The sequence below is a fragment of the Giraffa tippelskirchi genome, chromosome 2 (genome assembly GCF_054371585.1).
Source record: "Giraffa tippelskirchi isolate mGirTip1 chromosome 2, T2T-mGirTip1v1.2.pri, whole genome shotgun sequence".
Taxonomy (NCBI): Eukaryota; Metazoa; Chordata; class Mammalia; order Artiodactyla; family Giraffidae; genus Giraffa; species Giraffa tippelskirchi.
Genome location: NC_137276.1, coordinates 224,369,239 through 225,394,557, shown reverse-complemented (window position 1 = coordinate 225,394,557; position 1,025,319 = coordinate 224,369,239). Strand labels below are relative to the sequence as shown.

The 1,025,319-nt window shown below is 42.6% G+C and overlaps 4 protein-coding genes, 1 long non-coding RNA gene, 1 other non-coding gene and 2 pseudogenes across 26 annotated transcripts; 3 read left to right on the top strand and 5 right to left on the bottom strand.

The window, feature by feature from the left end:
- The first annotated feature begins 127,865 nt into the window (after positions 1–127,865).
- On the top strand, positions 127,866–187,666 carry SCAF4 (SR-related CTD associated factor 4). 9 transcript variants are annotated; one of them, XM_081558194.1, is made up of 20 exons: positions 127,866–128,330; positions 149,179–149,262; positions 150,149–150,193; positions 151,397–151,558; positions 152,681–152,816; positions 153,145–153,284; positions 153,881–154,051; positions 158,714–158,895; positions 159,259–159,367; positions 164,073–164,237; positions 164,764–164,849; positions 165,552–165,742; positions 166,888–166,988; positions 167,418–167,531; positions 168,376–168,532; positions 169,609–169,766; positions 171,129–171,294; positions 171,384–171,470; positions 171,694–171,819; positions 186,349–187,666. In XM_081558194.1, exons 1-20 carry the CDS (start codon positions 128,301–128,303, stop codon positions 187,293–187,295), a joined length of 3,357 nt encoding a protein of 1,118 aa, XP_081414320.1. In that variant the 5' UTR covers positions 127,866–128,300; the 3' UTR covers positions 187,296–187,666. The 9 variants fall into 9 exon arrangements, with proteins under 9 accessions (XP_081414320.1, XP_081414313.1, XP_081414288.1 ...); XM_081558187.1 differs by having other exon boundaries at positions 158,711–158,895; XM_081558162.1 differs by having other exon boundaries at positions 158,711–158,895; positions 171,628–171,819.
- Positions 187,667–189,880: 2,214 nt separating this feature from the next.
- SOD1 (superoxide dismutase 1) lies at positions 189,881–198,235 on the bottom strand. 2 transcript variants are annotated; one of them, XM_081558228.1, is made up of 5 exons: positions 198,051–198,235; positions 194,516–194,596; positions 192,692–192,761; positions 191,749–191,866; positions 189,881–190,306 (listed from the first exon to the last, which is right to left on the bottom strand). In XM_081558228.1, exons 1-5 carry the CDS (start codon positions 198,136–198,138, stop codon positions 190,199–190,201), a joined length of 465 nt encoding a protein of 154 aa, XP_081414354.1. In that variant the 5' UTR covers positions 198,139–198,235; the 3' UTR covers positions 189,881–190,198. The 2 variants fall into 2 exon arrangements, with proteins under 2 accessions (XP_081414354.1, XP_081414363.1); XM_081558237.1 differs by having other exon boundaries at positions 194,516–194,606; positions 198,067–198,235.
- Positions 198,236–262,811: 64,576 nt separating this feature from the next.
- On the top strand, positions 262,812–928,624 carry TIAM1 (TIAM Rac1 associated GEF 1). Of its 12 annotated transcripts, XM_081558048.1 has the most exons (30): positions 262,812–263,757; positions 274,887–275,021; positions 280,726–280,841; positions 467,110–467,281; positions 600,885–601,062; positions 611,950–612,923; positions 629,596–630,043; positions 636,928–637,100; positions 652,677–652,901; positions 654,931–655,116; positions 662,410–662,556; positions 665,429–665,503; positions 668,264–668,434; positions 675,714–675,818; positions 682,858–682,939; positions 691,222–691,308; positions 697,014–697,238; positions 713,508–713,611; positions 725,879–726,058; positions 727,474–727,542; positions 727,822–727,947; positions 733,439–733,547; positions 738,027–738,206; positions 738,303–738,421; positions 743,378–743,486; positions 755,483–755,541; positions 756,502–756,604; positions 759,583–759,670; positions 761,642–761,814; positions 765,341–766,144. In XM_081558048.1, the coding sequence occupies exons 6-30, from the start codon at positions 611,961–611,963 to the stop codon at positions 765,808–765,810; spliced, it is 4,776 nt and encodes a 1,591-aa protein (XP_081414174.1). In that variant the 5' UTR covers positions 262,812–263,757; positions 274,887–275,021; positions 280,726–280,841; positions 467,110–467,281; positions 600,885–601,062; positions 611,950–611,960; the 3' UTR covers positions 765,811–766,144. The 12 variants fall into 12 exon arrangements, with proteins under 12 accessions (XP_081414174.1, XP_081414177.1, XP_081414195.1 ...); XM_081558051.1 differs by lacking the exons at positions 280,726–280,841; positions 765,341–766,144 and adding an exon at positions 928,207–928,624 and having other exon boundaries at positions 262,828–263,757; XM_081558046.1 differs by lacking the exons at positions 262,812–263,757; positions 274,887–275,021; positions 280,726–280,841 and adding an exon at positions 311,990–312,511.
- LOC145532631 (small nuclear ribonucleoprotein G pseudogene) lies at positions 419,981–420,204 on the bottom strand (annotated as a pseudogene).
- On the bottom strand, positions 629,088–631,444 carry LOC145532639 (uncharacterized). Its single transcript, XR_014073448.1, has 2 exons — positions 631,253–631,444; positions 629,088–629,967 (listed from the first exon to the last, which is right to left on the bottom strand). It is a non-coding gene; the product is annotated as an uncharacterized LOC145532639 (long non-coding RNA).
- TRNAS-GGA (transfer RNA serine (anticodon GGA)) lies at positions 699,809–699,881 on the bottom strand. Its single transcript has one exon. It is a non-coding gene; the product is annotated as a tRNA-Ser (tRNA).
- On the bottom strand, positions 831,959–832,682 carry LOC145538375 (small ribosomal subunit protein eS4, X isoform-like; annotated as a pseudogene).
- A 57,441-nt stretch (positions 928,625–986,065) lies between the features above and the next one.
- On the top strand, positions 986,066–986,533 carry KRTAP11-1 (keratin associated protein 11-1). Its single transcript, XM_081542909.1, has one exon. The coding sequence runs from the start codon at positions 986,066–986,068 to the stop codon at positions 986,531–986,533; it is 468 nt and encodes a 155-aa protein (XP_081399035.1).
- Positions 986,534–1,025,319: the final 38,786 nt, after the last annotated feature.

The following is a 1,025,319-nucleotide window of genomic DNA, read 5'->3' as shown; positions in this document are numbered from 1 at the left end:
TCGCCGCCGCCGGCTGGCCCGTACGGACGCGGGTCCGGCTCGCTGGTTCCTAGCTGCGCGCCAGGCGGCCGCTCCCGCCCGAGAGCCGGCGCGCGCGGCGGGCTGCAGGCGCCCTCTGGAAGGCAGCAGAAGAAAGCCCCATTCAGTTTGAATTTGCAGAAATTTAATCCGGTCGCGGGCGGCGGGAACAGATGCGAGCTCCACTCCGCAGCGTGTGCACTTTCAAATCCCTCGTAGCCCCTCCTTCCCCGCGCTCAACAGCCAAACTCGACCCTCTCCGGAGAGGGGAGGGCCCTGGGAAGGGGGCGGCGGAGCCACCTGAGCTCCTCACTGGGGGGGACCCCGCGCGGCCTCTGAGACGCGCGCTCCCGGGCCGCCCAAGTCGGGCCGCCTCCGCCTGTGCCTCTCGCCCGGCTTCTGGGCTTGGGCTTTCTGGACCGTTCGGCGAAGAAATCCGCCACCAGCAGCCGCACCCACCCGGGGCAGGGGAAAGGGAAGGAGGCGCTCTCGAAGCCGGTGGACTGTGGTTTAAGTGCCCGGTGTCCAGCCCCGGGCCCCTCACACAGTAGGACCCTCTGGACCCCGGATGGATGGATAGATGGATGGACGGATAGATAGAGGGATGGGTGGATGGATGGAAGGGTGGAGTGGCGAAAGCCTGGGCTCACACCAGGCGGGCACGCGGTGTTGGAGGAGGAGCAACCGCAACAATAATAGTAGCAGCAGCAACGTAGGAATCAGGGCGTTTGCTCCCTCTGCTTGTACATTTACACCTTCGCTGCTTTCCATTGAAACGATGCCAGTGATTGCAGGACGCGGTGGACCAGCGCTCCCTGCTCCTGCAGGCTTTTGTTCTGAGGCGCCCGGACCCTGCTCATTCCTGGTAAACAAGTGCAGCCGCCCTGACCACTCTGATCCTCTCCGGGATCCCCAAAGTCTTCTCAAACCAAAAAATGAGGGCAGGTAGTGGAGGGGTGGTAGGGGGAGATACCCTCCTTTTGTATTACAAAATGCTACCTGTTGAACAGCCAGATAAAAGGCGCCAGCGTTTAATGCATACTTAACCCCCACCCCCGTCAGAGTTACAGCATCAGAGCTGAAAGGCAGGATTCGGTCCTAACCAAGTTCCTTTCACTACTAATTCCGCGGAAAACAATTATGGCACATCCATGTCAGTGCTCTGAGATTGGGGCGGGGCAGGATGAGAAAGAGATGCACGGCAGTCATTAATCCAGTGTATCCGGAGCTTTCTGACCGAGAGAAACGCCTATTTTAAGTAGATCTCATTTCAAAAATGCTATCATCAGCTACTCACGGGTTATGACTGAGGTTGTTTTCCATCAGCCTTCTCGTCGTTCCCATTTCCCAGTATTAAAAACACACTTTAAAATGTTTTTCTTGCTGTGCTTAAGGGGCTTCTCTACCACCTCTCCACTCCTATAATTTCTGCAAGGCCAATGTAATCACAATAATGTCTCAGATTCAATAATCAAGTGTTAGGACAATAGAAGACGGGGGAGAGAGAGAGGCTGTATGACCAGCACTGTGCCTGAAGAGTGAATGTTCAAAAAACATCTCATGGATGACAAATACGGAGCTCACTTCAGGACTGAAACCATTCTGCCTCTTCTTTCAGAGAAAGATTGTAGAGTTTCCCCAATTAATAGCATATGTATTACTAGAGTATTGCTGTTCAGTTACCAAGTCCTGCCTGACTCTTTGCCACTCCATGTACTGCAGCACACCAGGTTTCCCTGTCCCTCACTATCTCCCAGAGTTTGCTCAGACTCATGTCCATTGAGTCACTGATGCCACCCAACCATCTCATCCTCTGCTGCCCCTTTCTCCTGCCCTCAGTCTTTCCCAGCATCAGGGTCTTTTCCAATGAGTTGGCTCTTCGCATCAGGTGGCCAAAGTATTGGAGCTTCAGCTTCAGCATCAGTCCTTCCAATGAGTATTTAGGGTTGATTTCCTCTAGGATTGACTGGTTTGCTCTCCTTGCTTTCCAAGGGACTCTAACTTTCTTTAAATTTTTGGATAGTTAGCTCTATATGGAAATGTAGAAATTACTTTCTTATAATGTAAGGCAAATGTCAGAGACAGTTCATCAAAGTGTCTTTATGGCCTAAAAAAAAAAAAAGCTAGCTGCTTCTTCCAAACATGGTGGAAGACGTTTACAATGAAATAGAGATTTCTTTCCTTTTAATTATCTTCTTGGGGTGGAGGTCAGGAAAGGGGTGAAGAGAGAAAATCCAAGCCCACTAAATCTTTTTCCAGCCTGATGCCTGGGTTTGATTCAAATTCACTGCTAACTCCATCAGCTGGGATGGATGCCAAAGAGAAGTCCAGATCCTACCCTTCCTGGGCTTAGTGTTTGAACTACAGGTCCTGTTTTCTGAAATGGCCTTGTTTAATAAGGAATAACCCCAGAAATCCCTTTATGTAGGACAGATGAGTACCGAAAACAATGGACTGCCCTCGTATGAGACAGAAATGCAGAAAACACCTGGTTGAAATCATAGTCCAGCACTGAAGATTCTCTACCTATTATCTCCAACTCTATTTCTTATCTGCCTGTGGGACCTCCCTGAGCACTACATTTCAGCTGTCTTCATCCAGATGGGGGTTCCTCACCTCTGCACCTTTGCCTCTTCCATGAACTTGCCCAGTCAGCTGCCCCGACCCTATTTCTAACCAACACAGACTTTCCCTTCCACATGAAGCCCTCCACCATCACTGAGCTGCAAGAAGCTAATCGCTCCTCCTTCTTTCTTGTTCTACTTCACTCATTCTTCTTAAGTCCTATATTATTGTTGTTGTTGTTATTTAGTCACTAAGTCATGTCCGACTCTTTGCGACCCCATGGACTGTAGCCCACCAGGCTCCTCTGTCCATGGGATTTCCCTGGCAAGAATACTGGAGTGGGTTGCCATTTTCTTCTCCAGGGGATCTTCCCGGCTCAGGGATCGAACCTGTGTCTCCTGCACTGGCAGGTGTATTCTTTACCACTGAGCCACCGGGGAAGCCCCCCGAAGTCCTATGTTACTTTCTATTGAATGTCTTGCTTCTCTTTTAGACTTTTTGCAAATGGGAACTCCCTTATTTTATATTCTATTGACATTTGCCCTAAGTACCTAGCACAGTGCCTGAGACATGGCCATTCTTCGGTATATATTTACTGCATAAGTGAAAGCAATTTTTCACGGATTCTCAAATGAGTGGATCTTCGTTGCTCCAGACAGCAAGATCCCCCTCTGTCGTGGGGGAAGACATTTCTAATAGCTTTCTAAAGCGTTTATTGTCTATGGGTGGTCAACAAATATAATTGTTTGTCTTGTCAGGGACGGACAATTCTCTAACTTAGATGTGTTAACCCTTTAAAAAAAATTTACCAATGACAGTGGGCTGGAAAGGCGTGAAAAGCTTTCTCAGTTGACTTGTACCAGCTGCTTCCTTCCTCCCTGTCGTCTCCTTCTCCATCTCCTCCCACCATATGGCTGGGAGACGATCTGTGTGCTCCCACAGAACGCCAGCTAGGAGACCCAGCTGGAAACAGTCAAAGACAATTAGAAGTAATCAGGCTGGCATGGCCAGGAAATGAAAGTTGGCTGGAGGGAGTTAGGCTGGCAGAGCTGGCTGGTGACTGGAGAAGGAAAGCGAAGACAGCAGGCAAGAAGAAACTTTGCCTGGAAGACAATTCTCTGAACGCTACCCGTTGATTCTCCCCAAAGAAAGCTGTCGGTAAATCATAGAGGCAGGACGCGAACTCATGGTCCCCAGAGTTACTGTCCACTGTGATCTTTTCACAGCACAGAGGCTGAGGAAGGCGGGGTCCCCTCCGGCACAGGCTGGGGTGTGGAGGCAACTTAGCCTGGCTCTGGAGAGCAGACTGCATACAGCACCTGGCAGTGAACTCCTTGTCTGAAAGTGAGTCGTGACTCACCGTCTCCCCGTGCCCCAGTCTCCTCCATCTATAAAACTGGGGTATTGAGGAAGCGTGAGGATTCAGCGAGATGATGCACACACAGCATTCAGCCCAGAGCCTGGCACTTGGAAGCACCTGGTAAATTTTAGCTCTCACCCCTTCAGTCAATACTGGTATCATCACAACACTTGGAAAAGTCACTCCAGAATGCCACAAACGCAACTACCCTTATCATGGAGGAAGCCAAAGCATTTCCTCCAGTTTGGATCACTTCCCTAAATCCAGAGTCCTGTGACCAACCCCCTTCTTCTCCACCAGGCTGTCTGAAAGGATCTCAGACTTACACTGGGTTCAGCACGCGCGTGCACACGCGCGCACACACACACACACACACACATTTGCCCCGCCCTACTCCTATCCTAGGGCTTCACCCAAATTCACCCCCAAATTTAAGAGTCATCCTCTGCTTTCTCTCCTTCCTGGGACTCATATCCAGTCCCTCAGCAAATGTCAATTAAGTTCTGTTCAGTTCAGCTGCTCAGTCGTGTCCAATTATTTGCGATCCCATGGACTGAAGCACACCAGGCTTCCCTGTCCTTCACCATCTCCTGGAGTTTACTCAGACTCATGTCTTTTGAGTCAGTGATGCCATCCAACCATCTCATCCTCTGTCATCCCCTTCTCCCGCCTTCAATCTTTCCCAGCATCAGGGTCTTTTCCAATGAATCAGCTCTTCGTATCAGGTGGCCAAAAGATTGGAGTTTCTGCTTCAGCATGAGTCCTTCCAATGAATATTCAGAACTGATTTCCTTTAGGATGGACTGGTTGGATCTCCTTGCAGTCCAAGGGACTCTCAAGAGTCTTCTCCAACACCACAGTTCCAAAGCATCAATTCTTCAGTGCTCAACTTTCTTTATAGTCCAACTCTCACATCCATACATGACTACTGGAAAAACCGTAGCAATCATGTATGGATGTGAGAGTTGGGCCATACACATGTCATGGGTTTTATTTCCACAACACACCCACGTGTGACCACGACTCATCACCTTCACCTCTTTCACCCGCTTCAAGCCAGGCTCTCTCTCATCCTAATCCATGTCCTAAAGGAAATCAGCCCTGAATATTCACTGGAAGGACTGATGCTGAAGCTGAAGCTCCAATACTTTCACCACCTGATGCCAAGAGCCGACTCATTGGAAAAGTTCCTGATGATGGGAAAGATCGAGGGCAAAAGGAGAAGGAGATATTTCGATAGCATCACCGACTCCATGGACATGAGTTTGAGCAAACCCAGGAGATAGTGAAGGACAGGGGAGCCTGGCGTGCTGCAGCCCATGGGGTCACAAAGAGTCGGACACGACTTAGGGACTGAACAATAACAACAATTTTAGGTTTGGTCCCTTCCTCCAAATTCCAGAGGGAGGCTATTGAGAAGGGATGAAAGTTAAAGTGTTTTCTAGGAAGAGGCCATCACAGCTCCTCCTCCGATCATTTCTCCTTGCTTGCATTTCTCTTTGTTGGTCAACACCAAAACCATCCTCACCAGCAACATCCCTGTGGACTACGAAGCCCTTCCCCATCTGTGACCCCCCCCGCCCCCTCCCTTTACTTCTCCGACCTCACCTCTCCCTTTTCGCTCCAGTGAAGCCACAATGGGCTGCATGTTGCTCCCACACGTACCAGCCTTACTCCTGCAGTGGGCCCTTTAAATTATGCATTCCCTGGGATAGCTTCCTCCCAAATACCTGTTTCTTCAGGTCTTGGTTCAAATGTCACCTGCTCTGTGAGCCTGAGTCTGACCCCTTCGTTTACAGTGCAGACCTCCCCCAGACTCCCACCTCCCCATCCCCCTCTTCCCCTTCTCTGCTTGATTTTCCTTCCTGGCACTTAACACCGCGAGACAAATCATGCATTTTCCTTATTTACTTTGTTTGCTCTCTGTCTCCCTTCCTAGAATGGAGGAGGCTCTATGAGGGCTGGGACTTTTGTTAAGGGCTCTCCGCCTGAGGCCAGGCCTACAGGAAGTACTCAATACACATCTGTCGTGATTGAATGAATTTGTAATTCACAGGTTCTCCCACCGCCAAAGAGGGGACCGTGATACACGAGAAAGCAGAAAAAAAGAAACACAGCGAAAGCCAGTTCTGCTAGAGAAAGCATACATCATCAAGACAGATTTGAAAGGAAAAAAAAAAAATCAATAACCATGCCACAAAGATAAACCTCCCCAGCAAGCTCATTTGTAGTGTGGCAGGAAGGGAAAGTTTATTATCAGCACTAAGGTTGGAAATTGATGACCTCCATTTATGGGTGCTAACCCTTGCCCGGTTCTTGCTGGGGACTGGGCAGCACTGGGCAGCATCCTCGGGTCTGCAGTGACCCCTGAGGAGTGAGCACACACAGTAGAGAGCTCTAAAATGTGAGTGGTGGGCGGAGGGTCAGCGACAGGAAGGGTGTTGGGGAACTGAGAATGCTCACCCGCCGCAGGTCAGGCACGCGGGCAGGCTTACTGCAGAAGCCTGCTTTGGGCAGTCCCGTGGCCAGACGCAGACAAACGGGAGTCAGGCGCCGCCTGCTGGTGACTGGGCTCTGATTTCCCTCCACTCCACTGCCCAAGGAGCCACAGACAGAATACCAGTCTGGAAACCAGAATTGACCCTCACCAGCCCGTTCGGTGAACCTGAGTAGGGCATTTACTATCTCTGACCTCACTTTTCTCCGTCTCTAAAGGGAATAACTCCTTTCTGTCACTCTTTGTCCCCAGGACTGTTGCCTGGATAAAATGAGGCAAATTGGCGTGAATGTGCCTCTTAAATGGAAGCTACTTTGGTCATTGGTGTCTTAAGCCCAAACGGAAAGTGTTTGGGGCATACATTCTCGTGGTTGTTCAGTCTCTAAGTCGAGTCTGACTCTCTGGTGATCCCATGGACTGTAGCCCGCCAGGTTCCTCTGTCCATGGGATTCTCCAGGCAAGAATACTGGAGTGGTTTGTCATTTCCTTCTCTAGGGAAACTTCCAGACCCAGGGATCAAATTCCAGTCTCCTAAATTGGCACGCAGATTCTTTATCACTGACCCACCAGGGAAGCCCAGGGTACACATTGTATGTATTAGTCACTCAGTTGTGTCCAACACTTTGCAACTCCGTGGACTATAGCCCACCAGGCTCCTCTGTCCACAGGATTCTCCTGGTAAGAATACTGGAGTGGATTGCCGTTCCCTTCTCCAGAGACTCCACATCAACTGACAAGCCATCTGCTACTGTTGATGAGTCTGTGTGTAGAGATAAGAGATAGATGGTTGACATATTTTCCATCTAGACCAGCAGGTGACCAGATACCCCACTGAAGCTCCACCCATTAGAAGGAATTACCTTCACTTGTTTAAGGCCAATCCTGGAGGCAGTCATAACGTAATTACTGTGTGTTTTTGGCTTGTAACCATACACACCAACCAAGAACCAAGCTCGTCCTTTTTCCTCCTCCATCAGTGAGTCACCAAGAGATCCTCCTTCCAAATGTGGCCATAGATGCGAGTTGATGGAAAGTTGCAGATTTCACAATGGTATAGTTATGGAGGTCTGAGCTGCCTGCTCGTACAGCTTGCTTGGTCCCTCGGGCCCTGCTCATGCTCCATCCCAGAAGACTTGACTGGGGCTGGATGGTCGTCCAAGAGCACGATAGGAAGTTCATTCCGGCTGTTGGCAGGAGGCCCCAGTGCTTTGCCACAAAGACTTCTGCAAATAGTTTGACTATCCTCGTGACAAGGCTTCCTCTTACTGCAGTAACCTGTAAGAGAACGCAAGGCAGAAGCCTCAATAACTTTGTTTTCAAAAATTTTATTGAGTTTTAATAGACACTGAAAACTTTTGTATATTTAAGGCATATGACTGGATGGTTTGATATTTGTATACATTGTGAAATATTCACCATAATCAAGTCAATAAACATATCTAACACCTCACATTCTGTTCAGTGCAGTTGAGTCACTCAGTCGTGTCTGACTCTTCGCAACCGCATAGACTGCAGCACACCAGGCCTCCCTGTCCATCACAAAATCCCGGAGCTTGCACTAACTCATGTCCATTGAGTCAGTGATGCCATCCAACCATCTCATCCTCTGTCGTCCCCTTCTCCTCTCGCCTTCAATCTTTCCCAGCATCAGGGTATTTTCTAGTGAGTCACTTCTTCACATCAGGTGGCCAAAGTATTAGAGTTTCAGCTCAGCATGAGTGCTTCCAACGAATATTCTGGACTGATTTCCTTTAGGATGGACTGGTTGGATCTCCTTGCTGTCCAAGGGACTCTCAAGAGTCTTCTCCAATACCACAGTTCAAAAGCATCAATTCTCCGGCACTCAGCTTTCTTTAGAGTCCAACTCTCACATCCATACATGACTACTGGAAAAACCATAGCCACGACTAGATGAATCTTTGTTGGCAAAGTTATGTCTCTGCTTTTTAATATGCTGGAGCCTTTGACTGTGTGGATCACAATAAACTGTGGAAAATTCTGAAAGAGATGGGAATACCAGACCATCTGACCTGTCTCTTGAGAAACCTGTATGCAGGTCAGGAAGCAACAGTTAGAACTGGACATGGAACAACAGACTGGTTCCAAACAGGAAAAGGAGTACGTCAAGGCTGTATATTGTCACCCTGCTTATTTAACTTAAATGCAGACTACATCATGAGAAACGCTGGGCTGGAAGAAACACAAGCTGGAATCAAGATTGCTGGGAGAAATATCAATAACCTCAGATATGCAGATGACACCACCCTTATGGCAGAAAGTGAAGAAGAAATAAAGAGCCTCTTGATGAAGGTGAAAGAGGAGAATGAAAAAGTTGGCTTAAAGCTCAACATTCAGAAAACTAAGACCATGGCATCTGGTCCCATCATGTCATGGGATATAGATGGGGAAACAGTGGAAACAATGTCAGACTTTATTTTTTGGGGCTCCAAAATCACTGCTGATGGTGATTGCAGCCATGAAATTAAAAGACACTTACTCCTTGGAAGGAAGGTTATGGCCAACCTAAATAGCATATTTAAAAGCAGAGACATTACTTTGCCAACAAAGGTCCATCTAGTCAAGGCTATGGTTTTTCCAGTGGTCATGTATGGATGTGAGAGTTGGACAGTGAAGAAAACTGAGTACCACAGAATTGATGCTTTTGAACTGTGGTGTTGGAGAAGACTCTTGAGAGTCCCTTGGACTGCAAGGAGATCCAATCAATCCATCCTAAAAGAGATCAATCCTGGGTGTTCATTGGAAGGACTGATGTTGAAGCTGAAACTCCAATACTTTGGCCAATTGATGTGAAGAGTTGACTCATTGGAAAAGACCCTAATGCTGGGTAGGATTGGGGGCAGGAGGAGAAGGGGACGACAGAGGATGAGATGGTTGGATGGCATCACTGACTCGATGGATGTGGGTTTGGGTAAACTCCAGGAGTTAGTGATGGACAGGCTGGCCTGGCATGCTGCAATTCATGGAGTCACAAAGAGTCGGGCATGTCTGAGCGACTGAACTGAACTGAACTGAACTAGATTGGTCATAACTTTTCTTCCAAGGAGCAAGCATCTTTTAATTTCACAGCTGCAGTCCCCATCTGCAGTGATTTTGGAGCCCAAAAAAATAATAAAGTCTGTCACTGTTTCCAATGTTTCCCCATCTATTTCCCATGAAGTGATGGGACCAGATGCCATGATCTTAGTTTTCTGAATGTTGAGTTTTAAGGCAACTTTTTCACTCTCCTCCTTCACTTTCATCAAGAAACTCTTTAGTTCTTCTTCACTTTCTGCCATAAAGGTGGTATCATCTGCCTATCAGAGGTTATTGATATTTTTCCCAGCAACCTTGATTCCAGCTTGTGCTTCATCCAGCCCAGCATTTCTCGTGATGTATTCTTCATGTAAGTTAAATAAGCAGGGTGACAATATACAGCCTTGCCGTTCTCCTTTCCTGATTTGGAACCAGTCTGTTGTTCCGTGTCTAGTTCTAACTATTGCTTCTTGACCTGAATACAGATTTCTCAGGAGGCAGGTCAGGTGGTCTGGTATTTCCATCTCTTGAAGAATTTTCCATAGTTTGTTGTGATCCACACAGTCAAAGGCTTTGGCACAGTCAATAAAGCAGAAGTAGATGTTTTTCTGGAACTCTCTTGCTTTTTCAATAATCCAGCGGATGTTGGCAATTTGATCTCTGGTTCCTCTGTCTTTCCTAAATCCAACTTGAACATCTGGAATTTAATGGTTCACGTACTGTTGAAGCCTGGCTTGGAGAAGTTTGAGCATTACTTTGCTAGCGTGTGAGATAAGTGCAATTGTGTGGTAGTTTGAGCATTCTTTGGCATTGCCTTTCTTTGGAATTGGAATGAAAACTTACCTTTACCAGTCCTGTGGCCACTGCTGAGTTTTCCAAATTTGCTGGCATATCGAGTGTAGCACTTTCACGGCATCATCTTTCAGGATTTGAAATAGCTCAACTGGAATTCCATCACCTCCACTAGCTTTGTTCGTAGTGATTCTTCCTAAGGCCCACTTGACTTCACATTCCAGGATGTCTGACTCTAGGTGAGTGATCACACCATTGTGATTATCTGGGTCATGAAGATCTTTTTTGTATAGTTCTGTGTATTCTTGCCACCTCTTGTTAATATCTTCTGCTTCTGTTAGGTCCATACCATTTCTGTCCTTTATTGTGCCCATCTTTGCATGAAAAGTTCCCTTTGTATCTCTTGTTTTCTTGAAGAGATCTCTAGTCTTTCCCATTCTATTGTTTTCCTCTATTTCTTTGCATTGATTGTTGAGGAAGGCTTTCTTATCTCTCCTTGCTATTCTTCGGAACTCTGCATTCAGATGGGAATATCTTTCTTTTTTTCCTTTGCCTTTTGTTTCTCTTCTTTTCATAGCTGTTTGTAAGGCCTCCTCAGAGAGCCATTTTGGCTTTTTGCATTTCTTTTTCTTGAGGATGGTCTTGATCACTGCCATCACTTGACACTGACAGTGTCACAAACCTTCGTCCATAGTTCATCAGGCGCTCTGTCTATCAGGGCTACTCCCTTGAATCCACCTGTCACTTCCACTGTATAGTCATAAGGGATTTGATTTAGGTCTTACCTGAATGGTCTACTGGTTTTCCCTACTTTCTTCAATATAAGTCTGAATTTTGCAATAAGAAGTTCATGATCTGAGCCAGTCAGCTCCCGGTGTTATTTTTGCTGACTGCATAGAGCTTTTCCATCTTTGGCTGCAAAGAATATAATCAATCTGATTTAGGTATTGACCATCTGGTGATGTCCATGTATAGAGTCTTCTCCTGTGTTGTTGGCAGAGGGTGTTCGCTATGTCACCTCACATAGTTACCTTTTTTGTATGTGTGGTTTGAGAAGACTTAATATCTACTATTTTAGCAAGTTTTCAAGCATACAATATAATATTGTTAACTATAATCAGTTTGTTATATTACATTAGCTCTCCAGAGCTTATCTGGTGTAACTGAAACTTTGTAGCCCTTGACCAACATCTCCTCCTATCCCCACTTCCCAGCCCCATCCGATTGTCCACTTCTTTAACCTTTTTTATTTGCTTGTTTCTGGCCACACTGCATGGCATACAGGAGATCTTAGTTCCCTGACCAGGGATCAAACTCCCACCCCCTGCAGGGGAAGCTCGGAGTCTTAAACTGGACCGCCAGGGAAGTCCCATCTACTCTCCATTTCTATGAGTTTGAGCATTTTCAATTCTACACATTAATAAGAGTATGCAGTATTTGTCTTTCTGTGTCTGCCTTATTGTACTTAATATTATGTCTTTCAGGTTCATCTGTGTTGTTATAAATGCCCGTATTTCCTTCTTTTAGTAGCTGAATAATATTCCACTGTATTTATACACCACATTTTCTTTATTATTCATCCATGGACAAAAATTTAAGTTGTTTCCATATTTTGTGAATATATGGAATATGGAATATTACAGTATTGTGAATACTGCTGCAATGAACATAGGAGTACAGCTAACTCTTCAAGATAAGGATTCATCTCCCTTAGATATGCCTTCACAAGTGAAATTGCTGGATCATATGGTAGTTCTATTTCCTTTTTTTGAGGGCCCTCATACTGTTTTCCATGTCGTTGTTGTTCAGTCACTAAATCATGTCCAGTTCTTTGCAGCCCCATGGACTGCAGTATGCTAGGCTTCCCTGTCATTCACTGTCTCCTGGAGTTTTCTCAGATTTGTGTCTATTGAGTCGGTGATGCTATCTAACCATCTCATCCTCTGCTGCCCTCTTCTTTTGCCTTCAATATTTCCCAGCATCAGGGTCTTTTCCAGTGTTTCCGCTGTTTTCCATAGTGTCTGTGCTAGTTTACATTCCTACCAACACTACACAAATGTTCCCTTTCCCCACATCCTCACCAACATCTGTTATCTTTCGTCTTTATTATAATAACCATTCTCACACATGTGAGGTGATCTCTTGTTGTAGTTTTGATTTGCACTTACCTGATGATTAGTGAAGCTGAGCACATTTCATGTACCTATTGGTCATCTGTATATCTTCTTTTGAGAAATATCTATCCACCCAATCAAAAAATGGGCCAAAGAACTAAACAGACATTTCTCCAAAGAAAACATACAGATGACTAACAAACACATGAAAAGATGCTCAGCATCACTCATTATCAGAGAAATGCAAATCAAAACCTCAGTGAAGTTCCATCTCATTCCAGTCAGAATGGCTGCTATCAAAAAGTCTACAAACAGTAAATAATGGAGAGAGTGCGGAGAAAAGGGAACACTCTTACACTGTTGGTGGGAATGCAAACTAATACAGCCACTATGGAGAACAGTGTGGAAATTCCTTGAAAAACTGGAAATAGAACTGCCATATGACCCAGCAATCCCACTGCTGGGCATACACACCAAGGAAACCAGAATTGAAAGAGATAAGTGTACCCCAATGTTCATCACAGCACTGTTTACAATAGCCAGGACATGGAAGCAACCTAGATGTCCATCAGCAGACGAATGGATAAGGAAGCTGTGGTACATATACACAATGGAATATTACTCAGCTATTAAAAAGAATGCATTTGAATCCGTTCTAATGAGGTGGATGAAACTGGAGTCTATTATACAGAGTGAAGTAAATCAGAAAGAAAAACACCAATACAGTATATTAACACATATATATGGAATTTAGAAAGATGGTAACAATGATCGTATATGTGAGACAGCAAAAGAGACACAGATGTAAAGAACAGACTTTTGGACTCTGTGGGAGAAGGCGAGGGTGGGATGATTTAAGAGAATAGCACTGAAACATGTACATTATCATATGTGAAACAGATCACCAGTCCAAGTTTGAAGCATGAGACAGGGTGCTCAGGGCTGGTGCACTGGAATGACCCTGAGGAATGGGATGGGGAGGGAAGTTGGAGGGGGTTCAGGATGGGCAACACATGTAAACCCATGGCTGATTCATGTCAGTGTATGGCAAAAAACAATACAATATTGTAAAGTAATTAGCCTTCAATTAAAATAAATAAATTGATTTTTTTTAAGTAAAAAAAAAAGAGAAATGTCTATTCAGATCCTTTGTTGTTCAGTCGCTCATTCACGTCCAGCTCTTTGCGACCCCATGGACTGCAGCACGCCAGGCCTCCCTGTCCTTCTCTGTTTCTTGGAATTTGCTCAAACTCATGTCCATTGAGTTGGTAATGCCATCCAACCATCTCATCCTCCGTCATCCCCTACTTCTCCAGCCTTCAGTCTTTCCCAACATCAGGTTCTTTTTCAATGAGTTGGCTCTTTGCATCAGGTGGCCAAAGTACTGGCGTTTCAGCTTCAACATCAGTCCTTCCATGAATATTCAGGGTTGATTTCTTTTTTAGGATTGACTGGTTTGATTTCCTTGCAGTCCAAGGTACTCTCAAGAGTCTTCTCCAGCACCATAGTTCAACGGCATCAATACTTTGGCCCTCAGCTTTTTTCTTGTCCAACTCTCACACCTATACATGACTACTGGAAAAACCATAGCTTGGACTACATGAACTTTCACCCATTCAGATTCAGATCCTTTACCCATTTTTCAATAAGCTTATCCGCTTTTTTGTTTTGAGTTGCATGTGTTCCTTGTATATTTTGGATATTAATTAACCCCTTATCAGATAGTGATTTGCAAATGTTTTCTCCTATCCTATAGTTGCCTTTTCGTTTTGTTGATTGTATCCCAGAAGAGACTCCCAAATTGATAAGCTCTCCTTTATCTGACTTCATGTTCCACATCCCTTCATCCAGCATCTGAGAATTCACTTCCTTCTGTTCTTGTTCTGCTTCTGCCAGCACATATTGGCTAGGTCCTACAACATATGGTTGCATTGCTCCCTTATTCAGACTAGCACTTCACCGACTATGTTATGTTGTGACTTAATCCTAGCGAATGATCTCTGGGCCAGGAGGGGAGGTTGGACCAAGGCTTCTGCACTGTGCCCAAACAAGAGGAAAGTGTTAGCCCTTAACAGGGGATGAGACCACAATAGTAAAGAAAAGTGAATCCTCCACTGTCAAGATGGCTATGAAAAGTAAAAGAAATGCAATATATGTGGAGAAAACCATATTTCAAAAATATACATGCACTCCAATGTTAATTGCAGCATTATTTATAATGGCCAAGACATGGAAGCAACCTAAATGTCCATCAACGGAGAGATGTATTTTAGATTCCACATATAAATGAGAGCCATATTACTCAGCCATAAACAAGAATGAAATAATGCCATTTGAAAACACGTGAATGGACTTAGAGATTATCATATTAAGTGGAGTAAGAAAGAGAAAGGCAAATATCATATCATATAACTTGTATGTGGAATCTAATATATGACATAAATGAAAGTGAAAGTGAAGTCGCTCAGTCGTGTCCGACTCTTTGCAACCCCACGGACTGTAGTCTACCAGGCTCCTCCATCCATGGGATTTTCCAAGCAAGGATACTGGAGTGGGTTGCCATTTCCTTCTCCAAGACATAAATGAACTTATCTACAAAACAGAAACAAACTCACAGACCTAGAGAACAGACTTGTGGTTGCCATGGGGTGAGGGGACATGGATTGAGAATGTGCGGTTAGCAGATGCAAACTATTAAATATATGAACCAGACAAACACAAGATCCTACTATATAGCACAGGGAACTATATTTAATATCCCGTGATAAACCATAGTGGAAAAGAATATGAAAACCAATATATACATATAACTGTACCATTTTGCTGTACAGCTGAAATTAACACATTATAAATCAACTATACTTCAATAAAATTAATTTTTTTAAAAAAGTTAAAGAAATGTGAAAGCTAAATGCTATTTTTAAATAAAAAGCATGAAGCATAAAATACAAACCAATCTCAAAAGAGAATCAATAAAGAACATTCACATTAAAACTTATACAAACAAATCTAAATGCATAATAGCAAATTCTGAGTCCAGCTTTGCACCAAATATGTAATAAAAGATTTTAATGCATTCCACCTTAATTAAAATCAAAATTATAGCTTCTTTGGTGATATAGTACCCTGTGCAAAAGAAAACAGGCATAAAAATAAAGCTTTGGTGGCTAATCTATGGTGTGCCTTTATGAATTTCAAGAGAGTGCTGAAGACTGCCAAGGAAGAAAAGTCCAGGCACCAAGGTAAAAACAACTCAATGGAAATATTCTAAGAAAAACCACTGGGCTTTTTTTTCCATTTAATACACAGGAGAAAAGAAATGTGACAAGTCATTGATGAGCTGGGATAGGAATGTACTTCTATTTCCATTTACTTATGTTATCAATGAGTTTCTAGACTTCTTGGGATTTCTTTTCTTCCAGTTTTATCGACATATCGCACTGTATAAGTTTAAGGTGTACAACACAGTACAGTCAAAGATCATGATTATGACAATAAGTTTAATGAACAACCATTGTTTCACATTCATGTAAAATTAAGCATTAAAAATTTCTCATCTCTTGTGATGAGAGCTCAGCATTTACTCCCTCAACAACTTTCATATATAACATATGTGTGTGTGTGCGCGCTCAGTTGTTTCAGTCATGTCTGACCCTTTGCGACCCCGTGGACTGTTGCCCACCATGTTCCTCTATCCGTGGGGATTCTCCAGGCAAGAATACTGGAGTGGTTCACCATGCCCTCCTCCAGGGGATCTTCCCAACCTAGGAAGTGAACCCCAGTCTCCTCCACTGCAGGCAGATAATTTACTGTCTGAACCACCAGGGGAGATGAAGGTGGTTAAAAAGTATAAAATTCCAGTTATCAGATAAATAAGTTCTGAGGATGTAATGTAGAGCATCCTGACAGTAGTCAACAATACTTTATTGTACATTTGAAAAGGGCTAAAAGAGTAAATCATGGTAAGATTCAAAATTGTAGCTATATGACATAATGGATATTAACTAAACTTACTGCAGTAATCACTTAGCAATATATACAAGCATCAAATCATTATGTTGTACAGTATAAACTAATAAAACCTTAAATGTTAAATGTTGATTATATTTCAAAGTAGGGGGAGAAAACTACTATATATCATTTTATTTTTTATCTAAAAATTGGAAGTCTTTTAGTATTTTATTCCACCGACGATCTTTGCTGTAAGAGACATGAGCAGATATGCATTTTACAGGTTATCTCTCTGATACAGTTGAAGTAGGTGGCCATCATACTGACTCACTTCAATATGAGATACAATGAAGCCTAATGATTCATAGAATGTGCACCTTTTAAGCATGTAGAACGTACAGTACAAGCGTAAGGAGAGCTCGAGTATACACAGATGATCAATTGTAGATGCAGCTACAACGGCATCATGTGGTGTGACAGCCGGTTTCTTTACTCTGCAACTCTAGTGAGACTGTAAAAGTTAGATTATGCATCAGGATAACACCCATCATTAATATAACTAGAGGTGTGCCACCTTGAAAGAGACAAGATGGTCCCCAACCAGATTAAAACTCATAGAACACAATTGTGTTCTAAGAGATGAAGTGTCATATCACTATCATAAAACTGAAAACTTAAATCATCTCTTTGTGTGCATCTAGGCTCCGGGTTTTTGTTCGAGCAAGTTTGCAAGTCATGCAGCACAAGTAATGTGCTCCAGTGACGCCTCTCACCCTACAATTTTCTCTGCTACACAGAACCAAGATGAATTGGTTTGCAGGGGGATTCAATTACTAGGGACACATTTCATTTTCAAATCTGAACATTTTTGCAAAGACGGCTATTTTTAGAAAGCCTCCTGTGATTTCTTTTCAGAAGCACTCCTGATTTTATGGAAATCGAAAAAAAAAAAAAGCAAAAGTCATAAAGATCAACATTTAGAAGAGACAAAAAAAAATAATGCATGCTTTATTGTTTTAAAGACAAGAAATCTCATTTAAAACATGCAAGTACGTGAACCTAGAGTCTGTCATACAGAGCGAAGTAAGTCGGAAGGAGAAAAACAAATATCGTATATTACTGCATATATATGGAATCTAGAAAAATGGTATAGATGAACCTATTTGCAGGACAGCAATAGAGATGCAGACATAGAGAATTGACTTGTGGACATAGTGGGGAAAGGAGAGGCTGGGACAAATTGAGACAGTAGCATTGACATATACATATTACCAGGTATAAAGTAGAGAGCTGGTGGGAAGCTGCTGTATAGCAGAGGGAGCTCGGCTTGGTCTCTGTGCTGACCTAGAGGGATGGGATGGGAGAGGGTGGGAGGGAGGCCCAAGAAAGAGGGGAAAGATGTACACCTATAGCTGATTCATGCTGTTGTACTGTAGAAACTAGCACAACAGTGTAAAGCAATTATACTCCAATTAAAATAAAACCATGCAAGAACAATTTTGTTAACTCTCCAGTTTTGGTTCCTCAGAAAAAAGAAAAATCATAATGTAAGAATATATGTGAAGGATTTTGAAAAGTGCTTGCCTTTTGACCCACAGTGTTACTTCCAGGAATTTATTCTGAAAAGAAATCTCAAAAGACATATAAAGACAAGCACACTAATATCTTTATTGCAGAATTTACTTATAGCAAAATATTGGGAAATATCCAATTGTCCAACATTAAAGGATCAAATGCATAAAATATGGTACCTCTGAAAATGCCACATTGCATGCATGCCTGCTAAGTCACTTCAGTCATGTCCAACTCTTTGAGACCCTATGGACTGTAGCCTGCCAGGCTCCTCTGTCCATGGGATTCTCCAGGCAAGAATACTGGAGTGGGTTGCCATGCCCTCCTCCAGGGGATCTTCCCCATCCAGGAATTGAACGCTTATCTCTTACGTCTCCCGCATTAGCAGACAGGTTCTTTACCACTAGCACAAACTGGGAAGTGCGGGAGAATATTTATGGACATGGAAAAGGTTTAATATTAAGCAGAAAATATCATAAGGCTAATGGCACTTATAGAAGTAATGGTTCAGTAAAAAGAACATATGTGTATACAGTCCATGCATTGAAAAAAATAGCAGAAGCATATTTTAATAGTGATTATCTCCAGGTAGTAGAATAAGAGTGATATTTCTTTCACATGGCTTGAGCTTTTCTGTTCATGCAATCAACAAACATTTATTGTTTATCTTCTGTGTGCTGGGAACTGTGTTAGTTGCTGAGTATATGCTGCTGCTGCTGCTGCTGCTGCTAAGTCGCTTCAGTTGCATCCGACTCTGTGCGACCCCATAGACAACAGCCCACCAGGCTCCCCCGTCCCTGGGATTCTCCAGGCAAGAACACTGTGGAGTGGGTTGCCATTTCCTTCTCCAATGCATGAAAGTGAAAAATAAAAGGGAAGTCGCTTAGTCGTGTCTGACTCCTAGTGACCCCATGGACTGCAGCCTACCAAGCTCCTCCGTCCATGGGATTTTCCAGGCAAGAGTACTGGAGTGGGTTGCCATTGCCTTCTCCAGCTGAGTGTATGAGATGGTTTGAAAACATCATCTTAATTTTTTCTTCAGCTTTATTGAGATATATCTGACTTGCAACTTTGTGTAAATTTAAGGTATCCAACATGATGATTTGATATGTGTATATATGGTGAAATTACTACCCCAATATGGTGAGTTAGTACATCTATCATCTCACATAGTTCTTTTGTGTGTATGTGTGTGTATGTGTTTTTGGTGAAAACATTTAAGATGTATCTTCCTAGCAACTTTCAAGTATACAGCTTTTAACTATAGTCACCATGCTGTACCTTAAGGGCTCAGAACTCACTTATCTTTTCTTTAATATTTATTTTTATTTATTTTGGCTGCACCCAGTCTTAGTTACGGCATGTGAGCTTTTTAGTTGCAGCATGTGGGAGTCTAGCTCCCCGATCACCGATCGAACCTTAGTGCCTTGCGTTGTTGGTTGAGCAGAGTCTTAGACACTGGGGAAGCCCAGAACTTATTCATCTTACAGTTGGAAATTTGTCGGCTTTTACCAGCTTCACACATCTCCTTACGCCTCCCCTATAACCACCAAGCTAGTCTCTTCCCCCGATGCACTCAGAATGCTCATCGCACAAACACTCCTCATAGATGCTCCCACCCTGAACCCAGTTACTGTGCCGTGAGACACCCTAGTCATAGGCGAGACATGTGGAGGTGCTGAGCTCTACAGTCTCAGTGGAGCCCAGTTCTCAGCAAGCCAGGCTCAGGCCCCAGGCAGGTCAGGGGAGGAGCCATCCAGATGTGCTTCCTGCAGCCTTTGCTCTTTCCGCTCCAGCCTGGAGTCCTGCCAGCTGACATCAAGCCATCACGCAGCAGAGAAGATTCATCCACACAATGCCCTCTCCAAATACCTCACCCACAGAATGTGTGAGCACGATGAAGTGATTGCTGCTAAATGCCACCAAGGAGCTTTGGCTCTGTTGTAAAGGATCTGCCTGCCAATGCAGGAGACATGGGTTTGATTCCCTGATCCGCGAAGATTCCACGTGCTACTGAGCAACTAAGCTCATACGCTGAAACTACGGAACCTGTGCTCTAAAGCCTGGGAGCCGCAACCACTGAAGCCCAAGTTCGGTAGAGTCTGTTCTCCATATCAAGAGAACCCCTGCAATGAGCATCCCATGCATCGCAACTCACTCTAGTATTCTTGCCAAAGACCCAGCCCAGCCAAAAATTAGAAAATAAATAAAATTATTTTTCAAAATGCCACCAAGTTTGGGGTGCTTTGTTACACAGCAAAGATAACTGGAACAGTGTGTCACAGTGACGAATAACCTGGTAAACCAGGCAGACAGCAGAAAATTGATCAAGCAAGCTGTCTGCCTTCTCTCCCAATGGGTCTTTGTCACTGCACGGTTTTTCTCTAATTGTGGTGGGTGGCGGCTCCTCTCTAGTTGCGGTGCTCCAACTGCTCATTGCAGCGCCTTCTCTTATTGCAGAGCACAGGCTCTAGGGCGCTCGGGCTTCAGTAGTTGTGGCACATGGGCTCTGGGTTTCTTTCCAGTGGAAGCAGATGGCCCACTTGGAAGGGAAATGGGAGCTGATTCAACAAAGGGAATTGTTGTTCAGTTATTCAGTCATGTCCAGCTCTACAACCCCATGGATTGCAGCATGCCAGGCTTCCCTGTCCTTCACTGTCTCCCAGAGTTTGCTCAAGCTCATGCCCACTGAGTCGGTGATGCCATCCAACCATCTCATCCTCTGTTGTCCCCTTCTCCTCAGGCCCTCAATCTTTCCCAGCAATCAGGGTTTTTTCCAATGAGTTGGTTCTTCCATCAGGCGGCCAAAGTGTTAGAGCTTCAGCATCAGTCCTTCCAATGAATATTCAGGACTGATTTCCTTTAGGATGGACTGGTTGGATCTCCTTACTGTCCAAGAGACTCTCAAGAGTCTTCTCCAGCACCACAGTTTGAAAGCATCAATTCCTCGGTGCTCAACGTTCTTTATCGTCCATTTCTCACATCTGTGCGTGACTACTGGAAAAACCAGCAGAGGATAACCCATAAAAGCATGGGCCGCTCTGAAGGGAACCAGGAGAGAAGGGAAGTCCTCTGAGACTTAGGATAGCACAAGCATCTCTCAGCCCCGGGCCTGGAGAAGTGAGAGAAGGCAGGGGTGTCAAGCTGTGAATAGCAGCCCTTCCTGTCCACGCTCCCCTCCGCTGGGGCCTCCTGATGCCCAAACCCAGTGGGAAGCCAGAGGGCAAGGAGCTAAGTTGATGTCATTTGGGAAGTTGCTTCCATGACGCCAGGAGGGTAGAGGGGCTGAGGGCAGTCCTGGGGGGAGAACTGGGGCCCACCTCCCCTTGCCTCACAGAGCAGCGGCAGATCCTTGAGTTTAAGGTTTTTCTGGACTGAATCAAACACCAGCCGACAGGTTCCTCCTTCCACAGCTGTGGAACACAAAGAAGAAGTGCTCTGGGTGGTCCCACGGGATAGCCTTTCCCTAAACTTAGGAAGAAGGGCAAGCATCCCTTCCTCCCTTTTAGGTTGGAGAGACTCCAAATTCATCAACCACTCTCTCTAAGGAAAATCCTCCTCTAGCTTCATGGAAACAGTGACAGATTTTATTTTCTTGTTCTCAAAAATCACTGCAAATAATGACTGCAGCCATGAAATTAAAAGATGCTTGCTCCTTGGAAGAAAAACTATAACCAATCTAGACAGTGTATTAAAAAGCAGAGACATTGCTTTGCTGACAAAGGTCCATATAGTCAAAGGTATGGTCTTTCCAGTAGTCATGTATGGATGGGAGAGTTGGACCATAAAGAAAGCTGAGCACCAAAGAATTGATGCTTTTGAACTGTGGTGTTGGAGAACACTCTTGAGAGTCTCTTGGACTGCAAGGAGATCAAATTAGTCAATCCTAAAGGAAATCAACCCTGAATATTCTTTGGAAGAACTGTTACTGAAGCTGAAGCTCCAATACTTTGGCCACCTGATGCAAAGAGCCAACTCACTGGAAAAGACCCCAGTGCTGAGAAAGATTAAAGGCAGGAGGAGAAGGGGACAACAGAGGAGGAGATGGTTGGATGGCATCATCGACTCAATGGGTATGAGTTTGAACAAGCTCCAGGAGATGGTGAAGGACAAGGAAGCCTGGAACGCTGCAGTCCACAGGGTTGCAGAGTCGGACATGACCGAGCGCCTGAACAACAACAAGCTTCACTCTTAGCTGTTTTGTGCACTCTGTACGTCTGAGAAAACAAGAGTCATAAAACCTTTCTACCAACTTTGCCTGGTACTCCCACATGGAAAAGGGGATACGGAATCTCTTTGAGAATCCAGTTAAAACTAGACAAGACAGCTCCATTATCACTTCCTGTCAGCCATGTAGAGGTGGCAATTTAATGTTTGACACAATGGATATTTAAATAAGAAAAAAACAGCCATTCAATAAATAAGGATGGGATACTCAGTTATCAACGAAGGGCAAGACTTAAATCCCCACTTCACACCATTCATACAAATAAATTGCATCAGAATTACAGCTCCATTTTAAAGTATTAGCTGGAAACAGAGGATAATACGTTCATCCTCAACCTTCTTAAGAGACAAAAAATAAACACATACACACACACACACACACACACACACACACACGAAAGGCCCCATCCACTGGGCTCTGACATCCACCACTGCATGCCACTGAGCCCCCCATTTTCCCAGGAGCTACTCCCAGGCAGTGAGGAGCACAGTGGGGATACTGAGGCACCCCACTCCTGGGAGCAGGGAAGGCTTCATGGGCACAAGACCCAAGCTGCCACTCAGAGCCTCCCTCTCGTAAGGGCCCGTGCTTGGTTTAAAACCCTCTGCTGTTACTGATTTGTTAACAAGGGAATCCTGCATGTTCATTTCACCCCAGGCCCTGCATATGATATAGCTGGTCCTGCCTGGGTGACAGGTGACCCCCCAGGTGGGCTCGAGGATTGCCTGGCAACCTTATACAGAATCTTCCTTAAACTGCATGTCAGTCTGGATTGCACCAGACCCTCCCTCCCTTCTTCCCTCAAGGTCTGCTGAAAGTGAAAGTCATTCAGTCATGCCCTTCTCTTTGTGACCCCATGGACGGTAGCCCACCAGGCTCGTCTGTCCACAGAATTTTCCAGGGAAGAATAATGAACTGGGTTGCCATTCCTGTCTCCAGGGGATCTTCCTGACCCAGGGATTGAAACCAGGTTTCCTGCATTGCAGGCGGATTCTTTATTGTCTGAGCCACCTGGGAAGCTCTGGCTCTCCTGAATTTTTCTGGCTTCCTCCCCATTTTCTCACAGGCAAAGGCCCTAATAAAAAACCTTTGCATGCTTAAGCCCATTTCAATGTCTGCTTCTGGGAGGATTCAGACCAGCTTAAGTGGTGTTAAGGGAGGTCAGAAAACACAGGCAGAAAGATGGAGTTTTGTGACTTCCTCATCCACCACGTGGTCAGCAAAGTAGATGCCATCTGGGTTTTTGTTGTTTAGTCCCTAAGTCACTCTGACTCTTTTGCAATCTCATGGACTGTAGCCCACCAGGCTCCTCTGGCTGTGGGATTTCCTAGGCAAGAAGACTGGAGTAGGTTGCCATTTCCTTCTCCGGGGGGTCTTCCCCACCCAAGGATCAAACCCACCTCTCCTGCTTGGCAGGCAGAGTGTTTACCAATGAGCCACCTGGGAAGCCCATGCCATCTGGGTTGGTAGGTCACAAACTAACACCTCAGTTGCTAAAAGTTTCATTGATGGTGGCCTGGGAAAGTATCCTGGTGGGAGGGGCATGTGAAAAACTTGGGGAGAAAGCCTACAGAGACAGCAGCATGGGCTGAGTTCTACTAAGTCACGCTGGTGCCCTGCAGAAGAAGAGACAGGTGGCTGGTAACCAGCAGCAAATGACAGAGAGTGAGGACTCCCAGAGTACCACAGTGGGAGCTCACAGAGAGGCCCAGATCAGCTGCAAAGGAAGGATACATATGGGTCATTTGCAGGCTAAAACATGGTTCAGCTGCAGCTAACTCCAGAGATGTTTGAGTGCTCAGCCAAGGGAGGTGTGGGATGCAAAGGTCATGGCCCTGGTGAGGACAACCTGGATGGATGCAACCCAGCCTGTAGAATAAACCCAAACAGAAACAAGGAGAGACAAGAGACAGAGAGGACACAATATGGCATGAGACTCTGGATCCAGCCATCACTCACTCAATTCAGTCTTGTCCAATTCTTTGCAACCCTATGGACTATATTTTGCCAGGCTCCTCTGTCCAGGGGATTCTCCTGGCAAGAATACTGGAGTGGGTTGCCATGCCCTCTTCCAGGAGATCTTCCCCAGCCAAGGATCAAACCCACATCTCCCGTGTCTCTTGCATTGCAGGCAGATCCTTTACCACAGAGCCATTGGGGAAACCTGGATCCAGCCACATGTAAAACAAAATCCACCTCTGGGCTTTGCAGCTTTGAGAGCCAGTATTATTTCCTTTCACTAAAAGTAGTGTGAATCAAGTAATTTTTGGCACTTACACTGCAGAGTAGTCATGGCTTCCCTTTATGTATCTTCTTGCACAGATAAGCATCTTTAAGTATTTCAGCAAGAATATCTGCATTTTTTCTTCATATTTTTGCAGAAAGGGGGAAACCATAGATTCACACAGAACATGATTCTCTAAGTCTCAGAGACTTACAGAATTTATAAGTCTGTAAGTTGGTCTCATTTCCGTCAAGAAAGTTGTCATGGTAGTCTGGAATCTATTTCATTCCTTCATTCTCAGCAACCCCCTTTGAGGCTTCCTCTTGGTGGACAAATTAGTTTTACATAGGATGGCTCCAGATTACTTTTTAAGCCCTGTATTATACAATATGGCTCCAGAACTAAGCTCCTCAACTCCGTGGGATTTGCATCCTGGCTTTCTGATGATGTGAATTTCTTCTAAATCCTTAGAAGTTCCAGGCCTTTTTCCCTTCTAATATTTTAGAATGCGTTTTGAAAACACACAATAGATGTGGGAATGGATGTTGTGATTTCTTTGCCCAGTGATGGAGGGAAGTTTTTACTTAGTTATTGTAATAAAAATCTTGAGATTATCCTAACCTCATTTCCACCGTTATCATAATTCAAAAAAGCACACAGTCATGGACTTCTATTCAGGGAGAATGGCTTAAAGGGTTGCAATTTGAGAATGCATTGGGACATGATTATTTATTACATAGAGTTGTTTAACTGACAAATATTTACTGAATACTATAGCACTTTGCATGATTATTCCCAAATATTTGCTGCCCCTCGCAATGGAAAGATAATATTTCCCTGTGCCAGCGACATCAGGCAAAGCTGTATGACTTGTTTTAGCTAGTGAAATGTCCGAAGCAATGACATGTCATTTTCAACCCTAAGCTGTAAGAGGCAGTGTAAGTTTCACCATGTTCTGCTTCTACCCCTGCCATGGGCCAGCGATGTTTTGGTTCATGGCTGCTCTGTCAGCTTGAGACCCAAAGTAGGATGATATGTAAACAGAACCACGAAAGATGAGTGAAGGACATGCAATACAAGCAAGAAATAAAGCTTTTGTGTTGTAAGCTATTGAGATTAAGGGGTTGTTTGTTATAGCAGCTTAATATAACCTACCCTGAATAATACACAGTATCTACTTGTGCTTATCATTGTGTTCGATGAAAAATCAACTTATACATACAACTAGAAGTCCCTGGCACCCAAATATCACTGCTTAATAGGAACTTCTTTTAAATAAGAGTGCTATGTCACAGAATATTTCAAACATTCTCTAAGCAGCGGAACCCCCTTACACAGAACACCGACTATTAAACTGATACCGGCAGAATTGCACTGGTTGAAAGAGTGGGGGCCAGGAAGTTGGCAGTTCTGTCTCCCCAAAGATCATACTCAAGCCAGTGCCAGACATCTGGCCAGCACTCTGTGAACATTTGCTGAATAAATAAACAGATAGATTATTTCCTGCAGAATTCTTTGAAGACACTCTGGGGAACTCTATGTAGGTCCATAGAGCAGAGTTTAAATTTTCCATAGCAACAGTATGGTCCTATAGGAGGTTTCAGATTTAGTTGTCAAATTTCTATACATAGACTAAGAGAATAAGCAGAGGTGGTAAAAAATTCAGATTTTTATTTCAGCCAATTGTTCCTACATCTTTCCAATCACAGTTCTATCAGAGATGCCAATGACAGCTATTAAAATATTGAGCTGGCAAAAGCATTTGTTTGGGTTTTTCCATAACATCTGGTGGCTCAGACAGTAAAGAATGTGCTTGCAACACGGGAGACCTAGGTTTGATCCCTGGGTTGGGAAGATCCCCTGGAGAAGGGAATGGCTACCCATTCCAGTATTCTCGTCTGGAGAATTCCATGGATAGGGGAGTCTGGCGAGCTATAGTCCCTAGGGTCGCAAAGAGTTGGACACGATTGAGTGAATAACACTTTCACTTACAGAAAAACTTGAGCCAACTCTTTGGCCAACCCAATAGTTTTGTTAAGGGTTGACATCTTTTCCACGACCCAGCCAACAGAAGAGATGCTAATAAATGCTGCTGCTGCTGCTGTTAGTCACTTCAGTCATGTCCGACTCTGTGCGACCCCATAGATGGCAGTGTACCAGGCTCCGCCATCCCTGGGATTCTCCAGGCAAGAATACTGGAGTGGGGTGCCATTGCCTTCTCCGCTAATAAATAGAGGGGAAGAAAACAAAAAGATCTAATAATTCACTCATTGGGTAATTAGTCCTAAAACAATAATTCAACCCCCTGTGTTCAGACTGCATGTTAGGGAAGATGCTAAAAAACTGGTAAGCTTAGAGAAATGACTCAGCATTATACATTCAATGTAACAAAGAATCCTTTCCTTACTAAATCTCTCTCTCTTCTCCTAAGTGTAGCCCGCTTGACGTAGGAGCTGATGCTCATTTTATTCCAGCAACAGTGTGTGTGTGTGTTCAGTTGGTCATTTGTGCCCGACTTCTTGCGACCCGTGGACCGTAACCCACTAGGTTCCTCTGTCCATGGGATTTTTAAAGGCAAGAATACTTGAGTGGGTTGCCATTTCCTCCTCCAGGGGATCTTCCCAACCCAAGGATCAAACCTGAGTCTCCTGCATCTCCTGCATTGGCAGACGGATTCTTTATCACTGAGCCAACCTGGGAAGCCCAGCAGTAAAAGTGATCTCTTAGTAAAAGACTTTTTAAAAACAATAATGGGGTGGGGGTGGGGGAGGTAAACTCTACCAGCAAGATGATAGGCTAAGAGAAGATAAACCACCCTCCACAAACTCTTAGACATGCTGCCTAAGATATAGTTTTTAAAAACCCTTTTAAATGTTTTACCTGAGCTCACAAGAAAGAAAGAAGAAATCCTAGGGCCATGTAGAAGAGAGAACTGAAAAAAGTTACGTGAGTTGACACTGTAGATACGAGGTTGGCAAGGGTAGGGGCAAGGGGGAGGTCTCCTCCAAATGACCAAAGGACTTGAGTTTCAATGTTTATGTGGGGATAGGAACTGAGGCTGGGGTGAGATGAAGAAGGAAGAGTCAAAAACCACACATGGAGTTTACTTGTCAAATAGCAACAATCTCAGCAAAAGAGTAGACCAGAAAAATTCATCCATCAGCACAGACAGCAGTCAGGGAAGAAAGCTCAGCTGTTTTCTGCTCAGGCTCTGAGTAAAAAAAATAAAAGGAAATTAAAACTTTAAGTCATTGCCTCATGTATCTGAGATTCTAATTTATGCTAGTAGAGTCCAGAAAACATCAGATTGGAAATTAATATAAAAAGTGGTCCTGGACCAGAGGGGGAAAAAGCAGAGGAAAAGAAAATACAAGATGATTTCTCAGATTCTTTGCAAAGAAAGTCACACTAGACTGCCACAAAATAGAAGCCTTGCTAAAGGTGAACTTGCATATATGTTACATTATATAGTATATATATATTTGTTCATGTGGGGCTTCCTGCTGGTTCAGATAGTAAAGAATCTGCCTGCAATGCAGGAGACCTGGGTTTGATCCCTGGGTTGGGAAGATCCTCTGGAGGAGGGCATTGCAACCCACTTCAGTATTCTTGCCTGGACAATCCCATGGACAGAGGAGCCTGGTGGGCTAGAATCTGTCCAGAGTAGCCCTGTCTAAGGTCACAAAGAGTTGGACATGACTAAAGCACCTTAGCATGCATGCATGCATATGTGTATTCACATATATGTATGTATGTAAACACACACACACACAATCCACAGGGACCATTTGTTGTTCAGTCACTCAGTCATGTCTGACTCTTTTTTGACCCCATGGACTGCAGCATGCCAGACTTCCCTGTCCTTCACTATCTCCTGGAGTTTGTTTGTTTCATGTCCATTGAGCTGATGATGCCATCTAACCATCTCATCCTCTGTCGCCCCCTTCTCCTCCTGCCCTCAATCTTTCCCACCAACAATGATCATAAGACAAAACAAATAAGAGGACTAGATACCCTAAGATTTTAAAAATCAAGAATCTATAAAATAACACAAATTAAATATGCTAGAAATAAATAAAGAATTAAATAGGGGACATGAAACCCTATAAAGTGAACAAATAGCTATAAATGACAACAAAGACATTAAAAAAAATACAGAGATTCCAGACATGCAAAATATATTAAATGATGTTGTCAATAAGAAAAAAGCAGCAGATTAGGCACAGCTAAAAAGAGAATTGGTGAAATGGAAGATAGATATGATGAAATTACTTAGGATGCAATATAGAAAAAAAAGAACATGATGCGATCACTATGGGATACAGAATGGAGGATCCTCAAAAAATTAAAGATAAAACTACCAAATAATCCAGCAACTCCACTTCTGGGAATATATCCAAAGGAAATGAAAACACTAACTCCAAACGACAGCTGCATCTCCAGGTTCACAGCAGCATTACTTACAATAGCCAAGATGTGGAAACAACCTAAGTATCCATCAATGGATGAATGAGAAAAAAAATTGGGTAAATTAATTATACATATACATGTATAATGGAATATTAATTGGCCATAAAAATGAGAAAATCCTGCCATTTGAGATAACGTGGATGAATTGTGAAGGCATTGTCCTGAGTGAAACAAGTCAGACAGAGAAAGACAAATATTGTATGATCTCACTTACATATGAAATCTAATATTAAAAAATAAAACACATGGAAAAAGATATCAGACTTGTGGTTACCAGAGGCAGAAAGTGGGGAAAGCGGAAATTGAAGGAGAGTAGTCAAAAGGTACAAAGTTTAGTTAGAGCATAAATAAATACTAGGAATGTAACATATAGCATGAAGACTACAGCTAATACTGCTATATGATAAATAGGAAAGTTGTTAAGAGAGTAAATTCTAAGAGTTCTCATCACAAAGAGAATTTTTTTTGTCCTCTTTATTTTTCTTGTTATTGTATCCATGAGAAAATGGATGTTAGTTAAATATATGGTGGTAATCATTTCCCAGTATATGTAAATCAATATATATAGATATTTAAGTATCAATATATGTAAGTATTTACACAATATATGTAAACCATCATGCTGTACATCTTCAGTTCAGTTCAGTCGCTCAGTCATGTCCGACTCTTTGTGACCCCATGGACTGTAGCACAGCAGGCTTCCCTGTCCATCACCGGCTCCCAGAGCTTGCTCAAATTCATGTCCATCGAGTCAGTGATGCCTCTGTCATCTCTTCTCCTCCTGCCTTCCATCTTTCCCAGCATTAGGGTCTTTTCCAATGAGTCAGTTCTTCGCATCAGGTGGCCAAAGTGTTGGAGTTTCAGCTTCAGCATCAGTCCTTCCAATGACTATTCAGGGATGCTTTCCTTTAGAATTGGCTGGTTGGCTCTCCTTGCAGTCCAAGGGACTCTCAAGAGTCTTCTCCAACACCACAGTTCAAAAGCATCGATTCTTCGGTGCTCAGCTTTCTTTATAGTCCAACTCTTCACATCTATACACGACTACTAGAAAAACCACAGCTTTGACTAGACAGACCTTTATTGGCAAAGTAATGTATCTACTTTTTAATATGCTGTCTAGGTTGATCATAGCTTTTCTTCCAAGGAGCAAGCGTCTTTTAATTTCAGGGCTGCAGTCACCATCTGCAGTGATTTGGAGCTCCCTGAAATAATCTTCCACTGTTTCCATTGTTTCCCCATCTATCTGACATGAAGTGATGGGACCAGGTGCCATGATCTTAGTTTTCTGAATGTTGAGCTTTAAGCCAACTTTTTTGCTCTCCTCTTTCACTTTCATCAGGAGGCTGTTTAGTTCTTATCTTTCTGCCATAAGGGTGGTGTCATCTGAGTATCTGAAGTTATTGATATTTCTCCTGGCAATCTTGATTCCAGCTTGTGCTTTATCCAGCCCAGCATTTCTCATGATGTACTCTGCATATAAGTTAAATAAGCAGGGTGACAATATACCGCCTTGATGTACTCCTTTCCCTGTTTGGAACCAGTCCGTTGTTCCACGTCCAGTTCTAACTGTTGCTTCCTGACCTGCACACAGATTTCTCAAGAGGCAGGTAAGGTAGTCTGGTGTTCCCATCTCCGAAGAGTTTTCCACAGTTTGTTGTGATCCACACAGTCAAAGTACACCTTAAACTTACACAGTAATGTATGTCAACTATCTCAGTGAAACTGGAGAAAGAAGTAAAAGAAAGAACAGCAGATGGAAGAGTGGTTAAGAGACTTTTAAGATAAAGTCAGAATATCTAATACAGTTCCTCAAAATTTCATGGAAAAGAGGAAATACTAGAATATAAAATAGATGAGAATTTCCTAGGACCTTTGTGGCTTAAATATGACACTAAAAGCACAAGCAACTCAAGAAAAAATGGATAAAATGGACTTCATCAAAAGTAAAATCTTTTATGCCTCAAAGAATACCATCAAGAATGTGAAAAGATAGGGGCTTCCCTGGTGGCTTAGCAGTAAAGAATCCACCTGCCAATGCAGGAGATGTGAGTTTGACCCCTGGTTGGGGAAGATCCCACATGCCACAGGGCAACTAAGCCCATGTGCTACAACTGCTGAACCTGAATCCTAGAGTCCATACTCCACAACAACAGAAGCCACTGCAATGAAACCTACATGTCACAACTAGAGTAGCCCCTGCTTGCTGCTACCAGAGAAAAGCCTGTGCAGCAACAAAGACCCAGCACATCCAAAAATATAAATAAACAAAAATTTTTTAAAAAAGATTGTGAAAAGACAATCAACAGAATGGGAGAAAATATTTGCGATTCATATCTCTGATAAGGGATTTGCACCTACAATATAAGAAACTTGCAACTCAGCAATAAAAAGACAATTCAATTAAAATATAGGCAAATGAGTTGAGTAGGTATTTCTCCAGAGAAAACATCAAAATGGACAATAACTACATAAAATGATGTTCATCAGCATTAGGCATTGCTAAGTTGCTTCAGTTGTGTCTGACTCTTTGAGACCCCACGGACTGTAACCCAAAAGGCTCCTCTGTCTGTGGGGTTTTTTCAGGCAAGAATACTGGAATGTGTTGCCGTGGCCTCCTTCAGGGGATCTTCCTGACCCAGGGGTCAAACCCACATCTCTTACATCTCCTACATTGGCAGACAGATACTTTACCACTAGTGCTACCTGGGAAGCTGACTACATATATAGATAGGTAGATAGATAGATAGATTTTTTTTTTTTTTTTTGCTGCATTGTTCAGTTTGTGGAATTTTAGTTCCACTACCAGGGACTGAACCCAGGCCCTCGGCAGTGAAAGCACTGAGTTTTAACCACTGGAAATGCAAATCAAAATCACAAGCTACACCCTCTAGGATGACTACAATCAAAAAGACAGACAATAACAAGTGTTGGTGAGGATGTGGAGAATGGAATCCTCATACATTGCTGGTAGGCACATAAAATGGTACTGCTGCTTTGGAGAGCAGTTTGATAAGTCCTCAAAATAAGCACAGAATTACCATATGATCTACTAATTCTTCTTCTTAGTATTCATCCAAAAAAACTGAAAACAGATGTTTCAAAAAAAAAAACCTTGTACATGAATATTCACAGCACTATTATTCATAATAATCAAAAAACTGAAATAACCAAAATGCCCATCCACTGATGAATGGATAAAGAAAATGTAGCGTATTCATACAATGGAATGCTTTTTTGTCCATAAAAAGAAATATTAATACATGCTACAACCTGGATGAATGTTGAAAGTATTATTCTATATGAAAGAAGCCAGTCACAAAAGACTACATAATCCATAATTTCATTTATATGAAATATCCAAAATAGGCAAATCCATGGAGAGAGAAAGTAAAGTAGTGGTTGTCAGTGACATAGAGAAGGGAGGAATAGGGAGTAAGTGCTTAATGGGTGTAGGATTTGTTGTTGGAATCACAAAAATGTTCTGAAATTAGACAGTGGAAATGGTTGCACAATTTTGTAAAATTTTTTAATTTTGTAAAAAGTGACCTAAAGTCACTGAATTGTACACTCTAAAAGGGTGAATTTCAGGATATGTTAATTATATCTAAATTTTTTACAGGTTAACTACTATAAACACGAAAATAGAAAACCTAAATACAATAATGCTTTGACTGAAAAATGTTTGCCAAGAAAAGAAAGAGATTATGAGTTAATTTTGATGTTTAAATGCACACCATAACGGCAGAGCTTCCAGTTCTCAACTCACACCAATACTGGTTTTCGAAGAGCGATGATCAGGACTGTCGCTCTGTAGTGGTACTAAACTGGAAAGAAATTTTTATTTTATTTTTGGCTGTGCTGGGTCTTTGCTGCTGCACACAAACTTTCTCAAGCTGTGGCCAGCGAGGGCCCCTCTCTAGTTGCGGTGCGAGAACTTCTCATTGAGGTGGCTTCTCTTGTTTCAGAGCACAGGCTCCAGGGCACGCAGGCTTCAGTAATTGCAGCTGGCGGTGGGCTCAGAAGTCTTGGCACGTGGGCTTAGTTGCCCAGAGGCATGTGGAACCTTCGCGGACCAGGGATCGAACTCGTGGCCCCTGCATTGGCGGGCAGATTCTTAACCACTGGACCACCAGGGAAGTCCCGGAAAATTACTCATTTCTAGGAGCTGAGGCAATGGTAAAGGGAAAGAGCCAGCCCACAGTGCCTGGCAGGGAGGGAAAAAGATGAGAAAAGACCCCATGCTTACCCTTCTTCTGCCTACTGGCCTCCTGCAGGGCCTTCCAGTGGCCAAACACAAATGGAATCCAGAGGTCAAGAAAGTCCACTGATAGACTCTGTACAGATCAACTTTCTAAGACCCTGAGCGGTGTAGATGGCTGGAGGAGGTGAACTGGAGAGACAAATGAAGAGTGCACAGTGCCCATTCTTACTTCATTTAGCATAAAATTCAAGTTAGAGGAGAATCCAAGTTGCCCGGTTTGGACCTGGTTCTCACGTCTTGGGTAGGGAAGGGCAGACCATCTTGATTTGCTATCACATTAAGACTTTAAGTAAATCAAGGTACTTTTAGAAAAATAAGACAACATAGTGACCAGACAGTCATATCTACCATGGAAATCTTTTGAAACTTTAAAAAAAAAAAAGATTTTAGTACTTTTGTAATCCCAAACAACTGGCTACGACACAAAAACGAAAATGAAATGGATTGTAAAACTAACTAGCACTTGATCACTGGGTCTTCCATATTTGTGAGAGGTTAAAAATTCAGTGAAAAGTTAAAAATGAATCTCTGCAAACAATGATAAAGGAGTTGCTTCCCTCGTTGGCACAGCTCTGTGATAGTATCTGCAGGGGAGGAGCAGTGTCTGACAGCTCAAGTCTGGGTCACAGAATTGTATTTCTTCATGCCATCCCAGGAACACAGACCCCCAGGTTCCCTCTATCAAGCATTGGCTAAGAAACTATGGCACGTAGTGGTCAAAGTGAGACAGGCCTGGGACCTGGGACACTTTGCAGCAGCACTGCAATGCTTGCACCTGGACACAGCTCTCCTTGAGCAACAAAATACACAGAAACTAAATGGGACTAAAAATAACTGCGTGCGTGCGGCGTTGGGGCAAATTCTGGACCAAAAAGACAAAAAAAGAAAAAAAAATCCAACTGACATTTCTGAGGAACCAGGAGCAAAAATGGAGTGTTGGAAGCAAATGTAGGGTACTGTGCATGCCCCCCTGCACTCAACACCACAAAGAGAGAAGTGAGAAGACCACTTAAGCCACCCCTCCAACCCAACCCCTGGACACACTCCTGCCCTCACCCTATATAAGATACAAGCTTGCCCCCACTCAGGGAGTCAGCAAGTAAAGGAACATGTTATTTATTTGCACTCCCCCCTGCTGCACAGGGGCCCCAATAAGTCTTGCCTGAATTTCCCTGTTTGGCCTCTTGTTAATTTCTATCAATGGGGGAAGGCAAGAACCCTGGTCAGTATCAAGGATGAGTTGTCCAAGATGACTCAGCTGGTATGTGGTTGATCCAAAATCTATTCTCCACCATGCCGGACTGCCTAGAGATAATCTCCTCAACAGTAAGCTCTAATGGCTAATGAGGCCACCAGGGATGAGGGAGAGGAGAGTTGCCCAATGTCACACAGCTAGTTACTGAGAAAGCCAGGATAAGCTGGTCTTCTGACTCCTAAACCAGTGTATTTTCCATTACACAAGAGAGAATAGAGAGAATTTCATTATTTCACGATTGCCTGTTCTTCCCATCATGAAATGGAAGCAAAAGGGATGAGTGAGTAAGGCCCAGAAGAAAATGTGACTGAGCTCTGTATTTTGTCTAAGTCCCTCTACTTTCTTTGGGGAGGCGTGAGCAGAACTGACATGAATAGCTTTCCACGTGCTTCAAATTCTGGGGGGCACCATATAGAGCAGTAAGTGTGTGCACCGTCAGAAACTGTATGCAAATTTGGGTGTGGGGAAAACTCATTTGATTCTCCATCTGTCTCCCTGCTTAATTACTTAGCCATAAATTAACATTTTTTACTAGCTACATTCAGTGACTGTGAATCAATTCATTGATTTTAATGTCAAATATGGAATATTTTCGACTTTCAAGTATTTAGCCTTTCCATTTACATTCACATTTGGAAATCTAAATGAACTATCAAAATCTCCACAAATACAATATTTGGATTTTTTTTTTTTCCTATTTGTCTTCTCATTAAGGTATTTCCTTGTTTGAATCGTAAATGAGATGTTTTCTTGGAAATACTGCTTGTTTACCCTAAAGGGTAAAAAAAGAAAGTGCTTTTAACGTTTAAAGGATATAATTAGGAAGCCTATCATGGATAGTGTGAATTCAGGGCCATAAAGACACAGAGTCTGTAACTCTGCTTGAATTTGTTTACAGCCTGACAAGGTGAGCACATACTGCCTTCCCTACCTTATCAGACTTTCCTCAACAAAAAAGGAATAACACCTTCCAGCCCCCTCTTATGCATATTCTCCTAAAGAGGGCAACCTTCCAGCTTGTCTGTTGGTGAGATCACCGACCATTACTTACTGTTCAATCACAATGTATCAAGCCATTATGTAAGCCCAACAGAGAAATAAAGAGGAAGAGATGACTTCTGGTATTAGAGCATCAGGAAGAGAACAAGCCCACAGGAGTCAAAAAATGTTAAGGAAACATAATAAAATAACTACAAATATGTATATTCATGTACTGGGCTTCCCTGGTGGCTCTGCAGTGCAGGAGACCTGGCTTCAATCAGTGGGCAGGGAAGATCCCCTGGAGGAGGTCATGGCAACCCACTCCAGTATTCTTGCCTGGGAAATCCCATGGACAGAGCATCCTGGTAGGCTACAGTCTATGGGGTCACAAGAGTTGGACATGACTTAGTGACTAAACCACCACCACCATTTGCATGTACTAGTATACACTGTATTGATATCCTACTCCTTCTTATTCCTTGCCCACAGAATCCGAGTTCTGTTTCAGAAGATAATGTACCCAGCTCTGAGAAATGGATCCGGATATTGTTGAAACCAGTTATGACAACCCTGCTCCCTAAATTCCCAGATCTCTTGAAACTACGGAGAACCAGGGGATGCAGGTCTAGCTGACAAAACAGAATAGGAAGACTTCTGTGGGCTTCTAGAAAAGCTTCTGTCTCCTTGATATATAAGCTCTGAGCTGCCTCTCCCACCCTTTCCTGTTATGAATGTAGATGTGATATTTGGAGTGATGAAGCCATCTTGAGATTGCAAGTGAAAGGCAGAAAGAACTGCCAAGATGCCAGCCCTGAAATCTTTGAATGCCTGAACTAATGCCAGGAACCACCTACCTTTGGATTTCTCATCGTATGAGAAAAATAAATCTTTTGTTACATGCAACTGAATGCATTCCTAACCAGTATGTATATACATTGCAAAATATAAGTACAAAAGTACTAAAATGCATTCATAAAAGGGGAAGAGTTACTGGAGAGCCAAGAGTTTATTCAAAATCTGCTTTCCAATTAGCCTCAGAACATCCAGCTGGTCCAATTTCAGTTCCTCAATTGGGTGCTGATTCATCAACCCACTAAGACAGTGGGTTCTAAAGTATGGTCTCCAGGTTGGAACAAATGCAAGAGAGAGACATGTTGGTGTTTTGAGTGATGCACTCAGACAGTCACTGAATGTTCTGACTGGCTTCACTGTTCCAAACTCACCATCCCACCATGGACAGAGTGCTGGGAAGTTGTTGAGCCCTCTAGCTAAGAAGTTCCAAGGTTAAACCCTTTGGAATCAGGTGAGAAGCTTCTCAGTAGTCCTAATAGTCCCAGAAAAAAGCCAGAGCTGGACCCAAAGTGATCTACAAATTCAACACAATCCCTATCAAAATTCCAACAATCTTTCTTTTTAAAAAGAAAAAGATCATTCTCAAATTTCTACGGAATTGCTGGGGATGTGGAATGCGGCTCTAAATAGTAAAAGCAATCTTGAAAAAGAACCAAGTCAGAGGACTCAACACTTCTCAGTTTCAAAACTTACTACAAAGAGAAAGTAATCTAGTATTGGCATAAGGATAGACATAGAAACCAATGGACTAGAATTAAGAGTCCAGAAAAAAACCCATACATATATGGACTGATTAACTCTAGACAAGGATTCCAAGACCATTCAATGGGAAAAGAACAATCTCTTCAAACAATGGTGCTGAGATAACTAGATTTTCATATGCAAAAGAAGAAAGCTGGGCATGAATCTCATACTATATACAAAAGTTAACTCAAAACAAATGACCCAAATATAATAGTTAAAACCATAGAAGTCTTAAAAGAAGACATAGAGGTAAATCTTCATGACCTTCAATTTGGCAGTTCTCAGATATAACACCATAGCAAAGGCCACAAAAGAAAACATAGATTAAACTGAACTTGATTAAAATGAAAAAAATTTTCCATCAAAAGACAAAAAGACAACCTACAGAATGAGAGAAAAGATTTATCAATCATATATTTGATAGAAATATAATATCCAGAATATATAAAGAACTCCTACAACTCAACAACAAAAAAAGACAACACAATTTTACAACGAGCAAGACTTGAATAGACATCTCTCTAAAGAAAATATACAAATGGCCAATAAAAACATGAAAAGATGCTCAACATCATTGATCATGAGGGAAATGCAAATGAAAACCACAATGAGATACCACTTCACACTTAATAGGATGACTATAAAACAAAAACAAAAACAAAAATTAACAAGTGTTAGTGAGAACCTGGAGAAATTGGAAGCCCCACACATCAGTGCTGAAAATGCAAACTGGCGTGGCTACCGTGGAAAACAGTTTAGTATTTCCTCCAAAACTAAGCATAGAATTACCACATAACCCAGCAACTTCACTCTTGTACCCCTTAAAAATGAAAACAGGGATTCAAACAGATTCTTGTACACCCACCTTCACTACAGCAGTATTCACAATAGCCAAGAGGTGGAAATGACCCAAGTGTCCATCAACAGGTGAATAAATAAACAAAATGTGATCGATCCATGTAATGAAATATTATTGAGCCATAAAAAAAGAATGAAGTTCTGACACATGCTGCAATCCAGTTGAGCCTTGAAAACATTATGGTTAGTAAAATAAGCCAGACATAAAAGGACAAATATCATATGATTCCACTTTCATGATGTGCCTGACACACAGAGACAGAAGGTTGATTAAAGGTGAATGAGGGCTGTGGGGGACAGAATGGACAGTTATTGCTTAAGTTATTGGTTCAAAACCTCAGGGGTTTCCCAGGTGAAAGTGGTCTCTGTAAACACAGGACTGGGTGAGGCCAAGGAAGAGGCAGACTGCTTGAGATCGGTAAGGGGCAGTTTTGATAAGCAAGGTTTTTATTAGGCATCTACAAGATAAGTAGATCTCTGCACCTGTCCACCAGACTCTTAAAAGTTTACACACAGGCTTCATGGGGTGCAGTCACACATAAAACAACCAGATGGTCTCAACAACACATTTCTTTTTTAAGGCTGTGTCCTTCAAAATAGTTCCCGTGCTGGGAACAGTGAACCGAATGTACATTCCAAGGACAGGGAAGAAGGCAAGGAGCCTCAAACTGCTGAGGTCCAGCTCATGGGTCAACTGGCAGGCACATCCTTTTAATGACCTCCTCCAACAAATGGGTACGAAGTTTCTGTTTCAGGTGATGAAAATGTTTTGCAACCAGAGAGTAATTATGGTTGCACAACACTGTGAATGTACTTAATGCCCACCTTAAAGTGGTTAAAATGGCAAATTTTATCTTAGCTATATTTTACCACAATTTTAAAACATTAAGTTGAAAAAGCCAGAGCTGAGGCCCAGAGCCCAGGTGAAAGGAGTCATGGACATCCTGTTCTTGGTTTTGGAGAACCCAGACTCCTGGCCAAAAGCCCCAGAATACCTTCTCAGTCACCAAGAATTGAATGTTTCAGGGTCACTTGAAGTTGGTTTTTTTCTCCCCCTTTTAATTAGTGATTACAGCAAGTTGTAACAGAGATATTTTTGCCATGGCTTTTCTCTAAGAGATACTCTGCTGACCACAGTCTGAGGACATAAAGCACCATCCTTTGATCTGAACATAGATCCCTATTTCCTTCCTTATGGTTTTCCTATAATTCGAGTGACTGCTAACTAAATCCAGAGAAGGCAATGGCATCCCACTCCAGTACTCTTGCCTGGAAAATCCCATGGATGGCGGAGCCTGGTGGGCTGCCATCTATGGGGTAGCACAGAGTCGGACACGACTGAAGTGACTTAGCAGAAGCAGCAGCAGCTAAGTAAATTGACCCTGTCCACAGAGCAGCAAGGTTGGTCCTTCCTTTACTTAAAGGTCACCTTCCCTTCAGTCAGTCCTTCTAGTATGGAGCCCATGTGCTTTAGTGGCCACTCAGCCAAACCCAGGGTGGTGGTGGGGCACAAGAGTAAATTATAAGAACTCTTGTGTGGATGTCTCACCTCTTCCCTTTAAAAAAAAATTTATTTATTTGGCTGTGCTGAGTCTCAGCTGTGATACTTCGGATCTTCTGTCTTAGTTGCAGCATGCAAACTCCTAGTTGTAGCGTGTAGGACCCAGCTCCCTAACTAGGGATCAAATCCAGGGCCATGCATTGAGACGGTAGAGTCTTAGCCACTGGTCAGTGAGTCAGGTCAGTCGCTCAGTCGTGTCTGACTCTTTGCGACCCCATGGACTACAGCACACCAGGCCTCCCTGTCTATCACCAACTCCCGGATTGTACTCAAACTCATGTCCACTGAGTCTGTGATGCCATCCCACCATCTTGTCCTCTGTTGTCCCCTTCTCCTCCCACCTTCAATCTTTCCCAGCATCAGGGTCTTTTCCAGTGAGTCAGTTCTTCACATCAGGGAGCCAAAGTATTTGAGTTTCAGCTTCAGCATCAGTCCTTCCAATGGATATTCAGGATTGATTTCCTTTAGGATGGACTGGTTTGATCTCCTTGCAGTTCAAGGGACTCTCAAGATTCTTCTCCAACACCACAGCTCAAAAGCATCAGTTCTTCAGTGCTCAGCTTTCTTTACAGTCCAACTCCCACATCCATACATGACTAGTGGAAAAACCATAGCCTTGACTAGACGGACCTTTGTTGGCAAAGTAATGCCTCTGCTTTTTTTTTTAATGTGCTATCTAGGTTGGTTTTAACTTTTCTTCCAAGGAGCAGTGTCTTTTAATTTCATGGCTGCAGTCACCATCTTCAGTGATTTTGGAGCCCAAGAAAAGGAAGTCTGTCACTGTTTCCACTGTTTCCCCATCTATTTGCCATGAAGTAATGGGACCAGATGCCATGATCTTTGTTTTCTGAATGTTGAGTTTTAAGCCAACATTTTCACTCTCCTCTTTCACTTTCATCAAGAGGCTCTTTAGTTCTTCTTTGCTTTCTGCTGTAAGGGTGGTATCATCTGCATATCTGAGGTTATTGATATTTCTCCTGGCAATCTTGATTCCAGCTTGTGCTTCATCCAGCCCAGCATTTCTCATGATGTATGAGAAATTATATGTTCTCTGCATATAAGTTAAATAAGCAGGGTGACAATATACAGCCTTGACGTACTCCTTTCCCGATTTGGAACCAGTCTGTTGCTCCACGTCCAGTTCTAACTGTTGCTTCTAGCCACTGGACCACCAGGGAAATCCTGATCTCTTCCTTTTTTAGCCTTGACTTTTATATGTGTTTTGTAATATTAATAATATATTAGTATAGTAACACACATATATACATTATTTAAAAAATAGATACACATTTATATCAGAGGGGTGTACTTACCATCTTTCTTTATTGATAAACATATTTGCTCAAAAAAAGGTAGGACACCAGGGCTTTAGGACCTTTTTGGGGAGGATTTGCTGCTCACCCCTTCCAAGATGGCATCTGCTATGAACAGATAGTTTGTGATTCCATTCATATGAGGAACCTAGAATAGGCAACTTCACAAGACAAAAAAGTGAATTTTGTGCTGCTTCCAGCCTCCTCACTCTTGGTCCCCTTTCCATGCTGGTCCTTGGGCTGGGTTTCTTCTTTATCCACAAATGACTAATGGCACAAGACCAGTTTGCAAAAACAGAATTTCTGAGGGTTCGAGGGCAATAGAAGGGGATTATAACCCATAATTGTAAGCAACTTAAAATTAAATATTTGACATTAATCTTCTGGAATGTTCCTTGTTTATTTTCACCACTGGGAACTTTGCTCCACCCATCTCCTCAGGCCCTGGCCTCTTACCAAGTTGCTGGGCACGTCCTCTCAGGAGAGAAGCCTTTTCCATCTTTCTAGATCCTCCTCCCTCATAGCTCAGTTGGTAAATCATCTGCCTGCAGTGCAGGAGACCCGGGTTCGATTCCTGGGTCAGGAGGATCCCCTGGAGAAGCCTCCCTTATAGCCTTCCTTATAGGCTTCCAACAATTTCCAGACTGCTGATACTCGATTACATGTAACGATGCAGCTCCATCACTGTTCACATCTCCTGTTCCAGACTCTGTGCAAAGACTTTACTGTGGACATCCTCACTCTGCCTACACGACCAGTTCTTTTCTTGGCAGACTCTGCAGTCTTTCCAAATGGGGATTCCCAAAGCGTGAGCCGCAAGCATCCGAATCACATAAGCAGTTATTTAAAATGCAGATTCCCAGTCAAGAGCCCAATGCTACTGAATCCAGTTGCTGGTGGGGGTGGCCTGGGAAGCTGCTCCCCCGTGATTCTGGTGCACAATGAGTTTTGAGAACACCTGGCCTCTCAAGCAGATGATTCAACCTGTAGATACCTGAATGACATGGGGGTTGGGGGACCCACCCTCCGTTTATAACCAGCCCTCCATATATGTGAAGAGGGACTAAAGAGCTTGTTGATGAAAGTGAAAGAGGACAGTGAAAAACTCAACATTCAAAAAAACAAGATCATGGCATCCGATCCCATCATTTCATGGCAAATCTATGGGGAAACAATGGAAATAGTGACAGGCTTTATTTTCTTGGGCTCCAAAATCACTGCAGATGGTGACTGCAGCCATGAAATTAAAAGACGCTTGTTCCTTGGAAGAAAAGCTGTGACCAACCTGGACACCATATTAAAAAGCAGAGACATTACTTTGCCGACAAAGGTCTGTATAGTCAAAGCTACAGTGTTTCCAGTAGTCATGTATGGATATGAGAGTTGGACTATAAAGAAAGCTGAGCACAGAAGAATTGATGCCTTTGAACTGTGGTGTTGGAGAATATTCTTGAGAGTCCCTTGGACAGCAAGGAGATCCAACCAGTCCATCCTAAAGGAGATCAGTCCTAGGTGTTCATTGGAAGGACTGATGCTGAAGCTGAAGCTCCAATACTTTGGCCACCTGATGCAAAGAACTGAATGATTGGCAAAGACCCTGATACTGGGAAAGAATGAAGGCAAGAGGAGAAGGGGACGACAGAGGATGAGATGGTTGGATGGCATCACCAACTCTATGGACATGAGTTTGAGCAAGCTCTGGGAGTTGGTGATGGACAGGAAAGCCAGGCATGCTGCAGTTCATGGGGTCACAAGGAGTCAGATGTGACTGAGTGACTGTACTGAACTGAACTCCGTATATGTGGGCTTCCCTGGTGGCTCACAGAGAAGGCAATGGCACCCCACTCCAGTACTCTTGCCTGGAAAATCCCATGGATGGAGGAGCCTGGTAGGCTACAGTCCATGGGGTCACTAAGAGTTGGACACGACTGAGCGACTTCACTTTCATTTTTCCCTTTCATGCACTGGAGAAGGAAATGGCAACCCACTCCAGTATTCTTGCCTGGAGAATCCCAGGGATGATGGGGCCTGGTGGGCTGCTGCCTATGGGGTCGCACAGAGTCCAACATGACTGAAGTGACTTAGCAGCAGCAGCAGTAGCAGCTGGTGGCTCAGATAGTAAAGAATCTGCCTGCAATGCAGGAGATCAGGGTTCAATCCCTGAGTCAGGAAGATCCCCTGGAGAAGGGCATGGCAACCCACTCCAGTATTCTTGCCTGGAGAATTCCATAGAAAGGGGAGTTACAGTTCCTGGTGAGCTATAGTCCATGGGATCAGGAAGAATCAGACACGACTGAGAGACCAACATCTTCATTTTCACTCCATACACATGGTTCTCTGTATCCACAGTTCAACTAACCAGTGGATCATGTTGTACTACTGGAAAATAAAATCCCTGTAGAAGTGGACCTGCTCAGTTCAAACTCCTGTTGTTCAAGGGTCAACTGTATTTGTTTTTCTTTCTGTTAGAGCTGACTTACTGCTGAATGTATTAAGACAAAGTTATCTTTTGCCCTGTTACCCATCCCATACCTATGTTCAGACTACTTCTCCAAACCATACCTGGGACAAGTGTTTAAACGTGACCCTCCAGGTATATGAGCCCATCAGGTACACAGTTTATAGGGGGCCCTGAAAAGATTAGCAAACAGCGTCCCTCGCTCTGAGAATACTGCCCCACACAAGGGTGAGACACTTGCCAAGGAGATGTAGGCTGGGTTTCAGCTGGGAACTCTTTTTTTTTTAAGAGTATAATTGCTGTATAATGTGTTAATTTCTGCTGTTCTACAATGTGAATCAGCTATATGTGTACATATACCCCCTTGAGTCTCCCTCCTACCCACCGCCCATCCCAGCCCTCTAGATCTTCACAGAGCACTGAGTTGAGCTCCGTGTTCAGCTGGGAACTCTTATCAGGAAGCAATTTACACACCCCTGCCTTTGGTATAAACCCACCAACATAATAATTATCCTAGCTCTGTCTCTCTCAGATTTGGGCTCCCTGGAGTAAAGCGGGCAGGAGCTAGCGCCTAAGCTTCCTGGGACCAGAACAGCAAACAGCTGAAGCATCTGTAAGCAAGCTGTTATGAAAGGCTTGTCTTCTTGATGACTGTTCAAGAGTAAATTGTTCTGACACTTGTTAAAATGGTAAGGAAGACTTTATTTAGGGTTATTGCAATGGGTGTCAAGACTATCTCGACACGGGAGAGAGACTGGGCTCACCTCTGAACGCAAAGATGGGTTAGAACTTACAGGCAAGGTGAAGGATGAGGGGGCCAGTGGATGGGAAATTACTAAAGGGAGACAGTCCAGTGGCTAAAACTCCTTGCTCTCAATGCAGGGGACCAGGGTTCGATCCCCGATCAGGGAACTAGATCCCCCATGCCATAACTAAAAGTTTGCACGCCACAGCTAAGACCCAGCGCAGCCAAAATAATTTTTAAAATAAAACCAGCTGCCTAAAAAAAAAAAAGAGTAGAGGATTCTTGCTGAAGGCAGCCAAGGTGATCAGGTATCAAGTGTGGGGATGAAGAATCTGATCATAGATAAAGGGGGGACCAGACATTGAGAGTGGAGGGGTTCTCTTTAAATTAATGTAGCAGGCTTCTTGCTACAGCTAGGCTATGCAGAGCTGGAAAAGGAGACGAGACAAGGTGGAGGCCCAGTTGAGAAGGCTCAGAGAAGCCCGACTAAAGTTTGGTCAAAGCGGGAATCTTTGTCATTACTCAACAGAATCATCGTTTGTCTCCCTGATTACTCCATGGTGTCATTCTAGTCTGAAACACAACCAGGGGCTACTAAGTTATGTTGGGTGGGATGGTCCTTCACCAGAGGGCCCCAGGAGATGGGGCTTCCCAAATTCTTAGGGGCTTCCCAAATTCTTAGGGGCAGCCGTAAGGACATACCCCTTGTCCACGGTAAGGAGCGGCGGCTGAGCTTTGCTGGAGCAGCCATGAGGAGATACCCAGCATCCGGGGAGGGAGAAACCCAAGTAAGACAATAGGTGTTGCAAGAGGGCATCAGAGGGCAGACACACTGAAACTATAATCATAGAAAACTAGCCAATCTGATCACACGGACGACAGCCTTGTCTATCTCAATGAAACTAAGCCATGCTGTGTGGGGCCACCCAAGATGGACGTGTCATGGTGGAGAAGTCTGACAGAATGTGGTCCACTGGAGAAGGGCATGGCAAACCACTTCAGTATTCTTGCCTTGAGAACCCCATGAACAGTATGAAAAGGCAAAAAGATAAGACATTGAAAGATGAACTCTCCAAGTCGGTAGGTGCCCAATATGCTACTGGAGATCAGTGGAGAAATAACTCCAGAAAGAATGATGGGATGGAGCCAAACCAAAAACAATACCCAGCTGTGGATGTGACTGATGCGAGAAGCAAGGTCTGATGCTATAAAGAACAATATTCCATAGGAACCTGGAATGTTAGGTCCATGAATCAAGGCAAACTGGAAGTGATCAAACAGGAGATGGCAAGAGTAAACATAGACATTCTAGGAATCAGTGAACTAAGATGGACTGGAATGGGTGAATTTAACTCAGATGACCATTATATCTACTACTGTGGGAAGGAATCCCTTAGAAGAAATGGAGTAGCCATCATGGTCAACAAAAGAGTCCAAAATGCAGTACTTGTATGCAATCTCAAAAATGACAGAATGATCTCTATTCGTTTCCAAGGCAAACCATTCAATATCACGGTAATCCAAGTCTATGCCCCAACCAGTAACACTGAAGAAGCTGAAGTTGAACGGTTCTATGAAGACCTACAAGACCTTTTAGAACTAACACCCAAAAAAGATTTCTTTTTCATTATAGGGGACTGCAATGCAAAAGTAGGAGTTCAGGAAACACATGGAGTAACAGGCAAATTTGGCCTTGGAGTACAGAATGAAGCAGGCCAAAGGCTAATAGAGTTTTGCCAAGAGAACGCACTGGTCATAGCAAACACCCTCTTCCAACAACACAAGAGAAGACTCTACAGGTGGACATCACCAGATGGTCAATACCGAAATCAGATTGATTATGTTCTTTGTAGCCAAAGATGGAGAAGCTGTATACAGTCAGCAAATACAAGACTAGGAGTGGACTGTGGCTCGGATCATGAACTCCTTATTGCCAAATTCAGACTTAAATTGAAGAAAGTAGGGAAATCCACTAGACCATTCAAGTATGACCTAAATCAAATCCCTTATGATTATATAGTGGAAGTGACAAATAGATTTAAGGGACTAAATCTGACAGACAGAGTACCTGATGAACTATGGACAGAGGTTCATGACATTGTACAGGAGACAGGGATTAAGACCATTCCCATGGAAAAGAAATGCAAAAAAGCAAAATGGCTGTCTGAGGAGGCCTTACAAATAACTGGGAAAAGAAGAGAAGTGAAAAGCAAAGGAGAAAAGGAAAGATATTCCCATCTGAATGCAGAGTTCCAAAGAATAGCAAGGAGAGATAAGAAAGCCTTCCTCAGTGATCAATGCAAAGAAATAGAGGAAAACAACAGAATGGGAAAGACTAGAGATCTCTTCAAGAAAATTAGAGATAGCAAGGGAACATTTCATGCAAAGCTGGGCTCAATAAAGGACATAAATGGTAGGGACCTAACAGAAGCAGAAGATATTAAGAAGAGGTGGCAAGAATACACAGCAGAACTGTACAAAAAAGATCTTCACGACCCAGGTAATCAAGATGATGTGATCACTCACCTAAAGCCAGACATCCTGGAATGTGAAGTCAAGTGGGCCTTAGGAAGCATCACTACGAACAAAGCTAGTGGAGGTGACAGAATTCCAGTTGAGCTATTTCAAATCCTTAAAGATAATGCTGTGAAAGTGCTGCACTCAATGCCAGCAAATGTGGAAAACTCAGAAGTGGCCACAGGACTGGAAAAGGTCTGTTTTCATTCCAATCCCAAAGAAAGGTAATGCCAAAGAATGCTCGAACTACCGCACAATTGTACTCATCTCACAGGAGAAGGCAATGGCACCCCACTCCAGTACTCTTGCCTGGAAACTCCCATGGATGGAGGAGCCTGGTGGGCTACAGTCCATGGGGTCGCTGAGAGTCGGGCACGACTGAGTGACTTCACTTTCACTTTTCCCTTTCATGCACTGGAGAAAGAAATGGCAACCCACTCCAGTATTCTTGCCTGGAGAATCCCAGGGATGGCGGAGCCTGGTGGGCTGCCGTCTATGGGGTCTCACAGAGTCCGACACAACTGAAGCGACTTAGCAGCAGCAGCAGCACACGCTAGTAAAGTAATGCTCAAAATTCTCCAAGCCAGGCTTCAATAATACATGAACCGTGAACTTCCAGATGTTCAAGCTGGTTTTAGAAAAGGCAGAGGAACCAGAGATCAAATTGCCAACATCCGCTGGATCATCAAAAAAGCAAGAGAGTTCCAGAAAAACATCTATTTCTGCTTTATTGACTATGCCAAAGCCTTTGACTGTGTGGATCACAATAAACTGTGGAAAATTCTGAAAGAGATGGGAATACCAGACCACCTGACCTGCCTCTTGAGAAACCTGTATGCAGGTCAGAAGCAATAGTTAGAACTGGACATGGAACAACAGACTGGTTCCAAGTAGGAAAAGGAGTACGTCAAGGCTGTATATTGTCACCCTGCTTATTTAACTTATATGCAGAGTACATCATGAGAAACGCTGGGCTGGAGGAAGCACAAGCTGGAATCAAGATTGCTGGAAGAAATATCAATAACCTCAGATATGCGGATGACACCACCCTTATGGCAGAAAGTGAAGAACTAAAGAGCCTTTTGATGAAAGTGAAAGAGGAGAGTGAAAAAGTTAGCTTAAAGCTCAACATTCAGAAAACTAAGATCATGGCATCTGGTCCCATCACTTCATGGGAAATAGATGGGAAAACAGTGGAAACAGTGGCTGACTTTATTTTTCTGGGCTCCAAAATCACTGCAGATGGGGACTGCAGCCATGAAATTAAAAGATGCTTGCTCCTTGGAAGGAAAGTTATGACCAACCTAGATAGCATACTTAAAAGCAGAGACATTACTTTGCCAACAAAGGTCCATCTAGTCAAGACTATGGTTTTTCCAGTGGTCATGTATGGATGTGAGAGTTGGACGGTGAAGAAAGTTGAACGCCAAAGAATTGATGCTTTTGAACTGTGGTGTTGGAGAAGACTCTTGAGAGTCCCTTGGACTGCAAGGAGATCCAACCAGTCCATCCTAAAGGAGATCAGTCCTGAATATTCATTGGAAGGACTGATGCTGAAGCTGAAACTCCAATACTTTGGCCACCTCATGTGAAGAGTTGACTCATTGGAAAAGACCCTAATGCTGGGAAGGATTGGGGGCAGGAGGAGAAGGGGACGACAGAGGATGAGATGGCTGGATGGCATCACCGACTCGATCAGCATGGGTTTGGGTAGACTCCGGGAGTTGGTGATGGACAGAGAGGCCTGGCGTGCTGTGGTTCAAGGGTTTGCAAAGAGTCGGACACGACTGAGCGACTGAACTGAACTGACCTCTAATATTGTGGTTGTCACTATTCTTATTATCCTGTTAGCTGTCATTTTCGCTCTTGTCATCACACTTGCCTTGCCAACTTGCTGCTTCCAGTCTGCTGTAAACTAGAGAGCCAGGCTGCCAGCTTTGGGTGAAATGTTTCTAATTAGAATGGTGAGAACAGAATGCTAGAATTGTGGTTGCTTGTTCTGGGAGACCTCTGGTCAAAATCCCCGTTTGAAACCTGGCATTACTCATCTTTACCATTTATGATTTTTCTCCCTCTTTCTGGGAGGAAAAAATATTAATATATTTAAGTGTTGTATCGAAGATATAAAAGCTGGGTGTATCTCCTTCAGAGTTGCAAATTTCACAGCATTGCAACAAATTAAACACATGGATGATTGCAAATCTTTTGCAAGAAATCTGTTCCAAAGAATGGAAAGAGGCAGGCCCATTAGGCCTGCCCCAGTAGTCAATGGAGATGTGATTGGATGCTGTTGTTGTCAGTCACATTTGCCCCAAGAAAGGCTACAAAAGGTCCCACACTTTCCCTTTCCAAGCAGACCCCAGTTTCAGGATCCTCTGCTAGCAGGGCGATCCTGATCTGCTCAGACCCCTTCAAACATAAATCCTCTCATCAACAGAACAGAAGTCTGCTTGATTATCTCTAAAAGATACATTATATTTTTTAATAGAAAATAAGGGGGTGGGAGTTCCCTTGTGGTCTAGTGGTTAGGTCTCCAAGTTTTCACTGCTGTAGGCCTGGGATCAGTCCCTGGTGGAGGAAGAGATTCAGCAAGCCATGTGGAGCAACAAAAAAAAAAAATGTTTTTAAAAAAATTTTAAGGGGAAAGCAAAATGACTCTTTGAGGATTCTAGGTGTCCTGAAGCACTGATTGACCTCATCACCAAGAATAAGGCTCAAATCAAAAGAGAGAATTTACTCTTGATTTGGACCAATAAATGCAGTGCTTTTTAATGTGCTAAAGTAATACTTTTTTTTCTCAACTATTAGGGCCAAAAATAAGAAGGGAGAGATGGAATGAGGACCAGAGGAGCTTTCCTGTGAACACAGTTGGTAAACTTTCAGGGATGGATTTTGTGAGATTGAGGCTTACTGACTTGTGCAGTGTGTCCAGCCTCCTGCCAGGCTTCTGGGTTAACGACAAATGGTTGAGCTCACCAGGCACTGAGTTGTTCCCTTTTGTTGTTTTTCAGTTGCTAAGTCAGGTCCGACGCTTCACAACCCCATAGACTGTAGCCCACCAGGCTCCTCTGTCCATAGGATTTTCCAGGCAAGAATACTGGAATGGGCTTCCATTTCCTTCTCAGGGAGATCTTCCCTACACAAGGATTGAACCCCTGTTTCCTGCAGCTACTGTATTAGCAGGTGGATTCTTTACCAGTGAGCCACCTGGGAAGCTCAGTTGCTCCCTTGAGGGGGAAAAAATCAATAGAAATAATTAGCATTTAAAGAGTGTTGCATTGTTCTAGCACACATTCTTTTGCCATGGTAAAATTCCAGGTAAGAGCAGATTTTCCTCTGCCAAGCCAGGGGCTTCTCTTCGTTGCTCACAGGGACCCAGGCAGCCTTCGCTGGCTCAGGTAGTGGGTCTGTGCCCAATTGTCAGCGCCCTCATCTGGAAGACCACAAATGGCCTCCACAGCTGACTCCCTGACTATGGAAATGAAGCCTCACTCTAACTCAGCATTCTTCAATAATTTTAGGCTATAAATCCATATTCAGAGCATGATTGTATAAGTGTGTGATTGAAATTAAAATCCCACAAAATAATACTTACCCCTTTTGTTATTTTTGCTAGGGCTGCCATAACAAAATTCCACAAACTGGATGATTTAAACAGTTTATTTGCTCACTGTTCTGGAGCCTGGAAATTAAGATCAAGACGTTGACAGGGTTGGTTTCTTCTGAGGCCTCCTTCCTGGCTTGTATGTGACTGCCTTCCAGCTGGTTCTTCACGTGGTCTTCCCTCTATATGTCTGTGTCTTAATCTCTTTCTTATAAGCATACCTGCATATTGGACTAGGACACAATCTAATGGTCTCATGTTAACTTAATTACCACTTTAAAAACTCTATCTCCAGGAGTTCCCTAGTGATTAAGGCTCTGAGCCTCCACTGCCGGGGCATAGGTTCGATCTCCGGTCTGGGAGCTAAGATCTCACACGCTGCACAGCCGGAAAAAAAAAAGGAAAGATTATTTTTCCAGTAGTCATGTACAGATGTGACACTTGGACCATAAAGAAGGTTGAGAATGAAGAAATGATGCCTTTGAACTGTGGAGTTGGAGAAGACTCTTGAGAGTCCCTTGGACTACAAGGAGATCAAACCTGTCCATCCTAAAGGAAATCAGTCCTGAATATCCATTGGAAGGACTGATGCTGAAGCTGAAGCCCCAGTACTTTGCCACCTGATACAAACAGCCAGCTCATTGGAAAAGACCCTGATGCTGGGAAAGATTGAGGGCAGGAGGAGAAGGGGACGACAGAGGGTGAGATGGCTGGATGGCATCACCAACTCGATGGACATGGGCTTGGGTGGACTCTGGGAGTTGGCGATGGAGAGGGAGACCTGGCGTGCTGCAGTTCATGGGGTCACAAAGAGCTGGACACCATTTAGGGACTGAAAAACAACAATAGCAATCTCTGAATACAGTCACTTTCTGAGGTACTGAGGGTTGGGACTTCAACACATGAACTTTGAAGGGACACAGTTCAGCTCATAACAAACACTCTCTGCATGCATCCAGTACCATCAGTTATTTTCTATTCTGTTCTGTTTTCCAAAAACACGTAGTGAGATGCTCTAAAATTTGATTTCATGACCCACTAATGAGACACAAGCCAGAATTTGAAAAACACCATTTAACACGTTGGTGTTACTCTGTGGTCTGGTGACCGACAAATAAAACCTTGATAAGGAATCAGAAAGCACAAATCCTCAGATCCTAATGGAGATCCTTGCCTGTCTTCAGGGAGCAGTGAAAATAGCAAAAGCTTTGCGTGAGTCACCCCCAGATAGAAACCCCAGCTTTATCACTCACCGTGCAGTCTTCATCCAACCAGAGAGACCACTGAAACATTCAGGCCTCCTTTCTTCCTGACTTCATGAGTCCAAGATGGTGAATTATGAGATCCTGATTTCAGAATTAAATATTGGTCCTGCTATATCCTTTGATCTCCCTGGAAACAATCACACAGATTATCAGCAGAATGGGGCACTACTTCATCAAGGGAAATTGTATTTCTCATTCACACAAATTCCCCCATAAATCAGAAACTTTGTTTTCTTCAGGTCTCCTTTATAGCTATTCCTCTGCCCCGTGCCTCAGAGAACTTGGTTTCCTGTTATATAAAGGAGTTCCTATAATTAGTCTTTCTAATTTGAATTATTTTTTAAAAGGATTGTTAACATCTTTACCTTTTTTTCAGTTTAATTCCCAGTGAATTAATTCTAAGTGAATTTCTTTTGTGCATAATTAGATTTTTTCTTTTGAAAAAAAAGTCTTTAGGTATCAAAAAAAGATGAGCTGGTTATTAAATATGAATTTAAATTCTCACCACCTACACCTCAATCTTCAGTGAAGCTTCTTGGGCCCTTCTCAACGTCAAATAATCCTGCTCTCCAAGAAAGGTGGACAGGTGCAATGCATTAAGATGAAGCTGTGATATTTTCCTGGGAGAAGTTAGGTGCACAGGGTAGACCTGAACTGGAAACCTGCAGGTTAAGTTCAGTTCAGTTCAGTCGCTCAGTCGTGTCTGATTCTTTGTGACCCCATGAACCACAACATGCCGCCAGGCCTCCCTGTCCATCACCAACTCCCAGAGTTTACCCAAACTCATGTCCATTGAGTTGGTGATGCCATCCAACCATCTCATCCTCTGTCATCCCCTTCTCCTCCTGCCCTCAATCTTTTCCAGCATCAGGGTCTTTAAGGGCAATTCAGAGACAAGTACCCAGAAAAAGCAACGTATACAAAAGAATATAAAAGGAAGCTCTCATTTGGATAGAAAAGAAATGTGGACTCCGTGGTACCCTGAGCTGCCAGGACAGCAGATACTTTCATCAAAGCCTACATTGGAGCATCTTCTACTTTCTGACTGAGGAAGTGAGGTGAAAGGTGCATTTGAGGAGGAAATGATGCCAGCACTATTTTTAAGAACAGAAAGGCTACCTGTGGTAGCCAAGATAGAAAGCATTTCTTAGCCACCTTTTGATTATATGTACCTTCCTTCTTCTCCATCTTCACCCACTTCTTTTCATCTCTACAGTTCCACTACCCCATTTCTAAAATTCTCTTTTCTTTCTCCCTTAAGTTTTCCATTTCCTTCTCCTTTTTAAAGATATCTTTAAGCATTGCTACACTCCGCCTAAGCCCTTAATCCTCATTCATACATTTCTGCCCTGTGGTGTAGAATTTAAGGCATCAGAGGCGCTTGACTTGGATTCCAGATTTTGTGGTACACATACTGCTGTGCTAAGCTACACATTGGTCCCTACTGTCTGAGAGCTTACAATCTATAATAGACAATATGTAGTGGTCAGCTTTTGCTGAGTAACAAACAATTCCCCAAACTTCAGAGGCTTCTAGCATCAAACCTTTATTTCTCACTCTTGTTATAGGAGGGCTGCAGGTCAGCAGTGCCCTTGCTCCGGGTGACAGGCTGACTTCAGGTCAGCTTCACGTGCCGTCTCACTCTGGGACCGAGAAAGGAGGAACAGGCTCATGCCTCATGCATTTCTCTTGCAGAGGGCAGGAGCACAAGCTGCCAAGCCAAACAGCATAATTGCAACTAAAGCTTCTGGTCTAAAGTGGCCGCAATCATGTTCGCTCATATTCTGTTAGCTACAACAAGTTGTACAGCTGAGTCTATCAGTACATTCCACCTCCAGGGAGGGAACAAACAGTTGTCACCAAAAATTAAACCTACAAGTGTGTGGACATATGAACAAGCAGATCAGTACCATGCATGAGCAGACATCCAGCAGCTGATGATCAATGAATCAGTATTTTCACCAATCTGGGTAACTGTCTTCAAAATTAAAGTATTATGTTCCGGGTTAAAAAAAAAAAAGATTAATTGTGGTTATTGTAAAAAGTTTGGAAAGTATGGAAGTAAAAGAATAAACAGTATAGAAAAAATATTATTACCCAGAGACAATTTTAGTGCATCTCCTTCAGGAATTTTATCTAAAAGTGGGTGTGAGGGAGAGAGCACAGTTAAACTGTGATTAAACTTTAGAGTGGGCTTCACTTGTGGCTCAGCTGGTAAATGATCTGCCTGTAATGCGGGAGACCTGGGTTTGATCCCTAGGTTGGGAAGATCCCCTGGAAAAGAGAAAGGCTACCCACTGCAGTATATCTGTTCCACATCCTCTTTAACCATTCATCTATTGATGAATTCTTGGTTGCTGCCGTATCTTGGCAACTGTAATAATGCTTCTATGAACATTGGGATGCATGTATCTTTTCAAATAAGTGTTTTCAAAGTTGTTATTTTTGTTTTTAGATATATGCCCAGGATTGGATTTGCTGGATCATATGGTAGTTATTTTTTTAGTTTTTTGAGAAACTTTCATATTGTTTTCCACAGTGGCTATATCAATTTAATTCCCATGAACAGTGTATGAGAATTCTCTGCAGGAAAGTTTTAAATTGGATATTAAATTTCATTAATAGATATAGTGCTATTTACGTTATCTACTTCTCCCTGGATGAACTTTAGTATTTACCAATGGTGTCCTTTTCATCAAAGTTATCAAATATATTGGCATAAAATTATTCATAATATATCCTTTAAATATCTATAGCATCTGTAGTGATTTGGACCTCTTTCATTCTTAATATTGGTATCTCTTTTTTAAAGTGAAATTTTAATTTTAGAATAGTTTTAGATTTACAGAAAATTTGTGAAGATAGTACAGAGAATTCCTATATGCCCCACTTACTGTCCCCTATTATTAACAACTTCCTTTAGTATAATAAACTTATCAATTAATGAACACATGTTGATACATCATTATTAGCTGAAGTCCATGCTTTATTCTGTATATTGTCTGCTTATTTAACTTATATGCAGAGTACATCATACGAAATGCCAGGCTGGATGAAGCACAAGCTGGACTCAAAATTACAGGGAGAAATACCAATAAATATCAGAAATATCAATAACCTCAGATATGCAGATGATACCACCCTTACAGCAGAAAGCGAAGAAGAACTCAAGAGCCTCCTGATGAAAGTGAAAGAGGAGAGTGAAAATATTGGCTTAAAACTTAACATTCAGAAAACTAAGATCATGGCATCCGGTCCCATCACTTCGTGGCAAACAGATGGGGAAACAGTGGAAACAGTGAGAGACTTTATTTCTGAGGGCTTCAAAATCACTGCAGATGGTGACTGCAGCCATGAAATTAAAAGACATTGCTCCTTGGAAGAAAAGCTATGACTAACCTAGACAGCATATTAAAAAGCAGACATTACTTTGCCACTAAAGGTCTGTCTAGTCAAAGCTATGGCTTTTCTAGTAGTCATGTATGCATGTGAGAGTTGGACTCTAAAGAAAGCTGAGCACCAAAGAATTGATGCTTTTGAACTGTGGTGTTGGAGAAGACTCTTGAAGTCCCTTGGACTGCAAGGAGATCCAACCAGTCCATCCTAAAGGAAATCAATCCCGAATATTCATTGGAAGGGCTGATGTTGAAGCTGAAACTCCAATACTTTGGCCACCTGATTCGAAGAACTGACTCACTGGAAAAGACCCTAGTGCTGGGTAAGATTGGAGGCAGGAGGAGAAGGGGACGACAGAGGATGAGATGGTTGGATGGCATCACCGACTCAATAGACATGAGTTTGAGTGAACTCTGGGAGTTGGTGATGGACAGGGAGGCCTGGAGTACTGCAGTCTACGGGGTCGCAAAGAGTCAGACACGACTGAGAGACTGAACTGAACTGAACTGATACTTTATTCAGTATAATAATTTTTTTTTAACTCATCATTTTTCTGTTCCAAATTCCAACCAGGATACCACATTACATTTTGTCATCATTGCTTCTTAGGCTCCTCTTGCTGTGACAGTTTCTCAGATTTTCCTTTCTTTTGATGACTTTGATACTTCTGCAGAGTACTCACTAGGAAATTTTTAGAATGTACCTCAGTTTGAGTTTGAAGTTTGTCTGAAGTTTGTCTCTGATCGGACAGGGGTTATGGATTTCGGGAAGAAAAACCAGAGAGACAAAGTACCGTTCTCATCACATTATATCAGATACACACCATCAATATGACATCACTATCGATGCTGACCCTGACCACTGGCTAAGGTCACGTGTGTCAGGACTCTCCACTGACGAGTTAGCCTGATCTCCTCTGTTTCCACAGCTTACTCTTTAGAAGAAAGTCTCTGCATGTTGCAAATTTAAGGAATAGGTTGTTACACTCCATCTCCTTAAGGAAAGAGTAGGTACATAAATTTTTTGGAATTTTTCTGCACAGGAGATTTTTTTTCCCTCATTTATTTATTCTATCACTTATTATATTAGTATGTACTCATGGATATTTATTTTATACTTTGGTTTATAATCCAGTGTACATTCATTATCTTGTGCTCAGATTGTCTGGCTTTGGCCATTGGGAGCTCTTTCAGCGGTGTCCCTTTGACACGTTTCCACCATCGATGGGCTGGCAGTTGAAACAGGGATTTTGGGTAAGTACGTCCTTATGTTCTGGCACCACAAGATGCTCCAGGTTCATCCTGGATATTTCCTATCTCAGTCTTAAAAGCAGATATCTTTTCCCTCTTTATCAGTCTAATAATAATAAATTAAGTTCAGAAGGGAAATATCTCCAGACTTGGTTAATATGGAGGCTAAACAACATCAAGGACCTGAAACTGTGTGCAGGGCCCTGTGGGACTCCCAGGCACTGAGGCCTTTCTCTCCCCACTTTCTTTAAGGCAAGGCTCCAGCTTCCCTGACATTCCCTGAGTTCCAAAGGGTGGATTCCAACAGTTGCTAATCATGGGAGGAGCAGCCAAGAAATCTTCTGAGGCAAGATTAAAGAGACCAGAGAAGCTCATCAAGATTAGGAGAGTCAACCACCTGAGATTTGTTGCTGTTGAGATGCTCAGTCACGTCTGACTCTTTGCAACCCCATGGACTGCAGCACACCAGGCTTCCTGTCCTGCACTATCTCCCAGAGTTTGCCCAAACTCATGTGCATTGAGTTGATGATGCCATTCAACCATCTCATCCTCTGAGATTAAGGGACTGCAAACTCTGTTCACACCCTCATCTTGTCAGAGACCCCACCTATGACTCACTGTTGTAAAAGCCCTCATCAAGTTCCCTGGGGTAGGGACACATAGGTTTTCCAGGCAGAAGCCCAGTATGTCTCGCTTTGCCTGGCAATAAAGCTATCCTTTTCTACTTCACCCAAAACTCTTGATTCGGCACTGGTGCACAGACAGGCCGAGCCTTCGGTAACAGACTTTAGGTGGGCTCCTCCAATGGTACCAAAAAGGCTACCACGGTTCCAGGCATCATCTCTTCACAATCCATACAAGAAGGAGCACGCCCACTTCTTTCAAAAGCAAAAGAAAACTTCCCCTTGTAGCTCAGTCGGTAAAGAATCTGCCTGCAATGCAGGAGACCTGGGTTCGATTCCTGGGTTGGTTGGGAAGATTCCCTGGAGAAGGAAATGGCAACCCACTCCAGTATTCTTGTCTGGAGAATCCCATGGACAGAGGAGCTTGGCAGACTACAGTCCATGAGGTCGCAAGGGTCGGACACGACTTAGTGACTAAGCCACCACCACCAAGATCCCTACCAGATTTCTCCTATCATCTCATTGGTCCAAATTGTGTCACAGACTCATTCATTAACCAAACCCTGCAAAGGGAAAAAACAAGATTTCCCTGTTCTGGATCTGGGGCCACTGCAAGGCCATCCAAATCGGAATAGCTTCACCATACTTTGGAGGGTAATTAAAAACAGGATTCTCTTCACATGGAATGGGGAGGGGGTTAACAGCTGTTTGTAGGTAGTTAACAGTGTCTACCATAGAAAGCAATGATAGATATCTCAGAAATGTCTCTGCACTGATAGAAGAGACATCAGTCAGCTGCTGGGATTTAGGCAGAAAGGGAAACCTGGCGAGCTGCAGTCCATGGGGTCGCAAAGAGTCGGACATGACTGAGCCACTGAACAACAACAACAGTGTGTTGGGTTGGGGAGGGGTCATAGAGTCTTTACCGGGTGCCTTGAAAACCCAGAGTGTTACAAAAAGCACCCTTTCATCCTTTCTTTCCCTTTCTTACATTGTCTTTGTCATTTTAACAACTGCCCTCCTCCACCCATCCAAATTATTTTATGACTTTTCTTGCTTGAGGTCTTTTTTCTTTAAGTTTCTAAATTACCAGCCTCCCTCTGGGCACCAAACAAAATAGTAAGAAAGCATATGTAAAAGGCCCTCGGGAGCACAATGAAGCAGTTCAGGTCGCTACCCTCTGTCCTGGAATATTTCTGGTCACTTGACAAAGGTACAATGAGAGTCAACAAAGGAGAAATTTCTTTATTCCAAACCAATAGTCATGAAGCACATGGGCTTAATGTGGGCTCAAGGAAAGCAGGAAGAGGGTAGGAGAGAAAAAACTGAAAATATGACTCTGTCTTCAAGATTTACAACACATGAAAATATTAGAGAATAAAGCCGTGTTTCCACTGGTGCCCAACACAACACATTACACTCCAGATAAGTTCACCTCTCCTTCGTGTTTTCTCCTCATTGTGCTTATTATAGCAGTTAGCATGTGGTCAGCTACAGGTAATGAAAACCTAGGGCTTATTTTTTTCACATATTAAGAAACCCAGAGGGAAAGCCTTGGTGCCCTTAGTTCAGCTGATTAAGAACACAGCTCTTTCTACTCTGACACTCTCTGTTGCTTGGCTTTTTGTGTCTGTTGCTTCATGGTCACAAGATGGCTGCCACAGCACCTGGATTCATGGCTGCTTTCAAAGTGAGGATGCAGAGAGGCCGCCAGATAGAGAGGGCTGATGTTGCTGCCTTCCATCAAGGGACTCAAAATACTTTTCACAAGCCTTCAACAGACTTTCCCTTTGTCTCGCTAACCAACTTGGTCACAGGACCCTTTACTGGCAGTAGCAAAAATGAGTGCCTAGCAAACAGTTTTAACTTAACCATGATTGGTTTAAAACCAACCACAATTTATTCGTAAGAGCTGAGCACATTACTACCCTTCAAAAAAAAAGCAGAAAAATGGCAGGTAACCACGTCTGCCAAGCCCATCTACCCATGTGCCTTGCATCCTGTTCACCTCATCTGTAGAGGTTTCACTGACCTCTTCCTCTTACTTAGGATCAGTTCATATTTCAAGACCCCAGCTGACTGTACTGCCTTTAGGGCACACCAAGCACCTACAGCCACACCCCAAGCACCTACAGCTGCACCCCAAGCACCTACAGCTGCACCTCAAGAGGAGGGCTCAGCTGAGCCAGGCTTCTGGCCCAGTGTTGTTCAGTCTCTCAGTCATGTCAGGGCTTCCCTGTCCTTCACTCTCCCAGAGTACTCATGGCCATTGAGTCGGTGATGTCATCCAACCATCTCATCCTCTCTTGCCCACTTCTCCTCCTGCCCTCAATTTTCCCAGCATCAGGGTCTCTTCCAATGAATCGACTCTTCACATCAGGTGACCAAGGTATTACAGCTTTGGCTACAGCATCAGTCCTTCCAATGAACACTCAGGACTGATCTCCTATAGGATGGACTGATCCCCTATAGGATGGACTCTTTGCAGTCCAAGGGACTCTCAAGAGTCTTCTCCAGCACCACAGTTCAGTGGAAGAGTCTGATTTCCTGGGTTGGAATTCCCAGCCAAGCCTCTTTCTAGTTTTGGCTTTTAGAAATTGTTTTGACCTTCCAGGAGTGAGGACATTTCAGTTTCCGTATGTGTCCAAAGAACACATAGAGGGACTGGCCCGAAGCTGTCTTCAGTTTTTAAAAAATGATTGGGTGGTTGGCTGGATCATATCTATCCTCATAGAATCACTGAGAAGACTAAGTGAGAGGACATATATGAAGAGACTGAATGACTCCTGGCATATAGTAAATGTTCACTAGACACAGGCAAAAACCAATCCTATCGCTCAGTTCAGTTCAGTCACTCAGTTGTGTCTGACTCTTTGTGACCCTGTGGACTGCAGCACACCAGGCCTCCTTGTCCATCACCAACTCCCAGAGTTCACTCAAACTCATGTCCATTGAGTCAGCGATACCATCCAACCATCTCATTCTCTGTCGTCCCCTTCTCTTCCTGCCTTCAATCTTTCCCAGCATCAGGGTCTTTTCAAATGAGTCAGCTCTTCGCATCAGGTGACCAAAGTATTAGAGTTTCAGCTTCAACATCAGTCCTTTCAATGAACATCCAGGACTGATCTCCTTTAGGATGGACTGGCTGGATCTCCTTGCAGTCCAAGGGACCCTCAAGAGTCTTCTCCAACACCACAGTTCAAAAGCATCAATTCTTTGGTGCTCAGCTTTCTTTATAGTCCAACTTTCACATCCATACATGACTACTGGAAAAACTATAGCCTTGACAAGACAGATCTTTGTTGGCAAAGTAATGTCTCTGCTTTTTAATATCCTATCACTATCCTGCTTCAAAATTTTCAGTTGCTTCAGTCACCCTTATGGAAAAGGATCAAGTCCAACCTGCTTACGCAATCTGGCCTCTGCTACCTTTGGGACTCAGCTGTCCTGCTTGTGGCTCCACTGACCCTGTCACTCACCAGCACACCTGCTTTTCTCACCCCATTCGTCCCTGCCCTGGCCCAGGACTTTCTTCCTCCTGGGACCATCCTCTCTGCTCCTCTTACAAGCCAGGCCAGGTAAGTTTCCCAGAGTGACAGGAAGTTGGAACATCTGAGAACTCGCTCAAGGAAGACTTTTTGGAGCTGGCCAGCAAGAAAGCATCCTCTCAGATCTGTACCACCAAGACCACTTAACTTAGTATTTGACTAGTATATGAGTATTTGTGGGAATTCCCTGGTAGTTCAGTCAGTAAAAAATCTGCCTGTAGTGCCAGAGACCTGGCTTCAATCCCTGGGTCGGGAAGATCCCCTGGACAAGTAAATGGCAACCCACTCTGGTATTCTTGCCTGGAAAATCCCATGGACAGAGGAGCCTTGCGGTCTAAGTCCATGGGGTCACAAGAGTCAGACATGACTTAGCAGCTAAACCACCAGACCCCAGGCTAAACTCCAGAGAAGTCTGGGAAGAAACGGGAAGCAGGGCTGCAACTCAGACCACGATACCCTGCACAGTGTGAAACTGTTTATACAGAGGAGTGTGTTCCTCAAGGAACCAAGCCCTTAGAACTTGGAAAGACCCCACAATTACCCAGAATCTACAACATGCCAAGAGTTACAGGTGTGATCTCCAGAGATTCCTCATTTAGTAATGAAGTATTTTCTTATATTCCTATGTATATATGCAGGGCTTCCCTGATAGCTCAGTTGGTAAAGAATCCGCCTGCAATGCAGGAGACCCCGGTTCGATTCCCGGGTTGGGAAGATCCACTGGAGAAGGGATAGGCTACGCACTCCAGTATTCTTGTGATTCCCTTGTGGCTCAGCTGGCAAAGAATCCACCTGCAATGTGGGAGACCTGGGTTCGATCCCTGGATTGGGAAGATTCCCTGGAGAAGGGAAAGGCTACCCACTTCAGTATTCTGGCCTGGAGAATTTCATGGACAGTATAGTCCATGGGGTCGCAAAGAGTCGGACACAACTGAGCAACTTTCACTTTCACTATGTATCTATGCAAAGTTAACCTGTTCACTTTTTCTTTCTTCCAGCTCCTTCTCGCCTGCTCTCTATCTCTGCCCACCCCTGCGCCGCCGCCCATCCTCCCAGGCATCTTTCCTCCTCCTTGATGGTGGTCCTTATATGGTTCACACCACACCGCCCCTCCACGGCCCCACTGCGCATGCTCAGATCCTGTTCCCACTCCTCCAGGCTCTGCGCCTCGAGACCCCCTCTCTGCGTTCATCATTCCTGCCAGCAGAGCCCAGACCCTTTCGTAACCCAGACACCTTCACCTTCGTGCTCAGACACTTTGTGCTCACTGGCTCCCCAGCGTCTTCCTTCGGTGCAGACGTCTCACCTGAACCTCTGGATCCTGCAGCCAGTGCCCTGGTGCCTTTCAGTCCATCTCTCACGCGGCCTCCACGTCCCTCATTTTCCTTTATTTAGAAACATGTCATACATTCCAGAGTGCTCCTAAGAGATGTCCGAATTGGTCTAACAGAGATCACACCTGTGAAAGCACCATTCACGGTAAGACTCGAGGGGTACATCACGGCCGCTGGATGGCCACTCACTTCTTTGCTCTCCGCTCCCCCGCCCCCAATCACCCATTCCCCATCCCGACTCCAAGAGTTGACACTCTCCTGACATCTGCAGAACCTTTCCCTTCAATTCTTTACAAGTTCGCCACCTATTCCTGTATTTATTTTTATATTTATTGTGCTATGACTTTTGAGTGACCTTTTTCTAAAATATAATTCATATACCATGCTGCTGCTGTTGCTGCTGCTAAGTTGCTTCAGTCGTGTCCGACTCTTTGTGACCCCATGGACTGCAGCCTACGAGGCTCCTCAATCCATGGGATTTTCCAGGCAAGAGTACTGGAGTGGGTTGCCATTGCCTTCTCTGCATATACCATGCAGTTCATTCATTTAAAGTGTACAATTCAATGGTTTTAGTATATATAAGTTAACCATCATCTCAATCTAATTTTAGGAAACTTTACCATCCCAAAGAGAAGCCCTGCCCCCCTAACCCTGGACAACAAGTAATCAACTTTCTATCCCTATAGATTTGCCTATTTTAGGCTATTTCATATGAAAGGAATTATGCTCATTTGCCCCTGCCCTCCTTTTTTTTTTTTTGGCATGTGGGTCCTAGTTCCCCACCCAGGGATGGAACCCACGCCCCTGCAATGGATGGGCGGAGTCCTAACCACTGGACTGCCAGAGAGGCCCCTCATTTGGCCTTTTGCACACTCTGTGCTCTCACGGAACTGGGCCCCTTTCCTCCCCTCTTTTGTGAAGAAGCGTTTCCTCATTCTGTCTGGAGAGCCTCCCTGCCCATTGCTACCCAGCCAGAACTGTCAGTTTCTGCAGGACCCACCCCAGACCTCTCTTCCTTGAAGCCATTCCTCTCTTCCACCCCACCCTGGGTGGTGCTTCCCTCATCGAATTCTCAAAATACTCTGCGAGTCCGTTTGTCTAGGAGGGCATGGAGTCCGGTGTCTCCTTATCAGCCTGTCGGCCCTGGGAAGGCTGAGGGCCTTGCTGGCTTGGCTCTCTGTTGGTCCCCAGAGCCAGCTCCAAGCCTGGCACGTGGCAGGTGTCCACAGGGTGTGTTTGCAGAGAGAGTGAGGGACTTGCGTGTCACCCTTAGATCATCATCCTGTGTGTGTGTGCCTGCACACTCAGCTGTGTCCAACTCTGCATCCCCCATGGACTGCAGCCTGCCAGCCTCCTCCATCCATGGGATTCTCCAGGCAAGAATACTGGAGTGGGTTGCCATGGCCTCCTCTAGGGGATCTTCCTGACCCAGAGATCAAACCTGCGTCTCTTGCATCTCCTGCATTGGCAGGAGGGTTCTTTATCACCAGGGCAGCCCAGATCATCATCATGCATGCGTATAACCAGTTCTCCAGAGAGACATTTGAGAGATACAATCAGGAGTGATGTGTTCTTTCCCTGACCTGCTCTGTGGTTGGCTGGTCTCCTGCTCCCAGATGAAATCTCACGTGGTCCTGATGGCTTCCTGCTCGCTCTCCGATGATGAATTCCCAATGTCCACTGCATACAAGAGTCCAATCTCCATTTCAAAGTTAAAATTTCTGCCTAGCTCAGTTGAGGTCTCCTTCTGCCTGGCACGTGGTTGGTTTCTTCACTCCTTCCCTCACCTTGCTGGCTGCACTTTGACCTCTCCAAGGTCAGAATCAAGAGGAGGAAGAAGCAAACAGCTGCTGGCCATGGCCCCTGTGTGACACCAACTCTTTCTCTGAGCCTCTCTCCTGCTCCCCCACCCCCTAGACTGGGGATATTTCCTGCCTGTCACACCCTTACCTCAGGCAAAAGCATCTCATCTAGTTCTTTACCTAAGAGCCCTTCCTTGGTCTCTGGAAACCTAGCAATACCTCTCGATTCCCCTGCTGCTCTTAGAATTCTCCAGTACAGTCCCACAGGGGTGTCTCTCACTGGTTCACCCCTGCTCTGCAGTGAACTTGCATCTTTGTCTCATGGTCATTGGAAGTGTGGGCACACAGCCATCTTCTCTGTGGCTTCAGCCAGCCCCTTACCTGTGAGAATCCATATGCCCGAATCTGACTCTGGTCCCTGAGTTACCTAAGTTCCCTGGGCAGCAAGCAACCTCTCCAAAAGGCATCACTGAAGCTATCTTCATAGACGGAGGAAAGAAGATAGCACCCCACCTTCCCTCCGTGGAGATAAAGCTTATTGCACAAGACCTATTTCTCTTCTAAGAAACCCTCTCTGTAATCTCCAGCCCCTGTCTCAGCCTTGCTGACGTTCTGTATAGGCTTCAGCTTAACTATAAACAAAGGTCCATATAGTCAAAGCTATGGTTTTTCCAGTAGTCATGTATGGATGTGAGAGATGGACAATAAAAAAAGTTGAGCACCAAAGAATAGATACCTTTGAACTACGGTGCTGCAGAAGACTCTTGAGAGCCAGGAGATCAAACCAGTCAATCCTAAAGGAAATCAGTCCTGAATATTCATTGGAAAGACTGATGCTGAAGCTGAAGATACTTTGGCCACCTGATACAAAGAGCTGACTCACTTGAAAAGATCCTGATGCTGGGAAAGATTGAAGGCAGGAGAAGGGGATGACAGAGGATAAGATGGTTGAATGGTATCACCAACTCGATGGACATGAGTTTGAGCAAACTCCAGGAAATAGTGCAGGACAGGGAAGCCTGGTGTGCTGCAGTCCATGGGGTCACAGAGTCGGACATGACTGAGCCACTAAATAATGATAATAGGTATCAGCTGAAGGGCTCAAAGCTTGTTTCCAACCACCTCCTTTGCTGTCCTGCCCAGAAACCACACACCTCACTTTGGAATGTGATTGTTCTTGCCGCGTACTAACTTGGGACCTTGGTCAAAAATGAGACTCCTCCCTTTTGGGGGGTGGCTGTGTAGGGTCTTGGTTGCAACATGTAGGATCTTTCATTGTGGCACTCAGCACTCGGGTTTAGTTGCCCCTTGGCAGGTGTGATCTTAGTTCCCCAACCAGGGACTGAACCGAAGTCCCCTGAACTGGAAGGTGGGTTCTTAACCACTGGACCACCAGGGAACTCCCCAAGGGTCCCACTGGGTTGTCCCAAGACATCCCATACTTGTCTTATCCTCGAATGAGACTATGCGCTCCTGGAAGCAGGCGCTCTGCTGTTCTCATCTCTGTTCCCTACTCCCCTTACCTGGTGCTTGGCAGTGCCACACTCAAGGTGCTGGGAGGTATTTTACAGAAGAGTCACCAAGGTGATGAGCCAGCAGCACGATGGAGTGGGGAAGAAGAAAAGGCAGAAGAGTCCAATGCTGGGGTGAGGACTCAAAGGGAAGGCTTTAGAAGTTTTGTTTTAGAAGTTACTCAGGCTTGGAATCTATTTTACAGTGAAATCAGAGATCTCCCCAGCCCAGCTGCCTCTGGCACTGAGTCAAAAACAAGTCTGTAGTGTAAGTAATGTCATACAGCGTGGCCTTGCGATGCTGATCATGCACAAAATGGGAACACTGAGGTTTAAGAGGAAACAAAGGAGCACTCTCACTGCATCTAGTTCCCTCCAGTGATTTTTCTAGATAATCTTGTTCCTGAACATCAGATCTATCACCCAGCATTTCTTTGGGATATTAAGAAACATATTGGCCCATTTGTTTAGCCCTAGAAAAGGTACATGCTCGGTCTTGGGCACATAAAGAGGCAGAATTTATGAGCAGGAGAAAGAGTTCTGGGATAAGACACAAAAAGTGTCCAGCTCTTAGCCAAGTGTCAGATTCTGGTTGCTATGCTGAGAACTGGGTCTCATTACCCTGCAATCAGGGTCTCTGCTAACATGCTAAACTTAACTGAGTTACGCTCATTTGTTTTATGAATATTCATTGACACTAGGTAGGAACTCTGAGTTAAGGGCTCCAAACCTGTCCTTTCCACTAAATTCCCTGCCTGCATTTCAGCCGTCAGCCCTTTCTCAAAAGGCCCACTGTAGAAATGTCCCAGAATTATGACTCACCTCTCCTCCCCTCGTTGGAATCTACCATCCAAATACCTTCCCAATCTACCACCACCTCTCTGTCCCCACCATGGCCCCCAATCAGGTCTTCACCCTCATCCACCGAGTGGACTTGTACAAAAGAGCTTTACCGGGCTTCCCCAGTGGCACAGTGGATCAGAATCCGCCTGCCAGTGCAGGGGACACGGGTTCCATCCCTGGTCCGGGAAGATTCCACATGCCACAGGGCAACTAAAGCCTGTGCTCCGTGACTACTGAAGCTGGTGCTCCAGAGCCCGTGCTCCACAACAGGAGAAACCATCGCAACCAGACGCCCACTCACCACAACTAGAGAGTAGACCCCACTCACCACAACTGGGGAAAGCCTGCGAGAAGCAACAAAGAGCCCCTTGTGCTGCAACAAAGAGCCAGGGCAGCCAAAAATAAATGAAATGAAAAAGAAGAAGAGATAATGGAGTGCTTTTCTCTCTTTCTCTCACCCTCCCTACCTCTTTCTTTCCCTCTGTTTCCCTCCCCACCCCTTCCTCTCCCTCCTTCCCTTACCCCCATCCTGCCATGTAAGGACACAACAAGAAAGCAGCCATCTACTGATCAGGAAAAGAACTCTCACCAGCAACCAAATTGGCCAGCACCCTGCCTCCAGAACAGTAAAAAAAAAAAAACAAAAAAAACCCAGTTCATATCTAGTGTTTAAGCTGTCTAGTGTATAGTGTTCTGGCACGGCAGTGCAAGCTGACAGAAACACCTGGGTGGCTGAATGTTGCCGAGGTGACCTCCCACTGTTTTAACCAAGGACTCCTCCGCAGACCCGGGAGTGATTTCCTTATGTGACCACTGTCTGACACCCTGTCTCGGGCGATCCCCATCTATCTCGTGTTCCTGACACTGATGAGCTCTCTTGGGTCCTTAGAGCTTTTCCAGGTGTATAGGATTGTCTGAGCTGTAGCGCCTTTCAAACCACTTTCTCCCTTAGGGGCTTCATAATTGCATCTGACTTTTACTCAAAAGTATGCATTTTATTTTTTCCACCCTGGAAATTCCTTGGGCTTCTCTTTTGCCAGGAGCCTGTTTGTGTAAATCAACCTTCCCAGTCCCCACCCTCCCTTGTCCTAGGTCTTTGCCAGTATCCCCGGATTATAGTCAGATTATTCTGTCTTAGGGTTTCTCAGATGGTGCTAGTGGTAAAGAACCTGCTTGCCAATGTGGGAGACGTAAGAGATGCAGGTTCCATCCCTGGGTCAGAAAGATCCCCAGGAGGAGGGCATAGCAACCCACTCCAGTATTCTTGCCTGGAGAATCCCACTGACAGAGGTGCCTGGGGGAGGGGGGCTACAGTCCACGAGGTCACAAAGAGCTGGAAACAATTGAAGCAACTCAGCATGCATGCATGCAGAGAGATGGTACCTCACCGAAACTTAAACCCAGCCTGACTGCCTTCCTCCATGCAAACCCAGAGCTCTCCAAATTCTTCTCTGGTTATGTAATTGTGATTCCCACAGGCTTTTTCCTAAAATGTTTGTAATACTGTACCTTCAAGCACAGATAACTCTTAATAACTTACATTAGTTTAAACATACATGAAACTGGAATAGAAATATAACCCACCTGGGATTCAGGCACTTCATTTCGGGGATGGCCTTTGCCTCCCCCTACACGTAAGCAGATAAACCTGTTGTGTCAACAGAGAAAACGCTTGGCAAAGAACTGAAATTTTCTCACCAGTATCACTGACATTTCAGTAAGCCTTTCCCAACCCACCTTCCCACTCGCCTCACAAAGGAGTCTGAGAACTTGGGAGAAATTGCAGGACAATGAACTGAGTCTTTGCTTACTTCCTCTGGTGTCAAGGAGCCTAGAGAAGAGTGATGTAGTGAGCCTGGATCACCTAAGGGGGAAAAACTCAACTGAATTGAGATTTGGAGGTGTAGCGGGGGAGGAGATACATCCATGTTCTACAACGGTGGCTTAAGTACTAGAGCTGCTAGCCGCATGCCACTGTTTAAACTGACGTTAATTAAAGTGAACTAAAAGAGAAAATGCCACCTTTTCAGCCCCACTAAGCACATTTGAGTGCTTAAGGACCAGCTATAGTGGCTACTATATTGGACAGGGCAGGTATAGAATATTTCCATCATTGTGGAAAGTGCTATTGGGCAGCCAGAGCATATAATATAAGTAATGCTTATAAGGAAAACCAAAACTCAAATTCCTTATAGTTAAAATGAATGTTGGGGCGCTTCCCTGGTAGTTCAGACTCTGTGCTCCCACTGCAAGGGGCGCCGGGTTGATCCCAGGTCTGGGAACTAAGATCCCATATGCCTCACAGGGCAGTCAAAAAAAAAAGTGTTGGAAAAACATGAAGTGGACTTGGGTGACTGCGTTGAGAGTAAAATATAATTTTTTTTAAAAGACACTCTTAGGTTTTCTGTCCACAATGGTGAAAGATATAACTGTAAATAGAATGGAGCCTTTAAAAAATGGATAAAATATTAAAAGTTTTTTAAAAACAAAAAATGTTAGGGTTTCCCTGGTGGCTCAATGGTTAAAAAAAAAAAAAAATCCACCTCCCAATGCAAGAGACATGGATTCGATCCCTGATCTGGGACAATCCCAAATGCCACAGAGCAACTAAGCCAGTGCACCACAGCTGCTGAGCCCAAGCACCCTGGAGCCCATGCTCCCCAACAAGAGAAGCCACCAAAATGAGAAGCTCCTACACTCCGCAACTAGGAAGAGGCCCTCACTTGCTGCAGCTAGAGAAAAGCCCATGCAGCAATGAAGACCCAGCACAGACAATATTAAATTTATTGTTTTTTTAAAGAAGTTTTTTGTTTTTTTTTAAAAAAAATTTTTTTTAAATGATGAAAGAAAGAGATGAAGGGCAGAGAGAAGAAAGGAAGACAGTCAGATGGTTATGAACACTAAGGTATCTCACTGCAGATCAAGAGAACACATTATCCCCATAGCACAGTAAACCCAGTGACCAGGGGCCAATTTGAAGCCCCTCTGGAAGTGACAGGCACTTCCCCATCTGAAGACCCGGTTTCAAAGGTGTGACTGTGCAGACATGGTCATGGGCCATTCAAGTGTTTGATGTGGCTTTTGAAAAACCTAGTATGAGGGAGGAAGAGAATGTCATCTTTAAATAGCTCCCAACCCCTGCTTACACATCGCTTCCTTTTCTTAAGGCCATGTTAGATGCCTCGCTAGTTGTGCAGTAACCTATGTGGGTGCCACCGCTGGGGAAAATGAAACACCCACAGGCAAAGGAACTTGTTGCACTTGTTTAAGATGCCAGGAAAGAAACCCCAAGAATCTGTAATCCCAAGGAGTCTTGGTATTCAGATTCGGGCTCATGACAGTGAGTGGTCCCTGGGTTCCAGGCTCCTCTAACCTCCCAGCCCATCTATCTGGGTTTTTCAACCTTTGTTCTGTTTAGCAACATTCCATCCCCTTCTCTACTGTCAAGCAGCTAGTGTCCATTCTACCACCATGTTGATTTTTCGAGACTCCTTAACAGCAATCCTCCAAGAGTCCCCTTGACTTCAGGGCTCTGTAAAGTCTAAAGAAAATCAGCTTTGCTGACTCTTCCCTCTGTTCGCCCTCTCTGGTGGGCCGGCCAAGAATGGAATTATCCGACAAGCTCTGGAACTGGGCAGGCAGGACCACTCATGTGAGCGTGACCCAGCCAGGGCTGACTTGCCAATACCTGTGCTTTTTTATTCACGAATCCTCACCAAGTGTGGGGCCTCAAAGAGCAATTCATACTCGACTGCTTAGTAACAATGGCTGGGTGAACTGCTGCTAGTAGTTCCACAGATTGGCAGGATGTCTTAAGACCGGTTATTGTTAGTGGTGAAACCCGGCTCTAATCCCGTCTGCCTCGCACTCTGACCAGGAGAGAGACACTAACAAGAGGCAAGCCCAGGCATGGAAACCAGCCCCCCTCCCAGCCTGGGCTCTGTGCCTGCGTATGCCCTCCTTCCCTCCCCTCCCCCAGCATCTCAGCAAAACAAGGAGCAGGGGAACGTGTCTGCACCCACATCCAGGGGCTGGCAAGCTTGTTCACCACCCAAGGTCCAGAGTATAACCATCAACTCTCAGGGATCTTTCAAGAAGGCTATGTGCATGCGTACATGCACACACGCACACACACAGCATACCCACACTCATATATGCACCTATTCCCCAAACACACCTGTACATACATACATGATCATATACACATGTACACATACATATGTCTATAAACACATTCCACACCTGCTCACATATACAGAACAAACTCACACACATATATATACACCCCATGCATATATGCATACATGCAACATACACCCTTAAACACATGAAAGCAACATACACCCTCACACATACATACACACAACACGCACTCACAGCTACATACATACATGCTTTTGAGAGTTCAGCCATCGCCAGTGCTATTTTGCTTGGCTAACCAAGCTTTAAGCTGCTCAGGGATAGGAGGCAGGCTCAGGAAGTGGGACCCCAGCTCACCCTTCCCCTTTAGGAACAGCTCTGGAAAGGGCACGGGGGGAGCTGTGCCTTTCCCACTTCTGTCCCATCCCAGAGGCATTAGGAATCAGCTTGGACTCAGGGCAGAGCGTGAGCTGTCATGCAGTGTTTTCAGCTCTACTGTGGCATCAACTCCATCTCTCATTACAGGACCTGTGTTATCTACCGATAGAGTGTCATATGGTCTTTGATATTACATGTACATAACAATATATGAAAGATTAAAGGATGTCTATGAACAGGCCAACCAGAGGAGGGGCTGGGAGGAGAAATTCTCTCTCCAACAGGAAGTAGACAGCCTGCTTAGAAATTGGCCCTGAGGTAAGTCAGACACAGAAAGACAAACCATATGTGATATCATATGATGTCACTTACATGTAATCTGAAAAAAAAAGGACACAAATGAACTTGCTTACAAAACAGAAGTAAAGTCACAGATGTAGAAGACAAACTTATGTTTACCAGGGGATAAGGGAGGGAGGGATAAATTGGGAGATTGGGATTGACATACACACACTACTATATACATAAAATAGATAACTAATAAGGACCTGCTGTATAGCACAGGGAATTCTACTCAACACTCTGTGGTGGCCTATATGGGAGAAGAATCTTCAAAAAGAGTGGATATGTGGATATGTATAACTGATTCACTTTGCTGCATACTTGAAACTAACAAAACATTGTAAATCAATCGTGTGTGTGTGTGTGTGTGTGTATTAGTCACTCAGTCATGTCCAACTCTTTGCAACCCCATGGACTGGGCTGGATGAAGCATAAGCTGGAATCAAGATTGCTGGGAGACAGCAATCCCACTGCTGGGCATACACACCAAGGAAACCAGGATTGAAAGAGACACGTGTACCCCAATGTACATCACAGCACTGTTTACAATAGCCAGGACATGGAAGCAACCTAGATGTCCATCAGCAGACGAATGGATAGGAAAGCCGTGGTACATATACACAATGGAATATTACTCAGCTATTAAAAAGAATGCATTTGAATCAGTTCTAATGAGGTGGATGAAACTGGAGCCTATTATACAGAGTGAAGTAAGTCAGAAAGAAAAACACCAATACAGTATATTAATGAATATATATGGAATTTAGAAAGATGGTAACTATGACCCTGTATGCGAGACAGCAAAAGAGACACAGATGTAAAGAACAGACTTTTGGACTCTGTGGGAGAAGGTGAGGGTGGGATGATTTGAGAGAATAGCATTGAAACATGTATATTACCATATGTGAAATAGATCACCAGTCCAGGTTCGATACATGAGACAGGGTGCTCAGGGCTGTTGCACTGAGGTGACCCTGAGGGATGGGAAGGAAGGGAGGTGGGAGGGGGGTTCAGGATGGGGAACACAAGTACACCCATAGCTGATTCATGTCAATGTATGGCAAAAACCACTACAATATTGTAATTAGCCTTCAATTAAAATAAATAAATTAATTCTTAAAAAAAGATTGCTGGGAGAAATATCAATAACCTCAAATACACAGATGACACCACCCTTATGGCAGAAAGTGAAGAAGAACTAAAGAGCTTCTTGATGAAAGTGAAAGAGAAGAGTGAAACAGTTGGCTTAAAACTCAACATTCAGAAAACGAAGATCCTGGCATCCGGTCCCAACACTTCATGGCAGATAGATGGGGAAACAGTGGAAAACAGTGAGAGACTTTATTTTCTTGGGCTCCAAAATCACTGAAGATGGTGATTACAGCCGTGAAATTAAAAAAACACTTACTCCTTGGAAGAAAAGTTATGACCAAACTAGACAGCATATTAAAAAGCAGAGACATTACTTTGCCAACAAAGGTCCGTCTAGTCAAAGCTATGGTTTTTCCAATAGTCATGTATGGATGTGAGAGTTGGACTATAAAGAAATCTGAGCACCAAAGAACTGATGCTTTTGAACTGTGGCCCTGGAGAAGACTCTTGAGAGTCCGTTGGACTGCAAGGAGATCAAGCCAGTCCATCCTAAAGGAAATCAGTCCTAAATATTCATTGGAAGGACTGATGCTGAAGCTGAAGCTCCAATACTTTGGTCACCTGATGCGAAGAACTGACTCATTTGAAAAGACCCTGATGCTGGGAAAGATTGAAGGCGGAAAGAGAAGGGGATGACAAAGGATGAGATGGTTGGATGGCGTCACCAACTCGATAAACATGAGTTTGTGCAAGCTCTGGGAGTTGGTGATGGGCAGGGAATCCTGGCATGCTGCAGTCCATGGGGTCTCAAAGAGTCAGACACAACTGAGTGACTGAACTGAACTGGACTGTAGCCCTCCAGGTTTCTCTGTCCGTGGGCAAGAACTGATGCTGTCCAGGCAAGAACACTGGAGTGGGTTGCCATTCCCTTCTCCAAGGGATCTTCCCAACCCAGCGACTGAACCTGGGTCTCCTGCATTGCAGGCAGATTCTTTACCATCTGAGCCACCAGGAAAGCCCTAAATCAATCATCCTCCAATTAAAAAAAAAAGTTTTAATGTAATAATAAAAAAAGAAAAAGGAATTGGCCTGCTGCCCGCCAGTGATGCCAGCTGGGTCCTGGGCTGTTTCTATGTAATCCCTTTCACACACAGGTCAGGCCTTGTGGCCTCTTCTATTCCACTGAGCGTCTCAAGCTGAAATCTGCAGGAATCTAGCGATTGCAAAGGAATGGAGAAGAAATAAGGATGGAAGAGCAGAAGTGTGAATTTTGAAAGGTGGCGCTCAGTGGCTAATGACACCTGGGTTTCGGGCTGTGCTGTGTGCGCTCCGAGGCTGCTGCAAACATGAGATAATCAGCCAGTGCTCGGAGGTGGGTACGCATATGAATTGTTACCACTCAAGCTTGCAGAACCACTTAGCTGTCACACTTCTTGTAGCAACATGCCAAGTAAAAACACCCGAGGTTTAAAATACCTGGATCTGAACTGATACAGCTGGGGAATCTGTGAAGGTGCTTGTGAATTTGAATTAGAATTCTCCTTCTCTCCTAGCTTTTGGCCACTGTACATCCTTCTAGACTGTGATGCACATCCTTCTAGACTGATGCACATCCTTCTAGACTGTGATGTACATCCTTCTAGACTGTGATGCACATCCTTCTAGACTGATGCACATCCTTCTAGACTGTGATGTACATCCTTCCAGACTGTGATGCCCACTCAGTGGTCTCCCTCCTCCACAAAGCCTTCCCCAACTAGGCTTGCTCAAAAACCAAGCCTTCTCCATAGTGACCAACTGTCCTGGTTTGCCAAGGACTATCTCAGTTTTAACATTGCAAATCCCATGTCCCAGGAAACCCCTTAGTCCTGGGCAAACTAGGATGGCTGGTCACCATGAGACTCTCACGACCCTACAGGATGGGTAACAGGTGATTTTGCTATTAATTACACTGCATGCTGTCTAACTGGGGCTTCCCTGGTGGCTCAGTGGTAAAGAATCCGCCTGTCAATGCAGGAGATCCGTGTTCGATCCCTGGGTGGGGAAGATCCCCTGGAGAAGGAAATGGCAATCTACTTCAGTATTCTTGCCTGGAGAATTCCATGGGCAGAGGAGCCTGGCGGGTTACAGTCCCTGGGGTCATAAAAGGATCAGACATGACTTAGTGACTAAACAACAACGACAGCAACAACACTGTCTAGTAATACAACCTACTGATTCACAAGCTGAGTTTGTCCCAGGTGCTCAAATAAAGTGTCTTTTCTTTCTTTTTTTTTTAAATATTTATTTATTTATTTGGCTGCATCTGGTCTTAGCTGTGGCATGCAGACTGTTCGTTACAGCATATAGAATCTTCCATTGAGGCACACAGACTCTCTCTCTAGTCGTGGCATATGGGCTCTGGCACTCATGGGCTCAGTAGTTGTGGTACATGGTGATGCACAGCATCACTTAGTTCCCTGGCCAGGGAGGGAACCATTGCATGGCAGATCCTTTACCACTGGACCACCAGGGAAGCCCTATCCTTTCTTAATCTCCCTGGTATACCTAATTTGGGCACCAAGAATTGCATCTTGATTTCATTTCTTTAAATAACAAGTCTCTACTGTGACATACTACAACATAAGACTCTCCAAAGGTTTCACCTCTAATGACACCATGGAGCCTCCCCACTCAGAAGTGTCTTGAGCTATGGGCCTCAAGATTGAAGGTCCAGACCAAGAAGATCCCAGACCTAAGGATTTTGTCCTGATTCGTAGAAGAGCCCTGAAAGGTCAACGCTTCTCAGTTGGTCCCAACCACTGTTTAAATGCAGGTTCCTATAGTCCATCCTCAGAACTTCTGGTTCAAAATTGGGAAAGGAGTACGTCAAGGCTATATATTATCATTCTGCTTATTTAACTTCTGTGCAGTGTACATCTTGGGAAATGCCAGGCTGGATGATTCACAAGCTGGAATCAAGATTGCCGGGAGAAATGTTAACAACCTCAGATATGCAGATGACACCAATCTAATGGTAGAAAGCAAAGAGGAACTAAAGAGTCTCTTGATGAAAATGAAAGAGGAGAGTGAAAAAACTAGCTTAAAACTCAAAGAACTAAACTCATGGCATCCAGCCCCATCACTTTATGATAAATAGATAGGGAAAAAATGGAAATAATGACAGACTTCATTTTCTTGGGCTCCAAAATCACTGAGGACAGTGACTGCAGTCACAAAATTAAAAGATGCTTGCTCCTTGGAAGAAAAGCTATGGCAAACCTAGACAGCCTATTTAAAAGCAGAGATATCATTTTGTCAACAAAGGTCCATCTAGTCAAAACTATGGTTTTTCTAGCTGTCATGTACGAATGTGAAAGTTGGACCATAAAGAAGGCTGAGCACTAAAGAACTGATGCTGTCAAACTATGGTGTTGAAGGAGACTCGTGAGAGTCCCTTGGACTGCAAGGAGATCAAACCAGTCAGTCCTAAAGGAAATCAATCCTGAATATTCACTGGAAGGACTGATGCTAAAGCTAAAGCTCCAATACTTTGGCCATCTGATGTGAGAAGCCAACTCACTAGAAAAGACCCTGATGCTGGAAAAGATTGAGAGCAGGAGAAGTGGGCAACAGAGGATTAGATGGTTGGATGGTGTCACCGACTCGATGGACATGAGTTTGAGCAAACTCCAGGAGAAGTGAAGGACAGGAAGCCTGGCGTGTTGCAACCCATGGGGTCGCATAGTCAGACTCGACTGGGCAATGGAACAGCAACAACAATAGTTGATTAACAATGTTTTGATAGTTTCAGGTATACACCAAAGTGATTCAGTTCTACATATACATTTATCTATTCTTTTTCAAATTCTTTTCTCATTTAAGTTATTACAGAATATTGAACAGAGTTCTCTGTGCTATATGGCAGTTCCTTGTTGGTTATCTATTTTTAGATATTGCAGTGTGTGCATGTCAATTCCAAATCCCCAGTCTATCCCTCACCCCACACACACATCCTTCTCCCTGGTAACCATAAGTTCATTCTCTAAGTCTATGAGTAAAACAGGACTTTCAGACTCTGACAACTTGAGTAAAAATAGAGATTATATCTGGTTTGGAAGAAGGGTCACAAGATCTTATTACTGTGTTTCTAAGTTTCCAGTAAAGGTCTTCCCTTTTAGGAGGAAATTTCTTTCTTGTTTTGTGTTTTGTTGTTGTTATTGCTGTTGTTGGGTTTTTTTGGTCACTGTTTTAATGTTTTGACTGCACTGCCTAGCATATGGGATCTTAGTACTCTGACCAGGGATTGAATTGGAAGCAGGGAGTTATAACCACTGGATGGCCAGGCAAATCCCCTCATTTGTTGTTTTTATACTTGCTTTCACTCTTTCCCTCCATTATCTGACAGCCTGGCTTGACAGCTGCAGATTTTGCTACAGAAAAGTGATTAGCTGTCCTCCTTATCCCAGATCCAGAGCCTCAACACCTGTCCCCTTGCCTCTCCAGGGCCTTCAACACTGATTCTGTGCTTCCTTGGTGCTTATACATTTCCAGGGCTCGAAAGGTAGCCTCAGACCTTTTGCTGAGACTAGAGGTGTTTGAGGGACACCATCTAATATCAAGTGGCACTAGTGGTAAAGAATCTCCTATCAATGCAAGAGACACAAGAGATGTGGGTTCTATCCCTGGGTCAGAAAGATCCCCTAGAGGAGGAAATGGCAGCCAGCTCCAGTATCCTTGCCTGGAGAATTCCATGGACAGAGGATCCTGGCAAGCTACAGCCCATGGGGTTTCAAAGAGTCAGCTACGACTGAGTGTGCGTACACACACACCTAATAATACTACATCAAACATGCAGGTCATAACACCTGACCAGGAACCCCAGGACATGTCAGGCAATCTCAAGTCATTTTCCCCATCTTCTGGAAACACCTACCTACTGATCGCAGCTGAAGTGAGCCAGCTTTGCCTCCCTGATTTGAGCCAAATTTCTTGAGCAGTTATTTTTGAAGCTCTACTGTACGTCTCAGGGATCTCTTTACCATTTCTCTAAGGATATTTGGAATCTCACACAAATAGGATTTCTAATTACCTCTGGTATCCCAGTATTTCCAGGTAGACAGGTTAGGCCTACATGATGACCCTCACACGCCATGAGACAAGCTGTGCAGTCAGTCGTGAGGCAAATTGTTTTGGCTGGCTGTGGACAGTACCAGTTTTAGCACTGACAGTGTTACATCCTAGAAAAGTCCTCAGGCCTGGGAAAACTAGGACAACTGGTCACCCAAGCAATCAGTCAAAGTGAAAAAAAAAAGAATGTCTACAAGTTGAGATCAACTGCAAGTTAAGGTACAATGATTCAGTGCTCTTAGTGTTGGCACAAGTAGTTTTTTTTCCCCTTTGTGTCTACACACAATGCATTTTCTTAGATCTGCCAAAATGCTGAAGTAATTAAGTCCCCTCTTTGTCACAGCTTGAAAATATTCATAGGAGTCCTGGAGCCAGCTTTCTTCAAGCCAGTTGATTGCTTAGTGAAGCATTCCCTGCTTAGCTGCTTCAGTCTTCTCTCTTTTCATCATTTTAGCTAATCTCTTCTGAACCTCTGCCAATTTGTCTGCATCTTTTTGATGCCATGGTACTCTGGATTGAACACCAGGTATATGTATATAGACTCTCACCTCCTTGTCTCATTAGATGCCTTAGGCAACAAATACAGCACAACCATGTAAGCATCTTATCCAATTATTGTAATTGCTTTTAGGACACATACACACAGATGTATATTCTGTTAGTCAAGAGAATTAAGCACCTCCGAAGGTCAAAAACCACATCTCTTTTGGTTAGAAAAGGCAGAGCAATAATCTTGGAACATTGATGAGCATAACAACAGGAAAGGAAAGGGACGGAGTTCTGAGAATCTTGTTGAAGGTCCAGCTCGGCTGAGAAACCAGCTGGGAAAACCTGGAGAAGTCGCTTCACCAGCCTGGCTCTCCGTCTCCTCATGAATGAAAATGAAGGGTTTAGAGAGGTCATCACAAAAGTCCTGAAGTGCTGTTTGGGGAAAGACAGATACTGCTTCAAGATAATATTTCATCCACTGGATCTCAGTGAGGGCAAACCTGAATCAGTTTTGTTAAATATACCTGCTTCTCCAACCCACTGCCTGCCTGCCCTCCAAAGCATGTCAACATTTGGAGAAAGGGGAAAGAGGCATTTCCACTTTATGAAAGCTTATCCAGAGGTGACGATGGTGGCAGGCTAAATAATGTCCCCCTCTTAATCCCTGGAACCTGTGAATATGTTAGGTTAGGTGGCAAGAAGGAATTGAGATTCCTTCTTGAATCTCAAGGATAGAATTAAGATTAAGACTAAGAATTAAGATTAAGAATAAGAAGGATAGAATTAAGATTGCTAATCCATTGAGTTTTTTTAATAAAATATAAATTTTTGAAATATAATTGCTTTTTTGGGAATATAATTGCTTTTCAAGATTGTGTTTGTTTCTGCTATGCATGAAGTGACTCAGCTATATGCGTGCCTGTATCCCCTCCCTTTTGAATCTCCCTCCCACTGCCCCCAGCCCTCTGTCATCACAGAGCCCTGAGCTGAACTCCCTGTGTCGCACAGCAGATTCCCACTAGCTATCTGTTTCACACGTGGTAGTTTATATACGTCAGTGCTACTCTCTCAGTTTGTCCCACCGCTCCTCCCCCTGCTGTGTCCACATGCCGATTCTCTGTATCTTCAGCTGACCTTAAGGTAAATCATCCTGGCTAATCCAAGAGGACCTGATGGAATCACAAGGATCCTTAAAAGTGGAAGAACAGGTCAGAGTATTTGATGTGAGAAGGACCCCGCCTGCCATTGCTGGCTTTGGAGATGGAAGAAGGGTCGCAGACCAAGAAATGGGGGCAGCCTCTGGAGACTGGAAAAGGCAAGGGATGGGGGTCCCCCTCCTAGAGTTTCCAGAAGGAACACCACCAGGTCCACACCTTGATTTTAGGTCATTTGTGAGCTCATCTTGGAGCTCTGACCTTCAGAAATAGAATATAATACGTTTGTGTTGTTTCAAGCCACTGCATACAACTCATCTTGTTACACCTGCAAGGAGCAACAAATACGAGGACCTCTAGGACCAAGCTGCAGACACATACACTCACTCTCACATACAAACACACACACTCATGTGGTCACACTCACATACACATTCCCACCAACCCACAGTCTCATACACACACTCATGTAAACTCTCTTGCACACTCACACACGCTGACACACACATTTCACACACTCCCATGCACTATTCGGTCACTCACACACTCATGCACATACACCCTCACTCCTCAAAAACACACTCCCTCACACATGCTGCCTCACAAACACACACTCATTCACACACATCTCACACACTTGTCCTGAAGAATGAATCCATTCAACTGCCCTGGACTCTCTGGAATAATACCTGTGGACTTTCCAGTGTCCCCAGGAGAAAATTTTAATCTCTTTTAATCATTGCGCTCATGTGTTTGTGCCCCATCAGTTAACCATGTCTGACTCTTTTTGACCCCGTGGACTAAAGCCTGCTGGGCTCCTCTGTCCATGGGATTTCCAAGGCAAGAATACTGGAGTTGGTTGCCATTTCCTTCTTCAAGGGATCTCCCTGACCCAGGGATCAAACCCAGGTCTCCTGAATTGCAGGCAGATTCTTTACCACCTGAACCACCAGGGAAGCCCTTTTAACCATACCAAAAAATAATTTGCAGTGAAACAAGCTATGGGACTTGAGGGGGTTCTGGCAACCCTTACTTCCACCAGCCTCACTCTTGGTGACTGTACATGGCTCTACCCACACTCTCCCAGGGGAGAATCTCTCTTTCCTCTGACTCCAGCCCCCCTCCCCACTTCACCACCTCCCATCCCTGCCTTGCCAATCTCCCTCTCTGGGCCTGAAAGCAGTTCCCTACTTTCTGTAGCACTCTTCATAGCAAACTGTTAGATTATGAGAATAACCAGCCATAAAACTGGTTTCTAGCACTCTCCCTGCTCCTTTCCTCCCTGATTCCTCCTTCCTCCAAGATGCATTTGAGATGCTCTTCCTTAAACACCAGAATCTGACCCTTTTTTTTTTAATTTGCTTAAAACTCCCCAGGCATTTAGTGCACAACTTAGTACTGCAGTTGGTGGCACTTGTTAGGGTGAGTGGAGGGCTGATCTAATGGGCAAAGTACTGGGCATGGAGTCAAGGGGCTACAGGCTAGTCCTGGCTCACACCATTATTCTGTGGTCTCTTAATTACAAAATATGTCACTCTCTACCAAATAAATTAGACTGCTGGTCTCTAAACCCCACATGAAATGTGTCATTATGGGTGTGTTTCCATTCAGTGGGAATGTTCTGAGTCCCCCAGAAATTAAAAGTTCCTTCAGGGCATGATTTAAGCTTCTATTTATTTTTAATTCGGCCCCACAGCTAGTAAAATGTGCCACACCCTTGAGAGTCCAGTAAATATGGGTTGATTGACTGCTGGCCTCAAAGGAAGAAAGTATGACTCAATTCAAATACTGCAAATCCTGAATCTTTTAGGAAGGGAAACTGCTCTGTGGGCATGCATTTGGATCTTCTTCACATCACCAGTGACATTTTGGGAATCTACATCTAAATGGGTAAAACAACTTTTAGCATGCTATAAAATAATTATTGGCATCTTTGTAGCTTCCGGCTATAATTATGTTTTTATAGCAGAAAGTGTTTCATGTGTGAAAATTAGACCTCCTTATTTTATTTAGAAGGCAAGGGTTATGGGTTAAATTGTGACCTCCTTCTTCATGAATCACAGCTTTGCTATGGTGAAGGGGCTTGTGTAACTCAGCAAAGCTGAGCCATGCCATGCAGGGCCACACAAGATGGATGTGTCATAGTGAAGAGTTCTGATAAAACCTGGTCCGCTGGAGGAGGAAAAGGCAAACCACTCCAGTATTCTTACCACAGAAGCCCCACGGACAGTATGACTTGGAAGGACTGATGCTGAAGCTGAAGCTCCAATACTTCAGTCGCCTGATGAGAAGAACTGACTCATTGGAAAAGACCCTGATGCTGGGAAAGATTGAAGGCAAAAGGAGACAGGGACAACAGAGGATGAGATGGTAGTATCACTGACTCAATGAATGTGAAACTGAAAAAACTCTGGGAGCTGGCGGAGGACAGAGGGACGTAGCGTGCTGCAGTCCATGGGGTCGCAAAGAGTCAGACATGACTTAGTGGCTGAACAAATTCATGTGTTGAAGGCCTGATCCCCAGGACCTCAAAGGGTGACTGTACTTAGAGATAAGGTCTTTAAAGAGGTAATTAAGTTAAAGTCAGGTCATCAGAGTGGCCCTAACTCAATATGACTGGTGTCTTTACAGGAAGATGAAATTAGGACACAGGCACATATGAGGCAGGACCGTGTAAAGACACAGGGAGAAGACAGGCTTCTATAAGCCGAGGAGAAAAGACTCAGAAAAAACCAGTCTTGCTGATACCTTGATCTCAGACTTCCAGCCTCCAGAACCGTGAGAAAATTAATTTCTATTAAGCTACAAGTCTGTGGTACATTTTTATGGCAACCCTAGCGATCGAATATAGCAAGTATACAGATGAATTTTGTTTGTTTTAGATGTTTGTGGAAAGTATATTCACTTTGAAATTACATACTTAATACCTGATTGTTGCAAAAAATTTTGGAAAGAGAATGGTAATTTGATGAGACTTCAATTTCTCCCTCCCTCCCCCCAGTGCATATCCTTCCAAAGCTTTTTAAAAAACAAAAATATATGCATATAAATATACAAAAGTTTTTGAAGTGGATAATACAGAGTCTATAATCAACTTTTTCACTAAATATATGTCACTTTTGCTCTTCCATTTTAATAAATATAAATTTAACTTTAATGCTTATCTAGTTCTCTGATATATAAAGGTATCATAACTCAAGCAGTCCTCTGTTGTTTTACAGCCAGACTTTTTTCCTGGTTTTTACTGTCATCTGATAAATAATGCATACCAGTTCAACCATCTTTGCATTTTCCTATTGGTTCCCATAGGATAAATAGCTAGGAGATAGTTGTATCAAAAAGGAATGCAGTTTTCAGGCTTTTTTTTTTTTTTAGTTTTGCCTGTTTTAGAATTTTTTAATATTTATTTATTTGGCTGTGACAGGTCTTAGTTGTGACTTAGGGGATCTAGTTCTCTGACCAGTGATCAAACCTGGGCCCCCTGCATTGGGTGTTCAGAGCCTTCCCTCTGGACCAACAGCAAAGTCCCAGTTTCCAGACTTTTGATGCTTTTTTTAAGGAACTCATTTTGTTCTCCACCTTATCCCCCACACCTCAAACAAGGCTCAGCACAAAATACAGGCCAATCAATATCTGTTGAATTCATTAATTTTGCCAAATGAGGTAGATTCACTCTTGACATGCCATTTCTAAATCTATTTTAAGATTCCAGACTGATTCATGTCTATGTCTGGCAAAAACCACCACAATATTGTAAAGTAATTATCCTCCAATTAAAATAAATTAATTTTTAAAAATAAATAAATTAATCTATTTTAAGATTCTATAAAATTAAAAGTTATTTAAAGACCCAGAATTCATGGTTAGTCAGAGACTGGTAGAAATGAGGGTCCATTGGTGCCTTCAAACTCATCAGAGAATCTTACCTGGCATCTGAACCAGAGTAACATCTCTCCCAGGTGATGCTGTTCTCAAAAATCTATTCTTTTGGCAAGGTATGGACTTGGAAAGAGTGGAAATGGATGGGCTCAAATCAGTTGTCACAATTAGAAAAACAAACCGATAAGCAACAAACACACACACACATGCATACGCACCCCACCCAAGCTCGACTTACTACAAGGCCAGCACGTAATGCCTCTGGCTTAGCCCATTCAGGCTGTTATAACAAAACACCATAGACCAAGTGGCTTATACATGATAGAAATGTGTTTCCCACAGTTCTGGAGGGCGAAAAGTCCAAGACCAAAGTGCCAGCTGATGCAGTGTCTGGTGAACCTGCTTTCTAGACAGCTATCTTTCCCCTGTAACCTCACATGACTTGAAAAGTGAGAGAGCTCTGTGGGATCCCTTTTATAGGAACACTGATTCCATCATGGGGGCTCTACCCTTGTGACCTAAACACCTCCCAAAAGATCTGCCTCCTAATGCCATCATATAAGGATTAGGTTTTAACATATGAATTCTTGGGTGGCACATTTAACTCATTGCAACCCCTTCTTCAACAGAGATAAGAAAAGCAACACTTTGTCTATAGCAGTAGAGTATCTTCATACTAAATATTCCACTTATCTGTTTCACTGTCCTGAAATCTGCAGATAGCGTGGTCAACCCACATCTTCATAAATGCTCATGCTTGCCTACAATAGAAGACATCAGTAAGTCTGATGTAAGGATGCTTGCCTTCCATGTATTAAAACTACAGGAACAGGACAGTTAATACTGCAGACTAAAATGGGTGTGTTGGGACTTCTCTGGCCATCTAGAGATGACTGTGCACTTCCACTGCAGGGTGCACGGGTTCGATCCCTGGTCGGGGAACTAAGATCCTGCATGTCTTGCTTTGAGGCCAAATAAATAAGTAAATTAAATGGGTGCATTGCATTGGCAACTTAAATCCCATGAGAGTGTTGTCATCAGTGACGAGATTTTCAGAAATGGTGAGAGTTCTTGGTAATGCTCTCACAAAAGACAATGCAATGTTCTTTCGATTTACATGGTTACCCAAATAGGATTCATTGCATATTAAAAGTGTGTAAAAAATAATTTGCACTGCATATAATGTAGAATTCAGGTCTATAACTTGATCACGATCCACAAATTTTTCACCTGTGTGAATGATCAACAAGGCATTCAAAAATAATGCAGGCTGGGGGCCAATTCTTCATTGTGAGGGAAACTTCACTCTTTGCAGCATGGCTAGCAACCCAGGCATCTACCTACTCAGTGCCAGGTATGTCCTTAGTCATTGTGACTACAAAGTCCCACAAAGTTATGAAGAAATTGGAACCATTGTTCATTGCTGGTGAGAAAGCACCATGGCAGTTCCTTAGAAAACAAAATAAAACATATAATTACCATATGAATCAGCAATTGTACTTCTGAATATATATCCAAAATAACTGAAAGTAGAGTCTCCTTCCTTTGGAGAAGGAAATGGCAACTGACCCCAGTATTCTTGCCTGGAGAATCCCAGAGACAGAGGAGCCCGGTGGGCTGCCATCTATGGGGTCGCACAGAGTCAGACACGACTGAAGCGACTTAGCAGCAGCAGCAGCCGAGTCTCAAACAGATACTTATATGGCCACATCCATAGCAGCATCATTCACAACAGTCAAAAAGCGGAAATAATCTAAGTGTCTACCTACCGAGGAACAGATAAACAACATGTGTATATACCTTCAGTGAATATGCATTTTTCCTGCTTTTAAAAAGGAATGAAATTCTGATACATGCTATAGCATGGATGATCCTTGAAAAAATTATGCGAAGGGAAACAAGCCATTCACAAAATGGCAAGTACTCTATGATTCCACTTGTATGCGGTATCTAAAGTAGGCACAGGCATAGGAGCAGAAAATAGAACGGCAATTCTAAAGGGACCGTGGGAGTAGACCGAGGGGTTAAAGTTTAATGGATACAGAGCTTCAGTTTGAGAAGATAAAAAAGTTCTGGAAATGATAGTGGTGATTAGAGCTGCCGAACTGTACACTTAGAAGTGTTTAAGATAGTAAATTTTGTATAATGTGTATTTTCCCACACACACAAAAACAAAAGACATCGATAACAGAAAAAAAATAACAGCGAAAAAAAAAAAGGTCTTGCAGATTTCCAAAACACTCCAAGAGTGGAACTGCCCTGTTAAGCATCACTGCACAAATATGCTTCTTAAAATAGAGGCCCAAACGCTATATTTTGAACAAGGAGTGATAAAAGTGTGAAGAACATTTTAGGGATACCAAATTGGTTTTCTCTCAAGTGCCATTGATTGCTGGAAGTTGACTGAAGTGCTGTGTTGAGAAGGCATCCAACCTGCCTTTGAACTCAGCAAGGAAGAGCACCTCAGTCTATCAACTGTGCCTTCTGAGGGCAAGAGACTGAGACAAGGGTGGCCCCATGTCACACGTGTGCAGGCTTAGAAATGTAAACTCTCTTACTCTGGACATCTTCTGCCTGCGACCAAAGCCTAAATCAAAATAGCTTTTTGGCAGGAAAAAGGTACAACTGACATATCAAACTCCATTTTCCCATAGTTTGCAAAACATTTCAGAATTTAGAGCAAAGAGGGAAAGATTGGGTTCAAATATAGTAAGTCTCCTATATACAAACCTTCAAGTTGCAAGCTTTCAAAGGTGAGATTGTGCCCCTGCGTGCCAGTTGTTGTAGTGTTGTTATTTTAGTCCCTAAGTCGTTTCAGACTCTTTGCATGGACTGTAGCCCACCGGGCCCCTCTGTCCATGGGATTCTCGAGGCAAGAATACTGGAGTGGATTGCCATCCTTCTCCAGGGGATCTTCCCAACCCAGGGATCGAATCTGAGTCTCCTGCGTTGGCAGGCAGATTCTTTACCACTGAGCCATCAGGGAAGCCCAATACGTTTCAAAGTACTGTACTGCAAGATTAAAAATGTTTTCTTGGGACTTTCCTGGTGATCCAGTGGCTAAGACTCTGCACTCCCAGTGCAGGTGCCCTGGTTTCAAACCCTGGTCAGGGAACTAGCTCCCACAGGCAGCAACTAAGAGTCCACATGCTACAACTAAAGACCCAGTGCAGCCAAATGAATAAATAAATATGTTTTTAAAGGTTTATTTATATTTTGTTTGTTTTTTTTATGTATTATTTGTGTGAAATCACAATTATTTGTGTGTATGCAGGTCAGAAAGCAACAGTTAGAACTGGACATGGAACAACAGACTGGTTCCAAATAGGAAAAGGAGTATGTCAAGGCTGTATATTGTCACCCTGCTTATTTAACTTATATGCAGAGTACATCATGAGAAACGCTGGGCTGGAAGAAACACAAGCTGGAATCAAGATTGCCGGGAGAAATATCAATAACCTCAGATATGCAGATGACACCACCCTTATGGCAGAAAGTGAAGAAGAACTAAAGAGCCTCTTGATGAAAGTGAAAGAGGAGAGTGAAAAAGTTGGCTTAAAGCTCAACGTTCAGAAAACTAAGCTCATGGCATCTGGTCCCATCACTTCATGGGAAATAGATGGGGAAACAGTGTCAGACTTTATTTTTTGGGCTCCAAAATCACTGCTGATGGTGATTGCAGCCATGAAATTAAAAGACGCGTACTCCTTGGAAGGAAGGTTATGGCCAACCTAGATGGCATATTTAAAAGCAGAGACATTACTTTGCCAACAAAAGTCCGTCTAGTCAAGGCTATGGTTTTTCCAGTGGTCATGTATGGATGTGAGAGTTGGACGGTGAAGAAAGCTGAGCGCTGAAGAATTGATGCTTTTGAAGTGTGGCGTTGGAGAAGACTCTTGAGAGTCCCTTGGACTGCAAGGAGATCCAATCAACCCATCCTAAAGGAGATCAATCCTGGGTGTTCATTGGAAGGACTGATGTTGAAGCTGAAACTCCAATACTTTGGCCACCTGATGCGAAGAGCTGACTCATTTGAAAAGACCCTGATGCTGGGAAAGATTGAGGGCAGGAGCAGAAGGGGACGACAGAGGATGAGATGGTTGGATGGCATCACGGACTCGATGGACATGGGTTTGGGTAGACTCCGGGAGTTGGTGATGGACAGGGAGGCCTGATGTGCTGCAATTCATGGGGTCACAAAGAGTCGGACACGACTGAGCAACTGAACTGAACTGTGTGAAAAGTATTATAAATCTATTATAGTACAGTACTATATGGACAATTGTGTTAGTTGAGTAGGTACCTAGGCTAACTTTGCTGGACTTGGCTTTACAAACACACTCTCAAAATGGAACTCATTTGTATGACTTACTGTATTCTAAACCATATATATTTAACTCAATGAGAGAAACTCACTGTGAAAAAGAAATAAGAAAAAAATATAGAACTGCTTTAGCAGTCTATAAAGCCTGGTTTGGGGAGCTGTCTAGAGGCATTTATACCCAGGCAACTCCAAAATTTTAAAAATCTAGTAAAATTCTTCCCCGTATTAACTTTGATCACATTTTCCTTCCATAGTCTGCCCTCTGGTGACGTTACTAGGCAGCAAACTCATCTGAGATTGAATTGACTGAGGGAAAAGGGGAGGGTAAGGAGAAACTAGTCAAATTCTGCTTGAGGATCTTCTCACAACAGAGGGAAAATTCCATGCCTGCTCCTGCTGCCGATGCTGGTGATGATGTTGGTGGTGATGAAGCCAGTGGTGACAGTGATGGTGGTGATGGCATTAATACCTAATCTTTATATGAGGTGAGAATTTAGTTGCTCAGTCCTGTCTGACTCTTGTAGCCCCACAGACTGTAGGCTGCCAGGCTCCTCTGTCCATGGGATTTCCCAGGCAAGAATACTGGAGTGGGTTGCCATTTCCTATTCCAGGGGGGGTTTCCCGACCCAGGGATCAAACCCAGTCTCCTGAATTGTAGGCGGATTCTTTACCATCTGAGCCACCAGGACTTGCCCCCAAAGTGTGTCTAGTTCTTTGGACTATAGCCCACCAGGATCCTCTGTCTATGTAATTTCCCAGGCAAGAATACTGGAGCGGGTAGACATTCCCTTCTCCAGAGGATCTTCCTGACCCAGGGATCAAACCCAGGTCTCCTGCATTGCAGGCAGGTTCTTTACCATCTGAGCCACCTTCTGGAGGCTCTAATCTATATATAGCATTTCTCTATGCCTGGTTCTATTGCAAATGCATTACATACGTTCACTAGTTTCATCATTATAACAATCTTATGGGGCAAGTACTTTATGTTCCCTACTAACACGTGAGGAAACTGAAACACAGAGAGGTTATGTCGCTTGGTAAAGGAACACAGCTAATAAGCAGAAAGAAACTTAGAGGCTCCTAACATGCATATGTGCTTAGTCACTCAGTCATGTCCAACTCTGTGACCCCATGGACTGTAGCCCACCAGGCTCCTCCATCCATGGGATTTTCCAGGCAAGAACACTGCAGTGGATTGCCATTTCCTTCTCCAGGGGATCTTCCCAACCCAGGGATCGAACCCACGTCTCCTGCATCAGTAGGTGCATTCTTTACCACTACAATGACTACATGTTGGTTAAAGCTGTCACTAGAAATTATTACCGTGAACATTGCAACTGCCTAGTAATTGTAGCAGGCTCCCAAGTAACAAATACACATATTTAGGAACAGGCTTAGAAATGTTTACATGGGTTTATGTATTCACCTACTATGTTCTTAATAAAAGGGAGAGGGGGTGGAGTTGGGATAGTAGAGAATACTATAAAGTTGCCCTTGGGGGAGTTGATTTATCATGATTTCCTCAGAATTTGGCATAGTGTAGATGTTCAGAGGAGGCATCCCAGATGGCACAGTAGTTAAGAATCCTCCTGCCAGTGCAAGAGACTCGGGTTCAATTTCTGGGTCAGGAAGATACCATGGAGTAAGAAGTGGCAACCCACTCCAGTATTCTTGCCTGGGAAATCCCATAGACAAAGGAGTCTGGCAGGCAGTCCATGGGGTCACAAGAGAGTCAGACACAACTTAGTGGCTAAACAACAACGAGTACATGAAATATACCAGAGATATTTCTAAAGTAAGAATTCTGAAGCCTACAGGTGTTGCAAAGAGTCAGACATGACAGAGTGACTGAGCATACCCACACATGTGCAATGAATGCTTGCTAACAATTAATTAAATGAATGAACAAATGAAGGGCTTACCAGGTGGCTCAGTGGTAAAGGATTTGCCTGCCAATGCAGGAGATTTGGATTCGATCTCTGGGTCAGAAAGATCTCCTGGAGAAGGAAATGGCAATCCACTCCAGTATGCTTGCCTAGAAGATCCCATGGACAGAGAAGCCTGGTGGGCTACAGTACATGGGGTCACAAAAGAGTCAGACACAACTTAGTGGCTAAACAACAACAATGAATACATGAAATATACCAGGGATATTTCTAAAGTAAGAAGTCTGGTTGTACGTTGGTGATGTCACTGTCAGCCTCTTTCAGCTTCCATGAGTAAAACATTTATAGTCATATTTTGCATGGATTCCTCGCCCCATTCTGAAATCATTGCATCTCTGAGTGGATCGGCAATACTAAGGGTGTATGCATGACATTTCCATTGTGCAATAGCATGTGACTATTGCTCTGATATGGTTAATGGAATTAGAGCAATGGGTGGGATTTGAAAGTAGATGCCTTATTAGGGGCACAGTGTGATTTTTAGGTAATATCAGCTGGTGATAAGTCATTCATAGAGAGTTCAGATAGGGTAAAAAAGAGTGCCTGGCTCACGGCTTTAGGTTGGGAGATCCAAAGGTCTTCCTTGAGCAGACACCATTTAAGTTGAGAATCGGGTGCATCAAGGAGATGATGAAAATGGGGAACCTACTTGTGCAGTATTTACAGGAAGAAGGTGTGGCCTGGAGTATGAGAAGGAATATACAAGAAGATGAGTCTGCAAAGGTAGGAGAGGCATCAGATGGGAACTTCTAAGCCAGGGAAAGAATCTTGGCTTTCGTTTTAAGTGCTATGGGAAAGTTTAGGTGGGTGATGGTGGATTAAGGGAGTGGCAAGATGTGATGTTGCCTCCCTGGTGACTCAGACAGTAAAGAGTCTGCCTGCAATGTGGGAGACCTGGGTTCAATCTCTGGGTCAGGAAGATCCCCTGGAGAAGGGACTGGCAACCCACTCCAGTATTCTTGCCTGGAGAATCCCATGGACAGAGGGGCCTGGCAGGCTACAACCCATGGGGTCACAAAGAGTCGGACACGACTGAATGACATCACTTTCACTGTCACAATGTAATTGTTTTTAAAGAACACTGGCTGTGTTTGAGGAGTTGGTTGAAAAGGATGAGCTAAGGAGCAGGGGAACCACAAGGAAGGTTCCTGGCAGAAGTCCAGGCCAGCAATCATGGCAGCTGCTTTAGGCTGGAAGCAAGAGAGGGTGAAAAATGGAGGGCAGGGTGGGTATGTTCCCCAGGAAAGTGGGCAGGACCTTTTCTGGGATTAGAGGAAGAGGAGACAGAACAGACTCAAGGATTTGATTTTTGGCCTGATCAGCTCAGGCCAAATGATAATGGTGTCGTTTATGGAAATGGGAAGACCGGGGATGGAGTAATTGGTTATTTTTCTGTTGGAAGTGGAGAAGGATCAAGAGTTTTTTTCAGCCCTATTAATCTTAAAATGCCTATTTGACATCGAGGAGGAATTCCAAGCAGGACTTTGGAGATTCAGGCCCGGAATTCTGGCGAGGGGTCAGGCCCAGAGAAGCAGTGGAGTACCCCGTGTGTGAAGGTAACAAGCACACATCTGCACAACATCTTCCAGCTCTCAGAGCCCCTGTGTGTATTAGCTCATTAACCTCATAGCCGTCTCATGACAAGGTTATTACTTCTGCAACTTTACTGATTAATAATAATAATACCTGGCCTGTGTATCTCCCTTGAGAGTTTCCTTAACACTTCCCCATAGACTGTCCCTGTCACACTTTGCTCCTATTAATCACACTGGGAAATAGAAGGCCTGGGCAATGGTGGCTGTAAAGATAGGAATTATACCTGTCGGAACTTATACCTGCAGAGGCACACAGATGACGTCATAGGGTATGCACACCTGTGTGTCGTTTTGTTCAGTGGCTAAGTCCTGTCCGACTCTTTGCAACCCCATGAGCTGCATGCAGCTCACCAGGCTTCTGTGTCCTTCACTACCTCCTGGAGTTTGTGCAAACTCATGTCCCTTGAGTCGATAATGCCATCCAACCATCTCATCCTCTGTTGCCCCTGTCTCCTTTGGCCTTCAATCTTTCCCAGCATCAGGGTCTTTTCTAATGAGTGGGCTCTTCACATCAGGTGGCCAAAGTATTGGAGCTTCGGTTCAGCATCAGTTCTTCCAATGATATTTAGTAGTGACTGGTTTGATCTCCTTACTGTCCAAGAGACACTTACGCGTATCCTCTTTAAAAAGCAGTTCATTTTTTCTGATGGACATGAGAGCCCTCTGCTGTTCAGACTGGGCATATCCATTAAACTATGGTTTTTTTCAGCTGAACAGACTGGAGGTATTGAATCAGAGTTCTCTCTAATTTTTCTAAAATCTCCTGGGATAAAAACCCCATGTGATGACCATTACCAATGTTTAAAACAATTTAATTTGTCATAGCTATTAATAGCCCTGTATTATAAAATCCCATATTTTATTTTTCAAAAAAGCAATGTTGAGTGAGAGAAACAAAGAGCTTTATGTTTGAGATGAATTTTTTCCACTGCCGGTTACCCAAATCCAGGTACAGTTCTAGAATAAAAGCAGCAATTTCATGGCTAAAAGAGGAATGAAAAGCGCCAAGACCTTTAGAATATCTGCTACATAGGACTGCCTCGTGAAATTAGTAATTGCATATTTCAAAAAAAATTGAGAAACTTGGTCATATTTACCTGTATATTTTATCAATACTTGGGTAGAGTGGCATCTAAAGGATGTAGATGTATTGGGTTGGTCAAAACGTTCATTTGGGTTTTGCCATAAGATGGTATGGAAAACCTGAATGAATTTTTTGGCCAGCCCAATATAAAGGCAAGGGTATGAATGCTCCTTGATGAAGTTGGAGGTTGCAGAAACAAGTGGTGAATAGTATGCTGGACAGAAGAAATCTCTGAAACCAAGAGAATCTTGTACACTTGGGCTGGGACATAAAGCTGGACAAGAACCCCAGCTGGGCTGACTGAGGGTCTTCAGCATCACCCGGGTTTGACCTTCCCTGAGTTGATGGTTGTTGTTCAATCACTCAGTCATGTTCTATTCTTTGCGACCCCATAGACTGCAGCATGCCAAGCTTCCCTGTCCTTCACTGTTTCCAGTAGGGACCCTAGAATGTTCATTGACTGGACAGTTACATTCATGATCAGGTTTGAGCTTTAATGGAGGCTTTGAAAGATGCATGTAAGGCATTCAGAGGCAGGAAAAGGCAGGATCAAAAACAGCCCTTTAGGCAGCTCTTGAAGCTATCAGGAACTTCCATGGTAGTCCAGTGGTTGAGACTCTGAGCTTTCACTACTGGGGCCGTGAGTTCCATCCTTGGTGAAGGAACTGAGATCCCTGCATGCTGTGCTGTGGACCAAGAGGAAAAAAAAAATCCATCAAAGAAATCACAAGCTCCTTAGCCAGGGTAGTAATAATAGGTAAAAGGAGACAGAATAAAATTGAGATGAAGGAAAAAAGAGGAAAGATGGTTGGGAGAATGGAAGAACATTGTATAAACTATTACAAAGAAGATTTAGAAAATAATTTCCATTTTTATCAACAACAACAAATATTGTGTACTTCTCAGGTCTACCTCTATACACTCCATCTTCTCATGCCTAAGGCTAACTGGCTTATTTCCCCAGGCTCATAGCTGTCTCTAGTCCTAGGATCCCAAGACCTAGTCTAACCCAAGACCTAGTCTAACCCTACACTGAGGCTATTAAAGTATCAACATTACCACCCTGTTGGGGAACATTTGAAAATGCATGAGAACATTTTTAATTTGTGAAATGACCTAGGGTGGTTACTGACATTTAGGAACAGAAGATGTTAAACATCCTGAAATATTCAAGGAAGGCCTACACAATACAGAGTTGAACCATGTGTAATCCAGTAAACCCATCATTGAGAAACACTACCATCACCCCCCTACTCATGACAACTGAATCTCAGTTTGATAAACAGGCATTTGCTGTGTTCTCTGTAGCATCTCTCAGATGATGCGATGTATCCAGAGACCTCTGAACACAAAGCTTTAAGACCTAATTCCTGGTATAAACATTTGATATTCTCCCAAGATCACTCTAGTCACTACCTTCTTTCTCTGTATTTTGAGACGTTACCAAGTGCCTAGCACTGTAGTCACAGCTGGTGGCCTAGACAAGGAGAAAGATAAACCACAATAACCCCACTGGCTCAGCAGTAAAGAATCTGCCTGCAATGCAGGAGATGCAGGTTCAATCTCTGGGTTTGGCAAATCCCCTGGAGAAGGAAATGGCAACCCACTCCAGTATTATTGCCTGGGAAATTCCATGGATAGAGGAGCCTGGTGGACTTCAGTCTATGGGGTTGAAAAGAGTTGGACAATGACTTATCGACTAAACAAAAACAACAAGCCCAAAATATAGTTCCTGCCCACAAGGATTTAATACTCCACTGAGGAATAGAAGGCTAGCCCACAAGAGAAATTCTTAAAACAAACTGGCTTGGTATGTATCTGTATATAAATCAGCGCTAAGGTTCCTAATATAAGCCAAAAGGATTGCAGGGTTCAGAGAAGAAGGAACTAAATAAAAGCTGGAAAGCAGAGGGATGATTAGATTAGTGCTCATCTATATTTTCCAAAGTCGGTTCCTTGGAGCACTGGTCCAATGGAATAGCAAATATTGTTACTAGGAGAAAAGAGGTTCTGGGATTTAAAAAGTTTGGGAATTGCTGGCTAATGGCAACCCACTCCAGTGTTCTTGCCTGGAGAATCCCAGGGACAGGAGAGCCTAGTGGGCTGCCGTCTATGGGGTCACACAGAGTCGGACACGACTGCAGCGACTTAACAGCAGCAGCAGGCTGAGCAAAGTTAATCAGCCAGGACCCCTTAGACTGTCCAACAACTGATAACCACTGTAATTCCCTGAGAGTGGGCTTTCCTCTTCAAAGTTTGCTCCATTTATTTGACCATGGCATCTCTCTCTCTCTTTTTTTTTTAAACCGAGGATTTCACGGTCCCGGGTCCAGTGCATATTCTTGGAAAAGATCAAAGCACCCAACACATGAAGGCATGAGTGGAAAAGGGGCCACATATGAAATAGTGAGAAGATGAACACAAGCAACAAGGAGGGGAAAGCTGGGGGTGGGGGTGAGGGGCTGGAGGTTAGTGGGGTGGAATCAGTGACATTTAAACTCGACAGCAGACTGTCAAGTTTCAAATACTACCTCTGGCATCTCCTAGCCACCTGAACTCGAGCAACATTACTTCATCTCTCTGGGCCTCAGCTTCCTCACACCCAACTGCTTGATCACAGCATTTGTCTTGTAGCGTGCTTGTCAGGATTAGACATAGTAAAACAATGGAAAGCACGTGGGATTCTCCCTAGCGTAACGTAATGGTATTGTACGCTAACGTGACAAGGCTGGAGGGGTCAGACTGAGAAGGGCCTTTAAATTGGACAGAGAAATGTAGATGTTATGGAAATGATAGTCTCATAGAAGTAGTTTATTTGTATATTTTTCTATTACTATTAATAAATATTTCATACAAAATAAACAATACATGTATGTATAGGTCAGGTGTGTGTGTGTACAGCAGATGCAAGATTTAAAGATTCAAACAACTTAAGACATTGAACATGACCAATGTAGTGGAAACCCTCACCAACCTCTCCCCAGTCTCTCTTGTTCCCTCCCCATCAATTGGATTTGGAAGTTTAACTACACTGGAATGTTCCTCTCTATATACTGCTTAGTTTACTGATTAGTAAACATTATATCAATGCAACCAGGCTGAACTTATTTTTCTGTGACATTCTTTTTTCATTCAACTTCATGTTTTGAAGATCCACCCATAATGATACATCAACTCAAGTTCATGTATCTTTGCTGCTCTTTCATGCCGTGGGTCCACTGAACTAACATAGCCTGCACTTTTCCATCCATTCTCTTCTCAATGAACATTTGGGTTAATATCTTTTTTTCCCTAACAAAAATGTTGCCAAGGGTATTCTTATGCCTGTTGGACCTGTGCGAGAGCATCTGGATGGCAATATGCCTCCAACTTTTCTAGATGATCTCAAATTGTTTTCTGAAATAATGAAATGGACCCCCTGCCCCGCCTCCCCCCCCCCCGCTCTCCCCCCCTCACCCGCCAGTTGAATATACAAATTCCTTTTCTTCACTTCACTTATCCTGAATACTTTGGACATAGGTCTGCCCACACAAAACTGTGTTTAGGAAATTTGTCTGGCCGTGACAAGAGGGGACAGGGGGAGAAGCCCTTGGTACAATGAATATGAGGGCAGAGGATGTCAAAGATGCATCATGGACCTAGCAAGAAGCAGGCTTTGCGGGGGGCGGGGGAAGGTGCAGAATGCCTATAGTGTGTGTGTGTGTGTGTGTATGACTTGGTATCCACCGAAAAGTTCATGACCCTTAGAAAGTGCCTAACTGTCTGGCTTGTAGAAAAAGCAAATAGTTAAAAACTGGAAATTCTAATATATTTCCCTGGCTCTTGTGAAAAGCATCTGGCCCCAGGACTTCCCTGGTGGTACAGTGGATGGGAGTTTGCCTGCCAATGCAGGAGACACAGGTTCGATCCCTGGTCCGGGAAGATTCCACACCCCATGGAGCAACTAAGCCCATGAGCCACAACTACTGAGCCCTCGCACCACAGCTACTGTAGCCCGAGCACCTAGCACCTATGCTTGGCAACAAGAGAAGCCATGACAGTGAGAAGCCTGCACATCACAACAAAGAGTAGCCCCCACTTGCCACAACAACAGAAAGCCTACGCACAGCAACGAAGACTCAGTGCAGCCAAAAAGAAATAAGTAAATAAATTATTTCTTTAAAAAGCATCTGGCCCCAGGCAAGAAACTTTGCATCTTCAAATCTCATCCTCCTCATCTCTAAACCACACGTCATTATCTGCCCTGGAGAATTGTCATGAGGCATAATAACTAATGAATGGCAAAGAGCTCTTGGTACCTATCAATCCAGATGTCAATGAATTTAGTAGTAGAAATAGGTGATGAAGGAACATTGACATTTATTAAGTTAGAAGTGACATTGAACATGACTGGTCCAAACAGTGCTCCCCAGCATGAATCTCACTAAATGGTAAACAAGTTAGGTTTATCTCAACAGGACTATCCCCAAACCATGAGTTTCCTTGGCCTCCTGCACAACTAAATGGGACAGTCCCAAGAGAGGTAGGCAGGTTTCCTGAGAGGTCACATCTTCCTGGGCAGGTCAGCCCCCCACCAGGAAAGCCAAGGTCTGGTCTTCATCAGTCATCTAATTTTGCTTAACCCAGGACCCACAAGACCAAAATGTATCCCTCTGACTGCCTTCCGCCTCCTGTGTTGAAACAAAGTACTAACCCTGGGCATTAGGTGACTGAAAGAATTGTAACAGTAACCCTCTTCTCATCAGAAAATAAAATGTGCTGCAAAGCCATTCTTATAAATCATGAGGGGTCCAGATGCAGACAATTGAGGCAGGTACAGAGAAGACAGTGGCACCCCACTCCAGTACTCTTGCCTGGAAAATCCCATGGACGGAGGAGCCTGGTAGGCTGTAGTCCGTGGGGTCGCTAAGAGTCGGACACAACTGAGCGACTTCACTTTCACTTTTCCCTTTCATGCACTGGAGAAGGAAATGGCAACCCACTCCAGTATTCTTGCCTGGAGAATCCCAGGGATGGAGGAGCCTGGTGGGCTGCCGTCTATGGGGTCGCACAGAGTCGGACACGACTGAAGCGACTTAGCAGCAGCAGCAGAAGCAGGTAGGTGTTCTCACACAGCCAATTGGGTTGTTTTGGAGTAGCAGTGAACCTTTCATTTGTGAACAACTACGGAGAAGGCAATGGCACCCCACTCCAGTACTTTTGCCTGGAAAATCCCATGGACGGAGGAGCCTGGTGGGCTACAGTCCATGGGGTCGCTAAGAGTCAGACAACTGAGCGACTTCACTTTCACTTTTCCCTTTCATGGACCGGAGAAGGAAACGGCAACCCACTCCAGTATTCTTGCCTGGAGAATCCCAGGGACGGCGGAGCCTGGTGGGCTGCCGTCTATGGGGTCACACAGAGTCGGACACGACTGAAGCGACTTAGCAGCAGCAGAGCAAAAAAGGACCAAGACTGTGACCGCATGCTCAAGGAAAGCTGGACCAGGAGGCTCGCTGCAGTGGTGTTTGTATGTTCAAAACCACAGGAACAATCTAAACATCAGTTGCTGCTGCTGCTAAGTCGCGTCAGTCGTGTCCGACTCTGTGCGACCCCATAGACGGCAGCCCACAAGGCTCCCCCATCCCTGGGATTCTCCAGGCAAGAGTACTGGAGTGGGTTGCCATTTCCTTCTCCAGTGCATGAAAGTGAAAAGTGAAAGTGGAGTCACTCAGTCGTGTCCGACTCAGTGACCCCATGGACTGCAGCCCGCCAGGCTCCTCCGTTCATGGGATTTTCCAGGCAAGAGTACTAGAGTGGGGTGCCATCAGTACAGAAACAGAAAAATAATATGTGGTATGCCCATAGGAAAGCAATAGAAAGACATTAACTAGATTGATCCTTTTTTCTAGGTCTCTTTTTTCTGTCTCTCTCTCTCTGTGATTGGCTCTCAAAAATGTAATATTGGGGCTTCCCTGGTGGTTCAGTGGTAAAGAATCTGCCTGCCAATGCAGGATACACGGGTTCCATCCCTGATCCGAGAAGATCTCATATGCCACAGGGCAACTGAACCTGTGTGCCACCACTACTGAAGATAGTGTGCCCTAGAGCCCAAGCTCCGAAACAGAAGCCACCACAATGAGAAGTCTGCACACCAAACTACAGAGTAGCCCCTGCTCGCCACAACTAGAGAGAAGCCTATGCAGCAACAAAGACCCAGCACAGCCAAAGTGAAAGTGAAAGTCAGTTGAGTCTGACACTTTGCAACCCCATGGACTATACAGTCCATGGAATTCTCCAGGCCAGAATACTGGAGTGGGTAGCCTTTCCCTTCTCCAGGGGATCTTCCCAACCCAGTGAATGAACCCAGGTCTCCAGCATTGCAGGTAGATTCTTTACTAGCTGAGCCACAAGGGAAGTCCAAGAATACTGGAGTGGGTAGCCTAACTCTTCTCCAGTGGATCTTCCTGACCCATGAATCAAACCAGGGTCTCCTGCATTGCAGGTGGATTCTTTACCAACTGAGCTATCATATATAAATAAAATTATATAAAAAAATTTAGTATTGAGTGAAAGCATGTTTCTAAGTGAACATCCAATATAGTATATTATGTTTTATAAACATATAAAATAATGTTATATTTTGTTCATGGAGAACATATACAAAAGTATACAATATATATTTTTAATGGGCCAGAGGATACTTGGCAAATTTATAGCACAGATTATCTTAGAAGGAGGAGAGGATGCAGGGACTGGGGAAGGATCAATGGGACTTCTATTCAACCTACAAAATTTTGTTTCTTTTATATATATATATATATATATATATGTATATTTATATGCATGCGTGCTAAGTTGCTTCAGTCATGTCTGACTCTTTGTGACCCTGTGGACTGTAGCCCACCAAGCTCTTCTGTCCATGGGCTTCTCCAGGAAAGAATACCAGAGTGGGTTGTCATGCCCTCCTCCAGGGTATCTTCTGGACCCAGGGATGGAATCCACAGTTGTGAGGACTTCTGCATCGGCAGGTGGGTTCTTTATCTCTAGCACCACTGGAGAAGCCCCATACGTGCGTGCATGCATGCTAAGTCACTTCAGTGGTGTGTTTAACTCTTTGCAACCCTATGGACTGTAGGCCTCCAGGCTCCTCTGTCCATGGAAAGCACCATAGTCAAAGTGAAGTCACTCAATCGTGTCCGACTCTCTGCGACCCCATGGACTGTAGCCTACCAGGCTCCTCCATCCATGGAATTTTCCAGGCAAGAATACTGGAGTGGGTTGCCATTTCCTTCTCTAGGGGATCTTCCCAACTCAGGGATTGAACCCGGGTCTCCCACATTGCAGGCAGATGCTTTACCATCTGAGCCACTAGGGAAGCCCTGGAAAGCACCGTATATATGTATATATATATAAAACCAGGCTCCTCTGTCCATGGGAGGCGCTGTATATAAACCAAGCAAAAAAGTTATGATTAACCATTGTTCATCTGATGGTGAGAGAAGAGGGGCAAGAGAAGGAGAGACAGAAATAAGGAGTCAACCACTTTCATTTGATAAACAAACCACAAGGAGCCCCTTCCCACCTCCCCGCTGCCCTGTGAAGGGAGAGGAACCTGCACTCTCTACCCCACAGTCTCCCTGCCTCACACCCAGGCGGGATGCTCGATGCAGCTTCCACTCCATTTCTGCACAGGTTGAAAGCCTAGCTTCTACCATCTTCCTCCTCAAGGCCACAGACAACAGCCCGCCTTGGAGCAGGGATACCTGTGATGTCAGCTGGGGCAGCGACTTCGCAGGACAGACAGAAGTGTCTTGAAGGCCAGTGCCATGCCTCTTCCAGGAAGCGCACGAGATAATAAAAGCTGACATTTTACCAATAGAAAAGAAAAGCGACAAACCTGAATTATCAGACCCTGGGCAAATTATAGCCCTTGCATCACATGTGAGTGTCACATGTGTGGCTGTGTCCACTAACCTGGCTCGGATGGAAATTCCCTCAGTTGAGCTCAACCTGGTCAGGAGAGAGTGGTCTCTTCCCATTCTGCCCATCTCTTCTCATTAAAACAGCCAGAGTCTCAAGTGTTTGTCCAGCATTGTTGGGACTGTGGGAGGCTAAAAAGGTGGGTCCTTCCTGCTCCCCACCACCCATGCTCTGGTCCAGAGACTCTGCTTCCCCCACACCTTGCCCTCACATTCCTCAAGATCTTAAGCATCCAGATCATTCTTTCATTGGGGTCAGCAGTATCCCTTTCTGCTTCTATGCATCCTGGGGGCAACCTCATCAGAGAGGAAGGAAAATACCCAGAAAACTGTTTTCTCTGTTCTGATGGAGATCCCTGCTCCCTGTGCATTCGCTAGGTTGACCCTCCCACACTTCAGGGAGGTAGATTTTGCTATTATTCCTAGGTGAGGAAACTGGACTTCATGCCCATGGTCCCTAAGGAAAAGTTCCATCTCTTTCCTCCAAGGTAAGTCTTCTGAGCTAGAGAATTGGGGAAGGGAGAAGGAATACAGGAGGTGTGCAGGGGAGGGTCTAGGGGAGTATTTTAGGTGGGGTGTTCTTGAAAATTGCACATGTGTTGTATATTTGCAGTGAACAGGAGAGGGAGGGGGGATTTTGAGAGCTACGGTGACCATGGGTTTCCTGGAGTTCAAGAAATAGATGAAACAAAATTGAGTTATATTGATATGATTTTTGGTTACTTAGACTATCTTACTACTTGGTGGCTTCCCTGGTGGCTCAGAGGGTAAACCATCTGCCTGCAATGCGGGAGACCTGAGTTCAATCCCTGGGTCGGGAAGATCTCCTAGAGAAGGAAATGGCAACCCACTCTGGAACTCTTGCCTAGAAAATCCCATGGACGCAGGAGCCTGGTAGACTACAGTCCATGGGGTCACAAAGAATTGGACACGACTGAGCGACTTCACTTCACTTCTTCACTTCAGACTGTCTTATTTTGAAGACAACAACATACCATAGATGATCTGTAAGAGTCATACCTTTATAAGCTTTGTAGTAATTAAATGAGGGTCAGACTATGACCAGAGGCCTCTGGGCTCTGTACCAGGTCCTTCCCACTGACACTGGGGGCCTGTCCCACTGTTCTCGTGGCTCTGACTCAGACCTGGGGCAGCTGGACTAAAGAACCGATCAGTTAATGCTTCGCCTCTGATAGAGTGAGGCCTCTGGTGACTTAGCCTCAGCTACAGCATCCTCTCTGCTGGGTCCTGAACCTCTGCCTGCACCTGAATTGCTCTACTTCCTCCTCATGGCCACCACCTGACCAGGGAGGAGCCATGGAACCAGGATGGAGTAAGGAAATTTCTCACCGAGACTATGGGTAAGCAAAAAAAAAAAAAAAAAAAGAGGAAAAAGTAGAACTCAGAAATACAAGGAAAAGGAATGAATTAAGGTCATTTATAGAGATGTGGATGGACCTAGACTCTGTCATGCAGTGTAAAGTAAATCAGAAAGAAAAAAACAAATGTCATATGTTAACACATATATGAAGAATCAAGAAAAATGGTAAAGATGGACCTGTTTCCAAGGCAAAAAGAGAGACACAGATGTAGAGAATGGACATGTAGACATGGCAGTGGGGAGGGAGGTGGAGGGAAGGGTGGGACCAATTGAGAGATTAGGATTGACATATTAATATCCATACTACTACGCATAAAATAGATACCTAGTGAGAACCTTCTATTAAGCACAGGAAGCTCAGCTGTGATGACCTAGATGGGTGAGATGGGGGTGGGGGTGTAGGAGGGAGGTACAAGACGGGGGGGATATAGTTGGTTCACTTTATTGTATAGCAGAAACGAACACAACACTGGACAGCAATTATATTTCAGTTAAAAAAAGAAACACATGGAAATAAGAGGCCAAAGATTAAGATGACGAAGGGAAATCTGAGAAACCAGAAGTGGGTCCCAAAGCTTCAGTCAGTTCAGTTCAGTTCAGTCGCTCAGTCATGTCCAACTCTGCGACCCCATGGACTGCAGCACACCAGGCTTCCCTGTCCATCACCAACTCTCAGAGTTTACTCAAACTCATGTCCATTGACTCGGTGATGCCATCCAACCATTTCATCCTCTGTTGTCCCCTTCTCCTCCCATCTTCGATCTTTCCCAGCATCAGGGTCTTTTCAAATGAGTCAGTTCTTTGCATCAGGTGGCCAAAGTATTGGAGTTTCAGCTTCAGCATCAGTCCTTCCACTGAATATTCACAACTAATTTCCTTTAGGATGGATTGGTTGGATCTCCTTGCAGTCCAAGGGACTCTCAAGAGTCTTCTCCAACACCACAGTTCAAAAGCGTCAATTCTTCTGCCCTCAGCTTTTTTTATAGTCCAACTCTCACATCTCTACATGACTACTGGAAAAACCATAACTTTGACTAGACGGACCTTCTGATAAGCCTAGCATCCTTTCCCCCATCCATATCTTCATTCATTCATTTGCTCATTCATTCATTCACTCTACAAATGTGTCAGGCACCGAACTATGTCCCGAGGGCACCATGGAGAACCTCACAAACCTCCTGCTCCTTGAGATGCTCACAGGCCAGTGGAGGAGACAGACATCAAACAGCCCCATTTACAATATAAGGTCAAGTGGTGGTAAGCGCCACAGAGCAAAATAGATTTGAGCAGGGGGACAAAGAAAGCTGGGAGTGAGACTGGCTCTTTCAGTTTGGGTGGTCAGGAAATGTCTCTGAGAAGGTGACATGGCCACTTGGATAAAGGGAGAGGTGTTCCAGGCAGAGGAAACAGCATGAGCAAAGGCCCTGGGGCAGCACCCTGCTAAGGAACCCTGAGAAACCAGCGTTGTTGGGCCACAGAGCAAGGAAAAGACTGGCAGAAAATGAGAAGATACAGCAAAGCTTAGACCAGGGAGACTTTGTCAGCCGATATAAGGACAGATTCTTTTATTTTTAAGTGAGATGGTAATCCATTGAAGAGTTTTACACAGGGGAGTGTCATGATCTGATTTTTCTTTTAAAATATAGTCCTAACTTGGCCACACTCAAGTCAGCAGTGCTGTCTTTGAGTCCCAGAGCCAGAGATCTCTGAAAGTAACCCATTTCTCAGCCCTCTTTCGAGATTCAAATCTTCTTTCCTCCTTGTCCAGGTATTTGCCCCATTTTTCTTGTGTGGTGATTCATATGTCTTGCCCCCATAGCCTGCCAGCTCCAATATGTACTTCTACAACAGTTCTATCTATCTATTTGTCAATTTCCGGCTGGGACCCCCAGCAAAATTTGCAAGAAGCATATTTGCATCTCACCCGCATCAGTAGAGCAAAAAGGGGGCACAGCTGTAATAAAAAACAGTTGGAAGTAGGAAGTTCTAAAGCTAACAAAAAAAAAGGTGGGGGCGAGGGGGGGTGGGAAATGATCCCATTGCAACTAAATATAGATTCCACTGCAGACCATGTTGCTGAGATGCAGACTTTTACAGACAATGTGCAGTTTTGCTTAAGACCCTTTGCAGTCACTCTTAAGCTGTACAGCAAGGGGCCCTTAGGGAAAGAGCCCCACCCATTGCCTTACAGATGGGGAGCTTGCAGTAGCTTCTGACCATCATCACAAGGCTGCTGAGTGTCAAGGCTCAGCTCCAGGCTGGGCTCGTGACAACCAACTAAGGCCTCTTTCAACAACACTATGAAAGATTTATGAAAGGCTGGGCAGCAGTAAAATGAGCTTATGCAACACTTCCCCCAATGCAAATTAAGAAACTGATTTGAGGAACAGAAACTTGGTTAAGGCTTGCCTACCTGCAAACAGCACCATGGAGAAAGTTGAATACTTAAAAGAGAAGAAAATGGTCTCTCAGGGGACTGGGAGCATTATTTCTACTCTGAATAACTGAGAAGTTGCATGTGAAAGAGCTTCTACCCAAATTGAGAAATTTCAAAATCTGACATTAAGTTTCTCCAGTGTTGTTGTCATTGTTGTTTAGTCACTAAGTCATGTCCGACTCTTAGCGACCCATGGACTTTAGCCCTCCAGTCTCCTCTGTCCTTGGGATTTCCTATGTAGGAATACTGGAGTGGATTGCCATTTCCTTCTCTAGGGGATCTTCCTGACCCAGGGTTCGTGTCTCCTGCATTGCAGGCAGGTTCTTTACTGCTGAGCCACCAGGGAAGCCCAAGCTTCTCCCGTAGACCACAAAATAACCAATATTTGTAGAGCTTAGCAGTTTGCAAAACACGGTCATCCTAAACATCCCATCATTTAATCTTTGCAGTAATCCTGCGAGGAGGTGAAAATCAGGATCGTCGTTATTCCTATTCTACGACTGAAGAGACCGAGGCTCAGAGAAATTAAATGACTTCCTAAAACCAAGCAGCTGAGCCTTGAACATCAGGCCACTGAATTCTTTTCATAAGCAATAGAAGTCTCAGTTGCATACATGCCTATCAAGTCGCTTCAGTCATGTCTGACCCTGCAACCCTACGGACTCATCTGTAAAACAGGGAGAATAATACCTACATGGTAGCTATTGTGAGAATTAAATGAATAACTGTATAAAAAGCACCAGCTCAGAGCCTGACACAACACAGATCTTTGCTATTATTTACAGCTTCTTTCCATTAATCTCAATTTACAGCTTTTCTAGTCACTGTTTGGATAACACATGATTAAAGACACAAGGTTGTTTCAGTTGCTCAGTCATGTCCAACTCTTTGCAACCCCATGGACTCCAGCTTGCCAGGCTTTCCTGTCCATCACCATCTCCTGAAGATTGTTCACATTCATGTCATTGAGCTGATGATGCCATCCAACCACTTCATCTTCTGACGCCCCCTTCTTGTCCTGCCTTCAATCTTTCTCAGCATCAGGGCCTTTTCCAATGAGTCGGTTCTTCGAATCAGGTGGCCAAGTATTGAGGCTTCATCTTCAGCATCAGTCTTTCCAAAGAATATTCAGGATTGATTGCCTTTAGGATTAACTGGTGGAGAAGGCAATGGCGCCCCACTCCAGTACTCTTGTCTGGAAAATCCCATGGACGGAGGAGCCTGGTAGGCTACAGTCAATGGGGTCTCTAAGAGTCGGACACGACTGAGCAACTTCACTTTCACTTTTCCCTTTCATGCACTGGAGAAGGAAATGGCAACCCCCTCCAGTATTCTTGCCTGGAGAATCCCAGGGATGGCGGAGCCTTGTGGGCTGCTGTCTATGGGGTCGCACAGAGTCGGACATGACTGAAGCGACTTAGTAGCAGGAGCAGGATTAATTGGTCTGACATCCTTGCTGTCCAAGGGACTCTCGAGAGTCTTCTCCAGCACCACAGTTTGAAAGCATCCATTCTTTGGCACTCAGCTTTCTTTAGAGTCCAACTCTCACATCCATACGTGACTACTGGAAAAACCATAGCATTGACTATATGGAACTTTGTCAGCAAAGTGATGCCTCTGTAATATGCTGTCTAAGTTTGCCATTGCTTTTCTTCCAAGGAGCAAGCATCTTTTAATTTCATGGCTGCAGTCACCGTCCACAGTGATTTTGGAGCCCAAGAAAATAAAGTCTATCGCTGTTTCCATTGTTTCCCCATTTTATTGCCATGAAGTGATGGGACCAGATGCCATGATCTTCATTTTTTGAATGTTGAGCCTTAAGCCAGGTTTTTCACTCTCCTCTTTCACCATCAAGAGACTCTTTAGTTCCTCTTCACTTTCTGCCATAAGGGTGGTGTCATCTGCATATCTGAGGTTACTGATATTTCTCCTGGCAATCTTGATTCCAGCTTGAGCTTCATCCAGCCCCGCATTCCGCATGATGTACTCTGCATAGAAGTTAAACAAGCAAGGTGACAATATACAGCTTTGACGTACTCCTTTTCCAATTTTGAACCACTTTGTTGTTCCGTGTCCAGTTCTAACTGTTGCTTTTGGCCTGCATACAGATTTCTTAGGAAGCAGGTAAGGTGGTCTGGTATTCCCATCTCTTTAAGAATTTTCCACAGTTTGTTGTGACCCACACAATCAAAGGCTTTAGCGTAGTCAATGAAGCAGATATTTTTCTGGAATTCTCTTGCTTTTTCTATAATCCAACAGATGTTGGCAGTTTAATCTTTGGTTCCTCTGCCTTTTTAAAATCCAGCCTGTACACCTGAAAGTTCTTGGTTCATGTATTGTTGAAAGCTAGCTTGAAGGATTTTGAGCATTACCTAGCTAGCATGTGAAATGAGCACACTTGTGTGGTAGTTTGAACATTCTTTGGCATTGTTTTCTTTGGAATTGTGATGAAAACTGACTTTTCCAGTCCTATGGCCACTGCTGAGTTTTCCAAATTTGCTGACATATTAAGTGTAGCACTTTAAGAGCATCATCTTTTAGGATTTTAAATAGCTCAGCAAGAATTCCATCACCTCCACCAGCTTTGTTCATAGTTATCTTTCGCAAGATCCTCTTGACTTTACACTCCTAGATGTCTGGCTTTCGGTGAGTGACCACACCATCATGGTTATTGGAGTCATTCAGACATTTTTTATACAGACACAAGGGGTAGGCTTCTTTTTTTATGGTCTTGTTCCCTCATTCATTGGCTTGGCTTCTTATTGAGAGATATGTTGGCTTAGTATAAGCAGCGATCGCTTATCAAACGAACCAGACGGGGTCACCAAAAAGTAAATGTGAAGAAGATAGCCAGCACTTCATTCATTCATCCAATAAATATTAATGAAGTGTCTAGCATAAGCTGAGCTCTAGGGAGACCATGTGAACCACAGAGGGAAGCCATGGGGCTCAGAAAACTCACAGAGAAGATGAACAGCAAGCAAGTCATCTGCATCACCAACAAGACTAGCTTAGTCCACTCAAGATGCTATAACAAAATGCCATAGACTGAGGCTTTTAAACAACAGAAATTTATTTGTCATACTTTGAGCAGCTGGAAGGTCCAAGATCAAGGTGATGGCAAATTCTATATCTGGTGAGAACCTACTTCCTAGTTCAGAGATGGCTGTTTTCTCACTGTGTCCTTACACAGCGGAAAGGTTGAGGCATCTCCCTGGAGTCTCTTTTATAAAGGCTCTAATTCCATGACCTGAAGAAGGACCCACTCCAGTATTCTTGCCTGGAATATCCCAAGGATAGAGGATGCTGCAGTTCATGGGGTCACAAAGAGTCAGACATGACTTAGCAACTGAACAATTCCGTGACCTAATCACTTTTCAAACACCATACCTCTTAATGCCACGTTCTTGAGAGTTAGGATTTCAATATATAAATTTTAAGGAGATACAGCCATTCAGACCATAGCAATGACTTAGATACCTCTGGTTCCATGGCTCTTTGAGGGTTCAGAATTAATACACAAACAGACTTCCTTCCTCCCCATCTGTTCCCTCCACTTACCTGCAAAATCATCTCCAGCATCAAATCTAAGCTGAGAAAATAATTTAAGTCCTCAGTGATTCCCATCACTGCCACTGCTGAGAACTAATCACGTGACTCTACCAGAATGTAGCCCTTTACTGGGCAGTCACCTTCCACAATGGGGAGGGGGGAAGATGTGGTCAACTTGTCACCTCTGTCGCTACCAGAAAGAAAGGCAAATATATCAGTTACTGTAACACCTAATGAAAATGACCCAAGAAAGTCAAATATAAAGCTATGGGGGAAAAAGACAGAAAAGGCATGCCAGGTACACATTCATAATCATTTTGCGCAGAAAGAAGTTCAGAATGAAAAGCGCTAAAAGGAATGTGTCATAGTTAGAAAAATACCACCTACCAAATATCTCATAAACCTTTCTGAACCTAAAAGTCTTAGCCTCCAAATAAATACAGTAAACCCTAATAGTAATGTGAGGAGACACTGACAAGTTCTTATAATAGGTGGCTTTAAACACATCTTTCAGAAATTGGCTGGCCAATTATTACAAAAACAAATAAGGCTTGAGAAGTTCTGATTAATACAATTAACAATGATCCTTTAATAGGTATCTGGAGAGGAATAGTTTTTTGCCCAATAAAGATTACACAGTTTTTCAAAATCTCATGAGACATTCTCCAAGTACATCAGGTCACAAAAGAACTCACAACAAAACCCCAAAAGGAAAACTCTGACAGTCCCTATTTATGAACTATAAGGAAATAAATTAGAAAATAATAACAGAAAGGAAACCAACAAAAATTCATCCTATTGGATATTTTACAATACTCTGCTAACTAAGCCGGAGAAGGCAATGGCACCCCACTCCAGTACTCTTGCCTGGAAAATCCCATGGACAGAGGAGCCTGGTAGGCTACAGTCCATGGGGTCGCTAAGAGTCGGACACGACTGAGCGGCTTCACTTTCACTTTTCCCTTGCATGCACTGGAGAAAGAAATGGCAACCCACTCCAGTATTCTTGCCTGGAGAATCTTAGGGACAGCAGAGCCTGGTGAGCTGCCGTCTATGGGGTCGCACAAAGTCGGACTCGACTGAAGCGACTTAGCATAGCATAGCATAGCTAACTAAGCCCTGGGGGGGGGGAAACCTGGAAATTTAGAATCACAAGAGCACTACATACAAAGGCAGCATTCTGAGGGAAAATACATAACCTTAAATACATATAATAGAAAACAAGAAAGGTTGCAAATGAATGAATAAATCAAGTTTTCAACTCAAGAAGCTGGGGGGAGAGATGAGGAGAAGAGATGTAGAAAATAAATCTGAAGAAAGTTGAAGAAAAAAACCAGGGAAGATAAAAGTAGACAGTAATAAATACAAAAAAACAAAAGACAATAGAATTAACTTGTTCTTTGGGAGAATTAATGGAAAGACAAACTTTTGACATACTTGTCAAAAGACAGAAAAAAGACCAAGTATTAAGTCAAAAATTGTAAAAATGTTACCCTCATGGCAAGCATTCCGAAAAATCTGTAGATGAAATGATTAAATTCCTATGGAAATAACATTATAAAAGTTCATCCAAAGAAAGATAGGAAACTTGAATAGAATGTCAACCATAAAAGAAAGTGAAGAGCTATTCAGAGATCTACCTAAAATAGACATCTATTCAGAGGGCTTTTCAGGTAGATACTACCAGACCTTTAGAGAAAATTCTATAAAAACTGTTTCCAGGGCCTAGGAAAAGATGAGAAGCTATGTAACCCTTTTATAAGTTCAGTATAACACTGATACCTCTATTTCTCTCTCCACATGTATATATGATACACATATGGTATACACACACACACATATATAACATATATATATATAATTTTTTTTAAGATAAAAAATTCCACATCCAGCAGTGTATTAAAGGAATAATTAAAAATGGATCATTCTAGGAATGAAAAGGTGTTTCAGTATTAAGAACCTAAGGATTTCCCTGGTTGTCAAGTGGCTAAGACTCTGTGCTCCTAATGCAGGAGGGCCAGGATCCGTAAGACCTTCCCTGGTGGCTCAGATGCCTGCAATGCAGAAGACTCAAGCTCAATCCCTGGGTCGGGAAGAAGATTCCCTGGAGAAGGAAATGGCAATCCACTCCAATATTCTTGCCTGGAAAATCCCATGGACCGAGGAGCCTGGCAGGCTACAGTCTGTTGGGTCGCAAAGAGTCAGATAGAACTGAGCAACTTCACTTTCTTTCAGGATCCATCCTTGGTCAGGAAGCTCGAGTCCACACGCCACAACTAAAGATTCCTTATGCTGCAATGAAGATCGAAGATCCCCCACGTAGCAACTAAGACCTGGTACAGCCAAATAAATAAATAAAAATAAATATTTTTTAAAAAAGAATCTATCAAAGAGATTAAAGAGAGAAACCACACGATTGTATTAATAAATACTTCAGAGGCCTTTGTTAAAATTCAGCACTCATCCTTGACAGCAAACCAGAAGAAATATCTTAATCCTGACAAAGTGTGTTAGTAACCTAAGTAAGTACTGTTTTGTGGGTCAAATATCACAAATCCCACCCATAAAAAGTCAGGGATAAGACAAGTTTCCTCTTCAGCATTGTGCTACAGGTACTAAATAATACATCAAGACCAGGAAACATGAATACCATTCACTGACAAGGCTTTCCTTTGGGTCAATGGAAACAATCCTCAGTATCTGTTTGCATTTTACAGTTTATAAAAGAGTTCCATAGGCACTATCTCCCGTGACTCTGACAAGGTCCAGGTGAGATGAGGACAAGGATTGTCATCCCAGCTTTGAGGACCATCCCAGGACGAGGATCCCGAGAGTCATGGCATTTTGAGATTTCCCTAAAGATACAGGCCAGGTGGCACTAGTGGTAAAGAACCCGCTTGCCAATGCAGGAGACATAAGAGACTCGGGTTCAATTCTTGAGTCGAGAAGATCCCCTGGAGAAAGGCATGGCAACCCACTCCAGTATTCTTGCCTGGAGAATCCCATGGACAGAGGAGTCTGGCAAGCTACAGTCCATGCGGTCGCACAGAGCCAGACATGCCTGAAGTGACTGAGCGTGCAAAGATACAGGGGTAGCTCAGCTGGTAAAGAATCCACCTGCAATGAGGAAGACCTGGGTTCTATCCCTGGGTGGGGAAGATCCCCTAGAGGAGGGCATGGTAACTCACTCCAGCATTCTTGCCTGAAGAATCCCCATGGACAAAGGAACCTGGTGGGCTGCAGTCTGTGGGATCGCAAAGAAACGGACATGACTGAACGACCAAACACAGCACAGCACAAGCAGTAGTAAAGCAATAGACCCCAAATTTTCTGATTCTTTATCAAGTTCTTCCTCTATGCTGGGGAGACTCAGTTAAAATATAACGGATCTCATTGCTATCAGTGACTGACACTGGCCAGGCCTCTGTCCTCTGAACAAGCTGGAGTCCCAGGAGCAAACTGGGGTGAAGATTGGGGGACACTGCATGGCGACTAAGTTGGAAGGAAGAGAGAGTGTACTGAGGACAAACGTTCTTGGTCCATGGTGTAGAACTCTAGATGCTGTTTGACAGATGATGCTGGCCAGTGCTTCCAAGAACCTATCTATGTTTATCATTGAATCCTCAGAACTCTCTTGAGGTTGGCATTATTAATATTACTCCCATTTTACCGATGACAATGTTGAGTCATCTGTACTACTCACCTACTCACCCTAGCTGATAGATAGTTAGGGTAGTGCCAGGATTTGAACTCAGCCTGGCTCCAGTCTTTGCTCAAAATCACTACAATACAGTGTCTTTAAGCCAATACCCTGGTTTGGGGAGTAAGATCAGAAACCAACCTGCCATGCGTATGTGCTGCTGCTGCTGCTAAGCCGCTTCAGTTGTGTCTGACTCTGCGACCCCGTAGAAAGCAGCCCACCAGGCTCCCCCGTCCCTGAGATTCTCCAGGCAAGAGTACTGGAGTGGGTTGCCATTGTCTTCTCCATGCGCGAGTGCTACATATAAAAATAATATCATCAAAGTATCAATTTGCTCATTTCATTTTCTGATATTGCTGAGGCCAGAGGGAAAATGTTTTAACATACTATCTGCTTAGAAACATCTTATTTTATTAAGTATCTGTTTTGTTGCCTCCTAAAATTAGAGCTAGTCCAGAGAAAGGAAACAATGTATCCCTCAGTTTGCTCCCTTCAGACTATAACCTGTGCTCTGAGTCTTACTCAACAAGAACAATGAAAGAAAATCAGAAGAAAAAAAAATGATTTCCCTGTTAGGAAAGTGTTATTTTAAAGAATTACCCCACCCCAAAAAGAAAGAAAGAAAAGAATAAAAGAGTGGGTGTGGGGGATTAGGAAAAAAAAAAAAAAGAATTACCTATGTAATTATAATTCATTGCTCTAAGTTTCTTTTTTTTAATTTTTTTTAAAAATTGAAGTACCATTGATTTACAATCTTGTATTAGTTTCTGGTGTACAGCAAAGTGATTCAGTTATACATACATACACATCAGTTCAGTTCAGTTCAGTTCAGTCGCTCAGTTGTGTGTGACTCTTTGCGACCCCATGAACCGCAGCAAGCCAGGCCTCTGTGTTCATCACCAACTCCCTAAGTCCACCCAAATCCATGTCCATCGAGTCGGTGATGCCATCCAGCCATCTCATCCTCTGTCCTCCCTTTCTCCTCCTGCCCTCCACCTTTCCCAGCATCAGGGTCTTTTCCAATGAGTCAGCTCTTCACATCAGGTAGCCAAAGCATTGGAGTTTCAGCTTCAACATCAGTCCCTCCAATGAACACCCAGGACTGATCTCCTTTAGGATGGACTGGTTGGATCTCCTTGCAGTCCAAGGTACTCTCAAGAGTCTTCTCCAACACCACAGTTCAAAAGCATCAATTCTTCAGCACTCATGTATAAATATCTGTATATATACTTTTCAGATTCTTTTCCATTATAGGTTATTACAAAATATTGAATATAGTTCCCAACTCAAAACTTTTATTTGCAGCTATACTGACTTCTTATGTCAAAGTTACTTGATGTCTTTCACATACCCCTAACCTGGTCTTCCCTCGGAGAAGGCAATGGCACCCCACTCCAGTACTCTTGCCTGGAAATCCCATGGACGGAGAAGCCTGGTAGGCTACAGTCCATGGGGTCACTAAGAGTCGGACACGACTGAGCGACTTCTCTTTCACTTTTCCCTTTCATGCACTGGAGAAGGAACTGGCAACCCACTCCAGTATTCTTGCCTGGAGAATCCCAGGGACGGCGGAGCCTGGTGGGCTGCCGTCCATGGGGTCGCACAGAGTCGGACATGACTGAAGCGACTTAGCAGTAGCAGCAACCTGGGCTTCCCTAGTGGCTCAACTGGTTAAGAATCCTCCCGCAATGCAGGAGACTTGGGTTCGATCCCTGGGTTAGGAAGATCCCCTGGAGAAGGCAACATCTACCTACTCCAGTGTTCTGGCCTGGAGAACTCCATGGACTGTAGAGTCCATGGGGTTGCAAAGAATCAGACAAGCCTGAGTGACTTTCACTTCACTTCAACCTGTTTCTAGACCTTGTTGAATCTCCTGGAGAAAGCCTGGTAACACTTAGGTTTAGTCTACTTTTTCCCTTAGCACATATATTTATAAGCATAGTTAGATAATCTCAACTCTATGTTCACACAGACCTGCTGGAAATTATCCAAACAGAATTACTTTACTTTGCATAACCTGTTCCTTCATCCTGGAAGAACTTTCTCAACTCAGCAACATCCTGTGCTTCCTTTAAAAACTTAGTTCACCTTTTACAGGAAGTCCTCCCTGAAGACACCATTGCATGGGCTCCAGTAAAACTCACACAACCCACCACAACAATAGCTCCCTTAGCACTTTCCACATTATAATACTTTTTGTTAACTTGTAAGACTCTCACCTGAAATTGTAAACCCTGTTTGCAAAGATACTGTTCAGATCTATGTCTATTCAGATCTGTATCTCCACTGCCTTTGGATTAAGAAATAAATTAGTATTTCAGATTTATCAATTTGTCATGAAAATTGAAGATCATTGCTTTCAAAGGTATTAAATATGTATTATAATTTAATAATTAGATATTTATTATAATAAATAATTATTTTTAATAAATAGACTTTAATGTTTTAAATTTTCATATTTATTAAACTTTAGAGGTAACTTAGAAACAATTTATAATGTCTCCAATAAGGACATTATCAAGAATGTTTATAAGGAAATAATAAAAACAACAGTCCCTTGTCATTAGCAATGTATTTGGACACTTCCTTAGGAGTTTTGTATAACAAGCCCATAACCTATCTCAACAGATGAGAATTCAGACAGAGATTGGGACAGCTACTGTCCTTTAGGTAATATTTCTTTACCAAAGTAATAAGCAAAGAAAAATATCCAAAGATACACAGGATAAAAAGAAAACTTTCTTAATTTATACTTTGCATAGAGAGAGGAAAGAAAGAGAGACTTATGAATGATTTTGATAAATGGATGGAGGGAAGATAAGGTATTAAGTTTTACCCAGACTGGGATGGAAATAATATCACTTTGCAAAGAAATCAATGAAAATGTCATAGATAATAAGTATAAAATCTGTCAGTCTGAATAGTAACATACATTAAAGATTTAGGAAGTGATGTCCTTGAATTACAGAATGACAGGAGTTATGTCTAGGGGTGACAGATTCTTAGAGTGGCAGGTATTATAGGAGAACACGGGGATAATTTTAAGACACTTTGAAGACAAATTGCCAAAAACGATCTGTGAAAAGCAATTCCACTGAAAGAACCAGATATGAGATAACTCTCACACAGTCACTGTCTAATAGATCACTTTAAGCTGTGAAAAACATCAGGACATCCAGCCACGTAAACTGAATCTGTTTATGCAGGAGACATATGTCACGGGCCTGAAACTATTTTCCCAAGGGAGAAATCATAATGAATTTGATGTGATTCATTCAAATTCTTCTCCCTAAATCTCTTGTAGGAACAGATGTAGAAGACGAATATCTGAGATCAAGAGGATGACAGGCAATCATGAATGAGAACTGCTCTGCTTCAGGAAGTGTATGTGAGGTGGGAGAGGGGCAGGGGACAGCCCAAGACCTAAGCCCCAACTCTGCTTTAATCTGATCTCAGGGGGAGATAAATTACTCCTTTGACTGAAAGGGGAACCTCGGGTTATAAGACATGTTTGAAGAAGGAAATGAATCTCCTCAAATACAGAAAAGCAAAATACACAAATTCTTGGCAGCATAGGGTAGGCAAAGACAATCTGCACTTGATGTAATAATAAAAATAATATTAATAACTGCATTTTATTTGTGACATAAGAAAGGTGGGTGAACAGTTTTATAGGGATCATTTATATTTGTAAACCAAAAGAAATAAGAAGGAAATAGTTATCTTTTCTGAATATAAAAAGTGTGAGATTTACTCTCTCTTAAAGATCTTAAAACTCCAAGTATGTCTCTAAAGAAGATGCAGCTAAAATAGAAGTCAACAAACATTTTTTGTAAAGGGTCAGATAATAAATATTTTAGGCTTTATGGCCTATAGGTTCTCTGTTATAACTTCAAAACTCTGCCATTATAGTATGAAGCAGCCATAGGTGATATGCAAATGAATGGGTGAGGCTATGTTTCAATAAAACTTTATTTGTAAAAACAAGCAGTGGGCCAGATTTGGGCCACAGTATGCCTGCTGCTGCTGCTAAGTCGCTTCAGTCGTGTCCGACTCTATGCGACCCCATAGACAGCAGTCCACCAGGCTCCCTCGTCCCTGGGATTCTCCAGGCAAGAATACTGGAGTGGGTTGCCATTTCCTTCTCCAGTGTGTCAAAGTGAAAAGTGAAAGTGAGATCGCTCAGTCGTGTCTGACTCTTAGCGACCCCATGGACTGCAGCCTATCAGGCTCCTCTGTCCATGGGAGTTTCCAGGCAAGAGTACTGGAGTGGGGTGCCATTGCCTTCTCCGACAGTATGCCTACCCCAATCTAAAACATTGTTCAAGAAGTAACAAATAACACACTTTCACATAAAACATTTTTTCATGTGGTTAATATCAAGATTACAAATAAAAGTATCTGTAAAAAAATAAAAAATAAAATAATAGTATTTGAGAAGAAATACTCAAAAATAACAATTAATGGTGATGATGAAGGTAATAAGAAAGCAAGAAAAAAGCATGTCTATTTATTATTCAACAACTGATTATACAGTGCTTACTAAGTTTCAGGCTCTAGCCCAAATGTTTTATAAATATTAGTTCATTTAATTCCTAAAACACCCCTATTATCACCATTATTATGTCCATCTTACAGATAAGGAAACTAAGACATAAGAGGCTATCACTTGCCTACCAGCAAAAAACTAGTAGCCATGGGAAGACAAACAAGTCAGATTGAAAGACTCTCAAAGGAATATTATTGGAAGACTGAATTAAAATTCTCCTTCCATAGCTAACTAGCTTGACCACATAACTAGGTGGTAGGCACTCCTCTCCAAGTACCTTGGAAAGCTGTGGCCATAATTCTGTCTTCCTTTGACTGCACAGAGTTCCTGCATCTCTCAAATACATTGGAAAGGGGTTCATTACTTCTTTTCTTTTTGCTTCTACAAAATGTTAGTATCAATACTCAGTTATCTAACAAATATATGTATGTGTGTGTGTGTGTGTGTGTGTGTATATATATATATAACCAGTTATGAAGCACTGGAAGATACAATTTATTATTTTTTCAGATCTGAAAATCAACAACCAAAATAAGATATCTAGTATTTATACTGGAACTAAAATTCATGAATGGCCAATGGAACTATTCTCAACCTTGCAGAATTCAGACAAGCATAAAACCTGTCTCTTCACTGTCCTGGGCTCTATAATGATTTTTCACATATATGGATAAATCTGATACTAACAACAATTGTTTTGCAGACTAGAAATCTAAAAGTTAGAGAATTAAATTCACCTGCATAAGTTCATATTAAAAACCAGTTCCTTGGATTCTTTCCAAGGCTTCATAATAATAAAGTAGTTCAATGTGAGGGAAATGGCACAGTGAGGCCTAAGTAGGGTTTATTGTTTTACTTGTGTAAGTATTTTCTTAAATGCTTAATAGTTCATTCTGGAGGATGCCATTAGGAGCTATAAACACAGATTGTATATTGAATCAATTAGGATATTTTCAATCACAAATAACAGAAAACCCAACACAAACTGGCTTCAATAATAAGAAAATATATTGGTTCTCACAATTCTAAGTCCAGAAGTAGATTCAGGGTTGGTTTAATCCAGCATCCTGTTCAGTTTTCCTGGGATTCTCTTGGTTCTGCTCTTCAGCTTATGGCAGCTTCATTCTTAGGCTGGTATCAAGATGGTCGCATACAGACCAAATACAGAAGATGCTACTGTCTTTCTTTCTGTCACTTTCTGAATCATGAGAAACTTTCCCCTAGAATCACCTAGAACATGTCATCTTGCATCCCTTTAGATTAAAATCTGTCAGATGCCTATTCCTCAGCCAAACTTTGAGGTCAGAGGAACACCCTGTGCTAACTGGTTTTGCTGTTGTTCAGTTGCTCAGTCATGTCCAACTCTTTGTGACTGCATGGACTGCAGCACTCCAGGCTTCTCTGTCCTTCACCCTCTCCCAGAGTTGGCTCAAACTCAGGTCCATGAGTCGGTGATGCCATCCTACCATCTCATCCTCTGTTGCCCCCTTTTCCTCTATTTCTGAACAAATTACTAGCAAGAGGGATTGCATTGTTAAACTTGTCTTGGATAAAGCAAAGGTTACCTTTGGAGTTGAGATTAATCTTCTTAACTTCATAGTTGTTAGACAACAGGGGGATGAAATGGATCAGGAAAAGCGTTTGTCACTGTTTTTGGCTGAGCAGCTCTGAACCTCCTTCTTGTGTTGGTGATAAGGATCTGGATTTATTTCTCAAGATTATAAATCCTGGTGGAAAGCAGATTCTAATTACCATCATTAAACGCGCAAAACAGATTTTGTCACTCCTCAGATGCTTTTGTAGCTAGGAGGTGGGCAAACGACCTAGATTTAGCCAACTGGACACTTTCCCTTCCCTCAGCCATCCCCAGAGAGCTAATCAGGAGCAAGTGACCCAAGGAAGCAGGGCCAGAATAGAATCTGAACGGCCTGGCTAGCAGGGCTCTTTTATCATGGCTAACTGATCATGGAATTTCTAAGGTCCAAAATCATAAGGAGCCCGCTCATGTCTGACAAATCAGAGGAATGGTCTGAGACACTTCAGTAGAGATTCTCGAATCCTAGACCTGGAGGCAATGGCACCCCACTCCAGTATTCTTGCCTGGAAAATCCCATGGATGGAGGAGCCTGGTGGGCTGCAGTCCATGGGGTCACACAGAGTTGGACACGACTGAAGCGACTTAGCAGCAGCAGCAGCAGCAGACCTGAAGCAGTTTATAGACCCGGAGCCTCTTGAATGAAGGAACTACTGATGAAGAACTACAATTTCGTTGTTGTCATTTTAGTTGTTAAGTCGTGTCTGATTCTTTTGCGACCCCATGGACTGTAGCCCCTCCAGGCTCCTTTGTCCATGGGATTTCCCAGGCAAGAATACTGGAGTGGGTTGCCATTTCCTTCTCCAGGGGGTCTTCCCAACCCAGGGATTGAACCTTAGTCTCCTGCATTGACCGGCAGATTGTTTACCACTGTACCACCTGGGAAGCCCAGATCTACAATAAGATCATAAATATGTATTGAAAATCCTCATCTTGATCTTCCTCTAAAACAGTTACCATCATTAGTCAGGGTAAATGTGTAGTAAAGAAGGAGAAGTACCTAGATCTTCAGAGGATTGTTACAAACTGGTCCATTACTAATGCTAATTCTTATGGAAACAGAATGCCACTGTTGTCTACCAGTCAGAGAGAAGATTTATGGGCAATAAGGTAATAAATTGATTTATTTGTCTTCATTAGGCTCGATGAGCCCCCAAATCTGTGTTCATTTCCTCAGCTTATAAAGTTATAACTGGAACTGATATATACAACAAAGAGCAATTGTCCACATTGGCTCTCTAGTTCATGAAGTAAGGGCTATTATGATAGGAATGGTCAGGTGCAAACTCTCCATATATAAAATAGCACATCATAAGTGATATCACATCCCTAGAAGAATTTCAGAGATCAAAAGGTCTGAAAGACCAAAGATGATGATTGCTACTACATTCCGATTTAACTTTCTAGATTGGCGAGTGAAGAAATCCAAGTGGGTCTTAGAGAGTGACAATAGATTATTCTAATCTTATTTAATTACATCTACCATCTCAGAAGGCTTAATTTGACAAAAGCACACATACAGAGGCCCTAGCACTCGGTATGCATCTATGGATTTGCCAAAGTGTGTTTTCTCTATCCCAGCACACAAAGAAAAGCAGAAGCAAGTGTTTCCTTGCTGGTTTTACCTGGCAAGGACAACAGTACACTTTTATTATCTTAGCTCATTAAGTTACTTCTCTAGTTTTGTGTCACAGTTGGGTCTGCAGGGACCTCAATTGTCCAAAGGACATCAAGTTGACAGAATCTAGGAAGCTGAAGCAGCAGACACCCAGGATGATTGGATTAGACAATTCACATCAAAGGGTGAGACATAAGTCTCAGAAAACTACACTGGATTTAGGGCAGTGGATTTGAGGAAGAGGTGGGGGAAAGGGTCTAATAATGGAGGACATATAGGGCTCTGTCTCCAAAATGAAGAGTGAGTTGTTATACCTGGCAAGCCCTATCACTAGGAATCAGCTGTCATGTTTGTGGACTTTAGACTTGTATAATACACTGCCATCTGACTCCATGGGTGACTCAACTCTCCATTTGGAGAATGAGATGGTCCAGAGCCAGTCCAGCCTATAGTACCAGCAACTCTGCCATTTAGCACTTGTGATCCAGCTGATCCAATGAGGCCTGACATGTCTCTGGCCAATTGGGATGCAATAGAGTCTAGGACAAGATGGATGGCATCACCCACTGAATGGACATGAGTTTGAGCAAACTCCAGGAGACAGTGAAGGACAAGGAAGCCTGCTGTGCTGCAGTTCATGGGGTTGCAAAGAGTCGGACACAATTTAGGGACCAAGCGACAACAACAGAGTCTGTGGCAGGCCCTGATAGAAGAACCAAGACAACCGTATGCATCTAGGAAAAGCCAAGAATGCTGAGCAAATAACAAACTTGTAGAGAGCCAGCTCTAGGGTTACTATGCTACAAGGCAATATGACACAGTGAGTGAGTGAAAGCTTGTCTAGCTCCAGGATGCCTGAGTTTGAATCTCATCTCTCTCACTCACTAGCTGTGAGGCTGTGGACCACAGCTTATCTTCCTTTTGTCTCAGTTCCCCACCCAAAAAGCTGGCTTAACAGTAAGTAAGTGTAAGTAAGTGTTAGTTGCTCAGTCATGCCCTACTCTTTGCAACCCCATAGACTGCAGCCCACCAGGCTCCTCTGTACATGAGATTTTCCAGGCAAGGATACTGGAGTGGGTTGCCATTTCCTTCTCCAGGGCCTCTTCCCAACCCAGGGATCAAACCCGGGTCTCCTGCACTGCAGGCAGATTCTTTGCTGACTGAACTACAAGAGAAGCCTTGTACAAGGCTTAACTGTAGAGACTTGTTAAGAGGATTAAATATGCACGCATGAGAAGTGCCTGGCTTGGTGTCTGGCACATGTGAGTGCTCCATAAATATTAGTTATCACACCCAGCATGTTGAACAAGCATGAATCGTGCCACAAACAAAAAATCTTAGTTCTGTGTTTCCCCTTAATCCTGCAAGCTCCCCTCAGTGGAATTTATCTTCTCATGAGCCTAGATGAAATTCTAGGAAGTCCCATAGCTTTGCTACTCATTTCTAGGAAATACATGAGTCATGTTAAGTCACAGTTTCAATTTATTAGTTACAATGTCAGAAAACTCAACTTGACAGCGTTAAGCCTTTACCCTCCCTTGACTTTTTGGCTGGAAGCTTCTGCTCCCCCCTCTTCCCCTATTCACATTCTCCCCAGATTGCCAGTTGTTGCTGGGGTGCCACCAGGGTGAAGCAAGGGTGGGCAAGGAGGAAACAGGGGTCTAGACCAGCTCTCATTCGCCTGGTGCCTTCACACTGAGTCTCAGGGCTGACAGATGGTTAGTGCTGGCTCTCTCTCATGGGTTCATTTGTGGACTCTTTAAAGGTTTTCTTCTGGACCCTTTTCTCCCCTTCTTCCTTTGACCACAAGGGATGTACCTATTCTGTGTGGTCTCTTATATCATCTTCTTTAATCTCTGGGCAAGCAACACCTGGTCAACTCTGCCTAGGTCTCCAGGTGGCCTATCCAGTAAGACCCCAAATGAACCTCATTACCGCTTTCTGTCTCCCATTCAGTCCCGACTGGTCCTCAGGAAACACTCCATCCTGGATCCAGGCATCACAGAATTGCTTCTGCCATCAGAAAAGGGCTCACCCTCTAGATTTCTTAGGAGTCAGATCCCAGCCCATGGGTTACCTTCGTTGCCTTAGACATGGTTTATACCTGTCTCCAACATCCATAGACTTCATTTCAATACTCTCCCACTGACCCCTGAAGTCTTCTCATGAGGCGTGAGATTAGGACAGAGGTCAGCAAACTTTTTCTGAAGAGAGCTGGGTAGTATATTTTAGACTTTGTAGCCTCCAGCTCTGTGTTGTAACTACTCAATTCTGCGTTGTAGCTTGAAAACACAATATATAGACAATACATAACCCAATCAGCATGACTGTGTCCCAGTGAAACTTTATTTATGAAAAGGTGATGCTGAAGCTCCAATACTTTGGCCACCTGATGTGAAGAACTGACTCATTGGAAAAGACCCTGATGCTGGGAAAGATTGAGGGCAGGAGGAGAAGGGGGAAACAGAGGATGAGAAGGTTAGACAGAGTCACTGACTCGATGGACAAACTCCAGGAGATAGTGAAGGACAGGGAAGCCTGGCATGCTGCAGTCCATAGGATTGCAAAGAATCAAATATGACTTAGCAACTGAACAACAAAGCTTGCCTATCCCTGGGTTAGAGGTCCCATTCCTCCATTCTTCATTTCACTTCCCAAACAGATGGGGTGGAAGCCCGAGAAAGACAGTCACTTTTAAAAAACTATTTATTTATTTATCTATTTATTTATTTGGCCATGCCAGGTCTTAGTTGTGGCAGACTAGATCTGGCTGAACCTGAGCACCCTGCATTGGGAGCACAGAGCGTTAGTCACTGGACCACCAGGGACGTCCCAACAGCCACTTTCTTATTCCCAATCCTTATACCAAATCCTCTCTTTTTGTACCCTGACCACTTTTATCACCTCAAACTGGGGAGGGGTGTTTAAGAGTTTAAGAAACACTTTCTCAGACATTTCCTTTGAAAATGTTCACACATGGACTTGTTTCACAATCACTTTGGTAACATATCAAACTGGCACTTGAATTGAAAATGAGGCAGGAAATGTTTCAGATGCATTGAGCTGGAAGTGGCTGCAGACTCCAGCTGGCACGTCCAGTAGAGAGCCGAAGGTTGTGTCTTTAAAGTCACAGAATGAATTGGGCAGAGTTCCTTTCTCAAGAAAGGCATGGCTATTCTAACATATGCTGTCTTAAAAGAATGTGGAGCACATCCTCAATTTCCTTGTTAACTGGCGTCTGACATCACAGCAACCTTGTTGTGACTCACTGTGCAAAGGATGCCAGCAGGGGGTGGGGGGGGTGGTTACCGAAGTGCCTAGAACCAGTTTCTTTTAAAATGAATGGCCCTGACAGTTTTGTCTTGATGAGTTCTTGTGTCTGCTTTCTACAGAGTTTTCTGTCTCCTTCCTCACTATGAGCCCTGTCGGCAGCCGCTTGGTGTTGCTGTGTTTACCGTTCTCCAGCAGCCTCCTTCCCTATTTCACTGCTTTTAATGTGCTTGGACTTAAAAGACTCAAGGTATTATGATTGTTGGATAATCATAGTAAGACTGAGGGCTGAGTGATTGTCCAGTTGGTGGCAGGTATGATCTTCATATGTGGACAGTAAGACATCTATTTTGGCTGTTTGAAGACTTGTGTTTGTTTAGCTGGAACATCTATTGTGGCTGCTTCCAGACATGGTTCATTCAATCATCCTTCATTTACTTATCTTTTGGTTGAAAGCACGTGCTCAGCCATGTTGCTGATATTTTGCCATTCCACCCCTCAAATGACCTTTGTTTTGGATGGGGTTGGAGCTGCTTTTTTAATTTTCCAATTGATTTATGTACATCTGTGAGTACTCACAGATGTAATTTCATGTAAATGCATATAAATACAAATATTCATTTATATAAATATTCTGTGTATTTTTAGAACATTTGTGTGTGTGTGTGTGTGTGTGCTTTCTTCCTCTCCTGCTTCATCCAATTAGGGCCCCTTTCCCAACTGTGATGGAGTATGTGCCAACAACTGGATATATATCCTTCCATATTTTCTGCATGTGTATACAGTCATACAGCACACGCTCACACATCGAGTGTCTTTAGATGGCAATCTTTGTTGTTCATTCAACAGCCATACCTTAGGGCTCTTCCTCACCCTTCTTTAAGATTTTTTTTTTTAAGGTCCTTAATGAATCTGTTACAATATTGCTTCTGTTTTATGTTTCGTTTTTTTGGCTGCAAGGCATGTGGGATCTTAGGTCCCAACCAGGGATTGAAGCCACATTCCCTGCATTGGAAGGTGATATTTTAACCACTGGACCACCAGGGAAGTCTCTGCACCTTCTTCGTCTTTTCTAAAAATTATTTATTTTTTTTATTTTTGGTTGTGCTGGGTCTTCATTGCTGTGTGTGAACTCTTCCTTCTTCCACTTTACTTTCCTCATAGCTCATTCCACTATTTTGGCACCAACCACAGAAAGAGCTCGGAGATAGAGGCTGACACAAAAAGGAATCAGGTGGCTCCCTTGGGGACTGAGGAGGATGTCCGTGTGGAATTTTCTAGTGGATAGCTGGAAATGCAGTTGCCAACCAGGGGAGATTTCAGATCTGTAAGTGGGGAGGGACAGCGATCACTGAGATGTCAGGTGAAATCTCAGGAAGGGGAGGAGGCTGGCCAGAGAAGGAAAGCAGACCAAGAAGAAAGGAAGAGTCTGGTACAGTATCATTAGTTTATACTTGCTCTGGAAAGCATACAGGCTAAAGCATTAGAAACAATGCTGTTTCCTCTTGAACTCTTTATCTATGAATGTTTTTCTGGGCTCTTCAGGAGTGAGCTGCTTTCTATTTTCCACCCCTGCAGACTGTCGCCAGCATTCAACAGAATGTGTTGACATGTGAAGGGCACAGAATTAACCGGAATATTGCTTTCTGAATGTCATCTTTTCTTTCCTCTGAATTGATTTTGTCTACTCTTTTTAAAAACAAGTTTGTTTGGAATGGCTTTTAAGAACTATTTCCACACCCACATTATGAACACATGAATCTAAGTCAATGTTCTTTGAGCAAAGGAAAGTCTGCAGGTGGATAAAATGTCTTGCTGACTTCTGTTGCATGTATTTATGATTTGCCAGCCATTTTTTAACAGGCTGCATTCCTACTGCTTCAAGGTCTGCTCACAATGGACGATCCTCATGAATTTTTGTTATTTGCCCAAATTTTCCTATTGGAGGATTTGACTTGTGTGCCTGGAGAGACAGAGATGGAAGCCTGGCAGTAGCTCTGCAAATGGTTGCTAGGCTTCCCTGGTGGCTGAGATGGTAAACAATCTGCCTTTCATGCAGGAGACCCAGGTTTGATCTCTGGGTTGGGAAGAGTCCCTGGAGAAGGGCATGGCAACCCACCCCAGTATTCTTGCCTGGAGAATTCCATGGACTGAAAGCCTGGCAGGCTACAGTCCATGGTGTCGCAGAGTTGGACACAATTGAGCAACTAACACTTTCACTTCCTATTGGAGGGTTTGATTTGTATGCCTGGAGAGACAGAGATGGAAATCCAGCAGTAGCTCTGCAAATGATTGCCAGATGTCCCAAAGCAAACAGAGGTGCTGCTATCTTCTGAACCGAAAATCTGTAGTAAATGCTGCCAAGGCACCCACATATTCCCCAAACAACTTGTCTAAAAGACCTCCCAAACACTATCAACATATAAACCAAACAACCCTATTCAGAATAGCACCCTCTACATCTAAATTATCTACTTCAAACAGAAGGATGTGTGCTCAGTCTCATCCGATTCTTTGCAACCCCATGGACTGTACCCTGCCAGGCTCCTTTATCCATGGAATTCTCCAGACAAGAATACTGGAGTGGGTTGCCATTTTCTTTTCCAAAAAGTCTTCCTGACCCAGGGATCGAATCACATCTCTTGCTGTCTGTGCCACTTAAAAAGCCCTCAAACTTAAGGATGGTGCTGGGTGCTCAGTCGTGTCCGACTCTTTGCAACCCCATGGACTGTAGCCCACCAGGCTCCTTTGTCTATAGGATTCTCCAGGCAAGAATACTGGAGTGGATAGCCATTCCCTCCGCTAGAGGATCTTCCCAATCCAGGGATTGGACTCATGTCTCTTGCATCTCCTGCACTGGCAGGTGGATTCTTTACCACTGCACCACCTGGGATAGCTAGTAGGAAGTTGCTGTAAAACATAAGGATATCAGATGTCAAGTCTCAATAGAATGGTGCACAGAAAATGTTTTCCTCTGGGCCAACATTGCCTCAGTTCTCATGCAGACTTCCCTGGCGGTCCAGGGGCTACAACTCCAGGCTCCCAATATAGGACGCCCCGGTTTGATCCCTGGTGAGGGAACTAGATCCCATATGCCGCATCTTAAGACCCAGCACAGTCAAATAAAGAAATATTTTTTTAAAAACAGCACTGAGTCCCATATGCAAAATATCTGAAGCTGAAGTCACCACCTTCCCCCCAGCTCAAGACGTCAAACTTCCTTAGCTAAATCCACTTCCCTGAATCACAGGAGGAAAGAAGACTGCAGGTATGAATTGGGGGAGAAGGAACTCCATTAGACTTTGTAGATCCCTTTTGAAATTCTGCTGCTGTTCACAGAAAGAGGAAGAGGAAGGGCAAGGGCACAACAGACCTTTTTTTTTTTTCCTTTTCAGATAATAGCAATATAAGGTAAGACGTGCTGGGGTCATGGAAGCATATGGTGGGAGATGTTGAGTCTGGCTGGGAGAAGAGGGAAGCTGTTCAGCACAGTGGCTGACACAAAGTAGGTATCGGAGAAGTGATTAATAATTGAAAGGAACTATCATCTGAATGGGCTTCCTTGGTGGCTCACATAGTAGAGAATCCGCCTGTCAGTGCAGGAGACCTGGGTTCGATCCCTGGGTTGGGAAGATTCCCCTAAAGGGAATGGCAACCCACTTCAGTATTCTTGCCTGGAGAATTCCATGGACAGAGGAGCCTGGCAGGCTACAGTTCATGGGGTTGCGAAGAGTCAGACACGACTGAGTGAGTAACACACACATACACAATGTCTGAACATCAGCCAGATGCTAAATTGGCCTGCCTACATGAGAAACAGGGAGGGATTTTACATAAGCGCAAAGGTGTATCCAGGGCAGTGTCCAGGGTATGACCAAACTCAGGAGGGCCCCTGGCCATAGGCTGGAAACATGGTGTAGGAGTCTTGGACAGGCTTGGTAGACAATGGATATCCAGAAAAGCCAAGAGGAAGATCTTCTAAGAACTGTATTTTCTAATGCAATGGCCCTAAGGATAACTACTCCTACAGAAGCCAAATGGGTTTAAAAAAACATAATGGTGGTTCAACTGAGAGATAAAAAAGGGAGTGAAATGAAGTAGAGGCCAGATGGGCCCTGAAAGAATATTCTGCTTGTTCCTTCAACAAAATTAAGAGTGCACTTCTCACATTCTACAAGAAACAAGCACAGTCTTCCTTCATTCTGCAGCTCTTCCCTGGGACCCTTACAAACTTGCCTTCATAGTCAAGGCTGTAAAACACCTCCTGCTGCCTTCCGCTGAGTGCACATCAGTCTGCAGTTTGGCTTCAGCTATCTCCACTCCCGCCCACATTCCTGCCAAGGACCCCGTTGCTCTCAGGTACTTTCCAATCTTTACCTTGCTGACTTCTAACTGTAGCATCCAAGGAGGCTGACCTCTCCTGCAGTATTCTTTCTCAGCCTTTTCTCACTCCAGCTTTTCTCCTCTCACACAGCTCAGTTCCCAGCCTCCTTTCCCCTTGTCTGTTTCAATGTGCTGTCAGTTTCAGCTCCTCCCATCACTATTTGCACTAATGACTCCCAGATCTCTGCCTCCTCTCAGCATCTCTCCTGACTCCACTGTTTACTCAACTGCCTCTTAGACATCTTCACCTATTTGCCCCAAGGGGCAGCTCAAACTCCACAGGCCCTGGAAGGAAATTATCTGGCCTTGGGCATGGTAGTTCACTGGGCCTCACTGCCTCAACTCTAAAACAGGGTAATTACCTATAGTCACATCATACAGAAGCCCATTAACCAGACTAAATGAAATAACAGACTACCATGTCAGATAGGGCTTCCCAGGTATTGTTAGAGGTAAAGAACTCACCTGCCAATGCAGGAGACATAAGTGACATGGGTTCAATTCTTGGGTCAGGAAGATCCCTTGGAATAGGAAATGGCCACACACTCCAGTATTCTTGCCTGGAAAATCCCATGGACCAGAGGTCCGTGGCAGGCTACAGTCCATAGGGTCACAAAGAGTTGGACACAACTGAAGTGACTTAGCACACACACTCCTTCTAATTATATCACACAATACCTGGGATGGGGAGATCCCCTGGAGGAGGGCATGGAAACCCACCCGAGTATTCCTGCCTGGAGAATCCCATGGACAGAGGAGCCTGGAGGGCTATGGTACATAGGGTCACAAAGAGTGGGACAGGACTGAATCAACTTAGAACACAGGCATACACAGGCAAAAGTTAAACAATAAAGACTAGAAAGGAAAAAGAATCCACCAGGTGCAATCTCTGGTTGGGAACTATGGTCTCACATGCTGCAGCACAACTAAGTTTGCATGCTGGAATGAAGATCCCGCATGCCAATAAATAAAATATATACATATATATATAATAAAGTAAAAAATAAACCCATGCACTTCATTGAGTCAGAACCTAGAGCATCCTCCTTGATGTCTCCCTCTTCCTTAACGTCCGTTGTTCTGTCCCAGCCCATCCATTCCCCCTTCATAAGGTATCTGACCTTGTCTCTCCTCTTCTCCATTGCCTTAAACCCTCAGCATCCCCTGAGACTAGGGCTACTCTTTCCCAGACCCCACTCTCCTACTCTACACATTAGTTCTGAAAGAGCGCATTGGACACCATCCTCCTTTTAAAAACCTTTCAATGGCTCCCGACTGCCTTGCGGACAAAACCCAGACTCCTTGGAAGGGCAGAATGTTCAGGGCCTGGTCTCAGTCCTCCGGATTCTCTAAACTCCAGCTGGTTCTCCTTGAGTTAATGCCACGGTGCTCAGCAAGCTCAGTCAGGCCAGAGTGCCTTCTTCAACCACTCTGGCCGCTTCTTCCAGATATAGGAAAATGCCACTTCCTCTATGAAGCCTTCCTGGACATCCAGTCAGACGAGTATCTTTGTTCCCCGGGGTCCCTGCCCTAACACTTACCATGCCTTCGTTATTACCTGTTCATTTGCCTGTCCTCTCCCACTAAAACGAGCTGTCTGCGGAAAGAGAAATTAATCCTTTAATTTCCATATTCCTAGAACCCAGCACAGCGACGGCTGACAGTAAGGTTGCGAGGCAAATAAATCAGAACAGTGTGGCCACCGAAAAGGAAACACCGCGGTTGTAAGCGAATCCAGTCTTCCCGCGGCCGGCGGTACAGGGCTCCCTTTAGGCCTGCGTGGACGGCCAGGGCCTGCAAGTCCTTCTCGGGGCTTCAGGTTGAGCAGATTTAACCCGCACCATCAGGGCAGACAGGGGACGGCATCGGCAGAGGCTGCGCCGGGAGCCCGCAAATGCACGCCCAGCGGGCTGAGGTAAAAAAAAAAAAAAATCCTGAGCCCTTTGTTCCAGGCGGCGGAGGGTAAGCGGCTTCGAGTCCTCCGACGGGAGCGGGGCCTGCCTGGGCAGGATGGCACGCAAAAACACACCAGGCAGCGCCGCGTCCGGCAGGGGCGCGCGTGTCCGCGGGCCTTCTCCGTGCCAGCTTCCCGGCCCTGAGATTTCCCCGCACTCTCCAGCGCCCCTCGCGGGGACCCGGTGTAGGTGCCTGGCGATCTCCCCGGCCTGAGGTGGCAACAGGCGGGAAAGGGCTCGGCGTCTCGGCGTCACCCGCCAGCGGCTGGGCGGGCGGCGCGCGCACGCGCGCGGGGCGGGGCGGGGGCGGGGCCAGCGTGGGCGGGGCGGGGCGGGGCGGGGCGGGAGCCGGGCACAGGAAGCGCTGGGAGGCCTGAGCCGTCCCAGTGTGCCCCGCGCGGCGTGGACTCGGGTCGCTGCCGCCATCCCGCTGGCGAGAGGTAGAGGAGAGGCCCGCCCGCTTGCCGGTCGGGCCAGTGTGGGCCAGTCCGTGAGGGCGCGGGGGCCGTGTCAGCGAGACGCAGAGCGCAGCCGCCGCCACCGAACGGACATGTTGGAGCCCAGCGCCGCCGCCGCCGCCTCTTTTTCCTCATCCTTCGAACGGGACTGAGAGGGGGCCCGCCACCCCTCTGCCTCTTCAGCCTCAGCCGCCTGCCCCCAGCCGTCTTGGCCGCAGCCTCTTCCTGCCCGGCCTCCGGCTCCGCCGCTCGTCGCCTCCCCCGGCCCCTCAAGGCCCGGCCGGTTCCCCGGCTCCTCTCCGCCGCGGCGCGAGGTCTTATGTGACCGGCGGGCCCGGAGCAGCCGCCGCCGCCGCAGCGCGAACATGGACGCCGTCAACGCCTTCAACCAAGAGGTGAGGGGTGCTTGGGACAAGGGGGTGCCGGGGGCCTGCCGGGGGAGTCGGGCCGTCGTTTCTCCCGCCGCCTGAGGTTTAAAGCTTAGGTCGGGGTGGGGACGCTTCCTGCCCCGGTTCCGGGGCGGCGGGCCTGCGCGGAGCGGGCCTGTGTGGCCCGTGGAGGTCGCGGCGGCCCGGGCGCCGACCCCACACCCCTCCCCCACCGGCCACCCCCGGGCGGCGACCTCGGGCTGCCCCCTCTCGCCCCCTTCCGGCCTTGTCCAGCCCCGCCACCGCCGCTGGTGCCTTTAACTTCGCCCCCAACCCCCCTCACCCTTTTCAGGTCCGGGCGCTCTCGCCCTCTGCTCCCGTTATTGGCTTCGCCGGGAGCCCGCAAGGGGCTAAGAAAGAAGCGCGGGCGGCCCTGGGTGGGGGGGCGGGGGAGCCGGGAGCATCTGCCGGTCGCGGGGCCGGCAGAGCGGTGGCCTGGGCTTCTCCTGTTGCTCGGGCCGTGCGGCGCGCCGGCGGCTGGACTCTGATCTCTCTGATCGGGGAGGAGTTGGCGAGGGTGTTCATCCCCCCTCCCTTCGGGATTCCTGCACTTGGGAAATGGAGTTAATAGACGGGGCTCTTTACTGTCCCGAGTCGTGAACTCAACCCTGTTACGGGCTCCGTGGCCCCAACGTGACACCTAAAAAGTTGAATGGGAGAGGACAGCATTTGCTCCGCCTTAGACCGCTAGAAAGCCGGCTTTGCCCTCCAGTACCCCCACCCCGCACCCTCCTCGCGGTTAGTTAATCCTTGGCTCCCTTCTTTGGGAACATTTACATGTGAAAAACCTTCCAAAACCGAGAACAAAGCTGCCTGCTGCCCTAAAGTTCTCTGGTTTTATGTCAAAACCTTCCAGGTGCTGTTTTTGAAGCGTCGAGTCCACAGATTCTATTTTTCAGAATTCATTTCAAGGGAAGGAGTCTTGACCATTGATTTCAAGCGTACCTACAAAATGGAAACAATTGACATATATTGAATTGGATTATCTTCCTTTTCCAAATACCGCCGATCAACCCAACACTGAAAAAACCAGATGCAGCAGTGCTAGATATTTTGGGACCACGTTGATGACTTGGTGCGCCCTGCACAACGTGATTTTGTAGTTTCACTTGTAACAATTAGGATGCAGTTACTTTCACTTCGTAGTGCCTCCAGTAACACTGCAGTTAGGACCCTTCGTTGCCTTGTCAGTTATCCTAGAAATGATTTGTCTTTAAATGATGGATACAGAAAGTTGGGCAGTGTCTTTTAAAGTTCATATTGCCTATTTTCAAAATGATGAAATAGTTATTTCCGGATTTTTTTTTGATGGCTAAGGAGTTTGTGATAATGCCCCAAAGATTTCAGGATTGGAAGTTGACTTTGTTTCCTGAAGGCAAAATATACTGGAATGTTGGCTTCATGAGGGCGGAGAGTTTCTGTTCTTTGCTTCCTCATAGCACCTGCTTGGAAAAAACTTGTTGAATGAATGAGAACTTATACAAATGACACAATTTTTTAAAAGATAGGTACATTTCTTTCTCAAGATGAAAACTTTCTGGATGTTTTCAATAAACAAAGAGGAGGGGTTTTAGCATATTCTTAAGACCAGAAGTATTTAATTCTGATTGAGGCATTATGGACATTAAGCATGTTATTAAGTGAAGTGTCTTACCTTAATTCTGGGGAAATGTGATCAGTAGTTTTTACTTTGAAAACTAAGATTAGGAATGCTTGTGTCTTCTTGAAAAAGGAAAATGGCATTTTAACCTTTTAAAATGTACAAAGTGAGAATTTTCCTATCATCAATCATTTTCCTCTTTAAGTACTTTTTATTTCCGTTCCTAGTCTTTATTAACTGCATTATGTTAGGTGTATGTTACCAGTTCCAGCTTTTTTCTGCCAAACTTTCTTCTCCAAAAACTTTTTTCTGGAGAAATTAGTCTGACTTCAAAATCCATCTCCTTGTCCTTGCTTGATGTAATGCTTCTCAGTTAATTCTCCCCATTCATAAAATGTTAGTGATTAGTTCCTTGTAACCGTAAATCTCCCAAATCTTCATTTTACAAGTATTTGAGAGCCTGCCTAGCTGTAAATTTGTGTCCTGATTAGGATGGCACTGCTACTAAGGATCTCTGTCCCCTAGGAGCCTAAACTAATAGAGGACACAAAACTTAGGCAAGTAACTTTAATGTGTGCTGGAACAACTTCCGTTGGGGTCCTTTTAAAGTACTGTGGGTTGGCCGTGGGGCATTAGACTTGGGAGAAGAGAGTGTCAATCTCAGAATTTCCGAAGGGTAGGAAAAGTAATTCAAAGGCAACATTGGTGAGAAATAAGGAACAGTAGTTTGACTCCTGAGGCTACTGAAAGGGTGGTTAAGGAAGTTTGGGGCCTGACAAGTTTCAGGTCTGTCTAATGTGTTTGAATTCCTTTTTCTTTTTTTCCCAGTCTGTGGATAAATTGAAGGTTTTAGGTAGTGGAGTATAGTCAAAATACTGCTTGATTTATAGTATGTATTGTAGCAGGCAGAGGTTTGGGGAAACGTGGCGGGTTGGGGACTGAGATGGGAAAAGAAGGTAGAATCTGATCTTAGCATGTCTATAAAGCAATAGAGAGGAGGGTAAGGATGTGGACCCAAAGAATCCGTGGATTTGACATCTGGTAGATTTATAAGTACCTTTTGTCCTGGACATCTAAGCTCTGGGAGAGGGGTGACACATCAAGCAGTGATCAAAAGTATATTTAGTGGAGGGGGAAATATGTTTGATTTTGAACAGTTTATGTTTGAGTGAAACAGTCATGTGGAAATTTTTGGCCAGCAGTTGATCATATTGGACTCAAACTTGGAAGCAACCAAGAGTTAGAGGAAGACATCAGAGAGTCACTCTCTGATTGCCCTGGAGAAAATTGAGAGAGGGAGACAAAATGAATTAATAATAAGCATCTATAGCATGTGAAGTGCTTTGTATATACATATCGAAGTTAATACTCCTTCAGCCTTGCATAGACATCCATTTATAGATGAGGAAGATGATTTTCGATTTCAAAGAAATTGAATAGTAATTCACCCAGGGGCGTACTACTAGTTCGTGGCAGAGCTGAGGTTTGAATACAGATGGTCCCATCTTAATACTGCCTGGAGATAATATTTTATATAATACCAAGGGAATGGTCATAGATTAAGTAAGACAAAGGCCACAAAATTTTTTGAGCTTATGGGATCTGTAGTTTGAGATTGAATAGTGATGGGAGAGATAGATACGGATAAGAGGTAGCAAATATAAAGTAGTTGACTGTTTTGGGATTTATTGTTGTTTTAGAAGTTTGGTTGTAAGGTGTTCCAGGGAAAAGTCGCTTTAAGGATGAAGGGAAGAAAGAGCAATTGACAGTGTAGTAGACACTGGTGCTAGTCCTTTGATATGTTTATATATATAGTGTATATAAGGTCTTAACCTAAGTAAGTGGTGTTCAAGCCCTGGTCTATATTAGATGGGCGTAGATGCTAGAGCATGTTGAGGGAGGGGATGTGCAGAAAAGCATAGTTCAAGTGGCTAGAGGGGTTGGTTAACTTAGAACAAAATTGTGGATGAAAGGAAGGGGAGAGATCGGAAGCGCAGGTAAAAGTATGTATCTGTGATACAGAAAAAGAGGAAGATAAAGATAAGGTTAAAGACCTTTTGAGAGAACTTTCATGGCAAGACACTATTAAGTGTTGTAAAGATTGGAAAGATGAGTTTAAAAATCAGTGATCACTTAATTGTGTTCTACTATATTTATATGCTCCTTATTGTGAAAGTTCTTTACATGGATAAAGATTATAGATGGGAATTTTTAAATCCATTGATTGCATTTTTAGCCTTTAATCAGTCTTCTCTAAATCCAAAAGAATAACTCTTCCCTCAGCCTCACTTTTCTTTTTGCAGCATCTGTGATTTTAAGATCTTTAATTAAAGTACAAAAAAAGTGCAGAGGATATAACAAAAATTGACAGTTGTTATTAGGTGTTTTTAATTTAAAAATAAAATATTATGAAGCCTTCCTTTCCTCCCTTTCCCACCTCTCTACCCCCCCACCGACCCTCCAGTCAGAAGCAATCAGGTAATGAATTTAGTATCGATCTCTGTGGTCCCTAAACTGTGTGTGTGTGTGTGTGTAAAATCTGTTTTGATACATATTCTCCAATGTTTTGCATGTAAAAATTATTAATGCTGTATATTAAGAACTGTATAGTTTGTTCTGACTATTGTATTGTATTCTATCATTTGAATAAACCGAATTTTACCTGGTTCCCCATTTGATGAACATTTTATTCTCATTTGTTACTGACAGACATTGCAATCAATGAACTTTCCCAGCCGTGTCTTTGTGTAAGAGTTTCTCTAGGACAGCTGTTCTCTCAAACTTTGGATTTTGACTCCTTCAAGCTCTAGAAGTTAAGGACCACAGAGACTTTTTGTATCTATGGGTTATATCTTGATATTTACTGTATGAGAAATTCAAACCAAGAAACAAATTTATTAAAAATAATTAACCTGGAAAAAAAGTAATAAACCTGTTACATGTTATCATAAATAACATTTCTAATGAAAAATATTTCCAAGAAAAAAAGAAACTTAGAAGAATGACATGGTTTTATCTATTTGCAGATCTCATTTAAACTTAAGTTTAATAAAACTTGAATTCTTGTATATACTTCATTCACTTTCTAGCCGTTACACACGTCAGGTAGCCTTTGGAAAACTCCACTGTATACTTGTGAGATTAAGGATAAGGAATGTCTTAGCATTAATATGAAAACAGTTTTTACCTCACAGACCACTGAAAGGAACTCTGACACCCCTGCCCACCCCCCTCCATCCTAGAGTTCCTTTTTAAGAACTACAACATAGAGATGGTATGCATATAATGATACTTTAAAGTGCAGGAAGAAAACAGGAGTACTTTTATATTTGTGTTTATCTGTTGTTTTTTTTTAATATTTATTTGGCTGCTCCTGGTGTTAGAGACATATGGGATCTTTTAGTTTAAGCATGCAAATTCTTAGTTGCATTATGTGAGATCTGGTTCCCTGATAAGGGATTGAAATTGGGCTCCTGCAGTGAGAGCACGGAATCTTAGCCACTGGACCACTAAGGAAGTCCCTTTTGTTTATCTTTAAAATCAGACAAATTAAACTTTATGAGTACTTTTAACGTATGAGTTGACATTACTGCCCTTACCCGCTTAGGTTGTCAGTCTTGAACCATGTTACTCTGAAGAAGAATTGAGTTCCACATCTCATTAGGAGCTTGCCACCCTTCCTAGTCCCAGTGGAAATTGTTCTATATAAACTGTTCTGTATTTTACCTCTTGATTACTGGCATGGTTGTCTTCTAGACTTTAGATCATATGATGACAGTACCTTGTTAACTATTTTTTTTTAGCCTGTAATGTTAATCTGGTTGTTTTTGATCATTCCTTTGTTCTCTGAGAGGTCTATCTAAAGAAGTGGACAAAAGATTTGAAACAAGGTTCTTAACTGTATGGAAGAGACCTATCGGACCAGGGCAACAGAAGTCAATTTTGAGGTTTCTCATGACTCATCTGACTGTGTTATGCTATTTATAACAGGGGTTGGGATATTAAAAGTTAGTTGTAATTTTGTTCCTCTGTTGCTTCTTGACTCGCAGAGAATTGCTTACCTCTGACAACAGTAGAAGTCTGGCTTTATGATGAGTGGAATAAAGCTGGCTCTTCAGAGCTTTCTGTAGCAGAATTTATCACTGATGTTCTTGTTGAAAACATCCCACTCACTAGACTATCATTTTGTTTAGAATTTTGTCTCAGAAAAAAAAATACGTGGACATATGATAAGGAACTGATTTAGAGAATAATTGGAATAATGGAAAAGTTGGCTTGTAAATCTTGTGGAACAGAATTTGGGGGGTGGGGGGAGTACCTGATAAAGATGGCCGTTGGTTTTTGTATGTCTATGTTTTTGTGGGAGTGTTTTGTTCTCGTTTTTTATGTGCTCAGTCATTCTATCGTGTCCAACTCTTTGACCCCAAGGACTGTAGCGCGCCAGGCTCCTCTGTCCATGGGTATTCTCCAGGCAAGAATACTAAAGTGGGTTGCCATGCCCTCCTCCAGGAGATTTTCCCAACCCAGGGATCAAACCCATGTCTCCTGCATTGTGGGTGTATTCTTTACCATCTGAGTCACCAGGAAAGCCAAAGAATACTGGAGTGGTTAGCCTATCCCTTCTCCAGGGAAACTTCTTGACCCAGGAGTTGAACTGGGGTCTCCTGCATTGCAGGCACATTCTTTACCAGCAAGCTACCAAGTTTTAGGTTGCTTGCCTCTGATTATTTTGAGCCCAAGTGAATATAATTTACTTAAGCATTACAGGAAACTTGTTTCTTTGGAAGTATAGTTGATTAACAATTTTGTGTTAGTTTCGGGTGTGCATAATAATTCTGGACTTTTCTTTTTTTTTTAAATTCTATTCCATTGTTACTATGTTATTACAAAGATACTTGGTATCTTGTAGTATCAATTGTCCCTTCCCCTCTCCAGCTCCTTTTCTGTTAACTATAAGTTTGTTTTCTATGTGAGTCTGTTTCTGTTTTGTATATAGATTCCTTTGTATTATTTTTTAGATTACATATATGTGATAGCAATACTTTTCTATTATTTCACTAAGCACTCTCTAGATTCATCCACATTGCTGTCAATGACAGTATTTCAGTTTTTATGTCCATGTAATGTTCTGTTACGGAAAGAGTCAGACACAACTGGGTGACTGAACAACAATAACCAAGATCCACTGTGTGTATTTACTGTGTTCTGAAGCCAGCCATCGGCTGGTGGGCGCTTAGTGCTGCTGTGGGATATTGGAGTGCGTGTATCTTTCCAAGTTAGAGGGTTTGGTGTTTTTTCTAGATATATACCCGGAATAGAATTGCTGAATCACGTGGTAGTTCTATTTTAGTATTTTAAGAAATCTCCATACTGTTTTCCATAGTGGCTGCACCAATTTACATTCCCGCCAACAGTATAAGAGGGTTGCCTTTTCTCAAAACCTTTTCCAGTATTTATTATTTGTAGACTCTGATGATGGCCATTCTGACTGATGCAAGGTGATACCTCATTGTAATAGATTTTATTTGCATTTCTCTGATCATTAGCACTGTTAACCATCTTTCCATGTGCCAGTTAGCCATCTGTTTATCTTCTTCGGAAATATATCTATTTAAGTCTTTTGCCCATTTTTTGATTGGGGTTTTTTTTTTTTTTTAGTTGTGTGACAGGTGATTTTTCTGTAGATATCTGCATGTGTTTAAAACTCATTTCGAATATACTTTGATAACATAGGGAAAACATTGTTACGTAAATGATCAACCTTTAGAAGTTTTTGATAACATTTGTTGAGATAATATGCAGAATCTCTCTCAGAGCAACACCATACAATTTTTTAACAATAAGCTAAAAACAAGCTGTATTATGTTATCATGTAATGTATAGGATAAGCAGCTATTAACAGTTGAAGTTTTGATAGAGTTGGTAATAGTTAAATTTGGCTAGGTTTTACCAAGTTCCGTTGTGAGCTTAGTCTAGAAGAGACATGTCAACATTTCTGTGTTAATATTAAGTGTAAATAACAATGTACTGTTCATGATTTTTTTTTTTGAGAACTAGAAGATTGCTGAAACGGTATTATAATTTATTATGCTTCAGTCACCTTCATCCTTTTCAATATTTGCATGGTTTATCAATTAACATTTTATGGTGTTATAGTTAGGACTCTTTATTGGTGCTTATGAAGCCATAGGTATTTATAGAAACTTTGATAATATTGAGGGAGCATTGTATGGGTTAGTAGTGAATTCAGCAAGAAATCCAGTGAAACTCTGAAGTGGATTTGAGAATTAGAAGTCAAGGTTCAGATGGGATGGGGGAAATAGCAGAGCTCTTGAAAAGTGAAGGGCCATACAGTTCAGTTCAGTTCAGTTCAGTTGCTCAGTCTTGTCCGACTCTTTGCCACCCCGTGAACTGCAGCACGCCGGGCCTCCCTGTCCATCACCAACTCCCGGAGTCCACCCAAACCCATGTCCATTGAGTCGGTGGTGCCATCCAACCATCTCATCCTCTGTCGTCCTTTCCTCCTGCTCTCAGTCTTTCCCAGCATCAGGGTCTTTCCAAATGAGTCAGCTCTTTGCATCAAGTGGCCAAAGTATTGGAGTTTCAGCTTCAGCATCAGTCCTTACAATGAATATTCAGGATCGATTTCCACAAGTACCCCTTAAAAGTTATAATTGGTGTTTGGATAATTCATGATAGTGTGTCATGTGGAGGAGATTGTAGACAGTAGCATACCTAACATATTTGACATCCTGAGAACTTATTTCTTTTTCTTTTTTTTTTTTAGCTTAATTCCTTTTTTACAACAAAATTATTTTCAAATATAATCATGAAATTGGCCAGGAAAGAAATTTGAACTTCATGTCAGTTACAAGTAAATATTACAACAAAGAAATAATTGATTAATGTTTTAAAATTTCATTAATACTTCTTTCTGTTATATGTAGAAAATCTTACTACATACTGCTCTATCACAGTAATGAATAATAATATTCAGTTTCTTTTAAGTCTTAACTTCTACATATTTGTCAAATGATTGTCAGTATTGATCTTCACAGTATTTGAGTTCAGTAGACAATTATAGTCAGATTTAGTCGTGTTATCTCCACCCGTAAGTGGTTGAAGAACACTTCTCATTAATTCTATTTACTAAAGGTTGTGTGTGTAGCAACAGATACACAACAGTTGGGAAATCTTAAACATAAAGTTACCTTTGGCAGAAATTTAGGAAAAGCTCACTTCACAATAAATTCTGCAAATCAAAATACTGCCCATGTCTTTTTTGACATCAATTCTAGTGACTTTCCCTGGCGACTCAGTGGTAATGAATCCACCTGCCAATGCAGGAGATGTGTGTTCAATCCCTGGGTCAGGATGATCCCCTGAAGAAGGAAATGGTAACCCACTCCAGTATCTTGCCTGGGAAATCGCATGGACAGAGGAGCCTAGCAGGCTTTAGTCCATGGGGTTGCAAAGAGTCATATATGACTTCCCTACTAAACAACAACTAGTGACTTCGAAATGTACTGTCAGTCAAAAAAATTTCACTAAAATATTTTCACTCACAGTTTCTTTATAGGTCTCTATTGTAATTGATGAACCTCTTTAAAATTATGTGTAATGGCATTCTCCATCATTGTTATTCATGGATCATCAAGCTTTGTGTTTTCTTTAAGACTCACTCTGCTGTTTATAAATATTTATACCACAAAAAAAGATATATCAGGAATGAAGAATTGCAAAGAGCTATCATACTTTAAATGTACTGTTCAGACATTTGAATATATACACTTAGGAACTGCAGAATTGGAGATGTAAACTGAACCTGAGGAGAGTACAGGCTATCCTGAAAAACAAGAATCTCAGTCAACCAAATATTTTAGGGAAAGGAATATTTTATCCCTGATATCATTTAGAATTGCTAGTATTTGGTGATGATAAAACAGTTTTCAAACACTTTTATTATTTTGTAAGTCTTTAAAGACAATTCACCCACTTTTTGCCTGCCCCTGGGTGGACTTCTCCCATTGTTCAACTCTAGGTGTTATTACTCTGGAGAGCAGTAACTGTCTAATGCTATAGTCTATAAATCTTCTGCAGTATCCCCTGTATATCTTTATGCCCTTTATCGTGAATACTCCACTTTAATCCTTCTTTTGTCAGAGTTTAGTTTTAGCTGATGTAGAATTAGAATACCCTATAGGAAGCCAATAATCGGGAAATTTATGGTAATACGCTTTTAAGTTTTCAGAAAACATAAACTGTTCTTTAAATTAATGGTCACATATGACCTGGTCCACTGTAATTACAAGTTGCTGAATGATAAATCATTTTATCAAGGACAGCCAAGTTTGGGGTTCAGTTAGAGATATGTTCACATCTTTATAAAGACCTTAAACGTTGTTGACTAATGTAAGAGCATATTTTATAAAGTTGGGGTTTTTGTTTTAATATATGAAGTAGTCCAAAATGGGCAAATCTGTAGAGAGAGAAAGTAGGTTATTCATGAGGGGATGGAGGAGGAATGGGGATGACTGCTAATGGGTATGGGATTTCTTTGAGGTGTAATGAAAATAATTCTAAAATTACATAGTGTTAATGGTTGTAACTCTGAATATAGCAAAAACCACTGAGATGTACACTTTAAAGAGGTGAGTTTTATGGCATATGAATTCTGTCTCAGAGCTCTTTTAAAACTAACACAGAAAAGTTATGTTTTAACACCATTTTCATGATTTTGTTGCTTGGTTTGATTTTCTGTCAGATTGGAAACTATCTATTAGCTGCTGAGTGGCTCTGCAAGTTATTTTGTTGATCCTGAATCATAAGTTTGTTGAAAGGATATCTTTAGTTTTTATATGCTATTTTAAGAAGTAATCCAGCAGAGACAGTTCAAGGGAAGGAAAGTAAATGAGTCTTGCATTTGCTTATTCCCAACTAGATACTAGCATATGGGTTAGGTGTCTTGTATATGCCTTTACTTTCTTTCTATTTTAGAGGTAAGGAAACTGGAAGGGATGGTGATCTGACCGAGATCTGTTAAGAGGCTGCTTGAGTCCAATCCACAGCCCCACAGTACTGCTCTGAAGTTTTTTGAGCAGCTCATCTTTGTCTGTTGCATTGTGTGTGAAGGGCGAGGGCTCCCCAAACAACTTTTGTATATTTGAAGCAAAGTAGCAAGAGCACTATAATGTATATTTGTGGAAGGATTTTCCAGAGTTTAAGAATGATGAAGTTTGGGAGTTTTTAAGTCATCTACAGTAATGCAATAGATGCAGTCAGTGTTTTAAACTTAAGATATGCTTTTAGATGTTATATTTCATTTGCTAATTTTTATTCACAATTAAAATTTTAAATTGATTGGGGATTTTATAAATGTTAACCCTTTCAGTTTTAATCCCATGCTTGTGTATAGATCTAGTCATTACAACTTTGTGGGAGAAAAGTAGATTCAGATAATACATTTAATGTGTAGGATAATGTTTTTCTTCAAATGATTTTATATCCTGGAACCGGTTTTTATTGTTCAGTTAGCCTGGAAGGAGCTGTTTAATTTGTTAAAATGTTTTATAGCTAGCTTTGGGTAGACACAAAGTTTACTTAGTGAGGCACAATAAAAGCCATTTTGAAACCTGGCAGCTATGCTAGTAAAGTGGGGAGTAATGGCATGGATAGAATATTTGGCATTTGCAAAGATCAAATCCTGGCCTATTTCGTGAGCAAGTGAAGACAAAGGAGTTAAGGATTGTTTGCAGTTCAGTGAATCAAAATGGAGGTAAGGAATAAAAAATGACCTAGTACGTGGAACTAAGGGGGTTAAAAGGCCTGACGGCGGGGGGTGCAGCAGCCTTGGTTCTAAAGTAAAAAGTTTAATTGACTAATAGACCCTTGGAAATTGTAAGGGAGTTAGTCTTACATGAAGAATAAATTAGGGCATACTTTGTAGAGTGAGTCATCAGAAATTAACTACTTAGAAAATTAGTTCTGGCAGCAGCAAATGGTAACAGAAATAGGGATTGGTGATATACTTAAATAGGGAGGAAGTTTAAACTACTGTTTGCTATATTACTATATTCTATTTTCATAATGCACATAGAAACATAAGTAGTTAACTTGAAAGTGGTTTCATATATAATTTAACAATATATATTTGCATTTATATGTGTGTATTTTGTAAAGCGTTTCTCTTGGTTCAGGAACCAGGAGAAAAATTGGTGAGTTTGTGGGTAAGTGTAGTAAGGTAAAGAAGTGTAGAAAGGAGTAAGTATGAAAAATTTTAAGACCCTTTAAACTTCAGAATAGTATATGCAGCTTTGCTGTTTGTAAAAATACCTGGTTTGTAACCTTATGGAGAAATAAGTAGAACTGGTTTGTAGTGTCTAAGTAAAGACCCTGCTCCACAGGAGAAGAGGAACTGTGCAGTTTCTTTTTTCCCATCTAAAGAGCCATGCAAATTTGCCCTGTTATTAGACATACTGTGTATTAGTGCCAGACCCGTCTTGTCTCCATACATTCCTTTAACCAGGTGGAAAATTGGTTAAATATTTGGGTTTCAAAGGATTTGACTCTCTGGAAAAAAATATAACTTACATGGGAGTAAATCCCTGGGTTGGGAAGATCCTCTGAAGAAGGAAATGGCAACCCACTCCAGTATTCTTGCCTTGGAAATCCCATGGGCAGAAGAGCCTGGAGGGCTACAGTCATGGGGTCATAAGAGTCAGACACAAGTTAGTGACTGAAACAAAACAACAAAAATCATATATCAGTAATTAAAGGGATGCTTTCTTTAATGCACAGATGTCAAAAAATATACTTGTGATTTTTTAGTTTTGGGTTTATGCACAAAGGCTTCAGTTACAAAGATTTTAAATGGTAGATTTTATGTTTATTTTAAAAATTTTGTTTTAGCAGTTTTGAAAAGTTACATTAAAGATTTACAAGGTATTAATTTAAACATACGTGTTAACTTCAAAGATATGGTTTACTCCATAGATGAATTCTACCTGGTAATGATGATCCTATATATTTACAATTAAATCGGAGAAATGCATTTCTATGTCTCAGACACAAGTGTAAGGTTTTCCATTTTTAACCCATGAATTTTAATTTATTTATTTTTGAACTAATGCAAATTAGGTAAATTTAAGTAAGAAAATATCCCACCAAATATCTTTAACATTTTAGAGTATGTCAGCCTTTTTTTCCCCTTCCACTTGTGTTTGGATATGGTCAACAGATCTTTTTAATAACATGAATTACTTTCTGATTTTAGAAGCCATCTTGGGAATTTGGGGAACATCTGATTTAGATAAATTTCTGAAAGTGGAATTGTTGGTTTAAAAGATACCAACTTTTTGAGTTCTTGATATATATAGCTTTAGATTTCTCTCTGAAATTGAAACTTGCCCGTTAGTTCTTATCAGCAGAGTGCTTTCTTTGCTTTTCGCTAATCTACACTCATGCCCATTAGATCGGAGAAGGCATTGGCACCCCACTCCAGTACTCTTGCCTGGAAAATCCCATGGACGGAGGAGCCTGGTAGGCGGCAGTCCACGGGATCGCTAAGAGGCGGACATGACTAAAGCGACTTAGCAGCAGCAGCAACAGCAGCAGCCCATTAGATACATAAATGAACTGTATCTCATTGTCTTAATTTGTACTTTTTTGACTGTTGGTAAGACTGAACATTTTTTTTCCATGTTTATTAATTAGTTTCTGGCTCTATTTTTTATTCTTTGTACAGTTTCCAGTTTTATTGTATCTCTTAGTGTTTGTTATTGATTAACTCATGCACAATATTCTGCTTTAGGGTAGAGTGGTATAATGGCACTTGTCTAACATGCTTGGCTTGCAACTCTTCTTTCCTTCTCTGCCCACCCGCACCCCCCCACTCACTCTCTCTGTCTCACACACATACACACAGTCACATTAAGTGCCCAATATTAAAGAATTAGCTGAGACAAAGCTTTGGTAAAGGCGTAAAATGAAATGCCAGGTAAGAAGAGACTGTTAACTATCTCTTACCTAATTGTTCTAGCAGTATTTTATAGAGCTGTCTTCAGACTATAATTAGAGGGACAAAACATCTTTGTGGAGATGATTTTAAGATTTTCCCCCTACGTTTTCTTTTGTTAAATTTAACGTGTGCTTTTATAAAGTACATTTTACCAGTAAACATTTAAGTTGGCTTTAACTCTTGATTTGGTTGAAGCCAATGTATCAGATTTGATGAGACAAATGAACAAAAGAGGGAGGGAGATTGTAGACTTGAACACTGATAACGTCATCTGTCAGAAGGGAGATTTGAGTACCAGCCTATTACTGTGAGTATGTGTATGTATTTTTGGAAGCATCCAAATTTTTTCTTTAAACTTTGTAATTAATTATTAATAACAGGAGCTTAAGGCAGAATTTGTCATCACAGAGATCATAATAGCAAAGGAAGGAATACTAGATATCTTAAGTATAATTCATTATAGTAAGTTTAAGAGGGTAAGATGGGGTAAGTATCCCGTTGAAAGAGATTCTGCCTAGAGATTTCTAGTCACTTGGAGCCAGAACAGATTTTCACAGACCAAATTAAACATTTTTCTTTTATAAAGTGTGTTTCGTCTAGTGAGGACTCCAGATACTTCAGATATTTGTCATGATCTCATCTTGAATAAATTAGAAGAAATATTGATAAGTTGAGAGTATTGTTAAGTGAATTTTAGCTAACTGGCAGGGTCCATGGATTATCATATAAAGTCTTCTACAAGTTGCAAGTATAAGTCCTGGTCTTTCTAATTTTTAAAAAACCACGGTGTTGGAAAATGCCATGTATATAGCAGATTCTTGAAAGTTACAAACTAATTGGGAGAGCTGCTACATTGAAAACAGAAAGTGATTTCTAGACTACCTGATTGAAGGACTGTCAAAAACCAACAAAAATCAATATGAAGTTCTAGTTCTGATAAAGGTTGCAGTGAAACAGTCTGAGGGTTTTAGTTGGTTATAAATATGAGTTAATAATGAATTGAGCACTATATATTTAAACTCTGCTGGGTCTTCATTGCTTCATTGGCTTTCGCTAGTTGTGGCAAGGGAGGGCTACTGTTTATTGCGAAACGTGAGCCTCTTGTTGCAGTGACTTCTCTTGTTGTGGAACACAGGCTTATGGGATCTTTCAAGACCAGGGATTGAGCCCATGACCCCTCCATTGGTAGGGAGACTCCTATCCACTGGACCACCAGGGAAGCCCCAACTAAGCAGTATTTAAAAAAAATAAATGAATGATCTCCCCTACCCCAGAGTGACCATGTTCTGAATCCTAGAACCTGTGAATATGTTACCTTACTTGGCAAAAGAGACTTTGCAGATGTGATTACGGGTTTGAGTTGAGTTAATTGTCCCGTGTTATCTGGATGAACCCAGTGTAACCCCAAGGGTCCTTAAATGAGAGAGACATGAAAGTCGGAGAAAGTGATGTACAGTGAAAGCAGAGGCTAAAGAAGGACAGAAGATGCTATGCTGCCAGCTTTGAAGATAGAAGAGCCAAAGGAATTTAGGCAACCTTTGGCTAGAAAAGGAAAGAAATAGATTTTGACCTAGAGTGCCTGAAAGGAAGGCAGCCCTACCAACGCCTTGATTTCAGACTAATGAGGTTGTGAATTCCAAAAGTGTTGTTTTAAGCTACTGAGTTTGTGGTAATGTGTTCCTGCAGGAAGAGGAAACTGATACAAAAGACAACCCACTAGATTCTGCAGGAATATATCCAGACCCTCTTTATTTTGTTTTATCATACTTTTAAAAGGAATTAGCCAGTATAGTCAGATCTAGAAATCATATCATTTGGCTAATAGTTGAAACAGGTAAGCAGACATGCTTAGTTATGTTTATTTTCTCAAATGAGAAAGATCACTATTGTTCTGTGCTCCAGAGGCAGAACTAGAGCAGGAAAGGGAGGGAAGGTTATCAAAAGGGAGATTTGGGATCAGTACAAAGACGACAGCTGTAACCATTGGAGCCAGTTAGTTATGAGTTAGTAAGCTTTGGACTAACATGGGACCTGCCAGATATGTTGTGAAAGCAGTTCTGAATTTAGTATGAATACTAGATTAAGTACTAAGGTGCTATAACTCTTTGATACTGCTATGTTTTCAGTATAGAGAAAATTTCTCCAAATGCAGCACTTGAATAGTAGATGTAATACAATAAAATTTTTATGCCAAGCTATAATAAAAAATTGGGCTTCTCTGGTGGCTCACATGGTAAAGAATCTGCCTGCAAATGCAGGAGACTTAGGTTCAATCCCTGGGTTGGAAAGATCCCCTGAAGGGAATGGCTATCCACTCTAGTATTCTTGCCTGAAGAATTCCATGGAGAGAGAAGCCTGGCAGGCTACAGTTCATGGGTCACAAAGAGTTGGACACAACTGAACCACTAACACCTTCAGTTTCATGACAAAAAATTAAATTTGAGATCTATGTTAAGATTCCCAGGGCATTACGTACTTCCTTTTACTGAGCCATTTACATGTCAGATCTAGGCCAAGAGATTTATATGCATTATCTCATTTAATCCTAACAGTTTTATGAAGTGAAGTGAATATTACTAATCCTCTTTTTCATAGGTCATTGAAATTCAGAAAAGTTTAAATAAACTTGTCAAAGTTTATACTGTCAATAAATAGCAGAGTATCATGTTATTTTGACTAACTCTCAAACTCTATGAATTCTACAGGTGTCATGGGCCAAATTTGAAATTGTTCTTCATTGATGTTAGGGATCATTGTGAGCGATTTTGTCATGATTTTTAGAATACGTTGTATATCAGGCACCCAGCAGAACAGTGCATGTTTAGATTTTCTAATAGTCATTCAACTGATGACAACAAAAAAACAAACTCGTGTCTGTTGCTGGCAAGTATGTTTTTCTTACTAAGGCTTTCTAAGGAGGTTTTGTACCTTTTGGGGCCTGCTGCTATTATCCTGTATAAGAGAATTGCATCATTTCTTGTGGCTGCTTTGACACTTTCTTTTGTTTGTTTTTTCACAGGTCACATTAATTCTGAATGCAGATGTGTAGTAGCGAAGAGAATGCTGCACCTAGTGATGTTTATTGAGCATTTGCCCAGTTGCAGATGATAATACTAGTCATTCAGTTCAGTCACTCCGTCGTGTCTGACTCTTTGCAACCCCATGGACTGCAGCATGCCAGGCTTCCCTATCCATCACCAACTCCCGGAGCTTGCTCAAACTCATGTCCATTGAGTCAGTGATGCCATCCAACCATCTCATCCTCTGTCATCCCCTTCTCATGCCCTCAATCTTTCCGAGCATCAGAGTCTTTTCTAGTGAGTCAGGTCTTAGCATCAGGTGGCCAAAGTGTTGGAGTTTCAGCTTCAACATCAGTCCTTCCAGTGACTGATTTCCTTTAGGATGGACTGGTTGGATCTCCTTGCAGTCCAAGGTACTCTCAAGAGTCTTCTCCAATACCACAATTCAAAGCATCAATTCTTCGGCATTCAGCTTTCTTTATGTCCAACTCTCACATCCATATATGACTACTGGAAAAACCATAGCTTTGGCTAGACGGACCTTTATTGGCAAAGCAATGTGTCGGCTATTTAATATGCTGTCTAGGTTGGTCGTAACTTTTCTTCCAAGGAGCAAGCGTCTTTTACTTTCATGGCTGCAGTCACCATCTTCAGTGATTTTGAAGCCCAAGAAAAGAAAGTCTGTCACTGTTTCCATTATTTCTCCATCTGTTTGTCATTAATTGATGGACCAGATGCCATAATCTTAGGTTTTTCAATGTTAAGTTTCAAGCCAGCTTTTTCACTCTTCCTCTTTCACTTTTGGAATTCCCTTGCGGCTCAGCTGGTAAAGAATCCACCTACAAAGTGGGAGACCTGGGTTTGATCCCTGGGTTGGGAAGATCCCCTGGAGGAGGGAAAGGCTACCCACTCCAGTATTCTGGCCTGGAGAATTCCATGGAGTGTATAGTCCATGGGGTTGCAAAGAGTTGGATATGACTGAGTGACTTTCTCTTTCATCAAGAGGCTCTTCAGGTCCTCTTCACTTTCTGCCAGTAAGGGTGGTGTCATCTATATATCTGAGGTTATTGATATTTCTCCCGGCAATCTTGATTCCAGTTTGTGCTTCATCCAGCCTGGTATTTCACATGATGTAATACTAGTCAAGCCATATGAAAAAAACTATAGCATTAAAGGTTTAATTTCTGGTGTTTGTCCTGGTGTTCCTTTGTGTTGCCCCCTTTTCTGTGCCACATTGAAATATTTGGTATACTGTAGTTGTATCTTTGATCCCTTCTTGCTTATCTTCATGGCTTTGATTCTGTAACCTGTCAGTTTCTAGCAGGACCTCTGCTTTTTCAAGATCCATGTTCCAGTCTGCTGAAATCTCGGCCTGGATTTTCAATAGGCATCCCAAGTTAAATTCAGTATGTCTCATCATTATCCCTGAACCAATACAACATGTATATAGAGAGAGATTAGCACAGATGCCGACTTGATATTTTGTCTGCATTCTCCATCATAGTTAATGGTCTTTGTGTGTATTTACAACAAGCAACATTGTATAAGGAGATGACTGTATGGTTTTTTAGTGGTCATGTATGGATGTGAGAGTTGGACTATAAACAAAGCTGAGTGCCGAAGAATCGATGGTTTTGAACTGTGGTGTTGGAGAAGACTCTTGAGAGTCCCTTGGACTGCAAGGAGATCCAACCAGTCCATCCTAAATGAAACCAGTCCTGAATATTCATGGGAAGGACTGATGCTGAAGCTGAAACTCCAATAGTTTGGCCACCTGATGGAAAGATCTGACTCACTGGAAAAGACCGTGATGCTGGGAAAGATTTAAGGCAGAAGGAGAAGGGGACAACAGAGGATGAGATGGTTGGATGGCATCACTGACTCAATGGACATGAGTTTGAGCAAGCTCTGGGATGGACAGGGAGGCCTGGCGTGCTGCAGTTATGGGGTCACAGAATTGGACATGACTGAGCGACTGAACTGAACTCATGCTCTTAAGGATTGTGAGCTTTACAATCAACAAATTCTAGTCCAGACACATTCCCTGGGAATCATTCGGAAGCAGATATAATCCTTTTGGGTATCAGCTCAAAACAGCTGTGACAATCTATGTTAATCATTAATATGATTAAATAAGATGATGTCCCACCTTATACTTAGGCACTTAGTGTTTTTTCCTTCCTCTTTTCTTGAGTTGTACGTTCTTTAGTGGGGTGAATACCCTTCCTCTGTCTCTTAAATGGTAGCACTTGAATGCTCTCTTGCTGGTTTATTGCCTGAGTGATAGTTATTCTGCTTTATGGTATAGTCTGTGCTTTAATTTTTTAAGATAAATTATTTAAATATAAACTGTAGAGCATTTCGTTAGAAGATAACACTAATCTGTCTCGTCTCTTCAGTTGGCTGGGGTTTTTTGTGTTTTTTTTTTTTTTTTTTTTTTTAATATGGGGAGTTCCTTACTGTAGAAATAATCAAGAATGTGGGACATTAAATGAATATTAGTGCTGGCTTAGGCTTCAGAGAAATATGATTCTCTAAGCTTTTAATGGCCAGAAAAGTAGTTCTCGCTGTTGCTCATTCTTAAGATCGTGTATAAACTTTTTTGTATCTGTTTCTCTGCTTTAAGATCCAGAAAAGGAAATAGAACTGTAGTAATAAATAACTGTCTTAATAACTTTTATAACTTAGAAATGGGCAGAATATGCCCTTTTATAAAATGTGTGTTGCATATATTTTTCAGTTTGTATTGGAGTTGAAATACTTTAAATTGTTTCTTAGTTTCTCATTGGTTTATATAGTTTTAAAGATTACTGTCTCTAGTTGTTTTTCAATTAGTGAGCATTTATTTTCACAGAATTTTTATAGTGTTAGAAATAAAGAATCATGACCTTATTTGATTAGATAATGCCTTTTAAAAAAAATCAGTCTCTGTGTTAGTATCTTTGTTTTTCCCATTCTCTGTATTTTAGTATTGTTGTTCTTGTTCAGTCCTAAGTCATGTCCAGCTCTTTGTGACCCTATGAGCTGCAGCATGCCAGGCTTCCCTGTCCTTCACTATCTCCCGGAGTTTACTCAAATTCATCTTAGTATTATTTATCAAAAAATTCCACCTTTTTCTGCTTAAACAGAGTACGTTTTGATTCTTATATTGATTATATCTTGCATTGCATATTTTTTAAAAAAATTACTGTTACCATTATCTATAATCCCATTGTGTCTGTAGTTTTGAAAAGCTGCAGAAATTCTGTTGCCAGAGTATTTTGTTGACAGGTAGGGCTGTTTATTCTGGAAAAGGAGACTTTTGTTCTTTAGGGTAGCTTCTTAGTAGCTGTCCAGTAAAGATGGTCTATGTCTTAGGGGTTCCATATTTGAAATTCCAACATTAATTGGAGAGAAATGGAAATATGATTCATGTAAGATAGATAATGCTTAGAAAGCCCTGAAATTTATTTCAAAATATATTTTTAGAAGAATATGTATACCTATGGTTAAAACAAAAACAAGATCTTAAGAAACTAGATATAAGCTTCTTCTTAATGTCAGAATTTTATCTTTATGACTCTTAATGGGCTCTCATTATATCTTGGTTGGGTTTAAACTTTAGAGGAAAGGAGTGTGCGTTACATCTGTGTGGTTACATCTCCTGGGACTCCCTGATTGTTGGATTTACTGTAGTGAGATTTGTTAAATATGGTGTCATTTTTATTCCTGACTAATCAAGAAATTGTGAATTTAAGTTTTATAATGACCTGGTGTAATACATGTGTATCTCCAAATGAATATCAGAATTATTTGAAGTCCTCCGAAATCTCAGTGAGGTTTGGATTTCAAATATTAAATATTGAGTCACAGTATTGCCATTTTCAGTATAGGAACACGGTGTGTTTGTTTACATTCAAATCAGTTTTGAGTTCTTCAGTAGGGTTTTATAAATTTTTTGTTACAGATTTTGTCAATTTTTTTTACCTTTTCCCCATTTTAGCATAATCTTTTCCCATTCTGTTTTCGAAGTGGTGATGCTAGTATGTAGGAAAGCTCTTGGTTTTTCTTTACCAGACAAATTATTAAATCTAGTTTCAGAAATTTTATTATTGTTTTAGTTACAGATATATCTGTTGAAATGAAGGGTAAACCTCTAATTTTACTTTCAGTTAAAACTTTTTTACTTTTTTTTTTAAGCTCTTTTCACTTATGGATATGAAACCTCCCATCTCTCGAGCCAAGATGATTCTCATCACGAAAGCTGCTATTAAAGCTATAAAGGTAAGAGTAAAAGAAATATATTAAGTTGGAAAGTGTTTTTAAAATGTTGAAAATATTATTGTTAAATTTGAGGTTTCATATTGTGAAGTAGTTCAGGCCTAAGTCAAAGAGCACTAACCAGGTTTTGCTGAAAGTACATAATAATAACTGTATGATGCATCTACATTGTAACATATTTCAAAACCTGTTTTGTTGTATTTCATCTATATATTTTTTTAACTTTATTGAGGTAGCGTTGACAGATTTAGTAGTCTGTAATAGAACACGATTAGATGCACATGTGCATTGTGAAATGATTACCTTATACTAATTGACACACCCGTCACCTCATATAATTACCCTCTTTATGTGTGGTGCTAAAAAAAGGTTGAACTCATTGAAGTAAGGAACAGAATGACAGAGGGTTTTTGTTGTTGTTTGTTTTATTCCATTTAATTCTTATCATTATAGATCAGGGGAGTATTAACTTCATTTTTATTTAAAAACTTCAGACTTCATGAAATTGAATATCTTACCCAAGATCACGCTTTAAAGAAGTGAGTCTCTTTAAAAAACTGCATTATTTAGCTCCAATTCCATTGTTCTTCTCTCTCCCATAAAGTCTCTTGATAAACTGTTTTATGAAGATTTATTGATTAAAAATCTAAGAAAAGAACCTTTTGGTGGATTTTTGTAGTTTCTGTTTTAGTTAGTAGTTTCTTTCTGATTTGTTAAGAATCTTTTGAGTTGTTGACTGTGAATTATTTACCAGGGTTCTTACAGTATAACCTTGAGAATTATTCAAATTGTACAAATTTTGAGGTTCTAGGTATTTTCTAATTATAGGAAATATATTGAACAGAAAAGTATGTTAGCTGGATAATGATATTCTTTTCGTTCTTTTCAGCTTTATAAGCATGTGGTTCAAATAGTAGAAAAGTTCATCAAAAAGGTAACTATCCATTTTATTATTACCTCATTTTAGTTATATCAGTATTTGTAATTTACTTTGTGAGTTGTAATTTGAATAATTGCTTCTAAAGTCACTCTACAGAAAAGTTGTCACTAGGAGTCTTGTTTTTTTGTTTCATAACAAAACAAAAATGTATAGCAGTACTGTTGATTGAGTACTTACTATGAGTCAGGATTCGAAATAGTTTGTCTTTTTGAGCCTTCTCTCCCCGTTGCCCTGACTATGTTGACATTTAACTCATCTTGGAATACTTCGAATGGAATCACTCTGGTGTTTTCAACTTCCCTTCTCCCATCATAATTAAACCACTTTTCACTTCTACAGTTATATGTTGTTTTATAACATATGTAACATTAGCACACGTCTATGTCAGTAAAGGACTGAGAAAGGAGACTGAGACATCTTTGTCTTCTCCCCTAATCTAGAGCTGTACCTTTTTTTTTTTTTTTTTTTAACTTTTTTGGCCATGCCATGTGGCTTGTGGAGTCTTAGTTCCCCGACCAGGGATCAAACTGTGCCCCCTGCATTGGAAATATGGAGTCTGTTTTCCTTAGTAGAAATTTCTAGAAATAGGGTTGTTGGATCAAACAAGGCTTTGTGTTTATTGCTAAATTATTTTTCATAAAGGTTGTACCACCAGAAATGTGTGCAGGTGTCTGTTTGTTCATTTTATCTTGTCAATTTGTAAGGCCAAGAATGATTTTGCCTTTTGGGTTTTGTTTCTCTGATACTGTACTTTAATAGAATTGAAATTAATGTTTTGGTTAAAATTGGCTTTTTGATCATTTTAAAAGTTAAAAGTTATTTTTTTGAGCAGGATAAATGAGAGTAGATTTTTCCATAATAAGTAGATCTGTATGGAGGTGGCTTAGGAATTGGTAAAGGAATGCTAATTCTAGGAAGTTGGAGGGGGGAGGACAGAGGGATCAGAAAAAAGTAAAATATTGGGAGTCTGAAACATCAAGAGAATGGTAGTTCTCTACAAACATGTGGGAAGCTTGACAGGCTAGCCAATCAGAGAATTAAACATTTAAGTAGTTATTTAATTGCATAAATTAATAACTTAAGTATTTATTTCTATAGAAATAACCTTGGATATATAGTTTCATAAGAGTGAGATTAATGGGTGTCAAATTGTAATTTACTTTTCTTGTATCGACTTTACATCTTTAATCTTTGTAGTGTAAACCAGAATACAAGGTTCCAGGATTATATGTAATCGACTCAATTGTGCGACAGTCTCGTCATCAGTTTGGAACTGATAAAGATGTTTTTGGGCCAAGATTCTCTAAAAACATAACTGCCACATTCCAATATCTGTATCTTTGTCCATCTGAAGATAAGGTATAGTTTCTAATTTTTAAATTAAACTTGTATTCTTACACTGTTCTTAAATGTATATTAGGTATTTAAAGCCTACTGTATTATTAGAAAGGTAATCACATAGTGATCTCTGTGAACTTGAAACAAAACCCAGTTTTTTTCTGTAGTAGTCATATCTATTTTCTTGTGAAGTCCTTCAGAAATGTTGTACTATTGAAATACAAAAGGAGCATCTTGCTTTAAAGAAAACATTGTTAGAAAGATTTCTTGTGACTGAATGGTAAAGAAATTCTGCAGTAGAGGAGGACAGTGCTTATCTCAAATTGTTGTTTATTCCAGAAGGAAGGGACCCATCATTGCCTTTCCCCATCATATCGAAATGTTGAAGTATAAATGATATTCATTAGCAATCAGACTACTGTATTTAATTCCTCACATTTATAGCTGGTTTTACTCTGTACTATAAAAAGATAGAAAAACATAGACACAAAACTAGACTCTAATAGATGGGAGAAATACACTGGTAAACTCAAAATAACAAAGACTAGAGCCTGTATAATAAATGACGTATAAATTTGCATGTTACGGATTCTCTATATTCTTGGAGAAATGCTCTTGTGGGAAAAATGTACAAGAGAAAAGATCATTCCTTGAGTAGGAGATAAGAGTTGTAACCATGAATAACACATTTTCTCTGGATCTCCTTCAAATTTGGTAGCCCACAAAACAACTCACCTAGCAATTAGAGGCCAGTTAATTGTGTTAAATATTTTAACTATGAAAATCATCCTGGAAAGCTTTTCATTTTACTCTTCTTAGATAACTGAATTTTTTGGTTTCTTTCTAATCATAAATATGAAAATTTCAAGTACATTTTTATTATTCTGATGCATTTCTTTTGATTCTCTAGGTTAATTTTTTGTTTTTTCCCTCTCCCTGTTTCTTACCCTGGATTACACTACTGAAGGAAGGTTAGAGTAGTTTAATGAGGTTGTAATTCTGATGATAGATTGTTTTCTATTTACGAAACAGATACAGCATGGAAATGTTAGCCTGTGGTGTTTTGTTCTCTCTTTTCATAAGAGGTTTAATAAATTATTTATGCTAATACTTATTCTATATTCATGTCTTTTCACATAACAGAGTAAAATAGTTCGTGTATTGAACCTTTGGCAAAAAAATGGAGTATTCAAAATTGAAATTATTCAGCCTCTTTTGGACATGGCAGCGGGAACCAGTAATGCTGCTCCAGTAACAGAAAATGTTACTAATAATGAAGGTAAGGTCAGGTGTGTCTGTGCGCTTAGAGAATTGTATCATTTTTTGTGCATGAAATGTTTGGAATCTGTTTATAGTGATGGAATTTTTCTATAAGAAGGAAACTTGAGTTTATATCTTGGAAGATAAAATTTTCTTCCCATCATTATTATTTCTAATAAAAGTATTCAGTGCTTGTTGCAATATAGACTGTAATACCATAATCTATACTTTTTACTGTATGTTAAACTGAATGGAGTATTGTTTTAGTAAAGAAGCTTAATGGAGTTTAAAGGAAATATTTATGAGTTAAAAGTTTTCTGAGGCCTTAGTGATCTTTTCTTTTTTAGGTTCACCTCCACCTCCAGTTAAAGTTTCTTCTGAACCCCCACAAGCCACTGCAAACTCTGTACCAACTGTACCACAGTTGCCCAGCTCTGATGCTTTTGCTGCTGTGGCCCAACTGTTTCAGACAACTCAAGGTCAACAGGTAAACTGTCTATCCAAAGATTAAATAGTTTGCAGTTAGGTACTATTGTCAGTTCTTATTTTACATTCCTGGTTAACGAGCACATTGTGAGGAGGGAATGTTTCTACTGGAAAAGCCTTTGCAAGGAAGGTAAATTCACAAGGATAATAGGGGAAATGTGGGAAAAGTAAGAAGGAAGGGAGCAGCACACTGAGGAATGGTGTGCCCCTGCAGAGCTCTAAGGGTGGTGGTGTTGCTCACAGTGCTAGTTACAAAATTATATGGATTGATGGAGATGATTTTTTTATACTTTTTTAGAAAACATATATACATTGTTCACAATTCAGTGTATTTTCTCTTCTCTCTGACCATCATTGTCTACCATTGGAGTCATCAGCATATACTTTTAACCTTAAGCAACACACATTATATCCCTGATACATTCATTCACGGTAAACTTAACCATTACTAAAAGGTTGGTTCCTTTTTCCAAGTTCCTCCGTGCCTATGCTATTTTGATTCACTATTAAGATTTTTTTTTTCAGTGAATTAACTTTTGATACTATGATTATCCTTTGTTGTGTGGTTTATCAGTTTTCCCATTCTTTAAGCTTCAGCAGATCCTTCAGACTTTTCAGCAGCCTCCAAAACCACAGTCTCCCGCCATTGACAATGCTGTGATGGCTCAGGTTCAGGCTATCACAGCTCAGTTAAAGACAGCTCCTACACAACCACCTGAACAAAAAGCTGCTTTCCCCCCACCTGAACAAAAAACTGCATTTGACAAGGTATGCTTCTCTCACATAACCCATCCCATTGTTTCTATCACTGTAGAAGTTAACCCTTTTCTGACTTACCTGGATTGTTCATTTATACCTGGATTGTTCATTTAGTTATTTGAGGGATTTTCCCCCTCGACATCAAAACATTGATTCTTATTCTTGGTTATAAATGTAATATATACTCATTGCAAATTTTCAATATAAGAGAAAAATAAACAGTATAAAGGAAACAGAACATTCACCATTAACCCCCTTACTCAAGAATAACTACTGTAACATTCTGCTGTATATCTTTTCAGAATTGATTTCCTGTGGATATAGTCTTTTCTTTTTTGGTCATTATGTATCTGTGTGTTTGTGTGTATGTGTGTGTGTATACATATATAAAAACAGGTATTTTTAATCTATATACATAAATACATATACACATTGTTTCTAACTGGCTTATTTTTCATCTTAATCCTCACGTCTCTGGGTTGTTGTTAAGGTTAATAGATGTAAATCTACATATGTACTGAGTGCTCATTAGGATTATTCCATTACATGGACACATAAGTTTAACCATTTCCCCTGTTGAAAGACATTTAAGTTGCTTTCTGTTTTCTGTTGTTGAAAACATTAGTTACCTCATCTATAATATGAGAGTTTGGGTTGGTTTAGTGTCTTCAAACTTCTCTTTTGGGCCTTAGTTATGTTTAAGGAGCTCCCACTAAGGGTATAGATGTGTTGAAAATGCACAGCTCAGAGCTTCCTGTTGGAATGTTAGCCTAAACAACTCCACTCTTACCTGTTTGTGTCTTGTCTTTATATATGACTATATAAAATTTTATTTCATTTTATGAGTTACAGTACAAAAAAACACAAAAGGTTGATAATCCTAGAATGAACTATCTTTTAATTTAATCATCTCTAAAATATCTGTTTCTTTCTAGCATTCTAAGATACAGTAACCATTGCTAGTGGTTAATATTAAGAATCCATATGGAAATTACTGCTTGTTATTCTTTCTATATGATTTATGAGTGACTACTGATTAAAAGAAGATTGGATTAAAATTTTTGAGTACAAAAGAAGTATATGCTTTTAGGGGGAAAATGCAGATAATATGGAAAGTTCTGAAGTAAAAAAGGAAATCAGTTCCACTGATTAGTGTATGTTTTTTCAGACCTATTTCCTCTGCATATGTGAACATAAATTGTTTGGTGCCATGGTTTTGTTTTTTAGTCTTCTGTTCTGTGTTGTGATTAGGAAAATTCTCCCCACTTGTATTAAAAATTCTCTATTTCTTCTAGTAGTTTTATATTTCTATTTTTTATGTTTGTATCAATGTATCAAGAACTTATATTAGCATATAGTTCAAGATAGTTAAACCTTTATATTTTTGGAAATAGCCAGTTCTCCCTCACAATTTTTGTCATACACTTTTTTCTATGTCTGTCTCTAGGTACCATTTTGTCCCACTAGGATCTGTGTTTATTTTGGCATCATAGCAGTTTAAACACTTGCAACTTACAGTTCATGTCTACATGTGTTTTCTGCCTTTATTCTTTTTTCAGAGATTCTTTGCCTTTTCTTGGGCATGTGAATTGGGATTCTCCAGAGAAACAGAACCAATTATAGGCACAGACACACAAAGCGGGGCGGGGGTTAAGGGATTGGTTCATGTAGTTGTCAAGTGTAGGTTCGAATGTCAGGCTGGAAATCCAGGTACGAGTTAATGCTGCAGTCTTGAGTCTAAATTCTGCAAGGCAAAAGGTTTTCCTGTTGCTGTCTTGAGAATGCCGTCTTTGGGAAACCCTGCTATAAGGCCTTTGACTGATTGGTTGAGGCACACCCATATTATGGAAGATGTTTCTTTATTCACAGTCCACTAATTTAAATGTTAGTCACTTTTCTTTTTCTTTGCTGCTCGACGCAGCTTAAAGGATCTTAGCTCCCCAACCAGGGATTGAACCCCAGGCTCATGACGGTGAAAGTGCAGAGTACTAACCATTGGATCACCAGGGAATTCCCTGTCAATCACATTTTTAAAATACCGTCAGAGCAACATCTAGGTTAATATTTGACCAAACAAATGGACATCATAACCTAGCCAAGTTGGCACATACAGTTGACCATCACAGCATCCTTTTCCAGATGAGCTGAGCGTTAGCATAAATTTTTATGAATTTACAAGATAAATTAAGAAGTACTGATAATTTCTTGTATAGAATCTCAGTTTACTAGGTTTCTGATATTTGTTTATATTTCTTGTTTCATTTATTCTTAGATAATTTACTCATTTTTCATGTTTAATGTTTCATAACACTTTTGTGTCCAACTCTTTGAAACCCTATGGACTGTAGCCCACTAGGCTCCTCTGTCCATGGGATTCTCCAGGGAAGAATACTGGAGTGGGTTGCCATTTCCTCCTCCAGGGGATCTTCCCGATCCAGGGATCAAACCGGCAACTCCTGTGGCCCCTGCATTCCAGGCGGATTCTTTACTGCTGAGCCACCTGGGAAGCCCAGTTGATGCTGTAGAGGGAAACAATTGAATTTTTATGTTATCTTGTAAATTATCTTGGTGTTCTCTCAGATTTTGTAGGCTCCTATTTGACTTTTCCCCTTCAACATCTAGACCTGTTTCGTTTTTTACTGTCTGGTGGCTAGGACTTCCAGAAAAAAAAAAGTTGCATAATAGCAGTGCTAGCAGTGGCATTCATATTTTGTTGTTCATTTGAATTACAACTAATTCCTCTAGTGTTTTATCTTAAGTGGATTGATCAATGTTTGTTAGTTACATTAAGTTTAGAAAAAGGAATTTTGTGCTTTGCTTTTGACTGAAAAGGTCTATTTTAAGCTAGTCAAACAGCTGACTGGGAACAGCTTGTCTGTTTCAGCTGCTTCATAGATCTTTGGTTTCCTTAAAAGCAACAGAAATATCTTTTTAGATAGGAGGGCTCAGTTAAATTTTTTAATTGTTTCAGATGTTTTCCCAAAGCAATAGGTATGAATCCTAAAACTTTTAAGGAACATGTCTATATGTGATAAACTGCAGAGAGTTCTTGTTTGTTTTTGTAGATAGTTTAAACCTAAGTTTTTTAGTTTTGTTTTTTAAATTTTATTTACTTTTGGCTGTGCTGAGTCTTCGTTGCTGTGCAGGCTTTTTCTGGTTGCAGCAAGGGGGGCTACTCACCAGTTGTGTGCAGTCTCCTCGTGCTGGCTTTTCTTGTTGTGGAGCATAAGCTCTAGGAGAAGCAGGCTGCAGTAGTTGCAGCTCTCGGGCTTCGAGCACAGGCTTGTTAGTTGTGGCACACAGGCTTAGTTGTTCCACGGCATATGGAATCTTCCCAGACCAGGGATCAAACCTGTGTCTCTTGCACTGGCAGGCAGATTCTTCACCCCTGAGCCATCAGGGAAGCCCTAGACCTGAGTTTTAATTTTGGCTCCTGTCATTGACTCTACTGATGTTGAGTTACTTAAATATTGACTGTATACCTCTGTAAAGGAGCAATGGTAGTACCTTTTGTTTTTTTACTGCCTTGAAGGTTAAGTAACCTCATGTGCATAAAGCAGCAAGGTGCCTGGGCCATGTTAGATTTCTCGATTATAATCAGAACTTTTAATCATGTGGCCCAGAATTATGAAGAAAGAAGCAATTTAGAAATCTGTCGTCCAGTAAAGTAGAACCAGAATTTCCAGGCAGAACTATCACAGAACAACACAAATTTAGGAGTTCGAGATTGAAAATCCATGAACGGGAAGGTCATACCCTGAGAAAAAAGACTGCCTTATTGAATGCTAGGGACTGAGGTTAAAAAAAGACCATTGTCCACATCTAGACTCTACTATATATAACTGTACAGTCTAGGTTGTTTCTTAATTACATGACCTTAGTCTCCTTGTCTGTAAGAAGAGGAAACTATATCTGCATTGCATGCTTCTTGTGATGAAGTATTGTGTGTAATATACCAAAACACAGTAGTGGTTGTGTAACATTGTAAGGAAAAACCCGAACAAGCTTTTGGGCTAGCCCAATACTTTGATTCCTTATTCTGAATAAATGTAATCATATTTCAAATGACTCTTCTAGACATGTGATCCTGTGGAGTACACTGATTGGTTTTTGTTTTCTGGTTTTGTTTTAATGGAAGTTTCTGGTAAAAGATGAGCTGTGAAGTTTTAAGAAAGAAGCAAGGGCACAGGTAGATTTTGCAGCCTTGTCTGTGCTGTTCTCTCTTTTTTTCATATTCTTGAGTGAGCAAAATTTATAAGTAGATATTTATAAGATTGGATAAGATGGTCTTTCTTTTTGTACATTTTACAAAGCCGACCAAAAATGTGTACCCATTTTCATGTGTGCACAGTTTTTAGTCTAGGAAAATGGTTTTGTAAAATCTTTCTACTGCTAAATTAGTTATAATATAGAAAATAGAAGAAAAAAAAAAGGCAACACTGTATTTAGAATTGGAAGAAAAACCATTTTTAAAAGGGTCTTTTCAGAATGGCATTGTGTAAAAATTGTCTGTGTACCAAAGTCCCTAAGAGGCATGTGGGAAGATGAAATTGTACATCACAGCATAGCAGTATCATAGATGATGGTGAATGTCTGTTTTTATAAAGTTTTTTGTGCAAAGAATCACAACCTGAATTTTAAAATGGAATATTGGCATGACTCTTGCAGAAGCTACTTGATAGATTTGATTATGATGATGAGCCAGAAGCTGTGGAAGAATCCAAGAAAGAAGATGCTGTTGCCTCCTCGGCCACCACGACACCTGCTCCTGCCGCTGTTGTGCCCACTACGCCTGCTGCTGCCGCCGCGCCTTCTGTGGCTGCGCCCACTGCCTCTCCTCCACAGGCACCCTTGTACGTCTCTTTCTTTCAATTCCTCAGCAGGTAGAACTTTGGTAGTCATTACAAGGCATAATGCAAGTAACACTTAATAACAGTCATTTTTCATATAGCGTCTTCTAAAATCCTTTTAAAAATTGTATTTGGGGCTTTCTTCTGAATGGGGAGGGGATCCTGTCGGATTTACAATAAAAATGACTTTTATGTTGGGAATAATGCTGAGTTTTTAAGTTAATATAGGCAAATAAATAAATGATTCAGTAAAATATTGGTTGTTAACAACTCCTGAACAGCATTCTGTAAGTTTCTGTAGCATAAATGTAGACAAGAATGATCTGTTTTTGAATGAGTAAAAAGAAGACTGCTCAATTCTTGTAGTGGGTTTCCTGGAGATGGCATGCCGCAACCAGCATATACCCAACATCAGAACATGGATCAGTTTCCGCCTCGAATGATGGCAGTGCAGCAGGATCCAGTGCATCATCAGGTAGAGGCATTTCTAATTACTGAAGATGTGTTCATTGGCGCATCTGGGTTGCACTTCTGAGAGTAGTAGTATTTAGCTGTGTGGGTAGCTAAATAGTACTTGCTGCTAAGTGCTGCTGCTAAGTCGCTTCCGTCGTGTCGGACTCTGTGCGACCCCATAGACGGCAGCCCACCAGGCTCCGCTGTCCCGGGGATTCTCCAGGCAAGAACACTGGAGTGGGTTGCCATTTCCTTCTCCAATGCATGAAAGTGAAAAGTGAAAGTGAAGTCGCTCAGTCGTGTCTGACTCTTCGAGACCCCATGCACTGAAGCCTACCAGGCTCCTCCATGCATGGGATTTTCCAGGCAAGAATACTAGAGTGGGTTGCCATTGCCTTCTCTGAATATAGTACTTAAGCTGTACTAAAAGCTGTCGAGCACATAATTGATTTGAGTTGCTTTTTTGCTTTAATTAAAACAAGGATACTAAATATTCATGCTAACAACTTAATAGGTATTTTTATTTAAATAGTTGAGAGAGATTGTTGGTTCTATTTTAAGAAACTGACCTATTTAGTTATACAGCTTTTCCCCTTCTGAGAGTCTTTGACCCCCCTTTCCCTTTTATTTATTTATTTATTTTTGCGGTACACTGTGTTATGCAGGATCTTAGTTTCCCAGCCATGGGTTGAACCTGTGCTGCCTGCATTGGGAGCACAGAGTCTTAACCACTGGACTGCCAGGGAAGTCTCCCTTTTTTCTTTATTAATGTTGTGTGACTTGTTGCTTTAGAGGGCTTTCAGCTCTTTGACATTCAGGAATATAGTTTGAAATCTGCAGTATAAAGAGGACATCATACTGGAGAATTTCAGGAAGTTAGACTAAGTTTGTTTGTTGGATTTATTTTAATAAATCCTCTAATTCAGAGTTTTCGAAACTTGACTGTACATCTCAATTGGAGGAACATACTAAAAAATACATATCCTAGACTTCTGCTGCAATAGTCAATCTTAGAGAATCTTTATTTATTTTAATTATGTTACGATTCTGTTGTACAGCCAGCCTTTGGGAAATGCTCCTTTATAGACTTAATTTAGAAAATGTTCTAAGAAACCTTTTAGAAGATACTAATTTTTTTATCTGTATCATGTTCAATCCATTATATTTAAAGGCATACCTTGTTTTTTTATTTTTCACAGATCCTGCACTTTTTTAACAAATTGAAGGTTTATGGCAACCGTGGGTTGTCAAATGATTATTGGCGTTTTTTTTTAGCAAGATAGTATTTTTTAGTTAAAGCATATACATTGTTTTATTTGGATATATTGCACACTAACTGAACTGCAGTAAGTGTGAGCATAAGTTTTATATGCTTTGGAAAACCAAAATATTCATGTGACTCACTTTATTGCTGTATTCAATTTATTACAGTGGTCCAGAATCGAATCCATCACATCTTGAGATATGCCTGTTTTTGCTCATATGAAATTGACATTGTGGTTTAGTGACTTGTTGATCAGTTCAGTCGCTCAGTCGTGTCCAACTCGTTGTGACCCCATGGACTCACGCCAGGCCTCCCTGTCTATCACCAAGTCCCGAAGTTTACCCAGACTCATGTCCATTGAGTTGGTGATGCCATCTAACCATTTCATCCTCTGTCATCCCCTTCTTCTCCTGCCCTCAATCTTTCCCAGCATCAGGGTCTTTTCAAATGAGTCAGCTCTTCGCATCAGGTGGCCAAAGAATTGGAGTTTCAGCTTCAACATCAGTCCTTCCAATGAACACCCAGGACTGATCTCCTTTAGGATGGACTGGTTGGACCTCCTTGCAATCTAAGGGACTCTCAAGAGGCTTCTCCAACAGTTCAAAAGCATCAATTCTTTGGCACTTAGCTTTCTTTATAGTCAAATTCTCACATCCATACATGACAACTGGAAAAACCATAGCCTTGACTAGACGGACCTTTATTGGCAAAGTAATATCTCTGCTTTTTAATATGCTGTCTTGGTTGGTCATAACTTTTCTTTCAAGGAGCAAGCGTCTTTTAATTTCATGGCTGCAGTCACCATCTGCAGTGATTCTGGAGCCCAAAAAAATAGAGTCAGCCACTGTTTCCACTGTTTCCCCATCTATTTGCCATGAAGTGATGGGACCAGATGCCATGATCTTAGTTTTCTGAATCTTGAGCTTTAAGCCAGCTTTTTCACTCTCCTCTTTCACCTTCATCAAGAGAATCTTTAGTTCTTCTTCACTTTGTGCCATAAGGGTGGTGTCATCTGCATATCTGAGGTTATTGATATTTCTCCCAGCAATCTTGATTCCAGCTTGTGTTTCTTTCAGCCCAGCGTTTCTCATGATGTACTCTGCATATAAGTTGAATAAACAGGGAGACAATATACAGCCTTGACGTACTCCTTTCCCAATTTGGAACCAGTCTGTTGTTCCATGTCCAGTTCTAACTGTTGCTTCCTGACCTGCATACAGATTTCTCAAGAGACAGGTCAGGTGGTCTGGTTTTCCCATCTCTTTCAGAATTTTCCACAGTTTCTTGTGATCCACACAGTCAAAGGCTTTGGCATAGTCAATAAAGCAGAAATAGATGTTTTTCTGGAACTCTTGCTTTTTCAATGATCCAGCGGATGTTGGCAATTTGATCTCTGGTTCCTCTGCCTTTTCTAAAACCAGCTTGAACACCTGGAAGTTCACGGTTCATGTATTATTGAAGCCTGGCTTGGAGAATTTTGAGCATTACTTTACTAGCGTGTGAGTGAAGTTGCTCAGTCGTGTCCGACTCTTTGCGACCCCATGGACTGTAGCCTACCAGGCTTCTCCGTCCATGGGATTTTCCAGGCAAGAACACTGGAGTGGGTTGCCATTTCCTTCTACAGGGGATCTTCCTGACCCAGGGATCGAACCCAGGCCTCCCGCATTGCGGGCAGACGCTTTACTCTCTGAGCCACTGGGGAAGATGAGTGCAATTGTGCGGTAGTTTGAGCATTCTTTGGCATTGCCTTTCTTTGGGATTGGAATGAAAACTGACCTTTTCCAGTCCTGTGGCCACTGCTGAGTTTTCCAGATTTGCTGGCATATTGAGGGCAGCACTTCCGCATTATCATCTTTCAGGATTTGAAATAGCTCAACTGGAATTCCATCACCTCCACTAGCTTTATTTGTAGTGATGCTTCCTAAGGCCCACTTGACTTCACATTCCAGGATGTCTGGCTCTAGGTGAGCGATCACACCATCGCGATTATCTGGGTCGTGAAGATCATTTTTGTACAGTTCTTCTGTGTATTCTTGCCACCTCTTCTTAATATCTTCTGCTTCTGTTAGGTCCATACCATTTCTGTCCTATATTGAGCCCATCTTTGCATGAAATATTCCCTTGGTACCTCTTAATTTTCTTGAAGAGATCTCTATTCTTTCCCATTCTGTTCTTTTCCTCCATTTCTTTGCACTGATCACTGAGGAAGGCTTTCTTATCTCTCCTTGCTATTCTTTGGAATTCTGCATTCAAATGGGTATATCTTTCCTTTTCTCCTTTGCTTTTTGCTTCCCGTCTTTCACAGCTATTTGTAAGGCCTCTTCAGACAGCCGTTTTGCTTTTTTTGCATTTCTTTTTCTTGGGGATGGTCTTCCTCCCTGTCTCCTGTACAATGTCACGAACCTCCGTCCATAGTTCATCAGGCACTCTGTCTATCAGATCTAGTCCCTTAAATCCATTTCTCACTTTCACTGTATAATCTTTAGGGATTGATTTAGGTCATACCTGAATGGTCTAGTGGTTTTCCCTACTTTCTTCAATTTCAGTCTGAATTTGGCAATAAGGAGTTCATTATCTGAGCCACAGTCACCTCCTGGTCTTGTTTTTGCTGACTGTATAGAGCTTCTCCATCTTTGGCTGCAAAGGATATAATCAATCTGATTTCAGTGTTGACCATCTGGTGATGTCCATGTGTAGAGTCTTGTTTTGTTGGAAGAGGGTGTTTGCTATGACCAGTGCATTCTCTTGGCAAAACTCTATGACTTGTTGATAGATGAAATTTAAAAAATATTTTATCAGCCTGTTTAAAATACAGATGAAACCTGTGAACTTAATTCCAAATGTTTAACAATTATTGATAGTTTATTAATAATTTAGAAAGACTGCTTTTTTATATTATAGTGACATTACAATTATACTTTCTATTGTATTGGCATTAGAATGTTACCTGTACAAAATTGTTAGATTGTGACATAATACTCTCATTATTATGATATTTCAAACCCTAAATATATTCAGCGGTAGGCATGTTGGCTGAAACTCCCCTTGGAGTAAAATTTTTAAAACAAACTTAGAAGTCAGTGCTTCTAAACACTTTTCCTCCCCTAAAGCTTAATTGCCTTTAAAGTTGAAGAGAGAAAATTTCCAGTAGAGTACCTCTGAGTTTAAGTTTAGTCTGTTACATTGCTTCCTCGTATAAATGAAGGTATGTTTTTAAATTATAAAACTTGACATGTGTGTTAATTTTAGTATTTTAAGCTGTATTCTTGGATATAAGCAATCTTTTTGGATAAAAATTGTATATGTAGCAATTGTTGGTCATGGTTGAATGTCATAGTTTTTCCTTGATCCAAATTTATTGAAGATGTTTTAGTTTTATATAAAGTTAACTAAAATTTTTTAAAAATTACTTTTGGTAGCGGTTACTTAAAATCTACTCATACAATTTTTTTTTTTAAACAAGGTTCCACTTCCTCCTAATGGACAGATGCCAGGCTTTGGCCTTCTTCCTACACCCCCGTTTCCTCCCATGGCTCAGCCCGTGATTCCTCCAACGCCACCTGTGCAGCAGCCCTTCCAGACTTCCTTTCAGGCACAAAATGAGCCACTTACACAGAAGGCACATCAGGTAAAGCTTCATTCTCCAGTTGCTGATTTTTTTTTGGCTCCCTTGATTTATAAGCAGATTCCTGCCTGTTTGTTGGCTTTCTATCTTCAGTTTTGAATATGAAAGACTATTAACTTTGGGCACATAGTCACCTTCTCTGTGACCTAACTTTTTCATTTGGGAGGTGGACATAATAATAGGATAAATTTTCGTAGGGTTCATGAGGACTGAGATAGAGTATGGAATGCTTAAACAGTGCCTACCTAATTCACTGCTTTAGGTGGTGGTTTGTTAACACAGTATGTTAACTTTCACAAAATAATTTCCAGAAGTAGATAAGTATTTCTTCTAAGTTTGTGAACCATATGAAAAAACTTTTTCCAGTCATCATTAAGCTAGTAGTTAGGTCTCAAGTAATCAAAAGAGAACTTTCCGGGCAAGAGATTTGTAATTTAGCATTTTGTAAGTTTTTGGCCTCTTTTTTTCTATTTATACTTTCCATTTTCTCCTTTAATGATGGGTTTTGTGTTTGTTTTTCTTTTTAAAGGAAATGGAAGTAGAACAACCTTGTATTCAAGAGGCTAAGCGGCACATATCTGATCACAGAAAGTCAAGATCTAGATCAGCATCCAGGTAGCTTATAGAAAATGTTAATCCAAATGTGCATGTTTTAAGAGACTTAGTATTTAAATCAAGTTGGATTGTTTTCAGATGTATGGGATTAATAAAATAACACTTGGTATGTTTGTGTGTATGAGTGGAATGGGGGCAGGAGACATAATAATTTTAAAAAAACTAAGTCATCTTAACCAATATTTTTCCCCTCTGAGTTTCTCTAATGCCTGTTTTTATAGATATGCATGAAATTGTAAGAGTTATGTATTCAAAGTTCCTTTACCAATTTATCAAGCAAAAAAAAAAGTGGAAAGAAATTAACGAATACTATAATCAGATCACATATTTTTAATTGCTACAGAAAAAAAGACTTTTCTAAGAAGATAGAGAATAGCAGTCACAGTATATCTCTGTGATGACATTAGCTTTTTCATTACAAAGATGTTATTTAAAATAGTACTAGAGGTATCAAAGATGAGAGATACTTTTATAAGTTAGCAAACTTATCTCATTTATAATATATATGTGCTTTCTAACTTTGAGCATGTTAAAAATCCTTAAAATGAATTCCCTACTGTCAAATTCTTAAACATCTTACAAATTCTTACATATCTTACATTAAATTACCTAGCTGTATTTTTTCTTCTTCCGATTAACACATGCTGAAGTTTTCTTTATTTCCGTATATTAATCCATTCTCCCTTGTACTGAAAACATTAGGTCACCAAAAAGGAGACGATCTCGATCTGGTTCTAGATCTCGAAGGTCTCGTCATCGACGTTCTCGATCTCGGTCCAGAGATAGACGCCGACATTCTCCTCGGTCTCGATCCCAAGAAAGACGGGATCGAGAAAAGGAAAGGGAGCGCCGACAAAAAGGCCTTCCTCAGATCAAAGCAGAAACTGCGAGTGGTAAGTGAACATTTATATTCACATTTCCTGCATTTTTTTTTCATGTCATGAGTTTTAAATGCTTTGTAACCAGTTAGCAAAATACTGCTTTATTGTGTCTTATCTGTGCTTTGGCATATACCTTTAGATTTGCTTTTGTACCTGTAGCTGGCTGTAAAGCAGCAATGAAGAGTCAACCAAACTAACAGTGATGAGTAATAGCGTGTCTTGAGTCAAATGTATGAAATATAGTTGTTAACTAAATCTATACACTGAGGAAAGGTGAGGGTTCCCCTCCAGAACTAATACCTTCTTAGTTTTATAAAGATGCACAATTTATAGGCCATGTTAGCTTGCATTATCTCCTGAATTTCATGATGTGTTTAGAATGTTTAATAAGGTATAGTAGATATTCTTGATATAACTGTATAGCTATTAATGAAATTTTAATTGATAATATGACTTGGGCAGATATAAAACTTCTGACTCTGCAGGGTCTATTATCTAGGACACAACATGAAACAAAAATCATTACACTTGACAGTTGAAAAGGGACAGCTACTTACAGTGAACAAAAGTGCTGAATTGGTTGGTGATCAAGGTTGTTGGGATCAAGGCTTTAACCCCTTTGTTCACTTGGCAAGGGCAATCTTGGGCAAAATGCTGCTTCTTTGACTCTAGTTTACATAGATGAAATCTTCAGATGTGTCTTCAAAAGACCATTTTTTTCCTACCTCATCAGTTTACCTTTCACTATCCTGGTTCCATTTCTGGAAGTACTACTGTAATTTTCTAGAATTTTTAAAACTTATATGGGGTTTTGGGCTTTCCAGGTGGCTCAGTGATAAAGAATCTGCCTGTAGTTTCAGGAGACACAAGAGACCTGGGTCACGAAGATCCCCTGGAGGAGGAAATGGCAACCCACTCCAGTATTCTTGCCTGGAAAATTCCATGGACAGAGGAGCCTGGTGGGCTACAGTCCATGGGCTTGAAAAGAGTCGTACAGGACTGAGTGATTGAGCCGTAGCACATGTGGTACTTTTTACTTAAACTTGTGGATATCATAATGTAACTCATGCATGTTTTCTGTAATGATTTTTTTCATGTAAAGTACAGAGCTGTTCAGTATGGAATGTATATTTTTATGATTATAATTTTATTTTAAGTTTGTAGTACTACACTCTGGGTGGGACAGCTGGACAAAAGGACTACTCAGCAGGATGTTGCCAGTCTTTTAGAAGAGTTTGGTCCAATTGAATCAATTAATGTGAGTATTTATTAAATTTCTTAATGACAGTAGATAGATGTGGTTAATATTATTTTGCAAAATTAAGGACTTGAGACCTAAGTTAAAATTGGTCTAGGTTTGTAGAGATGTGGCTGGAGTTGAGGTGTTCTAAGTTTTTGTTTAGCATTTAACTACATTTTTTGGATAACCAAATTTAATCTAAAATCTTTTTCTAAAAATGACTTCATGTAACAAAGCTTGGGGCTATAAATTTGTTGATGATTGGCAGTTGAGACTAAGCTGGAACCACCAATTTTCAAATTCTTTTACTCTCCAGTTATAGAACACGGGCTCTGGAGGGTGCAGGGGGTTCAAGTTGGGGTTGTTGGAACTGACTGCTTAATATTGTATCTTGTTACTTTTTGGTTTTGTTATCATATTTTATAATATTAAAATCTTTTGGAGCAGATGATTCCTCCCAGAGGTTGTGCCTATATTGTTATGGTTCATAGGCAAGATGCTTATCGTGCCCTGCAGAAACTGAGCCGAGGAAACTACAAAGTGAACCAGAAATCCATAAAGGTACTGTTTTATCATTTATAATTCATTTTTTTTTTAACGTAACGTATGAGACTTTTAAAAACTGTAGTTTTGGACACTGGGGTATTATTACATGTGCATCTTTTTTTAAAGCGGTTATGTCCTAAGAGTTAACATAAAATTTTAAATGCTAGGTATATGGTAGAATTTTGTCCTTTTTTTTTTTTTTTAAAATAAGGGCAGGTAGGTTCATGAAAGTATTTAATTGGTGTTTCCAATGTAATGTCATTTTGTAAAATATTTTTTCTTGTTATTCAAAAAATGTTGTATTTTTCACATTTTAATTTTAAAGTTTGCCATCTCAGAACTAACTATGAAAAAAAATCACTGAAGATAGAGGGAAAGATATAGGTGCATGGGTGTTCTTCCTCTAGGGGCCAGAGTCAGTGTTTCCTTAAAGTCCTAATACCCTGTTCTACCCTTGGATTTCACCGCAAAAGGATTTTGTTTCATGTTGAGTAATTCTGATGTACCCAAGACTTTTAAAAGTGTTCCCTTCTTTCTTATGCCCAATCAGCCTGTCCCTGACAAACTTTTCCCTTTTCTCTTGGTTTAATGCTGTCTGGGTTAGGGGGTGGGTGTGATTGAAAGATTGAGAAAGAAGATTATTGACAGTCAGATTTCCTTCTAGGACAAACAAGAGTAGGATGAAAGGGTAACCAGATTCCCAGTGCCAAAGATATTTTGAGTGAAACCCACGGGTAGCTAGGCCAGATTGTTCCTTTGCTGACCAAGTCTGAGTGATCGGAATCATGGGAAACAGTTAGCTCTCAGTTTATGACATTCTTCTCCCTTCCTTTTTATATTTTAACAAATGTTGAACTAGATTGCCTGGGCCCTGAACAAAGGAATAAAGGCAGATTATAAACAGTATTGGGATGTAGAACTTGGTGTTACTTATATTCCATGGGACAAAGTCAAGCCTGAAGAACTGGAGAGTTTCTGTGAAGGAGGAATGTTGGACAGTGATACACTTAATCCAGGTAAAGTAGTATTTAATTTTTTTTTAATGTATTTATTTCCTTGTTAGTACAAAGACAAATGTTTATTCTTTGCCTTAGGAACTGTTTTTTGAGATTTTTCAAATACCCACTATGTGGGTGCTAGTCTCTTCATTATAAACTAAGGGAACAATGGTGAATAAGACAAATGTGGCCTTTGCCCTTAAGCAACTTACGTTTAGTATGAGAGATGCAGGCACAAATAATTACTGATTGTGGGGTTAATTATTCATTATAATATTAAGTGGATCTTAAGTAGACTTTTTCAGTGTAAAAACCTAACAGATCAGATGAGTCTTAAACTGAACATTGTTAGTAAGATCCACTGCTTCATAATCATTTCTTTGAAAATGGTTAAATGTCCCAGAGAAGCCATCAAAAGTAAACATATAAGATGAGGAGATGCAGTTATTTGTAGCCTGGATATTAAAAATTGCCATATTGATAGTGGAATTTTCATTGGGGAAAATGCCAGCTTGTGGGGACATGACCTGGAGAATGATAGATAGCAGGACAAAGAGGAGCACAGGATGGCATGGCAAATAGAGTTAAGTATTTCAGACATCAAAGAACTTCAGTTAGGAATGATGAGCTGGACTTTCCCCATACACCACCCCCTCCCTACACATGCACAATGCCTTCACTTAAGGATAGAGCTAGGCTTCTGTTCAGGCAGACGGGTGTTGAAGGTCTGCTGTGCTCCAGGTGTTCTGGGAGTCTCTGGTCCAGGATAAAAAGAACTCTGCTCCTTCCTCCCAGGGTTTTTGATCCAAAGACCTCCTCCTCCACCATTGTGATTAAAACAGAGACTTAAGAGCCAAATGTGTCTGGGTTGAATCCCATCTCTGCCTCTGCCAAGTGTGTGTGACTTTGTTTTCCTCTCTCATAAAATGGGAATAATAAAAAATAGAACTATTACATATGCGTATATATGTGAATGTATGTAACAAAGGCTTACATTTTCAGTTTATAATTTTAAACCCAGAAATGATTTTTTTTAATGTTGATGATATTAAAATCAGAGAGCTTTCTGATTACATTTCTTTAACTCTTCATAGATTGGAAGGGAATTCCCAAGAAGCATGAAAACGAAGTTGCTCAAAATGGAGGAGCCGAAACCTCACACACAGAACCAGTGTCACCCATACCTAAACCTCTACCTGTGCCTGTCCCTCCTATTCCTGTTCCTGCACCTATAACAGTACCGCCTCCACAGGTAAGAGTATTTGGGGCATTGTTGAAGCTTTTAAGTGTCTAAAAGATACCTTTCTAAATCTTACTATTGATGTTTGTCTAGATTCATAGTCAAAAGATGTGAGTACATAGATGTGCATGTTAATTTCTTATATATTGGTATGTCAGACCTAATATTTATAAATGCTTTCAAAAACCAGAGTAAATTTCATTTTGCCTTGCCCAGATTATTCAGTATCTTATTACCTTATAAACTTTTTGACTTGAAATGTGATTTTCCTGCTACATGTTAAGACCCAAGTAACTAATGTGTTGGTGAAAATTAGAAGTACTTGATCCACACTTTTCATGTGTGATCCAGTAGATTTTTCTTCTCTTTCAGTAGCTTCTTTCCTCAGTTTCTCACATTAAAACTGAATCCGATAAATCTGAGCTATCTCAGGGCTGGGTTGCCTAGCTGCTTGATTTTTCTCAGTGTTAGGAGAAAAGTACATGCTTTGGTACATTCTTAGCTGTGATATTTTATAAATGGATCCCCCAAGCTGGCACTGTTCATGTGACCTTTTGGATATGACCTTCCAGTGCAGGTTTCAGTGTATGTCAGCACTTACTTAAAGAAACTTGACTAATCTGTTAAGATTGATCCTTGTTTTTTTTTTTTTTAAAGCAGTAGCTAAGGTGTTGGGTATGTATTAAATGCCAGGCAGTAGTACTCAACATTTATTTATTCTCTAATCTCCATAATTATGTGAAGTTGGCACTTTTCCATCTTATAGATGAGTAAACTGAGGTCTGGGGAGTGTAATGTAATTAGCTTTCTCAGGGTCACAAAATGACTTAAAAGGGGAGACAGGCAGTTTGACCCCAGGAACTGTGATCTTAATCACAGGTAAAGTGCAGATTACCTGGTAGCTTTTCTTAGAGTTGTATTCCTCAAACTTAATTGACCTGACCGTGAGACATTTTTTAACATTAATATTCTGGCAGAACACCAATATAGGTGATGGTGAATCACAGTGTGGTATTTGCTTTGATAAGGTAGAGGGCAAACTGTGATTTCTGGAAATTCCTTGGTGGCTCAGTGGTTAGAACTCCATGCTCCCACTGCAGAGTTGCAGCTTTGATCCCTGGGGGGGGAACTAAGATCCTGCAAGCCACTTGGAGCAAGCAGCCCAGAATTTTTAGAAAGGGGGAAAAAGATGTAGTTTCTGTTGTTTTGGAGTAGGTACAGATTACCACATGTTATCTAATAAGTGCATTCACATAATAAGCACAATTTAGAGATACAGGTTTTTTTCAGCAAGGTATTTTCTTTGTCTCTACCCACTATATGAGTGAGAGGCTGACTAGATATGTGGCTTCATTTTCCTTTCTTTCTTTCTAGGTCCCACCACATCAGCCAGGACCTCCTGTAGTTGGTGCTCTCCAGCCACCTGCTTTCACGCCTCCTTTGGGAATTCCACCTCCAGGCTTTGGTCCTGGTGTTCCTCCTCCTCCACCTCCTCCACCGTTTTTGCGCCCAGGATTCAACCCAATGCATTTGCCACCAGGTACACTAAGTTATTTGAGAAGATACTCTTTTTCAAGAGCCTGAAATAAAGTGACACACCTTAAGTTGGCACTGTTTTCCTTATTGTAGGTTTTCTTCCTCCTGGACCCCCACCTCCTATAACTCCACCAGTATCCATTCCTCCTCCTCACACTCCACCAATAAGCATCCCAAACTGTAAGCATGTTTTTCCTTTGTGTTCACTTGTCCTCTTGGAGTTGGGAGTAGGAGGGAGAATGGACCAGTAATAGGATCTGTAGTGTGGCAAAAGAATGTTAACCGGGGTGATAATTAATTATTCAGCTTCACATGTTGATGTAATTATATTCCTTAGCTACTATCGCTGGTATAAATGAAGACACTACAAAAGACTTATCTATTGGAAATCCCATTCCAACAGTGGTGTCTGGGGCTAGAGGAAACGCCGAGTCTGGTGACAGTGTGAAAATGTATGGCTCTGCTGTGCCACCTGCTGCACCCACGAATCTGCCTACCCCTCCTGTAACCCAGCCTGTTTCACTTCTTGGTAAGTTCATTTTTTTTATCATTAGTTTTCTTTCCCCTGCCCGAGTTAGGCTTTTTAGAAACAGTGTTCATTTTGGTAAATTATTCTCTGAGGCTGTTTTCCTTGGAGGAAGATCTTTCTTTTAAATATGTGTACATGGTCTTCACCAAGCCTACCCTTAAGAGACAGCCTCAAAAATGAAATCATGTTTGTTTCTCTGTCTTGAATAAAAGTTTGGATTTGTACATTTTAATTTGGTATAGAAAAGTGATCAGACTAATCTCTACGAAAAGGAATTGGTACTTAGTCCATGATTAACAAAACCCCAAACATCCTGGCATAATAAGATAACAGACTTTTTTTTTTAAGCAACATAGGTTTTTTTTTTTCCTGTCTGGATTAATTTTTACATATTTAAAATTCCTGGACTTTGATAGCATTCTCTGTAGGCTGGCCAAGAGACTATCTTTGATACATGGCAATAAAATGGCTTTGTTACCTGAGTGACAGTTGCACAGCCTGAGGCAGTGCTTTTTCCACTGACTCCTCAGTTTCTCTTACAAGAGATAACCTGTTGTATTCTTTACCCACAACTTCTAAGATCCAAGGAAGTGTGGTTTAGATTGTTCACGTCTTTAAGAGGCCTTACCCTTGCTTGCTTGAATTAACTGAATATGCCGTATACTTGTTACAGTGATCATCCTATAACAAATTATTATATTTGAAGTGGTATTGCTAACTATAATTAACACTTGATTCTGATAATGGGTAGTTAATTTATCCTTACTATTGTAATGTTTCAATCCTGTGAACCCATTGTATTTTTTAAAGGTGTGTGTTTGTGCACAAATGTTTGTTTTCCTAATCTTAGATTTTTTAAGGAAAGAGCCCTATACTCCTGGGATATAGGGCTGTGGGACATTGGTTTGTGATGTAGGACTTTTACTTTTCACCTACAGTTTTCAGGACTGTTGGAAATTTTACTTTGTTGCGTGTACTACATTTATAATAAAAATTAATTTGTTTTTAAATGGCATGCTGTCTTCTGCCCTCTCCAAGACTGAGGTTAGGCTAATAATAAACTTGATTTTTATTTCTTTTAGTACACAGACTGGGTAATAGTAAAAGAGGATTTATGGTTAAAATTTGTCACAAGTAATGTAGCAGTAGTCATTGTAATGATGCAAAATGATTTGTTTGATGGGGAAGTTGGTTAAGAGGTCTATGCCCTGATGGAAGTCATAGTAGAAGGAACAGTAGTAGACTGGGAGTCAGGAAACCTCAGTGTCTTTGGATATCAGTTTTGTTCCACCCCCCCACCCCCACCCCCAGTATTTGTAATAAGATGATTATACAAGAATCACAGTGAATCTAAGTTGGGTAGAATTTTCTGATCACCCTCTTTCCTTCACTCCACACCCATGCCCCTGATTACAAATTCTCTTTGAAATGAAATTTCCTACTCTGGTGTCCATGGATATTAGGCCACCTGAGACTGCTTGCATTTGTGCTTTTTTTCTGGGTTTAGTAAATTCATTAAATCAGTGAAAAGATTTCATCATCTCCGAGACTTTGATAACTGCTACTGTTGAACAACCTTCAAGAATAAATAACTTAGGGAGTTCCCTGGTGGCCTAGTGGTTAGGATTCTAGGCTTTCACTGGCATGGCTTAGGTTCAGTACCTGGGCTGGGAACCAAGATCCCGGAAGCCACATGGCACAGCCAAAAACAAGCAAGAATAAACAACCTGCCTTTTATTTAACATTTAGGCCTTGGAAACTCTGCTCTTTATTTCTTATCACTACTGAATGTGTAATTTAAACTCTCAGCCAACATGTGAAACAAAACAAATCAAAGCTAGTCAGTGCTAGAAAAATAATCAAATTTCATAGCATTTTTTGTTATGTAACGTACCTGCTTAGATGTCCATCTCCTCCCACCCACCAAGACTGGAAGCTCCATGAGAGAGGAACATTTATTATGTAAGTGGATGGATGGACGCTTTTCAATGTAGGGCTGTTTATACTTCACCTCTGATGATGATCTTTGTCCTTAACTTTTAAAATAAAAAATTTAGGAAATGAAGGTTGTTCCAGATCTGGAAAGGTTAAAATCTGATAGAGCATAAAAATAAGAACAGTTTTGTTAAAATAAGCACTTTTAAGTAAAATGCAGTAGTTTTGTTTGGAATCATGAAAAAGATAGACTTCTGTTCCCCTTCAATTAGAAATCGTGAAAAGAGTATCCCATGAATTTTGACCTTTTATAGAAATGAGACTTTTTAATGTATATGCAAATAAAGGAGGATTTATCCAAAAGACTGATCACAATTCCATCATTTTGATAAAGGAATATAGTAATCACATGCAATATTGTAGTACTAAAGGATCAGTAAGTAGGCTGGATGTTGTTGATGTCAACCAAGAAACAGAAGACTAGAACTAAGATGCCTTCGTGTTTTCTCTTGGTGCTCTAATGTTTTCTCTTATGATAATAAGAAGCAACATTGCACTATACAGAAAATTTTAAGCCTAGGAGGTGATACTAAACTTCAGCTTCTTCATCTGTGAGAAGAGAAATAAAAATGTTAAACCAGGGTGTTGGGATGATTCAGTTGGACTAACATATATAAACAGCTGACATGGGGCCTGTCACAAAGCAGGCACTCAGTGAATGGTGCGTGCTTATTACAGGTAAGAAATATCATAGACAATATTTAGAATAAAGAAGAGTTTATACTTAGAAATTCTAAAATTATATTACTTAGCTATAACTTATTTTGAATTGTTCTGATTGTCAGCAGTAGAAGTAGCTTTTTTAGGAAAGTATGTATCTTGGCATGGTTGCCTCAGATATTTCTACAGTATATTCAACCAGGTGATAAGTTCACATATATGGAAGTTCCATCATGGCTTAGTGAGAAAACGTGTTACTAGTTACATAGTAGTGGTATTTCATTTAAATAGCACGATATGGTATCTGTATTTTTCCTATTAGTGATACTCAGATTGTTTTCTTACAATGAAAGGTAAATATATCCTTGAGACTTAACTGAGTTCTTGGGTCTTAATTTCTGAAATGTGGCAGTGATATTTTTAAACTAGAGGGGTCAGTAAAATGTTCAACAGATCTTCCAAAATTCTGTTGTGGGCCTTAGTTATGAAGGAGGCAGTGGGGTGCTTTAAGGATGGTTTGGTTTAAAGAGTTTTCTGAATGATCAGACTTAAGTGTAGGTGTTAGTTTGGAAGTGATGACTATCTGTTTCTGGAATTGGGCTGAGGTAGCCCACACCAGATTTGTAGAGAACCACCTCCATCTTTTAGAGATTTTTATTGTTTTAGTAACCAATAATCTGAAAACATAAAAGCTATTTGATACACAATAATAACTCATTACTTGATTTTAAAGGAATCTGTGCTTAATACCTCACACTCCCAAATCGCTAGCTAGAGCAGTGGTCATTCATTAAAGTTAATAGTTTACAGTTGTTGACCATTTAGAAGAGAAGGAATATTAAAGATGATAGCAATTCAGTACATTCTCTTTACTGTATAAGTGTATATGTATTTATTACTTTTCCAAACTTCTGTATAACATGTATTTCTAATACAATGTACAACATATTCTTATTTAAAATTTCATTGTAATGTGAAATTTGGGTTACTTTGGTGTTCCAAACAATAAAAAAATACACAAAAAAAATGTTTGTTTGTGTTACATATCTATTGTGTTACCAGCATATCCAAAATATCTTTTCAAGGAAGAAATTAAGCTAAGTCAGACTCATTCCTATTGTGGAAAATTAAAGTCTCTTCTCTTGTCAGGTACATACATTCATTAATTATTATTATACAGAGATATTCTCCCCAGTTTTGTCACAGTGCTATAAATGATGGTAAACTTTATAAGTAAGAATTGGGTATGTGTAAGATTGCTTCTTATTGATAATATTTGTTACCAAAGATTTTAAAGCACAAGTCACAAATCAGTAGCCTACAAGCTGAATTGCTAGACAGTAGTATGATGTATTTCGTGCTTGGTTTTTCACACTTCCTTGCCTGGCATTTGATTTTCCAAAATTTGAACACGTCAAGAATTACGTAGGCCCAATTGGTTTGTAAATTAAACAGGTATATTTGCTTTTATGCAGTAGCTGTGACCTTAATACTGTCTTGAAGATGAACAATTTTGTCAAGTTCTGTAATTCCACTTGATTCTTGAACAGTGCTGGGATTAGGGGCTTCCAACTCCTGTGCAGTTGAAAATCCACTTTTAATTTTATAGTTGGCCCTCAGTAACCAAGGTCCCATATCTGTAGATTCAACCAACTACATACCCTGTAGTACGTATTTACTGGGAAAGCAGTTAGTGTATAAGTGGGTCCGTACAGTTGAAATCTGTGTTTTTCAAGGGTCAACTGTACTGTATTTTGAGTTGTGATTTCACTTAGAGTTTTCTCCCCAGAATTTTGATTTTTTTGTCATTTTTAATATTTTAAATTAGAACATTAGAGCACCAATCTACTAGTGTGAATAATATTTAAAGGAATCCTGAAGAAGATTCCCAGTATTTTTTTTTAATGGTAATTCTAATTTTTAAAACACTTTTTGCATTTTAATTTTTTTCTTATTGTAGACTTGGTTATGATGTTGATTATATTAAATTATAACCTAGAGGGGTCTACCAAATGTTCCTTTGTCCTATAAAAGTGTTCTTTGAAAGCTTTACTCTAAATATTGCGTTTTATTATTTCACTAGTGTTTTATGCTTAGAAATGCTTCCAAAATATTGATCACAGTGCTTCTTTCAACTTTGTATAAAAAACACTTTTCAATGAATGATTAATAATGATCAATCCACAACAAATACTTAACTTTGGGTATGAATTTATACATGAATATACTTGCTTTATTTTCTCAGAAGGTGAAGCACTTCAAACAAAACCTTGGGAAAGTCTTGCACAAAAACGTGAAAGGTGCTTATCATATTGTCTCCATCTCTGTCTGCACCTTCTAGGCTGCAGAACTCCAGCCTAAAGAGTCTCTTTTTAATTTAAACCTGACAGCTTTTGGGGCCTAAGGAAGGTGGGAGGGACAGAAATTCTAGGCTCTAGATTGATTTTTGGTAGACAAGGATAATGCTATGAAGAACTGCAGGTAAGATTTTTTCCAGATAACACTGAGAATTATGGATGATCTTCTTCAGTGATGGATTACCAGTATATCCCAGACTTCTTGACTCCAGTAGTACAATTCTTAACTCTAAGTCACACCTGTTATGCTTTGCCTGTTATACTAAGATAGTAATTCGTATACAAACTGAAATTATAAAAAACAACTATAGAAGATCTGTAGGAAAATTTACCAAACCTTACTGTAGATTATTTTGCAAAAAAAACCCCCAAGAAGTCATTTTTAAGAGATAATGGTTCCTGGTTTTTCATTTAAAATTAGGGTTTTTATGTCCTGTGCCATGCTAAAAATAGATATACGTCTTAGTGTACTTACACCATATATTATTGAAATTCAAATTTCTTTTAAGTCTTTGCTACCATACCATTTTTTTTTTTTGGTATAGTAATGTATAACGCAATCTAACATGTGCTTTCTCTCTCATTTTTTGAAAACTAGCTCATTTTTTCATTCTCCCCAGCTCCCAACACAGTACCTGCTAGAAGAATCACCTGGGAGTCTCTTCAGAATAATTATGCCCTAATTGTTATTAATTGGTGAATCTAGGCAAAGGAGATACATGTTTGGGTTATACTATTATTTCAAATTCCTGAAGGTCTGTAGTTTAAAAAAGAAAAAGACAGCTTTCAATGGTTCAGCAAACATATATATCTGTATGCCTAGAGGCTTTCAGGGCATTGATGGGAGAGATGAGAGTGGCTGGTGTATCTTTTTCCTTGTATGAACAGATTTCGAATTAGGTTCATGCACAGTGCCACAGTGGCATTATTTTGGAATCAAAAAAGGTGGAACTGCGACTGGGAGCGGAAAAGGAGGTTGTGAAAGAACGTTTGCAGCTTTTCTCAAAATAAATCTCAGGTCTTCATAGGTAAGGAAAGAGACCACCCTGGGGAGAGACCTGGACCTTGTAGCCACTGCTTTTGCCCCCTGAGAGGTATCTTGTCTATGAGTTTAGTTGTCAATTTATGCCACCACCATACATTCATATGTTCAACATGTTTACTCCCAGTACCTGCTGTGGACCAGGCACCCTTCTGGGTATTAGAGATACCTGAATGACAAGAGAAGGCCTGTCTTCTAGAGCTTACATTTTAGCGGGGACTTAGATAATAAGTAAGCTAATAATTTCACATGAAGATATTCCTGTGAGGAGAGTAAAGCAGAGAACGGGATTGAAGGAATGTTGTGTAAAGTGTACTGTTTTAAATAAAATGGCTGGAGAAGGCTTCTAAGAGGTATTATAGAGAGAAATAATAGAGGAAAGAGCCATAGAGGTATGGAGGAAACACATCTCATTTAGAGAAGACAGAAGGGGAGCTTGGACTGAGAACAAACTACAGAGGGCTGTAGGGCTGGAGCAAGGTGAACATAAGAGCAACTGTGATGAGTTCAGGGCTAGTTATCAAGGGTCAGTCAAGAGTGCAACAGGAAGTGTAGGTTTTGAACACTGTTGTGATCTGGTTTACATTTTTCAAAGAATTGTATATGGCAATTCTGGAGAAAGCAAACTACAAGAGTTGGTAAGAGTGGAATGAGGGGACTATTTTGGATGAAGATAGAGCCTTCAAAATGGCTCTGTTACTTACATACGTGAGAGAAGAGCCAAGAATGACTACGTTGTTTTTTTTTTCACCTGAGCATTTGGTAGTGTCATTGCCATTCCTGAAATGGGAAACTCTCAAAGAGGAGTGGGTTTAGGGCGTGGACGTCAAGTTAAATATGTTGGATGTTTTGACATTTAGGTGCAGATGTCAGCTAAAATCTGGTAAAGTCTAAAGATAAGTTCTGGTGTTGTCAGCAAATAAAAATGATATTTACAGCCTCCAGTTGTGAAAATACCTAGGGAAGGGATATAGTGAGAGGTATACTGCAGCATTTAGCAGTTGAGAATACAGTACGGAGAACTAAGAGTTTGTATATATCAATCATTTAAGCCTTACAGTTCTTTGAAGTCAACACGGTTATCCCCATTTTGTAGATGGGTCATCAGAAGCATAAAGAGATGAAGTAACCTGCCCACCCAAGGTCACAGCTCCACGCGGCAGTGCCTAGAATTCAAGGTGCCCTCATTCCAACAACCGTGCTTTTACCCACTGTCCTGTACTGTTCCATCCAGCAAAGGCACAGCCAGGGAGCTAGGAAACAGTAGGGGGAGGTACTCTGGAGGCTGAGTAAAGAAAATTCCTAGGGAGGAGGGAGGGAGCAACCATCAGAGGCCATTGTTGGGTCAAAGAGGAGTGCTGAGACTTGCGAACTGGATTTAGCAAAATGAAAGTTTCTGGGTGACTTTGGGAAATGTGGTTTTACTGGAGTGATGGGTTCAAAAGCCTATATAAATATATATGTAGGAGAGAATGAGAGATGAGGAAATGGATACAGTGATTTTGGACATGTTACGCTGAGGAGATGTGCTGTATGGGGAAACATTAAAATGGGGATGAGAGCCGAAGGGAGATCTACAGTGTGGGAGGTTTTTTTGTTTTTATTTCTAAAAGAGAGACAAAACTCCAGCATGTTTGTTACTGGGAAACCCGGGAGAGGGGAAATTCTTGATGCAACGAAGAGATATTTGCTGGGTTGGCACTTATGTAGATGAGAGGGGGGCCTAGATTTGGGGTTTGAGTGTGGGGCTTCATTTAGCCTTTGGAACACATGTTCCAAACAGATGTTCACAGACTGAAGGAGCAATACGGATACAGGTGCAGGTAAATGGTAGGTTTGGTGGTAGGTGGGTGGATGAAAAATTTTTCTAAAAGCCTTTTTTTTTTTTAAGTGCTATACCAACTAGGATAAATAAAACATGATATTTCCATTTACCATTACTTGGTAATGAAAAGAAATGAAGTACTTATACATGCTATAACATGGATGGGCCTTGAAAAGATACGCTAAGTGAAAGAATCCAGTCACAAAGGGTCACGTATTATATGATTCCACTTACATGAAATGTCCAGAATAGCCAAGTCCATAGAGACAAGAAACAGAATGTATGGTTGCCTGGAGGTTGGGGGGAAATGGGAAATGGTGGTTAATGAATACAGGGTTTCTTTTTGAGATGATAAAAATTATTCTAAAGTTTATTTTGATGGTTGCCCAATTCTGAATATATTAAAAAAACATTGAGCTATACCCTTTATGTCGGTGAATTGTAAGCTATGTGAATTTTACCTCCTGGAAGCTATATAAAACCAACCAGGTAAGAGCAGACAATTAAGGAAAAACAGAAACATGTGAAACATACCTAGAAACATAAGAATGTGAATTGACTCAGGAAATTAGAATTGGTGGCCAGGATTAAGGGAGCATTTGTGGTTGTAGTTACAAATAAAATGAGGCCAGTCAGCATGTTGGGGGTGGTGCTCAGCCATATTCTGGTGCAGAATAGGTAGAAGAGTTGCATTTAAAACCAGTTTCCAAGCAGCGTGGTGAGGGAAAACCATGGACTCCCAAGACAGGTAAGGAGGAAAGGAAAGACGTCACAGGCATTGGGGACATGATCCTAGTGGGATTGACAGTGGTTTTGGTTACTTGAAAATGAGAAATCAGAAGTAATGAAGTTGCTTCTGATGAAAAAAGTCCAGGACTTCCCAGAGGCATTGGTTGTGGTAGAATGAAAGACAAGATGATTGGTGGAGAAGAGGCACAAGAACTATCCTTTCTACTGATTGGCCTTTTCAGATGTTCCCTCTGCCCTTCCTCCCCTTGCTCTCCTCCCTTTCCTTCTTCACATAGCAAATCCTTGCTTTAAAAAAAAAAAAATCCAACTTAAATTTACATCGTCTGTGAAAGAGTACAACTAACACATTCAGCTGGTCTCTGCCACAGTAAATAAATCAAGCCTTATTCTTCTGAGATTTCAAGGTCCACACTGATCTCCCACCATATCAACCTTCCCCTCCCACAGCACCCCTTTAGCCATTAACATGCTTATTTCTTATTTCCCATGATTACCAACATCTTTGCTATAGAAAGCAGTGGCATCTCTCCTTTAATCTCGATACTTGTTTTTTAGTTGTGGAACAGTTGAAGGTTTTTTGACTCATAGGAAATAGCCTTGGCTATTTAGACTCCAATGAGTTTCTTCCCTAGTGGCTTGGACGGTAAAGAATCCACCTGCAATGCAGGAGACCTGAGTTTGATCCCTGGGTCAGGAAGACCCCCTGGAGGAGGGTATGGCTACCGACTCCAGTATTCTTGCCTAGAGAATTCCACGGACAGGGGAGCCTGGCGGGCTACAGTTCGTGGGGTTGCAAAGAGTTTGACATGACTGAAGTGACTTAGCACACACATGAATTTCTTCTACTCCTTGAATTTAAATAATTTGCCTTAAAATCGTGCTGTATTAGAAAATTTGGAGTTTTCTATCTACTGTGTTGTTTCTCCAGGTCTGAATTCCTCCCTTTTTTGTTTCATCCATATTCTGGATAAGTTAACACCATGACTCTTAATCTTCTGAGCTCTATACATTTAATCGGTCTCTTCAGCATATTTCCATCAGGTGTAGCCCAGGCCTCTCCAGTCCTCAGTGTTACCATGTGAAATTTGTCATCTGTCTCCAAAAATTGCTTCTGTTATTAAATTTCTGCATTGCACAGATGCCTGCATCCTCTCATTCAAAGCAGAGAGCTGTGTTCCTGCAGCTCTTAAATTCTGCCAGTCCTGCTACTGAAAAGCTTAAATGTTCCTCCTCTCTAGCACCTCTTTCAGTTGTCTCAAACCTCTGTCCCCTGGATTCTAGAGTAGCCTAACTAGTATCCTCCCTCCTCCCCCTTCTTGCCTTCCTGAAATAGGGATCTTTCAAAAATGAACATAGGGCCATCCCTGCTAAAAATCCATGTGTGGTTTTCCCACCACTCTAGCTCAGTCCAAGTTCCTTACCCTGCATGGAAGACCTGGATTGCCCCGGCCTACCTGTTTGGCCTCACACAGCTCATCTTTTTTTTTTTTTTTTCCTAGTTTTTAATTGATAATGATTTATATTTGTACAGATTCTAGCTGCTTTAATGATAAACCTCACCTTCTCTCGATTTTCATTCAAAAGACATTCTGCTGCAGTAACAGCACACTTTACTGCTTCAGCTTGCTAATAGGCCTTTTCAGAAGCGGCCATTCTCTTGATCGTAATATCCTTCCTTCCTCATGTTGGCCTGAATGTTTTTCCCTTCTGTTGACACCTAATTCAGACATCTCATGGGACTGCTGCTCATTTTCACACACACCAACTTGTATCAGTTTCACTTTTGTCACCATACTAGTGTGTGCCATCTCCTATAGCAATTAACATTTGTTTCTACTAGGCTATATCCTGTTTGAAGGAAAAGATTATTATTTTTAGTCCTTCTATCCCCAGCACGGGCTTCCCTGGTAGCCCAGTGATGAAAAATCCACCTGCCAATGCAGGTTCGACCCCTGGGTCGGAAAGTTCCCCTGGAGAATGAAATGGCAACCCACTCCAGTTTTCTTGCCTGGGAAATCCCATGGGCAGAGGAGCCTGGCGGGCAACAGTCCATAGGGTCGCAGAAGAGTTGGGACACAACTTAGCCACTAAAGAACAACATCCCCAGCACAGTAAATGTGTTAACAATGTAAAAAAGCTTAAATGTTCAACATACATATGGGTGAATTTTTTTTCTTTGAAGTTTATAACTCTGGAAAACTTGTCAGTGGTATATTGTACATCAAACTTTGAAATAAAATGAATAATTGCTTTGAATGTCCTTTAGACCTGAGTAACTCACTACATATTCCACTGGTATGTGTATAACGTCAGCTTTCCTAATAAAAATGAAATTCAGCTGTTATCCCTACCAGGGGCTTATACCACCTGATATATTTTTTTAATTAAATGTAACTTTAATTAAAAGCAGTACTTTTTTGTTCACTGCAAAACAACAACAGCTGAGCAAAAAATTCTGTAATTCTACCACTTGTGTATTTTGAAGGCCAACATTTCGAACTATGGGAATACTGTCAGGGAAGTCTGTACTTTGTTGGCCCATAAATGGTTAAAGGGAAATGAGCTTATTTATGAAAGAGGAAAATGAGTGTAAAATATTTTAAGTAAATCCCAAATACAAATATCCACATATGTTGGATAGATAAATTAGGCAATGGTTTTTTTCTTTATAAAAATATGTTTTGGGAAATTCCCGGGTGTCCAGTTGTTAGGACTCTGTGCATTCACTGCCATGGGCTCTGGTTCAATCCCTTGTTGGGGAACTAAGATCCCAAAAGCCTCATGTTATGGCCAAAAATTAAATTTAAAAAGTGTTTGTAGGAAGTTTCATTATATGGGACTTCCCTGGTGGTCCAGTGGCTAAGACTCTCCCAATGCAGGGGCCTGGGGTTCAGTCCCTGGTCAGGGTACTAGATCCCACATGCCACAACTAAAGATCTGATAGGACAAAATAAATATTAAAACATATATATGTGTGTACTGTTAAAGTTAACCCTGTTAAGTCGATCTGTATGTACCCTCAGATGCATGTTACAAAGAACTTAGAAATGCATTCCTAGAGATGGGTTTATATTTTACAAAGAATCATTGCCCATTTGATCTCTGTACAAAGAATGAGGCTGGCCTTGGACAGCTGTCAAATTGGTAGTTGAGGAAGCCATCAGTATTCCCATTGTCCTTCAAAGGAATGTTTCCTGTTAAAGATTCATCTGAACTTAACTCTTTTGTTATAATAAGATGCTTTTAACCCCTTCCCAGTCTCTCTAGTGTAATTTAAAACTTGCTATTGGTCCCTTGAGCTTATAGTTAGGTACTAGAATGTGCCACACCAAGTCTTTCAACAGAGTATAAACATTTATTGTTTTCATCCTTGAGTAAAAGCTGGTGGGAAAGGAAAATCTTACTTAGGTGTTTCTGTATATGATAAACTATTGAAAGAGGCTGTACATGGGTACATACATTTTACATTGCTTGTTTTGAGTTGAAGTCCACAAGTGTTGGTACTGTATGATTTCTTTAAAAAGTGGGAGCAAGGAAAATACCTTAGATGCCGGGTTGTCTCACTATATGGTACAGTCTCCGTAAGTGTACAGTAAATGACATGAAGAAAGTTTCCTGTGAATTTCATATCATTCTGAGGTAGAGTATAAGTTCTCTATTATGCTCATTGTCTGGGATTTTCTTAAGAGTGTGAAGAGTCTATGAAGGGCTGAGGTCTTTGCCTCATTCATCCAGTTCATCATTTGTAGCTTTTCACTATGGTAATTAACATTGTCTTAGGCCTGATATATGGAAGCTTAATTTCTTTCAGTTACCAAACTGCTTGACTCTAAACTGTGGTGGATATTGGGCGACCAGGAGAGGCTAATAAGATCTTAATGATCAGAAATACAAAACACAGTGTTTTTGCAAAGTGAAATACTTAGTGTTAGGATATTTACCATCTGTCAAAATAGATGTGTAGAATAATAATTTCAGCACTTAACGATGTGCCAAACTCTGAGCTCATGCTTATGTGTTTTATCCCATTTAATCTCAACAAAAAGCAGGTATTATTATCCCTATTTCTGAGGCATGTGTCCAGGGTCACTCCTGTGTGAGATTTTTTTCACCAACTATGTTTCTCTTTAAGCATTTAAAAGAAGGTACTCTTAAGTAAAGCAATAAGAGTTATAACTGCATATTAAGAGTTGTAACTGATACACGTACATTTTCAGTCCACTCTGTTTAGTTCCTAAGTCTGACAGAGTAGTATTGGACCATGTGTTCTGAGGAGCGAAAACTGAAGTAGAAATTCTTGTCTTCCATATTGGTAATACTTGTATATACAGAAAATCTGTTGTTAGGATTTAGTAGGACTTCCTTAAATGTTTGCTAAAGTGAGTGAGAGGAAGTGATTGAAACTGTAAACATAAAATAGCATGATGTTGGGGGTGGGGGAAAGATGAAAAGTATTGAGTTTGCTTTCAGGTTGTTTTAAGCATTTCTCTCACCATTGCCACTTGATAATCATAACCTACAACTTGCCAAAGACATCTCTGCAGTACGTGAGTAGATGGCACCTTCTGATAATATCAGAACATTTTCCTTTTTAGAGTAACTCTTGTTGTAATGTTAATATTTACAGAGAAATAACTTGAGAGAGGTGATGATACCTGTTAGTTAAGTTGTGAAACAAATCCTTCCTCCTTTTCTGTATCATACATGATGGGTTGAATTTGACTCTTACACTAAAGTGTAAGCAAAATGCCTCCTGTAAATAGGAAATAAGACCAGTAAGTCATTGTCACTTTCAGCAGCACTAACTTTTATCACTCTTGCCATCTTTGGGAAAATAAATAGAAGGTGAATAGCTGAGCACTCAGCATAGTTCAGTGGTCATTTTGGCATAGCAATTTACATGTTATGCTGTGCTTTAAAAAGAGACTTGTGAAAACAAACTCTACATTCTTGTATTGATCTTTATTTTACAAGTGTTAGTGTTTTCAATCCATGGGTTGGGAAGATCCCCTGGAGGAGGAAAATGGCATCCCACTCCAGTTGATAAAGAGTCTGCCTGCAGTGCACGAGACCGGGGTTCAATTCCTGGGTCCGGAAGATCCCCTGGAGAAGGATATGGCAACCCACTCCAGTATTCTTGACTGGAAAATCCTATGGACAGAGGAGCCTGGCGGGCTATATAGTTCACGGAGTCGCAAGAATTGGATGTGACTTACCGACTAAATCACCACCAGTATTCTTGCCTGAAAAATACTAAGAGGAGCCTGGCGGGCTATAGCCCATGGGGTCACAAAGAGTCGGACACGACTGAGCAACTGAGCACGGGACTGCATGTTAACTGCGTAAAGCATTTTAACGTCATAGACTCAAAGAAACCTCCCTCTTCACTGGATTTTCTGGGGTCATTGACCCTATTTTTTTCCTAGTAGAAGGTCAGATTAAAGTTAGAGTAAAAAATTTTCTTCTAAGAGTACACCTGAAATAACTTTCAGTTGGCTCAGCTAGTTCATTTCTTTATGTCATTAGGACATAGCACACTGTGTTTCTCAAGTATTTTGAGTGGTAAAACAGCTACTAATCAAGGCTGTACAAAAGGACATTTTGATATACTCTTTCCAAAATGTGGTATATTACAGTTTCCTTGTGTGACATAGTTTGACCTCTACCTGTATTAGGTAGGTGTGTGTACATAACTGTATAAATACATCTCTAGGCCTGCTTGCCGTGGATTGTTGCTGGGACTTCACATTGAGTTTCTCCTGGGTAGACTGGCAAACAGTATGAAATTGGAAGATTTTTGAGTTTCGTTTTGCTTCAAGCACCACAGGAAACAGTTGAAAATAGAATATGCCGTCTTCTATGTTGCTTTATTTACAGTCTCATTTTTATTGCCTCGTCAGGTACCCAGGGAGTTGCGCCAGGTCCTGTCATTGGGCTCCAGGCCCCGTCCACCGGTCTCCTTGGTGCCCGACCTGGCCTAATCCCACTCCAGCGCCCGCCAGGAATGCCTCCACCTCACTTACAGCGATTTCCCTTGATGCCACCTCGGCCCATGCCTCCACATATGATGCACCGAGGCCCACCACCAGGCCCGGGGGGCTTCGGAATGCCTCCGCCTCATGGAATGAAAGGCCCCTTCCCACCCCACGGCCCCTTCGTCAGGCCTGGCGGGATGCCGGGGCTCGGGGGCCCAGGGCCGGGCCCGGGGGGTCCCGAGGACCGAGACGGAAGGCAGCCACCACCGCAGCAGCAGCAGCAGCAGCAGCAGCAGCCACCTCCCCAGCCACCGCCGCAGCAGCCGCCACCAGCCCAGCAGCCACCGCCGGCTCAGCAGCAACCACAGCCGTTCAGAAATGACAACAGGCAGCAGCAGTTCAATTCAGGTAGAGACCAAGAAAGGTTTGGAAGAAGATCTTTTGGAAATAGGGTGGAGAATGACCGGGAACGGTACGGGAACCGTAACGATGATCGAGATAATAGTAACCGTGAGAGGAGAGAGTGGGGAAGGAGGAGCCCCGACCGGGACAGGCACAGAGACTTGGAAGACAGGAATAGACGCTCCAGCGGGCATCGAGACAGAGAGAGAGATTCTAGAGATAGAGAGTCTCGTAGAGAGAAGGAAGAAAACCGAGGCAAGGAGAAGCCCGAGGTGGCAGACAGGGCAGGCGGTAACAAGACCGTGGAACCTCCCATTAGCCAAGCAGGAAATGTAGACACTGTTTCAGAACTTCCTAAGGGGGAGCCTGGGCCTGCAGTCGTAAAGCCTTCCGAAGAGTTACCTGCTGAGGCTACCTCATCCGTCGACCCCGAGAAGGACCCCGGCTCAGCAGCAGAGGCTCCTCGTTAGGAGAAACTGGGATCTGTCGGATATGACAGCGACGCAGGAGGGTAGGGCTTGGGGTGTACAGATGCTGTATTATACCTGCTCCCGCTATGTCACAGCCCCGCAGTAGTTGGTGGGAGTTGTAAGCAATTTGATTGCTTCCCTTCTATTTAAAAATAGCCACAAAATAACAACAACAACAAAAATACTGAAAATATGAATAAATATTACCCTTTTTGCTGTAACTTTTTAAAAGTTTTGACTTTAAAAAGTTTACAAATCGTAATTAGAAGTGCTCTCTATTTTTTTTTTTTTTTAATTTAAGACAAGGTAACGGTGAAAGCTCCTCAAAAAACAATAGGGATGTTTTTAATAAACTCTATTTTCGTAACAAACTTTAACGTGTGCTATTCTTCCTACACTGCATTAAGGTGGAAAAGGACTGTTCACCATCCAAGTCAGCGGTTAATACTGTACTGGAGTCTAAATTAGACTTGTTGATTTGATGGAAATAGACATTTTTATGTAGTTATTTTCAAACACTTCATCTGTAACGTTTTTGATTTTCAGCATTTTCAATCATAAGGCAAAGGTTAGTGGTTTTAATGTTAACTGAAAAGCTTTTGAGTTTGGGGATTCAATCAAGGTGTTCTCCCCCTCCTCGCCCCCCACCCATTGGCTTTTTGGTAAATGTTGCCCTAAATAATTGGTAAAAAATTTTTTGCTAAAGGGACAATGGACCTCGACATTACCCATTGTACTATATTGTCTAGGTATCCCTTATTTACAAGGTTGGGTGTTTTTCTTAGCACTCCATTAAAATTTTTCAAAAGGGTGAAAGAAAATCAAGGTTACTATCTGCAGCCTAAAAGCTTTTTGTCTCATCTAAGAACTTAAATGCAGCCCCCACTGTTAGTCTTGCCTGTTGCCTCTTTTCCCCTGCTGAGCAGAGGTAAACTGAGCTTTTTACCCCTTAAAAAAAGTACTCTCTCTTCCTTAAAATAATTGGGTTAACTAGGAAAAAGTGGTTAAGTTAGCCAAGAACTGTTATGTGAAGACATCCAAAGGCAAACCAAACCTGTACCTGAAGTAGTAGAGAAGCGGTTACATAAAGCTGCGGAGCTAGTGCCAAGGGAAAGACCAGCCGTTAACACAACCCAAGTGTTTATGGCCTTGAAGCTCTTTTCTCCTTCAATTCTGTATCTAAACTGTCCTAGTTTGTATCCTGAACAGGTTCTTTACCCTCATCCCCAGGCGAAGCTGCTTTATTTGGTTTTGAGTTTTCTGCAGCAAGATCTTGAATGGGGGGGTGGGGGTAAATGTACCTAGGGCAATGTACTGGTGTCCGGCCTTTGGAAAAGAAGAGAAAATCCCGTTTCACATATGTAGACTTGAGTTATAAGCTTACCCTGTTTTATGTTGGCCCACTGAGTTTAAAAGTCCTAGCTGAAACTGCTTCTGGAAACACATCTCCTAAGTGTTCAGGTTTCAAGGAAGCAGTCCAGTATTTCCAATTAAAAGTATTAAGGTCACCCTGTTTGCTCACGACAAAATCCCAGAAGTACTGCTGCTAAGTCGCTTCAGTCGTGTCTGACTCTGTGCGACCCCACAGACGGCAGTCCACTAGGCTCCGCCGTCCCTGGGATTCTCCAGGCAAGAACACTGGAGTGGGTTGCCATTAGTAATTACACGTGACGCTTTAAAGGACACAAGCAAGTGCGTTTATGTAACAAACTGTACTTTAAGAAATCTATTAGTGTTGGGTCATCTTAACTGTTAATTTGTGAGCATACTGTTATCACCAACTTAAAACTTTGAAAACACTACAAGTTATTTTTCTAAATTAGCTTTTCCTATCCAAGTGATCTTCACTTGCTAAAGTCCAACCAAAACAGTTGCTTATTTCTGGCTTCTCCATCAAATATTCTACAATTTTCAATTAATAAAACTATAATCCACAGTCAAACCTGCGTTAAGATCAACACTTCATTTTAAAGCATTCTCTTAACAGGCATACATATTTAGAGAAACAGACTCGAATTACTAATTGGGTGTATAAATTCTTGTATTTAAACAGGCAGAACCCACAGGCAAGTTATCCTTTGCTTCCACCTTACAGTGGGTATAATGTATTTCTTTAAAGGGCATATCTGAAAGCAAATTGTGCCAAACTCTACTGTTATTAAAAATAAAACTAAGTGGTCATGGGTCTATAAAAACGGAGTATGTGCCATTTTGACAGGTAGGTAAATTAATCTTACTCTTCGTAAGATTGTAACTTGCCATTTACAATTTCACTAAGTTATCAAAGGGCTCTCTTAAATTGTTAACAGCTACTTTTTAAAATAAAGTTACCACCTTAATTTCCCTAAAGCTAACAAAGGATGGCCTATTTGTCTGAGATTAAAATTAAGCTTAGTCTTAGCTAAATTTACCAGTCGCTAAAATTTTAACATTCTGATGATCTCATTTAAAAACACTTAAAAAAAAAAGTTCTATAAGATAGTTTATACCCGTCAACATATTACTAAATCTGTTCCATTCACAATGTATGTATGAATATCAAGAGTTAATTTAGAATTTCAATTTAAACTTCAACAGGCTCAAAATACAGTGCCACAGAGAGTGTTTATTGCAGGCTTGAGAGAATTGAAGAAATTCAGACAAATAATATACATGTGATTAAGTCTGGCAAGATACAGAGATCCATGAAACACATTGCAATTGCCTATGAGTTTTACAAAATTATACAAATCTTTCAAGTAATCATAAGTCAGTTCTCATTACAGGTACTTAAAGCAATTTAAAAAAAGTCACACAAATTACACTTTTAAGTTTACAGTGTTAAATGCTTATCAAGTTAAATTTCTACCACTAGCAAGAGAACAGATGAGTTACTAGGACTCAGACCATGTCCCAGGGAATGTTTACTGGGCAATTCCAATTACACCACAGGCCAAACGATTTCCAGCGTTTCCCGTCTTTGTACTTTCTTCATTTCCACCTCTGCCCAAGTCATCTGGTTTTTCATGGACCTTTAAAAAATTTTAAGAACAAATTAACTCAGGCTATCAAGCAATTACCATCTCCTCAACAATACCCAAAAGACTTTTAAGAACCACCATTAGAAAATAACATGTTAAAATAATCCCACCAGTTAGGAGCATACCTAAATATTTAATCTAGTAGTAAAAAGTAGAAACTACTATTCAAAGCTTTTTCTTGATGATGCAAAGACAATAAACACTAGGTTAGCAGTACTATCAAAAAAGCCAGAATTAGGTTACAAAGCACCCACATGCTAAATCTACCATGAGAAATTTTAGTTACTATCAGAGTAGGCATTCTTTCATAGTATAAACTGGTTTGGGGGGAAAGGTGAGCCAAAATAAAATAAACTTATAAAAACTGTGCCTAATTAGCTACAGACCCATAAGTAAGAGATAATCCTAAAAATCTCTCGAATATTCAAAGCAGAATAGCGGAGTGGGTTGCCATGCCCTTCTCCAGAGGATCTTCCCGACCCAGGAATCAAACCAGGGTCTCCTACAATGCAAGCAGATTCTTTACCAACTGAGCTTTGAGCTATGAGGAAGCCCTAAAAATATCTTTAATATTCAAGCAGTAGCCTTTTAAATTTTGGTCATCAAACATTAAGCCACCACTTGGTGGCTCAGATGGTAAAGAATCTGCCTGCAATGCAGGAGACATGGGTTTGGGTTCGATCCCTGGGTTGGGAAGATCCCCTGGAGGAGGGTATGGCAACCCACTCTAGTATTCTTGCCTGGAGAATCCCATGGACAGAGGAGCCTGGCAGGCTACAAGTCCAAGGGTCACAAAGAGTCAGAAACGACTGAGCGACAAAGCATAGCACATCAAACATTGATAAGTGATGTCTGGCTTCATGACTACAGAAGGAAATTCTAAGGATAAAAGGGTGAAATGATAGAAGTGTCTACTGAAAGTTAACTGTCCTCTGAGGGGCAGGCAACAGGGAGCCTTCAGGTGGCGTTCTGTAGGAACCAGTTGCAGTGCTACGTACCCTGCGGCAATGGCCTCCCAGTGTTAAACAAGCGACAACAACTTGCAGACATGAATGAATACTGATGCTGAGGTCCACCCCCGATTTTAGATTTCAAATGCTTCAAAAGGGGGAAACCCCGTAGTGACAGAAAGCCTGGCCATTTAAAAACCAAATAAAGACAACTTCTGTTTCCATAACACAGATCTAATTAACATGATCAAAGGTAATCCACTTTATTACTGCATCTTAGCAAAACTGGTCTTAACCGACCTTGATCATTAACTCACCTTCACTGTAATTGTCCAACAAAATAACTGCTTTTCCTAATCTGAATGGAAAGTACAATTTATATGGAAGCTTAGAAGCCAGGATTAACAATCGTGAAGTCATGAAAACATACACGATCATGTGTTAGAAGAAGTTTCATGCATTTCCTTATTTATGAAAACTTACCACCATTGTGCGGCCAATGATGGAATGTGCTCCTGAGAGTGAGATCAGAGAATCTACAATACACACATCAGCAACACCGTTTTTGTCAGCCTTCACATTGCCCAGGTCTCCAACATGCCTAACATTGAAAAAGCAGAAGGATTAGGACTGATTTCTAACTTTAGTTCATAAGCTAAATTAAAAATGGATGAGTCAGATATATAAGGGTGGCTTGAGAAATCTATACAGTCTATATCAAACAATCTACTTTTCCATACTGACAAAACTTTGAAAACATACAAATTTAGAAACAAGTAACTAGGTGTTCTAGACACACAGCTCTTCAAGCAAGGCTTCAAGTCTATAAAGCAACGCTCTGGAAAGACCTGTGGGATAGGGGTGCACCCCTAACTTCAGAGGTAAAGTAAACTTAGAGGGTAAACTCTTAAGTTACTGAGTTATGCCTATTAATACTAGGCATGGCTAAGAGAGCTATGCCCCTAGGCCTTTGATATAAACATAAATTAATCCTTGTCCTTAAAATTTAATATTTTCCCAAAAGGCTTTCAGAAAATGAACACATACAAGGAGTCTCACTGAATTTTCAGCATCAAATTTTTATCTACAAAGCTTCCCGTGTTTCACAATGATGTTTATTTTGCTAGTAGTTGACAGTACTGTTATTCATCACATTTCCTGTATTAGTTCCCTTTGACACTTGTATTAGTTCTATATTCAATAAATGCTACAAACCCCAAATCGTTTTCAGTGTCCCCATTTGTCCATTCCTTAGCCCAGGGAGTAAAGCCATTCCAGTACTCGGGGGCAAGGGGTTAAGTGGAGCAACAAATTCAAGAGCAGAGGGGCGATTATCTTAGCATACAATCTGCAAGGAGTAAACCATACTGACCACCCCCACCCAAAGCCAGCACTATTATGTCAAAAAAGAATTAAGGTCACTCACCTCTCTTCATCTTTTGGCCCTCCGTGTTTTTTGGACAGAGGATTAAAGTGAGGACCTGCACTGGTACAGCCTATTTACCAAAAAAAAAAAAGCGGGGGTGGGGGGGGATAGCTAAATTACGAATCAAAATTCCAAAATAAATTCTAAAAAAGAAAAGTACTGACCCACAATGTGACTTCTGGGCTAGCAACAAAGGGCAGGGAGGAGAGACCAATTGTAACTACTGTGTGACACGGGTCAAGTTAACACCCTTCTCTGGGCTTGGTTTCTTCTGCCCCTTAAAATGAGAAGGCCAAGACTTGAGCTTCAATGGTCCTTCTATTAAAATCCCATGATTATGATGCTACTTCCTAAGATGACAGGATACCTCAACGACAAAAAACTTGTCTCCACAGCAACACACAGCCAGACAGCTTCTGTCTGGGCCTTGGTGCTTCCTTAATCCAAGGGCTGCTGCCCTGCACGACTCTGGGGCCTTCAGGCTGTACTCTGTAAAAATGGCACTCCTGAGCAAGAGCCTTCACATAGAACACAACTACAGAGGTGGCTCTTTCGGGACATGGCTCTTCACTCGATGGCCGACAGGTGGGTGAGGGATGTATAAAAGCTGTAAACAGGTTTCACCCATCCTCACCCCCACCCCTCCCCACTCAAGGAGACAGGCAGGTTACAGGACGTGGCAGAGTAAGTCAAAGCCAGAGAGCAATCGCCTCCCACAGAAGCAGGAATCTGTTTTCTTCTTTGGCTGTGCCAGGTCTCAGTTGCTGTCCACGTGCTCTCTAGTTGAGGCACGCAGGATCCTTAAGCTGCAGCAATGTGGACTCTTGGTTGCAGCCTGCATGTGGAATCTCCCTTCCCTGACCAGGCATCCAACCCAGACCCCCTGCGTTGGGAACTTGGAGGAGTCTTACCTACTGGACTACCTCTTAGTCCCAGGAATTTTTATAACTGTTGAAGTGGGTCACATCTGACTCTTAAATCACTATTTAAAGGAACCAAATTATGGAACATTAAAAACACGTTCCCGCAAAATGAATTAACTGCTCATCACAGAAAGTCGAAACACTAAGTTTACTCAAATACAGCAACTTAATCCATAAATTTTGTTAACTTGCTTCTGATCCCAAATTGAGAAAATAAAACTCAATCCACAGCACCAACAGTTCACAGGCTATCGTCAGTTTGTATCTTACTTCCAACCCCCACCACCACAACCCCACCCCGTCCAAACTAAGGCTCTAGTGTTGGAGCTGTTCTTCCAGGGTAAGGATAAATGTACCCCCTGCCTGCAACACCCACCCTCAACCCCCAGCTCACAAGGACCAAAGGCCAAGAAAGTCAGAAAGTAGCAGTGTTGTTTCTTATTGTTAAAAACACCTGAGACTTACACAATCAACCCATAATAAGATAAAATGAAAACATCAATTCCCCCTTCCGTTCCCCAAGTCAGTCACTTTTATCCCTGAGGCTGACTTGAGTAGTCCTACTGACTTTTTAAAAAACTGTTGGCAAGTTTTTAATGTGTGGGGGTGGCTTCCTGGATGGCTCAGCAGGTAGACAATCCACCTGCAATGCAGGAGACACGGAAGACGCTGGTTCGATCCCTGGGTCGGGAAGATTCCCTGGAGAAGGAAATGGCAACCACTCTAGTGTTCTTGCCTGAAAAATCCCATGGACAGAGGAGCCTGGAGGGCTACAGTCCAACAGGTTGCAGAGACAGACACGACTGAGTGACTAAGCACACAAACACACTACTACACACTACTAGGTTTATCTTACTAGGTGAAATGATTGTGAATCACAAGTCACCGGCACAACACCCACCTCGTGTATTGTCTCCAAACTCATGGACGTGGAATCCATGATCACCTTCAGTCAATCCTGTAATGGATCCAGTTACCACGACTGTATCTTCCTTTAGTCAAAGAAAAGTGCAAGAAGTTTGAGAGGGCAAATGCTTCTGAGCGAAGAAAACGATTGAATTACCTTTACCACTCACAGGAAAAGTGAAAAGAACATCAACTCAGGAGTCGAAAAACCTGTGTCCAAGGTTTTTGGCTAGAAAGGCTCACCACTTTCTAGCAGTGAACCTCCAGGTAGCTGCTTAACCATTCACGTGTAATGTGAGTAAGTTCTTGCTTATTATGTAAATACTTCAAATAGGTTGTGCTTGTGTGTGGCTAAGTGTATGTGCACGTATAAAACTTGTGAACCCAACTGTTTGCACGTCATACACTTTTCAGCATCTTCCTTTCTTCACGCAGACACTCTGCTGTATTATCAAACACACAGATTTGTCTTAAAAAGAAAAAAATAAAAGGTTCCCTGGAAATACTCAACTTGCTACCCTATGATCCCTCTTCTCCACTCCCCACGAGAGAGATGTGTATCAGTTTCCCACATGGCTATTTTTGATTTATAGCCAGAAAATATCCTCCTCACTGCCAGTGAGAAGCTGATCCTAGTCTAAACAGAAGTACTGTTTTCTCGAGGCTTTTTAGGCACTGAAACCTAGATAACTTTTCCACTCCTGAGATCAAAAAGAAGGGACAATAAAACACCAAAGCAGGTGAAGGAAAAAAAAAACACACTGCAATCCGGGCAAAGGTGATGGGTAATGGTACTGCACGCTACACAGACAAATCAAAGAAGTTACTTCCACAGCTACAAAGAGATCTTAGGAACTAAAATAAAATGTAACACAGCAACCACACCATATAGGAATATGAGACGGTGTTTGTTTTTTTAAAAAGCTAGGGCCGACAGTTACAAGAGGTGTTAGGCCTTGAAGATCTGATTTTCCACTGGCTAGGTATCACTGATCCTGGGAAGCAGTGTGGCGACTGCTGCCTCTTGTATTTCTTTTTGAGGACAGATACACTATAATTCCTCTAGGTAAAGAAAAACCCAAAATTTAATGGAAAATTCTGGAAAAAGCCAAGAATTTATACCCCCCCCCAACATGCCATGTTATCGAGAGCACAGAGAGACAAACACGGCAGGTTCTTCCAAGCCTCCACTTAACTAGTAATGCATAGAACATACGTTCAAGGGTAAGCTGCCTGGTACACCCTGTAGGGATCAGACTATTATCTCAAATGAATGAAACAGGTCAGGGAAGCAGGAGGAAGGGAAACGGGCCATAGTGTCACCCTAGGCTAATGAGAAGGCTCAGTAGGGGCCTTCTCCAGATGATTTTCAAGACTATCTAAGACTTTGGACTTAACAGGTGAAAATTTCCGATTTTTGAAAACCAGAAACTAATCCAAAAGTTTTAAACACTCAATAAGCCAAGAAATAACAGTTGATTATTGACAGTTTAATACATCTGCATACCCAAGGGTCTTATCAGGTGCAAAGAGCACCGCCAAAATGGAGGTTCAGAATCCAGCAGGGAAGGTGTAAAAACTAAGGGGACCCAGGGTTATGTCAGGTTTCACAGTTTGGCTTCTGAATCTAAGTAACACCAGGAGCTGTTTCTCAGTGGCCCGAGGGAAAGAATTCCTGAGGTTTCTTAGGTTCTCTAGTGGAGAGGAAAGAGGAGACACAAAACAGAGTCTGGCATATGAAAAGAGCAAAATTTAGTCTAATGTCAAAAAGCTTTTTCGGAAAATTTGGAAACCACCAAAAGGAAAAAAATCAAGCTCCAATATTTAAGTTCTCCTTGTATAAATCTCACATAGGACACTTCCTTGATTACTGTGCATATCCTCTCATGTTTCCATAAACCACTGTAAATCTCACTGGTACCTTAAATAATCCCTCAAGATTAACAAGCCAACATAAACCATTTTCCACCCACTGGCAACCTAAGATCTGGGACAGTCTTTTCACACGCACACTCCTCACAACATCTGTGCTTCACAGTATTATCACTGTTTCTGTACACTTTATTTTACATGATTTGTGCAGAGGTTTGTCCGATACCCTTTCAGTAACAGGCCTACTGGTAAAGAAATTTAAAAGTCACGTGACTGAAAATTTGTTTACAGGAATGTTCCAAGCACAGAAGTGACAATTCCATGCAAAGGAAATACTCTAAGCCTCCTCTCGTTGGACTCCCAAACCTCATCCACTGCCCTCTATCAACAGGAATTCTCAATCCTCCATGCATTGTTAAGAACCACTTTGGAGGCTTTAAAAACAACAAATCTCAGACTGCACCATGCCAGGTTCTGATGTAATTGACCCAGAACTGAGCTGGAATCTATTTTAAAAAGCTCAGCCAGTGAGTCTGGGGCTTCCCTGATGGCTCAGCGGGTAAAGAACCTGCCTGCAATGCAGGAGAGCTGGGTTCCATCCCTGGAATAGGAAGATACCCTGGAGGAGGAAATATCAACCCACTCCAGTTATTCTTGCCTGGAAAATCCCATGGACAGAGGAGCCTGGTGGGCTACAGTCCATATGGTCACAAAGAGTCGGTACGAGTGAAGCGACTTAGCACGCACGCAGTGAGTCTGCCGTGCACCCAGAGTTAATATCGCTCTCTAGATAAACCGCCCAACAAGGGAGTCTGTTAGATCTCCGGAGCTCTGACCAAGGCCGTCTTCGCTGCCATCATAGAGCCTGACCATGACCTCGAGCAGGGTGTGTCAGCAAACTTTTCTGTAAAGGGTCACTGTTGCATACTTGTGTTTTCCTTTAAACACAAACATAAGGGGGGGGGGGATAGACCTGAACAGATAAAACCACTCAGCTCGAGGGCTGTACAAACACCCACTCCGGGACAGACTGTGCGCATGCTTTGCAGATCCTTGAGCTGGAGCGCTCGAGCTGCAAAGCAAGCCCCAAAGGCATAACAGATGCCACGAGAATCCTGAGGGCCCGGCCGCACCCCGCCACCCGCGGGATCTCAAGGATGGGCCAGGCCTCGGGACTGCGCAACTCAAGAATCCGCAGGATATCAGGACCCAGACACTGACCACGGCGAGAAGGGAGAGTGGCCACACGGCCTCCTCAAAACAGGGAAGGTCTCCGTCGAGGCCTACGGACGCCGAAGGGGCGCCGCGTCAGCCGGTTCTCCTCCTCCCTCGTTTTCTCTCCGCCCTCCTGGGCCCGCCGTCGTCGGCCTCCCCACCGCCCCACACACAAAGGGGCAGGCCGGGTGTTCCCTTCCTGCACCCCCGCCCAGACCTCGCCACGCACCGCCGCCGGGCTCGCCCGGTGACTCAGCACTTTGCGGCCGCGCGGGCGCGGGGGGCGGGGGGCGGCCCGGGGTGGGGGTGGGCCGCGGACCCGCCGAACCGCGCGCCGGGGGAGGGAGGCGTGGCGAGGGCGGCCCGAGGCCCGGCGGGACCGGCCTCCCGCTCCAGGGCACAGGCTGGCGCGCACGGCCTCGCCGCTAGTCTTCCCCCCTCGCCCCCGCCAGCCCTTGCCTTTGCCTCGAAGTGGATGATGCCTTGCACCGGGCCGTCGCCCTTCAACACGCAGACGGCCTTCGTCGCCATGACTCGGGGGAAAGGCTCTCCGGCCCAGACCGCTAGGGACGCCCCTCAACAAGAAGAAGAGAAGACGCCGCCGCAGCACACACGCCGACGCAAAACCGAGCTGAGCGCGCCGCCGCACCTTTATAGGGCCGGACCGCCGCGCCCCGCCCACCCTGGCCCTCAACCAATCGCCGCCCGCGCTCTCAGCGCGCTTTCCCGTCCTCCACGAGGGGGCCTCGGGGGGGCCCTGACAGACCGGGGAGCGGAGCCAAGGGGCGGTGTGGAGGGCCCGTCACTCAAGCGCCGCCGGCCCCCTCCGCCCTGAGGCTGTGTGAAAATGCGCAGTAAAACCTGGACCCGTGGAAAAAGAAAAACAGCTTTTCTCCTCGAAAGGGTGTGATCGGCGGATTGCAGCACACGAAAGTGGGACACGGAAGTATATACGTGGCACGCCTTGAAGATCTGAAGTCTCTTTGTCCTCAAATGTTAATGAGTGATAACTGACTTTGGTCCCGACGTTGTCGCCTTTGTGTTTCAGAAGTTGAGACTCTCATGCTGCATGCTTTTGATGGTTTCCATTTTTTTTTTAATTGCGTTGTGGGTTTCTGAGGGTCTGTAAAGACGGTGGATCTCAGTTCCGGGTCTCACCTTTTCTTCTCTGCAATTTTCTTCGTCCTAAACACATAAGAGTTACGTATTTGGTTGTCAGAATTACCTCTTTTCGAATATTTCCTGTGTGGCAAGGCCACAAATCTGAAAACACCAAAAAAAAAAAAGTCAACTGATTGATTTCCACATCCCTCTGTGTTTTGTCTGCTGCCCCAACAGTCAAGGAGAGGGGGAGAATGGGCCAATGATACCTCCATACCCCAGGGTATTCCTTAACCTTCAAGGAAGACGTTTCATGAAACTAGCTAACAGCACAAACCACTTCTGTGTGTTTTTATTTTAAAGTAAAAGCATGTTTTACTTGTGTGCTCAGAAATCTCTAGAAAGATGTACAGGAGAGGGTGGGTGGGTACCTTTGGGAAATGCAAATTTAACTCTTACTAATGTTCTCTCAAAATATTTTTTTTTACAATGACTATGCATTTGCTTCTCTCCTGGCTCAGCCGGTAAAAAATCTGCCTGCAATGCAGGAGACCTGGGTTCAATCCCTGGGTGAGAAGGATCCCCTGGAGAAGGGAAGGGTTACCCACTCCAGTATTCTTGTCTGGAGAATTCCATGGAGAGAGGAGCCTGGCCAACTGCAGTCCAGTGGGGTCCGCAAAGAGTGGGACAGGACTGAGCGACTAACACTTTCACTTGTACATTTTTCACCGTGCATTTGTCTGCAACAGTTTGGCTCAGAAGGAGAATCCCCACCACCACCACCATCTGGCCCCACCCCCCACAAACATGCTTTTCTTGGCAAAATAGTTTGATAACCAGGGGGTTGCCAGGAGGCATCAAGGGAAGAATCTTCCTCTTCCCTCCCCAGCGGGCTGCCTGAGTAACGAAGATGAGTGAACTGTGTTCAGAGATGAGGTTAATTTAATCTGGAAGCACGCTTTCAACTCCTCTGCTGCTGCTAAGTCGCTTCAGTCGTGTCCGACTCTGTGCGACCCCATAGACGGCAGCCCACCAGGCTCCCCCATCCCTAGGATTCTCCAGGCAAGAATACTGGAGTGGGTTGCCATTTCCTTCTCCAATGCATGAAAGTGAAAAGTGAAAGTGAAGTCACTCACTCGTGTGCGACTCCTAGCGACCCCATGGACTGCAGCCTACCAGGCTCCTCCATCCACGAGATATTCCAGGCAAGAGTACTGGAGTGGGGTGCCATTGCCTTCTCCATCAAGAAGGCTCGTTAAACTGCAGATTGCTGTGTTTCTGACCCAGTGCGTCTGCGGCGGGAACCTGGAATTTACTTTCCTCCCTTGTTCTCAGGGAGCTCTGATGTTGGCAGTTTGAGAAATTCTGACCTACAGGTGTTTTTCATGCCCAGTGAAGTAGGCAAGTTGAGGGCAAGAGCTGGACCTATTTGACTCAAAAGAGGAGATGGGGAAAGTATCCTGAAAAGAAATAGGAAGTCAAGGAGACCCAGACAGGGGCCAATGAGGGACACACCTAAGGGAGGAGAGCTCTGGCTGCTAGGGATTTCTGTCGAAATCCTCCACATATCCTGGTGAACTCCCAACACAATCTGCCTTTCCAAATAATGCTCGGTAGGGAGGATTTAGTTGTGGCGCTAGTGGTAAAGCCTGCCAGTGCAGGAGATGTAAGAGACCTGGGTCCGATCCCTGGGTGGTGAAGATCCCCTGGAGAAGGATATGGCAACCCACTCCAGCATTCTTGCCTGGAGAATCCTGTGGACCGAGGAGCCTGTTGTGCTACAGTCCATGGGGTCGCAAAGAGTCAGAAACAACTGAAGTGACAACACACACACACACAGTTGTGGGGATGGTGAAATGCTGAGTGAGACCAAGTTCAAGGTCAGAGTGAAACAAGGCAGAAACTCAGCCACGTCTTGACTGCACATTACTTATTTAATTCTACATTTGGACTCAAAATCGTCATGTCACAGATATACAGTTCACTTTTTTTTTTTAATCATCCTCTTGAAAGTATACATATTTGTAATTTTGCTTGTTGTACCCAACTAGCATTTTCCAGTTAGCCTGTAAGTTGCATAAATGTGCAAATCACAGCCAAAGGGCCTTTGCCCAAGGCCAGAGTTTCCTTGGCTTCCAGGAAGTTGGAATCAGATTTCAGTTCACATGCCAACAAACTACCCCACGTGCAGTGGCGCTGGGATCCAGGTCCCTCCTCTTTTGAGATAGGTAGACAAAGCCTGTGTCGGTGCCAGGGCTGTGTTGTGCAGGATTTGAGGACCCCTGAGATTCATTCCTAGTACTACCCTCAAACCTAGGCAAGGGGTCCCACACTTCAGAGGGCCCTGTTCTGTTCCTCCTTAGGCTATATTTCCCCTGGGGAGAGGTGTGGAGCTGAGAAGATGCTCCCACAAGAGTCTTACCCCTCCTTCTAGAACAGGATTGTGTGTGTGTGTGTTAGTCGCAGGATTGTGTGTGTGTGTGTTAGTCGCTCAGTCGTGTCTGACTCTTTGCAACCCCATGGACTGTAGCCCACCAGTCTCCTCTGTTGCCATTCCCTTCTCCAGGGGATCTTCCTGACCCAGTGATGGAACCCATCTCCTGCATTAGCAGGAGAATTCTTTACCACTGGGCCACCAGGGAAGCCCACACAATACATTGGACTGACTTCAACCAGTTAATGATCAGGAAATATGAAGATGTACAAACAATGACTAGCCGATGAACCGAGGAACTGCTAGCAATTTAGACTATAAACGAGCCACAAAGCAGTGTCACCAAACTCCCAGTTCCCTGAAGGATAAAGGTCTGACACACATTCCTCAGTTTTATAGGAAAGAGATCCATGTGGTACAAAGGCCTCCCTTTATGCCCATGCCCCTGTCCTGTGTTAGGGCAGGCCTACTCATTTTGACCTTGAGATTCCACGATTCAATGGCTTTGGGGTGCTCCTGCCCCCTAATCTAGTCCCAAAGGTCATGTGTGTGATCAGAGAACTCAGGTGGTTTTGAAAAGTTCAAATCCCATTGAGAGTCATTATCTCCAAGAAGTTGAGGGAATCCAAAAGGAGGTTGGGTTGTCTTGAGCCCAGGAATGTGGCTGGCGTCTGACAGTCAGGATGAGGCACACTGACCCAGAGAGACTTTGAATTTTGTAGGGAATGGTGAGGACTGGGTGCTTCGGACCAGATTGCCTCCTGTGCAGATGACTCAGCAGTTTAGTGTGTGTCCTTCTGGCATTCCTGAGCAGGAAAATCAGTGTTTGGTTAAGAAGTAAGTGAAAGGGTAAGTCTTCCTTTCCATCCCTTTACTCTTAGTTAAATAAGCAGGGTGACAACATACAGCCTTGACGTACTCCTTTTCCTATCTGGAACCAGTCTGTTGTTCCATGTCCAGTTCTAACTGTTGCTTCCTGACCTGCATACAGGTTTCCCAAGAGACAGGTCAGATGGTCTGGTATTCCCATCTCTTTCAGAATTTTCCACAGTTTCTTGTGATCCACACAGTCAAAGGCTTTGGCATAGTCAATAAAGCAGAAATAGATGTTTTTCTGGAACTCTCTTGCTTTTTCGATGATCCAGCGGATATTGGCAATTTGATCTCTGGTTCCTCTGCCTTTTCTAAAACCAGCTTGAACATCTGGAAGTTCACGGTTCACGTATTGCTGAAGCCGGCCGGGGGCGGTGGCCGACAGGGGCTAGGCCGGGCTGGGGGGTCGGGGGCGGCGGCCGACAGGGAAAACTAGCTAATCTGATCACACGGACCACAGCCTTGTCTATCTCAATGAAACTAAGCCATGCCGTGTGGGGCCACCCAAGGCGGATGCGTCATGGTGGAGAGGTCTGACAGATTGTGGTCCACTGGAGAAGGGCATGGCAAACCACTTCAGTATTCTTGCCTTGAGAACCCCATGAACAGTATGAACTGCAGTCCATGGGGTCGCAAAGAGTCAGATACATCTGAGCCACTAAGCACAGCACACCACTCCTTTATTTCATCTCCCTTTTTCCCCAAAATCATTTTTTTTCTCCTGAAATCCCAAGGCAGTTCCACCTTTACACCTTCATGGTGCTCAGTGAATAAATAGTTTTCTTTTCATCTGCTTAACATCACACATCACAAAGGGGTTATCACCAAAACTTTTGCTGATGAAAAATATGTTTATATATATATGTGCTTGGTCGCTCATTTGTGTCCGACTCTTTGTGACCCCATGGACTGCAGCCTGCCAGGCCCCTCTGTCCATGGGGATTCTCCAGCCAAGAATACTAGAGTGGGTTGTCATTCCTTTCTCCAGGGGATCTTCCTGACCCAGGGATCAAACCCAGGTCTCTCTCATTACAGGCAGATTCTTTACTGTCTAAGCCACCAGGTTGTAGGCAAATGTCAGAACTGGGCAAACACAAAAGAAGCAAAGTACAAAGAGAGGGTTTTTTTTTTTTTTTAATGCTAAGAAATAAATGTGGTAATAAATAGGAAGCAAATTAGAAACAGTTAAAGGCAGTATTTGCTAGTCCTATCTGGGCTTCCCTGGTGGCTCAGATGGTAAAGAATCTGCCAGTGTGGGAGGCTTGGGTTCTATCCCTGCGTCAGGAAGATCCCCTGGAAAAGGGAATGGCTACCCACTCCAGTTTTCTTGCTTGGGAAATCCCATAGACAGAGGAGCCTGGTGGGCCCCAGTCCATGGGGTCACAAAAGAATCGGACGTGACTTAGCAACTAAACAACAACAATATATATATATAACTTTTGGCCATGATGCTTGGCATTTGGAATCGTAATTCTCCCAGTAGGGATTGAACCTGTGCCCCCTGCAGTTGAAGCAGAGTCTTAACCATTGGACCAGGGGATTCTTACCTGCAGATACTTAATGTTAGTAAATTCCCCAGACTGAAAGCTATTACCAGTAAACCCTGTGAGAAGATTATACCCCAGCATCATGAAGGGTCTGAGGCATTTTTGAAAGCTGGGGAGGGAAAAGTGTAACAATTAAGATTGTTGGTAAGCAGGAGTGAACAGCCTGGGATTAGACATTTGCAAACTGTAATTGAGAGTTAGCTATATATTTAATAATCATCTGGAGAACAGAATGGCTACCCACTCCTGTATTCTTGCCTGGAGAATCCCATGGATAGAGGAACCTGATTTACCCACTTGAGTATACTAGGATCCATCTTACTTATGCACATAATCAAGTCCCTTCCTGCTAAAACTCCCCTGCTACAGCCCATGGGGTCACAGAGTTGGACACAACTGAGCAACTAACACTTTCCCTTTTAATAATCGTGGCATAATAACCTATGTCATGAGCTCTGTTTAGCAGTTGCACTCTGGGCTCTGGCCCACTCGGGCCCACTGTATTGTCTTGGGTGATTCTCTCTAGATGAAGGTGATACTCAGTCATGTCTGACTCTTTGTGACCCCACGGACTGTAGCCCACCGGGCTCCTCTGTCCATGGGGATTCTCCTGGCAAGAATACTGGAGTAGGTTGCCATGCCCTCCCCCAGGGGATCTTCCTAACCCAAGGATCAAACCCTAATTTCCTGCATTGCAGGTGGAATCTTTTACTGCCTGAGCCACCAGGGAAGCCCATAAATACTGGAGTGTGTAGCCTATCCGTTCTCCAGGGGATCTTCCCAACCCAGGAAGATGGGGGAAGATGGGCCCCTGGGGAAGCCCATTTATTCCCTTTAGGAATTGAACTGTGATCTCCTGCATTGCAGGCAGATTCTTTACCAGCTGAGCTACCAGGAGAGCCCAACTGTAAGCCAGAGGCCCCTAGGTTAGATACTGCGCTTGTCAACCCTTGCTGCACCTTAGAACCACCCAGGAGATTTTTGAAAACAGTGTGCTTGGGCCCGATTACATTCACATCTTCAAATTGTGTTTATTTAAATGGTAGATGCACTTGACATTGCTGTAAGTTACATAAGAAACTGGCAATGGCCTTCATTGGAAATGGGCTGCTTACCTTGGCACTTACTATCCTCTGAGGAAAATAAACTTATATTTGGTTAAACAGGCATAACTAGGTTTCTGTTACATGCAGTTCAAAGCAGGTTCCAACTGAAAGAGAGAAGAAGCCACCAGGGGAGTTTTAGCAGGAAGGGACTTGATGATGTGCATAAGTAAGATGGATCCTAGGATACTCAAGTGGGTAGATCAGAAGAGAGTCAAGTGAAACTGAGGGCAGAAAGGCTATTTCGGAGTAGTGATCTAAGGTCCTGGTCAGAGGCCATTGCTAGAAAATAGGGGAGAGATGATGAAAAAGGAACCTTCAGCCTCAGGGCCTGACCAAACCTGCAGGGTAAGGGAGAGGCAGGGCAAAGGGTAGCTCCCAGATATGGGGCTCGGGTGCCAAAGTGGAGGATAGAGCTGCCATTTGTTAATACCATGAAAAGCAAGTTCCAGATCACTCAGGACAAGGGTGCCTCTGGGTGCCTGAGGAACCTGGAAGTGCTGAGGTGGATGCATCCTTTTGAACACAGATATGAACCTCAGGGTGACCCCACACGGCATGGCTCATAGTTTCATTGAGTTAGACAAGCCTGTGGTCCATGTGATTAGATTGATTAGTTTTCTATGATGGTGGTTTTCAGTCTGTCTGCCCTCTGATGGAGAAGGATAAGAGGCTTATGGAAGCTTCCTGATGGGAGTGGCTGACTGAGGGGGCCTTGTTCTGATGGCCAGGGCCATGCTCAGTAAATCTATAATCCAATTTTCTGTTGAAGGGTGGGGCTGTGTTCCCTCCCTGTTATTTACTTGGGGCCAAACTATGGTGGAGGTGATGAAGAGAATGGTGACCTCCCTTAAAAGATCCCATGCATGTACTGCTACACTCACTGCCCCCAGCCCTGCAGCAGGCCACCACTGACCCATGCCTCTGCCAGAGACGCCTGGACACACACAGGCAAGTCGGGAACACTGTCCTGTGGGCTCCCTGCTCCTTTCTCCTGGGTCCTGGTGTACAAGGTTTTGTTTGTGTCCTCCAAGAGTCTATTTCCCCAGGCCTGTGTAAGTTCTGGCAGCTCTATGGTGGGGTTAATGGCGACCTCCTCTGAGAGGGCTTATGCCATACTCAAGTCTGCTGCACCCAGAGCCCCATCCCTGTGGTAGACCACTGCCAACCTGTACCTCCACAGGAGATGCTCAAACACAGTTCTGTCTCAGTCTCTGTGGGGTCTCTGGGTCCTGGTGTGCACAAGGTTTGTTTGAGCCCTCTGAGCGTCTCTGGCAGGAATGGGGTTTGATTCTAAAAGGGAATTCGCCCCTTCTGCCATCTAGCTGGGGCTTCTCCTTTGCCCTTGGACGTGAGGAATCTCCTCACAGCTGCTCCAGCGCCCACGGTCCTACTGGATCACCGACTCAATGGACATGAGTTTGAGTAAACTCCAGGAGTCGGTGATGGACAGGGAGGCCTGGCCTGCTGCAGTCCATGGGGTCGCAAAGAGTTGGACACGACTGAGTGACTGAACTGAGAGAACTATGAACCTCAGGGTTACCCAAAGTGTGGGCTGTGTATCAGACCCAGTACACATGCTATTCAGATTTGTAATGAAAATGTAGTTACTTATTCCCTTTGTGTGTGCACACACTCAGTCGCGTCGGACTGTTTGCAACCCCATGGACTATAGCCCGCCAGGCTCCTCTGTCCGTGGAATTCTCCAGACAAGAATACTGGAGTGGGTTGCCATTTCCTTCTCCAGGGGATCTTCCTGACCCAGGGATCAAACTCGTGTCTTTCGCGTCTCCTGCATTGGCAGGCGGATTCCTTACCAGCAAAGCCACTGGGGAAGCCCATTTATTCCCTTTAGGGGATATAATTGTCATCATGATTCTCTACCACTCTGGGTAGGAAACTGGTGAGGCTTAGGCTTCCAGGTGGCTCAGTGGTAAAGAATCCTCCTACCAATGCAGGAGACTCAGGTTCAATTCCAGGGTCAGGAAGATCCCCTCGAGAAGGAAATGGCAACCCACTCTAGTATTCTTGCCTGGAGAATCCTATGGACAGAGGAGCCTGTTCAGCTACAGTCCATGGGGTCACAAAAGAGTTGGACAGGACCGACCACACACACACACACACACACAGGCACCATTGACATTTTCTCAAGTTCATCTGGTTAAAACAGATTCTTTAGAACAGTGATTCTCAAATGTTAATATCTTGTTTTGGGGTGTTATTTTTTGGCCGTGCCGCATGGCATGTGGGATCTTAGTTCCACAACCAGAGATGAATTAGTGCCCCCTGCATTGGAAGCATGGTGTCTTAACCACTATACTGCCAGGGAAGTCCCTCAGATGTTAATATACTTTAGAATTGGCTAGAAGGCTTGTTAAAATTCAGATTGCTGGTCCACCCCCAAAAGTTTTTGTTTTTTTTTTAACTTTAAAAAAAACCAAAGTAGCCTTATTACTATATAATTCATGTACTATAAAAAATTCACCCATTATAAGTATACACTTCAGCAGTATTTTTAGTAAATTTTTGTAATTAGCAACCCTTCCCAAAATGCAGTTTTAGAACGTTTCCATCAGCCCAGCAAGTTTCCTCATGCTGGTTTTTGCTTAAGCCCTTCTTCCACTCCAAGCCCTAGGCAACTACTAATTTACTTTTTACCCTGTAAATTTACTTTTTCTGAACATTTCTTATAAATGGAAACAGTATGTAGTCTTTTGCATCTGGCTTCTCAGCATAATGTCTCAGAGCTTAATCTATGCTGTAGCATGTATTGGTAGTTTGTTCCTTTTTATGTCTGAAGAGTATTCCATGGCATGGAAATACCATAAATTGTTTTCCAGCCACAAGTTGGTGGACATTTGGATTTGTTATGTGTTGTTGAATTGTGTCCCTCCAAAATACATATGTTGAAGTCCTAACCCCCATGAAATGTCACCTAGTTTGGAAATAGGATTTTGGAAATGAAATTAGTTAGTATAAGATCATACTGGAATAGGGTGGACCCCTTATCCAATATGATTAGTGACCTTATAAAAAGGAAATTTGGACACAGGCAGAGAGAACACCATGTGAAGATGAAGGCAGAGATCAGGATGATGCTTCTACAAAGCCAAGGAAAACCCAACATTGCCAGAAGCTAGGGGAGGGGCATGGGACAAGTTCTCTCTCAAAGCCCAGAAGGAACCAATCCTGCTGACACCTTCATCTCAGACTTCTGGTCTCCAGAACTGTGAGCCAATCAATTTCTGTTATTTAAGCTACTTTGTTACAGAAGCCCTAGCAAACCAATACAAGATTATTTCCAAGTTTTGAATGTTATAAATAATGCTACTAAGAATATTGGTATACACATCTGTGTGGACATACAATTTCATTTCTCTTTGATTTGCTTTTTAACTTTGGTTCAAAAAAAGTGCTAGACAATATTTCAGTGGGCTACTGAAATATGCGCATCAGCGACGCAAAGATTTCACTTCCTCCACATCCTTGCCAACCCTTGCTGTTGTTTTATTTTTATTTTTTATAGCCATTCCAGTGAGTATGTAGTATCTTATTGTGGTTTTAATCTGCATTTCCCTAACAGCTAATGATATTGAGCATCTTTTCATGTGCTTATTAGCTGTTGATCTTTGATAAATTGTCTCCGAGTCTTTTCCCATTTTTGGCCTTATAACGCTGGTTGGAACCTCCAGTACAATGTTGTAGAAGTGGTAACAGCTGGAGATCTTTGGATTGTTCTCACTAGTTGGGGGAAGAATTCAGTCTCTTACCCTTAAGTGTGATATTAGTTATAGGTTTTTCATAGATGCCCTTTATCCAGGTTGAGGAAGTTCCCATCTATTTCTAGTTAGTTGACATGAAGGGTGTTAGCTTTTGTCAGATGGTGTTTCTGCATGTTAAAACAATCATGTGGTCTTTGTCCTTTGTTCTATATATCTAGTGTATTATGTTGATAGAGTTTCAGATGTTTAATTGACTGTGTATTCCTGTAATAAATTCCATTTGAATGGAGTGTATAATCCTTTGTATACGTTGCTGAATTTGATTTGTTAATATCTATAATGTTATTTTCTTGTGCTGTCTTTATTTGATATCAGGATAATACTGGTGTCATTGAATGAGTTGAGAAACCATCTAGGTTTAGGTTTCTCTTTGTGGGAAAATTGTTAATTACTAATTCAGGTTCTTATTAGAATTCACGTCAGATTTTCTATTTCTTCTTGATTCAGTTTTGGTCATTATGTCTTCTAAGGAATTTGTCCACTTCATCTAAATTGTGTAATTTGTTAATACAGAGTTGTTCATGATATTTTCTTATGAATTTTAAATTTCTATAGGGTTAGTAATAGTGTCCCCTCTTTCATCACTGATTTTGGCTATTTATTTGTCGCTCTAATTTTCTTTTTCAGTCTAAGCAACTGTCAGTTTTGTTAACTTTTTTTAAAGAACCAGCTTCTGTCTTTGTTTTGTTACTTGGCTGTATCACAGGGCTTAGGGGATCTTAGTTCCTCTGTAAGGGATGAAACCCCAGGTGGAGTCCTAACCACTGGACTGCCAGGGAATTCCCCTCAAAGTACCAACTTTTGGTTTCAGATTGTTGGAGTAGGTTGTGACAAAGTACCAACTTTTGGTTTCCTTGATTTTCACTATTGTTCGTCTATTTTCTATTTCAGAGATTTCCAATCTAATCTTTATTATGTCTGTCCTTCTGCTTACCTTGGGTTTATTTTGCTTTTCTTTTGTCTAGTTTCTTAAGGTGAAAGCATTGTTTATTGATTTGAGATCTTTGTTCTTTTCTAGTGTGGATATTTAAAACTATAAATTTCCCTCTAAGCCTTGCATTAGTTACACCCATAACATGATATGTCACATTTTTATTTTCACTTAGTTTGAAATATTCTCTAATTGTTCTCATGACTTCTGTTTTCACCCATGCATTACTTTAAAGTATAGTGCTTGCCTTCCAAATATTAGGGTTCCCCAAACTTCCTTCTGTTATTGCATCCTAGTTTAATTCCACAGTAAATTGAAAGAATATACTTTGTATGATTTCATTCCTTTTAAATATATTGAGATTTATTTTACGATCTAATGCAATCTATTCTGGAGAATATTCTATCTGCTATTGAAATGAATGTGTATTCTGCAGTTGTTCGGTGAAACATTCTACATATATCACTAGGTTGCATTGGTTGATAGTGTTTTTTAAGTTCTCTGTACCTTTGCTGATTTTCTGTCTGGTTTTTCTATAAGTAACTGAGAGTGGGATATTGAAATCTCTAACTACTATTGCTGTATTGTTTACATTTCCTTTTATAAATGATTGAAGTATAGTTGATTTACAGTGTTCTGTTAGTTTCTGATGTATGGCAAAGTGATTCAGATTCATTTCTATTAGAGTTTATTACAAGATATTAAATGAAGTTCCTTGTGCTGTACAGTAGGACCTTGTCATTTTATCTATTTTGTATGTAGTATTTCATATCTGCTAATCCCAAAGTCCTATGTTATCCCTACCCCCACACCCTCGCCCTTTCACCCTTTCCTCTTTGGTAACTGTAAGTTTTTTTCCTATGGCTGTGAATCTGTGTCTGTTTTATAAGTAAGTTCATTTGTATCATTTTTTAGATTCCATACATAAGCTGTACCATATGATATTTGTCTTTTGTCTGTCTGATTTCACTTAGTATGATAATCTCTAGATCCATCCATGTTGCTGCAAATGGCATTGTTTCAGTTTTTTATGGCTGAGTAATTTTTCATTATGCACGCACACACACACACACACATCACATCTACTTTATCATTCATCTGTCAGTGAGCATTTAATTGTTTAGGTATTGCAAATAGTGCTGCCGTGAACACTGAGGTGCATTTATCTTTTTCAAATTGGAGTTTTCTCTGGATGTAGGCCCAGGAGTGGGATTGTTGGATCACATAGTAACTCTATTTTTAGTTTTTTAAGGAACCTCCATGCTTTTCTCCATAGTGGCTGCATTTTACATTCCCACCAACAGTGTAGGAGGGTTCCCTTTTCTTCACACCCTCTCCACATTTATTATTTGTGTCTACATTTCCTTTTAATTCTGTCCCTTTTGTTTCATGTTTTTGAGGCTCTGGTAGTAGATGCATATACATGTATAATTGTGCTTTCCTGTTATAGTGACTCTTTTATCATTTTAGAACATTTCTCTTTGTCTAAGGTAATTTTTTTATCTTAACATCTGTTTTAGCTGCTATCCATATAGCTCCTTCAACTCTCTTATGGTTACTGTTTTCATGGTATATCTTTTTCGTCTTTTTAGTTTCAGTGTGTTTATGTCTCTGAATCTAAGGTGTTCTCTTGCAGACAGCACCTAATTGACTCGTGCTTTTTTCTTGTCTTTTTGTATATCCCTGCTCTTTGATTAGATTGTAGACCATTCACATTTAATGTAATTAATATCTATTTGGATTTACATTTGCCATTTGTTTCCTCTGTGTCTCCTATTTTCTTTGTTTCTCCGTCCTTCTTTTACTGCTTTCTTTTGTGTTAAAAATAATTTTAGTATAGCATTTAAATTCCTCTGTTAATTTTTTTTTTACTATTTTAAAATTTGTTTTATTAGTGGTTACTCGGTAGACTGCAACATCTTAACTTACCAAAATCAGCTGTGATTAATACTGATCTAATTCTGGTAAAATACAGAAACCTTGCTCCAGGGTAGCTCCATTCTCTCCCCTCACCTTTGTGTCATTACAGTTATATATAATATACATTTATATGTGGTATAAGCCCAGCAATATAGCGTTACAATTATTGCTTTATACAATTTTATGTCTTTCAAACACATCAGGAGAAGAAATGAGGACAATTTAGAGAGTCTTTTATATTTACCCACACATTTACCATTTTCAGTACTTTTCATTTCTTCCTGTGCTTTCAAATTGTGATCTGATGTCACTTACTTTCAATCTGGAGGGGTTTCTGTAGTATTTATTGAAAGGAAAGGCTGTCATCCCTTCTATTAACAGTGCCTCTGGACATGGGCATTACCCACTACACCAAATCAATCGAGTCCTCTTTAATAACAGCACCATGCCAGTCCTTATGGTCTGGCCAGCACTGGCCGAGCCTCCACACCCACTGGGCTGGAGGAGATAGAAGCAGTCCTCTCAGATGCCTTAGGCATCCACTATCCTTACCCAAAGTTCAGCAGTTTTCAAGCATAAACACTCCTCAGACTACATCTTCGTTCACTTTCTAGAGCCCTTAATGTTGTTCTTGTCAATTTTATCTAGCTTTATAGTTGCTTTCTGGGGAAAGGATTTGCTAACCATTTCACTTGGCCCTACCCAGAAGTCTGTTTCCACCCAGCTGTGTTTCTGATTCATTAACCCTGAGGTGTAGCTGGAAATTTTAAATTTTAATGAGTTCTCAGGTAATACTAATGCTGCTGGCCCAGGGACCACACTTTGAAACCTACTGCTTTAGGTTAAATCAATCTCTTTTCGATGTGAAAACAACTTTCTCAAGTATGAATTCATTATGAGCACACATGAAATTTTATTTTAAACTTGCTGCAGGGGAACAAGGCATCCAATAAAACCAGTTCAGATATTTCTGTTTTATAAATCGCAGTAAAGTTGACTAGATAATCCTGTTAACATTAGGTTCAAGAAAGGCTTGTCTGTTCAGCACAAGCCTGCTGGTCAGCAATTTGGGTGATTCATAATAAGACAGTTAAATACATCTAACAGCCCATGTGGGCTCTTAATCTCATCAAAGTCTGTAAGAAAATTGCTCAGTTATTTTATCATGAATGCCAGACACTTTCCGCTGGAGGCTGTTGATTATCCCAAGCCCCTGCGGTCTTCTCCAGGCTGCCTTGCTCAGATAGTGAAAGTGCTCTCTCACCAGGGTAAATCCAAAGTTTCCCCCCTTTCCTGCTGTTGTGCCCTAGGAGGGACGCTGGGCATCTAGTTGGCAGAGGTCGGGCAGCAATAGAGGTGGGCACTTCCTATCCACGTGGTGTTACCAGGGTCCTCATTGCTTTCTGCCGCACAGCAGCTGGTCCAGTCTGGTTCTGGACCGGTGACAGCTGTAGCTGACTGGTCCTGCCACTGTCATCTGTGGTTCTGACTATTGCCAACTTGTCACCAAATGCCCACTTCTTTGCATTGCCCCAGGCTGCTGCTGGCCCACCGGTCATCTCGGCCTTTTCATATCCCAGCAGTGGGGCCCACAGGAACATCAGGGGCTCTAGGTACCAAACAGAGGCTACATTTTACTGCTCCGACTTCTCTATCCTGACAGCTCCCTCTGCATCCCACTGCCCGCCCTGGCACCATGTTGGGATGTCTCCACACGGACCCTCTGCACCCCACTGCCCGCCCTGGCGCCATGTTGGGATGCCTCCACACGGACCCTCTGCACCCCACTGCCCGCCCTGGCGCCATGTTGGGATGCCTCCACACGGACCCTCTGCACCCCACTGCCCGCCCTGGCGCCATGTTGGGATGCCTCCACACGGACCCTCTGCACCCCACTGCCCGCCCTGGCGCCATGTTGGGATGCCTCCACACGGACCCTCTGCACCCCACTGCCCGCCCTGGCGCCATGTTGGGATGCCTCCACACGGACCCTCTGCACCCCACTGCCCGCCCTGGCGCCATGTTGGGATGCCTCCACACGGACCCTCTGCACCCCACTGCCCGCCCTGGCGCCATGTTGGGATGCCTCCACACGGACCCTCTGCACCCCACTGCCCGCCCTGGCGCCATGTTGGGATGCCTCCACACGGACCCTCTGCACCCCACTGCCCGCCCTGGCGCCATGTTGGGATGCCTCCACACGGACCCTCTGCACCCCACTGCCCGCCCTGGCGCCATGTTGGGATGCCTCCACACGGACCCTCTGCACCCCACTGCCCGCCCTGGCGCCATGTTGGGATGCCTCCACACGGACCCTCTGCACCCCACTGCCCGCCCTGGCGCAATGTTGGGATGTCTCCACAAGGATCCTCTGTACCCCACTGTCCGCCCTGGCGCCATGTAGGAAGGTCTCCACATGGACTCTCTCCAAAGCTTTGTTCCTCCTCCACTCGCTGTGATATGAATGCCGCTAGCATTTGTAAAGTTCTCAAGATCTTCCATTTCGTCTAGGTGTTTCTACCTCAGCACTTAGAGGGAGAGAGGAAGTGAGGACCCGAGTGGCTCATGCCGCTTGCTTCACCTATGGCCTGTCTCCTTTCCCTTTCTTTCCACCATGCTGAAGGATAGCATATTTTACTTTCTCCACCTCAGGATCTCCGACATGAGCTACATCAGAATCTCTTGAAGGGCTTGTGAAAACACAGATGACTCAACCGCCTCCCCAGCGTTTCTGATTCAGCAGCTCTGAGATGGGGCCTGAGAAGGTGCACGTCTTTTATTTTTTAATATTTCTTATTTATTTCTTGTTTATTTGGCTGCACCGGATCACAGCATGTGGGATCTAGTTCCCCGAGCGGGGATTGAACCCGGGCCTCCTGCATTGGGAGCACAGAGTCTTAACCACTGGACAACCAGGGAAGTCCCGAAAATGTGCATTTTTTTCTTAAATTTCATGTATTTATTTTATTTATTATTTTTTGGCTGTATTGCGTCTTTGTTGCTGCAAGGGCTTTTCTCTAGTGGTGAAGGGGGGCTGCTCTTCATTGTGGTACATAGGCTTCTCCTTGCAGTGGCTTCTCTTGTTGTGAAGCACAGGCATCAATAGTTGTGGCATGTGAGCTCAGTAGTTGCAGCTCCTGGGCTCTAGATTGAGGGCTCAGTAGTTGTGGCGCATGGGCTTAGTTGCTTTGAGGCATATGGGATCTTCCCGGATCAGGGATTTAACCCGTGTCTCCTGCACTGGCAGGTGGATTCTCTACCACTGAGCCTTAGGGAAGCCTAAGAATGTGCATTTGTTACAGGCTTCCTGGTGATGCTGTTGCTGCTGGTCTTCTAACCACACTGTAAGAACCACTGGTCTACCTTCTACCCTGATTTCTTGTTCCCCTTAATTTAAAGTGAAATTCTAGAATCTTTTCAGAAGACTTGATACATAATTTGTTAATGGATGCTAAAGGAACTTAGAAAATCCTTTTTCTCAACAAAAATTTTTCAAACTATTGTCCTCTAAGGTGGGGGTGACTATAATTTATTTGTCCAAACGGGAATACCTGTAATGGTTAGGTAAATTAATAATAATAATAATGCCAAGATCACGAGAGTCACTGGGACTGCCCTAGGCAAACCAGGATGCCTGTTTACCCCATGCTACAGCTCAAGAAAATCATCTTTGGAACGCAAAGCCATGACTTCCTTGTTCTAGGAGTAAACCGACTCTCCTGGGATAAAGAGGTTGGTGGCTCAAAATTGGAGTTGGAAGGCTGCCAGGGAATGTGATTTAAGAGGGAAACAAAAATATAGAGGTTTAATATCTTCAAAACATCATCCTGATTGTATTCATTTGAGTTTCCCACCTGTAGCACCAAGGTGACCCAGTGGTAAAGAATATGCCTGCAATGCAGGAGACGCAAGACTCAGGTTCAATCCCTGGGTTGGGAAGAGCCCCTGGAGAAGAGAATGGCTACCCACTCCAGTACTCTTGCCTGGAGAATTCCATGGACAGAAGAGCCTGGCAGGCTATACAGTCCATGGGGGTTGCAAAGAGTCAGACATGACCGAGCCACGAAACACGCACCTATAGCACCAAAGAGCCTGACTATCTTTCAGCCACGAAATAAAGGCTGTTTGCACTTTCTTCCAGACACAAGCCCCACCAGCTCTGTGGGCATCAGCCCTCTTCTCCATCCCCTGGTGTCCTTAGCTATTTCTGGGCATGCCCCAAGTAGCAGCTCACAGGTGCCCACAAACCCCAGAATGTCAGTTGCAGCCCCCCAGGAAGGCCTTGTCCTTCCTCTTCTGCTCCGGCTTCTTCTTCCCCTCCGTGGTCCCCAGAGCCATCTGGAGCAGTTTCGCTCCTGCAGCTTCCCATCACAAGGGCCCCCAGTTCCATGCCAGGATGCTGCCTCCAGATGCTCCCTTGTCTCTGGTACCAGAGCGTGGCCTGGCAACTCCCTGCCTCTCTTTGTTTCCTGGGCCCCAAAGTGGATGTGTTTTGAAGGCATCGCCAGTAGGAGTTGCTTGATGGTTGGAATTCTGGGTGCAGGAGGAGAGAAGTTGAGGATGATTCCAGGGTTTTGATTCAATGCATGAGACTGTTGTTATTTAGGATGGTTGGAAAAACTGGAAGACTATGGGTGGAGCAGGTTTTCTTTGTGAGGAAAAGGAAAGATCAGTAGTTACATTTTGGTCACCATAAAGTCTGTGATGTCACTTGGATGTCTAAGATAAGAAAGGGAACAATGGACCTTCCCTTTCAACTTCTACACAGAGTTGAACCGAACTATAAAGGTTATTTTCCAATTCCAGCAGGCACTGTTGTATGGCTGTCTAACTGCCCTGTTTTCTTTTTTCCATCCAGACTGGCAGAGTGTAGATTTTGTTCCAGTGTCTGACCTCAGCTGTGTGACTGGAGAAAACACTGTCTAAACCAGCCAGGTCACCCCATTCTGCATGTCATTGAGAACTAGAGGGGTAAGTCTGACACTCAGTTCTGGTCAGTGAGACATGGTGGGGAGGGGGCCAGTCATTTAGGGACTCTGGGGAATGTTTTCTCTCTTTAAAAAAGATTTACTGGTAGACAGGAGATGATAAAGCTGCTGGCACAGATACCCTCACAGTATGAAATGCTGTGAATTTGAAGTTGAAGTTGAAAGGGAAAGTCCATTGTTACCTTTCTTATCTTTAGTATCCAAGAGACATCACGAAGTTAACTGTGACCAGGATTTCCCTGGTGGTCCAGTGGTTGAGAATCTGCCTTGCAATGCAGGGGATGCAGGTTCAACTCCTGGTCGGGGAATTCAGATAGAACATGGAACTAACAGTGTCATACTGCAGGCTGACTAACCCAATTGCCACAATTACGGAACCTACACACTCCCAAGCCTGCATGCTACTAGAAAGTATGTGCGCTGCAACAAAAGATCCCACATAACACAACCAAGACCCAACACAGCCAAATAAATAAATAAATATTTTTTAAAAAAGAAATGACTCTATTAAAAAAAAAAAAAAGATGTATGAAAAGAATTTGGCTTTTCCTCCTGAATGCCCTAGGGCAACCATATTGCAAACATGATGTGGGTAAAAACAAGCTAATGATAGTCAAGCTGAAAGATAGCATTTTCTAGCCCATTAGTTAACTAACTGGAACCCATCCCTTCTCTGGATCTCTTCTCCTGCAAGATAATGCACTCTATGATCAGTTAAGCCATTCTGAGAAGCGTTTTCTTCACTTGCCTGTTAAAGCATCACAAAGTAAGGGGAGAAAGTCATCCTGAGGAGAACACCACAGAACTTTCAGGGCAGTAATGAAGATGCCCAGGTGGTTACTAGCAATGTCAAGCCAGTATCAGCAGCCAGACCATCTCCAGTGCAAGGAACTGACTTGGTTTTGAACTTGAGCTTGAAGCTGCTTGTTTTGTCATAAGTCTGTACTTTTTCTTTGCTAGAGAGGGCTGGCATTTCACACTGTGAGGGTATCCGTGCCAACAGCCTTATCATCTCCTGTCTACCCGGAGCTCCTCCCTCCTACACAAAACTGTCCTTGGCACGGAGAGTCAAGTCCATGAATTGCTCTCACACTTCCTGTTCAGCTTTGTACTCACAAGCACATGTTAGGAGGCCAGGCAAGTATCATATCCCCAAATTACAGACTGCGAATTAACACTCGGAGGTGATCCCACCCTAGAAATGGCAAAACCTGGACTAGAACCAGGGTCCGTTCCAGACCAGCAGTCTTGGAACCATACCATGAAATTTGTTTTAAAGTCTAAAATGACGTCTTATCGTTGTCCTCACTTGGTTATTCTAATTTTGCAGGTTAAGCCTGATTAAAGCGACTAATTGCTGTAAGACTCTCACATGTCTTGATTCAAACAAAACACACACTAAGTACCTAAGGTCTCTAAGGTCTGTTTGGCTTTCTATTACTCAAAATAATAGTAATTTTCCTTCAAATGCCACTTGATCAGGACTGTTTTTCCTCTTACAGTTTTCTTACAAATGTTTTTGAGTTTACTTTTAGTGCCGTATATAACAGGACTCAGAATCACAATAATTCCAGAGATGATCAGGTATTTAAATTAATAGCAGTCCTGCTACATATGCAATTAGTTGTGCATGAACCAACATGGTATGTGTATATATTTTCTCGTAAAGCTCTTCATTTTCATGTGAATAAAAACTCTGAACTGGTTTGAAGTGAGAAATTCAGTCCAATTTTACCAGGAAGACAAGTCAAACCAGTTCAGCTGGGTGGAAGAATGCTTCAGTTTGGTTTTGTTAGGAACTAGTTATTTTACCTGGAGAAGGCAATGGCACCCCACTCCAGTACTCTTGCCTGGAAAATCCCATGGACAGAGGAGCCTGGTGGGCTGCAGTCCATGGGGGTCACTGAGTCGGACACGACTGAGCGACTCCACTTTCACTTTTCACTTTCATGCCCTGGAGAAGGCAGTGGCACCCCACTCCAGTACCCTTGCCTGGAAAATCCCATGGACGGAGGAGCCTGGTGGGCTGCCGTCTATGGGGTCGCACAGAGTCGGACACGACTGACGCGACTTAGCAGCAGCAGCAGTAGCAGCAGTTATTTTACCAGGAAAACGAGTTTATTTGGGTAATAGCAGAGAAATTAACAGTTCAATTTAGGACAAGCACACTATGGTGAACCATAGGCAAGTTCTGAAAAAGTGGTTCTTAATAAGTTGGTTTGAGAGTGACTGGGGAATGTCCTTATTGTTTACTTTTGTTTTTGAAATAATATGTTCCAGAAATGTTAACAAGCTGCATTTCTCAAAGAGCAAATCAGTTTTTTGGAAAGGTTCCAGGAATATTTGATTTGCAGTTAAGAGTGGTGGGGAAGGGGGTAGATTTTTGCCATTGCTCACATCAGGTACTCATCCACCCACCCCTTTCTAGCTCTTCACCTCCAAGATGCTGCACCCCAAATGTCTGGATCAGTGTCTGATACCCAGGAGCATTTGACAATGAATGAATTCCAGCCCTACCTGAACAGCTGGTTAGATATGTGAATCCAAGGCCTTTCTTAGGGATGGGGACTCATCTCGCCCCCCCCACCACCTTCTCTGGCCAGCAAGCCAAAGCCTCTGTTCCAAGGATCTAGAATAGGCCTGAGAAGAAAGGAGAGCTTACCAGGAGCCCCTCTCCCCCCACCCAGGCCCTAAATCAAAACTTCCCCTCTCAGCTCTGGGGAAAGGAGGTGCTGACTTACCTGCTCACCCTCTGGGCCATTTGAATTTACCATGCTCGTGTAGTTTCCAAAACTATTTTATTACATATCTTTAAATGCTTAACTATTAAAAATACCACTAAGGCAAATTTTACACCTCTGGCTGAGGCTGTTAAAAACAAGACAACAGCCCCCAGTGAAATCGCTTGTGTTAAGCCCCATGTTACCAAGCTGTAATTTAATTACAGTTTCACCTCTCCCAGAAATGGAATCTTTAACTAGTCAATCAGACATTGTCAGATTCCTACACTGGTTAGGGTAGCACTGGTGTTGTGTGCAGAGGGCCTGTGCAATGCCCTGCTTTTGCTCCTGCCACAGCTATGGTTCAATATCACAGTAATCCAAGTCTATGCCCTGACCAGTAACGCCGAAGAAGCTGAAGTTGAACAGTTCTATGAAGACCTACAAGACCTTCTAGAACTAACACCCAAAAAGATGTCCTTTTCATTATAGGGGACTGGAATGCAAAAGTAGGAAGTCAGGAAACACCTGGCGTAACAGGCAAATTTGGCCTTGGAGTACAGAATGAAGCAGGGCAAAGGCTAATAGAGTTTTGCCAAGAGAACGCACTGGTCATAGCAAACACCCTCTTCCAACAACACAGGAGAAGACTCTACACGTGGACAACACCAGATGGTCATCACCGAAATCAGATTGATTATATTCTTTGCAGCCAGAAATGGAGAAGCTCTATACAGTCAGCAAAAACAAGACCGGGAGCAGACTGTGGCTCAGATCATGAACTGCTTATTGCCAAATTCAGACTTAAATTGAAGAAAGTAGGGAAAACCACTAGTCCATTCAGGTATGACCTAGATCAAATCCCTTATGAGTATACAGTGGAAGTGACAAATAGATTTAAGGGAGTAGATCTGATAGAGTGCCTGATGAACTATGGACAGAGGTTCATGACATTGTACAGGAGACAAGGATCAAGACCATCCCCATGGAAAAGAAATGAAAAAAAGCAAAATGGCTGTCTGAGGAGGCCTTACAGATAGCTGGGAAGAGAAGAGAAGCGAAAAGCAAAGGAGAAAAGCAAAGATATTCCCATCTGAATGCAGAGTTCCAAAGAATAGCAAGGAGAGATAAGAAAGCCTTCCTCAGCGATCAATGCAAAGAAATAGAGGAAAACAACAGATTGGGAAAAACTAGAGATCTCTTCAAGAAAATTAGAGATACCAAAAAAAAAAAAAAAAGAAAATTAGAGATACCAAAGGAACATTTCATGCAAAGATAGGCTCAATAAAGGACAGAAATGGTATGGACCTAACAGAAGCAGAAGATATTAAGAAGAGGTGGCAAGAATACACAGAAGAACTGTACAAAAAAGATCTTCACGACCCAGATAATCACGATGGTGTGATCACTCACCTAGAGCCAGACATCCTGGAATGTGAAGTCAAGTGGGCCTTAGAAAGCATCACTACGAACAAAACTAGTGGAAGTGATGGAATTCCAGTTGAGCTATTTCAAATCCTGAAAGATGATGTTGTGAAAGTGCTGCACTCGACATGCCAGCAAATTTGGAAAACTCAGCAGTGGCCACAGGACTGGAAAAGGTCAGTTTTCATTCCAATCCCAAAGAAAAGCAATGCCAAAGAATGCTCAAACTACCGCACAATTGCACTCATCTCACATGCTAGTAAAGTAATGCTCAAAATTCTCCAAGCCAGGCTTCAGCAATACGTGAACCGTGAACTTCCAGATGTTCAAGCTGGTTTTAGAAAAGGCAGAGGAACCAGAGATCAAATTGCCAATATCCACTGGATCATCGAAAAAGCAAGAGAGTTCCAGAAAAACATCTATTTCTGCTTTATTGACTATGCCAAAGCCTTTGAGTGTGTGGATCACAATAAACTGTGGAAAATTCTGAAAGAGATGAGAATACCAGACCATCTGACCTGTCTCTTGAGAAACCTGTATGCAGGTCAGGAAGCAACAGTTAGAACTGGACATGGAACAACAGACTGGTTCCAAATAGGAAAAGGAGTACGTCAAGGCTGTATGTTGTCACCCTGTTTATTTAACTTATATGCAGGGTACATCATGAGAAACGCTGGGCTGGAAGAAACACAAGCTAGAATCAAGATTGCCGGGAGAAATATCAATAACCTCAGATATGACACCACCCTTATGGCAGAAAGTGAAGAATAAAGAGCCTCTTGATGAAAGTGAAAGAGGAGAGTGAAAAAGTTGGCTTAAAGCTCAACGTTCAAAAACTAAGATCATGGCATCTGGTCCCATCACTTCATGGGAAATAGATGGGGAAACAGTGGAAACAGTGTCAGACTTTATTTTTGGGGCTCCAAGATCACTGCTGATGGTGATTGCAGCCATGAAATTAAAAGACGCTTACTCCTTGGAAGGAAGGTTATGGCCAACCTAGATAACATATTTAAAAGCAGAGACATTACTTTGCCAACAAAAGTCCGTCTGGTCAAGGCTATGGTTTTTCCAGTGGTCATGTATGGATGTGAGAGTTGGACGGTGAAGAAAGCTGAGTGCTGCAGAATTGATGCTTTTGAACTGTGGTGTTGGAGAAGACTCCTGAGAGTCCCTTTGACTGCAAGGAGATCCAATCAATCCATCCTAAAGGAGATCCATCCTGGGTGTTCATTGGAAGGACTGATGTTGAATCTGAAACTGCAATACTTTGGCCACCTCATGCAAAGAGTTGACTCATTGGGAACAACAAGAGCAAAAGCCTGGGGCTGGGGGCCAAAGCAAGGTACTGCACATGCCCCCTGTGCTCAGCACCACCTATGGGGTGGGCAAACAGCCTAAGCCACACTTCTGGCCTGACCCATAGACACACCCCTACCCTCACCCCATAAAAGGGACAAGCTTGCTCCGCACCCCAACCCTCCCTGCCCCCCAGTCTGGGAGCTAGCAAGCAAGGGAATCTGTTTTCACTCCTCACTGCCACAGCAGGGACCCCAGTAAGCCTTGCCTAAATTTCTTGTCTGGCCTCTAGTCAGTTTGTAGTGACTGGGGAGAACCAATGCTCAATAACAAAGCCTCCAGAAAACCTCCAAAAGATAGGATTTGGAGAGCTTCTGGCCTGGTGAACACATGAAGATGGGGGAGATAAGCATGCCTAGAAAGGGTGTGGAAGCTTCCCCATTCCTTTCGTTACACGTCTCTTCCATCTGGCTGTTCATATTCTTTTATGCGTGCGTGCTAAGTTGCTTCAGCTTATACATATGTGATAAGTTGCTTCAGGCATGTCCGACTCTGGGCAACCCTATGTACTGTAGCCTGCCAGTCCCCTCTGTCCATGAGATTCCCCAGGCAAGAATATTTGGAGTGGGTTGCCATGCCCTCCCCCAGGGGATCTTCCCAATCCAGGGATCAAGCCCGTGTCTCTTATGTCTCCTGCATTGGTAGGCGGGTTCTTTACCACTGGCGCCACCTGGGAAGCCCTTTCCTTTTATAATACACTGATGATCTAGTGAGTTCAGTGTTTCTCTGAGTTCTGTTAGCCACCCTGAAAGTGAAAGTCTCTCAAGTCTTGTCCGACTCTTTGCGACCCCACGGACTATACAGTCCATGGAATTCTCTAGGCCAGAATACTGGAGTGGGTAGCCTTTCCCGTCTCCAGGGGATCTTCCCAACGCAGGGATCGAACCCAGGTCTCTCGCTTGCAGGTGGGTTCTTTACCAGCTGAGCCACAAGGGGAGCCCACCCTAAGCCCCTAGGGTTAGCCACCCTAGTAAATTAATCAAACCCAAGGAAGAGGGTTGTTGGAATCAATCTGCAGCTGATTGGTCAGAAGCACAGGTGATAAACTGGCCTAAAGACTGACTTCCCTGATAGCTCAGCTGGTAAAGAACCTGCCTGCCAATGCAGAAGACACAGGAAGGTTGGTTTCAATCCCTGGGTCAGGAAGATTCCCTGGAGGAGGAAATGGCAACCCACTCCAGTATTCTCGCCTGGGAAATTCCATGGAGAGAGGAGCCTGGTGGGCTACAGTCCATGGGGTCCCAAACAAATGGGATGTGACTAAGCCCACATCCATGCAAGATCCCCTGATGCTTAAATCTGGAGAAAGATGGAAAGTATCTAACTGGAGTCATGGAAGCCCAAGATGCTGGGAGATCCCCTTTAGGGTAGCCAGAATGGCCCACATGAAAGGAAATCATATTTTGACTGAGTCACAGTCACACTGAAGAAATAGAGAAAGAGACAGCCATAAAATGATGGGTGAACAAATCAGGTATCTGCAATCAATCCGCAGACCTTCAGGTTTGGAAGACTGTAGCAGACCTCCATTTGGGAACGTCAGCTGAAGCCCCAAGCCACGAATATGAATGATAGGTGACAAGTCCCTGACATTCTAAAGACAGATGTAAGTATATCCCCTCATAATTTGCTAAGAGGTGGCCGGACCAATCTTTTGACCTGGAATGCTCCTATAAACAATATAAGAGAAAGTGAAGAATCTGTCAGCCAGATCAGAGTAAGCATTTCTTTGAAGAGCATGGTTGGCTTGGGGAGAAAGGGTGTTTTCTACTCCCACCCCCCCCCAAACTCAAGGCAAATAACAGGGCTTCAAAAGAAGCCTGCCTAGCTTTGAAAAGATATATGTACCCCAATGTCCATTGCAGCACCGTTAACAATAGCTTGGACATGGAAGCAACCTAAATATCCATTAACAGATGACTAGATAAAGATATGGTACTATAAACAATGGAATATTATTCAGCCATTAAAAAGAATGAAATAATGCCATTTGCAGCAATGTGGATAGACCTGGAGATGATCATACTAAGTGAAATAAATCAGACAGAGAAAGATAAATCATATTATTATATCACTTATATGCAGAATTTTTTTTTAAATGATACAAATATATTTGTAAAACAGAAAAAGACTCATAGACTTAGAGAACGAATGAATTTATGGTTATGGGGGAAGGGGGAGAGGGGAGGGATAGATTGGGAGTTTGAGACTGACGTGTACACACTGCTGTATCTAAAATTAGATGCCTTTCCATGAAAAAGAGAGAGAGAGGCCTGACTGGAGTGTGGATGGGCTGCCAGGAAGAAAGAAAGGCTGAACATGAGGTTGAGCTTGAAGACATTTAGAGAATGGTTACTGGAAGGCAGGATCTGGGGGTGTTGTGGATTGAAGGGGAGTTCTGGGCTGCAAAAGGACTTTGCTTTTCACTTTCACTGTCTTGCTTAATGTGTTTCTTTATGAATATATGTTTTTTATCTTCTAAAAAGCCAGTCGTACTTACATTCAATTTGTTTAAATGCCACTCTGACCCCTCATTTAGGAGAGAAAGTCTCAGAATATTAAGTCAATGCTTCTCAAACTTCAACATGCATAAAATCCCCTGGAGATCTGGTTAACAATGTAGGCTCTGATGCAATAAATCTGGGGTGTGGCTGAAACTCTGCATTGCCAGCAAGCTCCCTAGTGCCCAGACTGCTAATGCATGGACCACACTTTGAGGAGCAAGGGGAAAGTGACTTGTTCAAGCCTCCCCAACCAGGACTAGAATCCTGATCGCCTGCCTTCCCAGACAAGATGGGCTCACTCTTGCCTTTTACTTTCAGTTTACATTGACCACCACCATTAATCAGAACCTCACAGGTAGTGGGGAGCCGCCTGCACTGACTGTTAGGCTTGCTCTTTCTGTGTTGGTGTGGGGAAATGGTTTATTTTATTATTTTTTAACTATTATTATTATTATTTTGGCTGCACCATGCAGCATGTGGGATCTTAGTTCCCTGACTGGGGATCGAACCCAGGCCCCCTGCAGTGTGGAGTCTTAGCCACTGGACCTCCAGGGAAGTCTGGAAACGGTTTATTTTTAAAAAATTGCAGATGATCGTGTTGAATCTCAGACTTTAGTAGAGCTATGCTTCCCTTAAGCAGTTACATAAGCAGTTATGTAACAGTAGTCCGAGAACATGATGTTTTTCTTTTGCCAAAAAGAGCGCGCTAGAAAAGAGTCTTTAAGGTAGTAAAGGCATTCCTTCCTCCTTTCTGAGACCTGGGAACACCCATGGGAACTCTGTTTATCCCACTGAACTGTCTGTCCCCTGGGCTACCAAGAACCTTTGCTGTGTGGCTGTCCCCACCCTCTGGGGTCCGTTGTGCCTGACTCTGTGACAACAGTCTCCACAAGCTATCACATCTGGCCCTCCTGACCTAAATGGGAGGGTTCGTGAGACCCCTTTTACAGATGAGGAAACCGAGGCTTCAATCCATTAAGTATTTGCCTGAAATCATACACCTAGAATTCAAAGCTTTGTCCCTCGGATGCTGGAGTCCCCATTGTCACCAGCCCACCATGCTCAACCTGTTGTGGGTCACCACGACAGTTAATTAGCCTTGGAGGAAACCCCTAGAGCATTCAACCCAAGGCTTGGTTCTTTTCCCAGCCTTCCCCTTCCATGATAAGGATTGTGCATGCATGCATGCGTGCTCAGTCATGTCTGACTCTTTGCAACCCTATGGACTGTAGCCCGCCAGGCTCCTCCTTCCATGGGATTCTCCAGGCAAGAATACTGGAGCGGAAAAAAGGATCCCAGTCCATTGTCATCTAATTACCCTTGGAATTTTCCAAGGTATAATGTGGGATTTTATGCAAAATTCCAAGCTACCAGGCAACGTTTTTTAAATGTAATGAGGAGGAGGAATTGTTCCTAACCTTCTTTACATGTTGTGCTTTTTGGTTCAAAAATGCCAAATCTTTTAAGAGATGGTATAACTTTGAGTCCTTGGCTTGACTATACAACACTGAGCTTCATGGTATGTCAGTTTTACTGTATTTAAAGGAGAGCTAGTCTGTGTATAACAACTCAGAGTTGCAAGTACCACATGTGAACGATATGGTAACTTTAAAAAATGTCTGTATTGTATTTGAAGACTATTTGCCATAAATCTGAGGTTTGAACTTAATGTATTTCAATTTGGTATGCTAAAAAAAATACTGAATTAATGTAAGTTTTTTTTTTTAAAAGTCAATACTTTAAGTTCGGAATTTAACTGAAAATATAAAACCCAAATGATTTTCATGTAGTAAATTGAACTGTAAAGGTAACTTGTGTGTGATTCTGAATACACAGATAAAATCCTTTTAATTCCTCCTTACAAAAAAAAAAAAAGAATGCTGACGTGGGTTGCCATTTCCCCTACTCGATTTCAACCCAGGGATCAAACTGGCATCTCCTGTATCTCTTGCATTGGCAGGTGGATTCTTTACCACTGCGCCACCTGGGAAGCACAGTGAAGATTGTAGCTTTATTAATTTTCCTGTAGCTGAACTTAATTTCTACTTTGAACACTCATACTGCAAGGTGTAGAAGCAGCATCTCAGCCAGTTCAGTTTAAGGCTTACATAGTCCAATCAAGGTTTTTTTCCCCTCTTCCTTCTTAGCTTTGCTTGCTCCTTCTTCTCCTTTTTTTGTGTCTTTTTCAAAAAATTGATTTATTTGGCTGCACTGGGTCTTTACTGTGGCATGCAGGATCTTTAGTTGTGACACGTGGGATCTAGTTCCCTGACCAGGGACCGAACCCTGGACCCCTGCATTGGGAGCGCAGAGTCTGAGCCACTGGACCACCAGGGAAGTCCCTCAACATCACCTTCTTTTTCTTTTTTTTTTCAACGTCACTTTTTTAAAGACACAGTTCCTGTGCACTCGGAAATCATTCACCCAGTCATTCAAACACTCTTTCACTCCTTGTTTATTTTTATCAGCTGTGTCTCTCTGTCATCACTCCCACCAATGCTTGGCAGTAATGGATGCTCAGTATTAATATGTATGTGTTAGTAAATAATTAAAATATCCCTAGGAGGAACCTTCTGGGTCCTCTGTAGGAATGAGGCACAGGAGGGAAAGTGGGGGGAGGAAGAGCAAAAATTCACTCTTGTCACTGTAATAGGCCCTCACCAAGGCTTTGGTCATCCAGGTCTTTGGGTTTGGGTGGGTTTTTTTTAGCTGCTTGTCCATGGTATGAAGAAATAAAGCATCTGTCTGTGGCCCTGGCTTCCTATTGGAGGAAAGCTGGAGGAGAATGGAAATCCTGAGAAGGACACTGCGGAGCTGGAGGACCTCCAGAGAAAAGAGACTCTCCCCTCCTCCTTTGGGATAGCCCAGGGTGTGGGAAAGCCTGTGAGGTCAAGTGAAAAGGTTTTCTTCTCCCTTCTGGTCCCCTGCCCACCCCTCCCCTCATCCCCTGTACCCTCAGGCCCAAAGTTGTATTCCTTTCCTCTCCCCTCCTCCATCCCTAAATAGTAAGGCCACCGGCCCCCCATCTATTGAACTTTGTCTGCGGTGCAGGCGGAAGACTTTTTCAAGTGTCAACAAGGTCCCAGAATGAATAAAGATGTGAACTTCCCCCTTTTGTACAGATTGCAAGGCAGTCTTCACGGTAACATTACCTCACTGGGAAAGGTAACTAGATAAAGGAAAGAAGCTTGTTAATCTTTGGGATTCCACCCCTGCCTCCTTTTTAAGAAAAAATGATTTGCCGCTCCAATTGAAAATCGATGCTGACTATGGGTTCTGAATGCAACCAAATCAGAAATGACACTGAGACCAACCGGGCCTGACGCAAGAGCCTTGTGGGGTCAGACTGACGTTTTTCTTCCATATTGGATGAGTAGAGAAAAACGCTGGGTGTGATTTCTCAACAACCAGAGTCTGTTGCACATTTTGTTGTAGACTGGCTGTCCTGCTGTCTAGCCAAGTGGGATTCCTGTTCATGCCGGTTACGTGAGCACAGAGGCTGGGCTCTTCCTCCAAGGTCATGAGCAGGTATGAGTGTATCACAAGGAAAGGGCCTTGTATAATAAAGAATTTGCCCTTGCCCAAAGAGAGATCTGGTCTTTGCCTTCAGCTCCCGAGAGGGGGCCTCTAAGCCGTTAGACTCTTGTGCCTGATAAGAGCATACGTAGGTCCGGTAACCCACAGGCAGTAAAGCCAATCTACTGACCCCGCTTGCCATGAAGGAGTTCAGTATTTATTATAAGGTGCCAAACAAGGAGTCCAGGGCAGCAAATACGCAAAACACTCCAACTCAGGGAGGCATTTTTTAAATTAATTTATTTATTTTAATTGGAGGCTAATTACTTTACAATATTGTAGTGGTTTTTGCCATACATTGACATGAATCAGCCATGGGTATACATGTGTTCCCCATCCTGAACCCCCCTTCCACCTCCCTTCCAATCCCATCCCTCAGGGTCAATCCAATGCTCCAGCCCTGAGCACCCTGTCTCATGCATCAAACCTGGACTGGTAATCTATTTCACATATGGTAATATACATGTTTCAATGCTATTCTCTCAAATCATCCCACCCTCGCCTTCTCCCACAGAGTCCAAAAGTCTGTTCTTTACATCTGTGTCTCTTTTGCTGTCTCACATATAGGGTCATCATCATTACCATCTTTCTAAATTTCATATGTATGCATTAATATACTGTATTGGTGTTTTTCTTTCTGACTTACTTCACTCTGTATAATAGGCTCCAGTTTCATCCACCTCATTAGAACTGATTCAAATGCATTCTTTTTAATAGCTGAGTAATATTCCATTGTGTATATGTACCCCAGCTTTCTTATCCATTCATCTGCCGATGGACATCTAGGTTGCTTCCATGTACTAGCTATTGTAAACAGTACTGCAGTGAATATTGGGGTACACATGTCTCTTTCAATTCTGGTTTTCAGGGAGGCATTTTTAAAGGCCACGTGAGGGAGGGGAGTTACAGGTCTGTAGTCAGCTCATGCACAATCCTCTGATTGGTTGACTGGTAACAGGGCAGTGTCCCAGAGTGGGGGGTGATGGTGACATTACCAGTTGTTAGGTGTGGGTAGGTCTGGGGGCTAAGTGCTCATGGTTATCAAGTAGTTAACATATTCCATTTGGTGGGGTTTTTTCAAATCTGTAAAAACAACTCCAGAAATGTATATCAAATAATGTTATCTTAGTGCTTCACAGAGGAGCTAAAGCAGAGGACGTGAAGGGAGGAGGGGTCTGTCCCCAGAAAGCCCCACTGAGTCCTGCTCAGTTACTTTTTTCCCCCTGGACGCCAAGTTGGGACCTCTCCTGACTCCACCCTGTGTGTCCCTTCTTCTCTTGGCTGGTTTTAACCTTTATCTGAATGTCATCTAGATTTACATTTAAAGGAGATCAGTCCTGAGTGTTCATTGAGAGGACTGATGTTGAAGCTGAAACTCCAACATTTTGGCCACCCGATGCGAAGAGCTGACTCATTTGAAAAGACCCTGATGCTGGGAAAGACTGAGGGCAGGAGGAGAAAGGGACGACAGAGGATGAGATGGTTGGATGGCATCACCCACTCAATGGACATGAGTTTGGGTAAACTCCGGGAGTTAGTGATGGACAGGGAGGCCTGGCGTGCTGCAGTCCATAGGGTTGCAAAGAGTCGGACATGACTGAGCAACTGAACTGACTGACTGATGTAATAAACTGTAACTGTGTGTATAATAGCAGCAAGTTCTGAGAGTCCTTCTAGTGAATTATCGACAGTGGTTGTATGGACCCCTGGACTGGCCGTTGGTGTCAGAAGTGAGTCGTCTTGGGGACCATTCCCTCATTTTGCAGGCATGGCCTGGGACTCTGAACATGTGGTCTCTGGACTGGACCCTCCTCTCACTGGTTGGGTGAGCTTCATCTCTCTGAACCCTTTCACCTCGGCACTTAACGAGGAGAGTTATCTGTACCTGGAGGAGGTTGCTGTGGAGGCTGAAGGGGGAGTGAGAGGGCTGTGCAGGTTGTCCAGCGCCACGTAAATGCCCCCATGTGTCACTAGGGGACGGAGTGCCCTCTCATGTTTAGGCACGTTTGACGATGATGATGATGGCAGTGAGGGTCCCATCTCCTACAGTCTGACTGACCTCGTCTGTGTTGACAGGGAGGAACGAGGGGTTGAGACCAAAGAATAAGCCCCTGGAGCCCGAATCGAAGCCATTTCTCTAAAATAAGGTCTTAGGAGCTGCTTCATTGGTGGAAGGTTGCAAGCTCTATGCACACGATGAGACCAACCTAAGTGACAATACACCTGTCACTTGTCTGAAGGGCAGAACTCACAGCCTTGACAGACTACTCTGTGGTGAGGCTGGGAAGCAGTGGATACTCAAACAACATGACTGATGGGCGTACAAAATGGCCCAACCTCTGTTGAGGGGAACTGACCAGTACCTAAGGAAATTACACAGCATTTACCCTTTGACGTAGAAATAGCACTTCTGGGTACTATCCTCAATTACCTCTAACAATACAAGAAAATTATAATGGTTATTTATTACAGCATAATTTGTAACTCAGAATATTCAAGCAACCTAAATATCCCTATGTAAGAAATTGTTTGCTTCCCTGTGGCTCAGCTGGTTGAGAATCCACCTGCAATGTGGGAGACCTGGGTTCAATCCCTGGGTTGGGAAGATCCCCTGGAGAAGGGAAAGGCTACCCATTCCAGTATTCTGGCCTGGAGGATTCCATGGACTGTATAGTCCATGGGGTTGCAAAGAGTCAAATAGGACTGAGCGACTTTCACTTTCAATTCCATCCTAGTCGGGCAACTAGATCCTGCATGCTGAAACTAAAGACCCTGCATGCCTCCGTGAAGATGGAAGATGCCGTGTGCTACAAATAAGACCTGGGGCAGTCAAATAAATAAAAATAAATAGTGACTAAATAAAAATAAAACGAATACAGTGGACTGTGTATTTACAAAATTCACTAAAAATGGGGAGGTATGTGTAAGGTACACCTCCAGAAAGCTGTAAAATAATAATAAAGAAGAGAAGGAGAAAGTCTTGACAAAAACACACTCTGGCTGAATTCTGCCACATAGACTCATGAGCAAGCTGACGCAGGAGCCCTCCGACGTTCCATGTAGTCCAGGCTGTAAGACTTTAGCCTCCAAAGCTTCCTTCTCTGAAAGGTTCACTCAGGGCAGACACTGATTATAATTCCAGTGTCATTTCTCCGGTTTCAGGAACAAACGCCTCCAGTGAGCCCCTGCATTGGGGGGTGGTTCAGAGGGGTGCAGGCCACGGGACTGGCCGGGTTCTTATCCCCTGCTAGAACTTGGGGGGGCTGCACTGTAACTCCAGCTAATCCCCACGTGTGAGCACCATGATAACATGATGAAATTCATTTTTAATATGCATTAGCTAATTAACAGAGAGTCTGGTGTTGATCAGAGGTAACAGTAGCTGAAGTGTTTGTAATAGCTGCCTCTGGACAGTGGGCTCTAAAGTTCTTTTAAACTTTGTGTTTTGGAAAAAAGTCAAGCCCACAAAAAGGTTGCAACTATAGGACAGTGAACTTCTTTGTACCTTTTATCCAGATGCACCATTTGTTTACATTTTTGTCTCATTTGCTCATGAACTCTCTCCCTCCAAATATGTATATGTATTTGTCTATATGTATGTATAGTTATATATGTCTATATGTGTGCATATGCATCTGATATTTATACCTTGTATCTATCTGATATACAGAGAGACTTATTTTTGCTGAACTGTTAAGTCTAGTATGTCCCCTTCGCAGCCAAATAATCCAGTATATCCGCTAAGAACAAAAACATTCTTTTACATAATCTCAGGAAAATCATCAAATTTAAGAAATTGATATTACAGCCTTATTGTGTAATATATTTTCCATGTTTGTATTTTTTCAGTTGTCTGCTTAATATCCTTTATAAACCTTTGTTTTCAAGCTGGGCTTCAATTCCAGGTTAAGAAAGACATTTAATAGCCAACCGCTTTAATCTGCTATAATCTGAGATAGTTCCTCAGCCTTTCTTTGTCATGGCGTGAACACTTTGGAAGAGAAGAGGTGCCTAGTTGCATACAGGGTCCCTCGATTTGGGCTTATCTGATTATTTACTTGAGATCATTCTGGTTATGCATTTTGCGTCTGGAGTGACATGATCTCATATTCGTATATCCTACTGCTAACGTTTTGAACGTTGCACACTTGCAGTGGTTGTTTACATTGTGATGTCTGGGATAGTTGTAAAGGAACTTTTTCCTCTATGTGATTGATAGCTCTGCTGTAGGGAGATACTAGGGGAGCCTGTATCTCTTGCTCCCAAACTAATTCACCTAAAAGAATCATTGAGTAAACTGAGATCTGAGTTCTCCCTGAACTCAGCAAGATCCTAACAATACATCCATTAGTGCTGTACCTATTTTAAGGGTAAGCAGGACAGCTTCATGCTCAGACATTCTTAACTGGTGTCCTCAAGGGGTCTTTGGATAGAATTCAGGGGGGTTGAGCAACAGTTAGAGAACTGGACATGGAACAACAGACTGGTTCCAAATTGGGAAAGGAGTACATCAAGGTGTATATTGTCACCCTGCTTATTTAACTTATATGCAGAGTACATCATGAGAAATGCTGGACTGGATGAAGCACAAGCTGGAATCAATATTGCTGGGAGAAATATCAATAACCTCAGATATGCAGATTACACCACACTTATGGCAGAAAGCAAAGAAGAACTAAAGAGCCTCTTGATGAAAGTGAAGGAGGAGACTGAAAAAGTTAGCTTAAAACTCAACATTCAGAAAACGAAGATCATGGCATCTGGTCCCACCACTTCATGGCAAATAGACTAGGAAACAATGGAAACAGTGGCAGACTTTATTTTGGGGGGCTCCAAAATCACTGCAGATGGTGACTACAGCCATGAAATTAAAAGACGCTTGCTCCTTGGAAGAAAAGTTATGACCGACCAACCTAGACACCATATTAAAAAGCAGAGACATTACTTTGCCAACAAAGGTCTGTCTAGTCAAAGCTATGGTTTTTCCAGTAGTCATGTATGGATATGAGAGTTGGACTATAAAGAAAGCTGAGTGCCAAAAAACTGATGCTTTTGAACTGTGGTGTTGGAGAAGACTCTTGAGGGTCCCTTGGACTGCAAGGAGATCCAACCAGTCCATCCTAAAGGAAATCAGTCCTGAATATTTCATTCGAAAGACTGATGCTAAAGGTGAAACTCCAATACTTTGGCCACCTGATGCTAAGAAGTGACTCATTGGAAAAGACCTTGATGCTGGGGAAGATTGAAGGCAGGAGAAGGGGGTGACAGAAGATGAGATGGTTGGATGGCATCACTGACTCGATGGACATGAATTTGAGTGAGCTCTGGGAGTTGGTGATGGACAGGGGAGCCTGGAGTACTGCAGTCCATGGGGTTGCAAAGAGTCAGACATGGCTGAACTGAACTGAACTTAGCTGGTAACAGAATTGAGCCATTATTTTCACCAACTTTCAACTGAAATTCAGCAACCTCTTCCATTATGAATGAGACAACAGACTATAGCCACACCAATGGGTCTGTTACCCCTGGAAATTCCAGGTGCTTTATGTCACATTGCATCTGTGCAGAATATTGTTTATACTTATTGCTCCCTTGAAATCATACCAGTTATTAGATTCATCACTAGAGCTTGTTATGTAATGCATTAATTTAAAAAAACAAGTATTTACATATCACAAATTTTAAGTACACTTGGGTAATAGAGTTCAACAATCTTTCCTCTGTATCCTATGTATTTTACTTTATGCACCTGCCTTTGTTTGGGCTGCTGTAACAAAGTGCCAGTAGTATCTGCTTCAATTCTGAGTAATCTTCAGTATGCTTTGACTGTCCACCTTCATAGTCCTGATCAGTGCCTGGCTGGCTTGGCTTTTTTTTTTTTAATTTTGGCCACACCTCATGGATTGTGGGATCTCAATTCTCTAGCCAGGGATTGAACTTGGGCCATGGCCGCAAAAATGCTGAATCCTAACCACTAGACCCTGATGCTGGGAAAGATTGAAGGTGGGAGGAAAAGGGGATGACAGAGGATGAGATGGTTGGATGGCACCACTGACTCAATGGACATGAGTTTGAGTAAACTCCGGGAGTTGCTGATGGACAAGGAGGCCCGGCATGCTGCAGTTACGGGGTCGCAAAGAGTCAGACACGACTGAGCGACTGAACTGAACTGAACCACCAGACCACCAGGGAATTCCATTTCAACCCTGACTGAGTTAATGAGGTGACATTTGGAAAGCCCCCAAGGATGCAGGCTGGACGCCAGGGGAACCAACCACGTGTTGCTGCTACTGCTAAGTCACTTCAGTCGTGTCTGACTCTGTGCGACCCCATAGACGGCAGCCCACCAGGCTCTGCCGTCCCTGGGATTCTCCAGGCAAGAATACTGGAGTGGGTTGCCATTTCCTTCTCCAGTGCATGAAAGGGAAAAGTGAAAGTGAAATTGCTCAGTCGTATCCAACTCTTAGCAACCCCATGGACTGCAGCCTACCAGGCTCCTCCATCCATGGGATTTTCTAGGCAAGAGTACTGGAGTGGGGTGCCATTGCCTTCTCCGAACCACGTGTTGGGAGGTTGTAACTGTCAAGTCCTACCTCCCTGACCTCCTGGGAGGGGAGAGAGGTTAAAGGTCACATCGATCCCCAATGGCCAGTGGTTTAATCAGTCACACCTGTGTAATGAAGCCTCCATAAAGCCCCAGGAGGATGGCATTTGAAGAGCTTCTGAGTCATTGAACACGTGGAGAAGTCAGGAGAGTGATGCACCCAGAGAAGGGATGGAGTCTACGGCCCTTCCTACATGCCTTGCCCTCTGTAGATCTTCCATCTGGCTGTTCCTGAGTTATATATCCTTTCATAATAAACCAATCATCTAGTAAGACTACAGATGTTAGTAACTTCTTATTATCAGTATTATGTTATACTATCAGCAATATATTAATAATTAACATATACAGATGTTAGTTATTCCTAAATTCAAATCTTGGACTGAAAAACGTTTTTATAATTGTAAACAATCTTTAATATCTAGAAACATATCCAGGCACAAAATTAAAAGACGCTTGCTCCTTGGAAGAAAAGCTATGACAAACCTAGACTGTGTATTAAAAAGCAGAGACTTCACTTTGCCAACAAAGGTCTGTCTAGTCAAAGCTATGGTTTTTCCAGTTGTCAGGTATGGATGTGAGAGTTGGACCATAAAGAAGGCTAAGTGCCAAAGGATTGATGCTTTGGAACTGTGGTGTTGGAGAAGCCTCTTGAGAGCCCCTTGGACTGCAAGGAGATCCAACCAGTAAATCCTAAAGGAAATCAACCCTGAATGTTCATTGGAAAGACTGATGCTGATGCTTTAGCTTGCTGATGCGAAGAGCCAATTCATTAGAGAAGACCCTGATGCTGGAAAAGATTGAGGGCAAGACGAGAAGGGTGGGTAGCCGAGGATGAGATGGTTGGATGGCATCACTGACTGAATGGATATGCGTTTGAGCAAACTCAGGGAGATAGTGAAGGGCAGGGAAGCCTGGTGTGCTGCAGTGCATGGGGTCGAAGAGTCAGACACGACTTAATAACTGAGCAACAAGTAAGACAACTTACAGAGTAAGAGTGCAGAAGTCTATCAGTCATAACTCACAGGAATTGATATCGGACATGGTTCGTTTCATCATTTTGCCACCATGAAACTAATTTTAAAAATAAAATCATGATTGATATTATCTCTGTATTAGTTATGTATTCCTGCTGTCAACTGAAAAAAATGCACCACCTAAAAGTTGAGAATTATGTTTTATTTGGTGGACTTTCTCAGGACCTCAAGCCTCTCAGATTACTCTGAGGGACTGCTCGGAAGAGGTAAGGGAGGAGCTAGGATATATAATGGTTTATACAACAAAGGCAGAAAGTCACAATGAAAAGCAAAAGATGATTGTTAATTAAAGAAAACCAGATATCTCAAAGAATTTAATGCTTTTCTGTGTATGGAAAGTTGCAAGAGTCTGTGCTCACTGAAATCTTTCCTCGGATCTGCACCTTAACTATCCAGGGCCAGTATCCTATTCTTTCCCAGGATGCCCTGTTCTGAGTCCCCTCAGGTGCACCGTTGGAGTGGCCGCAGTGAGGGAGGACTTGGCAGTGGTTAGTCTCCATCTTCAGGTCCCTCAGGGCTCACTATCTGGGCGGATTCATGGTTGCAGCATCCTTTGTTTATGGATCTGGCAGGGAGCCCTTTATCCTTCTCAGTTCTAACAAATCACCTCTTTTGTATGCAGGCTTAAAACAGCAAAAGTGATTTATGCTCTCTCAAGATTTCTGTGGCTCAGGCTTTCAAGAGTGGCTTGGCCGTGCACTTCTGGATTAAGGTCCCTCTTTAACTGGGGCTTGAGTTACGCCTTGACCAGAGTTACAGGATGGGCTTCTGACGTGGCTTCCTCACGTGCCTGCAGGTCGGCACAGTCTCCACTCCTCTATGCTTGAGCCTCTACACAGGACTGCTTGAGCGTATCCTCATAACATGGCAGCTGGCTGCCCTGAGAGCCAGTGATCCAGGAGAGCAGAGCAGAGCAGCAGTATATCTTATGATCCAGAGCTGAAAGCCACGTACCATCACATAGGTTAGCCCAGGGTAGAAGGGGACTACACAAATGTGTGGACAGCAGAAGGCAAGGATTCGTAGAGAGAGCCCATCTTACAAAGCTGGCTACCAGCTTCATATTATTATCATATAAAAACATTACCAGAGGGGCAAAAAAAAAAAAAAAAAAAACATTACCAGAGGTTACTAGACCTCTGATGATAACTCCAGAACTACTCCAAAAAAAAAAAGAAAAATTAGCTTCGTACAAAAAGATCTGAGAAGAAAAATAACAGGACATTTATCACAAGTTTCCGATTTCTTTTGGTATGCACAGAACTGCACTTGAAATTTTCTTCAGACTCAAAAATGAGAGAAGCTAAGAAAAATGAAACTGCCTCTTCCCAGCTAATACATGTATTGTCTGTATATTTTACGTCTCATGTGAGATACACATACCAGAAATCTAGGTGGCGGTTAGGTATCGTGGCCGAACTCTTTTGCCAATGTTATGAAAAGAAACATTAAGGATATTATTTTTTAGTATAAGCATAACTACTTTTTCATCTCTACAGACATTGATACGCTAAAAGTCGATTACATTTGTGATTTTTCAGTAGTATATGAAGTATATATGCGTGTGTGCTCAGTCATGTCTGTCTCTTTGTGACCCCATGGACTGTAGCCTACCAAGCTCCTCTGTCCATGAGATTTTCCAGGCAAGGATACTGGAGTAGGTTGCCATTTCCTCATCCAGGGGATCTTCCCAACCCAGGGATCGAACTCATGTCTCTTACGTTAGAAGGTAGATTCTTTACTACTGAGCCACTGGGACGTCACATACAAGGTGGTATGGTAGGGCTTCTGTTCACAGAGAGGTCAACTGTTATTTTCTTTATTCTTTGGAAGCATTTGAATTTAGACCGATGGTTGCAGAGTCCAGTCTGCAATTTTTCTTTCTTTTTTTTTTTACCACACTGCGTGGTGGCATGTGGGATCTTAATTCTCCAACCAGGGATTGAATCTATGCCCCCTGCATTGGAAGGCGGAGTTTTAACCACCGGCATGCCAGGGAAGTCCCCAGTCAGCAATTTTTAAGACAGACTTTCCATGGGGCTACTTATGCTGACATTTTTGTGTCAAGATTGGAGAGGTCTCTTTCAGATTTCTATCCAAACTTGATGACTCTTTTGGTGACAGATATAAAGAGGCCTTATAATGCAAAATCAGGCCACTTTAATAGCACACCATAGTCTCAGGGAATTTGTTCAGTAAATCTGATAGAAACCCAGGCCATCACTCTTAATGTACAGTAAAGTCATATCCAACATACATTTACATATAACTCACATCACATGGGGTTTCCCTCGTGACTAAGTGATAAAGAATCTGACTGCAGTGAAGAAGATGCAGGGGACATGCGTTCGAGCCCTGGGTCTGGGAGATCTCCTGGAGGAGGAAATGGCAACCCACTCCAGCATTCTTGCCTGGAAAATCCCGTGGACAGAGAAGCCCGGTGGGCTACAGCCCATGGGGTCGCAAGAATCCAACACAACTGAGCATGCAAGCACATAATATCAATTACAAATGCATATTGGGGCAGAGAGAAACAGAGGCAGAGAGAATATGAACTAACTCATGAAGGAGATTTTTGCCTGCTATTCCCATCAATAAATTTATGGCCTAGAGTAGGAAAAAGACTGGAGGTTTGACTTAAATATTCCTTCATAAGATCTCAGTTTCTAGGTAACTCTCAGTATGAGGCCCTCACCTTGTGAGTGCGATTCTACTGTTTTAAGTATATATTTATTTCTCTGTAATAAGGCCCTGAATACTCAAGCAGTTACTTCCACTGATGCTCAGTTGAAAACACACAGAAGCAGCAATTGACTCATCTCTCGGGACAGGGCAAAGGACTGTTTTGGACAGCTGATGTATCACTCACCAACATACTGTGTCAAGTTGGGCCCTTATTAAGAACTTAAGGTTTATGAGGGTAATCTTGGCAATACTAAATTCTAGCCTTCTATGTAGCCCTTAAAACTAAGTTCCTGAGAAAGCGGACTGCTGTGGGTGTTTTTGCATCTTTTTTTTTTTTATAATTTTATCTGTTTCTTTGTTGCTGTTCTGGGTCTTTGTTGCTGTCAGGACTTTTTTCTATTTGTAGTGAGCAGGGGCCACTCTCTAGTTGCAGCGTGTGGGCTTCTCAAGGCCGTGGCTTCTCTTGTTGCAGAACTTGGGCTCCAGGGCACGAGGGCTTCGGTAGTTGCAGCTCTGGGCTCTAGAGCGCACGCTCAGGAGTAGTGGTGTACAGGCTTCGTTGCTCCGCGGCTTGTGGGCTCTTCCTAGGCCAGGGATTGAACCCCTGTTGCCTGCTTTGGCAGGAGGATTCTTTACCACTGAGCCACCAGGGAAGCCCTGATTGCTGGTTTTATCCTGTAAAATGGCTGCATCAGTCAGGGTTCTCCAGAGAAACAGAAGCAATAGGATGTATATATATGTATATAAGTATTTGTGTGTGTGTGTTATACGTGAGACAGATTGATTTTAAGAAATTGGCTCATTTTTTAAAATTTATGTAACGTTTTAAAGTACTTTTTAATTGAAGTATAGTTGACTGCGTCTCTTGCATCTCCTGAATTGCAGGCAGATTGTTTACCACTACACCACCGGGGAAGCCCTATTCTATATATATATATATTTCTATATATATATATACACCCACATATATATATACACATACATACATACATACATATATGCTGTGTTTAGTCACTCAGTCATGTCCAACTCTTTGCAACCCCGTGGACTGTAGCCCACCAGGCTCCTCTGTCCAAGGGGATTCTTCAGGCAAGAACACTGGAGTGGGTAGCCTATACCTTGTGGCTCAGCTGGTAAAGAATCCACCTGCAATGCCGGAGACCTGGGTTCAGTCCCTGGGTTGGGAATATCCCCTGGAGAAGGGAAAGGCTACTCACTTCAGTATTCTGGCCTGGAGAATTCCATGGACAGTCCATGGGGTCACACAGAGTTGGACACGACTGAACAACTTTCATTTTCCTTTCATAGTTGACTTACAACATCATGTTAGTTTCAGGTATATATCACAGTGGTTGACTGTGGGCTTCCCCGGTAGCTCAGCTGGTAAAGAATCCGCCTGCAATGCAGGAGACCCTGGTTTGATTCCTGGGTTGGAAAGATCCCCCGAAGAAGGGATAGGCTACCCACTCCAGTATTCTTGGGCTTCCCTGGTGGCTCAGATGGCAAAGAATCTGCCTGGAATGAGGGAGACCTGGGTTCGATCCCTGAGTTGGGAAGATCTGCTGGAGAAGGCAATGGCAACCCACTCTAGTATTCTTGCCTGGGAAATCCCATGAACAGAAGAGCCTGGCAGCTACAGTCTATGGGGTCGCAAAGAGCCAGACATGACTGAGTGACTGAGCACACACACATATATAATATTATATGTATATATAATTCTTTATATGTCTATTTATATATGCAACTCTCTACTTGGGGTGCATGGGCTTCTCATTGTGGTGTCTTCTCTTGGTGCAGAGCGTGGGCTCTAGGGCTCGTGGGCTTCAGTAATTGTGGTGCATGGGCTTAGTTGCCCTGCAGCAAGATGGTCTTCCCCGACAGGGGATGGAACCTGTGTCCCCTACATTGGCAGGCAGATTGTTAACCATTGGACCACTGGGGAAGTCCCTTGTGGTTTTGATTTGCATTTCTCTGTTAATTAGTGATGTTGAGCATCTTTTGATGTGATTTTGTTCCAGAAATTGGCTCATTTCATTATGGGGGCTGTCAAATCCTAAATATGCAGGGCAGGCGGGCAGGCTGAAGACCCAGGGAAGAGGTCACGTTACAATCTTGAGTCTGAAGTCAGGTTGGAGGCAGAATTCCTTCCTCTTCTGGAGACCTCAGTCATTTCTCTTAAGGTCTTCAACGGATTGATTAACGCTTATCCACTTGTGCAGGGTAATCTACTTTATTCAAGATCTCCTGATTTAAATATTAGTCACATCTAAAAAAATACCTTCATGGCAGCATCTAGACTGCTAGTTAACGAAGCAACTGTTACCATACCCAAGTTAATGAATGAAATTAACTGTTGCAATGCCTTGAAGGGAATCCACTGAATGACAATCCCTTCATTGACTGCAACAAGGTGTCAAAAAGGAATTACCACTTTTGATGACTGCATTCCATTGTCTGTCATCAAAAGTGGTAATTCCTTTTTGACACCTTGTTGTTGTTCAGTCACTAAGTCGTGACTCTGACTCTTTGTGACCCCATGGTCACACATGTCTGACTCTTTGTCACCCCTGCAGCATACCAGGCTTCCCTGTCCTTCACTATCTCCTGGAATTTGCTCAAACTCATATCCACTGAGTCGGTGATGCCATCCAATTATCTCATCCTCTGTCGTCCCCTTCTCCTCCTGCCTTCAGTCTTTTCCAGCATCAGGATCCTTTCCAGTGAGTCTATTCTTTGCATCAGGTGACCAAAGTATTGGAGCTTCAGCTTCAGCATCAGTCCTTCTGATGAATATTCAGGACTGATTTCCTTTAGGGTTGGCTGCATTGGCTTTTGACATACAAAGCTGAAATCCAAAAGATGCAGGAAAATACTAACTCCTTTCCCTTAGAGCCATCAAGACATAGTCCTTGCAACTCTCCATGGACAATAGCTGTACCTTTGGAAGTAGGAACAGATGAATTGGGAGCCCCCGGAGAATTTTAAAACAGAAACAAAGGGCATGGTGTCTGCCGACGCTTTCCTATAGGAACTGAAGCTAGAGCCCTGTGGGGCTCCCGGGCATGAAGGCCTTTTTGTCCTCAATTTCTTGTAGGCAAGACTCCAGCCTCCATGACCTTCCCTGAGTTCCAAAGAGCAGATTTGAACAATTGCAATCAAGGAAGGAGCAGCCACGAAACCACATGAGGCAAGATGAAAAGGCCCAGAGAACTCATCAAGATTAGGAGACCCACTACCTGAGACCCTGCACACACCCTCATCTTGTCAGCAACTCTAGCCTTTAGAGATGGTTGGATGGTGTCACCGACTCAATGGACCTGAGTTTGAGCAAACTCCGGGAGATGGTGAAGGACCGGGAAGCCTGGCGTGCTGCAGTCCATGGGGTCACAAAGAGTCAGACACAACTGAGCAACTGAAGAACAACTACCCTTTTGAAACTTTGCAGAAGGAAGAAGATTGCAAGACTGTTAGTTACTGCCTTGATCCTTATCACATACCCTTGCCTGGCTATATAACCTCTCCCTTATTCTCTAGGGAGGGGAGCACAGTTATTGAAGCCCTGGCCTACTCTGCCCCCTTTGCCTGGCAAAGAAATAAAACCACTCTTTCTTTCGCCTCTATAACTCTCTCTCTGTATTTCTGTTTGGCCTCAGTGCCCAAAGAACCAAGATTTTGGCAGCGCTAGGGGCAGCAGGAGCAGAAAGCCCAAGGGAAGGAGCTTCTGCCCAATGACGGAGGCCAGGGAGCACTTCGTAAGAGGGTCTTGAGGCCATCCTGCATGGAGCCATCTGGACGAAGGGGCTGCTAAGATATCCCCAAATAGGCCCTATTCAATAGATTCGATCCTTTTAAGAACAGAAAGTCTAGGGGGAACTCTAGGGTCTCTTTGTAAACTATTAACTATAGCTCAGCAGAATGCAGAGCAGGATGAGTGTGAAACAAATCTGATTCTGCATATATTAATAATTTATATCTAACTCTGTGTTTGTTGTTTAATCGCTAAGGCGTGTCCCACTCTTTGCGACCCCTATGGACTGTACCCTGCCAGGTTCTTCTGTCCATGGAATTTTCCAGGCAAGAATACTGGAGTGGGTTGCCATTTCCTCCTCCAGGGGATCATCCCAACCCAGGGATCAAACTCTCATCTCTCACGTCTCCTGCATTGCCAGGTGAATTCTTTTACCACTGAGCCACCAGGGAAGCCCAATAATTTATATAAATATATTTATTTAACTTTATTTAATTTGTTGTGTGATCACATGGTGGAATCAGCCTGGTCAAACTTTCACAGATCCTAAATATTTGACACCAAGCCAGGAACTCTCAGCAACAAATAAAAGGTTGATTTCGCCTTTGCCCTAGGATTGGAGGGATTTGTCTCACATTATTGTATTTCTCCTCCACTCTCGCCACCCTCCTCTGAATCCATCTTCCTGTTGTGCAGACAAATGGAGAAGAATGAATGCATGGAGGAGGCACGAGCCAAGTCAGGCCCCCTCCCAGATCCACAGGGATCCATCATCCTTCCAGTAACTGATCGGCATCAACAACGTTGATGAGTATCCTGCCCTTACCTAGGGGCAGAGCTTTCTTATTAACACTTGGCTATAATTCTGGGCATCTATATAGTCTTGAGTCCCAGCAGGAAACTGAAGATACACTCACATGGAATTCTGAAATGAACTTTGTAACAAAGCGTTGGTTTCAAAGTAGCTACAGGGTTAATGGATGCACAGAGGTGTGGAGGAACCCTTAGAGACCAGTAACAAGAGCAGAGCTAAGGCAAAGAAGAGACATCACTTTCCCGACCAAGGTCCGTCTGGTCAAAGCTCTGGTTTTTCCAGTAGTCATGTACGGGTGTGAGAGTAGGACCATAAAAAAGGCTGAGCACCGAAGAATTGATGCTTTCAAATTGTGGTGCTGGAGAAGACTCTTGAGAGTCTCTTGGACTGCAAGGAGATCAAACCAGTCAATACTAAGGAAATCAACCCTGAGTATTCACTGGGAGGACTGTTGCTGAAGCTGAAGCCCCAATACTTTGGCCACCTGATGCAAAGAGCTGACTCTTTGGAAAAGACCCTCATGCTGGGAAAGGGAGAAGGGGGCAGCAGAGGGATGAGATGGTTAGATAGCATCACCTACTTGATGGACATGAATTTGAGCAAACTCTGGGAGATAGTGGAAGACAGAGGAGCCTGGTATGCTACAGTTCATGAGGTTGAAAAGAGTTGGACAGGACTTAGCTGGGACTGAACAACAACAAAAGGAAAGAAACAGTGTTACTGAGCCTTGTTGAGAGCTGGAGCCAGAGAGGAGGAGACACATCTGCTGCAGGAAGTGGGACTAGGAGAGTGGGTGGGCCAGGAAGTACAGGAAAGAAATACCCTGGCCTCTCTCTCCTCCAGGTCTGATATCTTACTATCTTTCACTGGCCAAGCCCACAGGAAGCCAAAAGAAAGGGAACCTCAGTAAAGCATCCACAGAGGTCAGCCTCAGGGCACAGTGTGGGGCTGAGAAAGGCAGAGAACAGGGATGGGTCTGGAGAGGCGAATGGAGAATAACCCACACAGCCTTGAATGTGTTTCACATGCTTAAAGTCCTTAACAACTAGAGCCTTAGTGATAACAAGCAATACCCTTTGGGGCTCCTGGGCACAAAAGCCTTTCTGTGTCCCCCATTTCTTTCTTTTTAAAAAAGAAAATATTTATTTTTTAATTTTTGGCTGCGTCAGGTCTTTGTTGCTTCACTGTGCGAGCTTTTCTCTAGTTGTGGCGTGCCGGGTTCTTGTTGCAGTAGCTTCTCTTGTTGCAGAGCGTGGACTCTAGGGCACTCCGGCTTCAGTAGTTGTGGGGCACAGGCTCACTTGTCCCACAGCATCTGGGATCTTCCCCAACTAGGGATCTAACCTGTGTCGCCTGCATCAGCAGGCAGATTCTTAACCACTGTACCACCAGGGAAGCCCCCCTGCCCCTATTTCTTGATTACAGGAGAAAGGCTTCATTGAGCTTCCATGACCTTCCTGAGTTCCAATGGGCAGGTTCAAGCCGTTGTTAATTAGGAAAGGGAGAGAGAACGTGAGACAGGGAGAAACAGTCAAGAGAAACAACAGTACAGACTTGGAACAGGATCCTGGTTCCCCATCACGGGATACACACAACGATATCTCCGAGCTGTTTTGCAGATACTGAAACCACCACCAGGTGGAAGGAGTTCACAGCATGCTGCCCGCAAGTATGCAGACCCCACAACTGTTGGAACCAGAAGATGGATGGTGCTGACTCCCACTTACCTCACCACCAACCACTCAGAACAATGTCCATGGGATTTCCCGGGTGGTCCAGTGGCTAAGACTCTGTGCTCCCAATGGAGGGGGCCTGGGTTCGATCCCTGGTCTGGCAACTAGAGCCCGTATGCTGTAACTAAGACTCAGTGCAACCAAATAAAATAAATGAAAAAAATTTTTAAAGGACAATGTCCATGAGCAGATCATGCCTTCATTAAAGTATTGCTGTAAAACTTCTCACTGCCCACTCCAGGGTGAGACAAACAGTTTTGAGGGCATTAGCCCACTGTGGACCACCCCCCCCCTTCTTTTTCTGCAAAGAAATCTATTCTACTTCACCCAAAACTCTGTCTCTGGGATCTAATTTGGTGTTGGGGTGCAGAACCCACGTTTGGGTTCATTAGGAAGCATCTCCCCTTCCCCCAACAAATCGGATTAAAGTGGGTTGTCACCTGCACCTGTTCACCTAGAAACACTGGAATCTCCTAAGAAGGTGTGAGTCTCCCGGTGGCACTGTCCTTAAAGAGATAGGTTGGTGGGGGGGACGTACCTTGGGGCCCAGTGTCTCTAAAAAGAACTATGGTCATACTTCTTTATTCTGCCTGCACATCGAAATCACACATGCAGGCTTTATCAGGGGTGACTCTTGAGAGAAGAGGAGAAAGAAAAGCAAAATGGGGAAAAAGAAATATTAAATAAAAAAGGGATTCACCACCCCTTGAAGTGTGGATAGCCTGGACCGCTCAAAACCCTCCCCACAGGGGACAGCGAGTGCTGCTGAGAATATGGAGAAACTGGACCCCTTGTGCATTGCCGGTGGAGGTGTAAAATGGAGCAGTCGTTGTGCAAGACAGTGTAACATGGTATTACCATATGATCCAGCAATTCTACTGCTGAATGTGCACCCAAAAGACTTGAAAGCAGATCCTCGTTACCCCAGTGTTCATAGCAACGTTATTCACAATGGCCGAAGGTATTAATAGAAACAACCCGTATGTCCATGAGCAGATGAGTGGATAAACTATAGATGATATATCCATACCATAGAAAATTAGTCAACTTTTCTAAAAAGGAATAAAGTCCGAATATTGGTAAAGCTCTGGGCTAGGAATGCATGCAGGCACTTGCCCCACAGAAACTTCCCCACTGGGACCAGAACCAGAATTTATTACTCACAGAGGGTTCACGGCACACCAAGGCCCATGCAGCAAGCTCATGGGTTGAGAGAGTGCAAGAGAGCCCTGAGTGCAGACCTGGGGTGCTGCCTTTATCGGGGTGTCTAGGACTTTGCAGGTTCACTCACTGTTGGTTAATTTGAGCAGGGATCAAGCTGGTAGCACAGAGGCAGGTCACTGAAGCAAATAGTTACCCAAGTTGTCCAGGGTTTTCTCAAAGGGGACCTGCATGGGTCTAGTTCCTCATCTGGTTCTTTAGCTAATAGCTGTGTCACACAGCAGGCAATACGCTTGTTCAAAAAGATGTCTTCTAAAATGGATACCTTAGTACTCAAAAGCTTAATGTCCTCTCTTTATTAAAAAAAAAGGGGGGGACTTCCCTGGTGGTCCGGTGACTAAGAGTCTACGCTCCCAATGCAGGGGACCCAGGTTTGATCCCTGGTCAGGGAACTAGATCCCCAACTAAGACCCGGCACAGACAGATAAGAATAATAAATAAATAAATTATTTAAAATCACTTTTTATTTAAAAATACAGAAGCTTAATATCAAGTATTTACACTGCATGCCACAACATGGATGAGCCTTGAAGGCAGTACGCTCAATGCAATGAGCCAGTCACAAAAGGACAAATACTGAATGACTCCACTGATCCAGGGTACCTAGAACGGGCAAATTCATAGACGCAGAAAGTAAAACAGAGATGACCGGGGTGCTGAGGAGACAGGAGGTTGGGGAGTTTTTGTTTAATGGGTATAGGGTTTTGGTTTGCAATGATGAAAATTTCTAGAGATGGATGGTGGTGATTGATGATGGTACAAGATGAATGTACTTAATCCCATTAAATTGTACATTTAAACATTGTTCAAATGGTACGTTTGATAAAGTGGACATTTTATCACACACATTAATAAAAAAGTGAAACCTGCCCAGCTGCTTCCAAGGTGGATGTACAGCCAAGTTCTGCCTTAGGGCCAAAGCTGCCCCAGAGTGGGTCCCGCCTTACTCCAGCAACCCCCACCCCCCCAAGCCCACCCCCACCCTCCGCATTTGCGATCTCGACCTGGGACCTCTGGGCCCAGTCAATGAACTTGGCTTCCTTCTGCAGTCCCTAAACTGGGCTGAGTACACCGGGAAGTCATTAGATCACCTTCTAAAATGGGTACCTCAACACCTCAACACTCAAAAGCTTTATGTCCTGTCTTTATATAAACAAAAGGGACTTCCCTAGTGGTTCAGTGGCTAAGACTCCAAGCTCCCAATGCAGGGGGCCTGGGTTCAATCCCTGGGCAGGGAACTAGACCCCACATGCCCCAACTAAAGACCTGGCACAGACAAAAGTAATAAATAAATTATTTAAAATCTTTATTTAAAAAAACCCCAAAAATTCTCTTTATAAAAAAAGTTCCCACTCTCCCGAAGCCCTCTGCTTGCTTGCATTCCTGACCCCAGGCTTTTTCTGCTTCCCAAGCCCTGTCTTCCAAGCCTTCCCATCTCCTTCTCCTCTGCTCAGGTCCCCACCCTGCCAGGCCAGTTGCCCAGCTGACTTTTTATCCCCCAGGCTAGAGCAGGGTTGCAGAAGCGTTAGCTGAGATTTTGGCAATACCTCTGCCCTGCCAGTTAGTAAAGAATCGGCCTGCAATGCGGAAGACCTGGATTGAATCCCTGGGTTGGGAAGATCCCCTGGAGAAGGGAAAGGCTACCCACTGCAGTATTCTGGCCTGGGGAATTCCATGGACTGTATAGTCCATGGGGTCACAAAGAGTCAGACATGACTGAACGACTTTCATTTCACTGCCTGGGCTTCCCTGGTGGCCCAGACTGTAAAGAATCTGCCTGCAGTGCAGGAGTCCTGGGTTCGATCCCTGGATCAGGAAGATCCCCTGGAGAAGGAAATAGCAACCCACCCACTCCAGTATTCTTGCCTGGAGAATCCCATGGACAGAGGAGCCTGGCGGGCTGCAGTCCATGGGGTCACAAAGAACTGGACAGACTGACCCACTAACACTCTCACTTTCACTGTTTCTCACTTGGTGCCCTGCCCAAGTGGGACTGTGCCTTCCAGCCACTGTGTCGTGTGATCCCCTCTGTCCATCCTTTCTATCCCCTGGAGTCTCTCATATCCATGGACCCTGCCCCCCCACCAACCCCATCCATCTCCTGTCAGAGTTCCACCAACTAAGTACGAACTGTGGGAAAGTACTGACCCCATCGCCCACCTTGCCTCCTCTCTCCCCTCAATCGTCCAGAGCTTTCCCTATCCTTGGAATGACAGCTCGAGTTCCCTTTTTTTTTTTTTTTAGAACCTTCCCCAGGCCCTCTAGCAGGGCTGAGCTCTTCCTCTCTGAGGCCCCTCCACCTCGATGGCCCAGGGGTGCTCCACGAGAGAACTTTTCCTCCCTTCATGTTGCCTAAGCGAAAACGAATTGCCTGCATGAAAGTTCCGTCCTCATTTACCTTCGCTTCTGTGCCCTCGATCAGAAGATAAAGACAAGGAGCTATAGCAGACGCTGTGGGTGCCCTGCCCAGACTCCCCTGGCGAGGAAAGTTGTCCCGTGGCTGTTGACCACGGTCACACCTACCTCTTCTCCAGAGAAATGCCCTCCAGGCTCAGGAGCGCAGAGCAGGGGAGGCTGTGTCCCCTCAGCCCCACCCCGCTGCAGCCAGTGACCCCCCTGACACTGGCAGACAAAAGGCCAGCCCCCTTGCTGCGGGTGGAACCAGCTCTGGGGGTGCCACTCATGGCAGAGCTTCTGGTGGGATCAGCCTGAACTTAGTCTCTAGCTACAGCCACACCCTCGCTTAGTCAACCATCTCCCTACCCCATCTTGCTTCCCTCGCCCGCTTTCCCTGAAAGCCACCCCCCAATAAATCCTAGAACAAGAATCCCTCTCAGGCTCTGCTTCTGAGGAGAAGAAGCAGACAGTGGTTAACCTGTGCATGCTTTGTGCTAGGCATTGTTCTGAGCACTTTACCTACTCTACTGCGTTCAAAGCCCATCCATTAATAATGAACAAGGTCTGTGACTTGGATTTCTCCATAACCCCTGCTGACTGACTGCAGCTATGAAATTAAAAGACGCTTACTCCTCAGAAGGAAAGTTATGACCAACCTAGATAGCATATTAAAAAGCAGAGACATTACTTTGCCAACAAAGGTCCATCTAGTCAAGGCTATGGTTTTTCCAGCAGTCATGTATGGATGTGAGAGTTGGACTATAAAGAAAGTTGAGCACCGAAGAATTGATGCTTTTGAAGTGTGGTGTTGGAAAAGACTCTTGAGAGTCCCTTGGACTGCAAGGAGATCCAACCAATCCGTCCTAAAGGAAATCAGTCCTGAATATTCATTGGAAGGACTGATGCTGAAGCTGAAACTCCAATACTTTGGCCACCTGATGCGAAGAGCTGACTCATTTGAAAAGACCCTGATGCTAGGAAAGATGGAAGGCAGGAGGAGAAGGGGATGACAGAGGATGAGATGGTTGGATGGCATCACTGACTCAATGGACATGAGTTTGAGTAAACTCCAGGAGTTGGTGATGGACAAGGAGACCTGGTGTGCTGCGGTCCATGGGGTTGCAAAGAGTCAGACACGACTGAGCGACTGAACTGAACTGTACTGATAGCCTTCTATCATTATATCTATATCTAGCCTTATATTATATCTAGCCTATATATTATATCTAGCCTTATATCCTGGCTCCTCCATTGTCCATTCTCTCTTCTGGTAAAATTCTGGTCTTCCTAGACCCCTTCACTCTCTCTGCCTGTGCATTGAGTGGGACTAACCTGTTCCCCAGATTCAGGAGTGGGCACATGATCCGGGCCTAGCCAGTCAGGGCATTCCATTTCTATGGGCTCAGTCATTGGCTCAGGGATGGGCACATGATCCCAGCCAGACCAATAAAACTCAGCTCCTGTCATTTCACTGGACCTACTGGGAAAGAGAAGTCCTCTTCCCACCAGGATTGGTTGACTGGGAGGATGGGAGGCCAGGGCTATCTGCACCCGTTTTGCCACCATGAGGAAAACCTGCTGCAAGGTGAAACCATCCAAGAGGAAAGGAGAGCCAAGACAAGTGGAGAGATATGGATGCCTGTTACTGTCTAAGCATATGGATCAGCCACCTCAGCCTTTTGGTTTTTAGGCCAATACATTCTATTTTCTGCTTAACCAGATTATGGTCACTCCCACTGAAATTATCCTGACTAGTACAAATTGGTTTCTTATGAAGATACCAGTAAACATCTGCGGAACACTATCATGTAACAGGGCCACCCGTATTTATGTTACATTGATTTCATCACCTCATAAATTTTCAAAATCACTTTGCCAAAACCTCTTGATAATGGTGGCAAATGAATCTCTTTGCTCACATGGAAGAATTTTGAAAAGCTGGTGTTCCACCGTATGCTTTTTCTGTTGCTGTTATTTCCTTTAAAAATTTTTTTAAAATTGGAGTATAGTTGCTTTATAGTGTTGTGTTAGTTTCTGCTGTACAACAATGCCATATGCTTTTTAAAGCTTTTAACGTTTAAAAAATCATTTTCATGCTAAATTTAAGTTTTTGCAAATGTGATTTCTCCCATATTGTTGTTGTTTAGTTGTTAAGTCGTATCTGACTCTTTGCGACCCCGTGGACTGTAGCCCACCAGGGTCCTCTGTCCATGGGATTTCCCCGGCAAGAATACTGGAATGGGTTGCCATTTCCTTCTCCAGGGGATTTTTCAGACCAGGGAGCAAGCCCGAGTCTCCTGCATTGGCAGGTGGATTCTTTACCACTGGGAAGAATGATATTTTCAAATAAAATTCAAACATTACTTTTTCAGGTATGAAGTTCCACTTATGCAAGATGAATACATTCTGGCAATCTGCCTGCTTTGCAACAGTGTAATTATAGTTAACCAGTCTGTATTGTACACATAGATTTGTTAAGAGGGTAGATCTCACCTCAAGTGTTCTTACCATAAACAAACAAAATCTCTCAGATCACTTTTATTATTATTATTATTATTTTGGCTGCACTGCATAGTTTGTGGGATCTTCGTTTCCCCACTAGGGATCGAACCTGGGCCCTCAGCATGGAAATCACCCAAGTCCTAACCACCAGACCGCTAGGGAAATTCCTCTCTGATCACTTTAAAAAGCATCTGGGGATCCAGTGTCTAGGACTCTGCAGTTTCATTGCTAAGGGCCTGAGTTCGTTCCCTGGTTGGGGGACTAAGATCCTGCAAGCTGCAAGGCATAGCCAAATAAATAAACAAATATAAACTCTGGTGGAACCTTAATACCCCAGTGATTTAATAACCATCACGAATCATTTACAAAATAGGTAACAAACTCTTTTATTAATGACAGTCAAAAATGTTGCTTCCTTTCCGTCTTTTGTTCGACATGCCCTATAGAGTTCTAGCTATATATTTGAAGATTTTTGTTGAACACCCATCATTTCTCTGCAACAGAATGCATAAATTTAAATATCTTCCACTTCCTATGATCATAAGTCTATAAGGTTTAACTTTTCTTTAATTGTATTACTTTACAATTACAATGATCAGTAGTATACAATCGATTAAAACAACAAAAATATTGACAATTATGATAGAAAACAAAAAGTAATTTTATTAGAAATACATAGCTTAATGAAATGAGTGACTTTTTTGGTAACAATGAATTCATCCCATTGGTGATAAAAATTCCTAACTGCTAGGGGACTTCCCTGGTGGTCCAGTGGTTAAGCTTCCATTGCAGATGACATGAGTTCAACCCCTGTTCAGGGAACTATGTTCCCACGTGCCACATGGTGCAGCCAAAAATTAAAAAAAAACATACTGCTAGAATGAATCAGGCTTTGGCATGAATTCTATCCGCACTTTTCATATAGAAAGCTACTGTGGAAAACTACCCAGCAATTAAAAAAAAAATTGATTCATGACACAACTTGGATGAATTTCAAGGGTATTATGATGACTGAAAAAGCCAGTCTCAAAAAGTCAGATACTATATAATTCCATGTATATGACATTCTCAAAATGGCAATGTTCAGAGGTGGGATGCCAGGGGTTAGGGATGGTGGGGGGAGGGGTGGTTGTGTGGATAAAGGAGAAGCTAATGGAAGCGCTTTGTGGCGATGGCATAGTTATGTACTGTGATTGTGGTGGCGGTGATGTGAATCCACACACGTGATAAAGGGGCATAAACTACCCCCACACACCGCACCGGCATCAATTTCCTGGTTTTGATCTTGCACTGCAGCTACAGAAGTTTAACCATTGGGGGAAGCTGGGTGAAGGCTATGTTGAACCTCTCTGTATTATCTTTGCAACTTTCTTTGAATCTGTATTAATAATTAAAAAAAAAAAAAAAGATACAGGAACTTCGTTGGTGCTCTGGTGGTTAAGACTCTGCCTTTCCACTGCAGGGGGCGTGGGTTCAATCCCTGGTCAGAGAACTAAGATCCCTAATGCCACGTGGTGCAGGCAGATTAAAAAAAGAAAAAGATGTATGCACTGAGAAACCAGCTTCACATAAATCAGGGGATGGTTTGGAAGAAGTTTTGTTACAGCCCTGTCATTTGATTCTTTAAATTCCTTCAGCACAATTTGGCAGAAATCATTAGTGATTTTCCATAAAAATCAATTTTAATGCTGTATTAATGGGCAGTTCACTTAGGTCCTCCTCTAATTTTGTGTAAAATAATGCATGGGGGACTTCCTTGGTGATCCCATAGTTAAGACTCGGCACTTTCAATGCAAGAGACCTGGGTTCAGTTCCTGATCAGGGAACTGAGATCCCACATGCTGTGTAGCATAGCCAAAAAATTTTTTTAAAAAAGAGAGATTAAAAAAAAGTTGAAAACAAAACTCAGGCGTATTTTTTTTTTAATTAAAATAAAACATACACACACACAATGTCTAGGAAATGACCTGATTTGTCAGGACTTGTGACCCAGGTATCCGTCAGTTCTCTGGGGCCACAGAGATACCGCTGTTTCCCCTTTGTTTGGTGCCCCCAGGGACCCCCTGCTTCCAGGGATGGGGCACTTCAGTGAGACTGAGAGTGGCTGACACAGATGTTTCCTCTGTAAAGTAGGAGAAGAGTAATTGTAAAGGGGGTGGGAGACTGAAAACCAGCTTGCTGCTTCATCCACGCTAGTCGGTCAGGCAGATCAGCCTTGGAGGAGAGAGTAAATGGAAGTTAAAGATCCGGAAACTTTCTCCCCTTTGGAAAGTTACCAAGACACACCATCACCCCAGGGTAAAGTCAGACCCTATTCAAAGATCCTATTAATAGTCTTGTTTTTATATCAGAGGGAAAGACGTCCTTGTGTGTGTGTGCGTGCGTGTGTGTGTGTGTGTGTGTGTGTGTGTTAGTCGCTTAGTCGTGTCCGATTCTTTGCAACCCCGTGGACTGTAGCCCTCAAGGCTCCCCTCTCCATGGAATTCTTCAGGCAAGAATACTGGAGTGGGTAGCCATTCCCTTCTCCAGGAGATCGTCCCTATGCAGAACAAGTTATAACATGGGTAAGTGCAAAATCAGGCATTTGTTGGCATCAGAAGTTGCCTTGTATGTTATAATGTTGAACACTGTTAATACTACCTGCTGAGCACAAAAGTGCTGGAAAAGACCACTTGTACAAAAATACAAAGAAAACAACCATCCATTTGCTACTTACCACCCCCACCCAGGGAAGCCTGCAGTTCATGGGGTCTCAAAGAGTCAGACACGACTTAGCAACCCCCACCCCAGAAATCCAACTTCAGTTGTCACAGGATTGTGGTGTTGTGACCAGCAGGTGGCACCATCCCTTCACAGTTGTCTTGGTGACCTTGTTGATGGCTGACGCATTGATTTGGGGAAAATTCCATTTTGTCCTCTGCTGTAGATTAAGGTGAAATGGAAGCAAAGTTTGCAGCTCTTCCCTTCTCTCCCACTTTGTCTTCTTCATGTTTTTTTTTCCCTCAAAGGTGGGCAGCCTCAACATCTAGCTCTCACTAATTTGGTTTCCTTGATGCCAAAGAGGAATTTAGCTTTCAGTTTGGGCTATGAGAAGGTGAAGAATAAATAGATTACTGTAAAAACTCACTGATGGCTCATGTGTACCAAGCACTGAGCAGGTTGCCTGGATCACCTCGTTCAATCCCTATGGTAAGATAAGGAGGGAAGCTCTGTTTTGACAACAGTGGTTCAGGCCTGAGGCACCTGGATCTCGTTTTATGGTTTTACTCTTTTCATAGCTAACCCAACGTGTTTTGGGAAATGTTCATAAAATGTTACATCGTCAGAGTTTCTCATTGGAAGTTTATTATTTATAAACCTTTATTGGATAATGCGGTCTGTTCTGGGTGACTATAATAAAACGGGATGAAAATCAAATGATCCGTAACTATTACATGTGGTATTTTCATTTATAACTATTATATACACTTATAATATTTATGGGCTTCCCTGGTGGCTCAGACAGTCAAGAATCCACCTGCAATGTGGGAGACTTGGGTTCTGTCTCTGGGTTGGGAAGATCCCCTGGAGAAGGAAATGGCAACCCACTCCAGTATTCTTGACTGGAGAATCCCATGGACAGAGGAGCCTGACAGGCTGCGGTCCATGGGGTTGCAAAGAATCAGACACGACTGAAGGACTAAGCACACACACACATAATATTTATATTTATTATATAAATATATACGTGTGTGTGTGTGGTATACACTGGCTGGGTGAGGCCAGCGGGTTCTAATCCCCAGTGGATGTGTGTGTACCTGGCTCCTTCCCAGATGAAATGCCGTTACCAAATATCACTATATGGTAAAAGATTACCAAACCCAATAATTAGATTCACCTGGTATTACTCAGCTAAACCATTTACCATGCAGGTAAACACATCATCATACAAGGAAGTGGTGATTTGGGACTTCCCTGGTAGCCCAGTGGTTAGGACTCCAAGCTTCCAATGCAGACGGCACAGACTCAAACCCTGGTCAGGGAACTAAGATCCCACATGCTGAACGGCACAGCCCAGAAAAAAAAAGAAGTGGTAGTTTATTTAAGACACACAATTGTTGTTTAGTTGCTAATTCATTGCTAAGTCTTTTTTGACTCCATGGACTGTAGCCCACCAGGCTCCTCTGTCCATGGAAGTTTCCAGGCAAGAATACTGGAATGGGTTGCATTTCCTTTTCCAGGGGATCTTCCTGACTTAGGGACTGAACCTGTGTCTCCCATATTGGCAGACGGATTCGTTACTGCTGAGCCACCTGGGAAGCCCCAAGACACATAGTAACAGCCTGATTCCCTGTGCCTTCCAGATGTACAGCTCTGACCTTGTGGATTTAAGAAAAAATGAAAACTCTGAATACAGACTTCTCATTTATCTCTAGATAAATGTCATCTTTCTGATTTGGACTTTGTGACAATTTAGACTTCCTTTTAACTATTAAATCTGTCATCTAACTGATAATCTATTAAATGCTGTGCTGCTTAGAAATTTAATACTGTTTTCTATGTCCTCTTCTACGTGGTCAAGTTTAAGAACAGAGCTTACTGGTCGTTCACGAATTTCATTTAAGATCATACTGACTCATTAAATGCAGCACTGGCTACATAATTTGTGGGGTATGGTGCAAAAGGAAAATGCAGAGCCTCTTGTTCAAAATTTCAGAATTTCAAGATGGAGACAAGAGAGCTTTAAACAAAGGGTGGGCCCTTCTGAGTGTGAGACCCTGCAAGACCACATAGATCACACACCCATGAAACCAGCCCTGATTAAGCTCCTTTGCTAATGACTTAAGCAAGTGAGATTTTATTCTTTCCATGTAATAAGAGATCCAGAGGCAAATAATGAAGGACTTCTGCCCTTCTCTCTTCTTTCCCCCTCTTTTTAACATCCAACTTTCTCCTCCTGAAACAGAATAGCTGCAGAACCTCAAAGCATTGCATCCACATTCCAGGTGGGAAGAATGAGGCATGACCAAAAACAAAGAGCAAAATGCTTCACCTTTTAAACATTTGCCTTTTTAATTCAAGAAGCTAAAACCTCTTCAGAGATTTCTGCCTACATCTCTTTGGCCAAAACTATCATATGTTCACTTAGCTGCAAGGGAGGCTTGGAATAAGAGTGTCCCATTCTCCAGCCTCAAATTGAGAATGGAGTGCAAATGACTGTGGGAAGTATTTCAATGATGTGCAGAGCAAATTATCCCAAAACACCATAGCTTAAAGCAAGAGTTTTATTAAATCTTATGACATAGAAAGTCAGGCATTTGGGCAGGGCTCAGCTGAGTGATATTAGTGAGGGTCACTTGATCTGTGCAAGAGTCCAGAACAGCTTCCCTCATCTCTCTGACATTCTGGTAGCTGAGTTCAGCTACGGGAGTCTATACATGGCCTTTCCAGCCTGGCACTCTCAGGTAGTCAAATTTCTCACGTGGCAACTCGGGTCTCCCAGAAGGTGTTCCCAGAGCATGTTACAGTCTCAGAGCAGAAGTTACACAGCCCTTATGACTGTGTTTTGCATTTCCAGAGGCCACTTGCCCTGGAACTCTCTTTTTTTAAAATTTTCATGAGAGTCTAGGTGATTTACAATGTTGCATTAGTTTCTACTGTACAGCAAAGTGAATCAGTTATACATATACATATATCCGCTCTTTTTTAGATTTTTTTCCCATGGAGCTCATTATAGAGTTGTTGCTGTTCAGTCTCTCAGCTGTGTCCGACTCTGCATCCCATGGACTGCAGCATGCCAGGCTTCCCTGTCCTTCACTGTCTCCCTGAGTTTGCTCAAATTCATGTCCATTGAGTCAGTGATGCCATCCAACCATCTCATCCTCTTCAACCCCTTCTCCTCTTGCCCTCAATCTTTCCCAGCATCAGGGTATTTTCCAATGAGTTGGCTCTTCGCATTAGCAAGCCAAAGTATTGGAACTTTAGCTTCAGTATCAGTCCTGCCAATGAATATTCAGGATTGATTTCCTTTAGGATTGACTGGTTTGATCTCCTTGGAGTCCAAGGGACTGTCAACATTACAGAGTACTGAGTAGAATCCCCTCTGTTATACAGTAGGCCCTTATTGAAAAGAAAAGTGAAAGTGTTAGTTGCTCAGTTGTGTCTGACTCTTGCAAGCCCGTAGACTGTAGCCTGCCAGGCTCCTCTGTCCATGAAATTCTTCAGGCAAGAATACTGGAGTGAGTTGCTATTTGCTTCTCCAGGCGATCTTCCCGACTCAGGGATCAAACTTGGGTCTCCTGCATTGTGGGCGGATCCTTTACCATCTGAGCCACTGTAGCTCTGGGCTCTGATTAGTTTTTATTTTATATATGGTAGTGTGTATGTGTCAACTCCAGTTTCCCAAATATTTCCTCTCCCCTACTCCCCTTTTCTCGCTTTCCCCCTTGGAAACTGTAAGTTTCTTTTCTATATCTTTGCACTGGACTCTTAATCAAACCTGTCAAATCCAAGAGAAGACATAGACCCAGCAGTGTAGTAAAGCCTGCTCAGACTGGCCAGCAACATTGTCAAAAATTTTGCAAATCAAACATTGACTTGAAATAAGTCACAGTGGAAGTATTTACACCACAGAAATTGGCAAACACTGCAAATCAGGACTTTTCCCTTTAGAAATCCGGTTGTTAGGCATTTAGTGGGATAACACTGCATGGACTTTATCTCTCTACAGGAAAAGTATCAAAACATTTGCAGCCATGTTTTATACCACCCACAGCAAGCCAACCTCAGTATCCTCCAGATAAGCTTTCTCTGGTCCAGCCCACGTTTCTGTGTGGTCCACAGGGGTATCATGAAAGATCTTGTCAACTACTTTCTACAATCCATGACCCACTAGTGAAGGAACTCCATACAAAAACAAAACTCAGATGTTTGGGGCTCAACTTGTTCCAAAAGAACTGTGCCAACTCCTAGCATCTGCTGTCTTTGCAGATGTAACTTGTTCTAGAATTTTTTATTAGCTTATTTATTTGGGGGTTTATTTGTTTTTGGCTGTGCTGGGTCTTTGTTGCTGCACAGGCTTTTCTCTAGTTGTGACGAGCCAGGGCGACTCTCCACTTGTGATGTGCGGGCCTCTCATTGTGGTGGCTTCTCTTGCTGCAGAGCGTGGGCTCTAGGGTGCCAGCACTTCAGAAGTTGCAGCATGTGGGCTCAGTAGTGGCTGCCAGGCTCTAGAGCACAGGCTCAGCAGTTGTGGTGCACAGTTGCTCCTCAGTATGTGGGATCTTCCTAGACCAGGGATCAAACATGTGTCTCCTGCATTGACAGGTGGATTCTCTACCACTGAGCCACGAGGGAAGCCCCTCAAGTTTCTTTTTCTTTCAAGAATTATTTTGGTGTGTGATTCCCGAAAGCCTCCTCTTTAATTTCTCCTTTCTTGAAAATTAAGACAAATTATTTTTTTAAACCTTTAAGTGTATGGTATAATACACATACAAAAAAAAAGGCATAAAATATAAATAATAACTATACAAATCAAACATTTACAGAACCACCCACGATTGGTAAGCTGAATGTTGGGAGATTCCCAGAGACACCCACTATGTATCTCTCCAAAAAGCAATTCCCTCTTTCCCCTTGGTGAACTGCTATTCTGGCTTTAGTGGAATTTACGCCTCTGTTTTCTTGATAGTTCCAGCTATTTTCTGTGTATGCCTAAGTCACATCATTGAAAAATTGAGTGTTCAATGAATGGAACTAGACTCTGGATAATTGGGACAGACTTTGCCCAAATCTGATCTTTCAGTGCCTCTTTCTTTCTCCACAGTTTGTCAGAGATTAACGAGACTGATTTCACAACCACCGTGGTGTAATCTTTCCGAAAATTTTAGGCCCAAACTGTCTAAATCATGGATGTGTTGTCATGAGCTTTCATCAGTACTCAACAAAATGTTAACTTCTCAGGAAATAAGAGATTGAAATTTTAAATATGGTTTCTGCTGAGCTAAGTCTTGGGGTTCTTGATCATCTATCAAATCTACTTAGAGAAAATAAAAATAATTGTAATAAGTATTAGAGTATGTATAAAACATTATCTATAAATAATGTATTAAGCATCACACATAACTACAGATATGATGCAACTCTGTTTATATTTGCATTCTACCCATATTTAACCCTCTAGTTCCCACCCTGTGTCTTTGTTTTTAATTTTTGACCGCACCCCACAGCATGTGGCGGAGAAGGCACTGGCCACCCACTCCAGTACTCTTGCCTGAAAAATCCCATGGACGGAGGAGCCTGGTGGGCTGCAGTCCATGGGGTCGCGAAGAGTCGGACATGACTGAGTGACTTCACTTTCACTTTTCACTTTCATGCATTGGAGAAGGAAATGGCAACCCACTCCAGTGTTCTTGCCTGGAGAATCCCAGGGACTGGGGACCCTGGTGGGCTGCCGTCTATGGAGTCGCACAGAGTCGGACACGACTGAAGCGACTTAGCAGCAGCAGCAGCAGCACGGCATGTGGGGCCTTGGTTCCCTGGCCAGGGATCGACCTGCACCCTCTGCACTGGAAGGCGGAGTCTTAACCACTGGGCCGCTAGTTTTATGTGCTTCTCAGTGGGGCTGTGTTGACAAAATGCTCTCCTTAACCAAACTTTAGTTTGGTCAAGTTTCTCTGAGCCCTCTTCTCAACGAGGTGATTACCTTGGACCCCTCCAGCCCCTCAGTTTTATCATGAATCCTACTAAGCTTGCTTGTAGGCTTGCTCCTTGGAAGGAAAGTTATGAACAACCTAGACAGCATATTAAAAAGCAGAGACATTACTCTGCCAACAAAAGTCCGGCTTGTCAAAGCTATGGTTTTTCCAGTTCATACATGGATGTGAGAGTTGGATTATAAAAAAAGCTGAGCACCGAAGAACTGATGCTTTGGAACTGTGGTGTTGGAGAAGACTCTTGAGGGTCCCTTGGACTGCAAGGAGATCCAACCAGTTCTTCCTAAGGGAGATCAGTCCTGAATATTCATTGGAAGGACTGATGTTGAACCTGAAACTCCAATACCTTGGCCACCTGATGTGAATAATTGACTCATTTGAAAAGACCCTGATGCTGGGAAGGATTGAAGGTGGGAGGAGAAGGGGACGACAGAAGATGAGATGGTTGGATGGCATCACCGACTCGATGGACATGAGTTTGAGTAAACTCCAGGAGTTGGTGATGGACAGGAAAGCCTGGCCTGCTGCAGTCCATGGGGTTGCAAAGAGTCGGACACGACTGAGTGACTTTCACTCACCACTCTAATAGGACCTCATCTTGAAGTGAAGTTGCTCAGTCGTGTGCGACTTGGCGATTCCATGGCCTGTAACCCACCAGGCTCCTCCATCCATGGAATTTTCCAGGCAAGAGGACTGGAGTGGGTTGCCATTTCCTTCTCCAGGGGATCTTCCCGACCCGGGGATTGAACCTGGGTCTCCCACGTTGCAGGCAGACGCTTTACCCTCTGAGCCACCAGGGTCTTAATTTACATCTCTTTCCTTTTTTTTGACTACGGTCATGTGATTTGCAGGATCTTAGTTCCCTGTGTGCTTGCTAAGTCACTTCAGTTGTGTCTGACTCTTTTGTGACCCCATGGACTGTAGCCTGCCAGGTTCCTCTGTCCATGGGATTCTCCAGGCAAGAATACTGGAGTGGGTTGATGCACCTTTGTTTCCAGGATCCAACCTGGGCCACTGCAGAGCAAGAGTCCTGATCACTAGACCGCCAGGAAATTCCCTTAATTTACATCTTGATTTCACAGACAGAGACTGCGTTTCCACAGAAGGTCACATTCACAGACACCCATGCCCAAATCTGGTCGATTCGCTAGAGCCACCACCACAAAAAGACCATAAACTATGTGGCTCAAAGACCAGAAATGTATTGTCTTATGGTTCTTGAGGCTAGAAGTCCAAATTCAAGATGCCCATAGGGTTGGTTCCTCCTGAGGGCCATCACGACTCTGTCCTTGGCTTGTATGCAGTCGGCCAAAAACTTTCGTTCAGATTTTTCCATAACATCTTCCGGAAAAACCCGAATGAACTTTTCTGGCCGACTCACTAGATGGCCGTCTCTTCCCTGAGTCTCTTCACATGGTCTTCCCTCCTCGCCTGTCAAGATTCAATAATAACCTTTTTAAAAATAATAATAATAATTTTATGTATTTATTTCGGGCTGTGCTGGGTCTTCGTTGCTTTTCTCTAGTTGCGGTGCGTGGGTGCTACTCTTCTTTGCGGTGTGTGGGCTTCACCCTGCAGCGGCTTCTCTTGTTGTGGAGCGCAGGCTCTGGGGCATGTGGGCTCAGGAGTTTGGCTCCCAGGCTCTAGAGCACAGGCTCAATAGTTGTGGGGCACACGGGCTTAGTTGCTCAGAGGCGTGTGGGATCTTCCTGGATCAGGGATCGAACCCGTGCCTCCTGCATTAGCAGGTGGACTCTTTACCACTGAGCCACCAGGGAAGCCCCAACATAGCCTTTTGCAGAGGAACAATTCAAGCCTTACTAGTCTTTTGGTGTGGTCTTTCGAGCTAAGGGCTTTCCTGGCAGCTCAGCTGGTAAAGAATCCGCCTGCAACGTGGGAAACCTGAGTTCGATCCCTGGGTCGGGAAGATCCCCTGGAGAAGGGAACGGCTACCCACTCCAGTATTCTGGCCTGGAGAATTCCATGGACTGTATAGTCCGTGGGGTCACAAACAGTCGGATACGACTGAGCGACTTGCATGTTTCATGTTCGTGCTAAGAAGATGTCCCAAATGCCTACAGCTGACTGTCTCGAGCGCTCTGCGAAGGCAAGAGTGGGGATTTATCATAACATTCTATAATTCAATAATCATAAAAGAAGAAAGACCTGCTGTTTCTTTCTGTACTACATAATGAGCTATCTTCTTGTTGCTTGGTTATTTTTTTATGCTGCACAACACATGACACAGTCCACCATATGGAATAGGGGCTCAGTCGAGGTCCGTGGTGTTTAACACATTTTATTTTCTGTGTACCCAGGCAGCAGGGTCACTGTCTGGCATTTATAAATAGAGGGTGTGGTACAGGCTGGTAGCTGGGAGGTTAGACTTTCTTTTGTTAATATTTATTTATTTGCCTGTTCCAGGTCTTTGTTGCAGCAGATGCTTGTGAACAAGGCCTTAGTTGTGGCAAGTGGGATCTAGTTACCTGACCAGGGATCGAACCCGGACTCCCTGCATTAGGGGCACGGAGTCTTAGCCACTGGACCACAAGGGAAGTCCCTAGATTTCCATATTGAACAGACTAGGTGCAAATCCTAGCTTTGTCTTGTTTTGATTCAGTGGCCCTGGATTAATCCCCTAAGCCTCTATTTGCTCATCCATAGAATGAAAACCATAAGGGTACTTACCCCACTTGGTTGTTTTGAGGAGAAAATTACTTAGTGCAGATGTAATTCTCAGAACTGTGCCTGGCTCCTGGCAGGTGCTTACTCAGTGCTGACCCCTGGTGGACACACATGAAAGCATTCCCAGTCCAGCAATGTGCTTGAAAGGATTAGTCGCTCAGTGGGCTCTGCAATCCCATGGACTGTAGCCCGCCAGGCTCCTCGGTCCATGAAATTCTCCAGGCAAGAATACTGGAGTGGGTTGCCATTTCCTTCTCCAGGGGATCTTCTCGACCCAGGGATCGAACCGGGGTCTCCCGCACTACAGGCAGATTCTTTACTGTCTGAGCCACCAGCAAAGCCCTTTTCAGCATTTCAGTGTGGATCATGGAACATAGTAAAGAATCTTTCTGCCTGCCAATATAGAAGGCATAAGAGACGCAGGTTCGATCCCTGGATCGGGAAGATCCCTTGGAGTAAGAAATGGCAACCCACTCCAGGATTCTTGCCTGGAGCCTATCGTGGACAGAGGAGCCTGGCGGTCTACAGTCCATAGCATGGCAGAGTCGGACGCGACTGAGCAACTTAGCACCTGCAACGTGTGGCAGTCCCTGGCTTTTCCTCCTCCAAGTCCAGCCCTCACTTACTTGCCTAGCCCTTAGGCGCACTAGACAACTTTCCCACGATGGCTGGGAGCTTGAACGTCAGAGGAAGCTCCCTGCTGCATTCATCTCAAGACTGTGATCATCTCATGCTATAGTTCATTTCCGTGGTTACAATCTTTGGCTTGTTCGATCTTGGAATCCAGGTCTTTGTGACTGCAATTGTTTCATGATTCAGTGTAAAGAGAGAAAACATCAGAAGGAGGGAGGTGGGGAGAGCCGTTTGGCAGGAGACACACACAGGGAGAGTGAGTGGGTGGGGTTTTGTCTACCTAATAACCCCAAGGAGAGGGTGGAGAACCTTTGTTCTGCGTCTGTGGCAAGTCAGAACACAGAGGAGTGATGCGGTTCCTTGGCAAGATTCCACTGGCTGTGGCAAGGGGACTGGGAGTTAACAGATAAGCTGTTTACATTCCTAATGGGCTGAGCGGATTCTTCACCTGACCACCACTGCCCCTTCCTCACTCTGCAGGGCTCTGATGAGCCTGGATACACAGAGGAGCCTGCAGAATAATTTTAGGGTCAACCTCAGATCAAAATGGATCTTGGCTTCCGAAAGGCAAAAGATGAAAGAGGCAGGCAAAAGGGCGCTGGCTCCAGACCCTACACTGGCACGCTCATCACTTCCAGGTAGAAGAAAGTGACTGGAGCTTGTGGAGGAGGATCTTTGCTACACAGAGTTGACTCTCAGATTTCCTGGAAGGGCTGCAGCCAGTGGAGAGAGGGGGTCAAGACTGATGGGGCGAAATACAGCTTTGGTGTTTAATTGCTAAGTCGTGTCCAACTCTCTTGTGACCCCATGGACTAAGCCTGCCAGACTTTTCTTCTGTCCATGGGATTTCCCCAGGCAAGAGTACCGGAGTGGGTTGCCATTTCCTTCTCCAGGGGATCTTCCCCACCCAGGGATGGAACCTGCGTCTCCTGCATTGCCAAGTGGATTCTTTACCACTGAGCCACCAAAATACAGCTAGTTGGGTACAGTCCTCTCACTTCATTTATTTTTTGGCTGTGGGATTCTAGTCCCCTGACCTGGACTCGAACTTGGGCCCCTGGCAGTGAAAGTGCTGAGTCCCAACAACTGAACTGCCAGGGAATTCCCAGTCCTCTCACTTGTTAAAATGATCAAGGTAAGAGTCACTGTTTCTGACGTTTGCTGTGTCAGGCCCCGAAGGAGGTGATTTCCATATGTGATCTCTGGCCCTTACCGCTTTCAAGGTGGACCCCGTGGGTCCATTTATCTATGATTGTGAAATAAACCAACCCAAAGTGACATAAAACCACGGTCACTTTATTATGCTCGCAGATTCCCTGGGTCAGGATTTGGAAAAAGCAGCCTGGGGACTGCTAGTCTTTGCTCTGCAATGCCTGGGGCCTTAGCTGACATGTTCCAACACCAGTTATCTGATAACAACTGGTGTCCTCAAATACGATTCAGTTCTGACACTAACTACCTAGGGTGACCACAGATGCCATGAGTGAAGACCAAAGTCCTTTGCAGAATTGTCCCCACTCGTTAGACGCCAGCCATAACGCCCCCTGCACACGTTTGGTGCTTCCCACAACCTCCAGAGGTGTGATCATGTTTTGAAGCATTTTATTTGTTATTTTATTTATTTACTTCTTGGCCAACTGGGTGGTATGCAGGACCAGACCAGAGAACTTCTTTTCTGCATGAGTTATTTAGAAGTGTATTATTTAAATTCCAAATATTTGGGAATTTCTCAAATATATTTCTGGTATTGGTTTATAATTTCATTTCATTGTGGTCAGAGGTCATACTTCGTGTAATTTCAATCCTTTTAAACTTGAGGCTGAAATCTATTTTGTCTGAAATTGATATAGACACTCTAGTTTTCTTATGATTAGTATTTTCATGATATATATATATTTTTTCACTTTATTTTTTGTTTTTTTTTTTTTAACAGCAAAAGTGTTTTGTATTGGGGTAAGGGTGATTAACAATGTTGTGATAGCTTCAGGTGGAAGTGAAGGGACTCAGCCACACATATACATGTATCCATTCTCCTCCAAACCCCCATCCCCCCCAGGCTGACACATAACATTGAGCAGAGTTCCATGTGCTGTACAGTAGGTTTTTGTTGGTTATTTAAATATAGCAGTGACCTTCCCAAAGTCCCTAACTACCTCTTCCCCGGTACTTTCATGATGTATATATTTCACTCTTTTACTTTTAGCCTATCTATGCTCTCACCAATCCTTGTGCTCATTGTGGTCCTATATTTTACCCCTTTATGTGCCCACAACTATTAGTATTGTTTTTGCTTTAGATAGTCATTTTTCTTTTTTCTTTTTGGCCTCTCTGCACGGCTTGTGGGATCTGAGTCTCCCCGAACAGGGATTGAAATTTGGGCCACGGCAGTGAAAGCACCAAGTCCTAATCCCTGGGGACCACCAGGGACCTCCCTGTAGTCAACAGTTTTCAGCCCAGCATTTCTGCCCACTCCCAGCTAGTCATTCCTGTCTTCTTCCACTCGAAATCTCTACGTCTTCTTTTACGGATTCTTCCCGGCTCGTTCACGTCGTCCAAAGCTGAAAGCCTCTTCAGTAGGCTCCCAACGAGGAGGAAGTTCACAAGATGCACTCCTAGGAGCAGCGACTCAACTCAGAAGTCTAGCTGTCCTCGCCTTCTAGGGCCGCCGTAACAGAATCCCACAGACAGCGTGGCTTGAGCAACAGAAGCTTCCTTTCTCATGGCTCTGGAGGCTGGGGCCTGGTCTGGATTCTTGGTGAGGGCCCTCTTCCTGGCTTGCAGACCGCTGCCTCCTGGCTGTGTGCTCTGGTGGGGGAGAAACAGCTAGCGACCCACATAGCTCGAAAGGACGCTAATCCCGTCATGGGGCCCCACCCGTTGTTCAGTTGCTAAGTCGTGTCCCACTCTTTGCAGCCCCATCGACTGCAACATGCCAGGCTCCTCTGTCTGTCACCATCTCCCAGAGTTTGCTCAAACTCCTGTCCATTGAGTTGGTGATGCCATCCAACCATCTCCTCTTCTGTCCTCCTATGACCTCCTCTAAATCTCATCAGTGCACAAAGGCCCTGCCTCCAGATACCACCACATTGGGAGTTAGGGCTTCATAGACCAATTTGGGGCAGGCACAGTGTCATCCACAGCACTGATGGATTCATTTCAGAAGCTGACCAAGCTTTTAAGCTAGAGCAACATCTCCTCCAGGTCTAGCTGGCAGTACAAATAGGGAAACACAATCAATTTTTCCAAAGAGCTTTCTATTCAGATTCCCCAATCTCCCATTTTTCCTTATGCAACATGGAACAGAAGGGCTTGAAAGATAGGCTGGTGGTGGTTTAGTCGCTAAGTCGTGTCTGACTCTTGCAACCCCATGGACTGTAGCCTGCCAGGCTCCTCTACCCGGGGGATTCTCCAGGCAAGAATACTGGAGTGGGTTGCCATTTCCTTCTACAAGGGATCTTCCCAACTCAGGAACTGAACTCAGATCTCCTGCATTGGAGGCAGATTCTTTACCAACTGAGCTATGAGGGAAGCCCTTACCAAGGGGTTGAATCCTGGTTTCTCTATTTAATAGCTGTGTGACCTTAGGCATGTAGCTTAGCCTCTCTGTGCCAGTAATGATACCTACCTTACAGTATATTGGAGGGAGGGGTCGTTATATGACACAAGAAGGTAAAGTGCTTGGCATTTAACGAACCTTTTAGAAAATGTTAACTATTATTCTTCCCGTCGAATAGCAGAAGTAAGCTTGTTGAAAAAATATAAAATGTAGTCCCTTGTTTAAAGAGTATAAAATGTAGAAAAAGAGAGAAAGGGAAAGATTAGAGTGGGAAGGAGAAACTAGGGTGGAGGGGAGGTTAGGACAAGTTCCTGGAAGGACTCACAGCCCTGCTCCGAAGCACTGTTATAGAAATACGATGCAACCCACACGTGTGAGCATGAATCTAAATACACATGTATAATGATCTTAATTTTTCTAGTAGCCACATTAAAAAAGCTAAAAGAGGGAATTGTCTTGGTGGTCCAGTGATTAAGACTTGGCACTTTCACTAATGGGACCCAGGTTCAGTACCTGGTTGGGGAACTAAGAGCCCTCAAGCAACACAGTATGGCCAAAAAAAAAAAAAAAACCACCAAAAAAACAACAATGTAAAAAGAATTTGGTGAAATTAATCTTAATATCTTTTATTAAACCCAATTTATATAACCCATTATATAATAATATATTTTATCCAACCCTAATATTTAACCTTAACATATTGACTATTGTATGAAATCAGTCTAAAAGTATTTATGTGTTATTTTACGTTCTTTACTCATGCTGTCTTTGAAGTCCAGGGTGTATTTTTTGCTTACAGTATATATATATTTTTCTTCTCCATGATTGTACCATACTGTATTTGCATATTTGAGCTACTTCAGTTATTTTGCTATTATAAATGGTGGACATATGGACATCCTTGCACATAAATTGGTCTGCTAATTTCCACAGAAGTGTAATTCCCAGGTCAAAGAGTAGAACATTTTTAGAATCTTTTAGACTCCATGTACATTGCAAGCTGCTTTCCAGAAAACTTTTCTCTGTTTACCTTCCCATCAGCTATGAATGGTTACCATCAAAAAACAAAACTTTGTTGACAATTGTAGCAAACAGTTTTGAAACTTTGCCTTGTGTGCTGCATACTAAGTCACTCAGTCATGTTTGACTGTTTGCAACCCTCTGGATTGTAGTCCTCCGGTCTCCTCTGTCCATGGAATTCTCCAGGCAAGAATTCGAAGTGGCTTGCTGTGCCCTCCTCCAAGGGATCTTCCTGACCCAGGGAGCGAACCTGCCTGTCCTAGGTCTCCTGCATTGGCAGGCTGGTTCTTTACCACTAGCACCACCCGGGAAGCCGTAAAATTTGCCTTAATGTGACTCGCTTTAAAACGTTTAATGGTGGTTTTAATTTGTTTTTCTTTGATTACTAGTGAGAATGAACACTTTAATGTTTATTAGCCATCTGTATTTCTTCTGAAAATTGCCATTCTATTATTGGAGTATTAACATATTACCCATATTTGGGGTGTATTTAAATATAATCATTATGGAAAATAATTTCCCATTTTATGTGGTTTTAAAATTTATGTATATCTATGTTTTTTTACACAAGTCAGTTTTATTTACTTTATTTATTTTTGACTGCACTGGGTCTTCATTGCAGCACATGGCCTCAGTAATTGTGGCATGCAGGATGTGGAATCTTCCCAGACCAGGGACTGAACCAGTGTCCCCTGTATTGGCAGGCAGATTCTTAACCACTGGACCACCAGGGAAGTCCCTATGATTTTTTTTTTTAAGCTAAAGCTTTTTACAAACCTGCAACTAGTAGATAAATAAGCACTAATCCACAGCACAGTGATCAGAGCTCACAAGACTGTATTATAAGCTTCAAAGTTGCTAAGAAAATAGAACCTAATTATTCCCACCACAGAAAAACAAAATAATCATGTGACGTGATAGAGGTGTTAGCTAACACTATGATGGTAATAATATTGCAGTATATCAAATCAACACTTTACCTTAAATCTGCACAATATTATATGCCAATTATATCTTTTTTTTTTTTTTGCCACACTACATGGCTTGCAGGATCTTAGTTCCCGCATCAGAGATTGAACCCAGGTCCCTGGCAATGAAAATACCAAGTCCTAACCACTGGACCGCCAGGAAGTCCCCAATTATATCTAAATAAAAATACATTTCTCAAAAGAAAAAAAAAGGCTTGTAAAAGTACCTAGCAGAGTATCTGGCATGAATATAATTTCTTCTCCTTTTTAAAATTAACATTTGTCAGAAAAAAAGCTAAAGCTTTTACTTTTTTTTTTTAATAAAACCTTTCCTTTTCTTTGTGATTTCTCCTGTTGTTCGTATTCTTTGACACTTAGGGGCCATTGGAAGGTCATATTTGCTCTTGCTTTTAATTGTTTCATCTTTCAGGAATTAATTTTGATGTAAGAGGTGAGGTATCAACATTTATGCCTCTACCCACCCATTCTAGCCAATTTCCTCACGGCACATTTTCACTCACGCATGCCCAGTTTCAAGGGCTGGTGACCGCATGTGGTCAGCAAGGACCGGATTGGCTAGCAAGCACGGGGCTGAAGTTACAGACATCCTCTCTCCTGTCCCTGAGTATTTACCATGACTTGCAAGCGCCTTGGAGAGAGGGTATTTTTAGCAGCTGTTGACACATCCAGGCTCCAGGCAGCATCTTTATCATGATGTCACCTGATTTCTTTAAAGGTGTTGGAACGCTTCTTTTAGCTCCCTGTTGAGGGCTGATATTTAAAGGCCTGTTTTGGTTCCATCCTCAGTTTTGAATGCATGTAACCCATGGCAACCGTGAGGCTCCTGGAAGCTGACAGCTGTGGTCGGTTCCCACAAGGCTGAGCTGAGAAGTAGGGGGGAAAGGAGTTGGCCACCGCGTGCAAAATGACGGCCGGGTCACAGGGAGACCGTCCTCTGCAAACTTGATCAGGCTTGTTAACCACAACACCCTCTGAGGGGCACGTGACTCCCCCTCAGAGCTTTCATTAGCGGAAATGAAGGCGGGAGAGCAGAGTTAATGAGGCCAGAATCTGAGTTGAGTGCCCCATGAGCCACCTGGCTGCATATGGATAAACCACGTTTTCACAGTCACAGCCTACGTTGCCCACTGGGCCCGCCTCTCAGAACCGTGTTCTTATAATTATGTCTAGGGGATGGCTTGAACACTGTACTGGGTACAGGGCCACTGCCCAGCTCCAGGAGGTCCCATTTCCATTGCATTTTATAGAGACTGGTCCCCCCTAGACTACGTGTCTTCCAGGAATACAGTGAGAAAGGTGCCCCCTTCCCCGTGTGTACAGCCTACATCCTCATTTCAGGAAACAGTTCGGAAAAGGAGTCAAGAGACGTGGCTCCACCCAATGCCACGACTGACCAGCTCTCTGACTTCTCTCTGCGGCCATTTCCTCATTTAGCTGATTTGGATTTTAAGGGATGCTTCCCAGTCTAGTGCCCTCCAATTCTCTGTGTTCATTTTTCTTTTTTCTTTTTTTTAATATTTATTATTTATTTGGCTGTGCCAAATCTTAGTTGCGGCCCAGGCATCTTCAATCTCGTTGCCGCGCGCAGGATCTTTTAGTTGAATGGCTTGCGAACTCTTAGTTGCAGCATGTGGGATCTAGTTCCTTGACCAGGAATTGAACCCAGGCCCCCTGCATTGGGAGCTCAGAGTCTGAGCCATTGCACCACCAAGGAAGTCCCTCTGTGTGCATGTTTTTGAGAATAAGTGACCACCCTTGGGAAGACAGCAGAAAAGAGAATGGATTGGTAGCTGGTATCATCTTCATGTACATCTTTACAGATTGCAGCCCAGTGACTACAGGACTAAATCCCAATCTCACTGAAGGTCCCTAAGATCCTTCACCATCTCCAGACTTGTGCTCCGCACCTCTACCCCCTCATCCGGTGCTATAACATCTTTCCAAGCTGTCTGTATCTCCCACTCTGCAACTCTGTTTTTCATCCAGTGCTCTCCTCTTTGTGGAAAGCCCTCTTCCCCTCTTCATGTGGGAAACCTTCTTAGAGATCCAGCTTCCATGCTGCCTCCTCCAGGGAGGCCTCTTTGACTCACTCTGGATGACACGGAACTTGAATATGATTCCCTCTGTTCCTGAGTGTGGGTGGATGCAATGTGTCGGCAGAGCCTCATTCCTCATGTCCACGTGCTTCCTTGCTCAACCCCTGCCTGTAGTGATGCTCCTGTGAATTCCAGATTTTCCAAATCAACTCTGCATTACCTTCACGTTAAACAAGAAAAGTAAGAATGAAGCAATAAACCATAGGCTCAATACAGATTATACTCAGCAACGGATGTCTAAATACCCAATCTCAAGTTCTTTTGAGTTTTGAGAATAGAGCCCAGAAAATATGCTTCAAGCTGCCATTTTATTAAACCTGTTTTTTCCTTCACCTTAATCACTCACTCTAATCACTCACTCTGATCAGTTAGTTTTAGCAAGAGAGAAACACTAACATTTCTTTTGAACTTACACATTTGACATGGATAAGCCCTCCCCCTTTACATAAAAATAAGATATTAGCTTAGTTAGGTATCTTAAAAATAGGATTGCCAGACAAAATACAAGACAACCAGTAAAATTTGAATTAAGATATATGACAAATAAGTTTCTTAGCTTGCATTAATAGTAAGATCTTATGGAAAAACACAAACAAACTTTTTGGCCAACCCAGTATAACTATGTCCCAGCGTATAAGGTCCCCACCAAGGGACACACTCACACTTAAGATGACTTTATGTTTATCTGAAATTCCAATGTAACTGGTGTCCTCTATTTCTATTTGCTAAACCTGGCCATCCTGCTTGGAAATCATCTCCCCTAATTTCTCTCCAGCACAGAACCACCTTTGACAATATCACTGATATGTGGTCCACTTGTCTTCCTTAAATCATCCTATGAGCCAGTCCATACAATTCAGGGCGTTTTCATTGTTAGAAAGTGCTTTGTTATAGCAATTCAGAGTCTGATTTCCATGTTTTTCATCCAGTGTTATTCTAGATTTGAAAAATGCCTCATCACTATTCTTTAATAATAATTTTTTAAAATATGGACAGCAAGGAGATCAAACCAGTCCATCCTAAAGGAATTCAGTCCTGAATATTCTTTGGAAGGACTGATGCTGAAGCTGAAGCTCCAATACTTTGGCCACCTGATGCAAAGAGCTGACTCATTGGAAAAGACCCTGATGCTGGGAAAGATTGACGGCAGGAAGAGAAGGGGACAACAGAGGATGAGATGGTTGGATGGCATCACTGACTCAATGGACATAAGTTTGAGCAAACTCCAGGAGGTGAGGGACAGGGAGCCTGGTGTGCTGCAGTCCATGGGGTCGCAAAGAGTTGGACCAGACTTGGTGACTGCACACCAACAGCAATTTTGTTTACAGCAAAGTTTCTACTCAAAACAGCAGTTACCTGTTCCTTCCTATTCCTGAGCCTTTGTTTCTAAACTTTAACTCTTTCTCCTGGTAGATACTTAATACTGCTATTTCTTTTTTTATCACTATTATTTATTTTTAATTGGAGGATAATTGCTTTACAATATTGTATTGGTTTCTGCCATAAATCAGCATCAATCAGCCGTAGATATACATATGTCCACTCCCTCAAGAACCTCCCTCCCACCCTATCCCACCCGTCTAGCACAGAGCACCAGATTTGAGCTCCCTGCCTCATACAGTAAATTTCCACTGGCTATCTGATTTCACATATGGTAATGCACATGTTTCAGTGCTACTCTCTCAGTTTGTCCCACCCTCTCCTTCCCCACCTGTGTCCACCAGTCTGTTGTCTATGTCTGTATCTCCATGGCTGCCCCGCGAATAGGTTCATCAGCATATGAAAGTAGGAGGAACATTATAATAAACCACATATACCCCTCAGCCCAGTTCAGCCATGATCAACTCATGAACAGTCTTGTTTCACCTATACTTCCATACCCTGTCCCTCCTCTTCCTCCCACCTCTGGCCCCAAGACATTGTATCATTTCATCTATGAATACTTCAAACACAGCTGCTGCTTTATTCAGCACTGTGGACCTTGTCTGTTGAGTCCTAGATAGCATATTTAAAAGCAGAGATCTTACTTTGCCAACAAAAGTCCGTCTAGTCAAGGCTATGGTTTTTCCAGTGGTCATGTATGGATGTGAGAGTTGGACGGTGAAGAAAGCTGGGCGCCGAAGAATTGATGCTTTTGAACTGTGCTGTTGGAGAAGGCTCTTGAGAGTCCCTTGGACTGCAAGGAGATCCAACTAGTCCATCCTAAAAGAGATCAATCCTGGGTGTTCATTGGAAGGTCTGATGTTGAAGCTGAAACTCCAATACTTTGGGCACCTCATGCGAAGGGTTGACTCACTGAAAAAGACCCTAATGCTGGGTAGGATTGGGGGCAGGAGGAGAAGGGGACGACAGAGGATGAGATGGTTGGATGGCATCACTGACTCGATGGACATGGGTTTGGGTAGACTCCGGGAGTTGGTGATGGACAGAGAGGCCTGGCGTGCTGCAATTCATGGGATCGCAAAGAGTCGGACACGACTGAGCGACTTAACTGAACTGAACTAGTCCCTTAGGGCTGCCATAACAATATAGCACAGACTGGGTGGCTTACAAACAAAAGAAATTTGCCTCTCCAAACTCTGGAAGCTGGAAAGTCCAAGATCAAGGCACCAGCAGACGCAGTGTTTGGTGGGAACCCACTGTCTGGTTCAGTTCACTATAACCTCTCACCGCAGGCGGGACAAGGCAGCTGTCTGGGTCTCTGATACAACATGAGGGCTCTAATCTTATTTTCGAGGGCTCCACCCTCATGACCTAATCACCCCCATGTAATAGCATCACATGAGGGGTTAGGATTCCAACATATGAATTTGGTTGTGGGGGGTGGGACATAAACGTCCAGTCTATAGTAGGTCCTAATACACAAGATCATTCAGCACCTTTAAGCCACCCATTGTCCCTCATTTACTTCCTCTTACCCTCCCACAAGCTATATGATGATTTTCAGTTAAACCAATATTTCAGAGTTTACTTATTATTATTATTAATTTAGCTTTGCCCCATAGCATGTGGGATCCCAGTTCCCTGACCACAGGTTGAACTTGTTGCCCCTGCATTAACAGTGAGGAGTCTTTTTTTTTTTAATTGAAGGATAATTGCTTTACAGAATTCTGTTGTTTCCTGCCAAATAACAGTAAGGAGTCTTAACCACTGGACAGCCAAGGAAGTCCTCAGAGCTTACTTATTATAATCAAATGAAATATCAGTCATTGGGGAGCCAAGTAAACTACCATGGCTACATTTTCTTTCTTATACAACTTTTTGCTCTTCCTGGACTTTTTAAGTCCTTTTTTGTAGTAGTCACCCAGGATCTGTCCTTCCCTTCTTTCCTGTCATAATAGAAATCCCCTGACCAGTTTGTTACATGGCACCCAGAGAAACAGAACCAATAAGAACCAATAGGACATATATGTTAATATATTGCTGTTGTTGTTCAGTGGCTAAGTTTGGTCCAACTCTTTGCAACCCCATGGACTGCAGCATGCCAGTCTCCTCTGTCCTCCACTATCTCCCAGAGCTTGCTCAGATTGATGTCAACTGAGGTGGTGATGTTATCCAACCATCTCATCCTCTGCCACTCTCTTCTCCTTTTGCCTTCAATCTTTCCCAGTATCAGAATCTTTTCCAGTGATTTGCCTCTTGGCATCAGGTGGCCAGAATATTAGAGCTTCAACTTCAGCATCAGTCCTTCCAATGAATATTCAGGGTTGCGTTCCTTTAGGATTGACTGGTTTGATCTCGTTGCAGTCCAGGGAACTCTCAAGAGGCTTCTCCAGCACCACAATTCAAAAGCATAAGTACTTCGGTGCTCAGCCTTTCTTACAGTCCAATTCTTACATCCATACATGACTACTGAAGAAACCATAGCTTTGACTGCATGGACTTTTATCAGCACAGTGATGTCTCTCCTTTTTAATATGCTGTCTAGGTTTGTCATAACTTTTATTCCAAGGAGCAAGTGTCTTTTGCTTTTGGAAAAAGCAGTCACTGTCCAAATGATTTTGGACTCAAGAAAATAAAATCTGTCACTGCTTCCACTTTTTCCCATAAAGTGATGGGACCGGATGCCATAATCTTAGTTTTTTGAATGTTGAATTTCAAGCCAGCTTTTTCACTCACCTCTTTCAACCTCAATCAAGAGGATCTACAATCCCTGATTGTACCCATGTCCCCTGCAATGGAAGCATGGAGTCTTAACCACAGAACCACCAGAGAAGTCCCTAAAATTTTTTAATTAAAAAATTAATTTTATTGAAGTATAACTGATTTACAACATTATGTAGGTTCATCAGTACCATTTTTCTCCATTCCATGTATATGTGTTATTACACAATATTTGTTTTTCTCTTTCTGACTTATTTAACTCTATATAACAAGTTGAAAGTTTCATAGGTTCATCCACCTCACTACAACTGACTCACATTTGTTCCTTTTTATGGCTGAGTAATATTCCATTGCATATATGTACCACAACTTCTTTATCCATTCATCTGTCAATGGACATCTAGGTTGCTTCTATGTCCTAGCTATTGTAAATAGTGCTGCAATGAACATTGGGGTACCTGTGTTTTTTCAACTGTCTTTTCAATGTGTCTTTTCTCAGGGTATATGCCCAGTGGTGGGATTGCTGGGTCATGCATGCATGCGAAGTCACCTCAGTCATGTCTGACTGCTACTCTACAGACTGTAGCCCGCCAGGCTTCTCCATCCATGGGATTCTTCAGGCAAGAATACTGAAGTGAGTTGCCATGCCCTGCTCCAGGGGATCTTCCCAATCAAACCGAAGTCTCTTGTGACTCCTGCATTGGCAGAGAGGTTCTTTACCACTAGCGGCACCTCCTAGTTAGTATGTTAAGAAATCCCCATTGTGTGTGTGCTTAGTTGCTCAGTCATGTCCGACTCTTTGTGACCCCATGGACTTCAGCCCGCCAGGCTCCTCTGTCCATGGGGATTCTCCAGGCAAGAATACTGGAGTGGGTTGCTATGCCCTCCTCCAGGGGATCTTTCCAACCCAGGGATCGAACCCAGGTCTCCCACATTGGAGGAGGATTATTTACCAACGGAGCCACCAGGGAACTGTTCTCCATAGTGGTTTTATCAGTTTACATTCCTACCAACTGTGGTTCCCTTTTCTCCACACCCTGTCCAGCATTTATTGTTTGTAGATTTTTTGATGATGATCATTCTGACCAGTATGAGGTGATACCTCATTGTAGTTTTAATTTGCATGTCTCTAATAATGAGAGATATTGAGCATTTTTTCATGTGTTTATTGGCCATCTGTATGTCTTCTTTGGAGAAATGTCTGTTCAGGTCTGCTCATTTTTTGATTGAGTTGTTTGTCTTTCTATGTATATGTTTTTATCAACTCCAATTGTGGAAACTTAAGTACTTTAAGCAATCAGTCTGATTGATGAATTTAGTTAGTTAAATTCTCTTAAGCAATTTAAACTGAATTTATAAAATTACTAGATTAGATTTTCCAGACTAAAAAGTAAAACCTCCCCAGATATTTAAACAACTCTCAAAAATCTAATAAATCAAACTTCTCATAATGAATTCTCTTAGAAATGAATATTGTTTGCCAACTTAACCCAGTTCTCTAGTAACTTTGTACTCAAAACCAAAATGTAAAATCAATTACCAAATTACACATTCTCAGTTGGAATTATAGCCTGTTTTGTTATACTCTAATATGCAAATACCCTTCAACAGCACAAAACTTTGAATACTTAATATATACAAATCATCTCAATGAATACAAAATTCTTCCTTTTCCTGACTAATAAATATGTATCATTGTTAATAATTTGATTTATTTCATCTCTGTATTTAATTAGACATTTTTTCTAGGAGTAGAATTGCTGGTTATAGGCTGTGGGTGTGACCCAATAATTCCACCCCTTGTTATAAACATAACAGTAAGGCTTGCATATGACCACCAAAAGCCATGAATCAGAAGTTGAGATCAGTATTACGGGTAAGGGCTTCCTACTGGAAACTCCAGAAATGTCCATCAACAGTAGATGTGTAATATGTAGTGTATTCACCCAAGGGAATACTACCCAGCGATGAGGTGAGTGATCTACAACCACAGACATGATGGATGACTGGGGTGCAAGAATTTACTGCACGATTCCATTTATATCAGGTGTAAAACAAATCTATGTCATCATAAGTTAGACAGAAGTTGCCCTGGGGGAGAGGTAGTGATGAGAATGGAGTGTGATGGAGCTTCTGTTCTGTTTCTTGACGTAGGTTTTGCGCCCAGTTTGTGAAAATTCTTCAAGTCCTACGTGAAGATATGTGTGTGTTTCTGCATGTAGGTTTGTTGTTGAGTCGCTCAGTCGTGTCCAACCTTTTGCAGCTGCATGGACTACAGCATGCTAGGCTTCCCTGTCCTTCACCATTTCCTGGAGTTTGCTCAAACTCGTGTCCATTGAGTCAATGATGCTAGCTAACCATCTCATCCTCTGCCGCCTCTTCTTCTTTTGCCTTCAGTCTTTCCCAGCATCAGGGTCTTTTCTAGTGAATCAGAAAAGATTCTAGTGAATCTTTGCATCAGGTGGCCAAAGTATTGGAATTTTGACTTCAGCATCAGTCCTTCCAATGTTATACTTTAGTAAATAGTCATTTTTTTTAAACTTGGGGAGAAAGGAGTAGTTTTTATCATCCCAGGGAAATTGAGTTACCTGCTTAAGGGCAGTGATATTGCACATGAGACCCAAGTTTTTGCTGAGACAGAGATCCAGACTACATGCATTCTGAGCAAATCTTCTCAAACTTTGGAAGAATTCGATGAAGTATTTTTACTGTCATTGAAACAAGGGATTCTCAAGTCCATGCCTTTGATGTAACGGATTATATCATCTCCTGGGTCACTCCACTCCCCAGTTCTCACTCCACCCCAACTTGACTTGTAACCCCCATTCCTGCTGTATGTATGCTAAGTCACTTCAGTTGTGTCTGACTCTGTGACCCCATGGACTGTAGCCCGCCATGCTCCTTTGTCCATGAGATTCTCCAGGCAAGAATACTGGGGTGGGTTGCCATTTCTTTCTCCAGGGGGTCTTCCAGACCCAGGGATCCAACCTGAGTCTTTTGCGTCTCCTGCATTGGTAGGTGGGTTCTTTATCACTAGCGCCACCTGGAAGGTCCCATTCCTGCTGTGTAGAGCTTCCTCTCTGCCTGGGTGCCTTTTCTTTAGCTCAAGGTATCTTATGGTCTTATCATCTGGCATTTCCATTCCATCAACTCTTTTACATTCTTATTAAGCCCTGGTTGAATTCTGGATTCTTTCATGGTCTTCCTTCCCTGCCAGGCCACTGCTCATCCGGCTGGACTGTCTTTCTCTCTCTTTTTGAAACATTTATTTATTTGGCTGCTCCAGATCTTTGTTGTGGCATGTGGGATTTAGTTTCCTGACCAGGGATTGAACCCCGGGGCCCCCTGTGTTGGGAACATGGAGTCTTAGCCTCTGGACCACCAAGGAAGTCCCTGTCTTTCTTTTGGGAGCTTGTCTGATTTCCTTCCTATCGCTCCTAAGGACGCAGACATGGCCTGGTTGGGGAATAGTGCACGTTTTCCTTCTCTGCTTGAATTAACTTTATTCAGCAAAGCCCACGCCATGTTTGCTTTGAAGTTGGGAAGGTAGTGGTGGTGCCAAGTCATCCTGTTGAGCCTGAGATTGTAGTAAATGGAACATTCTAGGCCTTTTTTTTTTTTCCCTCACAAGATCAGCTATTTCTGTGCACTTAGTATTCTGAACCCATGGGCCAGACTTTCCATTTATCCTGATGACATTTCAAACGTTAGATTTCATCCATTATTCCAGCCTGTCAAGATATTGTCCAAATCTTAATTCAATTGCCTAGGATCCAGTTTATCCCTCAGAGCTCCGGACAAGCCTCCATGGCAGCGTTCGGCGATGACAATGCTGGCCGGGCCAGGACGAGCGCTGGGGATGACTCCTGGGTGCCAAGCACGGCTGCTCCGCACAGATAAAAAACACAGCAGATGATGCACGGCAGCCCAGTGGAGGATTTGGTATTTGAAAAATAAACTCTTGGATCCTTTTCTCCTTACCCTTCTGGCTTCCCATTCAGTAACTCAATTCCTTGGACCTGCTCCCCAAAGGCTGTGGACCAGAGATGGAAGTTGTAAAGGAAAGTTTCAAACCAGGTTCCTGATAATAGCAAACAGCAGAGGTGGCCTTCTGGCCACTTTTTTTTTCTTTTATTTAGTATTTATTTATTTGGTGGTGTTGGGTCTTGGTTGCAGTGCTGGGAATCTTCCTTGCCGCTTGCAGGATCTTTCGTTGTGGCTTTCGGGGCTCTCTAGGTGTGGCATGGGCTGAGCTGCTCCGAGGTATAGGGAATCTTAGTTCCTTGACAAGAGGTTGAACCCAGGTTCCCTGCATTGCAAGGTGGATTCTTAACCACTGGACCACCAGGGAAGTCCCTCTGGGCACTTCTGAGGATTCCCTTTTCTACCCCTGGAGTCCGCATCAAAGATAACCAGAAGCTGCATTAAGAGGGTATACAGAAACCCGCCAGCTAACTTCCTGAATAGGGAAAGAGGTGCAATAAAATGAAACTCTTCACCTGGTTCTGGGCTGATTCCTGGACGATGGAGCTAGGACAGGAAGTCAGTCCCTTTGCTCCAAACTGGACCATCTCAATCAGGTGACCTGACCCCTGCCTGCCTCCAGTCCCTAGACAGCCAGTGTGCCTCCAGAGCTTGGGAGAAAATACTAGTTTAAAAAAAAAAAAAAACTTTAAAAAATTGTGTATTTATTTATTTTTACTGTTTAGAGAAAAAAAATTTTAATTGAAGTATAGCTGGTTTGGGCTTCCCTGGTGGCTCAGATGGTAAAGAATCTGCCTGCAAAGCAGGAGACCCTGGTTCCATCCCTGGGTCTGGAAAATGCCCTGGAGAAGGGAATGGCTACCCACTGTAGTATTCTTGCCTGGAGAATCCAATGGACAGAGGAGCCTGGTGGACAATAGTCCACGGGATCACAAAGAGTCAGACATGACTGAGGGACTAATACTTTGCATTTTCATAGTTTGTTTACAATGTTGTGTTAGTTTCTGGTGTACAGTGAAGTGATCCAGATACATATGTATATATATATATGTATATACTTATATATATATGTGTGTGTGTGTGTGTGTGTGTATGTATATACTTTTTTCAGATTCTTTCCCATTATAGGTTATTATATGATATTGACTATAGTTCCCTGTGCTATACAGTAGGACCTTGTTGTTTATCTATTTTATATATACTAGTGTGTACATTTTCATCCCAAACTCCAAACTTCTCTCTTCTTTCCCCACTTTCCCCTTTGGTAACCAGAAGTCTATTTTCTACCTCTGTGAGTCTGTTTCTGTTTTGTAAATAAATTCGCTTGGATAATTTTTTAGATTCTACATGTAAGTAATCACATATGCTGTCATAATTTGTATTATTTGTTTTTTATTGAGGTATAGTTGATGTACAATATTATACAACTTTGAGGTGTACAACATAACGACTCACTATTTTTAAAGGTTATATTCCACTTATAGTTATGTAGTTATTATAAAATGTTGGTTACATTCCTTCTGTTGTATTATATATCCTGGTTGCTTATCTATTTTATACATAGTGTTTATACCTTTCAATCTCCTATCCCTTTCCTGTCCCTCCCCACTTCCTTCTCCCCACTGGTTTGCTCTCCATTTCTGTGGATCTGTTTCTCTTTTTGTTATAGTCACTAGGTTGGAAAACATTAGTTTCTAATTAAAATATACAAGGATAGGGGCCTTCCCTGGTGGTCCAGTGGTTAAGACTCCCGACTTCTACTGCAGGTTCGATCCCTGGTTGAGTAATATTCAACCAGGGATATTCAACCAGTAATATTCAACTTCACCCACATGCAGTGAGGCAAAAAATGAATAAGTAAAACATACAAGGACAGATCATGGCATAGAATGCAAAAACCACTTAAATTTTAAAGATAAAACAAGATCAAAGAAATGTGCATTTACTGATTACTTGTGCCATGGATGCACCACATATGGGATCTAAGTTCCTCAACTAGGGTTGAACCCGGACCCCCTGCAGGAGGAGCATGGATTCTTAACCACTGGACCACCAGGGAAGGCCCCTATCCTTGTATATTTTGATAAGAAACTAATGTTTTCCAACAAAAAATAGATTATCTGACTTCATGATACAATTTTAAAGCAGAGAAATAAGACATAGTTAATGCTACAGCACTGCTTATAGAAATAAATCTATAGGAAGCATCTATGGGGAGGGAGTTCCATCATTTTTCCCTTCATGCTGTTTATCAACATCACCCTCATTATCATTAGCTATTTGTAGGCGGTGACCAGCCAAGAAGCCTTTGTCAGGTTACTGGTATGTCATGGAATTCTCTCTATGACATACAGGTTCATTTATTCAGCTTTATGGGGTCAGTCCTCCCAAATTGCAAGGAAGCAAGAAGGACTACCTGACTGACACATTTCTCCTAGCTGTGGACTGGCTTTATTATCTGCAATTAACAGTGAGTAACTCTGGTTACCATCCTTTTGTAGGCATGAATTTCTAACCCAAGAATATCTTTCAGCTCTGAGCATTGTTGAACTCAATGTTGCTATGAGACTGCAGCTATTTATTCCCCCGAGATGTTTTTCGAAAGAACTGTGATGGGACTCTGGTAACAGAATGTATTTTTCATGGCTACACAATCATTTTTATTTTCTCTTCTTTAAAAAAGAAAAAAACCTCGCACCATTTGTAAAACATTTCCTGTGAATACATTAGAATGTTAGAGGGGTGATGTACACCAGAAGTCTTGGCAGGCAGGAGCCCTTTCCACTGTTTAATTTCTGTTTTAATCTGATGATGTAGTAGAAAGTAGATTAGCCAAAGATCATCAAGATTTCACTGAGTGCTCCAATTGTCTGCATAAGGAATTAAAAATATCCTCCTTCTCCTTAACCTCTGAATAGCTCTTGGAATAATACGTACAGATACATGGTTTTTAGAGGAAGTATGTTATCAATATCTTCTTCAATCAGTACCTTGTGGGTGCATGTCTATTTCACAATAGAGATGTGTACCGAAAACCACATTTGGTTTTGCCTGCCAATTATCCATTCCTTATTTTTCAGCTAAAACCCCTCAGTTTTCCTTGGGGACCCACCTCTTTGCAGGGGTGATAGTCCAAATATATAATAACTGGAATGACATGGGTATTGCCATGCCCAACCAATCACGGTAGATGTTGACTATGAAAATGAAAAGTGAAAGTCGCTTAGTTGTGTCTGACTCTTTGTGACCCCATGGACTATACAGACCATGAAATTCTCCAGGCCAGAATACTAGAGTGCGTAGCCTTTTCCTTCTCCAGGACATCTTCCCAACCCAGGAACTGAACCAGGGTCTCCTGCATTCCAGGCGGATTCTTTACCAACTGAGCTATGAGGGAAGCCCACTAAACACAGTTTTCCTCATTAGATACTTGCTCAGTGAATCTTGAAATCAAAAGACCCAGGCTTTCCTTCTCCAAGGGCCAGGCCTGATCCAAGCGGGTTTGAACAGATTCTCCATCTTGAGAATCTGCATTCTGATCAGCAATAGCGGCAAGGCCGAAAACAGTGGGCACAGGTGTGTCCTGAAGGTGTCACCTTGGAAATGCCAGCTTCCTGTCCTTTCTCAGACCTCATTGCTCAGCTTTTTCTTTGATTCTATAAGCTACCACCATATCCATCAAATACACTGTTTTGTTTATATTTCCCTGAATTCCTTTCTGTTGCTTGTAATCAATTACTCTCTAAGACAATAATTCAGAAGATACAATAGTAAAAAAAAAATTTCTGGAATGGGAAGGAATTCTCTTTTCCAGGGTAATTATTATTATAAAATTATAAAAATAGTTCTGTGGAAGAAAAAAAAAGCTTTCAAAAGATTAATTAGAAAATAAAATTAAGAAAAAAAGAGTTGTGGGGCAAAGCATTCAGTTTACTTGTTGGTGACAGGGCTTGAACTAAATACAGCAGAAGTGCTAAACTTTCTGTGAGTTCCTATCCCTACATGGGTTTCTTTTTTTATTTTATCTAATGTCTTGTCTTACTTTTAGAATTCCTCTTTGACCTTTCAGTTCAGTTCAGTTCAGTCATGTCCGACTCTTTGTGACCCCAAGGACTGCAGCACGCCAGGCCTCCCTGTCCATGAACAACTCCCGGAGCTTACTCAAACTCATGTCCATTGAGTCAGTGATGCTATCCAACCATCTCATCCTCTGTCGTCCCCTTCTCTTCCTGCCTTCAATCTTTCCCAGCATCAGGGTCTTTTCTAGTGAGTCAACTCTTCACATCAGGTGGCCAAAGTATTGGAGTTTCAGCTTCAAAATCAGTCCTTCCAATGAATATTCAGGAATGATTTCCTTTAGGATGGACTGATTGGATCTCCTTGCAGTCCAAGGGACTCTCAAGAGTCTTCTTCAATACCACACTTCAAAAGCATCAATTCTTTGGCACTCAGCTTTCTTTATAATCCAACTTTCACATCAATACATGACTACTGGAAAAACAGTAGCTTTGACTAGATGGACCTTTGTTGGCAAAGTAATGTCTCTGCTTTTTAATATGCTGTCTAGGTTGATCGGTCATAACTTTTCTTCCAAGGAGCAAGTGTCTTTTAATTTCATGGCTGAAGTCACCATCTGCAGTGATTTTAGAGCCCAAGAAAAGAAAGTCTGTCACTGTTTCCATTGTTTCCCCATCTATTTGCCATGAAGTGATGGGACCAGATGCCATGATCTTAGTTTTCTGGATGTTGAGTTTTAAGCCAACTTTTTCATGCTCCTCTCTCACTTTCATCAAGAAGCTCTTTAGTTCTTAGCTTTCTGCCATAAGGGTGGTGTCATCTGCATATCTGAGGTTATTGATATTTCTCCTGGTAGTCTTGATTCCAGCTTTTGTGCTTCATCCAGCCCGGCATTTTGCATGATGTACTCTGCATATAAGTTAAATAAGCAGGGTGACAATATACAGCCTTGATGTAGTCCTTTCCCAATTTGGAACCAGTCTGTTGTTCCATGTCCAGTTCTAACTGTTGCTTCCTTGACTTGCATACAAATTTCTCAAGAGGCATGTCAGGTGGTCTGGTATTCCCATCTCTTTAAGAATTTTCCACAGTTTGTTGTGATCCACACAGTCAAAGGCTTTGGCATAGTCAATAAAGCAGAAATAAATGTTTTTCTGGAATTCTCTTGCTTTTTCAATGATCCAACGGATGTTGGCAATTTGATCTCTGGCTCCTCTGGCTTTTCTAAATCTAGCTTGAACATCTGGAGGTTCATGGTTCACATACTGTTGAAGCCTGGCTTGGAGAATTTTGAGCATTACTTTGCTAGCATGTGAGATGAGCGCGATTGTGCGGTAGTTTGAGCATTCTTTGGCATTACCTTTCTTTGGAATTGGAATGAAAACTGACCTTTTCCAGTCCTGTGGCCACTGCTGAGTTTTCCAAATTTGCTGGCATATTGAGTGTAGCACTTTCACAGCATCATCTTTCAGGATTTGAAATAGTTCAACTGGAATTCCATCACCTCCTGTAGCTTTGTTCGTAGTGATGCTTCCTAAGGCCCACTTGACTTCACATTCCAGGATGTCTGGCTCTAGGTGAGTGATCACATCATTGTGGTTATCTGGATCATGAAGATCTTTTTTGCATAGTTCTTCTGTGTATTCTTGCCTCCTCTTCTTAACATCTTCTGCTTCTGTTAGGTCTATACCATTTCTGTCCTTTATTGTGTTCATCTTTGCATGAAATGTTCCCCTGGTATCTCTAATTTTCTTGAAGAGATCTTTAGACTTTCCTATTCTATTGTTTTCCTCTATTTCTTTGCATTGATCGCTGAGGAAGGCTTTCTTACCTCTCCTTGCTATTCTTGGGAACTCTACATTCAAATGTGTATATTTTTTCTTTTCTCCTTTGCCTTTCTCTTCTCTTCTATTCACAGCTATTTGTAAAGCCTCCTCAGACAACCATTTTGCCTTTTTGCATTGTTTTTTCTTGGGGATGTTCTTGATTTCTGTCTCCTGTATAATGTCATGAATGTCCATAGTTCTTCAGGCAATCTGTCTATCAGGTCCACTCCCTTGAATCTATTTGTCACTTCCACTGTATAATCGTAAGGGATTTGATTTAGGTCATATCTGAATGGTCGAGTGGTTTTCCCTACTTTCTCCACTTTTAAGTCTGAATTTGGCAATAAGGAGTTCATGATCTGAGCCACAGTCAGCTCCCAGTCTTGTTTTTGCTGACTGTATAGAGCTTCTCCATCTTTGGCTGCAAAGAATATAATCAGTCTGATTTCAGTGTTGACCATCTGGTGATGTCCATGTGTAGAGTCTTCTCTTGTGTTGTTGGAAGAGGGTGTTTGCTATGACCAGTGTGTTCTCTTGGCAAAACTCTGTTAGCATTTGCCCTGCTTCATTTTGTACTCCAAGGCCAAATTTGCCTGTTACTCCAGGTATTTCTTGACTCCCTACTTTTGCATTCCCCTATAATGAAAAGGACATCTTTTTGGGGTGTTAGTTCTAGAAGATCTTGTAGGTCTTTATAGAACTGTTCAACTTCTTCAGCATTACTGGTCGGGGCATAGACTTGGATTACTGTGATATTGAATGGTTTGCCTTGGAAACGAAAAGGGATCATTCTGCCGTTTTTGAGATTACATCCAAGTACTGCATTTCAGACTCTTTTGTTGGCTATGAGGACTGCTCCATTTCTTCTAAAGGATTCTTGCCCACAGTAGTAGATATAATGGTCATCTGAGTTAAATTCACCCATTCTGGTCCATTTCAGTTCTCTGATTCCTAAAATGTTGATGTTCACTGTTGCCATCTCCTGTTTGACCACTTCCAATTGGACCTAATTCATGGACCTAACATTCCAGGTTCCTATGCAATATTGCTTTGACCTTTAGTCACTAGAGTAAATCCTCCAGAACATGTTTCTTGAACTCCAGTGCACATATAAATTGCCTGGAGAATTTTTTAATGCAATATTTTATTTGTTGAGGGGTTGATATATCCTTCATTTCTTTTTTCTTTAATTGAAGTATTAGTTGATTTATAATGTGTTAGTTTCAGGTGTACAGCAAATTAGTGCAGTCATACATACACATACACATATATATACATACACACATGTATATATATTTCATATTCTTTTCCCTTATAGATTATTATAAAATATTGAGTATAGTTCTCTGCACTTTACATTAGGTCCTTGTTCATTATTTTATTTTAGTGTGTGTATGCTAATCTCAAATTCCTCCTTTACTCTTCCCCTTTCCCCTTTGGTAACTGTAAGTTTATTTCCTATGTCTGTGGTGGAGAAACTTATTAAAATGCAGTCTGAATCTACATTTCCATCAGGCTTCCAGTGATGCCAGTGGTGCTTGCTGGCCAGAGGACCACAGTTTGAGCAGTGAGGCTCCAGGTCAGAAGACCTCCCTCTAGCCCCGGTTTCTCGGATTCCATTTAGGGGTTTTAGACAATCTCCCTTTGTCTGTGTAAAGCACAGGTGTCATACCACTCCAAGCCAGCAGGTGGCAGCAGCGCCTTCTGAGCGTCCCTGCTGAACTGATTCCTTGCTAAGACCCAGTTGATGAATTTCATCAGGATTCAGGGAAAGGAAGAGGGGAAATCTTCCCATGTGGCTCAGTGGTGAAGAATCCGCCTGCCAATGCAAGAGATGTGGGTTCAGATCCCTGGGTTGGGAAGATCCCTTGGAGGAGGAAATGGCAGCCCACTCCAGTATTCTTGCCTGGAAAATGCCGTGGACAGAGGATCCTGGTGGGCTACAGTCCAGAGGGTCCCAAGGAGTCAGACATGACAGTGCACACGCATGCGTGTCAAGGGGGCTTTAAGCATATTTCATAGTATTTGGTTATAGTTTGAACCTTCAAGCCAAATGACCACCGAGGGGGGAATTCTTGCTGAGTATTTTCATAACTCTTTTTTTCTTTCTGATTTAAAAATCATCAGCGCACACCTCACTGTGAAAATTGGGCTCTTTACATTTGTAATCAGAATGTAGGAAGTGCTTTAGCAAAGCCTGCTGCAGTCGGATTTTTAGAGGGCTTTCTCATGCCTTGTCTTACTGTTAGAAACATCTTTAACACCACTGTTATTCTCATTTTGCAGATGATAAGACAAAAGCATAGAGAAGAGAATTTAGTAACTTGTCCACTGTAACAAAGAGAGGAAAGAACAGAAAAGATCCAACCTTGAGCTTATGCTCAAAACCTTCAGTCTTTACCCTACTCTATGTGGAGAAGCAAACAAACCGAAAAAAAACCCAAACAACACACCTGGGGTCTCTTCTCCATCTGACCTTGCTCTTCTCAACCACACTGAGATTTAACTGATGGTTATCTGTCAAGGACTTCCTGGTGACTCAGTCCGTAAAGATTCTGCCTGCAGTGCAGGAGACCAGAGTTCAATCCCCTGTTTGGAAAGATCCCCTGGAGATGGAGTTGGCTACCCACTCCAGTATTCTTTCCTGGAGAATTCCATGGACAGAGGAGCCTAGCAGGCTACAGTTCTTGGGGTCACAAAGAATTGGACATGACTGGGCGACTCACTTTTTTTCACTTTCTGTCAAGGATAATGGTTTAAATTTGAGGAGTTCCTGGGTTCCTGATTAAAGCTACTGGAAATACCGAGTTCTGGGCATAACTCCTCCCCAGCAAACAATGATATATTATGGATACAATGATCTGCCATTGCAAGGCTCCTACAAACTTTGTATCAGTATTTATTTACCATAGCCATGGAGTCCCTGCCCCACACATAGTAGCCAAATTCCCTTTGAAAAATTTGCAGGGACATTAGGCATTCATGAAGAGGAAACATTTTGAGTACATTTAGATTAAAGCAAAGGCTTTTCTGTGTCTACATGGAGGGGAGTTTAGGGGAATTGGATATCTCATCTTGGAGAACCTCCTACAGGTTTTACAGCCACGGTAAACTCTGGAGAAGGCAATGGCACCCCACTCCAGTAGTCTTGCCTGGAAAAATCCCATGGACGGAGGAGCCTGGTAGGCTACAGTCCATGGGGTCGCTAAGAGTCGGACACGACTGAGCGACTTCACTTTCACTTTTCCCTTTCATGCACTGGAGAAAGAAATGGCAACCCACTCCAGTATTCTTGCCTGGAGAATCCTAGGGACGGCGGAGCCTGGTGAGCTGCCGTCTATGGGGTCGCACAGAGTCGGACACGACTGAAGCGACTTAGCATAGCATAGCATAGCAAACTCTGGGGGCTATTCCAGCCCTCCTTTGACCCTCCCCCTGCCACCCACTCTAGCACAAGGAAGTGGATGTCACCTTAAGGCCAAGCACAACCAGTTCTTGAGCATCAAATCTCAGGCTGGGAAGGGCTGCTGTGGGTGACCTTGTGGAACCTCAAGGTCATCTAGCACTTCAAGCATTTTGCAAAATGGGTTCTGTGGGATATTAACATGGAGTATTAGAGGGACAGTGTTTCCATGGTCAAGTCAGTATAAGATAGGCTAGTTTAAACAAAGTCACAGAAGCTTCTTTTCCACAGGACTTCTTGGAGGTGTTCATGTGAGTAGGGGATCTTTTAGAATGAGGTTTGTCCACTCATCTGTCGATGGACATCTAGGTTGCTTCCATGTCCCGCCTATTGGAAAGAGTGCTGCAGTCAACAGTGGGGTGCACGTTTGTTGGTTTGTTTTTAAGATTTATTCATTTATATTTGGTTGCATTGGGTCTTCAATGCTATACCCTAGATTTCTCTAGTTGAGACAAGTGGGGCTACTCCTCAATGTGGTGTGCGGACTTCTCACTGCAGTGGCTTCCCTTGTTGTGGAGCTCAGGCAGGGGGCTTCAGGAACTGTGCACACAGGCTTAGTTGCTCCGAGGCATGTGGAATCTTCCCAAACCAGGAATCGAACCTGTGTCCCCTGCACTGGCAGGCTGACTCTTAACCACTAGACCACCAGGGAAAGCCTGACATGTGTCTTTTTGAATTATGGTTTTCTCTGGATATATGCCCAGGAGTGGGATCATTGGGTCACATGGTAGTCCTATTTTTAGTTTTTTAAGGAACCTCCGTACTGTTCTCCATAGTTGCTGTGCCAATTTACATTCCCATCAACAGTGTAAGAGAGTTCTCTTTTCTCCACACCCTCTCAGGCAGGGACTGTATGTACATATATATTCATATATATTCATTGTACGGCAAAAACGAACACAACATTGTAAAATAACTATATCCCAATTGAAAAAACAAAACAAAACAGAAAACCCTATGATTAAAAAGAAAAATGAATGAGGTTTGTGCCCTGCTTCCCAGATAGGAGATGAAGGAACCTTTTGTTCCTGGAATATCTGAGACTTACAGAACATCCCGTGAAAATCCTGATCTAGCTCACCTTGCCCTGAAGACAGCACCAGCCTCATGGCAAGCGACTGCACAGTCAGTCATGGGACCCACGATTGCTTTCATGCTCTGCTGCCACCATCTTGAAACTCTTAGTAAGCTCTGAACAACGGGACTCTGTTACCTGAAAACTGGGTTGAGCCATGGGAACAACCAAGTCAAAGATAGGGGAAGGAAGGATTTATTACTTGCAGCAGTAAGAATAACACCTGGGATCTTCTCCAAAGTAATGTCTCCCCAAACAGCAACACTGGGGAAGTTTTAAGCAAAAGGGTTTGTGCAAATTCATGAAGGAGGTTGGGCAGAGGAAAATTTAGCATAGAATTGGGCCCAAGGTTGACAGAGAGTCCTTTAGTTGAATGAAGTAAGGAGGGTCAACATCATCATTCTTTCCTCCCCTTGAGAGGAGGGCTTTGTTCCTACAGAATGCAAGGACATGTATCAAGTAGTTATAGATCTTTATCTACTTATCTGTCTCACTTGAAGAGGAACTAGAACTCTGTTTTATTGCTCAACTGCTGTTTCCTGACAGCTTTTCCTTCCTTCTGCCTTCCCTCACTTCCCTTAAGATCCTTGATTGCTGAGACCTGTTCATGGGGCAAGCACTGGGCCCGGCTTAGATCACAAAATGGCTTAGGTCAAAATGGCTTCTCTGATGTCAAGAAAGCCATGGCTGGTTCTCTTTCTCCAGGGACCTCCCCCTCCCCACTCTATCTGCTTGCAGCTCCACACTTGGGCTTTGCATGTGCGTGTTAAGTTGCCTCAGTCATGGCCAACTCTTTATGAGCCCATGGACTGTAGCCTGCCAGGCTTCTCTGTCCATGGGGTTCTTCAGGCAAGAATACTGGCGTGGGTACTGGGCCCCATAAATGATGTGACTGTCCCTGCCTATGGAGGCCCCAGAGGAGGAGCTCACAGTTCATGTTCTTTCCTGCTCATCTCTCCACGTGCTTCTTAGCTTCCTCCTCCCGCCTGTGCTACCTCCTCCCCCCCGTATCTCCTCCTGCTTCCCTGCTCTCTGCATCTTCCATCTTCCCCCTTTACTCTCTGTCTTCTACTCATGGACAGACGATCTTTTCTCCAGCCCAGTTTTATTTTATTATTTTATTATTATTTATTATTTATATTATTATATATTATATTATTAATTTACAATGTTATTTATTATATTTCATTTATTTTATTATGTATTTTATTATTTTTTTTGAACTTTATTTATTTTGGCTGTGCATTGCAGCGCATGGGCTTAGCTGACTCTGGGGAGGGGGGGTCTTAGTTCCCTGACCAGGGGTCAAACCCACATCCCCTGCATTGAGAGATGGATTTCTTAACCCCTGGACCACCAGGGGAGTCCCTCCAGCCCAGTTTTTTAAAAATCACTGGAATCAAGGTCTCTAATGTTTTCTCAGCTCTCTTTGCACTTTTTCTGTTGGAATGTGCTGCTTGCTTTAGCAAAGGTGCAAGCTCTGGAGGGTGGTCAGTTATACTGAATTATGCTGTTGAAAGAATCCTGGATGTTACCGCTTGGTGCCAGGCACTCTAGTTTATATCTAAGAATTCAGGGAGAGGCGCAGGGTGCACAGAAGAAAGCAGGAAGAGAACATATTTTGGTGATAATGGAAGCAGCCCTCTCCAAGTCCAAGACTAATAGCCTCTTTTGTCTAAACGTATTACATTGATGGTTTGAAATGAAATATTGTTTCTTCCCTCGTGGCTCAGACGGTAAAGAATCTGCCTGCAATGCAGGAGAGTCCTGGGTTGGGAAGATCCCCTGCAGAAGAGAACAGCTACCCACTCCAGTATTCTTTGCCTGAAGAATTCCATGGACAGAGGAGCCCGGCAGGCTACACTCCATGGGGTCGCAAAGAGTCGCATGAGATTGAGTGACTTTCACCTTCACTTTTCACAGTTAAAGGAAACGATGCTCGCAGGACCCCTCAGCCCATCAATGGAAGAGTCAGACTGAAGCTGGGTTACAGCATCTCTTACTGACAACTTGGAAGAACCTACTTACCATAACAAGGCAAACTTCCCTGAAAGTGTTCCTCAAAGACCACTCATCCTGTCCAAGCCTACTTCCACCTCTCTTCCTTACCTTTCATTGTCAATATGTTTGTTTTTGTTTTGCAAGTAACATACATTTAAATCAAACCAGTATAAGGAAAGAAAAGGAGATATATTGTTTTCTTATAACAGAGCAATATAAGTAAGAGTCGGGAACGGCTTCAGGTATAGCTAGATTCAGAAGTCCAGTTGATGTCATTTGGACTCCTGAACCCCCTCCTTCTCTGTGATCCCTTCTTTTCCTCTGGGACATGTTCTTTGTCCAGAGCTCTCCACACGGAGGCCAAGATTGCCCCTAACAGCTCTCAGTTTACACTCTTCATGGCTTATGATCTAGGGAAAAATGTCATTCCCCCAAGAGTTCCCTTAGCAAAACTGGAGGGGAGATTCTGATTGGTCCAGCCAGGTTAGGAGTCACAACTGTGAAGCCCACCTCTCAGCCAACCACAATGACACGGAGAATGCAGTGGGCTGGGATTGGCCACTGAGGGTCACTGTGCCCACCCACCTGCTGCAGGTGGTGCGTAAGAATGAGCTCTCCTGCGGTCAGATGGGATGGGTTATCTTTGAGAAAGAGTTCCTAGCATTCAAAGGAGAGGAAATGTGTGTCCAAAATGACAACTCAGGTGGCTCTCTATTCTCAGTCTGTCCCGTGACTCCACCCTTCCCTACACTTTGCCTACATCTGTGTGATGGACTTTTTGTGGCTGTAGTGAATGCCTTTCTCCGCTTTAGCAAGCCCAACCAGGCCCGTCAAGGCTGAACCCATAATGACCACTCAGAATGTGCTTTATGGGTTCTTCCGGGAGCCGATGCAACACTGAAGAAGCTTCACAAGGGAGGCAGATCTTTTGTTGAATTGAAAATAGGTATCCCAGTTATCTGTCTTCATCATGCCTACATGAGACTCTCTGCTGGTCAAGGCTTTTTAGTTGAAAGGATCAAATAGACAGGTGAGTTAGAATAAGTGACAAGGGGGTGGTCTCTAAAGAGTTGAGAATATCTCCTGGAACCCAAGACCAGCTGAATCCAGGGAACTCGGGAAGACATGGGGCACTGGGATGAGGCCAGTCCTGCAGGCGCCGTGTCCTGTCTGTCCATCTGCTCCGTGCGCCTCATCTCAGCAGCTGCGGGTGTCTGATTGCTCATTGCTGTGCTCCATGGGAAAGATGGCTGTCCAGCCTGGCATCCGCACTTTTTAATTCCCACGCCCACTATTAAACCATGTTCTCTGGGCCTCTTTGCTCGGATTTCTAGGAAAAAAAAGACACATTTGGTCACTGAGCAGCCAACGTGTTGCTGTCCTTGGGCATCGCCCACCAGTCCGGTCATCTGTTCCCTAGGGTCATGTAGCACTCACACGGTTGTCAAAGCCAATGGTGGGAGCGGGTCTCAGAGGAGGGGGTGTGGGCTGAGCTGTTGCCCCCAAATTTGCCTCTTCTGGAGACATGGAGCAGCTGTTTCACCGGCTAATCCCATTAAAGCTGAGAGAAGTTAAATGACTCAGGCAAAGCTGTCCAGCCAGGGAGAGATGACCCGGGTGTCTGACTGCTGCTTTTTGGTCACTTCTAACGAAGAGGGGTGCCCAAAGCCCTGATCAGGGACCAGCTCTCTCAGGCCGCGGGGCTAAGGAACAGGTTCCAGGAAAGAGGCTGGACTTCAGTGGACCCCACGATGAGCACTGAATGTAGACCCCGGAGTGGAGAGGAGTGAAGACCCTGAGATTGACTGGTAGGGCCTTGGTGACCTTCAGGGAAGCAGGTTTGGGGGGTGTTGGGAACATGATGGAGTTAAGGGGAAGGTGAGAAAAGGATGGCAGGAAAACAAATAAAAGGCAGACGTGGATTATGAGAAACTGCAAATGGTGAAGCCTTGGTCCGTGTTCTGGGATGATGGACTGTGCTCTCTGCTCTACTGTATTATATAGAATGTTCCAAAATAGTGGCCTGTCCAATCATTAAGTTAAAAATGAGTGGAGGGACATCCTCAACGTGGTACCCAGGTGAGCATTAAGTCCTAAGACTCTGACATACTTCAGAGAAACCAGGAAGTATGTGGTCAGTAGGATTTGGGTTGAAAAGGTGCCTGAGACAGAACAGGGTTCATTATTAACACAAGATTGTTAACCCAGGCAAAGCCTTTTTCTAAATTATAGGGAATTATCTTATTTTTTGTGATATTAAATGCATTTTGCTCTCCAAAATTCTTCATCAATTAGGAATATTCTTAGCTGCTCATAATAGACAATCTAAATGAATAATAAGAAACATAATAAAAATATAAATTTAATAAACTAGATAATATACCTCTGTCTCAGCAAAAAAGGCTTGGACAGAGGCATGCACATGTACAGAGATGGCTCAGATGATCATCCATATCATCCAGTATTCAGACTCTTATTTTTATTTCACCCTGGTTGGTTTTTCATTTGTGTAACAGTCACCTCATGGTCGCAATATGGCTGCTGCAGCTCTGAAAGAAAGGAGAAGAGAGGCACCAGCAGGCTGTCTTCCTGCATTTGTCTCTTTTTATCAGGAAACAAATTATCTTTTTCAAAAGCATGCCAGAAGTTTTCCTTAAGTGTCAGTAAAGAGACTAGGAAGCTTGGCTGGTGTATTTGCAAAACAAGTTGGAAGTCCATCAAAATGGATTGGTATCCTTGCCATGTTGAGCTCAATCATGATGTAACCCCTAGGGATGTGCCAGGGTTGGCTGCATTCCATCTGAGCAAAATCTGTGTTCCAATATCAAGGAGGAAATATAATGAAGGCCACCAAGAACATCTGTCCTCTCTTCTAGTGATACTGTTTTCCTAGGAGGTCTCCTCACAGTGGAGACAAATAATGCTGAAGGTTTTGCACCAATGGTAGCTCATGTATTGAGTTAAGGTGACTAAGATTGGGAATAAGTCACATCTCAACACAAATCACCAGGGAACACATCAGAACGCCAACTTGCCACTTGCCTTGAGTAGCTTGACTTTGCAGATAGAGTGCTCTCTAGTAAAAGAGTGTTTTTAAATGTCATGTCTTACTCTTGGTTCATACTAAGGGTTTTGATCCACAACAAATATGCAATTACTCTGTAACATGTCATGAGTGTCATTGATGTTGGTTTTTTAAGAACAGAAGTGTTACTCATACCCACTAATACCATGTGCTGGGGGATTGCTTTGGATGAAGTATGCCTCACTGGGCTTTCCTCCTCATTTTCAAATTCATATTTACTACTTAGCAAAGAACGTGTAATTGAGAAATTTGTTCACTTCAGGCTTCATAAAAGGTTAGCTGATTCATTGACATTAAAAACAAAAGAGAGTTAACGTAGGAGTCATGTTCAAATAATTGAATATGTTTCAAAATCTAGCAGTTGCCCAAGTACATGCTCCCAGAGGCTGGAGCCCTGATGAGAATCTTGGCACATCGAGGGGCTTGTAACATGTCCAATGACTGTGGCCTTGAAGGGATTTAGGCTGAATCTGGACAGATCTTCTGCTCTAAAAAAAAAAAAAATCCAGAAACCTGAATTTTGAAGAATTCTCTCAATTTTTTGAATATTGGCAACAAAGTCTCGAAATTTTAAAACACTGAGGGAGGAGGAAAGGGCAACCCACTCCAGTGTTCTTGCCTGGGAAATCCCATGGACAGAAGAGCTTGGTGGGCTATATAGTCCATGGGGTCTAAAAAGAGCCGAACCCAACTTAGCAACGAAACAAGAACAAGAAGAACAACATCCAGATGTCAGCATAAAAAAGTGGTTCTAGGTGAATCTCTCTAGAGTTCCTGAGAGAAACATGTAAAACTAGAAGAATACAACTTCAAACCTAAGCTGCCCAAGATTTCTGCTGGAGACACACTCATAACCCAAATCCAGTATGGGCAAAGTACAACAGACAAACCGAAAATTTAACCCTCCTGAAACTTCAGTATGGAACTACCAGGCAGAGACTCAAATCAGTGTGTTTGACATGATTAAGCAAAAACGACAGCAACAAAAAAGGGACTGAGGGCTTCCCTGGTGACTCAGTGGTAAAGAATCCGCAGGAGACGTGGGTTCCATCCCTGGGTCAGGAAGATCCCCTGAAGAAGGGTATGGCTACCCATTCACGGGCCTGATTCAGTGAGAAGGTTGTTTCTTTCCCACATCAAGAGGAACCCCTCCTTTGAGAGGTAAGATCATGGAAGCCCAGGGCAGAAAGGGAGCAGACAGGATTTGGGGTGCTCTTTGGGCCACACAGATGCTCCCTTCTTTGAGACGTTAGTGGCTTCCCCAGGTGAGCAGAAGCTCAGGTAGACTCTGGGTTCCCCTTTAGGACCGGAGAGTTTTCTCCCACAGTTTCTGGGAAGTTGTCCACTGATAGCTCACAGCTACGAGCCTTCTTCAGAAGCTGATTTCACTGCAGAAAGTGGCCTCCACGAGATTCATCCAATTCTCAGGGTAGCTGGCATCCAGTTAGCCTTCCCTCCTGCACCCCTCTTCATCCTAAAGGGCCAGCCCGGCTCTGAGCTCGCCCCCGGGTGGGCTGGGCCCTTCCTTGAGACCCCACAGCAGCAAGATCGCACCCCCCATGCTCATCCAGGCCGTCTCCTCCCCACAGGCTCTTGATCCCTAGGGCTCTCCCTGCAGGCTAATCCCTAATGCAGCTCCTGCCTCCCCTGGAACATGCCCCCTGACCCTTAGCTCCTCTCTGTCTCCTTTCTGTGTCCCAAGTAAGTGTATTTTACCTTATTTTCATTTTTGGCCATGACACGTGGCATGTGGGATCTTAGTTCCCCAGCTAAGGATGGACCCAATGCCCCTTTGCAGTGGAAGTGTGGAGTCCTAACCCCTGGACTGCCAAGGAGGTCCTGTATTTTTTTAGAAGCTTTTTTTCTTTTCTTTTTAAAACGTTTTTATTTATTTACTTTTGGTTGCGCTGGGTCTTCGCTGCTGCTGTGCATGCTTTCTGTAGTTGTGTCTCGTGGGTCTCTAGAGCTTGGGCTCGGTAGTTGTGGTGAATGGGCTTAGTTGCTCCGTGGCATGTGGAATCTTCCCAGACAGGGATCGAACCTGTGTCCCCACACTGGCAGATGTCTTAACCACCGGACCACCAGGGAAGTTCCAAGTAGCATCTTTTTTTTTCTTTCATATTGGTCAACTTTATTAACCAATAACAATGTATTATTGCTATACAGAAAGTGTGTGTGTGTGTGTGTGTGTGTGCACGCTGTGTGCCCAGTCTGTCCAGCTCTTTGTGACCCCATGGACCGTTGTCTGCCAGGCTCCTCTGTCCATTTGATTTCCCAGGCAAGAATACTGGAGGGGGTTGCCATTTCATACTCCATCAAGTAAGTGTATTTTAATGAGTAAGGCCCACCTAAGATAGTAGCAATCTTTGATGAAAATATTTTCCTCAGAGACTTTTCTTCAAAGGATCTAATTTGAAAAGAATCTTCCCTTTACACACACACACCTATTAAAAATGCAGTGGGAAGCTATACCCTTCTCCAGGGGATCTTCCCAGCCCAGGGATTGAACCCAGGTCTCCTGCATTGCAGGCACATTCTTTACCATCTGAGCAACCAGGGAAGCCCCTACGAAAAACACACCTCCTAACAAAGAATATTCAGGGTTGATTTCCTTTAGGATATTCTTTGAATATTCTTAGGGAAATCAACCCTGAATATGCATCGGAAGGACTGATGCTGAAGCTGAAACTCCAATACTTTGGCTACCCTGATGCTGGGAAAGATTGGGGGCAGGAGGAGAAGGGGACAACAGAGGATGAGATGGTTGGATGGCATCACCGATTCAATGGACATAAACTTGGGCAAACTCTGGGAGACGGTGAAGGACAGGGTCGGACATGACTTAGTGACTAAACAACAATAGCAAAGAAGGTGTGTAAGAGACACACAGGAACCTTTCTTCAGGCCAGCATAATCCATTTCTTTTTTTTTTAATTTGATAAATTCTATCTCCTTTCTAAAAGGATTATAGCCTAGGAAAGAGTTGTTATTCCTGAAGTTTACCCTGTTACTTGATGAACCTGAGTTTTAAGAGTGGTAGGAAAAAATACCCTTATAAACCAGTAAGAAAATGTCAGAATATTCAATATGAAAATGGGCAATTAAAAAAGTAGAAAAAAATAGGAACTTTCCTGGCGGTCCAGTGATGAAGATTCTGTGTTTCCATTGCCTGGGGCAAGGTTTGAGTCCCTAGTTGGGGAACTAAGATCCTGGATGCCGTACACAGAATGTCTAAAAACAAAAAAAAAATTTTTTTAAAGGCCATATTAAAAAAAGTAAAAAAAACAAAAACAGTAATAGGTAAAAGTAAAATCTATTAATACTTTTAAAATAAATAATCAATAAAAATAACCTTCACCACTCCTGAAATGCACCTTCTTTGCATTATTTCCCCTAAAGTGAGTGTGGTAGGAAGAATAATGGTCCAAAGATGTCCACTTTCTAATCCCTAGAATTTATTAGTATGTTATGTTGCATGGAAAGGAGGAACTATGATTGCAGATGGAATTAAGGCTGCTGATCAGCTGACTTTGAAATGGGGAGCTTATCCATGTGGGCACAATATAATCACAAGAGTCTTTAAACGTGGAAGCAGGAGGCAGCACAGACTCAGTTGTCAGAGTGATGCAGCGTGAGACAGATGCCCTTGGCTACAGCTGGTTTTGGAGGTGGAAGGGACCACGAGCCAGGGAATGTGGGCCCCCTCTGCCAGCTGGAAGAGGGAAGAAAAAGGATTCTCCCAGACAGTCTCAAGAAAGGAATGCAGCCCTGCCCACACACCTCTTTTTGAGCCCAGTGAGTCTCTTTCAAGAATACACAGAAGAACTGTACAAAAAAGATCTTCACGACCCAGATAATCACGATGGTATGATCACTCACCTAGAGCCAGACATCCTGGAATGTGAAGTCAAGTGGGCCTTAGAAAGCATCACTACGAACAAAGCTAGTGGAGGTGATGGAATTCCAGTTGAGCTATTTCAAATCCTCAAAGGTGATGCTGTGAAAGTGCTGTACTCGATATGCCAGCAAATTTGGAAAACTCAGCAGCGGCCACAGGACTGGAAAAGGTCAGTTTTCGTTCCAATCCCAAAGAAAGGCAATGCCAAAGAATGCTCAAACTACCGCACAATTGCACTCATCTCACATGCTAGTAAAGTAATGCTCAAAATTCTCCAAGCCAGGCTTCAGCAATACGTGAACCGTGAACTTCCAGATGTTCAAGCTGGTTTTAGAAAAGGCAGAGGAACCAGAGATCAAATTGCCAATATCCTCTGGATCATCGAAAAAGCAAGAGAGTTCCAGAAAAACATCTATTTCTGCTTTATTGACTATGCCAAAGCCTTTGACTGTGTGGATCACAATAAACTGTGGAAAATTCTGAAAGAGATGGGAATACCAGACCATCTGACCTGTCTCTTGGGAAACCTGTATGCAGGTCAGGAAGCAACAGTTAGAACTGGACATGGAACAACAGACTGGTTCCAGATAGGAAAAGGAGTACGTCAAGGCTGTATGTTGTCACCCTGCTTATTTAACTTATATGCAGGGTACATCATGAGAAACGCTGGGCTGGAAGAAACACAAGCTGGAATCAAGATTGCTGGGAGAAATATCAATAACCTCAGATATGCTGATGACACCACCCTTACGGCAGAAAGTGAAGAAGAACTAAAGAGCCTCTCGATGAAGGTGAAAGAGGAGAGTGAAAAAGTTGGCTTAAAGCTCAACGTTCAGAAAACTAAGATCATGGCATCTGGTCCCATCACTCCATGGGAAATAGATGGGGAAACAGTGGAAACAGTGTCAGACTTTACTTTTTTGGGCTCCAGAATCACTGCTGATGGTGACTGCAGCCATGAAATTAAAAGACGCTTACTCCTTGGAAGGAAGGTTATGGCCAACCTAGATAGCATGTTTAAAAGCAGAGACATTACTTTGCCAACAAAAGTCCGTCTAGTCAAGGCTATGGTTTTTCCAGTGGTCATGTATGGATGTGAGAGTTGGACGGTGAAGAAAGCTGAGCGCCGCAGAATTGATGCTTTTGAAGTGTGGTGTTGGAGAAGACTCTTGAGAGTCCCTTGGACTGCAAGGAGATCCAATCAATCCATCCTAAAAGAGATCAATCCTGGGTGTTCATTGGAAGGTCTGATGTTGAAGCTGAAACTCCAATACTTTGGCTACCTCATGCGAAGTGTTGACTCATTGGAAAAGACCCTAATGCTGGGTAGGATTGGGGGCGGGAGGAGAAGGGGACGACAGAGGATGAGATGGTTGGATGGCATCACCGACTCGATGGACATGGGTTTGGGTAGACTCCGGGAGTTGATGATGGACAGAGAGGCCCGGCGTGTTGCAGTTCATGGGGTCGCAGAGAGTCGGACACGACTGAGCGACTGAACTGAACTGAACTGAACTGAGTCTCCTTTCAGACTTCTGACCTCCAGAACCCTAAGATAATACCTTTGTGTCTTTTCAAGTTTGTAGTAATGTGTTACAGCAGTAATTGGAAACTAATGTAGCAAGTCAGTCAAGCAGAAACAAAATTCGATTCTTTTTGTTTTTGCTGGAAAGTGAGCAGTTTTATTTAAATGTTTCTAATTTTTGCAATGTTCCGTTGGTTTCTGCCATGCCACAACACAACTCAGCTGTAGTTATAGGTACATCCCCTCCCTTACCTCCCTCCCCTCCCCCCACCCCATTCCTCCAGGTCATCCCCGAGCACCAGACTGTGCTCCTGTGCTAACAGCGACTTCTCACCAGCTATCCATCTTACACCTGATAGTGTACATATGGTGATGCTACAACAACCTTTTATTTAGTTTTAAAAATCATATTGATAACATCCAGGTCAGCATACTGTTTTATGCTCATATATTTCGCTGTTTTGTGTACATTTTCTCTTTGGGATAAAAGCCAGTGTTTATTACATGAAACAATTCTTTCTGTTTTCTTCTGTTTTTTTGACCAGGAGGGATTATTTTGTCTTTTATTAGATGGCTATGAGAAATTACTTACACGAGTGGGGTGGGAGGGAGGCCCAAGAAGGAGGGGAATATATGTATGTTTAGAGCTGATTCATGTTGTTGTACAGCAGAAACCAGCACAACATTGTAAAGCAGTTATCCTCCAATTAGAAATAAAAATAAAATCATTCAGTGAAGTCAAAGAAAAAAAAAAAAAAAGAAACGACTTAACGATAATATCCAAGCTCTTTATTTCCAATCAGGAATTATCTTAGAGTGGTGACTAGGGGAGAAATAGTTGTGAACCTTTTATATTTCCCTCAGCTGTCCAAAGAAATAATATAGATGTAATAAAGAAATATACAGGGGAAGACTTCTGGGAAAATCATTTGCAATAACAGGGATTCCAAGAGCCTGGAATGTTGCTTCCTACATACCACAAGTTTTGAGATGATCAAAGCAACACTTGTTTTAGAAAGAAAAAAAGAAAAAAATAATAATGTAAATGGTGAAAGGAATGAATGATGCAGCTATGGAAAGGAACCTATAGATAGAGCTGAGTCACAGACATGGAATAATTTGGAACATTCAGAACCCTGTGAGAAAAGGGGACTTTTTCCAAGCCGAGACATCTCTGCCTCCTGCCTGGGGCTCCCTCTACTTGCTGGGGCTCCTACCCGTTTTTGATTCTAAAGCTGTATACTCGTGATTGTCCTTCACTCTCAGGCTTTTAAAAGAAACACTTAAAGATTTCTCCATAACACGTTTTCCCCTTTCTTTTCAAAAGGAAGAAAGGAAAGGCTTCTGAGAAGACACCTTTTCAGTGACCCTTGGAACCAACCAAAGAATTCAATTTAATACAACAAAGGGTGGCTCAGCTAAGAAGATTCACCCAAACACGATGGGCAAAGGGTGTCGGATGATGATTTTGAATCCCCAGCTGTTGTGTTGATTCTCCACCTTGTGAAGCTGGTAATTGCTATGGACTGAATTGTGCAAAACCACCCCCCGCCCCTGCCCCGCCACCTGCCCGTGTTGAAGTCCTAACACTCAGGACCTCATTGTGACTCTGGAGATGGAGCCTTTAAAGAGGTGATTCCACTAAAAGGGGCTCCTTAGTGTGGGCCCTAATCCCATAAGTCGGGTGTCCTTATGAGAAGAGGAGATTAGGACAGAGTGTGAGGCACCAGGGATGCTTACACATGCAGGAAAGACCACGTGAGCACACAGTGAGAAGGCAGCCCCCTGCAAGCCAAAAAGAGAGGTTTCAGAGGATAGCAGGCCTGCCCACACCTTGATCTCAGACTTCCAGCCTCCAGAACAGCAGAGAGAATCCGTTTCCATTGTGTCAGCTAGCCGGTCTGTGGTGCCTGGTTAGGGCAGCCCCAGAAATGAATACAGCAGGAATACAGTGCATGCTTAGGAAGCAAGACTCTAAAACCCCATTAGAGACACCACTGTTGTGACTTTGCAGCAGCCCCCAAACAGAAATTCTCAGGTTCCAGCGTGGAAGCCGGATGTTCGTTCCTGCCACAGGCTCATGGTTGTTTAGTCCCTAAGCCGTGTCTGACTCTTTGTGACCCCATGGACTGTAGCCTACCAGGCTCCTTTCTCCATGGGATTTCCCAAGCCAGAATACTGGAGTGGGTTGCGATTTCCTTCTCCAGGGGATCTTCCCGATCCAGGGATCGAACCCGCATCTCCTGCATTGGCAGTCAGATTCTTTACCAACGAATCGCCAGCACCGCCCTTCCAGCTTGGCAGGCAGTATTTAATTCTTACTTGACCCCTTTGCCTCTTTCACTGTGCACCTTGGAAGCCTGGGGAAGCTCCTTCCACTCCGGATGTAACACAGCATGGAGGAGGCAGTTTTAAATGCTGGTTGAATCAGGTACTGAGTCACTTAGTTGTGTCCGACTCTTTGTGACCCCTATGGACTCTTTGCGACCCCATGGACTGTAGCCCACCAGGCTTCTCTGTCCATAGGATTCTCCAGGCGAGAACACTGGAGTGGGTTGCCATGCCCTTCTCCAGGGTATCTTCCCAACCCAGGGATTGAACCCAGGTCTCCTGCATTGCAGGTGGATTCTTTACCATCTGAGCCACCAGGGAAGGTGTATGGGAGGTAATTAAGGTAAATGAAGCCGTAAGGGTGGGGGCTTAGTCCATTAAGGCTGTTGTCCTCATAAGAAGAGGAAAATGGACTTCCCTGGCAGTCCCGTGGTTAAGACTCTGCATTCCAAGTTCAGGGGGCTCGGGTTCTATCCCTGATCAGGGAACTAAGATCCCACGTGCCACATGGTGTGGCCAAAAAAAAAAAAAAAGGAGGGAAGAGACATCAGAGATCTCTCTCAGGAAAGGTTGTGTGAAATCACAGTGAGAAGACAGCTGTGTGCAAGCCAGCGAGAGAGTTCTCATCAGAAACCAACCCGGCCACCACCTTGATCTTGAACTTCTAGTCTCCAGAACTGGAAGAAAATGAATTTCTTTAATCTATTTTAAGGGAGAATAAATGTGTCAGTTACCTCATCTATACTATTCTGTTAATGGCTGCCCAGGATGACTAATACAAGGGCAATTAAGCACAGAGACGTTAAGTAACTTGCCCAAGGTCACACAGCTGGCAAGGAACAGAGGCAGGATTCGACTTAGGGCAGAATCTCTGCTTTTAACCACTAGACTCTGGCTTTAACTGCTGCCTCTCTAGGCAGTGTGTGTGTGGGGGGAAGGGCAACACTGTCATGTGGATGGAGACATCTTATTCCGAGGGGAGAGGTAGATTTCTGGGGCCCCACTGCACAAGTGACTGTTGTGCTGAGGCTGCATGGCCAAGATCCAAGCGTCTCTCCATACCCTTCAGTGAGACTTCTGCAGAACGCAGAAGAAACGCGTGGTCTGAGGCTGGTGGAGCTGCAGACACAGGCTCCGGCGTGTTCTGTCTATTGCACGTTGCTCAGGTCCTGGAGGCGTGGGAAAGGCTCTGCTGGTCCTCCACCCCCACCCCCAGCACCAGTGGCAGCAACCATGAGTGTTGTTGGTAAGCGAGGAGAGACTCTCAATAAGCTTCGATCTGGTAAATCATCCAGAGACCCACCACCATACAGTCAGTGTAGTTTGTTTCAAGACGTGCCTTTCTTCTTTCCCGTGTCTTGGGTTGGCCAAAAATTCATTCGAGTGTTTCCCTAACATCTTATCCAGTAGACGAATTAAAGATCAGGCTGGGGGGACTTCCCTGGGGGTCCGGAGGTTAAGACTCTGGGCTTCCACTGCAAGGGGCATGGGTTCAGTCCCTGGTTGGGGAACTAGGATCCTATGTGATGCATGGCCACAAAAAAAAGAAAAAAAAAATATCAGGCTGGGGTAGGTGGAGGTGAAAAAAATCAAATTGGTTTTCATTTGGAGACCTGAGGGTGCATTGCTGGTAACAGTTTTATTTACTGATCTGAAGTATAGTTGATTTACAATGTTGTGGTCATTTCTGCCATACTGCAAAGTGATTTGGTTATACATATATGTATATATACACATGTTCTTTAAAAAATTCTTTTTTATTATGGCTCATCATAGGATATTGAATATAGTTCTCTATGCTCTACAGAAAGACCTTGTTGCTTATCCATTCTATATATAAAAGCTTACACCCACTAACCCCAACCTCCTGCTCCATCCCTCTCCCAAGCCCCACCCCCTTGGCAACCACTAAGAGAGTTCTCTAGGTCCACGATTCTGTTCCTGTCGTGGTCATTGTTTTTAATTCTCAGCTCTTGCCCCTCATTTGGAGGAGGTCTTTTCTCCCCCCTTCGGTTGTCCCCTTGCCTTGAAGTTTCTGAAACACTCCACAGTTCCTTCCCTCTTGCCAATTCTGCAGAAGTTGTTCTTGCTGCTCAGAGCCTGTTCACAGCCAAATGCAAGGATTTCTCCACAGACTGCCATTTCAGTGAAACCACAGAAAATAAAATGCAATCAAGCACATTACAAAGGGGAGGCTGTGATGAGGCCGGATTTGCCTGGCCCTGCCTCTCTGACCTTGAGTTTCTTTGTGTTGGTTGGGCTGGTTAGTTTGCATATTGAGACTTCCTTGGTTTTTTTTCCCTGTATGTTGTAACTTCTGTAGCTTGTCATGACTAGGAAAATGTCCTGGCTTCCTAAGTCCTCTTCTGAACTCTTTTTCACCCCTCTCCCCACATCTGTCCTCAGGGAAGAAAGACTCAGTTAAACAAATTCTTTTCCTAAGAAGTTACTTTACATATTGTCTTTGCTCCCAGAGGATGCATTTTCCCAGAGGGCTGATGTTTCCTAGACACTGTGTGTACATGAATCACCTGAAGCTTTTACTGTGCTGTATTTTCAGGTTCAGTGTGTCTGGGATTGGGGCCCCCCTGAGACCCTGCATTTCTGACACCAGGTGGAGATGTTGCTGCTGGTTGGTGGGCCACACTCTGAGTAGCCAGGCTGCAGAGGAACACCGGGTGGTTGGAAGGGACTCCACTCGGATGGGCAGTAGCCAGGGTTCTCCAAAGAAACAAATCAATAGGGGATAGCTAGATAGAGACCTACTCAGACGACCCCATGGACTGTAGCCTGCCAGGCTCCTCTGTCCATGGGATTCTCCAAGCAAGAATACTGGAGTGGGTTGCCATGGCGTCCTCCTGGGGATCTTACAGACCCAGGGATCGAAACTTCATGTCTTATGTCTCCAACACTGGCAGGCAGCTTCTTTACCACTAGCACCACCTGGGAAGCCCATAGATATATGAAGAGATTTATGATTATGGAGGCTGAGAAGTTCCCAGATTTGGAATTGGCAAGCTGGAGACCCGGGAGAGCGGATTGTGTCCATTTCCGTCTGAAGGCCAGCAGGCTCAGGCCCAAGAGGAGTTGAGGTTTCAGTCTGAGTCTGCTGCTGCTGCTAAGTCGCTTCAGTCGTGTCCGACCCTGTGCGACCCTATAGATGGCAGCCCCCAGGCTCCGCCGTCCCTGGGATTCTCCAGGCAAGAATACTGGGGTGGGTTGCCGTTTCCTTCTCCAGTGCATGAAAGGGAAAAGTGAAAGTGAAGTCGCTCAGTCGTCCGACTCTTAGCGACCCCATGGATGTAGCCTACCAGGTTCCTCCGTCCATGGGATTTTCCAGGCAAGAGTACTGGAGTGGGGAGCCATTGCCTTCTCCAAGTCTGAGTCTAAAGGCAGGAAAAGACCAATGTCTCAACAGGCCTCATCAGGCAGGAGGAATTCCCTCTTCCTCACAGAAGGGTCAGTCTTCTGGGTCTACTCAGGCCTTCAACTGATTGAATGAGGCCCACCAACATTAGCAAGGGCAGTCTGCCTTCCTTAGTCTACTGATCCAAATGCTGATCTCATCCAAAAAGACACCCACACAGACACACCTAGAGTAATGTTTGGCCAACCGTCTGGGCACCCCCATGGCCTGGTCAAGTTGACACATAGAACGCTCACTAGATGGGAGTGTGGGTCCTCCTCCGGGGTCTTCATGGCCCCTGGGCTGTTCTGGCTTGTCTTCTTGGAATTCTCTAATGAGAGGATCCAAGCAGGTCTGCTCGTGAGCTGAGTGTCCATTGCTGCACCGCCTCTCCAAACTCTCAAGGGCATCTCTCTACGTAATATTAATACCTGGCCAGGTCCCATCCATTCTGACAGATAAAGGACAAACGCTTCTTTACATTTATGGGCAGCCTCTTTATTTCGTTATCCTGAGTGCCTTCTGTGGGAAAGGTGTAAGCTGAGGATCAAGGAGGACCCAGGGCAAGACACCCTGGGGTGGCAGGGGTATGGAAGGGACAGGCTACTTAATATGTGGGGCCAGGGGCAAAAAAAGAAATTTTACAGTTTCATTGCTCAGAAATTTAGATTTTTCAAGACAGCAATAGCAGAGCGATAAACTAAGTATGGGGGCCTTCCGAGTGCAGGACGCTGTGGGAGAGCACAGGTCATATGCCCATGAAGCTGGTCCTGGATGCTGGGGAAGGAAACAGTATGATGGAAGGAGGGGAGGGAGAGTCAGCTTAGGGACCAGATGGAAATTCTGGGGTATTGACTTGTGCTTCTCTTTTTCTTTTTCCTTCTCTTCTCTCCTCCCTCCCTCCCTCCTTTTCCACTTCCCCTTCCTTTTTTCTCCCCCTTTTCCCCTTTCTTTCCTTCCTACAAGGCAGGTTATGAAATCATACCACTTTCAGTGAGATAATGTGTTCATCATCCACTATATGTGTCATTCCACAGATACTTATAAATTAAACCAGTTTGTGTCATTTTTATGTCATTTCATTTTTCCTTTTATTTTTTATTGACTTACTCACTCCAGTATCTTTGCTGGAGAATCCCATGGACAGAGGAGCCTAGTGGGCTATAGTCCATGGGGTCACAGAGTCGGACACAACTGAAGTGTCTTAGCACATGGTTGACATACAATATTATATTAGTTTCAAGTGTACAACATAGTCATTTGGAATGTATATACCATACAAATCGATCGCCGTGGTAAGTCTAGTAACCTTCTGTGCCCATACAAAATCATTACAATTTTATTGACTATATTCCCTGTGCTGTATATTACATCCCCACGACTTATTTATTTTGTAACTGGAAGTCTGTACCTCTTGATCCCCTCCATCTATTTTACCCAACCTCTCCTCTATGGTAGCCACCTGTCTGTTCTCTATGAGTCTGTTTCTATTTTGTTTTGTTTATTTGTTTTGTTTTTTAGACATATGAGCAAAATCATACAGTAATTGTCTTTGTCTTATTTCACTTAGCATAGTATCCTTTAGGTCCATCCATGTTGTTGCAAATGGTGAGATTACATTCATTTTTTTTTTTTTTACAATTTAGTAGTATTCCATTGTATATAGATACCACGTCTTCTTTAAACATTCATCTATTGATGGACATTTAGGTTACCTCCATATCTTGGCTGTTGTGAATAATGCTTCAGTGAACATGGGGTACCTATATCTTTAAAAATCAATGTTTTTGTTTTCTTATGTCACTTAACTTTTGTTGCACTGAGTGGCAACAGTCAGAATCCTACTTTCTAAGGCTGCTGCTCTGTGGTTGGGGGTTGGATGGCAGTCTAAAGTTAGGAGGTCCTTGTAAACACTCAGTTTGGATTTTAAAGTGGTTTTCCAGCTGTTTCTCAGAATACACCATAAAGCTCTAGAAGAGTGACTTTCAAAAGAAAACCATCCCAAGAATGGCTTACTAGGAGGCAAAAATTCTGCTTTCTCTGACCCTATTGTCAGCACCTTGGTATTCATTTGTGACCTGGCTGATTGGCTAGAGAAAAGCTCAGGAATATAAAAAAACCGATGTCCCTGCTAGTAAGATATGACTAACTAGAATTTTCTGATGCTAGTTTTCAACTCAGACTGTCTGCTAATCTTTGAGGCAATCTATTGGGTGAAGGGAGTTCTTGGTAAGAGATTGAGGATGACTCAGAGCAAACTCATCAACAGCTGCTTTGGAAAACCAGTCACCTCTTTCCCCTGGTTACTCCCCAAGTAAATGATAAGTCAACCAGTAAGTTGTTCTGTGGATAATATTTCTTAAAAAAAATTTTTTTTTTATTATTTATTCAGTTTTTTACTGTGGTGTGTAGCATGAGGAATCTCAGTTCTCTGACCAGGGATTGAACCCATGCCTCTGCTTTTGAAGCACGGAGTCTTAACCACTGGACAGCCAGGAAAGTCCCAAGACATGTGTGTGTTTAATAAACTGCCTCACATCCTTTTTAAAAAGGCCACTCACAAATAGAAGACAGAAAAGAAAATAAATGCCAAACTCTTCATAGTAGGGAACACAGGAGGCTAATTCATTCATTCTGTAAATATTTACCAAGCAATTACTTTGTGCCATACACAGTTCTAGACACCAGAATTACAGCAGGAAACAAAACAGACCTCAGCTCTGCCCTCTGGGAACATCTGTTTGAATGGAACGCGGAGGTAGAAACAGGGGCTACGCAGGGCTGCCTAGAGAGGAGGGTACGGGCTCATCTTTGTGGTTTAGATATGGGGAGATAGTGGTGCTGCAGAAGACTCTTGAGAGTCCCTTGGACTGCAAGGAGATCCAACCAGTCCATCCTAAAGGAAATCAGCCCTGAATATTCATTGGAAGGACTGATGCTGAAGCTGAAGCTGCAACGCTTTGGCTACCTGATGAGAAGAACTGACTAATTGGAAAAGACCCTGATGCTGGGAAAGATTGAGGGCAAGAGGAGAAGGGGACGACAGAGGATGAGATGGTTGGATGGGATCATTGACTCACTGGACACGAGTTTGAGCAAACTCAGGGAGATAGTGAAGGACAGGGAAGCCTGGCATGCTGCAGGCCATGGGGTCACAAAGAGTCAGACACAACTGAGCAACTGAACAACACAAGAGAGTGAGGAGGATCACTTTCTGTGACTTAGTTATGTCATATACAGCCTCACTAAGTTATTAGTGAGGCTTTCAGTAAGTGATGGGGAAGAGAATTTGACTTGTAGTTAAAATTAGGAACATGAACTAGAAATAAAATTTCTGTGGGTTCTTTTATCCTAAACCCTTAAGTCTGCCTTTGACCACTCCATTTTTTTTTTTTCTTTATTGCCAATGCTATGTTCTTCTCAGATGTCAACAGTGCCCTCAGGAGATGGGACGCCAGATGGCATTTGTCTGTGTTTTAATCAAAACGCCCTGTTCTCTTTGCTACGGTGTGAAGCAGCAGCATTTTGTGCTGAGGAGAGACAAGAAATAATAGATAAACCTGTAGTAACTTTGCAGGCTTTCAAGGACAAGAAATGTACCCAAAGGCTAGGTCAGCCCAATTCCAACTTCTGTGGTACCACCGTGATTATGGAAGCAAAACCTGTCATAGTCAGCCCCAAGCTCATTCTGTGAGGCAAAGTCCTAATGAGTTGATGTAGGTGGGGCTGATGGAGAGAATGATCTACAAAAAGAACCAAATGGTGGTTTCCTCTGTAGCCATCTCCCCTTTATGAGCAGGGCTAAGCATTTCTTTTCTACTGGCTCATTCAGGGTTTTCAACCACTTAATGAAATGTTATTATCCCATTTTCAAAATGAGGCAACTGTGACTCAGAGTTTAGTTAACTCAGCTAAACCCAATAGCTAACTTTTATGAGTGCATAGTAGGTGCTGTGCGTGACCTCTTTTTAATCCTTGTGGATTAGGTGGTATTACTCCTGTTTCACAGAGTGAAAAAGTGAGGCTTGCGAAAGATTAAACAAGTTGCACAAGGCTCCGGAGGTGGAAAGCGGTGGAACCTGGATTCAAACCAGGCAGTCTAACTCCAGGGTTCTGCCTCTCCACCGCTTTTAGGATTTCTTAGGAGTGGAAAGAGCTATGCCCAGGACAGTCTGATGGCCTCTCTGAGGACTCTTTTGAGGCTCATCTTGCACCATGTTATCTCCTTAACAGGAGGGCCATGATGGCAGTAGACCTCAGTGAGGCAGAGAAAAAATAATTTTGCAGGGGGAGGGGGCTGGAAGAAACATAAACTCACCATATTATTTAAATATAATTTCAGCTGCTGTACCAGAGACCCAAGTATCAGAGGCATAATAAAACAAAAATTTCTTTCTCTAACATACAATAGTCTTGGTTTTAGTATATAAGCATGTGTGTATATATGTGTGTGTGTATATATATATATATATATATACACATATATATATACATATATATACAGCTGGGCTTCCCTGGTGGCTCAGATAGTAAAGAATCCGCCTGCAGTGTGGGAGACCTGGGTTCAATTCCTGGGACAGGAAGATCCCCTGGAGAAGTAAATGACATGGCTACCCACTTGCCTGGAGAATTCCTTGGACAGAGGAGCCTGGCAGGCTACAGTCCATGAGGTCATCAAGAGTCAGATTTGACTGATCGATTAATACTTTCGTATATATATATACATACACACACACACACACATATTTTTCTCATATATATATGTTTCCCTTCCATGATGGTGGCTTGTAATAGGTTAAGAAATTGCTCTTCCCCTGGGATGAAAAGCTTCACAAAGAATGACTCTCCATTGAGAAGCCTGGGTAAGTTCTTGGCTGAAGTGCCGTTGTTCGTTGAAAGGGTGTCTTTTGCAAAATCTTTCAAACTTCACTCAACTTTCCTGCAATACCCATTATGGGACCTGGTGGACATATCACTCTGAGATCTATGGGGATGACCAAAAAGTTTGAGTGTTCCCATAACTGCCTAGAAAAAGACTCGAACCAATTTTTTAGCTAACTTGATACTATACTGATGGTGGATGGCATCACCCACTCGATGGACATGAGTTTGAGCAAGCTCCGGGAGTTGGTGATGGACAGGGAAGCCTGGCGTGCTGCAGTCCACGGGGTGACAAAGAGTCGGGCACAGCTGAGCAACTGAACTGAATGGATACTATCCTAATCCTTCTTCTCAAACAGACGTTTTCGAAACACTTTGGATCTTTAAAACTGTTGCTTCTTTTTTTTGCTCCTCTATAATTCATTGATTAAATATTGTTGAGTACCCCAAATGTGGCAAGTATGGTGCTAAGCACTGGGATAGAGCAGAGACCAAGATAACTAAGAATCTGGGTACAACGGAGTACTGTGCTAGAGAGCATAACTAACTGGCAATGTCAGCCTCTTTTAATACAGGGCTTGGTGGGAGCACTGGGGGTGGGAGATGTGAGTACATGACCTTAAAAGGATACATCAGGTTTGGAGTGTCTTTTAGACTGTACACTGCAGTTGGAGTTTGCCAAAAGTCTGCTGCATGAAGGCATTGGCCAATAAGCTAGGATGTGTAGAATGGGTGGGAATCAGACAGGTGAAGGGAAAGTGGGGGAGTGGGGTGGGTTCTGGGCAAAAGGAAGAGACCCAGAAGTAAGACAGCAAAATGAGATTTACCTGTTTAGAAGGATGATTCTGCAAAGTGGGAGAACAGATTTCAGGAGGCAAGGCCTGGGGTAGGAAGAGATGGGAGGCCTTTGATGTGGTCAGAGAAGAGAGGATCCAGAAGAGGTCACGAATTTAGGAGTAGGCTAGACTAGACGGGAGTTTCCTAGGTAGCTGGGGGTAAAGAATGCGCCTGCCCATACAGGAGACGCAGGTTCCATCCCTGGGTCGGGAAGATCCCCTGGAGGAGGCAATGGCAACCCACTCCAGCATTCTTGCCTGAAGAATCCCATAGACAGAGGATCCTGGCAGGCTACAGTCCATGGGGTCGCAAAGTTGGACAGGACTGAGCGGCTGAGCACACAGAACAGATGGAAGGAGCCAGAAGAAACGGTTAACTTTTGAGTTTTCCAGTTCGGTTTTACCTTCTAGAGCACAGGCAATTCTTTTTTGCGGTTTCCTTCTATTTTCAAGTAGATAACCCCAGGAGCACAAGCCTCCCCACTCCCTCGGGGCGAATGGGTCCACTGAACCAGGTTGTAAGGAGTATTCATCCCGGGCCTTTGTTCTTAACGGCGGTGTCCAAAGCTCTTAAGATACGGAGGAAGCATTGGCGGGTGTGGGGAAGACATTTCCTTAGCGTCTTGACTGCCGGCGTCAGGGTGTTGTCTTTCCTCACAACCTTGAGAAAGGTAAAGGGCAAATGTCGTTTCCGGATTTTACAGAAGAGACCAGGAGTGTGTGAACTGAGTTCTCGAGTTGCGTACTTCACAGTAGGTGACTGTGAGCCTATGATTTCAAGTGTACCTGCTGGCCAAGGTGAGTCAACCCGGTGAGAGTCCTGGATTCCCCAGCATTCGGTTAAGGCCACCGTGCCCTACCTGGAGCTTGGTTAGCGTCTAATACCTCCAGCATCCGCAGGAAGGGATTACGTTAGGGTTTTTTTTTTTTTTTTCTTCTCGTACAAAAGTTCCCGTCTCCCGCCTAGAGTCAGGCACACGCCTTCTAAGCTAGACCACGTGTCGCAGGTACAACTTCTTTTTTTTTGCGCTCTTCCCCTCCCCCGTTCCTCTTTCCTCTCCGCCTTAGGTGGCAGGAAAAGCCTTTACCTCGGACCAATCCCACCGATGCCGAGCCGCGCGCGCGCCCGCCAACCCGAGAGCCTTCTCAATACGTCATTGGCCACCTCCACCTATGCACAGTGACGGGCAGCACCGCTGACCTATGGAGGAAGGAGGCGGAGGCCTCTCGGCCCTCCCATAGCTGCTTTGTTAGGGGTTTCCTCGCGGTTCCCCGGCCCCCACCTCCGCGCCTCCGCTGGCCTTCCCCTTCCCTCCTCGGGTCGCGCCACCGGAGCCTGGTGGGAAGGCAGCCTCCGCGCGCTCGCGGGTGCGAGCATCTTTCCAAGATGCGCGCGCGCACGGGCGGAGGGGAGGCGATGCCTCCCGGGTACCCAGCGTGCGCCTGCTGGAGCGCTGGAGCTCAACTCCGAACGCCCCGCTCCTGTATCCGCCGCCTCTGATTGGCCGGCTGGAGGCGGAGCGATTGTCAGGCGGCCCAATCGGAGCCTGGTTTCCCACGGGCATCCCGTGGCCCCGCCCCCCGAAGCCGCCGGCCGAGGCACCGTGACGGCTCCCATTGGCGGACGGCGCAGAGGGGCCCGCTCGGAGCGCGGCTGGGTTCTAGCAGCGCCGCCGCCGTCGGGCGCGCAGCTCTGCAGCGCGGCGAACGCCTCGGCGCGCCCGCAGCCCCCAGGATCCCGGCGGCCCCGCATTGTCCCTGGCCCAGTGGCCGAGATCCGGGACGAGCGTCGGGGGGTGAGTACCGCGAGCCTGGGGAGGGAGAGCTGGCTTGCTGGCCGGAGCTAACCGGGAGGGGACGGCAATAAGGACGCCCGGAGCCCCTCTGCCCGTGACGGGCACGTCCTGACCCCAGTCTCCCCCTCCGCACATTGGGGCTCCCGGCGGGTCCTAGCTCCCCCTGATCGGTCTTTGCTCGTATTGTTTTCACGTTTCCCACACTCGGGGAGGGAGGTGGGGAGGCTGGAGAGGGAAGCAAGGGAGACATCCATCGCTCGAGGGAGCAGTCCGGAGGGAGACGGGCAGTGGCGCCCAGGTGCCCGGCGCCGAATGGAAGTGACAGTGTCCAGGCGTTGGCATTCGGTCTTCCGGCAGCAGCAGGAGGTCAGCGCTGACCTGCGGCGACGACGGCACTTTGTATGTGTCGGTTGATTTTTTATCAACTTCGGGGAGGGCGTGCGTGTGCTTGCGTGTGTCTCGTGTTTGTGTTTGCGTCCCTGACTTGTGCACCGCCAGGCCTGGGTTTTCCGCGACGCTGACTGGGCGCTCACCTTGGCGATCGGTGCTATGTTCGGGACCCGACTCGCGGGGCGGAGAGCCTAGGGGTTCGGCACACAGGGCCGGGGACCCTCGGCGGACCCGGGAGCAGACATTTACAGCGGCCTTCTGCGCGCGCGCAGACAATGACGGATCCCAGCGCGGGATCCTAGGGTCTGTGCATGGGGTTCCCGCTCGGGATCGCGGTCTCTCCCCGCTCCCCTGCGGGCCCGGTGGTTCGGATGCTGCTGCGCCGCGCGGCTCATCGCCCAGCTGGGGGACCCGCGTGGGGCCCCGCTTTTGTTTACAGACCTCGCTATTGGGCAAGAGCTGCGCTCAGCGCTCCCCCGGCCCCGGCCGCTACCGCGCGCCCCCTCCGAGCTAGGAGAAGTTGGTGCATGCTGTCAGGTGACGCCCCCTCCCCAGGCCTCCTGGGCAAGATGCTGCGGGGAAATAGACGCCCAGACGGCGCCTTCGTGCCCTGTTCCCGCTGCGCACGGCGCTCCCAGGCCCCCTTACACCAGAGGCCCTTTCAATTTGGCGGCCGTCGGGGCGCTGACGGAGCCAAGCTCACACCTCCCTTCCAGTAGCATCTTCTGGCCTCGTCCCCGAGCTGGCCCGGGTTGATTCTGAGTCTCCCTTTTCCTGCATGTTGGCAAGTCTTGAAGGACGCGCGAGCCCTTGGGGACGCTGGCCAATCGGTGCCCGTTTCAGTGGTACCCACGCGGCCCCGCGGAGCAGTTGTGGGGCATTCCTGAGTCAGAGCGGTCCGGATCGGGTTACCCACGCGTGCTGACTTGGCATCCACTTTGTTTGAGCTGGAGCCGAGGTTGAGAGCCTGAGCACTGAGGTAAAAATAAACAACAAAAAACCTGGCTTCCAGTGCCTGCTCAGCGTCACCCACAAGCTGGGTGATCTGTTCCAGACCGAGCAACTTTAGTCTCCTTGCGTCTCAGTTTCCGGGTCTGTAGAGTGGGGATAATGAGTGTCCACATTTGTGGGGATGGGGATTGAAGTACAATATAAATCAACTGGCAGTTACGGCCACAGACGAGACACTGGAATAATGTTTCCCTGTTAGAGGGAATCTACTGCAGAGGATGGCCCCCTATCTCTTACCCTTGCTGCAGTTTTCCATTCTCCCAACTCCTATTTTATTCTAAAAAGCATGTAGGATTGCCGTTTTGAGCTTCAGACAGGGCTTGTTTTACTTGAACTTAGATTTCACTCTACTTATCTAATCCCTTAGGACTTTTTTTTTTTGCATTTCCATTAGGTTTTCTTTTTTATTTTTTTCCATTAGCTTTTAGTCGTTTCTTCTTCCTTCTTTCTTCCTTAAGGCTATGCTGAGACCCAGGCCTGTGTTTGGAGGAGGGAACCTTGTCCAAGTGGAAAGTGTCTGCAGCTAAACCAATGGCCGCTGTGCAAAGTGAATAATACCCGGATGGAGGGAGGTTTGAACAAAGAGATACCTGGAGGCAGGGAGGAACACTTCCTGGTAGAAGTGAAATTTGAGCTGAGTCTTGTAGCAGAAGTTTGGTATACGGCTAGTTTCTGGAACATGCTCTTTTGTACCCTATCATAAAGAGTTCTGCCAGCCAGGTTGTCTTGGAGCAGTAAACACCGAAGTTGCCAGGTAATTATCTTTGCATGGAAGAGAAATACACCTTAGGAGGAGGCTGTTGTCTAACTCGGGAATGTGGACGGGGAGAATTGATTTCACTGAGTATCTGCAAAATGCTGTCAATGTGTTTTGACTTGTTTTTCCTCTGGTCCACCAGCTGAGCACTTGCTGATTTCCTCCAGGCCAAGAGACAAGCTGCTGTGTACAGGAAAAACAAAAACAAGGAAAAACCTGCCCATAATCAGATGAATAAATAGTTTGAAAAAGATAATCTCGGGCTCTGCTACAGAATAAGATAATGGAAAAAAAATGCTTCTGGTATCAATACTCTTTTGCCTGTTGGGGCAAATTATTGAGCTGGGTGCCATAACACCTCATTTGAATGTCGATCCCAGGGGCCTTTACAAGCAAGCAAGCAAACAAACAAACCAACAAACAAAAACTAAGGGGGCGGGGGGAACTTGCAGGTTGTCCAGTGGGGGTAGAAGCCCACAGGGAATGTTCCCCACAACCTCTGCCCGCCTGGGCCTGCCTCCGTCACCCCAAGCAGATGTAGGAGTGTGGCATTATTGCTAGATGCCAAGGCATAAATGTGATAACTCATTTAAAATTCCACTGGCAGAAATGATTCTGACCCTTCTTGCACTTGTTCTGGGAATTCTCTGGCCCTTAGGGATGCTTGAAGGCAGCTTTGCCCCCTGCTGCTGTCTGGGGATCAAATCAGTGGGGGGCCTAGACTTTAAAGGGAACACGTGGTTAGGAAATCTCGTTAGCTGACAATTCAACTACACTCTAATGTGCATCCAAAGAGCTAGGACAAAGACTTCCTCTCCTGTCCCCCTGCAGTTGTCTCTCCCAGCTCCCCACTCTTCCAGCGCACCCCCCCCCAAACCAGAAAGGAGTCTTGGTGCTGTCTAACCCCCCCGCAAATCCTGCAGTTCTGTGGACAAGCAGATGGAACCCCAGGCCTTCTGGAGTGCTGGGGCAGGAATTTATCCCCAAAGCTTTGCTGAGCGCCAGCGAGCTCTGCCTGTTAACCCCTCTCCCTTCCTTTCCGCATTGCAAGGAGCTTGCTTACTGCCTATGAGACAGCACTTGAATAGATGGTGAAGTTCAAGCCTGTGCTTTCCCAAATGAGAAAAGCAGGTAAGAGCGTGGGGTGGGAATCACCTCCAGGTCTTGCCCAGAAGCCAGTGATGGAGGGGGACGTCTGCCTGAGAGTACACGAGGCCCGAGGGTGAGCGGGCAGAGACAGAATTTGATTCCTGTGAGCAGTGTGCAGAGTCCTGTGGAATTCCTGAATCCCAACAGGTTTGGGCTTGTGGTTGAGAAAGATCCTTATTTTCACTCTGTCCAGTCGTTTGGACTCCTGTATCTTTTTTTTTTTTACGTTATTAAAATTTTTAAAAATTGGAGTATAATTGCTTTGCAATGTTTTTTTCTGCCCTATGACAACATGAATCGGTCATAATTATAAATAAATCCCATCTTTCTTGAGCCTCCCTCCTCTCTCCCATCCCACCTCTCCAGGTCATCACAGAGCAGCACGCTGGCCTCCCTGTGTTTTACAGCAGCTTCCTATTATCTATTTTACACATGATAGTGTACATATGTCAGTGTGGACTCCTGAATGTAAAACAATGTTTCACTGGGAATGTGTGTGTGTATGTGTGTGTATGTGTTACAAACATGCATATATACGTACTCATTTTCTTTTCTAAATTAAGCAAAGAGGTAGAATATTTCTGAATTATGTCCTCTTTTTTTTTCCCCCTCCACATAGAATGAGAGAAAAACAGATTTGTAAGGTCCCGAGCACAATTCTTCTGTTTTTCATGATTCACATTTCATCTCTAAATATCTGGTTTTATGTAATTAGTAATTCCTATTAAAATTTTTCTTCTGTCGTCATTGTAGGCCAATCACTTATTTAAAAACTTTTTAAAAAGTAAATAAAGGAGGCATTCAAAAATAAAGCAGTACTCGGGCAGGAACAGAATTTTTGGAAAAGAAAACAATGCTCTAGTGTAAAAGGTACAAAATATTAGCAGGCGGGTTTTTCCCTTCCATCCCCTTCCCAACCTCCACACCCCTCCAGCACAAGACTTTCACTGTTCCTATCGTCTCCAGGGAGCTCATTAAGCCATCCGTAAAGGCCTAGACTGTGGGTATACAGAGATTCCTCCCAGACTTGTGTGAGATTCTTCTAGAAGACGTTGGAGCTCTTGCTAGGTGGAGAGAGATTCTTCCCTCATTGGGCTGAGGCTGAGTTTAGAGCCTTGCATTTGGCTGCAAGTGGGGTCTCAGTTCATTGAAACAGCAGCAAGAAAGAAAAAAAAAAATACAACCGGAACAAAACCCTGGCACAATATAAGAACCAGTCAATTGTGTACATCCGAAGGATGCTGAACAAAGAGTGATGATTCAGTGAGGAGCCCTGTGGGAGGAAAGGTGCTTTTAGTTGAGCACTTTCTGAATAGCCCAAGGCCCTCCGAGTCTTGGCGCTGTCACAGCGTTTCTTTCCATACAGAGAGACTTGGGTGTAGCAGTTTGGAGCCAAGCAGGAAGGTACCACGTGTGTTCTGGCTCGGCCGCTTTGAAGGAGGAGTGATGAAAAGGAGGAGGACATTGTCTTTGGTTAAAAAACGAAACAACCCCCGCCCGCCGATTATTTATTCCCAGCTTCTACAGCAGAATTTTATTACAGACTAAAGGATAAGTATATTGATGAATAAACAGATGAGTGAGGAAGTAGGTGATTGGGAGACAGTGGACTTGGGACTGAGCTTGGCTTGGGATGGGTGAGGAGTGGATGGGGAATTAGGTGAAGGAGATTCAGTTGCTTGTCCTTAAAAACCCCAAACACAGTTCTCTGTGCCCTGGGAGGAGGCAGGATATCCTGCCTTCTCAGTGGCTGCCCTTCTGTCGCCCGAGTACTCGCCTCCTGGGCCAGGAGGGGCTAACCTTTTAAACTCAGATCCGTTCTGGTTCCTGCTCCTGGCTTCCTCTGCCCTCTGTGGTGGGGGTGATGAGCTGGAAAAAGTCACCCGGTCGGCCCCAGAAGAGAGGAAGTCAGGGGGAGTCCTGGGTCTGGGAATCTTCCCTGTGGAGTTGTCAGGACCATGGAAAATGGAGCGGATGGGGTTTTTCTATCCAATGCTCGCTTTTCTTTTCTTTTTTTAAACATTTATTTCTTTCATTTTTATTATTTATTTATCTGCACTGGGTCATAAAAAATCACTGCAGATGGTGACTGCAGCTATGAAATTAAAAGACGCTTACTCCTTGGAAGGAAAGTTACGACCAACCTAGATAGCATATTAAAAAGCAGAGACATTACTTTGCCAACAAAGGTCCATATAGTCAAGGTTATGGTTTTTCCAGTAGTCACGTATGGATGTGCGAGTTGGACTGTGAAGAAAGCTGAGTGCCAAAGAATTGATGCTTTTGAACTGTGGTGTTGGAGAAGACTCTTGAGAGTCCCTTGGACTACAAGGAGATCCAGCCAGTCCATCCTAAAGGAGATCAGTCCTGGGTGTTCATTGGAAGGACTGATGTTGAAGCTGAAACTCCAATACTTTGGCCACCTCATGCGAAGGGTTGACTCATTGGAAAAGCCCCTGATGCTGGGAAAGATTGGGGGCAGGAGGAGAAGGGGATGACAGAGGATGAGATGGCTGGATGGCATCACCGACTCAATGGACATGGGTTTGGGTAAACTCCAGGAGTTGGTGATGGACAGGGAGGCCTGGAGTGCTGTGATTCATGGGGTCGCAAGGAGTCGGACACGACTGAGCGACTGAACTGAACTGGGTCTTAGTTGCAGTATGTGGATCTTCACTTGTGGCATGTGGGAATCTTAGTTCCCTGGTAGGGATCGAACCTCTGGAACTTGCCTTGGGAGCACAGGGTCTTAGCCAGTGGACTACCAGAGAAGTCCCCAGTGCTCATTTTTCAGAATAGGAGGTGGGCCTGAGGTCTGCAGGTTGAGCCTGAAGGGCCCTTAGGAGGGGGATCTGCTTTGCTTCCCCTTCCCACCCCACCCTCAGAGGTCTTTGGGAGAGAGATTCCAGCCTAAAGCCTGACCATCTCAGGGTTTCTCAGATCCTGGGGACAAGATCTCTCTTGACCCAAATGGCTCTCCTGTGTTGGGCAGGGAGCTCTTGGCCGCATTCCTGGCACAAGATTTCAAGTTGGAACATCTAGAACAGTCAGGACCTCATTAGCTAGTTCCCACTTGCTTTTAGGACAGTGTTTGAGAGGGTAAGAACTGTGGGCTTAGTCTTGTCATGACATTCAGATGTGCATTTTGGGTTTTTTTTGGACTTTACAGGGGCCTGACCCAACTACTGAGCTAATGTGTTAGTGTTGTTCTTTTTTTTTTTTTTTTCTGGCTACCAGGGGTGGCTTGTGGGATCTTAGTTCCCCGACCAGAGATGGAACCTGGGCCCTCAGCAGTGAAAGGGCGGTGTCTTAACCCCTGAGCTACCAGGGGAATCCCTGAAATGTACATCCTGATCGCCTCACATACACAAGAATATCCTTGGAGTGGGAACATGGGTGTCAAATTCTTTCTCCTACTGTAGCCCCCTGGGATCTGATAACCACGGTGTCGCTTTCCATGCCTATAAGGCCCCTGGATCGCTTGGGTACCGTGGTCACTCTTGGTTGTGCCTGGTCCCTGGCGTCATGGCTGATTCTGCCACCTGCCGTTCTCAAAAGTGCCCCAGTGTGGCTGCCTGGAATCCAGAGTCCCAAGTGTCAAAGTTGTAACCCTGAGTATGTTTAAGTAACTGTGGGTCGTACTTTCCAGATGGCAAAGCCTGCTCTGTTCTGGTGGCGTCAGCCTCCATATTCACCTTTTGGTTTTTAAAATGCTTTCACTGTCATGTGTAAAACAGACAGTTAGTACAATGCAGGGAGCTCAAACTCAGTGCTCTGTGAAGACCTAGAGGGAGAGGGAGGTCCAAGAGTTGATTCATTTTAATGTATAGCAGAAACTAACAGCATTGTAAAGCAACTATACTCCAATTAAAAAACTAAATAAGTGCCTTCAAGCTGTGCAGGGAGAATAATGCCCCATGTGCCTCCCCTCATCTAAGATGTCTTTGGATCCAGAAGTTGTTGAAAGTGAAGTCACCCAGTCATGGCCGACTCTTTGCGACCCCATGGACTGTAGCCTGCCAGGCTCTTCTGTCCATGGGATTTTCCAGGCAAGAATACTAGAGTGGGTTCCCATTTCCTTCTCCAGGGGATCTTCTCCATGCAGGGCTCGAACCCCAGGTGTTCTGCAATTGCGGGCAGACTCTTTACCGTTTGAGCTATCAGGTAATGCAGAAGTTGTTAGGACTTTTAAAATATTCTTGCCATGGTGAAGCTTTGACCTAATGATGCTTCTTAACTGCCACAGAGAGGGTAGGGACTCTGTATATGCTTCTTATTCTCTTAAGGGTCTAACGTTACATTTCCAGGATGCAGTCTTTGGCTATAAAACTTGAGTCAATTTTGCTGTAATATATTGAAATCGCAATTTCACTCACTGATAATGATCGACCACAGTCTTCTTCCTGATGCCAAGTATACTCTTCTTTCACGCGGATTCTTCTATTCAAGTAACGCCAAGTTTGATGATTTGTTTCTAAAAACGATGTGCAAAATAATAATCTCATGTAGTATTAGCAAACTAAGGGAAAAGATGAGCTTGTTGTGAAAAACATGTCCTATCTCTGTTTTGTTTTTTTCCCGCCCACTCCTGTACTCTCCAGAAATAATCACTTTTGTTCATTTTTGTTTTTAGTTCCTCTAGTGATGATCTTTATATTGCCATATAATCTGCTTATGCCATTTTCATTTGACTTCCTGTTATGACAAAAGACAATTTAGCTTACTTATTGTGTCTTATTTCCTTTATTCTCCAGATTTTTTATGCTTATATTTATAGTTCAATCTTTCTGTTACTTATATAGAGCAATTTAGTTCCATCAACCAATGACAGTGCCTTCTACCTCCTTTCCCTTTGTAAAGTGAGGATATCAGTGTCCTGACCTATCTTTCCTCTCAACTTCCCTTCCTGTTTTACCCCCAGCTTCTGTCAGATGTCAGGGTTGATGAGACTGTTCTGTAAGCATGATAAGGATGATGAAGTTTTCTGTGCTTTCTCTATTTTTTTTATTGATAACAGATTTATTAAGATATGATTTATTGGGTTGGCCAAAAAGATTGGTTTGGCTTTTCTGTAACATTTTGTGGAAAAACCCAAACAAACTTTTGGGCCAACCATTACATACTTCCCTGGTAGCTCAGTGATAAAGAACTTGCCTGCCAATGCAGGAGATGTGTGTTCGATCCCTGGACCGGGAAGATCCCCTGGAGAAGGAAATGGCAACCTACTCCAGCATTCTTGCCTTGAGAATCCTATGGACAGGCTACAGTCCATGGGGTTGCGAGGAGTTGGACACGACTTAGTGACGGAACAACAACAATATATACCATACAATTCAGTTCTTTAAAGTGTACAGTTGAGTGGTTTTTGGTATACTTGCAGAATTGAGCCAACATCAGTTTTAGAACATTTTCATCATCTCCAAGAGAAACCCATACCTGTTACCACTTATTTCCCTTCCCCACCCATCCAGCCAGTCTCCAATAACCACTGATCTATTTTCTGTCTCTATTTGTTGTTGTTGTTCAGTCACTCAGTCATGTCTGACTCTTTGGGACCCCATGGACTGCAGCACGCCAGGCTTCCCTGTCCTTCACCATCTCCCAGAGCTTACTCAAACTCATGTTCATTGAGTCAGTGATGCCATCTAACCATCTCATTGTCTCTCATCCCCGTCTCCTCTTGCCTTCAATCTTTCCCAGCATCAGGGTCTTTTCTAATGAGTCAGTTCTTCACAACAGGTGGCCAAGTATTGGAGCTTCAGCTTCAGCATCAGTCCTTCCAAAGAATATTCAGGACTGATCTCCTTTAGGATGGACTGGTTGGATCTCCTTGCAGTCCAAGGGACTCTCAAGAGTCTTCTCCAACACCACACTTCAAAAGCATCAATTCTTCGGTGCTCAGCCTTCTTTATGGGCCAACTCTCACATCCATCCATGACTACTGGAAACACCATAGCTTTGACTATATGGACCTTTGTTGGCAAAGTAATGTCTCTGCTTTTTAAAATGCTGTCTAGTTTGGTCATAGCTTTTCTTCCAAGCAGCAAGTGTCTTTTAATTTCATGGCTGCAGTCACCATCTGTAGTGATTTTGCAGCCCAAGAAAATAAAATCTGTCACTGTTTTCATTGTTTCCCCATCTATTAGCCATGAAGTGATGGGACCGGATGTCATGATCTTAGTTTTCTGAATGTTTAGTTTTAAGTCAGTTTTTTCACTCTCCTCTTTTCACTTTCATCAAGAGGCTCTTTAGTTCTTCTTCACTTTCTGCCATTAGGGTGGTGTCATCTGCATATCTGAGGTTATTGATATTACTCCCGGCAATCTTGATTACAGCTTGTGCTTTATCCAGCCCAGCATTTCGCATGATGTACTCTGCATATAAGTTAAATAAGCAGGGTGAGAATATACAGCCTTGACATACTCCTTTCCTAATTTTGAACCAGTCCATTGTTCCATGTCTGGTTCTAACTGTTGCTTCTTGACCTACATACAGATTTCTTAGGAGGCAGTTCAGGTGGTCTGGTATTCCCATCTCCTAAAGAATTTTCCAATTTGTTGTGATCCACAAAGTCAAAGGCTTTGGCATAGTCAGTGAAGCAGAAGTAGATGTTCTGGAATTCTCTTGCTTTTTCTGTGATCCAGCGGATGTTGGCAATTTGATCTCTGGTTCCTCTGCTTTTTCTAAATCCAGCTTGAACATCTGCAAGTTCACAGTTCATGTACTGTTGAAGCCTGGCTTGGAGAATTTTGCGCACTACTTTGCTAGCATGTGAAATGAATGCAATTGTGCAGTAGTTTGAGTGTTCTTTGGCATTGCCTTTCTTTGGGATTGGAATGAAAACTGACCTTTTCCAGTCCTGTGGCCACTGCTGAGTTTTCCAGATTTGCTGGCATACTGAGTACAGCACTTTCACAGCATCATCTTTGAGGATTTGAAATAGCTCAACTGGAATTCCATCACCTCCTGTAGCTTTGTTCGTAGTGATGCTTCCTAAGGCTCATTTGACTTTGCACTCCAAGATGTCTGGCTCTAGGTGAGTGATCACACTATCGTGGTTATTTGGGTCATGAAGATCTTTTTTGTATATTTCTTCTGTGTATTCTTGCCACCTCTTCTTAATATCTTCTGCTTCTGTTAGGTCCATACTGTTTCTGTCCTTTATTGTGCCCATCTCTATAGACTTGCATACTCTGCACATTATATATAAACAGGATCATATAATATATGGTCTTTTGTGACTGTCTTCTTTCAGTTAGCATATTGTTTTCAAGGGTCTTCCATGTTGTGGCATGTCTGTACTTCATTCCATATTTTAAAAAATATTTTTTTATTTAATTTGTCTGCACCAGATCTGTGGGACCTAGTTCCCTGACCAGAAATTGAACTTGGGCTCCCGCAGTGGGAGCTTGGAGTCTTAGCCACTGGACTACCAGGAAAGTCCCAGCATTTCATTCTTTTTTATTGATGAATAGTATTTCATTGTATGGATATATCACATTTTATTTATATCCATTCATCGGTTGATGGGCATTTTGGTTGTTTCTACCTCTTAACTATTGTGCATAGTTACTGCTGTAAACATTAGTGTACAAATACTTGTTTGAATATTTGTTTTAAATTCTTTTTGGTGTATATCTCGGAGTGGAATTGCTGGGTCATATGATAATTCTATGTTTAAATTTCTGAGGAGCTGCTAGATTGTTTTCCAAAGTAACTGTACCATCTTACATTCTTACCAGCAGTGAATGAATGAGGATTCTAATTTCTCATATCCTTGCCAGCATTTATTAGTAATTTTTTTGATTTTAGTCATTTTTGTGGATGAGAGGAAATACCGCCTTTTGATTTTGATTTGCATTTCCCTGCTACATAATAATGGTAAGCATTTTTTCAAGTGCTCACTGGCGAATTGTGTATTTTCTTCAGAGAAATACCTATTTAGACCCTTTGCTCATTTTAAAATTTGGTTTCTGTCTCTTTATTAAATCATAAAGATTCTTTGCATATTCTTGATATAAGTACCTTATTAGATATATGATTTGTAAACATTTTCTTCATGCAGTGAGTCACTATTTCACTCTTCGATGGCATCCTTTACATATGGTTTGCTTTTGAAAAGCAGAAAGTCAATAAAGATGTTTGCTTAGTTATGACTCTGACAGTAACTAAGTCAACTTTGTGCTCCAGGTTATACTAGTTTTATATTTTCTATAGTTATACTGGAATGACTTAACTGATAGATTGAGAAAAGAAACACTGGGGACATTTTTAATTCTCTGAATTCACTTTAAAAAAGAGCAATTTTTCATTTACTTTAAAAACAGTGTGAATGACTCAGTTATTTATTTACCAAAGTTGCAGAGGTGTATATTTTTGCAAAGTAATTTGAAGGGAACTGTCTTGGGTATCAACTTTTGGGTGATACATTTTTTTTGCTAGTTGAAATATTTATCACTGTGTTATATTAGGTTCTTATATTAGTTAAGAACTGGGGCCAGTTTTGCTCACTGGGCGACATTTGGAAATGTCTGGTGATATTTTAGGTTGTGCTGCTGGAGAAGTATCTAGCATCTACCTAGCTTCCCAGGTGGCTCTGGGACAGTAAAGAATCTGCCTGCAGTGCAGGAGACCTGGGTTCTATTCCTGGGTTGGGAAGATTCCCTGGAGGAGGGCATGGCAACCCACTCCAGTACTCTTGCATGGAGAATGCCTATGGATAGAGGAGCCTGGCTGGCTACAGTCCATGGAGTCACAAAGGGTCGAACACGACTGAGCGATTAAGCACAGCACTGGGGAAGTATCGAACATCTACCTAGATACAAAGAGATATCTGGCGTCTAAGTGGTACAAGCCGAGGATGTTGCTAACATCCTACAATGCACGGGTCAGTCCCTCAGACAAAGAATTTCTGGTCCAGAGCAATGGTGCTGAGGTTGAGTAACACTGCATTTAAAAAACACAAGTATTATTAGAGATCCACACATTTAAGTTTCTTTACTTAGGGTAGCTGCCTGTGTCGTTTAGGTATTTGGAAGTGAGCTATCTTGAGACATCAGATTATTTTGGTTATTTAAAAAATTTTGGTCATATTTTAGTGGGAATTAGATTTGAGTATCTTTCTTTTTTTTGGGTAGAGAGTTTTAAGATATTGGATAACAATTTCAGGCATTCAGGGCTTCTCCGTGCTCAAGTTCATCTTTTTAATGACTTCCGGATGTTGCTAATAACTGTATCCTGAATTCTGCTGTGCTTCATGTTATGGGAGGAAAAATATTTGCAGGCTGATCATCATAATGTTACTCTTCTTAAGTAATTTATTGCGCATGAAAAATATTTTTAGAAAAAAATGTTCCAAGTGCAGTGCAAGATCTACTGTACAGTTTTATTACAGAAAAGTCTTATGAATGCTGGAATCATCTCACTTTGAAATCTTTATGGTTAGAAATTATTACAATTCTACAGTTATATCAATTGAACTTTAACATTTCATTGTCATTTAAAAAATTAAAGCCTTCCAACTATGGTTTTCCCTTAACCAAACAATTTAACAATTTTAAAGTAGATTTTAAAAATTCACCCAGTGGTTTTGTTTTTCCTTTTATTTCTTTTCTTCACTTCCCTGACAGTTAATTGCTTTAATTTGGGGACTGAATGCCTGCAACTTTGGTCCTGTGACCTCTCACCAATTGTATCAAACCATTTAAATTACTTTAAAGAAAAGGTTTGTGGGCACCTGCGGCATGATTTCAGCTCACTTCAAATAAGAAAGCACCCAGATGACCTCCTCTTTCTTGGAAGAAATGGGGTCAAAACCAGTTGGATTTTTTTGATAGATGTTGTTAGGTTAGTCTTAGGACCTCTGAATCTTTAGAGATCCAAGTGAACGAGCCTTTCTTTAAACCAGAACTCGTTAACAGAGCTTATGTGAGTGAGCAGGGCTAAAATGATTCCTTACATATAGCCTCTGAATTTTAATTGCAGTAATCTGTGCCTTCTTAGCCTGTGATACAGCAGTTCTGAATCCCATCTACGTCAGGATAAGTGAATTTATGGGCCTGCTAGCAACCAGCAGTGTATAGTGTCTGGATTCTATTACAGCATGTGGACCCAGCCCCTCCAGCATTCCGAAGCCCAGCCATAGCTAAGACAGCCAAGGGTTACATGTACAGGCCTATACATACAGGCCTTGGGGAGACAGGTATCAATGCCATAGGATATAGCTCTTGGTTGCTGTGTTATGGTTTCTAGGAAACCATAACTTGGGAAAAAATGGAACTCTCGCAAAAAGATCTTAATGTACCTTAAACATTAAGGTTTCCATCTTGGAAAAGTTATTTGGTAGATTTTTGAACTGAAGAGCTTAATAAGGAGTCAAGTTGAATAGTTTAATGCCTTGAACATTATAACTAACTTAAGGATGCTGTGAGAGTCATGTTTCTGAATTTCCTCTTTTCATTTGAATCAGATCTCTCTGACCTCTAGCGGTTGTTAAAATGGTTAATGGCCTTTGATTACTTGGCTCTCTCTTCATTTTTCTCATATGTTCTGTGGGGTGTTTTTCCCTCACATTTTCTTTGCCTGGATGATTCTTCCCAAATAACTCATCCTCAATTTTTTTTCTTTAATTATAAAGTATTTCTCTTAATTACATCAGGTAAATATAGCCAGATAGCAACAATGAATGTCTTTTAGTGTTGAAGTTAGGGGGAATCTTATTTTCTTAGGCATAATTTTCTCAAACTGAAAGATATTATAATCATTAGGGGTTACTTGTATAATCAGAAAAATTATATTGATTAAATACACATTCATCTTTGGGTAGGTGGTGACTAGTACAAGCTTAATCTCCCAAGTTGTATTTTTTTGTAATCCACTTAAACATGGGGATTAAAGAGCAAAGTGCTCTCTCAAAAGTAAGGACTGCAGGACTGTGGATTCTGGCCTGGAATGAACAAAGATGAGAAAGCCTATGGGGGTAGCCAAGAAGCCCAGTGATTAAGTGTCAATGGATGGATTAGCCCCATTGTTGACTGATCTTTTCAGGATGGGATTGAACTCAGACCTTCAGTCATCAGACAGTTGTTGACCTTCGAGGGCTGACTGCGTCCCTTTCTTTATACTCCTCTCCCCTTAGACGGTGGTCTTATACCCACAGTTCCAGTCATGGTTGTGTCTCGTGATCTCAGTTTTTCTCTAGGATCACCTCCTAGTTCATGTACTATCCCATCTTCTCTGAAGATCCTAAAACATTGATTATTTTTAAGTCAAGCTTAATTCGTATTTGTGTTCATTTTCTAGGGCTACTAGTAAAAGGTGCCTCGAAAGGATGACCTAAGACAAGGCACATTGATTCTCTCATAGTTCTGGATGCTAGAAGTTCAAAATCAAGATGGTAGCGCAGCCGTGTTCCCTCCAAAGGTTCCAGGGTAGAATCTTTTCTTGCCTCTTTCAGCTTCTGCTGGCCCTTGGCATTCCTGGGCTTCTGACATCCTCACTGCAGTCTCAACCTCCTTCTCACGGTCATCTTCTTTGGTGGCTGTGTGTGTGTTTCTGAATCTCCTCCTCTCTCTGGTTAAGACACTAGCTCTTGGATGTAGGGTCCATCTTAATCTTATTTAATGTCACCCTAACTTGGTTATATCTGCCAAGATCGAATTTCCAAATAAGATCATAGTCATAGTTACTACAGATCAAAGCTTAAACATATATTTTGGGGGGACACCATTCAGCCCACCAGTGTGTGCAACCACTCCATTAGACTGCCTGCTAAAGTCACTTGAGAGCGCCTAATACAGGTGTGTACTTACTGCTAAGAAATGTGACTTTCTTAAAGCTTAGCTCTGCTATGTCACCATGTGTTTTAAACTTACAAAGACTCTATCTAGCCCTTTGGCCCCAGCCCTGCTTTCCCATTTCATCTCTCAGGATTCCTTTCTCAAATGCTTAGAGCCAGTGAAACAGGAGTCCTCTTTGCCCTGGAATATATCCTATTCTCTCTTATTATTATTTTTATTGTTCACACTGTCTCTAGATATGGACTATTCCTATTTTTGCTAGCCCTTCTTCCAGGTCTGGTCGAAATCAGCCATCTTTATGTAGTTTCCTTGATGTTTTAGTGTTTAATGGTGCTTTATTTTTATTTTTATTTTTGGCTGTGCTGTGTGACTTGCAGGATCTTAGATCCCTGACCAGAGGTTGTACCTGGACCCCTGCAGCACAGTCTTAACCACTGGACCACCAAGGAAGTCCTTAATGGCTTTTAATATAGAAGTGCTATTGTAGTCTGCCTCATGTTGTTTCCTAGACTGCAGGCACTATTTTTTTTCCCCCTCCTTGGAAGTCTTCTCAAAAATTTAATGTCATTTGGACTTCACAGTCACTTCATGAAAGGTCCTCCTAAGTGCAGTATAGCCAAGAAAAGCTATGGCTTAGCCCAAAGAAACCGAGTGGCGAGGCCCAGCTGGAAATCTCACTAAGTCTTCAGGCTCCAGATGGCAAGCTGTTACCATGGTGCTGGAAATTAGAGGTCATCATACACTCCCAATAGCAACTGAAGAGAAGCCCCAAAGACAGAACAGTTACCTAGCTTTCCTGGGAAAATGTATGGATTCTGGGATATACGGAGAGGGCATGAAAGTGGGGTTGACCCTAGATTGCAGACACTTTGCAGTCAGGATCTCAGCCAAATTGATCTTGGTTTTGTCCATAGCACCTCTGTGGAGGAGCTCAATGTAGGTTAGGGTACATTTGCCCCCAACTTATAACATTCCACAGTCAGTATACAAGCATGGTGTTCTGCTCTTTGCTAAGATGGTGGGCTGTCGCTAAGGGATGAGAAACCTAAGGTGGTGAAGGTCTGGACTTGGGAGAGACTTGGGACAAGCATATTCCCTAAGGAGCCCACTGGCAAGAACACGGTGTTACTGGGAGCAGTGTTCAGCCAGAATGAAGTTGGTGCTATAGCATTAGCCAAACTGAGACAGCTTGCCCTCAGAGGGGGAAGATGGGTGGGTGTCTTAGTTTGAGTTGGTGGATTAAACAGCTAACATTTATTTCTCACCATTCTGGAGGCTGGAAGTCCTGAGATCAGGGTCCTCGAATGGTCAGGTTCTGGCGGAGAGCCTTCTTCCTGGCTGTGATTTCATAGGGCTTTTCCTTGGTGCATGTGTACACAGAGCACTCTCATCTGGTCCTCTTTTTTTTTTTTTTTTGGTCCTCTTTTTATAAGGATGTTAATTTCATCATGGGGCCTCCACTGTCTTGACCTCATCTAAATCTAATTACCTCCCTTCCTGCCCACCCTACCCCCAGCACATCAAAGATTAGGGCTTCACCGTATGAGTTTTTGGAGGATACAAATATTCAGTCCATAGTAGTGAATGTGCAATCAAGCACACAGTTTGGAGCCAGCAGATAAACAGGAACCAGAAAACAAAGAAAGAGTCCAAGAGCATTGCCCCAATATGTCTTTAATGCTGAGGTGAGCTTTTCTGCACTTGGACTTTGTAAAGGCTCCTGAGGGCTTGGGGCAAAGCAGCCCAGGATGTCGCCTGCAGATGGACAGGGGAGGAATTTATACCTGGACACTGTGCAGGAAATAATGAAAGAGCCCAAGAGTGATAGTGGGGGGTTTGTTGTTGTTCGGTCGCTAAGTCGTGTCTGACTCTTTGTGACTCCATGGAGTGTAGCACCCCAGGCTTCCCTGACCTTCACTATCTAGTGAGGGATGTGGGCTGGTAGAAATAGCATGAGGTGGATGTTCTGTGCCCTCAGGAGAATGCACTGTAGTTGGGAGGTGAAACCTGCCCACAGTGGGACCTCATGGGAAAGAGATTCTTCATGGAAGGATCCATCCTTCTTGAAGGCAGGATCTCAGCCAAACTGATCTTGGTTTTGCCCTTAACACCTCTGTGGAGGAGCTCGATGTACGTTAGGATACACTTGCCCCCAGTTTATAACATTCCACAATCAGTATACAAGCAAGGTGTTCTGCTCTTTGCCAAGATGGTGGGCTGTCGCTAAGGGATGAGAAACCTAAGGTGGTAAAGGTCTGGACTCAGGAGAGACTAGGGACAAGCATATTCCTTGATGGATGACTTGTAGCATGTGGGGGGTGCAATGTTGAGACCAGAGCATTAATTGCAGATGACCACAGAGGGAGGGATGCAGGCCACTGGCTCTAGGGAAAGTGAAATCTCAAGTTACTGGTTAAGATCAGATAAGGGTCCAAGTCTCTGCTATGGCATTTCTAAACTATTTGCTAGTTGAAGCCTTGTATTCTTTGCAGTCTCTTGGACCGTGGCTCCTCTGTTCTTGGAGTTCTCCAGGCAAGAATACTGGAGTGGGTTGCCTTTTCCTTCTCCAGGGGATCTTCCCAGACCAGGGACTGAACCAACATCTCCTGCATTGGCAGGTGGGTTCTTTACCACCAAGCCGCCAGGGAAGCCCTAGATGAGGGCAGCAGAGGCTAATAAATGGAGTAGGAAATGGCAACCCACTCCAGTATTTGTGCCTGGAGAATCTCATGGACAGAGGAGCCTGAAGGGTTACAGTCCATGGGGTCGTACAGAGTCGGACACGACTGAAGCGACTTAGCACACGAGGCTATTAAAGGAATTTTGCATTGCGTGGATCAGTTTACTCTTTAAAGTATATTTTTATTTACTGTATTTTTGTTGTAAGAAACAAACCATAGTTGAAATCATAGTTGATTTCACCTCCCAACTATGTCCTGTAAGAACAATCAAGTATATTTAAAAGGAAACATTCTGCATGTTGTTACTATAGGAGCACATCGTTACTTCTGGTTTTTCTTTGTTCTTTCTTATCCATCTTTTCATGCCCTTTTTACGCATTTGTAATTCTTGCAGAGCTACAGCTTTGTATTTTCTTTTCTTCAATGTTACATCATCAATTTTATAAAGTAGCTACATGGACAAAGGTAAAAAGAACTGTGGGTACACCAGGTACAAACTCCCAATGGAGATAAACTGATGTGAGATTTGTTGTTTTCAGTGAATGGGAGATCAGTGGAACTTCTGTTGAGCTGGAAGAATTGGCAAAATGTCTGGACCATTAAGAAAATGGATTTTGTGATTAGTTTGAAAACTAGGCCAAACAATAAAGTCGTACTATATAGTACAGGGAACTATATTTAGTATCCTGTGATAACATAATGGAAAAGAACATGAAAAAGAATATATATATATGTATAACTGAGTTACTTTGCTGTATAGCAATTAAAGACAACATTGTAAATCAATTGTACTTCAATAAAATTAAAAAAAGATACTAGTGGGAAAAGTTAGACTTCAGAAAAGAACATTAGTTATAATATAATTCATTGAATCATACCAGGTATGTAAAATTTCATTACAAACCTCGCTGGTTGCCACTAAAGGTTACTAGGGCAGCAGTGTATCTGCAAATTGATAAATAAAAAATGATAACCCTATATGCAGACAGAATAAGAGACACAGATGCATAGAACAGTCTTATGGACTCTGAGGGAGAAGGTGAGGGTGGGATGTTCTGAGAGAATAGCATTGAAACATGTATATTATCATATGTGAAACAGAACACCATTCCAGGTTCGATGCATGAGACAAATGCTCAGGGCTGGGGCAATGGGATGACCCAGAGGGATGAGATGGGGAGGGAGGTGGGAGGGGGGTTCAGGATGGGGAACACATGTAAACCCATGGCTGATTCATGTCAATGTATGGCAAAAACCACTACAATATTGTAACGTAATTAGCCTCCAACTAAAATAAATAAATTTATTTAAAAAAAAAAAAGAATCAGCAAAAAGCAAAAACAAAACCAGCATCAAAATTAGGTAATCAACTAGTTTTCCCGCAAATCAGATTTGTAAAGCAACATGTTAATATATCTGTTGGGGTTAGTCTTTGTTTTTGACCTAGTTCCCTTCTGTAGATCAGTAGGGAGACCAGATAATAATTGTGTGGTATCTGTTTCAAGACATTTTCTTTTAATTTTTATAAAGTAAGTTGATATTAAACTTTATCTGTTAAAAAAATAAAGTAGCCTTATCATATCCATACTTGTTTATGGTGGTCACATGTTCCAGTGAGCTGATCACTTACATAACCATCCTCCTGTAACTGAGCATTTGTTGTGTTTCTTTTTTAATCATTATTTTAAGATTCCTTTGAAGTTCTTGGTGCATATTTTGCTTTTTTACTATTTTTTTAAACTTGTTTTTCTCAGGCTAAATTCTTAGGATGTGATATCTGTTTTAAATATGACATTAAAAAAAAAAGCTCTTGCTTTGAATTGCCAACCTGCTTTAAAAAGTCTTGATCAGTTCATGTGTATGAATGTATTGACCTCACCGTTACTGATCTGCTCTGGGTCTTAATTATTTGATATAATTTTGTTATTGTTAATACAATCATGAAGAATCTGTCTCTTTGCTTTTCAGGTAGACCGAACTTTTTGTGTCTATCATTTTGAACATTATTTCAAGCTTTTAGAAAACACGATTATTGTCTTATCTCTTAAATCCTTTACATTCCCTGGAGAAAAATAAGATAGAATGAGAAAGAAGTTTTTTTGACTTCCCCATCTGTGAGATAATGAGGTTGAAACAAATTGTTCTGAGGGTCTTTCTAGCCTTTCCAATGTCCATAGCTTTGAGCTGATGAATCCAAAGTTTAAAGGGTGAATGGGATGCAACATTAAGAGTTTTGATACACGAACTGGTAAACTGGCTGTAGATGACCTGTTGTGGCTAGTTTTTGGTTTTTTGTTAATAGGTTTCAGTTTATAGAGCAGTTTTAGTTTATAGAAAAATGGAGCTGAAAGCTCAGAGAGTTTTCATATATCCCCTCTCCCTACACGTGCACAGCCCCTCCGTGATCAACAGTCCCCACCAGAGTGGTATGCTGGTTACAGTCAATGAACCTACACAGACTCATCATCACCCAGAGTCCATTGTTTACATTAGAGGGCTTGTGGTTGGTTGTTGCATAAACATTACTTTGCCAACAAAGGTCTGCCTAGTCAAAGCTTTGGTTTTTCCAGTAGTCATGTATGGGTGTGAGAGTTGGCCCATAAAGAAGGCTGAGCGCCGAAGAATTGATGCTTTTGAAGTGTGGTGTTGCAGAAGACTCTTGAGAGTCCCTTGGACTGCAAGGAGATCCAACCAGTCCATCCTAAAGGAAATCAGTCCTGAATATTCATTGGAAGGACTGATGCTGAAGCTGAAACTCCAATACTTTGGCCATCTGATGCAAAGAGCTGACTCATTTGAAAAGACCCTGATGCTGGGAAAGATTGAGGGCAGGAGGAGAAGGGGATGACAGAGGACGAGATGATTGAATGGCATCACTGACTCGATGGACATGAGTTTGAGTAAGCTCTGGGAGTTGGTGATGGACAGGGAAGCCTGGCGTGCTGTGGTTCATGGGGTTGCAAAGAGTCAGACACGACTGAGTGACTGAACTGAACTGAGTGATGTGTATCTACATGTATTACAGTATCGTATAGTAGTTTCAATACCCTAAAAATCCCCTGTGCTCTGTCTTTTCATCTCTCTTTCCCCCTGCTGCTGCTAAGTCGCTTCAGTCATGTCCGACTCTGTGCGACCCCATAGACGGCAGCCCACCAGGCTCTGCCGTCCCTGGGATTCTCCAGGCAAGAACACTGGAGTGGGTTGCCATTTCCTTTTCCAATGCATGAAAATGAAAAGTGAAAGTGAAGTCACTCAGTTGCGTCTGACTCTTCGCGACCCCATGGACTGCAGCCTACCAGGCTCCTCCGTCCATGGGATTTTCCAGGCAAGAGGACTGGAGTGGGGTGCCATTGCCTTCTCTGCTCTTTCCCCCAGCCCCTGGCAACAACTGATCTTTTCAGCATTGCCATAGACTTTCCTTTCCCAGTATATCATAGGGTTGAGTTCTGGCTGGTTTTGAGGAAGCTCATGTCACTGTTGAGAGTCATTCCTCTGGAGTCTTTCCCCACCATTCCCTGGCTTTTCCTGGGATCACCTCTAGATTGGGATTTTAGAGTCAGAGGGATTTATCAAGGCCTCCCAACCCGGGAATCTTCTCTCTGACACCCTGGCTGAGGAATGTCACATGAGCTTTTGTTGCAATTGTCATTATGGAGCTGAGAGAACAGAAGACTCAGAGGCCAAGGGTCTGGGTTCCAGTTCTGGCGCTGACTTGGATTAGCTGAGTCACTTGCCCTTTCTGAGGCTGGCCCTTTGGTCTCTCTGTGGAGTGATGCTCAGTAGTGCCCGCTCCCAGGTTATAAGGTTGGTACGTGTTGGCTGGCCTTTGCTGACACCAAAAGAAGTGCAACAGGCAGTCAGTCTGGTCCTTGGTTGAGCAAGTAAATTGTTAGAAAGTTGTTCCCTGCAGGGAATGGAGGTCTGCCATCCTGAAACTTCCTCCCGTTGATGCTAACACTGTCTTTTGGGGGCATAAAGCCAACCCCCTTTGCTGTATAACTATTTGTGGTTGGCTGTCATGCCTCCCCTCACCTCACTGCAGAGCTCTTTCCAAGCAAAACTTCTTTGCTCCTTCTTCTGTCCCTCATATCACATGGATTCTCCTCCTCCTCATCTAAATGTAAATGTATTTTAGTAGAGAGAAGTCAATTTAACAGAAAATATGAAGACTTTTCTGTTTTCAACTCATTTTTCCTTTTTATTGAAGTATAGTTAATTTGTAGTATCATGTTAGTTTCAGATGTACAGCAAAGTGATTCATTTATATATATATATTCAGATTATTTTCCATTATAGGTTATTGTAAGATATTGAGTATAGTGCCCTGTGCTATACAATAGGTGTTTGTTGCTTGTCTCTTTTATGTATAGTAGTATGTATATGTTAATATCATACTCCTAATTTATCCTTCCTCCCCTCCTTTTCCTCTTTGGTAACCATAATTTGTTTTCTTGATCTGAGTCTGTTTCTGTTTTGTGTGTAGATTCATTTATTTTATTTTTTAGATTCTACATGTAAGTGATATCATATAATATTTGTCTTTGTCTGATTTCACCAAGTATAATATTTTCTAGGTCCATGCTAGAGTTGTGTTGCTGCACATATCAATATTTCATTCTTCTTTATGGCTGAGTAATGTTGCATTATATATGTGATATCTGTATATCTATATGTAAATATAGATATATTTATATGATATATATCTCACATCATTTTAATCCATTTGTCTGTTGATGGCCACTTGAGTTGTTTCCATCACATGGATTCTTTAGTTCTGTGAACACCCAATTCAGCATTTCAGATTATGGTATAAAGAAGTGTTATGGGTTTAATTTTGTCCCCCCAGGTTCATATATTAAGGCCCTGACCCCCAGGACCTCATAATGTGACTGCCTTTGGAGATAGAGCCTGTAAAGAAGTAAGTTAAAATGAGGTCCTTAGGGTGGCCCCTAATCCAGTCGGACTGGTGTCCTTTAAGAAGAGGAAATGTGGACCCACGCAGGGACACCAGGGATACCTGAGCACACGGAAGGACAGGTGAGCACACAGCAAGCAGGCGGTCGCCTGCAAGCCTAGGAGCGGGTCCTCAGGAGGAGCTAACCTGCCAGTACCTTGATCTCAGACTCCCCAGCCTGTAAGTAAACACATTTCTGTTGTTGAAGCCATCCAGCCTGTGGTGCTTCGTTATGGCAGCCTGAGCAAACTCGGACGGGAAGAGAGTTTAGTTTTACCCCGGTCTTCCCACCTCTTTTCACTTTCAGAGTCTTATTGCAGCCCCTCTATGCTTTCCATATTGAGCTTCTTTGGGGAATTAATGAAACTTTCAGATTGAATGTTGTCCTTTATCTTATACCTTCTTCTGGGCAAAGAACAAAGAGTCACATTTTTGCAGGGAAGAGTTTTATAAGTGGTGTTTAGGATGATGACCTTTAGACTGGTTACCTTTGATAGATCGTTTCCTTTGTGCTGGGCCTTTTTGCTACTTTACACACCACCTTAAGAAACCCTTACCAACAAGGATCTACTGACTATAACAGGGATCTCTCAATGTTCTGCTTTTTATTTTCTTTCTGTTTGTTTTTGCCAGGCTGCATGGCATATGAGATCCTAAGTTCCCCGACCAGGGAGTGAATCCGTGCCCCCTGCACTGGAAGTGTGGCATCCCTACCACTGGACTACCAGGGAAGTCCCTCTTTTCAGTTGTCTGCAAAAACCTAGATTAGAAAAGAATTTGAAAAATAGATACATGTGTCTGTATAACTGAATCACTTTGCTGTACACCTGAAATTAACCCAACATTGTAAATCAGCTATTGTTGTTCAGTTGCTCAGTTGTGTCTGACTCTTTGCGACCCCATAGACTGCAGCATGCCAGGCTTCCCTGTCCTTCACCATCTCCCAGACCTTACTCAAACTTGTATCCATTGAGTCGGGGATGCCATCCTACCATCTTGTCCTCTGCTGTCCCCTTCTTCTCCCACCTTCAGTCTTTCCCATATAAAATAAAAATTAAAAAAAATAATAATAGTAAAGGAAAAGAAATCCTTGCAAGGTGGGTATTTCTCTCCCATTTGACAGATCAGAAAGTCGGGAAGCAGAGAGAGATGACATGAGCAAGGCCAGGCAATGTAGATTTCATGGATCCACGAATATCTATGATCATCAGCCAATGACAGCATCTGGGTGGTTTATGGGGGTGGAAATAGGCTGACTCCACCCCCCCAGCCCCAATATTCTTCCTCTATCTAGTCCGTCACGTCCTCCAGCCCCCTCCTCGGAGCAGTCCAGGGTGCCCACGTGACCTGGTCCACCGAGCAGACTGTTTATTGTGGAATCACCACCCTCGCTTTCGTTTTTTCCTCTCATTTAATGCAATCCAATTGCTCAGAGCACTCTGTCGGAGGTAGTTTATTTGGGCCAGACCATTTAAGAATGGCAGAGATTTCCTGTGCAGAGGTTTTATATAGGTGCTGTGTGTGTGCTCGCGAAGGCAGATGGACATTTAAGTGTGTGTGAGACGAAGGACCACAGACTCTGGGAGCCTGGGGACCACTCAGTGTTGTAACCCTCACCCCCGCACCAGCTGTGCAGCTCCTCCAGGCCTTCTGCATTTCCCATTTATGGGGCCCTTTTACTGTTATACCACCTGTTTAAATCTGGTGTTTCCATTACTCGGGGGCCTGGTAGGTGGTTGGACTGGCAGCCAGGCAGGGACTCTCTGCAGCTCCGAAGCTCAAGCTGCTGCCCCTTCTCCGGCCACTTCTCATGGAAAATCCATTCTTGGTGTTTTGTTTCAGTGAGAAAAGCATAAAAATATTTTCAGAGACCCTCCTCCTCACTGCTCCCCTCCCCAACCTTTCAGCCTTTGATGAAGGGGACTAAATCCCTTTTGAAGCAAAGAAAGCACTAATGAAAACATTGTCTTCACATTGGTTTTGGGAGGAAAAAGGATGATTTTTGAAGCAGATTGTGTGGACTTTGTCCAGTGAAATTCCATGACATTAGATTTGTCTGGAACAGCTTTCTGTGTCATTATCGTTATCATCAAGCCAGGAGAACTTTACTGTACACTGGGTGATGTCTGTTCCCTTGAACAGATAGGAAGCTGTTTAACAACATTTGTGCGTTTAAAAAGTAAGTGCTATTTCCAAAAATATAAAAATTGAAATGTAATGCATGTATCGAAAAGTGTACATCATGTTAAGTGTCTAGCTTGATGAATTCTTACAAACAACACACCTGTGTAGCCAGCGTTCAGATCCAAAGTCAGAATGTGCTGAGACCCCAAAACCTTCCTAAGGCCCCTTCCTGTCAGCACCCCTCTAAGAGCACCTCGATCCAGGCAGTTTCTGTCCCTGTAGAATATAGTGAAGTATACATGAAGAAGTTGTGTTTTGCCCTGTCTCTGTTTACCCCCTTCTTTCTTTCTTCTCTTTGGCTGCGCTGAGTCTTTGTTGCTGTGTGCGGGCTTTCTCTAGTTGTGACGAGTGAGGTCTCCTCTCTAGCTGTGAAGCATGGGCTCTGGAGCATGGATTCAGTAGTTGTGGCATATGGGCTTTGTTGCTCCGCAATGTATGGGATCTTCCCTGCCCAGGGATTGAACACGTATACCTTGCAGTGGCAGGCAGAGTCTTAACCACTGGACCACTGTGTAAGTCCTGCTCCCTTCTTCCTATACTGTCAGCTAACTACTTTTCTTGGTTTCTTATGAGTCCTTGCAGATTTTTGTATTTAGGTAAGTAAAGGTGTGTATTCTAAATTTTGTACTCTTTCAAAAGACAGCACCCCATCCTGACTCTTCTATTTGTTGCTCAGTCGCTCAGTCATGTCCGACTCTTTGCGACCCCATGGATTGCAGCATGCCAGGCTTCCCTGTCCTGCACTACCTCCCAGAGTTTGCTCAAACTCATGTCCGTTGAGTCCATGATGCCATCCAACCATCTCATCCTCTGCTGCCCAGCCTCCTCCTGCCTTCAGTCTTTCCCAGCATCAGGGTCTTTTCTAATGAGTCGGTTCTTCACATCAGGTGGCCCAAGTATTGGAGCTTCAGCTTCTGCCTCAGTCCTTCCAATGAATATTGAGGGTTGATTTCCTTTAGGATTGACTGGTTTGATCTCCTTGCTATCCAAGGACTCTCAAGAATCTTCTCCAACACTGCAATTTGAAAGCCAGGGGGCCTAGCCTTTAATAAAAGCTCCAGAAGCTCTTTGCTGAGCTGGATTTCTCTCCTGCTCTCTTCTTGCTGATTTTTTAAGGCTCAAAGCAGGCCTCAGCATCTCTAGAAAGCCTTCTGGGACCTTCTCTGCTTGCATAATAATCCATCGTGTTCTGTTCATCTGTTTGTGTGTCTTTGTTGAAGCTCTGGAGTTCTTGGGGGCGGGTCCAGTGCAGACCTTGGTCATCCCCGTTCCTAGCATGGGGGCTGGCACCTCGTAGTCTTCACTTTGGTGCTTTCTTGGGAAAACAATGAGTAATGGATTGACTGTCTCCTTGAGTGTCACACAGTGGATAGTGCCAGGGCTGGACTTCAGACTCTCATGCCTGCTGAAAACCCTTGCCTGGGCACCTAGCTGCCCATAAGAAGGTGCAGGGAGCATCTAAGCTCTAGTGAGATCAGGGTGATGGGAAGGAGGAAATATCTGGGTGGAGAACCAGCCTGCGGGCTGACTTAACAGTTCAAAGGACTTGCCACCATCCCAAAGCTGCTGTGGGATCTCAGAGACCTGGGTCTTCATTATTTATTTATTTATTTATTTTTGGCCAAGCTGCCCTGCTTGTGGAATCTTAGTTCCCTGACCAGAGGGCAAATCCAGGCCCTCAGCAGTGAAAGCACAGAATCCTAACCGCTGGACTACCAGGGAAAGCCCTATTTTTATTTACTTTTAAATTAAAAAAAAAAACACAACTTTTATTATCTTGGCTTGAGTTTTTAAAATGACTGTCTTTTATACATTTATCATCGGGACCCCTGATGATCACACTAGACTACAGTGATCAAGTGATGACTAATTGGTGGAAAAGAGAAACATTTTATCCTGAGGTCTTTAGATTCTGACCTGTTGCTTGCAGGATTGAATGAGGAAGGTGGGGTGTCCTGGGGTGGGAATGCTTTGCATGCAGGCTGGGTGGGCACGCACACTGTCAGAGGCTGTCCCTGTGAACAGCTCTTCACGACTGTGCATCTTACTAGGAGTCAAACTCCATGAAAATTGGGACATGGAGAAAATGGGCAAAAGGGGAAATGTAAAATAGAACATTGGAAAAGGGGAATTTTTGCTCTGAAAGTGCTCCCTACATTTTTTTTTTCATTTTTAGAGTTTTTATTGAATTTTTTTTATAAATATAGCTTCTGTTTTTCTTAAATTAATTTTTTTATTGAAGGATAATTGCTTTACAGAATTTTGCTGTTTTCTGTCAAACCTCAACATGAATCAGCCATAGGTATACATATATCCCATCCCTTTTGAAGCTCCCTCACATCTCCCATCCATCCCACCCCTCTAGGTTGATATAGAGCCCCTGTTGGAATTTCCTGAGACATACAGCAAATTCTCGTTGGCTATCTATTTTACATATGGTAATGTAAGTTTCCATATTACTCTTTCCATACATCTCACCCTCTCCTCCCCTCTCCCCTTGTCCATAAGTCTCTTCTCTATGTCTGTTTCTCCACTGCTGCCCTGTTAATAAGTTCTTCGGTACCATTTTTCTACATTCTGTATGTATGTGTTAGAATACGATATTTATCTTTCTCTTTCTGACTCACTTCACTCTGTATAATAAGTTCTAGGTTCATCCACCTCATCAAAGTTGACTCAAATGCGTTCCTTTTTATGGCTGAGTAATATTCCATGGTGTATATGTACCACAACTTCTTTATCCATTCATCTGTCGATGGACATCTAGGTTGCTTCCATGTTCTAGCTGTTGTGAATAGTGTTGCAATGAACAATGGGATACATGTGTCTTTTTCACTTTTGGTTTCCTCAGGGTATATGCCTAGGAGTGGGATTGCTGGGTCATATGGTAGTTTTATTCCTAGCTTTTTAAGGAATCTCCATACTGTCTTCCATAATGGCTGCATCAATTTACATTCCCACCAGCAGTACAAGAGTGTTCCCTTTTCTCCACACCCTCTCCAGCATTTATTGTTTGTAGACTTTTTGATGATGGCCATTCTGACTGGTGTGAGGTGATATCTCGTAGTTTTGATTTGTGTTTCTCTAATAACGAGTGATGTTGAGCATCTTTTCATGTGTTTGTTAGCCATCTGTATGTCTTTGGAGAAATGTCTATTTAAATCTTTTCCCCACTTTTTGATTGGGTTGTTTGTTTTTCTGGCATTGAGTTGTATGAGCTGCTTGTATATTTTGGAAATTAATCCTTTGTCAGTTGTTTCATTTGCTATTATTTTCTCCCATTCTGAGGGTTGTCTTTTCACCTTGCTTATAGTTTCCTTTGCTGTGCAAAAGCTTTTAAGTTTAATCAGGTCCCGCTTGTTTATTTTTGTTTTTATTTCCCTTACTCTAGGAGGTGGGTCACAGAGGATCTTGCTTTGATTTATGTCATCGAGTGTTCTGCCTGTGTTTTCCTCTAAGAGTTTTATAGTTTCTGGTCTTCCATTTAGGTCTTTAATCCATTTTGAGTTTATCTTTGTGTATGGTGTTAGCAAGTGTTCTAATTTCGTTCTTTTACATGTAGCTGTCCAGTTTTCCCAGCACCATTTATTAAAGAGGCTGTCTTTGCCCCATTATATGTTCTTGCCTCCTTTGTCAAAAATAAGGTGCCCATAGGTGCATGGGTTTCTTTCTGGGCTGTCTATCTTGTTCCTCCCTACAGTTTTGTGGGGGGCGTGCTGCATAGTCTGTGGGATCTTGATTCCCTGACCGACCAGGGATCAAACCTGTGCCCCCTGCAGTGGCAGTGCAGCATCCTAACCCTTGGACCACCAGCGACGTCCTGCTCCCTGTGGGCTGTTTGTGCAGCATTCCACTGAAGAATGGGCCATGGGGATGCTTGAGGGTTTGGCCACCCTGTGATGCTGACCTGGGTGATGTGCTGCCCCACAGCCTTCATAGTGGCAGCTGGGGTGAGTGGGGACCCAGGTCTTTCGATGGGTGGGCTAAGCTCATTCCTAGCCTCACGGGTCCTCAAATAGGGTCATCTTCCCATGAAGCTCCGTGAAGCTTGTAGTTCACTGTTGCTGTTCAGTTGCTCAGTCGTGTCTGACTCTTTGCAACCCCATGAACTGCAACACGCCAGACTTCCCTGTCTTTCACTGTCTCCCAGAGTTTGCTCAAACTCATGTCCATTGAGGCAGTGATACCATTCAACCGTCTCATCCTCTGTCACTCCCTTCTCCTCCTGCCTTCAATCTTTCCCAACATCAGCGTCTTTTTCAATGAGGTGACTCTTTGCATCAGGTGGCCAAAGTACTGGTGGTTCAGCTTCAGCATCAGTCCTTCCAGTGAATATTCAGGGTTGATTTCCTTTAGGATTGACTGGTTTGATCTTGCAGTCCAAGGGACTCTCAAGAGTCCAGCACCACAGTTCAAAAGCATCAATTCTTTGGCACTCATACCTTTCAGGAATTTTAAGGAATCAGAACTAATTTAAATATGCTTCAGTTTTAAGATGATATAAAAAAAATTGGGTCAAGAAGAACTTCCTACATTAACTTAAAGCAAGAACTACCCTGAGAAAATGTCATGCGCTGCAGATACCCTGACAGTGATTGTTCTTTTAAGATTCTTTGGATGGTGAAGATTCAGTGATGGGCAGACAGAAATTAAGATTACTAAGTGCTGATTTTGGATACTTTGTTTTGTCCTGGAATTTAGAACAGAGCTGGTTATTAACACAGGGGCTCAGTTTCCTGTAGTTAAAGATGCTTGCTCTCTCAATGCAGGAACTGAGATTTAACGACTTTTTAATAAGGCCTGGAGGTCCACAAAGAAAAAACCCCCTGGCCTGCCTGTTGTGCTTAGAAGTTAATAGCGACTTTGGACATGTTTTGTTTTAGCCCCTACTGTGATTTCTTGTACCTAGGAGTACTCAATAAACACCTTGTGTTTTCTGTTCTATTGAGGGGTGTTAGATTTTTGGATATGAAATCCAGGAACCTGGAGAGGTTCTCCTGATTCTGGGTGGCTATTTCTGATAGAACAAAGGGTGTGTTTGCCCTTGAATGGGGGCTGTGTGAAAGAAAAGTTCAGTGTATCCTGTGATTAGGTATTTAAGAGATCAGGAATCCTTTATACTTTAGAAATTTTTTAATCTAAACCTCATTCCCAACTGGGCACACATACAGCATCTATAGCTGGACTGCCCACTCTGGTGGCTGCTAGCCACAGGGGCTACTGCTCTTGAAATATGGGTGGACTGACGTCTCCGAAGAAGACAGACAGATGGCCAACAGGTACATAAAAAAGATGCTCAACATCATTAATTTTTATAGAAATGTAAATCAAAACTACAGTGAGGTACCACCTCACACTGGTCAGAATAGTCATCATCAAAAAGTCTACAACTAACAAATACTGGAGAGTGTGTGGAGAAAAGGGAACCTTCCTACACTGTTGGTGGGAATATGAGTTGGTACAGCCACTGTGAAAACAGTATGAAGTTTCCCGAAAAAACTATAGAGTTGCCATATGATCTAGCTGTCCTACTCCTGGGCATATACCCAGACAAAACTCTAATTCAAAAAGATACACGCACCCTTATGTTCACAGCAGCACTATTTACAATAGCCACGACATGGAAAAAACCTAAATGTCCATCAAGAGATGAATGGATAAAGAGATGTGGTATATATATTCAATGGAATACTATTCACCCATCAAAAGGAATGAAATAATGCCATTTGCAGCAACATGGATGGACCTAGAGATTATCATATATTTTAACCTTTTCACTTTTTAAAAATGTAGCTACTAGAAAATTTAAAATCATGTGTGTTATTGAGTAGCACTGGTGGAGGGAATGGCTACTCCTTTATCTTCCAGGACCACCTGCTAGAATAGGTGGTGGTGATGGTGGTTTAGTTGCTAAGTCGTGTCTGACTCTTGCGACCCCGTGGACTATAGCCTGCCAGGTTCCTTGGTCCATGGGATTTTCCAGGCAAGGATACCGGAGTGGGTTGCCATTTCCTTCTCTAGGGGATCTTTCTGACCCAGGGATCGAACCCAGGTCTCCTGCACTGCAGGCAGATTCTTAACTTGACTGAGCTACCAGGGAAGCCCAGGGTAAGTGGAGTCTCTCTTATTTAAGGAATCTCTTAGTTCTGATGGGCTGTCTGAAGTGTGTTTTGAAGCCATGGTGTGGGGAAGATGACAGTTTGAAGGGAGAGGGACTTACAAACAGTGAGTTTTCATAATCAGCTCCCTGGAAGGACAGAGGAATTTTCTCTGCAGCAGAATTAATTAAGGCAAATGTAGATGATCAGGTAGACACGATACCAACACCTATCATGAATAATAATAGCTCTGCACATTTAATTGCTTGACTTCCTTCCAAAAGCTTAAGAGTAAAGAAGTTAGAGTAGTCACAAAAACCCTAAGATAGTTTCAGAAAAATTAATCAAGAGCCTGGAAGCAGTAGAAAAGGACGGGCAGCACAGCACAGGGAGATGAGATCTCACGTGTCGCTTTGTTGTATCCGTAATGGTCCATCAGCATCAGGCTGTTCGCACGGGGGCCTCCTAGATTGTGCCTGGTTGTAGCTGGTCCAGAAAGATGTTTCTCTCTCATCTCTGCTCCTTCTCATTGCCAGAATAATTCGTTCGTCCTTGCTTCATTAAATCCCATGTAGAAAATGAACTTCATGCCTATTAACTTGGCTTGCCATTGGTTTCACGTTCATTTCCCTTGCTGTCTGTTGCTGATTTGTTTCCTCTGATGGATGCCAAAATCCTTGCAAGGAGAGACCTTGTTTTACATGTTTAACTCCTGTGTTGTTGAACAGAAAATACATATTCAGTTTGCATTTGTTAATGGCTATAGTTAGTGGTTCATTAAAAAAGCAGATCATTCATTTGGCTTCTTGTCTGTGTTTCCCCTTCTCGTCCCGCTCTCTCCATTTCTTTCACCCTTTCTCTCCTTGCTTTCTTTTTTTCTTCTAAGGTATAGGTCACATGGAGAAGTACTAAAAAAAAGTGTGTTCAGATGGCCTGTCTGCACCTTTTTAAAAAAAAACACAAAACAATAAAGCCTTGCCTTCACTGAGTGTCACTTTATGTATTTTTTATTTGACCACCTCTGCCCTTCCTTCTGCATAGCCTCCTGGCGCTAAGGCAGCCCCCAGGGCTAGAAGGCACTCACGTGGTACCCAGTGGCTGGCTCACAGCGCAGACTCGTCTTGGACAAGGGCCAGACCCTGGCTTGGAGCTGGGCAAGCGCTAATGCACCAGGGAGCTGACTGGAAGGAGGCCCGGGGTGGAGTCCCCATGGGCTCAGTGGAGGCCTGGTTTTACTTAAGATATTCCAAACAGTGAAGAGGGGGTCAACAGTCCGCTAATTAAATCTGGAGGTGGCAGCAAACCTGGAGGTGTTGCAAAGCCCTCTGCACACAGAGGACGTTGGGAAAACACACGGAGCTGTGGAAAGGTGAGGCCAGGCTTGGGGAGGTGAGATTCTGCCTGGAAAAGTACAAGCCGCCATCTGGAGAGAAATTAGCCATTGGAAGCGCACTCTGTGGGGCGTAAGTCAGTGGCGCTGTAATTGACTTGGAGCCAGAACTGTGAAGTTCTGTTTCTTGTTCTTGATAGTCAGTAGTAATCGTTTATTTTTTTTAACCCCTGAATTTATGACTCAGGGGTCGGGCCAGTCCTGCTGTGTTTATAAGGCTCAGCCTTAAAGGTAAACTGATAAGAAGGGTATTCCTCCAAAATCATTCGCCCTGGACCCCAAGGGTGGCCAGGGGTCTGAGATCTTGGAGGCTGGGTCTGGGAACTGGAGTGTGGCTGACCAGCCGGTGGGGGCAGCTGCCTCCTCAGTGTGGATCAAGACATGCCCTGCTTCTGGGTGTGTGTCCACCAGGAGGGATCCTGCGATCGGTCTCTGGGGTACCTGACAGTTAATAGGTTTATGGTTCTCCAGCCTTCATGGCCCTGCCGCTTCCTGGGAGCCCTGTAATCACACACAGATGCTTTGGTGTTCTGAGCCGGCTTTCATTTGCCAGTTTGAAAACCTGCACTCATTTTTTAAAAACATGTGGGATCTTAGTTTTCTGACCGGGGACTGAACCCAAGCCCCCTGCAGTGGACGCACAGATTATTAACCACTAGACCTCCAGGGAAGCCCCCGAAACTACACTCTTATGATGGAAAACAGGATTGCTTCAAAAGTAAAGAGCAGCCATCTGGGGAGTTGGATGTCTGTTCAAGTCTCTGTGTGATTTTGACCACGTTGTTTCATTTCTCAGCCTCAAATTCCTTATCTGTAAAATGGCCCCGGAAGGTTAAAGAGATGTAGATAGAGACCTTTGCTTGGGAGTGAACTTTAGCTGTGAAAGTCTTTAGTGTCCCTGAACTAAGTATAGATCATTTTCAGAACCTCTTCACTAGGAGTTCAGAGGCCAACCTAGCAGATGAGGGTGCCCTGGGAGACGGCACTGACCCTAGACAAGAACTGGGATAAAAATGGTGACATCAGGTCCAGTGGGGCTGACATAGGACTTGTTGTTAAGTTGCTACGCCTTGTCTGAAATCTTTGTGACCCCGTGGACTGCAGCATGCCAGGCTTCCCTGTCCTTCACCATCTCCCAGAGTTTGCTCAAACTCATGTCCATTGAGTTGATGATGTCATCCAACCATCTCCTTCTCTGTCGCCCCCTTCTCCTCCTGCCCTCAATCTTTCCCAGCATGACACATGACGGAGGTTCACATTTGAGTTTTCTGATATGGTTGCTTCATTGCCAAATTATCTTCTTGCTTTCCGACAGGCTAGAGTAAATAGACCTTTGTTGGGAGTTTACGAAGGCAATGATAGGTCCTTACTTAAGCAAAAAATGCTGACCGGTAATTGATGATGGAGGTGTGTGAAACTGCCGGGGGCCGCAGAGGGTCGAATCTGCCCTCTGAGAGCATCTTGCCTTGGCTCTCGTGGCTGCTCCCTTGAGAAGGAAGGGGCTTGAAAGAGGCTTTCCATGGAATTGCAGGAGGAAAGATGACCAGGTTGGAGGTTATAGGCGTAGAGTTTATAAACACGTCCGCAGAGCGGTTTTGCAATGCCTGTTACTCTGTCCTTTTGAAGAGGAACTATTCTGGGGAGAGAAGCATTGTTGGATGGGTGACCTAATTTGTTTCCTCTGTTTCCTTCTGGCCTGAACTGGGCAGGTGGCCCTGACCCACAAGGTCTTAGACCGGCTGAAAGGAAATCCATTTGCTGATAGAGAAGATACACTGTGAGATAAAGAAGAGAATGTTTTGCTGACCACTTCCTCCTCTGCCTGACTCCGGCTATAGTCAAAGTACGAAAGAACTGGTGGCTGGACCACACTCCTTCGGTTTCTGAAATCTTACCCTTGGAACTCCAACTAGCCCATGATCGTTTTCTAATAGTTTTATGTGCATTTGTTTTCTCTTCCTAATTCTAATCCTGAGGACCCTTCGAGAACAGAGTTCAAGACTATTTTCCACCATGACTGGACTCAATAAATGCCTGGCTGGAGTTAAAGAGGGGTTTAATTTCCGTAATTTATATTATTCCTGTTTCCCAAAAGGACATGATAAATATAACTTTGTGTGTGTGTATGTGTGTGTGTGTAGAGGTGGGGCTTGTGGGATTCTCGTTCCTCAACCAGAGATGGAACCGGTGTTCCCTGAAGTGCAAGCGTGGAATCTTTAACCTCTGGACCACCAGGAAATTCCCAGAATATTACTGAGATTTTATCTGGAGAAATATCTTAAATAAAAGTTGATATACTCAGTGCATTGGTATTCCTGCCAACTCTGGAGAAAATATCTTTATTGATCATTGCCCCCTCCACCTCCCCCTTCAGTCCCTACTGCCCCTAGTTACCTATTTCTCTCTGTGAATGAATGACTGTTGGTGTCTAAATACTGAGGCCTCATCCACCTCCTTGTGTGCCCAGTTCAGTCGCTCAGCTGTGTCTGACTTTGCGACCCCATGGACTGCAGCACGCCAGGGTTTCCTGTCCATCACCAACTCCTGGAGCTTGCTCAAACTCACATCCATCGAGTCAGTGATGCCATCCAACCATCTCGTCCTCCGTCGTCCCTTCTCCTCCTGCCTTCAATCTTGTCCAGCATCAGGGTCTTTTCCAGTGACTCAGTTCTTCGCCATCAGGTAGCCAAAGTACTGGAGTTTCAGCTTCAGCATCAGTCCTTCCAATGACTATTCAGGACTGATTTCCTTTAGGATGGACTGGCTGGATCTCCTTGCAGTCCAAGGGGCTCTCAAGAGTCTTCTCCAACACCACAGTTCAAAAACATCAATTCTTCAGTGCTCAACTTTCTTTATAGTCCAACTCTCACATCCATCCATGAGTACTGGAAAAACCATAGCCTTGACTAGATGGAGCTTTTTTGACAAAGTAATGTCTCTGCTTTTTAATATGCTGTCTACATTGGTCATGGCTTTTCTTCCAAGGAGCAGCATCTTTTAATTTCATGGCTGCAGTCACGATGGTGATTTTGGAGCCCCCCAAAATAAAGTCTGTTACTGTTTCCATTGTTTCCCGATCTATTTGCCATGAAGTGATGGGACCAGATGCCATGATCTTGGTTTTTTGAATGTGGAGTTTTAAGCCAGATTTTTCACTCTCCTCTTTCACTTTCATCAAGAGGCTCTTTAGTTCTTCACTTTCTGCCATAAGGGTGGTGTCATCTGCACATCTGAGGTTATTGATATTTCTCCTGGCAATCTTGATTCCAGCTTTTGTGCTTCATCCAGCCCAGCATTTCACATGATGTAGTCTGCATACAAGTTAAATAAGCAGGGTGACAATATACAGCCTTGACGTACTTCTTTCCTGATTTGGAACCAGTCTGTTGTTCCATGTCCGGTTCTAACTGTTGCTTCCTGGCCTGCATACAGGTTTCTCAGGAGGCAGGTAAGATGGTCTGGTATCCCATCTCTTGAAGAATTTTCCACAGTTCGTTGTGATCTATACAGTCAAAGGCTTTGGCATAATCAATAAAGCAGATTTTTTCTGAAACTCGCTTGCTTTTTTTATGATCTAACAGATGTTGGCAATTTGATTTCTGGTTCCACTGCCTCTTCTGAATCCAGCTTGAACATCTGGAAGTTCACAGTTCACATACTGCTGAAGCCTGGCTTGGAGAATTTTGAGCATTACTTTGCTAGCGTGTGAGATGAGTACAATTGTGTGGTAGTTTAAGTATTCTTTGGCATTGCCTTTCTTTGGGATTGGAATGAAAACTGACCTTTTCCAGTCCTGTGGCCACTGCTGAGTTTTCCAAATTTGCTGGCATATTGAGTGCAGCACTTTCACAGTATCATCTTTTAGGATTTGAAATAGCTCAACTGGAATTCCATCACCTCCACTAGCTTTGTTCATAGTGATGTTTCCTAAGGCCCACTTGACTTCACATTCCAGGATGTCTGGCTCTAGGTGAGTGATCACACCATCATGGTTATCTGGGTCATGAAGCAAGAGATACCTGGAGTAATAGGCAAATTTGGCCTTGGAGTACAAAATGAGGCAGGGCAAAGGCTAACAGAGTTTTGCCAAGAGAACGTACTGGTCATAGCAGACACCCTCTTCCAACAACACAAAAGAAGATTGTACACATGGACATCACCAGATGGTCAATACCGAAATCAGATTGATTATATTTGCACCCCAAGATGGAGGAGTTCTATACAGTCAGCAAAAACAAGACTGGGAGCTGACTGTGGCTCAGATCATGAACTCCTTATTGCCAAATTCAGACTTAAATTGAAGAAAGTAGGGAAAACCAGTCGACCATTCAGGTATGACCTAAATCAAATCCTTTACGATTATACAGTGGAAGTGACAAATAGATTCATGGGATTAGATCTGATAGACAGAATGCCTGAAGAACTGTGGACAGAGGTTCCTGACATTGTACAGGAGGCAGTGATCAAGACCATCCCCAAGAAAAAGAAATGCAAAAAGGCAAAATGGTTGTCTGAGGAGACCTTACAAATAGCTGAGAAAAGAAGAGAAACTAAAGGCAAAGGAGAAAAGGAGAGGTATACCTGTTTGAATGCAGAGTTCCTTGAGTGCTGGGAAGCTTAAAATCTCCTTGTTTGGGGCTTCCCATCTCTGTTAGATTAATCCTGCCATGTGTCTATCAACTACAGCCCCTCCTGCCTGTTGAATGAACTGAGAGGAGCTTCCACTCTGTTTGTGTAGGCGAAGGAGACATTTCCTTGGGGAGAATTTCTTTCTGAAGGATTGTGATGGGTTTGGTCAGAGACTTGGGTGATGGGAGAGTGTGGACGACCAGGAGCTTAAGAGGGTGGAGACTGGGAGATGTGAGACATGGGAGATTTCAGTTTGGGATTGGACTTGGTGACCTCTGAGATCGTTTCTGTATCCTCAGGTTTTTTGATAAGTGGCAGGGTGGGGCATTGGTGGGGATAGGTCTCTGACAAGGGTGATTTCCGTCTGGGAGTGTCTACACTTGCCCAGGAATAAATGACTAACGTTGGGCGAGTCAGCTCTGAGATCCATCAGGGTAAAGGGGGAAATGGCAGATATTTGCTGCTTTTTGCTCATGAGATCTGCATGCTCTTTGTTTTTATTTTTTTTAATTTAATTTTTAACTTTTACATTGGAGCATAGTCGATGAAGTGTTAGTTTCAGGTGTATAACAAAATGATTCAATTATACATATAACTATTCTTTTTCAAATTTCTTCTCCCATTTAGGTTACTGCAGAGGACTGAGCAGAGTTCCCTGTCTTTGTTGGTTATCTCTTTCAAATTTAGCTGTGTACACACTGCGTGCTCTTTGAATGTTTTAGTCCTCTTTGTCTTGCTCTTAGTAATTTCTCAATAACTGTTGGTTATTTAAATAATAAACTGTAGCTTTAAATTGCCTGTGCCAGGAGTCATTAAGACTCTTTATTTTTAAAACTTTCCACTAGAGGTTGTAAATATGGCATAGGTTTCCTGCCAATGTTGAGAGGCCGGTAACCTTCCCAAAGAGTCTTATAACTTAGGTTTCCCCCTCTCCCTTTACCAAAACTTGGCTTTCTAGAAAATGCCTCTGTCAGCATGAGATCATTCCAGTGGGTATAATAGGAGTTCCAGTTCAAAGTGACGCAGGAACCCCAGACTTCTGGGTTAACAAGGGCAGGAGGTATGAGGAATTTGGCGGGTGGGCTTATATTGCTGGGGGGAGCTTCTAGCTTGAGCTTCTGCCAGGGTGACTCCCTCTGAGCAGGAGTGTGTCAAATGGATTCTCTGTGCTGGAAGCCTGCTTCTCAGGTGTCTCCTCCTGAACGGCTGGCCTGTACATCTTTGGAAGTTCTTAAAGGCTTGACGGAAGGTCAAGATCAAGTAATGTGGAGACCACGAAGCTTTTGAGATCCCCACAGAGATGCTGTGAAGGTAAAGCACATGATGAGCTCTGTGACCCCCAGACTCACCGGAAGGATTCTGTCCTTTGGCCTGGAGGTCTGAGAAGCGTCATCGGATTGTCTGAGAAGGAAGGGGAGTCATGGGACCTCCCTGGAGGACTTCCTCGCCAGGTGGTCTAGCGAGCAGTTCTGTCTCTATTCCCATTGATTTAACAGGCTCAGAAAGTCATTACTTTGCTAAATGAACTCGGCTCATAGAGCCCCTGACCACAGACAAAATAGTTCCTGTCAGCTGGTCTAGAAGTTTCTAGAAGTTTCTGCGATACACTGTGTATTCAACAGAGTCAGCGAAACAGCTCATTGGGCCTTTGAGCTCATTTGGCTGTGCTGCCTGCTCTGCATTGCCACCACGTGCTTCCCATCCTTCCTCCATCAGTCTGTTGCTGCGAGAACAGGGATCTGATCCTCTTTGGTAACTCACCTGCCTGGGCCCAGTGGTGTCATGTGGGCGTCATCTCTACCAGCTGGGCCTTAAAGCTTAGCACGGTGGTAAGGGCCCAGGTGATGAGGTTAAGCAGACCAGGTTCAGAGTTACCAGGTGATGAGGTCAGGCAGACCAGGATCACTTGGGTGAGCTGTTTAACATCCCACCCCTCAGATTCTATCTTCATCAGGAAGATGGGTGGTGATGAGTCCCTGGTGTCGGGAGTCAGGATTAAGAGCACAGCTCTGGGACCAAGCTGCCTGGGTTTGAATTTGCTCCATGACTGCGAGCTATGTGATTTGGGGCAGGTCACTTGACTCTGCCTCAGTTGGCTCATCTGTAAAATAGGATTGTTGGGGGGAGTAAATGACTCCTCCCAGATATGGACCTTAAGTGGTGTGTAAGTTTTTGATCTAATGAATTACCTAAAGGGGCATTACATGATCAAATGGAGTATAAAACACTTGGGCAGAGTGTGGGCTCAATGCATTTTAGACCATTTGCTTATTAATCTTGGCAGAGAATGAACTCTGATTATATTTCATGATTTCGCACTGGATTATCCATTTTCCTGTTTGAAAGCTCTCAGGATCAAACTCATCAGCAGCAAAAGAAGGGAAATCTTGGTGCTCATTGCCATGTAGCAAGGGAAGAGCATTGGGCTGTGGAGTTAGACAGAATCGACGTTTGAGTCCTGGTTCTGGCATTGACTTGCTGTGGAATTTGACCCTGAGTCTTAGGTTTTTTCATCTGAGCAATGGCCACCTGATGGCGAAGAACTGAGTCACTGGAAAAGACCCTGATGCTGGGAAAGATTGAAGGAAGGAGGAGAAGGGGACGACAGAGGATGAGATGGTTGGATGAGATTCCTCAGGATGCCAGGATGGGAAGCTGGGTATGTATTACTATATCTGTTTTATTGGTGAACAGAGAGATTCAGAGATTTGCCCACAGTCACACAGTTAGCCTCAAAGCTCTTCAGACTGTGTCCAGGGTTGTCCCAGAGTCCTTCATGCCCTTGCTCTGAAATAATGGTCTTTCCTCCTCATTTTCAAAGCCCAGACATCTTCCTTGAAGGAGTCTTAACTGGGTGGTTCATGTGACTTGCCCTTAGTTGAGAAGAAATGCATTGTGTTCCTGTAAACCTCTCTTAATTGCACTATTTGAAACCTTTTCTCCAAAAGTTAATGAACTATTCAGTTCATTAAGCTATGCTTAGTGAAAACTGCACCTATGAAAGTTTGAGGGTGCCCTTTTTTATATCTTGGTGCTGTAGACCTGTTGTTTGATTACATTTGTAGAAAGAAAATAGATGTAACAGATGTTTAATTTAGTTCTCTTGGTCGGTACCTTTGGTAGGGTGAGAAAAGTTGAAAAGGGAAACCTTATTTTGCAGAGGAGTTATTGCTCTTCAGAAACATGATGTTGGGTGCCAGGGCAATGCTTTATAAACCCTGAATGGTGATGGTCTACTGAGAATGATCAAGTATGTGCTAAATTTTTAAAATTTGTTTTACAGACGGATGGGGAATTATAGCAATTGTGGAACTGATTAATTTCTTAACAGTTAGAGTTAAATGAGTAATTTTTTAACAATTAAAGTTAAATGAGTAATTTTTTAACGATTAAAGTTAAATGAGTAATTTCTTAACAATTAGAGTTAAAGGATTCGTTTCTTAACAATTAGAGTTCTTACTCACCTTTACTTCTTAGAGGCTCAGTTGCCCTGTGTGTTTCACATCATCCTTTGGAATGTGAAAACCAAGGCTCGGAGAGGGTAAGTAATTTGCCCAGGGTCATACAGAACTGAGTACTGGAGCCTTCTGTCTTCTGGAATTCTAGAGTACGAACTTTAAGAAAAACTCTAGAAACTGTTTTTTTCGGGTGGGGGGTGGGAATTGGGGGAAGGGGCTAATTGAAACTAAGACTTCCAGCTTGGTATTTTGCCAGCTTTCTCTTATTTCTGGTTATCTGACCATAAAATAGATAGCCAGCCTCATTAATAATTTTAGGGCAAGGGTTTCTTTTCAGAGATGGTGGCAGAATTGAGGTAATTAAGAGTCAATCTAGCAAATCTATCCCTTCCTAAGACGTTCAGGAATAGGCAAGCATGAAGCCCTTTGATGTGTGCGTTCGTGTAGTTGGGGAAGGAGAGGAAGCAGACATGCATCGTTTATTAAGCACCTGTTCTGTGGTGGGCTGTGTTCTCTTCACTCATGCTGTGTATAAACCCCTGATATTAGTAAGGTGTGGGTCCTTTCCAGGATTTATTGTCTCGTTATGAAGCACGTGTTCCTTCACCCATGCAAAAGGCAGCAGGAGCCTGGGGACTTTTTAATTGGTCCAGTACAGGGAGTTGGTGGTTGAAGCAGGTCTTGAATTCATCTTCTGGTTCCAAGACCAGAGTTCTCGCTCCTGCCCCACAGCTTATGTTACATAATGTTTCTTTATGTTTATGTGCAATATAAATCTCTAGTTGGATGGCTGGGAAGTGCTTTTGGCTGGCTTTGTTGCTTCAGCTGTCTGAAAGGAATGGCTTTCATAAACACGGAGAGGGACTTGGATTTTCACGTTGTGATAATTCATATTCCAGAAGTGGGAAAGGTCATTCCCATGGGAATTCCACGAAACCCCCCCAAGCGGTGGATACTGAATGAGTTGGCTTGCCCTAGGATGGTCACATTTTTTTCTTTTTTTGATATTTAATACCACACATACCTTTTTTTAAAGAAAAATTTCATGAATGAAAAGGTCGAAGTCAAAAGAAAGGCAAAATAAAACCTCACCCACAAACTCATCATTCTTTGTTTTTTTTTTTTATCGAAGTATATTTGATTTCCAATGTTTCAGGTGTACAGAAAAGTGATTCAGTTATATATTAAACTCATTCTTTTTCTGACTTGAGTTTTTAAAAAATAATTGATTTTATTTAATTATTTTTCTTTTGGCTGGGCTGGCTCTTTGTTGCCGCACGCAGGGGCTGTTCTTTGTTGTGGTACTTGGGCTTCTCACTGCAGTGGCTACTCTTGTGGGGCACACACTCTAGAGTGTGCGGGCTTCAGGAGTTGTGGTCCATGGGTTTAGTTGCTCCATGGCATATGGGATCTTCCCAGACCAGGGATTGAACCTGTGTCTCCTGCATTGGCAGGCGAGATTCTAATCCACGGGACCACCAGAGAAGTCCAAACTCATTATTCTTGAACAGCTTTTGCTAGTGTTTCTTTCTTCTATTTGGTATTGTATAATGATATAACACAAAATTTACTGTGTTAACTATTTTTAAGCATTTACATTCACACTGTCATACACCCGTCACCACCATCCATCTCTAACACTTTTTCATCTTCCCAAAGTGAAACTCCATACCCCTTAAACCATAGCTCCCCATTTCTCCCTCCCCTTAGTCCCTGGCAACTACTATTCTATTTTCTGTATATATGAGCTTGACTCTTCTAGATACTTCAGATAAGTGGAATTATATAGCATGTGTCTTTTTGTGACTGGCTTTCACTTAGCATAATTACATCTGTGTTGTAGCGTGTGTCATAATTTCCTTCCTTCAAGGCTGAATAACATTCCATTGTATGTGCATATCACATTTTGTTTATCTGTTTATCTGATGATAGTTTGTTTTTATATCTTGACTCCTGTGCATGCATAATGCTGGTACAAACATGGGTGTATCTCTCTGAGTCCCTATTTTTAGTTCTTTTGAGTAGATAGATACTCAGAACTAAATTGCTGGATCATTCACGATAATTCTATGTTTAATGTTTTGAGGAACTCCACATTGTTTTCCACGATGGCTGCGCTAATTTACATTCCCATCAGCAATGCACAAGGCTTCTGATTTCTGAAGTGATATCTCATTGTAGTTTTGATGTGTGTTTCCCTAACAATTAGTGATGTTGAGCATATGTTCATGTGTCTTAAGTGTTTACAATATTATTATTTGACAATATTATTGTTAGTGTTTATCCTTCCAAATGTTTACCTTGGCATTTGTTTCTCTCTCTCTCTTTTTTTTTTCCAAAATGTAATCATAGTCTATGCAAAACTATGTTTGAAATATTCTGTATTTTCCACCAAGTATCATCATCGATAGGTCTAGACTTGCAGCAAAAGTGCACACCCACCCAGTTAGTGCTGTATTTCGTGATGATTTTCACCACCCTAAACTATTCTCCTTAGGAAAGCCAAGGTCACTGGGATGTTAGCAGCTATCTGTTAGTAGGACCACAGGGCCCTGCACATGGTAAATGCTCTTCTGGATTCCAAGTAAAGGCTCTGAGGTTTATTTTGCAGTGGAAGGAGTCTTAGGACAAGTTTTAATTTTTCCTTCAATCCAGATGCCTGGAAGATTTGGGGACAGCCTGTCTGTGACATGTATAACCTCATAACTTGGACCCTTGAATGAATGGGTTAATTGCATTGCCTTAATTTCTAAATAGAGAATAGTGTTTGTGGGGTGAGCACACCCTTCTCTCCTGTGGTTCTAAACTTCCTTTTGCCTTTTCTTTGGAATCTTTAGAGCATTTTTCACAGAGACAGTGTTCTGGGGTTGACTTTCCCAGGCCATCCCTAAGGACCAGGGAACCCACGTGTCGATTCACGTGTAAGGCATGCTGGGAAGATCAGACTGATGAGGTTTGCACCTGGCCCTGCCTCATCCCTCTGACTGTCCTACACCACCGCACCCAGGTTTCCTCATCTGTAGTTAGTTAGTTCAGTCGCTCAGTCGTGTCCAACTCTTTGCGACCCCATGAACCGCAGCACACCAGGCCTCCCTGTTCATCACCAGCTCCCGGAGTTTACCCAAACCCATGTCCATTGTCCAACTACTTTGTTGACAAAGTAATGTCTCTGCTTTTTAATATGCGGTCTAGGTTGGTCATAACTTTCCTTTCAACCTCATCCATAACGTGGGGATAATATCTGCCAGCATGCACTGTTGTGGGGGAAAAGGAGTGAACTGATTAATCAGTGGATTAGTTTCCTAAGCCACAAACTTGGTGGTTTAAAACAGCACCAATCTCCCTCCCAGTTCTGGGAGCCAGAAATCCAAAATCAGGCTCACTGGCTAAAAATCAAGATTGTCGGCTCGGGGCATACTTTCTCTAAGACTCTAGGGGAGAACTTGTACCCCACTTCTCCCAGCTTTGGGTGACTGCCCGAGTTCCTTGGCTTGTGGCCGCATCACTCCCATCTTTGCCGCTGTGTATCCTCTCCTCTTGTAGCTATAAATCTCCCTATGAATCTCCATTTTGTTAGGATAACCATGACTGCATTTTGGTTAAGACCCTCAACTTTATCTCTTGACATGTAATATGCACGGGTTTTGGGGATTAGGGTTTGGGACTGTCTGAGGGGACATTTTTTAGCCTTCCACAATGAGCAAAAATAGCAATGGTATTCTCCACCAGTGATTTTGTGTGATTGAAATTGTCTTAAAGTTTCTTACATGGATCAACTGAGATCACATGGTGGGTCAGAGAACAGTTATGGCCTTAACCCCCACTCTGTGACTATTTCAGCCTCTGCTGTAGTGCCTGGCAGAAGATAGGAGCCCAGTACCTGATAACTTACTATATTTCCAATAATTTTCTGCTACACTGTGATGTCTTTCATTCAGTTTTATTCTAATATTCTTTCTTTAAAAAAAAAAAAAATTTATTTTTGGCTGGGCTGGGTCTCTGTGCTGCCGAGGCTTTTTCTCTAGTTGTGGCGAGTGGGGCCTACTCTCTGGTTGCAGCATGTGGCCTTCTCATTGCAGAGGCTTCTCTTGTTGCGAAGCACAGGCGTTAGGGCACGTGGACTTCAGGAGTTGCGACTCCCAGGCTCTAGAGCACAGGCCCAATAGGTGTGGTGCACACGGGCTTAGTTGCTCCATGGTTTGTGGGATCTTCCTGGATCAGGGATTGAACCCATGTCTCCTGCATTTGCAGGCGGATTCTTTACCACTGAGCCACCAGGGAAGCCCTGTCCGTCTTTTCTTCTTTTTTTTTGCAATCATAGAGGACTTAGTTATGTGGGCACCAATAGTGTGTTGAGTTTTGCACGATTGAACTTAGGGTCCATAGCTCTGATGAGACAAGAGGACATGATGTCAAATATTGTGGGTTAATCACACCTAGGTATTAGTAATTCCCTTCCTTTGGCACCCACGGGGATGGTTCAGTGGACCCAGTGAAGACCTCTTGTGATACACAAACCCATGTCTTCCCCAACATTCCTGAATACGTTTTCACCTGCTCAGTGAATCTTCCCTTGGATCATGGCCACGATTGGGAGCCCTGTGTTCATTTTTCTTCAATCACTTGTTCCATGGAGATGTTGCCCAATTCCAATTTTATTCTATAGGAATGGCTGTTGTTAGCATTATGTGCCTGAATGTATGTAGTGACAGAGGTTTGATAGCCTGTAAAGCTGCTGATTTCACACTGTCTCTTCTGGTTTTAGGAGTGGTTCCTTAGGTTAATTCAACAAGCAGGTGTTTATTGCATGCCAGGCTCTGGGGGGCTTGCCAGATAGACCTCCTAAGCTAAGTGGGTAGAGGTGGAATTAAGCGTTGATCGTAATCTACAGCAATGGAAGCCAAGGTTGAGTGGGCATCAGAGCCTGATTTAACAAGAGGCGTTGTTAAAGCACAGATTGCTGGCTCAGAGATTCTGATTTAGCAGATCTGGGGTGGAGGGTAAGAATTTTGATATTGATGCTGCTGATCCAGGGACCACACTTTGAGAATCACTGTGCTTGGGAGTCATGGATGACAGACCATCTAACCCAGCTTGGAGGTCAGAAGGGCTTCCCAGAGGTGGAAGGGGTTCAGCCGGCTTTCAAAAGATGGGTTGGATTTTGCTAAATGGACAGAAGAAGAGTGGGCATTCCAGGGAAGCGCAGTGTGTGTGGCAGGGTAGGGAATGGAATGCCAGGTCATGATTTTGGAGGGGTGGCCGGTGGGTGAAGTGTGAAGAAAGATGCAAAGCCCGAGAACAAACTCCTGTGCCCTTGGAGCCAGTGGAGACCCCTTGGAGGGTCTTTTTTTGTTTGAGGGCACAGGGATCTTAGTTTCTGTAAAAGTGCAGTCACGTCTGCAGAAGGCTAAGTGCCTGTTGGCAAACCTGACGAGGTCCTTCCATCCACTTCTGTGTCAGTATCTTGAAATGGGTTTGGAAGCTGCAGGTACGTGTGTGATAGGAATAAGGAGGGTTGGAAGCAAGAAATAATGTGGCTGTGTCTTGCTTTCCATCTCTCCCAACCTGGGACACAGGCTTTCCACTTGAACAAAATCAGCTTTGTCCTGTGATTCCCCCCTTACCCCCGCCAGCTTCAGGCCCCAGGAGGCCTGTTTCTTTCAGAGAGGGCAACTCAGCCATACCGAGACCTATAGGCAAGGGCTCTGCATTTCACATCCTGGAGGATGCCAGGACTGTGGTTGTATCAAGATTGAATCTTTTTACTTTCTTTCTACCTTGTAACACTTTCAGCCTCTGCATTCCTGACCCTGTGTATTGGTAGCTCACCTTTAGAACCCCAGAAGCAAGAACCTGGGATTTGCAAATTTTCTTGTTCAACCAGTTTGGTTGGATAATTGCCTTCTCAGTTGAAAGCAGTTTTTACTTTCTTGAGACTTGGGTTTGTTTTATGTTTGGGGGCAAACATCTTTGATTCTACTGTGGGTAAGTCGGTTTTTCATTTCTGCTCTCTGATTATGAGGTGGAAGGAATTGGGAATGGAGTGGAAGAAGGGGGCTGTCAGAGCAGCTTTGAGATACAAGGGGATTCATATCCCTCCCCTCCACATACACCCCCCCTCCCCCCAGTAATGTCCCTCTGTTGCAGTCTTTTGGGGGAATGAGCTGGAACATTGTTTTTACAAGCAGATCTGGTTTGATGTAAAGATAGCACCTAACAGGCGTGATCCCTGTATGAGAGACAGACTCCTTTAAAACAAATTCAGAATTTGACATTTTCAAGAAAGGTGTGTCCAGGTTTCTAAGGAGTTTATTTTGACAGTCTGATTCCACTGCTAAAAAACATGGAATGAATGACTAGTACTGAGAGGGTGACAGTTTGTGGGTCACCTGCCCTCTTGGTAGCTGAGCTGTAGTGATTCAGAGTTTGCATTGTGGTGATGGATGTTAACGAGACTTATTGTGGGGATCATTGGCAATATACACATACATGGAATTAGTAATATACACCTGAAACTAATATAAAATGTTGTATTCAATTATATCTCAATTGTTGTTGTTTGCTGTTCAGTTGCTGAGTCGTGTCTGACTGTTTGTGATCCCGTGGACTGCAGCATGCCAGGCTTCCCTGTCCTTCACTGTCTTCTGGAGTTTGCTTAAACTCATGTCTGTTGAGTTGGTGTCCATGTGAAGTCGCTCAGTTGTGTCCGACTCTTTGTGATCCCATGGACCTTCCAGGCTCCTCTGTCTATGGGATTTTACAGGCAAGAATACTGGAGTGGGTTGCCATTTCCTTCTCCAGGGGATCTTCCTGACCCAGGGACCGAACCTGGGTCTCCTGCATTGCAGGCAGACTCTTTACCGTCTGAGCTATCAGGGAAGCCTAAGTTGGTGATGCCATCTTCAATTAAAAATGAGTAAAGCAAGTTAGCCTTTTGCAAGATGATAGCATTGAAACTCAAAAATCAATCTGCTTAATGATGAACATGGGCAACTGAAATGGTGAGAAAATGGATGAGGAGAGCAATCTAAACTGCATGGTCTAGTGGGGAAGAGTGAGGACATTGGTTGCCCGGGTTTGAATTCCAGCTCTAAGACCCTGAGAAATCACATGTCCAAAGTTAAGTGATGTCTCAGGCCTTAGTTTCCTCATCTGTAAAATGGGTATAATATACATCTATCTCACAGGATAATCATAGAGATTAAATGAGTTATTTGTGAAGGGCTTAAAATAGCATCTGGTGCATGGTAGCGTCTGGTGCATGGTACATGCGGAGAAGGCAATGGCACCCCACTCCAGTACTCTTGCCTGGAAAATCCCATGGACGGAGGAGCCTGGTAGGCTACAGTCCATGGGGTCGCTAAGAGTCGGACACGACTGAGCGACTTCACTTTCACTTTTCACTTTCACGCATTGGAGAAGGAAATGGCAACCCACTCCAGTGTTCTTGCCTGGAGAATCCCAGGGACGGGGGAACCTGGCGGGCTGCTGTCTATGGGGTCGCACAGAGTCGGACATGACTGAAGTGACTTAGCAGCAGCAGCAGCAGCAGCATGGTACATGTGTATGTATGCTGCTGCTGCTGCTTAGTTGCTTAAGTTGTGTCCGACTCTGTGCGACCCTATGGGCTACGGCCTGCCAGGCTCCTCTGTCCGTGGGATTCTTTAGGCAAGAGTACTAGACTGGGTTGCCATGCCCTCCTCCAGGGGATCTTCCCAACCCAGGGATCGAACCTGGGTCTCCTGCATTGCAGGCAGATTCTTTGCTGCTGAGCCACCAAGGAAGCCCATGTGTATGTATGGAACATATATATGGTGCATGTGTATAAATGTTTATTACAATAAATCACTTTCTAGGACATAAGAACAATGTTGAAAAGAGTTAATGATAAACTTTTCTGACTTCTTAGCACAGAGCTCTTAGCCCTCTCAAAACTCTGCTTTGCCTTTAATGTAGTTTGTTCTAGAACGTTCGTGTTTTCTCTGTGATTATTTTAGACTCTGGAAAAGAAAAGAAGGCACTGGGAGTTTTCCTCACAATTTAGTCCCTGACGTTAAATAGTTTGGGAAAAGAAAGAGCCGGAAGACTCTTGCAGAGGGTTGTTTCTGTGGTTTCCCAACTGTGGGTTATAAAGTATTTGTTGGTTTATTTAAGACAGTTGTGGTAACATGAAAGAATTGAAGTAGAATAAAAAATTTCAGTGCAGCCCACCTGATACAGTTGATGTTGTGTTGCATACCTGGGCGGGCTGGGTTTACCATTGGACCCTAACTCACTGTCCTTCTTTGTCTCCACCTGCCAGCATGGGGGCTCATGTCCGTTTCTGCCAGTCAGTTTGAACTGTCCATCGGTTTTGCATGGATTCTCAAATTAGATTTTCTTAAAAATATTTTCTCTTTGTCCTAGCAACCATATGTAAGTTTAGGGTTTTAATACTTTCGATTTTTTTTTTTTTTTTTAGTGTTAAATTTTTCCATTTTGCTCTTCTCTTCCTGAAACTTTGGTGAATTTTGATGTCACATGTGGTCAGTCCAGGGTCAGGGAGGCCTGATCCAAGAGTTTTAGGACTGTCACACACAACTGAGAGAAGCTTTGGTGACATAACTATTTGTGAGGATCAATCAAACCTTTTTATAGCTTTGAGTCTACCAGGTACATTATACTTTATAAATATTAACTGATTTGATTTTCATAATAGTACAAACTAGATGATATCATCACCATCATCCCCTTTTCTACAGATGAGGAAAACTGAGGCCCCAAGGGTATGACTTGGCCCAAGGTTGAGTGCTGGTAAATGACAGGGCAGGGATCTAAGTTCAAGCATTCTGGCTATAGACACAGTGCCGACAGTCACTCTGCTGAATTGTAAATCAATTTTTGAATTTTATTTGAAGCTAATGTGTGCAAGGAGATCCAACCAGTCCATCCTAAAGGAAATCAGTTCTGAATATATGTTGGAAGGACTGATGCTGAAGCTGAAACTCCAATACTTTGGCCACGAAGAACTGACTCATTTGAAAAGACCCTGATGCTGGGAAAGATTGAAAGCAGGAGGAGAAGGGGACGACAGAGGATGAAATGGTTGGATGCCATCACCAATTCAATGGACACGAGTTTGAGTAGACTCTGGGAGTTGGTGACAGACAGGGAAGCCTGGCATGCTGCAGTCCATGGGGTTGCAAAGAGTTGGACACGACTGAGTGACTGAACTGAACATGTGCGTGCATGCTAAGTTGCTTCATTGTGTTCGACTTTGTGTGACCCTATGGACTGTAGCCCACCAGGCCCCTCTGTCCATGGGATTCTCCAGGCAAGAGTACTGGAGTGGATTGCATTTCCTCCTCCAGGGGATCTTCTCACCCAGGGATCGAACCCACGTCTCTTAAGTCTCATGCATTGGCAGGCGGGTTCTTTACCACGACCGCCACCTGGAAAGCCCTTAAAGCTAGTAGTTTGTTTGAATTGAAGTTTAGTTGATTTAGAAAGTTAATAATTTTGATTGAGGCTTTCTATTTATTGCTAAGTGGCTTCAGAGGTCTAAACCTTCAGTGCCAGCTGGGGCTGCTAGGCTTTAGTTCCTATGGTTGCCCTAACAAAGTACTACAGACTGGGTGACTTCAAAGAACTCAGATTTAGGGGACTTCCCTGGTGGTCTGGTGGTTAAGAATCCACCTGCCAATGCAGGGGACACAGGTTCGATCCCTGGTCGAGGCACTAAGATCCCACATGCCGCGAGGCAGCTAAGCCTATCAGCACCAACTACTGAAGCCTGAGTGCCCTAGAGCCATGCTCCGTGACTAGAGACACCACCGCCATGAGAAGCCCGCACACCGCAACCAGAGAAAGCTCGAGCTCAGCAACAAAGAGCCCAGGCACTGCCACAAAGACCCAGTGCAGCCCAAACAAATAAATATATTAAAAAAAAAAAATAGAGTAAAATTCTGTGCTTAAAAAAAAAAAAGCCCACAGATTTGTTTTCCCACAGTTCTGGAGGCTACAGGTTCAAAGTCAAAGGTGTCGGCAGGGCTTTGCTCCTGCTGAAGGTCTAGGGGGTAATCTCTTCCTTTCTCCTAGATTCAAAGTTGCCGACAGTCCTTAGTGTCCCTTGGCTTGTCGGTCCGTCCCAGTGTTGGAAGGACCCCAGTCACACTGGATTAGAAGCCCGCTCTCCTCCAGTATGTTCTCATCTTAACTCATTACCGCTTAAAAGAACTAACTGTAAAATGTAAATGATTTACAGATAAGGTCACTGTTACGGGCTGAACTGGGGGTGTGTGTCCCCCATCTTTGGGTCTCCCTGGTAGCTCAGCTGGTAAAGAATCTGCCTGCAATGTAGGTCCTCCATCTGTAAGGGCTGAAGCCTTAACATGCAGTAATACAGAATGTGAGTGTACTTGGAGATGGGGCTTTTAAAGAGCTGTTCTGTGCTCAGTCCCTCAGTCATGTCCGACTCTTTGTGACCCTGTGGACTGTAGCCTACCAGGCTCCTCTGCCCATGGAATTCTCCAGGCAGGAAGACTGGAGTGGGTAGCCATTCCCTTCTCCAGGATATCTTCCTGACCCAGGGATTGAACCCAGGCGTCCTGCATTGCAGGGAGACTCTTTGCCTTAGGATGGTGGTTCTGGTCTTGGAATATATGGAAAGGCAGCTTTTGGCTTCTTTCCAGCTGAGCACTGATATATCTGCCTGAAATAAACACGCCTCTTGTGCCGCGGGGAGGGCCCTGGAGGCAGAACGCAGAGGCTGTCTGACTCATTCTCCAAGTTTGCGGGCTTTCGAGGCACCTAGGAACTTGCTGGTGGCAGGAGCTGTCAGCCTAGGTCTCCAGGGAGAGGGACACACAGGGCCGCCTTCACTGATCTCGAAGAGCCTCTGACGTTATCCCTTCTAAAGATGCTCTGCCTCTGATGCCCCAGACAAAGCTCTGGGCGTGGACCTGGCCCTCCCTCCCGGCCCCGCCCCTCCTCGGCGCCCCTCCCCTTGTCCTGGCCCCTCCCCTCCCCTCTGCTCTCCTCCTCCAAGCTCTCTGGAGTCTCAGGTCCTCCAGGGGATGGGAGAGGAGCGCAGCTCCCCTGGGGAAGGGGATGAGGCATCGCTCTGAGACGGCTGGTTATTTTTTTTTTTTTTTGCTTCCTTCCTGGGTGTGGGCGTTTGTGTTGACAGCGGCGGAGGAGGCATGGTGACGGGTGCTTGGAACACTTGGGTGCTGGTGGAGTGGGTGGGCGGTGGTGCCCGTGCCTGGCAGGTGACTTGGCGCTCACGTGGACCTGGGGGCCCAGCAGGAAGGTATTATAATCGGAAGTGCTCCTCTCGGCTGGGGATCCCATAGCGTCCTCCGTGTCGCACGTAGGGGTGCTGCCTGCTGCTCTTCCGTGGCTCCCCAAGAGGGGGACTCTCTCTGCGGGAACCCCTGTCTTTGCAGGCAAGCATTCGTGGCAGTCCTGAGAGTCGGGCTATAAAGAAAGCTGAGCGCCAAAGAATTGATGCTTTTGAACTGTGGTGTTGGAGAAGACTCTTGAGAGTCCCTTGGACTGCAAGGAGATCCAACCAGTCCATCCTAAAGGAAATCAGTCCTGAATATTCATTGGAAGGACTGATGCTGAAGCTGAAACTCCAGTACTTTGGCCACCTGATGTGAAAAACTGACTCATTGGAAAAGACCTTATGCTGAGAAACATTGAAGGCGGGAGGAGAAAGAGATGACCGATGATGAGATGGTTGGATGGCATCACCGACTCAATGGACATGAGTTTGAGTAAGCTCTGGGAGTTGGTGATAGACAGGGAGGCCTGGTGTGCTGCAGTCCATGAGGTCGCAAAGAGTCGGACATGACTGAGTGACTCAACTGAACTGCACTGAGGAACCGTAGTGGGGAGTGCTCTGAATCCCCACGATCTCCATCAAATATCCCCCAAGTGTATTCAGAAATAAAGCTTGGGAAGATTGGAGTACTGTCTGGAATATCAGGTGGGGCTCAATTCAGCGCCTGACTCCACTAGAAATATGTGTGTTCGTGACGTTGGAGGGACAGGGTGAGTGATCAAACTCACCCCATTTGCTAACCCTTCTGCAACATGTCATACCCCAAATGCCAGGAGTGTCCCTGTTCCCTCTGGTATTTAAACTCTGGAATTGCCCCTGATGAAGCGATTGGAAGAGCCCCGGCCCCCCTGGGGTATTGAAACCGAGGCACCTACTTATCCATCAGATTTGGAAACTGACATTAAGGTCAGCAGGCCTGGATCATAACTGGGTACTTGGTTAGGAATTTTGAAATGAAAGTCTGCTTCTTTATTTTTCTTTCTCTCCCCTACACATCCCAAGAAAAGACACACAAGAATTCCAGTCTGGGGCTTTTCCCACGTTCTACCCTGTATTAATTTCAAGGGACTGCTGTAAGAAGTTATCTTGCATTGGGTGGCTTAAAACAGTGTACAGATTTATTCTCACAGTTCAGGAGGCTAAGAAGTCTGAGATCAAGGTGTTGGCAGAGTTATGCTCTGCCTGGAGGCCCTGGGAAAGAATCCACCGTAGCTTCTTCCTAGCTTCTGGTTCAGTTCATTTCAGTTGATCAGTTGTGTCCAACTCTTTGCGACCCCATGGACTGCAGCACGCCAGGCCTCCCTGTTCATCACCAACTCCCTGAGCTTACTCAAACTCATGTCTGAGAGTCAGTGATGCCATCCAACCATCTCATCCTCTGTTGTCTTCTCCTCCTGCCCTCAAACTTTCCCAGCATCAGGATTTTTTCCAGTGAGTCAGTTCTTCACATCAGGTGGCCAAAGTACTGGAGTTTCAGCTTCAGCATCAGTCCTTCCAATGATTATTAAGGACTGATTTCCTTTAGGATTGACTGACTTGATCTTGCAGTCCAAGGGACTGTCAAGAGTCTTCTGCAACACCACACTTCAAAAGCATCAATTCTTCAGCACTCAGCTTTCTTTTTGGTCCAACTCTCACATCCATACATGACTACTGGAAAAACCATAGCCTTGACTAGATGGACCTTTGTTGACAAAGTAACGTCTCTGCTTTTTAATACACTGTCTAGGTTGGTCATAGATTTTCTTCCAAGGAGCAAGCGTCTTTTAATTTCATGGCTTCAGTCACCATCTGCAGTGATTTTGGAGCTCCCTCAAAGTAAAGTCTCTCACTGTTTCCATTGTTTCCCCATTTATTTGCCATGAAGTGATGGGACTGGATGTCATAATCTTAGTTTTCTGGATGTTGAGTTTTAAGCCAACTTTTTCACTCTCCTCTTTCACTTTCATCAAGAGTCTCTTTAGTTCTTCTTCACTTTCTGCCATAAGGGTGGTGTCATCTGCATATGTGAGGTTGTTGATACTTCTCCTGGCAATCTTGATTCCAGCTTGTGCTTCCTCCAGCCCAGAATTTCTCATGATGTACTCTGCATATAAGTTAAATAAGCAGGGTGACAATATACAGCCTTGACGTACTCCTTTCCATATTTGCAACCAGTCTGTTGTTCCATGTCCAGTTCTAACTGTTGCTTCCTCACCTGCATACAGATTTCTCATGATGCAGGTCAGGTGGTCTGGTGTTCCCCTCTCTTTAAGAATTTTCCACAGTTTGCAGATCGATGTAATCATCTGCAAAGACCCTATTTCCAAATAAAATCATGTACCTAGGTACCAGGATTAGGTCTTAGGCATATATTGGGGAGACCCAACTGAACCCCCCCCACTGCCATTGCATTGCCATCCTGAAATGCCTTCCCATAATATGATTGATGTTAGAGGCACAGCTGCCTGCATCGATTTTATTATTATCTATTTCTTCCCTCTTCGTTTCACCTAATCTTTTCTTTCTTTCTTTCTTTCTTTTTTTTTAATTTGGCCATACCTTGTGGCATGTGGGATCTTAGGTCTTCAACCAAGGATTGAACCTGGGCCCCTGCTGTGGAAGCATGGACTCTTAACCATTGGTCTGCCATGGGAGTCCCCCAGATCATTCTTCTGATGTGTCTTTCCCCTTACTCCCTTGCTCTACTCTTCCCTGATAAATGTCTCTCGTTGTTATTCCCTGATGGCAACACACTTCCATCTGGACATTTCAGTTTTGTGCCTTTCCGGAGGAGATACACACTCTCCAAAGATCCTGCAGGGCACTCGCCTCGGAGAAAAAATGGATATTCGTCTGAGATCTGATTCCTGTCTGTCCCACTAGACTGTAAGCCCCAACAACAGAAGGGACCATGACTTTAGCTCATGAATGATTGTAACCTTTGTACCAAGATCCATCCCTGGTTCAAGAATATCCTGCATGCCTCAGAGCAGCTAAGCCCATGCACCACAACTACTGAGCTCATGCTCTAGGGCCCTTGAGCTGAAACTACTGAGCCCAGGTGCCGCAGCTACTGGAGTCCCCATGCCTTGAGCCCCTGGTCCACAACAAGAGAAGCCACTGCAGTGAGAAGCCAGTGCACCACCGCAGAATGTAGCCCCTGCTCACCGCAACTAGAGAAAAGCCTGCACAGCTACGAAGACCCAGCACAGCCCCCCACCCCAAAAAAACAATAAATAAAAAATGAAATAAAAAAGTGGTAAAGATGATCCATTTTTTACTGTTTATTTATTTTTGACTTTCTAGGTCTTCATTGCTGCATATGAGCTTTCTCTAGTTGCGGTGAGCAGGGGCTGCTCTTTGTTGTGGTTCGTGGGCTTCTCATTGCAATGGCTTTTCTTGTGAAGTGCAGGCTCCAGGGCTTCAGTCGTTGGGTTTGTGGGCTCTAGAGCACAGGCCTAGTTGCCCCCAAGGCACGTGGGATCTTCCCCGACCAGGGATCGAACCCATATCCCCTGCGTTGGCAGGCGGATTCTTAACCACTGAACCACCAGGAGAGTCCTGATACATTTAATGTTCTGTGTGGATCACCAAACGTGCACACGTGCAAAATGTTATAGAAGGATGCAAAAAAAACCCAAAAAACCCCAAACCCAAAAAACAACCCAAACCAAACCACATTTCTGTGCATGGGGTGTGTGTGTGAAAGAGTGAGTGGGTTTGGAGAATGTTCCAGAGGAAAGGCAGGGAGAGATGAATGGGGAAGCAGCCACAGGGGCTGGTGAATGCCCATTGAGAGGAAAAGTTGGACTAGGAGGAAAGCGTCTGGGTAGTTTTCAGTGCCTGTGGTTGTAATCAGAGCTCTGTCTCCAGCTAGCTGTGGGATTTTGAGCAATCCAATCGTTTCCTATTGTGGGCATCTGCTTTGAAAGGGAGCTGGCATAGTAACCTCTGCACATCTTTCCAGCTCAGAAAACTTCAGAGGTTTGAAGCATCTAACAAGGTATCACTGATTCACTGATTTTTTTTTTCTTCCTCCATAATTCTCTGAAATGTCTACACTCGGTGGGGGCCCTTCTGATCTTCCTGGCTCCAGACAGTGTGTTTGAAGGAATCATCTTTTGGTCAAGAATCTCCAGTTTTTTTAATGTCATCAGTTCATTTGGTTAAGAACACATTTAATTTTTTCTGAGTCTTTCTTCACTCCAATCCAGTTTTCATGTCTCCTAGTTTTAAAATTTCCTTCACAGATGTAGAAAACAAACTTATGGTTACCAGGGGGGAGACCTCTGAGAGGAGAGATAAATTGGAAGTTTGGGACTGACATGTACACACTACTATATATAAAATAGATAACTAATAAGGACCCTGGTGGCTCAGTGGTAAGGAATCCACCTGCAATGCAGGAGACCCACGTTCCATCTCTGGATCGGGAAGATCCCCTGGAGATGGGAATGGCTAGCCACTCCAGTATTCTTGCCTGGAGAATTCCGTGGACAGAGGAGCCTGGTGGCCTCAGCCCATGGTGTTGCAGAGTCGTACACAACTGAGTGACTAAGTCTTTTGCTTTCATTTAGCACAAGAAACTCTATTCAATACTCTTTTATGACCTATATGGGAAAAGAATCTAAAAAAGAGGGGATATATGTATATGTATAACATTCACTTTGATGTACACATGAAACTAACACTACATTGTAAATCAACTATACTCCAATACAAATTTTTAAAAATGAATAAATCGTCACCCTAAAAAAAATTTCCTTGGCCTTTTATCTTTATTTGAACGTTTGTAGTTCTTGGTCTTCTTGGATTCTAATAACTTATGCTGATAACAGTAACTCCTGTATATAGCTAAGCTTTTTGCATGGATTCTATCATCGAAACCTTATGTCAACACCATGACGTGGATTCATAGGTTCTGTTTTATGAATAAAGGGAAGTGAGAGGTTAAGTAGCTTGTTTGGGCTCAGGGTCACCCAGCTGGGCAGTGGTTGCCTTGTGACTGCACCTGGCTTGTTCTGAGCTACATACGCACCGTGCACACTGCTCTAGGCTAGTGCAGTCCTGTGTCCTAGGTCCCTGGATGGCAGGGACATTATCTTTGTGCTTTTGGTCCTTCTGAGATCTCTAGTACAGGCCTGTCAGAGACTAACAGAAGTTTTTAGAAAGTACTTTGTAGTTTCTTTAAGAAGAATCATTCCTGGGAATTCCTTGGCCGTCCAGTGGTTAGTCACTGGAACAGCAGCACTTTCATTACTTGCGACCTGAATTTTGATCCCTGGTCAAGGAACTAGGGTTAGGGTCGAGGAACTTAGGATCCTGTAAACTGTACAGCTCCACGAAAAAAAAGAAAGAGGAATCATTCCTGTCTCACTGTGTCAGGGAAGGAATAGCTCTTGTGCTGAGCAGAACGCAGTAGTCAGGTTCTTAGCTTCTGGGGAGAAGAGCTGGCTTCCTCTAAATATTCCTATATAAACTCAAGAGGGGCTATTAGAGAGTGTGGTATCCTGTGAAAAATTCAGGCTAATTTAACGTCTGAAAGGATGACTCAAGATCTGAGCATAGAAAAGTCATACTGGGTTCCTGCATTTCCGCTCTGATCCAGAACTCATCAGTAGCCCCTGTTTGCATCCAGGGACCCTCACATGGAGAAGTAGCCTTAGGGCTGCTGCTTTGAGCTAACTAGGCTTCCCTGATAGCTCAGTTGGTAAAGAATCCACCTGCAATACAGGAGACCCCGTTTCGATTCCTGGGTCAGGAAGATCCGCTGAAGAAGGGATAGTTTACCCAATCCAGTATTCTTGGGCTTCCCTGGTGGCTCAGCTGGTAAAGAATCTGCCTGCAATGTGGGAGACCTGGGTTCGATCCCTGGGTTGGGAAGATCCCCTGGAGAAGGGAAAGGCTACCCACTCCAGTATTCTGGCCTGGAGAATTCCATGGGGTCTGCAAGAGTCAGACATGTCTGAGTGACTTTCACTTTGAGCTAACTAGGAAGTAGGTCATTTCCCAACTATGGAAGTTTTCATGTTGCTGCCTTCTCAATCCTAACAGAGGAAGAGAGGTTTAGATACTAGCCACCCATCAGTTCAGTTCAGTTGCTCCGTCGTGTCTGACTCTTTGAGACCCCGTGGACTGCAGCACACCAGGCTTTCCTGTCCATCACCAACTCCTGGAGCTTGCCCAAACTCATGTCCATAGAGTCAGTGATGCCATCCAACCATCTCATCCTCTGTCGTCCCCTTCTCCTCCTGCCCTCAATCTTTGCCAGCATCAGGGTCTTTTCAAATGAGTCATCTCTTTGCATGAGGTGGCCTAAGTATTGGAGTTTCAGCTTCAACATCAGTCCTTCCAATGAACACCCAGGACTGATCTCCTTTAGGATGGACTGGTTGGATCTCCTTGCAGTCCAAGGGACTCTCAAGTGTCTTCTCCAACACCACAGTTCAAAAGCATCAATTTTTCAGTGCTCAGCTTTCTTTATAGTCCAACTCTCACATCCATACATGACTCCTGGAAAAAACCATAGCTTTGACCAGACGGACCTTTGTCAGCAAAGTAATGTTTCTGGTTTTTAATATGCTGTCTGCGTTGGTCATAGCTTTTCTTCCAAGCAGCAAGCATCTTTTTTTTTTTGTAAATTAATTTATTTATTTTAATTGGAGGATAATTACTTTACAATATTGTAGTGATTTTTGCCATACATTCCCATGAATCAGCCATGGGTGTACGTATGTCCCCCATCCTGAACCCCCTCCCACCTCCCTCCCCACCCCATCCCTCAGGGTTGTCCCAGTGTACCGACCCTGAGCACCCTGTCTCAGGCATCAAACCTGGACTGGTAATCTAGTTCACATATGGTAATATACATGTTTCAATGCTATTCTCTCAAATCATCCCACCCTCGCCTTCTTGCACAGAGTCCAAAAGTCTGTTCTTTACATCTGTGTCTCTTTTGCTGTCTCTCATATAGGGTCGTCATTACTATCTTCCTAAGTTCCATATATATGTGTTATTATATTGTTTTGGTGTTTTTCTTTCTGACTTACTTCACTCTGTATAATAGGCTCCAGTTTCATCCACCTCATTAGAACTGATTCAAATGCGTTCTTTTTAATAGCTGAGTAATATTCCATTGTGTATATATACCACAGCTTTCTTATCCATTCATCCCAAGCAGCAAGCATCTTTTAATTTCTTGGCTGCAGTCACCATCTGCAGTGATTTTGGAGGCCAAGAAAGTAAAGTCTGTCACTGTTTCCATTGTTTCTCCATCTATTTGCCATGAAGTGATGGGACCGGATGCCATGATCTTAGCTTTTTAAATGTTGAGTTTTAAGCCAGCTTTTTCACTCTTCTCTTTCAGTTTCGTCAAGAGGCTCTTTAGTTCTTCTTCACCTTCTACCATAAGGGTGGTGTCATCTGAGGTTATTGATATTTCTCCCAGCAATCTTGATTCCAGCTTGTGCTTCATCCAGGCTGGCATTTCGCATGATGTACTCTGCATAGAAGTTAGCCACCCATATTGCTTTCATTTTTCAAACCAGCATTTTTGAACTTTGAGGGATGGGGCTTGTTCTCAGGGTGGCTTCTGGTAGAGATCTTGCCTGCTCGGAGCCGCCTTCTCTTTGCCAAAATATAGCCCATCCTTGGAAAGTATAAGAACATGAGTTACCCCAAAGGAGTGGATTCTTTGCTCTCAGCTGACCTTCCCACTCTTCCAGATGTGCCCTTGCATCTCCGTGAAGATTGAATCAAGCTCTTCCTTTGCCTGTAGATGCAACTAATGCAACTGAGCCAGATGGCTCAGTGGTAAAGAATCTGCCTGCCAATGCAAGAGAAGAGAGTTGGATCCTTGGGTCAGGAAGATCCCCTGGAGAAGGAAATGGCAACCCATTCCAGTGTTCTCGTCAGGAGAATATCATGGACAGAAGAACCTGGCAGGCTACAGTCTGTGGGGTCGCAAAGAGTTGGACATGACTGAGCACTCACGTGAAACACAACTAATCTCAGGCTGATCGGTTTCTCAAACACGGTTGTTTGCTGATATTCCAGGTTGCCCTGTGTTGCCTTGGTAGGCAAGCAGGGACCTGTAACTCCCCTGGCAAGTCAAGACAGACAGCAGGCCAACCATCAGCTTGCTCAGACCTCATTTGGAATGAAGTCAGGCTTCCTTTGGAAGATTCAGGCTCTTGTTTGCTCTTGGATTGGGCATGGATCAAGAGGAGAGACAGTGAATCTTTTATCCGTTTGCAAATGATAAATGGTAGTCATTAATTAGAGATCTGCTCTGGGAAAGGGGTGGGCTGATCCCAACTCCTTCATTGGAATACCTGGAGTACTTGGTGCATTGAATCATCATGGGCATTTTAGAGTTGGAAGGAGTCACAGTTTGGCTTTCACATTTGATAGCTGACAAAACATCAGCTCTCTAGCAGTTTGACCCAGGCAAGTTCTATCATGGGAGTAGACTGGAGTGAGCACTCCCTGAAGTTATGGGCCATCTGTCCTGGAGTGTCTGTCTGTACTGGCAGTGTCCTCAGTTCTGAAAAGATGGAAAGACAGCCTTCTAGAAACTTGGAGTGGTGGTCAAAGAAAAGGCATACGCGTAAGATTCAAATAATAAGGAAAGGACTAAGCTGCAAGTCCTCACCCATAGAGACCCCTGGGTCACCGCCCACAGCTTCATGCACAGTGGATCTTGGTGTCTTGCCCAGAGCCTGGGATTGGTCCTTTTAGGGTGATGTGTGGAGTTGTTCATTCAAGACTCTGCAGGACAAGCATGGTGGAGATCGGTGGTGTGAGGGCAGAGCCTTGTGGTGTGAACCCTCAGGACAAGGGCTGTGCCACTGCTGGGGCCATGGGCACTGGGCCTGTCTGATCTCTCAAAGCTAAGTGTTAGACTTTGCAGTGTAATTGACCTCATTGCCCCCCTCCCTGAATGTAATCAGGACCTGACTCTTGTCCTCACACAGTGGACCACAGCTAGCAAAGCCTCTTGTGATGTTCATTTTGTCTTTTAAAAACTCACCTCACATGGGTTTGGTCCTGAGTTGTGAGCAGGCCTCCTGTCATACCTGTGTGTTCATCTCGCAGGTGGAGCAGTGTATGGAGCGGCCTGCTGGGGGAAGGAGGCCTGATCAGTCGATGAGCAGAAACATTTTATTTTTTTGACTGCACTAAGGCTTCTTTACTGCACGCTGGCTTTCTCTAGTTGTGGCAATCTGGCCCTCCTGTCTAGTTGTGGTAGCTTCTCGTGTTACAGCTCATGGGCTTAGTTGCCCCGTGGCATGTGGGACCTTCCTGTACTAGGGATTGAATCCCCATGTCCCCTGCACTGGCAAGTGGACTCTCAACGGCTGGACGACTGGGGAAGCCCAACAGGAACCATTTTTGTGACTTGAGGTCATTTTCAGTGCCAGTGTTCCTGTCTGTGCGTGTGTGCTTCAGTCGTGTCTGACTCTTTGTGACCTCATGGACTGTAGCCCGCCAGGCTCCTCTGTCCATGGGATTCTCCAGGCAAGAATACAGGGGTGGGTTGCCATTTCCTTCTCCAGGGAATTGTCCCAATTCAGGAATCGAACCCGTGTCCCTTATGAACAAGAATAGAGCCCAGGATGATCTCCAGCAAGGCAATATTCAGGTTGTAAGATTCCTGGAATTTTCTTTCTGAGATCTTTCTTTTCCTCTTCGTTCATTCCCCTCTCCACCTCCATTTTCAATTGGTTCCTGCCAAGGCAAATTCATCATCCTAACTGCGCTAAGGGGTTTGAATATGAGGATTCCTTGCTTGACTGATTGCTTTTCCTTAAGCTTCCTTTGCCCTCCCTCACATGGAGATGCTCCCTAGCAGAGAAATGGCAGGCAGCCAGAGTTGGAGATTTCTGCCACCTGGATTAACAATCCTTGAATAATTAAGATCCGAGTGTAAAGGGAAACTATGAAATGCATCAGAGGTGCACGCCAGGGTGAACCGGGAAACCGAAGACAGATGATCTGGGTGAGAAGCGTCTTAAGGCAGCTTCCTGAATTGAGCAGAATCTCCTCTCACCTGACTCACTATCTCAGTATCACGGTTTCCTCTTTCCCCTAGTGGGAATCCTACCCCTCCTTCTGCCTCCTGCCCTTGCGCTTGGTGCTGCCCTGGATTCAGGTGGTGCCAGTACTGGTGGCCGAGGAAGAAATCAGTGCCTTCTTCTTGCTTCCTGGCAAGGGTTGTGGGTCCCAGAGTGTCCCATCTGGTATTTCTCTCTTCACTGTTCTAAGACATGTCACTTGGTGGGCTGGTTTGGTGACCTTATTAGAACCAGTGCTATTGAGTCGTTACTTACTGCAGTTTCATTCCTTGTCACTGGAAATTTCCCCTAAGCCCTCAAAACAGCTAGGTGAAAGCTGGAAAATCTGGTGGAACAGAGAAGGGAGAAGAAGAAAAACAATGGCCAGAGCTGGGCGCAATCCACTCCTATTGAATTTTATCAGATGGCTGATAACCGTGCCTGTAGCCAGATTTGGGAGTTTGGACTCCCATATCCAAACAAATGACTTCTTTGTTCCTGGTTCAAACCACAGAATGGATTTTTGTGGATTCCAGTGAGAATCAGTTCAGTTCAGTTCAGTCGTTCAGTCGTGTCTGACTCTTTGCGACCCCATGAATCACAGCACGCCAGCCCTCCTTGTCCACCACCAACTCCCGAGTCTATCCAAACTCATGTCCATCAAGTCGGTGATGCCATCCAGCCATCTCATCCTCTGTCGTCCCCTTCTCCTCCTGCCGCCAATCCTTCCCAGCATCAGGGTCTTTTCCAATGAGTCAACTCTTCTCATGAGGTGGCCAAAGTATTGGAGTTTTAGCTTCAACATCAATCCTTCCAATGAACACCCAGGACTGATCTCCTTTAGGATGGACTGGTTGGATCTCCTTGCAGTCCAAGGGACTCTCAAGAGTCTTCTCCAACAGCACAGTTCAAAAGCATCAAGTCTTCGGTGCTCAGCTTTCTTCACCGTCCAACTCTCACATCCATACATGACCACTGGAAAAACCATAGCCTTGATCAGACGGGCCTTTGTTGGCAGAGTAATGTCTCTGCTTTTCAATATGCTATCTAGGTTGGTCATAACCTTCCTTCCAAGGAGTAAGCATCTTTTAATTCCATGGCTGCAATCACCATCAGCAGTGATTATGGAGCCCAAAAAAATAAAGTCTGACACTGTTTCCACTGTTTCCCCATCTATTTCCCATGAAGTGATGGGACCAGATGCCATGATCTTAGTTTTCTGAATGTTGAGCTTTAAGCCAACTTTTTCACTCTCCTCTTTCGGTTTCATCAAGAGGGTTTTTAGTTCCTCTTCACTTTCTGCCATAAGGTTGGTGTCATCTTCATATCTGAGGTTATTGATATTTCTCCTGGCAATCTTGATTCCAGCTTGTGCTTCCTCCAGCCCAGCGTTTCTCATGATGTACTCTGCATATAAGTTAAATAAGCAGGGTGACAATATACAGCCTTCAGTTCAGTTCAGTTCAGTTCAGTCGCTCAGTCGTGTCCGACTCTCTGCGACCCCATGAATTGCAGCACGCCAGGCCTCTCTGTCCATCACCAACTCCCGGAGTCTACCCAAACCCATGTTCATCGAGTCGGTGATGCCATCCAACCATCTCATCCTCTGTCGTCCCCTTCTCCTCCCGCCCCCAATCCTACCCAGCATTAGGGTCTTTTCCAATGAGTCAACCCTTCGCATGAGGTGGCCAAAGTATTGGAGCTTCAGCTTCAACATCAGACCTTCCAATGAACACCCAGGATTGATCTCTTTTAGGATGGATTGATTGGATCTCCTTGCAGTCCAAGGGACTGTCAAGAGTCTTCTCCAACACCACAGTTCAAAAGCATCAATTCTGCGGCGCTCAGCTTTCTTCACCGTCCAACTCTCACATCCATACATGACCACTGGAAAAACCATAGCCTTGGCTAGACGGACTTTTGTTGGCAAAGTAATGTCTCTGCTTTTAAACATGCTATCTAGGTTGGCCATAACCTTCCTTCCAAGCAGTAAGCGTCTTTTAATTTCATGGCTGCAGTCACCATCAGCAGTGATTCTGGAGCCCAAAAAAGTAAAGTCTGACACTGTTTCCACTGTTTCCCCATCTATTTCCCATGAAGTGATGGGACCAGATGCCATGATCTTAGTTTTCTGAACGTTGAGCTTTAAGCCAACTTTTTCACTCTCCTCCTTCACCTTCATCAAGAGGCTCTTTAGTTCTTCTTCACTTTCTGCCATAAGGGTGGTGTCATCCGCATATCTGAGGTTATTGATATTTCTCCCGGCAATCTTGATTCCAGCTTGTGTTTCTTCCAGCCCAGCGTTTCTCATGATGTACTCTGCATATAAGTTAAATAAGCAGGGTGACAATATACAGCCTTGACGGACTCCTTTTCCTATTTGGAACCAGTCTGTTGTTCCATGGCCAGTTCTAACTGTTGCTTCCTGACCTGCATACAGGTTTCTCAAGAGACAGGTCAGATGGTCTGGTATTCCCATCTCTTTCAGAATTTTCCACAGTTTCTTGTGATCCACACAGTCCAAGGCTTTGGCATAGTCAATAAAGCAGAAATAGATGTTTTTCTGGAACTCTCTTGCTGTTTTGATGATCCAGTGGATGTTGGCAATTTGATCTCTGGTTCCTCTGCTTTTTCTAAAAGCAGCTTGAACATCTGGAAGTTCACGGGTCATGTATTGCTGAAGCCTGGCTTGGAGAATTTTGAGCATTACTTTACTAGCGTGTGAGATGAGTGCAATTGTGCAGTAGTTTGAGCATTCTTTGGCATTGCCTTTCTTTGAGATTGGGATGAAAACTGACCTTTTCCAGTCCTGTGGCCACTGCTGAGTTTTCCAAATTTGCTGTCATGCTGAGTGCAGCACTTTCACAGCATCATCTTTGAGGATTTGAAACAGCTCAACTGGAATTCCATCCCCTCCACTAGCTTTGTTCGTAGTGATGCTTTCTAAGGTCCACTTGACTTCACATTCCAGGATGTGTGGCTGTAGGTGAGTGATCACACTATCATGATTATCTGGGTTATGAAGATCTTTTTTGTTCAGTTTTTCTGTGTATTCTTGCCAATTCTTCTTAATATCTTCTGCTTCTGTTAGAATATTCAGTGAGAATACCATTGGTGTTAATGGAATAGTAGGGTTGTCTTAGTCCATTTGGGCAGCTGTAGAGAAATACGAGAGACTGGGGATCTTCAAAACAATATAAATGTATTTCTCACAGTTCTGGAGCCTGGAAGTCTAGGTTCAGGGTGCCAGCATGGTCGGTTTCTGGAGAGGGTCCTCTTCTGGGCTGCAGGGTTGCTAGCGCCTTGCTGTGTTCTCTGATGGAAGGGTCAAGGGAGCTCCGTGGGAGTCTCTTTTATAAGGGCACTAATCCCACTCATGACAGCTCCACCCCCATGATCTAATCACCTCTCACAAGGCCCTGTCTCCTAATGTCAGCATCTTAGGCATAAGGATTTTAAGATGAATTTTGAGGTGACGCAGATGGTCAGATCACAGGTAGAGAGGGAAGACCAAAGAGGGGATTGCGCTTGGCTAACATTGATTGGTTAAGTCAGACTGAAGCATCATTTCTATTCCTTCTAGCTACATAGACCTTTTAAAATTTTATTTTAAACATTAAAAAAGAAAAAGATTTTTCCTGCTCCATACGGGATGTGGGATCGTACTTCTCTGACCAGGGATCAAACCCGTGCCCCTTGCATCAGGAGCACAGAATCTTAACCACTGGACAGCCAAGGAAATTCCTACATAGGCATTTAGAAAGTGATTTTCTGCTTTGGTTTGACTCCTTTTTTTGTCTTCTTTCCATCCCTGTGGTTGACTGCCAACAGATTGTATTAAAAAAAAAAAAATCCAGGCATTCCTTGTGTTTCCCAGAAAACGTAGTCACCAGTCTTACTGAGGGCGGGTGTGTTTCAAGGTCTCTGAGGAGGTGGCAAGTGTGTGGGGTGTGAACCTGCCTCTGCTGTGGTGAGGGTTCATCGTGCTGACCTTCTGGACTATATTGGAAATCCATTCTTAGCGTCTCTTCACCCCTCTGGGAAGAATGAGGAACCCCAAATGGTGGCTGCTCCCAGTAGGAGGGTGCAGAGAGGAAGAGGAGGCAAAAGAGAAAGAAGACCAGAAAGACGCCTCTGAATTTCTCGTATTTCTCCTTCTAATGCAGAGGTTTTCTACCAAAAATCATCTTTCCTGGAATATTATTTATTATTTACATTTTAAAAGTGTCCTACTTCTTCAGGCATGTCAGAAATTTCATTTTTCCTTTAAGGGGAAGGAAGGAAGGAGGATAAATTTCCTTTCCTGGGGCTCTTGCAACAAAGTAACAAAACTAGGTAACTTAAGGCACAATTTATTCTCTCATCCATCTGGAGGCTAAAATTCCAAGGTGGAGGTGTCAGCAGGGTGGGTTTCCCCAGCGGCTCTTTGGGACAGTCTGCTCCGTGCCTCTTCCCAAGCTCGGGTGTTCTCCTTAGTGTTCTCAGCTTGTAGGCACATTATTCCAGCCTCTGCCTGCAACATACCTTTTTTTTTGGAAATTGTTAGTCGCTCAGTCATGTCTGACTCTTTGTGACCCCATGGACTTGTAGCCCACCAGGCTCCTCTGTCTATGGGCTTCACCAGGCAAGAATCCTAAATTGGGTAGCCATTCCTTTCTACAGGGGATCTTCCCCACCCAGGGATCGAACCTAGGTCTCCTGCCTTGCAGGAGGATTCTTTACTGTCTGAGCCACCAGAGAAGCCAACCCCAAACCAAGGCTTTGTGTGTTGAGTCTGATGTAAAGAGAAGGAGAGGAAAGCTTGGTTGGCCAGGGGTCTGCTCGCATGGTAGGCGCTGTTAGGCACTTTCAGTTTCACTTGCAAAGTTAATTTCATCGTAGGGACAGTTCTCCAGGTAGGTGTAGTTTCTTCCGTTTTATGGATGAGGAAACTGAGTTTCAGGAGATGTTACTGGCCCAGTCACCTACAGCTTGTCAGGGAGAGCTGGGCTGAAATCCAGGTTTCTGACAACTCGGTGCTCTTTCCACGTGCTGTGTGCCCTTCCTTCCTGCCTGTCTTTGTTTGTTTAACTTTTTATTTTGTTTTTGAGCATAGTTGATTAACAGTGTGCCCGTTTTAGTTAGCGGTGGTCACCCGCATGTGGACATGCCTTCTTCAGTCACAGAAGTAGGGATCCAGGTGGATGGATATGTGCATCCTTCCATTATTTGTAACAAGAGCTCATTTCCCTCCACTAGACTGGGAGTTCCTCAGTCTTTTATCTTTAAAGTTCTGGGGCAGAACGATCTTTAACTTCACTTGTATCCTGCCTTTTTTTTTAAAAGAAATATTTATTTATTTATTTTGCGGTCTCCTGGGATTTCGATGCTGTGCAGGCTTTTCTGTCAACTGCAGAGGCTACTCACTAGTTGTGGTGCATGGGCTTCTCATTGCTCTGGCTTCTCTCATTGCAGAGCAGAGGCTCTAGGGCCTGTAAGGCTCAGTAGTTGCCGCTGCTGGACTCTAGAGCACAGGCTCAGTAGTTGTGGCTTATGGGCTGAGTTGCCCCATGGCACATGAGATCTTCCCAGACCAGGGATAGAACCTGTGACTCCTGCATTGGCAGCTGGATTCTTTCCCATGAGCCACCAGGGAAGCCCTTGTCCTATTTTCTTACTATTTCCCTACCCCTGTTCAGATGCAAGTATCAGTTACATTTCTCATCACAGTTCATGAGGCAGTTTCAGACACAAACAGCAAAGATAGATGTGCCCACCTAAATACTAAACCCCACCCCTACCCCCACCCCCAGCACTAGGGACTGAATAATGGAGCTGAGATCTTGGCTCTGCGAGCAACTATGTGTTTCCTTAAGGGAGAAAGCAGTGCCCAGCGGTCCCCTGCCTGAGGATAGCCAGAAAGTCAGATGAGCTCTGAAGGGTACCTTCTCCCTCTGGCTTCCCCAGGGGTTGTTGTCTTCCTATTGTTGTCTGAGAACTTGCTCAATCCCCATGAAATTTAACAGAGGCTGAGTCTAGGCAGGTAAGAAGCTCCATTTCCCTATTTTGAATTTTTGTACGCTGCAATCTTAGATGAGCATCTTGGAAAGTCTTAAAAATATTGCGTAGGTTCAAGAATGTCTTTCCATAGGTTCTCAAAGAGGCATCATATTTATAAGTGTTACTCACAGTAGCCAAAAAGCGGAAACCACCCAAGTGTCCCTCAGTGGATGAATGGCTCAACAAAACCTGGTATATATGTACAGTGGAATGTTCTTTAGTCTTGAAAAGAATGGATGTCCTAGCAGAGGCTACAACATGGATGAACCTTGAGGACATTTCGCTAAATGAAATAAGCCAGACACAAGAGGACAAATATTGTATGATTCTACTCAGGTGAGGTGCCTAGAGATGTCAGATTCATAGGCCAGAAAGTAGAATGGTAGTTGCTGGGGTTTGGGGCGTGAGAATTGTTTAGTTGGGGACAGACAGGGTTTCAGTCTTGCAGGATGAAAGGAGTTGACAAGGTTGGTAACACAGCAATGTGAATGTCAGTTCAGTTCAGTTCAGTCGCTCAGTCGTGTCCGACTCTTTGCGACCCCATGGACTGCAGCACGCCAGGCCTCCCTGTCCATCACCAATGCCCGGAGTTTACTCAAACTCATGTCCATTGAGTCGGTGATGCCATCCAGCCATCTCATCCTCTGTCGTCCCCTTCTCCTCCCGCCTTCGATCTTTCCCAGCATCACTTGGTACTGAACTGTACACTTAAATATGGTTAAGATGGTAAATTTTACGTTCTGTGTATTTCACCATTTTTTTAAAAAATAGAAACAAACAACCAAAAACCAGACTGTCTTTCTGTCCAGTGACACAACCTATGAATGCCTTGTAGGCATTATCTCCAAGGGCGGGCGCCTTGCGGATGAAGGCAGTTGGATGCTGTTTATATTTGGTCACGTCCTGCTGAGCAGTGGGTTTCTATCAGCTGCTGGAGCTGTTCACCAGGGCTTTGCAGGCTGTGGTGGTCAGAAGCTGGACAGATGGACCGTGTGCCAGATAATTAAATATTAGAATGAGCAGTATCAATGTGGAGGACAGGGCAATGGGGAATTGTCTGTTGGAAGTAAATTACATAGTTTATTTTAGGGGAAATTTCTATCCAATTTAGGCTGCAACTTGATAGCATGTGCTTTCCAAGCCCCCGGCTCTGCTGGTCTGGAACAACTCCTTTCTAACAGGCAGCTCTCCAAGCACAGCGGCCTGTGGGGTTGCATCTGGGCAGCACCCTGCCAGGTGGTTTTCATTCCATTTTCTGTGTTTCTCTGCTCTGAGCTACCCCAAACCATATGCTTGCCCTATTATTTTCCTTTAGCATCTTTTTAAAAGCCACTTGTATTTTGTTTATTTATATATTTGAGTAGGTAATATATTCACATAGTTCAAAATTAAAAATATATAAGTGAGTTTATAATGCGAATTTCCCTTTACTCTATTCCTCCTACAGAGAAGCTCCTAATGTTTCCAGTTTCTTATGTGTGAGTAGAGATATGTAGAGATAACTACACATATGTGTGCATATCTGTATCTATCTATGTCTACACGTGTGTGTTAGTCATTCAGTCCTGTCCAACTCTTTGTGACCCCATGGACTGTAGCCCGCCAGGCTCCTCTATCCATGGAATTCTCCGGGCAAGAATACTGGAGTGGGTTGCCGTTCCCTTCTCTAGGGGATCTTCCCAACCCCAGAGTTCAACCCAAGTCTCCTGCACTGCAGGCAGATTCTTTATCATCTGAGTGACCAGGGAAGCCCATCTATGTCTATATATCTATGTATTTATCTCCACTTCCCCTTTTTCCTCTCTACCTTTTATACAAATGGTAACATTCCATTTATCCCATTCTGGATCTTTTTTTTTCTTTCTCATTTTACAGTGGATTTCAAAGATCTTATCAATATATAATTTCCTCGTTCTTGCAACTGTTACTTTTACATTTAGAATTATTTCATTTTGTTATTTTAAAATAGCTAGTATGTTCATATGGGCCAGAATTCAAAAGGCACAAGAAAGGAGTTGTGCAATGTCTTTTCCAAGCTGTTTCACTCCCCTCCCAGGGGAAACTAACATGGTCACTGTCTTGTATAAACTTCCAGGGGTACCTAATGCTTGTTCAGCTCTATGTATTATTTTGACAAAAGTAAATTTAAAAAATTTATTTATTCATTTGTTTATGGCTGTGTGGGTCTTTGTTGCTGTGTTGCAGGCTCCTCTCTAGTTGTGTTGCATGGGCTCACATTGCAGTTGCTCCCCTTGTCATGGAGCATGGACTCTATGGCACGTGGGCTCAGTAGTTGCAGCTCCCATGCTCTCGAGAACAGGCTTAAGAGTGGCACACAGGCTTAGCTGCTCCGTGGCAAATGGGATTTTCCTAGACCAGGGATCGAACATGTGTCTCCTGCATTGGCAGGCGGATTGTTGGATTCTTCACCACTGAGCCACCAGGGAAGCCTGGTCAAGTCAGTTCAGTTCAGTTCAGTTTAGTCACTCAGTCATGTTTAACTCTTTGCAACCCCATGGACTGCAGCACGCCAGGCTTCCCCGTCCATCACCAACTCCTGGAGTTTACTCAAACTCATGTCCATTGAGTCTCCAACCATCCAACCATCTCATCCAGCCATCTCATCCTCTGTCGTCCCCATCTTCTCCCGCCTTCAGTCTTTCCCAGCATCAGGGTCTTTTCCAAGAGTCGGGTCTTTTCCAAGACTCAGCTCTTGGCATTAGGTGGCCAAAGTATTGGAGTTTCAGCTTCAACATCAGTCCTTCTAATGAATATTTAGGACTGATTTCCTTTAGGATGAACTGGTTGGATCTCCCAGCACCACAGTTCAAAAGCATCAATTCTTCGGCGCTCAGCTTGCTTTATAGTCCAACTCTCACATCCATACATGACCACTGGAAAAACCATAGCTTTGACTAGACAGACCTTTGTTGGCAAAGTAATGTCTCTGCTTTTTAATATAGTGTCCAGGTTGGTCATAACTTTGCTTCCAAGGAGTAAGCGTCTTTTTATTTCATGGCTGCAGTCACCATCTGCAGTGATTTTGGAGCCCCCCAAAATAAAGTCTGTCACTATTTCCACTGTTTCCCCATTTATTTGCCATGAAGTGATGGGACCAGATGCCATGATCTTAGTTTTCTGAATGTTGAGCTTTAAGCCAACTTTTTCACTCTCTTCTTTTACTTTCATCAAGAGACTCTTTAGTTCTTCTTTGTTTTCTCCCGTAAGGGTGGTGTCATCTGCATATCGGAGGTTATTGATATTTAGCCTGGCCAAAGTGAAATGTAAAAACACTTTATGACAAAAAAATCTTCAGTGACTTGAGAAAGACACTTGGATGTGAACCCCTGCCCTGCCTGTTACTGGCTGTGTGTTCATGTCTCTGAATCTCATTCCTCAACTAAAACAGGGATAATTTCTACCTCCCAGGGCTTTGGGGAGAATAAAATTCAATTGAGTAGATAAAATACACATCACAGTGTCTGCCTGACATGTTCTTACTAACTTGAACCCTGGGGCAGTTGGTGGGTGTGCTGTTTATAAGATAACCTTCTCAGAAAACTCCCAGCTGGGACCTGGACTTCTCTGGACACCCTGCGTGGGCAGGACATTTCCATCCACTTCTTGGTTCTTGAGTTCTAATCATCGGATGAGATAACAGTTCCTGTATTGCATGAGTCACTTAAGAAGACCCCTGGCATCCCTGGAATGCAGATGACAAGCACCTTGGTCTGGGGTCAGGATCCTCCTTACCCAGGGGAGGGTGGGGTTGGCCCTGGGCAGCTGTGTTTGGGCCCAGACATCTGGGTCCTGTATTCTGCAGGGACCTCCCAGTGATGGAAGAGGCCAGAGGCTTATGATCAGCAAGCGTGAGGGACTTCCCTGACGGTCCAGTGTTTAAGATGCCACACTTCCAATGCTGATGGCACAAGTTTGATTCCTGGTTGGGGAAGTAAGGTCCTGAATGCTGTGCAACATGAACTTTTTTTTTTTTTCTTTCTTTTTTTTTTTTTAACATGAACTTTTTATATGGAGGAGGAAACGGCAACACACTCCAGTATTCTTGCCTGGAAAATCCCATGGACAGAGGAGCCTGGCGGGCCACAGTGCATGGGGTTGCAAAGAGTTGGACACGACTGAGCATGCACACACACACATACACATATATAAACAGCTATTTGTCTTGATATTACTTCCAAGTTACAGAAAAGTTGCAAGAATGGTATAAGAAACTTTCATCGGTCCTTTACCCAAATTTAGCACTGATTTGCATTTTGCCCCATGTGCTTTTATAATTCTCTCTCCATGTGTATAAATATCTTTTCATACACATTTACATCTGCACACGTTTATCATATATATAATATATACCTAAGCACATATATATACACACACACACACGCACACTTTTTTTCTTGATCCATTTGAGAGTCTGTTGGAAGGATCGTGTCTTTTTGCCTCGACATTACTGCAACGTGTCCTCCCTAAAAACACAGGTACCCTTTCATATACTCTGAGAATCACTTTGTACTTTAACTGCACTTTTCTCCAAGTCTAATTTTTTTGTTAGTTATATGGGCATACGTTTTTGTTAATTTTTAGGACCAGCCTGAGTGTAGGAGGATAAAGCATGTTATTTCATATTGTGCCCATGAAGTGTTCTTTCTTGGATTTGTAGCTCTTCCCCACTCTGCCTTTCCTGTAGTTTGTACTGATCTTTTGTAGAATTAGCCTTCCATATCCACAGGTTCTGCATCTGCTGATTCAACCAATCTAATCTGCAGCTGGTTGAATCCGAGGATGCTTAACAGTGGATATGGCAGGCTGAGTATATTGTGGTATTTTACATAAGTGATTTGAGCTTTGTGAATTTTGGTATCTGTAGGAGTCATGGAGCTAGTCCCCCATGGATGTACTTCCCTAATGTTTGCTTTGGGATAGAGAACATTCTTTATCAGGAATGGGAAGACAAGAGTGTTTCTCTTGATCTTTGGTGCCTTATCTCTCTTTTCTTGGACTGGATCACTTGTAGCAGAAGACGGAGGCAAGGGGAGCCTCATTTAGGGGACAGTTGACATCATTATTTAGTGCCTAAATGTGCATTAAGAGTGTGTCAAAAGCTCAGAAAAAAACCAGACCTATCTAATCGTTTCAGACAAGAAGTCTAATTCAGTTTCACAGATATTTGTGGAGCTGCACACTTTCCAGGCTTGGTGCCAGTCCTGGGGCTATATACTGTGCTTCTGCCCCGAGTTAGCACAGAGGTCTCCACCTGACCTTCTCCTAGCTCCAGACCTCATTGCCCAGGGCTGTCGGATTCGTTTTTCTAAAGTGCACCTCCAGTGTGTCGCCGCCAAACCATACTTCACCCCACCTTCCCTTGCCTGTCAGACCAAGGCAGGTGCCTCAGCCTGGTGTCAAGCCCCACCAGGTCTCACTGTCCATTTTTCATTTGTTAACTCGTGATTTGTCTGTGCACACCCTGTATTTCTGACTTCCCACGTGGCTCAGTGGTAAAGAATCTGCCTGCCAATGCAAGAGATGCAAATTCAGTCCCCGGGTTGGGAAGATTCCCTGGAGTAGGAAATGGCAACCCACTCCAGTATCCTTGCCTGGGAAATCCCATGGACAGAGGAGCCTGGCGGGCTACAGTCCATGGGGTCGAAAAGAGTTGGACACGACCGAGCATGCAAGCACCCTGCATTTCAGCCCAGCTTGACACGAAGCACTGTTTCCAGAATTCTTGGAGTTTTCTGTTGTTGTTTTTTTTTTTTTTGGTTTTGCTTAAGCTGTTCCAACTGTCTGAAAATCCTATCTACCTAATTCTTCATTCTTAACAAGCCACTTGTAGTGACACCTCTCTTGTGAAGCCTTTCTTGAAATTCTCAACTCCGTAAGCTCTCTTCTTTTTTTAAAAGACTTCTGTCATTTCCTCTCTTTGTTTTTCATATTTCTTTCTGATCATTGGTTGTGTGCTTTATATATTTGTGTATTTGCCACTCTTATACTCCTCTCTCTTTCTGATTAGATGACACATTCTTAAAAGGTTCAGTTCATCCTCCTTCCCGCTCTTCCTCACTTCCCATGTTCTAGAAAGAATTCACGGCCACTTGGGCTCTATCTGAAACCTAGCTGAATTTTCCTCAGACCTACACTGCACCTGGCATGCAGTTGGCTTTCAGATATTTGCAGGATTGAGCCTCCTTCTTTAAAGGAAAAAGGTCCCTGAGTGGTGTTGGTAAATTTACAGTTGCAGAGGGGCATTCCCTGCTGTCCCAGTGGTTAGGATTCTGGCCTTTCACTGCCTGGATTCAATCCCTGGTTGAGGAACTGAGATCCTGCAAGCCTTTTGGTGTGGCCAAAAAAGAAAAAAATTTAAAAATTGTAATTGTGGATGTTTGAGGATGTTCATATATTCATTAACAATGTAAAAACTTCATTAAAAATGTACACACATTCACTAGCTACTTAACTTCATACAAAAGGCAACTTCGTTAAAACACGTCTTAAGGATCTTTATCTTCCTAAATTCACTGCTTGTCTTCCCACTAAGCACTTGTGCACTGTTTTTGGAATCAGTATATATGTAATGTGATACATGGATTTTTTTCTTTTTCACTTAACATTTCATATTGTACATTTAAAGGTAATTATTTTTAATGCCTACAGGAAACAAGTTCTTGAAGAATAAACCTGCAGGCAGATAGAAGAGAGACCTTCTATCTAATGAGATGGTGTTATCATTTGTTATATGTCTGTTTTCTGAGAATAGAAAACCTCACGTGAAATTCACATCTTTAACAAGATGATTTAAGTACTATTATCTATGGCTTGTGCCTCTCACCAGCCTCAATTCCTGAAAAAAATTGCCTTGTTAAGTTTTCTTTTCTGCAAGCCTTAAAGATTCATGAGTCAGTTTATTTAAAGTCTAAATTCGGAGAAGCCTTTTAGCAGCTGGTACTCTGTGGATTGCTAAAGCAGAGGAGATAAATGCATTCAAATCCTCACTTTCGTTACTCCTCTCATCCTGGAGCACCCATTATCTACCTCTTGAATATGTCTCAAAGGATATCAGCTGCTTAACTTTCTGTTGCGGTGAGTTACAGTCAGGGTGCAGAGGAGGCAGGGTTGGGACACATATTGGTAATTGACAAGAAGTCATTATAAAGGTGCCGGTCACGAGTCCTCCCACTGTCTTGCTGTGGATCTTGTCCCTACCATTGGACACGTTCTCTTTCAGCGTTAAGGAATTGGTAGGACCTCAAACTCTTCGTGAACCTTGGTGTAGAGTTCTATCAGTGAGGATGTTTTTGATTGCTAGAAACAAAAGACAACTAACTAAAAGTTGGAAGGGGAGGGTGGAGGGAAGCTCAAGAGGGAGGGTATATATGTATACCTGTAGCTGATTCACTTTGTTGTATAGCGGAAATTAACACAACCTTGTAAAGCAATTATACTCCAAAGAAAAGAATCAAGAAAACAACACACAAAAAACAATACAGGGGTTAGTATTTCACATGATGGTTTCAAGGTTAATTCAGCAATTCAAGGCTGGCCTCAGAATTGAGTTCTTTGGTTCCGTTTTCCTGCTTCCCTGTCCTCAGTGTATTTGCTTGGGCATGCATGCTAAGTTGCTTTAGTCATGTCCGACTCTTTGTGACCCTATGGGTTGTAGCCAGCAAGGCTCCTCTATCCATGGGGATTCTCCAAGCAAGAATACTGCAGTGGGTGGCCATTCCCTCCTCCAGGAGATCTTCCCGACCCGGGGATGGAACCTGTGTCTCCTGCATTGGCAAGCAGGTTCTTTACCACTAGCACCACCTGGGAAGTCCATATTTGCTTGATCCTGGGCTTATTTCTATGCAGTAGCAAGGGTGGCACCTGGAGTTGCAACATGGTAAGTAAGTGCAACAGTCCTTGGTAAAAAATGATAGGCATTGCCTCCAGCTTCCTTTTTTCCCATAGGAAATGAAAACTTCCCTGATCTGCCCAGCTGACACCACCTTTTGTTCTGTTGGCTACAGCTGGGTCACATGTCTTGCTTTAACCTAATCACAGACAAGGAGGAGTAGGATGCTCCTGATTGCTTCATGTCAGGTCTATTTCAGGCTGGGGAAAGCTATTCTCCAGTCCAAGTGGCCTGAGAATGGTGACCTTGAGCAGCCAGTGCTTTGTTGGCCAGGAGGGAGGCACCCAGCCATGGCTCTTGGGATAGAAACTAAGGATTTATTATTATTAATTTTTAAAGAGAGATCTAGGCCTGCTGATGGCCTTAAAAATTACTTCTTGCCTTGCCCAATGGTGACATTTGGATGTGTTGGATCTCTGCATTTGGGGTGTGATATCTTCATGAAACTTTAGGTGATCTGCAAGATTTTTTTATGGCTATTGAACTACTTAATCATTTTACACAAAGTGGAGTTAGAGAGGGCCTCATGATTATCTCCGTGTTATCATGAGAGGGGATAGAACAGCCAGCCTTTTTTATAGTTAACAGTAAGGATAACAAGGATAAGATAACAGTAGGGATATCAGGGGCTTCCCTAGTAGTTCAGCTGGTAAAGAATCTGCCTGCAATGCAGGAGACCTGGGTTCGATCTCTGGGTCAGGAAGATCCCCTGGAGAAGGGAATGGCAATCCACTCCAGTATTCTGGCCTGGAGAATCCTGTGGCCAGAGGAGCCTGGTGGGCTACAGTTCCTGGGGTTGCAAAGAGTCAGATACGACTGAGTGACCAACAACCAAGGATAACAAAAACACGCAGTAGGTAATGGGCATCTGTGCGCTGTGTAGGTTTTTTATGGTGGAAAGGGACTTTAAGATAATGCGGATACAAATTCTATGGGAAAAAATAGGAAAAGCGAACTTTTCAGCGTTCCTTCGAATTCTTTCCCTTTTTTCTCCCCTAAAACAGGCTTTCACAATCTTTCACATTAGACCCTACGTTTAAAAAAAAAAAGGTCTTCTTTTTCTCTCATTCCTACCGGTTAATAAAACTGTTGAAAGGAAATTTTAATGATCTGGAAAGCTTGTTTTTCCCGAAGTCGTCTTTGAGTATTTCGAGTGTGGAGACAGTCAGGCGTGGCGGAGGGGGGTCTGACCTGGTGGTCCTTGGCTCTCCCTCTCTGGGCCCTTTCCGCTCTGAGATGGATGAGGAGCTGACAAGCTGTCTCAGACTCATGGTGGCGTCTTTAGTCAGGAGCAGGTCCCTTGCAGCTGTGCTGTGTGCAAGGCCTCTGGGGCATGGCTACCCCGTGTTGGTGGTCATCGAGGCTGCCATGGGCCCGAGTGACCCAGGGTGTCCCCTCATGTCCTGCCAGGAGGGGGTCTGCATCTTTTCCCTGAGCGCAGGTATTGTTACCTTGTAGAAGGACGTGTACTTGGTGCTGACGGCCATCTTGACATGGATGCTTGGCTGGAGTTTTTGTTTTCTTCATTGTTTCTTTTCTGCCCGTAAAGACATTTCTGGGGGAGAGAATGTAGAAATGCAGGAAGGTGCAGAAAAAGAGGACATCAGAGGATGAGATGACTGGATGGCATCACCAGTGCAATGGATATGAACTTGGGCAGACTCCGGGAGATGGTGACGGACAGGGAGGCCTGGTGTGCTGCGGCCCATGGGGTCTCCAGGAATCGGACATGACTGGGCGACTGAATGACAGCAACAACAGGAGAAAAGAAGTTGCCCAAATTTCATCACTTGTGTATAAAGAGCTGCTGTTAACATTTCGGTCCTTTTGCTCATACATCACTATGTCCTCTCTCCCTCCTTCCTCCCTTTCTTTTTTCCCCTTTTTTAAAAATCAGCACATAAAGAGGATCATACAGAATACAGATACAATGTTATACTTTTCCCTCAGTTAATACCCTGTCTGGGATTGGACTGATTGGACCGAAGTCCTTGACTGAGCAGCGTGTGACCTCTGTATGCCTCAGTTTCCTGGTCTGTGAAAGGGGACGATGGTTATTTGACGACTCATTGTAAAGATCTCTGTGAAACGCTCAGTCTGGTGCTGGTGTTAATGTCTCTTGGCTGAAGTTCCTTTTTAACTCAGTGATCAAATGCCATCACACCTTTCCACAAAGCCCAGACTGTTGGGACTGTAAAGCCGGGCTGAAAACTGTAGCTTCTGGCAAAGGAAAATAGGATGTACTGGATAGCTTAGAGCGGGGTTTCTTAACCTTGGCACTATTGACCTTCAGACTTGATGCATCTTTATTGTGAGGGGCTGCCCCATGCCTTGCAGGGGAGGCTGTAGTATCTCTCCTCTCAACTCCAGACACTGTCAGAATCGCCTTGGGTTGAGATCCACTGGGCTGACTCCTCGGGATTTGTTGCCTGGGACTGCCCATGGGCAGCTGGAACAAAACTGATGGGCTATCAGGATATACAGTCATGAAGGTTGGGCACAGGGTTCGCCTGCCTCCTTCCTCAGTCTCTGAACAGCTGTCATGCATTTGGTTTAAAGCTGAAAGATCCAGCAGTGTTAGAATCAAAGGAAAGATCTGCCCCTGGCTGTGCCCTCTGTGTGCCTGTTGAGAGCTTACAGCGTTTAGTGAACGGTGCTGCTGGATTCGTGGTCTCCAAAGAAACTTTAACTCAGGACCAAAGACAGTCTCAGTCACTCAGAGCTTTGTGTAGATTTTTATTTAAAGTGAAAGTGACAGAAAAAGCTTCCAACATAAACATCATAAGAGGGTAGGAGGGTACCCCCCCTCACTAGTTTATGCAGGGCATTATGTACTTTTCTGCTAGCTGCTGAAAATAGATACAAAGACTACCTCAAGGTTTGTAAAAGTTCCACCAGACCGTTTCCCAAGGCATACACCCTAAGATAACTCCAGCACAAGATTAGCCAGGGAGAATGGTTCCAGGGCAACGGCTCTGGGTGAGATATACTGTTGCTATGTAATCAGAGGTACAAGTCTTGAGAAATAGGTTCCCGGGCAAGATTTGTTACAATTATAATAATTATTAACATGGAGTCTAAGGCCTTAGAAAGCATCACTATGAACAAAGCTAGTGGAGGTGATGGAATTCCAGTTGAGCTATTTCAAATCCTCAAAGATGCTGTGAAAGTGTTGCACTCAATATGCCAGCAAATCTGGAAAACTCAGCAGTGGCCACAGGACTGGAAAAGGTCAGTTTTCATCCCAATCCCAAAGAAAGGCAATGCCAAAGAATGCTCAAACTACCGCACAGTTGCACTCATCTCACACGCTAGTAAAGTAATGCTCAAAATTCTCCAAGCCAGGCTTCAACAATATGTGAACTGTGAACTTCCAGATGTTCAAGCTAGTTTTAGAAAAGGCAGAGGAATCAGAGATCAAATTGCCAACATCTGCTGGATCATCGAAAAAGCAAGAGAGTCCCAGAAAAACATCTATTTCTGCTTTATTGTCTATGCCAAAGCCTTTGACTGTGTGGATCACAATAAACTGTGGAAAATTCTGAAAGAGATGGGAATACCAGACCGCCTGACCTGTCTCTTGAGAAACCTGTATGCAGGTCAGGAAGCAACAGTTAGAACTGGACATGGAACAACAGACTGGTTCCAAATAGGAAAAGGAGTACGTCAAGGCTGTATATTGTCACTCTGCTTATTTAACTTCTATGCAGAGTACATCATGAGAAACGCTGGGCTGGAAGAAGCACAAGCTGGAATCAAGATCGCTGGGAGAAATATCAATAGTCTTAGATATGCAGATGACACCACCCTTATGGCAGAAAGTGAAGAAGAACTAAAGAGCCTCTTGATGAAAGTGAAAGAGGAGAGTGAAAAAGTTGGCTTAAAGCTCAACATTCAGAAAACTAAGATCATGGCATCTGGTCCCATCACTTCATGGGAAATAGATGGGGAAACAGTGGAAACAGTGTCAGACTTTATTTTTTTGGGCTCCATAATCACTGCTGATGGTGATTGCAGCCATGGAATTAAAAGATGCTTACTCCTTGGAAGGAAGGTTATGACCAACCTAGATAGCATATTGAAAAGCAGAGACATTACTCTGCCAACAAAGGCCCGTCTGATCAAGGCTATGGTTTTTCCAGTGGTCATGTATGGATGTGAGAGTTGGACGGTGAAGAAAGCTGAGCACCGAAGACTTGATGCTTTTAAACTGTGGTGTTGGCGAAGACTCTTGAGAGTCCCTTGGACTGCAAGGATATCCAAGCAGTCCATCCTAAAGGAGATCAGTCCTGGGTGTTCTTTGGAAGGACTGATGTTGAAGCTGAAACTCCAATACTTTGACCACCTCATGCGAAGAGTTGACTCATTGGAAAAGACCCTCATGCTGGGAAGGATTTGGGGCAGGAGGAGAAGGGGATGACAGAGGATGAAATGGCTGGATGGCATCACTGACTCGATGGACATGCATTTGGGTGGACTCCGGGAGTTGGTGATGGACAGGGAGGCCTGGTGTGCTGCGATTTATGGGGTCTCATAGAGTCGGACACGACTGAGCGACTGAACTGAACTGAAGCAAAGCATTTACATGAGTAAGACATTGTGCTCTGTGATCATTAGCTCCTCAAGAAAGGCCAGTTCTCAGGCAGGATACATTGTTGCACAAGGCTTCAGGAAAGTATGAGCCAGAATGTTCACCTCCTCCTTAAAGCAGTCTGGACTGGCTCAGCTTTAACTGTCTCACTGTGTTTTCTGGGCTCCACACTGAGATGCCTGCAGTCCCGGTGGATCATTGGGTGAAGGGCCACACAGCAGGGAGGTTTCCCCATTAGTGATATAACTCCCATTGTGTCCCAGGCTGTGGGCAAGGCACCTTTGCTCATAGGGCTGCTTCTCCCAAACTCCTCCAGATCAAAGACCATTGGGCTCTGATGGTCCTGGGCCTCCCAAGAGGGGAGCCAGCCCATCCCCTTCTCCACCCAGAGCCTGGCCAGACTGCTGAGTGCAACCACGGAGAGCTGTCTAATGGAACACTGTACGGTTCAAGCACACCGCTGAGCCCAGGGCAGAGGTCGGGACCCAGTATTTGTCAAATGTCAACGCAGTGCTCGGTACATCTTGGAGTGGATGCTTCCTTGGTCCCTCTTGTCTTGACCCTGAAGGATGTTGTTTCACCCATCTGTGGTTCCCCAATTCAGTGGTAGATTTATAGTGTCACAGATGGCCTTCAGGGGGCGGTGGGAGTTTTTATACAATTACTGTCAGTTACTTTCCATTTACAGTTATTATAAAATATTGGCTATATCCCTTGTGTTGCACAACATCCTTAAGCCTGTCTTATGCCCAGTGGTTTGTCCCTCCTCCTTCCCCAGTCCTATGTCCTGGTACACCCCTATCCCGTCATGACTAGTTCGTTCTCTATTGTTTCTTTTCTGTTTTATTCACTAGTTTGCTGTCATTTTTTTTTTGGAATCCACACATAAGTGATATCATACAGTATTCGTGTTTCTCTGTCAGACTTATTTCACTTAAGTCTGTGAGCCCTTCACACTTAAGCGCTCCAAGTCCATCCATGCTGCTGCAAATGCCAAAATTTTGTCCTTTTTCATGACCAAGTAATATTCCATGGTATATACCACATCTTCTGTATCCATTCATCTGTTGATGGACACTTAGGTTGCTTCCATATCTTGGCAATTGTAAATAATGCCTCTGTGAACGTTGCAGTGGATGTATCTTTTTGAATTAATGTTTTTTTGAATGTATACCCAGGAGTGGAATTGTTGGGTCATAAGGTAGTTCTGTTTTTAGTGTTTTGAGAAACCTCTCTACTGTTCTCTATCATGGCTGCACCAATTTGCATTCTTGCCAACAACGCAAAGGTTCCCTTCTCTTCACATCTTGAGGCCTTAATTTTGACTTGTAATTCCAGAGTTAGCCTTTTGGCCTCCTCCTGCCTTCCATTTCCATGCTGTCAGGCAACAGTGATATTAAACACTTCTACTTCTTTGTCTCGAGATTTCCATCTGAATTTCATAGGCTCCTAGAAAATGCCTCAGTGACCTGTGAAATGTTCACCCAACTCTAGTGTAAGTGATGTGAGGATTAGAATGACCCGGTCTGAGAAATACCTGGGGCTGTTCTCCTGGGACCAGTGGGAATACACACGGGTTACAAAGGAAGGCTGGGAAGGCAGCTCGGTGTCCTAGACTCGGTCTTGACTCTCTGTTTCTCTTTGACTTTTTCACCCCAAGGGAGGCCTTCAAGGCACACAGCCTGCCCTGTGGTCTCTTCTCTAGCTTGTAGAAACGGTCTTACCTGCAGGCTCTGTTCTGCCACACATGAAAAGTGAAGTGTCATTTTCTAGCTCTTGATCTGGCTGTTCCTGGGAAGGCCTTGGCTCATGGCTGGGGGCAGGGTCCTCCATGGCCTGTATGGGCCCCATCCTGGGTGAGTGGAAATCTGAAATTTCAGGACACACAGCACTGTGAGCTTCATGGTGTGACTGATAGCTGGGCCTTGAGTGGGTTTGTGTTAGTCACTCAGTGGTGTCCGACTCTTTGCGACAACCCCCCGGACAGGAACCCGCCAGGGTCCTCTGTCCATGGGATTCTCCAGGCAAGAACACTGAAGTGGGTAACCATTCCCTTCTCCAGGGGAATCTTCCCGACCTAGGGATTGAACCTGGGTCTCCTGCATTGCAGGTAGATTCTTTACCACCTGAGCTACCAGGGAAGCCCATGTAGAAAGTAATGGATGAAGGATTTGAAACTCACAGATTTCTGCTCTTCCAGACTTCCGCAAATTCTTTCTTTCTGGTCCTCTCCCTGATTTTCACACTGGTTCAGAAGAGCTACTATACACGGAAGGTCCTCGTTCAGACGCAGGTAGGTTTGGAGGCGACCCACGATGCCTGCTCCACAGTGCTCATTTAGTAAGCAGGTATTGAAGTCCTAATGTATCAGGCTCATCTCTGTTGGGTATGTGCCTGTGGATGGAACAGGAACTAAAGCAGACCCTATCCCTACCCTGACAGCTTCCTGCTGGTGTCCGTGGGGCCATGGAAAGAGTTCGGTGGTTGGGATGCTGCTGCTGCTGTTAGTCTCTCAGTCGTGTCCAGCTCTTTGCGACCTCATGGGCTGTAGCCTACCCTGCAGGCTCCTCTGTCCATGGGATTTCCCAGACAAGAATACTGGAGTGGGTTGCCATTTCCTCCTCCAGGGGATCTTCCTGATCCAGGGATTGAATTTGCATCTCCTGCACTGGGGTTCCCAGATGGCGCTAGTGGTAATGAACCCGCCTGCCAATGCAGGAGACAAGAGATGCGGGTTTGAGCCCTTGGTTGGGAAGATCCCCTGGAGAAGGAGATGGCAACCCACTCCAGTAATCTTGCCTAGAAAATCCCGTGAACAGAGGAGCCTGGTGGGCTATGGTTCATAGGGTCGCAAAGAGTCGGGCACGACTGAAGTGACTTAGCACTTAGCACTCCTGCACTGCAGATGTGTTCTTTACTGCTGAGCCACCAGGGAAGTCCTGGGGGTTGGGATGCAGTGTGCTTAAGGGGTCTCCTAACTTCTTTCTCAACACTAATCAAGGGTCTGTAACAGCTGGTTCACTCCAGTTTTCCACGGCTGCCCCGGTTCCGCTTGGAAGTTCTGCTGGACTCAGCTCTCCCACCTGCAGGGGACACCGGGAGATTATTTCTGCTTCTCCGTGTGTGTTTGTCGGGTTGCTCCTCGACGGGGCGTGCAGACTCTCGCAGTGCTGACTATTTTACGATCGCCTCTCCCCATTCTTGATTTTGCCACCCTCTTGAGTAATGGAAGGGTCCCCTGTGCCAGTGCCCTGGGTGTCCGCAGGAGCCTTTGCCCCCAGGTCTCCTCTGGCCATCCCAGAATGAATGCTAGAGGCTGTCACAGAGAAGCTGCTTCTCCTCGGAGGCGTCCGCAAAGCCAGAAATGAGTCTCACCATGTTGCAACTGTGACATGTGTTTGAAAATAAAGTTTTAATTAGAAGGAGCATTTCTCAGCCTCAACCTGGTGCTGGCTGTCTTAACACTGAGACTAAAATAAACCAGCTCCCGCTTCTTGGCACCAGACCCACTCCACCACTTACACGCTGACTCTTGCGGGTGGAAACATGTGGTGTAGTGGCGTGTGTGTCTTTTCAAGACCTCTGGCTTCATCAACGGAGGAGAGGGATGGTGTTTGCCCTTAGGGTGGTGGGGTCTGCAGCGCCATTTTCTTTGGACTTAACTGGTTTTGGTCTATTTGCATGTGTGCATGCTAAGTTGCTTCAGTCACCACCTGGGAATCCCTTCTGTCTACCTCATTTCTTTTTATTTTCTGCCCACACCTTAAGGCTTGCAGTATCTTAGTTTCCCAACCAGGCACTGGACCTGGGGCTATGGTGCTGAAAATGCCAAATCCAGACCACTGGGCTGTCAGCAAACTCTTCCTTCTTATGTTCATTTATGTTTATAAAAGGTCTTCTGTCTAAATGTTAAGTCTAAAGATTTAATGGAAGGAGCTGTCATCAGAGGCAACATGGTCTGGTGTGAGGCCAGGGCCATGCATGGCCTTGGAGCCAGATGCATATGGGTTCATATCTTTTCTTTATTTTTTTTTAAAAATTCATTTATTTGGCTGCTCTGAATCTTAGTTGCAGCACGTGGGATCTTTAATCTTCCTTGCAGCATGCGAACTGTTAGTTGCGGCATGTGGGATCTAGTTCCTTGACCAGGGATCGACCCCAGGCCCCTTGCATTGGAAGCATGGAGTCAGCCTCTGGACCACCAGGGAAGTCCTCATAGCATTCTTTATTAACTAATGGCATGGCTTTCTCAGACCACTTAGCCTCTGAGCTTTTGTACCATCATTTTAATATCGGTATGTCACCTTCTTTACCGGTTTGACACTGATGATTTATATATGCACCGAGCCTGGCCCTGTAGTCGCTTGATAAATGATATCCATTATTATTATAATTTAATGGTATAGTCCTTACCTTGCACTGATTCACTGCCAAGGTCTCCCACGATGTTTTCAGCGCTAGGGTGGTCTTGCCTGTGGTTGCTTCTGCTTTGGTTAGGGACTGGTGAGCCTGAAATGAACTTGGCCAGATGAACTCGGCTGGCAGGTGGGTGTGTCCCCGAATGTCAGCCTGGACGTTACATCACCCTTCGAGGCACTGCTGTGCTCCTGCCTACACTTGTTTCTCCTACCTCCCAGCATCACCAGATAGAAACGAAGGAGACTTGAGAGTGTAGGTTCTTAAAAAGAATCTCTTTCTTGATTTCCTCATGCCAGGTACATCCCCCGTGACTGGAAGGATGTGTCTTTAGGTTTGCCTGCAAGTCAAGCTGCGTGATTAACCAGGAGGTCCCCCAACAAGAGGCTTAGGGCTGAAGTTGGAGGTATCAACATTGCCTGGGGGCTCTCCTGGTGGTCCAGTGGTTAAGCATATGCCTGCCAGTGCAGGAGCCATGAGTTCAATCCCTGGTCTGGGAAGATCCCACATGCTGTAGAGGAACTAAACCCATTTGTCACAGCTACTAAGTCCACATGCCCTAGAGCCTGTGCACCGCGACAAAGAGGCCACCGCAATGGGAAGCCCGTGCACCACTACTGGACAGTAGCCTCCACTCACTGCAACTAGAGAAAGCCCTTGGGTAGCAACGAAGACCCACTGCAGCCAAAAATAAGAACGAGCAAACAAGCATCGCCTTGGGGTCTGGGTTGGATTTTATTGTTGAGCTGAGAAGGACGTTGGTGGTCATCCAAACTCACTTTTGTCTTAATGGTTAGTCTCTCAGTTGTGTCTGACTCTGCGACTCCATGGACTGTAGCCCGCCAAGTTCCTTTAGATCCATGGAATTCTCCAGGCAAGAATACCGGAGTGGGTTGCCATTCCCTTCTCCCAGGGGATCTTCCCAACCCAGGGATCGAACTGAGGTCTCCCACATTGCAGGCAGATTCTTTACCGTCTGAGCCACCAGGGAAGCCCCTGTCTTAACGGAGGGTCTGCTTTTAGAGCATCTGTGACCTATGAGTGTCTATGTGTCCCCTGAATGTTACTAGAGATCAAAATTCTATCACTGAAGAGTCTGTTTGCGTTTTGGGGAGGCATCTCTAATTTTAGGTTATATTGAGCTGAAATCCCCTCTTCTGATGCCTTCACCTGGTTTGAGAGCCCTCGAGTATCTGTAGATTGTTGCTGTGTCTTCCCTTTTGTCTCTTTCCAGTTAAACTTTGCCATTTCCTGTAACTCTCATTCCTTGGGCTTTTTTTTTAGGCCACACAGGATTCTTCCTGCTTTCTTTTCTAGGTTGTTCTCCAGACTATCAAAGACCTCCTTGAAATGAGTTGGGTTTCCTAGAGCTGATCCCATTCTTCCAGCTGTACTTTGATCAAGAACCTTAATTTTTGTAGGTCCTCTCCTAGCTTTTTTTTTTTTTTAAGTTAAAAAACTTTGTTTTTGGCCTCAGTCCCAGCCTTTTGGCGGAAGTTAGCTCTGTAAAGAGGTTGATGTCAAAACCCTCACACCAGAGCTTACTGTATTTTTTTTTGGTTGTGCCGTCTGGCATGTGAGATCTTAGTTCCCTAACCAGGAATTGAACCCCAGCCTCTGCAGTGGAAGCGTGGAGTCTTAACCACTGGACTGCTAGGGAAGTACCCCCTTCCTAGCTTTAATTGTAGCTACATGACACAGTCATCTCCTTGAGCTTTCCATGTTCTCGATGGTATGGAATCACATTTGTTTGAAATGTTTTCAGCTTTTCACCATTGAGTATGATGTTAGCTATGGGTTTGTCATATATGGTCTTTATTATGTTGAGGTATGTTCCCTCTATGCCCCCTTTCTGGAGAAGTTGTTTAAATTTTTATCATAAATGGGTGTTCAATTTTGTCATAAGCTTTTCCTGCATCTATTGAGATGATCATATGGTTTTTGTTCTTCAGTTTGTTAATGTGATGTATCACACTGATTGATTTGCAGATATTGAAAAATCCTTGCATCCCTGGGATAAATCCCACTTGATCATGGTCTGTGGTGGCTTAGTTGCTAAAGTCATGTCAGACTCTTGTGACCTCATGGATTGTAGCCCACTAGGCTCCTCTGTCTATGGGATTCTCCAGGCAAGAATACTGGAGTGGGTAGCCATTCCTTTTCCTAAGGGATTGAACCCGGGTCTCCTGCATTGTGTGTGGTCTCCTGCATTGCAGGCAGATTCTTTACTGACTGAGCCACCAGTTGTTACTGTTTAGTTGCTAAGTGGTGTCTTACTGTTTGTGACCCCATGGACTGCAGCATGCCGGGCTTCTCTCTTTGTTCCTCACTACCTCTCGGAGTTTGCTCAAACTCATGTCCATTGAGTTGGTGAGCCACCAGGGAAGCCCTTTGATCATGTTCTATGATATTTTTTAATATGTTGTTGGATTTCATTTCCTAATATTTTGTTGGGGATTTTTGCATCTGTGTTCCTCTGTGATATTGGTCTGTAATTTTCTTTTTGGGGGGTATCTTTGTCTAATTTTGGTATCAGGGTGATGGTGGTCTCATAGAATGCCTTTGGGAGTATTCCTTACTCTGAAATGTTTTGGAATGCTTTCAGAAGGATAGGTGTTAATTCTTCTCTAAATGTGTGTGTGTGTGTTTAATAATGGCAGCTCATTGGAGTGTACAGGCCAACATTGTGTTCAAGTAATTCTGGCTTCATATTTAAGTAGGACTATACTTGAACCAGTCTTACTAATAAGCCTAAAATTGTCAGAGTTTCCACTCAGCATGGAAAAGATGTTCCTCTTGGGTACATTGGTAGGTGACTAAGTACTGTTTGGCTACAAGAGCCCAGGCCTAGTCATTTTTATGAGCTCTCATTGGAAACCAACTGGATTTTCTCTTCTACTTTTCTTAAGATCTTTAGCAAAGACTTCTACCTTTTTTTCTTCTTATTGTTGAATACTTGCTTTGCTGTAATGAATCCAAACAGGGATTCTTATTGACAGAATGTAGGCTTTGCTGTCAGAAGATGTGGGTTGGACTCCTGGCTCCCTCCCTACCTAGTAGTCCTGGGACTATGGTCAAGAAACGAAACCTTCACGAGTCTCAGCTGCTTCCTTTGTTTGTAAGAGAGTGGGGTGTCAGGAGAATTCGGTGATGGAGGTCTATGAAGGGCACTGTCAAGGTTTGAAGGATGGTAGTTAATTGCCCCCCTTCTCACCCCAGTGTTTAGCACCAGTTGATGAGTATAAAAGAGAATTCAGACAAAAGGGAGGTCAGGACATCAGCATTATTACAGGAAAAAGCTGGTTGGAGAGTAGGTTTAGAGGTGAGGGCCTAATGGGCTTGATCACCTCCCTTGCAGAGCTGGTCAACCCTGAGAACAGGGCAGAGAAGGAAATGGTATGTCCTGAAAGTGATCCGTTCCAGAAGACAGAATCCAGAAGGCATGAGGCATCATGTGTTTGGTGTCTTCTCCTAGTCTGGCCGAGGGCTCAGCAATAAAGAACCTGCCTGCCAATGCAGGAGACACAGGAAGATCAATCCCTGGGTTGGGAAGATTCCTTGGAGGAGGAAATGGCAACCCACTCTAGTATTTTTGCCTGGAGAATCCCATGGACAGAGGTGCCTGGAGCACTACAGTCCAAGGGGTTGCAAAGAGTCAGATGTGACTGAGCGACTGAGCACATGCATAGCCCAGCCCAGTCTGCCAAAGAGTCCTCTTCTTCCCTGGGAGGAATGACTTAGGGGATGTGGAAAGAGCTTGTATTAGTTTCCTACGGCTGCCATAACAAAGCGTATCAAGCTGTAGCTGAAACAACAGAAATCTGTTGTCTCATAGTTCCAGAAGCCAAAAGTCCAAGGTCAATTTTTCTCCTGAATGCTGCGAAGGAGAACCTGTTGCATGCTTTTTTCCCCAGGTTTTGGCAGTTTCCTAGCAACCACTGGGTATTGCTTGGCTTGTGGAATTGTCACGTCGATCTCTGCCTTCATCTTTACATGATGTCTTCCCAGTATGTTTGTCTATGTCCAAAATCCCCCTTTTCAGAAGTGACAGCTTATGGTGGACGGTGTCAGATTTGTGATGTCTGAAGAAGATTTAGCTTCTGGATCAGGGACCATGCTTGATTGCTCAGAGCTTTTGTATGGCAGAATTTTTATTGAAGTGAAAAAGGACAATGAGAAAGCTTCTGACATAGACTTCAGAAGAGGGACAGAGAGTGCCCCACTTGCTAGTCTTATCAAAGCCTTATATACCTTCACCAGACCCACTGCCACAACATGCCTCTCAAGATAACATGATTATTCAGAAGGTTCTTGTTAAGAAGGAGAAAAATGTCCTCGAGCAAGATGCATTGTTGTTATATAGTCATTAGTACAGAGCTTAAGGCAAAACATACCCTTGAGCAAGATGAGTTGTTTTGTTGTATAATCATTAGCTCTGGGCTTAAAGAAAGTTAGTCTTAGAGATTGTTGTCATAACAACTCTCAGACTTTAAGGAAAAACATCTTATGTGTCTAAGACAAAGCAATGTAGAAATAATGTTTGTCCTTTTCTCCTCCTTGAGAGCCCTGGACCCCTTTCTTCTTGAGGACCCTGGACTCCTTATCAACTTACCTAAGAATTAAAAAGCATATTAAAAAGCAGAGACATTACTTTGCCAACAAAGGTCCGTCTAGTCAAGGCTATGGTTTTTCCAGTAGTCATGTATGGATGTGAGAGTTGGACTATAAGGAAAGCTGAGCGCCGAGGAATTGATGCTTTTGAACTGTGGTGTTGGAGAAGACTCTTGAGAGTCCCTTGGACTGCAAGGAGATCCAGCCAGTCCATCCTAAAGGAAATCAGTTCTGAATATTCATTGGAAGGACTGATGTTGAAGCTAAAACTCCAATACTTTCGCCACCTGATGTGAAGAGCTGACTCATTTGGAAAGACTGACGCTGGGAAAGATTGAGGGCAGGAGGAGAAGGAGACGACAGAGGATGAGATGGTTGGATGGCATCACCGACTCAATGGACATGAGTTTGAGTAAGCTCCGGGAGTTGGTGATGGACAGGGAGGCCTGGTGTGCTGCAGCTCATGGGGTCGCAAAGAGTCAGACATAACTGAGTGACTGAACTGAACTGAACTGAACTGAACTGAAGAATTAACTCTCTTATAAGGATTAGGGGCCAGCCTACTGCAGCGTGATCTTATCTTAAGTGATACCATCTGTAGTGACATGTGAATTTCGGTGGGAAACATAATTCAACCCAGGATGGAGATTGAGTTTGTTTTTTTTTCCTTCCAGGAGAGTGAAGAAAGATTGTTTCCTTTGTGAATAATAGTATTTTTAAGAAAAATATTAATTTTATTTACTGCTTTGGCTGTGCTGAGTCTTAGTTGTGGTACATGGGATCTTTGTTATAGCATGAAGGATCTTTAGTTGCCGCATGTGGGGTTTAGTTCCCTTTGTGTCTGTGCTAAGTCACTCAGTTGTGTCCGACTCTTTGTGATCCTATGGGCTATAGCCCGCCAGGCTTCTCTGTTCATGGGTTTCTCCAGACAAGAATACTGGAGTGGGTTGCCATTTCTAGGGGATATTTCCAACCCAGGGATCAAACCTGTGTCTCTTATGCCTTCTGTATTAGCCAGTGGGTTCTTTACCCCTAGTGTCACTTGGGAAGCCCCCTAGTTCCCTGACCAGGGATTGAACCTATGCAGTGGAATTGTGGAGTCTTAGCCACTGCACTACCAGAAAAGTTCCCAAAACAGTAGGCATTACTATCTAGTAGGTGCTGAATAGCTTTCTTTTATGGTCTGAATTGTGGTCCCCCCTCCTCCAAATTAATATGTTGAAAGTCTACCTTACTCCTCCCTGCCGTGACTTCCGTTGCATATAGTAAGCCTTTAAGAAGATGGTGGTGGTGGTTTAGTCACTAAGCTGTGTCCGACTCTTGTGACCCCATGGACTGTAGCCTGCCAGGCTCCTCTGTCCATGGGATTCTCCAGGCAAGAGTACTGGAGTGGGTTGCCATTTTCTTCTCCAGGGAATCTTCCTGACCCAGGGAGCAAACCCGGGTCTCCTACACTGCAGGCAGATTCTTTATTGGCTGAGCTACCAGCAGGGAAGTCTCTTTAAGAAGATAATTAAGGTTGAATGAGACCCAGAGTAGGGCCCTAATCCAATAGGGATAATGTCCTTATAAGACAGGGCGCACACACCAGAGCTCTGTCCTCTCTGTCTGGGTACCCTACTGGCACCTTGATCTTGGACTTTCAGCCTCCAAAAGTGTGAGACAATATATTACTCTTGTTAGGTCATCCAGCCTATGGTGTTTTATTATGGCAACCCAAGCGATGAAGTGGCTTCCAAGGTGGCACTGGTGGTAAAGAATCTGCCTGCCAGTGCCAGAGACACAAGAGATGTGGGTTCGATCCCTGGGTGGGGAAGATCCCCTGGAGTAGGAAATTCTCCAGTCTTGCCTGGAGACTCCCAAGGACAGAGGAGCTTGGTGGGCTGCAGTCCATGGGGTCGTAGAGTCGGACATGACTAAGTGTCTGAGCAGGCAGATGAAGACACTTGGGCTTCCCTTGTGGCTCAGCTGGTAAAGAGTCCACGTGCAATGTGGGAGACCTGGGTTCGAACCCTGGGTTGGGAAGATCCCCTGAAGAAGGGAAAGCCTACCCACTCTAGTATTCTGGCCTGGAGAATTCCATGGACTCTGTAGTCTGTGAGGTCACAAAGAATGGGACATGACTGAGTGACTTACTTTCACTTTGGGCTTCCTTGGTGACTCAGCTGGTAAAGAGTCTTCCTGTAATCCAGGAAACCTGGGTTTGATCCCTGGTTTGGGAAGATCCCCTGGAGAAGGGAATGGCTACCCATTCCAGTGTTCTGGCCTGGAGAATTCCACGGACTATTCCATGGGATGGCAAAGAGTCTGACATGACTGAGCGAATTTCACTTCCCTTCACTTCACTTCCTTCCTTCTGATGGTGACAGCTGTGTGTAGTTCCACTTGCAGTACTATTGGCCATTGTTGAAGTCAGGGTTGGTGAGCCTGCCTTTATGGTGGCACAGGGCAGGGTGGTAGCTTCTGGTCTGTGTTATTTTTAGTCTTCTGTCTCCAGTTAATGGATTGGATAGGGTAAGTATGAGAGAGCTTAAGCAGTTTGCTGGAAGCCACTTTAGTAGATTAGGCAATGGGACCCGAGGGTGAATCCTGATGCTCTCAGAGCTCGCTTGGCTAAATCCAGGGCAAATATACTTAATTCTTCATTTAAAAATGCAATTCATAGTGACATGTGGATGTCATTGACTAGCAAAGAAATGAAACAAAGTGGGTCAGTGACACACTGCACTGTTTTGTGATAAGTGTAGGTTAACTGATTTAATGGAAAACCACGATCTGGGGGAAAAGTGGACTTGAAAAGCTTAAATCCTTGCAAAATCACCAATTACCCAATTAATTACGACCGGGAGAGAGTAAGTGTGGCTCTTTGAGGCTAAAAGCTTTTCCAGCAGACACTTGTGCTCTGCCGTGTGGTTCTAGCTGCCACTGGAGTTCAGAATGTACTCGTCGGATGGCGACTGTGTGCCTGGTGTGTGCTGGGCGCTGAGCACCAGGGACTACAGTGCATAGTTGCTGTTCTAATCAGCTGACAGCTCAGTTCAGTTCAGTCGCTCAGTCGTGTCCGACTCTTTGCAACCCCATGGACTGCAGCACGCCAGGCCTCCCTGTCCATCACCAACTTCTGGAGCTTGCTCGAACTCATGTCCATTGAAGCGGTGATGCCATCCAACCATCTCATCCTCTCTCATCCCCTTCTCCTCCCGCCTTCCATCTTTCCCAGCATCAGGGTCTTTTCCACTGAGTTGGTTCTTCGCATCAGGTGGCCAAAGTATTGGAGCTTCAGCTTCAGCATCAGAACTTTCAATGAATATTCAGGACTGATTTCCTCTAGGATTGACTGGTCAGATCACCTTGCAGTCCAAGGGACGCTCAGGAGTCCTCTCCAACACCACAATTCAAAAGCATCAATTCTTCGGTGCTCAGCTTTCTTTATAGTCCAACTCTCATATCCATACAGGACTACTGGAAAACCCATAGGTTTGACTAGGACCTTTGTCGGCAAAGTAAGTCTCTGCTTTTTAATATGCTGTCTAGGTTTGTCATAGCTTTTCTTCCAAGGAGCAAGTGACTTTAAATTTCATGGCTGCAATCACCTTCTGCAGTGATTTTGGAGCCCAAGAAAATAAAATCTCTCACTGTTTCCATTGTTTCCCCATCTATTTCCCATGAAGTGATGGGACCAGATGCCATGATCTTTGTTTTTTGAATGTTGAGTTTTAAGCCTGCTTTTTCACTCTGCTCTTTCACTTTCATCAAGAGCCTCTTTAGTTCCTCTTAGCTTTCTGCCATAAGGGTGGTGTCATCTGCATATCTGAGGTTATTGATATTTCTCCCAGCAGTCTTGATTCCAGCTTGTGCTTCATCCAGCCTGGCATGTCACATGATGTACTCTGCATATATGTCACCGCTTAATAAGCAGGGTGACAATATACAGCCTTGATGTACTCCTTTCCCAATTTGGAACTAGTCCATTGTTCCATGTCCGGTTCTAACTGTTGCTTCTTGACCTGCATATGGATTTCTCAGGAGGCAAGTTATGTGGTCTGATATTCCCATCTCTTTAAGAATTTTCCAGTTTGTTGTAATCTGCAGTTAAAGGCTTTGGTGTTGTTAATAAAGCAGAAGTAGATGTTTTTCTGAAACTCTCTTTCTGACTAAATATACGGTGTTGTTGTTCAGTCGCTCGGTCATGTCCGACTCTTTGCAACCCCACGGACTACAGCCCACCAGACTCATCTATCCTACAGTGTCTCCCGGAGTTTGCTCACATTCTTGTCCATTGAGTCTGTGATGCTATCTCTGTATTGTAGGTATTGCCTGCGATGGCAGAGGGAGGTCATTATAGCATCTTGTGAGAGCTTGTAGGGGGTAGGGCAGTGTCTCACACAGTCTAAGGGATGCTTTCCTTAAAGCATCCTCTCTCCCAAAAGAGGTGAAGCTTGAGCTGAGTTTTGGGCAAGTTCCATTTATTCAGGCAAAGCTGAGTAAAAGTGTTTCAGGCAGAGAAGAAAGTAAGTGTATCAACATGGAGATAGTGGGGGGACAGCCCAGTTGGGGAACACTGTACACACAGGAACTGATCTCTTGTCTCTTTTCTCCCCTTCTTTTCCTTCCTCCATCTGTTCCATAAGTGTTTGGTGTTTTGGTAAAGTGAATTCAGGAGTGAATAAAAAGGCCTACTTTGTAATGTTTGCCAATTTCCTTGGTGTAAATAATCCTGCCATGACTGACTCTAAGCTACCAAGAGAACGTCAATTGGCCCACAGATTTAGAAAATTTTTTAACAATTAGTCATAAGCCTGTAAAGTCCCACTCAGTAGGCAACTGCTTCCTGTCTCCCCCTCATCTGTTCATCATCCATCATTCATTCATCAATGATCCATCCATCTATCATCCATTCACTCATACACCCATCATCCACCCATCCTTCCATTTATTCATCCATCCATCCATTCATTTTCCGTCCAGCCATCTATCCATTTCATCCATCTATCATCTGTCTGTCCTTCCACCTGCACACCCATCCATCTACTCATTTATCCTTCCGTTTTCTGTCCATCCATCCATCCATTCATTCATTCTTCCATCCATCGATCATCCACAAACATAGTTTAACCAAACAGAATGATAAGAATATGTCATGTTAAAGATTTCAGAGTTCCCTTCGTCAGGTCTTCTCATTGTACAGACAAGAAACTAATACCTAGAGAGAGGAACTGACTTTCTTACAGTCGACTTGTAAAATCGAGATTGGGACTGTTCGCTTCAGAATTTAAGTTTGCATCTGCTCCCTTAAGTAAAGAAAACATAATCTAAGATAGGACTTGGTAATTCCTGAGTTGAGGCAATGTGGAATTCATGATGCACACACCAGCGTTCTGTCACTCTGTACTTTTCTGTGACAGTCCTATTGCTCATGAAAGTGTTTTTGCTGTTCCTTGTCTCAACAGTTGCTGGTTCTCAGCAGGTTCACAACTTCCTTCACAGGCGGCTCAGAATTTCTCTGTTGGAGTAACATTCTTTTCCCAGTTTGTAGCTGTGGGCTTTGGAATTTAATTTAGCAGTTGGTTCTTGGGTACTTATTCAGTCTTTGATGTTTTTGGGTTTCACTTTCCCCTCTCTTTTTGTGATATAGACGTCTCTCCTTGGAGACTCCAACTGAAGGCTCCCATTTGTGGTGCCAACCAGACTCTTCTTGGGAGCCCCCTTTGTGTTGGGCTGAATTTCTGGCGAGATAGCTACGGATCTGAAAAGTTTTTTCCTCCTTCTTGGGCTTCTAGAAGTCTGTCTTGGAGATTTTAGGAAATGAATTATTAATACTGCTTTGATGGTCTCTATTTTCTTTCTTTTTAATGAGGTGTAGCTGATGTACAATATTATGTAAGTTTCAGGTATACAACATAGTGGTTCACAATTTTTAAAGGTTATGTTCCGTTTATAGTTATAAAATATTGGCTGTATTCCTTGATGGTCTTTAAATTGTTGTCAGCTCTGAGAGAGGAAGGCTGACTCTTACTATCCGAGAAGCTTTATTTTGAAACTGCAGACAGATGGTCCGGTGAATTGAATACTCCAGAGGACTCTGTTTAGAACTAGCTTCTTATGTTGTAATGTTGAGTGAAAAATCCAAGATGCTGGGATATGCCTAGGATGCCACTTTTGTTAAAAGCAAGTAAACAAATGGGCTTCCCAGGTGGCGCAGTGATAGAGAAACTGCCTATCAATGCAGGAGACACAGGAGACGTGGGTTCAATTCTTGGATCAGGATGATTTCTTGGAGGAGGAAATGGTGACCCACTCCAGGATTCTTGCCTGGAGAATCCCATGAACAGAGGAGCCTGGTGGGTTACAGTCCATGGGGTCATAAAGAGTCGGACATGACTGAAGTGGCTTAGCACACACACCATTTATTATTTCACTGACTTTCCCAGAGCAGCATCTTGTTCTGTGATACCAGCAATCCTGCCTTCCCATTTCTTTCCCCTTAAAGCAACTTCTCTCCTGTAGTTGGCAGTTCTGTCCTTACCTTTAGGATGTCCCCTGGTGTTTCTTATCTCAAATTAGGAAAACTAAATTGAGTCCCATTCCCTGTGGCTCCGAGCACTGGAAAAGTCAGGGAATGTGTGGGTTATTGTATGAGAAATCGTCAGATCAGTGTGGAGTAGCCTAAAATGGAAAAAGAAATGTGACTGCTTATTCAGGCATTTGCAAGGCGATGCAGGCTGCCTCTCCCAACTGTCTCCCATAAAAACAGTTTCCAGAGATGTGTGGACTAGGTAAATGATATGTTACCGATACAGAGCACAATTGTGATTATAATAGCTGAGGATTATGGGTCCTCTGTCTTACAGTCTACATGAACCTCTTTTAAGTTACTAGGTTGAACCATATGAATTGCCAAATTGAGCTACCAAAAGGGCAATTTCATCCAATTCAACCTAAGAGAGGTTATTTGATGAGTTGGAAGATATGGGAAATAGGGGTCTACATAAGGAAAAGAGCATGAGATGGACGTGCTTTCAGGACGCCAGATATCCTGTTTTATTTGAACCTGTCTCTAATGGTTAGTAGTCACTTAGTCCACACTTGGTTGTTGCCTCACTAGCCTTCGGAAAGTATCTAGAGCAAAATTGGTTGCTTAGCAACGCGTTCCAGCCCAGGAGGGTTGGAGAATGGGTCAGTGATGAACAATTATGTACAATCAAGTTTAAAAATGGATAGCCGTCTGTGACATCCATGCTGTGGACCACCAGGAAGTACGAGTGTTCTGCTGGCCTGGGTTTATGGCCACTGTGTGTGAACTGATGGCAGCTGTAACCTGGATCTCCTGGTTGCTGTTCAGAAAAATTTTACACTGGACCGAAATTGGCTTCTGGCGCTCCTCTGTGCATGGGTCCATTTTTTTCAGAAGCTTCTAGCACATTCGTCATTTGGGTGGCTGCTTATCAGAACTCTTATCCCTTGGAAAAGTGAAAGAAAATGAAGAATTTGGATCTTTGTGATTGTTTTCATCTCAACCAATTGTCCCCTATTAGCGAATCTGTAATTTGTCAAAGAAGAAGTAGACACAACATGAGTGACAATGGCTCCCTCACTCAACCCAAATCACTTTTTCAAGAATCACGGTTGCTGGGCAGATGCTCTTCCTGAAATGGCCCAGGCCCTTCATCGTTTCTCTCCCTTCCGTTCCAGCGAAAGAGAAGACACATTTTTACATCATCCAGCCCTTCCTTAATCTTTCTGTCAGCACAAACATCAAGGGTGTAAATCTTGAAAGCGGCAGGAAAGCTGGGAGGCATTTTTATCACTCTGGCAAAGCGAACAGAGCACATTTCATTGTTCAGAATCATTGAGTTTAATTGGCAAATCAATTTTTAGGCCCTTTCCATTGGTATTTTGTTTAATCAACAAAAATAAATCGCCCTGCCAACCTTGAAAACTCCAAGTCGGAGAACAGTGGCAAATATTTCGTGCGCCCTGCCAAAAGTGCTTTCCAACAGCCGCGTCTTAATTGAAGCTGATTTATATTCAGACGTGGATGGTTTATCATTTGTCTGAAGAAGGAAAAAGCTGTGTAAGCAAGTAGCGCGCAACCGTTTTGGGCATTGTTTTCTGACATTTATCTACACTCTATCTCTCAGATGTTTCTAGCCCTTCTTGCTCATGATTCAGGCTGACGTAGCTGTCAAATAGCCCCTGTAACCTTTGGTGAGAGGTTTTTTCCCCAGGAGGACTTCCAAAACCTAGGCCTTTTCCCCCTTTCCTGCAGGGTTAAAAAAAAAAAAAAATTGTTTATCTGTGGTTGCTGCGAGGGCTCTCTCTAGTTGCACAGAGCAGACTTCTAGCTGCGGAGCACGGACCCTAGAGATCAGGCTCAGTGGTTAGGGTGCCCGGGCTTAGTTGCTCCGCACGCAGCATGTGGGATCCTCCTGGATCAGGGATCGAACCCATGTCTCCTGCATTGGCAGGCAGATCCTCATCTTCTGAACCGCCAGGGAAGTCCCCTCTGCAGGGTTTTACTGGCCCTGAATCCTGCTCTTTGGGCCTTTGGTGGGAAATGGCTGACCTCTTAGTACTGGAGGGTGGGTGACCTGAGCGGGGCGCGGGGAAGTGTCTGGTGGTGTTGGTAGGAAAACCTCACTCGCCCTGCCGACCACGGGGTCTCAGTTTTGGCTTCTGCTGCCTTCTTCCCTCTCCAGCGAAGGGGGAGAGATGATGAGAAGTACCATTTATTTGATGCCTACACAGTGTGTTCTCATTTCTCACGAAACCCTGAGAGCTGAGGAAGCTAAACTCCGTGTATCTGGTGGAGATGCTGAGGTTCAGAGAATATCAGTCACAGTTTGTATGTGGGGTGGCCGCTGCTGGAATCCTGTTCTGTTTCTCTCCAGCTGGCTTCCCGTTTCACTGGTGCTGTGTGCTGTGCTTAGTTGCTCAGTCGTGTCCGACTCTTTGTGACCCCATGCACTGTAGCCCTCCAGGCTCCTCTGTGCATGGGATTCTCCAGGCAGGAATACTGGAGTGGGTTGCCATGCCTTCCTCCAGGGGATCTTTCCAACCCAGGGATCGAACCCAGGTCTTCTGCATTGCAGGCGGATTCTTTACTGTCTGAGCTACCAGGGAAGCCTTTCACTGGTGCTGGGAGCTAGCAAAGACTGTCCCCACCCTAGTACCCCAGTGTCACTGAACCAGATTCCCCCCGGTATGGCTCCTGGGGCTCAGATGCCATAGAGCGATGGTGGCTGACGGTCTGTGGGTGCTTGTTGTGGGCCCAGCATGTTTCCGAGAACTTCATGTGTGTTCAGAATTCCTGTCAGCCTCACTCTCCTCTTAGCTACTGCCGTCCTCATCTTACAGATGAAGAAACTGAGGCACAGAGTCGCTAGGGGACTGGTCCAGTGCCACATGGCTAATGATTGGGGACATCGGGATCTGAATCCAGATAGTCTACCCCAAGGCTTCCCTCATGGCTCAGTGGTAAAGAACCTGCCTGCCGATGCAGGAGATGCAGGTTCGATCCCTGGGTCAGGAGAAGGCTTGAGATGCAGGTTCGATCCCTGGAGAAGGAAATGGCAACCCACTCCAGTATTCTTGCCTAGAAAATCCCATTGACAGAGGACCCTGGCGGGCTACAGCCCATGAGGTCGCAAAACAGTCACACGTGACTTAGCGACTCAACAACAACAGAGTTGAGACACTAGTTACATGCTGAATGAGAGAGTAGGGGCGCTTCCAAGACCCCGGGTCCACACTCTGACCTGCACCTTACTCAATGGGCAAAAGAAAGGAACCTCGATAAACCCAGAACCACACTCAGCAACTTCTTAACGATGCTATGTAAGTAACCAGATGTACGAAGCTGAGGGGATGGTAAAAATCAAGCAACTACGTGAAATTCTACATGTCCTTTGGGTTTATTAGGGCCCCGTCCCACCTCAAGAGCTTCCCTGGTGGCTCAGTCTGTAAAGAGTCTTCCTGCAATGTGGGAAAGCTGGGTTTGATCCCTGGGTTGGGAAGATCATCTAGAGAAGGAAATGGCAACTTGCTCCAGTATTCTCGCCTGGAGAATCCTGTGGACAGAGGAGCCTGGTAGGCTACAGTCCATGGAATCACAAAGAGTCGGACATGACTGAGTGACTAACACTTTAGCGTACACCCTCAGCACCTCAGGTACCTGGGATCCAGTGACCCTCAGATCAAGAGAGGAATGAGGGAGAATTCTCACAGTCTCTTGGGATGGGAAGGCCTACAGCAGGTCAGATCATTAATATAATGCTAAGGGGAACTTGCCTGTGGTTCAGTGGCTAAGACTCTGTGGTCCCAATGAAGCGGGCCTGGGTTCGATCCCTGGTCAGGAAACTAGATCCCATATGCCTCAACTAAGACCTGAGGGAGCCAAATAAATAAATATTAAAAAAAGAAAATAATACTGAGGGTAATACCTGTAGATAACAATTTCTGATGCCAAGCCCTATTTAAAGCATTTTGCACATACTATTAGCTGGATGCTGTTGCTATTTTTGTTTTTTCAGATGAGAAAATCCACTACAGTACATGTATATTGTGATGTTGGGAACGCTAAAATACACAACACATCTTTGAATCAAGGATGTATGTGGCTTGTGGTTAGGGTCTGGTGAACAGAGGGCTCTGGTGGTGCCTATATCTGACTGCTCTTCAGAGCACAGGTGCCTTCTTATGAGATGGGCCTGGTAACGAGCTGAAATGTGCAGGGCGATACTATAGCCAGTGATTATTGAATGATCACTGTGTACCAACCCTGAATATTCATTGGAAGGACTGATGCTGAAGCTGAAGCTGCAATGCGTTGGCCACCTGATGGGAAGAGCTGACTCATGTGAAAAGACCGTGATACTGGGAAAGATTGAGGGCAGAAGGAGAAGGGGACAACAGAGGATGAGATGGTTGGATGGGATCACTGACTCAATGGACATGAGTATGGGTAGACTCCAGGAGATAGTGAGGGACATGGAAGCCTGGTGTGCTGCAGTCCATGGGGTCACAAAGAGTTGGACATGACTGAGCCACTGAGCAACAACAACTGTGTGCCATACACTGTTCTAAGAAGTTTACATGAATTTTTAAAATCCTCACAAAAAGATGGGTACTCTGATTATGGTTATTCCTGATTTTTAGATGAAGAAGCTGAGTCAGTGGGGTAATCTCCCTTGCTCAAGGTCACCCAGGCAGTACGTGGCAAGGCTGAGTGCTGGCTGAGGCTATCTGTGGGCTTTTCCTCTGAGCTAAGACTCTTGGAACAGCCAGGAAAGAAAACGGATACTTAGGGGCTTTGTAAGGGATGGAGGCTCTGGACGCTCTCAGGTGCCCTTGCCCGAGTGATCGTCACTCCCTTTTGGCACCTGTCCTGTTATGGAATCCGAAGTTGATTTTTTTTTTTTAATCAGTCCTCTGTATGCTTCTGTTTGTTTGTAAGTGAGATCACCTCCTCAGTCAAGGAAATGGATAAGAGCTCTGATGTGAATCCTAAAGCATACCCAGAAGGCATAATACACCCTGGAAGGCATTTCCTGGGTCTAAGAGGAATTTTCTTGTTGATCCCCATAACACCTCTATGAAATTCCTTGGTTTTTTGTTCGTTTGTTTTTGTTTTTTAGTTACCCAGTTGTGTCTGACTCTTTTGTGACCCCCATGAACTTTAGCCCACCAGGCTCCCCTGTCCAGGGGATTTCCCAGGCAAGGATACTGGAGTGGGTTGCCATTTCCTTTTCCAGGGGACGTTCCCCACCCAGGTATCAAGCTTACATCTTCTACATTGGCAGGCCGGTTCTTTACCAAGAGCCACCGGGCTTCCCTTTTCTGAGGGGTAAAGGGGGAATGTGTATGAGGCTCAGAGAGGGTGAGCCACATATCCTCAGCCACACAGCAGGTGAGGGGCAGCGCTGGGTTCAGGACTTGCAATATGTGTCTGTGAGGTAAGGGGCTGACACCGCAGCGGGGGTCACCCCTGCCCAACTCTGGGGCATTTCCTGTGGGGTCAGCTCTACTTTTCTGTCGCTTTCTTTGCTCCTGTTCTGTTGCACACACTTTGCTTCCATACTCTCCTGGCTTCCATGCTCCGAGCTTCTCAGAACAACAGGACAAGATTTTCCATAGCCCGGAACTGTTTTTTTTTTTTGCTATTGCTATTGCATCCAAGCACCTGCTGAGCTGATGAGCTTTTGAAATGTCACTTGATTGTTGGGAGGGAGCCGTGAGTGATTCTCAGGAGCACACCATCCCAGCTGCCTCCGTGGGGTGGGTGATGGTGGGTGCAGGGGAGATGGGGATCCCTCCTCCAGCCTGGCCGCTTGGAGACTGTGTTCTGCTCCTGTAGCTGGCATGGGTACCCTCTGTCAGCCTGGTCATTTTTCTTCTCCTGGGTGGCATTTCTGTGCTGTTTTTCTCTTACATCATTGACTTTCCATATTTAGGTCGGTTTTGGAGAATTCGGGCTTCTCTCGTGGCTCAGATGGTAAAGAATCTGCTTGTGATGCTGGAGACCTGGGTTTGATCCCTGGATTGGGAAGATCCCCTGGAGACGGGAATGGCTACCCACTCTAGTATTCTTGCCTGGAGAATCCCAGGGGCAGAGGAGCCTGGTGGGCTGCCGTCTATGGGGTCTCACAGAGTTGGACACGACTGAGCGACTTAGCAGCAGCAGCAGCATGTTATGAAAAACGCGAATGAGGTTTTTGACCAGCCCAATATATGTCACACTCAAAATTGTGACAGAGAGAGTTTAATAAAGGTGTGTCAGGGGGTTGAGCTGAAGAAAGGGGCAGAAAGCACAGTGTGGTGAAGGAGGAAAGCCCTGTGACTTAGTGCCTTCCATGCATAACAGAATAAATGCCGTGAACTTGTCATCGTTCTGGAGGCTGGGAAGTCCAAGATCCAAATACCGGTGGATTTCGCGTCTGCTTAGGGCTTGCTTCTTGGTCTGTAGGTGGCTCTCATGTGGCAGAAGGGGTGAGGGGAGCCTTCTGGGGTTTCTTTCATAAGGGCGCTAATCCTACTTGTGAGGTCTCTACCCTCATACCTAATATCTCAAAGGCCTCACCTCCTAATACTTCAGGGATTAGGTTTCACTATATGAATTTTGGGAGAACATGGTCTGTGGTGAAAGGTTGAAGGCAAGAGGAGTAGGAGGCATTAGGAGAAGGGGGTGGCAGAGGATGAGATGGTTAGATAGCATCACTGACTCAGTGGACGTGACTTTGAGCAAACTCCGGGAAATGGTGAAGGACAGAGGAGCCTGGTGCGCTATAGTCCACAGGGTTGCAAAGAGTTGGACATGACTCAGCAACTGAACAACAACAACAACAATTTTGTGGCACCCTCTAACCCCTAGAAGTAAGGATAAAGGGAGACGATCACTGGGAAAAGCTGTGACCTGTGCTGGGGAGACCTCCAGGTGACCCTGCAGTTTAACCAGGGGATGAATGCCCCTTCCTTGTTTATCCTCTGCCTAATCTCCTGGCTTCTGGTACCAGTCTTCTGGTACCTCCCAAGGGGCCAGAGGGCCCAGGAGCCTGGTTGATGCATGTCATTGAGGTCACCCAGGGCTTTCCTGGTGGCTTAGATAGTAAATAATCTGCTTGCAGTGCAGGAGACCTGGGTTTGACCCTTGGGTTGGGAAGATCTCCTGGAGAAGAGAATGCCAACCCACTTCCATATTCTTGCCTGAAGAATCCCCTAGACAGAGGAGCCTGGTGGGTGATGGTACACAGGGTTGCAAAGAGCCAGACACCACTGAGCTACTAACACTTTCACTTCACTTTACTCTTAGGACACAGATTGAGTGGAAGAAGATGGGGCAAAATATAAAGGGTAACCAGAGAGTATTTAGTTTGTTGCCCTTCAGATTTTTTTTTTTTTAATTAGAGTATGATGGCTTTACAAGGTTGTGTCAGCCTCTGGTGTACAACTGAATGAATAAGCTGTATGTATACATATATACTCTGTCTCTCAGACCTCCCTCCCACCCCCACCCGCATCCCACTAATCTAGGTCATCACAGAGCACCCTGTGCTTTATAGCAGGTTCCCACTAGCTGTCTATTTTACACCTGGTAAATAACTTATCCTGTAGATGGTACTTTCAAGAGAGCAGGAAGCGGCCCTGTCATCCGTAAACACTCTCCCTGGGGATTGGGCATCATGGAAAATTGCTGAGCTCGTGGTATGGAGGTTTTGTAATCCTGTTAGGGATTGGAAGCTTCCTGCTCTTTTCAGATGCTTTGAAATCCAGTCATTTACTTTTTCTCTATTTTATTTGTATGCCTGTTATTACAGAGAGTGAGTGAGTGCTCAGTTGTATCTGACTCTTTGCAACACTATAGACTGTAGCCCTCAAGGCCGCTTTAAAAGGCTTCATTTTGCCTCATGGTGATGAAGCAGTCTGTTTCAGCATCACAGATTGACTATCAATTACTCACATGGCATTATTTTCGAAGGTATTTTCCTCCTATCTTAAGGTAGCTTGATGTATAGAAATGAGCATTTCTGGATTTTACAAGCAGATTATATGAGGAAGCAATCGCAAAATTAAAGTGTTATGCGTTGTAAGGTGTTATGAGGCCATGGGTGTTAAGTGATGGTGATGTCACCAAGCTTGGATCTGGGCAGTCTGGGATTGAAGAGCAGACTTAGGCTCCCTGTGTTCTATTTTTGTCTGGATCTGGACCTTGGTCCCTGTCCTGTCTTTTGTCTGCCTAGCCCAATTTTAGCAAGAATCTTAAGTCAGTCTAGGAAGGAACCCGCCTTCAGTATGTGATCATCCTCAATATCTGGTCACCCAGGGCTGCCTTCAGCAAAAATCCTATGGCTTGTTTGTTTAATAGGCATCTCCCTACCCTGATGTCTCCTCTTAGTAATTTTCTGACTACTGACCACCTCACTCTGTATGTTTGCTGTGAATCCTCACCCGTCTTTGCTACATTCAGAGTTAAGCCTCATCTCTCTCCTATTTTACAATAGTTCTGAAAAAAGTCTTTCTTACCATTTTAACAAGCATCAGAGTAATTTTTTTTTTCTTAAACTTTACCCACCAGCAAACCTTGAAATTGCTCCAGATCATCTCAAGGACCTCTGGTCCAACCTCACCCAATGTCAAGAACCACATGGAGCTCACTTTGAGGGGTTCAGCACCTCCGGACAGCAATCGAGGGGCCCCATTCACTCCCTTGGGGGCTGGTTTTTATTGTTGAGAAGCTCTGCCTCCATTTCAAGCTCAAAGTCTGTCTTCACTTTTACTCATTGACCTCAATTCTGCCTTTTTGTAAAACCTGATCTCTCCATTTAAGTGAATAGTTTAGCTTCTTAAATTGAGCCATCTTAATGAAGATAATTTTAAGCAGCGTCTCTGTTGCCCTTCTTGCTTTCCTTAGCAGGACTCAGTCTGTTTGAACCTGTGCTGCCAACTCTGGCATATGGTTCCTTGTAGAAAGCTGCATTAGGCTGATGCCCTGGGGTTTACTCTGTGTGGACTGGGTCTTTGTTTTATGAACTCTTGGGCTGCCCTGCTTCTTCTCCCCTAAGTCTTTTGTTTCTTTTCTTTGGAGTTAGCTCTTTCTGATGCCTTGTTTGATACAATTTTATAAATGATGTGCTTCTTTTTCTTTCATGGAGTAAAGTGCATGGGCTTTGTGAAAGCTCTTTATCACTCAGAAGTCTTTTTAGTTTTTTTTTTTAATTTCCAGATTGATGGCTGCTTTCCAGATGTTAACATTATCAGAAGCCTGACCTCCACATGGTATATATGCTCTGAAGGACCTTCTAGGTCCGTCAAGGGTATATAAATACATTAGCCTTTTAAATTTATCTATCGTTTAGCCCTAAGTCTGTCTCTACTTTTTATTGATTTTCACCCTCTTTTCTTTCTGCATCACCCCATTCATGGGTATATTTGAAAAACAGTGACTTCTGCAGGCGCAAAGCAACCAGAATTATTTTTGTGAAAGAAGAATTTTAGGATGAAGATTTAAAAGGAAAATGAGATTTATTTATAAATATTTCAGTATGACTCTCTGAAAGGACAGGGATTCTTTTTGTTAAAACAACAACACAATACTATTATTACACATAAAAAATGAACAGTGACTCATTTCTTAATATCACTGAATATTCATGTTCAGATTTCTTCGATTGTCTAAGAAATATCTTTTTACAGTTAGTTAAAAATACCTTAGAGCAGCCAAGGGATTTAAACAAAGTCCACAGAGTGCATTTGGTTGATGTCTCTTAAATCTCTCTCTCTCTCTTTTTATGGCTATGCTGGATCTTCATTGCGGCAAGTGTTTCTCTAGTTGTGGTGAGCCAGCTTAGTTGCTCCAAGGCATGTGGGATCTTAGTTCCTTGACCATGGATTGAACCCTTCTCCCCTCCATTGGAAGGTGAATTCTTAACCACTGGACCACCAGGGAAGTCCTCGAAGTCTCTTTTAATACACAGGTTCTGTGTCCCTCTCTTGTCCTGTCTTGTGATATATTTGATCAAAGCAGCTGGACCTATTGAGTCTTTTGAATCTGGATCTATGTGGTTTTCTACAGTGTAGATTTTATTGCCACCGTTCTGGTGTTGTCATTTAACATGTTTCATTGTCCCCAAAGTGTCCTGTGAACTAAAGGCTTGCTCAGATTTAGGTTCAAATTTTGGGTCCAGAATAGTTCAGAATGATAGCGTAACATATTCTGTCACCCAGTTTGGAAGACCAGCCATAGGGTAGGGTAGAAGCTGATTCTGTGAGGAGGAACTTGTAGCTTGAGAACAAAGTTTGCTTAGAGATTCCTACCTCGTGTATCGAGATTTGAATTTGGTCTTGAAGAATCCTCTTGAGTATGAGGGGCTATGCTCAATGTCTTGGCGGATAGTTTCAGATCTACCTGCTGTCTTTGATTATTCCTGCCATTTCTCTTTCTTTTTTTTTAAAAAAAATATTTATTTATTTTCTTTCTTTCTTTGACCACACTATGTCTTAGTTGTGCAGCATGCGGGACCTTCAGCTGTGACGTATGAACTCATTTGCGGCATGTGAGCTCCTCCCAGGGATGGAACCCAGGGCCCCTGCATTGGGAGTGTGAAGTCTTAGCCACTGGACCACCAGGGAAGTCCATTCCCGCCATTTCTTACAAGAGTGTCTTAAGTGTGCTCTGTCTCAGCTCTCTTTCTTAGCACAATGAGGACGAGAACAGGAGTAGGTGAAATCACAGTCCACAATTCTGTTTTTGTAAATAAATTTTTAGTGGAACACAGCCACGCCTGTTTTTTAATGTATTGTTGGTGTTTGCTTTAGTGCTGCAATGGCAGAGTTGAGTAATTGCCTTAACAAAGCTTGAGGTATTTACTGGCCCTTTACAAAAAGAAAGTTTGCTGACCTCTGGGCTGGAAGGAAAGCAGAAGATAAGGCTTTAGCCTATGGATCAAACAAAAATAATCCCTCATCACTGAAATGTCACTCAGCCTTAGTATCTGTGAATGTGAAATTCCATGGCTCACAGATTTTAAGCTGTTAAAATAATTTTATTTTTCTTTGTTCATTTTTCTGTTAGATGACATCATCCTTCTACCTACTTGGAAATCTAATTCAACATGGGGGGGTTCGCATTAAAGAATGGTGTCATTTTACCGGGCAGATAATTGATTATTAATAATCTCCACATTCAGCATTTGACTCTTGATTTGCTATGCTTTCTTCCTTAGCTAGTATAAAGCTTTCTCTTCTACCAGTGTACTCTTCTGTGGTTTGTTTTGCCTTTGTATGAGGAAGAATTCTGTATCCTTTCAGCAAATGTCTCATGTTAAAAGTTTTCAAAATAAGTAGACTTGCATTTTTCCCCTTAAATGGAACTCAGCTAGTTTTTATCTAAGCTATTCCTTTTTTTTTTTTTTTGACTATTATAATAGTTTATTTAACAAAAAAGTTCAGTAAGAATCTACACGACCCAATTTTTATCCTAGTAAAATATGGAGAGGCGATGCATGAAAGTAATTGATTTCTCTGGTCAACACACCCATTGTCCATACTCATTTCAGGGCTTCTAACATGAAGATACTATTTCCTCACATTGCCACCATTCAGTATTGTTCTGTTGCTCACTATTTGCCATCTCCACACAGTCATCTATCACAAGATTCATAAAGGGATCAAATCCTCACAACATTCCTTGGACATGTCTGCCACCGTTTAATTTCAGTGATCACTTCTTGTCCGTAAGTTTCTTCAAGTCAGGAGGGTGAGCTTTGCTCATGTTGTCTACCTGGTGAGCTCAGAGTTGCCTCCCTAAGCTATTGCTTTTGTGTTCTGGCTATATTGTATGCTACATTATTATGGATAGCTTTGAAATTCTTTGTGTAAAAAAATTGGAAATAGATTTAAAATATAAAGGACTTTTTTTCCCCTTCATTGCATCTTAATGTATTAAAAGCAAGAGTGTAATTATTAAAAACGAAGAAGGAAAGAATTAAAACAATGAAATTGCTTAGCATAGCTCCTGTTTCATAATACATTTGGAAATAATTGTGTAATTAACAATCCTTCTTTGAAGTGTGAAGCTTAAGCTTGGGTGGGCAGGGCACATTTTAGGAAGTGGTGATACCTGAATTAGTTCCTACAATAGCACTTCTGAATCTGTGCAGAGATTGTAGCATCTTGCCTGCCTTATTAAGTGCTTTGTGTGTGTGTGTGTGTGTGTGTGTGTGTGGTAGAGAGATATACTTAGTAGAGGAAGGGTTAGGGCAGAGAGTCCTCTAATGCTTTACCATAAGCCTACTACTGCCTTGTTGATTAGGGAAGAGAGGAGAGAGAAACTCTTTAATATGGGCTGTGGCTTTAGCTCAGATCACAGGATACTTTCCTGGGGAGTTGATATAGACCAGGTAGAGGAGCTTTTTGCCCAGGTAGTGGACCTGCCCGGTGGCAGGTTAGCCTGGGGTTTATGCTTCAGTCCGGCTGAGAAATCTCCTTATCTTTTCTAAACCGATCCCCTAATCTGGCCCCAAGGATCTTATTGCTGAGATGGCCAGAGATGATGAGTCCAAGAAGAAGCACCACCAGGAAAAAGAGGGGAAGGGATTGGACTCCGAGACTCAGAGCCTAGACCTCAGTTTCCCTGTGGCCAGGCAGTTAGCTCCCTGAGCATTGGGAGACGAGATCATACAAGGACTAAAGGGCACTGGGAGAGAACATTCCAGGCAGACCTGAGCTTTTTTAATTTAATTTAATTTATTTATTTTGATTGAAGTAACAATTGATTTACAATGTTGTGCCAATCCCTGCTGTAGGGCAAAGTGTCCAGCACAGTGACTCAGCTATACACAAATAGACATTCTTTTTAAAAATATTCTTTTCTATGATGTTTTATCACAGAATATTGACTAGAGTTCTCTGTGCTGTATGATAGGAAGGCCCTTGCCATTTATCCATCCTATATGTAATTTTGTATCTGCTAATCCCGGGTGGATGTGAGAGCTGAACCGTAAAGAAGGCTGAGCATCAAGGAATTGATGTTTTCGAATTGTGCTGGAGAAGACTCTTGAGAGTCCCTTGGACTGCAAGGAGATCCAACCAGTCCATCTTAAAGGAAATCAGTCCTGAATATTCATTGGAAGGACTGATGCTGAAGGTGAAACTCTGATAATTTGGCCACCTGATGCAAAGAGCTGACTCATTGGAAAAGACCCTGATGCTGGGAAAGTTTGAAGGCAGGAGGAGAAGGGGACAACAGAGGATGAGATGGTTGGATGGCATCACCAACTCAGTGGACATGAGTTTGAGCAAACTCCAGGAGATGGTGAAGGACAGGAAAGCCTGGTGTGCTGCAGTCCATGGGGTTGCAAAGAGTCGAATACCACTTAGGGACTAAACAGCAACAACAATCCCCAACTCCCACCCCAATCCACCTTGGCAACTACAAGTCTGTTCTCTGCTAGACCTGAACTTTTATTTGCTCCTCCTTTGGTCCAAGACCTGCCATATCCAAGCTTCTTCTCAGAGCAGTGGTGGTGGTGGGTGCTGTCCACCACTCTTGGTGCTGAATACCTGAGGCCCAGCTTGTTGGGGGAGGTTAGCTCCGTAAAGAGGTTGAGGTCAAAACAATCACACCAGAGCTCGTCTTTTGAAAGAGTTACCTTGGAGGTGCGGGTCTGAGGGGACAGCACTGCCTAGTATACTTAATTTGAAGGAGACTCCTGCCATTCAGAAATTGAGGCTTCCCTGGTAGCTCAGACGGTAAAGCATCTGCCTGCAATGAGGGAGACCTGGGTTCGATCCCTGGGTCAGGAAGATCCCCTGGAGAAGGAAATGGGAGCCCACTCTAGTACTCTTGCCTGGAAAATCCCATGGATGGAGGAGCCTGGTAGGCTACAGTCCATGGGATCACCAAGAGTTGGACACGACTGAGCAACTTCACTGGTTTGCTGGATTTTGAAAATAGCTTTTAGAGTCTGGCATGTATTCTTTGGAATATCTTCATCAATAGCTCATTTTTCCTCTATTTGGATGGCTTTAGTTTTCATTAACATTCTTTCTTAAAAAATGCTTTTTCTTATTAAAAATTTTCTTTTTTTCGGTAAAGATTCAAATATCACCTTCCTGAGAAAGCCTCCCTGAGAACTGAATGTGAAGTAGCAGCCCCTCGTTACACACTCTGCCCATCCCATCAGCAGCCTCTGTCTCACTGCTCTGGTCTCATAATAGAATGAGGGCCCTTGGAATTTTCTTATCCACTGGCCTGTTCTTTGCCTGTCCTTCCCAAGGTCGCCAGTGGCCTGTGACCTCAGTGAGAGGCTGCCATACCCCTCATTCAGAGACGAGTCTGCTATGCAGGGGAAACTCTTCAGGTGGAGAGTATCTTATAAATAGTTTTCCAAGGTGACTACTTTGAGGGAATAATTGAGATTCAGAAACATGTGTTCTGACCTATCTCAGTGACCAAACTAAACCAAGACAGTTTCCTTATCCAATCTTAAAAAAAAAATTAAAAAACTATTTATTTATTTAATTGGCTGGACTGGCTCTTAGTTGAGGGATGTGGGATCTAGTTCCTTGACCAGGAATCTAAACCAGGACCCCCTGCACTGGGAGTGAAGATTCTTAGCCGCTGGACCACCAGGGAAATCCCTCCATATCAGATCTTGTGTGTTGGTGTGTAGGTGTGATCTGCAGTATGGAGGCTTAGGTAAGGTTGTCTTATCTAACCGTGGTTTTAGAGCCTCCCAGGTGGCGCTAGTGGTAGAGAACTCGCCTGTCAATGGATGAGAAGTAAGAGACGCAGGTTCAATCCCTGGGTCAGGAAGATTCCATGGAGGAGGGCACGGCAACCAACTCCAATATTCTTGGTGGAGAATCCCACGGACAGAGGAGCCTGGTGGGCTACCGTCCATGGTGTCACAAACAGTCAGACACGATTGAAGTGACTTAGCACATAGCACACACTGCCTCCCCTCTCTCTACCCACCTCCTCCCAGCACAGTTTCACATGTGTAACAAGAAGGTTCCCCCAATTAGTGTCTCTCTACCTCAGAACTGCAGACACTTTGGGGTTGAATGCGTCCTTGTGAGGCAGGCTGTCCTGAGCTTTGTAGGATGCTTAGAGGCATTCTCGGCCTCTGCCCACTAGAGGCCAGGACCCTGCCTCACCTGTGACAACCCAAGTAGCTCCAGACATTGCCAAAGTTTCCTGGGGAAGCTGAATAAAATTGCCCTGGTTGAGAACCATGGATCTAGTGATACCCAAGACTCTACCATTAACTTCTTACTCCATCCTGTATCATTTATTGGTTCAGTTCAGTTCAGTTGCCCAGGTGTGTCTGACTCTTTGTGACCCCACGGACTGCAGCATGCTAGGCTTCCCTGTCCATCACCAACTCCCAGAGCTTACTCAGACTCATGTCCTTCAAGTTGGTGATGCCATCCAAACATCTCATCCTCTGTTGTCCCCTTCTCCTCCCGCCTTCAATCTTTCCCAGCACCAGTATCTTTTATAGTGAGTCGGTTCTTCCCATCAGGTGGCCAAAATATTGGAGTTTCAGGGTCAGCATCAGTCCTTCCAATGAATATTCAGGACTGATTTCCTTTAAGATGGACTGGTTGGATCTCTTGCAGTCCAAGGGACTCTCAAGAGTCTTCTCCAACACCGCAGTTCAAAAGCATCAATTCTTCAGTGCTCAGCTTTCTTTATAGTCCAACTCTCACATCCATACATGACTACTGGAAAAACCATAGCTTTAACTAGAAGGACCTTTGTCAGTTAGGGTGGATCAGATTTGCTAATGTGTAAGAAAGTGCTTTGAGAAAATGGCATGTTGTTCAAATTTGGGTTGTGTTGATGACTGAAGTTTTGTTTTGTTATCCACATTAGTGGTCTCAGTTTCTTTGTCATCATTGTCCCTAGTTTTTCTCTTTTCCCCTAGTTTTCCCCATTGTCATTGGTGAAATAGTCTCCTCCACCCCCTGCTCCCTCCACCCTTTATCCACCCAAGGAGGTTGTCATCCTTTGCTAATGCATTGTGTGAGTACCAAAGACCACAGTCTTGGCTGGAAGGAATCTTGGAGGATCTTTGGGCAATGAACATCCAATTAATGTCAACATCATCATTTCATCATTATCATCTTATTTATTCCAGTTATTCTAAAGGTGAAGAAATGGAGGCCCAGGAGGGACTGTGATTCACCTAAGTTGTGGTTAGTGGCAGAGCCATGACCATATGCGTGTTTCTGGGGAATTTTCTTACATTTTGGTATTCTGTGTGGTTGATGCTGTGATTGGCAGAGTTCTCTAGGGACTCTTATTTCTCCTGTGAGCATCCTCCTAGAGTCTGAACATAAAGTGTGTCTGTCCTAGGCTGGTCAGAGAACTTGTCAGGGAGCCCTGGTTAGATCCCTGGTCAGGGAACTAGATCCCGCATGCTTCAACTAAGATGCAGCGCAGCCAGATAAATAGATTTTAAAAAGTGATCCAGTAGAAAAATGGTTCTGAAGAATTTATTTACAGGGTAGCAATGGAGAAACAGACATAGAGAATAGACTTATGGACATAGGGAGAGGGGAGGAGAGGGTGAGATGTATGGAAAGAGTAACATGGAAACTTACATTACCATCTGTAAAATAGACAGCCAATGGGAATTTTCTATATGGCTCAGGAAACTCAAACAGGGGCTCTGTATCAACCTAGAGGGGTGGGATGGGTAGGGAGATGGGAGGAAGGTTCAAAAGGGAAGGGATATATACATACCTATGACTGATTCATGTTGAGGTTTGACAGAAAACAAAATTCTGTAAAGCAATTATCCCTCAATTAAAAAAAAAAAAAGTGATCCAGGAGGAAATTAGGGGGTAGAAGTCAGAGAAAGAACGGACAGAGGAGTGCTTTAAACTGTGTAGACGTTGAATAGAAATGGGGAAATGGTGAGAAAAACAGCGTAAAGGAAATAAAAAGAGGAGGAGAAGGAGAATTCCCGATAAAGGAACCAAAGAATTCAGTCATCCCACTGCAGTGTGTGGATCCCACTTGTATATTGATTTGAATGAACCAACTCTGTGTGTGTGTGTGTGTGTGCGTGTGTGTGTGTGTGTGTTGAAACAGGATTCAATAGTTCAATTGGATTATGGATCCATGGGGATGATGTCCTCATAAGACAACTTTCCATAGTAAGTTAAATGGCAAGTTGATCAATTGCAGTAAACTATTAACTTCTTTGCAATGACAAATATAACTTTGCCACTATAAATAGCATGAGCCATTTGTTAATTTGAAAATCTTACCTTCAGGAGTGTCTTCTGAGGCTGGCAGATGCTCTCTAGTTTGCTGGGCTGTGGGAAGGGGAGCTGGGGGAAGCTTGTCCTCAGTAGCTGGGCAGGCAGGCTGCCTTTCTGTGGGCACTTGGCTGCTGGTTTCCACCAGGTCCCCCACTTCTGTGTGCCAGTAGAGATCCTGCAGTGTCCCTGGGGAGCTGGGGTACCTCTGGGAAAGAAACCGAAGGGCCTTCCTCCCTGAATTTCCCTCCATCCTTCTGCTCCCTCCCAGAAATGGTCTGTGAGCCAGCTTATTTTTTTTTTCCCCATGTACATTTCACTATTAAAATATTGTATAAGTAATATATGCTCTTTGTAAAAGCCATGCGGAGTGTTAATAAAAATGAACGTTCCTGTCCTTCACTCTTTCCCCTTTCATTGATTTCATCACCTTTTCCAGAAATATATAAATATTTATTTGCTTCTTTGGGACTTTTTATTTTGTACTGGGGTATTACTGATTAACAGTGTTGTGATAGTTTCAGGGAAACAGTGAAGGGACCCAGCCATTCATATACATGTATCCATTCTACCCGAAACCCTCCCTCCCATCTAGGCTGCCATATAACATTGAACAGAGTTGCATGTGCTATACAATAGGTCCTTGTTGGTTTTCCATTTAAAATATAGCAGCATGTACATTACCTTCCCACACTCCCTAACTGTCTGTCCGCCCTGGCAACCATAAGTTCATTTTTTAAGTCTGAGAGTCTCTTTCTGTTTTGTAAGTAAGTTTATCTGCAGAAATACATAAATATTTATAATAAAGTGATGAGGATCCTTCTGGTCTTTTGGGGTTATTACCAGCATGTTAGAGTTTTATCTCTTTAATTTTTAATAATGCAAAAAATTTTTTCAGCAGTCTCAGAAAATTGAGTGTGTAGCCTGAAATAATTTTATTCCCTCCACCCCACCTTTCAATCAATTGTGTTTTTTTGGCTCTTGTTCTCATAATGTCCTTTATAAGCCAAAGAATCTAATTCCAAATCAGATGTTGCATTTAGTTGTCATGTTTCTGAGTGCCTGTTATGAGCTATGTCTTGTTCTAAACTCTGGAAATGTATCAGTAAAAAGTATAGACGAAAATCTGTCTTTTTGGAGCTTCTAGCAGGGGAGACAGAAAAACAATAAACATAACAAACACGAAGTCTTATAGAATGGAAGAAGGAGATAAACGCTACAGGTAAAAGCAGGGTGCAAGGTCATTGGGGTGCCATTTAAAATATGTTGGTCAGAACTTGTTTGATGAGAAGGGGCTTTTGGGCAAACACTGAAAGGAAGTGTGTATATCAAGGAAGAACGTTCTGGAAGAAATAATAAGAGCCAGTGCCAAGGGTTTGAGGAGGGAGTATCCCTGTGTGTTTGAGCAAGGAGGCCAGGGGGCCAGGTCATTCAGTCTTCGTAGGCCAGTTAATTCCCCCCTCCTTTTTTTTTTGAGCTGACCCCTTTAAAAAACAATATTTTTCATAGCATCAGTTTATTTAGAATTACAAATATTAAGAATAAAAGATTTATGCATTTCTTAATTAACATAACAGTTTAGCTAAATATAAACTCTGCACTAAAGTTCTGCAGTTCCACAAGATGAGCAAAAAATATGGAAGCATTTTTAAGCTCTCCAAAAATTTCAAATGGAGAGTAATCTTGTTTCAGTTTTATTACATCAATACATTAGCATATACAAAGTTTCATTTTATGAGACATCTAAAAGAATCAAAGCCACTTCTACAGCTGTATTTTAAACTCCAAATCTGAAAACCATTTATTATACTTGGACTTTGTAATATTCTATATTAAAACACCAAAATTCCAAATACACACTTTATGGAAATGTCTGCATTCTACTGCTGCTCTTTCACTTGATGACTTTTCCTCAGTCCCCCCTTTTCTTATATGTCTTGACGTTCCCCATCGAAGTTCTGTCGTCCTTAGGAATGAGGAGTGAGATTTTGAATTGTGATTTTGTTCATCCTCCTGGCCTCTTCCTGTCTGACTCGGCTTTCACTTGCCCCTGGTCCATCTTCTTTCCCCTGCTTGCTTGTTGCTTTGCGTTTTGCTTCGCCTTTCTTAGCACTTTCTGCCTTTGAGAACTTAATATACCGCCCTTGCCCCGTAGTGCTTACCCTGGAGCAGGTATTATTCTAAGTGCTGAACAGTTATTAATTTAATCATAAGTAGCAGCCTTGGGTGATAGGTACTCTTATTTCTTTTTTAAACTTTGTGGATGAGGAAATTGAAGTACAGAGTGAATACACAAATCACACAGCTAGGAAGCGCTGAGGCTCAGCCCCAGGCCATTTGCTATGAGCTCGTGGGCTCTTATCCACTGTGTGATGGACTTATATCCACACCCGATCTCTCTACTGATCTTCAGCCCAGTTGCTCCAGTTTCCGGGGGATTCACAACAAAACCCCACAAATTTAGGGTCTTAACACACACTTGTGTTCTCACCGTCCTGTGAATCAGGAGTCTGGGTGCACTTGAGTGGGTCTCACAAGGCTATTCCCTGGTGGCTCAGATGGTAAACAGTCTGCCTGCAATGCATGAGACTCGGGTTCGATCCCTGGGTTGAGAAAATCCCCTGGAGAAGGGAATTGCTACCCACTCCAGTACTCTGGCCTGGAAAATTCCATGGATGGAGGAGCCTGGTAGGCTACAGTCCACGGGATCGCAAAGAGATCTGAGCAGCTTCACTGGTTCCAGTATTCTTGCCTGGAGAATCCCATGGACAGAGGAGTCTGGCCGGCTGCAGTCCACGAGGTCGCCAAGAGTCGGATGTGACTGAGTGACGAGCACACTTTCACAAAGCTGTCATCAAGGCTGCGTTCTCAGCTAAGGCTGGGCCGGGGAAGAAACTGCCCCTGAGCTCTTCCATGTGGTGCAGAATTCATTCATTTCCTCTCAGTTGCGGCCTGGATTGCTACGGACACCAGCTGGAGGTCACTCAGTGCCCAGGGGTTGCCCTCTGTTCCCACCACGTGGCCCCCTCCACAGGCAGTTCAGAACCTAGAGAGTTTTCTTTTCAAAGGCTCAGCCTGTTAAGGTGGACTTCTTCATAATGAACTGTCATCAGTGGGGGACATCCTTTGCGCTGATATTCCATTGGTCAAAGTCCAGTTACAGGCCCTGCCCACAGTGGAGAGGAGGGGCTGGCACAGGGGTGAGGGTGTTTGGGGCCTCTGGGCTGTACCCTGCATAGCATGACTCACTGATCTGGAAAGTTCTGCCTGAAGCCAGAACTCACCATTTTGCCTCTTCAGCTTCCTGGTAACTGTTAGTGTGAGCACTAGTCTTCCAGCCACCAGATTTTCAGTCTGAGTGTTAACACTGACACCCCTTTTTCTTTGTCCTTTTCATTTCACTAATTTCACGTTTCACCTTTCCCTTTTTAAGTCCTCTCCAGCTTTCACACACACACACACACACACACACACACACACACACACACACACACACACACACACACACACACACACACACACACACACACACACAGACTCTGGTATGTCATTTCACCTAGAGTCTGGTGTAAGCCCAATTGTCCAACCTTTTCCTGAAGAGCAAGTTGCTTCGCTATCTCATTTTTGTCCTGTGGGTTCAGAGCATCTCTGTCCGTCTTGTAATATCCTCAGCTCCCCTTTTCCATTCTCTTCCAGCAGATTCCACCTCACCTCCTGCCCCCCAGCCCCGAGTCCCCTTGATCACGCCTTTCTCTGAGCCCTACTTAATGCCTAGTGCTTACCACCCCGGCTTTGTGTTGGAATCATCAAGGTCACTTGAATTGGATTACTCAACCATGGATAGACTTGGCAAATGTCCCTGTTCACAGAGCATATATATATATATTTTATTAAAGTAATGTGGGGTGAATTATCTGAATTTAAAAATGCATGAGAAAAATATGATCTATTAAATCATGCATGCGGTCTGTTTGGCAGTCTGAGTCACCGGGTCCGCCTGTCCCTTCAGCTGGCTCTGCCTGGGGTTGGGTACCCCAGATATCAGCAGGCGTGATGGATGGGCAACGCCAGGATGCCTGTGGCCCAGTTGACTGGCCGCGCCTGCTGCTCGAGGCCTGATTTATGTTCACCTCGGAGCTACAAATCACCCTGTGGTATAACACAGATGACAAGGCCTGTCTTAGCTTGTGGGGCCTCAGCCCTATCCATCTTGTGGGAACTTTTTTTCCTCTTAAATTCTCAGTTTGGCTTCTTAAGTTAATTGACTTCTGGATGGATTAGGTGCTGTTTAATGATGTCTGAGGCCCACCAGGACTGTTTTGATGGACTCTCTAAGAGGAAGAGATGGTCCTCTCCCCCTGGTCCTGCTGTGGGTCAACACTCTCCTTTCTTAGGGTCTTTTGTCTGCTGTGTGCTCTCTTAAGCCCTGGGAAGCAACATGCAGAAAGAAAGCACTGGTCCTGCCTTGAAGAAACTTAGATCTGGGCGGCAAGCAGGGTGCCTGTGAGAAAAAGGTGCTCTTCCTAACAGTGCATCTAGAGGAAGAACCACCGTGGTTACTCAGGGACCCAGAAGACATGTTGGAGAAGTATCTTGGACTCGCTTTTCTGGAATAGGAGAGAGGCTCTTGTTGCTTGTGTTAGGGCAGGCCTAAATGTGCCTCTTTGAAAGGAGGTGGTTTGGGAGGATTCCAGTTCTTTCGGTCGGATATGGAGTTGGCTTTATATTCTGGGAGGGAGGGAGTCGAGTCCTCCCTCTTCCCTTCTCCTCCACAGCCAGTGGACAAAAGGGCAGTGTTGCTCCCCATGGGCCAGGGTGTCCTGCCTGCCACAGGGGCTTTCTCCACGGGCGTCTCCTTTCGTCATCTCATAAATTCTCCAGGGAGGGAGCAGGCTGGTTGTGTGGTTGCTGCCTGATACCAGACTGGCAGCCCAGTCTGGAGTCCCAGGGCCCCATGCACTTTCCCTCCTTTTTTTTTTTTACAGCCTGCCAGATATTTGCTTTTCTGCCTAATCCAATTATGCCTGGTTGTGGGCATTTTTTGCTTAGTCTTGGTCAGTTGGCAGGGAGCTCTCCTGGTACTTTATATAGTAGGTTGCCCTGACGCCAAACCCAATCCTACTGAAGAAAGAAAAGGGAGTTGTGTTGTAAGAACTGCCTAGCAGTTTTCACGGTGGAAGTAGCTGATATTTTTCTGTGGAATTGTTTTGGAGGGAACTAGCAGTCAATTAAGAAGCAAAGCAAAATAACGGCTACTATTTTTTTAAGCACCTACTATGTCCAGCCTTGGACTAAGTCCTTAACATCATTGCTTCTTGGAGTGTTCAGAGCAGTCTGAATAGGTGAATGCTCTTGGCTCATTTGCTGTTACAGATGGAAAAACCAAGGCCGGGAGAGGTCATGTATCTTGGTCACAGGGATCTTTAAGAGTAAAAGTCAGGGGACTTAACTGGGTACAGCTGAACTCTGACCCGAAAAACTCGTGCCCAGAACTTGGGTGTCTGCCAGCCCCTCTTGTAGAAGTTGTCCATGTCTTCTCAGATTCCTGGGCCACACGGAAGTTGCAGACTGAGGTCAGAGGTGCAGTTGAAGGTGAGTTTACAAAACACCTCCACTGTCAGCCCCTGTTTTGGGGCTTCTCCACTTGCATTTCTAGCTTAGATTCTGTCCTTGAATCTTGGCCAGTGTCGATGTTTTAGGAGGGACCAGTGTTTCTCATGGATTTATGTTGAATCCTGTTACACTTGAGTGTTGCGATGGTTCATCTTATGTGACATCTTGACTGGGCTACCCAGTGCCCAGATGTTTGGAAATTTATTTATTCATTTACTTTTGGCTGCGCTGGGTCTTTATTGCTACATGTGTGGGCTTTCTCTTGTTGCAGCAGTGGGGCCTACTCTCTAGTTGGGGTGCACAGGCTTGCATTGTGGTGGCTTCTCTTGTTGTGGAATTTGGGCTCTAGGGCATGTGGACTTCAGTAGTTGCAGCTCATGGGCTTAGTTGCCCTGCCACAGGTGGAGTCTTCTCTGACTGGGGATTGAACCTGTGTCCCCTGCATTGGGAGGAGGATTCTTAACCTCTGGATCACCAGGGAAGTCCTTTATTTTTTTTGGCCATGCTGCATGGTTTGTGGGATTTTAGTTCCCCAGCCAGGACTGAACCTAGGCCCTTGGCAGTGAGAATGTGGAGTTCTATCCATTGGACCAGCAGGGAATTCCCTCTAAGGATGTTTCTGAATCAACTGAATGAAGCAGATTGCTCTACCCAGTGTGGGTGGGCCTTGTCCAGTCAGTCAAAGGCCTAAATATACCAACAAGCTGATGCTCTCGCCACAAAGGGAGAGTGCCTCCTGCTTGACTTTACCACCAAGCTGGGACTCTGGTCTCTTCTTCTGCCTTTGACCTTGGACTGGAGCTATACCCTCAGCTGTCTTTGGTCTTCAGCTTGCCACTTGCAGACCTTGCATTTGTCAGCTTTTACAATTGTAGGTGGACCAGTTCCTCATACAGAATCTCTGTGTCTCTGTATGTATCTATCTCTCTCTGTAGATACTGCAGTTGCTGAGGGTCTGGGTTTCCTTGAATTGTAAATATAGACAGCTTCCCGAAAGGCAAAGGGAAGCTTAATGTCTGCTTAAATTGCCAGATGTATATGTGTGTGTGAGTGTGTGTGTGTATGTATAGTTTTTCTTCCTGTGTCTCTAGGGAAATCGGACCGACACACCCCAGGTCACCTCCTGTCTCCATATTTGTCAGATCAGCAGCCTTCCGGCTACAGCTCCTATCTGAGCCATAGTCTTTACCTCCCATTTGGTTTCCTTTGTTCTTTATCTCTGAATTCACAGTTCAGTTTTTAGCACAGACAGCTCCTTCTTACATTCTTCCTCCTTTTCCAGTAATTTTTCAATGACTTTAGGAAAACTTCTTCTGCCTTGATCTACTTTCTTCCTTTTCTCTGCCTTTTCCCAATCATTGTCTCTTCTTTCCTCCCCTCCCCTTGCTTTTCTTTCTTACTATTATCCTAGCTAGGATCCAAAATGACCTGAATAATCATGGTTGGCAAGGTCCAGGACAGTATTGATATCTTTAGTTTAAACATGAAATCCTTCAGAAGCAAGGCCACTGGTCTCTCAAGCCCAGTCTGGAATTTCCAAGAATGTCTCCAACCACCCTGTCTTTTTTTTTTTTTTGATTAAATCTAGTTTTCTTTAAGCATCAGGTTTTATGCTGAATAAATTGTTTCCTTTTTTTTTTTTTTTTTTAATAAATTTATTTATTTTAGTTGGGGGCCAATCACTTCACAACATTGCAATAGTTTTTGCCATACATTGACATGAATCAGCCATGGGTTTACATGTGTTCCCCCTCCTGGACCCCCCACCCACCTCCCTCCCCCTCCCATCCTTCTGGATCATCCCATTGCCCCGGCCCTGAGCCCTTGTCTCATGCATCGAACATGGAATGGTGTTCTGTTTCACATATGATAATATACATGTTTCAATGCTATTCTCCCAGAACGTCCCACCCTCACCTTCTCCCTCAGAGTCCATAAAATTGTTCCATGCATCTGTGTCTCTTATTCTGTCTCGCATATAGGGTTATCGTTACCATCTTTCAAATTCCATATATATGCATTAGTATACTGTATTGTTGTTTTTCTTTCTGGCTTACTTCACTCTGTATAATGGGCTCCAGTTTCATCCATCTCAGTAGAACCGATTCAAATGTATTTTTTTTAATGGCTGAGTAATATTCCATTGTGTATATGTACCACAGCTTCCTTATCCATTCGTCTGCTGATGGACATCTAGGTTGCTTCCATGTCCTGGCTATTGTAAACAGTGCTGCGATGAACATTGGGGTACACGCGTCTCTTTCAATTCTGGTTTCCTCGGTGTATATGCCCAGCAGTGGGATTGCTGGGTCATATGGCAGTTCTATTCCCAGTTTTTTAAGGAATCTCCACACTGTTCTCCATAGTGGCTGTACTAGTTTGCATTCCCACCAACAGTGTAAGAGGGTTCCCTTTTCTCCACACCCTCTCCAGCATTTATTGCTTGTAGACTTTTGGATAGCAGCCATTCTGACTGGTGTGAAATGATACCTCATTGTGGTTTTGATTTGCATTTCTCTAATAATGAGTGATATTGATATCTTTAGTTTAAACACGAAATCCTTCAGAAGCAAGGCCACTGGTCTCTCAAGCCCAGTCTGGAATTTCCAAGAATGTCTCCAACCACCCTGTCTTTTTTTTTTTTTTGATTAAATCTAGTTTTCTTTAAGCATCAGGTTTTATGCTGAATAAATTGTTTCCTTTTGAACTGAACTGTTTTGCTTAAATTTTACTGCAGGGTTTGCAGCTTTTCTGTTTCTTGCGTTTGTTCTCATTGAAGATGAGCAGCACACGGATTGTATTTTGGGTTGAAAAGCCTTGTGCGGTGGCTGAGAGCGGCCGGGATGCTGCCTTGGGGCCCTTCACTGTCTCATTACCTGACTGTGGTCAATGGTGGCCTCCCACTGCTACACTGGGGGTGCTCTACATTTCTTTTCTGTTTCCTTTGCCTTCTCTGCACCTTTCTCATTCACACTTGTTTATGTCCTGGGCTTTACTCAGTCATACCCAGACATCTGCAGTCCTGTGCAGTCCTTGTACACCATGAAAGCCAGGATATAGACTGGAGGCCCGGTGAGCTCTCTGAGAGTAAGCATGGGACAGAAATGGTGCGTGTCACCTCTGCCCTTGGAATGGGTGTCTGTGTCATGAGAGATGGTATAGCCAGAACCCACATAGTGGTTTTCAATAGATAGTAGCACCAGAGGTTGCTTCTAATTGTCAGCTGCAGAAATTTCTGCTAAAGGCTGAGTTAAACAACACCCCCTGCACCCAAATACCCTCCCCCAAACCCCAGCCAGAAGTGCAACTAACAAAACCCTCAATCTCCCCTTTCTTCCCAAATTCCCTGAGACTGTATTCATCTCCCTGTATCAGGAGGGCTAAATGATAAATTCTCAATGGGTATATTCCAACTCAGGAAGCAATGGAAGGTAGTCTTAAATTAATTCTTGGAGTTTACAAGAATTTGAGATATCCTATGTCTCCTCTGAAGAGAACAGGATTTCAGATGTTGCCAGGAGTTTGAGTGTCTGAGATCTTAGCCAGGTAGACTGTGGTGGGGGCAGCCTTTGTGACATAGCCAGAATTCTATGCAGTTGCTAAGGGCCTGAGTTTCTTTTAATTGCGAATATAGACAACTTCCAGAATGACAAGGGGAAGCTTTACATCTTGATTTGTCAGATTATTTTCCACAAAACTTTAATGTTGCACGAAGGAATCTTTTGGGGTGAGCACCGTACCTCCTTCAGCAAAACCCAAATGTAATAAGAAAGAACTGTGGTTAAAGAACATTCTAGAAGACCCTTGTACTACCCGGAGTAAAGTTTATCATGGTGTTACAGAATGTGAAAGCCAGCAGGGGGATAGTGGTAAAATGAATTCAAGCTTTTCATGATACAGATTAAGAAACTGAGGCCCTGGATTAAGTATTTTGCTCAAAGTTAAGATTCACTCATCACCATCGTCACCATAGACTGTTTCTCACTTTAGCCTGTGACATTTGGTGTTACATCCCATACGCCACATGACATTTCCCATGGAGATGTTACCTGCTTACTGTCAATAAAATTGTCTACAGCAGAAGCGGTAGTTGTGTTTGCATCCTTTTATTCTTAGAAAGGATTGCTCACATATTTCTTTTATTGTTACATATTTAATGGCAGTCTCCAGTTCATTCAGATATTAGATCATTATTTATCCGAGGTCTTGATAAATAGTCCAGCCTCTTTTTCGTCAAGCTGACAAATTTCACTTCGGTGCTTTTGGGGAATGTAAATATGAAATTAATATTGCAGCAATTAGTCATCTATTCTGAATTTTTTCTTTGTAAATTCCCTGAACATAAGCATGAAATTCATTAAGCCAAACCCCTCATGCTTTTAAAATCATTGTGGCATTGTAGATACTTCTATTCCTCCTTTGAAATTTAATACAATGAGGAATTTAGTGGAAACCTGCCTTTATTAATATTTGTAAGTCAGGCAGCTGTATTGTATTCTTTAGCCTCTGTTTCTATGAGCTGGTTGACTCAGCGCCATGCTTTCTGGCAACAGGAAAGCCAGTGCAAATTCTAAATCATAGCCTCTACTTCAGAGAGTGTATGAAAAGTTGTTTGATCACTACTGTTGTCATTTTCCTGGGAGAGCTTATCTTCAACGCTGTCCTTATAAACACAGGCCTCACTGCTGGGAGCTAAAGAGGTTAGCATTGATTTTCATGAAATTTTTCACTTAATGAAATCTCTTCAATTTCTATCCTCCCAGGTAGTTAGATTTGTGACTGAGGAGGGTCCAGGGATGAGGAAGTTACAGACTGTGCGTTCTCTTTGTCTGTAGGGAGGCTGCACTCCATGAAGTCCAGCTCTTAAGAAATATGCTGTAAATGACTGGCATGGGAGTCAGCTCTGTCTGAGGTTCTGTGTTACATAACTGGTCAGATTTATGTTGCCTCCAATGCAATCCAGACTGGGATTTGCCAGAAGGGTAGGGATCCTCTTAGCTGACTTGAGATCGAAGACTTGGAAAACCAGAATAATTCAAGGGTCGTAGAAGCCATGTCAATAAAATATGATTCTTTTGGTCCCAAATAAACATATCAGAAATGATACTTCAAATGCTGAAAGAGATTCACAGCTTGGACCACAGGCATCTCAGATCTGGGGATTTTATTCCAATGACTGGGCCAGTGGGGAAAGAGCGATTTCTTCCGAGGGGGCATTTAAATGGGGCTTGATGATCAAGTAGGGCTTCAAGAAGCAGATTTGCCAGGTCAGGGAAGAGAGGCTAGAAGCAGGAGAGTGAACTGAAGGAATATTAACTCTTAACTCTGCACTGATTTTTTAAAACAATTTTTATGTAACTTGGCCACTCAGGGTCTCGGTTGCGGCGTGTGGGCTTTCTCTGGTTGCAGCGATCAGGGGTTACTCTCTAGTTGCAGCATGGGTGCTTCTCACTGTGGTGGTTTCCCCAGTTGCAGAGCACAGGCTCTAGGGTATGTGGGCTTCAACAGTTGCCGTGTGAAGGCTTCAGTCCCTGTGGCACATGGGCCTAGTTGCCATGGCATGTGATATCTTTCTGAACCTGTGTCTCCTGCGTTGGCAGGGGGATTCTTAACCACTGGCCCACCAGGGAAGTCCTGCAGGATTATTTTTTTAAAAATCCTTTTCCACCCTAAAGACTCCACCAGAAAACTACTAGAGCTAATCAAAGAATATAGTAAAGTTGCAGGATATAAAATCAACACACAGAAATCCCTTGCATTCCTATACACTAACAATGAGAAAACAGAAAGAGAAATGAAGAAAACAATTCCATTCACCATTGCAATGAAAAGAATAAAATGCTTAGGAATAGATCTACCTAAAGAAACAAAAGACGTATATATAGAAAACTATAAAACACTGGTGAAAGAAATCAAAGAGGACACAAATAGATGGAGAAATATACCATGTTCATGGATCGGAAGAATCAGTATAGTGAAAATGAGTATACTACCCAAAGCAATCTATAGATTCAATGCAATCCCTATCAAGCTACTAACGGTCTTTTTCAGAGAACTAGAACTAATAATTTCACAATTTGTATGGAAATACAAAAAACCTCGAATAGCCAAAGCAGTCTTGAGAAAGAAGAATGGAACTGGAGGAATCAACCTGCCTGACCTCAGTCTCTACTACAAAGCCATAGTCATCAAGACAGGATGGTACTGACACAAAGACAGAAATATAGATCAATGGAACAAAATAGAAAGCCCAGAGGTAACACCGTATCTTCGACAGAGGAGGCAAGAATATACAATGGAGAAAAGACAATCTCTTTTAACAAGTGGTGCTGGGAAAACTGGTCAACCACTTGTAAAAGAATGAAACTACAACACTTTCTAACACCATACACAAAAATAAACTCAAAACGGATTAAAGATTTAAACGTAAGACCAGAAACTATAAAACTCCTAGAGGAAAACATAGGCAAAACACTCTCCGACATAAACCACAGCAGGATCCTCTATGACCCACCTCCCAGAATATTGGAAATAAAAGCAAAAGTAAACAAATGAGACCTAATTAAACTTAAAAGCTTTTGCACAACAAAGGAAACTATAAGCAAGGTGAAAAGACAGCCTTTGGAATGGGAGAAAATAATAGCAAATGAAGCAACGGACAAACAATTAATCTCAAAAATATATAAGCAACTCCTGCAGCTCAATTCCAGAAAAATAAACGACCCAATCAAAAAGTGGGCCAAAGAACTAAACAGACAGTTCTCCAAAGAAGGCATGCAGATGGCTAACAAACACATGAAAAGATGCTCAACATTACTCATTATCAGAGAAATGCATATCAAAACCACAATGAGGTACCATTTCACACCAGTCAGAATGGCTGCTATCCAAAAGTCTACAAGCAATAAATGCTGGAGAGGGTGTGGAGAAAAGGGAACCCTCTTACACTGTTGGTGGGAATGCAAACTAGTACAGCCACTATGGAGAACAGTGTAGAGATTCCTCAAAAAACTGGAAATAGAACTGCCATATGACCCAGCAATCCCACTGCTGGACATACACACCAAGGAAACCAGAACTGAAAGAGATGCGTATACCCCAATGTTCATTGCAGCATTGTTTATAATAGCCAGGACATGGAAGCAACCTAGATGTCCATCAGCAGACGAGTGGATAAGAAAGCAGTGGTACATATACACAATGGAACATTACTCAGCTGTTAAGAAGAGTACATTTGAATCAGTTCTAATGAGGAGGATGAAACTGGAGCCTATTATACAGAGTGAAGTAAGCCAGAAAGAAAAACACCAATACAGTATACTAACGCATATATATATGGAATTTAGAAAGATGGTAACGATAACCCTGTATGTGAGACAGCAAAAGAGACACAACAAAAGTTGTATAGAACAGTCTTTTGGACTCTGTGGGAGAGGGCAAGGTGGGATGATTTGGGAGAATGGCATTGAAACATGTATATTATCATATGTGAAATGAATCTCCAGTCCAGGTTCGATGCATGAGATAGGGTGCTCAGGGCTGATGGACTGGGATGACCCAGAGGGATGGGATGGGGAGGGAGGTGGGAGGGGGGTTCAGGATGGGGTACACCCATGGCACATTCATGTCAATGTATGGCAAAACCAATACAATATTGTAAAGTAATTATCCTCCAATTAAAATGAATAAATTAAAAAAATTAATAAATAAAAAAATAAAGAAAAACAATGCTTCATAAAAAAAAAAAATCCCTTTCCAAATAACCAGGTCCTTTGTTTAAGCATGAATAGACTCTGAACCCAATTCTGGAAAGTGTTTGGGACCATGGCAACATCTTTGCATCTCTAAGGCAAATGTTTTTGGGGAAAAATTTGCCTACCCCTCTTCCTGTAGTTTTATAATGTCTGGGGAGCTGGCCCTGAATTCTCTCTTCATTATTTCTTGCCTGTTACTAACTAGCGGGTCTAATTATTCCCAATGACTGCAGGCAGTTGGGGAATCTGACAGGCCTGGCCATGCCCCTCTTTAGGGTTTTCAGTAACCCATTCCTTCCCACCCTTCCTTTTTTTAGTTTTTCAGAGTTTGAGCTGTGAAAGGAAAGATGAGAGTCCATGTTTTCTATATTTCAGGCAAGGATGCTTTCTGTTTAAATTGCTCGAGGATCATTAAAAGTTCATTTCAATCTTGGATAAAGTGTATGTATAGAGGTACCTTTGAACTTGTTATTTAGTTATTATTTCATTGAAACACAGGATCAAACCTGGAGACAGATCTCTTGGAGACTTCTAGTCCTGGCTCTTTCCAGCATTTGCCTGCATGGCCTGGTGTAGAGTACCTCTCCTGTGGCTTATTTTCTAATGAGATTGGTAAAGTGCAGAATTCTAAGACCCTCCGCTGACAAAGCCTCTCTCCTTGACCAAAGTTTAGTCAGGCTCCTCTGAGCCCTCTTTTCAGCTAGGAATTGTCTTTGGCCTCTGGTTCTTTTTTTGGCCAGCTGGGCCCAGTCTTAGCAAAGAATCCTGTTCATTTATCCCCTACCCTTGCTATCTGATCAAATTCCTCATCCCCTACCTTTGATGTCTATATTCTTGGCCCGTCTTTAGCAAGAATCCTGTTAGGCAAGTTTGGCAAGAATCCCCCTGCTTTTGATATTTCCTCTTAGTAATTTTATATCCACTGTGACTTCCTCACCGTACACCGTGGCCGTAAATTCCCACTTGTCCTCCTTGCATTCAGAATTGAACTTGATCTCTGTCTTCTATTATTATACCCTTATCATAATAGTCTTGAATTAGGTCTTCCTTACTGTTGTAAAAAGTGTCAGAATAAATTTTTTCTTTAACAAGACTCTGAATTCTTATCCTGTTAATGTCTAAGAACTCTTTGCCTTAGCTAAGACCCAGGCTCCTTCCTTATTGTGGCTCTGCCATCTCCATCAGTACCTTCCATGATTGTCACGTGAGTCAAGTCATGGAAGGGCAAAAAGCATGATGGCTTGTATGAGGGAGGGCGCATCTCTTCCGCTCACATTCCACTGGCAAGGATCAAGTCACATGGTCACATTTCTCTTCCAAGAAGAGAAATATAAACCAGAGGCTATATAAGCCAGAGAAAAAGAGAATGAATTTATGGAACACCAACCCATGAATCTTCATTTTAAACATTTTGCATGTAATTCTGATGTAGGGGGATACTTGGATCACACTTTGAGAAATGCTTTCTATAATTGTTGCTAAATATTCCCTAGCCCTGATATTCTATGCTTCTCTTGTGCTGGGACTTTTTACAAGGAAAAAAAATGCAAGCAAGTGCTTCCAAAGTGAAAAGGGAAGTTGAGGAATAGTAATCGATTCTTCTGCCTGTATTCTAGGTTTGGAAATGCATGTTGACCTGTTCAGATCAACTGATTAACAGATCAGGGTTGTCATCCCTGCTTCCCAGTGGCCCCATAAGCATCTTGTTGCAACTCTTCTGCTTCATGGAACACACCAGGGTGTTACCCTGTAATACTTCATTACATGGGGCTTCCCAGGTGGCTCAGTGGTAAAGAATATGCCTGCCAATGCAGGGTTCGATCCTGCATTGGGAAGAGTCCCTGGAGGAGGAAATGGCAACCGCAACAATATTCTTGCCTGGGAAATCCCAGGGACAGAGGAGCCTGGTGGGCTTACAGTCCATGGAGTTGCAAGAGTTGAACATGACTTAGCGACTATACAACAAGCTCCTTACATAATGGGGACCAGAATGCAGAGCACAGGAACTATGCTTGCTTTCCTTATGAGCTAGCAACAGTGGATGGTTTGTCTCTTTAAACCCACTGAAGACATTCAGTTCAGTTCAGTTCAGTCGCTTACTCATGTCTGACTCTGCGACCCCATGGACTGCAGCACACCAGGCCTCCCCTTCCATCACCAGCTCCCAGAGTTTACTCAGACTCATGTCCATTTAATCGGTGATGCCATCCAACCATCTCATCCTCTGTCGTCCCCTTCCGCCTTCCATCTTTCCCAGCATCAAGGTCTTTTCAAATGAGTCAGCTCTTCCCATCAGATGGCCAAAATATTGGAGTTTCAGGGTCAGCATCAGTCCTTCCAGCAAATATTCAGGACTGATTTCCTTTTGGATGGACTGGCTGGGTCTCCTTGCAGTCCAAGGGACTCTCAAGAGTCTTCTCCAACAGCACACTTCAAACGCATCAATTCTTCAGTGCTCATCTTTCTTTATAGTCCAACTCTCACATCCATACATGACTACTGGAAAAACCATAGCCTTGACTAGATGGACATTAGGGTTGTCCTAATCTCTTCTGATTAGATTGGGACTGTGAAAACTCTGACAGTGTCTGCTACTGACTTGGTCCTTTATGTTGTGAGTTTTAAAAAGGCTAAGAACTTGGGTTTATTTTATGTTATAAATTATACTAAAAGCAGACACAGGGGTAGGGAAGGAAAGCGTAGTGATTAATTTTCCTTAACTCCACCCAGTTAGTGGAGTGAGAAGAAACATTCGGATCTGCATGAGATATGGTTTGAGCAAATTGCAATTGTAAAGAGAAACTGGATTGTGAATACAGAGGCTTTGGGTAATACTTTTTGAGGTTTCTAATTTCTCAACATCACCAGTTGCTAAGTTACAGGCAAATATGAGAGAGGCTAGTGGATACCTTCTAGTTTGAATTTAGTACTGACATCAAATGATATCAGGCTTCTTAGGTGGCACAGGTGATAAAGAATCCACCTGCCAATGCAGGAGACAAAAGAGATGAGAGTTCAGTGCTTGGGGTGGGAAGATCCCCTGAAGGAGGATATGGCAACCCATGCCAGTATTCTTGCCTGGAGAATCCAATGGACAGAAGAGCCTGGTGGGCTACAGTCTAAGAGGGTCACTGAGAGCTGTACATGACTGAATGCATGTGCGTGCACACACACACACACACACCAAGCAATATCAACTAAGAAAATCTTAGTATATGGCCTTTGTTATGATCTTATTTCCTCATCCTAACAACACAAGGAGGAGGTTTTACCAGATGCAGGAAACAGAGACTAAGGCACATGGTGGTTCAGTAATCGTTTGAAGTTACATTGTGGGTAATCAAAACCTGTTGATAATCAGAAGGAGACGTAATCTATGGTTTTGTTCCTTCTCATTCTGGTTTGTTCTGCACTAGCCATTATATTCTTGAACAACCGGTGGTTTTTGGAAAGAGCCCGCTCTCTTTCTTTTTACACATAGATTATATGGTACAGAAGCAAGTGGTTCCATTTCCTTTCATGAAAATTAAGGTTTCTGGTTTAGCATTCAGTACTGCCCGCTTTTTGAGGCTGTGGATGCAGTCAGCTCTATTTCTTTCCAGCCTTCAATGGTGTACAGTGTGCTCAGATAGCAGAAGAAGCTTGTAAATATTAATGACTGGCCAACTATGAATTCTTTTAGGGATCTTTTCAGAGAATGTTACCAGTCAGATGCATTCGAAAGAATAGAGGGACTTCCCTGGTGGTCCGGTTTTTGGGAATCCGCTTTCCAGTGCAGGGGACGTGGGTTCCATCCCTGGTCAGGGTCTTCAGATCCCACATGCTGCGAGGCAACTAACTCATGCTAAGCTGACGCAGCAAGAGAAGCTCACGCTTCATATCTGGAGAAAGCCCGTGTGCCACACTGGAGATTCAGTGCAGCCAAAATTAAAAAATAATAATACATTAAAAGAGAAAGAATAGAATGCCTTTAAGCTTTCTGTTATTCCTTTTATGGAGTCAAGGGACGATGATATCACATCTCTCTGTAGTCAAGTCCAGGTTTAAACACTGTGCCCACTACTTCCTTCTGTCCAGCTGCTTCTGGTGAGCTAATGGAGATGGCAAATTGCCTTTTCCCAGTTGGTGGTGGACATCCCTAATCGATGTAGCACTGTTCTGGGGGAGTGACATCAGCGAAGTACTTCCAATTGATCATAACATATTAGTTGAAGCTTAGTTTTCAACGCTGGGTGACCATAAACCCGCCTTTGTTATCAAATAACTAAATGATTGATTTAGATCATCAGTTCTCAACTGGAGATTGAGTCGTTCTCCAGAAGACATTTGGCATTGTTTGGTGTTATTTTTCATTATCTCAATATGGGATTTGCTGCTGGCATCTAGTGGGTAGAGGTGAAGGATGCTGCTAGATAGCCTACAATGCACAGAACCCCTCCACCCTGCATGAAAAAGACTTAACCCAGCTCCAATGCCATAGTGCCAAAGTGGTGGTGGTGGTTGTTGTTCAGTTGCTAAATCATGTCCGACTCTTTGCAACCCCTTGAATTGCAGCATGCCAGACTTCCCTGGAGAAACCCTGGTTTGATCTTTGGAGGGTTTCTGAACAGTTAGTCAGGGGTAAGATGTAGGATATAGACGAGAACTTGGGAGAGAGAAAGATAGCTGAAAGAAAAGGAGAGAAAACATTTATAGCTTGACACATACGCTTAAGGTAGGCTTGTGCTTGTTGTTATTTAGTCACTCAGTCGTGTCTGACTCTTTGCGACCCCATGGACTGTAGCCCGCCAGGCTCCTCTGTCCCTGGGATTTCCCAGGCAAGAATACTGGAGTGGGTTCCCATTTCCTTCTCCTGGGGATCTTCCTGACCCAGGGATTGAGCCCGTGTCTCCTGTATTGGCAGGTGGATTCAATGTAAATATTTTAGAGTTAGCTGCATGTATTTAGAAGTTCCTGTGTTTAAAATAATTGAATACATCATTTGAGATAAGGTTTATTTATCAAGTGGCTGCTACCTACCCGAGATGGTACTAGACATATCAGAGGCCAGGAAATGAATGGATACCTTCCACTGTAGTGGAGTAGGAGCTGATGTGGGGATGGGAATAGAGTTCTCTGGGACAATAGCAGGCAGGATAGATAGGAAGGAAGGCTTCAATGAGGAGGTGGTGTGTGAGAAGATCTTGATGCCAGGGTAGGAGTTTATGAGGTGAAGAAGGGCTGAGAGACACCAGACCAGTTTTAAAATTAAAAAAAAATTTTTTTTTATTGGCATATAGTTACTTTATCAAGTTGTATTCCTTTCTGTTCTACAGCACAGTGAATCAGTTATACATATACATATATCCCCTCTTTTTGGATTTCCTTCCCATTTAGGTCACCAGAGAGCCCTAAGTAAGAGTTCCCTTTGCTATACAGTAGGTCTTTATTAATTATCTGTTTTATATATGGTAGTGTTTATATGTCAATTTCAACCTCCCAATTTATTCCCCTCCTTCCCTCCTGGTAACGGTAAGTTTTCTATATCTGTGTCTCTATTTCTGATTTTGTAAATAAGTCCATCTGTATCATAAAATTGCTTCTGAACAATGAATGGGAGTTGCTGATCAGTTCTGTCCCGTAATCTGTAAATTGCTATGTGAATGAAAGTTATTATTATGTTTTTTAATAAAGTCATTGTAATGCTAGTTAGAGCAGAAGTATGTGACTCAGGGCTTTTTTCTCCATTGGTCCTTTTTATATGACAGTTAGATGGGTCATTTTCCATGAGTTAATTACAATTTTGTTTACATTGCTTGACAAGGCATTTTTTGGCCTTAGAGGCACATATGTTTAGAGCAACGTTACATTCCTAGGCCCATAAAAGAAGCCTTTTTAAACCTTGTTGTGTTGTCTTGTTGCTTTAAACTCTTGGACTAAGGGGCTTTCAGAGGCTGACTTGAATGAAGTTGGATGTTGGTTTTAGACACTGAGATTGTTTTCAGACTGAAATCTGAAATCGCCACTGGGGAACCGTGGATTCCATTGTTCCTCTACAAATGGATTCAGTATAGTGAGTGGGGCCCAATAGTGAACCTTGGAGATCGCTCGTCGGAAGCAAAGAAGTAATCTGCTTGGTAGAGAAGGGTGTCTAACTGGTCTGTTTAGGTTGATCCAAACATGAATAGATTAGAAATTTGGAAAAGAAGGTACTTGCAACTTTCAACTATGATAAGTTATTCATTCACTAATGAATAAATGAATGAATGAATTCAGTAGTTCTTCATTGTGTACCTACTGTGGACTAGGTAGTGGTCACTTGTCTGGCAAACTGTACTCCCTAGAACACAGACAATCCAAGAGATCAAACCCAGATGCCACAGCAGTCCCCACACCAGTGCTTTTGGCTTCATTCTGGAGGATCACTGTGGATGTGGGACAGAGCCTGCCGCTGGGGACTTTGAGGTTTGGGAATCATACGAATGGAAGATGCAGTGAACTATAACCTCAACGAAAGTACATCATCTGAGGGCCGGTGTTAGGGGTGGTAGCAACCTGTTAGGAAGCGAGCAGATCCAGTACAAGAGCATGCCTGAATTTAAAGACTGTAGTAGTGTTGAGAAGAGATATTTCTAGCTCCTAACCATGGTCTTCACAATCTTCACAACATAATAATTGGTGACCATTTGTCCTCAAGAAAACGAACGGTTCTGCATTCTGTAAACTCTTTGCCATCCTCGTTTCAAATTGCAGGGTGGCATGTAATCTATTTCAGCTCCTCTCCTCCACCCTGGGAGAACTTGGGGCCCCTCCTGGGTTCCCTCTCCTGGGAGTCGTTGGGTTCACCTTCTCTGTTTGCAGCCTGTTAGAGGTCACTGTCCTGTGCTCCTGCTGTCCAAGGTCTGAGAATCATTGTTTCGTATATTTTGTCCATTTTTAAGAATGGGTAAAATAGTTATCATATGATTGTGCAATCCCACTGCTGGGCATATATCCAGAGAAAAGTATAATTCAAAAAGATTACATGCACCTCAGTGTTCAGAGAAGCACATTTGCAATAACCAAGACATGAAAGCAACCTAAGTGATATATATGTGTGTGTGTGTGTGTGTGTGATATTAGCTGTGAAAAAAGAATAAAATAATGTCATTTGCAGCAGTATGGATGGACCTAGAGATTATCATATAAAGTGCAGTATGCCAGACAAAGACAAATATATGATACCATTTTTATGTGCAATCTAAAAAAAAATATACAAATGAGCTTATTTCCAAAACAGAAATAGACTCACAGACATAGAAAACAAATATATGGTTACTAAAGGAGAAAGAGGGGTCCAGAAGGATAAGTTAAGAGGTTTGGGATTAATATATATAAACTACTATATATAAAATAGATAACCAATAAGGACCTACTTTATAGCATAGGAAACTATACTCAGTATTTTGTAATAATCTGTAAGGGAAAAGAATCTGAAAAAAATATATGTAAAACTGAATCACTGTACTGTACTCCTGAAATGAACACAATACTGTAAATCAACTATACTTCAGTTTAAAAAAATTGTTTCACTTGGGTTTATAGATCTGGTCTGTTATTTCATCTTGGCTGGATGTAGAAGTTGTATAACCTATTTAACAATGCTTTCTTTCCCTTTCAAAATAGATTTTAAGAAATTAAAATAAGTTTGCTCATTTAAAATCATTAAGCTTCAGTTAACAGAGACAATTCATATATATGGAGTAGCACGTTCCCTGATAATCTTAGTTGATAATTAATTTGTTTCTCTGTACGATCTTGGAGTTATGATAGATCAGTATATAAGCCAATTATCTTCCTCATATTTTTTTATTTTTTAAATTTTTATTGGAGTATAATTGCTATACAATATTGTGTTATTTTCTGCTGTTCATCAGTGTGAATCAGCCGTATGTATACATATAGCCCCTCTTTTTTGGATTTCCTTCTCTCTGCTATACTGTAGGTTCTCATTAATTATTTTATACATAGACTCGGGGGTGTATAAATGTCAATCCTAATCACCCAGTTTATCCCACCCTCCCTTTCCCCACTTTTGATGTCCACACGTTTGTTCTCTATATCACCCTCATCGTAAAGCATAATTAGAACCTCTCTTCTAAGCCATTTGGGGATCAATTTCTTGCTTTTAATTTGCTGCCTCTTCTTCATATGTGTTGAGAAATTGTTCTTATACAAAGGCTTGAGTTTTGAAAGTTTAGTAGGAACTGTTTCTTCTGACTGAAAGAACAGACTGTTAAACCTAATCGTGGTTGAAATAGATACCAAATCGTTGTTGTTGTTCAGTCACAGAGTTGTGTCTGACTCTTTGCGACCCCATGGGCTGTAGCCCTCCAGGCTCCTCTGTCCATGGGATTTCCTTGGCAAGAACACTGGAGTGGGTTGCCATTCCCTTCCCTAGGGGATTTTCCCCACTCAGGGATTGAACCCACATCTCCTGCATTGGCAGGCAGATTCTTTATCGCTGAGCCACCAGGGAAGCCCAGACATCACATTACTTGATCTATTTTCAGAGGTTGACGTTATCTGTGGCATAACCAATGTGTTTGTTTTCATTCTCTTTCTGCTCAGTTTGCTCAGTCTAATCACCTGTATGTTGTTAATTTGGGATTAAAGTGCATTTCAGAAGATTTTGGCTGTTAAAGAGCACGGTAAATTGAGCTCTTCTGCAAAGGCTTCATGACACCCGTGACTATAAATGGCACTGCTCCTCCTGGTGAAGGCTCTCTTATCTTTAAAGGTCAGGATCAAACCTCCGAACACTTGTCTGGCTCCCTTGCTCTGAAGAGGTGTAGCTTTTGATTTCTCTGGTCCTTATTGCTTCAATTACTTATTTACCTCCCTTAAGTTATTTCTTAAATGAGAGATAGAATGGAAAGAGAATATAAAAAGCCTCTCCTTCACAGTTGGATCAAGAAAGGCATACCGGTATATAAATTGTAGTTTGCTTCAGGTTTCCTTTGCAGGTTCACTTGGCATTTCTCTGATTATTAGTAACCCAGAGCACGTCTCCTCCAGCGCCTCCTTATTTTGTTTTTTATTTTATTAAAAGAAAAAATTTTTGACTGTGCCATGTGACACGTGGTCTTAAGTCCCCAACCAGGGATTGAATCTGTGCCCCTTGCAATGGAAGTACGGAGTCTTCACCTCTGGGCTGCCAAGGAAGCCCCCTCCCCACCGCTAGCATCGCCTTATCATTCATTCAGCCACCAGGATTGTTACCCAACATGTAGATCTGATCACTGTCACTCCCCTTTGACAGGAGCTACTGTGTCTACATTACAGACCCATCTTTGTGACGTGGTGTTTCAGACCCCAGAGTCTCCTCCAGGTATATCTCCATCACACGTTATGTTCCTGCTCTTGGGCTCTTGCTGTTGCTGGGACATGCCGTGTATTGTGACACCTCTGTGTGTTTGCTTCCCTTGTTCCTCTGGAGAGTCTTTCTCCGTGCACCCTCCCCTCCCAAATCATGTGTGTTGGGACCTCTTCCCAACCTTGACATGTGGAATTGCTTCTTCTCCTGCCTGGATTCCAATAACAGTCCCCCCAACTGGCTTGAGCATGTGCCTGGGAAGGTGATGGTCACTATTACCAGGGAGGTAATGAATAAGCCTTGAAGGTCAGGTGACCCAGGTACTGCTCCTGGGTTTAGCACTGCCAGTCTACCCTGTCATTGCGTGGATAGGAGAGACAGAGTTAACAGCCCTGAAGGGAAAATGATCTCATCTTTTAACACTGAAAACTTGGGAGCCAAAGAGTAGCCAAGTATTTTCTGTCAATCTCCTCCTGTTTCTGGCTTTATTTCCTGTTGCCTGGAGTAACAGGGAGATTACAATGGTTATGTAAAGTGTGGAGAGCTTTTCACCAAGAGTGCGTGGGGGAAAAAAAAATCTTGGATTTTTCACATTTTCACCTTGTGTTTATTAAGGTTTCCAGATTTCACAGAGGTATAAACAAAAAAAAATAGTCATCAGATTCCATATAACTGCACATCATGTCAGATTGCATGTTAGTGAGGTTAGCCATGTGTGGGGGAAAGGTTTGTATTTATTTCTTTATTTCTGTTGAAGTTTAATTGATCTATAGTGTTATTTATATATGAGTTACAGGTGTACAAATATAATATAGTCATTCACAATTTATAAAGATTATACCCCACTTATTATCAAATATTGGTTATATTTCCTGTGTTGTACAGTATATCCTGATAACTTATTTAATACTTAATAGTTCCTTTTACTCCCTTACCCCTATGTTGCCCCTCCCTGTCTTCCTTTTCCTCACTAGTTTGTTCTCTGTATCAGGATTTTCTTTATTTAAAAAGGTAAAATAAATACGGTTGTGTGTGTGCTAACTAGCTTCACTAGTGTACGACTCAGTGCAACCCAATGGACTGGGGCTCTTTTGTCCATGGGATTTTCCAGGCAAGAATACCAGAGTGGGTTGCCATCCCCTCCAGTTCTGAACACCTGCTACGTGCCAGGGACTGTGTTTGAGCCTTTGAGATGCAAGGATGAATAAATCATAGGCCTCACCATCAAGGGGTCTCACAGTCCTAACTCATCCACTCTCACAGTGTGGTCCTCAAATCAGCAGCATCATCACCATCTGGGATTGTTAGAAATGCTCATTCCTGGGCCCTAACTCAGCCCTGCTGAATTGACACTCTGGGGGCGGGGCCTACCAATGTAAATTTTAATAAACTCTCCAGCTGCAGAGAGACTGTTTCAGCACAGTCTGGTTGTAGTCCCTGAAAGCACATTGCATGTATCAAAGAGTAACTGGGGAGATAGAATTAATGCCTCTGAAGAGGTTAGATAGACCTTCAGACAAATGACGTTTAAGTGAAGTCTTAATTGTTGAGTGGTTGTTCTCGAGATGAATACGGGCTAGAAGGAGAGCATTATCAAGTCAAGAGAACCACATGCATTACCACGAGCAGAGCTGGTAGAGGTGATGGAATTTCAGCTGAGCTATTTCAAATCCTGAAAATTGATGCTGTGAAAGTGCTGCACTCAATATGCCAGCACATTTGGAAAACTCAGCAATGGCCACAGGACTGGAAAAGGTCAGTTTCCATTCCAATCCCAAAGAAGGGCAATGCCAGAGAATGTTCAAATTACTCCACAATTGGACTCCTTTCATATGCTAGCAAGGTCATGCATCCTATCCCATCACTTCATGGCAAATAGATGAGGAAAAAGTGGAAAGAGTGACAGATTTTATTTTCTTGAACTCCAAAATGATTGTGGACGGTGATTGCAGCCACAAAATTAAAAGACACTTGCTTCTTGGAAGAAAAGCTATGACAAACCTAGACAGCATATTAAAAATCAGAGACATCACTTTGCTGACAAAAGTCCGTATAGTCAAAGCTATGATTTTTCCAGTAGTAATGTATGAATGTGAGAGTTGGACTATAAAGAAGGCTAAGTGCCAAAGAATTGATGGTTTCGAATTGTGGTGCTGGAGAGGACTCCTGACAGTCCCTTGGACATCGAGGAGGTCTAACTTGTCAATCCTAAAGGAAATCGGTTCTGAATATTCACTGGAAGGACTGATGCTGAAGCTGAAGCTCCAGTACTTTGGCCACCTAATGCAAAGAGCTGACTCGTTGAAAAAGACCCTGATGCTGGGAAAGACTGAAGGCTGGGGGAGAGGTGGGTGACAGAGGATGAGATGGTTGGATGACATCGCCAACTCAATGGACATGAGTTTGAGAGACTCAAAATAGTGAAGGTCAGGGAAGCCTAGTGTCAGACACGACTTAGCAACAGAACAACAAGAACCACATGCAAAAGTACAGAGCAATCAAAGGACTTGGTCCCCTCTGGGGATCACAATTATTACTGTCATTGTGTCCTTTTTATTACTATTATTCTTATATCAGGGTCAGAAGATGAGCTAAGCTGGTGAGATCAGTGGCCAGATCTTGCTGAGAAGTTTGGCTTTTCTCCTGGAAAATAACCGAATGCTTTTGTGGCAGTGAAGTGAAATAAGATCAGGTTTGCAATTCTATTGAATATACATGGAATAGCAGAGCCCTTTACAAATTAGAAAAAAGATTTTTTGTGATGTGTTTGAAACCTAAGCTGAGAGTAAAGAAATATTTACTGAATATTTACTGAACATAAGGAATTCAGAATTTAATTTTTACTATTAATAATTCTTAAGGAATTAAAAATTATAATAGCCCTTTTTTTTTTTAAACAGCAGTTTTAGGTTTATAGCGACATTAAGCAGAGGGTACAGAGATTTTCCCATATACCCGTGGCCTGCACACATAATCTCCTTTCCCTTCATTAGCATTCACAACCAGATGGTTACATATGTTACAATTGGTGAACATACATTAACATATCATTATTATCTAAAGCCCCTACTTATGTTAGGGTTCACTCTTGGTCTTGTACATTTTATGGGTTTGGACCAACTTATAATGACATGTTTTTACCATTGTAATTATCATACAGAGTAGTTTCACTGCCCTAAAAATCCTCAAATTATCTTGCCTCCCTCTCGCAAGCTCCTGCCAACCAGTGTTTCTTTTACTATCTCCATAGTTTTTCCTTTTCCAGAACATTGTATAGCTGGGATGGCATGGTATGTAGCATTTCAGACTGGTTTCTTTGCCTTAGTGATGGGCATTTAAGGTTTCTCCATGTCTTTTTGTGGCTTGATAGCTCATCTCTTTATAGAACTGAATATCTGGATGCACCAGATATTGTGCATATTGTCTGGATGCACCATAGTTTTATTTGTCTATTCACCCCTGAAGGACATCCTGATTGCCTCTAAGTTTTGGCAGTTATGAGTAAAACTGCTATTGATAACTGTGCAAGTTTTTACGTGTATGCAAGTTTTCAACTCCTTTGGGTAACTACCAAGGAGTGTGGTTACTGAATTTTATGGTAAGTGTATGTTTAGTTTTGTAAGAAACTACCAAATTGTCTTCCACAGTGCCTGCTGCTGTTGTTCAGTCGCTAACTCGTGTACAACTGTTTGCAACCCTGTGGACGGCAGCACACCAGGCCTCCCTGTCCTTCACTATCTCCTGGGGTTTGCTGAAATTCATGTCCATTGAGTCCATGGTGCCATCCAACCATCTCATCCTCTGTCACCCTCTTCTCCTCCTGCCCTCAATCTTTCCCAGCGTCACAGTCTTTTTCAGTGAGTTGGCTCATCACATCAGGTAATCAAAGTATTGGAACTTGAGATTCAGCAACAGTCCTTCCAAGGAATATTCAGGGTTGATTTCCTTTAGGATTGAATGGTTTGATCTTCTTGCTGTCCAAGGGACTCTCAAGGGTCTTCTCCAACCCCACGGTTTGAAAACATCAATTCTTTGGTGACCAACCTTCTTCTGTCCAACTCTCACATTCATACATGAGTACTGGAAAAACCATAGCTTTGACTAAAATTTTTAATTTTTAATATGCTGTCTAGGTTTGTCATGATTTTTTTTCCAAGGAGCAAGCGTCTTTTAATTTCATGGCTGCAGTCACTGTCCACAGTGATTTTGGAGCCTATGAAAATAAAATCTGCCACTGTTTCCATTTTTCCCCCATCTGTTTGCTACAAAGTGATGGGACCAGATGCTGTGATCTTTGTTTTGTGAATGTTGAGTTTTAAGCCAGCTTTTTCACTCTCCTCTTTCACCTCAAGAGGCTCTTTAGTTCCTCTTCACTCTCTACCCTTAGGGTGGTGTCATCTGCATATCTGAGGTAATTGATATTTCTCCTGGCAATCTTGATTCCAGCTTGAGTCATCCAGCCTGTCATTTTGCATGATGTCCTCTGCATATAAGTTAAATAACCAGAGTAATAATATGCAGCCTTGATGTAGTCCTTTCCCAATTTTGAACCAGTCCATTGATCCAGGACCAGTTCTAACTGTTTCTTCTTGACCTGAATGCAGGTTTCTCAAGAGGCAGGTAAGGTGGTCTAGTATTCCCATCTCTTTAAGAATGTTCCACAGTTTGTTGTTGTTTCACAGTGCTTGTACCATTTTGCATTCCCACCAGTAGTGAATGAGAATTCCTGTTGCTTCACATTCTTATCTACATTTGGTATTGTCATCGTTTTGGATTTTGGCCATTCAAATAGGTATGTAGTGGTATCTTACTGATGTTTTGGTTTTTATTTCTCTGATTCATCTGATATGGAACCTCTCTTCATATACTTATTTACCACCTGTGTATCTTTTTTGTTGAGGTGCCTATTAAGGCCTTTGGCCCATTTTTTAACTGGGTGGTTTGTGTTCTTATCGTTGAGTTTTAAGAGTTCTTTGTATATTTTAGGTAATAGCTGTTTATCAGATGTGTCTTTTGCAAGTGGTTTCTCCCAGCTTGTGACTTGTTTTTTCGTTTTCTTGAAATTGTGTTATGTAGAAGAGAAGTTTTTAATTTTAATGAAGTCCATCTTATCAGTTCTTTCTTTCATGGATCATGCTTCTGGTATTGTATCAAAAAAAGTCATTGCGGTAGGCCAGGTCAGTACATTTTCTTTTATGTTATCTTTTGTAGTTTCATTTTTTCAGTTACAAGTATACATTTAGGTCTGTGATCCATTTTGAGTTAATTTTTGTAAAGAGCATAAGGTGTGTATCTAGATTCTTCGTTTTGCATGTGAATATCCAGTTGTTTTCAGCACCATGTGTTGAAAAGACTGTATTTTCTCTGTTGTATTTTTTTCCTCCTTTGTCAAGGATCCATTCTGTCTGTTTATTCAGATCTGTTTCTGGGCTCTCTTACCTTGTCCACTGATCTTTATGTCAATTCTTTTGCAGATAACACTCTTCTGATGACTATAATGTAGTAGAAAGTCTTGAACTGGGTAGTGTTAATCCTCCAGCTTTGTTCTACTCCTTCCATATGACTTGGGCTGTCTTGGGTCTTTTGCTTCTCCACATAATATTAATTTTAATTCTAAAAAATAGGGAAAACTCATAGAAGACTTAAAAATTAGAAAATACCAGGAGAAAGAAACAAAGGCTGATTTCTAATACAACCTAGATTGAACTCCTTACCTTTCAGTTGTACTTTGATGTAATCTTTTTTTCTGTCTTGTGTTTATTATTTATAGTATGTATATTTATATACATGTATGTATTATTTATAGTATAGTAATTAATAAATTAATTTAGATTCTAGCTTGTTATTTCTTCTCATTTATTGGGAAAAATGGTTGTGTTGGAAATATGCTTAAATACTTTGTAAATATCTGTTTTAGCAAATGTTTAGCATTCTATGGAATGTTGTACTGAGGTTTACTGGAATCTCATTTGCATGCACTGATTATTTATCAGTTAAGGTTTGGTGAATGTATTAGGGTTCTCCAGAGAAAAAGAACAAGCCAATACAATCTATCTGTTTATCTATTTGTCTATCTATCTGGACGGCTTTCCTGATGGCTCAGATGGTAAAGCGTCTGCCTGCAATGTGGGGGACCTGGTTTTGATCCCTTGGTTGGGAAGATACCCTGGAGAAGGAAATGGCTACCCACTCTAGTATTCTTACCTGGTGAATTCTTGCACTGACAGAGGAGCTTGGTGGGCTACAGTCCATCTATGTGAAAGGGCGAGGTGGGGATGGGCATTGAAATTTATTGTAGAAATTGGTTCATGCAAGTATGATTGCAGAGAAGTCCCATGCGCTGCATACTGCCCTGTAGGCTGGAGACCCAGGAAAGCCAGCTGTGTGGTTCAGTCTGAATCTGAAGCCTGAGAATCAGGAGTGCCCATGTCCCAGGGCAGGAGAAGATGGATGTATCAGCTGAGAGAGAGAGAGTTCCCTTCCTCCATCTTTTTGTTGTATCTAGGTCTTCAGTGAATTGGATGATGCCTACTTATATTAGTGATGGTGATCATTTTTTACTCAGTGTACTGATTCAAATGCTTATCTCATCCAGAAAAACCCTCATCGACACACCCAGAAATAATGTTTTACCAACTCTCTAGGCATCTGTTTGCCTAGTCATGTAGACACATAAAGTTAACCATTACAATGATGGGTGTGAAATAGGGATTTCTCATAGGAAATTGACTCCGTGCACTTGTGGGTGCTGGAAGAAGTCTACTGAAGGCCGTTCAGGAAAAACAGCCGCAGGAGTAGGAGGAAGAGCCAGGACCACTGAAGCCCAAGTTTGTCCCTGCCTCCCACCTTGATGATGACTCGAGGTGACTTGCAGAAAAGGCTTGCCCCGACCTCAGAGCTACACGTTTGTCTGGCTCAGGAGCTCTATGCCATACAGAGCTCACCATCCTGACCCTACCTGCTTCTCCACTTGGGCTTTCAAGTTCAATTCAGTTCAGTCCAGTTGCTCAGTTGTATCCGACTCTTTGCGACCCCGTGGACTGCAGCATGCCAGGCCTTCCTGTCCATCACCAACTCCCGGAGTTTACTCAAACTCATGTCCATCGAGTTGGTGTTGCCATCCAACCATCTCATCCTCTGTTGTCCCCTTCTCCTCCTGCCTTCAATCTTTCCTAGAATCAGGGGCTTTTCAAATGAGTCAGTTCTTCGCATCAGGTGGCCAAACTATTGGAGCTTCAGCTTCAGCATCAGTCCTTCCAATGAACACTCAGGACTGATCTCCCTTAGGATGGACTGGTTGGATCTCCTTGCAGTCCAAGGGACTCTCAAGAGTCTTCTCCAACAGCACAGTTCAACAGCATCAATCCTTCGGTGCTCAGCTTTCTTTACAGTCCAACTCTCACATCCATACATGACTACTGGAAAAACCATATCTTTGATTAGACGGACCTTTGTTGACAAAGTAATGTCTTTCAAATTAATGTCATTTCAAATGTCTTTGAAATGGGCTTTCAGAGCCTGAGTAAACTCCCCTCATGGCTGATTCTAAACAAGTAGCTCCTAGGAGAGGGGATCCTGGGAAATGTAGTTCCTGCTTCGGTACAGCGACAGGGTACATGCCCCCAGTCCACATCACTAGCGCTCGTTCTGTTGTGACTAAGTCCTGAAGAGGATGTCTTTATATCCATCTGGTGCGTTTGCTGAATTTTGGATTATTTCTTGAGACTAGATCGTCAAAAGAGGAATTATTAAGTTAAAACGTCTAAGCACTGTAGAGAGTATATGTTACCAGTTTACACAATACGATTGTACCGGTGACACCACCAGGGCAGTGTATGAAACATCTTTCTCTTACTGCTCTGTGGCTGGTCCTGACTACTGTATTCTTTCTCCTTTAACGTCTTGAGGTTTTTGTTTGAATTGTTTATAACTGTCCTTTCAGATGAAGTTTTCTTTTTTTTTTTTTTTTAAGTTAAAATGACTTGGCAATAAGTAAAGACTAGTGACAGTTGTGTACCTTGAACCTTGAGGGAATCACTTAGTAGATCTTGTGAGTAATAGGTACACCACCCTCTCCTATTTTGGGGACTCGCTAATTGCAACAGCAATAAAGTGAAAGGGATAATTAGTTGACATGGGTATTGAAACGGGTATTAGCAACTGCAGTGACAGTTAGAAGCTCATTTGGTGTCAAATTGCAAAGTTCTCAGAAGTCACATCTCAGACTTGCTATAGAGTATCTTGGAATAGTTTCTGATTGCACGGAGTCAATTTTTTGCCTTCTCTTTTTAAGAGAAGTATCCTATAAGAATACTTTTAATTTTAATTGGTAACCTCTAATCCTGAGAACATAATCTGTCATTTTCATTTCTCTTAGTTCTTGTCTTGTGCTTGTAGCATCTGTCCTCTTGATTATAGGCTCCAGTCCTTACAGACCTCTTGTCCCTGTGCAGATGAGTTTGCTTCCTTGTTCATTTCTACTGGGAAATGACATGAAAACCAAAACTTCATGAAAATCAAGGTTAAAAAACCCTGTTGTAGGGCTTCCCTTGTGGCTCAGTGGTAAAGAATCTGCCTGGCAATGCAAGAGACATGGGTTTGATCCCTAGTCCGGGAAGATCCCACATGCCGTGGAGCAACTAAACCTGTGTCCCACAGCTGCTGAGCCCGTGTGCCATGATTACTGAAGCCTGAGTGCTCTAGAGCCTGTGCTCTGCAACAAAAGAAGCCACCACAGTGAGAAGCCCACGCACTGCAACTAGGGAGTAGCCTCTGCTCTCCACAACTAGAGAAAAGCCCGTGTAGCAACAGAGACCCAGCACAGCTGTAAAAAAAAAACAAAAAAAACCCCCAACCCCCCTGATGTCCACGATCCTATGTAGAACAGAATGTTTGAGCTCACTCTGTGTTGTGGCTTTTTTCCAGTATGGTTTACCAAGGCACGTTTATGAATCAGATATTAGACCAAATTCCATCGACTTCGGAATTTTAAGTCATATTTAGTATGCCCTTTAAAGAATGGACTGCAGTTGGTTTCTTACCCATGCCGCCAACAATCAAGCAGTCAACCCACTGACTCAGCTTTGGTGTAAATCAAACCTTCATTTTCATAAACCTCAAAATATGTGGGTTTTCTAACTCAGACTAAAATGAACTGAAATGTATTGGCTTGTGATGGGGGTATGTACTTCCGCTGAAGGTGGAGTGATGCCATGGAGCCTTCAGCCCATGAAGATAGCTTCTTGTCTGGGGAGAGGAATGTGGTGTGGAGTTTCATCTCCATTTTGGCTACTCGAAGTGGGAAAGAGTGGTTCCTGGGACCAGTATCATACCCCCGTCATCTGGGCGCCTATTACAAATGCAGATTCTCAGGCCTCACCCTGGTGAACTGCAGCCTACATTTTCACAAGATCTCTGGTTGATTCTATGCTCAGTTTGGCCTGAGAAGCTCTGTCCTGGAGACGGCTGTCTGACCTGCTCTGCCACCATCACCAGCTTACCTCCTGGCAGGGCTTTGTTCTGGGGAATGCTCAGAGCTGTGGAGTGGACTCTATTTTATTGATCTGTGTACTGATTGGTGCTGCTGAGGTTTGTTAAAATTCCTGAAATTCCTCGGAAGCAGCCCCTTGGAGAGATTGACTTTCATCTCTCCATCAGGAAGTCTGATGGAGCAGAATGGGCTTTTTCTCCTTTTTATCTGGTCATTCTGCTGGGTCTGAGAGTGCCATGCTGCAGGATGTGGTTAGGATAAGTGTTGGGAGACTTGAGGTTGGATCTCTCTCTTTTTAAAAAAATTTATTGTAAATTGTGATAAAATATGTGCATGCCTGCTAAGTGGCTTCAGTCATGTCCGACTCTTTGCGACCCCATGGACTGTAGCCCTCCAGACTCCTCTGTCCATGAGATTCTCCAGGCAAGAACATGGAGTGGGTTGCCGTGCCCTCCTCCAGGGGATCTTCCTGACCCAAGGACGGAAGCCAAGTCTCCTGTAGCTCCTTCATTGCAGGTGGATTCTTGACCGCTGAGCCACCGGTGAAAGCCTAGTACATTCATACTGTTGTGTAATCAGTTTATAGAACCCTTTCTATCTTGCAAAACTGAATCTGTACCCATCAAACAATAGTTCCCCATTTCTTCCTCCCCCAGCTCCCAATAACCACCATTCTACTTTCTATTTCTATGGATTTAATTATGTTAGGTTCCTCACATAAGCAGAATCATGCAGTATTTGTTCTTTTGTGTCTGACTTCTTTCTCTTAGTGTAATGTCTCCAAGTCCATTCATGCTGTAGCACGTGGCATGGTTCTTTCCTTTTTAAGGCTGAATGATATCCCTTTGTATGTGTGTATCGCCTGTTGTTTAACCAGTCATCCGTCCATGGATCCTTGAGTTGCTCCCATCTTTGGATTGTTATAAATGATGCAGCTGTGATTGAGTTTGGACCTTAAGTTACTACAAACTGGAGGAGAGACCTTAGACAAATCCCTGAACTTCTGAATCTCAGTTTCCAGTACTTTAAAAATAAGAAATTCAGATGCTTTCCAGAAACAGAGACACAGATGAAGAGAACAAATTTAAGGATACCAAGCGGGGGAAGGGGAGTGGGATGGATTGGGAGATTGGTATTGACACGTGTACACTACTATGTGTAAAATAGATAACTAATGAGAACCCACTGTGTAGCACAGGGAGCTCTGCTCAGTGCTCTGGGGTGAACCTGAAAAAGAGGGTACATGTAGACGTATGGCTGATTCACTTTGCTACACAGCAGGAAACTAACGCAACATTGTAAAGCAACCATATATACTTCAACAAAAATTAATAAGAAAGAAATTCAGATGCTTTCCAGCATTCTCTTAAGTTCTAGTTATAGGATACTAAATAAAATCTACATCTACTGAGCGACTAAGCACCCACACTATTTAAAAAAATTACATGCCTTCTAAAGATTTCCATGGTTCCTCCTGATGATACCATTTACCTTTCTTGAGCTGACTTAATCTTTGAATATCCTTAGCAGTAGAATTTGTGCAACTTTTTTTTGAACAGCTTTATTGAGGTATAATTCATATACTGTTTGATTTACCACGTAAAGTGTACAAACTAGTGTTTTTTTCCCCATGTTCTCAAGGTTGTGCAATGGTCAATTTCCAAACATTTTTATCATCCCTCAAAGAACCCCTATACCCATCAGCAGTTACCACCCATTTCCCTCCAGCCTACGCCCCAGCCCCCATTCCACCTTGGACAATCACTAATCTATTTCTGTCTCTGTGGATTTGCCTATTCTGGATGTTTCATATAAGTGGGATCATAAATATGTGACCTTTTGTGACTAGCTTCTTTCACTCAGCATAACGTTTGCAAGCTTCATGTGTAACTTTCCAAGGTGTCAACTAATCTCACATGTGAGGGGTTCATTTATTAGCACCGTCATATTTCTCCTCATGCCAAGAGCCAGCTGTAGGACTGGGGCTGAAGACACAGCAGGAAATACCCAACGCATCCCCTGGCTCTAAAGAGCACTCTGTCTTGTGGGCAAGAAGGGCATTCAGTGAATTTCAACATAGATGTTAATCACAAAGTACTAGATTCTGTACTGGAGAAACTTTGGGTGCTTTTGAGGGTATACCGGGCAGAAGGTGAGGGGAGCTCTGACTCAGTGCCCTCATCTTCAGGATGGTTTCTGTCCACAGAGCTCACACCTGGGCATCCCTCCCATCAGGGTCTATTATGTGACTGTTGGTCATGATGATATGGTAAAAAACGAGACCCTCGTCTGTGTCCCTGAGAAGCTCACTCTGTCACAGAACAGATAACCAACCATGCTGATGGGTGGTTCAGAGTCTGGACTGTGGGTGCTGTGGGTGCATTCAAGGGAATCTTTAGGGAGCCACTATGATGCTTTTGATAGATGAGTTAAATGTCTTAGGAAGCCTCCGTATGCGTGGAGGGAAAGGAAATTCTGAGCAGAGGTTATGAGCGAAAGTGTAAAGATACTCAGCGTGTTCATCGGGGATGGGGCATCAAGGAGCCTGTTGTGGCCATGGCGTGGGGACCAGCTCAAGGAAGGAGGCAGGGAGGCTTGTGAAGCATTTTAGAGCAAAGGTTAGAAGCTTTATCCTACAGGTCTCAGGTTTCCATCCCTTAATTCTGAGTACCTTCACCCCCATTTGGGTCTGTCACTATATCCCTCTCCTAAATGTGACTCATCACAAGGTGGCATATCCTCCAATGGCTTTTCTAGAGAGCACCAGAATCTTCTGGAGGGAGCTGTCTCCTCAGCACTTCAGTGTCAGTGCTAAAGGCATCAGAACTTTGAAAGCAGTGAAGGATCAAGGCGCTCTTTTAGCTTCACTGGGACATAGGAACATAAGAAGTTGGGAGACAGGCAGGAAGAAGTTGAGTAGTGCCAGCATCTGCAGGGTATAAGGCTTCTCTGGGCCCAAACTATAGGTGGAGAGAGATTCGGTGAGCTGCCGTTTATGGATAGTACCTGTCTTGTCTGGTAAATAGATGTGAGATTATGGACCAGTCCATCATAGCTTTAGGGCCTATTTCATCATACATCACCTACCTTGATATCTAGGATTCTACATGATGATCAAAAATGTTGTGACATGTAAGGTCCAGCCATTTAATCATTTCCAGGCAATCTGACCATCATAGTGTGCATTTTTATTGAAGTAAAGTTGATTTACAGTATTAATTTCAAGCACATATTGTGTTATATTTTTTAAAATAAGTGCTTATTTATGTATTTATTTAGCTGTGTCAGGTTTTAGTTGTGGCACGTGGGATCTTTCATTGCAGTGCATGGGCTTCTCTCTAGTTGTGTTGCCAGGGTTTGGTTGCTCTGCACCATGTGGGATCCTAATTCTGAACCAGGGATTGAACCTGTGTCTTCTGCATTGAAAGGTGAATTCTTAACCTCTGGACCACCAGGGAAGTCCCAACTGTGTTATATTTGAATGCATTCTTATCTAGGACCATTGATAGATGCAATCCTTTATTCATCCATCACTACATTTATTGTATGCTGATAGCTGTAGCCTTGCATGCATTCAATGATAGGTGTACCTCCATGCTGGAGTACCCCACCCCATAATCAGGGAGGTAGCCCAGGGTGGCAGACGTAGAGTTCAGGTGTCAGCAGGCCTCCCCCACATGTGGATTTCATGCAGTTGTCTTGGTATTGATAATGAACGTTGTCATCCTTGTTCCTACCCGGGCTTGTGGAGCTCTTACTCACCTGTGGCATCTCTCAGAATTTCTGTGGATTCTCAAAGGATGGCATCTAATGGACCTGAGGCTGATCATGATTGGTCACACGAGTATCTGCCTTGCGGTTCTTCTCTTGCTGTGCCTTCATCCATCAGTCACCGCTCTAATATCTGCTTGAAGAACTGTCTTGCTCAAATCTTTATGGTGAGAATAGCTAAGTCCTTGCCAAGGGGCATGTTGCATGCAGAGATGCTGGAGAACGGCTCTCTGACATCTGAGATTTTTGTCACCTGGAAATGAATGTGTCAGATCCCTGAGACTGGCCAAGCCTCATGACACAGCATCTTCAAGGTTTAACCCAAATAATCCTCCCTAACCCCATGGTGTCCACCCCATGATAGAGTACCAGCTTACTCTATCACAGTACCCTGCTTATTACTGTATGTATCAGAATCTGAACTTATCTTGTTTATTGACTAGAAATGATCTTTCATTGCACTCTTGCAAGTACCCACTGGCTGAATCCTGGCAGCAGCCCCAAGGGGGCTACAGCGTATCCCAGGATTTTAGGCTAGGCAGTCTGGTTCCAGAGACCAGCTCCTAGCCATTATGTGTGTGTTGTCTCTTTACCAACAAGAATATCAATTCTGTTGAGCTCGTTTTTCTTGGTACCAAGAACATTGGTTCTCTGTAGGCTCTTGAGAACGGTGAAGAAATGAGTGATTTGTCAGTTCCTGGTCAGGAAGAGTTCCTGGAGACATTCAGTTCTGTACTGTGCAGGAGTAGCTAGGCAAAGGCGGATTCAGATGGAGGTATAGGACATTCCTGGCAGCTGTCATGGATGGTGTGAGCTCAGACACAAAGGGTTCCTGTGCTCTGGGGTTGTTGGAGAGAGATTTGAGAGACCAAGCTGGAGAGGTAGGTAGATGGGAAGGTCCAGAGAGGATGTTTCTGTTACATGTCGTGTTGAATCCTAGCAGAGTCTTTCTAAGTATGACCAGGAATCCAGCTTTGTCAGAATGTGAGTGAAAAGTGAAAGTTGTTCAGTCATGTCTGACTCTTTGCAGCTCCCATGGACTGTAGACCACAAGGCTCTTCTGTCCATGGAAGTCTTCAGGCAAGAATACTGGAGTGGGTTGCCATTCCCTGCTCCAGGAGATCTGCCTGAGCCAGGGATCCAACCCAGGTCTCCTGCATTACAGGCAGATACTTTACCATCTGAGCTACCAGGGAAACCCAAGATTGGTTGCATCTGGGTCTGGAGTAGGGGGCTCAGGAATCTGCATTCTAATGCTCTTGCTGGGTAATGCTTATGCACACAGATGCTTAGGGATCACTGCTCTGAGAAACAAGATAACTGCTAATGAAGTCATAGCATTATTTTCATCTTGCAGCTTTTCTTCATAACTATCTCCCAACTCCTACGCCCAGTCTGAGATGGAGCTGTGAAGTAATGTATGTCCTAAGAACACTTTCCTTCTGGTGATCCTGTCTTAGTTAGCTTGAGCAGCTAAAACAAAAGCATCATAGACTTGTGGTTTAAACAAGGCACATTTATTTCTTACAGTTCTGAAGCCTGGGAATTCGAAGGTCAAGGCACTGGTGAGAATCATCTTCCTGACTTAGAGAGGGACATTTTCTGTTGTATCCTCTGATGGCAGAGAGATGCTCGCATTACTCTTCTTATAAGGGCACTAATCCCATTCATGGGACTCCACCGTTATGACCTAATCACCTTCCCAAATGCTTGCCTTCAAATGCTGGGGATTAGTGCTTCAAGACAGTAACAGACTTTCTTTTCTTGGGCTCCAAAATCACTGCAGATGGTGACTGCAGCCATAAAATTAAAAGATGCTTGCTCCTTGGAAGAAAAGCTATGACATATTAAAAAGCAGAGACATTACTTTGCTGACAAAGGTCCATAGAGTCAAAGCTATGGCTTTTCCAGTAGTCATGTATGGATGTGAGAGTTGGACCATAAAGAAAGCTGAGTGCTGAAGAACTGGTCCTTTTGAACTGTGGTGTTAGAGAAGACTCTAGAGTCCCTTGGACTGCAAGAAGTCAAACCAGTCAATCCTAAAGGAAATCAACCCTGAATATTCATTGGAAGAACTGATGCTGAAGCTTTAATATTTTGGCCACCTTATGTGAAGAACTAACTCTTTGGAAAAGACCCTGATGCTGGGCAAGATTGCGGGCCAAAGGAGAAGGGGGCACAGAGGATGAACTGGTTGGATGACATCATCGACTCAAAGGACATGAATTTGAGCAAACTGCGGGAGATAGAGAAGATGGGGAAGTCTGACATGCTGCAATCCGTGGGATCCCAAACAGTTGGATACAACTGAGGGACTGAACAACAAATAATGAGTTTTTTCATTCCATAGCAATCTTTTGTGTGTTTATCTTCTCTTGTCTTTGGGACTTCTGCTTGTACACTGTAGTAGAGTACTAGGGCTGTCTTAACAAATGAAAAAACCACCACCGATGTGATGGTTTACAACAGAATTTCATTCTCTCACGTTTCTGGAGGCCAGAAGTCCAAAATCTAGGTGTTGGCTGAGTCATGCTTCTTCTGAAGGTTCTAGGAAAGAATCTCTCCTTGCCTCTTCTTAGCTTCTGGTTTCTTGTGTCAATCTCTAGCATCCCTTGGCTTGTAGCTGTACCAACCAGTTTTTGTTGGTCTTTACAAAAGCTTCTGTCTTTACATGATCTTGTTCTCTGTGTATCTTCTCTTCCTTTAATGTCACCAGTCATTGGATTTAGAGTCATTCTAATCCAGTGTGACCTCATCTTAACTTTATAACATCTGCAAAGACCCTACCCTAAGAAGATCTTTTTTTGGAGTTATGTGGACATAATTAGGTGGTTGTGAATTTTCAGGGACACCGTTTAACTAACTAACAGAAGTTTCTGTTGTGAAGGCAATTCTACATTGTCAAACAAAGATTTGAGACGTATTTGGTCAAAATTTGATCAAATGCACCTCCACCTATACAGTAACAACAACAACAGAACAAGTCAGGTGGTCACTTCAATTCTAAATTGGTGCAACATTTTGGTGCAACATGTAAACAGTCTTGCATGCTTTATGGAGAGCCCATGTTGGATTTGTTTATCTTCATAATCTTTAAGTTGACTTGCTTATAGAATGCTGGAAAATTCTTTCACAAATATCCCTTCAGTAAGCCTCCCTGAACTAACTTTTCCACACTCAATTGCTAGAGATTTTTGGAGCTTGAGTTCACTGGCATCCAGAGAGGGTGTCAGCAAAGTAGGAGGCACTAACCGCAGGGTCTGTCCAAAGGCAGTGAGTGGCTAATGTCACTAGCCTGAACCATGCTTTTGACTCCAAGGAATTTTTTTTTTTTTTTCCTTTCAAAGCCTGTTTTCTGTACCATGATGTATTATTATGTGACAAAGTCAAGTGTGTGCTTCTAATCCAGTCTAATCCATTTACCACATTCTCAGGGAGCTCAAGCTTTCCTCTAGATGTTTTTCCTAAAGTCACCCTTTTAAAATTTGCATATTTTCTTTCTTCTAAGGATGTAACATGCTTTAACTTGTTTCTTTTGGTTCAACTTTTAGTTTTCCAGTTTTTGACCTTTGGTTGTGGGATCTAAGAACTTCCTTATGTGTAAATCTTTGCATCTTTTATTATATCTCTAGATTAAAAATTCTAGACACAGATTTACTGCGTCCAAGGGTATGAACTTTTAAATGCGTCTAATGCGTTTTATTGCTGAATTTGTGTCCGGAAGGAGTGTTTTAAATGCTGTCATATCAGCGTCTAAATGTGCTCATTCTAACAGTTTCCTTGCAAGTACAGATGACGTTTATCTGTTTATTAGGGATCAAGATCTTAGGGAAGGTGGGTCTTCTTTTCTGTATATACATGAGCCCATCAACTGCCTGGTGGCTCAGATGGTAAACAGTCTGCCTGCAATGCAGGAGACCTGGGTTCGATCCCTGAGTTGGGAAGATACCCTAGAGAAGGGAATGGCAACTTACTCCAGTATTCTTGCCTAGAAAATCCCATGGACAGAGGAGCCTAGTGGGTTGCAGTCCATGGGGTCGCAAAGAGTTGTGTACAACTGAGCAACTAAAAAGACCAAATTACCATATAAGATGTGTTACCACCTTGTTTTTATCAGTTTTTTTTAAAAAATTATTCGTTTAATTAGTTGTGGGCCTTGTTTGCAGCAGTTGGGATCTAGTTCCCTGACCAGGGATCGAACCCAGGCTCCCTGCATTGGGAGCGTAGAGTTTTAGCCACTGGACCACCAGGAAAGTCCCATTCTGTTGTTTAATGCTGATGCATCTCTTCCTTATTGGTGCCAGCTTATTTGAATCTTCTCATTATTTTACATTGCTTCCAATAAATAAATTTGTCATGCATACATGGACAGGTTAAGATAATTAGCAACAGTAACCCCAAGAATGATACTTCCTATTGTGTGTCATCCAGGTACAGGTTGCATTCATGAATGACCTTTGCTGTTGTTTAGTCTCCTAGTGTGTCCGATTCTTTGTGACCCCATGTACTGCCCCATGCCAGCCTTCTCTCTCCCTCACACCATCTCCCAGAGTTTGCCCAAGTCCATGTCCTTTCATATATGATTCCATCCAGCCATCTCATCCTCTGTTGCCCTCATCTCCTTCTGCTCTCAAGCTTTCCCAGCACCAGGGTCTTTTCCAATGAGTCTGCTCTTTGCATAAGTGATCTTACTCAAGGTCCGTCTAGTCAAGGCTATGGTTTTTCCAGTAGTCATGTATGGATGTGAGAGTTGGACTATAAAGAAAGCTGAGTGCCAAAGAGTTGATGCTTTTGAACTGTGGTGTTGGAGAAGACTCTTGAGAGTCCCTTGGACTGTGAGGAGATCCAACCAGTCCATCCTAAAGGAGATTAGTCCTGGGTGTTCATTGGAAGGACTGATGCTAAAGCTGAAGCTCTAATACTTTGGCCACCTGACGTGAAGAACTGACTCATTTGAAAAGACCCTGATGCTGGAAAAGATTGAAGGCGGGAGGAGAAAGGGATGACAGAGGATGAGATAGTTGGATGGCATCACCAACTCAATGGACATGAGTCTGAGTAAGCTCTAGGAGTTGGTGATGGACAGGGAAGCCTGGTGTGCTGCAGTCCATGGAGTCACAAAGAGTCAGACATGACTGAGCGACTGAACTGACTCAAGTGAACTATCATAGAGAGGAGGCAGGAGAGGGCCAGAGGTGTTCAGTGACTTGCTGGAGGCCTCTGATGTGATTGGGTCTGAGCTGGTTGCAGCGTTAGGGGAAGTCCTGGCGGGAATGCCGTGGGTACCAGCCGAGTCTGGGGGAGACCACGGGAGAGGGCGCAGAGAGCGCTTTGCTTGTACCTTCAGCCGTGACTCTGTGGAGAGACGGGAGGCCTGGGCGACAGCTGGACTTCAAAGCCACCTGAGTGTGTAACCTTGACCCCCTTTCTTTTGTTTAGCTGCAGAAAAAGAAGGGCCAGTTCTAAGATGTCTCGCCGCATAGCTCTCTCTGAATGGCTGCTCTTTGAGACCGAGTTCTGAGTGGAGTCCTGTGCTGTTGGACTGGCGGCTGCCTTTCTTCTCTGGCGGTGTGTGTGTTCTCCATGTTTCCAGGGGAGCTCCCATAAAAAGGTTGGTTTCGATTTCCTTTTCATTTGGGGCGACCTCTCTAACTCCCTGGGTTTAAAGCTGCGCTGAGTTCACTGCCTGCCTTTCGGCTTGGAGCTGCCATGTGATGCCGAAAGGGCTGCGGGGACCCCTCCTTTCATCCACAGTCTCACGTTCTCCCTTGCCAGGGTTGTTCGGTGCCTCTGTCTGGAGCCACTGGGATGGGTGAGGGGGACACACTTGGATGTTCCTAAATCCATGTTGGTAGCCGGTACAAAACTCCTCACTCAAGACAACAGTTCTGTGGTCCATGCAAGGATGCTGTGGAGTCTTTTCTAGAACTGGCCTCTCTGCCCTCCCACCTTAGTGTGCGTGCTCAGTCGTGTCTGACTCTTAGGGACCCTAGGGTGATCCTTGGGACTGTAGCCCGCCTGCCTCCTCTGTCCAGGGGATTCTCCAGGCAAGAACACTGGAGTGGGTTGCCATTTCCTTCTCCAAGGGATCTTCACTACCCAGGAATCAAACCTGCGTCTCTTGTGTCTCCTGCATTGCATGTGGATTCCCTACCACTGAGCCACCAGGATCTGCCTCCAAATAGTATCCAGGGGGCAGCTTTTAGATCAGATGTTCTGCTCAAAATCTTCCTGTGCTTTTCAGCACCCCCACCCCGCCACCCGCAAGGCATCAAAACCAAAGTGTTTGCAGTGGTTTCAGGGTCTGGCAGGAGCTACCCTCTCCCTCCATGGTTCTCCCGTATGTAGCTTCCTCCACTTCGGCTATGGCTCAGACATGCCAGGAAAACCCCTGCCTCAAAGCCCTCACCCTGGCTGTTCTCTCTGTTTGGAGCCCTCGTCCCCTAGTAACCACATGGGGTGCCCTCCAGCCCTGCAGATGTGGGTCTGTTGCATCTCCTTTTCAGTGAGACTGTTATCGCAGGTGAGCCAATTGAAAACCATCGTCCCCGCATCCCTGACTCTGTAGGTAGAGTGTGGCTGAGAGTGTTGGCAACGTCTACACTGTCCACGGGGACTGTAGGTGAGATCAACCTGCGTGGGTTCTGGCACAGATGTGCCTCTCCCTGGCCTCCTTGATGGCAGGAGGCTATCTTGCATGTTTTGGCAGTGTCTCTTTCAGAGACCATTCCTGTTTCATTCTTGGATTTCAGTCCATTCCACAATTTCAATCTGTTGTGGCGATTCAGCCCCTGATCACGGCCTTTGCTTGGGTCCTATTTAATGTTTAAAGTTTCACTTCAGAGGCCACTACTATCTGTCCCCAAATGGTCCCCCAAGCTCTGCTGCTGCTGCTAAGTCGCTTTAGGCGTATCCAACTCTGTGTGACCCCATAGACGGCAGCCCACCAGGCTCCGCCATCCCTGGGATTCTCCAGGCAGGAACACTGGAGTGGGTTGCCATTTCCTTCTCCAATGCATTAAAGTGAAAAGTGAAAGTGAAGCCGCTCAGTTGTGTCCGACTCTTGGCGACCCCATGGACTGCAGCCCACCAGGCTCCTCCGTCCATGGGATTTTCCAGGCAAGAGTACTGGAGTGGGGTGCCATTGCCTTCTCCGCCCCCAAGCTCTAGTAGCGTCCAGAAACCCCTCCAGTTTCAGCTGTGAGACCCGCTCAGGTTGTTAAGTCCGCTTGTAAGAATTTAACTAATTAGTGATGGATGGTGGTGAGACATGTATTAAATAAATCCCTGAGTTTATCTCGGCTTTATGGAAAATCCTAAGCCTCGCAAACCAACAGAAGGTTAGTACTCCTTGGTTCAGGAGTCCAGGTGTCAAATCGAATGAGAACATTGCTTTATGAGTCCCAGGGGCTGGCTGATAGCTAAGAAAATCTTTACTGCTCCAAGCAGCTGTTTACAGTGGGTCTGATCAGGTTCCAAGGTGAAGCGGAGGGTGCATTTTTTAAAAACACTTCCCAGTGTTTTTAAAAAATGTTTTTTGAAAATGTTTTTTTTTTTTGACTGTGCTGTGCAGCATGTGGAATCTTAGTTCTCCAGCCAGGGATCAAATCTGTGTCCCATGCATTGCGAGCGTGGAGTCTTAACCACTAGACTGCCAGGGAAGTCCCTTCCCCAGTGTTTTAATTGCATTTCCGGTTTTGGCCTGTATCCGTTGCTCATTTACTGTGTGTGAAACAGCAGAGTGGGTGCTGTGCCTCCTGGGGATGATCCCTGCGTCAAGGAGTTTATAATCTGCCAGAGAAGATGGATGTGATGATCAGTCATTATAACATAATTAACCTGCGTCACAGTGCAAGCAAAGTGGGGCAGAAGCCCTGAGCAGGGGTCCCCTTTTGTCTGGGGACTAAAGATCCCTTTGTGGGAGGCACAGCCCTTGACATGGATCCTGTGGGGTGAGTAGAAGATGAGCAAGAGTTGGGGGTCTTGGGGAGCAGGGGACGGCGTTTAGGGCTGGGGGCGGAGCACCAAAGCAGTGATGGAACGTGAGCTGCAGGCCTCAGTGGAGCAGGGGGACTTGTCCTGTGGGGTTGGTGGACAGGATTTGTGGGGGACAATGTGGAGGGGGAAAGGGAAAGTTCACAGGGGGGTTGTGTTGTGGAGGCCTTTTAAAGAAGGCGAGGGCTTCCCTCATAGCTCAGTTGGTAAGGAATCTGCCTGCAATGCAGGAGACCCAGGTTCGATTCCTGGGTTGGGAAGATCTGCTGGAGAAGGGATAGGCTACCCACTCCAGTATTCTTGGGCTTCCCTGGTGGCTCAGCTGGTAAAGAATCTGCCTGCAATGTGGGAGACCTGGGTTCGATCCCTGGGTTGGGAAGATGCCCTGGAGAAGGGAAAGGCCACCCACTCCAGTATTCTCGCCTGGAGAATTCCATGGACTGTCCGCGGGCTCCCAAAAATTTGGACACGACTGAGTGACTTTCACTCAGCACTGGAGTAAGCAGTGGCTTGGAGCTTATTATAACACGTGGGCAGTATAGTGACTCAGCTGTGTCCAACTCTTTGTGACCCCACGGACTGTAGCCTGCCAGGGTCCTCTGTCCGTGGGATTCTCCATGTGAGAATACTGCCGTGGATTGCAATGACCTTCTCCAGAGGATCTTCCCAACTCAGGGATTGAACCTGGATCTCCTGCGTTGCAGATTCTTTACCGTCTAAGCTACAGGGAAGTCCTGTCATACGTGGGTGGGTATGTGATTTTTCAATATGAGAACTGGAACCTTGTGAATGGGGCCAAGTCCTGGCCTGCCCTCTTCCGCAATCGTTCTTGACCTCATACCTCCACTACTCCCACTGTGCAGATGGGAAAACTGAGGCTCAGAAAGGAGAAGCCACTGGCCCAGAGTCACACAGCTCCCCTTCATCTCACTTGCACGTGAGGGCAGGAAAGGAAAAACCCTTGGTGTGGGGGAGGGGGGTTTGTTGGGCCACAGACCAAGGGTGAGCAGGTTGACAGGAGGGTGGGGGTGTCATAACTTAAAATCTGGATGTGAGGGAGGCAGCTCCTCAAGAGGTCTCTGCAGAAGGGAGGGTGCAGGGATACTGACCAGGATAAATTCCAATTTTTACACGTAAGTGTGTGGACTTTGAGAAAATATCTTCAGTGGATATGATTGCAGTAAGTGATTTTAAAATATTTTTTTTATTGTGGTAAAAGTCACATAATAAAGCACATGCTATTTTAACCATATTTACTTGTACAGTTTAGTGGCACTAAGTACATCTGCATTGTTGTGCAACTCTCACCATCATCTGTCTCCCGAATTTTTCACCTTCCGAAACAGAAACTCTGTCCCTATTAAACACTAACTCCCCATCTTCACTCCTCTCTGCCCGACCCCCGCACCCACCCCTCACCTGCCTCCCAAGCCTCCGGCATCGACCAACGTACTTCGAAAGTTATTTGTTAACTAACTCAATGGGTTTGCTTAACCGTGAGTTAGTTTTCATCTCTGGGAGGAACACATGCTTCGGCGACAAGCGCGAATATTATTACTGATGTTGTTAATAAGATAATCAGTAACAGTAATATTGCTGTAAATTCTAGCAAACTTTGCTAATGGTTCCCAGCCTTGTGCTTATTCATAAGCACATTATAAAGAGGTGTGTTTGATGAAACAGGATTCTCTTTGGGAACTAAAGGGTCAAAAAGACCTGGTACCACCGAGGCTCTCCCATGTGTTTCGTATCACGTGTTAATTTCGCATGAGTTTTAGTTTCATGGGTGGAGGGAGTCACTTGTGGCTGGCAGAGGCACCCAGGACATTCCCCGTCTGGCGGGGGCTACACCTCTTCTCGCGGCTTCCTGCCTTCACGGACCTGTCTGTCGAACCAGCTGACCGTGTAGGGCTTTCTTGGGGCCCCTTGCAGGAAGGCTCCTCGGAGAAGATGGCCCCTTCCCATCAGAGTTCGCTCTCTCCTCCTTTTGCGGGCGGTGAGCGTGTCGACTTGCACATTCCGGGGCCCTCTCAGTCCGCTTGATAGATTTGTTTGGACGTGACCTTTCCCAGTTCCTCTTCCCTGGGCTTTTGCCTGCTGAGGAAATGATCCTCGGATCCCATCCATCTGCACTGGTGGCAAGAGAAGAGAGGATTTCTCTTTTCTGTGGTTCAGGTCCAACTGCGAGGACACCTGTCCTTCGGAGGCTTGTATTGTTCTGCGTGGTATCGCTTCCTGCCGCAGAGACGTTTTATATCCTAGTTCTGGAAGTCATCAAGTTGGACAGGAGACAAGGAGGAGGCGGGGGAGGGTCTCCGGCTGACCTGGGCTGCTTTTTTAGGCTGTGTGTCCCGAAGATGCTTCTTGTGGACACATAGGAAAAGCTGTTTCTCCCCACCTCTGTCCACCCGTACTTGGTCCTGTTAGGAAGCGTTTCCCGAGTGTGGGTGATTCATTCTGAGACCTTTTCACGTCCCTTGGGCTTCTTCACTGTTGGATTTGCGAAGAGAAAGGACAGCTTCTCTTTTAAGTCTGATGAAAACCATCTGAGCGAAACATGTGTACATACGCGGTCGATTTATGCTTTTCTTATGGACACTCAGTGGCTCCCCTGGCTGCTAAGGAAATCCATATGAAGAAGGGAGCCTGAACCTTGGGATTCTCAGATCGCACCTCCTAATGTTACCAAGCAAATGAATCCTGACCATTTTTGAAGCTTGTCAGAGTTTTTGCTTTGCGGCTCTGGAATTTTCTCTCTTGTGCGTGGGCTCCTGGGACCTTTGCTCTGGAGAGGAGGTAGCTGATGTGGGTTGAAGGGTGGAGGTGAAGAGCCAGATCATAGCTCTTGTTTTAGGCCTTGCCGTCTGTCCAGTGTCTTGTTTGCAGTCCTCATGAACTTGGAAGAGGGCTCCCTGAGCCCTGCTTCCATCCATCCCACCAGGGTCCTTCTGCGGATTTCCAGATGTTGACCTTAGGCAGGTGACGTAACCGCAGCTGGTGTTGCAGGGGGGCCGGCTGAGTCACGTTCATGATTTTGGGATTCAGTCTCCATTGCATTTACAGGTGGGAACCTTGTGGAGTGAGATGGCGCCTGGTCTGTCGGTTCTTTGCCCATGCCTTCCCTGAAAATGAGCTCTGGACCTCGCGTCAAGTGTAAGCACATGTGATGAGGGGATTTGCCAGCTCTAGACAGTACATTTCATCTGCTTATTTTGAAGAAGCAGGACGATAATCTGTTTTATAATACCCCTTTCTCAAGGGCTGCCTGCAATGCAGGAGACGTAGGAGACACAGGTTCCATCCCTGGGTGGGGGGAAGATCCCCTGGAGGAGGAAATGGCAACCTACTCCAGTATTCTTGCCTGGAGAATCTCATGGACAGAGGAGCCTGGTGGGCTACAGTTCATGGGGTCACAAAAGAGTTGGACATGACTGAACACTCACACACTTTTCTCAGGGGCACAGGGATGAGGGCTTGATGCAAGGGAGAAGGATGAGTGTGCAAATGAGGGGCACAGATGAGTGCATGAGGGCAAGTCGTACCAGCCAAACACAGGAATATCCAAGGAAGGACTATTATGGTCTTGACCATCATCTTGTTTTTTAAAAGGGGGCAGATGAAACACATTTTTCAATGCTGCCCAATTCCGCATTCCGTACATACATACGTACACTTGATACTCAGGAGTGGCAGACCAAATCTGACCTACTACATGTTTTCGTAAATTAAATTTATTGGAACACGGCCATGCCCGTTCCTTTATTTCAGTGGCTGCACGTGCACTTTTTATGGCAGAATTGATGGAAGAAATGGACCCCAAAGCATGAAAGATTTCCATCCTGTTTTCTTATAGAAAGTTGCTGATCTTTGATCTTTATCCATCTTTATCTAGACAGAAAAATGTAACACATCCCCCTGTATTTAAAATCTCTCGTTTTTTATATTTGCTGCTTTTTATTATTTTCAGTTCAACCCGCAGTTCCTCCTTGCCCCTCTCCTCTTGCTGTTGTGTTCAGTCACTCAGTTGTGTTCGACTCTTTGCAACCCCATGGACTGCAGCACGCCAGGCCTCCCTGCCTTCACGGGTTCCCTCTCCTCTTAGCTCTTACATTACTTAGAGTTCTCATTTTCGGTAGGATGCTGTTTTCCTCTTGAGGATATTGGAAATTATGGGGTGGGAGGAGCTTTTGCAGTTGGGAGCCATCACTGTGTTGCCGGGGCAGGAAATGGTTTGAAACAGTCCCCAGACTGGAGGACTGCCCTGCTCTGTGTCCAGAGCACACTCATTTTGAGAACTGTATACTTCCCTGGTTTTTGTTTTTGTTCGCTGCTGAAAGGTTTTCAGGGGATCCTGGTACCATCTCTCAGGGGTGAGATGATTCTTACTGTTTTCTGCTCCTGCTGCTTTCATGCTTTTTGTGTAAGTTACCATCAGACACAGGAGACCATCTGGCAACTGTTCTGCCTGCCAGTGACAGGGGGAACTCATTTGACCAAGTCTGTTTCTTTCTTTTCTTTTTACCAAAGAGGTAACGTTTATTTATTTATTTTTGCATTTAAAAATTATTTATTTGTCTGGCTGATCCAGGTCTTAGTTGCAGCGTGATCTTCCATCTTCGTTGCAAACATATGGTATCTAGTTCCCCAGGGATCGAACCCAAGCCCCCTACAATGGGAGCTCTGAGTCTTAGCCACTGGACCACCAGGGAAGAGCCCCACCCCATCACCTCTCTCTCTCCATTTCAGTTTTTCTCTCTGTCTCCCCTGTGTACACACATTCACGCCTACACCCTCAGAGTTCCTTTCTGTCGACTCTAAAGGCTCTGCTTCAGTCAATTCCCAGGACAGGATGTTCCTCATTTCTTGTACTTGTGTAGTGCTGGAGAAAACTTGGATCTCCTTTTTTGTCTCATAGGAATCACTAGCCTTTGTTAATCCTGCTTTTTACAAAAAAAAAAAAAAAAAATCTTGCTACCTCTTCACCTTCCCCCAGCTGACCCTCTTGGCTTCTGGGACCTGGCTTATTATTTTCAGCGGAAGGAAGCTAGCAGGGTGCCCCCACTGGAGAGGGAGGCCTGATGAAGATAGATGTCTCCTCTGGCCCATAGACAGCAACGAGGCCCTCAGAGATGGAGAGGGGCAGGGGTGTGATTGCAGGATGGAGTTAGCAGTTCCGGGTGGCACTAGAGGTAAAGAACGTGCCTGCCAATGAGGGAGACAGGAGATGCAGGTTCGATCCCTGGGTCAGGAAGATCCCTTGGAGGAGGGCATGGCAACCCACTCCAGTATTCTTGCTTGGAGATTCCGTGGACAGAGGAGCCTGTCTGGCTATGGTCCAGGGGGCTGCAAAGGGTCAGACATGACTGAGCAACTTAGCACACTCAAAAAAAAGGACTTTTGAGCTCAGAGAGGGGTGTGATGGTGGCCCACGGGTAGAGGACCACCTTGCTTGGTATCTAAGTAGCATACAGAGTCAGTGCAAAGTGATGATGACCCATGGGACCTCTGTCATCCCACAGAGATGTGGAGTAGCAGCTGGAGCAGAGGTGGCCTGTGGGAGGCAACCAATTTCAAGACTTCCAGAGAGACCTAAGCCAGGAGAAAGTCTGAGTTTTTGCCATTTGCAAGGAGGGTGATGGACATGGGTGAGTGGGGTAGCGACGTGTCTGAGACATCCTTAGGACCACCACCCTGGTGAAGCCTAGGGGCTGTTTGAGTGACACACACAAGGGGATTTCCATGGCCTGAACAGTGGTACTCAAACTTGAGTGTGCATTAGCATCACCTTGTTAAACCCAAGATCACCCTGCCCCTAGTGTTTCTGATCCAGTAGGTTTCCAGTGTTTGCTATGACCAGTGCATTCTCTTAGCAAAACTCAGTTAGCCTTTGCCCTGCTTCATTTTGTACTCCAAGGCCAAACTTGCCTGTTACTCCGTGACTTCCTACTTTTGCATTCCAGTCCCCTATAATGAGAAGGACATCATTTTTTGGTGTTAGTTCTAGAAGGTCTTATAGATCTTCATAGAACCATTCAACTTCAGCTTCTTCGGAATTACTGGTTGGGGCATAGACTTGGATTACTGTGATAGTGAATGGTTTGCCTTGGAAACGAACAGAGATCATTCTGTCATTTTTGAGATTGCATCCGAGTACTGCATTTTGGACTCTTTTGTTGACTATAAGGGCTACTCCATTTCTTCTAAGGGATTCTTGTCCACAGTAGTAGATATAATGGTCATCTGAATTAAATTTGTCCATTCTGGTCCATTTTAGTTCACTGATTCCTAAAATGTCGACATTCCCTCTTGCCATCTCCTGTTTGATTGCTTCCAGTTCACCTTGATTCGTGGACATAACATTCCAAGTTCTTGTGCAATATTGTTCTTTATAGCATCGGACTTTACTTTCACCACCAGACACGTTCATACCTGGGCGTTGTTTTCACTTTGGCTCAGCCTCTTCATTTCTTCTCCAGCCATTTCTCCGCTGTTCTCCAGTAGCATATTGGGCACCTACTGACCGGAAGAGTCCATCTTTCAGTGTCGTATCTTTTTGTCTTTTCATACTGTTCACGGGGTTCTCAAGGCAAGAATGCTGAAGTGGTTTGCCATTCCCTTCTCCAGTGGACTACCCTTATGGCAGAAAGCGAAAAGGAACTCAAGAGCCTCTTGATGAAGGTGAAAGAGGAGAGTGAAAAAGCTGGCTTAAAACTCAACATTCAGAAAACTAAGATCATGGCATCTAGTCCCATCACTTCATGGCAAATAGATGGGGAAACAATGGAAACAGCGACAGACTTTCTTTTCTTGGGCTCCAAAATCACTGCAGTTCATGACTGCAGCCATGAAATTAAAAGACACTTGCTCCTTGGAAGAAAAGCTATAACCAACCTAGACAGCATATTAAAAAGCGGAGACGTTACTTTGCTGACAAAGGTCCATCTAGTCAAAGCTATGGTTTTCCCAGTAGTCATATATGGATGTGAGAGTTGGACCATAAAGAAGGCTGAGTGCTGGAGAATTGATCAAACCAGTAAATCCTAAAGGAAATCAGTCCTGAATATTCATTAGAAGGACTGATGCTAAAGCTGAAGCTCCAATACTTCGGCCACCTGATGTGGCCAAACTCTTTTTCCAACTCATTAGAAAGGACCCTGATGCTGGGAAAGATTGAAGGCAGGAGGAGAAGGGGACGACAGAGGATGAGATGGTTGGATGGCATCACCGACTCGATGGACATGAGTTTGAGTAAGCTCCGGGAGATGGTGATGGACAGGGAGGCCTGGAGTGCTGCAGTCCATGGGGTTGCAGAGTCAGACACAACCGAGTGACTATAAAACAGCAACAGGTTTCCAGTGGAGGCTCAAGAATTTGCATTTTAAACAAGTTCCCAGGACTTCCCTGGTGGCTTGGTGGTAAAGACTCCACCTGAAGACAGGAGTTCAATTCCTGATCTGGGAAGATCCCACATGCCGTGGAACAACTACGCCCTTGCGCCACAGCTACTGAGCCTGTGGTCTAGAGCCCAGGAGCTGCAACTACTGCAGCTCATGTGCCCCAGAGCCCATGCTCTGAAACAAGAGAATCAACTGCAGTGAGATGCCCATGCACCTAGAGAATAGCTCCAGCTCGCTACAGCTAAAGAAATGCTGGTGCAGCAATGAAGACCAAGCACAGCCAAAAATCAATTAATAAATAAAATTATAATTTAAAAAATAGATCCCTTTCCTAAAAAAAAAAAAAAGAACATATTCTCAGGTGATACTGCTGCTGTGGTTCTGGAAACCACACTTGGAGAACTGCTGGCTTAAGAGTAGAAGATATGGTGAAATCTGTTCAGTTCAGTTCACTCAGTCGTGTCTGACTCTTTGCGACCCCATGGACTGCAGCACACTAGGCTTCCCTGTCCATCAGCGTCTCCTGGAGCTTGCTCAAACTCATATCCATCGATTTGGTGACGCCATCCAACCTTCTTATCCTTTGTCATCCCCTTTTCCTCCTGCCTTCAATCTTTCCCAGCATCAGGGTCTTTTCCAGTGATTCAGTTCTTCGCAGTAGGTGGCCAAAGTATTGGAGTTTCAGCTTCAGCATCAGTCCTTCCAATAACTATTCTGGACTGATCTCCTTTAGGACGGACTGGTTGGATCTCCTTGCAGTCCAAGGGACTCTCAAGATTCTTCTCAAACATTACAGTTAAAAAGCATCAGTTCTTCAGCACTCAGCTTTCTTTATAGTCCAACTCTCACATCCATACATGACTACTGGAAAAACCATAGGTTTAATAGATGGATCTTTGTCTGCAAAGTGATGACTCTGCTTTTTAATATGCTGTCTAGGTTTGTCATAGCTTTTCTTCCAAGGAGCAAGTGTCTTTTTTTTTTTTTTTTAAAGTACGATTTTTTTTTTTTTTAATAAATTTATTTATTTTAGTTGGGGGCTAATTACTTTACAATATTGTAATAGTTTTTGCCATACATTGACATGAATCAGCCATGGGTTTACATGTGTTCCCCTTCCTGGACCCCCCACCCACCTCCCTCCCCGCAAGTGTCTTTTAATTTCATGGCTGTAATCACCATCAGCAGTGATTTTGGAGCCCCCCAAAATATAGTCTGTCACTGTTTCCATGTTTCCACTGAATTCTGTTAGTGTTCGCAAAATAGAACTAAACTAAACTAAGATATAAGATGGAAAATAAAGCTCAATGTATCTTAAGAACAGTAGCTTCGTCCCCATCTGATTGATCACTGTGTCAGAACTGAATTCTAGGAAGAGTTAAGCTAGTTTTGCCAAAATGCTATTGAGCAAGAACGTGCTAGTAGAGACTTTCATTAAAATCTAATTCCTCTCTGCATTTGGGGAATTTATTCACTATAAACAGGAAGAGTGTTTCAAAACTGAGTTTTGGCTTTTTCTAATTTTGAATTCTTTTAGCTGACTCAGTAAAGAGAGTGCCTCATTTGAACTTTTATTTATGAAAGAAGGTAATTCTAAGGTCTGAGTGACTCCCATCTTTCACTGTCTGGGTTTGTTGTCTCAATGTCAGGAAGACCATTGGATGTCAGTGGGACTACATTTTCAATTGACTGACTCTCATTTCTTTTTTATAAATTTTAAATATAACATACTTGGTATAAGATTTGTACACAAGTGTAAAAACATCTAAAATATAAATACAAAAGTGCTAAACCGTCAGATACATAAAAAACAGTATAGCTGTATGCTTCAAAAATATCCTGGATTGATCTGGAGTAAACTCTAGGCCTTTTTTTTTTCTCCTGAGCTGAGGATTATTTATTGGGAATTCAGTAGAATTGCATCCTTCATGTGATCCACAGTTACATTTCCTTTGTACTTCATGTAGCTTCAGTGTGCTACAAGTTTTCTGTATAATCTTGGAAATGAATCTTGGCTGAGTACCAAATGTTAAAATCACTTTTCATTAGAAGCAAATTCTGCAGTTGAGTATCACCATGAAGATATAACATTTAAGCCTCAAGATCATATAAAAGTTAACAAAAAATTTTTATTGCAGGTACTAAAAATTATAATTATTTTGTTAAAGTTTGGCATATTATAGGGTAGTAACCATTCTCTATTCTTATTTGTTCAGTTAGCACTGTTAAAATGATCCTGACTTTCAGTGGAAACTCTGGGTCTTTGAAAGAACTGATGTGTGTGCCCTAAATTAGGATCTACTTTCTTTAAGGGAGAGACATATCAAAACTGCCAGAAGCCTTTTGAAAAGCAAATGTGCAACTTTGAGAAGATCTTTTAATTCCTTCTTTGTTCACATTAGATGAATCTGTCACCCATTGAGTCCTTATAAGCCCTTATGAGAATTAATTTGAGTGCAGATGACTCACTTGAAAAGGAGGGCATTGAAAACCTTTACCTTAGGATTGGAGCCTGCTTCTTCATGACTCAGTCCATGGACTTTTGATTTTACCCTGGGTATTCGCTTGGTCCTGCCTCAGCCCTAGTGGTAGCAATACAGCTTGTGACTGAATAACATTCTGGGTCCTTCCAAACTGTATTTATTTACACTTTGTTAGGATTTCGGCCAAGGCTCTCAGTCTTTCCATGTGTGGGTCTCACCATGTGTGAACCTCATTGATGGTGTGTAAATTAATCAGGGGCTCTGTGAGCCCAATTTTGAGGTGCCAGGAAGAGTCATAATAAATAATATGAGACAGCTCTAGGGATTTTAGCAGTATTTACAATTTTGTCTTCACACATTTAGGGATTTATAATTGTTCTTTTCATAAAACCAGCTTGAAAATCATACATCAGCCTTCCTTTATGTGATTTGCAATGTGTCAGAAACCCTGGGGATCCCTGCTTCTCAGAAGTGTTTCATGCAAACCCTGTCTGTATAGGTCAGAACTCTGCCCCATGTGAGACCTTCTTGTATGAGGAATATCTCTCCATCACAGGGATGCTGATGGTAGGTGACCACAAATGTGTCCTCTGTGGAAGAGGGCCAAATTGGAAAAAGAATGACTAGGTCTTTCAGTGTTTTAGGAGTGGGTTTTAATAATATTATCTGCAGAACTTGAAAAACATGTCTGACAGCCCAGGTTTTATGAGAGACTGTGCACCATTTGGGGAAATTTGTTGATTTTAAGGTGAAAGGTGAACAAGGGAAGGGCAGGGTGGTACATACATCCATGATTTTCATAAGTCTGCCCTTTTGGGGTTTGTCCAGAGCTTTCGATTTCTCAATCTTGGGCCTTCACCATCTGTGACTCACAGGTTCTGTGTGTAGCATTCAACCTTAAAGCTAAGAAAGGTGTTTCTTTGAACTGGGAACACCTGCAAGGTCTCATCCTTCTATGTCCCCATATTTGGTAATATATGATCCTTGCAGAATAATAGTAGCACCTTCTTTTTATCTTAGATTCATAACCTTTGGGACCTAGGCGGTCAGTATAAAATTACTGCAGCAGCAACAATGACAGCAATATAATAGTAGACCACCCTGGAAGGGTGCTTGCTACATGGCAGGCACTGTTCTGAACCCTTGACATGTATTAACTGATTTGAATCCTCAAGAGAATCTTGTGTGGCAGGATTCTAATCCTATTACTATTTTCATTTTCCAGATGGAACCTGCCACAGAAAATTTAAGTAACTTGCTGGAGGTTACTTGGGTGGTAAATGGTAGGACATGCATCCAGGAAGATGCTACAGGGATCTTTAACATCTAGTTCTTTGTTCTTAATCATTGCATTGCAGACCCAGAACTAAAGTTCTCGCAAATCTAATCGATTATATTGCTTGCGTGCCGAGTCACTTCAGTCGTGTCCGACTCATTGCGACCCTGTGGACTGTAGCCCGCCAGGCCCCTCTGTCCATGGGATTCTCCAGGCAAGAATACTGGGGTGAGTTGCCACGCCCTCGTCCAGGGAATATCCCCAACCCCTGGAGAAAACCCACATCTCTTTTGCCTCCTGCATTGGCAGGCGAGTTCTTTACCATCTGCCCCACTATAGAGATGCCTATATTTTGTCTTGGAAACTGCTCAAAAATACCAATATCAGAGGCCATAAAATTTTCATGCAAGATTGTAAGTCTTAAGTCAGGGAGCTCCATTTGTGTTACCTGACACTTTGAGGTGGGCTGGAGGTAGGGAATGAGCTATATAAATAGCTGCTAAGGCGGTGGTCTCCAGGGGGTGCCTGTATGTACCTTGGAGAAGAGTTTAGGATGACAGGCTCTTTGAGTGCTTCTTGTGTTTTGAATTTTATCAGAGTCAGTTCTTTAGATTCTTAGAGCCAAACTGGCTGAGGCTCATTCAGGTTCAGTCTTGGGAGGATGGAGGTCAGTTTTGTGGGTGAGAGATGCTGCTGGTTTTGCTTTTCTAGATCATTTTTAATTGTCCCTCTATTGTCTGTGTGTGTGTTTGTGTGTTGGGGAGAGTAGTCTGGGGAGAGGGTGTTAGTGACAGAGCAAAGCCAGGAGGTCAGTAGGGAACTAGTCCATGGTGGGATTAGGCTGAGGAAATTAACTTTCTTGGATTTCTTGAAGAGAGTGTCAACTCCAGTGGGATCTCCCCTTGCTGGCTGCCACTCCCAGGACCGGGGCCGCACGTTCTCTGAATTGCATCTGCAAGTTTTGAGTCTTAATATCAGAGTGTTGGAAGCCAGGAGGAAAAAGAAACTGTTAATATGGGCAAAGCCCTGCAAAACTCGCTGTTAATGCGATAAATGGCTTTTCTTTTTAACCATATAGTTACAGACCCACAGGAAATTGAAAAATAATACAGAGTGGTCCCGTGTACCTATCACCCACTGCTGATGTCTCACTTAACTACAGTGGATTATCCAAACCAGGAAGTTGATTTTGGCTCTATACAATCAGCCAAACTACAGACCATACTGGGATTTCATCAGTTCTTACGTGTACTGGTTTTTCTTGTTGTTGTTTTTGGGACTTAGTGTATATAATTTGACCAGTGTTTCTTGCTAGGCTGGAGAACCTCTGACTAAACTGTAATAAATATTTTACAGACACATGATTTTTAGCTGAACGCTGTTTGCCTAAATTGTTGTTAACTCAGCAAACAGTTGAATGGAATGTGAATTCCAGCAGCGGACTGTTGGAATAAGAACCAAGTCATTTGGTTATTTTCATTTATGGTCTTGAACTCTTTGGGGGGGGATATTAGCTTCATTTTTTGTTGTCTTTACAGAGGCAGGATATTTTCTAGAGATAAAAAATAGCTCAAGGTCATTGTGTCATAGGAAGAGCTCCTGGAGTGAATGATAAACAGATGTTGTTATCTCTGCTAAGGTGGGGGAGAGATTGGCTAATCAGATAAAATGTATGGACTGATGGGACTCAAAGATGATGGATGCAATTTCATGATAACTGTTAGAGTGGATTTACTTTTCAGATGACAGCCCCGGATGAGGCTGGGGCTAAATGTCGACTGTCCGGCTGGCTGTGATTAATTGCTTCTACCTCTGTGATCCCATCATGCTTTGTTGAGACTTCCAATTAGCCTCTGTCACTATCTGCCTCGGATCTGAGCTGTTCGTGGAGGTGCCTGCCTTCTCAACTAGACTAGGAATTCTTGGCGGGCAGGGACTCTCTAATATGGGGGCTTCCTGGGTGACGCCAGTGGTAAAGAATCCGCCTGCCAATGCAAGAGACACAAAGAGGTGGGGGTTTGATCCCTTGGTTGGGAAGATCCCCTGGAGGAGGAAAGTGCCCCCCACTCTAATATTCTTGCCTGGAGACTCCCAGGGACAGAGGAGCCTAGCAGGCTACAGTCCAAGGGGTAGCAAACTGACTGAGTGCTGCACACATTTTTTGACTTTTCTCTTCCTCCCCAGATCAAGCAAAATGCTTAGAGCACAGGGGATCTGTATTCCTTTGCCTCTAGCAACTTCCAGACTATTCCTCATTCTAGTCTCACTTCTTTATCCAGGCACCTATCTGTTTGCACATTCTAGTCTCACTTCTTTATCCAGGCACCTATCTGTTTGCATGTATGTATATTTGAAACCCATAAGGCTAAATCCTTGACAGATTATTGTATAATTTGGGGCCATGATGAATCAGACTGGCCTTACTTCTCTTGGAGCAGCATTAAAACTTCCTGAGAGCTCTGTTGATTTTTTTTCTGCAAAAAAGCAGTGGAAAGTTCTGTTTGTTTTTTTCCCTATAGTATAAAGATTTTTGAAGAAGTATACTCATCTTTTGTACTTAACTGTTAACACCTGGGGAAATTATTTAAAATTCTTCTGACTCACGGCTGCCTTGGGGAGTAGGGCTTTTAAAGGGAGTTGGCAGGGGTCTGTGACTCTGGCTTTTCCAAGGCTGTGGAGCCTTGTGTTCTTTGAGACCTATGGAAAAATAACGGTTTCAACCACCTTTCCTACAAGGGCAATAAGTGTGAGGCAAAGTACCATGTCTTGTGGGTCGTTTAAGAAGAACTGTTAGTTGCTCAGTCGTGTCCGACTCTTTGTGACCCCATGAACTGTAGCCCGCCAGGCTCCTTTGTCCATGGGATTCTCAAGGCTAGAATACTGGAGTGGGTAGCCATTCCCTTCTCCAGGGGATCTTCCCGACCCAGGTCTCCTGTGGGCAGAGTCTTTACAGTCTGAGTCACCAGGGAAGCCCGTGGGGGTCATTTGCTTATAATGAAATGGAAAGAAGTTCTCAAAGAAACTCATATAAAATGGTGTTACTGAAGAGGTATGAGATGGTGCCATGGGATAGCCAAGGAAGGTGGTAGAAAAATCAGGAAGGGATGCCAGTCTCACATTCTTCAGAGGCCCGTGTAGTCTGTAATTTTTGCTTTTCTCTACAAGGCTCTGCTGGTTTTTTTTTTTTTTTACCTCTACCAGCAGAGTGACTTCCTTGCTTATCTGGTTGCTCCGATTCTCAGGTTTACTGATAGTCATATGGCTTTGACTTAATACAATGTTTCTTGTTCAGGGCTTTGCAGACTCTCCCAGTGTCTCAATTCCAGGTTTTTAAGTTGGAGTCTGTTGGGCCGTGTGAAGTCATGTTTGCACCTCTGGTCTACCCAGCTCTTGCTGGGATCATTTGTGCTTTGGGTGGTCCCAGACACGCCCAGGCAGGCTCTCAAGAGGCGGAGTTGGTGGGAGGCAGTGATTGGCATGGCTACCATATCCCAATCAAGGAACAATTCACCATTGTATCTGTTTGGCTCTCCGTTGCATTATGAAAGTAGAGCCCATACTTTTTGGACTTGTCTTAGCCTCCAGCTTTTCCCAGTTGAAGTTTCAGGTCTAGACAGTCGACTGAGGAAGAGGTAAAGAAATGCTAGTTTGTCTGTAGATAATGAAGAGCTGGTTATAACACTAATTAAAACCAGGGCTAGTTGGATACCTGGCCAATCAATATTTAACTTAAGAAGTATTCTAATTCATGCTTTTGAATGAAATGAATGCATTTGAATTTGTCTTTCTATATGCCCTTTTTTACTTTTTGTTTTCTTCACTTAGACTTGAAAAAAAATTCATACCGATTGTTCAGCGATTCCAGTTCTAGTGCCAAGAGCTTTGGTCGTTTGTTGAAGTGTTTGGATGGCAAGGGTACAGCGACAGAATGGCAAGAAGGAGAAAAGGGGTGGGCAAAGACTTGAAGGCCACATTTCCCCACTGCTGCTGCTACTGCTGCTAAGTCTCTTCAGTCGTGTCCGACTCTGTGCGACCCCATAGACGGCAGCCCACCAGGCTCTGCTGTCCCTGGGATTCTCCAGGCAAGAACACTGCAGTGGGTTGCCATTTCCTTCTCCAATGCATGAAAGTGAAAAGTGAAAGTGAAGTCGCTCAGTCGTGTCCAACTCTTCGAGACCCCATGGACTACTACAGCCTACGAGGCTCCTCTTTCCATGGGATTTTCCAGGCAAGAGTACTGGAGTGGGGTGCCATTGCCTTCCCCAATTTCCCCACTAACTAGCTGCATTACCTTGGTAACTTGGTTCTCTGAAGCTCAGTTTCTTTATCTATAAAATAGAGTAAGAAAAACGACCATCTTTTAATGTTGAGAGGATTTAATGAGATGCTATATTGAATGATATATTATTTCATATAACATCCCATTGAATTTTATATCATGAAATTTTATATCAAATTGATACTGAATTTAGTTCAGTCACACAGTCATGTCTGACTCTTTGCGACCCCATGGACTGCAACAGACCAAGTTTCCCTGTCCTTCACCAACTCCCGGAGCTCGCTCAAACTCATATTCATCAAGTTGGTGATGCCATCCAACCATCTCATCCTGTCGTCCCCTTCTCCTCCTGCCCTCAATCTTTCCCAGCATGACGGTCTTTTCCATTGAGTCAGTTCTTCGCATCAGGTGGCCAAATTATTGGAGTTTCAGCTTCAGCATCAGTCCTTCCAAGGAATATTCAGGACTGATTTCCTTTCGGATGGACTGGTTGGATCTCCTTGCAGTCCAAGGGACTCTCAAGAGTCTTCTCCAACACCACAATTCAAAAGCATCAATTCTTCAGTGCTCAGCTTTCCTCATGGTCCAACTCTCACATCCATACATGACTACTGGGAAAACTGTAGCTTTGACTAGACGGACCTTTGTTGACAAAGTAGTCTGTGCTTCTTAATATACTGTCTAGGTTAGTTATAGCTTTTCTTCCAAGGAGCAAGTGTCTTTTAATTTCATGGCTGCAGTCACCATCTGCAGTGATTTTGGAGCCCCCCAAAATAAAGCTTGTCACTGTTTCCATTGTTTCCCCATCTATTTGCCATGAAGTGATGAGACTGGATGCCATGATCTTAGTTTTCTTAATGTTGAGTTTTAAGCCAATTTTTTCACTCTCCGCTTTCATTTTCATCAAGAGGCCCTTTAGTTCTTCTTAGCTTTCTGCCATAAGAGTGTTGTCATCTGTGTATCTGAGGTTATTTATATTTCTCCCAGCAATCTTGATTCCAGCTTGTGCTTCATCCAGTCTGGCATTTTGCATGATGTACTCTGCATATAAGTTAAATAAGCAGGGTGACAGCCTTGATGTACTGCTTTCCCAATTTGGAACCAGTCTGTTTTTCCATGTCCGGTTCTACCTGTTGCTTCTTCACCTGCATACAGATTTCTCAGGAGACAGGTCAGGTGGTCTGATATTCCCATCAGTTTAAGAATTTTCCACAGTTTATGGTGATCCACACAGTCAAAGGCTTCGGCATAGTCAATAAAGCAGAAGTAGAATTATACTGAATTAAATTGAATTTTATATCATCCAGTATTATTATATTATTTGAAAGGTACTTGTGGGCTTCCCTGGTGGCTCAGACAGTAAAGCGTCTGCCTGCAATGCGGGAGACCTGGATTCGATCCCTGGGTCAGGAAGATCCCCTGGAGGAGGAAACAGCAACCCACTCCAGTACTCTTGCCTGGAAAATTTCCATTGACTGAGGAGCCTGGTAGGCTACAGTCCATGGGGTCGCAAAGAGTCAGACACGACTGAGCAACTTCACTTTCACTTTTAGGCACTCAGGATATATGAGTGAAATTCACTGAAATCTTGCCCCCTGGAGCTTATATTTTAGTACCTGCTGTCTCTTCTCTAATTTAGAAATCAAAAAAGAGTGGGTTCCTTACCTGTTTTCCAATTCTGTAAACATTTGGAATTTCCAATTCTTATTAAAAATAATTCTGTGTAGCAGGCAGGTGGACTTATCTGTCTTTTGAAAACCAGGGTATTTGAATACATATGTATTCGAGAACATGATCAAAAGTCATTAAAAGTCAATGAAATGTCTGCATGCATTGAGAAAGGTCTGTATTTCAAGGGAAAAGTTAAATGAGCTTTATTTGAGTTCAGGGAATAAATAAAATTTGTGAGAGACATTTATGAGCAGGTATCTTGTCTTTGATGACCCAGGGAAAGAACATTCCTACTTGTGCAGGGGATAACTCACTTTGTTTTTATAAAATCAAAGTTAAACATCTTAATGGCTTTTAATAACCCTGAATGTCACAGTGAATTTAAGTTTGGACAATTTCAGATAACACCTCTTTTTAATTGCTGTGATTTTCTCTTGGGCTGCGTAGCATATTCTCAAGACATAAAATCCTACAGTTTTTAAGACTTTCACATTTTGCAACCTTTGTTATGGGGAATAGAAATTTTTGGATGCAGGCTGATTTAGATGGAAGGAAATATTTTCTTCCCTCTAGTGGATCCAAATAAGTCATTCTCCCTGCCAGAGGAAGCAATTTCCTTTCTTTGCCTTGGGATTTGAAGCAATAATATATTGGATAGAATGATTTCATCTAGTTGACCTAAACTTTAATTTATTCTTTGTTTAGCATTTTGTTATGTACCCTAAATCCACTGTAGTTTGAAATGGTACAAAGAATTTAAGGATATGCTGGTTGAAATTTTAAAGACAGTTCTTATCTAAGCCACTATAAAAAATAATTTCATTGTTTTATAGACACATCATATCTGTGGGGTATCAATGTCATGTCTAAAATGTTAAAGATCTATAATAATAGAAAGTTAGTACTTTTTATTGGGCTTCCCTGGTGGCTCAGTGGTAAGGAATCCATCTGCCAATGCAGGAGACTCCGGTTCGATCCCTGGGTCAGGAAGATCCCCTGGAGAAAGAAATGGCAACCCACTCCATCGTTCTAGTCTGGGAAATCCCGTGGACAGAGAAGCCTGGTGGGCTGTAGTCTATGGTGTTGCAAAAGAGTCGGACACAACTTAGTGACTCAACAACATCAAGAAGCACTTATTAGCAGACTTAGTGTTAATGGGGAAGTGAGAAAATATTAATGAGGAAAGCATCCAGTTCCATCTCGTGGAATTAATGTTGACTTTGCTAGTTCTTTGCAGTTTCTAGCAGAGTGTCTTTAATTGTTTAAGAAGAGATAGAGCTTGGGGACAAGGGATGCTGATGTTTACGTTTCTGTCTCTCTTTGTCAGTGACTTGGGGTAAGTGATCGGCTCCATATTTTCACATCACACTGAGTTGTCCCAAAAGGCTAATGCCCTGGTTATTGTAATTGGTACAACTTTTCTCCTGCACTGAGGCAACACCAAGTAATCTTCAGACCTAGGGACAGTGAATGTTGCTTGGAGGTTGCCTCGGTAAGAATCTGGGCTTCCCCAGTGGCTTAGTGGTAAAGAATCTGCCTGCAATGCAGAAGACCCAGGTTCAATCCCTGGGTCAGGATGATCCCTTGGAGGAGGGAATGGCAACCCACTCCAGTGTTCTTGCCTGGAGAATTCCATGGACAGTAGAGCCTGGGAAGCTATACAGTCCATGGAGTAGCAAAGAGTCAGAAATGACTGAGCAGCTTTCACACACGCATCATGGGCAGAGGATCCTGCTGGGCTATAGTCCACGGGGTCGCAGAGTCAGACACGACTGAAGTGACTGAGCACGCCTGCAGGTGGCCCTAGTTGTAAAGAACCCTCATGTCAATGCAGGAGACATGAGAGATGTGGGTTCGATCCCTGGGTCAGGAGGATCCCCTGAAGAAGGGCATGGCAACCCACTCCAGTATTCTTGCCTGGAGAATCCCATGGACATGGGAGCCTAGCGGGCTACAGTCCGTAGGATTGCAAAAAGGCAGACATGAGTATAGCGACTTAGCACGCACGCACACATGCAGTGAGAATTTAGCAGTGATGCCACTTCCACCACTTACTCGGGTGCCTGGCCACAGGCTTAGGTGTTTGGATGTGAGGGAGAATCGGAAGCATGTGGGCTTCTTTCGAGGGCTGTGTTTTTTTCGTTTTTTAGTGGATTAAAATTAGATGGTGGTTTATTTAAAGAATCTGCACATTTCCACCGGTCACGTAAACCATTCCCCTTGAGTGGGAAAGCAGCCCCAGGCTCTCGGGGGCCCACCTCCCCCAATAGTTATCCATTCAGAAGGCCAGCATTAAAAAGTAAGATTGTTTAGAACATTTCCAGGCCATCGTGAAAACAGGTGCTTCCTTTGTGGGTTCAAATGAGTGAATGTATGTAGTCATTTCAACCCAATTTCCACCCTGGTTTTGAAGAACAAAGATGTTCTCTTTACCCTGAAGATTGACATTCGCTTGCAAAGATTGGGCACTTCCTGTGACCCTGGGTCCCTTTCTGGGGCGGGGGGTGGGTGGGTGGGGGGTGGTTGCAGGGCAAGAAGAGACTTTGGTGACTGGTCTCCCAGTGCAGTGGGAGGGGCTCAGAGTATGTTTCCATCTGCACACCGGCTGGAACTTGCTTAGATGTTTATCAGGAACTTTCTGGTGCTTTTACTCTGCAACTCAGCAGAGAAAAAAAAGGCTGTCTTCCCTTTGTTCCCGTTCAATGTCAGTGTTGAAACCTGTTGCCTCTGCCTCTTCTGATCTACCTCTCAGGTCCTTTTCTTCCAAGAGTTTTTCACTCTCCCTGCCAGAAAGCGGCCCCAGCATCTTCCCATTCTGACTTCTGGAGTGGAATGAAAGAGTTTCTTTCTATAGGGAGAGGTTTGTTTTACACAGAGCTGCCTTTGACGGGTCAGACTTCCCTCAACAGATTTAGAACGTGGAGTGTTGGCGCCCAGCCATGGAAGAGTCATAAATTGTAATTTGAACGAGGTTTCTTTGAGTCACCTCACTGCTGTCACCTCACTGCTGGCAAGGGATGTTGGACATTCTGGGAAACCCAAAGCTGCTCTGGTCCATGTGGTCATACTCCTTTACATTCGAGACACTGCGTTGAGATCTACAGTATGAGCAGAAGGTATTCAGGTAGTTCACAAAGTGTTCTGAAGAGTAGGAATAATGAGTCCAAATTGCTGCTAAGGAATGCTTTAAATTTTTACCTTGATATAGTTTTACAAGTGGTAAGACCTCTTGCCAACCTTTTCTTTGTCTAAACGTTGACAAAGAGGATAGGTTAATATGATTTCTGGTTCATTTTAGAGGAAATGACTGAGCTTTCTGGGCAATTTTTGGGCTTCCCTGGTAGCTCAGCTGATAAAGAATCCGCCTGCAATGCAGGAGACCCTGGTTCCATTCCTGTGTCAGAAAGATCTGCTGGAGAAGGGATAGGCTACCCACTCCAGTATTCTTGGGCTTTCCTTGTGGTTCAGCTGGTAAAGAATCTGCCTGCAATGTGGGAGACCTGGGTTGGATCCCTGGCTTGGGAAGACCCCCTGGAGAAGGGAATGGCTAGCCACTTCAGTATTCTTGCCTGGAGAATTCCATGGACTCTATAGTCCATGGGGTCGCAAAGAGTCGGACACGACTGAGCGACTTAATTTCTGGTTTTAAATTAATCTTTAAAAAAGGCTAATTGAAGCAAATCTGACAAAATGTAATGTGTTCATTTTGGGTGGCAGGTATAAAGATGTTTATATATTGATCTCTACTTTATTCCAAAAGAAAGGAAAAAAGGGGGAGGAAAAAGGAAGAGAGAAAGAAAGCAAAAAAGCAAATCAATGCATGGACTCTTATCAATGCTTTAAAAATTATTTTAATTTTTAGTTGACATATAGTTAATGTATAGTATTACATAAGTTGCAAGTGTACAATATAGTGATTCACAATTTTAAAGTTCATACTCCATTTATAGTTATTATAAAATATTGGCTATATTCCCTGTGTTGTACAGTGTAACCTTATATCTTATTTTATACTTAATAGTTTGTTCTTCCTAATTCCCCATCCCTGTTTTGCTCCTCCTCACTTCCTTGTCCCCACTGGTAACCACTAAAGTTTATTCTCTACATCTGTGAGCCTTTCTCCTTTTTGTTATATTTGCTAGTTTGTTGTATTTTTTAGGTTCAACCTATACGTGATGTCATCCAGTATTTGTTTTTCTCTGTCTGATTTGCTTCAGTTACTATAATAATCCTCAGTCCACCCATGTTGTTGCAAATGGTGGATTTCATTCTTTTTTTCGGGCTGAGTAATATTCCATTATATATATGTACCACATCTTCTTAGTTATTCATCTCTTGGTGAACATTTAGGTTGCTTCTGTATCTTGGCTATTGTAAATAATATTGCCACGAGCATTGGACTGCATGTATCTTTTTGTATTAGTGTTTTGGGGTGTGTTTTTTTTGACATATATCTAGGAATGGGACTGTTGAATCATATAGTGGTTCTATTTTTGCTTCTTTGAGAAATCTCTGTACTGTTTTCCACATTGGCTACAACTTACATTCCCATCAACAATGTGTGAGGGTTCCCTTTCTTCCACATCCTCTTTAACAGTGCTTTTTGATGCAACAAGACTTGTGTAAGAACTTGGTCCTGTCTGTGTGGCTTTGGCCAAGCCAACTTCCCTGCCTTAGTTTTTGCCATATTAAATGACATTTATAAGCTAGCATGATAGTGCTTTGTTGAGTGATAATATCTCTTAAAAGCCAAACACTCTGCCTAGTGCATAAAAGATACCTCAACAATCCTAGTTTCCATTTATTACCTTTTCCTTGTAGCGTCACAGATCTTTAGCTGAATTGAACACAGACCCTGCCTGATTTTCATATTGATCTTTTTTTTCTTTTTTGGTGGTCTTGGTCTTTGTTGTGGTGCACAGGCTTTTTCTATTCGCAATGTGCAGGCTTCCCTAGTTGGGGTGCATGGGCTTAGTTACCTCCGTTCCTGGCAGAAGAAACTAGGAATGGGTTGAATGACTAGAAGAGCTTGTGTGGGAAAGGCGTGGAAGAATAGAGATTGAGGCCACAGGCCCATCATCTGCAGGGGCTTCTTGCTTAGATTTTATTTGCACGCGATAGTAAGCGACATACTTGAACTACAAAACTGGCTTCTCTCCTCCTCTAAAGAGACTTCGTTAGTCGTGTTTTGCAGAGAAGATGGAAAATAATAGTGTATCTGTTACTTTGATTACAATTCCCATCATATAATAATTAACTGCTAGCTGTAATTATAGGACTTCCTCTAATTTCACTTAGCACCTTGGGGACCTCTATTAGCCTATATCCCAATCAATTTCGCAGCCGTTAAGGAAGGAGCGGGGAAGGCGTATTGCTGTTGAATTTTAAATACAGAGGGGAGAATGCTCCATCTATTTGTACTCCACTCGTCAGTCTAATTTTCTTTCAGTTTATAAGGCTCCCTGCCTCTGCCCATGCCCTCTTTTGCTGGCGAGCTGATGCAGGCATGTAGCATGTTGTTTTTCTAATTAGGACGCCCTCTCACAGGTAGCTGTTAATGAATTCTGTGCATCCCGTGTCCTTTTGGTAACCTCTCAAATTCGGATAGCAAACATTTTCAGCTGACAGCCAAGGGAACACGTGTCCCCTCCTCAAGATAGATGTCTCAGTCAATATTTATTCTCCTGTCTACCACCTTTTACTACCCTCTTGTCCTCTCGGTAAGTTCATTTATGTAGAGAGATGTAATCACATTTGTTTTTTCAGTTGGGTTGAAGAGTCAGTTCTCCTGTTCTAGAAAATACAAGGAAGGCTCTCCTCTCTGCCTCTTTGGCATATTGGGTGACTTGCCGTGTTTGGATAACCCCCGCCTCTCTCTGCTGTTCTTGCGAAAGCCCTTCTTACCGACACATCGCCTGCATCCCTGCCCCAGGGAACAGCTTCGCTCTGGAGGTGAGCGGTGATCTGTGTCGGGTTATTTGTTGCTTCGCTAGAAGTAGCCCCTTGAGAAGCAGGGCCATCTCCAGACAGATAGCTCAGTCTTATTAGTTTTGAAATAAGGTCTGCAGCTGGTGGGTGAGAACTGGGATCACTCCACACCGTAAAGGAGAGACCCAAGGCTTACAAAGTGAGGATGTGGAGGGGTGATTGCCCAGCCCTGGTGGCAAGTCATCGACACTGTGATCCCTGAATCGACTCGTGTGTTCTGACTAGCCCCTGTGTGTGTGTGTGTGTGTGTGTGTGTGTGTGTGTGTGTGTGTGTGTGTGTGTGTGTGTGTGTGTGTGTGTGTGTGTGAATGAATTGAATTTCTTCACAGTGGTTTTGGGGTCACAGCAAAACTGAACAGAAAGCTCAGAGAGTCCCCACACACCTCTTGCCTCTCATCCCTGCCCTAATCTCCAGCCTTTTTCATCATCAACACATCAACACCTCCCCTCCATCCCCCGCCCCAGAGTGGTACATTTCTGAACTTGAATCGGTGAACCTGTTTCAACACGTCATTATCACACGGAGTCCATGGTTGTACATTCTTTGTGTTCCACATTCTGGGAGTTTGGACAAGTGTGTAATGATCTGTATCCAGCGTTATAGTATCCTGCAGGTGAGTTTCACTACCCTAAACGTCCTCTGTGCTCCACCTAATGACCCGTCTCCCCAGTCCCTGACCACCTCTGATCATTTTATTGTCTCTGTAGTTTTGCCTTTTCCAGAATGTCATATAATTGGAATCATGCGGTATGTCGCCTTTTCTTATCATCTTCCTTCACATTTATGCATTTCAGGCTCTTCTGTGTCTTTTTGTGGTTTGATAGCTCATTTCTCTTTAGCGCTGAATAATATCCTATTGTATGGTGTACCCTAGTTTATTTATCTAGTCACATAGTAAAGAATGTCTTGGTTGCTGCCAGGGTTTGGCAATTATGAATAAAGATGACATAAACATTCATGAGCAGATTTTTATGTGGATGTAATATATACATATCTTGATATATGTTTAAGGAAGTTTTATTTTTTCTGAGGTGCTTGATGGTATACTATTTGAAAAATATCAAAAAAGAAGAAAAATTTAAAAATACAGTGCAAGCCCATTTATTAATTTAATGTAATAAAACACATGAAATTGGAGCTGCCTTGGAAAATGTAGGACACATGGTAATTTTATATTATAATAGTGGTAAAGACAGGCAAGATTTAGGGGCATCCTAAATGCTGGCTCAGTTTCCATGAAAATTGCTTCTTAAGTTGACTTTTTATGATAATCAACATTCAAACAAACACTGTCAGCTTTGCAGAATGCTGATTTGGAAGTCCCTTGAACAACTGACCTTCAGGTACTGAAATTCTCTGCTGTAAAAAATCCAGATATACGTTAGCCATGACCCTTAGTGCTGGTGAAGGGGAATCATCCATGTGGAATTCAGCGGATTGGATGCATGCATATTTTATAATGCCTGATGTCACTGCTTGGGTGGTAGGAGCGTTTGTCTCTCCTGGGTATCTTCTGGCAGGAGTAGAGATTGCTGCTGGGGAGGTGGGGGCTTGTGGAGTAGTCACACCTGAATAGTAGCACCAGAAGAGGTCATAAGTTGGTCCAGGTATCCTATTGCTTTTCATTGTTCTCTTTATATATAGATATTTTAAAGAACATTCATAGGTTTCTTGTGATTTTTTTAAATGAGACCACCAGCTTCCTCTGTCCATGGGATTTTCCAAGCAAGAATACTGGAGTGGGCTGCCGTGCCCTCCTCCAGGGGATGTGCCTGACCCAGTGTTCGAACCGGTGTCTTCTGCATAGCAGGCGGATTCTTTGCCCCTGAGCCACAGGGTCAGCCTATATATGTGTACATATACATAAAACTGCTAATCCCAAACTCCCAATCCATCCCCCCCAATCCCCCTCCCCCTTGACAATCACGAATCTGTTCTATGAGTCTGTTTTGTAGGTTTGTGTTGTATTTTAGACTCCACATTTAAGTGACATTATATGTTATTTTTCTTTCTCTGACTTATTCACTTAGTATGGCAATCTCTAGGTTCATCCTTGTTGCTGCAAGTGGCATGGCTTCATTCTTTTTCATGGCTGAGTAATATTCCAGTGTGTGTGTGTGTGTGTGTGTGTGTGTGTGTGTGTGTGTGTGTGTACGTACACAAACCATCTGTTTTTAGCCTGTCCTCATTATTCTTTTTCTTGTTTTGGCTGCACCACACAGCTTGTGGGATGTGGGATCTTAGTTCCCTGGCCAGATATTGAAACTGGAAGCTTAGCAGTGAAAGCACAGAGTCCTAACCACTGGGCTGCCAGGGGATTCCCTCATTATTCATTTTTAACAAGGCAAACAAACCATAAGTCAACTTAAAATGATCTTTTCATGATTTCTGTGAATGGGCCTATATGCCTAGCCACTTTTTAAAAAATTTAGATATCTATTGTTCCTTTTTGTGGAAGAGCTGGTCCATAGCAAGAGTACACATGAAGGCTTATATAACCTTTGTCTAAGTATAGAAATTTATAAAAAGTTGTAAGTCAAGCTAATAAGTTATAAAATAAAAGTTCTTTTAGTCTCCTCCCTTGACAAATAAGCTTTCATAATGATATGGGAAAACTGGATTCAGATTTAGAATGATTCGACGCCTTGAAATACCAGAAGGAATCCTGGAGGTGAGGAGCAGCCAGCCTCCAGCCCATTACCTTCCCAGCCTGGCTTCATCTTGGACCGTGGACACCACAGCCTACATAAACAAGCTCCCTCTGCAAACCCTGTGGGTGGTTGCCCTGGTCTACTGTGTGCTCTGTAGAGCACACAGTCTCTGTCCCACCCTGGGTGGGACAGAATGAAGAAAGTCTTTGAAGGTGATTTGCACTAGGGCCCGGGTACCTGGGTGTGTTCTGGAGAGGGCTGTTACTGGCATCCATCCATGGCTGCTGGTGGGGGTCAGAGGAGGCCCTCTGATGTGAGTACCCAAGTCTGGCCCTTTGCCCTGGTATTGGAGATGATTCTGGAAAAAGGGATCCGGAGTCTTTGCTACCAGAGTCTTTGTGCTTTGGTTTTGATCTTAGAAAAGGTCGATTCAGTTCAGTCGCTCAGTCGTGTCCGCCTCTTTGTGACCTCATGAACTGCAGCACGCCAGGCCTCCCTGTCCATCTCCAACTCCCGGAGTTTACCCAAACTCATGTCCATTGAGTTGGTGATGCCATCCAACCATCTCATCCTCTATCGTCCTCTAAAAGTTAGCCATCACTTTTCACATAATGAAAGTAGACTGAGAAGCACCCTCTTTCAAATTCATTGGAATTTGGCAGCATGCAGTTCAAAAGTTGTTATTATCAGGTGGATGTCATTGTATTCTGGCAGAGTCTCATTTAGAAAGCTCTAGACTTGATCAATACTGCAGTAGGCATTGATGAAAGTTTTTTTGCTTTGTTTTTTGTCTTTTTTTACTTTTCAGGAACCGTAATGAAGTTTTTGCCTAAAAACTGACTCTTGGCATTCTATCCCAGGGATCACAATTTCCTTTGAGCTAATGTAATGATTTGCCTCCTGGAATCTCCTTAATGGTATTCTTAATGCTCGCAACATCTGTGATTTTATAGATGTTCCCATGTTCTTAATTCTTGCTTTGAAGAGGATTCTCATGAGATGAGCTCATTTCAGTACATAGGAATAGTCAAAATAAAGGTCAAGTTTAAACTGGAAGGGGTGTTTCTCAAAAGTAGAATAGTGAGGTTCTCATGATGAGGCGTTTGTCATTTTTGGTAATAATAGTATAAAGGTTTTGCAAAATTAGTGAAGATCTCAAAATACTTCGGAGATGTGTGGATGGTGAACCAAGTTGGATTCCTGAGGTCCTGTTCTCCTGGTGATTTGAGTGTATTAAAACAATGCTTTGCTTTTACATCATGAGTTATTTAAGCAAGATGGAAAATATAGTGTCCATTAAAAGCAGACACATTACTTTGCCAACAAAGATCCATCTAGTCAAAGCGATGGTTTTTCCAGCAGTCATGTATGGATGTGAGAGTTGGAGTATAAAGAAAGCTGAGTGCTGGAGAATTGATGCTTTTGAACTGTGGTGTTTTAGAAGACTCTTGAGAGTCCCTTGGACAGCAAGGGGATCCAATCAGTCCATTCTAAAGGAAATCAGCCCTGAATATTCATTGGAAGGACTGATGCTGAAGCTGAAACTCCAATATTTTGGCCACCTGATGTGAAGAACTGACTCATTTGAAAAGCCCCTGATGCTGGGAAAGATTGAGGGCAGAAGGAGAAGGGGACGACAGAGGATGAAATGGTTGGATGGCATCACCAACATCAATGGACATGAGTTTGAGTAAACTCCAGGAGTTGGTGATGGACAGGGAAGCCTGGCGTGCTGCAGTGCATGGGGTCACAAAGAGTCGGACACGACTGAGTGACTGAACTGAACTGAACTGAATGCTGTATGTATAGAGGTGGGTACTCAGATTGGGTACCCACCAATCTTGTGACTTCCCATCAAGACCAGAGGACTCACCTACCAGTTCTCTCACTCTTGCTTTGCAAAGTGTTTGTTTAAAAGACTATAAAATAATTTCTCTTGTTCTGAGTAAAAAATATTTTTTTTTGGCTGTGTTGTACAGCTTGTGGGATCTTAGTTCCTTGACCAGCTATCGAACTTGTGCCCCCTGCAGTGGAAGTACAAAGTCTTAACCACTGGACCGACAGGGAAACTTCTAAAAAAATGTTTCTGGTAAGATAAAAAAAAGTATCCAAGATGAGGAAGCTTGTACAGAAAAGAGATATGTTCTGGGGCTATTCCCCCCCACCCCCACACTGTTAGAAGTATTCCTAACTAACAGAGTAATGAAATAAATTTGTCATGTTGGATGTAGTGCTTGGGGGGTGGGGCACAGAATGAAGAGCCCGAAACTCAGAGTGGAGGCCTGACGTTTATGGTTATAAATGTGTACTTTAAGAATTGATTTATAAAGAGGAACAGCAGCGCTAAAATAGATAAATTGAAGCTTGTTCTCATTAAGTAGGTTAGACAGTTCATCAGATCTTGGTTCAAATCTCTCTTTCTCTCTACAGGTTGGAAATAAGAGATTAAATGTCTGTCGTCCAAGGCAAGGGACTTTGATCATCCAGTGGCCGGTTCAGATGACCATAAAATGTAGTTGGGCAAAGTGTGTATGCCTAGTGCTTAGTACAGGGGTAAGCAAATGAGGACCCAAAGTCCATGTCTGGGCTGCTGCCTCTTTTGTTTGTCCCTTAAGCTAAGAGTGTATTTTACGTTTTTTTAAATGGCTGGAAAAAAATCATAAGGAGAATAATACTTTGTGTTAGAAAACTGTATGAAATTCAAGTTTCAGTGTCCATGAATAAAGTTTTATTGGAATGTGGCCATGCTTATTCATTCATGTATTGCCTCTGGCGGCTTTCATGCTGCAGTGGCAGAGTTGAGTAGGTGTGACAGAGACCATATGTGCTGGAAAGCCTAAAATATTTACTCTCTGTCCCTTTGCAGAACATTATTTGCTGAGCCCTGGCTTAGTGGAAGCAGCTACATGCTGCCGGCGGCCCATGCCCTTCCTTCCATCTCCTTATCTTTTCTCTAATACATGAATGAATGGATGTTTGATTATATTAATAGATAATACTTATATAGTGCTCACTGGTTTCCAGTTTATTTAACCTTTAATAACTCTGTGATGTAGATACAATTATTATCTTCATTTTACAGGTAAAGAAATTGAAGCATTAGAGACACTGGCAAATATCCAAGTGAGCAGTCGAGACGGACTTTTGCTGACTCTGATTTTTATGTTTAAAACAAACCCAAACAGCCCTGAAGTACAAAATAAGACCTAGAATAACTTGAGAAAGTTAGAACAAACAAACAAACAAAAAACAAAACAAAACAAAAAAATGTAGGCACCTTCCATTTTGATCTTGGACACTTTTTTCATTTGCTCATGTGTTTCTTTTATTTTTATTTCCCAAGACCCTTTGGATGTTCTGTGTTTCCTTGAGTATCCTAACTGGTCCATTCATTCAACTCGGAATTCCTGTGTCCAGTGCTGTGCTAGAGGCTGAGGGCACGTCTGTGAACACACCAGGATGTACGGTCCAGGGTGAGCTTGTAAGAGCACGGTCATCTGCCAGCCACTGTCTTCACACGCTCCACTTAGATTCTATTGTTTTGTATTGCTCCTTAGGCATTCAACTGCAGATGATAATTTTGAAATGGCAGGTCCCAGCAGATAGAGGAAACCTGTCAGATCAGGTGTCAGGTCAGGAAACCTGTCTGTCCACTGGCCCAGATCTCTCTGAGGTTTTGCAGCATAATCTTGGAAACGTCTTTTCATTTTCTGTTCCAGATTTTCAATCTGGGAAATGCAAACTTCCAGCGAATGAAGCTGGTCTCAACAAAATCAGAGGCCCCAAATGATGTCACATTCTCTGAGTTGTCTAATTTACATGAGTTCCTTGTTTACAGGTACACGACTTGTTGGTGTGTAACTTTAAGGTGTAGATACATACATACAATATGATACATGCAATCAAATGTGGATGTAAGAACTGTTGTTTCCTTCAGCATACCTGGAGCTGCCAGTGGGAAGGACAAACTGAACTAGGAAGGGGTGAATGCAGACAAGGCCAAGGTCAGCTGGGGGGATCTGTGAAAGCACATTTGGAGCTTGTTTGCAAGGCAGAGTGAGAAAACTGGGTGTATGAAGAGGTGTAGATACAGGATGCACTTACCAACGTTTTGAGTTCCTGGGGAGTTACACACACCCCAGCCTCAGGCACAAAATACGTGTCCACTAAACATCATTCTGCAAAGTCTTTGTACGGCTCAGTGGCTCATGATGGCTCTTTGACATGCTAGGATTAAAACATTTTACTCTATAAATTTATAAAAAAGGTGATTATGTATTTTTGAACTTATAATTTTATATTGGAATATAGTTGCTTAACAGTATGTTAGTTTCAGGGGTACACATATACATGTGTCTTTTTCAAATGTTTTCCTCAATTAGGTTATTACAAAATATTGAGCAGAATTCTGCTATACAGTAGGTCCCTGTTGGTTAGCCACACTTTTTAAAGATGTCTATGATACTGAGAAATATGGCTTAGGCATACAGTGCACTATAATACTTCACAAAGGTGAAAATGATCAGTTTTCCATATTAAAGAGACAGAAGCATAATTCTTGAACTGAAAATGTTGCATGGATCATTATTTTGCCATTTTACATTACTTGGAATCATACACTTTTATTAATTTTCAAGTTTATTTGCTGTGATTTTTATAGCAAATACCTTGTCTTTTTGTTTTACCCCAGCTTCACTGAGATATAATTGACCAATAAGAATTGTATATATTTCAGGTATACAACGTGATGTTTTGATACATAATATGTCTACATTGTGAAATGATTACCATATATCACCTAACATAGTAACCTCTTTTTTTTTTTGACGGTGGCGTGAATACTTAAGATCTGCTCTCTTAGCAAATTTCAAGTATACAATACAATATTATTAACTATAGTCACTGTGTAGTATGTTAGATAATCCAAATCTTATCATACTGTATAACTGAAACTTTACTCTTTGACCAACATCTCCCCGTATTTGCCACTCCTGCTACTGTAACCATCATTCTACTGTTCTTTTTGAGTTTAACTCATGTAGATTCCACGTAAGTGAGATCATGCAGTATTCGTATTTCTGTGCCTGGCTTATTTAGTTTAGCATATAATGTCCGCTGAGTTCATCCATGTTGTTGCAAATAGTAGAATTGCCTTCTCTTCTAGACCAAATTGCTTCTTTTGCAAGGCTGAATGCTATTTGTGCATGCTAAATTGCTTCAGTTGTGTCTGACTCTTTGCAACCCTATGGACTAGCCTGCCAGCCTCCTCTGTCCACAGGATTCTCTCCAGGCAAGAATGCTAGAGTGGGTTGCCATGCCCTCCTCCACAGGATCTTCCTGACCCAGTGACCGAACCCATGTCTCTTATGTCTTCTGCATCGTCTGGTGGGTTCTTTACCACTAGTGCCACTGTGGAAGCCTATACAGATTCTGGCTTCTCTGTCCATGGAATTCTCCAGGCAAGAATAATGGAGTGGATAGCCATTCCCTTCTCATATATATAAAACCTAATTTCCTTTATCTATTCATCTGTTGATGGATGCTTAAGATGTTCCATATTTCCATATCTTGGCTATTTTGAATAATGCTGCAGTGAACATGGGAGTATTCATATCTCTTCAAGGCCCAGATTTCTTTCCTTTGGATGTATAACCAGAAGTGGGATTGCTAGCTCATATGGTAGTTCTGTTTTTAATTTGTTGTAAATCTCCCCAATGTTTTCCATAATGGCTCTACAATTCTCATTTGATATGCAAGGGTTCCCTTTTCTCTGCATCCTTTCCAACGTTTGTTATCTTTTGTCTTTTTGATAATAGCCATTCTAACGGGTGTGAGGTGATAAGTCATTGTGATTTTGATTTCCATTTCTCAGATAATGAGTGATGTTAAGCCCTTTTCATATGAATGTTGGCCCTGTGTATGTCTTCTTTTGAGAATAACTATTCAGGTGCTTTGCTCATTTTAAATTTTGGTTATTTTCTGTTTGTTTGGTATTGAGTTGAGTTTCTTATATATTTTGAATATTAACCTCTTCTAATGATTTTTAAATATTTTCTAAAGCTTCATAGGTCATCTTTTTACTCTAGTGATGGTTTCCTTTGTTATGCAGAACCTTTTCAGTTTGATGTAATCTCACTTATTTATTTTTTTCTTGTCTTTGCTGTGTCAGACCAAAAAAATCATTGCCAGACCAAGGTAAAGAAGTTTTTTGCCCTGTTTCCTTCTATGAGTTTTACAGTTGTAGGTCTTATGTTTAAGTTGTTAATCAGTTTTGAGTTGATTTTTATATGTGGTGTGAGATAAGGGTCCAGTTTCATTCTTCTGAATGTGGATATCTAGTTTTCCTCAAACCACTTATTGAAGAGACTATGCTTTGTTCACTGTATAGTCTTGGCTCCTTTGTTATAAATTAATTAACCACACTTGCAGGGGTTTATTTCTGGGCCCTCTATTTTGTTCTAGTGGCCTATATGTGTGCTTTTAATGCAAATATCATACTGTTTTGATTACTGTAGCTTTATAAAATATTTTAAAATCAGGACATGTGATGTCTTCAGTTTTGTTCTTTTGTGCTCAAGGTTGCTTTGGTTATTTGGAATCCTTTGTGGTTCCATATGAGTTTTGGATTCTTCTCCCCTATTTCTGTGAAAAATGCCTAGAATTCTGGAATTTTCAAAGGGATTGCCCTGAATCTGTAGATCGTTTTGAATAGTTATGGGACATTTTAACAGAATTAATTCTACTAAAACATAGGATATTTTTCCATTTATTTGTTTTTTCAGTTTCTTTCAAGACTTTATAGTCTTCAAGTACAGACCTTTCACCTCCTTGCTTAAATTTATTCCTAAGTATTTTATTTCTTTTAGTGCTGTTATAAATGGGATTGTTTTCTTCTTAATTTCTATCCTGGATAGCTTATTGTTAGTTTATAGAAATGCAACTGATTTTTATGTGTGTAGTTCTAACAAGTTTTTTTTGTTGTTGAGTTTTTAGAGTTTTCTGTATATAAGATCATCTCATCTGCAGAGCCAATTTAGCTGCTTCCCTTCTGATTTGGATACTTTTTATTTCTTTTTCTTACCTAATTGCTTTGTGTGCGATTTCCAGTAATATATTGAATAGAGTTGGTAAGAGTGGGCATCTTTGTCTTGTTCATGATCTTAGAGTAAAAGCTTTCGGTTTCTCACTATTGAAAATGATATTAGCTGAGGGCTTGTCAGATATCCTTCTATGCCTAAACTGTTGAAAGTTTTTATCATGAAGTGATGTTGAATTTTGTCAAATGCTTTTCCTTCATCTGTTGAGATGATTGTATGTTTTTTCCCCTTCATTCTGTTAATGTGGTATGTCACATATATGCATGTGTTGAATTGTATTTACATCCAGGGATAAATTCTACTTGATTATGTTTTTTGAACCTTTTAATGTGCTATTGAATTTGGTTTGCTAGTATTTTGATGATGACTTTTACGTCTGTTTCATCAGGGATATTGGTCTGTAATTCTCTTGTAGTGTCCTTATCTGACTTTGGTATGAGGGTAATTTTGGTCTCATGAGTTTGGAAGTGTTTCCTCCTCTTCAATATTTTGGAAGTTTGGGATGAGTTAACATTAATTCTTTAAATATTTGGTGGAATTCATCAGTGAAGTCATAGGGAAATACCTTAATTTTTATTATCTCATTTTAAGTATCATCAATGGACTGCCAGTTTTTAAAGATTTTGTTTTATATAGCATAAAAAGATACTTCAAGTCTGTGTCATCCTGAGTACTACATTCTTTTCATTGGCTACCCTTTGGAGTTATATTGTATTTGGGAAAAAAGAGGCCACAGAGCTGTCAGGAGGCTGTTAAACTTTGTGATAGTTTATTTTCTTTTTAAAATTTCTTTAATGAGATACAGACCAGTCTGATAGCTAGTGGTCAGAAATGTTGAGATTGGAAATTTTATGGATTTGATTCACCAGTGTAACTTTGTCAAAATATATAGTTAATCTTTCTGCTGTTCATTTCCTCCTGCTGTTAGGTTAGTATTAAATGGGTGTGAGCCTGCATAGTCATGCTTTCTGTCACTTGTGCTTTTAGGCAGTGGTTTTCATATTTCCTTGTGGCTCTGCATACAGATACATAATTTACTGATGAGTGCCGAGACTTCCAGCAGTGTGGGTCCCTGGTGTTTGCATTTGAGCTCACAAAAGCATTGCCTGTGAGAGATGCTTACCATTTTGTTCTTTTCCTTCCTCCTTTTTAATCTCTGAGTCAGGAGTTTCCACTTACCTAGTTTAAATGTCTCCTGAACAAATCTCATTTCATAGAGTTTTATTGGTCTGCTTGGTATTATAACTGAAGAAGGGGACTATGTTATCTTTGTCCTCTTGAAAGGCTTGGGACATGGCGCATAAGAGCTTGTGGGTTTTGTTGTTAGTGTTTTGTATGTATGTATTTGTGTATTTATAAAGCTAGGTTTAGAGTGGTACTCTATGCCAGTTTCTTGCTTAGAAATTTATATGCATTATTTCTTTTATCATTCACAATAACCCAGTGTAGAGGCACTATTACTTTGCTTCCTTTACATTTAGGGAAACTATGGCTTGGAGAAGTTATGTGGAGCATTGAAGGTCAATCAGCTTTTGAGTGGTGGGGTTGAGAGTCACACTAGTTATGATTCCAAAGCCCCTGTTCCTACCCAATCTGATCTAATGCAAGTTATATTAAATTTAATGTCTAACTTGTTTTATGAAAACAGTATATATATTAATTTTGGAATCTGGACCATTTTAATGAGCTAGAAAGCTATGGTACCAAGTACATTCCTTTTCTTTATATCATGACTGGTAATGGGATGGATTACCTTCTAATGGACTTTTTCTTTTAAACAACTTTAGTGAGCTATAATTTACATACCGTACAATTGATCCATTTAAAGTGTACACTTCAATAGCGTTCAGTATATTCACAGAGTTTTACAACCATCCCCACAGTCATTTTTAGAACAAAAGAAACTCTGTACCATTACCAGTTGCTCCTCATTTCCCCCCAGCGCTCCCAACCCGTCTCCAGCCCCAGGCAACCATTAACCTAATTTGTCTCCAGATTTGCCTGTTCTGGACATTTCGAATAAATGGAATCATATACTGTACGGTCTTTTGTGTCTGGCTTCTTTCACTTGGCATAATGTTTCATCAAGTTTCATCCATGTTGTGGCATGTATCAGCACTTAATTTCTTTTTATTGCCAAATAATATCACATTGTATGGACTCATATGTTTTATTTATCCATTCATCAGCTGATGGACACTTGGGTTATTTCTACTCTTCAGCTGATATGACACATTCATGTACAAGCTTTTATGAGGACATATGTTCTCATTTACCAGATAGCATATTAAAAAGCAGAGACTTCATTTTGCTGACAAAGGTCAGTATAGTCAAAGCTATGGTTTTTTCCAGTAGTCATGTACGGATGTGAGAGTTGGACCACAAAGAAGGCTGAGCGCCGAAGAATTAATGCTTTCGAACTGTGGTGCTGGAGAAGACTCTTGAGAGTCCCTTGGAGAGCAAGGAGATCAAACCGGTCAATCATAAAGGAAGTCAACACTGACTATTCATTTAAAGGATTGATGCTGAAGCTCCAATACTTTGGCCACCTGATGTGAAGAGCCGACTCACTGGAAAAGACCTTGATGCTGGGGGAGATTGAGGGCAAAAGGAGAAGGGGGCAGCAGAGAATGAGATGGTTGGATGGCATCACCAACTCAGTGGACATGAATCTGAGCAAACTCCAAGAGATAGTGAAGGACAGGGAAGCCTGGCGTGCTGCAGTCCATGGAGTCACAAGGAGTCGGACACGACTTAATGACTGAACAACAAGTATGGTAACTCTAGGTTTACTGTTTTTAGGAACTACCAGACTATTTTCCAAAGCAGCTGAACCATTTTCCATTTCCATCAACGACAAATGAAGCTTCTTTACAACCTTGCTAACACTTATTATTATCTACCTTTTTGATTGCAGGCATTCACGTGGGTGTGAAGTGATATCTTATTGTGGTTTTGATTTTTGCTCCCTTAACGGCTAACGTTGAGTTGCATCTTTTCATGTGAAACAGACTTTTAAATATAGATTTTTGTGTGTGTATTCTTCTAAAGTAAGTCACACCTGTGCTGGGGTTGACATTTTTCTCTTCTCCTTTACTATTATTAATTTAGAATTACATCTAGAGTTGCGTCTAACTTGTCTGAAGTCCAGCTTTGGGTGATTCTTTGGCCAAGGGCATAGCCTGGTGTTTTGGAAACAGAAATTATTCATTACTTCATTTACCCTTAACCTATTGGCCAGGTTGTATGGATGAAAACATGCGTGGGAGAAGGATAAGTCTCACAGACTAGCAGAGGCCGACTAAAGATGAGAATAAAACAGTTAAAAAGTCGTGAGGGTAAAAAAAAAAAGTCGTGAGGGTTAAAAGTTCAGGTGTTCTGGGTAGAGCATGGGATACATGTGGGCTGGATTTGAAGCTGGTTGGAACACACTAAAATGTTCCTTAATGACTCATCACCGTACTGGGAGGATGTCTGTAGTTTATACCACAAATTGCTCAATACCTGAAAAATACCCGGCATGGTAACTTACATGGGACGCTCACTTGTTGTATGAGAATCCAGTTTCTTTGTTAGATGTGCTGTGCTGTGCTTAGGCGCTCAGTCAAGTCTGACTCTTTGCAACCCCATGGACTGTAGCCCACCAGGCTCCTCTGTCCATGGGGATTCTCCGGGCAAGAATATAGGAGTGTGTTGCCAGGCCCTCCTCCAGGGGATCTTCCCAACCCAGGGATCTAACCCAAGTCTCCCCCATTGCAGGAAGATTCTTTGCCGTCTGAGCCACCAGGGAAGCCCCTTTGTTAGCTAGGACTCATGTTTGTGAGTAACAGAAATCAACTCAAGATGACTAAGTTTGTTTTGTGTTGATTTCTTAAGGAGATTGGTGTTTTTTGTGAAGACACAGAGTACCTCCTAGACTATTTGGTAGTTATGTATATGTCTAGGGATTATATCCATTGCGAAGGTCATTAGGGTTCTAGACTCCCTGGCCCACTTGGTTTCTCTTGTTTTTGCTAGTCTGTGTTGTTTTTTCTCTCCTCTGTGTGTGTGTGTGTGCGCGCACGCACGCGTTCAGTTGATTCCAACTCTTTGCAACCCTGTGGACTGTAGCCTGCCAGGCTCCTCTGTCCGTGGAATTTTCCAGGCAAGAATGCTGGAGTGGGTTGCCATTTCATTCTCCAGGGGATCTTCCCAACCCAGTGGTCAAACCTGTATCTCCTTTGTTTTCTGCATTTGCAGATGCATTCTTTACCACTGTACTACCTGAAAAGTACTTTTGTCTTGTTCCTGAATTGACATGGCTAAAAAGTGGCTGCCAGTAGGTTCTGAAATTGAATATTACATCTGGCCAGAAGACCTGTAGGGCCTTCAGTACAAACTAAATAAATTCAGCAGCCCAGGATGGCAGGCAGAACCTGTGACAAATGATTTAAAAAAGCAGAATGTGATGTCCTTTGCTGAGTTTAGGGAAAAGAAGACAATAAAAGACACTGTTGTACACAGATGAAACAGGGAAGATAGGACTTGTAACTGTGTATCAGAAAGAGTGATGTGGTTACTAGCAATGAATGAACTCATCATGGGCTAAGAGAAGCATCATGTTCTGGTCCCATGGTTGTGCTGCTCCTTGACCAGCATTGGAAGGACAACTTTGAGAAAATGGAGTCAGAGGAACAAACCGAAATGGTAATAGAAAATCTTGCTGGTGGAAACAGTAAAAGGGAGACAAGACTTACTTCCTTCTGCTGTTTGAAATATTAGCATACAGAAAAGATAGAAATTTAGTTTGGTTTCTCCAGCAGATGGGAGTTACAGAGAGGCATCTTTTAAGTCCACCTAAGAAAAAATTTTAGAAACAGAGTAAGGAGTGGCTATAATTTTGTGCTTTCTAGATGTGGCTGTATCGCTTTCATTCAGGATACTATATCTGTAGATGGCATTCCAGATTTTCTCTGTACTTTTGATACATTTGATCATGATGTTAGTCAGCATTTAGGCAGTAACATTGGGTCACATGGAAATGTAATATGTAGATGATAGCTGTGTGAGAAACACACTTGGACCTATGTTTTTTACGTGCACAATTCAGGGTTGAGAATATGAAACATGTTTTTTTTTTTCTCCCTACATTATTTGAGGCCTGTTTTATATTTCAGTCAGCTTCTCCATCACCTAGAAATTCTTCTAGTCATTGTATCCTCCTTTTGCTGCATGTGTATTTGGAGGGAACACTAACTGATTCTGATGGTAGCCTAGGCAAAATGCAATTAGGGATATCTTGAGCTGAGCATGCATCTGCTTTAGTGTTTGCATTCATCAGGGTGCATCATCAGGAGTTTGCTTTCAACACTGGACAGACTTTGCGGTGAAAAAGTGAAATAGAGAGGGTGCTGCTGGAGGCTTGCTTTCCCCTGCACATCACAGGCTGCAGGAAAGGAACCCTGGCATTCCGAGGGAGCCCTATACTTCGGGGAGAAGCCTTCTCATCTCCCTGTGATGAGCAGAGATTCAGATTCATACATGGGGATTGGTGCCTGAGCGGGCATGCCCACGGGTGTGTATTTGCAGGCACGTGTGAGTGTGCTGCGTGTATCAGCTCTTCTGGGGGAAGCACAATTAAGGAAACAGAGAACAAGAGAGCTAAAAAAAGCGGAGGGAAGGATGTGGCATCCAGTTTATGAGATAGATAATTAACACTCAGCTGTGAAATTGAAAGGCGCTTGAAGGATACAGATAGCAGTATTGATACAAGAGGGCTATCGCTTCTTTTTACTCAGTGAACAGATTTACTTTAGAAATGAAGCTGAGTTTTTCTTTTCTTTTTTCTAATTGTGTGGGTTAATTTGGAGCCAGAGGGTTTGTGAAACTTGGGATATTTAGTGTCTGGATTTTTTGATGTAAGGAGATAAATGTAGGTTGTAAAAACATATATCTTCATGTATGTGACAAAGTTATTTTTTCTTTTATATATTTATGAGCGATTATGGTAGAAAGTTTGAAAAAGCAGAAAAATATGAGGAAGGGGAAATAATTGTCTGTTCCCACCCATATAAATCATGCTTATACTGTGATTTTTTTGTATTCTTTCTCTTTATTATGTGGACATACACATGTGTAATATATTGATATGTACATATACCCATACAAATGTTATCCATTTTTCACACAGTCACCTCAACTACCTGGATAGAGGTGATTATGCTATTTTAGTGACTTTTAATATGTTAGTGGTAATTTGAAGTCACTTTTTCTATTAAATATTGAGCTTTTGATATTTTATTTATCTGAAATGCTGGTTAAATTCAACCCCAAAATGGATGTTTCTGAAGATGTTATTAATAGTAAAGAGTATAAATAATAAAGAGCCCAAATTAATAGTTCAAAAGCGGGCACATTTCTTTGCTTGTGTAGAAAACTAGAATTCTGGTTCAAGATTGAAAGCTAAAACATTTGTTATGCTGATTTTAAAGTATAAACTGTGATTTTCTAAAGACCTGAAATTTCACCCTTTCTCTGGCATTTCTTGCTAAATTTCTTCTTGCTCCCTTGGCACTTAAACCTAGGCCAAATGAAATTTTTAATGGTTGGAAACAGTTTCAGTCTTTTGGAGGGGGGCATAAATATATTTAAAATAGCTTAATGAGAAGAGGAATCATGAGTAGTTGTTTTTCTTTTACGGGTATTTTCCAAAATGATTAGTTGTTTCGTTGTGGCTTTGGTCTTTAAGTTGAATAAATATATTGTAGGAATCAGCTACTGTCCTCCGTTACTTTGGGAATGTCTTCTCCTTGCTGGGAACTTGGTGTTTTCCTTCCTGGCCAGCAGTGCTTTGACAGGATGGGCTTCTTACCAGAGGCAGAGTGATGCTGGGATGCGCAGGTCCTGTATCAGAGTGTCCTTGGGAGTCTCAAGACACACAGCATCCTTTCCCCACCTCTGTTCTTGTCCATCTCTTCCTTCTCCTCTGACTTCGGATCAACAGAGAGGCTATCTCAGTATGGAATGGAGTGTGCGTGTGAGGTCCTGAAAGTTCCCCAGGTGCTATCAGTGTGGCCAAAAGAGAAGGCTCCAATGGGCATCTAGATGTGTGCATAGAGAATATTCTGTATACCTAACTGTACAGAGAAAGGAAGCTAAGAGAAGTTGGAGAAGAGATTGTCCCAGCTTTGGAGGAAAAGCATAGACACTATAGTGGACATTTTTTGATTGTCTACCCAGTGTTCATTTCCCATCTTCTTCTTACCAGCACCCAACATATGGTTTGGGGGAGCCAGCCCTGCTCATGGGACACTAGCTGTGTAATTTGGGGAGGAAGGGATTCTACTCCCAGTGTTGGTATTCTTCCCTGTGCTGAGCACCGATCCGATTAGGCCTGAAGCTCACACAGAATTTTCTGTAATTGCTGCGGAATTGATGTAAAAGAGGCTTTCCTGAAAGAACGGGTGGCTGATGGTTTCAGGTGCTCTGCAGCTGTTGAGGAAGTTGAAGACCCTTCAGAGGGACCACTGGGGGAGTGTCTGGTGACCTTGGCTGGGAATAAGCAAGAGTGAAGAGAGAAGGACCATCCGGAGGGACCTGTTTCTTCTGTGGCTGTGGCTTTCACGGGCAGGGGTTGGGCAATAACCAGAGGGGTTTGTAGCACCAGAGAAGGGGTTTTTACTTTATTTTTTTTAAGATTATTATTTTTTTTTTGATGTGGACTATTTTTAAAGTCTTTATCGAATTTGTTGCAATCTTGTTTCTGTTTTATGTTTTCATCTTTTTTTGGCCCTGAGGCATGTGGGATCTCAGCTCCTCAACCAGGAGTCAAACTCACACCTCCTGCATTGGGAGGCAAACTCTTAACCATGGGACCACCAGGAAAGTCCTGGGGCTTTTACTTTAGAAGGTCGGAGAATAATAGTAAGCGTATTTATGTAGTGAATGTCTAAAGTCAATCATTTCCTTGAATTAGCCCAAGTTATTTCAGCCTATTAGACTTCTCCTCAAACGTTAACATCTCTCTGAATGAGCTGGCATTCTCATGTCTGCTTTTCCCTTTCAGAAAAAAAAACAACCCAGAACCCTGCTGCTTCTCTTTCTACGTTCCCTACTTATTCTGTTCTACCCTCTGTTGTATCTTCAGTGGTTTTCACAGTACCTGTCACAAATTAGGTGCTCAAGAAATATTTATTATATGAATAAAATAAAGGTTGGTTCTCTATGTTGTCTTGGTTTGTGGTGTCTCTAGCTACCTAATTTCTCAAGCCCTTCTCCTCCCCTTCTCTTTCCTTCTCCCCTTCAGCCCTTCTCTTAACTCTGTGGCTTCTGTCCCAGTTCAGACTTTTGCCTTTTCTTGCCAGACCAATTGCTATGGACGTTCTTCCATAACTCTCAGTGACTCTCAAGTCCCGGTCAAGCAGGGGTTAGCCGTAGGTGATCCGTTAAAATCCCCCAAACCTCCATGTTTCACACTGGGTTGAGTTCAAGCCTTTTTTCCTCTTACAGGGGTGGTGCGAAGGATGAGTTGTAACCTGTGCATTTATCAGACTAATGTCATAGAACCACTGACCATGAGTCCTGAAGGATTTCCTCAGGTCTACATGGTCAGATGCTAAGGAACCCCAGCCAGTGACTGCTGTGGTACCTTTTGACCTCAGATGGCAACATCAGATGTTTCCTACATTTTCAATGGGGAACAAAGAGTTTAGGTATGTTGGAAGTTATGAGAAAGTGAACAAAGTGTGCCACCTACGAGGTATTACTAAAGGATGACGAGATCTCCTTAGACAGCTGGGAGAGTTCCTTGTCCACCACAGTCATAGCTCATGTACATATTTCTCCAGGCTGTTTTGATTTTTTTTTTCTTTTGATGTCTGCAGTTGAATTAGTCAAATTTTGAGAACAGTCTGTTGTTAACTGGGAAGCTTACTTTGGGAAGAACCCAAAGTCGTAGACAGTTGGATCTGAAAATATGACAGTCACTGTCTGAGCCTTGGCAGCTGCCTTTGACTCAGCGTGGCAAGCTGGGCCCAAGGAGTGAATGACTCTGAGAGCCTGTGTTACAGAGAATCTGGGATCTGAGTCTTCAGAGAACCTGAAGAGTTAGAAGGACTTACCTTATTAGTTTTGTGGCCAGATGAGAAGACAACTGCCTATACAAGTGAGGAATGTCTGTCAGTTGCTTGGAGGTCTTGTTAACAATCATCCCATGTAGGTTGGTTAAACAGGCATGCCAGAACCCAGGTGGTTCAAACTTTGGTTCTATTCAAGGTTCAAGGTCTATTTTTTCCCCCCTAAGGAAACATTGTACTTATTCCATTGTTACCGTGGAAATATATTTTTGTTTTTGTATTCTTCTTTAGCATTTTTCATTTTTATTGAAGTATAGCTGATGTCCAATGTGGTGTTAATTTCTGCCTGTATAGCAAAGGGATCCAGTTATACACGTACATACATTCTTTTTCATATTCTTTCCCCTTACGGTTATGACAGGATATTGAATACAGTATGATATCATAAGACCTTGTCGTTTATCCATTTTATATATCACACTGGGAAAATATTTTAAGGGGACTCAAAACATGCAGGAACAAATAGTCATCCAGGAACTCTGGAGTGTGTCTCCCAAGGACCTTTTCATCCCCCATCCTTTCCCTCTGATGACCCTTTGGAAAAGAGTTGGGTGAATGACTCAACCTCCGTTGGCTGCACCCTCAGCTGTAAAATGAGGGGGGAGGTGAGGAACTCAGTGAGCTCTCGTCTCCTTCCTGCGTCTCATCCTGGGGGCCTGGGGAGCAAGACGGCAGCCAGTCCTGTGTCCTCAGTGATAGGGCAGGCCAGCAGAGTTGGTGGGGGGGGGGTTGGTCCCCAAACCCAATCGACTAAAGAACTCCAAAGTTTTCTTTCGCAGCGTCCTGACTGTCCATATGTTTCCAATCACAGCTTTGTGCAATATAAACTGAAACTCTCCAGGCGCTTGTCTTGAAGTTATTGTCAGGGCCTTTTGATTTCTGGTCAGAAAACAGAACTCGAGTGGTTTGGGCTGATCGGTGGAACATGTAAATTCTGGAGGCCCTGGCCCTCAGGTTGGTGCTGTGTCAAGGCTCTGAAGAGCGCTGTGCATGGGACCAGTCTCAGTTGATCGCAGACCAGGGGAGGTTGTTATCGGTCTGTGAGTGCCAGGGAGACGGGGGTGGCACGGGCCACACTCCAGGCCTCGCTGCTGTGGTTCCGGGTTGCCAGATCGTTCCCATGTTTTCAGAGAAGTTGGAAATCCTGAAGTCTTCTCATTTTTAAGTGTTGGATCAAAAAGGAAAAGGGAAAAAAACCACAACATTTTCCCTTAAAAACAGTCCCACAATCCAAACAAAATATGTCTTTAGGCCACACACACCCTCAGGCCACCCAGAGGCATTTTCTGGGCGTTCAGACCACAGTATTTCTTGTACATACTATTTTTTTTTTTAATTGACAATTTCAAGCATTCACAAGAGAATAGTATACTGGGCTCCGTACAAACTGTTTTGCCTAGCTTCAGGGATTGGCAATTTATGGCCAACCTGCTTTCCTCTACAGTCAGCACACATACACACACATCCTGGATTATTTTGATGCAAGTCCCAGACACCATATCATCTCCTCTGTAAATATATCAGTATATGTTGCAAAAAAGACAGCGTGAAAAACCATACTGACTGTAACTCATTAACAGTATCCAATATCTAGAGAGTTTTCAAATTTATCCTCCTGTCTCATGGTTTTTGAATGTCTTATCTTTTTACATCAGGATCCAAATTGCACGCGTATGTTGCCACTGATGGATACATGTCTTATGTGTCATGTGATCAATAAGTTCCCCCTTATTCTCTCTTGCTTTCTTTTTGTCCTTTTCACTTTATTGATTAAAGTGACTTAAGTCTCTGAGTGACCTAAATGGAAAGGAAATCCAAAAAAGAGGGCATATGTGTAAAACTCAATCACTTTGCTGTACAGCAGAAACTGATACAATGTTGTAAAGCAACTAGACTCTAATAAACTTAAAAAAAAGCGACTTAAGTCTTTGATCTGTCAGGTTTCCCATTTTTTGGATTTTGCTGGTTGAATCCTTATTGTTCAAAATTTGCATGCAAAGCCAGCATCTTTAGTTTTATAGTATTGAAGAGTCTATATACTTGTATTTTTAGCAATTTTGCCTTATTTTTCTCCTGCTACTGAAGAGTTTAAACTACAAGTTCCTGCTTTATAAGGTTTTCCTCCTAGCAGTAGGATGCTATTCAATGTCTGCCCAGCATCCTTTTTTCCTTAAGAGTGCAGGGGAGGATAATCAGTCTTATCAACCGATAGCTGGCATTTGGGAATCTCTTTGTGGACCTATTTGAAGCCTGTATGCTTTCCTGAAATGCTCTGTGCTGCCTTGAGATGTGAAAACTTGGTTGCTATTTTTAACTTTTCAAGCTCCTAGCAGCAAATAGGAAGCCTACAGAATCACTTTGGATTAGAATATTTTGGATTTGAAATCAAGGCACACTGTGACACGCTAATTAAAAATGGTATGTGTATGGCTCAGCTCGAGTGAGTAATCTGTTGAGCTACAAACAGTAATAAACTGCGATTCACTTGGATTTTTAGGAAAGGTTATTTGGAAAGCTTAAAACCAATTAATTTGAAATATTAGAGGTCTTTTAAGAATGGAGCCTAAGATACAAAGTAGGGAGTTATTAATATGTCTTATATGTTTTCCCTGAAAATCTTTCATGAAGTTAAAATAATTGGTGGATTTCTTTTGTCAGCTGACCATCAGGTTGGTTCAAGTTCCTTGAGCGTAATATGTATGGCTAAGTTTGAATTCAGAAAAAAGTGTTTCAAAATTAATTCTTTTAATATGAATCTGTGCATGAAGTATCTAAACTGAGATGAACTTCCTGTGGGAATTTATAGGTGGCCTCTTTGGGGGGTTCAGCACATTGATTCCTTGGAACTTGGCATCTGATTTTGTTCTTTAGGCCCCCTTGATTTGTGGTCCATGAAGCAGTTCAGAAAAGACTAATGACTGATAAAGTTATATTGATCATATGATTCCAAATAAGAAGTCATTTAAAGTAAAATATTATAGTGGCCCACAAGGATGCAGAAAATACCAACACAAGGACAGATGTGTAAATAATGTGAACAGTGAACTGGCCTACAGAAGCAATGTGATAAACGATTTTGTTACTGCACCATGAGGAATTGGAACATTGCCACCTTGGCTGAGAAACGAGAGGATGTCTCTTGGTTGTCTGTTCCTGGCTCCAAGAAGGATGCATGAGGTCTGTCAGATTTTCTAGCTACCCTTGTTTTGTGCCTTTAGTGAGAAGAAACCGTTCTTGCCAAATTCACTGGGCGGGTATGCTTGGGTTGAATACTGAGGTATTCAGGTTTTGTTGCTATGGAAATTTCTCCACAAAGAAAGAATACAAAGCCATTTAAAATGGGTAGCTAGTGAGTTTTTTTTTAAAAATGTATTCTGCTATTTAGATCTGTCTGCCTGGTACATCTAGTTCCATTCTGCTGACTAGGAAACTAAGTCTTACTGTGACTTGATTTTAAATCTAGCAGTTAACTGACTGACCTAGAAGTAGAAAAGGGATGTCATGGTCTTTAAGCTCTGTGCCCCTCTTTGCTGTTCATAGTGCTTATAACCCCCAATTCTGTGAAGTCTCTTTATCAGGGGTGGGGTGGGTGGGCTGAACCAGCTGGAGTTACACAGTTGGGGTCCTCTTTCCCTCCACTCATCTCTTCCTTTTTTCCCTCCTCTTCTTTCCTTCTTTCTTGTTTAAGTTCTGGAGATAAGACGTCTGAGGTCAAGATGTTGGCAGAGTTGATTCTTTCTGAGCCCTCTCTGCTTGGCTTGTCAATGAATGTCTTCTCCCTGTGTCCTCACATGGTTTGCCCTTTGTGACGGTTATGTCCTAATTTCCTCTTCTTATAAGATTAAGGCCCACTCGTATGAGCTCTTTTTTTTTTTGGCATGAAGAACGGTATGTGGGATCTTATTTCCCTTACCGGGGATTGAATCTGTACCCCCTGCAGTGGAAGCACAGAGTTTTAACCACCGGACTGGCAGGGAATTCCTGGTTTGAGCTAACGTTAACTTAATTACTTCATTAAAGATCCTGTCTCCAGATACTGTCATATTCTGGTGTGTTCTGAGCTACGAGGGTTGTGTGCTCGGTTGCTCAATTGTGTCTGACTCTTTGTGACCCTATGGACCATAACCTGCTAAGCTCCTCTGTCCGTGGGATTCTTCAGGCAAGAAGACTGGAATGGGTTGCCATATCTTCCTCCAAGGGATCTTCCCAATGCGGGAATTAAGCCTGTGTCTCTTGGGTCTCTTGCATTGGCAGGTGAATTCTCTACCATTAGTGCCACATGGGAAGCCCAGTGTTAGAACGTAGGAATTTTGGGAGATCCAGATAAGCCTATAATATCTGTAAAGCCTAAAATACTATCTGCTCTTCATAGAAAAAGTCTCTCCACTCTGGTCCAGGCCATTGCTCAGCGATTTTGATGTGGTCTGCCTGTCCTCCTCCTCCCCTCTATCAGCACACACTCACTTAGTTGTAACTGTCACCATCCTCTTCTTAGCCTCTCCAACCATCCATCCATCCATCCATGGCGGTTTTCAGCCACCATGGCATCAGCTGCTCCAGGATGTGTTTATAGAGCATAGATTGTACTGAATTGGAAAGTGTTAGTCGCTCAGGCGTGTCTGACTCTTAGCAACCCATGGACTGTAGCCTGCCAGGCTCCTCTGTCCCTGGGATTCTCCAGGCAAGAGTACTCATGGGTAGCCATTCCCTACTCCAGGGGATCTTCACGACCCAGGGATTGAGCCCGGGTCTCCTGCATTGCAGGCAGATTCTTTCCAGTGTGAGCCACCAGGGAAGCCCAACTCGTATCAGCAATTCCTGTAGGTTGAGCTGTGCTTTACTCTCCATCTGTGGCTCATATTCTAGTATTTTCTTAGTTCCACTATTCCACTGTCAAACGTAGCTTCCTCTGCTCCCCAATACTCCACTCCAGCTGCTGGTTGCAAGGCCTGCAGAATGGGTTTTCAGCAGGAACCTCTGAAGGGCTTCCCATTTGATCAGAATTTTCGATTGAGAAATGGAGTCCCATTCATTAAGCTCTGAGAGAGCTCTCTAGAAGCGATTTCATTTTTACATGGTTCTTTGCTTAACAAGCTTACTCCACCTGGGATCCTTTTAATTTTTTTTGTGGTTCAGAGAAACGTAAAACTATGCATTGCTGGGGCTTCTAATCTATCCCTAGGAACCAGGGCGAGGGTGGGGGAGGGGGAGAGGGGATGTCCTGTGAACTCACTGTGGAATTACTTCAGAAAGCTATTGGCTGGTGCAAGAAGGAATGCATTTTTGCCCTCTTAGAAAATGCTGAAATTATATCCTTTATTATCAGGATAATAGAGAGATGTATGACGTCCATGCAAATGACCCCTGCAGCCCTTTACATTCCCCCTGTTGTCAAGGAGCTGTTTTCCTCCTGTTTCTTTCTTGATCTCCTTTTAAGCGAAATGCTTCAGAAAATATACCGGAAGTGGCTTTTTTTTTTTTTTTTTCCTTTCTGTGGTTCCATTGCATGTTGTGTGGTTGCAAAGGCACTTCCTTTGGTTGCCCCAAGTGTGGAGTTTCCTCAGAGCTACAGAGCTTTCTTTGGGAAGAGCGCTAAGATCGTAATCTGGATGCTGCAAAAGTATCTACAGCTGCCACTCCATTTTCAGGTCTTAATTTGGGGGAGATCACCCACCCTTCTCAGCACGTGTCATTCAACATTGGGAAAAGAAAAAAAATCAAGATTAAATAAGAAATATAAATAAAATAGGGAGAAGAACACACATAGGGTGCAGTTTTAAAAGAAGTAAAAAGAGAAAGTTAGATTCTGCATATAGTGAACTTACTTACAAAACAGAAACAGACTCACAGACTTAGAGAAGGAACTTATGGTTACCAGGGGGGAAGGGTGAGGAGAAGGGATAGTTAGGGAGTCTGGGATGGACATGGACACACACTGCTATATTTAAGATGGATAACCCCCCCCCCAAATGGATAACCAACAAAGGGGCTTCCCAGGTGATGCTATTAGTAAAGTACCCACCTGCCAATGCAGCAGTCATAAGAGACTCAGGTTTGATCCCTGGATTGGGAAGATCCCCTAGAGGAGGGCATGACAACCCACAGCCATATCCTTGCCTGAAAAATCCCATGGACAGAGAAGCTTGGTGGGCAACAGTCCGTATACTGAAGTGACTTAGTGCGCATGTGCGCGCGCGCGCGCGCACACACACACACACACACACACACACACACACACACACACACACACACACACACACACACACACACACACACACACACACACACACACACACACACACACACACCCATCCAACAAGGACCCACTGTATGGCACAGAGAACTCTACTCAGTATTATATAAATAGGAAAAGAATTTCAAAAAGAACAGATAAATGTATATGTATAATAGAATCACTTTGCTGTATACTTGAAACTAATAAAACATTGTTAATCAACTCTATTCCAATATAAAATAAAAGTTTAAAAAAAGAGAGTAAGCTTAGGGACTCACAACGATTTTTTACAAATGTGTGGTGTGGAGGTGTGCTGTAGATCACAGGGGCAGATTTCTGCATCTTCCATCAGTAAAATAGCAACATCAACAATAAAACCATTAAAAAAAGAAAAATGAGATCCCAACACTATTAGTTAGAATTTTGTGTTGCAAGGTTTAGAAACTCAAGTTGATTTACAGAAGGTTAAAATGGAAACATTGGACCCTGTAAGGAGCAGGATAAAGCTGGATTTAGGGGACAGTTAGACCTAGGGGTGTCAGCACATCAGGAGTCTCTGTCTTTCATCCCCGTTTTTCCCTGAGTTGAATTAGATTTTTCTCTGTCTAGCTTGAACACAGCAGAGACTTGGCTGCCGGCAGCTCTAGACTGACTTCCTCAGTCAAAAAAAATTATTCCCAAGGATAACTTCCCAAGGAAGTTCTCTGAGTGGCTAATATAGATGGTCAACCCACCTCTGGACCAGTTACTGTCTTCAGGGGCTTGGGGTTTAATGATTACCCCAGCCTGGATCACATGCTCCCCTTTGTGTCTGGGGATAGAGGAAGAAGAAAGTGTGTAGAGAAAGAACAGTAACAAATAAAGGAGGGAAGGAGTGGTCCCTGCCACTACTTCTTGGTAAGAAAAGACATCACAGAATTTGATGTTCCTGTTTATAGGCTGGAAACTCATCAGAACATAAAGAAATTAACTGCTTCATGGTGTGGGTAAGAAAGAGTGCTCTGAGAGATGAATGGCCATTTGGGCATTTCTTTAAAAATAAAAATTATAGCATATTCAAGGGTAATGGATCCATGATTCATCATGAGGACAAAGGCTAACCCTATTGGGTGAATGGCTTGAATCCTTGGGATCAATGCAGGGCTGACCAGTGCCTCTTTCATACTTCCTTTCTGGTGCTTCCAAGTTGTAAGCATCAGGTCCATACCTCCAGTGACTCCAGAGAAGAAGTAGGGAAGAGAGTCAGTGTGCTGAGCTCACCATTACATGCTTCTTTCATCTTAAAGTCCTGGCAAGTGGTGTATTCTTATGCTGGCTGTATATAATACATAAACATGTACATATATGTGTACATAATAATAAATACATACATCATATCTATCTATCTATCTATATCTCGGGCTTCCCTAGTGTCTCAGATGGTGAAGAATCTGCCTGCAATGCAGGAGACCCCGGGTTCGATCCTTGGGTTGGGAAGATCTTATCTGTTGTTATCATTCAGTCCCTAAGTTGTGTCTGACTCTTTGGAAACCATGGACTGCAGCACGCCAGGCTCCTCTGTCCTCCACTATCTCACGGAGTTTGCTCAAATTCTTGTCTACTGAGTTGATGCTTTCTAACCATCTCATCCTCTGCCACTCCCTTCTTCTTTTGCCTTCCATCCTTCCCAGCATCAGGGTCTTTTTCTAGTCAATCACACTTATGACAATAGTCCTTAAAGTAAGTCTTTTGTTACTGGAATCTATCTCCATATGACCTACTGGTATTTTAATGGTTGGAGAAGAATGGCTTCATGCACTAAGTACTCCCTTTAGAACAAGAAGGTTGTCTTATGTGTCATTAAATGTCTTGGTCATTGAACTTCCTTTCAGAGATTTTTTCTGAAGCACCACTGTTTATACAGGATTTTATATCTGTAGCCTAAAAATAAGAGACTTTCTTATTTGGGAAGGGGGTTAATATTTGATGAAAGAGATTTTTCTCCAAGATAGTTTTCATGTGGATTTTCTTGGTGGAAGTCGTTTCTAAACTCTTTTTAAATTGTGAAAGAAACAGGCCACACGTTTGGAATAGCACACTTGAATGTACACTCTAAGGTGGGTGTGGTCATCACCAGCTCAAGAAATGGAATATTACAAGGGCTCAGGGCCGGGGCAATGGGATGACCCAGAGGGATGGGATGGGGAGGGAGCTGGGTGGGGGTCCAGGAAGGGGAACACATGTAAACCCATGGCTCATTCATGTCAATGTATGGCAAAAACTATTACAATATTGTAAAGTAATTAGCCCCCAACTAAAATAAATAAATTTATAAAAAAAAAAAATAAGAAATGGAACATTGTCAGCCCCGCCCGAAGACCTACCCCTCTATGCTCAATCACAATCTCCTCCCACCTCCTGAAGATAACAACTGGGCCGGACTTCTATGGAATTATGATTTTGCTTTTCTTCAGTTTTATTACTCAATTATGTCTCTTTGAGCACTGTAGTTTAGTTTTGAATCTTATATGAACAGAAAGTGAAAGTGTTAGTGGCTCAGTCGTGACCTCAGGGACTATACAGTCCATGGAATTCTCCAGGCCAGAATACTGGAGTGGGTAGCCGTTCCCATCTCCAGGGGGTCTTCCCAAATCCAGAGATGGAAGCTAGGTCTCCCTCTTTGCAGGCGGATTCTTTACTAGCTGAGCCACCAGGAAAGCCCAAGTTAAAGTGAAAGTCACTCAGTTGTGTCTGACTCTTTGAGACCCCAGAGACTGTAGCCCGCCAGGCTCCTCTGTCCATGGAATTCTCCAGGCAAGAATACCGGAGTGGGTAGCCATTTCCTCCTCCTGGGGATCTTCCCAACTGAGGATCCAACCCAGGTGTCCCACATTGCAGGCAGTTCTTTACCATGTGAGCCACCATTCTTTATTTACTATTTTAGGTATGGTTTCATGTCCTCACTTTTTAAACAATGCGATTCATCTCTCTTGTGTGTAGGTCTAATTTGTCCATTTTCACTATTTCACAGTTCATTGTATAAGCAGACTGTAACTGATCTAATCATTCTAGTGCTGGTGAAATGTGGGTTAGTTCGAGCATTTGGCTACTATGAATAATGCTGCAGAGAATGTTTGGGGACAGTTCCCTGAGTGCACATGTGTATGCATTTTTGGGTTTATCTCTGGGAGTGGAATTGCTGATTTTTCATCTTTAATAGAGAAGGAAGTTGAGCCAGTTCCACTCTCCCTGAGAGTGTAAGAGGGTTCTTGTTGTTTCATGTTCTTGGGGACTCCTGGCATTATCACTCATTTTCATTCTAGCTGTTCTGGTAATAAGGGGATTTTCTGGATTTAATTTATATTTTCCTGATGAAGGCTAAACGCCTGCTCATGGGTTTCTTGGCCATTTGGAATATCCTCTTTTGTGAACAACGTGTTTAAATCACTCATCATTTTTCTATTTGGTCGTTGGTCTTTTTCTTGTTGATGTAGCACGTGTGTGTTAACATATTCTGTGCATATAAAGGAGGAAAAAATAAAGCAGGGAAGTGGGAAAGGAGATGAGGGAGGGAGAGGACCTCCCAGAGAAGGTACCTTGAATAAAGGGCTCAAATCTAGGGTCCAGGTATGCGTGGAATGAATGCACATTCCCACCGGAGCAAATAGCATGAGCTGGTACCATGTTCCTATGAAAACAAAAATCCCACGCTAATGCCAAAAGCCAAGAATATGTTTTTGGTTATTGAAGTCGACTGAGTCAATAGGCTCCATGTATGTGCCAGTAGCATTTACGAGGCTGGAAACGGGTGGTTAAGAGCTATATTTGATTTTTTTTTTTTTGGAGGTGGGGAGGGAACTGTCTGGTGGGTGTTACTTCAGGAAACAGCTGACCTCACACCCAGCCAACCTGACTCATTTTTGCCGATGGAAAGTTCAGCATGGAAGGGATTATAGCTGTTCTCCAATGGGCTGAGTTCATCTGTGGCAAGCAAAGAAGAACAAAGGCTCTCAGGGTACAGGGCTTTGGCAGGAGGGAGGAGTCTGAGTCATAACCCTGAGCTTGAGCAAGGTGTGTGAACGTGTTGAAGCTGAGATGGCTTATCTTGGTCATCGCCAGCCTTCTGCAAAGATTTTGAAGCTTGTCAGGTTGGGCATCATTGTTATCCGATGCTGAGAAATTCCTTTTCTCAGAAGCCAGGTGGCTGGGAGTGGAAGACTGAGCTTTAGGGTTTCAGGTGATCTGGTGAAGCATTGGTCAACCTGCTTGGAGAGGAGCCTCCTCCACACCAACCAGGAGGCATGTGTAACTCTTGGTACCTACGCCAAGAGCAGTGTGTCATCCTGTGAGTCACCTGCTGTGCTTTAGTGGGAAGTCTGGGAGAGTGTGAGCTGGATGAGTGCCAGCAAGATTCTGTTCATCATGTATTTCTTTTGACTGGGAACCAACACTGCAAATAGGTTAGTATAAAATACCCACCCAATGGTTAATTATCTCAACCTGGACCTGGAACTTGCCTCTAGCACGGGACCTTGGTTTTGTGAAAGGATGCTTTGAATCCTAAAGGAAATCAGTCCTGAATATTCATTGGAAGGACTGATGCTGAAGCTGAAACTCCAGTACTTTGGCCACCTGATCCGAAGAACTGACTCATTTGAGAAGATCCTGATGCTGGGAAAGACTGAAGGCAGGAGGAGAAGGGGACGACAGAGGATGAGATGGCTGGATGGCATCACCGACTCAACGGACACGAGTTTGGGCAAACTCCGGGAGTTGGTGATGGACAGGGAGGCCTGGCACGCTGCAGTCCATGGGGTCACAAGGAGTTGGACACAACTGAGCAACTGAACTGAACTGAACTGATGAATTTTCTTCATGTGGGTTATGCATATTCTTTGACTGTTGCCCAGTTGAACTTGCTCACCTTAGATACCTTGTTCGGTCATCTTTCTCAGATGAAGTGATGATTATCTTCCAGGAACTTCATGACAGACCCTGAAGTATGTAGCTTGCTGCTCCATTTGGTCTTGGGAGGGAGGCAAGGCGCCCTGTGAGTAAGCACCGGCTTTGGGAATCGGACTCATCTCTGTGACTTTGTGAGGCGGTAAGAATCTGTGACTACTGGAGGTGATGAAGACAGTAAGAGCAAATACAGTGGATGTGAGGCTGCCCAGGTCAACAATGAATGACAAGGCTACAGGCCAAATGTAGCACTGAGGTCGGGAAGAGCCAGGCTCCCAGCCTCTGTGAGACCAAGTTAGAATTTCAGAGCTGCCCCCTCCTGTTGAACAGCTTTGGGCAATTCACTTAACCCCTGTGTGCCTCAGTCTCTTTATCTGTTAAATGGGTCTGGCACTTTGTTGAGTTGTCATGAGGACCAGGTACAAAAATTGATGAGCAGATCCCAGTCCTATGGTTTTGACAGAGGTCTTTATAAATTTGCTCAGTGCCCTCAGCCTCCCACAGTGTCACAAGTAAAATACTGTTTGGGTTGGCCAAAAAGTTCATTCGTCTTTTCTGTAAAGTGTCGCAGAAAAACCCAAAGGAACTTTTTGGCCAACCCACATTATAACCTGTTTTACAGATGAGGGACTGAGGCTTTAGAAAAATTAGAAAATAGGCCTGTGACTAGAAAAGGAATTCCTGGCTCGTCTAGGTCTGCTATATGGGATAAATGTATAAAACATGCTCTGTAAAAATTAAAAAGTATATTTAAATAAAACAGTAGAAAAAAAGAATAAGATAAAGTTTCAATAATAGAAAAACAACCAATATTCAATTAAAAGGAAATGTGAAACTGTAAATACTAGGAATATACGACATCTTCCATGGCTATATTTTCTTTCATCTTAAAACTGAACCAAACCCAATAAAAGACTGTTTATCACTCTCAAAAAAAAAAAAGTGTGCCATTTAGTATTTTCATTTGGTAATTTGAATTTGATTTGTTTTCTCCTCTTACTGTTCTGGGCTCAGATCCCACCCTTTCTGGCTTCATGTTCTGCTGTGAAATTTGGGACTGGGATGGGTTGGTGGAAGTGGACCCATGGTGAGAGACGTTCCCTACAGGTGTGACACCTGGCATCTTTGGAAGCTCTTGATGTGCAAAGGTGTGCCTTGTTTTATCTTCGTGATTACAAGAGATTTAATTTTACAAATTAGACAATCCCATTTTACCACTTACAGTCAGAGAAAAATGCTCCTAGGTGTATGATCAAGGTCATGGTGATGTGACAGGGAGAATAAGGCACATATTAAAGCTTAGTTAACGTGTTTAACGTTTTGATGACTTTTTAACAGCAGTATTGTGAAAAGCTACATGTACCTGAACCAGTAGTTTGAAGGTGATGTGTCTCTTTTTGAATCTTAAAAAAAAAATTGTGGTAAATGTAACATAAAAGTTGTCATTTTAACCATTTTTGTGTTTACAATTCAGTAACAGTAATTACATTCACAAGATTGTACAATGACCATCACTGTCTATGTCCCAAACTTTTTCATCACCTCCAAGAAACACTGTAACCATTAAGCAGTAAATCCTCATTTTGCCTGCTCTTCAGCACCTGGTAACCTCTGATCTCTTTATATTCATGAATTTGACTAGTCTAGGTATTTCATGGGAGTGGGCTTTGACCTTGTCACTGTAGCATGACATTTTCAAGGTTCATCCATATTGTAGCAAGTATCATCCTCCATTCCTTTTAATGGCTGAGTAATATTCCACTGTGTTTATCAGATGACATGCTGTTTATCCATTCACTTGCTGATGAACACCTTGGTTGTTTTCACTTTTTGCCTATTGTGAATAATAGTGCATTGAACATTCATGTGCAAGTTAGGAATGATGCCATTTTGTATCATCTGTGGAGATATATTTTAATTTCTTAGGACTTTAGAAGTAGGACTTTTCAAAGTGGGGGATCCTTGTCTTTGACCAGGGTGCCCTCTTGACCCTTGGGCATGTATGAGTGTCCCATGTCTTTACCAGGCTTCCCCCATTTTCTTGCCAAGCTTACCAGTGTAATTTGTTTGGGAGGATGCTGGCTGCTGATGAATCAGCCTGCCTTCAGCTATCCTGGCTTAAATTGCATCCTTCCATCCTAGGTTTCTGAGCCTCTTGTTTGCTTGTCTGGAGTTGAGCCAAGAAGTTTCTTGTGCATCCAGTTATTATGGAGTTATTATGGTTTGCTATTAGTTGTAGATGGGATCAATGTATATCATTTTTTTAATTTATATATACCTTTTGTACTGTGTTGGGGTACAGAATTATTTATGTATATGCTGCCTTTGGGCTTCCCTGGTAGCTCAGCTGGTAAAGAATCCACCTGCAATACAGGAGACCCCAGTTCGATTGCTGGGTCAGGAAGATCCCTTTGAGAAGGGATAGGCTACCCACTCCAGTATTCTTGGGCTTCCCTGGTGGCTCAGACAGTAAAGAATCTGCCTGCAGTTCTGGAGACCTGGGTTTGATCCCTGGGTTGGGAAGATCCCCTGGAGAAGGAAATGGCCACCCACTCCAGTATTCTTGCTTGGAGAATTCCATGGACAGAGGTGCCTGGCAGGCTACAGTCCATGGGGTCACAAAGAGTGGGACACAGCTGAATGACTTTCACTTTTATGCTGCCTTTAGTGTTTATTTTAGGGAATTATTTTAAGGAGGTAATACCTGAATTGGTGGAACGTACAGCAGGTTTCAATCCATCTGGCTTCTAGGCTGAATGTGCCATCATTTTATTCTGTGGGCCTGAGCAGGTCACTTAACCTTTCTGACCTGCAAGATCGCCACCCTCGTTTTGGCTCTTATATACATTGGCCTGTGACTCTTCATGAGTCTATTGCCTTACCTCAGGCCATTTACTATTCTGATATATAAGCTTGTTGCATTTCCTGATTGAAAGTAATCTTTGCATGTTGGATCTGTGTCTAGGGAAAATGGCACCCCGTGGTCTTAGAGATCATAAAATCCAATGCTTGTGTGCTTGGAAGGGAAAGAGAAACAAGCGGATTCCCATTAGCAAGTTCCTGGCATTACAAGTTCCCTGATTTGAATTGATTATGTTCCTTTCACTAGCAGAGAACCCTGTCAGATGTCAGGTGTTAGAAATGCATCTATGGGTGTGGTCCTTTTCACTTCACTGCTGTACCCAAGTGTGAGGTGTGTGCTTCCTACCCAGCTTCACCTGGGTGTGTTCTGGGTAATGCAGGAAAGGTGAAATGACATTTACCATTCTACTGTAATGTAAAATAAAATTAAAAGCTACTCTTCCCCATGAAAAACAAAACCGAATACTATTTCACTGGCTGTCCTTGGTGAGCACCAAAGGCTGCTGTGACTCACTGTGGTGACTCTCACAAGGGGACGTGTTGCTTCCTCATAATAGAGACTTGATAGGGAGGGCTTGACAGGTGTCTCTGTGGACCTGGGGTCTTGGAAGGGCCCCCACTCTCTCAGATGTGACTAGTGTCTCAACTGTGTTGTTATTTAGTCACTAAGTCGTGTCTGATTCTTTTGTAACCCCCTGGACTATAGCCCACCAGGCTCTTCTGTCCGTGGGATTTCTCAGGCAAGAATACTGGAGTGGGTTGCCATTCCCTTCTCCAGGGGATCTTCTCTGCCCAGGGATTGAACCCGTGTCTCCTGCATTGGCAGGTGGCTTCTTTATCGCTGAATCACCAGGGAAGCTCATGTCTCAACTGTACTATCTATATCCATGACCAAAATAACAATATCAACAGAAAAACATCAAAAACATTCTAAACACTAAAATAGTTCGAGAAGCAGGCTTGGCTTATTTCCTGATTGACAATTATCTTTGCCTGTGCAGCGCTCTTTACCATTTAGGGAAAACATCAGGCATGTGCTCCTACAAAGCCTGTTAGCCCATCCTACCCATTGTCAAAGGCATCTATGTCAACTTCCCATTTTACCGAAGGAGTTGGAGGATTTGCCTTAAGTCACTTCCCTGATTGTTGGTGGAGGCTGGGCTTGAACTAGGTCTTCTTACTGCCTGTTTTCACACCTTCTATGAGCAAAGGAGGCTTCCCTAGTGAGAACACTCCCTGCCCCTGCTTTTGCAGGAGGCTACTGTACTGAATGATAAGGTTATTCTGGCTGCGTGTTCTTTGGAAAGATAGCTTGACTGAAATTAGAGCTTGACTTCTTATCTTTGTACATTTGTTACTCAGCCATGATGTGACTCTTAGTGCTGATAATAATTGTTATTGTTTATTGCTGTCGAGCAGAGAGATGCCTGAAAGATCCCACACCAAAGAGAACCCAGATGCTCTCACCCCCACGAACCACATGCATCTCTTGTGCAAGGCACTTGGAGACCTTGGAACCGACTGCCTCGCAGTGTGTAGGGGGGCGGGACAGCATTGGGCTCCGTGTGGGTGATGCTAATAGGGGCTGAGAGTTCATGGACTCTTCCTCTGTCTTCTTGCTACCTCTGTCCACTGGCTACCCTTCCTCCCCTCTCCCCTTCACCTTTCCAGTTACAAGTCCGGGTTCAGTTACGTCAATCACCAGTGAGTCCTGAAACTCTTAGCCTTGGCATGTGAGATAAAAGTGGTTCTGTAAAGAAATGTAATTTGGGGCAATGAAAGCAATGGGAATTTTAAAGTCATGGAAACATATAATTGGAAGCTAGAGCTGGGAAGTCAGAGAAAATTAATTTGAACACAATCATTTATATGGTTGTGGAAATTGAAGCCTTTGGATTTCAAGGAACTTGCCACACAGTCACTGCAGTGTATTCTGGAGGTGGCCTTTAAAGGCTATTAGAGTTTCCTTGGCCTCTTTTGGCAGATGTTGTATTTTTCAGGAATATTTCCTCTTATTGATTTTGCATTCAGTTTTCAGATAGCGAAAACTATGTTAAGAGTTTCTCTCGTGAAGGAAATGGCAGCCCATTCGAGTATTCTTGCCTGGGAAATCCCATGCACAGAGGAGCCTGGTGGGTCCATGGGGTTGCAAAAGAGTCGGACGTGATTTAGCAACTAAACAACAACAACAATATAAGCATTTCAAGAAAGAGTAAAAGGAAAAAAAGACTCTCAAAGTTTGGTTGGTGCAAAGTGTAAAGTCATAAAACATTCTTTTATCAAATCAAATTTTATGAGGGCTTTGTACATCATGGGCTTCCCTGGTGGCTCAGCTGGTAAAGAATCTGTCTGCAAGGCAGAAGACCCGGGTTCCATCCCTGGGTTGGGAAGATCGCCTGGAGGAGGGCATGGCAACCCACTCTAGTATTCTTGCCTGGAGAATCCCATGGACAGAGGAGCCTGGCAGGGTACAGTCCATGGAGTTGCAAAGAATCAACTGAGCGACTAACACTTTCACTTTCACTTTCACGTGCACATCAATACAAGACAAGACATTGAAAGGATGGGCTTTGGTTTCTTCTCAGAGAGAAGAAAGGCCTTGTTCGTCCAGGGCTGAATCAAGGGATTTCAAACATGTCAGTGGCCCTGAACGCATCCTCAGATCACCAAGCCTGGGCGTGGGTGAGATGGATCCATATTTAGACTTTCAATCAGTTTCAAACATAAAAAATTGATTTTGGCAATCAGACGGCAGTCAACTGCGAAATGTATTTGTGAATAAGCTTCTGAATTTCCATAGTGACATCATAGGATTAACTGGATCTGTGTTTAGATCTGTGCTGGGGAATCGTCTTATTTGGATTCAGAATATTTGACGGTGTTAATTAACACCCCAGTTGGGCTTCACCTCACTTAAGGAGCACTTTCTCCCCAGCTTTGTTGCTGATTCAGGGTGACACAGGTGATGGCAGGTTGGTGTGAGCACTTGATACCTTAACCCTCCTTCCTAGCTCCAGATGCAGACTGGGGAGAGTGGCAGAGGGCTCACTGTAGGCACTAATATCAACTTTGAGGATCTTTTCAGCTCAGCTGGTTACAATGATTTGGGGTTAAGCTGCTTTGATTCCTGAGCAAGTTGGTTTTGAAGACCCTTGAACAGCTCATCCAGAAGAATCTTGTTTAAGAAGGGCATTTGTGTCGTTGAGAACAAAATTTCAAGGGAATTTTAAAAGCCAGCTATTATAGGTCTAATAAGCAAAATAGCAAGATAAAGACGGAGTAAAATCTTTGGGGAAAATTAAAAAAAAAAAAATTAGTTTTTTTCTGAGTGTAAATTCAGCTGACAAAGACGAGAGATGTTTAACCCTTTGTGGCTTTCTTCCCCACATATCAAATGTTGTTTTCCAAGATGTATTAATTGATTAATTAATTAATTATAATTATGTCTGTTTAGCTAGCTCTTGTATAAATATCCATAAGCAGTATAAATACCATATAAGGGTGTCATGGCTTGTAGATTTTTTCAAACTGTTTTTTAGGTAAATCTTTCTTTTTTTCCACTTGTGGTAGTGGAGGATTACTCTTGTAACTCGTTTCATTTAATATCGTCCCCAGGTTTATCCTTACCCCAGATGACTGGTAAAAACAAAAGTCAGTTGTGTGCCCTCTACTGGTTATATTTCTCTGTTACAGAAGTATTGTATGTTGATGTCAGAGTTCATTGCTTGTGGTAGGGCTCATAACTGCTCACTGTTCTTTTTCTAAATTCATATGAATTTTTAAAAGCAAACAGAACTAGAACAAATCATCTCACAATTTGTATGGAAATATAAGAAACCTCGAATAGCCAAAGCAATCTTGAGGAAGAAGAATGGAACTGGAGGAATCAACCTGCCTGACTTCAGGCTCTACTACAAAGCCACAGTCATCAAGACAGTATGGTACTGGCACAAAGATAGAAATAAAGATCAATGGAACAAAATAGAAAGCCCAGAGATAAACCCACGCACCTATGGACACCTTATCTTCGACAAAGGAGGCAAGAATATACAATGGAGAAAAGACAACCTCTTTAACAAGTGGTGCTGGGAAAACTGGTCAACCACTTGTAAAAGAATGAAACTAGAACACTTCCTAACACCGTACACAAAAATAAACTCAAAATGGATTAAAGATCTAAACGTAAGACCAGAAACTATCAAACTCCTAGAGGAAAACATAGGCAAAACACTCTCCGACATAAATCACAGCAGGATCCTCCATGACCCACCTCCCAGAATATTGGAAATAAAAGCAAAAATAAACAAATGGGACCTAATTAAAATTAAAAGCTTTTGCACAACAAAGGAAACTATAAGCAAGGTGAAAAGACAGCCTTCAGAATGGGAGAAAATAATAGCAAATGAAGCAACAGACAAACAATTAATCTCAAAAATATACAAGCAACTTCTGCAGCTGAATTCCAGAAAAATAAACGACCCAATCAAAAAATGGGCCAAAGAACTAAACAGACATTTCTCCAAAGAAGACATACAGATGGCTAACAAACACATGAAAAGATGCTCAACATCACTCATTATTAGAGAAATGCAAATCAAAACCACAATGAGGTATCATTTCACACCAGTCAGAATGGCTGCTATCCAAAAGTCTACAAGCAATAAATGCTGGAGAAGGTGTGGAGAAAAGGGAACCCTCTTATACTGTTGGTGGGAATGCAAACTAGTACAGCCACTATGGAGAACAGTGTGGAGATTCCTTAAAAAACTGGGAATAGAACTGCCATATGACCCAGCAATCCCACTGCTGGGCATATACACCGAGGAAACCAGAATTGAAAGAGGCGCGTGTACCCCAATGTTCATCGCAGCACTGTTTACAATAGCCAGGACATGGAAGCAACCTAGATGTCCATCAGCAGACGAATGGATAAGGAAGCTGTGGTACATATACACAATGGAATATTACTCAGCCATTAAAAAAAAAATACATTTGAATCAGTTCTACTGAGATGGATGAAACTGGAGCCCATTATACAGAGTGAAGTAAGCCAGAAAGAAAAACAACAATACAGTATACTAATGCATATATATGGAATTTGAAAGATGGTAACGATAACCCTATATGTGAGACAGAATAAGAGACACAGATGCATAGAACAATTTTATGGACTCTGAGGGAGAAGGTGAGGGTGGGACATTCTGGGAGAATAGCATTGAAACATGTATATTATCATATGTGAAACAGAACACCATTCCATGTTCGATGCATGAGACAAGGGCTCAGGGCCGGGGCAATGGGATGACCCAGAGGGATGGGATGGGGAGGGAGGTGGGTGGGGGGTCCAGGAAGGGGAACACATGTAAACCCATGGCTGATTCATGTCAATGTATGGCAAAAACTATTACAATACTGTAAAGTAATTAGCCCCCAACTAAAATAAAAAAAAAAAAAAGCAAAATGAGTGGCGTTAGAAACTGCAGGTTCAGAAGTTGGTACCTCAAGGAGGGCTCCAGTGTCTTCCTTGTCATCAGCTTGTCATGTGGCTTGTGGAGGGGACCCACAGCTTGACACTCGTCCTTCTGTTATGGAGTAAACGCTTTGGTGCAAAGAGACATCTCTCTGTGAGGCCAGTGGCCGCCGCTTGGGAACCTCTTGGGTTCTGATCTTTGTCTAGGCTAGCCCTTGTCACCCGTGTCAGGTCTTTGGCAATCTGTCAGCCACTGAATGCAATCAGCAGATTTTTTGGTGTGCTGTCAGATCGTTCAGACTCTTGAACCCCTTGGTGCCCCGTGGATTTCTGCCAGAAGCAACTATAGGGGCTTCTCTTTTCTGCCTGAGAGGTGGGTAGTAAAGTGGGGACTCCTTCAGTTTAATTCCACGTCCATTTATTGAGAACCTACCATCTGGTAGGTTTTAAGGGAGATTCAAAATGAGCAAACCCACTGCCCCCTTGCACCTACCCCTCACCCCTCTGAACAACAACAACGAATCTCTTTCTTATTCAAGAAAGAAGAAAAAAAACATATGGCATCCTAGTTAAAAGAAGTATTCAATACTTCTTAGGTAATGATGAGACCAGAAAAACCTGTAGAAAAGATGTAGACTTTGTGATGCTTGCATTCTTTTTCCTGTAAGTAATTTGTAACTTGCTTTTCGATAAGCTGTAATGAGATTAAACATCCTTCCTGTTCTCAGTGGAGTGTCTCCAGCTAATGACTGTCTATGGAGAAATGACCGATGTGACCGGGATAAGCCCTACCCTGTGTATCTTTCACAACTCTTTCACTTTGCACCCGATGCCTCCTTGCCCAGCCATGCAGTGATTCTAAAGTTGATACCCTGGCTTTCTGTCATCTTCCTCTCAACCCTCTCTTGATTATCTTCATCCAAGTTCAACAGAAGTTGAGTTGGATGAACCTGAGGCTGTGCCCCAAATTGGTAAACTTTTTTCCTGTTTCTGACCCCAGTGCCCAGGTTCTTCTGAGCTCACATGGATGGCCATCAGTCATCAGATGCTGCACAATGGAAATGAAGGAGAAATGCTATTCTGTATTTTCATAAGGCCCAGGAGAATCTCTTTTTAATATTGGTGATCATAGATGGAATGTCCATTAAGCGACAGTGGATAGCAAGACCTCTGTCAGGGTCTCTCACTAGCAGCACTGTTGGTCTCTTGGGCTGGATAACCCTTTGTTGAAGGGGGCTTTCCTGTGCATTTTAGGGTGCTTAGCAGCATCCCTGACTGTCACCTATTCGATGCTAATTGCACCCCCAAGTTGTGTCTCCAGTACTGCTAAATATCCCCTCAGGGCAAAATCACCTTTTGCTAAGGACCATTATCCAAATCCAGGACCAAAACCACTATCCACTATCCAGGACCACTGCCTTCTTTTTTCATCCGGCTCCTTCAGAAGTCTTCATGAACATTCATTTGGTTGTTTGCTTCATTCATTTATCAGTCTTTAAATGTTTACTTATGCTAGCTTCTCAGCAAGGTACTGGAAATATAAAAATCAACTAGGCATCTACTTCTTACTCATTTTTTAATCAGTTTTGAACTGATCATTGTTTTTACCATTTTGATTTTTATCATGTTTATCTTGAAAGTTCCCTTTTCTGAATTTTGCTCCCAGCCTGTATCCTCTGACAGGCACTTGAGCGATTAGGACCTCTTTAATGATGAATGTTGTGTTTCTATTTCTGTAGCCTGTTTGTTTGAAAAAAGTCCCTTGCAGTGTGGGTCAGTATCCTTGACTTTTGACACAGCTATTAACCTTGTAAAATGATAATGCGCTATTAATCTATCAATTTCATCCATGAATGCCTCAACTGTTTCAGACAGGGCCTCGTGCTTGTCATTCCAGATATCCTATTTTTTTATAGTGTGATTTCTTTCCTTCTCTTTAACTGGCCACCTGAGGCTTCTTTTCATGTGTGGTCCTTTTAAGTTTTATTTAACTGAACTTCCGTTTGGGAACCAAGAGCAAGCCCAGCTGAAAGATACCACTAGAATGCTTTCGGGTGAACTTTGTTGGCATGTGTCCCTTAGAATTTTTAGAAACTGTAATATAGAAATTGCTCATGGGAAATCAAATTTACAGCAGTTATAGTTCAAAGAAGAGGGGCAGGGGGATGCATTTCAGGGAGGAGTTTACAGATGGCTTCAACAAGATTGGTAGTTTTAATTTTTTTAAGTTGTCTGGTTCATTATATTATTTTCAAATATATTTTTGTATACCTGAAATATTTTGTAACAGGCTTTAAAGGAAAAATAAGCAGCTGAAAGTGTTTTTCTTTCCTGTCCTCGACTCTTTTAAACTAGATATTCAGGAAATTAGGTCTCCACTTGCTGAAGTACCCACATTCCTGCCAGGGAAGAGGTGGGTACTGTGCAGTTATTTAAGATTTATAGCCTCTTAAATCCGATAAGAGGCACTGCTTTCTTGCCACGTGCTTTCGAAAAAGAGACTTTCTGCAGGGCGACCAGGTTCGTCTGTAAAATGAGTAAAACCTGTTAGGAATTAATTTCCCCTAAGGATGCGAAGAGCTGGGCGCTGGGGAGTCCACGGGCGTTGCGCACCCCAAAGGGGAGAACTGAATCGGAGGAGGCGGAGAGGAGGGAGGCGACGGTGTGCGGGGAGGAGCCACAAACCCTCTTCTACACACCCAAATGACCAGATTCATCACAGCACGAAACTTCACGAGGTAACGCCCACTCCCACCGCCTGGAGCCCGGGGAAGGCTGGTTGCTTCCTCATTTCTGTTACTGGAAGTTCTGAGAGATGCGAAGCAAGACGCGAGCGGCATGTGCGTCTCCCTGAGCGGCGGTGAGCTTGAATTTCAAAAACCCGTTCTTTTCACCGGCAAATTTCTTTGTGTTGGGAGGTGTGGGCCGGCGAGAGGCCGGATGGGAGCCCGGGCTCCGCAGCTGCCGCGCGTGGACCTGTGCGCCCGGGATCGGCGGGGCGCGTCTGCGCGCTGCGCTGGGGCTGCCCGGGGACACACCACCCAAGTGGGTTCTGGTTCCTGGGAAAAAGGGTTCGGGGTTTTGAAAGCGCTTCATATCTCCCCCACCTGGCACCCCTCTCCCATCCGCGCCTCTTCTGTAACCAAGGATCTCACTGAATCTGGGTTCTGGAAGGAGGTTGTGGGATCCTGTTATTCACAAAAGATGCGCTGTGTCCCAGTCTGCCCTGCCGCGCGCCCAGTAATTCCAGGTCGACGTCTTTGAAAAGGAACCCCGTGAAAGTCTCGGGATTTAAGTGACAAAAACTTCCGAAGGAATATTCTGAAGCTGTGGTGCTAACAGGCTGCTGGGTGGGAATTCTGGAGTGAAGCCTGGGAAGTCTAGGTTTCTCATTAATTCTGTCTGATTGAGTGAGTACAGTTCTAGGCTTTCTGGCTATTGACGTGTTATTTATTTATGTGGAACTTTTTTTTCTTGAAAAAATGTCAGTTTTCTATGGCAGCTGGTTTGTCTTTAGACTGATTGCCTAAGTCGATTTCGGGTGGGGTGGGGAGAGGAAGTTTGGGTGGAGGGTGGCACCAGGGTTGGGTTGATTGCAAGATACACTTCACTTGTCTCAGCAGAGGGTAAACTTGGACAAATGCAGGTCAGGTGTTCTTTAGGTTTTATTTTGAGCCCCTCAAGGAGCTTTCTTTTGACCTGTGTAGTGTTTCCTCGCTGCAGGGTGCGTTAGGTGGAGGCCTGGGGGTTAACTGTTATCTGTGTCATCTATTTCCTATCTGACCAACAGGTTAGTGCGGAGGGATGGGAGCTGTGTGTGTATGTGTGTGTGTGTTTTGTAAGCTGATCTTTTGTAAGAATTTTTAGAGAATTGTCCTACTCTCTGAGCCAGAAGCGAAGGCGAATGAATGTGTGGATCTTATTATATTTGTAGAAAACCAAGTTTTAATTTGTAAGGGCTTCTCCCAGTTCTGGGGTGGGTGTGACTGGGGGGATGTTGGTGGCCGATTCTGTCGTTCTCCTAGTGCCAGAATGGACCAGCCTGACTTCCCCAGCCCACCTTCCATCTGAACTTCGGGGTTTGGGGGACGGGATGCTGTGCCCACAGTGTTAGCCTTCGTTTACTTTCACCTTCTAGCTTGCTCGACGTTTATGATACAGAAGTAGAATGAAATTACTTTTAAACCAATCTAGACACGTGCTGGGCTTCCCAGGTGGCTCAGGGGTAAAGAATCTGCCTGCCAATGCAGGATCCCGGGTGGAGAGAATTCTCTGGAGGAGGAAATGGCAACCCACTCCAGTATTCTTGCCTGGAGAATCCCATGGGCAGAGGAGCCTGGCTACAGAGGGCTGCAGTCCATGGAGTCGCAGAGAGTCAGTCATGACTTAGCTGCTGAGCACGAGCATGCACGCGTGCCAGGGAAGAACAACAGGAGGCCTGGTCTGGGCTGCTGGAGCCCTGCTTTCTAGCTTGTTGTGGGCTCAAGAAAGAACGGGCAGGTGGGTATGAACTTGATGCGGATCCCCCCGCCCCGCCCCACCCCCCCGCCAAGGAGCCTTTAGTAACTTACTCAACAGGAAAGACAACCAGACTCGATCTCGTGATAGTGTTGCTAAAACTGACTAATAGACCCTTGTTTGTGGAGTTTTATGGAACAGTAATCCTCAGCTAGAGAAGGGGGAATATATTATTCAGAACGGTTTCTAGACACTGTCACAGGGGACTGCCAGGGGACATCATCATGAAGCTATTTGAAACGTGCGTTAATTATGCTGTATGACCTTGCAGGTGTTACAACTTCTGTATCATTGTTTTCTTGTGATCTCTTTACCTCGCCCATAAGTAACCTGGATGGGCTCTGGCTATTTGAATTTTATCTTATTTATTTATTTGTTTATATCATTTGGCTGCGCTGCAGGGCAAATGTGGGATCTCAGTTCTCTGACCAGGGTTTGGACCTGCCCCTCTTTCATTGGTATTGTGGAGTCTTAACCCTGGGACCACCAAGGAAGTCCTTGGATTTTATTTTTTTGTCATTGCAAGTTCAGTTTATTCCGTAGAAGTAAGGCTATTAAGATGATTTTGTTTTTAGTAACTAGTTTTCTTTTTAATAGGGATTTTCCCATTTCATTTTAAACTTATTTATTTAAAGTTACACACAATATCCTTTCATAATATTTTTCAAGAGTATAGCATCTGTAGAAGTGTTTCCTTTTTCATTTCTGGAATTGGTTATTTGTGGCTTTTTTCTTTTTGATCAACCTTGCTAATGTATTATCAGTTTTATTCATTTTTGAAACACCTGACTTTGGTTTCGTTTATATTTTAAATGAAGCATAAACAGACACAACTTCTTGTAAGTTTACACGCATTTAAAAAAATTCTGCCCTATGGAACTCTGTCAAAAAAGATTTTAAGAGCCTTTAAAGCTAAGTAACTGAATCTCCCAGTTGTATGGAGGAGGATACTGAGTATTTATGTGTCTTTGACGTAATGTTTTCCAGTTTTATTAAAACATACCTTGTGTTCTTGAGTATCGTACCTGTTGGAGCAAATTGTTGTAAGGTGGGTTTTGCATATTCACTGTGACACACCCTGTGAAATTGTTTTGCAAACATCTTACTAGAATTCACCCAAGACTTACTGATAATTTAATGTGAATTGGAGGTGATTTCAACCCATTTAACAATACAAGTTTACTTTGTACTGAGACAGAGCAAATTTGCTGTAATGACTGAGGAAAAACGTTTCAGTTCCTTTCTGGTTCATATTTAATGCATGAGCCTTGGCATTTTAAAGTTTCCTCAGAAAATTTGAGTATGTGGTGGTGGTGTAAGAGCAATAACTTTGGAGTCAGAAGAGCTGGGTTTGAGTTCCTGCTCTCAGTTTTAGCTGTGTGGCCCTGGGAAAACTGCCTAACCTCTCTGAGCCTGCGTGTCCCCTACTGTGAGACAGAGGTAATGAAAACTACTTTGGGGGGCCTTAGTAAGATTTCTCTGAGCTTTCATGTAAGGTACCTGTCTCGTGGTTTGGCACAGAGTAGACACTTAGTAGATTGTAGTCCATGGAGTGTTTTCCTCTGCTATCACTGTCCAAGGTCACAGTCCTCTCAATGCCTTCCTTCCAGAAATGGGAAAGGTTTTTGCAATAGCATGAAACAAAACCACTTCTATTGTTTTTGTTTTTTTTTTTAATTCCGGGCAAGTGGAATTACCAGGGTCGTGTTCCATAGTTTCATTTTATCCTAGTGAATGGATGGTAAATTGACTGTACATTTTCCCCCCTCCACTTTTTTTTTCAATTAAACTTTTTTTAATTGTGGAAAAAGTGACATAGCCTAAAACATACTATTTTAATATGGTGGGAGATTGTTGGGGCTGATGAACACTACATTGATTTTGTATTTCCACATTTTCTGATATTTATACTATAAGGTGGCGCTAGTGGTAAAGAACCCTCCTACCAATGCAGGAGACATAAGAGACTCCGGTTCTATCCTTAGGTCAGGAAGATTCCCTGGAGGAGAACATGGCAACTCACTCCAGTATTGTTCCCTGGAGAAGCCCATGGATAAAGGAACCTGGCAGGCTCTAATCCCTAAGGGTCACAAAGTCACGACTGAAGCAACTTAGCACACATACACACATACACACGTATTGTTTAGCGGCACTAAGTACATATACATTGTTGTGCAACTCTCACCATCATCACCTTCCTGGGATTATTGTATATTTTCTTTCAGTTCATTTCACCCCCTTGAGAGTCTCAATGCTGTCTTCTAATTCCTTCCCTTTCTTTCTTTCTTTTTTTGGGGCTATCTTTAGGGTACACATAGGGGCTTCCATGGTAACTCAGATGGTAAAGAATCTGCCTGCACTGCAGGAGACCTGGGTTCGATCCTTGGGTTGGGAAGATCCTCTGGAGGAGGAAATGGCAACCCACTCCAGTATTCTTGCCTGGAGAATCCCATGAATGGAGGAGCCTGGCGGGCTGCAGTCCATAGGATTGCAAAGAGTCAGACACAACTGAAGCGACTGAGCGCTCACAGGGTACAAATGAGAGGGGTACAGAGCTCAAAACTTGGGATGTGAGTCAGTGGGGTTGCTCCTTTGAAGGCAAAGTTTGTTCACTTTAGTTACTACAGAATTTAGCTGGGAGATGCTTGGGGTTGATGATTGCCACATTGATTTCGTATTTCCGCCACATTTTCTGAGCGTATTCTTCCTGAGCTTGGAGTTCGTCCGTGCTTTGCGGGGAGATATGGATTGTTGAATGCTGCTGCTGACCTCTTAACCAAGAAGTGAAATGAAGAGCAAAGGGTGGAGGAGGTTGGCTGGGTAATATTCCGGCACAAAGGACTGTAGCATGATTGAAGTCTCCAAACTCAAGCTGTTTGTTCTTCCCTGGGGTTTCTCCTCTGAATAGATCCTGGGAGAATCTGTGGCATAATTAGTTAAGATTTATTTAGGCATCCAGTGTTGCAATGGGCTGAGCTGGGCATGGGGAAGGATTGTGAGCTGGAGAAAGGCTTTATGGTGTGGTGCCAACATCATTTGCTATTCTGCCCAACCAGTGAGTCTTGGTTTACATTTTGTGGAATGAATTGGCCTTTGCCGTGGGGTTATTTTCCAAGACGGCTGATTGATTAACTAGCTGCCCTTGACCTGGCCTGTCTGCTATGACCCCGAGGGCTGAGTAATAGCACCGGAGCTGCTGTTTGTCTTAGTTGGTGTTTTTATGAGAACGGAGAACAAGAGGGCCCATAGTCTCCCTAAGTGTTTTGCAGCACTGCCTCCATAGTTTATTTTGATTCCTTTGCTTGAAAACAAAGTATTAGCATACCATTCACTGGTGAAACTTGAGGGTGAGAGGTCATCACTTTTGGAAAGCTGTCTTTTTCAATGGTTCTAGATGGATTTGTAAGATCTTGAGCTAGATCATAACGCCTCATGCGGTACCTTACATTCGTATAAGTGTTGGACATTTCGGGCTTTCATAAATTATGAGATTTTGGTGGGCAAGAATAACCATGGCCAAAGTGCTTTGTACAAAGCCATAGCGGTAATCATGAGAGCCTGGTAAGCGAAGGTGGCGCTAGTGGTAAAGAATCTGCCTGCCAATTCAGGAGACGTATGAAATGTGGGTTCAACCCCTGGGTTGGGAAGATCTAGAGGAGGGCATGGCAACACACTCCAGTGTTCTTGCCTGGAGAATTCCATGGACAGAGGAGCCGGGTGGGCTACAGTCCATAGTGCTGCACAGAATTGGACACAACTGAAGCGACTTAGCACGCATGCAAATGCTTCTTTGATTATTCAAATACAAATTGCTTGTTAGATTATGAATACTAAATACCGATTTATTGAGTATCTATAACATGGTGGTGGTGGTACTTTAGTTGCCAAGTAGTGTCCAACTCTCGCGACCCCATGGACTGTAGCCTGCCAGGCTCCTCTGCCAGTGGGATTCTTCAGGCAGGGATACTGGAGTGGGTTGCCAGGGGATCTCCAGGGGATCTTCCCAACCCAGGAATCAAACCCAGGTCTCCTGCATTGCAGGAAGATTCTTTACTGACTGAGCTATAAGGGAAGCCCGTCTACAGCCTTTGAGGTACTTTTCCTAAGTTATCACAGTGAGGTTTCCGAGGAGGATCTCGTAACCTCTAGAGGAATATGAAAGGGGAGCACAAGACCCATTGTTTTCCGGTGTCTGCTCTTGTAGGTAGAACCACAGTGGACTGAGCCCCACCCCTCTAGACCCAACGGCCAGGAGCAGGAGGGCTGGTCCCAAGGGGTGTGATGGCTCTGGGTCCTAGCCTCTCACCTAGGACGTGAGCTACCCCTGTGGATGGCACATTTGGAGATCTTGAGAAGCCTCTCCTGTTTGGGATGGGGTAAGTGGAGTGTTTGCATAAGGCTGGGACGTGAGGAGGCAAGCCTTTAAAGTCCTTCTTGTCTTAGGATCCATCCAAATCCTGCTATTCAGGACAATAGGAGGTTCATTATCTGTGACTGTTTTGATGAGAAGAGGGGTTCTGATTCTACCTGCTCAGAAACCGAGGCTTTGAAATGGATTTCCTGGGAACTTTCTGATGCTTGAAAGTGAAAGGGTTAATTGCTTAGTTGTGTCCTACTCTTTGCAAATCAAGGACCTGTGGACTGTAGCTCACCAGGGTCCTCAGTCCACGGGATTCTTCGGGCAAGAATACCGGAGTGGTTTGCCATTCTCTTCTCCAGGGGATCTTCCGGACCCAGGGATTGGACCTGGGTCTCCTGTATTGCAGGCAGTTTGTTTACTGTGTGGGCCACTTAGGGGCCCTTTCTTCTTGGGTTGTTCACATGGACAGGCCAGTCTTTCGGGCTTGATGAGGAGGTGGTAGAGGTGCACCCCAAGTCAGGGCCACCGTGAGCCAGGTGGGTCTGCCCTTTGGGAGCCTCCATACATATGCACTGATTCCTTCCACCTTGAGTCGTGAGGAAGAAGGTTCCCATTGATTTTCAGGTTACATCATTTTAGAGACTTTCCGGGATAACCTTCCTACCTTTGTTTTCCTGACTTTCCCTTTGCCTGCCCTCGTGACACCAGAAAAGGGGAAGAAAGAATCAATTTGGAGAGCAGACGGGCTTTTTCTGGGGCTGTTGTACATGAGATCATGTTCCTTGGAACAGAGAGGTTGAATCTTCACCTGAACTGGGAAGTAGGTTTGGTTGCAGTGGGGTACTTCATGTGGCTTTCACTGCTGTGCCCAGATGAGGTCCCATCATCACTTGAGAGGCAAGGGACTTCCTGCTGGAAGGATCCAGGGGGAGAAGTGTCTGGTTTACAGGCACTTGGAGAAAAGAGATCTGCGGAAGAGACACCTTTTCTGTCTCCCATCTGTGGCCTGAGGCTCTTCTAGGAAGTCCAGCGAAAGGGGACTCGTGGCTCTAAAGTTCCCCCGCCACGTGGGGACAGTGTCGTCTGCCCTGAGCCACATTTCCCACATAACGTCATTGGGTGAGGATGATTTAGACCAAAAGGGGCTTTCTAACTATACACGTATATTTACTCTTTCCATGCTTGCCTTCCTCCAGGGACTTCCCTGGTGGTCCAGGGGTTAAGACTCCATGCTTCCATGGCAGGGGGCTTGAGTTCGATCCTGGGTTCGGAAACTAAGATCCCGCATGCCGCATGGCATGGCCAGCAACAACAAACAAACAAGAAACAACAAGCAAACAAGCTTGCTTTCCTCCCGTGGACGTAGCCACTCAGGCCCTGTTAGTAGGTGACATAATGCTCTACTATTTAACAGGGATCAGATTTGGGTCCTATGCTGGTTGATCCAGGATCTGAACAAAATAAGGAACTGCCAACTTGATGGAGAGGCTGAATCACTGATGCTTCCTGAGGCATGAGCCCTGCAATTAAAAAAAAATATATATATATATATATATTTACTGTAATAAGAACACAGCACGCAATCTACCCTCTGATCAGACTTTTAAGTATACAGCACAGTATTAGCAGTAGGTGCGGTATTTTACAGTGAGTCTCTAGAACTTGCTCATCCGGCATACCTGAAATTTAATACCCATCGATTTGTACCTCCTCATCCCCCCTCCCTCCAGCCCCTGGCAACCCCCATTCTGGCCTTTGCTTTCATGATGAGTTTCACTATTTTAGATCACCTCATGTAAGTGGAAGCCTGCAACATTTGTCTTTCTGGGACTGGCTTATTTCACACAGCACAGTGTTCTTAGAGTTCATCCATGCTGTTGCATACGAGGATTTCCTTCTTTTTTAAGGCTGAATAATATTCTTGTGTGTGTGTGTGTGTGTGTGTGTGTGTGTGTGTGTATGCATGCACGCGCACACATGTGTATACTGCCTCCCCCACCCCCCCCATTGTTGGACCTTTGGGTGGCTTCCCCATCTTGGCTACTGTGAATAATGCTGCAGTGAACATGGGACGGCTAATGTCTCTTTGAGATCTTGCTTTCGTTTATTTTGGGTAAATACCCAGATGTGTGATTGCTGGATCCTCTGGTAGCTCTGTTTCTTGCTTTTGTAATGGCTACCCGCTTTTGCCTCCTGATCCCTGCAGTTTATTTCCCACCGTCATCTCGGGCTCTCCTCTGCAGGTCTTGCTATGACCTGTTCTTCCTGTCCTACCTGTTCTCCTGGCCACACCTGAATCCAGACTGGCAGCCTTAGCACAGGGCAGTCTACAGACGTCTTGCTCTCTTTTGAATCCCATTGCATTGTCATAATTGGGTTGTTGGCTTTATATTTTATAATATAAACAACAATAATCAAAACAACATTTAACCCCCTGTAGCACATGCCATCTGGGCTCTGTCCCATTTTTTTGGATCCACGTTGTCTTTTGTGCATATCAGCTTCCCCCCACATGCCTTCACCCCATAAGCCAGCATTCCCTTCTCTTTGTTGGTGAGCCAGCCTCAAGGCTTGATGCCCCTTTGACCATGGAGTCCTTGTCCCCTGAGACAATCCTTAGCCAGAGCTGACCACCTGGAGGGCATGGATATTTCAGGCAGACTCTTGAGGTTTTCGCTGTCCTGTGTCCAGAGAGCTCTGGTGGCCTCTTTCTCCCACTCCCCAAATGGTTTTCTGTGAAAATGCCTCTGCTAAGTAACTTAAGCATGAGTTCTCATCTCTGGGTTAAGGAACTTGTTCCCAGCGACAGCGTTAGCAAATGGAGGAGAGAGGATTTGCACCGCAGTTGCCTGATTCCCCGAAGGCTCCCGTGTGTCTCTCCAAGGTAGGGCTGGTCATCCTCTTCTGTACATTGGCCTCATCGTGGGTTATAGTGACTGCCACAGGCTGTTGTGTAAATCCTTGCTTGATGAGTGGCTAATCGGCCCAGCTGACCTCTGCACTGTCCCCCAAACAGCCTTGCCGAGTCCTGTCTCTGGGCGAGTGTCTGTTCCATCTCCCCCTCTGGTGACCTCCCCCCGGCTGTCTTTTAGAATCAATGTCAGCCTTCCTCCCGCTTGCTGCCTTTCCGGTCTCTTCCAGCCCCGAGTCATTTTTTCCCCCTTAGAGCCCCGTATTACTAGTCAGATGTTGCCTTTTTTATCTTTTTTTCCTCCCAACTCAACTGTAAATCCTTGAGTGTTGCGATGGTGCCTGGAACCACAGAGTAAGCATTTGGTGATCTGATTCTTCGGGGATGCATCATAACCTGGCCCAAGCTGTCCAAAGAAATGCCACGGTTGTTTCCCGGTTGTATGAATGAAGGGAACTCGAGGTCAAGGAACAGACTTGAGAAAAATAAGATAAGTGAGGAGGCAAATCTAAAAATCGTCAGCCCACTTTTGGGTGAGCTCGTGTTGCATTTTCACGCTACAGCTGTTCAAGTTGAATCACAGGGTGGATGGATCATCTCTTGGCTTCAAGCACGGTGGTTAGCCGTCTTCCCCCCCTGGGGGAATGGAAGCAGATTTATGTGATGAATAATGCAGTCTCTCTTCCAGTTCTTGGGATGTGGTTTGACAAACTTCATGAAAATGGTAGGTGAAAGCACATCAAGTGCTTTCTCCCCCCATTTGAAGGATAATAATGACGTGCTTCAGCAGAGTTTGTGTGTTGAGTTTGAGCTGGTGGTCAGCCCCACTGTTCACGGTGACCTGTCCTCTTTGGCAAAGAGATTCAGACATGCTTTGCCCCCTGGGTGTGTCTCACCTCAAGGTCCCAGAGAGAGGACGGGGCTGGAACTGAACAGGCTACAGAGAAGGGTCCACGTACATTGGTCATGTGCTGTGTGCCTGGCTTTCTGCTCGGAGCTCTCAACACAGTCCGCGATTGAACCTCAGCACCTCCTTGGACATGGCACCTTGACCAAGTCCAGCTGTTGGCACCTGTGTGACTTCACCAAACTCATCCTGACATGGTGACCCTGGACTTGAACTGTGCTTTATCTAGCTTTTACATCCATGGCCATTCCCATGTGTCTTGACCTGCCATTCTAGATAAAAGCAGAGGTGTTTAGATTGAGGATTCTAGAATTCTGAAACTCCCGGGTCTGTGTCTGATCTCTGCATTTCTGACTTAGCCAATTCCCCTTAGCACTTCACCGTTCATGAGTCTGGTAACGTCAGCACAGTGTGAAACACCATACTGAAGTGGAACTTTTTGGCAGGATGCGAAATATTTGAAAAATATCACAAAATTACTGCAAAATTAGGGAGCTGATTTTATTTTTAGCTGCCTGCCCACAGGTGAGACATATCAAGCTCATTTCTTGCACACCATCAGGAAAGAAAGTCGAACAGTTGCAGCCTGATTCATGTTGATGTATGGCATAAACCAGCACCATATTGTAAAGCAATTACCTGCCAATAAAAAAAAAAGGTAACCATTAAAAAGGTAGTTGCAGCCATCTTTTTAAGAAGGAGCCTCTGCAGCCAGATGGAGGGCTTTCTCACCACTCTCCTATTCGATAGCTCATATGGCCTGGGGTGTCACTGCCTTGGGTTTGTAGTAGCCGGATGCCCTGGATTCTTTGGTCATCCTGTTCCTCTCCTGCCCACATTGCATAAACATTGGCATGGCAGGGACAGATGGCCGCTCCGGGTGCTCCTTTGATGTCACATTTGGTTGCCTGGGTTGGGGGTCCGGGTGGTTGCCACTAGTCTCCATGGGAGGGGAGGTGGGCTGGGAAATACCCACTTGACAGTGGGTAAACAAAAGCTTAACTCCGGAAGCACTGGGTGCCCTGATACATGTGCAGACTGGGCTGCAACCAAGTCAGGTTTACCTAAGTGTGTTTAGTTCGGGAAGAGACCAGTGAAGCACAGGATTTTCCCTCTGCTCCTAACTGATGCTCAGAGGAGTTCCGTTTTATTATGAGAATGGGAATGGAGTGGGGTGGGAATGGGGTGCTGAAGAGAGAGAGAGGATTGCAGCTAATTACTTTCAGAGCTAGAAAAAAAGTTCATTCCAGAGACCTGGGTTATCTTTTGCTAGAGGTGCAGGTGAAAGTCTCTGAAATCCCAGGGGAATCCAGATAGAGCAGTCAAGGCCCTGTTATCCATGGGACTCTTTGCTGGTCAAGCAGTGTCAATCTGTGTGATCCTCGAGGACTGAAGGCTTTGATGAAAACGGGAAGCGTGGTAATGAAGATCCCCCCCAGACAGGGAGGGCATGAGGCCGCAGAATCACGCCTGGAAGAAAAATCAAGGGTTGACAGATCTTCGTGGTTTTAGTTTTGGAAGGAAGACTGGAAGTAATTACAGTTGCCTGCATGCAAACCAAGCATGGAGTTGAATCTGAGTAGAAAAGGCAAAAGCCACAAGGGTTGATTGAAAGCTTTTCCTGTTCCAGCCTCTGGGTTATAACTGTTGTTATTTATTTTTCTAATGCATTTACACAATTCCCAACATCCCTGGTGGCTCAGAGGGTAAAAGAATCGGTCTGCAATGCAGGAGACCTGGGTTCGATCCTTGGGTTGGGAGGATCCCTTGGAGAAGGAAATGGCAACCCACTCATCCCATGGACAGAGGAGCCTGGTGGGCTGCAGTCCATAGGGTCACAAGGAGGTGGGCTCAACTGAAATGACTTAGCACACACGCACTTAAGTATTTACTCTCCGCCTGGCACAGTTTTGCTTTTTGCCACGCCACGTTGCGTCCGGGATCTTAATTCCCCAACCAGGGATGAAACCAGTGCCCCCTGCATTGGGAGTATGGAGTTGTAACTTGTGGACCACCAGGGATATCAAGTGCCTGGCTCAGTTTTAAATGCTAAACATGGACTAATGCCTTTAATCTGTCCAATAACCCAGTGAACTATTGTCATCCCAGCTTTGTGTGTGTGTTTGTCACTCAGTCATGTCCGAATCTTTTGCGACCCCATGGACTGTAGCCCACCAGGTTCCTCTGTCCATGGAATTCTCCAGGCAAGAATGCTGGAGTGGATTGCCATTTCCTTCTTCAGGGGATCTTCCTGACCCAGGGATTGAACCCAGGTCTCCTGCATTGCAGGCATATTCTTTACCATCTGAGCTACTAGGGAAGCCCAGCTTTACAGGTGAGAAAAATGAGGCAGAGAAGGGACACAGCTATGCACAGCAGGTCCAGGTGAACACGTGGGCAGCCTGCATGCCCAACTCCCCCAAGCTTCTGGGGTTCTTCCCAATTCTGATTTTCCTGTGTTTCTGGAACAGTCAATACATCTTCTTTCTAAGAGTCAGCAGCAAAACTTTTCAGTATTTAGAGGAATCTAGTTTTGTGTGAATGCCTGATGGGCCATTTAGTCATGAACAGATCTACCCTACTGATGTTTTAGATCCTTCGGAGGGTGATTTTAATTATCATACAAATAGCATGAATATGAGTGTGGGAGTTTTATTACTCAGCTCCTTGGTCATGGTTCGAAGGTTTTCTCTGGGTAGTTCCAGCGTCAGTGTTGACATTGCTAAAAATGATCTCCTGCTAGGGTCTAGCGAGTTTTCTCTTTGGGCCCTTAAAAATGAATGGTCATTTTAATTTTTTAAAAAAATTAGGTGAGGGAGGTAAATAAGCTCAATCATTTGTATTTAGGCAAAATGATTATCATTATTATTTGCTAGTGTTTATTCAATAAAATATGAAAAGAACACTGGGCTAGAAGTGAAGAGACCCAAGTCTTCTTTACCCGAGTGCTTCCTATCTCTTGGACATTAGGTGAGCCAGTTGCTTGGGGCAGCACGTTATATCCTTGGGGGTCCTTGTGATGTACAGAAATTTCTCTCTGTATTATTGTTCAGTCACTCAGTCATGTCTGACTCTTTGTGACCCCATGGACTGCAGCACACCAGGCTTCCCTGTCCTTCACCATCTCCTGGCGCTTGCTCAAACTCATGCCCATCAAGTTGGTGATGCCATCCAACCATCTCATCCTGTTGTCCCCTTCTCCTGCCCTCAATCTTTCCCAGCATCAGGGTCTTTTCCAATGAATCAGGTCTTTGCATGAGGTGGCCAAAGTATTGGAGCTTCAGCTTCAGCATCAGTCCTTCCAATGAATATTCAGGGTTGATTTCCTTTAGGATTGATTGGTTGGATCTCCTTGCAGTCCAAGGGACTCTCAAGAGTCTTCTTCAACACCACAGTTTGAAAGCATCAATTTGGCACTCAGCCTTCTTTATGGTCCAACTCTCATATCCATACATGACTACTGGAAAAATCATAGCTTTGACTATATAGACCTATAATAGAGGTAGTATGTATCAAGATTCAACTTTTAGCTTCATATTACTGCATTATTTATTTAGACATTTTTTTTTAGACCCAGATGCTACAGCTGGATTTTACGATTTTGGTGTTTAAAGTATTGTGTTATCTTCTGGTTATGTTTTCTTTTCTTTCTTTTTCTTTCCAGGAGTAGGGGGTTTCATATAGGATGAAAATGGAAACGAAAGAAGAGATTGGATCTGGAAATAATTTTCAGCAGTGGAGAAATTAACCAAAATAGGAAAATGCACCATTTTGTTGCTAGATCAAGGGAACATGGGAGTGCTTGCCTGCTTTTTCCAAGTAATTGGATACATTGGACATAGATTACTTTTTCATTGGGCCTTTATGGTTTAAAAGGAAGCAAAAAAAAAAAAAAGCAGATTGGAATGTTAAATATTTCTGTCTTTTCAAGAACACATCAAGTTGGCATTTAAACTCAAATTGCCAGCCTCCTCTACTTCTATAATTTGAAATCAGACTGAAATTCTTCATCTTAGTTCCGGTGACCCCTGTCTGTTTATCCACCTGGCCTTCTCTCTGGTTCTCTTTTTAATTCACAAGTGGTAGTGGGTGTGAGGGACCAAGAATACTTTGAATGTGGTAAATACAGGATGTGGGGAATTCGTCTGCAAAATGTCAGCCTTGAGTAGACATTTTGTAAACGTCTGCATTTACAAATTTAAGATGGAGGGCCTTCTGAAATGCCTTGTAGTTGCATTTTAATTTTTTAAAATTTTAAGTTAAATTAGTTAAATTTATTTAAATAATTTTTAAAATATTTATTTATTTGGCTGTGCCAAGTCTTAGTTGTGGCCTGTGGAATCTAGTTCCCTGACCAGGGATTGAATCTTGGCCTGTTGCATTGGACCACCAGGGAAGCCTGTGCAATTTGAGCTTTTAAACCTGGTGTGACACAGTCCAGGATTTCAGTCCTGAGTAGTATGGTTGTGTGGGGTTTTCCAAACTAGGAAGACATTTTGATTTTAGAAATTGTTGAGAATGAATTTTGACTTTAGAAATGGTTTCTTCTAGTATTTCATGTCTTAAAACACATTTGGGCTCTTGGGTATCATCTTTCCTCATGTTTCCCCTTCAACGTGCTGTGGCTGGTGGGCCTTTGAGCCCTGAGGGTCCTATGAGCCTGCATGCAGTCTGTTTGGAGGTGGTGAGCTCCCCTTTTCTGAAGAGATGGGTCTCTCTGACTTGAGATGTCCCCCTTTCTCTGGTTTTTTTTAGTCAGTGCATAGATTTTGACATGGTTGATTGAATGAATACTCTTCTAATTTCTTTCTGTATCTGTGTCCAGGGACTTTCACGAGTCCTTTTTTCTCTTCCATTTTTGGCCACACCACTCAGTGTGTGGGATCTTAGTTCCCCAATCAGGGATCAAACTCGTGTTCTGTACGTTGGAAGCATGGAGTCTTAACCACCAGACTGCCAGGGAAGTCCCAAAGAACTTTTATGAGTCTTTGTCTTGAAATTTGTCACAATCTTGGTTGAATGCTTGGTTGAATGTTCAAAGTGCATTTTCCAATCAGCAGTTCTTCTCAGCACCTACTATGTGTCTTAGTGACAGGCTCATGGGATTCAGGCATGGATGGGTATGGTGGATATGGTAGATGCCCCAACAGAACTCGGGGGCTGGTGGTACCAGTTGCGGGAAATGGGCTAAGTGTAATGGAATTGATGACAAAATCCCACAGAGAAGTGTTATTAATAGCAACAAGAGAAAATATTCAAAACCTATACGATGTTTCAGAGTTTATGATCCATTTGAAGTGCATGAAAAAGCCATAGTGTTGGAATTGGATTCATGTGTGTATAAAACTAAAACCAGCCTTCTTTGACAAATTTAGCTTCTCAGAAATATTCTTAGAAAGAGGGACTTTCTTAGAGAGTGTGAAGCCTATTTTGTCTTCAGCTCCTGAAGGTTGTACTTTATATTTCTCTCCTCGTAAGATGCTATTAAAACCATACAAGCATCCACACAAAATCTCTGCGCAGGGATGTCTGTGTCAGCTTTGTTCCCAATTGCCAAAACTTGGAAGCCACCAGGATGTCTTTCAGTAGGTGAATGGGTAAATAAACCATGGAATATCTAGACAATGGGATATTATTCAGGGCTAAAAACTATCTTTCAAGCCATGAAGGACATGGAGGAAACTTAAATGCATGTTACCAAGTGAAAAAAGCTAATCTAAAAAAGTTCCATACTGTATAATTCCAACTGTGTAACTAGCTGAAAAAGGCAAAACTGTGGAGACAGTAAAAGGACTGTTGGTTGCTAGGAGGTTGGGGAAGGGAGGCATTGACGGATCAGTAAAGCATAGAATTTTAAGGGCGATGAAACTATTCGGTATGATCATTTTAATGGTAATTACATGACACTGTACATTTCACGTGGCTCACTGGTAAAGAATCTGCCTGCCAAGCAGGAGACATGGGTTCCATCCCTGGTTCTTGAAGATCCCCTGGAGAAGGAAGTGACAATCCAGTCCAGTATTCTTGCTTGGGAAATCCCATGGAAAGAGGAGCCTGGCGGGCTACAGTCCATGGGGTCACAAAACAGTCAGATACGACTTAGCAACTAAATAGCAACAACTCACTGCATGGGTGACTTTGTTTTGTTTTAATTTAGCTGTGTCGCATGCCATGAGAGGTCTTAGTTCCTGGACCAGGGATTGAATCGGTGTCCCCTGCAGTGGATGTGCAGAATCCTAACCACTGGGCAGCCAGGGAATTCTGTGCACGGATGGCTTTGGAACAAAGATGTTGAGGGGGTGAGGGTGAGATCTTTTGTTAACAAGTGGGGAGTGATCCAGGTCGAGGGCCCAGGCTCCTGGGGCCTGGCTGGAGAGAGCAAGCAGGGAGACTCCAGGGGGTGAGTGTGATCAGGGGAGGAGCTGGTAGGACTTACTGAGACGGGAGGCCTTTGAAAGATAGTAGGTGGGAGACATGATCTGATTGAGGTTTTTTATTTAAAAATATGTGTTATTTGTTTGGCTGCACCAGATTTTTGTTATGGCAAGCAGGCTTTTAATTGTGGCATGTGGGATCTAGTTCCCTGACCAGGGGTCAAGCCTAGGCTTCCTGCCTTGGGAGTTGGGAGTCTTAACCACTGGACCAGCAGTGGTTGTCCCTGATTGAGGTTTTAAAAGGCTCCTTCTGCCTGAAGTGTTGAGGGTGAGTCAGGAGCCTTCTTTTCACCCTTGTGGCCAATAATCCTTACGTCTGAACAGTGATTAGACTTTGAAACGGCTCACACAGTCCCCGATCCCACCGGTGCTGTTGGGTCTCTCTTAATAAATTTTTTTCTGCTTCTCTAGGTGCAGATATCTTTCTTTATAGTCGATGAGAAAAAGGATTTTCATCATGCCAGGATAGTTAGCTGATGAGTTCCATGATGAGTTTGAGAGTGCCCGAGAAATGTTCGAAGATCGTATAGGGTTCTCTGCAGTCTGATATTTCATTTACCTTCAAAACAGAAAACTCCTCTCTACTTTAGCTCTTGTTTTGCTCTGAGAGCCCCTTTCTTGCCTGTAATCAGGTTCGACTCTCCTTTCCAGTTCACACACCCCTTTTTGGTTCGGTCTGATCATGTTTTGGGTCTTAAAAAGGTGAACCACTTGTCATGTGTGTTACCTTCCTCTTCATGACCCAAAACATATTGGAGGATCTCTTTTAAAAATCCCACCCTAAATTTTTTTGATATTGGACCCTTGTTGGTCCATTTCAAGTGGCATGTGGTGAACTTGTCCACAGATGTTAGTTTACTCATGTACTTTGAAGAGAATGATAATAACTTTCACATCTGGTCCCTTTTTCGTTTAGGGACCTTAAAACCCCAAGTGCACATTAGTTAAACCTCTCATCACTGGAAGGTAGGGAAGGAGTGGAGGGCGTGGCTTTAGCCATCTCTGCAGAGAACTTGGAAGGACAGCCTCTGGGCCCAACACAGTCACAGGCATTTTGCACTTCATGAATGCCTTTCCTCTAGCATCTTAAATCCTTGGCAAGTATTACCTGGTGGGCAGTGTATTGTCATGCATTTCTCTGGGCAGGGAACTATGGGGAACTTCCCCTAACTTTTCAGTACTATCATTTCAGAGGACTTCTATCCTAGTTCACATGTCCTTATAGCTTATTATGGATTGTCTGGAATCTCATAGTGTGGACTGAAGCACGGTAGAGTTGACTGATAAGGTTGTCTGCTTTTCTTTGCATCTTTTTGGTTTGGTATTGTAATAGGGAGTTTCTTTATCAATGGCATCCCTGATATCTCAGTTGGTAAAGAATCCGCTTGCGATGCAGGAGACCCCAGTTCAATTCCTGCGTTGGGACAATCCTCTGGAGAAGGGATAGGCTACCCATTCCAGTATTCTTGGGCTTCCCTTGTGGCTCAGCTGGTAGAGAATCTGCCTGCAATGCAGGAGACCTGGGTTTGATCCCTGGGTTGGGAAGATCCCCTGGAGAAGGGAAAGGCTACCCACTCTGGTATTCTGGCCTGGAGAATTCCATGGAATGTATAGTCCATGGGGTCGCAAAGAGTTAGATACGACTGAGCGACTTTCACTTCACTTCACTTCCTTTTTCAATGTCAGCTGCCTTCCAAGTGGGTAATGGGTAATTCTCATTTAGGAGCCTGGGACATTCCCCCCCACCTTTACCTTCTTCCTCCGGAAAGTTTCCCAAGTGAATTGGGTCAACAGAAAGGCAGTAGAGAGCCATGTCTTTCTCCAGAAAAAGCTGCTTCAGTTCATTCCTGATAAATGAGGACATTGGTTTAAAAGATGGAACAAAACAAAACAAAAAAACCAAATGGGAGCCTGTTACAGTCATGTCATCGATGGGTGGGGAATTTAGCTGCTAACCTGCAGGAGGGAAGCGAAGATCTGGCTCTTGCCATGATCAGGGTTTTCATAGGCACGGCCAGAGAAGGGGTCATTGCATGAAGGGACGCTGCATGGCAGGTGGAAAAAGCAAGCCTTGGCAGCACACGAGAGTGTTGTGAGATGCACAGTGAGACGGCAGAGAGATGGGCATTATTTTATGTTTATCTTTATTTTTTTGATTTTAAAAATTGAAGTATGATTGGTTAACAATATTGTATTAATTTCTGCTGTCATATATATATATATATATAAGTATGTATACATATATACATATATGCATTCTTTTTTACAAAATAATCTTTTCCATTATGGTTTTTCACAGAATACTGAATATAGTTCTCCATGCTATACAGTAGGACATTGTTGTTTATCCACTCTATATATAAAAGCTTACATCTGCTAACTTCAGCCTCCCTCGCCAGCCTCCTCCCCTTGGCAACCACCAGTCTGTTCTCTCCGTCCGTGATCCTGTGTCTGTTTCGTAGATTGGTTCATTTGTGTCATATTTTAGATTCTGTGTGTAAGTGATAATTGTGTGGCATTTGTCTTTCTGAATTATTTTGCTTAGCGTGATAATCTCCAGTTGCCTCCGCATTGCTGCACATGGCATTATTTTGCTCTCTCTATGGCTGAGTGGTATTCCATTGTGTACACGTGCACATCTTTTTTAATCCATTCATCTGTCTGTGGACTTTTAGGCTGTTTCCATATCTTGGCTTTTATAAATAGTGCTGCTCTGAGCACAGGGGTACATGTATCTTTTTGGGTTAGAGTTTTGTCTGGATATATTGGTCCTTTTTATTTTAAAAAGAGACTTTAGCTCTATTTTTAAAGATTCTGAAATGCCAATATGCTGCTGCTGCTGCTAAGTTGCTTCAGTCGTGACCGACTTTGTGCGACCCCATAGACGGCAGCCCACCAGTCTCCTCTGTCCCTGGGATTCTCCAGGCAAGAACACTGGAGTGGGTTGCCATTGCCTTTTCCAAAATGCCAATATAAAGTATATGTTATTGATTTTATCATGTAATGTGGCCTTATTTGGCTTCCTTGATTGCTCAGATGGTAAAGAATCTGCCTTCAATACAGGAGACCTGGGTTCAATCCCTGGGTCAGGGATGAGCCACTGGAAAAGGGAATGGCTACCCATTCCAGTATTCTTGCCTTATTTAGAATTGCATGTGTAAATAAACAATAATGGAAAAATATTGAGAAGCTTTGAATGTCCCCTCCATGTGATACCTCCAACCTGCTGATTCCTGGTTTCTTTCCATTTTTATTACCATAAAGGTAGAAAGATCCATATTTCCATAGGTAAGAGATAAACGTTTGTATTATTGTAGACGAAGGTCCTTTGGAGTAAATTCTAAAAGCACGCCCTCTAAAAGAACATGTGTTTCCATGATTGTCTTTGAATCCTTTTGAACTATCAAAAATGCTTGTGTTCTTTCCTTTAATTGTTGTAGTGTTGGTGTAGTCTTTGTTTACTTTGGTGGAACAGTAATGGAAAGATCATCCATTCTTAATATGGGGTTTTGGGATTTCCTTGTGCTGTGGGAGCCCTAGCTGGTGTCGACATTACTGGAATGTTTTTTAAATGCATATGTAATTTCAGCAGAGAAAATGATTTATAAATCCACTTGACTGTTTAGAAGCCAAAATAAGCAAAAATCTTTACCTTCAGTCTAAACGTCACACTTTCAAGTTGGATAGTTAATCTCTTTGCTCATGGCTATGTCAAGGGCCCTGTAGGTGGAATCCTAGAATCGGTAGCTGTCTGAAAGAGAGAGAGAAAAGAAGGCTACACTGAGAATAAACATCATAGTTCTACCATTTACTAGCTTGTGACCTTGGATAAGTCACTTAAAATCTCTGTGCTTTGGATTGCTTCATTTATAAATTGGGGGTAAGTACTTTCCTTCTATAACTGTTTAATAGGCTTCTCTCGTGGTTCAGTCGGCAAAGAATCTGCCTGCAGTGCAGGAGACTTGGGTTTCATTCTTGGGTCAGGAAGATTCTCCTGGAGATGGAAATGGCAACCCACTCCAGTGTTCTTGCCTGGAGAATTCCATGGACAGAGGAGCCTAACAGGCTACTGTCGATGGGATCTCAAGAGTTGGACACGACTTAGCGACTAAACCACCATATTTCTCCAGTGTCTGAGTTATGGTTGTGCTCAGACGCTCGGTCATGTTCAACTCTTTGCCACCCCATGGACTATAGAGTCCATCAGGCTCCTCTATCCATGGGATTTCCCAGGCAGGAATACTGGAGTGAGTTGCCATTTCCTCCTCCAGGAAATCTTCCCAATGATCAAATCCACATCTCCTGTGTCTCCTGCATTGGCAGGTGGATTCTTTACCATTAGCGCCCCCTGGGAAGCCCCTGAGTTATGGTTGTGCTTAGTTGCTCAGTCCTGTCCGACTCTTCTGCAACCCCAGGGACTGTAGCCTGCCACGCGCCTCTGTCCATGGAATTCTCCAGGCAAGAATACTGGAGTGGATTGACATGCCCTCCTCCAGGGGATCTTCCTGAGCCAGGGATCAAACCCATGGTCTCCCGCGTTGCAGGCAGATTCTTTACTGTTTGAGTAATGGTTCAGTTCAGTTCAGTTCAGTCGCTCAGTCGTGTCCGACTCTTTGCCACCCCATGAACCACAGCACGCCAGGCCTCCCTGTCCATCACCAACTCCCAGAGTTTACCCAAACTCATGTCCATTGAGTCAGTGATGCCATCCAACCATCTCATCCTCTGTCGTCCCCTTCTCCTCCTGCCCTCAATCTTTCCCAGCATCAGGGTCTTTTCTAATGAGTCAGCTCTTCACATCAGGTGGCCAAAGTATTGGAGTTTCGGCTTCAACATCAGTCCTTCCAATGAACACCCAGGACTGATATCCTTTAGGATGGACTGGTTGGATCTTCTGGCAGTCCAAGGGACTCTCAAGAGTCTTCTCCAACACCACAGTTCAAAGGCATCAATTCTTCTGTGCTCAGCTTTCTTTATAGTCCAACTCTCACATCCATACACGACCACTGGAAAAACCATAGTCTTGACTAGACGGACCTTTGTTGACAAAGTAATGTCTCTGCTTTTTAATATGCTGTCTAGGTTAGTCATAACTTTCCTTCCAAGGAGTAAGCATCTTTTAATTTCATGGCTGCAATCACCATCTGCAGTGATGTTGGAGCCGAGAAAAATAAAGTCAGCCACTGTTTCCCCATCTGTTTCCCATGAAGTGATGGGACTGGATGCCATGATCTTAGTTTTCTGAATGTTGAGCTTTAAGCCAACTTTTTCGCTTTCCTCTTTCACTTTCATCAAGAGGCTCTTTAGTTCTTCGCTTTCTGCCATAAGGGTGGTGTCATCTGCATAACTGAGGTCATTGATATTTCTCCCGGCAATCTTGGTTCCAGCTTGTGCTTCTTCCAGCCCAGCATTTCTCATGATGTACTCTGCATATAAGTTAAATGAGTAATGGTTGGTCCCTCCAAATTATCAACTTTATTGTTGTCATCATATCTCTGCTTCTAGGCTGGAACCAAATGAGTAATATTAAAGTTTAAAAAAAATTTCTGTTTTTCTCTCCTACTAAACCTGTGGTGGATATAACCATTTCTAAGCCAGTTCCCTCAGTTTCCTGCCTGTGGAGCTTCATTACCTGCAGTAGGTGGATATCATGAGGGGTGAAGTTTCTATGGGGTCCCTGTTTTCCACCTCCTCTCGTGATGCGTCTGTAGCCCTGCCTTTCACATCTCTATGACTAGTCTCGTGTTTCTTACTTTTGGCTTTGAGGGTCAGAAGTGCACCTCACATTAGAATCTAATGTGAACTTTACTGGGGAACCCAAGCTTCCCGAAGAGAAATTTGGCTAACTGCTTCCTGGCTGAGGGGATCATTTGGGGGGACAAGATGAGTCACCCTTTGCTCTTATATCAGTGACTGCTCACCACCCTCATGGAAACAGGAGTAGCGGCGTATGTGTTATTTGTAAGAAGCTTTCATTTGGTTTGGGATGTAGCATTGAACACTGACTCGTTCAGCTGATGGTTCAATAGTAGAACCGAGTGGAGCATGGATATTGTAGGTCGAGATTCATCGCACTTAGCTCCTGTTTCAGTGTGGCAGAGGAGACAGGAAAGTCATTGCATGTGGACAACAAGAAAGGCAGTGACAGCCCTAGGAATACATCTAGGGGAGGGCAGTGTCGAGGCAAAGGAGTGTGGGTTTGGGAACCATACTGTTTGGGTGCAGAACCAACTTCATCACAGATGATGGGAGTGACTCTATGGGCAAATTACTGTGATCTTGCTGCCTCAGTTTCTTTCCCTGTAAGATGGGGAATAATGGTACCCACCTCGTCCAGTTATTGCGAGTAGTCAATGGGTTGACACGTGTCAGGATTCAGAGGAGGGCCCAGCCCTGGTACAATTCCTGCAAATGTGAGCTAGGACCATCTTCCATATCATGATGTCTTAATTGCTCAGTCGTGTCTGACTCTTTGTGACCCCATGGACTGTAGCCTGCCAGGCTCCTCTGTATCCAGGCAAGAATACTGGAGTCGTAGCCATTACCTTCTCCAGAGGACCTTCCCGACCCATAGATTGAACCCAGGTCTCCTCCACTGTAGGCAAATTCTTTACCGACTGAGCCACCAGGGAAGCCCATATCATGATAAGGTAGGTGTAATACACAGTGTGAATGATAGGCTCTGGTGGCGGAGGGGAGGAAGGGGCGAGGAAGACTTGCGAGAAGTTGAACTCTGAGCCAGGCTTTTATTCTCCTTTCCTTGCACATTTATTACAGAAAAATAGTAATACACAGACAGTCAAAAAGAGAACAATCAAAACCTACCCCTTGACCTGCTTTCAGAGGTACCTACGATTAACACGTAGCTATTTCCTTTGAGACTTCTTTTTCCCTCTTCTGCTGAGTGGAGTTTTTGAAGGATGTCAGGGAGGGTTAATGTTTTCCTACACTTAATTCCATCAATTTGGTTGCATCAGTGTGTTATATAAGGAGCAGTTTTTACTTGCTTTTAAAATTCTGTCATGAAATATTTAAAAGACACAGAAGAGCAGAGAGAATAACATGGAGAGGGCAGTGTCTAGATTGGGCTCGAGTCACGTGGAGAAGACTGCAGTCTTAGGGAAGGGGGAGTGCAGGCCTGCTAAACTTACTGACAAAGTGGATTCTTCCCCACTAGCACCACCTCTTCCTGTATCCCTACAGTAACCATCTGAGGTTAATTCCCACCACTCCCTCACCTTTGACCGTGTAACTAAGGAGGCTCTGAGAGGCTGAAGGATTCACACACCATAGCACGTGGATCAGGGTAGAGCTGTAAGTGTTCTGAGCTTGATACCACCTAACCTGAACGCCGTTTCCTCTTCCCAAGTGCTTCAGGACCCCCTGGCTCCACCATCCTCACCTAACCACCCTTCTTTTATGTCTTGACTATTTCTCTTCTTTTTCCAAATTATATTTGGACACATGAGGTGAACAAAATTGAGCTGATTTTTGTGTGTGTGTGGTAAAATATATATAACAAAAAAGTTACTATTTTAAACATTTTAAAGTGAACAATTCAGCCAAGTTAAGTATATTTATGATGTTATGTATCCTTTAGCTGAAAGTTGCTCAGTTGGGTCTGACTCTTTCCGACCCCATGATCTATACAGTCCATGGAATTCTCCAGGCCAGAATATTGGAGTGGGTAGCCTTTTCCTTCTCCAGGGGATCTTCCCAAGCCAGGGATCAAACCCAGGTCTCCCACATTGCAGGCGGATTCTTTACCAGCTGAGCCACAAGGAAAACCCAAGAATACTGGAGTGGTAGCCTATCCCTTCTCCAGCGGATCTTCCCAACCCAGGAATCAAACCAGGATCTCCTGCTTTGCAGGCAGATTCTTTACCAACTGAGCTATCAGGGAAAGCACCATCTTCACTACCATCTATTCCCAAAGCTTTTGCATCATCCCAATGAGAAACTTTGTTCCTTTTAAGCAATAATACCCCACACCCAACTTCTATTTTACATTCTGTCTCTATAAATTTGCTTATTCCAGATAGGCAGTCCTTCATGTAAGTGAAATATTTGTACTTTTGTGACTGATATATTTTACTTGGCATAATGTTTCCAAGGTTCATTCCTGTTGTAGCATGCATCAGAAATTCTTTTTTTTTTTTTTTTTTACTGAATAATATTTCAGTATATATACATTCTACATACTACATTTTGTTTATCCATTAATCTGCCAGTGGACATTTGTGTTTCCACCTTTTGACTGTTGTGAATAGTCTTGCTTTGAGCATTGAATCATACAACTCAATGACAATAACAGAAAGCTGAATGATAAAAAAAGACAAAGAGACATTTCTCCGAAGAAGATTTACATGTGACCAATAAGCACATGAAAAGATACTCAGCATCATGAGTCATTTGGGAAATGTATATCAAAACCACAGTGAGATCACGGCCCACCCACTAGAATAGCTATAATTGGGGAGAGAAAAAAGGAAAATAGGATGAGTATATGGAGAAATTGGAACCATGTGGAAAAATTGGAACCTTGTGCATTGCTCTTGAGAATACAAAATGGTGCACCTGCTGTGGAAAAATGTTTGATGCTTCCTCAAATTGTTAAGCATAAAATTATCATATGACTCAGCAATTCCGCTCCTAGGTATGTGTCCCAAGAATTTGAAAATAGGGACTCATACAAACACATACTTGTATACCAACTGAGCTACCTTTGAATATGCATTGTTACTACTGTGTATCAATCTTTCCTAAGGATGATTTACTTATGTTGCCATCTGGGCATTTAGCATGTAAAAGAGCAGAAATTAGAACGCCAGAAAAAAAATCCCACCCACATAATGCAAAGCCATGTTGGTTGAAACTGAAGCCCTAGAGACACAGAAAGTTTGGTTCAACCACGGAGGCCATCTTGTAATGTCAAGACCCAAAGGAAACATTTTGAAGGAGAATCCACGCTGAGTCAGATTTCTTCTAAAAACATTGTCAAGATCGTGACAAAATAATGTCAAGAAGATTCATCTACAGAACCTTTTTCTTCCAGCCGCAGAGCCCCAAAGATTTATTTCCCAAGCATCAAATATTTTTGAATGTTCCATAACGAAATTGATAGGTCTTGCTAATCACAGTTGAGAATAGAAAATCTGCTTAGAACATTTGAGTTCGTGGATATTTATTCCGTATTCCCAGGGTTGAGTCTCTTGACCACCTATTAACCATTGATAATTCATCCTGAACTTAAAGCCTTAGTGAGTGCATCAGAATACTCACACTTGAATACTTGTTGTTCTGGAAATTCACTTTGAATTATAGAATGAAATACACTCTCTGCAAAGACCTAGGAGCTGCTGACAGCTCAAGTTCTGGTTTATCTCCACTCCACAGCCTTGTCATTTGTCCTCTGACTGGGCATTAACCTAAAGAAACATGCCTTCTCTCTGAAATCCTCTCTTACACTGGGTTAGTGGTTGCATGTTTTGGTTTCTCTGCTGGTTGAGAACTGCTTGAGAACAGGAATATGTGGTACAGTTGTCTGATCAAGTTGACACAACTTGCCCACATATGCAGACCCAGCCCTGGACACCAGTAGGCATCCTGTCTACTAAAATTACCTGCCACATGATCCAGACCGGGTCAGAACTTGGGTTCTCCATGGGCCTGGAAGATGCCAAGAGAGAGGGAAGAGACAGACTTGAGTGAGGCCTGTGGGGCTGATTCCCCCAAACCAAGTGAGTGACTCTGCCCCTGTCAGAGCAGTCCAAGCGGTCAGCAAAGCCAGGGGGTTTTCTGTGGTTTACTGTACACGGATCCTCTCTAGGGACGTGGCCCACATGTTCCATCAAGCTGAATGCTATTGTTGTTCCCAAAACACATTTCTTTTATCACCTTTGATCTGATAAAAGTGAGCCAGTCAGTCTTGATTCACTTTCAGCAAGATGGTGAATTCTGCCCCTGCCATAGGGTGAAGAGAAGGCCATGCTTCTATTTAGTAGGCATTTAGATGACTACTCCCCATAAAATACTCCCCTTTGTGAAATGTGGACACCCCTTCTCATCTGAGAGTGGCTACACTTCACAGTTGTCTAAATCAGTGCAAACCTTTTCTAAAAGTATTTTGGCTTTTAAACTAGGAGTGAGCAATGATAAAGCCAGTGATTTTAAAAGGAACTAGCATAACATTCTGTCAGTTGTCTGTTGGACAGGAAACGTAGGTAAGCGCGTGTGTTCGTGCATGCAAGCGAGCACGCTCAGCCGTCTCTGACTCTTTGTGACCCTAGGCCAGACTCCTCTGTCCATGGGATTCTCCAGGCAAGAATACTGGCGTGGGTTGCCGTTTCCTACTCTAGGGGATCTTTCTGACCCAGGGATCGAACCTGTGTTTCCCGCAGTATGTAGGTGACAGTCTTTAATTTTGTAAATTCTTAGAATCCTAGTGTCTCAGCACTAGGATACCACCAGGGGGATCGAGCCCCTCTAGTTTCACCCCCTCTCCTAAATTAGAACTCAGAATCTTAATATGGTTAATCTTCCTTGGTAGGCACTCAGTTTGTGGAATAAATGAATGAAATATATATTCTGCTGTGTGGCTGCTGTGTGTTGTGATGTCATTTCGTGGCCGTCTTGGTGGGGATGATCTCCTCTGCTGGTACGTACATTTTATTTATTTATGGGAGAAACTGTATGTGATTTTATTGCCAAGTTTAGTGACCTTCACAGAATAAATGTATTCATATACAGACTTCTGTGGGTCCCACTCATTTTGGAAAGCTGGTAAAAAGCCTTTGTTGTTAAGTCACTCAGTCATGTCTGACTTTTTGTGACCCCAGGGACTGTAGCACACCAGGCTTCCCTGTCCTTCACCAGACTCACCAGGAGTTTGCTCAAACTCTTGTGCATTGAGTCAGTGATATCATCCGACCATCTCATCCTCTGTCATCCCCTTTTCCTCCTGCCTTCAATCTTTCTCAGCATCAGCGTCTTTTCCAGTGAGCCAGTTCTTTGCATCAGGTGGTCCATGTACTGGAGCTTCAGCTTCAGCATTACACCTTCCAATGAATATTCAGGGTTGATTTCCTTTAGGATTGATTGGTTGGATCTCCTTGCAGTCCAAGGGGCTCTTGAATCTTCTCTAGCACCACAGTTTGAAAACATCAGTTCTTTGGCGCTCAGCCTTCTTTGTGGTCCAACTCTCTTATCCATGCATGACTACTGGAAAAAGCCATAGAACTGCTTTTTATACAAATGCAGATATGCCTATGCACACAATTTTGTCTCCAGTTCCAGAAGGTTCAAAGACCTTTGAAAGTTCTCCAGGGACCCTATACTGAGCACCATTGTATTGGGTCAACTCCCAGGGCCCATGTGAAATTGCTAAAGTGAGCAAAACTGTATGACCCCTGCCCTTTACAAGCATGAATGTTTAAAAAATATACAAATAACTTCATGTGGAAACTTATAATTTCCATCTGGGCAGTGATTTTTAACTGAGGGTTGAGACCCTTTTGGGATTTATGAAATAATATTAGTAGTTTGGGGCCAGCATTATCAAACCAATGGAATGGAATGGAAAAGAAACCAGGCTATATGTCCATTGACTGAGTTGAGATGAAAAATATGGGTCCCCCGTTTGAGAAAACTGATGTCTGCTCTGCTTGTTTTACTTTATATTTAGGGCAGTGGGAGCAATTTAAAGAAATGCATGCTTTCTTTTCATGGTCTGTTTTGACTGTGTTGGCCCTTTTTTCTTCCTTATTAAAACACAGTCCAAGAGTCCACTGGTTCCACTAACATTTTAAAGTCTTAACAGCCTATCCCAAGTCATCACTTACTGACAGTTGTGAAAATACGCTTAAATCTGGCTCTTGAAGGCTCTCGTGATTTTTCTTTATATTTAATTTTCCTCCTTTCCAGATAAGTAAAAATCAGTGTGATCCCCAGCAGGCCACCCCTTCTCCACTTTTAGACAACATTCTCTAAACTCAGTTTTCTCATCTGTGAAATGATCCTGATAATGATAATTTCCTTCTTCTAGGATTACTGGGAAGATTATGAGTTAATCTATTGGGAAGATTATGAGTTTATCTATTATTATAGATAGAATGCATAGCTTAAATCGTTAATAAGCATTAATCAGTATTCTTAGTAGTGGTTGAATTGTTGGTATACCCATAAAGGAATTGTGTTTTATACTTCCTTAGAATTTCTCAGAATCAGTCCATTCAGGCTACATTTACTAAGCAGAAGAATGCTCTGGGTGTGGTAATATTCTTGTTTCAGAAGCATCTGTGTAATCTTTTTTTTTTTAATCTATTTAGCTCCATTTTTTGGGTATAAATTATTTATCCCCCTCTCATCATAAATGTGGAGAAGGAAATGGCAACCCACTCCAGTATTCTTGCCTGGAGAATCCCAGGGACGGCGGAGCCTGGTAGGCTGCCGTCTATGGGGTCGCACAGAGTCGGACACTACTGAAGCGACTTAGCAGCAGCAGCAGCAGCAGCATCATAAATGACATTAAGAGAACAATCCCTTTTTCTTTATATTTTGAATCAACATTCTGTGCACTTACAAATGTTGCATATGTTGATTTTTTTGGAACCCAGATGGAGTCTCCACGAAAACTCAGAATACTATTAAAACTCAATTGCCAGGTTCTGTTATAAAGTAAATATGGTTAAAAAAAAAATTCACAAGAAGAGCTAAGTGATTTTCCTGGTGTTTTTCCCCCTCAGAAGTACTTTTGTAGGTATTGTGTTAATCTTAAAGAAGTTTATTGAATTTCCAGAGTTATCAGCAATACTCAAAGCAAATAAATGTATTCAAATTCTTAGAAGAGATAATTCATGCATGAAAATCTTGCTTCTCTACCACTCTTAGAGTAGTGCGAGGAGACTTAAATTAAACCTTGTGATTTCTTTTAAAATAATATATAGGATGTACTCTATGCATATAAATACTCTTTTTGGCACCGGGTCGGTGAGTAGCTGCTATAATTTAAAGGTTGTGCGTGATGTGGGTTTGCGAAGATTGCTGAGCTGTCTCTTATAGGGCAGCCCTACCGTTATTAAAATGCTTCCTGAGTCTTCTTTCTCTTCCATACCCTGCCCTGTTCATTCCTTCCATTTACATAATGTTTTTACATTCTCTTTACTTCCTTTCACTCTCTCTAGCAATAAAAACTTTCCTGTCAGAAGGAATGCAGTTACTAGTATCTGGCAGAATTCTATAGGAAAAGACATCTCTAGTGTCAAATGGACCTGCGTTGGCATTGCCACTCAGCTACTTTCAGGAATTTGGGCAACAACGTTGACCTCTCTGAGCTTTGGTTGTTGTTTGTAAAAGGGGCCTCTTATTTGTGGCTTCAGTGAACACTTTATACTGATAAGGCTCAAGCTTACTTCTCTGAAAGGTATGTGTTTCTTGAGAAATAATTAAAAGTCAACAACTAATTGTTGATTTTTTTTTAATTGTTGTTATTATTCAGCTGGGTAGGAAATGTATTGTGTGAATGAGGAGGGTCTTCTTGGAAGCCCTGAAATCTCATTGTGTGTGTGCATGCTCAGTTGTGTTTGACTCTTTGCAACCCTGTAACCCCATGGACTGTAGCCCGCCAGGCTCCTCTGTCCTTGGGATTTCCCAAGCAAGAATACTGGAGTGGGTTGCCAGTTCCTCCTCCAGGGGATCTTCCTACCCAGGGATCGAACCCGTGTCTCTTGTATCTCTTGCATTGGCAGGTGGATTCTTGACCACTGCACCACCTGGAAATCTCAGTATTTTGCAGTTTTCCTGTTGTTTGCAAGGGCTCTGACATTACATGCTGAGTGATAGATGCTAGTGATGATAACTTTTATTGATCATTTTTTATGTTCTAAGCCTAACACGTGCTTTTGCATTTATTACATTGAATATCATTGCTCACTTAGGGGTGGGATGGTGGTTTAGCTTCATTCACAGATGGAAACTTGAAATTCCGTGGTGTTATGAGAATCAGTCCATAGTCTTCCTGGCCCTTGAACCTAACTTCTCAATCACTGATCAATCCTCTCTTTCTGAAGAGATAGACAGAGATCTTTAGACTGCTGAGTCAAGAGTAGGGTGTCTCTCCTGCCTTCCCAGTCAAGGACTGCCCTTCAAATACTGATACATTCCAGTACAGTGGAAATGGACCTGTTCTGAAACAGGCACATAGACCCAGGTGTGGGAGGATGAGTTTTTTAAGAAATTACTCACCAAGTTGGGTCAAAGGTCATGGTTAACCACCTCCAGTGGCTGTTTGGGCCAAAATTGCTATCTCAAGTCCCCAGGGAATCCTGGTGGCATTTTTGGAATGATTTCATTTCAGTGTTTAAAGCTTCCGACTTGTACTGGGTGGTGTCGTTCGACAATCAGAGAAAACAATTTCTTACTAATATTGTCGGTTCTCTTGGTGGGGTCCTTCCCCATTTTAAAAAAAACTGGCAGCTCAATTCAAGACCTCCTCTCTCACGTTGGAGGATATTAATTCCTGAGAGTGAGCAATTTTTGATGCTGTACCTCTTACTGTGTCAACAAAGCAGTGTCGGAAAACATTTCCCAACAGTGCAAACATCCAGGTTTTCCTCCTTCGTTCCAGCCTCAGCGTATGGCGGTTCATTATTTACATATGCTGAGAGTCCTGCCAAGCCGATGCAGGTGTTACTGACTTGTGAAGACACGTTGACTCTTGCTCTAAAGAAAGGTTGGAATGCTGCCCTTTGTCAGAGGGATTGGGTTGTGCCAGTCACCGAGCTACATGTCAGTGTATAAAAATGCAGATTTCACTTTGCTGTAGAAATAAAACAGTTTGACATACTGCCTTTAGCAGGTTTTCTTTCAGTGAATATCATTCTCCTTCCATCTCACATCCCACATTGTTTGGTAGCCCTTGCTTTAAGGTTGTTGTCTGCGCTCACGATATTACTTTCTTTGGCTTTGTCATTTTGTTGTCAACTAAATTGTCTATAAAGAAAGCTGAGTGCTGAAGAATTGATGCCTTTGAACTGTGGTGTTGGAGAAGACTCTTGAGAGTCCCTTGGACTGCAAGGAGACCCAACCAGTCCATCCTAAAGGAGATCATTCCTGGGTGTTCATTGGAAGGACTGATGCTGAAGCTGAATACTTTGGCCACCTGATGCGAAGAACTGACTCATTTGAAAAGACCTTGATGCTGGGAAAGATTGAGGGCAGGAGGAGAAGGGGACAACAGAGGATGAGATGGCTGGATGGCATCACCGACTCAATGGACATGAGTTTGGTGATGGGTAGGGAAGCCTGGAGTGCTGCAGTCCATGGGGTCGCAAAAAGTCAGGCACAACTGAGCAGCTGAACTGAACTGAAATTGTAAGAAGAGAATGCAGTCGCTTGGAGTTTCCATGTGGAAGTGGTTAACTTCTAATTCTGAAAGGTAGCTGATGAGTCTGGGTCTTTAGGAATCCAGTACGTCTCGGTTGTAAGCCTGTGAAATTAATTTAACCTCCACGATGGTAAATTTCCAAGCCTTTTTTTTTTTTTTGGAACTGGTGGCTTTGTGACCACCCAGAAGATTCTCTGCAAAGTTCTTTAATCCAATGCAGTTTTTCATCGAGATAGGCTGACCCCTTTCATGTGGAACCCCAGATTTCAAGCAGCTGCATATACTGGGAGGTTTACGATTGCCCTTGTCAGTCTACTGTAGGTTCTCTTTCTCCACAAGATCGTTCGAGGACCCAAGGCTGCTTAACCTGCTTGCCTTCAGGTTTCTCTGCACTTGGTGTGTAAGGAAGAGAAGGGAGAGGGCAGGAGGGTCTCCATGAAAGTGTCAGGGCTAGATTCTGGAAGTGGCCAACATTGTAGGAATTTGTATTCTATTGCCATGACACAGGCGTGTGGCCCCCATATAGATGTGACTAGGCTGAAAAGCTACATTTCCTAACTTCCCACGTGAAAAAGGAACCCATGTAATGTCTCTGCCACAGTTGCATATTATAAACTTAAGGGTTCTGAAGATGAGTGTGTCTATTAGGAAGACCTTGAGAGGGGATTGACTTGGTAGCTAGGTATTCATTCTGAATTCCAAGTTTATTTTTACTTTAGGGTTCACGAGTTTCCCACAAATGGCAAAAAAGGGAATTTTTATTTAAAAAAAGGTGCTGCAGTGGGTACTTTTCCTGTTTTGCCTGATGATGTATTTATAACCTGCCTAAAGATCCAGACTTAATGTCTGGTCTTGCATGACACATGTCTCCCTGGTGGCTTGGGAAAAGAAAAATACGCCTGCAGTGCAGGAGATGTGGGTTAGATCTCTGGGTTAGGAAGATCCCCTGGAGGAGGGCATGGCAACCCACTCCAAAATTCTTGCCTGGGAAATCCCATGGACAGAGGAGCCTGGTGGGCTACAGTCCATAGGGTTGCAAGAGTTGGATAGGAATGAGCAACTAAACAACAACATGCGTGAGGCAATCTAGTGATAATCAGATTTGGGTTTTTCAGATGGTTCCTCTGTGGATCTGTGATGACTTTAACATTCCCTGACATCCATGTTTGTAACTCACTTTGCCCTGAGTTTTCAGGGTTAGAAGCCTACATTGTCGAGTTTCCTCCTTTGAGAGAAGCAGGTCTCTTGGATTTCAGGAGGACTCCGCCCAGCCTTTCCTGTCCAGGAGTGTAGAATTCCAGTCATGTAGTTTTTCCTCCTAAGAGATCTTTCCCCCTGTAAATCCCAAAGCTTTCATCTTTAATAATAATTTTGAAGCATTTAAAACATTTCATACTTTTCCCAGCATCTTCAACACAGTATGTTGAACATGGTTGAATCTTTTTTAGTCAATTTTTTCTTTTCTTCTAAGCTGGATTTGGTCAGTTAGAAGTTAATTGAGGTTGGAAGGCCCAGAAAGGTGAGGTCGTGGAGCTAACCTCCCCGTTTTTCTCATAGTTGCTTCATTTCCTCCCGTAACATCTGGTGTGGTTTTCTGTCCCTCCTTCCTCCTCCCCACAAACTCTCTGCCTTTAGTTTACTGTTGGCTGTCAAGCCAGATAACAGAACATGTTAAATTGAGAGTCAATAGATTCTTAATGAGGACTACAACAGAGACTCCCACTATTGACAGAGTCAAGTTCAAACTCCTCATCTGGCCGTCTACAGCCTTTGGCAGCCGGCTCATCTGGTCCTAGCTGGTTGCACAAATTGCAGCAACCCCACCCTCATCACACAACGCACTGCACCCTCTTTCTGAGCCACACCAAGTCATAATCTTCATAAATCATATAATCGTAATAAATATCAGTGAGAGTTAATTGAGTACTTATGTGCCAGGGTCTTTTGTAGAATATGTTAAAGTGTTAAACCCCCCAAGAGACCAAAGCATTTAGAGTGTGCTAAATATAGATAAAAATATTAAATAGTTAAAATAGTTAGATACTGTTAATATATACTATTACATATCACATAGGCTTTCTAAGTGGCACAGTGGTAAAGAACCTGCCTGCCAATGCAGGAGGCACAAGAGACGTGGGTTAGTTTCCTGGATCAGGAAGATCCCCTGGAGTAGGAAATGGCAACCTGCTCCAGTATTCTTGGGAAATTCAGTATTCTGGGAAATGCTGGAAATATCCAGTATTCTGGGAAATTCCAAGGGCAGAGGAGTCTGATGGGCTACAGTCCTGGGGGTCACAAAGAGTTGGATGTGACTGAGCACACACACATTACATATCACATATTAATAATTTAATAATCGTGCTATGCTTAGTTGCTCAGTTGTGTCTGACTCTTTGAGACCCCATGGACTGTCGCAGGCTAGGTTCCTCTGTCCAGGGGAATTCTCCAGGGAAGAATACTGGAGTAGGTGGCCATGCCCTCCTCCAAGGGATCTTCCCAACCCAGGGATCGAACTCAGGTCTCCCACATTGCAGGCGCATTCTTTACCAGCTGAACCATAAGGGAAGCCCATGAATATTGGAGTGGGTAGCCTATCTCTTCTCCAGGGGATCTTCCCGACCCAGGGATTGAACCGGGGTCTCCTGCATTGCAGGCGGATTCTTTACCGTCTGAGCCACCAGGGAAGCCCAAGTGGACTTAAGTGTAATTAAGTTAATTATCATTATTATTATTAGCTATAACTTTATGGGCATATGGATACATGAAAGCATTTAACCATCTCAATGACAGGCTGGGTAATTGTTCTCCTCTCCCTTTAACAGATGGGGAAGGGAAATGCAGAGATTGTGTAAGCTGGCCAAAGTCACACAGCTTGGGGGTGCCACAGCTACACATTGTGTAGTGTTGACAAGTAGCCAGACTGTCATGGGTGTAAGTCCCCTCCCAGACCCTCATGCTACTTGGGGTAGCCCCTCGTCTCTCTGCTCAGAATGCAGTGGAGACTCAACATCGGCCTGTGACATGCCCCTTGTGGCACATTGTCCCTTTCCTGAACAGAGTGAAATCTGTGCTTGGAAATGAGGTCATTACACCTTCCATCTGTCCAACACCCTCCTTCCCGCACCCGTCTATTGGAGCTCCTTGAGGCTGGGGCCAGGGGCTGGGAAGGCCTGTGTTAAATGCTGGTGGAATCCATCAGCGTTAGGGATGATCGTGCCATCTCCCCATTTTCCAGATGACAAAGGCGAGGCCTGGTGTGGTTGCATCACAGAATTGTCTGAGGGAGGATCTGGGACGAGTACCGTTGTTTTCCAAGTCTCCGGCAATGTGGACTTTGAAAGCAGAACACTTGTGCAGTTATTTTGGTCTAGTTGCTTAGTTCCTGGCAGGGTGCTGGCTGGCGGGATGTGTTTCTGAGCGTACCGTGTACTTAACCGTGTACTTGGAGTGGTGACAGCAGTCGTAGGAGTGGCTTGGTGTGAAAAGACCAGGCAGGGCCTGAGTTTACACAGCCTGCTGACTGAGGATACATGTGTTCTGGGGAGTCCAGAGGGCACTTGTACACGTGTGGCTCAAAGGATTTTGCCTGATTTTTATTTTTCCCCCTAAGCCGAAACTAGCAAATTTTATATATTCTTTCATTAATTCTCATATTTGATATAGGGACATTACTTGCTAAATGATGTCTCCTTGTACACGTTATCCATAACGGTTCTGTGCCTGTGTATGTAACTTAGAATAAAGAAATGATCAGGCTTCAAATTTAGTTTTTAATTTGAAATTGTCACAAACTTCTGGAGAAGTCGGCCCTGTAGTATAAAGAATGTTGTTTTTCTCTAAGTCATTTGGGAGTAAATTACTACTACCCTCAGGCATGAGTGTTTTTTTCCTATAAACCAAGACAATCTTCTACAAAACTGCTCTACAGGGCTCAAAATCATGATGCCTAACCACCAGCTCCTTCTCACACCCTCTCCCACTCTCTTGTCACTTGTCCATAGCTCCATTTCAAATAACAGATGTTACCAGCGAGCCGCATGTGTTGCTTTGAGTTATCACGTGTCTTCAGATTTCTCCGGTCAGAAACAGCTGCCCATCAAGAGTCACAACCCTGACTCTTTTGAAGAACCCAGGCCAGTTGTTTTGTTGAGTGTCCCTCAGTGTGTCTTTACCTGATGCGTTCCTGAGACCGGATCCACATTCCAAGTCATCGGCAGACATCCTCAATGGTGATGGCGTGATCCTCCCTCTGTGTCTTCGCTGAGAACTCTTGATGCGAACCCATCCCATTTCTGATGATGCTCACTCATTTGGTCCCTTGGTTTAGATGGCTCCTGCCAGCCTTCCCTGCTGGGAAGTGATTCTTTTCCCTTTTTCTCTTTTGTAATTAGTAAGCATTGTATAGAGAGGTACTTTGATGTAGATTCCCCATTTCTCATCAACCTTTGAGTTTATTTATATCTCTATGGACTCATGGTTTCCTAGTTTAGTCAGTGGTTATAATCTGTTCAGTTCAGTTCAGTCGCTCAGTCGTGTCTGACTCTTTGCGACCCCGTGAACCGCAGCACACCAGGCCTCCCTGTCCATCACCAACTCCCTGAGTCCACCCATGTTCATTGAGTCGGTGATGCCATCCAGCCATCTCATCCTCTGTCGTCCCCTTCTCCTCCTGCCCTCAATCGTTCCCAGCATCAGGGTCTTTTCCAATGAGTCAGCTCTTCACATCAGGTGGCCAAAGTATTGAAGTTTCAGCTTCAACATCAGTCCTTCCGATGAACACCCAGGACTGATCTCCTTTAGGATGGACTGGTTGGGTCTCCTTGCAGTCCAAGGGACTCCCAAGAGTCCTCTCTAACACCATAGTTCAAAAGCATCAATTCTTCGGCACTTAGCTTTCTTTATAGTCCAACTCTCACATCCATACATGCCCACTGGAAAAACCCTAGCCTTGACTAGACTGACCTTTGTTGGCAAAGTAATGTCTCTGCTTTTTAATATGCTGTCTAGGTTGGTCATAACTTTCCTTCCAAGAAGTAAGCATCTTTTAATCTCATGGCTGCAATCACCATCTGCAGTGATATTGGAGCCCAGAAAAATAAAGTCAGCCACTGTTTCCACTGTTTCCCCATCTATCTGCCATGAAGTGATGGGACTGGATGCCATGATCTTAGTTTTCTGAGTGTTGAGCTTTAAGCCAACTTTTTCACTCTCCTCTTTCACTTTCATCAAGAGGCTCTTTAGTTCTTCTTTGCTTTCTGCCATAAGGGTGGTATCATCTGCATATCTGAGGTTATTGATATTTCTCCCAGCAATCTTGATTCCAGCTTGTGCTTCTTCCAGCCCAGCGTTTCTCATGATGTACTCTGCATATAAGTTAAATAAGCAGGGTAACAATATACAGCCTTGATGTACTCCTTTTCCTATTTGGAACCAGTCTGTTGTTCCATATCCAGTTCTAACTGTTGCTTCCTGACCTGCATACAGGTTTCTCAAGAGGCAGGTCAGGTGGTCTGGTATGCCCATCTCTTTCAGAATTTTCCACGGTTTATCGTGATCCACACAGTCAAAGGCTTTGGCATAGTCAATAAAGCAGAAATAATCTGTTAGGCTTCCCTGGTAGCTCAGATGGTAAAGAATTTGCCTACAAGGCAGGAGACCCAGGTTCAATTCCTGAGGTGGGAAGATCCCCAGGAGAAGGGAATGGCAACCCACTCCAGTATTCTGGCCTGGAGAATCCCATGGACAGAGGGGCCTGGTGGGCTACAGTCCATGGGGTCACAAAGAGTCGGACACGACTGAGTGACTAACGCTTATACTTATACTCTGTTAGTGGTGGTCTTTATTTTGATATTCAGGTCTTCCCTGGTTGGATCTGTAGGAGTCCCTCCAAGAGGGGCTCCTCCGTGCTCTTCTGTCCCCTGTTCTCACTCTGGCTGGACTCTGAGACATCCTGGATGCTTCTTCTGTTGTTGTCGTCCCCCGACCTGACCTGCTCGGTCTCTAAAACCCCTGTGTCAGGCCACTCCCATGAGTCGATATCTTTCCCACTCTAGTTTTTTTTTTTTAATTCATATCTTAAAAAAAATATATATTTCCAAAGAGAGAATGGAGAAAAGGGAACCCTCCTACACTGTTTGTGGGAATGTAAATTGGTACAGCCACTATGGAAAGCAGAATGGAAGTTCCTCCAAAAAAACTAAAAAAAGAGTTACCATATGATCCAGCAATCCCACTCTTGGGCATTTACCCAGACAAAACTATAATTCCAAAAGCTACATGCACCCCTGTGTTCATTTACACTATTTACAATAGCCAAGACATGGAAACAAACCAAATGTTCATCGACAGAGGCATGGATGAAGAAGATGTGGTACATATGTACAGTGGAATACTCTTCAGTCATTAAAAAGAATGAAATAATGTTATTTGCGGCAGCATGGATGGACCTGGAGATTATCATCTTAAGCGAAATAAGAGAAAAGACAAATATCAGATGATATCACCTATCTTTCAGGTTAACTTGGGGCCAATATGGTATAGACATTTAGATGAAGGTTTTAGGGGAGAATTGGTTTTGTTTCTAAACTGCGGAAAATCCTAGTGGAGCCTGTTTGGTATTTTAGCTGGCGTGAAAGGGGAGCTTCCATGCCTCCAGGCAGATTCTTACACAAATTATTGAAAGATGCAGGAGCAGTTCAGTCATGTTAAAAACCCAAGTTTGAAACTGTTAGCACTTTTTTTCTCCACTATTGAGTGTTGATAGGATTTCCAAGGTGATAGAAGGACAGCTTCTCAAGGAGATCTGTGGCAGCTCACAGAGGTACCGTTACACATGGTACTGGAGGGGCTTCCCACGTGGCTCAGTGGGTCAGGAATCTGTCTGCAATGCAGGAGATGCCTGTTTGATCCCGGGGTCAGGAAGATCTGGAAGAGGGCATGGCAACCCACTCCCAGTATCCTTGCCTGGAGAATCTCATGGACAGAGGAGTCTGGTGGGATATAGCCCATGGGCTTGAAAAGGGTGGAACATGACTGAATCGACTGAGCATGCGTGCACGTATGTTTCTGGAAGGAAGGGGAAAGACTGAGAACCTCTTTTTTTTTTTTTTTTTTTTAATTTTCTGTGCTCATCTTTCCTTCCTGTGCTCTCCTCCACTTTCCTGTCCTTAACTACGCTGCCCAATCCTGTGCTCAGCTGGAGATCCACTCACTCACTCGTTACCACTTCTCTATATGAGTTCCTCGAATTTGCCATTCAGAATCATCAACTAAAAATTCTTGGCCCCAAATTTAATTTTTAAAAATTATTTATAATAGTCTATTTTAAAGCGAGATTTTAATGAAAAGATGATCAGCATGAACATGGTCAGTTGCACATCCTTGTTAAGTAAAATATTTAAAATTTATATTTTATTTTATAAATGTCTTCTCTGCCTCCCCTTCCCCATTTAATGCACATGCATGTGCACACGTGCACACACACACCCCCCAGTGTGATGAAAGATACTTACCTGTGGCGGGAGTTGGGTAAATTTTGAAATTCACAACATGTCAGGGATATACTTTATATTAATTATTGGACTATTGGATATAATATTCCAATCTGTTATTAAAATCTGCTAGGACTGGAAAAGTCTTGGTCTTTTTGAATTTTCAGTGACCACATCCACATTAAATTATTTACGTATTCTCATTTTAGAGCATCATTCTTACCTTTAACCCATGGTAATCGTTTGGCTGAGTTACAACCCAATTTTCAGGCTGGTAAGGTAAGTTTCTCAAAAGTAAGTTCTCCTGATGGCTTCCCAGAAACATTTGAAACTTCAGACTGGGATTTATTCGGTGTATCCTGATTCCTTCTGGGCCCTAAGTTTCCAAGATTTCTCTTTTCTTCTTTTTTTGTCTTCTCTGTTTTCCTTCACTCCACAGGCTGCTATTATTTCCATGGTTGCTTTTTACCATTTCAGTTCAGTTCAGTCGCTCAGTCGTGTCCGACTCTTTGTGACCCCATGAATTGCAGCACGCCAGGCCTCACTGTCCATCACCAACTCCCGGAGTTTACCTAAACCCATGTCCATCAAGCTGGTGATGCCATCCAACCATCTCATCCTCTGTTGTCCCCTTCTCCTCCTGCCCTCAATTCTTCCCAGTATTAGGGTCTTTTCCAATGAGTCAACTCTTCGCATGAGGTGGCCAAAGTATTGGAGTTTCAGCTTCAACATCAGTCCTTCCAGTGAACACCCAGGTCTGATCTCCTTTAGGATGGACTGGTTGGATCTCCTTGCAGTCCAAGGGACTCTTAGATAAGAGATCTTTAGGTTGGCTTAGAGTTTCTGAGGAAATGGAAAAAAGGGCATTTTCTTTGCTTTAGAGGAGTAAATAGAGTACACGAACATATCTGTAGTTTTCACAGTCAACTAGAGGTCAAAACTCTTAGGAATCCCACCATACAAAAGTTTTACATTTCATTGCTCTTGGTGAGTCGTACCTTGGGATCATATATATTCATTATATCGTTTGCTTTTGGCTTTATTTTAGTCATTCTTCCTCAAAGAGTGTTTTTTTTTTTTTAAAGGCTGTTTTTTGTTTTAACAATTATAAATAATTTTGATGTTAATAACTGGGACGAGAGTGCCATGCTGCTCTATAATCCAGGAGTTACTTAAAATTGACTATGGAGAGTATTGTGAGATATTTGACATCTCAACTGTTTGTTGAATAACAGTGTTTTTGTTCTCTGAGCCTACTATCCTGCCTGGATATATATGTCTGGCATACTTTGATGATTTTACCTAGAGGGTACTTCTTATTTGATCTTCCTTTTTATGCTTCTCAGTTCTAACAGTGTCCTGGGTTAATGCCCTTTTCTGTATTCCATAGTTTTAAGGGTTATATAGTAAGAGTGTGGAGAAGAATAAGAAATTGAACCCAGGGTTTTTATTATGTAGTTTTAAATTCCACTGAATTAATCTAGCTCTTGAGGCCCTGTGGAAACAGGCCATTCGTTTCCAGGTCCAGGCTTATGGGGGTCAGAGTTCATCTGACACCCCAACCTCTTCCCAACCCTAAGTACTAAGCATGTAGTGTCTCAGATGTAATCACTTTTGTTTACGCTTGTTAACAAAAAGTGATCTTGCTGTATAATCTCACTCTCTAGATGAACTCTGCTCTAAAATTCACAACTCAGATCTGACCTTACTGTTACTCCCAACCATAACTCAAGAGTGTCTACCCAAACATGTGAGTCATATTTTTGGTGCTGGCTTTTCTGAGTCAGTTTAGAAGCCAACACATTTTATTATTGGCACCTCCTACGATGAGATAACAGGTATTTGGTTTTTATCCCTCAAAACTGTGATCTTTTTAATCTAAATAGTATATCTATACTTCAGTGTATTTTTATTTAGTAAGTCTGATTTGCTTTCTGCCTTCCTGACAGGTTCTGGGGTAATAAATAATGTTTTACCATTGGCAGTGTTCTTTCCAAGATATTGGAAGTTTTGCCTCTGGTTATCTTTAATCAACATGGTTATATATTTAGAAGGTGCATTTGCTATTCACAATAATCTTTTCAAAAAGCTTGCAAAGGCATACAAGAGGGAGAGAGTTGGTGTATTATTTTACAAAGTGATAGTCTTTTGAGTTGTCACTTCTCATCCTTATACTTTGTCACTGAAGGAAGATACCAAATGCCCCCAACAGGGATACTGCCCTTACGAGTTGTGCCTTCCTACTCCATGTGAAGGCTTCATATGTTTTCACTGTAATCAATAAGAAAAGAAATTTCATAAATTCAAGCACTGATTTCACTAATTTTATTTTTCTTACCTTTTTGGGAAAACTAATTGTGGTACAAGAGCCTGGAGATTATAATTACTAATCAATACTTAGATGTAATGAAAGATCTCATATTATTCCCCCTAGGGAATCATTTGTGGTGTGATGTCTTATATTTAAGTCTTTAAGACATTTTGAGTTTATTTTTGTATAGGGTGTGAGAGAGTGTTCTAACTTTGTCAATTTACATTCCACGTCCAGCTTTCTCAACATCACTTGCTGAAGAGACTGTCTTATTTTCCATTGTATAGTCTTGTCTCCTTTGATAAGGATTAATTGACTGTAGGTGTGCGGGTTTATTTCTGGGCTCTTTATTCTGTTCTACTGACCCATATGTCTGTTTTTGTGCCAATACCGTGCTGTTTTAATTCTGTAGCTTTGTAGTGTTGTTTGAAGTCTGTCCCTGAGGATATAATTTATTGATCATTTCCTTGGTTCAGACAGTGGCCTGCATGGTTTCCAATGGATTGTTCCATTTACTCATATTATTCCCATTTTACCATTGAGGAAACTGAGTGTGATGTGAAGTAACTTTACTGGTGATTTGGGTATTCAGTAGCAGGAGCAAAATTCCCACCCAGTTCTGTCTGGCTCCATCACCCATTCTCTTAAGTCCTAATCTCTGAGTCCCAGCCATTTGATGGCTAATGAAATAATGAAATGCAGTTGAGTCTGAGATGAGTCTGATCTGGAAACAGACCTTATTTTGGCTGAAGCTGTTGCCTGACTTTCACAGTTGCTCAAGACCTATTCATTATCTGTTTCAGATTTCATTGTGAGATTAATTAATTAACCCTTAAGGGCTTTTCCCATTGTGTCAAGTTCAACCAAAAGAAGCTGACAAACTCCCATTATAAAGTGAAACTACGTAACAAGCTGCACAAGCCCCAACAAGAACTAACAGTCGTCAGGCTTAGCATTTGCTCCGTGGAAGCCTGGGCCAGTGTCAGTGGTTAGTTGCATTCTCAGAAATATCACGGAAGTGGAGGAGGCTGGTGTTGTGGTCACATGACCAGGTTTACTTCTTAAAAACCTGGCTGTATTTTTCCTTCATTTTGAAAGGCATGGAGATTTCATTTTGATTGCATCCCAGAGGGAGATAGCGACCTCTTTCTGAGAATTAAATATGCATAACATATTACAAGTTAATTTTGAAGAATTCATTACTATATCTTAAAGGTTTGAGGATGTACTGTGTTAAAAACACCATAGAAACACCAAACCTATGATTGGAGATTTTTCGTGGTTGTTGATGTTTTTGTATTAATGAATGGGAAGAAACCACTCATGTGGTACATTAAAATCCAAGTTGAAGTATTGTTGCTGTATAAAATAAAAAACCGTATTGCATGTAAAGTAGATGTTTGTCTCTTTGTCTGGCTCATTTATACCAGAACTTATAAAGAAGAATTTGTGGGGCGGGTATACATATATCATTATAGTTTCAATTTTTTGAAGCTTGCATTCCAATTATCATGTGTACACATAGACATGTATGCTTATACACATCACCCCTCACACACTTACACGTGAACCTTCAAATAGATTCATGCTGTTCTGATCCATGCCCAGTGAGTAAGAAGTCTGAGAGCCAAGGATGATGCTCAGTTAGTCATTATTATCATTCTCATGGTCTTTGTTGTACTTTTATGGTTGATGGAAAGATCTGGATGAGGGAAGACAGAAAATTAGAGAGGGAGAATTACAAGATGAGGATACTGCTGGTGATGATATTGATACTTGGAATTGCCAATTAAGTAAACAGCTTGATTACTTGCCTCTTTCTTCTGCGAGGAGGCTGAATACTATATAAATGAGTGCATTTCATTAGATGAGTTCATACAGCAGTAACCCATCAAATACTCACTTTCTCACAGGTTGCTCACAGATATTTTGCAAAATAAAGTTGCACGATTAAGAAAGTTTTGGAAACACTGGGTTAAATAAAGTGAAATCCACTTCTTGACTGAAAGAGTTGGAGTTCCCAAGTTTGACCCTAGAATGCGTATCTCTTAAAGCATAAACATTCCCTGTGTATCTCCAGAATGTGTACAAATAGTGGAATACAGCATGGGATTGAGAATTGAGTACATGTATGAAGGATGTGGGGAAGTGGTGGCTCTAGTGGTCAAGCTGCTCGCCAATACAGGAGACATAAGAGACACAGGTTTGATCCCTGGGTCGGGACAATCCCCTGGAGAAGGGCACGGCAACGCACTCCGGTATTCTTGCCTGGAGAATCCCCATGGACAGAGGAGCCTGGCGGGCTACAGTCTGTAGGGTTGCAAAGAATCAGATACCACTGAAGCGACTTAGCACGTGCACATGAAAGATGTAGAACTGGGTTCAGATCAAGCCACTCTTCCACCCACTAGACAATAGGCATGTCACTTAGAAAGAAGTATAAGAGTTTACACACATACCTTTCCTCCAAGGTGCTGTGATCTTTAAATGATCTAATGCATACAGAGATGCTTTTCAAATTTGAAGCACTCTGGAAAATATTAGTTATTAATAAAGCTTCTACTTTTTAAATTGTGATATATTTATAACATAAAATTTATCATTTTAACCATTTTTAGGTGTACAGTTCGATGCTATTAAGTATATTGCTAATGGCTAATGTTTTGCAATGTTTTGTACATTGTTCTGCAATTATTGCCAAAGTCCGTCTCCAGAACGTCTGTCTTGTTTCTTTTCAAACTGAAACATCACTTCCTCCTTTCCCCCAACCCCTGGCAACCACTGGGCTACTTTCTCTCTCAATGACTATTGTAGGTACCTCATATAAGTGGAATCATACAATGTTGTCCTGTTTAACTTAGCATAATATCTTTAGGCATATCCTCTGATTTTTTTATGATATGAGATTTTATTTTCTTAATTCACTCACCCTTGATGCCATTATTTTTTTTCTGTTTGTTTGTTTGTTTTTAATTAGAGGATAAGTGCTTTACAGTATTCTCTTGGTTTCTGCCACACGTCAACATGAATCACATGGCTACCCCATGCATCATATGGGATCTTAGTTCCCTGACCAGGGATCAAACCTGTGCCCCCTGCAGTGGAAGCATGGAGTCGTAACCACTGGACTGCCAGAGGAGTCCCCCTGATGCCATTCTTTTAACAGGTAGCACAGTGACAGAAGAGTGTACATATTCCTAGTATTCCTCTAGAGTAGCCCTGAATAAGCAGTACCCACAATTTTAGGAGAGGATCTTTTAAGGATGTGCCTTTAAGAAAAGGTGATCAGGAGTCTATTCCATCCTCGCAGACATCAAAAGTTACAAATTTCTAGTTGTAAGATCAATAAGTACTAAAGATGTAATGTACAACATGATGAGTATAATTAACACTGCCATACTTGTAAAAGAAAACTGTTTAGAGTAAATCCTCAGAGTTCATATCACAAGGAAAAAAATTTTTTCTGTTCGTTTCATTTTGTATCTGTATGAGATGATGGATGTTCACTAAACTTACTGTGATCATTTCATGCTGTATGTAAGTCAGATCATTATGCCGTATACCTTAAACTTATACAGTGCCGTGTGTCAATTGCATCTTAATAAAACTTGAAGATAAATAATTTTTTAAATGTTCAGAATCTAGTCTGTCCTCAAAAGAACTAAAGTGACCCAGGGCTCTCCCTGATAAGCAGAGAGCCCTTCATTTCTTCTTAAATCAGTGTTTGAAATACAAGAGGCGTGAGTTTCAACACCTAAGTATTATGTCTATATTATCTAGATTTATGCACAAGGATTTTTAAAGTTCATATTTCATCATTTTTACCTGTCTTAAAATGGTGGTGTCTCTTGATATGGGGCTCTTTTGGGGTAATCCTCTGTAACTTTTAGGATGAAAAAACAGCATATATTTCAACATTAAATAGCCTAACATTTGAAATGGCCCATTCTTATTTATTTAAATAAAGCCTTTGGAATGCATGTGTTTGTTAGAATGAACATTCTCCTCTATACCATGATTTTATAGCAAAATTATTTTCAAATACCCGTTATTAATCCCCATTGAATGGTGCCGAAATGGTCATTATATTTTTTTCCTGATTAAGCATGACTTAAAAAAAATCACAGACAAATTAATGTACCATCTTGTCCTGCTATGCATATTCTTGTAATCTAAATGTATTCTTTTTGCCTTTGCCCTGTTAAGAGCATATTTTTCACTGTAAAGAGTATTAGCTGCATCAGCAGGCTTTAGCATTAAATTTTCATTGAATTGCACCCTTCATTTTTCATACCCCTCTGAGCTCATCATAGATGCCTGATCGCTCTTGAGTCTTTTTGTGCATTTTGGGGGGTCCTTGTCTCATCTCATATCCCCACCTCCAGGATCCTTAAAACTCTTCAAGGTGCCTTGAGCCTTCCCTATCTTAGCATCCTCGTGGAACCTTGAATGGAACCAGCCACCGGGAAAGTGCTCCGGACACATTGAAATTGAACTGGGTTGAGTTAAATTGAGATTGAGGTCTGGAAGCCAAAATTGAAGGGAGTTTTTTTTGTTTTTAAGATGAAAAACAACGTCAGGATCTTATTTACCTTTATGGAGAACCAGTCCGAGCTGGTACAGCACAGATGGTAGCCTGTTCCTGTGAGTGTGGGGACAGAGTGAGAGAAACAGAACAAAACAGGTGGCTCTGGAGCTGGCACCCTGGCGTCAACATTAGTTCGGGCCACACTTTGCTGTGCTCGTGTGAGCCAGGCATCGGCAGAAGCAGAAGGCTGATGTTATTTTGATCACCGAGCTCTATTTAGTGAATACGTTTGATTAGTCCTCCTCCTCCTTCTCCTGGATGCTATTTTGAATAGAATATCAAATCCCTGCATCAATGATGTACACAGTACCTTTTTTCTCCCTGTGACATACCACACCTAACTTTGGGCTCTTTTTTCCTACCTTTTGCAAGTGCTGACTACATGCTGAATTTTACTGAGGAAGAATCTGAAATGAAGTGATTTACTTGGGAGTTAACAGGTTTTCATGGTGCTCAAAGAGGAATACCTATGGCTTCCCTAGTGGGCATGGTTTTTGGTTTTGTCCTTGAAAATTCAAGCTCCCTGGCAGAAGGAGAAGGGGGCGGCAGAAGATGAGATGGTTAGATAGCATCCAATGGACATGAGTTTGAGCAAACTCCGGGAGATAGTGAAGGACAGGGAAGCCTGGTGTGCTGCAGCCCATGGGTTCGCGGAGTTGGACATGTCTTAGCGGATAAACAGCAACAAGCGCTGAAGGGAAGCATTCAGAGTTAGAACTCCTAAGCCTAATCTCTTCTTGTTTTCTGTCAAGGTGAATATTTTCAGATAGGGGTACACGTAGGGCTTGGGAGGGCTGCGCTGAGCCTTCCGAGGGGTGGTTTGGTTTAAATGTGGACTTGTCGGTTCCAGCTAGCTGGGAGGAATTGCTTTCCCAACGTGATGTATTAGTCATGAGCCGAGTGTAGGAGGGTGTTGAACAATCACTCTGCCCTCCCTGCTCCATCCCTGGACTTGCAAGCTCAATTTTAAGCCCAGCTGCATCGGAATTGAGGACTTGCTGGAGACACCCCCCACCCCCACCCCGCTGTGTGCTTGAAATCTGGGCTCAGAGGTGGGAGAGGGTGGTAATTTCAGATCCAGTGCTAGAGCAGAAATGTTGCCACAGGGAAGCTTGTGTACCTAGGATGTGTTATTTGTGTGTGTGTGAGGGGTGGGGGAGGATTAAAAGGGGGAGGGGCGGCTGCTGTACTTGTATTGTCCAGTCTTCAAATATATTTTGACACTGTTTTTCATAACGTAAAAGAGAGCCGCAACTCTTGATGATGTTGACTGCTAGGAGACCTAAGCTTGGAAGGGCGCTTTCCCCGAGAAATAAGTGGTAAAGGTGACATCTTGAAAGTCAGACCACTCTCTCCATGACCCTTTGATGCCCCAAAGCCTGCGGTTACCACTAACACCCCAAGAAGATGTGTTTTTTTTTTTTTTTTTCCAGAGCTGAAATCAGGTGGAATTGTGGACTGGGTAGTCTAAACATGTGCTGGATATTCTGTTGTAAACATTCTGTGTGGCAACACGTTTTATTCCTTTTGTTCCTTTGGCCGGTATTGATACCATTACTAGGTACTAGAGAAAAACTGTCCTGGGACATGGGATGGTTAATATTATATGTGAACTTGGCTAGGGTGCCCAGGAATTTGGCTAAATACCTCACAGGTTGCTGCGAGGTCTGTTTGTTTTGTATGTCAGGCATTCTTCATGTGCTTTTTTTAAAAACAATTTTTATTGGAGTATAGTTGAGTTATAATATTGTGTTAGTTTCAGATATGCAGCAAAGTGGATCAGCGATACATATACATACATCCACTCTCTTTTAGATGCTTTTCCCATATAAGTCATTACAGAGTATTGAGTCCAATTCTCTATGCTAGATAGTAGGTCCTTATTAGTTACCTATCTTATATATAGGAGTGTGTATATGTCAATCCCAATCTTTAAATTTATCCCTCCCTCTTCTTTCCCCACTGGCAACCATAATTTTGCTTTCTACATCTGTCACTCTGTCTCTGTTTTGTAAATAAGCTCATGTGTGCTTTTTTTTTTTTTTTAAGATTCCAAATGTAACTGATACCATATGATATTTGTCTTTCTCAGTCTGACTAACTTCACTCAGTATGATGATCTCTAGGTTTATTCATGAGGCTGCAAATGGCAGTATTTCATTGTTTTTTTATGGTTGAGTAGGATTCCATGTTATATATGTACCACATCATCTTTATCCATTCTTCTGTTGATGAATACTTGAAAGAAGTGAAAGTGGTAGTCACTCACTTGTGTCCGATTCTTTGTGACCCCATGAACTGTAGCCTGCCAGGCTCCTCTGTCCATGGGATTCTCCAATCAAGAACGCTGGAGTGGGTAGTCATTCCCTTCTCCGGGGATCTTCCCAGCCCAGGGATCGAACCCACGTTTCCTGCATTGCAGGCGATTCTTTACCCTCTGAGCCCTCAGGGAAGTCCAGTGGATTCTGAGGTTGCTTCCACGTCTTGGCTGTTGTGAATAGTGCTGCAGTGAGCATTGGGTGCATCTGTGTTTTTGCAGTATAGTTTCTTCTGCACAGGGGTGGGATTTTAGGATCATATGGTAGTTTGTTCTTTCTTTTCCTTCTTTCCCCACTGTTTTCTTTTACCAGGCATTTTTTAAAATGTGATTTAAAACCATAAACGTGTATATGATATTAATCTCCATATGACTGCTTAGGCCTTTAAATGCTATGAAGAGCACATCTCCATTGAATCTCCTCACCCATCCCTGAGGCTGTATTCAGTAGAGATTCAATAAATAATAAAGAGTGAAAACTAGCCCATTGTTCCCTTTCTTCTCACCACTTAGCGTACTGACCAGCTGAAGACCTTACTGGGCAATGCAATGATGACTTAGGCATGTCACATACCCAGCCAGCTCAAATTTAGACTGCTGAGATGGATACCACAGCCAAGCCAGGACCCACCTGACTGAGTGACTGAGAAGCCCAGACTTTGCCAGCCAGTCCGAGACTTGGCCTTTCCTACTGTACTTTCTCTCCATCCTCCTCTAGAAGAACCACATCCCCGGAACCCAGAGTTTGTACTGCAGTAAAGAGTCTTCTACTAAGCACTCAATTTTTGGCCTCTTAGTATTTTTATTTTTAATCTTTAATAGTATTTTCCTTTGGCCCTATTCTGGTTTCTCTTTCTCATTCTCCAAACTGTTACTTGGGCACCTATCCTACCCCCCAAAATCGAGAAGCCTGCATACTGAGACTAGAGAAAAGACACTGTATCAAGGAAGACCCTGTATATCAAGGAAGGCCCAGCACAGCCAGAAAATTTAAAAAATAAAATAAAATTAAAAAAAAATGTGATTTAGCATTTAAATCAGACATTGTGTAAAGCAGGTTATCCTCCACAATGTGGGTGGGCCTTATCCAATTACTTGAAGACCTTAAAAGTAGACTGAGGTCCTCTAAAATGAAGGGATTCTTCTCCTGAGGCCTTTGAACTCAAGACAGCAGCATGAATTCTTCCTGGGTCTGTGGACTGCTGGTTTGTTCTGCAGATTATAGATTTGCCAGACTCTACAATCTCATGAGCCAGTTTTTTAAAATAGTCATTCATCCATCCATCCATATCCTATTGGCTTAGTTTCTCTGGAGAACCGTGACTAATGCAGGGGCCATGAGCTGTGGAACCATATGATAAAAGAGTACTGCACGGTAGTCTTTTTCCCTCATGGAACTTGTCATCCTAATCGAGGAGAGGATTAAGACAAGTTTTCAAATAGCTGATTACGACAGGGATTCAGAGGAGAAGAGTGATGAAGCATATCTTGAAAGAACAGAGCTTTGCAAAATTTTTCAATAAAACGCTCCACAAAAAGAGAATTAATTTCTAACCACTCCATGTGCCATTTTATTTTGGGAAGAAGATGGGTATTTCTTCTTAGAAAATCATCAGTTCAATTTAGTTCAGTCGTTCAGTCATGTCTGACTCTTTGCTACCCCATGGACTGCAGCACACCAGGCTTCCCTGTCCATTACCAACTCTCAGAGCTTGCTCAAACTCATGTCGATCGAGTTGGTGATGCCATCCAACCATCTCATCCTCTGTCGTCCCCTTCTCCTCCTGCCCTCAATCTTTGCCAGCATCAGGGTCTTTTCAAATGAGTTAGCTCTTCACATCAGGTGGCCAAAGTATTGAAGTTTCAGCTTCAGCATCAGTCCCTCCCCTGAATATTCAGGACTGATCTCCTTTAGGATGGACTGGTTGGATCTCCTTGCTGTCCAAGGGACTCGCAAGAGTCTTCTCCAACACCACAGCTCAAAAGCATCAGTCCTTCGGTGCTCAGCTTTCTTTATAGTCCAGCTTTCCTATCCATACATGACTACTGGAAAAACCATAGCTTTGACTAGACGGACCTTTGTTGGCAAAGTAATGTCTTTGCTTCTTGATATGCTGTCTAGGTCAGTCATAGCCTTTCTTCCAAGAAGCAAGTGTCTTTTAATTTCATAGCTGCCGTTACCATCTGCAGTGATTTTGGAACCCAAGAAAATAAAGTCTGTCATTGTTTCCATTGTTTCTCTGTCTATTTGCCATGAAGTGATAGGACCAGATGCCATGATCTTAGTTTTTTGAATGTTGGGTTTTAAGCCAGCTTTTTCGCTCTCCTCTTTGACTTTCATCAAGAGGCTCTTTAGTTCCTCTGTGCTTTCTGCCATAAGGGTGGTATCATGTGCATATCTGAGGTTATTGATATTTCTCCAGGCAATCTTGATTCCAGCTTGTGCTTCATCCAGCCTGGCATTTCACATGATATACTCTGCATATAAGCTAAATAAGCAGGGTGACAATATACAGCCTTATCATACTCCTTTCCCAATTTGGAACCAGTCTGTTATGCCATGTCCAGTTCTAGCTGTTGCTTCTTGACCTGCATACAGGAGGCAGGTCAGGTGGTCTGGTATTCTCATCTCTTTAAGAATTTTCCAGTTTGTTGTGATCTACACAGTCAAAGGCTTTGGTGTAGTCAATAAAGCAGATGCTTTTCTGAAATTCTCTTGCTTTTTCAATGATCCAGTGGATGTTGGCAATTTGATCTCTGGTTCCTCTGCCTTTTCTAAATCCAGCTTGAATATTTGAAAGTTCACGGTTCACGTACTGTTGAAGCCTGGCTTGGAGAATTTTGAGCATTACTTTGCTAGTGTGTGAGATGAGTGCAATTGTGCAACAGTTTGAACATTCTTTGGCATTGCCTTTCTTAGGAATTGGAATGAAAACTGACATTTTCCAGTCCTGTGGCTACTGTTGAGTTTTCCAAATTTCCTGGCATATTGAGTGCAGCCCTTTCACAGCATCATCTTTGAGTATTTGAAATAGCTCAACTGGAATTCCATCACCTCCACTAGCTTTGTTCATAGTGATGCTTCCTAAGGCCCACTTGACTTCGCATTCCAGGATGTCTGGCTCTAGGTGAGTGATCGCACCTTCATGGTTATCTGGGTCATGAAGATCTTTTTTTGTATAGTTCTTCTGTGTTTTCTTGCCACCTCTTCTTAATATCTCCTGCTTCTGTTAGGTCCATGCCATTTCTGTCCTTTATTTTGCACTTTGTTGCATGAAATGTTCCCTTAGTATCTCTAATTTTCTTGAAGAGATCTCTAGTCTTTCCTGGTCTATTTTTTTCCTGTAGAAAATCATACACATTAAAAGTTTGTATTCCAGTATTAATCTACCCCAAAGCTCCTGTAACCTCCTGAGTAAATCTTTGAGTAAAACCGACTCTTCTGAATATTGTTCCTTTAGTCCTCTGATTCATGTCTGCTGGGTGTGCCAGGGGTGTTTGCATATCATTTAGCAGTGCAGGACTGATGTAGTGGCATTCTAGAGGGACGCTGAGTGTGTCTGGAATGTGGGCTTCAATAGTTGTGACTCACAGGCTCAATAGTTGTGGCTCATGCACTTACTTGCTCCATGGCATGAGGAATCTTCTTGGACCAGGGATCGAACCCATATCTCTTGCATTGGCAGGTGGATTCTTATTCACTGCGCCACCAGTCAAGTCCAGAGATGAAGATTTATGAAGCCCTAAGTAAATATGACAGAAGGATGTCTTCTCACACATTGCCTCACGTTGTCCCCAGCAGACACCTACAAGGCAGATTTCCTATTTTGCAGATGGAGAAGGTGGTCCATGGGGTTGTTTATTGACTCACTCAAGGTCGTGGGGACATTAAGCAGATGAAGGCTAGTTCTGACTGCATCGCAACTCTGTTACATTTATAAATCTTGCTGCCTTCTGGGAGGAATCCTAAGTGTGGAAAGTTTTGACCCTAAATGGTGTGTCAGATTTGAGCTCACCCTATGGCTCACCCAACAGGTTCACCCTATGGGGGTGTCCAGAGGGACTTAGGAAGAGGGATTTGTACTGAAGATGGAGATTAAGGTAGATGACAGTGTGGAAGGAAGTAAATTAGTCTGTTAAAGAGGAAAGTACTCTGGAGAGTTAGGTAGAAGGCTGAGGGCAGAAACTATAGTTGGGATGAGGAGGGCATGTGATAACTATATAAGGGAATCCACGGGGAGGGAGCACTGTTGTTTTTTTTTTTTTAGGGGGACAGATTAGCAAGGTCAACTGCTGATGAAAGGCCCCAGAGAGAACTCCTTTTGTTACTGGGATTGGAAGCTAGAGAGAGAGAGAATTTCTCCCAGAAGAGGAAACCTTTAGTTCCCATTTCAAGATGAAAATTTTGTTTAAAAAAATTCTTTCATTTCTTTTTTAAACTCTTTATATTGGAATACAACAGATTAACAATCTTGTGATAGTTTCAGGTGGACAGCAAACGGACTCAGCCAGACATGTACGTGTATCCATTCTCCCTCAAACTCCCCTCCATCCAGGCTGCCTCATAACATTGAGCAGAATTTCCTGTGCTGTACAGTAGGTCCTTGTTGGTTTTCCATTTTAAATATAGCAGTGTCTGCCTGCTATATATCTGAAACTGCCAATACATGTATCCCTTCTCTGCCTGGCAACCATAAGTTTGATACACAAAGGAATATTACTCAGCCATTAAAAAGAGTGAAACAATGCTAATTACAGCAACACAGATGGACCTAGAGCTTGTCATACTGAGTGAAGTGTGTCACACAGAGAAGAGGTGTCATATGACTTCCCATTTGTGCAGAATCTAAAAAGAAGTGATACATATGAATTTATTTACAAAAAAGAAACAGACTCACAAAAACCTTTTTAAAAATAATTTTCCTTTGCATGTGTTATTGCTAGCCTTTATTCTTCCAGACTATATAACTGAAATTTCTTGGCTACTTATCCTGGCTGTGTCTGAGATTACCCACACTGAGCAATGCAGTGATGGTTGCAAATGTGCTTTTGCTTACTGCTTCTTGGCCCATCGTTATATTGTCTTCCAGGGACTGGGGATGAGGAAGTTGCAAAAATGAGTCCTTCCTTTTTATATCATTCTCTTTTTCTGCACATGAAATTGTTTTATTGATGACTGGTGAAGGGATATTGTTAACTGTCTTGATTGCAAAAACACAATTTAACAGCCTCTCTAGAGCTCGTGCTGTCAGCAGACAATTTCAGAGCAGGCATCAGTTTTCCGTATGTGTCTACTGACTTGGTCTTCTGAATGGTTGCATTCCCTTTTTGCAGATTCTGGGAGGTTTTGACATTGCTGTACTCCTGCTTCACAGTAAGCCTGAGATGTCGGTAAAGTTAAGGAGGCATCCCTGTGCGTTTTCCACTGTCTTTCTTTCCTTATTTTTTCTTAGTTTCCAGATCAGCTTTCCCTGTCCCAGAACAGTGGTCTTTAATACTGGATATACGTGCAAGATGATTTCATGAGGGCATAGGAAGGGAATTTCAGAATTTCTCTGTTATGCATTTAAATTTATATGTACTTCTGTTCAGTCCAAATAAATGAGGCAAATTATAAACATACAGAGAAATTTAAAATGTGCATAATGTATTTTCACAGTAGCACATACGTGTAATTTATACATTGATTAAATAAGTGACGGCGCACACTCTGTTTTGGGTGGGCATGCTCGGAATGGTTTTATTGAATGAGGATTCCCATTAAACCTTTTGCACATTAGTGCCCTGGATAGGAGCATCCTCATTAATTCTTAGAAGCAGGCCCTGGTGTCTGTTTCACTCGCCTTGTGTGTGGTCTCATAGATATTACTTGGCAATGAATGTCAAGCTTTTTAAGCTTGTTGCTGTCATACAGGGAACAGATTTACTTTGTGATTGTGTGTATCGGTTTTTCTGGGGACTTTGATGTATCATTGTTTTAGAAATGTTCTCATGACCTCCCAGGAATCATCTTTATGTTGAAAGAGTTTGATTATCCTCTTACGACTTCAGGGAGGGGCATATGTGCTTTGTTTAATTCTTTTTCTTCTGCTTTCAAAAATCCAGTGTGAGTGACTTTGGCTGCTTTTTATTTCTCTTCCAATTTGTTATTTGGCTGGGATGAATATTAGTCATTATTCAGCCAAAAAGATCTTGAGTCAGCCTTTAAAGTCAGAATTAGGGGGCTTCTCTGCTTGTCCAGTGGCTAAGAATCTGCCTTGCAATGCAAGGGACATAGTTTCGATCCCTGGTCTGGGAAGACCCCATTTCCTGCAGGGCAGCTAAGCCTTTGTGCCACAACTACTGAGCCAATGCTCTAGAGCCCATGAGCCACAACTACTGAAGCCCTCAAGCCCTAGAGCTAGTGCCCCACAACCAGAGAAACCACTGCAATGAGAAGCCCGCGTACTGTAACTAGAGAGCAGCCCTCGCTTGTCAAGACTAGAGAAAGCCTGTGTATAGTAATGAAGAACTACCATAGCCAAAAAATAAACAAATAAATAAATCTAAAAAAAAAAATAAAGTAAGGATTTGTTTTCCATCTTGAATTTCTGGAGTTTATCTCAGTGGTACTTGTTACTTTAATTGAATCACCTATTTACTATAAAAAGAATGCCCAGCAGAGAAAATCTCTTGATGGTTCTCATTATGATATTTATGGATTTTGGCTTAAGCAACTTAAAAGACTTGTGCAGTTCTTTTTAAGTGTAGGGACAATAGAAACTTCTGGACCATCCTCTTAATAAAGTCGGATTGAGTTCCAAAGTTAGTGGCCCCATAGTTCATTGGAAGGACTGATGCTGAAGCTGCAAAGTTAGTGGCCCCATAGTTCATTGGAAGGACTGATGCTGAAGCTGAAGCTCCAATACTTTGGCCACCTGATGCAAAGAACTGACTCACTGGAAAATAATTTGATGCTGGGAAAGGTTGAAGGCATGAGGAGAAGGGGAGATAGAGGATGAAATGGTTGGATGGCATCACCAATTCAATGTATATGAGTTTGAGCAAACTCCAGGAGCCAGTAACGGATTGGGAAGCCTGGTGTGCTGCAGTCCATAGGGTCTCAAAAAAAAACTCAGACATGACTTAGTGACTGAACAACTACAACAAATTAGTGTCTGTCTTTCCTGCCATCTCTCTATCCCGTTTGCCATGTGCCCTGCTCTCACCATCTCTATCGGTCACTAGCAGAGCATAACTAACTTGGAAAGTCTACCTGATGTTCATAGCTGTCAGCTTCTCATTTCACTCACTCACAGAAAGGTGAAGTGATTGTCCTTAAATGCTACCTTTCTTGGAAGTGGTGCTCAACCACACTTATTTATACAGTCCAGGCACATTCCACTGTGATTTGTACAGTTTTGGAACATCAGCCTTGCAGTCAGTGATCTTATTTAAATTATAACCCCAGTCCCAAGGTGTGAGTAAGAAGCATACTAGCTGTTCCCTGCAGCCCTAGGGAGTTTTAGGGGCTGCACTCAAACCTGATTCACATTTTAATTTTGTGGCACCAAACCTGAAGCATCAAGCTTTTACTTTTGTGTGAAATTATCTATGGTATTGAATCCATTTATTATTATAGGTCCTGGCTTGGTCAATAAAAGTGTAGTGAGATAGTGTTTTAAGCCTGTGGCCTCTCATAAGTTATGAGACGTGTGGGGTTTTTTTTGTTGTTGTTGCTGATTTTAAGGTCTTTGATTATAGTATTGGCCAATGCTTGTGTGTCTGTTTTGGTATCCTTCCTGATCTAAGCATTTTGGGAGGATATTTTTCTTTCTTTCTTTTATGGCTGAGCTGGTGTGTTCCAAACTTGGTTCCTTTGGGCTTGAGGCCTTGTGTGGAATGGACGCCAAATTTCCGGTAGGATCGCTGGCAGGGAATTCCGGCCTCTCAAGTGTGCAACTTTTGAATTGGATGCTCCGTTTGTCCTCACAGTGGAAGGTGTTATTGTCATCTTCTCTTTGGTCAGTTACTAGACCAGAAATGCCAGGAGTGTCTCTTCCTTTTTTTTCTCCTTCCCTCCTTATTTCTCACAGGTATATGTGCGGTTACCAAGTCCTAGTGACTCCATTCACAGAACAGAATGACTGAACAATGGGATACGGGACAGTCTTATTTATTATCCCAAGGCTCACCAGTCCATCCTAAAGGAAATAAACCCTGAATATTCATTGGAAGGACTGATGCTGAAGCTCCAATATTTTGGCCACCTGATGCGAAGAACTGACTCTTTAGAAAAGACCCTGATGCTGGAAAAGATTGAAGGCGGGAGGGGAAGGGAACGACAGAGGATGAGATGGTTACATAGTATCACTGATTCAATGGACATGAATCTGAAGAAATTCAGGGAGATGGTGAAGGAAGCCTGGCATGTTGCAGTCCATGGGATCACAAAAAGTCAGACATGATGTAGCGACTGAACAACAACTCCTTATTTCCTCCAGGCACTGCCTGATGCCTTGGTTGCTACAAGCCTCCACCTCTTTTTCATGTTACTCCAGAGGGTAGGAAGGGGTTGGGGCAGAACATGTTTGATCATGTAACTCCCCTAATCAAATCCTATCACAGACTCCATTGCACTTAATAACATCTAATTTCTCTGTTGCATCCATAACCCCAACCTATGTTTCTAAAAGCCCCATCACCTCCAGCTCTTTTCCATCTATTTCTCTCCAACGTTGGACTAATCTTTTGAGTCTTTGCTCTTTTCCTGGAATGTTCTGCCCTTTTCTTTTTGCAAGCTCTCTCCTATCCTTATTCATTTCCTCCCATCCTCAGAAGTCAGGCCAAATCCAACGAACCTTTCAGAACCAGATTGGACCCACAGCTCCCCCTTGCAGAATTCGTCTGTTTCTTCCCATCATTCACTATTTTAAAAAATTATTTATTTTTAAAGTTGAAGTGTAGTTGATTTACGTGGAGGAGGAAATGGCAACCCATTCCAGTATTCTTGCTGGGAAAATCCCGTGGACAGAGGAACCTGGTGGGCTATAGTGCATGGGGTCGCAAAGTGTGGGACACGACTGAGCCGAGCACACAGTTGATTTACAACGTTTCAGGCATACAGCATATTGATTCAGTTACTCACACACACACACACACACACACTCTTTTTCAGATTCTTTTCCAGCATAGGTTATTATAAGATATTGAATATAGTTACCTGTGCTATGTAGTAGGTTCTCGTTTATTTTATATAGAGTGTATCTGTTAATCCCAAATTTCCGATGCATCCCCCCCGTCATTCACTATTAATAAGGTCTGATTAGCCTTTACAGCCCTGTCTCAGAGTGGAAAAGTGTCCACCATTTTCTTAGTTTGTGGGGATAAGTTTCCTTATCCCAAACATAAAGTGGGTGCTTAATAAGTAACAGTTGAATTGAACTGAATTGTTAACAATCAGTAGGTTCTTATGTAGACACTCCGCTTTACCCAATAATTCACCAAGCAATTATGACTATTTAAAAATCTATTTTTATATCCCCTCTTTCATGACTTGCTAACCATTCTAAGACACACCATTCTTACGTGCCACCAACCAAGAAAGAAAATGGTGCTAATTTTTATCACACCTTTGTGATTATAAGTTATAGCCAACTTCAGAGACATTCAACATGAAAAATGCATTTGTTAGAGTCAGTGACATAAGGACTTGTGTTTTTCCTGTTAGAGCTGCGGTCGTAAATGCCTAACTGCAAAACAATTTGAATTGATTTGAAAATATAAAACTGAGATCACTTTAAAAGATTTTTTTCATTTTAAAATGAGGGCGTAAAGGAGTGTTTTGGGCTAAGTACCCAGGGACTGACTTGGGAACCAGTATGCTGTCATTCTGTCTTATGACTGAGACTTAATCTCTTTTCTTTGAAAAGATGAGGACTTAAAGGTAGAGAATCATCCCTATTTTGAAAATCTTTCAGAGGAATTTCTTCAACATTTTTGTAAAAATTATTTTATTTGACTTTCAAGCGGATGATTCTTTCAGCAGAAGATTGAAGTTTGATTAAAATCCTGTCTTCCCGTGCATGTTCTTTATGTCTGCATTTCTTTTCCTCCCCAGCAAATAGGTTCATCTATACCACGTGGATACACTGGGGGAAGGGGAGGGTGGGATGAATTCAGAGATTAGTGTTGCCATGTATATACTACCATGTGAACTGGACACGACTAGTGATTGTATTGAACTGAACTGTTGTGTGAAATAGATAGCTAATGGGAACCTGCTTTAAAGCAAAGGGAGCTCAGCTGGGTGCTCTGTGATGACCTAGGTGGGTGGGAAGGGGGAGTTGGGGTGGGAGGGAGGCCCTTGAGGGAGGGAATGTATGTAAACACAGAGCTGAATCACTTTGTCATAACAGCAAAAAGTGAATGGCACCCCACTCCGGCACTCTTGCCTCGAAAATCCGATGGACGGAGGAGCCTGGTAGGCTGCAGTCCATGGGGTCGCTAAGAGTCGGGCATGACTTCACTTTCACTTTTCACTTTCATGCATTGGAGAAGGAAATGGCAACCCACTCCATTGTTCTTGCCTGGAGAATCCCAGGGACGGGGGAGCCTGGTGGGCTGCCGTCTATGGGGTCACACAGAGTCGGACACGACTGAAGCGACTTAGCAGCAGCAGCAAAAAGTAACACCCACTGTTAAACAGTTATCCACTCCCCGCCCCCACAAATCCTATCTTCCCACATAAACACATACCAAAATTGAAGTTCCTGGTGTTCCCCCTAGCAACAGTGTTACACAGGACCCCATTACGGCTTCCGTTTTTATGTCCGGCGGCTCTGTTTTCCAGCTGTCTTACTTGCTCCTTGACTTTTAGTTATTAAATCCACTTGCTATCAAAGAGGCACGTGTATGCACAAACTTAATGTTTCTAGCTGTTCTTCCTTCCTCTCCCTCTTAGTGTCCAGTCTACCCAATTCTCTCTGTAACCTTTTCTCCTGGAGAATTTTGCCATCTCGCATACACTTTCCGCCAACACAGATCCCACAGTGGCAGGAACAGAACCCAAGGAGGATGGAGCAGGTATCCAGGGTGGGGGGCATGATGCCTTCTGGGGGCCCTTTAGCCTCAGAGTGCCAGGGATAAGCAGCACAAATTGGGCGCACCCCAGCCTGGTGGCCTCTCCCCTGTCTTCTGACAAAGACAGTCCCAGCCCTCCATGCTGGCAGGCAGAGTTGCCACACCAGCCACCTGCATGCGTGGCCTCAGTCCAGGGAGCTCTTGCCTGATTCACAGAGTGATCCTCCCATTCTTAGTGGGAAAGGCAGCTCCCGGGCGCACAGCGATGGCTTGTGTGGTGGCGAAGGGATGAAATCCCGCTCTGCTTCCTGATGAAGGAAAAAAGGACTGCTTGACCTCCTGACTGTCTTTTGGTCTGAAAGACTTCCTTCTTGGCTGCTGGAGAACAGGTAAAGGGAGAGGCCAGGTTGTTAGGGGCTGGAGAGCATCACAGAAATGACAATTTTCCTACGTTTGGGTCCTCTTGGATGAGCCTGGGGGAGGGTCTTTGGAGGCAGGCAGCTGCGGCTGGGTGCGACCATCCTTTCTCTTTTGGTGCCCTTCCTCTGCAGGGCTCACTCAAGGCCAAGTCTCCTTTAGGATGGAGACACCTCTGTCTCTGTTCAAGGTTCAACTTTTGCCTTGAAAACCAGATTCTCTCCCCTTGAGATATCGTCTTGGATGGTGTAAGAGTAGCTACTCTCCCCCCCAACTCTGTGTGAGGGTCTCAGGAAATGTGCCCGGAGAGGCTGATGAGGAGATGGGGGGTCATGTCTACTGAGTGGCTTGGAAAAGATGTTGTTGGGTGACGCGATTGTATGTTGCAATCTCTTCCAAACTCAGGCATTGATGTATTTTCAAGAAGATTGTTTGGGAGTGCAGTTTAAAGGTGAAACAGTCTGATACATTTCACAGGAGTTACAGAAGCAGTTTCAACAGAGTATCATCCCCTCTCACTCTCTTCTGTGGGAACCTAGATGACCTCCTTTTCTCTCTAGGAGCTCTTAAGCCATGACATGGTGAAGTCGTGAAAGAAGGATTTCAGCATTAGAAGTTAACTGCAGTCAGTCAGCTCCATTCCCATTTTCTTTTGAGATCAGTTTTTTCTGTGCTCTCTTACAATGACATGGGCGTGCTTTTCTGATGTGACTCAGACTTGAAATTGAGCCGGGAGCCCAGAGCTGAGCTCTCTCGCATCGTGTGGTCACTCCTCTTGGAATGTTGGGTGGAATTCTCAAGGGTTCAGTAGCTTCATGGCTTCAGAGTAGGAATGATGCTGCTTAGAATCTTGAAAATTTATGTGATTCTTGGGGTCTGTCCTGAAAAAGCCTATCCATTTCAGTAAGCTGGGACTTCATTGGAGCCCCTTTCAGAGCCAGGCTGTGTGGGGGCGTTTGGAAAGATCTGATGACCAGCTGTGTAACTCTGCCCTTTGGGACTGGTGGTTTCCAAACACTTCGTAGTGGGTGATGCAATGCTGGAGTTGAGTTGTACGCATTGGCACTTGTCCGTGTCCAAGTATAGTCGCAAGATGATAAATACCAAGAACCAAGGGAAACTTACAGAGTAGTATTTTGGTCTAAAGTCACTTACACGGTGCCAGCCAGATAGTAAGCATTCCATAAATGGTAGATCTCCCTGAGCCAGGGGAGAATATATTACTTCACTTTGCAGTGCACTGACTTGACTCCTAGGAAACCACAGTCATGTCTGTTCCAGCTGAACCTGTCGGTTAAGTATTGCCAAAGATTCACTGTTCTAAAATTAAAGTTATCATTTTAGGGGAAATTTCCCAACTGACTTAGCTGGCTTAAGAATATCAATTCTATGAACATGTTTTTCCCAGTTACCTTGGGATGCATTTGGATGTGCTGAGAAGTTGCTCAAAATCAGGGCAGTCTTTGGATAAGGGAACTTTCAGGAATTTTGTTTGGCCGATTTGGATGTCTATTTTTTACTTGCCTTGGAAAACATGGTTGGGCTAAAACCATTTCATCCAAGCTTTAGGGAGGAGGAATTTGGAAACCCTGTCACGACTCATTCATCTCTGTTGAGATGAGGGGGGAGATGTGTGCTCAGCTGTGTCCGACTCTTGGTGACTCAATGGTCTGTAGCCCGCCAGGCTCCTCTGTCCATGGAATTCTCTAGGCAAGAATACTGAGGGGGTGGCCATTTCCTACTGCAGGGGATCTTCCCGATCCAGGGGTTGAACCCTGGTCTCCTGCATTGGGAGGCAGATTCTTTACCACTGTGTCACCTGGGAAGCCCCCCATCTGTGTGGAGGGATTAGTTTTTTTGCGGAGAACCTTGGTCCTGCTCCAGGGCCCCCAGTAGTCACATGGTGTACATGATAGGGAAGGTGAGTTCCTCTTCTCTGTTCAGGAGTGCTTGTCACAGGCTCAGTTTTCACACAAGCCAGACAAGCTCACCCCCGATGGAACCGTCCCTTTATGCCAGATGAGGTGTGGCCAGGTGGTAGGAGGAACCAGCCACACTTGGGCACGGAGCCCCATCTCACTCGAGTTACCCCTCCTCAGCCCAGTACTCTGGAGAGCAAGCATGCATCCCAAGAGATTTTCCTGGTAAGCAGCCACTATAACTCAGCAGGATCATACCTCTTCAGCCTTTCTGTCCCCGAACTGTGATTTTGTTTTTTTCTTGAATCAGTTATCCAGACAAGAAACAGTCATATGAAGTTTGTCTTTGAAAGGATACAGTTCTAAACATATGACTCAGGGACTTCACTGGTGGTCCAGTGATTAAGAATCTGCCTTCCAATGCAAGGGATGAGAGTTCGATCCCTGGTCGGGGAATTAAGATCCCACATGGTGCGGGGGCAGCTAAGCCCGCGGGCCAAAACTTCTGAGCCTGCACTCTCTAGAGCAACAGAAGCCTGTGCACTGCAACTTGAGAGAAGACCCCACGCGTTGTACCTGGAGAAAGCCCACGTGCTGCCGTGAAGACCCAGCACAGCCAGAACCAAAACCCAAAAACCGTGGCTCCCTGTATCACAGTGGCCTCAAAGGACCACTGGTGGAAATTCCTGTCTGATCTTAACACCTAGAATGTTTGTCCTTCTTCTGAACACTTGATTAGGACCTTGTGAGTCTTACAGCTACTCTGTTTTCCCCATCTGATTGGCCGTTACCAAAACTTACTGTCCAATTGAGCCAGCTGGGTAAATTGATAGGGTCTGCATTGTTACCCTCATTCTGTTCCCTTGCACTTTGTCTTAATCTTTGGATTTTTTAAAAATTTTTCCAGCAATAATTTCTCCTGTTTTATTTTAGATCATGCATCTTTGGAAGTCACTGCTAAGTCCTTTCTTGAATATAATGATAGTTAAAAACGTCAGCAAACCAAATGATGAATTTTCTTTAATTTCTGAACCAATAAAAAATTTTCAGTGTCCTAGATTCATCCGCCCATCTACTCACCCCAGGCTGATTTTTGGACTAAATGTGAATGCTAAAATCTACATTCTTTTGGTGCTTACTGCATATAAAAAGTATTCAGGATTTCTGATTCGTTTAGGATTTTGACCCAAAACTACTACTCCCATCCCACTTTAAGTTTCAGGATGAAGGGAAATGTTCTGATTCTCATTCATTTAGTAATTATGAAACACTTTGGGGGCACTTATTCATGATGAACAGAATAAGAATGAACGTACTTCTGTAGTCTTTTATAGTGTTTCATGTTGAATCTCTAATTTCTGCTTTAAAACAACCTTTTCAGGTAGATGTTAAGTAAAGCAGATAATATTATGCATCCTTATTTTTCCTGCTAAGTTTTGGAATGGGTAGTTTGCTTGCCCAAGATCACATAAGTTAGTAAGTAATAGAGCTTGGGGTGTAGATAATGGGTATTTTGACGGCAAGTACAATATCCTTTTCTCTGTACACTTTGATTCCTGGAACTTGCAGGGACTTAAAAGTGGCGGGATGCCTCTCATGAGTGTTTTCTGAGGTAAAAAAGAAAGTTCTGGTGTGGCAGACGTTTTAGGGAAAGCCATGGATTAACTGCCATGGACACAGTATTTCTGACATTGTCATATTCCGTCTCGGGTTGGAGTGATGAAACTTCTGAGCCCTGTCTATTTTTGAGGTATTTGAAGCCTGGGATTAGCTTGGTAATTCCCTTCCCTTCTCCAGCACAGACACTTCCCTGTGAAAACTGGTTATTTGACACCTGATGCAGAAATTGACTTTATGAGTTGGGATGAATCAGAATGAGACTATAAAACTTGGCACATTTATCGTTCACTTCACTGGGGGTCATCTTAATGCAATGCAAGTTGTCCAACTGGTTCTGCCAGATTTTGTTAGCGTGGTTTGCGTGTGTGCGTGCACTGTGGCAAATTGAGTCAATCACGTCTTCCAGCTGGGTTAATGAATTCCCCTTTGGTCTCATGACACCTTTGAGGCGATCGGTTTCATCCAACTTAGACCGTAGACCCAGTTTCAGTGAGTTAGGTACCATGATTAAGGAATTCCTCTTGATAGTGGCCCTTCTTGTAGCATCTTCCTTATGGTTTTCAAATGTTGCATAACAGTGAAAAGAATCTAGTATTTTTATTGAGAACTGATCAAGGAGTAGGCACTGAAATAATCATTTAACATAGATGATGTCACTTAATGCTTATTTCAATAGAATGGTTTAGGAATTCTTGTCCCTATTTGTAGAGGGGTAAACTGATAATTAGTGTTTACCGCAAATCACCTTGCAAGTAAGTGACAAGATTGACAAGTTATCAGGCATTGTTTAAAAAATATGTAGGAAGACAAAACCCAGTCTATCTGGGATCTGAGATCTTTTATTATCCCCCAGATTCTGATGGAAAAAGTATTTTGACCTGTGATCCGTGGAACTGACCCCATGGTGCAGATAGATGAAGAGAACATATTTGTTCTCAAATATGTGACAAGACTGACCCGATTGGTGCATGCAGTGGGACTCCAGGCTCAAACTCCCATCACTGAGTTAGCTGTTTACCTGCTGCTTGTTCGTTTGTTTGCATTTGGCTGTGCTGGGTCTTTGTTGCCGGGCAGGTTTTTCTCTAGTGGCAGTGAGCAGGGACTCCTTTCTAGTGGCAGTGTCGGTGTTTCTCATTGCAGTGGCTTCTCTTATTGTGGAGCATGGGTTCTAGGGTGGGGGGACTTCAGTAGTTGCGGCTCGTGAGCTCAGTAGTTGTGATGCATGGGCTCAGTTGCTCCGTGGCATGTGGAATCTTCCCAGACCTGGGATCAAACCTGTGTCTCCTGCATTGGAAAGCAGATTCTTTACCACTGAGCCACCAGGGAAGCCTGTCTACCTCCTGTTGAAGGTAGATTCTTTGTGGCTCTTAAAGAAAACCCGGAATCCTGGTGGCTCTCAGGCTGTTGTGTATATTCGCAAGCCCATGGAGTTAATCCACTGTGAGTGCTTGATATAGATTGAATACTTGATGACTCATTGCAACCTTAGCATATTTGCTCATCACAAAGAACAGATATGTTCTCTTCATCTGTCTGCACCATGGGGTCAGTTCCACGGGTCACAAGTCAAAGTACTTTTTCCATGAGGATCAGGGGGAGAAAAAAAGATCCCAGATCCCAGATAGACTGGGTTTTGTCTTCCTACATGTTTTTTAAACAATGCCTGATAACTTTCACTTTCTTGCCCATAGTGTTTTTCTGATCAGGGAATAGAAGACTATAATAGAGAAACATTTCAGTTCTGGTAGCAGAATATATACTTTTTTTTTTTTTTTAAGTATAAAAAATGCATTATCAGCCTCCATGTGCAGGTGGAGGACAGCCGCCTGCAGGCCCGGTTTGCCAGCAAGAATCCAGCCCTTGCAAATTATTGGCAGCTGGCACTGTAATGAGTCCATTTCAATATAAATGGGCTGTTGCTTATTAATTTCTGCCAGTTCCTAAGCAATTCAGGAACCGCTTTGAAAATTTAAAACTTTGCAGAGAGCAGCTTAAGGAGGATGCCTGGGACAAGAGAGTGGACAGGACAGCAGGAAGGGAATTATGGCAAGGACATGTACTGTAGGGTAATAATGGCGTATTGCTGAGAACTCGTGTTCCTCTCCTGGCAAGCGTGCGTCACCAGGTTCACGGCGAAGTAGCATATTTTCCAAGATAGGGTGAACAGTAACTTCACTTATTATGCTATCTTCTATGGATATGGACATTTATTTCTTTACTGTCTTGATGTGACTGCCTTCCGCAACAGTAGGCAATTTTCTCTGTGTTTCTCTGCAAGCTGTTTGTCATCTTGAGTTCCACCTTAGTGAGGCTACCAGTTATAGGTGCTCATTGTGGGCAGCCCCACAGGAATGATCTGTAGGAGAGGAATGAGGGGCAGCCGCCCTCAGGAAGCCCTCGGGGCTTTCTCCTGTCTTGTTGTTTAGTCACTATGTTGTGTCCTCTTTGCGACACCATGTACTGTAGCTTACCAGGCTCCTCTGTCCGTGGAATTTTCCAGGCAAGAATACTGGAGTGGGTTGCCATTTGCTTCTCCAGGAGATCCTCCAAGGATTGAACCTGCATCTCCTGCATTGGCAGGCGGATTCTTTACCACTGAGCAATTAGAAGCCCCTCTCCTGTCTTAGCATCTCCAGTCTCACCAGAAGCCATGTTTTAGAAAACAAAGACCACTCACAATGCTTGTTTGTGGAGCTTATTTTGAAAACATGAGAATTCGTGAGCACGAATTCTCAGCAATACCACATGCATACAATGAGAAGGTCTATCATACTGAATTCGGTCTTTTGTTTTACTGTCTTTTAGCATTTTCTTCAACTTCTGTGAGAGCTATAGCTCTGCTTTGAGAGTAACTGAGACTCCCTGATTTCTTGTCACTCATTTCTGTTTGTTGAGATGTTTGAAAGATTAAAAGGGAATCATGAATGTAGGGGTGCCATGTACCTTTTGGAATTACGGTTTTCTCCGAATCTATGCCCAGGAGTGGGATTGCTGGGTCATATGGTAGTTCTGGTTTTAGTTTTTTAAAGAACCTCCATTCTCTTCTCCACAGTGGCTGCACCAGTCTAGATTTCCACCCACCAACACCCCTTTTCTCCACGCCTTCTCCAGCATTTATTGTTTGTGTATGTTTTTGATCATGGCTGCACAGCAGAAACTAACACAGCATTGTAAAGCACCTGTACTCCAGTCACACTTTAAAAAGAAGAGGGAACCATGAAATCATTCCCCTGGAATTGATTTCTGTTACCTGATCCCTTCATCTGTAGAGACAGAATAAAATGATAAGATATTACTGAGTTTGTAGAGCGATTTATTACTGTAAATGTAAATATGCTTGTATTTATGGATTTATACCTGTCGTTTTAGACCTGTAGCTAAATGTTGCATTGTTTGATCTGGGGTGTGCTATTTCACACAAAATGGATGTTGGAGAATTTATGTAAATGGGTTTGATGGAAAATTCCTGTTTCCTGTGTTCTGGCTGAATAGCGGCTTTCTCTTCTTCTGCCTTCTCCAGGTTTTTGGTACAGTTGTGTAGACTCAGATGAGACTGTGATGGCCACCTCGAGGGGCAGGTGCTGATGCACTTCCCAGCCACCGTCACTGTTCATCCTGACATCATTACCAGTCTCCATATCTAAATGCCACAGTGCTCTTGGGGCAAGTTGGGCTGGGAACCGTTGTTGCCTTGTAAGGTAAGTTTGTGAATGTGTGCTTGAGCCTGTGTATACCTCCATGAATTAAACATAATGGTTCAGAGGTGGTGAGACAGATACCACGGCATTGGCGTGGTGTATGTAGCTTGTGGGAAAAAGAATTTGGACTCACTTTTTTGGATTAAGGTTATGCCCATCTAGCAATTCAAAAGTATTAGCATTAAAACTAAAAAAAAGAAAGAAAGAAAGAAAGAAAAAGCAGGTACCTATCTTTTTCCCCCTGTGAATTGCCCTCAGGGATCTTTGAAATTTATTCCCAAGCTTTACCATCTTTAGATGGGATTATGTTTGAAAAAGGCAAACCCGGCTTCAAAAATCTTACTTCAGAACAATGATATGTTTTGTTTCTGGTTTGGGTAATCTTTCAAAAAGCAAAATAAATGCAGTCAAAATAATAATCTTTCTAAATCAAAGATCATCTTTTATTTGTTGCAAAACTTTCCTGTTTAGTCTCCTGTGTTAGGGGTATTTGTGTGTGACTTGGCAAAATGCTTTTCATGGGTTTGTAGAGATTTAGCTAAAACTTTCAGAACTTTGTCTCAGTTTAATCTTAGCTCTCCTCCCCACCCCCCCTAGCCCCCCTACCCTGTCTTCAGGCTCAGCCTCCAGTAGGGAAAAAACAGGCTTGAAACCAAGCCCTCCCACTAGAATCTAATTTTAAATTTGCAATCTGTTGTCTTGTGATTTTTGCTTCAAATTTAACTTTGAAATAAATACATTTCATCCTTTCTCCTGCAATTTTGGAGGTCTGTTTTCAAATCATAGAAGGGTAATCATTATGTTTATTTTAGTAAGTTCTTAAATACCTCAGGAGGGAGTGAAAAATTTTATTATTAACAATTATAATTTATATACATCATTAGATGCCTTATGTTCATATTCCACAGCACCCTTACCAACAAGAGAAACCTTGCTTTAATAGTTAACTTTGACTTGAATATAAGTTGGGTCATCTTGTGCCCACTTATGGGGTCTAATGTTTTATATTTTTGAAATATTCTTGTTATAGACAATCTGAGTGATGAACATCCCATTGAAAAAAGCAGTACTAAAACTTTAGTTTATTTAGATGGCTAATATAATAATGAGTAAGGCATGGTCCCTGCCATTGGGAGATTGTAATAAAATAAGAAGGGGTCCATGCAAAGAAAGACAAGTGTGTCAATGTACAGATAGCCATGCCACAGGCGGAATGGGAGGAGATGAAGCAGAGTGCCATTGGAATGTCGAGAAAGGATGGTTAAATCCAAGCTCGGTAGTATTTTCTTCCGTATCTTAGGTAATTTTCCCAAGTCATCTGCTTTAAGTTTGGGTTTGGTGCTTTTTTGCTGTAGCTGTCAGCCTGGTGTCCGCATCCTCACTCTCCAAGAGTTGTCCAAGAAACCTAGGGACTTAAAGCTTTTCTTTTTTTTTTCTTTCCCGTAACTGAATTAGAGGTAAGGGACCTGCCTGGCAGTCGATTAAGGCTCTGTATTTCCACCGCGGGCTGTGCAGGTTCTGTCCCTGATCAGAGAACTAAGATCCCGTGTGCAGCATGGCCAAAACAGTGAGTTTCAGCTTTAGTGTCGTAGCTTTGGAAAATACAAAAAGCAAAATATACTTGTGAAAATTAAATTACCCCATAATCTCTATCTGGGATGCTAACTTAAAAAATTTTTACACAGGTCTATATATTCTCTGTGTGTGTGTCTCTCTCCCCCTCCCTCCCTCTTCGTGTGTGTGTGTGTGTGTGTGTGTGTGTGTGTGTTTATGGGAGAGAGAAAGAAGGTAAAATATTAACATCCTTAGCATTTTAATCTCCTCAAAGCCAGTATCTTGGATGTGCATCTCAAATATAAGTTTTTACTTCCTGAGAATAAGAAAACAGTTTTGCTCCAGAGGTGATTGACCCTAATAATATAATTATCTTTTTGATTATCTACTTCTGAACAGGGCAAGCCCCAGCAAGCTGACCCACAAGGCTGGGCTTTAATCATGTGGAGCTTTCCTGTTGTTCAGCTAAAAGGGTGGGGCATTTTGCTGTCTGGAGTACTGCTTGAACTTCTGTTCTCATCTAGGGAATTAGACATCCTAAACCATAAAAATATTATTATAACCTCCTTAGTCTGCAAGGTGATGAGGTTATTTCTTGTTTCCGTTGTATCTTCTTTCTTTCCCCCTTTTTTCCTCTGAACAATCTGTAGTTACAAGGAGTATTTTTCTTTGTTCTCTCTGCTGAGAGACCTTGACCATGGATGAGTTTCTGTTAACTGGAATGTTTTCTCATGCAGTACCAAGAAAACTTCACATCTGATGATTAAAAAATGCAGCTTACGTTTTGTATTTTGGATCAAATTAAAAATATTTTACCTTTCTTTTTAATTTGTATTCTCCTTCTCCACTCATGCCTAATAATTGATGTTCATGGTGACCTTGCATAGACGTTCCAAGGAGTTAAAATTTTCATTTATTTCATGAGTGTTTACTGTTACTCAGAGTACACAGTTATACTGGTTGCTTTAAAAGCTTGATAATTCCAACATCTGGGTCACTTTGGGGTTGCCATCTATTGATTGTCTTTTCCCCTGAGAACTGATTAGGTTTTCCTGGTTCTTGGGGATGCATTGTGGACACTTTCGAGTAGTACATTGGGAGAATCTAGGTCCTGTTAAAATCACCTGGAGAATGTTGATTTTTTTTTTTTTCTTCCTATTTTAGTAAGCAATCAACCTGGCTAGGTTCATATGGCAAGTTCTGTTTGACCTCCTGTGGATGCTAGGTCTGATGTCAATGCAGTTTTCAAAGCCTTTGCTCCAAAGTTGTGACTTTGTCCCACACATGCACTGCTTGGGAGTTAGACTGGGAGGTAAGCTGTGTTTTATATGATAGCTCAGTTCCCCAAGCCTTTGCTGTCTTTCTCTGGGTCAGTCCCAGGCACATGCTCCTGAGGGGTAAGCCTGGGACTTGGGTAGATTTATACACGCCATTAGCTGATTTGTTTCCTCCAGCTCTGTCTTCTCTGAGATTGCCCTCACTCTTTGGCTTGCAGGGATCACTATTCTCGATTTCTTTAGCCAGAATGACAGGGCAAGTCTTGTATGTTTTTGCTGCTTTTGTCATGGCTAGATGTGTGCTCAGGCTTCCCAGGTGGCACCAGTGGTAAACAACTTGCCTGCTAATGCAGGAGACATAAGAGATGAGGTTTCGATCCCTGGGTCAGGAAGATCCCATGGAAGAGGGTATGGCCACCCACTCCAGTATTCTTGTCTGGAGAATCCCATGGGCAGAGGAGCCTGGTAGGTTACAGTCCATGAGGTCATGGCGGGCTACAGTCCATGGGGTCGCCAAGAGTTGGACACGACTGAAGTGACCCAGCATGCATGTACGGACTATGTGCTCATCCTCCATGCAAGGCTGGAAGAGAAATGAGAATAATAAAAACCGAAATGGGAAACTCACTCTTGTTAGAGTGGCTTCTTCAGTTTTATTTGCTCGTTTATTTATTTTTGGCTGCACTGGGTCCTCATTGCTAGTTTGCACAAGTGGGGGCTTACTCTCTAGTTGTGGTGTGCTGGCTTAGTTGCCTTTCTGTGTGTGGGATCGTCCCAGAGCAGGTATTGAACCCATGTTCCCTGCTTTGACAGGTGGATTCTTAACTACTGAAGCACCTGGGAAGTCCTTGTTTTTCTTCCATTTTTGATTCCCATCCCCAACTTACCTGCTTTTGCTTACTCTTTGGAATCCTCAGGTAGTTGCTTTTTACTTTGGTTCAGAGTTTTTTAATCTTTATTATTGGAAGAAAAACCAGCCACTGTGTCTTACTTCATCTTGGCTGGCACCAGATACTATAAGTAGTATTTCAGTTTTGTTCACTACTGTATTAAAGACAGAAGCCCTGTCCCTAGTTAATCAACCCTACTTCTCTATTGCATCTCACTTTGGACCCTTGTTTTGTGTTACTTTCTGTTTCCTGATGACATTGTGCTAGATAATGCCCAGTATGTGCTTATTTTCTTATTGGATAATTTGTTGAAAAAGAGAATTCAAAAAAGCTTCATTTGGCAGTATCGTCACTTTTAAACAAAAATTTCCCTTAATCAGAAACTTCCAGTGAGTGAAGGCTTTAACTTTTTATTTTGAAATAATTATAGATTCACAGGAAATTGAACATAGTAAGCATGCCCTTCACCTAGTTTCCCTTAATGGTTGCATCTTACATAATTTCTACAAACTACCAAAGCCAGGGATATGACACTTTTTTTTTCAAAGTGTGTGAATAGTTTTATATCATTTTATTGCATAAGGCTTAGTAGGCTAATAAATCAATAAAAGCAGTCCCAGAGAAAGAACCACCTATCTGATGTATCTATGAACCACCCTAATGACTATACATTTTTTTTTTTTTAGTTGTGTTAAATTGTGTTAGTTTAGGGTGTACAGCATAGTGGTAAACAGCATAGTGGTAAAGTTATATTACTTTTTAGATTCTTTCCCCTTAAAGGTTGTATCAAAACATTGAATATAGTTCCCTGTGCTATGCAGCAGGTCCTTGTTGGTTATCTATTTTATGTGTAGTAATGTGTCTATATTCATCCCAAACTCCTAATTTATCTCTTCCTTCCTTTCCCCTTTGGTAGCCATAGGTTTATTTCCTGTGTCTGTGGGCCTATTTCGTAAATAAGTTCATTTGTATGTTCTTTTTTTCAGATCCAGCATATAAGCAATATCATAATATTTATCTTTGTCTGGCTCACTTCCTTTAGCATAATGATCTCTAGGTCTATCCATGTTGCTGCAAATGGCATTATTTCATTCCTTTTTTATGGCTGAGTAGTATTCCATTGTACATATATACCACATCTTCTTTATCCATTCATCTGTCAATGGACCTTTAGGCTGCTTCCATGTCTTGTCTGTTGTACATTGTGCTGCCTATACTGATTGATAAAGTTCCTTTAAGTACTTTCACTGTGCATTTATTTTGATGGGAGTACTTTTTTACTCTTTCGCTGTGTATTTACTTTGATGGGATTTAAAGGAAGTTACTATGAAAAGTTTATGACTTAAGGAGGAGGGTTATGGTGTTGGAAAGAATGGAGAATTCATCCTCTCCCTAGTGTTCTTGGTCTCTGACCCTAAGAATCTCTTGATTTTTTTGACCCCTTCTACTTTCAAATGATGCCTCCCCATCATGTCGCTACGTCTCCTTTGCCTGTATTTTCTCTGGATCATCTCAGGCTGCTCAGTCCTGAGCTGTCTCCCTGACAAGAAGGACAGGTACTCTCTCAATTCCAACCCCCTTTCCTAAACCTCCAAAAGGAGGAAGGATGTAGGAATTAAGTGAAATGAGACAAAGGCAAGGCCTTGAGTCTCTGCCCAGGTAACTGAAGATTGGGGAGAACAGTGGAGCAGGGCAGGCTGAACCTATCAACTCCGTTCCAGAATCAGGGTGATCCCAAACCCAGTGGCCTGGGATGAGGGACCTACATCGGTCTGCAGGTGGAAGGGACCTAGAGAACAGCACACAGACTGGAAACGGGTGCATTTTCTAGGCACTCTCATGTAGAAGAGCTGGCATTTGTAAGGCCAGTGTGTGTTTTCTCTCTTGCAGTTGTGTGAGTTTGTGTTTTTACATTCTAGATTAAATTTTGTCATTCATTCCTTCCGTATTTTTCCACTGAGCACCTACTGCCTTTCAGGCAATGTTCTAGGCACCGAGAATATAGCAGTACACGAGACAAACTTTCAGCCTCCCTGATGCTTAGGTTCTAGTGGGGAAAGATATAGAATAAAAAATATAAGTAAATGAAAAGCATTTTTTGAGACAGTTATGTCAAATGTTAAGGCGGGGGAAGCAAAGAAGAGGGGTGAGAAGTGTTGAGCTCTGAGGGGTCATTTTGGATAGAGATGCTAGGAAAGATCTCTTCGAGAAGGTGACATTTGAGTCAAAATCTGGAAAGAGTGAGCCAGGTGTAGATGCCGGAAAGCTGGAGAGTTGGAGGCCAAGGAAAGAGCGTGAACAAAGGCTGTGGGGAAGCGGGAAGCTGTATCCTAGAGGACTGGAAAGAAAGTTTAAGATTTGAGGTTTAAATTCGGACAGTTGTTCCTGTGTTACAGTCTTGCCCACCACCTCCTGCTTAATATGCCCCCCGCTAACTACCTTCTGCAAGTGCAAGCTTTTTGGGGCCACTAATATTTTTCATCAGGAAGTCAATGGGGAGTTGAATGAGTTTAAAAATGGTAACATTTTCTAGCTTGCCATCAAATGCCTGTATTCTGATGCTCTGCTTTTCAAGTTGTTACAAATTGAGTTTATTACAATACTGAATGTGTTACAATATTTCTTCTGTTTTGTGTTTTGGTTTTTTGGCTTCAGAGGCATGTGGGATCCTAGCTCCATGACCAAGGATCAAAACCCCACCCCCTGTGTTGGAAGGTGAAGTCTTAACCACGGGACCACCAGGGGAAGTCCCTGCTTTTCAATTTCTAGCCCAATTTTTGCATTTCAGCCTGTCCTCTCTCCCCTTAATCTTTCCCCTCTTTCCTAGTGACTGTGTGGTGATTATGTTGGCTAAGTACTGATCACTAACTTGTACTTGTGTTTCTAAAGTGCATGGGCATTTTTTGACTCCTTATCATGCGTGGAACACTTGTAGTCTCTATGAGTGTGCGTGTTCGTCGCTCAGACATGTCTGACTCTTTGCAACCCAACTGTAGCCCAGCCAGGCTCTTCTGTCCATGGAATTTTCCCAGGGAAGAATAATTGGAGGGGGTTGTCATTTCCTTCTCCAGGGGGTCTTCCCAACCCAGGGATCAATTCCAGGTCTCCCACATTGCAGGCAGATTCTTTTACCCTCTGAGCTACCAGGGAAGCCCTCTTTATAGAGGCTTCAAAGAAGAAGGGTAAGCCACTTTCTGCCCAAAGTTGCTTCCAGACTCAAAGAAACAAACAAAGACTGTGTAAATGTAAAGTATAAACCAGGTTTTGGTTTGTTATAAGTAAAGGATAAGGGTTAAGTAGGAGAGAGTGGGGGCAAGTGAAGATGATGAAAATAGCTGGCATTTGCCATTTGTATGCGAAGAGGATTAGGACTTTCAAGTCACCAGTGTCCCTGAAAGGGGAGATTGTGTCTCTTGTATGCAGTGAGCAATTTTCATTTTTTGTGCTTGTGTTGTTTCAGGGTCCCCCACTGACCCCCACATGGGCCTTCATGAGTCTCACTGACCTTTGGGCAAAAGCTCTTAAAGGAAGGGGTGTTTCAGCAGTCCCTAGGAACATTTTTCTCCTAACTTGAGTGGCTTCAAACTTCCTGCTGACTCGACTTAGATCATCCCCTGAGAATCTCTCTTGGTAGGATTTAAGAGATTTGGCATTCATCTCTAAATTCTAGTTCTGAAGATAAAAATGGCTTCTTTCCTACCTTGGCTGGCTGAAAAGAATCTTGCTACTAAAAATGCTATTAATATAACAGACCCGTCAGAGCGATGCAGGGAACACTGTAATTCTTGAAGGTTGGGGCCATTTGCTTTAGGAAACCGCTCCTGAGGCTTTTAACTTGATTAGTTTTCTGTTGGCAGAAACAAGCCTAACCAGAAATTTGTTGTTGAGAATATGTCTATCAATTTATATTTGCAAACTTTTGTATACAGCAGAAGGGGGGGGTCCATCCGAGCATATCGGGGAGTCCATCCGAGCATATTTGGGGTGACAGCTTTGCCTTTCTACACCGTGGTTTCTCATTCTTTCCCTCTTTTTAGTTTTAATCTGTGTGAGTCTTAAAATGGGACTGTGGCTAACACTTTTTCTAAACTTTTAATTACTCCTTGGCAAAACATATAGATACATAGACACATCCAGGTATCTTTTTTTTTTTTTTTAAGCTGTGCTGGGTCTTCTTTAGATTGTGTGCAGGCCTTCTCTAGTTGCATTGAGTGGGGACCTCTCTTTGTTAGGGGTGTGCTTCTCTTGTTGTGGACTCTAGGCCTGCATACTTCAGTAGTTATGGTATGCGGGCTTAGTTGCCCTGCTTCATGTAGAATCTTAGTTCCTGGACCAGGGATGGAACCTGTGTCCCCTGCATTAGCAGGCAAATTCTTAACTACTGGACCACCAGAGAAGTCCCCATCAGTGTATCTTCAAGTGAAAGTTGCTCAGTTGTGTCTGACTCTTTGCGATCCCATGGACTGTAGCCTGCCAGGCTCCTCTGTCCATGGGATTTCCCAGGCAAGAATACTGGAGTGGGTAGACTTTCCCTTCTCCAGGGGATCTTCCCAACCATGGAATTGAACCAGGGTCTCTTGCACTGCAAGCGGATTCCTTACCAACTGAGCTATTGGGGAAGCTGTACCCTTAAAAAATCAAGAACCCTGAGACATTGGTCATGGCTTTTAGCCTTACTTTAGATGCTTGTTGAAATATTTTATTTGTAAAAGTGTAGCACATGATATTCTTAGGAATATAGATCACATAAATGGTCACACATGGACCATGAATCTTTTCATTTTCTCTGTACTGAGTTGAGTCTCTATGTTTTTTTCTTGCTTCTTAAAGGTACCAGCCAGAGAGGCGTGAACTTATTGCTTTGAAGTATATTTGCTACTAGTAAAAGGATGATTCTCTTTCTTGGAAACTTCGCTCTCAGAATCATATGATGTGTGACCTGGTAGGGAATATTCCAGTATGGGAATAGTTTCACATCTGGTGTCTGTATGAGTTACCTCTGAACTCATCGGAACATTCAATGGAGGTTTTTCCCTTCTTGTTGCCACAAATTTCATTTCAGTAAAGATGTGCTTGTAGGACTTTAAGCAACCTTTGAGACTGAAGAGTAGGATTGTAGAGTGGTTCTGGAGCATTGGGAACGAATATATTATATTGCAGGGGGTTTCAAACTGTAATGGGTACAATAAATTTGTTCCTGTTTTCCTCTGTACCTTTTACTTTTTTGTTTATTGTATCTCTTCCCTGGCTTGGAGTATCAGTTTCATGAGAGTGGAGAATGTGTATCTTTTTTTCTCTGCTGTATCTCTGGTTTCTGGAACATGGTAGGTAGGCAGTGTTTATTTTCTTTCTTTCTATTTTTTCTTCTTTTAAACAGTTTTCAAGATTGCTCAGCCAGTCAGGGCAGAAGCTGGTATGAGCATCGGGGTTCCATCCCCACCTCTTTTTGTTAAAAAAATTTTTTTAAATTTATTTGGCTACATCAGGTGTTCAGTTGGGGCCCTCTGAATCTTTTGGTTGCTGGCATATGGGATCTTAGTTGCCACCTGCGGCATCAAGTTCCCTGTGAAAGTCAAAGTATTAGTCGTTCAGTTGCGTCTGACCTTTTGTGACCCATCCATGAACTGTAGCTCTCCAGGCTCCTCTGTCCATGGGGATTCTCCAGGCAAGAATACTGGAGTAGGTAACCATTCCCTCCTCCCGGGGATCTTCCCCACCTAGGGATCCAGCCTCTGTCTCCTGCATTGCCAGGTGGATTCTCTACCGTGTGAGCCACTGGGTTCCCTGACCTGGGATCAGACCCAGGCTTCCTGCATTGGAAGCGTGGAATCTTAGCCACTGGACCACCAGGGAAGTCCCAGTATATCTATTTTCTGAATGAATGACTGTGTAGATGATTGAATACATCAGCTCAGGGATGCGCTCGGCTACTCTATTTTTCTTCTCTCCTTTCTGACCATTTTCATGTGTGTATCCTAAGTGTATACAGTTGAAATGGTCTAGAGAAACCTCACTGCAGAGCAAGGAGAATGAGGCTAAATAGAGTCATACTTGTCGAGCTTTGAGGATGTTTTAATTTCTCATTGTGGGTAACAGCCCTCAGACCAATGAGAGAGACTGGAAAAATGTTAAGGAAAGGACTTGAATTAACCTGGGTAGCTCCAAAAGGCTGAATCACATTTAGTGATTTCATCATATGAATTTCTGTGTGCAGGGCACTCTGTACCAGATTAATGTTCTCGGGTTGGATTTGCTCCCAGAAATAAACCCATTAGTTTGCTGCTGGGCAGAGAGTGGGGTTTCTGTTTTGTTTTGTGCATCTCCCTCTCCCCCTTCCACTTTGCCCCCCGCTCTGCAACCCCCCCCCCCATTAAGGTTTTCAGAAAGCTGTGACATTAAAGGTAAAAAGCCCCTTTTCTTTTTGACTTTATCAGGAACAGTTGATTGGACTTCACAGCTTGAGCTTTCCCATTTTTGATTGATTTTGAAGTGTAGATGAAGTCAGGATGAAACGGAAAACCTATGGGGAGGAAGCGCCTTTATCCAGTGCATCTCGGAGTTTCACCTGGTTTTTTGAAATATGTCATTTCAAACAGAACGTTACTCATTTGGAGCAGACACCTTGGTTTGTACTCTTTAGAGTTTTTAGTTGATGGAGAGGTGTAGAGCTTTAAATAGACAACTCTAGGGTTCAGGGAGAAGGAAATGGCAACCCACTCCAGTGTTCTTGCCTGGAGAATCCCAGGCACAGGGGAGCCTGGTGGGCTGCCGTCTATGGGGTCGCACGGAGTTGGACACAACTGAAGCGACTTAGCAGCAGCAGCAGCAGTTTAGGGAGAAGCAAGCAGGTGTTGCCAGCTTTATGAAAGCAACTCTATGCTATGCTTGGTGTGCTACGCCCCTCCCGGGACAGAGACCCGTGTCATCCCCCAGTGACCTTATTTATGTTCTTATTTCCCATCTCCGCAGGAATAGTCTCAGTAGTTGATGTTAGTTCTCACCTGCTGCCGCGTTGAGTCCAAGTACCTGCCAGGTGCATTTGGGCGCTGCTGTTACCTGCCAAGCTATCTGCCCTCCTTAGGTACCAAGCTCTTCCCAATAACCACCCGTACCCATGGGTGACTCAGTGATCCTCTCTCTCTCTCTCTCTTTTTTTTTTGCTACAGACCATAAAACCATGGGAAACGCAGAAAGTCAAAATGTCGTGCATGAATTCTACGGAGACAAGCACGCCGTCCTGGGGCGTAAGCACACATCGCGTTCCCTGCGCCTGTCGCACAAGGCGCGGCGGACCAGGCATGCCTCCTCTGGCAAGGTGATGCACAGGAACTCCGAAGTGAGTACCCGGTCCAGCAGCACCCCCAGCATCCCCCAGTCCCTGGCTGAAAATGGCCTGGAGCCCTTCTCCCAGGAAGGCACCCTCGAGGACTTCGGGAGCCCCATTTGGGTGGACCGAGTGGATATGGGCTTGAGACCCGTGTCTTACACCGATTCCTCCGTCGCTCCCAGCGTGGACAGCAGCATCGTCCTCACAGCAGCCTCCGTGCAGAGCATGCCAGACTCGGAGGACAGCAGGCTTTACGGGGATGACGCGACGTACTTGGCGGAGGGCGGCAGGCGGCAGCGCCCCTATGCATCCAACGGGTCCGCGTTCATGGAGACGGCGAGCTTTAAGAAGAAACGCTCCAAATCCGCAGACATCTGGCGGGAGGACAGCCTGGAATTCTCACTCTCTGATCTGAGCCAAGAACATTTAACAAGCAACGAAGAGATCTTGGGTTCCGCCGAAGAGAAAGACTGCGAGGAGGCTCGGGCGATGGAAACCCGGGCGAGTCCGCGGCAGCTCAGTGCCTGTCAACGGGCCAATTCGCTGGGGGACTTGTACGCGCAGAAGAACTCTGGGGTGACGGCAAACGGGGGGCCCAGGAGTAAATTTGCAGGCTACTGTCGGAATTTGGTGTCTGACATCCCCGATCTGGCGAACCATAAGATGCCCCCAGCTGCCGCTGAAGAGGCTCTCCCCTACAGTAATTATAACACACTCCCCTGTAGGAAGTCTCACTGTCTCTCTGAAGGTGCCACCAACCCACAGATTAGCCATAGCAGCAGCATGCAAGGCAGAAGAGCAAAAACCACTCAGGTAAAGTGCCTAGAATCTGTTTCGGTATTTTGGAAACTGGTGCATGACTCAAAGTGCATGATTGGGCTCTTAGAAGGTTCCCATCTTGTAGCTGCGTGTTAAATAACAGCTTTTCCCTGGTGGGTGCTGCCTTTCTGAAGATTTGTCTGTCTGCTGCTTCGCCCCTCTTGCAGTTCTGTTGCTGAAGGGGTGGGAATTCAGGAAGAAGTGTGTGTGTGTGTGTGTGTGGGTGAGGTGACAGGAGTGGGAATGAAGCTGATAAGTTCGTATCGGGAAACTGCCTCTCCAGTTCAGCTCTTAGCAGTATCTCAACTGGTTCTGCGCTTCCTTCCTAACGTGGTTTTCTCTCCGTGGACAGATGGGGATGGTGGGCTGTGGACTCTTGGAGCTTATTTCTTCCGCGCCGCAGGTGGGAAGAGGTTAGTCGGCAGGCGGCTCCTTGGAGGAAGCCTTTTTTGATTCGGGGCCGGCTCTGGTCATTTGTCAGTCTGTCCGAGGTTGGCAGGCTGACTGCCTTCCCGGGAGCCATTTCAATTTCCTGTTCCTTTGCGATGCTGGCCAGCCCTCTCTCTCTGGAGGGAGGTGTTGCAGGAGGAATAACATGGGTGGGTTCCAGGTCTGCTCTGCAGCCAACTGGCTTCTGACCTTGGGCAAAACCCTGACTTCCAGGTGCTCTTCGGAACACTGGGATGAAGATGCTTGACCCCCCTGCTTCAGGGTCTGGGGCATGACGGTGTATGTGTGAAAGTGTTTTCAGAGATTTAAAATGTGTCTTGCTAATGAAAGGAAGACTGCCCCCACATTCCCTTAATCATTACTGATAATTATTGGGCGGGCCAAAAAGTTCATTCGGGGATCTGGACAACCCTGTACAAACTTTGTGACCACCCCAGTATCACCAGGATAATGACATGTCAAGCAATCCTGCCTGCGTCAGTCCTTCTCTGGTCCTCCTGTTCCCTGGAGCAGGGTTCCAGGAGTCCTGGCTCGTGTTGAGGATGGGTTGGTAGTTTACAGGATGGCGTGTCAGATCCAGAATCCAGGTTGGGCTCCTTTGCCCTGAAAGGTGTATTGGCCCCCGGAGTGACCAGTGAAATACCACTGAGGTCAGCTGGAAACCAGCAGATGTGCTCTGACCTGGCCAGCAGGCTGGTGCTGCACCTCTGGTCTTGCTTCTGTGCCAGTCAGGGTGGGTATTGTGAGGTTCAGTTGTCTTGGGAAGGGTGTCTAAGTATAATGGGCAGATGGTCATCTTGACCATTTTTCGGTGTGTGATTGAAGGGTATTAAATACATTCACATGGTCGTGTAGCCATCACTACGCTTCATCTTCAAAACTTTTATCATCTTGTGGAACTGAAACGTCACCCCCCTTAAACAGTAGTTCCCCTTTTACTCTCTCCTCAGCCCCTGGCAACTGCCATTCTACTTTCTGTCTCAATGAATTTGACTCTAGATACCTCATCTAAAGTGAATCATAGTATTTGTCTTTTTGTGACAGGCTTATTTCACGGGCTTCCCTGGGGGCTCAGGTGGAGCGTCTGCCTGCAATGCAGAAGACCTGGATTCAATCCCTGGGTTGGGAAGATCCCCTGGAGAAGGGCATGGCAGCCCACTCCAGTACTCTTGCCTGGAAAATCCCATGGACAGAGGAGCCTGGTAGGGTACAGTCCATGGGGTTGAAAAGAATTGGACATGACTGAGCGACTTCACTTTCACTTATTTCACTTAGGTTAATATCCTCAAGGTTCACACATAGTAGCAGGTGTCAGAATTTCCTTCCTTTTTCAGGCTGAATAATATTCCACTAACACTTCACCCTCCTCAAACAGCCGCCCCCAGCCATTCATTTGTTGAAGGACAAGTTTGGCTGGTGTCCAAGCCAGGTATCCTGGCTCCACCTCTTTTTACCTGAGTAACTTTGGGCACAGTGTTTTAAGTCTCTTGAAGCCTTAATTTCTTCATCTGTCAAATGGGCAAAATAATAAGATTTTTGAGAAAATGGAAGGTAAAGGCTAGTGTTTGGTACTTTAGAAGCCACCAGTAAGGGACAATCTGTTACTTGTAATTTCAGTATCCTGAATGGTGTTCTATGAGTTGAGGACCCCGGGTAGTTTGGTGTTTGTATCAGACTTTGTGTCTTGGAAACAAACTGATAAAAAAGGCTGATTCGGAGGTGTGAGAAGGTGAGCGTGGATGTTGCATTCAGATGCCCTCCTTGAATTTTGACCCATCTCTTTTCTTTTAAAAAAGTATTTTTAATTAATTTATTTTTCAGTGTGCTGGGCCTTTGTTGCTGTGCGCAGGCTTTCTCTAGCTGCAGCAAGGGGAAGCTTCAGTAGTTGCGGCACATGGGCTTTAGTAGCTCCAAGGCATGTGGGATCTTCCCGCTGGACTAGGGATCAAACCCTTGTCCCCTGCATTGGCAGGCGAATTCTTCAGCACTGGACCACCGAAGGGGGAGTCCTGACCTGTCTCTTTTCTGAAGTATGATTATAATAATAGAAATGACCCCCTGTGGTCCCTCTGCCTGCCCCGGGCAGGACTCTGCTTGCTCTGGCAACTTGACAAGTCGGGACACAGGTGAGATGGAGGTCCTATTAAAGGATCATCTGAAAGGCACTGCAGGCTTTGTCCTTTAGACATCACCAGATTGGCATTGAAGGCCTGATTTCCAAGAGGGGTCCTGGTAGCTCCCCATCGGTGTTCATTGATTCAGACTATTTTAAAAGAAACCTCGCCTCTGTCACTTTTACCTGAAACAACACTAAGTTAGCATCCTTTCTATATAAGATTTGAGGGGGGTGCTGGGTGGTATTCTGGCTCTCTGTCTCCAACCTTGGGGGACAGTTGGACTTCTGCTTCCCCCAACCCCTCATTGATGGGGCTGTGAGCCTTTGAGTCTTGGCTGTCCCCAGGAGAGGGGCACAGCTGGTATCATGGGAAGTTCTCACGTGTACTTGTTGCATGTCATTTCCATTCTTTGGCTTGTCGCCTTCTAAAATTGTTAATATATGGAAGTGAGATCATCTCAAGAGTGCTGTCTCATAAAGCACTCCCATAGCTTAATGTAGCGCAGAGTACAGGGGACCAGGAATCCTGAGAAGTACATTCACTTCTGGCTCAGTCCTTATCAACCAGTGATCTTGGGCGAGTCACTTTATCACTGGCTTCTCTGTCCAGGGTGAGTGACACTAGCCTCCAACAGGGCCAGTAGGAGAACCAAGTGGGATTCCATACATAGAAGCCTTCTGCAGAGTCTATAAAATGAACGGAAGTCTTATTTTGGTCTCAACGTTACGTGTTGAGTGAGGCTCTTTAATGACTTGAAACAAACCCCAGAATTATGCACAACACTATCCACCCACCCACGCTTCCTCATCTTAAGTTTGGCGTGTTCATCCAACGCAATTTTTTGAGAACCCACTATGTTCCAAACAGTATATTTTAAGAGACAGTGGGTGTGGAGGCTTCTTTGAAAGTAATTCTTTTTTCCTTTTCTTTTGTTGGTGAAAGTTTCTGACCCAGGGGCCCTCTCCCATGAGTTCGGATCATAGATGTTAACAGTCTCCTCGTTTGCCCTGGTGATGTAGTCGAATCTGTCAGCAGTTTTACTCCTCAGAAAAGAGTTCCTGGAAGGCATTTGGTCCAAGGGCCTGGCCTCTGAGCCTGGGGGACAGTGTTTTATCTGAACAAACATGAACAGCATCTTTTTATTTGCAAACGATCAAACAGAGTTTGGAACCATTCTTCCTATTTTTGCATTTGAGTAGTAGTTGGACATGTTATGGAGCTATGAATCTGAAGGCAGTGGAGTTCACGTTTCGGTTTTAAAAAGTGACACATTTCATGGGTCCGCCACCCAGTAAGTGCTGAGGAATTCTATTTGTTGAATTCAGTATATGTAAATATGTGTGTGTGCCATGTGCATAAAACTGTATCTTGAGAGTCAGTCTCATATGTTGGGGGGATTTACCCAGTCTATGTAAAACAGAGTTTATTTGTATTGACTGCTGTGAAATCCCAATAGATTGCCTCTTGATTTAATGAATGCTTCTTCGTGGTTTCTTGGCCTAAACTTTACTCTCTTGGTGTTCTTATGGTTAATGGATAGAGAAGGAGCAGCCTGCTGTCCTGCAAAGAAGAGATTCTGAAGTCCAGCAGGTCTGAGCTTGCAAGTTGGAACCCTGTTCCCTGTTGCCTGTGTAACCCAGCGCCTCTTGAATGAGGCTAATGTGAGGGTTCCACACAAGAATGAATGTAGAACTCCTGGCATAATGTCTTACATGTAATCAGTTCAGTTCAGTTGCTCAGGCATGTCTGACTCTTTGCGACCCCATGGACTGCAGCACGCCAGGCTTCCCTGTCCATCACCAACTCCTGGAGCCTCAAACTCATGTTCATCAAGTTGGTGATGCCATCCAACCATCTCATCCTCTGTCGTCCCCTTCTCCTGCTGCCTTCAATCTTTCCCAGCATCAAGTTTTTTCCAGTGAGTCTGTTCTTCGCATCAGGTGGCCAAAGTATTGGAGTTTCAGCTTGAGCATCAGTCCTTCCAATGAATATTCAGGACTGATTTCCTTTAGAATTGACTGGTTGGATCTCCTTGCAGTCCAAGGGACTCTCAAGAGTCTTCTCCAACACCACACTTCAAAAGCATCAATTCTTCGATGCTCAGCTTTCTTTATAGCCCAACTCTCACATCCATACATGACTACTGGAAAAACCATAGCTTTGACTAGACAAACCTTTGTCGGCAAAGTAATGTCTCTGCTTTTTAACATGCTGTCTAGGTTTGTCATAGCTTTTCTTCCAAGAAGCAAGCATCTTTTTATTTCATGGTTGCAATCACCATCTGCAGTGATTTTGGAGTCCCCCAAAGTAAAGTCTGTCACTGTTTCCATTGTTTCCCCATCTACTTGCCATGAAGTGATGGGACCAGATGCCATGATCTTGTTAGTTTTCTGAGTGTTGAGTTTTAAGCCAACTTTTTCACTCTCTTTAACTTTCATCAAGAGGCTCTTTAGTTCTTCTTCACTTTCTGCCATAAGGGTGGTGTCATCTGCGTATCTGAGGTTATTGATATTTCCTCTAGCAATCTTGATTCCAGCTTGTGCTTCATCCAGTCTGGCATCCAGAGGAGTTTGGATATGGGGGTAGATTTTGTGTCTAATTAGGCTGTTTTTAGCCATCCTTGTATGGTGATGGCTTCTAGGAATTCTCTCCCATCTACTCTTCCAATTCACCCAGAATTTGTGACATGAATGTGCAGGAGCAGAAGTCACATCTCAGTGTGAATTTGCCCCTTGGCATCCAGAGTAGACAGTAGACACCACACTGTTTGCCCATGTTCAAACAGGTTTCAGCTCCTGTGCCGTCAGAGTTTAACATACAAACCCTCAGTTTTGGTACAGAAGCCCAAAAGGGTGGTGGGCTGAAAAGAAAAAAAGTAACTGTCTACTATCATGGCCCAAAAGAGTGGTTCCTGAGAGAGATGACCAAAGATGACTTCATTTTTATTTTTTTAATTGAAGTTTGGTTGGTTTACAGTGTTGGGTTAACTTCTGCTACTGTGCAGCAAAGTAATGCAGTTATACACACACACACACACACACACACACACACACACACACATTCAGTTATGTGTTATATTATGTAATATAGATATAATATATGTATACACATATATATGTATATAAATATATATATATACACACAATCTTTTTCAAATTCTTTCCATTATGGTTTATCACAGGATGTTGAATATAGTTCCCTATGCCATACAGTAGGACCTTTTGTTTATCCATCATATGTATAATAGTCTACACTGATAACTGCAAATTTCCACTCCAGGCCTTACAGCCGCCCCCCACCCCCACCCCCCAGCCTCTCCTGCCAGCAACTACAAATCTGTTCTCTGTGTCCATGAGTCTATTTCTGTTTTGTAGATAAGTTCATTTGTGCCATATTTTAGATTCCACGTGTATCATACAGCATTTGTCTTTCTCTTTCTTACTTCATGTAGTCTGATAATCTCTAGTTCCATCCATGTTGCTGCAAATAGCATTATTTTGTTCTTTTTTATGGCTGAGTAGTATTTCATTGTATATACATAACATTTTCTTTATCCATTCATCTGTCAATGGATATTTAGGTTGTTTTCCATGTCTTGGCTGTTGTGAATAGTGCTGCTGTGAACATAGAGGTACATGTACCTTTTCAAATTATAGTTTTATCTGATACATGCTCAGGAGAGGGACTGCTGGATCATATGGTAGCTTTATTTTTAGTTTTTTGAGGCACTTCCATACTATTTTCCATCAACTTACATTTCCTCCAATAGTGTAGGGGGGTTCTCTTTTCTCCATACCCTCTCCAGCGTTTTTTATTTGTAGACATTTTAATGATGGCCCTTCTGACTGGTGTGAGGTCGTACCTCATTGTAGTTTTGATTTGCATTTCTCTAGTAATTAGTGGTGTTGAGCATCTTTTCATGTACCTGTTGGCCATCTGTATGTCTTTTTTTGGAGAAGCGCCAAAGATGACTTTAGAAGGCTCTATCCCTGATAAAACTTTCATGCTTGAATAAACAGGTAATAGGATTGGTGATTTCAGCCAGATAGAGGGTGCAGCATGGTCAGAAAAAGATCTTGAGTTCCTGTAACAAACTGTGTTGGTGCTTAAAATTTTGTTTTGTTTTATACTTAGCTTAAATGGTTCAAGGATAATATGTTCCCTGAGCTGAGAATTGGCATCAGCCTCCAAGAGATTCTTAACCTTTGGTCACAGATTCCTTTGAGAATCAGATGAAAAAATTGGATTTTTTTGGATCAAATACAGGGACCACCCTGCTGTGCATCATTTCAGGGGATCCAGGGGTCCCCCAGTGTCCATCGAGAAGCTTCTGGTTAAGAACCTCAGGTTAATTCTTCATGAAACAAAATATTTTTATATACAGTCCACTTATAACAACCTCTTCCTTCACTTCTCCTTTTTGATGCTTCTTTTTTCTTTTATCTTTCTTTTTCTGGCACGTAAGTTAAGCAATGAGATATTCATTTTGAAAAACAGCCCATCCGTTTTCAACATGAATATCCATCTCCTTTGCCAAGATCTTCTTTTGAGGAGTGGGAGTAGGTAGCCAAGAGATGGCTTGTATCAGCAGTTCTCAGACTCCTTTCTATTCTTAAAAAGTATTTCAGATTCCAAGGAGCTTCTATTCATGTGGGTTATATCTATAAATATTTATCACGTTAGGAATTGAACCAGAAATGTAAAAAAAAAATACTTGTTAATTCATCTTAAAATAGCAGCAATAAACCATTACATGTTCACATAAATAACTTTAATTGTTAAATTTTATCTTCTAAAATTAAGAGAAAGATTGAGAAGAAGGGCATTGTTTCTTTGCTTTAAATTTATTTTGGTTGCGCTGGGTCTTTGTCGCTGTGCACAGGCTCTGTCACAAGTTGGGGATACTCTGTTGGGTGAGTGGGCTTCTCATTGCAGTGGCCTTTCTTGTTGCAGTTCTGGGGCTTGGTAGTTACGGTGCATGAGCTCAGTTGCTCCATGGCATGTGGAATCTTTCCAGACCAGGAACCAAACCCATGTCCCCTGTACTGGCAGGTGGATTCTTATCCAATTTACCACCAGGGAAGTCCCATTTTGTAGTTTTGCAAAGCTCTGTAATTTCTAACCTATCAGAAGAGACTAGAGTCTTGTAGCTGCTCTGCATTCACTCTCTTGTGATATGCTCTTTTGTTGGACTATTTGGGGAAAGTCTTGCTTCGCATAGGTAGTTGGAAAAGGGAGGGCTTTAGGGGCTCTCTGGAATTATTTAAGGAACCCTAGGTGCCCAGTCAGAGAGTAGCTCATTTATGTTAATATAGCTTGGGGAAGTCCAAAACTTTGAAAACCACATTCTCCATTAATCCATGAGGAGAGGCGAGTCGATGTCCCTCAACATAAGTTGTGTCCTGCAATGCTGTGTAATTAATTACTGGTTTCTCAGCGTAACTGGGAAGGATAAAGCGCGCTGTGATGGGAGCTTGGAGCCTCCCAACCAGCCTGCCTTGCAGCCCTGGGAGCGTCTCCACGGAGCCCGGGGCAGAACTTGGGAACACCCACAAGCTTTTCACTCTGTGGTTGGGGCCCCATTTGCTTTGAACCTCCCGTTGACAGAATATCTAGTGTGGGCCATAAAGCAGCTCAATATGTCTTTCTCACTTTCTCTCCTTTTAAAAAGATGAAAGAAAAAGACATGTAAATGAGCTCTGGTTGTCTCCATAAAAGACATCATAAACCCGGATCTTTGCTGGAAGATGGTGAAGTCAGGCTTTCCAGTTGTGACTTCAGCTGGAGTTGAGCATGAGCTGAGCCTGCAAATGACTAGATCTTTAAATCAAACTCAAGTGTATTCCATGAGAAACAGTTTTCTTGTTGTGAGAGGAGGGTGGAAAATGAACAGCAGTGAAGTTGTTCAACAGTATGTTTTTTTGTGTGTGTTTTTTTTTAAAGTGCCTATGCCATGCCAGACACTATTCTTGGCTCTTGGGAGGCGTCAAGAAAAGATCCCTTAGCTTAGGGGTGAAGTGCGGGTGTGTCCACAGCAACCATTTAGCATAACAAGTACAGGACACACTATGGGAAAAAGAGAGCAGGGTGGGGAGGAGTAGGCAGTGGTGGACGTGGTGGCAATTCCGGATCACGTGGTTGAGTCAGGCCCCCTAGAAAGGGCAGGCTTGGGTAGGGATTGGAAGGGGAGATGGGAGTTGACCATTGATTTGGAAGCTGGGGGCATGCCCTGCACTTTTGAGGAAGAGCAAAGAGGCCAGTGTGGGTGGGGTGGGTGTTGCTGGGAAGTTTCATGGGGATCAAAGGAGATTAAAAGAAGGCTTCCAGCTGAGCCGTGAAGGATCAGTATTCCTGGAATTCCTAGAAGCAAGAAGGGCTGGGAGCATACACTGGCAGGAGTTCTTCAGTTTCACTGGTGGCAGGATGCCTCCAAAGGTCCGGTGCTAAGGCTGGACATCGGTGAAGGACCTTGATGGGCAGCCTTAGGAGCCCTCCACCTTGCTCCTGGGAGACTTACTCTACAGAATGGCTTATGGGAGGAAGGTAGTTAGAAAAGAGAGTTGATGACTGGGGATGTGATGTATCCTGAGATGGGGGGTGGGCGGGTAGAATGACAACAGGGTCTGAGACATACACGTAGAAAAACAGATGAGAGGAGAGAAGATGATTCACTGACCTCAGCACAGTGCTGACTCTAATCTGAAGTTACCTGGAGCAACATTTCAAGCATTAGACAACTTCTGAGTCCCTTGTGAGAGGCAGTAAGAACTTCACTTCCAGCGGTTGTAATTGAGAGAAATTTTGAGTCATCCCTGTTGGGAATCATTAGTGAGGATGGGACTGAGTGCTGGAAACTTGAAAGGGCATGGAGTCTTTGCCTTGGGAAAGGAAGAAGTGGGAAATGGAGCTGGTTTTTAGAAATGTCTCAGACGGAGCCGGGACACGTGTAAAGGGGCGAAGAGTAGGAGGCCCAGGAGCTGAAACTGACAAACTTCAGATCACGAAGTCAAAAAGGCACTGGACATTTGTTTATAGGGAGGGGGGAAATATCTTACAATAATGGACAATGGAGACTGCAATATTTCTGTAAATCAAGAAAGGCGATTATTATAACAGTGCTGAGCAGTTACTTACAGCACAGGAGGCATCATTTTCTTCATTTATTGTGCAGTTTAATCAATGTGAAGATGATTCAGAGGGATTGCATTGGCTCACACCAACCTTGGTCTGCCTGTCTTTTTTCCCATAAGGCCTCGGTTTTCCCACATTCCTCAGCAACACACTTTGTTCTGTGTTAGTACAGGATGCTAGGAAGTGAGGTCAGGCAGTGACTTCCCTCCTTGGGCTGAGATGGACATGACTGTGATGACGGTTAACACTCCTGTGCAAGTGCTGTGTGCTGGGCAGAGTTCTAGAAAAGTGAGTTAATTCTATATCACACCTTAACAATGTGTCTTACAAAGTAGATATTATTGCCATTCCCATTATACAGGTGAGGAAACTGAGGCATGGGTTGGTTCCGAATGACATGCCTAGACATGATATTTGCTATACTGAGATATACCATGGAGAGAGTGTTGGAAACCAAAGACTGTGCACGTGTTTTCATGTATGGGGGATGGAGGTACTCAGATTTGGGGGATAAGAAGATGATAAACCACAGGAGGAATATTTTAGAATTTAGTAAGTGAGAAATTGTTCTAATTCAAGGCTTCCACAGGTCCACAGATAAATGCCCAGGAGTGGGATCGCTTGATCATATGGTCAGTAAAAAATCTGCCTGCCAATGCAGGAGACCTGGGTTCGATCCCTGGGTTGGGAAGATCCCCTGGAGAAGGAAATGGCAACCCACTCCAGTACTCTTTCCTGGGAAATCTGTGGACAGAGGAGAGAGGAACCTGGTGGGCTACAATCCGTGGGGTCATAAGAGTCGGACATGACTTAGTGACTAAACCACCACCACCACAGGTCAGAATCTCCTCCCATCACTGAAATCTGAGAACTCTCCTCTGCTGCATTTACCATCTCTATACAGGTGTGTATTGATGCAAAGCTGGATTCATCAGGGAAATTAAAGAAAGTGACCAACATAACAGTTTCTAATTGTATTCGACTTTAAACAAGTCACTTGACTTGTCCCAGGGCCCTTGAACTTTGTGGTTAATGACCTCTTCAGAATTGTGTTCACACATCATTAGCACAGCAAACCTGTTCCTTGGGGTATTTCTGAGTCCCCAGTGGAAATGATGTAGCTTTGCCACAATGTGTCATTAGCCCATGTTCATGCTGGGGGACCCTCCAGTTTTCAAGGCCGTGCCTCTCACCGCCTCCGCTTTGGTCCCAGAGCTCATTTAAGCTTTGTTGCCTGGCTGAAATGACTAAGAAAACTCACGCCTGGAAGCTGTTGAATGTTTTGGGCGACAGCTGGCCACTTGTACATCCAGTGGGAAAGTGCGTGCGTTGATTTCGGCCAGTGGAATGGAAGCTGGTGAGTGTTTGAAAAATCCGGCTTGGGAGGATTCATCCAGGAAGAGCAGGGCTTAAGAGCCTCTATATTCCATGATTGTTATTTATAATTGGAAGCCTCTTCAGTGGAGTGGTTCTAACATGGAGAGTTTATTTTGAGCTATTTTCAGGACATCTCTGGCCAGATCATGCATCATGTTGGGAGTTACTTCTCTGTTTAGCTGCTAAGTCGCTTCAGTCGTGTCTGACTCTGCGTGACCCCATAGACGGCAGCCCAACAGGCTCCCCCGTCCCTGGGATTCTCCAGGCAAGAACACTGGAGTGGGTTGCCATTTCCTTCTCCAATGCATGAAAGTGAAAAGTGAAAGTGAAGTCGCTCAGTCGTCTCCGACTCCTAGCGACCCCATGGACTGCAGCCAACCAGGCTCCTCCATCCACGGGATTTTCCAGGCAAGAGTGCTGGAGTGGGGTGCCATTGCCTTCTCCGTCTCTGTTTAGCTAGAGTCTTACTATTTCCCTTGATCTCCTCTGGCTTTTGCTTTAAATTTCAGTACATTTGGTTTGATATTCTAGGACTGGTCATACGCTAAGGCATCTAACTAGATAAGAAGGAACATACCTTGCATTGGCAATAAAGACTCTTGGGCTCCCATGGAACTTTTCCCTGAGGTTGACCCCTAAAAGAGTGGGGGTGGTTCACAGACGCTTTTGAGTATGGGGAGAATCAGGTTTCTCAGGTATGAAGTGTCCTTGAGATGGAGGTAGGAGGAGGAGGAGCCCTTTGAAAAAATGCACCAGGATTGTTTGCATCACAGTGATGCTGTCTTTCTTCTGAGCTATGGGAAACCGCGTGACAGTGGTATGCACCGGCATTTGAGAAGGATGGGCATTTGGGATGCAGCCTCAGAGCGATCTCTCAATGTGTGAACCTAGAGCCTCTACATCTGTGTATCTGACTTTGTTTTCTTCTAGAGATCCTGTGACCTATAGGCTTCTAATTGTTGCGTGGTGCTTCATTGTTCATTGTTCAGTCGCTAAGTGGTGTCCAACCCCATGGACTGCAGCATGCCAGGCTTCCCTGTCCTTCACCATCTCCCGGAGCTTGCTCAAACTCATGTCCATCAAGTCGGTGATGCCATCCAACCATCTCATCCTCTGTCCTCTCCTTCTCCTGCTGCCTTCAATCTTTCTCAGCATCAGGGTTTTTCCAGTGAGTTGGCTCTTTGCATCTGGTGGCCAAAGTATTGGAGCTTTAGCTTCACCATCAGTCCTTCCAGTGAATATTCAGGGTTGATTTCCTTTGTATTGACTGGTTTGATCTCCTTGCAGTCCAAGGGACTCTCAAGAGTCTTCTCCAGCACCACACTTTGAAAGCATCGATCCTTTGGCACTCAGCCTTCTCTCTGTTTCAACTCTCACATCCATACATGACTACTGGAAAAGCAAAGTGATGTCTCTGCTTTTTAATATGCTGTCTAGTTTTGTCATAGCTTTTCTTCCAAGGAGCAAGCTGGATAAAATAGCCCCATTGTAGATGACTCTTGTACTGAAGTTGGAGATAGCTGGTATAGGGGATGTGGAGTCCTATTGATCATTCAGGTCTTGAGTAATGACTCTAGCTGGGTGGACATCATTTCCCATGGTGCTGGTGCAAGGGTTTCTGGGTATTTGGGAACATCCCATGCTTCATGGTCAAATAGAGGCTGGGGCTGGGCAGGCTGGGTCACATATCAGAAGGGCGATGTGTACCACTGAGCCTGCTTAGCCACTTGTGGAGACAAGGTGGAGCTGCCTTGGGTCACAGATGGGGAGCGTTCCCCAGCGGTTACTCTCCCAAAGTATGCCAGCTCATCTGGGGCCAGCAGGCCTGTTACCTGGAGAAATCACTGCTCAGTTCAGTGACTGTCCCAGAGTTGAACACGCACAGCCTGAGCCACTGCAGAGTTGCAGCATGAGTTTAAGTATGAAAAAGAGGCGAGTGTCTATCGAGTCCTTAACTCTTAGTTCCAATAGGGACGTCAGGGCATTCTGTAGGGGTTCGTGGTTTGTGGGGATGTAGTAGATGTTAAGTGGAGAAGGGGAATGGCAACCCACTCCAGTATTCTTGCCTGGAGAATCCCTTGGACAGAGGAGCCTGGCGGGCTGCAGTCCATGGGGTCGCAAAGAGTCGGACACGACTGAGCAACTAAGCCCAGTAGATGTTAAGGGATGTTAAGAGACATGCCTGTCCATTCTCTGCTTGTTTCACTCAGATTCTTGTATCTCCTCCTTCCCCTTCCCGTCACTTTTGAGTTTGAGCTCTTTGCCAGAAAGTCAAGGCATACAGATGCCCAGTCACTCAGTTTTGTTGGGAAACCCTAGAAGAGGCACTGTTGGCAAACAAAGGGGAAGGCATGATGTTGACTATTGAGACAGGACCCAATCAGGTGCTCCCTGCAGCTGAGCCATGGGGCCATCTTGTCAGAGTAGAACAGGACATTGGAGGCATGGACTCTCACCTCCAGTCTGCCACCCACCAGGCCTGTGACTTTCTGAGCCTCAGCATCCCTAGTCATTCACCAAGGGGATGGTTTTGCAAGGTTCCTTCCTGTTCCTGAGCTCTGGAAATGATCAGATGCCTGGTATCAGTTTCTCCTTTTTTGTTCTGAACTCTTTTTCTTATGACCCAGGGAGGTTACCCCTGTGTAGCTGGTCATTCTCTGTCTTACAGACAAGCAGCTCATCATTTTTCATTTTTGAGGCAAATTTGTAGCTGATTTTTGCCCCTTCTCCCAGAGAAGGACAGAGATGTGAAAACGAATCCAGATACTGGGGAGATTCATACAAACTCCTTGTCTCCCACCACCCATGGTTATCTTAAATAATCAGTGATGACTGACTTTACTTATTGTTATCAAAAGGGACATATGGTAAATGTTCCTGCCAGGGAGAAACATAGGTTGGTAACAGTGCTCTCCTGTTTGTATTGAGGACTTCTTTTTACCTACTGGATCCCTGGGTTGGGAAGATCCCCTAGAGGAGGGCATGGCAACCCACTCCAATATTCTTGCCAAAAAAATCCCATGGGCAGAGGAGCCTTGTGGGCTCCATGGAATCACAAAGAGTTGGACATGACTGAAGCAACTGAGTATGCATGCTCACTGAATATCACAATATATATATCACATACCTTCCATATCTGTGTCCTTGATGATCATGGGTGGTGAGTAACAGGCGGGACGGCAGGTAGGAAAATGGCAGGACCAACAGTCATAGGGTCTTCGTCTTAGCTGTATCCATGGTTTCTTTGACCCTCTTAAGTCCCTCTGTATCCCAGGGACCTAAACTCCCTTTCAAGTGTCGTTGATCCTTAGACATTTGCTTCAGCACTTCCTGCTGCTGTCTGCCTGTCTTGACTCCCCCTTGTTTCTTCCTTTTTTTTTAAGTAAACTTTATTTTAGAACAGTTTTAGAATCAAGGAAATGTTGCAAACATAGTACAAAGGGTTCCCGTGTACCCTGCACTCAGTTAACCTTGAACACTTGGTTGCGATAGTACTTGGCTGGTGTCTCCACTGTCAAGTTTCTGTGCTTTGCACCCTGTACTTCCTTGTGATGTTTATATTTTTGAAGATGTACACTGTGATGGTTTCAGTTCAGTTCAGTCACTCAGTCGTGTCCGACTCTTTGGGACCCTGTGGACTGCAGCACGCCAGGCTTCCCTGTCCATCACCAACTCCCAGAGCTTAATGTATGTATATATTGTGAAATGATTGCTACAATCAAGTTAATTAACACATCCATCACACTCGCAATTACTCCTCTCTTCCTCCTTCCCTCCCTCCCTCCCTCACTTCCTCCCCCTCCTTTTTTTTTGTGGTGAGAACACTTACAGGTCTACCCTCCTAGCAGATTTCAAGGATACAATACAGTATCAGCTAGAGTCATCTGGCTGTATATCAGATCCTCAGAACTTAATTGGTCTTGTAACTGAAAATGTGTAACCTTGACCAGTATCTCCCCGTTTCCCTTAGTCCCCTAGTCTGTCAACTACTATTCTACTCTCTGATTCTATGGGTTTGACATTCTTACATTCCACATAGAAGTGAATCCTACAGTATCTGTCTTTCTGTACATCCCATGATGGTTTTCATGTCTGGCTCTGCCCATCTTTTAGTTGCTAACTTAGCATCTATTCGTGATGAAGGTGAACTCTGAGGGCCTTAACTTAGAATTGACCAGGTGAGATGTGCAGAGATGTGGACACAACACCTGTTTGGGCCTCAGGCGGGACAATAATATTGGGTTGGCTGAAAAGTTCGTTCTGGTGTTTCTGTAGCATCGTATGAAAACCTTGAATTAACTTTTTGGCCAACCCAGTAGTTTGTGGATTGGTTCATTCTGCCCCATTACCTGGCAGCAGAGATTTGAAAGCACAGCATTCAAATCATTTATATGGCAACTGGAATATCCTGTTAGCTTTTACATTTTCAAACCGTAATGAACTATTTATGCGACTAAAGGCTTGAAACACTGTTAAGTCCCAGACCACATATTACTTGCATGTCAGTTTCACATTCCCATCCTTTCCCTTTGAGAAAAACCAGTCCCATTTCTTATCCCTGAGTCCGTTGAGCTGTCCTGTCGAATCCTGCTGTCATTATTCTTCCTTGAGGACTACCCTTCTTTAACTATTGTTTGTGGAAATGCCTTTAGCACTTCAGAGCAGTCCAGATTCTGATTTAAGAACAGACCTGTCTGTGTCCCGTCGAGCCTGAGAGCAGGGCCAGCGCTTTGGAAGTTCCAAATGTTTTTAACCGAGGGATGGAAACCCCCCACATCTTGGCAGTTGCCCCAAGCTGTCACTTGGCTCCCGGGGCAGCTTGAGTAGCTTGCTCAGGCTCCTCGCATCCCAGCTTTGAAAGGGCAGGGTAATTGGAGAGTCTGCACTGGAGCCATGGGCTGCACAGACTTGTTCAGCTCAAGCGCAGAGTGAGAAGCTGCTTGTTTTCAAGAAACAAAGCTGATTGGAGCATGAGGGCTCTCCCCTGCTCCTGCGCTCTGGGTCCTTGCTGGGTGAGTGGGTGGGGTGATGCGCTAGTTATCTTTCTAGTCACCAGATTATAAATTAGACACCTAACTCAGCCTTTGATTTATTTATTTATTTTTAAATATGAGCTATACAGACCTCATTATTTCCTTGGAACCCCCTCTGTCCGGAATAAACTACCTAATCAGCCAGCAGAATTTCCTGGAGTGCCAGGCTGGCTGATGATGGCCAGGGTGCTGAGTTCGCTGAACAGGGCAGTGGGGGGAAACTCTGAATAGCTGATTTGCCCACTACTTAATTATCTAAGTCAGATCATCGATGAGTTCTTTGAAATGTTTCTTGCTTTTTTTTTTTTTTGAATGTTCCAAATTGTTGACATTCATACTGGGGTGGCTTCATGGTTTTCCTGAGCTGCTCAGCAGGCAAGTTGGGTTTTGGGGGGCGGGGGAGGGTTGAGGGATAATTGGTCCCTGGAAGGTGGGGAGCAGTGACGTGCTGCAGGTCGCCAGCAGCAGCTCCACAGCCCCCGGCTGGAGCGACAGGAACCCCTGGGTTAGTTCTCTGTGTGATGCATGTCTTCTTTCTTCTCCCTCTCGGCCCCCAAGGATGTTAACGCGGGCGAGGGTAGCGAGTTTGCCGACAGCGGGATCGAAGGGGCCACCACCGACACGGACCTCCTGTCCCGGCGATCCAATGCCACTAACTCCAGCTACTCGCCCCCCACCGGCCGTGCCTTTGTGGGCAGCGACAGCGGCAGCAGCTCCACTGGGGACGCGGCCCGCCAGGGGGTGTATGAGAATTTTCGCCGGGAGCTGGAGATGAGCACCACAAACAGCGAGAGCCTGGAGGAGGCGGGCTCGGCGCACAGTGATGAGCAGAGCAGCGGTACCCTAAGCTCCCCGGGCCAGTCCGACATCCTGCTCACGGCCGCCCAGGGCACGGTGCGCAAGGCCGGTGCCCTGGCCGTCAAGAACTTCCTGGTGCACAAGAAGAACAAGAAGGTGGAGTCAGCCACACGCAGGAAGTGGAAGCACTACTGGGTGTCCTTGAAAGGTGAGAGTGAGAGAGAGCACCCTTCCCTCCATGCTGGATAACCCTGTGCTCCGTGGAACCCCTTACTTGTGATGGTTTTAAATTACATGGGATTTCTGTTTCATGCTAATTTCAAAATTGTTGTTTCATGGTGGTGAGAGTACTAAACGTGAGACCTGCTGTCTTGGGCTTCCCAGGTGGCACAGTGGTAAAGAACCTTCCTGCCAATACAGGAGACATGGGAGACACCAGTTTGATCCCTGGGTTGGGAAGAGCCCCTGGAGGAGAAAGTGGCAACCCACTCCAGTATTCTTGTCTGGAGAATCCCATGGACAGAGGAGCCTGGTGGGCTATAGTCCATAGGGCTGCAAAGAGTCAGACGTGACTGAGCGTGTGCACACACACACATACACACACACATTACCCTCTTAGCACATTTTTAGGTGTACGTTACAGTGTAGTTGACTAAGGCACATGGTTGTACAGCTCATCTCTAGAATGTAATCATGTTACTGAGCTGAAACTTGACGTCCCTTGATAGTTGCTCCCCATTTCCTTTTCCCTCCAATGTTTTATAGTCTTTACTTTTTCACATTTGAGCTATTAGAGCCTCTCATGCCTTGTTTTCTTATGTACAGCTGGTTCTGATGACAGTTTCAGTGCCTTGAGTTCCAAAAAATATTTTTTTGAAATCATCCCCAAAAGTGTGCCTCCCAGAGTAACTGTTTTGGAGGGAAAAATCGGTAGTTTGAATCTTATGAAATTGCCTTTTTTTTTTTTTTTCATAAAGAAGGATGGAATATTAATTTCATAAAATTTAACCCAGTGTTTAATGGGATGTCTGAGCCATCTACGTTTGTGAAAAAGTCACTGTTTTGCAGTCACACTTTGAATATTTGAGTGTGTGTGTATACATGTATACATGCACATATATATACGCACTGCCTGTTCATTGATAGCACGATGCTTTGATGTGTTGCTGTTCATTATTGTTTTGCATACATTTTAGAAGTATGTGCGTATGTTTTTGCCCAGGTCTCTGCATGTCTTGATGGTGTAGAAATAGTAATATATTTGTGAGCTCTGTGTCTTAAAAGAAAAAATACTTCTCAAACCCACTTAGAATCCTTAACAGATGCTGGATTTGAAGCAGGTTAATGTATGGCAGGAGAGGTTAAAGAGGTTACTGAGCATGAAGGATGGGTCCCAGAGAAAGAAGCCTGGGCTTACCTGGTGTGGTGTACCCATTACACCATCTCATACTGGGTTTTATCACCTGTGGCTGGTATGGAATAACCAGTCCTACAGGCATGCAACAGCCTAGAGCTCTGTTCAGTGATGTGCAGGTCAACCCCTGTGCAGGATTTGGGTGGGTTCCATTACTAGTGGTGCCTGCTGTTGCTTTAATACCTGGTGAAACAGGAAGGGAGCATGTTAATTGGGCCATAGGTCTTGTTACATGTCACAGAGACCTATAGTGACAATGCCTCAAGCAAGACAGGACTTAAATTCCCTCCCACCTAGCAGAGGTAGACCATCTAAGGGTGATGGGGCAACTCTTGGCTGTGAAGTCATCCAGAAGCCAGATTTCCTTTTGTTTTACTGCTTAGCTGTCCGTAGAGCATTGTTTTCATCTGAACGATCAGGCGAGTTCACCAGCAGGTCCAGTTCCAGTAGAAATATGGAGGTGTGGAGGGCAAATCCCTCTGCACTGAGAGTACAGCCTGGAAGTTGGCTGCATCTCTTCTGCTTTCATCGTATAAGCCAGAAATGAGTCTGACCTAGCTGCAAGGGAGGCATGAATGGGCCCAGCTGAGCACTGGGGTTTCTGTTACTGCAGAGGAAAGGAGGTTGGGCATGTTGGGGAACAACCAACTGTTCCATAGAGGAGTCTTTACACTAGTCAGCCAGTGCAGGGCAGTTTCCCCCTCCTTTATGCCAAGAGCTTGTGTGTCTAATGTTCCTGCATGTTTAGCATAGGATGCTGTCTTTAGTTTTTAAGACTTGTAGGGTAATTACATCTTGTTGCTCCATTTCCAAGGATGTCTTGGAAAGAGTCAAGTTCTTCTTCTTTTTTGATTAATTAACTTATTTTAATTGGAGTATAATTACTTTACAATATTGTGGTGGTTTTTGCCATACACCGACATGAGTCAGCCACAGGTTCTTTTCTCATGTCCTCTTCTCATTCTGAAAGTGTGCCTTAGTGGTTTCAAAGTTTGAACAGATGCGGAATTCTGGTACCCATAGTATCTTCTGTGGAGAACCTCAGATAATACTGATATTAAACTTTAAATTTTGTTGTCTATGCAAAATTGGGTACTGTACTATAGTCTACATAAAGTGCATATAAAATTTTGAATACAGATGTGAAGTATCTGTGTTCAAAACACAGGATCGTTGGATTTGAGCTAATTTTCTCGGTTGACACACACACACACACACACACAGAGCACACTTTGCTTTTCATTTTCAATTGTGAATTGGGAAAAGGCTACTTGATGTCGTGGTTCTGCTTGTGAAACACAGTTGTTCTTCCTGTGGGAGCATTTTGGAGACCTGCTACTGTTCTTTTTCATGCGAGACCTGCCTCAGCTTAATTTGAAGGCACTATCGGGTCGTGTCTAAGGGGCCCTGGATCATATCTACTGTCCTGCTGTGGGGGGTGGGATGAGATGACATGAGGGAGAAAGACCCCTTCTTCCACCTCCTGCTCCTCCCCAAAGGTTCACAGCACTGGACCCCGCAGCCTGTGTTCCCTTCAGCAGCCTGTCTTATCTTTATTTTATTACTTAATGTTGAGTTTTTAACAACATGATCAGAAGACCACCTGCATCACAGTTGCCTGAGTCACTTCCTGGGTTATATCCATTCTTGCTGAATCTCAAAGTCTGAAGGTGGTTTAGTTCAGTTCAGTTGCTCAGTCGTGTCCAACTCTTTGCAACCCCATGGACTGCAGCATGCCAGGCCTCCCTGTCCATCACCAACTCCCGGAGTCCAGTCAAACTTATGTCCATTGAGTCGGTGATGCCATTCAACCATCTCATCCTCTGTCGTCCCCTTCTCCTCCCGCCTTCAATCTTTCCAGCATCGGGATCTTTTCCAATGAGTCAGTTCTTTGCATCAGATGGCCAAAGTATTGGAGTTGGGGCCCTGTATTAATCCCTGTATTGGACCTGCTATAACAAAGTACCATAGACTAGGTGGCTTCAACAAAAGAAATTGATTGTCTCATAGTCCTGGAGCCTAGATGTCTGAGATCAAGGTGTCAGCAGGTTTGATGTTCTCTCATGCCCTCTGTCTGTACCTGTCTATGTCCAAATTCCTCCTTCTTACAGTGGCCACAGTGGCTTAGGGCCCAAGCGAACAACCTCCTTTTGTTTTGATTACCTTGGTAAAGCCCTCATCTCCCAACATAGTGATATTCTGAGGCCCTGGGCTACAACTTCAGCCTGGGAACCTGGGGGGTTAGAATTCAGCCCATGACAGGTCCTGAATCTGTGGCTTAAACAAAATTCCCAGGTGATGCTTCAACTCAGTTTGAGAATAACACTGTTAATGGCATAGGATAAAAATAATTTGGTCATTTGTTTTTTTTTTAACTTGGGACATGGAAGTGGGGGCTGTTTTGTTTCTGCTGTTCTTTTAGAGAATATACGATCAAGGAAGGCAGGATGTGGGCACTCAGGAGCCCAGCCCACACGCCCATTAGAGCAGGGAGCCTGCACTTCCTTGGTGACCCAGATCTGAATGACACAGTCTGTCAGGATCTAGACTGGAACACACAGCTGCCGAGTCTTTTCCTTCTGGCTCCTGACGGGTCCCGTTATAGATCGACAAACTCGGGGCTTGTCCCTGCCACTCACAGGCAGGGCTCGCTGCTGACTTGGGCTTGGAGATGGAGAAATAAAAAGCAGGGTACCTGGAAACTGTGGGCTAGAGAATTCTTCAAAGATTCTTGCACTTTCGACAGAATAATTAATTTTTAAAAAGTTTTATTTAGAATTAGTCTCTGGAGTGTCTCCATCCATGACTGAAAAGCAAACAGATTACATTCAAGATGAAGGTAAAGAAGCTGTTACCAGGGAGTGTGTGGTACCCAGACTTGCTGTTTCATGTTAATATTAAAATTGGAACATGTGGATAATTGAGGAAAAGCCGATTTTCAACCACCCACTGTCATGGGCGATTGTAAACCAAGGTTGAAAAATGATAGAAATGGCAATTTGGGGAGACATCAAATGTTCAGTGTGTGGATGTTGCATATCCATTATCCACAGTCTTCGGTTTCTGTTCTAACTGTAGCAAAGCTGCATTGTTCCTTTTCTGTTAAGATTCTATTCATCATTAGTGTAATCTTAGTCCTCAGGATTATTTAGAGTAAGGTTTCTTAACAGAGAGACTTCTGACATTTTCTGGATAATTCTTTGTCATGAGGCTTGTCCTGGGCACTGTAGCATGTTTAGCAGCATCCTTGTCCAGTTAGTGGTCCCCAACCTGTTTGGTACCAGGGACCGGGTTTCGTGGAAGACGAGTTTTTCTATGGGGAGGTGGGGGGGATGGTTTGGGGATGACTCACGTTTATTACATTTATGGTGCACTTGATTTCTATTATTATATCAGCTCCACCTCAGATCATCTGGCTTTAGATCCTGGAGGTTGGGGACCCCTGTATTACCCACCTGCTTCTGTTCCCCACCCCCAAGTTGTGACAACCAATAATGTCTCCAGACTTCACCAAAGGTCCCTCATTCAGCAAAAATGCCCCCACCTCAGGAACCTCAGATTTCAAGGAAAATACCCTCTTCTTTCCATTTCTTTTCTTTTTCTATCTCTGAATCTATGCTAGCTGAAGACATGAAAAGAGGAGATACAGATGATTCTGAATGTGACCTCTGTGTTTCTGTAAAAGCTTGAGCTCTTCAAAATAAGAGGGATTATTAAATAAATAGTGTTGGGGTGATAGGTCTATAGTTAAATTATATGTATGTAACTTATACCCCCAGAACATAAAAACAAAATAAAACCCTACTAAAATTATACAACACTATACATTCCCAGCAATAAGTGTCACAGAAAACATAGGGCTTTACCCTCGGTGGGGGGAAAGGTGAATATAACTTGAATGGGTTGGAGGGAGAATTGAAACTCCTAAATTACGGATACAAGGACAACAGTTATAAAATCATGACATTCAGGAGTACCATGCAGTAGACTTTTCAGCTGAGCTAGTGATCAGGTTGTACCACAGGAAATACTAGGAAACCAGCAGGACTTGCCAGGCAGTGTGTGGTGTGCATTTGTGCTGGAGGCGCTGCATCCAGCAGCTGTTACATGCTCCTGTGAAATATTAATCAGGTGAATTTTCAAAGTTGTGTCTGACTCTTTGACAACCCCATGGACTCTATTCTGCCATGCTCCTCTGTCCATGGAATCTTCCAGACAAAAATACTGGAGTGGGTTGCCATTTCCTCCTCCAGGGCATCTTGTCAACCCAGGGATGGAACCTGCATCTCCTGCGTTGGCAGGCAGGTTTCCTTACTGCTGAGCCACCAAGGAAGCCGTCCTGTGGATTATTAAGGGCTGGGAAAAAATGGCCTTTGCACTTGTGTGACTTTTCCATTGATTCCCATCGTTGTACATTGTCAATTAGAAATTTGTTTTGCGAAAGTTCATCCTGCAGCCGAAGAGATGGTACTTGGAAGGGTTTTGTGATTCTCATCAGTGCTGGCCCTTGCTTTTGGTAAGGAAGATGTTGAAAACTGACCAAGTGGCTTAAGTTGAAGTTTGAAGAATTAGAAAGTTGGGCCCAGGCCTCCCTTGAAATTGAATTTGATGACTTGAGAGTAAGTCATCAGTGAAGAATTACTAGTAAAGCGCATCTCGCATGCAGGCCATGGTTGGAGAGTATCTGTGGAACCCAGCTGGCCATAAATCTAGGCCAGGTTTCTACTGCTGCTGTCTCTTTCATTTTGTAGTATAAGTAAGTGTGGCCCAGGCCTCCAACTTCCCCTAGGCCTTCATACATGTGTCATGTGTTTATTCTTCCGGGAGGAACAAGCACTTGGTTGATTTCTAGGAAAACATTTTATAGAGAAGATCCGAGACTCAAAAATCTATCATTTCTTTCTTTATCCTGAAAGCACCTGAAGAGAGTGTTGTATTTTGTTTTTGCCAAGGGCATAGTCGAGAAACCCAATAGATGGTGTTTCCCGGTTGCATTCCCTGTGAGATATATTGGGAGGAGGCTGTAGGGGAGACAGTCCCGAATGCCAGGCCTCACTCAGCTCTGCTTGCTCTTCGGACCCGTGGAGCTGAATTTACAGCGCCCCCCGGGACCACAAAGAGTCAGACAGTACTGAGTGACTGAGCACATGGTACGTGGTACTGGTCAGAGGAGCCTTCAAACCTCCACGTGCCTCTGAGGATACCTGGAACATAACATTCTGAAGTGGAAAATAAGATCTTGAAGAACTGGAGGGCATGCGTGATGACACTGAGATTTAGGAGTCATAACAGGGGACTTCCCTGGTGGCCCAGTGGTTGAGACTTTGCCTTCCATTGCAGGTGGTATGGGTTCCATCCCTGGTCAGAGAACTAAGAATCCCATGGTACCTCTGGGCCAAAAACCAAAACATAAAACAGAAGCAATGTGGTAACAAATTCCATAAAGACTTGAAAAAAAAAAATCTTAACATTGTAAATCAACTATACTTCAATTAGGGGGAAAAAAAGAAAGATCAAGCCTATCCAAGACTTAGTACAGGCAGAGCCCCCTTCTTTTTACTTCCTCTGTTGCATGCTAATTTCCAGCCCTTTCCTAGTAACAGCGCACAAGCCACGGTTTTCACTCCAGACTCTCTGTTGCACCAAGTACTCACGCAGACGCTGCTTTGTTTTCTCAGGGTGCACACTCTTCTTCTACGAGGGCGACGGCAGGTCCGGGATAGACCACAACAGCATCCCCAAGCACGCCGTCTGGGTGGAGAACAGCATTGTACAGGCAGTTCCTGAGCACCCCAAGAAGGACTTCGTCTTCTGCCTCAGCAATTCCCTGGGCGATGCCTTCCTCTTCCAGGTGTGTGGCTCCTCCTTTGCAGAGCATTTCACGTCGCTTATCAGATACTTTCCTCTCCTGCCTGTGTATTTCATCCTGTTTTCCGCTGAGTGGTGGGTTCTAGCTTTTGCACATTATAGAAGCAGTAGTTGCTGTGATTGTTGTTTAGTTGCTCAGTCGTGTTTGACTCTTTGCCACCCCATGGACTGCAGCACGCCAGGCCTCCCTGTCCTTTACTATCTCCCAGAGTTTGCTCATGTCCATTGAGTCGCCATAATGAAAGACAAAATAAACATCTCTGCTGAGTTCCAGGGATGATTGAACTCACCCAGAGATCTCCTCGGTGAAGCCCGAGGGAGGGGTGTAGGTTGAAGGATTTTTCACTGAAATCTCAATATGATTTGTGTAGCACTTTAGAGCAAGGATCATGAATTCCTTAATTTAGACTTGATTTGCGCTGTCAAAATTTTTTATCATAATATGTTCTCTTCTAACATTACTCATAAAGTAAAATCATGACATCCTAGAAATAGTCTCTTCCCAACCAGTTTCTCTTCCTCATCTTTTCAGAACCTTGTACTTAAAGTTATCGAATTCTGACAGTTAATTGTATTAAAAAATACTAACCTATGTATCACTTCAGGGTTAACATTTGCTTTTATAGGGAATCCTTTGAATTAGGTCAGTTGTGATACACTTTTGGGGGTGTTAGTGTGTTAGGTAAGCTTTCTCCATTTATAATATAGGAATAATATAGGAAGTCCTCCAGCCTTTATTTCGTGTTTCTTATGTGCTGTGCATAGTGATATTGAGAATACCAAGAAGATTTTGACATAGTGCCTATGCTTGAAAGTGTTCACATATAATATGAGAGGCAGACACTGAAATAAATGGATCTTTATGATGTGGTAAACCTTGACCGTGAATGTTAAAGGAAGAACAGAGATGAACTGAGTGAAATTGATGGTGAGGATATGCCATGCGAAGAAAGAGTTGAAATAAAGGCATGGAAGAGAGTAATAGGTTATTTCACCTGTGGCCCACCAGGCTCCTCTGTCCATGGAATTTTCTAGGCAAGAATACTGGAGTCTGTTGCCATTTTCTACTCCAGAGGATTTTCCTGACCCAGGGATCGAACCCACATCAGTCTTTGTGTCTGTGTTCAGGATACGTTTGTCTGCATTTCTTTTGGTATATACCCAGGAGTGGCGGTGCTGAGTCATAGGATATATGCACACATTCAGGTGTACTAGATACTGTCAGTTTCCAAAATGAATGAAATAATTTGTCCTCCTCGCATGAACAGCCTAGGAGAATTCCAGTTCTTTCTCATCCTTGTCCACACGTGTTATTGTCAGATCTTTTTCTTTTCTTTTTTTAAGCCATCAGTGTGAAGTTGAGCACATTTTTCTGGGTTTAACGACCATTTCAGTATCATCTTTTGTGAAGTTTTTAAGTGTCTTGCCTACTTCTCCATTGAGTTGTGGATCTCCTCTTGATGATTCACAGCAGTTTGTTACATGTTTTGTACATCATCTCTTTGTTAATTATATGCATTCAAATGTCTTTTTTGCTCCCTGTGGCTTGCTTTCTACTCTCTTAAAGGTATTCTTTGTTAAACCAAAACTTTAATTTTAATGTACTCTCATTTCTCAAGTTGGAAGGGAACTAATGGGAGGTTCTTTATGTATCCTGTTGAAAAATCTCCATGCTCTGTCTCATGAACATATTCTTCTATATAACTTATAAACCATTATGTTTCTGAATCTGGAATAACTTTTTATTAATTAATAGGATATCTTGCAAATGATAAAATGCTTAACTACTCTCATGAAAACAACAATAAACTTTTACCGAACCCTTACTGTATGCCACCGCGTTGAACGTGTTTTACAATGTGAGTCCACTTAATTCTTATAGCGGTATCTATATTTTAACCAGTTGATATGTTGTGCACCCTCTTTGTGGAAGCTAAGGCTTACAAAGGCTGATAATTGGATGCCAGGTCACAGTTACTGAGTGTTAGGGCTGGATTCAAACCAAGCCTCTTGTTTTCCAAAGCCCCTTATTGTCTAAGTATATTACTTATCCCATTACTATTACTTTTTACCCTCAGAAGAACATGGGCGAGAATCAGTGATTATGGTAAAAAGTGACTTTTTCTTTCTTATAATTAAGCCACTTACTTGGAATATTTGAAAATTGTAACTTGATTTCGGCCATCCTTGCCTCACTGTACAAGTTAGATGATAATTTGGTTGATTTCAGGATGTTCTTCTTTTTTACCTACACACTCCTCATGTGAATTCCCTTTGAAAGGACTTTCCTGGCCGTAAAATTGCTATTAGAATCTGAATACTCAATAGGTCACGTTGAATAAAATTCTTTTGTGGCAGCATAGGACCTTATTCATGAAAACCACTGTGTCCTCTTGTTTTGGTGAAATTTTTATGCTGCTTACGTGGGACAGAGCACAAAATGAACCTTTTCAGAGGAAATTACTGCTCTTTGGGATCCACGAGGGCATTTTCTACCTTCTACTTATTGTAATCCACATGACTCTGGAGGGGCTGAATTTGAATGGAACCTGTGTGTGCAGGGGGTGAGACGAAGGCGAGGGAGAGCGAGCATGGTTATGGAAATAATTTGTAGGTTATTTCAGCCCTGGGGCTCAATTCAGTGCACACAGTTTCCAGAGCCTGTATGCTGCTGATGTGATGCTGTTATTCAGATTTGCTGCCCATGGAAAAGAGATTCGTGTTACCAGCAGAAGTAGGAAAGGGGTTTTGTGTCCAAGATAGGGGTGGGAATGGACCTAAATGTTAGAGAGTTTATATAGGAGAAGTGCTATGCTGTTTACAAAGGGGAAGCTAGAGCTTCTGCATTTCAACTATTAATATTTCAGTTAGTGTCCCTCCCTCCAACTGGAAGCTGGAATCGGTGCCATCACCGACAAAGCAGTTTCCTCTCAGCCCTTTCTACATCCATTACTGGAGGATATTGCATACCGTTCCAAAAATCTTGGTGACTTTTATGGTAACATACCCTAATATTAGTTTTTAACTTCTGTATTCAATACCTTGGGAACATAGTTAGTAGACAGAGTAAGAATGATGCCTGATTGGGTAGGAAATCACTTAGAATTATGCATCTGAAGAAGTGGTCCAGTGGTTAAGAATCGCCCTTCCAATGCAGGGGTGCTCGTTAGCTCGGTTGTGTCCGACTCTTTGTGACCCCGGGGACTGTAGCCCACTAGGCTTCTCTGTCCATGGGATTTCCCAGGCAAGAATACTGGAGTGGGTTGCCATTTCCTTTTCCAGGGGATCTTCACAGTCGGTTCTTCCAGGGGTCGTCGGTTCAATCCCTTATAGGTAACTAAGATCCCACATGCCGAGGGGCAACTAAGCCCATGCACCACCACAGCCCATGCACAGAAGCCTGTGCACTGCAACAAAGACCCAGCACAGTCAAAAGCAAGCAAACAAAAACCAAATGAACAAAATAAGAAGTGTAGAAAATATTATCTCTAAGGAGTCATTGCCTTTACATAGAAAGTTTCTTGTCATTTATAGTGTCACTTGTATAGCATGTATGTGTGTGTGTGTGTGTGTGTGTGTGTGTGTGTATATATATATATATATATATGTATATTTGATCCCAAACTCCTAACCTATACAGCATGCATATTTAGAAAAGACTTTTAAAAAAAATAGTATTTACACCTTTATGTTGAATTGGGTATTAGATGTGGTAATGCAAGTCAAGTGTCTGATAGGTAGCAAATGCTCACTAAATGTTATAGTTAACATTTTAACTAGAAGAAAAAGAGACTAGCTCCCTCTGCTTCTCTAAAATAAGTATCTTTACAGAAGTTGAGTGTGGCTGCTCTGAGGAAAGACTAAAGCCTTGAGTTTTATCAGCTCCTGGGGAATTACCTTCAAGTGACCCATTTGGCTCTGTGTATCAGACTCAGTGAAGGTCAGTGTCATATGCCCTGGACAAGGACAGCCAAGTTAGAAAATGATCTAGAAATCATCTTTCACCAGGAGTGTCAAGTCGACTTGTTAGAAAAGCCTGTAGAAGGGATTTCGTATTTGGACTTGAGTAGATTAGCATCAAGCCTCCTTCTCAAGGCTGGTACCATTCCTACAGGGCTCCTGATAGCTGGTCAGTCTGGCCAGTGTGGACAGCTACCATCCCTGGGAAGCGCCCATCTACTTGGTTAGTTGGCTCCACGTTCTAGAAAGTTCTTCGTCGTGTTGTGATGATACATTCTTTCTGGTGACATTTGCCATTTCTGTTTGCTTCCATATTTTCCCCCAGAGTTTCAAGTAAGCCTTTCATGCTTATTCTTCCTCATAACCTTCTGACTACTTGAAAACCGCTCTCATTTCCCTCCGCCATGTCTCCTGTTTAAGTCTCCCTACCTGCGGTTTCCAAGCCAGGCTCCCTATGGTCCAGCTCCTTTCCTGAACGTTCTCCCTCATAATTGTGACCCGGGACCCGACACCCTGTCCTCGTGAGGCCCACCCTGTGCCGCCTGCGTTTCAGTTCCTGCTCTCTCATTTCTTCCATGATGCTGATGTCAATTCCTTAACTTATTAGAAACCACAAAAAACCGTTGACTCATACCCAGCTTGTGGTCTATAAACCTTCAGTGTCAAGATCCTTGTCATCTTATTTTGATAGATTTCTGAAAACTCCAAATGCAGAACTTAAACTTAGCTCTTCCAAATTTTATCTTTGTGGTTTTTGTCCTTCTAATGAAATCATCTAGGATGCTAATTTGATCTTCCGTGGTGTTTACATCCTTCTTAACTTTGAGTTAAAATATGCAGATATGACAAACTCCAAGTTTGGTCTTTATTAAGTGTAGGCTTAGTTTCTAGCTTAGTCCTGTTTTCCCACCACTGTAGATCATTTTCCTACCTCTAGCCAGTCACTTGAGGAATACTTCCCTTTGGTTTTGGCATAAGTTAGTTGTGACGAAGGGTCACTTCTAGCATGTGTGGAACCCCAGGCCAATTTTTTTAATCTCTGTGAAGGATTGGACTCAACCCAGATGAGCTTGTCAGTACTATTCTGGTGGCTCAATGTCATGAAGTCTGGTGAAAGAAATAGCAGGTATGACCTGTGAGCCATAGACTCGTGTCCAAGAGCTCCTTAGGGCCTCTTATTATTGCCCCATTTGGGATAGAGGATCACAGAGCTCCCTGAAGGGGTCCCTGCTGGACCCTACCCATTTTATGCACCAGAGGGGGCCTTTTCAAAGCATGAAGACCCATTGGCCCAGCTCTAAGGAGAGTATTGTTGGAGAGTATGGGTGTTGAGGTGCAAAATAAGTGCACAGGGCTGGTCATTGTTTACAATGCATGCCCTGCTATTAGTGTGTTCAGGGATTTCCCCACATATGTTAACAGTACAGTGGAGAGGTACAATTGTGACTGAGCTTGATTGTAGCCTAGTATACTGTTATGTATTGTCCAAATAATATGTTACTGACCATGTTCCTCTTCCTTTTTACAATATTTTAAATTTGTATTAAGTTAACACAAATAAATAATTTTATTTATTTGAAGTATAGTTAATTTACAGTGTTGCATTTGTTTTGAGTGCCAGCAAAGTGATTCAGGTATACATATGTGTATATATATGTATTCCTTTTCAGATTCTTTTCCATTGTAGTTTATTACAAGATATTGACTACAGTTCTCTGTTCTACACAGCAGGGCCTTGTTGTTTATTTTATATGGATGGTTTGTGTATATAATAGTCTGTATCCCAAACTCCTAATTTATTCTCCTCCTCCACCCTGCCTTTCCCTTGATAACTATGAGTTTGTTTTCTTTGTCTATGAGTCTGTTTCTGTTCTGAATGCATAGGTTTGAAGAATTCAGTTAACCTTAAAAGACCTACAGTGAAGTTCTCTTATCCTTCCTTATCCAGTGCCTTAAAGCAACTTTACTCAACTGTTTTAACTGGGTTTTTGGCATGTTTGCTCGATTTTTCTTGCATTTACCCTCATTTCTCATCAATATGTTTATACTGTTACTGACTGGGGTTCCCTTCATCAATAGGAATTGATAGAGGCCAGGCAAGAAGTTCAGGCAAGGCTTTATTGTGACTAGTGAGTGAAAGCAAGTAACAGGTTCCTTTGCTTGTTCTTTGATGGGCGGCAAGCTGGTCCCTTAAATGGGGTGAAGGTGGGTTTGGATCAGTGGGTCAGGCCAGGGGGGTGGCTTAGGTGGTCTGCCCACCCCCTTCTTGGTGCTGTGTTCAGCGGTCATGCAGAGGACCTTGCTTCTGCTCCTGACACCTCAAAGGTGGCAGTTGGGCTTTGGGTCTTTTTGTATCTTGTTGTTCATAATTTGCCCCAACTGTACATGTATGCAGTTATTTTTAGCCCCTTATAGTTTGTATTCTGTTGCTGAAGCAGATGTTTGTCCAAGTGCCAGCACCGCAGCAAACAGTCCCAGGTCCTAGGTCTCAGCCTGTCTCAATTCTGTTTCTTAACGGACCTTAGATTAGCTACTGATTTTGTTGGACATGACTTAGTGACTAAACAACAACAACAACTGATTTTGTTGATGATAGGTGAATACTTAGCTGTATTACATATAAATTCTCCTCTCTTCATCTTCTATATGGTTACATGAAAATTTAGAAGAATTCAGTCAGCAGTCCCTGTTACGCTCTTTTGACGTCCCCATGTTGTATGACTATATAAATAGTATTAGCTGCTGAGCCAAATAGTGTACTGTCATTTTATTTATTTTTTTGCCTGTAGTTAATGACTATGGCAACCCACTCCAGTATTCCTGCCTGGAGAATCCCAGGGATGGCGGAGCCCGGTGGGCTGCCGTCTATGGGGTCGCACAGAGTCGGACACGACTGAAGCGACTTAGCAGCAATGACTATCTTTTTTTTTCAGCTTAATTTGCTTATTTTTTGGTTACTTCACAGTACTTTTTAAAGTCTCCAATGTATTGGGTGGTTGGTGAATACTGTGGTTTTCCCTGGACTCTGCCCTCCCCCAGCACTCGATCCTTTTGCTCCAGTCTTGTCTCTTTCAAGGCCCCATGCTTCACAGCCACCATGTGAACGCTTCCGTGTGCTTTGCTGTCTGCCTTTCATGCTGGAGGCTTTCATCACGTGTCTGGATCACCAGACGCGTTGTCTGATCACATTTAAATACGAGGCACCAAAGAAGTACTTGGGTCCCATTGGTGCACGTTGACACCCACTGGAGGCTTTTGCAGCATGAACAGATGGGGAGGCTTTTGGTGAAGAGGGCCCCAGCTGACAGTATTTGTTGGCCTTTCCTGGGGTTTACTCAGTTGGCCAGAGATGGATCCTGCTGTGGCCATTCACTGGATCAGGTTTGCAGGTATTCCTTGGTTTGCAGTAAACAGTTCCTTCATCTTTTTGGGTCTGGTTTCCTGGGGCCTGAAGCCTCTCTTCTTTAAAGAATTCACCTTGGGTGGGAGGGTTGCCCAGTTACATGACTTTCTCCAGTAGATGAGATGAGCCTCAGGTTACAATTGTGGGGTAATATCTATAATTTTCTTTATAAGTATTAACAATGATAGTTTAATGAACCCTTATATAATAAAACTCTAAAATGTGTTAAACAGAAAAATCAGTGAGAAAAAAGACTTTTTAGGAACTCATACAGGAACTTCATTCCCAATTAGCCTCTCAAAAATATGTAACTTTATTCTTTTTCCTTTTTGTTCTTTGTAAAGTAGGTTGAACTTTTTTCCACTTTAAATTTTTCCTGTACTTCTATACACTCAAATGATGCGAAATGTTAGTTTCCTAGACCCGGCATATATTCCCTAGTACTTCTTTTGTTTAGAATGAATTTCCCTTTTCCTGCCACTCACGTAAAACCATTGATTATCTGAAATCACAGAGTATCCTCCATTCAGTTGGATAATTGAAGCTGGATCTATTTAAATACATAATGAAGCCCTGAGCTTCATCTTAACTCTGTGCTCAAACGGGGCTCTTATGCAGAATGCATTTTTGTTGTTGTTGATTATATTCCTCTTTTGGCAAGAACTGTACTATTGCCTTCACTTTATACAGTATTAATAGCATCCGCAGCAGGTGAAGGAAAAAGCACACAATTCCCTCTCTCTACCTGTCTGCTGCTGTTTGTTTAATGAGAGGTGATGGGTGTGGAAGAAGTTGAGAGGGTACCACTCAGTGGTCTTCCTGCCTGTTGACCACTGGATTCTGATGGAGGGCTCTCAAGTGGACCTGGTGTCCCTGATTAAACTTGCCTGGTTCAAGAAGCTGATGCAAGGTGAGCAGCTTTGAAAAGCTTTTTCTAGCGTGTCAGAAATTACATCCTGGCATGGCCACACCGGAAAACATTGTATCAAGTGAGTGGTCTGCTGTGATCAAGTCAGAAGTGTTCAGCCTGTAATATGGCCGGAAACTGTTTCAAGAAGCATCTCTAGTTAACTTGCTGTTGACAGCAGTTAGCACAGTCTGTACCCACCCTCTCTTCCACACCTAGCCTTGTGTATGTTGGTGCCAAGGGAAAGACTCTGCTGAAAAACTCTTTGAGTGATTGTCCTTCTTAGAAATTGATTTGTCCTAATGATGGAGAATGGCAGAGACCACTGTTTTATTTAGACAGGACAGCAGGGGCAAAAATTCTGTCTAATGGAGCTGCCTTCAGTCTCTGACAGCTTTCAAAAGTGGTTGGTGGCTTGAGTGTCTTTAATAGTTTTTAAAAGGGCTGCTTGTTAAATTTTTCATAAAGCTGTGATTGCATTTTCTAAACATATTTCTCTAGATTATGAGACTTGGTAGGTTTTTCCCCCTTCTTTTTATTTTGTCTTTTTTAAAAAAAACACTTCAGTTGTGGTAGAATATACAGAACATACCAACAGTTTCCAAGTGCTCAGTTCAGCAGCATTAGGTAATTCACAGTATTTTGCAACTGTTACCACCATCCATTTCCAGAACTCGTTTCATCTTGCAGAACTGAAACTCTGTACTCTGCATCCTCTGCTTTTCTGAACCCCTGGCAACCACCATGTTCTTTCTTTAAATAAATCAATTCCAGGATAGCTGCTTTGTCAAAATTAAATACACACCTTTCAAAGGATGTTTAGCTTCATCAATTGGTATTAGTTTCCTTCATTTCCACCTCTTAACTGGGAGGCAAACATAAACTCTCTGACATGAGAACGGAGTGTGTTGCCCTTGACTGAGCTTGATGGAGAATCTCACATGTGGAAGGAAGACGGGATTCTCTTTTCATTAAGTGAAGAGAGCGAAAAGCTGTTGTTCTGCAGAACCTATCAGCCTATGGCTCCTCTTGGAGTATATTATACAGACTCTTAAAAAAGCATTGGAATTGGCATATATACACTACTGATACTATGTGAAGAATAGATAACTAATGAGAATCTACCGCATAACTCAGGGGACCCTGCTCAGTGCTCTGTAGTGACCTGAATGTGAAGGAAATCCAAAAAACAGGGGGTATATAGCTGAGTCACTTTACTGTGCGGTGGAAACTAACACGACATTGTAAAGCAAGTGAACTCCAATAAGAAATTAAAAAAAAAAATAAAAGCATCAGTTATTTCAAAATGAATTTCTTACTTTGCTAGTATATCAAGTCAGGACAGGTCAGGTTATGCTGCGGTAAGGAGCAGCCCTCACATCTCTTGACATAACTTTTCGTTCCTGCCATGTGTCTGATAAGACATTGGCTATGTTGCTGTTTTCGTCCTAGGCACTTAGGCACCCAGGCGGGCAGAAGCTGTGTCTTGTTCCTCACTTCCAGGACTGTAGGCCAAGGGACCAGAATAGGGTAAAGCAGACTTTTGTTTACTAGTAACACGTTTACTAGTAACGCTGCTTCTGTTGCCGAAACTCGGCCTCTGCTCACTGTTGCCAAATAGAAACATGGAAAACAGAGTTTTGGGTGAAGTACAGCAGGAGCTCTTATTGCTTTGCCAGGCAAAGGGGGCCACAGGGGCTAATTGCCTCGAGACTGTGTGACTCACCCGTGGGGGGATAGTGAGGAGCAGATTTATAGTGCTCAAGGAGCAGGGTGTGATTAGCTCGTGGACGGTTCTCAGGTTGGTTGATATATCAAGGTGAAGTTTCAAGCATCATCAGTCTTCTGGTTTCAACCAGTCTTGGGTTTGTGTTTTTGTGTCAGCAATTTTCATCTGGAGGGGGGTCTGCTTCCTGTAAAAACAACTTAGGAATGTGTGTCAGGCCTTTATCTAGATATTTCAGGGAACTGGGAGTTAGGGTGATTCTGCCCTGTAGCAGAATTTTAGTCTAAATTGTTACCAGTTGCCCAGGCCAACAGCTATTCTTTGTTTCTACATTTTCATCTTTCCCAGTCATTAACTTTAGAGTCAGCATTTTACTTCAAAAGACAAGGGCACAAGTCTATTTCTGTGTCTCCATAACAGTGCTGAGTCACTTCCATCGTGTCCGACTCCTTGTGACCCTATGAACTGTAGCCCTCCAGGCTCCTCTGTCCTTGGGATTCTCCAGGCAAGAATACTGGAGTGGGTTGCCATGCCCTCCTCCAGGGGATCTTCCCCACCCAGGGATCGAACCTGCATCTCTTAAGTCTCCTGCATTAGCAGGCAGATTCTTTACCACTGGTGCCACCTGGGAAGCCCCTGCGTCTCCGTTGCTGCCCTGCAAATAGATTCATCAGTACCATCTTTCTAGATTCCATACACATGCGGCAATATGCAATCTTTCTCTTTCTGACTTACTTCACTCTGGAGAGGGTGGGACGAATTGAGGGAGTTGCATGGAAACATACATATTATCATATGTAAAATACACAGCCAGTGGGAATTTGCTGTGCGACACAGGAAGCTCAACTCAGTGCTTCTGTGACAATCTAAAGGGATGGGATGGGGTGGGAGATGGGAGAGGGAGGGGTTCAGGAGGGAGGGGACATAGGTATACCTGTGGCTAATTCATGCTGATGTATGGCAGAGGCCAACACAATATTGTAAAAGCGATTATCCACCAATTAAAGAAGAACAAAAAGACAAGGGCACAGGGGCTTGTACTTGGTTTCACTTCTACTCAGATTCATTGACCACAGCCAAGTGACATGACCACACCTAACTCAAAGGCAGCAGGAAAATTCTATCCCCCCACCCCCCATGTCCCTAGGGAGAGCTCAAAATTAGTGGGCAACACTAAAGACCCCACAGCTAGGCTTTTAGAGCAGTTGGTGAGAGCTGAAGGGGTCTGGAGGGGTGTATGTAGCATGTTAAAAAAATAATAAAAAAAAAAGGATGGAAAGAGATCAGGGTTATAAATGACTGTGTCATCCCTGCTTTGACTAGGCTTTAGTTTCTTCATCTGTAAAATCATTCCACAGATCCCCTTCTTGATGAATATATTTATTTAAAAAGTAAGGTTTGTAGCTGGATTTAACAGAGTTTGTATCAGGAATTTTAAGCTCTTTCTAACTATTCCTTAGGTATTATGTCAGGGTTGTAGATATTTGCTTTTCTTCCTCTGGGGTGGGGGAAGGGAAGCAGAGATGTATGAAGATGGTCTTGGGGGAACAGATGCTGACCTTTCACAGAGCACTGATGCACCAGCTGTTTTTACTGAAGACAGCGTCCTCTCCTCCTTAGTGACACGTGCTACCTCTGCATGGATTCCATCTGAAACAGCCCCACAATATCCTTTTCATGTGGGTGAAAACACCAGCTCCCTTCACATCTGAAAGCTCCTTGTTCCCATTGAGCTGTGTGTACAAAGGGGAAAAGCATATTTTGGCTCAAGGGAGTAGCTGTTCATCAGATGCTGCCAGGTGCTTTGGAGGACAAAGAAGGTGATGCTGGAAAAGGTCATGATGTTGGGGACTTCCAGCGACACTTTTTCCTGAAAAATAAGAGTCTGAAGTGTAATATTTTTAGGATAGTTTTAGAAAAATTATGCTTCAGTATTAGGGTGATATATCTTGGATCTTTTAAAAACTCTCTGTTGAAGTATAACATATACACAGAAAAGTACACATCTTGATGATGTTTCATGGGCATACCCATGACATACACTCACATAACTGGCACCCAGATCAAGAAGCAGAATATGGCCAGCACCCGAGAGACACCCTGTGCTTCCTTTGAGATGCTACCCTCCCTTCCAATTCCCATCAAACAACTCTTCTGACTTCTAGCAGTGTACATTAGTTTTCCTGCGTTTGTACCTTATATAAGTAGAGTCTTTAAACTCTTTTGTGTTTGGCTTCTTTTCCTCAATCTTATGTGGGGCTTCCCTGGTGGCTCAGATGGTAAAGAATCCGCCTGCAATGTGGGAGACCTGGGTTTGATCCCTGGGTTGGGAAGATCCCCTGGAGGAGGACATGGCAACCCACTCCAGTTTTCTTGCCTGGAGAATCCCCATGGATAGAGGAGCCTGGCGGGCTGCATTCCATGGGGTCCCAAAGATTTGGACATGACTGAGTGACAGAGGATGAGATGATTGGATGGCATCACCGACTCGATGGACATGGGTTTGGGTAGACTCCGGGAGTTGGTGATGGACAGGGAGGCCTGGCATGCTGCAATTCATGGGGTCGCAAAGAGTCGGACACTACTGAGCAACTGAACTGAACTGAACTGAACTGAGTGACTAAGCACACAGCACGTGTGAAACTTTATCCATATTGTAGTGAGTGGGTAGTTACTGGTCTTTCATTCTCGTTGCTGTGTTATGTGTCACTATGTGATTATCCACGTTTTTCATTCATTCTCCTGTTGACAGGTGTTGGGATGGTTTTTAGTTTTGTCCATTGCAAACTGTACTGCTGTAAACCTTGCAGGACATATGTTTTGGTGAACACAGGAATGCATTTCTCTTGAGAACATACCCACGAATGCATTTTGGGGGTCACAAGGTGTGCAGACATTCTACTTTGGGAGGTAATGCCAAATAGTTCTCCAAGCCAGTTACATCAGTTTACTATCCAGCAGCTCATAAGCGTATTCTGGTTGCTCCATATCTTCGCCAATACTTGGTATTTTCTTTGTGGAAGTTTTTCTTTTCGAAAAGCGTCCTTACTTGATTGTTTTCCCATCTGAACTGATTCCTTCTCTAGTAAAATTTTTTAAAGGGGTGGGGGTGCGGGGGATAACTGCACCTGGCAAATTACCCACCGAGGTTGAGGCACTGAGAAGCAGCAAACGTTTCAGTTGCATTAGGCGTGAGGAAGCGTGGTGGTTTTATATGGGGGAGGATCTTAAACTCTGTTTTTCTGGAATAACTTTAAAGTGATACATAAAGACAAAATGGGAGGTAATTGCTTTCCAAGAGGAGATGAAAGATTAAAAATTTGCAGCTGAGTCTTTAACTCTTAAAGAATTAAAGGGGGGAGTGGGAAGTAAAACGGATAAAGGTAGTCAATTATAAGCTTCCAATTATAAGATGATTAAGTCCTAGGCATGCAATGAAAAGATGAATCTCATATACACACATTGCATTTTTCCCTTTCACTACCTACAAGTATTTACCTTTGACTTCCAGAATCTTTCTCTTCTTTTCCCACTGAGCCCTCACAAGATGATTCCATTTGCTTTATCAGGTGCTGTTTCTTTAGGAGAATGTCTAGCTTATTGAAGTCTTCCTTAGATACAGGCAAGTGTTTTGTTGTAAACATAACAACTGCCAGATTGCCTAGGTTTGTCTGGTGTGTGGTGTCTCTGCTGGCAGACACCGTTTGTAACATTTGATGCCGTTTCTTTTGTGGGATATGAATCTGATGAGATTCAGAAATAACATAGACCCCAATGGTGATGCCTTCACTTAAATTTCAGTTATGTGGGTGGAGTCCTGTTAGTAGAATACATCTGCAAACCATGGATCAAATGAGTGAGAAAAGTAAGAAGATGCATCAGAGAAAAAATAAAAAAATAACAATGTTTTGTGACTGAAAAATGATGCTGTTGGCCAGTTTAATATTGAAGTAGCCAAAGAGGTCCTTTGTTCAGGCTGAAGCATGGTTGGGTTCTGAGCTAACTTCTGAGCGTTTGCTAAACTTCTCTAAGGAGATACTCATTGATTGAGTTCCTAGAGAATTAATCATAGCTTATGATGACACATGAGCTGTCCCCCCAGCTTTTGCCTTGCAGAGCACCCGGAGTTACAGCAGGGCCACTTTGAACTTACCTGCTCATTGATGGGTGTCTCTTAACATTGTCTTTAAAGCCCCTTTGACCTGGTCGTTCTTAGTGGCTGGAGTTCTCCTGGGTGGCCGCTATTTCTAGACTCTTCCCTGTTTTCCTAAGTCAGTAATACTTCCTAGCTCCTAGGTCTCCCATCCCAGCCCTAGTTGTGTCATGGTTGCTTGGCTCAGACAGGGGTCCTGAGGATTGGGGTCACACCGGTTCACTGAGGCAGGGTTATCGCATTTTCCTTGGCCGTAATATCCCTTGGCCTCACTGTCACCTCTGAACTGACCCGTCCCCTCTGGAAACTGACCTTTGCTTCATAGCAACTATCAATAAGAGACCAAGCTATCTGAAACACCTACTAAAATCCTTAATTTATCTACTTATAAAAATAATTATATAGTGGAACTGTATGTCACTTTGTTCTGTATTTTTCCCAGTCTCCTGCAAATGTGTTATCATACTTTCATTATTTAAAAAATTAGAAATTAAGAAAAGAAACCCAAACTAAGCTATCTGTATAGAATTGTCCACAGAGTCAATGGGCACGAATTTGAACAAATTGCAGGAGATATAGTGGAAGACAGAGGAGCCTGGCACGCTGCAGTCCGTCGGGTCACAAAGAGTCGGACACGACTTAGTGACTAAATGACAATGGCAGATAGGATTGTCACATATAACAGTGTTTTGGATTGGGCTGCTGTCACAAACTACCCCAAACTGGTTGGCTTATAAACATTCTGGAGGCTGGAAGTGTGAGATGAAGGTGGAAACGTGGTTGGGTTCTGGTCAGGCCTGTTCCCTGATTTACAGATGACTGTCTTCTTGTGTCCTCACATGGTGGAAGGGAGCTAGCTAGCTCTTTGGCTTCTTTTTTATGAGGGCATCAATCCCCTGTATGAAGCCTCCACTCCCGTGACCTAATTACCTTCTAATACCATCACACTTGGTGAAGGAAATGGCCATCCACTCCAGTATTCTTGCCTGGAAAATTCCATGGTGGGCTTCAGTCCATGGGGTCGCAAAGAGTCAGACACAACTGAGCACACAGTACCATCACACTGGGGGTTAGGATTTCATTGTTTGAATCTGGGGCAGGGGGCTGGACACAACTGTTCAGTCTGTTGCAACAAGTGAGCTCAATAAGTACCTTGAGTGAGCGGACATGGCGGCCTCATTCCCGACAGCCCTTGGGAGCGAGGGCTGGGTGGGGTGGTGTCTGACCTGAGACTCCCTCGTTTTATCTGCTCTCCGAAGCAGGCGGTCAGAAAGGTTAGCCTTCCCCACGGGGTGTCTAGACCCTTCTGCTTGACTCCCAGCCAGGGCTTGCCTGGAAATGCACACTGGTTCTTCTCTGCTAACCTGAGTGGTGGCTGCTTCTTCTTGGCCCCCACCCTGCCCCTTACAGACCACCAGCCAGACGGAGCTGGAGAACTGGATCACCGCCATCCACTCTGCTTGCGCGGCTGCTGTTGCAAGGCACCACCACAAAGAAGACACGCTCCGGCTGCTGAAGTCGGAAATCAAAAAACTGGAGCAGAAGATTGATATGGATGAAAAGATGAAGAAAATGGGCGAAATGCAACTGTCTTCCGTCACTGATTCAAAGAAGAAGAAAACTATATTAGATCAGGTAATTGTTCTCCCGTGTGTAGACGTGGGCCAATCCTTAGGTCTTGAAAGGGGTGTTTCTGCTGCCTTGGAATTGAGAAATAGCCTTGGTTATCTCCTTGTCAGCCTGTCACTCAGGCTGCTAGATTCTTTATTTTGACTGTCAGTTCTCCTCACCCATTGTTCGCAGATGATTGTTATGAGCTGAAGGGAACAGGATTACATTGAAGGAAAAACAGAAATCTGATAGAGGAGCCCTCTTGCTCCCACCAGTGGCAAGCTGTTCTCGGGGACCTGGGTAACTGGCACGTCTGCACTTTCATTCCCCGTGTTATCAGGTTGACTTGGTGCCCAACTGTGATGGGTCTAACTTCATCCCTGACTCCTCAATAAAGTTAAATTTCTGCATTTAGTAAAGGTAGAGTGTGCTTTAATAATCAGTGTATAATTGCTGTATATGCACGTAAGTGTATTTCATGCTAGAAAGGAAAGACTGAGTGAGATAACAGAAGACATTTTTGCCTTCTATTTAGTTGTTTTAAAGTCAGTGATAGAGACTTCCCTGGGGGTCCAGAGGTTAAGACTCTGCCCTTCCAATGCAGAGGGCACCGGTTCGATCCCTGTCAGGGAACTAAGATCTCACATGCCGTGTGGTATTTCCAAAAAGAAAAAAAAAATTAAAGTCAGTGATAGCCATTTAGCAACATTTTGAAACTTTGCTTAATATGTTGGAAATAAGTATGTGAATAAATGCTATTTAAATAATTGATCAGTATGGGATCTTCTGTATTCCTCTCTGTTTTTTCCCTCTATTACCCAGTTCTATATATTTTTAACCAGAGGTGAAATTCACATAACACAAACTTAACCACTTTAAAGTGTACAATTCAATGGCATTTAGTACCTGTATTATGTTGAGTCACCATTACCTCTGTCTAGTTCCAAATGTTCTCTACCTCAAAAGGAAACTCTGTATCTTTTAAGCTGTTGCTCCTCTCTGTCCCTGGCATTCTGTCTCTGGGTTTGCTAGTTTTGGATGTTTTGTATAAATATATGACCTTTGTATACTATGTGACCTTTTGTGTCTGACATCTTTGAGTTAGCATAATGTCTTACAAACTGGTCCACATTGTGGTGTGCACACTTCATTTCTTTTATGCCTGAATATTATTCCATTGTGTGTTTACACCACAATTTATTTACCCATTTAACTTTTGATAGATATTTGGGCTATTTCCATTATTTGGCTGTTGTGAATAGTGTTATGAATGTGTGTTTATACTAACACCGTATTTTAAGCTGGAGTAAAAAGGTAGCTGTCAACCACTGATTAATACCCACATCACAGCCAACATCCCTGGGCCTTCACAATATACCTGCTCCAACTCTTAATCTTGTATTACTTTGTTCAACCATCACATCAACCGCAGGAGGTGGGTGTTATTTTGCCACTTTGAAAAATGTGGAAATATCTTGGATCTATTCTATGGTTGAAACTGTGTATTCCAGAATGTGGATCTTCACCATTAGTATTTTCCGTTGTCCCACCCTGTATATTCAACTGCCCACCTGCTCCCCAAACTCTTGGCCTATTTGTCTCTGATTTTGAAATCACCTTGCTTTTCTTCTTCTCTATCTTCCTCTGAAAAACCACCCCTAGGTAAGTCATATAATTCTCCAGGGCTGGAATTCCTCTGCTTTTGTACTTCTTCTGCCTCAGGTTTGTGGTTCCGAGCCTGGAGCTGATGGTCTGTCATGGTTGCAAACATGAAATCGATAATGGGAGGGAGCAGAGCAACTAAGGCTATTTGTTCTGTGTATAATACTGAATGTATGACTATAGATCTTCGCAGAAAAACATGTAAGCTATGGAAACAGTAAAATTGGACTTGTTATTATCTAAGAAATTTAGGGTACTTGTTGTTTACCTTTTAGGATTAAAATTAATACCTTTGCAACATGTGGATTTATAACATTTATGTGGGATAAAATTGTTAACATTTGTCTTCTCTTTTTCTTCTTTTGCTTTTTCTGTGTTTTCACCTCTGTAGATCTTTGTCTGGGAGCAGAATCTTGAGCAGTTCCAGATGGACCTGTTTCGCTACCGCTGTTACCTAGCCAGCCTCCAAGGTGGGGAGCTGCCCAACCCTAAAAGGTTACTTGCCTTTGCAAGCCGACCAACCAAAGTGGCAATGGGCCGCCTTGGAATTTTTTCCGTATCGTCTTTTCATGCCCTGGTGAGTAGAAGCTAATGTGTTTTTGATAAATATTCATCTTGACTATTAATCCTGAGCACGCTTGACAAGAGTCTCTGAAGTGGTTTTCCAGTTTTACTGCTCTGTGTGGCTCTCTGATACGTCCTTTCTCAGCCATGGATGCAAATCTTCATTTGAATCTCTTTTGACATTTATTACTTAAGCTGGTCTTGATGGGCCCTAAATTATTGTGCAAAGAAAATATGAAAGGTATTACCTTAAGAGATCTTTGCATGGGATACTGGTGGATAACTCATGTCATTTTTAGGTGGTGTCATGCTTTCAACCCCAATACATATTTTTTCTGTTATCCTTGTGGATATAATAAGTGGAGAGCTTGTTGTCTCAAACATAAATGTGTTTCTCTCTCACTTTCTCACATGAAGACTCATATACCATATATTGAATCGATTTTTAAAAAATCTTCCTTTTCACTTTTTCATCATAGTTTTGAAAGTCAAAGTGTTAGTCCCTCAGTCATGTCTGACTCTTTGTGACCCCATGGACTGTGGCCCACCAGGCTCCTCTGTCCTTGGAATTCTCCAGGCAAGAATAGTAGAGTGGGTTGCCATGCCCTCCTCTGGGGGGTCTTCCCAACCCGGGGATCGAACTCGGGTCTTCTACATTGCAGGCAGATTCTTTACTGTCTGGGCCACCAGGGAAGCCCCCATCATAGTTTTGGGTGACCATAAATACCTGATTCACTTGTCAGGACCTTCTGTGTTTCTCAGCCCAACATAGGTAGTTGCTTGGGGAGGAGAATTTTCATCTGACCTCCAGAGTGGCAGATTGTGTAGCTGTATGTTTGCAATCTGTAATTTCATGTACTTGCTAAATTGCTAACAGCTTCATGTACTTTGGGTTCCTTTCTTCTCAAAAATTGCTATGCGAGCAACACGGTTTTCGCCTATCCAAATGAACACCCACTGAAAATGTACTGCACCTTAGCACATTTGCTGTGAAATTGAATGTTAAGTCCCAGGTTCCAGAAACCGCTTTGGAGAACCTTTGCTGTGGGGCTCTGGGCTCACTGTGTCAGCTGCACTCTTCAATTGAATTCAGAGCTGTAATTCACTCAGAGGCGTTTGTATTCTTTATAAATAGATTAGCATCATCATTCAGATAATTAGGGTAGATTTACATTTTTAAAGAACTCTTAAACCAATTTCTGAAGTTATTAGAACTGGCATCCTGATTTGTTCTACTAATTACAGCTCAGCTCTTGGTCTCCCTGGCTACCACCTCCCGATACAGCTATTCTTACTTTTTTAATGGCAATGGGTCCAAGTGCTGTGATCAATTAATCTTGTAAATGGTCTTCAGTTTGTGGCTCTTGATCTGCCTCTGTGAGACCTGGACACTGCTTTGTAACTTAACCAAATCTTAGTTTGCCTGTTCTGCAAAATAATTGCGAGAAAAATTCTTGTTTACCACACTGTGCGAATGTCATCGGTTGAAGGAGCAGTCTTATTAAGGAAAGGGCTTCCCTGGTGGCTCAGATGCTAAAGAATCTGCCTGCATGCCGGAGACCTTGGTTCGATCCCTATGTCAGGAAGAGCCCCTGGAGTAGGAAATGGTTACCCACTCTGGTATTCTTGCCTGGAGAATTCCATGGTCAGAGGAGCAACTAACATTTTATTTCACTTTCTTATGTAGGAAGTTTGATACCCATGATGGTGCATCAGTGTTATTACTTGGTTGGCCAAAAAGTTTTTCTGGGTTCTTATGGAAAAACCCGAACAAACTTTTCAGCCAACTAAATCCCAAGCCATCCAAATGGTTATTTCCTTCTCCTGGGCTTGATAAATTTGGAGAAAATAATTTTGCTATCTACCTAAAACTTCTGTGCTTCTATTATTTTCTTCATAGCCACTGAAGCTAACCTCTCCTGTGTGTGTTTAGTTGCTCAGCTGTGTCTGACTCTTTGCTACTCCGTGGTCTTAGCCCGCCAGGCTCCTCTTGTCCTTGGAATTTTTCCGGCAAAAATACTGGAGCAGGTTGCCATTTCCTCCTCCAGGGGATCTTCCCAACTCAGGGATCAAACCTGCATCTCTTGCATTGGTCAGGCAGATTCTTTACCACTAGCGCCACCTGGGAAGTCCCTCTAAGATGCGATGATGAAATAAAAGCCACTAAATTATCCTTCCGTAATTTATCTCCAGACCTTCTAATCTCCTCTATCTCAGTATCTATGATTTGTGTGTGCTTTTCTTATGACGGGCAGGCTCTTAAAATCTGACCAGCTGACAATGGGGGTGGGAGGGTTAGTAACTCTTTTAGCTTTATTTGGTCCATGATTTTAAAGGAGAATGTTTAATCCCATATGTGCCAGCCTCTGTTCCTTTGTTCTTTTTTTTTTTTTGCTAGCTACATCTGTAACGTGTATCTGGGTGTTTGTGTGCCACTGCAAACTTCTCTTTTCCATGAGGGGTTTCAGTGAGATCGGACCAGTTAAGAAAGCCTGTTGGGTATCTGTTCCTATTTGTTGCTGTACATTCTATAGAAGATTCTGGGCAGGGAGTTTTTACCGTCTCATTTATTGGATACTTATTTTTTTCCTTCTCTCCTTGTCATTTGACCCCAGAAAATGTTTTTTTCCCTTGGGGTTGAAACATTCTTCAATTTAGCCTTTGTCCAAACTTTTTTTTTCCTCTTTCTTTTAAGTGGGGAGCATGGAAGGAGGAGGTGTCAGGGCAGCAGGGCTAGGGGAGGAGATTCGAGCACAATTTAAGTTCCATTGACCAGGACGACTTCTCATCATGCTCAGTGATTTTCAGTAATTAACTGAAGGGTCCCCACTGTACTCGTTGAAAGGTTATCATTGTTCTTGTTTGCACAGATGAACAGAATGATAGAGTAATCAGGTATGGGCCACAAAGAGAGGCATTGTCTGAGCAAAGATTATTGAGAAACTCTTGAGCTCTTGTCCAACAGTTCCTTTGCCAGCTTTTTTTTTTTCCTTCCATCTAAATCTCTTTGCTCATTTTGAGTCATTATTGTCTTGGGAGTAGCAGTAACTTTCGCAGTTTATGAGGTCCCCAACAGTTTAGAGTAGTTACTATCAGAACCTTAAATAAAACAGTCCGTTTGTTAAACAGAACTAAACCAACTGGTCAGCTGGGAACTGAGCACATTTATGGTTGTTTGAGTTTCTCTTCTGGGCTCTGTTTTTCCAAACTTAGAAACTAGAGTTACTGTTTAATTGCTGTAACTGTGTTATGTAGGATCTCTGCTTCTTCTTTTCCTTATTTGTTTGTTGTTTATTTATTGATTCAGTCAACAAATAAATGTGAGTGCCTGGCATATGTCCATACTGTCCTCTGATTAGGGTTGTAGCAGTGAATGAATCCAGAGTTCTTGTCCCATTGGAGCTTATATTCTTGTGGGAGAGATGGATAAGTAAGCAATCAGATAAACACAAGGGCTTCCCAGGTGGATCAGTGGTAAAGGATCTGCCTGTAGTGCAGGAGACTTAAGAGTTGTGGGTTCCATCCCTGGGTCAGGAAGATCTCTGGAGAAGGAAATGGCAACCCACTCTAGTTATTTTTGCCTGGGAAATTCCATGGACAGAGGAGCCTGGCAGGCTACAGTTTATGGGGTCACAAGCATTGGACATGCCTTAACAACTAAACAGCAACACCAGATAAACACAGAAGTTCAGATATTGATGGGTGCTGTGATACACACAGACACCAGACACACACACACACACACACACACACACACACACACACACACACACACACTTGACCATTCGTTTCTGCAGGTTCTGCATCTGGTGATTCAACCAACCATGGATTGGAAATATTAAAAAAAATAAATTCCAGAAAGTTCCAAAAAGCAAAACAAATTTGCTCAACTATTTCCATACAATTTACATTGTACTTACACCTATTTACATAGAATTTGCATTATGTTAGGTATTATAAGTAAGCTAACGATGTTTAAAATACATAGGAGTTGGTATGTAGGTTATATGTAAATACTATGCCATTTTATATAAGGTCTTGAGCATGGGAAGATTTTGGTTCCTTGGGGGTCCTAAAGAACCAGTTTCCCATGGATATTGATGGACAATTGTGTGTGTGTTTGTGTATGCATGTGTATCTGCCTGTATATGTGTGTTCAGTTCAGTTCAATCACTCAGTCGTGTCCGACTCTTTGCGACCCCATGAACAGCAGCACGCCAGGCCTCCCTGTCCATCACCAGCTCCTGGAGTCTACCCAAACCCATGTCCATTGAGTCAGTGATGCCATCCAACCATCTCATCCTCTGTCATCCCCTTCTCCTCCTGCCCTCAATCTTTCCCAGCATCAAGGTCTTTTCGAATGAGTCAGCTCTTAGCATCAGATGGCCAAAGTATTGGAATTTCAGCTTCAGCATCAGTCCTACCAATGAATATTCAGGACTGATTTTCTTTAGGATGGACTGCTTGGATCTCTTTGCAGTCCAAGGGACTCTCAAGAGTCTTCTCCAACACCACAGTTCAAAAACATCAATTCTTCTCGGCGCTCAGCTTTCTTTATATATGTGTGTATATGTATCTATTTATAAATACGAGACCACATGAACGTTTTTTTCTCTAGAATTTTTACCTTTAATACCATTTATTCAGTGGTTCTTAGCCTCATTTTGTGACCATAAGCTTAACTGATTTTGACATAGTTATGTGAGCATCTTTGTATGTTGGCACATTGTCATTTATTCCTTTTACAACCTTTGTTTACCTTTAGCTTAGAAAGCAATGAAATGGAGAAGAGAAAACGTTTGCATATTTAACATAAAAATGTGTCCTTTGTTGTTGTGTGACTTTTGCTCCCCTAACACCTTGAGTATATTTGTGGTGAGAGCGCTCTCTGGGAGAGTTTTCCCGCCATTGTATCGAGTGCCACATTTTCACCTGCCCCTGTCTGGGTTTGCTTATGTCCTAAGCTGAGAAAATACAAGACCTTTCAAACTCCCTCCTCTTCTTTTTGTTTGGGACCAAAACTTTCCCCCTAATACCCTCGCAGAGAAGCTGTTTTGATTCCTATTTCTGATGGACATGGGGGTCTTTGTCAATGTACTCACTGGGGCTTCCAGAGTGTTTATCCTGTCAGTGCTGAAAACCTCAGGAAGGTGTGCCTTGTAACCAGTGTACCCGCTGCTGAGGGGGGCCCCTGGGTGTTACCCAACAGTGTTCATCCACAAGAAGGCAGCCAGTTGGCAGCCATCACATGGGGAGTTGCCCGTGTGGGAATCGATGACAAGTAGGTTCTGAGATATTTACCTCCGGCAACAAAGAGTGGGTGGAGAAGTTTCATTTCAAGCCCAACTCGCTGTACCTCCTGGCACTCCCTTGTTTGAAAGGAGAGCCTGTGGGTGGCCCGTTGAGACCTCCAGGCAGAAGTTCCCTCAGGTTCCTGGGACTCTGCTTACCACCTGTGGGATAAAGTTCAAGCCCGAAGGATTGCCTGCAAAGATTTTATGGAGTCCTCTCAGAGCTCCTGCACCTACTGTTTGATGCAGGCAATCACAGCGGCAGATTTAGGTTTGATGTGGTCCCTTCCTGAACATTTAAGTATTTGTCTGGGTTCCTGGCTGGTGGCTCAAGTGTAAAGAACCCACCTGTAATGCAGGAGATGCGGGTTCAATTCCCGGGTCAGGAAGATCCCCTTGGAGGAGAAAATGGCAAGCCACTCCAGTATTCTTGCTTGGAAAAATCCCATGAACAGAGGAGCCTGGTGGGCTACAGTCCACAGGGGTCACAAAGAGACGAACACAACTGAATTACTGAGTATGCCCACTGGCACCTTGCAAATATCTCAATGGAGGTTAGCTTCCTTTTTTTTTTTTAAATACATTTTTCCCTCCAAAGTTAAAATTTGTTTTAATAAAAAGATGAGTATCATATTTTAAGTGAAGATGACAGAATTGCTAAATACATTTAGTACATTTCCATTTTTGCTAAAAGATTATATAGATATTTGCTTGGAAATAAAGTCTGGAAGGATGTAACCAAATATTAATAGTGGTAGTTTTCATGTTTTGGGAAAAATTTTTTGCTCTCTTTTGCTTTATAAAATATATACTATAAAAATAAGGAGGAAAATGTCTTCTGGCCTTTTCTACGCATATTTGAAATTAAATATTTTACAAAATCACGACTGAGGAAGTACAAGTTTTATTCCTCTTTCAGCTAAACATAGGATATACAAGGCTATAGCGTAGTTTCACCATCTTTCATGGACCTGGATCCCTTCCATCTTATTCTGCAATCCTTGAAAAGGCTTCCATCCAGATGTCCTGAACTAGCTAACATGACCTTTCAGGAAAGAGGGGAGTGAAGGATAATGGAAAACCACCTGCTTTTGAGGATCCTTCCTGGAAATTATAAATAACCTTTCTACTTCCCCTTTACCAGAACTTCATCACTATCCCACGCCCTGCTACAAGGAAAATAAGTCCACTTGGGGCAGCCAGATGCTCAGCTTTTTTGAGATTTCTCTGACTAAGGCCAAGGAGTGATTAATGTTGGGGGACAACCATCACTTGCTTAATGAGGAAAGTAATTTTATGTAATTCTGAGAAAACGAAATAGAAGAGATGGGTAAATTTAGATTCAGTACGAAATAACAGGCTCCCAAATGTGCTGTTTTCACTGTTTTTGCTGACACTCAGTCACTGTTTTTTGTTAGGGTGTAGGAACAACTCTGCATCATTTAGGGAGAATCTCGAGAGAGTATGGTTAGTTTAACTTGATGCTAGAGTTTGGGACTGTGACCAGAAGAACATCTAATTCTTGGAAACCTGGCATACATTCTGTTACTGTTATTACGTATTTTTACTGAACTGACTCATTGGAAAAGACCCTGATGCTGGGAAAGATAGGGGGCGGGAGGAGAAGGGGGTGACAGAGGATGAGATGGTTGGATATCACCGACTCAATGGACGAAAGTCTGAGCAAACTCTGGAAGATAGTGAAGGACAGGGAAACCTGGTGTGCTGCAGTCCATGGGGTTGCAAAGAGTTGGATATGACTGAATAACTGAACAACACAACAACTGATTATTTCAGACAATGATTGAGTTTGCCAAGCTTTCATTTATATTTCAAATCTAGAAAGGACCCTCAAAGTTCCCATATATGTGAGTCATGGATGAAATGCTTTGGGTGGTGGGCTCGGTGTGGGCTGACATGAGACACTTTTGGAGGGTGGGAGTTAGTGGGGACTTTGGGGAACAGGTCAGTGGTCCTGACTACCTCTTGTTGATGGTTCCTCTCGCCGTCCTCAGGTGGCCGCCCGCACTGGTGAAACTGGAGTCAGAAGACGTACTCAGGCCATGTCCCGATCCGCAAGCAAGAGAAGGAGCAGGTTTTCTTCTCTTTGGGGTCTGGACACTACCTCTAAAAAGAAGCAGGGACGCCCAAGCATCAATCAGGTGGGTTCCAGGGTGGATGAGAAAGCAAGCATAGATTACTTCCACGGACACGTCACTTTGGGATGTGCATGCATTTTGTGCATTGTTCCTTGATTTATACCCAATGTTATACCACTTCAAGTAGCTGAGGCAAAGAAGTTAGTTGTGCTAGATGCTTTAAATAGATCATGTACACCCATAACACTGAACCCTGCTATTAGTCTATCACCAAGCTGCAGTCCCCCGCCTGCATCCTTTCCAAACCCTGGTTAATTACAGACGTACTAAAAGTGCACTTCTTCGAGAGTCTTCCGGAAGAAAGCAGGGCTTGATGATGAAGCCAAGTGGGCACCTGAGCAGTCTTTTTATGCTTCCTCTGGCGTTGGATCAAAGGCCGCCTCCAGGGCAATCTGATTATTTCTTTGCCCTTGACTATTTGGGGTTGACATTAAAATGGGTGCCTACCAATATGAGGAACCAGGAGTCTGAGAGCACTCACTCACCACCGTGACTTCCATCTACCGAGGTGGCAGGGCTTGTAGGGGACCTATCTCGGTGCATCATGAGTGGTACCCCCTAGGGTGCTGCATCATTGGGTCTCTAATACTCCAATACTCTGGCCTCATCACTTTGACTTTTACTAGCGAAGACCACTTTCCTGCCAGAGTTACTTCTGGCAAACTCTCTTTCCATTGTCATCGTCATCCTCCTCCTTTGGCTTTGAAAAATAAGTGGCCCCAGAGCTGCTTCTGATGATAGGCATGGAAAGAACATAGGAGAGGGGGAGAATGTCCAGTCCATGAGCTGCAGAAGCATTGAGCATTTTGAGGTCATGATTAGGATTGCCAATTTGACCTGTTCACCCTGAGCCCTTATGTAAAGTGAGACGAGGTCCATTGACTGACTCAGTAAAAAAAAGATCTTGTTTATTTGGCTAGTTCAGCCATTAGGTTACTTAGGAACGACATTTAAAACAGAAATTTTTAGTCCTGAACGCTAGGGTACTAAGTCCTTAGCTGCCCACTACACTCATTGTTTCTACCTGGGATGTAGGGAGAGCCTACAAATGGGGAGAGCCTGAGCAATCATGCTGTTTGTTCTCTGGTCTTTGGGGAGAAAAGCGCGTCAAGTTGGCTGCCTGGGGTTTTGCTTCTGTGTAAATTTGAAGAATAAACTGGAGGAAAGTCAATAGTTCAGTGGAAAAATCACACCAAAGACTTGATGACTGTTGATTAAACATGCAAAAAAGTGACCTTAGCAGTCAGCATTTCTCGCCTCGTTTTGGGAGGTGCTGGTGTTGTTTTGTGTGCATCCGTTGGCCTTAACAGGAGACTCAGACCATCACTATAAATATATGCCAAGATTTGTAGTTGGCGACTCGAGCTGCATTTCTCTTCTGTTAAAAGCCTTATTTCAGGGACTTCCCTGGCAGTCCAGTGGTCAAGACTCTGTGCTTCCACTGCAGAGGGCATGGGTTCGATCTTTGATTTGGGAACTAAGATGCCCACATGCCACACGGAGCAGCCAATAAATAAGTAAAATAAAAAATATCTTAAAAAAGGAGCTTTAGTTCGTTCATATGCTTCTACTTTATGGGTACCCACTTACTGCTGCTGAAATATATGCCTGAATTTAAATGAATCCAAAAGACGTTTTAGCTATTTATTTTAATCAAAAGATCATGTAATGTCATATAACCAATTCTTGTTATTGTCTCTTAAACTAAGAGTTTTAAAAAACCTCTTAACCATAAGCATATCAAGAGAAATTTACTTGTTAATTTAGTACTTTGAAACAGATAAAAATTATGTGTTTCTAGATATCTCACTTGCTTTGGGGCAAAACTTTTTCCTAATTACATACTTCAGTACACCATCAGTTGAGAACTAGTATATAAAATTTCTCACGTTCACATGTTCAGGTTTTGACTACCTAGTGGCATTGGTACCCTGATGTGATTTTAGTCATATCTTTTTTAAATTGAATTATAATTGCTGTGCAATGGTGTATTAGTATCCACTGTACAATGAAGTGAATCAGCTATATACATATATAGCTATATACATACATATATCTCCTTTTGGACTCCCCTCACCCATCTCCCATCCCACCCATCTAGGTCATTACAGAGCACCAAACTGAGTTCCCTGCACTATACGCCAGCTTCTCACAAGCTATTTATTTCACACATGGTACTGTATATATGTCAAACCTAATCTCCCAATTCAGTCATATCTTTAAGTTTGTAGGATTCATTAAATTTCCAAGGGTAGACAAGTTTCTTATTTTTTAAATAAGAAACTTTTCCATGGTGTTGCAGTAATATAATTATAAATGTATGTTCTCAGGTTTTGAGGATTTTTAAATTTTTTATTTATGTATTTATTTTTTAATTCTTTGGCCACACCTTGTGGCATTTAGGACCTCAGTTCTCAAACCGGGGATCGAACTTATTCCCCAACCCCTGCATTGGAAATGTGGAGTCTTAACTGCTGGACTGTCAGGGAAGTCCCCTTAGTTTTAAGGATTAAAACGTAAACTAATTGTTATTGGTAAATATCTGATTAGGTGTGTCACGCTGTAGCTGAAACTCTTCATTGTGAAAGAATCTGGTCCATTGCATTTGTAAACTAATTCATCTAAATTAAAAGAATCTAGCTCTAAAAGCCAATTTTTAAAAATTGTCCAAGATTTGGTGAGTGATCCAGACAGAGGAATGGTTTTCATGGTCTGCTAGCTTGTAAATTATTTTACCTACTTGAGGGTTTGATGGAAGAGTATGTGAAATTTTCGTAATGTTTTCTAATAGCCATGCCCATTTCCACCCCCTTCTCATGCTTTATTTGCCCTTTTGCCCAAATTCCTTTTTAAGATGATACTTTTGTATATGCAGGTGTTCGGTGAGGGAACTGAGGCTGTAAAGAAATCTTTAGAGGGAATATTTGATGACACTGTTCCAGATGGCAAGGTAAAAATAAACACATGTTCCTTTTCTAAAAGTACCACAAATACATCAACATTACACAGTGCAATGGTTTCTTGGGATCCTAAAATTAAGTAGACTCAGTATTAGAAACTGAAATAATCAGTCCTTTACAATTATGTAACTGGTCGAGAAGAGATGGAAAACTTGATTACAGTAAGACATTCACCTGCTGACATAACATTTTCAGTAATTATCATTTGAATGTTTGTTTCCATCTAGAGTATGGGAGAAAATTGGGGTTCTGGGTAGCGGAATATTTTATGCCATTGTCAGTTCCTCTCGTAAACAACTTCCTTCTCAAGAGGTGAGTTCCTACTGGTCTCCCTCTCTACCCACACATGCTATTTTGCTTCGATTAATTTCAAAGAACTGTTCTAATGGTATGTTCTTTTAAAAATAAAAAATGCATTTGCCTCCCAAGACAAGCATCCAGTTATAAATCTCCAGACTTGGTTTAACCTTGTGCTTGGATTTAAAAGGGTCTTTCAAACTGCTCTGATTGAAAGCCCATAAAGAATATTGATTTTTTTTCTAGGCTGCTATTTTCAGCCTCTAAATGAATGGACATCCTTCATTTGAAACACCCTAATGGTGATACCAACAGGCTCTTTGTTGGGGGAAGGGGTGGGAGTTCTGATGTTGATAATGTGACCTTGGTATGATCCTTCTGTTCGCTGACTCAGAATCAATATGACAGAGTTCAGCTTTCAGTTGCCATGCAACCAAGCAATGGTTTGTCCCATGTTCTAGATAGAGCCGAGCCTCTGAAATCAGGGTTCTGGCTACTGAGTAGGGTGGGGAGTGGGGAGAAGTGTGGCCACGGAGGGACCTTTTTCTCCCTTTGATACCTAACTACTCCTGGATTATGTCGTTGTGGATATCAAGATAGCTGTCCTTGGAAATACTCGTCAATAACACTCTGTCTCTTTCTGATGAAATCTCAGGAAGTTAAATCACTGTCCTTACGTGCAATCCAAGCACAGTTTCTGTGTTCATGTGTTCATGTCTGAAGTTAGGTAATTCATCTTGAATACCATAGTTAGTACACTTTTAATGTAGGGATGTTTTCCCAGGTACACAGATCCTGGGGAAACTGCAAAAATTGTTCCATTGGATTTCTGTCACTCTTTTCGTTTTTCCGAGATACCCCTTTATTTTTACTCCTTGGCTGGAATGCCTTGTGCTCAAAGAGCAGTTTTGATGCAAAATTTGGGCTGATCTAGTGCTAAGAGGGAGAAGGCAATGGCACCCCACTCCAGTACTCTTGCCTGGAAAATCCCATGGATGGAGGAGCCTGGTAGGCTGTAGTCCATTGGGTCGCTAAGAGTCGGACACGACTAAGCAACTTCACTTTCACTTTTCCCTTTCATGCACTGGAGAAGGAAATGGCAGCCCACTCCAGTATTCTTGCCTGGAGAATCCTAGGGACAGCAGAGCCTGGTGAGCTGCCGTCCATGGGGTCGCACAGAGTCGGACACGACTGAAGCGACTTAGCAGCAGCAGCAGCAGCAGCGCTAAGAGCAGTTCTTTAAGGTGGCACGTGGGGACAGAGTGGACGATTCCAATTATAGTTAATGGGATTTGGGCAAGTTGATTGTGTTTTGACAGTGCCTTCCCAGGAGTTCAATTTACCTGTGAAAACCAAACCATTCAAAGGCAGAGCTGAAATTGGCTTCTCCATTGAAGAATTGAGTTTAGTAGCCTTTACAGAAACATGTCCCCCATTCTGGGATCTGATCTTTTTACATATGGAAGGTGTTATGTTACCACCTCTCAGGCTTAGGTGTTATGTTACCACCTCTCAGGCTTCCGTTTGGAAACTTGTTTCTTCTTATAATCTACTGATGGCAGCACATTTTTCAGTAATCTATGGGTACATATTTACCAATCCGTGGATATAAACCAATAATCAAGGCTTATTTCTTACCACCTGTTGAGCATCAGCATTATTTTTACCTTGCTAAAATCTAAAGAAATTATTTCTTTGCTTTTTCCAGAGAGACTAGGTTCCTAATATTTCATCAACCTGTCAAGTGTTTAGCTGGCTTAGATATAACCCAGCTGCTGAGTACGCACATAGGACATGGCTCCTCCTACTGTTAAAAACTTGATGCTATTCCCGATCAAGAGGATGAAATGATGGCAACAGCCTGAGAAAAGACAGAAAGCTCATCTGTGGATTTCTCTGCACCTCATAAGGGAAATGGAGCTCTCTGTCTCTCCCAGAGCTGTGCCAGAGGTTAAATGTGAGCACAGAAATGATGCTGGTTGTCAGTAGTTTGTACTGGAACACCATCTTTAAGAATTTCCTTGGAGCCTCCTGGTCGCCTTTGAAACTTACAGCTCATCAGGGTACATAGTCTTGCCAGAGGACTTTAAGCTCTAAATTTGAAGTGGGTTTGTGGAAGAAATCATAGCAAGAAAGCTGAACTGAACGGATGGCCCATTTCTTTCCTTCTTCCAAACTTTGATACCCACTGAGTCATGCAGTGCCCACCTGTGGATGCCGTGGGTCAGGTGTGAGGTCTGGGTCTCACCTGAGACATCTCGCCCACCCCCAGAAAACTCCTTTCCCTATAACTTCTTCCTCTCTCTCAGAGTCCCCTCTGTCCTTCACCGCTGCCACCACACTTCTGCCCCCAGGCCCTTTTCTTCAGAATAGATAATCCCCATGTGCTGTCAAGGGATCTGAGATCCTCAGAGACTGACTTGCTGCTCTGCTAATTTTATTTCTTATCCTAGAGGGAGAAAGAAATGGTCTTGCCTGCCGTCCACCAGCACAATCCCGACTGTGACATTTGGGTCCATGAGTATTTCACCCCGTCCTGGTTCTGTCTACCAAACAATCAGCCAGCCCTGACGGTCGTCCGGCCGGGGGACACGGCCCGGGACACCCTGGAGCTCATCTGCAAGGTATGAGGCCACTTGGGGTGGTTTGCAGTGGAGGAATCCACGGACACTCAGAAGTGGGTGGCAGAGGAGGGTTCTTGAAAGAACACCTTCATTTCATTCCAGAGCAGTATTGGATCCCCTTGTGATAATACGCATAATGAATGGACGTGAATTCTTCTGCACTAGGAGGAGAGGGATTCTCTTAGTAGTTTCTTGCCATATGTGTTCTTGATGGATTTGTAAAAAGCCTATTACATGCTCATTGCACAAGTTTTAGAGAATTTAGGTAAAGAACAAAGCTGAAAATTAAGGCACCCTGGCTCACAAAATTCAGAAATCGCCTCAGTGAACATTTTGGTGTTTGTCCCTGCTTTCTGTTTTCTGCATGCACACATACATGTATTCAGTGGCATCATATTATATGCCCAGAGCTTCCCAGGTGTCTCAGATGGTAAAGAATCTGCCTGGAGTGTGAGAGACCCAGGTTCAATCCCTGGGTCAGGAAGATCCCCTGGAGGAGGGAATGGCTACCCTCTCCATTATTCTTGCCTGGAGAATCCCATGGACAGAGGACCCTGCTGGGCTCCATGAGTTCGCGAAGAGTTGGACACAACTGAGCGATGAACACAGCTCTTTATTACATGCCCTGTTTGTAACCTACTCTTTGACGGTTTCTAGTATACCATGAGCATCTTTAGGGTAGGGAAACATTGAAATAAATGTCAAATTTGAGGTCCGTGATGAGACACTCCCTTTCCTGTGAACACACAATTAGCCTCTTTTTCCCTTTAAAGTGGCAAGTGATTGAATTCCCTTTCTCTACTTACACCTTAAGTTATAGAAGCTTCTTGATCTTTTTCAAGGTAAGCCCAGTTTCATTTTTTTTCTCCTCCTTGAGTGACAGCTAGATGAACCAGATTGCCTTGAGTGAGAGAAGGGAAAGAGGAAAGAACAGGACTTTTCTAACATGTCGGGTTTTTCTTTTACCTAATTAGTAGCATTAATAGTCTTATTTAGTAGTCATGTTGGGTCTGAGAAGAAATGGTACGTCCCCATTGTACAGATGAGAAGGCGAGGCTCAGAAAGCCCTGGTTCCTTGCCTGAGCTCACATCACGGTCATAGTCACTTGCGACGGAGGTTTTTTGGGTTTTGTTTCTTTCAGTACTTTTATTTATTTATTTACTTTTTGGCTGTGCTGGGTCTTCGTCGCTGAAGGGGCTTTTTTTCTAGTTGCGGCAAGTGGAGGCTACTCTCTAGTTGCAGCGCGCATGCTTCTCATTGCAGTGGCTTCTCGTGTTGCGGAGCATGGACTCTCGGGCACTTGAGTCAGTCATTGCGGCTCCCAGGCTCTAAAGCACAGGCTCAGTAGTTGTGCTACTTTGTTGCTCCATAGCATGTGGTCTCTTCCCAGATCAGGGATCGAACCTATGTCTCCTGCATTGGCAGGTGGGTTCTTTACCACTGAGTCACCAGGGAGGCCCGCAAAAGAGGTTTTTAATCTCTATCTGGCCGCTCCAAACTTGGGTGGCTTCCTTTGTGCCAAGTAGATGGGTGCAAGAACTGTCAGTCATCAGGAAGGATGGTCCGTGAGGGGTGGAAGAGCCTAGAATATAGTCTTAGGGGAGTGAAATGGTCTTCTCTGAGACCACTAAATGGAAAGTGGAAACCTTGTTATAATTTTGTCCTAGAACAAGCTGGATGAATCCAATGATGTTCTTGAACCTTCTCATTCAACATGTGCGTGCTAAGTCGCTTCAGTCGTGTCCAACTCTGTGGACTGTAGCATCCTATGGACTGTAGCCCCCCAGGCTCCTCTGTCATGGGATTCTCCAGGCAAGAATACTGGAGTGGGCTGTGATGCCCTCCTCCAGGGGATCTTCCCCACCCGGGATTAAACCCAACTCTCTTCTGTCTCCTGCATTGGCAGGCGGATTCTTTACCACTAGCATCACCTGAGAAGCCCTTGTTCAACACAGTGTTTTATAAATACGGAGTAACTTTCACTATCTCAACTAGTACCTCAGTTCTTCTGCCATCAGCAATTTTTGTACTTAACAGAAAGTACAAATCCCTAGGACTTGGTAAGGGAAAAATGTGGCTTCATGTGAAGGAGAACTGGAACACTCTGGCTCAAATAAGCCTATCAGATCATCTCTCTGTGGAGGAAAAGTAGAAGGACCATTTGTTTCAGGGCAAGGCTGAAAATCAGCCCCCACATGGGTGTTAAAAATAAATGATACACCATTGCATGCTTCGACTCCTTCATGTACACGAATTCTAGCTTTTTAAAGATAATGGTATTTCTGTTCACATTTTTTATTTTAATTGCTTAACCAAATTAGTCTATTGAGGATTTCTGCATCCTTTTATTTATAGATTAGCATGATTCTTTAGAGACCCATTAATATTCTGCCGAGCTGTGGGAGTTATTCTCAGAACTGCAGCTGAAGGTGTCAGAAGTAGGACTCTGGGTTTTTTGTATAAGCTGAACTCGGCGGGTCTTTCCAAAGAGTAGCATTGCTCTGGCACCTCCTGTATACACTGGCATTAGACTCCATCAGGAATCGGAGGGTGTGTCAGAGTTTAGCAATAAATATTGGTGAAAAATTAAACAATGAGTGGGGGAAATAGTGATTTTAGGTACTTGTCAAGCTTTTGCTTTGATAGAAACTAAGGGAATGAAGGACAACTGTTAGGGCAACTTAGAGACCATCTTTAAATAATGAGTTAGACCAGCTGCCCTTATAAAGGGTTTTATCACTTGATGGGATTTTAATGATGTCATTGTGACATACATCCCTTTCTGTAACAATAAAAGGGTTTTATTATTTTTCTTGAATCCTCAGATTTTTTCCCCCCAAAAACATAAAACTAGAGACAAAAGCAATATGTTGTGGAACAAGCTTACATCCCTTGAGTTTAAAAACAGAAAACTTTGGTGTGTACTTTAAGAAATTGATGGTCGGTCCCCAGAAAAGCATTTGTGTAGGGTAAATTATATAGTGTGCCCAGAGCCAGGTGCCTTCTAAGCTGACGGCTTCTTTAGGAAACACTTTATTGTAATTAGTGGAGCCAATTTTATTCTTCAGAGGGAAAGAGACAATAGGGAAAACAGTGTCACATGTTATTAATGATCTAATTAACGTTGAGTGATCTCCCCCTGGCCGCCCCCCCCCCCCCCAGAGGAGGGACCAAAAACAACGGTGATTGTCAGAATTGTCTGTCTTTCATTTTTTTATTGCTGTTCTCAATGTTGGTGATGGGTGCTCTCGCTAATATTTAATAATCAATCTTTTTCTTCTGTCTCTTGCATTCAGCTCATTCTCTTTCCTATTCTGTCTGATCCACATCATTTCACATCAGTCTGTCATCTGCCATCCGAGCACCAGTCCAGTTCTGGTATAGTAACTGTTTCAAGATCTACATTTCATGTGCAATTCATGCTGTGAATGTTATGAAAGTGATTGTTACCAAATATAGCAGGAAGCTATATGTTGGCCTGTGGGTTGTGAATATATTCTGATCATTGCAATCACTAAAATAATTACAGAGAAATTCATTCATTCATACTCAACTATTATTATTCATGTGTGACTGTGGGCATCTTTTTCATGCCTTTACCATGTAGACCTGTGACTTTGAACTTTAATGAACATGGGCATTAAAAAAAATAAAAAGATCATCTTGAAGGGCAGAATAAATATCTTTGGAAATTCTGCAGTAGCACTGTGTGTGTGTGCGCGCATGGATCTCTGTATGTCCTAACTGCATGCATTTATGTTTTCTGAAGAAGTTTGACTGAAATGGAAGAATATGAGCAGAAAAGAGCAAAACATTGATGAATTTGAAGAGTATGGTATCTGTTTTAATGGGCTCAGATTCCTTATTGAAAAGACCTACCTAATGTTTTACTATTTTATCCTTTGAAGAAGTCATAGAAACATGTAAATTTTTAAAGTATGACACTTAAACTAAATAATATTTGTTTTATGGTATAACGTGTGGCTTCGTTGTCTCAAAATGAATCAAATGCTAAGTAACTTAAGTAAGTAAATGTTGGAAAACAAATTTGGACTGTTTAAGTTTTTTCCTGTCAGAATTTCTCTTGAGTTAGGAGATTTTCTCTTGAAAATTGTACAAATATAACCCAGGGCATGGCTTAGTGACTGAACAGTAACAACAACAAATAATGCAGGCCAGATCTTAGAATTACTGTCTTAAAATAGTCATTAATATTTGGAATTCTTCGTGCACATAGATGTGTTACAAACACGGTAAGTTGTTTAAAAAAAAAAAAAACCACCTTGATATTGACTTGAAAATAGTGGAGGAGCTTGAAATTCTTGAGAGTTCTGATGATCTTAGTTCATTAGGATTTTCTCTTTACGTTAGACGAGCCATGACTCACGAGGGCTCATAATTGAGAAACATTCACCAAAATGAGAAGACATACTGGTATATTAATTCCAAGTCCCATTTTTAGGGTCACTATTTACTGATCAAACCACAGACTCCTGGGTTACAAGTAAGACCATTATCATTTTTGTATTTGTTGTGCGTGCTCACTTTTATCTTTCTAAGTTATCACGAAATCATTGTAACTTAAAGAAGTTTGAAAATACGGTGGTGGAGGGAAGGTGGTAAGAACCACCCTTTTACCATCGTTCTATTCTCTTTCTTTGTTAAACACTTCAAAGTGTAGGCTGTTGTTTATTGGTCTCTGTGCATCTGTATAAATGTTTTCGGCATGGTAGCATTTAAGGGATGGTGGTGTCTCCATCAGAACTACTTTAAGACCTTTGGTGTCTGCCGGTGGAGTGTCTCTCTCTCTCACGCTGAGGTTTTGGGAGTCTTGGATGAGGTTGCTATTCGGGTCTGGTTTCCAGAAGACTCTCCAAGTGGCAGCTCTGTTGCGATGTCCACAAAATATTTATTGATGATGATGTTAAGATTTCCCAGTGGATTTGTTCCTATTGACCAAGACCCCATGAAGTTTCCTTTCTCTTTCCCTCCCTCCTCAGTTGGAAACAGATGGCGAGGCAAAATATTTTGCTTCTATTAATAAATAAAGATTTCCGTGGGTGTCTTGGTCCGTGGGAAGCATTTGCACCTTCTATCTCTGTGAGGTGAACTTTTCTTGCATATCACAGCACTCTTAAGTATTATTACTTTGTTGTTTGTCTCTGTGGCTCTCTGAGAAGTAGTAGCTAACAGTAGTAGTAGTAGAAGCTCCCCTGCTTTTGTTTCGCGGGTTTACCCAGCCACCCTGGTTATTTTGCAAGAAGAGTCTGGGTCTGGGAGTCATTGAGCATTTGGTTTTCAGCACCCACAGCAATGGAGAAGGAGATGGCACAACCCACTCCAGTATTCTTGCCTGGGAAATCCCATGGACGGAGGAGCTGGGTGGGCAACAGACAGTCCAGGGGGTTGCAGAAGAGTCGGGCACAACTGGGTGACTAAACAGCAACAACAACCCACAGCAAAAGCCCAAAAGTCAGTGCATGGAAGATGCTGGCTCCGTGGTGCCTGTGTTCAGGCTGTGGCTTCAAATCATCACATGACTAGGAAGAAGATGCACATTGGAGGTTCCCAAGAATCACTGTAGAAAACATCTTTGTCATTTGGCTAGGTGTTGAGTACAAAGTCCCTTCTACTGTCTGTGACTGTGCTTTCTTGACAATGCAGGATTGCTGTCTTGCATGTATATTTATTTACGAAGCAAAGTCACCAGTGTCCCCACCTCCTATGTTCTGCATGCCCCTTCCCACACTCCTGATGACTGCATTTATGTTTTATTTATTTCCCTACTGGCATTGCTTCTAACAGTGTCTGGCACACTTCAGAGTGTGTTGGGTGTAACTGAATATTTATTGGAACAAATAGCAGAAATGTTCTTACTTTGGCCTTAAAATTTTGGTTGAGTTCCGTTCAGTCACTCAGTCATGTCCAACTCTGTGCAACCCCATGGACTGCAGCACACCAGGCCTCCCTGTCCATCACCAACTCCCAGAGCTTACTCAAACTCATGGTCAGTGAGGCCATCCAACCATCTCATCCTCTGTCTTCCCCTTCTCCTCCTGCCTTCAATCTTTCCCAGCAAATTTTGGTTGAGGGAGAAGGTAAATAGAGTATTAAGCCAGTGAAAAATTAATTTCACTTACTTTGAAAGAATTCTCCTCAGTAGAGTTTCTGTTGTGAAGAGATGTTGTATTTATGAAAAATTTCAGACTTACAAAAGACTAGCCAATCATGTAATTAAGTCCTGGGTTCTAGAATATCAAATTATGTTTCATCCATTTACTCACTGACTCCCACTCCCTGCTCTGGGTGGTTTGGGAAGCAAATTCCAGACATCATATCTTTATCTACTAGTAGTACTTTCAGATAAATCTCTAAAAGGTAAGGATGCTTTGAAAAAGAAAGACGTGAGGGAAGCATTTTCTCTCTAGCAATACATTTTCATGTTGCCTTGTAACTTTTGAAGAACGTTTTTTTCCCCTTTTTCCTTTGCATCTTCTTGAATGTCAATTGAGGATGTTATTTATAAAACCAGGCGGCTACTGTTGCCTTTTTCACAAAGTTCATTCACGAATGGCTTTCTAGGTAGAAAAGAATGATTTGACCCATTCTGACCAGTGCAGGAGGCCTGGAAATTTCGATCCTGGAAAATTCGATCTGCTTTAGAATTGTTTTCTTTGGACGAGTCATTCAGGGTGTTTCCAGAGTTGGACACATGCCTGTCAGCAGTGCCGGAGGGAGTCTCACTTGAGGTGTATATAAATAAGACTGAATCCAAATGCCTTGTCTATACACTGACTCGCCTGCAAATGAACTGTTAACAACTATCCCCAGGGTCCCCATGTGGCTAAGAAAACAACTTTGCCTGGGCACAGCTTTTTTCTGTCACTGTAAATCCTCTCTGGCCTTTCTTGTTCCTTTTCTTCTCTAATCACCTATATGTATTGGAAATTATGTTTAAAAGCCTTTTGAATCTGATAGGTTTTCTTGCAAACCTGGTGTTGAAGAACAGAATGAATCAGATAAGCAGAAGTGAATATGTGGCTTATTTGTTTCCAGTGATTGTAAGATATTCATGAGATGTTATTAATATGTTCAATGAACATAATTTGGGTTTGAGATACAAACATTTTAATAAATACAGAAATGTTACTTCCCCCTCCAGTAGTCAATCCCTGTTATTCTCAGAGATAAATGACAATATGTCAGTGGAGAACTAATTATATCTATTTACTATTGAACAGACATTTTCTCTTCTCTTCTTTTTTTTGGGGGTCCTAGGCACATAAACTGGATCATTCTGCTCATTACCTGCGCCTGAAATTTCTAATAGAAAACAAAATGCAACACTACGTGCCAAAGCCTGAGGAGGACATTTATGAGCTGGTAATGTTTATGACTGTTGTCCACGTACATTCTGTAGGATATTACTTTTAAATTATATGTATGCTCATGCTAATTGTGGTTGGTGGAGTGGAACAAATTCTAAAATAAATGAGCCTCATTCCGTGCTCTTATATTTGTGGAGATGGCCTTACCTATCACAATATTTTTTGCAGAGTGGAAATGCCACCTTAGTTTATTCAGGGAACAGTTCTGTGGTATCATGAAAAATTGAAATCCAGAACTGACTCTCAGATAGAATTTTAGTTATTATTCCTAGCTTTCCTTGCCGTGTTGACAGTCTTTTGTTTTAAATGGGTGACTCAAAGATGAGCTGGCTGTTGTCAGAGAAAAAGTACTAGCTCCAATTTTGTATGACTTCCCCCTGCATGTTGAAATTGATGGGTAAAATCCTGTTAGGTGAAAAAAGCTGCTAACTAATTATATGTTCTGGCCTTCTGGAATTATATTTATATAGATTCTTGGGCATACTTATGTAGGTTTGAGTTTCATGATGGGATTTGGGTTCTGAACTGGATCTGGATTTTCATTCTGGCTCTGCTGCTTAGTAATCGTGTGGTCTTGGCCAAATCCACCCCCCTCCCCCCCAAAAAATAAAAGTGATTAACACTTTGTAGGATTTCTCAAAGATTAGAGATCATGGTTCACATAGTAGATGCTCAATAAATGGTGGTCTTGGTAATACGGTAAAATGATGACCAGTTCCTTTTTCGTTAGCCAAGGGGTGCTCTTTTCAGTTCCAGGAAAGAAACATTTTGGGAGCCAGGCCCTCTTTTCTTGGAGTTTGTTCTTCTTTCCTGTACTTAGTCATCCCTCTGGTGGTCACTGAATTGCTTGCCATGGATCTGTGAACGATAACAGTATGACTTCAGGCAGCCTTTCACCACGGAAAACAGAACTGAAAATTTAGACCCGAAAAGGCTCCTTTTGAAAAAGGGAAGCGTGATTTAAAATTTAGTCAGTTTAGTAGGGAATTGTGTTTCTAATCAACTTTTCTTGAGGCTTGCTTTCTCTACAATAAAACATCAATTCTGAGCACATGGTTTGATGAGTTTTGGCAAATGTATACAGACTGTTGTGTTTCTACCACTACAGTCATAATTTACATTTCTGTCATCTTAAAAACTTCCCTTGTGTCCCTTTATGTGTTTTTAATGAAATAAAAGAGAGGGTGTGCTTTTTATAGCACTCTTATCATGTCATGAGATAGAAGAAGAACAAAATGAGCATTTTCTGCCATCACTTAAATCATAAAGTTTAATGCAGAGAAAGGTACTTTTAACAGTGGCTGATTTATTTTTTTCTCTGGCATGGGGAAAGCCCTGACTTTGTGCTCTGTGAGTAGAAGAAAGAAAACCCATTTTCTTGCTTAAGAAAGGAAAGTGCTTTGCTGTTAACACGCTGAAATAGCTATTAGATCATGTAGTTTGTATCTTGGAGTTAATGAATCCTTTATATCCTAAATGACAGGGATCAAGCCTCAGAAACTTCCATGTCCTTCATATCTTATATACAGGCGAATGCTTAAGACGTATCTTTTGAAATTATATTGACTTCCATATTATTTTTAAGTCTTGGCCATTGTGTGGTCTCATCTAATATAGGAGACTAACAAGCTTACTCTGTTTGTTATCTACAACTGCTATGTACATATTACAATTGCCATTTAAAAACAAAAACCTGAAATACAGAGAGATCATGGTATTCTTTCTCGCCCAGTTGCAGGTCTCCAGCTCTGAGATTCCTGAGGAAGTAAATGCCATACTCTTACTCACTCTGTTGTTCAGATTGTGAGTGAGTACTGCTAATGGGCACCTCTATTTTTACCGAGATTTTAAACTTTTTGTTCTTAGGATATCTTTGGCAGCTTGGCACAGCCTGTGATCCCATTTCAGAATAATGTTTTCAGTTTCATGAAATAGAATACATAGGACTACCGATGGCTTAATTGTGTTGAATTAGTTATGAAAGATATTTAAAAAATTATAGATAATACACATGCTTACTTAATAGCTCATTAAATAATCAGACAGTAGTCTGACACCTGCCACTGTTTTGAAGTAGTGATGAGCATAAATAATATTTTGAGATATTAGCAGCAACTAGAATGTGCTGTAAAAATAACTGTGATTTCTGGTTGTGGCAAGGTCATAGACACACTGCTCATGTTGCCGTGTTTGTTGCTTCTGTTCATTAATAATCGAAGGAAATGCTACGTTTCAGTTACAGGTTAGTGAATATAAAAATTTCAGGCTTTTTCAGCATCCCAGTTCACAGACCCTCGAATTATATCCATACATCCGTGGTTTCCAATCTCTGCTTTTGGCCATTAAGCTGGGTGAGATGTCATTCCAGGGCAGAGGGTTTTTGAACACACCATGTTCTGGATGCTTTTTGAGATTTTACAGATATTTTACTTATTGACCCTTACTGAACAAGCATCAGACCACTCATGGCTAATTGGTTTCCATAACCCACCTCCATTGTATTTCCTATGGATGAGTGAAACTCACAGACGTTTAAAGTCCTGTCCTGAAAAGTGACTCATTCATAGATGACTGTCCCAAAACATCTTATTCTCTACCATTGTTTTGTCAAATATTCTTGAGTAAGAAGATCAATAGTTATTAGCAGAAGTGTGTACTGTATTTTAAAGATCTTTTTTTGGGGGGGTTGTCTAGTAGATTTATTTTGGGGGGCTGGGGATTCCTTTGCTTATGAAAAGCCTTGAATAGTCTTCTACTTATGTATTATACTTACCTGCTTTGCTAATTATGGGCTTCCCTCGTAGCTCAGCTGGTAAAGAATCCACCTGCAATGCAGGAGACCCCAGTTCAATTCCTGGGTCGGGAAGATGACCTGGAGAAGGGAACAGCTACCCACTCCATTATTCCAGCCTGGAGAATTCATGGACTGTATAAAGTCAGACACGACTGAGCGACTTTCACTTGCTAATTATGTTTTAATATAAGCAATACCTGCTTGGCTACTTTTTCATAATTAGTTGGTTATTGGGTCCAATCTGTAGACTGATAATGGATATGGAGGCACTGGGTTTTTTGAAAACCCATAATTAAATATGTTTTTCTTAAAAAAGACAAGTAGGAATAGAGTTTGCAACAATCCTGATTGATCAATCGATTGACTCATCCAGCAAATATTTATTTAGCATTTGTTATGTGCCTGGCACCATGCTAGCTTTTCGAGGCACTGAGATGCACAGAAAAATTTCTACTGTTTATTGAAAATATATCCACGTTTGTGGAGACAGATATAAAAACATGTAAATATTTTTAACAAAAACAGGTAAATGGGTAATATTTCTGGGGATGCTAAGTGCTGGGAAAGAAAAGGTCAGGATGTAAATGGATAGAGAAAAATGGACATCTGAAAGTGATCATGCTGCTCCTTTTAGACGTGATGTTTGAGCAGGGTGGTGAGTGAGGTGAGAAAGTGAGTCATAGAGGTATTTTGGAGGAACGTGTTCTAGGGTCAGGGAACAAAGCCGGGTAAGGCCTGGCAGGGGAAGGGGGGTGGTGGTGGAGGTGGTTTACTCCTGTTTGAGGAGGATCAGTGGGAGGGTGAGTGGGGGGGTGATGAGGGGGTGTTGAATTCAGGAGGTGAGGAAGAAGGGGAGCAGGAGGGCTTGTCAAGCCCAAGTGAGAGGTGAAACCCCAAGAGACAAGGGCTTTATTTGACTCCTGTCTTAATAGGCTCACTGTGGCTAATGTGTGGCCCGTGAGCCTTGGGGAAGGGGCTGGGAGAGCAGGAGGCTGGTGAGCTGTCGTTCAGGCAATGCATGATAGTGGCTTGGACCAGGCACCCCAAGAAGGTGTGGTAAGAAATGAATGTGACATTTACTTGACAACTCAAGTTCCAGGGTAATCAGATCATTTCTTAACATCTGATGGTCTTTAATCTGGTTTTTGAAAAGAAGGAAAATATGCATCATCGTTGATTTAATAGCATAGGGAATGTGTGTGATACTTTTTGCTAAAGATATGTTTAGAACTGTGGAATTTCAAAATTTCTGGTGTCAGATATTCTGATTGCATCGAAAGTGCATTTTAAAGTGCAGATCCTTCTTGAAATTTTACATACTTTAGAGATTTAAAAAATCCAATTTTTCTTCACCTGGCCTAAGGACCACAGTCAAGGGTCCAGTATTATACGAAGTTACTGTCTGAGACTGGTGAAAAAACACTAAGACTTTCACACCAATTACAAAGAAGAGTAGGAGGCAATATTATGAAAGAATAGGAAAGCTTGTTTACAAAGCTAAATTCCCACTGGATCTATAGAAAGCCATTTGAAACTTTCCGGAGATGACGAAAACAAATGGCGATATACTGCCACCTAGGGGGAGAGTTTGGCTTTCAAGGAAATTGAAAAAAATCAAACTAAGGTTCCCAAGAAGCTGAAACAATTACATTTCATAACATTTCATTGAGCATTCCATGACGTTGTAAAATATATCAGCATTGATTATATTTGGTAATGTATAATTTTGGTGACTGTATTTCCTGAACTAAAGATCAGTATTAGAACTGATGTCTTCTAAATGCAGAATGCATTGGTATGGAACTTTTTCTGAAGTGTATAGACAGAAAATGATATTAAGTTATGCCCTCAGCACTTTGCATTTGGTGGAAGTTGCGTTAAATTAGGGTGTTCTAGAGGCTCTGGGCTTGTAGGGTCAACATTTCCAGCCCCTCTCCCATCCCAACCTCTTGGCTGAGCCTGTTTCCAGGCTCCTGATTCCTAAGCATTCAGCTCACGTCTCCTACCTGTCAACTGCCCTAAGAAAGTGAAGAGAAAGAAACCTACATTTTTTCATACTTGGCATGAATAAAATTATTCCTGGGCAAATGACTAAGATGGGAGCAAGTTTAAATAATCACTGAGACTTCTCTGCAGTGCTCAAGAAGAGCTTTCTGTTATTGACTTTGGCTCAAAATAGATTTTCCTTCTGAAATTAAATGACAGTTTAAAAAATTCCATATGAGCCTCTGACACATTTATTTGTTTTGGAAGTTCTATCATAAATTTTCGGAGATGGCCTTTGGCTTACTTACCTTGGGATTCCCTGGTGGCTCAGATGGTAAAGAATCTGCCTGCAGTGCGGGAGACCCAGGTTCGATCCCTGGGTCGGGAAGATCTCCTGGAGTAGGAAATGGCATCCCACTCCAGTATCTTTACCTGGAGATTTCCATGAACAGAGGAGCCTGGCAGGCTACAGTCCGTGAGGTCACAAAGAGTCGGACACGACTGAGCGACTAACACTACTACTACTTGCTTACCTAAGAAATAAGATTTTTTGTGTGGGGGTGGGGGCGAATATAATTGGTTTACAATGTTATGTTGGTTTCTGCTCTACAACAAAATGAATCAGCCATATGTATACATGTATGTCCATCCACCCTACATCCCACCCCCCCAGGTCATCACAGAGCACCAAGCTGACTCCTGTGCTATACAGCAGCTTCCCACCAGCTATCTGTTTTACACACAGTAGTGTGTATATGTCAGTGCTACACTCCCAATTCGTTCCATGGAAGTAAGGCTTGTACTCTTGACTGTGGTACCCCTGAGTTCCACCAGGAGGCAGTCTGGGAAGCATTATAGTGTAGTAGGGAGCATTTCAGTGCTGGAACTGGTGAAACCTGGATTCAAATCCCAGCTCTGCCCAGGCTGGCTTTCTGATCTTAGGAAAGTACTTTCTCTGCAGCCTTTTTCTCTTCCTTTGTAAAACAGGGATCACATTTGTCTCATAGAGAACATGTGAAGGGTGAGAACACATGGTAAATAAAACCTTTATAAGTTATGGCCCATGATGATGCTAAGTCCAGACATTGAAATGTGAAAGTGAAAGTTGCTCAGTTATGCGATTCTTTGTGACCGCATGGACTATACAGTCCATGGAATTCTCCAGGCCAGAATGCTGGAGTGGGTAGCCGTTCCCTTCTCCAGGGGATCTTCCCAAGCCAGGGATCAAACCCAGGTCTTCCACCTTGCAAGTGGATTCTTTACCATCTGAGCCACCAGGAAAGCCACTTATGATTTAGATAACCCTAAAGAAGGCCCAGAGCCAAAGAACTGATGCCTTCAAACTGTGGTGCTGGAGAAGACTCTTCAGAGTCCCTTGGACAGCAAGGAGATCCAACCAGTCAATCTTAAAAGAAGTGAAGTGAAATTTGCTCAGTTGTGCGACTCTTTGTGACCCCATGGACTATAGTCCATGGAATTCTCCAGGCCAGAATACTGGAGTAGGTAGCTGTTCCCTTCTCCAGGGGATCTTCTCAACTCAGAAATCGAACCCAGGTCTCCTGCATTGCAGGTGGATTCTTTACCAGCTGAGCCACAGGGGAAGCCCATTGAAATGTGAAGTATCAATTAAATTAATTGAAATAAAATTTCTTTATAAACCACCAATTTCTCTTATCTCTGTTCCCATTTTTTCTTGGGCTTCTGAGAGATTTGATTAATTTATGTACTTAAGTTTTCTCAATATTTTTGTATAATTCAGTGACTAGAATATTGTCATTTATATAATTTTTTATCTGTTTCAGTGCTGTAATTTTTCTCTGCATATTGTGGACTTTTTGAGCAAAAATGGTATATGAACAGAAGCACAGGGATTTCTCCTATTTCTGTGGGTTCCCATATCAAGATCCTTATAACCTCTTCTTGATGTTAATGTTTTTCCCTAGTACTGGAGATTTTTGATTACCTTAGCATTATTTTTCAGGTCTGTGACAGATGTAGGGTGGGAAAAAATTGTATATACAAAGTATGCCAAGGAATCATTTAGAAACTGGAACTGCAGCTAAATTTGGGAATATAAGTGTTTAAAAGTTTCCACGTTAAGTCTTAATAGGGTCAGTTCAAGAAAAATATTGGGATGTGATGAGAATTTGATGTCAAGTGTCAGTTGTGAAAAAATAGATTTACAAATTGGTGACTGTTTCTAATAAGTTATTTATAATGTAGTCCTAATTATGTTTCTCTTTGTCATTTTCAGCTGTACAAAGAAATTGAAATTTGTCCAAAAGTCACTCAGAACATCCAGATTGAGAAGTCAGATACAGCTGGTGATAATTATGGTATGTTTATTTTTCTTTGATCTTTGGTGTTCTTCACGTGAAAACAATTCCTGCATAAACATGTACTTATTTACAATTCAATAAAACCTTTGGGGACCATTTAAAACAGATAACACATCTGGCTTCTGTGCTTTGCAGCTCAGCCAAACTGAGGGGGGAAAAAAGATATTTGCCCTGGGTATGATGAAGACTTTAGCTTTAAATTTCGTTATTTTAATCTTCTTGGTTTTCCTGTCATAAAAGAGGAGTGGATTTATTGAGGATAGATTATTTTATATTATAATGTAGCCTAGTGATGAAGCGGAGAAGGCAATGGCACCCCACTCCAGTCCTCTTGCCTGGAAAATCCCGTGGACAGCGGAGCCTGGTAGGCTGCAGTCCATGGGGTCGCTAAGAGTCAGACATGACTGAGCAACTTCACTTTCACTTTTCACTTTCATGCATTGGAGAAGGAAATGGCAACCCACTCCAGTGTTCTTGCCTGGAGAATCCCAGGGATGGGGGAGCCTGGTGGGCTGCCGTCTATGGGGTCGCACAGAGTCGGACACGACTGAGGTGACTTAGCAGTGATGAAGAAGGGCTTGCTAGGTGGCTCAGTGGTAAAAGAGTCTGCTGTCTGCCAGTGTAGGAGACTTGAATTTGATCCCTGGGTCAGGAAGATCCTCTGGAGATGTACATGGCAACCCACTCCAGTATTCTTGCCAGAAAAATCCCATGGACAGAGGAGCCTAGCGGGCAACAGTCCATGGGGTCACAAAAGAGTCAGACACAACTGAGTAACTGAAAAACAATAACAAGTAATGAAGAAATTATCCTTTCGCACCTCTGTCTCTCAGTATACGTATTATTCTCCATCCTTCACAGATGATGTTAAAGGAACTTATTTTGATGTGAGTTGGGGTCCCTTGGACCACCCCTAGGTTTGCTGATTCACTAAGAAGACTTAAAGCAAAACTATACAAAATAACATCAGTAAAAGGGAGAAGCCTGTGGGGTGAGGTGCTAGGACACCAGGTGCAAACTTCCAAAAGTCCAGCCCAGTCACAGAGCAAGTCCACAGTTCCCTCAGCAGCAAGCTGTGACGATGCATGTGAACTGTACTGTCTAGTAGGAAGTTAGTGATTCAGTGCCCAGGGTTTTGATTAGGAGGCTGGTCACATAGGCTCCCTCTAACCTCGCATGTATCAGGACTCCAGCCTTCCAGGAGGAAAGCAGGTGTTCAGCGTAACCCACATTGTCTATACAGATTTTTAGACACAATGAGGTCCATCAGGGTGTTGGGAGCCCTCCCAATATCCATGTTCCCAGATTTCACGCAGGAGCCAAACTTGTCAGCAGGCCTTTTTTCAAAGAGCAGCAGTCAGGCCCACTCCGTTAGGGCTTTCCTACACAGTTGTCTGATTCTGGTGTCGTTAAAGATGTAGTATTTTCCATGGATTCAACGCCGGTCTGCTTAGCATTACCCTTGATGACTTGGACAGCAGAAGAATTGCTGCTTGAGTTTAATAGGTGGGGAAACTCATATTCTATCGGGGTAGATTAGTCAGGAGGGGTGAGGTTAGCTGAGGCAATGGCAGTCACCAAAGCTCCCTGGCTCCGAACAGTGGAATTCTCTCTCCTGTTCACCCTGCATCCTCTGTGGGTTGGCCGCGACCCTTTCTTTCTGTTGTCCTCTGTTAGGGTCCTTTAATGGACTGGAACCTGGTGGTACAGAGTCAATGATAAGAAAGAAAGAAGGAAGAAAAGAGGCTGATATTCCCTGGTTTACACAGTATGTCAATATAACTGTAGACAAAGAGTTAGCACTGTCTACGTAGGCATAGAGCGCTCTCTCAAGGAGGTCTTGAAAGCCCGGGCAAGTAAGTAGACACAGTGGACACCTGTAGTCCATGGAAGCAGCCTGAAAGGGAGAGAGAGAGAGAGAGAGAGAAATGAAGAACGACACGGGGTCCGAGTTCTGATGGAACAGGGCGTTTATTCAACATATTGTAGGCATATATATACTGTCTTACAACATAGCTTTTTCAGCAGAGATAGGGATCAAAAAATCTTACAAGTTATCCAGGAAGCCTGAGGCTAGAATCATTCTCAAGAGAGGGAATTGTAAAAGTTACTTTCCATATCAGAAGGGAAGAGAGTTGTAAATGGCTACTTTTCACTATATGGAAAGGCTACTTTCCATACGAACTAGATACATAAATTCCTATTATTCCCGGGAGCTGGCTTGCCAGCCCCTCTCGCACCTGCATTCAGGGGCTGATGAGGAACAGAGGATTTATGCAAGACCGAAAACAGCACACAGGAAGCTTCCTGTTAAATGTTTCCTGACAGTCCTCACTCCAGGACCTAGGCCTGGGGCAGCTGCCACCTGGGACATTGTCTGTTTCTTAGCAGAAGGCAAAGAGGGCAAAGAGGTGGTGAACCAGTCACTGGCTCATTCCCAGTATACTCATCAAAGCAAGTGACTGGAGCCGGGGATTGGGTGGGTGGGCAGAGAAGTGTAGGCCTACTGTGTGCTGGAAAGAAGGAGGACTAGGAGACTTCCCTGGTGGTCCAGTGGTTAGGAAACCTCCTTGCAATGCAGGGGACCCTGGTCTGATCCTTGGTTGGGGAACTAAGTTCCCACACATACAGGGCAATTAAACCTGTGTGCCACTAGGGAGCCCACCTGCTGCAACAAAGACCCAATGCAGCCAAATAAGTATATACATATTTTATTTTTTTTTAAAAAGAGATGAACTAGAAAACCATAAAGAAGGCTGAGTGCTGAAGAATTGATGCTTTTGAATTGGGGTGTTGGAAAAGACTCTTGAGAGTCTCTTGGACAGCAGGGAGATCAAACTAGTCAATCCTAAAGGAAATCAATCCTGAATATTCATTGGAAGGACTGATGCTGAAGCTCTAATACTTTCGGCCACGTGATGTGAAGAGCTGACTCACTGGAAAAGATCCTGATGCTGGGAAAGATTGAGGGCAGGAGAAGAAGGGGATGAAGAAGGATGAGATGCTTGAATGGCATCACCGACTCAGTGGACATGAATTTGAGCAAACTCCAGGAGATAGTGGAGGACAGAAGAGCCTGGCGTGCTGCAGCTCAAAGAGTCGGACATGACTTAGCAACTGAAGAACAACAACAGAATACCTGGTGAAAAGATACAAATTTTACTGAATATGCTTGCTTACCATTGATCTCTGAATTAACTTATCGGGCTTTTTTAGCATTTGAAAATCTACAGACCCTTTACTAGGCAGCAACACTTTCAGTATTCCTTCTGTAGCCTCTCCTGCAGGCAGAGGCTTATTGGAACCTCTCAGACCACTGTCACTGGAGTGCTTTGTCCTAAAGAAGAAAACCTAACTTCCGACCCCTGGCCACTTGAGTTATACCTTCATGCCATTTTACTTCTTGACCTTAAAGCAAAAGACATAATCAAGCCAGCAGATATTTTTGATGGCAAGGGATAAATGTGTCTGAAAGGCTTATTATTGTAGCAGAAGTGTGACGTCAGTAATAAAAGCAGTAATTGGTAGCAGTGCTACAAATAAGTGTCTGGGTCCTCCGAAGTGAAATGCACCATGTCAGTTACTCTTTTCTCTCTGGTTTATTTAATTTCTCTTGAGTAAGAGGGAAACATAGCAAAAAGCAAGAGAGCTGAGTTTCAAAGTTCTTGGAGTCAAACTCCAAGATGGACTGGTTTGGGGGCCTCTGAAACAGAAACTGGGGCTAAAACTGCTATATTTTTATGTTATTGTTCAGTTGCTAAGTCATGTCTGACTCTTTGCTATCCCCTGGACTATATAGCCCATGAGGCTTCTCTGTCTTTTAGATTTCCCAGGCAAGAATACTGGAGTAGGTTGCCATTTCCTTCTCTAGGGTATCTTCCCATAACAGGGATCAAACCCATGTCTCTTGCGCTGGCAGACAGATTCTTCACCAGTGAGCCACCAGGGAAGCCCATATTTTTATATTTTTTAAAATTTTATTTCTGTAAAGTTCTTTCTTTTTTTTTGTTCTGACTGTGCCGCACAGCATGTTGGATCTCAGTTCCCCAACCAGGGATCGAACTCACGCCCGTTGTTGTTGGAGTGCAGAGTCTTAACCACTGGATTGCCTGGGGAGTACCTATACTTTTTATTAAAGTGATTGAAGTAGTCACAGAACCCGTTTCTATTTCCACACTTAAGGGGTTACAGGGCGTCAGAAATCAACCCAGAAGGTATTGTCAGCTGTGCTTCTCATATGACCTGACGTAAAGAAGTGGGGGTCCTGTCCTGGACCACCCCTACTTTTGTAAATGACAAAATCCCATGCTTGGAGGTTGTGGTGGTATTGAAAGATGAGTTTCTTGATGTATAGTCTTGCTTTCCATCCTTATATTGCTGTCAGTTGCATCCTGTCTGTAGTAGTTCCTGGACTTCACCTTGGACAGCCTCCATGCACAGCTAATAAGCTCAGCTAAGCCAGTTTTTCTCAGTGTCCAGTTCATGTTGGCAGAGGTGTTTCCACAGAAGTTAAAGAGTCCCCCAGTCCTAAGAGACCTGAGAGTCTCTGACCTCAAAGGGTACTAAGGAGTCTAAAGTCAGCCCATCTTTCTCTGACATTTGCATCTAAGAGCAGCTTCCTGCTGTACATCAGTTTCAGTGTATGTGAGTTACTAGCACACATCAGCATACACACAAGATCTGACTGCAAACCAGATATTGCTTTCTATTGTAGAACACTTCAGGGAGGAAAATATGACTTAATAATCCCACTGACGAAACAAATGGAAAGATTTAGCACTTGCCTAATTTCTCATCCTTACCTCCACCTCAGCCCTCAGGACCCTCTCAGACCTTGTTGTTGAAGTTAGTTCACATAGTTTTGTAACAGACTAAGCTTGATCGTCTAGGCAGCCTTGAAGTGGAAGAATGCATCATTTCAGCGACTGAGTATTTGTTTTTCTCTGGGGGCTTCTTTGACCATTAGATTTTTGGTCTTGTGTCCCCTCTATGTCAGCAGGCATGCCTGCTCAGTTGCTAAGTCATGTCAGCTCTTGCGACGCCATGGATTAGAGCCCACCAGGCTCCTCTGTCCATGGAGTTTTCCAGGCAAGAATCCTGGAATGGGCTGCCATTTCCTCCTCCAGGAGATCTTCACAACCAGAGGTCAAACCCACATCTCCCGCATTGTCTGGCAGATTCTTTTACCACTGAGCCACCTGGGAAGCCCCCTTCTCTGTGTCAGTGGTGTCTACGTTTTTCTCACTTTCTCAATTTCATTATGTCCTGGACTCTGGTTTTGAGTCTGTCTGTTTTGTTTACTGTGTTGTCATGATTTTTCTTTGGTCCTCAATTTCAGTATGAGGAAGCTTCTGGTTATTCAAGGAATGAGTCTGTTTTTTTGGTTTCTTCACTTAGTTTGAATCACTTCCTCCATTTTCATGATCATATGTCACTTATGGTGCCTCCTGGTCTCTGTAACTCGAAGCCTTTTGGTGGAGTGGGTGTTTTGGCTTTATATGGACTAACTCCTTCTGTTTCCTGTGGCCGTCATTTTGGACTGTATTACATGTGTTTTCTTGGAATTAGATTGTTGCTATCCTTCAAAAACTAAAAATGGAACTAACTTGTGCTGTGCTTGGTTGCTCAGTTGTGTTGGACTCTTTGTGACCCCATGGACTGTAGCCTGCCAGGCTCCTCTGTCCATGAGAATTCTCCAGGCAGGAATACTGGAGTGGGTTGCCATGTCCTCCTCTGGGGGATCTTCCCAACCCAGGAATCAAACCTGGTCTCCCACATTGCAGGCAGATTCTTTAGTGTCCGAACCATCAGGGAAGCCCAAGAATACTGGAGCAGGTAGCCTATCCCTTCTCCAGAAGATCTCGACCCAGGAATCGAACCAGGTTCTCCTGAATTGCAGGTGGATTCTTTACCAGCTGAGCTACCAGGGATCCAGCAATCCTACTCCTGGTTATATATATCTGGAAAAAATGAAAACTCTAGTTCAAAAAGATACATGCACAGCCATGTTCATAGCAGCAGTATTTACAATAGCCAGGATATAGATACAATGAAATAATATTCAGCCCTGAAAAAGAACAAAATATTGCCACATGGATGGGCCTAGAGAATATTATGCTTAGTGAAATGTCAGACAGAGAGACAAATACAATATGATATCACTTATATGTGGAATCTAAAAACGAATACAAATGAATACATATTTGTTACTGTAGGAAACGGTTATATTTCCCACCTACCCCCCAGTGTACAGACTGCTGTCATCTTGAAATAGAGGCTGCTCCTTAGGACTCTTGACACCTTTAGTAGTAAAGAAAGACAGCAACAAATGAATACCTCAGCCATCTGCTCTGACTATGGTTTAAGGTGACCTGCCGTAGGCTCTTAACACATCACCTCTCCAGAGAGTGTGTTCATTTTATATTTAATAGAATAAAATTTGAATTAGAAGTATAATTAAAATAAATTTGGTCTCAGAATTTTATAAAATGATAGCATTTTAGAAAGGAAATGCCTGTGTTTTAATGGATTCTGTTCATCCTTTGCCTGATATAGTCCTTGATTCTGTATCTGTTCTAACAGATAAAAGGAAAAGAAAACATCTGTTGAAATGCAGATAAATACCACTGTGTTAAGGCTAATGTCATTTAAATGGCTCATGTCTAAAATTATTTTTAACTAAGTAAACTTAGTTTTTTAATATTCCTTTCTTTAATTTTGGCTGTGCTGGATCTCTGTTGCTGTTCGGGTGGTTCCTCTAGTTTTGGAGAGCGGGGCAACTTTCTAGTTGTGATGTACAGGCTTCTCGTTGGGTGGCTTCTCTTGTTGTGGAGCACTGGCTCTAGGCAAGCAGCTCCCCACCGTTGTGGCTCCCAGGTTTAGTTCCCTGAGGCATGTGGGATCTTCCCAGACAAGAGATTGAACCTGTGTCCCCTGCATTGTACGGTGGGTGCTTAACCACTGGACCATCGGGGAAGGCCCGAGCGGGACTTCTTGAAGAGTCTTCTGAAAGTTAGAAGTTGCTATAAGAATGGAATTTAAAATAAGAGAATAAACTAAAGACTCTGGAAAGTCCTCAGGGGTGAGCTTGTCTTGTTCTCTATCCGAGGGAGTTATGGTCCCCTAGTGGGTGGTGGCATTTGGCAGTTTTGCCTACCTGTGAGTATCTATTTCCTGGTTCTGTGAATGGTGCAAAAAAAAAAAAAACAAAAAAAAACCCCACATGTGTTCATTATGACACAGTCTGAGAAGTCTCAGTGAATCCCTGGGCCCCAGTCCATTAATTAATTATTCTATTCTGTTCTTTGCTTTTTTTTGTTTTTAACCACTATGTTTTTCTCTGCCTAAGCCTTATTTTTCTCCTAGAGCAGAAAACATGTCCGATATTTACAGTTGCATTAATTTCCATTGCCCTTTTAGGATATTTACAGTTGCATTAATTTCCATTGCCCTTTTAGGATATTTACAGTTGCATTAATTTCCATTGCCCCAAAGTATTTTATCCTGAGGGAAAGTAGGTTTTGGTTGTGGACATTCCGTTGATTGATCAGAAGGAGTTTTATATGAGAAACAGAAGTGACCAAGGCTTGCAGCCATGGGATTGGGAGCACTTAGAACTTCAGGGCCTTGTTCTTCCTTGTTTTCTGAAGGGTGTGGCAAAGCCCAAGGTTAGTTAACTAATGGAGCTCTGGAAGCCTAGATGAGCGTAAGATAATCTTATGATCTGACACTAGGAGAATGTGCGATCCATCAGTTTCAGTATGAAAAGAATTTGTAAAATGTGTTGTTCCTTATCCCCATTTGCAGAATTTTACTAAATTAAAGCAGTGTCCACACAGCACTATATAGGTGAACATACACTGTACAGGTGTTCTGTTCTGACATGTCCTAGGACATAGATTGACTGAAAAAAAAGATCAAGGGGACCCAAATGAGAGAAGCTGTTTCTCTTTTGTGTTACGGAGAGAACAGTGAAAAAAAGCACAACTGTGGCATTAACTATCAGGCAAGGTAAAAAACAAGGTCATTTTTTCCATTAGAGTTAATAGTTGGTTATATGGAGATAGATGTACTTGGTAATATTAATTTTTATTGTAGCTTCATTTAAGTTGTCTAGAAATACATTTTTCTGCTTTGTGAAACAGTACAAACAAGGAAAGACTATAACCCAAAACAGTGAACATACCAGATTCACCCCGGATTCTTTCTGTTGTTTGCTCAACACTCAGAGGGTATGAGTATTACCTGCTGTCTTACCCTGCTGTCTCTGTGTTTCCCAGGGTTTTCACTTTCTTCTGTGGAAGAAGATGGTGTTCGAAGGCTCTACGTGAATAGTGTAAAAGAAACTGGCTTAGCTTCCAAGAAAGGTAAGTTATTAACCATCTTGTCTTGACTTGTCTGTCTTCAATTGCCTTTTGGATTTCTCTAGTTGGTGACTGAGAAAGATCAGCCCCAAATGTTCATCTTTGAAGAGTCTTTAAATGTTGTCTCAGTGTAAACACTTACAGGGAATATGAGTATTTTTTCCATTAGCTCAATTATGCAAGGAATGTTGCCTTCTTGTATTTTAAATCTAATTCTGAGCCCATTTCCATGGGGTTGGTGGGAAATTCCCTTCGAATCAGAAGGGGTTGTCTTTCCCTACCATTGGGGTGGAATGAAGGTCTTGGGGGTCTGGTTGGAGCCGCTCAGGAAGACCCCTTTGCGCTTTGATGCGCATTGCTCAAAGCTGACACTGACCTTTACCTTAGCTTGCAAAGCTCCTTCATGTTCTGTTGCTGCCATTCATGGAGAGATCTTTGTAGAAGTTGAGAACCTCGGGGTTCAGGATTCAGACTTCTTGCCCTCCGTAGAGAGCTCTTCTCTGCTACACCTGCCTGCCCCTCTACAAGAGCTCCTAGTACTGTCTGTCTAGGCTACTTGGGGAACCCCAGCACTCCATCCTTCTTCTACTGAGAAAATGTTTTCATCCTAGATGTTCTTTTTTTTTGGCTTCCTATGTTAGTTTCCTAGGGCTACAGGAACAAATTACCACAGACCGGGTGATTCAAAACAACAGAAGTGTATTCTCAGACAGATCAGGAGGCTAGAAGTTTGAAATCAAGGTATTGACAGGGTCATTTCCTTCTGAGCCCCTGCAGGAAAAATCTCTTCCATGGTTGTCTCTAGATTCTGCTGGCTGCTAATAGCCCATGGCATCCTTGGCTTGTAGCTGCTTCGCTCTGATTTCCTCCTCTGTCCTCACATGGCTGTCTTTCCTGTGTGTCTCCGTGCATTTCAATGACATTCACCAGTCATTGGGTTTAGGATGCACCCTACTCTAGTATGACTTCATCCTGACCTCATTACACCTGCAGAGACACTATTTCCAAATAGGTTCACCTTCTGAGTGGACATGACTTTTTGGGGGAGACATTCTTGGGCTTCCCTGGTGGCTCAAATGGTAAAAAATCTGCCTGCAATGCAGAAGACCTGCGTTCAATCCCTGTGTCAGGTAGATCCCCTGCAGAAGGAAATGGCAACCCACTCCAGGATTCTTGCCTGGAGAATTCCTTGGACAGAGGAACCTGGCGGGCTACAGTCCATGGAATTGCAAAGGGTCAGAAACGACGGAGTGACCAAGTTTCTTCTCGCTCTTTCTTCAAGTCACTATACTCATTGTAAATGAATTGGGCAGGTAGGTAGGGCTTAAACTCCACCTTCATTTCATTCTTCTTGCTATGGAATTTTGGCTTCTATGAGGCAGTGGCAAATTTACACCCACTGAATGTACAAGTTAAACGTGTCTCGGTCAGTTCTGCTTGGACATGATGCCTGTGTCCAGTTCTGCTCAAGGACAGCTGAATGGAGCAGCTGAGAAAGGATGGAAGGTGGACTGACCTTTCTCCCTCCTTCCACATGCTGGGGCAGCTTACTTCTGGGTGTTCAGCCGACAGGCTCCCTGTGCTGCTGACCTAGCCCTGTGTTGTCAGCATCAGAGGAGTGCTCCCTGCAGTCTTGGCTTTGCACAGAGATGACAAAGGTGTGACCCACGGGAAATAAAGTCCAAATAATTTATCCGCTGCTAACTGCCACGGGTGTGACTGTTTCTTCATTTTCCTTCTGTGTTTTCAAGACCACAGGCAGCCAGAGTTTGGTGCCTTCACTGAGGGTATCTCAGCTAAGAGCAGAGGTGGCGGGGTTTATTCCCCTTTGAACCCCAAACTGATTTTTATCTCTTTTAGCCCTGCAGTGACTGTGCTGGGTGCGGGGGTGGGGAAATACGCTGCCCTGGTTTCAGTCACATCCTGTTTTAGTCCTTTGAATCCAAGAACCCTGGTGTTAGGTGAAAACAAACGGTTGAGTGCTGCAGCCCCCTTACCCCGTATGACACTCTTCTCTACAGATGCAAGAGGGATGTCCATTTGTCCACGTGGGTGGCAAACTATCCCAGTACCCTGCCTGCAGAGGGCTGTGTCGGGAGAGAGATTTGGGGTTGTGGTGGCTGTTCAATCGCTAAGTCGTGTCCAACTCTTTGTGACCCCAGGGACTGCAGCCTGCCAGGCTCCTCTGTCCTTCACTGTCGCCTGGAGTTTGCTCCGATTCGTGACCCGTGAGTCAGTGATGCTATTGCAGTTCTCAGGGTATTTGATGTTAAAACGTAGCCTCTGTGTGAAGGTGATGGAAAGCTAACCAGTGTTGGAGAGCTCCTGGTGGACCATACAGACTCTGATGATAAAACATCCTTTTCCTTCAGCTTCCATTCTCCATTTAGCCTCCTACTTTATAGCCAGCCATAGGAGTTCATGATATTTGTTCTGTTATAACTGCTAAGTCTTTTCCACATTTGACGCTTGCAGATCTTCAACAGTTAGAGTATAGAATAAACTCTGCTCATTGCCCTCTGGACACCATCCCGATGCCAGCGTTTCTTAAAATGACCAGAATGTGGCGCACACCAAGAGGAGTCTGGTGGCATGCAGCCTAATTAGAACCGAATATTCTATCATTCATTGAGTCTACACTTTATTATTGTTAGCCACCATGGGCTTTTGGCTTGGAATGGGCTGGCGATTAGTTCCCATATTCCTGCTCTCTCTCTGTCTCTCTGTCACCCGCTGCTCCGTGTTGGATCTCACATTGACTGTCCTTGTAGAATTGACTTTTGAAACCAGAGTGTGTTTACCATGTGTCTCTGTTCATCTTGGGCCTGTTGTTCTGCTCTTGGAATCCTCTGAGGTTGGGATCAGGCATCTTCTATTGCTGCCATCTAAGTGTCTTCCTGATGGCTCTGCAAGACAGAGCCTGGCTGAGAAGGCCATGGGCTAGAACTCTCTAGACAGATGGGATATTTCACAGCTTTTACTGTGGGCAAATGGGGAGTGTTTTTGAGTAGGCTCAAAATGAAAAAACAAAGTTTTCCTGTTTCTGCTACCAAACATTAATAATGGGAGTTAGTGTCTGTTGAATATCTTCAACATGCCAAGTGCAACGTGAGGAGTTCTACATGGATTATTTTGTTTAATCTCATTTAAACCATTACCAGTATTCTTGCCTGGAGAATCCCCATGGACAGAAGAGCCTGGCGGGCTATAGTCCATGGGATTGAAAAGAGTCAGACACGACCGAGTAACTAACACACTTTCTTCAAGAAACAGAACTGTTTTCTGCCACAGTTCTGGAGGACAGAGTCTGAAGCCAGGTTGTCAGGGCTGGGGTCCCTGGGAGGCTCTGGGGGGGCAGTCGGTGGGTAGGGTCCTTTCTTGCCTTTTCCTTCGTCTGGTGTTGGCTGGCTTGTGGCAGCATCACCCTGTCTCACTCTCCACCCTGCCCTGACTTTCTCCTTACTTTCTGTGTCTGTCTTTTGTGTCTGTCCCACAAGGATGGTTGTCACTGGGTTTAGGACCCATCAGATAATCCAGCGTGATCTGATCTCAAGCGCTTTTACTGAATTACAGCTGCAGAGACCCTGTTCCCAAATAAGGTTCCATTCCCAGGTTCTGGAACATGGACATATCTTTTCAGGGGTTGCCCTTTAACCCACTATACACTCGTATTCAACCAGTCATACAAACCTAGAAATTCTTTTTTAAAAGTTATTTAAAGACATCAATTTATTTTTTGGCTGCATGGCTTGTGGGATTTAGTTCCTCAACCACGGATTGAACCCAGGCCCTTGGTGGTGAGAGTGTGGCATCCGAACCACTGGACCACCAGGGAGTTCCAGCCCACCTAGCGATTCATTTTAAAAAACAAAACAAAACAAAACTTACTGATGTTTTTAGTTTTTGTCTTTTCTTGTTTTTCTCCTTATATTACGGCCTCTGATGCCTAACCAAAGGAGTTGTCTCCAAGAGAAGACTTCAAAGATGACAACGGCCTTTCACATGTGGAAGTTTGGTATTTTCAATTCAAATGTTGTAACGCCAGAATCTTTCACCCAAAAGTGGAATGGTTAGTCTCCTAGAATTCCACCTCTGGCACGGAGAGAAACTTTCCCATTTCTCTCCCATTGCCTTCTCACCTGTGATGTTTCTTTGAATATTTTTATGACCGAGAGTTGATTTCAAGTGTTTTGGAAACCTGAGTAAAGCTGGCCTAGAGGTGTGACCTGGCAAAGCTGGGAAGTGAGAACTTCTCTGCGGAATCAGAGTGAGACTTGTGGGTGCCTGAAGGCTTGTGTGGCTTCACGTCGGGCGAGATCATCCTTTGCCTTTGCCCGTTGGTCACTCCCTTTTTACAGATTTGTTTTTCCACATTGGTCTAGAAAATAGGAATCATCCTCTTTTCTTCTTCTTAGCCGAAAGGAACCCGTGTTTTGTCTCCTGTGCTTCCCTAACCTCTCCCTTTCTCACTCTGCTGCAATGTTTTTTAAATGTCAGGCAGACCTGCCCCGAGTCAGTCGCAAGTTCCTGTTCTCTGAGGCTAGCCTGGTTCACGGCTACTCCTCTGGGTCCCAAGCTTTGGCAGCTCCCCAGAATGCTTTGCAAAGGTAGCAGAACCCTTGGGGACCTTCAAAAGGCCACTCACCAAGGTCCTGATGTAGTTTTATATAAAATGTGGTGGTGATGGTGGTTCAGTCCCTCAGTCCTGTCCGACTCTTTGTGACTCCATGGACTGTAGCCTGCGAGGCTCCTCTGCCCATGAAATTCTCCAGGCAAGAATACTGGAGTGGACTGCTGTTTCCTCTTCCAGGGGATCTGCCTGACCCAGGAATCGAACCTGAGTCTTTTGCACCTCCTGCATTGGCAGGTGGATTCTTTACCACTAGCACCACCTGGGAAGCCCACATAAAAGGTGGGGGTGGGGGGTGGGCAGGGGTTGGAGAGCAAATATGATTGCATTTGGTTCTGTAAATTCTTATCCCTGAATGTGTTTGGAATGAGATGACCTTCAGTGGTTGTAGCCGAGGAGACGCCTGCATTTTGTTTCCATAGCAACGATTGATAGGCTTTAGCTGACTGTGCACGCGTGTTCACTGTAGACAAGCATGTACATGACACACGCATTGCTGAAATCAGGGAGCATTGCCGTGTTTCCCCTCGAAATAATAGGACGACAGCTAGGTTAGAGCATACGGGCTTCCCCGGTGGCTCAGACGGTAAAGAATCTGCCTGCCGTGCAGGAGACTCAGGTTCGATCTCTGAGTTGGGAAGATCCCCTGAAGAAGGGCATGGCAACCCACTCTAGTATTCTTACCCAAAGAATCCCATGGGCAGAGGAGCCTGGTGGGCTGTAGTCCACGGGGTCGCAAAGAGTCAGACAGGACTGAGCAACTAACAGCAGAGCACATAGATTCAGGAAGGGGTATGGTTGTTTGGACGGTGTATTCAGGGCAGCTCAGGCCTGCTCTGACATCCCAGTCTAGAACCTTCCAGAACCGAAGCCCACGTGATCGCCCTGTGAGCCCCTTGGAGCACGCCAGCCTGCTTGCAGCACCGGCACCCCTAACACGCGACCTTGGTGTGCCCTTTAGAAGCAGGGCTTCTCTGCAGCTGCAATCTGATTTGATGCTGCCGCTGCTTTTATGTGTGCAGTGTGTGTGTGTGTGTGTGTGTGTGAGATTAAACATTTTTCCATCTCGCACTGACAGGCCTGAAGGCGGGAGATGAGATTCTCGAGATCAATAAGCGGGCTGCGGGCACCCTGAACTCCTCTGTGCTCAGAGATTTCCTCACACAGCCGTCCCTGGGCCTCCTGGTGAGGACCTACCCCGAGCTGGAGGGAGGAGCAGAATTGCTGGAGAACCCGCCCCATCGGCTGGACGGCCCGGCCGACCTCAGCGAGAGCCCCCTCGCCTTTCTCAGCAGCGACACAGGTATGGCTGTGCCCTGGGTTGCCCCTCGTGGCTTGCGTCTTTCCGTGGATTTCCTGTGTCTGGCAGGTCCTATGAGATGCGTGAGGAAGATTAACAGATGACTGAGCTCCCACGTCGAGGTGTAAAGGGGCTGGGAAACTTACATGCTGGTGGAATTGCTATTTGGCTGCAATGGAAAGCTCTGTTTGTCTTTTGGGGGAAAGATAAGTAGATAGAAGCCGCTTGACTGTGGGCAGAGATGTAGAGACGCCGAAGTGCCGGGAGTCACTGAAGATGCTGGGGCTTTGGTCCTGCCCCTGCTTTCACGGCACCATCTCCTATGTCGCCCCAGTCCTGTGTTTCCTTGTGTGGAAGGGGAGAGGATGTGGAGTGAGAAGCCTGGAATGGAAATATGCCCAGAGCTGGTGTTTGGTCTGCTTTTCCCTGGGGCTCTTCTGACCTCGAGTCTGGAGATGAGCCCGTTGGCAGAAACCCCCTCCCCTGCGCCATCTGCTGTTTTTCCTGTTTATACCTTTCCTTCCACTCCCTCTGACAACCTTATGCTCACTCTGGAAGGAGAGCAGCTTGGATGCTACCTGCCCCAGGAAGCCTTCCTGGGACCCCCACTGATCTCCATCCTCTAGCTCCCCAGACGTGGGCTCTCTTCCTGTGACACTGTTCTTGCTTACGTCTCTCCATCTCCTGAGTTTGTTTCCTGGGACTGGCTTTAGAGCTTCTTCACTTTTAGGTGCCCATTCTTGTTAAGCAGGAGAATCCGGGAACAAGCCCACAGGTGAATAGATATGGCTCTCGCTTAATCTCATCATGACCTGTTCTAGAGCTGGGGTGGCTTTTAGTAAGCTGGGCCCGGGGACTTATTTTTAAAAGTTGGGTTAAAATGGTCTTCCTTTCCCACCTCTGAGTGTAGGTACTGTGAGTATTCTTGTTTTGCAAAGTCCCTTCTGAAGCTCCGCTCGATAAGAATAGATCACAACACATGCCTGCTGATAGTTCATCCTTTTATTGAGTGGCTCCCTGGGAGGATTTGACAAGTTGAGTCTTGAGAGAATCAATCCCAATCAATTGTAGTACCCACACGCCCATCATATCTTTAGGAAAGCATTCCAGGGAGCTGTGTACCTTTTTGTTTCTTTGTTTGTTTAACTGAAGCATAGTTGAATTACAGTGTTGCATTACCTGCCACTATACAGCAAAGTGACTCAGATATATATATATATATATATATATATATGGTGTGAGAGCTTAGTCGTGTCTGACTCTTTGTGACCCTGTGGACTGTATTAGCCTGCTAGGCTCCTCTGTCCATGAATTTTCCAGGCAAGAATACTAGAGTGGATTGCCCTTTCCTACTCTAGGGGATCTTCCCAACTCAGGGATTGAACCCATGTCTCCTGCATTGGCAGGCAGATTCTTTACTATTGGAGCCACTTGGGAAGCCTATATATATAGGAGGCCTGGCGTGCTGCAGTCCATGGGGTCACAAAGAGTTGGGTATGACTGGGTGACTAAACAACAACACACACACACATATATATATATATATATTCTTTTTCATATTCTCTTCCGTTATGGCTTATCACAGGATATAGAATATAGTGCCCTGTGCTCTATAGTAGGACCTTGTTGTTTATCCATTCTGCATGTGCCAGATTGCACCTGCTAATCCGAAACACTCACTCCTGCCCTCTCCCAACCTCCTCCCCTGGTGGAAGAAAACCAGCAGTCTCTTCTCTGTCCCTGATTTAGTCTCTGTTTCGTAGATAGGTTCATTTGTATCGTATTTTAGATTCCACATATAAGTGATATCAAATGGTATTTGTTTTTCTCTTTCTGACCAGGGAGCTGTGTATGCTTAAATGATAGGGAATGAATACCACGAAGGCTGTTCTTTTACGTGACCACAAGATGGCAGGCTCAACCCCATAAAAGTCGGTTCACAGTGGTCTCTGTAAAATGACCCAAGTGAGGTGTGTTGGGTTACATTAGGTTATTGAAAGGATTTTATGAGGTCTGGGTGTACATACTACAAATCACAGTGTGTGCTCAACCATTTTTTTGGATATTTTCTCCTGTCTCTGTTTTTCCTGTAGGTTATGGGTATAAAGTAAGGGTTGGCAAATTAAGACACACTGGCCAAATCCAGGCTATGGCCTCTTTTTATAAATAAAGCTTTATTGGAACACAGTCACACCAGTTCATTGATCTTTTGTCTCTGGCTGCTTCGCCATTTCAGTGGCAGATTTGAGTAGTTATGACTAGGATGCATGGTCTGCAAAGCTGAAAATGCTATCTGGCCCTTTACAGACCTCTTATATAAAGTGTGATTGAAATTGCTCATGATTTGTTCCTTTAAACACAATCACTGTTTTGATGTATTTCTTTTGAGAAAAGATTTGTGTGTGCCTCTGTGTTTGTGCACACACACAGCTTGTGAGGTTTTAAAGTAAAGTCGCTCAGTTGTGACTGACTCTTTGAGACCCTATGGACTGTAGCCTATCAGGCTTCTCTATCCATGGGATTTTCCAGGCAAGAGTACTGGAGTGGGTTGCCATTTCCTTCTCCAGGGGATCTTCCCAACCCAGGGATCGAACCTGGGTCTCCCGCATTCCAGGCAGATGCTTTTACCCTCTGAGCCACCAGGGAAGCCCAAAGACTTTTTATTAAAATTTTTTTCATTTTAAAAATGTATTTGTACATAGGTGCCTGTTTTGAGAATATCTGGTTATATTCTGTGTACGCAGCCCTACCCTGTCCACAGCTGACCATACATCCTCCTTCAGACCAGACGCCTTTGAAATCTGTGTGCTGAATATACTGAATCTTCTGTTGTTTAAACGCCATTAAAACTTTTTTATTTTGGAATCATTCTTAGATGATTTATTTATTTGTTTGGTTGTTTCCAAATCATAACTGGGCTTCTCTGGTGGCTCAGACAGTAAAGAATCTGGCTACAATGCAAGAGATCCAGGTCCGATCCCTGGGTTGAGAAGATCCACTGGAGAAGGAAATGACAGTCCATTCCAGTCTTCTTTTCTGGAGAATCCCATGGACAGAGGAGCCCTGAGGGCTACAGTTCATGGGGTCACAAAGACTGAGTGACTAACACACACACACACACACAAACCATGTCTTGGAATCGACATTTAAGTATTTGCTCTTAATAATTAAGCTGGATGCTGAAAGTTATGTTGTTGACTGTGACATGGTTCTGTCCTCATACTTAACATTCTAGTGTAGTTCTTTGCTGTTTTAATCACTTCACCTTTTACTATTTTGCAGTGATCAAAAACCCTTCAGAATCAAGTGTACTTGGCCAAATTAGATAATCAACCTGGTTCAAAAATACAGCGTGAAAGTAAACTCACAATGTGGGTTTTCTGCATAGTTTCTAAGTTGGTTTCAACATTAATAAGTTCCAGAAGCATTCTCAAACACTCTCAGCAGCTGCAACTCCATCCCCTTGGCCAGAGGGAAGCAAGACACTCAGGCCCCCCACCTGAGTCCCAGCCTGTTTGCTTTCTGGTTGTTACCATTTCCTTGTCTGCATTTAACAGTGGAAGATAAAAGAGAGAGCAAGTAAACAGGCTAAAATAACCTGAAAGATGGTCCACAATGAAGCAGAGATAAAGCAATGTCCACAGGCAGCTGCAGTGATGACAGAAAACAACGGAGAAACTGTGTACAATGGGCAGGCTGGACTATAGCCTTAGTCTAAATTTAGAAGTAACTAAAAATAAGAAGCATCCTGAGTGACAGATTTGAGATTTGATGCGGAGACCATTTTAGGGTGGTCATAGTGAATGTGAGGCCACATTCTCTGTGGACAGAGGGCCTGGCCGTGTCTGCAGGCACCCCGGCTGGTGCCTGTCTGCAGGAGGTTTTATCTGGTGAATTGCCCCTTGTAGCAAGTCCAAGTCTGCAAGCTTGGCCCTGATCCTGCCCTGAGAATTCTGATGGAAAGATGTGATTAACTTTCAGGGCTGGATTCTTTCTGAAGCCTGTTTCATGGAGAGATTTGTTTCCTCGATGTAGAAACCTCACTGCCTAATGACTTAAGTGGACTGTGGAACCAGGTTCCTTGGGAATAAGTCCCATGTTTATCTTTATTAGCTTCATGACTTTGAACAGATTATGCTTAATCTGTGCCCTGTGACCTCATGCCTACAGTGGGGATGATACCATGCTACTATCAAATGAGGCTGTTGTGAGGAATGATTGAGTAATTAAAGTGTTCAGAATAAGCCCTCAGAGATGCTCAGTGAATACGCATTCAACACATAGTGTCTTAATGGTGACAGGGAGGTTCTCTGACTTGTAGCCAGGGGCTGCTGGGTTTTATTCTCCTTACTACTCTATTCCACTTCTGTCTACACCAGGAATATTGTCTGAGAACTAAGTTTATGAAGTATACTTAAAGCAGTTTCCTTCCCAGGGTAGAAAGAAGTAGATTCTACTATCTAGATGCTGAGACCGCTGGGCCGCTTTTCAGAAATAGTGATTTCCTTGGTCTGGGGCAGGGCTTGGGTATGCCCTTGTTAGGGTGCGTGGTTGCTTAAAAGCCTTTAGGTGATTCTAATGTGCCGTCAAGATGGGAGGTTACTCTTTTAGGTCACCAGCTCTCTCCTTGGTTCCTGGGCCTGTTTTTTGTCTGGGTGAAATGGTAAGAGGATTGGAATGTTACGGTCCCGTGCAGACCATAACTGGGGTGTTTGTGGATAACTTTCTGTTGTCTGCTTCACTGAGATTTTTGTAATGACAGCCTGTTAGGTGACCTTCTTTATCCTCTTCTTCCTCACTATGGGAAGGACTCATGGTGACTGGGTTGCTGTGCTGGCTTGGAAAGTCAGGGGCTGGAAAATAGATTCCATCCTCAGGGTTCTCTCTAATCCTCAGTCTCCATTCTTGGCCATTGGCCATCCTTGTTTCCTTGTGGAAATCTGCTCGAGCTATTCTTCATCTTTTTTTTTTTTCCAACAGTTGTTTAGGTCCATACTGGTAAGAAAATGGGGGAAAGAGGTCCAGGGAGAAAGCTTGTTGCTTCAGTGGCTCTTGTTTTAGAAAGAGCCTTGAAGTGAAGGGGGAGCTGGCATAGGAACTTGCAAAACTTGAGTTTCTTTGAGTTTCCCAGAAAGCCTCTCTCATGGTCCTGTGTGATTTGTTTTGAATTATGATCTCATCTGGTGCTACTGCCATTTCGGACCAGAAAATACTTTGTTGTGGGGTGGTGTTCTCAGCCTTGATGTTAGCAGTTTTCCAACAAATCGCTCTCAACTAGTCCTAGTAACCCTCTTCCCCAAATTATGTCAATCAAAAATAATCTTCAGACATTGCTAAATGTTCCCCCAGGGCGAAATCTTTCCAGGTGAAACCTCTGGCCTGGTTTATTAGAATGTATACCTTCACTCCTCAGTTAGGGAAGTATTATATGAACACCAATATAGGAAAGCAAATCTAATCTAAAATAATTTTTGAAATAAGTTTGATAAAACAAAAGCCCCTGATATCATGCCAGCTACAAGAATCATAATTCAGAGGGCATCCCTGATATCTATCCAGGACTTCAAAACATCTGTTTGTCTCTCTTACCTTAAGTTCTGTCCTTAAGGTTCGAGTGCATTTGACTTTTGTGATGGAGGCAGCTTGGCTTTATTGTCCTTAAAATTCACTTGACCTGTTGGGGTAAAGCAGGTGCCCTTGCTTAGATCAGCAAATAGTTTATGATATTACAATAAAGGGCTTCCCAGGGGGCTCAATGGTAAAGAATCTGCCTGCTAAAGCAGGAGACATGAGTTCAATCCCTGGGTCAGGAAGATCTTCTAGAGAAGGAAATGACAACCCACTCCAATATTCTTGCCTGGAGATTCCCATGCACAGAGGGGCCTGGCGGGCTACAGCCCATGTGATCGCAAAGCTGCAGACACTACTAAGCAACTAATCAACAGTTATGATGAAGGCTCAGTGAACTAAAAGTGTTAGTCAGTTGTGTCCGACCCTTTGTGACCCCACGGACTGAAGCCTACCAGGCTCCTCTGTCTGTGGGATTCTCCAGGCAAGAATATTGGAGTGGGCTGCCATTGCTTCTAATTTGAAAAATGGTCTTTCCAGAAGTTGAACTGGTTGAGTTAAGTGGCTGTGGCCTGCCCTGGCCCCTACCCATTAAAGTCAATTAGGGTGAGCCTTGGGTTTGGAGAGTAAGCCCCCTGGATCTGATGCTGAGTGGAAAGATGGCCATGTGTGGTGGGCACCGGTAGCCTACCTGCAGGAAGTAGATTAAGCAGCCTTTGCTGGAACAGGAAAGGCTTCTGTGATAGCCAGGAGAGTCAAGGCATCTCGGTCAGAGTGGGGGAAGCCGTTAAGCCTCCTTTGATTTGCCTAGCAGTGCAGGCTTCCCTGCTGTGCCCGTGAAATGCTAAGTTCTGTTTCTGATTGACGTTCAATGCTCATTGTCTGCAGCTCCATTCTGCAGACAGCAGGGAGGGGCGGCAGAGAAAGAGGAGCCGCTCAGACTTGTCTTCCTGCAGACAGGCAGGGTCGCGTTCTCCAGATTCACTGCGGACTCACAGATAGCCAGCAGCACATGGCCTTATAGTTGTTTGTCGAGAAAATGTGGAACTGTGTGCGTTTTGTAAACTGCGTGCGATGCTTATTGTCACCTAGCGCAGGGCCCGCTCCCGAGGGCCCTGCTGGGGAAACCCCAACGCCTAGTCCTGACTTCCGGCTGGTTTTGATTAATGACACCCATCAAGTCCTGTGTGTGGAAAAACAGCGTTGCTGCGGAGATTAAGAGCCTCCATTTGTATAATTTTAAAGAACATTAGTGGATTATAGTTTGACTTTCACAACAAGCTGATAGGATTGGGAAGAACTATATGTACAGTTTTTATGGATTAAACTGTTCTGTGTAGAGAAACAGACTCTGGGATTTTGTAACATGTGGTTGGAAAGAAATTGTCTTTCAAGTTAAAATTGTAGTGTTTTTCCTCCCCTGCCTCCTCTCCCCCCATAGTGTATATTTAGCTCCCCTGAGGTTTTTTTTTCCTTTATCATTGTTTTGATTTAATTTTCTTAGCTTGGGGGAGGGGTGAGTGTTTATGTTGATTTTATATATTATGAGTGTTTTTATGGAATTCTTATATGACAGTAAAATGGCTGAAAAGCAAAGCAAAGTCATAGCCTAAGGATTGGATTCCAGCTCAGTGTCTTTACTGTGTGTGTGTGTGTGTGTGTGTGTACACGTGTGTGCACATGCACATTTAGTCACATCTGACCCTGCGACCCCTTGGACTGTAGCCCACCAGGCTTCTCTGTCCATGGAAATATCCAGACAAAAATACTGGAGTGTGTTGCCATTTCCCCATCCAGGTGATCTTCCCAATCCAGGGATAGAACCCATGTCTCCTGCATTGGGAAGCCCCAATGTCTTTACTGGCTGTGTCTAACCTTTCCTTGTTCCCTTCCCCTCAGTCATTTTTCACTCAGAGTTTGAAACTCAGGTATTAATAAAGGCCTTTAAAAAGTCAGTTATGATTGGTTCTTCTTTGGAAGTGTTTGGAGTGTCTGCTAGTTTAACAAACATTGTTAACATATCTCATAAGGCAAAGATCTTTTTTTCCTTCCTCTGTTAAATGTAAGTCTCTAATGGGCTTGAATGGAACCTGAGTGAATGTACCGCACCCGAGTAAATCAAAGATTAATCGAAATGTAAGCTTACGTGCATGTGTTTGTACTTCTCCTAACCTCATTGTTTTCTATCCTGATAATGGTGAGTGGGACGTGCTAACAGCAAAGGTTTCCTTGGTTACAAAAACAGTTCCATTATGATGTGAAAATAATTTTTAGAATCAGAGAAATGATCACACCTGTTCACAACATTGAATGTTATTTATGGCAGCTTTTGTGATGGCCTACGGGTTCTGTCCTGCTGGGCTCAGCTCTGGCCTGAGGTTCCTTATTCTCTGAGGCCACCCTGTGCTTAGTCACTCAGTTGTGTCCAGCTCTCGTAGCCAAGCTCCTCTGTCCATGGGGGTTCTCCAGGCAAGAATACTAGAGTGGGTTGCCATGCCCTCCTCCAGGGGATCTTCCCAACCCAGATCTCCTGCATTGCAGGCGGATTCTTTACTGAGCCACCCACCCTGCTTATCCTGTTTTTAAAAATAGGGGTGTAATTGACGTATAACATTAATTTCAGGAGTACAACATAATGATTCTATATTTGTGTACATTGCTATATGATCTGCACTGTGTCTAGTTAACATCCAGCAGGATACATAATTCCTTTTTTATTTTTTCTGATGATGAGAACTTTTGAGATTTACTTTCTTAAAATACAATACAGTATTATTAATTAGTGTGTGTGTGTGTGTGTGTGTGTGTGTATGTGTGTATGGCTTCCCAGGTGGCTCAGCAGTAAAGAATTTGCCTTCAGTACAGGAGACGCAGGTTCCATCCCTGGGTCCAGAAGATTCCCTGGAGAAGGAAATGGCAACCCACTCCAGTACTCTGGCCTGAGAAATCCCATGGACAGAGGAGCCTGGCGAGCTACAGTCCATGGGTTCACAAAGAGTTGTACATGACTTTGCAGCTAAACAACAACAAATGTTGTGCATCTCCATGACTTATTTATTTTATAACTATACATTTTTACCTTTTTACCCATTTCACCTACCTGCCCCACCACCCCCTACCTCGCAATCACCAATCTGTTCTGTGTGTCTGCGAGGGTTTTTGCTTTGATTTTAGATTCTACATATAAGTTAGATCGTACAGTATTTTCTTTCTCTGACTTATTTCACTTAGCATAATGCCCTCAAGGTCCATCCATGTTGTTACTTGTAGTAGATTTCCTTTGGTTTTCAGTTCAGTTCGGTTCAGTCGCTCAGTCGTGTCTGACTCTTTGCAACCCCATGGACTGCAGCACGCCAGGCTTCCCTGTCCACCACCAACTCCCGAAGCTTGCTGAAACGCATGTCCATCGAGTCAGTGATGCCATTCAACTGTCTCATCTTCTGTCGTCCTTTGGTTTTATAGCTGAATAATTCTCCATTGCCTACCCCCGCTCATCCTTTGTCTCTTTAGTTTTGGCCCTGTTCCATCTCTGTGGTTCCAGGTATTACTGGCACCTCCTTTGTGCCACGTAGTGATGTGCTGGGTGCTGGGAAGAGTGGAGGTGGGACAGGCAGTTTCCTGTTCTTCTTGCTTCCTCAACCCGCTCTTAGCCTGTCTTCAGTTCTCTGGAGCTGTCTGCATGTGCACTGTAAGTAAATGGGGACAAAGAAAATAATTCCTTCAGTGTCTGTTGTTAGAGGACAAGTCTCTTGTGGTGAAGGAAGCTAGAGTAGGAAGTTGCAAAATTCTGTTTGTATGGGGTTGCATAAATACTCAACAATGGTGTTCTATAAACCTCTTCCTCTGGGAGGTGTTCAGAGAAGGCCTTGAAGTGTGGGAGCAAGAACGTGGCTTTTCCTGGTTTGATTCCCTGTTCCTGCCTGATGGTATCTCTCTGCAGCTCTCTTAAAGGGCACCGCTGTCAATTCCTGCCTCTCTGGCTTTCTTTGATGACTTAAGTTCCCCTAACCACGTATTGGTCATGTACTGCCTTGTAACTGCGTGAAACCACCATTTAATTTGCTCAGCGTACTCAGCACTTTGGGCCAGGCTCAGCTGGCTGGTTGTTCTGCTCTCCTTGCCTCAGTCACTCTCATTGGCTGTGCCATTTGGGTCTGACTGGGACTGATTTAAGCTAGCCTTTCTCACGTATGTGGTGATTGGTTGGCTGGACCCCTCTTTCTTTGAGGTCTTTCATTCTCAAGAAGCTACCTTGGAGGTTTTATTGTATGATGGACCAGCATTCCTGGAGGATCAGACCTGAAACTGTAAAGCCACTTGAGACCTTAGCTCAGAATTCATGTATCACCACTTGGGTCACATTCTGCTGTTTAAATCAAGTCAGAAGACCAACCCAAATTCATGGGGTGTGGAAACAGACACAGAGATCCGTGCTTAAAGGAACAGGAGGAATCATCACTATCATCTTTGCTGACTGTAGCCACAGCTGCATTGCTTTTTCTCTGTCTCTCCTCTTTTATTAATTGTTATCTTCAGTTAAGGGCAGAAGCAGAGCCAATGGGGTAAAAAAGGACATATGTTTTAGAATCAGATGAAGTGAAGTGAAGTGAAGTTAAGTTGCTCAGTCGTGTCTGACTCTTTGCGACCCCGTGGACTGTAGCCTACCAGGCTCCTCCATCCGTGGGTTTTCTAGGCAAGAGTACTGGAATGGGTTGCTATTTCCTTTTCCAGGGCAATCTTCCTGACCCAGGGATCGAACCTGGATCTCCCGCACTGTAGGCAGATGCTTTACCATCTGAGCCACCGGGGAAGTCAGCTTAGAATCAGATAGACCCACGCTTATTGATTCATAGGACTTCTTTTATATTCTAGATATTCATATTTTTGGCAGTTATATGTGTTGAAGATAATTGTTCTCAGTCTGCAGTGTATCCTGTTGCCTTCGTGTTGCCTTTTGACAAAGAAAAGTTTTTAATTTGAGTAAAATCTGGTTTTCTGTTTCCTAGGATTTGTGCTTTTTTTCTATCTTGTTTAAGAAATCCTTCTCTCTCTCCCCTGGGTAGCAAACAGTTTCTTCTGTTATTTTCTGCTGAAGGATTTATGTTTTGAACTTTTTCCTTTCTGGTTTATACCTCCCTGGCACTGATTCTTGTGAATGATGGGAGTTGGGGTCCGGCATTTTGTTCCTCCATGCGGGTAATCTGCTGTCTTCGCTACATTATCAAATGTTCCTTTCTTTTCCCCCAGATCTGCATTGCCACATCTGCTGTGCATCACACTCCACACATGGGTGGGGCTGTTTCTGGGACTCTCTGTTCTGTTAGCCTGTCTTCTTGCTAATTCTGCACTGGTTTCTATTACTGTTAACTTTAAATACATTCTGATATCTGGTAGGGAAAGTATCCCAGTCTAGCTCCCCCCACCTCCCCCCAAACTGTCTTTGGTATTACTGGCCTTTTGCTCTTTCATAGCAAAGTTTGTTCCAGAAATAACGCTGCCAGTGTGGTCTGTCTGAATTCAGATTCCTTGCTATTTGTTGAGATTTATATTATAGCCTCATATGTGGCCTGTTTGCCTACATTGCTAATCCTTGGAAAAAACATACATTCTCAAACACTTGTGAATAGGGTTTAAAATACACTCACGGATCAAGCTTAATAATTCTTGGTGTTTACCTCTTCTGTAGTCTGAGTAAATCTGTTTTGTCTGGCATTTAAAGAGCATTCTTTACATTTGCCTAATTTTCTACCCCGATACTTTCAGTCTTCTCTGTCTTTTTGTTTAGTCTATTTCTTACATGTAGCATGTAGGTGAGGCTTTGTGTGACATTGTTTTGGTTTTTATCTAAACATGAAGTGTAATACTGAGTTTAGTCTACATCACATTTATTTAGAAGATCCATGTATCTTGGCTCATTTCTCCCATCATATTTTGCTGTCTTCATCTTGTTTATTCTTCCTGCCCTTTCTAGTCCTCTTTTGGGTTGAATTTCTAAATTCCACTTTCCCCTTTCAACTTATACAATCTAATTCTGTTCTATTCAGTGGTTGCCCTTAATTTTTTTTTTTTGCCCTTAAAATTTTAACATGGTTTCTAACAAAATAAGACCAAATTCTTTTTACTTCTCCTGAAGCATAAAAGGATCACGAAATGATTTAAACACAATCACCCACCATTGCTTTGGTTTCATGTTGTAGTTTTGGAACAAATGCCTTTTTGGGTGTGTGTGAAGCGTGGTGACTTGCCTGTTTGTATTGTTGTTGTTGTTCAGCCACTCAGTCATGTCCAGCCCTTTGTGACCTGTGGACAGCAGCATGCCCGGCGTCCCTGTCCTTCAGCATCTCCCAGAGCTTGGCCTGCGTGAATATCAGCTCCTATTCATCGTTTTACCTTGTATACCAGATTATGCGTGTGTGTGTGTGTGTGTGTGTGTGTGTGTGTGTGTGTTCATATTTTCCCACCCAAAATACATCCTTTAGAGAATTTTTTTTCAAAGTTCTGTATTAGTAAGCTTTCTCACTCTTTATCAAATGTTTCTTATTATAAATTTTCCTTCTTGAATACTATTTTGACCTGAAATTATGTCAGTTTTATGTTGACAGTTTGAGAATTTGAAGATGTCTACGCTTTAGTGAGGTTGTGCTTTCAAATAGGCCTTTCAAACCTCTTTCTTCAGCTTTTATTCTTATCCACTGAGTGCTTCATTTCGGTGTTTATAGCTCTCATTTCTAAAAATTTTACAAATTTGCCTAATCTTTTTTGAAAGCTTCTCTTTTGTTGCTCCTTTTTCTTTCTTTCTTTTCTTTCTTGAAGCATACTCATTTGACAGTCTGATGATTACGGTGTTATTCCTAGGAAATCTTCTTCCGCTTGAGGTGGCTGCTGCTTCTCCATCATGGGGAGCTGGTTCTCCTTGTGTTGTATAATGATGGATTGTGGTTCTTGTTGGACCAAGCTTATGCCTGACCTTTAATATGAAGCCATCATTAAGGGTGATTCCCTCCAGAACAGACTTGTTTTTTGCCTTCTGCCAGATACCCTTGGAATACAAATTTAGAACAACTTTAAGGCAGTTTTTCGTCTTGAGTATCACGTACTGAATGTTTGTGTTCTGCCAGAATTCCTACATTGAAGTCCTAACCCCCAGTGGGAGGGTTATTAGGAGTTGGGGGCCATTGGGAAGTAATTAGGTTTAGATGAAGTTACTGGCTGGGGCTCCCATAATGAGATTAGTGTCCTTATAAGAAGAGTAGGAGAGACCAGGGCTCACCCCTCTCACCTTGCACACACAAGGAGAGGTCGTGTGGGTACCAGGGAGGTGGCAGCCATCTGCCAGCTAGGGGAAGGGCCTCACCATGGAAGGAATCCATTGGCACCTTGATCTTTGACTTCCAGTCCCCAGAACTGAGACAAATAATTGTCTGTTGTTTAAGCCACCAAATCTGCAGTCTTAGTTACACCAGCCTGAGTAGACAGAGACATTGGAGCCTCCAGAATGGAGGACATAGTGTAAATTTGAATCTCAAGCACCCACGAGGCCAGCCTGTGGTTCTCATTTCCAAGAAGAAACCCCTCTTTCTCTCTCCCCGCTCTTGTATCCCAGAGTATAAGGCAGAGTTAGATCAGCTTCTTTTCCTTTCTTTTTTCTCTTTCACATGTGAGTACTTTTTTAATTTTTTATTTATTTTTAATTTTTGTTGGAATATAGTTGCTTTGCAATGTTGTGTTAGTTTCTACCGTATAGCACACTGAAGCAGCCATACATAAACATGTTAACATATCCCCTTCCTTGTGTATTTCCTTCCCATTCAGGTCAGAACAGTGCATTAAGTAGAGTTTCCTGTGCTATACAGTATGTTCTCTTTAGTTGTACCTATTTTATACATTTGTAGTTTGCTGTTCAGTCGCTCAGTCATGTCTGACTCTCTGCCACCCCATGGACATGCCAGGCTCCCCTGTCCTTCACTGTCTCCCGGAGTTCTCAAACTCATGTCCATCGAGTTGGTGATGCCATCCAACCATCTCATCCTCTGTCGTCCCCTTCTCCTCCTGCCCTCAATCTTTCCCAGCATCAGGGTCTTTTCCAGTGAGTTGGCTCTTCACATCAGCTGGCCAAAGTATTGGAGCTTCAGCATCAGTCCTTCCAATGGAGTACACAGTACTTAAAAAAAAAAAAAAGTCTTTTTCTGTCTTTTTAGGGTGACAGTATAGCCCTTCAAGAGAACCCTATGAATATGGGAGATGTGGTTCTAACTCCCCGACTTGTACTGACCCAGCCAGCACCTGTTTTCTGTCTTATGACTTAAGTTAAAACCAATGGCCCCAGCGCTGTGTTCCCAGGTGGTACTGATTCTGCTGTTGGGCTACGTTTGGGTGTCTTTTTGGTTGTGACAGTGACTGGGGAATGCTGAAGGTGTTCTGTGCCCAGGCCCAGGGAGGTTAGTGCCCTGTGTACCTGCCATGCAAAGAGTTGGACACGACTGAGCGACTGAACTGAACTGTACCTGCCATGTGTCCAGTTTTCTTCCCAGACGTCCCTTCCTGACACCAACAGGGTCCCACTCCCTTTAGGAAAACACTGTGCTGGAATATGGAGTTTGGAGGTAGATGATGAATTATCTAGCCCTGCCATGGCTGTGGGAGTGGCCCACTGCTCCGGCTTCTTTTGTCTTCATTTTGGACTCTAGGATTTCTTAGAGCTCAGCTTTACATTTAAAAAGGATTCAGGGGGCCTTCACTGGTGGTTCAGTAGTTAACACTCCCTGCTTCCACTGCAGGGAGCACAGGTTCGATCCCTGGTTGGGGAACTGCCCATGTACTGTGCAGTGTGATCAAAAAATAATAATAATAAAAATTAAATTAAAAGGATTCTGTTCTGTTTTACTCAGCATTTGTCAGTGTTTCTGTAGAATTAGGGTGAAGGGGTTGCTTCTTTTTCAGGATACCTGGCCCGTGTTAGCAATGAAAATCCTTTCATTCATTTTCCCACTGTTTTGTGAGCATCCTCTAGACCCTAGGCATTATGATGTGCAGTGGAAATGTGCAGGGTCACAGCATCTGGCCGTACAGAATGAGGGTTGCCATTGTGCAGACTGCAGCATGAAGGTGACCTTGTGTGTCTTATAGCCTGGCTGTCAGCTTACTGCTGAGGGAGCCATGGTTCCTGCCATTTCAGAGCTTAACGCTGTTCAAATCTTCCCCTTCTCTCTACCCTCAGCATCTAGGTCATTGCCCCCACTTCCAGTATTCAATCACTGTGTTTTTTCCCCCTCTGGCAGTGACGGTGTGACATAGTTGATGTCCACCAAGTTAACTGAACTTCTTTCTTTGGCAGCTTCCACTATATTATTGAGTGATGGTAGTTTAGTCACTAAGTCATGTCCAATTCTTGAGATCCAGTGGACTGTATCCCCCTGGCTCCTCTGTCCATGGGATTTATAGTGAGATAGTAATGATGATCAGAATGTGATGCCAGGCACAGGCTTATGCCAGTGATGGTGTCACTGGAGTGTGGTAGCCTCTTTTCAGACTGGCCCTTTCATCCCAGGAGTCAGAAACTGGCTCCTTCTCGCCATGTTTCTTCTCTTCTTCCCTTCTCTTGTATCTGGTTACAGTATGGTGCTGTAGTCCCTGACCTAGTGGCTGGAATATTCTAATAGTCTTCAAACCCATTTCTTATCAGACTAGCTAGAGGTTTGTAAATATCCGAGAGACTTGTTGCTCCTAGTCTGGTCCATGGACCTGCAGTGTTGATTGGTATCATGGAGTATGTAAGACATGCAGAATCATAGTTAGGACCCTATTCTGTTTTGAATCTGCATAACAGAAATCCTCAGGCAGCTCAGATGCTCTTTAAATTTGAGAAGCCTCCCAGAGGAAAGTGATCTTAATGTTCTCTTCCCCAGTGCAGGGCTTACCATAGCCAACCATTGTAGTCAACGGGACATAAACATTCAGTTCAGTTCACTTCAGTCGCTCAGTTGTGTCTGACTCTTCGCGACCCCTTGGACTGCAGCACGCCAGGCCTCCCTGTTCATCACCAACTCCAAGGGTTTACTCAAACTCATGTCCACTGAGTTGGTGATGCCATCCAACCATCTCATCCTCTGTCGTCCCCTTCTCCTCCCGCCTTCAATCTTTCCCAGCATCAGAGTCTTTTCCAGTGAGTCAGTTCTTCGCATCGGGTGGCCAAAGTATTGGAGTTTCAGCGTCAGCATCAGTCCTTCCAATGAATATTCAGGGATGATAAACATTCAGTCCATAGCAAATATTGTGTATTATAAAATATATACTATAAATAATAGAAACGTATTATAAAGTAATAATAATAGTGGTAATGATAAAGACAGCTAAACTAACATGTATTGAACCAAGGTCATGGTGCCCATACTTGGGGGGTTTAACAATATATGGACACATCATAAGCTTGAGGCTATCCAGCTGGCTTGGTACCAGAGCAGGTGATGCGGGAGATGCGCGTTCCATCCCTGGGTCCAGAAGATCCCATGAAGCAGCAAATGGCAACCTGCTCCCATATTCTTGCCTGAGAAACCCCATGGACAGAGGAGCCTGGTGAGCTGCAGTCCATGCGGTTGCAAAGAGTTGGACACGACTGAGCACACATGAGCTTGATGCCATGCTCCCTTGCCCTTGTGGCAGTGACCGTATGCGCTGACCCGTGTGTTTTCTGATTTCATCTTGCAGGCCACAGCCTCTGCAGTGAGCAGGGCAGCAGTGCTGAGGCTGCTCCGGAGGAGGTTGAAGGGCCAGACTTGGAATCCTCAGATGATACTGATCACAGCAGCAAGGTGAGAGATTTCCATTTTCACATCCCATGTCTCGAACCTCCAAAGACTCACAGCCGACACGTCACCTCTGCAGCTGTGTGTGGAGGGAAGGCCCCTCCACGGGACGAAAGTGTTTTTACTTCTGAGAGGTCACTAAATAGGATATGGCATCCTAATGATAGCCATGAGAATAAACCCACATGTGGCAGTATAAGGCAGAGCTCACTCTTAATGAATTAAAGTCTGTGTCCATCCTGCTTCCTTCTTATGCCCTCCCTTTCTGTATGAGGAAAAGGTATCCAAAATGAGTATAACTGGGTCAGTTATACTTTACTGCTATTCATGGTTTCTATAAGGAACTGCATTTGCATGATCTCTGTTTAGCTCTTATGAAGGGCAAACATCTTTTACATTAAAGGGAAAGAGACCGTTGATTTGTCCATCCAAATACAGTGTGCTCAGCTGGGTTGAGCACTGTGACAAAGTTCTTATTCTGACTCTTGGGTGCGACTATGAATTTGTTTTCCATAGTTCATCATGCTTTGTTTCCACTTCCTAAAAAGTTCCATGTGTCAATAACCTCTTTTCCTCACAGCATAACAATTTAAAACCTCTATTACCTGTAGCCGAAAGTCGCCTCTGCAACAAAGACAAGTGTGTGTGATTATTCCGTGTTTATTCATCTTTTTTTTGAGAGTGTTGTTGACATATTTATGTTGGTTCCCTTGCTTATCTAATATCGCTTGATGTTTACCAGTCATTTAACCTGAACAAATCATATAACTTTAAATTATACCTTTGTTTTCTCATCTACAATATCACGGTGCTTCTTGCCCTTGTCCAGTGATAGGATGATGCAGTGGGTCAAAAAATATAACTGATACTTTTAATGCAATTAGACTTCAAACATGAATGATTGTTTCAAAAACCTGCATTTCTATGTGCATATGTTTGTGTCTCTTTTTGTCTTCATATATCTTTGTAGGACTTTCTTTTTTTCTAGTTTATTTTTAAATTGAAGGATAATTGCTTTACAGAATTTTCTTGTTTTCTGTCGAACCTCAACATGAATCAGCCATAGGTATACATATGTGCCCATAGGTATACATAAGTCCCACATCCTTATGTAGGACTGTCTTGAGTTCCTGTGTTTGACTCTCTTCAGTATCTGTTTTACCTGTATGTTTCTCTTTTGTCATCATAGGATCATCATTCTCGGTGTCTAAGTTGAACACTGTAAATTTTAGTATTTAAAAGTAATTGTAACATTTATAAATTTAATATTTATAGACTGAAAGGCTTTATGTTGCCAGTTATTAATTTAGAAGTCAGTAAATGGAAATATATATTTAATTTAAAGCCAAAAACACAGACAAAGGCTTGTTTAAAGTTCCTTTTTATTTATGTGGCCTTTTACCTACTTTCTTGAGGAGGTGGGGGAGGGTGATGGCCTTTGAGAGAAATAGATATTTCCATGCGAGATAAGATATTTTGAAGGCTCTTTATTCAATCAATCTGTTATTAAGCTAAAAATGTTATTTTCAGTCTCTGATTTGGGAATACAGTTATTTTTCCTGTATCTGAGACATTCATTTTTGAATACTTTTTAACTTGGATCACTTTCACCTCACTCCAATAGCCCAGTGTTCCCCTCCCTTTGTGGATTTTAAGAGATTGTTTCCGTTTAAACATAGTGAGTCACGGAGTCCTTAGCAGGGTCCTCCACAATATTAGGTTCTGGGTGCAGGGAGGGAGGAAGAGGCCTCAGGGTTTTGTTGCCCCAGCCCAGGTGCCTCTCTGATTTCATGGCTCTTTCTCCTGAGAACAAGGCCCTGAAACGTGCCTGGAATAGACAGGGTCAAATATAGGAGCAGGAGATGCTATTCCTGGAGTTCACTGTAAAAATCCATAGTCGGCTCTCATAAAAGAGAATTTCTTCAAAGTTATTGACAAGTTTGGGTGATGATCTGAGTATTTTTAAAGATCATACAGTGGCCTCACTGACACTATAGGTTAGGATCATAGTCCCTTTTTTCCAGGTTGGATGTAGGAAGCCCCATGATTCTGTACTTGAAAATACTACTTCCTAGTGTTGAATTGATTTCAGATTTTATTTTTATTTGAACAGTTTTGCTATTAGTAATAAATGAGAGCTAATCTATGGGGTCGCAAAGAGTCGGACACAACTGAGTGGCTAACACACAATGCTTATGTGTGTTAGTTGTTCGGTTATGTCTGATTCTTTGTGACCCTATGGACTGTAGCCCGCCAGGCTCCTCTGTCCATGGGATTCTCCAGGCAAGAATACTGGAGTGGATTGCCATTCCCTTCTCCAGGGGATCTTTTCAACCCAGGAATCGAATCCAGGTTTCCTGCATTGTGGGCAGATTCTCTACTGTCTAGAGTATCTTGTATATATTGGGTGTTATTCTATATTAACCAATCTCATCCTCAAAACATACCTGAGAAAGAGATACTGTTATTCCCCCTATTTTATAGATGATGATATTGGAACAGAGAGGTTAAGCAACTTACTGAAGGTCACACAGCTCTGAGATGCAAAACACAGCTCTATGTTGTTTACCGCTTTGCTAAAATGACCTTCTGGCCAGATGGTTATGATCTGGTAGTAAATACCAGGTTTCAAAAAATGAAGGAAGTAGTTAATGACTGAAGTAATTAATTAATAAGCCAGTTTAGATACAGTTGAACCTTGAACAATACAGGGTTGAATTGGGAGAGTCTGTTTATAGGTGGATATTTTTCCAGTGGAGAAGGCAATGGTAACCCATTCCAGTACTCTTCCCTGGAAAATCCCATGGATGGAGGAGCCTGGTAGGCTGCAGTCCATGGGGTCGAGAGGAGTCCGACCCGACTGAGCGACTTCACTTTCACTTTTCACTTTCATGCATTGGAGAAGGAAATGGCAATCCACTCCAGTGTTCTTGCCTGGAGAATCCCAGGGATGGTGGAGCCTGGTGGGCTGCCGTCTATGGGGTCGCACAGAGTCGGACACGACTGAAGCAACTTAGCAGCATTTTTCCAGTAGTCCATAGTACTACCAGTCTGGATTTGATCTACAGATGCAGAACCATGGATGTGGAGGAAAAATGTGGATACATAAGAACTGTGTTTATGGGGGTGATGGGAAATGTAAGTTATATGTAGATTTTTGACTTCGAAGATGTTTGGCACCTCTAACCCCTCAGCTGTTCAAGAGTCAACTAAACTCATTAGCCACTTAAGTATTTTTCTAATGCTTATAAAGCTTTGTGAGTATCTTTTGTCATGATTTAAAGTAACAGCAAGTGTATATTTTAAGTTTCTTGATTAAGGTTAAATATTCTTTTAATATAGCTCCTATATCATTGTGTGATTTTTCTTGAGAAAAAAGCAAACATTCATTTTTAAGTTGTTGTTGCTCAGTTGTGTCTGACTCTTTGCGACCCCATGGACTGCAGCACGCCAGACTTCCCTCCCTTTCACTGTCTCCCGGAGCTTACTGAAACCCATGTCCATTGAGTCGGTGATGCCATCCAATCATCTCATCCTCTGTCATCCCCTTCTCCTCCTGCCTTCAATCTTTCCCAGCATCAGGGTCTTTCCAGTGAGTCAGTTCTTCACATCAGGTGGCCAAAGTATTGGAGCTTCAGCATCATCCTTCCAATGGATATTCAGAACTGATTTCCTTTAGGATTGACTGGTTTGATCTCCTTGCAGTCCCAAAGACTCTCAAGTCTTCTCCAACACCACAGTTCAAAAGCATCAAAATTTAAGTTGTAAGCTGTGTAAAAGTAGAAGGACAATTTCACCTTAATTTGAATGCTCCAGACTACGTGTAGAATATAAAAGTAAAGAGAAACAAACAAATGAACAAATGAAATGAAACAAGTAATCATTTTTTAAAAATTCTGGCCTGAATGAAGGCTGTTGATTTTTGTTTAATATTTTTGCTGCTCTGCCTAAGTGAATTGTCTTAATGAAACAGTGGGCAGGATAAGGAGAATGCATGTTGGAGTTTTGTTTTTGCAAAGTTGATCACAGTTCTTGCTATATGTGGTCTTTTGGGGTTGAGCAAATAGATAATAGTGAGTTTTGTTGCTGAGCGGTGGAGACAGGGGAATGTCACATCCATGGGGAGGGGGTGAGACTTTCACTCCTCAGGGGCAGCCTGATGGCCTCTCTCTTTGTAAGCCGCCTGCTTTCTCTTGTGACTGTGGGTGACAACCTCAAAGGACCTCCTCACCACCGCCTCTGCCCCCCACTTGTTTCCCTGCTTCTAATCAAAAACTCTTCTCCCTGGAAATGAATGCTAATTAGCTCCGGGCAGTCCCATCCTGCATTCCAGACCCCTGGCAGCTGCGATTTTGTTTTCTATGTAGCGATGTATGAGAGTCATTCATTTTCAGAGCATTTCCAATGGGAAAGCCTTCTTTTATCTTTTTAACTCACATTGTGATTGTCTTGGAAATGTTTGCTTTTGTAACAAAGCATTCAGGGAAAATGTAAAAACATCAAATTTTTTTTTTCAATAAATTGGGTTTTTAGTGCTTGCTCCCGACTTGACTCTTCGAGGGGTGTCTTCGAAGTTGTTTGAACTGGGCGGGTTTAGTATTCCTGTGCAGTGCAGGCTGCTGGCCAATCAGCTGATTTCAGTCCGCAGAGTAGAGATGCTCACACGCCAGAGAGGCTGCTTTTTTTTTTTTGCATTGTTTTCTTGCCTCTTGGCTCTCCATTTCTGGAACTTCTGCTGTTTAGCCAGGTGAAATCAAAGCTTTCTCATCCATTGGGTAGCCTTTGCCACCCCCCCAGAGGGCACTGCTGGGTGCGCGAGCTGCTGTTGGGGTCACGCTGCTGCTATCCTCTCTGTAAAAGATGCAGCTGTAGGTAGGTCCTCATGGCAGAGCCGGCATGGGCTGTCTGGATGGAGGATGTTTGCTCGGGAGCCCAAAGGCACTCGGTGCTCTCTAAGTATTTTAAGAAACTTCTGTCTCTGTGCTGAATGTGTCAGGAGGTAGAATTATCATGAGAATACATTCCTGATGATGTCTGCATTGTGGAAAATAAAGCGCAAGCCCAGGATTGAAAACAATGGCAAGTCCAGCGATTCTGTTTACCGGACGCTTCATCTGGTGAGCACTGTTTGAATTCTGTCCTTCTTGCCAGCCTTTGTTTATCTTACGACTTTCTAGCTGGTCTGTTTCCCAGTTCAAATGATGGTGATACGCTTGTCCCATGTCCACATCCTTCATCCTTCTGCCCTTTAGATCCCTTTGTTGAGAGAGAATCATATATTTTAGCATGGGGGTGGGGCATCAGTAGTTGATGTGAAGTCAAGTTTGCCTGGAATCTTTACATGTGTCTGATTTTTCATTTTTAAATGATAGAAAGATGGATTGTTATTATTCATAATTATTGAATTGTTCCCTCTTTCTTTTGGATGTTGAGAGTTTGAAGATGTTTGTGGTATATGTGTGATGTCTCCCTATCCCCCCACTTGCCTCCCATAAGTTAGCCTAAGTATTCAGCAAGCGTTTCTGGAAGATGGATGTTCAGTTTGTCTCCTATAAAATTTTAAGTGATTTTGACTATTTCTGCTTACTTGAGAAGGAGGTGGATTTATTAGTGTTGGCTCAGGGTATGTGTTAATGATTTAACATCAACTGACCTATATTGTGTATGCCAATTCCTATGGTAATTTTTGCCTCTTTTCTAAATATAATTTATATTGGAATATTGTTGCTTTACAGTGTTATGTTAGTTCTGCTGTATGGCAAAGTGAACCAGTTTTATACACACACATACACACACACACACACACACACACATACACCCTCTTTTTTAGATTTCCTTCCATTTAGGTCAAGACAGCACAGAGTAGTTTCCTGTGTTATACAGTAGGTTCTTATTAGTTATCTATTTTATGCATAATAGTGTATATATGCCAATCCCAGTCTCCCAATTTATCCCACCCTTCCTTACCTCTTTAATAAATATTTTTGGTGGGTTAATGGGGAGGAATAACTTAAAATCAAATCAAGCATTGTAATAGTTTACTATTAATATCAGAGTCTATTGACTGTTAGATTCTGTGTCATGTACTGAAATTTGAACTTGGACAGTGAGTACACCTGCTTTACTCAAACAAGCCTTCACCTTCTTGAATTTTTCTTCTTCAAAGTTTGTTCAAAAGGAGACCAAAGAGGTAACAGAGAACTCGAGGGACTCTCATTGGATATGATGGTCTCTGAAATTACGGAGTATGTTGCTTTGGTGTTTGTTTCTCACAAAAGCTTAAATAAAGGCTATAAGATTTTAGGCCACCCTGGCCCCTTTTAAACCTGTGGGGAGTGTTAAATCAGGTGGACTCAAAGGACAGTTTTAGAACTCTGAACTCATCCTGAGCTAGAAATTGCCTTCGGTGGTTGCATAACAGGAAGAGCTTTAACAGCTGGGTAGCCTGAGTTGACAGTGTGCACTTAAAAGCCTACCCCCTCTTTTTGTACTTTCTTTTCATCTCCCACGGGAAGAAAGCGATATTATAAACACTGCACTTGAGGCAGACCTCAGGAAAGTAGCCCATTTCTTCCTGCCATTGTCCTGTTCATCTTCATACCTTGGGTGAATAATTCTTCGTCCTGACGGTGGCAATGGCTCTGCCACCCTTTAACAGGTTTAAACGGGCAGCTTGGAAATGCCCATAAGTTCTTTCCGTTTCCAAGGTGACTGATGGCAGTCCTCAAGCAGGGGAGAGAGGTTTGGATTCAGAGAAACCGTGTCTGTCTTCTCCTTTCCAGCAATCCTTTTACTACTTGTACCAGTTCTAGGAAACTTGGATTTCAGGAGTGTGTTCAGGACCTCTCATGGCAGCTCTCTTTCTGGGCTATAGTGCTTGATGTATAAATGATCAGGATGCCACGTAACACTTAGCGATGGAGCGGGGAAAGCACTGCATTCAACTCCTGCCTCCTGTGTCCTGGCTGAGCTGCCTTTTGGAGAAGGTCCTATCAGAGTTTGATGCAAACTCTGTCCCCCACAGTATGGGGACAGGGAGACTTAAGAACTGGGCCACACGTGGAAAATCCCTAGATTAGAGGTATTGTAAAGACGACCTGCAATGTGGGAGAACACAGTTCGATTTCTTGGTGGGGAAGATCCGCTGGAGAGGGGATAAGCTACCCACTCCAGTATTCTTGGGCTCCCCTGGTGGCTCAACTGGTAAAGAATCTGCCTGCAGTGTGGGAGACCTGGGTTCGATCCCTGGGTTGGGGAGATCCCCTGGAGAAGGGAAAGGCTACCCATTCCAGTATTCTGGCCTGGAGAATTCCATAGAGTGTAGAGTCCATGGGGTTGCAAAGAGTCAGACACAACTGAGCAACTTTCACTTTCAAAGACAACCTGCATTTCATACTTCCTTCTAAGGCTTTTTTTGGGGGTGGGTACGATTTTAGTAAAACAGAATTCTCAAACTTGATGACATCCTTTGAAATTAATTGTTTCCAAGAAAAAATTTCACTAAGAGCATTATAAATAACACCCCTTGGCAATATCTCACTAGTGCCACCTGGGAAGCCCATATGTACAATATAGCTGGGTTAGTCTATGTGTTCTTATTCAAGTTTTATTTTATTAAATTTATTATTTAGTTAGATAACATGGTATCAACAGTAGAAAGATTATGGCTATGTTGACCCATTTCCAAACCTGAGAGTTTATACCTTGAATCAGGGAACAAGGTTGCCAGTGGAGAAACTGTTTTGCCCCCTGGTCAACTTCAGAGACTCCACTGGATAAATCTGTCTTAGCATAGGAAGAAGGTGTCTTATAAGGAAGGGATACCTAAGGCTCTGAACTCTCAGAAGAGAACTCAAGGAAATTTGGAGGTGTCTCCTGGAATGCTAAAGGTATTTCCTTTCCTATTATAATCCAGGATCTGGCTCAGGAGGAGTGTGTCAGGAGGATGGTGAGGAGCCTGGCTGTTTGAGGTGATGTTGGTAGGAGATGGCCAGGTGTAGAGCACCAAAGCCCTGGCCTATATGACCTGAGCTTCCCTGATGGGCTTGATTAAAACTCAGGGTACCAAGCCTTAGAGGTGGTGGGCTTGTCATAGGCCAAGTCAAGAACTCTACTCACACTCTTTTTTTTTTTTTAATATAAAATAAACAGCAAGAATTTATTGTATAGCACAGGGAACTATGGGATTCCCAGGTGGCTCAGTGGTAAAGAATCTGCCTGCAATGCAGGAGCTGCACAAGATGCAGGTTTGATTACTGGGTCGGGAAGATCCCCTGGAGGAGGAAATGGCAACACACACAGTATTCTTGCCTGGAGAATCCCATGGACAGAGGAGCCTGGCGGGCTACAGTCCATGGGGTTGCAAAGAGTAAGACACAACTGAAGCGACCTAGCATGCATGCGTGCACATATATATGTATAATTAAATCACTTTGCTGTATACCTGAAACAAGCACAATAAATTTCCCTGGTGGCTCAGACAGTAAAGCGTCTGCCTGCAATGCGAGAGACCAGGGTTCGATCCATGGGTCAGGAAGATTCCCCTGGAGAAGCAACCCACTCCAGTACTCTTGCCTGGAAAATTCCATGGGTGGAGGAGCCTGGTAGGCTACAGTCCACGGGATCATGAAGAGTCAGACACGACTGAGCAACTTCACACACAAAAAAGTCAATTATACTTGCGTGAGAAAAAGAAGATTATCACTAGAGTATGGACCATGGGATTGTGAAGGGAGATGGAACTGAAGAGAGACAAGGGTCCAGGTTACAGAAGGTCTAAATGATGAGACTTGTGTATTCTCATGATCTGCTGACAGTGGGTCTGCAGACCTGGGACACAGGGAGCCTGGGGTTTAGTCAGCTCTACTATCAACCAGCAAAACCACAGGCAGGTTCATCACTTCTACTCTTACCTTCTCAGTTCCCATATTGATATGATCAAGCTGACCCATCTCCTAGCAGCAGAGACAGGAATTCAAGCAACCTGGGGCCCCACAGAGCTCAGATGCTGAGCACAAAGTGTGCTGTTGTGCTTTCTGAAAAACAGTCATCACCTGGATGACCCTCCTTGAAACTCACACTCTTAAAAATGGAAACCTCCGAGTATTTATGAAGAAACGGAGGGAATGAAAATCCAGAAACACCGTGTCATGCCTTTCATTATTATAACCAAGTATTGCTGAGAATGGCAAGTCTGCATGGTGTGAATCGGAGGTACCAAGGGAAGTGAGTGTCCTGTTTTTGATGTGTGTCAGAGTCCCCAGGTTATAACTTGGCATGGGGCAGCTTAAGGCCTGGGGCATCCTTGGTATAATTGATGAGGACATTGGATTTTGCATGGCAACTTGTCTAAATGATTAAACTGCAGAAAGGTCTTCCGTGTCTCTGATGGGAATATGTTGATGGATTTACATATCGTGAATAATAACTATGATATTAATTTGCATGTAAATGGAAGGCAGCTGTGGTTAGTGCTGGGACAGTTAGCAAAGCATTGTGTAAGCGAAGGTGCCAGTTATACATTTGTTGTGTTGGCGAGTGACAAATCAAAGTGACACAGGAGAGTTTGGGATCAGCTGGAGGGCATGGCACTTAAACCGTCAGCTGTGATCATTCTCTTTCCATGGAATTTTCATTTTGGTGAGGCACACCCTTCCCCCTTCCATAACGTCTGTGTTATAATGCCTATTATAATGGCCTATTACAGTTATCATAAGATTATCTCAAAGATGTGGACATTTTTGTCAAAATGGATCCACTTGTTCCTTTTTAATTATTAAGACAAATCCTTATTTTACGGCTAATATTTAATGATGGCATTGCATTTGTAAAATCCTAACATAACTAGATAAAACTTTATTTCTACGGAAGCAGGCTTTGATGAAAAACTAGTAGTCTTTCTTTTTTAACAACCTTCTTAGAATCTAATTCACATCATAGAGTTCAGCCCATTTTGATGAGCTTTTCATCAATCACCAAAGGGAGAATTCTTCGGGGGGTATTCAGTGTTGGAAACATTGATTCCATAGGAAGCATTTAATAGTGCCATTGACAGGTAACTAATATGTCCTGGCATGTAAGACCAGGGTTTGTGCTATCAATAAATAAGCTGTGTAACCTTAAGAGATTTGGATCAATAATCATGTGGATTTGGGTCCTAGCTCTGCCTTTTCCTGTCTTGACATTGCTATTAATGCATCCTTGTTAGGTTCTGGTTTCCCATGTCCTTGTCCTGTCTTTATTTTGGGCTTCCTTCCCGTTGGGCTATACTAATAAGCCGAAGGCAGTATGCTAATGAGGCAAAGGCAGTATGCTAATGAGGGGAAGGCAGGTTGATGTTAGCTGCTGTAGCCTTTCCCTGTGTTTAACAATTGCCCCCATGGAATACACTTGGTTTGACTCTTGTACTCTCCACCAAATGCCAACTTTGACTTTCAGCTCTGTGCACCCATGGTTGTTTTTGGAAGGATGTTCTTCTCAGAATGTTCACTCTTAGGAGTGAGTAGATGGTTGATAGAAAAAGTAATTCTTTATTTGCTCTATTGGAAATACTTTGTATTTCCTGGGGGTAAATTGGACAAGAGAAGCAGAAGAGAGAAGTCCAAAAAGGCAACCACCAGTTTTAAAGAGATATGCATCAAACGGCTCTAGAGTGGTACATTTTGAACAAATGTTAATAAACTATCAATTGATTCTATGCTACAAAATAGCCTGTAGAGTAACACCATGAAGTGAAGTCGCTCAGTCGTGTCCGACTCTTTGCGACCCTATGGACTGTAGCCTACCAGGCTCCTCCATCCATGGGATTTCCCAGGCAAGAGTACTGAAGTGGGTTGCCATTTCCTTTTCCAGGGGATCTTCCTGACCCAGGGGTTGAACCCAGGTCTCCCGCATTGTAGGCAGACGCTTTACCATCTAAGCCACCAGGGAAGTCCTGAGTAATGCCATGGAGAGCTCTAAAAGATACTAACACTTGCACATCCCATCCTAGAAATTCTGATTTTTAACAAACTTGTTTTATTTTTGGCTGTGCTCGGTCTTCACTGCTACACACAGACTTTCTCTAGTTGCAATGAGCAGGGGCTACTCTCTAGTTGTGGAGCTTGGGCTTCTCATTGCAGTGGCTTCTCTCATTGTGGAGCATGGACTCTAGGGCATTCAGGATCCAGTAGTTGCGACGCACAGGTTAGTTACCTTGTGGAGTGTGGGCTCTTTCCAGACCAGGGCACAAACCTGTGTCCCTTGCCTTGGCAGGCAGAATTCTTAACCACTGGATCACCAGAGAAGTCCCCAGAGACTCTGACTGAGTTGACCTGGAGGGTGTGCTGGGCACTGGGAGAGGTTTAAGAACTCCCCAGGTCATTCCTCCAGGCAGCCAAGGTGGAGAGCTACTGATGCCATGGGGTTTTCAGTGCTCCATCCTCTGTCCTTGCTTTGAAGAACTGTTTTGCATAATTTGGAGACTTGGAATTTTCGAACTCTAAAATCCAAACTTCCACTTGACCCATCCTGGACAATTTGGTGGGGACTGAGCTATTGAGATCTTGTTCAGGGCCCAATGCCCCTTAGTTTTAGCTGGAGGAGTAGGGAGGCAGAGGGTGCTGGTGGTAGGAGTGGGGTTGGTCGTGGAATCTTTCTGCCTTGGAGAGATGGAAACTTTAAAATACATATATACGAGTATCTATTGTTATCTAGAAAGTTGCCTCCATGTCAGTTTTTAATAGAGACAGGGAGACACCAAGCTTATCGAATTATCTTCCAGCTTTGCAAAGTAAATATGTATAGTACACTGAACTGAGAATCCAGTAATGAATTAGCCTTGTATTTTGGGTGAGATGCCTTTGGCCGTATCTTCCTCTGATTGGTGAGCTTCTTGCTGAGTAGTTAAGAACACAGGCTTTGAGCCATGCTGCCTGGTTCAGGTCTGAGCTGTGCAATCTTGGATGACTTACTTAACTTCTCAGGGCTTCCCTTGTCTCAACTGTTAAGTAGGAATGATCACAGCCCTTACTTGCCACGTGACTGGGTTAAATGCATCAAACCAGTGCCTAACAGGCAGTGATCACTCAGTCCGGGCCAGGAGTTGTTATTATGGTTGTTTGGGGCATTCAGTGAGTGCTCAGATGTATGGAACAATCTGGGGAGATGGGAGCTGTGATTCATGAGTGGCAGTTCATTAACCAGGCTGAACATCATCAGAAGGACAGGTGTCAGACAGGTCTTTCCAGCAAGGGATAACTTCATCTATCTTGCCTTTCCAATTGTGCTCTGAAGAGCACGGAACAGGTGGCCGCGTTTTGCCGCAGTCTGCATGAGATGAACCCCTCTGACCCGAGCCCGTCCCCCCAAGACTCCACTGGGCCTCAGCTGGGCACCATGAGACAGCTCACGGATGCTGATAAGCTGCGCAAGGTCATCTGCGAGCTCCTGGAGACAGAGCGCACCTATGTGAAAGTACGTTTTCTCCTGTTCTCCCTCCTGGTTCTTCTGGCGTCATTCTGAAAGGTGCATGCTGTGTGTTTAGATACGGATGTCGGCTGATGACAAAGCCAGATCACGGTCATGAAGAGTGTCTTGTCTCTCCTATGGAACTTGGCCTTGATTCTGAATGTTATAGTTTCCTTCTGTGTTTTAGGGAGGCATGCCTATTCTTACAGCAATTCATTGATGGAAATAGCTGATTGATTGACTCCGAAAGGAGATGATGGTGAACATTAAGTGAACCTTCTGACCTTTCTAAATAGGTTGTTGAGCGCATACTAAAATTGAATTCAGTTTTTGACAAATTTAAGTAGTGGTATGTTCACAATCTACTTTGAGTCGAGGCAGAAGGGTCTCAGGTCTGTTGTGTGTTATAAATTGTTCTGACATTTATTTATATTCCTGGAACTAGATCTTTTGTTCCTAAATAATTTATAATCTATACAATGGTTGTTTAAAAATGATTAAAGCAGACAACTTGTAAGTGATACACACTATTTAAAACTTTATTCATGAAGTGGACAGTCTTCTTTTGTAGAGTTGCAAGATGGGGCAGAAGGCAAAAAGCTTTTGTAACATAAAGAATCAAGAACAAGGAAGAGAAAAGTAGAAAATACCTAATTCTCTAGGGCCACAGAGTCAACCTTGGTTGGGGTGAGAAGGCCTAGAATTGATGTGGCATCTGGAAATTGGTTGACTAGATATATACTACACTTCTTCTGATCAAGTGTTGTATTGACAGGGACATAAAAATCATTTAAATTTTGATTTACTGACATGGCACGCCCTCTCATGGAGCCCCAAGAGAGGCTCCATCTAGGGCTTAGAAAGTTATGTCAACACTATGTAGTCTATAATGTATTCATATAATGATATAATTAACCTAACTATGATCATTGTATAATCATGTATGCCTCCATGTAATTTAGTTATGTTGAATCTATGTTACAACTGTGTGATCTGTTTTTCATGATCTATCTTAGTCTTTAAGTCAGAGGTCAGCGAGTATGGCCCTTGGACCAAATCCAGCTCTCTGCCTGCTTTTACAAATAAAGTTTTATTGAAATACAGCCGTACTCATTCATTTATGTGTTGGGTTGGCCAAAAAGTTCGTTTGGGTTTTTCTGTAACATCTCATGGCCATTTTTTTGGCCAACCCAGTATCATTTCTACTGCTTCCCTGCTGCAGCAGCAGAATTAAATAGTTGTGACAGAGACCATATGGCTACAAAGCCTGAAATAATTTTGAGAAGAGGCTGGCTCACTTCTGCTTCAGTGGACCTCAGTGACCTAAAGACTGAAATGTTAGCCTTTCATAATTTTTTTTTCCCCTTTAGATTCTTTATAGACTTTCAGATGTGCTAATCAGATATTCTTTCAACCCTTAGGACTTAAACTGTCTCATGGAGAGATACCTAAAACCTCTTCAAAAAGAAACTTTTCTCACCCAAGATGAGGTATGGTGGCTATCGTCTGAACTTTAGCTTGACCTGGTGATGGGGAAGAACTGAGGACCTCACACAGTACTGGGAGCATTTTGGATTCATTTAATTGTAATAAATAGGTCAAGTTATTGCCTGGCGAGCTCTTGGCATGCACTCGGAGAGGAAAGTTGGCCCACCTTCTGATGGTGGGAGCATTACCATATGGGTAGAAAAGCTTTGAAATCAGAAGCAAATGAAGGATCCACACACTAATGAAATAGATGGTTGATGAAATTCTTTTGCATTTTCCAGCTTGATGTGCTCTTTGGAAATTTAACCGAAATGGTAGAGTTTCAAGTAGAATTCCTTAAAACTCTGGAAGATGGCGTGAGATTGGTACCTGATCTGGAAAAGCTTGAGAAAGTTGACCAATTTAAGGTAAGTCTCATCCTCAGATGGTGTCAAGCTGCCTCCTAATGTCAGGAGTGAGGTATCCTGTAGGTCCAGTCGAATCTCCTGATAAAACATCGCAGGAGGCATTGTTGCTGTGGTGTTGAGTCTTCATTGGCTATCCAGTGGGGTCAGTTCCTAAAGGGAGTCAGAGAGGGGGACGGACTGCGTCTTGCTGGTCTGACTAAGGTAGAACCAGTGCCATTGACTTCCATTTAACTGGAGTATCTGCTGACTTCTATTTAGGAAGATGCACCTACCTTTTGTTCTGTTTATGTGGGGGCCTTCTACACTTGCTGTTAGCAAAATTCGACTAGCAGTCTTGGTTTTCCGATAAACAAATTAATTTATCTTGTTCTGGGGAACTGGTTAATAGAAATGCTTATCATTATCCAGGAGGAAGATGGTCTTCCAGCACACAGTGTCCTCGTAGCCTTAATGAGGATTTATGACTAGAGCACTCAGTGAGGGTGCTTACAGCAGGCTTCCTCCTCCTTGGTTGGCTTCCCCTTGGAGAGATTTCCTGCACTGTGTTTCCAACCAACAAAGCTCATTGATTCACGCACAATGGGTTTGGCTTATGTGTCACCCTCATGGATGTTTAAAAAGGTTAATGGAGGTATAATTGACATACAACACACTGCATATATTTAAAATGTGCAGTTTGATGAAATCTGACATATGTATACACCTCTGAAGCCATCACCTCAGTCAGGACAATGGGCATAATTATCACTCCAAGTTGTTTTTTCTGTTCTTTTGTGATCCCTCTCTTCTTTTTCTTCTGGCCTCTCAGCCACAGGCAACTGTGTCTTCTTTCTGTTACTATAGATGAGTTTGCATTCTAGAATTTTATATAAGTGAAATCATACAGCCCAGACATTTTTTCATGTGGCATCTTTTACTGCGTAATTATATTGAGTTCCACCCATGTTGTTTCATGTACCCATAATTCATACTTTTTAATTGCTGGGTAGTAATTGCATTGTGTGGATGTATCAGTACTATTGATATACTTTGTGATCCTTTCTCCTTTCTTGGGCATTTGGGTTGTTTCCAGTTTTTGGTAATCACAAATAAAGCTACTGTGAATATTTGTATGCAAGTTTTAGTATGAATGTATTAAGATATCCATGGAATTCTCCAGGCCAGAATACTGGAGTGGATAGTCTTTCCCTTCTTCAGGGGATCTTCCCAATCCAGGGATCGAACCCAGGACTCCCGCATTGCAGGCGGATTCTTTACCAGCTGAGCCACGAATATATGCTTTTATTTCTCATGGATAAATACTTTGAAATGGAATGGTTGGATTGTATGGAAAGTGTATGTTTAACTTTTTAATAAACTGCTGAACTGTTTTCCAGAATGATTGTGCCAGTGTGCAATTCCACAAGCTGTTCCTCCTCTTTCTTTCAGCAAGATCAGGTCACTCTTTTTAAACTTTGCCAGTTTAGCAAATATGTGGTGGCACTTCATTATGGCTTTATTTTAATTACTCTAATGATATGATGATGAGTATCTTGCTATGTGCTAATTTGCTTTCATTATAGCCTCTTTGGTGAAATGTCTGTTCAGATCATTCGCCCATTTATTGTATTGGATTGTTATCTTATTATTGAGTCTTGAGAGTTCTTTGAAAATTTTGTGTAGAAGTCTATTACCATATATATGATTTGTAAATATTTTCTTCTGTCACACAGTATCAAAGAGCAGAATTTTTTTTTCAAGTTGATTTCTTTTTTTTTAAATTGAGTATAGATGATTTACAGTGTGTTAGTTTCAGGTATATAACAAAGTGATTTAGTTTATAAGTGAAAATCTCTCAGTCATGTCTGACTCTGTGCGACCCCATGGACTGCAACCTGCCAGGCTCCTCTGTCTATGGAATTCTCCAGGCAAGAATACTGGAGTGGGTTGTCATTTCCTTCTCCAAATTTAGTTTATATATAGACATATAATCTTTTTCAGATTCTTTTCCCTTATAGGTTATTACCAAATACTGAGTATAGTTCCCTGAGCTATGTAGTAGGTCCTTGTTGGCTATTATTTTATGTGTAGTAGTATATATATGTTCATCTCAAGCTCCTAATTTATTCCTCCCACAGAAATTTTTATTTAAAAAAATTTTTTTTGGCTACGCCGCATGGCATGCAGGCTCTTAGTTCTCTGATCAGGGATCAAATCCACACCCTGTGCAGCGGGAGCCTGGGTTCCTAACCATTGGATCTCCAGGGAAGTCCCCAGAAATTTTTGTTTTTTAATGAAATCCAATTTTTCAAAAATTTTCTTTTCTGGGTCATTCTTTTGATGTCTTATCTATGAAATCTTTGCCTAAAGCAGGATCATAAAGGTTTTCTCCTATAAGTTTTGTGACTTGGGGACTTACATATTAGTCTCTTAATCTGGTGTGATGGATGAACCAAAGTCAATTTTTTATGTATGAACGTTTAATTTTTCTAGCACTGGTTTTTGAAATTACTATCTTTCAATCTTTTTCCATTGAGTAACTTTTGCACTTGTGTTGAACTTGGGTTCAGTTGTCCATACAGGTGTGGCCCCCGTACTTGGTGATTCTCTTCTAACAGTTGCGGAAATCTGGCTGTGTCACGTTAGTACACGTGATAGGTTTGTAGGATGAGATGAAGACAATCCTTCGATATATTTTTCTGTGTGTCATCTCTTTACAGTCCCTCTCTGCAACAGGAGTCATTTAGAATGCACACACACTTTCATACACATAAGCTTATGGACCTATATTTATATATAGTTCTCTATTTTTATTTGGGTATAATTTCAGACTTACAGAAAGGTTACAAGAATAGCACAAAGAATTCTAAGCTGTCCTTCTCCCACATTTTCCAAATGTTAACGTTTGACCACATTTGCTTTATCCTTTCTCTGGCTACCTAATGCGTGCGCGTGCGCGCGTGTGTGTGTGTGTGTGTGTGTGTGTGTGTGTGCTGTGTTGTGTGTGTCTGTGTGTACAAAAGGTATAATTTTTTCTCCTGAATGATGTGAGTAAATCACAGGCATAATACCACTTTAACTATTGAATATAGTCTTTGTGTGTGTGTGTGTGTGTGTGTGTGTGTGTGTAATTGCTTGGGTTAGTTCATTTTTTCTCTCCTCAGGGTGATTGGTCACACTGTCTATTTGAAATACAGTTTGGCTCATTGGTAAATTAATTAATAGGACAGTGTTAGAACACCATGATAAGGGCTAGTAGTTTGTCAGTTAATCAAAAAAGTTGCTTACTGTGGAACATGATAAAAATGCATACAGACCAGAAAATGCTTGGTTTTAATCTAAAATACCTAACATATATGATATTCATTTAGTGTGCTTTTACTGTGGCATCAGTTCTTTGTGTTTAGATTCTGTTTATCACTTTAGGAGTGTTTAGTTATCAGAACTGTGCTACAAACGTGACTGTGTTACAAGCAGAGGTATTAGTCTAGAGAGGGATTAACACATGATCCTGTGAGCAAGTTCACTCTAGAGTGGTCACTGTTGTAAACATCATTTAAGTGGAACTCTCTTCTCCAGCCTTCATTTCACTGATTTCCTGTATAATCTGACAGTTTCCATTCCATCTGTAAGACGTGACAGTTGATGCTCAACTGAATATTCTCGGCCCTTGGGGCTGCTCTCTGGCACTTCTGAGTTGGTTTTCCAGTCAGTGTTCATTCCTAAACCTGTTGCTCCTGGTTTCGGTGATTGCTGTTTTGTTTAAATCCTGATTATATATTTGCCAAAAATTCAAAAGCTTGTTAAAAATGTGCAAATTGTGTTGCATAGAACACGAGCCCTACAACAGGATTAGCAAAAACATTGGTTCTAAGATCAAATAAGTTTTGATAAAATTTCCTCTTGGGAATTTGCAGTGTCTGTCAGCCAATGAGAGGCTCTGGGAGGTTCTACTGAATAGAAACACAGGGTAAATGCAGTCTTTGTGTGTACACCTGCCATGTTTGCACACAGTTTGTGCTCTGAGATTACTTTTTAAGCCTGGAAGAATAAATGAACATGTTAATGTTCTATCTGCGTTTGCTATATGGTAAATGCCTCGTGAATTTATATTAAGTTAAACAAATGAATGACTTGATGTGGCTAAAGTGAGGGGTTACATTTAGAGCTTTTTATTACACAACTTTTCTTGTTTAATTATTGGATATGGTTCAAAGGATGACTCTGTACAGGGTCGGGGGATGAGATTTGGGGAGGCGTGCAGCTGAAAAAGTAAAGGAGGAAAAGTAGAACATGTAGGAAATGAATTTAGGCCTCTAATTACCAATTATGTATGGTTCATAATAAACCTTTGTTTTCTTTTAATTAGACTATCAGAATTCTCTGCATTGTTAATTAAAATAAATTGCATTTTGTGGAACCCAATTTATCACTTGAATCCACAGCCTTATTTTTTTTTTTTTGGCTTGGAATCCAACTTTTAAATTCTAAACTTAAATAAGTCATACCTCTTTCTGAACTAGACTAGATCAGTGTGAAACCTATAGAAGATATTTTTCTGAGGCCTGTTTCATATATTTATAGAAAATGTGTAGGATAAAAAGTATCCCAGCTGAGCTATATTAAATTCCTAATAGGGAATAAAGTGAAAGTCACTCACTCGTGTCCAACTCTTTGTGACCCCATGGACTATAGAGTCCATGGAATTCTCCAGGCTGGAGTGGGTAGCCTTTCCCTTCTCCAGGGGATCTTCTGGATCCAGGGATCGAACCCAGGTCTCCCACATTGCATGTGGTTTCTTTCCCAGCTGAGCCACAAGGGAAGCCCAAGAATACTGGAGTGGATAGCCTATCCCTTCTCCAGTGGATCTTCCCGACCCAGGAATTGAACTGGGGTCTTCTGCATTGCAAGCAGATTCTTTACCAGCTGAGCTGTCAGGGAAGCCATAATAGGGAAGGCCTTCACCTAGTTTAGATCCAGTTCAGGCAGAGGCTATGGGCTGGGAGATGTTACCTAATTCGCACAGGTGAGTCTGTTTCTTCTGTTCTTATCTACTCCTGCTAGAAAAGAGTATGGAATTAGTGATCAGGGAAAGGTGTTTTCTATTTTGGGGGATTTATGCATTTCTTGCCTTTATTTGGTTTGTCACTTCTGTATTCCAACAGAATCTAATGAGGGAATTCAGGAGATTTCTGTCTTTTCCAAAATGCCATATCTACTTTCTCATTAACAGTCAGATATCTCAGCTAGGTCATTGAAAGACACAAGCCAGCAAAACCAGTGACACTGGCTGTAATTACTGAGAGAGCCAAATACAGCATCTATTACACAAAAAAGGTGAGCCCATAGACTTCCCAATAGGCCATCAGTGAGCAAAGACAGTCAGAGACAGGTGTGAATGGTGCCGATTTGTGGGGAGACTCGGGCAGGTGTGAGCTCCCGGCTCCATCCTGCTGATGTTTCCGGGTGAGGAAGACTGCAAACTAACTGCGTTGTTTCTCATTATATCCAGAAGGTGCTGTTCTCTCTGGGGGGATCCTTTCTGTATTATGCTGACCGCTTCAAGCTCTACAGTGCCTTCTGCGCCAGCCACACGAAGGTTCCCAAGGTCCTGGTGAAAGGTAAGGCCTAGGAGGCCTGGGCAGCAGGCGGGTGTGTTAATTGTCAATTCACATTTGTGTGGCTGACCATGGTCGGGGGCTTTTGGATGGAAATCTAAGAGTCATTGTTGTGCCAGAGAGATATTCCAGCAAGCTACAAGTGAGAGTGCACTTGTCTCTCGGTGTCTGTGGGGCGTTGGTTTTCGGATCCCCCACAGACACCAAATTTCCGGGATGCTCAAGTCTCTTACATAAAATGCATACTGTTTGCACATAACCTATGCATATTTTCCCATATATGTGTTTGCTCAGTTGTTCAGTCATGTCCAACTCTTTTGTAAACCCCTGAACTGTAGCCCACCAGGCTCCTCTGCCCAGGGATGTTTTCAGGCAAGAATACTGAAGTGGGTAGCCATTTCCTATAGGGATCTTCCCCACTTAGGGATTGAACCCAAGTCTCTATCGCTAGCACTACCAAACATCGCTAGATTACTTAAAATACCTAACACAGTATAGGCTTGCATGCCAAGTCACTTCAGTCGTGTCTGACTCTTTGAGAACCTATGGACTGTAGCCTGCCAGGCTCCTCTGTCCATGGGATTCTCTAGGCAAGAATACTGGAGTGGTTGCCACGTCCTCCTCCAGGGGATCTTCCCACCCCAGGGATCGAACTCACGTCTCTTATGTTTCCCACTTTGGCAGGAGTTCTTTACCACTAGTGCCACCTGGGAAGCCCTAATACAGTATATATGTGCTGTGCTTAGTTGCTCAGTTGTGTCTGACTCTGCAACCCCATGGACTGTAGCCTGCCAGCCTCATCTGTCCATGGTGATTCTCCAGGCAAGAATACTGAAGTGGGTTGCCATGCCCTCCTGCAGGGGATCTTCACAACCCAGGGATCGAACCCAGGTTTCCAGCATTGCAGGCGGATTCTTTACCATCTGAGCCACCAAGGAAGCCCAGTACAGTATAAGTGCCATGTGAATAGTTGTCAGTATGCAACGAATTGAAGTTTTGCCTTTTGGAGCTTTCTGGAATTTTTCTCCCAACTATTTCCTTTTCATCGTTGGTTGAATCCACAGTGCAGAACCTGTGGATATAGAATCCTTAGATATGGAGCGCTGACTATACTGAGAAATTAAATGCATTAATATCTTGAATTAATAGTGTTGTCAATTTTCTTATCATGGAAGTTTTGACTCAGCCCTTTGGGGCCAGAATTGATAAGTCATTTTACAATTATGCAAAAACATAGGGGGTTTAGAAATTCCCTACTTTATTTGTATTTTCATTAATTTCATAATAACCTACCACACTTCATAAAACTTTTTGTGGCATTTCATCTTCCCTTCACCTAGTTTTGTTCCCAGATGTGTGATAATAGTCACCACCATCACTACTAAAATTGCTTCAATTATTTACAAAAATACAGCTGTAATTCTATTTTGCACAGAGAAGAGTAGAAGTTTTATATTGGCAGGCTCCTGTTCCTAAGTGTTCTAAGAAGATGATGGGTGTTCTGAGAGTCACTAAAAAGCTCTTTCTCTTCCATAGTTCTGCATGTGACTTTGATAGGTTAAGGGACTAGAGAAACATGTCCTTGGTAAACAGTAGAATCTATAGAAAGTTCAATTTCAAAGGATCGCTGGAAATCAGCCTGCTGTTCCTTTTACACCTTACCATGTGGCTACCATGTAAACAACTGCTGAATATGTAAGTAATTTACTTACTGTGTTTGCTGCCAAAGAGAACTAGCTTGATTTAATTCAAAACTTACAATAAAGATGAATACAACACAGGTCTCTGGATAGCAAAAGATCCTGCCCCAGATAATGACATACTTAATGACATACTTAATAATAGTTCCAGTCCAAGCAAAAGAGTTCTACTTCAGCATAAAAACTTAAAGGGAACCTGGGAATTTCCTTGTCCAGCTGTATGGCAAGGAAATTGTCCTGTTGTGTGGTTATATAAGCTGCACTGGTCATATAGTTCTGTGTATGTATTTCTTTTTAAACTCTAACTGAATGCTGTGTTATGAGAGTGTTAACAATTTCAGAGCACTTTGCCCTCTGGTAAAAGTATATACTCATCACAGTCCTTAAAGCACTTTGTGTTATTTTTACTCACTTGATTAAATTCTGCCCCTGTAGATTTTCCAAAATTCAAAATCATTATATTTTGCACCTGAAAAATATTAGAGTCTTTCAAAATCATCCCTTAAACCGTTAGGGTATGACCCACATTTTTCTGATGGCCCAATGTGCAGACACGATGAAGAGAACTGTTTGAGAACAGGAAGTACCCCCCTGGGCTGCTTTGCAACCACTTCATTACCAGTCTCCTTTTCTTTTCATGGATTTGGTGGCTGGATCCATGGAATCTGATTCCTCTTGATGGGGCCTTAAAATGGCTGAGAAGATGGTAGTCTTTACAAGGCCTTTCCCCATGACCGCTGTTTTTCTTAATTGAATAAAGAGAGTGAGAAGACTCATTCTGTGATTTCACAATGCCCTTTTACAGTATCTTCTGTTATTGTTTTTCCTTTGGCTGTGCTGGGTCTTCCTTGCTGTGTGAGGACTTTCTCTCATTGTAGTGAGCAGACTTCTCATTGCAGTGGCTTCGTTAATTGCAGAGCACAGGCTTTAGGTGAGAGGGCTTCAGTAGTTGCAATGCGTGGGCTCAGAAGTTGTGGCCCATGGGGTTAGTTGCCCCTCAGCACGTGGGATCTTCCTTGACCAGGGACTGAACCCATGTCCCTTGCATTGCAGGGTGCATTCTTAACCATTGGACCGCCAGGGAAGCCCTATCTTTTGTTCTTAGCTCACATTCCTAATGTTTGGAGATGGAAATATATTTTATCAGAAGCTTAAAAAAGTATATGCCTACAATTAGTCACTTTAATATATTGTCCATTCTTCTTCTCATTTTTGCCCTCAGTTCAGCCTCTCTTTCCACCATTTCTTTGGAAAGATATGTCATGTCTCCCTAACTGTCCATTGGCAGACACCTTTCTGATTGTCTGAGGGCCCCACAACTCCCCAGGGCTGATTTTTCAGCCTAGCTGGGACACAGATAAAAGCCCAGCCCGTGAGGAAATTGCTGCCTGTGTTACCTTAGGTTGGTTGTATGTTTCCCTCTGAGATAAATCCTGATAGCTGGTAGCACTGCATTAACACAGAACAGATCTTAAAAGGCGTTCCCTGCAGGAGACCAGCACTGCTCCACTTACCCAGCAGCAAGGTACTGCTGCTGCTTTTTTTTTTCCCTTCCTTTGCTCAGAAGAGGTTCTATCAGCAATGAAATGCTTAAAAGATTAGAAAAACTGGGATAAGCAGTGTTGGAAGATGCAGGCTTTTGTATTGTTCAAATATGGTGAGGCCAACAGATCAGGAGACAATTACCATCAGAAGTTTGTGGGACTTCCCTAGTGGTCCAGTGGCTAAGACATGGCACTCCCAATGCAGGGAACCAGGTTTGATCCCTGGTCAGAGATCTAGATTCCACATGCCACAGCTAAGAGTTTGCATGCTGCAACTAAAGATCCCAGCGCAGCCGGATAAATAATTTTTTTTTTTTTTAATTTAAAAGAAAGATCGTGTGTTGTTCACAGTTCCCAAGAGGAGGGGAGAGGGTCACACAGTGCAGGGCCATGAGAGGAAGCACCAGGGTCCACCAGGAGGCAGAATGAGTGAGGGGATGCAATAGGCAAGATGCTCTGTTGTGGCGTCTGCAGGAAGGAATGGGTGAAGCAGGGCAGACAGGCTTAGGAGTGGCTAATTTGAATAATCTCAGCAGGCTCTGGGGTGGGAGAGCTGTCCTGAGTTCTCTGGGACCTGGCTCTGGGATGCTTAGCGCAGGGGGAATATTGGCTTAGAGGTGTAAAAGCCTCATAGAAGAGAGATGGAGGCAGGGGCTCTGGATTCGTTGGTTTGTGTGTGAAAGGCATGCTTCTAGGTGATTCATAGGCTATCTGTAGGGACTGACTAGCTCTCGGACAGGCTCTCCCGGGTCTATAAGGCCTTTGATGTCAAAATATCAGATTAAGAAGACATTCAACAGCAACCCTTGAAAATCTCTGTGCGTAGGACTTACAAACTCTGTTATCCCTCAACTCAGGAGTCATCAACCTCCGGGATCTAATGCCTGGTGATCTGAGGTGGAACTGATGTAATCATAATAGAAACAAAGTGCAATAGAAACAATAAATGTAATGTTCTGCAATCATCCCCAAACCATCCCCTCCTCCCGAATCTCGGGAAGAATTGTCTTCCTCAAAATCAGTCCCTGGTGCCAAAAAAGGTTGGAGACCGCTGCTAACTCACTGGACCTCTGCTCACTCCTCCTAAATAAACAAATAAATCTGATGGACCAGCCTTCTCTGACCACTCACTGTACTGTCAATCCTGTGAAAAGGCACCTTGGAATTAGTGAGTGAAATTGTGAGAAGGGAGTCATTTGGATGTTCCGCCCAGACAGTCTGTATTTAAACTCTTCCAGCCAAGACGGACGCGGCTTTCAAGGCGTTCCTGGACGCCCAGAACCCAAAGCAGCAGCACTCGTCCACCCTGGAGTCTTACCTCATCAAGCCCATCCAGAGGATCCTTAAGTATCCGCTTCTGCTGAAGGAGCTTTTTGCTCTGACGGACGCGGAGAGCGAGGAACACTACCACCTGGATGGTGAGCCGAGAGCCCCTGAGAAGTGCCCCTTGTTCACGTCTCTCGCAGAGCCTTTAAATAGTCTTTTCATTTATTTCATGACCCGTTTTCCTCTAGTGGCCATCAAGACTATGAACAAGGTTGCAAGTCATATCAATGAAATGCAGAAAATCCATGAAGAATTTGGGGCTGTGTTTGACCAGCTGATCGCTGAACAGACTGGTGAGAAGAAAGAGGTAAGGACCCCTCTTCTGCCCAGCATGCTTGTCCATTGAGCTGGGTTGGTTGGTTTCTTTTTAAGGTGTTATTTGTAAGTAAAATAGTAACAATGATAGTATTTTGGTTGGTGGCATATTTTTTTAAATTGAAGCATAGTTTATTTACAGTATTTTGTTAGTTTCTGATGTGCAGCAAAGGAATTCAGTATATATATATATATATATATATTTTTTTTTTTTACAGATTCTTTTCCATTATAGTTTATCACAAGATATTGAATATATTGCCCTGTGCTATACAGGAAGGCCTTGTCATTTATCTGTTTCACATATAGTTAGTTGGTATCTGCTAGTTTCAGACTCCTAATTTATCCGTCCCCCTTCCCCTTTGATAACTCTAAGTTTGTTTTCTATGTCTCTGAGTCTCTTTCTCTTTCATAGATAAGTTTATTTGTATCATACTTTAGATTCTACATAGAAGTGATATCATATGATATTTGTCTTTCTCTGATTTACTTCAATTAGTATGATAATCTCAGGTCCATCTGTTTTGCTGCAAATGGCATTATTTCATTCTTTATTATGGCTAAGTAATAATACACTGGAATATTATATATATTACATAAGTGTATGCTGCTGCTGCTGCTAAATCGCTTCAGTCTTATCCAACTCTGTGCAATCCCATGGACAGCAGCCCACCAGGCTCCCCCGGCCCTGGGATTTTCCAGGCAAGAGTACTCGAATGGGGTGCCATTGCCTTCTCCCTATGAGTGTGTATATGTGTATACATGTATACACATCGTCTTATCCATTCATCTGTCAGTAGACGCTTAGGTTGCTTCCATGTCTTGATTATTGTAAACAGCGCTGCTATGAACATTGGGGTGCATATATCTTTTCAAATTAGAGTTTTCTCCAGATATGTGCCTGGAGTGGACTTGCTGGACCATATGGCAATTCTATTTTTAGGTTTTTAAGGAACCTCCAATCTGTTTTCCATAGTGGCTACACCAGTGTACATTCCCATGTTGGTAGAACTTCTATCTTTTACCCAAGGCCACACTGTGAATTTTCTTTCTCAGTTGAATTATTTCTTAATATAGGAAACCTATCCTGATTCTTTCTCTTCTCCCTCCAGGCCTCTGATTTTGTTCTCTCTTAGGTGTGAGAGTGAATTTCCATGACCATAACTTGGACTGTTTCTCTAAACGCTGTTACAGGCCATGGCTGTATCTCCAGAGACTAGACTAATGATTGACATGTAGTAGGTGCTCAATGAATATTTATTGAATGAGTGAAAATTTCAAATGACTCTGAATCTTTTTTTTTTAAGTCTGCCTGAAACTTTACTTAGAATAGAGTCACAGGAACAGATACGCTTGAGAAAAATGTAAAATGAACTCTAAGTTGTGTCTGAGTCATTGAGGAGAGCTTATGTGAATACAGTGCTGATAATACTGATGAATCAGATGGATATGATATGGAATGATATTCATGCTATACCTCCTGATTTGATTGGAATGTTGTCCTCATTTTGCTTTGTGCCTCCAAAAAGGAGACAAGCCAGGAGGGAACTATGAAGAGAAACTCTCTTGCTGTGATTGGAAGGAAGGAAAGGCAGAGAGGTGGTGGGGTAAGACTCGGTTGTTTAGCCTGGAAAAGAAAACAGCCTTCTCTTTGGAGGTATAAAGGGTTATTGTCTAACAGGTTCCCATTTATGTCCTCGGTGAAACAAAAGAAGCTTTGGACTATAAACAGGTAATTTTCAGGAAAAGGTAAAATGATGACATCTCAGAGATATAAAGCAAACAAATATGAAGAAATGTATTTTACTCAGATGGTGTGAGGGAACCCAGCAGTCAAAATAGCAGGTGTATGTATGAAGTGAACAAACGGCGAGATGATTTGTAAATGCAGACAAATTGGTTTTTCCACAGTGGGAGGAATCAATTAAAGTCACTACCAGGCTGGAGAGAATGTACACATTTATCTGTTACCTGCACCTTACAAAGACTGACAAAGGAGTTCAAAGACATGTAGATACGAGGTTGGACTCTGATAGCCCAAGAAGGTGTGCTGTAAAGGCTGATCAGTTTTCTACTGAAACACAATTTTTATTTACCATGGTATTTCAGGAAGAGTATGTGCATGTTCTCTGTCTACCAGGCAGACAATTAAATCTATCAGAATGTGGAAAAGACAGACATGCCTCTCTGGATTTTGTTCTCATTTTCTTGTAAAATTTTATGGTAAGAAAAATGCACTATGTTTATTAAAGAAAAGAACAAGCTACAGAAAAAGGCAAGAATTAAAACTACCTACAGTCTCAGAACACAAAACTTACCTCTTGATGTTTGGGTGTTTATTTTTTTAAAAATAACATTTATTATATACTTGAATATTGAATATAATTCCATATATATTCATGAATATTTTGGAAGTTATTTTGTACCTTGAGTTTTTTTATGTTGAACAAAGAATTATTTAATTTTCATGTTACTTTAAATGATTCAAAAGGATCATTGAAATGATTATGTATTATTTTACTGTGTGATTGAACAATGACTTGCTTAATTCCTATTGTCAAGTACTTCTCTTGGCTTCATTTGACGACTATGAATAATACTTCAGAATTATAAGGCTTCTATCCTGTATTTTAGTTTATTTCATTTTGACAGAAGTGAATTTTATTGAGTCATGGAAATGAACAATTTTAGTGCATTTCATTATATTCCAAACTGATTTCTGAATTTTAATGATCTTGAGAGCAAAGGACTATTATGCCAAAGACTAGAAGGTAGTATGGATAGCAGATTGCAAAGACTTTAGAAAAAAAAGCTGAGTATGATTCACAAGTCAGACTATAAAAGGGAATATGGCTTTGGTGGAACTGCCCAACCTCCAAAATAAAATTCTGTCAACCAAGTAAGAAATCTTTCCAGCAAGGAACAAAGAGATATAGTGCTATGCAAAGCAGTCTCTTGTGAGCAGAAATTTTGTTAGGGTAAAAATGTACAAAAGAAGGAAGGAGGGACCTTTGACCACATACCAGTATTACAGGGTAGGAAAGTCCTATATCAGTAGTAGGATGTCTGAAGATCACAAAAATGAAAACTTGGAGAAGATGCCAAAGAGAGCAGCAGAAGATTATGTCTTAGCACTATAGTAAGAATAAGAAAGAAAAAGACCCCTACAAGGGGCGAGAAGCATCATAACCAAAGACAGTTGATGACTCAAAGAAAATGACTCAGATCCCCTTGATGTCTTTTTTTCCCTCCATTGAAAAGAATGGTCTTCAAACTGGGAAGGATGGAGTGGTCTTGAATCCACAAAAGTAAAACCCTAGGGAGAATGGTCCTGGGGAAATAGTGTGTACTGCGCCAAGATCAGTGATAAGTCTACGGCAATACTTAGAGCAAGCAGTATAGTTCCCTTAGTGGATACTATCCTGGGGGTTTGGTTGACTAGTTACTTAATGTGAACAAAGTAATATAATTGCTTAATGTTTTTAACCACTGACCATATGACTAATAATATGGCTCAATAGTAATTAGAGTAATTATTATTATTATAATGATCTTGATCATTATAGTGCCAGTAGTACCACTGTGTTGTGTACTGCCAGAGCCCCATTTCCAGCATTGCAGCCTAGAGTGGTGATTAAATAGCACCAAGCTCGGTGGAGGGCTGCTTGGTGGCTGCCGTATCTAGAAACTCAGTCAGATCAAAAGCAGCAAAATAAACTGGAGCCATCTGTCCTTGAGAAATTCAACATCAAGTTTTCAAATATTCAAATTGCTGCTTTGAGGGAGGACTCAGGCTTGCTTTCTCTAGACACAGAGTAAAAGTGAGAGGCTGGTGGGCGAGGGCTCCAGGGAGGCATATTGGAAGAAGACCCTCCTCACAATTGATGGGGTTGCCCAGTGGGATGGACCTTGGACTCTGGTTGTTGCAAAGCCTCGTCCTCTGACATGTTTGCACAGGGAGCTATATGGAGGGACCAGATGATCCTTGCACCTGTGATTAGGTTGCTGAGTGGCTGGGAGGATGGGATTTTGATAGACTGGGAAATGGCCAACAGCTCCAGTGAAAAGGACACACGTGACAATTGTCGAGCATAGACACTGGTGGAATCTGAGGGTTGTCATGCTTCTGTAAGGAGAAGAGGACCATGTCCATCTGAGATGGCTTAGCATTTGACCTTTGAGGCTGCAAGAGTGGACCTTGCGGTTTCTAAGGACCCCAGAGCTCACGCTGTATAAGCGTAAAGAGCAATCTCGCAGCACCTCAGTTGCCATCTTTTTCCTCCTCTAAAGTGTAATGAAATCTTTGTTAAAATGAGTCAGAAGAAGAAGAAATGAAAAGATTGCACTGCTTCCCAGAAGACCCTTGCTCCAAAGGGACTTAAATTCACAGGTGGCAGTGTCTGTAGTTTCCTGGATCTTTGTCATGGATGACTGTTGGTTCTCCTTGGGTAACTGTCTGTTTGAACACCAAACCTCTGTGATTTTATGTATCAGTTTTGACAGGTCTTTTGTTGTTGAGTTGCTAAGTCGTATTCGACTCTTGTGACCCCATGGACTGTATCTGCCAGGCTCCTCTGTCCATGGGGTTTCCCAGGCAAGAATACTGGAGTGCCATTTTGTTCTCCAAGGGATCTTCCCAACCCAGGGATCGAACCCGAGCCTCCTGCATTGTGGGCTCATTCTTTACCATTGAGCCACTAGGGAAGCCCTTTGATAGCTTTACTGTATGTAAATTTCAGAAGCCCTATTTGTATCTTTGGGCCACCGTATTCTTGGAATTCTGGTATGCACACACAGAATAAAGGGGGAAAGGATGACCAGATGGAAAACATTATTTAGAGGCATTTTTTCATGAAGTCAAATTGACACCAGCCTGTCAAATTTTAAAATGTCATGCGTGTCTTGAGTGTTTATGACATTACCCAGTAAGCTTTGCCCTGGATTTCAGGTTGCAGATCTGAGTATGGGAGACCTACTGTTGCATACCACCGTCATCTGGCCAAACCCGCCCGCCTCACTGGGCAAGTGGAAAAAGGAGCCTGAATTGGCAGCGTTTGGTATGTGTCACCAAAGGGCTTGGAGGGGCAGAGGGAGGCTGGCTTATTTTTTGAAATAAGTTAACATTTCTTTTCCAAGACACAGTTTATTAAAGTATAGTTACATAAGTTATCTGCGTTGTCTTCTTGCTGTGGCCACTAACATGTCACCGATACTAAATTAAACCTTCCAGCTAAGTATGACCAACGTGTCCACCCTGCTACTGAGAGGGAGGGAACGGCTATTCAGGTCTCACCAAGGTATAGACAGTATAGACATATAGGCAGGAAAAGATTTTTTTTAAGCTGCTGCTCTGAATGTCATTTGAAAATGATGAGTTAATAATAAACCAAAGAAAAATCAACCCATCGAAACTATCTCTGTATATGAGCCCCCCAATCCGAAATCTTTTGTTCTCTCCCTGACTCTATGTTGCTGTTTGTGATGCTAGGGTTCAGGGCATGGTTCTCAGCTCATCTGTTTTGGTGCTGCTGGGCGCCTTGATCAGTTACAAGATGCTTGTCAATCACACCGGTAATACTAGCAAATTTTAAGATGTTTATGAAGGATTATTTTCTTTTAATTTATTTATTTTGAATTGAAGGATGATTGCTTTATGATGTTGTGTTGGTTTCTGCCACGTTGTTGTTCATGACTGTTGCCCAGTCATGTCTGACTCTTCGCACCCCCATGGACTGCAGCATGCCAGGCTTCCCTGTCCCTAACCATGTCCCAAAGTTTGCCCACATTCATGTCCATTGCATACATCAATATGAATCAGCCATAGATATACATATGTCCCCTCCCTCTGGAACCTCCCTCCCACATTCCACCTCTCTAGGTTGTCACAGAGTCCCGGTTTGAGTTCCCTGAGTCAAGGATTATTTTTTCAACAAACTAGTTCTGATGGAGGTAGTTGCCACAATTAGAAACCTCATGTTGTTTTACTGGAAAATGCTTTTGTGAAAGAGAAAAACTGTGAGTTAGCCCACTGTGCGTAATTCAAGAAACATGGCTCATTGTCGTGTGTAAATGCTCATACAGCATGCATGTTGTTCCTGAGTATAAGATGATCAGCCACGATCAGTGACCAGTATTCTTGCTTTTGTTTTAGGCTTTGTCATTTCCTAGCCTCCCCCTAGAAGATTCATAGGAGAGTAATAGTATAAATGAAATCTAATATTAATATTTCCATTCACCTTCCTTCTCTTATCTTTCTTTGGCTGGAAGAGGAAAAGTTTTGCTGTTTACTGTTTTTTTTTTTTTAATTTTGTTTTTTTAAATTTATTGATTTTTTAATTGAAGGATAATTGTTTTACAGAATTTTGTTGTTTTCTGTCAAACCTCAACATGAATCAGCCATAGGTATACATGTATCTCTTCCCTTTTGAAACTCCCTCCCATCTCCCTTGCCATCCCACCCCTATAGGTTGATACAGAGCCCCTGTTTGAGTTTCCTGAGCTGTACAGAAAATTCCCGTTGGCTATCTATTTTACATATGGTAATGTAAGTTTCCATGTCACTCTTGCCATGCATCTCACCCTCTCCTCCCCTCTCCCCATGTCCGTTAGTCTGTTCTCTATGTCTGTTTCTCTGTTGCTGCCCTGTAAATAAGTTCTTCAGAACCATTCTTCTAGATTCCATATATATGTGTTAGAATGCGATATTTATCTTTCTCTTTCTGCTTCACTTCACTCTGTACAATAGGTTCTAGGTTCATCCACCTCATCAGAACTGACTCCACTACATTTTTTTTATGGCTGAGTAATATTCCATTGGGTATATGTACCACAACTTCTTTATGCATTCATCTGGCGATAGGCATCTAGATTGCTTCCATGTTCTAGCTATTGTAAAAAGTGCTGCAGTGAACAATGGGATACATGTGTCTTTTTCGATTTTGGTTTTGTCAGGGTATATGCCTAGGAGTGGGATTGCTGGGTCATATAGTGGTTTTATTCCTAGTTATTTAAGGAATCTCCACACCATCTTCCACCGTGGCTGTATCAGTTTACATTCCCACCAACAGTGGAAGAGCGTACCCTTTTCTCCACACCCTCTCCATCATTTATTGTTTGTAGACTTTTTGATGACGGCCATTCTGACTGGTGTGAAGTGATATCTCATTGTGGTTTTGATTTGCATTTCTCTAATAACGAGCGATGTTGAGCATCTTTTCATGTATTTGTTAGCCATCTGTATGTCTTCTTTGGAGAAATGTCTGTTTAAGTATTTTTCCCACTTTTTGCTGTGTTTTTCTGGCATTAAGTTGTATGAGCTGCTTGTATATTTTGACAATTAATCCTTTGTCAGTTTTTCATTTGCTATTATTTTCTCCCATTCTGAGGGTTATCTTTACACCTTGCTTATAGTTTCCTTTGCTGTGCAAATGCTTTTCAGTTTAATCAGGTCCCACTTGTTTACTTGTGTTTTTATTTCCGTTACTCTAGAAGGTGAGTCATAGAGGATCTTGCTTTGATTTGTGTCATCGAATGTTCTGCCTATGTTTTCCTCTAAGAATTTTATAGTTTCTGGTCTTACATTTAGGTCTTTAATCCATTTTGAGTTTATCATTGTGTATGGTGTTAGGAAGTGTTCTAATTTTGTTCTTTTACATGTAGCTGTCTGGTCTTCCCAGCACCATTTACTGAAGAAGCTGTCTTTACCGCATTGTATATTCTTGCTCCCTTTGTCAAAAATAAGGTACCCAAAAGTGCATGGGTTTATTTCTGGGCTTTTTATCTTGTTCCATTGGCCTATATTTCCGTTTTTGTGCCAGTGCCATACTGTCTTGATGACTGTAGCTTTGTAATATAATCTGAAGTCAGAGAGGTTTATTCCTCCAGTTCCATTCTTCTTTCTCAAGACTCCTTTGGCTATTCAGGGTCTCTTGTGTTTCCATATGAATCATGAAAGTTTTTGTTCTCATTCTGTGTGTGAAAAATGTCATTGGTAATTTGATAGGGATTGCATTAAATCTGTAGATTGCATTTGGTAGTATAGACATTTTCACAATATTGATTCTTCCTACCCAGGAACTTGGAATATCTCTCCATCTGTTTATGTCAACTTTAATTTCTTTCATCAGAGTCTTATAATTTTCTGTGTACAGTTCTTTTGTCTTCTTAGGTAAGTTTATTCCTAGATATTTAATTGTTTTTGTTGCAATGGTGAATGGGATTGATTCCTTAATTTCTCTTTCTGATTTTTCATTGTTAGTATTTAGAAATACAAGTGATTTCTGTGTATTGATTTTGTATCCTGCAACTTTGCTGAATTCACTAATTAGCTCTAGTAATTTTCTGATACTATCTTTAGGGTTTTCTATGTACAGTATCATGTCATTTGCAAAGAGTGAGAGCTTTACTTCTTCTTTTCTGATCTGATTCCTTTTATTTCTTTTTCTTCTCTGATTGCTGTAGCTAGGACTTCCAGAACTATGTTGAATAATAGTGGTAAAAGTGGATACCTTTGTCTTGTTCCTGATCTTAGAGTGAATGCTTTCAGTTTTTCACCATTGAGAATAATGTTTGCTGTAGGCTTATTATAGATGGCCTTTACTATGTTGAGGTAGGTTCCTTCTATGCCCATTTTTTGAAGAATTTTAATCATAAATGCGTGCTGAATTTTGTCAAAGGCTTTTTCTGCATCTATTGAAATTATCATATGGTTTTTATCTTTCAATTTGTTACTATGGTGTATCACACTGATTGATTTGCATATATTGAAGAATCCTTGCATCCCTGGAATAAACCCAGCTTGATCATGGTGTGTGAGCTTTTTGATGTGTTGCTGAATTCTGTTTGCTAACATTTTGTTGAGGATTTTTGCACTATGTTCATCAGTAATATTGGTTGGTAGTTTTCTTTTTTGTGTGTTGTCTTTGTCTGGTTTTGGTATCAGGGTGATGGTGGTCTCGTAGAATGAGTTTGGAAGTGTTCCTTCCTCTGCAATTTTTTGAAAGAGTTTTAGAAGAATAGGCATTAGTTCTTCTATAAATCTTTAATAGAATTCTCCTGTGAAGCCATCTGATCCTGGGCTTTTGTTTTTTGGGAGATTTTTGATCACAGCTTCAATTTCAGTTCTTGTAATTGGGTTGTTCATAATTTCTATTTCTTTCTGGTTCAGTCTTGGAAGATTGAACTTTTCTAAGAATCTGTCCATTTCTTCCAGGATATACATTTTATTGCCATATAGTTGTTCATAATAGTCTCTTATAATCCTTTGTATTTCTGCATTGTCTGTTGTAACCTCTCCTTTTTCATTTCTAATTTTGTTGATTTGATTCTTCTCTCTTTTTTTCTTGATGAGTCTGGCTAAAGGTTTGCCAATTTTGTTTCTCTTCTCAAAGAACCAACTTTTAGTTTTATTAATATTTACTATTGTTTCTTTCATTTCTTTTTCATTTATTTCAGCTCAGATCTTAATGATTTCTTTCTTTCTACTAATTTTGGGGTTTTTTTGTTCAGTGTTTTTCTTATTTCTTGAGGTAGGATTGTATTGCTATTAACTTCCCTCTTAGGACTGCTTTTGCTGCATTCTTATAGGTTTTGAGTTGTCATGTTTCCATTGTCATTTGTTTCTAGAAATTTTTTGATTTCCTTTTTGATTTCTTCAGTAATCTCTTGGTTATTTAGAAATGTGTTGTTTAATCTCCGTGTGTTTGTGTTTCTTAGTTTTTTCCCTTGTAACTGATATCTAGTTTGATAGCATTGGGGTAAGAAAAGATGCTTGATACGAATTCAATTTTCTTAAATTTACTGAAGTTTGATTTGTGACCCAAGATGTGATCTATCATGGAGAATGTTCCATGTGCACTTGAGAAGAAGGTGTGTTCTTCTGTATTTGGGTGTTGGCACGTTTGATATTGTCCCAGAGGTCTCTGAGACTATCTTCGGTTCTTTTCATTCTTTTTACTTTATTCTGCTCTTTAGAACTTATTTCCACCACTTTATCTTCCAGCTCACTGATGTGTTCTTCGGCTTCAGATATCCTGCCATTGATTCCTTTTAGAGTATTTTTAATTTCAGTAATTGTGTTGTTTGTCTCCGTATGTTTATTCTTTACTTCTTCTAGGTCTTTGTTAATTGATTCTTACACAGTCTCCATTTTGTTTTCAAGGTTTTTGTTAATCTTTACTATCATTTTTCTGAATTCTTTTTCAGGTAGCTTGCCTATTTCTTCTTCATTTATTTGAACTTCTGTATTTCTAGTTTGTTCCTTCATTTGTGTAGCATTTCTCTGCCTTTTCATTTTTTTTTTTAACTTATTGTGTTTGAGGTCTCCTTTTCCCAGGCTTCAAGGTTAAATTCTTTCTTCCTTTTGGTTTATGCCTTCCTAAGGTAGGTCCAGTGGTTTGTGTAAGCTTCCTATAGGGTGAGATTTGTGCTGAGTTTTTGTTTGTTTGCTTTTCCTCTGATGGGCAAGGCTGAGTGAGGTGGTGATCCTGTCTGCTAATGATTGGGCTTGTATTTTTGTTTTGTTTGTTGTTTAGATGAGGCGTCCTGCACAGGGTGCTACTGGTGGTTGGGTGATGCTGGGTCTTGTATTCAAGTGGTTTCCTTTGTGTGAATTCTCACTATTTGATACTCCTTACAATTAGTTTCCTCGTAATCTAGGGTCTTGGAGTCAGTGCTCCCACTCCAAAGGCTCAGGGCTTGATTTCTGGTCAGGAACGAAGATTCCACAAGTGGTTTGTTATGGCATTAAGTGAGATTAAAACAGATACCCCAAAACGAGAAACCAAAGATGAACCCCAAACAAATGGTAGTTACAAAATCAGGCAAATAATAATTAAAATAATGGAATATACACATATACATATACACCCATGAGCAAAGTCAAAACAGTCCAACAAAAATAAAGTACAGTAGATTGACCTGGCAAATAAAGGAAACCAAAAATTATATGTACCAGTCAAGAACAAAACTAACCAAAGCAGACACTGGAAAACAAAACTGAAGCACGGTGCCAATTGGTGAATAAAGCAATGAAAATAAAGCTAACAAATATGTTGAGAGGAAAGCAAAGAAGAAAAAGAAAGAATAGATATGCAAAGTTAAATAGAAGTAGATAAAGAAGATTTATATATATTAAAGATTAACTGCAAGGTGAAAAGCACAGTAGGAAAAGCAAACAAAGGAATAAATGTAGAAAAAATAATAATAGGTTTAAAAAGTTAAGAATTAAAGAAAAGAGAGAAAAAAAGAAAACTGCACAGAACTGCAAAAGCCCAAAGTAGAGGCAGTGGTTTATAAAAACAATAAAAAATGTGACTGAGGGGAAAAAAAAGCTCAAAAGCTTAGTTAGATTTCACAGTGCCAATAAAATCGACAGCTACAACAGAGGGGGAAAAGGGGCGGGGGGGGGTGAATCCTGAAGAATCAACAGAACAAGTCAAAACAGAAGAATAATAAATGTTTTTCTTGTCATTGCTGTCAGAGTCCTTTCCCTCGCTGGCAGTCACCATCCACCTCACCTCCCTAGGAAGCCTTCTAGCACTGTGCTGATCTCTGGACCTGCTGTGGGGTCAGCTCAGACTCTAACCTGGTCCTATTCCTATGTGTTCTTGCCTCCAATGTCCACAGCTATCAGAAATAGTGTGTTTTCTTTGTGGGAGCTCTCAATGTCCTTTTATATATTCCATAGACACAGAGTCTGCCTAATTGATTGTGTAGATTTAATCTGCAGCTTGTACAGCTGGTGGGAGGGTTTAGGGTCTTCTTCCTTACCCACATTTCCCCTGGGTTTCAATTGTGGTTTTGTTGCCACCTCTGCATGTGGGTCGTCCACTGGGGTTTGCTCCTGAGGCTTCCCTGAAGGACTTGGGTTTGCCCCTGTGAGGGCAGGTGTGGAGGTGGTGCAGCTGCTTGGGTCGCAGGGGTTCTGGCAGCACCAGGTACTCAGGGGAGTTGGCGTCTAGAGCAGCAGGAAATATAAGTGCTCTAGAAGGGTATGGCAACAAATATTGGCTAATACGCTCCAGGATTCTTGCCTGGAGAACTCCCTGACAGAGAAGCCTGTCAGGCCACAGTCTACAGGGTCACAAAGACTTGGACACGACTGAAGCAACCCTGTGAGCATCGATGCAAGACTTCTTTTGCCTGTGGCAGCTCTGCCCCAGTGAGGGTTGAGCATGAAAGTGGCGCCCCTGGTGGTGCCAAGTGTGCAGGGACACGGACTGCCTCCACAGCAGTAGTTATGGCCCTATCAGAGCCTTTTTTTGAGCCTCTTGTAGCTGGTGATCAGAAGGCTTCTTTGGCCAGTCTCTCTCCGTAGCTCCGCCCATTCAGGCACTTAGAGGGCTCCCTTGCCTGGGGTCCTTCTTTGTTGTTCGTGCATCAGGCACTCAAAGGGGCACCCTGGGTGGGGTCCTACTCTATAGTTCGGGGCATCAGTCACTTAAAGGGGAACCCTGGGTGGGGTCCTACTCTATAGTTCGGGGCATCAGTCACTTAAAGGAGCACCCTGGGTGGGGTCCTGCTTTGCAGGTCAGTGCATCAGTTACTTAAAGGGGCACCCTGGGTCGGGTCCTACTCTGTAGTTCAGTGCGTCAGGCGTTTGAGGGGCCAGCCTGTCTGTTGTTCAGCTGCTGATGCTGGCATGCGAGGAGAGAGGCTATGGTGATGGCTGCACCCCCTACGCATGACTCAGTAGTATCACTTTGCTTCCATGGCTGCCCAGCTTTCCTCCACAGGCATTTCCCACCACAGTCTCCTCCCTCACATCCCCTCAATCCGTCTGTCTGCAGTCATCAGCAGCCCTCGCCCGGGGATTACTCCACAATCCCTAAACTCCAGCTTCCAGCTGCTACGCCCTCCAGGGGACCTGCGTCCCTGTCCGGGGTATGTATGGCTGCGGCAAGGACTGTCAGATTCCATTTAGGCTGCCACAGATCAGCTGTTTCACTCTCAGCCTTAAATGTTTCTCCTCTGACTCAGACAATTGCTTTGAAGTGGGGATCAGACCTCTGCTTCAGTTCCCCCACCCTCCAAGGGAAGGTCCAGTCCTACTAACACTCCTGTTTTCCCCCCTAGTTCCTTCGTCCTACCGAGTTTTGTGTGGTTCTGTATATTCTCGTCCACTGGTCACTGGTATTCCACTTCCACTGGTCCTCCTGTCCCCTCTCAGCTGGTGTTCTGCATGCACTTCTGTGTCGGAAGGTGTATTCTTGATGTATCCGTGGAGAGAGATGTACTCCACGTCCACCAACTCCTCCACCACCTTGTTCTCTCTGTTTACTGCTTTTTAAACTGAACTCTTTTCTTGGATGATGTGAACAGTTCATACCCAAGTGGAACATCCCAGTGGTATTAAAATCAGGACGTTTAATACAAAGATTCATTGGATTTCCTAATTAGATCCCTCAGCCTTCATTGAAAACCTTAATGATAGTCCTAAAAATTCCAAAGAGCCATTATTGTAACTGTTGATGCCATCTAATTAAAAGTAATAAAGAAGCATATAAGTGTAAAGGAAAACTATGTGACTAAATATGATATTCAAAGGAGTTAGTGGGGTATTTTTACACGCTGGTGGTTTTTGGTTGGAGTGGGTATTTTTGGCAGGGGGAGGGATACTATTTGTTTCATTTCTCACCCTTAATAGTTCTGTTTCTAATATCGCAATTTCTTTTTTTTAAATTATTTATTTATTTTTGACTGCGCTGGGTCTTTGTTGCTATGCAGTCTTTTTCTCTAGTTGTGGAGAGCAGGGGCTACTCTCTCGTTGCGGTGCATGGGCTTCTCGTTGCAGTGGCGTCTCTTGTTGCAGGACACAGGCTGTAGGGCGTGCAGGTTTCAGTAGTTGCGGCTCCCAGGCTCTAGAGCGCAGGCTCCATCGTTGTGGTGCATGGGCTTAAAAGCTCCTGGGCAAGTGGAATCTTCCCGGACCAGAGATTGAACCCGTGTCCCCTGCACTGGCAGGCTGATTCTTACCCACTGCACGGAGAGGTCTGGGAGCTTTCTGATACTTCTTAGTAGGTCGTTTATGGGATGTAGAATTCTGAAGGAAATGACCCAAACCATCTTTCTCCCTGTTTCTGATGCTGGGCACAGATGAACCATGCCAGAGTTTAGCATTGGAATTTTTCATACCTATCTCCAATATTTTACAGATTTCTTGCTTTTAGAAATAACAGATTTAGAATAAGAAAATCATGAGTGGGAGAAACCAGGAGGTTGGCAGTTTACTCTGTGAAAGGCCATAGAGTAAACATTTCAGGCTTCACAGACCCAGAGGCCATATGTAGCCAGATGCAGCCATAGACAGTATGTAAACAAATGGGCACCATATTGGTGGGTTGAGCAGAAGCGGATGGGCCCTAGCTTGCCAATCTGTGATAGAAAAGGTCCAGGAAAATGCCAGTTTTAAGGTTTGGGGCTTTTGTGACACAAGCCCAGGTCAGGGGCAGTGTGTGTGTGTTTGGCTCTGGAGGAGGGCATGGCAACCCACTCCAGTATTCTTGCCTGGACAATCCCATGGACAGAGGAGCCTGGTGGGCTACAATCCGTATGGTCACAATGAGTCAGACATGACTGAAGCGACTGAGCACGCATGAACAGACTATTGTCATCACAGTGAGCTACGTTTTTTACGATTCCCAGTCCTTAAAAGGTGACATGTTGGCAGTTTCGGTGTGATTTTTAAGTAGCAAGGCAGAAGTAACAGAGCCTTAGAAATGCATTTTGAAACAAGGAAGAGTTGCTAGGAGGGAGAACAGGCAGCTTTGAGGTTAAAACATGGTTGTCTTGTTTCCGTTGGGACCTCTGATCTCAGGAAATGGTGCTGCTTTTCTTCTGAAACTGAAGTTGACCGGCTGCCAACATAGCACCTTGATGTTTTACTCCCAGGAAGGCTACTTTGTGCTCAGGATTGACAGTCATCACCTTTCAAAGAAGGCTAGTTTGTGCTCAGGGTTGACGATCATGACCTTTAAACAGACATCACCCTGGAAGGCTTCACCCTGGAAGGGTGTTAGATGCTCATCCTTTGGGATATAGAGCGAGTGTTTTAGGCTGGTCAGGGCAGCCAGGAGTTTTGAAGGTCAAGGCTGTGTCCGAAGGGATGGGCAACACTTGGAGTTGGTTGAGTGAGAGTCACCCCATGGATCAGGGAGGGGTCAAGGCAGAGGTATTCATAGACGGGACTGAGGTCCACTCTGGTCCTCCTACCACGATCCTAGATGGTCCAGGTAAACCGAGGCAGGTCAGTAGTATGGTAACAAGTTCACTGAGTTCCGGTCCAAGGAGGTGATGGATCTTTGGAGATGAAGGTCACTGACACCCTCACCCTCTCCTGGAGGGGATCTCCCTCACTTTTAACGGGACCTGCTGTCCTGGCCACTGTGATTTCTGAAGGTTTTGTGGTCAGGACAGAGGGCGTCCCCAGGCACTAGTGCACATCCTCCATCAGAGCTGCTGTGGCCTCCTGGGGTCAGTGGGAACCTCACGGTCTATCCTCTGGGAGTTTTATGAAGTCAGGTGCTTAGACAGCCCAGACTCGGTGACTGGGATCCCTTTCTTTGTACTCCATCACTTCTTTTCCCACAGTGGAGATGAGAGCAGTCTTAAACTTAGGGAATCTGACCTGTCCTACCTGGCTTGGATGAAAAGGGAACCAGACACAGTGGGTTGCTCTGCAGAGAGCCTGGGGGCCTGTCCCTGAGAATTCTCTGCGCCTGGTACCCCAGGGGTGCCCCCTCTGTGTGACTGATGGGGTCCCTAGTATGACTCAGGGTCAGAGTGTGAAGGGAGATAGAGACCCCGATTCAGAGAGCCAACAATGGACTGGGATCACCCCTGTTGTGCTGGCCACCGGTTCTTATTCCAGGAGGCGTTAGAATCACTGAGTGTTAAATGTGCTTGGCATTGCTTCAGGTATTCTATGGAAGATTATGCATAACACCATTCTACCACCTCCCCTCCACTTCGCCCCCAAAGAATATAAGAATAAAACAACATACTTCTAGCTTCTAAAAACAGCTTATTTTTTTTTTAAGATTTTTTTTTTGATGTGGACCATTTTTAAAACCTTTTTTAAAAATGTATTTTTAATTGGAGGATAGTTGCTTTACAATGTTTTGTTGATTTCTGCCATACATCAACATGAATCAGCCATAGGTATACATATGTGCCCTCCCTCTTAAACTTCCCTCCCACCCCATCCCACACCTCTAGGTTGTCACAGAGCACAAGGTTGAGCTCCTTGTGTTATATAGCAGCTTCCCATTAGCTCTCTGTTTTACATATGGTAATGTATATATTTCTATGCTACTCTCTCAGTTTGATCCACCTTCTCCTGTCCTCCATATTTTTAAAGTCTATTAAATTTGTTACAATGCTGTTTCTGTTTTATGTTTTGGTTTTTGGCCATAGAGGCATGCAGAATCTTAGCTCCCCTACCAGGGTTCGAACCTGCACCCCCTGCAGTTGGAAGGCTAAGTCTCCACCACTGGACTCCTAGAGAAGTCCTGAAATGGCATATGATTCATCCTGTTTGGAAGAAGTAGAACTGCATTCTTCTTAGTAAACCAGTTTTTATTTATTCAGGTCAAAAAGATGAATTACACTTTTTGAGTTATGAGCACTGTGTAATATCACTTTGATCTACAGAAATAGAAATTACCTTAAGCACTATATTTATTATTGATGTTTGCATTGTTACTTCAGCTGCTAAACTAGTACGTTTTTGTTTAATATGTATAAGCTGAAGTTTGAAGGCTGAAGAGAGAGCGTAGTTAAAAGATATATTTACCCCAAAGTTTCCAGTGGGGCAGGAGGGTTTGTTTCCATCTGTATAGGCTTCCTGTATTTATCTGGGACCTGGAAAATTGTGTCTGAGCAGGCTTTGGTGTCTCTCAGATGTGCAGAGGGAGTGGGGGTGGAAGGGGAGCTCGTTCATGGGGACTCTCTGTCCTCTTCATAACTGTAGTGTTTGTTACCACAAGTTATTGAAGTGAAGGGGAAAACCCAACGCCTTACGTGCCATAACCGCCTTCATTTTATGTTTTTCCAGTCTTCAAAACTGCCGTGGTCCTTGTCTATAAAGATGGTACCAAGCAGAAGAAGAAACTTGTAAGACTTTTTCTTTCACCCCCATAGTTTCAAAGTATCTCCCCTTTCTATCTGCTTCTCAGTTGGATCTGTGTAATTATGATTCTGAACCTTTGTCAGGCATGCATGTTTTATGATTTTTTTTTTTTTTTTTGAGGTGTTAACTGAGCATTTGAGGAAATTGCCCATCCTGTAGGCGGCTCACATTTAGAGCATAAAAATACTGGGTTAGCCAAAAAGTTCGTTGGGGTTTTTCCATAACATGGGGAAACCTGAGTGAACTTTTTGGCCAACCCAGTTAATAACTACTGAACCTACCCTGGCCAGAACTTTCCAACACTAGTTTTATCCCCTCCCTGTTCTTCCTGTCCCCCATCTGTTCTTGTTTTGGGGTCCCTTCTCTCCTTTTTCTTTTGTCTCTCTTTTGCCTGAATTTGGTTAGCAAGCTCATTTGCACACCCTCAGCAGATTTTGTCATCTGGCCTCTGGCTTGCTATTGGGTGAACAGAAGTGCTCATGGGGCCGGTAAGGGGCAGCCCAGGATTACAACATCGCTGTTTTTATTTTGAAAATTTAAACAATTTAATTTTTAACTTAAAAAAATTAGTTTTAGTAATGTCTTAAGTTTTATTATTTTTTGAAGTACAATTGATTTTACAGTATTGTGCCAGTGTCTGCTGTACAGCAAAGCAACTCAGTTATATGCATATAGACATTCCTTTTTTTATTCTATTCCATTATGGTTTATCACAGGCTATTGAATACAGCTCTCTGTACAATACGCTAGGACCTTGTTGTTTATCCATCCTGTATATAATAGTTTGCCTCTGCTAATCCTAGAGTCCTAGTCCCTCACCCCCTCTCCTGCTTGGCAACCACAGGGCTGTTCTGTGTCTGCAGCGTCACTGGCTTAGAAAGTGTGAGGGTCTGGTCCAGACTGAGACATAGATCTCATGCACCTGGTTCCTTCTCTCCCTACAGGTAGGATCACATAGGCTTTCAATTTACGAGGACTGGGACCCCTTCCGATTTCGACACATGATTCCTACCGAAGCTCTGCAGGTTCGCGCTTTGGCAAGTGCAGGTAAACTCTGAAATGGGTTGGGTACATCTTTCTATGTATGAGCTGTTTCTCTGAATCCACACTCTTGGCTCCAGCCACTCCACCGTCTTTTTTCGTCTTTGCTTATGTCTTCTTTCCCTCAATCTCTTCATTGCCTCTTATTTGCCCAGCTATTTGTTAAATGATCTAAGTGAATGGACGTCATGCCTTTACTACTGTTCCAAGGAATTCTATTCATTCTGTTATATGTATTAATAACTTTACAGTGACACATCTAAGTAGCAGTGAGTCTTATACTGGAAAGAATCTTTGAGACTGTGAGCAGACAAAGCCCATGTAAATAACTTACTGGACTTTTAACCGAGAGATCCCAAAAGGCCTCCAAAGCACACAAAAAAAGCCATTGAATACATTTTTTTTTTTCCGGAAGCATTACAAATCTTTATGTTTGTATAAGCATGAAATGTCACTTTTCTTCTATTACCCGTGAAGCCAATTGTCAGGTAGTGATGAATGTATTGGGTTGGCCAAATTAGTTTGTTCAGGTTTTTCAGTAAGATGCTATGGACAGTCTTGAACTTTCTGGCCAACTCAGGACTTGATTAGATGATGCTTTAGTGCATGAGAAGAGAAGCTAATGTCAGCATGGTATTGACTTAGAATAGCAGTGTTTCTGTGACTCGGGGCCCATCATCCAGGGCTTCATTTGTGGCTGTATTAGGAAGGAGCAATTAGAGGTGGTTCTCCCAGGCACACCCTGGGAGGAGCAGCTTTGGGGTCAAGTGGAAACTCTTGGAACACTCTAATCCCTGTCCCACCTGGACGCAGGTGCAGCTTTCTGGTCGTAAAGAGAGGCTGAGATGGTGGACCTCTGCAGATGCACAGTCATCTGTATTTGTGTTTTGTGTTCTGATGTTGACTAAAAAATATAGTCACAACCTGAAAGTAGAGAGTTATTTTATTTGGTGGGAAAGTTTAGGACTCTGAGCCCAGGAGCCAGCATCTCAGTAGCTCTGAGAAACCTGCTCCAAGGAGGCACAAGGGGACATCGGGCTATATACAGGTTTGCCACAAAGGGAGCAGGCAGTCTGAACATCAGAGATCAGGTATCAAGAATTTAGCATTCTGTATATGGGAAGATGCAAGCCTCTGGGCTCACTGAATTCATTCCTTTCATATGCACCTCAGCTATCTGGGACCAATCCTGTTTCCCTGTTCACCTTGCTTCTTACATTTCCCCCAGCTCCTCAACAGTCCCAATAAAGGGTGGCAGCATCTGTTGGAATGCAGTTTTGGGAGCCCTCGTTCACCTTTGGAGGCCAGAAATCACTGATGGCTGTGACGTTTCTTGTTTATTAACATGGCAGGAGATATTTTCATTTCACACTGGCGTCTAACATGAGTGCACAGTTCTTTGTGTCTGATTGGCATCACTCATCTTCTCCCTGTTTGCACTTGTCCCCTCCATCAGCCATAAAATTGGCTCTAGTCCTTATAGAACCAACTCTTTCCTAATCCAGTGTCATGAAGACAAACCATCTGCAGTATTTGGTAAACCTTCAGTTACTCACCCAAGTTAAACTAGAAATCGCTTCCTTCACAGCTGTTATGCGTCGCACAAAGAGAACTCAAATGCAAAAACCATGACTGGTAAATGCATTGGGAGTGACTATCTGCCTTACGAATATTTGTCTGGCAAACCTTCTGGTCCAGAGATTTACCCTGTTGCTTTTTAACTCTGATTTGATTAGTAAAATTGATTTACAGATGAATTTTCAGGAACCTAGAAATCTTAGGTCTACAAACAGCTCTAATAGTATTTTGAAGTTTAGGCTCTTAAATACTAGTGTTGTCTTACTTTACAGTCTTAGGTTGTGAATTATCTAGTTCCTGTGTTTCCTTGTGCCTGGTTTATATCTGGAAAAGCCCATGTTTACAGCACGCTGTAAAGGCTTCTCAGGCTGGAATTTTGCCTTCCTTGAGGACTGAATACATGGAGAACTTAAGTTCGGAAAACAAAGCCATCTTTGTGAATGTGACGTTCCATTCTCACCCTCTGGCTTTCACTCAAATCAAGTTTAAAATCATCAAGATGAAAGCTTATTTTCATGGAGTTGTAAAGACTAGCCAACAGGTCTCCTTATGAAGTACATGCCAATGGATTTGAGAATCAGAAGATGGAAATTTCTAGATTTTTGTCTGCATTTGGGAGAACTTGTGAAACTTACTTTATATGGGTCCTGGTTGGGTTTAAATAATGTGAGCATGATGAGGGTTTGTTGTGACCAGGGTGTGGAACCAGTAGGTAAGCATGAGAGTTCACAATGTGCAGAGTTCAGTGTGCCTGCAATGAACTGTCTCTTTTATAAACACTAATAATGAATAACAGGGTAAAATAATATGATATTGAGGCACTGAAAGACTTAAAAATTACTTCTAAATATAGCTTATTCTTACCTTCTCAGATACCATTTTTGCTTCACTCAGATTGGGCTCTATGGGTGGACTGAGAAAGAAGAGCCCCATTTATTCCCAGGACATGCCTGTCCAGAGCACCAGGCCTGGTCACAGTGGGAAGGCTGTCGTGCTGATGGAAAGGGCCTGCCTCTCTTTATCACTGGCCTACATTGGAATCTTGGGCTCCATCTCATCCAGTGTTGCCAAAACAACGAATTACTTAATTAAAATAGTTCAGCCAAACGGGCGGTGAAGCTAAAAGGGTCAGTTCTTCCATCAGTATGATTGACTGATTGTCCTTTTAGACCATCCAGAGGGAGATTTTAGCAACTGAAAATTTTCCAAGTGTTCTTTTTCTTTTGCACCCATTAAGCTCAATCACTTAGCCTCTTGAGATCATGGGACAGGAATGAAGTTGCTTTGGTCTTAGGCGGCTCTGCAGTATTTAATCTTGACACCAAAGCATGCAAGATGCTTTTATAAAAATGCAAATAAATTTATTTGAAACTTACTCTCATTCATCCTTGTTTAAATTTATCTAGATGCAGAAGCAAATGCCGTGTGTGAAATCGTCCATGTAAAGTCGGAGTCTGAAGGGAGGCCGGAGAGGGTCTTCCACCTGTGCTGCAGGTGAGCCTGGAGCCGTGAAGTGTGGGCTGTGCTGTCCAGGGGGAAGGCATGTGGCTGTGCTTGGTGTCCCCAACCCCTCTGGGTTCTCTGGACCACCCTGTGCATCCTTAGAAGCAATATCCTTTTTCCTGTACATTTGAGAAAGTACTTAACACTTAATTGAGTAAGAGTCATCGGATCAATTAATTTTATTAGAATACAGACAGTAACCTGGTCAATTTAGTATCTTTCTAAAAGGAGATTGGAATTTTCATACATATCCAACATTCAAACGAGGGCGTTCTTCCCCTGTGTACATTTGGTGGGTTAGAAGGACATGGTTGTCTTATAACGTTTGGTTTTGGGGTTTGGGTGCACTGTTTGTACTGTAACATCTCTGAGATGCAACAGATGGGAGAGTCAGCTGGGAGGAGGTGAGCATGGTGCCGTGTTGCAGGGATCCATCATCATGTAGAGAAAGTTCAGCCCAGGGAGGCTGGCTCAGGTGACTCAGGTTCACCTGCAGATCTGGAGTGGAAGCTGAACTTACGATGAACTTATTTCTTCTTATTCTCACCCTCCCCTCCCCATTCCCCTCTGCTCCTCCTTCACCTCCTTCTCTTTAGGCTCTAGAGAATTTGAGGATTGGTACTTTTCTCAAGTGCAGCCCATACTCTCAACCAAATAAATATTTTATGCTTGTTAATAATATTTTATAGTGTGACTGCTGATATAGTAAGACATATTTACCAAACATCAACTAGGCTAAGCACCTTTCATGCATTATTTCAGTTAATCAGCCTGAGGTATTTATTCCATTTTTACTAATGAGTGGTCAAGGCTCATAGAGGCTACTTTGCTAAAACCTTATAGCAAATGAACTCTGAGTTCAAACTCAGTGGGTTTGACTTCAAAGCCTGTATTCTGTACTTCTGCTTCACCTGCCTGTGTTGGATGACAGGGAACAATAAATCCAAATCCTGCAAACCTGTTGGAACTAGAACAAATTTTTTTCAAATAATCTGTGATTGAGCACCACGCTTACTACATGTAGCACCACCTTTACCACATTATCTATTTAGGATAATATACTTGTGATTTTTTTGTTGTTGTTAAATCCACAGGGTCCAATGAGCCTGCCCCAGAGATGCCATATTCATTGTTAATAGGGAATACCAGGTAAAACTTACCTGGGTAAAAATACTGAGATCTTAGCAAGAAAAATAACTCACCTAGGATGTACTTTGGGAATTGGGTCTTGGGAAGATTTTCCAGTTCTTAACAATATAGCTTTAATACTTTCATGTTGACATGTGTCATGGGAGGCATTGATATATTTAAAACATTACTGACCAGAGATGTATTAATATGTCTTTTGTTGCCCAAATGTTATTGACTGGAGTCGTTTCAATTTTTGCTTACAAAATATTGAGTTGGCCAAAAAGTTTCTTCGAGTTTTCTGTAAGATACAACGAAAAACCTGAATGAAGTTTTTGGCCAACCCAGTAAATCACCAGCCACAGATGTTAGGTTCTGCAGAAATTCTCCAGTCAGTAATGTGTTAACAAGGAGGCCAAATGAGAGGAAGCTCAGAGTGTTGGGACCTTATTTCAGGGGTGCTGCAGAGCTGCAAGAATCTCTTGGTTTCTTTGTCTGTAAAAACACTGTAGCATGAAAGGCTCTGCCTTAAGTACTGAGAGCAGAATCCGACAACTCTGTCCGTAAAATCCATCTCTCCATCAGTCTATTCAGTAATGGGGTGCTCTGTCCCAGATTGGCTGCAGGAGATGAGTCACAAAGCATAAAGGGAAAGAAATACGTGTTCTTTATCTCCAGCAATGAAAACGCTCTTCAGCAGTGAAATTGGAATGGTGGCCTCCCATCTTTAACTTTGGTCCTCGGGGATATTTGTTTGACTGTACCTGATAGCATCAGAAGTTCACCGTGTGTTAAGTGCTGTTTCCCCAACACGTGTAAATCTTCTTTTCATAGCTCCCCAGAGAGCCGAAAGGATTTCCTGAAGGCCGTGCATTCCATCCTGCGAGATAAGCACAGAAGACAGCTCCTGAAGACCGAGAGCCTTCCCTCGTCCCAGCAATACGTCCCTTTCGGAGGAAAGCGGTTGTGTGCGCTGAAAGGGGCCAGGCCGGCCATGAACAGGGCAGGTACTGTGGGGATTCAGACATTCAAAATCCCTGTCACCCCCACTCCACTGTAGAACTGACGTCCTCGCTGAGCAAGACTTAGATTTGGCCTTGTGGGGGCTGATGTTGGAGTACATTCTTCCCTGGTGTGAGGTTCCCTGCCTTTGCCTCCCTCCGTTGATTTAAGCCTCTCGCCCTCCCTCAAGCTCTCCCTTGGCTGCCCTCCTCCTCCTGGCTGGTGAGCTCCCCTTCTCATCCGCCGAGCCAGGAAGTGAGCGCCTTCTCCTACTTGGAGGGGCTGTCTTAGCCTGCTTGCCGAATGAGAGTTGCTGCTTTGCATGACAGCCAGCTTTGTCCAGCAAAAAAAAAAAAAAGCAGTGTGTGATGTCTCAGCAAGGTCACAGCCCACCATTCTGAGAACATGGTGGCTTTGTCCTCCAGAAACACAGCCAGGCCTGTTCTCAGTAGGGAGGCTGTGTTTGGTAGACCAGATGACCCGTCAGATGTTACCTCACCTATGCCTGCAACTTTAATTTTAGTTTCTGTGTTGATTTGGGGAAGCCTTGAGCTGCTATTAGAAAAGAAGAATCTGGAATTTAAATGGTCCCAGAGTAAATCCTCTTTTAGGACTTATTCTATCACCTTAAAGCAGTAAACAGCAATACTACTACCTGTAAATGGCATTAAAATCTATCTAGAAAGAAAGATATTTTCATAACACTTGGGTATTAAAGACATCAAGATTTAACATATTTATCACTCCTTTCTTAAGAAGCAGTCCAAAATGTTGCAGGGAACATTCCAATAAAAGAGGCTTCCTTTGCATTTGCCAAAAAGCCTTCTCTTCTGGTGAATTTTCCGCCTGTTCTCAATTGTGTTGAAGAGGCAGGTATGGCACTGTGAATGGTTGAAGGTTTTCGTAGACATAACCTGCCTAGCTTGACAGGGTATATTACACTCTAAGTACCTTAAGTTTAGCTGATGTTAAAGAGACTAGTTACATCTATTCTTCAATCAATTGCTAAGTGTTTATTGGAAACCTGGTACGGTGAACACCTAGCACTCTTCTGGGCTTGCCAGTATCCATACTTCCCCATCCACAATTTCTCCTGGAGTCCTCATGTATTAAATAGCTTTGATCACCCCTTTAGAGCTCATAGCAGAGAATTTCACCTTGGAACTGTTTCATTTCTTTTACTTTCCAGATATATTTAATTAGGATTGGGACTATGTGTCCCAACCTCAGGAAAACCCACCTGTCATTGGCCAGGTTTTAGTTGTTAATTGATGAAACTAAAGTTAGAGCTCCATTCACTTTGAAACTAAGTATTTGTAGTCTGTGGGACACTCAGAAGTTTTCCCACTGAGATCCCTTTGGAAAGAAGACAACGTTGCTACAACCTACCCTATTATCTTGAATATCAAGAGAGAAAGCCTGGATGTCAGAGCCTAATGGCTCATTTTTGGCTGAAGAAAGTCTTTATCACTTTGCTTTTGAAGTTCCTCACTCTCATCATTCACATCAGATGATTTAAAAAGGGTGTTTGAGTGGGTCAGTGCTGTACTAGCTAATCAGTCTTAATAGGGAGTAATGGCAGTACTCAAGTCAAAGATTGTCTCTTGGAACCCCATAAGGCTGGCTGGGTTATTATGTTTTCTTTTAGTAAAGGATAGATTCTTATGCTACATTACTCATTGTCGTGATTCACGACACCCAGCTAGTTTATTTTTCCTTTTGCTCTTGTTTGAATAGAACAGTAAAGGCAAATATTCTGCCTCCCTTCGCCAAATGTCTGCCAGTGATTCAGCTACAGAGTTTTTGTTGTTTCAACGTTTTCTTAAGGAAATTTTTAGACATATAGAACAAGTGAAAGAATTATACACATTCCTACCTACTGTCTGTAATTAACTTTTTTATATATTTTCATTATCACATATCCATCCATCATCCATCAATTCATCTTACTTTGACACGTTTTCAGAATACAGGCATTAGCACTCCTTACCCCTAAATACTTCAGCCAGCACATCGTTGACAAATATTTCCAGTATCCCAGTTTGGAATTAAGGTAGTTCTAATATAGTGATTGGAGAGAGTCAGGCTCCACTGTGGTGATATTGAAGTAAAATTGAACAATAATTTTTGCTTCTTTCCAATGGAGTAGTACTATTTTTTTATTCTTTCTGTTTTCTATTTTTCCGGGAAGTGATTTTCATTCCCTGCCTTGAATGAGAGGAATGATGACGGAAACACAGGGATCTGAGACAGACGATGGTCAGAATGGGAGCCAATTTAGACCACTGTCTGGCTTACTGACCTTGCACCTGCTATATTTGAAGTCAAGGCTGTATTTGGCAGTAATTATGAATAGGCTTCTTACTTCTTGTAGCCCTGAAGCAGTTTAATGAATTTCCGGGCACAGATTTCAGGAAAGCAGCTCCTTATTGGTGTCCCAGCTCCTCCCTCCCACGGGAAAGCACATGGCACATTTCACTGTCCGTGGAGAAGGGGCAGTGTTTCCATATGTCTTTAGTGTGTATGTGTGTGTCTGTGTGTGTCTGTGTGAGTGTTTGCTTGACTGAGTGGCATATTTTGTTTGTTTTTAGTAATACTGATTTCCTAGAGGGCAGTGAGGTGAAAATACAAAATACAGAGATTTGTTTTTCTTAACTGTTAGTCGCTTTATTTTGCACTTTGCTCATCAGCTGCTTGAGTGTTGTATTATTCCTTTCTCATTCCACTCAGGCACTAGTAGTTTAATTGCTTTGTGGAAGAGAAATTGGGGATACATAGAACAGAGTCAGGAAGGGACTAAGGCTCAAAGTTGCTTTAGCCTCAATTTCACCTGAGGCTTTGTCAGAAAGAGGACTTGACATCTCGGAGACCCAGTCTTTTCTGGAGCCTCTCCAAAAACAATGCTGCGCCCTTAAGGTACCTGAAGATCCTCAAGAAATGTGACATTCAGAAAGCAATATAACTTGGACCAGTATTTTTCCCTCCTTGGTACATCATGGTGATTTCTCTAAAGACAGTGCAATGCTGAAAGCATCTCCATCCTTACTAAAGGCCTATTCCAGCTAAATGACTCTAGGACAGCCCCTGGGGGATCCTCAGAGCGCTGTGCCACAGGCCATGGTCAGGAAGGAGGGCGCTAATTAATCCCAGCGTTAGTGGTGGACTTGACAACAGCAGGAATCTGTATTACCTGCCTCCCAGATACACGGGTAGAGGAATGGATTATTTCACAGGGAGTCAAATCCCCTTTTCCCCATAACCTACAACCCACCCATGTCCCTATCCCCATCCCCCACCTCCTTGTCCTTCCGTCAGTGACTAGAATATCCTTTAATCCCAGACATCTCTGCCAGGTAAAGCCCCCGCCTGCCCCCTCAAGACAGACTGGACTCTAAGCCCCAAATGATACCCAGGCCCTAAATGCATATCTGGTAGTCTTTCGTTTCCTTTAACTTGTATTTGCTTTCTGGATTTTCATCACACATAAAGCATGTGGGGGTTTTATTGTTATATTTTTGTGTGTGTGTGCAGTGTCCGCCCCAAGCAAGTCTCTTGGGAGAAGGAGGCGGCGACTGGCCCGAAACAGGTTTACCATTGATTCCGATGCCATCTCCGCCAGCAGCCCGGAGAAAGACCCCCAGCAACCCCCCGGTGGCGGGGACACTGACCGCTGGGTGGAGGAACAGTTTGATCTTGCTCAGTATGAAGAGCAGGATGACATCAAGGAGACAGACATCCTCAGTGACGATGATGAGTTCTGTGAGTCCGCCAAGGGCGCCGCGGCGGACAGAGACCTGCAGGAGCGGCTTCAGGCCGCCTCCATCACTCAGCGGGAGAGAGGCCAGAAGCCCCTGGACAGTCACGCGTCCCGCATGACGCAGCTCAAGAAGCAAGCCGCCCTGTCAGGCATCAACGGAGGCCCAGAGAGTACGAGCGAGGAGGTCATTTGGGTTAGGCGCGAAGACTTTGCCCCCTCCCGCAAGCTGAACACTGAGATCTGACTGTGTCACGTTCCCCCATCCATAGCGAGTCCCTGTAGATACGTCTCCTGCCCCACCCTCCCCCGACTCCACCGCCCCCTACACTCCCCCCAACGGACCCGTGAGGGGTGGGGGGAAGCTCCCTTTAAGTCGCACTCTTGCACACAAACAGTTTTGGCAGCTGACTTTGTTCTGAAGCCATGTAGCCACCCAACTTGATCATTTTTAACCACATTGGAAAGAATTGTTCAAGAATCCCAAATCAGCTTGAGCTTCTGTGTATTATTACTAAGAGCTTTTATTTATTCTCAATTAATCAGGGCCTAAAAGAATTTTTTAAAAAAAAAAGGAAAAATTCTATATCACTGGAAAGCAAATTACCCCAGGAGTTGAACTATGTACAACAGATTAGCTTAAAGGATAGCACACGAAAAAATAATAAGGACGCTATCTGAAATTAATCCAGGAGCCACATCCTAGTTGGGAAAACAAAGCAACTATACAGCTAGCAGTGTTCTTTCTCCTTTCCCTCTTAAATGTCCGAGAATATCTGTGTATTTTAAGAATGTGTGAAGAGAGGGTGAAAATTTATGTTTTGATGAGCCTTTTTTTTACTTTTTCCTCTTCTGTTTTAGTCTATGGCTGTTCTTACTCAATGTCGGTGTTCGGAAGTTCTAGTTTTGCATAGAATTATAAAGATGCCAAACTCCTTGAAAAGAGATCCAAATTTATCACTTAAAAAAAAACACTATTTTTTGTATTTTATCTGAGATGCAGGGGGCACAAACAGATGAGACTTTTACAGTGTTAGTGTAACTCTGAGTTTAAAGAATGAGGATTTTACCTTTTACAGAGAGAGTGAGGTGTGATGATTTTATATTTATATATGAAAGGCCAACAAGATGCTTAGGAGAAGCTTTTTTCCCAAGAAGCAGTTTTTCTTTTCCTTTTTTTTTTTAATGTTTGATCTCTATTTGAGATGGGAGCTTGGTTGGATTAAACGTGACACCGGAATGGGCAGTGTGTGTGTCTGTTGCACATGGCAGGGGAGAGGAGACTCCTTCTCACGGGGTTGCCATGGTGATCATTGGTTTTCCCATCATAGTTACATCTCCATCCATAGATGACCTACCCCTGCCCTGATAGTCCATAACCAAACCTCTTAACAAAACAACCTTTTCAAAAACATGTCTTGTATTTAACACTTTCTTCATGCCAACAAACAGGGTAAACATGCTAAAAAAAGGAAAACAACTAATGTTCTAAACAGATTTCCAAACAGGACGAACAAAAACAATTTAAAGCACTTTCAATTTTTTTTTTTAAAGGTTGATAGCTTTTTTTTTTTTCCTTCCCATTTCACAATGTCCACTTCCTAAAAAAGGTTTAAATAATATGAAAACTTTCTTTTTGGGGAAAATATCTATTTGGTGTTTGACACATCAGTAGGTACTTTAAAGACCTGAATTTTATAGTAGCTTTAGGAATTATATTTTATAAAAATCAGTTATGAATTTATATTTCCAGACAATAGAGAGTTCAGAACATCACGCTCTTGTGCCCCTGCTTGCTTTACCTGCTTCCCCACCCTGTATCCCTTCCCTTTCGGGTTTCCAGGGCTTTGAGCTTGATCTTTTGAGAGTTTTATTCTATTAAATTTTTGCTATATCTTCTGATTTTCTTAAAGAGCTTTAGAATGGTTTCTATACCCTTTGTATCACTGCATTGTTCCATATCATCTCTAATTCGATTGTGTCTGGGTGGAAAACTGAAGCGGAGGCTTCTAATAGTCCCACTGACCAGTCCCAGTGCAACGGGTTTGTCTGAAAATGCTGGAAAGTCTGGTGCTTGGAGAGGGTGCCATTGTCTCTTGTACATAAGGTCATGACGTGTCTATGTCAAAAGTTCTTATATATTTCTTTTATAAGCTGAAAGAAGGTCTATTTTTATGTTTTTAGGTCTATGAATGGAACGTTGTAAATGCCTGTCAAACAATAAAAAATATTGAAAAGTGGACGGTCCTGTGCTTTTTTGGATGGAAGGATGGATATGAACTGTAGAGTTTGTGGGAGAAAATACCTAAGGATGCCTTTTTGTTTTTCTAAAGAATTATTAGGACTGTCAAGGGAAAGCTTACTTGGTGGTCCTTTAAGTTTTTCAGTGTATTTTTAAATTGAGATGTAATTGACATATATAACCTATGTTAATTTTAGGTACAGACCATAATATGTATATTGCAAAGTGATCACTACAGAAAGTCTAGTTAACATCATCACCATCTATAGTTATAAATTTTTTTTTCTTGTGGTGAAAACCTTCCAGATCCGCTCTCCTAGCTCCTTCCAAACAGGCAATATGATATCATGAACTGTGGTCACCGTGTTGTACAGTGCATCCCCATGACTTATTTTGCGACTGAAAGTTGTACTTTTTGATGTCCTTTATCTGTTTTGCCCATTTTCCACCCGACCTCAGGCAACCACCTGTCTGTTCTCTGTACCCATGAGCTTGGTTTATTGTTTGCTTGTTTTTTAGATTCCATATACCCGTGAGATGATAATGGCATTTATCTTTTGCTGTTGATAGAGCTTGAGACTTTAAAAAAAATTTTATTGTTGTATAGTTGATGTACAATGTTGTGTTAGTTTCCAGTGTACAGCAAAGTGACTTAGTCATACACATATTCATTCTTTTTAAGGTTCTTTTCCCTTATAGGTTATTACAGAATACTGAGTAGAGTTCTCAAAGCTATACATTAGGTTCTTGTTGGATTATCTATGATTATGGGCTTCCCTTGTAGCTCAGTCGGTAAAGAATCTGCCTGCAATGCAGGAGACCCAGGTTCGATCCCTGGGTCAGGAATATTCCCCTGGAGAAGGGAATGGCAACCCACTCCAGTATCCTTGCCTGGAAAATCTCATGGATGGAGGAGCCTGGTGGGCTGCAGTCCATGGGGTTGCAAAGAGTCGGGCACGACTGAGCGACTAACACTTAGTGTGTGTATGTTAATCCCAAGCTCCTAATTTATCCCTCCCTGTCACATTTCCCCTTAAGTAACCATAAGTTTGTTTTTGAAATCTGTGAGTCTGCTTTGTAAATAAGTTCATTTGTGTTATTTTTTTTTAATTAGATTCCACATATGAGTGATATCATATATCTGTCAGTGGAGTCTGAAGCTTTAACAGCAACAAAAAAATCGCAGTTCCTCAGCATCTCAAGTCTCCATGTGCTCACATAGCATTCATCTGTTTAGCCAATTACTCTCAGGTCGGGCTTCCCTGGTGGCTCAGGTGGTAAAGAGCCCACCTGCAGTGTGGGAGACCTTGGTTTGATCCCTGGGTTGGGAAGATGCCCTGGAGGAGGGCAGGGCAACCCTCTCCAGTATTCTTGCCCGGAGACTCCCCATGGACAGAGGAGCCTGGCGGGCTACAGTCCACGGGGTCGCAGAGAGTCAGACAGGACTGAGCAACTAAGCACAGCACAGGGGGCGGCGTGGCACACGTTTAAAAACCCAAATCCAGGATTCTTCGTATTTTAAAGTCAGGAGCCACTACAGAACATAACCCTGCCTGTTCATATAGTTTCATTGTGTTCTACACTCAGACCAGACCAAAGCTGGGTTTTTTAATCCAGTGGGATCCTAACAGAGTTGCTCCATCCTGTTTATCTTCAGGACTTAATTTCTTTTTCTGAGAGCCATTTGGGGTTTCCTGGGCTGTTCCTAAGAGCTCCTTCACTTCTAATTTCAGTGTCTTCATCTTTTTTTTTTAATTTTTTTTTGTTTTTTTACATTACCATATGTAGTTTATTTTCTGTTTTTTAACTTTACAATATTGTATTTGTTTTGCCATACATTGACATGAATCCACCATGGGTGTACATGTGTTCCCCTTCCAGCACCCCCCTTCCACCTCCTTCCCCATCCCATCCCTCCGGGTCATCCCGGTGCACCAGCCCCAAGCACCCTGTATCATGCATTGAACCTGGACTGGCGATTCGTTTCACATGTGATAATTTACATGCTTCCATGCCATTCTCCCATATCCTCTTCATCTTAAAGAGAACATCCTGTGTTGGTTCTGGTCTGTGCTGGTGTTTTCTGCCTGGTATCCTTACTTTGAGCTTTAGACATTGGTTAATTATTACACTTTCACTTTCAACTAAGATGTTAGCATTTTGGCTTGTGAACTCCTTACTGGTTTCTTGAATATACACATGTATGCAGACACACATACACAGTGGGTTCATACTATTTTATTAATTCATGCTGTTTTATTAATCTGATTTTTAGCTTTTATGATATAATTTGTGGACATTTTCCTATCACATTATAAATAGATCTGTATCACTCTGAGTCGTAACTACATAGTAATTCATCTTATTGGATGGACTGTGATTTACTATAATTTATATACCCAATTCCCTGCTGAAGGACAATAAGAATTCTACTTTTTAATCACTGTAAAAATACCATGAACATTCATGTTGCGTATTCTTTGTGCAGGAGTACAGTTATGTCCATAGAGTACAGTCATAGAAATAGCTTTGTGTACATTTATATGCGCTTGAAAGGTTTTGATGCACGTTTCTGAATTGTAGGACACTGTACACCTGTTTGGATTCTGGCGAGTCTTCTGGTCAAGATTCTAATTCCTATGTGGTGTCTTCACGTTGTCACAGAAATGCCTATGGCTTTGTCGAGGGAAACTGGCTTTTTCACCTGAGCATGTATTTAGATTCTTGGGCTGGATGTGCCTGGTGAGCTGGACCTTCTCTCTGTTCCATCCTCCTTCCTCCAGCCCACATGCAGTTTTACTGGAATATTTGGTAATTAGTCTATAGGATTTGGGGTACTTATGGTAATGTGAGTTGAACATCAAAGCACCCTCCCTTTCAAAACCCCAGGAATTGTAAATATCCTTCCCCCCATACATGCTGCTGCTTGTTTTGCCTCCAGGTTTAAATGAAAGTTGAGCTTTTATAGTGGTGTTAAAATCAATTTTATATCACAGACATGCTTGGGCAATCCATTCTTCCCAGCACATCCTAATGGATGAAATGACATTTTGAAAGAAATAAGGGCTTATAGACCTTTTCTTAGGTTTAAATAAGACTTAATAGTTGAAATGGAGATGTCACAGAATCAAGCTCTGGCTCAAGTGGACAAGAATCCAACAACTCATTAATGAAATCAAGCAGATGGGAAAGTGGTTACAACTCCAAGAACAGGATTACTTAAGTTTGAGGAATGAATAGAAAATCATGGTAGGCATGGGTGGCCGGGTGAAAATTTTTTTCACTTGCAACAAATCATAATGTCTTTTTAAAAGCCACTGTGGAAAAAGAAAGTTTTTTTTTTTTTTAGAACAGGGGAAGGGACAATAACTGGTGGATTTCAAGTCTTAGGGAGTTTCTTACCATGAGAGAGAGAAAGATGAATCAGATGCAACAGAGCGATGAATACAGCCTTGCCTCCAAGCACGTGCAAAGGGAGCTCCATTTCTCTTCTATTAGTGCCCTTAATAGGCACTAATTCTCTCACAAGTGTCCCACCCCCATGAACTAATCTAAACCTGATCACTTCTCAAAGGCCCCACCTTCCTACTACCATCACATTGGGTGTTAGGGCTTCAGCATATGAATTTCAGAGGGTTGGGGTGAGGGTGGGACATACACATTCAGTCTATAACATGTGGTGGCCTCAGGGTTCCAAAGGTCATGGGTGCCAAGCCCCACTTGCAAGCCCCTTCCTCACTTGTTTGTTTTCATTCCTTTGGCTAAAGCAAGTCATGTCACCAAATCAGAAGCAGGTCAGGAAGGATCTGCCTAAATGCTTGGATCCAGGGAGGTGAGACTCATTAGGGACCATTGCTGAAACAATCTATGTAGCTAGAAATGACATTCTTTGAAATTATTTAATAATGGAAAATATTTAGATGTCAAATAGAGAGGTTACATGAATTTTGAAAATTGTCTTGGGAAGCTGCTGTGAAAAAAATAAAAAACAGTTGCCTGAGAAATTGGGATTATTTTAGAGGGCACTCCATGCTTTATCCCTCCCCCTCTCCACTGAGCACCAGGGAAGCTGAATGGATGGAAAGTGATGGATTTTGGCACGGATGCCTGTGTGCTGAACCCTGATATTTTTGTCTACCACCTGCATCATCCTGGGCAAGACACCAAGCACTTCTGAGTCTGTTTCCTCTCTAATGTGGGTTAACAATACCTACTTTATCCTGTTACTCAGTTAATGGTCACATTCTACTTCCTCCTACTCCTTAGCCAGGACCTCAGTTGACCTCATGTACATATCAATTTATCAATGAGATGATGACCTTGTACCAAGTCTGCTTTGAAACCCTCAAGTGAAAAATGATCTTTGTAGAGAAGCATCTAGAAAATGTTTTTATTAGGGGTTTGTATTCACTTGCAAAGTTATTCATCATCCCTTTCAATATGTGAAAGTAAACTTAGACCAACTTAGTGATATAAATGATTAGGACAAGAAAGTTTTTATACAGAACTTAAGTGGAAAAGCTACCTTGAAAGTGCATTTAATTTATGTACTTGATTTTTGAAACAAACACAGTAGCTTTGATCAAAATAGCAATTAGAGGATGTAACCTATGGGAAGATCCCCTGGAGAAGGAAATAACCTAGAGACTAAACAATAAAAAAGTCCTATGCCACTTACCATATTACTCAGTAATTCATGTTTGGAGGGCTGAGTCTGATATATCCACATTTTAAGATTAAAAGAGAATGAAAACCCGTTGCACAATCTGTCTTATCTAGGCTAGGAAAAAATTTACTAAAATCTTTTTTCTGCTTGACTTTTATATTACTCAGATAACTCTACACATACGAAGAAATCTAAAACACAGATATGCATAGAATCCCACACACTAATGTTTTTCCTTCTTTTTCTTACTAAGTCTTATCCAGGGCATATGTAATTTCTCTCAGTTAAAATCAAATCCTTGACTCAATATTTATAAGAAACACATTTAGGAATTCTACCATAGTTTTATTCATACTTTGCTTCCCCATTTTTCCCTCCAAAATCTTCAATCAGTTGATGGTTCTTGAAATTATTACTTTTTAATTGATATTTGAGTTTTAATACTTGCAGTTGACTTTTCTTCTGCTCATTATTCTTAATAACCTGCAAAAGATGACATGGTTTTGTTTATGGAGAGCTGTCTTCTGAAGACTTACACCCTCCAGCAGTATCTTCCCTAGTGGCTCAGAGATGGTAAAGAATGGCCTGCAACGCAGGAAAACTGGGTTCAATCCCTGGGTTGGGAGGATCCCCTGGCGAAGGGAATGGCATCCCACTCCAGTATTCCCATTTGGAGAATTCACTGGACAGAGGAACCAGGCAGGCTATACAGTCCATGGGATAGTAAAGAGTCAGATACGACTGAACTACTGACACTTTTCTGGGAGTGGAATTTCGTGTGTGCCTGGCACCCTCTGCCTTGGATCTTGTTTTCGTAAGTAAGTAAGCGGTAATGCCTTTTCTCTAGGAAATGTCCCTACTCTACCTTGATGGATATTATATGTAAGAAATCTTGACATTACAAAAATAAAATTCCCTTAGGGAGGTGGAAAGAAAGCTGGTGTATCAGGCTAGAAAAGGCCAAATTCTTTGTTAGGTTCTGGAATGACAAACAGTTTTGCTTTACTAATTATCTGAGAACTAGATAAGAGACACACACTTAGAGGGAGTTTCTGAGAGGGAGAGGGATGTTCTTAAAAGTAAATTTTAAAATTGAGCTATAGCAGATATACAGTCAGTTGCACTACATAAGTGAATCCTTTGGCCATTGATTTTCTTATATTTATCCTACATTATCACTGCTCAGAGACCTGGGTTCCACCCCTGGTTTGGGAAGATCATGTGCAGAAGGGAATGGCAACCCACTCCAGTATTCTTGCCTGGAGAATTCCATGGACATAGGAGCCTAGTGGGCTAGAGTCCATGGGGGTCGCAAAGAGTCAGGCATGACTGAGTGACTAACACAATCACTTTTTTTCACCACTACTCAAAGCAAGATATAAAACATTTCCTGTACCTCGTAAAGTTCCCTTTATCTCTTTCAGTCAAAACCCACCTCCTTCCCCAGGTCACCAATATTATGACTTCCATCACTGTGGGGACTGAGTGTTTGTGTCTTTCCTTCGCCCAATCATATGTTGAAACTCCAGTTCCCAAAGGGATGGTCTTAGGAGGTGGGGCCTTTGGGAGGTGATTAGGGCATAAGGGTGGGACCCTCGTGAATGCAATTAGTGCCTTTATTAGTGCTACAAGGCATGAACTAGATCACTTCCACCACTTGAAAACCTAGCAAGAAGATGTGTGTGCATGCTAAGTCCCTTTGTCATGTCTGACTCTGTGATCCCATGGATTGAAGCATGCTAGGCTTCCCTGTCCTTCACCATCTCCTGGAGTCTGGCCAAAAGAATGGGCACAAGACCAATACAAATACTTCACTACAGATGTAGAGGGGCTTCCCTGGTGGCTCAGGGGTAAAGAATCCACAAGCCAATGTAGGGAAATCAGTTCAGTTCAGTCGCTCAGTCGTGTCTGACTCTTTGCGACCCCATGAATCACAGCATGCCAGGCCTCCCTGTCCATCACCAACTCCTGTAGTTTACCCAAACCCATGTCCATTGAGCCGGTGATGCTATCCAACCATCTCATCCTCTGTTGTCCCCTTCTCCTCTTGCCCCCAATCCTTCCCAGCATTAGGGTCTTTTCCAATGAGTCGACTCTTCACATGAGGTGGCCAAAGTATTGGAGTTTCAGCTTCAACATCAGTCCTTCCAATGAACACCTAGGACTGATCTCCTTTAGGATGGACTGGTTGGATCTCCTTGCAGTCCAAGGGACTCTCAAGTCTCCTCCAACACCACAGTTCAAAAGCATCAATTCTGCGGTGCTCAGCTTTCTTCACCGTCCAACTCTCACATCCATACATGACCACGGGAATAGCCATCTGCAAACAGAGAAGGGAGCCCTCACGAGACACCAAATCTGTTGGCACCTTGAACTTGGGCTCAGCCTCCAGAACTGTGAGAAATAGGTTTTTATTGTTTAAACCACCTGGTCTTCAGTCTTTTGCTATAGAAGCTCTCACAGACAAAGATTGTCATCATCAATTAGTTCTGCTTGCTTTTGAACATAACATAAATGGGAGCAGATATTGTGCATTCTTTGGTGGCTGGCTTCCTTTGCTCATCTGAAGTTGGTGAGATTCATCTGTGTGTCCTAGTTGTACATTCTATACGTATGTTGCTGGATTTTATTGTATGAATAACCCCAGGCTTGTCTATCCATCAGTTGATGGGTCTTAGTTGCCTGAGTGAATGGATGACACCCACCATCAAGACTACAAAGTGACTCATGGGGCTAGACTCCACTGCCTGCCTCAGAGATGTAATTCATTTATTTGACAAATATTGATTGATTTTTTAAAAACTGAAGTATAGTTGATTTAAAGTACTGTGTTAGTTTCAGGTATACAGTAAAGTAATTTGGTTATATATATGTGTATGTATATACATATATATGTATTTGTATTTTTAAAAGATTATTTTCCACTATAATCTTGTTACAAGATACTGAATGTAATTCATTCTGCTATACAGTCAATCCTTGTTGTTTATCCATTTTATATAGAGAGTAATTTTAATCTGTTAATCCATACTCCTAATTTATCCCACTGCCTTTCCTCTTTGGTGACCATAATTTGTTTTCTAAGTCTGTGACTCTGTTTTTGTTTTGTAAAGATTCATTTGTATTATTTTTAGATTCCACATATAAATGATATCATATAATATTTGTCTTTCTCTGCCTGACTTACTTCACTTTGTACGATAATCTCTAGGTCTATCCATGTTGCTCCAAATGACAATATTTTATCCTTTTTTATGGCTAAGTAATATAACGGAATATTACTTAACCATACGTAATTCCCTTATATATATATATGGAATATACATATACACATACACATACACACACCACACCTTCTTTATCCATTCCTCTGTTGATTGACATTTAGGGTGTTTCCATGTCTTGGCTATTGTGCTGCAAAGAACTTTGGGGTACATCTTCTAATACACTTTTTAAGTGAATTCTCCTACACTGTTGGTGGGAATGTAAGTTGGTGCAGCCACTGTAGAAAACAGTATGGGGGTTCCTCTAAAATCTGAAAATAAAATTACCATATGATCCATTAATCCCATTCCTGGGCATATAGGCAGACAAAACTGTAATTCTAAAAGATACATGTGCCCCTGTGTTCATAGTGGCACTATTAACAACAGCTAAGACATGGAAACAACCGATATGTCCATGGACAGATGAATGGATAAAAAAGATATGGTACGCATATACAATGGAATATTACTCAGTCATTAAAAAGAATGAAATAATGCCATTTGCAGCAACATGGATGGAACTAGAGATTATTATACTAAGTGAAGTAAGAAATGAAATGCAAGAAATCCAAGAAAAAGAAGTGCAAAAAGGCAAAACGGTTGTCTAAGGAGGCCTTACAAATAGCTGAGAAAAGAAGAGAAGCTAAAGGCAAAGGAGAAAAGGAAAGATAAACCCATTTGAATGCAGAGATCCAGAGAACCGCAAAGAGAGATAAGAAAGCCTTCCTCAGTGATCAATGCAAAGAAATAGATGAAAACAATAGAGTGGGAAAGACTAGAGATCTCTTCAAGAAAATAAGAGATACCAAGGGAATATGTCATGCAAAATGGGCTCAATAAAGGACAGAAATGGTATGGACCTAACAGAAGTAGAAGATAATTAGAAGAGGTGACAAGAATACACAGAACTATACAAACAAGATCTTCATGACCCAGATAATCACAATGGTGTGATCACTCACCTAGAGCCAGACATCCTGGAATGCGAAGGCAAGTGGGCCTTAGGAAGTATCACCACAAACAAAGGTAGTGGAGGTGATAGAACTCCAATTGAGCTATTTCAAATCCTAAAAGATGATGCTGTGAAAGTGCTTCACTCAATAGGCCAGCAGATTTGGAAAACTCAACAGTGGCCACAGGACTGGAAAAGGTCAGTTTGCATTCCAATCCCAAAGAATAACAATGCCAAAGAATATTCAAAGTACCTCATGGTTATAGTCATCTCACATGCTAGCAAAGTAATGCTTAAAATTCTCCAAGCCAGGCTTCAACAGTAAGTGAACTATGAACTTCCAGATGTTCAAGCTGAATTTAGAAGAGGCAGAGGAACCAGAGATCAAATTGTCAACATCGTTGGATCATCAAAAAAGCGAGAGAGTTCCAAAAAAACATCTACTTCTGCTTTATTGACTATGCCAAAGCCTTTGATCATGTGGATCACCACAAACTGTGGAAAATTCTTAAAGAGATGGGAATACCCGACCACCTGACCTGCCTTCTGAGAAATCTGTATGCAGGTCAGGAAGCAACAGTTAGAACTGGACATGGAACAACAGACTGGTTCCAAATCGGGAAAGGAGTACGTCAAGGCTGTATATTGTCACCCTGCTTATTTAACTTCTATGCAGAGTACATCATGAGAAATGCTGACCTGGATGAAGCACAAGCTGGAGTCAAGATTGCGAGGAGAAATATCAATAACCTCAGATGTGCAGATGACACCACCCTTATGGCAGAAAGTGAAGAAGAACTAAAGAGCCTCTTGATGAAAGTGAAAGAGGAGAGTGAAAAAGTAGGCTTAAAACTCAACATTAAGAAAACTAAGGTCATGGCATCTGGTCCCATCACTTCACGGCAAATAGATGGGGAAAAAAATGGAAAGTGAGAAACTTTATTTGTTGAGCTCCCAAATCACTGCAGATGGTAACTGCAGGCATGAAATTAAAAGATGCTTGATTCTTGGAAGAAATGCTATGACTAACCTATACCGCATATAAAAAAGGAAAGACATTACTTTGCCGACAAAGGTCCATCTAGTCAAGGCTATGGTTTTTCCAGTAGTCATGTACAGATGTGAGAGTGGGACTACAAAGAAATCTGAGTGCCGAAGAATTGATGCTTTTGAACTGTGGTGTTCGAGAAGACTCTTGAGAGTCCCTTGGACTTCAAGGAGATCCAGCCAGTCCATCCTAAAGGAAATCAGTCCTGAATATTCATTGAAAGGATTGATGCTGAAGCTGAAACTTCAATCTTTTGGCCACCTGATGTGAAGAACTGACTCACTGGAAAAGACCCTGAGGCTGGGCAATACTGAAGACAGGAGAAGAAGGGGATGATAGAGGATGAGATGGTTGGATGGCATCACTGACTTGATGGACATGAGTTTGAGTAAGCTCCGGGAGTCGGTGATGGACAGGGAAGCCTAGCTTGCTGTAGTCCATGGGGTTGCAAAGAGTTGGATGACTGAATTGAACTGAAGTAAATCAGACAGAGAAAGACCTTAAAATATAACTTACACGTGGAATCTAAACTACGACTAATGAAACTATGTATGAAATAAATGGCAATCCACTCCAGTATTCTTGCCTGGGAAATTTTCTTTCCCAGGAAATTTGCCTGGGAAATTCTTACCATGGACATAGGAGCCTGGTAGGCTATAGTCCACGGGGCTGCAAAGAAGCTACTAAGGATGCATGCATGGAACAGAAATAGGGTCAGAGACATAGACATCATACTTCTGGTTGCCAAGGGGAAGAAGGCTTGGGGGAAGGATGAGTTGGGAGTTTGAGGTTAGCAGATGCAAACTAGTATATATAGAATGTGTAAACAAGATCCTACTGAATAGCACAGAGAACTATATTCAATATTCTGTGATAAACCATAATGGAAAAGAATGTGAAAAAGAAAGTATATGTCTATATGTATAACTGAGTCACTCTGCTGTACAGCAGAAATTAACATTGTACATCAACTACATGTCAATAAAAAATATATATATCATATACTTTTTAGTGATTATAAAAATCTCTTTTGAATGGTCATACCACTAGTGCCCTCGGATACTTGGTGAAAAAATGAGAGTCTCTCACTTGATAATTTTGGATGTTTGAGTTGTTTATGTTTTGGCTAATTGTAAATAAAATATTGTGAAGTGACCCTCACCTCTAAAGTAGTTTCATCTGGCATTTGCATTCCTTTTATATGTTTCAAAGCATCTTGTTACTTGTTATTCTGCCTGACCTTTGCAAAAAATCCAGTGAGATGGTTTGGGCAGATATCTTTACTGCTTTACTAGAAGTGAAAAAGAAAGCTCAAAGGAATTGTGACTTGCACCCTAGCAGCTTTTCTGTTAGGTGTTAATGACCTGGATTAGAACCTCACAAAGAAGGACAGATTGGCAAATCCATGGATTTCCAGCTAAAAAATTCATTGACTGGCTGTAATAACAATGATAGAATTACAGCGATCAAAGACACTGTTTCTGCTTTTTGAAAAAGAACAAACAGAATGTTTTAGCCTCTAAAAGTCTCCAATGGCATTTTCTTTATGGGTTTATCTTGTTAATAAGGATGATAACAGGACAGGATCTGTATTATCCCCCATGTTAAAAGCTTTTTAACCAAAGCAATTTTGAATGTCCTATGTATACACCACTGCCCCCTGCTGGAGGCCTGCAGAATAGTCTCAAATTTTTCTTTAACAAAGGGAGGAGCTAAACTTGATTAGCAACTAGACTGAGTTTCAAGGAGTAAAGTGAGGGTGGGCGAGTGAGAGGTGATGGAGGGAGCTGGAATGTGTCTCAAGTTCGTCTTTCAGCTGAAGGGAGAGCTGTGGCTTTAGAAGGGGTTGCTGTTGCTCTGGGTTAGGATTAGGGCATCAGTATATTTAAAAGCATCCTAGGGCTTTCCAGGTGACACTAGTGGTAAAGAGCCTGCCTGCCAGTGCAGGAGACCTAAGAGACACAGCTCCCATCCCTGGGTTGGGAAGATCCCCTGGAGGAGGAAATGGCAACCCACTCCAGTATTCTTGCCTGGGAAATCCTACGGACAGAGGAGCCTGGTGGGCTATGGTACTGCTGCTGCTGCTGCTGCTACTAAGTTGCTTCAGTTGTCCGACTCTGTGCGACCCCATAGACGGCTGCCCACCAGACACCCCTGTCCCTGGGACTCTCCAGGCAAGAACACTGGAGTGGGTTGCCATTTCCTTCTCCAATGCATGAAAGTGAAAAGTGAAAGTGAAGCCGCTCAGTCATGTCTGACTCTTAGCGACCCTATGGACTGGAGACCACCAGGCTCCTCCGTCCATGGGATTTTCCAGGCAAGAGTACTGGAGTGGGTGCCATTGCCTTCTCCATGGCTAAGGTACATAGGGTTGCGAAGAGTCGGATATGACTGAAGCGACTTAGCATGAATGCACAGTGATTCTGATGTATCAGTAGAGCTGTGAACCAGATTTCTGTATCAGCCACAGACAGGACAGCTAATCCCTTTCTCCTTGTCTGTTATATAATTGTGGACTGAAAATTACTGGATCTAATTTACTTTGAAAGTGCATACATCTAACTGATTCAAGGGCTTCCCAGGTGGCACTAGTGGTGAATCCACCTGCCACGCAGGAGACACAAGAGATGAGTTCAATCCCTGGGTTGAGAAGATCCCCTGGAGAGGGAAATGGCAACTCACTCTAGTATTCTTGCCTGGAGAATCCCATGGACAGAGGAGCCTGGCAGGTTATAGCCCATGGGATCACAAAGAGTCAGACGCAACTGAGCACACAACTGACTCAAACTCTGGCAGTGAAGAGCAGGACAAAGATTTTCACCTTAGTAAACTGCTAAAGATAATAGGAAGTTGGCTGCTAGTGCTATTTATTGAGCATTTTTTTTTTTCACAGCTAAGGATTTGCCTGAGTAACGAGGGTGTGGAAGGATCGCATTCCAGTTCTCTCTTTTAAAAAAATATTTATTTGGCTGTGCCAGGTCTTAGTTGACGCTTCCCCGATAGCTCAGTTGGTAAAGAATCTGCCTGCAATGCAGGAGACCCCAGTTCGATTCCTGGGTCAGGAAGATCCACTGGAGAAGGGATAGGCTACCCACTCCAGTATTCTTGGGCTTCCCTTGTGGCTCAGCTGGTAAAGAATCCGCCTGCAATGCTTTAGTTGCAGCATGTGGGATCTAGTTCCCTGACCATGGATTGAACCCAGGCCGCTTGCATTGGGAGTGCGAAATCTTAGCTGCTAGACCACCAGGGAAGTCTCCAATTCTCTTTTTACCTCCACCACAGCATCCTATGTGTCTTTTGGCTGGATGAGGGCACTTCCTTTGTAGCTCCGAGTGAGGGCACCTCTCCGTGTAATAGGGAAGAACAAACCTGAGTCCACATTGGATCTGTTCCCTTTAAAAAAAAAAAATTGAAACCGTATTGATCTTTTTTAAAAAAATAATTGTATTTATTTTTCACTGCACTAAGTCTTCATTATTGTGAGTGGGCTCTCTCTAGTTGCGGGGTGGGGGGGCTACCTCTAGTTGCGGTGTGCACATTCTCATTGCAGTGGCTTCTCGTTGTGGAGCATAGGTTCTAGGTGCCCGGGCTTCAAAAGTTGCTGCTCATGGGCTCTAGAACTCAGGCTGAGTAGCTGTGATGCATGGGCTTAGCTGCTCTGAGGCATGTGGAATCTTCCTGGAGCAGGGATCGAACCTGTGTTCCCAGCATTGGCAGGTGGATTCTTTTCTTCTTTTTTGTATTTTATATTTTACTTAAAAATGTTTTTTTTAATTTTTATTTTAATTGGAGGCTGATTACAAAATTGTGGTGGTTTTGTCATACGTTCACATCAATCAGCCATGGGTGTACATGTGTTCCCCATATTGACCCTCCCTCCCACCTCCCTCCTCATCCCATCTCTCAGGGTCATCCCATTGCACCAGCCCTGAGCACCCTGCCTCATGCATCTAACCTGGACTGGCGGTCTATTTCACATATGTTAATATACATGTTTCAGTGCTATTTTCTCAAATCATCCCACCCTCGCCTTCTCCCACAGAGTCCAACAGTCTGTTCTTTATGTCTGTGTCTCTTTTGCTGTCTTGCATATAGGTCATCATTACCATCTTTCTAAATTCCATATATATGCATTAGTATACTGTATTGGTGTTTTTCTTTCTGACTTACTTCGCCCTGTATAATAGGATCCAGTTTCATCCACCTCATTAGAACTGATTCAAATGCATTCTTTTTAATGGCTGAGTAATATTCCATTGTGTATATGTACCACAGCTTTCTTATCCATTCGTCTGCCGATGAACATCTGTGTTGCTTCACATCCTGGCTATTGTAAACAGTGCTGTGATGAACATTGGGGTACATGTGTCTCTTTCAATTCTGGTTTCCTCGGTGTGTATGCCCAGCAGTGGGATTGCTGGGTCATATGGCAGTTCTATTTCCAGCTTTTTAAGGAATCTCCACACTGTTCTCCACAGTGGCTGTACTAGTTTGCGTTCCCACCAACAGTGTAAGAGGGTTCCCTTTTCTCCACACCCTCTCCAGCATTTATTGTTTGTAGACTTTTTGATAGCAGCCATTCTGATCAATGTGAGATGGTACCTCATTGTGGTTTTGATTTGCATTTCTCTGATAATAAGTGCTGTTGAGCATCTTTTCATGTGTTTCTTAGCCATTTGTATGTCTTCTTTGGGGAAATGTCTGTTTAGTTCTTTGGCCCACTTTTTGATTGGGTCATTTATTTTTCTGGAATTGAGCTGCAGGAGCTTCTTGTATATTTTTGAGATCAATTCTTTGTCTTTTGCTTCATTTGCTATTATTTTCTCCCATTCTGAAGGCTGTCTTTTCACCTTGCTTATAGTTTCCTTCATTGTGCAAAAGCTTTTAAGTTTAATTAGGTCCCATTTGTTTATTTTTGCTTTTATTTCCATTACTCTGGGATGTGGGTCATAAAGGATCCTGCTGTAATTTATGTCAGAGAGTGTTTTGCCTATGTTTTCCTCTAGGAGTTTTATGATTTCTGGTCTTACATTTAGATCTTCAATCCATTTTGAGTTTATTTTTGTGTACGGTGTTAGAAAGTGTTCTAGTTTCATTCTTTTACAAGTGATTGACCAGTTTTCCCAGCACCACTTGTTAAAGAGATTGTCTTTTCTCCATTGTATATTCTTGCCTCCTTTGTCAAAGATAAGGTGTCCATAGGTGTGTGGGTTTATCTCTGGGCTTTCTATTTTGTTCCACTGATCTATGTTTCTGTCTTTGTGGCAGGTGGATTCTTACCCACTGGGCCACCAGGGAAGCTCTGGATCTGTTCCTTTTGTTTTAACCTTTGTATTCTACTGCTTTGGCTACAAGTTAATGACTAAAAGGATGTTGCCTATAAACTTAAATTATACCTAATGGCCCATCTCTGGGAACTGTGCCTCCCATGTAATAAGTGCCAAGCTAAAATACCTTTGTTTAGCTCACAGGAAATAACCCGACCAGGTCCACCTGGTCATGGCTGTAGAAAACAGAAATTAACACATCTCCTCTGGAGGCTGAGGGGAATCAGGATTTAACCCCCTTCCCTTTTAGTATAAAAGAGTGTGAATTCTAACTTGGAGAAGATGGTTCTTTGGGACGCTATTCCACCACCTTCTCACTCTGTTGACTTTCCAAATAAAGTCTGGGATGCAGGAGACCCTGGTTCGATTCCTGGTTGGGAAGATCCCTGGAGAAGGGATAGGCTACCCACTCCAGTATTCTTGGGCTTCCCTGGTGGCTCAGACAGTAAAGAATCTGCCTACCACATGGGAGACCTGGGTTCAATCCTGGGTTCGATCCCTGGGTTGGGAAGTTTCCCTGGAGGCGGGCATGGCAACTCACTCCAGTATTCTTGCCTGGGAAATCCCATGGACAGAGGAGCCTGGTGGGCTGCAGTCTGTGGGGTCACAAAGAGTCGGACACGACTGAACGACTAAGCACGGCACACATTCCTTGTCCCCGACAGCTCGGCTCTGCGTTTATTGGCCTGTTGTGCGGGGAGCCGTATGAGTTTAGACTCAGTGGCATCTGGCGCCCCCTGGTGATGGATTAATGAAGTGCCCTGTGTTACTCTGGAGAAAGAGCTCAGTGGACTACGACCGATTCTGGGAGGTCATCTTTTCTAACCCGGTCTCATTTTACGGATGAGGAACTGAGGCCATGAGTGGTGGTGTGGATTTCCCAGGCCCACACATGTGGTAACTCAGTTAAATGTGGGTTTAGCTGGGGTGCATTTTTCATGGGTAGGAGACAGTGACTCAGGCTTTCTGGGGACCAGAGCCTTGGAGATGAGAATCAGGGGGTGATGGTGAGTTAGAACAGTTCCTGGGGTCACACACAAGCCTCCCCTCCTGGTGATGCTTCATGCCACTCATTGAGCCTGAAAATCTGAAAACATTTTGAGCTATAGACCTGTGAGTCCCTCAAACTGTTCCCCAAATTGATTAATTATTTCCACCCTCACTTTATCTCCCTCTACCGTGTATCCTCTTAGTAGATGGTATCACCTTCTACTGGGCTGGTCAGGCTGGACAACTGTTATGTCTCTGTCATCCACTTCATCACTGAATCCTTCTCTTGAACTTCGTTTTTTGTAAAACACATATTTTTTTGGAAGTCTTTACTGAATTTGTTACAATAACACTTCTGTCTTATGTTTTGGTTTTTTGGCTGTGAGGCACATAGGATCTTAGTTTCCCAACCATTTATTGAGCCTGCACCTCCTGCATTGGAAGGCCAAGTCTTAGCCACTAGACTGCCAGGGAAGTCGCTTGAATTTTGGAAAAAAAAAACCAACACACCAATTTAGCGTCTTAGTTACCACTTCCTGCATCAGCTTTCTCATCTTACCTGTGGGGCTCTGCTTCCCGGCAGAATCAGCACAGGCCAGCCCCTACAGTCTGAAACTCCTGTGCTAGCCTTGCAAGCTCATCGGTCCTACTTGGAGTCTTTGCTTGATCTACAACAAAGCAGTTGTTTTTACAAATTAAGAAAGTGAAAAGGCAAACTGCAGAATGAGAGAAAATATTTACAAATCATAACTGTTTAATATCCAGAATATAAAAACACCTACAACTCCACAACAAAAGACAAACCTCACTGAAAAAATAGGAAAAGGACTTGAATAGACATTTGTCCAAAAAAACATATATGAATGGCACATGAAATTAGCACATGAAAAGATGCTCAACATCTTTAGTTATTAGGGAAATGCAAATCAGAATCATAATAAGATACTACTTCACACCTGCTAGGATGGTGATACTAAAAAGACAGAAAATAACAAGCAAGAATATGGGTAGAGTGAAACAGTTGTATGTTGTGGATCAGTTCAGTTCAGTTGCTCAGTCATGTCCGACTTTTTGTGACTCCATCGACTGCAGCACGCCAGGGTTCCCTGTCTGTCACCAACTCCCGGAGTTTACTCAAACTCATGTCCATTAAGTCAATGATGCCATCCAACCGTCTCATCCTCTGTCATCCCCTTCTCCTTCTGCCTTCAATCTTCCCCAGCATCAGGGTCTTTTCAAATGAGTCAGCTCTTCATATCAGGTGGCCAAAATATTGGAGTTTCAGCTTCAACATCAGTCCTTCCAATGAACACTCAGGATTGATCTCCTTTAGGATGGACTGGTTGGATCTCCTTGCAGTCCAAGGGACTCTCAAGAGTCTTCTCCAACATCACAGTTCAAAAGCATCAATTCTTTGGTGCTCAGCTTTCTTTATAGCCCAACTCTCACATAAGAATGTAAAATGGTGCAGATGCTGTGAAAAATAGTCCATCAGTTTCTCAAAAAGTTAAACGTAGTAGTGCCATTGTTGTTCAGTCAGTAAGTTGTGTCCAACTCTTTGTGAGCCCATGGACTGCAGCACGCAAGGCTTCCCTGTCCGTCACCATCTCCTGAAATTTGCTCAAATTCATGTCCATCGAGTCAGTGATGCCATCCAACCATCTTGTCCTCTGTCATCCCCTTCTCCTCCTGCCTTCAATCTTTCCAGCATCAGGGTCTTTTCCAATGAGACAGTTCTTCACATCAGGTGGCCAAAGTATTGGAGCTTCAACATCAGTCCTTCCAATGAATGAATATTCAGGACTGATCTCCTTTAGGATGGACTGGTTGTATCTTCTTGCAGTCCAAGGGACTCTCAAGAGTCTTCTTCAACACCACAGTTCAAAAGCATCAATTCTTCAGCATTCAGCCTTCTTTATGGTTTAGCTCTCACATCCATACATAACTACTGGAAAAACCACAGCCTTGACTAGATGGACCTTTGTCGGCAAAGTCATGTCTCTGCTTTTTAATATCCTGTCTAGGTTGGTCACAGCTTTTCTTCCAAGGAGCAAGCATCTTTTAATTTCATGGCTGCAATCACCATCTGCAGTGATTTTTGGAGCCTAAGAAAAGAAAGTCTCTCACTGTTCCCATTGTTTCCCCATCTACTTGCCATGAAGTGATGGGACTAGATGCCCATACTCTACCACAAAAAAAGAAATGTAAAAGAGACATTTATCTTCAGTTTTTATTTTTAAAGATTAAATGTAAAAGCAGAAGAGCTAATACACAAATGTCAGCTGTACAATTTAATTAATTATAGCTGTATTGTACTCAGTGATAGCCACCCACACAGGAGGGGACCTTCACCTTGGCAAGCTTTGCCTACGTGCCTAATGCTTCACAAACCCTCTCATGCAGTCCTCAGAAAACCCTGAATAGGTTACTCTGCCCATGTTATAGTTGGGAAAACAGGCTGCTTAACCTTGGCTTGAAGTTTCCTATTTATATAAACATAGCTCTTAAATCTAACTGTGAGCCATTGTGACCTCCTGGCGACCTCAGATGTTCCGCCACTTGGAACAGTAAGTGTAGTCTTTACTCCTGAAGTATCTTTTGGAAAAGTTGCTTTACTGTAAGACGATAAATTTGATCTGGCCTTCTGTAATTTAACAGGGGGAAGATCACTATGAAGAGGGTTAGATTGTGAACAAGATCGTATCTAAGCCTGCTTTCTCATTGTATTTGTTGGACCCCATCACCTTCCGGGCACTGACTGTGAGCTCAGCTTGCTAGCTGATGGAGCTTATTTTAGAGTGCAACAACAGATTTATTAAACTTTGATTGCAGTTCTTTTTCAGTGTAGTAATTCATCCATCTTCGAAGTTGGACTTTTTTGGGAGAAAAGTTCTTGAATTTTCCTTTATTGACCAGAAGAGGTCGCTGTTTCACCATGTATATTTTGATGGTCCAAGACAAACTCAAGAAGATTGTTCTGACCAAAAATTATCCTTCTTATTCTCATTTTCTCTCTTCTTTTCTCCTTCCCTTCTTCCAAACGCCTCTCCCCCATCCTTTTTTTTAAATCCCTCACCTCCATTATTTCAGTCAGTCAGTATCAGATGTGATGGCAGCACGCGTCTGTTCATCACATCCTCTAAACACTCACCTCTTGCTGACTGAGTACAATTCTGCATAGAGACAAACGCCTCGATGGAGAGCACCGGATGGCAAAGACCCTTACCCGTCCCCTTTACTGACTTTTAAGGATGGAAATGGATTTTCGTTTTTGTATGTGAACAGTGGAACGCCCACGTAACTGAGGTTCAGCGCTTCTTTTTCTCACTGTCCTGGCCACAGAGAGGGTGATGGTGGGAGCGGTTTAGAAAAATCCACTACCAATTCTAGGAAGCCTGAGATTTTGACATTTGATCAGTAAAACTCACTTTTCTGCCTGGAGACTAGCTTTCCAGAAGTCCTAGTCCTTTTGTTAAGCAATTCACAGGAAAATTAGGTTTTTTTTTTTTTTTAACTGATTACTAATTAACCATTTTAGAAAAAATATTTTTCAGTTTTTTTTTTTCACTCAGGCTTCTGTCTTTTTCCCTATCTCCACCTGAGTTATTCAAGAGACATATCCACTTAAGGTTTCAATTGGGAGTTTATCAATCAAATTCAAATTTGATCAACTAGAAGAACGTTGACCAAAAGTCGCTCAGTCGTGTCTGACTCTTTGTGACCCTATAGACTGTCCATGGAATTCTCCAGGCCAGAATACTGGAGTGGGTAGCCTTTCCCTTCTCCAGGGGATCTTCCCAACCCAGAGGTCAAACCCAGGTCTCCCTCATTGCAGGTGGATTCTTTACCAGCTGAGCCACTAGGTAAGCCCAGAAGAACATGGTTAAATAGTAAAATAAAAAGAACTTTGGAGCCTGAGGAACAAGGGAGCAGATGTGTGTGCGTGTTAGGGGGTGGGAGAGGTATGTTGTGAATACAAAGGTCTTCTGTTTCTAAATTACCTTGGTATGAGGAAAAGTAAGCAAGTATGAGGTGATCGAGAGTTCCAAGGAAGTGTTGCTTGTCTGCAGAGATGCCTCATTCTGTGCTTGGTTAGTGAGACCTTCGACGGACTTAGTCCTTATGTCCTGGACTGCACAGTTTTTTTATTTGAAAAATATTTGCTTATTCATTTGGTTGTGCCAGGTCTTAGTTGCAGCACTTGGGATCTTTAGCTGTGGCATGTGGGATCTAGTTGGGGGACCAGGCATCAAACCCAGGCCCCTTGCTTTGGGAGCACAGAGTCTTGGCCCCTGAACCACCAGAGAAGTTCCTGGACTCCATGGTTTCTAAGGACGTGAAATGTCCTGGGGGTGGGGGTCAGGAGGAAGACAGGCTTCCCTGTTCTAGTCAATTCTATCCCTGCTTTTCCTTCCCACGTAGGCTGTTTAAACCAGCAAGAGGATCCTGCCCACCAAATGGGTCTCAACTGAATTGTCTGCTGCTTGTGTGACCTGGAGCCCGTCTCTTCCTCTGCCCAGGTTTCAGGTGTCCCCGTCACAAAAGACCATGTGGAGTTATGTCATCTGATAGGTTTTTCAAAGGCCATTTTAGGAATCTTACTGTCTTAACCTTTGTGACACCATGATCTGGCATCTGATCTACTATCCCAATTGTATTAGTTGGGGTTCTCCAGCAAAATGGAACTAATAGAAATTTTATATATATTTATAAATAATTGTATATATTATATATAATATATCATGTTGTATATCAATATGTTACATACACATATAACTATTATATATACATACATCATATACATATATAAATATAATATAATATACATATATAAATATATACATATATAAATATATAATATACATATATAAATATATATACACATATAATATACACATATAAATATATATAATATACATATATAAATATATATACATATATAAATATATATAATATACATATATAAATTTATATATGTATATTATATGGGCTTCTCTGGTTGCTCACACAGTAAAGAATGTATATATATATATATATATAAAATGGGAGCTTACCAGGTGGCTGAATGGTAAAGACTCCACCTGCCAATGCAGGAGACACAAGATGGGAAGATCCCCTGGAGAAGGGAATGGCAACCCACTCCAGTATTCTTGCCTGGAAAATCCCATGGACAGAGGATCCTGGTGGGCTATGGTCCATGGGTTTGCAAAGCATCGGATGTGACTGAGTGAACTGAGAAAGCACATATATAATATTATGTAAGTATATGTATATTTCCCACACAATTATGGAAGGTGAGAAGTTGTTTGATACACTGTTTTCAACCTGGAGACCCAGGAAAGCTGGTGACATAATTCAGTTCAAGTTCAAAGACAGAGAACCAGGAGCACTGATGTCCAAGGGCAGGAGAAGATGGATGTGCAGCTCAAGCAGAGGGGGTGAATATGCCCTTCCTTTGTCTTTTTGTTCTATTCAGGCCCCCTGAGGACTGGACGATGCCTGCACACACTGGGGAGGACCATCTGGTTGCTCAGTTCACCTATTCAAATCTCTTCTAGAAACACAGGCGCACCCCGAAATAATGTTTTACCAGCTGTATCTGGACACCACTTAGGCCAGTGAGAGTGATACATGAAATTAACCATCACACCAAGCAGCTGTCTCACATTACAGTAAGGCTAGAGATAACAGTTATTAACAATTTTTCTCTGGGAACATATACAATGATTTACATTTACTTAGAATCCTTCATCCTGAAGTGCACTCTATTTTGTTGTTGATTTTCAGTGGCTAAGTCATATCTGACTCTTTGTGACCCCATGGACTGCAGCATGGCAGACTCTATATTTCTTTATAATCTGATTGCAAACTATGTATAGGACTCTCCCACCTGAAGCAGGGCAGCAACAAAATTATTACAATAAAAAATACAACTTCAAACAGGTAGAAGGAAGGGATTAGTATTTTTTTGACTTGTTCCTATATGCTCTTATGCCTATAGGATTGGAGAATTCGTGTTGACCAAATGTCCCCGCACGAAACAGGAATAGAATCTGCTCTGAAGGAGATGGAGGCATATGAATTACTTCAGATAAATCAATGAGAAACACCTGTTAAGAGAGAACATGAAAGAAAAAAAAGGCACAGTTCTTGCCCTTGAGAGCTAACCAATGAACGCGTGTGCGTGCATGCATGCTAAGTTGCTTCAGTCGTGTCCAACTCTTTGCGACCCCATGGACTGTAGCCCACCAGGCTCCTCTGTCCATGGGATTTTCCCAGCAAGAATACTGGGTGGGTGTCCACGCTCTCCTTCAGGGGCTCTTCCCGACCTGGTGAGTGAACTCACCTTTGCCTGTGTCTCCTGCATTGGAGTCACGTTCTGTACCCAGGGAACCACCTGGGAAGCCCACCAATTGAATATATCATATTATAACTTAACACAACCCTAACCCTTAAACCAATGAAAGACAGGTAACTTTATATAAAAGCAGTGTAATATATTTCAATCTGTCTGTCTATCTACCATCTCTATCAGAAACATTTCACCATTCTTTTCTCTCTGAATCCCAAGGGCTAACAGAGCACCAGGCAGCAATACTTAGAGCCTACAGCTTCCCCAGGCTTGCTGCCCTGTCAGCAAAAGGGCTTTTGGAGGAAACCATAAAGAGGCAAAGCTGGAGTGAGAAGAAATGGGTCTCAGACTAGCAGTAATCACAGTATCTGTCTTAGCTTTTCTCTTGATTTTGGAAACCTTTGCCAGTTATGCCAAGATTTTATTTGGATAGGAATGGAAAAAAAAAAAAAAAAGAAAGTGAATCAATAAAATGAAAGAACAAGAGCAGACCCTTGAGGCCCAACTCCCTGGGTTTCAGTGCCAATTCTCCCATTTATGATCTAACAGGGCACACTTCAAAAATTTTTTCTCATCTCAAAAAATTGGATAAAAAGATCACCTTGTGGGATTGCTGAGATGAGTAGATTATTTAAATTTATATGTTTGTGTTTAATAAGTGATGACAGCTCTCACCACAATAATTGTTATTCTTGCCAACTTTTAACTATGCTTTTTAGGAGATCAGCTTCTTCCTGTTCATTTATGAGCCATCAGTAGTAAGGGCATTAATTTCTGTGAAAAACACTGTCCTAGGCCCAGGTTCTTGCCTTTGTAAAATTTATCATCAAGGTGAAAGGTAAGCTCAACATATTAGTAATTCTAAACAAATAGTCTGAGAGGAGGCTGCTGCAGGACTGTGTTTCAGACGTCACAGGTCACACTTGTGGGTCTCCCATGGTGGCTATTTTGCTGATACCCCTTCAGAGAGCAAGAAGGACAGGGTGAAGAGAAGCTGGAGTGAACCAAAGCACCACGTATTAAAGGCTGAAAACCAATCAATAAGACAGGAAAAGATAATTATACAGTATGTTGTATTGATACATAATCATAATACACATCTTATATAACATAATGTATTAATATGTATCTGAAAAAGAATTACCAAATCAATATGAGGGAAAAACTCAAACTAAAAAATGGACAAAATTTCAAATTGGTGATTCACTAAAGATGAAAGCTAAATGTCTAGTCAACATGAAAAGATCTTCAACCTCGCTAGGAATAAGGGATGCACAAATTATCCGCACAGAAAGATAATACTTCATGCCATCAGTTGAGGAAAAAATAAAGACTGATAATACCAAGTGTGGACAAGGATCTGGACAAATGGGGGTTATCAGTCATGACTGATAAGAGTATGTCCTTAGTAACTCAGAGAGACATTTGTCATGATTTAGCAAAGCTAAAGGTCTTATGGTCTTCAACCGAATCATTCCACTTCTAGGCAGGGATGATACTTGACATACGTAACATCCCAGAGGGCAAGCCGCCCACTAATCAGAATCTGCACCTTCTCCGATCAGAATGGGGTCTTCCTGTCCCCAGTGGGTGTATGTTTCTTGCTGAAGATATGAATATCAGCCCTGCTTCTAGGAATAGTCCCTAGAAACTTTACACATTGGATACGCAGAGAGATAAATGTATAAGAATGGAGAAGGAAACGGCAACCCACTCCAGTATCTTTGCCTGGAGAATCCCATAGACCGAGGAGCCTGGCAGCCTACAGTCCATGGGGCTGCAGGAGTTGAACTCGGCTTAGCGACTAAAGAGAGAGAGATTGCAACACTGTAGAAAAAAGATCATCAAGCAATCTAGCTGTCCAGAAACAAGAGTGAATAGATACATATTGGTCTATTATCCAGTGGAATACAGTAGTGAAAAGTGGGCAGAGCTCAGAAACCTAAAGTTTAGGGAAACAGCAAAGACGTAAAGTTTGAAATCAAAACAATGCTATATTTACATGTAAAAATAGTTGGGAGCATGCGTGAGAATGACCATCAACGTTCAGAATATTGGTTATTTCTGGGGAAGGAGAGAAGAGAGGGAGAGGGTGGGGGGCGGGGAGCCTCAACCTCATGACTTGGGTCTTAAAAAGATGGGGAGCAAGTATGGAAGACTGTTAAGATTTAATTGACCCAGTGGTTGGTCCCAGATGTTCAGTGTGCCATTCTTTCTATTCTGTATGATGGAAATATTTTACAATGTAAATTTAAAAAAAATCAACATAAACAAGATTATGAGCTGCAGATCAGTGTTCACTGGTCTCTATGCAACGGTCTGCTGTGCCCTGCAGGAAAGACTCTTCCCTTTCTGCCCTCACTACCCCCTGCCTCTCAGGTCACAGCCTCTTTCCCTTTGTAGTACTCACCCCGAGGATGAGGCTGGAAATGCCATTTTTTCGGCTCTTCAACCTCTGAGTGTGCCTCTCTACCCTCCTGCCCCATTCAGAGACACCGATTATCCGATGGTGCTGTCCTTGAACTTGGCACATCATTACAGATGACTCCAGAACATTGGTTATCACAGCTGTCTTCATTAACTTGAAGTGTCGACCTCTCCTCCTCAGCCAGCCTTCGCAAACCTGCCTGGGAAGCAAGTGGTGTCTTTCATTGGCATCTTGCCTGGGAGACTCTCCAGCCCATGGGCTGACCTCCATCTGATGGACATTACACACGTAAGAGTTATGACTCCACTTGAAAGCCCGAGGCTTTGGAGGAAAGGACTGAACTCAGGGGCTTCCATTCAAAAGGCAAGTATAGCTGATGAGGCACCTGCAAAAGCTCTAAGATGTTGCTTAAACACACTAATTTCTTCCAGAGATAACCCTTTTCACATTACTCGGGTTTCCCACATAGCTCAGTTGGTAAAGAATGTGGGAGACCTGGGTTCAATCCCTGGGTTGGGAAGATCCCCTGGAGAAAGGAAAGGGTACCCACTCCAGTATTCTGGCCTGGAGAATTCCATGGACTATACAGTTCATGGGGTCACAAAGAGTCGGACACGACTGATCGACTTTCACTTTCACTTTTCTGGCATAACACAATCTACCCTCTCCCTTCCTTTGAATTGGGTTAAACTTAGCAGTGCTCCCAGTCAAGCCAAAAGGATTGACTAGAGTTCATTTTTTGAATGATTATAATTTAGAGATTCTGGCTTTAGAATGATTGGAAATGGATACAAATTGACCACAGAGTTTCTAGCTGGAGGAGGCAAATCTGAAAAAGGGACATTTATATTTGGGAATTCTCTTGATCCGTGTTCCCCAGCTCCTAGCGTGAGGTGAGGGAGCTGGGTGTGTGTTTGGGGTAATGTGGTCTAACAGAGCGAATGTGAGCTCTGCAGTTAGATCTGCTTTTGAACCTGGTTGTGTGGCTTTGGGTAATTTACTTTATGTCTACAGGCTTTGAGTAGATGTAAAGTGCTGTGGGATGACCTCCATCAAGAAGCTGAGTCAGCATTAAATAAGATGATGGCTAGAAGGCAGCCCCTGCTCTATGGGGTACCTGACTCATTCCTCATTTTCCCCAACCCTCCCCAAAGCACAGACACCCCAAACCTCTGGGGCCCTGTAGTTTTTATTCTCTTCCTCACTCACCCAAACCTGCTAGGAGGAGGGTTTTAACGGGGAGCAGGTGGGAGGAGGAAAGGCAGGAGTGAGGCAGGAGGCTGCAGGGAAGTCGGTGTACAAGGTGGGGGGAAGGAGGCTGTGCGGATCTTGCGTGGTCATGGTGAGTTACTGCTTGGTGTTACCCAGTTGCCCAGGTTTTACAGAAGCTAATCTCTAATTATGGAATCAAAGGCTCTCTTGCTTCAGTTTCTGGGATGGTGGGTGTTGGGAACAGAGGGCTTTCCCAGCTATGGACTCATAGCCTAGCCTGATTCCCTTGTCATCTATTGTCGTTGTTGTTCAGTCACTGAGTCATGTCCAGCTCTTTGCGATCCCCGGAACTGCAGCACACTGGGCTTCCCTGTCCTTCACTGTCTCCCAGGGTTTGCTCAAGCTCACGTCCATTGAGTCGATGATGCCATCCAAACATCTCATCCGCTCTTGCTCCCTTCTCCTCCTGCCCTTGTCATCTGTACATGTAGTCAATCCCATCCAAAATAGAAGCCTACCCAGGCCTTTATAAATTGACTTGGGAGATAGCTGAGTAGAGGCAAAGCTTCATGGTTCTCTTTTTGAGGCCAGCGGACAGTAGTCAGATTCACAGTTGTGCTTTAAAGGAATGAGCCCTGTTTTGGAAGGAGAGCTGCTTGGTCTCTCGACTTTTCCAAGCCATAGTTTCCTCATCTGTAAAAAGGCAGGATGCCATTCTGTCCCAGCCTGCTGCTGGGGATGTGGGATGACAAAGTAGATGAGAAAGCATTTATAAACTATAAGCATGCATGCGTGCTCAGCCGTGTCCGACTCTTTGCGACCCCATGGACTGTAGCCTGCCAGGCTCCTCTGTCCATGGGATTCTCCAGGCAAGAATACTGGTGTGGGTTGCCATTTCCTCCTCCAGAGGATCTTCCTGACCCAGGGATCGAACCCGCGTCTCCTGCACCTGGGAAGCCCATAAACTATAAAGTGCTGTATACACCTCAAACATCATTATACCTTTGCCTGCAGCCTAGACAGATACTTCCTCTAGGGAAGAGGACTGTGACTTGGTCACTGTTTCCAGCAGAACATGAGGCAATGTTCTTACCTAGTTAAGTCGATGTTCCATACACTCTGCTCTTTCATGGCAACGAAACTGTTATTTTGTACAGCATTTCCCCCAAGGCTAGAGGAGTGGTTTAGAGATGCTGGTAGGAGTCAAATTTAATCACTGACTTTTGAGCCCCAAAGATGTAACAGCTCAATGCCTTAGTAGCCAGAAATGGGGTGTGAAGTCATAGAAAACTATACCACAAGAAAAATGAAGGCTTTGATTTGTTCTGTCACTTTTTCTTTGTCTAATTTTAAAACCACAAAATGATAGGTATCCTTAATCAAATGAATATTGGCTTTTAGGCTGTTCTCACAGACAGCTTCAGTTATTTATATTCTTGGGATTTGGGGTTTTTAAAGCATTTTATTTCTTTATTTGGCTGCACTGGGTCTTAGTTGTGTCACATGGGACCTTTAGTTGCAGCATGTGAACTCTTAGCTGCAGCATGTGGGATCTAGCTTCCTGACCAGGAGTCGAACCCAGACCCCCCTGTACTGGGAGCGCAGAGTCTTAGCCACTGGACCACCAAGGAAGTCCCAGATCTGGGATGTTTAGAGTCCAGAATTCATCAGTTGCAAATGAAAGTTGATCAACTGAAAGAAAAGAGAACATGTTTCCTGCACTTAACAGGAAAGCTCAAGGGTAGATAAGCTGGATTCAGGGGCTCCAAGGATGTCTCAGGGCTTGACCTAGTTCCCTCGCTCCCCAGGTTTTCTCTTTTCATGTCCCTCTGAGGTCCCAAGAAGGCTACCAGCACCCGCAGCCAGTCACCCGTTGCACTGAAAGACAAATGCCTTAGACACCGCCTGACACCGTTCCTTACAGGCAAATAAGGAGAAACCACATGTGATAACCTTGTCAGGGTCTCCAGGAAAATTTAGGTCCCTACAATGACACAAAGGTCTTCCCATGTGACACTAGTGCTACAAAACCTGCCTGCCAATGCAGGAGATGTAAGAGACTCCGGTTCCATCCCTGGGTGGGGAAGATCCCCTGGAGGAGGGCAAGGCAACCCCCTCCAGTATTCTTGCCTGGAGAATCCCATGGCGGAGGAGCCTGGTAGGCTACAGTCCTTGGGGTCTCACAGAGTCGGACACGACTGAAGTGACTTTGCACACAATGACACAACGCTCAGAAGCCTGCTGTTCCTGTAAGTATCTGCAGGTAGAGTTGCATGTTTCATTTATCATAAATTTAAATTTTCTCCCATCCCAGGCTGGTCCCCATTTCCTAAGTGTTGCTCATTTCGCTGGATGAAAGAATTCGCAGCTCACGTGTTTGCACTGGGGCATGTGAGGCCAACATCGCTGAGCAGCAGGTCACGTGCATTTTATTTTCATTCAGTCACTTAGTGCTGAGCCCACCTGCACTGACTTTGGCATCCTCACTCTCCCTGCTTCTCCCCGTTCCCTGTGGTTCTGCGGTAATTAGCAAGAGCACCTGGAAAGCTCTAAGCGCTCCTTGAAAATTCAGGTGCCAAGTGGTATCACTCTGTGACTTGAAAGGAAGGCGGATAACAAGGCAGGGCTGCTCTTGATGCCTCACGCACCCTCCGTCTCTGCGAATGGGCCCCTTCCTCACAGCGGGTGGAAAGTTTCGCCTTTGTCTGCAGCATTTGGGTGAGTAAGGTCTCCGGACAGGAGCTTTGCACGGTCCTGTGTGTGCACAGTCAGCTCATATGAGTAAGTGAGGAATGAATCCTCCTCAGTGGCCCTGACCTGTCTCTGTTGTGCTCCCAGAAGAACCTCAGGGCCGTGGTTCACTCTTTCCGCCATCTTGTCACCCACGGTCAAGGTATTAAACCTGCCACTGCCCTGATTTCTTCCACATGGGCTGTAGAAGTCTCACAATCTCTTTGTTGTCTCTGCCTCCCTTCTCATTGGGACTTCCCTGGTGGCTCAGTGGGTAAAGACTCCGTCTGCAATGTGAGGAGACCCAGGTTCGATCCCTGGGTCGGGAAGATTCCCTGGAGAAGGGAATGGCAACCCACTCCAGTATTCTTGCCTGGAGAATCCCATGGACAGGGGAGCTTGGTAGGCTACAGTCTAGAGGGGTCCCGAAGAGTTGGACGTGACTGAAGCAACTGAGCACCCACCACCCTTCTTATTACCACAGAAGGATTATCTTCTTTTATTATTATTTATTTTTATTTGGCTGTGCTGGGTCTCAGTTGTGGCGTGAGGAATCTTTAGCTGTGGCATGTGGGATCTAGTTCCCTGACCAGGGATGGAACCTGGGTCCCCTTGCACTGGGAGCGCCGAGTGTGAGCCACTGGACCACCGGGAAGTCCTGACTACAGGAGGAAAACGTGTACCTAGGTCATTCCTCAGCAGATAACCCTCCCCTGCTGGGCCCCAGAGCCACCAAATAACAGCCCAGCTCTACAGCCTGGCTCTGAAGACCCTCCTGAGTCTGGGAGTTAACCTTTCTCTTAAAAGTATCTTTTTTGTTTCTGCTTAATGAACTCTCTACTCTCCTACCTGATGAGGCTCTTTCTGCTACGTTGAATGACCCTTCACTAACTCTGTGTCACTTTCCTTGCTTGTGTAATGAGGTAACAATACTTCTCTCACCTGGAAAAAGCGGTTGGGTAAATGCAATAGCTTACAGAAAGAGTCTAGTACAGTGCCTGGGGCATTCCTGTGATAGCAAAATAATGGTTGTTGTTATTATAATCTCTTCTTCATGGCTCAGCCTGAGAACTGTTTCTTTTCGGATGGTGTTCTCTTAGAGCTGATGGGCTGCCCTTGTGGCTCAGCTGGAGACCTAGGTTTGATCCCTGGGTCGGGAAGATCCCCTGGAGAAGGGAAAGGCTACCCACTCCAGTATTCTGGCCTGGAGAATCCCATGGACTGTATAGTCCCTGGTGTCGCAAAGAGTGGGACACGACTGAGCGACTTTCACTCACTCCTAGTCCTTGGCCTTGGGGGATTTTTTCCTTCCACTGAAATCTCAAAATGCTCAGTCTCCACATGACAATTGTGTGCTCAGTCATGTCTGACTCTTTGCAACCCTTTCGACGGTAGCCCTCCAGGCTTCTCCGTCCATGGGATTCTCCAGGTAAGAATACTGGAGTGGGTTGCCATTTCCTTCTCCAAGGGATCTTTCCAACCCAGAGACTGAACCCATGTCTCCTGCACTGCAGGCAGCTTCTTTACCTGCTGAGCCATCTGGGAAGCCCCCATTATAATTTAGAATTATGTAAAAATTATCCTGAACTTAGAGTTTGTATCAAGTCCAATTTATGTGTTTTTTTCTGATTTGTTAAGCTTCAGATTCCCTTGTGCTGTATCTTTACTTTTTCTTTTCAGTATGTCTCAGACTACAACTTCCTGTGTGGGAAGGGCTTTCTGGGCCTTGGCTCACCCTGGCTGTGGCTCTATAGTATGGCTATTGTGACCGCCAATGTGCTCATGGAAGTGAGAGCCAGGGAAGATTCTAAGCTCCAGGGATGGAGAGACAGCCCCATGGCCAAGAAGGGACAAGATGGAGACACAGCCTAGTTTTTCTGGGAAAGGGTTGTCTTAAATAGCTGAAGGCCTGAGCATAGTCACCAAAGAGTTAGGGCAGGGTGGTTTGTGGTCCCAAGCTCTGACCTGAGTCTGTCCTGCAAACGTGGCAATAGAGACAGAAGGTCACAGAGTTTGGACTTGGAGCTGATCAAGACCAGACTCGCAGGACACTGCTCTGTTCTGGGTCTATTGCTTCAGAACTAAGATGAGAGACTGCTGACAGGAGATTTGGCTGCCCAGAGGGGTCAGGTCACACAACCTGGATGAACTTGGACCAACAAGAGGCAGGAGACGGGAAGGAGCCTGCAGATAAATTGTTCTCCTTCCCTCCCTCATTTGGTTCTTGGGTCCCAGTTTCCATGCAGCATCGGGAGACAGTCCATGCCAGTGGGCAGAATGTACTTTATAAGTAAAGGTCCACTTTCTACTTGGTATATTTTTTTTATTCCACTCTCCTTTCCCCCTCCCTCTGACTTCCAATGCATTTCATTCCCCAGGTAAACATGGTGCAAAGTTTGCCCATTTGTTTCCTCGGGAACCCTATTGGAAAATTTTACTCTTATCATATTGCCCTTCTTTCCTGGCCTCTCCTCTGTTCTTTGTGTCTCCTTTATTCCCCTCAATCCCTTTATTTTAAACAAGAAGTCTGGGGAGGAGTCCCAATGCTTCTTCATCTTTGGGGCTGATGTCCTAAGGAGTCAAAGTGTGGCAGTAGCTTTCTGAGTGGGATGCAGGATGCCGAGCTTAATAAAATGTGAGTGCACTCAGCTTGAAGCAATCCTTTGTATAAAAGTTCATATTGGCCCCAAACAATAATTGAGTCATTCTTTTCTTTACAAAAAAGTTCACACAAACTTCTATCACGTATGATGTTTTGATTCATACGTTTTCAACTGGCAGTGAGCTTAGCAGCCATAAACCTAGTATAAGAGACCAGGTGGAGGTCGCTGCTGTCTGAGGGCTGCTGCCCTGAAAATAAGACAGAGATGCTCTTCCTACTCCTCCCTGGAAGGCACAGGGGGTGCTGGTCTCTCAGTGCCTCTGTAGTGGGAGCATTGCTAAGTACTCTAAAAAAAAATACCTTCCATCTCAGTACTGGGGCCCTTTGTAAATGTCTGATGTGGCTACGTAGCCACTTGTGTGTGTGTGTGTGTGTGTGTGTGTGTATGACAGCGAGGGTGTGGGGGGCAGTGTGGTTGTTAAAATAATGGCCTTCCAAAATATCTATGTCTGAATCCCTGAAACCTGTGACTAGGTAAGCTTACATGGCACAAGGGGCTTTGTAGTTGTGGTTGAGTTGACGACCCTGGGATGGGAAGGCTGTCTTGGATTGCTCAGATGAGCCCTAAATGCAATCACAGGTGTCCTCCTGAGAGGGAGTCAGGAGTATCAGAGTGAGAGAGATTTGATGGTGCTATGCTGCTGGCTGTGAAGATGGAGGAAGGGACCATGAGTCCATGAAGGCAGGCAACCCTTTAGGAGTTGGGAAAGGCAAGAAAACAGGACTTCCCCTGAGTGTCCAGAATGAACATACCCAGCTTCAAGAACTCCCTGTACCTTCTAAATGTGGACACAGACTAGAGGTAGGTCAAAATGGCTCCAAAGGCTTACTAGCTTCCACCACAAACATGGGAAGGAAATCCTTCTCAAAGCAGCCCATTCACCTCGTTTTTATTCCTCCAGCAAAGCATCACTCTCTGTGCCCTAATCAGCTCTGTGGCCCAGTTGTGCTTCAGTGCTTTATTACATCCTTGGACTTTACCTTGGACTTTATTTTTTGGAGCTCCAAAATCACTGCAGATGGTGATTGCAGCCATGAAATTCAAAGATGCTTGCTCCTTGGAAGAAAAGTTATGACCAACCTAGACAGCATATTAAAAAGCAGAGACATCACTTTGCCAACAAAGGTCCGTCTAGTCAAAGCTATGGTTTTTCCAGTAGTCACGTATGGATTTGAGAGTTGGACTATAAAGAAAGCTGAGTGCCAAAGAATTGATGCTTTTGAACTGTGATGTTGATGAAGATTCTTGAGAGTCCCTTGGACTGCAAGGAGATCCAACCAGTCCATCCTAAAGGAAATCAGTCCTGAATATTCATTGGAAGGACTGATGCTGAAGCTGAAACTCCAATACTTTGGCCACCTGATGCGAAGAACTGACTCCTTGGAAAAGACCCTGAGGCTGGGAAAGATTGAAGGCAGCAGGAGAAGGGGATGACAGAGAATGAGATGGCTGGATGGCATCACCGACTCAATGGACGAGTTTGAGTAAATTCCAGGAGTTGATGATGGACAGGGAGGCCAGGCGTGCTGCCGTCCATGGGGTCACAAAGAGTCGGACACGACTGAGCAACTGAACTGAACTGGACCTTACCAGGTTCCGAGTGGGAGGAGAGGAGCCTTGGGTTCCCCCTAGAGGTCAGAGTGTGTATGGGCAATTATGCTAAGTGCCTTGAGAGACTCCTGAAATTTCAGAGGATGAATGGACCCCTGGAGTGGGGATATATCAGGAGGTAGGTGGGCCACAGAAGCTTTCATGGAGGAAGTGAATGACCTGTGCTCAAAGGACACAGAAGTATGATTGAGCAGAGATGAGGGGGGTGTGTGTTCACAGGTACAAAAGTGAGAATCTGTATCATTTAGTGTCCTGATCCTAAACTATTTTTATCTGACTCTGCAAATGCATATTTTCTTATCTGATTTGAGTCTTTCTGAAAACATGATTATTTATAGGATAGTTTTATAGCTGACATATTTAGATGGAATAAAAAATGATTATGCTGAGAAATCAGGGACAATTAGGATATAGATATGCTCTTAATCCTTTTTAATTGGAAGCCCCTGAGGGAATACAGCTGTCTCTGGTCCTTTATTCACCTGCAGATTAAATGGACAGATACTAATTGAATAGTGAGACATCTGTAAGGTGGTGAGGGTTGCGGTGGTTCGCTATAATTTCACTATCTATGGGCTAAGCTGATAACCAGCAGCAGGAGATAAAGCAGATGGACTGAGATCCCAAAAATTTATTCTCTGAGCAGTCTGCAATAACACCTGCTCCTAGTAGTGAAAGGGTAGATGATGTATACATTTTTAATATGAGTAGATTTTTCTTTTAAAAAATTTGAATTAAACCCCAATACATCTGAATGTGGATTTCCAGGTGGCTTAGGGGTAAAGAATATATCTGTCAATACAGGAGATGCAGGAGATTCAGGTTTGATCCCTGAGTCAGGAAGATCCCCTGGAGGAGGAAATGGCAACCCACTCCAGTATTCTTGCCTGGGAAATCCCATGGACAGAGGAACCCGGTGGGCTACCTTCCATGGGATCGCCAAGAGTTGGACACGACTGAGCACGTACATGCACGGCACATCTGGGTGTGGAAGTGACCGAGTATAAGATGTCATAGTCTCAAGTAAAATATTCAGTAATTAAGAATCTATATAGAGATATTCCCTGGGTGTGAAGTTTTATAAACTAGGGAAATATTCTGGGGCAGAGTATCCAGGATGACATTGTTCACATGACAGAACAGCATTTGTTGTAGATTGTGCTAGAACAGATTTTTATAGAACAGTCTGCTGTAGGTATTTTCCTTTATTTTCCTTAGTGTATGTGTGATCCCACTTTCAGGATCTCACTCTTCCTTGTCTACAACGTTGTATAGTTTCTTGGGTTTTCTACCGAATGAACATCTCTTTCAGTAGGGGATACAATCTAAGCTACTGTGAATCATGACCATGTTTTTTTCAAGGGGCTCAGCTGACGATGGCAAATCGATAAGGGAAGAGCACAACATGAAAACACAGGGCATCCGGGAAAGAAGGAGCCGTGAAGCTCAATGTTGGTCATGACAGGAGAATGTGACTACAGTCCCACATCATAGTTCAAGGCTTGGATGGCTTATAGTTTCAGGGACTTAGGTGGCTGGCAGCAGAAAATGACTGTAGCTAATAAAGGCGAAAAGTATTGGAAAGATATGGGATGCTCACAGAACTAAAGGAAAGGGTAAAATAAGTCATAAGCAGGACAAACCCTGAGTAGAGTTGGAGAAATGATAGGCAGTGTCTATGGGGGCATCTTTGGGTTGAATCTATTGTTTCAATTGTTTTCCCTCTTTGAATCTCTCTGCACAAAATCTGAGTCTTGAGTAGGACTGGGGAGAACCTGGCTTTGGTGTATCTCACCTTGGTCCAGGAACAGAATGGGACTTGAATGATAAACAGCTTTGTCAAAAGCATCAGTGCTAAACAACTTCTATCCCGAGGGAGGAGGGAACGCAAGGCATTGCTCCCCAAATCTGCGGGATGAGTTTTGAGTTGCTGGAAATGACAGACATCATCTCCAGATAGCTAGAAGCCCTCTAGTGTATCAAATGGGAGGACAGTTTTGCCTACTCACTTTCATCATAAACTTCAGGGTTTCTGAACAAATTTGTCAAGGCTAAAGCATGAGAGTGCTTGTACGCTGGGTAATAAACACTAGAGCAGAGGCTGTGATGACTTTGATTCATGACTTTATTTTCATTCTGAAGCACGGAAAGGTAATGACATCTTCTATAACAAGTTCCAAGTTTCTAAGAGAAATTTGCATCAGATTGTACACAGAGTCAATGTATTATAGTGAGAAAAGCCTGGACTTTCGGGGTGGAGGGATTTATCAAGCTGAGTTTGTTTTTTGGGATCAATTCTTTCCTTTATAATATGAAATTAAGAACAGGAAATGATATTTCATAGGGACTTTGTAAGATATGTGAAGCTCTTGGTGTATATTAAACCTTTAATAAGTATTAGCTTCCTTCTCTCCCATTGTGTGTTTGTGTATGTTTGTGTATGTTTCTCCTTTTATATGAATCATATGTACTAATGTAGCTTTCCTTTTCCTGTAGTGAGCTGAAAAGCAATTCTCTTCCATTTAATTTTTCTGCTTTAGAGCTGTTGTTGGTAACTGGTGCAAATAGCAGATGAGGCTGTGTCTATCCAAAGATTCATATTACGAAGATACAATCATCTTTCCCTTAATTGTAGATGAGGCTATTTATATACCTGGTTGCCTTAAACATCTCAGATAGCAATGACCAGCTATAGTTTAAAGGCAAAATGAAATCCTCTGTGGATTTTTATCATACCTAGAAGCAAAATCATCTAGTTATGAGTGCATGGTTGGGCAAAATAAATGTCTTAGAAGACATTGCGCTGAATGGAATTTGTGTGTCATTCATCACAATTTAAGTATACTGAAAGATTTCTTTTTATTTGCTCAACCAGTGCCTTGTTGAGGTGAGTCTTCCAAATGTTTAAATGAGGCCGAAAGTAGAAATTGGCATAGAAATAAACAAGAAGCTATTTACAGAAGCCTCGGAGGGAGAAAAATGAAGAAATAGTATTGGGACATGTAGGAAGAAGAATGAGTCATCTTGGAAAATACCGTAAACAAAATTCACCCCTCAGCTTCCGCCCATGGCAAAAATTAACTCCAGGGGACCCAGAGCATGGAAAATATAATAGAATTTGAATTCTAGCCTTGACACATTGGCTCTGGATATATTTCTCAGCCTCTATGATTTTCACTGTTCTCATCTATAAAATGAGGCTAAATATTAATAATAACTGTATTTATAGGGTTATTGTGAGGATTAAGTGGGAAGGTAAAGGACTAGAGTGATCAGAAGAGGCAAAACATTGATAACTGATGCCATGGAACTAATTTAATAAATGAAATAAGATATCTGTTCTAGGATACAAAATCTGCATTCATTAAGAATATACTTGAAAATGATGCAATTGCATATAATTGATTAATTTTCCACATACTAATGCTGAACCTTAATGTGATATAACATAAAAGAAAAAACAAAGACTCTTTGGGGCAGACAGATTTCAGCCTCTTCTGTTTGGGAGCTGAGAGGTTTAGGCAAGTCACTATAGCTTGCTGAATCTCAGAGGGGATAAAAAAAATTTAGAGTTTTGGGGTAATTATGAAATAACCAATGAAAATTGTCTGAGTATATGGAGTATGCAATAAACACTAGTTCTTTTCTCCTGTGGTATTATTTGGAGACTATCATAATCCTGTTATATCTCATAGTCACCTCAGAATATGAACAGCGTATAGAATCTTATAAATGGCATACAAGAAAATCAGAGAATATAAAATTTAAAAAATTTTAAATCTGGTGAAAATGTAAACACCGTGGATTGATGTGCCAATACCTTTTGAAGCATCCTGGTTAAGTAAATTGCTAATTTCTCTGATAGCTAGACCCTCATTACCTTGGAAAGGAGAGGCTGTTTATTTACAGGTAGCTTTAATTGTCAGAAAGTTCTCTGTATTGAACTGAAACCTCCTCTTGGCCATTTTCCCTTGCTAGCCAGAGTTCCAGACCCTGACATGCCCTTGGTGCATTTCAGGTCTGCTCTCATAGAACAGCACCTGGTCTGTATTGAATATTCCCTGAGTGAACGAGTGAACAAATGAATGAGTGAATGAGACAAGAAATGAGAGCCGTTTTACAGTCTTCATGCTTTACCACCTATTTGGGGAATGTTAGCATGCTTTCTTTTGCATTAAATTATATGGTATAATTCATGGTACAATAAAGAAAGTAAAATCATCGAGTTTTATTAGTTCAGTTTAGTTGCTCAGTTGGGTCCAACTCTTTGCCACCCCATGGACTGCAGCAAGCCAGGCTTCCCTGTCTATAACCAACTCCCAGAGCCTACTCAAACTCATGTGCATTGAGTCAGTGATGCCATCCAACCATCTCATCCTCTGTCGTGCCCTTCTCTTCCTGCCTTCAATCTTTCCCAGCATCAGGGTCTTTTCCAATGAGTCAGTTCTTCGCATCAGGTGGCCAAAGTATTGGAGTTTCAGCTTCAGCGTTAGTCCTTCCAATGAATATTCAGGACTGATACCCTTTAGGATGGACTGGTTGGATCTCCTTGCAGTCCAAGGGACTCTCAAGAGTCTTCTCCAACACCACAGTTCAAAAGCATCAGTTCTTTGGTGCTCAGCGAGAACCCCATGAACAGTATGAGTTTTATACAATAGTGTTAATATTTATTATAGGAACAAGGCTGTACACAATTGTGGAAGAATCTGGAGATGTAAGGATTTGTAGGGAGGAGTTGGAGGATCAGAGAAATATCACTCACCAGACCTTCTGAAACACTGGCACAAGTGGACCATGCAGGGCTGAAAAGGAATATGAGAAGATGGGGTGTCACCTGAGGAGGGAGCCTGGGAAGGGGACCTGGTGGAGGAGTCTAAGGCAGGCTATCACCTCTGCATCTGGTAGGTGGCCTGGATTGGCTGTTGGTCAGTGGGTCAGTGTATTAGTAAGTGTTCTCCAGAGAAACAGAACTAATGGGAGAACATATGTGTATATATATATATATTATGTATGTAATAAGTATATATCAGATATGCAGATGACACCACCCTTATGGCAGAAAGTGAAGAAGAACTAAAAAGCTTCTTGATGAAAGTGAAAGAGGAGAGTGAAAAAGTTGGCTTAAAGCTCAACATTCAAAAAACAAAGATCATGGCATCCAGTCCCGTCACTTCATGGCAAATAGATGGGGAACAGTGGAAACAGTGGCTGTCTTTATTTTTTTGGGCTCCAAAATCACTGCAGATGGTGACTGCAGCCATGAAATAAAGAGACGCTTACTCCTTGGAAGAAAAGTTATGACCAACCTAGACAGCATATTAAAAAGCAGAGACATTACTTTGCCGATAAAGGTCTGTCTAGTCAAGGCTATGGTTTTTCCAGTGGTCATGTATGGATGTGAGAGCTGGACTATAAAGAAAGCTGAGCACCGAAGAATTGATGCTTTTGAACTGTGGTGTTGGAGAAGACTCTTGAGAGTCCCTTGGACTGCAAGGAGATCCAACCAGTCCATCATGGGGGAAATCAGTCCTGAATGTTCATTGGAAGGACTGATGCTGAAGCTGAAGCTCCAATACTTTGGCCACCTGATGCAAAGAACTGACTCATTTGAAAAGACCCTGATGCTGGGAAAGATTGAGGGCAGGAGGAGAAGGGAATGAGAGAGGATGAGATGGTTGGATGGCATCACCGACTAAATGGACATGAGTTTGAGTAAACTCTGGGAGTTGGTGATGGACAAGGAGGCCTGGTGTGCTGCAGTCCATGGGTTGCAAAGAGTTGGACGCAACTGAGTGACTGAACTGAACTAAAGAATTATATACATAATATACTTATTATATATAGATGTATGGATTTATTATATATACATATATATGTTTACATATATAAAGGTTTATTATAAGGGATTGGCCCACATGATTGTGGGTACTGGGAAGTCTAAAATCTGCAGTGTGTCAGCAGGCTTGAGACCCAGGGGAGCTGAAGGTACCATCCCAGTCCTAAGGCAGTCTGCTGGATAATTTCCTCTTTTCAAAAGTTCATCAACAAAAGAGGCCAGTCTTTTTGTTCCACTCAGGCCTTCAACTGATTGGATGACATCTATCCATATCATTATCCCCAAAAGGCTACAAAGACTCATTGGTCACTTAATCCATCTCCAGGTGATGTTATTCCTTTTCAAGCTGCATCATGCTCTTACTTTGATATATTGTAAGTTAAATACTGAGATAAAAGGGTAACCAGCTATTGAATGTCTGATGATAGATATTAGGGTAATGAGAGAAGGGGAAAATAATTGGTTAATATATGCATAAACATTTATACCAAAGTAAGAAAAGCAGTGCTCAAGTTACTGTGTTTCTGTCACAACTCAGGTGGGCCTGACTGGTGTTTACAATTTTTTTCTTCCTTTCCTCATTCTAGCTGGTCAACAAAGGGCACAATAATCATAGAATACAATAAAATGGAACAAACTACTAATGCACAAAACAACATTCTAAGTGAATGAAGCCAGACCCCCAAAGAGTATGTACTGCATGATTTCACTTACATGGAATTCTAAAACACCCAAAACTAATCTTTGATGGTGAAAATCACCAGAGTGTTTTCTTGGGGGTAGGGGTTGACTGGGAAGGGGCATAAGAAAAATTTCTGGGTAATAGAGTATTCTCATGTTAAGTGACAGGTTACACAGGGGTATGCATTTGTTAAGACTAATCAAACTCCACTACATGTAAATTATATTTCAATAAAATGAGTAAAAAGTTCACCCAGCTGGTGTGAAGAGGAGAGTCAGAGAGAAAGTGGATATGATTTAGATGCTGGTGAGTGCTGGAGATACAGCTCTCCAGCTTCGTTCACTATATTTTGTTTCTCGTACCTCAAGAATATCCAATGAGGCATCTGAGCTAGCCTGCTGAGGTGCCCAGGGGATGAGCTGAGAGAGCCCGAGTCAAGAGCTCCTGTGTGTGGAGTAGGAAAAAGCCACCGAGAGTTGTCTGCTACCTTTCTGTCTGCCTCCTGCCTCCGTCCAAGGTGGACTGGGGCGTTCTGGGACAGAGCTCATGGACCTAGAGATCTGAGTTGAGTCTAGAAGGCAATGAACCCCACCCACTCTCATAAATCATTCCAAGGGAGAAAGGGGTTGGAGAAAAGGCTTGGTATGACCAAGTTTAAATCTTGAATTGCTGCATTTAAAAATGGCAGTGATAGAGTTTACCTTGAGTGGCAAGAGTAGGTGTTTCAACCGCCAAAGAGAATTGAGCTTTTGGGAGCCAAGCTGATTTTACTTAAAAAGAAGTGAGTAAAATTATGCTCCTGTTTATCTGAGGGGTTTACTCATTACACTTGGGTATAGACTGCTCACACCTGGTCCATTGTAGATGCCAATGGTCATTTAAGACTCTTCTGCTCTCTTTTCCTCACTCAAATCAACTGTAACAACTTAAGACTATAAATGTAAAAGTACGTCACCTACCATGTACTTTAGTGGGCTCAACTGAGGCCACAGGAAGAACTCCAAGACGGCAAATGTATAGGTTTACAAAAGTTAAAATGCAGTGACATTTAGAAATATGAAATTACCCATGGAAAGCAATTCCTGCAGTTGTAAACTGAAAGGTGATTTTTCCCATTAATTTCAGGATGAATGAAATCTGGAAAAAAACACAAAAATTAAAAGTAAGAATTCCTTTGTCAGCAGCATCTTCAGTTCAGTTCAGTTGCCCAGTCGTATCTGACTCACTGTGACCCCATGAACTGCAGCACGCCAGGCCTCCGTGTCCATCACCAGCTCCCGGAGTTTACCCAAACTCATGTCCATTGAGTCAGTGATGCCATCCAACCATCTCATCCTCTGTCATCCCCTTCTCCTCCTGCCCTCAATCAGGGGTCTTTTCTAATGAATCAGTTCTTCACATCAGGTAGCCAAATTATTGGGGTTTCAGCTTCAACATCAGTCCTTCCAATGAATACCCAGGGCTGATATCCTTTAGGATGGACTGGTTGGACTTCCTTGCAGCCCAAGGGACTCTCAAGAGTCTTCTTCAACACCACAGTTCAAAAGCGTCAGTTCTTCAGCACTCAGTTTTCTTTATAGTCCAACTCTCACATCCATGCATGACTATTGGAAAAACAATAGCCTTGACTAGATGGACCTTTGTTGACCAAGTGATGTCTCTGCTTTTTAATACGCTATCTAGGTTGGTCATAACTTTCCTTCCAAGGAGCAAGCATCTTTTAATTTCATGGCTGCAACCAGCATCTGCAGTGATTTTGGAGCTCAAAAAAATAAAGTCAACCAGTGGAGAAGGAAATAGCACCCCACTCCAGTATTCTTGCCTGGAGAATCCTGTGGAAGGAGGAGCCTGGTGGGCTGCTGTCCATGGGGTCACACAGAGTTGGACACTACTGAAGCGACTTGGCATGCATGCATGCATTAGAGAAAGAAATGGCAACCCACTCCAGTGTTCTTGCCTGGAGAATCCTGTGGACGGAGGAGCCTGGTGGGCTGCTGTCCATGGGGTCACACAGAGTCGGACACGACTGAAGTGACTTAGCATGCTCAGCACTGTTTCCACTGTTTCCCCACCTATTTGCCGTGAAGTGATGGGACCAGATGCCATGATCTTAGTTTTATGAATGTTGAGCTTTAAGCCAACCTTTTCACTCTCCTCTTTCACTTTCATCAAGAGGCTCTTTAGTTCTTCACTTTCTGCCATAAGAGTGGTATCATCTGCATATCTGAGGTTATTGATATTTCTCCCCACAATCTTGATTCCAGCTTATGCTTCTTCCAGCCCAGCATTTCTCATGATGTACTCTGCATCAGGCTTCCCTGTCCATCACCAACTCCCAGAGTTTGCTCAAACTCATGTCCATCTAGTCGGTGATGCCATCCAACCATCTCGTCCTCTGTCAGGTCAACCCCTAGCTAGGTGATCTATATTTAATAGTTAAAATGATCCATAGTATTAAAGTTAATGATATAGAAATAAGGAAATTTTACCCACAGAGCTAGAGTAGGATCTTCTATTTTTATTTATTTATTTTTCAGACAAATTCATTCATTTCTGAGTTTCTCCTATGAAATCCATTATTATTTTTCTAAATGGGACTAGTTTACTTTCTCCCGACAGTTCCTTATGGATGTTTGAATCACTCTGCAGGAAAAAATGCAGCAAACCATGACATTTTAAGCACTTGAAGGACATAAAATTTCCAGCAATTGGACAAAGGGGCTGAATGGTGGAGGAACACTTTGACACTGACTGTTTTCATGTACTTATGGTCAATTAATCTACTACAAAGGAGATAAAAATATATAATGGAGAAAAGACAATGTTTTCAATAAGTAGTGCTGGGAAGCTGGATAGTCACATGTAAAAGAATGAAATTGGAGCATTCTCTAACACTGTATACAAAAATGAACTCAAAATGGGTTAACGACCTAAAGTGAAAAGTGAAAGTGAAAGTCACTCAGTCCTGGCCAACTCTTTGTGACCCCATTAACTATACAGTTTATGGAATTCTCCAGGCCAGAATACTAGAGTGGTTAGCCTTTCCCTCCTCCAGGGGATCTTCCCAACCCAGGGATCGAACCCAGGTCTCCTGCATAAGCTCAAATAGTATAAAACTCTTAGAGGAAAAAATAGGAAGAACACTCTTTGATATAAATCACCATGATATCTTTTTGGATTCACCCCCTAGAATAATGAAAATAAAAACAAAAATAAACAAATGGAACTTAACTTAAAAGCATTTGCACAACAAAGAAAACTATAAACAAAAAGACAACCCATGGAATGGGAGAAAATATTTGCAAACCATGTGACCAACAAGGGATTAATCTCGAAAATATATAAACAGCTCATGCAGCTCAATATCAAAAAAATAATTCAATCAACAAATAGGCAGAAGATATAGACATTTCTCCAAATAAGACATACAGGTGGCCAAGAAGAACATAAAAAAATGCTCAAAATCCTAATTATCAGAGAAATACAAATCAAAACTATAATGAGGTATCACCTCACACCTGCCAGAATGGCCATCATCAAAAAGTCTGCAAACAATAAATTCTAGGAACTTCCCTGGTGGTCCAGTGGTTGAGAGTTCACTTTGCAATGCTCAGGACACAGGTTCGATCCCTGGTTGGGAAACTAGGACCCCGCATGCCATGGAGCAACTAAGCCTGAATGCCACAACGAAAGATCCTGCATGCTGCAACGAAGACCCGAGGCAGCCAGAAAAATAGATAAGTAAATAAATAAGTATATAAAAAAACCAAATGCTGGAGGGAATGCGGAGAAAAGAGAACCTTTCTATGCTGTTGGCGCAAACATAAATTGGTACAGCCATTCTGAACAGTATGGAGGTTCCTTATAAAACGAAAAATACCATATGATCTAGCAATCCCATTCCTGGGTGTGAATCAAGAGAAAACCATAATTAAAAAAGATACATGCAGGGTATTCCCTGGTGGTCCAGTGGCTAAGACTTTGCGCTCCCAGTACAGGGGGCCCGAGTTCGATCCCTGGTCAGGGAACTAGATCCCACATGCCACAACTAAAGATCCTGTGTGCCACAACTAAGACCCAGCGAAGTCAAATAAATAAATATTAAAAAAAAAAAAAAAAAAAGATACATGCAGCCCAGTGTTTGTTGCAACACTATTTACAGTGGTCAAGACATGGAACCAACCTAAATTTCCTTCAACTGATAAATGGATAAAGAGGATGCAGTATGTATATACAATGGATTATTACTCATCCACAGAAGGAATAAAATAATGCCATTTGTAGCAACATGCACGGACCTAGAGATTGTTATACTAACTAAAATAAGAGAAAGACAAATATCATATGACATCACTTATGTGGAGCCTAGTAAAGTGATACAAATGAAGTTATTTACGAATACAGAAATAGACTCACAGACTTTGAAAACAAACTTTTAGCTACCAACGGGGAAAATTTGGGGGGAGGGATAAATTAGGAATTTGGGATTAACAGATACACACCCATACATATAAAATAGAAAACCAACAAGGACCTACTGCATAGCACAGGGAACTCTATTTAATGCTATGTAATCCCACAGACAAAGGAGCCTGGTGGGCTACAGTCCATGAGGTTGCAAAGAATCAGACACGACTGAGTGACTAACATACACAAATAACCTATCTGGCAAAAAATAATCTGAAAAAGAACAGATATATGTATAACTGAATCACTTTGCTGTACCGCTGAAACTAACAGTATTGTAAATCATAGAAGTGAAGTTACTCAGTTGTGTGTGACTCTTCGCGACCCCATGGACTGTAGCCTACCAGGCTCCTCTGTCCATGGGATTTTCCGGGCAAGAGTACTGGAGTGGGTTGCCATTTCCTTCTCCAGGGGATCTTCCTGACTCAGGGATCGAACCCAGGTCTCCGTATATTCCAATATAAAAGAAAATTAGGTTAAAAAATTGCACATCACTCCCTCAATTAAAAAAAAAGATCTATGACAAATACTTTCATAAAGCTTGCCTCATGTAATGCATCCCCTAGTGGCATTTTGTAGAAGATGGTACTGAGTCAGGGAAGTTGAGCAAATGTCCTGAGGTGACAAGTCATGTGTTTGGGACATGAGTGCACAGCCGGTGTATTTTCCCACTCACCACAGTGTTTCTCTGTACCATGAGGTCAGGTCCATCTGTTAAGGTTATCGACAAGGTGGTAAGACTATTATCTCTTTGTTTGTATTAGTCTTCTCAGGCTGCCATAACACAACTCCACAGACTGAGTGGCTTTCATGGCACCAACTTGTTCTTAACACAGTTCTACAGGCCAAAGTCCAAGGTCAACATGTTGGCAGTTTTGGCTTCTCCTGAGTTCTCTCTTCTTTGTTGGCAGCGAGCTCTCCTTTCCCTGTGTCCTCATGTGGTCTTTCCTCTGTGCATGGACATCCCTGAGGTCTCTCTGTGGGTCCAAGTTGGCTTTTCTTATAAGGACACTAGCCATATGGATTAGAGCCCATCTTAATAGTGTCATCCAGCCCAGCGTTTCTCATGATGTCCTCTGCATATAAGTTAAATAAGCAGGGTGACAGTATATAGCCTTGAAGCACAAGCTGGAATCAAGATTGCTAGGAAGAGGCTCCTGTTTAAGTACAGATAACCCTGGAAACCTATCTCATTAGACTTACCCACAGTCTGACAGCTGGAAGGGAGCAGCTTGTTGGAGAATAAGATATATATTGGGTTCTGTCTGTACTATATCCAACCCTGAGACTGGCCTCTTTAATGACATCATCTACTCTTTCCCTTGAGTATCTCTGATATTCTTTTCCCTGTCTCCCCATCTCCACCAATTCACCATTCCTTCAACTTCAGACTCTTCCCCATGGCCCTCATTTGTCCCCTCTCCCTTCTGGAGTTAGTCAGCTCTGCATACAGCCCGGACTCTGTGTACACATCATGGCCCTCATGTCTGTCTCGGATTTGTCATCTTCTAAACTTTAGCCACACCCATGATGCAGACCCCAGCTCTTGAGCAACTGGATCATCTGCTTTTTCTATCCTTGCTGTGGTTTCTGAGATGCACTGAAGAAAATCTCGTAATCTTGCTAACTGGCTGTGAGATTCACCCCCACCCCCCACTGATGGTACAACTTTGTTAGTTGGACCACTGCCCTTTTATCCAAACTTTATTTCATTGCTTAACACATTTTTCTTCTTTAGGTTTCTTAGTACCTACAGAGAAATAACCCATGCTTGGAAATCACAGCTGTGGTTTCCAGATCTCACCCTGCTTCTTTGCTTATAGCTGGTGGTCTTCACTTTGTTATTTAAGCTTCCCTGAACTTCTGCTTCCTTATCTCCAAAACACACCCCCTTGCACTGTTGATGGGAATGTAAATTGATGCAGTCACCATGGAGAACAGTAGGGAGGGTCCTTAAAAAACTAAAAATAGAACTACCATATGACCCAGCAAACCCACTTGTGGGTATATAGCCTGGGAAAACCATAATTCAAAAAGATACATATACCCCAATGTTCATTGCAGCACTATTTACAATAGCCAGGACATGAAAGCAACCTAGATGCCCGCTGACAAATGAGTGGATAAAGAAAATGTGGTATATATATACAATGAAATATTACTCAGCCATAAAAAAGAATGAAATTGGGTCATTTGTAGTGATGTGGATGAACCTGGAGTGTGTTATACAGAGTGAGGTAAGTCAGAAACAGAAAAATGATATTGTATATTAATGTGACTAACATACACATACAATGCGTGTATATGGAATCTAGAAAAAATGGCATTGATGAACCTATTTGCAGGGCAGGAACAGAGGTGCAGATGTAGAGAGTAGACTTGTGGACACAGGGTGAGAGGAATTGGAGTGTGGGACAAATTGAGATAGTAGCATTGACATATGTACACGACCATGTGTAATATAGATAGCTAGTGGGAAGCTGCTGTATAGCACAGGGAGCTCAGCTCAGTGCTCTGTGATGACCCAAAGGAGTCGGGGGTGGGGGGGAGAATGGGAGGGGATTTATGTATACATATAGCTGATTCACTTTGTTGTACAGCAGAAACTAACACACAGTGTAAAGCAATTGTACTCCAGTGAAAGAAAACCTATTCACTGTGCTCAGAATGAATGAGGTAAACTGTTCAGTATTTAGTTCGGTGACTAGACTGATAGATGCCAGGCAATGTAGATTCACTTCTGTTTCCATCTCAGTGCTCCAAGAGCATATGCCACATTAGTGGAATCTTCTGACCCCCAGGGAACATTATGCAGCCTCTTTTGAGGAAGCCCGGCCAAGTCCTGCCTGTGAATCCCATGTGATTGCCAGTGTCAGAGGCAAAGTTCTTCTTCCTTCATAAGCCCCACTCTCCAGAGCAGTGTCCAATCTCCAGTACCAACAAATCATGTCTCAGTCTCATAAATTCAAGGAGCTAAATTTGCTTCTCTTTTCACCCAAGGCCAAAGTCCTTGTTGAATTTAATCAGGATGGGAGTGGAAACAGGAGTAAGCAATCTGCAAGATATATGTGCAACAACTAATAAACATATCTCAGTACAGCTCCACTGCCTGCAGAGGAAAAACAACAACAGAACCGTGGCACCATGAAAAAAAAAAAAAAAAGGAAAAATAATGAATGGCAATGAGTAGAAAATAGTTCCAATATAATCAGGTTGCTCATGGCTCATAAGCAGGAAAAATTAAAGGACATTTTTCCCTTTTTTTTTCCCCCCAAGTAGTTATCAAAGACAAAATGCAGTTAAAAAATGTAGGCAGTCATTTATGATGGCTACATGGTCATCTCTAAATTACTCTTTAAAAAAGGGAGGGAAGAGGTTGACCAGAAAGCTTATATTAAACAAGTGATGTCTTAGTACCCACTATGTGTCTTGAGTAACTTCTGAAAAAAAAAAAGTGAAAGTCACTCAGTCATTTCCAACTCTTTGTGACCCCATGGACCATTCCATCCATGGAATTCTCCAGGCCAGAATACTGGAGTGGGTAGCCTTTCCCTTCTCCAGGGGATCTTCCTATCCCAGGGATTGAACCCAGGTCTCCCGTGTTGCAGGCAGATTCTTTACCAGCTGAGCCACAAGGGAAGCCCAAGAATACTGGAGTGGGTAGCCTATCCCTTCTCCAGCAGATCCGACCCAGGAATCGAACTGGGATCTCCTGCATTGCGGGTGGATTCTTTACCAACTGAGCTATCAGAGTCAGAGTGTGCAAAGAGTGTCCATAAACCTGTCTGTTATCTTTACATGAACGCAAACACAGTGAATATTGTCTACTGCAACTCTTCAATATTTTATTTTAAAAATCAGTCATGTCATAGGTAACATTCATAACTAAATAACAATCCATTGCAAAAACAGAGCATGATTTAGTCATTCCACAATTGATAGACATTTAAGTAGTTCCATTTGAGATGACTCATAGCCATGTTTCTCTTCTAGGAGTAAGAGTACGTTTAGTCATAGAATTTAGTGTATTTAGTGTAGATTTAGTCATAGAATTTCACCTGAATTCCAAGCTAACTCAACAGCTCATTTCACTTTTACTCACCTTTACTGTGCATGGGATCGCAAAGAATCGAACACGACTGAGCAACTTTCACTTTACCTACTTAAGTAGGAGGTAATTTAAGGCCAGGATATTTGATCAACCTGTTGCTCTCAAAATTTCCTGAGCCTGGGGCATTTCCACATCAGTAACACAGTCAGTGGTAAACTGAGCCCCTTGGTTAAAAGATGGCATCTCCGCATCCTTAAATGCCATGTCATAAACAGAGTTTCTCCTAAACCATTTTTCAAAGAAAATTCTCTTAAGAAATTTTCCAAAGGAGAAGCTAGCCCCCTTCAAACACTTGTGGTTTTCTTTTAAACCCACTATTAATATGATTTGGGGACACATACTTTTTTATAACCAAGTATATTATATGAAATCTAGTTAAATTCAGCCATTTTTTATTTAGTGACTATGATGCAGTGACAGACTCTATTTTCCTGGGCTCCAAAATCACAGATGCTGACTGCAGCCATGAAATTAAAAGGCGCTTGCTCCTTGGAAGGAAAGCTATGACCAACCTAGACAGCATATTAAAAAGCGGAGACATTACTTTGCCAATAAAGGTCTGTCTAGTCAAGGCTATGGTTTTTCCAGTAGTCATGTATGGGTGTGAGAATTGGACTATGAAGAAAGCTGAGCGCCAAAGAATTGATGCTTTTGAAGTGTGGTGTTGGAGAAGACTCTTGAGAGTCCCTTGGACTGCAAGGAGATCAAACCAGTCAATCCTAAAGGAAATCAATCCTGGATATTCATCAAAAGGACTGATGCTGAAGCTGAAGCTCTAATACTTTGGCCACGTGATGTGAACAGCTGACTCATTAGCAAAGACCCTAATGCTGGGAAAGCTTGAAGGCAGGAGGAGAAGGGGACAACAGAGGTTGAGATGGTTGGATGGCATCACCAATTCAATGGACATGAGTTTGAGCAGGCTCCGGGAGATGGTGAAGGACAGGGAAACCTGGCGTGCTGCAGTCCATGGGGCCGCAAAGAGTCGGACACAACTGAGCAACTGAGCAACAACAAAGGATGCCTACTGAATATGCTGGGCGTTGTGAAAGACATCAAGTTACACAAAACAGAGTCCTACCTGTCATGAAAAAACCTCTTCACTAAGAAAATATTTAAGCCCTTCCCTTTATTCAAAGAATATGAAATATTATCATTCCACCTCACTCTTCCAAAATCCAGGTATTTCACGACTTTGTCGAGGACTTAGCCAAGAAACAAACTCATTGTAAAATAGATGCCACAAAATGCATGCACTACACACAGGATTCCCTGGGTGTTTACTCGTAGCCTAGTCATGCTTTTTATGTGCCTACAATCTTTATTAAGCTAGCCATCTGCTTTATCAAGCTGCCATAGATCAGGACTCACAAATAAAAAGAAGCAAGCAGGGTGGCAAGGAGAAGTGACAGCAAACTTGTGACAACAAGGGAAAAAAACCAAAGAGCATAAAAAGCAGATAAGCACACTGACATTTTATGCAGTGAACACAAGGACAAATCGGCCTTCATGAATCGATAGGTCCTGGGGCACTTCTGCGTTTCATCAGAGCTCAGGAAGGAACAGCTGTGCCAATTACTGGCCTTGGCACGCTGAGATAAAGTCAACTCAGTCTATCCTAGGTAAGAAGGAAAGTGAATTGTGTAATAAATTTTTAAGAATTTCTATCTAAAGGGTTACACTGTTTAAAAGCTCTGATGCTTAAATCAACCACATTTTTTTTTCTAGGTCAGAAACTTAGGTACCTCTTCCCTGTTATTTCTTAAGCTCTGTTATGTGGCACGAATGTGTATATATATATGCCTTTACCTCAAAGAGGAAGATCATTGTCCTTACTATATTGAGATTCAGAGAAGTTGAGAAATTTTCTAAGCCATACATCTGCTGCTTGATTGATCCAAGATACAAACGCTTGATTTTCTAACTTCAAAATCCATGTTATGTCATTATACCACACAGCTTTATTTATCCGAGTCACCTTCCTAAGGGCTACATTAGGATTGACATATATACACTACTGATACTATGTATAAAATAGATAACTACAGAGAACAGATTGTACAGCCCAGGGATCTCTACTCAGTGCTCTGTGGTGACCTAAATGGGAAAGAAATCCAAAAAAGAAGGGATATATATGCATATGTATAGCTGATTCACTTTTCTGTATAGCAGAAACGCACACAACATTGTAAAGCAATTATACTCCAATAAAGATTTTAAAAAAGATGCCTTTTTCTCCATGAAGGTATCCTAAAATAAAAAGTGTTTAAGTATATAACCCAGAGTTATCAGCATGCTCGATTTACATATTTGCCTCAGGGAATAATTAGATATCCAGGTTGCTACTGTGTTTAATTTGTACCCACCATATGCCCCGGTGCCTTGTGGAAGGACATACAAGAAGTCTTTCAGCTGATTGAGGACTTCTTGGGATTCCCAGGTTCAAGCACTGCTGGGAGACAGGGGTGGGTGGGCTCACACCAGTGCTTCTGGAGGTCAGCTTGGCAATGAATGAGGGACGATGTCTTATCTTATCAGCACAGAAACAGGCTGCATCACATGGGCATATTGACTTGGCAAATGAAAAGACCTCCGAGTTTTGTTTTAAAAAGCATTTTATAGGGAGAACTGGGATAGGAAGCTCTTGGGTACATCCAGGCACATCCTCTGGAGGAGGGAGAAAGGCCAGATCCCTGCAGCCCACAAGTCATTCAGACAGATACTTGTGAAGAGCAGGACCAGAGCTAAGAAGGGGCCCATGACTTTGGAATCAAAATAAAAAACACTTGAATGTGAGACTTGAATAAGTGAAAATTAATACAAAAGTTCATGATGCACAACATATCCGAAGTTAAGTAAAAACAGGATGACTATTACTGCTGTTTCCTTTGTGTCAGGATTTACTTTGGGCAACACCAACAGAGAGTTAACATAAATGTTCTTTTTTGTTCTAATTTGTTTTTTAATTGGAGGAAAATGGCTTTGCAATGTTCTGTTGGTTTCTGCCATGCAACAGTGTGAGTCATAATTTTACATATATCCCCTCTCTCTCAAACCTCCCTCCCTCCTCCCCTCCCACACCTCTAGGCAGGCACAGAGTGCCAGGCTGGGCTCCCTGTGTTATACAGCAACTTCTTACTAGCTATCTATTTCACACAGGATAGTGTATATATGTCAATGCTACTTTCTTTCTATTTTTTTTCTTATAAAGGAAATCAGTCTTTATTGTATGATCACAAAAGCATTATAGGCTTTTTTGTTTAAAACAATAGAACATCACAACCAGGAAAGTTGTGACAGTCCCTGAAAATCCCATCTCCTTAGAAAACCACCATGAACATCTGACCCAAAGACTGCTGTGAGCATGCACACAGGAGCACACACATGTGCAACCAAATGCATCTATATTTAGATGAGAGCTTACTACACACATTCTTTAGCAACTCTGCCCTTCTTACATAATCAGGCATCTTAGGTATTAGTCAGCTCTTGTCACAGTAATGCTGATTAACAGAATGGTCCCCAAATTCAGAGGCTTAAAGCAACAATCATGCATTCTCAAGCTCATGGTCTGTAGGTTAGCATGGTCTGTGGGTTAGCATGGTCTTTCATGGCGGGTCACCAGCATGCAAGAGAATGCTACTTTCTTAATTTGTCCAGCTCTCTCCTTCCTCGGTTGTATCTATAATTCCATTCTACATCTGCATCTCCATTCCTTCCCTGCAGAGAGGTTCATCAGTACCATTTTTCTAGATTCTGTATGTTAAATGCTCTTTCTTTGGATATTTATTTATTTAGCTGCACTGGATCTTGGTTGCAGCACGTAATCTTAGATCTTCCTTGTGGCAAGTGAACTCTTAGTTACTGCTTGTGGGATCTAGTTCCCCAACCAGGGATTGAACCTGGAACCTCTGCACTGAGCGAGGAGTCTTAGCCACTGGACCACCAGAGTAGTCCCCAACATAAATGTTCTTTAGAAAAGAAGGGTGAATACATGGCTGCAGAAAGATGGTGATTTGGGAGATTAATTTTAAATTTCAAGGTTCACTAGATGGAGGAAGTAAAAATTACCTTGGAGTTTTTAAGTCTGGGAGGGAATTGCAGCATGAGACAGCAATTCTCAATTGTCCCTTTGCTCAAAATACCACCAGTGAGCATCATAGCCAAGGGAAGTAGCTTGAAAGCATCATTAGATTGCAGAGCCTGGTCTTGTTGGACTTGGCCATATGACTTACTTTAGCTTGTAGAACACAGGAAGAAGTGAAAGTGTGATGAACTGAGCCTGGACCCTAAGAGACATCACATGTTCCCACTCACTTTTCTTGCAGTTCTATCATTGCCATGAAGAGAACTTACCCCAGGTAACCTGCTGGTCCCAAAAGAATGAGAGTCACATGAACCCACGATAAACTAAACCCATGGGGTGAAGCCACACTCAGCCAACCATGTTGGAATCATTAGGGCTGCCAGGTCTCCCTCAGAGATGCATGAATAGATGATGCTTATTCACTTCAGTTCAGTTCAGTTGCTCAGTTATGGCCAAATCTTTGCAACCCCATGAACCACAGCATGCCAGGCCTCCCTGTCCATCACCAACTCCTGGAGTTTACCCAAACTCACGTCCATTGAGTCGGTGATGCTATCTAACCATCTCATCCTCTGTCATCCCCTTCTCCTCCTGCCCTCAATCTTTCCCCAAATCAGGGTCTTTTCCAATGAGTCAGCTCTTAGCATCAGGTGGCCAAAGGATTGGAGTTTCAGCTTTAACATCAGTCCTTCCAATGAACACCCAGGACCGATTTCCCTTAGGATGGACTGGTTGGGTCTCCTTGCAGTCCAAAGGACTCTCAAGAGTCTTCTCCAACACCACAGTTCAAAAGCATCAATCCTTCTGCGCTCAGCCCTCTTTATAGTCCAACTCTCACATCCATACACGACCACTGGAAAAACCATAGCCTTGACTAGACGGACCTTTGTTGACAAAGTAATGTCTCTGCTTTTTAATATGCTGTCTAGGTTGGTCATAACTTTCCTTCCAAGGAGTAAGCATCTTTTAATTTCATGGCTGCAATCACCATCTGCAGTGATTTTGGAGCCCAAGAAAATAAAGTCAGTCACTGTTTCCACTGTTCCCCCATCTATTTGCCATGAAGTGATGGGACCGGATGCCATGATCTTAGTTTTCTGAAGGTTGAGCTTGAAGCCAACTTTTTCACTCTCCTCTTTCACTTTCATCAAGAGGCTCTTTAGTTCTTCTTCGCTTTCTGCCATAAGGGTGGTGTCATCCGCATATCTGAGGTTATTGATATTTCTCCTGGCAATCTTGATTCCAGCTTGTGTTTCTTCCAGACCAGCCTTTCTCATGATGTACTCTGCATATAAGTTAAATAAGCAGGGTGACAATATACAGCCTTGACGGACTCCTTTTCCTATTTGTAACCAGACTGTTGTTCTATGTCCAGTTCTAACTGTTGCTTCCTGACCTGCATACAGGTTTCTCAAGAGGCAGGTCAGGTGGTCTGGTATGCCCATCTCTTTCAGAATTTTCCACAGTTTCTTGTGATCCACACAGTCAAAGGCTTTGGCATAGTCAATAAAGCAGAAATAGATATTTTTCTGGAACTCTCTTGCTTTTCAATGATCCATCGGATCTTGGCAATTTGATCTCTGGTTCCCCTGCCTTTTCTAAAACCAGCTTGAACGTCTGGAAGTTCACAGTTCACATATTGCTGAAGCCTGGCTTGGAGAATTTTGAGCATTACTTTACTAACGTGTGAGATGAATGCAATTGTGCAGTAGTTTGAGCATTCTTTGGCATTGCCTTTCTTTGAGATTGGAATGAAAACTGACCTTTTCCAGTCCTGTGGCCACTGCTGAGTTTTCCAAATTTACTGGCATATTGAGTGCAGTACTTTCAAAGCATCATCTTTTAGGATTTGAAATAACTCAACTAGAATTCTATCACGTCCACTAGCTCCACTAGAAGTCTCTTCAAGAAAATTAGAGATACCAAGGTAACATTTCACGCAAAGATGGTCTCAATAAAAGACAGAAATGGTGTGGACCTAACAGAAGCAGAAGATATTAAGAAGAGGTGGCAAGAATACACAGAAGAACTGTACAAAAAAGTTATATACCCAGATAATCACGATGGTGTGATCACTCACCTAGAGCCAGACATCCTGGAATGTGAAGTCAAGTGGGCCTTAGGACGTATCGCTAGGAACAAAGCTAGTGGAGGTGATGGAATTCCAGTTGAGCCATTTCAATTCTAAAGATGATGCTTATTATTGTGGGATTTTTGTGATTGTCTGCTACATAGCAGTAGCCGACTGATACATTGTCAACAAGTCAACATTCAGCGACTTCTTAAGCCTTTGCCTAGATCAGTGATTATCAACCCCAAGTATACAACAGAATTTCCCAGACAGTTTGTTAAAACTAGCCAATGCCCAGATCCTTGCCTTGGACCACTTCTTTTAGAATCTCTAGTGGTTGCTCTTGGGCATCAGACATTTCAAGAGCTCCTTGTCGGATTTCCCTGACTGTCCAATGGTTAAGACTGCACTCTTCCAATGAGGTGAACACAGGTTTAATCCCTGGTCAGGGAACTAAGATCCCACGTGCAAAAAAAAAAAAGCTTTTCAGGTGATTTTCAAATGTGCAGTCAGGGTCAATAATGCTGATGTAGATACAAAAATTTTATCACCAGCATGAAGAACAACATGAGCTCACTTTGTACTGGGTGCTGCAAGTGTAAAGCCGGTCCTCAGAATTCAAAAGTTCATCAAATTATATCCTGATATTGAAAGACTTATAAACACATTGCTAGCCGGGATTAACATATATTATTACAGTGACCTGCACACACCTCCACAGTGAAGCTATTTCAGAATCATTTGGAGGGAGTTTGAGAGTATGCAGATTCCTGGCCCCATAGGCTGGAGATTCTGATACAGTAGGTCTGGGTCTTGGGTATATTCTGGGTTTTTTTAAATACCACAAGCCATTTTGATACGTAGTCAGGTCAGGAAATTATTGCTTTGGAATGTGCCAGGTTGGTCTTATTAAGAAGTGAAATCAGGACTCAATCTGAGTTAAAGCGCATAAGCTCCCCTCTGAGTGTTCAATGAGATTAGAGCAGCTGTCTGCTCTGAGCCTCTATCAAAATTCCTTTTCTAGGAGCCTAACAAAAGGACTTTAGACCCTGAATATGGGAGAAATGATTTTTTTTTTATAAATTTATTTATTTTAGTTGGGGGCTAATTACTTTACAATATTGTAGTGGTTTTTGCCATACACTGACATGAGGGAGAAATGGTTTTTAAAAGTAAGGGATCTTTTAATTAGATGATGCAAAACCTAAGATTTAAAGAAGAGATTTTTACTCCCTACCTCCTCTGTCACTAGAGGGATTTTTAGTGACTAGAGAGTATGTTCCAAAACCAAAACAGAGAGAAAATGTAGAGTGAAAGTGAGATGAGACAGGTTGGTGCATGAATGCAGCTCTGGAAAGTTCCAAGGGTGGAAGGATATTCCAGGTGTGCATTTCAAGCAATAACCAGGCACAAGTTCAGAGTGTGAGGTGTGATAAACTCTCCCTAGCTAAGGTTTCAAATAAAGACTTGTCCTTGGATATTTATCTGTCTTTTTGGAGGATTCCCAGATCCCCAAGATAGCTGTTGGCCCTCTGCCACCAGCTCAGCAAGAGTCCTTCCCCTGCTATGCCCAGGACTCACACCCCTCACAGGAGACAGCACATCCCATGTGCTCTGTTTTCAAATTTCACTGTTGTTTGTGTGTTTCTCTCTGTGTTTGGTTTTGTTTGTTTGTGACAGGTTTATATATGTTGTCTAGATAAATAAACTAGTAGGTAAACCAGCATTATTGGAGAAGGAAATGGCAACCTGCTCCAGTATTCTTGTCGGGAGATCCCCATGAACAGAGGAATCTAGCAGGCTACAGTCCACAGGGTCGCAAAGAGTCAAATGGACTTAGCGACAACAACAAACCACCATTATATCCTGGTGGCTTCCCTGGTGGCTCAGATGGTGAAGAGTCTGCCTGTAATGCAGGAGACCTGGGTTCGATCCCTGGGTTGGGAAGATCCCCTGGAGAAGGAAATAGGAACCCACTCCAGTACTCTTGCCTGGACAATTCCATGGATGGAAGAGCCTGGTGGATTGCAGTCCCTGGGGTTGCAAAGAGTCAGACACGACTGAGCAACTTCACTGGTTCACTGGATTATATCCTAATGGAGAGAATCATTGTCTGCTTCTCTCACGTAGGAAAGAGAGAGTTCCTGTATACTAGGAGACTTTGGGAAAACCTTTCTAAATCGAAAGTAAATTCATTCAACTGGGTTTATTCAAGGCCAGGTGATATCAGGAAAATCATGACAGAACAACTATGAATCATTATGGTGAATTATTTGGAAGGAGGAGTGGAGGAACAGGAACAGAAACATCTCCTGGCCAGGTAAAGTCTCTTTTCATGAATACAACCATCCACTTTAGCATAGCTGAACTCTCAAGCCTCCTTCCTCAGAGCCCTACCAAAAGGTTCCAGACTCCCTGTCTATTTTTTTTTTTAATGTTTTTTGATGTGAACCATTAAAAAAAATCAGACTTTTAATTTTTTATTGGAGTATAGCCCATTAACGATGGTGTGACAGTTGCAAGTGGACAGAAAAGGGTCCCTGCCATACATACACATCTATCCATTCTCCCTCAAACTCCCCTCCCATCCAGGCTGCCACATAACATTGAGCAGAGTTCCCTGTGCTGTACAGTAGGTCCTTGCTGGTTATCCATTTTAAATATAGCAGTGTGTATTTGTCCGTTTTTAAAGTCCTTATTGACTTTGTTACAATATTCCTTCTGTTTTATGGTTTGTTTTTTTTTTGGCGGTGAGATATGTGGGATTCCAGCTCCCTGACCAGGGGCTAAACCCACACTCCCTGCTTTGGAAGGTGAAGTCTTAACCACTGGACCAACAGGAAGCCCCTCTCTGTCTATTTTTGAGAATTAAACTGGTGAAAGATTCCAGGAGTCCCTTCCTGGTGAGATTTCCTTCCACTTCCCAGGCAGGACATGGGTTCAGTGGAGGCTGGTCCATGGTCAGAACTGATGCTCAGTGACTCTCAAGCCCTCATTGCACAGGCTGCCTGTACAGAGCCAGATTCTCTTCACCTGGGAGTGCTCTGAAGCGATGTGTAGCTATCTTAAGGGAATGCTCTAGCTTTTCATTTAATGATTGCCGAAAGCAGCAATCTTAGAAGTGTTGTTGTCAACTCTCCAAGGAGGCTTCTTTCAAGATCAAAAGGACCCTGAAGAACTGACTCTCCAACGAGTTGAAAGAGGCTGTGCCGGGCTCATCAGTCATAGAGGAAAAGGACATCTGAATTTCCCTCTGGAAGGCTGTGATCTCGGCTGTCTTACCCACACTTTGTTATCCATTAAAGTAATTAAAATGTGAACAAATAAAATATCAGCAGAAACAAATAAAATGCATATTTCAGGAGAGTTTTTCAAAGCACTAAGACGGGGAAGGACTACATAAGAAGTTGGAGATCGGCTGTTTGGAATCCAGGAGACTGCAGATCTGGATGCAGAGTGAACGGGGAGAAACGGGTTGAAAATAGGGGATTTGAGAATGGTCTTTACTCAGAATGACAGCATTCATTCGCCCTTGTACTTTGATCACCTACCTCCAGTCAAGGCTGAAGATTTAGGACCTGAAGAGAAGGAATTGCAGTCTAGTCCCTATGTGATCCAGAAATAACCCACCTTCACAGCTATGTAAACTCTGGCTAATGTTTTTTCTTTTTTAATTATTAATTTATTTGTTTGACTGTGCTGTGCCCTAGCTGTGTAATGTGAGATCTTTCATTGCAGACCACAGACTCTTTAGTTGCAGCTTGTGGACTCAGTAGCTGCAGTGCATGGGCTTTAGTTGCTCTGCTTTGTGGAGGATCTTAATCACCTGACTAGGGATTGAAACAATGTCCCCTGCATTGCAAGTTGGACTCTTAACCACTGGACTACCAGGGTAGTCCCTGGAGGTAGTTTTCAACTTCTTGCATCAATTGCAAGACAACTGAAGAACATTTGATCATGTTTGTAGACTACATAAATATTAAAGATTATGGCAATGGTAAGAGAGGAGAGGAGAAATACAGAGAGTATATAGGGAGGGGGTTGTGATACAATTTCAGTTCAGTTCAGTTCCATCACTCAGTCATGTCCGACTCTTTGCAACCCCATGGACTGCACCACGCCAGGCCTCCCTGTCCATCACCAACTCCTGGAGCTTACTCACACTCATGTGCATTGATGCCATCCAACCATCTCATCCTCTGCCATCCCCTTCTCCTCTTGCCTTCAATCTTTCCCAGCATCAAGGTCTTTTCCAATGAGTCAGTTCTTTGCATCAGGTGGCCAAAGTATTGGAGTTTCAGCTTCAGCATCAGTCCTTCCAATGAATATTCAGGACTGATTTCCTTTAGGATGGACTGGTTGGATCTCCTTGCAGTCCAAGGGACTCTCAGGAGTCTTCTCCAACACTACAGTTCAAAAGCATCAATTCTTTGGCTCTCAGCTTTCTTAATAGTCCAACTCTCACACCCATACCTGACTCCTGGGAAAACCATAGCTTGACTAGCTATGTAATAGCAAAGTAATGTCTCTGCTTTTTAATATGCTGTCTATGTTGGTCATAACTTTTCTTCTAAGGAGTAAGCATCTTTTAATTTCATGGCTGCTGTCACCATGTGGAGTGATTTTGGAGCCCTCCAAAATAAAGTCTGTCACTGTTTCTACTGTTTCCCTATCTATTTGCCATGAAGTGGTGGGGCCAGATATCATGATCTTAGTTTTCTGAATGTTGAGTTTTAAGCTAACTTTTTCACTCTCCTCTTTCATTTTCATCAGGAGGCTCTTTAGTTCTTCACTTTCTGCCATAAGGGTGGTGTCATCTGCATATATGAGGTTATTGATATCTCTGCCGCCAATCTTCATTCCAGATTATGCTTCATCCAGCCCAGCATTTCTCATGATGTACTCTGCATATAAGTTAAATAAGCAGGGTGACAATATACAGCCTTGATGTACTCCTTGCCCGATTTGGAACCAGTATGTTGTTCCATGTCCAGTTCTAAGTGTTGCTTCCTGACCTGCATACAGATTTTACAAGAGGCAGGTCAGGTGGTCTGGTATTCCCAACTCTTTAAGAATTTTCCACGGTTTGTAGTGATCCACATGGTCAAAGGCTTTGGCATAGTCAATAAAGCAGAAATAGATGTCTTTTTGGAACTCTCTTGCTTTTTTGATGATCCAACAGATGTTGGCAATTTGATCTCTTTCCTCTGCCTTTTCTAAATCCAAATTGAACATCTGGAAGTTCACGCTTCATGTACTGTTGAAGCCTGGCTTGGAGAATTTTGAGCATTACTTTACTAGCGTGTGAGATGAGTGCAATTGTGCGGTAGTTTGAACACTCTTTGGCATTGTCTTTCTTTGGGACTGGAATGAAAACTGACCTTTTCCAGTCCTGTGGCCACTGCTGAGTTTTCCAAATTTGCTAGCATATTGAGTGCAGCGCTTTCACAGCATCATCTTTTAGGATTTGAAATACCTCAACTGGAATTCCATCACCTCCACTAGCTTTGTTTGTAGTGATAATTTCTAAGGCCCACTTGACTTCACATTCCAGGATGTCTGGCTCTAGGTGATACCATTTAGGAAACGTTAAAATCAAAGCACTACACTGTTATTCAAAGTTGCAACTGTGACCAACAGAAGTAGAATGATAATATTTTTTTAAAAAGAGAGCTGAGAGGGAAGGGAGAGAGGGGATCACATAATAGGAGTGAGCTACATGAAATAAATACATCATGAGATAAACAATAAGTTGGCTCTTTTTTTAAATCTAGTAATTATCTGGAGTTGTGAAGTTAAACAGATCTAAAGCAAAAATGATTAAAAGAGCTTTTCTTTGGGCAGTAGCATCCCTGGTTAGAAAGGGGATAGAGGTGAAACCATTGCTGTTTTAAACTCTTTAGTATCATATCATTGTATTTGTGCATATATATGAAGCGATGCTCCCGAGGTGGCGCTAGTGGTAAAGAACCCACCTGCCAGTACAAGAAATGTAAGAGACGTGAGTTTGATCCCTGGGTTGGGAAGATCCCCTAGAGGAGGAAATGGCAACCCACTCCTGTATTCTTGCCTGGAGAATCCCATGGACTGAGGAGCCTGGTGGGCTACAGTCGATGGGGTCGCAAAGAGTTGGACACAACTGAAGTGACTTAACCCACACAGCACACACAAAGTGATGATGCAGGTAAACTCTGGAGGCTGTAACATGTATGATTTTAAGCAACTTCACCTAATTTCTCCATGTCTCAGTGTCAATGTATATATAGGCAGGATTAATAATAATGTATACCCCATATTGTAGGAAGAATTTAATGGGATGATGTAATTAAAGTATTTAATGTAATGACCGAGTAACTTCTCAATAAAGATTGGTTATAATAATAATTATTATCATCATCACTTGTAACTTGCTTTTATCCACTTAGTACATCTTTAACAGCTCTACAAATTGAGACACATAGCTCTAAGTCACTGTTTGGTAGCTGCATTATAGTCCAGAGTTTGGGCTGCCATACTCCTTCAGCCTTTTAACTGCTAAGGTCCAAACATGCTCCTTATTGAAACCAGGGTTTCTCAGTCTCAGCACTATTAGCATTTGGGGTCAGATCATTCTCTGTTGTGTGGGACTCTCCTGGGCATTATCACATGTTGAGCACCATCTGTGGTCTCTGCTGGCTAGATACACCACCCGTCCCAAGTTCTAGCCACCAGAATGTCTCTACATGTCACCAAATGCCCTTGGTTGCAGTGGAGAAGAGGGATAAAACAACCCCGTTTAAGAGTCACTGTACTAAACTGACATGGCTAACATCCATCCCAGCGATTTCAGTGACTGCCCACCTAGAGCCAAGTTTCTCTTCATAGGAAACCGTCCTGGAGCTAGCTATGGGCAGATATAAAATGCTACAATCCTCTTTGGGCAGTGATCCCTGACAGTTTTGGCACCAGGAATCGGTTTTGTGGAGCCAGTTTCCCATGGGCCCGGGGTGTGTCTCTGATGGTTTTGGCATGATCCTGGCACATTGCATTTCTTATGTCACTGTTGATCTGACAGGCGGCAGAGCTCATGAGACGATGCTAGTGATGGAGCGTGGCTGTAAATACAGATGAAACTTCACTCACTCACCTGCTGCTCACATCCTGCTGTGCAGCTTGGTTCCTAGCAAGCTACGTGTCATAGTCCATGGCCTGGGGGTTGGGGACCCCTGCTTTGGGGTATTACTCATCTGAAATTCAAGAGCAGAGAGACACTTGTATTGTGCCTTTAGTCTCAGTGGCACTTGATGAGACTTTGGAAAAGAAGCAAGGAGTATTATTCAAGGACTAATATTAACCTCTTTAATCAAGCCAACCAACGGCAGACTAGTAGACTGATATTATTCAGGCTCTTGGATCTTATAAACTCCATCGTAAGTTTATCACATGAGAAACGGTACAATTTTTGAAGAAGCGGTTAATTGCTAATTTAGCATAAAGCAGTATGTGTTTTTCCACAAACTTTCCTCCTAACCAAGGCTAATAGCCTTGCCATTGAATGCCAAGGGATCCAGCAACTCCATAAAGGCCCAGTTCAATGATTAGCTGAGAACAAAACATGAAATCCACATCCAAATAACGCTAGCTCAGAGTTTACCTTCATAAACGGATGAGAACAAATAAATACAAGTAGAATCTCATGATTATATACCATTTTAATTTAGAGTTGTGATTAGCAAAACTACATCCACGTCTTTGGGGATAGTTTATCATAGTAGTACTTTGCTGATGTGGTTTCAGAAAATTATTTTAAATGAAAAATCCTGTAGAACAGATGTGTTCACAAGTCCCTGTCCACATAGCAGTGGATCTGCTTAATGAAAACACTGTTATGGCTCAGAATTAGTGTTTCCTACTGTATCAGTATTGTTATATTAGGGACCCAGAGGAGTAACAAAGGTTGAAAAGAAATGAGAGTGAGGAAATTGCCAGAGCTAGAGGTTAGGGAAAGAATATTTCCAAGGCAGGTACCTCAATATGGTGCAGAGGAAAGGAGATGAAAATGAAGAAGAAACAGAAAAAGCAGGACATAAAAACAATGCCTGCTTGATTTAGACAAACTAAATCAACTAAGTAACACCACCTCTGTGCTCTAATATCATTTCATTCAAATATAATTGGAATGTAGCAATGCTACTTCCATCTCTCTCAAATTTATTGAAATGCGATTTTGCAAGCATTCGCAAGCTATTCCTTCTTCCAATCATCCTTGTACCAGGGGAGTCTCATGACCACTTTGCTTGTTTTCAAAAGTCATTGATGAAATTCTCTTTAGTTCCTCTACTGTTCAGCTAGCTTAGGAATAATTAATTGTTTATGTTTTGCCTCCAAAGCAAGCAAGAATAATCCCATCTGAGGATTTGCTGCAGAGAAGCTGTCTCTCTCTACACTGCTATGGACTGATTCCTACTCCCCCTAGAATTCATATGTTGAAGCCCTAATCTCCAGTGTGATGGTATTAGAAGGTGGGGACTTTGGAACTAATTAGGTCATGAAGATGGAGCCCCCATGATGGAATTAGTGCCCTTATAAAGACCAGGGAGCTTGCTTGCCTCTTCTCCTCTCTCCCTTTACTTCTCTTTCTCTTTCCCTCTCCCATTCTCTCCCCCCACTTTCTCTTTCTCTCTCCTTCCCCTCTATTCTCTCTTCCTCTCTCTCTCTCTCCCCTCAACATGAGGACATAATGAGAAGACACCTATCTACACTCTAGCAGGAAAGCCCTAGTCAAGAACTAAGTCAGCCAACACCTTGGCCTTGGACTTCACCAATTTCAGAACTATGAGAAATCAGTCTGTTGTTTAAACCATCCAACTCCTGTTACTGTGTTATGGTAGCCTGAGCTAACACATGCAAGTGTGTAACACATTTTTCATTCTGTTCTGCTTGTGTTTACATGTAACAGAAGTCAGCCAGCAAGATCCTTGTTGCTCGAGAGCTATACTTTCAATCAACACAAAGCCAAAATCCCATGTATACCCTACTCATCTTGAAACCACAAAGAAGGCAAATTTTATCTGATCAAAAATAAGATAATTTTGAGGAAGGCCAGTAATTTAATTTTGGATGATGGTGGAGTGGGCTGATAACAATAAAGGTAAATCTTGAAATGGATAACACTGGCAGTTTTAAATGACACAACAGAAAAAAACATCAATTTATTTTTGAATGTTAGTTAACCTGAGCTAAGAACTGTCAAAAGAGTTGAGATTTTTATCAAATAGCATGCCTTTTCCTTAAGAGGACACCACACCCATTTCTAACTTTAGTAGTTGGGTTACTTTTTTTTTATTAATCACTTGGTATTATCTTTAAATAAGTACAAAGACTTTTCCAGTCACATACATTGAGACCATTTTATCCACTGCCCTGTTTGGCTGCCAGTCTCTTGTCTCTCTGCCTGGAAAATCCCATGGACGGGGGAGCCTGGTGGGCTGCAGTCCATGGGGTCGCGAAGAGTCGGACACAACTGAGCAACTTCACTTTCACTTTTCACTTTCATGCATTGGAGAAGGAAATGGCAACCCACTCCAGTGTTCTTGCCTGGAGAATCCCAGGGACAGGGGAACCTGGTGGGCTGACGTCTATGGGGTCACACAGAGTTGGACAGACTGAAGTGACTTAGCAGCAGCTCTTGTCTGTCTCCTCAGCAGTGGTAAGGCGAATACCCTCTCCACGGGGAAGAGAGATCCACAGTTTGTTGCCTTTGCCAATAACAAGAGCCGTGTGGCAAAGCTGTTGGTGCATCTTTCACATGAACTACATCAAAAGAACCTGGATGTCTCTCCCGGTTGGTAATCACACCAATTCTTCCCAGGTTAGCACCTCCAGTCACCACACATAGGTTACCGGTGTCAAATTTGATGAAATCAGTGATCTTGCCAGTCTTCAAGTCAGTTTGAATGGTGTCATTCACCTTGAGGAGGGGATCAGGCTTAAGGATGATGCAAGCATCGTGGGTCACCAGAAGAGAGATTCCTTCTGTCCCCACAAAGATCTTTCTTACTTTGTACAGTTGATACTTGGCCTCCTCAGGTGTAATACGATGAACAGCAAAGCGACCCTTGGTGTCATAGATCAAACGAAAATTCTCTCCAGTCTTATCAATGCTGATGATATCCATAAAACCAGCAGGGTAGGTTATATCGGTGTGGACTTCGCCATCCATCTTAATGAAACGCTGCATGCAAATCTTCTTTACTTCATTTCCTGTTAGGGCATACTTAAGTCTGTTCCTTAAGAAAATGGTTAGGGGGAGACATTCCCTCAGCTTGTAGGGACAGGTAGATGGACGAGGGGCAAACACACCAGTCACTTTATCCAGCATCCAATGTTTTGGAGCTGCTACACGCTCTTGGGACCCTGTGTCATGGCTGCTAGGCACGAAAAGAGCCACTTTCCTTTAAAACAAAGAAAGTTTAGACCAAAGCTGGGAAAAGACTTCTCATTAAAAGGAAAGTAAAACAAACATTTTCATAAAATCTATCTCCTTTTTTTTGCATGCACGTTCTGTCGTGTCTGACTCTGTGACCCCATAGAGTGTAGCCTGCCAGGCTCCTCTGTCCATGGGATTTTCCAGGCAAGAATACTGGAGTGGGTTGCCATTTCATCCTCTAGGAAAATCTATCCCCTAAGACATTTCTAAAGTGACACTGACTCTGTATTTTCTCAGAAACTACCTGCAATAGAGGTTACACTATTAGTTGCCTTCAAGCTATTATTGAAAAAAAAATAGCAACTGTCTTATCTTGATTTGCTGATACAGGTAGCAACAGAGTTCCTTTAGATTCAGCTTGATTTGTCTTTCTCATTGGCTTTATTAAAAGATATTAATATATGTATTTTTTTATAGCTTGCAATGCACAAACATTATTGCCCTTAATCTTTTCAACAACCCTGTGAATTTAGTAATATTATCATCCCTATTATATTTTTTTCAGGGAAGTAATTGGCTGCTAGAGAGGGAAAGGAATTTTCCAGGTGTTAATCTATACAAAAGTGGTACAGCTAGAATCTTGCAGAATCCACAGGCTTTTATAGGGTACCTCTTGTCCTCCCCGCACAAAAGAAATATGGTCCTTTCCAACAATCACACACATACACATAAAACATAACTTGTTTCAGAGACTGATTACAACTGGCCACATACATGAGAAAATTTTCACAGACTTGGAGTCCTTCATGATGAATTTTCTCCTTAAAGGCTACAATCCTCGTTTTGATTAGCGACTTGGAGATTAGATGGAAAGTAAAACACTCTGCTGGTTGGAGGCCTATTGAGTTCCCAAAGAACAATCAGACTCACCATGTCCCCAGTGGACCCACTCAATCAAATAAAGCTTTTTTCCTTCATCCTCATTTTAAAAAACTTTTCTGGAAGCCTTCCTGTGATGATCAATTTGCCTGCTAAAATTATGTCACTCAAGAATTTTAAAAAATGTATGTTGACTTATATTGAAGATTGCTCAGCATTTTTCTATCCCTCTGACTTCAGACACCCCCTTGAAGACAGGTTCTAAATGAGAACACCCTGCTAAACTGTCTAGACCTTGTGGACAACACTCAAGCAGAAAAACAGTATAGCAGGCTTCACTGGGTGTGTGACCATCATAAGTGAGAAACTAGCCTTGTAGTTAAGTGTGCCATGCTAGAATGAGATCGCTTGGATTTGCATCTAGGCCCTGCTATTTTCACTAAAACTGAGAATTTGGCTAAATTAGCTAATAGTGTTGAATACTTAACTCATTGCTATATCATGAGAACTAAAGGAGTACATAGAGGAAAGTACTTCAAAAGCATCAGGCACATAGAAACCACTGTTATTGTTACTATCTGAGGATGAGATGGTGGATGGCATCACCGACTCAATGGACATGAGTTTGAGCAAACTCTGGGAGATGGTGAAGGACAGGGAAGCCTGGCGTGCTGCAGTCCAAGAGGTCACAAAGAGTCGGACATGACTGAACTACTGAACAACAACAATTACTATCATAGCCATGTAAAAAAATTCTTCCTCTCGAACTTCCAGGGACAAACAGAATAATTTTTAAAACAATTTTATGATCAAAACCCACTAATTTTCCCACTTTTTGTTTCCAAGTCAGAGCTCTGCAAACTACAGCACATGGAGCAAATCCAGCCCACTGCTTGTTTTTGTACAACCAGCAAGTTAAGAAAGGCTTTACCATTTTAAATGGTTGAAAAAATATCAAAAGAAGAAACTGCTTCATGACACATGATTGAGGAGAGAAATGAGACTTTGGGTGAAACATAAAACTCAAAGCCCAACTTTTCCCAAAGAAATATCTCCAAGTTTCAGGCTCTTCTGTCCATACCATGATCTTGATCTCTTTCCTAGCCTGGGGTAGGTGGCCAGCTGAGAATCACAAAACAGGATTTTGACTCTCCTTTAAAAGTCCCAATTAGGGGGTCTCATTTCTCACTTTGGAATGTGGGAATGCTTGAGACTTTTTACCTGGGAATCACAACCAAAAATGAGACAGGAAAGAGTCCTAATATAAGAGAAATTATTTGCCCCATACATACAACTTACCTTTGCATTTTATCTCAGGACGAGTACCAAAAAAAAAAAAAGAGGAAATTGGTTTTCTCATAATGTCTTTAGTTTAACAGCATTTAAAATCCTTACTCTGACAAATAAATTATACAGTAACCCATTTAAGCATGTTCTTAAAACAAGCCAACAGAACAAACACCGTTTATGTGTGGCTGAAATCTGCAGCTGTGATGAAATGTTAATCTCATATTTCTTTCCAGTCTCTAGGCTTCTGTCCTTTACTTTGATCCACCCTGTATAAAGCTACTGGCAAATGTTTCACTGAATTTGATGTTATAAATTGTACATAAATTCACACACCCTCACATTTGCCTTGTAACAGAAATGGCAACTTGTAAATGATGACACAGCAGTGACTCAGCAGTTTGAAACCCTCCCAACAACTACCTCACCTCTTTATACGGAGCGTCATCCACACTTCTTCCCTGGGAAGCTTCCTTGATTACGGAGGGGATCAGTAGACAGACAGGCATCTACCTTCCATAAATTCTGGCAGACATCACCCGTGGAGAATCCCAAAGATGAGGGGAAAGGAAAATAAATAAATAAATACGGGGTACAGTCCAGCAGAACTTGGTGTCTGAATAAGCATAGAAAAAAGGTTGACTACCAGGTCATGGTGGGCAGTTATTTTATGTGTCTGGCCCACCACTTGATCATCTTGAAATGTAGAGAGATAAGGAAAATAATTCCTAAGATTCTGAGATCCTAACCAGGGTTGGCTTCCCAGGTGACTCAGTGGTAAAGAATCAGCCTGCAATGCAAGAGATGCATGTTTGATCCCTGGCTTGGGAAGATCCTCCTGGAGAAGGAAATGGCAACTCACTCCAGTATTCTTCCCTGGAGAAGCATATGGACAGAGGAGCCTGGTGGGCTAGAGTCCACGGGGTCACATAGAGTTGGACTTAACTTAGCGACAAAACAAGAAGAAGAACAACAACTAGGGTTGCAGCAATTATGTCCCCCTTATGTTTATTTTCTTTGTGTATCATCTCTAACTAGGTTAGATTCATCAGTATACATATAAGGAACATCCCATAGGTGTTCCCTACAAAAGGGATAGAAAAATTGTGGCCCACTAGCCAAATCTGACTACTGCCTGTTTTTGTACAACCTGTGAGCTAAGCATGGTTTTTGTTTGCAGATGACTGAAAAGAGTTAAAAGAAAGATACCATTTCATGACCTGTGAAAATTGTATAAAATTCAAGTTTCCTTTTCTAGAAACACAGTTGAATGGAACCCCGCCACACTCGTTTGTATTGTCTATGGCTGCTTTCACACTCGGAGAAGGCAATGGCACCCCACTCCAGTACTCTTGCCTGGAAAATCCCATGGACGGAGGAGCCTGGTGGGCGGCAGTCCGTGGGGTCACTAAGAGTCGGACACTGAGCGGCTTCACTTTCACTTTTCACTTTCATGCACTGGAGAAGGAAATGGCAACCCACTCCAGTGTTCTTGCCTGGAGAATCCCAGGGACAGGGGAACCTGGTGGGCTGCTGTCCTGGGGTCTCACTGAAGCGACTTAGCAGCAGCAGCAGCAGCAGCAGCTTTCACACTACAATGGCAGAGCGGAGTAGGTTGGGTAGAAATGAAAGGGAGCACAAAACCTAGGATATTTATTCTGACCCTTTACAGAAAAAGTTTGTCAACAGTGCTCTATAATCATTAAGAAGAGCATGAACAGGGAGGCTGCATCAGTATGAAGGAGTAGGCTGTGTCTCAATTCCCTTCCTAAAACCATGATGTTTGCTTAGTTGCTCAGTCATGTGATGTCTTCAAGTTGGCCCTGGCATCTGTCTTCTGCTCAAAATGAAAACATCCCCAGGAGGTCTCTTTAGTACTCCAGAAGAATACAATAAGGTGGGGAGGGCAGATGGAAGAAGAAAGAAAAGATGATCAAGGCAGTTGTCTTGTTATTTCTCACATACAAATGATCTAAAGGTTGAACAGTAGACTTCTGGTAAACTTAAGGGTTGAGCCAGATAATCTGTGCTTCATTCTAGGTCTAAACTGCTCTGATACTCTCTCAATTTTTATTGTTTCAGGCTTCAAGAGTTTCAAAATCTTACCCTTATCTTATTAAGCATAACTACGAAAATAGAAGTTGGCCTTAAAATATTAGGTTAGGGGTATCAGAGATTTTTGTATAAAGACTGAAACCTTTAAAGGATATGACCTTTCCATATCCAAATGCTTACTTCCAAAGATTTGTCAGGGACACACGTAAACCAACAAGGAGTTTATACTTGTGGTTGAGTACCAACACATAATTACCATTAGCATATAAGCTTCCCAATGAAACTGTGACTTCCTGTCATTAAACAGATAATTCCTCAAAGGCAGAATGCACATTAGCTTCTGCTCTCCTCAAAGGGCCTTGTATTTAGTGGGATGACACCATAAAAAGTGGTTGAGTAAATGTTTTATTTATTCACACATTTTACATTTTCATTTCATGTTGCATTTGTATGTTAATTCATAACATAATTCTGGATATTTTGATACCTTTTAATATGGTAATATTAAGTCAGCATTTCCATGCACACATCACTATGAAAAAGCTGGCTTAAAACTTAACATTCAAAACACCAAGATCATGGCACACAGTCCCATCACTTCATGGCAAATAGATGGGGAAAAAATGGAAATAGTGACAGACAATTTTCTTGGGCTCCAAAATCACTGCAGCTGGTGACTGAAGCCATGAAATTAAAAGATGCTTACTCCTTGGGAGAAGAGCTATGACCAAACTAGACAGCATATTAAAAAGCAGAGACATTACTTTGCCAACAAAGGTCAGTTCAGTTCAGTCACTCAGTCGTGTCTGACTCTTTGGGACCCTGTGGACTGCAGCATGCCAAGCTTACCAGTCCATCACTAACTCCTGGAGCTTGCTAAAATTCATGTCCATAGGGTCGGTGATGCCACCCAACCATCTCATCCTCTGTCATCCGTCCCCTTCTCCTCCTGGCTTCAGTCTTTCCCAGCATCAGGGTCTTTTCTAATGAGTCAGTTTTTCGAATCAGGTGGCCAAAGTATTGGAGCTTCAGCTTCAGCATTAGTCCTTTGAATGAATATTCAGGACTGATTTCCTTTGGAATTGAATGGTTTGATCTCCTTGCAGTCCAAGGGACTCTCAAGAGTCTTCCCCAAAACCACAGTTCAAAAGCATCAATTCTTCAGCACTCAGCTTTCTTTATGGTCCAACTCTCACATTCATACCTAACTGCTGGAAAAACCATAGCTTTGACTAGATGGGCCTTTGTCGGCAAAGTAATGTCTCTGCTTTTTAATATGCTGTCTAGATTGGTCATGGCTTTTCTTCCAAGAAGCAAGCGTCTTTTAATTTCACGGCTACAGTCACCATGTGCAGTGATTTTGTAGCCCAAGAAAATAAAGTCTGTCATTGTTTCCATTGTTTGTCTGTCTATTTGCCATGAAGTGATGGGACCAGATGCCAAGATCTTAGTGTTTAGAATGTTGGGTTTTAAGCTAACTTTTTCACACTCCTCTTTCACTTTCATCAAGAGGCTCTTCAGTTCCTCTTTGCTTTCTGCCATAACGGTGGTGTCATCTGCATATCTGAGGTTATTGATATTTCTTCTGTCAATCTTCATTCCAGCTTGTGCTTCATCCAGCCTGGCATTTCATAGGATGTAATCTGCATATAAGTTAAATAAACAGGGTGACAATATACAGCCTTGATGTACTCCTTTCCCAATTTGGAACCAGTCTGTTTTTCCATGTCCGGTTCTAACTGTTGCTTCTTGACCTGCATACAGATTTCTCAGGAGGCAGGTAAGGTGGTCTCGTATTCCCAACTCTTTAAGAATTTTCCACAGCTTATTGTGATCCACACAGTCAAAGGCTTTGGGATAGTCAATAAAACAGAAGTAGATGTTTTTCTGGAACTCTCTTGCTTTTTCGAAGATCCAACAGATGTTGGCAATTTGATCTCTGGTTTTTCCGCCTTTTCTAAATCCAGGTTGAACATCTGGAAGTTCTCTGTTCATGTACTATTAAAGCCTGGCTTGGAGAATTTTGAGCATTACTTTGCTAGCATATGAGATGAGTGCAATTGTGCAGTAGTTTGAACATTATTTGGCATTGCTTTTATTTGGGATTGGAATGAAAACGGACCTTTTCCAGTCCTGTGGCCACTGCTGAATTTTCCAAATTTGTGGGAATCGAATTGCAGTCTCCTACATTGCAGGCAGATTCTTTACCTGCAATGTAGGTAAAGGGAAACCCCACCAAGAAAAGTTTGTATAGTCAAAGCTATGGTTTTTCCAGTAGTCTTGTATGGATGTGAGCATTGGACCATAAGGAAGGCTGAGCACTAAAGAATTGATGCTTTTGAACTGTGATGTTGAAGAAGACTCTTGAGAGTCCCTTGGACTGCAAAGAGATAAAGCGAGGCAATCCTAAAGGAAATCAGTCCTGAATATTCATTGGAAGGACTGATGCTGAAGCTGAAACTTCAATACTTTGGCCACCTGATGTGAAGAGCTGACTCACTGGAAATGACCCTGATGCTGGGAAAGATTGAAGGCAGGAAGAGAAGGGAATGACAGAGGATGAGATGGTTGGATGGCATCACCAACTTGATGGACATGAGTTTGAGCAAGCTCTGGGAGTTGGTGATGGATAGAGAAGCCTGGCATGCTGCAGTCCATGGGTTTGAAAAGAGTTGGACATGACTGAGCAACTGAATAACAACAACAATCACTATGTAATACATAAAAGTTTCAGTATACAGAAATGAAATACAATAGACACACTACTGATCCCTAAAAACCATTCCAGAGATTTGAGTCACATAGACCAAAATAACATCCATTCACAAAGTGAGAAAGCTGTCATGTGAAGTGACCACTATGAAAATCATTCCCCAAAATGACAAGTAAATGTATTCTATTTGTAAATGTACAAGCAACAGATTTGTAGGGAAGCAACACAGATGCTTTTTAACTCTTGAATTTGGTAAACATTTGGGGACAAGACAAATCAAAAATACATCTCCTAAATAATTATGAAGACACACTTTGGATAACTCTCTTCTATGAGTTATTATTTTCCTTCCTAAAGTCAAGAATATTTATAAAATTTTTCTCATCACGGCAAGAATTCATAGGCAATTGCAGCAGAGCTGTTTCCAAAAGGCATCATCAGAGCGTATTGCAGTAAGAATTCAGAGGAAGCTTGTACTATCAACATTTATATGGAATGTACAATTAGCCACTAAGAGCACAAAATATTAGAATAATAGAAACACAGTAACTAAAGGTCTCTGTGCTTCAGGGACTTAACTCAAAATATAAATGTTCACTGACACAAAGACTCACTCCCAAGTTCAAAGAAAACTTTCTTTTATTGTTAAGAAATATTGGGCCAAATAGATTCTACTAGCATTTGTCGTCAATGTCCTGGGTCCCAGAATGATGGCACTGTTCAGGGTTCTTGGTTCCATATAATGGAAACCAACTATGATTACATGAAAGCAAAAAGCAATTTTTCTGAAGGATGGGGAGTAATTTGCAGGATTCAGGCAGAGCTAACCAACCAGGTACAAAAGTGGGCAAAATGAAGGGAGGCCAGAACCACAGCCAAAATCATGACAATGGAACTCTATGTAGGACCTTATTGTGGCCACGTTATTCCAGCATCACTGATAACCCTACCACCAGTAGATAGTGGAAATCACTGTGGCCACTACAAGATGAATTCGAGAATGCTCCTCCACTTCTTTGTATCACTGCCCCAGAGTCAAAGCCCAAGGGAGGAACACAGTAGACTTTGTTGTCGTTGTTCAGTTGCTAAGTTGTACCTGGCCCGGAAACCCCCTCTGTCCATTCAGATTTCTCAAGCGGGTTGCCATTTCCTTCTCCAGGGACACTAGGCTTTGCTTTGGTCAAATACTCATTCCCTACCTTGCATCAGGGGAATGGGATAAGAACATCTTTTTTTTTTTAAGAAATCTTTTTTTTTAAGAACTTGAAATAAATTTCCTTAATGAGAATTAAGGTCCTGCTCACCCTGATCTTTTGTGTTTTGTCTTATATTTTTTATATTTATTTATTAACATTATTATTTATTATAATATTTATTTATTTAATTATTATTTAAATAAATAATATATATTTAATATTTATTTATTTAAATAATATTTATTTATATGGGCTCTTAGTTGCAGCATCTTTCATTGCTACATGCAGGCTTAGCTGCTCTGCAGCATGTGGGATCTTAGTTCCCTGACTGGGTATTGAACCACATCCTCTGCATTGTAAGGCAGATCCTTAACCTCTGGACCACCAGGAAAGTCCCATGCTTCCCCTTATCTTAAGCTTTCTTTAAAATAAGGATGGTTTTCAGATGTGAGACTAATATCCTTTTGGTTGTCCTCCCCTTTTGCAAGGAAGTGCAAAATAAACACAGATATCACTGTTACACATGAGAGGGAATAAACGACAACACATAATGAAATATTATAATTCTAGGAACATGCAACTGTTCCATGGGGAACCCTAATGGGGATATAACACTTCGCTTCACTTCTGCGTGTTGCTCTAGTTCTTCTAGAATTGAAACCAATGAGAAAGATAGTGAAGTCAGTTCCTCACATCCTTGTACAGCCACCTGCTGTGGGCACTCCAGTTCCACTGGGCTGTGGCCATTTGGGTAAGTTTGGGAGGACAGTAGAGGATGGCAAGAGGATTCAGTCTCAGGGAAAGGAGGAAAGGTTTTAATGTCCACATTCATCCCAACGATGAAGTATGTGAAGAGGGTTGTGTGGAGCCTTTAGCTTCAACTCCATAGGAACAGGGAGGAGATTGAGAATGAGAGCATCCCTAACTAATGAGACAATTACAGATGGACAGAACAGCAATATTGTTCATCAATTCCTAACCAGTCCAGGTATGGAAGGCTAATCAATGATACCATTATTGGAGGCCAACACTCTGACTTTGACCTTGAACTAGGAGGTCCCAGACTCCACGAGGGACCCTCGCAGTTCCAGGGTCCATCAAAATCTAGAGCCATCCAGCTTTTTTTTTTTAATTAATTTATTTTTTATTGAAGGATAATTGCTTTACATAATTTTGTGGTTTTCTGTCAAACCTCAACATGAATCAGCCATAGGTATACATATATCCCCTCCCTTTAGAACCTCCCTCCCATCTCCCTCCCCATCCCACTCCTCTAGGTTGATACAGAGCCCCTGTTTGAATTTCCTGAGCCATACAGCAAATTCCTGTTGGCTATCTATTTTACATATGGTAATGTAAGTTTCCACGTTACTCTTTCCATACATCTCACCCTCTCCTCCCTTCTCCCTATGTCCATAAGTCTGTTCTCTATGTCTGTTTCTCCACTGTTGCCCTGTAAATAAATTCTTCAGTACCGTTTTTCTAGATTCTGTATATATGCGTTAGAATATGATATTTATCTTTCTCTTTCTGACTTACTTCACTCTGTATAATAGGTTCTAGGTTCATCCACCTCATTAGAACTGACTCAAATGCATTCCTTTTTATGGCCGAGTAGTATTCCATTGTGTATATGTACCACAACTTCTTTATCCGTTCATCTGTCGATGAACATCTAGGTTGCTTTCATGTTCTAGCTATTGTAAATTGTATTCCAATTAACATTGGGATACATGTATCTTTTTCGATTTTGGTTTCCTAAGGGTATATGCCTAAGAGTGGGATTGGTAGGTCATATGGTGGTTTTATTCCTAATTTTTTAAGGAATCTCTATACTGTCTTCCATAATGGCATGGCTGTTATTGATTTACATTCTCACCAATGGTGCAAGAGCATTTCCTTTCCTCCTCACCTTCTCCAGCATTTATTGTTTGTAGACTTTTTAATGATGGCCATTCTGACTGGTGTGAGGTGATATCTCATTGTGGTTTTGATTTGCATTTCTCTAATAATGAGTGATGTTGGGCATGTTTTCATATATTTGTTAACCATCTGTATGTCTTCTTTGGAGAAACGTCTGTTTAGGTCTTTTTCCCACTTTTTGATTTGTTTTTCTGGCATTGAGTTGTATGAGCTGCTTGTATATTTTGGAAATTAATCCTTTGTCAGTTGTTTCATTTGCTATTATTTTCTCCCATTCTGAGGGCTGTCTTTTCACCTTGCTTATAGTTTCCTTTGCTGTGCAAAAGCTTTTAAGTTTAATTAGGTCCCACTTGTTTACTTTTGTTTTTATTTTCCTTACTGTAGGAGGTGGGTCACAGAGGATCTCGCTTTGATTTATGTCATTGAGTGTCCTGCCTATGTTTTCCTCTAAGAGTTTTATAGTTTCTGGTCTTACATTTAGGTCTTTAATTCATTTTGAGTTTATCTTTGTGTGTGGTGTTAGGAAGCATTCTAATTTCATTCTTTTACATGTAGCTGTCCAGTGTTTCCAGCACCATTTATTGAAGAGTCTGTCTTTGTCCCATTGTATATTCTTGCCTCCTTTGTCAAAAATAAGGTACCCATAGGTGCATGCGTTTACTTTTGGGCTTTCTATCTTGTGCCATTGGTCTATATTTCTGTTTTTGTGCCAGTACCATACTGTCTTGATGAGTGTAGCTTTGTAGTATAATCTGAAGTTAGGAAGGTTGATTCCCCCAGCTCCATTCTTCTTTCTCAAAACTGCTTTGGCTATTTGGGTTTTTTTGTGTTTCCATATAAATTGTGAAATTTTTTTATTCTAGTTCTGAGCCATTCAGCTTATAATTGCTTCTCTTTCATAACTGAAAAGAACTAACTGTATTTCTAAATTTCTTTAGAATGCTTTGAAAACTTAAGGGAATATTTTGCTCACTCAGTGGCTCAGCTGGGTTATGAAGTCCTGACAAGTCATGCCAATAGATAATAAGACAAGAAGCATGGCTTTTGTTTAGAAAAAAATGACACTGTTTTAAAAAAGATATATATTTACTGACACAATGTACATTACAGTATGATAAGTACCTCCACTATATTATTAAAAATACCTTTAAACTATTCACATACTTTTGATAGAATTATTTCCTAGTGACTGAAACTAGAAATGTTTGTCAGATTCAAGGGAAGGAGGTGGTCTTTGCTGCTGAGAAAAGCAATAAATACTCGATCCCGATAGCAGAGATGGTAACCTGGAAAAAAAGGGCTGAATACAGCCCAGGATCAGGACTGGATTTACTTGGTTTGCTTCCTATTCTCAGGGCATAGGGGTATACCTGATGAACTGACACCAATGAGTCCATGTACATTCAGCCCAGTAGGGGAAAGGACTGGACTCCCCACCCCAGAAGCCAATCCTTTTAAGGCTTGGCCAAGGCATACTGTAATTAGGCATTAACATCTGAAAAATAATAAGAGAATACCATTATAAAGCATGGGCTTCTCCGATAGCATGGAGGTAAAGAATCCACCTGTCAACGCAAAAGATATGGCTTCGATCCCTGGGTGGGGAAGATACCCTAGAGGAGGAAATGGCAACCCACTCCAGTATTCTTGTCTGGAGAATCTCATGGACAGAGGAGCCTGGCGGGCTACGGTCCATGGGACTGCAAAGAGTCAAACACAGCTGAGCATGCACCATGACTATAAAGCACTTTTCAAAATGAGAAGACTACGCGAGTATCCATCATTCATGATAACGATGCTCTAGGTAATAGCAATATTCAGGAAGCAGTTTAGTCCTAGGCAGCCTTGGCAGGGAGACCACTAATGTCCGAAGGGCTGAACACTAAATGCTTCAATTCCTTTCCTGGCTGGAAGACTGCCCAGAAAAGAAGGCAAGCCTATAGAGCTCTTGAGACGATTTCTGAGAGCTCCACTGAAGATGCAAACATTGCCAAGGAAAAATCATTACATCTCCTTAATGGATGTTTGGAGCAGCAGCCTCATTTTCAGACTTACAAAATAGGTCCCCTTCAGAGTCCTTAGAAGAAGAAACTGAGAAAACTCTTAAATAATATCAAAGACTCAGCCACCTTTGCAGCCACTTTCAAAATCACAATTAATTCAAGGAGGAGGTTAAAGGGCATATGTTGTCCTTTAGGACAATTTCAAAAAAAATTCAATTCCTTTATATTCTGGTTATTTGAATGAATTATTTTCCTTAAGTAATCATGAAATTTTGCAGAGACTTGAATTTTTATTTCATATTTTATTTCTAATTATGCAAATATTTTCTTTGTAGCCTTTATCCAAATCTGGCAGTCTTTATTCATTTGTTCATTCTTTGAATATCTATAGCACTTAGAGTGATAGATGTCACTGTGCAGAGAGATTTTTTTTTGTCTCATTACATTCTCTAATTTTTATGTGCATTTAGATTTTTCATCTCCATGATAAACCCCTAGAGACCAATGACAATATACTGGGTGCTGATTTGGCTTCCCTCTGGACTCACAGTAATGCCCTCTTGTGGATCAGTTTGTTGTTCAGTCACTCAGTCATGTATGACTCTTTGTGACCCCATGGACTGCAGCACACCAGGCCTCCCTGTCCATCACCAACTCCTGGAGTTTGCTCAAACTCATGTCCATTGAGTTGGTGATGCCATCCAACCATCTCATCCTCTGTCTTCCCCTTCTCCTTCTGCCTTCAATCTTTCCCAGCATCAGGGTCTTTCCCAGTGAGTCGGCTGTTCGCATCAGGTGGCCAAAGTGTTGGAGCTTCAGCTTCAGCAACAGTCCTACCAATGATTTTTCAGGGTTGATTTCCTTTAAGATTGACTGGTTTGATCTCCTTGCTGTCCAAAGGACTCTCAAGTGTCTTCTCCAGTACCACAATTTGAAAGCATCAGTGCAATGAAAAGATCCCTTATTAGAGCAATTTCCTCAGGTAACTGATGCACTTTTATACTGTGGATCGGTTACATGATAAAATTGCTCTAATAAGGGATCTTTTGACTGCATATTTCTATTCTTAATATTTAAAACACTTCAAGCAACTTTTTAGATATAATTTAGGCAGCAGTGATGTTCATCTTTGCTCGAAAGTCCCTCCTTCTTAATATGTAGATTAATCATCTCAACAGCATTGCAGGGAAGAGTGTTCAGTACCTGTGGACAAATCAAGTGCACTCAAGAACCTCCCAAATTCTCATCTGTCTGACAGTTGACAGGTCACCATGGCTCACTTAAAGGGGAGAAAAAGACCAGTAGTTTTTTCTAACAAAAATTTTTGGAACACTTTGAGGCCTTCCTTTTTGAGTGCTTTTGATAAGAAATATCTACCTGAATTTTCCATTTATCTACAAATGCAATCCAGAGTCAGTGCCCCCAAGCAACCAACAAAGACACATTAAAGGAAAAAAACTGAAGAAAAGAACTCATTCTTGTCTATTCCTAGATATCCGGTGCCAACAGTTTGAAGTATTCTTTCAAGGTTTTTTCTGATGCTCAAAAATATCAAAACATGTTTATTCACCTATAGTTTTGCTTCTTGTTTTGTTTTGAAAATTGAGATCATATGACACATATTACTTTGTAAACTTGCTTCTTTTGTACTCAGCAATGCATAAAGGATGTTCCTTTGAATCACTGAAATACTAATTTTTCTTCTTTCTAGTAATTGTGTTATATTCCCTTGTATGGGGCTTCCCAGGTGGCTCACTGGTAAAGAATCTGCCTGCAAAGCAGGAGATGCTGCTTTGATCCCTGGGTCAGGAATATCCTCTGGAGAAGGAAATGGCAACCCACTCGAGTATTTTTGCTGGGAAATCTCATGGACAGAGAAACCTGGTGGGCAACAGTCCATGGCGTCACAAAAGGGTCAGACACAGTTTAGCTACTGAGCATGCACATAGTTGCAGATGACACCACCCTTATGGCAGAAAGTGAAGAAGAACTAAAGTGCCTCTTGACGAAAGTGAAAGAGGAGAGTGAAAAAGTTGGCTTAAAACTCAACATTCAGAAAACTAAGATCATGGTATCCAGCCCCATCACTTCATGGCAAATAGATGGGGAAACAGTGGCAGACTTTATTTTTTGGGGCTCCCAAATGACTGCAGATGGTGACTGCAGCCATGAAATTAAAAGATGCTTACTCCTTGCCAGGAAAGTTATGACCAACCTAGATAGCATATTAAAAAGCAGAGACATTACTTTGCCAACAAAGGTCCATCTAGTGAAGGCTATGGTTTTTCCAGTAGTCATGTATGGATGTGAGAGTTGGACCAAAAAGAAAGCTGAGAGCTGAAGAATTGATGCTTTTGAACTATGGTGTTGGAGAAGACTCTTGAGAGTCCCTTGGACTGCAAGGAGATCCAACCAGTCCATCCTAAAGGAGATCAGTCCTGGGTGTTCATTGGAAGGACAGATGATGAAGCTGAAATGCCAATACTTTGGCCATCTGATGCGAAGAGCTGACTCCTTTGAAAAGACCCTGATGCTGGGAAAGATTGAAGGTGGGATAAGAAGGGGACGACAGAGGATGATATGGTTGGATGGCATCACCGGCTCAATGGACGTGAGTTTGAGTAAGCTCCAGGAGTTGGTGATGGACAGGGAGGCCTGGCGTGCTGCGATTCATGGAGTCACAAAAGAGTCTGACACGACTGAGCAATTGAACTGAACTGAACTGATACAGATAGTTGTACTATCTCCCACTGCCCCACCAACGTTTCCTTTCATTGAACATTCAGACTTTTGCCACTTACTCAGGTGACGTCATCTCTCTGACCCTCAGTATGCACTGTAAGTTTTTCTCCATCTCTAAAATTTGGAATTTACTTGACATAAAGTCAAGTTCTTTAAATTTTTTTTCCTAAAGTTAATAAATATTTACTTAATTCAATTTCTTGAAACTACTTTGAATTTGAACTTTAAAACATTGTGATAGGCCTGAGGAACATGAATATTCTACAGTCATCCTCAATACTAGGGAATGTTCACACTTCTGAAATTCCTTTAAAATAATTAAAATAAGGGGTTGAAGGTTCTGGCACAATTCTATTACTATGACCCAGAAATAAATATATTTCTATACAACATTTTCTACCAGCTGTTTTGGGGAACACTGTCCAGGGAAAAGCTGACAGTGATTAAATGTGTTTAGGAAAATGCTATTTTAAAATAAATATGCAATTTTTTAAATTCTGATTTTTTCTTTTTGTGCAGATGATCATTTCCTTACCTCTTTCCCTAGTTTCTCCATTAGGCAGTGAGAGTACCTCTCCAGACTGGTCATGGCAAGAGTGAGAACCTCACTCTGCAGTCTCTCTATACCATACACATGGAGTTCCTGGGAAGATGCCTGTAGCATCTCCAGCATCCTGCCCACCCCTCCCCGAGCTCCTCTTTATCCCATGGACATGTCCTTGCTGAAACATTAAACAATCAGTCAAGACAGAACTAAAAAATCATCCATCTCATGTAGTCTGTGCCCTCAATCTTTTAATATTCTTTAAATCGAAATGAAAGTGACATTTGGATTCACCTGTTAATCATTCATGAGAAGCTACCTGCAAGTACAGGACAAAGTGGCTTAGTCTGAGCTTAGAAATCAGAATGTGCCTTAAACACAGGCATTTGACAAATCAGTTCTCACCCCAAGCAATAGAGGAAAATGAGGCTTGGCCTTCATGTCTGCACATCAGGGAAACTCAAGGCCAACCTTGGGAATTCAAAGTGGCCCGAGGCCATTTCACAAAGCCCAGTCTGAGCCCTCCCGCCTACCCACCTACCCCTACTCACTATTCAATACTTACCTTACTTTCACAGGGCATCAGAGGAATTCATAGGAATTAATAAGTCACCGGAATTATCTTTTTCTAGCCAGGTGATATCCAAAATATTTGAGTATTCTTCCCCATGGGGATAACTGTGCTAGAGGCTGAGAATAAAAAGAAACTTTTCCTCAAAGACTAACTAGAACAATAGACCATATTCCTCAGAGAGAAGGGTCACAGGATGCCAAGTGACAAAAGCCAAAAAGGGTCATCATTATTATCCTCAGAAATGAGAGCTCCTGCATTTTCCAGAACAAAACCTCTTGGGCAGACAAGAGAACCACCTCAGTAAGAATTACCCTGGGCTTGGGTTTTTTTTTTTTTTTAAAAGACTTGCCTGGCCCAGATGTGCCTCATCAGATCATAAAGATGTGTTCCCTGAAGTCTACCCTTTCTGCCAGTATCCCAGAAGATTCTGATGGACACAAAAACTTTTAAAACCATAGGACCATAGGATTTCCCAGGCAAGAATACTGGAGTGGGTTGCCATTTCCTTCTCCAGGGAATCTTCCCAACCCAGGGATCAAACCCAAGTCTCTAGCATCTCCTGCATTTGCAGGCATGTTCTTTATCACAGGAACCACCTGGGAAGCTCAGTAGAAATCATACTGGTACTCTAGCTGTGGTCCATAGACCAGCAGCATCCAGAGCACTTGGATCTTATTACATATAGGATGGATGAACAAGATCCTACTGCATAGCACAGGGAACTATATCCAATCTCCTGGGGTGCACCATAATGGAAAAAATATTAAATAAAAAGACTGTGTGTAACTGAGTCACTTTGCTGTACAGCAGAAATTAACACATTGTAAATCAACTGTATTTCAATAATAATAATAAAGAATCAAAGCATCTGGGTCTTGTTAGAGATGCACATTCTGTACCACTACAGACACGCTGATTCAGAAATTCTGGTCAAGGCTCAGCAATCTCTGTTTAAGAAGGCTTCCAGGTGATCCTCATGTGTGGAAAAATTTGAGGAACACTGCCATAGCACACTTCTGCGGGACTCAGTCTGGAAAATGTCGGAATGGCCAGTGAGAACACAGGAGTTTAAAGACAGAAGCCATCACTTGAAACTGATAACATGTATTAGTGGCTCCTTAAGAGAGGAGCTCACCTTTAGGGCAGAGATTTAAATTGTGGATGATTTAGTAGAAAGAAGAAGAATGGGCACTTGAGACAAAGGGAAGAATGGGAGAAAACTGTAACAGGCAGAAATACGTGTCTGTCCAGGTTCATTCAGTTCAGCAAGCTTGGAAGTTTCATGTCATTTTTGAGTTATGGGAATTATAGTTGGACAGGCCTGCTCAACTTGGGATCTGGGAGAACTTAAAAGGAACAATAAAGAGTGTGGACCTTCTTGTTCAGGCATTGGGGACACATCACAGGATAATGAGGTGAGGAATAACAAGCCACAAGACTGTGTTTAGGAAACATGATTATGCATTTGTCAACATTGGGAAACACAGTGGAGAGGCTGAAAGTGAGTAATTAAAAGTCTCGCAGACCTCTCTGGTGGTCCAGTGGTTGAGAATCCGCCTGCCAGTGCAGGGGACATGGGTTTGATCCCTGGTTGAGGAGCCTTCCACATGCTGCTGGGCAACTAAGCCACAACTACTGAAGCCTGCGCACTTGATAGCCTGTGCTCTGCAACACGAGAAGCCACCACATAAGTCCACATACTGCAACTGAAGAGTAGAGAAATCACAACTAGAAAAAGCCCCATTACAGCAACGAAGACCCAGTGCAACCAAAAAAAAAAAAAAGAGTCTTGCAATATTCCAGAAATAAAGTGATGAGAGTTTGGGTTAGGGTGATATCTGTGAAAAGCAAAGTAATCAAATAGATATAAGAGTCTTCAAGAAGTAAAGATAGGCTGTACTTGGTGTTTGGATGGGGTAGGGAGAGAGTGAAGAAGAGGAGGAGAAGAGACAGAGGAGGGAAAAAATTAAGTGACCAAGGGTGACACCCCAGCTTCAAGACTAATAAACCAGAAGCATTAATGAACATGGGAAGTTCTAAAGGGGGTGCAGGTTGGGGGAAACAGAGATTGAGTCTTTTGATTGTTTCTCAATCATCTCTACTCTTCACATCACTAGCAGTTCTCAGAACAAATCAATCTGCTGTGAAGAAAAAGACAATAACTCTACGAGACATGTAGCAACTGAATATCAGTCCTTTCCAGCTGACAAAGTCTAAAGTTACAAAGAAGTTTTTGTTTCTTCATATGACAGCTGAAGGACAACTGTGATTGTCATCCTCAGCTCTTCAAGGAAATTCCTCTGGGAAGCTGGGATTCTGGCTTTCATTCTGGCTAAAAGACCCCCTGATTATTTGGATATACGCTTGACCTAGATTACCTGGAATTTCGAATTTGCCAACAGAAAGCTTGTCTTTACCTTCCTTCGCCTTCTCATGAAAATATTTCAGTGAAAGAGGCCAACTTTGAAGAATTCTGGAAGCATGCTTTTGCTTCTGCCTCCTCTTATTAACGCTAGGCAAGGATATGTATAAAACATAGGATAAAGCATGTAAAATCTATCCATGGAATTCTCCAGGCAAGAGTACTAGAGTGGGTAGCCATTCCCTTCTCCAAGGGATCTTCCCGAACCAGGGATCCAACCCAGGTCTTCTGCACTTCAGGCCGCTTCTTTACCCTCTGAGCCATCAGGGAAGCCCCCCAAACTGAGGAGGGGAACAGAAAAACCTGCACAGTGCCAGCATTCTGGCTTAATTCTTTTCTCCGTGGCAAGCTTTCTGGATTGTAAGCAGTGCTAACATTCCTGGGTGTACTGATGGGTGCCTGAATAATTAAAGAGAAGTAAAACATTAAAGGCCATTTTTTGGTTTAGGATTTGGAGATGTCCTCGCTCTATGCAGAATTGACTCAGAGACTCTGCTGAGCAGGGTCAGGCCCTGGACCTCGGAGAGGGTACTCAAAGAACTGACAAAACACACCACGGTGGGAGGTACGGATGCCTGGGGGAAACTGCTGCTGCCAACTAAGAGAGTCCTCAGTGACCAGGGCTGGGACAATTTGAGCCATAAACTAAATACTTTAGTGCTGGATCATATAAAGAAGCTCATAGATAAAAATTATATATGGATTACAGTAGGTCTCCCTCTTTGAGAACTTTCAAAGATGTGAACATTTTCCTGTATGCCAGCTATTGGATTGTACTACTGTACTTTTCAAGGTACTGTACCACAAGATCAAAGATGCTTTTATTTTTTGTATTTGTTTTTTATGTATTATTTGTGTGGTAAGTATTATAAACCTATAATCAGTATTATGTAGCCCATTGTGTTTTTTGAGTACCTTGAACTAACTTTGTTGGACTTACAAACAAATTGGACTTATGAACATGCTTTCGAAAGGAACTCATTCAAATGCAAGGGACTTAACTATATATACAAAAGTCCATACTTAAGAAAACATGAGTATCCATAATCCATACTGACTGTATCAGTTTCCTATGGCTGCTGTAACAAACTAGATGACTTAATAGGAATGTCTAAACTTCTAAAGGCTAGAAGTCTGGCATCAAGGTGTCAGCAGGGTGATGCTCTGTGATGGGATCTATTGGAGAATCTGTTGTCTCTTTTAACTCCTGGTGGCTCCACACAGCTCTTGACGTGTGGCTGCATCATTCCAACCACTGTCTTCATCTTCACGTGGTCTTCTCCTCTGTGCCTTCTCTTCTTTCTCTTGTAAGAACTTTTTCCTTGGATTTAGGACTCACCCAGACAACCCAGGATGATCTCATCTCAAGATCCTTATTTAATTACATCTGCAAAGACCCTTTTCCCAAATAATGTCACACTCACAGGGTGCAAAGGCTAGGATATGGATATAACTTTTGTGGAGCTGTCATTCAATCCACTATGTGCCTGCATCCTAAGTCGCTTCAGTCATGTCCGATTCTTTGGGACCCTATGGACCACGGCCCACCAGGCTTCTCTGTCCATGGGGATTCTCCAGGCAAGAATCCTGGAGTGGGTTGCCATGCCCTCCTCCAGCAGATCTTCCTAATCCAGGAATCGAACCCAAGTTTCTTGTCTCCTGCGTTGGCAGGTAGGTTCTTCACCACTAGCACTACCTGGGAAGCCATTCAATCCACTGTGGGTGTTTACATGCCAAATTGCTTCAGTTTTGTCTGTTTCTTTGTGACCTTATGGACTGTAGCCTGCCAGGCTCCTCTGTCCATAGGATTCTTCAGGTAAGAATACTGGAGTGGGTTGCTGTGCCCTCCTTCAGGGAAATCTTCCCAACCCAGGGATTGAACCCGAATCTCTTATGTCTCCTGCATTGGCAGATGGGTTCTTTACCACTAGTGCCACCTGGGAAGTCCATTCAATCCACTACACCAATATAAATACATGATTGAATATGTAGGTAACTAAGTGGGTTGTTGTTGTTGGTGGTTTAGTCACTAAATCCTGTCTGACTTCTTGAGACCCCCATGGATTGTAGCCTGCCAGGTTTCTCTGTCCACGTGATTTCCCAGGCAAGAATAATGGAGTGGGTAGTCATTTCCTTCTTCCAGGGATCTTTCTGACCCAGGGATCAAACCTGTGTCTCCTGCATTGCAGGAAGATTCTTTATAATCTGAGCCACCAGGGATTCCCAAGTAAGTAGGAGGGAATAGGCAAATCTCCAGTGTTTAAAATTCCAAGTAATATATGTAGATACTCCCCTCTGCAAGGAGATGGAGTGCTGTTCCCCTCTCCTTAAACGTGGGCTTCACATAGTGAATTCTACCCAAAGTCCAGTACTGGCTTCTACTCTCTAGGTGTCCGTAGAATCTGTCCCCTTCTCTACCTCACTGTGGACAACCAAATATGTATCCTTCTGATATTGTCAAATATTCATTGCTATTATTGTAATTTACTATAGTCTTTCTTTTATAATAATTTCTTATCATTATTAAGTCTATTCTTCACCCTAAGAAAGATGAATAATATCCTACCAGTAAAGGACTCAGTTCAGTTCAGCTCAGTCGCTCAGTCGTGTCTTACTCTTTGCGACCCAATGGACTGCAGCACACCAAGCCTCCCTGTCCATCACCAACTCCTGGAGCTTGCTCAAACTCATGTTCATCAGGTAGGTGATGCCATCCAACCATCTCATCCTCTGTCGTCCCCTTCTCTCACCTTCAATCTTTCCCAGCATCAGGGTCTTTTCCAATGAGTCAGTTCTTCACATCAGGTGGCCAAAGTATTGGAGTTTCAGCTTCAGCATCAGTCCTTCCAATGAATATTTGGGACTGATTTCCTTTAGAATGGACTGGTTGGATCTCCTTGCAATGCAAGGGACTCTCAAGAGTCTTCTCCAACACCACAGGTCAAAAGCATCAATTCTTCAGTGTTCAGCTTTCTTTATAGTCCAACTCTCATATCCATACATGACTACTGGAAAAACCATAGCTTTGACTAGATGGGCCTTTGTTGGCAAAGTAATGTCTCTGCTTTTTAATATGCTGTCTAGGTTGGTCATAACTTTCCTGGCAAGGAGTAAGCGTCTTTTAATTTCATGGCTGCAGTCACCATCTGCCCAGCCCCCTAAATTCTGAATAGTGAATGCTGCCCAGGAGAGCAGTGCCTTGCATGTTGGCAGCTCATCCCAAGTATCATCTGTGACCTAAGCTGCTGTTGTTTAGTTGCTCAGTCATGTCTGGCTCTTTGCGACCCCATGGACTGTAGCCCTCCAGGCTCCTCTGTCTGTGGAATTCTCCAGGCAAGAATACTGGAGTGGATGGCATTTCCTTCTTCAGGGAATCTTCCCAACCTGGGGGTTGAACCTGTGTCTCCTGCATTGGCGCGCGGATTCTTTTTTCTTTTTACCACTGAGTCACATGGGAAACTTGTGACCTAAGCTGAGTGACCCCCTTTTTGAACAGCCAACTTTGTTGAGATTGAATCAGGAACAGGCTTTATTTTTCTCCAGTCACTTACTCTCAACATGCCCCATCTGAGTTCTGTTCTCACTCCTTGAAGGCATCTCAGACAGATAATGGAGCTTTTAGGTCAGTATCAGTAGTTAGAAGAGCCTCCTTGTAATATGACCCCAGCAGACCTAACTCACTAATTTAACAGAAGCTTCAACCCCAGGGCTGTTTCACAGCACAAACTTGGTCTTTGAGTGGGACTGTGCACACTCCTCCTCTTCTTCCTTTAGCTAATCCATCCTCTAGCCAGTGAGGCAGCCTCCCTTCTGGGGAGCATAGTCAGACTCTTGAGAGGTTACCCTGGAAGCCTAGTCCTAATTGGGCCTCCTGTTGTTGTTGTTCAGTTGTTCAGTCATGTCCAACTCTTTGCAACCCTATGGACTGCAGCCCTCCAAGCCTCTCTGTCCCTCTCTGTGAATCAGGGGTCCTAGATTCACTCAATTCAAAGAGACAATCAACTGTGAGACAAGACCCCCAAAATGGGGCAAAATAAAGAGATATCAAAACCTTAAACATCTATATTAACCTTAAAGTGCTTCCTGCTTTTAGAAACATTAAAGTGGGAGGTAAAACCAGGAAAAAGCCATTAAATGGCTGTGCATGTGCCCACACAGTCATGTCTGACTCTTTGCTATCCCATGGACTGTAGCCCTCCAGGTTCCTCTGTTCGTAGAATTTTCCAGGAAAGAATATTGGAATGGGTTGCCATTATCTCTTCCAGGGGATCTTCCCAAACCAGGGATTGAAACTGCATCTCTTGTGTCTCCTGCACTGGCAGGCAGATTCCTTACCAGTAGTGCCACCTGGAAAGGCAAAATTAGAAAAAAAAAAACAAAAAACTTTGGAAAGTCCTTTCAGCTAACCGTATGCACCAGTTAGAACCGGACATGAAACAACAGATTGTTTCCAAATAGGGAAAGGAGTACGTCAAGGCAGTATATTGTCATTTTGCTTATTTAACATATGCAGAGTACATCATGAGAAATGCCAGGCTGGATGAAGCACAAACTGGAATCAAGATTGCCAGGAGAAATATCAATAACCTCAGATATTCAGATGACACCACCCTTATGGCAGAAAACAAAGAGGAACTGAAGAGCCTCTTGATGAAAGTGAAAGAGGAGAGTGAAAAAGTTGGCTTAAAACTCAACATTCAAAACACTAAGATCTTGGCATTTGGTCCCATCACTTCATGGCAAATAGACAGACAAACAATGGAAACAATGACAGACTTTATTTTCTTGGGCTACAAAATCACTGCACATGGTGACTGCAGCCATGAAATTAAAAGATGCTTCCTCCTTGGAAGAAAAGCTATGAGTAACCTAGATAGCATATTAAAAAGCAGAGACATTACTTTACCAACAAAGGTCCATAGAGTCAAAGCTATGGTTTTTCCAGTAGTCATGTATGGATGTGAGAGTTGGACTATAAAGAAGGGTGAGCATGAAGAACTGATGCTTTTGAACTGTGGTGTTGGAGAAGACTCTTTACAGTCCCTTGGACTTCAAGTTGATACAACCAGTCCATCCTAAAGGAAATCAGTCCTGAATATTCATTGGAAGGACTGATGTTGAAGCTGAAACTCCAATACTTTGGCCACCTGATGCGAAGAGCTGACTCATTGGAAAAGACCCTATTGCTGGGAAAGATTGAAGGTGGGAGGAGAAGGGGACGACAGAGGATGAGATGGTTGGATGGCACCACTGACTCGATGGACATGAGTTTGAATAAACTCCGGGAGCTGGTGATGGACAGGGAGACCTGGCATGCTGCAGTCCATGGGGTTGCAAAGAGTCGAACACGACTGAGCAACTGAACTGAACTGAACTGATGCATTCAGGCCGACCCCCATACTCCTGCCTAAATCAAAGGAATTCTGGCTAATTTTAAAGATTGGACTTTTTTGGTTTTTCAATGGCATTCCCTCAGTGGGAGTGAATTGTAATTTGCCACTGGTACAAATAATAGAAAGAAAAGGGGCGTGTAATTTGCATACTAAAAACTTGAATAGCAATGAAGACAAATCACTCTTCTTGGTGGAATGGTCTACCAAGATCCTCCCTTTTACTCTTCTGTAACTTGGCTTATAAACAAATAAACCAAACAAATAAAAAAAAGAGAGGAAACAGGAATTTCATTTGGAAAGTGCCTCAGAGTTGTGACTTTTAGGCCTGACTTGCAGCAGATGCCTCTATCTTTTTAAATATATGGGGCATTCATACAAAGTTTCTTATGCTTGAAACCAGCTCTTAGAAGAATTAGAAATTAGTATATACCCAATTACAGAGAATAGTCTAATTTGGGATTTAATACATCATATACTGAAAACTCTGAATTGTGTGAGACACTGTGAGGAAATGGTGAGACCCAGTCTTTGGAATCAGCAGAAGTAGGTTAGAATTGAACTCTGTGTCTTGCTTAGGCATGCCATTTCTCCTCTTGTGTTTCTGTTTTTGATGTATTACATGGTACAGATAGTTCCTAGATATTAAATTCAGGACTAAATCAAATAATGTGTGTTAAACAATTTATCCAGTACCAAGCATTCAGTAGGTTTTTTAACCTATTCTCTTCTCACTGCCCCTTAAAAAAATTACAGAGTTTCAAAGTACATTTTCATTTTAAAGTGAATGAATTAATTAAGCTGATTTAGATCTCAACGTTCATGGGAAATTAGAAAGAACTTTGTGTTTTTAAAAAAGTTTTATTGATTTATTTTTGGCTGTGCTGGGTGTTCCTTGATGTGCGGGGGCTTTCTCTAGCTGGCGGCAAGCATGGGCTATTCTCTATTGCACCGCACAAGCTTCTTGTTGCAGCGGCTTCTCTTGTTGCAGAGCAAGGGCTTTAGGCATGTGGGATTCAGAAGTTTGGGCACACGGGCTCAGTAGTTATGGCACATGGGCTTAGTTGCTCTGAGGAATGTAGGATCTTCCTGGACACAGGGATTGAGCCTGTGTCATATGCATTGGCAGATTCTTAACCATTGGACCACCAGGAAAGCCCCAGAACTTGGTTTTTATTTAACAATTTAGCAAGCAAATAGTACCTACCTAATGCCAGACATACTACAAGGGGCAACTGAATATGGCAGGTGCCCTCAGAGACTGACTGCCTAGGAGGCTCCATGGAGATGGAGGGACTGGAGCTTTGTGAGTTATTGGGGAGGCAGAGGTGGAGTCAAGGAGAGTTGGGTGCCATATTCTGCAGAAGGGCAAGAATCTATTATCCTTACACCCATCAGTCAAGGACCCAGGGAGTAGACTATGAATTCTATCTGCTTAACTACTGGAGAATCAAAAGGTCCAGAAATGTGTGGGATCCTTCGAGTTCATTCATCAGGGGACCTCCTTCAAGGCTTCAGATCAACTTCCTGCCCTACTTGACTTCCAGGATTTCATTTCCTGCAGTTCCCGTGCTTTTCATTGTGTTTCATGACTCTACCTTATATTGAGTCTGATTCCTGATGCCTCTTCCCAAGACCATCCTCCCTGGAAAAGCCCATGGAGTCTAAGTTTGCAAAAGCAATTTCCTTACAGGAGCATCTTTGGAGGCTCACTCTAAACCAGGGACTTACTTTTTGGGACTTGGTGTTTCTAGAGTTGCAATGCCCTTGTGATGTCATTGCAAAAAAAGCATCTAGGATCAAATTTAAGGTTCAAGTAGAAAGAAGGGTAAGGGCCTGGGATGTGAAGCTACTGAGTCACAGTGGAAGAGAGTGAACCTTGATATACTGGCAAGATGAAGCCACTGGCCTTGGAAAGAAGGGCAGGAACTCTACAAATTCACACATCAGCTCTTGACCGCTGAGTGTGGAAGCTGATGGATGCATTGTGCATCAGATCTCAAGCACAGTTGAAGTTCCCTGGAGTTCTGGCTCAAGAAAGGGTGATAGAGATCAAAATAAAGAGAAAACCTGCTGCCTGGGGCAGGCTCCTGTAGCTGGAAAGAAAATGAAATGTTTGGGAAAATTTAAAAGGCCAATTTGGCAGGGGCTCAAATAGAGGGGAATGCCATCCTATGAGACTGGTGAGGTAAGGAAAGGAGTGGAACACCAATTTAAACACCAAAGAGGATCTCAGACCAAGACAAGGACCTGAACTCAGCTCCTTACACCAAGAAACAACAAAATCACAATGGCTGGACAACCACAGACGGAAAAGACTGGAGACGACCAGAAAGGATATTCTACTTCCAAATGCAAAGAAGAAGCCACAGTGAGATGGAGTGAGAAGGAAATGGCAACCCACTCCAGTATTCTTGCTTGGGAAATCCCATGGACAGAGGAGCCTGGTGGGCTACAGAATTCTTAACCCCATGTCAGGCTCCCCAGTCTGCAGGTCTGGCACGGGGAAAAAAAATCTGTAAAATATGGAGATGTACGTATTTGTTGTTGAGTTGTGTACTCAGTCGTGTCCAATTCTTTGTGACCCCATGGAATGTAGCCTGCCAGGCTCCTCTGTCCATGGAATTCTCCAGGCAAGAATACTGGAGTGGGTTGTCATTTCCTTCTCCAGGGGATCTTCCTAACCCAGGGATCAAACTCTTGTTTCTTATGTCTCCTTCACTGGCCACTGCACCACCTAGGACAATTATATATACACACAGTTAAATTAGTTTGCTGCACACCTGAAACTAACACAACATTGTAAATCAGCTATAATACAAAATAAAAAATTAAAAAAAAAATCAAGGCACTTTTGTGCATTCAAGTTACTGGATATGTGGCTCTGGATCTCAGGCGAGGTCTTGGATTGAAAAAATAAAAAACAAAATAAAAAACTGTTGTTATTCTTTTACCACAGTAACAAATAATTAAAACATAAAGACCTCCCACCCCAATAACACCAAAAAGAGAATTTGAAAGAGGAGGCCTCAGAAGATTTAGGAAGCCCTGACCTCCCTCTGAGTCACCATGCTTTTGTTGTGACATTTCTCTGCCTGCTTTGATTTTTTCTTTTCAAGCTGCAGATTCACACTTGGCTCAGCAATGAGCAGACTCCAAGACCTGGCCCATTTCCCCATCAGATAGTCCCTCCTAACTGAGACTGATTTATGTATAGGTTGTCTCGGCATAACAGGCGACACCTTGTGAATTGGCTGCCCTTCGTTGTCAGCGAGACTCCCCAGTAAGGCCTGAAACCTCACTTTCTCTCCTGCCTGGTGACTCTGCATCTGTGATTCATGGTGCCTCCTTGCTCATCCCTTGACTTGCTGGCAGAGACTGAGGCTGCTCGTGGTAAGCGCTCCCCTCTCTGCAGCTGCCCTCTCAGAATTCATCTCCAAGAGGCAGAGGGCAGAGGCGTAGACACAGGCATCTCCATCATCACATCTGACGAAAATAGTCACCAGGAGTTGGATCGGGCTGGGCCCTTGCTGGGGGACTTCTGTTCCAGAACCATCCCAAGCTGTTGACATCTCTGCATCTCATTTGGCAAGTTATCATCTCTTATCCTAGGACCGAATGACTTTGGGATAAACTCTCATCCAAGGTTGGGTCAGTAAGCTCTGACTGGATGCTTCTGAAAGAGATAGAGAGAGGAATTTTCAAGGCTAAGAACTTCCAGGAAAATAATTTGAGACTAATTAAAAATAATTAAACTTTAAATACAGGTGAGGTTCCCAGGGCAACAGACATCCCTTCTGACAGCAAGGTTTAAAAAATTACGTTAAAAAAACCAATGCTACCAAGCCCAGCTTGCAAGTACTTGGCTTTCCTCTGAATTTTTGCAGGAAATATAAATTGCAACACATTACACAGAATCTCACCCAGCAGCACAAGCCCAAGTGCTTACATGGCACAATCTTGATGTTCTCAGTCTGCCCTCAGTAACTGATACGTTCTCATGACCATGAATAATCTGCTGTCCAAGTGCGCTCATGATTGAAAGTTTCTCCCAAGAGTCTAAAAATAATACTGTGAGATTCTCTTACGAGTTGACTCAGTTACTCTTTGGTTCTTAGAACACAAGAAAAAAAGTGGATGTAAAATGAGTGTATTCCTGTAATTTTCCTATTCTAACCTAATTATTTTATTTCATCATCTGTACCTACTAATTGCATGTGTCAGAAATAATGTGCTAATAAACATTGGATTCCCTGGTAGTTCAGATGGTAAAGAGTCTGCCTGCAATGCAGGAGATCCAGATTCTATGCCTGGGTTGGGAAGATCCCCTGGAGAAGGAAATGGCAACCCACTCCACGACTCTTGCCTAGAAAATCCCATGGATGGAGGAGCCTGGCTGGCTACATACCATGGGGTTGCAAAGAGTCAATAAACATTAATATGCCATTATTGTTTTAAGTGTTTTGATGAACCCATTTACTCCCCAAAACTATCTTAGAATATTCATTATGATTATAACCCCCCTTTTAAAAAATGATGAAACAAGGGCACAGAGCTATTAAGTGGCTTACCCAAGATCACACAGTTTATCTAATAGGAGGCTGAGCATGGATTCTTACCCAGATGTTTTAGGTTTAGTGTCTGTATTTTTACCTAGTATACCATTAGGTCTCTTTACATATGTCATATAATTAAAAAAGTGAAACTTTTTCAACATGCTTGGAAAAGTGTGTTTATTTGTTTTGTTACTGGTGGTGGGGTAGGTTCAGAGAGTCTCCAAGCAACATTTGATAATTATGTGATTACCTGTGTTGAAAAGAACTTTAGAGACCATCTCATTTATTCCCTTCCTATTTTTAACAAGGAGATTGAGGCTCAACAAAGAGATTTCCTTGAGCTAGGATCTGGGTTTTTTCCCTCCCTGTAATTGTGATGAGAAAACCAGGAAACAGGTGCCTGGATTCAGGTACCAAATACCATTAATTAACCTTGGGTTAATCCCAAACAATTCTCTTGGTTCTAAAATGAAAGACTTAAAGTAGATGTGCTCCAGGGTTTCTGTAGGCTCTACTTTCTGTGATTTTAAACTGAGTGATGTGCCCAGAGTCAAATACTTTTGTAAACAAGAGCAACAGAGGGAAGGGGGGAAAGTCAAGTCTAATTTATAAGAGTCTGAAAAAGTAGAGTGATGTCATCGCTTGAGTGGAAACAGAATTCTGCATATTCTCTAGGGACTGGTTTGAGGGGCCAGAAAGGAGGACATCAGAACATCAACACCTTCACCTGATTTTGGTGTGAGTCAGAGCAGGACCTAGAGGGGATGACCCACTGCCGAATGAAGCGCAGTAATGGGTCCCAAGGGAGGGAGGCTGAGAATGAAACTGGACCTGGAATTCTAAATAGCTATGCCCAGCTGAGCACAGGGGAATTGGCTTCACTGGGGAGCCTGAGGGTTGAGAGCTTGTAAAAGTGAAGAAGAGAATTGTGGAAAAGGAAGAAGATGGCCAAGCAAGGTGTAGGGATGGCTGAAGAAATGTTAAGTCTGTCCTCTGTTCTTTTGTGCCAATGAAAAATAACACCCTTCTATGAAATGTATTGCCCCTCCAAAAATAAAAATTCATCAAAGTCTGTTACACTGATGCCTTATTTGGGAAGGATTTTGTGACGGTAAAAAGACAGTGAAAGTGCTGCACTCAATATGCCAATTAATTTGGAAAACTCAGCAGTGGCCACAGGACAGGAAAAGGTCAGTTTTCACTCCAATCCCAAAGAAAGGCAATGCCAAAGAATGCTCAAACTGCTGCACAATTGCACTCATCTCACATGCTAGTAAACTAATGCTCAAAATTCTCCAAGCCAGGCTTCAACAGTACATGAACTGTGAACTTCCAAATGTTCAAGCTGGATTTAGAAAAGACAGAGGAACCAGAGATCAAATTGCCAACATCTGTTGGATCATCAAAAAAGCAAAAGAATTCCAGAAAAACATACTTTTGCTTTATTGACTATGCCAAAGCCTTTGACTGTGTGGACCTCAACAAACTCTGGAAAATTCTTAAAGAGATGGGAATACCAGACCACCTGACCTGCCTCTTGAGAAATCTGTATGCAGGTCAAGAAGCAATAGTTAGAACCGGACCTGGAACAACAGACTGGTTCCAAATCAGGAAAGGAGTACTTCAAGGCTGTATATTGTCACCCTGCTTATTTAACTAATATGGAGAGTACATCATGAGAAACGCTGGGCTGGATGAAGTACAAGCTAGAATCAAGATTGCCGGGAGAAATATCAATAACCTCAGATATGCAGATAGAACCACCTTTATGTCAGAAAGCAAGGAAGAACTAAAGAGCCTCTTGATGAAAGTGAAAGAGGAGAGTGAAAAAGTTGGCTTAAAATTCAACATTCAGAAAACTAAGATCATGGCATCTGGTCCCATCACTTCATGGCAAACAGATGGGAAAACAGTGGAAACAGTGACAGATTTTATTTTTGGGGGCTCCAAAGTCACTGAAGGTGGTGATTGCAGCCATGAAATTAAAAGATGCTTGCTCTTTGGAAGAAAAGTTATGACCAACATAAACAGCATATTAAAAAGCAGAGACATTACTTTGTCAACAAAGGTCTGTCTAGTCAAAGCTATAGTTTTTCCAGTAGTCATGTATGGAGGTGAGAGTTGGACTATTAAGAAAACTGAGCGCCAAAGAATTGATGCTTTTGAACTGTGGTGGTGAAGAAGACTCTCGAGAGTCCCTTGGACTGCAAGGAGATCCAACCAGTCCATCCTAAAGGAAATCAGTCCTGAATATTCACTGGAAGGGCTGATGTTAAAGCTGAAGCTCCAATACTTTGGCCACCTGATGCGAAGAGCTGACCCATTGGAAAAGACTCTGATGCTGGGAAGGATTGAAGGCAGGAGGAGAAGGGGACGACAGAGGATGAGATGATTGGATGGCATCACTGACTTGATGGACATGAGTTTGAGCAAGCTCTTGGAGTTGGTGATGGACAGGGAGGTCTGGTGTGCTGCAGTCCATGGGGTCTCAAAGAGTCGGACAGGACTGAGCTACTGAACTGAACTGAAAAAGACAGGGAGGTCAAGTTCCACATCTGGTTTGAAATTGAACAGAGAGAATAGCAGTACAAGCGACGATGGAATTAAAATATATGAATTTCCTAGGAGGAGAAGGCCAAGTCTGAGTGACCTTGAGAACATGAACTCCTAGACATCAGCAAAAATTTTGGTGAGGCTATTGGACCTCCTTCAGAGTTTGGCCTTGACCCCAAAATACTGTTACTGTCTCTCCAGGAATAGCATGAGTCTGGGGTGACATCTGAATTATAGCTAGCACGGTTAGTTAAATAGCAGAATGAAGGCTCCCAATCTAGACCTATGTGGGAAAAAATGAATGAACCCAATGTTGGCATCACTGACATTTCAAGGAGGATAACTCTGTTAAGGGGTGGCTGTCATGTACATGGTAAGAGAGTAAGCAGCATCTCTGGCCACTACCCACTGGACACCTTGCCCAAGTTGTAACAACCAAAAATGTTTTCAAATATTCCCAAATATCTGCTGGGGGCAGAGGTGTTCCCAGCTGAGAACCACTGGAGAAGAATGAAATGATCTTAACTCAGATGTGAGATGTTGAGACACAAACAAAACAAAACCCCAAAATGACAAAATCCCCGGATAGTGCAAACCAACATCTCATGTGTTATCTTAAGTCACTTTACTCATGCTGTTGTGCAGTTGCTCTGTCAGGTCCCATTCTTTTCTGCCAGGCTTCCCTGTCCTTCACCATCTCCCAGAATTTGCTCAAACTCACGTCCATTGAGTCGATGATGCCATCCAACAATCTCATCCTCCGTTGTCCCCTTCTCCTTTTGCCTTACGTTTTTCCAGCATCAGGGTCTTTTCCAATGAGTTAGCTCTTCGCCTCAGGTGGCCAAAGTATTGGAGCTTAAGCTTTAGGATCAGTTCTTCCAATGAATATTCAGGGTTGATTTCCTTTAGGATGGACTGTTTTGATCTCCTCGCAGTCCAAAGGACTCCTAAGTGTCTTCTCCAGCACAACTGGAAAGAATCAATTCTTTGGTCCTCAGCCTTCTTTCTGGTCCAACTCTCACATTCATACATGACAATTGGAAAAATCATAGCTTTGACTAGATGGGCCTTTGTCAGCAAAGTAATGTCTCTGCTTTTTAATATGCTGTCTAAAGGTCTGTCTAGTCAAGGCTATGGTTTTTCCAGTAGTCATGTGTGGATGTGAGAGTTGGACTGTAAAGAAAGCTGAGCACCGAAGGACTGATGCTTTTGAACTGTGGTGTTGCAGAAGACTCTTGAGAGTTCCTTGGACTGCAAGGAGATCCAACCAGTCCATCCTAGGGGAGATCAGTCCTGAGTGTTCATTGGAAGGACTGATGTTGAAGCTGAAACTCCAATACTTTGGCCACCTGATGCGAAGAGCTGACTCATTTGAAAAGACCCTGATGCTGGGAAAGATTGAGGGCAGGAGGAGAAGGGGACGACAGAGGATCAGATGGTTGGATGGCATCACCGACTCAACGGACATGAGTTTGGGTAAACTCCAGGAGTTGGTGATGGACAGGGAGGCCTGGCGTGCTGCGGTTCATGGGATCTCAAAGAGTCGGACACGACTGAGTCAACTGACCTGGACTGAACTATGTTTGTCATAGCTTTCCTTCCAAGGAACAAACATTTTTTAATTTCATGGCTACAGTCACTGTCTGCAGTGATTTTGAAGCCCAAGAAAATAAAATCTGCCACTGCTTCCACTTTCCCCTCATCTATTTGCCATGAAGTGATGGGACCTGATTCCATGATCTTAATTTTTTGAATGTTGAGTTTTAAGCCAGCTTTTTCACTCTCCTCTTTCACCCTCATGTTAAGCTAAATAAAATTGGCAAGGGACTTATCTGGCAGTCTGCTGGTTAAGACTCCATGCTTCCAGTGCAGGGGGCATGGGTTCAGTCCCTGGTCTGGGAACTAAGATCCCACATGACACAGGGTGCTGCCAAAAAAAAACAAAAGGTAATGATTATATTCAAAGCCTTATCATGAATGCTTTGAATATCATCATATAAAATAAATATAATTATTTTAACAAGTATCCTTCAAATGCCCATTGTTTCTTCAAGTTTTATTGTTTAAATACCCATCATTTTTCCTTCTTAGTGCTGTCAGGTTTCTTCCCCAGTTAAAATTTAGTGAAAGAGTTATTATTTCATTTTTCCCCTTCTTTATGCTTGTCAAAGTTTAATCAGGCTGATTACCGGATTGAAAATGAATGGCTGTAAAATGCTAGTTTCTAAAAAGAGATCAATCAACACAATTGTGCACACCTGATAATGGGTTCCAACAGCAGGTCCCCCGTTCCAGGAAATGTGGCCTTTAGGACAGTTTCACTGCACAATAGGTTAACCCTCCTATTACCGGAAAAACCTGTTAACAAATTTCCCCCTCCCTGAGGGAATTATAATAGCTAATTAAGTGAAGTGCTGCATCAGAAATTTTTAACTATCATTGATGAGGTGCTGAAGGTTAGGGGCGGAGGGCCTGAAAAATCTCAAGTTAATAGAAGTGTTACAGGTTGAATTATGTGCACCCCAAATTCATATACTAATGTCCAAACCCCCAGCACTCCAGATTGTGACCTGATTTGGTAGTAGGGTCACAGTAGATGTAATTAGTTAGGACAAGGTCATATTGGAATAGAAAGAAAGTGTTGGTCACCCAGTTGTGTCTGCCTCTTTGTGACCCATGGACTGTAGCCCACCTGACTGCTCTCTCCATGGAATTCCCCAGGCAAGAACACTGGAATGGGTATCCATTCCCTCCTCCAAGGGATCTTCCCGACCCAGAGATTGAACCTGGGTCTCCTGCATTGCAGGCAGATTCTTTACTGTCTGAGCCACCAGGGAAGCCCCATCCTGGAGTAGGGTGGGCCCCCAATCTAACATGACTGATGCCCTTTAGAAAAGGGGGAAATTAGCACACAGACCTGCACACAGGGAGAAGGCCATGTGAAGATGAAGACAGAGGTTTGGTGATGCATCCAAATGCCAAAGAGCAGCACAGATTATCAGAAAACCACCAAAACCTGAAGTGAGGCCTGGAACAGTCTTCCTCACAGGCTTTCAAAGGAGCTGACCTTGCTAACACCTGGATCTCACACTTTTAGCCTCCAGAACTGTGAGACAATGCATTTCTCTGGTCACAGCAGTCTTAGTAAACTCATTATATATAATCTGTTCTGATTTACCTTTGCTCTGCCATCATCAGGACATGTAGCAAATAATCTTCCCTCAGACCTGATATGACTACAATTATATCTCAAACAAATAGCATCAGTGTAGAGAACCTTAGGAAGTGAGTATAATTTCAAGACTCACTAGTCTACAGAATCAGTTACATGAAAACCCAGAAGCCCTAGGAACTCTGATCCTTTACCAGATGCTTCTGGGTTTAAACCACGATTTTTTACATGGTTAAACTCAAAGCCATTAGATTTCACAGCTCTAAAACTGTTTCCCTTACTAATACCTGGATTATCAAGGTTTTCCAGAGAAACAGAACCAATGGGTTCCTTTGTATGGATACATATGAACATATAACTTTATATATAAATTTAGATGTGAGGGAACGGGGGAGGAACACTGACTGAAACCGCCCGACCTTGTCAGGCCCCATAGTAACAACTTACATGAGTTATCTCGAACAGGAGGTCCTAATAAAGAACATGGAAAAAGCTACCCCCAATAGGAAGAATTTGGGGAAAGTCAAAAGGAGAAAGACGACACCACCAGTTCATGCGTCCTACCAACCTTCTAGAATCCATCTTGGCATAGTGATGCATGCACTACCAGGAGGGACCCTGAGTCAGAATCATTCACCAGAGACCCCCCTGGAAACTAATCCTATCACCATAAAACCTATCGACTTTGAGCCACGTCGTAGAGCAGCCCTCCTGGCTTCCTTTACCCTCCTACTCTCTGCCCAAGCGCCCCTTCCTAATAAAGTCTCTTGCTTTGTCAGCATGTATGTCTTAGACAATTCATTTCTGCAAGTTAGGCAGGAGCCCTAGAAAGGGTCTCCCTTCCTGCAACAAATAGAGGATTTTTTATAAGGAAGTGGCTCATGTGATTATGGAGGCTGAGAGATCCCACCATCTGCCATTCGCAAGCTGGAGACTCAGGAAAGCAAATCTGAAGACATGAGAAGCAGGGAAGCTTATGGTATACATCCCCATCTGAGGACAGGAAAAGATGAGATGAGATGCCCCACCTCAAGCAGTGAGGCAGGAGAAAAGGAGCAAATTCCCATTTCCTCCATCTTTTGCTCTATTCAGACCCTCAAAGGATTGCACGATTCTTCTGTCTGTGTGCTTGTTCAGTCGTGTCCAACTCTTTGAGACTCCATGGATTGCAACCCACCAGGCTCCTCTGTCCATGGGATTCTCCAGACAAGAATACTGGAGTGGGTTGCCATTTCCTCCTCCAGGGGATTTTCCAGATCCAGGGATTGAACCTACATTGCCTGCATTGGCAGGCAGATTCTTTACCACGGAGCCACTGGGGAAGCCCATATCACTTATGGAGCTGCAGCTAAAGGAAGACACAGTGTTCTCAAATGCCTTATTTAACTGGTTATACGGAAAGTGACTTCAGAAAATGCACAATGTCCTCCAAAGGGGTCCAATTCTCTTTCCCAAATCTGTAACTTTCTGATTTAACAAGTTTAACAAAGATAATCCACACCTATCATGTGGACAATGTTTTGAATCAAATTTGTAAATTGAGTGAGTGTGTTGTGAGGCATTTTCCCAGGGTAAAAATATGAATGAAATTCATATTTTGGCTTTCCTGAGTCTCCAGCTTGCCAATGGCAGATGGTGGGATCTCTCAGCCTCCATAATCACATGAGCCACTTCCTTATAATAAATCCTCTATTTGTTGCAGGAAGGGGGACCCCTTCTAGGGCCTGAGAGCAGACTCTTGTCCAACTTTTAGGTCCAAAAAAAAACTTGTTTAATCAATAATGTTATTGAACTACCATTCCCAAAAGAGTAGGCTGAGTGTGAGGCCCTAGGAACATGAGTTCAGGTAATACAAAAGGTGAAAATAAACAAATAAAGCTTTAGTCCCCATTTTTTCATTTTGTGTCAAGCAGAAGTGAATGTTTTCGCAGGTTATTAAAATGGGGCTTCTATCTCAGTATAGATTTGTGCTCAGACACTCAGTTAAGTCCTGAAAATGGGATCTCCAGCAGGAATACTGGAGTGGGTTGCCATTTCCTCCTCCAGGGGATCTTCCTGACCCAGGGATCAAACCAACATCTCCTGCATTGGCAGGTGGGTTCTTTACCACTGAGCCACCAAGGAAGTCCCTCGTTAGCATGTCGGTGGCTACTTTCTTGCTGTGTCCTCACAAGGTCCTTCCTCATTGTGATTATGTCCCAGCTGTCTTTCTCTCTTTTCATAAGGATTAAGGCCCCACCCACTGATCTCCTTAAACTTTAATTGCCTCCTTAAATGCCGCCATCTGCAAATACAGTCACCTAAGAGGTTAGGGCCTCAATGTACGAATTTGGAGGAAATGCAGGTTAGTCCATAACAGGAGTAAAGCTCATACAAGTGTCCCACAGTTCATCCTTGACCAATAAAGATCACTGGGTCAAACAAGTTTATAAATCTCTCCATCTTGATCCTCTCCCTTCTTCATCTGCTTGGTTTATCTTTAAATAGATTTCTCCCAAAGAATATCTAAAGGGCCCCCCAATTTTTTTAAATGAATATTTTAAGATGCAATTGAAGAGAGCAACAGCTTTTGGACAAAAAACCTGAACGTTTTCTCACTGTGACATTGAACTTGCTATTTTTTTTAACAGTTTTATTTTCCTGTTTACATTTTGCTTAGATTTCCTTGGGATTTCATTTTGATGTGTGAGTTCTAGTGTGTGTTCCCTCAGTGACAGGGAGGGAGCTGGTGGAGGACAGAATTGTAAATCTGATGGCTTTCTATAACACATTTGTAAGAGTGTGTTGTAATATTTCTGTGTTAGAATCCATCTCGATCCATTGCCAGCTGTGTCTCCTCTCCTGTGTGCCCAAGCAGATCAAATAGTTTGTCAGGAAGTGCAAGAACCGCAAAAGTATTGACTGTCTTGAAGTAGAGATTTTTCTTTCTCCTTTCCCTGTGACAGCATAAATGTGTACTGTCAGATCATATATTTTGTTCCTAAGGATGTGTTCCTTTCTATTTCCATAGCAATCTGTTGACTTAACTCACATGTCTCTAGGAAGTGATTGTTCAGAAATCTGGCCCATTCCATCCAGTATCTGTAATCAGTTCTACTTTTGGCACAATGTCTGGTTCAGTGAATCTACTCTTATTGATAATATTTTCCCCCGAAAGGATGAGTGTCAGACTACCTAAAATTGTATTTGTAATCAACAGACAAATGTTTGAAAGCCTTGCTGCATATGACCTATATTTGAATGCCGTTCAAAGAAAATATAGCCACTCAGAAAGTGATTTCTTAAGTATTCACAATTGTCTTCTTTAAGGAAAAGATAGACTAGAATTTTTAAGTACAGCAATTATGTACAGACTGGGAAAATACACTGTTAAATAATGTCTCCTAATTGTCATATTTCATCATGCAAGCTTTTAGATTTTATTAAAGCTACAGATAAAGTCAGAAAACTTTCTTGTGGCACCCATGCCTACCCATAAATGTTGTGAATGTTCATATCTTATTTTAAACTGTATTTCTAATTTTTTTTGTTCTCTTGGAAGTATTATCAACCTATAATAACCCATCTGAGCCTTTGTTTCTTAATCTGCAAAAATTGGAGAGTTGGACTAACAGTTTGGAAGCACTATAGTCTTTTTATTCTTTTTATTGACCTACATGCTCATCACCTTGTGATCTAGATGTTGCTATTCTTGATATCATATCGTATCTCTTCACCTAGAATATGAGTTTCCAGAAGCAGAAGTCATATCTGCTTTATATCCCCTATAGCCATGCTGCTTGAAACACAAGTTTTCAAACTATTCGTTACTGATCCCTGATGAGGTCAACAGCTGGCACCAAAATGTAATTCAACCATGTGGTAAATCAACTATGTCACTAGGCACACCATTTAGTCCAACCACGATTTTTTTCTTAGCAGAACTTTCTTAATGGAGAAGCTTTGTGTTGATTCACCCTCTGGTACAACCTCCTTATCTTATCATAACAAATGGTTCCAGGAAGAGTACTGAAACGGAGCAGACCCTATGGTCCTTCCCCCCGATGTCCTCTGCCTGCCTTTCATCTGCGGAAAAACCTCGGTCAAAGAATAAGTTCAATCAGGGAAGTGAGAAAATGCAAAACCAAAGGAAAACAGTCAAAGGAGACCAAACTAATAATAATGTATTCATTAAGCATATTCAAGGACCTTTAGTTCCTCTGCAAGGGCTACAGATAATATTCTAAGCCATATCCTGTGAGCTGTCTTATAGATACTGAAATACCAAAACCCCCACCGGGTAGAAAAGTTAACTACCTGATGACCAGACTGTAGCGATAACATAAGCTGCCACAATTCTGAAAACTGGCCTCAAGAAATGGAAACAAACTGATGCTGAAACTAAAGATTGCTAAGCTGCTAAGTTGCTTCAGTCGTGTCCGACTCTGCGCGACCCCATAGACGGCAGCCCACCAGGCTCCCCCTTCCCCGGGATTCTCCAGGCAAGCATACTGGAGTGGGTTGCCATTTCCTTCTCCAATGCATGAAAGTGAAAAGTAAAAGTGAAGTTGCTCAGTCGTGTCCGACTCCTAGCGACCCCATGGACTGCAGCCTACCAGGCTCCTCCGTCCATGGGATTCTCCAGGCAAGAGTACTGGAGTGGGTTGCCATTGCCTTCTCCGGAACTAAAGATTAATTGTACCTAAATCAAGATGATGCTGGTCAGAGCTCTGATGACCAGCTTCAAGATGACTATTAGAGCTGACTGTGCTGTTTCTGCATGTAGCCCCTTGCTCTGTCTATAAAAGCTCTTGCCCACTGATTTTGGGCTTTGGAACAGGTGTCTGCCCTCTGTCTCTCTCCTTGCCATTGTTGCCACCATCCAAAGTAAAGCAAACTTTCCTTTCCACCAATCTTGCCTCTTCATTGGCTTTTTGAACGACTACCAGCGGACCCCATTCTCGGTTACAGTATCAGTCTGCTGGCTGTACTCAAAGCAGCACTGATCTATAGAACCTTACAGATGATTCTCAACATGCATTTATTGTTTGACAAATGACTCATCTATTCAATTAATAAGCATTGAGCATCCATGATGGAACAAAGTACTGAGAGGTACTATGGAGTGGGGCACACACACCTGCAGGTGCCTAGAGTATATCAAACAAGATGACATATTTTTAAATAGTCAAGTAGAAAACAGAATTATAAATTTATAAGCAGGCACAAATAAGACTCCATGGGAGTACAACAGAGGGAACGAATCCATTCAACAAGGCACTGGGAAAGGGAAATCTGGGGACTTCTTCCTTGAAGGAGGGGCAAAATAGTCAATGATGGAGTAGGGTATGGGGGCCAATCTCCAGGAGCAGAAGCAAGAACACAGGAAGCCCTAGGCATGTTTGGGAGACTGCCCAAGTCTGAACATTACCTTTCTCATTATTTGACAGAGAATGGGGTTTTAACCTCTGTGTATTCCCTTTTCTTTTTTTATTCCTTATTATTCAAAAGGAGAATAATAAAAAAAAAGCATTCATCTCATAAGATGAAGATCAGTTCAGTTCAGTTCATTTCAGTTGCTCAGTCATTTCTGACTCTTTGCGACCCTATGGACTGCAGCACGCCAGGCCTCCCTGAGTTTACTCAAACTCATGTCCATTGAATCGGTGATGCCATCCAACCATCTCATCCTCTGTCGTCCCCTTCTCCTCCCGCCTTCAATCTTTCCCAGCATCAGGGTCTTTTCCAATGAGTCAGTTCTTCGCATCAGGTGGCCAGAGTATTGGAGTTTCAGCTTCAACATCAGTCCTTCCAATGAATATTCAGGGCTGATTTCCTTTAGGATGGACTGGTTGGATCTCCTTGCAGTCCAAGGGACTCTCAAGAGTCTTCTCCAACACCACAGTTCAAAAGCATCAATTCTTCAGCACTCAGCTTTCTTAATAGTCCAACTTTCCCATCCATACATGACTACTGGAAAAAACATAGTCTGACTAGATGGACCTTTGTTGGCAAAGTAATGTCTCTGCTTTTTAATATGCTGTTTATGTTGGTCATAACTTTTCTTCCAAGGAGCAAGCATCTTTTAATTTCATGGCTGGAGTCACTATGAAGATGAAGAATGAAGATGAAGATCACAAGGCTTAATTCAAGTAATGTGCTTAGAGTAGTGGTCAGTGCTCCGGAATTTTCAACTCTAGCTGTTATTATCACTCATCACATTGGTATTATGGGATATCAACTTCACATTAGCTTTTTGCAGTTTTTACTGCTTTTGATTTTATGCTGTGGGAAATAAAAAGCTGCGGAAGGCTTCAAACTATTGTAAGAGAGAGAGTAGGAAAAAAGGTGATTGAGGTCAGAAATGTGATGATTACTTATAATTAAGGAACATATGGAGCAAGGAAAAATCAGCAAAGGAGACAGGAGACATATCTAGGAGGTAGGAAGAGAACCAGGTAAGAAAACCAGCACACAGGTCTGAGCTAGGAAAAAAGATTTTGGCAAAATGAGGCCATTAACAGAGTCAATGATTGCCATTAAAAAAGAGAACTGTAAGAGACTGAGGAGAGTAAATGGGAAGGAAGTGGAGGCAGTAAGAATAATACACTCCTATTCTTTCCTGCCAAAGCTATGGTTTTTCCAGTAGTCATGTATCAGTGTGAGAGTTTGATCATAAAGAAGACTCAGCAGTGACGAATTGATGCTTTTGAACTGTGGTGTTGGAGAAGACTCTTGAGAGTCCCTTGGACTGCAAGGAGATCCAACCAGTCCATCCTAAAGGAAATCAGCCCTGAATATTCATTGGAAGGACTGATGCTGAAACTGAAGCTCCAATACTTTGGCTACCTGATGTCAAGAGCCAACTCATTGGAAAAGACCCTGATGCTGGGAAAGATCGAAGGCGGCAGGAGAAGGGGAAGACAGAGGATGAGATAGCTAGATGGCATCAATGGACATGAATTTGAGCAAACTCCAGGAGATGGTAAAGGACATGGAAGCCTGGCATGCAGCAGTCCATGGGGTTGCAAAGAGTCAGACCTGAGTAAGCAACTGAACAACTACAAATTCCTTTGTGAGTATTTACTTTCTGTGACTGAGTTTGCAAGCTTATAGGCCAGTGAAATGACAGTCAACCTCCCTTAAAGATAGGTTATGGACATCTATTATTTTGTCTGTTCCATTCCACTCCCTACCTTTTCTGCTAACTATTTCTGCCTCCACTGCAAACCTTAGAGCTGGCATGCAGAATGTGCTGATTTTTGAGGGTGATATCAGAAAGAAAGCATGAGTCAGTCTCCTCCCCACTGGAGAAATTTTAACATGAAAAACTTTGATGCTGTCAGCAGTTGTATTTCCCCTCTGCTGAAATAAGCCAGTTAGACTGCAAACAAAAAGATAATGACTCCAGTTTTCAGAGAGTAGATTGAAGAAATGGAGAGAAAGAATCCTAAGAGCGATGTGGCTCTAGTTCCAACTATTTCTGAGGCACAGTTATGTTAATGACTCTCCAATGTTTTATCCATTCCACATTTCCTTGGATTCCATGAGTCAACCCATCTATCTTCTTGTCCTAGGTACTCTGAATTACACTCTGCTCCTTGAGACTTAAAATTACCTAACACAAGAAGAGATATCTGTGTAGCAAAGGCTTGATAAATGTTGGAAAATATTAAAACAGTGGTTAAGAATGACAGCATGATATTCTTGGTATGAGGGCTCCCCTGGTGGCTCAGTAGTAAAGAATCTGACTGCCAATGCAGTAGTCACAGGTTTGATCCTTGGGTCGGGAAGATTCTCTGGAGAAGGAAGTGGCAACCCACTCCAATATTGTTGCCTGAGAAATCCCATGGACAGAGGAGCCTGGCGGACTATAGTCCATGGAGGTCACAAAGAGTCAGACACAACTTTGCAACTGCTGCTGCTGCTAAGTCGCTTCAGTCGTATCCGACTCTGTGCGACCCCATAGACGGCAGCCCACCAGGCTCCGCCGTCCCTGGGATTTTCCAGGCAAGAACACTGGAGTGGGTTGCCATTGCCTTCTCTGACTTTGCAACTAAACAACAACAAATTCTTGGAGTGAAGATAGAAAAGAAGGCAATAGAACACTTTGTCTTGTTAATGTGAGAGGAAGAAGATGGTTGAAGACATAGATGAGGTTGGTTTGAATTTCAGATTTTAACTTGATGGAGCAATAAATATAAATCATCTTTGTCTGTAACTCAGCCTAGTTTGTATTAATATTATACAGCCTCATCCGACTGAATTGGTGAAAATTTTATCCCAGTTTATCCTGCCTACCCACTTTTCCATTTCCAGAGCTCCATCTTGGTTCCAAGTTACTTACAGAGTACTAACATGTGGTTGGGGAGATGGAAAAGTACATCTGGACTTTGGTCCACATAGATTTCAACTGAGACGTGCCCATTTTTGCACATGGCTCTTCCTGCTATTTCCATGTTATGCCAGGGGCAGGAGACTCTTATTGCTGTCTTTGTGCTCTGTGTGGTAATCTCTGCTTCATTAAGGACTCATCTGCTCAATCACTATGACTCCATTTTCTCTCTGCAATTCTGTTGAGCAAGAAGACAATCAGTCGCCTGTCTCCAGGACTCACAGCCTCTGATCTTGCCACCATCTCAGAGGAATCTCCTAAGCTGGGGAAGGATTTGGGTGGGATGGGGTGTGGAAGAGAATCCTTCTCCTTTTGGGTTTCATCCAAACACTGTGCTAATTCTCAATTCTCCTCCTTCTCCTAAGAGCTCAGGTTCTTTGAAACCAAAGCCAGTAAGACCCACCCTGTCCCATCCCTCTGTTGAGACTATAAACATGGAGCCAGTTCATTGCTTCTCATGAAAAAAAAAAAGAAAAGGAAAAAATGATGGAAGAAAAAAGTTGATATAAGTTAATACCTCAAAAATATCAGAGATCTTTAAAAATGAGAGGGGTTCATTTTAGATAGACTTGATCACCTGAGCAAGATAGTAGTGGAGGGTTTTCTGGAGAAGAGGAGAGTTGAGGAGTGACAACTGATGCAGAGGGTTGATGAGCAGCAAGTAGAAGCTGGGCATCCAGAAAACGTGAATTTATCTGCAATCCTTCAGCACTTCTCAACTCCCTCTGTCAGTTCTTGGCACCTGGGAGTGGCATGAGAATGGGTTTCTATCCAGATGTGGATGTGACCGGTGGGAATGGTGGAAGGCCAAAGAGTATGAAGGATGCAAAGATGCTGATGAAGAACTTGTGCAAACTGGGCCGTGGTGTCCGGGTTGGGTAGAGAAGCAGGGGAGGAAGAAGGGAGCCAAAAACTCTGATGATGATGGAAAACCACAGGCACACGTGTTCCAATGAGCATGAGGAGTCCGTCCAGCAGGAATGAGAGTTCAACAGGCTTGTGGAAGAAGAAAGTCTGGAATTGCACATCTGACAAAGTTCTCGGAGGTGATAATGTCTATCACTTGAGAGCTCCCACGTCCTGACTTTGCTGAGAGCCAGACTGGATGGATATTAAACCCAGTGGTACCAACTCTGTGCCAATATCCACCCCACCTGAACTATATGAGCTCCTATAGGCTCTCCATAAACAAGTAGGTTCCCAAATCCCTCAAGAAGCCTGAAACTTCCTCCATCAAATATTGGCTTATTTCAGCATTTCCCATATCTTGTGAAAACCACAACTAAGAATGTTCACCTTCTGGTTAGGCAAATACTGTGTGTGTTCGTTGCTCAGTTGTGTCCGGCTCTTTGTGACCCCGTGGACTCCACGAGGCTCCTGTGTCCATGGGATTTTTCCAGGTGGGAATACTGGAGTGGATTGCCAGTTCCTTGCCTAGGGGAATCTTCTTGACTCAGGCATCAAGCCCGTGTCTCCCACATTGCAGGCAGATTCTTTACCATCTGAGCCACCAGAGAAGCCAATTTGAAGAGTTGTATGAGGATCAAGAACTCTACACAGCCTAAGATCTATTGTGTGGAGACTGGGGAATATTTCCAGAAAGAGGGCATGAAGTTTTTAATCATCATTTGCAAAGAGTTTTTTCTCCTTCTCGGGCAAGGTCGGTTTCATCCCTGGTTTTTGTGGTTTTAGTTTTCCTGTTTATCAAGAATTACACCTTCCACTGAGAGGCATTGTTCCAGAGGTAAAAGTTCGTAATGTATTTTTAAAACTTGTGCACTGGCAATCAAAATTATTTTACTGTCTCCATTAAAGAATGTCGTTTTGTGTTTCCTGAGAAATCTGAAGCTTCTGAGGATTTCAGTGTCATCAACTGGCTGGTGCAAGCAGTCTCTCATGCAATGAGATGGCTTATTGTTTATTTCAAATAATAAGTGGGAACAACAGGCGTGTTCTCAACAGAGCTGGCATTTGAATATGTAAGTTCCCATCTTCCTGCTTTTTATTCAGGTAACTCTGTTTTTAATCCTGCTTTGTAAACCCGTGCGTCTCTTTTTCTTCCCTGTTGACGGTATATTCCAATTGTGTCTGCTTGCTGAGGTCCTCAGGACACAAACGTAATCATCTCTCTACATCTAGTTTATATTTGCTTCTTGAGAATGGCAATAATCTTATAAAGTCTCACCAACCTCTACTTCAAAATTTGGGACACTGGGCAGCTGCTAACTAGTTATACACCAGGCATGTAAGGAAAAAAATAAACTTACAGGCAGAATCCCCAGACAGTCAAGAGGAAAAAAAATTCTTTGTAACGGGATTGGCAAACAGGATAATCAAGATCTCTCTAGGACTTTGTCCCAGACATAAAGCAAAACAATTTTTTACAAAATTGTTCTGCGGAAACCTGAAATGCTTAGTGGCCTAAAGGGAAATTTCCCAAATTTTACTTCAAAAGAAAGAGACAAGAAAGAGACAAGAACACACAGATACCATGCTGTGATCATTTGATTATGAACAGAAACAGACTTGGCCAACACCTCGACAGTGAGGTGTGGGATTGCCAGATTCTCTGAATCACCTCAACTCAGGGCCAACATCTCAGTTTAGGAATGCCACATGGAGCTCATGCTTACTATATAAGCTTTAAATCAAACTAAAAAAGACGGATTTTATTCCATTGTTGGTAGTGTGTTGTTTCCATTTTAATTTATGCTTCATTTAAGGCAGCTGCTCCTTTCATGAATCATATTTGGGCAGAACTGTATATTGTGCCTTCAGTCCCTCTTCACATCGGTTTTCCAGTTTATTCTCCATAGATAAGACTGCCCTGGCCTGTATTTCACAGATGAAACTCAGAGGTTAAGTGATGTCTCAAGCAAGGTCCATGGCAGAACCCACCACCTGGGAAGATGTAGGAGAAAGGAAGGGGAGCCCTACTTCTGACACAGTGTTCTGTTAGTCTGTACAGGCTTTCTCATGCAGGTCAGGGGACTACCTAGAGTCCAGTCACTCCTTTAAAAAATTCATTAATATTTGACTGAACTGGGTCTTCTTTGCTGTGCGTGGGCTTTCTCTAGTTGCGGGGGCTTTCTCTAGTTGCGGAGAGCGGGGGCTACTCTCTCTCTGGTTGAGGTGCTCAGGCTTCTCATTATGGTAACTCCTTTTGTTGCAGAACATGGGCTCTGGGGTGCATGGGCTTCAGTGGCTGTGGCTTGTGGGCTCTAGAGTCCAGACTCAGTCGTTGTGCATGGGCTTAATTGCCACACAGCATGTGGGATCCTCCCAGACTAAGGATGGAACCCTGCTTTGGCAGGCAGATTCTTAACCACTGGAACACCAGTGAAGTTCCTCAGTCACTCTTGGACAACTGTGTGAAGCCTTGAGAAGTACACACGGGAATGTGGACACCTGCTTACTACAGCACTGTGTTAACTATGTGAATCTGATGCTTTGATATATCTTGGGGTCTTCCTGACCCTGGAAAGACTGCCTCTCCCAGGGCTAGCCAAATCCTAAAGGTGGTAAAGGGCTCAACCTGCAAGCATGCCTTTCACAGGCATTTCAACCAATCTATCGCATACTCCCAACTTCCTCTATCAGGCGCTTACGTTCTGAGGCCGCTATTCCAGATACCAGACAACTAACGATAGCCCCTAGGCCCCAAAGCCCACTGACATTATTCAAACTAGCCAATCCTAAGCCTGCTAACCTTATCTCACCAAACCTTTTTAACCTCTCTGTCACACAAAACAAAACAAAAAAAAGAAGAGTTAAAAAAAATCACAAAATGAAAGAGAAAGAAAAAGGGAAAAAAATTAAAAACACACAAACTTTCACAACATGACAATTTAGTCTGCAAACACAATATAACTATACACATATAATACCGATGTGTTATAATTCTTCCTGCAGGAACCACAATAAATGTTCTTGCCCATGTCTTCCACTGACTCCCTCTGTCTCCTGACTGACCCTGGCACTTTCCCATTAGCCCTGAGGGGCCCCTTCCTCTTGGAAAAGATGAGGAACAATTGGCTTTTCAATGGCAATCGTCTCCTGATCTGTTGATCACATTACACCCGAATAATAATAAAACCTACATTAACCGACAAGGACCTACTGCGTAGCAAAGGGAATCCTGGTCAATGTTATGTGGCAGCCTGATGGAAGGGGACTTTAGGGGGAGAGTGAATACATGTATATGTATGGCTGAACTCTTTGCTGTTCACCTGAAACTATCACAACGTTGCTAATTGGCTATGCTCCAATAGAAAGTTAAAAAAAATAAATAAAAGAAGCACATTTGAAAATTAAAATAAGCTGGGGCCAGGCAGATAAAAGATGAGAGTGAGAGTTGCAGAACAATCTCCTTTTAAGGGGAGATCCTCTGCCAGGAGGAAGTGAATTGATTTCCTTACACCAAGCCAGCCTTCCAGCAAGTTCCCAATGATCCTAACATCTGAGCTTGCCCTTCTGCACCTCTGTAAAGTCATCATGTTTGCAATCCATGTGATTTCTGAATTGGAAGATTATCTGCTTAGTTTGACTCAGTCTTCGAAGGTGAAAAAGCTGCAAAAAACAGAGAACTGGCCCAGCTGATGATGAATTGTCTTAATCAAGAAATAGCAATAGTCTGTATAGCACCAGGAACTCTACTTAATACTCCATAATCACCTATGTGCATGCTAAATTGCTTCAGTCATGTCCAACTCATTGCAACCCTATGGACTGTAGCCCTCCAGGCTCTTCTGTCCATAGGGATTCTCCAAGCAAGAATACTGGAGTGGGTTGGCATGCCCTCTTCCATGGGTTTTTTACCACTAGTGCCACCTGGAAAACCCTAATCATTTATATGGGAAAATAATCTGAAAAAGAATCGCTATATGTGTATGTATAACTGATTCGCTTTGCAGCAGAGCAGAAACTAACATAACATTGTAGATCACCTATCAGTTCAGTTCAGTTCAGTTCAGTTCAGTCACTCAGTCGTGTCTGACTCTTTGTGACCCCATGAATCACAGCACACCAGGCCTCCCTGTCCATCACCAACTCCCAGAGTTTACCCAAACCCTTGTCCATCGAGTCAGTGATGCCATTCAACTATCTCATCCTCTGTCGTCCCCTTCTCCTCCTGCCCCCAATCCTTCCCAGCATTAGGGTCTTTTCCAATGAGTCAACTCTTCGCATGCGGTGGCCAAAGTATTGGAGTTTCAGCTTCAACATCAGTCCTTCCAATGAACACTCAGGACTAATCTCCTTTAGGATGGATTGATTGGATCTCCTTGCAGTCCAAGTGACTCTCAAGAGTCTTCACCAACACCACAGTTCAAAAGCATCAATTCTGTGGCACTCAGCTTTCTTCACCATCCATCTCTCACATCCATACATGACCAGATCACCTATACTCCACTAAAAATTAATTTTAAAAAAGGGATCACAGTGGTCCTTCTCTAACACATCTCTGCACATGTTCCCATCATACGGCTTTTTCATCAGTCCAGGGTTTGCTCGGGGAAGGGATTGGTTAGAACAAGGCTTAAATTCCACAACAACACATTGGCATTGTAATGGGTACATAGGGCATCTAATCTCGTTCTTTAAGGCCTGTACTGAAGGTAATTTAGAACTGGAAAAAGCTTTGGAAATTTATCCAGATGTCAGGAGTGGGAGGTGGGGATAGGACTGGCTTTTTTTTTTTTTTTTTTTTGTATGTGTGGTTTTCTCTAGGTACTTTTACACAAGATAGCTAGAAGGAAGAAAAAGTTCTCATATATTGGAAATGCAATCTGCCTGTTAGAGAGTGGTTTTAAGGCATTACATCTCTCTTTTTATTTCAAAGTGCAGATAAAAATGGAAAACTGTTAGCTATTCTAACCATCGTATAATCATAATTATCAATTTGAATTCCTATTGCGAATACTTGCAACCACAGTGAAGTGATTTATCATCAAATACATCTCAGGGTTTTAATTGTGTGCACTTGAATATATTTGCATATTCTCAGCACACTTCATCATTTTTGTTCCTGATAAAGCACTTCAAAAGAAACTAGGCTCTGTCAGTTCAAAAATGTTATTGTTCTTGCATATCTCTAAAAGCGATGGGAAATTGCTATCATATTCTGAATATGTTTAGGATTAAAGGTAACCTGGATTTTATAAAATGGTGCCATGAAACTAAGATTTCAAAACTGCTGGGCTAGGTGTCCAACGTTTAATGTTAGTAACATCCACACTTTGTATAATGTTATTTAATGATTTCTTGTGTGGCAGTTGAAACTGGGGCAGCAGTATTTTCCTTTAAAGTGAAACTTTCTGAAAGCTCATCTCCTTTCTGCCTCCTTAAGGAACCAAAACTACAAAGGAGAAGAGAGATGCAGACAGGACACTCCAGACTAATAAGACATCAAGCAAATGAGACCTTTTCCGTGGCTCTTCCCCTCATCTTCCTCCCATCACCAACTCAGGGCCCCCAGCAGTGTGTTTTTCTTCTTGAAGAACAAAAAGATTGAGTCACGAACAAGAGAATGCACCATATATGAAAAGGAATAATATTAAACGGATTTAGTAGCTTCAACAAGAGGAGTACAAATTCAACTTTCTCATCACCGCCAAAAAAACCCCAAACTAATAATTTGTCCAAAACCCTGCTGTTGTTATTTACACATTCCACTCATCTAATACTTTCTTTTATTTGTACACCTAAAGTGTACATTGATATAAATTCCTAGACAGTGGAAAGATTCTTGGCTGAAGATTGTTCACTAAAAATTAATTCTAGTCTAGCCAAACGTATTAAGTCAGTTCCCTTAGGCATCAGTGTCAAAAGAAGGTGTTAGGTGCAGCAAGAAAATAAGTAACATAGCTTTAAAAAAGTTAAAGCAAAAAACGAACAGAAATATGGGAAACATATGCGGTTACAGTGAATATTTTAATATACTTTCCCTGAGAATAGATCAAACACCAAATAAATTGGTAAGGATATAGACTTGAGCAACACACAAAATAATGTCTAATACACATTATCTAATACACTGTCCTCAGAATATATATTCTTTCCAGGTATATGAAAAATATTTATAAAATCAGACTACTTAGTAGAGTTAAAGTAAGCTGTAAAAGTAGTCAAAGAATTGGTATCTTATATATCATTGACTATAAAGCAATTATATAATTCTTATGTTAGAACTAAAATATAAGTGAAAAGCCCCATATGTTTAGAAATTTAAAAGCACACATTTAACAACTCAGATAAAAGAAGAAATCATAAGAGGAATGGTAAAATATTTAGAATTGGAATAATAACAAAAATAGTAATCCTATAAACCTTGTGGAAGAAAGGCAAAGTAGTATTTATGGTAAAATTATGATTATTTATGGCAAAATTTATAGCATAATGTGACTATAATGTGAGATACCAAGGGAACATTTCATGCAAAGATGGGCTTGATAAAGGACAGAAATATTATGGACCTAGCAGAAGCAGAAATTATTAAGAAGAGGTGGCAAGAATACACAGAAGAATTATACAAAAAAGGTCTTCATGACCTGGAAATCACGATGGCGTGATCATTCACCTAGAGCCAGACATCCTGGGATGTGAAGTCACGTGGGCCTTAGAAAGCATCACTAGGAACAAAGCTAGTGGAGGGGATGGAATTCCAGTTGGGCTAATTCAAATCCTAAAAAATGATGCTGTGAAAATGCTGCACTCAATATGCCAGCAAATTTGGAAAACTCAGCAGTGGCCACAGGACTGGAAAAGGTCAGTTGTCATTCCAATCCCAAAGAAAGGAAATGCCAAAGAATGCTCAAACTACCGCACAATTGCACTCATCTCACATGCTAGTAAAGTAATGCTCAAAATTCTCCAAGCCAGGCTTCAGCAATATGTGAACCATGAACTTCCATATGTTCAAGCTGGATTTAGATAAGGCAGAGGAACCAGAGATCAAATTGCCAACATCCATTGGATCATCGAAAAAGCAAGAGAGTTCCAGAAAAACATCTATTTCTGCTTTATTGACTATGCCAAAGCCTTTGACTGTGTGGATCACAATAAACTGTGGAAAATTATTCAAGAGATGGGAAGACCAGACCACTTGACCTGCCTCCTGAGAAATCTGATTGCAGGTCAGGAAGCAACAATTAGAACTGAACATGGAACAACAGACTGGTTCCAAACAGGAGAAGGAGTACGTCAAGGCTGCATATTGTCACCCTGCTTATTTAACTTATATTCAGAGTACATCATGAGAAATGCTGGGCTGGGTGAAGCACAAGCTGGAATAAAGATTTCTGGGGAAAAAATCAATAACCTCAGATATGCAGATGTCATCACCCTTATGGCAGAAAGCAAAGAGGAACTAAAGAGCCTCTTGATGAAAGTGAAAGAGGAGAGTGAAAAAGTTGGCTTAAAGCTCAACATTCAGAAAACTAAGATCATGGTATCTGGTTCCATCACTTCATGGCAAATAGATGGGGAAACAGTGACAGATTTTACTTTTTTGGGCTCCCAAATCACTGCAGATGGTGATTGCAGTTATGCAATTAAAAGATGTTTACTTCTTGGAAGAAAAGTTATGACCAATCTAGACAGCATATTAAAAAGCAGAGACATTACTTTGCCAACAAAAGTCCATCTAGTCAAGGCTATGGTTTTTTCAGTAGTCATGTATGGATGTGAGAATTGGACTGTGAAGATAGCTGAGTGCCGAAGAATTGATGCTTTTGAACTGTGGTGTTGGAGAAGACTCTTGAGAGTCCCTTGGATTGCAAAGAGATCCAAGCAGTCCATCCTAAAGAAAATCAGTCCTGAACATTCACTGGACGGACTGATGTTGAAGCTGAAACTCCAATACTTTGGCCACTTGATGTGAAGAACTGACTCATTAGAAAAGACCCTGACGCTGGGAAAGATTGGAGGCGGGAGTAGAAGGGGATGACAGAGGATGAGATGGTTGGATGGCATCACCGACTCAGTGATATGAGTTTGAGTAAACTCTGGTAGTTGATGTTGGACAGGGAGGCCTGGCGTGCTGCAGTCCATGGAGTTGAAAAGAGACAGACACGACTGAGCGACTGAACTGAACTGAACTGAACTGAACTGACTGTAATGGGCCTTCCCAGTGGCTCAGTGATAAAGAATGTACCTGCAGTGCAGGAGATGCAGGAGACACAGATTTGATCCCTGGGTCAAGAAGATCCTCTGGAGGAGGGTATGGGAACCTACTTCAGTATTCTTGTCAGGAAAATCTCATGGACAGAGGAGCTGGCTGACTACAGTTCCGTCGAGTCTCAAAGAGTCATACGCAACCGAAGTGACTGAGCAGGCACACATGTGATTATAATAGAGAAGTAAAAGGGCTGAAAATTTATCTAAGCATCCAGAGAATATTAAAGGATGAAGAAATGAATTTAAGAACATAAAATAACAGAGAAAAATATACATTATAGAGAGGACTAGTAATATGTAAAATATAATAAGAACTTTATTCAATGAATGTGAAAATTTAAATGATGTGGGCAGATCCTTAAAAAGTGTAATTTATAAAATTGCCTATAGATGGAATGAGGAACAACAAGTATGTTATTAACATTTTAAAGAATTGCATCAGTTAAAAAAAGCCTTCCTAAAAAAAAGAAGACACACTTCTCAAGTAATTTTAGCATAATCTTGTATAAAAAGCTACAGGTCAGTCTCTCATAAATAACAATTATATATATATATGTTATATATATACAAATATAAAATTTGGTTCACCTAGAAATAAAAAGAATGAAACAGCAAGCCATTAGAGGAAAAAGATATTTACAATATATATAGCTGACAAAAACTTATATCCATGATTTAATAACATATAAAAAAACTTCCATTAGCCAATGAGAAAAAAGAAATACTACCCAATTAAGGAGGACAGGAAGTAGAAAATTAGATCTGATCTAGTCTTCTCAAAAGAGGATATTCAATAATTAATCATAGCAAGTGTGTGTGTTGCTAGGAATAACTTTAACAAAATATGTTAAGGCTTTTATAAACATATTAATTATTAAAAGAAATTCTAATTAAATGAAGAGATGCAAAATGTACCATGTTGGTGAATTGGAAGAAGCAATATCAAAACAAATCAGTTCTCTGCAAACTGATCTATTGATTAAATGCATTATCAACTAATTGCAATAAATTTGTGTGTGTATGTACATGCAACTTGTGAAAAGAAAATTTTAAAATATATATGGAAGATCATAGGGCTAGGAATAACCAAGACATTCTAAAAGAATAAAAAGTTATTGAAGCTTGCTTATAGATATGAGCCTCTTGATGAGGGTGAAAAGCGAAAGTGAAAAAATTGCCTTGAAACTCAAGGTAAAAAAACTAAGATAATGGCATCTGGTCCCATCACTTCATAGCAAATAGATGGGGAAACAGTGGAAGCAGTGACAGATTTTATTTTCTTGGGTTCCAAAATCACTACAGACAGTGACAATAGCCATGAAATTAAAAGATGCTTGTTCACTATAAGGGAAGCTATGACAGCCTAGACAGCATATTAAAAAGCAGAGACATCACTTTGTCGACAAAGGTCTGTATAGTCAAAGTTGTGGTTTTCCAGTCGTCATGTATGGATGTGAGAGTTGGACCATAAAGAAGATTGAGTACCAAAGAAATGATGCTTTCATACTGTAGCACTGGAGAAGACTTGAGAATTTCTTGGACTGCAAGGAGATCAAACCAATCAATCATAAAGGAAATCAAGCCTGAATATTCATTGGAAGGACTGGGGTTAAAGCTGAAGCTCCAATACTCTGGCCACCTGATGTGAAGAACTGACTCATTGGAAAAGATCCTGTTGCTAGCAAAGATGGAAGGCAAAAGAAGAAGGGGTTGGCAGAGGATGAGATGGTTAGATAGCACTGACTCAATGGACATGAATTTGAATAAACTCCAAGAGACAGTGGAGGACAGAGGAGGCTGGCAGGCTATAGTTCATGGAGTGGTGGAGTTGGACATGTCATAGTGACTGAACAGCAACAACATAGATATAAAGAATTCTTATAAAGCTTTGACATGGAGAAGGCAATGGCACCCCACTCCAGTCCTCTTGCCTGGAAAATCCCATGGATGGAGGAGCCTGGTAGGCTGCAGTCCATGGGGTCCCGAAGAGTCAGACATGACTGAGCAACTTCACTTTCAGTTTTCACTTTCATGCATTGGAGAAGGAAATGGCAACCCACTCCAGTGTTCTTGCCTGGAGAATCCCAGGGACGGGGGAGCCTGGTGGGCTGCCGTCTCTGGGGTCGCATAGAGTTGGACACGACTGAAGCGACTTAGCAGCAGCAGCAGCAGCTTAAAGCTTTGACAAGAGTTCTTATAAAGTTATGACACTACCATATTATCATCAAGAAAGATAAATAGATGAATGAAACAAAGAATTCAAAGCAGACTGAAAAGTAATTTATGTCAGAGTAAGCGTTGCACATCAGTGGGAAAAGAATAGACTTTTAGTACACATGACTGGAGCAATTGTTACTCGCGTGGAAAAAATGAAATCAAAGTCCCACTTTAGCTCATGCATAAAACCAATTGTAGGTGGACTAAAGGTTTAAATATGAAGGACAAAGCTATAAGTTTTTAGGCATAACACAGGACAACATCTTTGTGACAGTAGGGATAAGGAAAAATTTCTTAGGATGCAAAAACTGTAAATAATAAAATAAGAATATATATATACATGGCCACCTGATGTGGAGAGCCAACTCATTAGAAAAGACCCTAATGCTGGGAAAGATTGAAGGCAGGAGGAGAAGGGGTTGACAGAGGATCAGATGGTTGGCATCACCGACTCGGACGTGAGTTTGAGCAAGCTCCGGGAGATGGTGAAGGACAGAGAAACTTGGTGTGCTGCAGTCCATGGGGTCACAAAGAGTTGGACACCACTGAGCAACTCACACACACACACAGGTAAATTAGCTAAAGTAAAAGTAAGAACTTTCATTCACCAAAATATATGAAAAAGAAAGTGAAACTACAAACCAGAGACTGGTGGAACATGTTTGCCATATGTATTATTAATGAGCGAATAGTATCTAGAATATATATAGGCCTCAGGAAAAAATGAAAATGGAAACAAAAGATCACATCTTCAGAGAGGAGTAAATCCAAATGTCCAGACAAATACAGCCAAGATTCTCAACCTTGTTAGTCATCAAGACAATAAAAATTTAAACACTAATGAGGTATTATGTTACAACTACCGGACTAGCAAAAAGTTAAGAATCCTGGCAAAATCTAAGGTTGGCAAGGATGTGGAGTTATTCTCATGGGATTATAAATTAAGACAAACCTCTTTGAAAACTGCATCGCCCAGCAAGTACTTCTAGAACGAAAGTGCATATCTATCCCAGCACTCTTTTGTAATAGGAAGAAAAAGAGGAACAATTCGAAGGTCCATCGACCACAGAAAAGATAAATGACTTGCATGATAGTCATACAATGAAACTGATATTCTTGTGAAGAGTAATGAATTACATAGATACGGAAAAACATGGAGAAATCTCGTGAACATAATGTTGAACTGAAAAAACAAGTAGGGTAGGACAGGGCTTCCCAGGTGGTGCTAGTGGTAAAGAACTCACCTGCCAATAGAGGAGATGTAAGAGACGCAGGTTTGATCCCTGGGTCAGGAAGATCCCCTGGACGAGGGCGTGGCAACCCACTCCAGTATTCTTGCCTGGAGACTCTCATGGGCAGAGGAGCCTGGTGGACTATGGTCCATAGGGTCATAAAGAGTTGGATATGGCTGAAGTGATTTAGCAGGCATGCATAGAGCTAGTATTCAGGGTTGAACATGAGGGATAAGTGTAAGAGAATCCAGCTGTGAGAATCAGAAGCCTGCCAAGATGGGAGGTTAAACAGGTCTTTATAACATCTTCCAGAAAAAAAGAATTTTCTTGTTTTCTTCTCGTCTCACAGGTTGAGACTCTGAAAGAAGTTCCAGTGACTTCTCTCAAGTCACTTTATCATCAATTTGGAACCAGAAATAGAATCCACTGGTCCTAACTGTTTTTGTTGATGCCACCACTAACCTATGCTCTTTCATTCATAAGAGACTCAGTGGCTGTACACAGGCTATGGAGGAGACCAGCCATGATTCACAGGCCAGGTGTCTCAGGCAAGATTTTATTTCCTTGTTTTCATGATTCCCATCTTTTTAGGCTCTGAAAACAGCAGCTGTGCCAGACAGTAGTCAGCAGAAAAAGAAAAGAACTCATTTATAAAGCAGAGGACAAAACAATTTGCCCAGCACTTATACTGCACTCTTTGGGGCTCAGGGTCAAAGAGTTTGGTCTGAGTTTTCTTTAGTTACCTAAACTTAGTTGCTTTCTTTTTCTCCATCAAAATGATTTTCAATGTCTATTCATGTAACAACGGATATGAGGTTCTAGCAAATGCCAACCAGTTGGACCACCACTGAAATGGAAATGGCATGGTTTAAACAAATGAAGAGCATATAATTGAGGTCACTAAAAGACATTTTGCTGGCAAAATCCAAATGGCTATGATAATGAAATATGTCTAAAAATGAGAGTAGAGAAACAAACTATAAAACATTTCCCTATGTAAATGTCACAACTGTGTTAGTCGTTCAGTTGTGTCCAACTCTTTGTGACCCCCGTGGACTGTAGCCCACCAGGCTTCTCTGTCCATGGAATTCTCCAGGCAAGAATATTGGAGTGGCTAGCCATTCCCTTCTCCAGCTCGGGTCTTCTGCATTGCAGGTGGATTCTTTACCATCTGACCCACCAGGTAAGTCATGACTGTATGACTACAGTTGTGATCCACCTTTAGAGCTAATTTTGCCCCAAAGAGTAAGATTTAGAAATTATGCTTCCTAAAGGAAAAAAAAGATTTTAAAAAATATATAAAAATATGGTTTAAACAACCCAGATCTATTTCTAATTTTCTACGTGACATTATGCAAGTCTCCTAACTTCTGAACTGTGCTGGCAAAGGGCTCAGAGACACCTGCCACTCCTGGCTCCCTAAAGAGAAATATGTATGAAAGCATCTCATTGAATTTAATAAGGCTTTCAAAGTATGTATTTAAAGTGCAGCTAGAAATTGGCTTCCATGAAACTTTCTCAGGATAATTTTAGGAAAATAGGGAGAAATTTTGGTGGAACATAGGACAGCTCTTTTTTTTTTTTCCATGTTTTTGTATTGAAATATACAGGCTTCCCAGGTGGCTCAGTAGTAAAGAGTCTGCCTGCCAGTGCAGGAAACACAGGAGACGGGGGTTCGATCCCCGGGTGGGGAAGATCCCCTGGTGTAGGGCATGGCAACCCACTCCAGTATTCTTGCCTGGAAAACTCTGCAAACAGAAAAGCCTGGTGGTTTCCATGGGGTTGCAGAGAGTTGCACGTGACAGCATACACACTCATATATAGGTAATTTACTGTTGTTTTGCTAGTTTCAGGTGTAACCAAAGTGTTTCAGATATACATAATCTTTTTCAGATTCTTTTCCATTATAGGTTATTGCAAAATATTGAATATAGTTCCCTGTGCCACACAGTAGGACCTTGTTTATCTATTTTTATATATAGTAGTATGTATCTATTAATCACAAATTCCTAATTTATCCCTTCCTCACCCCACCTTTCCCCTTTGGCAGCCATAAGTTTGTTTTCTATGTCTGTGAGTCTATTTCTGTTTTGTAAATACTTTTATTTGCATCATTTTTTGAAGAATCTACACATAAGTAGTATCATATGATATTTGTCTTTCTCTGACTTACTTTGTTTAGTATGATAATCTCTAAGCCTATCCATGCTGCTAGAAATGGCATTATTTTCTTCTTTTTTTTAATGGCTGAAGTATTCTGTTGCATATATAGGGAAGATGTGTATACCACATTTTCTTTATCTGTTCATCTAGGGCTGCTATTTCGATTCACACTTGACTGATCAGATTACTCAAAGAAGGTAGACTGATGGATTTTATTTTAAAACCTGAGGGGATACACTAGTTTTCTATTATTGTAGAGCAAGTTACTCCAGGTTTAGCAGCTTAAACAATACGTTTTATTATCTCCCAATTCTGTAGGTCAGAAATCCAGCGAGCTTGACTGGGTTCTTCGCTTAGGATTTCACAAGACCAAAGTCAGCCAGGCTGAGCTGTTATCCGGAGGTTCTAGAGGTGAATCTAAATCCAAGCTCATTCAGGCTGTAAGGTCTGAGTGGCTGTAGGTCTGAGATGCTTATCTCCTTTCTGGCTATTAGCTAGGAGCTGTTATCTGCTCCCAGAGGGTCTCTGTGTTGCTTTGCATGTGGTCCCTTTCATTTTCAAAGCCAGCAACTGGGTATTGAATTTCCCTCATGCTTTGAAATCTAAGACTGCCTCTTCTGCTACCAGTCTGAAAGCTGTCTGCGTCCAGAGTCACGTGACTAGTTGAGCCCACCCAAATTAGGTTAACGATGTCATAGCATAACACAATCATGGGAGTGATATTTCTTCCAATTCCCAGCTTCCATGGATTCAGGGAAGAATATTTTTTGTGGAGGCCATTGTAGAAATTCTGCTTGTCACAGACAAAGTAGGGGATAAAAGTTAGGAACATGGGATTTGGTGGAGCCGACTTGATTTTGGATTCCAGTTCTGTAACTTGACTGGATCTGTGTTCAAAATCTGTTAAGTTGTTAAACCTCGCTACGCTTTACTTTCTTTAGATCGCCATCTACTTAGGAGTAGGAAGTTCTAATAACCACTTCCCCTATGCTTTGCATGGTGTCCAGAACCTGCCAGTATTCAATATTATTTGAAATGATGAATGATGAAGTGAATGAATGGTAACTAACATTGAAATTCATCTCTAACACACACCGTAAAGCTATTGTTTGTTGTTTCAGTCACTAAGACCAGAAAGCTACATTTGGCCCCATTTTGCCAATTCTTTTTTTTTCATTGACTTGGGTCAATGAATTAACCCACATTGACTAGGGTCAATGGATAAGGACATACAAGAAATGGATATTGGGACTTCCCTGGTAGTCCAGCAGCTAAGACTCCTTGCTTCTAATACAGGGAGCTGGGGTTCAATCCCTGGTCAGGGAACTTGATCTTGCATGCTGCAACTAAGACCCAGTGTAGCCAAATAAATAAATAAATAAATAAGAAATACACATTAAAGGAGTAAGGGCAACAAATCCAGGCCAGGCTTTGGATGAGACCACCCAAGTTTTCTCCATCACATGTACATTTGGGTTAAACCAACAAATTAGTTTTAAAATGGAGCAAAGTGCCCCTGAGATGTACCCATTCTGGTTGAGGAAAGTAGCCATGGCAGAAATCACCGAGTCACCCCTTCCTGGGCACACGGAGACATATGACTGACTGCTCACCAACGGAAAGAAAACGGAACTAATATGTTACATCCCATCTCAAGCAGTTAAGAGCAGGTCTGACTTTTCCATGTTTTCTCCTCTCCTTTCAGCATGACTAGAAAAAAGAGATACATTGGAATCAGCCCAGGTCCCTGAGTCACTGCAGGAGAGCCCCCAGGAGAGCTGCCTGACCTTTTAACACTGAGATAAAATTCATAAATAAACCTTACTGGATTAAGCCACCCAGAGTTGAGGGTGTATGTGTTACTGGAGCATAGTCTAGCTAGCCTGACTAATACAGGAACACTATTTCAAGTCATAAATACAAATAGTCTTTGATCTGAAGTTAGCTGGGATTCATTGGTCTTACTACAAATTAGACATGGTAGAGGAGCTAGCAAAAGCATACTTCTTTATTTACAGGTATTTATCATTTATAGTCCAATAAGAGATAAGAAAATAGCCAGTAAATCAGGGGAAGTCACAAAAAATTCAGTTTCCTTTTTGAAAACTACTTCTAAGCACCTTTCAGATAGCAGTCAATCAACATTTAGTGGAAAATACGAATTCCCAAGCAATGCTGAAAAGTTATTCTTGATGGTGGTCTGAAACTTATTAGCCCAGATGATCAATGCTAATTTGAGTTTGAGCAGAAAAGGGTGGTCTTACAGTCTCAGACTTAGCATCTTTGGTTGTGGCATGGAATGTTACCCCTTCCTGGGGCATCAGAATGATCTTTGAAGCCTTGTTTTCCAGTATGACATGAGCTTGGCATACTATTTAGCTGGTGAGTTGTAAATAAATGTACAGTTTTTTTTCCCCCCAAGCCTTGAAAATTTAATCTATTTTATGTGAGATAAATCTCAGCAAATACTCAGGGAAAGTTGAATTTAGTGAGAGGCTCATGTGTGGTATATTTTTTCTGTCAAGGAAAAGATACTAGTCAGTAGTGGGGTCATAAAAGCAACTACCTAGCCAAGATTTGTGCTGATCTCATGTTCAACAGCCCGCATGAGTAACTCTTGGTTACCAAGTCATTGTTTTCCATATACATTTTTTCCAGACATTTTCAATAGTATGAAAAAGGCTTGATACCCACATCAGTTTGTTAAACCTCTGATCAGCTATCTCAAACCCATCAGGCACACTATTGAAATACTGAAGGCTTTATGTGAAAATTATTAATACTGTTACCTAACTAAAATAGCTTTCAGTAACACCAAGAAAATTAATTTTTTATCCTTACTTTCCTAAGCTTCTTTAATAGAGAAAATAAATTACTCTTAAAGTTAATTCAGAGTGGCAAACACTATTTTCTTCAATATATTTGTATCTTCCTCAGCAGTATGACAATTTTTCTTAGACACTATCAAAGAACAATTTTGTTGTTTTTCAGTCACTAAGTTGTGTCTGACTTTTCAACCTCATGGACTGCAGCATGCCAGGCTCCTCTTTCTTCCACTATCTCCTGAAATTTGATCAAATTCATGTCCATTGAGTTGGTAATACTGTCTAACCACCTCATCCTCCACCACTGCCTTCCCCTTTTGCCTTCAATCTTTCCCAGTATCAGGGTCTTTCCCAATGAGTCAGCTCTTGGCATCAGGTCGTCAAAGTATTGGAGCTTCAGTTTCAGCACAAATGAATATTCAGGATTGATTTCCTTTAGGACTGACTGGTTTGATCTCCTTGCAGCTCAAGGGATTCTCAAGAGTCTTCTTCAGCAACACAATTTAAAAGCATCATTTAACCTACTACATAATTTTCAAACATCATTCTACAACAACTTTTAGGCATCAAAATTCTTATTGAAGTTCTATTAATGGTTTTTCTAGAATTTTTCTTTTTCCTTTTTATGGCCATGCTGCTCAGCTTGTGGGCTCCTAGTTTCCCAACTAGGGATTGAACCCAGGCCCTCTGCAGTGGGCATGCGGAATCATAATTACATGGACTAAGGACTACTGGGGAATTCCACATAGAATTTTTTTCTACATTTTCTTCTCAGTTAACAATACCCATCCCCTACTTATCCCCTCCAGCAGTATACTACTGCATGGCTTTATATAGCAATTATTAGTATAATCAGTATTCACTGAGCAGAATGTACTTGCAATACAAACTAAAAAGAGGAATCAATAAGTAAGCAAGTTTCTTAACTGAGAAGTTTCTTAATGCTTCACTTCATTCTTTGTGGCTATTATTTAACTTCTTGTCTTATTCCTTTAGTTATGATTAGCTCTGTGACTAAAGTAAAGATACTAATAATGTGTAGATACTCTAAAATTGGAGCATGGGTAATCAGGCAAAACTTCCCTAATTCTTTCCTAGATTTTAGAGCAGGAACTCACCACCCTTTCACATGCCTCTCTCCCACCTATGCCCCTACTACAGATGGCTAGATTTTGCATGTCTTGACACTAAAAGCAATGTGTTATTCATTTAAAACTCCCATATATTCTAGTCTGTAAGGGTATAGAGTATGGACTTCCTTGGTGACTAAGTGGTGAGGAATCTGCCTGCCATTGCAGGAAACTAGGGTTTGATTTTTGGAGGAGACACAACTCCCTCCAGTATTCTTGCCTGAGAAATCCCAGAACAGAGGAGCCTAGCAAGCTATAGTCCATCGGGTCACAAAGAGACACGACTGATCAACTGAACAAAACAACAAAGGATGCAGAGTAGGTACACAGAGAGTCTGGTAAATTATTTGAGCTGTCTATTCTCGGCTGACTCATTTTCAATTATGCAGTGTTGTCAATTTTAATTGTCTTAAATTGTAGTATAATAGAAATGCAGAAAATACACAAAAAGTGTTAGCTCAATGACTTATCATAAAGAGAGCATTTGAAAACCCCATGGATCAAAAAATAAAATATTTTCAGCACCTCAGAAGCCCCCAATCAGACCTTCTCTCAAATACCACTTACTCAAAGGTAACCACTGTCCTGAGTGCTAACCCTGTGTTCTAGGTTTTTCTGTGGAGGAAAGTAAGTAAATAGGCTCATACTGTATTCTGTTATGCCTGAGTTCTCTCACCCAACATTGTGATTGTGAGATTTATCCAGATGGTGCGTGTAGCTCCAGTGTATGTAGCAAGTTCTAAATGTTACTCTAGACTGGTGATTGTCACTGCTGCATAGTATTCCATTATAAGAACATACTACAATTTCTTTCTCTGTTTTACCGTTGATTGACATTTGGCTTGTTTTCCATGTTGCCCAGGAGCACAAATTTGCCAGTTGTATATGTTGCAAATATCTTTACCTACCCCTTGTCTTGCCTTGACAGCAAACAATTTTTAACTTACATATTTGACAAATTGCAAGTTATTCTGCCTGACTCTGTAAGGGGTACATGCGGAGTGCAGGCTGCTAAACTATGGAACTGTTGAAGTATTTTTAAGCTCCTAGGACAAACAGAAATTATATCTGGGGGAAAGATGTTCAACTGTAATGTGTGTATGTGTGAGCAGGAGAAATAAAGTGACTGAACAGGTATCATGATTCCAAAATTAGGATGAGGTCCCAAATAATTATTGGGCAAGTTAAAAATGGCTCTATATTATAGAAAACCATGAACAAATTTCTCATCTGCAAAATTCTTTCATTGCCTTTTATATGCCAGGTATTGTCATGGTTACAGAGCATAAAATGATGAATAAGCAAGCACAGTCGTTGTCCCCAAGGAGCTTAGATCTAGTTCCGTAAAATAAATGAATTTGAAATTAAGTTTGCTCTGATATTTAGTTTATTGAAATATGGGAGTTGTAACATCTCTGTGTATTAAAAGGGAAGAGAGAGATGAACAGCTTGAAAGTTGAGATTCTAGATCCTTTCCCTTGCTGCTGTCCTTGCTTCTGGGGTTTGCTGCTAGGACCAAGTCCTGATTTTGAAGAGCTCAGTGTCATCCTCTTGCTGGTTTATATGGTTCACACACACACACACACACACACACACACACACACATTACAGTTGAACATCTTTTCCCTAGGTATAAACTCTGTTTGTCTCAGGAGCTTAAAAATACCTCAACTGTTCCATCATTGAGTAGCACTCTATATGTACCACTTACAGAGCCGGGCAGAATAGCTTGCTATACACTATCACGGGGGGATAAAGGACATGAAAGCAGAACTGAATCAGGAGGATATGATGATGGCAGTGTTGAGAAGAATGAGTTCACTTTTACAGTGGAAACTAGATAATCCGGATTCTCCACAGCACGATGGACAGCAACCACTGTATCCATAGCCTCCATGGCCAAAGTCACAGCCCAGCCCCGTGGGAGCCGCCATGTCCTCAGCCACGGCCATCACCGCAGCCCAGGCAGGCCTCCATAGTAATCGCCCTGGTAGCTCATGGTGTTAGGAACGGAAGGGTTGTTCGGATATGAAGGACAAGTTTCCTGAGAATGACTATCACCACCTTCCCTGGGATTTTTACATACAGTAGGGCGCCTGTATACAAACCTTCAAGTTGCGAACTTTCAAAGATGCGAACGTGTGTTCCGTCGATGTCAGGTGTGAGGGAAATTGCCGCTTGCCCCTCATCTTCTCTTGCTGGCAGTCTTTCGGCCCTACCAGCTCCCACCCCCCTCCTTCCTCCAATCAGTAACTCTTCTTGCCTGTTCACTTGATGCCAGCTCTTGTATGCCAGGCGTTGTGTGGTACTACTATAATTTTCAAGGTACTGTCCCGTAAGATTGAAAAGGTTTGATTTACTTTGTGTTTGTTGTGTATTATTTGTGTGAAATGTGTTATAAATCTGTTACAGTGCAGTACTATGTCGCCAATTATGTTGGCTGGTTGGGGCTTCCCCAGGGTCTCAGGGGTAAAGAATCCATCTGCAATGAAGGAGATGCAGGAGGGTTGGGGAAGAGCCCCTGGAGGAGGAGATGACAACCCATTCCAGGATTCTTGCCAGGAGAATCCCATGGACAAAAATCCCATGGACAGAGGAGCCTGGTGGGGTACAGTCCATAGGGTCACAAGGAGACGGACACGACTGAGTGACTGAGTACACACACACGTGCAAGACAGTTGGGTCCCTAGGCTAACTCCGCTGGACTTAACGAACAAACTGGACTTAATGAACGTGCTCTTGGAATGGAACTTGTTCATATACAGGGGACTTACTGTATCCTTAGGCATGTGTGGGGCAAGCCACACGGACCAGCACGACTCTCATTGCATAGATTAAATTGCATGAAAAAAAAAAAAACTCAACCATCTTAATTATGGAAAACTTTAGGATAATTCCTGATATTAATTAAGGATGTTTTCATTTGATTTCTGTGCAGTTTGGATTCCACAAGGATTATCATGCTGTCTTCAAAACCCTCTTTCTTTGACCTTCATATTTAAAGATCTGTAATCGGACATCACAACATCCAATTTCATCATCTAAAATTGTTCCTTCATTAAAGTTTTTTTCCCAGAATCTCTGACTTTTACTTATTTACTTATTTATTCATTTTGCAAATTGTTAATGCCCACTTAACATATCCCGGGTACTATGCTTGGAGCTAAAGATACAATTGTAAATAAGAGCTTCCCTTTTCATTCCCTTGAGTTTATCCCCTTCATCTTTGTTGTTGAAAGTAATAGAAAAGTTTAACACTTACTGATAAATTCAACAATACATAATTGAAGCACCATAGGACCAAATTATTATTTTTTTTTCAGATCTGTAAGGTTATTGGCTCACTGTTGAGCAGCTACATAATGACTTGCATTCATGATATCACTGAGGAAAACTGCTAAGAATGGTCTGGGTATGAAATAATTCCTTAGAGAAACACAGAGTGGGAAAAATAATCACCAATTAGACCTTAAAAATAGTTCACTGTATAACTTAACAAAAAGCACAAAAGCTCACTTGGAGAACATATTCATTGATCTTTCACTGTAATAGTTATAATTTCACTATGACAAGCACCAGACATTAAGATTAAACACACTGGTGTTTCTTTTACTCTCCTCTCCCCTTGGAAAACAAAATGTATAACTGCACTATAGCAACATCCAAAACAGATCAATTTGTTACAATTACTATTTGGTAGAGCAAACTATACCCCCTCAAAGGAGAAATTAAATGTAAAAACTTAAAAAAAATTTGAAGACAATTTTTTTTTCAATAGGAATTCATAATACCTACAGTATAAATTAATAAATTTCAAGCTACTGTATAGATATACAATGGGAACATGCACAGTATTGTATCAATAGAGTAATGGAGGAGTAATCATTTTGCTGGAGAGACTATATCATAAGCAAGTGCATTTCTTTGAAAAGAAAGAAAAGAAACCATTCAAGCTGCTAAATAGCGAGTCTCTTCCCATCCCCTCTTCATTTTTAGTCCCCAGATATGGCTTTCTCTTGCATTATTCTAAAAAGCAGTTAGGGCCAAAGCTGCAATTTAAAAGAAAAGTAGATTTTGTAATTCCAGTAGATCATTTCCAAATTCCACAAGGAAGTACACAACACTGCTCACTGGACATGAAGATAAAGTAAGAAAAGCCCCACCTACTTGCCCCCCACCCGCCAGTCTCTTCCCATCTGTGACATTGACTTTAGAAGATGTAAACTCTTTTGTGTTAGTTCTTCTGGTGGGTTCATGTGGCTGGGACTTATGCTCTAGCATATTCAGGGGCTTTCTAAGGAAAGTCATGCTTGGGTAAACTGTGCCGCGTGACAGAGCATCATCGCACTCTGTCTTCACTGCCACCTGGGTCCTGGTCAACGTGTGCATATCACTTACTAATGTGCTCATGGTAAGAGGTTGGGATCGCCCTACTTAGCCATTCGTATCAAAACCAATTTCAATACAAGCAATAGCAATATTTTATATAATATTGATAATGGTTTCAGATAGAATCTTATGATATAAAAACTGGTTTAAAACTCTCATTTCACAGTTGAGGAAACCAAGACTTAAGAACATTGGCCCAAATAGTCCAGTGAATGCCAAAGCCTAGGCTAGAACCTGAATCTTTCATCTCCATCTCTCATTTCCCATTGTGTCACTCTGTTACGTTTTTATAGGTGCTATAGGAACGTGGGTTAAAGCAAGAGGTAGGGTATCTCTTGGGTTATTGCAATGGAAGAATGACAACCCTCCTTTGCTTTCTCTGCTGGTGAGCTTCCTAATTTTGTTTTTTGATCTCTATGCTGGTTGGCATTTCCTTCTTCCTGGCTGGAATTCAAAAGGCTAAATTTAGTAAGTGAAAACTAGAAGCAACATCCACTTATTCTCAATGAGATTACAATCAGGACGCTTGTTGCATTGATTGTTTAAGCGATGTTAACCCCAGGAGCAAAGAGCAAAAATAAGTTCAAACGTTTTGCAGTGGAAATTTGAGAGACTTTAGAATAAGATCAGCCTCCTGAATTTCTCTCCTCCCACAGACACACAACTACGCAAGGAACAATTCCCTCTGAGAGAAATCCAGAGACTAGAAGAGTCACTCTTGCGCATCAGGGGAAGGAGAAAATATCCACTTCAAAGTGGGTTGAAAAAGCAGAGACATACTTGTGCCATAAAGCCTAGCCCCAGCACAGCACCACACAATCAGGAGAGAACTCCAAACTCCCAGCGTCTCCCTGAGGAGTGAAGGGTTCAGAGTGAGCATCTGTCACCCCAATTTTTATGGTTCCCACTTGAGGGAGGAGCGCCCCAAATATCAAACTCTGAAAGCCAACAGGGCTTGTGTTCACGAGTCCCAGAGGACTATAGCAAAGAAGTTGTTCTTGAAAGGAGCAGGACTACTTACTGCAGTGATTCCCCCAGGACTCAGTACAGAGGGAAGAGAGGGAAACACTCATCTCCCAGTCTGTCTCATGTGAAATGAAATGTTTTTGCTTTTCGCTCTACCAACCAAAGGATGAAATGGTTGGATGGCATCACGGACTCAATGGACATGAGTTTGAGGAAACCCTGGGAGATATTGAAGGACAGGGAGACCTGGTGTGCTGCAGTCCACGGGGTCACAAAGAGTTGGACACGACTGAGCAACTGAACAACAATTTGTGAACAATAAAGAAAGGACTGGCCTCAGATAGATAGATGCCTATGACAGAAATTATTTCAGCAAGCCCAGATGCTTGCATCTTCCCATACATAGAAGATCACTAAATCTCTTCATGTGATAGATTTAGTTTTCTCTTCAGTTCAGTTCAGTCGCTCAGTCGTGTCTGACTCTTTGCGACCCCATGAACCGCAGCCCACCAGGCTTCCCTGTCCATCACCAACTCCCGGAGTTTACCCAAACTCACGTCAATTGAGTCAGTGATGCCATCCAACCATCTCATCCTCTGTCATCCCCTTCTCCTCCTGCTCTCCATCTTTCCCAGCATCAGGGTCTTTTCTAATGAGTTAGCTTTCTGCATCAGGTGGCCAAAGTATTGGAGTTTCAGCTTCAATATCAGTCCTTCCAATGAACACCCAGGACTGATCTCCTTTAGGATGGACTGGTTGGATCTCCTTGCAGTCCAAGGGACTGTCAAGAGTCTTCTCCAACACCACAGTTCAAAAGCATCAGTTCTCCGGCGCTCAGCTTTCTTTATAGTCCAATTCTCACATCCATACATACTACTGGAAAAACCATAGGCTTGACTAGATGGACCTCCGTTGACAAAGTAATGTCTCTGCTTTTTACTATGTTGTCTAGGTTGGTCATAACTTTCCTTCCAGGAGTAAGCATCTTTTAATTTCATGGCTGCAATCACCATCTGCAGTGATTTTGGAGTCCCCCAAAATAAAGTCAGCCACTGTTTCCACTGTTTCCCCATCTATTTGCCATGAAGTGATGGGACCGGATGCCATGATCTTAGTTTTCTGAATGTTGAGCTTTAAGCCAACTTTTTCACTCTCCTCTTTCACTTTCATCAAGAGGCTCTTTAGTTCTTCTTCACTATCTGCCATAAGGGTGGTGTCATCTCCATATCTGAGGTTATTGATATTTCTCTTGGCAATCTTGATTCCAGCTTGTGCTTCTTCCAGCCCAGCCTTTCTCATGATGTACTCTGCGTATAAGTTAAATAAGCTTTTAATATTCAGATTACCTGGTCCTTGTTGCAAACTTGTATCTAGCCTGGCTCCTCTCCCTCCTCCTCGGAGTCGGTTCTCTCGGGGTCACCTGAAATACTGTCTCCTGTGCTCAAGTCCTAACATTCCCACCGAATAAAACCTAACTCTCAACTTTTATACTGCATTTTTTAGTTGACATCCAGCAAAGGATTTAACTGCATATTTAAAAGCTACTGCCTAAGGATCCGGTTTCTAATGAGCAGACAACCAGGTGCTGACTGCAATCTTCTAGAGCCTGAAAGAACCAGAGGGCACTTCCCCACCTTCTCCCTGTTGACTCAGTAGAACGCACAATGTGAGAACTATGAGTCAAGTTTTACTTGGGGCAAAATGAAGACTATAGCGTGGGAGATAGCATTTCACATAGCGCTGAGGAATTGCTCCAAAGAAGTAGGGGAGAAGTTCAGTATATATGTAATTTTGGTGAAGGGAAGTGCATGCAATCATGCACGTATTTCTTGCAGTAGGTTTCTGCTAGTCGTTAGGAGCAGACATCACCATCAAGGATTTTAGTGCTTTTCTAGGTATCAGGAGATACAAGAATTGGTCTCATAAAATCAGCTTCTGATCTAACTACCTGAATACCTGCTCTACCAATTTTTCCCACAAATACTGAGTGCCTCATTTCTGCTCTCCACCTGAACTCCTTTCAAGGTGGGTTGAAAATTAGCAGCAGCACCTGACTTAATCCTTACAGAGGTAGATAGCAACTGCCCATGGCAAATGCCAGTTTGTAGCTGACATCCTTCTCCCCCAGTCCAATAATAAAACCAAGCCATCAGCATCCTTAGCAGGAGCTTGTCCACACAATTAGAGCCCCACCTATCATGGTTGCCACCTGAGGGTTAGGCACAAATCACCAAGCTCTGATAGCTAATGGAGCTTGCAGTCATAAGTCCCACTGACTATAATAAACCAAACAATTTTAAAAATTGCTTCCCTTGTAGCTCAGTTGCTAAAGAATCTGCCTGCAATGCAGGAGACCTAGGTTCGATTCCTGGGTTGGGAAGATTCTCTGGAGAAGGAAATGGCAACCCACTCCAGTATTCTTGCCTGGAGGATCTCATGGACAGAGGAACCTGGCAGGCTACAGTCCATGGGGTCGCAAGGGTCGGAGATGACTTAGTGACTAAACCACCACCATCACCAATTTTAAAAATTGAGGTATAATTGACATACAACATTATATTAGTTTCACATGTACAATGTAATAATTTGATATTTGTATATGTTGTGAAATGATCATCACAAACCTAGTTAATATCCATTACCACACATAGCTCCAAATATTTTTTCTTACAGTGAGAACTTTTAAGATCTATTCTCTTAGCAACTTTCAAATATACAACCCAGTATTATTAACTATAGTCACCATGCTGTGTCCTATATCCCCATGACTTATTTATTTTAAAATTGGATATTTGTATCTTTTGACCACCCCCTGCCTCTGGCAATAACTAATCTTCTCTGTATCTATGAGGTAATTTCCCCCCCCGCAGATTCCATATATAATTGAGGCTATACAGTATTTGTCTTTCTCTGCTGACTTATTTCAGTTAGCGTAACGGCCTCAAGTTTAATCCGTGTTGTGGCAAATAAGATTTCTTTATTTTTATAGCTGATCAATATTTTGTGGTATATACATGTATATATATGACAGTTTCTTTACATATTCATCCATCTATGGATGCTTAAATTGATTTCATGCCTTGGCTAATGTAAATAGTGCTGCAATGAACAGGAGTACGGGTATCTTTCTGAGTTAGTGCTTTCATTTCTTTCAGATAAATACCCAGAAATGGGATTGCTAGATCATATGGCAGTGCTGTTTTTAGTTTTTGAGGAAACTCCATACTCTTTTCCATAGTGGCTGCAACAGTTTACATACACACCAACAGGAAAAAGCACTTACTTATCTTCACATCTTCACCAAAACTTATTTCATGTCTTTTAATAATACCCATGATAACAAGTGTAAGGTGATATTTCACAGTGGTTTTGATTTGCATTTCCCTGATGATGAGTGATGTTGGGCACATTTTCATGTACCTGTTATCTATTTGTATGTCTTCTTTGGAAACATGTCTATTCTGATTCTCTGCTCATTTTTGAATCAGACTGTTTTATGCTATTGAGTTGTGTGAATTTTTTATATATTGTAGATATTAACTCATGAGATAATTTGCAAACATTTTCTCCTATTCCACAGACCGCCTTTTCATTTTATTGATGATTTCCTTTGATGTGCAGAAGTTTTTAGTTTGATGTGGTCCCATTTGTTTATTTTTGCTTTTGTTGCCTTTGCTTTTGGTGTCAAATTCAAAAGAATCATCATAACAACTGATGTCAAGGAACTTATTGCCTATGCTTTCTTCTAGAAGTTTTATGGTTTCTACAAGTTTGAACATAAACTTGTTTAAGTCTTTATCCATTTCAAGTTTTGTTTATGGTGTGAGATAGGTATCCAGTTTCATTCTTTCACCTGTGGCTGCCCAGTTTTCCCAACACCATATATTGAAGAGACTATGGAGTATATTTCTGTCCCCATTGCATATTCTTGGATCCTTTGTCATTAATTAACTGATTTATATGCACAAGTTTATTTGTGGGCCTTCTCTTTTGTTTGAATTGTCTATGTGTCTGTTTTTATGCCAATACTGTACTGTTTTCAATACTACAGCTTTGTAATAGCATTTGGAATCACAGAGTGTGATACCTCCAGCTTTATTCTTTCTCAAGATTGCCTAGGCTATTTGGAATCTTTTGTGGTTTCATACAGATTTTAGACTTGTTTGTTCTATTTATATGAAAAGTGGAATTGGAATCTTAAAAAATTGCATTGGATCTATAAGTTGCTTTGAGTAGTATAGACATTTTAACAATATTAATTCTTCCAATATATGAGAATGGAATATTCTTTCCATTTATTTGTATCACCCTCAATTTCCCATGAATGTCTTCAAGTTTTCAATGTTAGGGTTAAGGTTAGGGTTTTTTCTTTTAACCCTAAACCTTTCACTTCCTTGGTTAAATTTATTCCTAGGTATTTTATTATTTTAGATACAGTTGTAAATGGGATTGCGTCCTTGATTTCTCTTTCTGATAGTTGGTTATTAGTGTATAGAAACAGCTAATATTTGCGTATTGATTTTGTATTCTGCATCTTTGCTGAATTTACTAGTTCTAACAGCTTTTGGGTACACTTTTTAAGATTTTCTATAAATAACATCATGTCACCTGAAAGTTGACCACTTTATTTCTTCTTTTCTGATCTGGATTTCTTTTTTCTGTCTAATTGCTCTGGCTAGGACTGCCAATATCTTGTTAAAAAATTGGTGAGAGTTTTTGATATCCTTATCCTGTTTCTGATCCTAGAGAAAAAACTTTCAGCTTTTTGCCTGTAAGCATGATGTTAGCTGTGGGCTGGTCATATATGGCCTTTTTGATGATGTAAAACATTCCTTCTGTACATAGCTTGTTGAGTTTCCATCATGAATGGATACTGAAGTTTATTCTAAAACATATATATTAACACTAACATTTTTCAATAAGCTATGTGAATTGTGCCTGAAAATTCACTCCTGAACTGTTTCTACCAGGGGGTTGGCCCAGGTCACACAGAGCATTCTCTGATGTTCTACAATGTGAGGGTGTGTCTTCAGCCCAGACACCAAGGAGGAAATGTTTCTTTCTCACTGGAAGGAATTCAAACACCTCTCTTACTGCCACAGCAAACAGAACTCCAATCACAGCAGGAAAGACAAAAGCAGCTGGTATAAGAAGAACACAGGTTAACGAGATCCGTAGATGTGGTCTGGGGCCAATATTCTCTAAGGAAGCAGCAGGCTTTTGGCAGGTATTGCAGAGAAATAAATATTTCTTTAGAAATCAGTTGATGAAGATTGAGTGGCTGACTAGAACTGCCTTAATGAGATTCTTGAACCAAGAATAGAAGACTCTGATGTAACAAACTTGCTGGGCACAAAAAGACAACCCACACTGGAAGAGAATTTTCATTGAGAAGATAGAGATAATCATTTACTGAAAATGACCATTGCCTTTATGGAGACCCATTATGAGTTACTCTGGAGAAACTGGGATTTGTAAATCCTTTATCATTGCTTCAGTCAGTTCAGTCACTCAGTCACGACTGACTCTTTGTGACCCCATGACTGCAGCACGCTAGTTTTCCCTGTCCATCACCAACTCCCAGAGCTTGCTCAAATTCATGTCCATTGAGTCTGTGATGCCATCCAATCATCTCATCCTCTGTTGTCCCCTTCTCCTCCTGCCTTCAATCTTTCCCAGCATCAGGGTCTTTTCAAATGAGTCAGTTCTTGGCATCAGGTGAACAAAATATTGGAGTTTCAGCTTCAACATCAGTCCTTCCAATGAATATTCAGGACTGATTTCCTTTAGGATGGACTGCTTGATTCTCCTTGAATTCCAAGAGACTCTCAATCATCTTCTCCAACACCACAGTTCAAAAGCATCAATTCTTCGGTGCTCAGATTTCTTTATAGTTCAACTCTCACATCCATACATGACTACTGGAAAAACCATAGCTTTAACTAGATGGACCTTTGTTGGCAAAGTAATGTCTCTGCTTTTTAATATGCTGTCTAGGTTGGTCATATCTTTTCTTCAAAGGAGCAAGCTTAGCTTAGCAGGAGAATAATCTTAGGATATTGAATCAAGGTGCTTTCATTTTGGGGGATCTCTGCTTCCACATTAAAGTAGACTGAATTGTCTGGAATACAGATTTGGGAAAGAGGTTCAGAGGTCATGATGTTTATTATGGAGAGCCCTGTGGTATTGGCGCTGAGGTAGGGAGCAGCAGGAAGCAGAGATGAGAAGTCTCTGCAGCTAGGATGGCGCTCTAGCATTGTGCAGAGTAGGGCTTAGTTGGCCTGGCCTTTGTTGTTGTTGTGCTCAGTCATGTCTGACTCTTTGTGACCCCATGGACTGTAACTCACCATGTTCTTCTGTCCATGGAATTTTCCCAGCAAGAATACTGGAGCAGGTTGCCATTTCCTTCTCCAGGGGATCCTCCTGGTACAGGGATCAAACCTATGTCTCCTGCATTGACAGGCAAATTCTTTACCACTGAGCCACCAGAGAAGCCCATCTGCCTGCCAATGCAGGAGACGCATGCTTAATCCCTGGGTCAGGAAGATCCCCTGGAAGAAGAAATGGCACCCCACTCCAGTATTCTTGTCTGGAGAATCCCATGGACAAAGGAGTCTGGCGGGCTACAGTCTATGCGGTCACAAAGAGTCAGACACGACTGAGTGACTGAGCAGGCACATGCAGACGCAGACACAGACACAGGGTCCTCTTGTTACTGGATTGGAGTGTGTTATGTCAGAGAGCTTCAACTAAGGAGGTCAATGAGAGACCTGGACCAGCAATCTTAGTCCTTGTGGCAGCAAGCAAAGAACTGCAGACAACTTCAGGCTTAAGCACAAAGTAAATGCTTCCCCGATAGCTCAGTTGGTAAAGAATCCGCCTGCAGTGCAGGAGACCCCGGTTCCATTCCTGGGTCGGGAAGATCCGCTGGAGATGGGATAGGCTACCCACTCCAGTATTCTTGGGCTTCTCTTGTGGCTCAGCTGGTAAAGAATCCACCTGCAATGCAGGAGACTTGGGTTGGGAAGATCCCCTGGAGAAGGAACAGGCTACTCACTCCAGTATTCTGGCCTGGAGAATTCCATGGGGTCGCAGAGTCAGACACGACTGAGCGACTTCCACGTTCACTTTCAAAGCTTATTAAAACATACATATACTTTCAGAGGGCGAGCAGACTGTATCTGGGAGGTGAAGCAGGCCCTCCCATACAGGTTTAGGGGGTGTTTATAAGGAGTTATTCTGAGGGGAGTTGTGATAGGATCTCTGTTTTACTGTCCCAAGTTCTATAACAAGTTTGTTATTGTGCATGCACTTACTACCCTTGATTTGCTAAGAAAAGCTCACCTGGGAGAGGGCAAAACCACATGTGGATTTTATTGTAATGTTGATATCATGAGTTTGGGTTACTGTCTATTCTGGACATGCACAGTCCTGCCTGGGAAGCTCTCTCCTGTTACTGAGAGATAAAGTATCTCTTTATCAGGATAACTTGTACACCACCCGATAATGGTTTCACCTCTTTTGGGTGAGGTCAGGGGAGGGTCTCCAGATAGTTGGAGCCTAACTGAACTGTTCTCCTCTTGTCTTTAGCCATCATCACCTCTTTGCTGCTAAAGTCAGGGCATGGTCCCCAGATGGTTGGGGCTTAGCTTGATTATTCCCCCCCTTGGTTTTTTTCTTTTTTTTTTTGCCTCTGTCATCTCTTGGCTGCTAAAAATATCTACCTACCTAACATTCCCTTGTGTGTGCATGGGCATCTCCTAGCTAAGAAGGATTCTAGAGAGGAGGCTTATGGGTTGATTGACATCACTTGCTGTGGGGTGGAGCAGCTTCCCTTTTGACCTCTGAGCTGACTTTCTGTGCATGTGTAGTCATGAAGGTCTCCTTGACTTTTAAAAATGAGAAATCTGTGGTCTTTTATCTCTTTAGCTCAACTTCTTTCTAGCTTCTGCTATGTGGAGTATCTGTCTGCAAGGGACAAACTCCTGCTGCTTAGCTGGGGGGCCATCTGTATCCTGCTTCAAGTAGATTAAGAGTCTGAGCCTCTAAGAATATCTTGTAAGGATTAAATGAATCATCCGAGGAAACATGAACAATTGAGCGTCTGGCATGTAGTAAGAACTCAATAAGTAAAAATTACTGTTTCCACATTATCATCATCACCATTATTCCTATATTCTTCCTCCATTACAAATATTCTCTCAATCAAGTTTTCCTGGCTCTAATAAGGCTAAAATGCTAAAAGGATTACTCTGTATATAGCCTTTTAATTCAAAGCTACCTGAAAGTGTCTGTCTTAAAATACTGTCTCCCAGAGGTGTGAGAGGGGTTTGAGAGTCTCCTTAGCTTGAGAGAAAAACAAAGATCACTCTTCAGTCAGAAACCAGATTCAAAGCTTCTCATCAGCTTCTCCCCGCCTTCCACAGCTCTTTCCTGTTTCCTGTTTTCAAACATCTCCTGACTACAACAACTAAGCTCAAGGGCATCCATTTGCAAGTGTATTATATTTAAAGTTGTACTTGTGATGACAAAGATAGGGCAAGAAGCAATGAGACCACAGCAGGTAACCTATGTTCTGTTGTAGTTGGTCATCAACAACTCAACACTTCATGCTTGACATAATGGTTTCATTTCTCTGTTTCCACATTGTTGTCTTCATTTGTGGACCCAGGCTGATGGAGAGCCACCATCTAGAACATTGCTGGACACAGACAGAAAAAGAGAATGTAGCACAGCTTACACTGACTTTTAAAGCATCTATCCAGTCACTTCTGATCACATTCCATTTGTCAAAAACAACACTGCCAACTATTAGTTGCTCAGTCATGTCCGACTCTTCATGACCCCATGGATTGTAGCCTGCCTGCCTTATCTGTCCATGGAATTCTCCAGGCAAGAATACTGAAGTGGGTAGCCATTCCCTTCTCCAGGGGATCTTCTTGACCCAGGGGTCGAACCCAGGTCTTCTGCATTGCAGGCAGATTCTTTACCATCTGAGCCAAATGTGTGGGCAAGCACAGTTTACCAAGTGGCCAGAATAATTATGAACAAATCTAATGACTATCAAAGGGATATTCAACATAAAAATTAGGATACCTTTGAGAGACTAGAAGACAAATGCAATTTGGGAGGTACATATAAGAGTTCCTGAGGTATATGTTGTTATTCTCTTGACTGGTTGGTGAGTTTACATATATGAGTATTCTCTAAATTGTACATATATATTTTCTCATACTCCATATTTGTATGCTCTATTTCATAATAAAAGGTAAAATATGGAAGAAGAATCTTTACAATGCATACATTGTCAACTTACATATTCACTACCTAAAAGTTGAGAGATAAGTTTTATTAGGTGGGAATTTTTAGCACTTCAAGTCTGGGAGGTGGCATCTCAGGTAAACCTGAAAGAATTGCTCTGAGGAGAAGTGGGGAGCCAGAATATATAGGAATTTTGCAGCAAAGGGCAGATGACTGAACATCAAAAGATTGCTGTTAATTATAGAAAACCAGATACCCCAAGTTAAGGAATTTAGTGCTTTTCTATATGTGGGATGATGCAAGAGTCTGGGCTCACTGAAATCATTCTCTTGATATGCACCTCAGCTGTCTGGGGCCAGTACCCTGTCTTGTTACATCCTGAGTTTCCTCAGGGCTCACCATAGGCAGTGGCTTTAGTCTGATGGCTGCTAGATGGCAAGTAGTCTTTCTTTCCCGAGTTTCCTTTGAGTTCACCAGCTCATGTTGGAGGGCTGCAATCACTGATGACATCCTTCGTTTACTGATATGGCAGGAAATATTCCATTTCTCAATATCATACATGGCAATACGGTTATAGAAAATATTTGAAAGATAGAAAAGACACTGCCAACTTGCTTAGAGGGAATAGAAGCTGGCAGAGATAAAAAGAACAATTTTGCATTTTATCTTATGCTATTCTGTATAAGTTTCTTTCTTCTAATGTCCATGGTTTGCTTATATAATGAAAGATTAATGTAAAAAATATTTTAAAAAATCAGGCCATAGAATAAAATATGCTACTGTTCTCAGTGTAAGACATGATGTTTGCTCCCCAAATATAGATTAAGACCAGGGCCGGAAGAAGAGAGAAGGCATGAAAAGTGCTTCTCAGCGTGGAGCCGAAGAAGTAGACAGTCCTCAAAGTGGATGGGGAAGAAGGATCATCCATCACAAGAGCAGAAGGAGGCGTGAGTGTGATTTGTCATTGGGTCTCCGCAGAGTGCAGACTTCTGAACGACCCATCACAGGGGGTCACCGTCTAACAGATCAAACCCTCCCTGGACTGCAGGAAGCAGAGGGTAGAGAGGACTTGGTCAATTTGTGTCAAGATGGGAGTTGGACAGGACAGGTTCTTCTTGCCCATGGTAGAACTGAACCAGACCAACTGGAAATTTCCTAGGAACTAGGAGGAGATGGGTAGGGGATACACTATCCATGCAACTAAAAGTTGATTACATAAGAAATAGCATTGATACCAACTTTGTTATGACACTGCTCTTGGTTGTTTTGCAGCAAAAATAGAAATGGTGCTTTTTTTCTCCTCTGATAACGAGGAAAATAAAGTGAATAATGAACAGGTTAGAGGAGAGAAAAACTGGCTTGAAGGAGCTAATCAGTCTTAGTCATATTTTAAATATTGCTAATCTGTGGTGTCTGTAACTAGATTTGTTCTTCGCAAAACTAAACTCTAACACCCTCTGACACTATATGAATTATATCCTGTGCCTATCACCCTCTAACTCCAAGTGCAACTACATTCTGCACCTGGTGTTGACATTTCCTGCACTCACTTGTAGCAGTCCATCTCTTGTAGCTTTTTGTATTTCAGAAAGAAGGTCACAGACCTATAACCCAGAGGCAAATGGACCCAATTACCTAATTCCTTGACTCCAGTTATGACACTATTGAAATAATGCAAGAAGAAGAAAATTCAAGACCTTCATTTCTCTGATCCTTGTCATATATGAGCTCTATCTATTTTTTAAAATTAATTTGTTTATTTTAATTGGAGGCTAATTACTTTACAATATTGTGGTGGTTTTTGCCATACGTTGACCTGAATCAGCCACGGGTGTACATATGTCTTCCCCGTAGGAGCTCTACTTAAAAGAACTCTTCTTGTCTTCCCAGGGAAGGGGAAACAGTTCTTGAGACTCTGGCTTCCCCCTTTGCCTGACAAAAGAAATAAACCCAACCCTCTTATCCTCCAAATCTCCGTCTTCTTGTTTCTGTTTGGCATCGGTACACAGGGAGTCAAGATTTTTGGCAATAGTTGCTGTGTAAATCTATTTATTATGAGGAAAGAAACTCTCTTCACTTCTCACTGAAGTTCAAACCCAAATTGTGGAGGATGTACTAATTCGAACATTCGAATTATTCCTTGAGGACTGCATAGAGTTTATTTTAGAGAAATGAAGTGGATTGTTTTAGTCAAGAAAGCAGTGAGACATAGCATGGGGTGGGGTGTGTTTAACAGGAACAAGGAATTCACTTTGTCTGGCTTATGGGGTGAGGGTGGGGCTTAAAGAGAGACAGAAAAAAGAAAGATGATTTGGGTCTGTATATTAGTTTTTTGTGGCTGCTGTAAAAAATTCACCACGAACTCACCCCCGGCTAATTTATGTCAGTGTATGGCAAAAACCACTACAGTATTGTAAAGTAATTAGCCTCTAATTAAAATAAATTAATTAATTAAAAAAATACATAAAGGGAAAGGGTCAGGTAAAACAAACAAACAAACAAAAAACAACAGAAGTTTACTCTCTCACAGTCCTAGGGGCCAGATGGTGCTAGTGGTAAAGAATCTGCCTGCTAATGCAGGAGACATAAAAGACCTGGGTTCGATCTTTGGGTGGGGAAGATCCCCTGGAGGAGGGCATGGCAGCGCACTCCAGTATTGTTGCCTGGAGAATTCCATGGACAGAGGAGCCTGGTGGGCTACAGTCCATGGGGTCACAAAGAGTGGGACACGGCTGAAGAGACTTAGCACGCACCGTCTGAGATCAAGGTGTCGCCTGGGTCTCTGGTTCCTCCAGAGGTTCTAGGAGACATTGCGCTCCTTTTCTCTTCCAGCATTTGGAGGCTGCAAGAATTCTTTCACTCATGCCTTCATCACTCCAATCTGCCTCTGTCTTTACATCCCCTTTCCGCTGTGTGTCAAATCTCTCTGCCTCCTTCTTAAAAAGGACACATGTGATTACATTCAGGGCCCTCCTGGATAATTCAGGATACTATACTCTTGTCAAGATCCCTAATTCAGCAGAAGTTTGCTTCAGTCTCCTGTGGAGTCACTGCTCCTTTCCCTTGGCTTCTGGTATGCATAATATTTTATGTGTGCCCTCCAAGAATAGTCTCTGTTACCCCTAGTCCTGTGAAAGCCTTGCAGTCAAATCCTGCTGCCTTCAAAGTCAAATTCCCTGGGGATTCCTAGTCCCTTTGCTGGATCTCCAGGCTGGGAAGCCTGATGGGGGGCCCAGAACCTTCCCAACAGTCGGAGAACCTCTGCGGCATACTGGAATGTTATGTGGATGCCTGGCTGAGAGGGAATTTGGGGGAGAATGGCGGTGGTGGTTAAGTCACTAAGTCATGTCTGACTCTTGCGACCCCATGGACTGTAGCACACCAGGCTCCTCTGTCCATAGGATTTCTCAGGCAAGAATACTGGCTGCTGCTGCTGCTAAGAATACTGGAGTGGGTTTTTATTTCCTTTTCCAGGAGATCTTACCAACTCAGGAGTCAAACCCATTTCTCCTGCACTGCAGGTGAATTCTTTACCCCTAAGCCACCAAGGTTCCCTTTGGGGGAGAATGGATACATGTATATGGATGGCTGAGTCCCCTTGCTGTCCACCTGAAACTGTCACAACACTGTTAATTGACTATGTGTGTGTATGTGACATTCTCCAGGCAAGAATACTGGAGTGGGTTGCTGTGCCCTCCTCCAGGGGATCTTCTTTATCAAGGGATTGAACCTCGGTCTCCTGCATTGCAGGTGGATTCTTCCACCATCTGAGCCACCAGGGAAGACCCGTTAATTGATTATAATCCAATGCAAAATAAAAAGTTTAATAAAAAAGATCCTCACTTTAATTACATTTGCAAAGATGTTTTTTCCTTATAAGGTAGAATCTATAAATTCCAGGATTTAGGATCTGATCTCTTTGGCCATTATTCAGCCCTACTAGAATCCAGACCATAAAAGTTAGTCCTTCAGGTTTCTGCGCCGAGAAAAATGAAGATCTGGGCAGTGTGTGGATTTATGGATGTTATTGTCTGGTAAGTAAATTCTGCTGCCTCCAGCCTGGACAGGTGTTGCTTATTGGTTTATGGTACCTGCCTGCCTTTTTGTGAAAAAAACAGGTATGCGACCCTTGGACACTGTAATTCCTTCAAATCACTCCAGGTCTGAGAAAGAGTTTTTATTTGATAGCCCCTGGTATTGTTATTATTTCTTTTGAAAATAGGATCAGAGACATTTGTATGAGACTCGTTTGGGAGCCAGCTGGTGTGCACATTTAATCAAAAGGGCCAAAATCTTCTCTGAGCTCAGTGTCTTTGCCAGTGAGCACCAAGCATATTCATTAGGATTATAATTGCCTCCATCGACAGAACTACACGACTTGGCCTGGGATCACTGGGAGGTCCGGGTACATGTTTTCCATTTATTTCTGTCCCAGTTGGAATCTGTAGTACAAATCACAAAGAAGAAAAAGCAATTTTACTCTATGTATTTCTGTGAAAAGGAAGTATTGTCAGAGAGAATAGAATGATTATTTGTAAGTAGGAGCAAGTGATGTATTTCTCATTGAGTCAATTTTTGATTCAGTAAAAAGTTGCTGCCTCAGCTATGATTACTCCTGATGCCTGAACCTTCATCCTTTATGGAAATAATTTTGTTCACCTCTCATTGCAAGTCTTCTTTAAACTCTTGTCAACGTAAATGCACAATGTGAGAGTTGAAAGTTTTATTTGGGGCAAAATGAGGACTGCAGTCCAGGAGACAACACTTCAGATAGCTCTGAGAAACTGCTCCAAAGAGGCAGGGTGGGGCGGGGGAAGATCAGCATATATGTGATTTTGGTGAAGCGGGAATACATGCAATCGAGCACATATTTCTCCAGGTTTCTGCTAGTCTCATGACGCTTTTGGCTAGTCATGAGAAACAGTTGTCACTGTGAAGGATTTTAGTGTTTTTCTAGATGTGAGGGAACATAAGAATTGGGCTCATAAATCTGCTCCTGAGAATATCTAACTACATGAAGACCTGTCCTGCCAGCTTTTCCTCTGAGCACGTGCTTGCTAAATCACTTAGTTGTGTCCAACTCTTTGCGACCCCATGGACTGTAGCCTGCCAGACTCCTCTGTCCATGGGATTCTCCAGGCAAGAATACTGGAGTGGGTTGCCATGCCCTTCTCCAGGGAATCTTCCCAACCCAGGGGTCAAACTCTAGTCTCTTACATCTCGTGTATTTGCAAGCAGGTTCTTTACCACTAACACCACCGGGAAGCCCCTGAATACAGGGTGTCTCATTCCTGCTCTCCACCTTGAACTCCTTTCAGAGGGTGTTGAAGGCCAGCAGTTGCATCAGCACATGATTTAACTCTTGTAGAGGTAGATGGCAAGGGCCAATTTGTAGTTGACACTCTCAAATCGGCATCGTGGGCAGTGCTTTTTGTGTTCGTGTGGAGGGAAATTAAGGCAGAAATGGACACAGCTCTTAGCCTCAGTGTTTCCTCATTCACAATAGTTAAAAGTGCATTCCTTTTTTACATTTTGAGGTCTTTCAAAGTGCAAAACAAAGATTTTAGATGAGATATTGCCACTTAATTCCTCAATCTTTGCTTTCATATAGTCCCTGAATGAGTTAATAAAGACAAGGTCCTGTTTGATGCCATGTGACTATAAGGCCAGTGGAACAGAATGACAGTTCTCATAAAATGGCTAAGTTCAAGATGTTGCACAAGCAAATATATATAATGAAAAATTGCTTCAATATCATGCGAAAAAATTCTATAAAACAACTTTGGAAAAGAATACATTCTTACTATATTGCCCAGTTTATAAGTTCCTTATGTGTATACATCTGAGTCTTCAAACAGTTCTGTGAGATGAGGTAGGTATTATTATTTCCATTTCATAGATGAGAAAACTGAGACCTAGAGAGGCTGTGATATGACCAAGGTGGCTCCTAGTGGCAGAAGTGGGACCAGAGCCCCAGAGTGCTTTTCACCCCACTCTACTACTGTGATAGTTGACAAAGCCTGTTTGAAAGACTTAGTACTTGTGGGACCCCCCGCCTCTTCCACTTTTGCATTTCTTATTTAAATGCCTGGATTGGAACATACAACTTGGGTGGCATGTGGTAATAGGGAAATGGTCCTTGTTCTTAATCCAAACAGATTTGGGGACAACATTGCATCAAAGAATAAAGAAAAGAAATACTTTCTTCCTCCAGATAAGTGTTCCTCAGGAATGATTTAAAAAACCGCTTGTACTGGAATCGCCTGGGATACTTACTAAACAGCTGAGTTTTCCTTCTCAAGTCAAACCTCTGAGGCAGAAGGTAATAAAGCACGCTAACTAATGTTTGAATATCACTGTCCTTGGCCCTCTTGCCTCATATATATGTGCATGTGTGCGTGTGTTTGTGTGTGTGCTTAGTCACTCAGTCGTGTCTGACTCTTTTTCATCCCATGGACCGTTCCCCTGCCAGGCTCCTCTGTCCATGGGATTCTCCAGGCAAGAATACTGGAGTAGGTTGCCATTTCCTACTCTGGGGGATGTTCCCCATCCAGGGATCGAACTGGGGTCTCCTGCATTGCAGGCAGATTCTTTACCATCAGAGCTACCAAGGAAGCTCCTATATATATATATACATATATATATATGTATTCCTCTCTCTCTCTCTCTTTAATATGTATTCCTCTCTCTCTCTCTCTCCCTATATATATATACATATATATATATATATATGCATTCCTTTCTCTCTCTCTATGTATATATGTATGTATATATGCATTCCTTTCTCTCTCTCTATGTATATATGTATGTATATATGCATTCCTTTCTCTCTCTCTCTCTCTCTATATATATATATACATATATATATGTATGTATATATGCATTCCTTTCTCTCTCTCTATGTATATATGTATGTATATATGCATTCCTTTCTCTCTCTCTATGTATATATGTATGTATATATGCATTCCTTTCTCTCTCTCTATATATATATATGTATGTATGTATATATGCATTCCTTTCTCTCTCTCTATATATATATATGTGTATATGCATTCCTTTCTCTCTCTCTCTCTCTATATATATATGTATATATGCATTCCTTTCTCTCTCTCTCTCTATATATATGTGTATGTATATATGCATTCCTTTCTCTCTCTCTCTCTATATATATATATTCTCTTCCCTTCTTTTATTCCCTTTGATTTACCATGTCCACTGGAAACAACATCAGTTAATGTTGCTACCATGGTAATCAACTGCAGACTTGCTTTATTGAGGGAGTCCAATCTATAACTCCCTACCTTCCTCTTGCTTAGGAGTTTGCTTACAAGTCCTCTTGATCTTAGCCGTCTTAGTAAGTGGCTGGAGTCTGACCTAGAGATCTGCTGGGTGTGCTGGGTTAGGCCATGGAGAGCCATGTGGCGGCACACCAGCAGAGCACCAGCCTCGCATCCACTTCTTGGTTGCACTTCACGTTAAGGATGGAGGTCCTGGGTGACTGTGAGACAGGCACAGATAAGAGGGAGGGCTCAGCAAGACTGGTAGTTATTTGGAGACTGAGATCCAACATTGATTTCTATCATATGCCTGTTGTAAGCAGTGTCCTTAGTCAAAAAAAATGTAAATTTCCTTTTGTTTATATGTCTGATTATTAGCCCTGGGTTAGGACTCAACATTCTGCATTTCTTGTATGGTCCCAGGAGATACTGTTGCTCTTGATCCACAGACCACAATTCCAGCCATTGAAGGCTACAAACTAATACAACTCGACTTCACTCTGGCAGGGTGACTTTTGGGTCAGGCCACCAAACTTCGAATCAATGGCTATTACAGAAAAAAAAAACCTTTTCTGTAGAAAGTTTGAGATTGAGTTCTCTAAGGTAAAGTACTGAGGAAATGCTATTTGACTCCTAGAATGGAAATCTGAAAAGTCTCATTTTGATTTCACACCATCTTACATCTGTAACAGAGACAAACTTCTCACCTCTGGAAAGGAGAAGATTTTTTAAAAGTGATGTTTTTTTCCTTCTGTGCCACAGAAGGCAATAAGAAATGGGTGAGCACACACTAGCAATTGAGTGTAAATGTTTAGACAGCCATAACGAACCTAGGATAATGGATGTTTCAACTCCAGGAAAATATGTTGCCATTTAAACTCAGAGATAATGTTGCCATCGGTCCTTAGCAGCAATACCTTCTCTGGGTAGAGGTGAAGGAATGACACAGTCATTCCATATGAAATCTGATGTCTCATAAAAGTGATGAGGGATTTAGACTGGTCAAAGGTGAAAATGCTGCTGTCCAAGGAAAGTGAAACTTATTTGTTTATATGAATGTTGAGATTGTAACTTTAGTCTCAGGCACAGTTCGATTCAACTAAATCATATCCATTCATTTATTAATTAATTTGCCAAACTGATATTTAAAACCTACCATGGGGCAGGTACTGTGCTAAATACAGGAAAATTAGATATAGAAACACTGTGTCTCTAATCTTGAGGAATTTAAATATAATAAAGTATAAATAAATATAAACAGTAAGAAAGGCTGAAATGAAGAGTTGTATAAGTTGCAGTGGAGGAAGGATTTAAGGCTACCATGGGGCAGCAAAAAATCATTCCACAGGGAAGCAATGTTTGAGCTGTGACTTAAAAATGAGTAGGACATGGCAGGGAGGCTAGGGTGCAAATAGATTGGAGGAAATCATTGTAGGAAAGGTGAAAATTGTGTGCAAAGGCATATAGGCATATGAGAAGTTGTGTCCAGGCAACAGAAAGACCCAGGAGGTGAGAAATTTACATGAAATTCATGGAAATACATAGTTTTATTGTTTCTATGGTTTGATGTCTAGAGAAAAATGTTTTGTGATAGGAAGACTTAAAACTGCATTCAAAACCAGCTGATTGGCACATGAGATGTTCCTTGAACATATTGGATGAACTCTTTTCTGGGGCAGACAGGCACTGCCTGGGATGTGTCAATATAAGGCAACTGGGGAGAAGTGGACCCTCTGAGCTTCTGGAGAGTATCTGTCTCCTCTAAAGACGTGGAATGGAAATGAAATCAAACTCTGTCTCTCAATTCCATCCCTCACAAAACGTCTGTACAGGATTTGGCCCATCAGCTGTTCATATTTTGGCTTCTCTATTGGCTCAATATTGTTTTAGGGACCAATGGCTTCCTTGGTGGCTCAGATGGTAAAGAATCTGCCTGCAATGCAAGGGGCCTGGGTTTTATCCCTGGGTTGGGAAGATTCCCCAGAGAAGGGAATGGCAACTCACTCCAGTATTCTTGCTTGGAGAATCCCATGGACAGAGGAGCCTGGTAGGCTACAGTCCATGGGGTTGCAAAGAGTTGGACACGACTGAAGTGACTTAGCATGCATTCTGATGAATCCCTATTGATTTATAAGCATTTTAAGGATGGGCTTATTAGATGGGCTTCTGTGAGAGGTGGGAAGCTTATTTTGGATTGGAGTCTAGAGATGAAAGTTGAGTGAAAGGAAATCTTAAAATTGCCTTAGAGTCAGCAGATGGGCACATGATATCATTGCTGTAGTTGGCTGCCCCAGGATTTAACATTATTACCTTCTACTTGTTCTGAAATAGATTTAATAGCCAGACTTTCATAGCTAGAGTCACTTGGTAAGGTCAGAAACTGCTTTTGTCTCAGAATATTTCACCATTCCTCAGGCATAGGCAGGGTTTCATAATTCTGGGCATCTAACTGCTCTATTGATGTCAGTTACATAGAAGAGATCCAAGTGCAAAAGGATTTAGTGGGGTCTAGATGATTCAGTGCATTTGATCAGTGGTAGGAGATGCTGAAGGTTCATAAGGAAAGTGTAGGAATGCATTTTATAAGAAAAGAGTCTTCGGATGAAGAGAAACCTGCAGTGACAACCTGATACACTGATTGTACCCACCCGACTCCGCACTTGTTACCCTCATTGATGTGTACTTAGGACTTGAATCTGGGAGAATTTGTGGAAGGTACTGGAAAACAGTTTTGTCTTTCTTTCTCATGAACTTTGTTGAAACTATCCATTAGTGTGCAGTCGTATCTGAGATTCTGTGCAATTGTAGATACTAGGATTTTCCCAAACAAGTCTTTATTTTCTCTGAAGCTACCCGAGAAACTCACAGGACCATGAGCCACAAAAAAATATCTCTGCATGACTGTAGAGTAGTGTTACCAGAGTTAGCAAATAAAAATACAGGACACCAAGTTAATTTTGAATTTCAAATAAATAATAGCTATTTTTTAAAATATAAGTATGTTTTACATTTTAAACAAAATCCCATTAGGCACTGGGTCATGATTTCCCTACAGTATTCTTGAGCTCCACAGAGTTCTACTTTAGAGAAGGAGCTCTAAAATTGTACCAGAAAGTCAAATCTCTCCTATTTGGAAACTGACTTTTGCTCAATGTGGGAGCTGGTTGTCAAGAGATTCCTGGAATTGCAATTACCCATGGTAAACCAAAGGAGCTTTTCCTTGTTCATGCTCATGGAATAGGACTTCTACGCTACAAAAGGGCCATTATGGAGGAAAGAGTTAACCTGACTTGTAGAAATTGGAAGAGCTGGTAATTACAGCAGGTTTCATAAGCTCCTTTCTTAGGAAAGAAGAGCAGTGGACAAGTTAGCTTCTGAGCTAAATTAAATTAAAAAATGTCAGAGGCTCTCATTTTGCAGTTTTTAGCATGAATAATTTTGCAAGGTTTCCAGAATTCTTGTGATTTCCCATCTCTTTTAGTAATCTGTGTCTGCTTTCCCATAGTGACTGGCAATGAAACCCTTAAAAAGCTGAAGAATGGGTTTCTGGTTCAGGAAATGTGGCGAAGTAAATGGCCTAAAATTCTGCTGCTACAACACTCAGAAGTGTGGAGCAACATCTAATACACATTATTCTAAATGTATAGCTGAGAAAAGAAAAGAACATCCCAGGTCCTGGAAAGTAAGCCTGAGATAAAAATGAGAGTAGAAAGCGTGAGGGTTGAGGGCTGATTGAGCGGAGCTGTCAGTCTTGCTGTGAAGTGGAAGAGGATGAGTATTGACCTTATGAGAGGTGTGGCTCGGAACTTGCACATTCCTTAAGCTGGACACTTGAAGAGTGGCATGCATCTATGGATTGGAAATAACTGCCCAGCGGAACCGGGAGAACTCAGAGCATTTTTCCTTTTCTTGCTAGGTTCTTGGTGAGACATTGAAACTGTAGGTATCAGCCCCTCACAGTCTTATAGTTTGAATTTTACAGCTGATATAGTCTGAGACTTTGATTCTTTAAGAGATTTTTTTTGGTGAACATCAAAGCAGTCTCCTCCACACTAATCATTTATATTTTAATAATTTCAGGGTGGGAAAGATCCTTTTAGGTATGCTACAAAACCTTTTGCTGCTGTTGTTCCAACTTTTTGCGACCCCATGGATTGCAGCATGCCAGGCCTTCCTGTCTCTCAATATTTGCCCAAGTTCATGTCCATTGCATCAGTGATACCATCCAGGCGTCTCATCCTCTGAAGCCCTCTTCTTCTTCTGCTCTCAATCTTTCCCAGCTTCAGGGACTTTTCCAGTTAATTGACTGGAGGAGTGAATGGCAAACCACCCCAGTATACTTGCCGTGAGAACCTCATGAACTGTATAAAAAGACAAAACCCTTAGACCATAACAAAAATTGATTAAACTTAGTTCCATAAATATATAAGAAATGACTGCCTAGCAAAATCACCATGAGCAAAGTAAAAAAATGCTAATCTTGGAAACCTAATACAACTCATTTGTCAGACAAGGGGCTAGTTCTCAATGCATGAAGAAGCCACAAATCAGAATAAAAGAACTGTGCCTATGTCTTCTTCCAAGAGTTGTATAGTGTTAGTTCTTATATTTAGGTCATTTTGATTAATTTTTGCATATGGTGTGAGGTAGGGGTCTAATTTTATTATTTTGTATGTGGATATAGGTGGTGCTAGTGGTAACAAACCCCCAGGGCAATTCTAAAATTTCTCTACTTTTTATGTGCTTGTTTGGATTTTCTATTTATTTTTGAGTCAATTTTGGAATTTTTCATCTTTCTAGGCATTTGTCTGTTTCATCTAGGTTGTCTAATTGGCACATAATTGTGACCGTGCTCAGTCGCATCAGTCATGTCTGACTCTCTGTGACCCCATGGTCTACAGCCCACCAGGCTCCTCTATCCATGGGATTCTCCAGGCAAGAATACTGAAGTGGGTTGCCATGCACTTCTCCAGGCGATCTTCCTGACCCAGGAATTGAACCCATATCTCCGGCATCTCCAGCTTAGCTGGCAGGTTCTTAACCAACTGAGCCACCTGGGAAGCCTAAAGAAGCAACGCTGCTGAAACCTTGCACTAGTATCTTATAAATACAGAAAGGTCAAAAATGTTGCTTAAGGTGTAGTACTAAACCACGTGAGGAAAAGAGTTATAGATTGGGGAAAATAAAAGACATCTCATGAAGATTAATTTGTCCACAAGAGATAGAAAAAAAAATGTAACTGCAATATTTTGGAGCATTTTGGGATTGACCTGGGGCTCACACTCAGCTGGCATGCACTGGTATGGGCATAATAATTATTCACAATCTATATCCCCTGGAATTGAGTTTACTTCAACTCCCATTGGTGCCTGAGATGTACCAATTTTAAATATTTAGATAGAGCTCTTGGGTAAATAGTAGAAGTAAATGTAGGACAATGAAGAAAACAGAAATGTTTGTGTAGTAGAATTCTTATTTCTAAAATGGGTGATGTGAAGGACAAGACGTTATATAAATCCTGTACTGGACAAAAGGAGATAATGCAACAAATCTTTTGACCACTGAAAGTTGTAAGTGGGAAAAGCCCTAGCTAGAAACTGGGGCAACAGAGACATTTGGAATATGTAGGCTTGTTAAGAACAAAAATAAACAGTGCCTGGAAACTTCCAGAACAGCAAAGAAATAAATGTAAGAAGTTAAATTAGTACAGAGTAGATGTAATAGAGGTAGCAGAGTTCATTCATCTTGTTTATGTTGATGAACTTCCCCAAACAGGCTTTTCCTTGTGTGGGACACTTTGAATTACAGACAATTAAGAGTTGGAGGAGACACTTGAGGTCATACAATTTCTCCATCTCAGATGGACAATATATGATTGTGATTATAAATGCCTGTCTGTGACTCAGACTTTTGTATGTTGTGTGAAGCAACATGCTTCTGATTCTTCTTGTTTGTTGTTCAGTCGCCCAGTCGTGTCCAACTCTGCGACCCCATGGACTGCAGCACACCAGGCCTTCCTGTCCCTCACCATCTCCCGGAGTTTGCCCAGATTCATGTCCGTTGCTTTGGTGATGCCATCCAGCCATGTGATTCTTATATGTGGTTAAACATACTACTGGCGTTTTTTACTTTATTTTCAGTATTTCTTGCATCTTTTTAAGGGAAAAGCCATCTTTGCTGCATTTGCTATATCTAAATATTCTATTTAAGATTAAGATAGTGATTGTTTTACTAGGATAAATTTAAGAAAGCTTAGGAAATGATCTAAGAGCAAATCACATTATGATTGGCCCACTTCCTAGGACAGCATTATTTAGCTTGCATCTTGAAAAACTGAAAAACATGTAACAGGATTTTATGAAGACTCAAATGGCATTTCTTTAATTATTGTACCTTTTACATTTTAACCATCTTGAACAGTATCTTTGAATTTATTATACTTCTCAGCTCGGTTGAATGGAATTTATAGGACATGGTTTCAACTTTTTTCAGACTACTTTTATGGTTATCTTTTTTAAACTTCTTTGTTAACACCACTTAAAAATTGTAGAATATTCAACTGCATGGAACTTTATAATTTACCTAATAGTTTTTCCATTGTTTGATGATAAGTCTATTTCAACATTTTTTCCTTTCTATGAATACTATGTGATGAGCACCCTTATACAGATTATTATTAAGCGCAAAAATTATTTGGTATTATGTAAATTCTGGTGCCTTCAGGGCCACCAAAGAATATTGGGTTACTTGGCGTTAGACTAAAAGGTATAGTGAGTTATGATTTTGATTCTCATCATACTTTGTCTTAGTTTTCTCTCTTCTCCCTTGAGGTTGGATTTTTCATTTTTCTAACTATGTTTGCTTTGTTCAGCTTTTATCCCCTCAAACTATTTTTTTTTTCATGCTTCTAATCAGCTATAAAATGGGAAACCAGGTAACTAAATGTGCTATTCTTCTATACAAAGAAAAGTAACTTCAGAGTATGTACCATATGGGAGAAAAGTACCCAAGCTTTATTAAATAGAATTAGTCACCAAGATTAGACAATTTTTTTGAACAAAACCTCAGGTTTCTTGGATAAAGTTCCCATTCCTCTACTAAATTAAAAAAATAAATCTAACTATAATAAGGGAGGATTTTAGTTGAGGCATGTCGTGTGTAACGAAAAAGTCCATTGAGATTTGTGAGTAAGGGAAAATATCTTATTTTTATGACTGAGTGAAGTGAATTCAGGAGAGTTTAGGAAAAAGGGAAGCATTAGAATTTATGGATTTGAGGAAATGGAATGATCTGCTTGGTTGCACGCGGGCACAGCTCACTTCTTAGACATATAAACTGCCACCAGATTTAATGTGTTGTTGAATAGTCATTTCATCTGGGGTTTCATGATATTTGTTCCATGACACGTAAGCCACTACCTGATCTATCTGGAATGTAGTCTATTATCAACCACGCTGCTAATGCGAACTGCTGAATATCAAAGCTAATGAGCTAGCTTCCATTTCCTGGATGATTATCCCAGCACTTCACAAGGGAAAGTACAAATGTACGAAGCATTTGATGTGACTTGGAACTTGCCTGCAAAAGCCCTGTGGTGGTATTATTGAAGTATACTTGGCTGAATACAAGGCACATGTTGCCAAATGTAAAGTTGAAGATAGGATGTCAGGGAGTTCTCAAATGGCTAACGGTACACAGAAAGCTTTTCCAGGAGAAATCGGAACTCACCTTTAGAGGAGGGGTGGAAGGCAGGTTGCATGCCAGAGGGTTTATCTGGAGGCCCTGTGTTTACTAACCACTGTGTTTTATTTTTAATTTTTATTTTTTTGGATGTACTGAGTCTTAGTTGTGGCATGCGGGACCTAGTTCTCTGATCAGGGATCGAACCCAGGCCCACTGCCTTGGGAGCACTGAGTCTTAGCCACTGGCCCACCAGGGAAGTCCCTAACCAGTCTCTTTACCAGTAAATGCCCCTAAGTTCATTTGGGAAGGAATATGAGATACATCATGCTATCACCGAGTGGAAATAATATGATAGCTGCTACATGAGAAGTCAGACTTGAGAATGTGTTACTAGTTGTCCAACACACACACACCCCCCAAACCAGGAGATCTGAGTTTAACCCTGACTATAGCAATCATTGGGCTTCCCAGGTAGCTCAGCTGGTAAAGAATCTGTCTGCCATGCAGGAGACCCTGGTGCAATTCCCGGGTTGGGAAGTCCTCCTGGAGAAGGAATAGGCCACCCACTCCAGTATTCATGGGCTTCCCCGGTGTGTCAGACTCTAAAGAATCCACCTGCAATGCAGGAGACCTGGGTTCAGTTCCTGAATTGGAAAGATTCCCCTGGAGGAGGGCATGGCAACCCACTCCAGTATTCTTCCCTGGAGAATCCTCATGGACAGAGGAGCCTGGTGGGCTACAGTTTATGGGGTTGTAAAGAGTCAGACGCGACCGAGTGACTAAGCACAGCCCGTTTACATTATTTTGAATTCTACCATTCATGTTACTTTAAAAATGCTTGCTTTTATACTTAAAGGAAACTTCTTTGAGCCAATAATTCACGTTCATTATTGAGGGAAAAATGCAACCTTTGTGGTACCAACAACAAAAAGAAAATTTACTCAAGAGTAAAACACAGGGATTGAAAACTAGGAACCTTATAGCTGAGATAAACTGCAACTTGTTAACTCAATCTAATCTGAAGCAAAACAATCTTGCCTTTGAGAAGTTGGACAATTAAGAAATTAACGTGTTGTTGGCAGAAATTACAACTGAAATTACACTACAAATTTGTAAAACATATTTTAGTAAAATTGTTTCATTATCTTTTCCCTCTGAAGTCTTCCTTTCATCCATCACAGATAGCTTAAAAGACACTAGTGTTCACAAGATACTTTGAGACAAACAGGAAACTGCACTGAAGTTGCTGCTAAAGGTCTTGTGGTTAAGTTCCTCCCACGTAAGCTAGAGGTTCTCAAACCTGGCTGCATAGCTGCACACTGGGGGAAATTTCAAAAATATGGATTGCTGGATCTTAGCTCCATTTACTGAGCTTGAATCTTGGCTTGTGTCTAGAAATCTGTGCTTTTTTTTTTAAAAGCATGTCTGCATGTGTGTATTGGGGCACTAGCCTAAAACTTTCTGGAAAGATGAATATACATATTATTTTCAAAAAAATCTATAGGAAACTACTACAGATTTCTTAGATATCCTTTAGGCATGATTTTTGTTTAAAAAATTAATTAATTAATTTGGCTGCCCTGGATCGTAGTCCTTTTTGCAGCGTGAGGTATCTTTAGTTGTAGCATGTGGAATCTAGTTCCCTGATCAGGGATGGAACCTGGGTCCCCTGCATTGGGATCACAGGATCTTAGCCACTGGACCACCAGGGAAGTTCCCTGGAAGCATAGTTTTAAGCTTACTCCTGCAGTGTGGAAATTCTCTTTCAGTAATAACCCATGTCCTTCCTGTTCAGATGAAATCTATTTTGTTTCAGGCACTGAAAAACAACCTATGACATGGGGCATTGTTTGCACACGGGAGCCCGGAAAACTGCATTATCTCTTTTGTCCAGATAACTAGTTTGTTTCCTTTACTTTTGGCCTCTTATGTCTATTTTCTATTAAATTTTTTAATATTCTCTTTTAAGATTGCTAATTCTTCACCAACTGGAGAGAAACATGAGGAATCAAACAAGCAAGAGACAGGGATTCAGAAAATCTTCCAAGTTTGAATTACTAGTTATCTGACCTCAGTCAAGTCATTCATTCATTCATTCTTCTAAGAAATATATATATTGGCTAGTTGTTGGTGGAATAACAAGAGAGCAAGCAGAAATATACACCGCCACATAAAACTTGGAACTTGCACAGCATCATTTCTGTCTTAGCCAAGGAAAGTCACAACTTTGACCTAAAGCCAAGAGTTTGGAAATAAAGTGAGGAGAAGAATGGGGTAAATATTTCTGAACAATAATTTGTCACAAATGTCTGCAATAATTTTAGGCTCATCTTTTTATCTACTTGAGCTCACATTTCCTTGTAAAACTGAGATGATAATATTCTCTTTGGGGATTTCATAGGTTTGTTACAAGGCTTGAATGTGATGATATTAAGAGTCTTCATGAGCTTTCAGTATGGAATCTTAGGGTTTTCCTGTCCTGGTTTCCAGTGGAGACTATTGAGGAGAGTGGAAGAAAGCTGGGAGTCAGCCCAGGGGAGGGAGGAGAATGAAATAAGATTAGTATTTTCACTCACATAGTGAAGTGGAGACACATTAATCTACATTTCTTTATCTTATTCCTCAAGAAAAAGACCTAGAGTGGACTTCCCTGGTGGTCAAGTGGCTAAGACTCCACACTCCTGATGCAGGGGGCCTGGGTTCGATCCCTGGTCAGAGAACTAAATCCCACATATCATAACTAAGAGTTTGCTTGATGCAACTAAGGCTTGTTGCAATCAAATAAATAAGTATAAAAAAATACCCAGAGTAATGGGTCCCAAGGTGTTAACTGCACCCCTAGTGAATGTGAGGCTTTGAAGTAGTCCCCCTTGGTTCAAGAAAGTTGCTAACTCTTCTGAGGATAGGAGGGTGCATAAAATCAGGATATAGAGTGCAGATAGAGTGAATGTTCTGAGAAGCACGTAGTCAGTATGAGCCATGTTGACCTGAGGGGCTACGTGGATGAAATAGAATTTAAACCGAAATTTAAAAGTTGGGTAAGATATTGAGAGAAAGGGGTGGCCGAGGATGCACTGGTTAAATAGCATCACTGATTCCATGGACATGATTCTGAGCAAACTCCTAGAGATAGTGAAGGACAGAGGAGCCTGGTGTGCTGCAGTCCTTGGGGTCGCAAAGAGTCAGATGTGAGTTAGCAACTGAACAGCAACAAATGATATTGGGATTGAAATAGGAAGTCTGAGAAAGGGAAAGGTATTATTGTTGCATGTGAGAATAAAAGTCCAGAGGAAGGAATGCAAAGCATTTGAGAAGGCTGGTTGTGCAAAGATGTGGAGATTCACTCGTTCATTCAACAATAATGTTTTGGATATCCACTGTGTAAACTCACTGCTAGAACCGCTATATGCTTCATTGGTAATGATTGGGAGGTGGTCCCTGGCATCACAGAGCTTTCAGACAGACGTGAATCAGAGAGTCATTAAAGAAACAAACACAGGCACGATTTCAAGGTTCCCAGAGGGCGTGTGATGATAGGGATTGACCTAGGGAGGGAGGTTGGCAACAGGTGTTCTCCAGGAAATTGCTGGTGGAGCTGATGAATTAAGGTTTCGCTTAATCAAAGGGTTGGTCGGATGGCATGGGGAGAATCTTTTAGGTAGACTCTCAGTGATGTGTATAAGAAGTCTAGAAACATGTCTGAACCTGAGAAGTGAGGAGGAGCTGGAAAACATGAGGTCAGGCAGCTGAGTAGGAGAGAATTTGTGGAATATAGGTGGCTACTTTAAGGCTTTAGTGTGAATTTCAATGGGCCTTTCCTAACTCTGTGCTGAAGTACCCCGGGATGCCAAGGTAAACTGAGGGGAGCATCATGAAATGTTTTAAATTTGAGGGAATCTGTTGGACACCATGGAAACTACTACTATTAAGTTTTTTTTTTTTTAGTAGCTCAGTCGTGTGCGATTCTTTTCAATTCCATGAATTGTAGCCTGTAGGCCAACAGGTTCCTCTGTCCATGGAATTCTCCAGGCAAGAATGCTGGAGTGGGTAGCCATTCTCTTCTCTAGGGGATCTTCTTGACCCAGATCCCCTGCACTGCTGGTGGATTCTTTACTGTCGGAGCCACCAGGGAAGCCCAGTTAAGTACCTAGTTATTTAGACTGCCTAGGTGGCTTAGTGGTAAAGAATCTACCTGGCAATGCAGGAGACGCAGGTTTGATTCCTGGGTCAGGAAGATCCCCTGAAGGAGGAAATGGCAACCCACTCCAGTATTCTTGCCTGGATAACCCCATGGACAGAGGATTCTGGTGGGCCACAGTCCATGGGGTTGCAAAGAGTCAGACACGACTGGCAAGCACGCATACGACTGTGTCTCCATACCTATTTTGCCCACCTCCAACTAATCTACTCTCCACCTTGTTCCTGGAGCCATCTATTCTAAACACAAATTTGGCCATCACTCTCTTTAGGACATGCCTGTGATTTCACATTACCCTTACGACAGAGGTTCCCAAGTTTCACAACTCATAGTGACTTTGCATAGCAATAATTTTTTTGAATGCTCTTTGGCTGAAAAGGAACACCTACCTGTTTCATTTACTAAGTAACTAGGTGTATGTGTGCTCAGCCATGTCCAACTCTTTGGAACCCCATGGACGGTAGCCCACCAGGCTCCTCTGTCCATGGAATTTTCCAGGCAAGAATACTAGAGTGGGTTGCCATTTTCTGCCCCAGGGGATCGTCCAGACCCACGGATCAAACTCACATCTTCTACATTTCCTGCATTTCCAGGTGAATTCTTTACCACAGGAGACAAAGAGAAATGAAGATGGATGGGTCTAGCCTGGAAGGTCCTGAAAGATAGGTAGAGGGTAGCCATTAATCCTCTTCTTACGGTCCACCATATGTGTGCGTCCTAAGTCACTTTAGTTGTGTCCGACTCTTGGCAACCCTACGGACTAAAGTCTGCCAGGCTCCTCTGTCCATGGCATTCTCCAGGTGAGAATACTGGGGTGGGTTGCCATGCCCTCCTCCAGGGGATCTTCCTGACCCAGGGACTGAACTTGTATCTCTTATGGCTTCTGCATTGGCAGGCGGGTTCTTTACCACTAACGCCACCTGGGAAGCATGGCTTAGCATAAGCCCTGATTACTCAGACCTCCTCAGAACTTGTGTTTCCACCAATTAGTCTAATGCCTGTTTTTTAAAAGGAAAATTCTTTCATGGGCATTTTTTCCTTAGGCATAATGTGAAGTCAGATCTAACTTGCCTGAAACATGCTTGCCAGAAACATGCTTGACTGAACCAATGCAAGTTTCTGTACCATGCACCCTCTTATCCATGGGAAGGAGTTGATATAAGGGATCTAGAACCAGGTGATCTGAATTGATGTCTCAGCTCTGTTATTACATACTCTGTCACCCTGGGAACATTATTATCCTCTCCAGGCCCCAGCCCCAGCTTCCTTATCGTGTACTTCACGGGGCTGTTGGCAAAGATTACATGACAGATGTGTGGAGAGTTGAGTGCAGAGTCCGACATACTTTTGTGAACATTAGCTACTATCATTGTTATGACCAGGCTCACCTCCTCTGCCTCCTATGTCTCAGAAAAATTCCAGATTCAGATAATGCCATAAGGAATCTGGCAAGTGTGAAGTCAGAGCTGGGATGGATGAAACAAAGTAGAGTGGTATGCTGTAGGTTTTGACATCAATGATCTGTGATGCCTTCCCTCTGGGTCAGATCCTGAATGGGAAGTTTTATTTCAGAGGTTTGTGGTGCCCACACACTGCACTGTGGCAGAGGTAGCATCAGGATTCCAGGTTCACTGCAGGTGGGCTGCAGGCTTGGGTGTTTTCATTTTGTACAGCTGATGTGCTCACCTTTAGAAGGATGAGTCCATGAAAGATAGTGTGGGGTTGCTTATTTGAGATGAATACTGTTTTGGTTTTGATCTGTGAGATTACAAAGGATGCTGTAATATGTTCATGTGGTTATATACTTATTATAGTGACTGGAAAAACCCAGGCACCTCATATTCCCTGTAAGTGTGATTGCAGATCGGTTGATTTTAATTTTACCTGAGCATTTTAATCTCCATCAATCCTCTCCAAAGACTCCTTAAAATAAGGGAAAAATAAAGTTCCTGATAAATAAAATACACTAAGAATAAATCCTTATGATCTCTCTTATTATTTACATATCTAAGGGATGTGAGATAAGGCAGAGTCTCACTATATTCCATTCACATGGATTGAAGACTTGCTTTTCATTGCTGTTCTTTGTTCATGACTATTGTGACCAAGATTAAATAGGTGAAGCATCCGCAAATGCCAAGGGTAATATTTGAGAGGGCTGTCCTGCCCAGAAATACAGTAATGTTTCTCTTCACACTGGTACCACCCTTCTTGGCCTTTGCTAGCTACTTTGCTGATGTATGTTTTTTCCTGTGAACAAAAACAAACAACCAAGCCTGGCTCTTAGAAAAATAAATAAGAAGATGCAATCATTGACAGCTCAGTTAAGAAACAGAAATTATTTGAAGAAATCCCAGAGGAACAAATGGGCTTAGATGCGTTTTAATCATGTATAGAATAAAGAGAATTGCATTTTAAGAGTGATGATTCTTAACTGTGAGTTCATGTTAGACTCATACAGGAACTAGGAGCTCGTACAACATGCCAGGCCTAGGGCTGGGGTCAGGGGATGGGGATGGAGAAGCAGGAGGATGGACAGGAATTTCAGTCTTTTGTGGAAAGCTCCCTGTATCTTTCTAATGTAACTAGAGTTGAGTACCCCTTGTATACAGGAATCTTTATGGACGTAATGAAGATGTGGTAATAGAGCCTTGAGAATCCTGAGAAATCCAAAATATAGGAGGAGTCAGTGCTGATCATCCTTATATTAGCTGATTATTAGCTGAATTGCTTTAAAAAAATTGCTCAACATCTGTAAGCATCAAGGTCTTCATCCATAAAAATGATAATAATTGGCATAATAAATAGTGCTTACACCAACAGGTTTTCAGAGACTTCTATGAGATGTGACTGGGGAAGGTCTCTGTTCTCACCCTCCTTCTCATGACAAAGCAGGACGCTGGCATCTTCAATACTTTGTTGCACACCCAAAAGCAAAGCTAACATCCCACAGCGTTAGCAAGCAGGAAAGCTTTTGCAGCACACATCACAGGGGTTAAAAATACTTCATTGTATCTCATGCACCAGAACTTAATATTAACTCCCATTTGACCTCTCTGACCTCTTCCAGATTCCCTAGCTGCCTCACTTTCTAGGACAGTGCCTCTCCAGGAGATTCCAGTCTTTCCAGAGTCCCCTGGATACCTGCTCCTCTACCCATACTCCATGCACATCATTATATGGTCTGCCGACCTGGAGTAAAATAAATCTCAGGATGTGAGATACATCCTGAGAAAGTGAAATGTCAGATGTTTTCTCTTTCAATTTTTTTGGGAATTTAGGAGAAAGAGAGGCACACATTTTTTCCTGTAAAACATGGTTTCTCAAGGGCTTCCCAGATGGCCCAGTGATAATGAATCCGTCTGCCAAAGCAGGAGACGTAAGACATGTGGATTCAATATCTGGGTTGAGAAGATCCCCTGGAGAAGGGCATGGCAACCCCCTCCAGTATTCTTGCCTGGAGAATCCCATGGACAGAGAAGCCTGGCGGGCTACAGTCCATGGTGTCACAAAGAGTCGGACACAACCAAGCATGCATGAGGAGGAACAGGAGAGCGTTTCTCAATAGTGACACTGCTGACATTTTTTTAAAGCAGATTTTAATCAGTTGTTATTTATTTATTTATTTGGATGTGCCGGGTCTTAGCTGCAGCACAAGAGATCTTTAGTTGCCACTAAATATGTGAAATCTTAGTTACAGCTAGATCACATTCTTTGTTTTGTGGGGGCTGTCCCACGTTTCTCTGTTAGTTTTCTGTTGCTGCATAACGAGTTGCCGAAAACCGCGGGCAGTTATTATCGCAGAGTTCCCCTGGGTCAGAGGTGTACATGCAGCATAGCTGGGTTCTCTACTCCAGCTCTCACAGGCTGAAATCAAAGTTTGAGGTCCTCTCCCTTAAGGCTGTAGCACAGGGCTCTCTGTTTTCTTCCTGCTTGTTGAGTGAGATTTGCTCTCAGTTCCTGGAGGCCCCTCCCATAGGCAGTTCTTCATAGGACTGTTTGCCTCTTCAAGGCCAATAGGAATGTGTCTGCTGTTGCTCCTTGTCTCTTTGAAGGCTCACCTGATTAGATGTGGCCCACACAGGGTATTGTCCCTTTTGCTTAATCGTCAAGTGATTAAGGGTCTTAGTCTCTGCTGCAAAGTTCCCTTTGCTATGCAGAATATGCAAGCATGCCCAGTCATGTCCGACTTTTTGCGACCCCATGGACTGTAGCCCTGCCAGGCTCCTCTGTCCATGGGATTTTCCAGGCAAGCACACTGGAGTGGGTTGCCATTTCCTTCTCCAGGGGATCTTCCTGACCCAGGAATTGAACCAGTGACTCCTGTGCCTCCTGCATTGCAGGTGGATTTTTTTTACCAAGTCATTGGGGAAGCCCTTTGATGTATAATGTAACGTAATTACAGGATCAACATCCTATCATATTCACAGATTCTCTCCATACTCAAGGGGAGGGGATGACGCAGAGCAGATGGGAAGCTTGGGAGCTGCCCACTACAGTATGATAGGATGTTTAACAGCATCCTCAGCCTCTACCCCCTAGATATCAGTAGCAATGATTGCCTCTCCCCAGGTTGTGGTGCAAAAGATATTTCCAGGAACTTCTCTGATGGCCCATTGGTTAAGATTCTGTGCTCCCAATGCGGGGGTCAAGAGTTCAATTCCTAGTTGGGGAACTAAGATCTCACATATTTTGCAGGGCACCTCCCCCTACCCAAGAAAAAAAGTTTCCAGACATTCCAAATATCTCCTAGGAAGCAAAATCACTCCAACCTGGAAATCACTGATGTAGGGTCTTTGGCTGGTTAGATAAGTGAAGGACTCTAAAAACTCTGGAATGACATTATTCCAAAGTTTTCTCCTTCACCAACCCTGAACTATACTAGCAAAGTGAATTTTATGGCTCAAAACAAGATGCAGATGGCATTTCATTTTCTTGATGCATTCATGGAATGAATAAAATGCAGAATCTCCTGTATGTATGTCAGCCTGGAGGGTGCGGTGATGTCACACTATAACCAAGGCCACACTGTGTGGAGGGCATAGCAGGGTCGTGGATCTCAGGAAGCCAATACCACAAGGCACTCTACACAGCAAGAGGAACAAGACCTTGGGTCACACTTGCCACCACATCCAGTCACAGATGCCAGCAAGAGGAGCATAACCAGGTGGAAAAGGGATATTGGCCTAGAGATCATAGGAGCCAGAAGACTCCTTCACCCCATTGTCAGAATACCACATGGTTCACCCACCTTCAGGAGAGAAATGCCAAGAAAGAAGGCACCACAGATAAAGAGGCCAAGCAATCCAGGTGATGCTGTCTAAACCAAAGCTTAGATAGGAACTTGACCTTGAATGGGCTAAACTGAAAAGAGACCATTTCAACCAGAAAAGACCAAAATGTCGACTGACTTTTCTGATTTTCTCTCCCTTTCTCCCTTTCCTTTCACTTCTCTTCTTTCCTCAGCTATCCGTAAAGCCTTCTCGGACAACCACTTTGCCTCCTTGCATTTCTTTTTCTTTGGGATGGTTTTGGTCACTGCCTCCTGTATGATGTTATGAACCTCAGTTCTTCAGGTAATGCTGATGCTGGTCCTGGTCACTGACTTTAAGAACCACTGGCTTAAATCACAAGACATTCACTGTCTAATTAATAAGAAGTCTGGAGACAAGGGATTCTCAGAGCTGTTTTATTGGCTCAGCAATACATCAGGTACCCAATTTCTTTCTTTGAACCCACCAGGCTTAATGTGGTAGCTTTTCACTTCATGCATATCCTGTGATGGTTACAACACAGCTGTTCCTGGGCTGGTCATCACATCCCCACACAGCCTTCAAAGGTAGGAAGCAGGCAAGGGAAAGGAGAAAAATCGGTAAATATTTCAGACTAGTTCCCTGGACACACGTGTAGTTGGAAGTGTCTGGGGAGAGCATTTTGGGACTGGCAAATTATCACACATGGGATACGTTTTCCTTGGCAGTCTTGGGGAGGAAGAAAATCTGACCCTTCAAGCCTCTTCTAGCTGGTCTAGGAATTGAATTGACATGAGACAGATGAGTAGAAAATAAAATTTAATTTCATGTGTACTATAATCCCACATACCTGAGAAATTCACATACATGAAAGGTTCAGGCAGAAAGGCAAAATGAGGTATGTAGGCCACCCTGAGCTGAGGAACAAGATAGGGATCCGGGGAGTCCAAGGACAGGAGGTCATTGACAGGATGATAAAAAGAAGAGCAAATGTTCAGTAATTATACAATTGCTGCACCATATGGATAGGGCCTCTTAGATAAAATACATCTCTGGTAATAACACTATTTCAGGGAGAAATCCCCAAATTAAATTCTTCTGGCTTACAGAAAGAGAAAATCAAGTATTGTAATATCATATATAATATTATATACTGTAATATATACTGTATTATAACATAATATCACTTATATGTGGAATCTAGGAAAATGATACAGGAGAACTTATTTGCAAAGCAGAAATAGAGTCACAGATGCAGAGAACAAGCATATAGACACCAAGGGGGAAGAAGGGGCAGGGAATGAACTGGGAGAATGGGATCAAAATATACTCACTACTGATACTGTGTATAACATAGAAAACTAATTAGAACCTACTGTATAGCTCGAGAAACTCTGCTGAGTACTCTGCGGGGACCTAAAGGGAAAGGAAATACAAAAAAGCAGCAATACATGTATATGTACAGCTGATTCACTTTGCTGTAAAGCAGAAACTAACACAACATTATAAAGCAACTATACTACAAACAACAAAAGAATAAAAAATAAATTTTTCTGGCTTAGGGAAAAGCTACAGTTTCTCCTAAGCTCACAGGGTTTCCATTGTCTTTAGCTCAAAATAATGTGTGTGAGCTCAGCCACTCAGTCATATCTGACTCTTTTTGGCCCCATAGACTGGACAGCCCACCAGGTTCCTCTGTCCATAAGATTTCCCAGGCAAGACTACTGGAGTAGATTGCAATTTCCTACTCCAGGGGATGTTCCCGCCATAAGGATTGAACCCGCATCTCCTGTGTCTCCTGCATTGGCAGGCGGATCTTCATCACTGAGCCACCTGGGAAGCCTTAGGTCAAAATAATCCACATGCCAAAGTGACACATGTCGGTGGGGGGTGGGGGGCAATTCTGAACCCCTGCGAGAGAAAAGAGCAACGCTTGTTACTCCTGCTATTGTCTTGGATGTATAAACTATTAACATCCTTGAAGTGGGTTCCTTCTCCAATCCACCTGGCCCCGTCAATGACTTCCCATAGGTTGGAGTTTTGGGATCTTTTCAGCATATCTTTGAATACTTCCTTGAAGTGCTGCTCTCTCCTTATCTCGAACAGATGATGATTGAATTGGGAGAAAGAAACCTCTTTGAGAAAACCTCTTGACACATGGACTAAATTTTATCATGTGCCACATCTTAATATCTCATATTTTAAAATCAGAAATAGTGTTTGACTTGTTTTTGGATTTGCGTCTGATTTTCCTTATCAAAACACTGCAAGCATTTTTCTTCTAATCTGATCCAAACAGATGAAGTGTGAAATCATAAATGATTCTCGTTTTTATGTTTTTGGAATTCCATTGAAAATGCTTTCGTTTGAGTTAACTGTGCTATAGGCAGAACACTGTGATCTGAGGAGATACAATCTGATTGAGAGGAAAGGAAATAGAAGACCTCTAGATCCAATCATTTTATTAAAAGGCAAGCTGAACTGTTCCTTTAAGATTCTGATTAATTCATAGGCTGCTGTTCAAAAGTTTCAGGAGGGAAATGTGGTTTGGGGTTGGGTGTTTTGCTTCCTGGTTTGGGTTACTGCCAGCTGGAGAAAACGCTGTGCTGGCAGTTTGCAGCCAAACTGGAATCACCGGATCTGTGGAATCTACTAGAAAGTGTTCTTTTGAAATTCCCAGGGGTCAGTGTGCATTGAAGCTGAAGGAAGAACAAGTACAACTGACTGGAACCGCTGTGTGTTTCATTGTTGGAAGCTAGCCCAGAGCTGAGTGCTATGAACTCCTTGGGGTTCATGTGGGAGCCCTGAGGGGTGTTGTCAGGGTGGGGGACGCTCCGAGGCTGGGACTCTACTAAATCCCATGGAGATTTCTTTTCTCTCAGGAACCTAGCTGGCAAATTTTCTCTATAAGACCCGTTATTGCTGTTGTTTAGTTGATAAGTTGTGTCCAACTCTTTGTGACCCCATGGACGGTAACCCACCAGTCCATGGGATTTCCCAGGCAAGAACAGTGGAGTGGATTGCCATTTCCTTCTCCAGGGGATCTTCCTGACTCAGGGATCGAACCTGCATCTCCTATATGAGTGCAGAGGAGACTGGTTCTGAAGGTAGATTGGATCTTGGCTTTTTATTTCTTGTTGAAGTTTTTCTCTGATTCTGCTTCTCAATCCCTGAGATGCAGTGTGTGTGCGCTAAGTCGCTTCAGTTGTGTCTGACTCTTTGTGATCCTACGGACTGTAGCCCACCAGGCTCCTCTGTCCATGGGATTCTCCAGGCTAGAACACTAGAGTGGGTTGCTATACCGCCTCCAGGGGATCTTCCTGACCCAGGAATCTAACTGGCTTCTCTTGTGTCTCCTGCATTGGCTGGCATGTTCTTTACCACTAGCACCACCTGGGAAGCCACTCACAAACAAATCAAGTTTGTTTGTTTGTATTGATGAAATTTGTTTTCCATTAGTTCCTGTGTTCTTTGAAAGAGCTCTTAAAGACATTAGCTATGGATTGAAACTCCAGGGCAGAGGACAACAAGCCCCAAACTTATAGACTGATGGAGAAACTGAGCCTGGGGAACTGGTGAAAAGAAATAGAAAAGAAAGGGGGGAGAGTTGCCCAGGAAAATTCAGGAGAAATCGGCCTAAAACAGTATCCATTTCAAACTATATTTTGTGAAATCAGAATCACATAGGTGCTTGTTTACAACCAAACAACAAAACAAAATGAAACAAAATCACACAAAAAATCTTTGACCTCATCTTAGATTTATTGAATCAAAATGTGAAGGGATAAAATGCGGTGGTGTTAAGGACTGAATCATGTACTATCTAAATTCATATGTTGAGCCTGAGCCCTAGGACCTCAGAATTTGACCATATGTGGGGTCTTTGAACAAGTAATTACATTAAAATGAAACCTTAAGGGTGACCTAATCAAACATTCAGAAAACTAAGATCATGGCGTCCGGTCCCATCACTTCATGGCAAATAGATGGGGAAACAGTGGAAATAGTGGCTGACTTTATTTTTCTGAGCTCCAAAATCATTGCAGATGGTGATTGCAGCCATGAAATTAAAAGACTCTTACTTCTTGGAAGGAAAGTTATGACCAACCTAGACAGCACATTAAAAAGTAGAGGCATTACTTTGTCAACAAAGGTCCATCTAGTCAAGGCTATGGTTTATCCAGTGGTCATGTATGGATGTGAGAGCTGGACTGTGAAGAAAGCTGAGTGCCGAAGAACTGATGCTTTTGAACTGTGGTGTTGGAGAAGACTCTTGAGAGTCCCTTGGACTGCAAGGAGATCCAACCCGTCCATCCTAAAAGAGATCAGTCCTGGGTGTTCATTGGAAGGACTGATGTTGAAGCTGAAACTCCAATACTTTGGCCACCTGATGCGAAGAGCTGACTCATTGGAAAAGACCCTGATGCTGGGAAATACTGAGGGCAGGAGAAGGGGACAACAGAGGATGAGATGATTGGATGGCATCACCAACTCAATGGACATGGGTTTGGGTGGACTCCAGGAGTTGGTGATGGACAAGGAGGCCTGGCGTGCTGCGGTTCATGGGGTAGCAAACAGTTGGACATGACCGAGTGACTGAACTGAACTGAAGTGAATCCAATATGGCTAGTATCCTTGTAGGAAGAGGGAATTTGGACCCAGGCCATCAACACTGTGATCTTGGACTTACAGCCTTCCCAACTGTGAAAATATAGATTTCTATCGCTCAAGCCAACCAGTCTGTTTGTTATGGCAGCCCCAGCAAACTAATATAGCTGCAATATGCATTTTTAAGATGTTCCACAAGTGATTTTTATGTGCTTTTTTATGCACACTAAAATGAAAGAATTGCTATTTCAGGGTTTGGAAAAATGAATCTGAGTTGAGCCTCCCCTTGTTTTTTTGAGCAGTGGTTTAAAATGATCATCATGAGAAATAAAAAGGTAAAGAGGAGTGAGGAATTCCAAGTCCCTAAGTCCTTACTGAATAATTGTAAAACCTAGGACCAGGACCAGGGGAGTTTTGTTTGGCTTCAGTACCAAGAAGATCCTGGAATCAAACAGATGCCAGGTCCTGGCACAGCACTGGAGGGCTCAGTTTCCTGGACTCAGCCAGATGTACTCAATGCTGCCTTATTCATCCTCAGAAACAATCACTGGTGTCCTTAGAAGTAAATGCCTAGTTCATATCACATAGCAGCGGGTCTGGACAAGGATGAGGCAAGCAGGTGACTAGAAGTGAAACTTCAGGAGGCAAGGTCAGGTAAGTGCTGACTCCACCTGTGTATGAAGCAGAGAGCTAGGGATCCAGGGCACAGCATTTAAGAAAGCCCTCACTTAAAAATTATTTTTTTTAAGTTTTTATATAATTTTTAAAGGTTGCTTTCCATTTACAGTTGTTGCAAAATATTGGCTATATTCCCTGTGTTGTACTATACACCCTTGAATCCACCTTACACCCGGTAATTTGTACGTCCCATTCCCCCACTTATATGTTGCCTCTCACCCCTCCACTGGTGACTGCTAGATTGTTTGCTATATCTGTGAGTCTGCTTCTTATTTGTTATATTTTTTAGTTTCCATTTATAAGTGATGTCACAGTATTTGTCTTTCTCTATCTGATTTATTTCACTTAGCTAATGCCCTCCAAGTCCACCCATGTTACTACAAATGGTAACATTTGGTTCTTTTTTGTAACTGAGAAATATTCCATATACATATATACATATATATATATGTATATGTATGTATCTCACATATTCTTTATCCATTCATCTGTCAATAGGCACTTAGGATGCTTCTATATCTCGGCAACTGTAAATAATGCTGCTACAAACGTTGAGGTGTGAGTATCTTTCAGATATATATATCCAGGAATGGAATTGCTGGGCCACATGGTAATTCTTTTTTTTAGATTTTTGAGAAATCTCTGTACTGTTTCCCTAGTGGCGGCACCAATTTATATTCCCACCAACAGTGCACAAGGGTACCCTTTTCCCCACATCCTAGCCAACATTTGTTACTTGTAGGCTTTTTGATAATGGCCATTCCTACCAGTGTGAGGTGATAACTTGTGGTCTCGATTGCATTTCCCTGATAATTAGTGATGTTGAGCACTTTTTCCTGAAGGCTTTCACTTTTGGATCCAGAGTGCAAGGTGAGGATGAGCACGGCCTTGCCTCCTTAAATTTCTGGACATAGACACCTGCTTGTCTCATCCTGGTTCAGGCCCTGGCACTGTGTGATATGAACTAGGCCATTTCCCTCGAAGAAGATCACTCACCACTTGTTTGTTTTTGCAGATGAGGAAGGCAACGCTGTGTGAACCTGGCTGAGTATAGGAGGGTAGCAGGGATACCGTGTCCCTGGATGCTGAGCCCCTCGGTGTTGTGCCAGGGCCTGGTGTCTGCTTGATTCCTGGTTCTTCTTGGAACTGAAGGCTAAACTAAATTTAGCCTGTTTATTGCTGTGGTCAGGTTGAGTGAGTGTTTCGGGACAGGTGGAAATAGTCCCTCACCCTTTCTATGTGCTTTGTCCCAATAGCACCTTTGCCATCTTGCCTGGAGCATTTAAGGGAATGCAAACAAAAGCTGGTAATTGTTTTTGTTCAGTTTCCTGTAGCCTGGGGTTCCCTTCTCCTGCAGGGTGAGGTCTAGTCTAAGGATTATCCAGTCTTAGCATCAACCCCAAAGAGTCTTTCAAGTCCAAATAATCAGTACTCAATGCCAGATCCAACAGTAAGTGATCATAGAGTGTTTAGGGATTTTTCAGGATAACTGAGCAAAATCCTTTATTTTACAGATGAGAAAGCTGAGATCTACAGAAGGGGACTGACTAAGCAAGATATCAGAGCTACGTAGACACTGGAAAAAGAGGAGTTGGCAACTATGTTTAGACACAGGCCATGTTCTCTCTCCCACACTAGGCTGAGTCAGACCGTGCAGACGACCAGGTGGTTTCTTAAGGAATCTACTGGGCTTTCTTGCATGCTGAAGCTCTTGCAAAAGGGCACACTCAGTGCCTCCTTGGCAGGTCCCAGATCCACATGGGAGGCACTTCTGAAATACAGTGAAGCACGTCGATGTTCAGCTTCCCCCTCCAGCTGTCACTAAACAGGTGGTTTCTTCTCAAGAACCAGTGTATGTATTCTTTTCTTTAAAAAAACGAAAAGAATCGCTCCGGAGTATTGCCTTAGAGTCTTGCAACTAGAAACTCAGCATTGTGCTAGAGCCAGAGATTTGAACCCTGTTCTAGACATGGAATCTATAAACCTGATGGAATTGCATGAGCAGTTTCATTAGTTTTACAGGTTGGGGTTCTGTATGATTAATTTTATATGGCAACTTGACTGGGCTAAAGGGTACCTAGACAGCTGGTAAAGCATTTTCTCTGAGTGCGTCTGCGAGGGAGTCTCTGGACAAGGTTAGCATTGAATCTGCAGACTGAGTGAAAGTGGGTGTCATCTAATGCACTAAGGTCTGAACAGAACAAATGAATGGATTGTGGGATTCAGCTTCCCTGGTTGTATGAGCCAAACCCTCCTAATAAATCTCTTTCTACATATCTAGTCTCCCTGCAATGTGAACAACCCAGGTTCGATCCCTGGGTTGGAAATATCTCCGGGAGAAGGAAACAGCAACATACTCCAGTATTCTTACCTGGAAAATCCCATGAAGGAAAGAACCTGGAGGGCTACAGTCCTTGGGGTCGCTAAGATTTGGACACGACTGAGGAACTAACACACACACACACTGCATATCTATATATGTCCTTCTGGTTCTGTTTCTCTGGAGAACCCTATTACAGGTTCTTTATTTCATCATCACCATATCTTTGCTCTTCACCGGCCTGTGGTGGGAAGTGTGCCTTCACATGTACCTGTGTGTGGTGTGTGCTAAGTCGCTTCAGTTGTGTCTGACTCTTTGTGATCTTATGGACTGTAGTCCACCAGGCTCCTCTGTCCATGGGATTCTTCAGGCAAGAACACTCAAGGGGATCTTCCCCAGCAGATGCGTCTCTTCTGTCTTCTGTATTGGCAGGCGGGTTCTTTACCACTAGCGCCACCTGCCTTCACATAATAACACAGCAGAATCATGCCAGGACAGGCAGGCAGAAGCAAATTAGGTTTATTTGCCTTGTGGATGCTCCAGTTTAAGGAAAGTAAGATTCCACTCTATGCTCCCAGCCTGGGGACTCAAAGTAAGAACTGCTGGGCTCGGAATGAGACTCAAGGAGCATCTTGCGCTTCGGTCACCAAGGACTGTGGGAGGATGAACCTGGGGCAGGGAGGACTGGAAAAAGGACAATCTGACCAGAGAACAAGGGCTTCCTGGTGCCCATCCAAGGTGACTTTGGCTCGGATAAATTTAAAAGCAGCCAGTTGGGAAGAATATGGGAAGATTATGCATTACTTTGTGAAAACTGAGTGTGTTGGTGACCAGCTTTGAGCAAGATGAAATCATCTGTCACCAGGAGAGCAGCCTGATATGAACAGCTGACTCATTAGAAAAGACCGTGCTGCTGGGAAAGATAGAAGACAGGAGGAGAAGGGGATGACAGAGGATGAGATGGTTGGATGGCATCACCGACTCAATGGACATGAGTTTGAGTAAACTCCAGGAGCTGGTGATGGACAGGGAGGCCTGGCATGCTGCAGTCCATGGGGTTGCAAAGAGTCGGACATGACTGAGTGACTGAACTGAACCGAACCGAAGAAAGCAGTATTTTATAGTTGTCTAGGAGTGTGGAGCACAGAATTGATCAGATCCAAACCCAGTTCTGCCACTCATTAGAGATGTAGCTTTGAGCAACTTATCTAGTATCTGTGTGCCTTTAATTTCTTATCTGCTGAAGGATAAAAACTATAGCACCAACACCTCGTTTGGTACTTCTGAGGCTTAAATGAGTCAAAGCAGTGTCTGGCATATAGCAAGGTAGCAAATAGCTCAGTCTGTCAGTCATGTCCAACTCTTTTGAGACCCCACAGACTGTAGCTTTCCAGGCTCCTCTGTCCATGGAATTCCCCAGGCAAGAATACTGGAGTGGGTTGCCATTTCCTCCTCCAGGGGATCTTCCCGACCCAGGGATTGAACCTGCGTCTCTTACAACTCCTGCATTGGCAAGCAGGTTCTTTACCACTAGTGCCATTTGGGAAATTGCAAGTGACAATGACAAATATGCAGTGGTCCTAGAGAGAATGGTCCTCAACTCTCTAATAATACTGAGTCTCATCAAATACAATAATGTCCTTGGGGTTGGCGCCTCAAGATTTTACGTTAAATTCTGTCATTTTGTGCTTCAGGAAGGAAATGTGGTTTACTGTACTTAAGAATTAAAACAAAATTTGTTTTTCGGTATTTTTTGTTCGAGTAGCAAAAGCATTAGAAAAGAGGCCTCTTGTATGAATCAAATGCATTGCTTTGTTTTTGTAACCTGAATTCTCCTGAAAGAAGGCGCTTAGTTGGCAAGTTTAAAGTGCTTATTTCTAAAATAGTTGAAGTGTTACTTCTCAATCAGATTCTCGCAGTTTGCCGCAACCAACTAATTGGCAAGACATTTATATGCAACTTGCTCTTGTTTTGGCCAGCACCCCTGCCCTGTGGGCAGCCGTGACTGTAGTACTGCCTCCTTCATCCTCCAGAGAACTTCTCCCCTCCCACTGCCCAGTCATCATCTGCGGATACTGTTCAATTAAGTTTACCCTTTGGAAAACTTCAGAGGCCAGAAAATTTAACCTACTCTTCCTTCCCTTTATTCAGGTGTGGAACCCAAGCTGCCAGGTTTTAGAAAGCTAGAGCATTTCAGATCAGACCACCTGCTCCTTAAATGTCAAAACCAGCAGCAGTGTTTACAATTCTGTGCAACAGTTATTCTCTAGCAACATCAAAAGCAAATATCAGGGCATTATGTATCTACTACCAGGTGAGAAGTTTCAAAGACTAAGAACCAGGAGAGTAAATATTTGGCTGTGTATGTACAAATAACATAAAAATCCTCTTTTTTTCACACTAAAGTTTTTAAACTGTTTTACTAATGCTGATAAAAATTAAATGATGCTTCCTTTGGTGTTTACCTTAATTTCAAGACCTATAATGAAACTAGTGTTCTGTACTTTGTTTCTATATGACACTCATTCATTTCTCCCTCTTGCTGTAGTTCTGGGAAGAGTCATGATATTGCTGAAAATCGAGGAAATACATGTCTTTCCATTGCTGCCTCTGGTTTATTGATAACATTTGTGCAATGTGTAATTCTTATGTTATCTTGTTCATCATTATTTGACCTTTGAGAACTTTCAGATTTTATTTAGTGATTCTGTGCATCACATACATTGAGGAGAAGGAGAACATCTAGGGCCAGAAATAGGATATATATCTAGAAAATATATGCAGTCTTTTGCATGGATGTTTTTTATTTTTCCTTTCAGAAGTGAGTTTCAGTTTTCAACCACGTTTATTGTTTGTTAGGTAGTTGGGAATGTCTGTTTAATTTTCACATCTGTTATTTTACTTGTAATTCCATCTGTCTCCATAATGCAATTAACTTTTCACCTGAATGTCTGAGCATTTGGTCAAAGGTTGCTGTTGGGCTGCACCCCCCAGTCCTGCAAGCTCTGTATTTGCCCAACCTCAAAATTGAAGAAAAAGCCCAGAGTCAGTGACAGAGAGATCAATGGTTTAATGGATAGGGGTGTCTTTCTTGTCCAAAGCAAGGTCATAGCAATAGTCTTTGCTCTCAGAAAAAGAGAGAGATTACCAATTATAGGGGGAATTGAGGTCAAATTGGTTCATCAGTTGCCAGGGAAACTAGAAGAAGGTTGTGCCCTTTTGATGAGGTATGAGAATAGAGATAGTTCTGATCTAAAGATTAGAACAACTGATAGCTGGGGCCAGGGGCAAGTACAGAGGTGCTTACTGATTAGGCTCTACGATTAAGGCAGAAGATCAGTCAGATGAGTAGGGTGTAGGTAAGGCAGGTAGCGGTAGTGGTAAAGAAACTGCCTGCCAGTGCAGAAGATATAAGAGGCACGGGTTCGATCCCTGGGTTGGGAAGATCCCCTGGAGGAGGGCATGGCAACTCATTCCAGTATTCTTGCCTGGAGAATCCCATGGACAGAGGAGCCTGGCGGGCCACAGTCCATAGGGTTGCAAATAGTTGGACATGACTGAAGCAACTTAGCACACATGTACACAAGGCAGGAGATGAACAGAAAGCAAGAAAACTGCCATCGTGGGTGGCCTGATCATATGGTTGTCAACACCAGAGTCTGTGGCAGATGTAGTGATGTTTGCAAACTAGCAGTTAGGGAACATTCCAGAAAATCTGACTTCTATAAGCTTAAATAATCAGGGACTGGGTTGTAAGCAGTCCACAGACAGGGTGGGATTTAGGTTAGAGGATCCTATGTCCAACAGTGTCACCAAACACAGTCTGTCTTAATCTGTCCTCACTGCCATTGAGAGAATTGGCATCTTCAAAGCTTTGCTCCCTCTCTTGTTGAGGCAACTGGGCTAAATGCTACATCATTCCTTTCCTTAGGGGACACACAGAGAAAAACCTCTTTGGTTGGGTAAGGTCAGCTCAGATCAGGGATCCACTCCTGACCCCAAAATTATTGCTGGGAGAAGGCTGTGTGCTGTTTGTTTGGGCTATTTCATATTCTAAAGAGAATGGATTTCCACAATTGATTTAAACCACTGGTCAAAGGTCCACCTAGACAAAGCTATGGTTTTTCTAGTAGTCATGTATGGATGTGAGAGTTGGACTATAAAGAAAGCTGAGCGCCAAAGAATTGATGCTTTGAAACTGTGGTGTTGGAGGAGACTCTTGAGAGTCCCTTGGACTGCAAGGAGACCCACCCAACCAGTCCATCCTAAAGGAGACCAGTCCTGAGTGTTTATTGGAAGGACTGATATTGAAGCTGAAACTCCAATACTTTGGCCACCTGATGTGAAAAACTGACTCATTGGAAAAGACCCTGATGCTGGGAAAGATTGAAGGTGGGAGAAGAAGGGGACAACAGAGGAGGAGGTGGTTGGATGGCATCACCGACTCAATGGACATGGGTTTGAGCAAGCTCTTGGAGTTAGTGATGGACAGGGAGGCCTTGTGTGCTGCAGTCCACTGGGTCGCAGAGTTGGACACGACTGAACTAAGGAACTGAACTGAGCTGATTGTTTGAAGCTTGAGAGAGTGTCAGAATTACCTAGAGGGCTTGTTCAAACAATCTCTTGAAATCTACACCTAAAGTGTCTAATTCAGTAAGACTGAGTGGGAGCCAGAAAATACTTTGCATTCCTAACCCATTTTCTATGAGGCTAACCCTGCTGGCCTTTGCTCACCTTCTGAGAACAATTGGTTTAAATATGCTTAGACTCCATCTCCAAAGAGAATTTCAGTTCTTCAAACAGTCAGGCTTGGAATGGACTTAGGTCAGTCATAGTTGTCCCTCAGGGATCTTTTCAGCTATTTCCTTCTACCACTGATACCAAGCAGGACTGTATAGGGCTCCTGGACACAAAAGCCTTTCTGTGTTCCCCATTTTTTTTTTTCAAGAATTTTCTTTTTTAAAAAAAATTGATTTATTATTTTTGGCTGCTCTGGGTCTTCGTTGCTGTGCACTAGATTTCTCTAGATGCTTTGTGTGCCTGCTCATTGTGGTGGCCTCCCTTCTTTTGAAGTGGAGGCCTAGGGCATGCAGGCTGGGGTAGTTGTGGTGCACTGGCTTAGTTGCTCTGAGGCATGTGGCATCTTCCTGGACCCGGGATTGAACCTGTATCCATCCCCTACATTGGTGGGTGGATTCCTAATCACTGGATCATCAGGGAAGTCTTGTCCCCCATTTCACCCTCCATGACCTTCCCTGAGTTCCAACAGGCAGGTTTGAATAGTTGCTGTTTAATGAAGGGAGGGGACGCAGAGACAAGGGAGGAAGAGTCAAAAGAAACATTAGTGCAGCCTTGGGTCAGGGTCCTGGTTTCCCCTCAAGGGATACACAGAACATTATCTCTGAGCTTTTATGCAGAGACTGAAACCCCTACCCGGTGGGAGAAGTTAATGGTAGGCAGCTCACAAGCATGGGCTTCCCAGGTGGCTCCGAGGTAAAAAAAAATCTACCTGTCAATGCAGGAGATGTAGGAGAGATGGGTTTGATCCCTGGGTCAGGAAGATCCCCTGGTAGGAGGAAATGGCAGCCCACTCTAGTATCCTGGTCAGATAATCCCGTGGACAGAGGACCCTGGAGAGCTATACAGTCCTTAGGGTCACAAAGAGTCGGACAAGACTGAGCAGGCATGCTCACAAGCACAGAGACCCCAGAAACGTTGGAACCAGAAGGTTGATGTTTCTGACTCCCACTTACCTGACCATCAACCAGTCAGAAGAATGTCCATGAGCTGCTACACCCTCTTTGAACCATTACTATGAAACTCCTCACTATCCAGGTTGGGACACAGTTTCGATGGCATCAGCTTGCTGTGTCCTACGCTGCCTGGTAAAGCAATAAGGCTGTTCTTTTCTGTGAGTGTTTGTAGCTCAATCCTGTCTGACTCTTTGCGACCTCATGGACTGTAGCCTGCCAGGCTCCTCTGTCTATGGGATTTCCCAGGCAAGAATACTGGACTGGGTAGCCATTCTCTTCTCCAGCGAGATCTTCCCAACCCAGGGACTGAACCCATGTCTCCTGGGTCTCCTGCATTGGAGGAAGATTCTTTACTGTCTGAGCCACCAGGGAAGCCCATTCTTTTCTACTTCACCCAAAGCTCTTCTGGCTCAGAGAATTAATTTGGTGTCAGCCTACAGATGCTGGATTCAGCTTCACCATGTCCTCTCCCCAGCAACTTTTCTGTTCTGATTCTTGAGCTCTGGAGCCCTTTAGTTTTTCATTGGAATACCACTTTTTGCTACTCCCTTCCCGCTCCAGAGCAGCCTTTTCTGACTGTGTTCTATGCCCCGAAATGGTCCTCTTTTCTTTTATCCTTGGCCTCTCTCCAATATAAAATTTTATTCCTTCCTTTGAAGATTTCATTTATTAGATTGTTATGCATCTAATATGACTGTCTTTCCCACCATATAGTTGCATTTTATAGGAAAATAATTTTAACTCAAATGACTTTCTAGTTGTTAATATGTATAAATGAGATATTTCAAGCATATAATCCTTTCAGACATCCCAGACCATTTCTGCACATCCTATTTATTCCATTTCAAAAGAGGCAGACTATTGACACCTAAAATCTAGAAGGTAGAAGACTCTGCTTATAGCAGTATTTTAGAATCTAAAATCTAGATTTAATAACTAATTTTCTAGTCTTCTGAATTGTGAGCCTAAAACCACTCAGAGGGCAAGCCAGGGACTCAGGACTTCTGAGACACATACTGCTAAATTGTGATCTAGTGATTTACTTATTTTGGATTTTTTTAAAGAGAGAAATTCATTTTGAGAGTATATAAAAACACATGCTGAGCAATGTAAGTGATACTCTAAATCTTGTGGATCCTCACCTTTATAGGAAGTAGTTTAAGTGATAATGAATTCTAACAGCCCATATGCACATAAGGTCTTCAAAATAAGCATTTACTGTGGCATATAGTTTAGAAAACAAACTTTTATATCCTTTTCATTTCTAATGTAAAATTCATATGCTTTGCCCTGCTAAACCTAGTTTGAAATAAAGTAATGTTGAGAACAGATGGCAGGGTGAAAATTTTGGTGAATAGCATAATTCTTTTAAATGAAAATCCCACAAGCGAATTTTCTTGTCTTTTAGGAAGAAGCATGGTATTTATGATGAATCAGTCAATGGTGAATTTACTTAAAATTTAATGTGTAGATCTCAACACTGTATTAGATGCTACAGAGGAAAGGAAAAAGGATAAAATACACACCTTATACTCAATTGTTTCAAACTAGAATATAAACTTACAACCACCCATTTTCTAGCTTCTGTAGGGATGGAATAAAGCCCCTAGGTGCAGTTCCGTTTTTATTCAGTAATCATTTATTAAAAGGTTTCCATTGCCAGACACTTCCAAAATTGAATGTTGTTTCCTACCCTAGATGCATTTAGCTTTCTTTTTTAAAATAAACACTTATATTTTAAACTATCTGTATTTGCTTTAGATAGTCAAAAATTGTGAGATAAGAAAGCAATTTTCTTATTCTAAATTGCTTGTCAGTTAAGCCAGCTGCATTTCTTTTTCGAATAGTCCATCCATTTTCTCCTTTTTGAACTGTCCCTATTATCATTTCTTAAATTTTTATGTACACGGCATCTGTTGCTGGATTCTGATATGTATTATTGTTCTGACATTATATCTTCATGGCAGATTGTCCTCGACTGAAAAAAAGCACAACCTAAAAGTTAAGAGTTGTTTGGTGGACATTCTGAGGACTTAAGTGTCTCTCTTGCGGGCACTCAGTCATGTCTGACTCTTTGCAACCCCATGGACTGTAGCCCACCAGGCTCCTATGTCCTCGCAATTTTCCAGGAAAGAATACTGGAGTGGGTTGCTATTTCCTACTCCAAGGGGTCTTCCTGATCTTCCTGATTCGTGTCTCTTGCGTCTCCTGTATTGGCAGGTGGATTCTTTACGACTATTCCACCTGGGTTCTGACATTACATTTTTATGGCAGATTGCTCTTGACTGAAAAAAAAGCACAATCTAAAAGTTGAAATGACAGAGGATGAGATGGTTGGATGGCATCACTGAGTCAATTGATATGAGTTTGAGCAAGCTCCAGGAGTTGATGATGGACAGGGAAGCCTGGCATGCTGTCGTCCATGGGGGTCGCAAAGAGTTGGACACTACTGAGAGACTAAACTGAACTGATATTTTGTTTGGCGGACTTTCTGAGGGCTTAAGCCTGGGACACAGGAACTCAGATAACTCTGAGAGACTGCTCCAAAGAGGCAAGGCAAGGATAAGAGTTTTTGCAACAAAAGACCAGGTAGTTGGAACATCAAAAGATTACAGTTAATTGGAGAAAAGCAGAATCTCAAGTTAAGGAATTTAGCATTTTTCCATGTATTGGAAAATGTGAAGTCTGGGCTTATTAAAATCATTTCTTTGATATGCTGGTCAGCCATCTGTGGCAAGTATCCAGTGCTTCTGATTGTGAGTTTCCTTAGGGTACATGGTTGGGGGTGGCTGCAGTGGTTGACTGCTAAGTGGGGTGTAAATCCTGCTTCTCTCCGGAGTAACCCTGGTGACCACTGACCTTTTATTCTTTTATTTACTTTTCCTAGAATGTCATACAGTGAGTAGCCTTTTCAGTTTGTCTTCTTTCACTTAGTAATATGCATTTGAGTCTCCTCCAATGCTGAAGCTGAAGCTCCAATATTTGGCCACCTGATGCAAAGAGCCAACTCATTGACAAAGACTCTGATGCTGGGAAAGATTGAGGGCAGAAGGTGAAGGGGGCGGCAGAGGATGAGATGGTTGGATAACAGCACTGACTCAATGGAGATGAGTTTGAGGAAAGTCTAGGAGATAGTGAAGGACAGGGAAGCCTGGCACACCGCAGTTCATGGGGTTGCAAAGAGTCAGACAGGACTTAGCGACTGAACAAATGTCTTTTTGTGGCTTGATAGTTCCTTTCTTTTTTAGCACTGAATATTATTCTGTTGGGCTTCCCTGGTGGCTCAGCAGTAAAGAATCTGCCTGTAATGCAGGAGGCCTGGGCTCAATCCCTGGGTTGGGAAGATCCCCCGGAGAAGGGCATGGCAACCCACTCTAGTACTCTTGCCTGAAGAACCCCATGGACTGAGGAACCTGGCAGAATATAGTCCAAAGGGTCGCAAAGAATGGGCCATGACTGAAGTGACTGAGCATATACGCACACACATTATTCTGTTGCCTGGATATACAGTTTATTTGTCCTTTCTCCCATTGAAAGACATCTTGGTTGCATCTTCATTTTGTAAATTATGAACAAAGTTACAAAAAAAAAAAAAACTGTGGGGAGGTTTTTGTGTGGGCATTAATTTTTAGTTCATTTGGGTAAATGCCAAGAAGCACAACTACTGGATTGTTTAATAAGACTATGTTTAGTTTTGTAAGAAATCACCAAACTATCTAATAAAGTGGTTGTATGGTTTTGCATTTCCACCAGCAGTGAATTAGAGTTCCTGTTGTGTCTTGTCAACATTTGGTGTTGTCACTGTCTTGCATTTTGTCTCTTCTAAGAAATGTATAGCGGTATCTTATCATTGTTTTAATTCACAATTCTCTAATGAAGAATTCTCTCTGTGCAGTTGAACATCTTTTTATAAGTTTTTCTACCATCTGTATATCTTCTTCGGTGAGGTGTCAGTTCAGGTCATTTGCTCACTGAGTGATTCATTTTCTTATTATTGAACTTTAAAAGTTCTTTTTATAGTTAGAATAACTGTATTTTATCAGATGTGTCTTTTGCAAATGTTTTCTCTCGGTCTTTGGGAATCTCCCACTCTTCTCTTCTCTTGACATTGCCCTTACTGAGTAGAAGTTTTTAATTTTAATGAAACCCAACTTATCAATTTTATCCCTTTTGTATATTATGCCTGTGCTGCTGAATCTAAAAAATTATTGCCATAGCCAAGATTATCAAGATTTTCTCCCATGTTATCTTTTAGGAGTTTTACAGTTTTGTGTATATATTTAGGTCTGTGATCCATTTTGAGTTAATTTTGAATGGTTCCAGGTTTATGTGTAGATTCATTTTATTTTATTTTATTTTGCACGTGAATGTCTAGTTGTTCCAGCAACATTTGTTAAAAAGACTACCTTTGCTCCATTGTATTGCCTTTGCTCCTTTGTCAAAGATCAACTGACAATATTTGTGTGGGTCTACTACTTGCTGGGCTTCCGTTGTGGCTCAGATGGTAAAGAATATGCCAGCAATGCAAGAAACCTGAGTTCAATCCTTGGATCAGGAAGATCCCCTGGAGAAGAGATTAGCTACCCACTCTAGTATTCTTACCTGGGAAATCCCATGGACAGAGGAATCTAGTCGGCTACAATCCATAGGGTTTCAGAGAGTGGCACATGACTGAAGTACCTTAGCATGCACACACCCACATTGCTGGGTTTTCTATTCTGTTCCATTAATTTGTTTCTCTATTCTTCGAACTGTGGTGTTGGAGAAGACTCTTGAGAGTCCCTTGGACTGCAAGGAGATCCAATCAATCCATCCTAAAGGAGATCAATCCTGAGTGTTCATTGGAAGGACTGATGTTGAAGCTGAAACTCCAATACTTTGGCCACCTCATGCGAAGAGTTGACTCATTGGAAAAGACCGTAATGCTGGGTAGGTTTGAGGGCAAGAGGAGAAGGGGACGACAGAGGATGAGATGGTTGGATGGCATCACTGACTTGATGGACATGGGTTTGGGTAGACTCCGGGAGTTGGTGATGGACAGAGAGGCCCGGCGTGCTGCGGTTCATGGGGTCGCAAAGAGTCGAACACGACTGAGCGACTGAACTGAACTGATTCTTTCAGCAATATCATGCTACCTTGATTATTGTAGCTTTATTCTATTGAGTATTTTTTCTTCATTATGGGTCATGTTTTCTTACTTCTTTATCTGTCTCATAACATTTTATAGTATCATAGACATTGTGTATAAAAGGGCAGCAGAAACTGAAGAAAATGTTTACAAACCCAGAAGAGACTTTCACTTTATAGGCAGATAGGTTGAGGAGTCTGATGTATTCAATCAAAATAAGGAACTGGGCTCAGTAATGGGTTGCTTGATGGTTTAGTTAGTTTCAGTTAGTGTCTGATTTAAGTACCTTTACATACCTTGCTATGAAATCATGTAAGACTAAAGAGATCTCCCCCTTTCCTTTTTATTATTTGTCCATAGATTTCTAGTGCTACTACTCATTCAGGTAAAGTTATATGGGGGAGAGAGAATGAGCAGGTGATGCTTTGATACACGTACATATTGTGAAATGGTTACCATGATAAGATTAGTTAACATCTTCATTTTCTCACATAATTACATTTTACTTTTAAGGTGATGACACGTGAGATCTATTTCTTTATAGCATATAGTACAATACTGTAATTATAGTTACCCTGTTGTATTAATACATTAAATGCCCAGAACTTGTGCACTTTGTAGCTGGGATATGTACCTTTTGAACATGTCCTCATTTCCCACACCCTCAGCTCCTGGCAACCATCATTCCATTCTCTATTTTGATGGGTTCAGCTTTTTTAGATTCCACATATAAGTAAGGACATAACAGTATTTGTCATTTTCTGATTTATTTTACTTAGCATGATGCCCTTAAGGTTTATCCATGTTGTTGCAAATGGCAGAATTTTCTTTTTTGTGGTCTAATAATACTCCATTTTACATATATACCACATCTGCTTTGCCCAGTTTCATGGATATTTAGGTTGTTTCCCTCTTTTGGCTGTTGTAAATAATGCTACAGTCAACATAGGGATATAGATATCTCTTTGAGATAATGGTTTTATGTTCTTTGGATATATACCTGGAAATGGGATTGCTAGATCATATAGTAGTTGTATTTTTAATTTTTTAAGAAACCATACTGTTCTCCACAGTGGCTGCATTAATTTACACGTCCACCAGCAGTGAACAGGAATCACTTTTCTCCACATCCTTTGCAACACTTGTATCTTGTGTTTTTCTTGATAGCTATTCTGACAAGTGTGAGGTTCTGTCTCATTTTTATTTGCACCTCCCTGATGATTAATGATGAACACCTTTTCATTTGCCTGCTGGCCATCTATGTATCTTCTTCAGAAAAATGTCTATTCAGGTCCTCTGCCAGTTTTTAACTGGGTTGTTTGTTCTTTTGCTCTTGAATTTTATGAGTTCCTTATATATATTTGGTATTAGCCCCTTATCAGATAGATGGTTTGCAAATATTTTTTCCCATTCCATGGGTTGAATTTGTGTTTTTCTGATTTTTTTTTTTACCTGTGTGGAAGTTTTTCAGTTTGGTGTAGTGCCACTTACTGATTTTTGCTTTTTTAGCTGATATTTTTTGGTGCTGTGTCTAAAATTTTGTTTGCAAGAGTAATGTCAAAGAGCTTTTTCCTTACCCTTTCTTCTAGCAGTTTTATAGCTTGGGGTCTTACATCTAAGTCTTTAATGCATTTTGAGTTAATTTTTTGAATAGTATTAAGACAGGGATTCCATTTCATCCTTTTGCATGTGATTGTCCTGTGTTTTCTTGTGGTTCATGCTATTTCTTTAAGAGGATGATTCTGAATTTTTGGTCATGGATCTTCATGGGGTGGGTCTGGAGTCTGGATAGGGGGCCGGACAGCACTGACTGGGAGCCTGGTTTTGAGGGAGCCATTCTAGATGCTGGGGCCATAGGAGTTGGCTTGGAAGTTGAGATCACAGAGACTGACTGGTGCTGGAGTGAGTTGAAAGCCTTTCTCCACAGCAGCGGGCCTGGTTCTGGGCCCAGACAGGAGTCTGGGTTTGTGGGTGCCCACCTGGAGCCCCAGTTTGCAGGGGCTGATTGGGAGACTGTGGAGGCCATGGGAGCCAGCTGGCACTGGGGTAAGTGAGGGGTTGGTCTGGGCTTGTGGGAACTTGCAGAGGGTTACCTAGGACTGAAGGGGTAAGCCTGATGATGGGATAGGCAGGCTCTGGGGTTTGAGGGGAAGTCTGGTGTTCACTTCAGTCTCCTTCTACCAGGGAGGGTGTCTCTGTTCATGCTGGGCTTTCTGGTCTTGGGGGGCCTGTGATGGACGGAGGGAGCGTGGATTTCCTCTCCTACCCTCCTCAATGAGTCCTTCCTTATTTCTATGCTTCACTCAGGTGCTATAATCCCTTACCTGGAATCCTTGGATCTTGTGGAGGTGTTTTCTTGCAGGGGAATAGTTGTTCAACTGGATGTTTATGGGATGGACAAAAACTAGAAATTCTTATGTTTTCCTTTTGCTCATGTTACCCTCCTGTAATAGGTTTTTGAGAGAAGGCTGAGAGCAGCATAAGCTGATATAGTTTCAGAGTGCTTTGTGGCAGAGGAGGAACTTGAAGAATAACTAAGACTAATAAGAGTTTAGGGAAGTAGAGAAAACCTTTCAGGCTTGAGATCAGCATAAAGAACAATTGGAAAGTAGGGAATAAAATTAAGTATTTTGCAGAAGTTTATTGATTGGGAGAGATTGCATTATGAAAAACAATGACTAGGTAGAATAAAAACACTATAAATTGCCTTGAAAATTAAGCAGAGTTGTTTGGAGTTGGCACAGAAGATGAGGGCTGATACTCTGGATTCTTAATATTTGGAGTCATGTAAGTACTAGTATGTTTTAAGGAGAATACTGGGTATTGCTGGTGGCTCACATGGTAAAGAATCTGCCTGCAATGCAGGAGATCTGGGTTTGATCCCTGGGTTGGGAAGGTCTCCTGGAGAAGGGAATGGTTACCCATCCCAGTATTCCTGCCTGGAGAATTCCATGGACAGAGGAGCCTGGTGGGCTACAGTCCATGGGGTCGCAGTGAGTCAGACACAGAGTCACAGCTGAATGACTAAACGACAACAGGAAGAATACCATGAAAGCATTATTCAGGATATATTTCTAATGGAGGTGGTGGTGAAGGAGTGAGATGGGGGTGGGGAGATGAGTAAAAAGAAGAGAAGCATAGCACCTATCTCCCCAGAACGGCTTTCTTCCCAGCACACTAACTAACATCAAGGGTAGTACTTTTATATCTTCCAAGAAAGCAACCTTGGAATCATCTTTGCTTCTCTGATAGTTCTTTTCTGAATTTGTGAAGTCAACAAACAGTGGACTGTGGCTCTTTTGGCATGTACATTTCCTCATGCTCATCTTTTTGTTTCCTTCTTGGTGTCCTGCACCCCTTCAAAATAGTTTAGCTGGGAGGGAGGTGACCGACATGTTTAATGAGACATGAAGACTGGACATCTCAATGGAGTTGTCCTCTATGTAGTTAAAAATATGAGACGTAAGCACAAATGATATTTCAGAACCGAAGAGGATGTGGTGGAAGTCGTTGACATAGCTGCAGCTGTAGGAGTAGATAAACTTGTTGAAGGGTATGTATGAAGAGCTATTTACCCTGACAGACACATATTCAAAAGAATGCATATGAAGGAGAAACAAAGTCCTGGAAGATAGATAAAGAGTATAGAGTATGTGTCGACAGATAAGGGTTATAGAGGGAAATTAGAAATGCACAGTTTCATGAAGGTGAAAAGAAAATCTTGAATTAAGCAATAGAATTAAATATTTCAGAGGATTACAGTGATGATTACAGAAGGAATATTCAATTTTAAACCCGATAAATTATTCTCCAGCAAAGATAAACAGGGTAAGTTGGATTAAACCTCACACTAAGAACTAGAAAATATGAACAAAATATTACAAAATGGTTTATCTGTTTGAAATCATTAGAGAAACAACTGGGTTAACTCCCTCAGAAAGGTGAGTCTGGAATTTAGGGCTGTTCTTTTGCATCTGCTAAACCTGGAAGAGATACTTGAGGAGTTAAGGTGCTGTGCAAAAATTTTTAAGAAATCTGTAGCTGGGGACAAGAAGATTAAAGTCCAGGACATTCTGGTGAGACAGGATAAATTTTCTTATCTTGGATTTAGAACCCAAAACAAGAGTCAGAGTGAACTGGAATTCAGCCCGTCCTTGAAGGGACTGAAGTCACACTCTGAATTTTCTCAATTCCTATTGCATTAAAGTCAATTCCATATGGAAAAGAATCACATAGAAAATGTACAACTGCAAAATACAAAGTGAAGTATGGAGAGTTAAAATTAGGAAATATAGTGTAAACAACACTGTGAAAAAATGATTTGGAGCCCCTGGAGCACTGAAGGGAGATAATGGGCCAGAAGCAGTTGGCGATAGGGAGTGAATCTGTGAGTTTTCCAAAGTTAGCAAAACATATTGTCACATATTCAATCATCTTTACAGACCTCAAACAGGAAAATAACAAACAAACCAACATAGACTTGTCATAATATAACATCTGAGAATCAAAAACAAAGAACAAGTAATAAAAGCATCCAGAGGAGAAAAAAGCAAACTACTTTCAAGGGAACAACTATTAGAGTGACAAGCTGACTTCAGAAGAGAAACAACGAAAGCTAGAAGGTAATGAAATGTTATCTTTAAAGTATTCACAGTAAATAACTGCTGTGGAGAATTCTATACTCAGTGAAAATATCTTCCAAAAACAGATAAACAGCATTTTTCAGATAAGTAAAAACTAGGAGAATTTATCACCTGTAATCTACACCAAAGACAGAAGGAACATTATTCAGGCTCAAAATTTGAGATACAGAGAGAAATAAAGTACAATGAAAATGAGGAACAAATAAACAGATTTAAATGAATAATGGCTATGTTAAAAAATAGTAGAACCTTATAAGAAAATATGACCATATCATATAAGTAGAAGGGGAATGAGTCAAATTAAAATCTTCCAAGTTCTTTGCATTGATCTGTAAAAGAGAAAAAGTGCCAAGTAACATTAGACTTTGATAACTGGAGGATGAGTACTGTCACCTTTAAGGAAGCCACCAAAAAATTGCAAGGGCAGATAGTACTACCAAGATAATAGTGACCAAAATAATGGAATAATAAAAATACTTGATCCAAAAAGAAAGAAAAAAATGAAGAATTAATAAGACAAATAGAAGGGGCTGAGTAAGATAGTACATATAAACCCAAAAACGTCACAGGTGGTGAATGCATAAACAAACAATAAACAAATTGTGGTATTTCTGTATTATGAAATATTATTTAGAAATAAAAAGTAATAAAATATTAATGCATACAACGTGAATAGATCTTAAAAACATGATGTCAGCACAACTGACTACATAATATATCATTTCATTTGCTTAAGACTCTAGGAAAGACAAGACTATAGTGATATCAAAATTAAGATATGTCATGGAGAAACTAATAAAAAAGAGTGACAGAATACGTTTTCCTAACAAGTAACTGACAAAAAGCTTGTATTCAGATTATGAAAGAACCACCAGCAGTCAATAAGGAAAACATGACAATAGGAAAATAGTCGAGAGGGTTGAAGAGTCATTTTAGAAAAGGCAAGATCCAATGGCCAACGAAAAAACATAACAAAGTGCTTTGCTTTATACTTAACAGTTATATATTTATATAGCAGTTATACATTTATAACTATATAAATATAATTTATAACTGCAAATTAAGCATACGGTGAGATAAAATGTTCACCCCAAAGTGGTAAAGCTACAACGGCTGACAATACCAAGTATAAGAGAGTCCCTGGAACAACAACTTCCATTTACTGCTGACGAAAGCAGGCGTTAGTGCAATTGCTAATTATCTATTAGTCTTAATATGTTTTTACTCTATGCTCCTGAAATTTTACTCCTAATTATCTAGCAGATACATATGCAAGTGTGCATTATGAAACTGTAAAAAGAAAGTTCATAGCAACTTATTTTCAAAACAGAAACAGATTCACAGACAAAGAGACCAAATTTATGGTTACCAAAGGGTAAAGGAGAAGGAGGGATAAATGAGAGTTTGGGATTAACATATACAAAATCACTGCAGATGGTGACTGCTCCCATGAAATTAAAAGACACTGGCTCCTTGGAAGGAAAGCTATGACAAACCTATACAGTGTATTAAAAAGCAGGGACATCACTTTGCTGACAATGGCCCATATCACCAAAGCTATGGTTTTTCCAGTAATCATGTACGGATGTGAGAGTTGGACCATAAAAAAGGCTAAGTGCTGAAGAATTGGTGCTTTTGAACTGTGGTGCTGGAGAAGACTCTTGAGAGTCCTTTGGACAGCAAGGTGATCAAACCAGTCCATTCTAAAGGAAATTAACCCTGAATATTCATTGGAAAAACTGATGCTGAAATTCCAATACTTTGACAACCTGATGCGAAGAACACACTCATTGGAAAAGAAAGACTCTGTTTCTAGGAAAGATTGAAGGCAGGAGGAGAAGGGGGCAATAGAGGATCAGATGGTTGGATGGCATCACCGACTCAATGGACGTGAGTTTGAGCAAACTCCAGGAGATAAAAGAAGCCTGGCGAGCTTCAGTCCATAGGGTTGCAAAGAGTCAGGTACGACTTAGTGACTGAACAAAAACAACAACATATATACAATAGATAAATAACAGTTCCCTGTGTATACCACAGGGAACTCTACTCAGTATCTTATAATAACTTACAGTGGAAAAGAAAAAAAATGTTCACAGCAATAATATCTATTATAGTTAAAATCGGAAACAACCTAAATGCATATAAGTAGTAATATGGGTAAATAAAACTGGAACAGTTGGTCATACAGTGCAAATACCTGTACATCAAAAAATAAATTAACTACTCTTGTATGCAATCAATGGGTGAATCTCACCACCAGAATGCAGAGTGATGTAAGTTAGACACAATTTAGTAACAAGATGGAAACATAATTCCACACATAAAAACATGAAAAACAGGGAACACTAAACTCCAGTGTTAGGCATGAGGATAAAGTATGTCTCTGGAGAGAGGGGAAACTTTGTGATTGAGAAAGAACGGGCGGGAATGCTTCTGGGATGCTGACAATATTCAGTTTCCTGCCCTGGAAGGTGGTGAAAAGTGAAAGTGTTAGTCACTTAGTCCTGTCCAACTCTTTGCGGCCCTATGGACTATAGTCCACCAGGCTCCTCTTCTAGAAGAAGAACTAAAGAGGCTCTTGATGAAAGTGAAAGAGGAGAGTGAAAAAGTTGGCTTAAAGATCAACATTCAGAAAATTAAGATCATGGCATCTGGTCCCATCACTTCATGGCAAATAGATGGGCAAACAGTGGAAACAGTGGCTGACTTTATTTTTCTGGGCTCCAAAATCACTGCAGATGGTGATTGCAGCCATGAAATTAAAAGATGCTTACTCCTTGGAAGGAAAGTTATGACCAACCTAGACAGCATATTAAAAAGCAGAGACATTACTTTGCCAACAAAGGTCTGTCTAGTCAAGGCTATGGTTTTTCCAGTGGTCATGTATGGATGTGAGGGTTGGACTATAAAGAAAGCTGAGTGCCGAAGAATTGAAGCTTTTGATCTGTGGTGGTGGAGAAGACTCTTGAGAGTCCCTTGGACTGCAAGAAGATCCAATCAGTCCATCCTAAAGGAGATCAGTCCTGGGTGTTCGTTGGAAGGACTGATGTTGAAGCTGAAACTCCAATACTTTGGCCACCTGATGTGAAGAGCTGACTCATTAGAAAAGACCCTGATGCTGGGAAAGATTGAGGGCAGGAGGAGAAGGGGATGACAGAGAATGAGATGGTTGGATGGCATCATCGACTCGATGGACATGGGTTTGGGTGGACTCAGGGAGTTGGTGATGGACAGGGAGGCCTGGCGTGCTGCGGTTCATGGGGTTGCTAAGAGTTGGACATGACTGAGTGACTGAACTGAACTGAACTGAACTGATGGACTGTAGCCCACCATGCTCCTCTGTCCATGGAATTCTCCAGGCAAGAATACTGGAGTGCGTTGCCATTCCCTTTTCTAGGGGATCTTCCTGGTCCAGGGATCGAATCTGTGTCTCCCACATTGCAGGTAGATTCTTTACTCTCTGAGCCACCAGGGAAGCCACATCTGTTTTCTTTGAGATAAATTCTTGATGTTTATTTTTGTTTCATGCATTTTTCTGTTTATGTGCTGTACTTTATAATGAAATAAGGAAAAAATGTAAACCAGTCATGTTGATCTTCAAAAGAACAATTTTATCGACGTCACTTAGGTCAATGTAGGGAAGGCTTGGTATGATGTAGAAACAACAGTTGACAAAATCATTTCCACTGGTGTTTGGCAGTGGAAGCAAAGGACAGAAATTAAGATTTGTTATTTTCATTATTCCAGTACATTTTAGCTATTAGTTATGTTGCTTTTTTGTTCAAGAGCAGGAAGCCACAAATCTGCCTTTTTGTTTCCTGATACATTTCCATAAAATTCTAATGGTGTTGGTTCCTTATCTTTATTTGAATGCCTATTCAAATTGCACTAATATTAGATTTTAGAAGCAATGGACCTTCTCTTACAAAAAGCTACTTTTGTGATTTTGTTCATTCCATATGACAGCTGGGACTGGAAATCAAGGAAAGGCACAGGATGTCTCAGCAGTACAAAAGAAAGAAACTTTCCATTTTCCCTTTGAGGATTGCTGAAAAGACTTTAGTTCCTAGTGTTTCATACGATCCTCGGTGGACAAGGAGACTTTGCTGTATCCTACGGCCCCTGAAAGCACCCCAGCAGAATTGAATGTCTAAAACAACCTGTGTGCTGATAACAAGAGAAACTGGATGAAAGAGTGCTTACTGCTGTTAGGACTCTTATCACACCATATTATGTGATCTGCTTCCATATTTAAGTCTCAAAAAATAAAATAAAATAAAATGAGAGTTAAAATTGGTAGTGCAGCAGTTTCATTCAGAAAGAGTTCTATTCTGGCTTGGACATAAAGACAAAGTGGATTAAGAAAGAGATGGAAAACTATACAGGTAACTCGCCAGAAAAGGCTTGGGTCAGGAATGCAGTATAATTCTGTAGCCTTGATAGAACTGTTTTATTCAAAGTCTTTTTGGTTGGAAGCAACTCTTATTACCATGGCTTTACTTTCTGGATTATAGAGGCAAGAAATACTAAGAGAGATGCAAAATCCAATCAGTTTTCATTTAACTATCTCTATGAACCTACCAGCCTTCCCAGGTGGCTCCGTGGTGAAGAATCCGCCTGCCAATGAAGGAGACGCAGGAGATGCGGGTTCGATTCCTGGGTTGGGAAGATCCTCTGGAGTAGGAAATGGCAACTCACTCTGGTATTCTTGCCTGGAGAATGCCATGGACAGACTATAGAATGCCATGGCGGGCTACAGTCCATGAAGTTGCCAAGAGTGGGACATGACTGAGTGACTGAACACGCACTCCTGCATGACCTACCAGCCAGAATTTCATCTGACCAGGCCAGACGATTAAATTTTTAAGAATTATGCCAATGATTCCAACAAGCACGTGAAAAGATGTTCAACATCACTCATTATCAGAGAAATGCAAATCAAAACTACAATGAGATACCACCTCACACCAGTCAGAATGGCCATCATCAAAAAGTCTGCAAACAATAAGTGCTGGAGAGAGTGTGGAGAAAAGGGAACATTCTTGTCTTGCTGGTGGGAATGTAAACTGATACAGCCACTATGGAGGATGGTATGGAGATTCCTTAAAAAGGTAGGAATAAAACCACCATATGACCCAGCAATCCCACTCCTAGACACATACGCTGAGGAAATCAAAACTGAAAAAAGACACGTGTATCCCAATGTCCACTGCAACACTATTTACAATGGCTAGAACATGGAAGAAACCTAGATGTCCATCAACAGATGAATGGATAAAGAAGCTGTGGTACATACATACAATGGAATACTACTCAGCCATAAAAAGGAACACATTTGAATCTGTTCTAATGAGGCGGATGAAATTAGAGCCCGTTATACAGAGTGAAGGAAGTCAGAAAGAGAAATATAGATATTGTATACTGACACATATATGTGGAATCTGAAGAGATGGAACTGATGAATTTATTTTCAGGGCAACAGTGGAGAAACAGACATAGAGAACAGACCTATGTACAAGGTGGGAGGAGAGGAATGAGAAGGAGAGATGTATATAGAGAGTAACATAGAAATTTATAATACCATATGTAAAATAGATAGCCAATGGAAATTTGCTGTATGACTCAGGGAACTCAAACAGGGGCCCTGTGACAGGCTGAAGGGTGGGTGAGGAGGGAGATGGGAAAGAGGTCTGGGAGGGAGGAGCTATAGATGTACCTATGGCTGATTCTTGTTGTCATATGACAGAAAACCACAACATTTGTAAAGCGATTACCGTTCAACTAAAAAATTAAAAAAAGAAAAAGAAAAAGACCATGGAAACAAACAAACAAGCAAAGAAGGTATTATGGAAATGATTGAGAAAGGTTACTACTTGAATTTATTGTAAGAATATTAATATTAAAAATTTGACTTCCATTATTTTCTGCAAAAAACAGTGAAACCATCTCAAGCAATTTGTGGTTTGCATTCTAGCAGATGGAAGTGGGAAATTCACTCTAAATTATAACTCAAGAATTTGCTTAACATTTAATTCATAGTCAACTCTTCAGAGACAAAGTTTGATTTCAAACAAATCTCTGTGACAACTAAGCATCTATAGCTTAGTGTTCTGTTTCAAAGTTCAGTTATCTTGAAGGTAGGGACAGAGTTTTCTGCAAAAGTACTCAGTGCAGATATAATCATGAGGATTTTTTAACACACTTACCTGAAATGAATAGATGATACATTTCTAATGACTATTTTGAGGAAATATATCTTTGATTTCCAATTTATTTTTGCATACCATTATTTAGAACACTGATGACCCAAGCCTTTTCCATGAACTGTAGCCTTCCAGGCTCCTCTCTCCATGGGATTCTCCAGGCAAGAATATTGGAGTGAGTTGGCCTTTCCTCTTCAAGGGGATCTTTCTGACCCAGGAATTGAACCGATGTCTCCTGCAGCTCCTGCATTGGCAGACAGATTCTTTACCACTGAGTCACCTGGGAAGCCACTGAACTTCTAAAGATTGATTTATATTGTCATTTTATAGAACCTCATTTCTTTGCTTACATCTGGCTTGTATGTGTCTACCTTAAGGCACAATCATGATTTTAACCATTCTCCAGGATGTGTTTTTTTGTTAGAGAATAATCTTGCAAGAGCATTGTGAAAAATATTGCATTGTGTTGAACATTAGAACAAAGATGGACTTAACCATAGTTTCATGTGTTACCTGGATATGAGCCAATTTTGTTTACATATTAGTAATTAAATTTCATCTATTTATGATCACAATTAATGTGATTATAATAATCACAATTATTCAGTGACTCAATTTCAACTATTTTGAGGTTAGTTGAGTAGATACTCTTATTTGAGCAAGTCGTTCTCGATTTGAGGGCCCTAAATGAAGGGTTAGGCATGTTATAAAGTACCCGGTTGACTCAGGATCCTCTGAGTCAAACAGTAGACAAACTGGCTAGAGGAGTCCAGTAACTTGATTGCATTAATTGTTGTTTTCCATTCCACATGCCCCTCTGTACCCACTCCCTTTGCATTGCTCTGGGTTGGGTGTTTGTTCTAGTCTATCCCTTGACTCTGGGCTCAGCTTGTGACTTGCCTTGAACAATGGCATTTTAACATGTGTGATGCCCCCAAAGCAGAGGTCAAGTGCTTATATATTTTTGCTTGCTCTCTTGCTCCTCTGTGATTGCCCTGAAAAGATGCCTGGCTGACTTGCTGTAGAATGAGACATTTATAGCAGAGCTGCATTGTTCTAGACATCTCAGCTGAGGCCATACTAGATCAGCCAACAACCAGCTTCTCCCAAATTTGAGAGTATGCCCAGCTGAAGCCTGAACTGCTCAGCTGAACCAGACCTAAACCAACAACACAGACTCCTAAGCAAAATAAAGTCTTATTTATTACTGGTTTGGGTTTTTTACGTACCCTTATTATAGATAATTCATAGAAGGTGGTAGTGTTTAGCATCTTACTTTTGGCTAAATTGGCAGTGAAGCACTTCCCATCCATTTTGCTCATTTGATGGTCAGAAGGGGTGAATAGGAATCTTTGACACATTTTAAAATTTGATCACTTGGAAATACAGGACTATAATGCAGAGGAGTTTGTGTTGCCCTCTTCTCAATCGCAGCTGAATCCAGAGTTTGGGGGACAGTGGGTGAAAAGTCCGGTGATGAGGGATTCATCACCATCTGTAGCTGGGTGACAGTAGGTCCCTCCACTCTGATACAGGGTCCTTCATCAGCCCAGGGGCAGGTAGAATCTGAGAGTGGTTGTTCCTCCTTTATCTTCCACCTGCTCTATTCTTCATCAACTGGTCAGATATGTCCTCACTTAGTGGGAAGAGAAAACCACCAGGAATTATTTCTCATCCTAGGAAGCATTTGAAATGTCATATCATGTTTTTCTAGTTGTTAAATAATTATTTCATCCTGTTCAGTGAATTATAGGGGGGTGGTCAAAGCACATACATTTTGAGATTTCTGACTTTAAGGATGATATATAACTTCATCCTGATGCTTTCACAGTATCATATGGAACCCAGTGCCACCATATTTCTGTAAGTGGGTTCTTATTAATAATAATACCACCTTTCTCATTTTTTCTAGGTTAGCACTGCAAAGCTCCACCCACTCGTCTCAGTTAACGTTATCAGGGAGAAAGGAAGAGCGAAAAATAACCCTGAGAAATATTGTCTGGGTAATTCTGCTCACAAATCATGTTATTTCACAAGATTCTGGGAAGCCTCGTTGCTGCTTGCTGCAGCTGGGCCATTTTGCAGCTTGAAGTTTTGAGGTGACTCACCTGAAAGCTGAACTAAAAGCAGACGGAATGAGATAGTTCACGCAATTGACAACTGGAAGACTGGAGACTCACCAAGACTGTGATTCCTAAGGGTGTTCACTTTACCTCTTTCTCACTGCTTTTCTTTCCTCAAGGCTGATCCACCTGGAAAATTTTGGAATTTCTGGCTCATTAGTTAATTTAGAAATATTTAGGACTTCCTTGGTGGTCCAGTGGTTAAGAATCTGTCTGCCCATGCAGGGGACATGGGTTTGATCCCTGGTCTGGGAAGATCCCACATGTTGCAGGGCAGTTAAGCCTTTGTGCCAGAACTACTGAACACCCATGCCCTAGAGTCTGTGCTCGGCAACAAGAGAAGCCACTGCAATGAGAACAATGAGAACTGCACACCGCAACTAGAGAATAGCTTCCGCTTGTCACTACTAGAGAAAGCCTGGGCAGCAACAAAGACCCAGTGCAGCCAAAACCAAACAAATAAATTAATTAATTAAAAAAAAAAAAAAAAGATATTATGACCTTCAGGTAAGAATGGCTGTGATCATTTGTATAACACACCACTTCCCTCTCAGATCTTCTTAGCAATAACTGCAAAAAATAGATCAGGAAGCAGACATCACCATTGCAAATTATGGAAAGGAGCACCTAAAAACGTTGGAAACATTGAATAATTTCTTTTATATTTAATTCAGATTTTTCCAAAATGAAGCAAAGCAAGGAGGATACAGGGCTGATGGATACTTTCAGAAATACTCCACAGGTGATTCGTCTTGAGAGTGAGCCCTGCATGCCATGGTGGACCTTGGAGAAAGTCCAGGATGTCCACTTGACCCTTGTTCATGGACATGGATCCAGTGTGGACCCCTAGCAGAGGAAAGCACTGCATTAGGAGACTCTAGAGTTCGTACAAGGTTCACATCAAGAAGAAAGCTGCCCGTGAGGTGAGGTTTCTTCCAGACACATGGGGTTTTCTATTTGATGTGGTAAGCAGGAGCCTGGGAAAGCAGACTGGGTAAGATCTTCCATGAAGCTGCTGTTATGGATGAACCAAAGAGAAGAAAAGACCCAAAGCTGATCTTTAGTAGAGCAGACCACCAGAAAGAATTCCCGCTGCATTTCCTCAGCCTCTGGAACAGCCAGCTACACATGTAATTTATAGAAAGTAAACTTGCTGCTTAAAGTCCACAAAGCCCATTCTAAGAGAGATGTAAAAATTAGTGAGGGGGAACCAAAGAGCATAAGCTATCCTCATTAAACATGAATGTCCCACATCAGAACAGCTCAGTGTGGTACCAAAGCAAATGTTCTGAGTCCTGAAAGGAAGAGGATGGCAAAGAAGTTTTATTTCTAAGGCAAATAAGTTCCTTGGGAAAGAGAACAAAGAATAGGCTCTTTATGCTTTCAATAAAACTCTAGAAAATATGAAGAAGAGCATCAGATAATAAAACAAAAGACAGAGTTTAAAAAGGGAGCTAGCTAGGAGACACAGAGCATAAAAATTCAACATGAGTTGGATGAGGTAGGAAAACAAGAAAGAGAATCAAAGTGTAATAACCCATTTAAAATCTGCATGCAAAGGACTAAAATTTGCTTTAGAAAGATTAAAATGGAAAAGCTTTTTCTATGATGCAAGGGATCATAATGTGGAAGATAAGTTTGAGAAGCTTTTCCAGAATTCGGATGAGGAGAATAAAAGGATGAAACTGATGAGAAAGAAGATGACATGGTCCATGCGCCCTGGAGATGTAACAAAAGGATCCTGGTGTTTTGAATGAACTTACACTCAGAGTTTTCTTCTGAAACATTGAATTCGAGAAGAAGTGAGTCAAGACTCAGAATTTTGAGAAAGAAATATGTCTATCCTTAGAGTTTTTTACTTAATTGAGTTTCCATTTACAGAAGAATATAGTTGTACAATTTTCAGATTTTAATTGGCTGAAAAAAGTATACCACCAATAATGTACTCATTTCAAGCCATGAGAAATTTTTTAAAAGATAGGAAAAAGAAAAGGAAAACCCAAGTTTAGAATGGGACTATATTATAGAAAATGATGAATGGTAAATGTTGAAAAAAACCTGAAATAGAATGGAATCTAGACTATTATTGTGATTACAGTGTAAAGTCAGTTGAATAGGTCTTAAATAGTTTTTGAAGGGTGATAAAAATGAAAAAAAAATAAAGTCATATCAATACTAACAAAAACAGAAAGTAGAAGTTGAAGGTGGGGTACAAGTAAAAACGGAAGTGTTTTTAAGTTACGTGAAAGATACTAAATGGATATGTATTTTCTGACATAGTTTTTTAAAACATTACAGTTATGTATGAGATTATTTCTTTTCATTGTAACATTCTATATAGTGTTCTAAAGTGTTAGTCGCTCAAACATGTCTGACTCTTTGAGACCTCATTAACTGTAACCTGCTAGGCTCCTCAGTCTTGCCGGGATTTTCCCAGCAAGAATACTGGAGTGGGTTGCTAGTTCCTTCTCCAGGGGATCTTCCCAACCCAGGGATCTTCCCGACCCAGGAATAAAACTGGGGTGTCTTGCACTGCAGGCAAACGCTTTACCATCTGAGCTAGCAGGGAAGCCTACCCAAAATGGATACAGAATCCTGAGCAAAACAGATGTGCAAGATGTGGCAGGTAATTATAATGTGATACCAGTGTAACCTCCACTCGAATAAAGAGCCTTCTCCCATCTCCTCAGAAGCTTTCTCAGTTCCTCTCTGGTATAATTCCATTCCTCCCCACTAACATCCCCTCATCCTAACTTTCGTTGCCTTAGGATAGTAATTTGTGCTCCGCCGTTCAGTCATGTCTGACTCTTTGCGACCCCACGGGCTTTAGTCCGCCAGGCTCCTCTGTCCATGGAATTTTGCAGGGAAGAATGCTGGAGTGGGTTACCATTTCCTTCTCCAATATGGTTTGCTTTTGCCTGTTTTTGAACTTTCTATGAATAGAATACATGCATTATTTTATGTTTTGCTTCAACAATTTGTTTCATCCATGCTATCAAGATAGCTTAGTTTGTTTGCTTTTATTACTTCATAGGATTTCATTGTCTATTCAGACATTAACTAACGTCTTCCACTGTCGGTGAACTTCGGGTTATTTGCAGTTCTTGGCTTTTATGAGAGATATATCTTTAAATATTTTAAAAGGAGATGACATACAGCATTGAAAACAAGAAGGATGGTAGAAAACACAAATTAAAACAGAATTTATACCTCAATATAATGGTAAAAAGAAAACAGCAAGAAAGCTTGACATAGGAGCTCTAAAATAGGATGATAAAAGTAAATACAAATTTATGGAATAACTGTGCATATGTTATCTTTTACTGAAAGGTAAATACTAGACTGGGTCAAAATAATATCTGAAGGAGAACCTCTTGCATGGATACACATAAAATGAAACAATGCAGAAAGATTACGAGTAAGAAGGTAGGAAAATCCACATAATCAAAAAACTAACAAAACAACTGCAGTTACAGTAAATCTGTAGGATTAGGATTCGGCATTGTTAAAAAACTAGTGGAGACCAACCTTGAAAATTCCCTGGGCACACCCAACCAGTTTGGTCATACAAAAAAAAAAAAAGAAAGAAAAAAGCCTAATTTAGCTGACTTTGCAAGATTGGCTTGACATAGGTCATTTCTTGCTTGTACTCTGGAAATCATAAGCAACACTTGAACTGTTTTCCAAGGTTGGTGTGAGGTAACCACTAACCAGATCCCTATTACTGAAGAAAATTCTAATAATATAACCAATCACAGTGATGAATATGAACTTACTCGTAAGCTGCTTTATAACAATGTACCCCACCTGAGCCTCACTTTATGTTTGGCTTGAGTGCCCTTGGTTTGCAAACTTTTTGGTGTGTGCACAACAAAATTTTTCCAATTACTGTTTTGGTGATTCAGTGGTTTTACTCTGTTATTTCTGAACTTTTGACAGTGTGACATTGTTAAACAGGAGAAGTTCCATAATATTTTAAAAAAGTGTAAAAATTTTTATGCCCCAAACTAAAAAAATCACTAAATTATATAAACAAATTCTTAGAAATTCAAGCGCAATCCAAAAATATAATAGAAGCAGAAGATGTTAATATGCCTTCCTTAGTGTTTAACAGATAAAGTAGAAAATAAATAAATGCCAAAGACACATCTGAATAATATAATAAACTAGGCTATTTATTTGATATATATTGAGCTATTTTTCTATAACAAAGGATAAAAAATAAAAGCTAATAATTAGGTAAAGAATAACAAAGTATATAACTTTAAATGAGAATGGAAAAATTACACAGAGAGCAAAAATTATTATAATCAAGTTAGAAAACACAAAAATAAAATAATTGATGTCCAGATAAAAAGGAAATAACAATAATGAGAAATTTAAAATCATAAGCAGATATTGCTTATAACTCTAACCCTAAATGATTTTAAAATTTCAAAAAATGACTGAATGTGAGGGAATATAAATCATGAAAAGGGGTTCAATAAGAAAAGAATCTGAGCATATGAACAAATAATTGAGCTAAATATTGAAAATGTTTGTCAAATATTATTTTCTGAAAATGCTTTGGCCCAGAATACTGAGCTGGTCAGCTCTTCCACTCTGTTAAGGACCAGTTAAGAATGAAGATCAGGGTTGTGATCCACAAATTGCGATACGGTATACAAAGAGCTGACATTACTTTACAAATTAGTATTACCCAAATTTGATTATGAAGATGCAAAACAGAGAGCTGAAAACCTAATCTCATTTATAAACATAGTCTCAACATTCTACATAAACTTATAGAAAGTTAAATTCCAGAAAAATTCTAGAGGTAAAAATAAAAAATTTATTACAAAACTAATGAAAAATATGGATAAACTCTTTGGAGTGTGGAAGGTCTGTTTAAACATAATAACAAAGCTAAAAACTATAAAAATAATTCATAAATGTTTATCAATAATACAGTGATCTAAGTGAAATAAAAGAGCCAAAGAGGGGAAAAAAATTGCAAAGCTCTGTCACAGAGCTCATATGCTTAATATGTAAAGAGCTGTTATAAATTTTTTAAAAAGTGCCTTAAAAATTAGGCAGAGATGCAGGCAGACAATTCACCAAAAATTAATGAACATTACCAATTGCTCCTTGGAAGGAAAGTTATGACCAACCTAGACAGCATATTAAAAAGCAGAGACATTACTTTGCCAACAAAGGTCCGTCTAGTCAAGGCTATGGTTTTTCCAGTGGTCATGTATGGATGTGAGAGTTGGACTATAAAGAAAGCTGAGCACCGAAGAATTGATGCTTTTGAACTGTGGTGTGGAGAAGACTCTTGAGAGTCACTTGGACTGCAAGGAGATCCAACCAGTCTATTCTAAAGGAGATCAGTCCTGGGTGTTAATTGGAAGGACTGATGTTGAAGCTGAAACACCAATCCTTTGGCCACCTGATGCGAAGAGCTGACTCATTTGAAAAGACCCTGATGCTGGGAAAGATTGAGGGCAGGAGGAGAAGGGGACGACAGAGGATGAGATGATTGGATGGCATCACCGACTTGATGGACATGGGTTTGGGTGGACTCAGGGAGTTGGTGATGGACAGGGAGGCTTGGTGTGCTGTAGTTCATGGGGTCGCAAAGAGTTGGACATGACTGAGTGACTGAGGTAAACTGATCAATAAATGAACAAGCTTCTTCAGTAATCAAAACTTTAGAAATTCAAAAAGCTGCTTGATATCAAGTTATGAGCAGTACATTCTGACCTTGTGAAAGTCGAGAGATAATTAGAACAAAATCTTGATGTATTCTAAGGCCTATATTCTCAGGTCACACCTTACTCTGGGGCCCCATTTCCAGGAATTGTTTTGGGAATTAACCAGTCTGTGTGAATTTTGTCAACACTGGGTTGAGCATATGTGAGAATCAGGTCTTTTCCAACACACACACACGCACACACACATACCACATGCATCACACACAGGTATAAAACTCTGATGCATAAAAGAGGGAGGAAGTGAGCAGAGGTCTTTATAAATAAACAGTTTGGATAGGTGCAAACTGGAAAACAGATACTCCCTGAAGTTTCCTTCACATCACCATCTTTGGAGGAAGTTCTGTGGTCTTGTTCACTGAGATGCCTCAGCCTTGCCATACTGGGTTGGCTAATTTCTTTCTCTCCTACCTGGGTTCTCTGTGGTGTCCTTCTCCTTTTTCTTTCCATGTCCCCCTTCCACTCCCTAGCAATTCCTCTTATGCAGATGGCAGAGAGGTTTAGCTGTCTGTTTCCTTGGCTTCTGCTGACAAGGGTGCTCTGAAAGTGTCATCTTCCAACCCCAAGAGCTTATCAAAGCAGTTCCCCAACAGGACGATTCTTCAAGAAGAATCGGCTCCTGGCTGTTAGGATAATGATGGTTCTGCCACTCTAGTAAGACCAAGCATGAATCTTCAAACAAATTTTGTGTTGGCTATCAGCTGCTTTAGATTACTCCCTAATGGTCTCTACCAATATTTCCTAGGGGCATTTGTTTATTCTCTATTGTCAAAAGAATGACTGCGGACAAGTTTGAAAACCCCCAAGGGAAGTATTAATTTTTTACCACTTAAGGAATCCTCTTTTAGAACTTTAGGTTCTAAAGTTTAGAAGGACTATCTTTACCCCTGTCATCATGGTGATAGCAACAACCCAGTGAGACAGATGTTCTTGTTCTTGTTCTATGTTCTTCATAGTTGTGAAGCTCATCAATACATCTAATGCCCTTTAATTATAGCTGGTATGGAATTCGAAGATTTGTGTTGGAAACTTGAGTTCCATTCATGATCTAAAACTGTAGAACTGTAGCTATTAAGTACTCTAAGTCATTTGTGCACTGTATTTCATTAACTGCATGCTGTATACATGTAAGTAAAAACTTACATGTGATTAAGAATCTCCTATAATTTTAAAAAGCTTGAAAGTTTTATTTAGGGAAAATTAGACCCCTACAGAGGCTTGATTTAATTTAAATAAAAGAGAAAGGGGAGTGGAGAACAATTATTTAGTGATCATGTAAATGTCCCCTCACCAGATTCTAGATGGTCCTACGGAAGTGACAAGAAGTGACTTCCTACTGAAGTGAAAGTTGCTCAGTCGTGTCTGACTCTTTGCAACCCCAGGGACTATACAGTCCATGGAATTCTCCAGGCCAGAATACTGGAGTGGGTAGCCTTTCCCTTCTCCAGGGGATCTTCTGGACCCAGGGATCAAACCCAGGTCTCCCACACTGCAGGCAGATTCTTTGCCAACTGAGCCACAAGGAAAGCCCAGATGGTCCTGTTAATCATTTCCATTTACAGACAAGGAAAGAGACTGAGGGAGGTTAATGCTCAAGGTCACACAGCTAGTTACATAATAGAGTCTAGTTTTGGTATGTAATCTTCACAAAAACTGAGATAATACGTGTTTTTGCTTGCTTAATCTAAATTATGAAAATTACCTGGACAATGGGGTTTCCTATAGTGGAAATCTGGCAAGACTTTTGAGAAACTGGAATTTTAGCATTTTTCCAGGAGAAGTTCCCTGATCTTCTTGAATCTACTGGATGCCTTTCCTTGATTTAAAACTTGAAAAAAAATTATTTTAGTGGCCAAGAACATCTTATTTTGTTGAAAAAATTTGTTTTCACTCATTACTTGTTGCTAACTTTTAGTCTCAGTCTGTCTATTATAGCCAAGACATTGACATTCATCACTGGATCAGTGCAGATAAGGCACTGTCTCAACTGGAAGAGGGTGAATGTTAATCATTTTAATTATTATTATGATATTTTCAGTGCTAAGAGTGCCCAGGAGCCTTTTTAATATGGAAATCCACCAAATGATAACAGGGAAAAATTTACTCCTTCCCAGTGTGGTTATAATTTAAAGGTGAAAATAAGTACAGTGCAGCTAAATGGAATTATTAGTTGATGTCAAACACTGTAACTCTACAAGCTATGAATAATGTCTTTCCCCAGAGCCTCCTCCTAAGATGTTTGTAGAAAATTTAAAGTACAGCATAATTACCTCACCATCGCTCTATACAATTTAGAATTTAGTTTTTCAGCTTTACTATCGTCTAGTATCCTCCCTGGTGGCTCAGATGGTAAAGAACTTACCTGCAACTTGGGAGACTGGAGTTTGATCCCTGGGTTGGGAAGATACCCCGGAGAAAGGCATGGCAACTCACTCCAGTATTCTTGCCTGGAGAATTCCGTGGGCAGAGGAGCCTAGAGGGCTACAGTCCATGCGGTCAAAAAGAGTCAGATATGATTGAGCAACTCACACACACACACACAGTATAAGAACAAGTCTAATAGGATTAACTTTTAATTTACTTACCCCTAAGTCATGAAAATCATTGCTCCAACTTTAGGAAGTATAAAACCAACATCAATTTTGGGTAGGTGGCTGAAGACCAGGAAGATTTTTCATCTATAATTGTCTTGAGCCGGATTCCAGCAGGTAATTTGAAAGTGGCAGACTCCCTTATTACCAGATCCCAGAGCCAAGAATTTCCTGTCTTTCTGTTTTGCTCCTCCCTGCACTTATCTGTGAATGACATTTCCGATTCCTAGAAAAAAAAAACCTGAGTCAGCAACTGCCCACCTGAGCTTTGAAAATTCTCGGAACTTCATGCTAATTGAATTATCTTTTGGAAGCTTAGGATAGTCTTCTCTCCTGACTTTAAGATAATTGGGATGAAAACTGTTTGTAAGGCTCAATGACAGTTTTCTTTCTTGTACAGCCTTTTATGTATGAATCACAAAGCCTTTTGCAAACCATAACTTGGTTCTTGCAGAGCCCTGGGGAAGCAGATCTCATTAACCCAGTTTTACACATGATCATGAAACCAGCCCAGGGAGTGTCAGTGAACAGCCTCTGGTCAGGCGATGAGTCAGTGGGAAAGTCGGGGGAAAAAACTTGTGGAGCTTTTGACGTGCACCTTGAATATGCTGCCTTAAGAAGGGTGAACAATTAATAGATGAGCAAGATAAATGGAGATCCATTTGAAGAGCAGATTTGCAATGAACAATCATTGTTCTAATGAATTATTTAAATTGTGTCTTAGTTTAAATGAATCTGAAATTGCAGTATGTATATACATTTTTTCCAGGCAGCTCACTGTGACATAAAACTTTTTGGGTCAATTGGCTTTTAGTGTTTAAGTGTGTATGAAATGGAAGATTGTAGAATAATTACTAGAGTATATTTTGGTTGGCCCCTGATAGGTGATGTTAGTAACTAAAGAGGGAGATACTTAAAATATGCAAGAATAGAAATGCAATGGGCGATACAAGAAATAATTTCAATTAACTTAGTGTGATATTTAGGTATGCAGCAGTGAACAATTAGAGAACTGGAAGCCACTTTGCATAGAGGTCATTTAGTCAGTCCAACCTCTGCTACACTGAGAACAGTCAACTTAAGAGAGAATTCTATGGCTAAAAGTACTTGAAGAAGCAGGACTTCATTAGGTAACGTTAGAAATGACCTGTTAATGAAATGGGTACCTCTATATGCTGCTGGTAAAATGATTCAGTCATTGAGGGAAGCACAACAGCTATCCAGCTTGGGACCGGAGTCTGCACTTTGATTAGAATTGCAGAGGATGAGTCTGCCCCTCAGCTTTGCCTGTTGAGCCTTATGGTTTTGTTAGTTTACTCCAGGTTAGCAGGCTCTGGAGGACTGAGTCAAGTTAGCCAAATTTGAAAGAGACTGATGTATAAACGAGAGTGAAAATTTAATTCACATTGAAATCAGATTAGTTTACTGGTGCTAGATACTTGTGTGTTAGTCACTCGCGTCCGACTCTTTGCGACTCCATGGTCTGTCCATAGAATTCTCCAGGCAAGAATACTGGAGTGGGTTGCATTTCCTTCTCCAGGGGATCTTCCCAACCCAGGGATCGAACCCAGGTCTTCTACATTGCAGACAGATGCTTTACCATCTGAGCTAACAGGGATACTTAGTGCATCGCATTTCTAGGAGGCTAGGCCAATTGGAAAACCAAATTAATATCAGAATTCTACTTGAAGAGTCTAGTTCGAGGATTGGATTATCTGAATGACATGTTCATTATGTTTGAAAAAGATGCATTTGCCCAGCGAACAATAAGAACATCTGCTTGGCTGATCGAATGCCTGCAGGCCTCCACCCCTCTGCAAAGATTACGTTACCCTTGACATGTTTCCATTAGTTGGACTGCAGGTTCTCTAATGATAATTATCATTTGCCTGGGTACTGAGACGCAGAAAATTTAGTCTGAAAAAAAAATCTGTTTAGAAGCCGTCTTTATCATTTGCCTGGGTACTGAGATGCAGAAAATTTAGTCTGAAAAAAAAAAAATTGTTTAGAAGCCGTCTTTTCAGAAGTTGATTATTTCTGAAGCTATGCACACATTTTCTTAATTTTATCTCCTTCATTTTAGTTTCTCATTTATTTCTATTACCTTGCCCATCTTCTGATTCATAGCTCCAGTTTCTGAGATGACACTGAACAGGGACTACAGTTACACTTAAACTACGTATAACACATAATTCCATCTCTCAAATTGCATATTAATCACTCCCTTCAGCTCTTTCCAGTTTTTAGTCATTTATTTTTCTTCATGCCCATTTTCTACTTTTTTTTGGTCACAACTTAGGTATTTTTGTACCTCTCTTAGGACAATATCTAAACCTGAAAGCTTCAGGACCAAAATCTACTGTGGAGCTTATAGTAGATTTCTGGGCCAATAAAGGGAAGTTAGTGGCTATGATGGGCTTCCCTGGTGGCTCAGTGGTAAGGAATCCACCTGCAAAGCGGGAGATGCAAGTTTGATTCCTGGGTCGGGAGGATCCCCTGGAGGAGGGCATGGCAATCCACTCCAGTATTCTTGCCTGGAGAAGCCCATGGACAGAGTAACCTGATGAGCTACTGTCCATAGGGTCGCAAAGTAGTGGACGTGACTGAAGGTACGAGCATGCACACAAAGAGGCTGTGTTGGTATCAAGAGAGGAAAAAGAAACTGAAGCTAAGAGATGAAGTGAAAGATGAAATCGAGTATCAGGCCCAGTTGACTTTTTTCCTGTAGGATCATTTTGTCAACCGTTAGTTCTTTTGTAACTTAGCAAAAGCAGTTTCTGCCTTTAGGGTTACCTCATAGTTCAATATCAAAGATAACTGTGGTCAGAAAAGCAAGGGCTGAGCATTGTTCTAGGATTCCTGTAAGGAGACTGGCCCTTTACTGTGAACTGTGAACTTCCTGACCTGTAAGCTGCCCGCAGGGAGAGAGACGTATCCTCTTAAAATACAAAAGATGTTTGTATTCAGTTTCACACTTACCCTAAATAAAGAGGCATCCAGCGGAAGCCAACTCTTAGACTCTAAAGCTGAGGCAGAAAATGGAAGGCAGTCTAGCAACTGGAAATAATCCACTCTTTTCAGTATTACTGCTGGTGTTGGATATTCTTCTAATTTTAATGGCACCTTTATGATTTCCAAACCACAACAAATTGCAAACCAATTCCATTTAAAATATAAGACTGCATAGTCTTTAAAGGGGCTGGGTGAGACTGGTAGAGTTCTCATAGTTTCCAGTAACTCCTAGGACTCCTATAGGTCTCATTATTTCACCTGTTGCAGAACACACATATTGTCCATAGACTTTGCAGTTTCATAGTGTTTAATGAGAAATAAGACCAGAGGAAAAGATTACTGTTGAGTGGCTGAAGCTACTTGAAAGTACTGAGAATTGTCTTTAGCCAGATGCATTGCTTTGGGGCACAGGCCTGTGTAAGTGCTGGTTTGCTGTTGTTGTTTAGTAGCTCAGTCATGGCCGACTTCTCTGTGATCCCCATGGACTATAGGCCACCAGGCTCCTCTGTCCATGGGGTTTCCCAGGAAAGAATACTGGAGTGGGTTGCCATTTCCTTCTCCAGGGAATCTTCCAGACCAAGGGATTGAACCCGGCCTCCTGCATTGGCAGATTGATTCTTTACCCTCTGAGCCACTAAAGTACCCTGAGTCAAAGATTTGTCTAATTGGAAAGTTAGAGGGAGCTGTGGAGGTCATTACATTGGTACCAATTCTTGTAACAGTCCCCTTCACAGGGGATTCACAGGGAATAATGAGCTGTCTGTTTGCTTTGGACATTGCTAATAATATAGAATATGAAATTCAGATTTTCTTGTAGGGTACCCCAAGTGCATGTCAGGGATTTCCAGCTCAGTTTTGGCATCCTGGTAACTCAGGGAATAAGGTAATTTCATTAATAATATCATGGCCAAGATAATCTTTTCTGTCCCACATTCTTATCTAGAATTTTTCCACTCCCCGAAGCGGAGTCTGCTTCACCTTGCCTCGAACATGGGCCTTGGTGATGGTTTGAGAGAGTGTGGCCAAATGGATGTTGTGTGACTTTGGAGTCTAAGTCAGAAAAAAAACAAAACCAAAAAAACAATAAAGCTTCTGCCTAGCTTTCTCTTTGAGGTTTCTCACTCTTGGAACCAGCCTCTTTGTTGAAGTCCTGGCCACACGAGGTCATGCATAGGTTTCTCAGCTAACAGCAAGTATTGATCAAAAGACACATGAACAAATGCTAGTTCAGATAACCTCAGCTCACACTCCCCCACCCCCAGAACCTCCCATCCCTCATACAGCCTGCAGCAGATACAAATCAGCTTTGCCCAAATTCCTGAGCTGCAGAATACATGGACATAATGGTTGCTTTGTCCATTAGGACTTTCTGTGTGGCTCAGATAATAAAGAATCTGCCTGAGATGCAGGAGACCTGGGTTTGATCCCTAGTTGGGGAAGAAAATTGGTGGAAGAAAAAAAATGGAAGAAAATTGGATTAAAGATTTACTTGGCATGACCCTGCCCATCAGAACAAGACCCAGTTTCCCTCTCAGTCTCTCCTATCAGGAAGTTTCTATAAGCCTCTTATCCTTCTCCTCTCATCTTCAATCTTTCCCAGCATCAGGGTCTTTTCAAATGAGTCAGTTCTTCGAATCACGTGGCCAAACTATTGGAGTTTCAGCTTCAACATCAGTCATTCCAATGAACTTTCAGGACTGATTTCCTTTAGGATGGACTGGTTGGATCTCCTTGCAGTCCAAGGGACTCTCAAGAGTCTTCTCCAACACCACAGTTCAAAAGCATCTATTCTTCAACGCTCAGCTTTCTTTATAGCTCAACTCTCACATCCATTCTTGACTACTGGAAAAACCATAGCCTTAACTACACAGACCTTTGTTGGTAAAGTAATGTTTCTGCTTTTTAATATGCTGTCTAGGTTGGTCATAACTTTTCTTCCAAGGAGTACGCATCTTTTAGTTTCATGGCTGCAGTCACCATCTGCAGTGATTTTGCAGCTCCCCCAAATAAAGTCAGCCACTGTTTCCACTATTTCTCCATCTATTTGCCATGAAGTGATGGGACTGGATACCATGATCTTAGTTTTCTGAATGTTGACCTTTAAGCCAACTTTTTCACTCTCTTCTTTCATTTTCATCAAGAGGCTCTTTAGTTCTTCCTCACTTTCTGCCATAAGGGTGGTGTCATCTGAATATCTGAGGTTATTGATATTTCTCCTGGTAATCTTGATTCCAGCTTGTGTTTCTTCCACCCCAGCGTTTCTCATGATGTACTCTGCATATAAGTTAAATAAGCAGGGTGACAATATACAGCCTTGACATACTTCGTTTCCTATTTGGAACCAGTCTGTTGTTCCATGTCCAGGTCTAACTGTTGCTTCCTGACCTGCATACAGGTTTCTCAAGAGACAGGTCAGATGGCCTGGTGTTCTCATCTCTTGAAGAATTTTCCACAGTTTGTTGTGATCCACACAGTCAAAGTCATTGGCATAGTCAGTAAGGCAGAAATAGATGTTTTTCTGGAACTCTCTTGCTTTTTTGATGATCCAGCTGATGTTGGCAATTTGATCTCTGGCTCCTCTGCCTTTTCTAAAACCAGCTCTACCGTCAAAGGTCTGTCTAGTCAAAGCTATAGTTTTTCCAGTAGTCATGTATGGATGTGAGAATTGGACTATAAAGAAAGCTGAGTGCCAAAGAATTGATGCTTTTGAACTGTGGTTTGGGGAAGATTCTCAAGAGTCCCTTGGACTGCAAGGAGATCCAACCAGTCTGTCCTAAAGGAAATCAGTCCTGATTATTCGTTGGAAGGACTGATGTTGAAGGTGAATCTTCAATACTTTGGCCATGTGATTTGAAGAACTGACTCATTTGAAAAGACCCTCATGCTGGGAAAGACTGAAGGTGGGAGGAGAAGGGGATGACAGATGATGAGATCGTTGGATGGCATCACTGAGTCAATGAGCATGAGTTTGAGTAAACTCTGGGAGTTGGTGATGGGCAGGAAGGCCTGGCTTCCTGCAGTCCATGGGGTCACAAAGAGTCGGACACAGCTGAGCAACTGAACTGGGGAAGATCCCCTGGAGAAGGGAATGGCTACCCATTCCATCATTCTTGCTTGGAGAATCCCAAGTACAGAGGAGCTTTGTGGGCTACAGGCCATGAGGTCACAAAGAGTGGGACAGGAATGAGCGACTGACACTTTCACTTTCGTTCATTAAGTTTTGAAGTAATTTGTCCCAAAGTAAGTGACAAGCAAAAGAGAGTAGGGCTTTGGATTTTGTATGTATGTTTAAGTGTGGTGTAGTTAAGTGGTAACATTCTCAGAATGAAAATGAGTTACACTTTTAAATGTATTTATTAAACCACTTATAATGTTTATTATTTAAATATCTATTAAACTATCTTATTAAACCATTAAGTCATTTAAGCATTTATTAAAATATTAGCATGATTTTTATCCTGACAATTTTAGCCATGTTTTCCTATTATATTCATTATTATTCAACTAACTTTTTTATTTCTATTAATTTACCTTTTAAGTTAAAAAAAAAAAAACTTGGTCAAACCTCATTCTATGTAATGATATCCATGAATTAATGGCTTTTATAGCATAGCCACACTGTATTAATACACTTAAAAGCAAATGCATAAGTTTTGAGATTAAAAAGTGTCCAATTACTATCTAAAATTATCTCCCATTGCATAATTAGCATATATCTCATTTTTGGAAAAATTTCCTTCACCTTGGAAAAGAACTGTGCCATCAAACAGACAATGAGATCTTTCAGCTTTAGTGTTTGGGGTGTCAACTCCTAGGGACTAGCCTATGTTAAGAAAATGACACAGTATAATTGACTTTGTCGCTGTTCATTTCCTAAGTTGTGTCTGACTCTTTGCGATTGCATGGACAGCAGCCTACCAGGCTGCAGTGATTGACATTACTTGGGAGAAATTAAAAATCTACTCATATTCTAGATGTGATTAAGGACTTCTGCAGTGTTTCATTTGGTCTTCCAAAAAGAACTCTAAAAATGTAAATGTTAGTTGTTTGATGCTCAGTTTGTGTACAAGATATTTCTTAGGCTTGTATGAACAGAGACATGGATGTACCTTGAGGGGCTCTGAGCCAGTGATTAGAAGGACCAGTTACTTTTTATTTTTTAGCTGCACCGGTTGGCTTGTAGGATCTCAGTTCACAGGTTGGCTGTGAAAGCTCAGAGTCCTAACAACTGGACCATCAGAGAATCCCCAAACCAGTTACTTTTCTTATATAAATGGAAAGTGTTTGGAATCTGGTGTCATAATCTGAGATCTCTGAAAGCAGAGCTTGAGATAGTTTGGGAGTTTTATTTCAGGGAAGGCACCAAATGGGGAGCGAAACAGAGGAGCGGGAAGACTATCACAGGAACAGCCTGTGATCAGCCACTGTCACAAGCAACTTGTGCATGATTTCGAGGGCCTTTCTGAAATAGTTTCAGAGCTGTCTACCTGGAGGATGAAAGGTGGAAACACTTGCTCATTCATCTGCATTTCCTGTTGCTCAAGCAAGGCCCCATTTCTGGGTGGTGCATGTAGGTGTGCGGAGTCAGTTAGCATAGACTTCTCTTGCTGTGGCATCAGAGAAGACTTAGGATGGGAAGCAATAAGTAGGAGAGTAACCCTAAAATGAAGACAGCAGTGTCTGGGTGCACCACCAAGAAGCTGGCTCAAGTGTGTGCAAAGAGGATGCAATAAGAGATGGGACGACACAGGTTGGAACTAGTTCACAAGTCTGTCTGATATATTTGGCCATGATGCTCCCTCTCTGATACTTAATTTCTCATCCGTTAGATGAGAGAGTTAGACCAGAGGTCTTTAAGATCCAGTTCTGATAGTCTAACTACTAACATGAGAGAGTACTGGCCTAAGGCTATGTTCCTAATTCCCCTAGATAGGCAGATCAGACCAAGAAGGGTTGCATTGAAAGGGCATAAGCACAGGTCAGCAAGGTGATGCTAAAGACAGGACTTACTTTATACTTCTTTCTCTCACATAGCTCCTATTAATAGCATCCTTATCCTCCTGGGTGCCAAGTAGACCCTGAATAATTCTGTATCAGGGAAGGATAATACAACTGTGTGACTTTAGGCCTTCTCTCTGCCCTATACATAAACATTACTCACATCTGGTCAAAAGTAGGTTCTCCTCTTGTTACTTGAAAGACTGGAAATGGAGCACATACCAGCTACACATGTGATATACTGCAAGAGAGTTTGTTTGGTCTCCAAACTTGGGAATCTACTTATTTTTATTGAGAACATCCTGATTCTGATCCCCAATAAAGGCACCCATGAAAAAAATACATGATTTTGAAAACAGGCATGAAGAAAGAGAATGGCAGTTCAACTTTGGATTTTTCAACCTTACATTATCCTCTGAGGATTTATTTTTCTACAAATCTTGTAGCTGGTGATTGCTATTTTCAAGTTCTAAAAGCAGCAACTATTTTGCTGGTCTTTGCCTGCTTCTTTCACTTTTCTGCTTTCTGCCTTACATCTCTCTCCAGCCCCAAAGATTCAAACCTTTGTATGATTGATGCTTTTTGAAAAGAGTTTGGAAAATGAATTTCAGTTCAGTTTTGGTGCAAATCACTCAGCCCTTGGGGTTTATAATGTCTTGGTTAATAAGAATTCTGGAGATTCAACCCGGAGGTCTGTGTGAAGTTGGGAAAAAAATGGCAGAACAATTCAGCCAAGATGTGTTTCATTTTTAAAGCAGCCATTATGTTCTGTCTTTAAAAATTTTCAGTTCCCTTTTTATGTTTTTTTAAGAGATAATGAATTGCTTTCATTTGAGAGTGTGAGCATCCTGAAAAAGTGCAGGATGACAAATTCTAATTTTATGTTTATTAATTTTTCAGCAAGTTCCTATTTCTCCATTTGATGAGACTAGGTGATTTTTTTTTGAACCTGCATTGGTAAACATTATCACCAATTTTGTGATAAAAAATATCCTTCCTGCATGTCAAACCTTTAGCCTCCCACACATGCTTAATTCTTTTTACTCTCAAACACTTGGCCTTGTCAGTGATTGCTGTGAATCAGTTTTGAGTGAAAGAACTGTTCATTTCCAGTCTGTGATAATTATTGTATAAGGCTTAGATTGTTCTATACAAACGAGAGAAAATTACCCATCAAGGATGTAGATAATGGGTAGTAGTACTTTAATCTCTTCTCATCTGCTCTCATCATATACTCCTCTCACTTCACACCCTGCAGACACAGGAATAATCTTCACAAACCTTTTCGCTGAGTTGAAGTTTGATATTGCATGTAACTACGTTGTGATAGCTGCTGGTTGCAAATTTTTTTCTTACATTCCAATGAAAGGATGATTTATTGATTTCATTTAGCAACACTGTAAACTTAGAATCATGTCTTCAAGCTTCATGTTGCTGTCAGTGCATATTTCTTTTTTCCTTTTATAAATTTTAGCATTGTTTTAATCAAGGAACATAGCTGTTTGAAACAGGAGATTTTAAGCTAGTTGAAGCAGAGTGCAAGATTCCTCTATGAGGACAGCTGCTATCAATAAAATCCTTACTATGTGGATTTGAATACCATTGTAAATTTGGCACTAAACACTGGTCTAAGCCAAAAATTGCTCATTTTTGTTTAGAAGCCCTGAACATTTTCCTTCAGATTTAAGGAGGGGAAAGGGAAGAAAAGGAAAAGGGGGGGAAAAAAAACACTCTATAACAGAATCTCATTAGCTTGATAATGGGTATGCTGAATGTAACCTGGTACTCCCTAAACAATTTCGGATAATGGCAAACAACTTAAAAGTGTAGGTGAGATGTGAATTTCCAAAAACCTCTTTCCTTGATGTGCGTGTTTCTCTACTTTCGCATCTTACACTCAATTCAAATGAAGAATCTAGATTCTGGCGTTTACATATTGAATGTACCAGAGTATTAAGCAGCAAATATAACTCCATGTGTGTGTGCTCAGTCGCTGTCATGTCCAACTCTTTGCGAACCCATGGATTTTAGCCCCCCAGGCTCCTCTGTCCGTGGGGTTTTCCATAGGATATTGTAAGACATCAGCCTTTTCTGTTTTTCAGAGAACCTGCCATTTTGCAGGTGCTAAATATTGAATAGAAAGCAGTCCATTGATTAGTGCCTCTAGAGCTAATTATGTAAAGAATCTCTTGGTTTTGCTTACTTTGTGACTGGAAGAAAACTCTAAATTATCATCTTAGAGTGATCTCAGAGTTTGTGAATCCTGTTTTCTCAGAAGAGTCATGACACCTAGATCTGAAAGACCAATTCACTTCTCTGTTCTTCTCTAATAATTAGTTGTACACTTCACCATTAAAAATAATTTCAATTAAAAAAAATAATTTCAATTTCAAATTGTAGCTGTAAGCTATTAAAGGTTTTCTGTCTCTTCCTGCTTCTTTTGTAGTGATCTTGCACTTTATTCTGTTAGGTAGTTAGAATAGGAAAAAGGAGTCCAGAATGGCGGTGGCTAAAAGACAAGAAAGGGAAAAACCCTCAAAAATAGAACAAAGGAAGGTCCGAGGACCAGAGTGAGGACCTCAGGTAGAACAAACAGCACTCCTGGCTAGCCCAGTTTACATAGGGCAGGCCCAGGGGGAGGGAAAAACATATAAAAGGAAGAGCCAAAGGGTCGGGGCTCTCTGTCTCTCTCACGAGTGCTTGCTCTCTCTTCTCTTTGCGTCTTTTGGGTCAGCATGCCCTCACACCTCGAGGATGTATTTTCCTTCATTTCCTAAATAAAACTGAGCTGTAACACGGAGCTGTAACACTGATCTGTCTGAAAGCCGAGACACGCCGAGGGCTTTAACGTCCGTTGCTTCACATTTTTGTTGTGATGAGATAGAACCGAGGAAATTACACCCTTCCCTGACAATTCTAATGAAGTAAAATTGTCAAAATTATATAGAATGAAAAAACCCTCATGAAGTTTAAAGACAGCAGTGCTTGCAACTTACTATTTAAAATTTTATTTATTTTTGTTGTTAATTAGTGGAACTGGAATAGACATAAAGACTATAGTCTTTGTAGTGTCATCAATAAAACATTGATTACTCAAATTTTCAAATAAATTTTTGCTTGAACTTTAATGAAGGCATCTCACCATGTTTGAATATTCCCAGCATAGGTTCATAACACATGGCTCTGTTTTATTCACATCTCAACTTAGTCAAGTATAAACTGGGTGACTTTGATTAGTTATTAAACCTCCCTGAACTTCAGCTTCTTCATATGACATGATACCTAGTCCTTAGGGCTGCTGGATGCACTCTGTTGTGATGGTGTATGTGAAATCTCTAAATTACTGCCTGGAAGAGCCTCAAACATGTTCATTTCCTTTCCTTCTGAAGCTGAAGGAAGATATTTTCTAGAATTTTTTTTAATTACAATTTTTAACTTTTAATGGAAAAGAGGAATCAAGACAGAGCAACAATTTATACAAATTCTCTTCCAGAAATGTGGCAGTAGGTACTGGAAACTTCTCTTGTGTCACTTTACCACTAACATCACATTTTCACGTGGTCACTTGATTAATTTACACAATGAAGTACGTCTCCACAGCTGCCTGTGTATCCACGTCTGGGAGAAGCCTGTAAGCTATACATCCATTTTCAAAGAAGCAAGCCAGCTCCTGTGACCAGGAACTGGACCTTCAAACACCAACTGGGACATTCCCCATGATGGGAAGAGCGTAGTCCTAACCTTGTGGAAAGTAGTCATCTCTTTAATTTCTTCCCATACCCAAGTACATGTTGCGAGTCACTGAGGGAGAAACAGTGTGATCCCTGGGAATTATAATATGTCCCACAGCACAGCATCGTTTTGTTGGGGTGTATTATTAGCCTCCAAATTAGAGCCATGGGGAGCTCCCAACATGGCTTCAGTGGGATGAATAGAGGTGAATAAAGCATTCAGCAAAAGGATTTCTGGTGAGATCTAACATAAAGCTGTTTGCTTTGTGTATGTTTAAAATGTAGTCTACTGTAGTCCTCAAATATGTGTAAATTCATCATTGTCCCTCTTTCCTACTCCATGTAAGCCAGTTTACAAAATGAGTCAGCTCTTACAGCTGTTTTGATGTAGAAATATCACCAACCATTTAAGCTGTGCTGAAGTGAGTTATTTTTCCAGGGTTGAAATGGTTGTCTACAGATGGATCACAAGGCTCAGTCATTGTGGCATTGAGAATTGAATCCATCGTAGCAAAGTGAAATCAAGGAGATGATATTTCTATGGCTTCCCTAAGAATACAAAGAATAATTAAATATTACAGCCCACTGTTCACACATCCATTCATCACCAAATATTGATTAAGGGCCTGTTTCCTCCACTCTCTCCCCCCTTTATCCTTCATGGAGACAATGACCCTGAAGAGACTTTGATTTGTCTGTGATAAAAGTGCATCCTATCTATAAGTTTTTTTGTGAAAATAAATGTCTTTTGAATATATTGAGCACCTTGGGAGAAAGACACCATGCCCTTTCAAATGAACATTATAATAATTTAATAAATTAACTAAACCTGTTCCACTGACACACTGATGAGTCATATGAGTTGCTCTTATCCATTGTTACAAGATTAAACATTTTGGGAATAAAGCTCATTCAATTTATTGAGAAAGAAACTTGGCTACAAATGCAGTCCCACTTAATTGGCTTCTGTTCCAAGTTGCTTAGTTGCTTGGACATAAAGGGTGAGTCCCACTGCCCTCTGACCTTCCTGGGGGCATCTCGCTCTGATGACCTAATTGATTTTGCAAGCCAGTTTGTACTCTGGATATATCTTTATGTCCTTTTCCCTAAGTGTTGCATTATCATCTTGAAGCATATTCAAAAAAATTCCTTGTAGAAGCCCCGTTAGCTATGGAAGAGTGACTGATTAAATTAAGCATATTAAGTACCAACAACAACCCAAACAGGGTGTGGGTGTGTAATGAGTCCTGGTTAGAAGGGATAGAGTGTGGGATGGTGGTATGTTTGGTGTTACTGTCAGAGGGACACTCATTGTATCCACGCAAGATGAATGAGGGATGAATTGTAGGCTGGGATGACCAATAGCTTTGAAGCTGTCAACCCACCTTCTTAATCCTGGAACTAAGTACAGTCCAGAAGCCTTTTGACTTAGTTACCAAACTACTAAACTTTCTTTATGAGGATGAAGGCTTCTCAAGAGACAATTAACTTGGAGATTCACAGGAGGTTCTAAGGCAAGCTGGTGTGAGCTAAAGAAGCCAGGAAGGTCAGGGTGGGAGCCCCACCCACTAGCAAGAATGTATAAAAGCTCAGAAGCCTGAAGAGGCATTCACAGCTCAAGAACCAGGCTCAGTGAGTTACCCGCATCTCTTTACCAGCACCATGTCTTACAACTGCTCCACAAGGAACTGCTCTTCTAGGCGGATTGGAGGAGAATACACCGTCCCAGTGGCCACAGTTTCTACCTCGGATGCCGACTGCCTGAGTGGCATCTATTTGCCCAGCTCCTTCCAAACAGGCTCCTGGCTCCTGGACCACTGTCAGGAGACCTGCTGTGAGCCCACTGTTTGCCAGTCAACTTGCTACCAGCCAACTCCCTGTGTTTCCAGCCCTGTCCAGGTGACAACCTGTGTCTCCAGTCCCTATTCGACTACCTGCAGCCGACCACTCACCTTTGTCTCCAGTGGCTGTCAGCCTCTGAGTGGCATCTCTACTGTGTGCAAGCCAGTGAGAAGCATCTCCACTGTCTGCCAACCGGTGGGAGGAGTCTCCACCATCTGCCAACCTACCTGCGGGGTCTCCAGGACATACCAGCAGTCCTGCGTGTCCAGCTGCCGAAGAATTTGCTAAGTGTTCAGAAGCCCATGAGTGAATCAAGGTTCCATGACCTGCCAGCTGTGTTTCCAGGATCTTCCGACATTCTGCCTGAGTAACTTCATTGCTGACCCCTGTTCTAACTGCCTGATTGCTGGCTGCAAGCCCTGAATAAGTCACCTTTGGCAATCTAAGATTTGGCCAGCACCAATCTCATTTTAAGGGTTTGATGACTGGTGGCATGTATACCTCTGGATGTTTCCAGAAATGTACCACTCACGCCCCAGTGTCTAAGGGTTTTGGCATGTTTTGACCTTGCTGCTTTGTCTTCTGGCTTCTGCTTTTGTGCCTTGGAAAAAGGGAACTTGTCTTGCTCTGTGTTTCTCAATAAAACTTCATTACTTGGCATTGCAAATGTATGTCTCAGTTGAGTTCTTTGTTTGCAAGAATTTTTACTATATATGAATCATGCTTTGCTGATCAGGGTCTAGGTTTCTTTTCTGAGCCTGGAGTATGGGTTCAGTCATTGTGTTTCATGATAAGCAAAGGATTATCTTTTGTTTTTAACTTAAAAAGTTGAGAAGTTGAGTATAATTGCTTTACAATGTTGTTAGTTTCTTTCGTACAATGACATAAATGAGCTATAAGTATACATACACCTTCTCCCTCCACAGCCTCCTCACACCCCTGCCATCCCACCCCTCTAGGTCATCACAGACCACCGAGGTGAGCTCCCTGTGTTATATAGAAGCTTCCCACTAGCTATCTATTTTATACCTGGTAGTCTATATCTCAGTGATACTCTCCCAATTCATCTCACACTCCACGGATGGACCTAGAGTCTGTTATACATGATGAAGTAAGTCAGAAAGTGAAAAACAAATATTATATATTAATGTATATGTATGAAATCTAGAAAGATGGCACTGAAGAGCCTGCTTGCAGGTCAGGAATAGAGACGCAGACATAGAGAATGGACAGCAAGGGATTATCTTATATTTTACCTGGTTGTTGTTGTTTAGTCACTCAGTCATGTCCAACTCTTTGTGACTCCATGGGCTGCAGCATGTCAGGCCTCCCTGTACTTCACCACCCCCCAGAGCTTGCTCAAACTCATGTCCATCGAGTTGATGATGCCATCCAACCATCTTGTCCTCTGTCCTCCCCTTCTCTTCCTGCCGTCAATCTTTCCCAACATCAGAGTTTTTTCCAGTGAGTCAACTCTTCACCTCAGGTGGCCAAAGTATAGGAGCTTCAGCTTCAGCATCAGTCCTTCCAGTGAATATTCAGGATTGACTGGTTTGATCTCCTTGCAGTCCAAGGGACTCTCAAGAGTCTTCTCCAACACCACAGTTCAAAAGTGTCAATTCTTGAGTACTCAGCCTTCTTTATAGTCCAACTCTCACATCCATACTTGACTACTGGAAAAACCATACGTGGTTAGACAGTCTTGACGCATGTAGTCAAGTAGAGTGATTAATACTTTGTACTTCCCCCCAGCTATTTATTGGCTTGCAGAATAATTTCCATGCAGGGCAAAGAGAAGTTACCTAGGAAACCAGATAGTTTGAGGAATTGTACAGTGAAGAGAGTCAGTTAAAGGTTCTGAGTCTTCCTTCAACACAGGACAACAGTGGAAAACATTGCAAAGGATCCCTCCATAATCAGATGAGATGCAGGGAGAAGGAGAAAGGATGGAAAAGTCAGTTTCTAGGTCCCGAGATTCATAGCATCAAAAAAGGTGACTATAGTTTTCTATTTCTCTCATCACTATGTATTGGTAGACTCCCAAACATGCTCTGGGTAAACTAAAGTTCCATGTTTTAGTAAACCTGAACAGAAGGGACTTAAAAACAAATTTCAAACACATGTTGACTTATTTTAATATCTTGTGCTCATGTGCTCAGTTGTGTCTGACTCTTTGTGACCCCATTGTAGCTCACCAGGCTCCTCTTTCCATGAGATTCTCCAGGCATGAATATTGGAGAGGGTTGTCATGTTCTCCTCCAGGGGATCGTCTTGGCTCAGGGATCAAACTTGCATCTCCTATGTCTCCTGCATTGGCAGGCAGATTCTTAGATTCTTTACCACTGGACCACCTGGGAAGCTCATTTTAATGTGTAAGGCCTCGTTGTGTGCTTGCTTTCCATGGAACCCCCATACAGATAAAACAAGTCATCTGGACTGGTGGTTGACATGCTAATTCCTTTTGTTTTTTTTTTTTTGGAAAGTGAGTATTGACTGCCAGTTGGTTTCCTTTCGTCCTCACTCTCTCTTATGTCCAGAAACACACCTCTATATTTCCCTTTCAGAGTTGATCAAGGAGAACCAGAAGAGGAAGGGTTTTTTTTTTTCTTTATAAAGAAAATAGAGACATAGGAGGTGCACACGCCAGGAGCAATGGGTGCCTTTTCTCATAACAGCGGTGCTTAGTGCCTCGTGGAGTATCTGACCATCCATCTCTTTTGTCAGCACAAAATGGGTTTCCTATTTCACTAATGGTTTTTCAGAGAGGCAAAATGTATGGATAGTTTCTGGAGAGAAAATTTTCATTTCTTCCTATTACTGACCCTCCTCGTAGAATAAAGGTTTCCTCTAGTCAAATGTTAATAAGTATGACTCACAGTAATATCTCATTAAAGCAAGTTACAGCTTTCACTATACATTCATTTCATGCTTCTTCTTTTTAAAAATAATACCCTGGTTTTCAGAAATTCTCTGGTTTGTGCTGTAGTATAAATCACTGGGGAACCCTAGGTGGCCCCTTCAAAGCTGTTGTTTGTATAACTCTCATATTTGTTTATTTCAGTCACTTCACATATGATTTGGAAAAGAGGAAGTTTTTCAGAGGTTTGCACATTATTAGTGATTCTTTTGTTCATGTTTTGTTCTTTAGCTTTCTAGGTTTCAATAAAAATGAAGAACAGAGATATCTTTTCTTTCTTTTTATTTAGATAACCAATCATTTTCAATATATAAGATTCATATAGTAGTAATAAGTAATAACATAGAGTTTATAGGCTGAGATGAGTACACTTTTGCTTGGGCTATTTATTGTGATGGTATGAACACCCAAGGATGCTGTAGCTATCTTACCAAACTATTTCCTTGCTTTTATTTCTGTTTGGGGAATCCTCTATTTCACTATCAGAGCTATTCTAGTTGTACTTGAACTTTGAAAGTTCTCTCCATTCCTTGCTTTATTTCATAATAAATTGTAAAGTTTCAGAGTTTGTCTTTGAGGACAGTTTTAAAAGATAGAGGAGTGATGATTTCTTTCTCGCCTTGGTCTGGGACCCAGAAATGCATCTTATATGTAATAGTCTATAGCTGTGGAGAAGCAGTTTAGGACACTCTGGTTCAGATCCTGGTTTCTGTCCCTTGGCTGCAGGCTTGTTAAGCTTCCTAAACCTTAGCTCATCCGTGAAACAAAGATAATGATGGCATCTTATGTCTCTATTTCAGGAATAAACTGAGATAAACCATGTGCACCCAAGGTATTACTGAGCCATCCTGGTTTTTTTGATATTGATACGAAATTGACTTTCTCTATCTCCCTTTCCTTTTTGGTGGGAATCCTGGCTACTTCCAGCATCACTGAGGAATCTGAGAGAGGAGAGGTTAGAGGATGGTGACTTCCTGTTTTCTTTCCTAACCTCTGGTTTGAACTTTTATGTTAGAAGAACTAGTTTATTTTATGGATCTTCTTCCTATTCTAGCCTCTGTTTCTTTTCAGACTGTAATGATTCAGACACTACAGCACTATTTCCTTTGCTTGATTGCCACAAAATCTATTTACACAAGCATTTGTATATCTAACAGACTTTACTGAAAGTCTGGGGACATAGATGATACTTATACTTTCATGATGAAAATAAATTAGCATTAAATTTTAGACATAAGGAAGCTCCTTGGTCATTGTCCCTGGGACACTATCATGTTTTGCTCAAAGCCAAATTCCTGCCTCCTTTCTTTCCTCCCTCCCTTCCTTCCACAAACATTAGGGTACCTCTAAAGTTCCAGCTTCTGTGCTAGGTGCTTGTTTTGACTCCTGCCCTCATGGATTTCATAGCTTAGTTATGTAGAGTAATATAGCTAGACCTTTTACATTTTCCTCTGTATCTTCCACTTAGGGATTCCATGTGCTTTGCCTTTTCCCTATAAATGCTCCTAAGTGCTTACCAAGGGGCTATATCCCTTGAGTTCCCAGAAAAAGTAAAAGTTTTTACTTTTTTCTTATGTGATGTCAGGGCTTCCCTGGCAGCTCAGACAGTAAAGAATCTGCCTGCAATGCAGGCGACCAGGGTTCAATTCCTTGGTCAGGAAGGTCCCTTGGAGAAGGCAATGGCTACCCACTCCAGTATTCCTGTCTGGAGAATTCCATGGACAGAGGAGCCTGGCAGGCTACAGTCCATGGTGTCTCAAAGAGTCAGACATGATTGAGCAGCTAACACTTTATTTATAATACAACTACAATGAAATTTGAAAATATAACCAACCTCTGGAATAATTTGTCTTTAAAAATGGTACATGGACCCAGAGGCTGTCACATAGAGTAAAGTAAGTCAGAAAGAGAAAAACAAATATCGTATATTAATGCATATATGTGGAATCTAGGAAAATGATATAGATGATCTTATTTGCAAAGCAGAAGTAGAGACACAGACATAGAAGACAAATATATGGATACTAAGGGAGAAATGGTTGAATGGCATCACTGACTCAATGGACATGAGTTTGGGTAAACTCCGGGAGTTGGTGACGGACAGGGAGGCTTGGTATGCTGTAGTCCAAGGGGTTGCAAAGAGTCGGACACGACTGAGTGACTGAACTGGCATGAAGGGGGGAGGGGGGGTGGGAAGAATTGGGAGATTGGGATAGACATGTATACACTATTGATACTATGTATAAAATACATAACTAATGGGAACTTACTGTATAGCTCAGGGAACTCTACTCGATACTCTAAGGTGACCCATATGGGAAGAAAATCCAAAAAAGAGGGGATATATGTATATGTATAACTGATTCACTTTGCCATACAGTAGAAACTAACACAACGTGGTAAAACAACTATAATCTGATAAAAACTGATTAAAAAACAAAAATGGTACAAATGAACTTATTTTCAGAACAGAAATAGAATTACAGGTGTAGAATACAATCTTACGGTTGCCAGCAGGAAATGGGAAGAAGGGATAAATTGGGAGATTAGGACTGACGTATTAACACTACTATACATAAATAGGTAACTAAGAAGGACCTACTCTATGGCACAGGAAACTCTATACTCTGTAATGACCTATATGGGAAAAGAATCTAAAAACAAATGAATATGTGTATTTGTATAACTGATTCACTTTGCTGTACAGCAGAAAGTAACACAATATTGTAAATCAAGTATATTCCAATAAAAATTTTTTAAAAGTTTTAATCACTAAAAAAGAATCTGGGAGTCAGAAAGTTTGTGGAACTCAAGGAAATGTACTGATAACCAATTGAATGGCAAGAATGAATGACTGGCATGTTGAGGTACAGACCCATGTGGATTTCTTCTACAATTGCCCTCTGCCTTGAGTAAAAGAAAGCTCTGCAATTTGACCTTAGCTTTGGTAAATATCTGCATCTTTGTATCCTTAGGAAGCTACCACTTTAGAAATTTATGAATGGCTCCTACCTATAGGGCATTGTGTTAGCTTTGATGACAACAAGATCTTTATTGATTGAGATTCCTAGATCCAGCTTCTTTCATTTACTCTATTTTCCTATGATGCTATTATAAATAAACACAATTATTATGTATAAGTTTCTCTGTGCTTTATTATAAACATGGATGGTTAAAATGACAACTTAGTGCAAAAACTGTGGTGATGATAGTGCTAGTAACTGTAGGAAAAATAGATGATTACTCTCGAGCAGAGCTGGGTATGGTCACTGGTAGGATTTCCTTAGAAATGTGTAGTTTTCATAGCCATATACTTACAACCATAATCTATTTTTGTATATATTTATATTGGAATTTATTACTGCAATTCCTACATAAAAAATTGTATCATTTTGGGTTGAGAGTCAAGCCCCCTAAACTGTCTTTTCCCTGCATTAAGCATACTAGTGCAAGTATTCTTAGAGACAAATCAAATGCATAATATTTCACCAAAATGAAATATTCTCTTGGTAAAATTTCTCATATTTATTTTCACCTCTTGATTAATGCCACTGCCATCTTTCAAGTCATCTATGATTGAAGTCCTGTCATCATTTTTTACTCCTCTTCCTCTTAACTTCACACATTTAATTCCTTCTACTGTAACAATGCTTTCTGTCTTTTTCTCAACATTCCCTCTAGTCTTGCCTACTCTGGGAATTCATTGCCTTTCACTAGGGTATTGTGAGTAGCTCCTAAGTGATCTAAGCGTTTTTCTTCCCTTTCTGCACAGCACTCTCAGATCTATCAGTATTAGTTTGCTAGGTTTGCTGTAACAAAGAATCACAACCTGGGTGGGTTAAACAACAGATATTTATTGTCTTTAAGTTATGAAGGATGGAAGTCTGAGATCCAAGTGTTAAGGAGGTTCATTCTTTCTGAGGACTGTGAAAAAGAAACTGTCCCATGCCTCACCCTGAGCTTCTAGCAGCTGCTGTCAATCTTTGGTACCCCTTAGTTTGTAGAAGCACCACCCCAACCTCTGCCTTCATCTTTATATGACATTCTCCCTGTGTGTGTGTGTCAATGTCTGTGCCCAGACTTTCCCTTTTATAAGGACACCAGCTGTATTGAACTAGTGACATACTCAAGAATGACCTCATCTTAACTAAATCTATCTGCAAAAACCTTAGCTCCCAACAAGGCCACATTATGAGATACTGGGGATTAAGACTTCAGCATATGAGTTTAGGGGGCAAAAAACCCAACCCATAAATCTGATAGTGTCAGTTTTCATTGAAAAGTCAAAATATGTTCATTACCTGGTATATGCTGGTGTAACATTCATAATTCCCAGAAGGGTACTTAATAAATGTTCAAAAAATATATGAAAAATATAATTTTTGAAATTTTAGGTTCTTATTAACTTCTATAAAAGTCTAAGTAATAATCGTGGTAGTGTATTAGTCCAGAGAAACAGAACCAACAGGATGTGTGTGTGTAGAAATAAATAGACAGAGAGAGAGATAAGGGGGAAGGGAGAGAGAGAGAATGAGATTATTTTAAGGAAATGACTTGTTGTATTATGGAGGCTGATAAGTCCAAAATCTGCAGGGTGAGCCATTAGGATGTATACACAGTCAACAGATACTAGAGTTCAAGTCCAAAGGCTCTCTGTTGGCAGAATTCCTTCTTGCTTGGGGGAGGTCAGTCTTTTAGTGTGTTCAGCCTTCAACTGATTGGATGAAGCCCATCCACATTATGAAGAGTAATCTGTGAAGATTCTCTGAAGAAGGGAATGGCAACCCACTCCAGTATTCTTGCCTGGACAATTCCATGGGCAGAGGAGTCCAGTGGGCTACAGAATATGTGTTTGCAGAGTTGGACATGAATGAGGGATTAACACACACTGCTTTGCTTAGAGTCTACTGATGTAAGTCTTAATCTCAACAAAAACACCTTCACTGAGGCACCCAGAATAATATTTGACCAAATATCTAGGTGGTGTGGTCCAGACAGCTTGTTCAGTCACTCAGCTGTGTCTGACTCTTTGTGACCCCATGGACTGCAGCATGCCAGGCTTCCCTGTCTTTCACCATCTCCCAGAGTTTGCTCAAACTCATGTCTATCAAGTTGGTGATGCTATCCCACAATCTCATCCTCTGTCATCCCCTTCTGCTGCCTTCAATCTTTCCCAGCATCAGAGTCTTTTCTAATGAGTTGGCTTTTCACATCAGGTGGCCAAAGTATTAGAGCTTCAGCTTCAACGTCAGTCTTTCTAATGGATATTCAGCATTGATTTCCTTTTAGATTGACTGGTTGGATCTCCTTGCAGTCCAAGGGACTCTCAAGCAACTTCTCTAACACCACAGTTCAAAAGCATCAATTCTTCGACACTCAGCCTTCTTTATGGTCCAACTCTCACATCTGTACATGACTACTGGAAAAACTATAGCTTTGACTAGACAGACTTTTGTTGGCAAAGTAATGTCTCTGCTTTTTAATATGCTGTCTAGGTTGGTCATAGCTTTTCTTCCAAGGAGCAAGCGTCTTTTAATTTCATGGCTGCAGTCACCATCTGCAGTGATTTTGGAGCCCCCCAAAATAAAGTCTTTCACTGTTTCCATTTTTTCCCCAACTATTTACCATGAAGTGATGGGATTGTATGTCATGATATTAGCGTTTTGAATGCTGAGTTTTAAGACATCTTTTTCACTCTTCTCTTTTACCTTTATCAAGAGGCTCTTTAGTTGTTCTTCACTTTCTGCCATAAGGTTGTGTCATCTGCATATCTGAGGTTATTGATATTCCTCCTGGCTATCTTGATTCCAGCCTGTGGTCCAGCCAAGTTGACACATAAAATTAACCTTTACATGTATATTAAAATCTATTGGAAGAAATATATGTGGTGTATTAATGCTAAAGAAAAGAAATAGTTTTTAAAAAAGTTGTAGTGATTTTCTCACAGAAAAGTTGTCACTGGACTATTTTGGATTTTTGTAAAGGTAGATATGGAAACGCTTTACATTTAATGGGTTTGGGAGCTTAACTGGCTTAATTAAAGTATAACTCTTTTTGCTCATTTCTATATTTTCCCAGAATTCTTCTTTTCATGAAAGCATCCTTGATAAACAAGTATAGTCATGATCTATGTGGCTGTATACTTTACCGATCAGATTCAACATCTATATGTTTATGAAAAGTTCAAAGTTGCTGAGAGACTAGAAATCACATTAAAAATATGTTCAATTATCTTTGTATTCTTCTTTTTTCCCTAGTAGATGACGAAATGTGGAAACAAAACTCACCAAAAAGTGAAACTACTTTATCTTAAAACTCCCTGGACAAAAGTTATAGTTAATCCCAGAATTAAGAGATGCATTTATTTTCATATTGATTTGATTAAAATGAGGACAGAACTCAATTTTTCTGATAGCCCTTACCGAGATATTCATTCATCGATTCCTCCCTTATGTCAGCATATGCTTCTGGAAAGAATTTGGAAAATTTCTTTCTATAAAGGAAAGCCTGCAAATGGTCTGAAAAGCAAAATTCCTGAAATCATAAATTTTTCAAGTGAGGCAGCGCTTTTCTGGAAAAATCACAGGATTTAGAATTAGGTCTGGTGATAAATTCAGTTCTACTACACTGGGGCTTCCCGGGTGGCGCTAGTGGTAAAGAATCTGCCTGCCAATGCAGGAGACATAAGAGACACGGGTTTGATTCCTGGGTCTGGAAGATTCCCCTAGAGGAGGGCATAGCAGTACACTCTAATATTCTTGCCTGGAGAATCCTATGGACGGAGGAGCCTGGCGGGCTATGGTCCATAGGATCACAGAGTTGGACATGACTGAAGTGACTTAGCATGTACGCACATTAATGATAAGCTGTTTGAACTGTTAGATTCTCTGTTCCGTCATATGTAAAATGGCTATAATAATGCTATCTTAACGTGTTGCTCATGGTTGCATAGTTTCAACAGCTTAACACAATAGGAGCTTATTTGCTGTTCATTCCGTCTTGAATGGGAGTTCCCAAGCAGTGGGTGGCTCTTCTCCAATAGATGGTTTGGGAACATACACACTTCCTATCTTGGGACTTTTCTAGCCAAGGTTTCTTACGTGGTTGCAGAAGGACAAGGAGTGTGGGGATTACATGTAGGCAGTTTTTATCAGTCAGCCTTGAAAGTGGCATGTATTGCTTCTGCCCACATTTCAGTATCAAGTTTCCAGTCATATGACCCCACCTAAGTCCAAAGAACTGGTTTGTAAGAACTAGATGCAGGCAAAAGAGGAAGAGAAAATGAATCTCGTGAACGGTAAGCTTGTGTCTGCAGTATTTCCTAATGTGGTTGTAAGAATGCAAGAGAATATAGTGAAAAGACAAATACTGTGTGATATCACACGAAAAATCTAGGAATCTAAAAAATACAACAAACTAGAGAATGAGCGAAAAAAGAAACAGACTCACAGATGTAGTGGACAAACTACTGATTGCCAGTGCAGGGGGAAGGGCAAGAGAAAGATGTAAAAGTAGGAAGTACACACTAATGGAGGTAAGATAGGCTCAAGGATGTATTTTACAACTTGGGAATACAGCAAGCATTTTTAAATAACCGTAAAGGGAAAGACACCTTTAAAAATTACTGTTGCTGTTTAGTCAGTAAGTTGTGCATGACTCTTTGTGACCCCACTGACTGCAACACACCAGGTTTCTCTGTCCCTCACCATCTCTTGGAGTTTGCACAAGTTCACGTCCATTGAATTGGTGATGCCATCCAACCATCTTATCCTCTGTCACCCTCTTCTCCTCTTGCACTCAATCTTTCCTGGCATCAGGGTCTTTTCCAATGAGTTGACTCTTCACATCAGGCGGCCAAAGTTTTGGAGCTTCAGCATCAGCCCTCGCAATGAATATTCAGACTGATTTCCTTTAGGATTGACTGGTTGGATCTCCTTGCTGTCCAAGGACTCTATGTATTGTGAATGCACAGGATGACACAATTCAATCCCTAGCAAGGAGATAGATTCAATATTCAAATATCTGTCCTATCTATTTTCTTTTACTGTTTTAACCTTGAAAACTTTTCATATCAGAGCACATAGTGGGACTATCATTCTGTGAAATGTATTTTGGAAAACACTGATGGGGTGCAGTGCTATTTGACTCAGAGAAATCATCCTGCAAGATGGATTCCAGTCTTTTCCTAACATAAGAAAAGGGTGAGAAGACCAAGATAGTCACATGAATTTTAAGAAGAAAAGTAGAAATAACCGTATGACTTGCAGAAAAACCAGTACAGCTTAATTTTAACAGATCATTGAATTGTTTCATCTTCTGCATTCTGAAATATGAAGGATCAGATAGGCTGGCTGATCCAATTTTTCTCTGATTCAAAGTTTAGTCTGCCAACTTCCAGTGTTCCATATGCACTGCTGAATTAACATGTCTAGGCCATGTTTTATATGAGTGGCTCTCAACAAAATTATTTGAGTCTGTGCCATATCTTTGGTGCCACCATAATTGAAAAGGCAAACTGCATTTTTGAGTGAACAGAGCTGACTGAGCTGTGTAATATTTCGATGAGTAGTTTGGCTTTTCAAAGTGAGACGTGACATTTGAATGCCAAATAAAGCCACTGCAAAACAATCACAAACTTTTGGCATTTTACAGTAGTTTTTTTATTCTTTTTTTTCCCCAGAGAATTTATTTCTGTGCAGAACCTATCAAATGAGCAATTTTTCACTCATTTTCAAAGCTGCTGACTAGTAGTTTCTTCAAGGTCATTGGAAAGATTGATGGTTTAAAATTAGGATTAGATTCTCCTCCTATTTCTCCCTCCTTTTATTTCTTGCTTGATGACTTTATTTTCTCATTTTATCCCCTAACTTTGCATATCTCCCTGAGAAGAAATGTGTAAGATGGCCTCAGGAGACAGTGTATTGTTAAAGGGAGATTCTGGTAACCCTTGAGATGTCATTTATGAAACATTTAAAATCTGGGGACACTGGAATGACCTTATAACTGAAACTGTTTGTTCAGTTAATCATTTAGTTACTCAGCTAATATTTATTGAACATCTGATGGTCATTGGACAGCCTATCTTTCTTATGAAGACTCTAATGTAGAGGGTAAGCAGATACATAAACACCTAGCTGACATGAGATAAGTGCCAGAGTAGGGAATCACATATAAAATGCTGTGGATGTAGAGGACTAGTAGGATCACTTCTGCTGTGAGGTGGAGACAGATTGGAGGATTTTCAGAGGAAAATAATTTGAATTGCATCTTAAAGATCAGATGAATTTACAATGCCCAGTTAGTTAAAGGGATAGTGGTGTTGGGTGGGGCAGAGAAAAAAAGAATGCGGCTTTCCGTAGACTAAACAGTAAGGCCCAAATTGTGAAGGCATGAAAGCTTATAATGAATTTAGAAAACAGTGTGCTCCAATGTGGCTCCAAAGATTATTATAAATGATTATTAGTTATGAAATACAAAGCATGAATCAAAAATACGTTTCTTGGGTATCCTGAATATCACGTGATGAGTTTAACCTTCTAGGATAAGTGTGAAGGAGCTGGGCTTCCCTGGTGACTCAGGTGATAAGGAATCTTCTTTCAATGCAGGAGGCCTGGGTTTGATGCCTGGGTAGGGAAGACCCCTGGAGAATGGAATGGCTACCCACTCCAGTATTCTTGCCTGGAGAATTCCATGGACAGAGAAGCTTGGCAGGCTATGCAAAGAGTTGACACCACTGAGCAACTAACACTTTCACTTTTTTTTAAGAAGGAGCCTTGGAAGTGTTGTAAGCGTTCTCTTTAACTGATAACCAGAGAAACCTGTGACGATAGATGCTTGAGGTGAGCTCTAAAACACTGGTGCTTAAAGATGACTTTGAAGTTTCCATTCTGGAAGACTGGTGGATAATGATGCCTTAGCCATGAGATGGTGTATAGCAGGAGGATAAATGAGGTGGACTACAGATAATAATTTTCATTTAGAGAAGATGGCATTTGGGACATTTGCAGAACATCAGGTGGGTGTGAGCATGTGGCAACTGGATCTTCAGGTATAAGCTGTGCTACATCAACATGGATTTTCCTGTAGGCAAAGGGAGAGCTTTGATTATACTCATTGCGATTTACATGGTAACTCTCTCATGACCAAGGTCTGTTTATTTCTACTGATCATTTGCTATATCTATAAAGAAATGTACATGACTTTTCTAACAAATCATTGGTAAGTTTTGGATACTGTAGCAGCATCTTCAACCTTTTTGGTACCAGGGAGTGGTTTCATAGAAGACACTTTTTCCATGGACAATGGTGATGGGGTGTGGGGTATGGTTTCGAGATGATTCAGGTGCATTACATTTATTGTGCACTTTATTTCTATTATGCTTGCACCATCTCCATCTCAGATCATTAGGCATTAGATCCCGGAGAATGGGGACCCCTGCTGTGGATAATATAATACAATAATATTATGTTGACAATGGCTTGGCAGTAATATACACCCAAGGAATAAACTAATAAAGTCATATCAACAAAGAGTAGTCCCTTGATAAATATCAAGGATGCATGAATTTAATAGTTTACTGCTACCCACTGACTTTGAGAGTATAATATGTATTTTATATGATTTTTGGATGTGCTTCAATTCCTCTACAAAGTAAGTACATTTCTATTCTAAATGATCCAGGAAATACTGATTAGAAAAAAGGCATTTTCCAAACCATGAGAATGCATGATGAGAGAGGATGTCCTGAGGTGAGATTACACTTTTTAATGAGGGAAAGGATACAGATGTCCTTAGGCAGAATCGAATAACAAGCTCCAGGATTTTATTTCTCCCTTCACACCTTATCTTTCTCTCCTGACAGAGGGGACCCCAGTTTTTTCTCTGGGAGCTTGCTCTTGGAGTCTTTCGGGAGCCATAACTCATAAGGAGTGAGCCCTCGTGGTCTGTTGTAAAATAAAATGTGGGCACAGTGTCATCCATCAGTTTTGAGTTTGAAAGGTCAGCTTCCGAAGTCTATGGTTCTGGTTCTGGAAGTTATGGATCAGAGACCACGACTACAACTGTGTCTACTGGTCATGTCAGTTTCTTCTGGAATCAATGGCTGTTGAAGAGTTTGCATGTAGATCCTGAATCTCCACACTCTTCTTTGCTTATACCTTGGAATCCAGATTTCTGTATTATTGGTTCATTTAACTTTGTGCTTCAGTGCCAAGAATCCAGATGATGTTCACTCAGAATGTAGCTTGCATAATGCTGAAAGATAAAACAGATTTTCTAAACATTTAAAAAAAGCCAACATTTTCTTTTCTCTTTTATATTTCTTTTGCTTTTTAGTTTCTGTGCATATTTTATGCTTCTTGATAACAGTAATGACTCTAGTTCACTTGACATGGTTGGCATATCATGTCATTTATTTGGGTTGTTTCATTTAATTCACAAGATGACTGCCTCTTGCACAAAGAAAAGCTTTTTTTTTTCCTCCTTGAAGCAAGCTCAAAATAGTTATTCTGCTGAGGGCACGTTGACTTAAGAAGTTACAACAGAAATTATATGAAACTCTAGTTCCATGAATTATCAAAAATAAATATATCCTCTCTCTTCTCTCTCAAAAAAATTTTCAGGTGAAATAAATTTGAAAATACTGGAAGAGTGAAAGTAAAGTTTATTTCTTTCAGTTCAGTTCAGGCAATCAGTTGTGTCTGACTCCTTGCGACCTCATCAGCTGCAGCACGCCAGGCTTCCCAGTCCATCACCAACTCCTGGAGCTTGCTCAAACTCATGTCCATTGAGTCAATGATGCCATCCAACTATCTCATCCCCTGCCATCCTCTTCCCCTTCTGCCTTCAATCTTTCCAGCATCAGGGTCTTTTCCAATGAGTCAGTTCTTTGCAACAGGTAGTCAAAGCATTAAAGCTTCAGCTTTAGCATCAGTCCTTCCAATGAATATTCCAGACTGATTTCCTTTAGAATTGACTGGGTTGATCTCCTGGCAGTCCAAGAGACTCTGAAGAGTCTTCTCCAACACCACAGTTCAAAAGCATCAATTCTTCGGCACTCAGCTTTCTTTATGGTCCAACTCTCACATCCATACATGACTACTGGAAAAACCATACCTTCGAGTATATGGAATTTTGTGGGCAAATTAATGTCTCTGCTTTTAATATACTGTCTAGGTTGATCATAGCTTTTCTTCCAAGGAGCAAATGTCTTGATTTCATGGATGCAGTAACCATCTGCAGTGATTTTGGAGCCCTCCAAAATAAAATCTGTCACTGTTTCCATTGTTTCCCCATCTATTTGCCATGAAGCAAAGAGACTGGATGCCATGATCTTAGTTTTCCGGAAGTTGAGTTTTAAGCCAGCTTTTTCACTCTCCTCTTTCACTTTTATCAAGAGGCTCTTTAGTTCCTCTTTACTTTCTGCCACAAGGGTGGTGTCATCTGCATATCTGAAGTTATTGATATTTCTCCCGGCAATCTTGATTCCAGCTTCTGCTTCATCCAGCCCAGCATTTCACATGATGTACTCTGCATATAAGTTAAATAAGCAGGGTGACAATATACAGCCTTGACATACTCCTTTCCTGATTTGGAATCAGTCCAATGCTCCACGTCTGGTTCTAACGGTTGCTTCTTGACCTGCATACAGATTTCTCAGGAGGCAGATAAGGTAATCTGGTATTCCCATTTCTTGAAGAATTTTCCACCATTTGTTGTGATCCACACAGTCAAAGTTTTAGTATCATCAATGAAGCAGAAGTAGATATTTTTCTGGAACTCTCTTGCTTTTTCAATGATCCAATGGAAGTTGGCAATTTGATCTCTGTTCCTCTGCCTTTTCTAAATCCAGCTTGAACATCTGGACGTTCTCAATTCATGTACTGTTGAAGCCTGGCATGGAGAATTTTGAGCATTACTTTGCTAGTGTGTGAGATGAGTGAAATTTTGCAATAGTTTGAACATTCTTTGGCATTGCCTTTCCTTGGGACTGGAATGAAAACTGACATTTTCCAGTCCTGTGGCCACTGCTGAGTTTTCCAAATTTGCTGGCATATTGAGTGCAACACTTTCACAGCATCAACTTTCAGGATTTGAAATAGATCAGCTGGAATTCCATCACCTCCACTAGCTTTGTTCATAGTGATGCTTCCTAAGGCCCATTGAATTCACACTCCAGGATGTTTGGCTCTAGGTGAGTGATCACACCATTGGGGTTATCTGGGTCATTAAGATCTTTTTTGTACAGTTTTTCTGTGTTTTCTTGCCACCTCTTCTTAATATCTTCTACTTCTGTTAGGTCCATACCATTTCTGTCCTTTATTGTGCCCATCTTTGTGTGAAATGTTCCCCTGGTATCTCTAATTTTTATGAAGAGATTTCTGATTTCTTGACTGTAGCTTTTACTGAGCTTTTAATATTCTAGTATATATATCATGACTGCTGTGAAAGTCCTGCACTTTCATATATGCCAGAAAATTTGGAGAACTCAGCAGTGGCCACAGGAATGGAAAGGTCAGTTTTCATTCCAATCCCAAAGAAAGGCAATGCCAAAGAATGCTCAAACTACCACACAGTTGCACTCATCTCACACACTAGTAAAGTAATGCTCAAAATTCTCCAAGCCAGGCTTCAGCAATATGTGAACCATGAACTTCCAGATGTTCAAGCTGGTTTTAGAAAAGACAGAGGAACCAGAGATCAAATTGCCAACATCTGTTGGATCATCAAAAAAGCAAGAGAGTTCCAGAAAAACATCTATTTCTGTTTTATTGACTAGGTGACAACCTTTTACGGTGTGGATCATCACAAACTGTGAAACATTCTTAAAGAGGTGGGCATACCAGACCACCTGACCTTCTTCCTGAGAAATCTGATTGCAGGTCAGGAAGCAATAGTTAGAACTGGACATGGAACAACAGGCTGGTTCCAAATAGGAAAAGGAGTACGTCAAGGCTGTATATTGTCACCCTGCTTATTTAACTTATATGCAGAGTACATCATGAGAAACGCTTGGCTGTATGAAGCACAAGCTAGAATCAAGATTGCCGGGAGAAATATCAATAACTTCAGATATGCAGAAGACACCATCCTTATGGCAGAAAGTGAAGAAGAACTAAAGAGCCTCTTGATGAAAGTGAAAGTGGAGAGTGAAAAAGCTGGCTTAAAACTCAACTTCTGGAAAACTAAGATCATGGCATCCAGTCTCTTTACTTCATGGCAAATAGATGGGGAAACAATGGAAACAGTGACGGACTTTATTTTTGGGGGCTCTAAAATCACTGCAGATGGTGACTGGAGCCATGAAATTAAAAGATGCTTGCTCCTTGGAAGAAAAGTTATGACCAACCTAGACAGCATATTAAAAAGCAGAGACATTATTTTGCCAACAAGGGCCTGTCTATTCAAGGCTATGGTTTTTCCAGTAGTCATGTATAGATGAGAGAGTTGGACTGTAAAGAAAGCTGAATGCCAAAGAATTGATGCTTTTCAACTGTGGTGTTGGAGAAGACTCTTGAGAGTCTCTTGGACTGCAAAGAGATCCAACCAGTCCATCCTAAAGGGAATCAGTCCAATTCATTGTAATGACTCATGTTGAAGGTGAAACTCCAATACTTTGGCCTCCTAATGCGAAGAACTGACTCATTTGGAAAGACCCTGATGCTGGCAAAGATTGAAGGTAGGAGGAGAAGGGGACGACAGAGGATGCCATTGGATGGCATCATTGACTCAATAGACATGAGTTTGAGTAAACTCCGGGTGTTGGTGATGGACAGGGAGGCCTGGCATGCTGCAGTCCATGGAGTCACAAAGAGTTGGACATGACTGAGCAACTGATCTGAACTGAACTGAATGCATCATGATTCTCTAAGAGTGAAATATAACTTGAAATGCATTCGAAACACTTTTCTCCCTGGTATATCTTGAAGAACCTTAGTCTCTCTAAAGCCATGCATTAGGGTATATATACCCAATTGAACATGGATAATTTTTGTTAAAATGTGACTTTCTATATTAGTTATTTAATATTTTTAGAGGTTTCAAGATATATACATTATCAATATTTTAAACAATTATTGCATTAAAAAGTAGGTTTTTCAAATTTCAGGTTTCAATCTTAGTTATCTTTCTTTCTGATTCACTAGAGCAATAAATGTTTTTCTATAGTGTCTTTCAATGTATGTGGTTTGTATCATCCAGGTATTTTATCTGAGCCCATACAAGTACAGTAGGTACTTGTGTTAGGTAACTGACATAGATTCTTGGGTTTTGTGTGCGTATGCAACCAATTTAAATTCTAGGATATTTTAATTAGATTTCATATAGGCTAAATCCTACCTGACGCCAAGATGAAGTTAGCAATTATTAGTCCTTTGGGGAACAAAAGACATACCAAATTGCCTAGAAAATAATGCTAAAAGGATAAGCAGGAAGAAGTGTAATATATTTCAGTAGACATGACTACAGTTAGTGTTTGTACAAAATCCCCAAAAGGAAAGGATTTAAGGCAATATGACAAAATTTGGTCAGTAATGACATACACTATTTGAAATATATAGGCTCTTTTTATTTCCCTCATGTACCATTGTGTATTTAAATCAACACCATCTTGACCTTGGCCCTTATTATCTTATGCCTGACTGTTATAATAGCCGGCTAATAGGTTTCACTAATTATAACCTCTCATCCAAATTAGTATTCTGACTGCACTATCTCATAATTACTATCTCATAATCACACTTTATTAGTTCCTAATCATTTATTAAAATCATAAGATGCAACGGAGAGGGCATTGTATTTGGAGGGAAAAAAGTCATGTTTTTGAGAACCACTCATGATCTCTGCAACCTTGAGCAGGTCATTTAACATCTGGAGGTGAAACTGTTTCCACCTATAAAGTTTATGCAATAATACGCTTGTTGCATAATTCATAAATTAGCTGTGAATTTAAAATAATATGTCTTTGCAAACTTTGAAACAAAACATACACGGGAAGTACCACTTTTGCTCTGCCAAGTCTGTATTTCTTAGGCTGGCAATCAATGACCTACCAGGTCACAAATACCTTTCCAGTGTATTGACCACTTTCTTGTCATAGGATATATGTATTATGTTGGTGTGTGTTCAGTCATGTCCAACTCTTTGTGACCCATGGACTGTAGCCTGCCAGGCTCCTCTGTCCGTGGCATTTTTCAGGCCAGAAGACTGTATACTTCACTTAAAATAGAAAGTCATGTAAGAGTTTCATACCTAAACATATTTTTTTAGTTTCTTTTCCTTTTCCTGCTGAATATCCTCCCATTTGTCAAAGTGGCGTTGACATGTTATGCCTCCATGAGGTCCACTGTGTTAGTTTCTTAGGTCTGCTATAATAAATTACTTTATACCAGATGGCTTATTACAACAGAAATTTATCTCACAGTTGTGGGGGCCAAAAGTCTGAAATCAAGGTATTACTAGGAAGGATCTTTTCTTGTCTCTTTCAGATGGCTCCTGGTGGCCCTTAGCTTGTGGCAGCATCTCTCTGGTCTCTACCTCCATCTTCAAGTGGACTTCGCCTTTGTTTCTACGTCTCTTCTGTTTCTTATAAGGATATTTTTCACTTGATTTAGAGCCTCCCCTAAATCTAGGAGGATCTCATTGGAAGATCCTTAAATTTAATTACATCTGCAAAGACCTCATTTCCAAATAAGGCCACAGTTATGGATCCTGAGTATCAGGACTGGGACTCTCACTGGCGGCTACTGTTCACCTGTTGGACTTCCCAGATTGTTCAGTGGTAAACAATCTGCCTGCCAATGCAGGAGACACAGGTTTGATCCCTGGGTTGGGAAGATCCCCTGGAGAAGGAAATGACAACCCATTCCAATATTCTTGCCTGGGAAATCCCATGGACTGAGGAACCTGGTGGGCTACAGTCCACGGGTTCACAAAGAGTTGGCCACTGTTTAGTGACTAAACAACATTCAACCCACTATACCTTCCCAGGCCATTTCAACCTGATTGATTGGTTTGGCTAGCCTTACATCTAAAGTTATACCTCATATAGAGCATTGACAATGTTAAAAGGCATATTTGAGTTAGACAAGCACATTAAGATGTATAAGAGGAGGTTTTTAATAAAGCCAGCTGTGGAATCTGATGTCATAGAGAGTTGAGCAAGCTGAAGATGAAAGCAGTATCTCTGATCTCCCAAAACAGATGCCGTTGAGGGTGACGTGCAAGTTAACCTCCGCGTTTCTGAGTGCTGACAATTTCCTCCAGGGGAACCATCACCTTGGCTAAAACTCTATTGTCAGCTCTTTCTGTTCACTTCCTTTTCCTATAGGTGGGTTATATTGTGTGTTCTGCAAGAGAAAAGCAACAAGAAAAATTCTTGGCCCTCATATGCGATGATTTTAATTTTATAAAAGAAAGATAACCTTTTTGTTTCTTTTAAAATCCAAGTTGCCAGGCATAGTTGTTTTCTGACTGTGGTGATTTCTACTTAGGAAAGGGAAGACATGCCCACTGCACAGGATGTATCCTTTCCAGATTTTTAATTTAAATATAGAAATTCATAACTTAATATATTTTATGATATAAAGTATTTTTCCCTTTAAATGTTGAACAGTTATCTCAGCACCACTATTTGACTAATATTCTCCCTTTCTTACTGATTTACAATTTCATATTTGTAATACATTAAGTTCTTAAATACATGAGAATATATTTGTGTTTTGAGACTCATAATCTTCAAATAATGTAATAATTAATCTTTTTTATGTCTTCCCTTGATCTTTAACTAACATTAAAATATGATAATCAGCATTTAAAAAATCATTAAAAATTTTATTGAAATTAAAACATGCAAATTAAATAATTAAATGGTACAGGGTGAATTTTAATATAAAGCAAAAACTGTGTTCTCAACTCTTCAGTCTTGTTCTCCAAAAGCAGGCACCTTACATTGATTTAGATTGTTTCTTTAGTACTTACTGCTATATCTGTAATTAGTATAGTACGCTGCTATACAATGGATGAAGAATTAGCTCTTTTACACAATCCAAGGGCTTCCCTGGTGGCTTAGTGGTAAATAATCTGCCTGCCAATGAAGGAGACATGGGTTCGATCTCTGGGTCGGGAAGGTGCTCTGGAGAAGGAAATGGCAATCCACTTCAGTATTCTTGCCAGGGAAATCCCATGGACAGAGGAGCCTGGGAAGCTACAGTCCATGGGGTCGCAGACTCGAACATGACTTAGTGACTAAGCAACAACAACATAGTCTAATCCCTGGTAACTCCCCATCAACATGTTCTTTCTATTTTGTTATCTAGTGTTTGGGTAATCAGTAATAACTTTTATGTTATTAAGACTATACAGTTATTTTGTAGAGCCAGCTAGCACACTATGATTACAGTGGCTTTCTTAAATAGCTTTTTGTTTTTTCTGTACTCTCCAATGATATTATTTTTTTCTTGCACTATTTGCCTTGACTTTATCTTAATTATTTTTAGCATCACTTTTTCCTAGAAACTTTGGAGTTGCATGGTTTTTGTGATTTCCTTCCAGAGAGTCTTATTTTCTGTCTTTTATCTTTCTGTTCAAACTAAACCTATGATTGGCTGTCATCCTAGGTTTCTACTTCTCTATTCATCTGGGTTGGGTCTATATATCTAATACTAGGTTGAAGATAGTTTTTCTATCACAATATAGACAATTTCCCTTCTCTGTCTTTAGCTTCTTGTGTTTCTGATGCAATAGCTTCTGTCAGGCTGATTCTCTTTCCATTGTACTCTGAAAGTACAAAGCTATTTGCATTTTCTTCCCTCCGGATACCTTTAGCCTTAGCAGTATGAAATTTCACAGTAATGGATGCAGGAGTTTGGCCTTCCCAGGTGGCTCAGTGGAAAAAATCCTCTTGCCAATGCAGGAGGTGTGGGAGACGTGAGTTGGATCCCTGGGTCGGGAAGATCCCCTGGAGGAGGAAATGGCAACTCATTCTAGTATTCTTGCTGGGATAATCCCATGCGTAGGCTACAGTCCTTGGGGTCGCAGACTTGGACACAACTGAAGGCTGAGTAGCCACGTGCTCATGTAGGAGTTTCCATTTAAAACAGGGCCCTCCAGTTCTTTGACATTTTTCTTATCGAGAGATGAGGTCCACAAGTCCTGATAGGCTTGTGACAGCTTGAAAAACTGAAGTCTGCAGGTGGCTCAGATGGTAAAGAATCTGCCTGCAATGCCAGAGACCCAAGTTTGATCCCTAGGTCAGGAAGATCCCCTGGAGAAGGGCATGGCAGCCCACTCCAGTATTCTCGCCTAGAGAATTCCATGGACGGAGGAGCCTGGTGGGCTCCATGCAGTCCATGAAGTAGCAAAAGAATCGGACCTGACTGACTAACACTTTCACTGTCAGGAACAACACTAAGTGACTTCTGAGACTTGGTTATGAATGATCTTGTTCTTTTACCCTGGGGCTCTTGGGATTCATCCTCCCCCGAAGCTCCATCTTGGTATTTCTTCTGCCGAAACTTTGCTGCCTTGTTGTGAAAAGCCAAGACATGTGGAGAAGTCATATGTAGGCAATCTAGTGATAGTCTGAGCTGAGATCAGTCTTTAAGTCATTGCAACCCAAGTGACAGGTACATGATAGAAGAAACCTTCAAATGATTCCGCACACTAGTTGTTTGGGTCACTTCTGGCTACTCAAGTCTTCCCAACTGAGGCTCTAAACGCTGTCTAGTGGCCAAAGCCATCCCTCCCCTGTGCTCTGTCTCAATTCCTGACCCACAAATCATGAGCATAATAAAATGGCTCTGATTTTATGCCACTGACTTTTAGGTGGCTTGTTACACAGTAGTATATAGCTGAAGCACTAGGAATGGGTTTTTATTCATCATCTGAAAGCTTCTCCATTCTCGTGTCTGGTATTTTGGATATTATTAACAATATTCTTAATATTAAGAATATTTAAGTGTTCAGCCCTCTTAATATTCTACAAGGCAGAGAATCATCTTCCTTGGTTTTATTTTCTTCATGAACTTAACATTGCTCCAGTCTTTTCTGTCAGCAATGCCATCTTCCAGAAATTCATTGAAACATTTTCTCGTTTGATGACCCCAAAGAACTTATTCTGTATTATTGAAGGTCCATGATTGCAATCAATTACTTTGGATCAGTGGTCTTTTCATTCCTTTACCAACATTTTAATGGACTCTCAGAAGAGAAATGATATAAATTAATGTGGCATGTAGAGTATCTTAGATCTTTTAAAGACTGCATAACAGCACTGTGTTGGTAATTATGGCAGAGGTCTAATTGGTTGTCAATATTCATTCTCCGTTTTTTTCATATCAATAGAGTTTTTGCTGACATGTGGCTACTCAGCTGGAGCCTACATTTTGTAGCATCCCTTGCAGCCAAGTGTGACCATGTGACTAAACACTGACCAATGGGATGCAAGTAGAAATGATGGGCCCTCTGGCTCTAATTCTTAAAAACATTGGTTGTATTTTCCTCTGACAAGTTTCATGTTTTATGAGATGTGGCAAATGTTAGGAGCAGCTGACTTAAACCTCTATGTGGAATCTATTTTTTAAAGATAATAAAACTGTCTGCCAACTTTGCCTAACTTAGTCCTATTACATGAGAGAAGAATAAACTTCTGCCTTTAGAAAAAAAAAATTTGACCTATTTTTTTAATCTGTGTTGTGTAGAATGTGAGACCTTAGTTTCCTGACCAGGGACTGAACTCATGCCACCTGAATTGGAAGCAGGGAGTCTTAACCACTGGACCACCAGGGAAAGCCCCACTTTCTGCCTTTTGAAGTCATTATTATTTGGACTCTGTTATAGCAGCTGAAACGGAGAAGGCAATGGCACCCCACTCCAGTACTCTTGTCTGGAAAATCCCATGGATGGAGGAGCCTGGTAGGCTGCAGTCCGTGGGGTCATGAAGAGTCGGACACGACTGAGCTACTTCACTTTCAATTTTCCCTTTCATGCATTGGAGAAGGAAATGGAACCCACTCCAGTGTCCTTGCCTGGAGAATCCCAGGGACGGCGGAGCCTGGTGGGCTGCCGTCTATGGGGTCGCACAGAGTCGGACACAACTGAAGCGACTTAGCAGCAGCAGCATAGCAGCTGAAAAAATAACTTCCACCATATAAATATAAAACTCACCAATGTGCTGTCTTGTAATTAGAATTTAGTGGCAAAATTTAAGATAATAATTGTAATAACATTTATAGTATTTATAGGGCTTTCCTAGTGTCTCAGCAGTAAATAATCCACTTGCCAATACAAGAGATGCGGGTTTGATCCCTGGGTAGGGAAGATGCTGGGGAGAAGGAAATGGCAACCCACTCCAGTATTCTTGTTGGGAAATCCCATGGATTAGGGGAGCTTGGTTGGCTACAGTCTATAGAATTGTAAAGAGTTGGACACGACTTAGCATCTAAACAACAACAACATTAATAGTGTTGAAGATAGCTAGCCCTTATTTCAGAGAAGGTGATGGCAACCCACTCCGGTACTTTTGCCTGGAAAATCCCATGGACGGAGGAGCCTGGTAGGGTACAGTCCATGGGGTCGCGAAGAGTCGGACACGACTGAGCGACTTCACTTTCACTTTTCACTTCCATGCTTTGGAGAAGGAAATGGCAACCCACTCCATTGTTCTTGCCTGGAGAATCCCAGGGACAGGGGAGCCTGGAGGGCTGCTGTCTATGGGGTCGAACAGAGTTGGACACGTCTGATGTGACTTAGCAGCAGCAGCAGCAGCCCTTATTTAGAACTTAACATGAGTCAGCAATTTTCTAAGAGTTTAATGAATCAACTAACTTCATCCTCACAACAACCCTATGAAGTGAAACTATAATTGTTCCTACTGTGAGGATTTAAAAATTTCAGAGCTGGTTAAAAAACTGTCTCAAGCCTACATAGCTAGTGTGGAACAATTAGTTTCAATGGAGGCAATCTGACACCAGAGCCCAAATTGTCAATCACGCTTATATAGTGTTTATTCTTTGTGCAATGCTTTGTGGTATCCAGTTCTTTATAGATTGGAAATATATGCAATCAGGAGCCATTTACCACATGTTTCAGTCACATGTCAATTTGAAGCCATTTAGTGATAAGGGAGGATTTAAGTGCAGAGAGGTACATGCCAACCATCTTAAAGAAATGCTATCAGAAGTTAAAGAATATAAATATACTTGACCTACCAAAATTTCCTGTGGGGAGTGAATTGAAAGTTTATACTATCTATCGACTATTTAAATGTCAATTGTACTGAAATATAGCACAAAAGCAAAAAATATACATAAGAATGGCAACAAAGTCAATTTTTCTCAAAATGAACACATCCATGTAATCTGTACGCAAACCAAGAAAGAGAGCCTCTGGGCCTGGCCAAGTCAGCTCTGCAGGTTTTTGATTGTTATATAGTGTTGAGTTTGGCAGCTTTAGTTCCAGTGAGTATGGCCTTGGATCAGTGAATTATGATCCCCCTCCCCACCAAAAAAAAATCATGATAGTGCTATGTCAAGGAGGTTTGGCTCTGGCTAAGGATGTGACAGTTATTAAAAATTGAAGATTCAGCTGAATTGGAGTGAATAGCATCTACCAAGCCACACTGAATTCTAGGGGTTACGAATATATGCAGATTTCTACTATTATTTTATGTTTTTCAAGCTTCAGTAATCATTTCTCAGCTAATAACAAACTGCTATCTTGGTTTCTTCAATGCAACAGATACCATCTGTAGCTGTCAGAATTCCAGATTTTATTCACGACTGAGTTCTGTGTATGTTGATTAATGAGTTTACTTTTCTAGAAGGAAATTCTGAACACATCACCTTCTTAATTTCTCCTCTACTTCTTAAATAAACATACTGACTTCATCGAACTCAAAAAGATAATCATGTATTTCTATTCAGTTAGTTTCTTTTAACAGATTTCGTACTTTCCATGTAGAAGTCTGAGATGTGTGACGAGGAGCTATAGATAGGAACTTTAGAAGATTTGCTTTCTTTTTTTTTCCCCTTCAACTTTGGGGAGTTATAATTGACACGTAACATTGTGCAAGTTTAAGGTGCGTAAGCACTGATTTGATATATTTACAAAATTCAAAATGATTACCATCCTGGTATTAGCTACCGGGGGCTCACAGGTGGCACTGGTGGTAAAGAACATACCTGCCGGTGCAGGAGATGTAAGAGATGTGGGTTCGATCCCTGGGTTGGGAAAATCCCCTTGAGAAGGTAAGGCAATCGACTCCGATATTCTTGCCTGGAGAATCCTATGGACAGGGGAGCATGGCAGTTTACAGCCCATAGGGTTGCAAAGAACTGGACACAACTGAAGCGACTCAGCATGCACGCACATTAGCTACCAGGGAGAAGGGGCTTCTAATTATGACTATGGCTTCTTGCTCAGGCTCTCTGTGGCATTTCAGATATTTCAGAGGGTATATGTAATTGCCAGGTCCTTACCAATGGCCTGACTAGGCATGGAAGGCTGGGAGTGGGTTGCAGATATGGTCTGGTCCCAAACTGTCACAGTTAAAAAAATGGAAGTAATTTTGTTTCTACTGAAGGCCCAGGAAAGTCAAATGGGGCCATGTGGGCCCAGTTATTAATTGAACCTAAGAATTCATACCAAGAATGCTGAGCTTGACATTTTTCAAAGACACCCAAAATAAACAGTTTCCATTTCAACCAACAATTTAGTTGACTTATGTATTCAGTGTTAAGCACTTAGTAAACTTTTTTCTTATGTTTCAGTCTTCAGCCCCATCTTTTTGTTTCAAGACTTGATTGGATACAACTAATTTGCCTAGAGTCAAATGCTTCCTGAATTCTTTTTGTATTCTTCCTTCTGGCCAAATCACAGCTAGATTATGAAGTGCTCTTGATTATGCTCCAGGTATCTTTTCAAACTTTGTCTTTATGATTCCAAGACTAAAGCCCACTTAAAGAGGCTGCCAGGAGTTCAATCCTGTGTTTTACAGTTATCAATTAATTGGGCTTCAAGATACTGCCATCACCTTACTGTGTCACATGACTCTTGCTTTCAAAATGTATTTTAGGAGACTTATTATATGTGTGTATTGGGCTTCCCAGGTGGCTCAGAGGTAAAGAATCCACCTGCCAATGCAGGAGACACAGGTTCAATCCCTGGGTCAGAAAAATCCCCTGGAGAAGAAAATGTCAAGCCACTTCAATATTTTTGCCTGGGAAATCCCATGGACAGAGTAGCCTGGCAGGCTACTATCCATGTTGTTGCAAAAGAACTGGTGTGACTTAGCAACTAAACAAGAACAACAACAGCTTACTTTTTGAAAGTAATTCATTAACTCTTACCATTTTAGAATAGGCATAGCATGTATATGTACCTATATCTGTTTATACATTATGTATGCACTTGTTTGTGCATGTGTGAGTACGCATTCAGTCGCTCAGTTGCGTCCTACTCTTCATGACCCGAAGGACTGCAGGCTGCCAGGGTCCTCTGTCCATGGAATTTTCCAGGCAAGAATATTGGAGTGGCTTGCCATTTCCTCCTCCAGGGGACCTTCCTGATCCAGGGATTGAATCCGCGTCTCCTGTGCCTCTTGAATTGGCAGGTGGATTATTTATCACTGAGTCACCTGGGAAGCCATTTGTGTGTATATATTAATACATATATTTTATGGGGATTCCCAGGGGGCACTAGTGGTAAACAACTTGTCTGCCCATGCAGGAGACATAAGAGATACCGGTTCGTTCCCTGGGTGGAGAAGATCCTCTGGAGGAGGGCATGGCAACCCCTCCAGTATTCTTGCCTGGAGAATCCCATGGACAGGGGAGCCTGGCAGGCTACATCCCATAAGGTTGCAAAGAGTCAGACACAACTGAAGTGATGTAGTACACACGCACATACATATTACACATGTGTATGTATTATACACACACACACATATATATATATATACACAAAGGAGAGAACGATACGAGGATCTAAAATAAGAGAAACTAAATTTTTGGTCAAGGGTAAACATCAGTCTGACAGTAGGCCTGCTATAGTTAATGTGCAAATTTTTTGGCTTGCACATTTGTTTTAAATTTTACATTTTGAAGGCGTTTAGATAGAGCATGATTCTCCTGTCTGTCCAATTGCCAAAGCCTATATTTTCATTCATCTATTATAATTCTGATATTTATATTTTTGCATAAATCTTATAGGTATTTTGAGTTTACCATTACTGCTTTAAACATTGTGCTGGAGACAGGGATCAAGACCATCCCCAAGAAAAAGAAATGCAAAAAAGCAAAAAGGCTGTCTGAGGAGGCCTTACAAATAGCTGTGAAAAGAAGAAAAGTGAAAAGCAAAGGAGAAAAGGAAAGATATACCCATGTGAATGTAGACTTCCAAAGAATAGCAAGGAGAGATAAGAAAGCCTTCTTCAATGATCAGCGCAAAGAAATAGAGGAAAACAACAGAATGGGAAAGACTAGAGATCTCTTCAAGAAAATTAGAGATACCAAGGGAACATTTCATGCAAAGATGGGCTCGATAAAGGAAAAAAATGGTAAGGACCTAACAGAAGCAGAAGATATTAAGAAGAGGTGGCAAGAATACACAGAAGAACTATACAAAAAAGATCTTCACGACTGAGATGATCACAATGGTGTGATCACTCACCTAGATCCAGACATCCTGGAATGTGAAGTCAAGTGGGCCTTAGGAAGCATCACTACAAACAAAGCTAGTGGAGGTGATGGAATTCCAGTTGAGCTATTTCAAATCCTAAAAGATGATGCTGTGAAAGTGCTTCACTCAATAGGCCAGCAAATTTGGAAAACTCAGAAGTGACCACAGGACTGGAAAAGTCAGTTTTCATTCCAATCCCAAAGAAAGACAATGCCAAAGAATGCTCAAACTACTGCTCAATTGCTCTCATCTCACAGGCTAGTAAAGTAATGCTCAAAATTCTCTAAGCCAGGCTTCAACAATACGTGAATTGTGAATTTCCAGATGTTCAAGCTGGTTTTAGAAAAGGCAGAGGAATCAGAGATCAAATTGCCAACATCTGCTGGATCATCAAAAAAGCAAGAGAGTTTCAGAAAAACATCTATTTCTGCTTTATTGACTATGCCAAAGCCTTTGTCTGTGTAGATCACCACAAACTGTGGAAAATTTTTCAAGAGATGGGAATACCAGACCACCTGACCTGCTTCTTGAGAAATCTGTATGCAGGTCAGGAAGCAACACAACTGGACATGGAACAACAGACTGGTTCCAAATAGGAAAAAGAGTACTTCAAGCCTGTATATTGTCACCCTGCTTATTTAACTTGTATGCAGAGTACATCATGAGAAACGGTAGGCTGGGTGAAGCACAAGCTGGAATCAAGATTTCTGGGACAAATATTGATAACCTCAGATATGCAGATGACACCACCCTTATGGCAGAAAGTGAAGAATAACTAAAAAGCCTCTTGGTGAAAGTGAAAGAGGAGAGTGAAAATGTTACCTTAAAGCTTAACATTCAGAAAACTAAGATCATGGCATCTGGTCCCATCACTTCATGGCAAATAGATGGGGAAACAGTGGAAACAGTGGCTGACTATTTTTCTGGGCTCCAAAATCGCTGCTGATGGTGACTGCAGCTATGAAATTAAAATATGCTTACTCCTTGAAAGATAAGTTATGATCAACCTAGCCAGCATATCAAAAAGCAGGGACATTACTTTGCCAACAAAGGTCCGTCTAGTCAAGGCTATGGTTTTCCTAGTAGTCATGTATGGATGTGAGAGTTGGGCTCTAAAGAAAGCTGAGCACTGAAGAATTGATGCTTTTGAGCTGTGGTGTTGGAGAAGACTCTTGAGAGTCCCTTGGACTGCAAGGAGACCCACCCAACCAGTCCATCCTAAAGGAGACCAGTCCTGAGTGTTTATTGGAAGGACTGATATTGAAGCTGAAACTCCAATACTTTGGCCACCTGATGTGAAGAACTGACTCATTGGAAAAGGCCCTGATGCTAGGAAAGATTGAAGGCAGGAGGAGAAGGGGACGACAGAGGATGAGATGGTTGGATGGCATCACTGACTCAATGGAGATGAGTTTGGGTAAACTGTGGGAGTTGGTGATGGATAGGGAGGCCTGGAGTGCTTCAGTCCTGGGGTTGCAAACAGTCGGACATGACTGAGTGAGTGAACTGAACTGAATACAATAAAAAAGCATTTTTCTTTTTAAAAACATTGAAGTTAGGACTTCAGAATTTAGTGTATTTTATCTCATCTTCATTCTGTTGTTGTCCATTCATCTCTAGGCAGAAATTTTGAACCACTATTATTATTTTTTTTCATTTTTTCCTAGCCTCTTCATCTTGAGAAGACTTAAGGTTATCCTTCATATTACATTCTTTTTTATATAGTTAATTCTGCTCTTTATTCAATGTGATAAATATATACATTCTACTACTCAATTTTTGGAATAATATTTTTCTATTTTGGAGAAATTTTTCACAACTTACATCACAAGAAAGCTCCCCATTCATTTCATTTTGTCTTTTTATCTTATTTTCATCTTTTATTTTATGGAGGTCACAACACAAGCATTCTTTAAAACATTCTCTTTTCTACATTCAATTATTTGAAAACTGCTTTGCTCTCTCTCTCTCAAGTACAGTATCTTCTTTTCATCTATTGCAGAATTCTTTCATAGGCAGTAAAAATAATTTCATTTTGTAGAGATATTTCTGCCCAGTTTCCAAGACCAGCTGTGTTTCATCCACCTATTTATAGTGAATTCACAATAAAAGTTCTGCCCTGAGTTTAGGCAATAGCTACCATATATTACTTTTCATAACTCAAATTTCATTTATATAAAAAGCAAACTTCATGAAATGTTGAATAAAGCTTTGTTTTCCTCTTTCCTGTTTCCTTGAGCTTTGTGTGTGTTTCTCTTTTCCAGGATGAATTTGCTTACTCCAACAATGCCACTCTGGGTTGACATATTATGCGATGTATTTCTGTCATTTGGGTAAAACTTGTACAGGTTTTGGAAGCGAATGATTAATCTCGTCTTTTTCCCTCAAGACAGCATTTAGAGCCAATTTCAGAAAATAAACATAGGTTGCCAACAGATGGCAATTCAAACAAAAATATCAGCTTGGTTACTTATCAATCAAATTAAAAAATGCAGCCTGCATCTGGACTCTAACGCTTTCCTTCTTCTCTGTCCAAATAACGCTTCTGCTGTTCTTGCAGGTAAGGGTTGCACCACTGCAAGGTGCCACAGTGGGGCAGGTGAATGACCACGTGGCAAAGGAGAAGAAAAATATGTGTTTAAAACAGAGCTCAAAAGGAATTGTTTCTCTCCTGCACAGGCTTTCTCCCAGTCTCATCAATAAGATAATCAAAGAGAATGAATGGGCCTGGAAGTGTTATTTCTTTACCTGTCTGTTCCAAGGAGTGAAAGTTTTATTATTTTTTAGGAACCAAGAGGATTGGCGATAATTACTCTCCCCCATTGCACAATGAATCATTTATTTTTAATTAGTAATGGGAATATTGAGTGACACTTTGCAGCAGGTAAGCCTGCAAGGGTACCTGAAGTGCATCTCATGAAAGGACATTTAGCAAGCAGTGTGTGTGTGTGTGTGTGTGTGTGTGTGTGTGTGTGTGTGTGTGTGTGTGTGTGTGTGTGTGATTATTTTAAGTTTGTGAAAGGACAGTTTTCTCCTTCTAGCTCCAAAGCATAATTCCATCTTTCAGTTGTGGAGCTACACTTGTTTAAAATATGTAAACAGGGATCATGAAAATTGTTGCCATATTTCAGCTGAATATATTGTATTTGTTTTTTAAAGATTTTTTTGATGTGGAATATTTTTAGTGGTTTTTTTTTTAATTGAATTTTACAATATTGCTTCTGTTCATTTTTTTAAAGCCATAACTCATGTGGGATATTACCAGGGATTAAACCTGCAACCCCTGCATTGGAAGGGGAAATCTTAACCACTGGACCACCAGAGATTTACACTGAGCTGTTAAAAGAACAAGTTATAAACCACAAAATCTGAGTTGTGAAACACCATTGTATGTAATGTAGCTGTTTTTTTCTGTTCTCACCTCCTTTAATATTTAAACCCCTACCACATTTAAGTCATTGGCCATCCTCTTCAATGTTAATCACTCTCAAAAATATAAATGTAGTCTACTTGTCTGTAGTTGCCTGCAATTATTTCTATCACTATTGTCTGGGAGTAGTTATAAAGACTATTCAAATATTTGGATATAACTGTTATTTCTTCCTTGTTTTTAAAGCCTAAACTCAGCAGTCCAATTTCCTTTCATCTTTTTGCACATAATGTGCTTTCAAGCCCTCTGTCCTTCTGCACCACTTTAATGTTCATTAATTTTCCTCTGAAAGTGTAATTCCAAGAACTCACTGAAATGCTACAGCTGTTATCTGGCAAGAACATAGCATAATTTTGTACATTGTTATTTTACTAATAAAACCTGAGAAGATGAAATAACAAAACTTTTAAAGACCACTTCTAGTGTTACTCTTTTTATATTATAAAATCTATCATTTAAGCCTAGTTAACTAAATAAAATTTTCATTTAATTTTAGCCATTTTATTATAAAAACTATAATGTTAAGGATTGTATTTAATAATAATTTTATTAAAAAATTCCACATTAATCAAAGTTAATATATTTTATAATTTTAAATATTTAAAATTCTTAACTTTGGTTTATATATATCTAATTTAATACGATAATTTATGAGAGTAACTGTTTACATTATACCTTATCTCATTTTCCAAAACCTCTAATATGAGATTTCAAGACTCATTTTTTTATCTTTGTGGTTTAAGTACATAATGCTAAAAGAATTTTATTCACCAGATTATAGACTTCACTGCTTCCCTGGTAGCTCAACTGGTAAAGAATCTGCCAGCAATGCAGGAGACCCAGCTTCAGTTCCTGGGTTAGGAAGATCCCCTGGAGAAGGGATAGACTGCCCATTCCAGTATTCTCAGGCTTCCCTGGTGGCTCAGATGGTAAAGAATCCACCTGCAATGTGGGAGACCTGGGTTTGATCCCCGGGTTGGGAAGATCCCCTCCAGTATTCTTGCCTGGAGAATCCCCATGGACAGAGGAGCCTGGCAGGCTACAGTCCGTGGGCTTGCAAAGAGTCGGACACGACTGAACGACTAAGGACAGCACACATAGACTTCACTCTTTGTTGGAGGAGTATTTATGTTAATTATGAGTAGATGACAACACAGATTATGTTTTACTGTTTATGAAACATATTTCATTTTCATCATCTCATTTAACTACTAAACTGTCCTCTTAATAATTTTGTTTTCATAATAGAGACAGGCAGACAGTAGCTAGTAAGAGTCTGAGTGAGGAAGACTTTGGCCCCCACTCATTCAATCCACATCCTATAGTTTTCCTTCTGCCACTGGGACCCCTTTGGACTGTGGATTTGAATTTGTCGATCCATTAGTAATGTCTTTGTGGGACATCCATGGTGTTAGCTGCGGGTCATGGGGCCCTGGTTCTTCCTGGGCTACAGTGGGTTCTAAGTCCTGGGTCATGGGTGAAGTGCTTTTTTGGACTAGCTGGCCTGGTTTGGCTGTGTGGGCTCTGTAACAACATTTTGCAAACTGGCTAAGTTTCAAAGATCAGTTTTTAGTTAATGGTTGCTATTAGTAGATTAGCTGCATGCACAGTTCTTAAGCATCCAGCTTGTCTTTATTATCCAGGAATTATCTCCTTAAATATTAAATGACCAAGGATAAGCTTTTCTAAATTTTCAGAGGTGCCTGTTTATTTACTTTCTCTGGTTGCTCTGTCTAAAGGAGTGAGGATTTTTTGTTTGTTTGTTTTCTAATAAACTGTCACAGCTGGTAAAGCAACTGGAGTGTTTGCATCTTTTCACTTACTTAAATTGCTTCAGGTGGTATACAGTGGGCCTGCCAATTGTAGGCAGCTTAAGGAATCATCTTCAAAACATTTACTCTTAGATGACAGATAAGAGCATTGTGTTGAATGTATATATTTTATGTAAGTGATCAAAACTTTGCTAAAACATGATAGTGCATACTAATTTTCAACTCCGCTGCCCTCTATGGGGTTGCAGAATCGGACACGACTGAAGCGACTTAGCAGCAGCAGCAGCAGCAGCAGTGAGATCTTGGATTTATTATCTTAGACTAGGTTTAAGTCTCAAGATTTTTAAACATCAAAGTGTAGAAGCAAGCATGCTATTTTAAATGTTAGTGTTCTTCACTAGCTAAGTTTTTAAAAAACTTTTAATTTTATATCGGAGTATAGCTGATTAACAATGCTGTGATAATTTCAGGTATACAGCAAAGTGATTCAGTTGTATATGTATCTGTTCTTTTTCAAATTCTTTTCCCATTTAGGTTGCTACATAATATTGAGCAGCATTCCCTGTTCATTAGCTAAGTTTTTAACCAGGCTAATTCAGTTTATGCTAAGTGGGGCCTGGGAGACAAGAGACGGTTTTGCTGTTTTCTCTCACAAGGAACTTCTACTTTACTGAAGGTGGACTAGTACCTAGGAAGGGATTTATGGCTCTCTTAAAGGCCCCTTGAAAAAAAGGAAATTTCCACCCATTCAAATTCTTCTCTTCTCCTGGGACTGAAATTTCACCAATTAAAGATTGATAGTTACAGAAATTAATTTAATACCATTGATTTATTCAGATTCTTCCACCTATTTCCCCAACCCCACATCTTGCTGTTTATACCTAGCTGGGATTATTTGGCTCTGAGAGAATGGAAATGTTATAGGAAAAGAAGAGGTACAATTTTAGAGAATAGCGTTAAGTATTAAAAAGAAGGGGGCTCACAGTGCTTTCAAGTTTTTGTTTTTGTTTCGGCAGACAAAATATAAATTTGTTAATATAGAAAAGAGTAAACTCACTGATTTAAGTTCTGTTAATCTCAGATCAATTATGACTGTTACTAGAGACAGAGGCATAATTTATTCATTTTTTGATTCCTTAGCAAGTCAAAAAGTAATACACTTTGCTAACGTTAAGTACATCCCACCTAAATAAAACCAAATTTTGTCCAGGTCCAATTCTACAAAATGGATTCTGCTTCTACAATTCTGAATATTAGATGGAACATTAGCTGCAAATGTGAATTCATTCCTGCTGTTAAGATACTGTCTCTCTTTAATAATAGCCGATGAACTTCATTTTATACAGGAATCTTATAATGAAGTAATAGTAGAAAATGACCAATACATCATAGGTGGAGACGAATGCAGTTTGAAGTGAGATATCTAGAATAGTCCAATTCGTAGAGTCAGAAGGTACATTTACAGAGGCCAGAGGCTGGGATGAGAAAGTGGGGAGGAGAGATGGGGAGTTAATATTTAGTGGGGACAGAGTTTCAGTTTAGAAAGGTGAAACATTTGCAAGATGGTGAGAGTTGCACAAGAATGTGAATATACTTACTGCTACCGAGCTATACAGGTAAACATGGTAAAAACAGTCTGTTGTGACTTTTACCACAATGAAACACATTAAAAAATATTAGAGAATGAGTGAATCAAACCTTTATCAAATCGAGTTTTACTGGAGCCTGTATGTGTACCCAAACCAACGAATGAAAATGAAACTGTGATCTGGTGTGATTCTGGAATTAATTGTAAAACACTGTAATTGGACTTCCTTACATCAGGTTCTCTCACCCAGGGCTGATCTTACGTTCATCTTCAAGTGAAACAGAGCAGGACCCTATGGTCCTTCCCCTCCCATGTTCTCTGCCTGCTTTTTGTCTGTGGAAAAACTTTGGTTAAAAGAATAAGTTTAATAAAAGAAGCGAGGAAATTCAGAAACAAAGGAAAGCAGTCAAACAAGATGAAATGATAATAGTCCGGTCAGTAAGCCAAGTCAAAGACATGAACTCCTTCTCAAAGTCTATAGATATTAATAATATTCTGAGCCATATCCTGTGAGCTGTCTTATAGATACTGAAACCTCTATCAGGTGGAAGAAGTTAACTACATGTGACCAGACTGTATCCATGACATAAACTGCTACAATTTCAAGAACTGGTCTCAGAAAACTGGGAACAAACCTACCCTGGAAATGAAGACTATCTGTACCTGAATCAATAGATGAAGTGAAGTGAAAGTCGCTCAGTTGTGTCCGACTCTTTGCGACCCCATGGATTCATCTGTGGAATTCTCCGGGGCAGAATACCGGAGTGGAGAGCCTTTCCCTTCTCCTGGGGATCTTCCCAACCCAGGTCTCCCACATCACAGGCGGATTCTTTACCAGCTGAGCCACAAGGGAAGTCCTCAATAGATGAAAGTGAAAGTGAAAGTCACTCAGTCTTGCCTGACTCCTTGCGACCCCATGGACTATCCAGTCCATGGAGCTCTCCAGTCCAGAATACTGGAGTGGGTAGCCTTTCCCTTCTCCAGGGGATCTTCCCAACCCAGGGACTGAACTCAGGTCTGCTGCATTGCAGGTGGATTCTTTACCAACTGAGCTATCAGAGAATTCCCAAATCAGTCAAGATGACAGTGGTCAAATCACCACATGACCAATGTCGAGATGACTGGCAGAGGTGACTGTACTGTTTCTGCATGGAGCCACCTCCTTCCATATATAAAAGCTCTTGCCCATTGATTGTCAGTGTCAGGGAGTCGGCCTTGGAAGGGGGGAGAATCCACTCCTTGACCTTGTTGCTGGCATCCAAAATAAAGCAAACTTTCCTTTCCACCAGCCTTGCCTCTAGATTGGCTTTTGAGCAGTGAGCAGCTTTACCTTGATCATTTTCCATTACAAAAGTTATCATATCACCTCAAATTTCAATGTCAAGGCATTGACAAGAATGAAGAGGAAGGGATTAGATCACATAACCATGCAGTTAAAGCTACTGAAATCCTTCTTTGTATTGCTTCCTCCTTCTCTGAATTTCCGTTTTACTTGGAATTTTCCATTCGATTTCTTCTCATTTGCCAGTGTCTTTGCCCTTCCATTTCCTACTTACCACCCTTCTCCTCTGCCTCCTCTTGTCCCAACTTTATTTCTTCCCTTCTGGGCTCTTTAGTCCAGCTGAAGGCGGTGGATGGCTGTTGTATAACCCTCTTTCATTTGAACTTTGGCAGACCCAGGGCCAGGTGGTTCTGAGAAAAATATCTGCCATCCTTCCTTTCAAGGACCTGAGGATAGAATTTAAGTGATTCAAGTTTCATTTAGGTAAAAAAAAAGAATACTTTTGTTCTAATAGTGGGTCAAAGACCTAGGGAAAGTAACTTTTGATAGGTTGATTGGGTTACTTTCTTAGAAGAAGTGGCTTTTAACTGAATCATGATGTAAATGGTATGTTAGTTGCTCAGTCGTGTCCGATGTGACCCCATGGACTGTAGCCCACCAGGCTCCTCTGTCCATGGGGATTCTCCAGGCAAGAATACTGGAGTGGGTTGCCATGCCCTCCTCCAGGGGATCTTCCTGACCCAGGGATGGAACCCATGTCTCCCACATTGCAGGTAGATTATCATTTGAGCCATGGGTATCTCCATGGAAGATCCCCTGGAGAAGGGAAAGGCTACCCACTCCCTGAAGGCGGTATCCACCGCCTTCAGCTGGACTAAAGAGCCCAGAAGGGAAGAAATAAAGTTGGGACAAGAGGAGGCAGAGGAGAAGGGTGGTAAGTAGGAAATGGAAGGGCAAAGACACTGGCAAATGAGAAGAAATCGAATGGAAAATTCCAAGTAAAACGGAAATTCAGAGAAGGAGGAAGCAATACAAAGAAGGATTTCAGTAGCTTTAACTGCATGGTTATGTGATCTAATCCCTTCCTCTTCATTCTTGTCAATGCCTTGACATTGAAATTTGAGGTGATATGATAACTTTTGTAATGGAAAATGATCAAGGTAAAGCTGCTCACTGCAGCTTGAGATGGTATTATCCCATTTGAGCCATGGGTTTTAGTGAAGGAGCCATTCCAATAAACAGAGTCAATAGGAAATAAAATTTTAGAGTAGGAATCAGCAATGCATACTTGGAAATGGTGTTAATTCTAGTTGCCTGGTGCACAGAAAGGAAGAGCAAGAGTCTGTGGAGGAGCTTAGGGCTTAATAAGAAATTTGAACTTCTTAGCAACGGGGAACCAATGATAGCTATTGAATATAACAAAATGGTGCTGAACTTTGTGAAGACACACTTAAAGAACTGAAAAATGAGTAGGAAGAAAAAAGAGTTTGCAAGCAGAGATATTAGAAGCCATTGTGATATTGCTTGAAAGACGTATGGCTTTTTCATCATTTCTGAACATAGTAATGATATTTTTTCCCCCCAAAGTGAAGAAGATTTTCTTTCCTTTCTTTTTTCTTATAAACTGATTTAGAGCTCACATATTTTGGTTTCCTATTTGAACAGAGGTGATGGTTCATTCAATAATATCTTCCTGAAGTTCAACCTTTTACATGGAAATATGTTTTAGAAGTTTCATATTCCCTTGAAAGGAAATAAAAGGATAAAATTGCAGTATTTCTCGGAATAGTCCTTTGAAAGTGAATGAAAGTTGTCAACTGCTTGATTAGTTTTCCTATTAAGAGATGGCATCCAAAAGAGTGTTTCTGAGTATATTAGAAAATTAAATGAAGCATCTTTCCCCTTTATTCAAATATTACAATATACCATGTCACACTGTTATGCTTATGTAAGACTTACATAAGTTCCTGTTGAATTTTTCGCTAAGGGTAGTGAAAATTTTAATGTGCAAGGTTTCTACAACTCATGGACTATGATAATTCTGGGGGACTGTTCATTAGACAAACTTTTATTCATATATTTGTGAAATAAAGCCATTGGAAAATAAACTTTGTTAAACTTAAAAAGTTCTAACTTATTGTTAGAAGTGAATATATTTTAAGAAAATGTAACCTTCCATTTAATAGTAAACTTCAGATTTGAATTTCTTTTACTGAATATAACATATTTCATAGAAGAGATCCCTATTTTTGGCACAAGCCTTTAACTGTTCTCTGTTACAGTCATAACATTTTGTCTCAATCTTTTGTCTCAATCTTTCAAGTAAAAGTTATAAATATTAAAAATCTTAAATGAATCCCCAAGTTCTCCTTTTGGTCTCTAATTATCCTAAGTTTCTTTCTGAAATGTTT

Coding starts and splice junctions, on each gene's coding strand:
- SCAF4 (XM_081558145.1), top strand. CDS start 128,301: ATGGACGCCGTCAACGCCTTCAACCAAGAG. Junction 168,533..169,608: donor CAGTGATACACTTAATCCAG/GTAAAGTAGTAT, acceptor AACTCTTCATAG/ATTGGAAGGGAATTCCCAAG. Junction 171,295..171,383: donor CCCAATGCATTTGCCACCAG/GTACACTAAGTT, acceptor TCCTTATTGTAG/GTTTTCTTCCTCCTGGACCC.
- SOD1 (XM_081558228.1), bottom strand. CDS start 198,138: ATGGCGACGAAGGCCGTCTGCGTGTTGAAGGGCGACGGCCCGGTGCAA. Junction 194,597..198,050: donor AAAGGCAAGGGCTGGCGGGG/GCGAGGGGGGAA, acceptor AGGAAGATACAG/TCGTGGTAACTGGATCCATT. Junction 191,867..192,691: donor GGGCCAAAAGATGAAGAGAG/GTGAGTGACCTT, acceptor TTTCAATGTTAG/GCATGTTGGAGACCTGGGCA.
- TIAM1 (XM_081558048.1), top strand. CDS start 611,961: ATGGGAAACGCAGAAAGTCAAAATGTCGTGCATGAATTCTACGGAGAC. Junction 733,548..738,026: donor TCCCAAGGTCCTGGTGAAAG/GTAAGGCCTAGG, acceptor AAACTCTTCCAG/CCAAGACGGACGCGGCTTTC. Junction 756,605..759,582: donor TCGCGCTTTGGCAAGTGCAG/GTAAACTCTGAA, acceptor AAATTTATCTAG/ATGCAGAAGCAAATGCCGTG.
- KRTAP11-1 (XM_081542909.1), top strand. CDS start 986,066: ATGTCTTACAACTGCTCCACAAGGAACTGCTCTTCTAGGCGGATTGGA.